This window comes from Aotus nancymaae, unplaced genomic scaffold (assembly GCF_030222135.1).
Source record: "Aotus nancymaae isolate 86718 unplaced genomic scaffold, 86718_ANA_hifiasm-v0.15.2.pri h1tg000030l, whole genome shotgun sequence".
NCBI classification, from domain to species: domain Eukaryota; kingdom Metazoa; phylum Chordata; class Mammalia; order Primates; family Aotidae; genus Aotus; species Aotus nancymaae.
The window spans coordinates 8757796-9877500 of NW_026988443.1; the positions used below are offsets into that span (position 1 = coordinate 8757796).

The following is a 1119705-nucleotide window of genomic DNA, read 5'->3' on the forward strand; positions in this document are numbered from 1 at the left end:
GACGAGCTAAACAAATTATTTTACAATGCCCAGATTGCCAGCTCACAGGCATGTTCCCTCCTTCAACAGGTATTAACCCTAGAGGACTAGAACCTAATCAATTATGGCACACAGATGTTATGCACATCCCTGAATCTGGAAAACTAAGATATGTACATGTATCCGTTGATACCTATTCCCACCTAATTAGCGCACATGCTCTTCCTGGGGAGTCCTCGTAATATGTTAACATCTTCTCTTAACTTTTGTGTTTATAGGGTGGCTCATAAAAATTAAAACTGACAATGGTCCAGCTTACACCACCTTAAAATTTCACCAATTTTGTCACACATAGAGTGTTCAATATTTCACAGGTATCCTGTACAGGCCCACGGACAGGCCATAGTAGAATGTGCCCACTCCACCCTTAAGAATATGCTCAGAAAGCAAAAAACGGGTAATATGAGTAAGGCCCCTACCACACTACTAGCACAAGCCTTATTTACCCTTAACTTCTTAGATTTAGAAAAGCACTGTGCAAAACTTTCAAAATATAAAACCTTTTGTTTTATGGAAAGATGTAAATAGTAGTCTATGGTGCAGTCCAAACGATTTGCTAATGTGGGGAAGAGGATATGCTTGTGTTCACACCCCCTCAGGTCCTCTGTGGATTCCAGCACGATGCATCAAACCACACCGTGGAATGGCTGGGACCCAACCCAGTACCAAAAATAAAGGAAATGACCCTGTAGAACCCACAGTCCGGGATGATACGGCTGCTTCAGACAACACAGGCCCCGGACATTATGCTGAAGACAACTCAGGAGACTGAGAAAATCCCGCTCTGGACACAAACACCATTCACTCCAGATAATCTGTTCCTTGCTATGCTCTCTGTTGTATATTGCAACTCTCACAGGGTACTGGTTTTTCTTATTCGTTCAATCTGCCTGCAACCCATACCTGCTACACTCTATTAGGCCCATCTCCTAGATCCACCTTTCTTCTACCCTGTTACTTGGGCGGACAGCCCCTTCTCAGAGAGTGTCTAACAATGTAACTGCTTGGCTAGGAGGGATTAATATGCCCCCGGTGGGGTTCCTCAGTAACACCCCTAAAGAACAATGTACAAAGACCTCTCCTGGCTAGACCCCCACTCCTGGAGGTCACTCTTCGATTGGAAAAGAATTTTACTGATTATACTCATGTCTGTCTTATATTATCTGCTGGTTCTAGGATGAAAAGTCAAACCAAGCTGTAACCACCGTGTCTGTGAATCCTGTCCCTGCGCACATCTGTACTCTTCAATCAACAAAACCTGATGCAAAAAAACAGAAAGTGGGGAGTTGCAGGAGACTGGTCAGAGTGGTGGGAGAAACTACAAGGAAAGGAGCAGGCCTTCTGAAAGGTCAGAAGGCTCTGCATAGCTCTAGGGGAGAACAGCTGAAGGCAGCTGTTCCCTAACCCTGAGGCAGAGGTCAAGGAGTATGTGCAAGGGAGTGAAGGGGAAGTTATCTTAATCAGGCTTGTTTGTTTGAAGTTGTCCGGGAACTGACCTTTGAATATCTACCTGTGACGTTCCCTCAAAGGGGAACAATAAGTGTTAATTGCCCAAAGACTGTGTTTGCTCCAGGCTTTCAGCATCATGGCCGCACTGAATAAAAGCAAGCAGTTCCAGCTTCTCGGTGCTGCACTTTGGCCAGTAGAGCCAGGCAGTCCCTAGCTGCGCTTACACTGCATACCTGTGTCTGAGTACTGATTTCATCCATCAGTTGGCCAGGGTCTGCGGGACAGACCCAGCAATCTCATCCAGACTTTTTATTAAATCCATCTATACAAGGACACTCCAAAATGTATGTCTCATCTGGGACCTCCATTTCAACTCCAGACCAGTATATTTAATTTATTACCTGACATCTCCATTAAGATGTCCAAAAGATATCTCAAATTTCACATGTTCAGAACTAGCCTCTTGATTACTGCCCGCCATATTTCAGTTGCTCAGAGCTAACATCCTTATCGCCCTTGGGCCTCTCTCTCACTCCTCCATATCAAGCCATCAGTAAGTCCTGCTACTTCTGTGTTTCTATTTTCTGGATTAAGGTGGTGCATTGAAGATATGCATATAATTTTGCATCCTCACAAATCTCACTAAGTTGCTGTAAAGGGAATTTTCTTTTTAAAGGCAAACCATATGTACAGAGAGAACAAGAGAAAGAAAATTGCAGCATGTCAGAAACAGTTCAGGCGCGGTGGCTCACGCCTGTAATCCCAGCACTTTGGGAGGCCAAGGTGGGTGGATCACTTGAGCCCAGGAATTCCAGACCAGCCTGGGCAACATGGTGAAACCATATCTCTACAAAAATTACAAAAATTGGCTGGGCATGGTGGCGCACACCTGTTGTCCCAAGCTACGTGGAGGGCTGAGGCAGGAGGATCACCTGAGCCTTGGGAGGTGGAGGCTACAGTGAGCCATGATCGTGCCACACTGCACACTCCAGCCTGGGCAACAGAATGAGACCATGTCTCTCAAAAAAAGAAAAAATGTGTCAGAAACTGAACAGAAAATAGACCAGCGATAACTGACGAAAGACTTTTGAAAAGTGAAGTTCCAGCTCATGCTTGTAATATGAGCACTTTGGGAGACTGAGGTGGGAGGATCTCTTGAACCCAGGAGTTCAAGACCAGACTGGGCAATACAGTGAGACCTCATCTCTACAACGAAATATTTTTAAGAATTAGCAAAGTGTGATAGCTCACACATGCAGTCCAAGCTACTTGGGAGGCTGAGCTGGAAGTTGCACTTGAGTCGGGGAGGCAGAGTTTGCAGTGAGCTGAGATCCTGAGATCCTGCCACTGCCTGGGTGACAGAGCGAGACACTGTTTGAAAAAAGAGAAAAGACAGAAAGAAAGTTAAGTCCCAAATTGTCATTGCAGTATACTGAAAAGGTCTAGGAACTGACAGCACAGAATTCATCTACCACTAGGGATAAGAGGGTGGTTTTTTAGAGAGAAAGTTAGAGTTTCAGAACCCACTCATTCCACTGTGTTCCTCCTTCAAATTGGCAGTGGTCTAGACTCTAGAGGTTTATTACTTGGAAAGTGTCTGGTAGGGGACTTTTGGCCCCGTTCCCCGGCCATGTGGAAAGGGCCTAATTCCCGACAAAGGTAGCCCTTCCTCCCCTGCAGGGAGGGGCCCTTATCTCATTCCATCCAGGCCCGGCCCGAGACCAGCAACCTTCCCGCCCGGCCGGTCACTGAACCAATCACCATCCACCCCATCAGCTCTCCCGTAACCTCCCCTCCCACAAACTCCCGCCCGGCAGGTTTCCTGCCTAGCAACCAACCTGGCCAATCACTACCTGCCAGATCAGCTCTCCCGCCGCCCCAGGCCCTCTGCCCCTATAAAACAGATTGAACAAAGAAAGCGCGCGCGATTCCTCCCTGCCCGCCGGAGTCGCCCGGAGATCCCAATAAAGTCGGTACTGGTCACCACGCTTCCTGCCTCGTGTAGGTCGAGCGCCTGCCTGCCTCCGTGGGTCGGGGTCCCACAACCGGGGTCGCACAGAAAGGTGTTTCTGGCCTGAGGGACTCCTGGCACAGGCAAGGAGGTGGGTAAAAACAAAAGCAGTAAGGGACTGATACTAAAAACTTAACGCAGATATCCGATATTGTAATATTTTTCTCGACTTGGATCCCAGCATTCTGGCATCAAGACAGCTGTTTTCCAGCAGGGGGAATCTGATTAATTTTCTCCTGAGAAAATACTTTAAAAGAGATGCTCGGCCAGGTGCAGTGGCTCATGTCTGTAATCCCAGCACTTTGGGAGGCCGAGGTGGTGGATCACTTGAGGTCAGGAGTTCTAGACCAGCATGGGCAACTTGGCAAAATCCCATCTCTACTAAAAATACAAAAATTAGCTGGGTGTGGTGGCAGGTGCCTGCTATCCCAGCTACTTGGGAGGCTGAGGCAGAAGAATCACTTGAACCTGGGAAGTGGAGGTTGCAGTGAGCTGAGATTGAGCCGCTGCTCTTTAACTTGGGTGACAGTGTGAGACACTGTCTCAGAGAGAGAGAGAGAGAAAGAGAAAGAGAGACATGCCCATCATGGATTTCCAACAAACAGTCTACTCTGATTACCTTATGACAGTGGTTCTTAATGGGAGACAATCTTCCTGCCCAGGAGACATCTGGTGATGTCTGCAGACATTTTTTTTTTTTTCATGTTACAACTTGTGCATGGTTTGAGGTGGTTTCCACTGGCAGCTAGTGGGTAGATCTAAAACTGCCTTTGCAAAATTATAACTGAGGGAATAATACCAGTGAAAGAAATCAGACCTAACCAAGTCTATCTTGCTTCTAGCCCTTAAGCTGTCCTTGTTCATTCCTGGATGTAGGCTGAACTAACTTTGGGAAGGAATTCAGTTCATGGTTTGACTCTGAAACAAAATTGATAACAGACCTTTCCCGAAAAGATCCCCTTCTTGACTGGGGTCCAGTCTGCCTTTGTAGGACTAACAAATTCACTACAAGATTAGAAATTATAGTTTAGGGGTCTAGCACTGAAGTGTCCTTTGATGTGATAAAGAAAAAAAAATAGTTTAGGGGTCATGCAGCCTCTGACACCAAGAGTCTGAACATCTCTAAATTGCTCCTGGGGTAACATCACTAATGTAAAACCTAAGATCAGTGCTTGAGAGATTTTGCAGACTCTGCACTCAATGGATCAGCTGACACCACCCAGACCCGTAATTGGCTCAACCAGTTCTGCCATCCCAGCCAGGAGCAGAGACAGCAAGAAAACCTCACTTCGACCCCCTATGATTCCATCTCCAACCTGACCAATCAGAACTTCCCACTTCCCAAGCCCCTACCTGCCAAATTATCTTTAAGAATTCTGATCCCCAAATGCTTGGGGAGACAGATTTGAGTAGTAGTAAAACTCCAGTCTCCCACACAGCTGGCTGTGTGTGAATTACTCTTTCTCCATTGCAAGCCCCCTGTCTTGATAAATCGGCTCTGTCTAAGCAGCGGGCAAGGTGAACCGATTGGGCAGTTACAATACCAGCGGTGCTGCTCAACACCTTGCATTGCACAAGGATCATAAACTGCAGAAGATTCCTCAGAGGGCAGGAGAGGAAAGGATCCAGGAGAGAAAAGCCACTTCCTCTCCTCAAAGAGGACAGGAAGCAGCCAGCACCAGGATCAGGAAGGGTTTGAGTCATTTCTCTCAACACCAAATATGCTTGCTATGGTTTGGCTATTTGGCCCTCAGGTTGAAATTTGCTCCCCAGTGTTAGAGGTGGGGCCTAATGGGAGGTGTTTCGGTCACAGAGGTGGATTCCTCATGAATGGCCTGGTGCCCAATAATGAGTGTGTTCTTTCCCTTAGTTCCCGAGACCTGATTTTTTTTTAAGAAGGAGTCTCACTCTGTTGCCTAGGCTGGAGTGTACTGGCACGATCTCAGTTCACTGCAACCTCCGCCTTCCAGATTCAAGCAATTCTCCTGCCTCAGCCTCCTGAGTAGCTGGAATTGCAGACACCCACCACCATGCCTGGCTAATTTTTGTATTTTTAGTAGAGAAGGGGGTTTTACCATATTGGGCAGGTTGGTCTTGAACTCCTGACCTCAGATGATCCACCCGTCTTGGCTTCCCAAAGTGCGGGGATTACAGGCGTGAGGCATGGTGCCTGGCCTGTGTTTTGTTTTTTGAGACACAGTCTCACTCTTTCACCCAGGCTGGAGTGCACTCCAGCCTGGGCGACATAGCGAGACTCCGTCTCAAAAAAAAAAAAAAAAGAAAAAAAAAGAAGGAAATGAGGTGGGAGTGCCTCCCAGAGGGCACAAGGAAGGCTGACAGCAAGGAAAGATTTCATCCTGGCTTAGGTGGAAGAGTTCACATTTTGAATGATGACTGAGAAATCTGTCCTACCAGCGTGGTAGATTTAATCTCAGGAACACAGAATTCAGCTGTGACCTGGAAGTCAGTCAAGCCAGGTGTGTAGCTCACATCTGTTGAGCACCTATTTAATGCTAAACATTCTACTCTCAGTTCTTGGGAGAGAGGAATGTTACTGCCCTCCTTAGCCTAAATCTCTAAGTGGCTTCTAATCACCTTCAGAATCAAGGCCGGTATTTTCCCCGGGGCTTTGACTTCATCTGTACCCACATCTTGTGCTTTTTCCTTTCACTTTTTACACTTAAACCACATTCACATCCCTTTAACTCCCAGAATGACCCATGCTTTTCCCTGATTCAGGGTCTTTGCATTATAAGCTTGTTCCTCGGAAACAAATACTCCTTCCCTTCCTTTAGCTATGACTTTCAGATTCCTCCCCAGGGAAATAAAGGGCAAGAAAGAAAAACCTATGTCCACTCCTACCTACCCAATCACCCCATCCCAACCCTTCACTCTCTCTCCCTCTTTCTGACTCTTAAAACACATATGTGTGGTTAAGGCCTTCTGTGATGCATTCCTATAGCTCCCTGAATTTTACTTTTATGATATGTTGTATTCACATTTGCCAATTCTTGTTCTAGGTCTGTTTTCCCCATGAGATCACAGCTGGATGAGGGCAGACCATGCTCGTCTCATTTACTACTATATTCTGTGTCTGGCAAAGCACTTGACATACAGTAGGCATTTACTAAACATTTGTTGAATGTTTTAATGGATGGACGGTAGGCTCTCTGGCTAAATGAATGAATAAATGACTAATCAGGCTCCAGGAACCAAATCTCTTAAACTCAATCATTAATGTTCATGTCCTCTACTCAAGGCAGTGCCCTCACCTGTGGCCTTTTTCTTTTTCTTTCCTTTTGTTTTTATTTTAAAGACAGGGTCTCACTCTATTGCCCAGGCAGGGGTGCAGTGGTGCAATCACAGCTCACTGCAGACTTGAACCCCTAGGCTCAAGCAATCCTCTCGCCTCAGCCTCCTAAGTACCTGGGACCACAAGCACACACCAGAATGCTTGGCAAAATTTTTAAATTTCTGTAGAGACAGGGTCTTGCGATGTTGCCCAGGCAGGTCTCAAACTCCTGGACTCAGGCAATCCTCCCACCTCAGCCTCCCAAAGTGTTGGGATTACAGGCATGAGCCACTGTACTGGCCACTCATGGCCTATTAATCCTTAACTTGATACATATTCACAGACACTTTACTTACTTGGTTTGCAAGTAGCCCTCCCCGCATTAAAAGAAAGAAGAAAAAGTGTTACCAAGAGATCATACGGTGAGCCCGGTGAAAAGAAACATCTTATGGCCTGAATGCAAGAATGAAGACAAAAATAGGTAAAAGTGTCTATATTAGGCTGTTCTTGTGTTGTTATAAATTTAAAAAAAAGAAAAACCACCTGAGGCCAGGCACAGTGGTTCATGCCTATAATCCCAGCACTCTGGGAGGCCAAGGCTGGTGGATCACCTGAGTTCATAAGTTCGAGACCAGCCTGACCGACATGATGAAACCCTGTCCCTACTAAAAACAATTTTTAAAAAAATTAGCCAAGCATGATGACAGGTGCCTGTAATCTCAGCTACTCAGGAGGCTAAGGCAGGAGAATTGATCACTTGAACCCAGGAGGCGGAGGTTGTAGTGAGCCCAGATTGTGCCATTGCACTCCAGCCTGGGTGACAGTGCAAAACTCCATCTCAAAAAAAAAAAAAAAAGAGGTGAGGTTTAATAGGCTCACAGTTCTGCAGGTTGTACAAATGCCAGAGACGTTACAACCAGAGGACTCCATCTTTAATAGGGGCTGGGTAAAATGAGGCTGAGACCCACTAGGCTGCATTTCCAGGAGGTGAAGCATTAGTCACAGGATGAGATGGGTCAGCACAAAATACAGGTCACAAAGACCTTGCTGATAAAACACGTTGCAGTAGAGAAGGCAGCCAAAACCCAACAAAACCAAGATGGCTATGAAAGTAAGCTTTGGTCTCCTCACTGCTCATTATATGCTAATTACAATGTATTAGCATGCTAAGACACTTCCACCAATGCCATGACAGTTTACAAATGCCACAGCAACAACAGGAAGTTACCCTATGTGGTCTAAAAAGGGGAGGAACCCTCAGTTCTGGGAATTGTCCACCCCCTTTCTTAGAAAACTCATGAATAATCCACCTCTTGTTTAGCATATAATCTAGAAGTAACAATATGTGAGTGGTGCACACTCCTGCTCCGCCTGTGGAGTAGCCATTCTTTTCCTTTATTCCTTTACTTACTTTTTCTTTCTTTTTTTTTTTTTTGAGACAGAATCCCAGATCTCAGCTCACTGTAACCTCCGCCACCCAGGTTCAAGCGATTCTCCTGCCTCAGCCTCCCGAGCAGCTGGGACTACAGGCACACACCACCACACCTGGCTGATTTTTGTATTTTTATTAGAGGTGGGGTTTCACCATGTTGGCCAGGCTGACCTCAGGTGATCTGCCCACTCGGCCTCCCAAAGTGCTGGGATTACAGGCGTGCCCGGCCTATTCCTTTACTTTCTTAATAAACTTGCTTTCATTTTACTCCATGGATTCGCCCTGAATTATTTCTTGTGTGAGATCTAAGAACCCTATCTTGGGGTTTGGGGTCTGGATCGGAATCCCTTTCCTGTAATACAAGCATGGCGTTGGTGTCTGCTAGGATTCCGGGGAGGCCTTGGGGAACTTTTAAGCATGGCGGAGGCAAAGTGGGAGCAGGCACATCACAACGCAAGAACGGGAGCATGAGAGAGCAGGTGAGGAGCCACGAGCTTTTAAATGACCAGATCTCATGAGAATGCACTATCGCGAGAACAGCACGAGCCATGAGGGATCCGACCCAATCAGGCCTCACCTCCCACCACACCCTGCCCCTACACATTGAGGATTACATTCGACAGGAGATTTGGGTGGGGACAAATATTCAGCTATATCGGTGTCTAAAACCTCAGTGCTACAAAGCAGTTGAGGATAGATAGTGCCATACTTACTCCAGCGTCCTTGCAGACACCATAAGGCAATAATTGTTTTTGTTGTTGTTGTTATTTGTTTGTGTTTTGGGTTTTTTTGATAGAGTCTCGCTCTGTCTCCCAGACTGGAGTGCAGTGGCACGATCTTGGCTCACTGCAACCTCTGCCTCCAGGGTTCAAGGAAGTCTCCTTTCTCAGTCTCCAGAGTAGCTGGGATTACAGGTATGTGCCACCACACCCAGCCACAATAATTGTTTACAATGACACAGAGGGCTAAAAGGGCAGTGTTTATTCCCGATTGCCTGGGCTTCCTTGTGTGTGAAATTAGCTATTTGCTTGTAATTTATACTGTGGATTGAATTTTTAGCAGTTTCTCGTTCACAATAAGAAGAGCTTGTTTGAGGGGTAGACCTGCTGGGTTCAGAGTATTAGTCCATAAGGACCACAAATACCTGAGTGAAATGTGTCAGAAAAAAGGGTGCTGGTTAACTCAGATCTCCACCAGAGACTACTCATATACCAGGGAAAATGTAAATTTGCCTCAGCCTTGCTTGAGTAGATAGCATCTGCAAGTGAACATTTGAAACTTATCAAAGAAAACCTTCAGCTGAATTACATTTAAAGGAGTTTAATTGATCAATGAACGATTTGCAAATCAGGCAGCCCCCAGAATCACAGCAGATTCAGAGCCTCCGGCGCAGCCACCTGTTGGAAGAAGAGTTGCAGACAAAAAAGGGAAGTGCACTGAAATTGGAAGTGAGGTACAGAACAGCCAATTGGTTACAGCTTCATGTTTGCCATATTTAAACACGGTTTGAACACTCAGCAGTGTATGAATGGTTGAAGCATAGCCACTGGGATTGGCCAAGACTCAGCTATTGTTACAGGTGCGTACTTCTAAGTTAGGCTTTCAATCTTCTCTACCTATTAAGTCAGGTGGCAGTTTGTCCACAAGGACTCAAATATGGAAGTACGGAGTCCTTCTCAGGCCACAGTTAGTTCGCTTTAACAATTCCCCCCTTTTGGTCATTTTCTTAATTTTGAGAGACTGACCAAAACTTGAGTTATTGATGTCACTGTCACCATTGTAAATGTACTTCTTTGGTGTTGAAACCCACTGGGAAGTAGTAGAACAGTGAGTTTTGCAAAGGTAGGAACAAGGTTGAGTAGAGGGAACCTCTTTATGCTGGAACGTCCTGTTTACAGGAGAAAAACAAAACCTGGTCCGTTCTAGGATCTACGTGTTGCCTCAAAGTCTTAGTTTGTTGATTTCACATTTAGCATGAGTCACTCCATTTTAGTTTGGTTTGGCCTGTTGGGGCTTAGTGCATGAGCTTAGTCCAAAACAATGGCCTCCCACAATTTTCTTTTAAAAAAGCCCCCCTTTTGGGTCAGGTTCTCACTTAGGTGAGAGTGTGACCAAAACATAGGGCCTTAGCACCACTCTCTGTCACCATGAGTTTGAGTTTCCAGTCTCAGCATGTCATTCATAGGTTATGGTATCCTTATGGTCGCACATATTTTTCAGTCCTTGTCATTGCAGTTGAAGAGAGACCATTTGGCATTCTAGAGATGGCTGTGTACAAGCATTTAAAACCTCGAGAGAATGCAGCACACCAGGGAGACCATTATTATGACTATCCAGAGGATAATACCAAGAGTGTGGAGTATGCTCATTACCCAGGGTCCCCGTAAACCTAACCACCTAAAATTAAATACATTAAAAAAGCTAGAGGAAGAGTCTGTTCACTTGACTCAGTGGTTTTTTTCATTAACTCCTGCAACTGAATTTTTATAACCTACATTTTGTATTTCTCCATAGACTACAAGTGTTAGCAGCTGCACAGGTACCTTTATCTTTAGCTAATTCTATTATTTAGCATGACTTTCGCAAGAGAATTTAAAGTTTGTTTTGTAACCAAAGCCTTTACAGTAGAAATTGCTATAGAGCCTATTATGAGGGATACATTTTTAATTACTTCCTCTTTTATTCTAAACCATGAAAAAAGGACCTAAGAAAGGATGTCCTTCTCGAAGAGTGAAGGCCTGCTGGCAAAGTTCTCGTTAACCCATGATGTGGGTTTGGAAGATACATCTAAACAATTTCACTATTGGCTGGTTTAACATGAAAATCTGGCAAAGTATTTTCTTGGTATTTAATTAATCTTTTTGTTCTATTTGGGTTAGCAGTTTTATACAAGGAGATTTGGTTATTTCTGTGGCATACAATATCTTTACATAATAACCATCAATATGATTGATAGCATATACTTAGACATATTAGAATTTTAGAAATTTTCGTACAATTTTGGAACATATATTAATATAATTTACTAAAATATAACCTGAAGATTAAACATTGTTTTTATTTTGACAATGCTTTCCATGTAACGTAACACGTTAAATAATTCTGTTTACCTCTCTTTTGGATGCTTGAGGGGCCCTCTGCAGCATTCCAAAGCTAAAGGTTAGAAAAGACCATTTTGAAGCTGAAACTTGATTTTGGAAAGTCTATTAAATATGATTAAGTTTTAAAACATGCCAGGCATGGTGGCATGTGGCTATAGTCCCAGCTACTCGGGAGGCTGAGGTGGGAGGGCTGCTTGAGCCGAGGAGTTCTGGGCTGTAGTGCGCTATGCCTATCGGGTGTCTGCATTAAGTTCGGCATCAATATGGTGACCTCCTGGGAGCAGGGGAACACCAGGTTGCCTAAGGAGGGGTGAACCGGCCCAGGTGGGAAACGGAGCAGGTCAAAACTCCCGTGCTGATCAGTAGTGGGATCGCGCCTGTGAACAGCCACTGCACTCCAGCCTGGGCAACATAGTGAGACCCCATCTCTTAAAAAAAAAAAGAGAGAAAAATTATGTAAAAAAAAAAAAGGTAAAAAAAAAGGTTTAAAACACTTGATATTATGAACAAGAATTACAGGTCACCATAAATCATTCATTTAGCCAAACTAATGACTCAAAAAAATTTTAAAGGCAAAAACCTTTACTCATTAATAAAGGGAAGACTTAGCTTTCCAAACAATCTGTCTTTTGTCTTTTCCTTCTTTTTTCAGTAGCATATTTAAAAGGCCTACAAAAAATTTAATTATCTTTTAATATTACATGAAAATCTTGTTCAAGATAGAAAGACAAATTTCACCTTTGCATTAGTGAACTATTTTTTTTTTTTTTTTTCGAGACGGAGTTTTGCTCTTGTTACCCAGGCTGGAGTGCAATGGCGCGATCTCGGCTCACCGCAACCTCCGCCTCCTGGGTTCAAGCAATTCTCCTGTCTCAGCCTCCTGAGTAGCTGGGATTACAGGCACGCGCCACCGTGCCCAGCTAATTTTTTTTATTTTTAGTAGAGACGGGGTTTCACCATGTTGACCGGAATGGTCTCGATCTCTTGACCTCGTGATCCACCCGCCTCGGCCTCCCAAAGTGCTGGGATTACAGGCGTGAGCCACCACGCCCGGCCCATTAGTGAACTATTAATGTCAACTCCAATTTTTAGTAAAATCACATAGACAAATATATCCAATCTTAATCAGTTTGACCATAAGGCAAGATTTTCATAAACCTTTTATAACCCTTTGCAAATTTTTGTTAAAGAGCAGATTAGTGCTTTAAGAAAACCCCATCGTGCTTTTATTTCAATGTTGAATTTAGGGAAAAATCGAATAATACCACTTTAAATGTAGTCAATATTTTAATGCATAATTTTCTTTATTCTTTTATTTTTTATTTTTTGAGACAGTTTCACTCTTGTCACCCAGGGTGGAATAGACCGCTATGATCTCAGCTCACTGCAACCTCTGCCTCTTGGGTTGAAGTGATTCTCCTGCCTCGGCCTCCCGAGTAGCTGGGACTACAGGTGAGCACCACCACACCTGGCTAATTTTTGTATTTTTTAGCGGAGATGGGGCTTCATCATGTTGGCCAGGCTGTTCGCAAACTCCAGACCTCAAGTGATCCACCCACCTTGGCCTCCCAAAGTGCTCGGATTACAGGCGTGAGCCACCGCACCCAGCCAGAATTTTCTTCGTAAGGTTAATTTTTATAAACCTTCCACAACTTGTTTAAGCCTATCACTTTATTTTATTTAAAGCAATCCTTAAATGTTCTAAACTAGGCAAAAATTTACATTCCCGTGCCTTTTTATAATCTCTTAGCAAAAACACATTTTATTCTCCTCACATATCTTGCATATAAACATATATATATATATATTTTTTTTTTTTCTTGGCGGGGGGGCAAAGTCTTGCTCTTTTGCTCAGGCTGGAGTGCAGTGGTACAATCTCAGCTCACTACAACCTCCACCTCCCATGTTAAAGTGATACTCCTGCCTCAGCCTCCTGAGTAGCTGGGATTACAGGCGTCCACCACCACACCTGGCTAATTTTTGTATTTTTAGTAGAGATGGGGTTTCACCATGTTGGCCAGGCTGGTCTTGAACTCCTGATGTCAAGTGATCCTCCCACCTCAGCCTCCCAAAGTGCTGGGATTAGAGGCGTAAGCCACCGCACCTGGCCAACCTATAATTTTAGTAGTCTTAATTACATGTTATACTGGTAATTGTTAGCAATGTTCACTTTTGGTTTACAGATTTTCTTTTTATGAATCTTTTCACAAGTTAGACCACCTATGACATGGTTGGACTTTCTGACTTGCCCTAAACATTCCTCTTTTTAAACAACTAGTCATTTTACTTTAGGACAAGAATTTATCATATCAGATCTTTTCTTGTATAAGATTTATTTTCTTTACAACCTTCTTTGCATAGCTAGGGGGCGTGGCTGGTTCCATATCTCCCCAGGCTTTATTTAGAATTTAATGTCTCCAAAACAAATTGAATGATTTTTAAAAGTTACAGCAGTTTATGACCTTAAAGCATTTAGGAAACCTAATATCTGACCTGCATAATTTAGGCTAATGTCCTTATTTTATTAATAATCTTTAAAGCTATTTTTATTTCCTAAAGATTACTAAGGTTACATGAACTAAAGGCATTAAGCTTTTTATTTTTCTTTTAAAACATTTTATTAGTGCTTGTTTTTGCTTAAGCCAATTAATTAGAACTATTTTATATAAACATTACACACACACACAATACATATATAACTACACAGACAGACAGAAGAAGATTACTACAGTAGTTGTAAGATTTTTCATTTGCCAGTTTTTAAGTTTCTTAATTGGTTATTGACTTTAGGGTGCAGTGGGTGGAGCCTTTGGAAGAAAAGAGCACAGAAAGGGTCTCTGGTGAATTCTGTTTTTCCCAAGGAGTCCCAAGCTGTTATATCTTGAATATCCACTTTTAATTGAGCTGACTTTTAACCATAGCACTATTTAATAAAATCCTTTTAAAATTTTTTATTACCAACTTTAGACAGGCAAAATGGCCAATATTTCTGGCTTTTAAACTTTACCAAAAGTAACCTCATAGGTGCTCTGAGAAAAAAAAATTTTTTTTGGAGACAGAGTTTCTCTCTGTTGCCCAGGCTGGAGTACAATGGCTCAGTCTTGGCTCACTGCAACCTCCCCCTCCTGGGTTCAAGCAATTCTTCTGCCTTAGCCTCCCAAGTAGCTGAGATTACAGGCACCTACCACCACGCCTGGCTAATTTTTTTTGTATATTTGGTAGAGACAGGGTTTCACCATGTTGACCAGACTGGTCTTGAACTCCTGACCTTAGATGATCCACCCACCTCAGTGCTGGCCCACCATGCCTGGCCCCTGAGAAAGGAAAATTAAAGACAGTTCATGGAGGGGAAGATAATTAAAAAATGGCAAAGGTCACCCAAATATAAATCAGAAAGACTTATCCCCTAAGCTAGGGATTGAACCAGGCTACCAATGTGAAAAGAGAAAGCACAGCCACATGGTTACAAGGTCTGGTTCCCAAGGACATACAAGACAAGAAGAAAAACCTTATCCAATTTGCTGGGCCACCTTGAACAGTTGGCTTATGGGAGTCCTAGGCCCATATTCTATTCTAAGATACCCCTCTTTTATGACAGAATAACACAGAAAAGACACAAATCATACTAGATTCACTATAGCTTAAGACCAGCCTCAGAATTCTTTTTTTGTATTAAATAAAACTTTTCACCGGGTACAGTGGCTCATTCCTGTAATCCCAGCACTTCGGAAGGCCGAGGTGGGCGGATCACGAGGTCAGAAGTTAGAGACCATCCTGGCCAACATGGTGAAATCCTGTCTTTAAAAAAAAAAAAAAAATTTCAGAGGAGATAAGCAGTGATATTTTTACCATTCGTTTAACCAGTTTGCACACAGAAAAAGAGGAAGAAAAGCTAGATGTGTGACTAGTAAGAAATTCTTACCCTTTTGCCAGCATGCCAGTCTTCCGGGATTTTTGTCCCTGAGTGTGGCCCTAGTGACCAAATTTACCACACCATTGCTCTAAGGGCCGAGCCACATCATGAAGGAAAATTTTTTTGTTGTTTTTCTGGCCAGAGCAAAATACAAGTGATAAAACATAGACCTTAGCCTCTCTGCTTAGCACCCAACATAAAACTGGAAAGGCTTAAATTTGCCCTTAGATGAGCCCTGTTATCTTTAGTCCAACCTCTGACTAGGAGTTTCAACACGTGGTCTCTGGGCAATAGAGACCTGAGTAGTAGAAAAGATAAGAAAGGGAAAGGAAAGAGGAAAGCACTGCCTTTGGCAGGATGGGGAAGGTGAAGAGCTTAAGAGGTCAAAGAAAGACCCATCCATCACAGCAACACTGAAAAGTTCAGGCGGCTGCTTGTCAGTAGTGAAGGAATCTTTTTTTTAGCAGTCCCATCAGCTTTTAAGTATCCCCTTTGGGGAGAGAAAAGCTCCCCATGTCCTATGGTTCTGTACATGCCTAATCCTGTTATTACCCGAAGCCATCAGCAAAAAGTATAAGGCAGATTAATCCAAATAGCAGTTAACATCCCATAGTGCCAATCCTTCGTTTTTTTTTTTTTTTTTTTTTGAGACGGAGTTTCGCTCTTGTTACCCAGGCTGGAGTGCAATGGCGCGATCTCAGCTCACTGCAACCTCTGCCTCCTGGGTTCGGGCAATTCTCCTGCCTCAGCCTCCTGAGTAGCTGGGATTACAGGCACGTACCACCATGCCCAGCTAATTTTTTGTATTTTTAGTAGAGACGAGGTTTCACCATGTTGACCAGGATGGTCTCAATCTCTTGACCTCGTGATCCACCCGCCTCGGCCTCCCAAAGTGCTGGGATTACAGGCGTGAACCACCGCGCCCGGCCCCAGCCTTCGTTTTTAAATATACTGCAATGTGGTTTTCATCCGAAATGTTCTCCTGTAAGTTATCTTTTGTAAGATTTTGCCATTTCTGTAGGACTTTGTGACCCTTGCCAAAAGGAACTCAGTTTTCCAGAAATTAAGGATCCCATTTTTACCTAAAATATTGGCTTTACTCTCAGGTTCTCTTGATTTACTTAGCCAATGACTTTTTCCTACTTAAGCACACAAGAAAAATAAAACAAAGGGGTGGAACACAAAAATCTCAATGAATTTTTAAAAGCCAAATTTTATAGCCCCTGCAATATTACCGCTTACTACCAGTTCCTTTCTGGCCCAGTCAGATGTAAGAGGCCTTTAACTGGATTCAAGCTAGTTGATTCCAGGATCAAATCTGTTTCTGGACCCTACCCAGTTTCTGCTGTGATTTCCAAACCCACTTTGGATTAGAAATTTGCTCAAAGAAACTTGGAGAGCTCAAAACACAAATCCGTGGAGCTCCAAAATCTGAGAGAATATACCACGATCCCCAGCCATTCTGAGAGATCAATGGACACAAGTGGGTCCTGGAGGCACCATGCTTGTTCACGCTCCTGGGGATCCTTAGAAGCTCTACTTCAGATCCCACCTCTGACACCATCTGATGAAAGAAAAACTTCTAGGCCTGGCACAGTGGCTCACATCTATAATCCCAGCACTTTGGAAGGCCAAGGTGGGCGGATCACCTGAGGTCAGGAGTTCAAGACCAGCCTGTCCAACATGGAGAAACCCCGTCTCTACAAAAAAAAAAGAAAAAGAAAAAAAAAAGAAAAACTCCTGCCAAATTAAATTTAAAGGAGTTTAATTCAGCAATGAATGATTCATGAATTGGGCAGCACCAAGACTCACAGCAGATTCAGAGACTCCAGCAAAGCCATGTGGTAGAAGATGATATATAAGTTAAAAAAAGGAAAATGATGCACAGAAATGTGAAATGAGGTACAGAACAGCCAGATTGGTTACAGCTCGGTGTTTGCCTTATTCAAACACAGTTTGAACACTCAGCAGTGTATGAATGGTTGAAATACAGCCGCTGGGATTGGCCAAGACTCAGCTGTTGTTACAGGTGCATACTGCCAAGTTAGGTTTTCAGTCTTGTCTACCTATTAATTTAGGTTGCAGTTTGTCCACAAGGACTCATATATAGAAGTACGGAGTCCTTCTCAGGCCATATTTAGTTCGCTTTAACAAAACAAACTAGTTTATGCTGGTAGCAACCCATCTTTTAAAAAATATATCTGTGGGAGACACATAAAAAAATTGCAAACACAGTTGAAGGTATAGTTTTAATAGCCATCTGATAACTTAATATGAGGAGAGTAACACAGTTTCACGGTCACAGGAAATGAATTTAAATTCCATGTTGAGTGGGAATGCCAAATAGTAGAGCCACTTTAGAAAGACAGTTTGGGGCCAGATGCAGTGGCTCACACCTGTAATCCCAGCACTTCGGGAGGCTGAGGTGAGCAGATCACTTGAGGTCAGGAGTTTAAGACCAGCCTGGTCAACATGGTGAAACCCCATCTCTACTAAAAATACAAAAAATTAGCCGAGTGTGGTGGCACACACTTGTAATCCCAGCTACATGGGAGGCTGAGGCATGAGAGTCGCTTGAACCTGGAAGGCGGAGGTTGCAATGAGCTGAGATTGTGCCATTGCACGCCACTTTAAGTGACAGAGCGAGACTCTGTCTCCAAAAAAAGTGTGGCAGTTTTTAACTGAGCCTGGCCTGTTCTTCTTAAAAAGCCACCAATCATATTGGATGAGGACCCCACCCTTATGATCTCATTCAACCTTAATTACCTCCGGAAAGTTCTATCTCAAAATACAATCATATTAGTGATTAGGGCTTCAACATATAAATTTTGGAAAGACACATTCAGTCCATGGCACACTCCTAGCTATTTACCCAAGAGTATTGAGAAATGTATATGTAATGTGATAGCAGCTTTTCTCATAATTATCCACAACTGGAAATAATCAAGATGTCTTCAAGAGTTGAATGCATAAATAAATGATGTGCAGCCGGGCACAGTGGCTCATGCCTGTAATCCCAGCACTTTGGGAGGCTGAGGTGGGTGGATCACGAAGTCAAGAGATCAAGACCATCCGGGTCAACACGGTGAAACCCCGTCTCTACTAAAAATACAAAAAATTAGCTGGGCATGGTGGTGCGTGCCTGTAATCCCAGCTACTCAGGAGGCTGAGGCAGGAGAATTGCCTGAACCCATGAGGCGGAGGTTGCGGTGAGCCGCGATCGCGCCATTGCACTCCAGCCTGGGTAATAAGAGCGAAACTCCATCTCAAAATAAAATAAAATAAAATAAAATAAATAAATAAATAAATGATGTGCATTCATACAGCGAAGTACTAATTATCAATAAAAAGGAACAGACCCACTGAGACATAAAATAACTTGGATGAATCTCAAAGGTATTATGCTAAATTGAAAGAAACTTGGCCAGGTGTGGTGGCTCACACCTGTAATCCTAGTACTTTGGGAGGCTGAGGTGGGTGGGTCACTTGAGATCAGGAGTTCGAGACCAGCCTGGTCAACATGGTGAAATCTTGTCTGTGCTAAAAATATAAAAAATTTTTATAATTTTTTTCCAAAGATTTTGAACCCACAGATATGGAGGGCTGACTATATATATCATCTTAAAAAATATGGCAATCAGATTTGTGTATCAAGATAGCCATTCCGGCTTCTGGGAGGACAAGGAGGTAAGATAAGGAAAAGAAGTGTTGGGTAAGCATATTCTAGGACTCTCATTTTGTTTTTATGTTTTTTTTTGTTTTTTTTTTTAAGATGGAGTTTCGCTCTTGTTACCCAGGCTGGAGTGCAATGGCGTGATCTTGGCTCACTGCAACCTCCGCCTCCTGGGTTCAGGCAATTCTTCCTGCCTCAGCCTCTTGAGTAGCTGGGATTACAGGCACGCACCACCATGCCCAGCTAATTTTTGTATCTTTAGTAGAGACGAGGTTTCACCATGTTGACCAGGATAGTCTCGATCTCTTGACCTCGTGATCCACCCACCTCGGCCTCCCAAAGTGCTGGGATTACAGGTGTGAGCCACTGCGCCTGGTCTAGGACCCTCATTTTGAAACCATCTTGCAAAAATTATGATAGTGAAAAAATGATAGTGAAAGAGATCTGACCTAACCATCTCATCTTGTCTTCAACCTCCAAACTGTCCTTGTACATTCCTGGGCACAGGCTGAACTAACTATAGGAGGAATTTAGTTTATAGTTTAATTTTGAAACAAAAATAATAACAGTGCTTTTCTGAAACAAACTCCCTCCTTGCCTGGAAACCAGACTGCCTTTGTAGAACTAACAAATTAGCCACGTGATTAGAAATTATGATTTAGGGGCCTTGCAGCCAGAGGCAAGGAGATTCCTAACCTCCCCAGTTGCTCCTAGGGATAACATCACTATTGTAAAACCTAAGATTGGTGTTTGAGATATTTGTAGACCCTGCATTCTGATGGAGCAGCTGTCACCACCCAGATTATCCAGCTCAACCAGTTCTGCAATCCCACCAAGGAACAGAAGACACCGGGAAGAACCTGCTTAGACTCCCTGTGATTTCATCCCCAACTCCACCAATCAGCGTTCCCCGCTAGACCCCTGCCCAGCAAATGATCCTTAAAAAATTCTAGTCTCCAAATTTTCAAGGAGACTGATTTGAGTCATAAAACTCTGGTCTCCTGTTATCTGGCTGTGCATGTATTAAACTATTTCTCTACTGCAATTCCCCTGTCTTGATAAATTGGCTCTACCTGGGCAGCAGGCCAGAAAAACTCACTGGGCAATTACAATTTCAACTCCTAGCATCTTGCTCAGAAACTAAGACTGAATCAGGTAAACCTCCATGATCAAAAATGGCTGTGACTTAAAATCTCCTTCTTTGAAGGAATGTTAATGTCAAAGATCATTTTTTTGTCCCACAGATTTCAACTGGGCAAGGCTCAGTGGGAAGATTCATCCCTGTTATATACAACATCAGCTGGGACAGCTTGACTGAAGGCTGAAGGATCTGCTTCTGCTTCTAAACTGGCTCATTCAACCCAGCTGAGGGCCAGGGGCCTTGGGTCCTATTCATGTGGTGGTAACTGCAGAATTCTTGGTACATAGAGACTCCCAAACCTTTGCACTTAAAAGATGATCATCTCTCAAAAGCAAAAGAAAAGGAAGAAGGAGAGAGAGAGGCAGGACACAGTGAGGATCAAATTTTTGCATTGCTTCTGGGAGATCAGTGTCAAGTCTCTGAAATGATCCCGGGCCCTCTGCCCCCACTCTCCCATTGAAATCATCAGGAAGACTAGGGCTTCCATCTTCTAGTCTGTGTGGGGACAGAAGCCTGACTTTCATAGTTGCTGGCTAGGAGACACAACTAGCCTAAGGACATTAACATTGACCCACCCTTTGTAATTTTTTTTTTTTTTTTATGTAAGATGGGGTTTCACCATGATGGCCAGGCTGGTCTTGAACTCCTTACCTCAGGTGATCCACCCACTTCGGCCTCCCAAAGTGCTAGGATTACAGGCGTGAGCCACCGTGCCCGGCCCCCTTTGTAATTTTTTACTCAAGTTCTGCTCTCTCCTTCCTCTCCTCCTTTACTCTTTCTTTAAAAGGCCCAGTCACATTTATGCAAATTGGAATGAAGCTCAGCTCTTTCCCCTGCTGTCTGTCAGTAGTTACTGGGTAAAATCTGTTTTTCACACTTTAAATAATGTTTGGCTTGTTTATCTTTAATAGTCGGTGACCTGGTCTTTCCCACACAGTATGTTGGCTGGGTTCAAAGAGTGAATGAAGAAAGATTGAGAGAATGAGAGACGGAGATAGCACATGTGCCAGTCAGGTGAAAGACCTCTTGCATTTTATGACTAAGCTTCATAAATCAAATAACAACTTCAAAGAAATTTAACTTCCCCATATCAGAAGCATTCAAACCTGACTCCATCTTGAGTGAGGGATAGGAAAAATGGGGCTGGGGCTTGCTAGGCTGCATTCCCAGAAAGTTAGGTGCTCCTAGCCTCTAGATGTTTACAGTTAAGGGAACAGATTAATAATGTTTACTAAACAGACCTAGACTTGGGAGTGTCCTGATATCCAGTATCTTCAGAACAGAAGCATTCCTAATTTTGCTTTAAAGATAATATTGATTCTTGCGAAATATAGTAATTAAGAAGATTAATCCTTTATCACAAATGCTTGTAGCAGAGCACATCTCACCATGAATCTTTTTAAATCTTCTGTTTAAACAAGTATTGTACCTAGGGTGGTTCATTCCTCCTCTTACTTTCAGGAATGTCCTACTCTCTATGGAGTAACTGTTCTTTCATCACACTACTTTCTTAATAAAGCTGCTTTTGCTTTGCCCTGTGGATGCGCCCTGAATTCATTCTTTCTTTTTTAACTTTTTTTCTTTTTTTTTTTTAAGATGGGGTTTCAGCATGTTGGTCAGGCTGGTCTTGAACTCCCGACCTCGGGTGATCCGCCCACCTTGGCCTCCAAAGTGCTTGGATTACAGGCGTGAGCCACCATGCCCAGCCCTGAATTTTTTCATGTATGAGATCCAAGAACCCTCTCTTGGGGTCTTGATCGGGAACCCTTTCTGGTAACACCCACACCGCCATACCTCCATCCCACCCCACCCCCACCCCAAAAAGCTTTGAAGATAATGGTATTAACAAAGGATGGCCAGGCGCGGTGGCTCATGCCTGTAATCCCAGCACTTTGGGAGGCCTGAGGTGGGCAGATCACGAGGTCAAGAGATCGAAACCATCCAGAGCAACATGGTGAAACCCTGTCTCTACTAAAAAATACAAAAATTAGCCAGGAGGTGGAGGGTGCAGTGAGCTGAGATTGCATCACTGCACTCCAGCCTGGTGTCAGAGTGAGACTCTATCTCAAAAAAAAAAAAAAAAAGCAAAGGATATTTTAATAAAATACATATTTGATGGTTTATTGCCACCAATTTTACTTACATTGCAATACTTATTTAAATTACATTAACTTTTACTAAAAATAGTAAAGATAATTTCACATCAGTTGTTTAAGTTAAACAGTTTGAAATTAAACTTTAATTGTTAAAATAATTTAAGTTTTTCTCTTAGTTGATAAAAGAAAAATTTTGGACAAATAGTTTATTTAAGCAAAGAACAATTCATGAATCAGGCAGCACTTAAAACTAGAAGAGATTCAGAGAGCTTCATTCTGCAGGTGAGTAGTAAGCTTTAATAGAAAAATAGAGCAATTACTTGATTGGCTACAGCTGGATGTTTGCCTTATTTGGGTGTGAGGGCCGAGTGCAGCAGCTCACACATGTAATCCCAGCATTTTGGGATGCTGAGATGGGTGGATCACTTGAGGTCAGGAGTTGGAGACCAGCTTGGCCAACATGGTGAAACCCCATCGCTACTAAAACTACAAAAATTAGCTGGGTGTGGTAGCACATGCCTGTAATCCCAACTATTTGGGAGGCAGAAGACTTGCTTGAACCCAGGAGGCAGAGGTTGCAGTGAGCCAAGATCGCGTCATTGCACTCCAGCCTAGGCAACAAGGTAAGACTCTGTCTCAAAAAAAAAAAAAAAAAAAGAAAGTCCCTAATTAAAGGTTAGTTGGCAGTTTCTGACTGATTAAGCTTAAGTTTTGTTTTACTATTTACATTGAGTTCTGGTTTGCTTACATACGAGCTCCAGCTACAGAGACCAACGATATTAGGCTCCTGGCCTTTTTGTTTGCTTTGACATACTAAAGTGTTGATAATGATTTCCAAAGGAAGCAATATCATTATTTTAAAATCAATATCCCCAGTGTATATACAGGTAAAGTACTAAGATTTTAATACACTTATTTTTATTTATATATTTATTGAGATGGAGTCGCTCTCTCGCCCAGGCTGGAGTGCAGTAGTGTGATCTCAGCTCGCTGCAGCTTTTGCCTCCTGGGTTCCAGCAATTCTGCCTCAGCCTACTGAGTAGCTGGGATTACAGGTGCCAGCCACCACTCCTGGCTAATTTTTTGTATTTTTAGTAGAAACAGGGTTTCACCACGTTTGCCGGGCTTGTCTTGAACTCCTAACCTTAAGCGATCTGCCCATCTTGACCTCCCAAAGTGTAGGGATTACAGGCATGAGCCACTGTGCATTGCCAAATTATTATTTATTATTATTTTTTGAGATAGGGTCTCACTGTTGCCCAGGCTGGAGTGGCATGGTCACAGCTCACTGCAGCCTCTCCAGGCTTAGGTGATCCTCCCACCTCAGTCTCCCAAGTAGCTAGGACTACAGGCATGCACCACCACATTGGGCTAATTTTTCTATTTGTTGTAAAGACAGGGTTTCACCATGTCGCCCAGGCTGGTCTCGAACTCCTGTACTCATGCAATCCTCCCACCTTGGCCTCCCAAAGTGCTGGGATTACAGGTGTGAGGCATAGCGCCCAGCCTATACACTTATTTCAAGATACTTCTAAACTATTTTGTGTTCAGCTTCTATTCTTGCCCCATAGACACCTTGAGACTCATCACTTAGCCAACTCCGAAAGCATTGCTGATTGCTGTGAATTTTTCTGTTTTCTCAAGAGGGTTTTCACTGTCTCAAAATTGTTCCTGAAATATCCTGTTACCTGTTGCTGATTTTCTCCTATCTTCAGGGTGCCATTTCCTGACCTCCCCCCATCATTATATGGTCCACAAGCCCCTGCTTTTGTCCCAGAACTTTACCCTTTGTCATACATACCCCACCAAGCAAAATCAAAATAGCAAAACAGTAATGCCTTTACAGCTCCTGAATCTGGAAAATGTTTTATATCAAACCCGTTTATAAATCAAGGATTGGCAATTTTAAAAATTAAAATAAAGGAGAATTGGAATAAAATGAACTGGCCAGGCACGATGGCTCATGCCTGTAATCCCAGCACTTTTAGATGCCAAGGCGGGCAGATCACTTGAGGTCAGGAGTTTGAGACCAGCCTGGCCAACCTGGTGAAACCCAGTCTCTACTGATAATACAAAAATTAGCCAGGCATGGTGGTGCGCTCCTGTAATCTCAGCTACTCAGGAGGCTGATGCAGGAGAATCACTTGAACCAGGAGGTGGAGATTGCAGTGAGCCGAGATCCTGCCACTGCACTCCAGACTGGGCGACAGAGCCAGACTCCCTTTCCAAAAAGAGAAAGAAAAAGGAAATAAAATGAATTGAGTCTACTAGAGCTATAAAAAAAGCAAGCGAAATAAAAATTTAAAAAGCAATAAAGTTAAACTAGGTGATACAAACATGTCACACCGAATGTAAATTTGTCCTATTGAAAAAATAATTACTGCATTTAAAAAATCCAATAATTGTTCAAGATCTGGATTTTAAAAAGACGAATTCATGTATTAAGAATATTAAGTGTAAATTTTTTATTTAATAAAAGATAACAGATTCCAATGATTACTTGGAAGCCTCATATAACATTGAAACATAGGAAAGAACTAGACATTGAAAGATTTGAATGTAACCGCCCAACGGATTCTACTTGCTCACTGCCTAGAGTCGATTTATCAAGACGGGAATTGCAATAAAGAAAAAGTTTAGTTCACGCACAGCCAGCTGAACCGCAGACAGGAGTTTGGTTATTCAAATCCGCCTACCAGAAAATTCGGAGACTGGGTTTTTAAAATAATAACGTGGTGGATAGGGGGCCAGGGAGTGGAGAATGCTTATTTGTCAGGTGAGCGATGAAATCATAGCGGGTTGAAGTGAGCTTTTGCTGTCTTCTGTTCCTGGGTGGGATAGCAGAACTCGTTGAGCCAAACTGTGGTCTGAGCCGCCCCAGCTCGTGCATCAGAATGCGGGATCTGAAAAATATCTCCAGCACCAATCTTAGGTTTTACAATAGTGATGTTATCCCTAAGAGCGATTGGGGAGGTTAGGAATCTTGTAGCCTCTGGCTGCAAGACTCCTAAATCATAATTTCTAATCTTGTGGCTAATTTGTTAGTTCTACACAGGCAGACTGATCCCCGGGCAAGAATAGGGTTTGTATTGGGAAAGGGCTGTTAACATCTTTGCTTTAAAGTGGAACTACAAATTAAATTTCTCTTTTAGTTAGTTTGGTCTGCGCCCAGAAATGAACAAGGGTAGCTCCGAGGTGAGAAACATGGAGTCATTTAGGTCAGATCCCTTTCACTATCCTAACTTTCTCACTGTTAAGATATTTTGCAAAGTCGGTTTCGTGAACTTACACAGACAAGCCCTTGCTATTATACTTATTTTTTAGATAAGGATATCCAGGTGATGAGGAAGTTTTACTTCTGAGAACAGCCTGGATACGAAACCTTTACACGTCAGTGTCTGTTGGACATTTTCTCGTCTGTACAGCCCTGTTGAATGTTCTCACGATGGGAAGGTATGTGCTTAAAATGCGGGGAAGGTGCTTTTATTTCACCCCTGGTGAAACTGGGCGAACCAATTTTTTTAAACACGATTTTTGGCCCCCTTGAACTGCCGGCCCGGACTACATTTCCCAGCAGGCCGTGCTCAAAGACTACGGGTGCCTGCGGGAGGTCAGCGACGTTGGCGGCGGCACAGGCGCGGTGCGGGCGACGCCGGGCGGTAGCTTCGCGGTTTGAATGGCTGCGGGCCCGGGCCCTCACCTCACTTGAGGACCGGCTGCCTAGGGGTGCGGTATGCCGTCGGGAGGTGACCAGTCGCCGCCGCCCCCGCCTCCTCCTCCTGCGGCGGCGGCAGCCTCGGATGAGGAGGAGGACGACGACGGCGAAGCGGAGGACGCCGCGCCGCCTGCCGAGTCGCCCACCCCTCAGATCCAGCAGCGGTTCGACGAGCTGTGCAGCCGCCTCAACATGGACGAAGCGGCGCGGGCCGAGGCCTGGGACAGCTACCGCAGCATGAGCGAGAGCTACACGCTGGAGGTGCGCTCGCGGGTGGAGGGGCGCTTCCGGCCTAGTCGGCGTGAACCGGGTGCCTTCTGAGCCGCGTCGCGCGCCCCGAGGGACCCTCGGGTGGGCTGCAGGGTCCCAGCCTGGACAGGGGTGGGGATCCCCTCAGTGCTATTCCGAGGCTCTTAGCCTCTCCTTGTGCGAACGGGGTCTCGCCGCGCTTCCCTGCGGCTTCCGAATGGGGAACGCCTCTTGCCCTAAAGTAGCACATCGAGGCTGAGATCGCGCTGGGGTCCTAATGAGGAAAATGGGTGTGTGTGGCCCATCTGACCCCCCACCCGCCTTGTTAGTAGAATGAACTGGTGTCGCTGTCAAGACCGCACGGAGAAGGGGAGGGGACTTGTCCTTATTTGCACCGCGATTAATCGGGTTGTGGCGCCTGGGTCTCCAGGCTTCTCCGTCTGTTCGCTTCCCGCTGTTAACCACATTGCTTTTGCCCAGGCGTTGGAGGCGTTTGAGTCTACGCGCTGATGGGTTTGGGGCTGTGTTTACGTCTGTGTAAACAAATTAAGACTCATTTCCTCCAGGCCAGATGAAATGAGCCCTCCGCCGACCCGGATACAGATACATGCCCCCATTTGTCACTAGGATCAGGACTGTGGCTACCTCGAGGGCCTTTTGGTCACCCTGGGCATTGCACAGGACTCCTGTTGTTATCGCGATCCGGGCGTGTTAGGTCGCAGCCTTCGGACAGGGCTCGCAGATGAGAAAAATGGCCATTCTAGCCAGTGACTGTCAGCTCTGTAGGCACCTCCCCTTCATGGGCCAATGGGAAGTGACACGGAAGTCCGGATTGTTTATCAGCTGTTTGCCTGTGTGTATGTGGCATTTAAACCTGAGGCCATTTGATTTCTGAAGTAGTTTTATATATAGTTTGTAGAAAAAGTGGGACAAATAGGCCCAGATGCAAAGGCCTAATCAAGGTATTATTTATAATATGTTTTTGCCTGTGTGTTCTGATGAGTGGTTATTTTTAAATTTGTATTTGCATTAATAGAATTTTAATTCAAGTACTAGTTCCCTCTTTGAATTGTTATATCTGCAGAAGAAAGATAGTATATGGTGCCTTTAGAACCTGACAGACCTAGGTGACTTTGAACAATTTACTTAGCCACTGGAAAGTTTAGTTTTGTGATCTCTGAACTGGAGATATTTGTGTTTACCTCACAGAGCTGTTCTAAAGGTTAAATAAGGTAAAATGTATTTTCTGGCACATAAAGCACCCATATGGACAGTGCTTTCAAGTTTATTAAGCTCTTTGTATATTTACATGATCTGGCTGCGTAAGCTCATCTCTTGGTGACTTTCTGTAGCATGACAAAGAGAAGGACTGGTTGGTTTTTTTTTTTTTTTAAGGACCTTTTAAGGGCTTCTAAACAAGTTCTTAATTTTACCCTCAGGATAATCCTGTAAATCAGATAGAACAAGCATTACCGCCATTTAGTTGAGGTATTTCAACTCATAACGGTTAAGTTGTATGAAATCTAGTGGTATATCAGCAAGTGTCCCATAATAGGTGGTTAGTAAATTATTTTTGAAAACACATGTTTGATTACTCAGTTCTTTTGATTACTGAGACTTTAGATTAAGCTTCTTAACCCAGTTTACTCTAATTGAATGAATATTAATTCATTAAATATTTCTTGAACACTAATATTACTTGCTACACACTATTCTAGGTGCTGGAAATAGAGCAGTAAACAAAGCCTAAAAATATCTGCTCTTGTGGGGCTTATAGTCAGGTATGCTGTGAGATAATGTGGGATGTCATTCTCATGGCAGTGGAAGGGAAAATAAAGCTCATAGGATATTTATTGCAGAATATGGGCCATGGAATTTTAACTCGATTTCTTGTATTTCCTGTGCATTTTTAACTTATAACTCATTCTCACAGTCCTCAGCCAAGAAAATGCAGCTTGAGACTGTTAAGTAATTTCCCCACTGTGTTAGAGCTACAGTGTGGCAGAGCCAGAATTTGAAACCAGATCCATTTGACCCTGTAATATATGGCCATGAGATGTTAATTTTGAGGATAACTATTTTTTAGTATTACGCAATTTTTCAACAAATGTTTTTTAGGACTAAAGATAAACTAGGCATAGAGTCAACTCTTTGCATAGATTATTTAAAAGAGCTTACTGCTCCATTTTGTTATCTAAGGACTGTAAAATTCTGACAAGACTAATTCTTTTCTTCTATTTAGGAATGATACAGTTGTGAACTTTCTTTCTTTCTTTCTTTTTAATTCTCCCTCCACCTTCCAAGTAGTTGTGAATTCTTTAGAACCAAAATGGACCATTATAGATTATCTTTTAAACCCTTTATTAAAGCACAGGATAATGCTGTGACTGACTTTATACTTTCTAAGATATTTGATATAGTAGAGAAATGCAGTAGTTATAAATCTAAATTTGCTTTTACATTATAAATCAAGAATATTGTGAAACCATCTCCCAGAGATAAGTGTAATACACAAATGTTGGCTGGTTTTTTTTGACAATACATCTGTGCTATTAGTACATATAAATGGATTTTTAAGATAGTCTATGTATAAATGTGAAAAATGAAGAACTTCCAGTTTTTCTTATTTTCCTTTAGACCAGTAATGGATACAGTGAAACTAAAGTACATCTTCCATCCTTCCTTTCTTTTATAGGATGAGTAAAGTTGTATCACTTCTTGAATAAAAAAGAATTGTGAGGATGATCTTTTAGTAGCAATGCCTTAAAAATTATTATTGTTTAATGATAATATGGTAGTGATCTACAATAGTTTCATTTGGTTATAAAAATAAATTTCATGCATTCATGTATGTATTTTGATTAGGTATAAAATTAGTGGCTGAATGTCCATTCAAGCTTAATTTTGTATTTCTATAATTTTCTAGATTTTGAGCAAGATTAAAAATACAAACAACAATATTATGTCCATTCCTATGGCTATATAACAAATTACCTTAAAACTTAGGGGCAGAAAACAATTTGTTTTGCTCACAGGTTCTGTGAGTCAGAAATTCAGGCCAGGGATAGTATGGATATCAGGTTTCTGCATCAAAATGACTGGTACCTCACCTGGAAGACTTGAGCAACTAGGAACTGGCACAGCTGGAGCTCATTGGGCATCTCTATATGTCTGTTCCATGGTGGTCTCTCCAGCATGGTGATACAGGGTAACTGAATTCTTGGATGTTGTTTCAGGACTCCCAAGGCATATGTCCTAAGAGAGAGAACCAAGTGGAATCTATATTGCCTTGTATAATCTTTAGAATTACATAGTATCACTTCTACCTCTGCTATTGATAGAGACAGTTAATCAGTGTGAGGGAACGTAGACCCCTGCCCATGTCCAGGGTGAGGGAACCTTCCCTGCCTCTCAGTAAAATAATGTCAGTGTCACATTATAAGAAGAACATATGGGGCCGGGTGAAGTGGCTCATGCCTGTAATCCCAGCACTTTGGGAGGCCGAGGTGGATGGATCACTTGAGGCCAGGAGTTCAAGACCAGCCTAGCAAACATGGTGAAACCCCATTTCTACAAAAAATTACAAAAATTAGCTGGGCCTGGTGGCGCATAGTCCCAGCTACCTTGGAGGCTGAGGCAGGAGAATCACTTGAACCTGGGAGGGGGAGGTTGCAGTGAGCCAAGATCACACCACTGCGCTGCAGCCTGGGTGACAAAGCGAGACTCCATCTCAAAAAAAAAAAGGAAAAAGAAGAGCATATGAGATAGGGTTCTTATTGAAAATAAATTTTCCCACAAAAATATAAACAACACTTTCTTTTTTTTTCACCCTGCCCCACCATATAAACAACACTTGCAACTTAAACATACTTTTAAAAAATATTGAAATATATATATAGCTTATTAACTACAAATTGATTTTCTTTTCTTTTACAGGGAAATGATCTTCATTGGTTAGCATGTGCCTTATATGTGGCTTGCAGAAAATCTGTTCCAACTGTAAGCAAAGGGACAGTGGAAGGAAACTATGTATCTTTAACTAGAATCCTGAAATGTTCAGAGCAGAGGTAATTATGTTAGAGTTTGAGAAGTACAGTATGGCTAATATGAGCTCATAAATCTTAGTGATAGTAACAATTCTGTTTATCATTTTCTGAGCATTTGTACCTGCGGACTGGTGAAATTAGATGCTAAAATTAGCATCTAATGATTTTCCTTTATTTATATCAAAGTTGGTATCCATTATATTTTATTTCTTTGGTGAAAATATTTAAATTTTAATATATTAGGCACTTGTATGGAAGAGTTTATTTTATTATTTTATTTTTATTTTTATTTATTTATTTATTTATTTTTTTGAGATGGGGTCTTGCTCTGTCGCCCAGGCTGGAGTGCAATGGCTTGATCTTGGTTCACTGCAGCCTCTGCCTGCCTTAGCCTCCTGAGTAACTGGGATTACAGGCATGTGCCACCATGTCTGGCTAATTTTTGTATTTTTTTGTAGAAACGGGGTTTTGCCATGTTGGCCAGGCTGGTCTTGAACTCCTGACCTTGTGATCTGCCCACCCCTGCCTCCTAAAGTGCAGGGATTACAGGTGTGAGCCACTGTGCCCGGCATTGGAAGAGTTTTTTTTTTAAAGTTTATGACATTGTGTAATATTGAGAGAAATGAAGGATATTGAGAAACTGTAGGAGATACTAAATTGAAAAGGTAAATAAAATATTAATTATTTGCTATTATACTTAGAAATATGTGCACAGGACTTGTGGTCTTAATATAAATGGAACATGTAAGTATTTCTCAGTTTCCCATTTGGAAGAAAAACGACATGATTATAATCCATTTTAGAAAGGGTCAAATATGTTTAAAAGAAGAAGCAGGAATTGCTTTATCTGTTGTGTAATTAAATTGATTACATTTTTTTTTGTGCCTTTTAGGTGAATTGTCTTATATGGCTTATTAAAGACAAGTGGAAAAATGATGTCTAGTATTTTGGGGGAAATTATCACTGTCAAAATTTATGGATCTAGTGGTTAAAAAAATCACTTACTAAATAAAAAAATTGACCAGGTGTGGTTGTGCATACCTGCAGGACTAGCTACTTGGGAGGCTGAGATGGGAGGATCACTTGAGCCCAGAATGTTGAAGCAAGACCTTGTCCCCTACCCCCTGCCAAAAAAAAAAAAGCTTACTATTAAAATAATTAACAGGCCAGGTGCGGTGACACACACCTGTAATCTCAGCACTTCAGGAGGTCAAGACAGGTGGATCACTTGAGGTCAGAAGTTCGAGAGGCATGAGCCACCATGCTTAGCCAGGAACTTTATATTGCTAGTGTACATTGGTGAGAGTAAAAATTGGCTTAACTACTTAACTAGGAAATTTGGTGGTATCTAGTAACATTGAAGGTACACATTCTCTGACTCCTCTTCTTGGAGTAATTTCTAAAGGAACTCCTGCACACATGTATAAGGATGATTTCATTACAATATTTTTTGTTATCATGGAAAATTAGAAACAACCTAAATTTCCATGGTTGGGGAGTGAATGCAAAAAGTCATTGTATGTTGATATGAAAGAATGTTTTTAGCAATTAAAGGGAATATATCTTACGTATCAACATTAATGTCAGAAACATTATTGAGTGTGAAAAAGCAAGATGCAGAATACCACTGAAGTATACCATTTTTATAAAATGTAAAAATGTGTAATAAGTAATAAGATGTTACTTATTGTTTATACATACATGTGTATGTGTAGTAAGTACGAAAACATGGGAAGGATTAAGACCAACTTTGGAATGGTATTTATCTTTGGGAAAGAAAGGTGGGGATGGGATTGGGGAGGAGTATAAAATGGGAATTTAGGCTTTTTTTTTCTTTTCTTTTTTTGAGAGGGAGTCTCGCACTGTCACCCGGGCTGGAGTGCAGTGGCAAGATCTTAGCTCACTGCAACCTCTGCCTCCCAGGTTCAAGCAATTGTCCTGCCTCAGACTCCCAAGTAGTTAGGATTACAGGTGCCTGCTACTATGCCCAGCTAATTTTTTGTATTTTCAGTAGATACAGGGTTTCACCATGTTGGCCAGGCTGGTCTCAAACTCCTGACCTTGTGATTCCCCCACCTTGACCTCCCAAAGTGTTGGTATTATAGGCACGAGCCACCGTGCCTGGCCTTAACTGTTTCTATGGTGTTTCTGGTTTTTAGAAAAAATCTGAAGTGGCCAGAGGAGGTGGCTCACACCTGTAATCACAGTGTTCTGGGAAGTCAGGGTAGGAGGATCACACAAGCCCAGGTGTCTGCAGTCAGTTGTGATCTTGCCACTAAACTCCAACATGGGTGGCAGAGTAAAACCCTATCTCTTAAAAAAAAAAAACTGAAGCAAAAATGACAAAATTTATTTACCATGTTAACATTTAAAACATCTGGCAGTGAACCAACGTGAATGTTGGTTATGATACTCTTGTTAATTTTGGTTTGTATTTTCAAATTCATAATTAACAAATACTTTAGGTAACCTAAAAAAATGGATTAGGAGGATCAGAGGAATATACCAATCTGTAAGAAATTAAGCTAGTTAGAGACATGAGTTGTGGTTTTATTTCACTGTCTAAAAGTAATATGCTTTAATGAAATAATATTGATTTACTTTTGAAAACTTGCTTTTATATACTTTACCTTTATGTTAATTATGAAATCTTATTTTTTATCTTTAATACCAGCTTAATCGAATTTTTTAATAAGATGAAGAAGTGGGAAGACATGGCAAATCTACCCGCACATTTCAGAGAACGTACTGAGAGATTAGAAAGAAACTTCACTGTTTCTGCTGTAATTTTTAAGAAATATGAACCCATTTTTCAGGACATCTTTAAATACCCTCAAGAGGAGCAACCTCGTCAGCAGCGAGGAAGGAAGCAGCGGTAGGTTTTCATGTTTGTTTGTCAGGAATACACATTCATCTCTGCTGCAGTTTTGATATTTTGCTAATTTTTTTGCTAGTTAAAAAAAAATACTATTTAAATGATCTTTTTCCCAATAGTTTTCTTTTAATAATGCTTTTTTGCTTTTCATTGTGGGTTAGCCATTAAGAGTTTGGCTTTTTTCATATTGCTAAAAGTATAGGTGTCTTTATTTTTATAAATTTTCCTTTTTCTTATTTTATAATTATTTTTTCCTCAGTGATCCTCGTGATCCTTGTTCTGAAACCTTCCTTTTTCATTTAAACAATAAAAAATGCAGACTGTGCAAGTCAGACTTCAGGGATTTTCACCCTTTAGCTGCCCTGGAGATATATCTATATCTGTATCTAGATATTTATTTTTTTTATTGTGCAGGGGCCATGGGAATCTCTGTATCATTCCAATTTTAGTATATGTGCTGCCAAAATGAGCACTGCCCTAGATATAGATCACTGTGTTGACCACTATATTTTCTTTTCTTTTCTTTTTTTTTTTTTTTTTTTTTGAGACAGAGTCTCACTCTGTCGCCCAGGTTGGAGTGAAGTGGCACGATCTCGGCTCACTGCAACCTCCGCCTCCCGAGTTCAAGCAATTCCCTGCCTCAGCCACCTGAGTAGCTGAGATTACAGGTGTGCGCACCATGCCTGGCTAATTTCTGTATTTTTAGTAGAGACAGGGTTTCACCGTCTTGGCCAGGCTGGTCTTGAACTCCTGACCTTTTGATGCACTCGCCTCGGGTTCCCAAAGTGCTGGGATTACAGGCGTGAGCCACCGCACGCACCCAAGCACTGTATTTTCTACTAGTGACTGTATAGACTATTTTGCTTTTATGTCAAAGTGAGTAATAAATAATCCCCTTGAAATGACTTCTGTATTTTGATGTTTATAGTGAATCAAGAATAGAGAGACTGGATTGGGAAAAGACAGGAGAACTGAAACTATTATGAAGGTGTGCTTTCTGATCAGTTCTGCAAAGTCTATAAGCATACTCTGGCTCAGTGTTTACTACTGTTACTGATAGATAAAGGCAGTTATGGGATACACATTTTCCTTCTATATCATTGAAAGTTTTTTCATAAAGTTAGAAATGAAAGTTTTTTCATAAACTTGTTAGAAATGAAAATTCTAACAACTAGAAAAGTGTTGACAAGAAAAGCAAGGGGAAAGGAGTTAAAATTATTTGGCTAGAATAAATAATGTTTGCCTCTCTTTAAATATAAAAGTTTTCCTAGACTGTGAAGGATGTTTACAATAAATGTAACCTTTTAAAAATAAAATGGGGGAATGACAAAGCAGGTGGAAAAACGTAAAAAAAAAAAAAAAGCTAAAACTATTTACATTTTAATATAGTTGGCACCACTGATACAGAAGCATCTGTTGTAGTTCACTAACAATTTTGGGGAATTGACTATTTAAAATGAAGTATTCTGAGTCAGGCATGGTGGCTCACACCTGTAATCCCAGCACTTTTAGAGGCTGAGGTGGGCGACTCACCTGAGGTCAGGAGTTTGAGACCAGCCTGGCCAACATGGCAAAACTCTGTCTCTACTAAAAATACAAAAATTAGCTGGGTGTGGTGGTGCACACCTGTAATCCCAGCTACTTGGGAGGCTGAGGCAGGAGAATCCCTTGAATCGGGAGGCAGAGGTTGCAGTGAGCCAAGATCATGCCATTGCACTCCAGCTTGGGTGACAAGAATGAAACTCTATCTCATAAATAAATAAAAGGAAGTATTCTGGTCGGGTTTGGTGGCTCACGCCTGTAATCCCAGCACGGAGGCCGAGGCGGGTGGATCGCTTGAGGTCAGGAGTTTAAGACCAGCCTGGCCAATGTGGTGAAACCCCGTCTCTACTAAAAATACAAAAATTAGTGGGATGTAGTGGCGGGTACCTGTAATCTCAGCTACTTGGAAGGGTGAGGTGGAAGAATCACTTGAACCTAGGAGGCGGAGGTTGCAGTGAGCTGAGATCTTGCCACTGCACTCCAGCCTAGGCAATAGAGCAAGAATCCATTTTAAAAATAAATAAATAAATAAATAAAATGACGTATTCTTCCAGCACTTTGGGAGGCCAAGGCAGGTGGATCACTTGAGGTCAGGAATTCAAAACCAGCCTGGCCAACACGGCAAAACCCCATCTCTACTAAAAATGCAAAAATTAGTTGGTCGTGGTGGCGTGTGCCTGTAGTCCCGGTTACTTGAGAGGTTGAGGCAAGTGAATCGCTTCAGTCCGGGAGGTGGAGGTTGCAGTGAGCTGCGATCACCCCACTGCACTGCAGTCTGGGTGACAGAGCGAGACTCCATCTCAAAATAAATAAATAAAATATGCTTTACTATGACTGTATACAGCATCTTGGACGCACTATTTTTAAAATTTGTCACTATTTGTTTGGCACTAATTCACAGGAAATACTGTTAGGTATTATGTAGGACACAGGCATTTTTTAAAACACCAAAGCCCACAGTCTGTCTTTTGAGAGCTTGCAGTATAGTCAGTGAGATGAGGTAGGTATGAAGATTCCAGTGCATGCAATGCAGTGTTTTCTAAAGTTTGGATAGAAGCTTTGTGTTGAGTCTGAGTGAGGCCAACGTGATCATTTTTAGAAAGATAGCTCCTTTCTTTGGAGTATCTGGAAAATAATTTCAGATTGTACTTGTTTTGATATTTCTTAGGATGTATATACTACCTGATTCTAATTAAAAGAATTGTAAAAGGCCATGCACAGTGGCTCACATCTGATCCCAGCACTTTGGGAGGCTGAAGTGGGCCGATCACTTGAGTCTAGGAGCTTGAGACCAGCCTGGGCAACATGGCAAAACTTCATCTCCACACAAAATACAAAAGTTAGCTTGGAGTGGTGGCACACACCTGTGGTCCCAGCTATTGGGGAGGATGAGGTGGGAGGATCACTTGAACTTGGGAGGTTGAGGCTGCACTGAGCTGTGATCATACCACTGCACTCCAGTTTGGTGAAAGAGCAGGACCTTGTCTCAGAAAAAAAAAAAATTAAATCACTTTATTAGAGATTTTGCATTTTTATCACTTTGTATACTTTCTATTAGCTCTTTCTGCTAACTATAGTCATAATGTATAGCACTTACTGAGCATTTATTATGGGGCAGGGACTCTTTTAAGACTTAAATAGGTATTACTTCAGTTAATCCCTCTGACAACCTTGTGATGCTCATACTGTTTTTATAGATAGAGAAAATAAGCTGCTGAGAGGTTAAAAAATTTGGCCAGGGTCATACAACTGATAGATGTGAAGCTCTTAGGGAAACTCTGACTACAGAACCCATGTGCTTTACTGTAACTGTATATTGCATCTCTATTTGAAAATTTGTCATTATTTATTTAGCAGTTATCCACAGGAAATACTGTTAGGTATTACGCAGGACACAGGCATTTTTAAAAATACCAAAGCCCACAGTCTGTCTCTTGAGAGCTTACAGTACAGTCAGCGAGATGAGGCAGGTGTGAAGATTCCAGTGCATGCAATGCACTATGGTATAAAAGTCCCATGACTACAACAGGAAATAGAGATGTAAAACTTAGGAGGAAAAGAAATCACTCTGAATAAGCCAGTCAGGTAAGTTTACATGGAATAAGTAGAAATGGGTCTTGAAAGATGGGTAGGATTTTGATAGGTGAATTTGGAGATACAGATAGCGCCTTCTGTGCAGAGGAAACAGCAAGAAAAGACACAAAAGAAGTAAAGCAAGAGGAAATGTGGGAGGTTAGTCAAATTTTTTTTTCTAGAATTCTCAAGTTGTAAAGCCAGAATTAAGAGTAGCTTAAGTGTTAAGCTAAAAAAATTGAATTTTATTTTGGTAGGCAACCAGAATTAGAAATAGTTTATCATGTGCCTATGGTAGAGGGACTACTTTTAAAAGCAAAGCACTACATTTATTCCATAGACTGGTGAATTAAGTACAGTATTGTACCCAGTAGAATAATCTTTTGACAGGTGAAATGACTAAGGTCCAGGTGAGCATGTGTACCCTGGCTAATGGTAGTGCTGGAACTAAGTCTGATCTGATCGCCACGGAATTTTGTTCTTCTCTGCCCCTTGTTAAAATAAGGCTGTTGGGATGTAGAGACCACACATTTGTCTAAACGTTGTCAGAGGTTTTGGTAGAAAAGCCAAGCTTAAAGCAGGTCTGAAATTCCCTTTAGCAAACAACTTGGCAATATACAACAGGAACTCTTAATGGATGGAAGTATAAGGAATTATAGGAAGCTTATAATTTACATTAAAAAGGCCTTTTGTGATTTGATATAGTCTGGAATATTTTTAGAGGGGGAGAGAGGGATACAGGTCATTAGCTATGATAAAGGAGAGAAAAATGACATACCTGACTGTATATAGTGATCTTAAAGCAGCATAGCATTGCTATGTCATCAAAAGAACTATTTTTATTCATGTTATTTTCCACCTTACCTATCTTGCCCTCAAAAAACTTTAAAAAATTCTTTAAGAATTTTCTTTTCTTTGAGATGGGCTCTTTCCCTGGATCCCAGCTATTTCCTACCAATGTTTTGTTGAGGCAGAACTTCCACGTTTTCCACGTGAACCTGGATCTGGTATCTCTCCCTTTAACTGTGGGTTTTATTTCACACCTAATTTATGGTTATTTGGGATGTCTTTTTTCTGATTCTTCTGTTGTCTCATGACTTTTTTTTTTCTTCCCTCAAAGGCGACAGCCCTGTACTGTGTCTGAAATTTTCCATTTTTGTTGGGTGCTTTTTATATATGCAAAAGGTAAGAAAATAGTAATATTTATTTAGCTATTAATATATTTATTTACATTTTTAGGTATTAATTTTGTCAACTTGTAATATGTATCAGGAAAAGATTTTCACTGAAACTTTTCTCAAGGGTTTTAATGCTAGATTCTTTTTAAGTATTGCTTTTTCATCAAAGGGTCTATTGGATTTCTTTACAACATACAAATCTTCTCTTATTAAATGGAAAGTCCTTTAATTTTATTGTATACAACATCTTTTCTACCCAAAGTTATTCTTCCAAATTATGAGCTGAAAACATACTATTCTGTATATGCTTGTATTGTGAACTCTATTTTTCATGAGATGTATCTTACTTAGTTGAGTGCAATTACTGATCAACCTCAGAACAGTTCAAAATTTTTTTTGCATCTTATTCAGATAAATATAATTAGTCAAATACCTTTATATAGTACTTATTTTCTTTCCCTTTTTTTCTTATCTCCTTTAACCTACCCAAGGTCTGCATTCAGTGAAATACATGACTCTTATTTTTTTGTCTTTTTTGCATTTCTTTTCTTTTTTTTTTTTTTGAGATAGAGTCTCTGTCTCCTGGGGTGGAGTGCAGTGGTGCACTGCAGCCTCCACCTCCCAGGTTCAAGTAGTTCTCCTGCCTTAGCCTCCTGAGTAGCTGTGATTACAAGCGCCCGCCACCACGTTCAGCTAATTTTTGTGTTTTCAGTAGAGATAGGGTTTCACTATGTTGGCCAGGCTGGTCTCGAACTCCTGACCTTAGGTGATCTGCCCACCTTGGCCTCCCAAAATGCTGGGATTATAGGCGTGAGCCACTGCACCGCTCTCCTTTTTGTATTTCTATGTAGAAATGATTCTTAGTAATCTAAAGTAGATAGAAAAGTACAGTTATATTATTACATAGCTTTCCTCTGTATGCCATGTGTAATGCCTTTGCCACTAAGATAGCTCAATAAAATGCAAAGTTAAAAACAAAGAATCATGGAGCTGGAAGGAGTTTCATAAACATAGGAGAGATTCTCATTATTAGATTAACTAGCTTATTCACTTTATTTTTTATTTTTATTTTTGAGACAGGCTGTTGCCCAGACTGGAGTACAGTGGCATGATCTCTGAACCTCTCAGGTTCAAGCAATTCTTGTGCCTCAGCCTCCCAGGTAGCTGGGATTGCAGGTGTGTGCCACCATATCTGGCTAATTTTTGTGCTTTTAGTAGAGATGGGATTTTACCGTGTTGGCCAGGCTGGTCTCGAACTCCTGACCATAAGTGATCTGCCACCTCAGCCTCCCAAAGTGTTAGAATTACAGGTGTGAGCCACCATGCCCAGCCAACTTACTCACTTTAAAGATTAGGCAGCTGTATCGCTTCCCAGCCTTTTGGCTAAGGTCAGCTGTAAAGATTATGCAGCTGAGCCCAGAAACTAGCTGCTAGGAACAGAGCTAGGATTTGAACTCGGATCTGGTTCCTGGTTCTTAGTTTCATGCTGGATGTGAAGGCCTCTGAGAAGAATGTGTGATACCATTGGTCTCCTGCTTTGATTTGTCTAATTACAGCTGGTCCTCTCTAGCTAGTTAGGGAGAGAGCTGCCATCCTTCCTTCCCTGAGCTGCATGTTTGATTCAAGAGAAAAATCTTTCTTCTGTCATATATGATACTGGCATGTTTCTTTAGTGATGATAAGGTGACATGATCAGTGGCATGAAATAAAGGCTTCGGAGTATATAAACCATTTCTGTGGTGGCTACAAATTTTAGAATGTGCGACTGCTATTATGAATGATAGTAATCTTTTCTTATGGTTGTATTGAGCAAGTATGTCTGACTTCTAGGATTTTTATCTGTTTTGTTTGTCTCTTATGGCATATATAGACTTAAAAGTAAATATATTTGGCACTATATACAATATGTACAATGCAATAAGAAAATTTTATTGTCCTTTGTTCTCACTGGACTGGTTGGGGTGGCTTATTATTTTTTTTCCTGTAATTAACTCAGTGTTTGAAGTTTATCTCATTAATCCAGTGTATAATAATTCCATCTTCAGAACCTTTGTGGGTGGTGCGTGGCGGTGGACACCTGCAATCCCAGCTATTTGGGAGGCGAGGTGGGAGAATCGCTTGAACCCGTGAGGCAGAGGCTGCAGTGAGCTGAGGTTGTGCCTCGAGTCTAGGCCACAGAGCAAGACCCTGTCCCAAATAAAAAAAAAGAGGAAACTTTGTCCTCTCACAGTCAACCACTGTGATCTTTTATACTGAACCATTATCTTTTCTAATAGTCATTATAATTGCTTTAATTCAGCTCTTATTTTGGGGAAAGGTGTATTCTTTTATAGCCAGCTTTCTAATAACATTCTCTGAAGCGTATAGACATCTCACATTGTCTCATTCTTGATAAATAGGTCAACTGTTGACTGCTATTTTTGTTGACTTCTCATGGCAGGTACATACCAGTGACAAGTTCGGTCTTGTTACATGAAGGGCTTTGTGGCCAGAAGACTGATAGGTGCCATTTCCTGTTTTAGATGAAGTCCCAAACTTTCTCATTCCTGATACCAGCTCTGGAGATAAAACATTTCTGTTTACTTGTTATCTTTGTTGATTAACAGATACAATATCTCACAAACTCAGATTTATTTATAAGGTCAGGATTTGAAAGTATGTCATGTTGAGAGAGTCCTAGAATCTAATTTAAATTAGATTCTGATCTTTAGGGGGCATTTCAGCTTTTTGTTAGATGTTACAGTGCTGCTGGGGTTTTTTTGCCTTCCATGGCAAGTGCACACCAGTAACAAGTTTAGGCTTGTCGGTGTGATGGGCTTTGTAGCTTGAAACCAGTAGGTGCTACTTACTTCCTGTTTTACAATGAGGAACCAAGTATATTTTAAAATTAAACCTCTTTATAGTAGAACCAAGCAAGTTGTTTGGCTGTATCAATCCACAGTTTAATGTATTGATCATTTGCCTTTTTGGCAACAGAAGAATGTTTTTTCCTTTAAGTTATTTGTTGAATGTTTCCATCTGTACAAAAAAAGAATTGCTTTGTATATGCTGAGGTAAGTGGTAACTTTCTTTGGCAGAATAGAGAGAAAGGGAAACTTGAAACAAAGCTGCGTGTGTGTGTGTGTGTGTGTGTGTGTGTGTGTGTGTGTGTACATACACACTTGGGTAGGCATTAAGTTTGAAAATGCTAAGGTTTGGAAATAATTCTTCAGATATATGTTAGCTATTTAAATTGAATTAATCCCAGGAGACAAGAATGTAAAATCACCATAAAACAATCATGTGCAGTGTTTAACCAAAAAAGGGATAGGCTTGAAGTTATGAAATAACTAGAAATAATTCTTAAGTTTTAGGAAATTAAGATAATAAAATTGTTTAACTACATATAAAAATGTGTTCAGTGTTAGAGTTCAGCCAGTACTACAGAAATGACGTGTTTCTGTTAGTTTAGGTTTTGGTTTCTCTTTTTTTTTAAAAGATGGGGTTTCACCATGATGGCCAGGCTGGTCTTGAACTCCTGACCTCAGGTGATCCACCCACCTTAGCCTCCCAAAGTGCTAGGATTACAGGCATGAGCCACTGCGCCCGGCTGGTTTGGGATTTCTTATTTCTTTGTTACCAAGCATCAGCAATTATTCTTGGGATTAGTAGCTCTAGAATTGAAAGATATTTAATGATATTCCTGTTGCATTAAGTTGTATGAGCTTATAATGTAGAAAAGTATTAAAAATATTACTGTTGGAGTCTGATCAAAAGTTCTGGTCTTTAAAAAATATGTGTATATGAATAATGAATTAATTTTTCAGCTGTCTCCTAAGTATTTCTAATAAGTTTCATGACAAAAATGTTTTCATGCAAAACAAGTTCTTACAGTTTGAGATAATTTATAAAGTTCTTTGTGTTCAGGATTTTCAAAGAAAAGACCAATGACAAAGTTTTAATCAGCTACTAGGTATTTAATAAACAATGAATGAATGAATGGCATTTTTAGTAAAGTTACAGTTTTTACTAAGCTCTTAAAAATTTATTAAAGGCTGGGCTGCGGTTTATGCCTATAATCTTAGAACTTTGGGGGGCCAAGGCAGGAGAATCACTTGAGTCCAGGAGTTCAAGACCAGCCTAGGTAACATAGCAAGACTTCATCTCTAAAAAAATTTTTTTAAATTAGCCATATGTGGTGGCGTGAGCCTGTAATTTCAGCTGCCCAGGATGCTGAGACAGGAAGATCTCTTGAGCACAAGAGGTTGAGGCTGCAGTGAGCCATGATCACACCACTACACTGCAGTCTGGGTGACCCACCAAGACTCTGTCTCTTTATGAAAAAAAGAAAGAAAGAAATTTATTAAGATATCAGAGTAATATCTCAAAATCTAAGTTTGCCAAAACACTTATTGTAATAGTCAACTTTGTACAGTGTTGTATAATGTTATATAATTAAAGGATGAAATTATTTTTAAAATGTTATAACGTTGAAGCTAATTTAATTCTGTAACTGCTTATAATCCTGCAGGTAATTTCCCCATGATTAGCGATGATTTGGTCAATTCTTACCACCTGCTGCTGTGTGCTTTGGACTTAGTTTATGGAAATGCCCTTCAGTGTTCTAATCGTAAAGAACTTGTGAACCCTAATTTTAAAGGTAGGTTTGTAACTCAAAGATTTTTGGGCAATCTTATTTCTATGTTATGTTTACCCTTTGGAGTTGTGCAGGTTTCCTAGCATCAGTATTTTGAAAAGCTCCCATCATTACAGTTATCCAGGGTATTTATCACTAAGAGTCAAGCTTCCTGTAAAAATATTTTTGGAAAAACAATTGCAGATACCACAAAATTCGAAGTCTTAAATGACAACTTTAGAAGTTTCTGAAATATATACTCAACAAGCAGAAGGCATTTAGAAACTCAGAGCTGCAAAGATAACATTAAAGCTGATAGTGTTTTTCTACATTGGCAAACTGTGCTTGACACATTGTAGGATATCTAAAAGAGTTTGCTGAAAGAATCTCATTTCAAATTTTGGTACAGAAGAACAGTTATGGTTCTAAAATAAGTAAAATGAACTTTCACCTTCTAAACTACAGATATATGGAAAAGATGATTTTGGCATTGCATTTAATAGAACTTAGGTATATAATTTCTATGAATGATAAACAGTTATGAGCCCAAATTATGATTTACAAAGCAAATATTAAAAAATATGTATAGAGCTAAAATAAATATTGCTGCTGCTATTTGAGTAATATTGTAATAGGATTCTATGTGACTCTTAGTTTTGAGGTGATTCCAGTTAAAATTTCAGCTTGTCTATCAAGGTAGGTTTGTAAAATTAGTGGAGTTTTACTTCAGTTGCTCCTGGTATGGTAAATTTAATGTTCCTCATATTCTTTTCTGTTCTTTCTCTCATTTCTGTCCTAACTCCCTTTTATATTCCCAAAAAGCTGCTTCCTTTCACTTTTAGCTTTTTTTTTTTTTAATTAAAAAGTTTTTTTTTTTTTTTTGAGACAGGGTCTCACTCTGTCACCCAGGCTGGGGTGCAGTGGTGCAATCACGATTCACTGCAGCCTCAATCTCCCGGGCTCAGGTGATCCTCCCATCTCAGCCTCCCAGGTAGCTGGGACTACAGATGCACACCACCACACCAGGCTAATTTTTTGTATTTTTTAATAGAGATGAGATTTGGCCGTGTTTCCTGGGCCGGTCTCAAACTCCTGGACTCAACGATGCACCCACCTTGGCCTCCCAAAGTGCTAGGATTACAGGCATGAAGCCACCATGTCCGACCTTTACCTCTTTATTTTTTATTTGATTTTTTTTCTTTTGTGCTGAGTCTAGGGGAAGAATAAATTGCAAGTTAGTATGAAATAGATTTAATACAGTCAAAGTATATAGTCTCTGAATAGTGTAATTTTTTAAAAGTGATGTTTTTTGTTTGAATGTAAAATTGCAAAGTTATATTTTATTTTTGTGGTTTTTAGATCTTAGTATCCTATAATTTAATATCCTAAAATTTAATTTTTTAGTTTCCCCCTTAACCATCTCTACATAGATAATTGAATAACTGAAATCTTTTGAGTAATGATACACTTTACTTCTATTTGCCATTTTTTTTTAAATTTAAGTTCTGGGGTACATGTGCAGATCTTGCAGGATTGTTACATAGGTATACACATGCCATGGTGGTTTGCTGCCTCCTTCCCCCTGTCACCTACATTAGGTATTTCTCCCAAGGTTATCCTTCCCCAACCTCCCCACCCACTGCTATCCTTCCCCTAGACCCCCACCCCCCAACAGACTCCACTGTGTGATGTTCCCTTCCTTGTGTCTGTGTTCTCATTGTTCAACACCCACCTGTGAGTGAGAACATGCGGTGTTTGGTTTTCCGTTCTTGTGTCAGTTTGCTGAGAATGATGGTTTCCAGATTCATCCATGTCCCTGCAAATAGAGTCAAAATAGGCCAATATATACTGTTTCCTATACATTCATATGCTAACTGGTATACTGATTAGACTCTGTGTTTTACATTTTAGTTTATTACAAATTGGCTTATTGTGTGTAACTGATATATCTGTTTTGTGATTCTATACGCCATAGGCCTATCTGAAGATTTTCATGCTAAGGATTCTAAACCTTCCTCTGACCCCCCTTGTATTATTGAAAAACTGTGTTCCTTACATGATGGCCTAGTTTTGGAAGCAAAGGGGATAAAGGAACATTTCTGGAAACCCTATATTAGGAAACTTTATGAAAAAAAGGTTTGTAAGTAGCAAAGAAATAATGTCAAAGTGTTTTCTGGAGAAAAACTTGATTTAACGTGATGACTTAAGGATCTCTTCTTTCATCATAGCTCCTTAAGGGAAAAGAAGAAAATCTTACTGGGTTTCTAGAACCTGGGAACTTTGGAGAGAGTTTGTGAGTACTTCTGTTATAAAATGTTTTAATATTTTAAATTGTATACTGAGGAAACTTCGGAGGTTAGTGTTTTTATTGTTTGTGCTCTGGAAACTTAGAATATGTTTTATGAGAGAATACAGGGAAGCAAAAATTGTCACCTAATATAAGCACCTGTTTTTAAATGTATTCAAAATTATATGGCTGTTCTTTGAAGTTTCATTAAGCTTCTGGATTATAAATTTTGAAATAAATTCTTCTGGAACTATGTGGGTGAAAATTGATGATGTCTAAGTGTGCAAGTCTTTAGGGGTGCCTAGAGCCGCTAGGCAGATAGTTAAGCTTCTCATCAGACGCTGCACCTACCAGCAGCTGAAACACTTGTCAGCAAAATAAGTGTACTATGTGATGGATGAACATAGGATAGCAAGATTACATGTGATACTATCCAGTTTTTTTGTTTTTTGAGACGGAGTCTCGCTCTGTCGCCCAGGCTGGAGTGCAGTGGCGTAATCTCAGCTCACTGCAACCTCTGCCTTCCGAGTTCAAGTGATTCTTCTGCCTCAGCCTTCCTAGTAGCTGAGACTACAGGCACATGCCACCACACCTGGCTAATTTTTGTACTTTTAGTAGAGACAGGGTTTTACCATGTTGGCCAGGATGGTCTCGAACTCCTGACCTTGTGATCTGCCTGTCTTGGCCTCCCCAAAGTGCTGGGATTACAGGCATGAGCTACTGCACCTGGTGATACTATCCAGTTTTTATAACTACCAGTGATCCTACCAAAGTTTAACTTTCAAAAAATTATTAGAACTTTTAGTAAACAAAATGAAATATTTAATTGAAATGGCAGTTTGCTGAGAGTACTAGTACATTTTGTCTGTATTTTTTCCCCTATAGTAAAGCCATCAATAAGGCCTATGAGGAGTATGTTTTATCTGTTGGGAATTTAGATGAGCGGATATTTCTTGGAGAGGATGCTGAGGAGGAAATTGGGACTCTCTCAAGGTGTCTGAACACTGGTTCAGGAACAGAGACTGCTGAAAGGGTGCAGATGAAAAACATCTTACAGCAACATTTTGACAAGGTAAGTTTAGCCATGCCAGAAGAGTAGAAACATAGGAGCAGATAAGCTAGGGGTTCTTTTTTATTTTGGCAATTTCATGTTTGTGTTTTACTTGCCTCCAATATGAAAGAGAAAATTCTCATCATACTTCTCTTAATTGAAAAAGGTATCTCTATGATATTTGATTTACTTTTTGTTAATATCAGCTTTCATTCATTTTAGTTAAGTCTGGGAAAAAGAAATTAATATAAATTTAAACAAATACGTCATGCTGATAATAGTTGGTTTTAAAAAGATGGGCCAGTAATATATAGTCTTATATGTATAATAGAATGGTGATCATTACAAAATCTGGACTGGAGAAAAAAAAATCTGGACTGGAGACAACAGATGCTGGAGAGGATGTGGAGAAATATGTAGTGAACATAGTAGGCATTTAGAAGTGATAATTGACCTAAACTGGGGCCTTCATTCAGGGCCCCAATTCAGGCCCACTGGGGCCTGGAAAACTGAGGACCTAGAGTGTTTAAGAACACTGTTTTAAACTGAGTTTCAGGACCACGAGGTATTATTTCAAACATACTTAGGATAATGCAGGCTGAGAGTTTACCTTCTGCTCTGTTGTGGTAACAGAAAACACTATAAACTTCTGGCAGGTGCTCCCAGAGACACTGGGTAATTCAAGGCCAATTTACCTGGAAGTGAGCTGCTTCAGACTTGAGACTGGTCTGCTTATTCATTCAACAAATATTCCTAAAGCATTTTATATGCCAGATTGTGTCCTGGACACTGGGTATATAGCAGTGAACAAAATAGCCACAAGAACCCTGTTCTAAAGAAGCTTATATTCCAGTGTGGGGAGATGGACAGGAGATAAACAAAGAAGTAAATATATAGTATGTTGGGTGATGATAGAGGAAGAAAATAAAATAGAGTAGTAATACAAAATATTGAGGGGAGGGGAGAATGGGATTGGTGGGCTATGGTAGATAAGGTGGTTGGGAAAGGTGCCACATATCGGAAGTAAGTGAGGAATCGAGCCATATGTATAGCTGGGGAAATGTATTTGAAGCTGAGGGCATAACAAGTGCAGAGCTGTGAGGTTGGAACAGAATTAACTTTTGGGAGAAACAGTGAGAATGCTAGTGTGGTACAAATACAATGAGGGAAAAAGTGGTAAGAAGTGAGGGGAGGTCAGGTGTGGTGGCTCATGCCTGAAATCCTAGCACATTCAGAGACTGAGGTGGAGAATTGCTTGAGCCCAGGAGTTCAAGACCCGTCTGGGCAACAAAGCAAGACCACGTCTCTACATAAATATTAATACAAAAAATTAGCTGGCCATGGTTGTACGTACCTGTGATCCCACCTATTTGTGAGGCTCAGTCGGAAGGATCCCTTGAGCCTGGGAGTTCCAGGCTGCAGTAAGCTGTGATCGTGTCTCTGCACTCCAGCCTGGGTGACAGAGCAAGACCCTGTCTTTAAAAAAAAATGAGAAGAAAAAGAAAGGAAGGAGGAACAAGAGAGCCAGACAGATCCTGTAGGCTTTGGAAGCCATTGTAAGGACTTTCGCTTTTGTTCTGATTGAGATGAACGCCATTAAGAGGGTGTTACTAAGAAGAGTGTCTGATTTACATTTTTAAAGGTGGTGTGGGAAAGTGAGATGAGAGGTAAGGGTGGAAGTAGGGAGTTAAGAAGCTATTGGAATGATTCTGGCAATAGTTTATGGTGGCTTGCTTCAGAGAACAGTTTGTATCTGGGCCATATTTTGGAGATGGCACCCACAGGATTTACTGATGGTTTGGATCTAGGGTTTGAGGGAGAGAGAATAGTGATGCCTCCAGTTGAGTGAATGGCATAAAAGCTAAAATCCTGACAAGTACCTGTAAGGTCATAATTGATCTGGCCCTGGCTCTCTCTGAATTCATCTACTACTTTCCTCCATCCTTACCCACTTATGCCACATTAACCTCCTTTTTTGTTCTTCAGATAAGCCAAGCATGCCTGCAATGCAAAGCCTTTGCCTTTGCAATGTCCTGCCTAAAACATTGCTTTAAAATATTCATGTGGCTTTTTTCTCACTTCATTCTGGTCTCTGATAACCCAACTACTGTGTCAATAATAATCACAACATCCTCCCCAACCCTCAGGACTTCCTTTCCCCCTGACTCTGCTTGCTAGTATTTCTCTTAGTATTTATCACTGTCTGACAGTAAGTACAGAGGTAGGTAGAAAGAATCATTTATTACCTGTCTCCTTGCATTAGAATATAAGCTTCACGAAGGCTGTGACCAGGGTTGTATGCAGGCAGTGCTTGGCACACTGTAGACATTCCAAGAACATTTACTACTGAAGTTTATTAAGAGGGAAGAGCAAGTCTGGGAGAGGGGGAATCAAGTTAGGGTTATTAGCATGTTAAATTTGAGGTGTCTTTTAAGCATCCTAGTAGAGAAGTTGAATAGACAATTGAGGTATTCAAGACCGGTGTTCACGAGTTCACAGTAGAGGTTAGGGTTGTGTATTTATGTCCTGGGGTCATCAGGAAACAGATGGCTTTTATTTTTTTATTTTTTATTTTATTTTATTTTGTTATTGCATTTTAGGTTTTGGGGTACATGTGAAGAACATGCAAGATTGTTGCATAGGTGCACACGTGGCAGTGTGATTTGCTGCCTTCCTCCCCTTCACCTATATCTGGCATTTCTCCCCATGCTCTCTTTCCCCAACTCCCCACCCTCCGCTGTCCCTCCCCTATTTCCCCCCAGCAGACTCCAGTGTATAGTGCTCCTCTCCCTGTGTCCATGTGTTCTCATTGTTCAACACCCGCCTGTGAGTGAGAACATGCGGTGTTTGATTTTGTGTTCTTGTGTCAGTTTGCTGAGAATGATGGTTTCCAGGTTCATCCATGTCCCTACAAAGGACGCGAACTCATCGTTTTTGATGGCTGCATAATATTCCATGGTGTATATGTACCACATTTTCCCTGTCCAGTCTATCATCGATGGGCATTTGGGTTGGTTCCAGGTCTTTGCTATTGTAAACTGTGCTGCAATGAACATTCGTGTGCATGTGTCCTTATAGTAGCATGATTTATAATCCTTTGGATATATACCCAGTAATGGAATTGCTGGGTTAAATGGAATTTCTATTTCTAGGTCCTTGAGGAATCACCACACTGTCTTCCACAATGGTTGAACTAATTTACACTCCCATCAACAGTGTAAAAGTGTTCCTATTTCTCCACATCCTCTCCAGCATCTGTTGTCTCCAGATTTTTTAATGATCACCATTCTAACTGGCGTGAGATGGTATCTCAATGTAGTTTTGATTTGCATTTCTCTAATGACCAGTGATGATGAGCATTTTTTCATATGTTTGTTGGCCTCATGTATATCTTCTTTTGTAAAGTATCTGTTCATATCCCTCGCCCACTTTTGAATGGGCTTGTTTGTTTTTTTCTTGTAAATCTGTTTTAGTTTGTTGTAAATTCTGGGTATCAGCCCTTTGTCAGATGGGTAAGCTGTAAAATTTTTTCCCATTCTGTTGGTTGCTGATTCACTCTAATGACTGTTTCTTTTGCCGTGCAGAAGCTGTGGAGTTTGATTAGGTCCCATTTGTCTGTTTTGGCTTTTGTTGCCAATGCTTTTGGTGTTTTGGTCATGAAGTCCTTGCCTATGCCTATGTCCTGAATGGTTTTGCCTAGGTTTTCTTCTAGGGTTTTTATGGTGTTAGGTCTTATGTTTAAGTCTTTAATCCAACAGATGGCTTTTAAAGCCATGAAATGAGGAGAGATTACTTAGAGGTATGAATTGAGAGAGAATAAAAGAGAGATTACTTAGAGGTATGAATTGAGAGAGAATAAAAGAGGACTACTAAGGACAAAGCTCAAGAATCACTCCAAATTTTGTATCTTCATTTGGGGAAGGAACATCCTTTTAAGATACTGACTTAATATTTGCACCCAAGTTAAAGAAAGATTCCTCTTAATCAGAATGAACAGGAAGCTTTAAGCTAAGCACTTCAACAGTGCTACCAAGAAGCACCATGTTGACCTTGAGGACTCTGGGCAGGAAGCTGTTTGTGGTTGTCACACCTAGTTTCTTCTGTGAAACCACTGCTGCCCTAGGTGATGCAGTTATATGCTGCTGGCTGCTATTGATTCTCCTGAATCAATAGCAGGGGTTTGTGTACAAGGTGTTTTTCCCTCCCAAAGCCTCCCAATGTAGGCATTGGTTCATGCACAGTGAGGTAGCTGGCTGCAAGAAACCTTGTAAGGCAGGGAGCAACCTTTTGAATGCAGTTAATCTATTCAAATCATTTTATTCATTTAATTATAGGATGAATTTCTTTGAAATAATATGAAAGTCTTAGTTTCATTGTGTATGTATTGTAAGACAGAGAGAAAACATGTAGGTTTATTTCTGTATATAGTAAATTTCTGTCCTTTTCTGTATCTTAGGAAATTTAAACAGTCCATTGTGTTGCCAGGTGAAAACTTTGCTAGGTTTTTTTAAAAAATTAGAATAAGTACGTTTAATACACAGGGAAATTTGGTTTATCTTGAATATTAAAAGACACTATTAAGCTATCTTAACCTTTCAGAGTTTATTTGAATAATTAGAAAGATATTTTACTAGCTCCTTTGACACCAAGTCACATTTTTTCCATATTTATTGTCAAGAATGTCGACTTTAACTTATTTCTCTGAAGACTTGTTTATTTCAGGGGGAAAAACTGTGATGGATTCTGGTAACCAAAGGTATAGGAGGGGCAGGAAGACCAATGAAGGCTGTTCTGCATCAAGTCGCCTTTTTAGGGAATGTTTATTTTATTATCTCTCTCTGAAGCAAATTTGAATATCTGGATGGTGGGTGTATTAGTTCATTTTCATGCTGCAAATAAAGACATACCCAAGACTGGGAAGAAAAAGAGATTTAATTGGACTTACAGTTCCACATGGCTGTCAGAATCATGGCAGGAATCAAAAGGCACTTTTTATATGACGGTGACAAGAGAAAAATGAGGAAGAAGCAAAAGCGGAAACCCCTGATAAACCCATCAGATCTCATGAGACGTATTCACTATCACAAGAATAGCACGGGAAAGACTGGCCCCCATGATTTAATTACCTCCCCTTGGTTGCCTCCCACAACGCATGGGAATTCTGGGAGATACAATTCAAGTTGAGATTTCGATGCAAACACAGCCAAACCATGTCAGTGGGTGTTTGTTAAATTATGGATTTTTTTTTTGAACCAAATTTAATTCACAGTTTTCTTTTATCTTTGAGTGTTTGCAAAAATAGCAGTAGATGAGAACTGTGAAATTCTGTTTGTCAGAGCTGAGAATAATATTCTTAACTTTTTCAAGTGAGTAGAATGCTTATCTTTGCCTCTGAGCCTAAGTTTTACAGGAGGGATTATAGGGAGCTATACCTTATTTTAGAGGTTTAACTTTTAAGAGACAAACTTAGTTAGCTAAAATACAAATTATTCTTTCACACCTTCGTCTTCACAAGGATAGTGGTGGCTCTTAATGCTGTTATGTTTAAACTCCAAGAATCGTGACATTCGAGTAACTAAAATTTATCGATATTATAAAGATAGTCTTACTGGCTTGAAGTCTCATTTGTGAAGTGATTTAAAGTCTTTCTGGCCTAAAATAATGTTCTTTTAAAAATATTTATTTAATCTATGTAATTTCTTTTTTCTTTAGTCCAAAGCACCTAGAATTTCCACACCACTAACTGGTGTTAGGTACGTTAAGGAGAACAGCCCTTGTGTGACCCCAGTTTCTACAGCTACGCATAGCTTGAGTCGTCTTCACACCATGCTGACAGGCCTCAGGAATGCACCAAGTGAGAAACTGGAACAGATTCTCAGGTTAGTTTGAACCCTGTCTGCTTTCTATTTTTGGTTATTGACCATTTTCCAACTTGCTATTTTTTTCATTAATGCCTTAATTTGCCCATGAATAATTTTATATCAATTGTATACTCAGTCCTGTTGTGAGTCTATAGAGAACCTAGCAATAAGATGTATAAGTGGAAGATCTTTCCTCAGATTCTTTAATATAATACAAGATATAGTAACTAATAACACCAGACAGTGTAGAATAAAGCACCAAACTATCTTATTGCCAACTGTTGTATCAAGATTTCAGGGAGTGGTGGGGTAGGGGAGGGAAGCTCAGTCAAGATGGGAATTATCAAAGGACTTCAGGAAGAGGGTTGAACCTGAGGAAAGCTCTAAAGGGTGACTCAGATTTGAAAAGATTAATGGAATTCCATACATTTATAGAGCAGGGCAAAAACCACTGTAACTTTTGTAAGCTCTATAAAACATCCTTATCTTGGAGAGGAAGTTCACTGCGTTTAGTTCCTTTGATTTGCCTAAGACTGGTAGGAATATTGCTGAGTTTTAGTTAAAAGCCCAGTAGGCTGAGTCTCATCATCTTGTGCATAATCTTTGGCAAGTTGATTTGAAAAGTTACATCCAAGGTCTCTCTAAGTCCTAAAACTTTATGATTTGATGACATAGACCCAATAAGACCCCATTTTATTTCTGGTGGTATATATCAAGAAGACCCTCAGTGTACACATAAGTAATTTTCCACTCATAACTAGGCTTATTAAATGCCAACTACTTTTCCTTTACATTTTCATGAAGTCTACTTTATTCATAAATTTGATTGTGATTTTTACTCATCAAGTTATATCTTTGTAGCCTCTTCCTGAGTCATGTTTTTCAGATGGACCTTGTTTGCCTTGAATTTATAAGCATTTTGTAAATAGATTTCAGAAGCCTGTCTTAATCCCTGTATCTTCCATATCTCTTTACAGTTTCTAACCAGGCAGAACAGCATTTTAAATCTTAGCTACCATTAGTGGGGTTAAATATTACCAGTAGATACTAGGTAAAACCAAAGGGTCCTGTTTTTGTAGAAAGGGGTGTGTGTGTGTGTGTTCGTAGATAAAATTCTGCTTGTCTACTCAGGAGGCTGAGGCAGGAGAATTGCCTGAACCCAGGAGGCGGAGGTTGCGGTGATCACGCCATTGCACTCCAGCCTGGGTAACAAGAGCGAAACTCCGTCTCGAAAAAATAATAAAATAAAATTCTGCTTGTATATGTATTCAATAGTTGTATCTAGCAGGACTATAATTGAATTTTTATTCTCTTTATAATTTTTTAACTTGCTTCATTTTCACAAAGAATGTATATATAATCATATATATATATGTATTTGTGATCAAGATAAAAACAGTTGTTACAAAAATTACATGGTGATAATTTGTATAATGCTTCTGCATTGAACATATATTGCTATATAATAATAAAAAGACTGAAATAAACCTCATTTGCGGGAAAAAATGTAGAATGCTAGGAACAGTTTATGTGAGTCTGTAGTATGTGTTTTATACACCTTCGTTCTGTTTTCTTCCAGGTGTTCTTAATGGGAGTTGTACTGCCCTCTAGGGAAATAGCTAAGGGCAAGTTTGGGATCATCAGTGATTGGGGTTGTATAGGACAGTTAGGAGACAGTCACAGACATCAAAAGGGCCCAGGCCAAGGTTGCTGAACTTTCTGCACTGAAAGGTGTAGCCCTGACCCGGTGCGGTGGCTTACTCCTATAATCCCAACACTTTGGGAGGCTGAAGCGGGTAGATCACTTGAGGCCAGGACCAGCCTGGCCAACATGGTGAAACCCATCTCTACTAAAAATACAAAAATTAGCTGGGTGTGGTGGCAGTTGCCTGTAGACCTAGCTACTTGGAGACTGAGGCAGGAGGGAGGTGGAGGTTGCAGTGAGCCAAGATTGCACCACTGCACTCCAGCCTGGGTGACTGAGCAAGACTCTGTTCCCCTCACCACAAAAAAATAAAAATAAAAGTTGTAGCCCCACATAAGAAAAGTTTTTTTCACTCAAACTGGTAATACCACCACCTTGAGAAGGAAGTATGGGATCTCTTGGATAAATTTGGGAAATACATAGTTTCTGTTCAGAGTGTTTTATATTTACATGTTAGTGAAATTACAGAAACATTTTATCTCTTTGTGACTTGGCAAGCCCTTTAAATTAGATTGTTTCTTTTTAGGACATGTTCCAGAGATCCAAGCCAGGCTATTGCTAACAGACTGAAAGAAATGTTTGAAATATATTCTCAGCATTTCCAGCCAGATGAAGATTTCAGTAATTGTGCTAAAGGTAAGGTTTAATATTGTTATTCTGCTCTTATGTTTGAAGTTTAACTAAATGGAGTCATTTCTTATTAACTAAGTCAGAAAGATGAGGAAAAGATTTATGACTTTAGACTGGATATGGCTGTCTAGTTTTTCTGGTCAACCAAGTGATTTCGGAGCCCTTCTCAGTAAGATAGAAATTTTAGAGTGGTATCTTTATTATGTTGGATTTCTGATGCCTTTTTATCTGCAAATCTTTAGATTTTATTTGTAAACTGGAAATTAAATAGAAGTGTAGTGATTCTTCAACATATTGAGAATAAGGACAGAGGATATCACTGTTACAGGCCCAAACCTGGCCTAGAGTTGTTTGTTGTCAGGAATTGGAACTAAGTAAGTGTGGAATAGTAAGTCAGTTACATACCTCTAAGCGTAGATCTGTTTTGTTAAAACATAGAGGAAAAAAGGGTGTAAATCCTAAATTATATTACAGTTCTTTATGTGCAAATTTCATTTCATAATTTTAGAAAAATGTGACTATTACCATGAAGAAAATTAGGGTATCTTAGGAATAATTAAAACACCAGTCATAAGGAGTGTGTGTATCTGAAGTATTGGGTTGGTTTTAAATTTTATTTTGTGAGTAAAGGAGGAATGGGTCTTTATTTTCTGTGTGTGCCATTTTTATGGTTTTTTATTATTTCTACAGAAATTGCCAGCAAACATTTTCGTTTTGCAGAGATGCTTTATTATAAAGTATTAGAATCTGTTATTGAGCAGGAACAAAAAAGACTGGGAGACATGGATTTATCTGTGAGTAAAATAACCAGTGTATTGATCAGCACAAGAAAACATAATTTCCTTCCTGTCCCATTCTGTGAGTTGTTTTTTTAACTTTATTTATAGTCTCCTTTCATGCACAAAAGTTTTTAATTTTGATGAAATCCAAGTTTTTCCACTAATTGTCTGTGCTTTTGTTTTATTTATTTATTTATTTATTTATTATTTGAGGTGGAACCTCAATTTGAGGTGGAACCCAGGCTGCAACCTCTGCCTCCTGGGTTCAAGCGATTCTTGGACTGTGTTGGCCAGGCTGGTCTCAAACTCTTGCCTCAAGTGATCTGCCCACCTCAGCCTCCCAAAGTGCTGGGATTACAGGCATGATCCACCCACCTGGTCCCTTTCCGTTTTTTTTTCTTCTTTTTTTCTTTTTCTTTTGTTTTGAAATGGAGTTTTGCTCTTGTTGCCCAGGCTGGAGTGCAGTGGCACAACCTCTGCCTCCTGGGTTCAAGCAATTCTCCTGCCTCAGCCTCCAAGTAGCTGGGACTACAGGCGTGCACCACTGTGCCTGGCTAATTTTGTATTTTTAGTAGAGATGGGGTTTCACCTTGTTGGTCAGGCTGGCTCGGCCTCCTGACTTCAGGTGATCTTCCTGCCTCGGCCTCCCAGAGTGCTAGGATTACAGACGTGAACCACCACGCCCAGCCCCGCTTTCTGTTTTTTACAGCATTTACTGTAAATACTGTTTTGAAACATTTTTCCCTATCATTGTTCTTCTAAGCATCAGGGTGTGTGTATTTTGGTTAGAGATGTAATCTCTTTTAAGATATATTTTATAATATAGGTAAGCTTTTAAAAAGTCTTAACACAGACCTTTAATATATTTTCTCTACTAAAAATGGGCTTTATTTATATAATTAAGAAAGGCTTTGTAAGAAAATAAGCACATACTTTTTACTCACTCAGAAAATGAGACTTTCTTTGGTATTTTCGCTTAAGTTCACTGGGTATAAAATGTCTTTTTAGACTAGGCTCATGTTTCTAAATGCTAATAACTTTATTTTATAGGGTATTCTGGAACAAGATGCATTCCACAGATCTCTCTTGGCCTGCTGCCTTGAGGTCGTCACTTTTTCTTATAAGCCTCCTGGGAATTTTCCATTTATTACTGAAATATTTGATGTGCCTCTTTATCATTTTTATAAGGTATTTTTAAAAATATGACACTAAAGGGGATATTGTAGATGAGACCAGCTTCCTGTTGTTAGTCATTTAGTTCAAGTTAACATCTAAGTACATTTATTATGTTTTTAATAACATAGTTAATCTCTGTTTGTGGAGCAGAAAAGAAACAGAATCTTAAGACCTATATAAATTCTTTTAATATTGTATGAAAGATCTATTTTGGGTAAAAGCTTTATTTGATTCCTCTCTTTATCTGATAAAAGTTTTTAGAATACTGTGATTTTTATGAGCTGAGAAGGCTTAAAAAAGCAGCACACATGTCACTAGCTAATCTTGTATAGCAGCCTTTTTTATTTTATGGAAATTAAATACTATTGAAAATGTCTTTCAGAAAAAAAATAAAAGTTCTCTTTCATGTGTTACAGAGGCATAGAATTAAAACACTGATTTGGTAGCTGTTTCTTGATACTGACTTAGCATATGAATTTATCTTAACTCATAAGATAGTCAAAACTAATTTTTATAGTGGCATAGATTAAATGTTTAGAAATTTTGATATGCAATTTTAAGAGTAATGTTTTTCAGCCTCAATATACAAGACATGTATTTTCGTTAGCAAATTTTGAAATACATCACAATGTAAACAATTTTATATAATTCATATGGTTTGAACTATAATTGTTTACAAAGACAGTAAAGGAAGATCAGCTGTTTCAAAATAATATTTCAACTTGTAATTTTTGACTAATTTCTTGTCTAAATATTTAAAAATATTTAATAATTATTCAATGAACCAGAACACTTTTTATTTCAGGTAATAGAAGTATTCATTAGAGCAGAAGATGGCCTTTGTAGAGAGGTGGTAAAACACCTTAATCAGATTGAAGAACAAATCTTAGATCATTTGGCATGGAAACCAGAGTCTCCACTCTGGGAGAAAATTAGAGACAATGAAAACAGAGTTCCTACATGTGAAGAGGTTTGTGAAAATAACATCTTTTTATGAGAAAAATACATCAATATCTAATCTATTAATAATCCTTTTGAGGATAGGAGGGTGGCAATTGGGTTTACTATGTTACAATTTCACCTTGTTTTGAGAAAAACTTGGTACTGTAACACCCCTCTTTACTCCCAAATTGGGAAGATGCCTAGAGGCCAAAGAATGACCCAGACAAGTCCAGCTTGGCAAGTAGATACATTTATTATGACTTACATACAGAGGAGAGGTAGAGGTGGTGGGGAAAAAAAAGACTTATATACAGGGTACCCTTAGGTAGCAGCAAGACAGCTCTAGAGATCTGCACCACCTCTCATCACTAAGCTGCTTTTAAGCTAATTTTCTGACTCTTTGCCTGACTGACTCTAATTGGTCTGACTCTATGTGTGTGCATGATGGGACTGTTTTCCTTGGTAGTTTCTGAGATCCTCTCTGAGATGTTTGGGTTCTCAGGGACACCTGCTCCTTGGCTGGCCACCATGGCCTTGGCTTGCTGCCCAACTTCAGGGGTTTAGGCAGCAGACATATACCCTTAAGTAAGGTAGGTGACCTCTCACACTTCACACCATGTCAAAGAGGAAATGAGTCAGATAATTTGTGGTTGTCCTAAGATTTTGGTGACAGAGTAAAAATTCAGTGTTCTTTCTTAATTTCTTTATCAAGTTTCTCTCCCTTAGAGCAGCAGTCTCTAGCCTTTTTGGCACCATGGACTAGTTTCATGGAAGACAATTTTTCCATGGACAGGGTTGGGGGTGGGGGAGATTTTGGGATGATTTAAGTGCATTACATTTATTGCACATTTTATTTTACATGGTAATATATGATAAAATAATTATGCAACTCACCATAATGTAGAGTCAGTGGGAGCCCTGAGCTTGTTTTCCTTCAACTAGATGGTCCCATCTCGGGGTGGTGGGAGACAGTGACAGATCATCAGGCATTAGATTCTCATAAGGAATATGCAACCTAGATCATACACAGAACTTAAATGTGCAGTTCACAATAGGGTTCACACTTCTATGAGAATCTAATGCCACCAGTAATCTGACAGTAGGCCAGCCCAGGCAGTAGTGTGAGCGATGACGAGTGGCTGTTCGCTTACTTGCCTGCCGCTCACCTCCCACTCACCTCCTGCTATGTGGCCAGGTTCCTAACAGGGTCCGTGGCCCAGGGTTTGAGGACCCTGCTTTAGAGTGATTGATATTCATACTTTCCAAATCAGTAAGGAGAGTTGACTCATATTTAGTATCCAATTACAGCTTTCGAAATTTGTCTGCCAAAAGCTTTCTTTTTTAACTTTATTGTGAAAATGGGAAAGACAGCTGATTTTCTTTAGATGGAATAATTGTTAAGATACTTTTTTTGCCTTAGATTACTATTGTATTTCTAATAAAAGTGCTTTTTTTGGATATTGGCATTCTGTGTAACAAATTCTTCATAGGTCATGCCACCTCAGAACCTGGAAAAAGCAGATGAAATTTGCATTGCTGGCTCCCCTTTGACTCCCAGAAGGGTGACCGAAGTTCGTGCTGATACTGGAGGACTTGGAAGGAGTAAGTTTAAAATACTAGGGGAATATTTTGGGGCCTACTATCTGGAAATTTAAATTTCATCTAATCCTACAAGTGAAGTTAATAGGCTATATATAGAAGAAAATATTCCATGTATTTTTGTGCCACATGGATCACTTAAAAGAAGTGCCTTTAAAGATTAAGAATATAGGAAAATGAATCTTAACAGGCATCTTTTAAAAAGGATAGACTGCTGTATTTTTTATTTTATTTTTATTTTTAAAATTTTTTGAGACAGGGTCTCACTCTGTCACCTGGACTGGAGTGTAGTAGTGCAGTCTCAGCTCACTGCAACCTCCACCTGCTGGATTCAAGCGATTCTCGTGCCTCAGCCTCCCGAGTAGCTGGGACTACAGGCACACGCCAGCACGCCCGGCTAATTTTTGTATATTTAGTAGAGAAGGGGTTTTGCCATGTTGGCCAGACTGGCCTCGAACTCCTGACCTCAAGTGATCTGCCTGCCTTGGCCTCCCAAAGTGCTAGGATTACAGATGTGAGTCACCATAGCCAGCCGACTGCTGTGTATGTATTTTTTAAAGTGTATGTTTATCTATGAGCATACAAAATGGTGGAAATAGAAAAACCAAACTGTTAAGATTATTGTTGGTTGATAGAATTCCTGGTGATTCTGTAAAATTTTTACGGCAAATACGTATTACTTTTAAAATCAGGAGAAATAGAAATGCCTTCTTAAAGACAGAGCTACATGATCCAGTTAGGTATAGACCAACCAGAGAGTTAAGACTACTGAGTATGTTCCACTTGGTCCGTTGAACTGTGCTACCCTAGTTAATGTGACACTAGTGCTGGTCCAAGAAATACAGAAAAGGGCAGTCTTGCTGTGCATCTGGTTTATACTTTTTAGGCAGCTGCTTGGAAGATCTGCAACATGAAAGGTTGAAGTTTACATATGTGAGATAGAACTGCCTTTTAAAGAGCAATTCAGTAAATCCAGAGAGTTCTAAATCCTTGGATGCAATTAAAAGAATATTCTTATTTCTAGATCCATTTTATAATGTAATTGGTAAGAGCTGGCTGTAGAAGAAATACAAGTTTTAAAGTCAGGAATCGGCCAGGCACAGTGGCTTATGCCTGTAATCCCAGCACTTTGAGAGGCCAAGGCAGGTGGATCACCTGAAGTCAGGAGTTTGAGACCAGCTTGGCCGACATGGTGAAACCTCGTCTCTACTAAAAATACAAAAAGAATTAGCCGGGCACGGTGGTGGGCACATGTAATCCCAGCTACTTGGGAGGCTGCGGCAGGAGAATAGCTTTAACCTGGGAGGTGGAGGTTGTGTTGAGCTGAGATCAGGCCACTGCACTCGAGCCTGGGCGACAGAGTGAGACCCCGTCTCTAAATAAATGAAGTCAGGAATCACTCTAGGATGGGCATGGTAGCTCATGCCTGTAACCCAAACACCGTGGGAGACCTAGTAGGGAGGATCGCTTGAACCCAGGAGTTCAAGACCATCCTGGGCAACATATCAAGATGCTATCTGTACAAAAAAAAAAAAAAAAATCACTCTAAGTCAGTGTATACTTAATACACATGGATGATCCATATGAAAAGTGCTCATTTTTTCAAAGATCTGACAGCTGGTCTTTCTCAGTCTATTTTTGTAGAATTTTCCCTACCCTTATCTACAGATTAAGAGGACTTAACTTTAAACTTCATTTTCTTTGCACTTATCACTTCTCAGTTTTCCTGAGATCTCTTGATATTTTATACAAAAATGATAATGTATTCCTTCTGATTCTGCAGCTTTGTACCAAATACAAATCTAGTAACTTAATTTACTTTTGTGTCATCTGGAGACAGAAATGTTAAGCCGCAGTTTATTAGGATTTACTCCTATCAATACTACTTACGAACTTCCTACATATATTTTAAAATTTAAAAACAACTGATGTACAGCTTTTAGAGGTGGACACAGAAGAGGGAAGGAATGCTTATCAAAAATTCAGACATTGGTGTAGATACTTAAAAACAGACTAAGCCATAATGAGCTGTTCAGGTAATGAAGAAGTTTTACAAATAGTGGCAACTATTGTGCCATACTGTAAATGTGATTGATACCACTGAATAGTACACTTAAAAACTGGTTGAAATGGTAAATTTTATATATATATTTTACCACAATGTTAAAAAACTAGCCTGTAATACCAGCATTTTGGGAGGCCAAGGTGGGGTCAGGAGTTCAAGACCAGCCTGGCTAACATGGTGAAACCCCATCTCTACTGAAAATACAAAAATTAGCCATGCATGGTGGCATACACCTGTAATCTCAGTCATTCAGGAGGCTGAGGCACATGAATCACTTGAACCCAGGAGGCAGAGGTTGTAGTGAGCCGAGGTCATACCACTGCACTCTAGCCTGGGCGACAGAGTAAGACTTTATGTCTCAAAAAATAAAAATAAAAATGATTTACCTCAAACCATTGAATTGTACAATTTAAGTGGATAAAATTTATTATATATAAACTGTTTAAAAAAATAAACTATGCTTAATTGAATCCAAATTATGCATGTCCACCTTGTTTATAAAAAACTGATTAAAAAATAAACTATGCTTAATTGAATCCAAGTCGTAAGTCATGCATGTCCACCTTGCTAAAGAATATTGAGTTTTAATAATATTTTATATGTGGAAAAAGACAAAGATCAAAATTGATAAAACTGGTGGGGGAATGCTCCTAGATGACATACTACCAATCATGTCAAGTAGTGGCTCTTGTAGTAAAGTCACATCTATTACAGAAAAATGTAATACAGAAAAATAGGGTAATGCCTTAAATTGCCTCTAAATCATGAAGGTTCTGTAGCAGTGGAAGACAGAGTCAAGTCTGATTAGGGAAAGGGGGAATGGAGAAAGGAACACTGCAAGACAAAAAATTCCATTTTAAAATTTTGCTCTTGAAAATTCACTAATTTTCATTAGTGGAATGTAGGTAAGATATGACTTCTGTAATTCTTGTTTGCTTTTTGAATTATGAAGTCTTTCAAACACTGTAGTAATTTTTGAACATAACAGCTCGGATGGAAGTCGGATCTGAGTCTCTTCGAGTTAAATGCTTTGTTTGATTTGTTTTGACCCTAGGCATAACATCTCCAACCACATTATACGATAGGTACAGCTCCCCACCAGCCAGCACTACCAGAAGGCGGCTATTTGTTGAGAATGATAGCCCCTCTGATGGAGGGACACCTGGGCGCATGCCCCCACAGCCGATAGTCAATGCTGTCCCTGTGCAGAATGTATCTGGGGAGCCTGTTTCTGTCACACCAGTTCCTGGACAAACTTTGGTCACCATGGCGACCGCCACTGTCACAGCCAACAATGGGCAAACAGTAACCATTCCTGTGCAAGGTAAGAAAGGCAGAGTTGGATATTGAGTTCCTTCTCTGTGGCATGTATTGAAAAGTTACCCAAGGTTTGGCTAGAGTGACATAGGGGACAAAGGAGTGATGGGGGGGGGTTGGGAGAGGAGAAATTGTAAACCTCTTCCTGGAGATCCCCTTATTAACATTTTCTTCAAACTTTTTTTTCTGTCACAAACTAGGTATTGCCAATGAAAATGGAGGGATAACATTCTACCCAGTCCAAGTCAATGTTGGGGGGCAGGCACAAGCTGTGACAGGCTCCATCCAGCCCCTCAGTGCTCAGGCCCTGGCTGGAAGTCTGAGCTCTCAACAGGTGACAGGAACAACTTTACAAGTCCCTGGTCAAGTGGCCATTCAACAGATTTCCCCAGGTGGCCAACAGCAGAAGCAAGGCCAGTCAGTAAGCAGCAGCAGTAATAGACCCAGGAAAACCAGCTCATTATCACTTTTCTTTAGAAAGGTAATTTTTCATGTAACCTTACCAGAGCATGAGCTTGGGAAATGTAAGTGTTAAAGTTTGAAATGTTTTTGTTTCTCTCCTAGGTATACCATTTAGCAGGTGTACGCCTTCGGGATCTCTGTGCCAAACTAGATATTTCAGATGAACTGAGGAAAAAAATCTGGACCTGCTTTGAATTCTCCATAATTCAGTGTCCTGAACTTATGATGGACAGACATCTGGACCAGTTATTAATGTGTGCCATTTATGTGATGGCAAAGGTGAGTACCATTTGGAACTGCAAAGGCAGTTCATTACTGAGAACATTTTTTAAACACTTTATTGAGATACAGTTTATAATTCATCTATTTAAAATGCACAGTGAAATGGGTCTTAGTATATTCACAGACATGTGCAATACTCACAATTTTAGAACATAATATTCCATTGTATAGTTATATGAAAGTATTTTTATCCATTTATTAGCTAATGTATGTTTTAGTTGTTTCTACTTTTGACTATATGCATAATACTGCTCTTAGCCTTTGTGTTTGGGTTTTTGTGTAGACATGTGTTTTCATTTTCATTTCATTCCTATCTAGGAATGGATTGCTGGGTCATACACTATATTTTAACCATTTAGGGAATTGACTGTTTTCCAAAGTACTGTACCATTTTACACTTACACAAGCAGTATAATATTTTAGTTTCTTCACTTTCTCATTAACACTTATTATCTAACTTTGCTTAAATAACTTATTGAGGTAAAATTCACCTAATATAAAATTAACTTTTTTTTTTCTTTTGAGACAGCGTTTCACTCTTGTCAGCCAGACTAGAGTGCAATGGTGCATCTCAGCTCACTGCAACCTCTGCCTCCTAGGTTCAGGCGGTTCTCCTGTCTCAACCTCCCGAGTAGCTAGGATTACAGGCACGTGCCACCATGCCTGGCTAATTTTTGTATTTTTAGTAGAGATAGGGTTTCACCATGTTGCCCAGGCTGGTCTTGAACTCCTGGCCTCAAGCAGTTCACTTGCCTCGACCTCCCAAAATGTTGGGATTATAGGCATAAGCCACCACACCCAGCCTGTTTCTATTTCTCTTATTCATTCCTGTGTATGTGCATTGCCTTTTGGAGTAATTTCCTTTGCCCAATATGGCTTTGCTCCTGCCTACCTCCTTTGTACTGTTTTTGGGAAATATATTACATATTTGTATGTTATAGGTATAATACATTATACATAATTTTACACAATTGCTTTATTAATCAGTTAAAGGAGGAGAAATATGCATTTATACTGTATTTATGATTACATAATTATCTTTACCAGTGCTCTTGGCTTTCTTCATGTATATTACTGTCCAGGGGCATTTGCTTTTGAAGAATTTTGTGTAGTATTTCTTGTAAGGGGTTTGCTAGCACCAAATTCTGTTTTTGTTTATCTGAGAGTATATTTATTTCACCTTCATTTCTGAAAGATAACATGTAAAAATTTTGAATATTGATAGTTCACAAATAAAAATCCTGAGTAACTTTTTAATACTGGATTCTTAGTTTTTTTCTTTCATCACTTAGAATGTTATCCCACTGCTTTTTTTTTCTCTTTTTGATAGCCATGTGTCACTAATCCCACTGCTTCTCAACCTCTATAGTTTCTGATTAGAAGTTACATTTTATTTTATTAGGGTTGCCCTGTAAATGAAAAGTTGTTTTTCTCTTGATGCTTTCAACATTTTATCTTTCTTTGGCTTTGAGCATTTTTACTATGATATATCTAGGTATGGATGAGTTTATCTGACTTGGAAGTCATTGAATGTCCTGGATATATAATTTTTTAAAAACAAATTTGGGAAGTTTTCAATATTTCTTTGAACACTTTTTTCTGCTTCTCTCCTCTCCTGGTTCTTCCATTAACGTATGTTGATTTTCTTAGTAGTGTGCCACATTTCTCTGAGGCTGTTTTCTTCATTCTTTCTCTCTGTTCCTCAGATCATGTAATCTCTTTCTTCATGTTTGTTAAATCTTTTTTTTTTTTGCTAGTTCAAATCTACTGTGTTCCCTAGCTTCTAGTGAATTTTTCATTTCAGTTACTGTACTTTTCTACTTTTTTTTTTTTTTTTTTTTTGTGAGGCAGCGTCTTGTTCTGTTTGTCCAGGTTGGAGTGCAGTGGCTTGATCTCGGCTCACTGTAACCTCCGTCTCCCAGGTTCAAGGGATTCTCCTGCCTCAGCCTCCCAAGTAGCTGGGATTACAGGCACATGCCACCATGCCCAGCTAATTTTATATTTTTAGTAAAGACTGGGTTTCACAATGATGGCCAGGTTGGTCTTGAACTCCTGACCTCAACTGATTCACCGGTCTCAGCCTCCCAAAGTTGCTGGGATTTCAGGTGTGAGCCACCGTACCTGGCCTCTACTCCAAGTCTTGATTCACATACTATAGACTCCTAGTGTTCTTATTGAATTTTAATAGATTTTCTTGAATCAGTGTCTCTTCATTTGCTATATGCCTTTAAGACCATTTCCAGAGACTTTAAATGGCTTTTATATAATTTTCACCCCTTTCACTGGGCAGCAGGTTCATGGAGCTCCTCACACTGTTATCGTGGAAGTTGTTCTCTCTCTCAGAGCATTCTTATTCTTTGCCAGGTCACGAAAGAAGATAAGTCCTTCCAGAACATTATGCGTTGTTATAGGACTCAGCCACAGGCCCGGAGCCAGGTAACTACATTTTTTCTAAGGGCTGAAAATAAAGCTTAAAAGTCTGTGATGAAAACAAAAAATTAACCATAGTTGATTCTGTGGCCTTTTTTCCAAGATAAAGACCTGGAACTCTACTTAAGGGAAGTTTCTACTTTAATCTTCTTTATTGTTGATGTCACATGTTGATTAAGTTCTCTTTTCTCAAAAGGCAACAGTGTTAAATTTGATTGCCTTCTTAATTCAGAAAATCACAAGATAGATAGGAATTAAGAAGTTATTTGGTTTCCATGTTACCTTTCATTCTGGTTTAGTAGACATAGTGTAGGTTTAGCCAAGAGAATGTCACATGGAAATTTAAAACCCACTTTACCTTTAATTTAATACCATTCATCTCTGAGAGGCAAATCGGCCAGATCTGTGTATCTGACTTAGAATGACTTGATTTTATGGTTGGGTGCTGTTACTGCGGTGTGGTAGTGCAGGCAGTACTTGGCATGTGAAGCTAGACAGGCTCTGATTGAATCTTGGATCTATTTAACAGTTATGTTTCTCAACCTCTGCTGAGGACTATTGCTACACAGGTTATTGTGAGAATCTAGTAACATATGTCAAGGTCCTATCACCGAGGGCGTGCTCAACAAATACTAGTTTCCGTCCCCTTCTCATTGTCTCTCTAAAGGTATATAGGAGTGTTTTGATAAAAGGGAAAAGGAAAAGAAGAAATTCCGGTAGCAGTGATAGCAGAAGCCATCAGAATTCTCCAACAGAACTAAACAAAGATAGAAGTAAGTAGGATCTTCGTGAACTACAAGACAGAATTGGGAGTTTTTACTTTTTAGGGCTTGAAGAAGTAACTAAGCATTACCAAATGAAATAACTATAGAAACAAAGTGTTTTCTTGGCAAACAAACAGTTTAATGGAGCAGTAAACCAAATTCTAGGTGGAAAAACTGTCCATTCCATAGCTTTGGAGCACATATTGTGTAACATTTTTTTCTCCAGGAGAATTAGAGCTTTCAGGGAGGAATCTGCTTGCCTGAGTTCCAGAAAGGTCTGACATGTCAACTAGAGCCATGCTATGGATATACTATCCCTAATTGTTGGTTTGTACCACTTAGTACAGGGTGTAGGTCCTAGAAAACTTGGTGTAACTTATTGAGGGACACTATACAGAAAGCCCTTGCTATGGTTATGGCATGGGGTTAAAGTTATTAATATCCTAGCTGATACTTGCTTCTTAGTGTGAAGAATAGAGTGCCTATTCACTGTCATTAGCAAGTAGTGCAGGTAGCTGTTCACTGTTTTCCTACTTATTTTTTTTTTAATTAAAACAATCTATACTAGCAGCCTTTGTATTAACACCCTTTGTTTTCCTGGCTCCAGCCAGTAGAGACTCAAGTCCAGTCATGAGGTCAAGCAGCACCTTGCCAGTTCCACAGCCCAGCAGTGCTCCTCCCACACCTACTCACCTCACAGGTGCCAACAGTGACATGGAAGAAGAGGAGAGGGGAGACCTCATTCAGTTCTACAACAACATCTACATCAAACAAATTAAAACATTTGCCTTGAAGTACTCACAGGCAAACGTAGTAAGTATGACGGATTATTTCATACTTTTTTCACTCATGAGTGTTAAAGAATCATTTATATTTCACCTGGTCCATATAGAGGCTCATGCCTGTAATCCCAGCACTTTGGGAGGCCAAGGCAGGCATATCACTTGAGGTCAGGTGTTTGAGACCAGTCTGGCCAACATGGTAAAACCTGTTCTCTACTAAAAATACAAAAATGAGCTGGGTGTGGTGGCACATACCTGTAATCCCAGCTACTCTGGAGGCTGAGGCAGGAGAATCATTTGAACACAGGAGATGGAGGCTGCAGTGAGCTGAGTTTGCGCCACTGCACTCCAGTCTGGACGACAGAATGAGACTCCGTCTCATAGTTTTACAAATAATACTGTTAAGTAAAACTGAAGAGGTCTATAATTTACCTGACCAACATATTTGTTTTACTGTTGTTAAGCATTAAACAAGAATAAGGTTGTATTTGGAGTCCCTACAAAGTATAGTAGTATAAGAGACAGGCTACATGGGTTCAAACTGTCCAGTACTTAGTGGTGGTAACCTTGGAAATCATTAAAATTTCTCCATACCTCTGTTTCCTCATATATAAAATGGGAGTATTACTAGTTCCTAGCATCCAGAGTTGTTGTAAGGATGAAATGATACAATCTATAAAAATTGCTTAAAATAATTGGCACAAAATAAGCACTTAAGGTTTGCTATTAGAATGTTTTTCTTCAGGTTTAATTATTGCTAATACATCACTGTCATTCATAAGACTACTGGTTTTGCACACCTCTTTAATCATTGTCAATAAAAATACCTGATTATAATTTTTTTTCTTAGAATTACTCAATTTTTTTTTTAACAGATGGATGTTCCTCCACTCTCTCCCTATCCATTTGTAAGAACAGGTTCCCCTCGCCGAGTACAGTTGTCTCAAAATCATCCCGTCTACATTTCCCCACATAAAAACGAAGCAATGCTTTCTCCTCGAGAAAAGATTTTCTATTACTTCAGCAACAGTCCTTCAAAGGTGAGCCTTTAACAATCTTGGCCTTTACTAACCCCAGAATGTGTTGGATGCTAGAAACAGGGTTTGTGCTAAGCCTAGGCACTCATTATGTGATGAGAGCTGCCAGGGAACAGTGATGAGTCAGAATCCAGGGTTTATTTTGGTGTTTTGCTTTTTTTGAGGGGGAGGGAGTAGAATTTTAGGATTGGAAACAGGGATTTGAATTTTTTTATTCCCTCTCCTATTTGTACATTTTGAACATTGTTATAAACTTGGAAGTTGGTGTTTTTTCATCCCATTTGTAACAATTTTCTACATTTGTTGGGGAAAGAAATTTTGGATTCCTTACCGCAGGCCTGTTTCTGGGACAGGCAGTGTCCTCTGGACTCTGGCTAACGGGAGAAGTTCACATTTTGGACACTGCAATGCAGTAGTCATATTAGCACAGATGGATGTGGCAACAGCTGCCTTATTTGAAGAAGGGGAAGGAAGCTTGGAAGCTTGAGTCAGGCCTTAATGTTGAAAAGTCAGGGAGTTGCTGAGGTATGGAAGGGTATTACAGCAGGAAGCAGGTAAGGGGAAGAAAATAGTGTCCTTGAGGCAGACACAGTGATCCAAAGCTGATGTTAGTGAGTGGAACTGGATTGTGAAGGTTGTTACATAATGAGATGTGTATTGATAAAGACTGCTTAGAGGCTGGGCGTGGTGGCTCACGCCTGTAATCCCAGCACTTTGGGAGGCCAAGGTGTGGATCACCTGAGGTCAGGAGTTCAAGACCAGCCTGGCCAACATGGTGAAACCCCATCTCTACTAAAAATACAAAAATTAGCCGGGCTTGGTGGCGGGCACCTGTTATCCCAGCTACCCGGGAGGCTGAGGCAGGAGAACTACTTGAACCTGGGAGGCAGAGGTTTCAGTGAGCCAAGAATGCACCATTGCACTCCAGCCTGAGTGGCAAGAGCAAAACTCATATCTTAGAAATAAACACACATATATATGGCCTGGACTCTTCACAAAAAAAGTCAGTATCATGAAAAAAAGGTAGAGGATGGGGAAGGTACCATAAAGGAGACTAGGAAGACATGACACCCAAATGCAATGCATAATTTTTGATCCTGCATAGAAAAACACTGTTGTAAAGGACATTATGAGGAAAATTTGAATGTGGCCTTTAGTGTATTTTTTTTTTTTTAATTTCTTTCTTTGGTGTTGATGATGCCTAGTAGATTATGTAGGAGACTGTGCTGAAAGTATTCAGAGGTAAAATGTCTCACTGTCTGCAGCTTGCTTTCAAAAACAGGTCAGTTGCCATATATCTAGGTAGGAAGAGAGTGAGAGCAACTCTCAGACATTAATGATTGATAAGTGGATGCTCAATGTAGTATTTTTTCAACTCTTTGTAGGCCTGAAATCTTAAACAGTCCGGGTACAGTGGCTCATACCTGTAATCTCAACACTTCGGCAGGCTGGGGTGGGAGGATTGCTTGAGGCCAGGAGTTTGAGACCAGCTCTGCAACATAGCAGGACCCCATTCCTACAACAAATAAAAATTAGCTGAGCATGGTGCCATGCACCTGTAGTCCTAGCTATTCAGGAGGCTGAGGCAGGCTACTCACACTTGAGCTCAAGAGTTCAAGGCTGTAGTGAGCCATGGTCATGCCACCACACTCCAGCCTGGGCAACAAAGTGAGAAACCCTGTCTCTTTAAAAAAACAATTGAGGAAAACAAGTAAATAACAAAAAATCTGTTAGAAAATGTAATAATGGGCTGGGCATGGTGGCTTATGCCTGTAATCCTGGCACTTCGGGAGGCCGAGGCAGGTGGATCACCTCAGCCTGGCCAAAATGGTGAAACTCCGTCTCTACTAAAAGTACAAAAATTAGCCGGGCATGGTGGCAGACGCCTGTAATCCCAGCCACTCTGGAGGCTGAGGTGGGAAAAATCGCTTGAATCCGGGAGGCAGAGGTTGCAATGAGCCGAGGTCACACCAATGCACTCCAGCCTGGAGGACAAGTGGGAGACTCTGTCTCAAAATAAGAAAATGTAATAATGGAGAAACTTTTCCTATCATATTGAAAAAAAAAAAAGAGGTCTAAAGGTGTCACATGGTTTGGAATAAGTTTGAAAACTGGATTAAGTGAAGATATACCAGTCTTTCTGAATGGGAAGACCTAATATTTAAAAGATAGATTATACTTTCTCTGTTACATAAGCTTACTCTAATTCTAGTGATATTCCTAGTAGGACTAGTTAAGAAACCTGGAAACATAAATTGGCAGTAACAGCCCCAAAAAGCAACTGGAGTTGGAGGAAATGATTCTGATGGCTAAAGTTAGACTTTCATCCTGTAACCTATAAATTCTTAATGGATTAGAGTTAAATGGAAAAAAAGAATAAACAGATTAACATAATAGACAAAGCAGATGAATTGGAATCAAAATACTCATAAGAAGTCTTAAAAAGGAGGAAAGAAGGGACATACAGGAAAGGAAATAGCATTTAAATTTAAATGTTATAAATGTACCAATTAAAAGATAGAATTTGTCTGATTGAACAAAAAAGCAAAACCAAACTATATGTTGTAAGTTATGCACTTTAAATGTAAAAATGTATATCCCATAAGTGGAATATTACTTGGCAATAAAAAGGAATGAAGTAGTGAATGGACTACAGTATGAATGGATATTGAAAATATTGTTAAGTGAAAGAAGCCAGGCACGAAAGACTACATATTTTTTTATTCCATTTATATGAGTTGTCCAGAATGGGCAAATATATAGAAGCAGAAAGATTAGTGGTTGCCAAGGGTTGTGGGGAATAGTTTCTGCTAATGGACAAGAAGTTTCTTTCTGAGGTAATAAAAGAATTCAAAAATAGAATGTGGTGATGGCTGCACAACTCTGGGAACATACTAAAAGTCCTGGAGTTGTACACTTCAGATGGCTGAATACAGTATAAGAATTGTATCTCAATAAAGCTGGAAGGGTGGAAAAGGTTATTCCATGCACCACTCATCAAAGAAAGTTGCAGTGGCTGTATTAGTATCAGAGAAAGTAGATTTCAGAGCAAAAAATATCAGTGACAAAGACGGTCGTATCCTATTGACATATAATCCTAAATAGAAAAAAAAAAATGATAGTCAAGAGATTTCAACTTGATTGGTAAAACAGAAAAAATCAGTAAGTATACAGAAGATGCAGACATTATCAACCAACTGACTGACATTTATAGAACACCCTCCAACAAATCGAGTGTGGAGAGAACATTTACCAAGATGATAGACTACATTCTGGACCATAAAACAAGTGTCAATACATGTTAAAGGGTTGAAATAATGTATTTTCACTGATCACAGTGGCATTAAATCAGAAATCAATGAAAGATACCTGGAAAGTCCACCAATTTTTGGAAACTATATATTTCTTTTGGTCAAAGAAAGCACAAGAGAAATTAAAGTATTTTGAACTAAATGAAAATCCAAAATATTAAAATTTGTGGGATGTAGCTAAAACACTGCTAAGAGAGAAATACATAGCACTAAACACCTATGTTAGAAAAGAAGAGAGGTCCCAAATTAGTGACCTAAAGTTTCAACTTAAAGTAGAAAGAGTGTAGGACTCACTGAAACGGAAAACTGAAAAGTAGGGAAAAACCAAGGCAAATAAAAGCTAGGTTTTTTGGGGCTGGGCGCTGTGGCTCATGCCTGTAATCTCAGCACTTTGGGAGGCTGAGTTGGGTGGGTTGCCTGAGCTCAGGAGTTCGAGACCAGCCTGGGTAACGTGGCAAGACCTTGTCTCTACTTAAAAAAAAAAAAAAAATAGGCATGGTGCTGCACACCTGTGGTCCCAGCTAATCTGGAGGATGAAGTGGAAGGGTGGCTTGAGCCCAGGTGGTTGAGGCTACAGTGAGCCATGCTCACATCACTGAACTCCAGCCTGAGTGACAGAATGAGACCATCTCAAAACAAAAGCAAAAACAACAAAAAAAAGCAACAACTAGGTTTTTTGGAGATTTTAAAAATTGTTACTTCTATATACAGACTAATCAGGAAAATGAAATGATACATTACCAATATACATTAAAAGTATGAAAGAAAAAGAACAATTTAATCCCAGCCAGGTGTGGTGGCTTATGCCTGTAATCCCAGCACTTTGGGAGACCAAGGCAGGAGGATCCTTGAGCCCAGGAGTTCAAGACTAGCCTGGGCAACATAGCAAGACCTTGTCTCTGCCAAAAAAAAAAAAAAAAAAAAAAAAAAAGCCAGGTGTGGTAGGGTTGGTGGGGTGGGGTGGGGTGTGCCTGTAGTCCCAGCTACTTGGAAGGCTGCAATGGGAGGGTCACTAGAGCCTGGGCAGAGCGGCTGCAGTGAGCTGTGATGGCACCCCTGCACTCCAGCCTGGGTAACAGAGTGAGACCCTGTTTCAAAAAAGATGTTAAAGAACAACTTAATGCCAATATATGTGACGATGAGCATGAAATGGACAAATTGTTGAAAGACATAAACTAATAAAACTCAAGTAATAGTAGTCTCAATAGCCCCATATCTATTAAAGAAATTAGTTTGTGGTTAAAAAACCTCCTGTCAGAGAAAACTGTAGGCCCAGATGGCTTCACCGGTAAATGCTACCAAACATTTGAGGAAGAAATAACGCCAATTCTATAGAAACTCTTCCAGAAAGAGAAGGTGATAAATCATCATAGTATTTGAAGGAAAGCATCCGACAAAATCCAACATTCATTAACATAAAAACTCTCAAGGAACTTCTTCAATTTGGTAAACATTTACCAAAAGCACCTACAGATATCATACTTAATGGTGAAAGACTGAATGCCTTGCCCCTATGATCAGTAACAAAGCAACGATGTCTACTCTCACTACCCCTATTCACCATGTAACCGGAGAGCCCAGCATATAAAATAAGACAAGAAAAAGAAGCCATACAACCTGGATTGTCAACACAGAAAAATCACCAAGAATCCAGAGAAAGTTACTGAAACTAGTAAGGGAGGTTACGTGATTAATATACAAAAAATCAAATGTATTTCTATATACTGGCAGTGAACAATCAGAAGTAAAATAAAAAATTGAAAACCATAAATAACACTTAAAAATTACTTAAGGTTAGGTATGATAAAAGCTATGTATAAAAGACATCTATCCTGAAAACTATGGTGAGAGAAATTACAGCCTGAGAAAATAGAGAAACATGTTCATGATATTGAATGAAAATGATATCTTATTTTCCAATTCATGGAAAATAAAACAGCAGTTTTCTCCTAATTGATCTATAATTTCAATCCAATTTCAGTCAAAATCCAAACATTTATATAAAAAACTGATTCTAAAATTTATAATTTACAAGGCTAAGGAACTCGAATAGCTAAAATAATTCAAAGTTGAAGGATTCACACTAATTACAAAGCTACACAAAATATCTGTATTATACCACCACAGCATCAAGACAGTAATGTTGGTGAAAGTATAGACACAGAGATCAACAGAACAGAACAGAGTCCAGAAATAGACCACATGTATATGGTAAACTGATTTTCAACAAAGGGGCAAAGGCAATTTGGTAAAGGATAGCCTTTTCAACAGATGGTGCTGTAACGACTGGATATGCATATACCAAAATAATAGTAAATCTGCACCCATACCTTGCACCATATACAAAAACTAAAAACCACAGACATAAGTGTAAAATCTCACACTACAAAACTTCTAGAAGACAACATAGAAAATCTTGGCGAACATGTTTTATGGGAAAACTTTATATACAACATCAAAAGCACAATCCATAAAATACTGTTAGAGTAGATTTTATCAAAATTAACAATTTCTGCTCTTTGAGACACTGTTAAGAGAATAAAAATACCATCCATAGACTACGAGAAAATCTGTACAAGTTCCATATCTGATGAAGCATTTGGATATCTATAGTATCTAAAGAATTCTCAAAATTCAGTGGGAAAACCACATGTAAAAGTGGGCAAAAGATTTGAACACACTTCACCTATTACATGCCTGTTAGTTTAGAATGGCTAAAATCTAAACAATGACAAATCCAAAGTTCTGGCAACAATGTGGAGCAATTTTATATATTGCTGGTGTGAATGCAAAATGGTATCACCACTGTGGAAAGCTGTCAGTTTCTTAAACATACCGTTAGCATACAACCAGCAATCTCATTCTGAGGTATTTACCCAAATGAAATGGAAACTCTTTAGACAAAACCATGTACATGACTGTTTATAGTGACTTTCTTCCTAATTGCCAAAAAGTGGGAAATAACCCAGATGTCCTTTGGCTGGTGAATGGATAGATAAGCCTGCAGTGCATGCAGACAATGGACTGTTACTTTGCAATAAAAAGGAACTGAAACGTTCAATGTAGATAAGTCTCAAATACATGAACGCTAAGTGAAAGACACTGGATTTAGTAGGCTACTTCCTATAGGATTCCATTTCTGTGACATTCTGGAAAAGGCAAAACTACATGGAAAGGAACATCAGTGGTGGTTTGGGGTAGGCTGACTACAAGCGAGTATGAGGGAATTTTTCAGAGGAAAGGAACTATTATATATGACTGTAGGTATTTCTAGCACAGAATTGGGAGTCTGTCCAGTAAAATGATAGCAATTATTAGACTGTTGGTTGGAGAAAGATTTGTCATCTTAATAGGTGAGAGCTGAAACCTCAGAGGAGAATATTATAAAGCAAGAAGTAGCTTAACTCTAGAACCAACCTATAATGTACTAACATTTATACTACTCTGAGAAAAGAATCATCAAATACCATGCAAGATGGGTTAAGATGAAGACTGATCCTTAGTGATACTCAACAGAGCAATGTCAGTGTATTGGTGCAACTTGTTGAAAAATAAATTATGGTAGCATTGCTTATAGTAATAATAGGGGATTAGCCTATAATACAGACATACAAGAGAAGAATATACAGAAGTTGAAGAGATGTTACAGATCCATACATACTGACAGAGGAAGGTGAAAGACAATGTTGACTGAAAAAATATTCCAAATGGTACACAAAATATACTGTTATTTACAAAAAAAAAAAAAAAACCCACTTAATATACTGTATTACATTTCTAATGACTACATTCCTAGAATGAAGGATACACACCAGACTGGTTTGTTCAGTGGATTAATAGTAATAGTAGCTGTGTCTCTGGGAATTGGGTTAAGATAAGGAGTCTAGGTGTGTTCTATTTGAAATTGTTTTGGAATAAGAATTTATTCATGTTTAAACTATTGTGTATATATTATGTTATATAAAACATCATGTATACATAAATTTTATGTACATAATAGAATTACCAATGCATACTGTGCTACATTATAGTATACAATTATACATTGTAAGTAATACAATGTATAGATTATACACAATTAACAATGTATACAGTAAACAGCGTAAGAAATATTCAAGCAAATGGGACACTGCAGAGACAGCAAATGCAGACCAGACTCCTAGGAAGGCAGAAAGGGGGCTAGAAGAGAAAGGGTTGAAGGAAAGCTTAAGATTTAGTGACCAAGTGCAGTGGCTCATGCCTGTTACCCCAGCACATTGGGAGGCTAAAGCAGGAGGATTGCTTGAGCCCAAGAGTTCAAGACCAGCTTGGGCAACATAGTGCAACCCCATTTCTATTGTTAATTTTTTTTTTTTAATGAAACATTTGTGAAGGTACATCTGTTGATAATAAAGAACACTGATTTTCTTTAAAACCTCCAAAATGTTTTCTAAAGTAAATAATAAAAATAACAAGTGTCATGAATAAAATATGTCTGGGATTTGCTCTAAAATAATCTGGGGGATGGAAGTGAATGACAGTATAATCAAATAAGGCTGGTGAAATATCTGAAATAGAGGAATAGGCATGTGAGGATGCATTATGCTTTCTTCTCTACTTTTGTATGTTTGCAATTTCCTATAATAAATGTGAATTTGCTTAGTATGCTTTCTGTAAGGAAACATGGATGAAGCAGCACATGAAAAAGAATTTTAACCAACAGACTATCAGCAAATAATGTGACAGATGATTTTTAGGGGCTTTGAAGGAATTGAATGCTAACGGCACTGTACAGACAGCCAGTCTTTCTGGCACTCTGGCAGCGTCTTTCTCAATTGCAGCTCCTCATCTGAGCCACTGCCCAGAAAATAATTTGAGTAACTTTCCTCAGATCTCCCAAAGATGATATATAGCTAACTAGTACCATACTAGATTTTAGTAATTTATTACCTACAATGGATACCTTAGGGAATTAAGGTATACTTTTCTAGTGAAATCCCAGTTGAGGATGGCTGCTAAAAAATGAGTAACATTAGACTGAAAAAAGAGAATACTGTATAAAATTGTACTTTTTTAAAAAAGAGAAAAAGGTATGTGTTTAAATGACTATAACATAGCAGTGTAATGCTACATAGTTATTGTTAAAAAAAATCACAAATTTGTGAACTCACAAATGATAGAAATGTATAGGTCAAAAGCACCTGTGGAGGAGCTTGTTAAAAACAGAACTATTCAGCCCCTTCTCAGATAGCCATCAGCCTCAGCCAGCTGAAAAGTGAAGTTGGCAGGTTATGTAACTTAGTGTTTTTCTCTTTATTTTTAAAAATTTTTTCTTTAAGTCCAATACCTGTTCTCACTTATGGTGTGTTTCTTTTGTGTGTAGATGTGTTCAAACTCTTCCAGGTAAACTATTTAACTCATTTGAGAGTCTTTGACTTAATACTGAGCTGTGTGCATTTGCATTTTAAAATTTTTGTATCTTTTTCCACCATAGAGACTGAGAGAAATTAATAGTATGATACGCACAGGAGAAACACCAACTAAAAAGAGAGGAATTCTTTTGGAAGATGGAAGTGAATCACCTGCAAAAAGAATTTGCCCAGAAAATCATTCTGCCTTATTACGCCGTCTCCAAGATGTAGCTAATGACCGTGGTTCCCACTGAGGTTAGTCTCTTGTATTGAAACTCTTCACAAAGTCTGTTTAGCAGCAGCACCTTTAATGCATCTAGACTATGGACCTTTTTTTCTTAATCCAGCTGATCAGTTACAGCCTGTAACATGAGGGGACATTTTGGTGAGAAATGGGACTTAACTCCTTCCACCAGTATCCTTAGGATATTTTAATTCATCCCAGCTGCATTTTTCCCCCTACCATTCAGTGATTACTGTCAAGGCTGCTTAGAATCCAAACTTGGATTTTTGACTCTGACAAAGCTCTTTAAAGTAGTGCAAGAGAATGACAGGTACTCAAATGTGAGCATAGGAGGCTTCTGTTGACATACTCCAACAGAAGAACTGTGTTTCAAGTTCACTCCTACCTGTTTTGTAGTCAGCTGTAGTCCTCATGAAAAGCAAAACAAAAACTAGGTATTCTGTCCTAAAACACCTGGTAGGAGCATGTGATTTTTGCATTCCTGAAATAGAAGAAAGGAGAATGCACCCAGGTTGTTTCCCTTTGTGCACGTCCTCCCTCTCCCCATTCGGTGTGGTGCAGTGTGAAAAGTGCTTGATTGTTTGAGTGTGCAATGTCTGAGTGAACCTGTATAAGTGGCGGCACTTTAGGGCTGTAAAATGCATGATTTTGTAACCCAGATTTTGCTGTATATTTGTGATAGCACTTTCTACAATGTGAACTTTATTAAGTACAAAACTTCCAGGCTAAACATCCAATATTTTCTTTAATGCTTTTGTACTTTTTTAAGCTGTTAAAGCCCCTATGGCCACCTTTTTGGGAATATGTTTTAAATTCTCCAGTTTTTTTGTTATATAGGAATCAACTGGCTAAGAAAAGACTTTAAATCGAGTTGAATTGAGGCAATTAATATGAAAAATTGTGACCTCTGCCTTTTGGAGGGAGTTATCTAAAAGAAAGATATGTCTATTAAGGTGATATATTTTAAAATATTTTTGGGTGTTCCTGGCAGTTTAAAAAAATTGGTTGGAGAATTTAGGTTTTTATTAGTACATAGTACCATTTATACAAATTAGAAAATGTTATTTAACAGCTGTTGAATTATCTATACATATCTTTATTAATCACTATTGTTCCAGCAGTTTTCAAGTCAAATTAATAATCTTATTAGGGAGAAAATTCAATTGTAAATTGAATCAGTATAAACAAAGTTACTAGGTAACTTCTATTGCTCTGAGAAAAATATGGAACTTACACTGTTCAATTAGAATAGTGTTCTGCAAAAATATTTATAAAACCTCTCAAAATACTTACTGCTACTGTAATTTTATATGAAGATAAGTGTATTTTTCAATAAAGCATTTATAAATTAGCTTTTGTTTGGTTATATTGAGAAAAGGGTAGTTTCTTGCATAAATGGCAAAGAACAATCATTTATTGGTTTATTTTGTTTCTACTAAACACATTAGTCATTCATCATTTAAATACCTGACTTCATTAGAAACCATTTTAACACTTTTTCTCCCTCCTGCCATAAAAATACAGTGAGTAATTTGCTTAAAAAACAACACAACACTAGGAACAAGTGTTCCGGTTTCTTCTCACTGAACTAAAGACATTTCTCAGTGATTTCAGTTTATAAATCAGTAAGACAGTGCAGGCTATAAATCAGTGCAGGCTGAAGACTTGAGATTCAAATGATCTTCCACTTAAAAGTGCTGAGCTATGGAACCTGCTCTCTCTATATCTCTCCATTTCCTAACATATATACAACTGAAACCACTGATTTACGAACTATTAGTGCTGAATTCTGTCTGCTCTATTAGTTTAAATGAATGCAACTTACCTTTAGCATTATATTCAGAAAAATACTTAAGCCTCAAGGTCCCCAATAATTTGGAGTACTGAGCTAGATAACCACCCTAAGACACTTCTGACAGAAGTAATGTATTACTTAGAGAGAGGTTTCCAAAACCTGCTGTTAGAACCTATGCATACATGGAAAACACTGGCAGTCAGTCATTGTTCACACAGCTTTACTCTTCAGGCAGTCCTCTGCCATTGGTCAGCTTGAACCAGGCCAGAGTCCAGCAGGAAAGTGCATGGTGCACCAGATTCACCATCTCTTAAGTCGCCACTGTTTTCTCTTCTTTACTGAAAGGCTGTACTGAGCCAGGCTTTACCCATGACAGGCCAGCAACATGAACACTTTTATTGTGCTGTTCCTCAGGCTTCTTCTAGGCACAATCAAAACAGATATTTAAAAAATGACTGATGAGATTTCAGCACTGTACAAACTCGTTTCCCAAAAAAGTTACTTGTATGTAACAAGCAGTCTCCAATGAAGACATTTTAGAAAAGAAACAATGAGTTAGCCATATCATAAGTGGTGATCCACTTACTTTCTGAGTCAGCATCTTTTCTCTGGCTTCATCATGTACAGAAGGATTCCATGGAGAAAAGCTTAAGGAAGAGAAAAGTATTTAAAAACTATGTGTTGGGTCACTAAATTTTAAAACATTCATTTTGCAGTAATGAAGCTTTAAGCCAATTCCCCAACTTAATAAAGAACAGTACTTTTTTTGTTGTCAACATGTATGTTTTAGATATTATCTAATTAATTTTCTCACATAACTATCCCTCATACGTGGATGAGCTCATTTAAGCCTCACACCAACCCCTAAAGTACTATTATTTGAAAGATTAAGAAAGGAAAGCAGGGTAAAATTAATTTCTCTGGGTTACCAGAGCCAAAAAGTACAAAAGCCAAATAGTCCATCTGCTGACTCCAAGCTCTTATTTTTATTTTTTTTGAGATGGAGTCTAGTTCTGTCACCCAGGCTGGAGTACAGCAGTGTGATCTCAGCTCATTCTCGGCCTCCACCTCCTAGATTCAAGCCATTCCCCTTTTTCAGCCTCATTGGGACTACAGGCACAAGCCACCATGCCCAGCTAATTTTTGTATTTTTAGTAGAGATGGGGTTTGGCCATGTTGGTCAGGTTGGTCTCAAACTCCTGACCTCATGATCTGCCCACCTTGGCTTCCCAAGTGCTGGGATTACAGGCATAAGCCCCCATGCCTGGCCATGAGCCCAAGCTCTTAACAGCTATACTCCACTGCCTTCCCAAGCAGTACCAATGTTGCCAAAGAGCAAAATCACCAATTCATCCATTCCCAATACTCCTCCAGATGCTATTCCCTAAATCAAATGTCATAGTGCCATTCTCAAGCTATTCAGTTTTCCTCCTTTCACCACATGTGAATGTCTATGAGGGTGTGGCAGTTTAAGACGGGCTCCAGCTAAAACTGCCAGCTGAAAAGAAGAGTCCTGACATGTGAATGAATAAGTGTATCACAAGGATCTCTGGGAAACCAAAGTCACCAGAGAACATGCTGTTGACACAGTCTGTCAGTTGTAAAGCTTTCTGTTTAAGGGAAGAGCCTCAGAGGCATCAGAAATTGAGTTGGCACCAAGTTATAAAGGTTGCAGGTTAACGGCTTATGCATTTGGCTTTTAAATATCCATTCCGAGACCACCTGAAGAAAGGACAGTGGACAGTTATTTGGGGACTGCACCACTTACCTAATTGCATAGGGGTCTTCTATTTTAGGCGGGTCAAACAAACGAGCAGTGCACACCTTAACGCTGTCAACAACTTTACTTTTAAAAAGCTGAATATCTTTTTCATACCTGTGTTAAAAGTTTAAATCAAAAAGTTACCAACTTACTCTACTTAGCTGCATCTTCAAATTTATTTTAAATAACAAAGCAAATGTTACATACAGTACTGCCGCCTCTGGGTTCAGGGGGCTTGCTGTATCAATCTTGTAGAAAACTCTCCTTGCATACATTAACACCTGCCAAATATGATTATGGTTCCGCCTAAAGGGAAACATGGCGTGATTACCGAGGCTTCCTCTTGCTGTATTACATCACTGAAAGAAACACTATTTACTTACCTCCATTTTGCAAATGCTCTCTTCACATCCAGCTCACCTGAGGTGGGATCAACTAGCGGGTGAAAGACGGGAATATCAAACACCAAGCGCTGTATTTAAATAGAGACATGTCCTTTAATGGAAGCAGTGGCACTTATGAGACCCACTGAAATCGTGATAAAAAGAGCTTCAGGACAAGGCAGTCACGTTATTTAAAGCTAAAGAGCTGCTTCAAAAGGGATACTTAACTACTTTTACCATGTTCCTGAAAAACTAAATTTTGCAATGAAGTGGAGAAAACTCCCTCTCCCTCCACTAGAGCCTGAGGATCACCATTCACCTGGTAAGTGCTAAGGACAGCAGCCAACCTCCCTTGCAGACTCTGAGCAGAGAAACAAAGCAAGGCAGAGGATGGCATGCCTGAAGCTGCTGCAAAGCACACAAGTCTCCCTGAACGACTACTGGGTGGATAAATCATAAAGGTACCAGGTCAGGAAAAGAACCAGGAAAGCTGTAAGCCCTTTCCACCCTCCTCACTGATCCACAAAAGAAGCCAGACTGTGTCTCCAACTTACTGGACAGTCACCATCAGGATAGTTATCAGGGATGTAAACTGTGAACTTAAATACGCCATCTTGGTAAAGTCCATGCCGTATGAATATTACTCCAAACCACACTGTAGGAAAAAATAAAACCATTAAGGCCTAAATTTGTGTGGGAGGAACTAAATGTGCTATAAATTAAGAGTGAATCCTCATCTTACTTAATGCAGAGCGATAAGAAGGCTGCACATAGACACCTGGTAGCTTCTGCTTCACAACCAAGGTACTACAACAAAAACAGAATGATTAACTGGTGTGGATACAACTGACATATGCAGATCAAACCACCCCACATTCACTTCGAGAAAATGAATGTCCCCTCAAGGGGCAACTGATGCCCAAACCCTGCAGGCCAAGTTCTCACAATCTCTCACCTGACACTGTGAGCCCTGGCCCTGACAGCTGCCCACTACAGGCTTCACAGCAGCTGCTCACAGAGCAATGAGCGGGCCAGCAGCCATCCCACGGTAAGAACTTAAGCCAAACAGGGATAAGTGAAGAATCAAGTTTTCCTCCCAGATATCTGCTCTTCCAAAACATCATTTTGGAAACCAGCCTATAGGCAATTCTGAATAATGCAAACTGAAGTAAGTTCTGTACATTTGAGGTCAATGAGAGTATTTGTAAAATGATGCTTTTGTGACCACGGATGATCATTCAAAACTTTTAAAATACAACTTCAGGTAAATTAAGATTTCTTGGAATTGGATCACAAAGTTGTCATTTTATATTTTAATCACAAGATCCCACGGCAGAAGGCAGTGTTCAGCTTGCAGTGCTGCCTGGGGAGGGCAGGTATCCTTGCGAAGCTCTCATACGCTCTGCCCTCAAATTGACCCCCCAACGCAGACACCTGAACTCTGGGGGCCTTGCCAGGGAATGGGAAACGGTGCTGAAAACAAGGAACAACAGGTGTACTGACACAAAGGCTACACTGGTTCTTCTGGGACCTCGTTACCAGGCCACAACCATTCTGGTCTGTTCCTTGCAACTATGAGCCTGAAGAGGTAAGACTGAGACCATACCTTGAAAAGAACAAATTTTACCTAGGGTCTTAAAACACATTAACCTGCCAATCCTGGATTTTATCAAGAACTATTTTATCAGGCCTTAGTTTATCATTTTTATTACCTACTTGCCATTCACTTATTTTTAGTCATTTTTGAGTTATTATCTAGTCCATTTTTAAGTTGCTAAAATTCAGCATGTCAATAGTAACATGGCTGGCAGATGTATCTACTTTGCCAGAAAAGGCAGTTCTGTGTTCTAATACAGATTTTTTTTTTTTTGAGAAGGAGTTTTGCTCTTGTTACCCAGGCTGGAGTGCAATGGCGCGATCTTGGCTCACCGCAAACCTCCGCCTCCTGGGTTCAGGCAATTCTCCTGCCTCAGCCTCCTGAGTAGCTGGGATTACAGGCACACGCCACCATGCCCAGCTAATTTTTTGTATTTTTAGTAGAGACGGGGTTTCACCATGTTGACCAGGATGGTCTCGATCTCTTGACCTTGTGATCCACCCGCCTCGGCCTCCCAAAGTGCTGGGATTACAGGCGTGAGCCACCGTGCCCGGCCTCTAATACAGATTTAATCAGCACAGTAGAGGCCTGTTCAACTCACTGCCCAGCCTCAAACACAAGGCCTCCATTATAGAGCCGAAGAGGCCATTGCTACCAAATGACACCCAGTCAGTTACCCTGGGGCCTCATACCCTCTGACCATTACAACATTAATACATTGAGGGAGGAGTCAAGGATTTTTTTTTTTTTTTTGGACAACAACAACAAAAAGGTCTTGTAGGCTGAGCTCGGTGGCTCACGCCTGTAATCCCAGTACTTTGGGAAGCTGAGGCAGGCAGATCACTTGAGGTCAGGAGTTTGAGACCAGCCTGGCCAAAACGGCAAAAACCTGTCTCTACTGAAAATACAAAAATTAGCTGGGCATGGTGGCGTACACCTGTAGTCCCAGCTACTCCAGAGGCTGAAGCTGGAGAAACACTTGCACCCAGGAGGTGGAGGCTGCGGTGAGCTGAGACTGCGCCACTGCACCCCGGCCTAGGCAACGTGGTGAGACTCCATCTCCAAAAAAAGAAAAAAAGATGAGGACTTGCTATACGGCCTAGGCTTATCTTACATTCCCGAGCTCAAGTGACCCTCCCACCTCAGCCTCCTGGGTAGCTGGGACTATAGGCCCACAGCTGGGAAATTTTTTATTTCTTTTAGAGACAGGGGGTCACTCTGTTGCCCAGCCTGGTCTTGAACTTTTGGATTCCAGTGTTCCTCCTGCTTCAGTCTCCCAAGTAGCTGGGATTATAGGCATGAGTCACTGTGCCTGGCTCAAGGATGCTTTTAAAATAACTGTATACACAGGAATTTTTAAATGATGGAAATTAAGAATTCTCCAAACTTTCTGTCCTTTTAACAAAGTCTCAAATGAAATGCCATCTGCATCTGCGGTGCTGGAGCCCCCATGTGTGCCAGGCACCATGGGTTGGCTGCCAGCACTCTGCACCCTGTACAGCTCCTTGCACTCCACAACCAGGTGCAAGTGTGGCCCAGCTGCTGACCTCGGTGACCAGTCAGCATCTTCCTTACATGGAGCCCACTTGTCTCTTCCCTAGAATTGTTAAGTCCTGCCTTTGGGGGTCATACAGAATAATTCAGATCCTTCCTTGTGCCAGACCTTCAAATATATGAAGACAACTTTAATATGTGCTTAAGTTTTCTCTTCTCCAAGAAAACTTCTCCAGTTCCTTCAACTGTTAATCCCTAAGGTATGGCTTCCTGGTCCCTCCCTGCTAGGCCTTCTCCATCTGTCAGGAGGCCACCTACAAGGCAACAACCAATGGAGAACCATCCTCCAGATGGGTCTGACTCAAGAAGACAGAGACGACCACTCTCCCACTGTCCAACTCTAGAAAAACCTCTTCAGGAGGCAAATTCCTCACTTCATATAAATGAAGACCAAATTTACTAAGTTCCTGGTCTACTGTAGGTTCTTAATAAACCTTAGTTTCTTCCTTTTCTTACTCTTCAAAACAGACACGGAAATTAAAGTACCCTCTGCCTTTAAATCTTATTCACCCAAGCTCTAAATGAGAATCTTTAAGAGAGGATATTTGTATAACTCTACTTAGGTCTTGGTTAAGAAAGATTCTATCACCAGCAATAGCCTCCATATTTATTGAGGCTGATGTTGAAGAGGGACAGGTTTGAGCTCTGAGATTAAATGACAGCCCTTTACTGCGTCCATCGGAATAAACTTCATTCTTCACCTTAAAGGATCACTCCTAATTTAACCAAATAGTTTGTTAAGAACTTACAATTCTGCAAGAAGTGAGTATTCCAGGTAGAAGGGTCCATAGGACGCATGCGTGCCATTTGTTGACTGTGCTGCTGGGGCAGGAGATGTAGGCTTAGTTATGGGCAAAGCATTTTTGGGAATAGAAGGCAGCTGTTTCTTTGGTGCAGTTCGCGGAGGACTGGTTTTCACGTCCCCTGTTAATGTCTTCTCTTCACCTTCAGATCGCTATACAAGATGAAGTTGTAAGAGGATCTGTTAGGATGATTCTTAAATCACAAGAGTACATTATTAGCTCCATGGCTTAAAAGCTGGAATTACTCCTTACAAGGACATTCTAACACCATAACCAAGATGACTAGAAAGTCCTTTGGGCAGGCAGGTCATATAAAGACAAAGCTGAAGCAAGACCAAAGCATTAGAGAAACTCTTTCGCATAGGGAAACTCATCCTATAAGGATGATACAGTCACCGTGTACAGGATTAACTGAAACACAGAGAGAAATGGTTTCTCCTAGTGGCCCCAAAAAGAGGGCAAGGGGTTACTAAGCAATTAGACAACTGCACAAGGCTAGAAAAGTCCCCCTGCACTTAGATGCTATAGAAGGTTAGGTCTAAGAAGCTCAAAGTAGTGTGGATGACTGAAATTAGTCACTGCCTGTTAGCACTTGGGTTAGAAACAAAGAATGAATCTATTCTCTCACTTGCTTGGGTCTGATTTTGATCTTGTCCCTACTGGGTATGTTTTGACATTTCAAATATCACCAGCATAAACCGTCAACCTTAGTCAAAGACAAAGGTCAACATGAGTCAGAGACTAAACTACCATCTCACAGGTACTTCCTTGGCGCAAGTACAATCAAAGGCTGTTTAATTAGCTATATAAAAAAATGTGTATCATATGCATAGCCCCAGTGATGGGTGCACCCAAAGGCCCTGACTTCAGCACAATGCAATATGCCAACGTAGCAAAACTGCACTTGTACCCCACTGCTATCTACAAGTGAGGAAGAGATGTGTATCATACACGTACACAAAAGGTAATAGTGGTGTTTGTTCTCTTAGAGATGAGACTATGGTTATTTTAATTTTCTTATTGTCTATTTTAAACTTTCCTAAAATGAAAATATTTTTTTAAAAATCATTTTATTTAGAAAAATTAGTGCCCCTAAAGTCTGATTTAATGATATTAGACTAGCCTTTCCCAGAGCTGTTCTAACCATAGAACCTTGAAGTTTAGCAGAAACTACAATGTCACAAATATCATGTGTAAATATAACCTAAATAATCTTAGAATTGTGATGACCAGAACGATTTGTATTTGAGATGCAATCGCAGTCTCAGAAACAGACTTTAACCAATAAAATAATTATTTTCAAGAGTAAACCCTTAACTAGAAAACCCAGGTAATTTTGTCAGGATTACAGGTGACCATGACAGATTACTTTAGCCTTCATTCTGACCCCATTTTCAGACACAGAAGCAAATAGGTTTCCTTACTGAATTTATCAACTGTACCTACTTTGCGTACAGAGCTTGTAGACATGCTCCAGAAAGGGTTCATAACGTGTATTCCAAACAAAGAAATTCAGTGGTGTGTCATCAAAATCTTCTGTCTTCGGCATTCACTTTACCTTAAAACAAGACGGGAAAACATAGAAACATGCCGATACCAACAATTAAGACTTTTTTTTTTTTTAAGATGGAGTCTTGCTCTGTCACCCAGGCTGGAGTGCACTGGCGCGATTGCTTGGCTCACTGCAACCTCCACTTTCTGGATTCAAGTGATTCTCCTGCCTCAGCCTCCTGAGTAGCTGGGATTACAGGTAGCTGCCACCACGCCTGGCTAATTTTTCTATTTTTAGTAGAGACAGGGTTTCACCATGTTGACCAGGCTGGTCTCCAACTCCTGACCTCAAGTGATCCGCCCGCTTCAGCCTCCCAAAGTGCTAGGATTACAGGTGTGAACCACCGTGCCCGGCCAACAGTTAAGACTTCTGAAATGATGAATAACTAAATCTGATACCCTAGATATACAATATAATGTTATATAACAAAGAGTTATAAAAACCTAGGAAAGAGTCTTCAGGCATCTTCAGAAATAGTTTCCTTCTATACCATCTTCCTTTTCTGGCTCTAATTTAATTCACACCTTTAGATGTTTATAAGAATCTGTGCACCAGGTCCCCTGGCCAGGATTCAGATTACTCAGTGACACAGATGAGCTTTGGTGCCAGAAATTCAGAAGATATGGAAAACAGTTGCTACTAGCACATCTCAGCATTTAACAGGAAATCCAGATTCAGAATGCACTGTACCCACATACACAAAAGTTGTATCACTGTTCCCACGGCTATGGGAACAAACAATAAAGATCTAAGGAGGCTGAATTAAAAGCTGCCTCAACTCACTTGAGTACAAAATGATTCCACCTGCAAAGTGTTAGCCAAAGAAACGAGAAAACAGGGAAGGCAGAGCACTTGTGTGTCACTAAGATGATAAAAGGTGTTACCTGAGTCCTGTCCGTACCATCCCCCAAAAAACTGCCTTTTACAACTTCGAAACATAGAGAAACTGCAGGATCACGCACTTAAGGAACTGCCTAGCAATCCAGACAAATGCAACAGAGGCACACAAGAGACAGTTCACAAGTACAGATCTTCCAGGCGAAGCTGCGAGCTGTGAATAAGAGTGTCTTCAAAGGTCACAAAGTCAGTGGGTCATTTACTAAAAATACAAAGAAGCAAAGGAAAAGCAGCCAAGCCCAGCTGTAAGAACAGCAACTTCTCTGCCCTGGTGATTTTCCCCCAGGCTGTTACCTTTAAAGCAGAGCTCCTTCTCTGAATTCCTACTTGCACTAATCAAAACGCTGAAGGTGAAAAGGGTCAAAACTAAGTAACGTTTTCCTAATTTCTTAAGCAGATCATGAGCAAACCATGTACTAAATGTCCCCAATCAGCAATAATTTGCCTTCTGACGAACTTGTGACAACCAGGGACATATCCAACCCAGGTCATCCAAACCTTGCCAGTGCCTACGACTGCTGTTTTGTTTTCCATGAGAAAATGCCACCCAGTAATTAAATCAGAGGAATGAAGATCCTGGTTCTTCCACTAACATGGAAAACATCCAATAAGTAACAACAGCTCTCCGCAAATCTGCCTTTAAAGGTGAGTATGACACATTGAATACACTTAGGAAATCAAAAATGTGCGGGGGCGTGTTCCTGTTCGGCTCAAATGAAGACACTGATTTTCAGATCTAGCAGTAATGTGCAACACCCCAATGTCCTCTAGGACACACCTGATTTAACACAAGACCCCCATCCCTTGGGACACAGTGGTGCTCTCCACCATGTACATTTAATGGGTTGGTGCAAACCTGTAGTCTCTCCCAGGTCTAACATGTTAGGATTCTCTGACTTTCCCTTTAAGAATCCAATATAATTTGTCCCCAGTTCTGCCTATCTTTAAGAAGGAGGTATTGTCTACTGCCTAACTTTGTGCTGGCTCTTTTAATCCAATGTTTCCAGCTGCAAGATAATCACGAGAAACTAGCACACTTTTCAGGGTCTAGTCTTGGACAAGCACAGCATGACATGTTCCGAGAGGAATGACATAGATGGAAACAAGACATATGTTACATCCTTGCCATTGGGAAACAATTTTAGAATTTCTGCTTATTTGGCCACGGCTACATTCCTTTACATCACCCAGCTGAGAAGTCTGGGTTTTCAGTCTGCGCGAATGATAGTGCACGGCAGAGCTAAAACATGAGTGCTGCTGTTACTCTGTGTGCCACGGTGCACTCACATCACCCCGAATCAGACTTGAAATTCCACGTTAAGAGGCGACAGAGCAGGGATCAGAAAAAAGACGAAAATGGCCTGGACTAGGCTCTCTGGGGACAGCCGGGACCCGCGGCAGCCTCGGACCGGCACCCTCGCCGCGGGCGGAAACCAGCCTCCGAGCACGCAGGGAATCTGGACAAACCTGTCTCGAGGTGATGCAAGGCGGGGGCCCTGTCCTGGACTTGCAGCTAGCTCGAAGCTGGCCCGGGAATCCCAGGCCCCTCCACAGTGAGGGGCTCTGGGACTCGGCGACACCCCCTTAGCCAAGGCTGGGGTTCGGGATCCAGCCGGGGAGGGCGGGCACTGGCCGGGGCGAGCCAGCAGGGCCCGCCTCTCTCCCTCGGCCGGCCCAGCCCAGCTGGAGCCGCAGCCCCCAGCAGCAGTCCCGGGCTGTGAGGCGGCCAGCGCAGCAGGTGCCTGCAAACGCGCACAGGTGCCCGGCCCCGCCTCCATGTCCCAGCGCGGCCGCCGTCGCCGCCGAGCCGCAAGCGCCCAGTAGGACGGACAAATGCCAGGCCCGCGGAGGCTGGCGGCCAGATTTACAGATGCCTCGGCCCTTGCATACCTACCACCGTACCGGGCAGTGCGTCTCACCCCGGTGCCTTCAATGCAGAGCTCTTGGCTGCCGAGCGCCGTCGCGGCCCGACAGCATCTCCGGCCGCAGCGCCAGCCCAGCCCCAGCTTGATCCCCGCCCCACCCCACCCTGCCCTGCCCTCGGTGCCGGGCTCCGCCCCCTGTCGCAAGCCTCTGGGCCCAAGGCTTCCGCCTTGCCTCCTGGCGCCAACTGGCTCTCACACCTGCCCGTCAAGGACGTTTTTCCGGGGGCCTTGGGAAGACAGCACTCCGTCCTGCCAATCAAATCACTCCGGTTTGGGTGGGACTGCAATTGATCCTCCCCTTACGTAACAGCGCCCGGAATGGCCTGTCAGTCTTGGAAATATCGGTCCCCCGAGGAGGGATGGGGCGGAGATAAACAAGCGCCGGGACACAATTGGCCAGGGCATCCGCCAGTCACTATGGAGACCCGCCCGGAGGTTTATGAGCTCAGGTCGCCGCGCAACCGCCTTGTGCCGGGGCTGGGACGCAGTCGGGGCGTGCCCGATCGCGCGACCACCCCGTGGCTCCCGGCGCAGGGTCCTACTGCTTCGGGCAGTGCTGCGAGGCCCAAGGCCGCCACGTCGGGCCCACAGGGTTCCAGGGGTCAGAAGGACGCTTGGCGTGGCGTCAAGAAACGCCCGTTCTCTCCATCGGTGCAGGAGCTGAAGGCTGGAGCTGCAGGGAGTTCAGCTGCAAGTCGACCCCGGGCACTAGCGCAGCCAGAGGAACTTTGTGAACCTGTGCGTGCCGGCCCGACCTGCAGCATCCGAGTGGAGACCGGGGGCTGGGGTTGCGGGGAGGCTGAGGACCAGAAATCCATATTTGTCACGGGTTCCCTTGCTGGTTCTGGCACACACTGAAGTTGTAGAACCTCTCCCATGGCAACGTAGTTCCTGGTCATTTTTCTTTTCTAATTTTATTTTATTTTTTAACTCACACGCTCTCAGTGGACCTCCTGTCTCCTTTCCCATGGAGGTCTCTCTCCGGCCTAATTCTGTGACCGCCAGCGGCTTTCTGGGCCTGTTTTTACCAATGGTGCCTCTCCGTGGCTACTCCCTCCAATCTCGGCACTCCACTTCCGCACTGCCGCGACAAGCCCTCTCTCCCAAGCCGCTGCCCCTTCTGTAGACATCAGAGGCACTGACCTGTCTCTGACACTACCTCAGTGTGTTAAACTCAGAAAAGAAGATGCATTCTCTGGCCAGATTGTTTGGTCCATTTTTGGTTGCCTCTGAGATTCTAGTAAGTGACTTATTAAAGGGCAGGAAGCCAAATACTCCTGATGTGAATCCCAAGGGTTGGTTCAGAAACCCAGCTTCCTCCCTCAGCTGAAAACACTTCTGAGCCACTTCATTTTGTCCACTTAGGGCACATTTAGGAATGTTATCATGCCTTTTAATATGAGTCTTAATACAGAAAGGCAGGCAAGGAAGAAATCCTTTCTTCAGGCCACAGGTGGTCTCCTGCGGCACCTCTGTGGCCCAATTTCTCTCAATCTACTTTGCAGCCTATTCTCCTCTTCCAAGCTTTTCTTCTGCTTTCATCCTTTCCCCAACCTTCAGTTTTCACCAAGAACTCACATAGGTATTTCTCCAGCTCACATCTCTCCACTGAGCATCCAGTGCATGTCAGCAACTGCCCACATGGCACCAGATGCCTTAAACACACACCAGCATCAGACTACACATGGCAGAAAAGCCAACTCAAACCGGCCCACTTAGCAAGGGGATTTGTCTCCATGGCAGGGTGGGTTCCAGAGGTGGTGCCCTGGTCTAGGGCTCTACTTTCCTTGCAGCCCCTGGAATTGCACCTTCAGGCTGGTAGTAAGATGGGTGCCGCACTCCAAGCACGCCCAGGATTTCACAAAATTAAAAGTATCCCTTTCTGCCAGTGGTCCCTTTTGAGGTACATGAATACCTTTCCCAGAAGCTCTGCAGAAGAAATGCCCGCAGGTTTCAGTGGCCAGAGGTAAGTCTCTGGGTCTCTGGCCGCTATGAAATCAGTCGATGGCAAGTGGAATGAGTCCGTCATGATCGGCTTGGGCTGAGATTATCCCTGGATCTCTGCCTGGACTTTAGGCAGAGGAGAGCCATGATCAGACTTGTATTTTGAAAACATCGCCTTGTGCAGAAAACAGATTGTAGGGGCAACAAGGGTCACGGGACAGTCCAGAAACCATGGCAGTAGTTCAGGCAACAGACAATCGCATGAATTTGATGGTAGAGATGGAGAATTGAATGAACTCCAGAGATGTTTAAAACGGGATGATATACTTTGGATATGGTTTATTTGACCCTTCCAAACCTCATGTTGAAATGTGACCCCCCAATGTTGAAAGTGGGGCCTGTGGGAGGTGTTTGGGTCATGGGGGCTGATCCTTGTGAAAGGATTGGTGCTGTCCTGGCAGTAATGAGTGAGTTCTATTAGTTCCAGAGATAACTGATTGTTAAAAAGAGCCTGTAACTTCTCCTCCCCCGACCCCTGCTTTCTTTCTTTCAGGATGATTCCTCCTGGCCTCTGCCATGAGTGGAAGCTTCCTCAGGTCCTCACAAGAAGATGCTGCTGCCATGCTTCTTATACTAACGAACTTTAGTTGCTTCTGTCTTTCATTTGACATATATTATTGCATACCTATGACATCTAGGCTTCGGATGGTGGGGAGGCAATGGAGAACAAAGCAGACATCGTTCCTCCTTGTAGAATTTACAGTGTGGGAAATAGATGCCAATCAAGTCATCTCCCAAATCAATGGCTAATTGCCCCAAGGAAGTGGGTAAGGAGCCAAATAAACCTCTTTTTAAAAATGAATTACCCAGCCTCAGGTATTCCCTTATAGCAATGCTGATGGACTCATACAGGTGGGATGGACAGAGCTTGGCCGTGGACTAGGTATGAGGGATGAAGAGGGAGATATGGCTGACACCCAGATTTTTAGCATGAACTACAGGATGGCCGGCGAGGCCATTCACTGAGGTGAGAAACAGTGAACCACAAGCAGGTTTAGGAGAGTGGGAAATGGGAAAATCTGGGTTCTGTTTTGGGTAGAGATGTTTGGGGTGTTACGTGTGTACCTGATACCCACTTTTGCCTTTTTCATTGCTGACAGAACCTCCATTTTTTGGAGGAGTTCAAGCCCTTCAGTGGTTCCCCATCGGGCAAAGACCAAACTCCTCACAGTGGCTGTCGTTCAGCCCCAGGCGGCCACAGACTCCAGCCACTCTGGCATTCTTCCAGTTCCTTGGAAGGAGATACTCCCCAACCTGCCCTACCACAGAAGGGGCCTTTACAGGGACGTTCCCTTTGCCTGGTTCATTCTCTTCTCTCCCCTACACAGATCCCAGCTCTAACACCACTTCCTTGGGGCAATCTGCTGTTGATCTGGGAGATAATAGGTGTCTGTTTCCCACACTGTAAGCTCCTCAGGAGGAACCATTTTTTGCTTTCTATTGTCCCAAAAGCTAGCTGTTGTAGGCATGCAGTAAATATTTCCCAAATGAAGGACAGGAGCTACTAAAATACATTTGAAACACCAACCTGCACGCCCACAGCTCTGCGCCAAAAAAGCAACTCATTATGAAAATCAGGATGATTTATTCAAAGGGAAATGAGGAGGTGGCCTCAAGGTACCATTTCTTTAAGACTAAAACGAAGTGCTGAGAAAAATCTCAATGGACCCAAAACCTTAACCTATATAAAACATTTTCAATCGCTTCATATTACATTTGCTATTCTAAATTTTCGAAGCCTGTTTGATATATTTGCGTCAAAGGTTCTTTTTGCATCAGGACTTAAAAGATATGTGATCTCTGAGTATTCAGGACTTCTGCTCATGTTCTAATCAGCAAAATATTCACTGAATCATGCTTCTTTTGGTCTCTGGAAAAGTAATTGTACAAAGCAGTTTAGGCCACTGACTTACTATTAAAGGCCTTAACAGAAGGAAGGAAAGGATAAAATGACGAAGGTTAGTTAAAATGCATGTTTTACACACAGGTACACATATAAGCCAATGTTTTTAGCTCAATCCATTTGTCCTCAAGTCCTTTTCTGAAAGGTAGATTCCTGTATACGTCACTATCGAAATAGGAGAGGATGATCTAGCTATGCATACTGTCTTAGAAAAAATGTAATTAGCACATTAAAGCCGTGACTTTATGGGTAATAATGTTTAGGATGAGACCAAAGTAGGCATTTAATTTTTTTTTTTTTTTTTTTTTAGGAAATGGATTTAAGGGAGGACATCAGATAAATGTCCTGTAGTTAATAATGGTCCTCAGACATGACAGAAATCACAAATTTTTGAGAATTATTGAAGGTTTTAAAATACTGCTATAGACGGACGGGTGATGTGGCTTTTTTCCGTTCCATATCCTCGGTGATCGGTACAGTTCTTGCTTATAACATCACAGATGTGCTTCCGGTTTTTGGTTGCATCATGTTTTCTTCCCTGCCCCGTTACCCATAACCCCCATCCCTGAGTGAGTGGGTGGGTGGAGGAATGAATTTCACAGACAGACTACAACATTTCAAAATTAAATCAAGGTAGCTAATGGATCACTGTGAATATTTATGTCTTAAGGAAAAGCAACCAGTATATGATACTGCTGCTCATACAGGGCTGAAGAGAACTAATTTCCTTTTATAATCAAACAGCATTTTGAACATGGCCTGACACCACAAATAACACTCACTTCCTCAGCACGCTGATGACTGTACCCACAGCCATAAGAGCAATGTTCTCCTTGACTGACGTTATCTTTGGAAAACCACCTCTGTGGTTTCAAAGCATTTGGAATGATGACAAAGGCTTGAGTTAGTTTTGTCTAGAGTGGCACACTCACAAAAGCAAAGAGGGAAAACAATGCTTATTGAGAGAAGGATACTATTCCAGGCAAAACACCTTTTCTTTCTCGCAATAGGTAAATAGTGATTCCGTGAGACAGGGGAGCTCAGTGACCTCAAGAGTCACCCACCCAAAGCAAATGACATTGTGACCATTTATTCCAATATTTTACTCTGAAATTTTTCAGTCATACTGAAAAGTAGACAACAACAAACTCCCTTCGCTCATCATCTAGATTCAAGAATGGTTAATGTTTTGCTGTATTTCATCTTTGTATTTTTCCTCCTGAGTCACTGAAAAATAAGTTGCAGTCATCATGCCCTTCACTCCTTAGTGCTTCTGAGGGTGTTTCTCTTCAGAGCAAGGATATTCCCTTATGAAACAATCCCACAGTCACTCCTAAGAAAATTAATCCCACATTCCTAGACGTGTGTGTGTGTGTTTGTGTGTGTGTTTGTGTATGTGTGTGTGTGTGTATATGTGTGTGTGTGCGTGTGTGTGAGAGAGACACAGTCTTGTCAATCATGGCTCACTGCAACCTCAGCATACTGGGCTCAAGCAATCCTCCCACCTTAGCCTCCTGAGTAACTGGGGCTACAGGTGCATACCACCTCACCCAGCTAATTTTTGTATTTTTTTGTAGAGATGGGGATGTGTCATGTTGACCAGGTTGGTCTCAAAATCTGTCAAAGTGCTGGGATTACAGACAGGAGCCACCACACCTGGCCTTCAGGCCTATTAAAACTGCCCTGATTGTCACACACCAGGAAAAACACTTTTATAGTTAAGGACTGAATGTTTGTACCTTCAAAATTTATATTTGAAAACCTAATAGCTCGTGTAATGGTATTTGGAGGTGAAGCCTTTGGGAGATGATTGGGTCGTGAGGGTGGAGCCCTCATGAATGGGATTTGTGACCTTGTAGAAGGGACCCCAGAGAGCGACCTTCCTTCTTCCACCATGTGAGGACACAGTGAAAAGACATTATCCCTGAAGAAGCAAGAACTCACCAGACTCCTAAACCACCAGCACTTTGCTCTCAAACTTCCCAGCCTCCAGCACTACGAGAAATTTCTGCTGTTTATAAACTGCCCAGGTTATGGTATTTTGTTCTAGCAGTCTAAACAGACTGAAACAGTCGTCATTTTTTTAAACCAGGATTCAATCAAGACTCAGTCATTGCATTTGGTTATATCTCTTTAATCTCTATCCTAGAGCAGCCCTCCCACCTTTTTCTCCCAATAATATTGACAATTTGAACATGTCAGAGTATTCTGCATTTTGGATTTGGCTGGCCTGTTTTCTCGTGACGTTTAACTTGATCCTCTATTCTTCTATTTCTTATAAACTCTAAGATGTGAAGGCTTGATTGGCTTCATCATTTTTGGCAGGAGTGCTTCATGGGTGAAAAGCTTATTGTGGCTCTTCTAACTGTCTGTCTGTCTAATACAGGGTCTGCCTTTGTCCCCTAGGATAGAGTGCAGTGCTGTGGTCATAGCTCACTGCAATGTCAAACTCCTGGGCTCAAGCAATCCTCCTGCCTCAGCCTTCTGAGTAGCTGGGACCACAGGTGTGCACCACCACACCCAGCTTTTTTTTTTTTGGAGAGATGGGGCTCTTGCCATGTTGCTCAGGTTGGTCTCAAACTCCAGGCCTCAAGCGGTCTTCCTGTATTGACCTCCTAAAGTGCTGGGATTACAGGCGTGAGCCACCCTGCCTGGCTAGAGCCACTGATTTAATAAGAATTGCAGCCTAATGGTTCTGCATGAACCAACGATTAAAAACAGAAATGTACTAAGAAAAGTTACCTGAATATCTGGAACTGTACAATAATGAATAAATAATGAGGCTTTCAGGAGGGTATCATGATCATTCCTACTTCCCACTTTTAAGACTGACATCCTGTCAATAACTTTGTTAAGACGAATGTTAAGTCCATAACTCAGGCTTATTCTCATGGTCCTCGCTGCCTACTTCATGCTAACCAAGTTGAATCTGGTTTTAAACTACGCAGAATGTGGTGCAGGAGACACTAGGTGGCGAACTGCCGTTGCTGTGCTGCAGAACGTTAGTGAGGGAAGCCCTGGCCTGGGGGCGGTGGGACGTTTACACATTCCACACTCAGGTATTGCTGCATCCGACCTCTGGCCAAGTCCACGCCTCTGGTCCCTGATAACAGGTATGCCCTAAACTCGCTCTGCAGAACGTTCACTTTTTTCCTCTGATATGACAAGGTATAAAACGTTCCTTAATGTGCCTGAGAAGAGGAAATAAAGACTGTTGGAAAGAATACTAAAAGGCCAAGCACGCGCCTTTTCCTCTGGGAATATGAATAACACAGCAAAGGTGACCACAGAGAGACAGAGGCTGCACATCCTACTGGGCTCGCATGAGTGTCATTTGCATTTTTCCCAGTCACAGGCAGCAGCTTCTCTTGACAGCATTTAGATGGCCCTTTCAGGAGACACTTAGCGGGTCAACGTTCCCCTGTTCTAACTCAGCTCCAGCCCGGGAAGGTGCCGGGTGCGGTTGAGAAACCCACGGGTTAGGAACTTCCGCCTGGAGGGTGCTTGAGTGCCCTCTGGTGGGCAATAGGAAGAATGCAAGTAGCCAAGACGAAATTATCTTCCCAAATAAGTTGCTCATAGAGATTTTAAACAAACTCATTCCCTTAAAAGAAAAAAAAAAACTGACTCTACATTGACATTCCTCAAAAGCATGCCTGAAAGTTTTATATTTTCCTTAACCAAAGGGTTGAATATCCTCAAGCAGGGTAGCATCTCCACCAAAGGTTCGAGTACATGGAGCTGAGGGGTAGATTCAAGGAAAACATTTCCACCTAAGACGCCATTCCACAGGGCTGCCCCACCTGAGGAAATTCATGCCTTTAGCCCCCAGCATCTCCCCATCTACAACTACCTGTCTCCCTCCAATCTTCATTCCCTAAATAGAAATGACTAATGAGTTTAACGCTTCCACATACATTACGCTTCCACGTACATTAGGGCTTAACGCCCTACATTAAAGAGATGAATCACTAACAGGAGATTCCAGTACTGGCCCAGAGCATAATAACAAGTTATCTCCTCCATCCCAGATGGTCAGAGGAAATGAGGGGATGGTGAAGCCACTCGGGAGAGGCTGGGGGCTGTGAGCAAGAAGCAGGGATCCCTGCACCCCTCCCCGAGGCTGCACCCTTACAGCATGTAGGAGCGTGGTGACATGGCCTAGGAGGAAGTCCAGCCCCAAAACTGCCCTCGCGATTACGGATGAGGTGTGTGAATGGGGACACAGTATCTCTGAGCAAGGTGTGTGTAGGTGGAAATCAGGGGTGGAGGCGTCACTGGGAGGTGCACCATTCCTAGTGATACAAGTCACTGAGGGGCCAAGCCATCATCCAAGGGTCATGCCACCCAGCTTCTGACAACAAATATTTATTTAGTCAAGGGCCAAATAGGGCCGCATGGGTTTCACTGGGCTGTTGGTATCAGCGGATTCAGGCAGGAAAACAGATGAAGCCAGGTGTGTGCCCTCTGGGGCCAAAGAGAGCATAGAACTCCCTCAGGCCCAAAACACCACCCATCCACATCCTCATCATGGGCACCAGCACTTCCTGGGGTGCCTCTACCTTAAGTCACATGGCATGGGGTGTGGTAGGTGATCCCATTTAGCTTCTGCCCATCTTCCCTTCTGGAACAGCCACAGCCACCTGTGCCAGGGGCTGCCCTTCCAGAAACATGAGCTGATTAGAGGGTGTGAAATTGCTTCCTGGCCAGAAATATCGCTCTCCAGCAAAGTGCAAGGCCACATACGTTTGGAGGGAAGCAGGGGGGAGCAAGGATTACCCCACAAAACAGGTAACCCCCAAGTCATTCCCAAACCTCCACTGCTACTACCCTGGTTTGAGCCACCATGCCCTCTGCCCCTCGGCCTGGGTGAGGGTGCCAGCCTCCTCGCTGGGCTCTGCCTCCCCTCCATCCTTTTCCCCTGCCCTCAGCATTGCTGGCAGAGTGACTGTGCTGAACCTCTGTCATGTCAGGTCACTTTCTGCTCAGACCCCTCTAGAGGTTTCCCATCTCACAAGACTCAAAGCTTATGAGGAGGCCAGGCACAGTGGCTCACGCCTGTAATCTCAGTACTTTGGGAGGCCAAGATGGGAGGATCACCTGAGGCAAGGAGGTCAAGACCAGCCTGGGCAACATAGCGAGTCTCTACAAAAATAAAAATAAAAATAAAAATTAGCCAGGACTGGTGGTGTATGCCTGTAGTCACAGTTGAGGCGGAGGATCTCCTGAGCCCTTGGAGGTTGAGGCTGCAGTGAGCTGTGGGTGTGCCGCTTGCACTCCAGCCTGGGTGACAGAGCGAGACCATCTCAAAAAAAAAAAAAAAAATGGTCTACAAGGTCCCAGGTAACCTGTCCCCAGCACCTGCTCACCTGTCCCCAGCTCCCTCTCTGACAGCGTTCCCTACCACACTTGCCCTCCTCACTCCACCCCACCCTCTGTGGGCTCTGCTTTTTCTGGAAAATGCCAGGCATACTTGTGCCTCAGGGCTCTTGTACTTACTGGTCCCATTCCCTGACATGCCCCTCCCCCAGATCCCAGCACATTCACTCTCTGCACCCCTTCAGTTTTCTGCTTGGATGCCCTCTCGTCAGGAAGGCCTTCCCTGGCTGCCTCTTTCAGCTTAGCAAGTCATTCCCGCCCTCCAGCACCTGCTCCTTCCTCCACGGCATCCAGCACCATCGAACCTCTCAAATGGTCACGTTTGCTGATGGTCCGTCCATCCCTATCCCTATCTCTGACCACCCAAACCCAGAGAAGGCAGGGATTTTTCATTTTGTCTACTTTGCTCACTTTTTAGTCCCTACACCTTCAAAAAAAATGATATGATACTACAGGTTGAACTAGATATCCCCTCCCCCAAATGTATATGCTGGAGCTCTAACCCTGAGACTATATCAGGCGAGGCACCTTTAAAGAGGTAATTAAGGTTAAACAGGGTCCTATAGGTGGCCCTAATCCAATTTGACTGATGTCCTTATAAGAAGAGATCATTTGTGGCCAGGTGCAGTGGCTCACACCTGTAATCCTAGAACTTTTGGAGGCCAGGGCAGGAGGATCCCTTGAGGCCAGGAGTTGGAGGATGCAGTGAGCTATGATCACATCCCTGTACTCCAGCCTGGGTGACAGAGTGAGCGAGAGCAAGAGCGAGAGCAAAAGAGAGAGAGAGAGAGAGACAGACAGACACAACCCCAGCACACTGGGAGGCCAAGGTGAGAAGATCAAGTGAGACCACGAGTTTGAGACCAGCCTGGGCCACATGGGAAACCCTGTCTCTACAAAAAATATGAAAAGTAGCCAGGTGTGGTGGCACATGCCTGCAGTCCCAGCTACTCAGGAAGCTGAGGTGGGAGGATCACTTGAGCCTTGGGTGCAGGGGTGCAATGAGCTGAGATTGTGCTAGTGCACTCCAGCCTGGGCAACAGAGTGAGACCTTGTCTCAGAAACAAACAAACAAACAAACAAACACCTCCCCAAAACAAAACCTGTATTAGTCTGTTTTCACGCTGTTGATAAAGACATCTGAAACTGGGAACAAAAAGATGTTTAATTGGACTTATAGTTCCACATGGCAGGGGAGGCCTCAGTATCATGGTGGGAGGTGAAAGGCACTTCTTACATGGCGGTGGCAAGAGAAAAATGAGGAAGAAGCAAAAGCGGAAACCCCTGATAAACCCATCAGATCTCATGAGAATTATTCACTATTATGAGAACAGCATGGGAATCATGGTCTCCATGATTCAATTACCTCCCCCTGGGCCCCTCCCACAGCACATGGGAATTCTGGGAGATATAATTCAAGTTGAGATTTCAGTGGGGACACAGCCAAACCATATCATTCTGCCCCTGGCCCCTCCAAATCTCATGTCCTCACATTTCAAAATCAATCATGCCTTCCCAAAGCCCCCAAAGTCTTAACTCATTTCACCATTAACCCAAAAGTCCACAGTCCAAAGTTTCATCTGAGATGAGGCAAGTATCTCTCACCTATGAGCCTGTAAGATCAAAACGAAGTTAGTTAATTCCTAGATACAATGGGTGTACAGTATTGGGCAAGTACAGCCATTCTAAATGGGAGAAATTGGCCGAAACAGAGGAGTTACAGGATCCATGCAAGTCTGCCGTCCAGTGGGGCAGTCAAATTTTAAAACTCCAAAATGATCTCCTTTGACTCCAAGTCTCACATCCAGGTCATGCTGATACAAGAGGAGGGTTCCCATGGCCTTGGGCAACTTCACCCCAGTAGCTGGAGGGTACAGCCCTCTCACGACTGATTTCACGGGCTGGCATTGAGTGTCTATGGCTTTTCCAGGCACACGGTGCAAGCTGTTGATGGATCTACCATTCTGGGGTCTGGAGGATGGTGGCCCTCTTCTCTCACAGCTCCACTAGGCAGTGCCCCAGTTGGGACTCCGTGTGGGGATCCAACCCCACATTTCCCTCTGCACTGCCCTAGTAGAGGTTCTCCAGGAGGGCCCTGCCCCTGCAGCAAACTTTTGCCTGGGTATCCAGGCGTTTCCATATATCTGAAATCTAGCTGGATATTCCCAAACCTCAGTTCCTGAATTCTCTGCACTCACAGGCTCAACACCATGTTGAATTTGCCAAGTCTTGGGGTTTTCACCCTCTGAAGCCCCATGCTGAGCTGTACATTGGCCCCTTTTCAGCCATGGCTAGAGTGGCTGGGACACAGGGCACAAAGTCCCTAGGCTGCACACAGCATGGGGACCCTGGGCCCAGCTCATGAAACCACTTTTTCCTCCTGGGCCTCTGGGCCTGTGACAGGAGGGGCTGCAGGGAAGTTCTCTGACATGGCCTGGAGACATTTTCCCTGTGGAGATTAACATTAAGCTCTTTGCTACTTATGCAAATTTCTGCAGCTGGCTTGAATTTCTCCCCAGAAAACGGGTTTTTGTTTTCTATCACATAGTAAGGCTGCAAAATTTCCAAACTTTTATGCTCTATTACCCTTTTAAAATGGAATGCTTTTAACAGTAACCAAGTCACCTCTTGAATGCTTTGCTGCTTAGAAACTTCTTCTGCCAGATACCCTAAATCATCTCTCTCAAGTTCAAAGCTCCACAAATCTCTAGGACAGGGACAAAATGCCACCAGTCTTTTTTCTAAAACATAACAAGAGTCACCTTTGCTCCACTTCCCAACAAGTGCCTCATCTCCATCTGAGTTGACCCTAGCCTGGACTTTATTGTCCATATCACTATCAACATTTTGGACAAAGCCATTCAACAAGTCTGTAGGAGGTTCCAAACTTTCCCACATTTTTCTCTCTTCTTCTGATCCCTCCAAACTGTTCCAAACTCTGCCTGTTACCCATTTCCAACGTCACTTCCACATTTTCAGGTATCTTTTCAGCAGTGCCCCACTCTACTGGTACCAACTTACTGTGTTAGTCTGTTTTCACAATGCTGTTAAAGACATACCTAAAATTGGCAACAAAAAGAGGTGTAATTGGCCTTACAGTTCTACATGGCTGGGAGGGCCTCAGAATCATGGTGGGAGGGGAAAGGCACTGATTACATGGCGGCGGCAAGAGAAAAGGAGGAAACAAAAACAGAAACCTCTGATAAACCCATCAGATCTCATGAAACTTATTCACTGTCATGAGAATAGCATGGTAAAAACCACCCCACGTGATTCACTTATCTCCCCCTGGGTTCCTCCCACAACAAGTGGGAATTCTGGGAGATACAATTCAAGTTGAGATTTGGGTGGGAACACAGCAAAACCATATCAAAACCTAAATGGAAGTTTAGACACACAAAGAGACACAAGAGACCTGCACTCAAAGAACAATGACCGCAGGAAGAGGCTGCGAGGGGGTGGCCATCTCCAAGCCAGGGACAGAGGCCTTAGGGGAGGAAACCAACCCTACCAGCACCTTGATCTTGGACTTCCAGCCACCAGAACTGTGAGAAAATAAGTTTCTGTTGTGTGAGTCACCCAGTGGGTGGTACTTTGTTACCACAGCCCTAACAGACCAACATGACCCTGTAAGTATTTGTTGACCAGATGCTTTTGGAAAGCTTGAAATGACTGCCTCCTCTGGAGCTGTGGATGAATCTCACGGTTTTTCTTCTTCCTGTATTCAGATGAACATCCACTGTGCAGTCCTCACTCCTGAGGAATCTGCTGACCCCAGGAAGAGCCAACCTGTGATTAGGAGGTTTCCCCAGGGTCTATATCAAAGTGTAGATGAGACAAATCAGTCTCTCTCAGGGTGTGACTGTACCAACGTATTTTCTGAGACAGATCTGGCTCTGTCACCCAGGCTGGAGTGCAGTAGCACGATCTCAGCTCACTGCAACCTCTGCCTCCAGGGTTCAAATGATTCTCCTGCCTCAGCCTCCCAAGTAGCTGGGATTACAGGTGTGCACCACAACACCCAGCTAATTTTTGTATTTTTAGTAGAGATGAGGTTTCACCATGTTGGCCAGGCTGGTCTTGAATCCCTGACATCAAATGATTCACCTGCCTCAGCCTCCAAAAGTGCTAAGATTACAGGCGTGAGCCACCACGCCCAGCAAGAGGTGTTTTTTTGATGATGAAAGATACTCTCCCCAACGTTCCTCTTGGCATGGCCCACAAGCACCCGTGACCTGTCTCATTTATTCAGGAGAAGAACCACATTTTATTATTATTTAGCACTTTGCAAACCCATGGGCAAAGTGCCAGGGTAAGTATTTAAAACACAGCTTATAACAATGAGAAAACAGCTGACTCAGGATTAAGAGGGTCTGTCCACCAGCTGTGGCCTTCTGAGCATCGATGGCCATTTCCATGCAGTTCTACCACCTGTGCCTGACAGGAGGGGGCATCTCAGAGCTGCACTGCAGGGAGTTAATGGGAATATCGTGACGTGTCGGCAAAGCCTTTGTGGAACCTGGGGAAGCCTCCAACTGCCATGCATGCCTCTGCTTGCGTGGGTCTCAGCTCTTAGCTCTGCTCACACGCAGGGCATCTGACTGCACACTGTGAGAAAGGAGCTGGAGAAAGATGGGTTTCAGCACAAAACAGTCGGCAGAACAATAAGCACCTCGTGACACCAGGTTTAATTTGACATCCCTGGGGACAATGTGAAGAGTCCTTGACTACAGCCAATACCTCTGCTTGTCTCTTCTGCAAACCATCCACCCAGGAAGCCCACCCAATAGTGGAGGAAAGGCAGAGACATGTCAAAAGAGCAGCCTCATCTGAAATAAGATCATGAGGCTAGGTGCCGTGGTTCATCTCTGTAATACCAGCACATTAGGAGGCTGAGGCAGGAGGACTGCTTGAGCCCAGGAGTTTGAGACCAGCTTGGGCAACATAATGAGACCCTGTCTCTAAAAAAAAAAAAAAAAATCTAAGTATTAGCCCAGTGTGTTTCTATAGACCCAGTCACTTGGGAGGCTGGAGTGGGAGGATCACTTGAGCCCAGGAGGTCAAAGCTGCAGTGAGACGTGATCACGCCGCTGCACTCCAGCCTGGGTGAAAGAGAGAAACGCTGTCTCTAAAAAATAAAAATGAAAGAAGATCGTGAAACAAGACACACATTTTGGCTCCAGAGAACCACAAGCTGAAGGATCATGAGCTATTTCTGCATGATTTGGGCTGGGCCAACAAGTCATTAATTTTGCAGCTGGGACTTGGAGAAGGGTGGGGACTCTAGGAACAGGTGTCTCCCTCTGAGTTGCAGGTTAACCTCACACTGCTGCTCCGCCATCCGCGTTTTCCCAGTGCCTGATCCGGTTCCCAGCACACCTACACCTCTAGGAGCCCAGCAGAGCTGGAATCACGCCTCAGATTCTTTGATGGTTACACCGCTCATGAGAGCACACACAGCTGTTTGCATCCTTCATGTGTTATTTATATTATTTCCTTTTCTCTCTCTTTTTTTTTTGAGACAGGGTCTCACTCTGTCATCTAGGTTAGAGTGCAGTGGCGTGATCATGGCTCACTGTAGCCTCGACCTCCTGGGCTAAGCCTGTTGCCCAGGCTGGAGTGTAGTAGCGTAATCATGGCTCGCTGCAGCCTTGAACTCCTGGGCTCACAGGATACTCCCACTTCAGCCTCCCGAGTAGCTGGTACTACAGGTGCACACCACCACACCTGGCTAATTTTTATAGATTTGTAGAGATGGAGTCCCACTATGTTGCCCAGGCTGGTCTTGAACTCCTGGCCTCAAGTGATCCTCCTGCCTTCGCCTCTCCAAAGTGCTAAAATTACAGTCATGAGCCACTGCCATGCCTGGCTGGTTTGTATTATTTTTCAAGACATTTCAAGACTCCTTCATAGTCTGTCTACCCAACTCACTGCTCCAGCAACAAGAGGAGGACACCTCCCAGCGTGACCACTTGCTGGGGTGCCCCAGAGAAGGGCCTTTGATGCCTTAAAATCTTTCTGCTCTTGGGATAGAGAAAACCAACCCCAGGCTGCAGGGAAGGGAGGTATAGACAGGAAACGCAGTCACAGTCTCTGTCCCACCATCATTGCTGCTATTAGCCGGGACCTGTCCAATCGCTGGTGGGAAAAGCCTTCTCTTCCAAAACTGAATGGTGGAGACTGAGCTCCCTCACCTCTCCCAGTTCTAAAGTCTGATTCTGAAGATCTCAAGTTAGAAAGGACTTTAAACACAAAACGGTACAAATCTCCAATTTTGCAGAAGAAATGGAGGCCCAGGAAGACGAGAGGTTTTGAGAGTCTCACGGATAATTAGCTGTACTTGGGAGGGTGTGGGGCCTGTGTGTGCACTTGTGTGTGTGTAAGGTGGGGAGAGAGGGTCCAGAGAGAATGTCTTTTTTTTTTTTTTTTTTGCAGATGCCCTTAGAGATTTTCTTGACTTTACAGGTGGAACTGAAGATAAATGGATTAACTAGGTGAATAAACCTGTATTAAAAACTTTCTGAAAAATCAATTTGAGAGAGAAGATTTGGGAAAATAAAATATGATCAGCTGTGTCGGATGGCTTGAATAAATCGATGCCTGCTAGCCTGGTAAACAATTTCTGATCTACAGCTCCCACCGTCTCCTCGCTGGCGATAGCTACCTCAGTAATTGGACCATGGGATGAGGTGAGGCCAGAATGAAAAGCATTAAAAATGTTTCTTCAAGAAAATTAATTTATTTGCTGACCAACAAAGACCAAAGTAATTTCAGAATTTTAAGGATGGAGAGACATCATAAAAGTGTTTACACTTTTTACCCCCTTTAAATTAGACGTGGAAATGAAAAACAAATGGACCTCTCTGTCCCCACGCATGTTATGCCAAGCACAGAGGCAATTGACTAATAATAAGAGTGCAGTCTCCTGAGCATCTGACAATTTCAGGAGCAAAAGTGAAGACAGGTGGGGCAGGACCCCAGGTCCCGCTACAAGAACCAGTACCTCCACATACGGCAGGAGGGAAAGCAAAACACAGTGAACAGCCGGAGAGGTTTCATTCCCTGCTCTGGACTTTCTCCACACAACAGTAGGAGAAGTTAAAGAGAATTCGCTTTTGGCACTGGAATCCATCAGCCTTGAGAAAAGGTCAAGTTCATTGTTGAGATCAGATTAAGACCTAAGGCTGTGGCTGGCACCCTAGCAGGAAAGGCAGGCAGGATGCGGGAAGGGAACGGAAGGAAGTGACGTGGCTGGCCCCGTGGTGACGGTGGGATAGGCACCCTTGATTCAAAGGGCTCAAGATGTCCACACGGCAGCCAGATGGTCTTAACATGAATCGAAGCACACTACTCTCTGTCTCAGTCATCAGCTTGTAATGTTTTGTTTTATAAAATGCCCTTTCAGTGTATAAAGCAGAATACTTTCAGTAAAACCAATCCAGAGAAGATAGGAGCCATCGTTCTCACCCACTGATGTCTGTCTGTGCACATCTCTTTTCAACCAAGTTCAGTGAACACTTTAGGAATTTGAAATGAGTCATGATGGGAATGTCTACACCACAGAAGTCAGCAGACACTCCTGATCAGACTCCACGTTCCCACTCCACAGCCGGTGGAGCACTGACCAGCACTCCATTATTTAAACCCTTCCCCGAGCTTCAAAATGCAATGAAGGACAATCTGATTCTTCACTGTAGCCTCTGGGGTCACGTCTCCATGCTCAGTTGGAATTTCTCCCCCTTTCCCCTACCGTGCACCAACTCCCGAGCCTTACTTCCACCACCTGGATGCCCTCCTGACAGCCTGGCCGCTCTGCCTGGATGCTGCTCCCCCAGATCCTTGCCTGACTTCTTCTCTTTCACACTTCCGCTAAAGCATCACCTCCCCAAGAGGTCTCTGTCTTTTGTTTTTTTTTTTTTGTTACTGTCACATCATCCTATTTTATTTTCTTCACAGCACTTCTTTCTCCTTATTTTATATATATGTGTATATATTTATTTTTAGTATAAATATATATGTTAAATATATATATATTTTTAAAGATATGTGACCTTGCTCTGTTGCCCAGGCTGGAGTGCAGTGGCACAATCATGGCTCACTGCAGCCTTGAACTCCTGGGCTCACAGGATACTCCCACTTCAGCCACCTGAGTAGCTGGGACTACAGGCATGCGCCACCACACTTGGCTACTATTTCATTTTTTTTTTTTTTTAAGAGACAGGGTCTTGCCGGGCGCGGTGGCTCACGCCTGTAATCCCAGCACTTTGGGAGGCCAAGGAGGGTGGATCACGAGGTCAAGAGATCGAGACCATCCTGGTCAACATGGTGAAACCCCGTCTCTACTAAAAATACAAAAAATTAGCTGGGCACGGTGGCACGTGCCTGTAATCCCAGCTACTCAGGAGGCTGAGGCAGGAGAATTGCCTGAACCCAGGAGGCGGAGGTTACGGTGAGCCGAGATCCCGCCATTGCACTCCAGCCTGGGTAACAAGAGTGAAACTCCGTCTCAAAAAAAAAAAAAAAGAGACAGGGTCTTGCTATGTTGCCCAGGCTGGTCTGGAACTCCTAGCCTCAAGCAATCCTCCACCTCAGGCTCCCAGAACACTGGAATTCAGGCATGAACCACTGTGCCTGGCCTTTATCCCTCCTTAAAATCCTAATTTGTTTGCTTGATCGTTGTACGTTATGGTAAAACACAAAACTTCCTTGAGCATGGGCCTTCACTTTCTCATTTCCTCCAAGCTCAGCCCAGTCCCTGGTACACGCTAAGCTCTCTGTCAATAGTTGCTGAATTGAATGGACGAATGGTGCAGATCCCAAATATGACCATGGGCGAGTCAGCCTTCTGAGGTAAGCAGTACGCTTCTGTTTCTATCCTCTAAGTCAGTAATTTCAGTGACCATCCCACTTTAGTGACTAAAACCCTCAAGGGAATATGTTTCTCTATTTAGCTCCTCCCGGGTGAAAGGGGCCACAACAGCCCTGGAGGAGGGTGAGCAAAGAAAAGGGACGTTCCATGCAAACCGGGCCCTGCAACTTCTCTGCTGAGTGACGCTTCTGGGTATCCCGTCAAAAATTACAGGCAGGCTGGGTTCGGTGGCTCGTGCCCGTAATCCCAGCACTTTGGGAGGCCGAGGCAGGTGGATCACCTGAGGTTAGTAGTTCAAGACCAGCCTGGCCAACATGGCAAAACCCCGTCTCTACTAAAAATACAAAAATTGGCTGGGCGAGGTGGCTCATGCCTGTGATCCCAGCTACTTGGGAGGCTGAGGCAGGAGAATTGCTTGAACCCGGGAGGCAGAGATTGCAGTGAGCTGAGATTGCACCACTGCACTGCAGCCTGGACAACAGAGTCTCCGTCTCAAAAAAGAAACAAACAAAATGAAACAACTACAGGCAGCCCCACCAAGGGCGAGAGACGTGCAGACTGAATTCCATTCTTTAAGACTCTCAGACAGAAGAGAAAGAATTTGGTAACAGACTCTGCTGGAAAATGTGTCAAGACATGAACTCTTGTATGTGTGCGGGAGCTGAAACTGTACCGCCTTTAGCTAGCTCTATTAAAAATGCAAATACACATCCCCCTTGACCTAACAATTCCGCTTCTAGGAATTTATACGACTGATTTATATTCACACAGGTCCAAAATTACAGGCAAGCAAGGTTATTAATTGCAGCGAAAGATGGGAAGCAATGTAAAAGACCCTGGGTAAGAGGCTGGTAAGCAAGTTACAGCACATGCGCAATATGAAAAAGAGAAAAAAGAGAATGAGGAAGTCCTTTATGCAGGTATGTGCCACCAGGCCTGGCTAGTTTTTCTATTTTCTGTAGAGACAGGGTTTTGTCATGTTGCCCAGACTGGTCTTGAACTTCTGGGCTCAAGGAATGGTTTTCGAGATGTGTTAAATGAACAGCAGGTGTATGACAGCCTTAGTGAAAAGACGGGAAAAGGGAGAAATGTGTGCTCACACCCCCCACGCCCCCGTGCTCACACAGGCATGCCTCAGAGATATTAAGGGGTTTAGATCCAGACCACTGAGATAAAGCAACTCACGTGCATTTTTTGGCTCCCTAGTGCATATAAAAGTTATATTTACACTATACAACTGATTTGTATTGTCTATTTTTTTTTTTTTAAGACAGAGTCTCACTCTGTCTCCCAGGCTAGAGTGCAGTGGCACAATCAGCTCACTGCAACCTCCACCTCCCAGACTCAAGCGATCCTCCTACTTCAGCCTCCATAGTAGCTGGGACTACAGGCACACACCATCACACCCATCTAAGTTCTGTACTTTTTGTAGAAACGGGGCTGGTCTCAAACTCCTGGACTCAAGCAATCCTCTCGCCTCAGCCTCCCAAAGTGCTGGGATTACAGACATGAACCACTGTGCCTGGCCTTATACTGTAATCTTTTAAGTGCAATAGCACTGTGTTAAAAAAAAATGTACATAGCATACACCAAGAACACCTCTGGAAGACTAAAAGAAATTGGGGACCTGGTTGACTCTGCGTAAGGAGTCGGGGGCTGAGGAGCAAGGGTGAGGGAAGACTGTTTGCTGTGCTTTTTGAACGTGAACCATATGGTGAGTATTATCTCCCATCCAAAAATTATATTAAAACATTTTAAGCTAGGCCTGGCATGGTGGCTCACACCTGTAATCCCAGCACTTTGGGAAGCTGAGGCAGGTGAATCACTTGAGGCCAGGAGTTCAAGACCAGCTTGGCCAACATGGTGAAACCTTGTCTCTACTAAAAATACAAAAATTAGCCAGGCGTGGTGGTTGGCACCTGTAATCCCAGCTACTCCGGAGGCTGAGGCAGGAGAATATCTTGAACCAGGGAGGCAGAGGTTGCAGTGAGCCAAGATCACAGCACTGCACTCCAGCCTGGATGAAAGAGGGAGACTCTGTCTCAGAAAACAAAAACAAAATATATATATATTTTTTATGCTAAAGAGTTGGCGCCAATCTTGGGTGCCAGAATCCCCTGGGAGACAGAAAATTTCTTATTTTAGTTTAGTTACATGAAGAAGTCAGCAAAACCTTTTTTTTTTTTTTTTTTTTTTTTTTGGGACAGGGTCTCGCTCTGTTGCCCAGGCTGGAGTGCAGTGGTGGGATCTCAGCTCACTGCAACCTCCGCCTCCGGGATTCAAGCGATCCTCCCACTTCAGCCTCCTGAGTGGCTGGAATTACAGGTGTGCACCACCGTGTCTGGCTAATTTTTCTATTTTTTGTAGAGACAGGGTTTGGTCATATTGCCCAGGCTGGTCTCCAACTCCTGGGCTCAAGCAATCCTCCCACCTTGGCCTCCCAAAGTGTTGGGATTATAGGCATGAACCACCACACCCAGCCCCTAGCAAAACTTTACCCACTTTCCTCACTATGGAAGATAAACTCGAGAGGGAACAACTTCTAACTGACCCGCCACTCTCTTCACTGACCTGCTGCTAGTGTCTGCCGCTGTCCCTGGCTTCTGAATGTTTGTAAGCTCAGGGCTCAGCCTGACACCTCGCCTACAGTCACCTGCTTGGTGACACCTCCTGGGCTCTAGCCAGGACCGCTCTCCTGATCCTGACTCCTGAACTCCGGGCTCCCATAACCAGCTGCTGCCTCCTCATCTTCACTCGGATTCGTCATCTCAAAGCTATACACGTCCTCCACGTCTCTCTGCCGCAGCATACCTCACCCCCACGGGCCCCCCGCTTTGTAAATGGCAAGGCTACCCTTCCAGTTGTTCGGGTCCTTGCAGTTGTCCCCTCATCTCATGCCCCACACGTCACTTGCCAGCAGATGCAGGAGCCCCATTTCTGGAATCCAGTCACTTCCCACCGCCTTGCCTATGCCGCCCCTCCTCCCCACTCCGTGCGCTCACCCGTATGACTTAGCACCTTTGGACTGACTTCTCCACATTCCCCCACAAACACAGCCACTGCGATCCCGTTACAGCCGAACTCGGGCCCCTCTTCTGTTAAGCTCCCGGAGCTTTCCCATCTCAGAGTAAAGTCCAGAGTCCTTGCGCTGGCCCATCAGGCCCTGTCTGAGTTTCTTCCTCCCCGCCCCCTCATTTCCTGCCACTCTCCTCCCGGGCTCCTGCGATGGTGGCCACAGTCCCAGTCCCCTCCGGCTCTGCCTCTGGTGCACTGAGCACAGGGCCTTTGCACCTGCCATTCCCTCTGCTTGAAATTCTTTCAACTACATCGCTCACCTCCCAGCTTCCTTCAGGCCTTTACTCAAACAGCACCTTCTCCGAGAGGTCTTCCTCATCCCCTCTATCTATAGCTGTAAGCTCCTCACGCTCGGCCTCCTTCTCTCTCCCTACCTGACGCCTACACTCCCTCTCCCGCTGTTCCCTACCCCTTCTTGCCACGCAGCAAACCATGTGCTTTACTTATCGTGTATATTACCTGGAAAGGGCACTCCACGAGGGTAGGAATGCTCACAGCGGTCCCAGCATCTGGAACAGTGCACCTAGCAGGTGCTGAATGACTATTTGTGGAATGAGTGAGTTGGCTCGGCACCTGGACAGTGGCTGCCAGCCTCCCTGTGTTTGTGCCTCCCTGTGGACGGGCCCCTCCTCGGCAGCTTCTCTGACCAGGGCGCACTGCAGGCCTGGGCATCACACCCATGCGTGGACTCCCGCCCTGACTGCACTCCCCAGGCAGACCCCCCATGTCTGCTCTGCTTTTGGAGCTGCTCTGAAGTTACCCTGGAGCATGGACCGGATGTCCAGATGCTCGTGGAGGCCAGATAAGGCACAGAAATGAGGGACCCGGGCCAGGAGGGAGAAGGTACAGGCTCAGCTCTGGCTAGTGGGTACCAGGCATGGATGTGTTTTTACAGTCGTTTAAAGTCTGGTTTTTCCAGGGACTCTGGGAAACTGGATTTTTAAAAAATGGGATGGCTAGGTGCCATGGCTCATGCCTGTAATCCCAACAGTTCAGGAGGCTAAGGCGAGAGAACTGCTTGAGCCAGGAGTCTGAGGCTAGCCTGGGCAGCATGCCGAGACCCTGTTTCTACAGATAATTTAAAAAGTTAGCTGAGTATGCTGGCACATGCCAGTGGTACCAGCTCCTTAGGAGGCTGAGGTGGGAGGAACACTTCAGCCCAGGCCATCGAGACTGTAGTAAGCTGTGATCATGCCACTGCACGCTAGCCTGGGTGACAGAGCTAGACTCCATCTCATGAATAAATAAATAGGCCAGGTGTGGCTCATGCCTTTAATCCCAGCACTTTAGGAGGCTGAGACAGGCGGATCACTTGAGGTCAGGAGTTTGAGATCAGCCTGGCCAACACAGAAAAACCCCATCTCTACTAAAAATGCAAAAATTAGCTGGGTAGGGTAGTGCACACCTGTAATCCCAGCTACTCAAGAGACTGAGGCATGAAAATCACTTGAACCCAGGAGGCGAAAGTTGCAGTGAACTGAGATCATGCTACTGCACTCCGGCCTAGGGGACAGAGTGAAATGATGTCTCAATAAATAAATAAACAATTAAATGGCTCCTAACTTTTAAAAGCAAAAGACTTAAACATTCTCAATATGAATATGAATATATATACCTACTATATATATTCCCCAAATTTTTTGTTAAATGAATATATCTACTATATATTTTGTTAAACATATATACCTACCATATATATATATATAACCATATATATATATATATATATATATATATATATATATAACCAAAAATTTTTTTTTGTTACATGAAGTTAGAAAAATTCTCAACACTGAGGGTTTAATAGACAATGTACATCTTCAAGGTCTTTAGTTTGTGGCCTCTGACCTTGCAGAAAGCTGAACCCTTCTGACTGGGTGAAGAGGAGATATCCCTGTGATAGGCTCTATCTGCAGTGTACCTTGATAGAAAAATCATATTTTATTATATTTCATAGTTCTCTTCCTTTTTTTCTTTGAGATGGAGTCTCACTGTCTCACCCAGGCTGGATGCAATGGCATGGTCTCGGTTCACTGCAACCTCCACTTCCTGGGTTCAAGCTATTTTCCTGCCTCAGCCTCCAGAGTAGCTGAGACTACATGTGCCCACCACTATGCCTGGCTAATTTTTGGATTTTTAATAGAGATGGTTTCACAACGTTGGCCAGGCTGGTCCTGAACTCCTGACCTCAGGTAATCCGCCTGCCTTGGCCTCCCAAAGTGCTGGGATTACATGCATGAACCACTACGCCCTGCCTCTCCCATAGTTTTCTAAAAAGGGTGGGTCCCGGGAGACTCTTATTCATGGAGTTCAGGATCACCCTCTTTGCTGCATGGCCTTCAGTGGCCTTTTCTCTGCTTGAAGAAAATGTGAATGAGTCCATGTAGGGAGGCAGGCTTGGAGGACCCAGACTGAGTTTTAGTGCTTTTGTGGGAAGGAGCAAAACTTGGGGAGAAAATTGGGAGGCAGGTGGACGATGGGTTAGGGATGCAGGAAGGAAGACAGACTGAGAATGAGGCAGGTGAAATGGAGATTTTTATTCACCAAGAACCCTCCCTTGCTCTTCACACAAAATCTTCAGTAAAATATACACAGTTGACTCCATGTTTGTCCCAGTGGAACTCATTTTGGGGGGGAATGTGAATGAGAAGGAAAGGTGACAACAGACATGAACCATTGTGGGAAAAATTTGTTTTAAATACTGATCAGAAGTTAGCAGCACTGACCCAACAATTTCACTCCTGGGCATATATCCAGAATTGATGACAGTTGTTCAAATAAAAATGTGTACCGAATGTTCACAGTAGCCCTATTCACAATAGCCAAAGATGGAAAGGACCTAAATGCCCATGAATGAATGAATGGCTGAACAAAGTGTGATAGGCCGTCATGCCTTGGTATAAGTGAGGGCTTGGGTCCAGCACCACCAAGTTGACCAAAATCTGTACATATTCAAGTCCTACAGTTGGCCCTGAGGAACTCATAAGAAAAGTCAGGGGAGGGATCCAAGATGGCTAATTAGGAGCAGCTCTGGATTGCAGCTCCCAGCAAGAGCACAGGGGGTGAATGGACACCACATTTCCAGACAGATTTTTATTGCCCACAGACCAGGAGATTCCTGGGCAAAGGAGCCCCACAGGTTGCCAGCATGGCTGTTTTGGCTGGCGCGGCAGGTCTTCGCATAAAATACTCACATGGGTCCGGGCGCCATTTCAGCTGGTGACTGGAGCACCTGGGAGACAGAGTCACCCATTCAACTGATAAAAAGGGGACTGAAACAGGGAGCCAGACCAGGAGATTCCCAGGAGAAAAAGCGCCACGAATCTCCAGTGTGGCTGTTTCAGCCAGTGCAGTGGGTCACCGCATGAGAAATCACACAGATCTGGGCATCTTTTCAGCAGGTGACTGGAACGCCCGGGAGACAGAGTCACCTGTTCAACTGATAAAAAGGGGACTGAAACAGGGAGCCAAGCCAGGAGATTCTCAGGTGGAAAAGCACCATAAGTCCTCAGTGCGACTGTTTCAGCCAGCACAGCGGGTCTCCACACAAAATCTCACACAAATCCAGGCAACTTTTCAACTGGTGACTGGAACACCTGGGAGACAGAGATGCCCATTCAACTGGAAAAAAAAAAAAAAAAAAAAGGGGTCTGAGGCAGGGAGCCAGGTGATCAGGCTTGGCTTGTCCCACCCCCATAAAAACCAGCAATCTGAAACACTCTGGATTGAGAGTTTCACAGCAAGCACAGCTGAAGCCGGGACGGTCCAGCTCTGTGGGGGACTGGCCCACCACTGCCGAGGCAGACTGCCATTACAGAGAGAGTCTGCCATTACAGAGGTGGGCTGCCATTGCCGAGGCAGTTCTAACTATACCCCTATAAACAGGACTGCAGGGAAGTTCACATGGCAGCTAGGCAGAGTCCACAGCAGCTCAGCAAAGGCTCTGCTGGCAGACTGTGACTAGACATCAAATAGATGGAATAAAAAACGATAAAGGAGATATCACCACAGATTCCACAGAAATACAAAGCACCATCAGAGATTATTACAAACAACTCTATGCACATAAACTAGTAAACCTGGAAGAAATGGATAAATTCCTGGACACTTGCATCCTCCCAAGCCCAAATCAGGAAGAAGTCAAAACCCTGAATAGACCAATAACAAGGGCTGAAGTTGAGGTAGCAATTAATAGCCTACCAACCAAAAAAAGCCCAGATCCAGATGGGTTCACAGCCGAATTCTACCAGACACACAAAGAAGAGCTGGTACCATTCCTTCTGAAACTATTCTAAAAATCCAAAAAGAGGGAATCCTTCCCAAATCATTTTATGAGACCAACATCATCCTGATACCAAAACCTGGCAGAGACTCAACCAAAAAAGAAAACTACAGGCCAATATCCATGATGAACATAGATGCAAAAATCTTCAATAAAATACTGGCAAGCCGATTGCAACAGCACATCAAAAAGCTTATCCACCATGATCAAGTAGGCTTCATCCTGGGGATGCAAGACTGGTTCAACATATACAAGTCTATAAACATAATTCAGCACATAAACAGAACCAGACAAAACCCACAATTATCTCAATAGATGCAGAGAAGGCCTTTGACAAAGTTCAACAGCCCTGTATGCTAAAAATTCTCAATAAATTAAGTATTGATGGAACATATATCAAAATAATAAAAACTATTTATGACAAACCCACAGCCAATATCATACTGAATGGGCAAAAACTGGAAGCATTCCCTTTGAAATCTGGCACTAGACAAGAATGCCCTCTCTCACCACTCCTATTCAATATAGTACTGGAAGTTCTAGCCAGAGCAATCAGGCAAGAAAAAAAAATAAAGGGTATTCAGTTAGGAAAGGAGGAAGTCAAATTGTCTCTATTTGCAGATGACATGATTGTATATTTAGAAGACCCCATCATCTCCACCCAAAATCTCCTGAAACTGATAAGCAACTTCAGCAAAGTCTCAGGATAAAAAATCAATGTGCAAAAATCACAAGCATTCCTGTACACCAATAACAGACTTAAAGAGAGCCAAATCAAGAACGAACTGTGATTCACAATTGCTACAAAGAGAATAAAACACCTAGGAATGCAACTAACAATGTAAAGGACCTCTTCAAGGAGAGCTATAAACCACTGCTCAATGACAGAAGAGAGGACACAAACAGATGGAAAAATATTCCATGCTTATGGTTAGGAAGAATATTGTGAAAATGGCCATAGTGCCCAAAGTAATTTACAGATTCAATGCTATCCCCATCAAGCTACCAATGACCTTCTTCACAGAACTGGAAAAAGGCACCTTAAACTTCATATGGAACCAAAAAAGAGCCCGCATAGCCAAGACAATTCTAAGCAAAAAGAACAAAGCTGGAGGCATCACGCTACCTGACTTCAAACTATACTACAAGACTACAGTAATCAAAACAGCATGGTACTGTTGCCAAAACAGAGATATAGACCAATGGAACAGAACAGAGGCTTTGGAGGCAACGTCACACATCTACAACCATCTGATCTTTGTCAAATCTCACAGAAACAAGCAATGGGGAAAGAATTCCATGTTTAATAAATGGTGTTGGGAAAACTGGCTAGCAGTGTGCAGAAAGCAGAAACTGGACCCCTTCCTGACACCTTACACTAAAATTAACTCCAGATGGATTAAAGACTTAAACATAAGACCTAACACCATTAAAACCCTAGAAGAGAATCTAGGCAAAACCATTCAGGACAGAGACATAGGCAAGGACTTCATGTCTAAAACACCAAAAGCATTGGCAACAAAAGCCAAAATAGACAAATGGGACCTAATTAAACTCCACAGCTTCTGCACAGCAAAAGAAACAGTCATTAGAGTGAATTGGCAGCCAACAGAATGAGAAAAACTTTTTGCAATCTACCCATCTGACAAAGGGCTGATATCCAGAATCTACAAAGAACTAAAACAGATTTATGAAAAAAACAAGACAAGCCCATTCGAAAATGAGTGAAGGATATGAACAGACACTTTTCAAAAGAAGACATATGAGGCCAATTAACCTATGACAAAATGCTCATCATCACTGGTCATTAGAGAAATGCAAATCAAAACCACGTTGAGATACCACCTCATGCCAATTAGAATGGCGATCATTAAAAAATCTGGAGACCACAGATGCTGGAGAGGATATGGAGAAATAGGAATGCTTTTACACTGTTTTTGGGAGTGTAAATTAGTTCAACCATTGTGGAAGACAGTGTGGCGCTTCCTCAAGGACCTAGAAATAGAAATTCCATTTGACCCAGCAATCCCATTACTGAATATATATCCAAAGGATTATAAATCATTCTATTATAAGGACACATGCATACAAATGTTCATTGCAGCACTGTTTACAATAGCAAAGACCTGGAACCAACCCAAATGCCCATCAATGAGAGACTGGACAAGGAAAATGTGACACATATACACCATGGAATAGTATGAAGCTATAAAAAATGATGAGTTCGTGTCCTTTGTAAGGACATGGATGAACCTGGAAACCATCATTCTCAGCAAACTGACACAAGAACAGAAAATCAAGCACCGCATGTTCTCACTTATAGGTGGGTGTTGAACAATGAGAACACATGGACACAGGGAGGGGAGCATCACACACTGGGGTCTGTGGGCAGGGGGACTAGGGTAGGGGCAGCGTGGGGTGGGGAGTTGGGGAGCGATAACATGGGGAGAAATGCCAGATATAGGTGATGGGGAGGAAGGCAGCAAACCACACTACCATGTGTGTTCCTATGCAACAATCTTGCATGTTCTTCACATGTACCCCAAAACCTAAAATGCAATAAAATATATATTTAAAAAAAGGAAAAAAAAAGTCAGCCCTCCACATACACAGGTTTCACATGCCACAAATACTGTATTTTTGATCCACATTTGGTTGAAAAGTATCTATGTGTAAGTGGACCCTCACAGTTCAAACCCACATTGTTCAAGGGCCAACTGTATTTCTACAATGGAAAATTATATAGCCATAGAAAGGAATGAGATTCTGATACATGCTACACGTGGATGAGCCCTGTAAATATCATGCTAAGTGCAAGAAGTCACAAAAGACTACCTACCATGATTCTATTTCTCTGAAACGTCCAGAGTGGCCAAGTCTATAGAAACACAAAGTCAGTTAGTGGTTGCTTATGGCTGGGTGGGGGCCTATGGAAGTAGTGGCTAGCTACAGGTATGAGGTTTTTTGAGGTCATGAAAATGTTCTAAAACTGATTGTGGTGATGGTTGCACTACTCTGTAAATATACAAAAATCCATGGCATTGTACACTGTACATGGGAGAATTGGCCTGGCATGGTGGCTCATGCCTGTAATCCCAGGACTTGGGAGGCTGAGGAGGATGGGTCACTTGAAGTCAGAAGTTCGAGATCAACATGGCCAACAAGGCAAAACCTCGTCTCTACTAAAAATACAAAAATTAGCTGGGGGTGGTGGCATACACCTGTAATTCCAGCTACTGGGGAGGCTGAGGCACAATTGCTTGAACCCAGGAGGCAAAGGTTGCAGTGAGCTGAGATAGTGCTACTGCACTCTAGCCTAGGTGACAGAGTGAGGCTCCATCTCAAAACAACAACGAATTGTGTGGTGTATGAATTATATCTCAATAAAGCTGTTTAAAAATATCAAAGTTGGTGGCACACCTGTGGATGATTGACAACACAACAGGTGCTGTGGCGTGCCCACTGGAAACCACAGCCCAAGACACACTCAGGTGCACGGAGGGCCTGGACTAGAAGCTTTCAGAAAGGACTCTCTCCCTGACCAGGATTCGGCTCCAACTCTGGGATTCCCCAATCCATGGATGGAACAACAGCCTCTTCAGCTATGCCAAAGCAAGGAAGGGACAGAAGAGCAGGGAAGTCCCCAACACCCTCTCCCAGCCAAGCAGCCAAGAAAGCCTCATGTCAGCCTTCCACAGCACCTGTGTGCATGCTGTATTTCATAAACTCACGTCAGCACCCAAGACAATGTTTACCTGCTTAGAATTAAGTCCTTTTTAATACTGGAGATGGTGGGGACAGAAAAATTAGCCAAGAGGAGGAAGAGGAAGGACTTGAGTGCTCCCTGTCTTGCCTTGTGTGTGCTTTAAAGCTCGAGGGCCTGGTCAGTTGCGGTGGCTCACGCCTGTAATCCCAGCACTTTGGGAGGCTGAGGTGGGTGGATCATCAGATGTCAGGAGCTTGAAATCAGCCTGGGCAACATGATGAAACCGCATCCCTACTAAAAATACAAAAATTAACTGGGCGTAGTAGCACACACCTTTAGTCCCAGCTATTCAGGAGGCTGAGGCAGGAGATTCACTTGAACCTGGGAGGCAGAGGCTGCAGTGAGCTGAGATCATACTGCTGCAACTCCAGCCTGGGCGACAGAGTGAGACTCTGCCTCAAAAACAAAAACAAAAACAAAAACAAAAACAAAAACAAACCTGAGGACCTGTGGCAAGGTGGCCACTGCAGCCGCGGGTCTGGTCAGAAACAGCCCAGCTTGGTAGACTGATGGGGGTGAGGCACAGGACTCGGGGATCCTCTGTGTCGATTTTTGAGCACTGACACCTTTGAACAAAGTGCATAGGAAGCACTCTAGATCCCAGAAATGCTAGTGATGGGGGCGATGACACACGTTCTCTTGGGGATGGTCTGTCACTGGCTTCCTTGAACACTGGACCTTCTTGGAAAGCAAAGCAAGCCTAGGTCCTCTGTGACAACCTGATGCCCTGACTGTGGTCCCCAAGCTGCTGTGGCCACTACCTCGCCGAACTCTCGGGGCCTGCTCCTGGCCACACCCCTTCCCTGTGTCCCCTTATGGGCTCCACCCGCCATTCCAGAGCCGTCATCACCTCAGCCTCCTTAAATCTCAGCATCTTCATTTTTTATCAGCAGGACAAGAATGACACTTATCTGAGACAGTTGTCTTTATGGACGTTCAATGAGCTGATTCACGGGAAGCACCAACCACAGGCTTAGTAAGAAGCTGCGATAGGTGGAAGGTTTGTTCCCACCTGAATGTTACACTGGACGGGAGGATGGTACCCCGATGTGACCAGGCTCTAACTGAGCTGGCGAAACAAGGACTTGGGTGCCGCTCCCTCCTTCTCAATGTCTGGCTGTGTTCCATGAAGAGCCCTCCCTCTGTGAACACCAATGCATAACCCTTAACATCTTTAAGGTTGACTGTGGCTTCTCCCCAGTCACACCCCGGCATTGCCCTGCCTCCTGGCTGGTTACACAGGAACCCTGGGCCCCAGATCAAGCCACCCTACAGCTTCCAGCTGGCTGGCCCCTCCTGTCCCCGCAGCCTGGGATCCTGCCTGTAAGTTTCCCTTTGCATGCCGTGGGGCAGGCCACATGGGTCCCCACCCTCCTGGCACGTGGTTGACTCTTCCCAAGAAGCAGGACATGCTCTAATGTAGATGCTGAGTGGGCTCTGAGCACAGCCCTGGGCTCTGTGGCCACCTGTATGCCCCCCTCTCTCTGAACGCCAACCTCGGTGTCCGGCCACCATCAAGGTGACTGAAGTACTAAGGCTGTGCGCTTTCCGTTCCACAAAAATCATCACTGGAGCCCCTTTGATTTCCAGGGAAATTGGGGCTCCTTGCTGCACTTCCTGTCAGGCTGGCCCTTTGAACAAGCTCCCTCCATAATTCCGAGTTTGAATCTCGTTTTAAATGGCAGTTAAAAATTGTATGTGGCAGTTCACAATGAAATTTAGCTTGACAGCTTGGACATAAAACTAAAAATAAATGACTTCACATCCAAATAATAAGTAATAACAATGTTAGCCTGCATAAGAATAGCAGGGCTGGATTCAAATACAATATTAATTTTAGGAATATGAGTGACTGGGGAGAGACAGAGGCAAAGAAACAAATCCTTCATATAGCAATCGGCTCCTCTTATCCCCCAGGCAACTGGCTGCCTTTCACCTCCGCGGCACAGCAATTATGTGGTGTAATGGAGGCAGCGCAAATAAGCAGAAAGATTTTATTAAACCAAATGAGCAAATCATCTGCGTATTATTGCGATTTGATTGACACTGACAAGTGTCGAGCAGACGCGGATGTGAATATGATAAAGAAGCTTGCAGCAAAGCTCTTGATAATGTTACTCTTGATAAAGTTGCCTGGCCACCCTCTCTAAGTAAATAAAGGGGAGAGGAATATGATGCATATTAATTCACCCAGTTTGCAGCCTACTGGAGGACGAGAGGGGAAAAAAAAGTTGCAATGGGTTCTGCGCGTGGCATTTTATATGAATACCAAAATTGCATTCATGATTCACATAGACTTTACGATAATATATTAATATTAAAACTAAAGGTCATTCCACATAACAGTTAAGCTGCCTGAGCTTCAACCTTTATACCAATAACAGACTCTAGAAAGTAAGGAAGACATATTTGAATACTCTAAAAAAAATTTTTTTTTTTAATTTGGGAGGATTGCTGGCTAATACTAGCTCAGGTGGCCCCTCACCCACCTGCCTTCTCCGGGGACAATTAAAGGGCTACCTCGAGGATGGCTGCATCTGAGACAGCTGGTGCTGCCAGTGAGGAAAGGTGATTAATTGCCACAGGCCTTCGGGCCCTCGCACGGTGCTGCGTCTCACTAATGATTCCCTTATGAGCTGGGGGAGCACTTGCCATCGTCGGAGCTCCACAGAGTCAGCACAAAACTTTACTCAGCCGCTCAGGGCGCTCCGAGCAAACGGCCCAGCATGAGGAAGGCTCTGTCTAGGACGATTTAGGGGGAGACCTGCCTGGAGGCAGGGGGCTGGCCACGATGACCTCTGGAGCTCCCTTCAGGGAGTGGTTTGCTCTGATTCTGTCAGTCCGGTTGGCTCACACAAAAGATTGTCCTGAGTGGGTGGACAGACCCTGAGAATTTTCCTGGAAGAAGGGCTTAAAGAAGAAAATGGGGACAAGGGCAGTCTGCTTGTCTGCACTGGGGTGTTGTTCACGCAAAGCAGAGAGCCATTTCCATAGAATAAGTGAAACCAGTGTAGGTTGAAAGGAATATTTATGCTGGAAAGTCGATCTGGGCCTCAGACTCATGGGCAGATTTAGAAGTCTTGCCTGCTGAGACTGGGTGGCCAGGGAGCCTGGTGGCTAGAGTCAGCTCGTCCAGGCTCAGAGCTCACTGTGCCTCATTTAAGATAACTCTGCATCCAGCAGCCTCTATGGTAGCTTGAAATTGGTGAGAGTAGTTACACCATGGAAATTGGCCATGGTGGGTGTATTTACACCAAGTGGAAATTGGCCATAGTGGGTGTATTTACACCAAGTGGAAATTGGCCATAGTGGGAGTATTTACACTATGAAAATTGGCCATGGTGGGAGTATTCACACTATGGAAATTAGCCGTCGTGAGTATATTTACACCATGTGTAAATTGGCCATAGTGGGGAGTATTTACACCATGGAAATTGGCAAGCACTATAAATCAGGACTCCTCCCTATCAGCTCGTTTTTAGACATTTTAACAGCATTCCACTGGCTGACTCAGGACATAGAAGCATGGCTATTTTACCTAGAACTGAGTCTTTATGAATGCCAATTTGGTGCAAAACAAGAGGGAAGAAAAAGGCTGGATTACCTCCAGCCTACTAGGTGATTTCCTACCTCTTCGGGGAAATCTCTAGGTGGCATTCTACTTCTTTTGGGAAATCTCTAGGTGATTTTCTCATTCTACCTCTTTTGGGAAATCTCTAGGTGATTTTCTCATTCTACCTCTTTTGGGAAATCTCTAGGTGATTTCCTACCTCTTTTGGGAAAAGAATTCGGGAGCTCTGCCTCCTAAGCTCCTCTCTGAGGCAGCGCTGGAGTAAATGGGGTGGGACATGGAGGCGTTGCCGTAATTTCCTTGGTTTTGCAGAAGGCATCCTTATCTGCTGGTTACTGCTGACCTTGCTAGCATCCTAAACAGGTGAGCTCGGGCTCTGGTCTCCCTTGGCCTGGTCACTCTCCAGGCCTGGCTCAGCCTGGCCCTCCCCCAGCCTTCTGGCCTTGTTAGGCATCTCTCATCTCTTGTGGAGTCTCCTGGCCCATCCTGGATGCGGAAGTGCCTGGGTTGTGTCCACACCTCAAGGGAGGGGAAGGCAGCTCAGAAAAGCCATGCAGCAACTCTGCTAGACCACAACCACCCACTCTACTTTGCTATCCAGGTGGACGGAATGCGAGCAGGGGATCTATTTCCAGGTTCTTAAGGGGAGTTGGGACAGAAATAATCTCTTCCTGTAACCTCCTCTTATTCCTTTATCTAATACCTTTCTTAGGCCAAGCAAGACGTGAAGGAGAGAGATCAGGACACACATCCAACTTCATCTCTCGCCCATCTGTCTCTCCCACCTTCCTCCTCCCGCATCTGCCAAGGTCAATGTTTTTCAGTGTTTTCATGGTGCCAGTCATGACCCATTCCTGGCAGAGTGACTGAAGTCAGGGGGTTATGACCAGCATGAATACAAATTAACCACAAATTTTAAAAATGAGAAAATATTACACATAACAAGGCTAAGAATTGTTTTCTAAAATCTGTTTCGTGTACGTGTCTGTGTGCACACACGACTGTCTTGCTGTGGGTTACGGAAAAAATATGTGACAGTCACTCTTCTGTGTCATATTCTATCACAGAGCGACAGGCTGCATCTCCCAAGGGACATAGGGCTGTCTTCTCCACACGAGAGCTCTCCAAGCACTGAGGCTCCCAAACCTAGCTCTTGACGTGTTAACTGAGGACATTTTTCTAAAAAACAAATGAGGAAATCTTCAAGGTAAGTTTGGTTTGCCATGAAAATTCCAATTATGGATGTCAAAACCCGAGCATAATTCCTTCTCTTGCATTTTCACTTGTAGGCAAACTTGACTTCCACCCTCCGAAGATGACCAATGCCTCTGGCCAACTGGGGAGAGGCTCGCATTCAGAAAAGCCAAAGAACAAAGGAGTTAATGTATTTTTTCAAACAACGTCTCTCGTTCCATGCTAATGGTGTAAGAGGCTGTTGGGCTGACCCCCCATCTATGGCGCCCTCCTCACTTCACCAGAGGCACATGGGTAGTGATGGACACTGAGCTATATTTTCTCAAGAGGTACTCGGAGCTAAACTGATCTCCATCTGAGAAGCCTACACTGTCCATCCTGTTGCCAATGCCATGAACCACACTTGGCTTTAATAAGCAATTCCATGTGCAATTGTGCAAAAGCCAAGTAAAGCGGCTCGGAAGTTCCTTCCACTGGGACTGGGCCAGGTTGTTCTTGTAATCACTTTCTGCCACCTCCCCTTCCTTCTAGATCGTCAGTTTTAGGAGGGTAGAGACTGTGTCTGCTTAACTCATCCTCATCCTCAGTCCTAGCAGAGCATCCAAGGCATTTGGTAGGTGTTTAATGACGTTGTGTAAAATAAATGAATGTGGGCCGGGTGTAGTCACTCATGCCTGTAATCCCAGCATTTTGGAAGGCTGAGGCAGGTGGATCACCTGAGGTCAGGAGTTCGAGACCAGCCTGGCCAACATGGTGAAACCCGTCTGTACTAAAAATACAAAAATTAGCTGGGCATGGTGGTGGGCGCCTGTAATCCTGGCTACGCAGGAGGCTGAGGCAGGAAAATTGCTTGAACCCAGGAGGTGGAGGTTGAAATGAGCAGAGATTGCGCCATTGCACTCCAGTCTAGGTGACAAGAGACTCCGTCTCAAAAAAAAAAAAAAATGTGAAGTTATGTGGGAGAAGTGGCAAATCTCCTAATGCTGGGGTGTCCAATCTTTTGGTTTCTCTGGACCACACTGGAAGAAGAATTGTCTTGGTCCACACATAAAAAATACACCAACACTACCAACAGCTGATGAGCTGAAGTTTAAAACTTCCCCTAAAATCTCCTAATGTTTTAAGAAAGTTTACAAATTTGTGTTGGGCCTCATTCAAAGCCGTCCTGGGCCACATGCAGCCCGTGGGCCACAGGTTGGACAAGCTTGCCCTAAGGGGTTCCAGGGAATGTTGTTAAATGTGGTGTCTTAACCATGTCACAACAGTAAGGCCAAAACACTTCTTGTGTGTTCTTTTACAAATTTGCAAACAGGCAGAAACCTGAGAGATAAATTAGGTGATTTCTGGTGTGTCAATCTTTTAATGAAACACGATCACTTTTGTTTATTGTTGTTTGGGAAGAGTATTTTAAGAGCCCATCATTTAAAGTAAATGTGTAGTTCACTGTGCACCACAGCAGGGCATCGCGTATTCTGTCTTTAAACACTACCATTATTACTGCTAGTAAAAGTGAGATACACACCCATCCATATATTTTATGCCCTTCTGTTCAAGAATACCTACAATGATAACATCATTCTCTATTTAATTTTGAATACTGGTCTGAGGGAAAAGTAAACAAGGCTATATATTTTTTGGAGTAATAGGTCTCTAAATTCTACAAAATTTCAGAGGATAAAAATCAGTCAGATATATCTTAAATGCTAACTGCCATTTCCCTGAAAACCATGATCATAAGATAGTCAGTGTCTATAAGATATATGTATTCTAATCCTTGCTTTATGGCCTAACCTGGTTAGGTTATTTAAAATAACCCAAACTTTATTTTAAATGAACAGACAGTTTTCCCAAGGTACCATTTTCAACACTATTTTCCTATTCCCTACACACAGTGCAGACTTTGTAACCTGGCGCTGAAGACACGTATAAGCTGAATCTATGCTACTTCCGCAATCTTATCAACTCATTTGTATTAAGTTCCAGAATACATGTTAGGACTTTGGCAAGACAGACAAGACTTCTCCCCTCCTGGAATTTCCATCCATCCAGAGAATAAAGATTCCAGATCATGATTGGTGCTGTGAAGGAAATATACAAGGTAAAAAGGACAGCCTTTTGGATGAGAGAGGGTGGCTTTGGGGAGATGTCAGGGAGGCTCCTGGGAGTAGCTATGGGATCTCAGGGCCAGCTGTGGGAAGGGCCAGGTGGTCCCAGGTCCTTGGGAAGTCACTTGGTCTATTCAGAGTGAGTGAGTGGAGGAGGAAGTGTGCCCTGAGAAGAGGTACAGGTGGTTAGATCTCAACACTTCATTTGTTTTTATTTTTTGAGACAGAATCTCATTCTATCACCCAGACTGGAGCACAGTGGCACCATCTCGGCTCACTGCAACCTCTGCCTCCCGGGTTCAAGCAATTCTTGTGCCTCAGCCTCCTGAGTAGTGTGTGGTCTGATCACACAAGGCCTCCAGAATCACAGCGAGAAATGTCAGTTTTACGTTAGAGAAATTTGAAGTTAAACATTACATAGTGGCTTTATTCATAATTGCCAAAAGATTGGAAAATACTCAAATGTTCCTCACCTGGGGGATGGGTAGGCAAACTACACATCCATTTAAAGGCATATTACTCAGTAATGAAAAGGGACGATGGGTGCATGCAACAACATGGGTGAATTTCAGGCGCGTTATGCCAAGGGACGAAAGCCAGACTTTGTGGGAGTCATCTATTGCTGCCAACAAAATTATCCCCAAAGTTGGCAGGAGCAGGGAAGTACAATCCTACTCTGTATCTGGAAGGAAAACTTGAAGAGCAGCGCGACAGCCCGTTGTAGAAGTTGTAACTGCCTACTTGGGAGACTGAGGCAGGAGAATTGCTGGAACCCAGCAGGCGGAGGTTGCAATGAGCCGAGATAACGCCACTGCACTCCAGCCTGGGCAACAGAGTGAGATTCCCATCTCAAAAAAAGAAAAAAGTTACAACTGTGTCTCTGTCTTACTTCTAAGGAAAGAGTCCTGCGATTCTTCACAAATGCACCTCCTCCTTGTGAGGGAGAAGAGACAGCAGCATGCTGTTCACAGTATACTTGTTATTCACATTACTCATTATTCACATTACTGGAAGCAAAATGTACTACTGTATTGAGTCAGCTGGCGAAAGAGAAGTGTCCTGTGACATAGACAAGCTGTGACAGGCAGTGAGATGGCAGAGACTGGGGTGACCCGTGCAGGGTTGCACAGCCACAGAGTCCCATGCTGTTTCTCCCACTGACACCTGTGTGGCCCTGGACTCTCAACACTTTATTTTTATTTTTTTGAGACGGAATCTTGCTCTATCGCCCAGGCTGGAGTGCAGCGGTGCCATCTTGGCTCACTGCAACCTCTGCCTCCCATGTTCAAGCGATTCTTGTGCCTCAGCCTCCCAAGTAGCTGAGATTACAGGTGTGCACCAGCACACCCTGCTAATTTTTTGTATTTTTTTTTTTTAATTAGAGATGGGGTTTCACTATGTTGGTCAGGCTGGGCTTGAACTCATGACCTCAGATGATCCACCAGCCTTGGCCTCCCAAAGTGCTGGGATTACAGGTGTGAGCCATTGTATCCGGCCCCAGACCCTCAACACTTCAGAGTTTCAGTTTCCCTCACCTGCGAAAGTTATGCCAATAATCTCTAAGGTCCCTTCTATCTATACATTGTTAGTCAGCATTCTGTGACTTAATGACGTGCTGCTTCTTGTGCGACAAGATGGGAGCTCCCTCAATCCCTGAAGCCCATTCCCATGCTCTTCTCAGGTCGCTTGGATACCACCTGTGTGATTTATGCCACATCTGCCGGCCACCTGCTCTACTGGTCGCTTAACCTGTTCCTTCAAATGAACTCACTTTTTAAAACAAATTTAAATGGGTTTGTTTTAAAAGTAAATTTGTGGCAGGGCACAGTGACTCACACCTATAATCCCAGCACTTTTGGAGGCCAAGGTGAGAGGATAACACGAACCCGGGAGTGTAAGACCAGCTTGGCAACAAGTGAGATCCTGTCTCTACAAAAATATACGTATATACACACATACAGACACACACACACACACACACACACACACACACACACACACACACAAATTAGCCAGGCATGGTGGCGCATGCCTGTAGTCCCAGCTTCTTGAGGGGGCTGAGATGAGATGATTGCTTGAGGCTGGAAGGTTGAGGCTGCAGTGAGCTGTAACTGTGCCACTGCACTCCAGCCGGGGCACAGAGAGGGATCTTTTCTCAAAAATAAACACATAAATAAATAATAGTAAGGTTTTTGTTAGTTTGTTTTTGGAGACAGAACCTCACTTTGTCACCCAGGCTGGAGTTCAGTGGTGTGATCTCAGCTCACTGAAACATCGGCCTCCTGGATTCAAGAGATTCTCCTCCCTCCACTTCCTGAGTAGCTGGGATTAGAGGCATGCACCACCACGCCTGGCTAATTTTTTGTATTTTTAGTAGAGATGGGGTTTCACCAGGTTGGCCAGGCTGGTCTCGAAGTCCTGGCCTCAAGTGATCCACTTGCCTCAGCCTCCCAAAGTGCAGGCATTACAGGCGTGAGCCACCACGCCTGGCCTAGAACTTTATATCACAATGGTAAATGGGGGAAAATATCAGTGAGACTAGCCAATTAGAAGCCAACTAAAAAATAAATGCCATGAAAGCAAAGCAATGTTGCCAATTTCTGATTTGATACTATTACAGCTGAAAACTTGAGTCTGTCTGCTTGCCTTTTTTTTTTTTTTTTAAAGGAGGTGATTGAAGACAGGTGTTAAAGACCTGTTAGCTCCAAACTGAGGCTTTCTCCTTGCTTTCTCTGAAGGCTTAAAAGATAATTGAAAAGGGAACAACTTTGTCCTTTGGTGACTCAGTGTTATTAATGCCCTATCTACCTCCTACCTAATACCATTTCCCCTTACATACAGCTGCACCTCCCACACTTTAAGAAACGCTGAATTTGGTGTGCATCGTAATAATGTATATAGGAGCTGGTTCCCTTGCTTCCCCTGACTGAGCTCTCGGAGGCCAGGTGGGTTCTGGTTTTTCCATCTCTGCAGCCCTGACAGATGTCCCTTCTGATCTCCTGGCAGAGGGCTTAGCAGCATCTCGAGCAGGTCGAACCTTAAAGAGGTGTGACAAGAGTGAGCCAGGGAACAAAGCAGGAGCAGCCACCATCACCAGCAAGGGGAGAGTCTCAGTCCTGATTGCTGTTGCACTAAATCAATGAGCTTCATCTGAAGTTCCAGAGAGGGAGAAAGGGGCACAGCAAAGCAGGAATCGGACCTGGGTTCCAGTGCTGTTTTGAGGTGATTTTCAGAGATACTTGAGTCTCTCAGTGGGTATTAGTCTATGCAACAATAATCACACAACTAATGCTTAAAAGTAATATATGTTTTGGAGAATTTTTTTTAAATGAAAAAGCGTGAGTTTTAGGGTCTCTGTCTTTTTTTAATGAAAAATTAGAGCCGAGCCTCCCCTGCAATGGAACAAATGGAGGCTCTACCTGGACAGTTCCTACTAGACGCCCTGGGGGTACAGCTGGCCTCCATAGTAGCTGCCCAGGTGATTCTGACAGGCAGCCAAGGCTGAGAACACTGGATCAGAAAATTCACAAAGAGGAAAACTTGGCCCAGATGAATGCATTCGCTCATCACAACATTGGCCCTCTCTCTACCAGATAACTCCTTGTGCCCCCAAATACACATCTCATCTCCATTTTGTAACCTTTGAAAATAAGTCAGCTATACTCCCAACATCATTCATCACTAGGGAAATGCTAATTAAAACCACAGTGAGGTGCCACTTCACACTCAGCAGAATGACTATTACCAAAAAACGAAAACAAGTGTTGGCAAAGATGCGAAGAACTTAGTGCACTGCTGGCGGGAATGTAAATGGCGTAGCTGTGATGAAAAACATGGTGGTTCTTTAAAAAGCTAAATGTAAATTAGCATACAACCCTGCAATTCCACACCTGCGTATATCCAGAAGAATTGAAAACAGGGACTCAGGCAAGTACTTGTACACAGTAGCCAAGCGGTAGGAACAATTCAAGTGTCCATCAACAAACGAATGGATAAACGAAGTGGGGTACACATACAATTTTTCAGCCGCAAAAATGGAGCATTATTCAGCCATAAAAAGAAATACAATTAATTCTGAGAAGCCTACAAATGAGTGAACTTTGAAAATATTATGCTAAGTGAAATACGCCAGACCCAAAAGGACAAATATTGTACAATACCACTTACAGGAGATATGTAGAATAGGCAAATTTATAGAGGAAATTCATAGGTTAGCAAGGGCTGGGAGAGGTTGGTGTCTAATGGGTCCAGAGTTTCAGTTTGGAATCATGAAAAAGTTCTGGAAATGGGTATTGGTGATAGTTACATGAAATCATAAATGCACTCGAATGAGTCCATTCTCTCATTGCTATAAAGAAAACCTCTGGAAATGGGTAGTGGTGATAGTTACATGAAATTGTAAATGTGCTTGTATGAGTCCATGCTTGCATTGCTATAAAGAACTACCTGAGACTGGGTCATTTACAAAGAAGAGGTTTCATTGACTCACAGTTCCACAGGCTGTACAGGAAGCAGGGCTCAGGAGGCCTCAGGAAACCTGCAATCATGGCAGAAGGCATAGGGGAAGCTGGCACATCCTACATGGCCAGAGAAGGAGGAAGAGAATAAAGAGGGAGGTACTACACGCTTTTAAACAACCAGATCGTGTGAGAACTCACTGTCACAAGAACAGCAAGGGGGAAATCAGCCCCCAAGATCTGATAACGTCCCACCAGGCCTCTCCTCCAACATTGGGGATTACAGTTCGATATGAGATTTGGGCGGCACAGATCCAAAGCATATCACTGCTTAATACTACAGACTCGTACACTTAAAAAGATGGAAATGGTAAGTGTTATGTTACATACATTTTAATCACAATCTTTTAAAAAACTGAATGAACTGGAAAAAAGAAAAGCCAGGTACAATGGGCCTTTCTAGGCATAGGGAGATCTTTCCAAACTGCACAGGGAACAGACCCAGAGAGTCAATATGCACCTCCTGGGATCAAACCCCACGGGTGCAGGCTGCTCTCTCTCTCTCTTATACCTCGGTTCCCTTAATAAAGTGAGGATACCAACATTGTTCACCCTTTTGTTGTGTTACAAGATTGAATGAAATATATACTCATATTGCACGAACAGGCATACATAAACATGTAAAGCATTTAGGACAGTGGCTGGTATACAGTAAGTGCCCAATGATATTAATAGCTACTGGTACCACTATCATCATCACCCATGCCTACAGTGACGTGTCTATTTTGACACTGATTCCAAAGGTAGGATGTATTTTGAGGATGATGAAAATATTCTGGGATTAGTTAGTGGTGATGGTGACATGACCTTCTGAATGTACTAAAACCAACCGAATGGTAGTACACTTTAAAATGGTGGATCTTACAGCACATAAGTTACATGTTTTTTTCAAAGGCAGATTATACAGTCATGTAAAGTTTTCTGTAATGTAGACACAGAATTGTGTGTAGGGTGTACATATTTGCTAAGCCTCAAAGTCACAGCCACCACACTCAAGGGTGATTTGCCAGCACAGCAGAGAAGGGCTTGTGTGCTGCTGATAGCTTGTAAAAGCTCCCCTGGGGGTGTTGGTGAGCAGCCCGGATCACACCCTGGGAGCCCCAGTTACGTTTGTTCTCTCAGAAAAATGAGAAGCCACAGCATGGACCCATCATCTTGCAACAAGTGTGATAACCTCTGAACCTCCAGGCCGGCATGAAGGATGTCACTCCTGTTTAGCCACTTGTGGGGGAGGGGGTGGTGATACCTGCCACACATGCAATTGGCTGGGAAGGTGGCCAGCCTGAGTCTGAGGTCTCCCCTGACCAGGAAGCAACATTAGCAGCCACAGCAGTGTCAACACCTGCCTGCCAGCAGGCGCCATGCCTGATAGGTGGCTTGTTTTCGAGGACAAACTCCAAAGACCAGGAACCAGTTACCTCCTGCCCTTGCCTGTTTCGACCACAGCCTTGGGGCCAGCCATGCCTGGCTCTTTAGTTACCTACTGAAAGGGAGGAGTGGAATCGGACCCTCCGGTGGCAAAATCCAACAAAAACCCCCGGGGCGTGGGGGATCCTGCTGAAATAGACTCAGGCTCATCAACATCCCAAATCCATAATCTCCCTGCCTTTCCCACCTGCACACACACCGCCTTCAGCTTTTGCCCTGACTCATCCCTGGAATCCCTTCTTACCTTGGTTCCTAGGGTAAACCTGCAGAGCAAGACGGATGGAGGAAGATCCGCCACGAACCAGCAATCCCAGCCTCGCTTCTAAGCAGGGGTAACGCCGGCCTTGAAAGACAGCTGAAGGGGATTGTGGGTCGATGCCAATCACTTTGGAGAGGGCTCAGCCGTCTTGAAATAAATGCTCAGAAGGAGCACCTGCTTCACGGTGTTAACAAGAATGGGCACCACCTGCTTCGGCAGCGCCCCGGGGTCAGCATCCACGCGGGTCATGCCCTCACCCAGCCCACCTGGCAGCTGCCGACACAGAACTGGGATGCATTTCCTGCCTGGGTCACTCGGAGCCGCTCAAGCCTGGGATCCAAGCTGGAGGGCTGGGTGTGGGGAGTATTTGGCAGGTGTCATGGGAAGCAGGGAGGTGTGAGCAGGGGATGGATTCAAAGTTTTTTTTATAACCCAGAGACTCTGGAATTTTGTGAATAAGTGGGACTATTTCCTTCTGGAGCAGGAGAGACAATTCCTGCTCATACTGTTTGTGTGATAAGGAGGAAATCTAGCAACACCCAACCCGAATCCATCAAAAAGAGTTGGAAAATGTGTGGGCTCTCAGGAGGAGGAAGAGAAAACAATAGCCAGCCTTTCAGTCTGGAGGATAATCTCCAAGTCTCAAATATAGATATTCAGGGAAACATTACCCCACGCACGAAAACTTTAGTGCTACTGTGATGATTATTATTTTTGATGGAGTCTTGCTCTGTCGCCAGGCCGGAGTGAATGGCACAATCTTGGCTCACTGCAGCCTCTGCCTCCTGGGTTCAAGTGATTCTCAGTCGCCCAAGTAACTGGGACTACAGTCGCACGCCGCTATGCCCAGCTAATTTTAGTACTTTTAGTAGAGACGTGGTTTACGCCACGTTAGCCAGGATGGTCTTGATCTCTTGGCCTTGTGATCTGCCCGCCTCAGCCTCCCAAAGTGATGGGACTACAGGTGTGAGCCACCGCGCCCAGCCACTACTATGATTATTTAGGAAAGATGTCATGCTTAAATATTCACAGTGTATTGACTGCTAATCATACCTCAATAAAGCACTTGAAATCTTAAAAGTTAGATATTATTAGCGACCTGCCCCTTGAAGTTTAGGTATCAGGGTTTGTTGACTTCTTGAACAAGGAGGAGGAGCAGGTGTGACCCACATCAAGGCTCCTGGTGTTCAAGTGACTCATTGGAGGTCAGACAGGCAGAGTGGTGGAGCTGGGCCTCTGCGAAGTTTCCACGAACATTTATGAGCTTGATGTGGGCTGGATGGTGGGAAAAGTATCGGGGAAATATTACAGGGAGGGTTAAGAGAGGGTTCCTGTTCGGGAGTTGCTCCGACTCGCTTTGTAACTAAGCAGTTGATGTCTCTCTGGGTCTCAGTTTCCTCATCTGTAAAAGGGGCTAAAAAAAAGGTCTCTAAGACCCTTTTTGCTCTGGGAAGCCAAAGGTGATCTGTGAATAGTTTTTCTAACTTCAAAAGCAATGTCCCAGGTGTAGTGGTTCATGCCTGTAATCCCAGCACTTTGGAAGGCCGAGGTGGGCAGCTCACTTGAGGTCAGGAGTTTGAGACCAGCATGGCAAAATCCTGTCTCTACTAAAAATACAAAAAAATTAGACAGGCATGGTGGCACACGCCTGTAATTCCAGCTACTCAGGAGGCGGAGGCAGGAGAATTGCTTGAAATTGCAGTGAACCGAGATCACACTGCTGCACTCCAGCATGGGCAACAGAGTGAGACAGCTTCAGAAAAACATAAAACAAAACAAACAAAAGCAATGTAACCTCTCCATCCCACCCACGTATTGGAATATTGAAAAGAAAGACCCACCTCCTTTCCGAAATTAAGCGGCACTTTTCTAATTATAACTTTGATTCTGCTCTAAAGTCGGCAGAGCAGAATCAAACTTTAGGATCTCTCACTCAAGATCCTAAAGTTATGAGTTACCTAATTCCAACATCTTAGTCATTAAAGTGCCAGCGAATTATGTTTATGTGAATCAAAGCATAATTTTGGCTTTAAGAATAAAGGGTTTGAATATCTGGTGTGTGTGTGCGTGTGTGTGTGTGTGTGTGTGTGTAAGAAAAACGACGAATATCAGTCCTTAGAAAAATCAGCTTACTTTGAGACCTCCATGCCATTATTGCCTCCTTTAATATTGCTGACAGTCTCTTGCAAATGTATCACAAGTTGGCATTTATTAGTGCGAGGCACAAGTAAGGGGCATGTTATTTGATTTGAATAACAGCTCGGAGCTACAATTTGAGTCCAGAAATATATTAGTCAGAAACAATCTCATTTAATAACACAGAAACTAATAAAAGAAAAGTATTCCAACTGATTCAGAATTGAATTTATGAATATTGCTTTAGCAGGATTAATGATCAAAACCCCAACCTGTTTGTCACGTTATAACTGACTTTTCCATTTAAATGCAAAACCAGAAGTCAATGAGTCCAAAAGATTGTATATTGCTTTGAAGAAAACCAGTTCATTTTACATGTAAGCTTCCAAATTGGCAATAAACTTTAATTACAGGGTCAGATAATCAAATTATAATCAAATAGCCTCACATAAAAATCTATGTTTGAAATTAATGAGACACAAGCCTGACTTGGTATCATTCCACCTCTGTAACTTACTAACAGACATTTCATTTTCATTTAAAAGTCACCTTAAGGACTTTCTCCTCAATTTCCACCGTGTAGCTTAATTTGATTTAGAAAACATTTCATTCTTAGACCATGCAGTCCTTTAGATTTTCATATTCAGCTCTACGTTCCCCCTGCCTCCTCTCACCTTGGGGAGGTCTGTTTTATAATTGATGATGGAATTTCCAAATTGGCATGATTGTAACCCTTTCCAACTAAGAGGTGTCTGTACCGGGAAGAACCCTTGATCTGGTGTCAGATATCATTGGACAGAGGCAGCATCCACACCATGGGACTGAGTGGCCTGGAAAATTTTGCCAGAGGAAAATAATGTGTACAGCAAGATTGTCCAACCTGTGGCCCAGGATGGCTTTGAATGTGGCCAAACAGAAATTTGTAAACTTTCTTAAAACATTATGAGAGTTTTGTTTATTTTTTGTAATTTTTTTTTTTTTTTTTTTTTTTGCTAATCAACTGTTGTTAGTGTATTTTATATGCGGCCCAAGACAATTCTTCTTCCAATGTGGCCCAGGGAAGCCAAATATTGGACACCCCTGATGTATAGCTGAGAAATACATAAGTTATTTTGAAATCTACACATCCATTGGCAAATGAATGGCATGAACATATACCTGCTTCACCGTGTCATGAGATCTGAACAAGCAGAATGGAAAGTAATGCTTCAAAGCCTCTCTTTTTATCTTTAAAAGTGGTTCTTCGTCTTCTTCAGTAACAGTAGCATCTTTTGTCAGCCTAAGGAAGACCCAGCTGCTGGGCTTCCATTTCCTGGCAAGCAGGCGAGTCGTGGCCATGTGGGAAGAGTGAGGAGCCGAGCAGCCTGTGGAGGGGAATCTAAGATGCACACACTTCTGCCACTGGCACTTTGCTCCTCTAAGGATTAGACTTTTCTCCTAGCTCTCTCATAGAATAAAATAAGTGGGGTGCAAAGCGTCTCCGACAGGGTCACCAGATAAAAATAAATTTTTGTATATCCCAGCTAATGCCTGGGATATACTAAAAAAAAGTCATTCCTTGTTTATCTGAAATACACATTTAAGTGGATATCCTAAATTTTTATTAGCTAAACTGGCAACCCTAGCCTGAAATAATAATGACAATAAATGCTCCTTTGAGTGTTCAGAGCTTGATATCTTCTGAAACATTAAAAGACTTCATGGTGATTAACTTTGTTTCCCAAACTTGCCAATGATCATCCAATCATAAGAATCAGCTGGGAGCCTTATAAAACTACAGATACCTGGCCGGGCACAGTGGCTCACACCTGTAATCCCAGCACTTTAGGAGGCTGAGGAGGGTGGATCACTTGAGGTCAGGAGTTTGAGTCCAGCCTGGCCAAGATGATGAAACCCTGTCTCTACTAAAAATACAAAAAATTAGTCAGGAATGGTGGCAGGCACCTGTAATCCCAGCTACTTGGGAGGCTGAAGCAGGTGAATCGCTTGAACCCAGGAGGCAGAAGTTGCAGCAAGACAAGATCGCGCCACTGCACTCCAGCCTGGGCAACAAGAGCAAAACTCCATCCAAAAAAATAAAATAAATAAATAAAACTACAGATACCCAGGCTCATCCTACAATTACTGATTCAGTAAGCCCAGGGTTTAGGCTGGAAGTTTGTATTTGGACAAGTTTCCCAGGTGCTTCTTGGCATCAGAAAAGTTTGGAAAACACTGCAAATATCTCTTATCTTGTCACTACATTCCTGAGAAGCAAGTGGTGATGGGGTTTGAGAGGTGAGGAAAAATTATTAACCTTCACTTCCAGCTGGGGAAATCATGGCTTAGAAAAGTGCTCAGCTATATTTGTAACTTGGACCGACTGAAACGCCAGCCTCAAAATATTTTATTTCATTGCCACGAAAGTAAAAGATCATGTGGTTTAGAGACGGACAGGCAGGAGACATCTGACCCTGTAAGTTACTTCTATCGGCATAATTATGATCTTTGCTGTTTTGTCTGGCATGCTCCAGGGTCCCGCTGTGAGCTATTAAAGAATGAGCTATTGATCATCTCTGCCTTGGGTTTTTTATCTGGAGTAAGGAGAGCCTCCCTGCCTCAAGCTTTCTCCATGTTTTCACCCCTGGAACAAAAAAAAAGTACAGTGCAATGGACCAAAAACCCATGAGAAGTTCCATCCATCAGAGTGTGGAGGATATGGGGAAGGTGCTATGCAGGTGAGTGACTCTGTCCGCTGGTGGCCGCTTTAGCCCTTGTCCCATCCACGGGCCCCAGACACACGTGGAAGGTGGGGACAAGTAGGAAAACACAGAACTCCCAAGATAGTCATTTGCACTCTCAGCATGACACATGTCCATTAAAGGGAAACCGCAAGGATGTCAGGGTGATGAGACCATTCAATATAAACAGAGAGCCCCCAGGGTTACGTCCGCCCTCCCCTGCTCTGTGTCGTTACTGCCAAGGCAGGAAAACTGGGTTTCAAGTCAATAATTTGTCTCCTTCTCCTGAGAGGTGTTTGCCTGCAGAAGGATGAATCGGAGAAAAGAATGAGGTCTGATTTCACCCTCCATGTTCCGAGTCACCCTGGCCAAACATGCAAAGGAACACATGACGGGAAATGGTTTCTTCCCAAGAGACCCCAGCCTCTAGGAGGAGATCTGCTGTTGGTTCCCCTTATGCAGAGTGCCTTCTTGCTCTCCAACAAGAGAGGCAGTCACATTTTACTTCTGTGGTTAAGTCACCCTCTTTAAAAATGATCACTGAGCCTGTAGTCAGAAAGGCAGCCTACACTCATCTCTTACCATGACCATGACCTTGGGCAGCCCTTGTCTCTGCCTCAGCTTCCACTCAGGCTAGTTACATTAGGTGCCAACTTTATGGGATTCTCTGCTGACATTCTTCCTCTGTGTCATTGACGGGACATTGACATTGACTAGGCACACACTAAAGTCAAAGTTTCTCTTTCCGAAATTAACCCAAAATTGACTTTTGCTGTAATCACACTCTAGCAAAATCTGCTTTTCATATCCCTTGAGTTGTTTCCACAACTCTGTATGAACTCAATGACTAAAGGGATAACATGGAAAATGTTTCAATTCCAAAGAAAAAAGCTCAAGTCTTCCCTAAGTCAGTGTATTGAGTTCTTAGACCACATCTCACATCTGAGAGGGGTCAGGGTTTTTTTTTAACACCCACTGAATGTAGTTACCACTGCTCTGTGACCTCAGAGGAACCCAATTTAACCTTATAAGACATGGAGGAGAGGATAGGGCAAATAATCTGTGGACAGAATGTGGGAAGAGGAAAAATAAGCCAGGGTGATATTCATCATGACAAGTGGTGGGGTTCGGATGATGAAGATAGATTAAAATAATCCTAACTTTCTTAATCTCCTGAGCCCTTAGTAATGTTCTGTTGACTAAATCCTTACCAGGTTAAAAACATGTCTTGCTTCCTGCTTTCCTGGAGGCACTCCAGTCTAAATCATCTACAAGGTAAATAATGTACCAAAAACCATTCTGATAGCTCTGACTACCTCCAGCTAGGATGCCCTGCAAAGCTCCCCAAACACCAAGGATCACCACTTACCATCACGCTCTTTCTGGAACAGTGAATGCTCTGGGCTCCTGAAGTTAGATTTTGGTTTCAGATGTGATGTTAAATTCTAGGAGGTTGACCCTGGACGGCAACTTGATACATGTCTCAGAGACCTTGAAGGTGCATGCCCTCTTTCATCTAGAGGTTCCATGGCTAAGAGTTTATCTTAAGAAATGTCATCAGTAGGAAGCTTATCGTTGTGAAAAGTCAGTAATCGTGTGTGGCATAAATTAATTATGGTATGCTTATATGAAAGAATACTCTGTAGCCATTCAAAATCACATAGAGGAATATGCAGTGACACAAAAGAAAGTTCCTCTCCTATGGGTTAATGAAAATTATAGTACCACGTACAGTTAACAGTGGTCATCTTTGGTTGATAGGATTATGATTGACTGATATTTCTTTTTTTTTTTTTTGAGATGGAGTCTCACTCTGTTGCCTAGGCTGGAGTGCAGTGGTGCGATCTTGGCTCACTGCAACCTCCACCTCCCGAGTTCAAGCCATTCTCCTGCCTCAGCATCCCAAGTAGCTGGGACTACAGGCACACACCACCACGCCCAGCTAATTTTTGTATTTTTATTTAAGACAGGGTTTCACCATGTTGGCCAGGATGGTCTCAATCTCTTGACCTTGTGATCTCCCCACCTCGGACTTCCAAAGTGCTGGGATTACAGGTGTGCACCACTGCGCCCGGCTTGACTGAGATTTTTAAATTCCTTTTTGTCTTGTTTTCCAAGTTTTCTGCACAAAGCAAATATTACTTATTTATTTATTTTCAGCGACAAGGTCTTGCTCTGTTGCCCAGGCTGGAGTGCAGTGGTATGATCATAGCTCACTACATCCTTGAACTCTTGGACTCAAGCAATCCTCGCGCCTCACTCTACCAAATAGCTGGGACTACAGGTGTGCACCACCACACCCAGATATTTAAAAAAATTTTTTGTAGATATAGGGTTTCACTATGTTGCCTGGGCTGCTCTCAAACTCCTGGGCTCAAGGGATCCTCCCATCTGAACCTCTCAAAATGTTCGGAATACAGGCATGAACCACTGCACCCAGGCTGGAGTGCACTGGTGTGATCTTGGCTCACTGCAGCCTCAACCTCCCAGGCTCAAGAGATCCACCCACCACAGCCTCCCAAGTAGTTGGGACTACAGGTGCGCACCACCACACATGGTTAATTTTTGCATTTCTGTAGATATGGGGGGCGGGGTCCCCGACATTGCTCAGGCTGGTCTTGAACTCCCGGGAGGAAGCAATCTGCCAGCCTCGATCTCCCAAAGTGCTGGGATTACTGGCATGAGCCACTGCACCTGGGCCCAGCTGGTATCTTTTTAAGCAGGAAAAAGCTAATTCCACTTCTGAGGAGGAAAAAAAATACTAGAATAGGACAAAAGTCTTACTGGCCTTTATGGGACTGACTTCCAGCTTCCACTTTGTCATGAAAAGATTCTGTTCTTTATGTTTCTAACTATATTCATGGGTTGTCTTGGTTCTTCTTCCCTCGCTTTTCCTGTGGAAATGTTCCAGGCATAAAGGACAAGTAGCAAAAATACCCTCTGAAGAGTAAATTATGGGATGCATTCGGATCTGACTTAATTATTGCTCTTAACACAGAACCAGACACATAGTAGGTGCTAATTAACTGTTGAACGAATGAAAGAAAATGCAATCTTGGTATTTTAAGGGCTTTTATTTGTTCCATTGTTAAAGTAGGGAAAATGTGTGTGTGTGTGTGTGTGTGTGTGTGTGTGTGTTTGTTTTTAAAACTCATTTTAAAAATCCATTTACAATGTGTGTGTGTGTTTTTTAAATACCATTTAACTCAATTCATAACAAACAGTGGTTTAAAATAGAAATTCCAAACCAATTTTGGCTAAAAGGATGCTAGTGTATTCTGAACAGCTGCTGTTGTAGACACAGCCTGAAATAAATAACCTCCAGCGTGGTTCCAAGTCTGTGTTGAATAAACAGCACAGATACAGGAACGGGCTTTATTAGCGTTAATTGCAACGAGCCTGTGCAGCTCAAAGGCCGGATTCTTGCTCATGGAGAAATCTAGCAGTAATGATCCTTCCTCCAGCTGTAGATGGAGCCATAACATTACTAAATACTAATCCAGCACGTGTGTTGGGGGTTTTGTGCTATAAAAGCCAGATGTTTGGAACTTTTCTGGCTTTAGTTTCTGAGTGTGAACAACGAGAAAACTCAGACCTCTTTATTTTCCCTGTCGCTGACTGGGCCTGGAGAAGCCAAGAGACTCGTGGGGGTGGCTTCGGCTCTCATTCTCCCAGCAATTATCACCTCCTCTCACCTTCTTCTCTGACGATTTCTCTGCTTGAGGGCATCCCGGGGCTGTCAGTCCTGCCTTGGCTGGTGAATGCGTTTAGAAAATCAGATCTGAATCCCACTTTTCTTCGAATTCTCTTGCCTTCTTTTCACAAGAGCTACTCACAGGCGAGGCACCTAGGGCTCCCCTGACTTCCTGGGCCAGAGAAGTTCAGGGTGGATTTTCACACCAGCAAACGGGGGCCTCTGTGAGCTGGCGGGCAGGAACTCCACTGTCTCCCCACATCTGTTCTTTCTCCCCCTTCCGGCTCCATCTCCCCTCTTTCTGCACCACTCCCAGCTCCCTCACTTCTTTCTTCCCTGTCTCCTCCCTCTTCTCTTCCCTCCTCTCTCCACGCACAGAGCCCCGTAGCCCGGAGTCTTGAGACAAAGGCCGTTTTCACACGTGTCTTTGCATGACTTCCCACTGGCCTGCGGCATCTCCTCATGTCACTCCTTCCTTCAGAGTATTCCACAGCTTCCTTCCTGCTCTCATTCTGGGGAAGTCCAACCTCCTTGGCTGAGGTTCTAGGGTATAGATCTCCCTTTTCCCTTCCCCAATCCCAGGCATGGGAGATGAGGCCAACCCAGGCTACCTGGATGCTTTGTGCCACGAGTCTCATTCCTCCTCCACCAGCTGAGATGTTACTCATCCCCCGAGGCCAGGTCACATACCCCCGCCTCCTTCAAGCAGCCCTCTTTGCTTGCCTCTGGTGGGAATTTCTGTCTCCCTCCTGTGGAAGGACTTTGTGATGGCACTTGATGGCATTCTAGATTCGCCTTGGATTCTGATTACTTGGGTGCACGTCTGGGTGATGAGATGATCATTTGAAGGTTTCCTGTATTTCCTTCTGAGCTGCGGTCTTTCCGTTCACTCAGTGCACTCTTCCTAGGCTCTCTGTTGCAAAAGAAGGAAGTGAGGAATTTACACCAGGGACAAAGGCTTCTCCTCCCTGGCATTGGAGCTGCCAAAGTGACTCCACATAGCTTTTGACCATGTGCCTTGAAAGAGGATGTCAGGCTGGGTGCAGTGGCTCATGCCTGTAATCTCAGCACTCTGGAGGCAGAGGCGGGCTGATCACTTGAAGTCAGGAGTTTGAGACCAGCCTAGCCAACATGGTAAAACCCCATCTCTACTAAAAATACAAAAATTAGCTGGGCGTGGTGGCATGCACCTGTAATCCTAGCTATTCGGGAGACTGAGCCTCAAGAATCGCTTGAACCCGGGAGACAGAGGTTGCAGTGAGCTGAGATCAGACCACTGCACTCCAGCCTGGGCAGCAGATCGAGACCCTGTCCTTCCCCACCAAAAAAAAAAATGAGAATGTCTTCACATCCTTGGGCTGGCTAGGAGGGGGGCAGAGGGAGAGTTGAAGAGGATGGGAGTGCAGATGCTGCTGGGTCCTTGAGAAGGTGCCCTGTACATGCCCCATAGACCTAAACCTGGGGGCAGTGGGTTGGGAAACCAGTGATCCCCAGACAACTTTGTTGTATCTGAGTAGAGAGCTTTGGAGTCTTGCTTCCTGGGCAGGGCTTGGAGAAGTGAACAGAGTCTAGAGGCAACCCAGCTACTGGATGGGTTGGGGTAGAAAAGGCCTCAGCTTCGCAGAGTTTCCATCTCCCATGGTGGCACAGAGGGACTCAGGGACACAGAATCAGGTCTTGTAGCAGAGGCAGGAGGTCCCTCCAACCCCCATGGCTCTGGAGCTGTGCCTTCTCCTTGCTGGCTGGCCTGACATCAGCTACCAGCACCCAGGTCTGTCTGCCAGACAGATTTCTCTAGTTGCCAGAGCTGGCCCTGCCCAAGCATGCGGCAGGCCAAAGTGTTGGGAAATTGATGGCCCAGCAGCCCTAATCTCATGACTGGTGGGAGTTGGTGTATAAATACCCCAGCTCCCTCACTCTTCCTGTGGGATAACTCTGAGATTGACGTGTGCTCTGCACTGTTTTCTGGAGCTCCCCTGAGACTGTGCTCAGTTTGTCACAGGTAACTTGCTGGATAACACTCTCTCCATTGGCTCTACCTTCCTCCTCTGTCTCACACCCCTGCTGGTTTGGGGGATCACGTCCATGTAAACCATCTCGTGCTCTGGTTCAAACTGATACAAACTCAAAAGCGGCTCCTGGAAAGGAAACAAGAGTGCTGCCGTCAGAACCCATGGGGACTGATGACAGGGTGGGAGCGGAACCCTCTCAGCTGATTTTGTCAAGACAGATAAGGGCTGGGACCAGCTATGCCCCAGTTCCCAGAGCTCACATCTGGTAAGCCCTCAAAAAATCTTCAGAATGACCAGGGAGGAAGGGAATGAGGGCATGTGCTTTAAATTAAGTTGATTTGTGGAAAGAGGAAACTTGCGCTTTAAAAAATCGAAGTTTGTGGGTGCCTCCTCCATCCATGTCTTTCTTCATCTCGCTCTCTCTTTTAGCTGCTTGAGGGCAGGGAACGGGCGTGGCTCAGTCTCTGTCCTCCCACACACCCGTGTCTCCTACGGGAGTCGAGCCAAATTCAGCCCACCTGGCAATGTGACAAGGCAGGTGGATGGCCTTAAGGAGCTGAGAGTTGTCCCCACCCAATTGGCCACCAGCAAGGAGACAGGACCCCAGCCCTCCACTGGCAAGGAGCTGAAATCTGCCAGCAACCTGAGTGAGCAGGGCGGCGGCTTCTTCCCAGTCACCAGTGAAGAACCCAGGCTGGCCAACACCTCGCTTTGGCATTGGGGGACCCTAAGCAGAGAGGCCAGGTGAGCCGGAACAGCATTCCGACCTACAGGACTGTGAGATCACAAATTTGGGCTCCTTTAACCCACCAAGTTTGGAGTAATTTGTTACCGCAGCAATAGGAAAATAATAAACAGGTGGTTAGGCCCAGCGAGGGCCACTGTTTGTGGCAACTTTGATTAAAACATTGAAATGCAAGCTGTAGAAATGCCCTTTCTATTTCTGTCCATCCTAAAAGGCATGTAGGTCAGTTATGGAGAACTTCCTGTTAGGACAGTTTACTAAGAGTCATGAATGAGGCCGGGCACAGAGGCTCACGCCTGAAATCCCAGAGCTTTGGGAGACTGAGGCAGAGGCATCCCTTGAAGCCAGGAGTTTGAGACCAGCTGAGGCAATATGGTAAGATCATCTCTACAAAAAGTAATAATGTAAAATTTTAGCAGGGCATGGTGGTGCACGCCTGTAGTCTTAGCTATTCAGGAGGCTGAGGCAAGAGGATTGCTTGCGTGCTCCAAAGTTGGAATGCTCAAGGGTTAGAGTTTGAGGCTGCAGTGAGCTATGATGGTGCCATTGCACTCCAGCCTGGGCGACAGAGTGAGACCCTGTCTCTAAACAAACATAAAGAAGAATGAAGAAAGTTGACTCCTTTTGAATCTTAAGGGGAGAGATGTGGCTACACATCTAAGATGGTTTTAGGTAGGTTTGGTATGATCTGGAGGTGAGGTGGGGATGAGGTGATCACTGGGCTGACTTTTGCACTGCAGAGTTTGATGAATGCCACCATGACTGACCGCCCAGTGGCTTTTGGCGCATGCGGGCCCTGGGATCTGCCAGGAAGCCTGGCTGTGTGCACACCAGCAGCCTCCCATGAGCATGTTTGACGGTGCCCTGTCCCGTTCTCGTCTCAGTCTGGGTGGCGTGATGGCGCCGAGGTGCAGTTTCAGACTTGCTTACGCTCCTTTGCTCCTCCTCATCCACACAAAGCATACTTGGAACTCAGGGTTGGAATTTGCATCTCCTCCTCCATCAAACTTTTCTGTTTCAACAGATTTCAAGCTAATGGTAGCTACAGCTGCCAACTGGAGCTGTTCATATGCGTCCTGGGGGTTGTGGTAGGGACAGCAGTTCACACTTTGATCTTTGCAATGAGGATAAATAGCATTTTCCAGCCCCCAAAATGGGGGAAGTGGGAACTGGTTTCCTGCCCTAATCACAGAGCTCAGTGGAATCTACTTGTCTGGGATGGGAAACCCTTGTGCTGAGGCTTGACTTTCATGTCTCTCACTGGTCAATACAGAAAGATAGTGAACTGGGAAAGTAACTAAATATTCTCCTTTCTGTTGTGGAAAATGTCAAGCCTATACAAAGACACAGCATGCAAATAATAATGCCCATGCATGGGTTACTCAGCCCCAACAAAGATCAGCTCATCGCCAGGCTCGTTTCATCTGTATCCCCACCTACTCACCTATCTTCTATGTTCTTTTAAAGTGAATCCAAAACATCACATTTTTTCATCCACAAATATTCAGCAAAGCATATATTAGTTTTATAGTTAGAAATAAAAAGAATGACCTGACTCATCCTGAAACTGTGTACCCCACACTCTCCTGTAGGAGCACCAGAGCAGCCTGGAAGTAAAATGTAGCTCTTCATCTTTGGGGGATTTGGAAGAAATGTGTTCTCTTCCTATGTTTGTTAACATGTTTAGGCCGGGTGTGGTGGCTCACGCCTGTAATCCCAGCACTTTGGGAGACAGAGCTGGGCAGATCACTTGAGGCCAGGAGTTCAAGACCAGCCTAGCCAATACAGGGAAACCCCATTTCTACTAAAAAGAAAAAATACGAAAAATTAGCGGGGTGTGGTGGCACACGCCTGTAGTCCCAGCTACTGGGGAGGCTGAGGCATGAGAATCACTTGAACCCAGGAGGCAGAGTCTGCACTAAGCCAAGATTATGCCACTGTACTCCAGCCTGGGCGACAGAGCGAGACTCCGCCTCAAAAAAAAATTGAATCCAAAGGAAAGAATCTCTAACAGTGGAATTGCCAGTCTCTATGAGAGGGGCTGTATTTTGGAGCAGTGAAGAGGGGAATATGGTCAGCTACTCCACTGGGCAGTGCCAGTCCTGGTAGGAAAATTGCAATTCATTTTCTTCCCCCAAACCTTCTTGTACCTCAAATGCAAAATCCCTTAGTAAGTACTGAGAAAATTATTTTGAATGATCTCTCAGATTACCAGCCTCTCTCCCCTCATCAAACAGTGGGAAGGTTTGGCATTTCCGTGGGTACAGCATGCCACCCCCCTCAACAAATTGTGCTCAGTCAATGTCCTCTGGACTCACAGCCCCACCTGTTGCCCACTGGGCTCCCTCTTTGACTTAACATCAGGCCTGAACTGTCCTCCTGCCTCGTCCATTTGGATTAGAAACCCCATGATGTTCAACTGGGCTTACATTTTCCTTTCCCTTTTTGAAACCATAAAAATGTTTTGGAGAGATTCTGGAGTGCATTAGAGAATCATTTTCAGTTTTCATGGGAGACATGTGGAAAGACTCACCTTCACTTCCAGCTCATCCCCGGAGATGGTCTGGCTCACGTCTGATGGCTACCAAATGGAAAAGACCTTCCCGCCAGTCGGCGTTTAAGCACAGCTCCCACCCCCGTCCTGCACTGACCTCAGCACAGCTGGGATTCTCAGGAACGCAGGACTTCAGCTGAGAATCCAGGCCATGGAAACTTTCAGGCCTGGGGTGCCCCCTCCTCACCGAGGCTGATGCTCACAAAACTCTACAAGATGAGATGGGGCTTGAATTTGGGAGGTGGGGGAGGGCATAGGGATGGCACAGGTGTTTCTTTTGGTAGGCAGAGAAAGACCACCAGGGTTTGTTGGATTTGGCTGTGGTACTTCCTTTTTGCCCACTTGAGTTAATGGAAAAAAGCCATTAAATGCTGTCTACCTGGCGCACTATATTTTCCTTGCAAATACAAATGTGAATTACTCGAGCACAGAGAGTTTTAATGGCTGAGTAAATGTTTGACCTTCAGTAGGATTTCAGAATTGAGGTGTTTGCATCATTAGAAAACATATGCTTTGCACATTGACAAGTGACAGAGGTAAAGACAGGCGAGATCACTCACACAGACATGGAGTCACAGGGTGGGGAGCTGGAAAATTGGGTGTCTGCTTTTGAGGGGTTCATGAACCTTTTGTATGGGGATTAGGATTAGCTGCAGAAGGGCCTGAAGTAGAGAGACTTTAAAGGAATTTTCAGGTGGAAGGAATGAATGGAAGCAGACCCTGCTCTCTGACCAGCAGGTGGGGGTGGTTTAGGAGTGGGCCTACAGCAGGGGTGTCCAATCTTTGGGCTTCCCTGGACCATATCGGAAGAATAAGAATTGTCCTGGGCCACACAGAAAATACATGAACACTAATGATAGCTGATAAGCTTAAAAATAATCACAAACAAATCTCATAATTTTTTTTTTTGAGACAGAGTCTCAATCTGTTGCCTAGATTGGAGTGCAGAGGCATGATCTCAGCTCACTGTAACCTCCTCCTCCTGGGTTCAAGCAATTCTCCTGCCTCAGCCTTCTAAGTAGCTAGGATTACAGGTGTGGACCACCATGCCCAGCTAATTTTTGTATTTTTAGTAGAGATGGGGTTTTGCCATGTTGGCCAGGCTGGTCTTGAACTCCTGATCTCAAGTAATCCACCACCTTGACTTCCCAAAGTGCTGGGATTACAGGGGTGAGCCACCGCACCCGGCCAAATCTCATAATGTTTTTAAAAAGTTTATGAATTTATGTTGGGCTGCATTCAAAGCCGTCCTGGGCTGCATGTAGTCCGTGGACCACAGGTCGAACATACTTGGTGTAAAGAGAAGAGAAAAAAGAGACTTAAGGCTGTCTTGGAGTATGGGGACTCAGGGGAAGATTGTGACGGGATAAGAGAGACAGAGGAATGACTGTTAACACATTTTGCTGTGGAGAAGCCTGAACTCTTTGGGTGTCTCCCCAGAGACTGCTGTTGAGAGGGGTCTTCTCCATTGCGCTCAGTTGCTATAGTGAATGACACTGACTGACTGTGATGCTGATGAAAGCCTGAGGTGGTCCAGACATTTGGGTTACAATGATGTACTGGCACACCCTTCGTGAAGAAGGGAGGAGAAAAGCAAAGTGCAGCCTTGGAAGGCTGGAACGGGTTTCACTAAGAGATGAAGTGTGGGGTCAGGCACGGTGGCTCATGCCTGTAATCCCAGCACTTTGGGAGACTTAGGTAGGCAGATCACTTGAGCCCAGGAGTTCGAGACCAACCTAAGCAACATGGCGAAAGCCTAGCTCTAAAAAAAAAAAAAAAAAATTAGCTGGGCATGGTGGTGTGTGCCTGTGGTCCCGGTCCCAGCTTCTTGGGAAGCTGAGGTGGGAAGATCACTTGAATCTGAGAGGTGGAGACTGCAGTGAACTGAAATTGTGCCACTGCACTCCAGCCTGGGCAACAGAGCCAGGCCCTGTCTCCAAAAGAGAAAAGAAAGAAATGAACTGTGGCCTTTGGATGGAAGAGTACAGCCCTCTTTTCTTTCTGATGAGGACTGGGTCACAGGCCCTCTCATCCAGCTCCTGGCACTGGGATCCAGGACCACCCAGCACATTCCAAGCAGCCTTTGGAGACGTGGCCCTGTAGGAAACCACTGGTCCTTTGGAGCTGGTTTGCCCAGACTAGTGCTGAGCACTGCATGGACCCAGCCTGCTATGCTGGGACATGGTGTAGCCTGCAGGCTGGGAAGGGGAGGCAGAGAGCAGAGCACTGAAGCACAAAGGCACATGTCAGCAAGTCCTCCATCCCTTCAGTCCTGGGGACTTGGCAGGCCAGCCAGAGGTTCCTGGCATTTGGTTCTGAGGTAGGTAAGGCCAGCTGACTCTGGAGTTTTGTAGAGCTTATGTCAGACTGTGTCTTGGGGTCTTGTTTGCTGCCTTGGAGGTGATGGTGCTGCCTGGCTGAGTCCCAGCAGTTCCCTGCGGGGGCCCATATGGAGACACTGGACTCTGATACGTTCTTTCAAGCCAGTAAAGGAAGGAGGACAGGATGGTAGGGCTGGGGATGGAAAGTAGGGAAGATCTAACAGCCGGAGCTGGGCTTCATGGTTTAAGCTAGTGACTGGCTCTTGCAAGAAGGAATTCTTACTGACCTGGAGGATAGACAGGGAGCATTGCTTCTTCCCTTCCTACTGTGAAGGATTCTGCCTGCACCTTAGACCCTTCCTTAGGGGGATGGGGCTCTTCCCCATTGGTGTGATCCATGCTTTGAAAAGGCCATCATGACTCCAATATTCCCACAAAGCCTTCTTCCTGGAAATAAGAAAATGCACCAAAGCCCAAGTTTTATGCAAACCCTATGCCTGTTTATATTACTATCACTTCAACACCCTCCACTCCAGGCCCACCCTCAGGGGAGGGAGCTTGGGGTTTGCCTCTGAAGCCGGGGATCTGCTTCCAGCGATGTTTGTGTACACTTGACTCCCATTGCTCAGGCCTTAAAGGTCACTTGCATGTAAAGTTTCTCCTCCTTTGGACCAAAGAGATCTTTTTTCAGGGCCTCCAATTCCTCTAATGCTATTGGGAATGAAAACACCCAAGGCAACCAAGAGTGAATCACGGAGTACCCTCAGCCCAGTGTCTCAGACACACGAAGACAATCCGCTGCTCTGTCTGCCTTCTCTACCCCGAAAGATAAACTCCTCACAGGCCATGAGGAAATGAGGGTGGCTGATGTCTATGGAAAGCTTATCATGTGCCAGGCACTCTTCTAAGTGCCCTGAATGTCATATCTCATCTAACCCTCATAACAGCAACCACTGGAGATAGTATTACATATGATCCTATTCCAGAGAGGTTGAAACTGATGCCTGGAGAGAGTGTATAACACACAGGATTGTGCTGCAAAGGAGCGGGGATTTTTTCTTCTTTTCTTTTTCTTTTTAAAGAAACGGCCTCAGTCTGTTGCCAGGCTGGAGTGCAGTGGTACAGTTCTAACTCATTGCAGCCTCTAGTTCCTGGGCTCAAGAAATCTTCCTTCCTCAGCCTCCTGAGTGGCTGAGATTACAAGTGCACACCACCATGCCCAGCTAATTTTTTACTGTTTCTTTTTTTTGAGACAGAGTCTTACGTCACCCAGGCTGGAGTACAGTGGTGGGATCTCAGCTCACTGCAACCTCTGCCTCACAGGTTCAAGCAATTCTTCTACCTCAGCCTCCCCAGTAGCTGGGATTATAGGTGCGCACCCCCACACCCGGCAAATTTTTGTATTTTTAGTAGAGATGAGGTTTCACCATGTTAGCCAGCCTGGTCTTGAACTCCTGACCTCGTGATCCACCTGCCTCAGCCTCCCAAAGTGCTGGGATTACAGGAGTAGGCCACTGTTCCCACCCCCCGCCCCCTTATTTTTTGTATAGACAAGAGTCTCACTATGTTGCCGAGGCTGGAAAATCCTGACCTTGAGTGATCCTCCCACCTCAGTCTCCTAGAGTGCTTGGATTATAAACTTAAGTCACCAAGCCTGGCCAGGGAGCAGGGATTTGTCAATAGAAAAATCAAATTCTGTAAAATATTGAAAGAGGTTTATTCTGAGTCAGCATGAGTGACCATGGCCTGGGGAACAGTCTCAAGAGGTCCTGAGAAAGTGTGCCCCAGGCAGCTGGATTAGTTTGGTTTTATAAATTTTAGGGAGACGAAGTTACAGGTAAAGACATAAATCAGTACATATAAAGTATACATTTGTTCTGCTGGAAAGGTAAGTGAGGGGAGGTTAGTGGGGTAGACGGTGAGGGGATGGTGTTTACGGATCATAGGTAGATTCAAAGATTTTCTTTTCTTTCTTTCTTTTTTTTTTTTTGAGGCAGAGTCTCCCTCTGTTGCCCAAGCTGGAGTGCAGTGGCGCAATCTTGGCTCACTGCAATCTCTGCCTCTTGGCTTCCTGGGTTCAAGTGATGATTTTCAGCCTCCTGAGTAGCTGGGATTACAGGTGTGTGCCATCACGCCCGTGATTTAAAGATTTTCTGATTGGCAATTGGTTGAAAGAGTTAAGCTTTGTCTAAAGACTTGAAGTCAATGGAAAGAAATGCTTGAGTTAAAATAAGGTGGGATGTGGAGACCGAGGTTCTTGTGATGTAGACGAAGCTTCCAGGTAAGAGCCTTCAGAGAGAATAGATGGAAAATGACTCTTTTCAGACCTTATAAAGTGTCTGACTCTTAGGTCGTCTCTCTTAGATCCAGGAAAGACCTAGAAAGGAAAGCCCTGGCTGTATTAATGGAGATTCTCTACAGATGTGAGTTTCCTCAACACAAGATGGTGATGGCGTTGAGGGCCATTTCAAAAGATGTCAAAGGAACACATTTTGAGGCAAAATATTTTTATTTCCTTCAGGGTCTGCTCTCTGTCATGTGATTCTAGACCAGAGTCAGGTTGGAATTTGGTATCTTATTGCCACAAAGAGTCTGTTTTGTCAATCTTAGGATGGATCTCTATTTTAACGTTAATGCTGGTCAGCTGTGCCTAACCTCCAAAGGGCGGGGGAGTGGTGGGGGGAGGGGTGGATACAGCAAAGTGTGTCCCGTCACGGCCAGGAATTCAGTTTGTTGGGTTTCTCAGGGGTCCTCTTGGCCCAGAGGTGGTCCCTTCAGTTGGTTGTGGTGCTTAGGATTTTATTTCTGGTTTATAGATTCCAGGCTCTTCTCGCTTCTCTCCCCACCTCAGCAAACTCAGGGGCTTTGGTTTTGTGCTGTGGAATCAGGAGCATCTTCTAGGGAGGAGTCTCGGTGTGGTGTTTAATGGGGGGCCTGGGGCACCAGCAAACTCACACAGGAGCGGGCAGAACTAGATTACTCCCGGAAGGCCTTTGGGGCTCTGGAACCAAAAAACTTAGAATGAGCCACATCATAGCTGTGTGCCTGTCCATAATCTCCTCTCCATTACTGTCCCTGGGCCACCCCACGGACCCACCCCTGGCAATGATGTGGCGGCTTTGTGCATCTTCACCCAGCAATTGCTCTGTGCCAGGCCCAGCTCTCGGGACTGAGGATGAAGATGAAAAAGACACAGCCCTTGCAACTGGTGACCTCAGACCTGCGCACAGGTGACTAAATCCTGTGCGTAATAGGAAGGGAGAAGAGGGTTTGCATTAATGTTGCAGCAGTTGCTGACAGTTGGCCTTGTGGCAAAATTTCACAGAGAGAGTGTCTCCTATATTTGAAGAGAGACTTTTTGTTTTTTTTTGAGGGTCTCACCACTCACCCAGGCTGGAGTGTAGTGGTTCAATCATGGCTCACTGTAACCTTGACCTCCTGGGCTCAGGTGATCCTCTCACCTCAGCCTATCAAGTAGCTGGAACTACAGGTATGTGCCTCCATGCCCAGGTAATTTTTTTTTTCGTAGAGACAGGGTTCATCATGTTGCCCAAGCTGGTCTTGAACTCCTGAGCTCAAGGGATCTGCCTGCCTTGGTCTCCCAAAGTGCTGGGATTATAGACATGAGCCACCACACCCAGCCTGGAGCAACCTTTTAAATGGGCCTGCTTGACTAAGAGAGGCAAATGGCCCATGGACATTACCTAGACGAAGAGGTTTAGATAAAGAGGAGTTCAATTATGCATTATAGAAAAGAGAAAGAACCTTTGGAATTATCTGCATAGACCTTGAGAAGGGGTTTGAGGTCCTGGAAAAAAAGATAGGAGTGAAGGGTTCCCATATATTGTCTTATATTATTAGGATGTTGATGAAAAAGTCAAACTCTGTAAAACATTTAAAGGGATTTATCCTGAGCCAAGTATGAGTGACCAATGGCTAGTAACACAGCCCCAGGAGGTCCTGAGAACATGTGCCCAAGGTGGTCAGGTTATAGCTTGGTTTTACACATTTTAGGGAGACGTAAGAGGGGGTCGCTTCCAGGTCATAGGTACATTAAAAGATTTTCTATTTATTTATATTTATTTTTGAAATGGAGTCTTGATCTTTTGCCCAGGCTGGAGTACAGTGGTGCAATCTTGACTCACTGCAACCTTTGCCTCCTGGGCTCAAGCAATTCTCCTGCCTCAGCCTCCTGAGTAACTGGGATTACAGACACCTGCCACCATGCCTGGCTAATTTTTGCATTTTTAACAGAGACGGTGTTTCTCCATGTTGGCCAGGCTGGTCTTGAACTGACCTCAAATCTGTGATGAGCTATCAAAATGTTAAATAAAGACAGGATTGGCATTAATGATTTTTCCTTTTACCTCAGGTTCCAATATGGATGAACCATGCTATAAATCCTGTCTCTATTTAATATTCTGATAGTTTATTCATTATGGTGTTTTGTGTTAATTTTGACCTTTAAAATATTGCAGTACAACATGATTTAGTTTGATTGCTGAGTTTTGGGCCACACCCCTAAACACTGTGTCTCACTTGTCTCATCATAGTTCTGGCCCTGCATTGGGACTCAAGATATTTTATTTGACTATAAAGAAAAAAGTAATCCAGGTCAGATGCAGTGGCTCACGCCTGTAATCCTAGCACTTTGGGAGGCCGAGGTGGGCAGATGACCTGATGTCAGAAGTTTGAGACCAGCCTGGCCAACATGGTGAAACACCATCTCTACTAAAAATACAAAAAAATCAGCCAGGTGTGGTGGTGGGTGCCTATAATCCCAGCTACCAAGGAGGCTGAGGCAGGAGAATCACTGGAATCCAGGAAGCAGAGGCGGCAGTGAGCCTAGATCGTGCCACTGCACTCCAGCCTGGGCAACAAACAGAGAGAGACTCCATCTCAAAAAAAAAAGGAAGAAAGAAAAAAAAAAAAACTATTGAGGTTTGTGGGGAGGGGCAGATACCTGGGTAAAGACACTTTCACAAAATGCCTTCAGAGACCCTGTATCACCATTGACAAAATATGTCTCTCTTCCTGCCAGTGAGTGCCCCTGACTGGGGATATGCCCTGTGTTCACACATCACTGCAGGCAGCAGTGCTGGGGCCTCACTGGGGTTCTGGACCCAGATGGTGGGCACAGCGCCAAGGTACCCACTGGTCCAGGAGGGAAGTGTTTGCAGGGTGGCGGGTTGATTTGATTTTGTCTCAATGGGAACTTTCTTTGGATCTCTTTCCCTGACTTCACTGTACATTTCAAAACAACATTCTTTTATGAACAAGCACCAGGACATCAAATGCTTCCACACCCTGTGCTAGAAGTGCTTCAGGCCATGTTGTGCTTTTTCTTTTAAAGGCATCCATGTAAAATCAGTTGTTAACTCCCTCTGAATAAACCCGAGTGGAAAGGCTTTTTTTTTTCCCTATGAACACCAACGCCAATCAGAACAGGTGGGAAGAATATTGCCCCCTACCAAACAATGTACAGTAGTTTAGAAGGAAAACACTATGTTGTTACATTTGTAACAAACAGTTCTTATTTATCGATGGTGAGAAAAATGAATAACGAAGCTTCAAGGGAAACTAGCAGGAAATATATTAGCAGGGAGAATGACTTATTTCTTCGAATGAGGCCTATTTTTTTAATAAATGAGTTTTGTTTTGCATCTTGGTCAACGCCAGCGTCCCCTCTCTTTATATTTATTAAAACTTACCTTGGGTGCATCATGTATTGCAGTCAGCAAACCACAAAACAGGCAGAAGAGCCAGCATGTGGGACTGAAATGATGTTCATGGACTCCCTGGAATCCTGAAATTACAGAATGCTGGGACTGGATGGTGTCTTGGAAGTCGACTGGTCCAATGTTACAATTCCCACCTTGACCACATCTATATCCATCCCCATTTTGCTGTGAGGAAAATGAGACTCGAGGGAAAAGGATTAAAGCCAGGATCACACAGTTGGCTGGTGGTGAAATGGATCATTTTTCAAAGAGATGCTTTATAGGGGAGACTCGAGACCTAGAGTTCTGTTTTTGTTCTTTCCTTTAATTTTTTCCTCAACTACTGCATAAAAGATCAATTTCATTCATTGTTATTGATTACAGTATAGGTGGCTTACCCAGAATCACTCAAATCTTTGTCTCCCTCCAAAGATTACCTTATTCAAGTTAGTGTTCTATTGTATTTTTCTTTTCTTCTCTTGTTGAGACAAGGTCTTTGCTCTGTCACCCAGGCTGGAGTGCAGTGGTGTGATCGTTCATTTTCAAACACTTGAAGTGCACACAGAGGATTTAAGAAGGAGCCTTAAGAAGAACTCTTTGGGTGGGTGGATCACCTGAGGTTGGGAGTTCGAGACCAGCCTGATCAACATGGAGAAACACCGTCTCTGCTAAAAATACAAAAATTAGCCGGACGTGGTGGCACATGCCTGTAATCCCAGGTACTTGGGAGGCTGAGGCCGGAGAATTGCTTATACCTGGGTGGCAGAGATTGGGTTGCGGTGAGGCAAGATTGCACCATTGCACTCCAACCTGGGCAACAAGAACAAGACTCCATCTCAAAAAGAAAAAAAAACAAAGAAGAAGGAGAAGAACTCTAATTATTACCAATGGTGATCCAGGTAGATAATAAAATGCTGCATACTTGGTTGGGAGGAGTGGCTCCCAGCACTTTGGGAGGTAGGGGTGGGAGGATCGTGTGCTCATGAGTTATAGACCAACCTAAGCAAATAGTGAGACCTTGTCTCTACTAAAAGCAATTTAAAAAAATTGGCCAGGTGTGGTGGCACGTGCCTGTTCTAGCTACTCTAGAGGCTAAAGTGGGAGGATCACTTGTGCCCAAGAGATGGAGGCTACAGTGAGCCATGATTCCTCCACTGCCCTGCAGCCCAAGCAACAGAACAAGATCCTATCCCAATTTTTAAAAATTGGTGCATACTGCTAAAAGGCAAGATAAAATAGAAAGATTATCTTTGTTTGTCTTAAATATTGTTGAGTCTTGAAAATTTCATCTAAGCAACTGCTTCCTGTTGCAATAACACATATTCTTCTCTGAGTAAATACACAGGACCAGAAAAGGAAAAGTTCCTACCTGTATTCTTAGAATTCTCCCAAACTCTGAGGCTTGGCCTTCAATGCCCACCAGATGATTCAGCATATCATTTTCTGCCTTTTTCCTAGATAGTGTTCATTTTATTCTTGGGTTTCCAGACTTCTTCCCCTTCCTATCTTTTGTTGTTGGGCTTATTTGTTTTGTTTTAAAAACTTTTACTTCACAAATAAGTTGTATTCATTTTAGAATGACAAAACACAGATAAAGGAAGAAAAGAAATAGAAATCATCCATAATCCTAGAGTAGTCAGTCAACTTTGACATTTTGGAATATTATTTCTAGCCCTTTGGTATTAATTTATATACACTCAAGGTCTATGTTCTCTTTCTTTTCTTTTCTTTTCTCTTTTTTTTTTTTTTGAGATGGAGTTTTGCTCTTGTCACCCAGGATGCAGTGCAATGCTGCAGTCTTGGCTCACTGCAACCTCCACCTCCTGCGTTCAAGTGATTCTCCTGCCTCAGCCTCCTGAGTAGCTGGAACTACAGGTGCACACCACCACATCCAGCTAATTTTTTTGTATTTTCAGTAGAGAGGGGTTTTGCCACGTTGGCCAGGCTGGTCTGGAACTCCTGACTTCAAGTGATCCATCCACCCACCTCGGCCTCCCAAAGTTCTAGGATTACAGGCATGAGCCACCATGCCCAGCCTCTCCTCTCCTCTCCTCTCCTCTCCTTTTCTTCTTTTGTTTTCTTTCTTCAGTAGCCCTTGTCCTAATGCAGGGGTGTATCTTTTCAACAACAAAGTTGAGACTATCCAGGGCCCACTGTTGCACTGACCAAACTGAGATTTCAGTTGCTGACCACCACAGAGGAGATAGAGTTTGGAGTTTGACTTCACCCAAGTCAACTGCTCATAAAACAAACAAAAAAGTTAATAATCTTCAAAAAATATAATGAATCTAGAGTCTTGCCATGTATTATTCCTAATATCTAGGATATTATCTAAAATTACTAGACATAGAAACACACAGGAAAACAAGATCCATATAAAAGAAAGAAGTCCACCAATAAAGACTAATCCCAGGATGAGCTGGATGCTGGAATTGGTAGACAGGATTTTTAATACAGCTACTAATACAGCTATTAATGCTCAATGATGTAAAGAAAATATGCTAGCAATGAATGAGCAAATAGGAAACCTCAGCAGAGAAACATAAACAATGAAAACAAACCAAGTGAAAAATTTAGAACCAAAGAATGACATGTTTGGAAGATGCATAAAGAGAAACTGTCTAACCTGAAGAGCACAGAGGAAAAAAAAGATTTTAAAAATAAACAGATCCTGAGTGACCCGGGGGAAAATATGACAAGGTCTATTATACATGTAATTGGAATTCCAAAAAGAGGAGAGAGATGATGGAGCGGGGAAACAATATTTCAAGAAAGTAAAAAAGAATAAGAACAAAGTAAACCACAGCGAGCCATGTCCCAGTCAACCTGCTGAAGACCAAAGACAAAGAGCAGCCGAAGGGAAACGACACATCACGTATAGGGAGCACTGCCACGAATGACTTCATCATTAGAAACCGTGGAGGCAGAGAGACACTGGAACCATATATTTTAAATTCTGAAAGGGAAAAAAAAAAACCTGTCAGTGCATAATTCTATACCCAGAAAAAATACCCTTCAAGAGTGAGACAAAATGAAAAGACCCTTTATAAGTAAAAGGTAAGAGAATTTGTCGCTGCAAACCTGCATTAGAAAAAATGCTAAGGAAAGTTTTTCAGGCTGAAGGGAAACAACACTGGATAGAAACTCCATTAAACCTGACACTAATAAGGTAAAAGAGTTACCTTATTACAAACATTTTAATAAGGTTAAAGAGTTACCTTGTTAACGAATGAACATCACCATGGGCCCGTTTCTTCCCCTGTGCTGGTAGTAAAGTGTGAGGTGATCACTAGTGCTGTTCACCAAACATTTCTGGTTTTCCTTCTTTCAGGCATATGGTAGAATTGCCACCACACTTACTGGGGTGGGGCATGGCCGTATCATTACTTTAGTAAATGAGATGTGGCAGAAACTTTATCAGAGGGTGCAGTTTGTCTCATTGCCCCCCCTTTTTTTCTGGCTTTAACAATCATTGTATTAAGGTTCTCCAGAAAAACAGAACTAATAGGAGCTATGGTATTTTCACCTGCTGACCTGAAGAAATTTCCCCAGGTCTCTCTGACCTCTGCCTACTCCTCTCTCAATTCTCTGTCTCTCCCAGAGCACAGGATGAACTGGTTCTCTGAAGTTCTCTTATCTGTCTAATGTCGGGACCTGCCAAAGGAGAAAAGTTACCTCTGGTCACTTTCCTGATCATTAACTAAATTCGTATCACAGGAAGAAGGACTGTAGTCTGTCAGCACACCTGGACAGACTTGTCGCAAATTATTGTCTGTTCTTTCGGCCCAGCAGACTTTGTCCCAGGCCACTCTATGCTCTTGAAGCCCATTGAATTCCCCTAAAAATCATGCACTAGCCCTCTAAAATCATCCATACTTCCCTATCTTCCTCTCCCCTAAGAAGAAGGTGTATAACCATCTGCACCTCATTGTGTGGGCAATGATGCTGTGATTCTCCTGTGTACATGTAAATACATTTGTAGGCCTTTTCTCCTATTAATCGGTCTTTTGTCAGTTGATTCTCAGTGAACCTTTCAGAGGGCAAAGGTGAAGTTTTCTTCTATTTTATAAAAATCTTCTTCATGTATCTTTGGTTCTAGCTGTATCCCTTCAGAATATTCACACTGAATCATTCATTTGAGTCTTCCATACTGGGGAGAAATCTGGCCTTGAGAACCTCTCTGTGTGAATCACATGGATCTTCCATCAGCTCTGGACCCTTCACTCTGTTAGGACGGAGTACCATTAAGTTTGCTGCCTGAAGTCTCCTGATTCAGAACACATTTTTTTTGCACAAGTCTCTGGGCCTGTAACATCTTTCCTCCTATTTATTCAGTACAAGTCACTACCTGACTTCCAAAGTTATACTCCCTCTAGCATCATTGGGTCCACTGTGACAATAGTCTTGAAAACTTACCAGTTTAGCACTATGGAAGTAAAAAATGAAAATAAAGGAATCACATTTTCCAGGTGCTGCTGTTTCGGTATTCTCACATTCACACTGAGGTGCAAGATCCAAGGAAGCTGGCCTAATTAGGGACACACACTTAGCAGTGAACCTCAATCAGTGCACTCAGCTGTTTCAAACTCTTTTTATATGGTTTGAATTCACATGTTTCTACTGTCACTCAAGACTCTTATATGAAAGAGCTTTTAAACATCCAAACAGCTTCAGGGCTTCAAAGAGGAGGCATGTGAGGACACATGTAAAGCTCTTTTGTAGTTTCTTTTTTTTTTTTTTTGAGACAGAGTCTTGCTCTGTTGCCAGGCTGGAGTGCAGTGGTGCAATCTCAGCTCACTGCAACCTCCGCCTCCTGGGTTCAAGCGATTCTTCCGCCTCAGCCTCCCGAGTAGCTGGGACTACAGGCACATGCCACCATGCCTGGCTAATTTTTGTATTAGTAGAGATGGGGTTTCACCATGTTGGCCAGGATGGTCTTGATCTTTTGACCTCATGATCCACCCACCTTGGCCTCCCAAAGTGCTGGGATTATAGGCATGAGCCACTGTGCCCATCCCTTTTTTTTTTTTTTTTTTTTTTTTAATAGACTTTGTTTGTTACAGCAGTTTTAAGTCTGCAGCCAGGAGTGGTAGCTCACAGCTGTAATCCCAGTACTTTGGGAGGCTGAGGCAGGTGGATCACCTGAGGTCAGGAATTGGAGACCAGCCTGGGCAACATGGTGAAACCCTGTCTTTACAAAAAATACAAAAATTGGCCAGGTGTGGTGTCACATGGCTGTAATGTCAGCTACTCAGGAGGTTGAGGTGGGAGGATGGCTTGAGCCTGGGAGGTCGAGGCTGTGATGAGCCATGATTGCACCACTGCATTCCAGCCTAGGTGACAGAGCAAGACTCTGCTTCATAAAAAAAGAAAGTATAAAAGTACATAGAGTTCCCAGAAACCTCCTGCCCCTACCCATGCACAACCTCCCCCACTATCAACATGCAACACTAAAGTAGTATATTTGTTACAATTGGTGAATCTACATTGACACACATCATTAGCACCCAACACTCTTGGTGTATGTGTACCCACTATGATAGTATCATTTGGAATAGTTTCACTGCCCTAAAATGCCTCCTTTCCCCCAACCCCTGGAAACCCCTATCTTCTAACTGTCTCCATAGTTTTGCCTTTTCCAGAATGTCACGTAGTTGGAATCATACAATATGTAGCCTTTTCAGAGAGACTTCTTTCACCTGGTAATATGCATTTCAGGTTCCTCATGTCTTTCCATTACTGGATAGCTCTTCTTTTTGTTTGTTTGTTTATTTATTTATTTTGAGATGCAGTCTCACTTTGTCACCCAGGCTGGAGCGCAGTGACATGATCTTAGCTTGCTGCAACCTCCACCTCCCGGGTTCAAGTGATTCTCATACTTCAGCCTCCCGAGTAGCTGGGATTATAGGTGCGTGCCACCGCACCTGGCTAATTTTTTGTATTTTTAATAGAGACAGGGTTTTGCCAAGTTGACCAGGCTGGTCTCAAATGCCTGGCCTCGAGTGATCTGCCCGCCTCAGTCTCACAAACTGCTGGGATTACAGGCGTGCACCATCACGCCCACCTGCTCTTCTCTTTTTAGTGCTGAATAATATGCCATCATCTGGGCATGCCACAGTTTATCTACTTACCCACTGAAGAACATCATGGTTGCTTCTAAGTAGTGACAATGATAGATAAAGCTGCTACAAACACTTACGTGCAGGTTTCTGAGTGGGCATAATTTTTCGCTTTCTTTGAGTAAATATTTAAAACCAGGGTGTATGATTGCTAGATCAGATAATAAGAGTATATTAATTTTGCAAACTGTCTTCTATAGTGGCTGTACCATTTTGTATTCCCACCAGCAATGAATGAGAGTTCCTATTGTTCCACATCCTCATCAGCATTTGGGTTTTAGATTTTCTCCATTCTAATAGGGGTGTAGTAGTATCTCATTTTTATTTATTTTTATTTTTTGTAGAGATAGGGTTTCACCATGTTGCCTAGGCTGGTCTCGAACTCTTATGCTCAAGAGATCCACCCACCTTCCTTAGCCTCCCAAAGTGCTGGGGTTATAAGCGTGAGCCACCATGCTTGGCCTCATTGTTTTTTTAATTTGCATTGCCCTGATGACATATGTCTGTTGAGCATCTTTTCATATGTGAATTTGCCATCTTATATCTCCCTCAGCAAGGTGTCTGTGCAGGTCTTTTGCCTATTTTCAGTCAGGTTGCTCATTTTCTTATTGTCGAGTTTTTTAAATGTTTTGTCTATTTTGGATAATAGTCCTTTATCAGATACCTCTTTTGCAAATGTTTTTTCTCTGTCTATGGCTCATCTTCTCATTCTCTTGACAGGGTCTTTTACAGAGCAGGAGCTTTTAATTTTAATGAAGTTCAGCTTATCAATTATTTCTTTCGTAAATCCTGGCTTTGCTGTTGTATAGTTGGTTCTAATAACAAAAACAATGACAATAACAAGACTGACCCAAAGTGGGATGTTAACTGCCACAAAAGCGATCATTTGGTATCAACCTGAGAATGGTGGGAATGTTTTACTTGGCATGTAAAGATCTTTTTATGCAAATCATTTCCATGGATATGTAATATAAAAACATAAATATTTCCAATAACTTTATCAGTGTAGCTATTCCAAATGATATGTCTGCAGTAGCGACAGACCAGACCGCATATGTCAGTCCCGACTGGGGACTAGCAGGCAGCAGCCACTCCCCAAGCTGCTGCTCCTGACATCTTGCTTGACTCAAAGCCAGGAATGATCAACAAAGGCGTTTTTCCATTCCATGGGAGGCTGGTAATGGTGTTCCATAGAAGAAGCAGCGGAGACTACTGCTGCTAATGACTGTAGAGATGCTAACATTAGGGTTTGTAGCAGGAGTTGCCCTGCCATAGCAAGAAACAACAATGAGCAGAGCAAGACAGTCACGCTCCAGGCAGGTGGACTCCAGTGAAACATACCTCAGGAGACGTTTGGGAAAGGGGACTGACAGTCTTGTTTAAGAGATACCACTTCAGGCTGGGCACAGAGGCACATGCATGTAATCCCAGAACTTTGGGAGGTCAAGGCAGGTGGATCACCTGAGGTCAGGAGTTCGAGACCAGCCTGGCCAACGTGGCAAAACCCTGTCTCTACTAAAAATACAAAAAAAAAAAAAAAAAAAAAAAAAACTAACCAGCATGGTGACAAGCGCTTTTAATCCGAGCTACTTAGGAGGCGAGGCGGGAGAATCGCTTGAACCTGGGAGGCGGAGGTTGCAGTGAGCCAAGATCACCCAATTGCACTCCAGCCTGGGTGACGGAATAAGACTCTGTCTCAAAAAAAAAAAAAACCAAAAAACAAAAACAACACCAACAACAAAAAAGAGATACCACTTCATCCCGTTGATCTGAGGCCTGTGTGTTTGTCAGCCAATATGTTCAGATGGGCAGGTAACTAAAAAGGCACTGAAAGGAAATGGGGGGCTTCTTGAGGGCTATGTCAGGAACTGTCATAGCATCACTGCCACGTATTCTCTTGGTCACAGAAGTCACATAGGACAGATTCAAGGGGGAGGGAACATAGATTCCCCCCTTCTTGTTGCATTGACAAATAATTTGTGGCCATGTGTAATCCACTGCCTGTGGAAATTCTTTTATTCTTTTCTTTTTTTACCTATCGCTCCATTGGTATGAGGAGTCCAATGATCATGCACTCATTGTAACTTTGGTGGCCCTTAGGTGAAATGGCTCTCCTATCAGAGACTAGGACCTTGCAGAACCTACTATCGTGGGGATGGGAAGCATATATTCTGCAAGTAACTCATTGGGAGTGGTGGTAAAGGGGCATTCTTTTCAACTTTTCGTTTCCGGATCCATATATTTTAGCTACTAGGGACAAAGCACCTTACCAGCTACAGACTCAGCACAAAACTTGCATCCTGGTGGCAACTGACCAGTGCTTCAATTTGCTCAGTGGTATCTGAGCAGGCATTTCAACTGAGCCTGTAATAGGCCATTCCACCTTTTTTTTTTTTTTTTTTTTTTTAACAGAGTTTCACTCTGTTGTCCAGGCTGGAGTATAGTAGGCCTATCACAGCTCACTGCAGTCTCGACCTCCTGGGCTCAAGTGATCCTCCCACTTCAGACTCCCAAGTACCATGTGACACCATGCCCAACTGATTTTAATATTTTGTAGCTCACTATTTTGCTCAGACTGGTCTTGAACTCCTGGGCTCAAACAATCCTCCTGCCTGGGCCTCCCATAGTGTTGGGATTACAGGCATTAACCACCATGCCCAGCCCATTTCTTTTCTTTTTTGAGACGGAGTCTTGCTTTGTCACCCAGGCTGGAGTGCAATGGTGTGATCTTGGCTCACTGCAGCCTCCACCTCCTGGGTTCAAGCGATTCTCCTGTCTCAGCCTCCTGAGTGGCTGGGACTACAGGCACACGACACCACACCCAGCTGATTTTTTAATTATTTATTTATTTTTAAAATATGGAGTCTTGCTCTGTCTCCCAGGTGGGAGTGCAATGGTGTGATCTCAGCTCACTGCAACCTCTGCCTCCTGGGTTCAAGCGATTCTCCTGCCTCAGCCTCCTGAGTAGCTTGGACTACAGGTGTGCACCACCATGCTCAGCTACTTTTTTGTATTTTAGTAGAGACAGGGTTTCACCATGTTGGTCAGGCTGGTCTAGAACTCCTGACCTCGTGATCCACCTGCATTTGACCTCCCAAAGTGCTGGGATTACAGGCGTGAGCCACTGTGCCTGGCCTAATTTTTGTATTTTTAGTAGAGACAGGGTCTCACCATGTTGACCAAGTTGGCCTCGAACTCCTGATCTCAAGTGATCTGCCCACCTCAGCCTCTCAAAGTGCTGGGATTACAGCCATGAGCCACCATCCCTGCTAGATCCCATTTCATCATTCTATTAGGGTGGCTGCTTTGGGCATGGCATTATAGGGTAGAACCAATCACATGTCCTCTTTCATAACAGGGGTCCAGTAATCTGAGGCAATGTTATATGGGATCTCATTGGGTAAATCAGGACTTTATTATCCCTCTAATGGTGGTATTGGTAGAGGCATTGTGGACCAGGAAGACAAATACATATCCAGAGGAGGTATAAATTCCAGTAAGAACAAATTACTGCTTTCTCCAGAGTAGATGGAGTCCAGTGTAATTAACTTGGCATCAGATGGCTGGCTGATCTCCTTGAAGAATGGCACCATAACAAGCACAGACTCGGTGTTAGTTGAGTTAGGCTGGGCATTCAGCAGTTCAGTAGTGGGGACCAGCCTTGGTAGCGGGAGTCCATCATAATGGGCCATGCATGTCTTCCAGCCCAGCCACCATGGACACTCCATTCATGGGCTTGTTGAGTTAGCACTAGAGTGACCAAGGAAAGAGACGAGTTAGACCAGTAATCCCAGTCATCCCATCTACTGGGTTGCTGAGGGCCTACTTTGTGGTAGATCCTTCTGGTGGGCATTGACACCAGACACAAAGATAGGTGTTCTTTGTGCCCCTTCCTGTGTTTCTTCTCCAGACCTTTTTCCAGTATGCCTGTTTCCTATTCTGCCTCTTCCAGGTCCTTGACCAATCAGCCAGCAATCTGTCACTCTCTAGGAGTCTGTATACCCCAGGCCACTTCTTCCTCCATCAAAGTGAATGATCAAGGGTGCTGGTCACAGATCTGCCCACTGGTCTCTACTCCCTCCTATCACTGTCCTTTGGAGCCATCCTTGAGTGATGCTCTTGTGTGGTGCAATCCATTTTCAGCTTACACCAACAAATCAAGTCTATGGATCCACAAACCAAGCCTGAGGTTTCTGTCCTCTGGTATTTGGTTGTGGGTAATACGTTTCCTGTTCCATGAGACCACAGGTGTGAGTTGGGAAAATGGCATCAGTACAACATAGGCAGGTGGCATGGCAGTGTGAGCCATCTGTTTCTGGATCTTACCAGTGCTCTCTGGATTTCTCTCTGGATTGGGCTGTTGGACCTGATCCTGAATGTTCCATTTCCATCACATAATAACTTGCTATGGCATGTGTATAGGTAAGCAAACTCCTACAGTTGTGCATAGTTTCAGAGAAGTCCCAGGGTAGAAAGCAAAGAACACAGTATGCACCTAAGGCAAGATGTTGTTAGAGTGAAGTAAATGGACGCTTTTGCAGAACTGGCCACCAAAGCCACAGCAGGAATCTGAGATGCGGCAGAGAGGATGAAGTAGGACCTAGCGGCATTTAATATTCCCCCATCTGCTTTAGTTCTATTGTTATAGGATCTTTGGGGTGTTGCTTTTCTGGCTGGAAACCTCTGTGGCTGGTAGAACCTTTGCCTGAGTTCTTGTCCTGCATCCAGGAAGAATGAGGTACACAGACAAATGGAGGGTGAGCAAGATGAAGAGATTTATTGAGGTTAGAACAGCTCAGAGGAGACCTGCAGTGGGTGGCTCCTCTCTGTAGGCAGGTCGTCCTGTCGAGTGTTCAGCTCCAGCAGAGAGGAGGCCCTCGAGTGGGTGGTTCCTCTCTTCAGGCAGGTCATCTCGATGAGTGTTCAGCTTTCAGCAGAGAGGGTACACTCTGTAGCTACCTCCTGCCTGTAGCTACCTCCTGCCTGTAGCTGGTCATCCTGACGTCTGCTGCTCTCAGCAGAGAGGAGGCCCTGGAGAGGGTAGCTCCTCTCTGTAGCTGGTCATCCCAATGTCTGCTCTGCTCTGGCTGAGTCCAGAATTATTGTGGTCTTCAGAGAAGGGAGGTGTGTGCTGCCATGGGTTGGCCCAGGAAAAAGCAACATAGTTCCCTCTTTGGTCTGCAGGAATGAATGGCAGCCCGGCCCCCAGGCTTCAGGCCTTCCCCTTGAAGGTGGAGCTTCACTAGGGACCCACTCCCTTCTGTCTAGGAGGCTGTCTGGCTCCTGCTGCAGTCCATGGTGCCTAGGCTGCTTGGACCAAGAGGCAACTGCAGGCCAGTGCTGAGCTGCCTTCAGCACTCCCAATCCCCAGCTTCCCTTTCATGCTTGTTGGCACCCAAAGTCCAGAGGGGGCTGAGGTGGCAGGGGGCTAGCAATATCAGTACTGCCCCAAGTGTGCATCCACCTGACCAGGTCACAACAATACCCGGACTTAGCCCCAACCTTTCTCCATGATCATGGTGGGCTCTGCAAGCAGGGAGAGGCCAGGCAGAGGCAGCAGGCACTTCTGAGCCCATGGAGGTAGGGGGGCCTTCTGGGGCCCCCAAGAGCACCAAGATACCTTGGTCCACAGGTGGGCTTAGGCAGGTGCAGCAGCAACCAGGGAGGGCGGGGCTCCTGCCTGCTCTGCTCTGTGGAGCAGGAGGCCTGGGCCACGCTGCCCTAGTGCAGCCAGCATCTTGGCAGCAGCCACTCTAGATGGGCTGCTGCTTCCATCACTATTATCCAAACCTGATTTAGATTCTCTGCCCTCATTCTTTTCCAGGTTTTGGAGGAAACACAATGATCAGAGTGGGAAGCAGAGCGATAGACTTTGGCAGATCTTTAGGACCATGTGACTCCCAGTATCCAGACCACACTCGCTGTTAAAACCTCAATATCAAGTTTTATTTTGCTGTTTGTGGCTCCCTGCTTTTAGGGCTATTCTTTCTATACATATTCCCAGTATATACCCCTCCCTATCCCTATAAAATGGTTTCAAAGCTTCAAATTGTACATTTTAAAGTTCCTATTAATTTTTTTTAAATTGAGTAATCTGTTCCATTTACTGTATATCATAATTTTTATCAGTATATTATTATATATTATCCAATATAAGCCCACGAATATTCAGAGGGTCTCTGACATCAATGTCCAACTCTCCAATTCCTCATTCTTTTTGTTTTGTTTCATTTTTTTGAGACAAAGTTTTGCTCCGTCCCCGAGGCTGGAGTGCGCAGTGGCATGATGTTGGCTCACTGCAACCTCTGCCTCTGGGGTTCAAGCAATTCTTCTGCCTCAGCCTCCTGAGTAGCTGGGATTACAGGCATGCACCACCATGCCCGGCTAACTTTTGTATTTTCAGTAGAGATGGGGTTTCACCATGTTTGCCAGGCTGGTCTCGAACTCCTGACCTCACGATCTGCCCACCTCGGCCTCCCAAAGTGCTGGGATTACAGGCGTGAGTCACCTTGCCCAGCCCAATTCCTCACGCTTAAGAAACTGATATCACTGCTGTTTGTTTGGTTAGCTAAAACATGAAAAAGGCTGAGCATGGTGGCTCATGCCTGTAACTCCAGTACTCTGGGAGGCCGAGGATGGCAGATCACCTGAGGTCAGGAGTTCAAGACAAGCCCGGCCAACATGACGAAACCCTGTTTCTATTAAAAATGCAAAAATTAGCCAGGCATGGTGGCAGGCACCTGTCATCCCAGTTAATCAGGAGGCTGAGGCTGGACAATCACATGAATCTGGGAGGCGGAGGTTGCAGTGAGTTGAGATTATGGCACTGCACTCCAGCCTGGGTGACAGACTGAGACTCTGTCTCAAAAAAAAAAAGTAAAAACAAAGAGATTGATAAAACTCTAGGCCTATGTTACCAGGAGATTGGTTGTGCATCTTCCTTTAGTGTTTCTCACATTGGCCTCGGTCTATTCAACATATGCTAGAATGTGTCCTGGTTTCAGCCTTTAATTGCTGAGTCCTCAGTTGATGTTTTAATTAATGCATCACTTTTTAACTTCCTCACCCTTACATGCCTTTGTCTGTTCCCTCCACCCTTCCAAACCATTGTTAGCACTCCTGTATCCATCCTTCCATACATTTCTCCATGCTCATACAACCATCTTTCATTTATATGTACATGGTGTCAGGCAGTCTTCCATTCTTCTTTGCTAGTAGAATCCTATGCAATGTGCTTAGCCCTGTCAATGGGTCATGACTGGTTCAAGTCAATAATGATAATTTGTACCTCATATGTCCTGACCTATTTTCCAGCTAGTGGTAGCCAAGTTGAGGTAATGTATTCTCTTCCTGGGTCCACAAGAGGGTGTAGTTTCAAGGGCAAGAATCTTCCTAGCACCATGCCCTGCCCCATCCGGGGATTAAAGGTCTTTGTTTAAATGGAAGAATCAAAGATCAATCACTCCAGCAGAAGTTTAAAGGAACTCCCTTCATAGGTGAGGGGGCTTGGAGGAGGAGGGAATTACTCCGAGGTTAAAAGTCCCTGTCCCTCATATCTGGCTGGATTCCGTATTTGGGTCTCCTTCCATAATCTTCATGGAAGCTTTCTCTCTCTCATCTTTTTCTCTCTCCTTTTTCTCTTTCTCTACCTGAATAAATCACTTTCTGCAAAAACTCTTTGGGGTCCGATTTTTTTTTTTTTTTTTTTTGAGACAGAGTTTCGCTCTTTTTACCCAGGCCGGAGTGCAATGGCGCGATCTTGGCTCACTGCAACCTCCGCCTCCTGGGTTCAGGCAATTCTCCTGCCTCAGCCTCCTGAGTAGCGGGGATTACAGGCACGCGCCACCATGTCCAGCTAATTTTTTGTATTTTTAGTAGAGACAGGGTTTCACCTTGTTGACCAGGATGGTCTCGATCTCTTGACCTCGTGATCCACCCGCCTCAGCCTCCCAAAGTGCTGGGATTACAGGCGTGAGCCACCGCGCCCGGCTGGGGTCCGATATTTACTTGCGAGCACCCAGTGCCCAGCGTGGTCCCCTCTCCCATTCTTGGGTGAGGGAGAGACCAAGAGCCTGGAGCCCACCAGGGAGTGAGTTAAACCTCCTCTGCACCCCAGGTCCCAGAACCTGGCAAACAAGGAGATGTCAGTGGAAGTTAGCTGAATGGACATTTTGGCTGACTCACTTAGCAGGGTTTCTTGCCCTTTGCTCTTCTTCCTGCCTAGAATGCATAGATGATGCCTAGTTGGTGCTGCAGGCAGTGTGGGACTGTGAAATGACAAACCAATACATTAAAGATGGTGGAGTCAAAAATACAAAAAGAATCTGAGTCTTTCAGGGTCCTACTGAGCTGCTGAACCAGTAACAAAAACAGAAATCTTTAGGCTACCAATCAGGAAGAAAACCCTATTTGTTCATACCACTGTTAGTGTGGTTTTACTATTATCTTGGAGCCAAAACCACTTATAACTGATACAAAATGCAAATGAGTACACACACAGAAGTTTTTTGGTGTTTAGTTTACAAAAATGCAGTCATATTACTCATTATATTTATATATATTTGTCTGTATAGTATCTTGCTTCAGATTATAATACATAATGGAATCTCTCCCAGTCAATGAGTATAGCTCTAATTTATTATTTAAACAATGCTTCATTGATTGTCTTGAATAGATAACACTAGAACATGGTTTAAAATTCAAAACGTATTAATAGAAAGTGATGCAGCCACTTTGGAAAACTGTTTAGCAGCTCCTTAAAAACTTAAGAGTTACCACATGATCCAGAAATTTCACTTGTAGGTATATACCCAAGAGTAATGAAAACGCATTACTTATACACAAAAATCTGTACAAAATGTTTATCAGTTTCATTAATAATGGCCAAAAAGTAGAAAAACTTAAAATATCCATCTACTGATGAATGGATAAACATTGTGGTGTATTCATATAATGCAATATTATTAAACAATAAAAAAGAATGAAATACTGATGCATGCTACAGTATAAATGAACACGAAAACATTATGCTAAAGGGTGATGGTTAATATTGAGTGTCGACTGGACTGAAGGATGCAAAACATTGTTTCTGGATGTCTGTGAGGGTACTGCCAAAGGAGATTAACATTTGAGCCAGTGGACTGGGAGAGGCAGACCCACCCTCAGTCTGGGTGGGCACCATCTAATCAGCTGCCAGCACAGCTAGGAGAAAAGCAGGGAGAGGAACGTGGAAGGACTAGACTGGCTGAGTCTTCTGGCCTCCATCTTTCTCCCATGCTGGATGCTTCCTGCCCTGGAACATCAGGCTCCAAGTTCTTCAGCTTTTGGACCCTTGGACATTCACCGGTGGTTTTCCAGGGTCTCTCAGGCCTTCCACCACAGACTGACGGCTGCACTGTCAGCTTCCCCGCTTTTGAGGCTTTGGGACTCTTACTGGCTTCCTTCCTCCTGAGCCTGCAGACAGCCTATTGTGGGACTTCACCTTGTGATCATGCAAGTCAATACTCCTTAGTAAACTCCCTTTCATATATACATCTGTCCTGTTAGTTTTGTCCCTCTAGAGAACCCCAACTAATACACGAAGTAAAAGAATTCAGTCACAAAAACCACATACTGTATAATTCTATTTATGTGAAATGTCCAGAATACGCAAATCCATACAGACAGAAAGATTCGTGGCTACCTGGGGCTGGAGGCTGGGAGCTGGGAATGGAGACTGACTGCTGATGTGTTTGTGGTTTCTTTTTGGATTGTTGAAAATGTTCTAAAATTAGATTTTGGTGATGGTTGCAAAAGTCTGTGAATACATTAAAAACCACTGAACTGTACATTTTAAATGGGTGGATTTTATGGTATGTGAAATATATCTCAATAAAGCTGTAAAAAAGATTTAAATGGAAATAAGAGTAAAAAGTAAGTTTTCTTCTACCTCTTCCCCTACCTACCCTTTTCCAGAGGCGATCACTTACCTACTTCTTGGTATGCTTCCGAAGATATTTTATTTATATTCACACACACACTTATAGGTGTTTTTACATACTTTCTTACATATGCCATGCACTATTTTTTCCCTTACCTTTTTCACTTAAAAATGTATCTTGGAGACACACACAGACAGAGAAGAGAATGACCTGTGAAGATGGAGGTGGACTGGAGTGATGGCTCTAAATCAAGGACTGCAAAGGACTTACCAGCAGTCATCAGAGCTGGAAGAGAGGCCTGGAACAGATGCTCCCTCGGCCTTCAGAGGGAATGGTTCTTTGACACCTTGATTTTGTACTTCTAGCCTCCAGAACTGTGAGAGATTAAATTTCTGTTGTTTAAAGCCAAAAAACAAGCAGACAAAAATGTACCTTAAATATTATTCCATATCAGCACATTTAAGGTGGATACCTTCTTTTAACAGCTGCATCGTATTAAATTTCATGACTATTACATAATTTATTTGATGAGGTTCCTATTGGATATTGGGGTGTTTCCAACGTTTGCCTTTTCAAACAGTGCTGAAATAATAACCTTGTCCATACATAATTTCCTACCTTTCCAAGTATACTTTCAGGACAAACTCCTGGAGGTAGAATTGTTGGATTAAAAGATAATTATATTTCTAGATCAGGTGTGGTGGATCATGTCAATAATCCTAGCACTTTGGGAGGCTGAGGTGGGCAGGTCACTTGAGGTCAGGAGTTTGAGACCAGCCTGGCCAACATGGTGAAACCTCTTCTCTACTAAAAATGCAAAAATTAGCTGGGCATGGTGGTGCATGCCTGCAATCCCAGCTACTCAGGGGGCTGAGGCAGGGGAATTGCTTGAACCCAGGGCAATTCAGTGAGCTGAGGGCGTGCTACTGCACCCCAGCCTGGACAACAGGGTGAGACACTGTCTCAAAAAAACAAACTCTCTCTCTATATATATAATTGTATTTCTTATTTTAATAGAATTGCCAAATTAATCTCCACAGTGTTTGTAGGAAATTACCCTCCCACCAGCAATGTATGAGTGTTCCTGTTTGACGGCAGCTGTGCTAATACCATGTGTCATACAGTTTTTGATCCTGTCAATCAGGTAGCTGATAAATTCTGTAACATTGTGGATTTAATTTGTATTTTTCTTATTAGGAGCATGTTAAGCATCTTTTATATCTTTCATATATTCAGTCAATATCATCACACTCAATAGTATTAATGTCACATTCACTTCATGAAGTCATTTGTATTCTCTTTTCTGAAATTTTTTTCATATCTTTTACCCATTTTTCTGTGGGTTGTTCTTTTTCTTATTGTTTTCTTTAGGAGCTCATTACATATTAAGAAAATTCCCTTTTGTTCCAATTTTAGCAAATATTTTATCAAGTTTGTCTTTTGACTTTATAATTTTTTTTTGCCATAAAGAAACTTTTGTTTTTGCCTAGTCAAATTTAATACTATTTTCCTTTATTGTTTCTGAATTTTGTCTTATATTTAAGCCATCCTTGCTTGAGATTGTAAAGAATTATGTTTATTTCTAGGGCTTTTATGGTTTCATTTTTTTCTGTGCAAAACTTTATAAAATTTATTTTGCTTTAAGTTATGGGGTAGAGATCTTTGTTTTTTTCTAGGTGTCTTTTTAATGGTTCCAATACCATTACTGGGTAGTCTACCTCTCCCCACTAATTTGATATGCCACTTTTCCAATTTCCTGTATGCATTTGGGTCTGTTTCTAGACCTTCTGGGCCATGCTGTTTGCATTCCTAAAATAAACACCTCTTAGTCATGGTGTATTCTATTTTTAATGAGGTGTTCAATTCTATTTGTTAATGTTTTACTTAGGATTTCTGCTTCAATATTCACAAATGAGATTGGTCTATAGATTTCTTGTGTGTATTTGTGTGTAGTGTTTATTAGGTTTTCAAATAAAGATGATAGAATCTAGCCTAGACAACATAGTGGGATACCTGTCTCTTAAAAAATTTTTTCTGTTGTTTAAAAGCCTGTTAGAAGTCCCCTAAAAAACCATCTGGGCCTGGTGCTTTTTTGGGATTAGCTCATTAATATCTTTCTATCTTCCATGGAAATTGATCTTTTAGATTTTCTATCTATTTTAGGTTCAATTTTGGTAAACTGTACAGAACTGTATAACTTAGACATATAATATTTTAGAATGCCCTCTGATTCAATGGTTACTCTCCCATCATCAGGGTTTTTATTTTGTTACAGAGTCCCATTCTGTCACCCAGGCTGGAGTGCAGTGGCATGATCTCGTCTCACTGCAAACTGTACCTCCTGGGCTCAAGTGATTCTCGTGCCTCAGCCTCCCAAGTAGTTGGGATTACAGGCACAAGCCACCACACCCAGCCAATTTTTGTATTTTTTAGTAGAGATAGGGTTTCACCATGTTGGCCAGGCTGTTCTCAAACTACTAGTCTCAAGTGATCCACCCACCTTGGCCTCCTAAAGTGCTGGGATTACAGGCATGAGCCACTGTGCCCGGTCTGCAGTATCATGTTTTAATTTGTGTGTGTCTTTTCTTTTATAATCATTAGATCTATTATGTCGATTTTAAGCCAATCTGAAAAATCTTTTTTCTTCTCATAAGTTAGTTAAGACCATTTACATTTATTGCTACAAATTAAATGCCTGGTCTTAGATATGTTCTATTGTTCTATGTTATATTTATTATGCATGTTATATTTACTATGTGTTTTTCACTCTGTAGTCTGGGTTTTTTTCTTCTCTTCTTTCAATTGAAAACAATTGAAAACATTTTTGGTGACTAGAATGATTTGTGTTTTTGTCTTAGTAATTTTCATTCCACTAACATTTATATAATGGTCACATTTTCTTTACTTAGGCTTCTACTACATGGTTTGTCTGCTTTAAATGAGACATTTGACTCTCAACTATGGTTTATGTGAAATCAGTGGATATATTCAATTTCCCATTTCTTTTTTTCTTTTTCCTTTCATTTAAAAAATTTGTGTTGTTTCTACTTTGTCAGAGTACATAACTACAATCTTTTCTTTCACCCTTACCCCCATCTTTGATTTGCTTAAAATCCATAAATATAGTCAATGTTCACTACCAGAGCAGTCCTTTCAACAGTCTCCTCATTCATCTTTTAGTTGGATGAAGCTCATACTCTAGCACATTTTTCAGGAAGGACTTATTAGAAAAATATACACTAAATGTTTTCATGTTTCAAATTTTTAAAAAGAATTTTTTTTTATGGCTAAGCACATAAGATACTCAACATCATTAGTCATTAGAGAAATACAAGTCAAAATCATAGGAGATACTACTTCACACTCACAAGAATGACTATTTTTTAAAAAACAGAAAGTAAGTATTGCAAGGATGTGCTGAAATTGGAACTCTCATACGTTGCAAGTGGGAATGTAAAATGGTTTAATTCCTATGGAAAACAGTTTGGTGGTTCCTCAAAAAGTTAAATATAGAATTGTCACATGACCCAGCAATTCCATTTCTAGATATATACCCCAAAGAACTGAAAACAGGCACTTAACCAAATCATTGTACTCAAATTTTCATAGCAGCACTATTCACAATAGCCTAAAGGCAGAAACAACCCAGATGTTCATTAATGTGTGAATAAACAAATTGTGGTATATCCATACAATGGAATATTATTCAGCCATAAAGAGGAATGAAGTGCTGTTTACATGCTACGATATGGATGAACTTTGAAAACGCTATGCTAAGTGAAAGAAACCAGAGGTCATATGTTGTATGATTCCATGTGTATGAAATACCTAGAATAGATAAATACAGTGAAACATCTAGCCTCAAGTGATCCAACCTTGGCTGGGTGTGGTGGCTCATGCCTGTAGTCCCAGGCATGGTAATTGGTTGGTAATTATCAAGGGCTGAAGGGAGAGGTGAGGCAGTACATGCTAAATGTTTATGGAGTTTCATTTTGAAGTGATGAAAATGTTTTGGAGCTAGATACGCGTGATGGTTGCACAACACTGTGAATGCAGTTGATACAACCAAATTGATTTTAAACACTGTTTTAAAACAATTTTATGTTAACTGAATTTCATAACAAATTTTTTTTTCTATACTCTTAATATTTGAAGGATAGTTAAGTTAGATAAAAAACGCTTGCTTCACATTGTTTTTTTTTTTTGACAAGATTGTTTCACTACTGTCTCGCTTTGTAAGTTACTCTTGAGGAATCTGATGCTCACCTGATTTCATTTTCTTTACAAATGTCTTGATCTTTTGTCTGGAGTAGCAGAGAATTATTTTTCCTTAAATATAATGTCTAGTAGTAGTTTTAATAGGTTGTTTCAGAGTTGACTGCTTTGAAGCAATTTTCCTACATGATGGGCCTTTTAAATATATAGGTTCAGGTTTTCTTTTATCTCAGGAAAACTTTTTTGAATTATACTTTTATATATTAGTTCTATTTCATTTTTTTTTTCCTCTTAAGCTTCTCCAATTATATTATGTTTGACTACAGTATCTATCATTTTCTTACTGATTTTTCTACCTCTTTAATTTCATTTTCTCAGCTTTTTTCCATTTCTATCTACTTCTTCCTTAGTCTACTTTTGATCATACTTACTTTCTCTTAAGTATCTTATACTTTAATAATTTCAAATATTTATTTATTTATTTATTTTTGAGGCAGATTCTCACTCTGTTGCCCAGGCTGGAGTTCAATATTGCAATCTCAGTTCATTGCAACCTACTCCTCTTGGGTTCAAGTGATTCTCCTGCCTCAGCCTCTCAAGTAGCTGGGAGGACAGGCACCCACCACTACATCCAGCTGAATTTTTGTATTTTTAGTAATGACGGGGTTTTACCATGTTGGTCAGGCTTGTCTTGAATTCCGGACCTCAGGTGATCCACCTGCCTCCCAAAATGCCTGGATTACAGGTGTGAGCCACCACCCCCAGCCAAGGTTATTTATTTCTTTTTCTTCAACTTCTTTCCTAAAATCAGTTTCCCATGTTATAAGTTCCAGTTTGTTGATTTCTATTTTGAGTTTAAAAATCCCTGATGTGTTTTTCCCCATGTGCAACTGTTTTATTTAATTTATGTTTGAATATTGTGTTACATTTTCTTTCCCATAAGGGTTGGTTTTATTTCTTCTGGAGTTTCTTATCTACTGAAAAGTTTATTTTTATTTTTAGAGACAGGGTCTTGTTCTGTCACCCAGGTTGGATTCCAGTGGCATGATCATAGCTCACTGTAGACTCGAACTCCTGGGCTCAAGTGACCCACATCAGCCTCCTGAGTAGCGTGGACTACAGGCACATGCTGTCACGCCTGGATAATTTTATTTTTATTTTTATAGAAATGGGGTCTCATTATGATGTCTAGGCTGGTCTTGAATTCCTGGCCTCAAACAATCCTCCTGCCTTAGTCTCCAAAAGTGCTGGGATTATAGGCATGAGCCACCACAACCTGCCAAGATTTTTTAAACTTAAAAAAATTTAAAGTACAATAAATTCAGAAAAGTAAATAGCTGATAACCCAAAGCTTCACTTTCCCCCTGAATTTATTATATCTTACCATTTGTTCTCAACACCACTTACCATAAATAATGTCATTCTTTTTTTTTTTGTCATCTGATTAGTGAGTGACCCAGTTTCAGAGTTCCATTTTGATGTCTACTTTCTAGGGCTATCCTGATTATCTACTCTCTTAGCCTGGGCTTCCTGAAAGCAGGGCCTGAAATAAGGGCTTGCATGCAGGTGGCTTATTTGGGAACTGATTCTAGAAAGAGTGAAGGACTGGGAAGAATAAAACAGAATAGATGGAAAAGCCAACAGGAACTTGTATTACCAAGTTGATCATCTCTGTGAGTGATTGTGGCTTGATCCTGCTAGACTCTCCGAAGCGCTGTATGGAATGCACCTCAATTGTCCATTAGAGGGATAGAAAGGAAGAGTACTTACCCACTGGCTCCTGGTCTCATGGGTGAAGAGGATCCCTGGGGTGTTTTTTCCATTGTATTTGGATAAAGATGGGGAAGGGGGATGTGAGGCAGGGTCCAAGAGGTGTTTCTAATGGCTTCCTTTGCTGCAGTTAAGAAGTCAACTTGGGCTGGGCATGGTGGCTCATGCCTGTAGTCCCAGCACTTTGGGAGGCCAAGGTGGGTGGATCACCTGAGGTCAGGATTTCGAGGCCAGCCTGGCCTACATGGTGAAACCCTATCTCTACTAAAAAATACAAAAATTGCTGGGCGTGGTGGCTTATGCCTATAATCCCAGCACTTTGGGAGGCCGAGGTGGGCAGATCATGAGGTTGTGCCACTGCACTCCAGCCTGGGCGACAGAGCAAGATTCTATCTCAAAAAAAAAAAAAAATCTTTTTTCCACTTGGATCTTTGAAAAAATAATGTCCAATTTGATGTCAAATTTCTAAAGATTGTCTTTGAACTCCATAAACATATCAAACATTATTTTGAAGTTCAAAGATGATGACCACTATCTGAATTACTTATGGATGTTTCACTTGTCTGTTATCTTAGTTTTCATTCATGTGATCTTGTCTCCCTATGTGCCTAGTTATTTTAAAATGTGTACCAAACATCATACATTAAAAAGGTGTAGTGATAACTTGAAGGCCTGGATATCTTCTTCTAGAGATTTGCCTTTGCTTCTGACAGATGGCTAGGCTAGTGTTTCTAGCAATCTCAGATCACCTTAATCCATTCAGAGATTGAGAAGGTTCAGAACAGGGCTTCAGTGTCAGTGAGTGCTAGTCTATTTCCTATTCACTATTATTCTCATGGTTTAGTCTTTCAAAGTCACAACTTAAAGCCTAAGGGATTTACTGGGGTCTCTGTCTTTGGTGTGCCTTAAATTCCAATCTTGTCCCTCAAAGTCCCATGAGTCTGTTGAAAGCTCCATTTAGCTTCTCTCACTCTGGGTTTCAGATTGGCAGAGCCTCTATGGGAAAATCACCCTAAGTGTCTTGTTCACCCCCCAGGCTTTCTCTGTTCCAAGATCTTATTCCTGCAATTTATTACTGACTTAAATAGCTGGTGGGCATTCAAACCCTTCTATATATAATGTGTATTCTGGTTTTTCTAGTTGCTTTCAACAGGAAAGCTGGTTCAAACTATCCAAACCATCACATTTACCATTGCTGAGAGAAAGCTCCAAACTGCTGAAAAGGTTTTTCTTTCTTTTTAAAAAGAAACCTGGAGTAATTTATTGTAGAAATTGTGAGACATTGGAAATAATGGTACATTTCAAAAACATTGTTTAAAAAATTGAGTGAAGAAAGCAGAGTGTGGTGGCTCATGCCTGTAATACTTTGGGAGCCAGAGGCAGGCGAATCACCTGAGGTCAGAATTTCGAGACCAGCCTGGGCAAGATGGAGAAACCCTGTCTCTACTAAAAATACAAAAATTAGCTGGGCATGGTGGTGCATGCTTCTAGTCCCAGTTACTTGGGAAGCTGAGGTATGAGAATCACTTGAACCCAGGTGGCGGAGATTGCAGTGAGCCGAGATTGTGCCACTGCACTCATACTCCAGCCTCGGCAACACAGTGAGACTCTGTCTCAAAAAAAGGAATGAAAAAAGCAAGTTGTATAAGTAATGTCTGCAGCCTGACATGTAAATAAAAAGCAGAACAATTCTATGCACATTCTGTGAGTACATGTATATATACAGAATGGTAAACTCTTGGTGGGGAGCAGATCTCGAATAAGGGTGGCATTATTCAAGGGGATTTTAACCATCTGTATTATTCTGATTTTTAGTGAAAATATGGTCATGTGTTACTTGCTATTTTCTTTTATTAAAAAAAAGTTTTTATTAGAGGCAGAGTCTCACTATGTTGCCCAGGGTTCAGTACAATGGCTAGTAACAGGTGTATTCATAGTGCACTACAGCCTTGAACTTCTGGGCTCCAGTGATCTTCCTGCTTCAACCTCCCAGTAGCTGGGAATACAAGTGCATGTGCCTAGCTACTTGCGTTATTTTCAAAAATGTTATGCATACATAAGAAAAAGACAGGAAGCAAGCATGCCAGACGTTAATGGCTAAATCTTGTTGGTGGCATTATGGGGGTCATTTTTTTTCTATTTTCTATTTTTAAGATAAAGTCTCAGTCTGTCGCCCAGGCTGGAGTGCAGTGGTGTGATCTTGGCTCACGGTAACCTCCATCTCCGGGGTTCAAGTGATTCTCCTGTCTCAGCCTCCTGAGTAGCTAAGACTATAGGCATGTGCCATCATGCCTGGCTAATTTTTGTATTTTTATTAGAGGCAGGGTTTTACTATGTTGACCAGGTTAGTCTCAAACTCCTGATCTCAGGTGATCCACCCGGTTCAGCCTCTCAAAATGTTGAGATTACAGGTATGAGGCACTGCACCTAGCCAATTTTCTTACACAGCTTTATTGAAGTATAACCGACAACTGCTGAAAAGTTTTGATCTTCATTTTGTTTTCTTACAGAATATAGATGTAGGATTCTCTTTTTTATTAAAACATTTATTTTGGATTTTTCTGGACCAAGTCAAATATCACATGGGTGATGGAGGTGTTTGGGTGGCTTACAAGTTTCTTAACTCAACACTGTCCTCTGCTGTTGTTAGTAAAGGGCAATTTCCTTTAATAAAAAATTGTATTCATTATTTTTATTTTTATTTTTTTAATTGCATTTTAGGTTTTGGGGTACATGTGAAGAACATGCAAGATTGTTGCATAGGTGCATATGTGGCAGTGTGATTTGCTGCCTTCCTCCGCTTCACCTATATCTGGCATTTCTCCCCATGCTATCTCTCCCCAACTCCCCACCCCCTGCTGTCCCTCCCCTATTTCCCCCCTACAGACCCCAGTGTGTAGTGCTCCCCTCCTTGTGTCCATGTGTTCTCATTGTTCAACACCTGCCTATGACTGAGATCATGCAGTGTTTGATTTTGTATTCTTGTGTCAGTTTGCTGAGAATGATGGTTTCCAGGTTCATCCATGTCCCTACAAAGGACACGAACTCATCGTTTTTGATGGCTGCATAATATTCCATGGTGTATATGTGCCACATTTTTCCTGTCCAGTCTATCATTGATGGGCATTTGGGTTGGTTCCAGGTCTTTGCTATTGTAAACTGTGCTGCAATGAACATTCATGTGCATGTGTCCTTATAATAGAATGATTTATGATCCTTTGGATATACACCCAGTAATGGGATTGTTGGGTCAAATGGAATTTCTATTTCTAGGTCCCTGAGGAATCGCAATACTGTCTTCCACAATGGTTTAACCTGCTTACACTCCCACCAACAGTGTAAAAGTGTTCCTATTTCTCCACATCCTCTCCAGCATCTGTCTCCAGATTTTTTAATGATCACCATTCTAACTGGCGTGAGATGGTATCTCAATGTAGTTTTGATTTGCATTTCTCTAATGACCAGTGATGGTGAGCATTTTTTCATATATTTATTGGCCTCATGTATGTCTTCTTTTGTAAAGTATCTGTTCATATCCTTTGCCCACTTTTGAATGGGCTTGTTTTTTTCTTGTAAATCTGTTTTAGTTCTTTGTAAATTCTGGATATCAGCCCTTTGTCAGATGGGTAAGCTGCAAAAATTTTTTTCCCATTCTGTTGGTTGCCGATTCACTCTAATGACTGTTTCTTTTGCCATGCAGAAGCTGTGGAGTGTATTCATTTTATTATTTACTTTTTTTCAACAGGTTTTTGGGGGAACAAGTGGTGTTTGGTTACTTGAATAAGTTCTTTAGTGGTGATTTCTGAGATTTTTGGCACAGCTATCACCGAAGCACTGTACACTGTGCCCAATGTGTAGTCTTTTAGCCATCACCCCTCTCCCACCCTGATATGGTCTGGCTCTGTGTCCTTACCCAAATCTCATCTTTAATTGTAATCCAAACTGTAATCCCATGTGTTGAGGGAGGGACATCATGGGAGGTGATTAGAGCATGTAAACTGGTCCTCCATGCTGTTATCATGACAGCGAGTGAGTCTCATGGAATCTGATGGTTTTATAAGGGGCTTTTCCCACTTCATTCTGCCCTTCTCTCTCCTGCTGCCATGTGAAGAACATGTTTGCTTTACCTTCTGCCATGATTTTAAGTTTCCTGAGGTCTCCCCAGCCATGCAGAACTGTGAGTCAATTAAAACTCTTTCCTTTATAAATTACCCAGTCTTAGGTATTTCTTCACAGTAGTGTGAAAACAAATACACACCCTTTCTCCCAAGTCCCCAGAGTCCACTGTATCATTCTTACATCTTTGGATCTTCATAGCTTAGCTCCCACTTATGAGTGACAGCAACGTTTGGTTTTCCATTCCTGAGTTACTTCAGTTAAAATGATGGTCTCTAATTCCATCCAGGTTGCTGTGAATGCCATTATTTCATTCCTCTGTATGGCTGAGTGGTATTCCACGGTGTGTATATATATATATATATACCACAATTTCTTTATTCATTAATTGATGGGCATTTGGACTGGTTCCATATTTTCACACTTGTGAATTGTGCGGCTATCTTGTAAATTGTGTGTGTGCAAGTATCTTTTTCCTATAATGGCTTCTTTTTCTTTGGTTATATATCCAGTAGTGCAACTGCTGGATCAAATGGCAGTTCTATTTTTAGTTTTCAAAGATTTGCCACACTGTTTTCCACAGTGGTTGTATTAGTTTACATCCCCACTTGCAGTGTAAAAGTGTTCCTTTTTCCACCACATCCACAGCAATAGCTATTATTTTTTTTATCATGGCCATTCTTGTAGGAGTAAGGTGGCATTGCATTGCAGTTTTGATTTGCATTTCCCTGATTACTGGTGATGTTGAGATTTTTTTCATATGTTTGTTGGCCATTTGTATATCTTTGAGAATTGTCTATTCATGACCTTAGCCCACTTTTTGATGGGATCGTTTTTTTTTTCTTGCTGATTTGCATTCCTTGTAGATTCTGGATATTAGTCTTTTGTCAGATGTATAGATTGTAAAGATTTTCTCCCACTCTGGGGGTTGTCTGTTTATTCTGCTGACTGCTACTTTTGCCTTGCAAAAGCTCTTTAGTTGGGAGCGGATCCAAGATGGCCGAATAGGAACAGCTCTGGAGTGCAGTTCCCAGTGAGAACAATACAGAGGGTGAATGAGCATTGTATTTCCAAACAAGTTATTACTGCCCACAGACCAGGATGTTCTCAGGCTGAAAAGCGCCATGAGTTTCCAGCATGGCTGTTTCAGCCGGCGCAGAGGGTCTCTGCAGAAAAACTCACACAAATCTGGGCGGCCGTTTAAACTGAATGCCCGGGAGACAGAGCCACCCATTCAACTGAAAAAAAGGGGGCTGAAAAGGAGCCAGGTGATCTGGCTCAGCGGGTCCCACCTCCACAAGACCAGCAATCTGAAACGCTCTGAACTGAGAGTTTCACAGCAAGTGTGGCTGGATCCAGGAAGGTCCAGCTCTGTGGGGAGAAGGGTGTCTGCTACTACCGAGGCAGTCTACCACTACCGAGGTAGTCTGCCATCACTGAGGCAGTCTACCATCACTGAGGCAGTCCGCCATCACCGAGGCAGTCTGGCATTACAGAGGCAGTCTGCCATTACTGAGGCAGACTGCCATTACTGAGGCATTTCTAACTATACCTCTATAAACAAAACCACAAGGAAGTTCACACAGCAGCTGGGCAGAGCCCACGGCAGCTCAGCAACGCCTCTGCTGGCAGGCTGTGACTAGGCTACCTCCTAGCTGGGCAGGGCATCTCTGAAAAAAGGCAGCAGCATGTCAGGAACTTATAAACAAAGCCCCACCTTCCCAGGACAGAGCACCTGGGAAAAAAGGTGGTTATGAGTTCCACTGCAGCAGACTTAAACATATCTGCCCAGCAGCTCTGAATGAAACAACAGAGCTTACAGCTCAGCACTTGAGCTCCTATAAGGGACAGAGTGTCTCCTCAAGCAGCTCCCTGACCCATGTATATCCAAAGAGACACCTCATAAAGGAGAGCTCAGGCTGACATCTGGCAGGTATCCTTCTGGGAAAAAGATAACAGAAGAAGAGACTGGCAGCAACCCTTACTGTTCTGCAGCCACTGCAGGTAATCCCCAGGCAAGCAGGGTCTAGAGTGGACCTCCAGCAGTCCTACAGCAGAGCGAGCTGTTAGAAGGAAAACTAAAAAACAGAAAGAAATAACTTCATCATCAACAAAAAGGATGTCCACTCAGAGACCCCATCCAAAAGTCACCAACTACAAAGACCACAGGTAAGTAAATCTACAAAGATGGGAAGAAACCAGCACAGAAAGGATGAAAACACCCAAAACCAGAACACCTCTCCTCTTCCAAGGGATCACAACTCCTCACCAGCAAGGGAACAAAGCTGGATGGAGAATGAATCTGATGAATTGACAGAAACAGGTTTCCGAAGGTGGGTAATAACAAACTTTATCTGAGCTAAAAGAACATGTTCTAACCCAATGCAAAGAAATTAAGAACCTTGAAAAGAGTTTTGATGAAATGGTAACAAGAATAAATAGCTTAGAGAAGAATATAAATGATCTGATGGGGCTGAAAAACACAACACAAGAACTTCGCGAAGCATACGCAAGTTTCAATAGCAGAATCAACCAAGCAGAAGAAAGCATATCAGAGACTGTAGATCAACTCAATGAACTAAAACGAGAAGGCAAGATAAGAGAAAAAAAGAGTTAAAAGAAATGAACAAAACCTCCAAGAAATATGGGATTATGTGAATAGACCTAATCTACGTTTGATTAAGTGTACCTGAATGTGACGGAGAGAATGAATCCAAGGTGGAAAACACTCTTCAGGATATTTTCCAGGAGAACTTCCCCAACCTAGCAAGGCAGGTCAATATTCAAGTCTAGGAAATACAGAGAACACCACAAAGATATTCCTCAAGAAGAGCAACCCCAAGGCACATAATTGTCAGATTCACCAGGGTTGAAATGAAGGAAAAAATGCTAAGGACAGCCAGAGAGAAAGGTCAGGTTACCCACAAAGGGAAGCCCATCATACTCACAGCAGATCTCTTGTCAGAAACCCTACAAGTCAGAAGAGAGTGGGGGCCAATATTCAACATCCTTAAAGAAAAGAACTTTCAACCTAGAATTTCATATCCAGCCAAACTAAGCTTCATAAGCGAGGGAGAAAGAAAATCCTTTATGGACAAGCAATTGCTGAGAGATTTCATTACCACCAGGCGCCAAAAGCGTACCACATGGTAAGGAACATATAGACACAATGAAGAAACTTCATCAGTTAATGGGCAACACAACCAGCTAGGATCAAAATGGCAGGGTCAAATTCACATATAAAAATATTAACCCTAAATGTAAATAGGCTAAATGCCCGAATCAAAAGACACAGACTGGCAAATTGGATAAAAAGTCAAAACCCATCGGTGTGCCGTATCCAGGAAACCCATCTCACATGTAAGGACACACATAGGCTCAAATTAAAGGGATGGAGGAAGATTTACCAAGCAAACGGAGAGCAAAAAAAAAAAAAAAATAGACTTTAATCCAACAAAGATCAAAAGAGACAAAGAAGGGCATTACATAATGGTAAAAGGATCAATGCAACACAAAGAGCTAACGATCCTAAATATATATGCACCTAATACAGGAGCACCCAGATACATAAAGCAAGTTCTTAATGACCTACAAAGAGACTTAGACTCCCACACAGTAATAGTGGGCGACTTTAACACACCATTGTCAATATTAGACAGATCAACGAGACAGAAAATTAACAAGGATATCCAGGACTTGAACTCAGATCTGGACAAAGCAAATCTAATAGACATCTACAGAACTCTCCACCCCAAAGACACAGAATATACATTCTTCTTAGCACTACATCACACCTACTCTAAAATTGACCACAGAATTGGAAATAAATCACTCCTCAGCAAATGCAAAAGAATGGAAATCATAACAGTCTCTCAGACCACAGTGCAATCGAATTAGAACTCAGGATTCAGAAACTCACTCAGAACCACACAGCTTCATGGAAACTGAACAACTGGCTCTTGAATGTTGACTGGATAAACAATGAAATGAAGGCAGAAATAAAGATGTTCTTCGAAACCAACGAGAAAGAAGATACAACGTACCAGAATCTCTGGTACACATTTAAAGCAGTGTCTAGAGGAAAATTTATAGCAATAAATGCCCACATGAGAAGCAAGGAAAGATCTAAAATTGACACCCTATCATCAAAATTGAAAGAGACAGAGGAGCAAAATAAAAAAAAGCTAGCAGAAGACAAGAAATAACTAAGATCAGAGCAGAACTGAAGGAGACAGAGACACAAAAAACCCTTCAAAAAATCAGTAAATCCAGGAGCTGGTTTTTTGAAAAGGTCAACAAAATAGACTGCTAGCCAGATTAATAAAAAAGAAAAGAGAGAAGAATCAAACAGATGCAATAAAAAATGATAAAGGGGATATCACCACTGATTCCACAGAAATACAACTACCATCAGAGATTACTATGAACAACTCTATGCACATAAAACAGTAAACCTGGAAGAAATGGATAAATTCCTGGACACTTGCACCCTCCCAAGCCTAAACCAGGAAGAAGTTGAAACCCTGAATAGATCAATAACAAGGGCTGAAGTTGAGGCAGCAATTAATAGCTTTCCAACAAAAAAAAGCCCAGGTCCAGATGGGTTGACAGATGAATTCTACCAGACATACAAAGAGGAGCTGATACCACTCCTTCTGAAACTATTTCAAACAATCTAAAAAAGAGGGAATCCTTCCCAAATCATTTTATGAGACCAACATTATCCTGATACCAAAACGTGGCAGAGACTCAACCAAAAATGAAAACTTCAGGCCAATATCCATGATGAACATAGACACAAAAATCTTCAATAAAATACTGGCAAACAGATGCAACAGCACATCAAAAAGCTTACCCATCACGATCAAGTAGGCTTCATCCTGGGGATGCAAGACTGGTTCAACGTACCCAAGTCTATAAATGTAATCCAACACATAAATAGAACCAAAGCAAAAACCACATGATTATCTCAATAGATGCAGAGAAGGCCTTTGACAAAATTCAACAGCCCTTTATACTAAAAACCCTAAATAAACTTGGTATAGAGGGAAGATATCTCAAAATAATAAAAGCTATTTATGATAAACCCACAGCCAATATCATACTGAATGGGCAAAAACTGGAAGCATTCCCTTTGAAATCTGGCACCAGACAAGGATACCCTCTCTCAGCACTCCTATTCAATATAGTACTGGAAGTTCTAGCCAGAGCAATCAGGCAAGAAAAAGAAATAAAGTGCATTCAATTAGGAAAGGAGGAAGTCAAATTGTCTCTATTTGCAGACAACATGATTGTATATTTAGAAGACCCCACTGTCTCAGCCCAAAATCTCCTGAAACTGATAAGCAACTTCAGCAAAGTCTCAGGATACAAAATTAATGTGCAGAAATCACAAGCATTCCTATATACCAATAACAGACTTAAAGAGAGCCAAATCAAGAATGAACTGCCATTCGCAATTGCTACAAAGAGAATACAATACCTAGGAATACAACTAACAAAGGATCTAAAGGACCTCTTCAAGGAGAACTACAAACTACTGCTCAAGGAAATAAGAGAGGACACAAACAGATGGAAAAACATTCTATGCTCATGGTTAGGAAGAATCATATTGTGAAAATGGTCATACTGCCCAAAGTAATTTATAGATTCAACACTATCCCCATCAAGCTACCAATGACCCTCTTCACATAACTGGAAAAAACCACCTTAAACTTCATATGGAACCAAGAGAGCCCGCATAGCCAAGACAATTCTAAGCAAAAAGAACAAAGCTGGAGGCATCATGCTACCTGACTTCAAACTATACTACAAGGCTACAGTAATCAAAACAGCATAGTACTGTTGCCAAAACAGAGATATAGACCAATGGAACAGAACAGAGGCCTCAGAGACAATGCTACACATCTACAACCATCTGATCTTTGACAAACCTGACAAAAACAAGCAATGGGGAAAGGATTCCATGTTTAATAAATGGTGTTGGGAAAACTGGCTAGCAGTGTGCAGAAAGCAGAAACTGGACCCCTTCCTGACACCTTACACTAAAATTAACTCCAGATGGATTAAAGACTTATACATAAGACCTAACACCATTAAAACCCTAGAAGAAAACCTAGGCAAAACCATTCAGGACATAGGCATAAGCAAGGACTTCATGACTAAAACACCAAAAGCATTGGCAACAAAAGCCAAAATAGACAAATGGGACCTAATTAAACTCCAGAGGTTCTGTACAGCAAAAGAAACAATCATTAGAGTGAATCAGCAACCAACAGAATGGGAAAAACTTTTTGCAATCTACCCATCCGACAAAGGGCTAATATCCAGAATCTACAAAGAACTAAAACAGATTTACAAGAAAAAACAAACAACTCCATTCAAAAGTGGGGGAAGGATATGAACAGACACTTTTCAAAAGAAGACATAAATGATGCCAACAAACATATAAAAACATGCTCATTATCACTGGTCATTAGAGAAATGCAAATCAAAACTACATTGAGATATCATCTCATGCCAGTTAGAATGGTGATCATCAAAAAATCTGGGGACAGGCTGGGCGCGGTGGCTCAAGCCTGTAATCCCAGCACTTTGGGAGGCCGAGGCGGGTGGATCACGAGGTCGAGAGATCGAGACCATCCTGGTCAACATTGTGAAACCCCGTCTCTATTAATACAAAAAAATTAGCTGGGCACGGTGGCGCGTGCCTATAATCCCAGCTACTCAGGAGGCTGAGGCAGGAGAATTGCCTGAACCCAGGAGGCGGAGGTTGCGGTGAGCCGAGATCGCGCCATTGCACTCCAGCCTGGGTAACAAGAGCGAGACTCCGTCTCAAAAAAAAAAAAAAAAAAAAAAGAAAAAAAAAAAAATCTGGGGACAACAGATGCTGGGAAGGATGTGGAGAAATAGGAACACTTTTACACTGTTGTTTGGAGTGTAAATTAGTTCAACCATTATGGAAAACAGTATGGTGATTACTCAAGGACCTAGAAATAGAAATTCCATTTGACCCAGCCATCCCATTACTGGGTATATATCCAAAGGATTATAAATTGTTCTATTATAAAGACACATGCACACGAATGTTCATTGCAGCACTGTTTACAATAGCAAAGAACTAGAACGAATCCAAATGCCCACTGATGACAGACTGGACAAGGAAAATGTGGCACATATGCACCATGGAATACTATGCAGCCATAAAAAATGATGAGTTTGTGTCCTTTGTAGAGACATGGATGAATCTGGAAACCATCATTCTTAACAAACTGACAGAACAGAAAATCAAACATCGCATGTTCTCACTCATAGGCAGGTGTTGAACAATGAGAACACATGGACACAGGGAGGACAGCATCACACACTGGGGTCTGTTGGGGGCGAATAGAGGAGGGACAGCGGGTGGTGGGAAGTTGGGGAGGGATAACATGGGGAGACATTCCAAATATAGGTGATGGGGGGATAGAGGCAGCAAACCACATTGCCACGTAGGTACCTATGCAACAATCCTGCATGTTCTGCACATGTACCCCAGAATCTAAAGTGCAATTATATATATATACACACACACACACACACACACATATATATATAAAATTCATATACCATAAAGTGCACAAATCAGGTTTACTGCTTGGTTGATTTTTACATTTGTATACACATATCTGTGTAAACACTCTTCAGTGGTAACCAGTGTTCTGATTTCTATTATTGTAGATTAATTTTGCCTGAACTTAAGCTTCATATAAATGGAATTATACAGATTGTTTTAGCTATCCTTTTGCTATTAATTTCTAATTTTGTTGCATTTTGCTTAAATATATATATATTTCTCTCTCTCTCTATATATATTTCCAAAGAATTGAAATCTTTCTCTATGTATAGATATATATATATATGATATATAGGTATCTATAGATAGATACAGATATATAGATATCTATCTATCTATAGATATACATATAAAAGAGAGAGAGAGATCTATATATATATAAAAAGAGAAAGAAAGATTTCAATTCTTTGGAAATTGAGACTTCCTTTGTGGCTGAATACATAGTTGATTTTTTCTTTCAATGTTCCATGTGCATTGTATATTCGTTTTAGCAATCATGTTAAGCAAATTTAGACTTTTTCCTACATTTTTTGATCTGCCACTGACAGTTAAAAGCTATTACTAAAGTGGATGTAGCCACAGTATTTTTCCAGAGTTGTCAGTTGTTGCTTTATGTATTTTGAGGCTATACTGTTTGGTGTGTATAAGTTTACATTCATATATCTTTAACTTGTTCTTCCCTCTAACAGCATAAAATATCCTTCTTTGTCCCTTTTTTTGACCTTGAGTTCTACTTTTTCTGATGTTAAAGTGGTTACCCTGTCTTAATGTTTACATAGTCAATATGTCTTTGCTTTATAGCTATATTTCCTCCCTTTATTAGAAAAGTCTTCCCAATCTCTAGGTTGTATGTACAGTCTTTACATTTTCTTTTAAAATTTCTCTTTTTTCCCTACCAACCTGATGAACAAAATTTAAAAATAAGTAAAAAAATTTCTCTTATTTTCATTGTCATTAATCATCATTAATGTCATGTGTAACTATGACAAAACACCATTTGCACCAAATCAAGCTGGATTTTAATGACATATTTCCTTAAGTTTTTAAAAAACTTCCTTATGCTTCAGCTCCTTACCAGTGATTTCTGAGAGCTTTCTGAGTTCCAGCCTCTGTTACTTCACTGTAAAAAGGTACAAGAAGCAAAGATACAAAAATTAGCTTGCTGCTTCCTCAGTGTCATAAAGGCTAAGAGTGCCCCTGTCATGTTAAATTAAGACAAATCTTAACACACAGGAACGTTTTGGGAAGGCCACTGGAGCTGTCACAGATGCTGATATCTCAAGAAGTGGCTGTCTCACCAAGAAAAGAAACAGTGAAGAGAAAGGAAAAAACCAGCAAAGAGGAAGGAAAAAAATGTGCTGTGACTAGCTAAAAATAAGTAGGAGAAAAGACAGATGGGATGAGATGTTCAGCTGAATATAGATTTGAACAAGTTAGATAGTAGGAATATAAAAATCAAGATGTTAAATTTTATTTAAAAGAAAACAAATGGTGCACAGTGAAGAGAGAGGTAATGCTGTTCTAGGGACGAAAAAGGTGAATCTCAATAGAGTGAGAAGACGCAAAAAGCAGAAAAGTCAAATGGCATCTACTCAGAAAAGAGGTCATGATCGAAGTCTAAGAGTACCAGATTGCACTTCCAAAAGCCTGAAGGAAAAACATAGCTTGATATATTAGTGAATGTCATATGAAAATAAAAGAGTAAGAACAAAAGGTATTAACAATACCAGTAATATGGGCCCAATTTTCCAGACGGTCAGACTGGAAGGTGCAGTCCACTGGTGGCACTTTGAAATGGAAGTGAAAATTCTATCTTGTAAGATAAAAGAGATTAGGATGAGGAGATGTTTTCTAATTCTATATTTTTAGTTTTTCAAACACTTGTTTCTCTTGCATTGATATTTTCTAGCTTTCTGGTTGACCTGGAGGTTGTTTTTGTTCTGAACAAAGGGGATGTAAATCTGTGTTTGCTCCCATTCATGGATTTAATTAGGCATGTTGCCCAATCTCTAATCAATCACGGGTTTAGTGTTTCTTTGTTAAGGTAGTCAGAGGCCTTCAGGCATGAGTGACTTATTAAAATGTACTCTCATAGTTGGGGATAAATTATCATCCTGATATTGCCAATCACTCGATAATTTTTTATCCCCAAAACTCTCCGCTGGTTGTTTTGTCCTACACAAAGATGACATTTTATTCTCATATTTGTTCACAGACATGATTCACATTTTTCTATCTAGTGCATAAGGAAATCATTCTACATTTGGCAATAGTGCCAGTTTGGCTAAAAAAAAATATTTTCCATATCCACAAAAATGTTAATCAGATTCTTGTTAGAACATGTGTAAGAACTGGTTTTCATTTTCACAGCTCTTGATGTCAGATTACTAAAATAATTTATGTTTTGTTGTGGGAACATGAGTGCATGCAAAACCTCTCAAATCACATGACCACTTCTCAGCCCACACTTCTTCGTAACACATAGAAATTATTTGTGCTTTGTGGTAACGAATGAATGGCAGGAACAGCAGAATTTCAATGTGGCCTTTCTTTATTTGATTAAACATATTCTCTATTTATTCTTAAAAAAAAAACTAATTTAAGTTAAATCGCAGTAAACCATGATAATTTAGAAAACATGTTGAAACTGAGAGTGAAGAGAAATGTTCTTCACATAAACCACACTGGAAACCATAAAACTTATTTTTGTCAACCGCTTCTCATGACAGTGGCTGGGAATTTGACATTTCTACTACAGTAGGCAAAAAAACATGTAAAATACACTCTCCCACATACCACATCACATCTCTATTTATATTTCCAAACTAAAAGCATTACAGCCCAAAAAAGTGCTGAGTGCACTGGTCCAGTTACACTAAGAGTTGTAAGTTCACACTAGAACACCTTATGCTGCTATCTGTGTGGCAAGGCCACTGCTGGTGGCCCCTGACGCCAAGCCCTTCTAAATGGATCCAGTTTGGCTCACCAAGAGAAAACCACTGCTCTTTAACCCAAAACGTGGTAAGCTTTTCAATGAACTCTAGTTACCACAAGATAAAACAAACAAAATCCTCGAACAGATTATGAAACCCAACTGAAGTATCCACATGACAGTATTCAATACTACCTCGTCATTTCACAATGTGTCAACAGCAGTTAGCTATGAAAATGAGTGTTGTGAAAATCTGCAATAGTTTGAAACTGAATATTTTAAAACTAGAAATCTTTAATATTACAGTAAACATGTGACAGAAACATGGCTGTTTCTCTAATCTTGTCTGAGCTATGCATTCCATACAGGTGACTGGATCCCAGAAGTTTTCTAAGAAAAACTTTTCCTTTACACTTAAAGATCCTAAGAAGTCAGTGAAATCTGGTTCTTCTCCCTGCAGAAGGGTTATTTAGTTTGGGATGTAACATTTTACAACAATAATACAAACCTTCTGGGAGAATACCACAATAAATGTCTCAAAAACCACTCAGTTAATCCCAGGGTATAATCTGGCTGTTTTAAATTACTGCAGGGAATATTATGGGCCTTAATGACACTGTAACTGCATAAAGCCAAAGAAAGCTAGAAAGAGGGGCCAAAAACATGAGCTCAGAGCCAGCTGAAGTGACAACAAACATGTGGTTGTTTACTAGGATTGGAGAGGTTTAGTCTGCAGATGTTTGTGGTCTCTAGAAGGTTCCAGAGGAATGAGTTGTTATGAAGATTTGCAGAGTTTGATGAGAGCAAGATTCTTCTTGGAGATGGCAGGCCCCAGGACAGGGAGGCCCAGTGGTATAGACAGAATTTATAGATTTCTGTGGTCAGATCATACTCTACTGGTCCCACAATGTACATCAACAAATTAATATTGTACGGATGTCATTTCAAAGCCTCCTAAAGATGAGAGTCATTATTGAAGCCATTAGAGCACAGATGGTTCAAACTATATGCAGATATTCATACTTGCATTTTTGCATTATAGCTGCTTTTTTTTTTCTATGGAACTGTAATGAATTGTCTCATAATCTATTCCATCTTCTTGCCATTAGCAGGCTTTGAATGTTCACAAATAGGAGCAAAGAACTCATTTTCCAGAGCTTTAATCACACAAAGAGGGAATGCCTAATTCTCTAAATGAAATGGTCTGTGATCACTGAAGCAGAGATTTAATATATCACGGCAAATTAGGTAGATTTTAATAAATTACTTATCTCCCTGAATACTTTACATATGCTTAAGAAGGAACATAGCCTGTTTGCAAACAGTGAAAACCCACAGCCTATAAAAATCCTTTGAAGAAAATGACAAATAAAAAAGTAAATTAAAAAATGAAATGCATTATATCCCAGACCTCTAGAGACAATTCCTTTGCAGCATTGATTCACAGCTCCATTAAAAATATCAATTAAATCCTTCAGTGAGATTGGGTAAAAGCTAGAAAATTAACTTTCGGAGCTGCTTTTTGAGGATCTGGTTACCCAGATACACCCTAGCACTGTACTGGCTTGATGTAAATTTAAAAAATGATAAAAAGATACTCCTTTCAGGTCTAACTAAGCATATCAGAATTTGAGCTATACTTTTGATAATTTATTTCTATGTCATATGCTAAGTTTTCAACATGTAAATTTCACATCTATCCATATAACTATTTCCTTTTTATATATACACATCCCTGGATCCCATATCACCATTATAAATACATGCAAATAATACAAATAGAATGAACTTTTAAGAAAGAAAAACAAAAAATTTGCAGTCATTGAATAAGTTGGTGCTAAGTCTCATTCTTTATATTTAATTGATAGAAACTGCATGCATCAAAGAAAATGCATACTGAGCTTTAATGTGCATAAGATGGATATTAGCATTTTAAAGAGGAAGATTAACACATTAATCCAAGTAATTTTCATATATTGCTTCTAATAAAATCTTCACAGTATAAAACTCTTAATGAGGCTAATCATAGGCATTCCGTTTAGTGGGACGATTAGGGATAATATAAAAGTATTTCTTTTTCATAGGTTGTCTAAGATTTATGCTTTTGCTTATTAAAAATAAAAATGGGAATTGCATTTCAGTTCTTCCTAAGAAAATGTTGAAAATGCAAATAGACTTTCTCATTCTATCATGTAGGTATAAATTATTGAGAAGGTACTGCCCATTATGGAGAACTTAAGTCCTGAGGGGTGGCAGTCATGGGAAGGAGGGTGTAGAAATAAACAAACGAAAAAGTATACAAAACTCAAACACTTCAAACCCAGGTCTCCCCGCTCCCAGCTTCCCATGAATTATAGATTATATACACCAGAGTAATTACAAAAATCTCATGTAGGAGCTTTCATGTGAGCATTTACTCAGGATTAGGAGATGCCTCTGGAGCAGTTGCTTTCAAGTCTCCAAGTCATCTCTGTATTGCTCGTAGACAGACTGGAGGGCATGGAGAGCTTCGACTGTTACCCTGAGCTTGCCAATACCTTCACCATCTGCTCGTGCATCAAAAACTAGGGAGAAAAGAGCAGGAAAGTGTTAATATTGTTCAACAGATTTTTCTTCGGAAAGGCTTGCAGACAGAAACAGTAGTTGAAAAGATGAAAATAGTTCTACAAAAGGCCAAAGTTCACTGGCATCTTGGGTATCCGAAGAATAAACCTTGTCATGTGTGCGTGGAGATACACGTTTGAGATGTACTGCATGGACCTGTACATACTGCTCGTGGAGCTAAAACTAATGAGCTAATCCTGAAGTTTACCTAGTGAAAGCCTTTAGGATAATGACCTTCACACACAATCTGAATTTTTAAGCTAGTAAGGAATAAGTCTAAAGGGAATTTATGACAATCTACGGTGTTTCAGAATGGAAACCACTGTACAGATGTTACATGATCTTAGTTTGAATTATTTATTTTTCTGAGGAAAACGTTCCACTTAAAATAGATTTTATGTGAAATTAGAAAAGATTAAAATGGCAGACCCAAGAATCTTAAGGTCTGTGGGTTTGAGTGTATGTGAGATTTTCTTGGAAGAGGGGCCACTACTTTCAGTGGTGTTCAAAAGGTAGACTCTTGAGATCAAGTGATACTCCCACCGTGGCTTCCCAGAGTGTTAGGATTAGATGCCTGAGCCACTTCACCCAGCCCCAAAGGTAGGCGATTTGACTGGAGCCACGGGCATTCTCTGAGCTCAGTGGTGGAAGCCAGATGGGATGCCGATTCAATACCTGACTCCATCCCTCTGAGGATAATGATAATTACTAGTGACTCAAGGCCAGAAATCTGGACTTTGTAGGTTTGATAGTACTTATCACTTATGAGTCTTTATATAGTTTCTTTTTTTTTGAGACAGGGTCTGGCTCGGTTGTCCAGGCTGGAGTTGCAATGGTGTGATCTTGGCTCACTGTAACCTCTCCCTCCAAGGGTCAAGCCAACCACCCACCTCGGCCTCCTGAGCAGCTGGAACTACAGTTGGGTGCCATCATGCCTGGCTAACTTTTATATTTTTTTGTAGAGATGGAGTTTCGCCATGTTGCCCAGGTTGGTTTTAAACTCCTGAGTTCAAGCAGTCCACCTGCCTTGGTCTCCCAAAGTGCTGGGATTAGAGGTGTGAGCTACCGCACCTGGCCTAGTTTCCAGTTTATAATTCCTTGTGGTTTTCCTTGAACTTTAATACATGTATTTTTTTTTAATTCCAAGAAAATTTGTTAGAAAACCCTAAAACTTGATACACAAAGACTTAGGTGCAGACACTGAGCATCAGGGAAATCAAAATGGCATGAGTGGTCCCCAGCTCATTCCCTGGAGTTGTCATCTCTGCTTTGGGACTTCTCACTTCTATACTTGACACAGAACAAAGCATTAAAATCCCAGCCTCGCCTATGCCTAATCTTTTGGCTCTTTCCCAAAATATGGCCACAGTAACTGACCATGTCAGATCAGTGGGTCATATGTGGTCTCACAGAAGAAGATGGGTTGCTAAACAATTGTCTGGAAAAATTACCAAGAATATAAAGCCAAGATAATTTGGTCATTATTTGTCAGACTTTCTTGGTCCTGGTAGTCTTTAATAGGGTTCAGGTTGATATTTTAATCCTCTCATCTTTTCATCTGTGCCAAGTTGTGACCAACTGCCATGTGGTTAGAAATGTATAGTTTATATTTCCTAGAAAAAGGTTCTAATTTGGTTATTTGGTCTAATTTTGACTTTTGAGCACTTGACACATACCTAGGATAAGCAGCTGGATAAGGAACCGGGGTGAACTACAGCGTAAGCAGAATGCCTGGCACATAAGAGGTGATCACTTTAGTGTTTGTTGAATGCACAAGTGAATACATAAGCAAGCCATGCACATTTTTCCAGAGATGGCTCTGCTAACTTAACAAATGAGGCTAGGAATCAGCCTTATTTATCTATTTAATACACAAAGCCTAGGCCATCCCTGATTATGATTTTTAAAAGTCTGATAAATAAAACAATTTAGCATGTTCTAAATATAGAAGAATAGGGAGCAGAAATTAAGCATTGTTAGGAATCACAACTAGCGAGGTGAAAATCCAGGACAGCACATTTTGTCAGGAACAGATCAAATGTCATTACCTCTCACAAAATCCTGGTGGGAAATGAGGAATCAAAACCACTTCCTTACCGTGACTGTATCACTAGATTGCAACACTGAATTAAAGAGAAGCCTTGAGAAAGACACTCTCAGGATCACACAGAATGACATGCTTAAGGTTACGAACCTTAGTGGAAATAAGGCTTCCATAAACATCAACAGAATAACATGCTTAAGGTTAAGTCTTAGCTGAAATGTGGTTTCCATAAACAACATTAGAAAAACACCTGGCCAGGCATGGTGGCTCATGCTTGTAGTCCTGGGATTTTGGGAGGCTGAAATGGGTGATCACTTGAGCCCAGGAGTTCGAGACCAGCCTGGGTAACATGGTGAAACCCTATCGCTACAAAAAATATAAAAAAAATTAGCCAGGTGTGGTGATGCATGCCTATAGTCCCAGCTAGTTGGGAGGCTGAGGTGGGAGAATTGCTTGAGCCTAGGAAGTCAAGGCTGCAGTGAGCTAAGATTGCCCTTCAACTTGGGTGACAGAGCAAAACTCTATCTCAGAGGAAAAAAAAAAAATCCAATGGCCAACTTTTTTCACATCTTTACTCAATACTAAAAAATGAATAATTCCTTGTGAAGTTAAATTAATTATTTTACAATTTCCGTTGATTCAGTGGAAGGCAGGGGGGAGAAGGATGTAGGAAGATGTTTCGGCTTCACCAAGGCGTCAACTTGAGTTGTAAAGGGTTCAAGTAATGTGTGAATCAGTGCCCTTGCAGCCAGCAAAAAGAAGGTTTTAATAAAGAGTTTGGAGTTCAGCAATTGTTGGTTGCACAAATTGAGCAACACTTTCACCCATACCATCGATATTTTGCTCAATGAGGTCCCTCCCTTCCTGAAACATGTCGGCGAGATGGACGTGAGCCACGCCAATGTCCTCACACTCCAGGTCCTGCTCATCCTCTGGAGGGTCACTGACTACGGTGAAGCGAATGCTGGGAAGGCAGAGATCAGAGAAAGTTACCGTGAAGTGAGAAGAAATCACCACAAAACAAAACACCTAAATGGGGTGTTATCACTAGGTATATCTTGAAGTTTCCAATTATCCCAATAAAAAGAAAGGTACATTAGGTTAGATAAGTTATTACATGAACTATTAGAATTGTTATAAAACACCCAACCTTCAAATGAACAGTAATCCACTTTCTAAGCACTGATTACCATTTGTCTCTACCATCTGAGAAAATTACTAGGCAAACAGAAGGACCAGATGTTCACTCTATTACATACTATCTGATTATATTTTGTCACCTCTACTTTTAAGGCTAAAAGGATGAAGTGAATAAAGACCATGGAGGTTAAATGGTCAGCATTTTCCACAGAAAAGTAACATTTTCTATAGAAACACACAACTCTGGAGTTGCTACTACTAAGGAATTTAACCAACTGTATGTGTTCTACAAAATGCAGAGATCATGCTCCCAGGGTAACATTTTGAATCATGTTAGATAAATGTTGTAATTCTGCCCAACAGCTATATCAAATGTTTGCATTACTTCAGCAATCTTTAACTTACAATCATAGCATCCAAGTTTTATTTTACTTGTAGACATATAATTGTAGGGTTCTGATGGAACTGATTCGAATTAGTGGCTTGTGTGGAGGCCAAACGCACTTGGATTGACCAAATGACAGGAATTTACAGTTAAGTACTCTTTTGATATGTCTTGGCAGCATAGCTTAAACCATAGATGCTTGTAAACTTTAGCATTTTAAACTTTTCAAAATGTAGCCATCCCAAATCAGAAACAAAACAAGAAACATAAAAATCTATGTCTCTGAGAAATCATGCCTTGGAAAACACAAATAAAAGTCTTTCCAAATGCTTATAGGTAAACACGACAATACATTTAACCAACTTGCTGAAAGTAAGTATTTCACATTGAATTCCTTTACTGTTTTTAGCTAGCAATAGGGTTTTTTCATGTGTTTATTTTTTTGAGACAGAGTCTCGCCCTGTCACCCAGGTTGGAGTGCAGTGGCACAATCTTGGCTCACTGCAACCTCTGTCTCCTGGGTTCAAGTGGTTCTCCTGTCTCAGTCTCCTGAGTAGCTGGGATTACAGCCCAGCTAATTTTTGTATTTTTAGTAGATATGGGTCTTCACTATATTGGCCAGGCTGGTCTCCAACTCCTGACTTCAGGTGATCTGCCCACCTTGGCCTCCCAAAGTACTGGAATTACAGGTGTGAGTCACTGCGCCCAGACTGCAATACGTTTTTATTAGAAAACAGAAATCCCTTAGGTCAAAATCAAAGTTAACACCTATTCAAAAATAATTATAAAGAGTACAGATCTTGGCCTTCAAGATGGTATGAAGGACATTTTATAACATGTATAAGGTAGAGGGATTAAGATGGAGTGGTTAAAGGCATCCATTCTGGGCTCAAATTCCTGCTTTCTTACTGTTCAGCTGTGTGACCTTAGACCAATTACTTAACCTCTCTCATCTCAGTTTTCTTACGAATGGAAGAGGGATAATTATACCTATCTTACAGGGCTCTTGTGAGGATCAGATGAGATGATACAAGTGAACAGTTGCTTGGAACGCAGTAAGCACTGAGTAAACGTTTGCTCTTTTTTAAATAGTATTTTTAATATAGGTAGAGCTGCTTATGCCTCTACATTTCTAAGGGGAGAGAAAAACTTGGCATGGGAAATGCTTGTTTCAATTGAAAACTTAGATTCCCAAATTATACATTGACTATATCATTCAATTAAGTAAGATGAGTGATGATGAGAGAAATTTTCCTAAAATAAATTAGGAAAAGAGAAAGAATTAAAACTGCTTGGAAGAGGAGGAATTAAAATATATAATACGTATTTTATAACACAAGACTTACAGAAAAGACAGAGGCTCTGCAGACTGTAAGAATCATGTTAAGTGTTATCTTCATATAGTGTCTCATATCTGAGGATCATGTCTGTATCACTTTACAAATGCAGTCAATTACCTCCACTGAATATATGAGAATTCTGCGGCAAAAGAAAGCCTTCTAAATGCCAGAGAAATGACTAGAAATTTAAAACTGCAATATTTCTGGCTTTAAATGCTATATAGAGAAAAATGAGATGTCAAAAACAAAATTAAGAAACCAGAAAGTTAAGCTGAAAAGGGAGGAAAAGTACAACTAAAATCATTTAAGGATTAAAATTAATTTTTTAAAAATAATGAAAAGACACACAACACAAATCTTATATCTTACTTTCAATACTGCCAAAACAAAAAGGCAAAACTTTGTCCCATGCCTGGAAGAGGCTTCCAGTCTAGTCTGAGGCCCCGGCTTTACACATGGGCCTATGTCAAGCACTCAGGTGGAAGGAAAAACAGGAAGTGCCATCTGAGCCTCTCCTGCCTCCTCTGGCCACCTCTTTCTCCTGCCACTCTCCACTTTTTAGTGAGACCAGCCTTGCACCACCTCCGCCTGGTCCTGGAACACACCTCTCAATACTCCTTCATGCCTGGAGATCCCTCTGCCCGAAATGATTTTTCTCTGAGCTTTTTTGACTGGGCTGAGTCCTCTCAGCCTTCACGAACTTACGTGTCACCTCCTCGGATTCACTGCTGAGGATTCACTGAATTCGATTCAGCTTTCACTGTTATTTTCTATTTTGGCATTTAATTTGTTTGCTTTTCTCTTAGTCTTATTGCAAATGTGATAGTTTATCTCTCTATTTATTATCATAGTCTGTCTTCCTCAGGGGTAGATCTGATCAATAGAACACTGTTCACAAGAAAAAACTGAAACCAAAAAAGGACCTTAAGTCAGTGTTAAACTATGACTTCAAATAAATACTGTTTGAAGGTGCATTTCAGTATGTTATCTCCCTTTTAAAGTGACGTGTATATTTGCAAATGCAGCATGGGGTAGCATGCAAAGGTACTCTATACAATTAATCATACGATGTCTATAACGTTAGACATTTTGGGGAAGATACCTCAAACTATTCTAACTGTCGCTTTGTAGGTTACCACCAATATTCAACAGGGTTGCTGTCTGAGGAAATGAATTTTCATAAACGAGGAGCTACTTTAAATAATGTGACTCTGAGTAGTTAAAAAAGGTGAGAACGTTCATGGGAATGACAATTGGTTTTTGGCTGTGGAAAAACATACATGTAAGCTCTTCGTTCCCTTAGGAAAATGATACTGTTGAGGGAGAAGAGTTGATGGGGTCATCCTCTCCCATGGTGCTTCCAGGAGTGCACAGCCAGCACTCAAACACTCATCCGAGGGAAGGCCCGAGTCAGTCACTTGGCACCTGCAATAGTTCTCTGTCTTCCTAAAAAATGACAGGAACATTTGTTTCTTTGGGGGGTGTTTGCGGAAATAACCATGGGAGGGTGGGAGTCATTACAGTTATTGTAGACTTTTCTCTTTTTTTGAGACAGGGTCTTGTTCTGTCACCCAGGCTGGAGTACAGTGGTGAGATCATTGCTCACTGCAAGCTTGAACTCCTGGGCTCAAGCGATCCTTCCTCCTCAGCCTTCACAGTAGCTGGGACTACAGGTGCATGCCACCATGCCTGGCTAATTTTTTTTATTTTTAGTAGAGATGGGGGTCTCACTATGTTGTTCAAGCTGGTCTCTTACTCCTTGGCACAAGGGATCCTCCTGCCTTGGCCTCCCAAAGTGCTGGGATTATAGATATGAGCCACTGTACCTGGCCTTATTTATTTATTCTTTTCTTTTCTTTTTCTTTTTTTCCCTACAAACTGAAGGCAGACACACCTGGGCTTTTTTAAATTTCTTAAACGATTCTAGTACAAATAAGTGGGTCCTCTGAGGAAAGGTAGGTCTAACACGAAAGCAGAACTTGCTATGAAATTTTTTAAGTAAACACTTTGGGGGTAACAAAATTACTGTCTCCCAATATGTTACAATAAGATCTCACATTTCAGAAACAAAGTGAACCCAGAGGCAGACAAATAGGACTGAATAAGCTACTGAGTCTCAGCCTAGGATGTGTCCATGGGAACTGAGCTCAGTCCTAGACAGCCATGGCGCAGCTTGCTGAGCGTAGGGAAGCAGAGGCCATGGCCAGTGCCATTTATTCCCTGTCACTCATGATCTGGGATAACCTGGAGGACTGGTGGTTTTTAAGGGGGTCCTGAAAGAAGCTGAAGCAAGTAAAATCTTGAGTGATTACCATCCTGGAAAAAGGAGAACCTCAGGCTTAACAGGGTTTTACCACTCCTTCAGAAATAAAAATTGAGATCTAAAGGAATGATGTACTTCAGGAGCTAATGAAAGACTAGTAATAAAGCTGTATTATCAGATCCCAAGAGCTAAGAATTCCAGTTCTTTTCTTCAAACAGAAGATAAAATGCTAGTTTGGAAGCTCTTTTGAAAAACATGTCTTTGACATTCACTTTATGGTCCTCTGGAAAGGAGAGAACTAGAGTCTCCTAAGGTGGCAGAGTAAGTGCTGTTTTTGAGGCAGTGAGAGGCTGTGTCATCAGTGGGTCATCAGGCGAGGAGAAGTGGGCAATGGAGATGTAAACTGTGTGCTCAGGCTGAGGGAGGACAGCCAGGGTCTTGCTCAGGGTAGAGGGATTAAGAGGGAGGACAGCCAGGGGCACTGGAGAAACCAGCTCACAGTTAACAAGCAGCACAGAGGCACTCCTCAAACTCTGCAGCAGAAGCTCATACAGATGCACTAACTTTTTAAGATCAGGTTTTTTTTTCTTCTGAAAATGATATACATGTATTTTCTCTACTGAACCAGAATTTCAAGGTATCCTATTTAAATTAGAAAAAAATGCATTCAAAAAATAACGAAATGATGGCTTATTAAACAGTGATAGTAAGATACAAATTAGTATGAAAGGCTGATGTGCCATTACAAACAATAATATTAATGTCATGGCCAGGTGTGCTCATGCCTGTAATCCCAGAACTTTGGGAGGCCGCCGTGGGCAGATCACCTGAGGTCAGGAGTTTGAGACCAGCCTGGCTAACATGGTAAAACCCCGTCTTTACTAAAAATACAAAAATTAGCCAGGCATGGTGGTGCGCACCTGTAATCCCAGCTACTCACAGAAGGCTGAGGTAGGAGAATCTCTTGAACCCAGGAGGCGGAGGCTCCTGTAAGCCGAGATCGTGCCACTGTACCCCAGCCTGGGTGACAAACTGAGACTCCGTCTCCAAAAAAAAATTTAATGTCACTACTTACAATGATTGCAATTAACACTCACTGTGCACTATGTGTCAGGACTGTATTATCTGTGTTACATATATCAGCTCATTTAATCCTTACACCACCCCTCTATGGTGTTATTATTTCCATTTCAAAGTTGAAGAAAAAGAGGTGCAAGAAGGTTAAGTAACTTGTCTGAGGTCAGACTGCTAATAAGCAGTAAGACAAGAATTTATATCCAGGGCATGTGCTCCAGAGTATACCCACCTTTCAACCTGTTATAGTCTTCACAGCTACACGAGGGGCAACAGGATACTTCATACATGTTGCATAGTCTTTGGTTTTCAAAGTCCTATAAGATCCTTACAATTACTTTGAATAGTAGGCAGGGACACTATATTTCTAGGAGGAAGGAGATCTACAAAGGTCCCGTACTCATTTGAGGACACAGAGTGAGTCAGAGAAGCCTGATGGTCTGCTTCCTCATCTTGTGCCTTTTATTTTAACCACATCCTGCTACAGAGATCTACTTTATGTAAACCATTAGATAATTTGGACTGCTGAAATATACCTTCTATTAGGCATCTCTTGTTTCTGTAGTACAGCTTTTAAGATGTCTCTCTTTGCTTGGTTGTTTTCTTTATCCACGTAGATCACTATAGCAAAAGAAAAAAAAATCCGAAAAGGAAGTCACTCAGGAATAGGCTACATTAGTATCATTCTGTATTTTAAAAAATATCTGTTTTTAAAGACACAAGTCATGCCGCCTCACTTGTATGCCTGGGAAAAGAAAACAGCTCCAGAAACCAGAATCAAATCTGAATAGTCATGTGATCTAATGTCATGTCACTGGCAGGTTTATGTGCACTGTCAGAAAAGATACAAGCAACATCTAAGAGTGCCACATCACTGTCACTGCCTGTTAATGGCACTGGCAGTCATGACAGTAAAAGCCAATGGTCTTTATTGCTTTGTATTTGAGGGATTTACTGCAGTTTCTTTCACCCAAGAAGCAAGTGATAATGATAATGTATGGCAGAGTGCTTGTCCTCTCTGACAGCCTCAGTAATTTAATCCTTCTCTCCTGCCACAACAAGCAATAAAAGAGGCGTCTAGTGTATTGGGTTGAGGAAATCCACAGGCCGATGCCTGCTGGGTAGGGGTATGGGAGAGAAACATATATGGAGAGAAAGGCTTTTTAGAGTGTGAGGTTTGTCTTTGGTTTTAAAGGCACATGCTGGCATCCAGGAATGTGGGCAGACTTCACTTGGCTGAAGCATGAGATTAGTTAACTGACCTCAAGTCTCACCAGAAAGATGATGGTAAACACTTGACATTGTAAGTAAGTGTCTGCACTCTGGGAAAATGGAATCTTAATGTGCGAACACTACAATTTTCATCCTGATTATTTTTTCTCAGTTCGGCAGACTTTCAGCCATGCATTAGCTTCTGAAGACATTTCTTTTTCATATGCCATTTTGGATGTAAAGGCTCCCCTGTGACCAAATCTCAACTTAGAGATTATCCCTGGTCAAAAGCACACAAAGGGTGAAAGATATGATCATTCTAAAGCCAGTTCTACTTAGGCTCTGCCAGGAACAAACATCTTTTATGTTGAAAATGTTTCTCTGAACAATTTCAGTTCAATTCCAAATTATGATGCTATCAACTCATTTGTTTGGCTCAGTTGAGCAAATATTAACTGAGGGCCAAAGGCACTGAGTAGGCACATGGAGTGAGAAACATAAAGATATCGGTATAGGGGTGCGTTAGTGGTTTAAGAGAAGAATCACTGAAGACATAATAACCAAGTTAATAATCAATCCTGGATAACCAAAGTCAAACACCAGCTTCTAGCTTACTGCTCTTTGCATGATGTCATATTAGTAAATGTGGCTAGTTATATAGGTTACTGAAGTTTAGAGAAATCAATACAGATTCAAAGGTTCAGAGTATTTTGTTTTATTTATCAATGCCAAAAAGTCATGCTAACAGATCACCGGAAGATAGTGCTTCATTTTTTAGAGGCTGCCAGTACACAATGCTAAAGGGGAATTTTTTTCCAAATGGATTTTTTTCCCTGTTAATTACAAGATGTGGTATACCATATTCTTTTTGACTTCAGAGTTCAATAGCTTTTATGTCATACTGGCTTACACTGTTTGAAGACAAGGGTAATCTCAGTGGTTTAAAAAAGACACTGAATTTTAAACACCAGCATCCAAATCAAGGGTCTTCCAATTAAACCTAGACCAGTTTTGATAAATTTCAATGGCTTAAAACATTTTTTTTATTGTGATAGAATATACACAACATAAAACTTACCATCTTAAATTAACAATTCACATTTAAATATTCAGTTTAACGGCATTAAGTACTTACACATTGTGATACAACCATCACCACTATCCATTTCCAGAACGTCTTCATCTTCCCAGACTGAAACTTTATATTCACTAATCAATAACTATCCATTCTTCATTCCTTCCAGCCCCTGGTAACCACCATTCACTTTTTGTCTGCATGAATTTGACTACCTGAGGGATGTCATGTAAGTGGAATCATATGGTATTTGTCCTTTTGTGTCCGGTTTATTTCACTTAGCACTGGTGTTTTCAAGGTTCATAGATGTTGTAGCGTACTTCAAATTTCATTCCTTAAGGCTGTATAATATTTCATCATATGTATAAACCACACTTTGTTTATTCACTTATCCTGTGACAGACATTTGGATTGTTTCCACCTTTGACTATTATGGATAATGCTGCTCTAAACATGGGCATACAAATATCTGAGTCCTTGATTTCAATTCTTTTTGGTGTATACCCAGAAGTGAAATTGCTAGACTGTATGGTCACTCTAAATTTACCTTTTTTTTTTTTTTAAGAGATGGGGGTCTTGCTCTGTTACCCAGGCTGGAATGCAGTGGTGCGATGACAGCTCACTGCAGCCTTGAACTCCCGGGCTCAAGCGATCCTCCCACCTTAGCCCTTAGCCTCACCCTGGTAGCTGGGACTACAGGTGTGCACCACCATGCCCACCTAATTTTTATTTTTTTGCAGAGATGGAGTCTCACTGTGTTGCCTAGGCTAATCTTGAACTCCTGGCCTCAAGTGAACCTACACTCTTGGCTTCCCAAAGTGCTGGAATTACAGGACTAAGACACCATGACTGGCCTAATCTTTTTTTTTTTTTTTTTTTAACATTTTTACCATTGAAATTGGTTTTAAAAAATGGTGCTGCTGGGGATTCCCTGTGCTTTTGCTTTATCCAGTTGGCCAGCATACTATAGTTCCTATTCTCTTAACAAAGATAAAAATTATTGCCACTATTTACTGCGTGACATTAACGTGCTAGGTACTATACTCAATACTTTTACTGTAATCATGTAGGTTAAGAACCAAGCTGACCCACATTTTACAGATTACATGGATCCAGAGAAGGTTGCCCAGGACCACCTAGTTAGAAAGCAGCAGAGCCAGAATTTGAATCCAGCAACGTCAGCCTCAAGAGTCTGCTCTCTTAATTTCCATGCTACATGACCTCTCCTTCTTTCACATGAGGCCAAAGTTTTCCTGTTTAAGCTGTAGTCATTTTGTTAGCACAAAGCTGGAGTGTAAGAGAATGAATGTTCCATAACAGTATCAAGGGAAGTTACTTCACTTTGTCTTGTTTCATAAAGGAATATTGCTTAAATATACCTAGACTAGGTGTGTCAAATCATATCTGTTGGTATAAAAGTTTTAAAATTTCTTTTTGAAAATACTCCAGCTACTTACCAATAAGCTTAGTTCTCCAAAGGCGTACCAAGTGGGAACTATGTAAGGTTCTCCTGCTTCTACAAACTAGGCCTAGATTGGGCATCTTATCTAGCCCAGTGGTTCTCAGTCTTTATTGTGTATCACAACCCCTTAAAGGGCTTGTTAAAATGCAGATTACTGAGTTGTATTCCCAGAGTTTCTGGTTCAGCAGGTCTGGGTTAGGGTCTGAGAATTTGCAATTCTAATGGGTTTCCAGCTGCTGTTGCTGCTGGTGGTGAGGGTTCTACACATTGAGAACCATTGTTTGGCCCAACATTCATTTGCCATATTTTTAAATGGGACCAGGAGCTAGTGAACACTTTTGTGTTGAATACTGTGGGAAACAGAAACACTTTGGCGGCCTCTGATTATGTCTTGATATCCTATGACTACCATGGTTCATTTGGTGTTCTAAAACTCTAGATGGTTAAAAAAACTTAATCTCAAAACTTGAAATACATCCTATAAAAAGTGACTGTGGTGATTATTAAAAGTATCATAACTCTCCAAAAGTTAAGGTATTTACCTTTCTTTCCCCTCAGAAATCACATCTGTTTAGGACTTGTATGATTTTGACATAAACTTACTGAAAGCATATGTCTCAAAAGGATACAAATGAGTAGTCCAAATACTTTAGTTGATCTTCAGTCATCTACCATTAAAAACATATCCTTTACTTCTGCAAGTTGGATAAATCCTTATATTCTGTATCAATATCATATGGCAGAAGTAAGAAATGCAGATGCCTTAATTATAAGGAGTCGATAACCTGGAATCTCAGATAATGTTTGTATTAAAGAGTTATCATCCCTGTAATCCTTATCTTTGCCAAATTTCTCCTCCTATTAGTCATAAAATCTGATGTTTTACATTGTCTTCATTAAAAGTTTGAATTAAACTTTAATTGTTCCAAAAGACAGACTGTTCCATCCCCAGAGGCCAAGGGTCCAGACCTGTATAAGTCTCATAAAAACTTTGGATGATTTCATTAATCTTTTTCTTCCAACTGTCAATTCCCTTGTAGGCTTTATTCGGCCCAGACAACATTCTTCAGACATACCATTAATCTTATTTTTTCCCAAACTATTTTCTTGCTTTCTCAGCATTCTCTGAGCAAAATTTTCAGGCTCAATAAAATACAAATGTTTTGTTCTTGCTACTGCTGTCTAGCAAGTAAATTCAATTTTAGTTTTTCAGTGTTGGTATTCCTAAGAAGATATATATCTTCTTAGGAATCTATACATAGATATATATATCTTCTTTTGGTATGTGTGTGTGTATATATATATATATACACACACACATACCAAAGAGTCAAAGAGATCCCCCTGCAATGGAGATACACATTTGTGTGTATATATATATATAAAATATATATATATAAATATATATAAAAAATATATAATATATATTAAAATATATAAAAAATATATAATATATATATAAAAATATATGTATTTTATATATATATATCTTCTTAGGAATATCAATATTGATATCTATCTATCTATTTATTTTTTGAGATGGAGTCTTGCTCTGTCACCCAGGCTGGAGTGCAATGGCACGATCTCAGCTCACTGCAACCTCTGTCTCTCAGGTTCAAACAATTCTCCTGCCTCAGCCTCCTGAGTAGCTGGGATTACAGGCGCCTGACACCATGTCTGGCTAATTTTTGTATCTTTAGTACAGATGGGTTTCACCATGTTGGTCAGGCTGGTCTCGAACTCCTGATCTCTCGATCCATCTGCCTTGGCCTCCCAAAGTGCTGGGATTACAGGCATGAACCACCCTGTCCAGCCAATTTTTGTATTTTTAGTAGAGACAGGGTTCCACTGTGTTGGCCAGGGTGGTCTTGAACTCCTGACCTTGTGATCCACTCACCTTGGCCTCCCAAAGTACTGGGATTACAGGTGTGAGCCACTGCGCCTGGCCAGAAGATACATATATATTTTTTGTGTAGGTTACAATGGTTTACCTACCTACTTTTATTACCTCTTAATAAAGACTGAATTCAATTATGAATAATCTAGGGGATCACTAGTCTACATCTTTGATTTTATGTGCCTAATCTGGGCCTGAACATACAAATCTCTTTTGTACAGTTTCCAGTCACAATGTAGGGTAAAATCATTGCTAGGTTCAGCTAACCTCTCTATGGCATGGTGTTCAAACAGGAGATAGCATGTACTAATTGTCCTCTAAATTTTCCATTTGAAGTCAGTTTGGAAATAAAATTACTTTCATTAATATTTAATGCGATTTGGAAGATGTAAGGCTACATTATATTGACCTTCTGTATCAGGTAACAAGTGAATGGTAAATCATTACAATAATTACATGAGATAGTTACTTACTAACCAAAGACTCAAAGAGATCCCCCTGCAATGGAGATGCAAATATAATAATTTTACAATAAACATTTTCATTATGTCACACTTAAATGAAAAATAAAATAAAACCTTCAATAAGGTCAATATTAATTATTTCTCAAATTTGCTGATGACCTAGGACCTCATTTTTTCAGATATAATAAATATAAAACAGCATTAGTTTGCTGCTAAGCACAGAGTACATATCTTTCCCCTCCTTCCAGAAAAATCTCCTTAAAATTATTTAATCTTGAAAATTCTACACAGTTCAATCTCATTAGATAAGAAAAGAAGCTAAAAAAGATAGTAAACACTTCTACTGAATTCATTTCTAATAGATTGTGGTTTTCTTGCTGCTATCAAACGATTAATTCATTAGAAACATAGGCAACTCTTAAAATACCAATTAAACAATAAAATATCCTGCAGTAAAGGGAAAAAACAAACCAAAATGCACAACCAGGCTGGGCATGGTTGCTCACACCTGTAATACCAGCACTTTGAGAGTCTGAGGCAGGTGGAACACTTGAGGTCAGAAGTTTCAGACCAGCCTTGGCAACATGGCAAAATCCTGTCTCTATCAAAAATACAAAAATTAGCTGGGTGTGGTTGCACACCCCTGTAATCCCAACTACTTGGTAGGCTGCCGTGAGAGGATCGCTTAAACCCAGGAGGTGGAGGTTGCAGTGAGCCAAGATCGTGACACTGCACTGCAGCCTGGGCAACACAGCCAGATCCTGTCTCTCTCTCACACACACACACACACACACACACACAACACAGCCAGATCCTGTCTCACACACACACACACACACACACACACACACAAGCCCAACTAACAAAAAAACCCTAAACAGACCTAGAGGTAACCATGTGAGAATGTACAAATTTGGGCCATCTGTGCATATATCACAGTTTGATCTAAAGAAAGATTTGCATCACTCTTTAAGCAAATGGAAACATCTGTTCTTTGACATGGCCAAGTTTCTCAACATACAATTAATCTCTAAAAAACAGTTCTGTTGCCAGTCCAACCAAATATTCTATTGCTCACCTTTACAAAGAATAATAAAAAAGCCAAAGAGTTTGCACTTTTCTTGGGGTATCCTTATTAAAATTGGTTGACTGAACAGTTATTTCATTATTAATAATATTTTGATATGGTTTTCTTTTCTGGTTCTCTGCAATTGAGGATCTCCAGGAAGCCTGAGAAAATACTTTTGGAGATGTTTTCTTTATATCAAGTGCATGAAATGAAGGAGGAATCAGATTCTTGTCATGACCACACTACTTATTTCCCATGTGATTTCTTAACACACCTGTTATTGTAGAAGTTGAGCTGGAGTAGATCTTAGAAAGCACCTTATTTTTCAAATAAGAAAACAAGAAATCATGGAATTTAAACATCTTGCCTTAGTTCACATAATAGTAAAAACTGTGGATAAAGGGAGGGCTAATCACTAGGCCAGGTCTCTGGATACTGAAGATTACAGTCTTGAGGAATGAACATATTTCTAAAAATGCCAGATGAAAAAAAAAAAGGTAACTATAAGGATTTGTAATCCTGCTGATACAACAGCATGATTATACATGTTGATTAAAATGCAATTCATAAGATTAGTGAGAAAAAAATAGTAGTGATGAACTAGCATGAGATGGCCTAAAGATGACACAACACTCCACTTTTATGGTTTGTTTTAATGTAGTGCTTTAGGAGAACTTACTAAGCTGTTTTAACTTAGGGTCATGGTAGCCTGATATTCTTTTTCATTCCTCTCCAATTATATACTAACAATCTCACAATAAAGTTGATTTATTGAAGAATTTATAGGGTATCTATTGGGTTTGTGCTGGTCCAGTAAATTTACATGTTAACTGGGTGCTAGATCAAGCCCTAAGAGAGAAAACCTGCCTGCTGCTATGAATGGATGTGTGTGCTATATGATGAAAGGCACAGTAAGAACTTATGCGTCACTCAATTAAAATCCTGAACATCTAGACACTTAGAGAGATACACATATGTATTGTAAAAACATCCATGTGATGACATTGATCAGAAAGGTAGACAAAATATAGGCCATTGAAAGCTTTGACTCATATGATTAAAAAACTACTTCTTTGTTTGAAAGATATTTCTTTGAAATATCGTATTTTTAGTTAAATTCCTAATTATAGATCTAGCTGACATTTTTCTATTGAACTATTATATACCAGGACCATCTTAGAAATATTTTTTCACGTTTTGTTTTCTCTTAACTTTCGTATTTCTTCAACTTTCTTTTTTTTGAGACAGGGTCTCGCTTTGTCACTCAAATAAGAGTGCAGTGGCAAGATCATAGCTCACTGCAGCCTCACCCTCCCAGGCTCAAGCAATCCTCCTGCCTCAGCCTCCTGAGTAGCTGGGACTACAGTCATGCAACAACTCGCCCGGCTAATTTTTGTATTTTTTTTTTTTTTTTGTAGAGACGAGGTTTCACCATGTAGGCCAGGCTGGTCTGGAACTCCAGAGCTCAAGTGATCCATCTGCCTTGGTCTCCCAAAGTGCTAGGATTACACGTGTGAGCCACTGTGCCTGGCCCAACTTTATTTTCTTAATCTTTATCCTACTGGTTTGACTTTTATTAATCAATTCTGACAAGATTTCCATGAGTTTATGTGAACATCAGAGAAATAAACTTTCTCTCTTTTCTTTCCAGTTCTTTCATAAATAAAAAAGACAAACATAAAAGTCTATATTACAAATAAATCATACATACCATTGCTATAGTTATAGTAGACCCACTGCCCACTCTTGGGTTTTGGAAGTGACACGGGTGTCTCTTCGGCAGGAAGATTGTAGAATCGGCACTCAATGAACAGCCGTTGAATAGTGTCATCCATGGTTACTTGAGAATCATTAAGGCTTAGAGCTATGATCTCAATCCGAATTTTTTCTGATGGCTGTTTAAAGAGCACAGACAAAAAAAACCAACAAAAAAAATAATAGAACAAAAAGATCCACTATTATTTTCCACTATCAATTTTAAATAAAACACGAAGGCCAATGGGCTTTTTTTCTTGAAAATGCAATGTACACTACTATATGTTACACATAATAGATTATTCACGACAGAGAGAGAGAGAATGAGATTCTCATGCCCCAGGGTTTGAAGTTAACAGTGTCATGCAATAGTCTCCTGATTTACATTTGAGGCTATAAATACCCCACTAGTAGTCTATCAGGAGTGAAGATTATGAGATCTTTATCTCCAATTGCTTTCAGAATGACAAGTATCAGTTGGCCTTGTTTCAAACTATGTAATGAAATACATGTTTATCACTGCTTTTACTTAATCTACAATACCTGAGAAAGTTTCAGTTATTCAAAGATCAAAGCCTGTTGAATACCTTATAGATATTATGCTAATATATGTAGCTATATGAATCAGTAGTAACTAGAGCAGAAACTACAGTTCATTCTCTCCTATTCTGCCATAATATATTTTGTTCAATAAATAATACATTTTCAAGCAAAAGAAACAGAATTTTATGTCTAATTTAACTCACATTTTCTCATAATTTATTTTTACAGAATTAACAACTAAAATGGTGTTTAATTTTCACTTCAATCTTTGTTTAACAGATTTTGGTGTCATAGGCATTATCACGGGAATTATAAGTGTTTCCTTGAGTAATGATTTCAAATAATTAATAGACTAGGATTTAAAAACTGTATCACACCAAGATAACACCTCAGTTAATCTGTTTCTTATAATTTAAAGTTTGTCCTTTAGTATCAAAATCTTTCTTTACTAAAATTCAGAGACATGCTATAAATTATATAACTTCAAATAATAATTAGAAAAACCTGAAAATAAGTCCTGTTTATACGACCAGTTTTTAGGAATTCATTGTTAAATGTAAATCAGTGTGTAAATTCACCATAGTGGTTACTTAAATATTTCAAAGCATATAATATAATTAATCAAATTGAAAAGCATAAGTATCCCATTGTAAAAATATTCCCATAAAGAACAATTTCCATTGCTGTCAAACCCCCTCAATATTTGATGAAGTAATTTTACCCCCTTCTTTCAAAAGACATTTTCTTTTATTATGTATTCTAAGACACTTTAACTAAAAACCCAAATCTGAATATTTCAATAAGGTTATTTTATTATTCAGTAGATTCATGGAAATTTTACTAGGATGACAGAGAAAATTCCACACCATTCTGTCTCCACTAATACAGGTACAAGGCTGCAGCTGGCAATATTACTAGGATTAGCATAGTATGATGAAATATTTAAAGGAAAATTTTTTCTAAAACCTAATAAATCAAATGACTGCCAAATGTCATTAAAGTGATGGTCTTTGACTTGAATATGCTTTTCATATTCAAATTTGAAAAGAAAGAGATGAAAGCCTGGAAAGGTTACTCGGTTTCAACTAATAACCTCAAGCCCTCTCCGTTCACGTGCATAAAAAATGAAGTTCGCTCTATTGTCTAATCTCACTTCAGAAAACCCCTTCTCTCTGCTCACTGAAGACTACATAGTAAAGAAAATATTTTAAATGATATATTTTTTTCTTAAAATGTATTGCGGTTGTGAAAATACTGTAATACATACATTTTATAATTCTGGTCCAAGTGCAGCATAATGTATAATTAAGTCTTCTACATAAGTTGGAATTTGACAAACTTAGAATTATTATAGCAATAACATCTTATAAAACATTTATGTTTCTGCACAAAAGGATTAAAGGAAAACAGCTATAAAAAGAAAACAGTGGTATACATACTTATTTCTACTCTGTGAAATTAGGAATTTAAAATTGTTTATCACAGAACCTAATGAAGAAGTAAATGAACTTGTAAATAGCAGGGGAATCAAATTTATTTAAATGGTTATTTTATTAATAATATATTAGCTATACAATCCCCATATGAAAACTTGCATTATTGTAGGAACCAATTTAGACTGTCAAATAAGACTACATGTAACTCTTTAAAGTTTAAAATGTAATCATAGACAAAAGTAGTCACTTGGATCATAGCCAAATACAAAATCAAAATAACAAAACCCCAAACACCCAAAACAACAAAAAAGAAAACTCTCTGTATTATCCAAAAATAAAATAACTTTAAAATTCTTTTTATGATGTCTATTTTATTTCTGGTCCATTATTTTTAGTTTTTATTTTTTAGGTATCTCTACACTACTGCCATTAGTTCTATCAAATGTCCTTTAATTCTCTGACCAATACACCTGGCACAAATGATCAGTTACTGCTCTTCATTTAATGCGACATGAATCAACTTGAAATAAATCCTAAAACGGGTAAGTTTTAAGTAGCTTTTATCTAAGGAAGCAAGCTCTAAAGAAAGATGTTTCCCAACATAAATTTTGACTAATGATGCTAGACAATTGGTTGTGTTCAAGCCCCTCTGATTCAACTAGATTTTGCATAAAGATTAAGAAGCACATTAAAAGCATAATAGGCAACTTCATGTCAACACATCAGAAATGAACTCATTCTCTCTCCTCTCCCCAAATCCCATTCATCCTGTTATTTACTACCTCAGCTGATAACAGCATCCTTGCCTTTCCATTGTTTCCACATCCACTATATCCTAAAGGCGAACCATTCCTGCTCATTTTACTTCCTAAATATCTCAATGATTGGCCAGGTGCTGTGGCTCATGCTTGTAAATCCCAGCACTTTGGGAGGCCGAAGAAGGCAGATTGCTTTAGCCCAGGAGCCCAGGAGTTGGAGACCAGCCTGAGCAACATGGTGAAAATACGTCTCTCATAAAAAAAAAAAAATTAAAAAAAAATTAGCCAGGCCTAATGAGTGGCATGTGCCTGTGGTCCCAGCTACCTGGGAAGCTGAGGTGGGAAGATCACTTGAGCCTGAGAGGTTGAGGCTGTAGTGAGTCATGATGTGCCATCACACTCTATGCACGCTAGCCTGGGTGATGCAGTCTCAAAAAAAAATTCTCAATGATTCACTGAATTGTTGAAAGCATATGGTATTTCAGATACTGTTTTAACTGTTGAGGATATAAAGAAAAATAAGATATTGTTTCTTTTCCATTTCTGGTCTCTGGAGAAAATACTAAGTTCTCATGGGGGTAACTACTACAATAGCTTCCCAGTTATTAGAAAGTAGAAATTTGACAGAACAAGAAGGGAGAAAATAGAAGGAACTGACATAAGAGATTTGTTAGCAAACTTGCAGCCGATTGATGAGCGTTATGAGACTGTAAGCTCAGTGATGGTAGGCACTATTAGATTGCTCATTGCATTATGTAATACACAATAAATGAGTGGATCTACTCTCATGACAGACAGAGGTGAGGCTCTAATCTGTCTGTAGTCCCAGCCATTCTCCTTATTGTGGCAGAATTCTCTTCCTAACAACCAATCAAATACAATCTTTCCACCTGAAAATCATTCTATTGCCCTACACTCTAGCCATTCCTTTAAACTCGTGGTGTGCTGTTTTATATTGCTCAGTTTTTGCATGTTATTTATTGTCTGAAATCTTCTTTTCCATCAAAATTTCAGTCCTGTGAGGCCCTGAACCACACATACTCTCCTTTATGAGAGCACTACTGATCTCAAAGAGCAAGCTGGTTGTTTCCTCCTCTGGGCCCTCACTGCACTTCTCCATCATGTTGTACTACAGGGAACTGTTCGCATATTTGTCTCTCTCTCTAGACTGTGAGCTTCAGGAGGGCAGGACCAATATCTTATTCATTTTTTTGCTACTTCACATCCTCCCCAACATAGGCTCTCAATAAATATTTAATGAAAGAGTGGAGACTGTATCTCTTTTATATATTCAGAATCTCTCTCAGGGTCTTGCTTTGTTGTCCAGGCTGAAGTGCAGTGGCACGATGATGACTCACTGAAGCCTCAATTTCCCCGTCTCAAGTGATCCTCCCACCTCAGCCCCCTGAGTAGCTGGGACTAGAGGTGCATGCCACCATACACAGATAATTTTTAAATGTTTTATAAAGACAGGGTTTCACTATGTTGCCCAGACTGGTCTTGAAATCCTGGCCTCAAGCAATCCTCCCACCTTGACCTTGCAAAGTGCCAGGATCACAGGTGTGAGCCACAGTGCCCAGCCTAGACTATCTTTTATTTATTGCCAGAACTATGTGAAGCTGCAGATATTAGTGCCTTCTCATTTAAAAAATATTTATTAATGTGCTACTATGTTTTGGGGAGTGGTTATTATTCGCTGCTGACAAATATATAAAACTCTTGCTGTTCTAGATTTTAATGAAATAAGACTATCTCAAGACCTACAAACTAGATGGTAGGGTACTATTATTTCTACTTTTCTGCATGTTTGAAATATGTCATCATAAGAAAATAGAACATTCCATCAGGTGAATTAGAATAGGTACTAAATAATATACTGCTTCAAATGACAGTAATTGAAGCAAAGTCTTTTATAGAGATGAATAAGAATGTTTGTTCAGAATTACTACAGCAATAGGTCATTCCTCTGCAGGGTATCAGTATCCTTCAATATAGGAAATTGACCAGACAGCATAGGCTTCAGACTTTTCCTGTTTTGTTTCCCCTCTATGTGTATGAACTTTTGTTACTAGATGTTTCTTCTCAGTTCTTTTTTCTTGTTCACTAATTAATCTATTAGCATCCTCAGTTAGCAAGATGTCAGTATCAGCATGGGCTGTGTGCAGTGACTCACGCCTGTAATCCCAGCACTTTGGGAGGCTGAGGCAAGAGGGTCGCTTGAGACCAAGAGTTTAAGACCAGCCTGGCCAACATGATGAAACCCCATCCCTACTAAAAATACAAAAATTAGCCAGGTGTGGTGGTGTGTGCCTGTAATCCAGCTACTCAGGAGGCTGAGGCACGAGATTGCTTGAACATGGGAGGCAGAGGTTTCAGTAAGTCGAGATTGTGCTACTGCACTCCAGCCTGGGTGACAGAATGTGAGACCCTGTCTCCAAAAAAAAAAAATCTTTTTTTTATTGTGGTGAACAGAAGTAATAGAAGTCATTCAAATAAGAACTGCATGCAACCTATTTTTAGTTGTCTGTAGAGATAGACACTACATATTATGTGATTAAATGATCTAGAAATGTGATGACAGCTTGTATTGCTCTAAAAAAATAAATGATACCTTTTGTGATTTTGGCTCAATTCCACTATTGCTTCCTTACTGATGCTAATTCATATTTTGAATCATATTTTTCTATGTGATCTGAAGTGTTTACTTAGGCTTATTATTGGCATGCTTAAAGTTTTCATGTTTTACTTCACAGGATTGTGCTGAATTCTTCCTCTGGTTTCAGCCATCACAGCAGCCACAATGGAGTTGAATTGTTGGGCTTCTGAAAACTAATTCAACCTGACAACGCTTAAAAACAGTATTGCATAATTGAGAATGGCCTATGATAAAGGTCTTGCAACTTGTTTCAGTCAGTTATATTTAAATCTAATTATGGTGAGATTACAGGTGAGTTTAATTTCATTCTAAGTTTCTACAATGAAAAGGCATTTCTTTAATTTTTTATTATAAGACATTTCAGACATGAGAAAGTACAGAAAATAACTTGGTATATTCAAGTAGGCAGCCATCTCAAACAGATGTTATCATTTTTTTATAACTGATTTAAGTCTTTTTATTGTTGTTGTTGAAGAAATAAAATATTTCAGATACAGGTAAAGCCACCAGCTGCCAAATCCTTTCCCCTCCCTTCCTCATTCCCCCATGGTTATGACTATCTTGAAGTCAGTTGTATCATTCCCAAACATGCCTTTATATTTTCTATTGCCTATGTGTATATCTATAAACAACATATAGCACTGTTTTCTGTTTTTCAGTTTTATATTAGTCGTATCATACTCATTAATCATTCTGCAATTTCTGTTTTTATACTCAATATTTCTGAGATTTATTCATATTTATTTTTCAAATCCAATTTATTCATATTAACTGTTGTATGGAATCCTATTATTTTGCATATGTAATCTATAGTATATTTACCTGCTGATGAACAATTAAGTTGTTTACAATTTTTTGCTATTACAAACAATGCTGCATTGAATATCCTTTTATGTTTTCCTGTATACATGCATGATTTCCTTAGGAGCAGAATTGCTGGGTAATAGGTGAAAGAATTTCAACTATAAGGGATTATCAAATTAATCTCCAAATAATTATAAATTGGTATTATTTTATCACCACAAAAATATTTTGTGTGTGTGTATACATAGATGCAAATAAAATCTACCTGCAGGAGCCACGGTATGTAGAACTAGGTACTTTGTAGCAAAACAACAGAGGCAAAATGGAAATAGAAGGACAAGATCTATGTCAATGCTCTTGAAGAGTAAAATTTTAATTGGGGTGAGCTCTAAGACAAGCTCAAAACAGTTGGTTAAAACAATCAGACTCAACCACTGGTACTGACAGAGCCGTATGTAAGTAGGTAGGAATGCATATTAATTAAGGGTGATTCTTACAAGTTCCCTTCTTCAGGCTAGGCATGGGCAGACATCTCAAAGACTCAAAAACGTCCCTTTGAGTCCCTCATACTAGGCTCCAAAGCTTCCTCTTACACTGTGCATCAAGTCCACCCTTCATACAGGTTCTGATAAAAGCATTTTGGTTGTTTAAAAGAATAACTCTTTAGGAGAAATAAGTACATAGACAGGTGATGTTTTGGCAGGGCACAGTGGCTCACGCCTGTAATCCCAGCACTTTGGGAGGCCGAGGCGGGTGGATCATGAGGTCAGGAGATCGAGATCATCCTGGTTAACACAGTGAAAACCTGTCTCTACTAAAAATACACAAAATTAGCTGGGCGTGGTGGCACATGCCTGTAGTCTCAGCTACTTGGGAGGCAGAGGCAGGAGAACTGCTTGAATCTGGGAGGTGGAGATTGCAGTGACCCAAGATCATGCCACTGCATTCCAGCCCGGTGACAAAGTGAGACTCAATCTCAAAAAAAAAAAAAAACAAAAAGGCGATGTTTCCAGAATCTCAAACTGTCAAGGTAATAAGATTTTTAACAAACAAAAGAAAACCACTGAGTTTTCATCAGTGGCAGTAATATATCTTTTCTAATATGTTCTGTTAAAATGTAGTATATTAAATAAATAATGTAAATGTTGCAAACTTCAGTGATGGGGATCAAAACGGTGCTAGCTTTAAGAGTACTTATTTTTAGAACACTGTCTTGATGTCCTTATATGCCCCATAAATTACTGTGTTCATGCAGTGATTTGGATTATTTTTTTCTGCCCTAATACCAAATTAATCTCCAAATAATTATAAATTGGCATTATTTTATCACTATAAAAATGTTGTGTGTATGTGTATAAATAGATACAAACCTGTATGACATATTTCCATCCTTAATTGTGGTTTACTATGGCAGCAATGTGAAGCAAGGAGAATTTTTCTAAAAAAAAAAAAACTCTCAATTTCAGGTGATTTTGATATGCCATTCTCCTTTCACCATCATTGAGAACAGATGTTGTAGTACAGTGGTTCTTGATTTTGGCTGCACATTAGAATCACCAGGGGAGCTATAAACAAAAGTCTGACTTAATTTATCTGGGTGGAGCCTGGGCCCTGGCATTTAACGACGCTCCCTAGATGATTCTAATGTGCAGCCAAGGGTGAAAAGTACTGCTTTTTCCTAAAACTATGGTTCTTGCGCTTTAGCATACCACAGAATCATTTGATAAAACACAGACTGGTGGACTCCATAGAGCCTCTAATTCATTAGGTCTGAGGTGGGGCCAAGGATTTGCATCTCTCACAAATTCTCAGGTGATGCAGATGCTGATGCTGATCTCTGGGGATCATACTTTGAGAAATATTGCTCTAAAGCAAAAAATCTTCCATCTACAGAGACTTCTAACATTTTATAGAAAAGCTTCCACAATATTCATGTTAAACTGTCCTTCAGCTATTATTCAACATTTCAGTACAGAATTAGTTATTTCCTTTTTTGAGTCAATCCATGCTCACCACTAAAAATAATATAACAATATAAATAACCAAATGACAAACATAAAAGCTTCTTGTTTCATTCTACCACCTAACTCAGGAGTTGGCAATTTTTTTTTCTGTTAAAGGATGAATAGCAAATGTATTTGGCATTGCAGGCTGTACGGTATTCAACTTTGCCCTTGTAGAGTGAAAGCAGCAATAGATAACATGTAAATGAATGGGTGGCTGGGTTCCAATAACAGTAGAGGGCTGGATTTGGATTTGGCACATGGGCCATTGTTTGCTGACTCTTGCCTTACAGATATTCACTGCTAACGCTGTCAGATGTACTTTTTCCAGACACTTTCTTTGCTTACATAAACTTAAATGTTATGTCTGTATGTTCAAATAAAAATATATGTACAGGAAAACCTTTTTGTATTTCTTTTGCGTGTTTGTGCTTTTCAGCGACAGGTTCTCCTCTCTCACACAGGCTGGAGTGCAGTGGTATGATATAGCTCACTGTAGCCCCGAACTCCTGGGCTAAAGTGATCCTCCAACCTCAGCCTTCGGAGTTGCTAGGACTATAGACATCTGTCACCAGGCTTGGCTAATGTAAAAAAATTATTTTCATAGAGATGGGGGTCCTGCTACATTGCCCAAGCTGGTCTTGAACTCCTGGCCTGAAACAATCCTCTTGCCTTGGACTTCCCAAAGTGTTAGGATTACAGGTGTCAGCTACCACATCTGGCCCCATTTGTTTCTTTTTAAATGAAATCATCACTGAGGCATAATTTCTTATTCATTAATTTGGCAAAGAGTGTGATAGGAGAAAACAGGAATTTTCAAACATTGTTATATATAACAATGTTCATTTTAAGCAGAAATACTTGTATTAGCAAAAAATGACAGAAACTTAAGGGTCCATCAAAAGGGGCTTATTTAAATAAATATGGTATGGCCATAAATGGAATATTATGGGTATGTTAAAAAAATAGAGTATACTGTTATGGAAAAATGTTTATGGTATATTAGAGTTAGTTAAATTGCAAAGTACAAAAATAGTTTAAAAGAAATTTCTGTCAGGAGAGTATGTCAACATTTCTGGCTTTATATAAAATATATTTTATTTTTATTTATTTATTTATTTTTGAGATGGAGTCTTGCTCTGTTGCCCAGGCTGGCGGGCAGTGGTGCGATCTCAGCTCACCGCAACCTCTGCCTACCATGCTCAAGGATTATCCTGCCTCAGCCTCCCTGAGTAGCTGGAATTACAGATGTCCACCACCATGCCCAGTGAATTTTTGTATTTTTAGTAGAGACAGGGTTTCACTATGTTGGTTAGGCTGGTCTTGAACTCCTGACCTCAGGTAATCTGCCCACCTCAGCCTCCCAAAGTGCTGGGATTACAGGCGTGAGCTACTGTGCCTGGTCAAGTAAAATATATTTTAAAACCTAGTCTCTGTCTAGCTTAAGCTGCCACATGTAAAACATGGAGAGCAGCTTATTTTATCCACTGAGAGGATATCATATTTGATTCCTGATTTAATAATTTTTCATACGTGAATTCTAAAGCTAGTAAATTGCTTTTTGCATTGTGCCTTTCAAAGTTTTAAACATATTTCGCTGAACATCATTATTGTAATCACCTGGGAATGCCAGCTCATTGTTCAGAGAACCTAGTTTCCAAGTGGAACTGCAATTTAGTCCAATTGAATATGGCAGCTTTTACAAAACTGCTATTAGTAGGAACAGAGAAAGAGAATGATGTAAATATGCACAGCACAGAAGAGTCCATTGCTCCTTCAACCTGTAATTTCCTATTCTCACCTGTGGGCATATTTTAAGTCAGCTGTGAGTTCATGGCAATACATTTTGTTGTGAAAAATGAAAACTGCACTATTGAATGATAAAATTAGAAATAATGCAAGGATGGATTGTTAAATTTTTTTAATGCCATGGCAGATGCAAATGTTCAGTTTTGATGTCTATTTTGAGGACCTAAAACAAGGCTTTTAATCAATGTATTATACATCAAATTTATACTGTTAACTTCTGATTATTCAAATCAATAAAATATTCATAGAGAAATGTCCAAAGTTTTACATTTCTCAGACTTCTGCCCCCGCCCCCACCATTAATTATCATGCCTAGAAGCTTTTTAGTAAAAGCAGCAGTTGTCAGATTGACGGAATCTGACAGGCCAGCAAGGCCCAATTACACTTGCGCTATGTGGCACTTTGATGTCCGGGAAACGAAGAGAGATAGGGGCAAATTGGGTGGCACATTATGTTAATGACTTGATTTAATCCAGCCACTAAACTTTATGTAGCCTGTTAAAAAAGATGCTAACACTAATTACGCCACTTTGGAAAGGAAAGGAGGGGACAAGCATTTCAGACTGACAAAGTGAAGCTCATAAATGTTGTAAATGAAATGAAACAAAATGAAGTAATCTATGATTAATTATACATCACAGACATGAAGAGAAAGAACCAAGTAATATGTAGAAGTCCTAGGAAATCTGTTAGATTCCTTTTAAGGATCAACATTTCTAAGAAATAACTATGAACTGTCAGATTCTGTAACATGAAGAAAAGAAATTGAATAATCTTAAATTGCTTACACAGTATATCAGATACTTCAAATTCACAGTGTAACTGGCATAAATGATATTTATCTAGGGTACTACTTCTAGTCCTAATTTTGTGATATAAATAAAGGCAATTTTTTAAAAGTCTACAAAGTGGGGATAACTTTAGAGTAGGGTTATCTAATTCCTTTTTAACTAGTCTGTGCCTCTATTCTAATCTATTTTTTACATTACTGACGGTATGATCTTTCAAAATGTGATCTAAACGTGCAAACTCCTTAAGAACAGGAGCTTAATTTTTTGTATTCATAGATCTATTCCCAGTCCCTAGAACAAGGCCAGGAACACAGCAAATGCTCACAACATACATATCTGTTTAATGAATGAGTGATCTTCTATCCCCATTCCTTATAAATCTCAGAGGTCTCAATGCTCTAGATTATGCCTACCTTTTCAGCCTATTCTCCTGGGCTTCCTAAGCATATCATAATAGGGTTGGCCCATCCTAAAACCATTCTGAATTCTAGAACAAGTCATGCACTATGTTCTCTCAGATTCTCATGCTTTTCATTTCTATGGCCTATAATTTTCTCTCTCTTTTCATGAACTCCCAATCATCTTCAACACTGGCTCCAGCTTTACTGACTCTAGGATGTCATCCTTGATGAAGGGAAGGCCCCTCATGCTGACTTAGGGACCCCTTCTGAATGCTCCCATAGCACCCCATGCACTCCATTCTCCTGGTGCAGATCACTATGGATTATAATTTGTGTTTCCCCCACAGACTACGAATTCTTTGAGGGAAGGAATTGCTTCTTGTATGCCTGCCTGACACACACTGCATGCTAATAAATGAAGAATTCTTGTGAGGAAATATTAACATAGGATGTACTTAGCACATAACAGGCATTCAGTAATACATTCCTCCCTATGAAAGCTATGTCTCACTATTCTGAGATTTCTACTAGAAGCAGTTTTTAAAGAGAAGACAAAAGAAAAAATGAATGAACCACAAGTATTTTTAAGCTTACAAAAGAATTTATGAAACAATACTTCAACCAAAGTTAACACCATCAATAATTAGACAAAATGACATTTTGTGCCTCCTGATATGATGCAATGAAGAGGACATAGTATCACTTCTGTATTCCTACCAAAATGTATAACTGGAATCTGATCTCGAGGAAACACCAGACAAATTCAATGAAGAATATTTTACAACATAAATGGCCTGTATTAAAGGGTGTCACTGTTACAAAAGACTGCAAGAAAGCCTGAAGAACCATTACAGATTAATGGAGGCTAAGGAGCCATGAAAACTAAATGCAATGTGTGATCTTGGATTGGATCTTGGACTACATGAGTAAGATACTGTAAATGATACTACTAGGACAACTGGCAAAATTCTAATGAAAACTGTAAATTAGGTAACAGTATCATAAAATTGTTCTGAAGTGTTTAGGGTTAAAGGGGGGTGATTTCTGCAACACTCAAATGGTTTATAACAATTGTGTATGAAAGAATGTATGTTTATAAGTAAATACCTAAGTATGTGCACTATATGCATATGCAGGAGAGAGACTAGAAATGATAAAACAAATGAGTAAAAAGTTAAAATCTGTGAATTCGAGTAAGGAATATACAGAAGTTCTTTGTACCACTTTTGCAATCTTTAAAGAGAAGGGTTCTAGTATTCATATTAAATGATTTGCTAAAGTAGTACACACAAAAACTGGTAAAATCAATAGAAAATCCTGTATTTCACTGTCTTAGTCCATTTGTGCTGCTACAATGAAATATCACAGACTGGGTAACTTATGAATAATAGAAATTTATTTCTCAGAGTTTTGGAGACTGGGAAGTCCAAGATCAAGGTGTCAGCAGGTTTGGTGTTTAATGAGGGCTGCTCTCTGTTTCCAAGATTGTGCCTTGTTGCTGCAACCTCTGCAGAAGAGGAATGCTATGTTGTCATATGGTAGAAGAGCAAGACAATGTCTCTTCAATATCATGCCCTTTCATAAGGGTGCTAATCTCATTCATGAGACCTCTGTCCTCATGACTTAATCATCTCCTAAAGGCCACATTTCTTAATACTGTTGCATTGGGGATTAAGTTTCAGCATAAGTTTTGGAGGGGATACCATCATTCAAACAATACCATTAGCCATTGCTGAGTTTTGCTCGCAGGCTTTCAGATGATACCATTTTACTATATTTGGTATATAATTTACCAAAGCTAAATTTCACCTGTTAACAATATGCTGTGGTTTGAATATGATTTGTTTGTCGCCACCAAAGTTATGTTAAAATTTAATCTGCAGTGTGGGGAGGTGGAGTCTAGCGGGAGGTGTTCGGGCTATGGGAGCAAATCCCACATGAATAGATTAATGCCCTCACTCTGTTAGTTCCCTTGAGAGCTGATTGTTAAAAATAAACTGGCAACTCTTACTTCTCTCTCTTTTGCTTCCTTTCTTGGCATGTGATCTCCACATGCTCTGGCTCCCCTTAGCCTTCTGCCATGAGTGAAAGCAGCTTGAGGCCCTCACCAAATGCAAATGCCAGTGCCCTGCTTCTTTTACAGCCTGCAGAACTGTGAGTCAAATAAACTACTTTTCTTTTTAAATTACCCACCCTCAGGTATAGCTTTATAGTAACACAAAACAAACTAAGAAAACATAGGTGCTGGTCAGTGACTGCTGCTGAAAATAGAATTTTAAAAACCCATGGGAGGTGAAGCATGAAGAACTGCTTGCTTTAAATGATGTTCACATTTCAGATAGCATCTGAAACCATTAAAGGAAATCAAATTTTGGAATGGTAGTGAAGACTGTATCAGGCTGTAGCAAAGTAACACAAATTATTTTACCTTAAGCAATGGAAAAAATCCAGTTTATTACAAAGAAAAAATATGTATATGTACATTAAATTATTTGAATATTTTAGAGAAATAATTATTTCTTTTGCTAAACTTCTTCATTAAAGTTTATTTTACCTTAGTTAAGAGCAATGTACAACTTCACTGAGATCCTAGCAATGTTGCCAACATACACATGGTTCTATTGTAGGTCTAAGTAGGAGTTTTCATAGGTTAGATGAGATTATAATTAATAAATATATAATAATAATGGTAAAACTTTGGACAGATGAACTGTTCTATTTGTATTTGTCAAGCACAGAAACAATGGATATCTCTACTTCATGGAGGAATCTGTGACAACAACAGAAATGTTCTGCTCTATTGTTTTGTTTTATTTATTTGGGTAGAGACAGAATGTCACTCTGTTACCCAGACTGCAGTGCAGTGGTGCAGCCATAGTCACTGCAGCCTTGAACTTCTGGGCTCATGTGATCCTCCCGCCTTGGGCTCCCAGAGTTTTGGAATTACAGGTGTGAAGCACTGTGCCTGGTCTGTGATTTTGTTTTAAAGAGAGATTAAGCTAGGAATATGTGAAGAAAGAGTTAAAAGAAATATTCCAATTCTTATCAATAAAATAAAAATTCTACAAAAAAACAGTCATTTAAGAAAAATTAATGTAGATGAACAGAAAAAGCTAGAGCTTTTTACTCTACTTACATTTACTTTATAGAAACTTTTTCCCTCTTATAAAAAAAATGCTCTGGTAAACAGTATACTTCCCATATATATTTTTAAAAATATAATTCTCTTCTCAAAATGTCAATTTGCATACTACTTTTCAGCCGTGTGCTATGAGATTAGCGAAGTACACCTGCACAAGATTAATTGCTTTCTAAGAAGGCTTCATTTTTTTGGGCAGAAATGAAATAACTGTAACATATTATCAGTGGATATATCTAGGTAAGAGTAGTCTATAAATTCACATAGGCAAACTATTATAGTTTCAAAGGGCATCTCACATTTTGAGTTCTTTAAAGTTCAGATCTGCTTCAACACATCTTGGTATGTTAGTCTTGAAAAGGAGTCAAGGAAGTCAGCTAGTTTTAGCAAATAACTCTTGGAGATATTGATTAAAGGTACTCTTTGCAAAAAATAATACTTATATGTTATAGTCCATTATATAATGAAACCATAAATAAAAATTTCTTGTACTAGATGACTACTTTGTTAAGATTAAAATAAACACTGAAGTTTTTCCAGAAACAGTTTTCCTTAAGATTTTTATATATGAAGACTGTATATGTACTGTGAATGAAAGACAGCCTTATTTCAGAACATTTCTAGTTGGCATCAAATTACTGACCTGTTTGATATTCTTGGAGATAGGACCTGGAATAATACAGTCATCACTGTCAGAAGCTGATATGTCCTCTTCAACTGTTAAAAAATAAAAAAGTAACATTTACACAAGTTAAACCAGTTCTACTTATACCCTGTGAAATAAAGAGAAACAAGCACACACCATAAGAAAACCTTAAGAAACATGGTAATTATGTCTAGATCTTTTTTAGTAACAAATTTGTTTATAGACATATTACATTTTAGGGAAAAAAAAAGACTAAAAATTTCAAGGGTAATCGTAGAAGCAAAGGAAATGCCAATAAAAAAACACCTTATTGTAAAATTTAAGAAAAAATTTTTAAAAAGAGAAGCATAGGGTAATAGATGTTTTTTAAGTCTGACCAATAATGTTATGTAAGTCAATGCTATCCTTATTATTCAAAAGTTTTAAAATTTTTATTGCTTTATTGATATAAAACTGACAAAATAAACACAATAAACTGCACACAATTAAACTGCAAAACCTGACACACACACATACACACACACACACATACACACACAAAAATATATTTTAATTATTTTTAGAGACAGGGTCTTGCTATGTTACCCAGGTTGGGGTACGGTAGCTATTCACGGGCACCACATAGCACACTCCAGCCTCGAAGTCCTGGGCTCAAGTAATCTTTCCCTCACAGCCTCCAAAGTAGCTGGGACTACAGGCATGCAACACTATGCCTGGCTAAAATTAGATGTTTTGCCATAAGTATAACTCTGTGAAACCAACACCACAGTTAAGATAGTGAACATATCCATCACCTCCAAAAGTCTCCTTAGGTCCTTCTGTAATCTCTTCTCTTCTGCCCCTCCCTGTTCCTATTCTTACAGATTAGTTTGCTTTTACCAGATTTAAAAAAATACAGTAAGTGGTCATTTTGGCTGGGTTTCAATTTTTAAGTCAAGACCTCTACACTAATGCAGATGATAATGCTGAACTCAAAGGGAATATAAAACTGTTTAAAACATAAATTGGGAACATGGTCAGTAACAACATTTGTATTCCATTGTGGAGCTCCAAGTTGAAATAAGCAGAGATACAACAATTCCACCTAACTACAGCTAAGCAGACAGAACTATATTCTATCATTTCTGTCAAGAAACAGGTATTGTGAAGTAGATCCTGCTATTAAATGAGCATGTTCTATGATGCATACTCTAACAGTCAAAACAAAGCACAGAGTTAAGTAAATAATGTTAGTTTAAAAAAGGAAGTCACCTTCTGGTTCCAAGTCCTCTGTTATTTCTGTTTCATCTTCAGAAGACGGCAAGTTTTGTTCTGCAAGCTGACCTTCAGATAGTAAAGACACATCATCTTTTCCTTGCTGCATTTTCTCAGTATTCTCTTTTACCTCATCTACACTGCTTTCTTGTGAAACCTGAAGAAATAAAAGCACACTGGTATATTTATTATTGCTTAGATCACATTTTATAGCATTCTTGCTGGAACATTTGAATAATAAAGCATATAAATTTGAGACTTAAATATACAGATATGTAATATGTATGAGACTCAGAAAACAACCACTTCGATTTGTGCAGACAAATGACAATATATAGATAAATGGAAATCTGAATATGTACTAAGAATAAAAAATGTATTAATCTCAAAATGAATTTTACATTAAGACTTTAATTCACATATCCATATATTACCTGCCAATAGCAGTAATAATTACAGCTGTTACACTTGTCATATTTTTGACTTTTTGTTCCAAGGAAGTCATATATAAAAATAGGATAAATGCTATAACTTTCTGAGTCATGTCAAAACTTATAAGACAAAGTCTTTAAGAACCAAATTAAACCTTCCAAAATAATTTTAACACAAATGCATACCTTGGGAACATGTGAAACAGTTGGCACATTAATTTCTATTTCTGGTATATGCTCCACTTCTGGCAAAATTTCCTTCATATCTTCAGGAGGAGGAGAAGTCTCCTTATATTAATGTGAAAACATGCATGTATGTTATTTTTTATTTATTACTAAATCCCAAATCATTCTGACTATTCCATATATATTAATGAACTAATAAAATTGGCAGCAAATATAATAGTAACTCATATGACACTGAATTTACTTAGTATATTTCGATAAAATGGTATCGATATTCTTTAAAATATAAATATATATTTAAAAATATATATATGCAATTGAAGAACTGCAAGTTTAGTTCTTGAAGCACTGTTCACAATAGCAAAAAAAAAAAAAAAAAAAAAAATGAGAGCGATGCAAATGTCCAACAATAGGGAATTAAATAAAATGTGCTGCATCCAAATAATGATACAGATCTGTGTTTATTAACATTACAGATAATACATAACATGGTGCTGAGTAAAAAAGCTATTTACAGAACAATGTATATAGTTGTATTATGTTTTGTTAAAATACAAATGAGGAATCCAACATATATCTGTGTGTATTTCCACAGGAAAAAGTATGAAAGGAAATTCATCAAAATGGTATCTCTGAGTTTTACATTTGGGAACATTAAATTTTATTTTTGCTGTTTTTTTTTCTTCTTTGTATTTTCTAACATTTCTATGCCGATTATAAATTATTCACATGATTTTAAAAATGCTATATGCTATCATAGGTATGTATTCCTTATGATCAATGTCATCTTTTTATTTCATCAAATATGAATTTATAGTTAGTTATTATTCCTGGGTTAATAAACTAATGTTTAGTTTTAAAATACAGCTTATGACTTTTACTATTTTTAAAAGTAAACATGGCCAATATAGGAAATGTGAAAGATAAATATAAAAGAAATCAATATAAATCTAGTACTCAATGGTAATATCTATCAAACTTCTTAGATTTCTATTTCTTTAAAATTAATTCTTGATGGAAATAAAAATTTCAGTTGCATAGTGATAACTATGATAAATATATCATGTTACATTAAAAAATTTAATATTATAAATATTTTCTCCTTATATGAAACTTGGAAAAACAATTTTAAGTGACAAAAGAATATTATATTGATGGATATACTATGGCTTAATGAACGATTTTAATACTGCTGGACATTTAGCTAGTTCACAATTTTTAGGTATTATGAGTAACAATGCAACAAACACCTCTATGTTTATGTCTTTTTAATGTTAGTGGTCATTTACTTAAACATCACTTTCCCCATCTTTAAATGGGAATAATTCTAGTATGAATGGCATACAGTTGTTGTGAGGACTAAATAAGTCCAACGTATGTAAAGCACGTAATAAGCACTCAATAAATACTAGTGATAAAACATCTACTGATTTATAACTATTGAATTCATTAATTATCACATATATATTAAGTGCTCTGTATGTGCCAGGTATTATTTTAAGCTCTGGAGAGACAGAATATTTTGATACAGGTTGTAGTTACAAAGGTGTGTACATATTTAAAAATCCATTGAGCTCTGTGCTTAAGATTTACGTTCTTTACTATATAACCTATATGTGAATTACAAAGAAGATACATTTTCTAAAAAGTGCATTTGAGAGAGAATGGTAACAATCTGAATACAGTATATATTTAAAGTACAGCTGACAGCTTTTGTGGATGACCTGGATGTATGGTGAGACAAAAAGAGGAGACAAAGGGATGCCTCCAAAATTTCATGTGTGTGCAATCAAGTGAATGATTATGTCATTTACAGAGAATGGGAAACACTGAAAGAGGCAAAGATTTTGGGAGACAGTTGGTATCATCAGGAGTTTGGTTTTTGACATGTTAAGTTTAAATTCCTGTTAAACATTCATTGCATATTAAATAGGTAGTAAGAAAATGAATTCAGCAGCGAGGTCTAGACTAAAGATTATAAATATGAAAGTGTCAGCATATAGTTGCTTTTTAAAGCCATGGGACTGTACAAGATCTCTTAATGTAGATATGGATTGAGAAGAGGTCTGAGGTTGACTGCAGAGGCACTTTGACATTTAGACATATGGTCAAGGAGTGTGAGAAGTATAACGGTAAAGTTGGAGGAAAGCTAGAAAGGCATGGTGTCCCAGAGGCCAAGAGAAGAGAGGCCCGTATTCCACTGTGTCAAATGCTCCTGGGAGATTAAGAGAGGCACTGAGAATTGACTACTGCATATGGCAGAAAGTCACTGTGACCTTAGTAAGAATAGTTTTAGGAGGATAAAAGCTTAACTGAAGTGAGTTCAAGAACCAATGTGAAGTGAAGAAGACAGAATTTAGACAATTTTTTGAAGATTTTTTTTTTTTAATAAATAGGAACAGAGGATTGGGGCAGAAGCTAGAGAGAGATAAGGGCCCACAAAAGGGTTTAGACAAAAAATTTGAACAGTTAACACATATATTTAGTGCCAAAACACAAAGCAATCATTTTAATGGGAAAAGACATATTTTATTCACCTGTTTCCATTTAAATCAGGTAGGGAATAGTATACCTGTGTCATTTATTTCAAATATTTGTTATGAAAAAAATCAGTATTTTCAGTGTTTACTACTCACATCACTCTGATGCGGCATGATATCCATGAAAGACACCTTCTTATCTACTGGTGTTAAACGTTGTCTTGGTTTAGGTCTTGGTGCCTAAGACAAACCAACCAATATGTCAGACTGAGTATGATGACCAGTAGATTTCAGATAAGATTTTAGCTATTTTTTTTTTTTGGTGGGGGTGGCTTAGTTTAGTTTAGTTCTTAAGTTTTATATTCAAAATTTTACACTTGTAGAAAAATTAAAAGTCACTGTTACTCACTACAACTAGTGTGCTAACAGAGGATGCTGGAGGAAGTCTTTGAACAACTTCTGGCTCTTCTTTGCGTATGACATTTCTTAAGTCTTCAGTTGTTATTGATCCGCTTGGTGGAAGGTAAGCAAATTTCCATTTCAATATAACATGGATGGTGCCAGCAGAATGCTTTTGATGGTCTGTTAACTCAAATATTCCTGTCAAATTACAACAATTTTAATTAATGCTAGGGTGAAGTTCTATTACCATAAGAATTAAAGAAGAACAAAGAACTACCCCCCTACTTTAAGAGTTTCAAGCTCTACTGACTGAGCTAGCCAGGCGGCTGTACCCCCTACTTTAAAAATAATTTTGCCTTTTACTCAGAATTCAGATGGTTTAGAGAGTAAAATAAAGACAAAATGATCTATGACAGGTTCATCTCTCAAGTAGACTTCCTCCAGAAGTGAAGGCCTCAAAGATAATGCTGATTCAAAGATGAGAAAATTAATTTATAAATATTTTAATTCACTAAAATTAAAGTCAGAGATTTTTCAGAATTCTTAGCCTTCCTTCAAGAAGGCTTATGGCTCAAGTATCAACCTCCATTTTGACCTGAAAGTTTTTGTAAGGCTTGTCTTTCAAGAAAAATATATTAATACTTTAAAATTTCAAATAATTTACACATCTAAAGGAATATTTATGTTACCATATAATTCTATTATAATTTTAAATATATTTTATTGGGATTTGTTAAATCACTCCAAATTAATAGTAGCACAGAAAAAGTCCATAAAATAAACGGACCATCTACAACAAATAGCAGTAACAAAAGAAATGTGAATCTGTTACATTGAGTCTCAAATGGTAATAGTTGTACTAGATTTTTGGGTATGAAAAAAATCTCTGACTTAAAAAAAAACAAACCTATATATCTTTTTTATTATTTTTTAAATAGTCAGGGTCTCATGACATTGCCCAGGCTGGAGTGCAGTGATTATTCACAGATGCAATCATAGCACACTGGCAGCCTTGAACTCCTGGCCTTAAGTCATCCACCTACTCAGCCTCTGGAGTAGTTGGGACTACAGGTACCCAGCTTAAACCTAAATTTCAAGCATTAATTTTTGCTTAAGGGTATCCTTTACTTTGCTTTCAAGTGTTGATACTCCTTTTAATGGCTGGAAAAAAAACAACTCCCAAAACTCTAGACTTTTGGTAGGATAAAAGGATATAGGTAGAACATAAGGAGGTGATAAACCTCTATTACAGGCATAGTAAGACTTCCAGAATGGCTAAGTAAAAACCTCAGCAAATCTGCTCTTAAAAAATGATGATAAAACTGGATAAAATGGTCAAAAATAACCATTTAAGGACTCTGGAAATTGATCAAAGATATTGGATAAATGAAGAAGCATTTACTCAAGAAAATCTACTGCACCTCAGTAAGAACAGTAGGAATCTATGGGACTGCGCTCATCCTCCCCTTTCTCCCCCAGTCCCATTTTGCAGAAGTTATGCCAGGCTAGGATAGACTAGGAAGACTGGCAGCCTCTGTTGTAGGCGGCTGACTATATGTGGAACAAAATATAGATAATTTCATGCCCAGAGGCATTGTTAAAAACAACAGCAACCTCAGTGGCAAACAATCAGAGAAGGTCAATATCACCACGACAGCCTAAGGTCTCAATACTGGTTGCGGCAAGCCAAAAGACCAGAAGACCAACCAACAATTTAAAAGGGAGATCCAAGGAATAAGATATCAAAAGTGGGTGTTGGCCAGGTGGGGTGGTGGGAGGCCAAGCGGGGTGGATCTCTTGAGGTCAGGAGTTCGAGACCAGCTTGGCCAACATGGTGAAACCTTGTCTCTACTAAAGCTACAAAAATTAGCCAGGTGTGGTGGTGGGTGCCTGCAATCCCAGCTGCTTATGAGACTGAGGCAGGAGAATTGCTTGAACCTGGGAGGAGGAGGAGGTTGCAGTGAGTCCGGGTGGCGCCACTGCACTCCAGCCTGGGCTACAGAGCAAGACTCCATCTTAAAAAAAAAAAAGTGGGCCTCAACAAGATCCTATTCATAGCTCATGGTGTGGAAGGCTATGGGCATGCACAAAGCTGTGTAAATGCTCAGAAGAAATCAAACAGGACCCTGGTAAGCTATCTGTCCCTGGCTGACTGAGAGGTCTAGCCAATTCGTAAAGTAAAAGTTGAGGCAGGCTTGTAGACTGAACTTTGATTTGAAAGTATCCTCCATGCCACACACTGACTCATAGGCAAAGGGTGGAAACCTACTAGCTCAAGGTGTTTAAGCACACCTTTGAACAGTCACTGGCTAACCACTAAGCTATGCTGACCTATGGTTAAAATGGAAACAAAAGAAAATAAACAAAACTTAGCAGAGACATCAGTGGCTATACACAGTAGGGGAAACAGATTCTACAGAATTAGTCCAGGCAAGTCACCAAACAAACAAAAATAGCAACAATAACCATCTAGGAAATGACGTTACAATATATATCCAAAATGTCCATTTTCACTCATGAGACATGCCAAGAAATAGGAAAATGTACTGCATACACAGAAAAAAAACCTATCAATAGACATTTTTTGAGAATGACCACGTTAGACTTGGCAAAGATCTCAAAGCAGCTATTATCCATATGTTCAAAGAACTAAAAGAAAGCATGTTTAAAGAATTAAAAGGAAAGTATAATGATAATGTTTTATAAAATGAGAATATAATAAGAGATTATAATGCTTGGGTGCAGTAGCACCTGCCTGTAGTTCTAGCTGCTCAGGAGGCTGAGGAAGGAGAACTTGAGCCTAAGAGTTGAAGTCCAGCCTGGGCAACATAGCAAGACCCCTAATTATGGAGTTGAAAAGTATACTTATTGCAATGAAAAAATTCAATAGAGGGTTCCTAGGAAATCTGAACTTACAGAAGAACAAAAATGAACACAGCCTCAGAAACCTGTGGGGAAACCATCAAACATGCCAACATATGGTACATGTACTGGAAGTTCAAGAAGGAGAAGAAAAAAGGGGCAGAAAAGAATAACTGAAAATATAATGGCAGTAAACTCCCTAAATGTGGTACGTAACATTACACTACACATACAGGAATCTCAACAAATTCGAAACAGGATAAATGCAAAAGGATCCACATCTAGACACATAAGTAGAACTGTTGAAAGCCAAAACAAATAGAAAGATTGGAAAACAGCATCAAGTAAGAGAGAACCTCAATAAAATTAATAACTGATTTATTATCTGAAACAATGGATCCCAGAAGGGTCTGAAGTACTCAAGGTGTAGAAAGTTAAAAAGTGAACTAAACTAAACTGTTGACCAAAAATATTATATACAGCAAGGCTGTCCTTCAAAAAACAAAAGCAAAATAAAAATTCCCAGAAAACAGAATCCTCCAAGATTGAGAGAATTCACTGCCAGGAGACACCTAACTTACAAGACATATCACAGGAAGTACTTCAGGCTGAAGGAAAGAGACATCAAGTGGTAACTCAAATCCACACAAAGGAATGGAGACTAATAAAGGTAATTACATAGGTAATTATATAACATAGTATAAATACGTATTTTCTCTTTTCTCCTCTTATTTAAAAGATAATTGCATACAACAATAATTATAAAATTATATTGTTGGGCTCATAACATAGCAAGCACAATGGTGATAGTACAAAGGAGGGGAAGGAAATGGAGCTATATTGGAGTAAGAAACTGGTATTAGACAGTAACTCAAATCTACAGGAAGAAATAAAGAATACCAGAAATAGCAAATATGTAGGTAAATATCAAAGTCTTTTATAATTACATATTTTCTCCCTTCTCTTAACTTCTCTAAAGAATAGAAGACTTTATAAAGCAATAATTACAACATTGTATTGTTGGGTATATAAAATATAGAGAGGCATACTATATACATATATATGATAATAATGGCAAAAAGAAGATGAGAGTGACATTGTATTTTTTATATTTTAATTGAGTTAAATATTTAATATAAATACCTTAAGTATTTAACTCCATTAAGTTAGTATTAATTTTAAGTAGACTGGGATAAAATGCACATTGTGATCCTTAGAGCTACTAGTAAGAAAATAACTTTATTTTAAATATAGTAATATAGCTCCAAAGTTTAAAGACTGAGAAGAGGTTAGGATGATTAGTTACAAACAAATCATATCCATAACACTAATTTATAATGCTTTGTTTTACAATTTTATAGATTCAAGAACATGGACTTACCTGAGATACACCTGTCATGTGCCAATGAAATCAGAGGCACATCGACTTTTCCTATGTAAATATTCTCCTGGGTATCACTATCATCAAAAACATAAAAACTCAGAGACTCTGACTTAAGGTATTGATCCAAATCCATGTTCATTGGCACTGGGAAATACATATGATCATCAAACTGTGGATCATTGCTACTGGGAATGATGGCTGTATCATGGTCTGCAAAATCAAAAAACTTGTATACAACATATGGGTGTGGCTGCAGGTGGCTTGCTCGGGACTGCAGGTGGTTGCAACATCTTATTGTAATGTGAAGTTCATTTAGGTTGCCATCTGTGGAATCTGTAGAACTGAGTTGAGTAGTTTTGGGTGCTTGCTGACTTAACTGGAAAAACATACATATTTATATTATAGAAATAATGCAGTTAAAAGATAAACAGCAGCTGCCAACCCCCAAATAAGATAATTTTGTCAATGACAAAAGCTGCATATTTTCACTTCATAATTTCTCAGTAAAATAATCTTTGATTCTTATTGAAAATCAATATTCCCTAGAACATGTATGAATACATGATCCTGTGTTATTAGCAAGAAACCTTGGAGACTGAGCATACATGTAGAGATTGGTGCTAAAATCAAATAAAACCAAGAAAAATGTTAATCTGATGTTCTTTAATTCTGTTTGATAACTAAAGACTATAGTGAGCAATGGGTCCACAGACGAATGTCCTAACTAAAAGACATTCACCTGCCCACCCAGAGTAATGATTCTGTTATAGTTGGGTTGGCCCTCATCCTGAACTGTTGGAATTTGAGGAAGCAGATACCTGAGGCCAAATTAACTAGTATAACAAAGTTCAACTCTTATAAGAAAAAGAGAACAGAGTCAGAGATAAACCTTGAAGGGATAAAGAGCTAGGACTAGAAGAATACTTCAGGAGAGAGATGAACAAGGAGTTATTAGGTAGAACCAGAAACTACTCAATGGTTCCTTTGGAACTATTACTGAGATGGGTGGCACACAGGTATTTTAGAAAGCAATTGTGCTTAACTGTTAAATCTTCCATGGCTGACGAGATCTGGAACAAAGAAAATGCTAGTGCTTCTGTGCTTTGTTTGCTTCAGTGCTGGAGAATTCTCTACTTATCTTAAGGCATCCCTCTGTGTTTATGAATGTGGATTGAGCATGTGGGACCCTGACTCCATGAGAAGTTTATTGGAGGAGGAAAAAATAAAGCTGTCATTCATTATCTGCGTAGTGGAGAAATCTGATGTGTGGAGAGGAGAAACCTAAGAAGGGAATCACAATATTGCTTTCCCAGGGGTAGTTTGCTCTCAGCCATAGGAGGCTAAGTGAAATGACTGAAAAAGTACCTCCACTTCTCCCCTTCAATCTATCTACCAGAGCTGAAATTCCACCAGGAAACAACTTATTCAAGTCAGAATCTGGGAGTCTAGAAAGCTTTAAACTACAAAACCAAACAATGTGGTCTCCTTGTTTCTAATTCCCATTTCCATAACAGCATTTCCCAAAGTGTGTTGTAAGGAATACTGGCCAAAAAATGGTCTCTGAAAGCAGTTGCACTCTTTTTTAGTTTGGGAATCAGTGTGTTATTAGTCATGCTTCTTTAACTGAAAGTCATAGAAACCAATTATACCTAGGAAAAACAACAAAAAAAGGACTTTAAAGTAACAGGAATATTTCATGGAATAAATAGTAGAAATGTGGTTGGGCCTTCAGAAGGCAGCGGCCTAGAAAACCAGCAGAATGTCCTCTCCATCTGGTCTCCATTTTTTTCTGTATGTTTGTTCATTAGTCTCTTTCTTCAGACCCAATGTCTTACCTTCACTGTTTAACATGGCAGACGATGGCTGCCCATAGCCCCAAATTTTACGTGTTCCAGGTATGTCTTGCTTTCTTTTGATCTCAGAGGGCAGAATCTGATTGGTTCAACTGGGGTCAAGTGGATATTCCCAAATCATTAGTTATAATTGGGTGGGGAGTGAAAGAAAATGGGATCTGCTAACATAAACCCAGCCACTGGGAGCCCAGCCCCATGGACTGGAGGTGAGGGAGCTCCCAAAGAAAAAGAGGTAAGATAATTATGACTTGAACAGACATACCAAATGTTTCTCTATATCCTATCCCTCTCTTACTCAATGTAAGTGCATACTTTACATTGCCTATTAAGAATCGTGTTATATATGAGAACTCCTAAAGTCAAGAATCCTATTTAACCTTGCTCAATTCAGGGTTTTCTGAATTTATTAGATCATGGAATTAATTTGAAAATATTGTAATTAAGACTCCATGAAACATTGTTTGGGAAATGCTTCCCTCAGGAATTGCATTTAAATTCCCAGTTCTTAGAAAGAAAATATTAATTTTGCATTCTACTTTGCACTTCAGAAACCTAACATGAAGAAATAATTTGAAAGGACAATAACTGATAGTCCAATAATAGCTGTTTATTTCCTTAACAGTAGAAATTGTTAACAAAAGTCTCTTGATGTGTGACAACAGTAGTATGATTATTAATTTTTCCAAAGTGTCCTGAGTAGCACAAGGGAGTTTGTTTGTACTGATGGAACCGTTCTGTATTTTGGATGTGATGGTAGTTATATGAATCTATATATGTGATAAAACTGCAAAGAATAACTACATACATACATGCACACACACACACACACACACACACGCAAATGAGTGCATGTACAACTGATGAAATCTGAGTAACGTATGTAGCCTAGTTAATAGTACTGTACCAATATCAATTTCTCAATTTTGAAATTATATTATAGTTATGTAAGATGTTACAATTAGGAGAAATTGGGTGAAGGTTACAGGGCACCTCTTTGTACTATTTTTAACCACTTCCTGTGAGTCTATGATTACTTCAAAATAAAAAGTTTAAAAAAGCCACTTGATGGCTACGAAAGAAAATGATTTCAGTTTAAAGCATGACATATAAATAAATATTATAAAATTTCTATGTTATAAAAGAGTCTTAAAGCCAAACAAGCTTACCGACTGCATATGCTCTAGCCCCTTAAAATTTGATGTTATATATCCCAAAGCCTTTGCCCGTTCTCGATAAAGTCGAATTGCTTGATCCATGGGAACTCTTAATCGGAACCAGTATTCCACTGTGCCAAAATTTGGGATGTCTCCTTTAGTTCCTACAAATCAATACATAACCCAAGGTTAAAATAGTTTCACACATTAAAATATATACCAGTAAAAAAGACATCAATGGAATTATGCATTAAAACTATATATGTTATGCTGAGTAAAATAACATGACTTGCACAAATAATATGAGATTGGCAAATAATAGATGAAGAAAAGTTACTTCTGAAGTATGAGTTTCATTGTATGTTAATATTATTAAAGAACTACATCAAACTATGTTTGAGATATTCCAATTTATACTATTTCATTCCTTCTGAAATATATTTTAAAAATCTAGGCTGAGCGTGGTGGCCCACATCTGTAATCCCAGCATTTTGGGAGGCCGAGGCGGGTGGATCATGAGGTCAGGAGATCGAGACCATCCTGGCCAACACGGTGAAACGCTGTCTCTACTAAAAATACAAAAATAAGCTGGGTGTAGTGGCACACGCCTGTAGTCCCAGCTACTCTGGAGGCTGAGGCAGGAGAATTGCTTGAACCTGGGAGGTAGAGGGTGCAGTGAGCTGAGATCGGGCCATTGCACTCTACCCTGGCGACAGAGCAAACCTCCATCTCAAAAAACAAAAATCTAAACACTGAATCAAATATTCCACAGATTCTTTTTGATGAGATACTATAATACTTTTTAAAAACAAGTTGCGGGCTGGGTGCGGTGGCTCAAGCCTGTAAATCCCAGCACTTTGGGAGGCCGAGGCGGGTGGATCACGAGGTCAAGAGATCGAGACCATCCTGGTCAACATGGTGAAACCCCGTCTCTACTAATACAAAAAATTAGCTGGGCATGGTGGCGCGTGCCTGTAATCCCAGCTACTCAGGAGGCTGAGGCAGGAGAATTGCCTGAACCCAGGAGGCGGAGGTTGCGGTGAGCCGAGATCGCGCCATTGCATTTCAGCCTGGGTAACAAGAGCGAAACTCCGTCTCAAAAAACAAGTTGCACTCAACGTTGTCTGACATTTACAATATTAAACCTCAAAATTATAAATATGACATTCCACATTCTAATTCAAGTTTCAAGACATCTCTGGCACCTTCCCATTTCTATACTCTATCACAAGCATAGGAGAAAATGTTACAGCTATGAAAAATACATGCCTCATGCAGTATATCCTTGCATGATATTTGCCCTGCACACCCTTGGAACTCCTCTCTACTCAGGCAGCTCTTCATGTCTCTTCTGTGGGGAGGACTTCCTGTATGGCTCCCAGGAGAGCAGAGCCCTGTGTCTCCTTCATGAAGGTTGTATGGCCTTGTTAGGGCACTAACTGCTCTGGCCTGTTTGTTCACCAGTCTATTTTTCTAATACGTTGTAAGTTTCTTGACAGCAAGGATCATAATTTCCACCAATATACTCCTACCAGAGAAACCAGTGTATAAAGGCTACTTAATATTTGTGAAATAGAGATATTCTATACATAAACTTTTCTGAACACAACAGATTATTACAAATATTATTCCTACTCTCTCCCACTTTATCAATTTTTTTCCTGCTAATGGATCATTCTCATCAGCATACAAATGTAACTTAGTATCTGCCTGCTATAGTTTCAATGTTTGTACCCTCCAGACTCATGCTGAAATTTAATTACCACTGTTAAGAGTATTACAAGAAGGACCTTTAAGAGGTGATGAGGGCTGGTCTGAAGGTAGTCAGTTATCTCAATAGATTGTTCACAGTCAGTTACAGATTGAACTCCTTGTTCTACTCCTTCTCCCCTTCTCACTACTGCACTTGACTAGGCTTTAAAAAAAAAAAAAAGAGGTGATGAGGCCATGAGGTATCCACCCTTATGGATAGGATTGGTGCATTATAAAAGGCTGAGATTGGCCCCTTCTCGCTCGCTCCCACCCTCTTACTTTCTGCCATGTTATTAGGCGGCAAGAAGGCCCTTACTAGATGTGAACACCTTGATATTGGACTTCCCAGACTCTGGAACTGTGGATAATACATTTCTGTTCATTATATTAATAGATTACCCAGTCTCAGATATTCTGTTACAGTAGCACAAGACACACTAAGACAGAAGTCATCATTTTAAAATAAGTCCTAACGGAATAATATTAATGTAATATATATTTGCTTTCATATGCATAAAAGATCTTTGAAGCTGGGTGTAGCGGCTCATGCCTATAATCCCAGCACTTTGGGAGACTGAAGTCAGGGGACTGCTTGAGCCGAGTTTGAGACCAGCCTGGGCAACATAGTGAGACCCTGTCTTTATGAAAAAACACCACAAACAATCTCTGAAAAAATTTGCAGTCTTTGGTTAGGGGACCCAGGGTGGCTAAGGAATAGGGAGGGAAGTAGACATTTATGTCTTTTTGATTTTTGAGTCGTGAATATATTACCTATGCAATCGATCACTCAATTAATAAAATAAAATCCCTCCTAAGACCCTACGTCACGCTCCTTCCTTCTTCAAATACTTTCTTCACTTGGTCCCTAGGGTACCACAGACTCTTGGTTTTCCTCCTACATCACTGGCCACTCCTCAGTTTCCTTTGCTGGCTCTTCTTCCTCTTCCTGAAGCCTTAATTTTGGTGTTTCCCAAGGCTCAGTTCTTGGCCACTTTCTTTCCTTTATCTATATTCACTCTCTATGGGATTTTATCTATGTTATGGCTTATATTCTATATGCTAACAACTCCCACTTTTATATCTCTATCCCTTACCTTCAGATTGGTGTTGTCTAACCACCAGCCTGACATCACCACGTGGATGTCCAACAGGCAGGTTAATTTTAACTTGCCGAAACAGAATTCTTGATTTTCTTTATCAGATGTGTTCCCTTCCCAGTTTTCCCAATCTAAGTAAATGGCATCACCATTCTTCTAGCTGCTTATGCTAGAAATGCTTACTTCATCCATTTCCCTCATGATCACACATTCAACTGACAAGCAATCTTGAAGGAAGGAGAAGTTAAAAAAATATGTATGGAATATGACTACTTTTTATCGCCACTTTCACTACCATCTTAATCCAAGCCACCATCATCTTTCTTTGATCAATGTAATAGCCTGAGAATGGTCCTGTTTTCCCTCTTGCCTGCCTCAGACTATTCTTTCCACAGCACTCAGGGTGATTTTTCTAAAAGCTCAGAAAATCCAAACTCCTCCCTCTGACTACAAGGCTCTGCAATATGATCTGGCCCTGCCTATCACTTGGAATGAATCCCCCATTGCTGCAGCCACTGGGCTTCCTGTTGTTTCTCCCACTGTCAGGCTTGCTCCTCCCTCAGGTTTTGGCACTTGCTATCACCTCTGCCCGAAACATTCTTCCCCTGGATCCTGGCACGGATCTTCATTCTTCACCAATGCCACTCCCTCAGAGAAGCCCTCACCTGAATTTGCAACCTGCCAGTTCTCCCTTTAGCCTCTTGTTCTGATTAATTTTTTTGTATTGCCTGTATTCCTCTCTAGAAGGTAAGTTACACGGGTAGTTTTGTCTATCTTACTTATCACTGACCACTGTATTCCCAGTGCCTACTATAGTGATAACATAAGGTCTTAAAAAATTAATAAATCATTTTATAGTTTATATTATTATTTATAATAATTATGACTATTAAACTATAAATCGTTTAATAAATTTATAAATAAATTAAATAATTTAGCCAGAGTATCAATATGATAAACAACTAAAGTTCCAAGTTTAAAAAAATTAATAGCCAATGTATTGACATCATCAATGACATTTTTTTTTGAGATGGAGTTTCACTCTTGTTGCCCAGGATGGAGTGCAGTGGCATGATTTCGGCTCACTGCAACCACTGCCTCCTGGGTTCAAGTGATTCTCATGCCTCTCAGCTTCCCAAGTAGTTGGGATTACAGGCATGTGCCATGACATCTGGCTAATTTTTATATTTTTACTAGAGCCATCTAGTAAAAATACAAATATTGCCATGTTTTGCCATATTTGTCAGGCTGGTCTCCAATTCCTGGCCTCAAGTGATTCACCCGCCTCATCCTCCCAAAGTGTTGGGATTACAGGCGTGAGCCACTGCGCTTGGCATCAATGACATTTAAGATAGTCCAACTGACTGTGGGTAAAGAACACTGTCCTTGCTCTAAAGGCACCTTTAATACATAAGAGAAGATAGTAATGTAGAATACTATACTGATATATGAACCAAATTAGTAATTCAAACACCCAAAGATTATACATTGTACTTACCAACCAAACTTGCTGTACCAAATATTCGGCCACTTTTTTCAAGAATTTCATGAAATTTTAATTGACATGCTGCAATTGTTTCATATTCTGTGCTATAAGCTTGGTGGACCTCGAGGGTGATAGTATTCTTCTGAATATATTGCAAAAATAAGTCGTTAACATGAACAAGATATTGAGAAGTGAAGTTATAAATGGGATGAAGGCCTCGTGCTACAGGAGTTATCTGTAGTTCAAAATCATAGAAATCATAGGTACAGAAAGTGACAAGCTCTTTATCTCCAGATGCCTGTAAAACTTCAGAAGTAAAGGTTACTTTGTTGATATGGATTTCAAAAAGATTTTCGCCTCGTTCTAAGTGGATGGTTTCATCAAATTCATCAACAGAGTCATCTGGCATGATTTCTGGTTTAAATTTGTACTGCTTGGTGCCATAGGCAATATCCTTTAATTGGGCTGCAAGAGAAGACAGTTGAGAGATTTCAAAATATTGACATAAGAAAACGAAAACTGGCTTTTGAAGTGGTAGGAAGTCTGAGTACTGGTGAATAGTCTCAATTTAAAATTCTATCACAACACTGTTTTTCTGTAAATAATGCTTTATTGTATAAAAATGTATCATTTCTGTTTTGATGTCACTTATTAGGCAACAACAAAATTGCAACTTCAGTTGTAATACAGCCTAAGCTAGGAAAAAGGGGAGAAAAATATCAAAAGAAAAAAAGACCTCTGAATGAACAGCTGAGATAACTACTTGGATTTCACCTGCTTCCCTGTCTCTGCTCCACCCACTGTCTTCTTTCCTATAAAGGCAGTCTCTCTTTCTGCTGTCTCCTTCCCTTTAACTTATTGAGACTTATGCTTTTCTTCTTTGTAGGGTGATGGACATGTTAATTATCCTGATCATGATGATGGTTTCACAGTTGTATACATAGGCCAACCAAATCTCACCAATGTGGATATCTGCCTTACTTTTCTGTGACATTGCTCCAGAGAAAGCCACCAATAATCAATGAATGGCTAGATGCAATGAACGTTGGTCCTTGTATTACCTGATTTCTTTGCTGCATTTGCCACTGATGACAGCTTTCCCATTGGTGAACTTCTGTCCTACCTGGGCTTCCATGTTATCATCTTCTCTGCTTCTCCTGTCCTTCTCATTCTTTTCGGATTTCTCTTTCTCTGCTAGTTTTCTGGGCTTCTGTTTTTATTTTCTTAGTCTATATATTCTCATGAGTGATCTCATCAACTTTTTGACTTTTGTCATTATCAGTACTCTAAAGGCTTCCATATTGCTATTTTAAATTCATATTTATTTTCTCAACTCCATTCCTATATTCCTAATGTTTTTCTTACCCCTCTATCTATCTAGATATCCTACCAGCATATCCCATTCAACATGTCCGAAACAGAATTATCATACTGTCTTTGTTTGTTTTGATACGGAGTCTCACTCTGTCACCCAAGCTGGAGTGCAGTGGCACAATCTCGGCTCACTGTAACCTTTGCCTCCCAGGTTCAAGTGATTCTCCTGCCTCAGCCTACTGAGTAGCTGGGATTACAGGCACCTGCCACTACACCTGGCTCATTTAAAAAATATTTTTAGTAGAGACAGGGTTTTGCTAAGTTGGCCAAGCTGGTCTTGAACTCCTGGCCTCAAGTGATCCACCTGCCTCGGTCTCCCAAAGTGCTGGGATTACAGGCATTGAGTCACTGTGACCGGCCCATATTGTCTTCTTGCTATTTCTGTACTTTAAATCTCAAGTGATGATTCATTCATTCATCCAGTTGCCCAAGCTAGATCTCAGAGAGACAACCTAGATGTCCCTTTTTCCTTTTTTGAGACTATCATAAAACAGCACCCCTTTTTCTTTTATTTGCCTCACACCTATAGGGTCACTACTATTCAATGCTATTTCCTAACTCTTCAACAAATTTGTTCCTGTCCTCACTATTTGCACTGTACCTAATTTATATTCCTAGTTTACTACCTAGATTATTATGGAACTCAAAATGCTTCCTTCCTTCAAATCTTCCTCTTTCTCCTCAACACCTGTAGCATAATCACCAAAATGCAATTCTGAGTGTATCATTCCCTACCTTAAAATCCCTTAGTGGTTCTCCAGGTTATTAAGGTCCTACCTCACCAATCAGGATTGCAAACAGGACCTTCATGATTTTGTTTCTTCTAGCTTTATCTGTAGGTTCTCCTTCCTTTTTGACTTTCCTGAATTCCAATTGGATGGATCTACAGTGCAGTTTCTCAAATGTACTGCAATGCTTCATATTTAGGGTACTTTCCCCTGCTTTGCTTACTGCCTGGAATGCCTTATATTACTTTTACTTAGTAGTGACTTCTGTGATCTTCAAAGACTCCATACCTACTGTGTGAAGTCTCCCCTAAATCCTGAGGTAGAAATAGGCATTCTGTCCTCAATGTTTCCTTGATACCTTTAGATTTCCTTAGCTTTACACTGTTCAGAGTAAATCATAACCATTTATTTACCTGTCAACATCTTAGAAGTTCTATGAGGGTAGTGCCTCAGATTTTTCCTATTTGTATTCTCCCTGCTCAGCACTTCGCTTAGGATGCATTAGGGGCTTAATTATGTTTATGGAGTAAATCAATGAATTTAGGGGACAGATAAAATATGATGGTAAAAATTTAGTAAGACTTGAAAGAAAATCCCAAACTCTGTGACCTTCCTTTTAACCAAGAAAATTCCATTAAGCAAATTTTTATTAAGTACCACTTGGAATAAAAGGTACACACTGCTCCTTGACTTTTGGAAAGCCCTCTTTCGTCAGATGAAGATATTTATTGAGCTCCTCTACCTAGATCAGAGGTTCTCAAAGTGTGATGTGGAAACCCCTGAAGGTCTCTGAAACCATTTTGGGGGTCTATGAGGTCACAGCTATTTTTATAATAATGCTAAAATGTCATTTGCCCTTTTCATTTTTATCCTCTTACAAGTGTATAATGGAGTTTCTTGGAGGTTACATGATGTGTGATATCACAACAGATTAAATGCAGAAGCAGCTATAAAAATTCAGCTGTTTTCTATTAAGCCAGCCTCTAAAAAGATTTGCGAAGATGTTAAAAATTTAAAAAATTTTAAACAAAGCCCCCCTTCTCATAGTATTTTGTTTTGGAAAATACAACTTTAAAGCAATAAATACTGCAATTTATGTTAACATGTAGTAAGTTTATTATTACTTTAACATGAATTAAAAATATTTAAAATTTTTTTCACTTTTAATTTCTGTTATGATAAATATCAGTAAGTACAACTCACAAATAAAGGCCTTCTCGAACCTCAATAAGCTTTAAGAGTGTAAAATTCCTGCTGGCATAGACCACTGAAGTGAGTACGGTATGCAGTGGACATGAAAGAGAGACAAAGTACTTATCACTGTAGAACTTATATTGTCACTATGGAGAATATGCAAAACTCCAGCAACTGAAGAACACTTACATGCTCCCTAAACATAAAGCTTTTGAGTACATGAGAAGACTGGGTTGGTAAGAGCTGAGCTAGTTTTCTTCAATGTGTAGTCTTGCACCTGCATCTGAATAGCTTGCAGTTATTTCTAAATACAATATAAAAAAAAGCATGGGCCCTAGGACCTCTAGGGGTAGGGCCCAGGAAACTACGTTTTAAACAAGTTCCTCAAGGGATTTTCCTACTTGCTAAAGTATGAAAATCACTGTAAAGGCATTTCAAGTAGAGGGATAGCTAGGAATAATTAGAACCAGCTTCCTAGCACAGGTGAGCATTGTGTTAGATTTCAAAGCAGGGAAGTGTGTATCTTGGAATCATGGCAGAAAGGAGGTTAAGGCAGAGCAAATAGCATGAAAAAAAGGCATGGCAGTGGCCTGAGCATGACATATCTGCAAAGAGCAGGCAGAGGACCTGTTTGACTGAGGTGCACAGGTTGCTTAGAAGAGAAATTAGAAAGGGGTGGTAAATTTGAGTCTGTAGTAATTCATGAAGTACTCTGAAATCTTGTTTGCAACACTGAATTTAAAAAGCAGTAGGAATTATTAAGAATCCTTGAGTAGAAAAGAATCAAGGCCAGGCAAGGTGGCTTGAGCCTGCAATCCCAAAACTTTAAGAGGCTGAGACAGGAGGACCATTTTTGCCCAGGAGTTTGAGATAAGCCTGGGCAACATAGGCTCTACAAAAAATTTAAAAATTAGGAGTACTGCTTGAACCCAGGAGGTAAAAGCTGCAATGAGCTAGCTATGAATTAGGGGAATACACAGTAAAAATACATTCTTAGTGCAGATTTGGATGACATTATCAACTGTTATAAAATCCATTCCTCTAGTTACTGTGGACAAAAAAATTGTGTGTATGTTGTACCTTCTAGTTTCTGGATGCGTGCAGCCCTGATATCGAGAAGATGAACATACTGTTCCACTTTGAGGTCACAATCTTGCTGCAAATTTTCCATCTTACGGGTCACTGCCTCAACCTCCATCTATAAAATATGAGACAACAAATTTTAATACTTAGGATTAGTTCTATTTTCATTATTCAAAGCAACTATGATTTAAGCATTTTCTAGATCCTGGAAATAGCAGGAGCTATAAACCATGATTTCTTGACTTCAAATAGCCTACACTTTAGAAAATTATGCTTGGCAATATTCACAAATCGGAAGTAGGATAAAACTCCAGATTCCCATTTATGGAGATGCGTTTTCATTTTGTGAAAAGCTAACACAGTGCAGTTGTGGCATGACTTCAGGATAATTTCAACTTACTTGCAGAATGTGCTAACGCTAATAGAGGCAATTTCATTGCTACTACTCATTCCCTAAAATCAGGGACTTCAAAAACATTATTTGTGGCTGGGAGCAGTGGCTCACGCCTGTAATCCCGGCACTTTGGGAGGCCAAGGAGGAGGGTGGATCACATGAGGTCAGAGTTCGAGACCAGCCTGGCTAACATGATGAACCCCGTTTCTACTAAAAATACAAAAATTAGCTGGGTGTGGTGGCGGGCACCTGCAATCTCAGCTACTTGGGAGGCTGAGGCAGGAGAATTACTTCAACCCAGGAGGTGGAGGTTGCAGTGAGCTGAGATCATGCCATGGCATTCCAGCCTGAGCGACAAGAGTGAAACTCTGTTTCAAAAAAACCAGAAAAAAACCCCTACATTATTTGTTTTAAAATTATTTATTCTAACTAAGTACCTAGTTACAAGGCTACATTCCAGAGATGTGACATGTTAATAGATTACAATAGATGTTAACAGATAATATAACAGGTGATAACATATTGTATTTAGAAAAGTAAACCATCAGCAGATTATAGAAAACTTCCTCTCCCAATTTAGTGTATTAGATTACCTGATAATCTTTATTAATTTTATGTTGCATAATTAGCATATTTCTTGTCTTTTCAAGCTCTTGCACTGTTTCTGCATGAGTTGCTTGCAGGTCTCTCACAGAGCGTTCTAGATCTTTATTAATTTCACTATCTACTTTCACTAAAAAGGAAAGATCTCCATTTTTTTGTTCTTTTTGAGCCTAAAATAAAAACATGTTTTATTAATGAAACAAACATTTCTAAAATGTGATTTTATGAATTAATATAGATTTATCAATAAACAATTCATCAATTCATCAATTTTCAACTTCATTAATTGAAAAAAGATAAAGGAAGTCCATATATATATATATATATATATATCACAACTGCTTCATTCCTGATGGAAAAAATGAATTTACCTGTTAATCAGATTCAAATATACAGACAATTGGAACAGTTATAGAGAAATCAGAAGAGTTTGTTACTGTATCACATATAAAAGAACCATGTACATTTATTTTATTTCTTCATTTGATTAAAATCTACACCGTGATCTAAAAGGAAAGAAGTGTATTTTTTGTATCTTTTTGTAAATAATAGAATATTCTAGAATTAAAAACTATCTTCTTGAGATATTTATAATTCAATATTTTACTTAACAGGGTGTGCATCAAGGTTTTTTAGGGCAGAAAATTGTTGATTAGTTACATAGTGAAGCAGATAAAAGTAAAATGTTTGTTACAATTAAAGAAAGTGTATTAAATGAAAGTTTGTCTTAATGTAACTTTGATGTCATTATGAAATATATATATGCTATAACTAAATGTCACCTGACCACTTTCCTGAGTGAGTAGTGTTGATATATATATATATCAATATATATAGTAGTGACCTATATATTTATAAAAGACATACTAAGTTTCAGAAGATGCAAGAATAATTCATTCTCCAAATGTAAGGGTTACAGATAAGGGTCATCATTATGCTGAAACAGTTGTAGGCAGACATGAAAATCATGAGGAAGTTCAGAACCTTACCTTTATAAGTAGGAGAGCTTCACTCAATTCATCAGCATTAATATCATTCTCCTACAATGGATTAAATAAAAGCTCACAATGACTTATTAATGGAAAACAGAAGAGACATTCCAACTATTCAAATTATCCTCATGAAACATAAGCTGCCTGATGCCATGAACTAACCAACTAAGTCTATGAGACATTCCAGCTCTTCAGAATATCCCTATGGAACATAAACTACCTGATAGCATGAGTTAATAAACTGAGTAATATATCTGAATTCTTTCGCTTTGTAGTATAGTGCTTTCTCTATGCATAAAATATTGAGATAAAAATTCTGAGTTTTATTTCCTAAATAAGAAAATAATTCACCTGGTTGTAAAATTTCACGCGTTTTTTAAGTTCATCAAGTTGTTGCTTTTGTTCCAGATACTGTAACTGCAGTTCTCTATTCTCTTGAACAAGTTTTTCATTTTGGTCTTAAAAATAAAGTCAACAGAATTGGAAAGGTAAGTACAAATCAGGTTTAAGAACACATTTCAAATTACTTTAATTCTTGTTACACACCAATCTTGATCCAGTATTGTTCTGGTCAGAAAGGAAACAGTGCTAGAACCTTGACAAAGACAGCAGGGGAATGAGGAATAAATGAACACTATCATGTGTCTACCATATGATTCATTTGCTTATCAAAAACCCAAGACATAAGTTCACAATATTAATATAAGGAAATTGTGGTTTCTGGGAGTTCAAAGGAATGTTCTATTTAAAATACCTGAGAAAATGTGTTTCTAAATCTATGGTTTTTCACTTACTTATTAAGGGTCCCGAAAAGCATGTGAAAAAAAATTGTCTTTTAGTTTTTTAATTGACATCTTTGAATTTTATTTTCCCAACTTAGCATATAGTATCTTTATTAAAACAAGGTAACTTCCAGAACATGGTAGGGGGATGAGGGATGAGAAATTATCTGTTGGGTATAATGTACATTATTTGAGTGATGGTTACACTAAAAGTCCAGACTTCACTACAATGTAATATACCCATGTAACAAAAGTGCACCTGTACCCCCCTCTAAATCCATAAAAATAAAAAAAATTAAAAGGCAAGGTAATTTCTCTGATAAATTCTGAATCCATAATTTAGTCAACCATACTTCCAATAGGTCTATTACAATAGGAGAAATGAATTCTTAAGCCATGCATGGTGGTATCAATAATGATTCATGTGGGTTGGGCATGGTGGCTCATGCTTATTATCCCAGCACTTTGGGAGGCTGAGGCAGGAGAATCCCTTAAGTCCAGGAGTTTGAGATCAGCCTGGGCAACATAGGGAGATCCCATCTCCACAAAAAATGTTTTTAAAAAAATTAGCTGGGCATGGTGGTGCATGCTGTAGTCCCATCTACTTGGGAGGCTGAGGTGGGAAGTTGATAAGTTGAGGATAAGTTGAGCCTGGGAAGTTGAGGCTGCAGTGAGCCATGACTGTTCCACTACATTCCAGCCTGGGCAACAGAGCAAGATCCTGTCCCCCCAAAATAAATAAATTCATATGTATTCTTTATTCACTGAGTTCATGCTATAATCAGTAGGAATGGATTTGGAGCTGGTGCTAAGAAATGGAATAATGGTTATGCTTGTCTAGGCACTCCGTTGCTATGACCCACAAGCAGGAGAGTACAGTAGAATTTTAGAAGACAGCAAATTCATAAAGAGACTAATTTTTCACTCCCTGCATTAAACATGTTTAGCTTTTTTTCTTTTTTTTAAGAAAGCATAATAGCTAGCGAACAAATCCACAGCATTTGTTAATCTTACATTCTTAAATGTACTCTTTGCTAGAGCTCACTGTGGCACTCAGGTATCCTCCTTTGTTGACTCCTCGTGGGCTATTCTAAACCATGTCATCTAAAGTATCTCTACCAATTTCACCCTTCTCTCAACCATTTATGTTTATCATAAGCCTTCAATTTACACTGCACATTTTTATTTCCTTTTCTTAAAAAAAATCAACACATTTGCCAAGAATTCTTTGCACAAATATATTTGCATACTGACTGCATTTTAAACAAAAATATGTTTCTGACTTTTATAAGGCATTGTGTTTCCAAGCTATAAATACTACATATAAATAAAAATGTTAAATTACACAGTTAGGAATAAATGGGCTAAACTTGGATGTTTTCAATATCACATATTTCTTGGCAGTCTAAAAAGTAAAAAACAAAACAAAACCAAAAACAAACAAACAAAAACAACAACAACAAAAAAACTGTGATCCTAGGCAATACAGAGAGATTTTAATACCAAGGCAGGGCACGGTGACTCATGCCTATAATCCCAGCACTTTGGGAGGCCAAGGCGGGCAGATCATGAGGTCAGGAATTTGAGACCAGCCTGACCAATATGGTGAAACCCCGTCTCTACTACAAATACAAAAATTAGCTGGGTGTGCTGGCGAGCACCTGTAATCCCAGCTACTCAGGAGGCTGAGGCAGGAGAATCGCTTGAACCTGGGAGGCGGAGGTTGCAGTGAGTCAAGATTGCGCCACTGCACTCCAGCCTCGGTGACAGAGTGAGATGCCGTATCAAAACAAAAAACAAAAAACAAATACACTGTATAAACATTTTTGTCTTATTGATAGAAGGTTAAAAGGTTATCCTAGAATATAAATTGCTTATATCTAGTTAACTAAAGAAAAGAATACCCAAATGTGAACAATACTTGAAAACTTTGAAAGTATAGATCAAATACTTGTCTTTAAAAATTAAGATGAATAATAAATATGGATGCATATAAGATAAACTTTTTTCTAGGGAATCGAATAAGGATATGGGAGTCTTTATGTTGATTAAGTTAAAATGGCATCTAGATAGAATGGTTAGGTAACAAAAAGAAGGTAAATATAGTCTGAAGTATGTAAAAACAAAGGTACTGAGGATAATATAATTTTATTCTCTGGCCAGTAAAACATTTTAGGGTTTCTAAGAGTGAGCTAAAATGTAAAGGACCTGACTGTTCCATGTTTATCCCGACACACTGTATTTTGATTATTATTTCTATGTTCTAGTTTTCTTTTCCTTTTAATTTTTCAGAACAGGGTTCCTATATGTTATTAGGTAGAAATAAACTTATTTGAATGTTTCCAGCCTTTCCTAATTTTTGTTTCAACAATGATATCTACATTCACTGATGTTTTTAAAACATGGTCATTATTAGTAGAAAAACAACTTAGTGGGAAAAGACATTACTGAGTACCAGTAACTTACCTTCTACTAAATTTTATTTAGAATTATCCACTACATTTTTCCTTTCTCAAGCTGTTTATTTGAGACATAACTCCTGGGTCTTTAAAAAGTACTGAAATGCTATAGTTCAAAGAGGAAATATACTTGCTGAATTATAATAGGCAAAATCAAAGCACTCTGTACAAGATGAAAAATAACCTCCTTACCTTATGATTTGACAAAAAGCAGGTTAAGCTAAACAGCATTTTATTCAAATGAGATAACATTTCACTCTTTTAAAATTATGTTCTTTCAGCACACCATTAATAAGCAGAGTGCAGAGAACAATTCAACTAAACAATTTTCAGAGCGCCTTTGTGCTAATATCTTCAGCTGTGATCAATATAACCATATGCATTATGCTGAATTATGCATTTCAGCTAAAGATAGAAAGGAACTTTCAAAAGCAAGCCCTTAAACACATGCAGTTAATTTAAGTATTAACCAAATGCAAACTGCATTTACATATCCTTCCCCCACATATTCACACAATCTGAAACTAATTTGTACCTTGAATAAAGAGGTGAGTATTCTCTAAAAATAATTTGCCAGTTAGATGAATGACTACAAGAAGCCAGGGAAACATCTTCTGGCAAAGAACACTTGATACATGAGAAGGTAAATGTATGAAGACACTTCAAAGTAAAATTAAACAATTTCAAAATCTGTAATACAAAATGGAACTTTCTAAATATTAAAAGATTTTCTTAAATAGACAGTTTCAGGGTTTTTTGTGTATTATTTCCCTGGAAAAAATGGTTAAAGGCTGTAATATTTTTCTTATAACCCATTGTAACATTTCCACAAAGAAACAAAAACTTAAATCCTTAGACTTGTAAATTTGAGGTATTCAAACAAAAATAAATGGAAAATAATAGTTGCATTAAAAATAAAGATTCAGTTCTAGCAGTTTTTCTTTAAAAATAATTGGATAAATGTGTAAAAATTTGTGTAGAAAGATATTGCTTGTGGTACTTAAGAAAACTGAAGCTACTTAAATATTCAATAGAAGACTGTTAAATAATCCAGGGTCCATTCACACACTGGAAAACTGTAACAGTCATTATAAATGATTCTGATGTAGATTTATATTTATATTCAAGGAATGATTTTACAATATAGCAAAAAAAGGCACATTATAAAACTATATCTATACATTTAGAAACAACTCTGAAAGGACATAAATCCAATATTAGCAGTGATTATTTTGCTAATATTTTGTGGGTTGTGGAATTGATTTTTATAATTTATCTACTAGACTTTTTCCATAGTGTACATAAGTTATGTTTATTATTGAAAAAAATTCCCAAAAGATAAAAGAACCAGTAAAAAAGATGAAGAATAAATTAGATAAATTAAAATAACTTAGCAACCGTAATACTTAGTAAGAACACTCAGAATTAATTCAACGACAATAAACAGGTCTAAAAAACCCCCAAGATTCTACCCTCCTTAAGAAAAGCTTCTTTCTAGAGATTAGTTCAGATATCCAAAAGATAACAGCTTTGGAATTCTTGATATCTAAGTAAATACAGAAAGCATAGAAATAAAAATGGTTTATTTCATTTCTTTCCCTTTAAGAATGAGCAATTTATCTGTTCTTGGAAAAGAGAGAGGAAATATAGAGCACTTCCATTTTTTACCTAAACAAGAATTTATTGAGCAAGTACTCAGGCAAAGTACTCTGTTAGGTATTTGATACTGCACATTAAAATCAGGAACTGTATGTACCTTTGATATGAAAACTTTTAAAAAAATCCGCTGGGTCAGAAAACCTGTCATCACCATTTTATTCCACTCACAGTCTTCTAGAGAAAACTTCATAAAAAATCTATCATCTAATGTAGTCACTTGGTGAATAAACACTGCACTAGTGTGTTTCACTGAAATTAAGACTCCATTGACTATAAGATGTGTTCTAATTTCAGACTTGCTAAAATGTGAAAAGAATGTCAGACTGCAATTTAAAAAATGTTATTACTTATATGATGCAACTCAATATTAGAGATGTTAAAATAGGAAAAGATAATGTTCCTTATAGTCAGTGAAATATGGCATTGTGGTCTAAATAAAAGCATAGGAATACTAACTAGAAACATAACTGTTTTATAGTGAGTCTATATTAAACTTTTAAACATTCTCATGCAACTGAATTGCAAATGTTCAAAGGAAGCAATCTTCTTAGCACATGACTCAGTTTATCTAGGGCATGAGCAAACAGATAACACTTGAAGCAAATAATTCATTTCCCCTGTTGTGCATTTGTGTGTAAAGGTGAGTAACACAGTAAAATTCAGACTTAATTATAATTATTTTACTTCTATGAGATCTGTGACTTATACTGAAACTTATTAGTGATTATTATTTTAGCAGGGGGCACACAGCTTCCTGGTATTTAAGCTCACTGTCACACAGTAGAATTAAGACATCTCATCAGAGAGATATTCCCTATTTGAACTCTCAAAAATAGCAAGTTACTATTTCTGCCACTCTCTGTCATCTTACACTAGTGGTTTTGTGCCATTACACTTGCCACCACATCACATATTACATATTTATTTAATTGTTAGTTTCTCCCTATTGAATTTATATTTGATAAGGGCAAGACCTTTATTTCTGATCATTGCTGTATCCTCAGAACTTAGAACACTGCCTAGCAGTAAAAGGTGCTCAATAAATATTTGTCGACTGTTGAGTAAAGAAAGGCTCAGAATTTAGGAAAATTTAACAATTAAAAACAACCTAAATATGAATAGCTATGAGAAAAAGCAATTCTTTTGGCATATATACTAGGCTGAGTACGAGAAATTTTGAGCAACCACTAAGTTCATGAGTAGATGACTATGCCTGTCCCTCATAAATCGCAGGGCGACTGGCAAACAGTAGGTACCAGAGTAAGTACTGATTGATTCAATAAAGAAACATTAGATGTCTGAAATGAGTAAGGCAGTGATTATTTTATATGTACCTCTTTCAGTTTTTAATCTGTCAAGGATTTCAGTTTTGTCTGTTAAGTCAGATTTCAAGGCAGTCTCAAGCTGAGCAATCTGTACTTTCAGCTGCTGCTCCTTTAACTTCCATTGCTCTTCATGGGCAGCACTGAAGGCACTGCAAAACACACGTGACATGCAAGGAAAGCTTGGAAATCAGCTTCAACCGAAAATAATAAAGAGAAAAGCTTTTAGTGGCACAGAGACCACTGTCATCATGTCTTAGGAATTAAGTAAACATAAGCTGGTCTGCTGCTGTTGAAACCAAGGCGCCTTTCTCAGGCTGCGGTTAAGGAACATGAAAGAGTTTGTGGGATGAGCAAAGGAACTGGCCTTAATTTAGAGCTCTAAAGTCAGAAAAGTTGGCAGTGTGCAGCTTTTGTGGGACTAGTAAAGGAATTCAGATACTGTACATACTCCAGAGGAATCCACAATTCCAAACCTCAGCAATTGACATCGGACAAAACCATTCTCTCCCACAGACAAACCTCTTAATGCAGAGAAAATGGACTTTCCACCTGATCTTTAATTTTGTGAAACTTTTTAAAGAGTCTGTGATAATAACATGTTCACAAAATAATGGCCACAAAATGATAGCATATTGAACCACAAGTCAGTCATTCTGATATTGATTAAAAAGTAGTGATAATACAGTTTTTGTTAAAAAAACAAAAAAAAATAGGCTAAAAACAGTTTTACTTGTAACACGATTGGGATGAAAATCACTGCTCTGTTCCTGATAAGAATGACGAAAATAGAATTACTATTCCTCAATAAAAGTGTGGTAGTTTAAACCATGGTTAAAATCTGCTAATGATCAAGACCCAGCATATCAAAAGAAAGAACCACTTAAAAAATAACTAAACGATGCACAGAAAGCATACAACAAACATTTGTTCATGCCAGTGGTTCCTAAATGCTGACCTAAATACCAGTGGTGGGTCAGCTGCAGTAAAGACACTTAGGGAGATTTTAAAATGAAGATCCCATGACCCAGGTATTCATATTTTTATAAAGCTCCCCAGATGATAGCCAGGTTTTGGAAAAACTGATCTTGATCTGTATTTCAGCAGAAAAGCATTATCTGTGAAGCTTGATGAATAATCATTAGCAGTTTTGACCATTCTACATATTTTAAGCCCAGTAAATATAACAAAATCTTATAAAATCTGGTTTTACACTGATGATGAAGTAAATGGAAAAGAAACATATGACTGGAAATTCCCCTAATGTTGCTCCCAGACAGTCTTCAGTTTTTATTCCAAAAAAGATACTTTTCTGGGAGGCATAGCTTTTCAAAAGAGCAAAATTGTGCATTCATTTCACATTCTGAATATTTTTACTGCATTTAAGATAACATGACCTTGAAAATAAATGGAATTCTGGAAGCTTCTCTAAATATGACATCTGTTTCTTTTATCAATGTTTTCATTTCACTTATGGAACCTTAAAAAAATGTAGGATCTATATACCAATTATTTAAGTCAATTTTATCAAAGGTACAATGACCTAGAATTAAATGAAATCCAAATAAAATATGTATTTTAAATGCTAAACTAAATAATATTCCTTTTCATGTTTGTTTTTAAAATAAAGAACAAATATAATATCTATGTATGGCCAAATTGTATATATCAAACACGTACATATGTATGCATGAATGTGCATACATCTATGCATACGTATGTGTATGTATATGCATGTTTGTTTTATTAAAAACATGTACCACCCAGAAAAAAAATTAGCATGATGAAATAGGCACAACTATACATTATATCAGACACCAAAAATTAGAAACAGTAGTGTTCCAATAGCATTAGTACCAGCAAAAAGATCACCAACAGCTAATCTGGCAGAAACATCAGAAGCTTTATGTGTTTAAATTAAGAACAATTTAGCAGCCTGGTTTTTCCAAACCCACAAAATACTAGTGTAAATCAGCATAAGTCAATCTGAATTTAGTCCACTGCTATCTTCCCTCTAAATTCAGGATTACATTCCACTGGAGTTTCATGAGGAATTCCTTTTGAATTTACTGTATTTCTCTATGCTTAGAGCCATCTGTGTAACTATAAATGGTGAACCACATCTGGCTCCATTTTCTTCGTAAGGGCTGTGTACATGATTAAATCTGCATATGAGAACCTTTTTTTCATGAAAATGTTTCATGGAAAAGACTCTTATGAGTCTTTGAAAACCTTTTATTCATGAAAATCTTTTTGCATATTGCCTATAGTGACAACTGAGGGGGGATCATAGTCTTTGTACACATTTTGTTGTTACATGATGTTGCAGGACTGATAAAATGTCAGCATGCAGTGGAATGCCCATTGCTGCTTGTGGTCACTGGTATGTCCACTGGCAGACATGGGTCAGCACACTGTAAATAGACACCCTTGATCAAAAACATGATAAAGATCTAAATAAAGCCAAATTGTTCACCTACTCACTAAGATCATTCCTTTTTACAGAAGAAATTTCATTTATACAATCTTTAAGGGCAACCTAATGTGAGAGATAGGAAAGAATAAATTCAAAATTGTCCATAAAGAAATCCATAGTGGCTGAGTATGATGGCTCATGCCTGTAATCTGAATGCTTTGGGAGGCTGAGGCAGGAGGATGGCTTGAGCCGGGGAGTTCAAGACCAGCCCAGGCAACATAGAGAGACCCAGCTCTATAAAACATAAAATTAAAGGCTGGGCATGGTGGCTCATGCCTGTAATCCCAGCACTTTGGGAGGCGAATGTGGGCAGATCACTTGAGGTCAGGAGTTTGAGACCAGGCTGGCTAACATGGTGAAACCTTGTCTCTACTAAAGATATAAAAATTAGGCAGGCGTGGTGGTGCATACCTGTAACACCAGCTACTTGGGAGGCTGAGGCAGGAGAATCACTTGAACCCATGAGGCAGAGGTTGCAGTGAGCTGAGATCACACTACTACACTCCAGCCTGGGTGACAGAGCGAGATTCTGTCTCAAATTAATAATAATAATAATAAAATTAAAAATTAGATAGGTGTGGTGGCACATGCCTGTAGTCCTAGCTACTTGGGAGGCTGAGGTGGGAGGATCGCTTGAGTACAGGAGGTCCAGATTACAGTGAGGTATGACTGCGCCACTGCCTCCAGCCTGGGCAACAGGGCAAGATCCTGTCTCTTTTTTTTTTTTTTTTTTTTTGAGATGGAGTGTTACTCTGTCGCCCAGGCTGGAGTGCAGTGGGGTGATCTCGGCTCACTGCAATCTTCCTGCCTCAGCCTTCTCAATAGCTGGGATTACAGGTGCACACCACCATTACCAGCTAATTTTTGTATTTTTAGTAGAGATGGGGTTTCACTATGTTGGTCAGGCTGTTCTCAAACTCCTGACCTTGTGATCCACCTGCCTCGGCCTCCCAAAGTGCTGGGATTACAGGTATGAGCCACATGGCCCAGCCCATCTCTCTCTCTCTTTTTTTAACCATAGGTACTTTATTTAGGGCCTAATGAAAATTAAATTCATATTTACATCAGGATATTTCACTTACTGAAAGAAGATGATGCCTCAAATGTACTTGGAGTTTGATTTCTGGGAAGCATAAATTGCTCATATTGGATCACATGAGATTTTATGGTTTCTAGAAGGTTACAGGGCACAGATGCTCACTTTACAGAAACAGAGCACAGAGCATCTATGGGTGTCAGCAGTGCTATTTTACATTTTGAAAATTAGATGATTATCACTTCATAAAAACTTGATCCACCCAATTCTTAAAAATGTTAATATCATCTTAACAACTAGATAAACACTTTTCAAAAACAGGCATTATATTAGTGTCTCTCAAGGAGTTAATGCCTCAAAATCACGTTCAACAGATTTTTTTGGACCCAGTCTCAAATTAACTGAATCAGAACTGGATGGTATGGGGGCAGAGGGAGGAGGTGCAGGCAGATAGGCGAAGAAGCTCTAAGAGGTGGTGAAACCTACATATTAATAAGTTTTCCAGCTTATTTGTATACATTATAGTTGAGGAACCATTACATTTATCAGTTAGATGGCTCCAAAACTAACTAACTTCAAAAGTGGAACACAGCATTACCAAATCATAGTATAATAATATAATACCATATTACATACCACAGTATACAATTTCTCTCTGACCCAATAAAAAGATATAATTGCAAAAAATGTATTCTGAACTTTTAAATTGAACATTTCTTAAAATCATACATATTTCTTGGTAGTGTCTAAAAAGTGTTTTCACATATTAAAAAAGGCTCATACCAAAAAGTAACATGAGGGTTTTATCTTCCCTGATGATTCTCTAATATGTCATATGTCAAGTAATAAACACATTTAAAGTTTCATTTGAAAAAGGAAGATGAGAATGCAATCTGTGAATCATAGTTTTCTCCAGAAAACTAGTCAATTTTGAATAACAAACAAATGCTCTCCTTTTTAAAACATGCTATCATTATGACTAACCAAACAGGGAGTATGTGTAGTTTTTGATGAACATTAGTTGTTGGCAATGATGAATAACAGTGTCACGAAACAAAAGAGCTATAAAGAATCTTAGGGACAATGTTGACTTCTGTCGAGTTTCTCCAAGGATACTTCTAAAATGTGTTACATGTTTAAAAAACATTATATTAGAGAATTCTTTAGTTCTGTTGACTATTACGTGTGTTTGTTGGGTTTTGTGCTTATGTGACATTAATTTTTCTTTTGACATTAAATGTTTTGACACTTATTACACACATATACCTCACATAAACTTCATGTGTGAGCAGCATAATGAAGTCTCCTTTTAGTGTGACAGGAAAAAAAAAGTTAGTTCAAGCATAAAATATTTAAAAATACCCTTCAAATTTATACTCTTAGATCATCTTCTAATATGGAAGTTTTATGGTGGGAAAGTAAATATGAGAAAAACATGACTTTCTCAAAATTTCATTTATACATTATTCTCAGCTAACGTTGATTTTTTTAAAAAATTCCAAGTAAGTATGTTCAGCAAATTTTTAAACTGGGGAGAAGTAGAAAATTTGGAAGTAATGGCCATATTATACTTATTTTCTTCTATTTAGACTATGTTAAAATATTGAAATTACAAGATATTGATAATATATGTAAATCAATAAGAATTTCTGGATGTATAACAATTCTGTTATTCCATGAATGTTTCCCTTCCACATATACAATTTTCCAATGCAATTAAAATCAGAGAGACAGTGCAGCTTAGCAAAAAAAGAATTCAAGTTTTAGAGTTAAAGAAACATCTGAGTTTTAGTTCTAAACTAGCATCTCAGCAATGCTGCGTGACTCTGCACAAGTCTTAATTTTTCTGGAATCCCAATTCCCTCATTTAGAAAATAGGGATAATATCTTCTGTAATAGGGTGCTGTGCAATTTATATACCGACATTTAAACTTCTCAAACACACATATGATTTTAACTGGTGTCTGAACCTGCTGTTGGTAACCCTTAATATAATGAATCTCTGTGCAAAGATAGTCACACAAGTAGGTAAGTAACATAGATGATACAAACCACTGAAGTAATGCCTACATTAATTTACGTAACTTTCCTGAAGTAAATAAAAATAAAAGCCTATCCCCACACTCCTTGGATATAATTTGTTTGAATTACAAAATATGAATTTAATTTATAAAAAATAAGACAAAGAGTTAAAACATTAAAGATGCACTTGTAGCTCAAATGGGTATTTTCTGAGGTTTCCGCACATGACCAGTAGAAGTAGCTGTTCAATATCAGCTATAACATATGTATTTAAATGCATATTACATTTGCTTTCATGTAACTTGTATTTATCATTTACCAGCATCATATACTAAACAGACTTAAAATCTCTCTCTCACTCACACACACACACACACACACACACACACACACACACACAGAGATACCTGTATTACTTAACCAAACTTAGATGTGGAGTAGAATTTTGTTTCTAATATTATCAGAAAGAATTAATTTCTAAAATACCATAATTATGAAGCAGATTAAGAAACAAAATTGAAGCAGCCCTTTAATATTTATCTTGAGATGAAGATGCTTTTGTTTCTCTTGATAAGGAACAGAGGACAACTTTGTTTTTCCCCAACAGAATAACTCTCAGTTAATAAGCTAGGAAGTCTAGAAAAGAGACCAAAAGAGGTTCAAATACAAGCTCTATGACTTCATACATTTAAAAGATATGGGCTGGGTGCAGCAGCTCACCCTTGTAATCTCAGCACTTCCAGAGGCTGAGTCAAGAGGATCACTTGAGACCAGGAGTTCAAGATGAGCCTGAGCAACACAGAAAGGCCTCACTGCTACCAAAAAATTAAAAAAATTAGTCCAACATGGTGGTATGTGCCTGTGATCCCAGTTACTCAGGCAGCTGAGGTGGGAAGCTTGTGTGAGCCCAGGAAGTTGAGGCTATAGTGAGCCATGATCATGCCACTGCATTCCAGCTTGGGCGACTGAGACACTGTCTCAAAAAAAAAAAAAAAAGAGGTAGGAAGTACCTCCTAACATTACTTAGTTCTACTTCATCTTCCTTGTCTACAAAATGGGAATTTATGATATATACATTTCAAGGTGCTGTGAACAATTTATAACAATAAATGTAGAGTATCTAGCACAGTGTCTGTTAGTTTATAGTTAATATTCAATAAATGATAGCAGCTGACTAGCAGCAAAGTGATATGGTTTTCTCAGTAGTGAAAGGCTACTGCTCAGGTTAAACAACTTATTACCAATGTCTTTAAAAAACCTTTATTCCCTTTATAAAGTTTGCATATTTTTTGCTATCATTTGTTGCTAATTCTTTGATCAACATGATCTATTCCGACAACAGCAAATGCTTAGCTATAAAAGAGCTCAAACAAGACAATGAAAGAACATGTGGAATCATGATTTACCTGTCATAAAGTTTATCATAGTTTTCTTTTAAAAGTTCCCGCTCCTTTTCTAAATCATTAATTCTATCCTGAAGCTAAAATGAAAAGAAAATTACGTATTAAATAAATATCATATAAAACTACTTGGGGGTAAAAAAACAAAACAAAACAAAACAAAACAAAACACACAAAAAACCTCTCTATGAGAGGAGGTTAACATGTTTTAATCTTGATTCCTAAATTGTAGCTGCTAACCCGACCACTTATATTATCTGCATTTAATTAAGCATTGATTCTTTCCAAGTTGTTAAATAAACGTGAAATTAATATTTGTTTTAATTTAGTAGAAACGTATGCACTGCTTTATGCAACATGTGCCAGAAGTCAATAAAGAATATGTTAAGAGCTTGCTAAGTCCTGAGGAACATAATATTTTTTACTATTTTTTACTTTTCACCATGATAAATTCTGTCATTATATTCATTTTGTATTAATTTACAATTGGTCCATAAAAAATAGGATTAACTATTTTTTAGGGTCATCGTTCAAACTGTGTTGTTAGTCACAATTTACTCTGAAGATACAATTTCTCACATTATCTGAAATTTACAAATAGCTAGTAGCACATTTTGTGAATAAATGAATAAACAAAGTTATATACTATTTTAGCCCATGAATAGTATTTTCAGAAATAAATGGAGTAAAAATTACATTTCTATGACTAAAATGTAGATTCTGTACTCTAGTATTTATTTTTAAGTTTTATTCATAAGTATATTTTGCAGTCACAACTTTTCCTCATGGATCAGAGTACACTTAAACTTAATTTCTAATTTCAAAATTCTCTTTTGATGCTAGTATGAGACAGCAAAAGATTCTCCCAAGATCAGAACAGAATGCAGGCATCTTATTTCACTTCCATTCTCCTTGGGAACAAACTTAACAGGCTACAGAAAATACTATGATAATAGGAAGATGAGTTTTCAAGCAACTTCCTAAAAAAAATTAGATAATTTCACAAAATTACTGATAATGCAGAACATAACAGCCATTTTCTCAGAAACAGACATAGTCCTATTATTTTGTTTTGGTCTCTCAAATGATTAATAAGCTGTTATAGCTGAGAAAGTTAAGTTCCATAGGTAATCTGGCCTAAGTTTCAAAATGTTGTTTTCATTTTACTCAAGGATCTTTAATCCTTTGGGTAAACAGTGGATCTTGGCACATTTGCAAGTATAGTTAAGCACTGACTTGCCATTCATATATTAACTAGTATATTTTGTTGTGCTCAAAACTCCATGTATATAGCTCATAATTTTAAATAAGTACAATTTTTAAATGTCTCTATTTTACTTTTTCAAAACAGTAACCAAGAAGTTTTAATGTAACAGATGGGTAAACTCTTCGGGAGCTTACCTCTTCTGTTCTTCTTTCAGAAAACTTCATAGAATGTAATTGTTTCTCAAGACTGCAGCATTTTAAACGCTGCTCTTTAAGTTGCATGTTTAACTCATCCCCATTTGCCATCAAGGCATCGTGGCTGATTCTGAGAGTTCTTTGCTTCTAAAAGAGAAAAAGAAAATCTTTTAAACATTATTTTTGGATTATGATTAATCATTTGACTAAATGATTACAATTCTATAAATGAATTTACTCCTGAAGTTCACATTATACAGCTTATTTTTCACATAACAAACGATGTGTATGTGATACTTCTCTGTAAAGAAACTCTGAACCTCTGTGTCACATGAAGAAGAAAATTCAGGGTTATCTTAGCACAGAGTCACGTATTTTATTATTTCCTCCTAGTTTCTGACTTGTTGATGGTGACCAGCAAGTAAATTCGTTTTAACAATTAATTTTGTTTTCTTTTTGCTGTGGTTACATTGGTTGGACATGCTGTCTAAAAATGCTGTAGCATGGGTCAAAAATGCTGACCACAGATAAGTGAACTAAAGGGATTTGCCACTACATCATATAAATAGCCTTGGCTGGTTAGCTTTTAATTTGAATACAATTAGGTTAAAATTTCCAATTTAGTAAACTAGTTATGAACTTTTCTTAATTTTTAAAAAATTGTCAATTTATGACCATGCTGTAAATTCAATTTCATATACTTTAATGTCATATAGTTTTTTTTAAATAAAAAAGATAATTACATTAAAGTCTTTTCAGAGAGACCATATAACCATAACATGCAATGCCTCATCTGCTAACTAAAATCTCTCAAGTCCTACTGAAGTTTTTCTTCACTCGTTTAAATGAAACACAACTATTGAGGCATTCAGGTCAATTTTTGTATTATTTCGTATTGGTATTATTATAGAACATCTTCTTCTTTGCTCCACACTTCATTGAGGCTGTTGGGCTTAACCCCTCAATTTTTTACCCTATGTCAACTTCCAAAAGAGCTGCCTGTACTACAGCAGACACCTGTTATTGTTGGTATTTAAACTAATACCTGGGGTCACTGTTAAACAGAAATCAAAATTGTCAAATTGATAAGAGAACGTAAAATCATTTTTCAATTCCTTTCTTAATTCTTCATCTTAGAAATGGTTTTCAATCACAGGGATTTTTATAATTTCGTTTTTCTAACTATCTGTACATAGCACCATCACTCTCACTTAAACTCTCACATTTATGCAGAAGTAGTTACCACTTGGCATTTAAAGAGGTTCCTGCAGAATGGAAAACAAAATCCCCAGAGCATGGCTGAAAAATATTAACTATCTAATTCAACAGTGAATTTAGGCTTCAGATGACCCTTTGCTTTGCATCAATCTACTGCTCTCCTTGCCTGAGTACTTCAAAGAAAGTATTACTTCATATAAATTCCATTAATCTGGAATGTCTTGGAGTTCATTAACTCCAGAACCTATGTTAATTATGCAGTGCCAACAAATAGAAGCCGTCAGATGGCATATTCCTGTGGGGTCATAGTCCTTGTAAAAACAACCATGACATAAAGAATCCCAAGTATTGTCAACCTAAATGGTTAAGGCTTAAAATAAATACACTGACGGTTCACATTAAGAGTAATCAAATATTTTCAGCTAATGGTAGTGACCAAAAAAGAAAAAAAATCCAAATCAAAGAAAGTTTTAACAAAACATGACTACTGGCCTATTCATCACTTTGGTCTATTGGCAATAATTGTATAAATGCTTAAAATTAAAGCTATATGCAAATACAGCAAAAACTTATGTGTCCATAATAAATTCAGATAAAAGGAGTTAAAAATAAATTTACTTGGTACAAGATGATTTATAATAAATATGTTTATTACTTTAAGAGGACACAGATATTTATAAAAAGTCCAAGAAGTTATTTATTTATTTAGTACTTGAGTTCTAAATAATAAACAATATATTAAGGGAAATGATACACATCTGTGAATACAAAGAACAATCTTCAAAAATGTTTTAGTATTATAATCATTCTATATTTAAAAACAACTTGAATACTACTTTTGAATCCTTTGCATCTCTGTAACATCATAATAAAATAAATTATCACTGTACCTCTTGAAGTTGAATAAATTTTCCTTCCATTGCTGAAAGAGCATTGCTTTTCTCCACTAGCTGTTTATGAAGCTTAATCATTTCTACATTGTCCCGAATATTTGACCTTCAGAGTTATGTTTAAGAAAAAGACAGACATAAAGAATGCAAGTTAGAAGAAAGAAAATCTATGGTGGAATCACAATTTTTCAATTAATGTCACCTAGAAAATATTTATACACTTGCACAGCAGTCAGTGAGGTTTTGGATTATTATAAATGCAGGACAGATTAATTATTTAAAACAAACCAATAATAATTCCTGAACTTTCATAACCTTGAACTCTCAAAGTTTGAAGGGAGCCCCCCGCAAACTTCATGACTACGTTACCTCTACAATTGATAATCCAGATTTAAAATCATTTTATAGTATAGTGAAAGATGGCATAAAAACACAACAGTTTTTAGTACAACAATGGTACCATTACCAAACTTCACACTTATTTTAAGGAAGGCTATCATGCTACTTTTCCCTAAATGAAAAATATACAATACAGCCATTCATCTTTCTACAACTCTCTCGATGCAAATGGCATCATAAGATTACTATTTACTGGAGTTTCCTCTTGGAGTTTTAAACTTTTCAAAATATTTGCAAAGAAAAGTGACTTAGCATTTTATACTAATAATGCCTAAAGCTGGCATTTAAATATGTTGCAGATGTGCCTTTAGCTGTAAGAGATCATTTGATGTCCACAGGGTATACAGAAACCCTATATGCTACAATACTATTTTGTATTTTTCCTACTGAGATTAAAGCAAATGTAGAATTTAACAGGAAGATCTTGTTAAAGGTTAATCATAGATCTAAATTAGTACCTGTTTTCAAAAGGCATTTATTTTCCGGACAGAGAGAAGTTCCTTAATTTAATACATTTTACATTAAAAAATATTTTGTTAATTTTGAAGCTTCATTTCAGAGTTCATTTTTAGAAATTAAATAAACGTAAAAAATTTTAAATCAGCAAGTTCAATACTTAAAGTAAGAGATTTTACTTTTAAAACTTATCTAGTGTACACATATTGGAAAAATTGTCATAATGCCCTACTGGAACCAGAGAATGGACTACAAAGCTCACACATCTGTAAACCAGCTGAGGACTTGAAATACTTAATTTTCCTCTTTGATATTTGAAAGTTCATTGTATTTTGGCATTGGACAGTTAGTTGTCCTCATACAGAAGATAAACAAGTCCACAAATCTGAATCTTGCCCAGTGTACAGTCTTAACACAACGTTAAAATAATTATATGTCTAAAACATGTTATGTAGTAGTTCAGAGCACATATCCAACAATTCACTATTATTCACTTAGTATACCATTAGCCACTAAACACACACACACACACACACACACACACTCACACACACATATATAATATACAGAGAAAAATATCTTAAATAAAGTCTAAAGAAAATATTCTTTTTTTTCGTATTTAGAAGCCAAAACATAATTTACCTATTTGCCCCAGAATTACTTGGTTTGACCACTCAGCAGTGAATGACGTTTATTGATATGCAAGGACAGAATGTGATTCAAATAATTTAAACTCTTTTCATAATTTCCAGTTGTCTCTGATATTTTATTTTTGTTTTAAAGTATGTTAATATTCTTAGATTCAGCTACATTTGAATAATAACCATTAATTACAGTAACATAGAATTAAATCTCTACAATCCATTCAGCCACATAGGGTGATAGAAATAACAGCTTTTAATTTTAAATTCTTTTCGCAAGGCAAAAACCAGTAAGTTTATGTCAAAAACTTTCAGTGGTTTAATTGGTGGGTGCTTCCTTGAATATTTTCCTAAACTCCTTGGGTTTAAACTTTTCAAAATACTGCCCAAAACAGTGACAGGGCATTTTAAACTGGTAATGCCCAACAGGTGGGTATAAATACAACTTAAGTATTTAAAAAACAGCAGTAATGTAATTTAAAGAATACCTTAAGTAATAATGTGGTATAATAATGTTGTACTTAAGTAAAAAATCAGTTTGCTACAGAGTACGCCTTTCCTAGGACAATGGTAAACTTGTAAGTCTTTAATAATTACTTTTCTGTATCAGTTTTAAGGGGCTTTATTATTATGACTTTACATTTTTTTACAGAACAAGGAGAAGAAAAGGATAATTTGTTAAACTAAAAGTGCTAGGTCAGTGACAACATAAAAGTTAATGTGGTCTAGCCTTTAAGAAGATGTGCAATGAAAATTACCTCAAACCCAACAATCAACTCAACATTTTTGTATAGATAAAATATGGTAAAAGAATAATGGGGGGAAGTAAGAGAGAAAGAGGGAAGGAGACGTCATAAAAAGATAACAAGAAATGTGAGAAGGATGTTGTAGGCAAGATGGAGCTGGGGTGCATAGCTAAGTGACCAGTCCTAGACCTCGGGGCTTGTGGAGCAAGGCCTCAGGTTGGTCTTTGAAGAACAGACATAGGGCTAATTTTATGAGTAATATTTTAAGTGACCTCCACACAATATTTTTTTTGCCCTTTTCTACACACTATGACAAGAATACCAAATCTTCAGGATGATGACACTCTAACAGAAAGAATAATGCATGGTAAAAACACTGAGATGAACTCTGACAGTCATATACCAAATCATACATGCTGCATTACACATGGTGAAATGATCTGCAAACAAATATCAAGCACACTAATTAAGTGCTTTGTGAAAATAAATTTCTCAAAATTTTCAACAAGGATTTTGAAAAAGCCATGAACAATGAAGTTGGAAAATGCAGTTTCTCTTCTTTCTTTAAAAAAAAAAAACACGATTTAGAATTATGATCGAATCTTATAAAACTATGAGAAGAGTTGTTGGCCCATCTCTAGATTAAAAACAAACTGAAATAAATTAGATTTTATGTCAAAAAAGTAATCCAGCTCAACAACCTGTGTGCCAAGTTTCTCTCATATAATTTGAAACAGTCAAGCAATAAACTCTGAAAAAGGAATTTCTAATGGAAGCCTTGAAAACACTTGACTCCAGCTTTGCTACTGGGTGCCATAATAAATCCAGAAACCTAAAACCTCAGAAACACTGCAGAAGAAAAAACTTTCAGTGGAGCCATGTAATGTATAGTCTAATATGAAAGCTTAAGAAGCAAAAATCTATGCTCCAGTGCAAGTTTCATATACTTTATTCCCCAGGCATTCAACTCCCCTCCCCCAACATTTCACTCTTTGCTACCATATTATGAAAGCTAAAAAAAAGCCTCTTGAATTTTTGAGATTAAAATGTCATAGTATTTAACATCATTTAGAAGAGAAGGCTTTAAAACACAGAAGCTAGGCTATGAGATTGAGCGAAGTAGTTAGGTCAAATATTTATGAGATAGAATGGAGAGACTGTTTTTGAGTAATAGTTACAGGCTGACCAAATTTTGGGCATAAGGTTGAAAACAACCTTAGCGTTAAAAAAAGCTCTCTGGATTTTCTTTACAAACAGTGGCAGACATCCTATAAATGTGCTGTTGAAGGAAATGTAGGTCATTCATAGTTTTTATTAGGGATACACAGATAACAATCACTAGCCAAGTTACCACCTATGAACAGAAGGCTGCTAGTAAACTGAATAGAATAAGTTCACTAAAATAGTTGAGAAAAGTCTATTTGAAAGGTAATGATTTTGCTCAAAATTGCTACTTGAGTTCATAGGTGAAAACAGTGCTCTCTGATTTAAGATTGCTTAAAGGAAAAAAATTGTCTGTGTATGTTTATTTGCCTCTGAATCATTACTTTCCTATGGTATTGGGTCAAATTATAAATCAGAACTCAGTGTTTTCTTACTCTCTCCACCCACAGGAATGGAGGGGACAGTTTTGTCTGCTCTCTACATGCATAAAATCACACCCAGTGAAAGGGTGCTCCCAAAGGCTGGTTGGGGACAGGAAGAACTCAAACCCTGGCTCATCTTCTTAAAGGGACCATTTTTACAACCATGTTTAATGGATTCCAACTTGAGATTTATATTAAAAGGAATGGAATCTGAAAATTTTTTTTCCTTTTTTTAGACGGAGTCTTGATCTGTCACCCAGGCTGGAGTGCTGTGTCGCGATCTCAGCTCACTGCGCCCTCTGCCTCCCGGGTTCAAGCAATTCTCCTGCCTCAGCCTTGGGAGTAGGTGGGATTATAGGCATGTGCCACCACACCTGGCAGGAATCTGAAACTTAAAGTCAATATTTCAAAGAGCCCAATAAGAAACGTAGATTTACTGGCAATGAAGCTGCAAAAGTGAACTAATGGTTTTGTGTTGTTTTCATTTTTTGATAGAATTGTGCCAACCCAGTGTCATAACACAGGTTATTTAACAATTAGCAGAAGGAGTGATTGGCATGATATAGGTCTTTGATGAATACAAACAGCTAATTTAGTAGGCCAAATCTTTCTGAATGCAAGGTCCCTAGAGAGAAAAATAGCTGTTGTTTAAAGACAGGGAACCATTTACCCATTACAGTCTAATCGTTTTACAGTTCAGGTGGCTAACTGAGGCTCACAGAGGTAAAGAATTTGGCCAGAGACCTTAAGTAATGGAGACAACACTCAAATCTAGCTCTAGGAGTTAAATTCTTCCCACTCTTCAAAGTTACATTCTCCTCACTCTTCTAAGTTTTTTCCTCTAAGATCTTCCTGTTTTAACTTTCCCTCCACTATCATGCATACATTCATATACTAGTAACTATTAACGGTGACAATTTCTGTGGTTTATATAACGTGGCAGGAAGATATGTTAAGTCACTATCACAGAAACATCTTAGATAATATTAACAATAAAAACATGAGGATAAAAGAAATGGTATTTGAGTGTGATAATGTTCATTGGGTGAATTCTAAGCTATTCAAAATAACAGAGCATGGTGAATATATTTTAAGAAATGAAAGAAAGATCACTCCCTGTAATAATGTCTGCATGGCTATCCCTGGTCCCAGTTACTCTTCCATCAGAGAACCAGATGTGCCCTTTAAATTAGGGGGTTGGGCAATCAGGCAAATCCAAACTGAGGAACATTCTGCATACAATTGTCAATGGGCTATGAAAGAGTAGGGGACTATTCAAGAATAAAGGATACTTAAAAGACAAGATAACTAAATGCAACAACACACGACCTTCAACTGGATCCTAGATCAAAACAAAATAAAACAAAAACAGCTATTACAAAAAGACCAAGCTGCAAAAGACATTATTGGGATAACTCGAGATATTTGGATATGGACTGTATATTAGATGATGCAGCTGTATCATTCATTGTTGAGTGTTCTGAATGTGATAGCTGCATGTGGTTATGTAGGAGGATGTTTTTGTTCCTAGAAGATACTTTTAACTGTACAGAGGGTGAGGTGATATATGCACATAATGGGAGTAAGGGAGAGAGATGAAGAGAAAGGAAGTGAGGAATGAGCAAAGAGAAGAGAGAGAGAGGGAGAAGGAGAAATAGGAGGGAAGAGAAGATGAGAGATGTTGAGAGAAGAAAAGAGACTGAGTGAAAGAAGGCTTAAGCAAGAGCATGCCAAGTACAAAAATAGGTTTGTTGTACCATTCAAAAAATATGCTAAGGGGTGAAAGGTTATGTGAGTGCTCACTCAACTATTCTTTCCACTTTTCTGTAGGTTTACAATTTTTCAAAATGCAAAGTTAGGAATAACTTAGAATGCTAGAAAGTAATCTTGTATCTGTGCAGAGGGGAAAGAGTGAGCCCTTAAAGTCAATCTGTTTCTTGTAATGCATGGCGCAAAAGGCCTCTCTGTTGTGAGATTTGACAGTCGGCTGTCCGCCAAAGGGAAGAAGGCAAGTCAGAGTGTCTGAAGTACTTATGGGTTAAATTTCCTCCACTGGGACATTATGGCAGTTACATGATTTCTAATTAAGAAGGTAAACACCCTAACATTTATTTTAAAAAAAACACTTAGTACAAACTAGTTACACATTTGTAAGAGTATAAATATTTTTGGAGTTAAAAAAGGTCAATAAACGGTAAAATCATTCTGATTTTAATGTTCATGTACATGTGTTCACTGGTTACTGCTTTGAATTTAATTTAAGACGGCCTTTTTAATAAGCAGAAAATGTGCATTTTTATATTGTTTAAATTTAATATGGATTTTTCTTCAAAACAACACAGACATTCAGGCTACTTGTAAATGATACAAGATTTTTTGCTAATGAGGCATTATGTAGAACATATGCAAAAATCACAACTCAGTCTTCCAAAATAGACCACAACAACAGGAAAAAACATGATTTTCATAAAAAAGAGCAGCACTGGGCTTTTACTTCAAAGCAATTAGGGGCTTTGGATAACCAAAAGTTGATGTCAAGCTGATGCCAGACCAAACTGGTCTATTAAACACATACTATCAAGAGTTTCTGTAATATTCTACGAAAAGGCTTTCTGCCATAAATATCAAGCACTGCCACTCTGAAGATTACAACTACGTTAGGTTCATGTTTGAGAACAAGGAGTCCAACATCCAGATCAGACTTCTAGAATTTCAAATCTGAAATAATGTATCCGTGAAAGAAAAGTTTAAATATGTTTCCCATTTTGCGATTTTTCTCTACAGTAAATTATACTGAGTTTTATATTCTCCCTAACATCTTTTTCAACAGTTTTCCATTAGTTTTAAAAAAACTGCTGTTACATATAAAATTGTAAGCTCTGTGTAAACATTTAAAAAAGGCATTGAAGAGCCTTATTTTATTTCCTCAGTTTCAACAACTATATTTCAAGAAACAATATGCTATTCACTATAGGTATCTTTCCTTCTAAGCAAATAACATGTAAATTTTCCATTTTATAAAAGCAGTGAGGTAGGTACACACTGATTTATTTCTCTGGTCTCTGCAATAAAAGTTCCTTTGCCTGTACTATTCATTTGTCTCTGCTTTTAATTCTTGATATGACAAAAATAGACTGCTACAGAGTAAATGAAATAGCCCCCTAAGGAGGGACTTACCTCTTCTATGTATATATGTTGGTGTCTCTTGTTGGTAATATTTATAGTAGGAAAGTATGTATCCTTGTCTATCACTCTATTTCTTCTGCTGTTTTAGTTTTAGAATTTAAGGACTTCTGGATTTCCCTTTCTGTTAACACTAGCTCCTAAATGATCACATCCCTTTGAAAAAGGGAATGGCCAACACAGAGTCCACCTTACTCCATAGGAACTTGAGAAATGTAGCAAACAATTCTTGATAACCTTGTACTCAGTGGTTGAGTAAAGATGATAAAGGGATTGCCCCAAGCTTGGACTTGGCCTATGCGAATTTTTATATTCAGACAATGTGTTAAACATAGCTGTTGGCATTTACTAAGATCACCATATTCAGTGTTGAGGTCTGGTCCTTTAGCACTGTTTCTCACAAGGAATCACTTCTTGTTTTTTAAAGTAGGCCAAGTCTAAATCATTTCTTCTTTCTATAGAAATATGAATAACTCATAGGTATTCAAGCTTATCCTTTAGCCAAGGTTCAAATTACATCCCCTAATTCAAATATGATTCTCAAAAATATTCTTATTTCTTTTGCCTTGCACTTAGAAGGGTGCATAATGTCACTAGATCTGATAGATCTATGAAATATAAAGCTTTTTATATATTTTTAGCCCACTTTTTAAAAAACAAGTCTGATATTAAGCATCTTTTCTTAGTGTCTTTATATATTACCACATAAGTTTAGTTTGTTAAAAGATGAATAAACTCTGAATCTGAAATGAAAAGCTAGAAAATCTTACTTGATTTTTCTAATAAGAACCTAGCCATACAAGTATGTTATAAAAGTTGTTGAAAAGGAGAAAAATAAGTACAGCAACTAGGTCTGGTTTTAAAAAAAAATCCAGGGAAATAAAAGAGACATAATAATCAAATGCTATATGTAGACCTTATTTGGATTCCAATTCAAATGAACAGTAGAAAGACATCTTCACAGAAGTTTGAAAATAAACTAGTTATTAGACCCTGTCAAAGAACTACTGTGATTTTTGTTAGGTGTGATAATGGCATGGTAGTTATGTTTTAAAAAATTCCTTTTCAGACAGAAATACAGGTTGAAGTATTTATGGGTGAGGTGATGTGATATCTGGCTTGGGATAATTAGGAAAATAAATGTGAGTGGACAGATGAAACAAGAATGGTAAGACGTTGATAGCTGTTAAAGCTGAGTGATATGTGTGTGAGGGTTCGATATATTACTTTCTGTACTTTTGGGTATGCTTAGTTCAAAAAAAGAAAAGAAAATCTATAAAGGGAAAAATAATTCAAGAAGGACTATATTAAAAAGATAAAGTCTTGTTGAAAGCACAATGTCAAAGCAGAAAATGGATGAACAGGTACCAGGAACCAAAAAAATGGCAAAGAAGGATGGTAAAGAAAATATTATACATTATAAAATGTCAGAGATGACAAAAATAAGCAATGGGGAAAGGGATCCCTATTTAATAAATGGTGCTGGGAGAACTGGCTAGCCATATGCAGAAAATTGATAACGGACCCCTTTCTCACATCTTATACAAAAATTAACTCTGGATGGATTTAAGGACTTAAATGTAACACCTGAAACTATAAAAACCCTAGAAGAAAACCTAGGCAAAGATATCATTCAGGATATAGGTACAGGCAAAGATTTCACAACGAAGATGCCATAAGCAACTGCAACAAAAGCAAGAATTGACAAATGGGATCTAATTTAACTAAAGAGCTTTTGCACAGCAAAAGAAACTATCAACAGAGTAAAAAGACAACCTACACAATGGGAGAAAATTTCTGCAATCTATCCATCTGACAAAGGTCTAATATCCAGCATCTATAAGCAATTTAAATTTACAAGAAAAAACACAAACAACCCCATTAAAAAGTGGGCAAAAGACATGAACAGACACTTCTCAAAAGAAGGCATACATGTAGCCAACAAATATAAAGCTCAACATCACTGATCATTAGAGAAATGCAAGTCAAAACTCCTGAGATACCATCTCACACCAGTCAGAATGGCTGGTCAAAAAAACAACAGATGCTGGTAAGGTTATAGAGAAAAAGGAATGTTTTTACACTATTGGTGGGAGTGTAATTTAGTTCAACCATGGTGCAAGACTGTGTGGCGATTCCTCAAAGACCTATAGGTAGAAATACCATTCAACCCAGCAATCCCATTACTGGGTATATACCCAAAGGAATATAAATCGCTCGAGCATAAAGGCACATGCACACATATGTTTATTGCAGTCAACCTAATTGCAATCAACCTAAATGCCCATCAATTGCAATCAACCTAAATGCCTATTAATGATAGGCTAGATAAAGACAATATGGTACATACACACCATGGAATACTATGTAGCCATCAAAGGGAATAAGATCATGGCCTTCGTAGGGACATGGATGGAGCTGGTAGGCTATTATCTTTTACAAACCAATGCAGAAACAGAAAATCAAACACTGCATGTTCTCACTTATAAGTGTGAGCTAAATGATGAAAACACATGGACACACAGGTTCAGAGAACAATACACACTGGGGCCTGTCGGAGGGTGAGGAGTGGGAGGAGGGAGAGCATCAGAAAGAATAGCTAGTGGTAACTGGGCTTAATATCTGGGTGATGGGATTATCTGTGCAGCAAACTACCATGGTAGCCCAGTTTCCACTACATCTGCACATCCTGCACATGTACCCCTCAACTTAAAAGTTGGAAATTAAAAAAAAAAATTTTTTTTTAATGTCATAGATGAAAAGGCAGGAAGGAGACTACCTACGGGTCCCACTGTAATTTTATCACAGCCAACAGACTGCAATCCACACTTGGAATATTAGGAATCTTTTTAGGATCACAAACTGGTACCATATTATGGAATTTATTATCTTTTAAGATTGAAAAAAGTAATGCTGGACTTATGTACAAGGTATGCCAACAGCTGAGTTCTTGTCACCCACACTTCTCTCAGTAGTTATAATCAAATGGTATCAGAACTTCCTGCAATCTTGGCAAATGGGGTAAATGAACAGAGAAAACAAGATGAGGGTGATTTCCACCCATCAGAAGCTGCTTAAAAGCAGAGCAGGTTAGGGAAAACTGTCCTTAGAGTAGAGTTATTGACAGAAGTTAGTAGGTCGAGCATAGGCTTATATGAAGAATGTTAAGTAAAAACATGATTTTAAAAGAGACTAGATAAACTTATCCTTTTATGGCACATGATAAAGTATTTTAAACTAATTTTGACCTTATCAAAGTGATATTTCTGTTTTAACATACCTTTGATCTGTAGCTTGCTGTTCTCGAAGCTGAAGAAGAGATAACTCAATTTCATTTTCTTTTCTCCTCAACTGAGTTTTCAGGATCTCAGCCAAGTGCTCTAACTCTTCTATCTGGCCTCTTTGTGACTGAATAACATTTTCTCTGTAATAAAGAGCCTTTGTAAGAATTTGCAGTTTGAGGAAAATTTTGCAGTAGTTAAGATCAATGCAAAGAAAGTTCTTCATGAAAAGGAGCAAGCAGAAGTTAAAAATTTAGCTCAAGTGCCTCTGCACACAGTGAAATAGTAGCAGATTAAATGTGATGATTTGGAAATACATATGGAACAATGCAAGATACTGCTTTTTACAAGATAATGTCCCAGGCAACGGGCTGGACTTTGGTTTGATTCAATTAAGTAAGTTTTTATTACAGAGTACACCTACTATGTACTTCACAATCTGGTCTTCAGATTATTTATATATATGCCTTTGTTCTTTCATATATGCACATCTGCTTATAACACCCAAATTAACACTTCAGAGAGAGGTGGCAGGAAATTTGCCAAACATAACTTAGTGGTCTCTGGCATGCATTTAACGCTATCATGTCTGACAGCATCATACTGTAACGTATACAGCATACTGTATCATACATCATACAGCATCATACATGACAGCATCATACTGTAATGAGCCTCAGGAACTGGTATAAACTTTGGCTTTTCAGGTGGTTATCAGGTAACAAGGTTACGTTTAGTCTTTTATTCTCCTGCAGGCTAATCATTACTGTAATTGCTATTTAAAATATTCAAAAGGAAACATTTTAAGACATACATTATTCTTAAGCAACTATTTTAAGTATGATACTGTGTGCCATGTTTTCTTTTCTCATTAAGTATTGTTACTTGTTGATGATCCAGGTGAAGGCTTATAGTTAAAAGTGGAACCTTACCTTCATTTGTATGACTCACAGACACTGAAACCATGAGGCTTTGATTAACTAGAAAAGTAAGCTAAATGTAGCAGAAGTCACTTTTTTGAAACCATAATATGATGAAGAATGCAGTGCCATAGAATTATACGGAAATAAAATCTGAAATTCATATGTATCTGATAACTCCAAACTTTTATGCCACTCCCCAATTCTTTTTTTTCAAGTAGGAAAAGGGTTAATTGATTCAGGATCTAAAAAAATTACCTGTGATTTTCTGGGAATAAAAATGTTGCCTCTAAATCTTACACTATTCTAACTGATTGGACTTTATACCATTCCTCTGAGGGTAAAATTATAATAAAGAAGACTATTCTATAAATCCTTCCATTGATTCAGCTGGATTAAGTTGCTCATTTTCCTGAAAACATGTTATATAATATCTGTTGTTACCCTACAGAACATAGCTGTATTTTATTGTAGCAAATTGTTTACATATAACTCAGTTTGGTTTAAAATAAAGTAAAGGGAAGGATAAAAAAAAAGACATGATCAATAATCAAAGTTCTCAAATGACCACAAAAAAGAACACATACAAATTTCTTATTTCTCCTCTGGCTTCTTCAAGTAAACTGTTGTCATACTTTGTAAACATGGGATGTGGAGTTTCAGCTACATCTACATCTTGGAATTTTATACCTAAAAAGAAAGTAATAAAATATGATTATAGAAGTGAAGTTAGAAAAGAAGGATCTTTGGTTTGCTGTAAGGATATTTTTAATATAATAAAATCTCTTATTAAGTATTAAGAGGTATGTGTTCTATAGTACACAGAATTAGAAATACACTGCCAAAGGGAATATGTGACATCAGCCACCAGTAGGCATTAAATAAAACACAGCAGCAAGCATTGCTCATTTTACAAATCTACTATAGAAATCAAATTACCTAGAAATAATTTTATTCAACTTAAGATTTAGACTTCTGCAGTAATTTCTGAAAAAATCAGTCTTCAAGGTTTTACAATGTCAACTGAAGTATGAATGAAAATAGGTTTTAAAAACTTGATTCTTTCCCCTAGTATTTATGATAAAGGTTTTTTTAAAATTTTTAAATTACTCATTCATATTCCTTGCCCTTAAGTGTTTAAGTAAAAATGTTTTCTGTATTTTGATTTATTCCAGCCCAATAAGAAAATCCCTACTTACAAAAAGGTACTTTGAGAATGGATCATCACTAGAATTTCTTTAAATAAAACATTGCCCTGCTGCACTTAAAATATAACTTTTCTTATAGAAATAATTATGTATGATTTTACAAAGAAAGTCCCATTGTAACAAATAAGCCATATTCTTAATTATGAGTTATTTTACATTTATATAATAACTAAATATTAGAGTTTAAGTTAAAGCATGACAGATGATTAAGATTTTTAAATGGAGAACAAAATAACAAATTTATTCTCTTTAGAATAGTTAACTTTTTAAAAGTGAGATTTAATTGCTCTGCATATTCTCAGTAAAGAGAAAATTTAAAAAAAAGAAAAAAAGAATTTTAATTAGAATAATGGAACTATTACTTGCTGTTTCTAAACTAGTCAATATCTATTGCTGTAATCCTGAAGCATAGAAAAGGCTCTAAAACATTAAAATAGTTTACTGTGTTAGAATTTGCCAATTATATTATTTTGGCAGTAATGCTAATTCTTACGCTTTTCCTACATATATCATGAAAAAATTCATTACTAGTGGAAATTAAAAAACACTCAAAACATGTCTTAAAACTTAGTCTCATAGTGATTTGCCAATGGCTGTGTGTGTTTGTGTGTATAGTTTACCTGTTAAAGACTGATACATAATATTGTACATATTGGTGGGGTACATGCGGTCTTTTGATATATGCATATGATATGTAATGATCAAATCAGGGTGTTCAGGATATCCATCACCTTGATCATTTATCGTTTGTGTTGGGAGTATTTCAAATCTCTTTTGGTTATTTTGAAATATTCAGTATGCTGTTGTTGCCTATAGACACTCTACTGTGATATAAAATACTATACCTTATTCTTACTTATTCTATCTAATTCTATATATGTGCCCATTAACCAACCTCTTTTCATCCTCCCCAGCGCCCCCCACTCTCCCCAGCCTCTAGTAACTATCATTCTACTCTCTACCAATGGTTACATTTTAAAACCTTTGCTTTACAAAAATATTTGTTCCATTGGTTCCTTACAGTAAGTATAGTTTCTATATTACATTGATCACACATTTAGCCAGTGCTTTCCAGCCTTTATCTTGACAAGGTACAAATAGGAAACAATAGTATTTGTACAGCAGCTTGATGGTCAAGGCTGCTTGTGGCCATAGAGGGGTTCTGGGGTTCTTAGCCAGCCATCCCAGGCTGAGATATTTTCCTGACAAGTCTGGCCTGTCTCAGCCTCAGAGGCAGTCCCGAAGAGCCTGTTAAGGTGTCAGCTTTGGTAGGGATGCTTCAGATTTACTCATAAAGACTGTGATTAAGAAAGTATTCATCACTACTTCATGCTTTGTGTTACTTCCATGTCCTGAACTCTATCCTGAACAGTAAGAAAGCTGTGAATCACCAAGAGAATACAAATGTAAGGAGAAATCTAAGCTATATAGTCATGTTTTTAAAAGCTCTGCTGCTCGGTGGCTCTTAATTTCGCTATAGAGAGAAACTTCCAGTAACCTCTGCTGTCTGAACAGCAATTAATAGCACTAGATTAGCTTGCCATTTTAATTGACATTGACAATATTATGATTTTATCAAAGAGACAGTCAAAAATTATTTTTCTCTTCCTAAAGACACTTAAAGGCATGAGTAATACAGAAATAAAACTTTTGTGTTTTTTTGTGTTAAACAATCTAACAAGACTTCAGTTTAGATTTAAAGTAAAATCTGGGCATTATAGACTTATTTATTTTGAGAGACAAGTGTCTCACTATGTTGCCCAGGCTGGACTCAGACTCCTGGGCTCAAGTGATCCTCCCATTTCAGCTTCTCGATGACTTTAGGGGTATGTCATTGTGCCTGGCTTGAATGTTACTTTTATTTAGTATAAAAGATCTTGAAGACTTTAGAGATCATCTTGCTCAGTTCCAGTTCCAGATGACAAAACTAAGGTTCAGAGAGGGTAAGTCACTTTAAAGGTAAAATATATTATTGTGAGAGCTACCATCTCTTGATGTCTTACCTAAGCTGGATTATTATCACTCTATTTTATAGATGGGAAAAATGAGGCTGAGGTCAGTACTCTCTTCCACATAAAAAAGTTAATCAGTGGCAGAATGTACTTTCTGATTTATAATTCATTATGCTACTTTAGTTGTATTCAGAGTCTACTGCCAATCTCACATAGTGAGGAGTAGCCAAGCCCTTTCATCCTGCAGCTGCCTCCTGCCTATGTGGAGGCCTTATTGACTTCAAAGGAACTCTATCTAGGGAACAGATAGTGTTAACATTTTGGCTTGGAGAGCAAACTATGACAAATTTTTCTCCCTTTCTGTTCGCAGTGGATTTTTTTTCTTTCTCAAAGGACTGAAACTAAAGTTTTACATGATACTTTATATCCCTAAAAATCTTTGGTCTTTATGTAAGGTATATTTCAAACAAAAATGAATGAGCTAAAACCTTATTTCCTTTCCTAATAGTTGAAATCTTAAAAACGTTACTTAAGGTATTTATTGACTTGTGGTTCCATTACAATAAAGCTTCTCTTTGGGTGAAGAGAATTGAAAATTTTTATTAGAAATATTTATGTTCTATATTGAGTCTTGGCTACACAACTGAATTATTTTGCAGCCTGGGTACATTTTTGGTTATTAATATTTAAAGTGAAGAAAGCGATTGGCCTATGATCATTTTTAGCAATGGAAGAGACCTTTACTGTCACTTGTTTCAATCCTTTTACTTTATATTTAAAGAAAACTCAGGGTCAGAGTGATTAGGAGACTTGTCCAAGGTCACCAGTTAGTAAGTGGAGAAATAAGGACCCAACTTTTTAAACCCCTGGTTATATGCACATCCCACTATCATGCTACTGCCATACAACAAGAAAGATTTCAACACTTTTGCAAATTTTCTAAAAGGTCTTTAGATGAAAAACTTAAATGTGATCATTCAGTACAGTAAGTGTGGTCATATGTAAGCAAACTAGCTGGTTTCCCCACCTGCCTGAGTACAGTGTGTTTCACAACCAACCTGAACTCAATTCAACTCATTTACTTAGTTTCATACATGTCTCTTACATCAAGGTTAGTAGAATGTTTTTACTAAACAAATTTGAGACTGATCTAATAAAATCTTCACTTACAATATTATTTTATCAAAGAGAAAGTAAAAAATTATTTTTCTCTTCCTAAAGACACTTAAGAGCACCAACAGTATAGAAGTAAAACTTTGTGGGGTTTTTTTTTGTGTTAAATAGTCTCATAAGACTTCGGTTTAGAATTAATATAAGCTTTGTTTTACCTTTCCTGGGGCATTCCTGAAAGCCTGCATTTTCATTTGCTTTTCTACGCCCAGTGTTAATGCGAGATTGTACATTATTGTATGGAGTTTGCCTGTAACCCTGGATTTGAAGTTGCTGTTTGGCTGAAATTAGTCTGTGTTTGAGGGCTTCATTTTGTCTTTCAAGCTCATGGACTTTCTCTTGCAGCTGCTCAATCATTTCTTCCATTTCCACATCTCGTCCCAGCCGCTTGGGGCCGCCACCAACCTGCTCATATCTTTTCTTGTCATTAACCAGCCGTATTAACTTGGTGGCCATTCTGGGGAAATAATAAAAAGATGAAAAGGAATGTGAGAAGTCAGCATAAAATGCATTCTGTTGAAAGGAACATAATCACTGTGAAGACTTCAGTGCAGAACCTGAATAATAAATTTCAGGTTTTGATGTAACTATTACTGCCTGTGAAGAATCCTTTGATGATAATTGAAACCACTGGGCAACAATCTGCTTTATAGCACTGACAAATAACAGTTTCCTAAGGCTTATCATTTAAGGTTAGTAAAGAGAGGACACATATTTACTCCATATGTTCCTGAAATGCAATTTTTAACGCATGACCTTATATAGGAATGCTGTATGCACTTAAATGTAGTTACAGATTGTGGATGTGGTGGGTTATATCTGCAATCCACAGTAAGTTAAAACTTTTGAAAAGTGTGTTAAGACTGTGCAGCATTTAGGTAATACATTGTTTTCAGTTTCTCCAGGATTAAGACACACTATAAATATAAAAATGTTAGAATGCATAAATGCACACGTATAAAGCCCAATGAAAAATTCAAAAGAAACCAAAATGCACCAATAAATGTTGCTTAGTGCTCAAGAAACACTTGTGTTTAATGGTAAAAAATAATTAGATGCAAAAGTGTCGTTTTAATGCTATCCTTAAATTTAGACATAAATTATGCTTTTGACATCTCAGGAGTTTATATCTTTGATTCTTTCAAGTTTTGATAAAAACTGGTTAGACAGAACAAAAGACAGAAAGGGCACATGGGGGTGATGTAATATACACGTACGGAAAACATGCCTGACAGTGAATGGAAAAATCTTGGCAGGACAAGAAAGAAAAGGTGGCTTTGATGAGAGACACAAGTTCAAGACTTTACAAAATTGGTCGCACATCTTCAATAGCTGATTCTAGTTTATAGTGAATCTATTTTTATAAAGACCCAGACAGGAGATTGAAAATAAAAACACACTTCATTTTTCTTTAAATGGGGTTTGCTTTATTTTAGCATGGTTATGGACAGAAGCTTTTACTTAAGGGAACAAATGTGAAATAAAAAAATCCTTAATAGCTTTGGGATGTCATAGCACAACCTTTTTTCTGCCCTAAGCAGAGTCCGCTGTAAATGCGGTAGTAATACATGTCTATCTACACTTCTGGCTACTCGGCCTACAGCATGTGGCATCAGGGAGAGCTATGCATAACATAATCAGTTAAGATTGTTTTCTCCTTCCCTTGAGGCACATCCATTAAGCATGCTTTATAAAGGATATAGGATAATAAAAACCAAGATCCAAGAGTACCGCAAACACTCTAAAATAATCAATGGATTAGTTCCTTTTTCACCTAATTCCAAGAATGATATATCACTGGGAAATTTGGCCAGGTATCACAGTTCAACAGGGCCATATACTCTACCTAGTCCTTTAATGAGTTTAGGGTCCTAAGCCCCATCCAATGGCCTATGCATAAAAATAGGGTGGTCATAAGAATGAGATGTCAACTTAAATATCTGAATTATCTGTTACAGAGAGACTTTCACACAGAGATATAGATTACATTCAAAAGAAAGACACAGGGCCAGGCGCGGTGGCTCACGCCTATAATCCCAGCACTTTGGGAGGCCGAGGTGGGTGGATCACGAGGTCAAGAGATCGAGACCATCCTGGTCAACACGGTGAGACCCCGTCTCTACTAAAAAATACAAATATTAACTGGGCATGGTGGCGCACGCCTGTAGTCCCAGCTACTCAGGAGGCTGAGTCAGGAGAATTGCTTGAACCCAGGAGGCGGAGGTTGCGGTGAGCCGAGATCGCGCCATTGCACTCCAGCCTGGGTAACAAGAGCGAAACTCCGTCTCACAAAAAAAAAAAAAAAAAAAGAAAGACACAGATTTAATATAAAAAGGCAGTTAATGCCTAGAGAAAAATAATGACCCTAATTTTTAAGGCAGGAAAAGCACATCAATAGAGTACCTTTAAATTTTTCAAATGATGTTTAAATAAACTTTGTCAAGAAACATGATTCCATCTGTTCATCTAGTAATAGCCATACATTCCATTTGTTGGATTTGATTATTTTATCATATTAATGAGTCATAAGTGATCTGGCAAAGTCTGAGTGTTTACTTAAAAAGGTAGTTTTGGCTAGATGCGGTGGCTCACGCCTATAATCCCAGCACTTTGGGAGGCCAAGCCTGGCAAACATGGTGAAACCCCGTTTCTACTAAAATATAAAAGTTAGCCAGGTATGGTGGTGGGTGCCTATGATCCCAGCTACTCGAGAGGCTGAGGCAGGAGAATCGCTTGAACCCAAGAGGTGGAGTTTGCAGTGAGCCAAGATCCAGCCACTGTACTTCAGCCTTGGTGACAGAGTGAAACTCCCTCTCAAAAAAAATTAAATAAATAAAATTTTTAAAAAAGGTAGCTTATGAAATCTACATTTATAGAAAATAATACTATTTACTTCTTCTTTTTTTTTTGATACAGTTTTGCTCTTGTTGCCCAAGCTGGAGTGCAACGGTGCAATCTCGGTTCACTGCAACGTCTATCTCCCAGGTTCAAGCGATTCTTCTGCCTCAGTCTCCAGAGTAGCTGGGATTACAGGTGTGTGCCACCATGTCCGGCTAAGTTTTTGTATTTTTAGTAGAAACAGGGTTTCACCATGTTAGCCAGGCTGGTCTTGAACTCCTGACCTCAGGTGATCTGCCTGCCTGGGCCTCCCAAAGTGCTGGGATTACCAACATGAGCCACCACGCCCGGCCTATTTACTTCTTAAGGATAAATTTAAAGACAGTTCTACCCATGTATCTAGGTCAAGGTCAGTGGTATGAGATTGAGAGGAATTCAGAGCTTTTGGGTCATACTGTTCATTGGATCATTACTCTCACAGTTAAGTAAAATAAACTTCCTGGAGGTTAAATGGCTTGACCATATCATAAGCTAGTGGCAGAGAGATAAAAGAATAGATACATACCACTTGATTCCTTGCTCAGTCCTTTTCCCATTAAACTACATGGCTCATTATTAAGGTGTTTATTTTCTGGCTATGACAAATTACTAATGAGGTCACGGATGTGAATTCAATTTTTTTTACTGACCAATTAGGCTTACAAAGAAAAAAACTGTTAGGTGGTCACAGTAGACTACATGCCTCATTCTGATTGGCTGATGTGTGTGTGGGATATTGGTCAGAAAAGGAATCAGGCAAGTCAGTCAAAAAAGTCTTGAAAACAGCCATCATCATGACTTAAAACCCAACTCAAAGTAAAAGGCCTGTACATAGCAGGTCAGTGGGTTGCTAAAGTCCACAGAGTAGAAGCTGAACTGGAACCACCTCCCCAGGAAGGATTCTAAGCAGAAAAACCCTATTTTCATTCTTCAATGGCTGTCTCACCTTTTCTTTGAACCTGGAACATACATATGAATACAGACCTGCCCATGATTACACATCTGAACATACTTCGTTTTTAATGCTGTCCCTTCAGCACAGCATTTCTGAATAAAAAAGAATGAAAGAGTATCTACCCTTAAGAAATCATTTTTGTCAAACTTTTTTGCACATAAATCAAAAGTGACAATACTGTTTCTTCAGAAACAGTACAGACTCTTTGAAATCAATACAGAATCTAGTCTAACCCAAGCAAAGTTAAATATGTTCCAGAGACTGAAGCGATGTTTTCATTAGTAAACCCCAAATCTTAAGGGAACATGCCTTCTAACGAATTAGAATAGTTAGTTACTTTTTAAAACTTTCATTTTAAAATCCAGACATTTAAAAAACAGATGCTTTGGCCATTTGCTTATTAAACCATAAATATTAAACCAAGTTATTTATAGATATGATATACTCCTGTTACTCTTAGCTATTAGCTTTTTTCTTTTAAATGGTAAATTCAGACATAATAAACACTCGTAATCTTTTTGGTTTACTATTCTAGTTTGCAAGATTTTCCATTTTTAAAAATTGTATTTATTTACATCCTGCTTTATTCCAAACAAGATTCAAGGTGGGGTTTTCAATTAAGTTTATAAAATACCATACCCTCCAAGTTTTACTGAGTCAAGAAGAGAAGCTAAAAGCTTTTTATCGTAACCTTTTAATTTTATCCTCCTGCTTGCGGGCATGCTGTTTAAGTAAAATGTTCTCATCATGCAAACGCAAAAATCTGTCTTCCAGTTCCTCACGACTGACACGTGACACTGCCTGGCGAGACTTCATTGTCCGTGTTGCTGAAGTTTCTGCAAAAATGCCAAGATGATTAATTGTGGGGTTACTGAAAATAGTCTCTAAAAACTCTTGATATTAATATAATCTCTGATGCACTCATCTTAGATTTTTTTCCTTTGTGACCTACACTTAAGATTGCTTTAGAAAATGTTATAGTGTTGTTTACATCAATTATTTAAGATGAGAATAAAAATATTTGCTATTAATACTTTACATACAGTATTAGGAATTTGAACAATAGTTTTCATTCAAAAATGTATTCAAGTAGCTATTCTTTAAGAATGTAAGGGCAGCTGCGGTGGCTCAGGCCTGTAATCCCAACACTACGGGAGGCTGAGGCGGGCGGATAACGAGGTCAGGAGTCACAGCCTGGCCAACACGGTGAAACCTCATTTCTACTAAAGATACAAAAAATTAGCTGGGCGTGGTGGTGCGCGCTTGTAATCCCAGCTACTCGGGAGTCTGAGGCAGGAGAATTGCTTGAACCCAGGAGGCGGAGGTTGCAGTGAGCCGAGATCGTGCCATTGAACTCCAGCCTGGGTGACAGGGCAAGACTCCGTCTCAAAACAAACAAACAAACAGACAAACAACAAAAAAACCCAAGACTATAAGATGGAATTCTGGTTCAATAAAGACTTTTGAACATACATGCTGAATGCTGTGACAACTAACAGAGTATCTGAAAGTTAATTATTTATTTATTTTTTTACAAAGGCAAGAGTAAGAGTAATTTGGTAAACACAGTATGATTAAGACATTTTCTAAGCTCTGGGTATTTTAGAAAACAAACTATAAAAGTTATCATTTAAAAGTTTCATGATTAATTTCTCTATATACTACCTTACATAATTTTTAAGAATGTTTATACTCTTTAGCATGTGTATATATCTGTTTGCAGATGTTTAAATTTGGTATTTTCCATACCATTGTGAAGTAGGTCAATTTTCAACAATTCTCCAACAGAAACAAAGAAAAAACTGATAGAGACTAAGGTCCTTTCATAGTTTACTGAAGAATTGAAGTCATACAATATCAAAACCCAATAAATCGTTTTGTACACCTAAAACTTATTTGTATTTTAATACTTGATACTCCCTGAATGATCTCTAAAGCAAAGCTTACACATAGTTTTTACTTTTAACAATAAAATCTGTGTAGCCAAAAATTAGCTGGGCTTGGTGGCACACGCCTGTAGATCCAGCTACATGTGGGGCTTAGGCAGGAGAATTGCTTAAACCCAGGAGGCAGAGGTTGCAGTGAATGGAGATTGTGCCACTGCACTCCAGCCTGGGCAACAGAGCCAGACTCTATCTCAAAAAAAAAAAAAAAAAAAAAAAAAAAAAAAATCTGTGTAGCCAAACTTTATTTTTTTCAGTAAACAATACTCTGACCACTTTTCTGAAGTTTTCACAAGTGGCCATTTACACTGGTCTGATTAAAAAGTATATGTAGATTCCTGAGTGGAATGTATCTTAAATCCCTAGCCTATTCAGGCTAGAGGGGGATTTTACATCTTCTAAGAGTTGTTGATAATTGATACATGCATGCCAACATGGCTGATACACTCTACACACAAAGATAAACACAGCTCTCTATTCTAAATTGTTCTTTAAAGTAGTGCTTTTCTTTCTCAATTTGAAAGTGCTTTTTAGCTCTACAGCAACTAAGTGACAAAAGAATAAAGAAAACTTTTAATCCATATTAATTTGACAAAAGTCACTATCATGTGAGATATTCTACTTAAAAGGCAAAACGTTTAAAATATGGCCTTCCCTCCCATATAAAATTTAAACATAAAGAAATGTTTTAATACTGAATGTAATTTAAACCAGGCAATTCAGTTTGGAGGCTTGATACTCTCTACGTAGTTTCTACTGATGTGAGGAATTTTAAAAAGATGATTTATATTAATTCTTTATCAGAACAGAGGGGGGACTGTACATTTTCTATGAGCTGTTGATAATGGATGCATGTAGTAAAATGCCATAGTGTTCTAAACCCTCCATCTTTTTGTTTAGTCCAATCAAGGACTATATAGTTAATTAAACAGTTTGGTTTGTATGAGTATCAGAAATACTTTAAATTAAAAGTAAAGAAGTCAGTGATCGAAGTTCATAACTGTAATAAATAACAGCTGGCCATACCTTGTAACCCTCCCATTCCAAAGAGGTTTAGACCTATGTCTTTCACAGGCAAGTCTCCTGCAGTCTCATCAGTTGGACCAGACATGGCCTAGCTGTGGAGAAAAGAAAATTCAAACTCTTTCCAAGTTATTACATTAACTATGCAATGGAATGAAGCAAATAAAATGAAAAAGGGACTAGAACTTGAATGGGCATCTTATTGTCCACATGTGCCGCGTGAAGATGAAAGCTTCTATTCTAAAAGTACTACTACATTCAATCATGGAGACAGTGTTCCTTTCAACAGTATATTTTGTATAATTTGCTTAGGAAATGAGGTAAGATTATCATTTAAGAAATACCTCCTCTCCATCCCTTCCCTCTCCCCAGCCTCCAAAAGGAAGCATGCATCTTGGAAAAAATTCAGGTCAGGAACTTGATTCAAATGGCTGCCCTATCATTAACGAATTGGTCAAGCCACTTCTCTGAGTTTCAGTCCCTCAGTTTAAAAAAACAGAGAAAATAATACCTATCTCAGAGAGTTATTCTAAGGGTAAATGAGATGAGTAAATTAAAAGCACTGAGCACATGTGCCTGGGATGTCAATATTACTTAAATATTAATCGCATAATTGATGCACAAATGAGTGGGCAGTTCCACGTTTTGTGAAAGAGGTTTCGTTGCGTAAATTTACCAACTGGGTGTGTTTTTTGTGTGTCCTGCTTTTGTTGCTGTGGGGCTTAGGTACTGCCCAGGGTTCACCTACCTCAACATATAGGCTGTCTAGCTAATTCTGGTATTTTTATAATTTCTATTCTTTTTTTTTTTTTTGAGATGGAGTCTCGCTCTGTTGCCAGGCTGGAATGTAATGGCATGGTCTTGGCTCACTGCAACCTCTGCCTCTCAGGTTCAAGCAATTCTCCTGCCTCAGCCTCCTGAGTAGGTGGGACTATAGGACTGCAACACTATGCCCAGCTAATTTTTGTATTTTTAGTAGATATGGGGTTTCACTATGTTGGCCAAGATGGTTTTGATCTCTTGACCTCGTGATCCGCTCATCTCGGCCTCCCAAAGTGCTGAGATTACAGGCATGAACCACCGCGCCCAGCCTATAGTTTCTATTCTTTATAGAAATGCAGTAACTTTATTTTGCATGTGGATGTGAGTGGTCCACACAATATCTATTTTGTTAAGAAAAAAAAGGATTTTATATTTTCACTTCAATCTACCTAGTAAGCTAAAGGCACACTGTGGATGAAGGTACACTAAAGGGCAGAGTTCTTAAACTCTAGGATTTCGGTTCTAGAATGTGAAGACCAAGACAGTAGCAAGCTTTACTGTCTTGTTCAGTTCTGTATTCTTGGAGGCTAGCACAGAGCTTGGCACATTCTGAGAGCAGGCATTCAAATAGCTGTTGAATGAATGAATGGGGTCTGTGGGGTCTGTGAACCTAGAGATTGTTTACCAAATTTTATATGTATATATGCAATATCTTTTAAAGAGGGTTCACAACTTTTATTGTAACTCACAAATGGTGGAGAACCATTGCTTTTTGCTGTTACAGAAACAGCTAACAGACAAATCTTTGGGAGATCATCTACTTCTTTTGGAAATACTGCTATAGAAAAGGTCAATTTTTAGGATCCTGTTGACACACAAGCCCATGTGTGAAAATGAGTAGTTTTCCATGACAGAGTTAAGGTCACTTTAAAAAGAATGAGAATAATGATGATGATGATGGTGTTAACATTCACTAAATACTTATTATGTGCCAGGTAGTGTTCTAAGTGCTCTGCTTATACGAATTAACGAAGTGTCTCACCATTTGCTTGTGAGGTTGTTACTCAAATGATTCCTGCTTTACAAATGAGGAAGCTGAGACACAGATTAGTTAACTCACTTAAGGTAGCAGTTAGAAGTATTAACAGTTGTGTCCGGTGATATTTTTGGTTGTCACAACAAGGAAGGGGATGCTACTGGCATCTAGTGAGTAGAGGCCAGCGACGATGTAAAATATCTAACAGTGCTTAGGAGAATAACAATGAATTATCCAGCCCAAAATGTTAATAATGTGGAAACTGAGTAACCCTGCACAATGCTGCAATGCCTCTCCAACACCATCTCATGTTATCCCTCTTTGCTCACTATGTTCCACCTACACTGTTCTTTTACTTTCCTTGAACCCCCCATACCCTTGTCTTGCTCAAGGCCTTTGTATTAGCTGGCTCCTCAATCTTTGGAGCTCAGCTCACTTCCTCAGACAGGCCTGATCATCCTATGTTAGAGTAGTCTTCCTTAGATTTCTTCACTGTTTATTTCTTTTCTTTTCTTCTCTCTCTCTCTCTCTCTTTCTTTGACAGGGTGTTGCTCTGTTGCCTGGGCTGGCCTCGAATTCATGGGTTCAAGTGATCCTCCCACCTCAGCCTCCCAGGTAGCTGGAACTATAGGTGCGTGCCACCACGCCTGGCTTGTTTCTCTTATATCAACTGCCTCTATGTGAAATTATCAGATAAAATTATTGTTTGTCTCCACTAAAAAAGTATAAACACCTCGAGACAGGTATTAGTCTTGTTCACAGCTGTTCAGGAACAGTGCCTGGTACATGGTGGTAACTAGCATTAATATATATTGAATGATTGGTTGGGTGTGGTGGATCAAGCCTGTAATCCCAGTATTTTGCAAGGCAAAAAGAAAAGAAAAAGAAAAAAATTTATTGAATGAATACATGGATACCAGGCACTGAGATTAAAATGGCAAAGTCCCCGCCTCTATGAAACTAGCAAATTGTGGAAGTAATCAAATGATAAACAAATAATATACAATTAAGCAAACAATAGGCCATTCAGGAGGTTTAGGGTCTACCAACCAACTCCTAATCAAGGGCAAATGAGCAAACTGTGTTAGGGCTCTTCAACTTGCAGGATATGGATAGAGACGGCAATTAGCAGCATCAACTCTCACTTTCATGGCTGGGATATAACATTTCAAGTTGATCCTGGAGGTTGGGATAAAGGGGCGGGCTGTGATTCAGGCCTGAGAATGTGGAGGTGTCTCGGGCTCGGGTGCTTTCATGCGAGCAGAACTCCAGGGCCTTCTCTAGGCCTCAGAGCAGACCCTAGGACCCTGGCCCGCGCTGCATAGGAAGGGTTCGCAACCTCCACCCACCACCATCCTACCTCATCCTCCCCGAGTACTCACCGCGCCACTGGTCCTGCTGCTAGCTACCGTTGCTATAGCGCCGACAGCGTGGCGGGCGGCTGGCCGAGAGGAGCACGGGAAAAACATGGCAGGCCCCCGTTGCCTCCTGGGAAATGTAGTTCTCTTTGAACTCCAGCCCGTCTGCTCGCGGGGTAGCGGACTACGCTCTCCCAGCTGTCGGCCCTGGGAAATTCTCCTGCTCCCAACCCGGAGGCGCTCGCGGGCGTCGCCGCGGTGCATCCTGGGATTTGTAGTTTTATCAGCTCTGAGGGAGAATGGCTCCAGGCGGGAACAGGACGCTGAGAGAACTACATGCAGGAGGCGGGGTCCAGGGCGGGGGATCTACGTTGCTGCTTGGCGAAGGCGGCTTTAGTGGCAGCATGAAGCGCACCCCGACCGCCGAGGAACGAGAGCGCGAAGCTAAGGTATGCTGAGCTCCTGGAGCCTGGGCTTCTTCGTGCGCTGGGAGCTAGGAACAGGGAACCTGAAGGGCTTGGTTTGATGGCGAGCGGATGCACGGTGTTAAGTTAAGGGGTGACAGGGCCTTGTCAGCAAGGGACCTGGAGACATTGGAGGGGGTGTTACAAATTTGCACTGTTCAGGATGCAGGCCGAATCCTATTGGATCGGCTCAAAAATGAGAAGCAAGATACCCGTTTTCTTGTCGTTCTTCTGCACGTATTCTTGGGTTAAATTTGTGGCCATCCCTGTGCCTCAGTTTACCGGACTCTCAGATGGCTGTGATCATACCAGCTGTGCTTTCTCATAATGGTCTCTGAGGACTGAATCGTGACTGAGATCGGCTTAGTAGAAATCGGCGGTCAGCTGTGTTTCTTTGGAACAGTTGTCACAGTCACCGGCTGATACAGTTTGTGTCCTTTCAGCGCTGTGTATATGAATCTTTAACTACATTGCTTTTCTCCATCTTTAGTGTTCAGTTTCTGGTAGTTGCCATTCCATGGGATGACCATGATAATGACAATAGCGGTTTTAAAAAGCATTCATTGTGGGTCAGGCACTGTGTTAGGTGCATAATATTTAAATTATTTCATATCATTGTCACAGCAAGATAGATATACAGATGGAGTATAAACAACACCCTGCTTCACAGGTTAAGAACTGAGGCCCAGAAGAATTGAGTGTTTTTCTTTCTTTCATTCCCAAAGTCAGATCCTGTTGATTTATCTATGTATTTTGGGAATCTATCCACTTTTTTTTTTTCCATCAAGCTACTATCATCTTTTTAATGGACTGTTGGAATAAGTCTCTTGATTGGCCTATACTCACTCAACACCCTAACTTAACTCTTCTTCCACTTTCTCTTCCTTCCCGCAACAACCATTCTCTTCTGCACACCCTAGAGTAAGATCTTCGTTAAATGAAAATCTAATTATATCCCTTTCCTGTCTTCTTACTCTGCCAACCACCTGTTTAAAAATGTTCCATGGCTTTCTGTTGCTCTCAGGATAAAGAAAAAACTTCACATTGTCTACAGGATCCTGCATGGTCTGGGCCCTACCTGCTTTCACAACCCCATTGGACATGACACTCTGCTGTCTGCCTGCCAGTCACTTCAGCCTTCTTAAAAGTTACTCTTCCTTGTACTTCATCTGGCTACAGGGCCTTTGCACATGTTATTTGGTGCCTACTCTATGTTAAGCAAATATTAGCGGTGAATATCAGTGTTAAATAACGTAGACACAGAATTGTCTTGCTTTCATAGAATTTCATCTTACAAGTGAGTCTGTTTTAGGGCAATGCACCTAAGGATTTAAAATATAAAATCTGTTCTCTATTGACCTGAGTTAGTGCAGTATTTCATAAGGGACCTGAAGTCATGCTTGAGTCTGGATATGATGTGGATAATATGCTAAAGATAAGCACAAAGAAGGTGACCCTTCTGCTTTAGTTTACACAGTGTAAAGAAACAAATGTCACCTCATAGTGTTGCAAATGATGTCTTTCTCATCTTTCAGGGTTATTTTTAAAGTAATTCATTTATTCTCTGAAGATTTATTGAGCACCTATTATTTGCCGTATGTTGAGATTATAATTTTGGCTAAAATAGAATCCCTGCGCCAAAGGAACTCTTCCTTGATTGAAACCATAACCATTGCCTTTGAGGTAGTTATTAGTGTCATCCATATTTTAGAGATGTGGAAACTGAGACTTGTAGAAATCGTGACTTTCCCAAGGCCACTTGGTTGCTAGGCGGAACTAGCGCTCTGAGCCAGGTCTTCTAACTTCAACTTCAAGGCTTTTTCCATTTTCTGCTTGTGAAACATGTTGAATTGGTAGAGCAAGCTGTCTTTCTTTTTTCTTTAAAAAATTTGCTTTTCATTTAAAATTTGTTTACTTAATATTATTGGTTAGAACAAAGTATAAGTAGTTGTTTTAAATGTAAAATGTCTAATGACTCATGAATTATTTTCTCTTTTTCTAATCAACTTCATTGAGATATAATTTACATACAGTCATTTGCAGCCATTTTTAGTGTACAATTTGATGCCTTTTGACAAATGTATGTACTTGCAAAAGCCACCACAATTGGCATAGCGAACAGTTCTGTTCCCTCTCGTTAATTTGCAGTTAGTCTCTCCCTCACCTTGGCCCCCAAGCCACCACTGATATGTTTTTTGTCTCTGTAGACGCATCTGTATTTTCTAGTTTGCGTATAAATGGAAGCATACGGTATATACTTCTTGGTCTTTTTTTTCATGCATCGTTATGATTTTTCTTTAAAATAGAGATGATGTCTTGCTATGTTGCCCAGGCTGGTCTGGAACTCCAGGGCTTAAACCGTCCTCCCGCCTCTGCTACCTAAAGTGTTGCGATTATAGGCGTCAGCCTCTGTGCCTGGCCAGCATAATGATTTTTGAGATTATGTTGTTGTATGTATCAATAGTTTGTTCCTTTTTATTGCGGATTAGTGGTCCACTTTATGGATATACCACATGTGGTTTATTCATGCATTTGTTGCTAGACATTCCGATTGTTTCTGGTTTTAGATTCATGAAAAAAGCTGCTATGACCATTGATGTATGAGTCTTTCCTAGGTCGGGTAATGCCCCAAATTTCTGTCGGGTAATGCCCCAAAATGGAATTGCTTAGTTATAGGGGAGTTCTTTGTTTAACCTTATGAATAAATTGCCAAACAGTTTTCCAAGTGATTTGACCATTTGTTTTAGTTTCCTATGGCTGCTGCAACAAGTTACCACAAACTTGGTGGCTTTAAATAACAGAAATTTGTTCTCTTACAGTCTGGAGATCAGGCATTGAAATCAAGGTGTCAACAGGGTCACACTCCCTTTGAAGGACTTTAGGGAAAGCTCCTTCCTTGCCTCTTCCAGCTTCTGGTGGTCCCTAGTGCTCTTGGCTTGTGGTAGCATCACTTCATAACTTCTCTGCTTCCATCTTAACATGGCCTTCTTCTCTCTGTTTCTGTGGCTCAAATCTCTCTCTTCTTTCTCTTCAAAGAAAGCCAGTCATTGGATTAGGACCCATCCTAAATCCAGGATGATCTCGAGATCCTTGAGAGCCTCAACTTAATTACATTTGTAATGACACTTTTTCCAAATAAGGTTACATTCATACGGGCCAGGTTTTTGGATTTGGACATAACTTTTTGGGGGATAATATTCAAACGCACTGCACCCTTTTACGTTCCTACCAACTGTTGGTGGGAATGTAAAATAAGAGTTCTACTTGTTTCATATTACTGCAACGCTTGATATTGTCAGTCTTTTAAATTTTGGCCATTCTAGTAGATGTGTAGTGATGTTTGATTGAGATTTTAATTTGCATTTCAGTGAAGACTAATAAGGTTGCATATGTCTCTTTTTGTAAATCTTTATTGAAGTTTAATTTACATACCATAAAATTCACCTGTTTTAAGTGTACAACTCTATGGTTGGTAGCATATTTGCAGAGTTGTGTAATTATCACCACAGTCTTATTTTAGAACATTTCCATTCCAGAAGAAACTTTGTATCATTTGGAGTTATTTCTCAATTCTACTTCATCCCTAGAGAACCACGAATCTGCTCTTTTCTGTAGATTTACCTTTTGTGGACATTTTTGTATAGATGGACTCATACAATCTGTGGTCTTTTATGTTTGGCTTCTTTCACCCAGGATAATGTTTTTGAGGTTCATCTATGTTGTAGCATGTATCGATACTTTGTTCCTTTTTATTACACAGTAGATAGAATTCCAGTGTCAGGCTGGGTGCGGTGGCTCATGCCTCTAATCCCAGCACTTTGGGAGGCCTAGGCGGGCAGATTATTTGAGATCAGGATGACTTAGATCAGGACCAGCCTGGCCAACTTGGTGAAACCCTGTCTCTACTAAAAAATACAAAAATTAGCTGGGAGTGGTGGCCCACACCTGTAATTCTAGCTACTTGGAGGGCTGAGGCATGAGAATCACCTAACTCGGGAGGCAGAGTTTGCAGAGAGCCCCGACTGTACCGCTGCTTTCCAGCCTGCGTGACAGAGTGAGACTCTTGTTTCCAAAGAAAGAAAAGAATTCCAGTGTCAGGATATACTATGTTTTGTTTATCAGTTCACCAGTTGATAGACATTTGATTTGTTTCTGCCTTTTGACTGTTAAGAAAAATGCTACTGTGAACATTTGCACACTAGTTTTTGTGTGGATGTGTTTTCATTCCTCTTGAGTAGATACCTAGGAGTGGAATTACTGGTCATGTGGTAAATCTATGTTTAACATTTTAAGAAGCTGACAAACCATTTACTTGTGTGGCTACACCATTTTACATTCCCCAGCAGCCATTTTGAGAGTTACAATTTTGTCACATCCTTGGCAACACTTGTCATTGTCTATCTTTTCTATTGTAACCATCATATCGGGTAAGAAGTGGTATCTCATTGTGGTTTGATTGCATTTCTCTCATGGGTAATAACTTTACGCATTTTCTCTTGTGCTTATTGGACATGCATAGATCTTCTTTTGTGAAGTATCTGTTTAAAATCTTTGCCCATTTTTTTTGTTGGATTGTTTGTGTTCTTATTAAGTTTCATGAATTCTTTTATTTTCTAGATATAAATTCTTTGTTTACTATGTGTGTTGCAAATATTATCTTCCTAAGTGTCTAGGTTATTTAATGGTTTTTAATCAAGATCCAATTTATCAATGTTTATTCTTATGGTTCACGCTTTTTGTGTCATATCTATGCAATCTTTATTCCAAAGTCACAAAGATTTCTTGTTTGCTTTTTAAATTAAACTTTGTCATCCCCATAGTGGGTACTTAGTTTTTATTTTTCTTTTCTCTTTGAAATGACTTAGATCGTATTTTCTCCCTTGTGATTGCTTATGCTATAGACTTTTATGCTATTTCCAAGTCTGGAGGGTGAATAAGAAGGTTGGACCAAATAGCTTTCTATGATTAACATTTATTTAATTTGTGTTAAGCATATGAGAGTACTATACCATATTTATGCATTTTTTAAATGAACTTTTCTTATAAGGCAAATAGTAGAACAGTCCAGATTAGTATTTGATGGTTTGAGTTAGAACCATGGCATCTACTATTTCCTTACTATTGGGATAGGGGATTCACACCCCGTGCCTCAGTTTCTCCAGTCAGAAAATGAGGTTAAGAATAGCTGCTTCTGTGGGTGGCTGTGAGGACCAAGTGTGATTAGGTCTAGCTACTGTCCCAGGAGTAGAGTAGCATGTCCTTGATTGAGTTTGGTTGCCTGAGGGGTCCTCTGCTGGGGTGGGACTGGCCCTATGCATTCTTTCCCAGATGTTATAATTTATTATTTTGAAATGATTAGAGCTTATTAAAGAGCAAGAGTAGAACCTAGAGCTCTCATAGACTTGCTGTCCAGATTCACAGGTTCACATCTTGCTGTGTTCACTTTATTGCTCTCTCTCTTGCCGTATATATCCATATAAACAATTATTTTTTTAATGAACCATTACAGAGTAAGTTGGAGACATCAGTCCTCTTTACCCCTAAATAGTTCAGCATGTATTTCCTAAGAACATGGATATTCTCTTACATACAAATATAAACATAGTCAATTGTTAATTTCAGAAAAAGTTGACGTTGATATAATGCCATTATGTAATCCAAAGTTCATATTCAAATTTTGCTAATTGTCCTCATAATGAATTTTATAGCATTTTTTTCCTGGTCCAGGTTCCATTCTTGTATTATATATTACCTTTCATTGTCAGGTCTCTTTGGTCTCTTCTCCTTTAATCTGGTGTCCTTTAAATGGGTTCCTCATCCTTTTTCTTTCAAGACATTGACATTTGTGATGTGTGCAGGCTATTTTTTTTTTTTTTTAATTGTAGAATGGCCCTGTATTTTTATTTGTCTTGTGTTTCCTTATGATTAGATTCAGATTTTGCATTTTTGGCATGTATATTTTTGAGGAAACATGGTACCTCTAAGGTCACATATTTATAATCCACATATCCATCCTCACTGTAGGTAAGTTTTATTTGGCCCAAACAAACTGTTTAAACATTGTTTCAGAATTATTTTCTACTGTTTAAAAGTTGAGGCCAGGCGCGGTGGCTCACGCCTGTAATCCCAGCACTTTGGGAGGCCGAGGCGGGTGAATCACGAGGTCAAGAGATCGAGACCATCCTGGTGAACATGGTGAAACCCTGTCTCTACAAAAAATACAAAAAATTAGCTGGGCATGGTGGCGCGTGCCTGTAATCCCAGCTACTCAGGAGGCTGAGGCAGGAGAATTGCCTGAACCCAGGAGGCGGAGGTTGCGGTGAGCTGAGATCGTGCCATTGCACTCCAGCCTGGATAACAAGAGTGAAACTCCATCTCAAAAAAAAAAAAAAGAAAAAAATAGTTGAGGGATTTCACATAAAGATCTGGGTGTCTGATTCTCTTGAAAAACTAGAGTATCTGGTAACACTGGGCATGCGTTTTCCTAACTAGAATTGAATAGTGTATTCCCTTTTAGGTAGGAAATGTGCTTTGCATTTTGCTGTCATCCAGTTTTACCTATTCAGTCACAGTATAGTGGTGTAGTGTAGGACTTTAGATGCAGAATCCTGAAATTGAATTCTGCTCCCTCATTTACTTGAGCAAGCAATTTAACTTCTCTGAGCCTTCATTTCCTCATCTATCAAATTGGAGTGATATTCATGGTTGTGGTAGGGATTGAGATATTATATAGCACATAAAACATTGCTGGCCTGTAGTAAAGATAAATATTGTTATTATCACCATCATATTATCATCATCATCACCACCATCACCACCACCTTCACTAGTGCCTATCTGACCCCAGTAGATTTATAGCCTATATTCAGGACATTTGTTCTGTAAACTGATGTTGAGTGTCTTCTCAAGTGGATTTTTTCAATTGAGGTTTCATTAACTTATTTCCCATGCAGCCAGAATGGTACTAGTTTTGGACCACCTTTCAGAAAATTGAGAATATAGTCACTCAAACCATTTTCTGTGTTCTGTGGTTTAGATAAGGAACCTGATTAAATGTCTAGTAGTGTACTCAGCACAAGGGTAAAGATGGCAGACACAGTCCCATGGAACTGGCTGGCTGTCTATGGAAGGTAAATAAGTACCAACAGCAGAGTAGTGAGTTTTATCACGGGAGGACATGGTAGTAAAGAAATTCTAATATGGCCTAGAAGTCATGGAATTCCTTCCTTAGAAGATCTGTTTAAAGGTGTATCATTATGAGACCTGGGATTCCTTAAGGGGTTTTTCAGAAATATTAAAACTGTTTTATTAGTCATGGAATAAAAAGCTATGGATGTTGAATTCCAAGTTAGCTTCAAAGATTCTTAAGCTGGCTTAGGGTATATCATCTTTTAAACTATTAAAAATAGAACTAATTTAAGTTTATTATGGAAATGGCTGTATACCTAAGAACATTTAATAATTTTGTTTAAGTAATGTACATTTTTATCAGTGAAGGAAGATATCCAGAATATGTAACCTACTATTTTAAGTAACATGGTTTAAAAACTCTTCTGTTTTTGGGGATAGTTGTCTTATCAACTTTAAATGATAAGGTTTATTGAGTTACAAAAATAATAACTTGGTCAAATGCAGTGGCTCACATCTGTAATCTCAATGCTTTGGGAGGCTGAGGTGGAGGAGGCTCACTTGAGACCAGGAGTTCGAGGTAATAGTGAGCTGTGATTGTGCCACTGCACTCCAGCCTGGGCACCAGAGTGAGACCCTGTCTCTAAATAGTAAGAATAATAACTCAACAAAAGAAAGTTTGTTATTTATGTTTGTACTCACTAGATATTTTTACCTTATTTTATATTTCAAGTTTGGCATTTTATTGAGGTCCTGAGAAGGTTCTTCTGGACTCTTCTTTTTTTTATGGGCCATTCTAGATTATGTCACCGATTTATCTAAACTGAAGACTAAATTTAGGACAGTTTTGGTGTTAGGCCAAAGACCAGGGGACTTGAGAAATGAAAACCTCACCTGACACATTCTACTCTCTGTTTTTTTTTCCTTCTTTCCCAAATCCATTATTATTTTTTGCTTAATCTCTCCTTCAATATATGGGTAAGTCTTTCATCACTGTTCGGAGGTTCAATTGACTTCTGTAAATAGAACAAGAGTTAGTGTATTTGATCATAGTTTCCAAACTACTTTAAATACTGTATCTTACTTGAAAATTAACCAACAAAACCACTTAGTAACAGTGAGTTCTTGTTGCTTTTTGTTATTTCCAGGTCTGTTTCCTAACCCTCCTAGTATTTGAAAACTAAATTAGCCATTCAAAAAAAGTCTTAAGACACTTGGAGCAAACAGTGGCTTCCTTGAAGATAGCATTTGTGTTTAATTCATCTTTTCATCTCTCCATTGTACTTGGCAGGATGTCTTCCACAAAGGAGACATTAATAAGTATCTGGTGCCTGTAATCCCAGCACTTTGTGAGGCTGAGGCGGGCGGATCATGAGGTCAAGAGATCAAGACCATCCTGGCCAACATGGTGAAACCCCGTCTCTACTAAAAATACAAAAATTAGCTGGGCGTGGTGGCGTACGCCTGTAGTCCCAGCTACTTGGGAGGCTGAGTCAGGAGAATTGCTTGAAACTGGGAGGCAGAAGTTGCAGTGAGCCAAGATCTCGCCACTGCACTCCAGCCTGGTGCCTGGCAACAGAACAACTCTGTCTCAAAAAAAATAATAATAAAAATAAAAAATAAGTATCTGGTGAAGAAAGATTAAATGGTTGAGAGCATCCAGCATCTGCTATATGACTATATGATACATGTGACCCTTCATAATTATGATTCTGGATCCTTGGCTGCTAATGAGATTTCTTGTGGCTGAGTTTAGTGATACAAATTTTGACATGTAGATTATAGTCTCCAAAAAAGTAGAGATCATGTTTTGTTTTGTTTTGTTTTAGTTTTGTCATTCACCATTTTATCCCTTAAGATTTTGCCAGGCACATGGTAGATATTTCATACTTGTCAAATAATGAATGAATTCCCAAGAGCATCATTTGTTATTGGTCAGTAGACTTTCTAATAGTGAGAAATGGAACCGGAATTTGAAAGAAATAATGGAAAATGGTTAAGTATCTTATGAATTTTAAATTACTTAATATGCCATAGTTGTGGGCATTAATTTTGAGAAACAAGACTCTTCTATTGAACACATACTTTAGCAACTGTCAACACTTGTTTCCAAGTGTATTTTAGAATGCTAGTTTACTTTTCAGATTTATTTTGTTGTTGTTAATTTATTATGGTAGATTCCTTGCTAGCGTTATAATTAAAGGGTGACTTTCTGACCTAGAGGAGAGGAACTTTTGTTAGCATGGTACTTTTGGAACCTTAATGGAAAAGCACTGTTTAGAGAAGGTGAATTTAGAGTTCTGCTAAGCTCATTCATTTAATCTTCTGTATAAACTGATTTTGTAATATTTTCTGCTAAGCTCATTCATTTAATCTCCTGTTATAAAATGATTTTGTAATATTTTATAAAATTGTCTCACTGCTTGATTTCACAATGTAAACTTGAAGGATTCTTAGGATTCCTTTGGTTGGATTAGAACAGGTTCAAGAGATGAAGATTTGTGTTGGTCAGGACTTGTTCCCGAACATTTGTCCTTGGCATGCTGTTTGTTAAGCCATCACATGTTTGAAAGTTAAACCTTGAATTGGTGCTATGGTTTGCATTTTAAAAATTGTATTTTATTATGATAAGAACACAACATAAGATCTACTCTCTTACCACATTTTTCTTTTCTTTTTTTTCTGAGATGGAGTCTTGTTGTCGCCAGGCTGGAGTGCAGTGGCACTATCTCGGCTCATTGCAACCTCCACCTCCTGGGTTCAAGCAATTCTTCTGCCTCAGCCTCCTGAGTAGCTGAGACTATGAGCGCATGCCACCACTCCTACCTAATTTTATTTGTATTTTTAGTAGAGATGGGGTTTCACCGTGTTAGCCGGGACGGTCTTGATCTTCTGACCTCGTGATATGCCTGCCTTGGACTCCCAAAGTGCTGGGATTAAAGGCGTGAGCCACCGCGCCAGCCCAGCCTCTTACCACATTTTAGGTGTACGTTAGGCTGGGCGTGGTGGCTGGCTCATGCCTGTAATCTCAGCACTTTGGGAGGCTGAGGCAGGCGGATCACCTGAGGTTGCGAGTTCGAGACCAGCTTGACCACCATGGAGAAACCCCATCTAAACTAAAAATACAAAATTAGCTGGGTGTGGTGGCACATGCCTGTAATCCCACCTACTCTGGAGGCTGAGGCAGGAGAATTGCTTGAACATAGGAGGCAGAGGTTGCAGTCAGCTGAGATTGTGCCATTGCACTCCAACTGGAGCAAGAAGAGCAAAACTCTGTCTCAAAAAAAAAAAAAGATATTCATTGGCTGGGCACGGTGACTCACGCCTGTAATACAAGCATTTTGCGAGGCCGAGGTGGGCAGATCATGAGGTCAGGAGTTCGAGACCAGCCTGACCAACATGATGAAACCTTGTCTCTACTAAAAATACAAAAATTAGCTGGGCATGGTGGTGCGCGCCTGTAATCCCAGCTACTCAGGTGGCTGAGGCAGTAGAATTGCTTGAACCTGGCAGGCGGAGGTTGCAGTGAGCCAAGATAGGGCCACTGCACTCCAGCCTGGGTGACACAGCAAGACTTCATCTCAAAAAAAAAAAGAGTATAAGTGTACAATAAAGTATTGTAAACTGTAGGTACAATGTTGTATAGCAGATCTCTCTGGCACTTACTCATCTTGTATGATTGAAACTATGCAGCTTGATTAGCTCTTTCCCATCCTCCCAGCCCTGGTAATTACCCTTCTACTCTCTGATTCTATGAGTTTGACTATTAGCCATGCATTTTTGTTTTTGCTGTAAGCATCTGTCCAGTTGCTATGCTGATCATTTATTTACTCTGTGGTTTTGGAAATGATCTGCTTGCAAAGTGACTATGCCTTCCCTTATGTTAAAAAACTGCCATATGGTTAAAGGGCAGTTGAGACCTTTACAACTGGTAGAAACCAAGTAGAAAATTCAGTTTGAAGGACCAAATTATGTTGCAGCTGCTCTGAGGAGGAGATTCATAATTGTTTGTGATCAGAAAATTCAGAGCTCTGATTTCTGTATTAGCCCTAAGTCTGCCCTTTGGCACCTTCATTTAGTGACTAGATCATTCAAGGCTGAGCCTCAAGGGCCAGCATTTCTGCAGTAATAATATAAAATGGGCTGATGTTGGAACCTTAACTCACTCTGCTGAATTGGGCATGATTAAAGTCTCAAGGCTGCATTAATATGGGTTTTCTATTTCTATGTAGAGCAGTTCATTATCTCACTGTTTTCCAGTTTGCCAGTTTTTGAAAACAAAGATGGAAAATTCTGCTGATGAATTTTTTTTTTGCCTGTCAGCACAATACCATTTTGTTGGCTTAAGAATATGAAAATAGCACCGGGCAAATGAATGCAAACATTACAGTTTATGTGGACTCTAGCCTGTTGTCATGTCAATCTTGTTATTTAGGTAAATAGTGTGCAATTTTTCGCCGAATCAGCAGCCAATATGCTGCGAGCAATTTTTGTTTTCGTTACATTATTGGCTGGTAACTCTATTAATGAGACAATAATTGGGAAATAGTAGTCATTGTTCTCATAAAACATGATCCTTGTGTTGGAACCACAGCCAGGCAGAGGAGTTGCATATGCAGACAGCAAGGGAGGAAAGGATGAGTAGCCAGTGTTCCCAGCTTTTAAAATCATCAGACCCCTGCTGCTTAAATTGCCCCAGCTGTTAATGCTGGAACCATTACAGTAATGGACTCAGCAAATGAAGGAGAACGAAGACACGCACACTTTATTACCAGAGGGGCAATTTTCTCTTCATATGTAATAGCAGCGGTGCCTCATATTGATCAGACCATCAAGATACTAATCCTCTGTAAAATTACTTGTTATAACTGAAAATGTGTTAATCCAAATCAGTCTGTGTCCTGACTGTCTACTTACTATTGAATACAGACTATTAGATGCTTTATTTTTCATGATTTAAAGGCTTTGCCCTGAAAATGGTTGGCTTTTCCCTCGCAACACTGAGTGCTTAATCTTAGCTATAGCCTAGGGTTGTCTTTTTGTTTTAAACAGAACATCACCCACTTAATTAAGGAGTGAGTGTCTGTCTTGCTGTCTGAGTTATGCTGGTGTTTTATGTTCCTCTGGATTTATTAAGCATCTTGTTTTACATTCAGTCTGTGGTTTGTGCTGTAAATAAAAATAGGCCCATCTTGCACATATTAGAAATTTGCAGGTAGCAAATGTCAATAAGTACCAGGGATGTAAGGTTCTTTGATTTATACTTCAGGCACCAGGTTGTGGTTTGTCGATTGAACCCATAGGCAGAATGCATCCTGGTGTCTTCTGTGGAGCAGATGTGTTTTTGCATCATTGTCTGAGAAAGTTTATGTTTATTTCTGCATCCTTGGTTCAGTAGATTGCTTTTTAGACAATGAGGCATATCCGCTCCCCCTCTTATGTCTTGTGAGAAATGACTACAGCTAGACATCATAAGAAGAAAAACCGGTTTCTATCTTCCTGAATATTTTGAATTTTAGGAACTTCGTAAAATTCCCATGTTTTTTCACTATAATCTCTTTCTACATACCTTATATGTTTATTTGTATATAGACTCAGATGCCCTCTTGGCAGTATATTTATTCTAATATGTTGTTATAGCTTAAAGCATTTGTCTGACATTCTCTGTAGAGTTCATTCAGAAATACTTAATTAGTACTCTTTGTGTACCAGGACTTGGATTACAGGCTGGAGACTTGAGGACGAGTAAGATATAATCTTTGCCATTGAAGGCCTTAGTTTAGGAGGAAGATAGGCATGCAAACAAATAATTATAATAATGCAGTATAGTAAATGCTAGTCTGCTGTGAATGTGTACTTCTTGAGAGCATGGGCACAAAAATCAGCCTCATTGGTTTTTCTTGCTGTGTTATCAAAAGCAGAATTCTAACATTTAATTACACTTTGAGACTTGTTTCTAAATGACTCCTCGCTGTTTGAAAGAAATCTCTTCTTTCCTCACTGGAGACATGTTTACTACCCTAGGGGGACAGTCAAAGGAAAGATTTCCAAAACTGTTTTGATCAATGACCACATCTTTGGATATGGATAGAGTTTCCCAAGGAGACTACTTGAAAGGAGATAGTGCTTATATGTTGTTTATATTCTGGCATTTATGTTATAAATCAGTCTTACTGCTTTAGAGTATAGTTTATGAGGAGAAAGGGTAGCCTGTGGAGGTTAAAAACTTTAGCTCCGCTGTTTACTGGCTGAGTGATCTTGGACAAGTCACCTGATCTCCTTGAGCCTCAATCTTCATCTGTAAAATGGGGTTCATAATAGTTGTGACGATTACATGATTTAATGTATGTAAAGCATTTAGACTCTTGATGGGCTAAGTGCTGTATAAAGTAGTTATTATTATGCATGTTACTATTAAAGTAATGAAATTATTTTTCACACGTAGCTTATGAACGCCAGCTTCATATAGAACCACGATGTTTATATAAGTATATGGTATATGAGATAGAGAAGCATTTCTTAAATTTCTTAATGATTTTTTTTTCTGATTACATAATAGTTTTTTACTTTAGAAAAACTAACAAATATGGAAAAATATGAAGCAGAAAAATGTCTCATAATTCTTCACAGATAAATACTGTTATTTTATATTGGTGTATTGCTTAGAATATTATTATGCTTCTTATATATAATATATACAGTGTGACTATAATTTTATTTAAATATATTTATGATATACATTTATATAAGATGTTTTAAACAAAAATTAGAATAATCTTCTAATTAGAGTGATAATGTGTATATTTTTTAGTCTGCTTTTTTTCTTTTACCATCTAGCATATTATAAATATTTTTTCATGTAATTCCAATTGAATAACACTTCATCATATGGATTTTTTTCATTCTATCATAGAATATCCTTTAGTGAACATTCCTATACATAAATCTCAGCAAATCTTTGGACTATTTCCTAGGGTAATTTAAAAGAAGGCAAATTATACGGGCTAACTTTCATTAAGAGTTTTGGTTCTCGTTGTCAAGTTGCCACCCGGAGAGGTGATGCCAGTTTTCAGTTTAAGGAGCAGTGTGTGAGAATGCTTATTGGTACATTCACTCTAACACTGGGAATTATCATAAAACAATAATATTTGCCACTTTGGAGGTGAAGTTGGCACTTGTAGAACTAATTTGTATTTTCCTAATTATTATATTTGGTTGAATTTCTTCCACCATTTATATTGGCCAAATATCTTTCTTTTGGGATTTCTTTATTCATATAGTCTTTGTTCATTTTGCTCACCTGTTTGTCTTCTCTTACTGATTTGGAAAAACATTTTGTAGATTATAGATGTTATCATTTACTAATCATGTTATGGAAACATTTCTTCAGTTTGTGTATTGCCTGCCTTTTACTTTCATATTTTTGTTATTCAGAAGTTTTCCTTCATTTATATATAAGAAAACTTTTTTCCCCTCAGTATTAGATTAACAGTCTCTTACACGTTGTTTTGGTTATTAATATATATTTTTTCATATAATTGTTATAATGTGTCTAGAATTTAGTTGGTGTTATGGTATGGAGTAGATGTGGAAATTTTTCTTCCCCAAGGCTAGCCAGGTATCGCTGCTTGCATTTACTGACTTATTTTTGACATTCTGATTTGAATGCCTAAATAATCAGATCTGCTTTTTATCCTGTTTGTTTTTATTTTGACACACCATCTTAATTGCCATAGTTTTGTAATATCTTTCTATATCTGGCAGCAGAGGGTCCCTATAATTAGACTTTACTTTCAGAAAGTCCATGGTTGATCTCTTGCATTAAGAAGACAACTTAAAATTTTTCCCAGGTAAACTTAAAAATCACTTTTTCAAGGTCCCCCTTGTGCTCCACCAGTCTTCTGGTATTTTAATTGTTATTACATTGAATTTATAAATTAATTTGGAAATGACTGAAATATTTATGGTAAATCTTTTTTTTATTCAACAATTATCTGTTTCTGTATTTATTTAAGTTTTATGATCTTCAGAAGGTTTTGTAATTGTGTTTAGCTGGGCACTATTTATTACTTTATGTGGATTTTTATATTTTTGATTACTGTTTTTTGGTTACTATTGCAAATAAGATATTTAAAAATTGTGCTTTTTAAATGATAGTTAAGAAAGTTTTTTATGTATGTGTTATTTTTGTATTTGGCCACAATATAGAATGCATCCTCATCATTCTAATATTTTTGGATAATTTTCTTGGGTTTTCTGGATATATATAAGGTAGATAATCTAATTACCTGCAAATATTATTTTTTTTCCTCTTTCAGTAATTATATTCTCGTCTCCTTTTTTTTTCCTTCTATTATTACCTTGTCTAGAATCTCCAGTTGGTAGTGGTTATAGCAGATAGTCATGCCTTCAATAGTTACACTTTGGGATTCTAGTATTAAGGAAAGTGGTAGGTATTGGCAGGTATCTTTTATTCTTCCTTTTTTTTTTCAGGGACTGAGGTTGAATTTTATTAAATTTTAGGAACATTTTTTGGACATCTCTTTAGATGGTAGTATCATTACTTTTACTGATCGAACATAATTTATTAGACTTTCTAATAATCGTTCCTTGGGTTAAAGCCTACTTGGTTATATTATTTATATTGGTCTTATATTGCTGAATTCAACTTTTTAATATTTCAATTAGGAAAGTAAGATGGGTCAGTATCAGAGATTCTTATGGAAACTGCAGAGTGGTACTCCAGGGGTTGAGGGTATATCAGAATCTTTGGATGGGGCATATATAACATGCATATTGAACATAATTCAAGCTACAATTAGTAAAGCCTAATAAAGCATTTTTGGCTGATTGGGATAAGCTAACAGTAGAAGGAGGTAAAGAGGGTAAAAATATTGAGAAACTCCTTTTTGTGCTTTCTGTTGTCAAATTTGGTATCATTATGCTAGTATCATAACATGACTTGCAGGGTTTTCTTCCTCCTTCTCTGCTTGGGAGCCATTTACAGAGCATCAGGATTATTTGTCTGTTGGAAGTTTGTACTTTACTTCATTTTTCTTTTTCTTGAGCAGAGTCTTTCTGTGTCACCCAGGCTGGAGTCTCGGCTCTCTGTAATCTCTGCCTCCCAGCCTCAAGCAATTCTCTTGCTTCAGCTTCCCGAGTAGCTTGGATTACAGGCATGCACCACCACGCCCAGCTAATTTTGTATTTTTAGTAGAGAGAGGGTTTTACCATGTTGGCCAGGCTGGTCTTGAACTCCCAACCTCAGGTGATCCGTCCGCCTCGGTCTCTCAAAGTTCTGGGATTACAGAAATGAGCCACTGTGCCCGGCCTGAACTAACTTACTTCTAAAATTTTTCATGTATCAGTGTGCAGATGGGTGGATTAAAAAAAACACACAAAACAAAAACTGTACATGTAATGTTTGGGAAGATTATTTTTAGATAACTTCTTCAGTGTCTTTTCTAGTAATTATCTGTTTAGTTTTCTTCTTGAGTAAATTTTGGTCATTATATTAGAATGGGAGGGTTTTACATTTATTGGCATGGCATTGAACATAACATTCTCTGGTTTACCAGGGTACAATTGCATATAGTTTTATAATTTAAAAATTTCACATTCACTTTTTATATCTTCTTTTAAATTATAACTTTGTATATTCATGTCTTCTCTTTAAAAATTGACCATATTTGCTGGTAGTCCTCTTTTCTTAAAAAAACAACAAACAAACAAAAAAAAGCTCTTGAATTTGTTTATGTTCTAATTCATTAATTTCTACCTTTGTTTTTATTCTTTCCTTTGTCCTGCATTGCTTAAGCTTCTTTTGCCAACATCTTGAGATGAATGCTTACTTCATTCATTTTTATTTTTTTTTTGTTTAATATGGAAAGTATTTCAAAATCTCAAAATAATTTTTTGTGTTTCTATGGCAATTTGTGCATGTTTTTGTAGCACTTATCATTCAGTATCCTAACGATTTTTTTCATTTTCTTTCTCATATCTTAGTTACACAGACTATATTTTATTTATCTTTATGCCCCAATGTCTGCAGAGTCTTGAACACAATAGGCACTGAACTAATGTTCCCTGAATGAATACTGTGAATACCCCCATTCCTCTCTCACTCCACACAAGTAGTAAGTAGCCTACTGTAGTTAGTGGAAGTTTAGCTCTCCAACTACCAGTGCACATCACTAGTAGCTGGAGGGCTAAACTTCTAGTCTCACATATGCCACTTACTAGTAAGGCATTACCTTGTATGAGTCCTTTAATCTCTGTGATGTTTCATCTGTAAAATGGGGGTAATAACTCCCTTCCCTGCTTCATTTGATATGTCATCAATAAGATAATAAATGTAAAAGAACTTTGAATATTAACAATTTTATGTAGATATAAATATGACTTAAAATAGGTTTTTAGCATTCTTGTCTCATCCACCACTTCTCCCCCTTCCCACCATGTAGAAATTATCAAGTTCTTAGGAACAGAAACTTATTTTTAAATGGACAATATTGTACATATTCATGGAGTACATAGTGATGTTTTGATACATATTGTGTACAGTGATCAGATCAGGATAATTAGCATATCCATATCTCAAACATTTATTATTTCTTGGTGTTAGGAACACAGAAACTTATATATATATATATATATATACACACACACACACACACACACACACACATATATAGATATATCTTGTGTCTTCTGAAGTATCTAGCACAGAACTTTGTTGACAGATAGACAGTAGATATTTGCTGATTGGATGTTTTCTGAGATCTACTTTTCTTTTCTTTTTCTTTTTTTCTTTGAGACAGGGTCCTGCTCTGTCAGCCAGGCTGGAGTGTAGCGGCGCGGTTATAACTTAATGGCAGCCTCGACCTCCTGGGCTTAAGCAGTCCTCCCACCTCAGGCTCTCAGTAGCTGAGACTACAGGTGTACATCACCAAGCCTGGCTAATTTTTGAACATTTTGTAGAAACTGCGTCTCAGTATGTTGCTCAGGCTGGTTTCAAACCCTTGGGCTCAAGCTGTCGGCCTGCCTTGGCGCCTCCCAAAGTAGTATGGTTATAGGTATGAGCCATTGCACCTAGCCTGAGACCAACTTTTCAAACATGAATTACTAAATGATCCTCAGTGGGACCAGGAACTAGGAGCCTTGCCCCAATCACATTGCTTCTCCTAGGTTATTCAGGGTGACCTAGACAGCTGCATCAACATACAGTCTAGTGAAATGCACATGCGTAACTTAAGGATGTCATGCAATCTCGTTTCCTCAGCAGAAGAGCGGCTAGAGACATTATACTCTGTTCCTGAAGTACAGACTAATAAAATAGTGGAGTTGATATAGATTGTTAGCAAATTATAAAATTGATAAAAATTATTACCTATTTTTATACGTTTTAGGACAGTTATTATTTTAAAATTTTTTTTCTCAATTGGATGAAAAATAAATGTATGATTATTACTTACCTTTCAATTGTAGTTACATTACATTTTACTTGTTTCTCTTACACTGAGATATATTTTTATTTTTAGTTTACTTTGTTCGTTGCTATGGAGGGATGATAATTGTATCAAGTAAGTCTTATTTACTTACCTGAGAGTTCCCACGTTCTTTGGGGAAATAAATGTCATCATATAAGTCAGTCTTAGGTTAAAGGTTGTTTTAAAATTGCTAAACACCATCCAAATGCAGAATGATAGTATTTTCTGGGTAGGTATTTCATATTCTCTTTAAGAATATTGCTCACTGAAGGATTTCACAAACCACTGACATTTTAGCCTTATGATAGCACAGTGTGCGCCTCCCACCCTCTGCCCCATATTTTTTTTAAACCATCCATTACAATAGGAAAAAGTAAGTATAATTTTTTGAAAACAAAGATACTTACCCTTTATGCTGCTTTTAAAGATTCCCAGGAGATTTCATGTCTCAGATAATTGATGGTAAATTCTGCTTGATTGTTTATAAGCTCACACTTCGGAGATCTACAAAAAAAGTTTCATCTGAGAAGCAAAAACTATTTTGATGATTGTATTAGATCCACCAAAGCCTGAGGTCTTTTCTCAAGTCCCTCCTCTTTCATGAAGCATTTGAGGATTATTCCCTTCATCTCTTTCCTTAACGACTTTATTTTCTGTGTCAAAAGCATGATACTAACAGTAAGTTTGTGTATGGTACACTTAATGGTGTGTGGTACCATATGTGGTTGACATTAGGTCATATTAAATTTGACATTTTATGATTGCTTATACATAGTAGTGTTTATACGCAGTAATACTCTTTTCCCTATGGGGATTATAAGATCCCTCTGGCCAACAACACTGCTATAAATTTATTTTTTGTGTCTAGTAAGATGCTACAAATGTGGTTGGCTCTCAGCATTTCTTGTCAAATGGAAGCATGTATAGACTGGAAGTTAAGCATTTTTTTTTTTTTTTTTTACTTTACTGAACAGTTATTTAACCTTAACTCCCAATCTGCTCTCCATCAACAATAGAAAATATTTTGTTTAGAAAATGTTTTGTGTAAAACCATTTGACAGAATAGATCTAAGGAAACTGCATTTGTAGCCATAGGAGAAATCATAGATTTTGGTGGCCCTTTACCTATCACTGTGTTTTTTAAAAGAGTTATGTCTGAACCACCTATGTGTCCCGATTCATTTTGCCATTTCATCTACTGCTCTTCCTCCTGTTTTTATTTAAGACTATAAAGTTACTTTAGTGTAACTGCTGCTGTCACCTTTGCCCTTAGCTAATCAAATAGTTTACCTTGAGGGAAGCATTTATCTCCTACTTTCATTATTATTATTTTTGTAGCTGTAAAGATATATATTTTATGTCTGCAGAAGGCTGTAACAGTGAAACGAGGTATTGATCTGCTGTATTTAGCAATTTCTTTCCACCTTGCCATCAATAGCATGTCAGCATCTGTCTGTACCGTGGTTGACCTCACAAATAGCTCTTTATGCTCCCATTGGATTCAAATGATATAGTATGCTGAAAACTAAATCAATGAATGATTATAAAGTTTTTAGTATTATTTCATGACCTGGAGGCAACTGGTACTCCTTGCACTGACAGTTCAGTGTACAATGAATATGGTAAAATGAGCATGTCTGGCCTTTGTTCTGCTGAAAGAAGGAAAACAGGGCACCTGCTTGGGTCAGCTCATACTTCTAAACTAATGATCTCAAAGCACTTAGGCACTTCAGTTAAGTATCTCACTTTACAGAATCAGACAGAGAAGAGCAATACTCCTATTTCACTTTATTCCCCGTGCCTCATCACAAGTATATAGCAAATGTTTCTAAAATTATTTGAGCTAAAATCATTTTCAAGTTCAAATATAAAATATTTGAGCTATACAATTATTTGAACTAAAATTACTTGAGCCTTCATTTATAAAAGAAAGACAAAAACACAAAACTAGATGCTTTGTCACTCTGTCACCAAGGACCTAACAAAAAGGCACATGGCGGAAGGAGGGAGAGTGGTAACCTTGGTTTAGGTCTAAGGGGACTCTTGGTTGCTGTCAGCACCTGAAACAAATACGAGGATATGGTTGTTGAGGCCACATTTTCCATTCCTCATCTCATTTGTGGGAGTTCCTACTCACCTCCACTGATCTGTGGAACGTTCAAATAGCAGGAGTCACTAATTTGCCTGCTCTTGGATATTGCTGAATTCAGCAACATCTTGACAAGTTCTTGTTGAATCATACATTCAGATGAAAGATATTTTAGATAAAAAACTTGACCTTTGGGACATATGGAAAGATAGAACCAGGTGATGGTGGGTGAACAGGAAAAGTAGAGCCCAGCAGTTGTCATGCTGATCTTTTGAGGATATGAATTAAATCTATTTCTTTCTAAGAAATGCTATCTTGATGCACTCCTTTGTTCACCAGCCCAGTAGAAAGTTTGACAAAGGGTATTGGGGAGTTCGCATACTAATTCATTCCCCAGACATCTACTGAATGAATAATAGCTAAATAATAGGGTGTCTTGGCTTTATTCCTTATAGATGATGGGTTATCTCCTTTCCCCAGGGTCATTTAAGGAAGGGTAGATGATAGTGATCAGAGCTTAAAGGAGTCGGTTTATTTTCAAGTTTATATAAGATTTATTTTCAAGTTCATATGTACCACTAAAAGCTGCCTCTGATGGCTCTATTTGTGATTAGAATTCCTATTGTTGAGAATTATTACTGTGTCCTGGGTTAGAGAGAACAGATACGAGGGCTAATTCCTCCTCTTGAATGTTCATGGAAAACTGTCATGCTCATCTTTAGCAATCCAGAATGTGTCTACCTGCCTTATTCTGATCAATTGCCATTATTCCCCTTAGTAAAATATTTGAATAGGGGAAATCATGGGTGGATTTTATGACCATTTCATGTCCGGTCAGTTTCTCCTCCGGCATGAAAGGATGAAGTGGGACCCTTCATGTAAAGCCACAGAGCTGGAAGCCCCAAGGAAGAAATTTAGCTCAGTCCTCTGAATCTGGGACTGACAACAACAAATTTAGGCACCATACCCTCTATTTCCTGTAGTGTAGGAAATTGCTGATAATTTAATAATTTGAGCATTAGACTTATTCAAGTCCAGTGAGTTTCTTGGGATCTGCTCAGGGATCTGCCTCTCCTAAGTTCTTGGGTTACTTTTGTTTGTCATTATGGATCTGTGACTGATTAATCAGCTAAGCTGTCTTAGAAGTCATTTTAATTTTTGTTCTGTATTATCCTTTAGGAATATGTGTACCGTTAGTACTCTGTGATGTCTAAAGGAGTACTTCCTTTTCATTTGTCCTGTGGTGTCTGAAGGAGAACTTTCTTTTATTTTTCCTGTATCAGTTCATGTTATACGTTGAGGTTTGCAACTCGGGTCTAAATACAGGATTTGGGAAAGATTTTCCTATCTCTCAATTCAGTCTTTGTGATTTTATGGACATATATGCCTAAATATTAGATAAGGAATTCTCCTGCTCAAATTATGCTGCTGGAAAGAGAAGTTACTTCTTAGTAAAATCTTTATCAAGTCTTTTGTATTGTAGAGTGCTTAGTTACTTCATTGTAAACATTATTTGGGCAGCTATCCCAATAGTATGTGAGTGTGTACTTATGGCTTGGAATATTTTTCTGGATCAAAACTATATATAGTCATCTGGATTTATGCATCATAATTTCTATTTTTGCCTAAGAGTGGAAGGTTGATACATGCTCATATATTACTTAAAATAATTTATGTTTTGCTGTCTGCAGATGTATATTAGAAAGTAGCTATATTCTTGTTGGTAGAGAATAGGGAAATTAGTTGACCTTTGTTCATACAAGCTTTAATAGTGGGGTGTCTTGGCTTTGTTCCTTGTAGATGATGGGTTATTTCCTCTCCCCAGGCTCACTTAAGGATGAGCGGGTGGTAGTGATCAGGGATTAAAGAGTGACTCTAGTGTTGCTGCTGATGTAGACACCTTTATATAATGGTGTGGGTCTTGAAAAATCATTTTCAAGTTCAAACCTCTAAAAGCTGTGTCTGGTGAGGGCCACTTAAGGCTCTGTTTCTTAGAAATCCTATTGTTGATGAAAAGGCTATAAGACCTGTCCAACTTAATTCTTGATCCTAGCTAGTCACTTAGTGACAATCATGTGGCCTGTAAATGAGATAAGACATCTCTTTTTACTTAATTAAGATAAAGAAGAAACCTCTTTATAGGTTATATGATAATGTACACACATCTTAATGCGGTCATGTATTTCTACTACATAAAAAAGCAATTATAAGGAAGTATTTGTGTCATATGCTGGACTCTGAGTCATTTGTGGACTATAAAAAATATAAAATGTGTCAATGAACTGTGTACCTAAAATCACATTATTTTCATTAAATAAAATTCTATATATACACAATAATATTCTTAGTTCTTGTAATGGTATAGTCATATTATGATGAAATTAGTCCCCTTAAAATTATTTTCTTTTGTAGACATTTAGGAACTTTCCTAGAAAATCTGTATCCAGTTTGTTCCATGCCATTTTGAATTATATACTTCATTAGAAACTCCCTAAAGAAGAATAAATTAATTTTGCATTTTCTTTCTTTTTTTTTAGGATCTGAGAATGTGTATGTGTCTGAGGCTACCTCTGTGTCTAAAAGCAGAGCATGCTTAAAATCATGGCTGAGGAGTTATGCTTAACGGTATACTTTGCATGCATTTGTGATTTGAAATAGGAAAAAAAGTCAAATTTGAGACAGCTTGAATGGCATGCTGTCAGTTTGGAGCTTCATGAATTGGCAATGGTCTCATTTAGGACCTTCAGATGTGTCTCTGCCTGGACAGAATGAGAACGTTTTGCATGTTCAGAAGGAGACAGCCACTCCTTGCTGCTTCACAATAGGCAGTGGTGCATGACAGTTGCCCTTCATTGCTGGCTTCTTGGAGCTTAACCTCTGACCCTCCACTTAGTCGCTGCGCAGCAGTTGGAGCAGGTTGGAGATGTTGGTGAATGACGGGCATTGGCCTGCAACGTGCTTGTCATTATTTGACTGTCAAAAGGAGCCTGCCATTGGTTTCCATCAAGGTTTGAAACCTCTGTGCAGCAGTCCATATTACTTAACTTCCAAGGCTGTCAACAGGATGATCAAATGTACATAAAAAAAATCAGAGTGCTGAATATATCTTCAATCAGGAGATAGAAGTTTCCCCTCTTCTTTTCTTTCTTTCTCTCCTTCTCTTTTTAGTTTTCTTTTGGCTAAATATATTCAGATGACTTTCACAGGGCCAAGAGGTTGAAAATGTTGCCACAGTGAGAAAAGTGAACTGTCGTCTCAAGTGGTCTGAGTTTCAATAGCACAGTTTAAATCTGAGCAGCTCTGCTGGCTAAATTCTCTGACTTGTCTGGCATATTCTATCAGCTTTCAGCTGTTAGTTTAAGGGACTAGATGCTAGCCCAGTGGTGCCTGGCGTTAACTCACAGGATGAAACGTTTACTTTGGTCTTTATGTAGTGTTGCAAAGGAGTGCAGAGATCTATGTATGTGATTACGAATGAAAGGGGTAATTTCAGATGTGTGATTACTATCTCATTTAAGTCTCTTTTTTCCACATGGTAGAGTTCAAACTGGAATTTTAATTGACCTGATCTAGTCTTAGAAACTCAATAGGTAAGTCTTAGGCAATATTTTTTTTTAAGCATAGAAAAATATAACAGTAAAAGTCATTTTTTTTCTTGTAAATTTGAAACTCTGGATTGAAAAGCATCTTGAAGTGGAAGAGGATGAACCTAATAGTATCCTGGAAGTGTATGGAAAGTGTTGGTTTTCTTTTAGCATTGTGCAGTGGATGGTGTGGGAGTCACAAGACCCGAGCCTTAGTTTTGCTTTTGCCATTTTCCAGCAGTTACTGTGTATAAGTCACTGACCCCTTAGTCTCAGTTCTTCATGTGGAAAAACAGAGATACTAATATGGTGAGGATGGAAGGAGGTACTGTTTGTAAAGTACTTGCTTTTGTCAAGTACTGTAGTCACTCAGTAGCCATTCCCTGATCTCCTTTTTATCTTTTTCTTTTACATCCACTGTTAGCAGGAAAGATATCAACAGTAGTGAGGGGCCAGGTGCAGTGGTTCATGCCTGTAATTCCAGCACTTTGTGGGGCTGAGGTGGGAGGATCATTTGAGGCCGGGAGTTCTAGCCCAGCATGGGCAACATAGCAAGACCCTGTCTCTACATGAAATTAAAAAATTAGCCAGGTGTGGTGGTGTGCGCCTGTAGTCCTAGCTACTTGGGAGGCTGAGGCAGGAGGATCCCTTGAGCCCAGGAGTTTGAGGTTACAATGAGCTATGATCACACCATTGCACTCCAGCCTGGGCAACACAGCTAGATCTTGTCTCTTAAAATCACAAGACAATACTTGAGCTGAATAAACATTCCAGAGCCCAGCACAGTCAATCCTTGTGTTCCAACTTCTTTTTTGTCCTGTATTTCTGACTTTCACTTATAATATCACATTTTAATCAAGCACTCAAACCACCAATCTGAGTAGCCTGCCTGCATTCCTTCTTTCTCTTTCCCTCCCTTCCATTCATTCATTCATTTACTCAATGAATATTTATTGAGCTTCTACTATGTTGCAGGCCCTGATCTAAGTTCTAGAGTACAGCCATGAACTAGATAGGTATCACTTGGCTTCATGGAGTTTACCTCCTGGAGACAGAGGCAAAAAATAAACAAACAAACAAATGATGACTTTTTGATAGTTATAAATACTATAAAAAAATTATGGTAAGAGGGTAAATAGTTATTTTGGTTGGTCACAGAAGCACTCTCACAGTAGAGTTCTTTCCAGCAAAGAACTGTTTGAAGGAGGGAGAGGGCCCTGGGAAGATGGGGACAGAGTCTTCCAGATAAAAGGAGGCCACACTTCTTTTTTTTCTTGAGAGGGAGTCTCGCTCTGTTACCCAGGGTGGAGTACAGTGGTGTGATCTTGGCTCATAGCAACATCTGCCTCCAGGGTTCAGGTGATTCTCCTACTTCAGCCTCCCGAATAGCTGGGACTACAGGTGCCCACCATCATTCCTGGCTAATTTTTTGTATTTTTAGTAGAGACCAGTTTTACCATGTTGGCCAGGCTGGTCTCGAACTCCTGACTTCAAGTGATCAGCCTGCCCCAGCCTCCCGAAGTGCTGGGATTACAGGTGTGAACCGCTGTACCTGGCCAGGAGGCTGCACTTCTGTCTTATGCTCCTCATCCAACTGGTCGCCAAGTTCTGGCCTTTGTCCTAACATCTCTCCTTCTTTCATCTCTTCATCTTCAGGCCACTGCTGTGTTCAGGCCCTTTAAATTTCCCTGGGCTCTTGGCCTGTTTCCTTTCCATCCACTTCTTCCTTGCCATCTTAAAAAATGTAAAATGGGCTGGGCACAGTGGCTCACGCCTGTAATCCTAGCACTTTGGGAGGCTGAGGCGGGTGGATCACGAGGTCAGGAAATTGAGACCATCCTGGCCAACATGGTGAAACTTCGTCTCTACTAAAATACAAAAAATTAGCCTGGTGTGGTCGTGTGCATCTGCAGTCCCAGCTACTTGGGAGACTGAGGCAGGAGAATCGCTTGAACCTGGGAGGTGGAGGTTGCAGTGAGTTGAGATCGTGCCACTGTACTCCAGCCTGGCAGCAAAACGGACTCCATCTCAAAAAACAAAACAAAACAAAAAAACAAGGTAAAATGACCATGTCCCTCCACTGTTTACAATTTCTCAGATTTACCACTAGCTGCATGTGAAAATTCAGACCCCTGGGCTTGCCATATAGGTTCCTGTTTTTTCAGCCTCATGCTAACCTCGCCCCTTACCCCACACTTTAACCCCCATAATGTACACCTTATACTCCTGCTGTAAGAAAGTGGTGTCCCCTGCACATATGCCTGTGTGCTTTTCTCTTCCTACACTCTTCTCCACCCTCCTCATTGGCATCTAGAGAATGATGTATCTTTCAATAATGTCCACAAATGCCACCTCTTCTGAGACTTCTGTGATTGCACCATCCTCAGGGTTGTGTATACTTCCCTAGCTTTCATCTCACTATAGCTGTTTGTCATTACTTGCCCAGTCCCTGAGCCCTTTGAAGACAAGAACTTTGCTTTTATTCCTCTCTTGTATTTGCAATATCTGGCAGAGTGTCTGGCATACAACAAGCACTTCATAAACTCTCACCTATGATGGTGTAATCTTTAGAAATATTTAGGGATAGATTTATCATGGAATTCAAATGTAAATATAATCCGATTGGACAGTATACATTTTGAAGAGCTCTTCAGTCAAAATATTCCACGATTGATAGTGGGACTTATTTTCTTAGGCCTAGTTTAAATAAATATCTTATTAAAAGGAAAGGAGAATGACACATGAAAACATTAGAAACTAATAGAAGTATTATATATACTAACTTCGCAATAATTACTATAATACCAGGATATAGTGTCAGTGATCAGGTTAGCACCAGATAAACTTTTATGTTGAATTTTTTTATAATCCAGCATATCATGTGTCTTTTGTCAAATATGATATTATTAAATTTTGTATTTTAATTTAGTAAGTAAATTTCATATTTTTTCTATCCATCCATTTATCTCTATATTTTTTCTCTTATACTGTATTGCATTGTCATGATTTTTTTGTAGTTTTCATTGTTTTAGAAGAATTTTTTTTTTTTTTGGAGACAGGGTCTCTCACTCTCCTTGCCCAGGCTGGAGTGCAGTGGCATGATCATGGCTCACTGCAGCCTTGACTTCCCAGGCTCAGGTGATCCTCCCACTGCAACCTCCCGAGTAGCTGGGACTACAGGTTACCATGCCTGTCTAAGTTTTTGTATTTTTAGTAGAGACTTGGTTTTGTCCTTACTGCCCAGGCTGGTCTTGAACTCCTGGGCTCAAGCGATCTGCCTGCCTTGGCCTCCCAATGTACTTGGATTACAGGCATGAGCCACCGAGCCCAGCCTATTAGAAGCAATTTAATGCCAAACCATAGTAGATTCTTCATATGATTATAATAATTTATTTAAATAGTTTCCTCTGTTGTTGACCACTTAGCTTGTTTCATTTATTGTATTAACATAAATAATGCTGTGTTGAATCAGTGGGTTTAAACATATGTATGTGCATTTTTAAATGAATGGATTCCTAGAAACGAACAATGGAGTTAAAGATAGAGCTTTTTTAAGGCTCTTGATGCATATTGCCAAGTTACCTTCTGGAAAAGGTGCCCAAATATTTGTAGAGGTAGATTGTAAAAAGGATCCTGCATTAGAATGTGTTTCTTAGATTACCTGTATGTCAATTTGGGATCTAACTAGGAATTTTATATTTGAGAAGACAGAGGAGAGGTCAGTAATGGCCCTAAAGAGAAGAAAGAGATAGAAGGAAAGGAAGAACAAAATCTCATTTTGAACTTCTCAAATGGTGTGTAGGCTGTGGTTTAGTGATTTTAAGACTGTGTCCTGGCTACCTGTAGGGATCTGCTTCTCCAGGTGGGGGCCTGAGAACAGCTTAGCTTCTGTTTATATATTTATTTATACTTTTAGATAAAATTTCCTTCATAATAATACTTCTGAATTTGAAAAGTTTGAAAGCCACTTGGTAGGTCTCTATGTTTACTACCATTTTCTGACACGTGATTCAAAAGGGAATTATCTTCTTCATGCCTCTGCTGTTTGTGGTGTTAGCCTGCTAGTTCATTGTTACTTTCTTTTTTTTAATGAAATTAAATTTTTTTTTGAGGTGGAGTCTTACTCTGTAGCCCAGGCTGGAGCGCAGTGGCGTGATCTTGGCTCATTGCAACCTCCACCTCTCAGGTTCAAGTGATTCTTGTGCCTCAGCCTCCTGAGTAGCTGGGACTACAGGCCTGTGCCACCACTTCTGACTAATTTTTGTACTTTTAGTAGAGACAAGGTTTCACCATGTTGGCCAGGCTAGTCTCAAACTCCTGACCTCAGGTACTGGGATTATAGGTGTGAACCACCGTGCCCCAGCCCTCATTGTGGCCTTCTTAACCATGTTGCTAACCCAAATGAGAGGAGTAACCTCCTGAGTTAGGTGTTGTTACTGTACTTTACAAGTATCCTATTACCTCCTTCTCTGTATGGTTAAGGGAATGCAGTATCAAGTCACTTTCCAGTTCCCACTCCAGTGTAGGAATTATGAAGTATCTTTTAGGCAAAGTAGAGGTTCAGGCACCTTAAGGGCAGGAACTTCTTATCTTGCTTTTATTAGCAGTGGTGTCAACATGCACTAAAATGTGATGACCCACTTTTCCTTCTGATAAAAAGAGAATGACCTTCCTGGCATGGATGGAGAGAGGTGCCTGAGGCAGATTACACTGTCACCTCTCATAATAACAGTACACGTTCCAAAAAAAAAAAAAAAAGGCCAGCAGATTTCTGTATACCTATGGAAATGTTTGACATTTTTTGGCTCTTGATGAAGTGTGCTAAGAGGAGGGGGAAAAGGAGCATTGTAGCCTGGGAAGGAATGAATAAGGGAAAAAAAAAGAAATCTGGCATCATATGAGACATTTGAAGCCACAAAGGGCCTTAAATCCCAGCCCTGTAGCCGTCTATTGACAGAGCCTTAAGACCTCAAACCATAGAGGGAGTCACCTTTTCAGTCTTTTAAAATTTAACCTGTGTTTGTTTGAGCCAAGATCTCTGACATGGCTTGGCTGACTTTTCTTTCTTTTATATATATAAATAAAAGAAATATATATATTTTATTAATATACATTAATAAAATATATATATTTTATATATTATTTATATATTTATATTTTTTATATATTTATTTTTAAAATATATTTATTTAAAATAAATATATAAATATTTATATATTTATATATAAATAAAATATATATATTAATATATATAAATAAAAAATATATTAATAATATATAAATAAAAATATATATTAATAAGATATATATAAATAAAAAATATATATTAATAATACATATGTTAATAAAAAATATATATTTTATTGCATTTTAGGTTCTGGGGTACATGTGAAGAACATACAGGAGGATTGTTGGATAGGTACATACATGGCAATGTGGTTTGCTGCCTTCCTCCCCATCACCTATATCTGGCATATCTCCCCATGTTATCCCTTCCCAACTCCCCATCCCCTGCTGTCCCTCCCCTAGTTCTCCCCAACAGACCTCAGTGTGTGATGCTCCCCTCCCTGTGTCCCTGTGTTCTCATTGTTCAACACCCGCCTATGAGTGAGAACATATGGTGTTTGATTTTCTGTTCTTGTGTCAGTGTGCTGAGAATGATGGTTTCCAGGTTCATCCATGTCCCTACAAAGGACACGAACTCATCGTTTTTTATGGCTGCATAGTATTCCATGGTGTATATGTGCCACATTTTCCCTGTCCAGTCTATCATCGATGGGCATTTGGGTTGGTTCCAAGTCTTTGCTATTGTAAACAGTGCTGCAATGAACATTTGTGTGCATGTGTCCTTATAATAGAATGATTTATAATCCTTTGGATATATACCTAGTAATGGGATTGCTGGGTCAAATGGAATTTCTATTTCTAGGTCCTTGAGGAAGCGCCACACTGTCTTCCACAATGGTTGAACTAGTTTACACTCCCACCAACAGTGTAAAAGTGTTCCTATTTCTTCACATCCTCTCCAGCATCTGTTGTCTCCAGACTTTTTAATGATCGCCATTCTAACTGGTGTGAGATGGTATCTCAATGTAGTTTTGATTTGCATTTCTCTAATGACCAGTGATGATGAGCATTTTTTCAAATGTTTGTTGGCCTCATATATGTCTTCTTTTGAAAAGTGTCTGTTCATATCCTTTGCCCACTTTTGAATGGGTTTGTTTGTTTTTTTCTTGTAAATCTGTTTTAGTTCTTTGTAGATTCTGGATATTGGCCCTTTGTCAGATGGGTAGACTGCAAAAATTTTTTCCCATTCTGTTGGTTGCCAGTTCGCTCTAACGATTGTTTCTTTTGCTGTGCAGAAGCTCTGGAGTTTTCTAAAGGTGAACTGAATACAGGGCTACCTGTGGAGTTACTGGGCTCTGAGGAGATGCCAACATGGAAAATTAGGGACATAATTACTCACCTCTCAATGAAAGAGGATTCTTCTCAGTTAAATGTATTTACTTACTTAAGTTTGAGACCAGAGTCTGATAACTCTTGGAAAAAATTGTAGTTATTTTGAGATGGTCTATCTATTTTAAGGCTTTTTAAGACAGTAATTATATGGTTTAACCTGTCATCTTGAAATATGAGTTATAGAGAGGTAACATTAAAAAAGGTTATATGTGACATTTCTAGGTATCTCTGAAAAAGATTTGAGTTTGTCTCATATCTACCATGGCAACACTCTTGAGTTATTATAAAGAACATTATATAAGGATTTCCTCTAGAATTTTTAAATCTTAAAATGTAACTTACTTTAGCCAGAATAGAAAGGAGTTTAAATTAATGGAAAACTGATTGGAAAGAAGATATAAATCAAACAACAATAACACAACAAAAACTTCACTAAAGCACACAGTTCTACAAATTATGCACACAAGCACACAGATTTTACAAATTGAGGGTAATTGTATTAATTCAACTCTCTCATTTGAATCAAATCATGACAAAATGTGTTTAAAAAGTAAATAGAATGGAAAAATACCAAAAAGCATTTCTTGGGTTAATGGTGTTACCCAGGTCAAATCCATTAAGGAAGTTCTTTGCCAGACTTTTTGTTTTTTCTTAAGACATGCAGTTTTGCATTTGTTAATATAATTTGAAAGTGGTAAAGAAGCTAGGTGATACAAGAACTTCAGATTTTGGATTTCTGGTCTATTAGTTTTCCTATGAATGAGAGATTCACTCTTTTCTTTAAAGGAAGTAATTTAGATTGCTGGCACTGTCATTTCTGTTCGGCATGCTATAAACTCTGCAAAATTTGAGAGGAACAGACATGCTCTGATGATGTACAGAATCTTTAATGTTTCCAAAATGACAGTTCTCTTCACCTAAAATAGGAAAGTATAGCATTCACCTGATTGCAAATCCTAAATGTCTACACCTCAGGTTGAGTGGCCAATATCACGTTAAAGAGTTTTGTGCCTTTTTGCTCAATATATGAGTTTGAAAACTCATATACTGCAAGTAACCGAACTTCTATTTAACAGTGGATTAAACAGTAATGACATGACTTTTCTCACATCATAAGCTGTCTGGAAGAAGGAAGTTCTCATGGAGCAGTGACTTAATGATGTAATCAAATGCAGGTACTTTCCAGTTTTCTGCTCTGCATTCTCTGGCACTTGGGATTTTTGGTCCTAATGATCACCAGGTTATAACAGTGCCAAGTATCATGTCCTCATGTGACTGTGTTCAGAGCAGGAAGAAGAGGTTGGGAAGACAGAGTTTTTATATTAGGAGAGAAATCCTTCCTGTAAGACCCCTAGCACACTCCTTATTATATCCCATTGACCAGATCTGGATTTGTTGGTCATTCCTAGTTGCAAGGGAGACTGTGAAAAGCAGTATCTGGCAAAAGGGAATGAGATTCCTATGCCTGACTTAGAGAGCTCGTGATCCATTTTTTGAAACTGGGCTCATGGCTGCCCCTGTTAGCAGGGAAGCAGAAAGAATAGCTGTTGAGTAGGCAGCCAGTGGCTTCTGCCATACTCAATTAATGTATGGCTGGAAATGGGATTTTTATCTTTTGTTCCACACTGGCCAAGGGATATGGCCTCTGTTACCATATAATATAACCCTTTGAGACAAATACATTTAAGACCAGGACTGGAACTTCGAATTATCCATCCAATCCATTTAATTAGCACTGACAGGTTCTAGGTTGTTGCTAGACACAGGAGATATTGCAGTGAATAAGATGGACAGTCCCTGAACTCACAAGATTTATAGCCCAGTAGGACCAAGAGATTAGGAAATAGTTTCAAAATAGTAGGATAGAATGGGGAAGGCACAGTTTGCTGTGCAGTGAATGCAGATCAGCTAACATGGACTCAGGGAGTCAGGGAGGGCCTCTTGGAGGAGGCTACATACTCACTAACTCCAGAGACATGGGATTCAGCTCATCTCAGAAAATGATGAGTTGATCACCCCCCTTTTGTTAGGTATTCTTGGAAATCTAAGCAAAAAACAAATCTGTTTTTCATGTGGAAACTGTGGCAACTTGAGAATTTTATGTGCTTCATGGACTGGGTATAATTCCAACAGCAGCTCAGCAAGCAGAGTAGCACAGTGTAAATAGCATCATCTTTGAAGCCTAGTGGGATAAGCTTTCTGCCTCAGTCTATCTGTGAAAGTATCTTTGAAATACTCCCATCAATTCATATTTTTACTTTCACCCAAGTCAATATTGAATCCTCTTTGGAAATTCTGGGGTCATCCTTCCTTTCTGTCACCTTCTGTCTTCAGTTACCAAATCTTTCAGTCTGTTAGCAGCTCTAAAATCTGACCCTTCCTTTTCCTTCTTACTACCTCTGCTTTAGTTTCTTACTCTATAAAATGGAGATAATACATCATTGTGTAGATGCCATAATAGAAATAGCTAACACTTATGGCACTAATCATTTTTTAATGTATGTTAACCCTATGAATAGGTCTTATTATGTCCATTTTGTGGATGGAGAGGTTAACTAATGTGTTCAAACTGCTCCAGCGAGTAGCTAGTCGAGGTGGGGGTTTGAACATAGGCTCTCTGGCTCCTGAATCTGTGCTCTGTATTGTACAGAGAACCCTGTGTTGTACTGAGGTATGTCATTAGTTGATCTGTACTCTCCTATTTTGGGCTAAACCAGGTCAAACTCCTCTCTTAGTGTCTTTGAAATGCTCCACCATCAATCTGTAGTTTCTGCCCTCACCCAAGTCAATATCGAGTCCTCTCTGAAAATCTCGGGGTCATCCTTCCTTTCTGTCACCTGTCTTCTGTCACTCACCAAGTCTTTCAGTCTGTCAGCAGCTCTGAAATCTGACCCCTCCTCCTTATTTCCACTGCCTCTGCTTAAGTTTAGGGTGTCTCAAAATACCTCCTTCCAGCACAGTTGGAATAGTCTCAGAACTAATGTTCTTGTCTCTATTTTTCCCTTCTCCCCAACATCCTCTCTTTTTACCACTTTATGTTTCACATTGCTGACAAAGTGGTTTTTCATATTTTTTAACTCTGGTTTGACTTTGATTCAATGTAGATCTTACATGTATCCCTATTGGCTGTAGGATAAAAGTCCAAGTGCCACAGGTTTCCAGAGCACTATCTGACTTAACCAGCCTCTCCTCCCAGTTCTGACACTCTCCATCTCCCGCCTACCAGCTCCATCTATTTTCTGTGTCTTTTGTCAGGGATACTGTCTTCAACACTCATTCTTCTCCTCCCAGATTTACGTCAGGGGAGCTCCTTTTTAAGATTTAGCTCTCAAGTTTCTGCCTCTGTAAATCCTTCCCTTCCATTGTGCCCATTTATCGCTCGAGTTTCTGGTCACTTTGTGCTTGGCCATTGCGTTGGTGTACTTGGTGTCTCTTTGACGGTGAGTCCTTGGAAGGCAGGAACTCTGTCTGCACCTGTTTTTGCAGGTGCACATTTTATTTATTTACTTGGCACATTATATTTATTTCTCTGTGGGAAGGAGATTCATGAATAAGTATGTACATCTCTCTATATACATACACACACATATATATACACACATATACAGTCATGCATTGCTTAATGACAAGGGTATATTCTGAGAAATGCAGTGTTAGGCAGTTTCATCATGTGAACATCGTAGAGTGCACTCACACAAACCTAGATATGGTATAGCCTATTCTCTACTGTATCAGTACAGTTACTCTTCAGTACATTAACTTGCTATACAAGTTACTGTACTGAATACTGTAGCCTATTGTAGCACAGTGGTATTTGTATATCTAAACATAGAAAAGGTATGGTCAAAACACGTTATTGTAATCTTATGGAAGTACTGTTGTATATGCAGTTCATTGTTGACCGAAATGCCATTCTGCAGTGCAAGACTGTGCATATGTGTATGTAAGAAGGATGCTTCTTGTCACCCAGCAGTAATATGAGCCATCACTTATTTTGCAAATATAGTGCCCTCTTGGGAAACATTTTTATAGTCTCCCTTAGATTAACTTTATGTACCCTTCACTCTACTCCTCCCCTAGCTTACCCAATTAAAGATGACTAGCGTTTTTTAAATGGCATTATTGAGATATAACGTAGATCATATAAATGGAATCATACCATATGTGGTCTTTGTGACTGTCTTCTTCTTCTACTTAGCATCATGTTTTCAAGGTTCATCTATGTTGTAGAATGTATAAGTACTTTCTTCCTTTTTTTTTCTTTTTTGAGACAAGGTTTCACTCTTTCACCCAGGCTAGAATGCAATTGCATGATCATAGCTCCCTGTAACCTTGAACACCTGGGGTCAAGCAATCCTCCTGCCTTAGCCTCCCAAGTAGCTGGGACTACAGCGAGGACTATTCACCACCACTCCTAGCTAACTTATTTTTGCTTTTCATAGAGATGAGGTCTGGCTATGTTGCTTGGGCTGGTCTTGAACTCCTGGCATCAGGCAATCCTTCCTCCTCAGCCTCTCAAAGTGCAGGGATTATAGGCAATACTTAATTTACTTTTATAGCTGAATAATATTCCATTATATGGATATACCACATGTTCTCTCATTCATTAATTGATGGACATTGGGTTGTTAACACTTTTTGGCTATTATGAAAAATGCTGCTATAAACATTTGTAAGGAGGCCATATGTTTTCATTTCTCTTGAGCGTATATCTGGGAGTGGAATTGCTGGATCATATGGTAAGTCTATGTTTGGCAGTTTTTGAGGAACTGCCAAACTGTTTTCCAGAGCGACATTCATGCTGGCAGTGTATTAGAGTTCTGTTTTCTCTATACCCTTGCCAACCTTCTCAATACCCTTCTCAATACCCTTGTTATTGTCTATATAACACCATATCACATTCCCACTAGCAGCGTCTTAGAGTTCCAGTTCCTCTACATCCTTGTCAATACTTGTTATTGTCTGTCTTTTTAAAAACATTTTTTTGAGATAGGGTCTCACTCTGTCACCCAGGTTGGAGTGCAGTGGCAAGATCATGGTTCATTGGAGCCTTCACCTCCTGGCTCAAACAATCCTTCCACCTCAGCCTTCTGAGTAGCTATTACCACAGGTGTGCTATTTTTTAAATTTTTTATAGAAATGGGGTCTCTCCTATTTGCCCAAGTTGTTCTCAAACTCCTGGGCTCCCAAACTGCTGAGATTCCAAGTGTTTGCCACCGCATCTGGCCCTTGTCTATCTTTTTAACCTCTCTCATTTAATTCTTATAATTCTATGAGACAAAGAATAATATTTCTACTGTTATTTTTTAGATAAAAATCCCAAGGCAACAGACAGATTAAATGAGATGCCTCATATATAAGTGAATATAAAGAAAGAAATGGTGTGGATAATTCAAAACCACAGATTATCCTAAAGTAATTTAAAAGTTTTTGAATCAAACACTAGAGTGTGTTTGATGTTAGAGATCATATTTCCCACTCCCATATTAAAAGAAAATTGGTGTGATTGTATGTTTTTTGTCTGTTTTTTTTTTAAAATAATTGAGGTATAATTCTCCTAACATAAAATGAATCATTTTGAAGTGTTTTAAATGATTACTCTGAGGATGCGTGTTTTTTATTGATTCTGATAGTTATATTGTCTTCAAAAATATTTTCATGTACTTAGAAACACTTAAAAAGAAAGAAGCAGTAATATAAAGTTTGATCTCCCAAGGAGCCATCATAGATCTATAAAGGGAACAGGAATAGAAGGACCATGAGGCGAACCAAAAGTCACTTGTTTTAAAGTAATTAAGATAACCATGTTGACTTTTCTCCATACTTTATGTTTAGCCTTTTCAAAATTAGAAGGCTATGTCTTCCTTATTATTCTGACATGAATATTTAGCAGTGCCATCTGTAACCCAAGGATCATACGGTAAATGTTAACAAGAAGCACCAGAACTTGTGTTTTCCCTGTCCTATTGTTTTTCTACAAGAATACTGACAGCTAGAATGGCTTTGTGACATTGTGCTACAAAGCTGAATATTACATGTGTAGTTACCTGGGTAGGTGTAGAGTGTATTTTTTTTTTTAAGAGCAGGACATAGTGACTGGATGTCATCAGTTACATCTGTTTTATCGTACTGAAAATTTTATGTTTATTTTGAAAACAGTTGCAAATTAGAATTTTCTAACTTGTATCTCTGGGTTATGTTTCTGCTAAGTGAAGAGAATATTTTGGGAAAATATGGAACTTCTAATGTGCATACAGGATTGAAGATATGCTTATAGAATATTTTCTAGTTTTTCTTGCCTTTCTGCTCAGTGTGTCATAATCTTATTTTTTGAGGGAAAACATGCGCATTTTACAGTAGGTTCTCCCCATCTGTTTCAATTCTTCATCTTGTAATGCTCCTTTCAAATAGCTACATGATTACCTTCCACTTTGGAGAATCATTGAGAGGCACTGAAAATGTTATCTCTGGCTTAGTTGACAGTTTTTATTGATGATCTGGTGGGAACCGGGTCTGTGGCTTTTTCGGTGCATTTCAAAGTCCCATTGCCTCACAAGAAGTTTTTCTGTCTCCCTTGCACACCCTGGATAAACATAGCTTTACTGTATATTCTAATAATAAAATACATAACCATAAATTAAGACAATGCTGAAAGGCTTAAAGAAGAAAGTAAAAGTCAACCTTAATTTTACTTTCCAAACAACATAATCGCCATGGACATTTTGGCCTGTAACAGGGGTCAGCAAACTATTGCCTGTGGGCCAAATCTGGCCTGCCACCTGTTTTTTTATGAACCTTGAGCTGAGAATGGTATTTACATTTTTGAATAGCTGAAAAACATTAAAGTAACAGTAACATTTTGTGATATGAGAAAATTAATATGAAATTCAAATTTGTTTCCACAAATAAAGTTTTATTGAAACATAGCCATGCTCATTCATTTACATATTATGTAGACTGCTTTCATGCTAAAATGGCAGGTTTAGTAGTTAGTTCCAGGCCTTCAAAGCCTGAAGTGTTTATTAATACTATCTGGAACTTTATAGAAAAAAAATTGGCTGACCCTTGGTCTATAACCTTCAAGACTTTTTCTGTGCATTTGTGTGTATGTGTGTACATTTTGAAACAATGAGGTTATTCTATATGCTTTTATAATTTACCATTTTTACTGAATATTGTTTATGAGTAACTTCTATTATATTGTTTATTTATTCCATTGGATTATAATCTATGAATCACTCTGTTGATCTTTTATTTGTATTGTACAAACCCATTAGATGTTACCTGGGAAGAGTACTAATAATAGTAGTAGTAGTAATGGTACTTTACTATATGAGTTTGAATTGATTTTAATTGTTTAATGAAATAAAGGTTTATTTTTTTCACATAATCTGAATCATGAGCTAGGTAGTAGTCAAGCTGCCCAAGAAAGTCATTGAGGAACCAGGATCTTTCTAGTGTCTTGTTCTGCCATTCTCAGTATGCAGTTTCGTAGAAAGATGGTGACTAAACTCTGTTATTGTTGTGTAACAAGTTACCACAAGTCTTAGCAATCTGAAATGACAAATATTAATTATCCTACAACTTCTATGGGTCATGAATCCAGATGCAGCTTAGCTAGTTATCTCTGGCTCAGGGTCTCACAAAGCTGTTGGCTGAGAATTCACTTATTTCAAGACTTGACTGGGGTAAAGGGGATCTGATTCCAAGCTCCCTCATGTACTTTTAGCAAGTGACAGACCCGTACTGGCTGTTGGCTGGAGACATCAATTCCTTGGCACGTTGGTCTCTCCATAGGGCAGCTCACAACATGTTCGTCAGTTTCTCCCAGAGTATCTGGGGAGACTAGGAGTAGGTTACAGACTTTTTGTAACCTAATCTGGGAAGTAACATTCCATCACTTCTGCGGTATTCTGTTTGTCAGAAGTGAATCCCTAGGTCCAGCCTACACTCAAGGGGAGGAATTCCAGGAGGATGGGAGTACCAAGAGGCAGGGATTATTCAGAGCCTTCTTAGAGGCTGCTTACTATGTGTTTCATTTAAATGTGGTGGATACACCTTCAGGCATTGGCATGGCAGGAAGGGTCAATACCAGCCCTTCCAGTTTATCAATTAGAACTGTGCCATATGGCCACCCCTAGCTGCAAGCAACAAAGTCTGGAAAAACAAGATTTTTGAGTAGACACATTGCTGCCCAAGTCAAAATCAGGATTTTGTTGATAAGAAAAATTGCGGTAATAGTCACTAGGTGGGCAATAGAAGGTATCTACTATCCCTGCTTTCTAAGGTGGTTATAAAGGTTTGATGAGGCAGTCCAACACTGGTGTGGCTTATTATATCAGTCAATTAAACAGGAGCTGTGATTTTTGCTGTTACTCCTTGTTGACAAAACAGGATCCCTGTGTGTTGACACTAAAAGAAGTAGCATAATAGGAAGAAAAGAAAAGACATTGATTGGGTACATAGGATGTACCAGGCATTTATTTATATGCAGTATCTGAGTTAATCATCATAAACCTAAGTGGTTATTGTTTACCACACTTTATAGATAAGGAAATGAAGGCCCAATAATATTAACTAGGTTGTTTAAGGAGCACTTTCCACTAGTGTGCCTTGAGTGGGTAATAGTTTGTGGAGATATTAATTCTTTTAGTTCTTGAAATGGGCAGATGGGGACAGGGGTAACTGGAGCCCCTGGTCTCTTCATCTCTAACTCTGGGCAGCCTCTTCTGATTACTCCAGTGTGACTTGCAAATATAATTTTCTGCACACTCCATGATGTGGAAAAGGTTAGAGTGTATAACTCTATCCATGAGTAAGTGCCAGAACTTGATTTTGAATCCAGCTGTGTATCATTCCAGCTGCCTGTCTCCTTTCCACTGTCAGCCTCTCACCAATCTGTAGAAGCCTTGAATTTTCCTTAGCCTAAAATAGGAGTTGATATTTTCTTCCATTTGCTATGAAACTATTATATTTCTTTTCTACCTAGTGTCTCTCTTTTAATAGATCTATCACATTTTCTTGGATTGTAAGCGTTTCAAGTTAACATGATTTGCAGCTTCACTGTGGTCTGAATGGAAACTTACTTGGCCACTAGGTGTCTCCTTTTGGTTCTTTCCCCCAGTTGATGTTTGTGGTGGCTTTGTCTTAGAAGGAACCTAAATTGGATATAAGGAAGTTTAGACAGCGAGGACATCTGAAATGAATGGGACATACACTCTGATGATTCCAGTTACGTTTTCATTCTTTACTTTCCACTCCTATTCCTCCTGTGCCATAGGCTGATATTTACATAACAGGTCTAGTCCCTGGAGCCTCAGATGAGTCTTTGATATCTCTTTCTCACTTACAAAAGTGGGAAACTGGGGCGAAAGAACTTTTGTCCTCATCTAGTATGCTAGGGAATAAAATAATTGTAACATGTTTGCAGATAATTTTAGGCATAATTTTTAATTCAGTTTATTATCATGGGAATACTTGTGTTACTAGGCAGATAATGCACGATTAATATTAATTTCCCTATTCTTTAATTTAATAATACAGGCTTTAACTTACATGTATTATCTCCTGTAATCCTCATAGGAACCCTGCCTAGTTACCACTTTTTCCTCCCTGATTTTAGAGATGAGACAATTGAAGCTTAGAGAGATAGGTTAATTTGCTTCAAGTTTAATAGAGTTTGGTTGCTTTCAGATTTTTTCCTCTCCATTTGAAAGTTGTTAATTCATTATAGTTGTGGGGAGAGTTTTCACTTAAGTCAATATATTTAAAAATTCCTATGAAATAATTTAGCAGAAAGTACTTCTGGAACCATGGTTTGGTTTCAAGTACAGACATCATTTTCTCCAATTGTCTTGTAGAAGTGAGCAGTAGCTGGAAGTGGGCTCCCTTCAAGAAGGCTACAGGCTCTTTGCAGAATTACAAATTGTATACACTCAGGGATCACTTCCTTTCACTTGCCTACAAGTGTGGCACCCATTATCATAGAAACTGCAGGACATTTGACAGCTCAGGTTCAGACTCAGAGCTTCATAGAATGAAACATTCTTCTCCTTCAATTAGAGGCACACTAAAAAGATGGGAAGGCACCTAGGTCCAGGGTTTTCTTTGAGACTGCTGACTGTTGTGTTCTCTTTTACCCAAATTTAGATTCTGCATTAATTTCCAGATTTCTGCGATTGCCTTGAAAAAATAAATCAGCTCGTGCTAGGTTTTCTTTAGTCACGAATAATTTAACTGTGCTTAGTATCTCTAGTTGACTCCCCAGTTGTGGTGGTGATTTCTGCAGACCATAGGAAAATGTATAACAAATGTGAGATGAGAGAGGCTTGTCAGGCAGGGGGCACTTTCTCTGGGAAGTCAGAGCTGGCAGTGGGAGCAGTCCCCAGCACTAACAGGCACACCCACAAGATCTGCCTCCTACACTGTCACTTCTACCTCTTTGTTCCCCTTTCTGACTCACTTCCTGCCAGTGATTTGTGACATATTTTGTAGCTGATCAAATGAGACCCTGACACCTGATTGCTGAGTGCTTCTTGTTTACAGTTGCTTTCCAAGGACACCTAGACAAGATGGAAAGCTTAACGTGCAGTAATTAAATTTGCATCTGCTCTGTGACAGGACTCAAAGGAGTTTTCTTCCCCCCTCACATATAAATCTCATTGTAGAGCTCCTACTGTCTTTGACCATACAGCATCTAAAAAAGGCAGGATATGGACAGGTAAACAAACATTGGTTCAGTCTACTGCCTGTCATTATAATGATGAATATTAAATAAGGTCACTGATATCCCTTTCTTAGTTGGCTTTTTACTCTTCACCTACTTGCTTTGCCAGTTTGGTAACTGATTTTTAATATAAGAACTATAGCTTGGAGGTGATTTGAAAAAATATTTTTAAAGGAAAACAAATATTGCCAAACAATCTGGATTGGTTTAACACCCTTTGGATTGTACATTTCTCACAAATGCTTATGAATAATTCAGCAAAGCCAAATACAATCTGCTGGTGGTATCTAGTGTTATTCACACTTGCTAATGAATAATTCCCTTTGGCTTTTATAGGGCAGCTCTAAGGAATGACTTCTGAGACTCAGATGGGTTATTATTGGGCTATTTGTCAGTGTCCTTGGGGCATTGCGAGCCAAAGTCCAACTTGGCTACCCGCTCCACATACCTTCTCCAATTCTTCTGGGAAACGTGCAGCTCTCTCTGTCCCAGCTTTTTAGCCCCAGAACATTGCTATGAAAGAGACTCTAACAGAAGAGGAAATAAAAATAATAGAATGCAGCTCCACTGTGATTGCATTAGTTCATTTCCTTCATTGTTTCATTCATACAAAGAAATGTTTGTTGAGCACCTTAAAAGCGTTGTGTGTCCACAAAGAGAAGGTAGGTTTTCATGTGCTACGTCCTCAAAGAAAGTAGAAAGTGTAGGGTGTATAGGAGAGGAGAGGATGCTCAGGGTCTTTGGTCAAGATGATCAGTTACCATTTTCTCACCATGTTCTCAGGTATGCACTTAAATGCGTATTTGCTGTTTGTGGTTTTGGGTGAGGGTTCCGTTTCTTTGGATATACCTAAGATTTGACTAATCTTGGAACTGCTTATAGAATAAGCCCTGTAAATGTGATCCCAGGTATGACTAAGTGGCCCTTGTTCATTTCTGTTTCTCTGAAGTCAGGAATGTGGTATGATCTGGCTTTACTAGCCTGGACATTCTAAGGATGGTGAATGTTGATTTATTTATGACTGAGTGATTATACACTTTGCCTTAGCAATCATACTGCATAATATATAACCCTGAGATCAGTGAGTGCATTCAGCTCTGGGGAGGTCGTTTCTGGCAGCCTGTATCTGTTTCAGTTTTCTCCATGCAACTCCTAGATTTTCCTCTAGAGGGGCGTAATCTTCTGCTGAGCACGCTGGAAGATTATAGTTTCCAGCTTCCTTGCAGTTAGGTGGGATCATGTGATTAGTTCTAGCCAATGAAGTGGAAGTGATGGGTATCATTTTCTGGTCAAGATATAAAGAGCTAGTCTGCCACTTGCATTCTTTCCCTTTCCCTGCCACAGTGATCTTGGGGACCTTGTGTTTCAGATGGTGGGGTCTCCAATGGGCTGCTCCAGGAATGACTGTGTGGAGTAGAGTCCATCCCCTTCCCCCATAGACATACTGGATAGGTAACTTGAGCAAGACAAAGACCTTTGTTACATTTAAGTCCCTGAGATTTGGGGGTTTATTTATTATTGTAGTGTAACCTGGACCATTGTCACTAATATAGAAGGATTAGTACAGGAAGAGCTATGTGCTTGTTATCTAGGGCCTGTTATTCAACATGATTTAGCCAGCTCTGCAGAATGTAGTTTCTTTTTTTTTTAATTTTATTTTTTTAATTGTAAATTGACAACTCATAGTTGTAAATATTTATGGGATGCAAAGTGATGTTATAATTTATGAAAACAAAGTGGAATAATTAACATATTTATCATGTCAAATACCTTTCTTGTGTAGAGCATTTCTTTTATGGTTAGAACATTTGAAATGAACTCTCAGTGATTTTGAAATGTATGGTATGTTATGATTTACTATATTCATCACACTGCAGTATATCTTAAAGTAGAAAAAACCTCCCAAAATTACTCCTCCTGTCTAATTGATGCTTTGTACCTTTTGACCATCATCTCCCCAATCTTCTAGCCCTCCTAGCCTTGGGTACCCACCATTCTATTCTTTGCTTCTTTGAATTCAGTTGTTTTTGATTTCACATACAAGTGAGAATATGCAGTATTTGAGAATATTGCAGTATTTGTCTTTCTGTGCCTGGCTTATTTCACTTAGCATAATATTCTCTCATTCCATCCAATGTTGCTGCAAATGACCAAATTTCTTTCTTTTTAAAGGCTGTCTATTTGTTTATTGATCTGTCGATGGACACTTTGGTTGATTCCATAACTTGGCTGTTGTGAATAGTGCTGCAGTGAACATGGGAGTGCAGACATCTCTTTGACATACTGATTTCAAGTATTCTGGGTAAATACCTGGAAGTGAAATTGTTGAATTATATGGTAATTCTGTTTTTTTTTTTTTTTTTTTTTTTAAGAACTCCAAATTTCTGTACTAATTTATATTCCTACCAACAGATTGCAGGGATTCCTGTTTCTCTACATCCTCTCTAAAACTTATTTTTATCTTTTTGACAGTAGCCCTTCTGACTGATGTGAGGGGATATCTCATTGTGGTTTTAATTTGCATTTCTTTAGTGATTAGTAATGTTGACCTTTTTTTTTTCTTTTCATATATCTGGTAGCCATTTGTCTTCTTTTAAGAAATCTGTAGTCAAGTACCTTGCCTGTTTTTCAACTGGGTTATTAAATTTTTAATGTAGAGTTTTATTTTTTATTTTTTTGAGACAGAGTCTTGCTCTGTTGCCAGGTGCCAGGCTGGAGTGCAGTGGCGTGATCTCGGCTCACTGCAACCTCCATCTCCCGGGTTCAAGCAATTCTCCTGACTCAGCCTCCTGAGTAGCTGGGACCACAGGTGCATGCCACCATGCCCAGCTAATTTTTGTATTTCTTTTTAGTAGAGATGAGGTTTCACCATGGTCTCGATCTCTTGACCTCATGATCTGCCCACCTCGGCCTCCCAAAGTGCTGGGATTACAGGCATGAGCCACCGTGTCTGGCCAATGTAGAGTTGTTTGAGTTTAGATATTAATCAGATATGTAGCTTATAAATATTCTCTCCCAATCTGTAGGTTGTCTTCTCACTTTGTTAATTGTTTCCTTTCTTGTGTAGAAGCTTTTTATTTTGATGTAATCCCTTTTGTCTATTTTTGCTTTTGTTGCCTGTGTTTTTGGGCTCAGATATAAAAATCATTGCTCAGACAGATGTTCTGTAGTTTATCCCCAATGTTGTCTTCTAATGTTTTATAGTTTTAGGTCTTATGTTTAAGTCTTTAGTCCATTTGAGTTGATTTTAGTATATGGTGTGAGATAAGGGTTCAATTTTATTCTTTTGCATATGGATATACAGTTTTCTCAACACTGTTTATTGAAGAGACTGTCCTTTCCCTGAAGTATATACTTGGCAACTTTGTCAAACCCATATACACGCTGAGTTCATTTTTGGGCTCTATTTTGTTCATTGGTTGATGAGCCTATTTTTCACTAGTACCATGCTGTTTTAATTACTATTGCTTTGTAGTATAACTGGTAATGAGGTAGTGTGATGCTTCCAGCTTTGTTCCTTTTGCACATGATTGTCTTGGATATTCAGGGTTTTTTCTTGTGCATGTGGTCCCATATGAATTTTAGGATTATTTTTTCTATTTATATGAAAAATGACATTGGAACGTTAATAGGGATTGAACTGAATATGTAGGTTGCTTTGGGTAGTATGGACATTTTAATGATACTAGTTCTTCCAGTCCATGACATGGGTATCATTTACTTAGTTATATCATTTTTAGTATCTTTCATTAATGTTTTACTGTTTTCAGTGAATAGGTCTTTTACCTCCTTGGTATTAAAATTTATTCCTATGTATTTTCTTTTCTTTTTTTTTTTTCAAAACTCTTCACAGAACAATTTTTTTCAATGGTTATTTATTTATCTATTTTAAGGCAGAGTCTTGCTCTGTTGCCCAGGCTGGAGTGCAGTGGTGTGATCTTGGCTCACTGCAGCTTCCACCTCCTAGGATCAAGCAATTCTCATGCCTCAGCCTCCTGAGTAGCTGGGACTATGGGTGTGCACCATTATGCCTGGCTAATTTTTTGTAGAGACAGGTATCACCATGTTGGCCAGGTTGGTCTTGAATTCCTGACCTCAGGTGATCCACCCACTTTGGCCTTCCAAAGTACTGGGATTACAGGTGTGAGCCACTGTGCCTGGCCTATAGCTATTTTATTTTTTTGAGATGGAGTCTTACTCTGTTGCCCAGGCTGGAGTGCAGTTACGTGATCTCAGCTCTCTGCAACTTTCTACTCCTGGGTTCCAGTGATTCTTCAGCCTCAGCTTCACTAGTAGCTGGGACTACACGTGTGTGCCACCGTGCCTGGCTAATTTTTTTGTGTTTTTAGTAGAAACGAGATTTCACCATGTGGGCCAGGCTGGTCTTGAACTCCTGACCTCAGTTGTTTGCCTCAGCCTCCCAAAGTGCTGGGATTACAGGTGTGAGCCACCATGCCTGGCCCTGTAGCTATTATAAATGGAATTGTTTTCTTGATTTCTTTTCTATATAATTCACTGTTACTGCATAGAAACCCTACTGATTTTTGTGTGTTGATCTTGTATCCTGCAACTTAATTGTATTCATTTATTTGTTCTAACAGTGTTTTGATGGAATTTTTAGGTTTTTAAAAATATAGTGTATGAGCATATCATCAGCAAACAGCAATAGTTTTACTTCTTTCTTTCCTATTTGGATGCTTTTTATTTCTTTTTCTTGCCTGATTGCTCTGGCAATACTCTAATACTATATTTTACTTCTGTATTGAATAGAAGTGGCAAGAGTGGGTATCTTTGTCTTATTCTGAATCTTAGAGGAAAAGTTTTTAATTCTTCACCATTGAGTATATTAGTAGCTATGGGCTTATATATGGCCTTTGTTGTATTGAGGCACATTCCTTTTATACCTAATTTATTGAGTGTTTTTATCATGAAAGGATATTGAATTTTGTCAAATGCTTTTTCTGCATCTAATAAGATGACCATCTGGTTTTTGTCCTTCGTGCAGAATGTAATTTCAGTTGGGAATCCAAGGACAGATTTAATTTAGGGGCAGAAAGAATTTGTTTCATCAGTTATCAAAGAATCTGCGAGAAATAACACTGGTAAAAACAAAGTCATGGAAATAAAAGAATAAGGAATAAGAAGATACAGAGTTGAGGCTATATCATAACTGAGATTAATGAATTTTAAATTGCATTCAGCATGTTTAATTGGTTAGATTACAGACCTGTAATTATTCTTTTTGCTTATAACTTATATCAAGTTCTGACCCTTTAGCTAAGAATGGCTTTTCTTTTTTTGAGAACAGAGTCTTGCTCCGTTGCCCAGGCTGAAGTACACCTGCACGATCTCGGCTCACTGCAACCTTCACCTCCTAGGTTCAAGTGATTTTCCTGCCTCAGCCTCCCAAGTAGCTGGGATTACAGGTGTGTGCCACCACACCTGGCTAATTTTTAATATTTTCAGTAGAGGTGGGGTCTCGCCACGTTGGCCAACTGTTCTCGAACTCCTGACCTCAGGTGATCTGCCTGCCTTGGCCTCCTGAAGTGCTAGGATTACAGGCGTGAGCCACTGCGCCTGGCCAAGAATGGCTTTTAAATTTTTAAAAGATTATGAACAAAGAAGAAGAAGAACATTTAATAGGGGCCATATGTGGCCTGCAAAGCCTAAAATGTTACTGATTAGTCCTTTACAGAAAAAGTTTGCTGACCTTCTATTTATAACCTTACCATCTCTACAAACTGTTATCAAAAAGGATCATACTTACCAAAATGCAAGTTCCTGGGAAATTGGGAACTCATTGGTTTTATTAATCACTTTGTCTTTTGGTCTAGTGTGGTGCATGGCAACACAGTAGAAGATCAGACAATTTTACTTGATTGAATTGCACACAGAACATGGGCGATGTGGAAGACAGTTCAGAGGATGAGAACTGAAAACAAATTATGAAGATGATAAGTCTGAAGAAATAGAACTGTTCTTCCTCTGTTCTTGTGGGTAGAGATAGTCCTGGTTTGTTTAAACCTAAGTATGGACATTTATTTAATTTTCATATTCACTTTCAAATAAAAGGAAGGTTTTAAAGCAGAGGTGTCCGATGTTTTGGCTTCCCTGGGCCACACTCGAAGAAGAATTATCTTGGGCGACACATAAAATACACTAACACTAATGATCGCTGATGAGCTAAAAAAAAAAAAAAAAAAAACTCAAAAATGTCTTGTGATGTTTTAAGGAAGTTTAAAAGTTTGTGTTGGGCCACGTTCAAAGCTTTCCTGGACCCACATGCGCATGCGGGCCGTGGTTTGGATGAACTTGTTTTAAAGCTGTTAACTTATACTGTGGCATCGAAGTATTGTTGGAGTTTTTTTGTTAGTCTATTAGGTGTTGATATTTTGTCTTCTCTTTTTTACTCCGACAACATTCACTTTTTTTCTCCGACAACATTCACTTTTTTTTGGTACCTTATGCAAGTTTCTGTTTGTTTACTCGCTCATTTACTCAGTTGCAGGTATATACACAAGAGAAGTGAAAACATACGTTTATACAAAAACTTGTACGTAAATGCTCATAGTAGCATTGTTAGCCACCCCCCTCCAAATCCAGAAACAACCCCAAATATCCATTAACTGATTAGTGAATAAACAAAGTATGGTATATCCATATAATGGAATGTTATTCTGCAATAAGAAAGAATGAAGAGCCGGTTGCAGTGGCTCACACTTGTAATCCCAGCACTTTGGGAGGCCAAGGCAAGAGGATCACTTGAGCCCAGGAGTTCAAGACCAGCCCAGGCAATATAGTGAGACCCTCTCTCTATTAAAATAAAATGTTAAAAAGAACAAAGTACTGGCACATGCTACACCATGGATTAATGTTGAAAACATTATTCTAAGTGAAAGCCAGATATGGAAAACTACATACTGTATGATTCCATTTATATAAAATGTCTATAACAGGCAAATCTATGAAGATGGGAAGTAGATGAGTGATTGCCCAGGGATGGGGTGGGAATCAGGAGTGAGGGCTGATGGGTGCAGGGGCTTCTTTTTGGAGTGATAACAAAGTTCTAAACTTAGAATATGGTGATTGTTACACAACTCTGTAGATATACTAAAAACCATCGAATCGTATACACTGTAAGTTGGTGAATTTTATGTTTTATGAATTACATCTCAAAGATACTAACAAAAATAATTATGCAGTGGATTGCACATTTTCTAGTGATGTTGCTGGTGATAGTCTCTCTTATTCAAGCAGCAGTCAGGATTTGAATTGCTTATATTTTGCCTTCTTGAAGTGAGATCTAAAAACAAAATTGACTTACAGTCAAATCCTCTTTGACTCAGCTATATTCTACTTACATGAATTTATTCTATTGTATGTACTGGCACATGGGCACAAAGGCCTATGTATAAGAGTATTCATTGTGGCATTATTTGTAGTGGCAGAACATGAACAATCTAAGTATCCATCAGTAGGGAACAGTTTAAATACGTTAAGGGAGATGAAGCTAGTGAATATGAAATTGTCTTCAAGACAATTAAAAGAGCAAGGTATAGAATACTGTTAGTATTTGTGTAAAATTCTTGCATGTAGACAGAATATATTGTAAGAATTCAACAGTGGCTACCTCTTTGGGAGACAAAGATGGGGCTGATCTAGTAAGAGGAGAGGGACAGCCTATTGCAGGGTTGGACTTAAAAAAATTATACATTCTTTTAATGGCAGCATTATTCATAATGAAAAAGTAGAAGTAATGTAAAGGTCCACCAACTGATGAATGGATAAACCAAATATGGTCTAGCCATCCATTCACATAAGTAGGGTCAAAGGGGATTTGAATATAAACCAATTTCATTTTGAGGAAATCTTAAGACATAAGGGTAGTGTTCAAATATTATATTTAAAATGAAAAAAGTTGACTCTTAGACTGTATTTCAGCAACCAATCTTGCATCTCTTTTTGCGTACTTCTTTTCAATCCATGTGGAATAATTTGTCTTAAGACTCATCCCTTTAATTCACCCCCCAGCCACTAATGATGCAGCCATTATGTGGTTCCACTGTAATTTTAACAGTCTTCTAACCCAGCTGTGTGGCAGCAGTGTATCTGCAGGGCAGTATTGTGGCTTGCAAGGGTCAGTATCACACTGCCCACAATTATTTTAATGTCTCCTCTGAAATGATAAATGAAGTTTATAGTTACAATAAAAAGTAAAGCCATTCCCCCTAAGGTATAAAGGGTGTAAAATTTACATAGATGTGACTGCCTTTTTTAAAAGAATCCTTCATTGAGGGCTTTTTTAAAAAACAGGGATAGGGATAGGAATAGGTGGCTCATGCCTGTAGTCTCAGCACTTTGGGAGGCTGAGGCAAGTGGATTACTTGAGCCCAGGAGTTTGAGACCAGCCTGGGCAACACGGTGAAACCCTGTCTCTACAAAAAATTTGCTGTGCCTGGTGGCATGCACATGGAGTTTCACCTTCTCAGAAGGCTGAGGTGGGAGGATCACCTGAGCCTAGGGAGTCACAGTTGCAGTGAGCCGTGATCGCATCACTGCATTCCAGCATGGGCAACACAGTGAGACTCTGTCTCAAAAAAAAAAAAAAAAAAAAAAAAAAACAGGGAGAGGTTTTCAATGTGGGCATTTATTTGATCCAGCCCCAAAAACATGATTAAAATATGAAAATGTTATAGGATTTATAGCTGCTCCTCTAGGAACTTACACTTTTTTGTTGTTTTTGTTATAAATGGAGGAAATTCTTCCAAGTTTTTCATTTGCTTTGCTTGCTTTATAACACCAACTTCATGTAACTTACAAAATATTTGCTGGCATTTTCCCTGGTCCTAGGAGAACCCATAATTTATAACTCCTGCTTTTATTATTTGGTGCCACTTGTGGTTTGTGTCTTTCCTAATTATTGTAAATCCTCTAGCCTTCCCCCACATTCACTCAGTAAGACTGCCACCTTGAGAGATGGGCTGTTGGTGTTTGCAGTATTTAACACAGCGCCTGCTACCATCATTTAGCTATCTCTGACAAAGAGCCCATTGGGCCATCTTGCACCATTTCCTCAGCTGGGAAGTATGGCATTGTGGAAGCAGCTTCCCTTCTCCCTACATCTGAAGCTTTGTCTTATCCCAGGAAGCTAGGATTTCCATGCTGTCTTTCTAGCTGCAGGTGAACTAGCTGCTTGCGGGGCTGGGTTTTCGTTTAAAATGTACTCCACTTTCTTCATGTTCCTGCTGCTTTCTACCTACTGACCCACAGCCAGAGGCACCTCCCACTGCCATTTTTTCATTTGCATTACATGGCACCTTGCTTTATACAATTGACATCTCCGTTTAATTTTTATATCTTGCCTGTATCATTAGACAACAGGGTTTGGAGGTGTTCATGACTTATGGAAACCCCACAGTGAATCCTTTTATAATCCGTCTTTTAGCTAGATCCTATTTACAAAGTTTTGTAAATTTAGATGGCTTCTTGTTATTATGTGATGAAAACCCATCCATGGGTACTGTTAAAGCTGTCATGAATGGTATGGGCTTTTTTGAGTCAGACCTTCCCATAGCAGAGTTGAGGCACACTGAGGCCCAGAGAGTTTACTGACTTCTTCAAGATTACAAACCTACTTAATTACAAAGCTGAATTTGGAATTTAGAATTCCAGGTCCAGAGCTTTTTCATTAACTGAACTGACTTTAAAGCTCCAGGCTGGGCGGGTAGCTCACGCCTATTAATCCCAGCACTTTGGGAGGCTGAGGCGGGTGGATCACTTGAGCTCAGGAGTTCAAGACCAGTCTGGTGAACCTGGCGAAACCCCATCTCTACTAAAAATACAAAAATTAGTTGGGTGTGGTGACAGGCGCCTGTAATTCCAGCTACTCTGGAGGTTGAGGCAGGAGAATCACTTGAACCCAGGAGGTGGCAGTTGCAGTGAGCCCAGATCACACTACTGTACTCTAACCTGGGCGACAGAGCGAGACTTTGTCTCAGAAAAAAGAAAAGGTTCCATGATGTCTTGAATTTCAGGGTAATTTAATGGTAAGTTAGGAAAGGCATGATACACAATGCAACAAACAACACTCCATGAAAATACCTCAACAACGAAGTACTTTGGAAAGAGATGATGCTGAGGTATTTAAACTTTGATTTACTTTCGTTATCATCAAAGAAGTAACGAATCTTTTTTTAGGTTATTTTTGATGGTCTTGAAATGTTCTTCCAGGTACTTCTGTAGCAACTTAACAGATTGTGTGACAATATGCTGCTAGTGATTCTTCCTTTGGACATCAGTATTAGAGAAGACAGAGAGTGCTAGGACAACTGTGCAAACACCATTTCTCATGACTGTAGGCAGGAGCCATGTCTTTCCTAGGGAAAAGGGCTGACCTGTTACCATTGCTAGTTGTGTGTAAAACGTGTTAGAAGAAGTAATTATGTTTAGCCGACTGACTATGACCAAGATTAATAGCTCTTGAAAGGGCGGTAATGAAAGGCTGCCCCAACTGGCTTCTACATTATTCTTTATTTATCCTGCTCTCATCCCTGTCACCTTTGGGCACCGGCCAAATGTCATTTATGTGAGATTTGCTCCTTGGATGTGAAAGGCCTCTCTTTCTTAATGATGGGAGGTGACTGGGCTGCAGGGCTGGAGAGCTTGGACGGTTGACGTTACCCAGAGGAGAGTCGCTCCAGGTCTGTGGGAGTCAAGAGGACCAGGACTCTCGTCGAGAGAATATGAGGATATTCAGCTGTCTGATCCAGGCCGTTGAGATAGACAAGAGGGATGATAGGGAGTACTTCAAGCACTCTGTTTTCAAGTCCATATATTTCAGGGGCACTTTAGTTTGGCGCACTTGGAAGTTTCTTATTCAGAAGACCGTTTGTTTGAATGAAATCATCAACTGTACCTAGTTTCGTAAAACTTGGACGTCTCCTTGTGGTAGGGACTGTACAGATCCCTTCTTGCCTCCTTGAGTCATGGATTTTCAAGCTGCATTATTGCCCAAAATGCAAATTGCATTTCCTCAGCCTTCCCTGCAACTGGGTATGGCCATGTGACTGAGAGGAGGTATCCTTTGGGAGTTTCTGGGGTATTTCTTTTTTTTTTATGAAACGGAGTTTCGCTTTTGTTACCCAGGCTGGAGTGCAATGGCGTGATCTTGGCTCACCGCAACCTCCGCCTCCTGGGTTCAGGCAATTCTCCTGCCTCAGCCTCCTGAGTACCTGGGATTACAGGCACGCGCCACCATGCCCAGCTAATTTTTTGTATTTTTAGTAGAGACGGGGTGACGGGGTTTCACCATGTTGACCAGGATGGTCGCGATCTTTTGACCTCGTGATCCACCCGCCTCGGCCTCCCAAAGTGCTGGGATTACAGGCATGAGCCACCGCGCCCGGCTCTTGGGGTGTTTCTTTGAGAGAAAGCTGGTGGATGCCCTTTGCCCTTTGCTTTTTCAGCCCTTCCTTCTGTTCTGCTGCCTGGAATGTACGTGCTGGACTTGGATGTTGAAGGTGAGGCCCAAGTTTCAGAGTGGTGGCTAAAAGGGGCCTGGTCTCTGAGAACTTCACGAGAACGAGTGTCCCAGCCTGTTATTTTGGATTTTCTGTCACTTGTAGGCAAATCTAAACTTAGATAATACACTGTTTCTACACTTGCAGAAGATGCAAATAAACGCCAAGGCCTTGGATTTCCTTCTCCCATCCTAAGTATTAATATCAAAACTTAAACAGGTTCCTCTCCCTTCCTTCTTTCAACTCCTCTGGATTAAAACAACCCACAAAAAAGATCATGCAGTAATTTATTTAAGAACTAAAGACATGAGAGAGGTATCAGTATGAGAGCTATATGAGAGAGAGATTAACAAGAAGGCTAGAACGGAAAATCCACATTTAGGAAACTGATAACGAGGACTGGTGTTCATGGCCTTCTGTAATAGGTCAGGGAGCTCTCACCCCCTTCTATTGTTGGTGGCAGCAACAGCTTCTTCTCTTAGATTATTACAGGCCCTAGGGATTCAATTTCACCTACTTTGTTAAGGCCATAGGAAGCTGTTTACAATTTCAGATTTCAAATGTCAAGTCTTTGTTCACTGCTTTTGGGTCCCTTGCATGAGAGTGTTTATATTTTGCCTGACTCTTGGGTTTCTGGCCATAATGTTTGCATGATGTCATCTTTTCTGTAATATTATGTGTATTAGATAATATGTACTTTAATAGCTATAGTGGGTTACAAATTATTATTAACGCAACCCTTTTAAAAGAGTTGCAGAGATGTGGAATTATTTTTCATTATTTTTGGAACTTTTGAAAGAGAAAAGCAGCTGTTTGGTTCACTGTTCTCATTAGCATTTATATAGTGAACTAAGAGAGAGGTTTTCTGTGCAATGTTTTTCCTTGCTGTTTCTTGCCTTTTAATTTGAAGAATAGCAGGATCTTGTCTTTTGTTCACATGAGTAAAAGTTCATTCAGCTGGAAAAGGAACAGTGCGGTCTTTGTGTACTCAGAGCATTTGAATGCTTTTGGTCACACATTAGTTGCTGTTTAACTACAATAAAATTGTGACCAAAGGAGATAAACATTTAAAGGATAAATGACAGGCCTGTTAATCTGAAAGCAAGTTTTGTAGCATTGTTGTTTTTAGCTAATAGGTATATAGCCAGGAGTCATGGTGATGACTTTTAAATGTGAAACTGAGTGAAGTCTGTGTTTTCAGTGAGTTTAAAAAACGTTGTCACTGGACCTTCTTAAAAAATTATTTTAAAAAATTGACAAAAATTTATGTACTTATGGTGTACAGCATGATGTTTTGACATGTATACATTGTAGAATGGCTAGATCAAGCTAATGAACACATGCATTATCTCACATACTTATTTTTTGTGGTGAGAACACTTAAAATCTACTTTCTTAGCAGTTTTCAAGTATATAATATATTTTATTAAGTATAGTCACCATGTTGTACAAGAGATCTCTTGAACATCACTGGACATATTTATGGCTGATCATTTTGTGTTTTTACAATCATGTGAACATATCTAAACTGTCTTTGCAAACTGGTAGGAATTTCCTTGCTGTGTTTGCTAAGCTTGGCCATGTCATCCACATAGATATCCAAACATAGTCATATATTAATACATACATATATATAATATGTGTGTATATATGAATACATACATACATATATATATATATATATAAAATATGTCCATATATAAAATACCCAAGTATATTATCTAAGAAAAGAGCCCACTGGGGCTTTTATAAGTCAATGATTTCAGAACTAGGTCCATTACACCTCTAAAGCATTGTGATTTACCCGATTTGGTGGAGGAAAGGCATTTTTGGTAATTTTCTGTCCTTATGGGAATTCAAAAGACAAATCTGAATCTCTTTTTCTCTCTTCCTCTCTCTGTCCATCTTTTGCAGCTGAAATCTGGCATATGACTCTTTGAGAGGAGCTCAAACAGTTGTGGTAAGGGTGCTTAGGTGTTGAGTGCTATCTATTTTCTGGAGTATGAAACATACAGGCTTTTACTAGTCTGTTGTTGCAGAGGGCTGGGTGTATTTTGCTTTAGATGACTGTTCCATTGGATTATTCAGCATTTTTTTAGGATAACAAAAGATAAAATTAATCAAAGGCATAATCAAAGACCTTTTCCTTTTATGCAGTCACATCTCATTACACAACAGTAGTCTTCCACTTTGCCCACCTGCCAGATAGGTGTAAGATGATTAATGAAAACTGAAACTCTGTCTCAGTTTAGAGGACACAGCAGGGACTGGTGGTGCCAGTGGTTCAGTAAAAAGTACATATGCTGCCTAAAGGGACTCTGGTTCAGTGTGTAAATGTCAGCCCAATGTTGCAGATATTCTGATTTTTCAAAAGAAGCAGGACATGTAGATTTGTATTTGAAAGCTCTTTATTTTAATGAGCCATCTACTAACTGAAATTTAAAACCTGTATAGTCCAAATAGACCATATCTATAGGCTGGAAGGAATAGAGGGCCTGCCTTTTGTGATCTCTGTTATTTGGAGAGGTTATGTAACCATTGTAACCAGGGAAGGAGACATGAGGATTCCCCTTCAGGGAAACTGACCAGCCCAACAAAAAACATATAGGTTGACATTTGGAGATATCTAAAGAGAAGGGCCGGTTTCCATCATATCTCTCTATAGTGAGGTCCACCAGTTGACAAACTAAGCTTCTGCACATGCAGTGTCTGATCTGTTTCGTACTCCCTCACTTGAAATTATGAACTGATAGGTAAAGATCATTGAAGATTGAGGAATGCCTCAAATAGGAGTGATAAGAGACAGAGCACAGAAACAGAAGAAAAGGAACCCAAAGAAATAGGAAAATATGGAGAGCAGAAGACAATTTCAAAACTTCGAAAGAAATTATAATTAATATTTCCAGAGAGATGAGAAACGATGTGTGAAACAGTAACAAGATGCTCATAAAATGGAAACTTCACACTGTTTTTGTTAGTTGTAATAATGTATTATTATACATTTAAAAAAATGTTATACATTTTTAAAAAAGTTGTCCTTAGGGATTAGCAATCTATGCTAAATAATTACAATTTGAATATTGTGATGTCTGGGATGTGCTTTGAAATAATTAAGAAAAAAGGATACAATGGGGTGGGAGATAGAGCAAATGAGATTGGCAAAATGTTGATAGTTGTTGAAACTGTGTAATGGGCACATAGGGGTTTATTCTATTTTGTATGTTTGAACTTTTGTATGTTTGAAATTTTCCATTATACAACCTTTAAAAAAGGATCATTTAGAGAGCAAGAAAGAGCCCTTGAAAATTAAAAATATGATAGCAGAAATTAAAATTTCAACAGAAGTATCAGAAAATAAAGTTGAAAATATTTGTCCAGAAATTAGACCAAAACAAAGCAATGGAAAATAAGAAAGGAAAAATATGAAATTAGAGGATCAGTCAAGCTGGTCCAATATTTAACTCTAGGAGTTATAGAATGAGAACCAAAATATCAGAAGGAAAGGGATTATTAAAGAAATAATAAAGACCAGGCTCAGTGGCTCACGCCTGTAATCCTAGCACTTTGGGAGGCTGAGGCAGGTGGATCACCTGAGGCCAAGAGTTCGAAACCAGGCTGGCCAATATGGCGAAACCTTGTCTCTGTTAAAAATACAAATATTAGCTGGATGTGGTGGCATGTGCCTGTAATCCCAGCTACTTGGCAGGCTGAGGCAGGAGAACTGCTTGAGGCGGAGGTTGCAGTGAGCCAAGATCGTGCCACTGCACTCCAGCTTGGGCAACAGTAAAAGACTCTGTCTCAAAAGAAAAAAGAAAGAAATGATGAGAGTCATTTCCTTGACCTAAAAGGCATGAGTTTCCAGATCAAAAGGGCCCAGCAAAAGGGATGAAGAATGATCCCACTGTGGCATTTTATCATGAAATTTCCTAGCCCCAGAGGAAAAGAGCAGATTCTGAGAACTGCATAGCAGCTCTTACTTGTGTCCTGGGCTGGTCTAGGTGCTCTAGGATCCAGGGCTTCCTTGGCCCAATGCTTCAGACAGTGAAACTCATCTTTTACTTGGTCAGGGATGTGGTGGTTGCCTGGCTGTTGGGACTGAAAGAAAGAATCTAGGGTCTAACTCTGCTGATAGACTTCCAACTAGTCTTCCTGTTTTCAGCTTCACTGTTGAAATGCACTTCCTTCAGAAGTTCCTGGTTCTTGTGCTCCTGAGCCTTTCTGGAGATGGTGGCATGGGAGCTCACTTCTTGTCGGTCTTCCCCTTTTCTCCCTCAATCCTGCCTACCAGTTAGCCTTCAGTTTTGGTTTGTGTGCGTGTGTGTGTGCATGTGTGCATGTATAGACAGGGTCTCACTTTGTCACCCAGGTGGGTGCAGTGGTATGATCTTGGCTTACTGCAGCCTTGATCTCTGAGGTTCAAGTGATCCTCTTGCCTCAGCCTCCCAAGTAGCTGGGACTACAAGCGTGTACCACCATGCCCAGATAATTTTTGTATTTTTTTGTAGAGATGGGGTTTTGCCATGTTGCTCTGGCTGGTCTCAAACTCCTGGAATCAAGTGATCTGCCTGCATTGGCCTCCCAAAGTACTGGGATTGCAAGCATGAGCTTTAGGCTTCAGCTTTTGCTGTTGTTACGTTACTTGCCACTCCTTTTTCATCTCTTAACATCTCTCATCTGCTTTTTTTTTTTTTTTGAGACGGAGTCCGGCTCTGTTGCCCAGACTGGAGTGTAGTGGTGTGATCTCAGCTCACTGTGACCCATGCCTCCTGGGCTCAAGTAATTCTCCTGCCTCAGCCTCCTGAGTAGCTGGGATTACAGGCAGACAGCACTACACTCAGCTAGTTTTTGTATTTTAAGTAGAGACAAGGTTTCACTGTGTTGGCCAGGCTGGTCTCAAAGTCCTGACCTCAAGTGATGTGCCTGCTTTGGCCTCTCAAAGTGCTGGGATTTTAGGCGTCAGCCACTGTGCTCTTATCTGCTCATCTGTTCTTATCTTTCTCATTGACTTGGATGATTTATTTTTGTTATTATTGTTATCTCCTTTTTTCTTTTTCTTTCCCTTTCCCTTTCCTTCTTTTCCTTCTTCCCTCCTTATCTCCCTCCCTCAGTCTCTCCTTCCCTTCCTTTCTTCCTTATCTCCCTTCTTCCCTCCCTCCATCCCTTCCTTTTTTCCTTTCTCCCTCCTTCCCTCCCTCTCTTCCTTTCTTCCTTTCTCCCTCCCTCCTTTCCTTCCTTCCTTCCTTTCTCCCTCCCTCCCTTCCTTTCCTCCCTCCCTTCCTTCCTTCTTTCCCTTCCTCCTCCTTTCCTTTCCTCCTTCCCTCCCTCCCTTCCTTCTTTCCCTTCCTCCTTCTTTCCTTTCTTCCTTCCCTCCCTCCCTTCCTTCCTTCTTTCCCTTCCTCCTTCTTTCCTTTCCTCCCTCCCTCCCTTCCTTCTTACCCTTCCTCCTTCTTTCCTTTCCTCCTTCCCTCCCTCCCTCCCTTCCTTCCTTCTTTCCCTTCCTCCTTCTTTCCTTTTATCCCTCCCTTCCTTTCCTCCCTACCCCCTTATCTCCCTTCCTCCCTTCCTTCCTCCCCTCCCCTCCCCTCCCCTCCCCTCCCCTTCTGTCCCCTTCCCTGTCCTCCCCTCCCCCTTCCTGTTCTTTCTTTTCTTTTTTCTGGAGACAGGTTCTTCCTCTGTTGCCCAGTCTGGTGTGCAGTGGCACAATCATAGCTCACTACAGCATCAAACTCCTGGGCTGAAGGGATCCTCCTGCCTCAGCCTCCCAAATAGATGGGACATCAGGTTCACACCACCACACCCAGCTCTTTTTTTTCTCTGTTTTGTAGAGATGGCACCTTATTATGTTTCCCAGGCTTGTTCCAACTCCTGGACTTGAGAGATTCTCCCACCTTGGCCTCCCAAAGTACTGGGATTGCAGGTTTGAATCACTACACCCAGTATATTGTTTTAATTTCTTTACAGGCATTCCAGTGAGGTTCTGGGAAGGAGCCAAGTGCATGTTTTGAATCCACCATGTTTGAATGGAAGTTAATTTGTTGTGTTAATCATTAATTTGTATGTCAAAGTTTCTTTTCTTAAGGTTTATTTGAAAATCAAAGAAAACAAAATTTAATATGGAAAAAATAATTTCTTTCTTCTTAAAGTTTCCTTTGACTGTTCGCACTCAGATTGGTTTGTTTCTACTTTCTATGAAGTACTTTGGCCCTGGGAGACTCCCGCTCAGTTGAGCATAGAATTCTATACTGTTTTGGGTCTTACTCTAAGCACTGGATATGTGCTTTTCACCCAACTAGATTATGGAGTCTCTGTGAACATAGGGTGATATCTTAGTCTGCTCATTGATTACCTTATGACTCCTTATGGATGTGAATTGAATAAATAGTTTGCTGATCAAAATATACTACTCAAATTTGTATTACTTTGTTTTTATATGTATTATATGTGCTTCCTGTTTTATGCCTTCTCAGCCTATTGCTCAGAGATTGGTGGGAAGGAATAAATGTAACAGATAGACTTTGGGGGTAATACTGATAAGTTAAAAATATCATTCGTTTATAGCTTCCAGGGCATTTTACTGAAATTGCAAATGTTCTATTATATTTAGAAAGAGGAGAAATGGAAACCTGACTAGTCATTATTCTGAGGGCGGGAAATCTGGAACGTGAGTTCTGAATCAGGTTTCTGTAGATAGCCTGCTTCACAATGGCTTTGCTTAATGTTTTACTGGTAAACAGGTACTCCTGTTTATTTTCAACTCTTGCCTTTCAGCACAGGATAGCTACAATTGTTCAGAGTATGCCTCTCTTGTATAAATAACAATGCTGTCATTTTCTCTAAAGTCACCCTTTTTATTAAAGAAACCCTTTAATAGTCTCACATATTCTGTAGTTATGCATTTCTGTGAGTGCTTACTGACCCCAGCACAGTGTTTAATAAATTATTGAACTTTGAAGAACCTTTGAGAAGCAAGGGCTTTATGTGACTGAGCGGCAGACATGAAAAAACGCTATCCTCCAGAGTATCTAACAGACAGAAATAGAGACTTGATCAGACAATATAAGCACCGAGTGAATGATGGTAATACCATGAAATATTTACACCCATAGAGGATGCTCGGGTGGGGAGGAGAGTGTGTGGGTTTTTATCATTTTGGGTTGAACCTGATGCCATACAACTCACCACTCTATGATCTTAAAAGCAAAACAGAAAGAAAGAAAGAATATGAGAGAAGGAAAGGAAAAAAGGAAAAGAAAAATAAAGAAATGATGAATATTGATTTGACGATATTTTGTTGTTTGCATTATCTTATCACAAAAGCAAGGTTCCTTTTGTAGACAGGAACCTTACCAAGAGTCAAGTTTTAATCAGTCCTTAACAGAAACTGAAGGTATCTGAAGTGATTTCTTGCTGCTACAATTTTTTTAAGTTTTAATTTAATCAATATCTCATGATTTACCATGTCTCAAAAGCTGTCATTTTATTAGCTGTAAAAATGGAGACTTCAAGAGTAAAGAACTGAATAGCCTGATATGATCTTACTTTTAAACAGAATGTGGATTTATTTATTTTTTCTTGGAATGCTATTTTAAATTGATTTGTGATTTCTTTGATAATGATCCACAGAGAAAATTAGCATAAAGGAAGAAGTGTCTGAATTATTTAGGATAGATTTGGAAGATATTTATCCCAGCTAACATATTTAGAGATTGTCTAATATCTTATGGCATAGAAAAGGGCTGAAACAAATGTGCCGACCAACTTGTTTTGCATCTGTGCCCAGTATTTTGTATATACCTTTTTTAAAATAAGGATGAACCTTTTAAGATTGCATGGTGTTATCTAACATTATGAAAAGTAATTATTGTTGACAATGAATAAAGGTTGACAATAATGTGCTTTATTAAATTTAATTTTACTCGTGATTTGTTTTGAAAACCTGCAGATTGTGTTAGGGAGATATTTTAATGTTGTGTGTCTGTTTTTTGCTTTTTAGTTGTGGAAGAAAGAATCAAATTATGTATTAATAAGGAAGCTCAGATTGACCATAGACATTGGCCTTTCAAGGGGATCATCTGGCTTTAGAGGCTTTGGTCTCCTTTGAGTACCCTGGATGTTTGGTATGCATTATGCTAGACTAATGCATGATTACATTGACCTCCTGATTACAGTGACCTAAATTGGCAAGTTTCTGTCACTTGTAAAGTCAGGGTAGTAATGTTGGAAGGGAAACTCTCCTTTGCAACTGTAATATTTTGTCTGTAGATTGAAAATAAGGGAATTTTATAAAGGCTTTATTATTTGCAATAAAGGAACCCATTGCATACAAAGAACTTTTTAGTCTAAGGATCCAGTATTAGTGAAATGTGACATAGATCTATTTGTGAAAGGGTGTATCCAGTTGAAACAGCAGAAGCAAGATTTATTTGTATGTGTATTATATTTGTTGCCAAAATGATGCCCTGGAAAGAACTGGGATTTTTGAGTTTGATGTGGATTTAAATCCTGTTTTCGCCACTTAGTTGTTTCACTTGCAGCAAGTCCTGAACCTAAGACTGAATTTTTTCTCTCAAAGTGGGGTTCATGATGATTTACTTCACAGATTTGTTAAAGCTTGTAAGCATTCAACACAGCACCCAGAGGGCGGGAGGCATTCAATGAATATTAGCTCCTTTTTCCTTCCTCTTCAGCTAAACCAAAAAGGCTTTATCTAGGAGGTAAGACCTGTAGCAACTCTGGCTTGATAGAAGGAATGAGTCAGTGAACTAGAAGAAAGGTACTCAAAGCTTGTGGATAACCATGTGAGAAGGTGAGAATGTGTGTAGTGATGGGAGGGTGTGGCCAGACAAATGGACAGATAAAGAAAAGAGGGACTGAGTTCACTGACTTGTAGAGGCAAATGTGATATTGGTGATGGGACACATCATCTGAACTTCCGCTGTCATTATCTGCTTCTCAGAATTAGAGCTGAGAGCATATGTAAACTTGAGAATTTATTCTTCTTGTCTTCTTGAACATCTCTCTTTTAAAAAATGCAAAATGTTAGAAATGTTTGTTAGATATAGGGCCAATAAAAATTTGTCTGTTCTTATTTTAAAAAAATTTGTTCGAGGCCGGGCGTGGTGGCTCAAGCCTGTAATCCCAGCACTTTGGGAGGCCGAGGCGGGTGGATCACGAGTTCAAGAGATCGAGACCATCCTGGTCAACATGGTGAAACCCCGTCTCTACTAATACAAAAAATTAGCTGGGCATGGTGGCACGTGCCTGTAATCCCAGCTATTCAGGAGGCTGAGGCAGGAGAATTGCCTGAACCCAGGAGGCGGAGGTTGCGGTGAGCCGAGATCGCGCCATTGCACTCCAGCCTGGGTAACAAGAGCGAAACTCCGTCTCAAAAAAAAAAAAAAAAAAAAAGAAAAATTTGTTCGAGACAGTTTTACTGTCGCCCAGGCTGGAGTGCAGTGGTATGATCTCAGCTCACTGCAACCTCCACTTTCAGGGTTCAAGTGATTCTTGTGCCTCAGCCTCCCGAGTAGCTGGCATTTCAGATTCCTGCTACCACATCTGGCTAATTTTTGTACTTTTAGTAGAGTCAGCGTTTCACCATGTTGACCAGGCTGGCCTTGAATTCCCTACCTCAAGTGATCTGCCCACTTCGGCCTCCCGAAGTCTGGGATTATAGGCATGAGCCACCCTGTCTGTTCTTAAATTTTACCTGTGATCGTAATACTTCGATGGAGAATACATTTCTAATACTTTTAGTATGATGGGTACTAATATCAGATTTCCAGCTGCTTCCCACATGTTCATTTTGCAGATTTTAACTGAGGCTTATATATATGCTCAGGACTGTACCAGACTCTGGGGATTCAGTGGTAACAGACAGACTAGATTCCCTCTTCTCATGGAGATTAACATTCTATTAGTGGAAGAAGGCCAGTAAAGAAGTAAACTGTGGCTGGGAGTGGTGGCTCACGTGTGTAATTCCAGCACTTTGGGAGGCCAAGGCAGGTGGATCCCCTGAGGTCAGGAGTTTGAGACCAGCCTGGCCAGTATGGTGAAACCCCATCTCTACTAAAAATACAAAAATTAGCTGGGTGTGGTGGCAGGCACCTGTAATCCCAGCTACTTAGGAGGCTGAGACAGGAGAATTGCTTGAACCTGAGAGGCAAAGGTTGCAGTGAGCCTAGATCATGCCTTTGCACTCCAGCCTGGAAACTCGTGGGGAAAAAAAAAAAAAAGTAAACAATATTTAAGGTAGTAAATAAGACCATGTCTAATAGCGATAAACAGTATGTTATGTTAATGACTGAGGGGAGGTAACTTTAGATACAGTAGCTTGAGATCGCCTTTGATGTGAATGCTAAAGGATGGCAAGGGCATTCATTTCAGGCTGAAGGACAAAGCTCTGAGGCACTGAAAAGCCTTGCAAGTAGAAGGAACAGAGGTGGTCAGTGGCCAGAACTTAAGGAGAAGGAAATGAAAAGGCAAAGGAATGAGGCCAGATCATGATGCTAGGGACTTTAGGTTGTGGTCAAGATTTTGATTTAATTCAGTCCCATTAGAAATCACTGGAGTGTTTTAAGGTAAGGAGTGTGTGAGTGGATTAACTTAATCTGATTTGCGTTGTATAAAGATCACTGTGGCTCTGTGTGGGAATATTGGAAGGCCAGAGTAGAATTAGGGAGAAATATTAGGAAAGGGATGTGCTGATGACTTGGCCCACTGGTGACTGTGGAGGTTGACTGAAGGGGAAGGATTTAAGATACATTTTGTAGGCAAAGCTGCCAGGATTTACTTTTAGACAGGATAAGGAAGTTTGAAAGAAAAGAAGAATCAGGGAAAACTTTCAGGCTTTTAGCTTGAGTAACTAGATTGCTTTTTGTTTGCTTGTTTGTTTGTTTTGGAGACAGGGTCTCACTCTGTTGCCCAGGCTGGAATGCAGTGGTGTGATCGTGGCTCACTGCAGCCTCGACCACCCAGGCTTCAGCGATCCTCTCACCTTAGTCTCCTGAGTAGCTGGGACTACAGGTGTGCACCATCACGCCTGGCTAATTTTTTAAATTATCTGTGAAGATGTCTCACTGCGTTGCTTAGGCTGGTCTCCAACTCCTGGACTCAAGTGATCTGCCCATCTTGGCCTCCCAAAGTGCTGGGATTACAGGTGTGAGCCACTAGGTTGTGACCATTTACTGAGACAAGAAAACAGAGGAAGAAGCAGGTCTGGGGTGAATCAGGTGCTATCCCTTTGGACAGTCACATGACTGGTGTCTGTTTGGCGCCCGAGGGAGCATCAAAGAGGCTGTTGTGGTGAGGGAATCTGAAGGTCAGGGCGAGAGAGAGAAATCTGGGGAGTCATCTAGTATCTAGCTGATGGGTTAAAGACTTAGAAATCTTCTTTTAATGAATCGTTGTTGTTCTTTAGGTTGTAATGAAGTTTTAGGTCCCAGCTTCCCTGAACTGGAGTGTTTTTCCTTCACTTTTTTCGATCTCTGGGTTGCACTGCCAGACTGTCTCCAAGCCTACCAAACGCATTTCTTCCAGGCAAAAGCAGATGACACACACCATGAGCCAGATTTTCTATGACAGACTTGTGAGGAACAAGATAATCTCATTGTTCCTCCTGCTACTTAAAATAAAGGTAATATTGATTTTATAGTAGGAGTTCAGGTCCTAAGGCATGATATTGATTAAGTGTCTGATGAGAATTTGTAGGGTAGCCTCCCAGACCTGCAGCTAAAGGGCATCTCCCCACTGGACCAGGCCTCTGTGCTGACCTCCACTGTTATAAGAGGTGTTTTTCTTAGGAATCCTTAGCCCTGTTTAGTCTAGGCACTGTCCAGAAGCATTTATTTTACCTGATGGATGGCTCAATTCAACCTATTACCGTAATCTGACCTTAAAGATGGGAGCCTCATGCTTTTGTTCTTAGTAAATGTGAAGACTCATTTTGACACTATGTAGAATTATTTTCTTATTAGTAGCACTAGATTTCATGAATTTTCTGCTATAGAATTTGCTATTAAAATGCTATAATCCGACTTTCCTCTTTTTTTTTCACTTTGGAACTTGGCTTTATAGATTTTTTTTTTTTAAAACGGGAAGATAACTCTTTTCATGGTGTCATTATTAAATCCATGGGACTCCTCAATTTTTTTTTTTTTGTTTGAGACGGAGTCTTGCTCTGTCGCCCAGGCTGGAATGCAGTGGCATGATCTTGGCTCACTGCAGCCTCTGCCACCCCGGTTCCAACAATTCTTCTGCCTCAGCCTCCTGGGCAGCTGGGATTGCAGGCACATGCCCCCACACCCAGCTAATTTTTGTATTTTTAGTAGAGACGGGGTTTCATCATGTTGGGCAGGCTGGTCTTGAACTCCTGACCTCAGGTCATGTGCCCGCCTTGGCTCTCCAAAGTGCTGGGATTACAGGAGTGAGCCACCTCACCTAGCCTCAATTTTAATGTTACATTAAGGAGAGTAAATTTCTTGTGGTTATTGTGATAAAATGTAGTCAACCTAAAGATCAGGTTTTATATCATTTCCAGATCAGATTCTGAAGATATCTTGAATACGATTTAATAACAATCAAGGGATATATTATTCACTGGCCTGAAGTATAGAAAGAATTCCCGGCCGGGCGCCGTGGCTCACGCCTGTAATCCCAGCATTTTGGGAGGCCGAGGCGGGTGGATCACGAGGTCAAGAGATTGAGACCATCCCGGTCAACATGGTGAAACCCTGTCTCTACTAAAAATACAAAAAATTAGCTGGGCATGGTGACGTGTGCCTGTAATCCCAGCTACTCAGGAGGCTGAGGCAGGAGAATTGCCTGAACCCAGGAGGCGGAGGTTGCGGTGAGCTGATATCGTGCCATTGCACTCCAGCCTGGGTAACAAGAGCGAAATTCCGTCTCAAAAAAAAAAAAAAAAAAAAGAATGAAAGAATTCCCAGAAATCATCTAAAAATAACTGTTTCATATAAAACGCTTTGACTTTCTATTGTAATAAGATTCATATATTTTTCTCCTGTGTCTAATTCTGGCTGGATTGTTCATGGGGTTGATGTGAGGATTCAGTGAGTTAATATAGGCTAAGGTAGATAATATAATGCCTGACATACAGTAAATGTCAATTTATGTTAACTACTGTTAGTTGCTTTAACGTGATGTTAGTTGCAAACTCCTTTTACATTATCCAGCACAGGCCTGGGCACACACAGTATGATATTTAAGGAGATGCTTAATGACTGATCAATGTCTCCAACATTTGGGATTTCTTTCCACATTTGCAATAGCATAGCTTGTTTTATGTCTTTTCTAAAATAGTCTAGGAACCTGACATCCTTTGATCCTTCGTATGGTTACACTCAAAAGGAGCCGTACGAATTTTGACCATTTGCACATCTGCCTATCTTCTTGGTTAGCTGCCAGATTGAGCTCAGGTTTTAAATCCTTTGCAGTTAAAAGAGGTAGTAAATGTTGACATTCCTAGTACAGTGCCTGGCACAGAATGTGTAAATACCATTTGATTCGGAAACATGACTGCTGGTCAATTCTGCCTCCAGTGAGATAAAACTAAGGAGTGGGGTTGTGCCTTTTTTTGAGGTAGGGGATGAAATAGTTATTTCTTCCCCGAGTCTAAGATAATGCGGGGGGTCTAATGCTTCTTTTAAATTTCCCTTTTAATGCACAAAGGGGCAACTCCATTTAGCAGGACCTTGATGGAATGGATAGGCAGCTTTGTAAGTGGAGAAATGGATTCTGTTTAGCTTATGAGCACAGAGTCATTTTGGGGGTGGTTTATGAGTCATCTGAAATATGCATTTAATCTAGATTTGTGGCCTGCTGGTGAGGCTGTTGCTTTTTTATAATCTCAAATGTCTTGTCCGTGTCAAAACTTGCCTTGTTTTTTTGTTTACTTTGAATCAGAAAAATGTTCACAACCACCCTTGGAATTCCTTCTCAAGTGTGCATTTGGTCACATCACCCCTGGCTACCACCAGTACATGACTGTTTATTTTGGATGTCCTTTTCTGATGTTCAGCTAATTTAACCCACAATGAAGTTAATCCTTGCTTCTTTGGAAAAGTACACATTTACTTATTAGCTGCTTTCAGAGACATTTGCATTTTCATGAAAGCGTGTATATAATTCCATTGACTTTTGGACTCATCTACCCACATATGTGGTGGACACCTTTTAAAAGTCAGGATTCACAGTAAATCAGAACTGTCTTGAGTTAGCTGAAGTTCTCTTTAAGGTTAATAATAAACATATCTGTGACAAACATGGGAAAGTGGTATTGAGTATTCTTATGTCCATTTATCTTTCCTTCTTCTGGGTGAGAGGGAGAGATGAAAATCAAGCTATGTTGAAATTCAAGTTTGCGCCTTGTTTCTTCGCATTTATAGCATACTGATTGGAAGCATGGCTGCCAGAGCCATATTACTTGGGCTTGAGTACTAGCTCTGTCACTTACTCATTGTTTAACTTTGGGCAGAGTACTTAATTTCTCTGTACCTCAGTTTCATAATCTGTCAAGTGGGGATAATTATACTAACCACCACTGAGGGTTGTTATAAAGATGAAATAAGTTAATTCAGGTAAAGAATTTAGAACAGAACTTAGTACATAGCAACTGCAATACAAGCATTAGATATCATTTTTATTAGTGTTTAGTAATTGCATAAATAAAAGCGATGAAAGTCTAAATTATTAATCAGGGACATTTATCTATGAGACACTGTAGGCATTAAGTCTAGCCCTGTGGGTTTATATTAGTTAGGGTAGGTTACTGCTGCAACTTACCCTAACTTGATATGATTTTTGCTGCAAAAATTACATTAAAATAGTCTATAATGGCTTAAACATAATAAAATGTATTTCTTGTATATGTAACAGTAATGAGTAGGTAAACAGTGTGGTAGGACATTTTCCTCTCTGTATTCATTTAGGAATCTCAGCTGAAGGAAGCTCTGCCGTCTTCCACACATGGCTTCTAAGGTCACCTTAGGTTATCTCTATTCCAGCCAGCAAGAAGGGGAAAAGAGCTGCAGAAATGTGTTTAGGAGTTTTTTTATGGGCCAGACCTGGAAGTGGCACTCATCACTTGTGTTCACATTCCATTGGCCAGAACTCAGCAGGAAGAAGAGGAAAATAGCTGCCACTCATCTCAGCCACAGAGTTTTTCAGGGGCCTCTAAAAATGTGTGAGACTAGAAAAAATGTATTGAATCCAAACTCCAAACATAAAATTGCAGAATTGACATGAATAAATGTTTAACTAAATGTTTATAAAATGCAGCCTGATGTCAACTTCCAAAGTTGTTACATTTTGTATGCAAAAAAAGTTACTATATTTGAAAATATTTCGTAACTTGGAATTTGTAATTTCCAAGAATTCCCAAGTATCATCCAGTGATTGCTGAGAAATTATAGTTAGTCATAATTGAGTTTCTCAAGGCCAAATAAATTCAAACGAAAAATATTCTCAGAATTTTTTTTATTGCAGAGAAACCTATTAATGTGAAATGTGATACAATTTGTTTATTTTGATGTTGAGTGAAGCCTTCAAAAGTAGCAGGATCATGGGTTACAGAGGTCTTAAAACAGTCTTGTTGATTCCTGTTGTATGCAGGCACATTTTGATTACTTTGAAAAGGTGTATATTGAAGATAACTAAACACATTTTGCATTTGAGCTCAGAAAATTTCCCCTTTAGACTCCCCTTTCTTTTCTTTTTTTATTTTCTAATAAAATATTTACTGCTGTGATATCCAAGAACATGAATGACACTGCATTGAATAACCCAGGTGCTTTGTCTGGTGGATGCCAGTGCCAGAGAGGAAAAGTGCCCTGTTTTTTCAGTTATCACGTTTCAAGGCTAGGCTTTGGTCTTCCTTCTGAGTCATTCTTAGGTTCTTGGATTATAGATTTCTTAAATTCTTCTATTCTCCTAATACAAGGCACTTCTGAATGGGTGTTTGTGAGATGTAGTTTGAAAAACCACTTACTGTGATGGATTTTTGTTCTTCTGTTTTTGGCCCTGTGATATACTTTGCTGTTGTCCTGCCAATTGGAATTTGATTTATAAATTATAAATGCAAACTGTCCAGGATAGTCCTAAAGAGACTCTGCTATAGGTTGGGGCTATGATAGAGACTTTCTTGAAAGGGATTGTCAATTAAGAAATATAGCAACTACTTCTGATGATTAAACATTGCAGGCATCTCTGAAGGTGGAATGTGGGGAACTTCTGGAGAAGGAAGGGAATAGAGAGGGAACTAATATTTATTGTTTCTCTTACAGTCATCAGCATCTCAGTACAGGACATCTTCATCTTTCTAATTGTTCAGACCAAAAATCCTGGAGATATCCTTGACTCCGTCTTTCCTATTCCACATTTCATCCATCAGGAAATTCTGTTGCATCTATCTTCAGAATACATTCAGAATCCAGTCACTTCTTATGACCTCTCCTTCTGCCATCCTTCTCCAAGCCACTAGCATCACTCTCGTGAATCATTGCAGTTTCTTGCTAACTAGTCTCCTTGCTTCTTTCCTTGCCTTTCTCTACATAGCAACCAAAGTGAGTCCTCAAAAACAAAAAAAGACCATCTCTGTTTTCTGTTCAAACTCTTTTATGTTTCCTCAAAATGTTATATGTACAGTTACCATATAATCCGTCAGTTCTACTCTGAGTTACCCAATAGAAATGAAAATGTATGTCCATACAAAACTTGTACATGAATGTTCACAGCAGCATTATTCATGATAGCCAAAAGTGGAAACAACCCAAACGCCATCCATTCCATTATATGGATATGCCACATTCTAGTTCTACATTCATCATTGACTTAATTAAGTCCTTCGTTCATTAAGTCAATGATGAATGTAAAATTAGAATGTGGCATATCCATATAATGGAATATTATTTGGCAATAAAAAGAATGAAGTACTGGCACCATGCTACAAAATGGATGAACTTTGAAAGCATATGCTATGTAAAAGAAGCCAGTGACAAAAGGCCACATAGACTAGACAAATCCATAGAAGCAGGAAATAGATTAGTGATTTCCGGGAGCTGAGGAGAGAGGAACAGGGAGTGACTGCTAATTGATACAGGGCTTCTTTTGGGGTAGTGAAAATGTTCTGAAATTAAGTAGTAATGACGATTTCATAACTATGAATATACTTTCTGGCTTGTACACTTTTTTGAAGGGGAAAATTGTGTGGTATGTTAACGATATTGCTGTAAAGCTGCTGTTATAACAAAAACAACTTCTTTGGCTTTCTTTCTGATCTTTTCCCTGAATTGTTTCTGACTTCTTCTCCTACTATTCTTCTTTTTCTTTTTAACCCACCCAGACTGGCCCTCATTTGTTCTAATAGGCTAGTGCTTCCTGCCACAGGCCTTTGTATTTTCTCTTCTCTCTTTTTGTAGAACTGTGTTCCCCCAGGTATCTGCATGGCTGGTTCACTTGCTTCCTTTAGTTCTCTATTTAAACATCCCATTCTCAGGAGACTTTCTCTGATTACCCGAAAATAGCACTCCCTATCTCGTGGCTTGCTGGTAGTCTCTGCTTCTTTTATCCTGTTTTATTTTTCTCTGTATCATCATCATGTGATACATTGTTTTGTTTTTTGTCTGTCTTCCTCCATTAAAATGTAAACTTTATGAGGCAGTAACTTGGCTTTGTTCATGACTGTATCTGCAGTAATACATACCACATCTCTTTTTACTAAACCATTAACTCACGCCTGTGATCTCAGCACTTTGGGAGGCCAAGGCAGGAGGATCATGAGGTCAAGAGATTGAGACCATCCTGGCCAATATGGTGAAACCCTGTCACTACTAAAAATACAGAGATTAGCTGGGGGTGGTGGCATGTGCCTGTAGTCCCAGCTACTTGGGAGGCTGAGTCAGGAGAATTGCTTGAACCCAGGAGGTGGAGGTTGCAGTGAGCCGAGATCATGTTAGCCTGGCGACAGAGCAAGACTCCGTCTAAAAAACAAAAAGACATGGATTTCCTTGGCACTAGTGTTGAATTGGGACTAACTGTATTTGCAGAAGGAATATTCAGTATGTCTATTAGATGCTACATTAGAAATCATCAGCTTGGAAACAGTCTCTATGGGAAAAGTAATTTTGGTTCAAAGGGTAGAATGGAACTGCTCAGAGGTCACATGGTCTTTTATTGTCATATAAATCTTGGTACACAGTTCCTACTTTTTAAACCATTAGCATTATGCTAATATATAAAGTTTACCACTTTTCATATTTGTCTTTCAGATTCAAAGCCTTTAGTTCTATTCAGTCTTAATTTACCTCATATCTGCTCTTCCTTTCCTCCCTTGGAAAGTTCTTAAGGTTTAATTTTGAAGGAGCTTCTGTCAGACGATTATTGGTAAAGTAAAATGTATTTCTGGGAAGCGGCTGATTACTAGGGCCTTTGATTTTACTTGAAGGAATTCATGTTGAGATATACCTATTTTGTGGTTATTTAAAAAGGCCAAGGTAGGGGGAAAAAGAAAAGAATAAAATATATATATGCTTTCAAAAAAGCAAGCATTTAGTTTGGGGAACCCTCAAAATGTGATTTCTTCTATTCTTGTTTTCCTACTTCCAAGCATAGGTGGAAGATAGTGTCAGTTTCCCAGAACGCCTAAGTTGAAATGTGCAAGTCACTAGGTGGCACTGAAGTATCACTCTCCACGCAGCCACGCCATAGAATGCTTTTGTTATCTTGCTCCAGCCGACTGGATTTCTAGGTGTCAGGGAAATTGTTTTATTGGTACAGGGCATAGTGTAATATATTCCTCTCCACCCTAGGCAGCTATTTAATGCCCTGAAACATGCACCTCTTGTGGCCATGGCCTGTTAACTGTGCTTATTTGGTGTAATAATTAGCAGAATTTCTCACTAACAGGGGTACTTACCAACACCTCACATCTTCTCTGTGTTTTTGTACGTGATGGATTGTACATTCTGTGGAGAAAGTTGGGAGGGTCAAAGCATAACCTCTGCCTAACAGGGCTACTTTCTGCACATTTGTTCAGAATAGGTTTATATTAACTTGCTTTTGAGCTTCTTCAGACCGGAATTGTGTGTAACATAAACACATTGGAGCTTTTATGTAAGGACCTAGTGAAGGTTTGTAAACACAACGCTGTTAATTTTCCAACTCATAGAATGACAGAAAAATAAATGAATAGCTGCTGGAATAATTGGATGACACTTGTTCCTCAGAATTCGGTTGGAAGCATGTCATAGGAACAGTGGGTCTGCCACAAGCCCCACATTTTAGGTTAAAATCGACGAAGAAAATTACACATGGAATTTTTATTTTTTCCATGGTCGTAAGTTCGGCCCCATTTAATTCTTTGTGGTTTTTACAAGCCCTCGTAGGCTCCTAATATTTCTATAGCAACAATTTTAATGTTTATTTTAGAACGTGGTCAGAATTAACCAAACAGGAGAAAATAGGTTTAAAGCAGGAAATACTTTAGTTGGGCCACTAACGTACCCTTGATGACCTTAGGCAAACTGTTTGCCTTCCCTGTGCTTTGCTTCTCTCATTTCTTAAAATAGAGATTATAATATAATATTACCCTTTTGGGTCTCCTACACCAGGTAAAAGTGAAACAATAACTCTTTAATATACCTCTGCTTACATTCGAAGCTCCAGGTAAATGTAAGATGTCGGTATAATTACCTAAGAAAGCTTAGAGGATTTTTCTTTGTTGATTCCAAGGTGAGTTGTAGAAATTCCAGAGAATGGATTAATGTAGTATGAGGGCTCAGACTTCTGTGTCTGTGTAGATAGTACCTATTTTCATGCACCGTGGCCTGGCTCTGTTTCCAGGGTTTAAGTTCCATTCTTTTAACTGTGTATCAACTATTTTCACTTGGTTGTTCTGCTTTTACTTAAACCCATTATGTATGGCTGGATTTAGTTGTAGGAAACAGAAACTATGTGAGATACGGAAATAGGTTCATATAAAGTCATCAGGAGGACCAGAGAAATGGGCCGAAGGTGGAGCCTCCAGAGATGGGCTTCTGAGACAATATTATAGACTGTCTTGCCGGGGTAGCTGCTCATCTGTCACACTCCGGAAGGGCTGAGAATCAGGAGTCATTCCTAGAACTGTTGATTTGTAAGAACACACAACCACAGTTGTACTTGGGATCAGGAAGGTACCACCATTACAACTGGTGTTTGAGAACTACAAAGTTAATGGCCAGATTCTGGAATGTTATTGCCACATGACTGTTGCCTGTGAAAAAAGTTGAAACAGCAAGGTGATGGCCTCCATTTTATTTTTGACTTCTGATTTTCACATGCTGCCATTAAATTGGTGAAGCTTGTTTCTGATCCAGAACATGAACTGCAAAAGGGTCTGACAAATGTAGTGTTTACCTTTTCATCCTCTGCACCACAGGAAGGCACAATAATAGGATATTGGAAGGGTGTTGAGTGCCACCATCTACCTCTTCCCCCAGCATGTTTAAGATAAAATATCTTAGCCAGGTGCAGTGGCTCATGCCTGTAATCTCAGCACTTTGGGAAGCTGAGGTGGGCAGATTACCTGAGGTTGGGAGTTCAAAACCAGACTGACCAACATGGAGAAACCCCGTCTTTACTAAAAATACAAAATTAGCTGGGCGTGGTGGTGCATGCCTGTAATCCAAGCTACTCAGGAGACTGAGGCAGGAGAATCGCTTGAACCTGGGAGGTGAAGGTTGTGGTGAGCCGAGATCGCTCCATTGCACTCCAGCCTGCGCAACAGGAGCAAAACTCCATCTCAAAAAAAAAAGGAATAATAAAAATAAATAAAATAAAATATCTTTACCTCCAACTCGTATTGCATTTTCTGTCCAGCACAACAACTAGCTTCGTGGGGCCCTCAGTAGTTGTGTTAAAGATATTGACTTTCTTATTTCTGTGTATGGCCCCACCTTTCCCAGTCATGTGTCTTGGTACCATATGAGATTTCAGATCCACCTACCTACCTGTAACTCATGATTCCTTTTCCTTTTCATTGCTGTCTTCTTGTTCAGGTCCAGCTCCTGTCTGCCTGGGCTTTTACAGTAGCCTCCTTATCTGGCCTTTGGCCTCTGGTCTTGGTTTCTTTCGCTGTAACCATATTATAAGTAGATTGGTGTTTAAAAATCAGAACAACAAATAACAAACATGCTTGTATTGTGTTCCTGTCCTACTCAAAAGCTTTTTGAGGCTCCTCATTACATGCAGGATAGAATCCAGACTCCTTAGCTTTACTTTCAGAACCTTCCATAATCAGGGTGCAATCTATCATTCCAGTCTTATCTTCCATTTTCCCCCTGCTGGAACTGAATTTTAGCCAAAAGGTCTAATCAGTGATGTCTGAGTGTCTTGTTCTTTACTAACTTTTCAGCTCTGCTACCCTTTTGCCTGCTTTTAATAGTCTGTTTTCTTTTCTTATTTATTCATTCCTTTGATAGCTTAGGCACAGAGTTTTTTTCTCCTTTCTTCTTACTTACAGCATGGATTACTATGGCATTTTAATTTTATTACCTGTATTGTTAGTTTTCTTTTTATGACTGTATACCCCCTGCTTCTTTTTATGTAGACAATGTAAATATTTGTTGTGGATTGATTTGTTGATTTTTCGTGGTTTAGACATCTACTTGCTTGGGAAAAAGGGGATGGTAGAGGGTCAGTCTAGGGGCTGAAGCGATACTCGCTGTGTGATTTTGTTCTTTTGATTTCTATTGAAAGGACAAATTAACTATTTGCTTTGAGCAAACTAATGCTGAGTTTTGTGGATCTGGTGTTTGAAAAGGGCCCTGGGAGGGAAAACCCTGGAGTTGAGCTCCTTATCCCTGTTTGCCAGGCTGGATGATCTCCATGTCTATACCACTGCATTGCAGTTTGCTTAAGTGTGGGTTGTGAAATAGCAATGGAATTTGTCTGTGGTTTCTTGCCAGAGAGGAGGAGGAAGAAGGATTCTGAGTAAATCAGACATGCAAATTAGTAAGGCCCGTGGGTCTTAAGCAAATTACACAAAAAAATCCAAAGAAATTCACTTTGGCTTCTTTCTGCTTTTTGTGTGTGTGAGAAGGCAGCTATTATATATTTGCTTTAGGCCAGAGGTTCACAAATTTTTTGGCTTCAGGATCCTTTTATGCTCCTAAAAATTATTGAGGACTCAAAAACTTGTGTTTATATGGGTTATACCTATCAATATTTACTGTACTAGGAACTAAAACAGGAATTTTTAAAAGCCTTTATTCATTTAAAAATAGCAATAAAATCCCTTCATTACAAGTTAGCTTAACATTTTTTGTGAAAAATAACTCTTTTCCAATGTAAAGAATTAGCAAGAAGAATGCCATTGTTTTACTTTTCTGCAGATCTCTTTATGTGTAGCTTGATACTGGATTCTTATACTTACTTTTTTGTTTCTCATTGTAATATAATGTTTTGGTTGAAGTATATGAACAAAATCTGGCCTCACACAGACAGTAAAGGAAAAAAGCAGTATTTTAATTCTTCTTCAGCTATTAAATGTAGATATTCTTCTTTGATATTATTCCAAAACTTGTCAAGTGATAGTTTCTTTTTTAAAATATTTTTGTTTTTAATTGATAATAATTACATTTACGGGGCATGCTGTGATGTTACATGTACAGGTTGTGGCATGATTAAATCAAGCTAATCAACATGTCTGTCACCACACATACTTACCATTTCTTTGTGATGAGAATACTTAAAATCTATTTTAGCAATTTTGAAATATACATTACTGTTAACTAGTCAGCATGCTGTGCAACAGATCACTAGAACTTAGGTCTCCTGTCCAACTGAACTTTGTATGCTTTCACTACCATCTTCTCATTCTTTGCTCTATCCCACCAGCCTCTGGCAACTACTGTTCTGCTCTCTACTTATATGAGTTTGACTTTTTTAGATCCCATATTTTAGTGAGATCTGTACCTGGCTTATTTCACTTAGCATAATGCCCTCTAGAGTCTTAGATCCCATATTTTAGTGAGATCTGTACCTGGCTTATTTCACTTAGCATAATGCCCTCTAGAGTCAAGATTCATCCATGTTGTCACAGATGACAGAATTTCCTTTTTTAAGGCTGAATATTATTCCATTTTCTTTAGACAAATGATAATTTCTTAAAGGTTACTTGCAGTATAGAATCTGAAGCTATCCCAGTTAACTTTCCTACTTTGTTATATTAAAACCTGTTGATCTCTTTTGCACTTTGAGTGGATCTCTTACATTCACATGATATTGTAACATTACGTTTTGATCATTTGGAAAATTATTATGTCACTGAGTTATACAGATCTTCCAAATGTTCATGCATTTCATTATGCAATGTTAAAAAAAGGTCACACTCATCAGCATCACCACTGATCTTATGGTAGAAATCTTTTAAGTATGGGGAAGCCCCAAGCTCAAGGTAGCAAATATAAATTTTCCAAATTTCTGATTTTTCTTGACAGTCTGAAGATTATCATTGGCATCAAACATGGTCAGTTGTTTTCCTTGAAGTGGCAAGCTCACTTTATTAATTGTTGAGAAAATGTCTGCCAAATACTCAAGTCTAATTAACCAGAAAAAAGTCAGTCATCTATTTTTTCAAGTAAAAATGGTGTTCCATGGGGCTAATTCAGCCCAGAACTCAAATCACACATGTACTTTCTTTGAGACAACCATTTTACTTCAGTGTTTATCAGAAGTACTTTATGTATATTTCCTATTTTGTCACATAGTATAGTAAAAAGATAGCTACTTAAAGCTCAAAATTTAATAGAATTAATAATTTTTCCTGCTTCAACAAGGACATCCTTAAGTGAAACTAACTTCCTTTTTCTTCTTTCTCTTTTTAATGGAATGCATGATAAAGAACATAGTGACTAGTAAGTTTTTGAGGTCTATTACAGCAGCCTGTTGGCTATCGTTAATAATAATGTATATTTCAAAATTGCTAAAATGGTAGATTTTAAATGCTTTCACCACAAAGTATGCGAGGTGATGGATAAGTTAATTAGCTTGATTTAATCATTCCACAATGTATACGTATGTCAAAACATCACCTTGTACTCCATAAATATGTATTACTTGTCAATTAAAAGTAGATATTAAATAAACTAAATACTAGTTTAGTTCGGTACTGCTGGCTCGATTAGTCATAAGGCACCTGCAGTTTTACCCAGCATTCTTTTAACATCAGTGGAAATGTTGACACAGTGAAAAAGGCAAACAATAGTATTATTATGAAAATAGTATTGATCTTGTGGAAACTTTGTCAAACTACTGCAGTATACCAATTAGGAAGATTTGAGTAGTTAAAAATTCAGAGTGGAATAAGAGTTCTATTGGTTATATCTTTAAGGCTAATTTCCTTTTTCACCTTGAAACTTAGGCTGAGGCAATCTAGAAGAGAAAATTTCTCTCCTGTCCTGGGATTGCTGTTAGCCCACGGTCAGAATTCCTGGGGCCTGATTTTTTGAATTTAAGAAGCATAGGGAGATTTTTTTGTTTTTTTTTAACCTGCCTTTGGTGATAATAAACGTTTAACCTAAATCAATGTGGTTGTGGGTTTTTTTTTTTTTTTGAATTGTTGTTTTTGTTAGAAAAATAATGAATGACAAGTGCTACAGAGAACAGTTGTTTGTGAGATGACTGAGAATGTAATAGAATCTCCTGTTTGGGACATTAAGGAAAGCCTTCCCTAAGAAACCCATTTTGAGCAACTTGGGAAAATTCTTTCAGTCAGTTGGCCTCATTTGTAAGCCTTTGATTGCCTTATTTGTTTGTTTGCTTGCCTGTTTGTTTATTTATATTTGGAAGGCAATCTTTCTGCTTCTTGAATGGCTTTCAGATCTCTGAAATAGCATCATCCCTTTGCTGGTGTGAATATAGCCTAGACTTGAGGCAGCAATTAACCGATCATGTAATAGAAGAATCCCAATTTTCCAGTTTCTTTTTTTTAACTTCTTGGGTGGTTGGGGCATATTGTTGAAACAATTATTACATTTACTCAAGAGTTTGTCTTTTCTATTAAAAAAAAATTCCATCTAAGTGCCTTACGGTGAAGAGGAGGAGATTGTGTAACTGGAGTCTCCTCTTAACTGGTCTTTATTGTTAAAGAAGAGTGATCCCTTTGTGTTTCAGCTTGGCACACAAACATTTTTAATTTAACAGTCCAGCTCCTTTAATAGATCAATTCTCTATTGTGGTTTGAATTTGGTGCACTCCCAATTTACTCTCTAAGCTACGGGCTTCCTTGGAGAAATTGGGGCAGAGATGCCGAAGAGTCATTTTGGGTACAATTTAGAGGTTGTTTGTTTATGTAAATGTAAGGAGTACAAGTGCAGTTTTGTTACGTGGATATATCATGTAGTGGTAGAGTCTGGGTGGGCTTTTAGTGTAACCATCACCTAAATAATGTACATTATATCCATCGATTTATAGTTTTATCTTAAACCTCTTATTATTTAATGCTAGACATGGAAGGTAATTAGCACTTGTAAATGCCTGCTGTGTGTCGGATGCTCTAGTAGGTGTTTTCGACACCGTCATCTAATCTTCATGTGACTTTCTGATATATCCTGAACCTGTACGGTTTTCTTCACTTCTGTTACTACTACTACAGGCCAACCCATCATCATTACTTGCCCAGACTCCTGCACTCCCAATTTGGCCTCTCTGCTTCAACGTTTAACAGTCTCCTCCCTCTCATAGTCCATTTTCCATACATAAGTTGGACTCATTTTAAAAATGTATATCAAATGATGTCACCTCACTGCCTGTAAGACTCTTCAGTGACTCAGTGACAAACAGAATGAGATCCTACTCCTGCTCTGGCTGACAAGCCCAGAACAACCTGGGTTCTGTAGCTCGGAGAGCTCACCTCCCATTGTGCCCTTGGTAGTCCACCACGCTCCAGACTTGCTGGCTTGCCTTCTGTCCCTGGAAGCCACCAGACTGGTTCTTCCTTAGGGCCTTTGTACCAGCTGTTCTTCCTACTTGGAGCACTGTCTCCCCAGATCTTTAGTCTGGGCCTGGCTTCTTGTGATTTGTGTCTTGCCTAAAATGACACCTGCTCAGCAGTTTCCCTCCATTGCATCACTAGACTATATTTTCTTTTCCTTTTTTTTTTTTTTCCAGATGGAGTTTCGCTCTTATTGCCCAGGCTGGAGTGTAGTGGTGAGATCTTGGCTCAATGTAACCGCCTCCTGAGTTCAAGCCATTCTCCTGCCTCCCAAGTGGCTGAGAATACAGGCATGTGCTACCATGCCTTGCTAATTTTCTGTATTTTCAGTAGAAACGGGGTTTCACCATATTGGTCAGGCTGGTCTTGAACTCCTGACTTAAGGTAATTCACCCACCTCGGCCTCCCAAAGTGCTGGGATTACAGATGTGGGCCACTGAGCCACTGAGCCACTGCTCCTGGTCTAGATTTTACTTTCATTAAATCACTTGATGCAGTGCAGAGTGAGTTTCTGCTGTTAGACTGTTTGGATTTCAGTTATGGCCTTGTCACTTACTGGCTATGTGATTTTAGAGAAGTTACTTAACTTTTCAGGACTTTCATTTTCTTCTTTATAAAATGGAAATATTATTATATCCCTCCATGTAAGAATTGAATAAGGTATTACTTAGCATCTTTTATGGTTTCTGACATGTTGTACCTAATCAAGAACTGTTAGCCGTTACTATTTTAATGTAATTAATGTTATTAAAATCATGCATATTTTGTAGCTTGTTTATTTGGCTATTTTTCTGTCTCTTCCACCTGGAATATAAGCTTTATGAGGGAAAGAATCTTATCTGTCACATTCACAACGGTACCCTAGAGCTTAGAACAGTGCTTAGCACATAGTGGGCATTTACCAAATCTTTGTTGATTATTAAAATCTGAGATATAATTATCCCTGTTTTTCAAATTGAGTAACCAGTGTTCAGAGGGGTAAAGTAACTTACCCAACGCTACACAGCTACTAAATGGTAGTAGTACCTGGTATTGGGACTGAATGCCGATTACAAAGACCACGTCCTTTCTGTTATGCCACAATACATAAGTGGATCTTTATTTCAGATTCTGTCATTTATAGCAGATGATTTTCAGATTGCCTTTTTATGTAAATGTGACATGACTCATGAAATGTAAACAGCCCTTTGAGTGAATATGAAAGGTCAGAGCCAAGAGTTAGCCCCACAGGCAAGTTCAGAAAGTGAGACCAAATTGAATGGTGGAATAAAAGTTAGCTGATTCCTGCCTTGGAGATGTGTAGGATAGTGACCTTGGGGTTGGGCTGCCTGAGGATGTTCCTGTGCTTTGACTTCTGAATGGACAGGATCCCTAAAGTCACTGACCCTAGATTGGGCTCTTGTACTTCTTCTATGATCTTATTCTAGTTGGTGGAGGCAGAATTTGAAAAATTAAGATGTTGGCACCTGCAGCCTCTAGAAAATAATAGGCTTGAATTTGCACATGATTATGGTGCGTGGTCTGTGGGGGCTTCACTGAGGCATTCTTTTTAACAGCCCTGTTTGTTTTCCGTAAGTGAGCATAGCACAGAGGAAAAAATAAATGTTTTGGAGATTGGCATATCTGGGTTCAGATTTCTGCTTTGCTAATTCTTGGCTGTTTTTTGGCACATGAACTTCTCTACACCTCAGTTTCTTTGTTTATGTAATGGGGATTCATATGACAATTAAAGAGAGAGCTTGGCCAGGCGCAGTGGCTCATGCCTGTAAAATAAGCACTTTGGGAGGCCGAGGCGGGCGGATCACGAGGTCAGGAGATCGAGACCATCCTGGCTAACACAGTGAAACCCCGTCTCTACTAAAAATACAAAAAATTAGCCAGGTGTGGTGCCACGTGCCTATAGTCCCAGCTACTTGGGGAGGCTGAGGAAGGAGAATTGCTTGAACCCAGGAGGTGGAAGTTGCAGTGACCTGAGATCACCCCACTGCACTCCGGCCTGGGCAACAGAGTGAGATTCTGTCTCAATAAAAAGAGAGAGCTTGTCTAAAGTGTCATATGTAATAGTATCCCCAGTTTGACCCTTTTGAGAATCTGATGAAAGTTATGGAACTCTCTCCCTAGACAAGTGCCCATATACACGGAACTTTGTATTTAATTTCATGGGGTTCATGAAGCCTATGAAACCCACCTTAAGCATAATCCACACCAACCAAGGTCCTTGGAGGAAGAGTTTGTGTTTTTGTTTTGTTTTGGCTTTCTGCAGTCTCTTAATAATGTTTACTGAATGAGAGAATTTAACTAATTTCCGGTTTCCATAATCACTTTAAAGTGGATATTTGATTTCCTTTTTCCTGGGCCCTATGACAGTGCCAGCTTCATAACCTAGTCTAGGCATGCCAGTTGCCCACTGTGGCAATAAATATCTGAGCCTGTGGTTTTTGCCTTAGGTAAACTGTAGAGGTGGACTCATGGAATGCTTGGAAAATTTTTCAGTTTATAATAATGTGTAAATGTCAAGAGCCAACTATTGAGGAATGGCACCTCAAAGTGTTTGGGTACTCTAGATCGGATGTGACTGTCTTGGTGTGTGAAATTTTGCTAATGCTTCTTTCCTAATAGAATATACAATCTCAGGGCTAGAAAGTCTTAGAGATCATTTAATTTAATTCCTCTAGATTGATTAAATGGTTTGTCCAAGGTCATTCAACTGGTATGGTGGCAGAGCTCAAGCTATATAAGTCAGGTGAGTATTCTTCAGTTCCTCAGAAGCCAGTAACTTCCACTGACTTCTGTGTGGCTGAAAAACCTTAAACCTTTGACACAAAGTCCACCCATTTTAATGCTGAATGATATTCATCACTGTCTGAAATTGGCTTATTTATTTATGAATGTTTATTCTTGTCTTTTCCTCCATTCTCACAAAATGTAAACCCTGTAAGAACAGAAATCTTGTCTGTCTTATTCACCCTTGGTATCCTTAGAACCTTGTGTGTAGTTGATGTGTAATAAATTTTGGTTGCATAAGTGGCATTTCCAATAATGTCAGAAGAGCTGGGATTTCTTTACAGATTTTTTTTTTTTTTTTTTTTTTTAACACAGAGTCTTGCTCTGTCGCCAAGCTGGAGTGCAGTGGGTCGATTTCGGCTAACTGCAACCTCCACCTCCTGGGTTCAAGTGATTCTCCTGCCTCAGCATCCTGAGTAGCTGGGGCTATAGGCCTGCGCTACCACGCCCAGCTCATTTTTGTGTTTTTAGTAGAGACAGGGTTTCACCATGTTGGCCAGGATCATGTCAATCTCTTGACCTCGTGATCCGCCCGCCTCGGCTTCCCAAGTGCTGGGATTACAGGCATGTGCCACTATGCCTAGCCTCTTTACCGAAATATTTATCAGTAATTTAACAGGCACTCTACCAGGCAGAGGTATGAATGAGATATGGTGCTCAGCTTCAAGGAGTTACAGTCTAAATACCAAAATACCCAAATCAAGAGCAGCAGACCAAATTGGACCCACTGCATTTTTTAAAAGTTTAATTTGACTGGTGGGCATGGTGGCTTACTCCTGTAATCCCAGCACTTTGGGAGGCTGAGGTGGGTTGATCACAAGGCCAGGAGTTTGAGACCAACCTGGCCAACATGGTGGAATCCTGTGTCTACTAAAAAAAAATAGAAGAAAAAATCAGCTGGGAGTGGTGGCACACACCTTTAATCCCTGCAACTTGAGAGGCTGAGGCAGGAGAATCCCTTGAACCTGGGAGGTGGAGATTGCAGTGAGCCAAGATTGCACCGCTGCACTTCAGCCTGGGCGACAGAGTGAGACTTTGTCTCAGAAAAAAAAAAAATTAATTTACATGCATGCTCCATTTCTGTGTATTTTACATGCTGAATGATACTCAGCATGTAAAAGACAAAGAAAATAATGTATGTCTCATTTAACTGCCTGATTTCTGATGACATTTAAGTTCAGGTCTTAGGTTCTGTAGATCAGTGGTTTCTAAACCTGGTTGATCATCACCTCACCTCAGTGGCTTTAGAAACCATACAGATCCTACTTCTGGAGATTCTAAACCAGGCCTGAGGTGGGGCTTTGGAAACTGTACTGAAAAACGGTAACTCTATAGTCACTTGCAATGAGCAGCCAAATCTAGCTAGATATCCTTGCTCTATGGGTGAGTATTGAGCACGAGGACTTCATCTTAAAACCTGGAACTGATATTCTATATTCATAGCATCTTTCTTATCTTTGAAGATTTTATGTACTTTTCAGTACCTTGTTCTGTTCCAAGGGGCTCTGTAAAGTATACTTGCTGTCTGTATATTTCCACTGTGAAAACTCCTTGAAATCATGTAGACAAATGAAAGCTAAACATCAAATAAGTAACCTAAACTGGTAATACTCCTATTTGGCTCTCCTTGTGTCTTTTCATGTGGGTTAGCTCTTCAACTAGATTCAGCGTATAAATTGAGTATGTATGGTTACATGGTGACTTTCAGGAGTAAATACTTTTACTGTGGAACAAGAGAGATGGATTTGTGGTTTTCCAGGATTCCTTTTCCCTGACTTGGTAGAAAGATAGCCAGGCGTAGCTCAGCAGACCTGAAAATAGGTGAGCTGTCAAGGTGTTGGCAGGAGAGGCTCCTCTGGGTGGGACTCGGGGCATCCTACCAGCGAAAAAGAGATGAGGTTTAAGTGATTTCACATTTGGGCTTTACTTATTATAATTGCTGCAGTGCTAAATTGGGTGTGACAAATCTAACAGGTAATTGCCAAGTAGGTTTCATTACCAGTCATTGCATAGATAAATGATGTTCCTTATGTTAAAAAATAAAACCAAACTAAAGAAAAAAATTGGACTATATTTGGAGTTAGAATTCAGATATTGCAGGTATGTTCATATATATCAAAGCTGTTTCAATGTGTCAGTGAACTCAGTTCATTTACCTCTGCCAGGGTGGTATAGTGTATGTGGGGGTGCAGAGTGGGGAAAGGTGGGGAGGGATTGTGATTTATGAGAAACTGTAAAAGAGGTTAGAATTGGAAACAAGTTTTTTTCTTAGAGGAGTGGCAAATAGTAAGTAGCATTTGGATCACACTCAGCTCTAAGAGTTAGAGCTAAGCTTTTTGACATTATCATTATATATTAATAATATATGTGTGTGACCAGTCTCAATAGATTTTATTCATTAGTAACTTGGTTGATTTAATGAAAATATCTTTAAGAGGTATACTGAAGCACAGGAAAACCTAAGGCACACATCACTGTCTGGGGATTCAGTGAGGAACAGGGCAGAGTGTCAGTGCGAATGAAGAGGAATTTTTTTGCCTCCTTGGTTCACTACTTATTCTGAGTAACTCCAACAATGCCTTACATGAAGTAGACATAAAATAATTACTGAATGAAAGAAGAAAGGAAAGTATACTTAGTCTCTGCTTTCATGGAGCTTACATGCTAGTGGGAGAGAGAGAGAGAAAAAAATTAAGTACAAATAAATAAACAGGATATATGAGAGTGACTGGGGGAGAGCACTGTTTTTGATAGGATGGTGGGGATTGGGCCACTTGGAGAATTAATTGAGAAAGAGAAAGTTGTGCAAAGCTTGGAGAGGAAACATCATTTGAGAAACAGAAAGAAGGCTTACATGATTTGAGAATTGTGGAGAGGGAGATTTGAGGGAGATATTTGCTATGATTAAGAAAGACAGTCATGATAAAGCGTGCAGATTTTATTTTATGCACAGTGGGAGCTCGTTAAGAAGGTAAAAGTTTTTAAGCAAAGGAATGACGTGATTTGATCTACTTTTTAAAAGAGGTTGCTGACTGCTTTAGAGGATAGATCATAGGCAGGGGACAAGAGGGAGATCAGGAGGAGGCTGTTGGCATGTTGTAGGCGAGAGATGGTGGTGGCTTGCCCCAAGAGGGTAGCAGTGGAGATGGGAAAAGTGGATGGATTTGGAATGTATTTTGGCATACAGAAAACTGTTAAGTGGTCTCAGAGGGTTGCATGAGAAAGTTGATACACTGCCCCAAGCCCATGCAAACACACACATTCTTTTTTCATGATGAACTTTCTTTAGAAGCATTTGTTGGATTATGAGATTATAGGCCATAAGTGAGAAAATGACTCTTTTTAAGCTGTGGGGAATCCTAGGAGAGGAGAAAGAGCTGTGTGCTGCCCATGGTGGTGCACTGCTATGTTCCACAGTTCCAGGCAGTTCTGACAGCATGGATTGAGTGCAAAATGGCAACACACACTGTATCTTTTGGCAGATAAGAACATAATGAAAATAAAATAAAAACATTCAAAACTGGCTCTTGAATGAAATAGGATTCAGAAGAGATGATCTCAAATCTACTTTATGAGATAATGTGCTTTTTAAAAATAAACACTAACATCAGTTATGCTTTAGAATGTCTGAATTATTATTCTAGATTCCGTGTGACTGCTGTGAATTCAGTGATGCACTTAGATAGTCTCTGTTACTCTGAAGCTTTTAATAGGTAACAGCCAGAAATGGAGTGGGAGAACATAAGAGCAAACTGAAATGCTAATAGCTGGTACCCTGAAGCCATTAACTTGAAGCTTGTCATTCCTGACCTACTGTTTGGACATAATATAGTAGAGAGGCTAAGTATCACCTGATCATTGGTTCCACAGAAACACCATCCTTGTAAAGAGAGCATACACCTTCAATTTCTAGGGCAGCAGCATTTGCATTGCAACTTGCATGTCTTAGTGGGGGTAGCACTTCTATCACCTGTGGGCCAAAGGGAAAAAGTCAGGTGAAAATGGCTCTGATGTTGTTAAAAGTGGCAAAGCAGGATAATAGGTTTCTCTTCATGGAAAATGCGGCCAATATTGGCCAACTTACTTTGATTTCGGTAGTCATAATACCACCCTGGAAGGCACCCTAGATAGTGGTCACTTGCTGCCACTCATTTACAGATCAGGAAACTGAGGATTTTCTTGATTTTAAGCATTAAGTGTAGATATCCCTGTTGGCTGAAGTTAATTGGCCGACTAGAATTAAAAAAAAATTCATTTTAAATTTCTTTTGTGTTAGGTTTCAAATCAATTGTCAGTAGGGGAAGCCTGATTGTTCCTTTTACACTGACTCATACAGTTTCAGCAGATTAAATCTGAGACCTAATGTTGAAATTTTATCTGGAAGTCTGGTATATTTAACTATTCATATAAACATCTTTCATCTTAGACTGTGTAGCATGCCCCTAGTAGACAAGGTGGGTCAAATGACATTATAGTTAAATCAAGCCAATAAATATACAAGAAAGAAGGCAAATGAGTGTAGACTCCATAGTCAGTGATGGAGTTTCTGACCAGCCAAAGACACTGAATTATTCATTGCTGCTAGTTTGTGGAAGTGCAAACCCAGAGATGTGTTATACTGATTCTGTGTGATTGGCTGCTTCCAGGATTGACCCTCTTTTCTTGTTCTGCTCAAGTCTCCTTCCTTCACTTAACCATGTATTGTAGGTATTCAGAAATGCCATGCTTTTGTTTAAAGTAGCAGGATTGGTGTTGAAGATCTACAAGAAAAAGCAAAATGGGCTTGTCTGTCCCATCAAGTCATGTGCTGTCAACATTTATAGAACATGTGCCCTGAATTAGGAGGAAAAAAGTAGAGATTCCTAAGTTTAGGAAATTATACTCTGATGCATCTTCTTCAGACTCAAGCCTTAACTAAAGTTTGTAAATTATTTCTCTTTCATCTTTATTCTTTCTCTACTCTTAACTTTTTTCTTCCCCCCTCCCCCCCTCTTTGACTGTATGCTGTTCTGCTTTTGATACAGAATTGCCCTTATTTGGCTGGGTGTGGTGGCTCACGCCTGTAATCCCAGCACTTTGGGAGGCCAAGGCGGGTGGACCATTTGAGGTCAGGAGTTCGAGACCAGCCTGGTCAACATGGTGAAACTCTGTCTCTACTAAAAATACAAGAATTAGCCAGGGTGGTGGTGGGCGCCTGTAATCCCAGCTACTAGGGGGGCTGAGGCAGGAGAATTGTTTGAACCTGGGGGGCAGAAGTTGCAGTGAGCTGAGATTGTGCCACTGCACTCCAGCCTGGGTGGCAACAGAGCAAGGCTCCATCTCAAAAAAACAAAAACAAAAGGATTGACCTTATTCATGCCCAAACTCACCTCTCTCTCCATTACCCTAGCTTTTTGGAAAATATTTAGTACTGGCATTTCTTCTTCATTGATTTTTTTCTTCTACCTGTTTCTTCAGTCTCATGTGGGCAGTTACCTCAGTGGGAGTAGGGAGACCTTGGGTATGTGTCTCTTACTTGTACATACTCTGTCCTCTATCAGTAAGTGTGTAAATACACTGTATTTTCCCATTCAGACATATTGTGTAAGTAATAGGAACCAGGTGTTTGAATAAATTAACCATGTGCCAGATTTCATTTTGGAAATGAAATATTTTAGTGTAAGACTGTAGGACATTTATAAAGCTGAAATATATTGCAAAGTGATGAAAGCTTTCTTAAATTCTGTTATAGTCCTGCACCTTAAATTATTCATTATTACTTATAGTTATTATCTATCTGTATATGCTCATCTACATATGTAAAACATAGAGATATTCTCTCAAATGAGGACTTTATGTGCCAGATTTTTCAGCCTGGATTGCATTTTATGGATGAGAGAGATACCCTGAAAATGGAACCATTGGCATAACCTTGTGTCTAATGTAATAACAGGGCTCTAATGAACTGCAACATGAGCTCAAATCTGCAAAATATTCAGAGAATACAGGCAAAGAGCAGTTTTTTCCTCCTTATGCGCTAGGTTGTTCTCCAAAAGCAACAAGTACTACTTGTCATTTCAGAGAGCCGTCATGGAGCTGTGAGACTCTTTGTGGTTTAAACTTAATGCGAGTAAGATTCCTCTGCATTCTCAGCCTAGAAAAACTTGACAATTCTTTTGGAATCTGATGAAAGTTTCCTAACTTTGAAGCTAGAGAAGACTCTCATTTTGGATAAGAATTGTTAACATTTTTTCTGTTCTAATTTCATGATGCCAAAAAATAATATATGGTTGCTGTATTTGGAGAATAGTATGTAGCCTCAGACCCTTAAGATCAAATGTAGTTTAGAAATAATGTCAATTGCATATGAATGTTTTGATTCCCCCCACCCCAAGCCTTTCTGAATTTTTGATTTCTTCAAATTCAACATGGTTTTTTGTTTTTGACTTTCACACAAACTGTTTATGGTGTCTGGATACATACATGAATATAATTTATGTGTATATTTGTATATATATACACATATATGTTTTGTATTTTATATATATACACATATATATTTTGTAACTTATACATATATTACTATATATTTTTTAAATTGTGGTAAAATACACATAGGATAAAATTTACAATTTTAATCCTTAGCCATTTTTTAAACCATTTAACAAGTGGTACTAAGTACATTCTCATTATTGTGGAACCATCACCACTATCCATCTTCAAAACTTTTTAAACAGCTCATACTGAAATGTACCAAATAAACAATAACTCCTTGTTTCTACCTTTCCCCAGCCCCTGGCAACCACCATTCTATTTTTTGTCTCTACACTTCAACTATTTTAGGTACTGTGTGTAAGTGAATCATACAGTATTTGTCCTTTTGTGACTGGCTAATGATGACATTAATTTAAAAATAAAAACAGGAGAAACAGGGTGGGTATGTTGGCTCACATCTGTAATACCAGCTCTCTGAGAGGCCGAGGTAGGAGGATTGCTTGAGCCTAAGAGTTTGAGACCAGCCTGGGCAACAGAGTGGGACCCCCATCTCTACAAAGAACAAAAACCAAAAAAAAAAGAAGAAGAAAGAAAGAAAGAAAAAACTAGGAGATACAGATTTAAGACAGGAAAGAAAAATATTGACTTTGATTTTGGTCTTATTGAATCTTAGGTACTGGCAGGTAAGGACTTTCATGTTATAATATCCTGAAGACAGTTTCAAATATAGGTCTGGAATAGAGATGAGGACTTCAGAGTTATCTGTAATGAACTCATTTTAAGAAGATGAGATTGCCTAAAGGAAGAATGTTTTATAGAGTTAGAAGAGTAGGATTTATCTGATGATCTTAGGAATTCTGGCCATTTATCTTAAACTGCTCTTTAGGAAGTTTAGTAGAAAAAGAAAGGATGCAGATAGTGTCTGCTATTAAGGGCAGAGGAAGAAAGACCTGAAACAGAGACAGAAGAAGGGAGCCTAGGTTATAGTCATAAAAGGGAGACGATGTCATAGAAACCAAGGGAAATGAGGATTTTGAGAAAGAGATGCAGGTAACTGTGCCCACTGTTTCCCTAATGACCAAGAGGATAGTGCTGGGTTTTAGCAAGTATGAGTTGGCCATTGACCTTGGAGAGAATTGTTTTAGCAGAATGGCAGTGGTTGAAGCCAGATCCCTGTGGGGGTCAGGGCCAAAAATAAACAATAGGAATCCTCGGCAGTTTTCTTAAATTGCTCTTTAGGAAGTTCGGTAGGGAAAGAAAGGTTGCAGATAGGGAATCTGAGGCACATAGAGTTTAAGTAACTTGCTCAAGGTCACACAACTAGTAAGTAGCAGAGGCAGCTTAAGCTCTGGTTTTGGAACTGGTGCTCTTAATCATTATTTTAGGCTGGACTCTCCCACCTTTTTTCTATGTGGTTGTAGGCAACTTAACGAGGTATCTATACATCTGCAGTTAAAATCCAAATAACTCAGTGGAGAGCCTGGTCCTTTGTTATTACGTCTCAGATTGAAGTTTTATATCTTAAAGCATAATGAAATTACATATATGATGGTTAGGTTAGGTTGCAAGTCTTGGAATATATGCAGACGAATAACTTTTATTACAATGATTATTTACTTTTTATAAGACAATCCAGCAATGGTAATTTTTCATTAGTGATATAATTGCAAGAGGAGACTTGAGAACATAAAATGCACATTTTGAAATAAGATTAAATACATGCCAATGAAGTTACAGAGTTTTATGCAATGCTTCAATCAAGAAAGCATGATAATAAAAAGAGTGTATACTGACTTTCTGGAATCCTGAGAATGGATAAATGGAAACAAAGAGAAATGCCTCTTTTGTATTATAAACCTCTAAAATAGTTACTAAAGTTATTCTTTTAGATATTTTTCTTTCACTCTTCATCACTATTAGGCAAAATTGATAGTTGATGTAGCTCTGTCAGTAGCTAAGAGATTTTTGTTGTTTTTGTTAAAGTAACATATCATATCTTGTATAATTCAGTTGTGGCTACACAAGGGGAAGTATTTAATGTCTGGTTATACAGCCTGTGCTTTGGAAACAGCCGAAAGCCAGATAGCAACAGTAGAGAGCAAAGGATTGTTAAATGGACAGTCACTGAGGTCACTTATAGTGACTTTACTGCAATACCATGTGCATCTGCTTTCCCATAGCAGGTGGTTTGATCATGACTTAATGGCTAAAGCTTTGTAAAATTACAAAAAAACCCAGAAATCTTGCTGATCTTAAGTGTTATTTACAGTTGGATGCTTAGCAGGAAAGTGCTAAGTCTGATCAAACTAACGCTAAGTCAGGCAGAACACGTGGTAAAATCTCATGGAGCTCTGTCCTCTGACCCTTGAGACGTATAAGATTTCAAGGTGGAAAATATCCTGCAATATGACTGAGAGAATTTGGCTTTTTCATCTCAACAGGTGTGGCCAAGAGGAGGAGTTTCTCCTCTTGGAAATGTCAAGGGGTGTATTATTAGGTCCTTGGAGCTAGAATGTAGGTAGAATGGCAAGGAAGGAGTTTTAATTAATTCTGTTATCTCTCTTTTATGGTTTGGAATGGTAGTGCCTTTGGTCTTGTATTCACTTACAAAATTATGGACAGTATTTGATTGTGAGGAAGAATCTTGGGTAAGTTGTTATCTTTGTTTTCAGTAGAATTACTTGGAACTGGCTCAGGAAATTATATTAAAGTTTGTAAGGCAGTTACAGCAAATGATGTCAAAAGAAGTTTGAATGGGGTCAAAAGAAGTTAGAATTGTGCCATCTGAGTCTTTGGCCCTTAGTAAAGGATCCAGCATTTTATTTTGTTTTTTTTTTCTACTTATGTCTTTCATATTAACATATTTTTCAGAATGTGATAAACCACCCTTCCGCCAAAGTTTTATTTCCACAGTCACTCCCTAACCTGTATTTCTATTTTGCTTCTCATCATATACATTTTTCTCTTCAGGAGACCTTCTTTTCCCTTTTGAAACGTGTACTATGTTCTTAAAATTGATGATTATAGGTGAGAACTTAAGACCAAGTTTGTGAGAATTGGTCTTAAGTTCTCATCTATAATCATCAATTTTAAGAATTTAATATTCAAATTATCTGAAGAACTGAAGTACATTATTTTGTACTTGTTGTTTTCACTTATTTAAAAAATTTTCCCTTGAAAGAGAAATTGGTGAGATTAAGTAATGCTATAGCTAACTTTGTAGAATATGTGGAAAACTGTGAGTTATAGTGAAAGGTGCTGTCTTAGGGTGAACGTTTTAAAACTGCTAGAAAATGTAATATTACAGCTTGAGTCAAGCAAAGTCAACTCTGCTAGGGACTAAGTAGTTTGTTAGAAAGACGCTCATAATTAAAGGAGGAATGAAGAACATTCTAACTAATCAACTGGGATGAATCCAGATTCATTGTCTTTATATGCAAATAAAGTACAGATTCTTAGATTCAGAACAGTAAAAGATAAATACCTTAGAAAACAAATATAAGGCATGAACAGGCATTTCACAAAAGAGCTACTGCAAATATCAATAAACATATTAAAAGTTACTCAGCCTAACTAACCACCAAATAAATGTAAATTAGAGCAAGAGAACTTGTTTTTTTTATTTATGAACTTGCCAAATATTTAAAAGTTTGATAGTAACTGATGTTTGAGTATATGAAGAACTGGGTATTATTTGTTGATGGACATGTACCATACCATTTTTCTGGAGGGCAGTTTCACAATGTGAATCAGAAGTCTTAATAGTACATACATTTTGACCTAGTGAATCTCCTGGTGAGAATTTTTATCCTAAAGAAGTCATGTGTGCTTTCTTGTCAAGATGGTACAGTAAGCTCACAGTTTGTACTTACTTTCTGCTCTAAATTCATAGGAATGGCATATATAATGCATTAAAAGAATTAAAGAAAGGAAAAAAGTTACAGGTGGGCTTATAGACAAGATAGGTTTGTAGAACTGAAAGCCAGCTAACCATAAAGATAATTGAAGCCATGGTGCTGCAGAGGTTCTGGGTGCAGAAACAGGAAGCTAGATTTAGCTCCCATAGTGTACTAGGGACTGAAAGTTTACCACTTGAGATAGGACCGTAACTAGGGTCACTGCTTGAAGCCAGGGGCGGGGATGAAGTTGTCCATCCCGTAAAGGCTAAATAAAGGCTCCACATGGAGGCTGCAGTTTATATGGAGCTGTGGGTCTTGAGGGACAGGAGGAGATAGATTCAATTTCAAGAATAGAAACTGAATCAGACTGACTGGTTTGTGGGGAGACGATGGGGAGAAAATGTGGTGTTCCCTGTTACCATTATGAGGTTTGGTCCTGGACAGTAGCACAGGGATCCTGGTGGAGGCAGCTGCAGAACCACTATGGAGGGAAAGGTGAGCACAGAGGGAGAGAAAGGGGAAAGAGAGAAGCAAAGAAGAAAAGCCTTTCACTTAGAATTAGCCTTCAAAATGCAATACCAAAATACTTGGAGAAAATAAATGCCAAGAAAGATAGCTAACAAAATCAACAATGAGAACAAAAATTTATCCCAGATGAGATGATTTTTTACAGAAAAGTCGGTCAAAGACTAAAAGAAGCATGTTCAGAATACTCAAGGGGATAAATAAAGGCATTACATTGATAAAAATGATGTTTAAAAATGCCCCCAAGATATGCAGAAATGGAATAGGAACAACAGAAATGGAATAAGGAACCTGTTACAAATTTTGAAAATGAAAAATAAAGTCATAGAAATAATAAACTTAATGGAGGGGATGAACTTTAGACCTCACACAATTAAAAAGAGAATTGATGAATTAGAAGAGAATACTAAGGAATTCACTCAGAATGTATCATAAAGATACAAAAGATTTTATAAAAGGCAGTTAGGAGATTTGAAGGATAGAGTGGTTCCAACATATGTCTAATATGAGTTCTGGAAAAAAGAGAACACAGCCTCCAACTCCTGGCCTCAAGTGACCCTCCTGCCTCAGTCTCCTGAGTAGCTGGGACTACAGGCACGTGACACCACACTCCATTGTTACCTTTTTTTTTTCTTTTTCTTTTATAGAGACCAGAGTCTCACTGTGTTGCTCGGACTGGTTCCAGACTCCTAGGCTCAAGCCATCCACCTGAGGTCTCAGCCTCCCACAAGTGTTGGGATTACAGGCATGAGCCACTGTACCTGGCCAAGAAGCAAAACTTTAAGAGCGAAGAATTGAGAATTTTCTTATTTAAAGAATGATGAGTCCTTCGATACATTGAGTAGTACCATCATGTTGATACTGTGGAATTTAAGGGTTATAGAGGAAAAAACATTTTTGAGATACAAAACAAAAAAATACTGATTACCTATGAAAGAAAAATTAGCAACAATAGATGCTAGAAGAGAGGAGAATAATATACTAATATATTCAAAATGCTAAGGGAAGGTTATAGTTAATTTTGATTTTTAACCCAATTAGTCTTTGATTCAAAAGTGAAGGAAAAATGCAGATATTTTCAGATATAAAGAAAAACCAGGGGAAATAACATTCATGGAGTCTCACCAGGGAAACTGTTAAATGCTGCTCTTTAGCAAGAAGAAAAGTGAAATCAGAGATAAGGTTGTTTTTTTTCTTTTTCTTTCTTTTTTTTTCGGAGATGGAGTCTCACTCTGTTGTCCAGGCTGGAGTGCAGTGGCATGATGCTCACTGCAACCTCTGCCTCCCAAGTTCAAGTGATTCTCTTGCCTTAGCCTCCCGAGTAGCTGGAATTACAGGCATGTGCCATCACATCTGGCTAATTTTAGATTTTTAGTAGAAATGGGGTTTTGCCATGTTGGCCAGGCTAATCTAGAACTCCTGACCTCAGGTGATCCCCCGGCCTTGGCCTCTGAAAGTGCCAGGATTGTAGGAGTGAGCCACTGCGCCTGGCCCGTTTTTGAATTAAAACAAGCAAACAAACAAGGGTGAGCATAGAAATTGATAAAGTGTATTCCAGGACAAAATTAACTTAGTTACTGGTTTTAAATACTACTTTTTGTTTTAAAATGAATATAAAACTAACTCTGGAGAATGATAAGAATGTAGGAAGGGAGAAAGTAAATTATGTGTGATTCAATATTAGGGACACAAAAGGGGATATATGACAGATATTACTAATATCTAAGAAAATATGATATACTTCAGAACTAACTTAGATGAAGATGATACATACCTAGAAAAATATGCATTACTTAAATTGCTTCAAAAAGTAGAAAATCTGAATAAAGCAATGAAAGAAATTAAATGATAATCGAAAGTCCATCTGTCAAATGACAGCAGGCCCAGTTTTATAGGCAAGTTAGGCCAAATGTAAGTAATCCTTACCTACTCCTCTTCCCTTTTTAAAGAGTTTTATTGGGGTATAATTGACATAGAATAAACTGCACATATTTAAAGTTTTGACGTATGTATATACTTGTTAAACCACCAAAATCAAGATTAGGAGACATGTTCATTATCACTCCTAATTTGGGTCCCTCAGAAATTCCTTTCTCCTTCTCTTTCCTGGTGGCTCTAGGCAGCCACTCTCTGCTTTCTATTATATTGACTAGTTTGCCTTTTCTAGAATTTTATATAAATGGAATCAATCATACAGTATGTGCTCTTGCGTTCACTCTTGTGATCTCTCTCTCCCTTTTAAAAAACAGATCTGTTTTTTTTAGAATGGGTTTAGGTTCTGGCAAAATTGTGAGACAGGCACAGAGATTTCCCATGTACTCCCTACCTCCACATACGCTGTGTTACACACACTTCACTGTTATCGATGTCCTCCATTAGAGTGGTACATCTGTTACACATCATCACCCAGTATCCATAAGTTTACATTAGGGTTTACTCTTGGTGGTATATATTCTGTTGCTTGGGACAAATGTATAGTGACATGTACTTACCACTGTATTATAGTATCACACAAAGTAGTTTCACTGCCCTAAAAATTCTCTGCATTGTGTGCTCTTTTTGGGCAGTTTAGGGGGATACCTGTCTTCCTTCACTCAGCATTGTGATTTTGAGATTCGTCATGTTGTTAATGCATTCCTTTTTATTGCTGATTGGTGAATTATTATATGGATATACCATAATTTCTTTCACTTTTTTCAATATACTGCGATTTCTTTATCTGTGCACTTCTTGATGGACGTTCAGATTGCTTCCAGTTTGGGGTGATTACAAATAAAACTGATGTGCAGATTCTTATGTAGACATGTGCTATCATTTTATAGGTATTTAATATATACCTTTTAAAAAAAGTGCCAGATTGTCTTCCAAAGTGGTTGACCGTTTTGTTTTCATGAGAGCAGCATGTAAGAGTTCTAGTTTTGGGAGCAGATTTTCTTAAATTTCATGAAGTTTATCCTTCTTTTTTTCTTGTATGGATTTTTCTTCTGATTTCTTATCTATGAAATCTCTGACTTGTTTAATCTAAATAATAAAAGAGTGTCCTGTGTTTTCTAATACTAGTTTTATAGTTTTTATATTTATAGTTAGCTTTTATATTGAATGGTGAATGAAATAAATATTAATTCTGAGATATTTTTATATATGGTACAAGGCATGGATTAGAGTTGTTTAAAAAATATAGCTATGTAATTCTTCAAGTATTATTTGTTGAGGACTGTTCTTTCTCCGTTTGAATCTTTGTCAAAAATCAATTGAACATAAATATCTGGGTCTATTGTGGACCTCTCTTTTGTTCCATTTATCTGTTGGTTTGGTGTTATATCAATACAGGACTGTCTTGATTTCTATAGTTTTATACTAAGTCTTGAAGTTAGGTAGTAAAGTCCTTCAACTTTATTTTTCTTTTTCAAAGATGTGTGGTCACTTTAAGTCTTTGAATTTCTAAATGAATTTTAGAAATAGATGGTCAGTTTTTACCAAAAACAACCCTGCAGGGATCTTAGTTTGAGATTACATCAATTGGGGACAATTAAATATTTTATTGAATCTTCCAGTCCACTAACATGGCATATCACTTCATTTAATTTCAGTAATGTTTTTAAATTTTCTTTGTATAAGTCTGGAAAACCTTTTGTCCAGTTTATCTCTGAGTACTTTATAATTTTTATTGAGGTAAATAGTATTTAAAAAAATTCAATTTCAGATGTTGGTTGCTAGCATATAGAAATAAACTGATTTTTGTATATTGATCTTGCAATGTAACTAAACTTTTTATTAGTTCTAATAGCTTTTTTTGCAAATTCTGTAGAATTTTCTACATAGATGCTTATGTCATACCGAAATAATGACATTTTTACCTTTTAAAAATTTATTCTCAATGCGAACACCTTTCACTTTTTCTTGCCTTGTTTGCACTGGCTAGAACCTTCAGTACAATCTTGGATGGAGGGGGTGATAGCAAACATCTTTGGCTTTTTTCCTGGTCTTAGGGTAAAATCATTCAGTCTTTTACCAGTAGGTAGGTTTTCTAGTTACTGAGTGTGTTTATCAGAGTCATTGTTGGGTACTGTCTAGTGCTCTTACTACATTCAGGTGACCCTGTAGTTTTTCTTTCTTAGCCTGATAATATGATGGATTTATGTAGATTTTTGATGTTAAACCAACCTGGCATTCTTGGGTTAACACTTGGTTACTATGTATTATCCTTTTTATGTGTTGTTGGATTCAGTTTGCTAAAATGTTGTTAATACTTTTTACGTTTATATGCATGAGGAATATTGGTCTGTAATTTTCTTTTAACATTTCTGGTTGCTTTTGGGATTGAAAGCCATTAATTTTCTGGATTAATTCATGTAGAATTATTGTTATTTCTTTCTTAAATGCTTGGTAGAATTTATCAGTGAAGGTTTTGGGTTTAGAGTTTTCTTTGTGTGAAGTTTTTAAAATACAGATTCAATTTCATTAATAGATATAGGACTATCTATGTCTACTAAAAAGGTGTTATCCTTTCCTTTTTCTTTTTTTCTTTGAGTGCAAGGCCCATCTCTTGATCACCATTTTGTCCCAAACATATGCCTGGCACATAGTGGGTCGGGAGTAAATGTTTGCTGAATGGATGAGTGAATGAATGAGGCAAACTCAGAGAGAGGAATTGGGGACTGTGTCTGCGCTTGGCCCAGTGTGGGCTTGTTTGTGGATGACATCTCATTCTCATGCTGTAATAAAGGGATAATGCAAAAGTGTGGAGCCTCAGGGCTCCAGAGTCCTCATCCTCTGAGCCACATCCCCTTCTTAGCCAAGGTCTTTTCACTCTCTGGGCAAGTCTTCTCACTTTGCTGAAATGACAGTGTTCCTTCTGCATGCCCGGTCTAGCCCAGGCTAACCTCTTCTTGAGTGAACCCAGGTAATTTGTGTCTTCCAAGGAATTTGTCTATTTTATCTAAGTTCTAGAGTTTATTAGCATAAAGTTTATAACATCCCCTTATTATCCTTTTAATTGGTATGTTGAAACTTCTGTGTGTTTTTTAAAATCATTCTGGCTAGAGATTTTAAATTTTCTTTTCTCAGAACTAGCTTTTGGCTGTTGTTTTTTTTTTTTTAACTTATCTGTTTTCTGTTTCATTGATTTCTTCTGTGGTCTTTTATTATTTTCTCCTGTTTATTTTATTTGTTCTTTTTTTTTTTGAGTTCTTCTAGGTGGAAGCTAAGGTAATTGATTTGTGACCATTTTTTTTTTATTATAGGCATTCAATGCCATAAATTTCCCTCAGTATGCTAGTTTAGGTGCTCATTTTTGTTCAACTTAAAATACTTTCTCATTTCTCTATTGTTTTCTTTGTTGATTCATGTATTATTTAGGAATCAATTATCTAGTTTTCAAATATTTGGGGATTTTCTAGATGTATATCTGTTATTATTTTAAGTTTAACTCCATTTTGTCAGCGAACATAGTTTTTATGATTTCAATCCTTATAAATGCATTGAGACCTAGAGATGGTCTGTCTTAGCAAATGTTCTATGTGTCTTTGAAACAAATGTCTACTTTGCTGTTGTTTGATAGAGTGCTGTCTACATGTCAGTTCAAGTTGGTTGGTGGTGGTGTTCAAGTTTCTTACGGTGTTTTTGTCTATTTGTTCTACTAAGACAGGGATATTGAAATCTTGAACTATTAACTATAAAATTACCTATTTCTTTTTGTTCTTTCCGTTTTTTTTTCATGTTTGAAGACCTGTTATTAGGTGTATAGATGTTTAAGATTATGTTCTTGATGATTTGACTCCTTTATTATTATGAAATGACTATCTCTTGTAATTTTTTTTGTTCTAAATTCCATTTTGTCTGATATCAGTATAGTCACTTCAACTTTCTTTTAATTAGTATTACTGGGTAAATGTTTTTTCCAACTTTTTACTTTTTTACAACCTTTTTTTAATTGCAGTAGAATATATATAACATAATTTATCATTTTTTTTTTCTTTTTTTTGAGACGGAGTTTTGCTATTGTTACCCAGGCTGGAGTGCAATGGCGCGATCTCGGCTCACCGCAACCTCTGCCTCCTGGGTTCAAGCAATTCTCCTGACTCAGCCTCCTGAGTAGCTGGGACTACAGGCGTGCGCCACCATGCCCAGTTAATTTTTGTATTTTTAGTAGAGACGGGGTTTCACCATGTTGACCAGGATGGTCTCGATCTCATGACCTCGTGATCCACCCGCCTCGGCCTCCCAAAGTGCTGGGATTACAGGCATGAGCCACTGCGCCCGGCCCATAATTTATCATTTTAACAATTTTAAAGAATACACTTATGTGGCATTAAGTACAATTTCACAATGTCATGTCTATCCTTTTACTTTAAACCAATTTGTTTCTTTATATTTGAAGAATATTTTTATAGGCAACTTATGGTTGCGTACTGCTTTTAAAAAATCCAATTTGACAGTTTCTCTCCTTTAATTGGGCTATTTAGATCATTTACAGTTAATGTGATTGTTTCTATGGTTGGATTTAATTCTACCATTTGTGTCTGTTCTTTGATTCCTTTTCTTTTTGATTACTGCCTTTTTTTTGGATTTTGTTATAATTCCATTTTATCTTTTTTGTTGGCGTATTACTTGTAATTCTTTGTTATTTTATGGTTGCTTTAGGGTTTCTAGTATCCATTTTTATCGTATTTGAATCTTTCTTAAAGTATTACTGCACTTCACATGTAGCATAAGAATTTTTACAACAGTATACTTTCATTTCTCTTTGGCCATTGTGATGTTGCTGTCATACATTTTACTTCCACATATGTTATGAATCCCACAATGTACTATTGTTTTTGCTTTAAATAGTCAATTATCTTTTATAAAGACTTACTGAGAAGTAAGTCTTTTATATTTCCCACATAGTTACTATTTCTGATACTCTTTATTCTCTTAAGTAGATTCAGATTTTTATCTGTCCTTTTCTTTCCAAGGTCTTCCATTATCAGTTCGTACCTTGAAGATCTGCTGGTGTTGAATTCTTTCTGCTTTTGTATATCTGAAAAAATATTTATTTCTCCTTTATTTTTGAAATATATTGTGGCATTTCTCCACTATCTTCTGTCTTCTGGCAACCATATTTTTACAACAAGCTATTTGATTTTCTTCTTATTATTATTATGTTTTGGAAACAGAGTATGACTCAGTCACCCACACTGGAGTGCAGTGGTGCGAACTTGGCTCACGGCAGCCTCCGCCTTTCAGGTTTGAGTGATTCTTGTGCCTCAGCCTCTCGAGTAGCTGGGATTTCAGGTGCGCACCACCACGCCTGGCTAATTTTTGTATTTTTAGTGGAGATGAGGTTTTGCTATGTTGGCTAGTCTTGTCTTGAACTCTTGGCCTCAAATGGTGCACCCACCTGCCTCAGCCTTCCAAAGTGCTGGGATTACAGGCATGAGCCACCAAGGCCAGCTTTATTTGGTGTTACTTCTTTAGTTTGTTTTTGTGTATCTCTTGTTATCTGTGGGGGATTGGTTCCAGGACCCCTGCAAATATAAAAATTCCCAAATGCTCAAGTCCCTTACATAAAATGGCCTGTAGTATTTGCATATAACTATGCATATCTCCCTGTATATTTTAAATCATCTCTAGATTACTTATAGTACCTAATACAATATAAATGCTATATAAATAGTTGTTATATTTCATTGTTTAGGGAATAATGACAAGAAAAAAAATCTGTACATGTTTAGTATAGCTGCAACCATCCATTTTTTTTTTCAGGAATATTTTTGATCTGTGGTTGTTTGAATCCATACATGGGGAACCCGTGTATCTGGAAGGCTGTTTTTAAGATTTTATTTTTTTCATTGTATTTAAGTAATTGGATTATGATGCATTTTCGTGTTATTTCCTCTTGTTTTTTGTGCTCGACGTCTTTTGAACGTCTTAAATCTGTAGATTAATGGTTTTTTATCAAATTTGGAAAATATTTGGCCACTATTTTTTCTGTCTCCCAATCTCTATCCTCTCCTTTGGTAACTCCAATTACATGTATTAAGCTGCTGAAAATATCCCATAGCTCACTGATGCTGTTAACTTTTTCTCCTGTCTTTTTCCTCTCTATAATTTGTTTTGGGTAATTTTCCAAATTCTTCAGGTTCATTATTCTTTTCTCCTATTATAATGAATTTGTTTAGAATTATTTTTATCCAGTGTATCTTTCATCTCAGACATTGTGGATTTACTCTCTAGAAGCTTGATTTAATGTTATTTCTGTTGCTCTACTTACCATGCTCAATCTTTTCCCAACTTTTTGAACTTGTGAGCTACAGCTGTACTTACTCTTTCAGTGTACTCGTCTATTCATTTTGTCATCTGTGCTGTTTTTGCATCAGTTTCAGTTAGTTGATTTGTCTCTTCATCATCAGTCATATAGTCAGATTCTCTTAGAAACTTCCATGCCTTTTTGCTTTCGATTGGATGACAAACATTGTAAATTTTTAACACTGAAGTGCTGGGTTTGGTGCTTGCTATTTAAGCACCAAACTCATTTAAGTTACTTAGAAACAGTTGGATCTTTTCAGGTATTGCATTTAATTAGAAAGGAACAGAGTGGCATTTAGTCTTGGGCCGTTACACCACTGCTAAGGTGAAATCCTTCTGAACATTTTTCCTGATGTTTTCTAAATTATGAGATTTTCTGTCCAGGCTAGATGTTTTGTCTGATGTAGTGTCGGCTTCCATTTTTGGAAACAGAACAAGACTTGCTAAACATTAATTAGAAAGATCTCTTTTGAAAGCCTTGTAGAGCTACCAAAAAGCAGCCAGGACTTGAGGGTCCAAGAGCAGTGGCTGTTAAGTATTGGTTTTAAAAGTAGGAGTGATTTTAATTAAAAAATTTAAAAAGTGTTGTGTTGTATATGTTCTTTTTCAGTTAAAAGTTAAACAATTCTTAAGAGGTGATTTCTCTTGCCTCAGGGATGGTGTGACGTAGTGGGTGTAGCACTGGGTAATAAGAATGTGAGTTGTGACTCTCTCATAGCAGCAATATAGTCTCTTGCCAGTCACTTAATAGCTGTGGATGGGCCTTAGTTTCTTCACCTGTTCTAAAATTTTGCAATTTTGGCATATTAAAAATTAGGCAATTACCACAAAATAGTTAATTGACACATTTTATATATGTAAACTTTTATGGAAAGTTTTTATACATTTCTCCTGTAGATCACCGAGGCTAATTAATATCTGAATTTGTATTAATCCAGTAGTATTAATCTGTGGCCCAAAATATAATTTGATATGGTACACATAGATTCCTGTATAAGTAATTTATAACTAGGAAATAAAACTGTTCTTTTCTAGACATGAGTAAATCACAGTAACAACGAATGGTTGCCAAAGTGTATTGAGGACGGCTTATGGGCCAGGCTCTGTTCTTAGAGCTTTACGTATTAACGTCATTTACATCTCATGGGGAGATAAGAAACTAGTTCCAAAGCATGCACCTAGACTGGTAGAACTGGCATTGGAATTCAAGAGTTTGGCTCTTTGGGTCATACATACATAACTGAGGAGTTTGCTTTGTTATACAGATCCCTGCTCCACTGTTTGAATGCCATTTGCCTAATATCTGCATAGTTTATAGTTTTTAAAATGCACTAATATGTATAAATAATTTTATTTTATCATCACAACTTTTTGAAACAGTGTCTTACAGATGAGGAAACTGAGAATGAGTGAGTTTGCTTCAGATATGGTACCACGTCTAGGAAGTAAAAGAGTCTCCACTCAAAATTCTATTCTCACCTCCAAATCCAGTTTACTTTTACTGTGCCATATTTTCGTGGAGAGGGAAGCTTTTCGTAAGACAAGGAATGCTGAATTTGTTGAAATGGTTGAAATACTTGTTTTCTTCTTATCTTAAGCAAATATAGTATATGTATATATGAAATATTTATTTATACTTCTTTTGATTTAGCTACTTCTTATTGATCTTTATTTGTTTTTGAGACAGGATCTCACTGTGTCACCCAGGCTGGAGTGCAGTGGCGCAATCTCGACTCACTGCAATCTCTGCCTGCCAGGTTCAAGCGATTCTCCTGCCTTAGCCATGTCAGCTGGGATTACAGGTGTGCGTGTGCGCCACCATGCCTGGCTAATTTTTGTATTTTGGTAGAGATGGGGTTCGCCATGATGGCCAGGCTGGTCTTGAACTCCTGGCCTCAAGTGATCTGCCTGCCTTGGCCTCCCATAGCGCTGGGATTAGGGGCATGAGCCACTGCGCCTGGCTCTTACTGATTTTTCTAGTGTTAGTTTTGATATGTCTTCCTTATCCACCAAGTACTCTGCTTTAGGACTGGGTCTTTTCTCACTTAAAACCCTCACAAGATTATGCAGTTATTTTCACAATGAACACTCATTGGCCATTATTCATCATTGTATTTTGAAAAGACTCAGGTAACAAAATTAAATTTTTATTAAACCTGACACAAGATGCATAGTTGAAGAAGTATATATGGAAAATGATACATGGATAAAGAATAAGTGGTCGGGCACAGTGGCTCACACCTATAATCTCAGCACTTTGGGAGGCTGAGGCGGTTGGATCCCGAGGTTGGGGTTCAAGACCAGCCTGGCCAACATGGTGAAACCCTGTCTCTACTAAAAATACAAAAAAATTAGCTGGGTGTGGTGGTGAGCACCTGTAATTCCAGCTACTCAGGAGGCTGAGGCAGAGAATCACTTGAACCCAGGAGGTGGAGGTTGCAGTGAGCCGAGATTGCACCACTGCACTCTAGCCTGGGTGACAAAGCAGACTCCGTCTCAAAAATAATAATAATAATAATAATAATAAGTATTCTTAGCAGCATAATCTTGACATGGCTGAAGAGTCAGGGGTGGGGTGAAAAATACACTTCATTTGTAGGTGAGTTACACCCTTACATGATAAGTCATAATCCACTTAATCTTTCTATGTAATTACTGTAAGACTCTCAAATCATATCTCTGTTTGACAAGATATACAAGCTCAGATACAGCTTAACTTTTTTACAGTAAAGCAGAGGCTTATGGCTGGTATAGTTTCTGATATCTAACTGAACTGTTATGGCTTTGAGTTGCAGTGCTTTAAAAAATTTTTTTTGAGACAGAGTCTTACTCTGTCACACAGGCTGGAGTGCAGTGGTGTGATCTCGGCTCACTGCAACCTCTGCCTCCTGGGTTCAAGCGATCCTCTTACCTCAGCCTCCCGAGTTGCTGGGACTACAGGTGCACACCACCACGCCCAACTAATTTTTGTACTTTTTCGCAGAGACGGGGTTTTGCCATGTTGCCCAAGCTGGTCTCGAACTCCTAAGTTCTAGAGATCCTCCTGCCTCAGCCTCCCAAAGTGCTGGGATTACAGGTGTGAGCCACGGTGCCTGGCTGTCATGTGTTTTACGTAGGTCTTTTGTCCTCTTTTATTTTGCTAGAGCTGTGGAAATGGGTGGTAGCCTGAATGGAAGGATCTTCATCTGCCCCTCCTGCCAGGTAGGAGAGCTGAGGCTTCACGTTCTCTCTGGCTCTCCTTGTGGCATTTGTGAGCAGCTTGATGTATTTGACACAAGTGTGACAGCAAAGAAATGTGTGAGCAGAGCAGTGTGCTGCAGGGCCCACCTGTGTGGATTTATCTGTACATCAGGCCGAGGAGCAGCAGTTAGCCAGATCTGACAGTCAAACGTGAGCTCCTTCTACCTGCACTCCAGAGTGCATTTTAATGTTGTGTGTGTTTACCGTGGTTGGCATTTGACACAAAGAAAATTGTCAGTGCTGTTTTTTTCCTCTCCTCTTTTCCAAATAAATACTTCATTGTACATAGACAAAAGTATGCACTTTCTAAAACAATGCCAAAAATCATGTTGTCTTCATCTTTATACTGCATTTCATATGAGGAATTCGTAGATTAGATGTTTGAGTTGGTAATAGGTGAGATGTTGAATAGGTAAGATGCTTACATAGTGCAGAAGTAAAAACAATATAAAATAGAATATTGTGAGTAGTCTTGGCTCTGCCTCTGTCCCTTTCTAGTCATTTCCCACCTCTATTGACTGATAATCACTTTAATAGTCTGTCATTTATTCTTTATGTTTCTATATGCAAATACAAGCAGATGTTCTGTGCCTTGCTTTTTACTTCCCAATATCTTCTGGAGAGCTTTTTAGTTCATAGACAGAGACCGGGTGCGGTGGCTCACTCCTGTAATCGCAGCACTTTGGGAGGCCAAGGTGGGCAGATCACCTGAGGTTAGGAGTTCAAGACCAGCCTGGCCAACATAGTGAAACCCTGTCTCTACTAAAAAATACAAAAGTTAGCTGGGTGTGGTGATGCATGCCTGTAATCCCAGCTACTCAGGAGGCTGAGGCAGGAGAATTGCTTGAACCCGGGAGGCGAAGGTTGCAGTGAGCCAAGATTGCACCACTATACTCCAGCCTGGTGACAGAGTGAGACTCCGTCTCAAAAAAAACAAAAACAAAAGCCAAAAACAAGAAACTGAAAAAACACCAGAGAGCATCCTTGTTTTTGTTTACTGTTGCATTATACTTCATCATGTGGATGTCCTGTAGTTTATTCAGCTGCCCTCTGTGGCTGGAGCTTTGCATTGTTTCTTAATCTTTTTGCTCTATTGAGATAATAATTCACATATCGTAAAATTCACCCTTTTGAAATGTCCAATTCAGTGTGCACTCCAAACTTTTATTCTACAAATAATATGATGTAATGAGTAGCCTTGTGCGTATATTCTTCTGAACATGGTAAAAGTATATTAGAAGGCTGAATCAGAAGTAGGATCGCTGGCTCACATGGTAAATGTATTTGAATTTTGAAAGGAATTGACTGTTACCCTCCCTAAGCATGGTTCTGTTTTGCCCTCCTGACAGCAGAAAAGGAGAGGGTCTGTTTCTCTTAGTCTTACTCCCTTTTCATAAAGGAATCTTAATCTTTGATTTTAATAAAGCAGTCAAAAATTTTTAATTTTGATTATGAGCTACTAGTTTAATTTAATATTGTTATGTGATTGATTTCATAGATGCAAACATGACCCAAACTTCTCTTTATGTTTGTAAATATTGTTATTTAATAAATGACCTTGTCAGTTACTTGGCAAAATTTCAAGTAGTGAGTGTTAATGTTCAGAGCAGATTTTTATCTGTACGGTCTTAAGATGGGTGATTTCCTGGCCCCCATTCTCTGCTGTCATATAGATACAACAATACTCACAGTATTAAAATGAAAATTCCTAGTGGAAGATCAGTTATAGGCTGCTTGCTCTAGAGTAGGAAAAATCTTGTCAAATTTTATCCTTTTGATACAGCCTTCTAAGTTACAGTGTTTTATACCTGTCTGATGCTCAGTTCTGAAATGAACTGAGAAGTGGTGGTTGTTGCAAGCATTTAGCTGAAGCATTAATTACAAGTAGAGGTTCAGCCTACATTGGCACTTGTCGACCTATGGGACAGGTCTGTTGCTGTTTTATCTGATTTAGGTGGCGTATGTAATTCCTTTTGTGAGTCCATACTTTTGTGTTCCTCTTTATACGTAGATTAGCTTTACTGATGGACTGTCATGAAGAGATCTTAAGGTGGTGTTTGCAAGGTGGAGCCATTTCAAGGTTTGAGAAATGTGCATTTGAATTATTCAAGGCTCACATTTTTTGGCATTTATAAATATTCTGGCACTTTGTGTATAAAAAAGACTAAGAATTGGTAACATATTCATAGGAAAATGGAGGCTTTTCTGAGCTTGAAGTAAAAATTGAGGTATAGATTGTGATTAAGTTTCTGATAAAGTGCAGAAATGTACAAGTATATGCATGGAAATATCATTGGTTCTTTCTGTGGCACAAATAATGGTTAATACTGAAAAACAGATAAATCGATTAACCAGTAGTGAATTATCCACACTCGTTTGTTGATTATTTGTAATGGTGTGTGTTAACGTTAGTATTATAATTATAAAAGTATTCGTAATTTAGGCCAGACATGGTAGCTCATTCCTGTAATCCCAGCACTTTGGGTGGTCAAGGCGGGTAGTTCTTTTGAGCCCAGGAGTTTGAGACCAGCCTGGCTCTCATACTGAGACTCATCTCTACAAAAAAAGTAAAACAAAATTAGCCAGGCATGGTGGCATAGCACCTTCTGTCCCAGCTACTTGGGAGGCTGAGTTGGGAGAATCACCTAAGCCTGGGAACTCAAGGCTGCAGTGAGCTGTGGGACACTTTAGCCTGTGGGACAGAGTGAGACCCTGTCTTAAAAAAAAAAAGTATTCATAGTTTAACTGGTAAGTCAGCCTTTTCATTATAAATGAGAAAACACCTATAGTCTAAACAAAGGCTTTGATTAAATAAATATAATAGAATTATGCCTAAGAGTAGAATTTGGTTTTGTGTCTCTTAGGTCAATTGGGGGCTATACTTCTGTTCCCTTTCTCTTTCCTCACTTTAGATAATGATACAAAAACATCCGGAGAGAATTTGTGTTCTACCCAAAAGGAAGTTTCCTCTGACTACTCTGATTGTGATGGGTTTGTGAGAGAAGGCTGCTATCCTGGGGTGGGAGAGGATAGTACCCAGGGCCGCCATGTTTGGTTCAGTAGGTTGTGCACCATATAAAGACAGTGGCCATGGGAACAGGTGGAGCCTGAAATCCAGTTTGTGTTTACCAAACTATATTCTTACTGAGTGGGACTATATTGGCCCAGAGCAAGGTGTACCATTATCTAGTTCTTTAAAAGGTAACTTACTGGCTGACAGTAGCTTTGATGATGCATTTATGCATTTTTATTTAAAACCCAGTTGTTTCTGCTGTTTTTGCTTTCTTTCTTACAGATAATGTCTATAGTATGTACATGTCTGTATATAGGTGTCTGTGAGTGTATATGTACATTTTTGCCATTTATGAGCCACGTACACATACAAACTCCATATATTCTTGAATGTAAGGTCAGATATTGTTTGAAAAATATCCCTCAGAAGGAGGAAGGTGCCTTGTATGTATCTGATTCCTTATAAGATACTTTATCATATGAGGTCCCCTCTCAGTTACTTTCTTTGAATAGCACAGTACTGTTGGGGAAAAGATAGGCTCTTGAAATAGCCTCAGACAATGCTGGCTTTGAGTGCTTTAAAAGGCTGCTTCATGAAATTGGAAAAGAAAAGAAACAAAGATGTTTAACACAGATTTAGTAATTATCGTAGAGATGATAGATCACTCTAAAAAAGCAATTCTGTAAGTGGATATGATCTCAAATAAATGTTTACAAGATGAATAAATATTCCAAATATCTTGACATTATGCAAATGGATACTTGTGACTTGGTTTGGTATTTCCAGTGATAGTACCATAAAAGGATTTACAAGCTACTATGTCTCAAGCAGATTATACAGACAGGCGTTTGCTCTGAGAAACTGTATTGGATGACTTGTAAGGTGACTCTAGTGATGAAAAAGACCCAGATGGCAGCAATGTATGTGAAGAATGAATCAAATTGTCTCATGAAATGAGAGAGTGAATAAAATTATTTCAAAATTTATGCTTCATATCATATATAATTTAGTATGTATGTAATTGGCTAGGTGCTATGACTCATGCCTGTAATCCCAGCACTTTAGGTGGCCACGTTGGGATGATTGCTGGAGGCCAGTACTTTGAGACCAGCCTGGGTAACATAGCGAGACCTTGTCCCTACTAAAAATAAAAAGAAATTATTCAAGCATGGTGGCACCTCTTAGTCTCAGCTACTTGGGAGGATAAGGCGGGAGGATCACTTGAGACCAGGAGTTTGATGTTATAGTGAGTTATGATCATACCACTGTATTCCAACCTGGGTGACAGAGTGAACTGTCCCTAAAAGAAAAGAAAAGTTTATAATTTAATTAATACATTTTATAATTGACATTTGACTAATTTCTATCTCCAAAAGATTATAAATTCAAGTTGGCTAAAATTTTTTTGTGTTCTCTTATTGGAAAAATTTGGGTCATTGTATATTCACTTATATGTAATTATTATTATTTTCAAACAGAAGCTGAGACTTCTTGAAGAGCTTGAAGACACTTGGCTTCCTTATCTAACTCCCAAAGATGATGAATTCTATCAGCAGGTAAGGTATTTTAATATTTTTATCAATTTCAGTGATGTGTTCTGATTGATCTTATTTTACCTGTGAGGAAGCAGGGCTAGAGAGGTTAGATAACAGGTGAAAAGGTCGAATTTGATCCCCCTGTGACTCCTCATGGCCTACAGAGCATGTACATTTCTTCACAATCAGCTTTTTGCTGTGTACTTAATACTTTAGCATAGTGACTGTTTTTACTTCCTCAGACATTCCACACTTCCTTGCCTCTGCTCGTGCTGTTACTTCTGTAAAGCTCCTTGTCCTTCTTTTTACTCCTTACCCTATTACTTGCCCTGTTGCAGATGGCTAATTCTTCAAGAGTTCAGTTAAACATCACTTCCTATGTGAACATTTTCCCAGCTTACCCTACCTACAAGTCGATTGCACTCTTTTTCCTTGTAAAGAACTCTACACCACCTAGCACATGGTATTGGAATTATAGTATTCCATGTCTCTCTCTCTGAATTAGTCACCACTGTTTCAATTACACATGACAAAAACCCAAATCAAACTCACTGTGGCAAAAAATAAGGGGAATCTATTGATTTGCCTTAGAAGTCCAAGAGTGTGTGGCTAACTTGAACTTTATAAAAGATGTCACCCGATCACTGGTTTTCTCTGTTTTTCTTGGCTTAGTTTTCCTCATTGTGACCTCATGCTCAATAGGCTCTCATCTGAGAGTATAGCAGGACTCTTGACAGCATCTGGTCTTTGGCATCTGGGATCTTAGAAAAAGGTAGTGAGTTCTTTTTCCCTAGTTCCATCAAATTCTCCAGAAAGTAATCCTCTTGGCCTGGTTGGAGTCATGTGCCTATCTCTGAACTAGTCATCGTGTTCAGGAGAGTCAAATGCTCCTGTTCGCCTAGCCTAGTTCACGCATCTTCTCTTGGAGTGGGATGGGAGTGGGAGTACTCCCACCAAATTGCATGCACTATGTGACTTAGACATAGGTGACTTCCCCAAAGGAAAATTGGAGTCCTGTTTCCAAAGAAGGAAGAGTAAGTCTTCTGGGCATGTAAAAATAATAAATTTTCACCTCTTCTTTCCAACTAGAATGTAAAGTCCTGGGGTATAGGAATTAGGTCACAGCATCTTTGTATCTCTAGCACCTGCATGTACATAGCTGACCATCAGTAACCAAGGAAGGAAGAGAGGAAGGGAGGACTTTACCTATTTAGAATCCAGGTCAATATGATTTCTGCAACTTCTAGTTCAATATTATTTCTAGGACACTGTCTCTTATCTCCATTCTCATTTGATTTGCACCATTTTTCCTTTTCACGATCAGTCCTCTTATAGGTCTCTCATTTCTCTCTTTGCCCAACCACCTTCATCCTTGAAGCTGTAGTATTTTCTAACCAAGATGTAAATCTGAGCATGGCAACCCTCTGCTTCAAATCCCTTATCATCGCCTGGCTCCTGCATTTTCAGCCTCATCTTCCTGCTCCTATACCTTTTTATCCACACTGGATTTTTGCAGTACTTCAAATTTGCTATGAGTTTCATCTTTGGGGCCTTCTTGCTACGTCCTCTGCTGACATACCTCCTTCTCTTTATCTGTCTCCTCTTTCTTTTTTAAATTTTTTTTGACACAAGATCTCAGTTCTGTTGCTCAGACTGGAATGCAGTGGTGCCATCTGGACTCACTGCAACCTCTGCTTCCTGGACACAGGTGGTTCTCCTGCCCCAGCCTCCCAAGTAGCAGAGACTACAGACCATGCCTGGCTAATTTTTTTTTTTTATATTTTTGTAGAAACAGGGTTTCACCATGCTGCCCAGGCTGGTCTTGAACTCCAGAGCTCAAGCCATTCACATACCTTGGGCTCCCAAAGTGCTGGGATTACAGCCATGAGCCACCATGCCCCGCCTGTCTCTTCTTTCCATGGTGAACTTCTGTGTTACCTGTTAGTAGCAGCTCATATGTCATCTCCCGTAAGAAGCTTCTTACAGGACATCTCTACAACCAGAGAGTTGTCTCTGCCTCTGCTCTTGTACTTTATCTATACTTTTGTCAGCACTTAATGTCACTTAATTTTTTTTTTGAGACATAGTCTCGCTGTGCCATGTCCAGGCTGGAGTGCAGTGGCGAGATCTGAGCTCATTGCAACTTCTGCCTCTGGGTTCAAGTGAGTGCGTCTGGCTAATTTTTGTATTTTTAATAGAGACATGGTTTCACCACATTGGCCAGGTTGGTCTCGAACTCCTGACCTCAAGTGATTTGGTCTCCCAAAGTGCTGAGATTACAGGTGTGAGCCACCATGTCCGGCGTTAATCTCATGTAATTGTAATGATTTTTTTTTTTTTTTGTATGCTGGCTTCCCTTATCCTCTGTACTTTGTTCAGTTCCTGGTACCTATCAGGTGCTGAATGTGTTTGCTTGAATGTATGCATGCATGCAATAGTTAATTTGGAAAACCAGATATATATGATGATGACGAGTTTAGTATGATTTGAATTTTGCTTCTACACACATACACACCTACCCAGGGAGTTGGCATCTGGAAAAATTTGACAGATGTGTACAGAAATGTCATACCGTATAGTGACAGGGTGAGTGTTCTCTTTTGAGCTTTCCCCGTCTTCCAAATTATCTGCAGTGAATGTATATTCTTTTGCAATCAGGGAAAGAATAATTTTTAAAAGTACCCTTAAGACATGTAAATGTACAAAAATGCAATTAGTTCTGAAATGCTTACTAATATTTTTCTAGCTATAAGCCTCTGGTACGTGATTACACGCATTGTCACAAAGCAACTGCCAAGCCATTTCAGCTTTTGTGGTATGAAAATGGTACAGGAAGAATAAAATACAAAAGGTTATCAGCCTGCTGTGCTCTGAACCAGCCATCCACTGAGGGATAAAAGGAAACCCAAATGCAAACAGAACAACTATCAAGACTTTTCTGTTATATTTCCAAGGCCCATAATAAACCCTGATACCAATATCTAATCACTCTAAGTGCACCTTCTTTTTTTTTTTTTTGAGATGGAGTCTCACTCTGTCACCCAGACTGGAGTGCAATGGCAACATCTTAGCTCACTGCAACCTCTGCCTCCTGAGTTCAAGCAGTTCTCCTGCCTCAGCCTCCCGAGTAGCTGGAACTACAGGTGCATGCCACCACGCCTGGCTAATTTTTTGTATTTTGAGTAGAGATGGGCTTTCCCTGTGTTAGCTAGGATAGTCTTAATCTCCTGACCTCAGGTGATCCACCCTCCTCAGCCTCCCAAAGTGCTGGGATTACAGGTGCGAGCCACCACACCTGGCCACCTTTTTTTTTTTTCTTTTTGAGACAGAGTCTCACTCTGTTGCCCAGGCTGGAGTGCAGTGGTGCAGTCTTGGCTTACTGCAACCTCTGCCTCCTGGGTTCAAGGGATTCTCTTGCCTCAGCCTCTCAAGTGGCTTGGGTTACAGGTACCTTCTACCATGCCTGGCTAATTTTTGTGATTTTAGTAGAGACAGGATTTCCCCCGAGGCCAAAAAAGCTGGGGTAGAGGGAGAGAGCTGGTGAGAGCAGGGCAGATGCAGTCACAGAGAGAGACGGGGGCCCGGTTATACAGGAAGTTGCAGTTTGTCCTGAGAATATTGGCAGTTACTCTGAGATGAGGAGGCATGAGAGGGCTTGGAGCACAAATGTGACAGGATGTGACTTACATTTTAATAAGGATTCTTTCTACAAGGCTCTTCCCACTCAGCCTCTTCTCTAATGGGGTTTGCTAGTTCCATTCTTGAAATTAGAAAGCTCAACACCCTCAACTTGTACCCACTGCTTTCTTCCCTCATTTAGTCGCTGGGCCCCTGTGGTTTTACCTCTTCAGCATCTCTCAAATTGTTTTTTCTTTTCCCATCCCACAGATACTATCTGAACTATGTAGGCCACATTGGTCACCTTCTGCCTCCGCAGTTTTAGCATCCTCCTGATCGGCGTTCCTCATGCCCTCCCCAGTGCCATCAGAACTGACCTGTACCTCCTTGTTTTATAAATGTTGCGGACTCTCCTTCGCTTCCAAGGTCAAGTTCAAATTCTTCAGCATATCCACCCTATAAGGCCATTGACTTTCTTTCTTTCTTTTTTTGAGACAGAGTCTCACTCTGTCACCCAGGCTGAAATGCAGTGCTGTGATCTTGGCTCACTATTATCTCTGCCTCTTGGCAAGAGGCAGAGATAATAGTGAGCCAAGATCACAGCACTGCCTTGGCCTCCCAAGTAGCTGGGACTACAGGTATATGCCTCTATGCCTGGCTAATTTTTGTATTTTTAGTAGAGACAGGGTTTCGCCATGTTGGTCAGGCTGGTCTCAAACTCTTGACTTTAAATGATCTTCCCATCTCAGCCTCCCAAAGTGTTGGGCTTACAGGTGTGAGCCACCAGGCCTGGCCGCCATTGACTTTCTGACCCCAATCTACCTCTATGGTGTAATCTCATCCTGCGACCTAAAATGGCGCCCATCCGTAAACCTCTTTAATAGGGAGTTCTTGGTTCCACCCTGACTCCGTTGTGCCCACTAGTACTCTCTTCCCTTTTCTGTCTGGTGAGCAGCTACTTTTAAAGACCCTACTTAAACACTACATATTCTGTGAAGGCATCGGAAAATTCCTTTTGTTCTAAATTGTATGAAAAACCTGACTGCTTTTCACCACCTCTGCTGCTTACACCGTGGCCAAAACTGCCATCCTCTCTGTTGCAGCGGCCTCCTGACTGGGTCTGCCTCCCTCCCCCGGTCTAGTTCATTTTAACACAACTTCTGGAGTGATCTTTTGAAAGCATAAATCAGCTCATTACACTTTCTTGCTCAAAGCCCTTGAATAGCTTCCCATCAGCCCAGGACCTTACATGCACCCACAAAACTCTACACGCTTGGGTTTGTAACTGCTTCCCTCACCTCACTTCCTGCCCCTGCCCACACCCCACCCTTCTCATGCTTTTCTTCCCATTCTGGCACTTTACTCTTCCTGGAATAAACCAAGCTCACTCCTGCCCCAAGGCCTTTGCACTGAATGTTCCCTCTACCTGGAACTCTCCCCACAGGCATCTGCAGAGATTGTATCCTTATTTCTTTCTTTCTTCTGCTCTGAGGTAATTGTATCTAGAGACCTTCCCTGACCACCCTGTGTAAAATAGTAATACGTACCCCAGCACTCCCTATCCTATTTTCTCTGCTTGATTTTTCTCCATAGACTTATCATCATCTACAATACTATGTATTTTTACTTATTTATATGCTTATTGTCTGGCTCACCTACCTAGAACATGAACTCCTAGAGAGAAAAAAGACATTTTGCTCTCTTCCTTATTCCCAGTGCCAAGTGCTTTGCAAATAGTATGTGCTCAATACATATGTATTCAGTACCTAAGGATTTTCCAGCTTTTCCTTCCTAATTATTCCCACGCCCATAGCAGTATACTCACACTTCTGTTGTGGTAAGTTCTCTTTTGGTTTCCATTTAGGGCTATACTGTTAAATTATGAGATGCTATCAAACAGGACCTATCTTCTTTTAATCTTTGTATCTCTGGCACTTTGTACAGTGCCTGGTACATAGCAAGTATATGAGAAATTTAAATAAACAAAATGAAATGAAGTATTGAATGAATGAATGAATAAGCATCTGTGTCATTTTGTAGCAAAGCACATGATACCTCAAGTCTTGTGATAGCTGTGGCAGAGTCTGAACACCTACTCCAGAAGTATATCCCTTTTGGGGCTCTACTTTGCATTATGCAGACAGTCTGGGCCAGATGAGTGTTTAGTCCATTAGTCATGGGTGGCTGCCAAGTCGCAAGCATTTTACAACAAAAATTATATAGAAAATATTATGAGCGATAGGGTGTAAATTGCTGAGTGCAAAATAGAAAGTGTTAGGGGCAAAATCTACTAACAGCCAGATTAGAAATATGCTCCTCTGAAATCAGAATATTCTAGCACTTTTAAGTGAAGGGCATTTCCCAAGTCACTTGAAGATTTTAAATTTTATTTCTCTCTACTGAAGTTCCACTGGGCTTCATTTAAGTGAGCCTCTGGTAAACTGGTATCTTACTCGTTTAAAACCATGTCTGACTTCTCTGTATGGTGAAATCTTTTCAGAGGCATCTCTTGATATGAGAGGAAAAGGTAGAATTTTTATATAATGGCTTAAAATAGACAGAAAATGAAGCCTGATCTCCAGAGACCTTAGCTTTCCACGTCTTTCAACCATTGACAAAGGCCTGGCATACTGGCATTTTATATCTAAAATACCTTTCCAAATACTTATTAAACTATATAATCATCATTTATGCCACAGGATCATTTGTAGATCTCAAGAAATACAGTATGTGACCAGACACCTACTAATATAAATTTCATGACTGCATACTTGTTGGAAAAAAACGCTAATGGGATTAAATGAAAAAAGTCTAGCATATTTGAAAATCTGCCAACAGCTGTTCCAAATTATTGTGTGATATCTGATGTTCTACATGTACCTGTCCAAAATGGAAAGTGAACTTATTTGTTTGACAGGATGAATTAATATTAAATTACTTAATGTTCACTTCTTCTCCAAAGTTACTTATTATTACTTAAAAAAAAAAAAAGAAAAATTGGACCAGGCGCAGTGGTTAATGCCTGTAATTCCAGCACTTTGGGAGGTTGAGATGGGTGGATCATGAGGTCAGGAGTTCAGCACCAACCTGGCCAACATAGTGAAACCCTGTCTCTACTAAAAATACAAAAATTAGCTGAGTGTGGTGGCACATGCCTGTAATCCCAGCTACTTAGGAGGCTGAAGCTGGAGAATCGCTTGAACCCAGGAGGCGGAGGTGCAGTGAACCGAGATCACGCCACTGCACTCCAACCTGGGCGACAGAGCAAAACTCTGTCTCAAAAAAAAAAAAAAAAATTGAACAAATGCTACATAGCACCTTTGTGTGTCAGGTATTAATTTAATTACTTTATAAACAATAAAAGAGGGCATTTAGGTTGGGGGTTATCTTTCTTGCATTTTCTTTGAGATAGTGACAGAATCAGCCAGCTATTATTATTTGTTTTCATTGTGGTAAAGTGAAAATTCCCCAGAGTCTTTAACAACATCTTTAAGTAGTACCAGAAGTTCTGTAAAGATTTTTGACCATTTAGAGCCATCAGAAAGAATCTATTGGCAAATATAAGAAATGTCATGAAAATTAAGAATTTTTTTAGCGCAGCATCTTCTATCTGATTTTTCTGATTAAAAGTATTTTACATTTATTTTAGAAAATTCAAAAATAATATAGATGTCTAAAGAAGAAAGTTAAAATTCTGCTCAAGTACATTACTCAGGGATTAACCATCATCAGCTTTTGGCTATCTTTTTCTCCAAGTACTTTTTTTTTTCTGTGAGTCTTTATTTATGTACTGTTTTTCTTTTAATGAAACAGATCCTCTTGTCAGACTATCTTGTTACTAATTTCTTCTATAACTATAGTTTCCTACTTACTTTCAAATATTTAAGTTTGTTATTTTCATATTCCATCATGTGACTGTACCATTTTCCCTTCTAATCCCTTGTTGGCATTTTGGTGGTTTTCAGTTTTTAATTATTATCAATAATACTGTGATGAATATTCTTATAATCCTGGTATGTTTCTCTAATAACTTCCTTATGATAAGTTCTTAAAAGTAGAATAACTGAATGAAAAGATGTGGGCGTGTTTAGGTTGTGATAGATGTTGTCCAGTTGGCCTTAAGCAACATTGTAATACTTTGCATTCCTAATTGCACGCTATCAGAATGTTGAATTTTGCTGTTAGCAACAATATGTATTACTATTATAAAATTTTTAATGCAAATTTGATAAACAATAACAAATTTAAGTATAATTTAATACAAATTATATTTTTTCCAACTTTGGTACAGTTAATATTCATTTATTAATTATTTATTTATTTACATATTTTAGAGATGGGGTCCCACTCTGTGGGGTTAAGCTCACCGCAGCCTCTGCCTCCTGGGCTCAAGCGATCCTTCCACCTCAGCCCCACAAGTAGCTGGGACCACAGGTGCATGATACCACGCCTGGCTAATTTTTTTGTATTGTTAGTAGAGACAGGGTTTTGCCTTGCCTCCCAAAGTGCTGGGATTACAGGTGTGAGCCACCACACCCAGCCAGTTAATTGTTTTATGTGCTAAGAGGCTTCTCTATTAATTTGCTTGCGGATGTGTGTATATGTATTTACATTTGTAATGGTTCTGCATTAAGAGTATTAAGCCCTTTTCTGCCATATAGGTTGTACTTTTTTTTTTAAGGTTGTTTGCTTTTTAATTTTATGATTGATTTTATACAAAATTTTAAAATTTCAGATATTCACATTATCAATCTTTTAAAAAAAGCTTATTGATTAACTATATATGTGTATAATTTACGTACCATAAAATCCACCTTTTAAAATTGTACAATTCAACTATTTTGGGCAAATTTCCAGAGGTGTACAACCATCATCACAGCAGTTTTAGAACATTTTTAGCACCTAAAAAGGTCTCTCGTGCCTCTTTACATTTAGTTTTCTTTCCCAGCGCAGCTAAGATTTCCACTCATCTGCTTTCTTCAGTCTTTTAAAGCTTTTTTTCTTAGAAAGACGTCTTGAGCACTTATGTGGAACCAAGTGCTGCGGCTATAATGGGTATTGATACTATCTTCTTTTTTTTTATTCCACTCTGTCACCCAGGCTGGAGTGCAATGTCACGATCTCTGTTCACCGCAACCTCCACCTCCTGTGTTCAAGTGATTCTCCTACTTCAGCGTCCTGAGTAGCTGGGATTACAGGCCTGCGCCATCACACCCAGCTAATTTTTGTATTTTTAGGAGAAATAGGGTTTCACCATGTTGGTCAGGTTGGTCTCAAGCTGCTGACTTCAGGTGATCCACCTGCCTCAGCTTCCCAAAGTGCTGGGATTACAGGCACAAGCCACTGGGCCTGGCCACTAATACTATCTTAGGAGCTTATGATCTTACAGGACAGATTATTAAACCAATACTAGTTTAAATAAATATAGTTACAAATGAATAAGTGCTGTGAAAGAGAAGTAAATTATGTGGAGTGATAACAGAATCTTAGCTGGGCTGGGAAAGAAAACTAAATGTAAAAAGGCACGAGAGACATTTTTAGGGTGCTAAAAATCTCCACCTATTTGAGGGTGGAGATTCAGGGAAGGTTTCTCTGAGAAAGCGACCCAGGGGATGGGAAGAACCATCCAGGTGTGGAGTTGGGGGAAAAGTCTGCTGAAGTGCTAGGCACTTGAGGACTGCAGGAATAGAAGCACATGTCAGAGAGAAAAGGGACATGATCTAAGTGGGAAAAAAATGGAATATTTTCCCATGTCATTATTTTCTTTTTATGATGTTTTTCATGTCAGGGTATTTACAGATGATATTTATGTGGTTATATGGATTTCCTGGTGCATAGGGTTATAATTTCCCTGTGTTAAATAGATCTTATGTAGTATTGAGACCCAGTCAGTATATGCTGAACAAGAGCAGCAAGATTTCAGTGGGAGGAGGGCAGGCATTTGTGCAGATGAGTGCATTATTTCAGTATTCCTTTCTTAGTCCCAGAGGGGAGTGTGTTCAAAAACTAAGTTCTTGGGAATTACCATACTTTTCTTTATTGTTTTATACTAAGGACCATTCAGAGAGTGCTGGAGGTGTTGACAGTGTGAAGAAATTACCTTCTTCATCACTTCTTCATCATGGCTTTGAGTATGCTAAGGCCTCAGAGACTTGCTTAGAAAATAACCAGTAGAGTGATAGAATTAGAGTTACTGCTTATGGCTCTAGAATGTTTGGTCTCTGCCTACAGGATTGCATTGCTTTCTTTATGAGCTATATAAATAGAAAGTACAATATCACTGTTTCTGTTTTCCAATTGGGATAACTGAAATATGGAAACTCTAAATCCTACATGGATCCCTGAGAGTCTCAGTGACAGTGCATAGTGGTATGCCACATGACTCCTCTCTTTGTCACTTTCAATTCATGGTCAACACCTCAGATAGACATTTTGAGAAGCAGGGCATTCCTACCATGCTTACCTAGTAAAGTCATTTTTCCACGTTCAGACTTGACACATTCGTTTTTCTTTTGCTTACTTCCTCCCGGTTTCTGCATGTCTTCCATAATATCTCCTGCACTCTGCCTCAGCCAGAACAGGCTGGATTATGCTATAGTAACAGATAACTCTCAAATCTCAATGGCTTTGCACAATAATATTTCTGGTCCATTTTATGTATCATTTGTGGGTTCGTACAGAGTCACTACTCATTTAAAGCAGCTCAGAGATCCAAGCAGCCACCAGCTGGCTACTGTGGGAGAGGGGTGCAGAGTATCCTGGAGGGTCTTACACTGGCAATGACACATCCAGGCTGGGAGGGGTGGCCATCATTTCTCACTGGACAGAAGTAATCCCATGTTTCATCCATCATGAGGAGGCCAGGAAGTGTAATTCCACACTGAACCCATAAAGGTGGGTGCAGGGAGGAATCCAGAACTATTTGGCAAACAGCTCTAATGATCAGGATACATTCTTAGCTAATGATTCACCTTAACTTCACTGAGAAAATCAAAGCATTCTCTAACCACGACCCCCTCCAAAAGAAACCCTAGAACTTACTTACCTGCCTACTAGTAAATTTCTCATCCTATGTGAATTTATACCTTCTTTCTCCTTCTAGCCTATTCCAATGTAAGAGGTATCTTCTCTCCTATCCAAATGTTTTTGATCACATACTCTTATCAGTGACAAGTTTTGAGCACATACAGTGACATCCTAGAAAATGTTTAATAAGTGGTCTGTAGGGGAAAAGAACCAGCCTTGATTTTTAGTGTTTTTTGATTTCCGCAATGTAAATACTCTCACCATGGACGGTTTCAAGCCACCATCATGGTGTTACTGAATGTGCAGTTGGAAAGACTTGTACACAGTGCGCTCATGAGCCGGTGTGGAGTGACTCCAGCACACCACCGGTAGTGTGCTGGTAGTAGGACTCAGGTACTTTTGTATATTTTATAATAATATTCATGTTAAACTTATTTGTATGTGTGTATATGTATATATATATATGCATACATATTTTAATAATGCTTAATTTCTTTCATTTTGTATTAAAAATAAAGCAGTTCTACTGTCTCTTCTCTGTGCCCCACCACTCTACGGATCACCTTACAAATCCCTGCATACCCGACTTGGGAGCTACTGCTGTAGACACTCAAGGTCTCCGCTTCTTTGGTCATTTGCGCTCTCTCTTCTGCATCATCAACCTCTTTCTCTTGTATCATTCTCATGAGTGTGCTGAGAAACTCCAGTGTTTTCTAGTGTCTTCTATCATTAGAGAGTATCACTTAGTCTAGCATCCTTCTTTATCAAAAGAGCCATTTTTCTACTCCCCTTCATGGAAGAAGCATTCAGAGACAGCTCTACCTGCCATCTCAGTTCCTCCTTTTCCATTCCATCCTCATCTACTCCAATCTGACTTCCAACCCACCACTCTACTGAGGTTGCTCTTGCCATTGTCGTCAGTGGTTTCCACGCTGTCAAATCTACCTGTTCATCTGTCCTCGTCTCACTTGGCCTCTCAGTGGCAGTTGACATAGTTACTACCCCATCCTTCTTCAGATGCTCTCCTCTTTTAGCTTCTGCATTAATACACTGCTGGTTTTCTGCTGGTTCTCCTTTGTTGAGGCTTCTGCTGTGACTCAGGAAATAACTTTAGTCTCCTTTTGGTATTTTTCCTTTTTCCCTAGGTGATCTCATTCATTTCCAGGCCTTTAAAACCCAGCTCTGAGCTGATCACTCTCACATTACGTTCCTCTGCCTTACTTTCTCTTCTGAGCTGTAAATGTGTACATCCAGTTACTCCTTGTTATTTTCATCTGGAGGTTTCATAGGTATCTTCAAGGCTGCAGATCCAGGGTGAACTCTTCATTTCCCCCTTTTCTTCTTTCTACTATTTCTCTTTTGCCTCCGTTTTCCTTATTTCACAAAACAATAAATTGTTTATTTAGTTGTTAAATCCAGAAATCCAGAATGTATCCTTAACTTCTTTCCTGACCAACATGGAGAAACCTTGTCTCTATTAAAAATACAAAAATTAGCTGGGTGTGGTGGTGCATGCCTGTAATCCCAGCTACTCAGGAGGCTCAGATAGGAGAATCACTTGAACCCGGGAGGCGGAGGTTGTGGTGAGCCAGGATCGCAGCATTGCACTCCAGCCTGGGCAATAAGAGTGAAACTCCATCTCAAAAAAAAATTCTATCATTTTTTTATCCCTTACATCTAATTCATAAGCATATCTTTTTGTTCTGCCTACAAAGTATGTATTTTGTCTGTCCACTTATCTCTGGCTCTATTTTAGTCCAGATCGTCTTCACTTTTCTCCCAGATGATTGTAATAGCACATTCCACACTCACATTGGCCTCTTTCCAATCCATGCCTGATGTTATAACTAAGAGCGATTTTTATAAAATGTAAATCAAGTTATTTTTCTCCTTTCGAAATCCTTCGGTGCATCTAGAGTTAGTTCCAGATTCTTTACCATGACCTCCAGGGCTGTGTGTGATCTGGCCTCTGCCATCCTCTGCCTCCTCGTCGCATGTTACTGTGTTTGGCTCTTTTGCTCTAGTAAAACCAACCTTTTTTTTTTTTGTCCCTAGAATAGGCTGGTCTTTTTCCTGAGTGCCTTTGGCTTCTTTGGTCTCTCTTTCTGGGAAGCCCTTTTTCCGGCTTGTCATATTTCTGGTGCCTTCTTTTCCTGAAGATCTGAGCTTAAATCCTGTCTTCTTAGAGAATTCTTCCTGCTCTAATAAGATTTCCTACTGGTTTGTTTCTGTCTTTGTACTTAACAAAATTTGGGGTTGCTTTTCTTTATCTGTTTACTTGATTTGGTAGAAAGCTTCGTGAGAGCAGGGACCTTATTTCTATCTGGTGATAGGTGCTCAATAAACAGATGTTGCATGAAAAACAATGTATGGAAGAATACTGGTCTTATAATATGAATGGTAATTACCGAATGAAGACACAGAAGGAAGGTGTCTTAACAATGGTGGGCAGCACAATGCAAGGAGGATAGGTTAATGTGTTGATTATGTCTGACTCCTTTAAGACAGCTGAAAACTAGCAAGGAACAGATCAGATCAAACGTTACATGGGTAAATGTAAAATCCTGTGATTTGGTTAGAAATAAATCAGTTGCATTATACAGAATCGGGAAACTCCAGCTTAACACCAATTCACATGTCAAGGCCTAAGGAAAGTGGTAGCTGAGAAGCTAATGTAGTCCTAACCTACATGAATAATTCCATGTATTCTGTATTAGGGGAGGGAATTGACTAATATTACTCTCCACCAGTGAACCAGTAGAATTATTAGAACTTTCTAGAATTGCAGTGTAATAACACCTCATTCATCCCTCACAATTCCATTTATTCATTCCTTTACTATTTACTGAGTAAATTCTGGGCACTCATATTATAAACATAAGTAACATTGCCATGGCTTTTGTGTTCATGGAACTTAACGTCTAACTCCCGAAGAGAAGTGAGTTCTCTTTTCATGAAAATGTTAAGCAGAAACCAGTTTGTTATTTATTGAGAGACAATGCATTCTTATAGTTAAGAATTCATGCCCTGGAATCAGCTGGACTCTGGAGCCCAGGGACTTTAAATTCCAGCTCCAGAATTTACTAGCTGTGTGACTTTGGGAAAATTGTTAATGTCTCTGTGTTTCAGTGATCTCATCTATAAACTGGAGATAATAATGCTAGACATAAAGTTAAAATGAGCTAACGCACACAAATAATTTATGACAGTATTTGGTTCATAGTAAGCACTTAATAAATATTGTAGATAATAAGCAGTTAATAAAATGGTATTTTCTGGAGGGGTAAAGGCTAGAAAGAGATTTAGGGTGAGAAAAAGTAGTCACAGAGTAATCCTGGGGTATCAGGACCCACATTATTATTGTTTATTTTTTTATTAAAGTTTGTTAGTAATTTGAGCTTGAACTTGAAAATCTTGATTGTAGAGTCTGATGACATTTGTTGTATTTGGTTTTCTATTTGGGACTAGGAAGATGTGAATCCTGTTTAGAAATACCACCAGTTAGTCCCCCAACAACTCCCCAAATGCTTACAAAGAAACATACTTTGGAAATAATAAAATTGTGAACGTCTATTCATAAACGTCTGTTTTTGCTTTGCTTTTGTTTTAGTGGCAGCTGAAATATCCTAAACTAATTCTCCGAGAAGCTGGCAGTGTATCCGAGGAGCTCCATAAAGAGGTTCAAGAAGCCTTTCTCACACTGCACAAGCATGGCTGCTTATTTCGGGACCTGGTTAGGATCCAAGGCAAAGATCTGCTCACTCCAGTATCTCGCATCCTCATTGGTAATCCGGGCTGCACCTACAAGTACCTGAACACCAGGCTCTTTACGGTCCCCTGGCCGGTGAAAGGGTCTAATATAAAACACACAGAGGCTGAAATAGCCACTGCTTGTGAGACCTTCCTCAAGCTAAATGACTACCTGCAGATAGAAACCATCCAGGCTTTGGAAGAACTTGCTGCCAAAGAGAAGGCTAATGAAGATGCTGTGCCATTGTGTATGTCTGCGGATTTCCCCAGGGTTGGGATGGGGTCATCCTACGATGGACAAGATGAAGTGGACCTTAAGAGCAGAGCAGCATACAACGTAACTTTGCTGAATTTCATGGATCCTCAGAAAATGCCATACCTGAAAGAGGAACCTTATTTTGGCATGGGGAAAATGGCAGTGAGCTGGCATCATGATGAAAATCTGGTGGACAGGTCAGCGGTGGCAGTGTACAGTTACAGCTGTGAAGGTACGGTCTGCCCTGGGAAAAACAGCCTTGTATGTAATAATATGACCAGTCGTTTAGGCTCTGGAGATACACGTGCATATACATGAGCGTGTTTGCCTGTGTGGTATGTGCATGCATGTGTGTGTGTGGGTGAGTGTGTGTGTGTGTAACATGTGTCCTTTTTAGTCTTGTCACACTGTATGTCTGCAGAATATGCCTCTTTCTCATCTAGGCATGCTAGCTGGCTCATTGTTACACTGTACTCAGAATATTTTCACACGTAAGCATTACTGTCATTTGTCTCATGTGTGCCCAGGAGAGCAGCCTCTTGGTTTCATACAGCCAACTATCTTTCTCTAGAGCTCAGAGGAGATTGTACAGTTGCTATAATTAACTTGCTGATAAAGGGCTGGGAAAACAAAAATCTGTCAAATCTTTCCAGGTTCCCACAGGTGCACATTTCCAGGCTTGCCAAAATATTTTATTATGGTTGACATCACTAACTTGATGGGTGTGATTTGTCAAATATGGACTTGTTCTTGGCTTCATATAGTTTGTAGCTACTGTTCTTCCTTGCCAGAAGCAGTTGAGGTAGGTTTTGGAAGCAGACAGGCCTCTATTTTCAGGAAACTCCCTAGCCCTTTACCCAGTTCTGCAGTTTTAGACCTTGTCGGGTGGCTGTGGTAGACTTGTTTTTGCATTTTCTGACATATAATCCCTTGGAACAGAGATCATAGGCTACCTCTCAGTAACCCACCCAAATTTCCCTTCTTCTATTATCGTTTCTGTGTGTTTATGGCTCTCATTATTCCTTAGAACAGAATTACAAAAATGGTAGTTGAACAGATCGAGGAGAGCATGACCACTGTTGACTTTCTTTTGTGCCTGATTATTTGGCAAAGGAATACAAGACATAGTATTACCTCTCCTGCCTGGTTCCCAGAAAGATGTTTGGAAAACCAGAATTCTAGTTATCCCATCAGGGAATGACTGGAACTTTTCCGACTACTCTAGTTGTTTGATTGGAGTTTTGTTTGTTGTTATTTGTTTTTTTGTTTACCAAAATGGCTGTTTTGGAAAAGAGATTTAAGAGAAAAAAGGATCTTTAAAATATTCTTTAAATTTCTTACAATTTCCTAGTCTCAAAAATTTCCTCAGGACTACTAATATTTTTTCTAACTTTACCTTGTGTCTTCAGTCCGAAACAAGGAACTCGTTTAGCATTTGGAAATTTCACTTCTTTTGCTGGCATTTCAAATAACGATGCTGACCTAAGAAAATCGCTTGAAGGGATTTAATGCTGTCCTAATGGAAAGAACCGAGATCCTCTGATCTTTAATAAGGACTTGCCAGGGATTTAAGAACTATCACATCCAAGAACTCTGATGTGAACGAATAATGGAGTTAGTTTCTTTCTTAAGGAGACAACTCTCCAAACCTGAAGCAGTGGTACGTGATAGTACAAAGCTCTACAAAGATGTCTTTGTGCTCCCAATTACTCTCAGCCCTCCAGTTTAATAGTCCTATTGTACACCCTTTGCGTGGGTGATCAAGTAGTTTTTGAAACCTAGACTATCTTTCAGAAAGGAATTTAATGTCTAATGAATAGATTCTATGCTCAGGAGTAATTAAGACTGATAAAGTATACAAATATAAATTATATATAAATATAGAAATGTTGGTACTTGCAGTCATCACCTGAAAGAGGGAACTGCAGAATCTGAATCTGTAATAGCAGGGTGCAAACTCCTTTGTTTTCTTAACCCAAGAAACTCTCAGTACTCTAATAATAATAGCAATACTGGGAATGCTCATTTATTGAGCACCTACTATGTGCTATATGCTGTTATGAACATTTTGTATGTATTAACTCATTTTATCTTCCCAACAACCCAAAGAACAAAGTAGTAAATTGCTATCCTCATTTTACAGATGAGGAAACTGAGTCATAGAAGGTTGATTAACTTGTTCATGGTAATGCAGCAAGTAATTATCAGAGTTAGGATTTGAGCACAGATATCCAGGCTTCAGAATCTTAACACCTAAGGCTATGTCATTATGAGCAGGTGTTTCTTATCCCAGCAGTGTAGCTGCCTCAGGGATCTGGGTTTTTAAAATGTCCACCTTCTGGAATGGTTAAGGGAATGTTCTACTTGCTTTTTCTTGCAGGTCCTGATGCTTTCCTTTCTCCAGCTTTACTTCTCCCCCATGTCTGCTGTAGCCTTCTATCACATACTCTGAGATGATTGGAATGCGTTAGGTTAACTAATTTGATGAAACGGAACCTTTCTATAGGTATCTGGCTGTGTGTGTGGTTCTGGGTCAGATGGAGTACAAATCATGTGCCTTGAAACTCTGTTGTGGTGCATGTCTTCTAAGTGACAAATGATATCTGTTTAGTTCTCTGATCTTATAATCCTTGGCAGAATGCAGAACTATGGCAAAGGTGGACTTGAAGGGAACCATTTAGTTTAAAATCTTGGTTGAGGTTGAGAAAGGCTTTAAGGAGGTCACAGAGAGTGGACATTTCAGAGTATTGTACTTTTTTCTGTGTCCTTGAACATGTTTGTCAATTAGCTGTTTTATGTCGTATGGGAACTCCAAAGGTGAATCAGTGGTGGGCTCTCATGATAATTATGAAATGATGAAACATTGAGTCTGAAAGATACTTTTGAAATCACTTGATTCTAGCCTCTCATTTTATAAATGAAAACACTGAGAAGGGAAGTGGCTTGCCCAAGGTCACATTGTTACTTAGTGACAAGAGCAGGGATTTAAGTTGGAGAGAGTTCCTTGCCACTGGAGAGGTTCACAGAAAATGCATTGGGAATTCAGATACAGAAGTGATTGCTTCCTGCTGAAATTAAATTGAGTTGAAGCTTAAGATCTTTCAAGACTCTGCTCTCAATACCTTTTCCCAGGGAAATCTTCTTGTAGATTTATAATGAGCCAATCATCCCTCTTTGGTTTATTTTCATGAGTAGAGGTCATTGAGAAGTAATTTGTATAGGATACGTGTAATTATATACTAAATTCATTGGCTTTCACATGCAGTTCTAGTTAATAGATATCTCCAGTAGGAAGATTGAAATGGTACAATTTTTAATCAGGAATGGCTTCAGGGAACCATATGTAAATAGGCAGAATATTTGATTTTCCTATTCCAGCTTTGCTGGTAATTGCTTGTTACTCCTAGCTATAAGAAACGAACTTTGGCGGGGAAGGCATTAAAAACCCAATGTTTAATATGGTCCAGCGTCTTGTTTTTGACTGGAACACCTTTGGAAACATCTCTTAGATCAACAGTAACTATTGGCTACCATTTTTGTTTCTTTGTATGGAAGGAAACATTTTCTGTAAAATTATCTTTCTAGAAAAGCAATTCTTAAGATTTTAAACTAGTGTCAAGTATTGCATATTATTGACATTATTTTCCAGTTCTCCCATACACAGTCAGGAAGGCTCACAAAAGGAAGAGAGACCAATCCATGTTTCCTGTTGAGAATGTGATAGGCTAGAAATTAGAGACTTTGCAATAGTGTACTTGGAATTCTAGGATTTCCATTCATGTCTTTGATTTGGGAAAAATTGCATCCTCTTAAGGATGGAAATTTGTTCCCATAATTCTTGAATCTCTATTTTAACATAAATCTCTATATTTCTCAGCTCATCACTGAGACCATGAAAAGCTAGTTTATAATTACAGCTTGGAGTTTTGGAGTATTCACAAAAATGCTGTGATGTTTAATGTTATCTTAGCTTCTCAGCATCCCTATCTAAAGTCGCAAAGCTTATTTGACCTAGCTTTGCCTTGTCAATGATTTTTGAAATCACTTATACTGCTCAGTAAAACTTGTTTGGTCTTATAAGTCACATTTTTTTGGGTAGCCCATCCAATTATTTATTCATTTAACAATAAGGTCTCTCATGAAGAGCCAAGAAGGTTCACAAGAAGACCAAAGGGGAGGAAAAAAACTTGTTTGGTCTACAAAGTTACATTTTTTTTGGTGCCTATTCAATTTTTTATTCATTTAACAATAAACATCTACCGTTTGCTAGGCAGTTATCTAGCTGCTGAGCATGTAACAGTGAACAAAACAGACAAAAATCCCTGCCCTCATCATGCTCACATTCTAGCAAGGGAAAACAGAAAATAAAAGTAGATTGTGTAACAAGGGTGGGGGTAATCTTACAGTTTTAGATAGGAGAGCCAGGCAACCCCTCATTTAGCGGGTAACATTTATGCAGATTGGAAGGAGAGAATGAGCCATTTAGAAATTTGAAGTGGGCGCACAAAGGCCGAAAGACAGAACATGACTGGGATGTTTCAGAAGCAAGTGTGGATGGAATAGAATGAGAAGAGGGGAAGACAGAGGGACAAGTAAATGGGTGCCATGTTAGAATACAAAGTAGTAGGTTTGGATTTGGAGTGAGATGGGGAGCCGTTGCAGAGTAGAAGAAGGGAAGCAACACCAGAAACAGGAGAGCTTACAGAGGTGACCAAAGTAATCCAGACTGAGGATATGATCATCTAGATTAGAAGAGGCAGAGCTGGGGAGAAATGTGTAAATACAGTCCTGTAACTTTTTACCAACAAAGAGAGTGGCAGTGTTTCAGCACTGGTGAGAAAGGATAACCAGCAGTGACGTCTCCCATTTGTCAAGAGAAGGCAAAGCCTATAAGAATGGCTGCATTTTCCCTTCTCTGTGGATGGCTTTATTCGGGAATAATTGACATACAATAAGCTATACAAATGGAACATTGATAGTTTTATAGGTTTTAGCAGAACTGTTAAAACTGTCCCCACTATCAAAATAATGAACATACCCATTGTTCCAGAAGTTTCCTTGTGCCCCTTTGCAATTCCTCTCCCTGACAGATCTGTTTTCTTTTTTAGTTGTTTTTTATTTGTTTGTAGAGATCGCATCTCAATATGTTGCCCAGGCTGGTCTTGAAATCCTAGCCTGAAGAGATCCTCCTGGCTCAGCCTCCCAAAGGGCTGGAATTCCAGGTGTGAGCCACTGCGCCAACCTCAATTTGTTTTCTGTCAGTAGATGAGTTGGCATTTTCTAGAATTTTTTTGCAGATGGAATTATATATATGCATTGTTTTTTTGTCTGGCTTCTTTAACTTAGCATAGTTATTTGAGATTCATCCATGTTGTTATGTATATCAATTGGTCATTCGTTTTTATCCTTTTTTATTGTAATAAAATATACATAAAATTTAGCATTATAACCATATTTAACTGTACAGTTCAGTGGTGTTAAGCATATTCACATTGTGGTGGAACCATCATCGCCATCCATCTTCACAACTTTGATGGTCATCATCCCATGCCGAATCTCTGTGCCCATTTAAACAGTTACCCCTCATTTCTCCTTTTCTCATTTCCTGGTAACCACTGTTCTGCTTTCTGTCTGTATTATATTTGACTATTCTAGGTACCTCATATAAGTGGAATCATACAATATTTGACCTTTTGTGTCTAGATTATTGATACGGTTTGGCTGTGTCCCTGCCCAAATCTCAACTTGAATTGTATCTCCCAGAATTCTCACATATTGTAGGAGGCACCCAGGAGGAGGTGGTTGAATCATGGAAGCTGGTCTTTCCCATGCTGTTTTTGTGATAGTGAATAAGTTTCATAAGATCTGATGGGTTTATCAGGGGTTTCCTATTTAGCTTCTTCCTCATTTTTCTCTTGCCGCCACCATGGAAGAAGTGCCTTTTGCCTCCTATCATGATTCTGAGGCCTCGTAGCCATGTGGTACTGTAAGTACCAATTAAACCTCTTTTTGTTCCCAGTTTCAGATGTGTCTTTATGAGCAGCATGAAAATGGACTAATACAATTATTTTACTTAACATAATGCCCTCAAGATTCATCCATGTTATGGCATGTATCAGAATTTCATTTCTACTTAAAGATGAATAATATTCCATTGTATGAATATACCACATTTTGTTGATCAGTTCATCCATCAGCTACTCATAATGGCCATCTTTGGGCTATGGTGGATAAAGTTGCTGTGAACATTGGTATACAAACATCTGTGTGGGTCTCTGCTTTCAGTACTTTTGTGTATATACCTAGAATTGGGATTGCTGGATCAAACGATAAGTCTATGTTGATGTTTTTGAGGAACTGCTGTACTGTTCTCTACAGCAACTGCACTATTTTACATTCTCCCTGGCAATGCACAGGTTTCTAATTTCTCCACATCTATGTCAACACTTACTGTTCCCTGTTTTTTGATAACAGCCATCCTAATGGGTATGAAGTGATATCTCCTTGTGGTTTTGATAGGCATTTCCCTAATGATTAATGATGTTGAACATCTTTCCATGTTCTTAGTCATTTATTTATCTTCTTTGGAGACATGTCTATTCAAGTTGTTTGCCCATTTTTTAATTTGGCTGTTTTTTAGTTGTTGAGTTTTGTGAGTTCCTTATTATTCTAGATATTAATTCCTTATCAGATATATGACTTGCAAATATTTTCTTCAAGAATAGCTGAACTTTTAATGATATGTTAATGTGACAATCAAGGGATAGAGAACAAATTAGAGTGTAATAGACTTTACTGTCTATGACACTGATTAGGCACTTAAATTCTATACTACTGGATGACATCATTTGTATTGGTATTAATTAGCTATGGGACCTTAAGCAAGTTACTTAAATTCTTTGTGACACAGTTTTCTTATCTGTAAAATAGTGATCAGAGTGGTACACCTCAAGATTGTGAGAATTAAATGCTTGTAAAGTGCTAAGAACGTTAACAGCGCATAGTAAGCATTCAATAGTGTGTAATTTTTAGTTTTTATTAACATTATTCATTCATATAATTTTTACCAAATATTTCTGTAAGGTTTGTTAAGGGAGAAAACCCAGCAGTTATTTATGCCTTTTTTTTTCCATTTTCATTTCCACAGGCAATCATTTCTACTCTTTTCTTGCAGGTAATGCTTTTGGTAGTTGATAACAAAGTTATATTGTTTTGAATATTATATATTGGCTTCCTGATATGGAAGGTGAAGCTCTCTTCTTTCTTCCTGCCCTCCTACACATGTACACACTTCTGATTCCCATTATAGATTTACTGTAATTTTGATTATATCAGTATTCAGCCCTTATAGTTATCATATATATAGAATGCTTTCCAGAACCTGTGATTTGTTACCCTTTTGTTTTCAACTTTTTTCCTTGCATTAATAGTAGTCTTTCTTTTTGTTTATTTGTATAGTTTTCTGTGTAGTTATGACCAATTAAACCTCATGCTCTCCACCAAATCTCCTTTTTTCAAGAGCTTCAGAACCATCAGATATTCTGTCCATTTCATTTTCTTGGAGAAATGTCTTCCAGAGTCTTCTTGTCTGCTCCAATGTGGTGTTCTATGCCTGATGGACAGGGATCCCATTCTGTGATCTCTTCATTGTAATCCAGCGGATTCCCTTACTTCTCTTCTGTGGACTCCTCACATTCCTGCAATCTGGCGTTGCTCTTTCCTGTTTTCTTATTTTGGTGGAGCATGTCCTATGATGGTTTCTTGAGAAAGGATGCTTAGGAGGTAAATTTTTGAGACCTTAAGTGTCTTCAATTATCTTTATTCCACCTTGACATATGTAGGTACTTCTGGTATGAAAATCTTGGTAGGAAATGATAATTTTTTCAGAATCTTGGTGACATTGCATTGCTGTCTTTTATCTTACAGTGTTCATGTTAAGAGTTCTGAATTTTTCGCTTTTATGTCGCTTTTTTGTTGGATCTTTTTTTTGAATGTTTTACAATTTCACAGTGATACTTTTCACTCATTTTACTGTAATTGTGTAGGGCTTTCAGTCATGCCCTTCAATTGTTGGATATTTTCTTGAATCGCTTTGTTAGTTATTTTCTCCTTTTCAGTTGTCTCATCACTTTGGAATCCGTATGATTTAGTTGTTGAATCTTCTGGACTCTTCTTCTAGTTTTCTTGTTTATTCCCTTGTTTTTAGTCTTTGTGTGTGTGTTTTAGTCTAATATTTGGGCGATTTTCTTAACTTTATCTTCCAACCTGTCTGTGGATTTTTTTTTTCTTTTTTTTTGAGATGGAGTTTTGCTCTTGTCCTCCAGGCTGGAGTGCAGTCGCGCAATTTCGGCTCACTGCAACCTCTGCCTCCCAGGTTCAAGTGATTTTCCTGCTGCAGCCTCCCAAGTAGCTGGGATTAAAGGTGTGGCCCACCACACCCAGCAAATTTTTGTATTTTTAGTAGACACAGGGTTTCACCACATTGGCCAGGCTGGTCTCAAACTCCTGACTTCAGATGATCTGCCCACCTTGGCTTTCCAAAGTGCTGGGATTATAGATGTGGGGCACCACGCCTGGCCTATTGAATTTTCATTATTGAAATATAACATATATCATAAACATATAGCTTGAAGAATTGCCATAAAGTAAACATATCTGTGTACCTAGCACCCTGATCAAGAAATGCAACATACCAGCATCATAGAAGTACTTGCTTCCAGTGTCTCAACTGTAAAATAGTGATCAGAGCAGTACCTGCCTCAAGATTGTGAGAATTAAATACTTGTAGAGTGCTAAGAACGTAGCATCAGTGATTCAATAATGTGTTATTTTTAGTTTTTAATTAAAATTATTCATTCATATAATTTTTACAAGTCAAATATTCCTATAAGGTTTGTTAAGGAAAAAACCCCCAGCATTTATTTATGCCTTTTCTTCCCATTTTCATTTCTACAAGCAATCGTTTCTATTTTTTTTTTTTCAGGTAATGCTTTTGGTAGTTGATAACAAACTTATGTTGTTTTGAGCAGTAAACACTCTCCTGACTTCCAAGGTCATATATAAATAGTTTTATGTGTGTTTGAATTAGACTTGTAAGCTCCTTAAAGATGTAATTTGTGTCTTCATCCTTCTTTTTACCTGCATATAGTGAAAAAAGAGTCTTTGTTGCCCCAAATCAGTTAAGTATTTGTTGTTCTTGAGGAGTTTGTACTATTCAGTTACATTGTGGCCACTGTCCAATAACTCTTTGATTTCTGCAACTGTAGTCTCTGTTTAGTATTAGGATTCTTTTGATAGCAAATAACAATTCCAGGCCTAAAGTGGCTTAATTTAAAAAGGTAAGGAATTAACTCACTTCATCCTAAGAACAGGAGTCTCACTGGCTTCAAGTAGACCTTGTTCCAGTGTAATTATGTGGTCGGTTTCAAATTTCTTCCCCTTCCTCTTTTGGCCATTCTCAAGCTCATGGCACCCAAATGACTGCCCCTAGCTTTTGTGGCCATTCTTTCTTTTTCATGAGCTTTGAGGAAGAGAGAAACTGGGTATTGGGTGGGTACTTTGAACCCTGGATCAAGCTTTACCTGAAGCTGGATGAACAAATAATGACCTTCTTTTGATTAACCCAGTTTAGTTCTGGTTTCTGTGTTATTTACAATGTAAAGGTTTCCTGTGAGTCTCCACAACTCTGTTTATACCATCCTCAGGTTGCCCAAGGAATTGAAACCTCTACTGTTAGAAGCTCTGGTTGGAGAATATTGTTTGAAAGTGTCTCTGCTTCCCTTCCTGATTTTGTATTTTACTTTGGATAATATAGTGACTTTGAAGCTTTAGCTAAGGGCCCCGTAGCAATGTTTCTGTCCTTTTCATACTTTTCAATTTTTCTACCAAGTTCATGAAACATGATGTAATGAGGTTCTCCTCTGTATGTGAATATTTTTATCTTAAATTTCTTTCCCCAAATGCTTAAACTGAAAGCTGACAGAGCCAGACATCATGTTGAAGGGCTTTAGATTTTTCTGTAAAGAGTTTTCAATATTTTGCCTGAAATCCTAGAAACCTTATAATTAATTTTACAATTTATCTGTGTCAAGGGACTACGTTTGTCTTGAATTGCTTGTTTCGAGGCATCCGAGAGCAGCTTCTTGTTATAGATTCTGAGCCAGGACTGATTAGTTCTTTTTCCCCCACCCCTTTAGACTTTTCTGAATTCTCCATTTCTTCAGACCATTCATTGCTCCGTGGCTGAGAAGGAGTATGTGCTGTGTCAGCAGCAGACTTGACTCCCTGTTTCTTGCAACCCAAAAAGGAAAGCATGTCTAAACTCTAGAACTCTAGCAGGGAGGCTTCTCCTTGGCTAACTTTCTTTCCTAGGGATGTTGTCCATTAGCTGTGTTTCCTAAATGCTCTCTGGCTTATACAGTATCTATTTGTTACTACCTTGGGAACCTGTCTAGAAAAAGTATAGTAATTATGCATAAAGAAGCTTGTGCCTTCCAGAGAGATCATTCTGAAAACAGATCTGACCTGTGAAAAAGCCTTTAGTGTCCTTCAGTGACCCCAGTATAAGTTCTGGATTCTTTCCTATGATTCATAAACCCACGTCCTGGTCTCTGCCCACCTCTCCAGGCTCTTCTCTTGCAAGTCTATGTCATTCATGTGACACTCTTGCAACCCAGAACTGATCGTGTTCTTATACACACACCATGCCATTTCCCTCCTAGAATGTGTCTTCCCTATGTTACACCTTCCCCTTTCACCTTCTGGCTCCCTTCATTCTACAAAATGGATTTCCCATCCCAGAAATGGGAATGTCAAAGATCAGCACTGGATAGGTAAGGCATCATTAGACTCCATCATCCCAGCTGACCATCTACAACTTGTGACTTTCTCCTGCGGAAGATCTGCCACATGGATAGGAAAGGACCTCCTTCTTAGAGCTCCTTTAGGTGTGGAGTTAAGGAAACAGAGGAAGTAATCATTAGAATAGGAATCTTTTTTTTTTTTTTTGAGGTTAAGTCTTGCTTTGTCGCCCAGGTTAGAGTACAGTGGCACGATCTTGGCTCATTGCAACCTCCGCCTCCTGGGTTCAATTGATTCTCCTGCCTTAACCTCCTGAGTAGCTGGGATTACCGGCATGTGCCACCACACCTGGCTAATTTTTGTATTTTTAGTAGAGACGGGGTTTTACCATGTTGGCTAGGCTGGTCTTGAACTCCTAACCTCAGGTGATCTGCCTGCCTTGCCTCCCAAAGTGCTGGGATTACAAGTGTGAGCCACTGTGCCCAGCCACGAATCTTTTATATCCTAGCTCTTGGCTAAGGAAATAAGGAATAGAGAATAAGAAATAGGGCTATTTTTAACAAAAAATTAGCCGGTTGTGGTGGCGCACACCTGTAATCGTTGCTACTCAGGAGGCTGAGTTGAGATTGTGCCATTGCACTCAAGCCTGGGTGACAGAGCAAGACTGTGTCAGAAAGGAAGGAAGGGAGGGAATGAGGGAGGGAGAGCTATTTTAAAGTGTATGGTGATGATGAATATATATTTAACCTATGAGGGAAGTTCTTGCAATGCAGTATTATGTATATTATTAAATATGGTACGGAATTTTTTGTGATATATTTTATTCGATTATCTCCATAGTCTCCACTGTCACACTCTGGCTTCTAAATCTTTGTTTCCTATAGAGCAGTGGTTGTAATTAAAAATGTAAACAAAATATTTTGTCCTTTATTAAATAGAATTAATGTCTTCTCAAAAACTAGCTGGTATAAAACACTGAATTGGTTAATTTTTGGGGGAAGTTTTGAACAATTGAAATTTGACTTTTAAACTTAACAGTCTTTTGTATTTTGTCACATCTTCTTATTTAACAGTTTGGTTAGTGGGAGCTGGGAGTGCACCAAACCCTGAGGTACTTAAAATCTTTTAAATTTTATTGAGGCTTAAAGGCAAGTAAGAACCTGTTGCCTCTGCTTGTTGCCAAAATAACATGGGGCAAGAGTAATCAGTTACAGTTGCTATAGGTAATTACAAGTTGATTTCATTGAGAAGTAAGAACACTGTATTTCACAATAAAAAATTTATCGGATGTACTTTCCTCCTCCCTACACAGCCCAAGGAGGGGAAAACTCTCACCAAAATATAATTTCAATGAGCAGATTTCAAAGGTGCTGGATTTTGGGGAGACATCAAGAAACACTGATTGCAATTATTGTCTCTGATTGTCTTTATTGAGGCCAGATTGAGAAGAGTACCAGGATGAAAGTTAGGAGGGAAAGTAGTCAAGGAGACTGTTAGCCTATAAAGATTCCCACTTGTTAGAATGTCCACACGCGGTGGCATTAAAACTTCCCGAAAACTGTTGATTGTAGTTAAAAAATTATTTCTTTTTAAAGTCATTATAGTTGTTTTCCTTTTCATTTCTTTTAAATTTTGTGTGGACTTCAATGGTAGAAGTTATAGTTGATTTGACCATGTGAAAAACCCTTCCTAAAATATTTCCTTTTTTTTTTTTTTCTTGTGCTGTTTGCTATATCTGTCATCATTAGGGCCCCCTGGAATGAAGCAGCCTGAAGTCTTGGGTTATCACAAATATAACAATAATTTTTTTTTCCAGGCTAAAGTGCAGTGGTGTGATCTCTGCTCATTGCAATCTCTATCTCCTGGGTTCAAGTGATTCTCCTTCCTTAGCTTCCCGGTAGCTGGGATTACAAGTGCCCACCATTGTGCCTGGCTCATTTTTGTGTTTTTTAGTAGAGAAAGAGTTTCACCATCTTGGCCAGGCTGGTCTCAAACTCCTAACCTCATGATCCACCTGCCTTGGCCTCCCAAAGTGCTGGGATTACAGGCGTGAGTCACTGGACTCGGCCAACATAATTTTTGATATTCGAATTTATCAGTATTCTTTTGCTAAAGTGATCTGGATATCATTAATTTAGCATTGATTATTTTATTATGTTGTATGATATCATTAGTCATGTTATATTATTAGGTATTAGTCATATTACATCATCATTAGTTTATGCAACCTCAACTTCTTTACTAAAATGTGCAGCAGACATTAAATCACAAATATCGAATGGGGTTGACAAACGTTTTTTTTCTGAAGGGCCAGAAATAAGTATTTTTGGCTTTGTGGGTCTTATAGTATGTGTCTTATCTACTCAACCTTGCTGTCTGTTTGAAAGCAGCTATTTATGTGAATGAATTAGCATTACTGTGTTCTAGTTAAATTTTATTTTGCAAATGCAAGTCATGGGACTGATTTGCCTGTGATCACTGCAAACCAGCCCTAGATCAAGAGTCACAGACTTTGCTATGGGGTCTAGGCAGGTACCTCAAATGAGTAAGGTGAAATGGCTGTGAGGACTGACTGGCAGAGATCACATCCTTTGTCTAAAATGAGCAACTACTTCTTCCCTATAGCCACTTGTGACTGGCTCAGTGATAGCAGACCTTGTGATTCAAGGGTAGCTGAGAATTTGGATTTTTAGGCAACTTTTATCAGTTGACAACTTATTTAGATTTGTTAAGAAAATGTGGTGCAGGTCAAGCTACTCACCTTTGTGAGTTCTTTTCTGGTCCATGAGCTCTAGTTAGCAAATTCTGGTATTTTCAAGTGCAACGATGTATTATGTATAAATAAGAAGTGCCTGTAGAATGTCATCAGACGTGGATAGCAACTACCTAGCGCTGGTGCTGCCGCTGACTAACCCTTGTAGTGCCCATGACAGACATCAGTAATTGATCATAACACTCTTTCCTGCTGAACTTGGAGAAAGTTTCAGATTTCTTCTCCACTAGGGCTCTAAAAAGCCGCAATCACCCAATCAGTCATGTCCCCTGATATTAAGGTATTTATCATCCCCCTTCTAGAGGGTTTCTAAAAAAGTGTTTTTGGGATTAACCTAGGAAATGGCTTTGGACTTTTAATGTTATTCTTTAAAAAACCCAATTAAAAGATGCTCTTAATTGAAAAGTACTTGAGAAAACATGTATTAGAATGACAGGTATGAAAAAAAGGTAAGATTCTGTTAATATGGTAGTATTAGATTTTACACCAAACTTAGGGGGCTGAAGAATATCCATAGTAAAATGTGTCCTTAAAAGTTACTTAGCAGCATTCCTTCCTTGCAGAGACCATGAACTTGGCTTTCTGATTTGTTCATTTTCACCATGCCTAGTGCAAATTAATGTGAATGAATAGTTATAAAGGGGTTCCTTTTTTTACTTCCTTTTACTGCCTTTGATCCTTCTGCACAGTTGACTGTAGAGTACGATGTTCAGAATTTAGGGATTCTGTGTGTGCCATCTGGGATGCATGCATTTTTAAAACTGTTTATGTGATATGTGCATGAAACAGCCCAAGGAAAACATGCATTGTTGTTTTGTCTTCTCTCATTACTTCTTATTCTACCCTCTGCCAGTCTTTCAGGTTTGACCTTCTCTAAGAGTTCTGCTCTAGTTCTGTTGCTGACCCTCTCTCTTCTCTAAACTTCTTCAGTACTGAGGACTGTACTAGTTTAGCAGCAATGCCATGCTTTCTTATTTCCTTTGGTTTTAAATTTGAGGTATTTTTTTGTTTTTTTCTTCCAAATTAACATTTTCTTTCCCTACCATCTATCACAAGTACTGTGAATAGTGTGAACTAAAAGAACATTTTGTTTCAGCAAGCCATGGTGTTCATTGCATGCCTTTCCTGTGCCAGTTACTAGGGCTATAATTGTGGATGAAATAGCAAAACAGACTCTGCCCTGAAAGATCAGAGTCTAGTACAAGAGTTTAAAGTTTGATGGAATTTAAATGTAAAATGTCCCCTTCATGGTAATCAGTGATGCGCACTTACAGTTCCACTAAAAGGAAAAGCTCCAGTGGGACATAGCTCTTTGTTTCAGTCAGTGACATATCCCCCGTGCTGGGCTCAATGCCTGGTAAATAGTAATTGCTCAATAAATATTTTTTAAATTAACTTTGAAAAGTTTTTATGTAGGTAGGGTTGTTCCTGCAGGGCTGTGATTATAGGCAAAACATAGTGTATACCTTCTTTTTTTGGTGTGTCTCCTAGTCTTATACCCCAGAGAAATCAGTTTTGAGTATTCACCTTCCAGAAATGTTATATTCCGTCTTGCGTATCCTTCCAGAGGTATTATCAATATTATATTATCCCTCCAGAAAAATCAGCTTGAGTACCCTTCCAGAAATATTATATGTGCTTGAAATTTATTTATTTATTTACTTATATTTATTTCGAGACAGAGCCTCACTCTATCGCCCAGGATGGAGTGCAGTGGTGTAATCACAACTCACAGCAGCCTCGACCTCCCAGGCTCCAGCAATCGTCCCACCTCAGCCTCCTGAGTAGCTGAAGCCACAGGCGCATGCCACTATGCTAGACTAATTTTTTTTTATTTTTTGTAAAGATGGGGTTCCACCATGTTATCCAGGCTGATCCCGAACTCCTGAGCTCAAGCAATGCTCCTGCCTTGGCCTCCCAAAGTGCTGGGATTACAGGTGTGAGCCACTGCACCTAGCCTGTACTTTATTTTTTATATGAATAGAGTATATTTTTTTCTCTGAAAATATATTAGATATGTCCATATCAGTATATAGTCACATTATTTTGGTGACTACATAGTATTTTATTGTCTGGAGAGATTTTGATTTATTTAACCAGAAACCTACTGATGAACATTTGAGTTATTTCTGATCTTTTGCCCTTATAAGCAATACTACAATAAATATACTTGTTCAACAGTCATTTTACAACCCCTGAATGTAGGACTTTTAGTATACATTTCTAAAAGTGTAATTTCTATAAAGATCAAAGAGCTTATGCATTTGTAATTTTGATAGTATTGCCAAATTGTCCTCTACAGAGATTGTGTGTGTGCCATTTTGCATACTCTTACTAACACTGTATTGTCTTGAAACTGATTTTTTTCTGATTTGATAGGTAAAAAAGCTTATCTCTTTTGGCTTTAATATGCATTTTTATATGAATAAATTGGAACGTACTTTTATATGTTTATTATTTCCTTTTATGTGTTATGTCTTTATAACATGCTCAGTTTTTAATTTGTCTATTGACCTTTATCTTATTGATGTGTAGTTGCACTTCATATATTTAGAAAAACATTCCTTGGCTATTTTTGCTTGTTTATATTTCCATGTGTATTATAGAAACAACTTTTCTAGTTATTAACCCCATTCACCTAGAAAAACTATCCCTTTGATCTTTTTATTTAGATTATGTCAAATTTCTAGATGAATTTAGGGAGAACTGACAGTTCTGTGATGTTCTATCTTATTTCCTAAGTACATATTTTGTCTTTACATCTGTTTTTTGTTTTTAAAAGGTAACTTTTTTTTTTTTTTCTGTAGAGATGGGTTTCTTGATTTCTTGCCCAGACTGGTCTTGAACGCCTGGCTTTAAGCGATCCTACCCCCTTGGTCTCCCGAAGTGCTGGGATTATAGGCGTGAGCCTTCACACCTGGCCTGTTTAAGGTTTCCTGATGAAAAAAGTTAATGACATGTTAAAACTATCCTAGCATATCTTGTAAAAATATGACATAAAGGAAAGATATATTTCACTTAATATTCATATTTTATTAAAATGTCAATTCTTTCTAAAATAACCATTGTAAAATCCAGAAGCTTTAACATTTCCTTTCTGATCATTTTCTTCTCTTTTGGCAGGCCCAGAAGTGGAAAGTGAGGATGACTCTAATCTCGAAGGCAGAGATCCTGATACTTGGCATGTTGGTTTTAAGATCTCATGGGACATAGAGACCCCTGGTTTGGCGATACCCCTTCACCAAGGAGACTGCTATTTCATGCTTGGTAATCTTTGGAAAATCAAAATTATATTGAAACTCTAGTGTCTAAATTTAGATTATTGGATATATATTTTGAATATATGTTATCAAATAAACATTTGGAGTATTTTATATTAATAATGAAACTTCTTCATAAGAACATGTAACTAGGTTTTCTTTTTTGAGATATTGCTAAATTTTTTTTTTTTTTTGAGACAGAGCTTTATTCTTGTTGCCCAGGCTTGAGGGCGGTGGTGCAATCTCTGCTTATTGCAATCTCCACCTCCCAGGTTCAAGCGATTCTCCTTCCTCAGCCTCCCAAGTAGCTGGGATGACAGGCACACACCACCACATCCAACTAATTTTTGTATTTTTAGTAGAGATGGAGTTTCACCACATTGGCCAGGCTGGTCTCAAACTCCTGACCTCAGGTGATCCACCTGCCTCACCCTCCCAAAGCGCTGGGGTCACAGGCATGAGTCACCATGCCTGGCCCTAAATTTTTTAAAGTTGTTTTTCTTTTTATTCTAAGTAGATGTGAAGTTTCTCAAATATGGTAATCATTTTTCTGGATTCTTATCAGAGCTATTAAATCATCCAAGTCAAGTTTTACTTGTCAGTCAGGCCACTCCTCCTTCTCCCACGGGGATGCCCTCCTCACCCTGCTCGGCATTGACCCCTGCTCAGGGCTCCTGTGCCACCTTCTTCCCTGGCATGATGCCTCTGCCTCACCTAATGGCTTTAGGACTAAATTGTTCAGGAAGGGAAGAAAACAAGATAACGACGTTCTGTTTGTTTCTTTTCTATTTTTAAAGTTATAGGTTTCTCAGGGTTTAAGAACTGGATTATAGGCTAGGTGCAGTGGCTCACGCCTGAAATCCCAGCACTTTGTGAGGCCAAGGTGGGCAGATCACCTGAGGTCACGAGTTTGAGAGTAGCCTGGCCAATGTGGTGGAACCCCGTTGCTACTATAAATAAAAAAAATAGCCAAGTGTGGTGGGGGCCCTGTACCCAGCTACTCAGGAGGCTGAGGCAGGAGAATTGTTTGAACCCAGAAGGTGGAGGTTGTAGTGAGCCAAGATCATGCATTGTGCTCCAGCCTGGGTAACAAGCGTGAAACTCCATCTCAAAAAAAAAAAAAATGGGATTATGATCAAAATATTAAATAATGACATTCATTTGATTTTTGTGTTATAATGAATATACATTGTAAAATATGCATTGGGTCCCTTTGAGCTGTTGTACATGATAAGCAGAAGAAGTTAGTGTTATTTTATAGGAGCTGATATCCAAGACATAATGTAAAATCTTCTCTTGATTTCCCATGTCTTATTTTTAGATGGAGGTGATATAGTTGGCATCCGACTGAACTGTGCCAAACACGGCACAGTGTATCCCAAAGTCTGCATTTAGAATATATATTTTATTAGGATGTCATATTTGATTTCTGAAATGAATCTTCCTTCACCTCTTTTTTAAAAAAATTCAAAAAGTAAAAGCAACCATAGTCTAATGCTGCCTTTTCGCTTTACTTTTAAATCCAAATAGCATAAGGAGCCCCGTAGAGGGAGGGACTTCGGCCCCGTGTTGATATCTGAAATCTGAACTTCATAGCACTTATGAAAAGGAAACAGTTTAGCTCAATTTATAATAATATATTGGTCTGCAGAGGAAGTGCCGACTGAACCCTGCTGTCTCAAGTAAATACTCCAGGGGTGTCTGATGGGGAACGTGTCGGGTGCTGTAATAAATCCACTGCCTGTGGAAGTGAGTGAAGGCCTTGCTGGCAGTGCCTGAGGACACGCTTAACTAGGGTTGTCACGGTTTTACTTTTAAATTGGAATCTTTGCCCTAATCTCAGAGTTAGACATGACCAGATTTGCAAACAGATTTACAATTTTCACTAATTTTCCAACCAGGACTTCAAAACACACTCAGAGAAAAAAAAAATACACTCTGGTCTTTCTCAGAGTAGGATGATTTACTTTGCCACAGATGTTTTCCATAGACCGAATGTAACCAGGGAGTTAGGGACTTAAAAGTGGCTTGGAGACAAACTGTGGGTTTGTTTTTTATGGAACAGATTATACAGTTCAGGGGACATCAACAAAATTATGTTTATTAACCAGGAGCTGGGTGTGGAGGTGGGATATTTCAGGACAAAGGTGAGTGCTAGGTAAACATTTGGGGCAAAAGCAGTCCCTCTTCCCCCCTTAATTTATTAGTGTTATTCTTTACATGACAGCATTCATGATTCTGTTCTCTCTGCTCTATTTACTTTTGTTTCTTAAGCCCAACTAAATATCACTTTCAAGTATCTGTTGTTACTTTAACAATCAACAGTTTCAAAACTTCAATTGCCAGGTAAAAATTCCACTGCAAAGAAAGAAAACTGCAATAGAAATATAAATGCACAGCCCTTCTTTTTTGGTTTTGCTTTACCTTGTTGACAGTTTAGGGTAGAGTAATGAAAGGACCGTAGGATTTCTATCAGGTAATCGGGTCCGAGACTCACTGCATTGTCAGTTGCCTGTGTATTACTAGTGCCTCTATGAGTCTCTGCCTTCACTGTAAAATGGGAGCTTAATGATACTTTTTTCCCAGAGTTTTTGTGAGTACAAATAAGAAAATGTATGGGAACAGGCTTTGCAAGCTTTAATTTGAAAGTGCAGACTTGTGAAGAGTGGGATCTGGACCATGGCATATTGGAGAACCAATGAGGCGAGTGGGTGATGGAAGAATGCGGAATGCTGTGTTCGTATCCTGCTTTGTGCCCTGAGTTTTGTCACCTTTGCAAAATACTGTTCCATATATATATTTGCCACATATAAGAACTACAAGGAAGGGAGGTTTTACCAATGGATTCTTGAAGGTGAGAAGAGTTAACATCTGGTCCATTGGTGATCAGAGCCCTGTAGTAATCAGTCTTACTTTGGTTGAGGCCGGTTTTACTTTTGGAGCCTGGCCAGTAGTTTTTTTTTTATAGATTAAGTTCACCTTCCTTGAAATACCTATGGCTTAGAGGCAGCAAGACCCAGAGCACAGAAATGTTTGATGTGGTTGAAGCTGTAAATTGCCATGCTTCTATTTTTTGACTCAACATGGCCACTCTAGTTGGATTCTGTAGCCCTGTGAGCAGGAAGAACAGAGGCCTCTAGGAGTTTCGACTTAACCAAGCGCTCTCTTGGGACTGATCTTGGAAACTGTGTATCTTTGTAAATCCTCCAGGTGTCCCTCAATTTTGCCCTGATTTAGACATTTTATTCAAAGGAAAAAGCTTTTGTTATTTCTTTCTCTGACCCCATTCCCTTCCTCCCCAACCTCTGAATGACCAACCAAAGTAAAGTACATATAATTTATGGCTTAATCATAAATTAAAAATAATTATGCTTTATTACCTCTCATGGGTCTTGAAATGTAGGTGCTATGTTCTGCTTTCTGCCGAGGCAAGGGAATAATACAGAAACCAGTAATAAATTATAACTTCAGGCTGCAGTTGGTAAGCTTGAGGAATTGCTATTTAAGTGGAAAGTGCTTGAACAGCCAAATGAGCACCTGTCATGTTTATTTTCACTTTGAAAAGTAGAAACATGACAGTATAGTTTCAACTGCTTGTCCAATATGAACTTCTGGCATTCTTGTTATCTTCCCAGGAACTGCACTCTTTGTTTCTTGTATTCAATTTTTTTTTTTTTTTTTTTTTTTTTTGCAGGGGTGAGGATGTATCTCTCCTCCTGAAACTTTTACTCTAAAATATGCCCCCAAATGCTGACATTTTCAAACTTGTGCTTTTTGACTTCATACTTGATTTTTTTTTTTTTTTTATTTAATAGAATTAAGGAGAAGGCCATGACTTGTGGAATTTACTCTGAGGATAGGGATCCGAGCAGGTTCCTGAGTACTTGAAAGGCTTTATCTACCTCTTAAACTTTCTTATTACATCCAGGTTTTGCTTATTTATGTCTGCCTCTATCATTTATGTCTTGAACTTCACTTGAAATGCATGTCTTGAGTGCCTACTAAGGTCCAGGCATTGTGCTGGCAGATTTGATGTATTTTGTTTATTCCTTATTACAGGGCTATTAAATAGTAGACTCTCATTCTGACACTCATTTCTTTTTTATCGAAAAAAAAAATTAATGGAGATTGATTACTAATGGGGACAGAGCTTCTTTTAGGCTATGAAAATGCTCTAAAATTAGTTTGTGGTGATGGTGGCACAACTCTGTGAACATACTAAAATACATTGAAATATATATATATATGTATATATATATATATATTCTTTTTGCAGCTCTGGCTCAAAGGAGAATTAGATATTTAAAATGAGTGAATTGTATGGTATATGAATTAAATCTCAATAAAAGTCTTTAAAAAAAAAAAAGAAACTGAAGCTTAGAGAAGTATAATATCTTGTTCAAGGCAACATTACCTGGTGAAGCTTTTGTTTGAATCCAAATTTTTCTGAGGCCAAAACTATTCTTTCTTGCACTGACCCATGCTGTCTCTACTAATTATATAGTCATGGTATCTTTTTCTTTAAAAATGTGGGAAAAAATGGCTGGGGACCGTGGCTCATGCCTATAATCCCAACACTTTGGGAGGCTGAGGCAGGCGAATCACTTGAGGTCAGGAGTTTGAGCCAGCCTGGCTAACATGGTGAAACCCTGCCTCCACTAAAAATAAAATTTAAAAAAAATTAGCCAGATATGGTGGCACACACTGTAATCCCAGCTACTTTGGAGACTGAGGCAGGAGAATCACTTGAACCTGGAGGCGGAGGTTGCAGTGAGTCGAGATCGTGGTACTGCACTCCAGCCTGGGTGACAGAGTGAGACTCCATCTCAAAAGAGAAAAAAAAAGGAAAAAATGATTGAATAAATAATAAATGAACACACATGTATTCTCATTCAAACTTTGTGGAACTGTATGAAATAAAATGTAGACATTCTCTTTCACCTTGTTTTCCCATCTGGTCCTCTGTAAGCATTAACATAAATATAGCTGTGTTAACATCTTTAAATATATGTTGCCACTGCTGCATTTTTTAAAAATATAAATGATGTTTTATTATAAATATTACTCTAGTATTTGTTTTTGTACTTAATATGTGCTGGAAATTTTTTTATGTCAGTATGTCATTCATATTATTATTGCTATTATAAAGATACTACATGCACAAAGAAATAAAAATTCCAAGATCTAAAATGGAAAGTTGAGGAAGATCTAAAATGGAAAGAAACTCCACTTATCCCCAAGTTTCATTCCTTTGGGGTAACTGCTTTTCACTGTATTTACATTTTATTCTTTGATTACCTCCCTAACTCTTAAACATATATATGGTTATACTTTTATTTCTTTAATAACTTTAAGCACTCTTGGATGTTGATCTGTTAAGAATGACAGAGGCAGGCAGATTTCTTGAGCCCAGGAGTTTGAGACCAGCCTAAGCAACATGGCAAAACTCCATCTATACAGAAAAAAAAAAAAAAAAGCCAGGTATGGTGGCAAATGCCTATAGTCCATAGTCACAACTATTTGGGAGGCTGAGATGGGAGGATCACCTGAGCTCTGTAGGTTGAGACTGAAGGAAATTGTGTTTGTACCACTGCATTCTAGTCTGGGTGACAGAGCAAGACCCTGTCCCCCCTCCCAAAAAAAAAAAAGAAAAGAAAAGAAAAGAAAAAGAAAGAAAAGAAAAAGGAAAAAGAATGATGATGGAATTAGTACTCTGATACTACCTCTCGTTCTTGCAAAATTTGGCTTATATTTTTAGTGGTTTTTTTTTCCTTAATTGTTTGCCTTTAGAACCAGTTTACAGATGCTTTCTCTTGACTTGTAGTATGTAATATGGGGAATTAAAGTTCTCTTTCAGCCATATCATTATGTTGATATGGTTGAGGTTTACAACTTTACATACAGTTCTGTAATTTTGACAAGACTAGCAAACTTAAAAGTTGATCTGAAATTAGAAAACCAGTACATAATGATGTTTATGTAAGTGTTGTTTATTGCAAAACCAGATAGAGTGATAGAATTAATAGGTAGAAAATGTAATCTACTGTCACCATCAAACCTGTGCCAATGGATGAGGAATATTGCAAATGTCAGGTCAAGATTTTATAATTAATCAAAAGCTCAAAAATAATTGTCTTTCTTTACTCTTACTGATAGAAGAAGCTTGTTATAATGATTCCTCAATGTCACTAGATGTTTTAGCATGTGACTTGTTCAATGTTTGATAAATTCTGGCTTCTTCAGACCCCACCTACCACAGTTGTCATACTGGGATTTCTTCTCATTGAACACCTTTGCCAATTCCATTAAAAAATTATTTTAGGCCAGGTGTGATGGCTCACACCTCCTTTGGGAGGCTAAGGCAGGGGGATCACCTGAGGTCAGGAGTTCAAGACCAGACTGGCCAACATGGTGAAACCCCATCTCTTCTAAAAATACAAAAATTAGCCGGGCATGGTGGCACATGTCTATAGTCCTAGTACCTATTTTAGTTACTTGGGAGGATGAGGGAGGAGAAACGCTTGAACCTGTGAGGCAGTGGTTGCAGTGAGCCAAGATCACACCATTGCCCTCCAGCCTGGGTGACAGAGCAAGATTCTATCTCAAGAAAAATATTTTTTTAAAAAAAACTTTCAGTAGCTTTAGGGATTTAAGCAGTTTTTGATTCCATGTGTGATTTGTATAATGTTGAAGTTTGGTATTTTAATGTACCTGTTACCTGAGTAGTGTACATCTGATAGGTGGTTTTTTTAAATCTCTCACCCCCCTCACATCCTCCTCTATTCTGAATCTCCAATGTCCATTGTACCACTCTCTATGCCTTCGTGTACCCATAGCTTAGTGCCCACTTATATGTGAGAACATGTAATATTTGCTTGTCCATTCCTGAGTTACTTAGAATAATGGCCTTCAGTTTCATCCACGTTGCTGCAAAATACATGATTTTTTTTTTAATGACTAAGTAGTATTTCATAGTATGTATACATACCACATTTTCTTTACTCACCAGTTGTTGGGCACTTTGGTTGATTCCATATCTTCGCAATTGTGAAATGTGAGGCAATAAACATATGCATGCAGATGTCTTTTCGATATCATGACTTCTTTTCTGGGTAGATACCCAGCAGTGGATTGTTGGGTCAAATGGTAGCATTACTTTTAGTTCTTTGAGAAGTCTTCTTACTGTTTTCCATGGAGGTTGTAGTAATTTTCATTCCTACCTTCAGTGTATATGCACTCCCTTTTCACCGCATTTCTAGCAACATCTATTATTTTTTGACTTTTTAATAATGGCCGTTCTGGCTAGGATAGGTGGTATCTCACTATGGTTTTGATTTGTATTTCCTTGATGGTATGTAATATTGAGCATTTCTTTCATATGTTTGTTGCCCATTTCTGTATTTTCTTTTGAGAAATGTCTATTCATGTCATTTGCCCACTTTTTGATGGGATTGTTTTTTTCTTGCTGATTTGTTTGGGTTCCTTATAGATTCTTTGTCAGATGCATAGCTTGCAAATATTTTCTCCCATTCTGTAGGTTGCCCTTTTACTTTGATCATCATTTCTTTTGCTGTGCAGAAGCTTTTTAGTTTAATTAGGTCTCCTTTATTTATTCATTTATTTTGTTGCATTTGCTTTTGGGGTCCTATTCATAAATTCGTTGCCAAGCCCAATGTCTAGAAGAGTTTTCTTCTATGATTTTTATAGGCTCAGGCCTTAGATTTAAGTCTGTAATCTATGTTGAGTTAATTTTTGTACATGGTGAGACACAGGGATTCAGTTTCATTCTTCTACATGTGGCTATCCAATGTTCCCAGCACTATTTTGAATAGGGTGTCCCTTTTCTAGTACATGATTTTATATGTTTTGTCTAAGATCAGTTAGTTGTAAATATTTGGCTTTATTTATGGCTTCTTTATTTTGTTCCATTGGTCTATATATCTACCTTTATACCAGTACCATGCTGTTTTAGTTACTATAGCCTTGTAGTATAATTTGAAGTCAGATAATGTGATACCTCCAGATTTGTTATATTTGTTTAGGATTCATTAGTTATTCAGCCTCTTTTTTGGTTCCATATGAATTTTAGGATTTTTTTTTTCTAATTCTTGTGAGAAATGACATTGGTATTTTGATAGGAATTGCATCAAACCTGTAGATTTGTTTGGGTGGTATGGTCATTTTCATGACGTTGATTCTTCTAGTCCATGAATGTAGGATGTATTTCCATTTGTTTGTGTCACCTATTATTTCTTTCATCAGTGTTTAGCACTTCTCATTGTGGAGATCTTTTACTACCTTGGTCAAGTTTATTTCTAGGTACTTTATTATTATTTTTCTGTAGCTGTTATCAAAGACATTGAGTTCTTGATTTATTTTCTCAGCTTGCTCACTGTTAGTGTATTGCAGTGCTACTGACTTGTGTTCATTGATTTTGTAACCCAAGACTTTACTGAATTTGTTTTTCAAATCTAGGAGTCTTTTGGAAGAGTTGCGTTAGGATTTCCTAGGTATACAATCGTATTACTGGCAAACAGAGATAGTTTGACTTCCTCTTTTCAATTTGGATGCCCTTTATTTCTTTCCTTTGCCTGATTGCTCTGGTTGGGACCTCCTGCCAATTCCACTTTTACTTGGATCCCTTGTGTTTCTCTTTCTTGAAATTTTCTTAAAATTCTGTCATATTTAAATTTTCTAAAAATGGTACCATATTTTAGATTCTTCAAGGCAAGGACCGTTTTAGCTGTGTATCCTGTATGGCACTTAACACAGTACTTTGAATATGGCTGGTGCTTACTAAGTAACTGTTGAACTAATAAGTGAATGAATGAACTGAGGATTGGCTTTTCTTTCATTTCATGGTAGTATGTCTTGGTTATACAAGCAAAAGGAAGTATTTATTCTCTCCTTGAAAGCTCCTGGCTGGAAAAGGTTTTAAAGTTTCTTCTCAAACAGATGGCCATTCACCTAATGCTTGGAGATCACCAGAGACAGAATTTAGAATCTTCCATGGTAGCCTATTCTTTTTCACAGTGACTCATGCTTCATTTCCTTATATCTAGTCTAAATAACCATTGACATCACAGAACTTTTAAAAACAACACAGTATCTGGATTCGTCTGTACATTCTCTTCTAAATTTTTTATAAGAAAACCATCAAAGGTAAAAATATTGTGTTGGTTTCTTTTAAGCTCAGGAGGAATGTTTTACTTTGCATTTTGAAATTTTTTTATTCTCTCATATTTCATTCAATTATAGCCACACTGGGGTAATTCTGCATCTGAGTTTGGTGGTAGAATTTTTTCCATTGGCTAACAGTCTTCGTATGCCCTCTTTGGCCACCTATCTATAGAACATAATTCCCAAAGGCATGAACTATAGGAAGTGTTTCTTTTAGGCCTTTAATTAGGTTGTATATCCTATGTGTATTATTTGCCACTTCTGTAAAGACAGCGGGAGAATGAGTGTTAACTGTGCTATTTTTTTTTTCAGTTGATCCTCATTAAAGGTTTGAATTTAGGACTAGGCCAGAAATGAGTTTGACTTTCCTCATCTAATCAGTCCCTGCAGCAGATTTCAAGGTCAGACTATATACCTCATGCTGGAAGATTCCTTAGACTTTGTAATCTAGGCCCAATAAACATCATGAATTTTTTTTTTTTAGAGATATTTATTTACCGCATAAATAGGACAGCACACAGCCATCAGTGAAGGTGATAAGAGCTTTGGCCAGTTTTGGAAATCTTCCCCTAAATATAATTTTCTACGGGAGTCAAAACTCTTTTATAAAAACAATTGGGAGGCCATGGCGGGTGAATCACTTGAGGTCAGGAGTTTGAGACCAGCTTGGCCAACATGGTGAAACCTTGTCTATACTAAAAATACAAAAATTAGCTGAGTGTGGTGGTGTGTGCCTGTAATCCCAGCTTGTCGGGAGGCTGAGGCAGGAGAATGGCTTGAACCCAGGAGGTGGAGGTTTCAGTGAGCCGAAATCATGCCACTGGACTCCAGCCTGGGCGACAAAGCCAGACTCCATCTTAAAAAAAAAAGCAAAAACACGAGCGTGGAGGGGAGATGATCTCAAGGTACATACTTAAAGTACAAAGATATAAATCACAGTGTTTGGTCAATTCATTATAGTGGTTTTGTAGTCTATCCTACAGTTGGTTGGGGTACAACCTTTTTTCTTTTTTTTGTTTACACTGCTCTCTCTGCCTTATCATGTTTTCCTCCTCATCTGGGTATGTGTATAACTCATTTATTTAGGGGTGATGTTAGATAATTGAATGCCCATAATGAAAGGGACCAACCAATCAGTGTGGATGCTATAGCTTTTTCCCCCTCTGGGCTGTAGTTATTGGTATAGAAGTATTTTTTTTTCCCAACTTTTATTTCAGGTTCAGGGGATACTTGTGCAGGTTTGCTCCATGGGTAAATTGCATATTGTGGGGGTTTAGTATACAAATTATTTCATCACCCAGGTAATAAGCATAGTACTTGATAGGTAATTTTTTGACCCTTACCTTCCTCCCACCCTCCACCCTTAAGTGGGCCCTAGTGTCTGTTGTTCCATTCTTCATGTCCATGTTTACTCAATGGACATACAGTGTAGCTCCCACTTATGAGAAAGAACATACAGTGTTTGGTTTTCTTTTTCTGCGTTAATTCACTTAGGATAATGGCTTCCAGCTACCTATGTCACTTACTAGACCTAAACTTTTTGAAAACCTGTACGATATTATATATATTTTTTATACTACACACAGCATGTAGAAACTTGTACATATTAGGAACTTACCACATGTTTGGAGAGAACATTTTTTTTTCTCTCCCCGGATATTAACCAGAAACCATAGCTATCTTTCTTAATTGCTGATGAAAAATTGAATATGAGATAGGAGCACATAAGGAGGTCAGAAGATATAGAGACAGAAATTAGAGGTTGAAGTGGGTTCTTCCATTTCATTCATTAACTTTGAGAGATTCTGGTTCTCACAGTTTACTGGAACTGTGGGCAGAAGTGATGGTTCTGCACATCCAAAGGAGGAAATGGAGAAAACTATTTAATCAACTTTTCTGTCAATCTAAGCTCTCTCCTCTCTCATTGTTCCTTTTCTCCAACTTGCTATACTCTGCCATCTCCTGGGAAGAGTTACAGCTTGGAAGAATAAAGGAGAAAGGTAGCCCTGGCTAAAGTGGACTAAAGCTCTTTTTGCTTATTTAAAAGCAACAGTCACTTATTAACCTCAAGAATCTATTCTCTTTAAAACCCAACAACAAACCAAGCATTCCACAAAAGTTAATTTTAAAAAAAGGGGAGAGGGAGAGGGGGAAGTTATGCACCTTGAGATCATCTTTATCGCCATACTTCTTTTGATGAAAGACTTTTCACCTCCATGGAAAAATTTTATTTAGGGGAAGATTTACGAAACTAGCCAAAGCTCTTACCAATTTCACTGCTCACTGTTTCCTGTCCTATTTATTGGGTGAATGAATACCTCTTTTCTGAGAATCTCTTTGTTGAACATTTCCATTTGAAGCTTTAACACATACAGAAACTTGTTTTTAAATTTTTTATTGCTTAATTTGAAAGTAATATTATATCATCCAGTCAAAGAAGGCATCAGTTTAAGATGGATTCCAATTTCAGAGATGTTAAATATAAAGAAAAACTGTCTACCTTGGAATTGATGAAATAGGGTACATGCTATTGTAGTGAATTTTCAAACTTGTGAAAAGTATAAAGAAGAGGAAATATTATTTTTAATAATTTAGTCTAATTCCTTCTAGTTTTTTTCTATACTTAGTAACATGTTTATTTTTTGTTTATATAAAATTAATATCATGTTGTATAAACGTTTTGCATCTTTTTTTCCTGATACATTTATATTTTGAGCATTTTTTCTTATCATTAAACATTCCTTGAAAATGATTGTTAAAAACTGGTTTAAAAATTAATCCCTTACTTTCAAACAAGATGTCAGAATAGCACTTGTCTCCTTGTAGAAACATCAATTTCAATAACTATCCATGCACAGAATACCTTTATAAGAGCAAAGGAATCCAGGTTAGAGATTACATTGCCTGGGTGGAGCACTGAAATAAGAAAAGACACATTGAAGAGAGTAGGAAGAACAGTTTCAAATCACCTGTGTCACCTGCCCCTGAAACCTGAGCAGCACAGTGTCAACAGGGATACCCTTTGTGTGGGGGAGGGAGAATGAAGTGAGTACCCAACTTCTCTATAAACCAAGCAAGAGGCCTACCCTAGTGAGCCCCAGTGCTTGGGTGGCCTCCAAAGACGAAGGCTCCAAGCCTACTCTAGCACCAGATATGCCCTCATGGACTCAGGCTCCTGGTCAGCCCTTGAAGCCTGGGATGCAGGACTTCCTGTATAGACCCAGTTTCCAGTGGACTCAGAATCCAGGTCTGCTGCACAGACTTAAGCTTCAGGACTGTGTTAGCACCAGGCTCACTCCTGTGGATGCAATTACCAGGCTTACCTCATTGGACCCAGGATTTAGGCTTGCACGCATAGAACAACATTCTAGGCCTGCCCTTGGGGATGCAGGGAACACTCCCACCCAGGTAGACGTAAGCTCCAGGTCTGCCTTAGTGGACCCAAGGTTCCAGGCTCATCCCAATGGACCCAGGTATTAGGGCTGCCTGCCTGCTGATGACCATCTGTTTGAGAAGGAAATTCAAAACCTTTACCAGCCAGGAGCTTTCAAGGAGAGAATAAATATTTCCTTTTGCTTGTATAACCAAGACATACTACCATGAAATGAAAGAAAAGCCAATCCTCAGTTCATTCATTCACTTATTAGTTCAACAGTTACTTAGTAAGCACCAGCCATATTCAAAGTACTGTGTTAAGTGCCATACAGGATACACAGCTAAAACAGTCCTTGCCTTGAAGAATCTAAAATATGGTACCATTTTTAGAAAATTTAAATATGACAGAATTTTAAGAAAATTTCAAGAAAGAGAAACACAAGGGATCCAAGTAAAAGTGGAATTGGCAGGAGGTCCCAACCAGAGCAATCAGGCAAAGGAAAGAAATAAAGGGCATCCAAATTGAAAAGAGGAAGTCAAACTATCTCTGTTTGCCAGTAATACGATTGTATACCTAGGAAATCCTAACAACTCTTCCAAAAGACTCCTAGATTTGAAAAACAAATTCAGTAAAGTCTTGGGTTACAAAATCAATGAACACAAGTCAGTAGCACTGCAATACACTAACAGTGAGCAAGCTGAGAATCAAATCAAGAACTCAATGTCTTTGACAACAGCTACAGAAAAATAGTAATAAAGTACCTAGAAATAAACTTGAGCAAGGTAGTAAAAGATCTCTACAAAGAGAACTACAACTTAAATATCTGTTAACAGATGATGAAGAAAATGTGGTAGATATATCTACATATCTATATCTATATCTACACACACATACCCACACATATCCACACGCAATGAAATATTACTTAGCTTTAAAAAAGAAGGAAAGCCTGTCATGTGTGACAGTGTGGAGTAATCTGGAATATGTTATGCTAAGTGAGATAAGCAAGGCACAGAAAGACAGTTACCACATGATCTTACTTCTATGTAACAATGCTATACTCATAAATGCAGAGTTGCATGGTGGTTTCTAAGGGTTTGAGGGCTGTTGGGTAGATTTGGTCAAAAGGTACCAAGTTTTGTTTATGCAGGATGAATAAGCTCTAGAGACCTAATGTGCAGGTGTGGTAACTGTATTAGTCTGTTCTCACATTGCTATGAAGAAATAACTAAGACTGGGTAATTTATAAAGAAGTTTAATTGGTTCACAGTTACCCAGGGTGTTCAGGAAGTAGGATGCTGGCATCTGCTTGGCTTCTGGGGAGACATCATAAACTTAAAATTATGATGGAAAGCAAAAAGAGGGAGCCAGCACTTCACATGGCCAGAGCAGGAGGAAGAGAGAGGAGGGAGGTGTGCCACACACTTTTAAACCACCTGATCTTGTGAGAACTCACTGTCATGAGAACAGCACCGAGAGGACGGTGCTAAACGATTTGTGAGAAACCATGTCCAGGATGCAATCACCTCCCACCAGGACTCACCTCCAACACTGGGGATTAGAGTACGACATGAGATTTTGTGGGGACACAGATCCAAACCATATCAGTAACTACATTTATTAATACTGTATTACATGCGTGAAATTAGCTAAGAGAGGAGATCTTAAATGTTTTTAACACACACCCACCCACACACAGTTACTGTGAGGTCATGTATATGTTAATTAGATTGGTATTAGAAGTCATTTCACAATGTAGATGTATATTGAAAGATTACATTTTGCATTGTAAATATATAAAATTTTTGTCAATTATACTTTAATAAAGTTCGGAAAATGTTTTAAATCACTAAATAATCTTCACTTTGGTTTTTCAAGTTTTTTGATATTATATATATTGCTACAGTGAACAACTTTGTACATAGATCTTTATTTCCATAGGAAAAATTGCTAAAAGTGGAATGCCTTGGTGAGGTATTATGCTGTGGACATTTACACATTACATATTCTGTTGTCAGACTGTTATTTAGAGAGATTTTCATTTTCATTCTTAACTGCAGTGTATGAAATGTGGTCATCAGTTACTTCCACCATCCTATTTTACCCTACTCTATACAGTGCTAAGCATTACAGTTTATGAGTATTTTTGCCGATTAGATGCATGAAAATTTGCTGTTGTTTTAAATTTCATTTCTTTATTTGTTCATGAGGTTGAACATTTTTTATTTTTGTTGGCCATTGTTTACTTCTTTCTGTTATTCATTGGCTGATTGTATTTTGCTCATTTTTCTGTTGAGGTGTTAGTGTTTCTCTTAACATTTACTTTATCTAACCCTTCTGCCCGCTTCTTCCTAGGTATTTTCTTACATCCAATTTTCGATTTTTCACTTAGATTTTTAATATTTATTTTAGGAGAAACATCCTTCCATTTAAGTCTTAATTGTAATACTTGCATTAAATTAAATAACAATATTTGAAATTATTTAACTGTGTTTATGCTTACTGCTAGCTTTTTTTGTACTGTGATTTTAAAAAAAAGTATTGATGGTTCTCTTGGTCAGCCAAAATGTAGTTTCTAATAATATTCATGAAGACTAACAGCAGGGGAATGGTTGTGGCACATTCTTTGAGTCTTTGCATTGTGGAAGAGTGACTTCCTATCCTTTTACTTGTGAATAATATCTCCTTGATTGGCTATAGTATTCTTGAGTATCAGACTTTCCCCCTTAAAACTGTAGAGGCTGGGTGCAGTGGCTCACACCTGTAATCTCAGCACTTTGGGAGACCAGAGTGAGTGGATCACCTGAGGTCAGGAGTTCAAGACTAGCCTGGCTAACGTGGCAAAACCCCATCTCTACTAAAAATAGAAAAATTAGCCAGGTGTGATGGGGCATGCCTGTAATCCCAGCTACTCAGGAGTCTGAGGCAGGAGAATCATTTGAACCCTGGAGGCAGAAGTTGTAGTGAGTTGAGATCTATGACCTCTCATATTTAATGTTGGGAGATGTCTGAGGCCATCTTCCTTATGGTTTCATTTTAGTAAGCTGTATTTTCTGTTTGGACATTTGTAGTATTTTATATTTAATTTTTTAACATAATATATTTATGTCCTTGCTCAACCATTTTATAGTGCAGACTCTGGCCTTTTCACAACCTTGGAAAACATTCTTCCAGTGTTTCTTTGATTATTCTCAAATCTTTTTGTATCTTTATTTCTTTTTTTTTTTCAAGACAGAGTCTCGCTCTATCACCCAGGCTAGAGCACAATGGTGTGATCTTGGCTCACTGCAACCTCTGCCTCCCAGGTTCAAGCAATACTCCTGTCTCAGCCTCCTGAGTAGCTGGGATTACAGACACCCACCACCATGTCCAGCTAATTTGTGTATTTTTAGCAGAGATGGGGTTTCACCATGTTGGCCAGGCTGGTCTCGAACTCCTGGCCTCAAGTAATCCATCTGCCTTGGGGCTCCCAAATTGCTGGGATTACAGGTGTCAGCCACCATGCCTGGCCTGTATTTTACTTTCATTCTGTGATTCCTGTTAAGTATATTTTGATCTCCAGAATCTGTTTCTCATGTCTTAGGTTTTTCGTCACTAATTTCTTATATTTTCCCTGAGTTATAGGAGAATTTTTTGAGTTCACTCATCCGGCTCAGTAATTTGGTTTTTCTGCAGCATGCTTTCTGTTATTCACTCCATCTATCGCCATGTTACATGAAGAAATACTATTAAAAAAATCGATTGCAAGTGGTTTTTCCTGATCTCATCTTCATGTCTGCTTACCTTAATTTTACAGATGCAGTACCTTCTTGAATCAAGCATCTTCTTGAATAATTGAGAATTTTCTAAAATTTTATTGTGTCAGTTTGAATAAACCTTTTTCAGAAAACAGTTTTGATCAAAGTACCTCCACTCCTTTGAACTGTAGTCATTTTGCATAGTTCTGGCAATTACTCCTTACCTCTTTATCCTCACAGAAAGTGGACTAGTACTGGCTTATAGGCAAGTAGCTGAGATTGGTTCTGTGAGAGATTAGTATGGATTCCTGGCCAAATCCTTTACTTGAAGGAGGAAGAAAATGTGTCCTTTCACAGCCAGATAGAGATTTCATAAATTGGAGTGTGCTTAAGAACTTGTTTTTGTCTTCATGTGATGTGGATGCTTGCAGTATGAGCAAACCATGGTGGGTTTTGGGCCACTCCTACTATTGCTGTTGTTCCGGTTCCTGGTCTCTGCAATGACTCGTATTCAGAGTCATGGCTTATAACAGCAGCACATCCTGGGGCCTGTGAGTATCGCAGGTTGTGTACATAGAATGCTTGCTACAGAGGCAAGAGCCCTGCCCTCTGGGTGCCCCGTAAGCTTTTCTTGCCCTCCTGCTGCTCTCTGCTTTCTGAGTTAAGAGGTGAGCATTTCTCTCAGGATTTGATTGGTGTATTTATCAGGCTCGCTGCTGTTTTGGAGAGACAATCATGTGTCAGCCTTCTTTGCCCTTCTTTAATTCCACCTGTACTATATTCAACACAATGATTTGTATTTCTGGCATATTGAGCACCTTTCCCTAATAACAGTGCCAAAAGAGGTTTCGATCCATTTTTATGTTCCGCTGATTGTCTTATTGAGAATCTAGGAATGGGACAGGGCCTGTGTCTATACTGGCATCTTGCCAGGAACCTTCCCCTCCCCCTTTCATTGGCTATTAAATTCTGAAAATGTTTTCAGCCACGGATGGCCCCACATCTAGGAAAAATAAGGTCATAAATATTAAGATTGAGAGATGAGAATGGACAGGTAAGTAAGAATGAAAAGCTTCAGTGACTGTGTGAAGCTGGGAAGATTGGATTTCAGTATTGGGCTTATTTACCCTAAGAGTGCCTTTATCAAAACTCGTGATTGTTTCTGTAAGAAATTTGGGTGAAATGGCCCTGGTAACACACTGGGCAACAAATCCAAGGAAGTAAGGACTGGGGCAAATTTAGGGTGACCAACTGTCCTTTTGTCTGTGGGCAAGGGGGATCTCAGGATGCAGGACTTTCGGTATTAAAACCAGGAAAATCTTGAACATGAATTGTCACCCTACCGTAAATTATAGCATTGCTTCTGTGGTGTTTTATATATGAGATGAGATTTCATGCTACAGTGAATGTCCAGAGCTCTCTTCACCACTGCCAGGGTACACAGCACTCAGCCAGCAAAGAGTGAGTGCTTCTTTTCTTTTTGAATGTGTGTTGTCAAATCATCTACAAACTCTTACTCCAGCTGGATACAGAGCCAGTCAAGTTTTAGCTGTATTCTGAGATAGCTCTGGTAAATAGACGTTCTTTAATTTTTTTTTTTCTAAAAATTATTAGGAATAATCTTTCGAAGCTGGGAATGCCTTTAGTATATCCTTTGAGATGCACAATCCATGAAGTTTGAATTGCTTTTATAGACTTGGAGTTTTCGATAAACTAGAAGCTCTTCAATGAAAATTACAAGTTTCTTTTTTAAAAGTCATAAAGAATTAGATACAGTTGGAAGCGATTTCAAAAGAGTTGTTTGATTAGAGAGTTGCCAAGGATTTAAATGAAGGTGGAAGCCTCAAAGTATACCTTCTTATGTTGTGTTTGCCATTTGGCCTGAGTCACATTAATTGCCCCGCAGGGGAACAAAAGAACTTAACAAATATGCTCATTAAGGTGATGATTTTTCCCCTAATGATGTCTCTGGGTCCCAGGATTAATAGCACAGGAATAATAAGGCTTTTATTTGGGTAGATGAGACTGGCATTTATGTATTTCCTAGAAATTGTCCCAGTCTTTTATGCGAATCCAGCCTGGGGAACCCCCTTCAAACTCCACTTTTTAGTATTTTGCTTGATTCTGAAAGCCCTTTAGGCAACATAGGATCAACCAGAACTGCTCAGGAGTGTCCTCAGAGATGGCAAACAGGAAGAGAGAATGGTCGCTTAGCCGTCTTCATCCGGCCCTAAAGCCACACTTCGGAGCCCAAGTCTTTGCTTTTGATCCTCTATGTTGTTGTGTCTGTATTTGCATTTAAAACTCCAAATGTATCACTGATGTTTTCATCCTTACCTCTAATTGGATTTTGTGGTATTATTTATACGATGTCCTAAGGTTTAATCATTTGTTGCTGTGAAAACCCCAAGAGTTGTTCTTTTTTTTTGAGATGGAGTTTCTCTGTCATCAGGCTGGAGTGCAGTGGCGCATTTCTTGGCTTACTGCAACCTCCGACTCCCTGGTTCAAGAGATTCTCCTGCCTCAGCCTCCCGAGTAGCTGGGATTACAGGCACATGCCACCACACCTAGCTAATTTTTTTGTATTTTTAGTAGAGACAGGGTTTCACCATGTTGGCCAGGATGGTCTTGATCTCCTGACCTTGTGATCCACCTGCCCTGGCCTCCCAAAGTGCTGGGATTATAGGCGTGAGCCACCGCGCCTGGCCAAGAGTTGTTCTTGATTTTACTTTTCCCTGATTTTACTCATCCAATTCATTAGCATGTCCTATTGTCTTTTCCTAGAACCTTCTCAATCTGATGTCTGCTCGTCATCTCCTCCCCTGTCTCTGTAGTTCAAGTCACTATTAGCTCCTGAATGACTTACTGCCGACAGCTTCCTGACTGGTCTTCCTGCTTCAATTCTTGTTTCCCCCTTAGTCCTTCCTCTTTCATATAAAGCTGCCAGAGTGGTCTGTTCAAAGGCAGATTAAATTATTGATTCTTTTGAATTTACTATGCAGACAATAATAAAATCTGTAAATAAAGATATTCTATTTTTTCCATTTTCAATCTGTATGCGTTTTCTTTTCTTGTCTTACTGTGTCAGCCAGGTCTTCCAATATGATACTGAAAAGAAATGTTGGGAGGAGACATCCTTGTCTTATTCTTGCTCTAAGCAGAAAAGCCTCTAGGTTCACACTGCTAAGTATGGTGTTAGCTGCAGGTTTCCTTACACATTCTTTATGTGTTGAGGAAGTTCTTCTCTATTTCTAGTTTACTGAGAATTTTTATCATGAATGGGTATTACATTTGGTCAAATGGTTTTTCTGTACCTATTAGTATGATCGTACTTTTTTTCTTTGTAGCCTGTTGGTGTGATGGATTACATTAATTGATTTTTGAATATTGAATTTGTTCTTTATACCTGGGATAAATCTCACTTGGTCGTGGTGTATGATTCTTTTTATACATTGTTGAATTCAATTTGCTAATATTTTGATGGGGATTTTTACATCTATGCTTATGAGAGAATACTGGTCTTTATTTTCTTTCTTGTAATGTCTGTTCTCATAGAATGTGTTTGGAAGTATTTCCTTGTTATCTTTTAGTACAGATTGTTAAGAATTAGTATAACGTTTGGTAGAACTCAACAGTGAACATATTTGGGCCTAGTGCTTTGGAAGCATGTTAATTATCGATTTAATTTCTTTAGTAGAGATAGGCCTATTCATATTGTTCATTTTTTCTTGTGTGAGTTTTGACAGATTTTATTTTTTAAGGAATTGGTTCATTTTGTATAGGTTATCAGATTTTTAGGTAAAGAATTGTTCATAGTATTTTAAAATTATCCTTTTAATGCCCATTGGATCTATAGTGATGTCACTTCTTTCATTTCTGACATTAGTAATATGTTTCTTGTCACTTTTTTCTTAGTCTGGCTAGAGGTTTATCAATTTTATTGATCTTTTAAAAGAACTAGCTTTGCTTTTATTAATTTTCTGTATTAGTTTCCTGTTTTTTATTTCATTGAGCTACATTAACTTTTATTGTTTCTTTTCTTCTGCTTACCTTGGATTAATTTGTTCTTTTTAAAATTTCACACAATAGAATTTTAGCTTACTGATTTTAGATCTTTCTTCTAATATAAGCAGAATGCTATATTAATGCTATAAATTTGTGGCATTTAATGATATAAATTTTCCTCTAAGCAGTGCTTATGTTGCTTCCAACAAATTTTGATAAGTTGTATTTTCACTTTCATTTAGTTCAGTTTTCTTAAGGTTTTTTTTTTTGACCCACAGATATTAGAAGTGTATTGTTCCATCTCTAAGTATTTGGGGATTTTCCAGCTATCTGTCTGTTATTGTTTTCTAGTTTAATTCCATTCTGGTCTGAGGTCAGACATTGTATGATTTCCATTCTCTTAAATTTGGTAATATGTGTTTTATGGCCCAGAACGTGGTCTATTTTGTGGAATGCTCCATGTGAGCTTGATACTAGTGTGCATTCTGCTGTTGTTGAATGAAGTAGTCTATGTATGTCAGTAATATTCAATTGACTGATGGTATTATTGAGTTCAACTATGTCCTTAATGATTTTCTGCCTGCTGTATCTGTCCTTTTCTGATAGAGGGATGTTGACATCTCCAGTTATAGCTTGGATTTGTCTGTTTTCCCTTGCAGTTCTATCAGTTTTTGCCTTACATATTTAGATGCTCCATTATTAGGTGCGTACATGTTAATGACTGTTATATCTTCTGGGATAATTTACTCCTTTGACATTATGTACTGCTCCTTTTTCTTTCTTTCTTTTTTTTCTTGAGATGGAGTTTCGCTCCTGTTGCCCAAGCTGGAGTGCAGTGGCATGATCTCAACTTACTGCAACCTCCACCTCCCAGGTTCAAGCGATTCCCATGCCTCAGCCTCCCGAGTTGCTGGGATTACAGGTGCATGCCACCACATCTGGTTAATTTTTTTTATTTTTAGTAGAGACGGGGTTTCACCATGTTAGCCAGACAGGTCTCAAACTCCTGACCTCAAGTGATCTGCCCACTTCAGCTCCCCAAAGTGCTGGGATTATAGGCGTGAGCCACTGTGCCTGGCTACTACCCCTTTTGCTCTGTGATAATTTATTTTTACTCTGAAATCTACTCTGTCTGAAATTAATATAAGCATTCCAGCTTTCTTTAGATTAATGTTAGCGTAGTATATCTGTCTTCTTCATATCTTTAAGTTTGATCTGTGTGTATCTTTATATTTAAATTGAGTTTCTTGTAGACAGCATATAATTATGCCTTGTTTTTTAGCCATTCTGATAATGTCTTGTTTTTTCATGTGTGTATTTAGACCACTGGCATTTAAAGTGAATATTGTTATGCCTAGATTAATATCTATCATATTTGTTAATGTTTTATATTTTTTGTACTTGTTTTTTCCTAGTGTTTTTGTCTTCCATTCTTTTTCTGCTTTTATAGTTTTGAGTATTTCATGATTTCATTTCATTTCCTGTCTTAGCATATCAATTACATATATATTTTTTGACTTTTTAAAGTAGTGACCTAGAGGTTGCAGTATACATTTACAACTGTTTCAAGTCCACTTTCAAATAACACTATACTGTTTCACAGATAGTGCAAGTACAGTAAAACAAAATAGTCTCATAATTTTTTTCTCTCATCTCTTACACTCATTGCTATCATTAATCTCACTTATAAATAAGCATACAGGCTGGGCACAGTGGCTCACACCTGTAATCCCAGCACTTTGGGAGGCCAAGGTGGGCAGATCATGAGGTCAGGAGATAGAGACCATCCTGGCTAACAAGGTGAAACCCCATCTTTACTAAAAATACAAAAAAATAGCCAGGCATGGTGGCACACACCTGTAGTCCCAGCTACTCTGGAGGCTGAGTCAGGAGAATCACTTGAACCCAGGAGGTGGAGGTTGCAGTGAGCCCAGATCATGCCACTGCACTCCAACCTTGGTGACAGAGTGAGACTCCATCTCAAAACAACAACAACAACAACAACAACAACAAAAAACAGCATACATAGGCGCATGCACACACACACACACACACACACATATGTGGCATGTATAATTGAGTACATCATTGTTATTGTGAATAAATTGTTATCTCTTCTATCAATTAAGGATAAGAAAAATAATGTTTTTCATTTTACTTTCACTTACTCCATCTCAAAATCTTTTCCTTTATGTAGATCTGAGTTTCTGACCTGTATCATTTTCTTTCTGACAAATTTCTTGTAATACAAGTCTACTAGCAACAAATTCCCTGAATTTTTATCTGAAAAACTTTTTTTAAAAAATACTTTCTTCCCCCTCCCCTTCCCTCCCTTCCCTCCCTTCCCTCCCTTCCCTCCCCTTCCCCTCCCCACCCCTCCCCTCCCTTCCTTTTCCTTTTCTTTTCTTTTTTTTTGACGGAGCCTCACTCTGTTGGCCATGCTGTGATTTTCCTGCTTCAGTTTCTCGAGTAACCAGGATTACAGGCGTGTGCCACTGTGCCCACCTAAGTTTTGTATTTTTAGTAGAAACACGGTTTTACCATGTTGGCCAGACTGGTTTTGAACTCCTGATCTCAAGTGATCCACCTGCCTTGGCCTCCCAGAATGCTCGCATGAACCAACACATGTGGCCTGTTTCTCCTTTACTTTTGAAGGGTAATTTTGCAGGATCCACAATTCTAGGCTGCTGTTTTTTTCCTCTCAACACCTTATATGTTTGACTTCACTTTTGTATTGATTTCCCGGTCTTTGAGAAAAAGTCAGATTTTTGTTTGTTTGTTTGTTTGTTTACTCTTTTAGATATGAAGCTGTTTTTTGCTTCTGGTTTTTTGCAAAATTCTTTATCCCTCAACTTTCTGCAGTTTGAATATAATATGACTAGGTGTAGGTTTTTCCCTGAGCTTCTTGAGTCTCTAGTTTGGTGTCTAACATTAATTTAAGAACATTCTTAGTTACTATTGCTTCTAATTTTCTTCTGTTCCTTTTCCTCTTTCTTCTCCTTCTGTTATTACCATTATACATATATTATACCTTTTGTAGCTGTCCCATAGTTCTAGGTTTTTTTTTCCAGTCTTTTTTCTCTGCTTTTCAGTTTTGGAAGTTTCTCTAAACATATCCTCATGCTCGGAGATCTTTCCTCTATCTTGTTCAGTTTTCTAATGAGCCCATTAAAGGCATTATTCATTTCTTTTACAGTGTTACTGATTTCCAGCATTTTCTTTTTGATTCTTTCTTAGAATTTCCATTTCTCTACTTACGTTCCCTATCCGTTCTTGCATGTTGTCAACATTGTCCTTTAGAGTCTCAGAATAGTAATCATAGTTTAAAAAACATTTCTGATAATTTCTGCCATTTCTGACTCTGGTTCTGATTTTTGCTCAGTTTTTTCAAATGATGTTTTTTGCCATTTAGAAGGCCTTGTACTTTTTTCTTGATAGGTAGATGTGATGTACTGGATAAAAGGAACTGCAGTAATAATGTGGTGGTAGGGTATGTTGGAAGGGGAAGCATTCTAGAATCTTATGATTAAATCTCAGTCTTTTAGTGAGTCTATGCCTGTGAATTGTGAACCTCACAGTGCTTCTCATTTTCTTTTTTCTCATTCTTAGTTGCGATAGGATGGCTAGCAGGGGCTAGGATTTGTAGGTGGCACTGAGGTGTGTTCATGCCACTACACTCCAGCCTGGATGACATGTGAGACTCTGTCTCTTTAGAAAATAAATAAATAAATACATATATAAAGTGTCCACTGTGAGAACCTCAGAGCTCTTGGAGATAAAATTCACAAAAGCATGGGAGTTCCCTAAGACTGAATTCCTCTGGACTTTCTAATTCTCAGTTCTGCCTACATTGAGTCTCCAGCAATTCAGTAGTTACAGTTAAGGTTTTTCTACCCTGGTACTGGTTCTTATGCATGTTTCTGCTTCTTCGTTTTTACTCTGGTAAATTGTCATTCTTTGTTTCCAGTCTGTCTGTCTCTACAGAGTGAGGAATGACAAAATTACATGTCATTCAGAGCTGCTTCTCTTGGTTTTACAATATCTTTATATCCTTAACTTACCACAGTGTAACTTTGAATGTTAAACCACTTTTCTCTCTTTTCTCCTCTCCTTTGTGCTTTTTCACGTGTTTTACTTATGCATATGTAATAAACTTCACAATACATTGTTATTATTTTGGATTTAAATAGGCATTTATTGTTTCATGATATTTATTACTTATGTTACTTTTTATTCCTTTGAGCAGATCTGAATTCCTTCTGATATTATTTTTCTTTTGCCTGTAGAATTTCATAACAATTCTTATACTGTAAATCTACTGAATATAAATTGTTTCAGTTTCTTTCTGTAAAGTCTTTATTTCACTTTTATTTTGGAAAGGGTATTCACTATGTATAGAATAGTAGAGTGACAGTTTTTTCCAGTATTTTATCATCCAGTTGTCTTCTGAGTTTTATAGCTTCTGATGAGAAGTCCTCTGTCATTCTAATCCTTGCCCCTTTGTATTTAATGTCTCTTTTTCTGACTGCTTTTAACATTTTCACTTTATTACTGATTTTAAGAAATTTCATTATCACATGCTTTAGTCTGATATCATTTTTTTGCTTAGAATTTATTGAGCTTATTGGATCTCTGGTTTTATAGTTTTCATGAAATTTGGTGACTTTTTTGTCATTGTTTCTATAAAAATGTATATGTTTTTGTCACTCTTCCTTCCCTGGAATTCAAATTACATTTTTGTTAAATGGTTTAATATTGTTCTAGAAGTCACTCATGCTCTTTCATATTTTTGTAGTCTTTTTTTCTTTAGCCACTTTATTTTGCATAGTTTTTATTTTTTGTGTATTCTAGTTCACTGATTTTTTCTTCTGCAGTTTATAAATTACTGTTCATTTCATTCAGTGTGGGTTTTATTTCAGATACTACATGTTTAACCTTTAGAAGCTTGACTTCTATATATATGTAAAAGGACAGATATGTACATTTAGAATAAAAGAGAGATGTGAAAACCTCACATATTGTGTGTGTGTATGTATCTTTCATTTCCATGTTACTTTTTGAATGGATGTTGGATATTGCACGTGGTATTTATTGGGTGCCTGAATTTGTTATGTACTTTTACATACTTTTGACTTTTGCTCTGATCAATAATTAAATTACTAAGAAGAAGTTGGATCCTTTTTTTAAATTTTATTTTGGGATGGAGTTTGCTCTTATTTCCCAGGCTGCAGTGCAATTGCGTGATCTCGGGTCACCACAACCTCTGCCTCCTGGGTTCAAGTGATTCTTTTGCCTCAGCCTCCTCAGTAGCTGGGCTTACAGGCACCCACTGCCATGCCCAGCGAATTTTTGTACTTTTAGTAGAGACAGGGTTTCACCATGTTGGCCAGGCTGGTCTCGAGCTCTTGACCTCAGGTGATCCACTCACCTCAGCTTCCCAAAGTACTGGGATTATAGGCATGAGCCACCACGCCCACCCAGAAGTTGGATCCTTTTGAGGCTTAGTTTTAAGCCTTCCTAGGTGGGACTAGTGCAACTTTTAACCTAGGACTCATTTAGCCCTACTTCCACAGTGATGCTTTCCTAAGGATTTTCTAGTATCTCATGTAGTGGGAGCCATTTTGGTTGCTGGGAACATAAAATATTCCTGGCTATGTGTGAGATCTGAGATTGGTTCCACCTGCTACATTGTGATGCTTCTTTTTTTGGCCCTTGGGAAGTTTTTATTCACACATGCACAGGTCAGTGCTCTTTCAAATACTTGAGGGAACCCTTCTGCAATCGCTGTTTGCTCTCTGTATGGCTGTTTCTGTTCCAGCATTCTGCCTTTCAAGGCCCTGTGGCCTTGGCCTCCCTATTCTCCAATCTTGTCTTCTGAACTTGGCAAGAAAGAAAAAGAGACTCTGGTTTTTGACTTCTTCTTCTCTATTCTGTGGCATTGAAACTGTTTCCATGGAGTAAGTTAGGGCAGTCGTAAGCATCTCTCACCTATTTTGTTTCTCCTCTCCATGGGATTATATCTTGCTGAAACCTTTGATTCGTATTTTTGGTTTGTCGTTGCTTAAGGCAGAAGGGTAAACCTTGTCACTGTTACTTCATAATATTCATAGCAGAAATCCTGCCTTAATATTTTTTATTTCCTTTCTATGTTTAGAAATGATATGGTAGGTTGTTTCTGATGACACATAAGGGGCCTGTTGGCATTTGCCTCTTAGTTTCAGTCATTGTCGTTTTTGGTATCTTGATGAAAATCTTGTGTTGCCTATATAGGATATCATTGCAGGAGGACATTACAACTCTGTTTTTGTAATAGAGGAAGTCATGTCCTAAGCAGAGGTTGTATAGATTTTGCCTAACTTGTGTTATCATTTCTTAAGATATGCAACAACTTGGTCATTGGTTTTTTTCCCACTGCTTGAGGTTTTAAGAATATTCTTCAACTAATGAATTCACCACCTACTTCATTCTTGGGTTGTGAATCCCTGGACTTAAATTCTGTTCTAAGAGCCAAACATGCAACATGCTGAGTGAGTTGGTTTGTTGCCTGGAAAATGTTGGGGCAAAATGGATACTTTGATTATGGAGGGAAAGAGGCAGATTTTTCAGATAAAAGGTGTTCAATTCCAAATTCTGGTTTATTCTAAAGACAAGGGTAGAAGTCGATGTGTCATGAGAAAGTGAAAGAAGCTCAATCTGTAAACAGTAAATTTTATAGTGGGTGGGCAGTATAGGACCACAAATAAGTAGAGTGACCGTATATCTTGCTTGCTGAGGACAGTCCTGGTTTATACCTGTTGTTCTGGAATAATTAATAGCACCCCCTTTCACTCTTCAAAGTGTTATAGTTTGCATGATAAAAAAAATATATATATATATACACATTTAATTATATACATATGATTATATATCTACTTACACATACTTGCATATGTATAAGTATTTACAAGTATATCATATTTATTGTACACTTATACTTGTTATATATCTCATATATAATGTCTACTTATAAGTAGATACATATATAAAAATATATATATATATAGTCACCTCCTTATAAGGGATTGATTTAAAGACTACAAGGTAAATGTTGATTCCTTGGTTATTGAAAGATGGATTTACTGTTTACTTTGTGTTTTAGTTAAATAATATGCAGTATATACTGACTAATAAATATAGTTTTATAAACTTCTGGTGTTTTTCCTGTAGATGATCTCAATGCCACCCACCAACACTGTGTTTTGGCTGGTTCGCAACCTCGGTTTAGTTCCACCCACCGAGTGGCAGAGGTAAGTGTAAATAAAAATGTGATTTACACCTAACTGGATGTGACAGAAGTGGTTGAATGAGCAATTTATCATAGGGCTTTGGAAGAGTATTTGATGGGAAAATTGCTTCCATCTAACTTTACTTGTGTCTCTGTTTACTTGCTTTTTGAGCTTTGGATTGTGTTGGATACAGTTTTAGAAAGCTTATTCATGGCATGGGATAAGTGTATTTTGCTTCTTGGGGTTATGTTTCTTGGAGAAGGAAAATGTCATTGACAAGTGTTTATAGTTAGAGGTTTATTTAGAGGGTTGTATCTGTCAAGGCCAAGGGCAGGAGATCACCAGAGGAATTGGGGCAGATTTTTGCACTTGTGCATGTGTTAGCTATGGCTGGGTTCGGATGTTGAGAATTTTTAGTTCTCTTAACTTTTTGGTCAGACTTCTGGGCATGTGAGTGTAAATTAAAGAGAAAGTTACACTGTTGCCAAGGAATTTCTGAGCTCCCCATTTGTATTCATAACCCAGACTTTATTGCTAAATTCTGCCACCACTTGTAATGGCCGATGGTTAGCTGTTCAGACTAGTTCAGAATGGAAAACTAAGAAATGAGAAAGACTCATATTAGTCATGTTGGGGTCCCATGTACTCAGTTAAGAAGGGTTCCGGGCCGGGCACGGTGGCTCACCCCTGTAATCCCAGCCTGTTGGGAGGCCAAGGCGGGCGGATCACGAGGTCAGGAGTTCAAGGCCAATCTGGCCAACATAGTGAAACCTCGTCTCTACTAAAAATACATAAAAATTAGCTGGGTATGGTGGTGTGCGCCTGTAATCCCAGCTACTCAGGAGGCTGAGGCAGGATAATCTGTGAACCCGGGAGGCGGAGGTTGCAGTGAGCCGAGATCGCGCCATTGCACTTTATCCCGGGCAACAATGTGAGACTCCGTCTCCAAAAAAAAAGAAAAAGAAGTGTTCCATGGAGCAAGGCATGAAAAGGATTACAAGTGACCTTCTGCCTAAGCTTGTTATCTGTGCTTTGCTTTATAGCTTGACTTTTCAAGGGACTGCAGGGGACAAGTGTGAGAAAATTGGGTGGAAGTGGTACATCAAGGTGGCAGGAAGGGACAGGACAAGGTCCTCCTGCGGCAGTACTGCTGAGTCTATACGGCAGTGTCTTGTCTTTTGGTCATTAAGTAGCTTTACCAGTGGACCAATCATACTGCTGTGTGGCAGAGAGAATGAATGAGTATTTAAACCGAGATGCCAGCAAGGCTGTGCAGCACTTCTTTCTGCCTTTCTCCCCTTTCTTCTCTTTTCCAGTCACTCATTCATTTAAATATTTGAGTGCCTGTTATGTGTCTAACACTGTAGACCTGGGAGACAGAGCTGTCAACAGGACCATGATGCCCATCACCTTTGTTGAACTTTAGTTGGGGAGATAAATTTTAACAAACAAACAGAAATAATTGTCTTAGAGACCTAAAAGGAGTTCTGTTAGAAAAGAGGGAAGGGAGGGAGTAAGATAGGGAAAGACGAACAGAGGAGGAAGGGAGGAAAGAAGGATGGAAGGAAGGAAGGAAGGGAGGGAGGGAGGGAGGGAGGGAGGGAGGGGAACAGAGGGGAAGGGAAGGGAAGGGGGAGGGGAAGGGAAGTTGGAGGGGAGGGAAGGGGAGGGGCATTTATAGAGCATCTAATACGTACCTTGTATTGTACAGAAGGATTTCATTTCCCCAGTTATAGCCATCTGTCTTTCTAGCTATAACCCTCCCAGGACTCTCTTTCTTGTGTTGTAGATCACTTGAGTATGTGGCTACTTAAGTGCGCCCGTCTACCTCTTTCCTAATCTAATCTGGAAGAGTAGTCAGTCTTACACATATTAACTAATTTAATCCTCATAAGAACAATCACACCTAATTCATACAAGGATTAAATTAGTTAATATGTGTAAGTCTTTTTAGAACAGTAACTGGTATACAAAGAAGTTAGCCATTACCACTTTTATTAAATTACTTCTACTGCTATTACTGTCTTTTCATTTTATTCTGATGAAAAACTAATAGGAGATAGGAACAACTAAAGCTCTCTGTGGAAGGTGGTTCTGTCTTCATTTGTACACTAGAGTGTATATAATAAAGCAGGAGACATTAAATCATCAGCAAGTTTTGATTATAGGAATTACTATTCAGAAGGGATTCCAGTTTGTTCATTCTTCAAACTTTTATTGAAATTTATACCGTTCAAGGTATTCTTGTAGGGACTTGTGAACGGGAATGGTTATGTTCAGTATCTTCAAGATGTTTATAGTCTAAGGAGTACGTACAGTGAAGAATAGAAAGTAGCAGATAGCACAAGCTTTCCTGGGTGAGGTGGAGTTTGTAGTAGCCTTGTAGAATGAGTAAAATGTAGGGGATTGAACATGTAGGGATTAGGGGATTTTAGGACAGCAAATGGGATGAATCAAGACTGAGGTGTGAATCTTGTGATTGGGATGGAATGGGGATGCTTGGGGAATATTGACTGGCTGTAGTTTGAGTGAGTCTCAGGGTGCCAAAGGGAAGACTGGGAGATAAGGCTTCATGGGACCAGAAAGCATGGGACCAGGCTGCATGGGTGTGAAAATCTTGGATTTCAGATTAAATGTTTAAACTTAAGTTGATTGGCAGTTGTGGGCTATTGATTATTATTATTATTGTTATTTTGGAGACAGAGTGTCACTCTGTCACCCAGGCTAGAGTGCAGTGGTGTTATCTCAGCTCACTACAGCTTCCGCCTCCCAGGCTCAAGGATTCTCCTGCCTCAGCCTCCCAAGTAGCTGGGACTACAGGTGCATGCCACCATGCCCAGCTAATTTTTTGTATTTTTAGTAGAGACGGGGTTCAGACCGTAGTAGTTCAGACCCTAATCTCCATGAATAATGTAGGAGACATAGTATGAGACTTGGCAGCTGACTGACATGGAGAGAGGAATGTCGTGATGAGTGAATGAGTGAATGGAATGAACCAATGCTTTATCGGATGTTTTCCATGTGCCAGGCTCTAGGAGGACTCTTGAGTGTCAAGTCTGGATGGTTCAGGGATGACATTACTTAGTTCAAATGGGGCCCAAGACATTAGAGCAAGATGATAGTAAGTTTTGAACAGGCTGGGTTGGAGCTGCCAAGTGGAACGATCTAGCAGATAAATTGAAATGTGTGAGGAAAACATATGAGACAGCAGGATACTTCTCACCCACGCCCCCCTGCAATAAATACAGACAAGCAAAAGTTCCCAAAAGTAGCGCTTCGGGGTTACAATTCTCCCCAGCCTTATTTCCTTTTTCCACCTGGACCAATTTCATATTGCCATTAGAGCAGCATTGCTTTCAAAATATCCTGAGGCATAGCTTTCTCTGATAAGTCATAGCTGTGTTTGTGTCTTCTAATTTTTAGACCAAATTTTGAGCACATATTAACTTTAAGTAAAGAGGTGAGCGGGTATAGTGATCCTGTTGAGAGAAAAATGTTACCCCAAATCGAGAATTTTGTGTTTTCTATGCTTCTGTTCAAGCTACGTGGCTTTTTATTCATTGGACACATATGTGAATATATTACTTTTTATATCATAGAGCCGGGGTCATCAAACGATTGCTCACAGGCCAGCTGACTTTGTAAGTAAAGTTTTATTGGAATGCAGCCACACTCATTTGTTTATATACCATTTATGGCTGTTTTGGAGCTACAGAGGCAGAGTTGAGTTGTTGCAGCATAGACCTATGGCCTGCAAGCCTAAAATATTTATTGTTTGCTATTTTAAGAAAAAGTTTACTGACCTGTGTTATAGATGATCATCTGTAAACAGGCCTTAAAAATCACCTTAAAATTCAAAGTGTTTTCTCAATGATCGCTGTTTTAAGTGATCTACCAAAAGTAAAAACTAACAGTATTCAGTGTTGGCAGGGTTACACTGAAGCTGCTATAATTCATATACTTCTGATAGTTTTTCCAATTGGTCTACTTTTTAAAAAGCTACATGGGAATATGTATAAAGCACCATAAAAGTATTCCTGTTTTTGATCTCATAAAACTATTTTTAGGAGTCAAATCCAGGAAATTATTAAATGGAACTGTTTTATACATTAAGATGTTTATCTAGCGTAATCCATAGTAGTGAAAAGTTAGGCACATCCTTAATGCCTTTATAGTATGTGATCAGTTAATTAGATAGTTAAATATCACCTTAATTCGCAACCATTGAAAATAGTTATTTTGAATATTTGTGGACAGACAGTGAAAAACAGCATCGACATTGATATGGATACACTGATTACAACTGTATATAGACACAGAATACCATGCGCTAAGGAAATAGAAATAGGTTAAGCTGGCAAGATTATGTTTTATTTTATTTGAAAACTTTTATTTCTTCTTATATTATTGTTTTCAATAGTAGAAGCAGCAAAAGGCTTTTTCCCCAGCACTGAAGTTCCTTTATAGTTTTCTTTAATGGAAGAGGGAAAGAAATTCATACAAGTTTATCATCCTCACTTATTCTACAAATGTCCCCTCCTTCATACAGTATTAGCATTACATGTCTTATCTGTGTCAAACAAAATGATTTGCTATTTTCTGCCTATTCACACTATATAGGAAACAAATTGTGTTAAGGAAATGATGTTCTGAAATTCATTTCAGTTACCACAAAAGAAATCTTGGCAGTTTTTGTTGCATATGATTAGATTATATCTGATGGCTCTTGGCCTTTACTGGATTTTAGTTTAGTTTTTTTTTTTTTGGGGGGGGACGAAGTTTGCTCTTGTTGCCCAGGCTGGAGTTCAATGGTGCAACTTTGGCTCACTGCAACCTCTGCCTCCCAGGTTCAAGTGATTCTCCTGCCTCAGCCTCCTGAGTAGCTTGGATTACAGGCACCTGCCATCACACCCAGCTGATTTTTTGTATTTTTTGTAGAGATGGAGTTTTGCCTTGTTGGCCAGGCTGATCTCAAACTCCTGACCTCAGTTGATCCACTCACCTCTGCCTCCCAAAGTGCTGGGATTACAGGCGTGAGCCATCATGCTGGCCTAGATTTTAGTTTTTGATAATTGTGGCAGCATGTTCTTGGGATTCAATGCAGAATATCTTTTTTAAGAAATTTAAATTTTATGTGTAATTATATTTTGAATAGCTAGTTAACACAAATAGTTCAAAATTAAAAAAAAAATACCTAAGGGTATGTAGTTAAAGTCTCTTTCTCTTCAGTCCAATCAGGTCCTCCTCCCCAGAGGCAACCAATGTTATCAGGTTCTTGTTATTCTTTTGGTGATATTTAATATATAAGTAAATATGTAATTTCAAAAATAATTTAATACAAATGGTAGCCTGTTACATACACAGTTCTGTACTTTTGTTTCAGTAAACTTTAGTAATAATTACTCATCAGTATATAGTTCTTATCTTGGAGTAGGTAATGGCTTTCCAGATATGACATCAAAAGCGTAAACAACTGAAGAAAAAAACAGATAAATTGGACTTCATCAAAGTTAAAAACTTTTATACTTCAAAGGATACCATTTGTGGGTATCCTTAAGGGGACCCATAGAATGGGAGAAAATATCTGCAAATCATGTATCTCATAAAGCACTTATATCTCGAATATTCAAATAATTCTTACAACTCAATAATTCAAAAGAGAAATGATCCAATTTAAAATGGCAAAGGAACTGAATTAACATGTCTCTAAAGAACATATACAGGCTGGGTGCAGTGGCTCATGCCTGTAATTCCAACACTTTAGGAGGTCAAGACAGGTGGATCACTTGAGGCCAGGAGTTCAAGACCAGCCTGGCCAACATGGTAAAACACTGTCTCTACTAAAATTTCAAAAATTAGACAGGTGTGGTGCCATGTGTCTATTTGTCTGTTTTTTTTCCCTTTGGTTGTTTATGATTTTGATGTCATATTTAAAAAACCATTACCTACTTCAAGATAAGAACTATGTATTAATGGGTAATTATTACCAAAGTTTACTGAAACAGAAGTACAGAACTGTGCATATAGTAGGCTGACATTTATATTTAAAAATATTTTTAATAATCCCAGCTATTCTGGAGGCTGAGGCAGGAGAATCACTTAAACCCAGGAGGTGGAGGTTGCAATGAGGCGAGATCGTGCCACTACACTCCGGCCTGGGTGATAGAACAAGACTTCATCTCAAAAAAAAAAAGAAGGTATACACATAACCAGTAGACATATGAAAAATGCTGAACATCATTAGTCATGAGGGAAATAGAAATCAAAACCATGATGGGATAACATTTCATACCCACTAGGATAGCTAGAATAAAAAAAAGACAGTGACAGTTGTTGGTGAGGCCATGCAGGGGGTGGGACTCTCATGCACCACCTGAGGGAATATAGAGTGGTACAGCCACTTTGGGAAACAGTCTGGCATGTCTTTGGAAAGTTAAATCCAAAGTTATCCCATTACACGCAATTCCATGCCTAGGTAGATACCCAAGAGTGATGGAAACTTCTACAGGAATGTTCATAATCACCAAAAAGTGGAAACAGCCCGAAGATTCATCACTTAACGAATGGATAAATGAAATATGGCATATCCATACAATTAAATATTATTTGGCATTAAAATGAAATACAGTAATGATGCATGCTACAACGTGAATGACTCTTGGAAACATATGAAATGGAGGCAACCAGTTACAAAAGATCACATATTACATGATTTCATTTATATGAAATGTCTAGAATAGGCCTCTCTATGGACATAGAAAGTAGATTAGTGGTTGCCTAGGGTTGGAAATGTTGGGGGCGACTGCTAAATGGCACAGGGTTTCTTTTTGTGGTGATGAAAATGCTCTAAAATTAATTGTAGTGATGTTTGTATAACTGTGACTATACTAAACAACATTGCATTATACACTTTAAATGGTTGAATTTTATGATATATGAATTATACCTCAAATAAAGCTGTTACCAAAAAAAAAAAAACTATCTCAAACTAAGCCTGATTATAGGTTATTTAAATAAAATAAAACACTGTACACCCAGAAAAAAATTATTCCACTCCCTCTCTCTTTTTTCTCTGCAACCATAGTTCATTAAACTAGTTGCTGTTGTTGAGAAATTTAGATTATTTCCAATCTTTAGGTACAATAAATGAAAATGCAATTAATAATCTATGTAGCTCACTCCATACTTGGGAAAGTAAAGGTGCAAGTAGGAGAACTTTCTAGATAGACGTCATTTTAAAAAGATGTGATAGGCTGGACGCGGTGGCTCAAGCCTGTAATCCCAGCACTTTGGGAGGCCGAGGCGGGTTGATCACGAGGTCAAGAGATCGAGACCATCCTGGTCAACATGGTGAAACCCCGTCTCTACTAAAAATACAAAAATTAGCTGGGCATGGTGGCGCGTGCCTGTAATCCCAGCTACTCGGGAGGCTGAGGCAGGAGAATTGCCTGAACCCAGGAGGCGGAGGTTGCGGTGAGCCGAGATCGCGCCATTGCACTCCAGCCTGGGTAATAAGAGCGAAACTCCGTCTCAAAAAAAAAAAAAAAAAAAAAAAAAAAAATTAGCCGGGCATGGTGGTGTGCACCTGTAATCCCAGCTACTTGGGAGGCTGAGGCAGGAGGATCACTTGAACCTGGGAGGGGGAGGTTGGGGTCAGCTGAGATCATGCCATGCCACTGCACTCCAGTCTGGGCCAGAGACCTTATCTCAAAAACAAAACAAAAATAAAAAAACAAAAAGAAAAGCTGTTGTAGAGGTTGCTGTGGGACAAAAATGAGTGGCCATGTACCTATTTTCTTTGTGGGTTTTGGTTTTTTTTTTAATGTCAGGAAATTGGAGTTGGCTGCCCTTGTGTACCCAGCACTCTGGGATCCTCATATTAAAATACATATTAGTCAAGCTTCTGTTTTTTGGCACAGAAACTTTATTTTTCCCAGGCTTGTTGATGTCACATTGTATAAAATGGCAGTAAATGTACAAGGAATTTTTATATCAGAGGATTAGCCTTCAAGGTTATTTCCACGGGCTCAGTTTAAATTATAAATAATAAAACCAAAATATTTTAGGGGTACATTTTCCTCATTGGGACTGAAGGGTATTTATAGCTGACTTTTTTTCATTCTAGGAAATCATTTTATTATCAAAACAAGCGGATGCACTGGCTATGTGCATCGGCCTCTTTTCTGACATATGATCATTTATAAAAAGGAGTTTGTCCATTTGACCTCTGTTTTGCTTCCACAGACTGAGAGAGGGATGAACTAGTTATCTGTGTCCTTGCTGAGGCCCAGGTACTAAGTTACGCCTTCGAATGTGCCTGGAGGGCATGAGCCGCATATTCTCCATTATTTGAAGAATCTATTCTGCCAAGGACTGCCAGTGCCTAGTGTATGCTTTTTGCAGAAAAGGGAAATGAGTTCTTTGCCTCGTGATTATAACTTCATTTTTCCCTCTGTCATGATGGTACCATGGAGTGTGCTTTTGAACCAGTTCTGCAGCCTGATTACCTATTGTTAGTCTCAGGGCATTTGAGATAAAACGTCAGTGTCCTTGACTTCTTGGTTAACCAGTTATTCATCCAACAGTTATTAAATTTTTTTCACTTTTTGGACTCAGTTCTAGATGTTGTAGTCTATATAGAAAATGTGTTTAATACAAATAAACAGGGCATTAGTCTCTGGGACCCTAATGTTTAGTTAGTGATATGAGGCCCACGTATAAGAAAACCAGCAAACTAAGTAGCCCACATGAAGACAAACTGGCAGCATAGAGCCAGTGGAACAGGCCACTTGAGTAGTTCTTGAGTTAAGGAGTATAGGCTGGGTACGGTGGCTCACGCATATAGTGGGAGGACTGCCTGAACTCAGCAGTTTGAGACCATCTTGGATAATATAGCAAAATCTTACCTCTTTCTACAAAATAAAAATTAAAAAAAATTCGCCAGGCAGAGTGGTGGGTGCATGCCTGTGGTCCCAGCTATTCAGGAAGGTGAGGTGGGAAGATTGCTTGAGCCCTGGAGTTTGAAGCTGCAGTGAAACATGATTGTACCACTATACTCCAGCCTGGGTGACACAGCGGGACCCTATCTTAAAATTTAAAAAAAAAAAAAAGAGGAGTATAGACTGAGCCATGGGGGCAACAGGTGAATTCACAGCAAGGGACAGATATGAACAATCCTAGGAAGGGTGGCATGGTAAACTTAGATTTTGCCCATAATTGTGATTGCTGGTTCTGTCTCAACAGTGCTCGACAGGAACCTTGGATTATATTTTACAACGCTGTCAGTTGGCGCTGCAGAATGTCTGTGACGATGTGGCCAATGGTGATGTCTGTTTGAAATCCTTTGAGCCTGCAGTTTTGAAACAAGGAGAAGAAATTCACAATGAGGTAAGGACATTCTTTTATTTTTATTTTTTTCTGAGATGGAGTCTTGCTCTGTCACCCAGGCTCGCGTACAATGGCACGATCTCAGCTCACTACAACCTCCACCTCCCAGGTTCAAGTGATCCTCCTGCCTCAGCCTCCCAAGTAGCTGGAATTACAGGCGTGTGTCACCATGCCTAGCTAATTTTTGTATTTTTAGTAGAGACGGGGTTTCCCCATGTTGGCCAGGCTGGTCTCGAACCCCTGACTTCAAGTGATCTGCCTGCCTCGGCCTCCCAAAGTGTTGGGATGACAGATGTGAGCCACTGCACCCACCAAGACTTTCAAGAATTGTGAAAGATCTGAGATTCTACCCTACTTGCAAGCTACAAAGTAATCTGCCACAGTTTCATACCAGCATAATTCATGAGACTCTTAGGTCAGAGATGGAGGACAGGTCATTACGTACAACAATAGCAGTCACCAGAGTCTCAGTATTTTTGTGTTAGTTCACGAACTTAGTCTGTTCAGGCTGCAGTAACAAAATAGCATAAACCAGGTTCCTTCTATACAACAGAAATTTATCCTCACTCTTCTGGAGGGTGGCAAGTTCAAGATCAAGGCACAGGCGATTTGATGTCTGGTGAGGGCTCGTTTCCTGGTTCATAGATGGCACTCTCTCACTTTCCTTACGTGGTGCAAGGGCCTGACAGGCTCCCTGTGGTCACTTTTATAAGGCTACTAAACTCATCATGAGAGCAGAGTCTTCATGATCTCTCACCTCTAAAAAGCCCCACCTCTTAATGCCATCACCTCAGATGTTAGGATTTCAGCGTAAGAATTTTGGAGGGACATACACATACAGACCATAGCCTCCTCCCAGCTGCTGTTTCTATAGGGCAATGCAAAGTAGGCCAGATAACACGTATACCTTGAGGGGTTGCATTACAGGAGAGGAACCTCAAGCTACTGGAACCTAATCTTTTTAAGGACAGTAAGCATGCCCATCCTTTGCTTTAGATCAAGACACTGTCTTTATCTTCCAAGTCTGTATGCACACCTGCCCTTTGTTCTGGAGGGAGAAACTCTCTATCAAGTCTGTTGCCATATAGCCATCCTTGCAATGAGGGTCTGTACACAGGGCAGTCAGTGCTTACTCACAAGACACGCAGAAGCACAAGAGACTCAGGAAGAATAGTCTCCCAGTAAGGACTGCTGGGAATTGAGAGTAGGCCCTAGGAGCAAGTGTCAATGCCTTGCTTTTCATTTATGAAATTAGTTGCAATTCTCTAGTCTGTGAGACTGGCAGTCTGGATCCCATGGGTCAATGTTTTACAAACTCTACTTTTCCCACTAATACCCTCTCAATATTTGCTTTATCTTTAGAAAACATACATTGTCTAGTTACTTAATATTTTTCTTTAAGTCAACACTTTTTTTCAACATATATGAATTTCTTTAAAAAGGAAGCTTTGTATTGCTACTCTAAGTGGAAATCCAGTATCATTAGCCAAAAGAAAAAGTATCCAGAAAAATAGGTCCAATGAAAACAGGGTAATGTTATTACATTCCAGCAGATATTCTTGTCTGGAGGAGGCTCTGAGACTCAAGTTTCCTTTCTTCATGTTAAGGAGGGAGATTAGTGGTAATGGTTTCACAGCTTCATAAATTTTCTAATAATCATTGGATTCCACACTTACAATGTGTGAATTTTATGGCTGGTAAATTATACCTCAAAAAAAAAAAAAAAAAAAAACCCGTTAAAAGAAAAGAAAAAAAAAAGGAGACACTGAACTGTGGTAGAGAACTGAAGTTCATTCACCAATCTGAGAAGTTCTTTTAGATATAATGAAAAGGACTGATGGAGAATTTGGAGTTAAAAAATGTACTTATGCATCCTTTCTATAATTAATTACCAAGCATGTGCCAGACACTCTTCTAGGTGCATTAGAATATATTGGTGAATAACATAGACATTCTAGTACAGGGAGATGATGGTAAGTAATAAACATAATACAATGGTAGATTACATAGTATGTTAGAAGTTGATAAGTACTATAGAAAAAAAAAAAAAAAAAACAGAGCAAGATGATGAAACTTGAGAGAACTAGAGAGCCTCCCTGTTGAAAAGATATCCTTTGAGCAGAGAATTGAAGGACATGAGAGAGAGCCACATGGACATCTGGGGAATTGCATTTAGGGCAGAAGGAACAGCCACTGCAAAGGCTGTGTGGTGGGAGAATTCCTGGAGTCCAAGGAACAGATCAGGAACAGTATTGTTTGAGTGGAGGAAGTAGTGCCGCTACTTGTAGGAGAAGAGGTCACAGAGGTCATTCCAGGAGACTGGGAAGCAGCAGATTACATAGGTCCTTGGAGGCCTTTGTAAGGACAAGGACTTTCCTTTTTACTCTGCAGGAAATGAGGAGCCATTGAAGAGTTTTGAGCGAAGAAAAAGTAATGTCTTCTCCCATTGAGATATATAATCTTTTTAATGTCTTAATAAGTTATTTAATACCTTGTGAGCTGCTCCACACTTTATGAAACATTGTCATAATCTCCAGAACCACAGGGGAAGCAGTTCTGCCTTTCAGGGGACTAGTAACCACTTCTAATGCTGAGCTCAAGTCTGACTTGCTTCCCTTCATTGTGCCTGATGGGTGTCCCACTTTCTCTCTCATTAGTCCCTGCTGGAGACATTGCTGATAGCCAGAATTTCAGGACAGAAGACATTTATGACCTCACTGAATTAGATCGGGGAGCAAAGTTATGTCTTTTTCCATATTTATAGTATAGAAATCCTAATCTCAAAATTTAGTTATTTCCTTCTCGAAAACTCTCACAATTTTCAGAGTCAGACTAGCAGAATGGGTGCTTTCTTTAACATGCCTATGGCCTATCTTATTTCCCTATCCTTTCTCATCTTTTGTGACTGACTGTGATGTTCTGTTACCATCAATGGAAGGGAGAAATCTGTAAAATCACACATATATCTAACACAATATTGTCATCTAAGTCTGTCTGCTTCAGGCTAGCTGTGGTGGCTCATGCCTGTAATCCCAGCACTTTGGGAGGCTGAGGCAGGTGGATCACTTGAGGTCAGGAGTTCGAGACCAGCCTGGCCAACATGGTGAAATGCTGTTTCTACTAAAAATACAGAAAATTAGCTGGGCATGGTGGTGGACACCTGTAATCCCAGCTACTCGGGAGGTGGAGGCAGGAGAATCCCTTGAACCCAGGAGGCGGGAGTTGCAGTGAGCCAGGACTGTGCCATTGCACTCCAACCTGGGTAACAAGAATGAAACTCTATCTTAAAAAAACAAAAAATTGTCTGCTTCAGAAAGTGACTGGCTGCTTTTGACCTTGTGTGTCAGGGAGGTGGGGCAGAGATGTACTGTATTGGAAACCTTGGCCCCCCCCTGGGTTGAATACAGAGAGTAATCTTAAATTTAAATAGTGTGTATGCCAGTCTTTACCATCCCACCAATCCTTGATTCTTCAAGGTCATCTCCTTACTTTCACAATTAATTCCATATGTCAGGGCACATTGTCAGATACTCTTCTTTTGCCATACAAGTTGCTCTGGGATTCAGCAGTTGCATGCCTACTCTCTACTTTGTCCTGTTGTTAAATGGAAGCACACGTGTCCATAAAGTTTCTTGCTTGCTTTCCCCTTTCTGCCAGGCCATGTGTCTTTGCTGGACGAGTCACAGGATGAAGCCCTCGGTTTTATATACTGCTAGCTCTCAGTCTGTGTGGGTTTAGAAGTGGTTTGTTTTCCTTGTCTAGGATGATTTCTAACTAAGAAGTTTGGGAAGTTTGGTCATATGTTTTAGAGTACCTTCTTGGAGATATTTTTTCTGATTTAAGATGCTTAGGAAAGATTCTTGTTTAATTATAAGCAGAATCTTCTTCCGTGTTATTAAATGGCCCACTTTCCTTTTTAAAGATAGTAAAATGTGGAATTCAGCCTCTTAGTAAGTTTCCCACATGTGTGGGAAGAATGGAATGTTTCATAGTATTGTCTGGCTCTCATTTTCTTCTGATTAGACCTGTGGCTTCCTTATAACTACTGCGAAAGGGTCTTCATAGGCTATCTCTTTGTAGATAGAGCCTTACCACGTCTTCCTGGTCTAATTTCTTTCTCAGTGAAATAATTTACTTCTATTATTACAGTGAGACACTAATCCCAAGGGGCGTGTTCACACATCTCATGAGGGAACTGCATGGCTGACTTGGGACCATATCAAGAGTCTAAACAAACTTGGCAGAAGAAAAGTAGGTGACATTTGCTGACCCGTAGGAGTAATGGAGATGATTTACAGCTATACGATGATAAAGTGACTGAGAAATATTCTTTTTTTTTTTTTTTTTTTTTTTTTTTGAGACGAAGTTTTGCTCTTGTTACCCAGGCTGGAGTGCAATGGCGTGATCTCGGCTCACCGCAACCTCCGCCTCCTGGGTTCAGGCAATTCTCCTGCCTCAGCCTCCTGAGTAGCTGGGATTACAGGCACACGCCACCATGCCCAGCTAATTTTTTGTATTAGTAGAGACGGGGTTTCACCATGTTGACCAGGATGGTCTCGATCTCTTGACCTCGTGATCCACCTGCCTCGGCCTCCCAAAGTGCTGGGATTACAGGCTTTAGGAGAAATATTCTTTTGAAATCTTACTAGCTTTGCTCTCCAATGCCTGAGTGCCCAATGACTGAAGTCCAGACGTGTGGGTTGATTCTATTTCTTTCTCCTCTTCTAGACTTATTTCCATTAAGTGCATGTTCAAAATCAGGGAGTTTGGTTTGTAAGTATCGTGAAAACTTTGAGAGAACCCTGAGAGCTCCTACTGGTTGTCACCCTACTGTTGACGTCTTCAGGGATGTGTTACCCGTGGAATGATCCTTGGCCCCAAGTGAGCATTTGCCCTCCTGATGGCTTGCTTCTTATTTCTGCTCTGTTAGCTATGAGCCTCCTTTGAGAGGCTACAACTCTGGAGAAGGGAGGAAGACCCAACTCCTGTCATGCTTATAACTTCATCAGTCAGTCAATATGGTTAGTCATCGATGTTTGTTTGTTTGTTTGTTTTTGAGACAGTGTCTCGCTGTGTCACTCAGGCTGGAATGCAGTGGAGCAATCTTGGCTCACTGCAACCTCTGCCTCCTGAGTTCAAGCAGTTCTCTTGCCTCAGCCTCCCAAGTAGCTGGGACTACAGGTAGATGCCACCACGCCTAGCTAATTGTTTGTATTTTAGTAGAGACGGGGTTTCACCGTGTTTCCCAGGCTGGTTGTGAACTCCTGAGCTCAGGCAGTCTGCCTGCCCCAGCCTCCCAAAGTCCTGGAATTACAGGCATGAGCCACTGCACCTAGCCGCTTGTCTGGTTTTTTATCTCTAAAGTAATTAGGACTCACTGTACTTTGAGTCCTGACCCTTTGCTTTTTGTTCACTGTCCATGCTGTAGCTTTCTTTTCTAATTTCCAGAGTTTAAGGGGAAAATTTATTTTTTAACTCAGACTCCGAATCAAGCAGGTGGAAATATTTTATTGCCTCCTTAATTAATTTTAAGGAGCGAGTCAGCTACTTTTCTTGGCAGTGGGGGAACTGGTAAAGGTGGCATTTGATTAAAATCCTGTAGCGGTTTTTACCCAAAGCATTGAAATGAAAAAGTCAGGTCAAGGAGTTGAATAGAAGGCATGCCAGTGGATTTGATGTTCACAGAGATTGTGTCTCATGGGCAGTTCTTCAACTCATGAGTAAAATTCTGTTAGGAGAAGGTACTCAGTGTTGATCATTTCTGACTGGCATTAGTGGGAAGGGGTGGGCATGTATTGACAAGGACATTAATACTTTTCCTGGTCAGAAATTTGTAAGATTGTGTGATGCTTGAGGACAGGAAGTCCAAGGCCTTGTGGTCTTGTTAGTGTGCATTTTTGACACCTAGCAAGTGCCTCACATATAGTACGCAGGAATTATTTCTGTCTTACAGATGACATAGCTGTTCTGTAATGGTACCCACTTTTGAACTGACTCCAGAGCCCATATTCTTTGTGTCTTTGGTCTCACTCTGTTTGCCCAGACTGGAGTTCAGCAGTGTGATCATGGCTCACTGTAGCCTCAGCCTCCTGGGCTCAAGCGATCCTCCTGCCACAGCCATCTAAGTAGCTGGGAGCACAGGTGTATGTCACCACAACCATCTAACTTTGTTTATTTTTTTATTTTGTAGAGATGAGGTCTACTGTATTGTCCAGGCTAGTTTCAAACTCCTGGGCTCAAGTGATCCTCCTGCCATGGCCTCTAAAAGTGCTGGGATTACAGGTCACAGCCCTTATTTTTTTTTTATTTTTTATTTTTTGAGATGGAGTTTCGCTTTTGTTGCTCAGGTTGGAGTGTAATGGTGTGATCTCGGCTCACCACAACCTCCACCTCCCAAATTCAAGTGATTCTCCTACCTCAGCCTCCTGAGTAGCTGGGATTACAGGCATATACCACCACACCCAGCTAATTTTTTGTATTTTTAGTAGAGTCGGGGTTTCTTCACGTTGGTTAGGCTGATCTAGAACTCCCTACCTCAGGTGATCCGCCTGCCTCGGCCTCCCAAAGTGTTATGATTACACCACGCCTGGCCCAGAGCCCTTATTTTTAACTATGATGCTATCTTTCCCAAAAGATAATTAGGCATCCAAGGAAAGATGAAGGCATTATTTATTAAAATAGCCAGGGCTCTCTCCTTGCTCCTTGTCCAATAGCAGAGCCCCTACGTATGGCCTTCTCCTTGCTTCCAAGTTTTGATTTACTGAAATCCAGTTTCTAGTGTACCCTGATAGATGGGATGAACTAATTACATATGATAATCTATTTCCAGAGTCACCATGGTTGCCAAGGCTTCTCCATTCTCTCCTCTTCAATGGGCATAACCAGCCCAAAGACTGGAAAATCTTTTAAAACCTTTTCAACTCTTTCTAACAGAGGGCTTGATGTTTTGCTAACAGCCTCTTCCCATAGTGTGAACAAATTTTATGTGAAATCCATCAAAAAGAACTCATTTTTTTCTTGAAGTAAGTGTGTTGTGAAACCTGTACCTTCACGGACATTGAACCACACTTGTATTTATTCTTCTTTCAAAGTACTCAAGGTTACGCCTGTTAACCACCGTCTTTTAATACTACAGGTAAGTTTTAGCAACTGTTGTTTTAATATTGTCTACATTCCTTTTTTGTTTTGTTTTGTTTAAACAGCTTTAACTGAAATCAGCTCTACATAGCAAACAAACATTTAGTTAATGTAAACTAAAACCTTTTCATGTGACTTAGTCTTCTTAGGTTACTCATTTGAGCCATTTTCACCATTGTTAAATCTTCACAAGTTGCTTTTGTTTGCCTCATGAAAGTTCAATGTAGGTAAACACACAAAAAGATGCTTTGTGGTAATAGGTGAAGATTATAATAGCTCCATGTCTATATATGGAACATGATCACCTTAGCAAAGCCAGACAACACAGCATGAAGCTGTAGGGGCTCCACATTTCTTTAGCGGGCAGTGGTAAAAAGAGTATTTAAGATAAGTAGCATTGTACCTTGATTTTTCAAGTTGATGAATGATAGAAGACTTAGAAAATGGATAGAAGACAATTTTTTTAATATTTCCATAGCTTAACTCAGCCTCTCATCTAAATATGTTGGGCTTATTTTCGTTGCAAGGGGCAAAAGATTTAACCTGAACCGGCTTAAGGGAAAACAGCTTCAGGAATAGTTTGATCAAGGGGCAGTTGCTATCATCAGAATCTCGTTTTTATCTTTTCATCTTGCAGCTACCCCCTACTGTGTTCTTACCATTCTCTGGCAAAATGTCTGCAGAGTCTTCTTCCTGTAGTTTCTGGTAGTCTCGAGACTTATTCTGATTGGACATATTCCTGTTCCTCTCAATCCTACTTCTGTGACTGGAGAAATCTAGTTGGCTGATTGGCCTAGACCTGGGTTGAGTATTCCACCCCCAGCACTGGAGCTGGAGCTCTCCTCAGACCACATGGGCTGTTTGGGGAAGGGATGGGTGGGATTTGGTTAGAATAGGAGGACTGCCAAGGTGGTAAATGATTGAAGTTTACCGTAGTAGATTCATCAGAAGCAAAGTAAGTTACTTGAGTATTTCTGATCTGAAAATCTGAAATTTGGGGTGCTCCAATATTCAAAGCTTTTGAGCACAAATGTGATGCTCAAAGGAAATACTCATTGGAGCATTTCGGATTTTGGATTTGAAATGCTTGACCAGTAAGTATATAGCACAAACATTTCAAACTCAGAAACACTTTTGGTCTCAAGCATTTCAGATAAGGGGTACTCAACTTGTACTTACATTTTTGCTACTCTTTTTTTTTAACCTATTGCCACCTTCCCTGAGTTGAAAAATGACAATTTGAATGGCTTTGTAGGTTTAATGTATGCCTCCATAATTAGTTTTACATATATGGGTTAAGATTATTACCAGATCCTCCTGGCCCATGGGTAAGCTATTTTAATTTGTTGTAATTTAAGAAACTTATAATTAATATTTCCTAACATGTATCTGTGTTTTACTTTTAATACCAGCCTTAAATAAAGACATTTAATATAAACATATTCTGTATATGTCATTCCTGTCATATTCCTGCTTTATAATTAGGATCTCAGTATTTGTTGTTGATTGACTTATAGTTTCCTCACATCTGACTAATAAATATGATTGAAAATCCCTCTCTGGCCAGAGAATTTCAGCGTTTAAATTATTTTATTTTATTTTATTTTTTGACACAGAGACTCTTGCTCTGTTGCCCAGGCTGGAGTGCGGTGGCACAATTATAGCTCACTGCAGCCTCAAACTCCTAGGCTCAAGGAATCCTCTTGTCTCAGCCTCCCAAGCAGCCAGGATGACCAGCACACACCACTGTGCCTGGCCAGTTTATTTTTAATTTTTTTGTGGAGATAGGATCTTGCAATATTGCCCAGGCTGGGATCATACTTCTGGCCTCAAGCGATCCTCACGCCTCAGCCTCCCGAAGTATAGGGATTATAGGCATGAACCAACACGTCTGGCCAGACCTCAGTTTTAGGACTACTCTTTTCTTAGCTTTGTAGCAATGCTCTGGAGATACCAAGTTATGCTGGGAACTGGTTAGGCTGACTTTTCTCACGTTTCTCATCCTATGGCCATCAAGTTACCGGAGGAGAATTGAGAGACAAAGTCATCGTCCTTACTTGTCTATCACAAGGGCATTAAAACCACCATCATCTCTTTATGGTCCACAGGTTGAGTTTGAGTGGCTGAGACAGTTTTGGTTTCAAGGCAGTCGGTACAAAAAGTGCACTGATTGGTGGTGTCAACCCATGGCTCAACTGGAAGAACTGTGGAAGAAGATGGAGGGTGTGGTAAGTACATGAGACCTGGGACCGTGTTTTGGTGTTTTTGGGCTGCTGTGTTATACAGATCCCCCATTGCCTCATTTGCATAGGCAAATATAGATTTAATTACTCCAAATTATCAAGTTACGTTCCTGGTAAGATGTTGGGTATAGCCAGGATTTTGTCAGTACAACCTCAGTTTAGTTCAATAAGCATTTATTGAGTATTTTCAACTTAATGCAAGATGTACTGGACATACACTAGAAGTGGTGATGAGAGGATAACAATTCAACAATAATATTTAATATTCGTTTGCATATTTATATGCATCAGGTGCAACTCTGGTTTCCCAGAATTAACTTTAAAAATTTTTACAGCAATGCTAAGAGGTATAGAAACTTTTCCAGGCCTTAATTTATGGATGTGAAAACTGAGAGGCAGGGAAATGAAGGACCTCCCCCAACGTCACTGAGTCACTGGCAAAGCAAGGTGGAAACGTAGGCAGGCTAGCTCCTAGCATGTGCTCTCCACCACTGTGAGCCGACATTTGAACAAGGAGAGGGGCACGAATATCACCAGGTATGACATCAGCTAAAATGAAATCCAGTAACAGTTGTTAAAAGAAAATCACCATTCAGAGGTGGAAGTATTACATTCAGACCACTTGAGCTAGCTAGGATGGTGGTGAAATGGCAGATGTGGCTTTTGGGGCCCTTGGATGGTGAGGAGCATGATGGGTGGGGCATCTGGGGAAGAACATTAGACTCCAGGAACTGTAAAAACAAGACCAGAAGTGAGGAAGTAAGATGTGACCAGAGCATGGAGTACGGACGGTGTGGGAGGAGATGGATCCGGAAGGCAGGTTGAAGCCACATGGAGGTCTTGCATTAAGTCTTAATTTAAATAATAAAAATAATAGCAAACACTTACATAATACTTCCTAAGTGCCAGACATTTTTCTAAGTGTTTTCTATATAACTTCTTTAACTTTTATGACAACCCCATAACATAGGTATAATGTATTCCCCATTTTTCTGACGAGGAAACCAGAACACAAAGGCCTTATGTAACTTACTCAAGGTCACTCAGCTAATAGGTGAGGGAGCTGGGATTTGAACTCTAGAAGGCTGCCTCTGGGATCCTTGCCCTTCGCCACCTCACTGTTCTGCCTCCAAACAGCTGGATTTGGAATGTAGTAGAAAAGTGGAAAAAGCCTGCTAAACTCAGGAAATAGTACCACTGCACAGAATTTGAAATGTGCTGGAAGCAATGATCTGATCTGCAAAAATGGAGAGCTATTGCTAATCCCTATTTTATTTTTTTAAAGCCGCTTTATTGGGGTATGATTACCCTACAAAAAGCTGTACATATTTAATGTGTACAACCTGAGTTTAGAGATATGTGTACATTCGTGAAACCATCACAGCAATCTGTGCCATAAACCTATCCATCACCTCCAAAAGTGTTCTTCTCTCTTATTCATTATAATTATTATTGTGATAAGAACATGTATCATAGGATCTATCCTAATTCCTACTCTATAATAATGACAATGTTAAGTCACAACTCTGAAGGGCCCAGTTTAAAAGTCTGGATCAAAATCCAAAAGTCCTTGCTTTCCAGACATCTCAAATCTTTAAATCATACCTTTTCATGGGTAAATGTCTGGGGAAGGAATGTTATAATCCTTTTAATGTATTAATAGTATCACAAAAATTGATTTCTCCAAAGACCTGAATCGATGCAAAACTGAGCATTATAAAACTGAATTGGAGTTAATGAAAAGTCTGCGCCTAAATCTCCTTAGTCAGTTCTGTTGCTAAACTAAGCCTGTTATGACTACTCTCCATTTTTATGGGCTGCTTACATAAAGGCAGCTTCAGTTTCTGGGAAACATTTTTCCCCCTACTGTGTAATTCTGATTTTGTCCATTTACATATGAGTTAGAACCTCTTAACTTGATGAATCTTGGCTCTAAGACATCAGCTTGACTTTGAAGTTGTCATTTGACAGCTCTGTGAATTGGAATTGAAGAGCAAATAAGAAAGGAACTCTTATTGATTTTATTTTTAACAAACTAAATTTTTAAGAATTGTTTTGTTCAAAGGCTTTTTTTTCTTTTGTAAAATCTGGCTGAGCATGGTGGGTCATGCCTGTCCTCTCAGCACTTTGGGAGGCTGACTTGGGAGGATTGCTTGAGCCCAGGAGTTTGAGACTAGCTTGGGCAATATAGTGAGACCTTGTCTCTACGAAATTAAAAATTATTCAGGTGTGGTAGCGCATGCCTGTCGTCTGTCTGAGCTACTTAGGAGGCTGAGGTGGGAGGATCATTGGAGCCCAGGAGGTCAAGGCTATAGTGAGCTGTGATTTCATCACTGCATTCTAGCCTGGGTGACAGAGTGAGACCTTGTCTCACACACAGAGGCACAAAAATAAAAAATAAAGTAAAATAGTTGGTTATTGTGAGCTTACCAGTGATATTCATTATGAATTCATTTAAATAATTTAGTTATATCTATGTAAATTTGTGTATAAATAATTTGGTGGTGGTGTCACATTTGTTAAGAGGGAATATCTTTTATTTGTTTTGTTGCTCTCCCGTAAAAAATACCAAAAGGAAAAGCAATTCTGCGAACTCTGGCGCTAGTTTCTCTGCAGTTGGTGTGGCATTCCTAAGTGTTCTGAGGGAGATCGGTGGCCTCGGTGTCTCTCCTCAGCATACCTTGGCATGATCTTTATCAGCAGAGTAAAGATTTAGTCCCAGATAAAAGGGATCGTTCTTCCAAATTAAATGTAAGCATTGCTTCAAGCCTTTTACAATGACTTTTTACAAATTCATAGTAATTTCTTTTTTCTATTGTAAAAGACAGAACAGAATAATCGTTGGATGGGTCTACAGTTCTGTGGCTCTGTTTGTGCAGTGCCATCTGGTATTTGTATACTCGGTTGGAATCGGCAGTGGCTGGTTAGATTTCCACTTGGTATCAGCCCACCTCATATTTTCTCAGTTGCAAGCAGTAGGGGGCAATGTTGAGCTACCAGATTGAGGCCCAAAGATGTTAGCCTTTCAGGAAAATGCATACAAAGTACCATTAACTGTCAAGAATTATCCCTGTTGCTTCAAGTTAGCTGTAATCTCCAGGATTCCATAACACAGGATATCAGTTGTGGGTTAACAAATTCAACAGCAATTTAACATAAAAAGTACAGTGTTTGGCGCACATTTGGATTCTATAGAATTAGACTAATCCAGATGGAATTTCTGAGTGTCCCCACGTTGCTTCCAGGGACTGTCCTACTCAAAATTATTATCGTTTTAGACAAATGATTCTTTTTTATTTTTATGCTTTTTTGTTTTTGAACTGTAAAATCCTGTGTGTTGTGGAAGGATTTCTTTAATCAATGCATTTTGTCTGTTCTGCAACATAACATCGATCTCTTTTGCTGAGAAAATAAAATAAAAAAACCTCAGGCAATATGTGCACTTCTTTTCCCCTTTTGCTTATGAGTAAAGCAACCTTCGACGGCCCTTGTACCAGGGAAGAGACTTGCGCTATGATTTCTGTCTTTGTGTTCTTTTTGCACTTTGTGGTTGGAAGGTGTAGTCTCAGGAAGGATATAGAAGAATGGAAAATGAGCTTTGGAATCGCTTTTCTTCCATTAATGGTAATTGCTTCGCATGTCATAACCAGTCACATATTTCAAAAAGTTTAGTCAGCTGTCTCGAAAACTCCCCCATCCTCTGCTTCCCATTTCCTGTCCCAGCAAGCACCATTTTTATCACACTGTTTATTCTTGCCATTTTTCTCCCGGCGGATAGTTTTACGCCGTGCATGCTCTTGTGATGTAAATGTTAAACCTTATATTTGAATGACATTCTGATAAAATATCACATTTTCCCTGAATATTACCTCATGAATTTATGAGCCATTAAGCCCAAAGCAACAAAACCCTTTCTTATAACCCAGGAATTTCGTCTGGCCTTTCCCCTCCTCTTTGCTCCCTATTGAGGATGGCATTATAACACTGTCATACTGTTCAAATATTTGTTTTTTATATTTATTTTTTAAAACCGATGCACTACCTACCCCCTGCCACCCCCCACAATCCAAGATGATTGTATTATGAGAAGACTCTTCAGGATAAGAGAGAGTTACCATTTGAAAGAAACTGTACAACTGCTTTGCTTTCTGGGTAAAGAGAAATATGAAAAGCTGAAGTCTCCTGTGAGGTGAGAAAGTCCTGCCATAGCCGGAGATTCAACGGATAGGCCATTCGTCTCTCAGGGTCTGGTATCGCTCTTTGCAAAACTGACATTTATTTTACCTATAAAAATGTTTTAACACTATCAAATTCACAATGATACAGAAAAGAATGCTAGGTGTGAAATCCTCTAAATTGATGACATTTATTCATTTCCTATTGACCTTAAAAAAAAAAAAAGTGAATTTGGTATAATCCAATGGAAATATTTGAGAATTGTTTCCAGAGTAAACATTTTCCAAAGTATTGATGATTTCTATACCGGAGAGAAATTCTTCATGGTTTTTTCCTTGTTTTTTTCTTTTACAAAAAGTAGATCCTGATGTTTTTGAATGTTTTGAATTGCATTTCCTGTACTGACAATTCCTTGTGCTGTTACAGTAATGCATTTATATGGCAGTTGGCCTTAATAACCTTTATTGACTTTAGTGGGTAGGAGCCAAGACTGGATTATTTTAATGTATCCGTTTTGAAACAGTGTAAAACACAACATATAATTATGTTAGGTAAGCTATAGGCTACATTTAATTCTATCCATTTATGTTAAAATTTGGCACAGGAGAGCAGAGAGATGTGGAAAATGAGTAGGTGTTTTATTTAATAATGTAACCAGTTTCTTGTTGTTAAAGTTTAAAGAGAGAAATGTACTTAAGAAGGTAAAGGTTGTCCCTGACAAGTTAGTAATAATAGTTTAATTTCAAGATGTGTCATGCCTTTTCCCCCGCTCTTTTGGCCTGCATAAATCATCTGGGAAGGCCCTTGCCAGGAGCCTGCCTGTGGCTGTGTGGATGAGTCTTCCTCAGCGTAGGTTACACTTCGTGTAGGTTACACAGTCATAGGGAATGATTGAGCTGAGGAGTAGTTTGTTTATTTTTGGAGAGATTAATGAAGCTTTCATCACAGTGCTTTAGATTAAATTCTTTAAAACCGAATACAGGAACAAGGCTGCTTTTTCATTTACTGAAATATTTACTGAGTATACTGGTATTTGCTATTGTATTATAGTTCAATTAGCTAAGTTTATTTTAAACTTCCTTCTAGGATTAAAGATTTTTGGGGATGTGCAGAAGAAAGTGATGTAAATATAAATACTGATTTTTTTTGTTTGCATTAATGGGAAAGTCATCAATGATTTTTTGTGTGTATGTGTGTATAATTTTTTTCTCCCTTCTTTTCAGTGTTAATATACACACTGTTAAATCAGCCGACTTAATCCGGTCTCCCATTTTTCAGGGTTAGTATTTCTGATTTAGGAGCAGAGAATATTATAGTAATTTAGGATCTGATGTGAGATGTCTAGTGGTTTTTAAATTAAAATGTAAATTCTCTCTTTTTTTTTGACTGAGACAGTGCTGAGTGACTCAAGATAAGCACAGATTAGAGGCAAGTAAACGGTCGTAAACATCCAAAAATTCTGTTTCTGAAACCGGTATGCAGACACTGAGTTCTGAGACCTTTACGTTTAGCTTTGAAAATTTGGAAAAAAAGAAAAACTGACTTGCAGCTGGAGCAGCTTAAAATCTTCGGTTTAAATCTTTGGTTTTTGGTTATCTTAAAAGTGTTCAGGGAGCTCAGTTCTTTCCATTCTCCTTCCTCCCCACCCACTCTAGTTCCCCACAGCTATATTGTTCTATTACATGTAAAATACCTGGGGAGAAATTTTACATGTAATTTAGCAATGAATTTCTTATAAGTTTTGATTCCTTTTTTGATTATCTTAGGAATTTCAGAGTTTTCCATTTTTTTTTTTCCCTGAGTTGCTGTACCTTTAGTAAGGAATTGTACAAAAAAGTGTTGTGTATCTTGTCTTTTTGGGAAAAAAGAATATACAATTCCAAGAGAATTCAGGCTTAAGCCTCAAACACACAGTGTGCATCGAAAGCACAAAGGACTGTGTTTATGATTCTCTTTGAAGTGTTTTTGCAACTGGATAAGGAAAATTTTAGAAACCGTCTGATAGTGTTCAGGGTAAATACTTAAACCCCTTTAGAGAATTTCACACACAGATACTGTGCAGCAGAAAAAAGGGATACTTATGTTTCTTAAAGCTGCTACAGCCTACAGCTTTGTACTTAAAGACAGAGGTGTTGAATAGAATTCTACTGAGGATACATCCAGTGACAATATCTCCAGGAACATCAGAGCAAACCAGTGGGTAGGACTTTCTGTTTTTAACCCTTACATGAGCTGTGTGAGAGTTGAGCTTTATTGGTACCAAGTCCTAGGATGTGCCTCGTACATCTCAGGAATGTTAAGAGGATCGTTCCCAGTGCCTCTGCTCTGCACACAATAGGAACAAGACTAAAAATGCTGAAGATGCTGAGACAAAGTGACAGGAGCTAGGAAATTCCAAGTGACAGCCTTGCCATCTCTCTTAACTCTTAGTGTGTGGAGAGAAAAACTGGAGTAAACAGCCAAGGTTTCTGTTTTAACCACGGTTCCATAGGATTTGGCTGAATTTTGCCAACCTTCATTAAATACACACATGCACACACACACACACACACACACACATATTTTTTTAACACATTGTATAGGTAAAGAAAAAAAGATGACTTCTGCTGCTTTAAATAGTTTTAACCACCCTGAAATTCAAATTGATGTAAAGGTGTGAATATCCTACTATTTTCCCTGGGGTGCTATTTTAGCCTTGGCCGCTGGAATTTATTTTGGATTGCTTTGACTAGCAGACCATCATGGCATTTCAGATATGAATTAAGAAACCCTGGTGCAAGATCGGAATGTTAGAAATTTCTATTTTTCCTGGAAAAGATGTAACATAAAACAAATTATATACCTTATTTCATCTAGGTTTTTTTTGTTTTTGGTGGGGGCATGGTAGAGGGATTAAATTCAGCTCTGGTCTGTTATTTACTTTATTATAATTACCTCTGAAATATCCTAGAAGAATCTTGGTCTATAAGAATGAAGTAGTGTACAAAATAATAATAATAATAATCACCAGATCTACAGTTTTGAAAGGGAAGCAAGATTTCCAAAGGATGTCGTGCCATTTATTTTGAATATTATCAAGATGTTAGAATCTTTATTCCCCAAGTTGGTCAATAAATAATCGCTAAAGCTGTTACCTTTGAAGAATATTGTTATGGTGATCCAATGAGAAAGTTTGTACAATATAAAACACATATACATGCAAGGCATCACCAATATTGATTTTAGAAGGAAACATGAACTGTGTTCAACTGAGGAATCCTTACTTCGAGGCCGTTTGACCAAGTCTTCCTTAGTGACAGCATTCCTTTCCTTTCCTCTAATTTTCCTTCCTCTGGAGCTGTGGTTCAGTCTAGGAGCTAAAGGGACTCACAACAATTTGGAACTCAGTGCTCCTCTTGTAATGCGTCTATCCTCTGTGGGTTAAATACTTTGGGAGGCTGGGCTGGGAGTCTTTCCATATTGTACAAAAATGTCTCTATGGAGAAATGTGCTCCCAGTGCCAAAAAATGACTTACCAGAGAGCCCCAGGAACACATTAAGTTGGCCCTTCCAAGCCTTATGGGTAGCATAACCACCACCCCTCTCTCTCCTCATTGACATCTGTAAAATAATGACCCTTTTTGATCAAAGGAAACGTGATCTATTTTTTTTTTCTGTATTCCTGAAAGGATCTCTGTGATTATTTGTAGATGATATTTTTAATACCATCTTTTCCCTCACAAGTTAAATGTGATCGACTTATTTTTTTTTGCATTTTCTTTGCATGATCTCAGTCCATCTGGAACCACCTGTGACAGTCTTAGTTGTAAATTTTTTCTCGATACGTATAAAAATCTCAGGCAGATCATCTCCTACTTGTTTTTTTTTTTTAACACCCCTCAGTGAATCTCCTACTTGTTTTTGATTGACAAAATTAGCTTTCAGCTGAACATCTGGAGTCTTAGGATAATATTCATAATTAAATGTTAATGTTTTAGATGTGTCTACATAGCCATATCTCCATTGGTTATAAAGACTTAACTTTATAAGTCTGGTGGCAGCTTGATTATATATAGCCTTATTAAATATTATTAATTTAAATGAGAAATTACAAAATATCCAGAATTATGCATCAGATGTTCTTTAACAGATGTTGGGGGATTAAGAGGTTTCATATTTTACTTAATGACATAAACTTTTCATGCAGTTAGCAGTGACTTTTTTTAAAGGATGGGAGTGGTGGCATATACCAATGCCTATAATAAATTAATATGTTCCAAATGCTGAAGTCTCATGTCCTGGGCACCTGGACATTGTTTGGGAAGGGTGGGCAGTACTCAGCCATCTAGTAATAAATGTCTCAAAGGTAGCATATCCAAAACCCAACTTTTGATTTCTGTAATCCCTAGTGTTTCACAGTTCAGTAATTTGAACCGTCCAGTTGCCCAGACTAAAACCTTGAAGTCTTCTTGATGTGTTTCTTGATTTATCAGCAAATCCAGTTAGCTCTACTTTCAATATATACTCATGATCTGACTACCCTTCACTACTTCCTGTGCTGCCACCTTGGTGAAAACTACTATTGTTTATGAAATAGCCTCTCAACCAGCTTTCCTGCTTCTACTGCCCTATGTCCATCCCAATTATAAATATCAAATGTTCCTTTGATACAAGTCAGGTTATCATTTTACTTTCCTGGTTCAAACCTACTATCATGTTTAGAAATCCACCTTCTTGGCCTTATGCCCTGCAGGATCTGTTCATTTCCCTGACCCCCATTAGTGTTTCCCCTCTTTCCCTCCCTAACATCTGCCTTACTGTGTCTAGAACATGCCCAGCCCACTCTTGCTCAGGATTTTTGCATGTGCTGCTGCCTCTGTCTGGAATGTCCATAGTTTACATGACTCTCACCCTCATTTCATTCAGATCTCTGCTCATGTCACTTTCTTGGAGAGAATTGCTCTGACTAAGTGCTCTCTCATTGTAGCAGGGCCTTAGTCTGTTCTACTGTACTCTTAACACTTTTCACCAACTGTAATTATATATCCATTTGTTATCTGCCTCTATCTGAAATAATCTCCATGAGGGCAGCAGGGACTTGGTCTGTTTTAGTCACTTTTATTTCCCCAGCCTCTAAAACAGCATCTGGTGCATAGGAGGTACTTGACATATTTATTCAAGGATATAGCTCATGTGAGGTCTGTGTTCTAGTTCTGCCTTTTCTTTCCACCCATGTTGATGAGCGTGGCCTTGAATAATTTTTTTTTTTTTTTTTTTTGAGATGATCTCACTGTGTCACCTAGGCTAGAGTACAGTGGTGCAATCATAGCTCACTGCAGCCTCAAACTCCTGGGCTCAAGTGATTCTCCCACCTCAGCCTCCTGAGTAACTGGGACTACACGCCACTATGCCTGACTAATTCATTTTTATTTTTGCAGAGACAGATTCTTGCTGTGTTAACTAGGCTGGTCTTGAACTCCTGGCCTCAAGTGATCCTCTCTCCTTGGCCTCCTAAAGTGCTGGGATAATAGGCATGAGTCATGGCACCTGGCCAATAAATTCTTTTTAATTCTATATATTTTCCTAAAATATTACCTCTTATGACCTGCTTCACAGGAATATTTTTTTGTTAGTTTTATACCCCAAAACATCTTTAACTTCTTTTTAAAAACGAAATAATATTGAAGGCACGGAGGAAAGTCTTGTTTTATGCCCCTGGCATTTATAGCTGAGAAGATTGAGCAATCACAGGCAAACAACTTATGCAAATATGGAAAAAAATTTTTTAAATGAGAGGATTAAGTAGGTTATTAGTTTCCCAGAATACCAGTGTTGCTAAAAGTAAGAATTAGAGTGTTTTGTCTTATTTGTTATCATCCTTCATATTTTAGATTTCTCTCTTCTGGAAAAACTTAGTAAATTGTCACAAAATTAAATGACTTCTCCAACAAAGCTTGGACTTCGTCGTTACAAATTTTCAAAGTTATATAGAGAAAGCAGCATGGGCTGGACAGGTTTTGGGCACAGAACTAGGGAAGTCCCTGAGGAGTAAACTGACTTCCGCTAGACAAGCTGAAAACTGATTAAAATATTTATCATCCTTTGGGTATGCAATAGCTTTTGATGATGGAAGGCGTATTAATATTCATCTTTGCTGCTTGTCTACACTTCAGACAGATCCCAGGAAAGGATGTTCAAATGACCAGTTTTCTTTCCTCACCAGGAGTCCTTGAGAAACCAGTACAGCTTGGAACCAAGAAATGCCTTGTGATGTGGATTGAGCTTTTCCTCTGGGGGACGGGAATGAGGGAATACAAACCAGGGGAGACCTTTGGACTGGAAAGCTTTAAAGGATGACTGCTTTCTCACAGGAAGTCTTTTGCTAGAACAAAGGAAAAAGTTTGGTCGTAATTCTATAAGCAGCAGAACTATCATTGCTATTTGAGTACATAAAGCAGACTTCATTCCTTAGGTAAAGTCGGAGGATCGAAGCCTTATGAAAGATTTTGATGTGAATGTCCCTGAAGGCTGGAGATTTTTCTTCCTCCCCACCACTTTGTTGCAGAAGGAGAGAAATCAGTTGTGTTTGTAGCTGATGCTCGGGTCTTCCTACTGGTTGTTCTAGAGTGCCCCATCTCCCTTTTGTCCTCAGACAGAATTTGAATGCATATGGCGTCCACATAGCCCGGCATAAGTAGCACAAGGTGGCCTGCTGGGATTCTCAGGATCTGTCTTTTAATTTTTTTTTCGTTAATGTGAGAAAGAGTCTGGCTTTATTAGTTGAGTTAATTAAGCAGTGTTGTTTTTTGTCTAGATTGAAATAGCCTTGATTACATTTTTGGATGCAAATAAGATCTCTGAAAGAACTCGATCTTTAAATGACCAGTCTGAAAAACCTCAGAGTTAAATAGAATATTCTCATAAAAAGAGCAATGTGTTAAGATTCTTGGTTTCTGTCTTTTAAATCTGAAAATTCAGAATCCTCTTCTCTTGCATTTCAGTTTTTATATTCCACACTGCTGAGATATTTTGGTGAAAGGTAACCTTAAAAATTGGACAATAATTATATTTGAAATCTATTTTAATATAGTGACATCAGAAGTGCCCTTTCTTCATCCCAGTCATTTAATCGTTCATCTGCTCCATTTTTTATTTTTTGCAGATAAGTGTGAAGTTATACAAAGAGCTAGGACTTATGTCTCCCAGGTTGATAAGGCACAAGGCAGTAAGTAATTCAGAGGAAGAAAAAGGAGAAGAGCAGATTCTGACAGAGGCCTTTGGGAATACGAAGGATTTTGATAGATGGAGATGGGTGGAGAATATTCAAAGATGGCAGAAGCAGAGCCATCGTAGTGGGAAAACACAGACCTGCTCGCAAACTTGATTAGAGTGGATGGAGTTTGGTCTGTGTGAGTCCAGCAGTGAGAGATAAGATTAGGAAGATTAGCAAGGACCTTTTTTTCTCTAATGCATTTCTTTGCAAGGTACTGCACTTTCACCCCTTAATGACTGCTTTCCTATCAAAGTCATGGAAAGCAAAGTGCTAAACATGTGCAACTAAAACTAAAATGAAAACCATTTGATTATCTTGCACTTGCAAAGGTTTTACTTCGAAAGCAAGTCAAATTCAATTATTTGCACTACTTGCAAGACCTGTCTGCATTGTGGATACAGCAAGCAAGCAACACCATCCCTTTTTAGAATGAGAATTGCAAATGAGATTAGGTAATTTTTCTACCAAGATTCTTTGTTTTTCTCTCCTAAATGGATACCAGCTTCATGATTTTGGACTATGGTCAGAAGCAGGTCTTCCCATGCGTGAACTTACGATTCTCTTCCTTGTAAGCAACCCTAAGTGTATTTCATTTGAACTTTTGCTCTTAGCATTGTGGTTTGGAGGAAATGATATCTCCACTGTCTCTTGTCCAGGTGACAGTCTTGTGAACTCAATACTTACATAAAAATTATTTTGAAATACAGCCAGTGTCATTCATGAGCTATTTGATTTGGTTCAAGACAGTGGGTGTGGTCATCTGTCACTTCCACTGCTGAAACAGAGTGGTTTCTTTCCCACACGTTCTCCCCACTCCTTGGCTAACAGTCCCACATCAGTGATTGTGCACTCTCTGCTGTCTCTATTTGCCATTGCACTTCAGCTTGTCAGTCACACCAATTGAAAGACTGAGTAAATGTTCGGAACATAAATGGCTGTTGTTCACTCTGGTCTTTCCCACCTTTGCACGTGGATTTCTGCTAGACTCTCACGTTTTCCCTCTCTATGTGATGCTCTTATTTTTCCAGTGACTGGTTTTATTACTTCTAAGGCACAAGATGTTAATTGTCGAGTGATTCATAACTGTCAGTTTGTTCTTCAAATGTGGGCTTCTGAAAGATTGCCTTTACTTTGATTCTGCTTAGGAAGCTAAGGTCTTGGGGTAAATTTAGAGGCCACCATTCTCCTTATATGATAGTGATATAGAGAAATGATATTATGGGGCTACTGTTTCATTTGACCAAAGAACCTGATGAAAGTCACACCAGAGGGTCATTGCTTCCCTAGAGAACAAATGGGCTTCAGGAATTTTAGAATGCCTTCTTTGATATCTCATGATTGCTCATAATGCCAGAGAAACAGGTAACTTTGGCCTAGTGATATTGGGGATTGCTTAATTTCTTTCACAGCCTGGAACATTTATTCTCTGTTCTTTATATATTAGGTATTCACCCTAATGGTACTCAAACTGCTAGACTCTGACAAGCTGTGGTCCAAGTGCCATGGCATCCAGGAATGCCAATGTTGGAAGGGACCCGAGAGATGATCATCTTCTCTTCCTTTTTGGAAGGACTCAGAAGGATGAAGGCTTTTATTGGGGCGGGGAGGGTGGGTGCATAGACCCAGATAATAAACCCCAGATTTCTCAGTTGCCAGTTCAGTGCTTTTTACCACTCTCTAAATATCCCGTGGCTGTGCTTGAGATATTTCTCTGATGCATTCATCAACCTTCAACTGTATGCCAGTAGCAAAATAAGATAAACTGAGTGTTTTTCTGGAGCTTTTTCTCTACCCTGTGTTTGGAACTGGTGTATCAAAATCAGGCTATTTGGTGTTGAGATGGACATTATTTTTGCTCACCCAGCATCTGTTCCTCCTTCTCTGGCAGCATCCTCATGTTGCCATGTGGAGCCACTTTCTTCATTGGCTAGAGGGTAAGATGAAATGTCTTATTCTGGCTACTCCATGAGCATATGACCTGAGCCAGATCTTTCATGTGAGCCTTCTCAGAGCTGTTTGCTTTTAAATATAGATACGTTTATCACAGACACAGGATGCAGAATTCAAAAGTTATCAACATGATCGGGCATGATGGCTCATTCCTGTAATTCTAGCTCTTAGAGAGACTGAGGGGCAAGGATCACTTGAGGCTAAGAGTTCAAGACCAGCAACATAGCAAGACCCTGCCTTTAAAAAAAATGCAAAAAAACTTAGCCAGGTGTAGTGGCGCATGCTTGTAGTTCCAGCTACTTGGGAGGCTGGGACAGGAGGATCACTTGAGCCCAGGAGTTGGAGGTTACAGTGAGCTGTGGTGGCACCACTGTGCTCTAGACTGAGTGACAGAGTGAGACCCTGTCTCTTAAAAAAAAATAAATAAAAACAAAGTTATAAAAGCCTCTGCTGTGAAAAGTATGTTTCTCCCCACTCATCCTCCAGCCACTCGTTTCCTTCCCAAGAGGCTAGCACTATTCCTAGTTCTTCCCATACCTTTCTAGGGATATTCTATTTATTTTTCCTTGAGACAGAGTCTTGCTCTGTTGCCCAGGCTGGAGTGCAGTGGCACAATCTAGGCTCACTGCAACCTCCACCTCAGCTTCCTGAGTAGCTGGGATTATAGGTGCCCTCTACCACACCCAGCTAATTTTTGCATTTTTGGTAGAGATAGGGTTTTGCCATGTTGGCCACACTAGTCTCAAACTCCTGACCTCAAATGATCTGCCTGCCTTAACCTGCAAAAAGTGCTGGAATTACAGGCATGATCCACCGCACCCAGCTGAGATATTCTATATAGTTAAAAACATTTAGGTATTTTTTTTCCAGCCAGATAACCCTGTGTCTTCGAGATCTTTCCATATTTGTACGATCTTTTAAATCACTGTGTAGCTTTTTATTGTATGTTTTCATAACTTAGGTAACCAGACTCCTACTGTCTTTAGACTTCTGCTTTTACAAATAATGTTGTAGTGAATATCCTTATACATAACATTTTTCACAAGTGAGATCTATGGTAATTAATACCTAGGAGTAGAATCGTATCAAAAGATATATGTATTTTTAATTTTAAGAGAGATGGTCAAATGCCTTCCATGGAGTTTGTAGCAGAGTTTATATGTGTGTGTGTGTGTGTGTGTGTGTGTGTGTGTATGTGTGTGTGTAATGTGTGTATTTATAGATATATATACTATCTATATGTATATATGTAGTTTATGTACATATATTTATATATAGATTAGTTTATGTGCATATATAAACATAGATAATATACACATGTTTATTAATATACATATATATCTGCATTTACATATGTACCTGTGTACATAAGTGTCCATATAATGCCAGTTTTCCAACATCCTCACCAGTGCAATGTATCGTCAGACTTTTTGACATTTTTGCAGGTATGATTGATGAAAAATGGTGCCTCATTTCCATTTGCATTTCTCTCATTCCTAATTTACAAAGAAAGAAACTAAGGCTTAGATGTATGAAAAGATTTGCCAGGTCAGGAGTAGCGAGCAACAGAGGTGGGGTTTGCAGTGAGGCAGGAGCAACTGTTCTCTGAATTGCTATAATAGTCTTTACCCGGGCTCGATTCTGTCATTGAAACTGAAGAATTCCAATACATATGGCAGTTCCTGCAAGGAACACTCATCTATCCTTGACTGGTAAATGTGGGAAGGTTGTTCTCTTTCACCATGGACTTGTGCGTCAAATCAACTGATCAGTCCGGGTGATGAGTGCGGTTAGCGTGACATGTAATGATGTTATTACATTCTGGAATTGAGTTCCACACGGGGTGTAGGTGGTCCTTTATTTACCCTGCTGAGTTCTAGGGCTTTGTGCTGTAACTATTTTTGCCAATGGAAGGTGAAGGGAGAGCTCCCCATCCCTGGAAACATGGCACTTTGCCTGATTTTCTGTTTAAAGTTACGTTCCTTTTGGAATCTGTTCAAGTCTGAGTTTCAGTTGTTGCCTTCTGATACGATGAGCCTCCTTGGCCTCTCCTGCTCGCCTCCCTCTCCCTCCACCTGTCAGTCTTCATTAGGATCATTTAAACACTGACTCATTCTCTGTTCTGGCCTTTTCCTGCTTGGCTATGGAACTACAGGTTGAAGCCCTACCCTGCACACACAGTTGTTAGGTAAGAGTTTGTTTCAAGAAGACTTTGGGGGGCACTGAGATGATTGGGGAGTGTTTAGAACAATATTTTCTAGTAAAGGCAAGGATGAAAAGAGATCTCAGAGGGGTGGAGAGCTTTCTTTGACCCCTCACTATATTTGAGTGGGTAGACACTAATTCTCAGGAGCTGGGGGCCTTGCTAGACATCTCTTTCAGTGTTATCTTATGCTATGTTGTAAAGTGAGCATCTATTGCTGGCTGTATGACCCATGTGATCAACCACTAAGTCATTTCAATTGGAAGCTCCATCACCTTTGAAGTGGTCAGGCTTAGATACTCTTGGGTTAAGAGCTTTAGCTTTCAAGTTAATCAAACTGGAGTTTGGGCCCTGACTTTGTCATTTTGTTGTGTATGATGCAGGCAGTCATATGGAGAGCTTTAAGTTTCTTCATTTTTAAAATGGGGATAATAATAGTACCTCCATTAGGAGTTGTTGTGAGATTTCCCTGAGATAATACGTAGTATTTTAAGGATTGCCTGGCACCTTTCGCATTATTGCTTTGAATCTGCCCCTTTCGTGCCTCCTGCCATCCTGCTAATTCGGTGACCCCTTACCTTTCAGCTGAGTTCCTGTTGCTCCCTTAGACTCTCATCTTATGGTTGTGCATATGTATCATCCTTGCTTTCCGTTCAGGTCTCTGTTCAAAAGTGAGTGGCCCTTTCTCTTTTTACCATGTTTTATTTTTTCCTAAGAGTATTTGTCACTGTCTAGAATTACGTTTTATGTGTTCACCTATTAACTCTGCTGTTCTATAAGCACCTTGAGAGCAGGGACTCTGTCTCCTATACTGCTGTGTTCTTGGTGCCCAAAACAAAGTCAGAACCCGACACATACTGGTTGAACAAGTGAAGGAGCAAATGCTTTATGGGTGTATGCTTTCTTGTAAGTGCATCCTTTTATGTTAGTGGTGCTTTGTTGGTGATATTTGTTGAATGCCTTGCTGTTCCTTCTTTGTGGTGTAATCCATTTTCAAAACTCCCTTATTTTAAAAGATTCAATAATTATCCATTACTGACTGCAGAAATATCATCTTTTTCACTTTCTCTAGAATCTAATTTCTCTGCATTAGACTGTTTCAACATTAATATGTACATCAAAGACACTTTATGCAACTTTTTAAAGACATAAGCACCAGCTCCAGGTGTTCGGGTTCAGTAGCCATAGCTCTTGATCTTGGCTGCATATTTGAAACACCTAGGACAATTTTTTAAAAATTTCATCAGTTAGGCCCCACCTCCAGAGATATACATTTAACTGGTCTATGCTGTGGGTCCCATTTGATTCTAATGTTTCATCAAGTTGCAGTATGGTTCAAAACCTCCCAGGTGATTCTGACATGTGTTCAGGGTTGAGAATTACTGTTCAACAGTGCCTGACCTCTCACCAAGTTAGATTTGATTGAACAGATGAATACATGAACAGATTAGCAAATGAACAGGAAGGCTGTCTCACTTTAAACCAACAGAGATGTACTGAGTGCCTGCTGTGTTTCCTTCATTCTGTGGGGGACTCAGGAGAGAAACAGTTATGTTTATGATTCTTATGTAAGGTGGAAGATGATGTTGATAACGATAGTAGAAATAGACTATGAAAGCTTGGAAGACAGTGGGATACATTTAGGTGGATAGGATTTCAAAATGCTCCACAGTGAAATCCTGTCCATCTAAATGTATCCCACTGTCTTCCAAGCATGTCTTCCATGCTTCACAGCAAAGCATTTTGAGTTGATTCTTATAGAATGGAGAGAATTTTAATGGCGGGGATGGACATGGGAAAAGAGTGACTATTTTCTATGGAGGGAATAACGTGTAGAGTGGTAGAAGCAGGAAGATGCAGGTTATATAAGACTTCTAAAGTGGCCTGGTGGCTGGCAGTCCCCCCAAACTAGTCCCCTGCTAGAGTTCCCTAACTCAAGAAACAGCACCACTCCACATCCAGATCTTCATGTCAGAAGGAGAGGAATCCTCAAAACTTGTCTCTCCATCCCAGGTACCCAGTGAGATAACTCATATCTTTGAAATACTTCTCAAAGCTGTCCACTTTTCACCTCTTCTGCTACCAGCCTTCCTCTGGGCTATTGCAGTAGCTTACTCTATGGTTTTTCTGTATTCTTCACACAGTAGCTAGGGTAATGTTTTCAAATGCAAATCTAATTATACCCCTCTCTGTGTAAACTCATTAATGGGTTCCACTTGCTCTTAGGATAAAGACTAAAATATAAATGCTCCTCAACTTATCATGGATCTGTGTCCTGATATACCCCTTGAAAGTTGAAAATATTGTTAAGTTGAAATTGCCTTCAATACACCTAACCTATCCGACATCATAGATTAGCCTAGAGTAACTTAAACATGCTCAGAACAGATTAGCCTACCCTTGGCAAGATCATCTAAGACAGAGCCTGTTTTCTAATAAAGTGTTGAATATCTCATGTAGTTTATTGAATACAGTACATTGTAGAGTACGGTGTTGGTGGTTTACCCTCATGGTAGCTTGACTGACAGGGAACACAAACTCTATGCCACAACCCAGCATCATGAGAGAGTATGGGACCATGTATCGCTAACCTGGCACATGATAGAAATGCAAAATTCGAAGTATGGTTTCTACTGTGTGCATGTAGCTTTCGCACCATTGTAAAGCTGAAAAGTTGCAAGTTAGACAAACCATCGTAAGTCAGGGACTGTCTGTTGAGTGAGTTAAACATGCTCAGAACACATTAGCCTTTTCCTCCTTTTCCTCCTCACCTTTCCTCCAACCCCTTCACTCCCTGTCTTCCTACCACACTGTCCCTTTCTCAGTCAGTCCAATTCACCATGCTCCTTTCTTCTTCAAGGACTTTACATGTGTCGTTTCTTCTTCTTGGAATGTCTTCTCTCGCTAAGACAGACAGGGAAATTATTTCTACTCACTTTTAAGACACCAGCTCAATTGCCCCTTTCTCAGAAAAGACTCCCTTGACCTGTTGACTAGGTGAGGTCCCTGCATTATACTTTGCCATTACTCTCATGAAAGAAAAGCTTGGGAGCTCAAGCTTTATTCTGGAGGCAACGAGGTTCTATGGCAGATAGAATTTGATAGTATTTACCTGTTTCACGAAGGTCCATTGCTTCTAGAGACATTAAAGTTGCTAACGTGGTTTTTGGTCATGAATTTATTAACCATTAATAAGATGTGAATCTTATTAACCATCCCTTGACAAAGAATTGAGAATTGTTGATCATATTGTAAAATAGAATGTAAATGGCCATGCAATTTCTTTCTACAGATTCTTCCAATTATTGGAATATGAGCCAATTCCATAGTATTCATTTGGGTTGTGTTATCTGCAATAAGACATCCCTCATCAGATTTTCTTTGTAGGGGGCAAGTCCAAAATATCTGACCATGCCGTGCAAACCTTGTAGTAAAATGATTGTCCAGTTCTTAACAAATGATAAGCAGATGAGTGGATTGACAGGAATTATTTTTGGGGGATGCTGCCTCTGGTGAACCTCAGTGATGGCCTCTGCCATTCTCCTTTCCTTATTTCATTATCTTCCAAACATTATTTACCTCAGATGTTAAGAAAGGTCCAGATTCCTGGGGGTCACCACATCTTTCCTTCTTTTGCCAGATATAAGCAACTTTGGGGACCTTGGCCACCAGGCTTTTCCTGTCAAGAAGGTCTGGTGCCATCCTTTTTGATATTGCCCTGTGCCTGTCTAGGTTGGCAGTCTGGTGACAAATCAGGACCTGTCATGGCCTGTAGGTACTTCAGCACTTCAGAGCCATACGGAATCTGGGCAGTGGGTTCGGGATTGTCATGGAGATGCCACTTTCTTATTCTTCTTGTGTTGGTGCCCAGAGTCCCAATCCAGCCTGAAGGACCAGGAGTTTTCTGGCCCAGGGTAGACATCCTTGGCCCATGTACAAGAATCTTCATACTGACTGAGTTGGAATCTCCTGGTGAGAAGTGATTTGTTGTCCTGATGAGAATGTAAACACTTGCTAAAGTTGAGTTTTGTCTCTCATGTGAGTTTTATTATAGCCTTCTGTGTTTATAAACATGTCTTGAGCATGAGGGAGAAATGTGGTAACCTTTGAGCCCCCAAGAGGATGTTCATTTGTTTTCTCTATGGGCTGAAATTAAGATAACTCAGCATCTTTCTCTGAGCATCGCATATCCCTCTTGCTTTTCCTAGCAGGCCTGGTATGGTGCCCAGTTTGCCATTTCCTAATTGTTCCATCCTCTTCCAGTAGAGTCTGTAGTCTTTGGAAAAATATGGTTCATATTCAGCAGGCATCTACCAGAGGCGCTCAAAGTCCAGGTAAGGCCTCTGTCCAGTCTAACAAACTATTATTAAATTTTTTCTAAAGGTTTAAGGTGTCAAGCATTTGAGAAAACGGAGTTGCTGCCCTTGTGCTGCTCACATGTGTGTTAGCACATGTAACAGACATATACATGAATAAGGCATGATGGGGAATGTGAAATGAGGGGCAGAAACAACATGTTATGAGGGTGCTTCAGAGAATAGAAGTCAGATTGAGGAAACTGGGCGAGACTTTATGGAAGAGGAGGTGCCTTTCTATTGTGTCTTGAAAAGCGAATTCGATTTTAATAGGCAGATATCTGGTGGATGAAAAAGAGGGACAGAGAGCCCCCATTTTTGTTTTGTTTTGTTTTGTTTTTTGAGACAGAGTCTTGCTCTGTTACCCAGGCTAGAGTGCAGCGGCGCGATCTTGGCTCACAGCAACCTCTGTATCCCAGGTTCAAGTGATTCTCCTGCCTCAGCTTCCCAAGTAGCTGGGATTACAGGCACGCACCACCATGCCTGGCTAATTTTTGTATTTTTAGTAGAGACAGGGTTTTGCTATGTTGGCCAGGCTGGTCTTAAACTCCTGACCTCAGGTGATCCACCCGCCTTAGCTTTCCAAAGTGCTGGGATTACAAGTGTCAGCCACCATGCCCGACAGAGAGCCCCTTTTTTAAACAGTTGTTGTTTTTTAAGAGACAGGATCTTTCTCTGTCATTTAGACTGGAGTACAGTGGTGTTTGTTAGTTTTTTGACACACGGTCTTGCTGTGTCACCCAGGCTGGAGTGCAGTGGTGCAATCTCTGCTCATTGCAACCTCTGCCTCTGAGGTTTAAGTGATCCTCCTGCCTCAGCCTCCTGAGTAGTGATATTACAGGTACGTACCACCATGCCTGGCTAATTTTCAGTAGAGACGAGGTTTCGGCATGGTGGCTAGGATGGTGTCAAACTCCTGACCTCAGGGGGATTCACCCACCTCAGGCTCCCAAAGTGCTGGGATTACAGGTATGAGCCACTGCACACAGCCTATTTTGTTTTTAAACAGGTACATAGAATTCACCATCAGTTTGGATGACAGAGCTGAGAGACAATGAAGTCACAGGCAATTTTACAAGATTTCTTCTAGTCTTAGTTATTAGATGGATGGCAATACCAGTTACCAAGCTATACCCAAGGAGGAATTTTAGGGGCACGTGAGTTTGAGCAGCTGGTAGAACATTTCAGAAGAGCTGAAAATACCAGTCTGGAGCTTGGTAGAGACATTAGAGCCAAGGGTAGATTTGGTAGTTTGATTTATGTCTGCAGTAGGCATTCCTTTCATGCCTATCATGTGCCAGGCAATGTTCTCTCATATGTTAACTCAGGCTTGAAAGCACTTAGCACATGGCAGGCATCTCCATAGAGACAGTGGCTGAGTGATTGGACTGAGTAAGAGAGAATGTAGTTTCAAGAGTAAGGGAGAACAAAGCAGGGTGACTTAGTCTGAAGGACAGGCACTGAACAGACAGTGAAACAGCCAGAGATGGCAGCCAGAGAGGTCAGAAGGGGACCAGGAGTAGGTGGTAGAAGTGAGTGAAGAAAGTCAGCAAGTTTAATAGTGTAGAACCCTGCAGGGAAGTTCAGAAGTGGCCATTCTGTTGCATTCAGGATGGGAAGAATTTCAGTAGAATGGTAAGGACAGGAGACAAGGTGGGGGAAGATAGGTAAACCTCTAGATGCATTTGTGTGATCTGATCTGAGGGGACATTTCTCAAAACCATTCTGTGTGCCACTGGTGTTTATAGGTCAACCCTGGAGGTGCCTGAGAGGAAGTGCACTTTAGCCAGACATGGAGTGTTCCAGTCAGCTTTACTCTGAGTTCTCCAGAAATCAGCCTGTAGACATTCGGTTGCCTGGTAGCTGACTAAATACAGGTTAACCTAGAGCCTTAAACAGTTTAATTTGCAAAACCATTGTTGTATTAAATCACAATATGGGAGAAATTTAGCAATGTATCTCTAAAATTGCACTGGGCTCTGGCTGTGGTTTGGCAATTTATGTTGAAAACGAAAATTGAACTCTGTGGCATAAAAACAGATTGTTGATTTTGTGATTAATTTGGTCTCTAAGGCCAAAGAAACTGTTAATGCTGTATATCAGTTATAAAGTTGTGGTAGTATTTGTGGAGCAAAATGAAAAATCAATATCGTAACTACAGGATAACTCTTTTAAAATCCAAGGTGCATTTTGTTGCAAATTGCATGGAAGAAACTGTCCCCCAAAGGGACAAACATACCTTCCTTATTTCACAAGTGTGTGTCTGTTGTGGAAAAGCAGAGGAAAATGGTTGGGTATTATTATAGTATAGCTGGGGGTACTAGGAGAAGGATCAGATTGTTGCAATTTAGAGTAAAACCTCACTTACAGTTACCTGTGTCCTAAGGCAACCTCCAGGAGTCATCTCTAGGAGGGTTATGAGTCAGAAGTCCAGATACCTGGGTTATGCTTTAGCCTCTGCTAATCACATGCTGGTGTCGGAACAGCCTCTTCCCCTCCCTGGCGTGTTTTGTGGTTTTATGTGTCACTTCAGAGATGCACCGACATACTTAAGTGAAAAAGGAGTGTCTCCCATTAGCATCATTATGAATAATACACCAAAGTGGTTTGTTTATGTTTTCCATTCCTAGAAGTGAATATGCTTCTTTTCTATTAAGCCTGTGTATTTAGAGAGGAGTGTGGGGAAATTCTTTCTTGCTTTGCCTTTTGTTTTGGGAAAAGCGAATGGTTCCCACTTGCCATAGCAAAGAATCATCAACAGACTGCGTGGAGAATGTTGAGCTTGGAGCCTCTTCTTAATGGGGATTTTGAGAACCAGGACATGACTTGTTCACCAGTTCATTTCTGTTGGCAGCGATGCTTAGATGAGTAGATCTCTCAACATCCAGGCACATTTATTCTGCGATTCCACCTACCATTTCCTGCGTAGTGCTAGGATTAATTAAGTCTGATCCTCCATCCAGATGAAATTTACTACCAGCTTCTTAGCCTACTATATATTATCCTTACAAGTCAGGCCTCACCTTGAGGTCAGAAGAAGATGCGGCTTCAAGAAAAGAAGTGTTAGTGGAAATACAAAGAGTTCCTTCCAGTGAACTGTACCTCAAATGGCCTTTGTAAACTGCTTCTGTTCTGTGTGACTTATAATTATTTGAGTGCTGGGGTTTTTGTGGTAGATTTTCTTTGATGTATGGGCAGTGGCAGTAATTTGTTTCTTTCTTCCCCCATCTATTTTGCTTTCCCTCATTTCAACTTAAGCAATGAACTGTGTGGTCTTTTATAATATAGAGATTAGTGTAGCCATTTTTAGCCAGTTTTTACCATCTCCCTCAGGAGCTGACTCTATGCAAAAGAAACACTTCTGTCTTGTCAGAATGACAGTGATTACCCCACAGTTTGGATCATCTCCAGCAGCTTTGTTCCCTGAAAAGCGAATTTGATTTGATGAATAAAAGTTTGGTGTATTTGATGAGTCAGAGGGCAGGAGAATGTCCTTGTCTCTGATGAGGCTCTTACAGTCAGACACATTGAACATCAGGGATAAAATAGACCTTAATCTCCGAAGGAAAAACCCTGGAGCATGAAACTGTTCCCACTAGAAATGCTGTAAATCTTGCAAACCATGTAGGTTTTCTGTTTGGGGCAACATCAAAGCCCAGTGACTTTAGAGATTAAAGTGTATTTGACAAGCAAAACTTTCCCTGTGCCTTGCTCTTTACGAGATTTGGCCTGTCTCTTGCCTTTGTTTCACCTCGGTATGACTTCCTTTCTTCCTGAGAAGTAGGAAGTATCACCTCAAGTCTGGGGTGGCTGCCATGGTTTGTTCATTTAAAGCTGGCTGTAGACCAGGCGCAGTGGCTCATGCCTGTAATCCTAGCACTTTGGGAGGCCAAGGTGGGTGGATCACCTGAGGTCGGGAGTTTGAGACAGTTTGCCCAACATGGTGAAACCCTGTGTCTACTAAGAATACAAAAATTAGCTGGGCATGGTGGTGTGCACCTGTAATCCCAGCTACTCTGGGAGACTGAGGCAGGAGAATCACTGGAACACAGTGGGTGGAGGCTGCAGTGAGCCGAGATCACGCCACTGCACTCCAGCCTGGGCGACAGAGTAAGACTCTGTCTCAAAAAAAAAAAAAAAATTGGTCTTAGGCTCCGGCCTCAGTCCGTCAGCCTTCTCGCATTGTCCAGCCCCAGTGGAGGACAGCATCTTCTCACAATCACTTCCCAGGGACCCTCTTATTTGTGGAAGAGTTTCAGAGCCTTTTGCTGACTTGAAGATCAAAAGACAGGAAGACAGTGGTTTGCCCCAGCTTGGATTTCAGCATTTCTGTTTCTTTTAAAACCATCTTCTGTGATGTCTCAGAAGAAATACTTTTTTTAATTTATTTTTTATTTTTTTGGCCTGTTTCTAACTCTGTTTGGGAATTCTCAGTGCTTTCTCTTTTGTACAGTGAAAATAAATGACTATTTTTGTTGAAATAATTTTTTTTGCAGATAAATTATTGTTTAACAGAGTAGAAATTTTCTTCAGTAACGTCTTTTTTTGGAAAGTAAGGTATAACATTTTGCTTGAAAAAAAAACAATTTGAAAAGAATTGTATTCTCTAAAGTCAAACATTCCCGCCTCCTGCCAAGTCCCTGTAAGATCTGGTCTGTGGCTACTTCTCAGGGTGGTCAGATAGCAGGAGGAGGACAGATTGGGAAGGCAAATGGCTTTAAGGGTAAACCCCACAGCGTAAAATCTCATTACTGGAAAAGCGCCTTGTGTGTAAGGATAGGTATTCCCATGTGGAAGGACGGCCATGGTGAATACTTAAGGGACTCACTAAAATATCTTAAATTGTCTCCGTTAAGCATGTAGCATCCTTAGAGGTCAGACAGAGCTGAAACTTGAACAGCTGTACAACAAGCATCTGAGATTGTTTTTAATTGTGTTTCCTTTCTCTAACAGCAGTAATTCTTGTTTATATTGTCAAGAACCTTTCCACTGAGCACAAGCGCACCATACTTGAAGGTCAAATGCTTAACCCTTCTGCATGGTTACAATGAAAATGGACCCTTTTGTTTTCATTAATGTATACCCCAGCCGTGTCTACAGGGAGAATGGGGGCCCCAGGCGTTCACCAAGCTGAAGTAACTTATTGTAAAAGAGCCACAAAGAGAGCATATTTTTGTTTCCATACAACAGTTGTTTAGCTTTTGCCTTGCGCACCCAACCACAAGACAGTATACTTATTTATCAATGGGCAGAATTTTGGGGGACCATTTTGTTCCTTTGACCTGTGTTACTTTTTACTGACCCGACCAAATTGCTTAAAAATTTTCCCTTTCTGCTGTCAGTGTTTAAAGCCGCTGAATGTCTCTGAAGTGATCCCTTCTTTCTTTTTAACACTTTGCATTCCTGTTTACCACAGCACCTGTTACTGTAGTGAACCATGAAATCGCGAATGCTATGCAGCTCTTATTGACCAGTGATACTTTATTAAATATAAATAGACTATCCTCCTAGGTATCAGTATATAAAGACAAATGCACATATGTCCATAGGTACACATGTATTGGTTGGTGGGTGACAATCAGGAAAGGAGGATGGTGTATTTATTTTTCAGACAAGAAATACTTCTTTTTCTGCTCCTTAAGAGTTAACCAAAACTAAAGGGGCCAGTTCAACAAACATTAAATATGAGCCTCAGACATGAAGGCTTCTTTGTTACTGAAACAAAAATACCACAGCAGGTGGTAGACTCGAACACAGGAGGGAGGAGGAGGTTCAGTTGTTGACCATTTTTCTAATCCTTTCAGAATACCCATTGTCTGAACCCCAAAGTTAACGTGTTCCTGCTCAGTCTCACGGAGACAATTTCAGCATGAAAGGGCTGTGCCCATCACTGGTTTTCGACAACAGTTTAATCTTTGGGTATGGAATGTATAACCACTCAACAAGCAGGAAAGGCAATTGTCTGTGTACGATGAGCCAATAATATCTGCTTATCAAAGCATAACAGTGTTCTGAACGTGGCAAGTTAGAGTTAAGCAGGAATTCATGCCAACCGCAGCAGTAGTTTGCAGGTTTAAGACTGTATTAATCCAGACAGAAATGTGGCTTTTGTTGTCCTTGGGGCGGCTCAAAGCAACTTTGTGGTAACCACATTAGCTTTCTAAAGCTAAGGCTAAACTCTGCACAGTTCATATCTGTTTATATCAAGGTGCTTCAGTGGGGATATAGCTGTTAAAATGGATTCATAATTGAAGTTGGAATATTGTTTTGTTCCCTGAAAATGAATGAAACATAGTTTATAACTCTGGACCTCAGAGCGCCCTAAGTGGGAGGCATTAAAAGATGAGTTAAAGGGCAAAGGTGGGCTAGAGACTGTTTCCTATTACTGCTCATGATGAAGGGTACCACATATCCCGTTCATATGCTGGGTCCCTCTGTTCTCATTGAGTCAAACACAATAGTTTCTTTTATTCTAAATCACAATTGGAAAGATATAAGAAAATGAAGGCAATATAATGAGAATTAAAAAAAAATAAATTTGTGAGAAGTTTAGAGTTGCAAATCTTGTTCCTATAAAGTAAGGCACAAATTCTAAAAGCTTATAGATGCTCCATAAATGATGTTTTTACACTTATTGCTCATGTGAACATTGGGTGTACTTTCCTAACCAGAGAGAAGCTACGGTTCTGTTGCTTACGCCACACATTAAATCGAATGATGGCCTCTGTCAGTGACACTAAACGTATACACAGAGCAGTGTCTGCAAACCTAAGGACTGTTGTGATCTTCTGGTAATACTAGCACTCAGAAGTTATCGTTTCATCTGACACTTACATTCCTTTCATATGTAGTATTCGTAAATGTGCAAAGAGCCCTAAATCATGATTTTCAATCTTGACCTAGGTAGCTAGGGAGAATCTCTGGGATATCTGGAGTGGAGCTAAGGCTCATCGACTATTTGGTTGTTGTCTGAGTTTAAAAAATGGGCTGGGCGCGGTGGCTCACGCCTGTAATCCCAGCACTTTGAGAGACCAAGGAGTGTGGACCATGAGGTCAGGAGTTCAAGACCAGTCTGGCCAAGATGGTGAAACCCCATCTCTACTAAAAATTAAAAATAAAATAAAATAAAATAAAAATTAGCTGGGTGTGGTGGCAGGTGTCTGTAATCCCAGTTACTCAGGAGGCTGAGGCAGAGAATTGCTTGAACCCAGGAGGCGGAGGTTGCAGTGAGCCGGGATCGCACCACTGCACTCCAGCCTGTATGGCAGAGTGAGACTCTGTCTCAAAAAAATAAAAAAGAAAGAAAAAGATGATGTTGTTCACTGCGACCTCAGGACTCTGTCTGTGTGTCCAAGTGAGACTCTAGTTGGGGAGAATCCCTGATTCTCACTATTTCTTCCACCAGTAGAGACCGTCTCTGAACCCTAGTCTGTCAGTGAAACTATGGTCAAGGGCTTAGCATTGTTAACCCCGATTTTACTCTGCTAGCCCATGAGACCCTGGGCCAGTCATTGACCACTCTAAGGCTGGGTTCTTTCACTTGGAAAATGAGTTTGCTGAAGATACCAACCTGCCATGTCAGCTTATTGAAAGGAATACATGAGATGCTGCATCCCTGCCTCACAGAACATTCCCTATGATTTGTCATTTTGTAGTTTAGTGGGTAAGAGAGTGAACTCTACCACCAGACTACCTGGGCGGAACTCTTGGCCCCACTACTTATCAGCTGTGTGATCTGAGGCAAGTTACTTAATATCTTTGTGCTTTGATTTTCTTTTCTGTAAGTTGGAATAATAATAAAACCTGTTTCACTGGATTATTATGAGGATTTAAATTAAGATTATATGAAAAGTTATTAGGACAGGGCTTGGCACACGGTAAATGTAAAATAAGTAATATTCTTATGTTTTTATTGTTGACACATTTCTGATTATGTGTTTTACATAGTCACTGTGATGGTTTTTTTTTTATGGCTACTATTAATGCATTAATAATATGCACTGAGATTTCCGATTAATAGGTCCTGAATTCCTATTTGAGAGCCATATCACAAAATTGACTCTGTGTGTGTGTGTGTGTGTGTGTGTGTGTGTGTGTGTGTGTGTGTCCATCCCCATCCATCCATCTCCTCCGGGTAACTATGTGCCAAGTGGCAGGTAGTTCTGACATTGAAGACTCTGTAGACAGTGGTGTTTAAGCAGGGACTGCATTTGTCTTAGGTAGATGTTATCTAAGGACAAGTGCAGCAGCTCTGCCCATGTGATTTTCATGAATTATCTTTTTCTACCAGATCGTTATTTTATTTAAGTTTTAATAGTCACAATGTTCATGTCCTTTGCAGAGACATGGATGAAGCTGCAAACCATCATTTTCAGCAAACTAACACAGGAACAGATATAAAAATGTGATTAATACTTGATCTACCCAAAGCATATAGTTTATATGAAGATCAAATGAGATAAAGTTGATTAAAGCACTTTCCAAAGTTTGTCAGTTTGCACATATGTTAGCTTCAGGCATGGGCATCTGATGTCTGGGTTAGATTTGTCTCTATTGCTTACTGATATAAAATTTGACAAATTATTTGACCTTTCTGAGTCTCAGTTTTTTTCATCTGCAAAATGGAAATGATAATATCTTTATCTTATAGACTTATTAATAGGATTCAGTAACATAGTGTATATGAGCAGCACCTGGCATGTAGAAACACTCAATAATGGCTGCTGTATCATCGTCATCATCATCATCATCATCATCATCATGATTCGGAAAGTATCCAGGTTAAGAGATATCAGCTTATCTGGTATCAATGCATTCCGTTACTCCATGAGACCCTGGGGTAAGACTCAATAGAGGGTAGAAAACAGCGTGGAGATTCCATAAAGAACTAAATGTAGAACTACCATTTGATCCAGCAGTCCCACTACTGGTTATCCACCCAGAGGAAAAGAAGTCATTATACGAAAATGATACTTGCACGTTTGTAGCAGCACAATTTGCAATTGCAAAAATATGGAACCAGCCCAAACGTCCATCAACCAATGAGTGGATAAAGAAATACCACAATGGAATACTACTCAGCCATAAAAAGAAATGAAATAATGGCATTCACAGCAACCTGGATGGAATTGGAGACCATTATTCTAAGTGAAGTAACTCCAGAATGGAAAACTAAACATTGTATGTTCTCACTCATAAGTGGGAGCTAAGCTATGAAGATGCAAAAGCCTCAGAATGATACAATGGACTTTGGGGACTTGGGGAAAAGGGTGGGAGGGAGGTGAGGGATAAAACACTACACACCGGGTACAGTGTACACTGCTTGGGTGATGGGTGTGCCAAAATCTCAGGAATCACCACTAAAGAATTTATTCATGTAACCAAACACCACCTGTTCCCCAAAAACCTGTTGAAATAATAATATTTTAAAAAGACTGAATGGGGGAAAGAGAGGAATAAAGAAAGGCTTCATTTTTATGACTCATTTTAGTAGATTTAATGTGACTCTGAGTGGCCGGTACTTTAGATTTATCCTAAATGTCAGCAGCAAAATTCTGGGGGAAAAAGGAGCTAACACTTATGGACTGGTTGCCATGTGTCAGTTACTATTGTAAGGGCTTTATGTATAAAAAATGAATCCTGTAAGCTGTCAGAAGTAACCGCTACAAATATTCTTTTACACATGAGGAAACTGAGGTCCAGAGAGCATAAGTAACTTGCCCATGGCCAACTTGGTCACAAAGGCAGTTGGCCTTCAGGGCCTTTGTTCTTCCTCCTGTGCTAAAGTCCTCAAGGACAAGAGAGACCTCCTGAGTCACTGATAATAATATTTTCTTCATTGCAGCCAAAAGTGGAGAAGTTTGTGCATAGCTTTGCTTGAATTTGAGTTCTGTACTGTCCAGATCCCAGCTTACATATGGTGACGTATGAAATGTGGAATTGGTGTGTGTGTATGTGTGTGTAATTTTCCCAAATCTTTCTTTCTTTTTTTTTTCTTGACACAGAGTTTCACTGTTGCCCAGGCTGGAGTGCAATGGCACAATCTCGGCTCACTACAACCTCGACCTCCTGGGTTCAATCCTGCCTCAGCCTCCTGAGTAGCTGGGATTACAGGCATGCGCCACCATGCCTGACTAAATTTGTATTTTTACAATATTTACAATGAGACTTTCATATTTTTAGTAGAGACAGGGTTTCTCCATGTTGGTCAGGCTGGTCTCCAATGCCCCACCTCAGGGGATCCACCTGCCTCAGCCTCCCAAAGTGCTGTGATTACAGGCATGATCCACCACGCCCGACTCAAATCTTTCATTTTTATGTATTTCTCTCATGTTCCAAAGCCCTGTCTGCTTAGTGTTCCAAAGCATTTCCAACTCCATGTGTCTAGTATGGACCTTTTCCCTTGTGGCTGTACAGTGGTAGGGTGGCGGTGGGGGATATACTGTCTTTGTGCCTCTGTTTTTTTCATCTTTAAAATGGAGATCCTTGATATGTCATGATTGCTGGATTAACTGGGATAATGGTTGTTGGCATGGTAGGTCGTAAGCACTAAATAAACATAGCTGTTGTTCTCATTGCCACTCTGGGGGGCCCAGTTCTCTAGGCCTGGGGACAGTAGTAGGGTCTTGGCCAGACCTTCTGGCTTCACTCTCCTAAGCAGATAAAATTTCTACTAGGGCTTTGGTTTGGATGTTGCTGAAAGAGGAGGTGGGTGGGTGAATGGATGGGTAGGTGGGGGTAGATATATACAAAGGAGTGAATGATAACAAAGAGCCTTTTCTGCTTCATTCTTGTGTAGAAAACATATGTTCAGTGATGCAGGCAGCAGTTGGGTTAAAGACACACTGTAGGGCTGCAGACAAAAGACCTGTGCTCTTCCTGCATTCACAATGTTTGCAAACATATTCACTTGTCTCTCTTGTTAGGGACTGAGCTGTCAGCTGGATCCTCTTGCGAGTGTGATTTCTTTTTCCCATTGCCTTTCAAAGGCCGTCCCTCCCTTCCCTTCTCCCCCAATGTTTTACACTTCATATAATCCAGTGTGCCCGACAGACCACTTCAGCCTTTGTGCTACTGATGTTTAGAGGAAGGAGGGAGTTGATCTGATGGAGATCTTGGGTAACTTTTCACTTGTCCAAGGATTGGAAGGTGCTAAGCCACTTTTAGGCCAAACATCATCAGTGGCTCAATTATTTCGTGCTTGGTGCCGTTAGCCATTCTTCACCTTCAATTAACAGTTAGGCCAATGGACAGATTAGTGCAGTGAAATTCTTAGAAGTGACAGCTAGGAATTAGGGGCATGTGTGTCTTGTGGTGGAGTTGGGAGAGTTCTTGCTTTTATTTATAAAGTGAGTAGTTTTTGATAAAAAGATAAAGATAAGGTGAAGCATTGCCAAAATATGTGGAGCGAAGTCAGCTGTCATCCTAGTATTAATTATGTGAAATGTATGGGGAGGTCCATGTTTAATTCTGGATCCAGGTAGTATTGCTATGTGCCGTGGCTGCAGTTTCAGCATTTTCATTTCTTTATTGAAGGTTTTGTGGCTCTGGGTTTATTTTCATCAATGAGACTTTAGAAAGCTATATTTATGCATATTACTTTTTGTTATGTATATATATAAAACATAACAGTATTAGGTATAATACTTTTATGTATAATCTATTAACGTCACTATTGTGGTAACATTGAGGTAGAGATGTAAAGAATCAACATGCTAAGTACTTCCAGCACTGATTAATCTTGGGCATTTCACCCTCCCGAAATGGACAAGTGAAGATCTGCAAAATGGGAATTACATGATCATCATACTTTATAAAGCATAGCATAATAAAACAAAACCAGTTTTATACATGATGGCCAGCGACAATTGTCTTGTCTTTGTAGAGATCTTGGATTGTGTCTTCATTGCCATATAATTGAGTCAGTCTTAAAGCTCTTGTTTCCTTTTTTTCCCCAAGAGTCTTGCTCTTGCTTTCTGTTTCATGCTATTGTTTATTAGTTGGGTTGCTCATCCTGAAAAGCAGCAGCATATTCCAAAGAAGAAGAGGCAGCAGGGAGGCAGAGAATTTCCCATTGGCTTAGAGCTCTAAATGAGTTGTTAGCTCATTTTAGCAGTGGGGCAATCATAATGCTGCTAATGAATAGGCTGGCAAGTGAAGTTTCCCATATATGGTGTCTTCTGGTGTGAGGATAATTTCAACACCTAAAAATCCACAGACAAAAAAAAATGTCATATAAATATTTTCTAACAGAAAGTGCCAACAAAGTCATCCTCCCAATACATGTCAGAACTGACAAAGGAAACTACTGATGGTGTTATAACTTTTAGTACTATCATCTGAAAATCCTTGAAAGGAAAACGTTGTGGAAACGCATACATATTCCCCTCAGACTGAAAGTAACAGCCTGCAAAGATCTTAGTAGTGGGTGTTGCTAATAGACTGCAAGTTGGGATGAATTGTGCCTAAGGTGGCACCTTCCTCTTGTGCCTGGAGTGGAATGCCACCCAGAGCCAACAGTAGAAAAACTAGGGAATAAATTGATATTCTTTCCCACATCGAATGGATTCATTTCACAGAGATGGGAAAGAAGTGGGGGTAATAAGTACCCCCTGTGCCAATGTGTTTCTGAGGCTCTTCCTTCCAGCGGATAGGTTTTGTGTTTTCTTGTTTGTACAGAAGGCTAATGCTTCAGAAGCTAGAATGATTCCTGGGCTCTCCTGGTAAGACTAATTATGCTGTTTCCTTATCCCGTCTATGAATCAGCTTTGTTACGTAGAGTGCATGTGATAGTGACAAAGAGTAGACTCTATTGAAACAAACAAATCTATTAGGCTGCTTGGAAAAGAGAGAGAGAAAAAAAGAACAATGATTTTGTAAACTCCATAAAGGCCAAAAAAGGGCTTTCAGTAAGTATGCAGAGACTAGAAATCAAATCCCATTTCCTATCATAAGAAGCCTGTTGTTTCAGCCATAGTAGTTAATGTACTGTATGTGAAAGATTTAAGACTGGTTGGAAAGCTCTGCTTCTGTTTTATTAGGCTGCTATTGAAAAGCCAACAGCATAACTTCGACTAGGTGCTTTGAGATTTCTTAATGGGCTGTCAGGGGCAAGACACCAGGGCTGTGCTATACTAGCTCTTTCCTGTACATTAAAACAACAGGGGCCAAGCGATCACATACAGAAGTATGAATTACTTGATGCTTTCTCTGTTCCATATGGCCAGCCATGTCTTTGGCAATTAATCATGTACAAAATCAGTCGAGTGCTCTCTGAAGCATTGAAATCAACATTTAGTTGTACCTGTGCCAGTAGGGGCAGTGGGGTTGCAGGCGTAAAATAGCAGGATGAGGGGCTGCTGGCGCCAAGGCACAAGCAGCTGGCTTCTATAAACAACACTTTTTTTTCCTCTTTCCCTTTCTCCCCCACTTTTTCTTTTTTTTTTTTTTCTTTCCTTGACAAATACACGGGGCTGTTTTTCACCATCATCTGCAACACCAAAGTTGCCAACGGGAGCTCTGAGGTCTAGATTTCGTACACTGCCCCGGCATGCGAGCTTAAACATATGGGGCAGGCCATCTTTTCCCACAGCAGCCTGAACATTCCAGCGGTCACCCACATGACTGTCCCTGGGAGTTTATGCAGTGGCAGGCAGGCTGTTGTGGCTCCATGGCTTTTGTCAAACAGAAGAGGCAGAGTGATTTCTCTACTCATAGAAGGAGAAAGATGGGAGGTACGGTGTAAGTGCTTGGGGGAAAAAACAAAACTAAGTAGTCATTCAGAGTCATGGCTGTGATATTTTAGGATTTTGGGTTTTGTAAATCAATATCCATATCTTTTCCTCTGTGATATTTCCCCCAAGACTTTATACATATGATGCTGCTGCCGATAATCCTAATACCAATTTCTAACATTTATCAAGTGTTTTATATATGCTGAGCACCGTGCTAAGCACTTGATGTGGATTATTTCATTTACTCTTCACAAGGGCTTCACGAGTTCGGTGCTATTACTTACACCGCTTTACGGATGAGGAAACTGATCAAAGAAACATTTTCCCTGAATTCTTTCCCCACAGACATTCTCGATTACTCTCAGCTAGCTCCCTTAGCTCAATAGTACATGATGGAAAAACACTAAAATATGTCTTACTGGCACATTTTCGAGGAGTCATGTGGTGAACTCTGCGGAGATGTTCATTCAAATAAAGTGGGTCTTTGAGATGAACTGAACCAAGTGTGTCTTTAAGGTGGGAATAAAAGCCTGCTTTGTTGACAGCCTCTTGGAGACTTCTGCCTTTGTGCCTTCCTTTCAAGACAGTGGAGCTTATCTCCTGCTTTCCTGGGTGAGTTGACTATGAAGGGTGGGGGAGGGGAGGGGAGGATGAAGACAGCAGCCTTAAGTAGTCCAGTAGACGTGGCACCCAGTGGTGACTTGGTGTTATCTGTTAGCCGAGGTCATCCAGGATGCATTTTCTCAAATTCAGGAAACAGGGGAAAGAAAGTTTTAACATTGTGTAAACATTGGCACCCCCAAAACCTCCTGTTCCCGGAGAGGGAGATAAGGTAGGCAGAAGGGCTGAGAGGAATGTTTATTTGTTCTGCCGCACTGTGGATCCAAGCGTGCTGGAAATCTTTGGTGGTGCCCAGTCCAGTTTAGAAAATGTGAAGGCATCACTCAGCATTGAGCCAAAGAGACCTCACAAAAGAGCCATCTTAAACTGACAATCACTAAATGAAGGAAGACCTGAGATTGACCTTTCTTTGATGGGACTAAGGCTATCTCAGTGGGTTCTGTGCCTTTCTTCTTCTTTTTTTTTTAAAAAAAAAAAGAGGAAAGAGAGAAAGAAAAAAAAGTGTTCCTGGACTTTTGAAGAGGGGAGCCCTGGTTGGGGCTTTTGACAGCCTGTGGCAATGTTGATGTGAGGAAATAGCTTTCCCAGCTGATAACATCTTAAACCAAGTTTCTTCACAAGTTGAACCTTTAGCCCTCATTATCAGTCAGAGCATATCTTTGTAATTTGTGTGTGCAGAGGGGAAATACAACCCTAACATGAGACAGCTATGTATATAAAAAGTGTTGAGGGTGACATTTTTCCCATAATAACAGTATTACTTCTGTGGTGGTGGTGAGGATGGATAGATGAGGAGGTCAGAAAGGTACGCAGTTCTGGGAACCTGGTATGTAAACGCCTTTTGAAATTGCAAGAACAGTAGTAGATTTTTTTTTTTTTTAATGAACTCTGTAGCGGGATTACCAGCCATATTTGTAGAATGCCATCCTTTTTCCATGCATTTCCTTGGACAACGTTCTTTGATTTGTAAGAAGGAGAGATTAAGTCTGAGTTTTGGAGTTACAGGTCTATCAGAAGCTGTTGCATCATATCAGAGAGGAACCAAAAGGATTAAAGGTTTACGTAGAATTATTAGTAAAGAGTAAATGGTGTAAGTCTCCTTTTAAATCTCAGAGTGGTTCCTCTCTGAAAACCCTACTTCAACAAATTCTGCTATGGTACAGTGGAATTAGGACATACTGAAAATTACTGACTGTAGCAATTTGCCCCACAAGAATTAGGTGAATTACTGAGTTTTAATTGAATATATTCAGAACTGGAAGACTTTTTCCAAGAAAGATAGGAATTTTAAGCCCAAAATTCAAGGTTCCTTACAGTTTTTGGTTTTTCTTTTCTGATTTGCAATCAGTCTCTCTCTCTCTCTCTCTCTCTCTCTCTCTCTCTCTCTCTCTCTCTCTGTCTCTCTCTCTCTCTGTCTCTCTGGCTGTGGATTTTTTGCTTTGGTTTTATACATAAAGTTTTGAGCCAGGAGAAATGAAAGACTCTGGGAAATTCTTAAGGGTCCTTAATATGCTGTGTGTTGCCAGTCCACACTAGTTTTCTCTGCTGAAATGGACAAAGTGAGACTTCTAGAACTCCTATATATACCCTCACATTAGGAGGGCATATTTTTAGACACATCCATCTAAATGACCGTCACCAAGGGCATAGATTTATTTTTCTTGATTTTGTTGCTTAAAAATAGTTTTTCCAGCCCCATTCTTAGACTCATCTTTAAGAATAGTTTGAATCGAATCAAAGCTTGTTTCACATACTGTTTTTGACCTTGAATAGTGGTCTCTGGCTTGATCGTTAGCTTGACTCCCCAGACATGTTCCAGCATGTCATTTGGCTTCATTTATTCCAAAGCATCCATCAGGAGTCCACTTTCACAGCACGTTGCCATTCTAGGCACTGTGGAGATTATTAAGAAATGGGCATGGACCCTTCTGGTCTAATTGAGCCCACACTCTGGAGGAGAAAAATTTAAATGAATGTGTAAGTGCAATGCAGTACGACATGGTGGTGCATAAAAAGAGTGATCAGCTCTACTTAATTTGGTGGAAGCGTGTAGTTTGTGGGAGACCTCACAGAGGAGGTGTTATTTGAGATGTTTCTTGAAGAATGAGTAGTTACTAGAAAGTAATACAGCAAAAATAACAATTGAAGTATAGTACAGAACAACCATATATTTTCAGGGAATTACAGTTTGATATGAAATAGAAGATGATAGGACATACATTTTGAGAAGTAAGCAGGATCTGTATGAAAAACATTTTTTCCCCCCCTAGGCTAAGGAATTTGGACTTTGAAAAAATTATTTTTTTGTAGCCTCCAAATGCTAATAACTGAAGCATACGCAAACAAAGGTGCTCTGGTTTAGGTGAGATTTTGAAGCCAAAGCTCTTTGTCTTCTTGGCGACCCTAAGAAACTTCACGATAGCACCACAACTTCATGACAAAAGCCTAAAAACCACGACCGTAGGTGATGCTGAGTTAGTCAAAAGGAAGTAACATGTTTGGACATGTACTTTTAAAAGATCACTCTTGAAGCAGGAAAATTCATGAAAGGGGTGAGATGTACACAGACAGACCCGATTGGAGACCATACATGGTCCAGATGAGAGGTGGGTCTGAACTAAACCTATGGCTGTGGGGAAGGGGGCAAGTTTTAGTCATACTGAATCATAGGATTTTTCCTGTTTAGATATAGGCAGTGCAGTAAAAGGAAAGGGAGGAGATTAGGGTGATAGCGAGGGTTCTAGTTGGAATTATTGCATTGATAGTAGTGCAGTCACTGTTCTAGGGAAATACAGTAGAAGGAGAGCAAACGTAGTCAGTTCAAATGTGGACAGGTGAAGGTCAGAATCTTTATGCTTGAGGCAAAATGTTTAAGGAAGATAGCCAGTTGTTGGCTATATGGAACCAGAGCTTAGTGGAAAGGTCTGCTTAAATCTAGAAGTGTAGAGATGTCAGTAGTCTACAGGGAACCCTGAAAGCCACTGGAAGGGCAAATCACCCAGAGAGAGAGCCAGCTGAAGAGATGAGAGGGGGATGAAAGGTGTGTCCTTGGGATGACAACAGCTTCCATACGGGAGACTAAGAAGGACCAGCTTAGTGTTGGGTACTGGCCCAGGAGAGAGAGGTGTCCACTAATGGAGTGAGATGACGTAAAATCAGAACTGGTTCTAAAAATAAAATCCACCCTCAAAGGATAAAGAGATAAAGATTTCTACCACTAGGGATATGCAAAATGATATGCCTCTGGCTTCTGGTACATATAGATTTTATGGTTGCAATTATTCAGGGGTTGCCTGATTTCCTTTAAAATGTTATCACTTAAAGTAATAGACATTTTCAGGAATCCCTTTGTTAAACCAGCATAGCCTAGCACAAGGTAGATTGGCAGAGTTTAAAATGAAACCAAACAGTAATAATCATGGCAGCATGTGTACCAGGCAACTAGTACTTACAAGAACTGTGGAGAGGTTCTGTTCTCATCACCATTTGGAGTTATGGGAAGGACCCACACAGCTAGAGGTGACAGCGGGGATTTGAACAGCCAACACTCTAAAGAATACGTTAATACTTAGTTCTTTCTGATCTGGCCTGCATTTCCATAGGTTTCTGTTGAAAAAAAAGTACTAATGAAATGAAATTTAGCCTCTAGTGTATGCTTTCTAAATCTGTGGGGATTTTTTCTTGTATTTTGGGAGGAGGGGAGGGAGAATGTGTTTTTGGTAATAGGAGACCGTTTAAAAATTGTTATTTGTTTGAAGACAGTTCTGTGTTACTACTAATGGGAAAATGGCCTATAAACATTTCCTGGGGAAGTCAACCTTTGAAAAGCCGACACTGTTATAAGGAGTAAAAATATCATGTTAATTGCCTTGTAAAAAGAACGCTTTTTTGACACTGAAATTTCCTTTTGTGCAATGATTTCTTTTCACCCTAAATTTTAGAGTTTGAATGTTCAAAGGTCCCCCTTCCTTTCCTAATATTAAAATAGTTTTTTTGTAACAGAATTTGTTTTTGTCATTGTTTTATTTCTCCATATTTTTACTACTTATTTACTACATGTGTTTACTTGTTTTCTGTATTCTTTCTTGTTTAAAAATGTGATGCAAATACAGTTTTTAAGTTTAATTTTATAAAATTTACATACAGTAAAATTGGAATTGACCTTTTTTGGTGTACAGTCCTGTAGGTTTTTTGTGTTTTTATTTGGTGTTTGTGCTTTTTTTTTTGAGATGTTGCCCAGGCTGGAGTGCAGTGGCATGATCTTGGCTCACTACAACCTCCTCCTCCCAGGTTCAAGCAATTCGCCTGCCTCAGCCTCCTGAGTAGCTGGGATTACAGACGCATGCCACCACACCTGGCTAACTTTTGTGTTTTTCATAGAGGCAGGGTTTGCCATGTTGGCCAGGCTGATCTTGAACTCCTGATCTCAAATGATCTATCTGTCTTGGCCTCCCAAAATGCTGGGATTACAGGCATGAGCCACATGTCCTATGAGTTTTAACGTTTGTATAAACTCATGTAACCACCACCACAATCAAGGTACAGAATGGTTCCATCATGCTCAAAAATTCCTGGTGTGTAAACGCCTTTTGAAATTGCAAGAACAGTAGTAGATTTTTTTTTGAGTAGATCTCAATCCCGATTAGAGATTCACAGATTGGTAGCTGCCTCTTGCCCGACCTAATCCCTAGCAACCACTGTTACGTTCTCTGTCCCTGTAGTATTGCCTGTTCCAGAATGTCAAATAAGTGGTTTTGTTCACTGAGCATAATGTGTTTGAGATGCTTCTGAGTGGTGGCGTGCATCACTTGCTCAGCCCTTCTTATTGCTGAGTGGTATTCTATTGTGTGAATGTATCACCACGTATTTATCCATTTACTTTTTGAAGAACATTTAGATTGTTTCCAGTTTTTGGTGATTATGAAGAAAGTTGCAGTAAACATTTGTATTCATGTTTTTGTTTGAACATAAGTTATCATTTTTTTAGATAAATCCCTATAAATGAGATTGCTGGGTCATATGCTAAATGTATGTTTAACTTTATAAGAAATTGCCAAACAGTTTGTCAGAATTGTAGTATTTTGCATTTCTCCTAGCAGTGTCTAAACTATTAAAAACGCGAATGCTATTTTAGATGCTCTTGGGTTGGGGTTGGCAAATTATGTTTCACAGTGCCTTGGGGATTTAAGAAGATGCCGCATGACAAAGGGAGGACCTCTAGGTCCTCCATACCAGCTTCAAAGAGAACTATTCGCATTTTGTTTGTTGTATATATTGGAGTTGCATGTAAGGATACATTTGGGGAGAAAAGGGCTTTATCTGCAAAGTGTTAAAAACCATTGCGGTAGGGAAGTGTATCCACAGTGTGAGATGTGGACCACGAGTGACACAGGGTGATGCTAGGTGGTACTTGGGGGCTCTGGACATGAGGACCACACTGTGAGACAGTGATTCCCTCTTCAGCTCCATCTGTTTATGTGATTATGTGAAGAAAGTGCAGCATTTAAATCTGCTGCATCGTTATTCTTCACCACTTGTTAGTATCTTCTTTTACAAAGAGAGAGCATGCTTTAGCCTCAGAGCCTTCAGCAAGCAACAGTATTGATCTAGAATGTAACAAATATATCGCTTTGTTTATATTTACTTTTATGATTGTCTTCTCATTTATAAGTACCATTGGTTTAACCATTTTGCATTTGACGTCAATTTATATTTTTTTAAAAAGCCAATTTTCATGGTATTATTTTTTTCTTTTTTTACTTCTATTTAGAAATTACTATGAAAATGAGGCCATTTAAATGAAAATATTAAATACTGTATTATATAGTTCATATACAAATATAGCAAGAATTATGAGGATATGCCAGAATAACTGAAGTTGAGGAAATTCTTGAACTACAGGATCTGGTTATTTCAAGAAACCTTAGAGTGAGTCCCTTAGTGAAGGGAAGAGCTTCTTGTAAAGCATGTAACTATTTCTTACTTTATCCATTTTATGAGTTTACCATTTATGTAATAGTAATTTCTTAAAAGAAGATAGCCTTCATTGTTTTGTTTTTGTAATATTTATTTTTCAAGTCCCTTCTTTATTCACTGATTTGACAGCTATTTTGTGGGCAATGGGATACAGTGTTGAAGTAAACAGGCAACATCCCATTTCTTTGTGAAACTTTCTTTCTTACATCCTTGTTCCTTCCCCTCTTAAGACTGTTCAGGGCCTGTGGAAAACAAGGGCCCCTGGATAAAATGCAAATGATATGAAAGGCAAGGAAGAGATAAATGACGTTTAAAAAAATAAACATTTTAATAGATTCACAGAGGGTAATAATTTTATTTTGATCATGTTTTTGGAGCTAGCTAGATGACTACTTTGTCTTTCATTTGATGTATTTTTGCATTTTGCTAAAATAATACATATATACCTACAGACATAACAATAAACTATATGACTTTTTTTTTGAGACAGAGGTTCGCTCTTGTTGCCTGGGCTGAAGTATAGTGGCACGATCTTGGCTCACTGCAACCTCTGCCTCCTGGGTTCAAGTGATTCTCCTGCCTCAGCCTCCCGAGTAGCTGGGATTACATATGCCTGCCACCTCACCTGGCTAATTTTTTGTATTTTTAGTAGAGATGGGGTTTCACTATGTTGGCCAGGCTGGTTTTGAACTACTGATCTCAAGTGATCCACCCACCTTGGCCTCCCTAAGTGCTGGGATTACAGGTATGAGCCACCGCACCTGGCCGATAAAACTACATGATGTTTTGAAGTTCCTTCCAACTTTTAAGTACACGAGATAGTTTGTCACAGACAAGGAGTGGTACTGTTGTTAGAACACCCGCTAATGCTCAGACCTCTCTGAAATTAGACATCTTTTAGATTAGAGATTCACAGATTGGTAGCTGCCTAAATTCTGTTCAGCCCATTGGTGTTTCTCGTTTGACCCACGTGGCATTTAGAAAAAAAATTTAATGAGTTTACAAGATTTACAAAATCAATTTTCACATTAAACACACACACGCACACACACACACACACACACACACACACCAGATTTCTTGTTGATTTTGAAAATTCATGAATCTGGCATTAATGAGCCAGCTTTTCTGAGTGGCAGAGCTGGCTGGATCTGAATAGTGGTTACAGTTTTTAGGCAGAACATGTGCTCTCTTTCAGTAACCTCTGCTTAACTCATTCATGTTATTTGCCTGGCCTAGTGTGTATTTGAATTTGCAACCCCTGGATCCTGGGTTTTATGCGCTGAAATTACCTAGAGAAGCTGAATGTTCCTCCTTATGCTGGAAGGCTGAACATGTTGTCACAGAAGCTGCTTGAGAACTGGGTGTATCTCCTAGCACAGTAGATGGAATACTGACCCCAGGAGGCAGGATCAGGGTCCTCTTCCTGGCTAGTATCAGGTGGATTATCCAGGCTCTTTCACACTGGTACCATTTTCTGCCTTATAGGTTTACATCAGTTAACAATGATAAGCAGCAGAAACAGGTTCTGATGAATTTTTTGTTGCTGTTTTTTGAGATGGAGTCTCACTCTGTTGCCCAGGCCGGAGTACAGTGGTGTGATCTCAGCTCACTGCAAACTCCATCTCTCGGTTTTAAGCAATTCTCCTGCCTCAGCCTCCTGAGTAGCTGTTACTACATGTGCGTGCCACCACGCCTGGCAGATTTTTGTATTTTTAGTAGAGATGGGGTTTCCCCATGTTGGGCAGGCTGGTTTCAAACTCCTGACCTCAAGCAATCTGCCTGCCTCTGCCTCCCAAAGTGTTGGGATTATGGGCATGAGCCACCATGCCCAGCCCTGGTGAATTTAAACAAAATGAGACTTTATTGAAAGGATATTGGGAGACTGACACTATCAAAGGAAAAGCGAATGATCTGGACTTGGAAAGTTCCAGAAACTAGAGATACTCTGAGGACCATGGGTGGAAGGAATTAAGGGAATTGATAAATTGCCTCTGCATTTTTCCTCATTTCTTTATCATTCCTCTCAAGAGTCTAAAGTCCTGAAAAAGAATCAAGTTGGTCTGGCCCAAATCCTTGATAGGGGAGGATAGGACACCTTGGTTGACAGTCCCTCTAAGACTTTATACCATGAAAGAAAAGACTTCGCAAGAGGAGATTTAGGTGATGTTGCCAGACAAAGGGGATGAGGTATGGAATTATGCAATAGAAACAACAAGGGTTCATTAGTCCTCTTCTCAAGGTTGTCACGAAGACAATAAATATGCACTGTCAAATGCTATAAAAGAGTAAGGGAGTAGTGTTTCAATTTACATGAGAACCAAGTTATGGGTGTGCTTTTTAGGTAAACAAATATATTGGCATCTGTTAGATAAGAAATATATTGAATGACTTAGAACACAGACAATTTCATTGAAATTGAAATGACCATTTTATTCCTTTTAGCAATTGCTTTGGTTATAAAATCTCCAGAGAAGCCACGCTAACTTTAAATTTTAAAAACATCTGTAAAATCTAAAGATGTTCTTTGAAATACTTACTCGAAGAAATGGTCTTTCTGATTTTTGTGTTCCCGTTATTTTCTTTGCAAGATCTTGATTTGCAACAAGCAAGGAAAATGAGTGAATCTTTCCCCATCTTCCCCCATAAAACACTGCTGGCATGGGTAGAAATTTAAAGTAATGATTCAAATAAGAGAGGCAGAGAAAGCCTCAGCTGGGTGGCAGGAAACGGTGAAAGTCAGAGACTGCTCTTTTTTAAAAAGGCAAAACAAACAACTCACAGTGAAGTGTACGTGAAAATCATTTCTAATAATAGCTCGTGGTAGGCAATTCCCAGGAAAAAAACAATCGTTGGTGTGCTGAGAAAGTTAGAGTAAGAATGCGCAGTATCTTGATGTGTTACTTAAGGCAATGGAGCTTTAGCGTATACCTTATGTGCCATGTACATTGATTAAACACAAAATATATGCTGGCCATTTTTGGCCATCATTTACTGTATTGATTCGTTAGCAGGGGAACTGTAATAAAAAAGCCATTGATTTACTGTCCTTATTTGCTTATGGGCTTTTTTTATTATTAATTTTTCACTTTTTCTTTCTCTTTTTTGGATCATTTCTTGTAGACAAATGCTGTGCTTCATGAAGTTAAAAGAGAGGGGCTCCCCGTGGAACAAAGGAATGAAATCTTGACTGCCATCCTTGCCTCGCTCACTGCGCGCCAGAACCTGAGGAGGGAATGGCATGCCAGGTTAGTTCTGTTATGAAATGGGATTTGTTGTTCTTGACAAACAAGAACTATATTTGGCCAAGCCCTTCCTGATGGCTGGCCTCGTGCCTTTCCTTTGAGGAGGCCATGAAAAATAAGCATATTTAAGATGCTTTCAGCTAAAGTTAGCTTTCCTGCCCATGGTACCTACATTAATTGTAATGATCCATTGGCGTCATCAGTATGTTTACACAGTTTATCAGGAATAAATTCCAATTTAGCATGCATGTTTGCATTTTGAGCATAATGTAATATAAGTACCTGATGCTGAAGAACCCTTTTTAATCAACAGTCTAAAAGACTAGCATTGCTATTTCATTAGGGCAGATGTCAGGGAAATCCATATAGTGCTCCTATATCACTCTGTGCAGAACAGATTACTTGAAAGCATAGTCATGCATCCCTTAATGATGGGGATAGTTTCTGAGAAATGTGTCCTTAGGCGACTCCCATTGTGTGAACTTCATAGACTACACTTACGCAAACCTTGATGACAGAGCCTGCTATACACCTAGGCTATATGGCGTAGCCTGTTGATCCTGGGCTGCAGACTTGTACAGCATGTTTCTGTACTGAATATCATAGGCAGTCGTAACACAGCTGTAAGTATTAGTGTATCTAAACACAGCTCGGTATAGAAAAGGTACTGTAAAAATATGGTGTTATAATCTTATGGAATGGGACCACTGACATATAAGGTTCGCCGTTGACCAAAACCTCGAAAAAATTGTTCTGTGGCAATGACTGTAGTCTATTTATCAAGCCCATTTTTAGGGTTGACCAACTAGGAATGACTCTTGTTTCAACCTGGTCTCTTTCCACGGAGTTACCTGTGCTTAGAACCTGTGTTACTGGTGAAAAGTGTCTTTAAAAATCATCAGTTTTTAGAGAACTGATGCTTGCATAGTAAATACCATGTTATCCTGTTCTTTTTTGAAAAATGGTTGATATTGTGGGAGGTGAGAACTAGTTCTCTCACATGTTAGGGTCATCTTTTAGATTTGTAGTTTGTAAAAATTGTTGAATTGTCATCTGTCTCTAAGCAAGAGGGAGAGGAATCAGGAAGGGTAGGTCATATTTTGTCTCAGAGTCTTATTTGGTGCTTAAAAATTCTATGTGCCTGGGAGTCCAGAACATTTATTGATAGGTATAATATTCCCCAAATGACTTCATTTAAAAAGAAATTACAATAATTGATAGCTTTCCTAGTAATAATTATAAAAATAGGTTTGTCTGAACAAGGCTGAAGATGAGCATTTTCCAAGAAAGGAGACAGTAAGAAGTATTGATTCTCACTGGGTATCAGAAAGCTGCTTTTTCAAATGTGTGTTATCTTTAAATTCAGACTTGTATTTAAATAGTAATTTAAAAATTCCCAACGGTATTTCCCTTCCCCTTCCCCCATCTTTTTGGTGGTATGGTTGGAGTAAATGGCAGACAGTTTCTTTTAAAAAATATATTTATAAAAATAGAGACAGGGTCTTGCCATGTTATCAGGCTGGTCTTAAACTCCTTGCCTCAAATGATCTCTTGCCTTGGCCTCCCAAAGTGCTGAGATCACAGGCGCGAGCCACCACGCCTGGCCAGTGACAGATGGTTTCGGCTAAAGTAATGACTAAATGATTTCCAATTTACCTTTCAATAACTAATTTTAAAATTTTCTTTGTATTACAAGTTAAGCATATATATTGATGAAAGTACAACTATTAAGGAATAGGATATCAGTTTGGGGACATCTAAGGGGTTGCTTTGCGTCTGTTTAATGTTTCATGTCTTCCCCATGATGATTCTAATTAAATAGAAAGGAAGAAAGAATTCCTCTGTAATCTCTCCTCCATTTCCCTTCTGTCCAAAGACCATGTGGCCCAGTGAGAGCACCAATGGATATCTTTTGTTGAGTGCATTTGGTTTGTTAACAGAAATTTTTTAATACACCAAATCATTAGACAACATGGTCGAAGTGGCCTGTTTGAAAGGAATCTGCTTTCAGCATTTCTGGCCCTTACTGCTAACAATTTAATCAGAAGCTGGAGCCAGTGTTGAAGTTGATGTAGTCTAGCAACTGAAACAAAAATTCTCAAGTCCTTTGTGTTAAGGGAGGAGGAAAGAAAGAGCTTAGCAGCTGACACTGTGCAGGCCCCCTTAAAACTAAACACCTGAAAGAAAATTTCAAGAGGCTGGTGTCTTGAGATCTCAGAAGGAAAAGTGTCCTCAGAGTATTAAATAACCATAATCCTTCTTCCCACCCCTTCACCATCCCCATTTGATGTTTCCCATCCTAGTGACCTATCTACAGACTCATCCATGTGATCCGTATAAACAGACGGTTACCCTACACCTTTCTTTTCCTCATCAAAGTGTCATCTGGCTGTCTGGAATTGGGCATTGCCTCGAGTGGCCGTCAAGCGGGTGGTGGTGAAAGTTGTAAAACATCCACTGCGGTGCTTACTGAGCAGCCTAGTTTTAGAGATTGGCCTATTGTGTACTTCGGAATTACACAAGGAAAAATGTGCTTTGACAGAAAATAATTAGCACTCGCCAAAGGCCACGAAATAGGTTACAGTATTTTACTTTCATCAAAGCTATCAGGGGATCAGTTAGATTAGATAATAGAAATTTTTTTCCTCTGAAAGTTAAATACAGATGACTCTAATTACCTTATATTGCACGTTAGAGAATGCATTATGAATTGTACAACTTCAAGAAATTTAGGTCAACGGAGCCACCGCAGCTGGCAATAACTTTAGTGTAAGTCTTTTGTAATAAAGGTTTTTACCCGTCTTTAGCAGGTTCATTTGCGATCATATTAAGGAGAATTTTTAAAGTAAAACTTGTAACCTGGTTATAAAATATTTGTCTGTCTCTCAGGTCGGGCGCCAAGCCATTGTTTGGGACTCACTGAAGTCTCTTAAACTGAAGCATATGTTCCTTGTAATTTAGCTTTTTGAGGAAAGTGTCAATTTTGCATGACTTGGGGTAACCGAGTTTGTCACAGTGTCACACAACCCAGCGACTCTAGAGACACATCTGAGTGCTTTGGGTTTCCTTCTCCAAGCTTGGTAATCCCATAAACAACCCTCTCCAAATAGGCTTATTAGGGCTGTCTATTCACTTCCCCAGAGTTGAATGATCCAAAGGACATTGGGAGAAGCTGTGTGAATACAGGGTAAGTGTTAACAGAAGTGGGACAGAATTTCTGAAGATTCGCCTTTGTTTATCCAGTCCCCTCTGCCTGATGGACAGCTTGTTATAGCTTTTAAAGAACTGGGCAAGCCCTCTGATCCGACCCCTTCTTGACCTGCGCAGCCCAAAGGTCAGTCTGTAGCTAATAAACTCTGAGGTTCTTAGGGTCTACTGTAGGAAAAGGCAGAAAAAGAGCAGCTGCAAGGACCGGGTGTCCCAGGATAGGCTACTTTAGGGTCACTCTCTGATAATGAAAATGATTACCAAATTATATGGAAGTTTAACCGCAATCGTGAGTGAGAGGAGGGTGGGGCCCAGAGTATTAGGTTTGATAAATGAACTGTGAAGAGGCCCATCTGGCTCTCAGCATCTTTTCTCCCCCTCTTTCCCTACCAAGGGGAAACATTTTAAAATAACAGCAGTACATATAGACTCAATGACCCATGCAAGGAGCTGGAATGGATTAAGATTTAATGGTGACAGTGGAAGAAATTATCATTTGAAAAGTACTCCAAAGAAAAGGTACAGTTTAATGTCCACACCCGAGTTGTCTTTCTAAATAAAATATATTAAAACTCAGTGCCTTGTTTATCTTCTGCAAAGCCCTGGCGTCTTTCCTAGATGGCTGAAAATTTTGAGGGTGTTGTTTATTATGGAATAATTATTCATAGTTTAGCTTCAGGAATGCATTGGGCTTCCTTTGCCTTGAAGTCAGAATGAGAAGCAAACATTTTGTTCTGCCTACTTTACCCATAATTAGGTAAATCAAGTGTTAGAGAAAATGCTTTTCCAAAAAAAATTGCATCCATATCAGCCTCTGATCCCTGATTATTGTGCACTCTTTGGTAATAAATATGTATGTCACTCTTGAACAGAGTCTTATTCTTATTACAACCTGGCAGCTTTTCTGTAAATACGAGACGAAAGCACATAATGTTAATTGAGTAATGTTTGGTTCTTTCTTTTTTCTTTTTTTCAAAGAAACATCATAGTGAGTCTATACGTCTATTTATTTGCTGCTAATTGATAAGGGTAATTATTACCACAACAGAGTGGCAAGTTCTCTGACCCACTCAGGAAAGTATTTAATGGTAGATGTCTTGGAAGACTGGAATTGTGGTGAAAACCCTTTATATTGAACTTCATTGTCTTGTAATACAAGCCTCACTCAGGTAATCATTACATTAAAAATCAAAACAGAAGTCTTCTAAACGTTACCCAGAGTTAGCATATTTTTCATCAAGGTTTTGATTTGACTATCTATGTCTGGGGGGATTTCGAGTGAGCAGAAAGCCAGGTAGAGGATAATTCAGGGAAAGGGCAAATACTTTGAGAATCAATTGTGCTTTTTAACTTTAAAGCCATGGCCCTAAAGTTTTGCTAAGTCAGGTGTAAATACAAAAAAAAAAAAAAAAAAAAAAAAAAGCAAGGCCATTAGGATTTTTAAAAAATTGAAGTATAAGTCATGTATAACATAAAATTTCATATAAGAAAATTTATCATTTCAAAGTGTACAGTTAAGTGATTCTTTTAGTATATGTACAAGATTGTGCAACCATTACCACTATCCAGTTCCAGAGCATCTTCCTTCCCCCAAAAGGAAACCCTGCATCTGTTAACAGCCACCCTCAATTTCCCCTTCTCCCCACAGTCCCTAGCAACCACCAATCTACTTTTTATCTGTACAGATCTGCCTATTTATAACATTTGTTACAAATGAAATCATACAGTACGTGGCCTTTTATGTCTGGCTTCTTTCATTTGGCATATAGATTTTAGGATGCATCATGTCATAGCATATAAGTATTTCATTCTTTTTTACTGCTGAATAGTACTCTGCTATATAGATGTGCTACCTTTTATTTATCCAGTAATCAACCAATGGGCATTTGGATTGTTGGACAGCAATCGATTGATGGACATTTGGGTGGGTTGGCTCTCTGGCTATCATGAATAATGCTGCTGTAAACATTCATGTACAAGTTTTCGAGTGACATGTTTTCAGTTCTCTTCGGTATATACCTAGGAATGGAGTTGCTGGGTCATATGGTAATTCTGTGTCTAACTTTTTGAGGAACTGCCAGGCTGTTTTTCACATCTGTTACACCATCTTATATTCCCAAGAAAAGCGCACAAAGTTTCCAATTTCTCTATGTCCTCATCATTACCTGTTATTTTCTTTCTTTCTTTTTTTTTTTTTGGACTATAGACATCCTAGTGGTATATTATTTGGTTTTGAATTGTATTTCCCTGCTGACTAATGGCGTCAAGCATCTTTTCCTGTGCTTTTTGAAAACCATTGTTTTTTCAATAGGATATTTTTAAACATGGTGGACTTAGGGACTTACCCCTCTTATTAGTGGTAAAGAGCTCACAAGCCTGTTAAGAATATTTGGCTTGTAGAAGGGGTGGGGTTCCAAATGGGGCTGTCATTAAATTGCAACAGTGCCCATTTCCCTGTTACCATGGTCAGGCCTAGGTCTTTGTTTATTTGTATGTGGCCCCACTTATTTTTTTCTAGAGATCCATTCTCTTACATTTCATTCAGCAGTGCACACTGGGTAGGAATGTAGCCTGATTAAATGGAAACTCGGTCCATTTATAGCTCTTTAACTTTTAGGCTCAAACAGAACTTAACTGTTCTCCCATAGGAGACAACTTCATTTGGGTCCAAGGAGCCCTAAAAATGGTGCTGAGATTCATTTCAAATAATATTTATGGAAGTTTTTTAGAAAAGCTTTTAGAACTACTTGCTTCTAATTAAAAATGACTCTCTTAAGATCCAGATAACTTTATGTAAATATCTTCCTCATGTTGGGCTTTGGCAGCTCCAAAAAACTGCCAAGTTCCCATATTTTTTCTGGACTAGTAAAACAGCAGTCTTATTTGTTAGTCATCTTTCTTTTCTCTATGACCCCAGCCATCACCGCCTACCCCCAGAATGGATCCACTCTGGACATCTTTGTTAAGACTGCAAAATCTGGCTGTTAGAACCTAGAATGTCTAATGAATAGGATTTACTATTCCAAGCTAATCAGCTTTAGAACTTTGATCTGGGCTCAACAAGTATAACACTTTGTATAAGTTACTTACATGGATTAGCTTGGGTTCTAAAACTAGCACATAGAGGTGTTCTCCACAGGTATCTGTCTCTCCTTCTGCCTCCTGGCTAGTCATGGATTATATGCAAAACCGACAAGTCGGCACTGTCCAGTTTAGCAATTAACTATTATTTATTGAGTGTTTATTAGGTGCAAGTAACTGTGCTAGACACTGTGTGGGAAATATCAAGATGAGTAGGACATGAGTCTTAGCTGTAGAATCATTTAATGGGGAGATGGTAGTTAACAAGAACACAATGGCTAGCACACACACTTTAAGTCTTTTTTCTGGGAGGCACTGTGAAACCCTAAGGTAATTTAGCAATGGGGTCTGCCCTAAGGGAACTTATATTTTGATAGAAGCTTATAAAATGAAGTAACCTGATGTTAATTATATATGGACTTGATTCTGTGTTTACATTTTTATCTCTCCTACCAGAATGAAAGTTTTATGAGGATAGGACATTTGTTGTTTTTGTTTACCAGCTGTAAAACATACACCCCAGGCCAGGTGCAATGGCTCACACCTGTAATCCCAGCACTTTGGGAGGCAGAGGTGGGTGGATTGCTTGAGCTGAAGAGTTTGAGAACAGCCTGGGCAACATGGTAAAACCCCATCTCTACAAAAAAATACAAAAAATTAGCCAGGCATGGTGGCGCACACCAGGAGTCCCAGCTACTGGGGAGGCTGAGGTGGGAGGAAGTGCTTGAGCCCAGGAGGCAGAGGTTGCCGTGAACCGATCTCACCACTGCACTCCAGCCTGGGTGGCAGAGTGAGACCCTGTCTCAAAACAAAAGAACAAATTTGCACCCCAGATCTTTGTAGCATTAAGCTATCTCTTCCATTAGAATAATGCCCTGTATCAAAGGACCTCATTGGCAGTTTATCACATATCCCTGGCATCTAGAAGAATGCCTGGCATTCAGATTTATCAAATAATTTTCCTCTCAGTCCATTCCAGTGTTTGTAAGTACTTTGTGTTCTTTACTACTTTTGAAGAGGAATGGCCACTTGTGATATTGGCCTGTTGCTTTTTTTGCTCTTTTTCTTAACCTTGCCCGGTGTGGAAATCTTGAAATTGGAAGTTGGGATGGGTCTCTGATGTTGAAAGTCAGCACTGGTTATTAATCTAATCTTGCTGGGGGTAGAAACCTTGAAACTGAAAGTAAGGAGAAACCTCTTATGCAGTTCTCTGATGTTTAAGCCCCAAGATGGTACCCCAGGCTCTTATTCCAGCATAAGCAAAGAGGGATGCTGTGTGCTCTGCTGACTCTGGTGTACTTGAGGAAGAGAACACCATGGGATGGGCTAAGACCAGGACAGAAAGACATGGTCTCCTCCCTGAGCCGCACTGGCTGACTCCAGCGTACTTGAGGAGGAGAACACCATGGGATGGGCTAAGACCAGGACAGAAAGACATGGTCTCCTCCCTGAGCCACCATTCCTGATTTGTTGCCTTTCCTGGAAGTGAAATGGAGCGGGGTGAGAAGAGGAAAAACTGGCGTGGCAGGGAAGAAGAGAATTGTAAAGACCGACCTAGGACATGCCTCTGAATAAAGCAGTGGGTTTTAGTTAGTAGGGATAGGGACAGAGCTGAGGCTAATATAGCTTCTAGTCCGTAGGCAGCTGTTTTTTCCTGGTCACCTGCTAATGTCCTGATCTGCTTTAGTGATATCAGCACAGTTATGAACCTTAGTGTCAGTGACTTGGCACTTGGACTAGAACCTGGAGTTGTGTTCACAAAAGCAGAGCTCCTCACCTTGAGGATGGGCTATGGGATAATGAGACTGATGCAGTTATCTGCGGAGACAACCTGTGACCATGTCTTCAGACCATGTCAGCTGCTATCATTCATCCTAAAGAGAGTGGCTGCTTACTCCAGCACACCTAGTTAGTTGGGAACTAGAAGTTGTGGCATCTGTAGTTCGGTAGCTGTCCGTTGCAACTAGGTAAATTCGTTTGCAGTGTTGAAGTGGGAACAAGGAATAAATGGAAGAGATTCCAGGGAGAAGCAGGGAGGTACTGGCCTGCTAATTGCCATTGGGTCTTTTTTAATACATCTGTCCCTTCTCCTTTAATAATTACAGTCTCTGCTCTTTGCTGCCCTTAGCAGAAGAAAGTTCTTTGTGTCTCTGATCCAGATTACTCCATAAAACCTGATAACTCCATAAAACCTCCTCATAAATGTGTAGGAATTGAAACATTGTATAAATTTAGAGTAAAGATTAAATGAGTCTAGAGATAGGGTTACTTTTTTCCCCCATGATACAGCAACTTATCTTAAGGAGGCAAGTGTTGTTAATGTTATTACCATTGTTACTGTCATTATTTGAACAGTTTTATTGGAGACAAAAGCCAATTGAATTCTGTGAATCTTATTTGTAAAATCAGCACATGGGCTTTAGCATGAACTCTGTTTCTGGCAGGTTTCTGACTGTGATCAGTTGCTGGCTGGCTGTTTCTTATGGTCAGTACTTCTTAAACTTTTTGAGAAAACATTGATTCATTTATCCAACATACATTTATTAAGTGTCTATCGTTTTCTAAGCACTGTTTCAGGTTCTGGGAATATAGCAGTGAACAAAACTGATGAAAGTTCTTTCATGAAACTTATATTCTAGTGGAATGACAGATACGAACTGTTTTCCTAAGTGGAACTCTGCAAATTTCTTTTATTAAAATGTACATATAGTTGCTCTGCCCTGTATATTCACCAATATTCAACAGTGACCAAAATAACGTCGTTCAGTTGAGATAAAGATATACAGTTCTCTTTTCTGAGCTTTGTCATAATCACTGGTTATAAAATTTGCATTTCTAGTTGCAGTGGGTCATATTTGGGAAGTATCTGTGGGACGCCAGTTTTCTGAGGAACACCATCCTAGAGAATCCATAACATTAGTTTTTCTTCGATTATCTGCACCCTGGTTCCCATTTACTTTTCCAAGACATGTGTCACTTTAAAGGTCTTCATTTGAAGAAGGCTTAAATTCAGGCCACATCATATTGACAAATCTCTCTGAAGAGAGAATGGGCAAAGCCGTACCTATCTCATAGGTGTTGGGGCATTACATGTGACAGTGCACTCAAGTGCTTCATAAATGCTGGTCATTGTTGTTGTGAGTGATCTGTCAGTCATGAGTTGGTTTTGCAAAGATTTCTGAAGTGCCTACCTGGTACTAGGCACTATCGTAGTTCCTGAGGTTGTTGAGATGAGTAACATTTGATTAGGGGAAATGTATTACACAATGTAGAGTAATAAATGCCATGGAAGAGATTGAGTCATAATTCCATGGAAACCCATGTCCCAGGGAAGAAGGCAGGTTCTTCTTAAGCGTTCTCATTAGACTCTCATTTATGTGCCCAGCCACAGTGAGAAATACTGCTCCATTGCCAAATTATGTTGGCTACCAGTGGATAGGTAGCTATTTGTCTCAAAGCGTGAGTGAAAAATAGAAGGGAAATTTATACATAAGTATAGGTCATTGTATAAAATTTGTGCTACCTTCTTTCCATTGTATAAAGTTTGTGGAGGAAAAATGGTTTTCTTTCAGAGTAAATTGCATTAATATGGTTGGGAGCATAGATTCTGAGTCAGATTGCCTGGGTTTGAATCTTGGATCCATTTCTATAACTCTAGGCAAATTACAGTTGTGGATTGTAGCCAGATGGGTTACTTACCCCATCTGAGCCTCAGTTTTCTCATTTGTTATTTGCCTAGGGAATAATAATAGAACACATTTCATAGGGTTGATTAAGCAATTAAATGTAAAACACACAGAGAAAGTACCTGTAACACAGTAGGTGTTCAATAAAAATGACCTATCATGATCTTCAGATCCAAACAAAAAAGCCAGGAATAAACCCAGTTACCTTCATCCAAATTGGCCTCTCCTTTGAGAGAGTACCTTGTCTAGTAAATATCCTAGTCTCCTGGTAGGGGCCTGATATTGCAAAATTGGTGCAGGGAAGAGCATCAGACAGAGTTGGTGTTCTGTGCTCATCATTGTCACACAGAATTGATGGGTGGAGGGCTGGACTCCAGTTTGAATCCCATCATTAGTGGCTGTAGGACTCTGGGCATGTCATAGACACTCTGCACCTTAGCAACTTTATGTAAAAAAGAAGCAACTTGACCTCAATCACCCCAAAAGTGGAAGGCATCTCCAGTTCTCACAAGGAGTGGCTGCATAAGTGAGATCCCCAGGAGCAGGGAAAAGTGGGTGTTACTCCTGATGGGTTTCACTCCTCCACTTCCACTTTCCCTGAAATCTGCAACTGTACCAATTTTAACAATAGCAGCTGACATTTACTGAGAACTCACTATGTTCCTGATAGAGTTTTAAATGCTTTATATGATGAGAAAACCGAGGCATAGAGATGCAGAGTAACTTGCCCAAGGCAACAGCTATTAAGTAGTTAAGATGGAATTTAAGCCAAGACGCCCAGGATGGCCAAGAGCAATAACAAAGCTTTAGTTTTTAATCAGCCACTATGCCGTTCACTTAGCACTTTAGAGACCTCTAGGATCCTTCTCAGTGTGGAGATAGGCAGGTATGTGTCTTTACATATTGTTTCCTCTGGTACCTAATGTGTTTCACACTTTTTAGTTGTGGGTGCATCTCTGTAAGGAAATAGTATCCAGCTAATGCATTATCAATCTCCCTACCGTTGGTCTTTTAAAGGAACGTTACCACCTTTATAAGCTATGTCATTTCTTTTATATTGGTTACAATCTTTTAGAAGGTAGGAGAGGAGGGGTAAAAATGAGAACACCACCATTTAGCCTCCAAGAATCTGTAAATCTCTGTAAATCCTCTAAGTCAAGTAATTTTGCACCTACTCAAGGCTGATTTGAGTAGGTGCCCTTAAGGTGAAAGGGTAGCAATTTATCTATTCCATAATGGGTTAATCACCAGCTGTACAGTTTGTTTATATCTAGGAAACAATTTACCACACATGAAGAATAGTAATTTTATTCTATCTATCTCAGGGGTATCCCCAGTGTATTTTACAAGTTTACTCTGTGGTGTTATAGATAAAAGTTTAACTCTGGCTTTCAGTTGAGGAAGTCATGGTGGAGGATAGAAGAAGGGGAAAGCACAGCTCTGCTGGCCTGTAGGGGACACTGTTGCATCATTTATTAGAATTTTCCAGTATATTGTCCCAGGACAAAAAAAACAAGACAAAACAAACAAATCAGAAAAGAAAAAAATAGGTTAACCACCTTAAAATTGCTCATTAGAATTATTTAAATCGTTTCTATGTGTTTAGAATACCCAGCACTTCTCAGGTATTGGTCAGACTATGCAGTATCCGTGCAAGAAGGAATAGGTTAGTGCTTCTTTCTGAGACAGGAGTGTTGACGGGACTCTTCTGATTAGCTTTCTCTCCATGGTCAACTTTGGATAGGGCGCTCAGGATGTTCCTTTTTAGTTTAATAAATTTAGTTTAGTTAACCATCTTCATTTTTTTATTAAGATACGCTCATATTCAGTTTTTATGCTTCCAGAATGTATGTTAAATAAATGTCGTAATCCTTGGAAGGGCGTTTTGGAAGTTCTTATTGTCTTCTTTTTAATCTGTATCTTTTTTTTTTTTTTCACGAAAAAGTTGCTGTTTACTGAGAAAATGAAGTCATATCTACAAGGAAGGCTTATGTAGGGCCTGGTCTGAACTCCAGGAAGCATATGGCCAGATGCTCTGCTCTGACTCTCTTTCCAGACTGTTGACAGCCGTTGTATCTGTCCAGGTACCCCATGGCCTTGCCAGCAAAACCTCCACCCCTCTGCCCAGCTCTGTTCTCTTTCCTACTAGAATACAGGCCTGGGAGGCAGTGGCAATGAACCCTCAGAAAGCGTAGGTTTTGCTAAGGCGGCGTGCACAGTAATGATATTGTTAGCTTGCCTCATTTCCAGTTTCACCATCAATTACACCATGTGTTCCATCCAGTTGGTGCTACCCTCCCAGTGTTAATTATAACCTACAAGACTGTTACAGTTAATTTTATGGCAAGCATATTGTCTCTTCAAGGCTCCAGAGCAGCTCATAAATTATCTTGAAGGTAAAATGTAACTTGGGGAACTAGTTATGAAAATTCCATCCATCTCGCTTAGGAGCTGCAGCTGCTACTGTCAGCTGCCTTGCCGCTGCACTGTGAAGGAATTATGGTGGGTCAAGTTTAAGAGGGTAGGCCCAGGCTGTCACTGAGGAGAAAGGCTGTCCTGGCCCTGTCAGACAAGTACCTTCTGCCAATCCCTGGTGGTTTCACTTTGCAGGCAGCGCAGGTGGATGGTCCCCAAGCTGTCTGTATTCATTACTTTACAGAAACTTGTTGTAGGTAGGCAGGTCCAGAGACCTTTCCTCTTCTCTGTTGTCATGATGTTAGGCATCATCTGCAAAGTGTGAGATAGATAACTCTATAACTAACTCTGGACTTGGTTCAGGAGAGGAGGAGAATAAAGGGGTGGAAGCTATTAGTGGCGGCACCTCCCAGCCACCCCTTGCTGGTCTCCTACATGGTAATTTCTATCTTGCAAAAGCTCCTGGCTTGAACAAGCGTTTTATTTGTGGTGGTGATTTTTCATATAATCTGATAAAGTGAGATTTCACTGTGAACAAATGTACTCGAAAATTGCCTACTAAATAAATTAACAGGTTATCTTATTGGGATAATAAACACACTCCTTTTCTGTTTCCTCACACAGAGTCTAAGCTTTACATTTCAGCCCTCGGGGCTTTAGCATTATTATTTTTAATGACTGAACACAAGTCTTTCATTTAGCTTGTTTGTATAGTTACTGTAAATGATCTTTCTGCTGTTGGTTCTTCATTTGAAATTCTGCATGTTATGCTAGCTTTAAAAGCTTTGAGGGGGCCTTGGAGAATTGGGAGCTGTATTAAGCACAGCATCTTCGAGCAGCATTGGAAACGGGCTGTGGCGGAAAAGTCAGAGAGGGTGTGTTAAGAAAGGACGCCTGCATCTATAAATCGAAGTGTGAGTTTGCGTGAGGTGTACACAAACAGTGCTGGTTTTGGTGGCAGGTAGCAAACTCGCCATCGTAAAGTAAGAGAGCCATTCCCTTAGCTGGTGATTTCTCTAATGTGTTTCTAAGCACTTTTATTGCATTCACACATCTATTTGTTTTTGTACCAAGGGTGCCTAAGATCATTACACTGCAGCTGTTTAAGAGACCTTTTTTGTTGTTGTTTTTTGGTTTTTTTTTTTGAAATGAAGCTCGCTTTGTCACCCAGGCTGGAGTGCAATGGCATGATCTCGGCTCACTGCAACCTCCACCTCCCATGTTCAAGCAATTCTTCTGCCCCAGCCTCCCAAGTAACTGGGATAACAGGCGCACACCGCCATACCCAGCTAATTTTTTGTGTGTTTTAATAGAGACAGGGTTTCACTGTGTTGCCCAGGCTGGTCTCGAACTCCTAAGTTCAGGCAATCCACCTATGTTGACCTCCCGAGACCTGGTTTTGAGGGGTTTGAAGGATACATGGAAAGGTGAATTCATGTCCAAAGAGGCACCAGGCTTTCTGAAGGAAGTATTCATCTGAGCTCTTGATGATGGGGGTGTGATAGTTGGTATTGTGAGTTTTCTAGTGAATGCTAGTGAACTTAGACCAGGGATTACAGATTCAAATGTCTGTAGGGCCTGATAATAATGTATGTAAATGGAGCCAGAGAGGTGAGACACTGTTAAGTTCAAGGCAAAACACACACACACACACACACACACACACACACATACACATGCGTGTGTGCTTGCCAGAACCTACATCGTGTAGAGCAAAATTACAAGGTCACAGAGGCAATACCCAGATTGTCTTCTGGTCTCCTGGCCAGCAGGCATTCACACTCTGGCTCAAGTGGGCAGCCAGGCAGCTGCTATCCAGCCTTGCAAAGAGGCAGGATCTATGTTAGTAGGTCTTCCACATTTTCAAGAAAAGTGGAACATTCATATTGTATGTGTATGCTTCTGCAGTCTCCCAGCGATTTAAATGTTAGTATGAATTCAAATATTTGTAACTGTTATTCAGGCTAATCAAAACATGTCTGGAGGCTGGACGGTGAGGGCAGGATTCTCCTATAGAATGAAAGTCCTGACTGCTTTGAATTAAAAACCTTCTCCATCTTCTCACACTTCTCAAGAATAGAGGGAATGATGCTGACTGGGACACCACAACACAGTCTGGGTATTGCCTCTGTGACCTTGTGATTTTGTAACATTGTCTTATTCTGTGTAGGTTCTCGTGCACACCTATTTGTGTGTGTGTGTGTGTGTGTGTGTGTTGCCTTGAACTTGGCAGTATTTCATCTTTCCTGTTATAAACAAAGTATATGAGAGTTTCCAAAAGTGAATGAGGTGTATATGGTGCTCATTGTCACCATAAAAAGGTGTCTGCAAAAATGTTGGCAGTTTTAAATTTGATAAAGAGTTTAATTCTCAGAAAGGAAGGGCCAGGACTTCATTGCTAATGAATCACCGTTTCTCCTGTTACACCCTTGAGCTCCTGCTTTAGCTCCCAGCTCTTCCGTGGGGGGACCCAGCTGTTCTTTCATGGTACAAGTAGAGCTTGCACAAAGACGTCATGTGGCCAGAATCATCTTTTAGTCTCACTGCTCCACACTGAGGGCCACATAGAGGTGTGGTTTGGGAAGTTGTTAAATACAAGTGGGTTTGAGCTTCTGAAGAAGAGGAAAATATAAAAATGTTTGTTCCTTTAATAAAGAGAAAAAGGTAAGCCTAAACCTTGGCTGCCACTAAAGTCAGGTGTTACGCATGCGTAGTTAAATTTCACTGTAAATATTTCATAAGAGTTATTAGAATGGAGCCAGGTTGGCATCACAGCCCCAACTGTACCAAAGGAACCATTTCATTAAAATAAGCCAACATTTCCAAAGAAACGTGAATTTCTATGGCAAAGTTAACATAAGGTTGGAAAATCTTCTGGAAGAAATTCTGGTATCAGTGTGTATAATCTCTGCATTTATGGATTTGCAGTTTGTGCAAAAAACTCCCAATGAGACTTTTATTTTGGTTAAATAAGACTAGCTTGTGAAATAGTCTGTATATCCAGATCCATCCTAATGCAATGCCTTGGCAACCTTTTGGATAAATAATGTCTTTTCCAAAATGTGTGTATTTGAAAGAGGAAGAGGAAAATTAAGTGGCAAACTGTGTCTCTGGGTTGCCATAAACGAACAGAATCTAGAAACAGAAAGACTGACAGTTCATTCATTCTTTGAACAAATTACATAGCTGTACGTTTATTTATTGATGCATGAAAGGTTGCAGTGAGGACCAAAATGTTTACCCTAACTACTTTCATTTTCTTTTTTGGGGTGAGGAAAGTAAAGATTTATTTAAACATGTATTTTTCTTTTTTTGGTATGTAACACAAAATATATATGAGGTTTAGAGGCATTTGGCAGAAAAAAAAAGAGATATTCACATTTGTAAAAAAAACTTAATCCATGCTCACAGATGGTCCTGCTCAGGTGCTATTTTAATTATGAGGTAAAAAAACAGCCCCACACAGTAGGAAGTCGTCTTAATAAATGGACTGGAGCTTTTGTCTTCAAGCGTCAAAAAGCCTTGTTACTGAGAAATTTAAATACTTTGTATTATAGGGGAGAGTCTCAAAATGACCAAGATACTTGGAGAAAGCAAAATGATGGATTCTTCTAAAGATCAAATGAGTGTACAAGAAATGTTTTACAATTGTATAGCTTTGAACTTCCTTAGTACTGGTCATTTTAGTGATATTTTTTCCAGTGATAAATGTCATAGATATATTCATGCAGCCAGAGGGAAAATAAAAAGAAGAAATTGCAAATACTTTTAAAAAATTTGAATCCACATGGAAGTATTTCTTTACTGTTCTTAAGCTCAAAGGGCTGCTTTGCCCTTCATGGGATAGAGTGCCCAGAAGAACTAATAGTAATTCAAATGATACAGTAACTTACAGCTTGCATTAACAACACACAAATAGAATGGTCTTCTTACTAAATATTAGTAATATATTATAATAATGTTTTACTGTCTTTCCCTTAGTGGGGAATTATGAGGACCTCATGTTAGGACCTCAGTGTCCTGACATAGTTAATTATCCGTGGATAATGGTTTCAGCCATGGAGTTCTCAGTGAGGCAGCTTTGTTGTTGAGGGCTTATTAAGTGTTTGCAGTCTCAGGTGCTGTGCACCTAGGCACTTTCCTACAGAAGCAAACAGCTGTGTTTTCTTTACCATATTATACATCACATAGAGCATCTCATTTATTATAACGAAGCTAATGATGTTAGTGGAAACCTCTATGTCCCGTTCTATATAGTGATCATATATTTGCTGTAGAGTCGTTAGCTTGCTTTTCGTAAGTAATTAATCTTTTCTTATGCCAAATGTATCACATGAAAATGGGTTAGCACAGGGTCAAAATACATTTAAACCAGTCTGCAGAGATTGGATAAGACCTTTGAATAGAGCGTCATTTTTTTTCTTTCGCAAGGGTCTTGCCCAGTCTCCAAGCTACCCACCAACACAATGCTCACATTACTGGGAACTTAGGTTAGTAATAGGGAACCATTTTCAGTTTTTTAGTGCTGAGACAGGATTCAGACCTGAAGGTATGCTAAGCCAAGTAAGCTTAGTGACAGTCATCCATGTTTAGTCTCTTAACAAGGCTATATATTGTCCATGTGAATAAATTTGGTGGTGAGTTTCTGTGTAATCTACAGTGTCTTTGAGTTCGTGCATAGGTAGACTCTACTGAAATGTGGGCCTAACTCAGAGAGTCCTGAAGTGTCGTGTGCTATGCGTGGCATACGAGATGATCCTGTGAGACACTGATGAATACTTTTTATTTGAAAATCGATATGTTTTTGCTTTTTGCGTGTATAGGGAGACATTTGAAATTCACTCTCAGCAATTTTGAAAGAATGCACTCTATTATTATTAACAATGTTACAGTGCTATACAATATATCTCAAAAACTGATTCCCCCTGTCTAACTGAATATATTTTACGTTAGGTTAGAAAAGCTTAATTAGAATATTGGATCCATGCTTCTCAAGTAATGTTATTGAGGACAAGACTCAAATCAATCTTGTTTCTTTTTTAAGTTGATTTAAAGAAAATGCTAGAAATGCAATAATATGGGTGGTTCATGGATAGGACTAAAATCATGACGGTGGATCACATCATCAAAGTTTATAAATGCTGGCCTTATCAACTGGAGGGGCCCAGAAACGTATGTTTCAATCATAATTATGCTATTGATTATGAAGAAGATGATCATGATCGTCATCACAATCATCATCATCATAGCAGCTAACCTCCACTGCATCTTTACCTTATGCCAGGTACCTTTCTAAGTGTTTTGCGCATATTTCCTTATTTACGCTTCACACCAACCCAGTGAAGTACTGTTTTGTTTTCTTTTCTTTTCTTTCATTTTATAGTTAAGGTAACTAAGACCCAGAGAGGTTAGGGAATTTACTCAGGATAACACAGGTTGTCGGTGGTCAAGCCAGGATTTGAGTCCAGGCAGTCAGCTTCTGATGTCTTCTTAATCTACTTCATTTTTCTGTACTGTGATAGATTAGGAAATATTATTCTCTGTTCTCTAAAGAAGAAAGGTGGAGAAGCAACATGGAAACATGCAACATAGCATATGATAATACCATGATGATCCATGTTTTATGAAGGGCTCTAACCTGTGCAGCTGATTGGACCCTGCTGTGACTGTATTCTGAGCCCTTAGGTAGCATCCTGGACGTGTACCAGAGCAGATGACAAGGGTCAGTGGAGCAAAAACATCTTTGACAGCTTCTCATATTTTTGTACTTAGAAAAGTATCATAATTCTTTTCCCCATTCACTTTAAGTGTATGCAAGCAGTATCTAATCTTGTGGGAAACTGAAAGTGAAACTCTCTGGCAAATAGCATGGTTATATGCCAAGAAAGAAGAGACAGAGTTAACCTATGAAAATTAATCTTGACTGTTAACAAATGTGCTGAAATGGGTGGAAGAACACAGCCCACAAGACTGAGATGTAGGTGGGAATTGGAGCTGCCAGGTCCCAGACGGAGACCTCATGCATACATTTGAAGTTCTTCTGTGACTCTCGATTAACCTTGACTTAAAGTTCCAGAAAAATGCTCTAGCAGGTGAGAATTCTCATACTGTCTTTCTCATTTGAGAAATGAGCCAGTGCCTACTTTTTTAAGTGATATTTATGACTAGTTACATTGCACAAGGAGACTGGACGTGGGTGAGGTGTTAAGGTATGGAGAAATGGGTAATAAGGGAACTTAGAAAACCCATCCAATGAACGTTTCCAAGCCACCCTCCCCACGGGCGCAGAGTCATCACGAACAATTACTTGAGAATTGTGAAGGGCTCAGAGAGGAAAATTGCAGAACAAAATGGATTGAAAGAATTTATACTTTTTTTCGTTTCAACTTGAAGCCAGGGGCTAAAACTCATGTCGTACACCATTGTAATCTACAACCATTTAATTTGCTAACAAGACTTAACTGATCAGGATCTGCAACCTCCTTCTCCAGTATAATCAAAACAAGAAGCATTTGGCTCTGGAAAGTAAACGTTGTCTATCTTTTATTGTCTGGCCCCACCATTTTCTTTCTGGCAGGCTGAGATGAAACAGAAAGCTGATATTTGGAGCCACTGGAATTGCAGGCCTTGTAATTTAGAAATATCCATTTTATCCCGTGTAATTTCTTCCCTAAGATTCCTCAGTCTAAATCTGATACAGGTAGGAGCCAAGACAAACAGTAACCATTTATAGTCACCCAGACCAGTTTGAATTTCACTCTAATGTAAAGCAAAAAGAGTTTTTGGCTTCATTTCAGGTGTGTAACAGGGGTAGAAAATGCATTTAAAATTTAGCAGCAAATGTTACCATATGTTTCCATAACAACTGCAAACTTTTATGTTAGAAAAGCAATAATATAAACACGTAGGAATCTTGGAACAGTAAACTATTAATTTACCAAATATAAAAAATCCAGCATGAAGGGGCTTTTATAGCCACAGAAGCCATGAGAGGCCCAGCATCCTGTGAATTTCTCCATTATGTGGCAGAAAATGCTGCCGGTTCGTTTAAATGAGCAAATCTTTTAAAATTATAGGTACAGTGTCCGTTCTCCACAGTGCATTTTTGTGAAACAACGTGTGGTGGTGCCAGTGATGGCTGAATTCTTCTTACCATATTGAACTAGTGAAATACCCTTTAGAAGCTACTCCCAATGCATATCTATAATAAAACAACTGCATTTTTTCCCTTCACCCGTAGCTTCAAACTTAATGACGAAGGCCAGGGTTCCTGCAGAAAGTGCGGTGCCCAGTGATTGGCCCTAATGCTTGGCAAGGACTAGATGTTCATAGTTGTTGATAGATAGGAACAAGGTTCTCAGTTTTCTCACCTACCCATTTTGAAACATAAAAAAGACAAAGGAAAAAGGGGAAGGCGGATCTATTTAACCACATCTTAAGAATGAGGAGTTAGTAAATAGAGTTGTTGGAATCACATTCACTGTTTTTTGACTTCTCTGTGGAACAAAGAAATAGCCTTCTTTTAACGTGGCTACCTGTGGATGGGCCTTTCATTTGAAAGGAGGCAGAACTTTTTTCCCTAAACCTGCCTCAGAGGGTACATCAGCTTTTGAATCCTTTCCTACAATAAAACCAACAATGTTACCTGGTCATTTAAGGCAAGATAGTGTAGCTTAACTAGTTCCGAAACTTGGGTTCATGACATCACTATCATTAAACATATACCGATCAATGAAGGCTAAAGTCAAAGAGAAAAGAAGGTCAAAGGGAAGTAGCTGATGTAAAAATTAGGTGCAGAACTCTGGGGCCAGGGGTACATTCAGGAAGGGTGCTGGTGTGACTACAGGGTAGAGAGAAGGGCGAAATCTTCAACATTTTAGAAGGCGGAGTAAAGAGACTAGGGTTTTAGCTGTGGCAGGGTTGTCACTTGGCCTCTCTTTAGCCTTCACAATAGAGCCTACGGGCTGTTGAGCCGGAATGGTGCAGCAGGGGCATTGGTTAAGAAGGCTTACAGCGTTAGGGGCCAAAGGAGAAGACAGACACTAATGTTTAAGGGGCCTGAATGGATCTGAGAAAACATGGCCACACAGAAGCAAGGGTGAGCGGCATGATTTGGAATAGCAGAGATGGCATTAGCAAAAGAAGAGCTGCTTTGTGAAGACCCGATTCATTCCCAAGTCCTTGGTAGGCCTCTATTTTTAGAGCAGAAACCCAATTTCACCCCAAGTTACCACCATCTCTAATTAGACTAATAAGAAAGTTTCTCATGTTTCTGTCAGTGCTTAACCAGTTCTAGTGTATTTTATCCTACAAAGCATTCTTTAAGCATTAGTGCCATTGGAGTCTAGCATTGACCATATGGGTCCTTAATTTGTGTCTAAGTATCCAGTAGCATGAAGATGGATGGTTAAGAAAAAACCAAGAGCCATTCATTCATTCCACAAATATTTATTGAACACTTAACAGTGTCCCTGGAACTGGGTATACAATAGTGAACAAAAAAACCACAGCCTGTTTCTTGTGCTGATAGAGCTTACAGTCTGGTGGCAAGAAGCTGACTGAAAATAAGCAAGTAAAAAAGAGGATGTCAGATAACAACGTGTACTATGGAGAAAAGGCAACAGGTAGGCAATTGGGGAGGGGAATGGGGCTTTTTAGGAAAGACTCATTTGAGCTGAGATGAGGGGGCAGAGAAGGAACCAGTCAGTGTGACGGAGGGAGAAGTAAGTGAGATGGGATGAGAGAAGAAGGAGGGGTCACATTTTAGGGTTGGAGTAAAGACTTCATCATGGCATTTGCTGACAGATGAAACATGAATCCAAGTTCTATTTACAAAGTATACTGAAAGTTTCCACTATGTGGCCAGTGCTATGTTAGGAAAATACAGTTCTTCTAATCAAAGTTATAGTTTAGTTGTTGGGAAAGAGACATAATTAATTGTGAGATAAATGCCAAATTAAATAACATTGACCATAAATAAATCATGAGCTCTTTGAAATAAGTAATCAGTGTGTGTTGGGAAAGTCTTTATGGAAAGAGAGAGGGCATCAAAATTGGAGCTCAGAACTGTTGAGGCTGGGCATGGTCGTTCATGCTTGGAATCCCAGGGCTTTGGAAGGCCAAGGTGGGAGGATTGCTTGAGGCCAGAAATTCAAGGCCAGCCTGGGCAACATAGCCAGATCCCATCTCTACAAAAAAATTTTAAAATAAAAGTTGAAAAAAAATCTGTTTTGCGCCTCCTATGTGTTGATGCTTTGCGTGTATCTTTAAGTTTTTTCCTCATAGTAATCATACAAAGGTGAGTGCTTTCATCCCCATGTTATAGATGATGAAACTAAATTCAGAGAAAGTTAAAGGTAGCTATTGACAAAACTTCATCTCAAACCATTTAACATCTGAGAACCTAAAAATCACTGATCACTAACTAAAAACATGACGGGCTTTGAGTATCCCTGTGATATTTCTCTCCCTCTCTCTTTCTCTCTTTTGCTGTTGATGAGCTAAATGTCAGAACGAAGAGGATCCGTGTGCTTGTTTTTAGGGCTATGGGGAGGAAAGAGTGCTCTGGGGAGCATATGGTCTATTGCGAAGACTGGAGCAGGTAGTGGCAGCTACTAAGTGATGAAGAAAGCTCTTCTAGTCTCTGGAGGAGAAGAGGAAAATTAATGGAAGAAGTAGGTGCTAGGTTTGACCTTGTAAGGTTCAAGAAGCCATCAGGGTGAAAAGATCATGAAGGCTATTGCAATGTAGAGCACATCTCACCAGTGTATTTCCCGGAGACAAGCAGAAATGCCGTAAAAGGAGGCATAATACAGTCATGAAACACCCACATTTTTCTCTTTGGTCTTAGAACTGAGATAACTCTATTTAAAATGTATTTCTATAATATGTAGATATTTGCTTCAGGGATCCTTTCCTTACGTTATCTTTTTAAGGTACGGCCTTGGCGTAGATAGGTCAACTTTAAGATAACCTTTTTTCAATTGAGGACATACCCTGATAAAAATTTTCTTATCCCCTGGCTTCTGCAGGGCTGGCATTTCTGACAGACGTGTAAACAGATGCAAGCATTGTTGCTAATGACAGGTGATTATAAGAGGCATGGGGGCCAAGGTAATTAAACCACGATTTGACAGGGACATTTGGCAATGTAATATTTCAGCATTAGAATGATCTTTGCAACGTACTTCCTCCACTTGGCTTGGTGAATATAATTCATTTTTATTCTTCGGAATGTGTTGCTTTGAGATATGAAACTGTCCTCTCTGAATTTCTTCATGGTTCATTGTAGAATGCTAGAAAAATTATTACGATTGGACTGTGTGGGAATCTAGTCAGTATCTAAGACCCTATCCAAGGTTTGTCTAGTAGTAGTGGAATAGGGTTTGTGACCCTGCTGCTGAGATTGTATCTGACATATTATTATGTCCTATGTGATAGTCATAATGTCTTTGGAGAGAAACATGAAGTTTTGTTTGTTTGTTTGTTTGTTTGTTTTGGAGACGGAGTCTCGCTCTGTCATCCAGGCTGGAGTGGGATGGCATGATCTCGGTTCACTGCAACCTCTACCTCCCAGGTTCAAGCGATTCTCCTGCCTCAGCCTCCTGAACATGAGTTATTTTCATACCACTCTAATCAGTTTCTCCGTTACCTGGATTTACCTGACCTGACACTCATGAATCAAAAGATAGCTTATTCAATTCTATTCTTCCCTAAATTTCTGCTACTGGCAGTAGGAGAAAATCTCAAATTACCAGTAACCCGGTATTAGGAGGAATGATAGCAGAAATGATCATCAAGACATGGATTTATTTATTCATTAAGACTTGAATGTAATATTTTTATAAAGTACCTTCTTTTTGCTCTCAGTAACAATGCCTGTTTAAGCATTTAGACACCACCTCCTCCTCACTGCTATTGTGGCAAACTTATGAATATATATTTGGGGGTATCCTGTCTTCTGTTGTATAAATAACAGACCCTAATGGACTGAATATTCATAGTTTTGAGTATTGACCAGCTATATGAATCATATTATTTATAGTGACCATAGTAGTGTGGTTTCATCTAATAAAATAACAGCTTACATTTACTATTCATTATGGTCCTGGCACTTGTCTAAAATAGCAACGTTTCCCAAGTAGGTCAATCCATTCCTTGACTGCAAAATCAACTTTTTAATGCTCTCAGTGTAGGGTATGCCTGCCATTTTAAGAGATCAGTGAATGGGCTCACTTAGAGAAGGTTAACCACTGGCTAGATAGCTGTCTCTTTTCCTTGACCAATTTTGATTTTCCCCAGAAAGGTATATAGAGGGAAACGAACTTGTAAATACAGTTTCTTATGCCAGAGGAGTGCTGAGTGATTGTGACTCTCTGTGGGTTGCCTCCACCAGCGTGGAAAGCTCGGGAACACTTCATCCGGCAGCCTGGGAAGCTGGCGGCCAGCTTTTACATTCTGCTTCAGGCTGCAGTCTGTTTCTAAGCAGAGGCTTTTTTAAAGCTTTGTCAGATAGGTTAAAAGGTGTCCCATCCCCGGTGTATAAAAAAGAGAGAGCGAGATTAAGCTCACTAAGCCTGCCATGTTCCCTGTAAAATATCAAGTCAAAATGATTTTGAAATCCAAAGTTACCAGGCTTAGGGGGTGTGACCTTGAGTGGAAGCAGCCTGGGAACTGCGAAGGAGAGATCTGTGCAAAAGACAATTGGCCACAGGCTGGTGGCCTCGGGAAAGCTGCCGAAGCCAAAATGAATTGTCTCATTTCTCTGCCTTGCGGCCAACAGAGCACTAACCCCAAATAAATACCCAGCCTGACTGCTAGGCCTGTGGATTCACCATGGAGCTCCAGGCAGCAAACCTTTTTCAGAGTGCCTGCTTAAAGCCAAGCCTGGGTTAAGCTCTAGGAGCTGATGGAGGTGAATAAGACAGGGTCTCTGCCGTCAGGAAGCTTAAACTCAGATGAATACCACTGAAAATCAGAATTCTCGTCGAATCCCTATGAAAGCATATGAATGTGTTTAATCCTAAATAATAATAGTACTAACTAGTGCATATTAAGTGCCTCTCTGTGTCAAGTACTTTTTAAGTGCTTTATGTGAATTAACTGTTACAATGGTAGGTATGTTTGTTATCCCTAATTTTAAGGAATGGGTACCTGGAGCCAAAAGACATCAAGTAACCTTCCTAGGGACATGAGCTGGGAGTTAGGGAAGCTGGGATTCCCAGGCAGGAAGTTTGGCTCCGGAGCCCATACTCTAGGCCAGTGACTGTGTAATTTTAGCATCAGAATCACCTGTGTCACCTTGTGACACACACATTGCAGGCCCTTCCTGGTGGAGCTTGAACATTTGCACTTCTAGCAAATTCTCAGGTGTTGTGGATGCCCACAGCTCTATGCCACGTGGGAAGATAGCAGTGGAAACCAGTCATTATAAAACAAGGAAAAGTGAAATAACCTGTTACTGATTTAAGCAGAGTGCTTTTAGAATGCCAGTAGTCACTAATAATAATATTATTATTTATTATTATTATCATTATTGTCAGTATAACTGTCATTCATTGAGTGTTTGCTTTGCACTGCACACTTTTGTAACCTTGTAACCACTACAACTGCTACTATGGGCTGTCTCATTTAATCCACACAACAACCATATGAGGTGTTAACTGAATTTTACAGCTGAGGAAACTGAGGCACAGAGAGTTTGCAAACTTGATTAAATGACAGACCAAGGATTCAAATGACCCCAGCCTAATTCTGGAGCCTAAGCTTTAAACTATGAAGGAAATAGTGAAAAGAGGGGTCTCAAACGTGCATCCATAGAGCAGGTAGGGTACAAGCTGGGCCCTGAAGGAGGAAGATGCCAAAAAAAAAGGCTTCCCAAATGGAATGGATATGTGCAAAGGACCAGGGACATGAAGGTGCAAAGTGCGATAGGGAGTGAATAACATGGAGACTTGCATGTAAACGGCATGGCAAGAAATGACGGACCATAAGGCTGGGAAAGCAGGTTGGTTGAACAGCCTTGAAAACGAGGAGTCAGCAGTACTCAAGAGTGGACTTGGGGATTTTTGAAGCTGTCAAGGACACACTCATCCTCAAAAATCATCTTTTGAGACTTCCAAACAGAATGGCAGTCACACTTTGTTAAAGATGCAATGGGGTCATCTCTTCTCTGCCTTGTGTAGTTTGAGAGTCTCAAAATATGTTCAGCGAAGAACTGGATTTCTAAGATTACTGACCCTGTGGCAGTGAATCATGCCCTGCCAGAGGAAGGGTGTTTTGTACACAGCCACCTCAAAAAACAAAACAAAACAAAACAAAAAAACAGTGGGAACGTGCTGTGTGCCCGTCTGTGAGTGTATCCCTGTATAAATCCACGCATTACACTTAGAAAATGCCTGCTGTGCGTGGCACTGGTGCAATGGTATCGTTGGAGCTGCCAACTTGTTTTATTTCTGATAGTGCTTGGCAGCCCCTGAAGGAGGGAAAGTATGAATTTTTATCTCCCATTTACTAGACTTTCATTATATTGTGCTTACAGACACAGTGTCAGCACATAAAATGTTAAACATCACTGGTCTGAAAGAGGCTCCCATTGTCTTACCTCTGGTGCTAAGGGAATCTTGCTAGCTTTGCTGTAGTGCTTCTGTCAGTGTAATATGACATGAAGCATTTCTCAGTAATGACAGACATTGAATATGAGTGACAGGAACCCTGACCACAAGGAATGGGTTCAATTACCAGAGATGGGGGGGTTACCTGAGATAAAACCAAAGGGCCCAATTGTGCTTGGTTTTGACCCCTTGACTCCCAGATCCAGAGCAGCAAAGACAAATGGCTGATTAACCAGCCCCTAACCCTCTTTTTCAGTGATAAACTTGTTTGGATCTCCCTGTCTGAAAAAAAAAAAAATCTATGGGTGGCGTGGTTTCTAAAGGAAATATGATCAGAAACAGGAGGGCTGGTGCTTGTCATTTTTGTCTCTTGCAAGCACAAAACTGAAAACTGTCATTCTATCTTGGACTGGATCTAGGACGGTGTCCAGAAATCAATACAAGATAAATGATTGCTCTCTTCACCCTACCTTTCTTCTGCTGCAGCGGCTACATTGCTCCAGTTCACCTGTAGCCAACCCGACGCCAGTGTAAATGAGAGATCCTGCCATCAGAGGCTCTCCTTTTTTTTCCCCCGTCCTGCAGGCTGTTCTGCTCTACATCGAGTGCAGCTTTGTGGTTGTTTATAGTCCACTGCTTACAACCCCCAGATAGAGTTATAGCGAGCAGACCAATTAAACTGTCGCAGGCTGCCCTCACTTGACTAGCTCTGCAGAGTCATTTAGCCAGCAGACATTCCTGACTATTAAAGCTAGTAGCAGCATGTCTCCAGCGCTGGAGATAAAATGAATGAAATTTGTTATTCTGGGCTGACACTTGATCCTAGCTGTTGAACTAATGCTGTTGCACCTGAAATTTTTCTTTATGGTAATTGCTGTCTCTGTTATTATTTCATATACTAAATTGGAGAAAATTGCAACAAGTATTAAATTCTTTGAGCTAATTCACGAGAGTTCTATTGTGCATTCTTCCATGGTAGATCCCAACTTCTGTTCAAGACTGGGAAGACAGATGTAGCTAGCCAGATGCACTGGCTAGTGTTTCATTATTATCAGAGACATTTCTATTTCAGGTCTGGCCAGGCATTTATCAGCTTTACCTGAAATCTGTTTTAAAATACCCTTTCGCTTCTAATTCAGTTGGCATATGTTGGGATCTACCCTGGGAAATTCAGTTATGATGACCAACATAGACAGGGATTTGCACTAGTCTGGTTGATTCAGTGACAGATACTTGGTGGTATCAGTAAGTCTCTGGCACAGTATATGATTAGGTAAATGGGCAGTGTGAAATAAGACTTCCCAGCGGCAGCTTTGGAATCCACAGCTCTAACTGGGAGTCCTTGTACACCTCAGGTAGTACCACTTCAGTGAGAATCCATCAAAACAGGTACACTCAAAGTAGAGAGCCTCCCAAAGCATTCGAATCACTGGTCCTCACTGCCCATTCATGTTCACTGTCTCCTAATTTCTGTTAACTTCTTTTACCAGATCTCTTCCCAGAATTAGGGAGCTCACTTTAGACTTTTCAATATAAACCATATTCAGAGTTTAGTGAAATTTCTCTGAGGCCTCTGTTTCTGTAGTAGATCTCATAGAAGATCATTTCTTTTACAGCATTCATTTGTATGCTTAGCTTGTGGTCAGAGCTTGTGGTGAAGGCTCCAGACAGGACCCAGAATGAGAATTCAGATCTGGTTAGCGGTAGAAGTACTATGCTTGCTTTCATGTAAATGCTTTGGGAAGACACTGACCCCAATCATAACATGACTTTAATTTCTACCTGAAGACCACACCTGACCAATATAGCAGGGCTCTGTCAATTACAAGGACTTACATCTCTAGAATCCCAAGACTTTGTCACGTCCCTGCTAGGAAACAGTAGGCAGGCTGTATTCCACATTTTGATTAGAGGCAAATGTGAGAGGCTGCAACCTTAAAATACTAGAAGACAGACATGGTACTTTGTTATATTATATTAGTTTCATCATTCTATCCCCATATTTAGGACCGTCTACAGATAATGATGCATCCTGCATACGTGCTTTCTCTCTTGGCATAGACAGACATCTGTATTTTCAATGATAAGGGCTAATATTAGACTGTGTGTGGTGGAGGATTTATATTGCAAGTTGAGGTCCATATAGTTTGTGAGGCCTCAAATATACTGAATGTATGGTGGTCTGCATTATTTCTGATATTCGTGAGCTTTGTTTAAAGAAGCTGTTTTGACAACTCAAATCTGCTAAAATTGAATTACTGTAATTTGCAGTAAAGTTCAGCATGAGAAATGTATATTTTCTTTCCCCACTGAGAAAATGAAAGAAGCATTAGACTTTCGTTTATATATGAGATGGGTAGACTATGTATAGGATATCAAGTATAGAAGATTTATTTTCTCACCCTGAAATCCAATAGGAAAAACTGACATTTTCATCAAAACTAAACCAAGACTAATCTTTGTTCTATTTTCTGAAATTACCAAATGTAAAACAGTTTTAGGTATTTAAAAACAATATATTCATAGGCAAACATTAACTTGCTCCCAGCGGTCCTTCATATGCACATTCATTCTTGTCTTGGCTATTTGAGGATCCTAATGATATCATAATAACACAAGTAAAAGTTGCCATATAATAGCTGCGTGTGTTCATTTCAGACCCAGAACTAATTCTCCATGTTTCTGTCTCTGTATCTCTCAAGCAGGAGTGGTAAGCTCTTCTCTCCAAATCTTACCTGGACTTATTTTTCTATATATTTTGTGTTATTGTTGGGGTGTCGATTGTTTGACCTCTTTTGTGTGGACAGCACAGAGAACATGGGGAGACCTCAGCATGCAAGCTGATTGACATAGTTTGCATCTGTGTCCCCACCCAATCTCATGTCAAATTGTAATCCCCAGTGTTGGAGGAGGAGCCCGGTGGGAGGTAATTGGATCTTGGGCACAAAGTTCTCATGAATGGTTTAACACCATCCACACTTGGTACTGTATAGTGAGTGAGTTCTTGTGAGATCTGCTTGTCTAAAAATGTGGACTACTTCCCCCCGAACCTTGCTGCTGCTCTGGTCACATGACGTGTCTGTTTCCCCTTTGCTTTCTGCCATTGTAAGTTTCCTGAGGCCTCCCCAGAAGCTGAGCAGATGCCAGCATCATGCTTCCTGTACAGTCTGCAGAACCATGAGCCAATTAAACCTCTTTTCTTTATAAATTTACCCAGTCTCAGGTATTTCTTTATAGCAGTACAAGAAGGAACCAATACTGTAAGAGCTTGTTTGAAAGCTGATTATTTTAACAGTATAGAGTTGGCTCTCCATATCTGTGGGTTTCCACATCTGTGGATTCAAGTAACTGGGGATCCAAAATGCTCAGGGAAAAAAATGGATGATTGTGTCTGTACTGAACATGTACAGACATTTTTTGGTCATTATGTCCTAAACAACACAGTATAACAACTATTAACATAGCATTTACTTTATGTTACATATTATAAGTATTCTAGAGATGGTTTAAAGTACATAGGAGTATGTGTGGGGGTTATATGCAAATATTATGACATTTTATAGAAGGAACTTGAGCATCTGTGGATTTTGGTGTCTGAGGAGGGTCCTGGAACGAATTTCCCAGAGATACAAAAGGACAACTGATTTAAAATAAAGGTCAGAATTTAGAAGATTCTTGAAATGGGAGGGCAGCAGAGAGGATGACTGAATTTGAGGCTGTCAAAAGGCAAAGTTAAAGGAAAATAAAGACCCTTCTCCATGGTACTAAGAATGGAAAAATCTATATGTATATGGACAGTTCACTAAAGTCAAAAGAGTCTTAAGATAGCAAATATTTGGATGAAGTGAGAGTGGTACATAAAGAAGAAGGACTCCTGCTCTTGAAAGTTTATTCTGCAAATCTTGAAATACAGTAATTCCTTTCCTCTTTCATATGCCTACATCTAGAGAGCATCACACCTTGCCTTAAGCACCTTGCCTTCATTGTAATGTTTTCCTTGTTCATTGAGGTAGAATACCCTCACTTTACCTGTGAAGAAACTGGGCCTCTGAAAGCTGAAGTAATGATTCTCACTTACCATTTGTTAAGAAATTTTGGAAGGTGGGTTTTGAACCTGGGTCTGTTGCTTCTAAAGCCCCTTCACCAGTTTTGAGTGGCCAGAACTTTGTGTCTCTGTGAAATTAATTGCACTTATCTTAGAAAATAGAAGAATATCCAGCAGGAAATATGCCGGCTGCTTAAATTCCTTTTAGTTGTTCCTCGTAATGGTGCCAACCTAGTGCTGGGCTTTTGGTTACTAAAGCCAAAACTAAACCCAGCCAGGATATAAACCAATGTATTTCTTTTTTTTTAAGGCAGAGTCTTGCTCTGTCGCGCAGGCTGGAGGGCAGTGGCACGATCTCGGCTCACTGCAACCTCTGCCTCCCAGGTTCAAGGCGAGTCTCCTGCCTTAGCCTCCCGAGTAGCTGGGATTAATTTTTGTATTTTTAGTGGTAACGGGGTTTCATCATGTTGACCAGGCTGGTCCTAAACTTCTGACCTCAAGTCATTCACCGCCTCAGCCTCTCAAAGTGCTGGGATTATAGGCATGAACCACCACGCCTGGTTTACCAATGTATTTCTCAAAATTTAAACTTTAAACCTCTTTTCTCAAATGTGGATTATTTAGAATGGGTTGAGCTGACATGGTCCTTCCCATGTGAATTATAGGTCTTTGTCCAGGTCAGGGATCAGCAAACTTTTTCTTTAAAAGGCCAGATAGGGGCTGGGTGCTGTGGCTCATGCCTGTAATCCCAACGCTTTTTGCTGACCTCATCATCTGCCACTTTTTATTTATTTTTATTTTTTTTTGAGACAGAGTCTCCTCTGTTACTCAGGCTGGAGTGCAGTGGTGTGATCTCATGTAGCCTCCGCAGTGGGTGGATCACGACGTCAGGAGATCAAGACCATCCTGGCCAACGTGGTGAAACCCCCGTCTCTACTGAATATGAAATTATTTGGGCATAGTGGCACATGCCTGTAATCCCAGTTACTTGGGAGGCTGAGGCTGGAGAATCGCTTGAACCAGGGAGTCAGAGGTTGCGGTGAGCTGAGATTGCGCTACTGCACTCCAGCCTGGCTACAAAGGGAGACTCTGTCTCAAAAAACAAAAAAAAAAAGAACAAAAGAAAAGGCCAGTAAATATCTTAGACTTTGTGAGCCATACAGTATCTGTCACAACCGTTCTACTCTGTTGTTGTAGTGCAAAAATAGCCCTGGACAATATGTAAATGAATAAGTATGGCTGTGTTCCAGTAAAACTTTACTAAAACAGGTGGCAGGATTTGGCCGTTAAGCCATAGTTTACCAAACCCTAGTCGAGGCCATGAGGAAGAGTTATGTTTAAGGCAACCAGAACACAACTGACGTTGTATTCTTTTTTCATTCCTTGTTCATGTAAATTGCTAGTGAGAGAGATGTTTTCTCAGCAGAACTTGAAACCATTTTCATTGGCTGGGGGTTTAAAGTTTTGGGTTTTTTTTTTTTCCTTAAATCTCTTGTTAAGCACATATTAAACGTGTCCATGTTCTTCCCATTAAATATCTTGGTTGCCTTCCCAGACTTCAAATTGCAGTGAATTTATCCCCAAAGGATGTTTGGTATCAATTCTCAAGATGCAATTTGAATGTAGTCTGCTTCTATAATGGAAATAGTATTCCAAATCTTCATTATTTAAGTTCCATAGAAAATAATGAATCATTGAATTGGTTATTACTCAGCACTGTTAAGGCATATACTGAATTCTTTGTTTTCTTGTCTTATAGCCTTATATCAACTCAAAGGATAAAATAGTCTGAAGATTTCATTTTATGACTACATATGAGGCATTAGATTATTATTTTCTAGCTAAATTGTGGTAAACTCAGATTACATTATAATGAAGTCTTTCCCCCAATAAGCATTTTATAAAAGGAAAATCTAAAAAAAAACCCAGCAAAAACCGTTTATGAATCATTTACCCTAACAATTGTAATAGTTTCCTTGTTACTCCATTCCTGTAGTGATGACCCCCCGCTGCCACGTTTTTTTTTTTTTTTCTACTCTTTTTTTTGAGATAGAGTCTCCTCTGTTACTCAGGCTGGAGTGCAGTGGAGTGATCTCGTGCAGCCTCCGCTTCCTGGGTTCAAATGATTCTCCTCCCTCAGCCTCCTGAGTAGCTGGGATTACAGGCGTGTGCCACCACACCTGGCTAGTTTTTCTGTATTTTTAGTAGAGACGGGATTTGACTATATTGGTCAGGCTGGTCTCAAATTCCTGACCTCGTGACCTGCCCAACTTGGCCTCCCAGAGTGCTGAGATGACCCCCCTTTTTATAAAATATCCCATCATGTTATCTCCATATAATAGGGATAAGTGGCATCAAATTTTTTGGGGGGGAATTAATGCACTACTAGGGGTAGCAGTGCCATTTAAATGGGTGGCATGTTTGGTTAGGTAGTTTTTCTATTTAAAACTCCTAATAAAGTCATCAGTGGTATCCTTCCCTTCCCCACCCAAGGGCAACTGTACTGGGGATAGAGGAGAGGTGTCAGCAGAAATTGCATTCTCAACATCTCAACTTCCTTGCTCCCTGCCTGAGTGCCTCCTGACGCATAGGCTTACTATAACTAAAGATTCCTGTGTTCTTTTGATTTATCTAACACTGTAGCTGTGAAATATTTAGTTATCCTCATTCCCTCTTTTCTGTCTGTTTTCTAGAGCAATGATATAGGGCAGTATAAAAAGCATGAGTTTTGGAGTCAAAACCTCTGTTATGTTGGAAAAGCCATTTAACTTCCTTGACCTTCAGTTTCATCTTGTGTAAAATCAGAATAATAATGCTAGCCTTATATTACAGAGTAATTTTGAAACTTTTTTTTTTATTTTTTGAGATAGAGTGTTGCTCTGTTGCCCAGGCTGGAATGCAATGGCACGATCTTGGCTCACTGCAGCCTCTGCCTCCTGGGTTCAAGAGATTCTCCTGCCTCACCCTCCCAAGTAGCTGGGATTATAGGCATGTACCACTATGCCTAGCTGATTTTTGTGTTTTTAGTAGAGATAGGGCTTCACTATGTTGGCCAGGCTGATCTCGAACTCCTGACCTCAAGTGATCTGCCTGCCTCGGCCTCCCAAAGTGCTAGGATTACAGGTGTGAGCCACCCTGCCCAGCCATAATTTTGAAACTTAATGAGGATGTATATTAAAGTGCTTTGTAAATTGTGTTTATCGTGTATTCATTATTTTTACTGTTTAACTAACTGTCTGCCCCTGCCTTGTTTTGGAGAATCTTCTGCCGTCATTAAGATAAGTAAATTCATAGTGCTATTCATCTTGGAACATTCTATGTAGAGTTACCCGTATGAAAAGCAGTTTAATTATGACAGAATGCCAGGGAGCAGTGTTCCCATTGTGTTGAATAACTGGCATCCCCACAATTGCAATCTCAAATACTAAAATCAACAAGGAAAATTCCAAGCAGCTGCCTTTATAACTTCTGATTTGTAGGCCACATTTGAAACCACAGTTTGATTTCTCAGTCTACAACATTTTAATACATAGGGCAGGTCTTTCTCTGTTAGCACACTCTCAAAATCTTTTGTTGATCTTAGTTTGAGTTGCTCCTGAGAACAACTGCCTTCCAAAGCTCCCTAAATTTTTTTTTAATAGCTATTTAGAGTTGGACCAAGCCAAGAATAGCCTCCAAGTTTAGTGACCATCTTTGCAGTCATAGGCAAATGATGCAATCACAAAAAGAAAGAAACTGAATTTTATGCGGGTAGATATGAGAGACAGGTAGCTATGAATGCAAGGCTCTAGGACCTTCTGCCATGTAAAATGAGCTAAACCCTTCCCCGAAAGCCAGCCAGGAAAACATATGATACCATTTGCAATGGTAGAATGTTGCATGCTGTTCTTCTGTAATTATAATGGCCTGATCCGTGTGGGGTGGGTGAGTCCTGCTTAACAGTCGTTAATCTACTGAGTCTTAGTATCAGCCTCCCATCTTGAGGAGCAGCAGTTCTTGGCTGGATGAGTCAGTCTTTGATTTCATTATAATAAGGATAGCTTTGTTAAAATTCCGCTGCGCAGTGGTGCCTAAGGATTCTGGGAAAAGAAGGTTTTTCTTTTTTATTTTCCCCTTTTTTGCTCGGTGGGGATGAATTGTTTCTCTCTCTTCCATCCCCTAGGTTACTGTTTGTGCTCTCCCTTGATCTCCTGCTTGTCCCTTTATTTCTCCACGTTGTGGAAGTTTCTTTCTGTGTGACCAGGAGTCTGTTTAGCAGACCATATTGTGAGTGAAGGGCCAGCGTTTGTTGCCTGATTTTGGCAACGCCGGGCAGTCAGCTGGGATGTAATTAAGACTCTGAGAACAGGCTGTCTTCTCCACGGGAAGGGCATGTTAGATGGTGCTGGGATTTGGGGCTGTCAGTTTGGCCAAGGCTGGAGACAGAGAGCTGGGGACAGAGATATTTCCTTTCATTTATAATCCCTTTATGTACAGTGTGTGCACTTGGCAAAGTTTACATATAACCCAGTGGCTAGAGCTTACAAGCCAACGCAGTGAAATTAGCATATGTTACATGTATATTTTAGTAATATTTTAAAGCAAGCGCATATTTCCAAAGTGAATTATGCATGGATGACAGCAATAGGGTTGTGTTGCACTGGGTGTCAAATCCCACAACTTTTTGTCGAGACTGTGGATTTTACACTAAAAAGGCAGAAAGACTAAACGAAGTAAAACAGTTTTAATTTTTAACAGTTTGGTTCGGCCCAAGGAGCCAGGCTGTGACAGATATAACTGACATTTGAATAATTGGATTAATTTAGAGAAGGGCAAATCCGGTTTTGACGGCTGTGCTTGTGTGTACGTCTTTTTTTATTATTATTTGCAGGAATGGAGTTGTGTTGTTTAAATATGCACTTTTTGTAATGCCAAGCAAATCTTAAGAAAACATCCCAAAATTTGTGAAATTATCATTTAATTAGTTTGCTTTAATTTATATGTATGTATATGTGTGTGTTCATATAATATTATGCAGTCTTCATATGTTTATAAAAGAAAGTCACCATATATACTTGATTCAACTCTATCAGGAATATTCATATATACATATTGCACATATAAGCACATTCTTTGTACACTTAGGAACTTAGTAACTCCAGTTTGAGATAATGTGCATGACTTCATAGGAAGTATAGAAAATGTGCAGACAAGGAAGCTCACTGTGACACTGGCAAGCCCCTTTCCTCCCCATATCAATGTGTGGTAAAACATCACGTGCAGAAGCACACAAGCCTAATTTGGTATCTGGGGTATCAGTAGCCAAATTCTACATGGTTGATTCCTCAGTCCTAAGTTCCTTTGGCTTCATATGACTTTTTAAGTTTCATATATGAAGAAAATCTCAGCAAAACAAAGCCAAGTACAGCAGCACCAACATAGCCACTCTCCTCCAGAAATGCTGCTAATGAAATACACCATCTAAAATCAGCAGGCCAGGTCTAGGACTTGTGGCAGGCAGTCTTGAATTGTGGCTGTGGGCTGGCTGTAAGAGCCTTTTCCCCAGCAGGACATTAATAGACATTAACACTCGGACAAGAAGTGTTGATGTGTGGTTTACAATGTTAGCACCCAGTTAGGCAGGTATAACACATGCTGTAGGAATCTTGTACCAACACATGTGTGTGTTGAGACAGATTAATGAGAACCATAAAAGGAGAGACGTTACACTCGAGCTGGGAACCTCATCCTATCCTCTTTACCAAGCAAACCAGTGCTCAGCTGGGTGGCAGTGTCCTGGTGGGCTGTTTTCAATATTAGCATAAGGAGGATGTTGGAAAGTTTTGTTTTGCTCTGCTGTTATGTGGTCATGAAACCCAAACTGTTAGTGCTGCACATTAAAACTCCTTTTCATCTAGTACTGTTCGGCTCAGAGGAACGGAAACTTTCACAATATTCACAACTACACTGTGGGGCAAAAGTTATTATTTTCCTCTCTCAGATTTACCCAACTCTTCTTCAAGTGTTTTTGAATGATTCTGAGACACTTTCTGGTTTATTTTGTAAGTGGGGCAATGAAGCATTCATGTCTCCTGACTGGCTCTCCTTAGAGAATTCTCAAAGCCTTTTAAAATTGTGTGTTTTTCTGGGGCAGCCTTGAAAGTCCCAGGAGTGAAGTTGCCATCTGTCCTTTATATTAAAAGAATCTTCTGTATTGTATACCTGATGTGCTTGTCCCAGAGATAGATGTTGTTAATTAAAGGACAGCATTTGTCCTTTATCTGAAATAAATCTCTTGCCTGAATAACCATTTCCCAAGCCTTAGGAAACAGGTAAGGACATTTGTCCCAGAGCCCTGATGTTTACTAAAGGCCCTTGGTCCAGTATCTCTCCCTCAGCATTCACTAGATCAGACGTGTAGACTAGAAAATTACTTGCTTATTTTTTTGTGGCAGGGGTGGGGGGCTTGTTTTCTATTAATTCATCTACCAAGCTTATGGCCTTTTGCATGGGTGTAAGTAAATGAACATAACATATACTGTTATTGGTAGTTTGGGCCTTTTTTGTGACGATTCACAAACAGCAAGTTCCCAGATGTTCTCACCACACTGCATCTTTATGCAATAGATGTGACAGCACCTGTATCCTCCAGTGTCACCTCTCTGGTACTGCACACTCTCAGTTCCTATACCTTCTGCCCCTGGGAAAAGAAAAATGCAAATATCTGCCCACAGCAAACAGAGCCAGAGTTCCGCCAGACCATAGCTAGAACATGTGTAGGAAGAAAGAATGCCTCGCCCTTAACCTGCTCCATCTCTCTCTCAGGAAACAGAAAATACTGTATCTCTATAATAAGGAAGAGCAGTTAGGGTAACGTGGCTGTGAACTGCTGTCTGAAAGTGTGCTCGCCTCTGTAGTTGCTAGGCACAGAGGAGGAGGCTAGCCAGGGCCTTGCCACAGACCAACTTCAAGGAAAGAGGAAAAGAGTGCACCGGCGGAGACTCTGGACTGAGGAACACGTCCGGGGGAGGAGGCGAGGTGTGGCCAATGGTTCTTTTTTTGGTAAGGAAGACCCTGAGATTGCCTGTGGCGTGGGGAGGAGAGTAGTAGATTGGACTGTAATTTTCTGGTGACCTAACGATCCAAACTAAAGCTCAAGATTGATAGGCAGTGATTCCTGTTTAAAAGGGAATTCCAATTATGTACAGTTCTCCATCATCATTTTCCCCCTAGTCATATGGACGAGGAATTGGGTAGGTGACATACAAGAGGGAAGCCGACTTGGGTGAAAAGACAACAGAGGCCAGGTAAGGTGGCTCACTCCTGTAATCCCAGCACTTTGGGAGGCAAAGGCGGGCAGATCACCTGAGGTCAGGAGTTCCAGACCAGCTTGCTCAACATGGTGAATCCCCATCTCTACTAAAAATACAAAAATTAGCCAGTCTTGGTGGCGGGCGCCTGTAATCCCAGCTACTCGGGAGGCTGAGGCAGGGAGAATTGCTTGAACCCAGGAGGCAGAGGTTGTAGTGAGCCAAGATCGCACCATTGCACTCCAGTCTGGGCGACAGAATAAGACTCCATCTCACAAAAAAAAAAAAAAAAAAAAAAGAAGAAAAAGAAAAAGACAACAGGGATGGTGGTGGCTGTGGCAAACAGGTGGGCACTTAGGCGTCTAAAGGGATAGTCGCTTCCAACTCCAAACAGTTATTACCTTACAGGGATATGGCCCAGGATTTTTCACTGAAAGCTGCAAATGTGAAACTTCTTTAGTTTTCAGTGTTGGCAGATAATTCACTGTTTTAAAACAGTGTAGATAAAACTCAACTGTAATTGGATGTAGTTTATGGGCTGCTAGTTTGCACACACTTATATATGTAATGCAGCAACATAAGTGGGAATATTCTAAATAATAAACAGACATTGTGGACACATTTTTAAAAAATAGTAAGAAACTGAGCCCCAAAAAACTATTCATGTGTTTAGATATTTCCCTTTGGGTCTTTGTTTAGTGCATATACATTTTATGTACATGTTTTAAAATAGTTGTAATCATAGGAGCCTGTGATTTTCCCTTACCATTAAAAGCAGTTTCTCTATGTAATTTATAATGGCTATTGGATATTCCATCAAGAGGATGTATTATAATATGCAAAATCATTTCCTTATTGTCAGACATTTAAGTTGCTTTTGATTTCACATCGTTATAAGTAATGCTGTAATTACATATTTGCTTATACTGCTTTTTCCTTATTTTGGATTAGATCCTTAGAAAGTAAAAGGAGGATTATTAAGTCCAAAGATATGAACGTTTTTATGGCTTTTGGTACATACTGCCAGATTGCTTTCCAAAAGCGTTGCACCAATTTACACTGCAATCAGCAAAGTATACAGTTATCCTTGAAGCATTGTTATATTTTAGAGATTTTTTTCCTTCTGAATTGGTAGGTGAAAATTGGACTTCATTGGTGTTTGAGTTTGCATTTCTTGGGGTTTTCCCATTAATCTGTCAACTAATTGTATTTGTTCTTATAACATCTGTATTTTCTAAGGTTAAATTTTGTTGAGGTTTTGTTTGCTTTGTGGGTATGTGTGTATTTTTAAAGTTCTCTTTATAACAGTTGATAAAGAATTTGGGAACAGCCCCCTTGGCAAGGCCTTCCTCCAGGGGACCCCCTGTCTCAGCAGTACTGCAGCTGCCACTTTTAACTGTGTGTTAACTTGGAGTCGGGCCAGGGCCTAAGCAGGATCCCCTTCCTGAAGAGGGGCTCTTGTGTGTCTGGTGAACCACAAGCTCAGGGCTGTATCTGCCAATACGTTTTTGGCAGAGCCGTCTAATAAAATCCCATCCGCACTGTTCTATGAAATGCAATCACAAATTTGGATGATGATTACCTGATGCTATTTTTTGGTAACAGCTAATCTCCATGTCTTAGATGGCTTTTGTTCGTTGCCTCCGCCTTCCCTCCTTCACCACTCTGCTTGGTGCATGTTTTAACTACAAATGATGTATAATCTGAGTTTCTTGTAGCATGGTCTAATGGAAAGGCACTGAGCCAGTCACATGGAGACAGGGGTTCTGTTATTGGCACTGCCCTTTGTTTAAGCATAGCTTATCAGCCACAACAAATATTTATCCTGTGCTGAAATGCTCTTTTAGCATTCTTCATGTATTCTTGAATCTTCATAACAGTCCTATTAGACAGTATTATTATCCTCATTTAGGTGAGGAAGCTAAGGCTCAGCGTATTGGAAATTTCCAATACGTGTGTTAGAAAGTATGATATTGGACAAGTGTTTCCAATACTTGTGTTGAAGATATTGGAAATACTTGTCCAATATCAGCCTTCCTCTCTCTGAACTAAAAATGAGTTTCTTATCTCTAGAAATCTGTCTCCCCATCTGCAAAATGGAATTGCTTCTCTTCAACTCAGAATGGTGGCATGGAACTGAAGTGATGCCGTATATATATTAACTTGCCTTGAATATTGAAATCCAAGACAATAAATTGTAGTTATTAACCAGTTCACCTCTGTGGCTCTTGGCTTCTTTGTGAATTAAATGTAGGGACTGAACCAGATTCATTTCATTGGTTACTTTCAGCTACGACATTTCCCTATCAGCCACAGACTCAAATGTTGGTGGAAAAAGCCTATGCAGTTCCCAGAGGCTGTGCTACTGCATGTGAAATCAGCTCTACATTTTAGGTACGTCTGTCTCTCTCAGCTAGTGTTCTTAGGAAGAACGTGCAAACTTTTAGGAAGGAAAAATCTCACTCTTCAGTGTTTGTAGAGAGTGCAGGGAAATTCTCTTAATGGAAGAGTAGAGATACCATTGTCTGGCGGCCACTTTAAAGCCATATGGAGCTGCTTGCTTTTGGCTTTGGAGATATTGTGACCTCTTAAAATATATTTTTCTAAAAAAGGAATATGCCTTATTTCTGTTTTTCTTTATACTTCATCCTCAGGTAGGAACTTAACCAAGGTGTTTAACAGAGAAAGCAAGGCATTGACTCAGCTCCACAGAAAAATGCATTATGGCTTGTTCTCATACATATCATTAAAAAATAGGGGTTCAGGATCCCATATGGCACTTAGCCTCCTAAGCAAAGATCAGCAGCCATAGACGAGAAGCAGGTGGTCTGGCACCGAGAGCAGAGGTTATTTTTGCTACTGGGCTCCCGCCATTTCAGAGTTTAACAGTGGCAAGTCTACTCAGCAGGAGGCTGACCCCAGATGCTCTCCCCTTGTTGGAGATGGAGCCTTCCCATGTCCAACCTCCGCTGCTGGGAGTAAACCTGATCAAATCTAGGCCACAGTTAGACTCCCAGAAAAGTCTCTGTCTAAGCTTATTCCCATTTGCTACTTCAATACTACTTCCAAATCCGATTCGTTTGGGGTGAAGTAGCAGACTTAATTGTTCACCCATCCTGGGTGGCTCTTGAAAGCCTGTGATGATGATATCTTGGCATTTTCTTTTAGGTGAACCCTAGTGCAACAGGTTGGAAAGGCCTAGTTTTGAGGATGGTGTTAGAGATCAGACATGTGGAAATTTGGATTCTGCCTCTGGCTCTGCCTCTACCTAGAGCTCAGTCTCACTGTAGTGTGAAGAGATTTGGGCTATGTCTGGGATTTCAAATTCAGATGCCAACAGGCAAGTAACAAAAATGAATGAGAAAGGAAAAGAAAGGAAGAGGGAGACTCAATGGAAAGGGGCAGGAGGGAACTTTGGGGCGAGTGTGGAAATGTGTATCATGATTGGATGATGGTTATAGGAGCATATACATTTTTCAAAACTTGTAGAACTTCTGCTTAAGACCTATCCACTTTATCTTATGTAAAGTAAGTGTAAAATGAGTGAAATGGACTAGGTGGTAAACTGCAGAGCATCTACTTCATATAAAGGGGACAATGATGAGCTCTAGCTGATGACTTCAGAATATAGGCCCAGTGTTGCTACATTTTCAAGTAAAGACAGAAATTCACACATTTATATAGAATCTCAGGATATGTAGATTTACGGGCCCTGCTTGGTCAAGCAAAATGCCAGTTTTGTGATCTCTGAACTTTGGGCTTCTTAATTCGACTCTAAGGATCATTTTAACCTCAAAATTGAATGATGCCAACTTGCAGTGAGACTTTGGACAAAAAGATTAAACTTGCCTACACCTCAGTTTTTTTCACCTGTAAGATGTTGCTAATGCATGACTAATAGTACAGGGGTCTGATTTAGAGCATATGAGGTACCTCGTACAAAGGCACTTTGAAACATGAATAAGTAACATAAAAATGCAAGTCACTATTGCCTTTTTTATTATTATAAAGAATTATTTCCATTTTTAGAATCGTTATTGTTCAGAATTGAAGCAGTAAACTTACTAAAGATGGCTAATAAAAACATCAAGAATTCACCATGAGTAAATGACTTGCCTTGCAAATGATCATGCAAACCTTTCATTATCCTTAGAGGGGAATGTTTCTGTTGCGTGTGACAAAAAGAAACGGCATTTCATTTGTACGGCTGCTCATATAAATTGCAAAAACCATAGGAGCTGAAGTCCAGGGTACAGCAATAGCATATAAGGAAATGAACTTGATGCTGTATTAAAGATTCCTTGTCACATGCACTCACTGCCTAGGAATCGGAATGCTCCAGCCTTGTCACTGACATTTTGTGAACAAGCAGCCTGTATTGGATGGTGATAAATGGATTATCTTAAATGTCATTCTGCACTGTTTTAGAGTTGCAAAGAGAGTTTTGATATTGAGTTGTTGGTTAGTATATTCTATATCAATCCTTTATGATGAAATAATCTCCTCAAGTTACATCCAGAAATGTCAAAGTTGCTTATTTCTTCAATCACCCGTAGCAGTGTTTCCATTACAAGATATGCAGAGAAGATTGTGTAATAATGTCAAACTATTTATAGAAACATTTCCTAGGAATCTCTATTCTCCTTGAGTTGTTTGTATATTTAATAGTAGAGATTTGTTTTTATATGTATATATATATTTATTTCTAAATTGACTTCAGCTGAGGATGTTGTACTTTAGTTTTTATATAGAGCACATTGAAAACTTGATAATATTAGCATTCAACAACTAAAACTAAGGCCAAGCCAACATTGTGTAAATAGAAAGATTCACGTATTTTGGTTTTAAATATTGTAAATTTTTTTTTTTTGGTGTTGCAGTTGCAGCTGTGTCCTAGCGGTTATAAAGTTGTTATATTCATAACAAATTTAAACCTGTTTATTTAGTTTAAAGTAATATACAATACTTTGCCCGAAGTTTTATTATTTATTTTATACTAATTTCTGCATTATTTGATCTTTAATATTTTTTGATATTCCAAGTTTAATAAAATTATTTCTATTACACAGAATTTAGTCATTTGTATAAAGATTTGGTCTGGTGGATTTGTGTGGAAAAAAGCACAAAGTAGATTTTGAAAGCATATCTCACGTTTTACTTGGCAAAGTTATTCTAAATATTGCCTTTCTTCCCTAAAGATAAGATCTTTCTAGACACAGATACTGAAAATACTCAATTTGTCTCTACATAGTGTCTCCCTTCAGCCTCTCTCTACTCTAATAATCTTACCCTCATCCCCTCATTCTACAGTCCTTAAAAAAAAAAGACGTGTAATATATATTTTAAAAATCAAAACAATATAAATAATATTAGATTGAACCATATAAAATTACTATTTTTGTAGATCCAAACAGTTACATATGAGCAGTTTTATATGGTTCACTCAAACAGTGAAGATTTATATTGTATTTACTACATGCCAAACATGTGCTGGATGTATATCGATACATGTACTGATTATAGCAACTCTATAAGTAGGTACTATTATTACCCCTAGCCTACAGAGGAAAACCTTGAGGCACAGATTGATTAAGTAAGTGTCAGAACCAGGCAGCTTACCGCCAGTGTCTTTGCTCTTCATCAGGACTCTGTGCTACCTCTCCAAAAAAGCAAAGATCCCTGGCTTTCCCACCCCAGTGTAGTGCTTTTCACTGCAAAAATTTAATTATGTCTTTCATCTTACATGTCTTAAGGTAGTATTCCTTTCAGCTATTCCAATCAAATGCATTATTCTTTTCCTTTATAGTTTTTGTATATCTTTCTTAAGATCAACTTTCTTTAAAAACTGTTTTTAAAGAAATTCACTTTAATGGAATTCTGATGCTTTCATAGTTTGTTTTCAGTGTTTACCTATTTAATCCACCTGAACTTTACCTTTGTGACTGGTTGTTGGGTAGGGATTAACTTTATTATTAGTTTTTCAAATGGACAGCCAATTGGCCACAACACCTTTTATGGAATAAACCATTCTTGCCTCCACTGATTTGAAAAGACACTTTTATCATATGCTAAATTTGCATAACTTTATGTGTCAGGGTTTTTTTTGCCTAATTACCAAAACTTTATGTGTTTTTAGATATTATAGGGCCTGCCCCCCTCCATTTTTTTTTTTTAAGAAAATTTTGTTAACTGTTTTCATGTCATTTTTGTCAGATGCATCTTAAATTCAAATAGTCAAATTCCATAAAAAAACTTTAAATCCTGTTGGCATTTTTATTAAAAATGCATTGAATTTATAGATATATGTTAGATAATTTTTTTAAAACTCTCCTCATCTATTAACATGTTTATCTCTTCATTTATTTATATCATCTTTTGTGTTCTTGAGTTTAAAAATTTTTCTTCACATCCTTTTTTATTTCTAGTTATTTGTGTTTATTGCCATTGTAATGTAATTACAGATATGTCTGGGTAGCTGTTGAGTTTTTACATTTATCTAGTTACTGTACTAAATTTTGTTAGTACTGGTAGTTTTTCATTTGATTCTTCTGGAATTTCTAAGTAAGGAATTAAATAATCTAAAATAAAATGATGTTGCCTTTTTCTTTCCAATATACTTTTGTCGGTCTTTTTTCCTGTTTTAGCTGATATTTTTTGAATAATGTTAACTAGTAGTAGGGATAATAGGTATCCTTGGATTTTTTTTTCTGTTGTTAATTAGGATATTTCAAATGTTTTGTAGTTAACTTTGAGATCTGCTGAGATTTCTGATTAATATCCTTTATAAAGTAAAATAATTCTAACTCACTTTAATTCTCTTTAATGGTTGTTGCATTTAATCAGATACTATTTTGAGGGGAGGAGGGTGTATACTGAGATGATGACATGGGTTTTCTCCTTTATTCTTTAATTGTGGCATATTACATTATTGGCTCTTATCTTTTTGAACCATCCTTGCAGTCCTGAAATAGAGCTTACTGTGTCTTGACGTAATATATGCAGGAACTTGATTTGGTGATATTTTATGTATAATTTTTTATAGTTGATATTTTTCTATAGCAGTGTTTTCTGATGCTCTCTGACCCTAGTTAACAAGTCTCAGTAGAACTCATTCATTCCTAACATTTCCATGATGTTACTGTTTTGAAGTTTGTCCAAAGTTTGATTGGCTTTTGATTATTTTAGCATTAAGACTTTTGCGTGGAATTTCCCTCAAATCTTTGAAGTTTATTTCTGTTTACAGCTTCCCTTAGGAAAGGCCTAAGTTTACTCTTTCAACTTTTTGCTCCTGCCCCCTACCTTCTTTATGGGGAGAGAGTATAAACATTTCTTTGAACCATGATGAGTATAGATATTTCTTTGATCCCTTTATGAAACCTGTAATTGTCCCTTTTCATTTGGAAAGAATAAACTTTTCTTGCTCATCATTCTTTATGCATATAACTATAGTTTTAGTCCTGATTTATATGCAGTGTTCCCCTAAAAAGAAATACTTACTTTTTTTTTTCCTTGAGACAGGGTCTCACTTTGTTGTCCAGGTTGGAGTGCAGTGGTGCAGTCATAGCTCACTGCAACCTCAAACTGCTAGGCTCAGAGGATCCTCCCACCTGTCTCCCAGGTAGCTAGCACTACAGGCATGCACCACCATGACTGGCTAATTTTTTATTAATTTTTTTGTAGAGATGGGGGTCTCACTATATTGCCCAGGCTAGATATTTAGTATTTTATGGTGAGAAACAGTAGATTTAGAGAAGACAATATTGTTTCATTGTATGCATGTATGTCACCCTTGGCAAGTATCACCAATCTCGATGCACATTTTCCTTCTAAACTTGTGTATAGTCTTCTTAACACAGCACATCAAATAGCTACTACCAACTGATTGGCACTTGAAATTTAAATGAGACCTATTTGTGCTCCCTAGTATGGAAATAGCATTCATTGGAAGCCAGGAGTCCTAAGCTTTCAGTCTCTAACTTGCAGTGTGAAACATCAAGCTATTTCCAAACTTAATCTTAGTTTCTGCAGCTATACAATGAAGAGATTAAACTGGATAGTATAATAGATTTTCTGGTTCTGTTTAAATATGCTCCTTCATTATTTCAGGGCCAAACATGAAGATTTGTAAATCTCGACTAAACTGTGTGTTTGTAACTTTATTATTAATATTTTATTGTTTTCTTGTTCAGTTATATTTGAGATTCTAAGTACATCTGCCATTTAGCTAATTCTCTTTTGTGGCCCAGTACTTTCTCTTACTTTTAAAATTAATAAAGACTCATTGTAGAAAATTTGAAAATTATAGAAAAGCACAAAAGGAAAATAAAAATTGTCCATAATCACCAGGCACGGTGCCTCACATCTGTAATCCCAGCACTTTGGGAGGCCAAGGCGGGTGCATCACCTAAGGCTCTAGGAGTTCAAGACCAGCCTGGCCAACATGGTGAAACCCCATTTCTTCTAAAAATATAAAAATTAGCTGGGCTTGTTGCCGGATGTTGTGGCGTGTGCCTGTAATCCCAGCTACTCGAGAGGCTGAGACATGACAACTGCTTGAGCCCAGGAGGCAGAGGTTATAGTAAGTGGAGATCATGCTGCTGCACTCCAGCCTGGGCAATAGAGTGAGACTCTGCCTCAGGGAAAAAAAAAAAAAATCCATAATCCTACCACCCAGATGGTTAACAATTAGTGTATGATTAGAAATATTTCTGTGTTTAAAATTGTTATGCTCTTTTTCATAGAATATTATTACATACATCACTGAAGAATGATTTTCTTCCATATATACAATCATTTATTTTTATCATATCTCTTTAGGGTTTCACTTTTAAATATTATGACAGACATCTTTTTATAAGAATCTTTGATGCCTTCTTGAACAGATTCCTAGATATGGAATTACTAGGTGAAGGAGAATGTATATTTTAAATTCCTAACAAATTACAGGTTCTTGAAAAATATGTATGGAATGGATTTTTGAATAACATATTCCCAATTAGATTTCTAGAAAGGTGGACCAATTTACAGTGTTTTCAAGAGTTTTTTATAATGCCTCTCCCATCTCAAATTTGGCAGCATTTCTATTACAGTTTAAAAACATCTTTTCCAATTTTATGTGCTAAAAGTAACAGTTTCTTTATCACTACTATGGTTGAGCATTTTCCATTTTTATGGCTCTGTGTGTGTGTGTGTGTGTGTGTGTGTGTGTGTGTGTGTGTGAATGTCTTGTCCTCTACATTTTCCCTTTCCTTTTGTGGCCTATACATGTTAATTGTTAACAGCTGCAGTGGCTATAAGCTCATTATCAAAGTGTTGCTACATAATTTACAATTATACCTAACTTTGGGGAAAAAATCCCAACATGGAGGTCAGAAAGAGACTCAAAAGTCTCTGTACATCTCGCATGACTTTACTTACACTAACTCTGCCTTCCTAAATTACAGTCTATAATTATGAAGTGCTAGTCTCCTGGCTAACTCTTATGGTTATTTTTGAAGCTCCTTGGATGCCTGCACGCTTCCAGAGGGCTGTTACTTTGCCCCCCTCTAGCTCATTTGCTTCCACAGGAAGCCTTAAGCCAAAAGCACATTGACTTATTCAATCTGGTGTCTGGATCTTAAAACCTGGCTGCTCAGTTTATGATGCTCACCAGTGAAACACTCATGGCTCTTCTTGCCATGAAGAGAACCAGGCTTGCTTATATTAGCTTCATGTGTGACCTTTGTGAATCAAAATAAGAAGGCAGAACTAGTCCCACCCTTAAGTCAAGAAGAACTGGTTAGTCATGAAGTGAAGCCACATGACTCTGCTCTTTTTCTATTGTCTTCTAATTGCTTCCGACTAGAATTCCTGGATTTCTCCCACACTCTTCTAGCTTGATGCTATTGGGCTCCTTTTACCAAACAATTGTGAAATTAGTAACCAACCTCTGCTTGCTGATGAGATTGTTTGACAGCCTTTTGCTACCTGGAAACCAGAGTGGCTGCGAAGAGACCCATTATGCATTTTTCATGTTCAGTGCTAGGCAAAGAGGTTATACTCTACATGTGGACTCTAAGCTACGGAGGCTGCCATTGGGGGAGGGAAGGGCTGAAATCCAATGCACATGCCCCTCTTCAAACCTAGGAGATTCTATTTGCCAATCAAAGGCACCTTTTTCTGATTTGCCCAGAGGTGCTGAAAAGGCTGCTGAGACCCTGCTTAACTGCCTCAACAAGTCGCAGAAGCACCTTACCTTCCAAACGGGTTAGGATCCAAAAAGCTGTACATAAAACCTCTTGTTTGTGAATCCAAGGTGGCATTAATCAGCCACTGGGAGTACGATCTGTTAGGGACAGGCTTTTACTCTAGTGTTTAGGTTCGTTCTTATCAGTAAATCTAAATAGAAAGTTCCTAAGTAGCTTCCGTATTTAAATAGCTCAAAATACAACAGGCTTATTTGTTTAATCGCAGCATTGTTTTTCTTTCCCAAAGCAACCATAACTGAGACAGGATTAGATGCAAAAACCGCTTGTTGATACAGTTTAGAATTGTAAAATTCTAAATTTCAACAGATTCGTATTATAGGCAAGTATAAACAGAGTGTAGCTAGTTTTCCTCAGAGATAGCATGGATTCTCCACAGTATTTTTTTGGCCCAACAAGCCATTATTAAATGTGAAGAGAAATTTTAGGCTGGGTATCGTGGCTCTTGCTTCTAATCTAGCATTTTGGGAGGCTGAGGCAGGAGGATCACTTGAGGCCAGGAGTTTAAGACAAGCCTGGGTAGCATAGCAAGGCTCTGTCCATACAACCAATTTAAAAATAGCTGGCTATGGTGGTGTGTGCCTGTAGGCCCAGCTAATCAGAAGACTGAAGCAGGAGGATCACTTGAGCCCAGGAGGTTGAAGCTGCAATAAGCCGTAATTGTGCCACTGCACTCCAGCCTAGGCAGCAGAGCAAGACCCCATCTCTAAAAAAAAAAATGCGGGTAGAGTTCTAATGACATCCAAAGGTAAAGGCCCAGGGATGGTGTTCCCCAAATCATTGCAACAAAAATGCAAAGCCATTTACCCTCTAGTAATGTCACTATACATGAAGGAAAACCTGAAGCCTTCCTGCTTAAGAGGCATTCTGAGGCCTGGCATGGTGGCTTACGCCTGTCATCCCAGAACCTTGGGAGGCCAAGCTGGGCAGATCACCAGAGGTCAGGAGTTCGAGACTAGCCTGGCCAACATGGTGAAACCCCATCTCTACTAAAAATACAAAAATTAGGGCTGAGTGTGGTGACTCATACCTGTAATTTCTGCACTTTGGGAAGCCAAGGCAGGTGGATCACCTGAGGTCAGGAATTTGAGACCAGCCTGGCCAACATGATGAAACCCCATCTCTACTAAAAATACAAAAAATTAGCTGGGCATGGTGGCAGGCACCTGTAAGTAATCCCAGCTACTCAGGAGGCTGAGGCAGAAGAATAGCTTGAATCTGGGAGGTGGAGGTTGCAGTGAGACTAGATGGCGCCACTGCAGTCTAGCCTGGGCAACAAGATTGAAAATCCGTCTCAAAAAAAAAAAAATTAGCTGGGCGTGGTGGCGTATGCCTGTAATTCCAGCTACTCTGGAGGCCGAGGTGGTAGAATCATTTGAACCGAGGAGGCCAAGGTTGCAGTGAGCCGAGATCGTGCCAGTTCACTCCAGCCTGGGTGACAGAGTGAGACTTTCTCAAAAAAAAAAAAAAAAAAAAAATGCCATTTTAAGCTTCATTTCAATATCTCCATCTTGGATCTTAGAGAAAAATTCAGTCGTCAGCTCACCACACTCTGATATTAGAAAGCATCAAGGAGGAGGTGTTCTGTTATTCTCAAACTTATTGTGGATGAAGGCGAAGGGTTGCACCCTTATGAGAGGGCACGGTACGCCTCCAATACACCTCTATTCTTCTGTCTGCCCACATTTGTGACTATGATGTCCTAGAGTACTTTATGTGAGACTTAGATTTTCTTTTTTCATGGTGTAAGTAAAGTATGATGTAATCTTGATTAGACCTTTTGTTCATATAACCAATAAACCTGTGCAAACCTTGATGATATTCTTGTGTCTAATGTTATCATCGGAGGTGTTTCAGTAACTTTAGGGTTCAGAGAAGCTTCATTCTCACACCATTTCCAGAAGTTGCTATTATAATACTTGCTTGCATGAACTTGTTCATGGTACTCACTGGTACAAATTTATGTCTTCAAGTGATAGAATGCTCAGTAATACTGCTCTCTTGGAAGCTGTGCCCAGGAAACTTAGTTTCCTAACTGGGCTCTGCAGCTGTCGAAACTTCATCACCTTTCACCCGAATCTCTACGATGCTTTGCAAATGAGGAGCTGCTGAGAAAAATATGCAGCTCGAAGCTGGCAAAGTTTTAAGTGGGTAAAGCTTATAGTGTTAAGATCATAGCCCCAAATTACTTAAGGGCTTCTGCTAACATGAAAATAAGAGTCTTGATGCTGAGAGATTGGATATTCAGATAGATTTTTTTATGAAGGAAATAAATATTTCAACATGCAAACACCACCCAAGCGGGTACTGATGCTTCAAAACAGGGTCAGAGGTCAGATTTTTTTTTTCCTGTTTGTGTTTTTTGGGAAGGCTCCAAGTTTAAAGGTATTACACATCACTACCTACCTGGAGCCTCACATGGTAAAGTAATTGCTGCTAGCTAGTGGAAAATATGTACATTCATTTTTATTTCCAAAGATCCTGAGATTTCTCTGCGCTTTTTGTGGTCCTCATTATAAAAAATGTATTATGAGGAATGATGGTTTTTCTCCATCCTAATGGTAAAAGAGTCAAGCTGAAAATGCATGTCTGATACTCAACTTTTTTAACAAACTTAATTTTGGAGGAATAAATAAGCATAGAATGTATTTATTCTTTAGAGACTAGTAGAGTTCATTTTTATAGTTTGCCTTTAAAACATGCAACAGACCCCTAGGGTATTGGATAATTTTTAGAGGAGACGCTGACCTCGTGGTCAGCCAGTTTGAGGGAATTGGGGCTCAGGATGTCTTCGGGCAAGCATAAGGATGTGTGGCATACATTGTTCTAAAACTTAAACACTGACTTTCTCAGTGGAGCGGAATTTGGGTGACTGTTGGAATTGCTAAACAGAACTTAGAGTTTCAGAAACGCTTTTCTCTCTGCCTTCAAGTGGGGAAAATAATTATTTGCTGAATAACTAATTTGTACACACACCACACACACACACACACACACACACACGCACCCCCGCCCCCACCCACTCCCACCAAAGATAGTAAGCTCAGATCTCTACAGAGACCAGCAGGTAATGTCAACCAGTGAAGCAGGGTTGGTGTAATATGTTAGGGAGTTGTTGTAGGGACAAGAAAGAACTAGAAAGCACACCCTGGTCTAAGAGGACAGCCAGCACCCCGCTCCCAGCCAACTGCTGCCATGAGAGAATGTGAGCCCACTGTTGTGTACGGCTCAGGACTTTTGTTTCCAAAAGAAGCCAGAAGTCCAGATGCTTATGTGAAAGGTATTTTCATAAAAATTTTGGCAACTAATTTAAAACACTGTTTGAAAATGTATTTGAGGGCTAGCTTTGGCCTACAAGCCACTAGGTTGTCACTTCAACTTTCAAAAATGGCAAAAGGTTGAGCCAGCTGCTTAGTGGCGGTACCTTCCTATTCTCCCAGGGAGGTGTTTGGAGCCGGCTGCATTCGAAACAATGACTGTTCTGTGGTTTCAAACCCTATTGTGAAGAACACAGAGTTACTCTGAAATTGAGGGCAGCTTGTCTCATTTATATCATTTCTTTTTAGTGACATAGATCCTTCGCTAAGGCCAACTTTTAAGGGAGTCAAGTTGCAGAAAAGTTTACAGGGCATAACCGCCCTCACCTGGCTTTTCTTACTGACTTTTAACCCATCACAAAGTAATTACCTTCCCTCCTTTATCCCTCCATTGGAATGTGGCATTTTTTTTTTTTTTTTTTTTTTTTTTGTGAGACTCACTCTCTCGCCCAGGCTGGAGCGCAGTGGCGCCATAACTACTCACTGCAGCCTCAACCTCCCCAGCTCAAGTGATCCTCCCACCTCAGCCTCCCGAGTAGCAGGATCTCCAGCGCACACCACGATACCTGACTACTTTGTATTTTTTGTAGGGACAGGGTCTTGCCATGTTGCCTAGCCTGGTCTCAAACTCCTGGGCTCAAGCCATCCTCCTGACTCAGCCTCTCAAAGTGTTGGGATTATAGGCGTGAGCCACTGCGCCCAGCCAGAATGTGTTACTCTTTAAAGTACATTATGAGGCAGGACAGTGTTCGCATTGCCTTTCCCAGAGCCGTTAAGCATCAACTGAAGTTGGATTTCCTACTGCGGTCAGACAGAAATTTCAAGTCGTGACTGGTTTAATAAAGATCAGATAGACCAGAAAAGATCTTAGACTAAGTCAGTGATACTGGGATATGATTATTTTAAATATTTTAATATTGATTCTTTTGGTGTCTTTTGGATTGTTTAGCTGTCACTTTTTCTCTTGGCATCTGAGGTTTCAGGACTCGGAGTAAAATGATGGAAACGTGTTTGTTTTTCAGGGCAGAGAGGAATGGCGGTGAGTAGAGCAATTACACTGTGTCCTCAGCTGCCACTGATGTCCTTCCAAATAGGTGAAGTTTCGTTTAAAACCTGCCATTAATTCCTGGCCTCTGGCAAGAGTGGTACAAGGTTACCTGTTTGTTTCAGTATGTGTAGGGAGGGGCTAGGGGTTGGGGAGAGAGAGGGTGGCAATTAGTCAATGACATTTATGACCGATTTATAAAATACAAATGAAATAATTGGTTACAAAATCATGACAAGCCTTCGCTTGTCTTTTACAAACTTGTTCTCAACACACTGTGAAACTTTATGAACACCTTTTGTAGAAAATGAGGAACAGCCATTCTGAAGAGACCGAGCCAAAGCGTTCAACCTGAGAGTAGCTATGGAGGTGAAGATTATCCAAGTATGTTTCCCATTCTCATCTCAGATGCCCGCATTAGTATTGTAGATCCAGAAACAGGGAATTTGTAGATTCCTCACCCAGGGAATTGCCACAGTTTTGGTGTAGGCTGACCAGATATGAGAAAGAAAAAATTTTTCCCACAAATCTTTAAATGCACGGGAGCCCTCTGGGGTCTTTGCTGAGATTTGAGCACTGTGTGTTTATAAATAAAGGAAGAATAAACAAAAGGTAGCATGCTCTGTCAGTCCCTTCCTTCCTGCTGTGTGAGGTGGCGTCAAGAAAATTAATGCCAAGGTCGACACCAAATGTAGGGCCCAGGTGATTTTCTGTTTCCCCAATCCCCTTTCGGTTCCCCACCTCCGACCCTTAGTCTTTCTCTCCTTCCCCTAGAGAGAGGATGTTTCCTGAATAAAATGAAAATCATAGCTTTTATATATTTTATATTACATAATATAAGCTGATTATATTTTTAAAGTCAGATCTGTTGGGGATATAACTGGAAGGTAATTTTTAAAAGAATCTAGCCATACTTTCGATAAGGAAATTCTTGGCCTAAAAAGTGTAACCCGGCCAGGCGCAGTGGCTCACAACTGTGTAATTCCAGCACTTTGGGAGACTGAGGTGGGTGGATCACAATGTCAGGAGTTCGAGACCAGACTGTCCAAGATGGTAAAACCCCGTCTTTACTAAAAATACAAAAAGTAGCTGGGTATGACGGTGCGTGCACCTGTAGTCCCAGCTACTGAGAAGGCTGAAGCAGGAAAATCACTTGAACCCAGGAGGCAGGGTTGCAGTGAGCTAAGATCACACCACTGCACTCCAGCCTGGGCTACAGCAGAGTGAGACACCTTTGAAAAATAAAAGAGTGTAACCCCCAGTTTTATCACAGATGTTTCCTTTAGTTTTGAAACATTCTTCAGCATTTCAGGTTCATGATCAAAAACGGCTGACTGGATTTAAGTCCTTTATTTTCTACACTCCTGAACAAAATTTGGAAAAACTGGCTGGTCTAGTTTAGAGAAAACGCTGATGTGGGAGTCTTTTCACCATGCATGCCTACTCTAAATCCTTTGCTTCTAGTGCTAGACTATTCTAGTTTTTCTTCTTTTTTTTCAGTGATTTTTATCGTACTAAAACTGTGTGTGTGTATATATATACACACACACACACACACACACATATATATTTTTTATTGCATTTTAGGTTCTAGGGTACATGTGAAGAACATGCAGGATTGTTGCATAGGTACATACATGGCAATGTGGTTTGCTGCCTCCATCCCCATCACCTATATCTGGCATTTCTCCCCATGTTATTATCCCTCCCCTACTCCCTACCCCCCACTGTCCCTCCCCCAGTCCCCCCCTACAGACATCAGTGTGTGATGCTTCCCTCCCTGTGTCCATGTGTTCTCATTGTTCAGCACCCGCCTATGAGTGAGAACATGCGGTGTTTGATTTTCTGTTCTTGTGTCAGTTTGCTGAGAATGATGGTTTCCAGGTTCATCCACATCCATACAAAGGACACGAACTCATCATTTTTTATGGCTGCATAATATTCCATGGTGTTTATGTGCCACATTTTCCCTGTCCAGTCTATCATCGATGGGCATTTGGGTTGGTTCCAGGTCTTTGCTATTGTAAACAGTGCTGCAATGAACATATGTGTGCATGTGTCCTTATAATAGAATGATTTATGATCCTTTGGATATATATCCAGTAATGGAATTGCTGGGTCAAATGGAATTTCTATTTCTAGGTCCTTGAGGAATCACCACGCTGACTTCCACAATGGTTGAACTAATTTACACTCCCACCAATAGTGTAAAAGTGTTCCTATTTCTCCACATCCTCTCCAGCATCTGTTGTCTCCAGATTTTTTTAATGATCGCCATTCTAACTGGCGTGAGATGGTATCTCAATGTAGTTTTGATTTGCATTTCTCTAATGACCAGTGATGATGAGCATTTTTTCATGTTTGTTGGCCTCATGTATGTCTTCTTTTGAAAAGTGTCTGTTCATATCCTTCGCCCACTTTTGAATGGGTTTGTTTGTTTTTTTCTTGTAAATCTGTTTTAGTTCTTTGTAGATTTTGGATAAGTCCTTTGTCAGATGGGTAGATTGCAAAAACTTTTTCCCATTCTATTGGTTGCCAGTTCACTCTAATGATTGTTTCTTAGACTATTCTAGTTTTGAAAAAAGTTCACACTGCTCTAACACTTCATAAGTTCAGTCTTTTTCTCACTCTGTTTAAAATAACCACCATGACCACCAAACACCTGAAATTCATTGTAGTTAAAATTGTGATTGAAATAGACAGGGAAAAGCTAAGAATGAACGTTACCCAGCAACTCTAGGTTAAACAGGTTTGAGTTTTTCCAGAGTACATCGTTTAGGATTTCAGCTTCCTCTTCAACCACCTCTGACAATGTGGTGTTTCTCTGCTCCTTTGTGAGGATTAACCATGTGTCCCCTGCCACCAGGCACCAAAGCTGAATCTCATCCCACATGCCCTGGATCCTTCTAATGGGACTTTGTGTGGTACACAGGAAGGGGTACATTATGAATATGCAATCACTGGCATGTAATGTTGTCTTCTGCTAAAAATACAAAAAGGGTACTCTGATCTCAGAGTTGGGAGCTGATTTCTGATTTCAGCCTAGACAGGTCTGCTTAAAACTATAATCAAGCTGATTGTATTGCCCTGGAATTCTGATTTCCAATTTAGGGTTTTGCTATATAATCTCTAGTAGAGTGTGTCTAATCTTCATGAAAACCAGAGTCTTTGTATAAACTCTATGGATTTTCTTCCATGTGTCTAGGCTGAGCTGAGCTGTATCTTTAGACTGAGCTGTAGAGACATTAAATTACTGAGTAAATGAATGCAACGTTGTTATGTCACTCTGTCTTTCTGAAAGACCAACTCAAATTCTGTCTGCTGTAGCTTTGATCCTTTTCATTTAATTCTAAGTACACTTGTTATTATAGTAACTGTTGTTTGTATGTTATTTTAGCTTTTTACTTAAGTAGCTATTTAGCAATTTAAATGAAAATGTAATTAGGTTACATCTGTTTTACATGCATGTAATACCACGCAGATGTAAACTTCTATTAAAGCCATATTTTCTTTTTGGCAAGAAAAGGCAAAAACAAAATTGTACCAGTCACTGGAATACGTCTTGCTCTTTACAAAAAAAAAAAAAAAGTGTATACAGAGCACTGTGCCATTATTTGTATGGTGGTGAGAGTACATCACTTCTATTTTTTGAAAATTAAAAAAAATATATTAAGTGAAAAACAAGCATTCTGTTCCATGTTCCCTCGTATAGTTTATCTGGATACAGTGTTTAAAATGATAATACAGCCGGACGCAGTGGCTTATGCCTGTAATCCCAGCACTTTGGGACACCAAGATGGGCAGATCACCTGAGGTCAGGAGTTCAAGACCAGCCTGGCCAACATGGCGAAAATGCATCTTTACTACAAATACAAAAAAATTAGCTGGGCATGATAGCGTGCACCTGTAATCCCAGCTACTCGGGAGGCTAAGGTAGAAGAATCACTTGAACCCAGGAAGTGGAGTTTGCAGTGAACTGAGATCACTCCACTGCACTCCAGCCTGGGCCACAAAAAAAAAAAAAAAAAAAGAAAAATGACAATACAGCTTCCCTCTCATTCTATGGGTTTGTGCACACAGGGATACACCCATCCTTTCCTCATAAACAGCGGTTCTTCCAACTCCACAGATTGTGGAAAGAGTCAAGGAGCAGCTGAGATTCTTGCCTAGCTCTGCTTTAAACTGACTTTGGTAAAGCCATTTTGCTCTTCAATATTATTTTTTTTAAAAACCAAGAGTAATATTTGCCCAATTTGCCCCATGGGCGTATTGTGAGGCTCAGGGGAGAAAATGGATATATAGGTACTTTGAAAAGTATAACATGCAATTGTTAGAGAGAGTATTATTAGTGTATTAGTCTGAAAACAGCATAAGCAATAAGCCCCCCAGATACTCCCACATTTTTGTGTGTACAATGGGGATTGAACTTAGAAAATTAATTCTCCTGTTTTGGGAACCATTGGCTCCCTTATAGCCTGTTAATAGGATTTATAAAACATCATTTCAGACAAAGTCATTTATCTTATTTGCTAACGAGACACAAAATTTGGACTGTCTGGAACCAGGTAACATTTTAAGAGTTGCCCGTTTGTTCCATACATGTTCAGCTTTTCAGCGCACTCATTTTTAATGGTGGTTTTTATAGCATCAATAAAAATATTTTCATATAATTCTTCCTTGTAAATATGGTTAAACTTTTAGCTTTCTGCTACTTGGCGACCTGTTAAATAACTTAATGTACTTTGAAATTGATTGTTCAGTGCCAAGACAATAAGAATCCAGGAGGAACCAGCTTTATTTTTTACGCTGGGGCCTTAAGTTGAGCTTTGAAGAAAAAATTCGGGCAGGGTTTGTAACATCCAACTTTTAAGGGTTTTTTTTTTTTTTTTTTTATCTGAAAGAGGGAACATGGACTAGAATGCTTATTTCATTTTTCTACCTGTCTGAAGAAGTTAGTATGTTAGATGGCAAGGAAAGGAAATATTCTACCCACGTAATAACATATCTACCATTTATTCAGCACCTGCTGTGTGCCAAGTTGTATTCTAAATGCTTCATATATTATTTCATCTGATCCTTACAGCAGACATAATTAGGTATTACAGTTATCTTCTATTTTACAGGTGAAGAAATTGAAGTTTAGAGAGGTTAAGAATCTTTCCCAAGGTAAGATAGCTAGTAAATGCTAGAGCTAGGGATTTAACCTTGGCAGTCTGGCACCAAGACGTAGGTTTGTCCCCATTATGCCTCACCATACCTCATATAATACCAGGGTTTTTATTGTTTTTTTCTTCATATTGGTTTTGTCATCTAAATCAAATGTCTTTGACCTGGAAAGAATCTCAAAATATTCTTCTGCCCTCTCCCTCTTTTTTCCCAATTCAGAAAACCATTTTTGGAAAACCGAGGTGCCATAAAAATGAAAAGATACAAGGCATGGTGCTCATGGTACTCACAGTTCAGTTAGTTGGGGAAGGGGAATTGGTAAAGGAAGGGGTATGGCTAAGTAGACTGCCAAGGAGGATGACACACGCGCTAAGCTGATACTTGGCTGATGTGCTCTGAGAGGCCAGAGTGGGCAGCAGTCAAGGTCAGGCGAAGCTTCATTTGACCTGGCTGTGAAAGAATGTGCAGGACTGTGATAAGCAAAGGAGACAGGTGGCATTTCAGACTTCCGGAATAGAAAGAGCAGGAAGTTGAAGGAAAGAAAACGCAAAGTGGCCTATCACAATTGTTAAGGCAAGAGATAGGGAAAGCTTCAACCTGATCACTGGCAGAGAACATAAAGCAGGAAATAAAATGACATTGTAAAGGCAAGGTGATAGGATTTGGCAATTGATTAGCAGTCGGGAAGGAGAGAATTGGAGGCAGGTACTGGGGTCTTGAACCAGTAGGATAGTAGGAATGTTAATCATAAAAGGCAACTCCGATTTGGGAACACTCATTGTAGTTGTGGAGGTAGAATAGGGCAGATGGCAAGAACGTGGACTCTATTCAGACGGCCCTGGGTCACAGTCTGTGCTCTCCCACTTAGTGGTACAGTAACTTTCAGCAAGTCACTTGTTTAGACTCCAGTCTCCTCATCTATGAGGTGGGAATAATCATAATACAGCTGACCTTTGAACACGGGTTTGCACCGTGCAGTTCACTTATACATGGATCTTTACAAATAAAAGTTGGACCAAGTGCGCCTGCCTCTCCTGCCTCTCTTTCCACCTCTCTTGCCTCCCACCTCTGAGACAGCAAGACTTACCCCTCCACTGTCTCTTCCTCCTTCTCCTCCTCCTCAGCCTACTCAATGTGGAGACAAGGAGGATAAAGACCTTTAAGGTGATCCACTTCCACTCAAGGAATAGTAAATACGTTTTCCCTTCTTTGTGATTTTCTTAACATTTTCTTTTCTCTAGCTTACTTTATTGTAAGAATATAGCATAGAATGTATATACATATGTGTATATATATATAAAACATGCACAATGTATGCTAAATGACTGTTTATGTTATCACTAAGGCTGCCGGTCAACAGCAAGCTATTGGTAGTTGAATTTGGGAGGAATCAAAATTTATTCACAAATTTTAGCCTGCAAGGGGTCAGTGCCCAATCCCTATATTGTTCAAGGGTCACACGTAGTGACCTCATAGTGTATTGGAGCTAAGGTAATATAATACCTGTAGCATGCATAGCACAGTGCCTCATAGCACACATTCAATAAATTTCACTTAGTAACTTCTTAGTTTGGGTGAGTGGGATTTTATCCCCAATGTACAGATGAGGATGCTAAAGTTTGGGTAGGTAGAGTAGCTTTCCAAAGTCCTAAAGCCAGTGCGGGCTGGCAGAGGTGAGTGAGACCCAGGCTTCTGCTGTGTGGTGTAGTCTCTGGCCTCCTCAATCCTAGGACCCTTGCTGCCCTCCCATCAGACAGTGGCAGGCCTAGTCTTCTGGTGCTGTTACATTGACCTTCCTCCCATAAAGGCTGGATGTAGCAGAGGCAGGCACTGTCTCTTCTCTTCTGTGGCCATTTATTGAGCATGTATAATGTGTCTCGCATGCTCTTACATGCTTTGCATATATTTCTTTTTCTTTCTTTTTTTTTTTTTTTTTTTTTTGAGTCAGTCTTGCTCTGTTGCCTAGGCTACAGTTGTATGATCTCAGCTTACTGCAACCTCCACCTCCCGAGTTCAAGCAATTCTCCTGACTCAGCCTCCCAAGTAGCTGGGATTACAGGTGCTCACCACCACACCTGACTAATTTTTGTATTTTTAGTAGAGACATGGGTTTCACCATGTTGGCCAGGCTGGTCCTGAGCTCCTGACCTCAAATGATCCACCCACCTGGGCCTCCCAAAGTGCTGAGATTACAGTCCTTTGCATACATTTCTAACGACTGAGTATAGGTTTTCATTTTCTCCCTTTGCTTTCTTCCTATAAATCAGACATTCATTTTTTTTCTAGAGTCCTTTTGGGCACCCCAGAGGGAGTTGTATCCTTTTGTGTGTGCCCTGTGGAATTTTCATGGCAACATAAGTTGTATTTCTTCATGACTTGCCAAAGACCACCCAAAACGTACCCTCTTCTGTAACCCAAATCTCAGCATGTGTCCTTATTTCCTTTTCTTCAGTGTGTCCAAGTGAAGCCATTAAGTTGGTAATACACTGTTAGACCCGGATGATGGTGCTCGGGAAAACAACACCCAAGCCTCATGATTAATAAGCACTGTTAATTGTTAAACTGCTGATGCTGGTGTCTGACCTCACAGGATTGGTGCTGTGACAGCTCTTTCAAGTTGGTGAGGTACATGAGTCTCTGTCTTGATGGCCAGGAGAAGCCGGGACAGAGTATTAGATCGTGTTTCACCAGGAAAACAAGGTTGATTTATTGCGTTACACGAGGGTGAAGTGGACCCAGCACCACTGCACCCTGTGCTTTTGATTCCCTTGTCTGCTAAGTATGCAAGCACAAAACAGCTTGAACACAATTTTTTACCTAGAAAGGAGCCTGGGGCTGCATCCAAGTACATTTAACATATGAAAATTGAGCTGCTTTGAACTTGTATGTTTTTGATAACTGCTTGGTATGCTTCCTGGAGGATCACCTGTAGGCTTTTCTTTCCAAATCCTAATCCCTTTGATTGAGTGCCAGGACAGATAGCTCTCATTGAATAACTCCAGTCTCATAATTCTCCCTTCATTCAGAGTTGAAAGGGAACAGCTCCAGATTCAATAGGCACATCCTCAGATTTAGCTAAAGTCATTCAAACACTTTAAAACTGAAATTGTTTTGTTCTCAAGTAGGGTTCATTTGGGCTACTGAATGTTTACACAAGCTAGTTGCTGCCAGAAACTGTAGGATGGGGAGGAAAACCACCTTTCTCTCCGCCTCCACCCAGCCCCCTTGCCTTGCTTCCCTCTGCCTCTGTGACCAAGAAGGATTACAAGGACAACTTTGAGCGTTAGAAGTTTCAAAGCAACCTGGCAAGAGCGTTTGTAAACGTGGGCATAAGAACATGCTTGACTCTTCTTGTTTTCCCTCCTCCATAAGACCAGGCTGAACGTTCCTGTCCTCTCCTCCCATCCCCCTTTCGGAGGAAGGAAAAGAACCATGTTCTTTTTATCTTTACAAATGTGCCTGGTGGGGACTAATCTAAACCAGTTCAAGATGGTTTTGCTTAAGCCCGTTTAGAGGAACGGAAGGTGCTGCAGAACTGGAAATAGAGTGGCATATGGGCCTCTTTGCCACCCTGCTCCTGAGCTCGCTGCCTCTTTTTTTGTTTGTTTTTGTGGGTTTCTTGGCACCTACCTGGATTTCTGCTGAGATCTCTGTTTCAGGTCTTTTCAGAGATCATGTTTACTAAAAGATGGTTCCTTTCGGCTGAACATCCTGTCTCTGTCCTATTTGGCAGATAGTACTTGAGTTGGGAAAAGCCATCTTTCTCTTCGCACCTGGTGCCCAATTGCAGATGGAAGCCTGACGAGTCATTTCCATATTCTCTGTGTGATTGGGCCCTGCCCAGCTTATCACAGTGATTGTTCCCTCTTGGATGAACAATTCCCACCCTCCTCTTCACCCACCAGATGAAGGCGAGGATTGTAACCCATTGTTGGAGTATTGAGGACCTGAGTTCCCCACTCACGTTGAAATTGAGGCAAGACTGGGAGATTTATTTCCCCACAGCTAGTCTACCACTTGTAAGATGGGGCAACGTCACTAATCGTTGATACTAAACCTTTGTAAAGAACATAGCATAGTGATAAAATGAATGGTGTAAAATGGTCATGAAGAAGGTTCAAGACTAGAATCTACTCCATAAGGAAGGACACAAAAAGATTCAACAGTGATTTAGACAATTCTCGTCTGAACACATTTTACAGATGCCAGTTGAACTAGAAGTTCTACCTAGGACTGTAATAGGACTTGACCCAGCTTAACCTGGGAATTTTGACCCATTGATGGTACGAGTTTATTAACAGCCTTATTCGTTTAGATCCTTCCCTGTTTCTACTTTTCTCTTTCTCTCCCCGGAAGGTTTTTATGACATTGTAATCATTTATAATTTTAAAATGTCCTCAATCGTGCTTAAAAACAGCACTTGATTTTAATGGGTGCTGCTTAACCATAGAAAGACTGTGTCTGTATTACTGTCGGTTCTTACAACAATACTTTGGAATGAAAGTAGAAAGTTTATGACACATTTTATTATATTCCTAAATGTGAAAGAGGATTCTAATTTAAAAATAAGTGGCTCTACTTTTTAATTCTTATTTAGCCTCTGTAGCTGTTTTACTATCCCTTTTATGGTTGACTGGTCGATGTTTTAAAACAAGTTCTTCAGGGACTCTATGCCCATTAGTCTTTGGCAATAAAATCTGAACTTTACTAAAATAAAACATGATGCCATGGAGCAATTAAGAGGAGAACTTTCAGAGATGACTGTGAATATGAAATACAGTGATTTATATTATTAATGGATTTGGGGAAAACCAGCCCGCCTCTTTTAAGCTCACCTATGTGTATTTGGGGGGTTTTATATTTTTAATTTATTTCTTTGTTTCTCTCAAGGCAGTAGGGGGTTCCATCGTGAGCTCTTAAGATCTACCAATCCTCCGTTTGTAGCCTGCTACTTCTGAATATGAGCCTTTCTTTTTTCATTTTATGTGGAAAATGGGGTGATGTCACTTAGGAAAGCATTTTTCCCAAAAGTGGTTTCAGGAACCAGAATCTGGTGAAGTGTTATTTAAAAGCGATAACGTAGTAAAGCTGTGCTTTGTGCTTTAAATAATCGCAGGATTTACGGGATATATCCCTAACCTGTTCAGTTTTATGGAAGGACAAAATACAGGGATTCATTTTATCATAGTTTCTTAAAAACTTTGAAACCCAGTTGACAGTCATTTCTCTAGCATTATAATAAGCTCTTTGTGTTTATAAACTTAGTTCGCAGTAATTTTTGGAGTGCTGCAATTTGGTAGTTATTTAATTTGCAAATGGGATTGGCCTCTCTAACCTCTAAAGGAACTAGTTCCTTTTAATGCTTTAAAACTTTCATTGACTCCCAATTGCCAACTACAGGAAAAAGTTGAGGTTTTAAAAGCCCTTACATGCCTTTCGGCCTCCTCTCCCTGTTTCCTCTATGAAAAGCCCCCTCCCACTCCCTCTCTTTCAATGGTAGGTCTGCTCCAGAACATTGTGCATGTTCTGCAATGCTCCAGAACATTGTGCATCTCCTAAACTTCACATGCACTGTACTTTTCAGTTTCCATTCCTCTGTTCGTGTTGTGTTCTCTCCATGGGTGCTTTCTTTTTGTTATTTAATATTTTTTTTCTTTTTTATTTTTTTTGAGATGGAGTCTTGCACTGTTGCCAGGCTGGAGTGCAATGGCGTGATCTCAGCTCATTGCAACCTCTGCCTCCTGGGTTCAAAAGATTCTCCTGCCTCAGCCTCCTGAGTAGCTGGGACTACAGGCACACACCACCATGCCTGGCTAATTTTTGTATTTTTAGTAGAGACAGGGTTTCACCATATTGGTCAGGATGGTCTTGATTTCTTGACTTTGTGATCCTCCCAAAGTGCTCGGATTACAGGCATGAGCCACCGTGCCCAGTCTTAGTTTTTTTTTTTTTTAAAGGATAGAGTCTCACTTCATTGCCTGGCTGGAGTACAGTGGCACCACCATAGGTTGCTCATACCTCACTGTAGCCTCCAACTCCTGGGCTCAAGCGATCCTCCCGCCTCCGCCTCCCAAGTAGCTGGGATACAGGAACACACCACCATGGCAGGCCAATTTTTTAAATTATTTTTTCTAGAGACAAGGTTTCACTTTGTTGCCCAGGGTGATCTTGAACTCCTAGCCTCAAGCAATCCTTCTGCCTCAGCCTTCCAAAACACTAGGATGACAGGTGTGGGCCACCAGGCCTGGCCCCAGGGATTCCTTCTTTACTGTGTCCTTGTCTCCAAAATTATACCCTTCCTTTTCCTTCAACTCAAGTGTTCCCCCTCCCTCCCCCACTTTTTTATTTTGGAGCCAAGGTTTTGCTCTGTTGTCCGGCTGCAGTGCAGTGGCGTGATTTCTGCTCACAGCAATTTCTGCCTCTCAGGTTCAAATGATTCCCGTGCCTCAGCCTCCCAAGTAGCCAGGATTACAGGCACGTACTACCACACCCAGCTAATTTTTGTATTTTTTGGTAGAGACAGGTTTTCACCATGTTAGCCAGGCTGGTCTCGAACTCCTGACCTCAAGTGGTCTGCCCACCTTAGCCTCCTCTTAAGAGGTCTTTTAGACTCTGTATCCAGGGCTTCCTCATATACCCATGCAGCATGTAGAAAACACAGCCTGTACTGCTGTATGCAGTGGCTCTGTTGGAATCCTGCTTTCCAGTGAAATGCCCACACCCCAGTCCATGGCACTGCCTCCAGACCTTCAGTATTGCAGTGATCATGTTAAACTTAGCTATTTGTGTATCTGATTGTCTCATTCACCAAACAGTGAGCCTGTTGAGGACAGAAGTTGTCTGAACTGGCTTTGTGTCCCAAACTGCCACCAGGGAGATGCATGGGAACTAGCCAATGAATGAATGTTTTCTTCCCTTAAAAAATACCCACAGACACCTAACATAAGAAGTTAAGTGAAGAAAAGATTTTTTTTGCCATTTTAAAAGTCATTCGTCAGCCCATGTGATACCCATGAGGAAGGCTCACGTGAGAGCTAATGAACATTAACCCAGAGACCATCATGATGTTGATGAAGCAGGATAAAAAGAGCCTGGGTGACCAACCTTGAAACCTCCCATTTCCAGACTTCTGTTTCGGTAAGAAACCCATGGCTGGCTAGTGAGAAGCCTGAAGCTAGAAACTTGATGTTTTGGTTTCACAGCCAGGTACCCTGGCAGCCGTACCAGTGTTACGCTGGCAGGCATGCCTTGTCTACTATCGATTGCCTGAACTTTACTAAAATAAAACATGATGCCATGGAGCAATGAAAAGAACTTTCAGAGATAACCGTGAATATGAAATACAGTTCCTCCATGATGGGAGAATCCAAATTTTATTCAACTGGTACAGAGAAATCTCTTGATTTTGGGGAAGGTGGGTCCCTCTGCCAACCAGAGGTGGTAAATCATGGTTGGGTTAAGCCAGTCATGGAATTCATGTTACTGTTTGCTAGATGCCCATTTTTCCAGGCCCCCTTGTAAGTTGGGGGCTGTGTGACAGTTCTGATGTGAGACACAAGGTTAAGTACACTAGGGGAATTCTGGGCAGGATTTTCTTCTTGGTAAAAAGACAGAGCCTCGTGTTTGCCAAAAGAGCCTGATTCTTTGCCCTTCAGAGGCTTCCTGGCTTTGCACACAGTGACAAGACATGATGCTGGAGCTTTGTCAACCACGAGGTGACAGGTAGGAGGACAAAAGTGATTATATTGATGTTGATAAAGCAGGATAAAAAGAGCCTGGGTCCACGATGACCAACCTTGAAACCTCCCATTTCCAGACTTCTGTTTCAATAAGAAGCATCCCGATGGTGTCAGCTTTTGATGGTTGGTTTTTTTGCTACTTGAAACAGAACACATCCTAACTGATTCAGTTACTTTTAGAAGGAAAAATAAAAGTGGAGACAGCATGCTAAGAGGAAAGGTGGTGACTGGATAAACTATATGAAAGTCCTGACAACATCATATTTAAGAAATTTGGTGGCTGGCCTCTATTCTTCTATTAGGTGTAGGGAAGACCCACTGATTAACACTGGAGCATTCACCATTCAAGAAACTTTAAACTTTAATCTTGTATATTCCTAGCACTATGCAGGATCCTGAGGATGCAGAAATAAAAGGCAGTTTCTATCCTTAAGGGACTTGGAACCTAGTAAGGGTGACTAGTAGGTAAACAGACAATTACCTGAGAGTATGAGGATCACTCTCTTTTGATGGAATATTACTTCTTTCTTATGCTGCTAGTATGACATACCTGAGACTGGGTAATTTATAAAGGAAAGAGGTTTAATTGACTCACAGCTCCATGGGGCTCTGAGGGCCTCAGGAAACTTACAATCATGGCAGAAGGGAAAGCAAACACATCCTTCTTCACATGGTGGCAGGAAGGAGAACTATCGAGCAAAAGGGGGAAAAGCCCCTTATAAAACCATCAGATCTCAGGCTGGACACAGTGGCTCACACCTGTAATCCCAGCACTTTGGAAGGCCAAGGTGGGCAGATCACCTGAGTTTGGGAGTTTTAGACCAGCCTGGCCAACATGGTGAAACCCAATCTCTACTAAAAATACAAAAAAATTTAGCCGGGCATGGTGGTAGGCACGTGTAGTCCCAGCTGTTCGGGAGGCTGAGGCAGGAGAATCGCTTGAACCCAGGAGGCAGAGGTTGTAGTGAGCCAAGATCGTGCCATTGCACTCCAGGCTGGGCAACAAGAGCAAGACTCTCAAAAAAAAAAAAAAAGCCATCAGATCTCATGAGAACTCACTCACTATCATGAGGACAGCAGCATGGGGGTAACCACCCCCATGATTCAATTACCTACTACTGGGACCATCCCACAACACATGGGGATTTTGGGAACTACAATTCAAGATGAGATTTGGGTGGGGACACAGCCAAACCATATCAGGTATGTTCAGGGTACTATCAGAATTCAAATGAGGACCACAAAAACCTGGATAGACTGGGGAATAGGAGAAATCAGGGAATGTTTCCTGGCAGAAATAATGGCTAAGCCAAACCTTGAAGAAGGGATAAGATTTTGCCTGACCAAGAAAGACAAGGAAAGAAGAGAAAGGGACAGGGGTGGGGATGCAGTATACAAAGCAGAGGGGAAATGTTATAGGGCAGAGAGGTATGAGAGAAATAAATAGAACATCCAAAAACTGTCAGTCTTAACATTTTTGCCATTATCTGATTAGGATCTTTTTTTTTAGGAAAAAGCTGCTGGTGGCTACAAATGTGTCTATTATGTTCTTCTCTATACTTAGTGTTATTTTTAAAATAATTTATAATTTGTGAGTGAATAAATGAGAGGGGAGAAAGGAAGCCAATGAGTATGAACCATCGTTCTGATTTTAAGCATAATAAAAGCAGTAGGTGACTTCCACACTCAAATACATTTGGGAAATAATAGAAAACTGAATAGTGTTCATTATTGTGAGAATTCCCAGAACCCTTAATATTCCCATGTTGATTGTTACTGTCCAAGATGGGGTCACTGCCTAGAGCACCTTCTAGGATAGATTTGCCCATAAGCTCCTCTTTTTATGTAACACTCTGCAGAACTGAGGCATTGCAAAGGCTTAGTGCAGACCGTTCCTTCAGAAAACTTGACTGAGAAGGGAAGTGTGCTTCTAAGGTGGCGTCAGAGCAAGACGTGAGCAAAGGGAGACATTTCACAAGAAGGTAGAGTCAAGATCATGTGTACTTATTTGCCAAGGGCAAAAAGCAGTAGTGAGGAAAAACAAACAAAAACTGGTCGAAGACACAGCAACAGAGGAGAATGATTGACAAGGTAAGCAAGGTGCTTGAGGTTACAAAAGGGATCAGCTATTAAAGGACTTCTGCTAGTGTCTGCTTGTCATCTTCAAGATGGCAAGATTTTTACAGTACCATGTATCTGTGTTGCAGGAGAATGTAGTCCTCTCGATCAGAGCCTTAACCTATAAACCAGAATCTACTTAGTGAATCTAGATATCCCTCAGAAACAGAAAACCCAACTTAAATGGACTTACATAGAAAGAGTTTGTTGGTTGGTGTAATTGAAAAGTATATGGTTAACTAGCTTCAGGCATAGCTTGACCCAGGTATTAACTATGTCACCAGGATCCATCTCTCTGCTCATAAGTTCTCTCAGTTGGTTCCATTCTTATGTTTCTCATGGCTCCTGGAAATTTTAGCCTCTTTTCTTCTGGTTGCAAGATGGTTGTCGTTCCATAGACATTATGCCTGCCCTCACACTGCAAGTCCTCTAAAGAAGAAACACCTTGTTTCTCAGAAGCTCCACCTTCTTACTATTAGTCTGCTTGGGTTATATGTCCATCCTTGATCCAGTTCTTATGACCAGGAGATAAGGCATAGTCTCCATGTATGTAACTGCTTTCTCCTGAGCTGTACAAATTACCAAAAGAAAACCAAGAGGATTGTCAATCTCCAATCCTCCAAAAGTTTCCTTTTCCCTCCAAAAAAGGAAACTTCCATAACAGAGCCCTTAGATTTTTACCCAGTGTGATTTTAAATTCTAAATGTTGGAATATTTAGGGTCCCAGGTCTTACAGCATAAATTAGATCCCTCCACGTGGAGTACCCAAGTAAGTGAAGGGTGTTGACAGCCATCCTGGGGAATGCCGATGCTTACTGAAGAAGTCATGCAATAAATCCTCTTTGGAAATAAACAAAAAGCAGCTTTTGAGAACCCAGCTTTTACCCAAGACCAAAACCTGTCAGCCACAGGCAGAAGTCATTAGGCAGGATTTATATGTGCTGGTATCCAACACTTGAGTCAAAAGGAGATCCGCAGAGGGGATTTCTCTCTTCCGGAAACCCAGCAGAGGAATGGGGAAGACTTTCCGGGTAAAGTTTCAGAGAACCTAATGCATAAATCCCCTTAACAAACACTGGGATTTGGGTTTGTAACTCATCTCTCCTAGCCTAGATCCTGTGGAGACAAGCTGCCATAGGGCTGACCCAACCAAACCAAGAAAGAAAAGGGTAGAATTTATGGTGAAAATCAGGAAGCTACTTAAAATGGTGGGTTTCTCGGAATGTGGCACTACACATTTTTTGCTTGGTCGTCCCTGAGCTGTTGTTAAATACCCCATGGAAGCAGATGGATGCTGGCCAGTAGGCATTGTCCCCTTTTATATTTATAACTCCACTGACCTTCATTTTACCTGTAATAGAGATTGTGCCATTAATTAGCTGAATTCACCTAAGCTCTGTGGCAAGTAAGAATGGAAAAGTGGATTTTCTCCATACTCCACTGCAGAGGATATCATTAATTTGCTAGGTTTCATCCCCACAGGGAAATGTTAAGAACCAGCAGAGTTGGTTTTTCCCCACTCTGGATTGACAGACATTCTTTGTGTAGGTGCCTCTGGCTTTGAGAGGCCAGAGTCTATATGCAGACAGTGAGCAGTGGTCTCCGTAGATACAAAAGCAGGGCAAATGGTGAGTTCCAGAGGAAAGGATCCAGCATGGAGCCTGCTGAGTAAGAGAACAGGAATGATCTCGAATGATGATGAATGTTTGTGCTTTTAGAGCTTTGGCCATGGGTTTGGCCACCATTCAATTGCCTCTACAGCTGATTTTTTTATACAGCTTTTCTTTTCCTTCTGTTTGGTTGCAAACTTATTTTGACTGAGGATTTACTTGTCACCTCATGGTGACATTTCAAGTTATTGCATTAAGAAAAACATAGGAGAAAGCAAACAAGCAAGTATATTCCAACAGGTCAACAGGCACCGAAGTCATACTCACATTTCAAAGAAAAATGGGAGGGTTGAAGTAGAGAATGGAGAACAGATATATTTATGAGGGGGAAATCCTCTTGGCATTTGGGCTCAAGTCAGATTCTGGATTCTGGATAGTTTTCTCAGCTAATGGTGATTCCTGGGACTGCTAAGAGGGGAACATTCTGGTCCAACCGAAGTTGCCATGTAATTCTGTGGAATTATACTAACATTTTGATTTCTCTGATTATAAGTGACTGTAACAACAAAGAGAGTAACTGTTGTAAGAACTGTTTCCACAATGTCTCTAGGGACAGTTTTGCTTTGGTCTGTAAATTCTCCAATGGCAAGCTAAAACTATGTAAATTAAAGAAATAGAGCCAGTGACAACCAACCCTGTGGTTTTATTTAATTTTCTGAAACACATGTCCGTCGGTATGTCTTAGACAACACAATATGATTAAAGCGCGGTAATCATCACCCATATATTGCATTTTAATTGATATAATGTGTGATGCATAGTAAAGTTGAAACCATCGGGCATACTTTTTCCTTTGAGATATTTCTTTGATTCATCAGAATTTCTAAGAACATAAAGTAGAAGTCAGAAAGTCTGTTTTCTGAGCTGGGACCTGCCACTCATCAGCTGTGTGATCTTGGATATTTTACTTTATTTCTCTGGACCCTATTTTCCCCAGCTATAAGATGAGGGCTTTAAACTAGATGATCTCTAAAGAGCTTTCCACTTTGGAGTTTGACTATTCCAAGACCTTTTCTAGGCTTGTGAATTTCAGTACTGAATTCTGGAATCTTAAGTCTCTTTATCTGTTGAGTCTTATGGCAAACATGACTGTTGGCCAAACTTTGGATTTCTGAGACTGATTTCAGTGAATTGTATTATACATATATAGAGAGAGAGAGGGGGAGAGAGAGAGACAGAATTTCATTTTGTTGCCCAGGCTGGAGTGCAGTGGCACGGTCTCAGCCCACTGCAATCTCCACCTGCTAGGTTCAAGCAATTCTCATGCCTCAGCCTTCCACATAGCTTAGATTACAGGTGCCTGCCACCATGCCCAGCTGATTTTTTTGTTGTTGTATTTTAGTAGAGATAGGGTTTCACCATGTTGCCCAGGCTGGTCTCAAACCCCTGAGCTCAGGCAATCCACCCATCTCAGCCTCCCAAAGTGCTAGTATTATAGGCATGAGCCACTGCGCCCAGCCACATTATACATATTTTTAACTAGCTTATATTGAATGAGAGAAAGTGCATGAGAGAAATAGCAACCACAATTCGAATAGTGTTTTTCCCTGCCATTCTATTCCATGACCATCTGCCTTGGAGTAGGTGTGCAACAGGAGTCAGGAAATCTGTGCATGCCTCTCTGAGGGTGATACCTTCCTGTTCTGAGGATGATTCCACACCATGAATATGTTGGTTGTGGATTTTTCTTTTCTGTACAACATGAGACCCCTAAACATAAGGAAACTACTTCCTTTGGTGCTTAATCTAATAAGCATCTATTCTAATGATGGAGGAAAACCTAGCCGTATTGGACTTACTGAAAGTGATATGGTGGGTTACAATGTGACAGGTAAATACTTGTGTTCAATTTACGGGGTTTGTGAGTATAATTTTCATTCTTCCTAATTGTTGGTTTCTCTAATGATTTTATAACCTGATACCCCTCCCCTTTCCCCTACTCTCCAAGCATAACATAGAAGTCATCTATAAAATTCATTGGATTTTGTGCTTTTCCTCTTCTTCTAGTTGGTCTCTGAAATGGTCAAAACAGAGTCGGAAATGAGACAGCCTATTAGACCAGTCTACTTTGAAGGCTCCTAAACAGCCTCCCAAGACTCCATGCTTCCCAGCATCCCTTGGGAACTGGGTGATTAGTTTGTGATCACTAGGTTGTACTCTCAGAAAACGTGCAAGCCACCAGCTTCTCCTTCAAACTGCTTATAGACTTCAGAAGGGGCTTCCTTTGGGCCAGGTGATTGATAACATTTCGTTTCAAACACCTGAGGAAAGATACAACAACTTTCAACTTGAATGCATGCTTTTACCCCCTAAAGGCAATTGGTTGGGAGAAGATTTGGTAGAAGACATTGACAGTGTCCGGTAGTCCTTCTATCTGTTATAAAGCTAAATGCATGTTTATCAAATTCTCAACAAAGATATATGTTCCGCTTTAGCCTCCTTGTTCTCATTTTCCACTTAAAGGTAGAGACTGGGTCACCATGTTGCCCAGGCTGGTCTTGAACTCCTGGGCTCAAGTGATCCTCCCACCTCGGCCTCCCAAAGTGCAGGGATTACAGGCATGAGCCGCCATGCCTGGCCACAATACACAACTTGATTGTCATTTGTAAACTCAAATGACTGAGCTATTAAGATGCCAAATTGGATTTTAGAGAGCCTCCTCCTGGGCACCTGATTCTTTCATGCTTGGTTTATTGTATAAAGTAATTCTACTTTCTGTTAATCTCAAAAGTGTTGGGAAGTGTTTGGAGGTTACCCTTCCTAGCACCTGCCTGACCTTCTAGAGAAGCGTAGAAACCAGTGAGGAAAGCAGCCCAGGATTTTCCACTTAGGGGCAGTTTCATGGTAAGAGATCTCTACTTCTCTTGATACCACATTACCCTTTAGAATTCCAGAATCACTTCACATCTTCAAAGCTCTTAATAAGCAGTGATAGCCTTTTACAATCATTTTTTAAAGCATTGATACTTTAAAATTTTATTAAGTGCTCTCGTAAAAACTTGTGTCTACAAAAGACAGATAATAACAAGCGTTGATGAGAATGGGGAAAAATTGGAGCCCTCACACATTACTAGTGAGGATGTAAAATGGTGCAGCCACTGTGGAAAATGGTGTAGAAGACCCTTTTTAAAAGTTAAATACAGAATTACCATAAAAAGCACAGGCTTTTGTTGACTTTCCCTGGGGAGCAGTTGTGCGTGCAGCCTTGTGCTAGGTCCTTGGGGAAACAGAAATAGATGTTTCCCTTTTCCCAGAAATATCAACCCGTGCTCCCCAGCAGTGACCCCTATGGAATTCTGGGACGAACTGAAGAGAGAATGGTATCTTTTCCTGCCTTTTATCAACTCTGGGTGGCAGGAGGGACTCTGGGGCTTGGGACTGGCTGCCCTCAAGAGTTCATGGCCTAGTACTGATGCCACGGGGCAGAAATTTGTGAGAGAGAAGGCCTCCTCCAGGAGCTGTTGGTGTGAGCCCCAAATGGCATCATGAGATCCTATGTGTGCAACTATGGGAAGAAGAAAGGATCTAGCCAACGTTTGTTGTTCTATTTTAAAATGTAATTTAATTTGTTTACATTACTCGTCATCATTGTCACCCACTTATATTTGATTATCCTTTAAGCACATGGTAGAAAGATGAGATTTATGTTGATTTTTCTGGTATTACATATAGAACTTCCTTTTGTAAATCTGGTTTTTTATTTTTTACAGAGACAGGGTCTCTCTGTGTTGCCCATGCCAGTCTCAAACTTCTGGCCTCAAGTGATCCTCCAGCCTCGGCCTCCAAAGATTCTGGGTTTACAGGCATGAGCCACCATGCCCAACCTCCCCATATAGGGTTTTCTATAGCAATATTGTTCTAGGAAATATGATAGAAATAGTTCAGGTTTTAAAAAGAAGGGCTCTATGTCATCTCAACTCATATTTAACCTATGGTTGACAGCCTTGCTATTAAAAAAAGATCTTAAGTCATGTTACATTTTACATTCTTTTTAAAAAAAGATGATGAGACATCTCTTTAGTGGGTGCCATGTTTAATGTTGTTACTTCCTAAGAACAAATATAATTTTTGTGAGAACATTAATCTGTGTTACTCTGAAACAGAGAACAATACTCTCTGTCCTTTTAGTACCTGAGTTTTTGATAGGACAAAATAACATTATCTTATATGAATAATGTATATGACCTTATATTTGTATGACACTTCATGTTTTTCAGTGACTTTCTTCCAGAGGTTTTGTTGAAACACAAAAGGAATTGTACCCAATCTGATTTTACTTTCAATTCTAGATAACATATAATTATTATTGCATTACAACTTTTAAATATAATTAAGAAATCGGCTTAGAAAATGTTTGATGATTTTTACTTAGTATGATACATCTTTGGGAAAAAGATCCTATTTTGAATTTAGCAAGCAAGTTGAGCATGGTGACACATGCCTATAATCCCAGCTACTTGAGAGGCTGAGGTAGAAGGATCACTTGGGCCTGGGATGAAGGTACTCACTGCACTGCAGCCTGGGCAACAGAGCAAGACCCTGCAAATAAATAAATAAATAAAAGTTTTTTTGTTTTTTTTTTAACTTAGCAAGTAAAGTGGCAGAATATCCTATGTTGGGTTAGTCAGTGGATAAAAATATTTTCCAGATCACATTCAAGTTGATGTTTCCTCACCATTATTATGAACTAAGCTACTCCATGGAACTAGAGTATAGCTGTCAAGTAATTATGAAGCACCCATGCTAGAGACCGCAGGCCATTTAATGAGTTTACATCAGTAATAAGAGAGGACAGATTCAAAATGGGACAAGTCACACATATACATGAGAATTTTCCCATAGGCCAAGGGGCCCCTTTCTTGCTTTTGATATCAGGCACCAACTCTAATAGGATGAAGCTATGTAGCTTGATGAAGTAGAAATTCACTGGAGTACCTTAGTATTATGGGATATCTCTAGGCAGTACCAAGTTTCTTGTCTTCATGGCTAAGGTAGATGTTATAGGAAGGGGAAACTTTTTCTGTCCCATTTTTCTAGTGACCTTTATAGGACTTGGCTTAATCTTTTTATTTTATTTTATATTATGACATTAATATATTTTTATATTATAAAATAAAAAGATTAAGCCAAGTCCTATGACGACCACTAGATTTTATTTTATATATATATATTTTTTAAATGAAATAAATATATAATACATATATAAATATACTTTAAAATATGAAATATACATATATCTATGTGTACACACAGTGTTTGTACAATTGTTATATTATTACTTATCCTAGTATATTAATGGCTATATCACATAGTTGTGTCCCAAATGCATGTGCACCTGTTACCTGTCATCTCATTTAACCTCATGAGAGTTCTTTGGTGAAGCTATGATTACCATTTTACAGATGAGAAAACCTGAGAAGAATAGAAGTGAAGTAGCATGCCAGGCTTACCCAGCTAGCTCTCATTCATTCATGATTCATGAAGTATTTATCAAACAACTACTATATACTGGCATTAAAGATACAGAAAGGATCAAACACAGCCCTTGCCTTCAAAGAAGCTACAGTCTAAGGTTAACAAGTGGACTGGGGTAGAATTTGGTTTTATCATTTCAAAGGCAAAGGAACCCAGATTGGAGACTTTTCTGGCAACTGCCTTAGGACTTTTTGGCCAAGATTAATGTAATATGTAAAGGTAAGCATCAATGTATTGGTGGGAAGAAGTATGCTAGAAAAGCTTTTTTTTTTTTTTTTACTGTGTCTAGGACTCTTATGAACTAGTAATTCATTATTAAGTTATTTGATGACACAGATCATTGTTCAAGAATTTCCTCCCAGAGCAATTTATAAATATCAAATAATTTTTATGATTAGCAGTTACAGAAAGGGTTAAAGTTAGCTTCTCTGGGACATATAACGGGAAAGTAGCTGAACATGATTTCAAAGGGATTTTTTAGGAGAGAATTCCAATTACAGAGAAGTAATTTCCCTTTCTAGCTTACTAAGCCCTATTTCAGACTAATGCAGTTTCAAGATCATATCCCTTCTCCCCTTATTTCAACAGATATTTTGAATATGAAAATCTTATGTCAAAACTTAGCCGAAGCCTTCATCAGGCTTTTGAAAGGCTAAGTAAGAATTCTGTTTCTAGGAATAAAAAGATTTGGATCAGAAAGATTCTTTGCTGGCTAGAGTTCCTTTTCGGATGGTAGTTCAAGCAGTCTTTAATCATATTTTTGTTGATTATTTATTAGTTTCCCTGGGAAATCAAAACCTCAGTAACGTAAAATGTGTTTTCCTTAAGATATTTTATGAATCAGAATCCACAGTAAAGAAATAATGGAAAATACATTTCCTTTGCTGATATGGACTAATTGAGAATTAAAATCCCTTTCTCTAGTCAATATCCCTCATGGAAATGCTGAATGACTCAACTGGCCCAATTGCACAAACCACAGTTTCTGCCTAGACAAAACTCTTACGCCTCTAGTAGATAAAGAGAGTGCTTTCTCAGTAAATCAAAACTGCAGAGAACTAGAACTAATTTAAGTGAAAGGATAGGCTCTAAGCCAGCTGTTTGGGTAAACCCACACTGAACCAAGTGAGCGACTGATGAAACTTAATACGTGTGTTTTCCAGTCATCAGCCTGGAGTATGTGTAATGCAAGCCTGCGGTGTTTGTCACTGTGAGAAATGCAAAGGCAGACCTTCATTCTCAACTCTGTGGGGCTGCCAGCTTGTGGCAGCTTTCGTCAACATTGGGCTTGCTTGCTTGCTTTGGGGTAACCCAGACTTTAGCTGGTTTCATGATGGAGGTTGGGGGATTGTGAAATGTGTCTCCTTACACAGATCATCCTGATCAAGTGAAATAATAAAAGGTATTTTAAAAAGAATTTGCTTAGTGAAATACAAAGGAAATAGGATGCATTTCATACTGTTAAGGTTGATATGGTTTTGGGAATGTGAGATGTACGTAAGTGAAAAATTTGAAAAGAATTCAGAGTAATAAAGAATGGCTGTATAATAGAGGGAGCAGATCACAGTGGTGAAGAGCAAGACTCTGGATCCAGATGTTCTGATACTTAGTAGATCTGAGACCTGGAGCAAGTTATTTGCCCCTTCCCTGTTTGGCTCTTTTGTAAAATGGAGATATAAGAGTACCCACCTCATAAGGTGAGCTTATGAATTAATAGATATAAAGGTATGGAGATTTATTGCAATCATTAGTTACTGTTATTAATAGATCAGAAGTCACAAGCTCTAGTGCCAGCAGTGCCCATGAATACCAGCACAGGGATCACTGGCAACAGAGACATGACCCCAGTGGTGTGGACATAAAAGAAAGTGGTGGGGACAATGGCAGACAGCCATCGCCCTACTCCCCATTGATTGTGGTCTTAAGGGAATGCTGGTCCTGTGTTGCCAGAGCTTCTGATATCTCCAGAGAAGCTTGAAATCTGGACTTTGTCAAAAATCTCTCAACCCATAAATGTGGTTGCTTTATTTTAAAATACTCTACAGGCCAAATAAAACGCTATCTTCAGGCTATGACCCGCCAGCGAATGACCTCTTTGGACTAACAGTGAAACTCGGCTATGGAAATTCATCTGATTACTTTCTTGTCATACTGTGAAACCGGGATTCGTTGTCATTCCAGAAACAGCCACTGAGACTCCCTTATGTGTCCCACCCTTTCCACCACCCCACTGGTGCTAAGGATATGCCCAAGAATCAGGCAGACAATCCAAAGAAGCTATCTGTTCCTTTAAAGTTGTGAAAAAAAAGAAACATCTGGCACTTAATAGATATTCCATAAATGTAGATCTCCTTCCATTACCTTTGATAAGTCTAGACGTGATCCAGTGAGTATTTGAGGGCTAATGTTGGTTTCTGAGTAGGAATAATGATACTGTTGAAAACTAATGAACCCACCAACAATATCACAGAAATACTCCTATACTTCTTCAATGTGAGTTTCTTGCTTTTGTATGATTTATCATCCCATTTTGTTTGATGTCTCTTCTCAGTACTTGTGGAGTTGGGCTGTGTTATTTTGTACGTTACCTCACAATTTTTTTCTGTTTTTTTTTTCTTTAAGTGTATAAACTTCCTTTATGCTTCCAAAGGATGTTCAGTGGAACTCTACTCCTTTGAGCTAAACCAGTGTCATACTTCAATGAAAACTGCAGGTGATAAACATTGTCTAAATAAATATTTCCAAAATGTATTTGACCAAGAAATACCCCCCTCCGTATTCCCTACTTAATGCATCTTCATATGCCAAGTTACTGATACTGTTTGACCCATTTGGGGAAATGCTGGCTTGCCAAATTATTACTCTTGTTAGGCACTACAGTTTCTTGCAATTTTCCCCCAGCCCCCACCCCAGCATCTACACAGGTATCTCTTAAGGCTCGGACTTTATTTTCAAGAAGTCTATTTGAGGCCAGCCTGGGTAACAAAGTGAGACCCTATCTCAATAAAAATAAAAAATTAGCTGAGTATGGTGGTGTGTACCTGTAGTCCCAGCTACTTGGGAGGCTGAGGTAGGAGGATTGTTTGGGTTCAGGAGTTTGGAGGTTGCAGTGAGCTATGATCATGCCTTTGCACTTTAGCCTGGGTGACAGAGTGAGACCCTGTCCCCAAAATAAAGCAAACAAAGTCTAGCAACTTTGAGTGTGGCAGTGGCCAATCTGATGGTACCTAACAATTGGATTGCAAAATCTTTGAGGAAAGGAACTATCATCCTATACTCAGCATAGAACCAAGCACTGGGTCGTTACATGGTGGGTGTTAAGTAAATGCCTTGGAGTGCCACAGACCCCTTTTTTTGCTGCTGCAACTGTGGTGTTTCAACCTAGCAGCGAATGGCCCCAGGAAAAAATACTGTAGGAAATGTAACAATAGATGAATTTGGATACAGGGTATATAAGTGTTTTGGAGTATTATTCTTGTAACTTCTCTGCACGATTAAAATGGTATTCAAACTTTAAAAACTTACTTTCAGTTCATCAAACTGCTCTTAAAATGTGTAAAACTATACCTGAATTTAAAAGCAACAAAACTCATATTGCAAGTCTTGGAACACTGAGAGGTAGGAGCAAGAAAACAGTGACAGATGCCCATGAACAGGTCAAGAAAAGGGAGTGAGGATTACCGGAAAGGAGGACACATGAGCATCCAAATCAGCAAGTTCGGGTTTTTCCAAAGATCATTGCCTGATACTTGTTCCAAGATGATATCTCCCAACGAGCCCAGCTCCCAGGGTGCATTCTAGCCTCTGTCCACCCAGGCCTCCCACCAAGTCTTGTGCTGATAGTAGCTGCCAGCACATTCTGCCTTTCAAGTTGCAGGCTCCCCCACCACTACCCTGTCCCACCTACCTCCAAGATACACATCTGGCTTTTCTGCTTTGAATTCAGCCAAGTAATCTCCTCTCCTGTCATGTAACTTCCTCTGTGACTCCTCCTACCCAGTCACACTCCTCAGTGCTTTGTCACAAGATTCAACCTGACCCCTCCTCAGAGAAAGAAATGAGTGTCAGGGCTGAAGGTTTAGCTGTAAAGTGATGTTTCCCGCACTCAAACTTTTGTAGCAATGAAGAACTGGAGTCTATTTTTGACTGTTGTAGTGACCTTTGTGCATACCCCAAAAGACAGAGGAACACTGAGCTAATGTAGCCATCCCATTAAGCCTCAGTAGCTCTAATAGATCCTTTTTGTTGTGGCCAGGGTGCCAGTTCTTGCACTTTAATACAATTCTTGGCTGGGCACTGTGACTTGTGACTGTTATCCCAGCACTTTGGGAGGCCAAGGCAGGAGGATCCCTGAAGGCCAGCAGTTCAAGACCACCCTGGGCAACATATCAAGACCCCATCTCTACAAGGTCAAAAAGTTAGCTGAGTGTGGTGGTGCATGCCTATAATCTCAGCTACTCAGGAGATGGGATCCCATAAACCCAGGAGTTGGAGGCTGTGGTGAGCCAAGATTGTACCACTGCACTCCAGCCTGGCTGACAGAGCAAGACTCTGCCTCAAAAACCAACCAACCAAGCAAACAAACAAAAAATACAATTTCTCCCATCCTAACTCTTCATATTAGTAAATCTTCAGTAAAATGTACATGAGAAATCAATATGGCATCCTCAAAGGAGTGACCATTCTAGCCTTTAAAATCAGTTCTGTTGACACCAATGTTTTTATCTCCAGTTCCTCCCCGCCCTTCCCTACCTCCTGATTTCATGTAGGTGAGCAATTTAGGACAATGAGAGTCACAGGATTTTAAATCACTTAATTCCTAGGTGTTTTGGTATAGAAACAAAGATAACCCTGTTCCAACAGTGAATTTGTGCCCCTGGGTGAATGGCCAGGTGTTCTTTCAACTGAACTGTGAGACTAATTTCTTCCTGGCCACTGGAAACCAGCTGAAGCAGGGGGCCAGCTGGTCTATCTTCAATCTTGCATACCAACATCTTTCTCTGATTCACAGATTTCCTTTATCCCCAGCACTTCCTCTGGTATGTGCATCCCCGACAGTAAGTGATAGCTCTTATTGGATTTGGGCGTTTTAAAATCATGAGGCTTCTGGAGGGGAGGGGAGAGGAAGGAAGCTGGACAGTTACATTAGAATATTTCCAGAGGGAACATCTAATCTCATCCACCTCTGACTTCTACGCCTCCAATGACCCCCACATTTGGGAGGGATGACATCACAGTAACTGACAATGACATTATAACCATGGCTCTTTTTAATATTTAAATGATACACAGTCTCAGAGAAAACAAAATGAGTCGACATATAGTCATAATATCCATAACTAGGAATATAAAACAAGAAGCTATGGAGAGTCTTATCTGGCGAAGAAATCTCTTTTGGAAAGTTTCTGATGACTTTCAGTTGCAAAGCATAGCTCTTTCAGATATACCGACCCAATGATTTGAAATTTGGAGAGTACCCAGCCATAGAGTTACCTGGTGAGTCACAGATATTAGAATATGATATTAGAAAGCAGGACCCTATATCTATCAGCCTAATGGTTCTCAGAATACCGGGTCATATCCACCTTTTTTTTCCCAAATAGCTGTAACAGGCATACCTCATTTTACTGGGCTTCACTTTCTTGTGTTTTACACATGCTATGTCTTATACAAACTGAAAGTTTGTAGAAAGCTGCATTGAGCAAGTCTACCAGTGCCATTTTTTCAACAGCATGTGCTAACTTTATGTCTCTGTGTCACATTTTAGTAATTCTTGCAATCTTTCAAGAGTATTTATTAAGATAAAAAGCAAAAGAAAGGAAATAAAAACAAAGAGAGAAAGCAAAAAATTTTATTATTATTATGTTTGTCATGGTGACCTGTTATCAGTGATCTTTCATATTACTATTGTAATTGTTCTGGGGCACCGTGAACCTCATCCATATATGGTGAATATAAATGTTGTGTGTGTCCTGACTGTTCCACCAACCTGCCATTCCTTCATCTCTCCTCAGGCTTTTCCTATTCCTCAAGACTCAACAGTATTGAAATTAGGGCAATTATTAAAGTTATAGCATCCTCTAAGTGTTCAAGTGAAAGAAAGAGTTATACATCTCTCACTTTAATTCAAAAGCTAGAAATGATTAAGGTTAGTGAGGAAGGCATATCAAAAGCAAAGACAGGCTGAAAACCAAGTCTTTTGTGCCAGTTAGCCAAGTTGTGAATGCAAAGAGAAAGATCTTGCAGGAAATTAAAATGCTACTCCAGTGAACACATGAATGATAAGAAAGCAAAAACAGCCTTATTGCTGATATGGAGAGAGCTCGAGTGGTCTGGATAGAAGATCCAACCAGCCACAACATTCCCTAATGTTTGCAAGCCAAAGCCTAATCCAGAGCAAAGCCCTAACTCTTCAATTCTGTGAAGGCTGAGAGAGGTGAGAAACTGCAGAAGAAAAGTTGAAAGCTAGCAGAGGATGGTTCATGAGATTTAAGAAACAACGCTGTCTCCGTAACATGAAAGTGCAAGGTGAAGCAGCAAATGCTGATGCAGAGGCTGCAGCGGGTTATCCAGAAGATCTAGCTAAGATCATTGATGAAACAGCTGCACCAAACAACAGATTTTCAATGTAGACAAGCATCTTTTGGAAGAAGATGCCGTGTAGCATTTTCATAGCTAGAGGAGAAGTCAATGCCTGACCTCAAAGCTTCAAAGGACAGGCTGACTCTCTTGTTAAGGGCTAATATAGCTGGTGACTTTAGTTGAAGCCATTGCTCATTTATCATTCTGAAAATCCTAGGGCACTTAAGAATTATGCTAAATCTGTTCTGCCTATGCTCTATAAATGGATCAATAAAGCCTGAATGACAGCACATCTGTTTATAGCATGGTGTACTGAATATTTTAAATCCATTATTGAGACCTACTGCTCAGAGAAAAAAATGATTCCTTTCAAAATATTACTGCTCGTTGACAATGCACCTGGTCACCCAAGAGCTCTGATGGAGATAGATGAGATTAATGTTGTTTTTATGCCTGCTAAAATGACACCTATTCTACAGCCCATGGATCAAGGAGTAATTTCTGCTTTTAAGCCTTATTATTTAAGAAACACATTTTGTAAGGCTATAGTGGCCATTCCTCTAATAAATCTGGGAAGGATAATTGAAACCCTTCTGGGAAGGATTCACCATTCTAGAGGCTGTTAAGAACATTCATAATTTGTGGGAGGAAGTCAAAATATCAACATTAACAGGATTTTGGGAGAAGGTGATTCCAACCCTCATGGATTACTTTGAGGGGCTTAAGACTTCAGTGGAGGAAGTTACTGCAGATGTGGTGGAAACAACAAAAGAACTAGACTTGTAAATGGAGCCTGAAGATGTGATTGAATTGCATAATCTCATGATCAAACTTAACAGATCAGTAGTTGCTTCTTCAAAGAAAGAAGCAACTACTTATCTGTTAAGTTTTTTTTTTTTAACAATCCTGCAAAATACAATTATATTTCAAACGCAAAATTAGAAAAAGGTATTCAGCTTCTCATTTCTACAGTGAAAATGTTTCATGGAATGTGGATGCATTTTAGCATATTTAATACATCTGATGTGATGTGGGTGAGGCCCCCTCCAAAGACATCGCTCTGAAAGTCTATAAAAGGAGGTGGGGTGTGAGAAATCATCTCCTTCACTGGGACCCACACCCCTCATTCCACGTCCCCAGGACTCTCCTTCTCCCAGGGGTGAACTCCCCTCTCTGGCCTTTCCTCCATCCTGCCTGGCCCCTCATCCTTGCAGAGGGCACTTGTGATGCTGCACATAGAGTTTATGGGTTCATAACACTTTAAAGTGCAGTTCCCACAAGATTGGTCCTGATGAACCTCATCTGGGGCCGCATTGTCCCTCAGGTGTCCCACCATGGCCTCCATGCTGCTTCATCTGGTCAGGCAGTCCCCACAAGATCTGGTCCTGATGAACCAGATCTTCATCTGGTCCTGATGAACCAGATCTTCATCTGGTCAGGCATCTTCATCTTCATCTTCATCTGGTCAGGCAGTCCCCACAAGACCTTCTCCCTCATGTGTCACACCGTGGCCTCTATGCTGCTTGATCTGGTCAGGCAGTCCCCACAAGATCTGGTCCTGATGAACCTCATCTGGGGTCACCTTCTCCCTCAGGTGTCCCACTGTGGCCTCCACACTGCTTGGTCTGGTCAGGAGCAGTCTGGCTGCCCCCTTGCTGCCTGCCTGCTCCACGCCTTCATCCGACTCCAGGCAACAGCATTTATGCTTTCTCCAGGCAAGTGTCCCTGTGGTACCACCCTGCTTCCTGGGCTTCTCAGCACCTGCCTGGTCACTGGAACTGCCCCCGCACATGGCCCAGAAGGGACTCACCACCTAGTGGCAGACCCAGGAGGCAATGGACAAATGACTGGATCTCATCTTGGCCAATCATTTCCATGCAGGAAAATACGTCAGGGAAAAATGCATTGCAGCTCCCACCTCAGCAGTTAGGGTCCAGGCAGGAGCAGTTTTTCTCCCCAGGACAAGGCTCCAAGTCATCCATAAGCCACTGTAGTGCCCCTTCAGGTGGGTCCTGAGGGAACCGGAGGTCCTCTCCTTGTCCTCACAGTGGATGCCACACCACTCACTCCAGGCAACACCTCATGCACGTGTATCCTGCACATGGGCTACAGCTGGCACTAAACGGCAGACTGGAGCGTGCTCATCAGTTGCTCTCTCAACGGGTGAACCTTGGTTTCGACCAGATTTCTGTAGTGATGGTATTTGCTGTCCATCAACTGATGAAGAGATGAAGGAACTTCAACATACAGACACAACGAAATACGCCCCATCAACAAAAATGATAATATAACGTCCTTTGTGGCAACACAGGTAAACAATTCCTGATACCAAATTGTGTTACAAAGCTGTAGGTAGCCAATATTACAATATACGTGATCCTGTGATGTGCCACTGTGCTCCAGCTTTGTTGAGAATGCCATGTAAAAAATACCCTGGAGAAGCTGAGCTGCACACAGCTCCTGCCTAAGCAGTCAGGGCCATAGATGGGAGCTGTTTTCTCCCCAGCTCCAAGTCATCCCCAAGCCGCCTCGGTGACCCTTCAAGCGGGTACTGAGTGAACCAGAGCTGCTCAGTACCAGCAGTGTTTTTTTGAGATGGAATCTACTCTCGGTGAAGATACCGTGAACATTGTGGAAATAATAACAAAGGATGTTGAATCTTACATAAACTTAGTTGATAAAGCAGTAGCAGGGTTTGAGAGGATTGACTCCAGTTTTGCAAGAAGTAAAATTGTGGGTAAAATCAAACAGCATTGCATGATCTAGAGAAATCTTTCATGGAAGGAAGAGTCAACTGATGCAGTCATATCGTTGTCTTATTTTAAGAAATTGCCACAGCCAGCCCAGCCTTCAATAACCACCACCCCGATCCATCAGCAGCCATCACTGTTAAGGCAAAATAATTGTGACTTGCTAAAGGCTCAGATAATTGTTAGCATTTTTTAGCGATCAAGTATTTTTAAATTAAGTATGTACATTGTTTTTTAAACGTAATGCTAAAGCACGCTTAGTAGACTACAATATAGTGTAAGCATAATTTTTATATGCACTGGGAAACCAAAAAATTCATGTGACCTACTTTATATTAGCTTTATCATGGTGGTCTGGAACTGAACCTGCAGTGTCACCAGTGTGCACTTCTATAGGGTTCTCCATGCACTGAAAAGGACATTTGAAAGTCATGAGTGAGTGATAGAGGAACTCTGGTGACTTGAAGCTTGTCTACTTTTAGGAGTGTATACCTGTTGACACTTCTATTATAATTTATATTTTTTTCTTCTAAGTATTTTACATTGCATTTTCCTTTACTGGTGATATATGCACTTTGGTTTTCAGGAGCCTGCGGTGCTTTGGTTGAAGCTCTCTGTCGTTTTAGAGAAAAGACTTACAGTGACCTCTAGTTTGGATATTTGTCCTCTCCAAATCTCATATTGAAATTTGATCCCCAGTTGTAGAGGTGGGGCATAGTGGGAGGTGCTTGGGTCATCGGGGCAGATCCCTCATGGACAACTTGGTTCTGTCCTTTGGGTAATGAGTGACTTCTCACTCTGTTAGTTTTCACAAGAGCTGACTTTTGAAAAGAGCCTGGCACCTTCCTCCCCGACCCCCTCTTGCTTCCTTTCTTTCTCCCCATGTGATGCCTGCTTCCGTTTGCCTTCCACCATGAGTGGAAGCTTCCTGAGGCCCTCAGCAGAAGCTGATGCTGGCGCCATATTTCTTGTACAGCCTGCAGAACTGTGAGTCAGATGAACTTTTTTTTTTTGAGACTGTCTTGCACTGTTACCCAGGCTGTAGTGCAGTGGCGTGATCTTGGCTCACTGCAATCTCTACCTCCTGGGTTCAAGCAATTCTCCTGCCTCAGCCTCCTAAGTAGCTGGGACCACAGGCATGCACCACCACACCCAGCTAATTTTTTTGTATTTTTAGTAGAGACGGGGTTTCACCATGTTGGCCAGGATGGTCTCGATTTCCTGACCTCGTGATCCACCCACCTCGGCCTCCCAAAATGCTGGGATTACAGGCGTGAGCCACCGCAGCCAGCCCAAACTTTTTTTATAAGTTACCCAGCCTCAGGTGTTCCTTCATAGCAATGCAAACAGACTAGAATGCCCCCAGAATGTGAGCTGCACAATAAGGCAAACTGGGAAACCTTTAGTATTGCATATGTGAGAATTTTGATTGACTGAACCAAGGAATCACCCTCATAGCTCCACTGCAGAAAGCCACTCTCATGTCATTCGCACAAATCTAGCTTGCCTGAAATGTGTGCTCTAAAATGCACCCAGATTTTCAGCCATTTAAAATTTATTTATTATTTTAAATCTCCCTCTCTCTCTGTCTCTCTCTCTCTGTCTCTCTCTCTCTGTCTCTCTCTCTCTGTCTCTCTCTCTCTCTGTCTCTCTCTCTCTCTCTCTCTCTCTCTCCCCCTCTGTCTCTCTCTTTTGAGATGGATCTTGCCCTGTCATCCAGGCTGGAGTGCAGTAGTGCAATCATAGCTCACTTCAGCCTCCAACTCCTAGCCCCAAGCAATCATCCTGCCTCAGCCTCCCGAGTAGCTGGGACTACAGGTGCACACCACCATGCCTGGCTAATTAAAAACGTAAAAAAAAAAAAATTTAAGAGACAGAGTCTCACTCTAGGTCTTGCCTAGGCTGTTCTCAAACTCCTGGCCTCAAAAGATCCTCCTGCCTCAGCATCCCAAAGTGCTGGGATTGCAGTCGTGAGCCACCATGCCCAACTTCATTTTTTAATGGAGAGAGAGGTCCTGGGCATTTCAACTGCAGATTCCCGTAAATTGGACATTTGTCAGCTATTTACGTATTACAAAAACAAGTGTGTTTCATGTAAAGTATTAAACATCAACATGACGTCACCACAAGGGTGATTACAGCAACCGTCACTCCTAAGTGTGCATCACCTACACAAACAGAGTTGTTTGTCTGCAGCAGTTGTTTTCATTCGGTAACAGTTGTAAGAATTGAAGCGGCACCTTAAGCAGCAGTTTTCAGAGATGAAGAAATCAGTTTTCAAAAGTGAAATCCTTATGGCTAACAACTAACCACTAAAAAACTAAAGCTATCTCCATGGCACAGATGCCCATGGCACAGATGCCCATGGCAAAAGGAAATGAGAGTCATTTTAAAAGTAGCTTTGGAAAAGAAGATTTAAAATTCAAAGACTTTGGGAAAATTCAACTTAACCAATAACGTAACTACTACTACTATTTCCTGAGTGCTTACCATGTGCCAAATACCATTCTACCTGCTTCACATAGATTATTTTGTCTCATTCTCACAATATCCTGTGAAGCAGGCACTTTGTTATCTATCCCCGTTTGCCAGATAAGGAAGCTGAGACTTCATACAGTGACTTACAAGTTTGGACAGCCTCCAGTAAACACAGGAAACAGGATTCGAACTCATACCATCTGCCTCAGAGCCAAAGCTCTTGGCTATTTTTGTATCCTGCCTCCCATAGATCACTTCTGCCTACAGCAGAGGTCAGAATCTGATAACCAGCTGGCTGTACCTAGCCTTAGGTAACAGTAATAGCTATTGAATACTTACTATGTGTCAGGATTATTTTCCACACATTCATTTGTTCCTTCATTTAATCTTCAAAGCAGCTTCATGAGGTAGGTAGCAGTTATTATCCCCATTTTACAGATGAGAAAACTGAGACCAAGAGGAAATAACACTTCTCAAACATTGGCAGAACTAACATCCAAATCCAGACTGTCTCGTTCCAGAATCTCCCCTCTTCACTGTTAGGCTAAAAATAGTCTGCCAACATTACAAACCTGGATATTTCATACAAAAAAATGAAGCCTTCTGACTTGTCCTAAAAAAAAAAAACAAAAAACAGAAGAGCAGACAACACTGGTCCCCTTGGATCGAGCAGCAGTCACTTGTAACCATGGGTAGTTGCCTGTTTTAGATGGGGTATCTCCTGCCTAGTTGCCACTACCCCTCACTTGGGCTGTTTTGCTCTTTGATTACCAGCCTGAACTTTGGGGACATTTTATTTTGCAGTCTCAATCTAAGGTATCCCTAACACTGAAGCTGCCTCATTTAACAAGCTAAATGTCTGTGTGTTTTATGTTTTTTATTGTAGCACAAGTTGTTTAACGTTCTCTAAAAGCATTACCCCCAAAGAGTAGTAAGTGCCTCTTTCCTATTTTCTCCCCTGTCCCTTGCCCCCAAAGAAAGGCAGCTCTGCAGAGCTAGTATTTGTGCCCAACCAAGTGGGAAGATATGAGGCTGATAGCCTTTTCTCTCTCTTCTTGGTTGGTGGCACTCTGGTAGCTCTTGGTTAGCAACAACAGAGCATCTTCAGGCTTTGTTATATATCGTGGTAGGCTATTGTGTGAGATAGAGACGCCTGGCTTTTGTACATGCCAGAGCAAAATTCAACTACATTATCCAGAATTAAAGAGAAGGATATTGGCAGGTACATGCCTCCTTCTCAAACCAGAGATTTATATACTTAAAAAGGGCTTTTCTAAGAACTCCGTCTTGATTATTTGTTCCATGTTGGGCCAAACCAGTGCATTATTGGGAAGATAATGAGTGGCATTCACCCAAGGGTAATCCTTTCAGGGACTTTGATGATGCAGTAAATCATGAGTGTAAAGCCTGAGTGGTTTATGCCATTAAAACCTCAAGATAGAATTAGACTTGTAATCACCACTTGCCCATGTTTTGTCATTTATGATAATTATAGTAGTAATAATCCATGTATTGTTGAGAAGTAGCAGTCAGAAGCATCCATCAATTTTTTATCGACACCAAATCAAGTTGATACTTCATCTTTGCTGCAAAAATGTAGATTGCACCAATTAGTCTAAAGAAATTGGGCAGTCATTAGCAATGAAGCAAGCAGTTAATCTACAGAACATTTTTGGCCCCTCCGATGCCAACAATTCCTCTTAATTATGTGGAATATCATGAGCTTCTTTGGGACTCTTGTCAACAGTGCCATTGTTGGCTTACATTAGAAGGAGCATCTATGTCCCTGCTTTTATTTAAAAGAATGCAGTGCCTCCCAGCCCCCACCTTGCACAGTTAGGCGCTTCTAGGCAAATTTATTCTGAAGCAGAACACTGGAATCAAAGCAGTTCGCATTTTCTTTCTTATTTAGAAATAAGAATTTTCCCCAGTGGGCTTCTTTCGGTGATGGCACGTTAGCTCACCATCCCATACATGTTAACTACTTTTGTTCACCTTACCCAAATCATGGAATAATCTTCTCCTTAAAAAAAAGGAAAGAAAAGTAAAGTCAAGAGTTTAAAGAAAAATCCAACTAGTTGTGAAGAAATCCTGGTGCTAATGAGCTTTCTGCATCTGCCTCAAGTCTTTTCCCCAGGCTAGCCCAGTCTCCCTCTCTAGACATCTTCAATCAGCCTCACCCGCAAATTGTACTAAGCAGCTGAATAATGCAGGGTAGAAATTTCAAATATAAATATTATTTTCTATTTAGGAAATTTGCAAAAGAAAGAGCGGGAAAAAAATAACTCCCCCCGACCCCCATCGGCCCCCACCATGACACTACCTCTGTGAACATTTTGGTAGATATTCTTTGGGCTCTGACACATGCACACATGTTGAGTTTTATATTGTATCATCATCATTATCATAATTATTATTATAGTACTCTCTTTTTCACTTCGCTAACAGTTTGAATCATCATTTTTAATGGATGCATGATACTCTACCAAATATAGAGTATGCAATTGTCCATGTTTTGGATTATTTCCCTAGGATAGCTTGACCAAAGTAAAATACTTGGTCAAAATTTATAAGCCTCTTCATAGCTCTTGGTGCATGTTGACAAACTCTCCAAAAGGACGGTACCAATTTTTAAAATCCCACCAGTAATTATGCAGATATTGGTTTGATTTTAGTGAGATTTAAATTCAGTTGTATTGGCATGGTTACAGCTAAGATAGATATATGCCAGATAGATAGATAGATAGATAGATAGATAGATAGATAGATAGATAGATAGATGACAGATGTGTGTGTGTATATGTGTATATATATATATTACTCCTCCTTAATGGACAAATGGTGATACAGTTTGGCTGTGTCCCCACCCAGATCTTATCTTGAATTGTAGTTCCCATAATCCCCATGTGTGGGACCCAGTGGGAGGTAATTGAATCATGGGAGTGGTTTTCCCTATGCTTTTCTCGTGATAGTAAGTTCTCATGGGATCTTACTGTTTTATAAGGGACTTCCCCCTTTGCTGGGTTCTCATTCTTCTCCTTCCTGATGTCATGTGAACAAAGACATGTTTGCTTCCCCTTCTGCCATGATTGTAAGTTTCTTGAGGCCTCCCCAGCCCTGTGGAACTGTGAATCAATTAAACCTCTTACCTTTATAATTTACCCAGTCTCAGGCAGTTCTCTATAGCAACGTGAGAATGGACTAATTCAATGGGCACGGTATCACATTGTACCCTGACTCAAATTACTGTAAACAATGGCAATTGTTATTTCACATCACAAGAAGTTCAGGATAGCTATAGGTGTGATATGATAGTGATGTGATTGGAGACTTGAGTTCTTTTCTTCAGGTTCTGCCATCATCACCATCCTCATGCTGGCCTCCTTCAGGCTTCGAATGGCTACAGTAGCTCCAGGTACTACATCCAGATGTAGAAACAACAGAGATAGAAGGAGGTCAACTCTTCTATGTGTCTCCTTCTCAAGAGGGAGGAGATCCTTCCTAGAAGCTCCCAACTGAAACCCCTAAACCAAGACTGGCAAGGGAAATGGAAGTACCATTATTGAATGATTAACCAAGATTTACTCACCAGCTGGCAATGGAGTCAACTTCCTTTGAGCTTTGACTACCAGAATAAAACAGATTCTGTTAGCAAGGAAGAAGGAGGGATGGTTGTTGAGGCATCAACAGTGCCTCCCACAGGCATCATGATTTTTTTAAGTCTCTGTCATACTCATAGAACCAGATAAATTTCTTTAGTAACAGTTGATGCATTTAATGAGTATATGCAAAAGTTGTTGGCAGATCTACCAAGTACTGGGCTTTGTCCAGTGTGGAAGGTCCTCACAGGCAGTAATCATGCTCCACAATTCCTTTACATTTTCCTAAAAACCTACCGCAGTGTTGAACCCCTCAGATACAAGCCAGGAACACCTCTGTTTCTAGATTCCTTTGGCATATAGGCTTCCTATGGGAAAGAAGTCAGAGAGCTGACCTTCTTCTTTGAGAATTTCCTGTTTGGTGAAGATTTGGCATCTAGGATACCATTGTCAGGACTTCCGCTGAGATGAAGGTTACAGCCTGATGAAACAAGTCCCACTTTCCAGTTTGAATTACTCAGGCTCTGTGCACAGCCTAGCATTTTGAACACGTCACTACTCATTAGCACCTCCAGTGAAAGATCAGAAAAGAAGGTGGCAGGGAGGGGAGGACTGAGGAATGCAGATTAGTCAAAATGGTTTTTGTTTTATCTAGTTAGAGAAACGGCTGAAATTACTGCCTCAAAAAAAATTGGGAAATTATCTAGTTTATAGCTTATTTCTATCCTTATTTTCCCACTCATTGTACAAATTATTAGGAGTATTACATTTAGAGTAAAATAATAAATAAACAATAACAAAAAACAGCTACAACAGAAGAAAATGTGTTCCTGGATTGAAGAAACCAGCCTAGATATTATGCTGTTTATGCCTCAGAATTTTAATGCTATTTTGCCTTTCCTGTATACAGTTGGATTGTAGAGTAGAGATGTTGTCTCTTTATTAACGCATGATTTATAAATATTATTTGCCAGTAGGGATATCAAGGTGATCGTGGACCAAAGCTGCCTATCCCTTTCACCCTGGTAGATGAGAACACAAAATATATCCATTTCCTGTGCACCGTGAAGAGTCATTGCTTCCAGTTGGTTTTCTGGGTGGAGACAAAAATATATATATAAAGATCCACCTACTGTATTTGTGCACTTTCTGTTTTACAGTTTCATAAGGATTTTTAAAACATAATTAAGTGCTCTATGATATTATATACATTTCTACCACTTATATAATCAAGTGCAATTATACTGACTGCTTAAATAGATGATGGTAAAAATGACTTGAATCAAAAATTACACAACAGAATGCTGTTTCAGAAAGGCTTTTGGAGTCTACATGCCACAGACGCCAAAAAGAGATAGATCAAGAGATTATAATAGCCTCGAAGTCACTTTTAGAATTTTCCTACGTTGGCCAGGTGCGGTGGCTCAAGCCTGTAATCCCAGGGTGGATTACCTGAGGTCAGGAGTTCAAGAACAGCCTGGCCAACATGGCGAAACCTTGTCTCTTCTAAAAATACAAAAATTGACTGGGCGTGGTGGCATGCACCTGTCATCCCAGCTACTTGGGAGGCTGAGCAGGAGAATCCCTTGAACGTGGGAGGCAGAGGTTGCAGTGAGACAAGGCGGCACCATTGCACTCCAGCCTGGGCAACAGAGTGAGACTTTGTCTGAGAAAAAAAAAAAAGAATTTTCCTAGGTTATGGCACCAAGAATCACTTGTACCATTTTGGAACCTTCATCTTTTTTCTCACATAACACATGTAGTGTATGTGACGCATACCATAGCTACCTGTGCAGGAGCTAGATGAGTTCTGGTTTTGTCTTTCTTCCCCTCACTTTCTATCCCTTCTTCTCTTTGTACTTCTTCCACTCTCCTCTTTCTGTTCTTCTACCGTTCTCCTTATCCTTTCATTTAGAGGCTTGGAGAAGAGTTTGGAACAATAAATAATGGGGAGAAATGGAATTGATTTATGCAACATAATTTCCCCCTGCAGTAATCCATGGATCAACACATTTGAGGGCAGCTGGTTTAGAAGAGGCCCTTACAATTGTCTTAACTTACTCGTCAGAGGGTGGGCTGGATACATAGCCAAGGTCTCTTAGGTTACATGACGTTTACAAGGAATTTTTGAGTGGTGGTATTCTTTTTTTTGAGACAGAGTCTCACTCTGTCACCCAGGCTGGAGTGCAGTGCCGCAATCTCGGCTTACTGCAGCCTCCGCCTCTGGGTTCAAGCAATTCTCTTGCCTCATTGTATTTTCAGTAGAGACAGGGTTTCATCATGCTGATCAGGTTGGTCTGGAACTCCTGACCTCGTGATCCACCCACCTTGGCCTCCCAAAGTGATGGGATTATAGGCATGAGCCACCACACCCGACTCTGGTGGTGTTATTCTTATGTAGGAGAAAACAGAGGAACGTAAAAGCAGAACACAATCATGAAAAATTAGGAGCCTTTAAAATGAAATATGATATTAGGCCAGGCACGGTGGCTCACGCCTGTAATCCCAGCACTTTGGAAGGCTGAGGCAGGTGGTGGATCACGAGGTCAAGAGATGGAGACCATCCTGGCCAACATGGTGAAACCCCGTCTCTACTAAAAATAGAAAAATTAGCTGAGCATGGTGGCAAACACCTGTAGTCCCAGCTACTCTGGAGGCTGAAGCAGGAGAATGGCTTGAACCTGGGAGGTGGAGGTTGCAGTGAGCCGAGATGGCGCCACTGCACTCCAGCCTGGCGACACAGAGAGACTCCATCTCAAAAAAAGAAAGAAAGAGAGTGTGGATCCAAGATGGCCGCTTAGGAGGAACTCGGGAATGCAGCTCCGAGAGAAAGCACAGAGGGTGAGTGGACGCCGTATTTCCAGACTGATTTTTACTGACCACAGAACAGGAGATTCACACGCAGAGAAGTCACACGGGTCGCCAGCGCCGCTGGCGCCGCTGGCTTGAACGGCGCAGCCGCTGGGCCGGCACCCTGAGGCAACGGCTCACTGTATAAAGTGAGAGAGTCTGAGTCCCCTATAAGCCAGCAAGGGGAGCTGAAACGGGGAGCCAGGCCAGCGCCACGAATCTCAGAGCCGCGGCTTTAGCCAACGCAGCGGCTCCGGAGGCAGATCGGATGAGACGGTGTCCCCTCTTACCCAGCAAGAAGACCTGAAACACAACTGAAACCGGGACGGTCCAGCTCTGTGGAGGAGGGGCGTTCTCCATAGGCACCCTGCTGTTCTGTACCAAGGCAATCCGCCACTACAGAGACTCCGTCACTACAGGGGCGGGCCAACATAGCGGAAGCAGTTCTAACTACACCCAGAAGTTCACACGGAAGCTGGGTGGAGCCCACAGCAGCTTAGCGAAGCCTCTGCAACCTGAGTGTGACTAGGCTGCCACCTTGTGGGCAGGGAAAACAGCAACCGCACAGGGGAACATCAGAAAACAGTAACTCCCTGGGACAGAACACCTCGGGGGAAGAGCAGGGGGTTTATGAGTTCTGCCACAGCAGACTTAAAATTACCAAAATCAGAAAGACAACAACTACAAAGTCAGCAGGTGGAAAAATCCACAAAGATGGGAAGAAACCAGCGCAAAAAGGATGAAAACACCCAAAACCAGAACACTTCTCCTACAAGGGATCACAACTCCCCACCAGCAAGGGAACAAGACTGGACGGAGAATGAGTGTGATGAAATGACAGAATCAGCTTTCAGAAAGTGGATAATAAGAAACTTCCGTGAGCTAAAAGAACATGTTCTAACCCAATGCAAAGAAACTAAGAACCTTGAAAAAAGACTTGACGAAATGCTAACAAGAATGGACAACTTAGAGAGGAATATGAGCGAATTGATGGAGCTGAAAAACACAACACGAGAACTTCGTGAAGCATGCACAAGTTTCAACAGCCGAATTGACCAAGCAGAAGAAAGGATATCAGAGGTCGAAGATCAACTCAATGAAATAAAACGAGAAGGCAAGATTAGAGAAAACAGGGTAAAAAGGAATGAACAAAGTCAACAAGAAATATGGGACTATGTGAAAAGACCTAATCTACGTTTGATAGGTGTACCTGAATGTGACGAAGAGAATGCATCCAAGCTGGAAAATACTCTTCAGGATATTATCCAGGAAAACTTCCCCAACCTAACAAGGCAGGCCGAGATTCAAGTCCAGGAAATACAGAGAACACCACAAAGATACTCCTCTAGAAGAGCAACCCCAAGACACATAATCATCAGATTCACCAGGGTTGAAATGAAGGAGAAAATACTAAGGGCAGCCAGAGAGAAAGGTCGGGTTACCCACAAAGGGAAGCCCATCAGACTCACTGCAGATCTCTCAGCAGAAACCCTACAGGCCAGAAGAGAGTGGGGGCCGATATTCAACATCCTTAAGGAAAAGAACTTTCAACCCAGAATTTCGTATCCAGCCAAACTAAGCTTCATAAGTGAAGGAAAAATAAAATCCTTTGTGAACAAGCAAGAACTCAGAGAGTTCATCACCACCAGACCAGCTCTACAAGAACTCCTGAAGGAGGCACTACACATAGAAAAGAACAACCAGTACCAGCCACTCCAAAAACACACGAAAAGGTAAAGAGCATCAACACAATGAAGAATCTGCATCAACCAAAGGGCAAAACAGCCACCTAGCACCAAAATGACAGGATTGAATTCACACATAACAATATTAACCCTAAATGTAAACGGACTAAATGCCCCAATCAAAAGACACAGACTGGCAAATTGGATAAAAAGCCAAAACCCATCAGTGTGCTGTATCCAGGAAACCCATCTCGCATGCAAGGATACACAAAGGCTCAAAATAAAGGGATGGAGGAAGATTTACCAAGCAAATGGACAGCAAAAAAAAGCAGGAGTTGCAATTCTCATCTCTGATAAAATAGACTTTAAAGCAACAAAGATCAAAAGAGACAAAGAAGGACATTACATAATGGTAAAAGGATCAATGCAGCAAGAAGAGCTAACGATCCTAAATATATATGCACCTAATACAGGAGCACCCAGATACATAAGGCAAGTTCTTAAAGACTTACAAAGAGACTTAGACTCCCACACAATAATAGTGGGAGACTTCAACACACCACTGTCAATATTAGACAGATCAACGAGACAGAAAATTAACAAGGATATCCAGGACTTGAACTCAGACCTGGAACAAGCAAACCTAATAGACATTTACAGAACTCTCCACCCCAAATCCACAGAATATACATTCTTCTCAGCACCACATCACACCTACTCTAAAATTGACCACATAATTGGAAGTAAATCACTCCTCAGCAAATGCAAAAGAACGGAAACCATAACAAACAGTCTCTCAGACCACAGTGCAATCAAGTTAGAACTCAGAATTCAGAAACCAACCCAGAACCGCACAGCCTCATGGAAAATGAACAACTTTCTCCTGAATGTTGACTGGATAAACAATGAAATGAAGGCAGAAATAAAGACGTTCTTCGAAACCAACGAGAATGAAGACACCACATACCAGAATCTCTGGGACACATTTAAAGCAGTCTCTAGAGGAAAATATATAGCAATAAGTGCCCACATGAGAAGAAAGGAGAGATCTAAAATTGACACCCTATCGTCAAAATTGAAAGAGCTAGAGGAGCAAGATCAAAAAAACTCAAAACCTAGCAGAAGACAAGAAATAACTAAGATCAAAGCAGAATTGAAGGAGATAGAGACACGAAAAACCCTTCAAAAAATCAATAAATCCAGGAGCTGGTTTTTTGAAAAGATCAACAAAATAGACAGACCACTAGCCAGACTAATAAAAAAGAAAAGAGAGAATAACCAAATAGATGCAATAAAAAATGACAAAGGCGATATCACCACAGATTCCACAGAAATTCAAACCATCATCAGAGATTATTACAAACAACTCTATGCACATAAATTAGAAAACCTGGAGGAAATGGATAAATTCCTGGACAGCTGCCTCCTGCCAAGCCTAAACCAGGAAGAAGTCGAAACCCTGAATAGACCAATAACAAGGTCTGAAGTCGAGGCAGCAATTAAGAGCCTACCACCCAAAAAAAGCCCAGGCCCAGATGGGTTCACAGCCGAATTCTACCAGACATACAAAGAGGAACTGATACCATTCCTACTGAAACTATTCCAAATAATCCAAAAAGAGGGAATCCTTCCAAAATCATTTTATGAGACCAACATCATCCTAATACCAAAACCTGGCAGAGACTCAACAAGAAAAGAAAACTACAGGCCAATATCCATGATGAACATAGATGCAAAAATCTTCAATAAAATAATGGCAAGCCGATTACAACAGCACATCAAAAAGCTTATCCACCATGATCAAGTAGGATTCATCCCGGGGATGCAAGGCTGGTTCAACATACGCAAGTCTATAAATGTAATTCACCACATAAACAGAACCAAAGACAAAAACCACATGATTATCTCAATTGATGCAGAGAAGGCCTTCGACAAAATTCAACAGCCCTTTATGCTAAAAACCCTCAATAAACTAGGTATCGATGGAACGTATCTCAAAATAATAAAAGCTATTTACGACAAACCGACAGCCAATATCATACTGAACGGGCAAAAACTGGAAGCATTCCCTTTGAAATCGGGCACTAGACAAGGATGCCCTCTCTCACCACTCCTATTCAATATAGTACTGGAAGTTCTAGCCAGAGCAATCAGGCAAGAAAAAGAAATAAAGGGTATTCAATTAGGAAAGGAGGAAGTCAAATTGTCTCTATTTGCAGACGACATGATTGTATATCTAGAAGACCCCCTCATCTCAGCCCAAAAGCTCCTGAAACTGATAAGCAACTTCAGCAAAGTCTCAGGATACAAAATCAATGTGCAAAAATCACAAGCGTTCCTATACACCAATAACAGACTTAAAGAGAGCCAAATCAAGAACGAACTGCCATTCACAATCGCTACAAAGAGAATAAAATACCTAGGAATACAACTAACAAGGAATGTAAAGGACCTCTTCAAGGAGAACTACAAATCACTGCTCAACGAAATAAGAGAGGACACAAACAGATGGAGAAACATTCCATGTACATGGTTAGGAAGAATTAATATCGTGAAAATGGCCATACTGCCCAAAGTAATATACAGATTCAATGCTATCCCCATCAAGCTACCAATGACCTTCTTCACAGAACTGGAAAAAACCACCTTAAACTTCATATGGAACCAAAAGAGAGCCCGCATAGCCAAGTCAATTCTAAGCAAAAAGAACAAAGCAGGAGGCATCACACTACCAGACATCAAACTCTACTACAAGGCTACAGTAATCAAAACAGCATGGTACTGGTACCAAAACAGAGATATAGACCAATGGAACAGAACAGAGGCATCGGAGGCAACACAACATATCTACAACCACCTGATCTTTGACAAACCTGATAAAAACAAGCAATGGGGAAAGGATTCCCTGTTCAATAAGTGGTGTTGGGAAAACTGGCTAGCCATATGCAGAAAGCAGAAAATGGACCCCTTCCTGACACCTTACACTAAAATTGACTCCAGATGGATTAAAGACTTAAACATAAGACCTAACACCATAAAAACACTAGAAGGAAACCTAGGCAAAACCATTCAGGACATAGGCGTAGGCAAGGACTTCATGACCAAAACACCAAAAGCATTGGCAACAAAAGCCAAAATAGACAAATGGGACCTAATCAAACTCCACAGCTTCTGCACAGCAAAAGAAACAGTCAATAGAGTGAATCGGCAACCAACAGAATGGGAAAAAATTTTTGCAGCCTACCCATCTGACAAAGGGCTGATATCCAGAATTTACAACGAGCTAAAAAAGATTTACAAGAAAAAAACAAACAAGCCCATTCAAAAGTGGGCGAAGGACATGAACAGATACTTTACAAAAGAAGACATACATGAGGCCAACAAGCATATGAAAAAATGCTCATCATCACTGGCCATTAGAGAAATGCAAATCAAAACTACATTGAGATACCATCTCACACCAGTTAGAATGGCAATCATTAAAAAATCTGGAGACAACAGATGCTGGAGAGGATGTGGAGAAATAGGAACACTTTTACACTGTTGGTGGGAGTGTAAATTAGTTCAACCATTGTGGAAAACAGTGTGGCGATTCCTCAAGGACCTAGAAATAGAAATTCCATTTGACCCAGCAATCCCATTACTGGGCATATATCCAAAGGATTATAAATCGTTCTACTATAAGGACACATGCACACGAATGTTCATTGCAGCACAGTTTACAATAGCAAAGACCTGGAACCAACCCAAATGCCCATCGATGATAGACTGGACAGGAAAAATGTGGCACATATACACCATGGAATATTATGCAGCCATTAAAAACGAGGAGTTCGCGTCCTTTGTAGGGACATGGATGAACCTGGAAACCATCATTCTCAGCAAACTGACACAAGAACACAAAATCAAACACCACATGTTCTCACTCATAGGCGGGTGTTGAACAAGGAGAACACATGGACACAGGGAGGGGAGCACTATACATGGGGGTCTGTTGTGGGGGAGTGGGGGGGACAGCGGGGGGGTGGGGAATTGGGGAGGGATAGCATGGGGAGAAATGCCAGATATGGGTGAAGGGGAGGAAGGCAGCAAATCACACTGCCACGTATGCACCTAAGCAACAACCTTGCATGTTTTTCACATGTACCCCAAAACCTAAAATGCAATAAAAAAAAAAAAATAAATAAATAAAAAATAAAAAAAAAAAAGAAAGAAAGAAAGAAAGAAATATGATATTATAGGTAGTTTCTTCAAGACAATATGCTAGTTTATTATAATTGTTTCTTCCATCACTGAAAAGAAAACATATTAAAAGGGCAATTTTTCTCCCAGCCAACCCCTTTTCCTTGGGTATTTTTTTCAAGAAAAATTTTAAAGGCAAATGTTTTCAAAGAAATTTCTATTTATTTGTTGGCTACTGTTATACCAGTAGGATTTCTCTAGAACCTTTCCATCACTTCACCTGAGTTTTCTTTTTTGAAAGAAAAGACAAAAAACAAAAAGAAACGTCTGATCACCTGCCATAAGTCTACAGTTGAGAGCAGTTTTTGGAACTAGTCAAGTCATGTTCTCTTAAGGACAGCGTCTCCTAGATGTGCTGCTCCTAGTCCATATGGAGTAAATTAGACAGTGAAAGAACCGTGCTGCCACTGTTTCTGATTGGTTACGGTAGTATTAAAAAACAACAACAACTGACTTGCCCTGCTCTGAAGAAGAAAGATGGATAAAATGCTCTTTGAACACACTAGTCTTTTTTTTTTAATGTCTGTACAGAAGGGTTGCATTTGTATTTGGCTTTCCAGACCTGTCTCTTGACCTTCTAATTACTTTATTTGAAACAGCAGTGAGGGGATAATAAACCTGGAGGTTGTCTCTCCTTTGCTTTATCATAAATTAAAGCTGCTGGTGTGTTGAGGTGAAAGTGGAGGCTGAATGTTCATTACTGCTCAAGTGACGGCTTGTCAATAGCAGTGCTTTTTAGTTTGTTCTAGTCAGCACTTGCTGTGCATTTTGTTGGACCACTGGGAAATAAATACAACAAGATTATACATTTGGAATACCACAAGAGTTCACAAAAAAAAAAAACCTACAAATGATAAATTATACACTTGGTAGAAAGTGACATGCTATCTTGCGCTATTAACAACCAAAGATAATTGCAACGAATTGTAATTGCAGTTTGCAACTTACAGTACAGTGTGTCCAACATCAATCTTAATAGTGAACAAAGCAATTTATATTAAAACTTAATTCACTCGGTAACTTTCTGCTGTATACACGGGAGCTAACAGATGTAGCTTTTCAGAAAGTTCAAAGGCATTTGAAACGTGGAGAGAAATGTTAATGCAGTAAGCCTTGGAGAAATATTGCATTACTACTTGTAATGAAAACAAATGTATGTCATTATCTCCTAGTTTGTGTTTATTTAATAAAATATGCAGTTTGCACATTGGTGAATTCAGTGTTTCTGAATGGATATGGAATAATGTTCTGTTCAGAATCAAAGGCCAAACAGGACTAGCAATTATGCATCTTTTGTAAGTAGTCTGCTGTAGTGTGCACCTTGATGCTTGAGTGGGTTTTGTATGAGGTGTAACAGCAAACCAGGGTAACTTTATTCATGGCTTTCCCTAGATTGGATGTCTTTGAAGCAAGAAAGGGAGATCTCCTGGAATTACTTAAGAGAACAAGCATATTTGTTTTGTGAGCTTGACTGATGGCCAGTAGAGCAGTTGAGTGAAATCTCTAAACTGATTAGGGCTTTCGTTCAAATAATCTTCTACCGTTTTCATTAATTTATTCCTTAATGCTATTTTGCTGCTCTTCTACCAAGGATAATAATCTCACACTCGCTGACCTCCCTGAGTGGATGACCTGGAGCTCATAACTAATCTTATTTACTCTTCTGACCAGCCCAACTTCATTTACCTTGACTGGATAAAGAGCCTTGCGTTGCTAAGCTTCCCTTCCTTCGTAGCATTCTCGTTAATTTACAATGAAGGGGGAACGATGGGCTTTCCCAATCAAGATCCAAATGCATGCTGGGGCATTGGGAACTTCATGCGATTTCTCTTCCTTTCTTGAAAGCATATTTCCACTTTATTGTTCCCGTTTTTGATTTTTGATTTGAAAATAATAGAGAAAATGCGGGAGTGGGACTTCCCCCATTGTCCCCCACTCCTAATACAGCTATTTTTATCTTGAGAATTAATTTCCAGCCATCGACCATAGGAATATGTGGGTTAATTTAGGTATCGTTGTTGAATACATGTAATTTTGTATCATGCTTTCTTATTTAATGCCACGTTGTTTCTTGTGTTGCTTTATAATTTTATAATTATGCATTTTAAAGATTGAGTGATAATGCATTGTTTCTATACTATTTTGGATTTAATTATTCCCCATTATTGAAGATAGGTTACTTCTACTTAGTTTGCTATTACCAGTAATGCTGCAATAAAAATCTCTGTTTTCTTCAATTAGTTTCTTTTGAATATATTATTACAAATGGAATTATTAAGTAAAAGATATAAGTGTTTATATGGCTCTTACCATACATTACCAAAATACATTTCTGGGCTGGTTTTATATTAGTTTCTATTGCCACCAGCGACAGAGGAGTATACAATTTTATCACAGTAGCTTTGAGAATTAAGCTGACTCTTCAACTACATGGCATTGGGCAAATTACTTAACCACCCTCCCTCAGTTTTCCTATCTGAATAAAGGGAATAATAACAGTGCTTAATTCATAGGTTATTATAGGTATTATATTAGTTTACATATTTAAATATCGGGGAGTAGTGTCTACCACAAAGGAAACACTCCATAAAGGTAAGCTGTTATTATTACCAAAATTTAATTTTTCACCCAGTTTAATATTACCTACTATTTAAGCTGCAGTTTTTAGAGGAAATGTTGTAATAGTTCATTGGAGCTAAGTAGTCAATAGATTTTATAATCAGCAACTTCTGTATTCAATGAAAAATGTAAATCGCTTAGGCAATGAGCCATTAGGAAGAACTTCATAGTAAGGAATGTTCAGTCTGTAAAGTAGAGGCTTTTAGAAAGTCCATCTCTTAATTTATAATAAAACAGCTTTTATTCCAGAATCATCTGGGCCTTGAAGCCTTAATCAACGTCTGGTGGGGTTTAGTCTGGATCTTGTACCTGCTCCTAGATTAGGGGAGGCCAGAGCCCCTTGATGACAATCCCACTAAGACTGCACACTATAGGGGAAGAAATTTCCCAGAAGAAATTGGAGCACTATTGTTACCAGAAGACAGGGAAATGGAGGCTGGACAGCTAAAAATCACAAAGGTACACTGAACTTCTTAAAGACCGTACTGCTACAGTATTCTCAACGCTAGTGATTGGGAAAACAACTAAATGATTGTAGATACCTTGAAGGATTTGGGTCACCCACTAACCTCTGCTTATGACATTTGCCCTAGAGATAAATGTGAATTATTTTTGACCGGGTGTAGTGGCTCACACCTATAATCCCAGCACTTTGGGGTGCCAAGGTGGGAGGATCACTTGAGGTCAGGAGTTTGAGACCAGCCTGGCCAACATGGTGAAATCTTGTCTCTACTAAAAATACAAAAATTAGCTGAGCATGGTGACGCAGGCTTGTAATCGCAGCTACTTGGGAGGCTGAGGTGGGAGGATTGCTTCAACCCAGGAGGCAGAGGTTACAGTGAACTGGGATTGTGCCACTGCCCTCCAACCTGGGTGATAGAATGAGACTCCTTCTCAAAAAAAAATAAATTGGCCAGGGCGTGGTGGCTCATGCCTGTAAGCCCAGTACTTTGGGAGGCTGAGGCAGGCAGATCACCTGAGGTCAGGAGTTTGAGACTAGTCTAGCCAACATGGTGAAATCCTACTGTATTTTAGTAGATAAAATACAGATTTTTGTATTTTAGCTATTAAAAATACAAAAATTAGCCAGGCATGGTGGTAGGTGCCTGTAATCCCAGCTACTTGGGAGGCTGAGGCAGGATAATTACTTGAAGGTGGGAGGCAAAGATTGCAGTGAGCTGAGATCCAACCTGGGTGACAGAGCGAGACTCCGGCTCAAAAAAAAAGTTACTTATTTTTACTAGTCAGAATGACATTGAGAACACATATAATTAGGCATTTCATATAATTCAGGAGAAATGTCTCATGTTTGGCTGCAAATATCAGAGACCTGAAAAACAGTAACTTAAACAATATCGGGATTTATTTTCCTTCATCTGAAAGAAGTTCACAAAGAATAGGGTGATTCTGGCGGCCCCACAACATCTCCAGTATTCATGGCCCCTTTGATCTTTATGTTCTGCTCTACTTTGACTTGCTTCTAGCTTCACTTTTTCCTCATGGTCACAAAAGAACTGCCGTGGCTCCTATCTGCTCACCTACATTACAGATACAGAAGGAAGAAAGGGAGGGAAGGGTAAAATGTGCCTGGCAGTTGAGCCAACCCCTAACCCCTTTTTAAGGAACTTCCCCAGAAGCCTTGCCCAACAATCTGTACCTAGACTCTGTTACCTAAAACCTAATCACATAGTCACACCTATAGGTAAGGGAAAACTGAGAAGCATTTTTCAACAGGGTACATTGCTGCTCTCAACAAAACCAGGCCTCTGTTAGGGAGTGGAAAGGGAAGAATGGATGTTAGGAAAGCAACCTGCCGTTTCTGGCACAGCTCTCTTGTGTGAAGGAGACAGTCTTCAGCTCTGTGAACTCTCCTGGCGGCCCCTGATGTCGGCCAGTAATAGATGAGAAGCCAGGAGAGTCATAATGAAGCACTTTCCAGGGTAGAGAAAAAAGTAAGTGGAGTGAATGATGAAAACTTTAGGTCATTAAATAAAGTTCCAACATTTTCTTCTTGCCCAAAACATTCACAACAAACTCTGTGGAGTAGGAATGGAAGGAAAATGTGCCATGCCATTTTTCTTTAGCCTTTTTGCAATGCAACACACAATCAATACAAATCTTTGCAGTAATCATATATTGATTTTCCTAGAATATAACTCCATTTAAAGCATTTTTATCCCCAAGAGTAGAAACATTGGAGGCTATCAAAGGAGGAAGTAGATTTCCTTGACCCCATCTGCAGTGCACAATTGATTAACAGGATAGTTATGAGAGTGCGAGAGAGAGACAGAGAGAGAGAAGAGAGAAGTCACCGAAAGGTTAATACCAGCTAAAGAGAAACATGATTATAGGACATTAGGCTTTTTGTAAAATCATAAGGTCAGGATAAGATAATGATACCATCTAAAATTACACAAGATTTTGAGTACTTAGCATCCTCTGACTGTCCCAGCAACCCAACCCAAACCCTAACAACCATAGCTGAATTTTGGGGGTTGGCAAAGCCACGAATGGAATGACAGGTTTAGGTTCAGGCCCCATGAGCTGGCTTGATAAGAGAATGAGTAATACTGATTCGGTTTTTCCTGAGTCATAGCTGTGTACTATACTAAAACTAGCATACATCACATTGAATGTTTTTGTGCTTCAGATAAAGCTAAAGGAAAAAAGGACATTAGAAACCCTCATTTTTATGCCTTTTCTTAGAAAAGTAAAATACTTCCTTTCTTCTACATTCCCTCCTCCCCATCACTTTATTCCCTAAAGATTAAAAAAAAAAAAAAAAAATCTGCTTTCTGAAAATCCCATGAGTTTAGGTCTGCTGAATATTTCTATGCACAGATGTCTTCATCCCAGAGACAAGAATAGTAATTGGATGGTAAGTTGCAAAAAGCATGCAAGTTCCGCTCTGCCTCTGGCCTGAGTAACTGGGATGTAGCCAAATCGGAGAGTGGTACCCCCTGAAGCAATCCTGGAGTGAATGTCTCTTACATACTCCTTGCTGAAAAGGCAGAGGCTGTACTCTTGTTTACAGTGTATTGTTCTCACTGTATTTCTCTCCCTAAGTCCCTCTTGTTTTTTGTATCAAGACTGAGTTCTCACAAACAAGCTCTTTATTAAATTAAATGGTGCATGTAGCCTCATTATTTTTCTCAATGTGCAATACTTGATACTGTTTATTTTACTAGCAACTTCCGGAGCTTGTGGGTTTTTTTGTTTTGTTTTGGGGGGCTTTTGTAAAATTTTTGCCCCAGGCAAAGCAACTAGTACACATTGTTAGATAAAGTATCTTATCTGTCAGCAGCACCCTTGTGAATTAATCATAATTCAATAGGCTTACTAATCAAGATTTGAGATGAATGTTTTGATAGAGCAATCAGATTTGTCTAATCTATCATTAGTTGACAGTCGCTGCAGGCAGAGTGCAAGCTTGGCAATAGTAGACCTGTTTCTGATCGCTTTGGCTTGGCCCACCAGTTGGGTAGCTTCACTGATTATAGCAGTGGACCCAGGCATTGCAACTAATTAAGTTCTGTTTCTCACTCTCCATGATCCTCCCTCCTCCTCCCACTCGTTTTCAGAATAGGTTGGGTGGAGTTCGGCTCTCTTGAACCTGCCCATATAATGAACAGATTTGGTAACAAGGTGTTCCTTTTGGTCATTTTCACTTGATAACAAAGATGTGCCAAGCCAAGTGACAAATCTCAAGGGTGATTTATGGTGTCACTTGCAAAAAGTAGTCAAAGAAAAAGGAGAAACTTAACTATTAACATTAACTATTGTTAAATGATACTACTGATTATAAAACTCTTTTCATGTCACTAAAATCTATACCCCATTTTACCAAGTTGTACATTCTTGGAAGTAATTTATAGCATATCTTGTACATTTGTTCAGTTTGATTAGATAAATGAAAACTTTTGATGTAGATTGGTATTTTATTGTATACAGTATATACAGTATTTAAAATTATATTAAATTTTAATAATTATTTGCTACATATTTTGCAGTAGTCATTAATACAAAGATGGGATCATTTTATAAAGAGGAGTCCTTTACCAATTTTTCTTCTCCCTACATTGTTATTAGTATAAAGATATATCTTCATTATAGAAAGCTTGGAAAATTCTAGAAAAATATGAAGAAAAAAATTTAAATTTACCATAATCTTATCAACTCAGAATTATCAATATTAACATTATATCAACCTATTAAAATTAAATAACAGCACAAATACCTTAGTAATTGCCTGACAGTATTGTCAATAAAATATGATTCTACCTGGTATGGTGTTCTGGAATCTGTAGGCAACACAAAGGAATCCAGAAAGATTCTACTTTCTCTCCAGCTTCACTTTCTGCATGAAAACCATATGGGAAATCTCATTTAGGCTGTTAGTGTATCCCACATGTTAGAAGTGACAACTTTTTAATTTCACAAGCATGTCACAGGCCTCACTAAATGAATGCTAGCCACACTGAGAGATTTGTAGCTTGGATGATTTAGACAAGGGATAGTTGAGAGTTACCTAATTAGACTCCAGGTGTAATTATGTAAGGCGTTCCAGGCAGCAGTGTGCTGTGTGTTAATTAACTTTTGTGCTGAACATGCAGTAGTCCCTGAACAAAGAACAGTTCATGGAGGAAGAAAAGCTTCCTTACTTTGCCCTAGCTTTAGTTATTCTCCTACTTCTTCCCATGAGCCCCCTTTTTCCTAGTTGAAAGATGGGCCATAAAGACAGGCTATTTTGCAAAGTGTTCATCATTGGTTCCTATAACTCTCTTCCTACCTTCTTCCATGATCTTAACACATTCTTTGGAATGATCTTTTAAAATGTAAGCTGTGTATGTATTTATGTATGTACAACTCTGTTACTGGTTTGAAAAATCCAGGTGACTTCCAGTCCTGATTTTGTGCTGTACATTAAACTCCACAGGTATCTTTCTGTGTTGATGGGGAGATTGATGTTTACTGAACCACAGGATTAGCTAATATCCCATCAAAAATTGAATGCCATAGACTTCCTCAGTTGATCCCATACCTGTCTCTAGGTAGCAACAGTGAGAAAAGCACTGATTAAAGAATATTCTTTCTTCTACTAAATTGGTCTGTGACTTCATTTTTATTGGTCTCTGTTGTCGATTACTGCTCAAATTTTTAACTCATGCAATAAAGTAAACTTTGTAGATCTATATAATTCAACTCCTCAACACCTGCATGAGAAAATATTTAAAGTAACCAGTTGAGCCTGTGTGTGGATTGCGACTGATTGATCTTCCAGTCCTCTCCCAGTTCTCAAGTGAGAAAATCTCATTTCGGGGTTCTCTTTTCCACCTTATCCTGTCACCTTGACATCTCCTGCAGACTTCAGTTCTCTACTAATAAAGTCTAGAATGACACACAGGGCCACCTTGTTCAAATGGCAGATGAGTGATAGTTCTAGAATTCTGTCTACAATAGCGTGAATTTAACTAGATTAAGGATTTGCCAGAAATGTTAAGAACAGATAGAATTCAACATTTTTTTTCCTAGTTCCTGTTACCAGTTATGAGAAAGAAGTGCTTCAACTATACTGCCTACTACTAATAAACAGTCTTGATTTTTAGTGTCTGTTTGAAGAAAGGTAAAATAAAGACTTGGTTGTATAAAAAGCATTATCTGACAGCCCTTATAGCTATATGGGAATGCCTCAAAGAGTCGCATCCTGGTGAAGCTGAGGAACATTTGGACAATTTGAGTGTTCTCTTTCAGTTGGATATCTAGTGAAACTTAGTCTTCATTTTTTTGTTTGTTTGTTTTTCCTCTGACATGCAATGTAGACTACATTAGGCCTTTATGGTAAAAACCAAACCAACCAGTTTTGACCAAGCACTTCCTCTTTTCAAGATTATGTTTACTGTATCAGGAATCGAAAGAAATCTAAGACATAAACCCTATCCCCAGAGAGTATACTATCTGTTTGGGAAGATTTGACACTGAAAACATGAAAAGTAAAACTCTAATGAAAGATTTAAAGAACAGTTCAAGACAACACTAGGAAAGATATGCTACATGGCAATATATGATTGTCAAATGCATTTACAAATTTCCTTTAGAAAAAAACTTCTTGAATTCTTCTAATAGTAGGGGCTCATAGAGACTGTTATAATCCTTAAAATATTAACAAACTGAAGTATTATTCCATGAAAATGCCTTTTAATTTAGAAATTTCAATGCAAAGGAGAAATCTGGTTTATGTAACTGGTAAAGTCATTATTTTAGGTTATCACTGAATTGAAAGTGTAAAATGCAAAAATTCTTATACAACCAGTAGATCTCTGAGAAAATGCCAGTGGACCCCACAGAGCCAGGAGAGGTAATCAAATCATTTCATTAGCAAGTTCCAAATACAATGAGGTTGTTTGAAGCTACGTGCATAAGATCTTAGGGAAAAGATGGATTTTTTAAGTTGTCTAAGTGAAACTGCAATTTGTTACAGCCCAATGGGTACTTCTTGCCTGCTGCACAGAAAATCCAATGCACTGAGAGTGGTGTTGCAGCAGAGAAAGAATTTAATAATCCCAGGGCCAGCCAAGTGAGGAGATGGGAGATATTTCTCAAATTCGCCTTCCCAAGAATTTGGAAGCTAGGCTTATGAAGGAAATTTGGTGGGCACGGGGCTAGGTAATGGATACTGCTGATTGGGTGGGTATGAAATAGCATGGGCATCAAAACTGTCTTTGTGCCTGAGTCTGGGTGGAGCTCACGGAGCTGGTGAGTTGGTTTCTTGGTATGGGTCACAGATCTGGATGGCCTCATTGGCTTATCAGAATGCAAAGTCTGAAAAATGCCTCAAACACCAGTCTTGGATTTTACGATAGTGATGATATCTATGAAGCAATGGGAGAAGTTACAAATCTGTAACCATCAGCGATATGACTCTATTGGAAGAAAGGTGAAATATAGACTTAGTTTTTTTATTTGTAAAGAGCTTAGTTTATTTTCTAAAGAACTGTAAGCAATTATAGAAAGCAAAGAAAAGAAAGTTAGGAAACAAGAACTGGTTATGGTTTATGCCCATACCTTAGCAGACTTCAAGTCCTTCTCACAGTTATAACCTTGTGGCCTCTTATTAATTTTATGGAGTTAGTTTTATAAGACATGGACAGACAGATGGAAAGAGGTCATTCCGGTTAGGTAGAATTCCATATGAGAGTGGAAATAAGGTAATGTGCAGTAGGTTTAGTGTGCTAGGCTATCTGGCTGAAACAGAAAATTCAGGAAACTTAGATCAACATATGGGAGGCATCAGAAGATGGCTGTATTCTGGGAAGCCTTCAAAGGTTTCCAAGGCTAACAGTGACATGATGCTGGTGATATTATTGTAGGCAGATTAATCTAGGGGGCAGTGTCTACAATGGATTCAAGTTGTTCTTGCTTGAGGCAAAGGGATGTATCTAGAGAAAAGCAGTGTTCCTGAAATGAGGTGATGTGAGCATGCATGGGACAGAGCAGTGATAACAGAAAAGATGCGTGAATTTCAGAGGACTTTTAAGTTGACAGAACTTTGTAATCAATTGGTTTGGAGGATGAATGGTGATTCTCTGATTTCAAACCCAGAAATAAGTGGGCATTTGTAGGCTCCAAAACCTATTTGAGTAAAAGAAGCAGTTTTAAATATACGGCCATGTTTTAGCTATTAGGAAGACCTAACGTGCACAACATTCTTCTGGCTATGAAAATTATGAAGTGAATCCCCAGAGGACTACTTAGATTGTTATGTCAACTCAGTCACCTGAAATATATTGATATCCAAAGTACACATCCAGTCATTAAAGAAAAAATCCAGTTTGTTGATGTTGATATTTTGTTATGGGTTAGTAATTGCCTTGATTATCTTCTTGCGGAGCTTGTAGTTAAAGGCTTGCTTATTTCTTCATCAGTTAACAGCTGAATTTCTTCTTTCTTCCTATTGATATAGCTTAGATACTTGTCCCCCTAAATCTCATGTTGAAGTGTGGTCCCCAGCGTTGGAGGTAGGGCCTAGTAGGAGGTGTTTGGGTCATGGGGGTGAATCCCTCATGGCCTGGTGCTGTCCATGAGCTAGCGAATGAGGTCTCACAAGATCTGGTTGCTTAAAAGTGTAGTATCTCCCTCCCCTTCTCTTTATCTGTTTTGTGCCTGCTCTGGCCATGTGACATAACTGTTCCCACTTCACCTTCTGCCATGAGCCAAAGCTCTCTGAGGCCTCCCCAGAAGCCAAGCAGATGCCAGCACAAGCTTCCTGTCCAGCCTGCAGAACTATGAGCCAATTTAACCTTTTTTCTTTATAAATTACCCAGTCTCAAGTATTTCTTTATAGCAATGCAAGAATGCCCTCACACACCTATTTAGGTTGAAAGGTTTTCTTATCTTCTTGGTTTACAGAAATGGACAAATTGCCAAAGGGCTGTCAATTCTGGACTGACTTTTTTTCACCTGCTTGAGATACTGTTGTCTGTTAAGAATTGGTTGTTTTCTTCAGTTGTGTGACTCACTTACATAATAGTTGCAGAATTGGCCACTTAGTGTCCAACAGAAAAATGAAGCTGAGACAGTGGAGCTGAGAAATCTCGGAGCCAGTACCTTCAAGTTTGAAAAGTGAGGAGAAATGAAGCAAAAAAATAAAAACACTTGACCTTTTGTCAAGCTCTTTCTTAGATCGAGGAATCTAGATTTGGCCAGAAGGTTGAATTGAATGCATACACTTGTGTGCTATAAATTTGTCTTTGTAAAGGTCAGAGTTGGCCAGGCACAGTGGTTCATGCAGTACTTTGGGAGTCTGACGCAGGAGGACCCTTTAGGTCAGAAGTTCAAGATCAGCCTGGGAAACATAATGAGTGCCTCTACATAAAAAGAGAAAACTTAACAGGGTGTGGTGATTCATGCATGTAGTACCAGCTACATGGGAGGCTGAGGTAGAAGGATTGCTTGAGCCCAAAAGTTCAAGGCTGCAGGTAACTGTGATCATGCCATGTACTCCAGGCTGGGCCACAGAGCAAGACCCTGTCTCTTAAAAATAAAAATAGGCCGGGTACGGTGGCTCACGCCTGTAATCCCAGCACTTTGGGAGGCCGAGGCGGGTGGATCATGAGGTCAAGAGATCGAGACCATCCTGGTCAACATGGTGAAACCCTGTCTCTACTAAAAATACAAAAAATTAGCTGGGCATGGTGGCGCGTGCCTGTAATCCCAGCTACTCAGGAGGCTGAGGCAGGAGAATTGCCTGAACCCAGGAGGTGGAGGTTGTGGTGAGCCGAGATCACGCCATTGCACTCCAGCCTAGGTAACAAGAGCGAAACTCCGTCTCAAATAAATAAATAAATAAATAAATAAATAAATAAATAAAGCTCAGAGTCAACTCATTCCAAGGAATAGGAAAAGTTCTACATTGATCAGAACTGAGTCTTATACGCTGCAAACAATATGACTCGCCTTTAAAGTCCTGACTATACCTTTCCAAGTGTCTGACTTATGATATGTTCCATGTTGTATAGCCTTGTACATACTTGTACTGTGTAAGTACCACTTCTGAGGGTTCAGGTAGGAGGGCTGCTGTGAGGGCCCACTGTCACTTCAGGGGGGTGTAGCAGCACTTGCCAAATTTAAAAGCCATTGAAACAACTGAAAATAAAAATTAAAGGTTTCCCCCCATTACTGAAAGGTATATGTGAAATCTCGCATTTACCTTTTTTTAAATAGACTTTAAACATTGACTTTCCTCTCTCTGGGAAAGCAGATGTTTATGTAACCAGGAAAGAAAGCTGCTCTCAACAGCAGTTTTCTAATAAAAGGCCTACTTGCTTTTCCATCTTAAAACCAGTGTTTAAGAGCTTTATGATTCTAAAATGAAAAGAATTCCCTTGCTATACAAGGAAAAGGAAGAGTGATGGAATATTTTTGCAAGAAAAGTGTACCTTATAATTTGCCACCTTACAGTAGCCTGTTGGCATGAGCACATTGGAATGAGGACGCTTTTATTGGGAAATAATCATTTCCAGCTCTGTTACAGTCATTATCCCAAAAGTTTCCCAAATTCTGTGTACAGTACTGTGTCCTGGAGCCTGTTTAGCGACAAGTGGGGAATGAACTGAGCTTTTGAGACCAATAGGATGGTGTGAACATAAGACCAGGTAACAGAGCTGTTCTCCTAGCAGTTTTAGGGTCTTAAAAGGAGTCATTAATGCTTTCAAGTCACAAAACAATCTTTAAAGTTCTGGAGCTATGCTTTCCTACAATCATATTTCACATTTGCACATAAGTTAGCTTGAATGAATGTTTAATAAAAAGCTGGCTACATTCACAATGTTGTACAAAAATCAAATAAAAAATTAAACCTGGTATCTGTAACTACTTATATGAGATTCTGAGCCCCCACTGGCAGTCTGTGTTTTAGGGAAGGAAGCTCATTGAGTCACTAGCAAAACATGATTGGGAAAGTGAATCCCTTCCAAAATAATGATGTATGGTCACCACTCTAAGTAAATAGGGGTTGGGATTATCCATTTTGATAACCTGTTTTGTGTTGCTGTAACTGTTCAGTTTAGAAAATGCAGAGTTGATTCCAGTTTTTTCCTGCTGGTTTGAAAGAATTCATACATCTTTCAAAGTGTGACTGATGTTCAGCAAGGAAGTGCCTTACTGGTTGATCAGGATCTGATTTGTCATTCTTTTGTTTTTGCTGAAAAACAAAATCTACTTTTAGTCAAATCAGTAATTTACAGGTATACAAACTAAAGCATCAAGAAAACAGCAAAGAAGTTGTTTCCAAGATCACATAGCCATTCACATCCAGAAATGAAATGAGACCCCTAAGACACTCCTTCTTCACTTCCATGGGGCCATTGTGGTTCTGGCCCCTCAATTTGGTTGAGGACAACATGCAGAGGATCTCAGCTGAACACAGAGACTTCATTTGATGTCCTGTCTAAACGTGACTTCACAAAGATCTTTTAGTCAAACACTGGCTAGCACAACTCCTCCCCTGGGAGAAAAGGGTCTTTAAGGTATTTTGAGGGGAGGAGAAGGGTTAAGAGGTCTAATCCATAACTCTAAATCCCCATGCTTGGAGGAGCTCATTGACATAGTAGGTTTTAAGGGCTCCTTTGGAGCCATTATGATGTGTCACACTGAGACCCACTGGAGAACACTTAATTGTAGATCATTGTCCCAGTGTGTTTCAAGGCCTTCTCAGGGTCTTTGACAAAGCAGCTTCCTCTGCCACTTATGGGAAACTGTTGATACTGACAAACCCAAGAATATTCTTCAGGTTTGTGCTTTTAATTAAATAACTAGAATTATCAAGAGTTTTTTCTATCATCCTCTCACTCCCTTCCTTTTGAAATGAAACTTCAAATGGACATAGACCCCTGGCTGCTGGATATGTGTTGACTGCATTTATTTCCCTTTCTACTATCTTTGGTTTTGAAGTCAGGATTTTGTTTTTGTTGGTGGCAGAGGTGGTATAATGAGTGGACACAGTTATCACATGCAGGGCCTGTAAGCTTTGATTTCAAAATGTAATAGAAATCACATCATTTCATATGGAACCAATTTCTCCTTGCCTTCTTCCCCTGAGGAGTGAAGGAAGTATCTCTGGTATATGGTTAAATACCTGATAGATTAGACCTTCAGATAGGTTGGTGGATTAAGGCAAAGTACAAAAAAAGCTCATGTTTTCAGCTGTCTATCCTATTTTAAGGTTCCTATTGGCCCGCAGTATTCTGAATTTACCAGATTAGTCCTAATCTAATATTTAGCCTTATAATGTTTTAAACATTTTGGCCAGACTCATTTCCCAGCTTCCACGTTGCCTATCTCTGTTAACATCTCTGCATGCATAAGAGGGCTCTCATTATGGCTGGATTGAGGGAAAACCACCAAAAGACCAATTCCCATTTCTTGGGTCTGGGAATCTAGGGCCCTACCAGTGAGATCAGAATGAACTGAGAGAATCCCTCTGGGTCATAAAGATAGACTGCAGGGTCAAAACTCAAAACCTTGAGATTCTTGTTGCTTAATTCCAAACTCATTCAAAAATGAGTTCATTTCTAAAAACGCTGAAATGCCTTCTCGTGGTTTTCCACACTGTAAAATAGAAGTTAAACTCCAGGGTCAGAAATAGTTAACAAAGAGAGCCTTTGTGCTAAGCAGGAGTCTGTGGATTGAGTTCTGGCTCAGCCAGTGTATTTCTGTGTCATTTGGCTTTTTATAAGCTCATTGCCTCAGTTCCTCTTCTATAAATGGAGGTAATAATACTATTGCATTTCTATCTTATAAAATTACCAAGAGGTATAGATGTGTAGTAATATAGAGGATACTTATAAAGACTGTTAACTGTGAGTCCTGTTTGCTATGTGAGATATACCAGTGAAATAAGGGAGATGATTGTTCTGGTAGAACTCTGTATGGATACAGGATACCTCATTGAACCCGATCTCAGGAATCATAGATTAGAAAGTTGTCAGTCTTTGATTTCTGCATCTCTTTGCATGTCCACTTGCTCCCCTTTTTCAGCAAACCAACTGCCACTGTATCTTTGGGCCACGTGACCAAAAAGATGGTTACCGATGGGTTTTGATTTTTCATGTCTCAGGTCCAACAACCTGGGTAGAGACAGAATCTCTTTAGGATCTCAGTTCCAGTTTCCCAGGGGGAAAATTCTGATTATTTCACTCACTTCTGCAACTACCAGCTGTGGCTAGGGAGTTCAGGCCACACTGAACAAACATGGCTGCCTGGAACATGCTACTTAAATCCTATGCATATTGGGGAGGTCAGTTCCCAAAAACGGGGAATGAGGCACACACCCAATGTGTTTCCACTGGACCACTCCTTTAAGGAGTAAGTTGAAATACCCAGAGTTCTTTGTATTCCTCAGAAGAAAGTTCCTTTAAGGAATGAATATAAAACTTTAAAGCAGGAAGGGATTTTAAAGTTCACCCAACTCTACCCTCCTTGTCACGTTGAAGAAACCAAGGCAAATGAAAGAGATGAGTTTTCCAGAGGTCCTAAAGCTAGTTAATAGCATCCAGTTCTCATGCTTTTAGTTAAGACCATCTAGTATATCCTTTATTCAGTTTTCTTCTGCCGTCTCCCAATTGTGCATATTTCAGATGTTATTTTTTCCTATTGCCCAGAAGTTTTTGAATTATAAGAGATTTATATTTATAGTCCTTTATTTAATAGGCAGTTTAAGTTTTATAGACTCTTCTACTTTAGAAAAACATAGATAATATTTACGAAGACAACATGGACACATGGAGAAATGCATGTGGTATATACCATTACATGGAAAAAGCAAATGAATGCTTATGTATAGTCATTACGTTCAAAAACATGTAAAAATTACATATGCATATGATATCAGCTAGGCTTGTTATAGTACTATGTGTAACTTTACATTTTCCTTAACACTATCATTAAATTATTTTAGCAATTAATTTTAGAAAACATATTTAAGACAAATACGTCCCACTCTACTTCTCATCTTAGAGCTCCCTGAACCTGTATGTCTAATGTTGTTGCACACAAAGGTGAACTTTTTCTAATGTAAGGCATATATATTTTGGGCACAACTGGAACCTTTACTCCAGCAGTGAACACATTGAAAATGGAGTCCTCATAAATTATGATCTTAGTAGAGACTTGGCCCCAGACAGATGACCCACTAGAGCCAATAATCAGAGGATAAGATGTTTTCAAGCATGAGTAGAATCTGACTCTAGGAGCTGGGAAGAACCTTACGTCATGTAGCCTGACCCCTGTGGGCTTCAGAACTGATAATGGAAGCATAGAACATTTCCAGTGTTTAGAGGTGCAGCCTGGTTGAAGTCCAGAGAGAGGACTCTCTGTGAAGTTCTTTCTTCAGCCATAGCAGCTGGATCATGATTATCCCTAACCTGGAAAGTGCCTTTCCCACCCACTGGGCTGCCTCCCCAAACTTCCCAGGAGTCTCATTGTCTACTTCTGACGGCAAGACCTGGGAGAAAATCAGTGTCTCAGATGCCATCTGATGTGGTTTGGATGTGTCCCCTCCAAATCACCTGTTGAAATGTGACCCCATTGTTGGAGTTGGGCCTTGTGGAGAGTGTTTGGGTCATGGGGGTGGATTCCTCATGAATGGCTTGGCACTGTTCTTACGGTAATGAGCAAGTTCTCACTCTATTCATGAGACAGCTGGTTGTTTAAAGAGCTGGCACCTCTCCCCTCTCTCTCTTGCTCCCTCTTTCACCATGGGACATGCCTGCACTCCCTTTGCCTTCTACCATAAGTAAAAGCTTCCTGCGGCCTCATCAGAAGCCAAGTAGATGCTGGTGCCATGTTGGTACAGCCTGTAGAACCAGAAGCCAAATGAACCTCTTTTTTTTTTTTTTTAAATAAATTATCCAGTCTCAGGTATTCCTTTATAACAACACAAAACAAACTATTACATCATCTGACTTTGAATCTGCCCTCATGTAAATACATCTGTCCACATGTAAAGCAAGACAGGGACACAAGAGCAGCCAGCAGGGCTTGTGGGGCAGGAGCCACTCGAGAGGTGGGCCTGCTGTTAACACTGCTCTCTTTTTCTCCTTGTAAAAGGCAAACTGGATTTTCAAGGAGAATGAGAATTGCAGGGAAGGGATCAGAGAGAACAGGCACTACATGTGCCACATCTGTTAGGTGTCTTCAAACCATTAACCCCCAGACCCCAGGAACCTGCTCTTTCTAGCGTTTTCTAGAGCATCTTCCAGAGCACTAAGTGGTAGTGGCTTAATGATGATAATGTTTTGTGATGTTGATGAGGAGGGAGATTTTGTTAAGAGCAACCTCAAAAGTGCCTGTATTTCTCCAAAAGTAGGAGTCTCTGCTTTAGAGGGGATAATAGAGGGATGGAAGAAGGAGGCCAAGATACTTTGCTTTCTGGAAGGAAACTATAGAGATCAAGAAGGAAACATAGGGCTGGAGGTCAGATTTCCACCTATAAAGGGTTGTCAAGCATTTAAGTCCTATAGGGCTCATGTGGCCCATTCATTTAAGTCCTACAGGGCCCCCGTGGCCCATTCATTCATTGACCAGTTTATTCATCCATTGATGTTTTTCATTCAGCAGACTTTTACTGAGCATCTTATTGACTATGCTAAGTCCTGACAAGACAATGGAGAATAGAAAGACATGGCCTTACCCTCATGAAGCACACAAGTTAGGCCTGTTCTCTACACTTGTTTTTACTCAGTCCACTGCATATATCTTGAGTGCTTAGTATGTATTAGATACTAAAAGGAGCTACAAAGATAAACCAGACACAGTCTTTGAGAACTTCAGGGATCAGGGAGGGTTTATCCTGATTGTAATCCCTCCAGAGTTTTAATCATTTCTCTAATCACTTATTAGGCCTCTTGCTTCCTGTAGGAATTTGTTCTCTATATTGGATTGCAATCTGCCTGTTCTAATTTCGACTTCCTTTCTTCTGGCTCTGGCTAGTCCTCAGTGAATGGAATTGCCATTGGTACCTGCTGTTCAAGGCCAACTGTTGTGAGCCAAGGTTCCTAACCTTGGCTGCAGTTGCACTGAACTGCTCCTCTCCGAAGTTGGATTTAGCAGGGATTTGATGGAAGCCCTGCAAACCTCGATTCAAATCAGAGTTCAATCCTAGTGACTGGTTGAGTGAATGGCTTTAATAATAACAGTGCAAAAAATGAATTTAAAATAATCCTTTTAGGGATGCAAGATGCAATGGTTTGGCCTTTTTTTAATATTCTTTTCTTTCCACTAATAAAGGTTTTAAGTCAACATCTCCTTAAATTTGATTAATTCCATTAAGATCACTCCAAAAAAAGGTTTATCAGTGGCTTTGAAATCCAAATGGGATGAAGAAAAAATCATTTATATGGCAAAATCTCAGTTACACTAACTAGATTAAAGACTTTCTGCTGAATTAAAGAAAAAATCGACACATAGATTATTTGAAACTAATTGTAAATATGCAACTTTTAAGCACAGAGAGAAATCTACCCTAAAGTTGACATTTTTTCAAGTTGTCTTGGAGTTCATATTCCAATGGGAGAGACCCATATTAAACAAATACATAGAAGACATTTCAGATCATGAGCTAGGAAATCAGGATAGAGGAATGGGCAATATTAGAGAGATCAGGGAGGCTTCTCTGAGAGGTGATGTTTGAGCTGAGCTCTGAAAGACAAGACTACAGTCACTTGAAGACATGGAGTTAGTGCTTCAGGCAGAGCAAATGGTTAAGTGAAAAGTCCCTGAGGTTGGAATGAGCTTAATGTCTTGGAGAAACAGGAAGAGAGTGGAGGAGTGATGCCAGATGAGAACAGTCAGAGAGGAAGGTAGGGCCATAGGAAGAAGTTATGATTTTTATTTAAAGCATGGAGAATACTTTAGGAAGCTAAACACTGACTTCTAAAAGCCATCAACAAAGGAAAAATATGCCTAAGCTATGTGTTTTACGTGGGACTGAAGAAGAAAGTACTGAGGCTTCTCCCCATTTTATTCTTCCACATTGAATCGTACAGCTATTAGTAAAATGAAATATTATTTGCAAAAATGCTTTGAAAATTTCGAAGCACTATTCTCCTTAAATTTAAGAATATTGTTATGAAAAGGTTTAAAATGACTATGGGTACTATTACTTTATCATAGAAGAATCATGCTGTATTAGCTCATTCTCACACCACTATAAAGATGCTACCTGAGACTGAGTCATTTACAAAGAGGTTTAATTGAGTCACAGTTCCGCATTGGGGGAGGCCTCGGGAAACTTTCTTCATGGTGGAAGGCGAAGGAAAAGCAAGGCAGCAGGAGAGACAGCACGGGGAAACCACCACTTTTAAACCATCAGATCTCATGAGAGCTCCCTCATTATCACGAGAACAGCAGGGGGGAAACTGCCTCCCTCATCCAGTCACCTCCCACCACATCCCTCCCTTGACATCTGGGGATTACAATTCAAAATAAGATTTGCGTGGAGACACAGAGCCGAATCACATGCTAAACTTTAAGCAAACTCTCCCTAGTAGACCTACCTAGCGATTCGAAGAAATACATGGCTATGAGGATTCTGTTGCCATTTTCCTTATCCTCATATAGGTCAAAGGGAAGAATATTCCCGCCATTTAGACTGGAAGACCCTGAGGACGGTACCTTTCTGGCTACCCTGCTGTCATATGAGTCCAAAGAGGGCAACGGTGAGGTTCCTGGGCTTGTGAGTCCCAGGATGTCTCCACCTCTAGGGCCACACTAGCTAAATGGTAATTATGAAAATATCCAGGGCAAGAAGCTAATAAATAAGAACTGACAGGCATTGCATATGGATTGTTGTACACACTGACTCTTCTGCAAGACACAAGATGGAGGTTGGGGGTGTCTAACAATCCCCCTGAAACGTGCTGCATGATGCGCCGATGATACAAAAGGAAATCTGCTCGAATAGAAGAGCACAGGAGAAGATTGATGTCCTGCTGATGGCTGTTCCTATTGTTGTGGATCCGTGGGAGGTTTCTAAGAGCTTTCTTGTGACCTTTGGTTTCTAAATGTAGAACCTGGCTGTGATCTCTGGGAAAGAGAAAGGAATTTGTCTCAGGTTTGTTCAATGGTATTAGGAAGAAAGAAGCTAAAATTGGAGTTGCTCGGTGGAGTGGGTGCAAGATGGTGATTACCATTCGGGTTGGCTGCTGTCTGGGTAGGGCTCCCTGCACAGAAAGCCCCGTCAGGAATGCTGTAATCATATGCTCAATGAAGGCAAAAGTTATTTTGATATCTTTTTACTAAATCATTCCACCAATGCTGCCTGAGCCATAAATGTGGCACGGATTAATTGAGCAAAAAAAGTGACTTGCATACAGTTGGCACTTCTGTTCTTGTTAGGATCAGAAAGAACAACTGGATGAAGATCACTTCGGGAAAAAGAAAAAAGCATATGTTACTTATTGTTTTGGGTGAATGTTTTTATGAGAAACAGGGATGCCGCGTCATTAATAACTCTGGCATGCCATCCCAATTCTGGTCGGCCTGATAGATTAAACATGAGCCCTCTCTCATTATTCCAGCAGCCGAAGAGCCTTGACTTTGCCTCCAGCCTGATATGTATTCCATGCACAGTCAAGCCTCCGAGTTGACATCTTCTTCTAAAATTGTTTGGCTGTAATAAATATAAAACTTTCACCACTGATGTAAAGCATTGCTGGTTGGCATCATTTCCTACCCCCTTTTAATTATTCCTGACACTGTGGAGAAACATCTAATATAAATCTGTAATGTGCACTGATGACAAACTACACGGTTGAAGGACCATGTAATTTCTCCACAATTAATTAAAGTGCATGGAGATTTTTTTTTCTCTCTTTCATTCTTTTTCTTTTTTCCCCCCCAGCAGCCAGATGCCACTGACTGGCTCAAATAACACTGCTGTCAACTGTAAAAAATTAAGATCCAAACCGTAAGAAAGGTACTTAGATAAAGAAACCAGATGCCAGGTTATTTGTGATACTGCCACATACATCTTGATGGAAGCCACCATTGTTCAACATCTGTAGTTCCACAGCCTTAATTACGCACTTAACTCAGCAAGCCTGTCAGCAGTTTATTTCCACAAGTACCGTCACTTTTGTAAATCTTTCCTTAAAAAATTGAATGCTGCCAATCAGCACAGGGAAGAGACACAGAGACCCTAGAAAGGCCTTGTGCAAACAGAGGCGGCTGCCCGTTTCTGCCGGTAGTGCGCTGGTGTTTATGGGCACGTGTGTGTGGTCACCCACAGAGGAAAAAATGCTCTGCTACCATTTCAGGCTGATCTACCACCTGGAATTGATCAAAAGCAAATTAATTTTCATTTTCAATTAGGAATACAATTAAATTCAAAGTTGTGGGGGGTGGGGATGGCGATGTTTACATATAGCTTCTACGGTGGGAGGGCTTGAGGAAATACCAGATGAAATGAAATACTTGTTTTTGTATCTTTGCATTTAACTCATTCAGGTGTTAAAGGTGGTGGCTGGGGCTGCTGCTGCTGGGACTGAAGTTTACCTCCCCCCAGAGCCACTCCTCCTTCCCTTCATGCAGAATTTAGGCAGAGGGAAGAGGGAGGGCAGTCCGAAGGTGGCCACTCCGAGATGCCCATTCATGGACTCTTTTCCCAGGATTCGGCCGTGGATCCAAGATATGGGTGTTTTCATAAAGAGCCTGAATGAGGAAGCAGGAGTTTGGCTTTGCATTCTGCTGGCTCTCGGCGTCAAAGCATTACCTGGCAAATAGATCCACGTCTGGCCATCAGGAGAGATATCGAGTGATTGTGTGAAAACAATCTGGCTGTTGAATGCCTCGTGTCACAGGATCCCGGCTCTTTTCACTTGACTTTTCTCTACATTCAACTGCTGCCTTTTGTTGGAGTAACTGAGCAAGGGCCTGTGGGGCAGACAGGATTCCTCCTGGCTGCCTGGGGAACAGTTGACCCAGTGTGTTCATCAACAAGGGTGGTAATTTGGGGAGCTTTGACCCCGATTTTAAGGAAAGTCAATTATTTGTCAATTATGAGTCCTAGAAATCCAGATATGGGACTCAGATGTTAAAGGCCTGGCTCTCTGGTTTGGGGATAGATCACAGTGGATCTGAGAATATGAAGCAGTTATATTCTCCCAGAGCAGCGCATGTTGCTTGCCATAAGCCTTCCGTCATGCTGATGAGAATCGTCTAACTATCCATCTCGGAGATCAGCTTCTTTGAAAAAGCAGAGTGGGTGATAAATATTTGGTCATATGAATAACAATGAAGTAGCTTCAGATAATAGCTTACATCTTTATAAAATCCTCTGAGTGATGGATTAAGAGGAAGAGAAAGTTCTGGGTCATGGAAACAGCTGCTTTGGGTGAAAGATTATCCAAAGCAGTGTGGTGACCACAAATCCTTGCTGCTCCAGTCCATACTTTACCTCCTACCCACACCCCGAGCCACCTTGTCCCAACGCAAGGGTTTACGTTTCCTCCCTGCATGGTATTTGTGCTTTAAAAGAAGATTTTATTACTTCTGCTACAGTGGAATTTCTCTTTTTACTAGACAGTTGGAATGACCGCAGCCTGAAACCGCAATGGAGTTGTTAACACGCTGGGATCAGTTTTTCCCCCTTTAAAGCGATTCTTTTCTTTTCTTTATTTTTTTAAAGAGGAAAAAAATGCTCCAACAAATCAACAGAACTATTAACTTTCTGATTTATTTGCTAGAGAGAGCAAAAAAAGTCAATGTGAAGTGACAGAAACACCAGAACAGACAGCATGAAAACATTCTATGTGAAAGTTTCCAACTGAAATCGCCCTACCAGCAGTTGGTGATCTGGAGATAGACATCTTCAATTTCCTGATTGCATAATAGAAATGGGATTTCTTTTTCCTTTGCAAAAAGCGTTATCCATAATGTTGACATAAAGTTTTCTGTGAAGAGAAGAGTGCTCTTCTCAGAACAGCCGAGCGTCTTTTCAGCTGCTAACGGTTACGACCATTTCTTCTCCTTCAAGGGAAAAGGTAAATGTTGCTAACATGACAAAGGCCAGAAGAAGAAATCTTCAGAGCCTGGGAGATTAACCAGCTGGCTGGTGTCATGGCATTTAGTAAATAGACCGATCCTCCACCGAAAGGAGAAATAGCCCTGAGAAGAATTAATCTGGATATGGGTTGGCAACCCAATAGCTGCCTAGCAATGCACATTTCTCCCTTTGCAAGTATCTCAGGGTTAGAAGTGTCTAAGGATTTGAAACTGTGGTTCTGGGAAGTTCAGGACAGTGGTCCTGGCTGGACCTGGGACAGGCTTTGCCATGGATCTGCTCACCTCACAAACTGATCACACAGGTGATACGCGTTGTCTTCAAATCTATATGGTGTCCCAATACAGTTTCTGAGGACCCATTTCTGAGATGGAAAATTCTTGGCCCTGGCCTGTAGCTTACATCACTTTGGTATTTTTAAACGCCCATGATCTCAAAAGCAGTCCTCATTTTAAAATCACCCTTTCTATCAATACTTCATTTTATGTAACACAGGGTTTTAAAATTATATGTAAAAGGCAACTTCTTTTGTCTTATGTGCCCTTGGCTAGGAAACAAAGGCAGTCTCTTTTAAGAGGTGTTTTACAGTTTATGACTACTGAGAGAGAACATAGTTCTTTAATAGGTAGATATGTAAGAGAGTTCCACATTATAGGTTTTCGGAGATCAGAAGTTCTGGAACAAGGTTGTTTGATAACATCTCTGAAGGGCCAAGGAGCAAACGAAACCTCAGAGGACTGGATCCCAAAACAGAACGCTCTCTACACGTGTGAGAAACAGGAGCTTTTCTGAGATCGTATTATTCTCACCGATAATAGCATCCTGCCTTGACTGCGGGTGAGGGGTGTGCGAGATGGATCATTTGTGTCTTAGACTTCATGGTTATGGGCATGTAATATGTTCTTCATTGAGCCAGGCAATTGACAGAGACGCCAGTGCATTTAAGACTTGAGTCTACTGGAAATGAGACTTGCTCTTTTGCCAGAAGTGGATGCTTTTCTGTGTCCACCACTATCACACATCTTGATTTTTTTCTTAATCCTGACTCTTAAAACAATAATATCAAACAACTCAAGGGGGAAAAAGTTAAATATTTCCATATGAAGAGTTGATTAAATTTGTATGGTTTTCTTTTCAGTAAAAATTGATACGTGGTGAAACACAGTGCAGCTGGATGGCTGGTTTGGGTTGATGCTCTCACATCCTCTGGTCTCACTCCCCGGCTGTAAGGGCCAGCGCCTGTGAGCCACCATGCTGTTCAGAATGCACATTCCCAGGCACTGAACACTTAAGTCAGTGATCACCTGGCTGAAGTCCTTCCTCTTCAGTCTCATCGTTCTTCTGTGTCCCTTCCTCTTCAAGGGCAGGCTGAGTCCATGTGAAGCATTATGGTGGATGGTGTGCACTGCCAATCTAAAATACGGATAATAAGAGGAAAGGGCTTCTCGATTTTGGTGTGGATATAAGAACTTGACTTTTTTTTTTTGAGACGTCTTGCTCTGTCGCCCAGGCTGGAGTGCAGTGGCACTATCTCAGCTCACTGAAACTTCTACCTCCCAGGTTCAAGCGATTCTCCTGCCTCAGCCTCCCGAGTAGCTGGGACTACAGGCACATGCTACCATGCCTAGCTAATTTTTTTTTTTTTTTTCAGTAGAGATGAGGTTTCACCGTGTTGGCCAGGCTGGTCTCGAACTCTTGACCTCAGGGGATCCACCCACCTCAGCATTTCAAAGTGCTGGGATTATAGGCGTGAGCCGTTGCACCCAGCCAAGAATGTGACTTTTGATTTTCCCAGTATTTGGAGCTGTTGGGCTGCTTCTGCTGTTGCCATTGGTGGCCAAAGGTAACAACAGCATATTTTTCTGTAGCAGATTTTACAGAGATGAAACCATTCTACCACTTCTATGCTTAATAACTATGTCCATCTTTCCTCTCTGCAGAGATGAAATTGCCAAAGAGTCAGAGGCTCCTCCAGGCTTAGCCACCTTGGCCTTTGCCCATGATACATCTTCAGGGCTCCCCTTAACTCGCAGATGGGCTAGCACCTGTTTTTCAGCCTTTATCCTGATCCTTCATATCTCCATCCCCACTCCATTTCTCTCTCTCCAAAGTCCCGTATCTCTGCCATGCTTAACCATGACCAGTTCTTCCCCCTCCCTCTTTCAGTCTCCAAAGATCATCTCCTGCCAGATCTTGGCCTAAAGTTAACTTGATTCTCTGGCCTTGCTTACAGAAGCCAGACTGCTCTAAACCACCCTTGGCGGCAGTGATTCCTTCCTGAACGAGGTCAGGCACTCAAAAAATTGGTAGACAACACTCACTCTGGGGCTTCTCACATATATTCCTCAGTCTGGAATGGTAAAGGTCCCCCCACTCAGGGACTTCAATTTTGTGACAGAGAAAAAGATAAATTTGACTGTCAACATTTGTTGGGCTCCAAGGAAGTCACACGTGTAACTGAGCCATTTCAGATCTCTATTTGTCAAGCCCCGTGTTCACTGGGTGTTTCCTTACATCCCTCCCCCGCCCAAACCCCCACTACGAGAAACAGTCTACAAACGAAGCATTTACCCTCTGAGGATTGCTTTCTAATTAAGATTTTACAAATACCAAATAAACAAGGGCATTTTTGAAATGTAAATTTGTCACTTTTTCGTAAGCAACTTAAATCAACTCCACCTGCTTTGAGACTGGTTTCTCCTTTAGCACAAAGCAACCTGCTCTTAGGTTCTCTTTCGGCTCCTGCGGCTCTGATTCCCCGTGCACTTAGATCCTGGTGTCGATTTTTTTTTTCCTTGAACACTTTCTGCAGTTTAGTTATTTGTTGTAATTATCAAGTTCATTTTTCTCTAATAGATGTGATTAAGTATATTTAGCACTGTGTAATGAGTTTTCTGCCTGGTTGCATCTTAGCTAATAAGGAATTCCTTAGCGGCATCTCTGACAGCTGCTACGAGTCCCAGGTCTGCGCTGCCACAAGAGACTCCTTCCATGAACTGCTAGCATTAGAGAAATTAACTCCATTACACTAACCATAAAATTGAGGCTGAAATTTGATTACTAATAGATCCTCAATTCAACTAGAAACTAGAAACGGGGTGGTGCCAGTGGGGAGGAAGGTGAATGCGTGTGAAATGCCAGCATCCACATTTTCATCAGTGCGTGTGTTCACCACACCTCCAATTTATTTCCTGGACAGGAAGTAGAAAACAGTGCCAAGCTCAGGGACTTGAAACCACGTGATTCAGTGGGTATAAGACTGGCAATCTTTGTTACTGCCATGATGGTAATAATTTATTAGTGCCTCTGTCTTTGCTAAGCAGAGAAAACCTCCCAGTGTGTTTTTGGCCATCAAAACTACTTGCCATTGTCACTGGCAGTCCACATTTGTAAGGCTAAAGTGCTGAGGACAATTAGTAATTGGTGACTGGCTGCTATGATGTATAGTTGCTTAGCAACGGTCCCTGAATTAAGTCTCTGGAAGTGGCATACAGGAAGAGACAAGACAGGAAGATGAAATAGGTACCATTTCAATGTGTAGGTGAGTCAGTAATGAAAAAGGAGTGAAAGGTATTTGTAATCATAGAGACGGCTGAGTGGAAAATTGGGGCTAAAGGAAAGAAAAGGCGGAACTTAGTTCCTCTCTTGCTAAGTAAAATAAGAGTAAATGGCAGTTGAACCACCCCAATGATACAAGAGCTCATGCTCTTTCTTTGACACTATACTGTGATCCCAGTGCAAGCTGAACTCAGAGAGCGTTATTTACCCAAAATGCAGCATGAAAATTCAAGGAAAGAAGAGGTGGAGAATGAAGTTGTACTGCCTTGAAATCTTGAGAAAAAGATTAATTAAGCTTCAGTTAGCTCCTACCAGTGAACTAGGATTAACTGGGCGATAGGGCCTACCTAGGTTTGATTCAGGTGGAACTGGTGCTCTGATATACGGATAGTCAGCCTTGCTCCATTTGGAGGAGAGAAGTATCTTGAAGAGGCCAAGAACAACGTATTCATTTCATTAGACTCATCTGTTTTGAGACTCTCAGCAGACTAAGATATCACCCTGAACTACGTGATTTGTTAGCTGGTTTAGCCTCTGGAAGGCCATATGAGCAAAAGAAAGTGGAAAAGCGGTAAAAGACCTTGATCCAGATACTGAGCCTTGTTAAGGGGCTGCCTTATCTATGGCAACGAGCTATGTCTAGAGGTCTGCAAAGGTCCAGGGGCTCATTACCGATAGTGAGGGCTGTTTTGCAATTAGTGTTGAAACAGTGAGATAAAGAAAGGATATATAGGAATTAAAAACAGATAACGTAAACACAAAGAGTCTTAATCCCCTCTGCTGAGTGTTTTGCATGTTTACCTCTGATCAGAATTCTTAATAATTTCAAGTCTGTTGCAACTCAATGAAGATTCCCTAGGAAGAAACAAGTCGATACTTGGATTAAAAAACAAAACAAAACAGAAACAGAAAAAGGTATGCCCATGTCTATTACTTTAAAAATAAAAATTAAGGAAATTAAATGACACAGGAAGGTTTTGTTTGCGCTTAGTTTGGTTCCGACTACTCATGGGCACAATTCAGTCCCCATTATCTGCTGATGAGCAGGATATCTTTAGGGCTCAGAAAGCAGATTTTCTGTCTCTACCAATGACTTGTTGTCTGTCTGAAGAACGAATGTGTTTTGATACAAAGTTATTATTGTTCAATTGAGAAAGTCTTTGCCCTCCTAGCCTGAAGTTCCCACTGGAGAGAGGAAGCTGATAACCATCTCTGATTCTTGCTAGTACCTATCAAGGGCTCACCCTCACTTACACTAGAGCACTGTATTTTCAGGACAAAGTATAATTATTTGGGAAGAAGCCAGAACGATGACTAGCGCATAACAATACCATGCATGATAACACGGTCTATAATGGTCAATGGTTCTTGTTTAAATACCTTCAGCTAAGGGTGCTCCATGCTCCCACATTCGTTCCCACAGTCCCACTACCACTGTCACTTAGGTAAGTAACACTCAAACCCTAGTTGTTTAACACTCAGCTTCCCTTTGTAAACTCTGTGAGGGCAGGGGTCATATACCTTGCTTCCTACTGACCATTGTATTCCCAGCACCCAACGCAGGGTCTGTGGCCCAGAGGGCAACCAATAAACATGGGTCGAATTAAATTGTTAGAATCTGTCAGTGGTAGCCAGCCTCCAAGATGGTCCCCAGTGATCCTCACTTCCTGGCATTCACAGCCTTGTGTGATGCCCTCCCTGTCTGTGTGGGCTGAGGCTTCTGATGAATTGAGTAAGGGGGAGTAAACTAGGTTACAAAAGGTAGTGTGGCCACTTATGATCTCTTTCTGTCTGGACTACTCATTCTGGGAGAAGCCAGTTCTACATTGTGAGCAACGCTGTGGAGAAATCCTTAAGTTGCTGAAGCCTCCAGCCACCAGCCATGTCGGTGACTTTGGAAAGTGATTTTGAAAGCGTTACCTCCCATACCATATCAAGCCTCAGGTGACTGCAGCCCCTGCTGAAACCTTGATTGCATTCTTAGGAGAAACCTTAAAACCAGAGCCACCCAGCTCCCAAATTCCTGACCCATAGAAACTGTGAGTTAATCATGTTTGTTTTCGAAGCTGCTAATTTTTGGAGGTAATTTGTTACCCAACATTAGATAATGAATATACTGGCTGATTACCACATGTGTTCATTCATTTATTTATTTATTCAGTGTTTGTTGAATGACAACTTTGCCAGGGACTGTGCTAGACACTGGGGGTACCCAGACAAATAAAGCAAGGTCCCTGCCTTCAAAGAACTCACAGTCCAGGAGAGCGGGATGGACATGGAGACAGAACACTGAAGGTTGGTTTATGAGCAGCAGGCATCCAAAGGTGGAAGCTGGAATTGAGGGGGCCATAAAATTGACAAAGTGGCCTCTAATATAACCCCTCCCCTGACACACATTCAAATACATCACTGATAACACTTTCTTTCTAACTTTCACTTAGCTTAGCTATAGACAGTTCCAGCAAACCTTGTTTAGCACTACTCCGCGCTACATCGACTCCTTATGGAGCTGGCTGGTCACTGCGGAAGAGAGAGCACTATCCCACATTCTCGACCCTTGGATGTGGGCATCCCATGATCAGCATGACTCAGTTTAAGTGATTCCTGCCAGTCTGTCAGTTTTCTTTCCCTCTTCCCTGGTCTCTCTGTCATTAACACCCTATTATCTATGGGTATCTTCATTAGAAGCAAATGGTTATGTTTTTGTTTTTGTTTTGAGACAGGGTCTCGCTCTGTCACCCAGACTGGTGTGCAGTGGCACAATTTCAGCTCACTGCAACCTCCGCCACCCAGGTTCAAGTTATTCTCCCACCTCGGCCTCCTGAGTAGCTGGGACTATGGGCACCTGCCACCACACCTGGCTAATTTTTTTTTCTGTATTTTTGGTGGAGATGGGGTTTCACCATGTTGCCCAGCTGGGCAAATGGTTTACTTTTAAAATGACCAAAGAAGTGAGATTATTTTAATGCTTCATATGCTTGCCCAATGTATAAATGCAAGTTTCACTGTGGCTTGAGACTGAACATGGTTGGTAGATGTGAGTCATACCCTGGGCCCAGCTGCGTCCACCAACAGAATACTTGTAAGGGGCACCAGGAAGATACAGACATCAGCCAAAAACACTCTAATATGTTGATGGTGAGCAGTAAATCACAGTGGTAAAAACACATCTCCATGGTGACCTTGTTATCATGGCCCTTCTCGTGGTTGATTCTTTAGAAGACTCATTCCCACAGCCTCTTCCTGTGGGTGACACAGAGCATGCTCTGGACATGGATGGCGTTGTGTGGCTGACATAGGACCTGAGAGTGGGTGACAGATGTGATGGAGGAGAAGCTCTTATTTTTAATTTTTTTTTTTTTTGGAGACAGAGTCTTGCTCTGTCTCAGCCCACTGCAACCTCCGCTACCTCTGGGGTTCAAGTAATTCTCCTGCCTCAGCCTCTTGAGTAGCTGGGACCACAGACATGTACCACCAGGCCCAGCGAATTTTTTGTATTTTTGATAGAGACAGGGTTTTGCCATGTTGGCCAGGCTAGTCTCAAACTTCTGACTTCAGGTGATCCGCCCACCTCAGCCTCACAAAGTGTTGGGATTACAGGTGTGAGACACCATGCCCAGCTGGAGGAGAAACTTCACTGCAGTAAAAGGACTGGGTCCTTTACCCTTTGGAGTGGGTCTCAGAAAGGAGAAGGAACAGGACCAAGCACCAAAAACCCCAATAATACAGTTACGATGTGCCCAGGTTTAGAGATAGCTTCTATCTCTAAAGGAAGAAAGCCGACACACTCTTTTTTCGTCTGCTGCAGGCTGCAGTGGCAAAGCAGTAAAATGCTGATACCATCCTCCTGCAGGTCTAACTGATTTAAGTGGGGAAAGGCAGACAATCTACAAGAGACACCAAAGATTACTTGGCTTTTCCCCCACATCCTGTGCGTGAACCGGAGAATGATGGAACAATTGGTTGTGTTTGGGGCCTTTATTTCCTTTTCCCCGCTCCTTCCCTTAAAAAAATAAAAAAATCTGCCTTTGTCTGCTGCTACTGTGTCTATTTTTGTTGTGGTGCTGGTTGTTTTAAATAGGAGAACTTGTGAAATGAGACTGCATAAAAGATGGACTTGTTTTATATATGGGATATTGCCTGTCCTTCAGATCTATGTGTCTCGCTTATGGAATGAACCAAAGTAGGAGAGATAAACTAATATTTTGTATAAGCTCAGCCAGACAATACAGATGATAAAGATGTTTCATCTTCTTATGCATGCAGAAAATATGAAAAATCGTAGTTTACACACATTTGCTCAATTCAAGTGTAAAATTGGGCCCCTCGATTGCCCTGGGCCACAGTGGCTGTGTTAAGGAAGCTCGATTTACCTTGCAGCCGAGTGAAAAATGATCAGAATATTAGACTCATCTAGCCCACATTAAGGCGCCATTGCATTTCCCGACAATTTTATGCTATCTCAATATGAAAACAGAGCAATTTCAACTCATATCAGGTTATGATCGGCAATTACAGTTGCATAATTCACCTAGTCGTCTCTTTGCAGGGCCTTTATTTTCCCTCTTGGTGACATTCCTGAGAAAGTGCCTGATAAAAATGTCATATATCATCTCAGCTTTAGAACTCGTGAGGGGGTAATCTGCTATGCCTTGCTGAGCCCATATTCATCACTGGATTTTTGACTCGGAGGGGTCATGGCACTCATAATTTCCTGTTTGATATTGTCCTCACCAGCTCTGACAAGGGGCTGTAAAAGCTCAGTTGTAGGCAGTGGTTAAGCGCTGCTCCAGTGGGGCCCATCACCAGCAATGAGAGTGCATTACTATGGCTCGTGCTGGAGTTGGCCGTTTCAAAGATAATTAGATTTGATGTCAACATTTCTTTATCACCTGCATCCTTTTGTGCATCTGCGTGTCAAGTTGTTATTTCCGGATTTATTAGCACCCTCAGAGCTACTCTCTATCTGTCAGCTTGTGTGCTGTTTGTGTTGACAGTTGTAAAGTTAATTACTAGTACTAATGAGCATCGGGCTTTTGGTGGACATGGCGTTTTGGACATTTAAAACCATAATTAGTTTGTTTTTTTTCCTGTGTGTGGTGCTGCAGTACAAAATAAAACATATTTTAAAAAATACCTCCCTTCCATTGCATTTTGACATTCTGTATGCAGTCAACTTATCTTTTATTCAAAGGCTCCAAAAACTCAGTTCTGTTTCTTTCTAAAATAGACTTCCTTTTCATTGTAACTCCACAAATAATTTCTTTTGTTCCTCACTTCTCTTCCAACTTGATAATGTGACCATTTCATATGCCTTGAGAATTAAGGATAGTGATGGTGGAATGATCAAAAATACGTGCTGGGTAAATGTTCATCTCTGCCCAGTCGGAGGACTACAGATTTTCCACTTTTAACTCTCCACTTTTCAAATCTTACTCTGGGTTCAACCAAAAGACTGTGAATGAAGAAGATTGGATAAAATGAAAAGTGTAATAAATCGTTCTCTGAGTGGCTGGCCCCAAAATAATAGTGATAGCTCATATTTGTATGTTAACTCTCTGCCAAGAATCATGGTAAGCTCTTTATACAGATTACCTCATTTAATCCTTGCAACAAACCAAAGAGGTCAATACCATTATCTCCATTTTACAGATGGGGAAACTAAGGTTTTGAAAGGTGAAGGGCCTAACAGCTAGGAAGTGGTGGTGGAATTTGAATCAAATCAGTGAAGCTCAGAGCCTGTGCTCTTAACCACTATTCTGTAGACACGAAGTATGCTTTCAAGGAAAATTAGCAGACTCCTGGGGCATGTATTCTAGAACAACAAAAAAAATTACTAAATCAGATCGGCTCATTTGTATTTCACTCCCAGTCATACCGGGATGCTAGTTTCAGTGTAATGGCAATTATCTATGGCATGTACTTTATGGAGGTATTTTGTTTGGTCTATTGCGGCAGCAAAGCACCACTCCCTTGCTGCTATTCATATTTACTTTCTATTCATCATTATCTGCCATTTTGCTAAATAACTATCCTTCCCAGACATAAATCATCTATAAAAATACTCTGGCTCAGAGAAAATTTCGCCCTGGCCCTGCAATGATGAGATAACCATTTTCATCTCTTGTTGAAGCATTGAGATTTATTGGCTTTCGATGGGCAACAGACCAGGCATCACTCTCTGCTAAACAGACTCCCACTTGCATTTATTCTTATTGCATTTAGTGATTCAAAATGGAGCTCTTGGAATCCCTCGAGGGTCCATTCCCAGCCTGGGTGGGGTGTTATTACTTTATATTAGATAAGGGAAGGACACACAAAGAAACATGCGGTGATTCGGATGATTTTTTATTTCCGTTTAGCAGTGATGACAGAATGTCATAGTGAAATGACTTCAAAAGTCATTTTTCCCCACTGCCCTCGTTCTGCAGCCTTGTCCCTTGAGGGCTCTTCCATTGTACAGTGTTATTAATTCTGCTAACTTTCAGACTTCATTGCTGACAACAGGCCTCTTGGCTTTCGAAGCCTATTACATTAAATTTCCCATCAAACCATGTCAGCCTCTGAGGTCACAGATTTCGAGAGAAGCTTTAGATATTTTGCCATCTGACTTCACGGGCAGGTGTTTTCTAAATTGCTTTTAGGTTTGTTTTTCCAGTGTCAGAAATCAGATTGAACCTATTTAAAAAAACTCAGACAGTGAGTGCTCATCAGGATAAGAACAAAGCGGAGTTTGAGGCACGCCTGAACACAAACACTGTGTGTTTGTGTGTGTGTGTGTGTACAGCCGCACGCATGCACTTGTGTTTCAGTTGACCTTTCAAAGGCCGAGCAAAGCCTTCTGACTCAGCTTCATCTCCTTGACCCCACCTGGTGAGTACAGTGTCTTGTTGACTATCTATTTTTCTAATACTTACTGAAGCCCCAAAATATAGCATGACTCCCCTGGTGAACAGAGTTATGTTCTACTGATGTTGGCTCTGGAGGGCTCTGCAAAACTACTGAACAGCATTAGAAGGTCGCTTGGGGCGGGCCAGTGAAAGGACCTGGTCTAGGACTAGCATGCCTTCACATGGACTCTTCAAGCAAGTTCCTGGTGGCAATAAAATGTCAGTGTTCCCCTTGATGCCTTTATTTTGGTGTACCATTGTGGGATTAAAATAAAGGAAAAGCAGAAACCTTCCTTCCAAGTAACATGGCCACAGGCATCACGTTGCTATCAAAATTACATTTTGAAGGAAGCCTGAGCAGGAACGTGGAACTGGGGCTCCATTTGAAAACAGAAAAGAAAATGAGATGTTATTTTTGAAGCAGTCAACTTGCAGAAATGATGATAAGTCATTTGGCAAACCCAAAGTCCCCTTGAAATTCTTATTTATTATTAGTTCCAGTTAATAGTTCTGCTCTGAAAATGACAACATTCAAATCTTGGCTTGCCATGATAGTTCAGATTTACAGGCTTGGCAGTTAGCAGCTTTTTGGTCCCCTTAACTGGGTATTGTAGTGTGTGTGGCAGGGGGGTGGGGCGGGAAAGTGACAGGCCTTGGGAGTTGAAGAGGAGGGAGGACCCACACGCTGGCTTCCTCCGTGGTGGGTATCTAAGCACTTCAGTGCCTCACCTAAGAGCCGGTGATAAGAGCTTGGTGCCTTGCTGGAAGTTCTGCAGTTAACTCTAGCCCTGCCCCGCTTTTTTCTTTATAGTTTTTAGAGACCTCAGAAGCTGCTCTTATCTGAACCCATCGTTAGCCAGCTCTACCTGCAGGAGGAGATGCTGAACCAGGCTAGGACCAGAGAAAGATGAGTGAGGCAAGGTAGTGTCACTGTGTTTCCGCCTGCTAGCAGCCATAAGGAGAGAGAATCATTTGTGGCACTCTGGGGACAGTTTTGTCACCCTGACAGTAATGCTGTTATGCACTGGCTTGACACACAGGATGAATCCATAAAGACAGATAAGTAACTGTGAAAGTGGCTGGGGATCAGGCTGAGTGCCACCACTCACCTGCAGTGACAAATAGATAGTCATGAAGGATTGGAAATCCTGCCCAACACAGAGATCTGTCAGCAAAGAGATGGACTGCCACCCCAGTGACACAGGCAGCTGGAGCAAAGTGTGCGTGCGCACACATGCGCCCCCGCGGGATGTGCAGGGAGGTTAACTTCAGAGCCTTGTTTCTGAGAGGGCGTGTGTGGTGGTGCAGGTGGGATGAGAAGATTTCAACACTGTTTTCCTTTATGAAATAGAACTGTGGGTGTTGTGTCTTTTTGTTTGGTAAGTTCAGGCATATTTGGTTTAGAAGGCTGTGCTTACTTTCCATTTTGCTTGGAATTTTTCTGATACCAATAGGGGTCCCCATCTACAAATCAAATGAATCCGAGTTATAAGAGCAAAATATTACTGCCGAACTGCTGATGTCAGTGGCACCAGGCAAGGGACAGGCGGAAGCAGGGGGAGCCCTTATTTGTCTTTTATGCTGGAAAAGTTTGTTCTTTCTGGTTGGAAATCTGCTTTTCGTCAATGAGAGAAATTCCAAGGGAATTGTTTGAAAAAACAAGCCCAGTCCTGGAAATGCTGTTTCCCTCTTGGGCTTGAGATCCAAACAGCACTGCGTTTTACAGTTTTTGAAATCTGTTACTGTTATTATGCAGAATAGATCATCTTTGTTGTAATTATCCTTGAGATCACAAATGCCCGACTGGGTCCTATTAGCTTTCTGGAAACTTACGAAATAGATTTGAGGCAAAAAGTAAACATAAGCGATAAAAGTCAAACCTCGTTGGGTCACTGTCAGTGATTTGGACCGAAGCCCTACATGACCCAGAGGCACAGCCATTTAGAGCTCTTTTCTTGTTTTTCAATAGAATATTTTGACCCCCAGAGGTATGCATGACTATATCGGGGATCCAAAGGTTTCAGACAGCTTGGGTCCTGTGTCTACGTGCAGTGTAACAGGAGCTGGGAATAGAAGCCTACCAATATTCCAGTGTCTGCTTCTAGAAAAGTCGCAGGATTGCTATCTTTAATAAGACAAGTGGGACCCAGTACTCATCTATCAAGCCCTTGTTTTGACTGCTTTTAATGTAATATTTTTAAAAAACAAGGAATTCTAATAATAAGCTTTCTTTTTTTCAAATGAGTCTTCTTGTCCTATTCCTGTATTGTTTTTACCACCTATGTTTATCATCGGTGGAATTGTACTTCATCTATTTCAGCTTTACTTATCCTGCTAATTTTACTTCTAAGAGCTTAATATAGGATACTGGTAATTCTAGAACTGGTTCCTGAAAAATGGTTACATGCCGCCGTAAACTATTACCACCACTGTTGCTGCTGCAATTGCGATTACTACTTCTACTTGAATGCTATATATTTAAACGTTTCTTCTTTCTATGTAGGCAAGCCCTTGCAATCAGATATTTCTTTCCAAAGCCCTGCGGTCTATTTGTTAGCTTTAAAATTCTTTATTTTCGTTTATCATTTTGGGAGACTAAGAATATTTTAAAGCAGTTCAGCTGTAATGAAAACATTTTCTTTTTGACCCTAGGTTCTGAGTTTGACATGTTTTGACCCTATCGTTCTAACCATGATTTAAATTCTGAATTTCCAGAAGCCTTATTAAAGATGTCAATTTGTGCACCAGAATGGTAAATGTTCCTGTGAACTTTGACTCCTAAAGGAAACTCTATTTTAAAAGAATAAAAGATTGTCCTGATAAATATGTTCCTCATTTTGGGCTAATACTTTCAGTCTGAACTGGAGAATGAGGCAGGGGGAGACCACTGCCTGACCCCACTTGCTCTCTCATTCTGTGATCCAAAGCTATTTTACAACCCACACCATTCGATTTTTATTTTGCCAAGAACATGTTAGTAATGGGATATAAATCTCCCGGTGCACACCTGATTAAATAGGCCTGTATACATGAATTAAAAAAGAGGGTGAGCCACTTGCCATCACGGGGTGACGGGGAAGCACGCCAGATAACTGGAGCTCAGTTGGCTGAAGGGAGCTCGGTGGCTGTTTTTATTAACTTGAGAGCTAAGGCCATGCGGCTTCTCAGGGCCTTGGCGATGAAATGTAAGCTAGAGGTATTTCCCTGGCTGTGGATATCCTCATTCTGATGTGCGGGAATGCTCCTGGAAGTGGTCCAGCCCCGACCCGCCCGACTCATTGGTCCCAATGGCCACTGTCAGTCGTCATCCAAGATAAGTACCACTGAGGCTGGGGTTGGCTGAGTGTTAGCTTAACGCTTTGTTTTATTTATTCATGTACTGATTTTTGATACGGGGTCTTACTCCATTGTCCAGTCTGGAGTGCAGTGGTGTAATCATAGCTCAGTGCAGCCTCAAACTCCTACACTTGATCCTTCTTCTGCCTCGGCCTCCCTAATAACTGGGACTAGGGACTATAAGTGCACATCACCACACCCAGCTAATTTTTAAACTTTTTGTAGAAATAGGGTCTTGCAGCTGGGCACAGTGGCTCACGCCTGTAACCCCAGCACTTTGGGAGGCCGAGGCGGGCAGATCACGAGGTCAGGAGATCAAGACCATCCAGGCCAACATGGTAAACCCCATCTCTACTAAAAATACAAAAAAATTAGCTGGGCATGGCAGTGCACACCTGTAGTCCCAGCTCCTCGGGAGGCTGAGGCAAGAGAATTGCTTGAACCCAGGAGGTGGAGATTGCAGTGAGCCAAGATCGTGCCACTGCACTACGGCCTGGGTGACAGTTCGAGATTCCGTCTCAAAACAAAACAAAACAAACAAACAAACAAAAACAATGAAATAGGGTCTCCCTGTGTTGCCCAGGCTGGTCTCAAACTCCTGGACTCAAGCAATCCAGCCACCTGGGCCTCCTGAAGTGCTGGGATTACAGGCGTGTGCCACCGCACCCGGCCCACAGTTACTCATTCTGCTGTCCTCTATTGCTGCTCTCCTAAGCATATTCCAACTTTGTAGTCAGGACATCAGATACCAGCATTTGTCATTAAAAAGTGTCAAATGATGCAAACTTCCTCAGTTTTAGCACCAAACCCTACTTTTCAACCAGAGTGCTTGCGGAGAGAAATTTCTTCTGGAGGGTTTGGCTTACCTTGTCACTCCCTGCTTCTCCCCATCTTCACCAGGTCAAACTATTCAGAAAGAAAACTGGGCCACCTCTTGGACCTTTCTGGGAATGGAAAAATTATTTTGGTGATAAGCTACAATTTAAAAACATAGATGCTTCCAGTCCATTGTTAGAGATCATGGCACTGTGCCTATCAACACTTGGTATCACCCCGGCCTCCTTGGAGTCCTCATCCCCATCTCCCTCTGACCTGAGTCACTTGGAGGAAATTTACTATATTCAGAACCCAGAGGTCAGCAGCACTGCTGGAAGCTATCAGGAGGACACCTCGTAACTAAGTTACTAGCAAACTTACTAACTTACACAGCTCAACTAACTTACACAGCAGAGCTCTTTAGAGCTGACTAGCCACTTTTGCACACAGTACTTCTCTTGATCCTCCTAACCCAGTGAGATGAATGAGACAGATATTATTGGTCCTGCCTTGCCTTGGGGACACTAGCAGCTGAGGAGTTACCACTACTAGTGAGTGTTTGGACTGGAATTCCCTATAGCATTTTTGCTGTACCAGGAGACTTTCATGGGCATTGTTTTCCTAGGTCCTTACAGTAGCCCATGCAGTAGGTGAGACAAGTCTTCATTTGCAAATGGAGATGCTGAAACTCAGAGAGGCTGACTGACTTTCTTGGGGATACGGCAGCTGACAAGTGACACAACTGGAAATGCATCCCAGCCCTTCCAACTTTTAGACCGACACCCTTCCATTACACCAGAGTAACACCATGATTATGAAAATCTCAAGAACAAAGCTACTCTGGAGTCTCTATATAGCTTCACCCTTAATATGATTCCAAATTCCCATGCCAATCAAGCTGCAGTTCCTGGGGAAAATCCCATGAAAGGAAAGTCTTCTTTGGCTAGCTATTCAGACCGGGCCAGGGAGGGCTTAGCAGAGTGCCCTACACCCAGCACGTGTGCCTGCCAACCATTGGCATTGGAGGCGCTGACAATCTGGACTCAGATCCTGGCACTGCCCACCGTTTGCTGACTCATGTCCCAGGTATTTGCAAAGTGCATGGGCTGTCACACAAAAATAGAGTGGCTGTTTGGAAGAAGAGTATCAGGTGTAGCTCAGGACCAGCAGGAAAGGTATCCCTGTTGGTGGGGACAGAGAACAAAAGCAACCATCTCTCGGGGCAAACATTGAAGGCACAAGACTGCGCTGTAGAAGCCGCCCATCGCTGCAGCCCCGGCTTGGTTCACAGGGGAAGTTACTGCACACCCAAGTGTGCTGCATTTGCAAAGGTCAGGCTTTAATTACATGCACAGTTAAATGGAAATACTGTAGAGAGGTCACACTCATATTTCTTTGGCCTTCATTAATGTTATTGCTCTGTCACTTTCTCTCTCCTTGGGTTTGTAAATGAAAGTTCCGTTAGTACATTTAAAAGCATTATTTATTTTTAATTGTCTTACCTCTGAAGGGAGAGGGGTTTTTTTTGTTTTTTTGGTTTGGAGTAGCCAAAAAAAAAAAAAAAAAACTTTGCCTATGCATTTCTGGTTAATTTATTTCAAACCTTGTGCTTTTTATAGTCTTATCTACTAATGCTTTTGATTAAAACACAAGCAAAAACCAGCCAACATGAACAGGTTGAATGCCACATCTGTGCAGAAGATAGCAGCTCACTTATTTATGGCTCAAAGAAATGGAGCCTAAATTAAGCTAGCTATTGCTGGAGAGTGGATAAGCGGCCATTATGAATTATCCTTAATTATAGCGATTTCCTAAACTAATAAACCTGCTAAATCTTTATTGCAAAGGTTAGTTTACGCAGTGCATATAAAATCCGCATGTGCTCCGCATCAGCCACCAGCTGTCTGACAGTGTGTTGCTATTGCAGTGAGTGTTCACATAAATTTTATGTTGGTTATATTAACAGTCAGTCCATATCACTACCCACAGATGCCAGTAGACATAAAAATTGCTCTCTAGTGAGCCTAAATATCCCTAGAAGCTAGTTGTGTCTAATGTTCCATGTAGTATTTGTACGTGAAAGCACCAGATTGGAGGGTTATTTACAGATGAATATTTCAATCCAGTTAGTTCATATAGACCTACTTAGCCTTCTTTGCTGGTTTATTTGTATGCTAAATAATTCACCAAAGGTTCTTGTTTACTTTCTATAGTAGTTTCTATGAAATGCAAACAAGGGAGCCAACTTTAGGTGTTCAAAAGGCTAAGCAGCTCTGTGTTTAAATGCAGGTCAGAGCAGCAAATGCAGTCTTTCTGACGGGCTGCCACTCAGTTTTACACATTCCTCTCTCTCTCTGTTTTTTTCTTCCTCCTCCAGATATAACTGGAGCTTGCTGCTTTCATAGGAATTCTTGGCTGGACTATCTTTATTCTAAATTTATCTTTTTCAGTACCTGCCTATGTGCTACCTTCAGCTTGCACAATTAGCCACCCAACGCCAGCAGCGAAGAACATATCCCTGGCTTTGAGAAGCTTCCCCACGGTCCTCTGGGCTAACGAGAACGGATCAATCCTCAGCTCTTGAAATACCCTATTTTCTTCCTTTTTTCCTTTCTCATTTTCTTATTTTTCTTTTCTTTTTCTTTCATTTCTCTCCCATGGTTTTTCCTAGCGCATTTCCAGATCTCGAGATTTGAAAGGACAGCAAATAGGACACTTCTCTTTTCCTTGAGAGCCCTGAGCTCGTCCAGCCTCTGTCACCCTGAAAGCCAGAAGGTCAAAGTCTAGCTCTAAAAGATGTAGCCTTGAGAGGCCCTTAGAATATATGTTCACCCAGGGGTGAGAAGGATCATTGTTTTCTGGCAAGGTAACAGTTACCTGGCCCTATTGTTTACTCGTCCCCATGGCTCCGTTTATGAATGAAAAATACCTCTCTGCCCCCACATTTTGCAAATGTTTATGATCCTAAACATTTGCCCCCAAAGAGATGGGAAAATAGCCTCCTCCATTTTCAGCCAGGTGCTGCCAAGATCATGAGCGAGTTCAATAGCAGTGCTAACTTTTTATTTAATAATATTGATTTTATCATTTTTACTACTTACAATGGGGATTGGCCGGCTGATAGTTATTTGACCTCCCTTTGTGCATGGCTGTGGAGTGCTTCGTTAAGGCTATTGACATATATCTCTCTTCCCGACTCTTCTTGCAGCAGCCCATCTTGGCAAATAATATTGAGATGCAGTAACTGTTCCCTGATATTGATTTCAGATTGTGTTCATCACACCCTTCTCGGGGCCAGGCAGAGAGCAGCAGCCCCCGTTCTGCAAACCCTTGACGGCTGCAGGCTGAAGTATCATTTCCATCTTTCAAGCAAGAGTATCAACTATATGTATTTCCAAAAAATTACCCAAGAAAATGAAAGCATTTTTTATCGTGATTATTTTTTTACACATACATAATTAAACTGATCTCTCCAGTTATGTTGGGCTTTTTCTGCACTTTTCTTTTTAAGGAATGCCTAGAAGATCCATGGGTCCCTGAGCTGGTAGGAGGAACTCTGATTACATTTTAAGCTTCTGGGATTCAGGACTTGGCACACTCAGCAAGACCCAGGGCCTCTTTGACCTTCGGTTCTCAGCCAGCTGGGGCTGTTCGCACCACCTGGTCCTAAAAAAGTTCCATGTTTGGCCTCTGTGGAGTCAGTTGAGATGGCAAGTTATTTAAAAGAACGAGGGTTTAACATTCAGAGAGGGCCCAGTACCTAATCTAGTGATTACAATCAGACGTAGGAAGAGCATGACACAGAGTTTAGGTTTGCATATTCATTTCAAATACCAAGCACCAAGCAAATATTAATAATACTGGAAATTATAAGTTCCATGGGGAAAATCAAAAAGGCAGTAGAGAGTCTATACCAAGGGTGATTGTATCTGGGCAGTAGAATTGCAGATAATTTATATTTTTTCTCTTTGGACATTTCTGTGTTTTCATAATTTTCTTTTGTAATTAGAAAAAAGGAACCTATTCATAAGTGTATGTGTGTGTTTTTATGGAAAGATTAGTAGGATTGGAGCTCCAGAAGATGCCCGTCCACCAAAGTGAATGCATTAGCCAGGGTTGAAATTGACTCACTGGCCATGCTAATCTCTGCCCCAAGGGACGAGGGACAGACATCAGTCCTATCATTGTGCACCTGCCAGTTTTCATTTTGTAAATCCAGCAGGGATTGTGCTAGCCCTTGCCACTGAAGCAGACATACAAAATGGTTAGTAAGAAGGGCCACGGAATCAGATAATCCTGGGTTTGAGTATTGATTCTTTCTCTTGCCAGCTATAACTTTGAGCAAGTTACTTAACTTTCTGTATGCGCCTTGGTTTCCTCATCTGCAAAATGGGTTTTTGATAACCCATCTCATTTAAAAAGTTATCTCATTAAATGAGATCCTGTATAGTAAGCTCTTAACATAGTGCCTGGCATCTAACAAGCAATCAGAAAGTGTTAATTATTATTACTGGCATCTGTAGAGCAATTTCCTCTTCAAACTAGACTCATAATGAGAATTAGCATAAATACAATCTACAGAATGGTCATTTTTTTTCTCCTTAAGCACAAATGAGAGACTCAGTTGAGATCTGCTGCAGTGTCTAATACATGTAAGATTTTCCAAGATATCTTGATTTTATATAGCACTCTTTGATTAAAGGCAATTCATTTTAAAATATATAGCTAAATGGAAATTTTTTGAGGATTTTAAAATAAATAAATACATGTATGTATCAGGAGAAACCCTTATAGGTCTTTATCCACAGTTCTGAACATATGATCACCATACTCTTATGGTGATAGCTCTTTGACATAGAATGTGCCCCTCCTCACAAAACACACACAGACACCTTCTATCCAAAGCAAGTATTATTATTCCAGAAAAAATACTGGAAACGTATCAGGCATCTTTAGAATATCATCTCATTATTTTAGAGTCAGTTTTGCTATTCTCATGTGTTTTGTACTTGTAGGGTCAAAAACACCTTCCAATACCACGGATAGCATGGAATTCTTCCCTGCAGGCAGCCATCTTCAGTACCGAAAGCAGCGTATAAAAAGCAGCTAAATTAGAGACTTTACACAGTTGCTGGAACCTGCTTAATGAGAGACAGCGAACATTTTGCAGGCTACTGAACTTCTGAAATGTGACAATCCAAGCAAATGAAATCATGGTACCTTTCATTGTAGTTTAATTGGATTCAAACTCGGCAAGAGGAGCTGCTGAAAGCTGCGTTCAAAGAGACAGACAGGAATTGTACAACAACTAATTCAGCCCACACAACACATCTTACAACTGTCGAAGCTCCACACTTGCTCTCAAGACTGACTCTGTTGGTCGAGAGAGAGATCGACCTGCGGTGAACAAAAGCAGAGATTGTAAGGCAGGCCAAATACTGGCATTGGGAATGGCATAGCTGTCACCCCAAGTAATGCATTTGAAATAGCTCAGCCTCATGGCAGCCAGTACAGGCCAATTTATTTTAAAGAGGAAAAGAGAAGTGAAACAAACTTAGACCCTCTCTTCTGCCTGTTAGGGTGTCAAGATATCAGTGTCAAGGAGTCGTGTTAACAGAAGGGTGAGGATGAGTTGAGCATAAACACTAACAAGAGAAGAACTTAGCACAGGCCTCCTGTTGAGTGGAGCTAAATGGCAGCCCCAGTTGAGTAACCCAAAAAGCAAAGAATTACCATAGCTGTCAGGAGTGGGACCAAAGTCCTGTCAGGCAACAGTAAAGGGGATGGGAACAGTTGGAGGGAAAGGCGAGTTTTGTGGCGGAGTGCTTGTCTGGACTTAGGAGGCCTTTGGACCGTTTAGGAGGGTGTCTTGGCTTCCTTGTTTTCTTCTTGTATCATTTGAGCTCTCTGGCCTGAAACTGATTATATCATCTCAGCCTCTTCTGGTGTAACCATCCCGCCTGACCACTTGAGTCCACGTTTACTGTTATTATGACTGTAAGTTTAGCCAGTAAGGCTAAAAAGAGTGGACAAATTGGGTGCCTACATGTAACGGGCCATCCCAGACATTGATTTTTGAAGGTTCATTAGATAAATGCTGACATCACAGATTGATGTCTCTTTAAACCAGTACCTAGTGCAGAACCGTCTGGGGAATCAAAAATATTGATGTAACATGTTTGAGCAGAAGGCCCACTAGAGAATTCCACTGCCTAAGTGGGATCCATCAATTTAGGCTTTCTTTAATTATTCTAATTCTGTGCATCACATCGGTAGGGGAGTTTGTTTGCAGAACCGGTTTTTATAGGGGGTGCCACCCCTACCTTAGGGGCAAAGGAAGACCAGACAAGGTATTCACATTTATTTTTCATTTTTGTTTTGAGTTCCTGTTTAATAATTAAAATTTTTGATCATAGACTAATTTTCCCATACCATGTGGCCGTGCAATTGACAAGGGACTGATTAATGGGCCGACCCCAGGGCCAGGAGGCTGCTGGGCTGTTCTCTTGTGGAAGGAAGGCATGCCGGCAAAATAAAGTTGATGGTTTTGTTTGTGTTTAACCCTTCACCTTGGCACTATCAATAGATTGAAGACATCATTTGTATCTGCAAGTGTTTCTTTAATTAAGACCTCCTAAAAATCTTTCCTATTGATTCATTCCATTATCCTATTGATTAACTGCAGTGGATCATGTACGTGGTCTTCAGTGGAAGGCAACAGCCTCAGCCGTCTGTCATGACTACAGATGCAGACCACAGGCAGCCGGCAGCCAGCGCCCAGGGCTGGCAGGAGTGTCTCGCGTTCTAATGAGGCATCAGCGGTGGCTCACTGAACACCACAGAGAAAGCCAGTTGTCTCCTGCTGGAGGGGTGGCCAAGCATAAAGCATTCCTTCCAGTTATTTATACTGCAGCCACTTAGCTAACAGTACGGGGCTACTGGCAGTCTCGAGCTGTGGGAGGGGAAGGATTCTGCTGTGCATCTGAATTTGAAAATCTTGAGCTTTGAAATAAGAGCAGACTCTGAAATCTAGGTGCAAGGCCTTGTTCAGAGGCAGACTGATCATGTTCCTTTCCCCAGACTATAGTTTGCGCCTTGTCTCATCCTCCCACTGTTCCCTATCCTATCAGCCTCCTCGCCAGGCTGGCTAACTGGTAAGTACCACAGGGGGCTTCTGGTTTGGAAGGACCTTCCCTCTGACTCAGACAGAAAGAAGGTCTGGCCCTTGTTTTTACCTGCTGCCACTGGACACACATCTAAATCATCCCCTGCTATTAAAAATGAAGAGACCTGTAGCTGGACTAATTCTTAAACTTTGTGTTTTACAATATTCCTTAATATTGACAGTTAAAAGAATTACTCTGCTCGGCATTTAAAGAGAAAAGTACTTTATAAGGCTGTGGTTGGGTATTCTGGGATATGCACAATCAAGTGAGGTAAAACACTAGCACATAGTAGGTTCTCAGTCAATAAACCAATCATTGTTGATCCACCAAAAATTCATCTTTCTTCCTCTCATATGTGTCCTGTTGCATCCCCTTCAGGCATTCTCTGCCTCCCCATCCTTCAAGTAGACCCAAAAAGATGGCCTTCTCAAGTGGTGGAATGCCTTTCTTCCCAAATGGAATCCAGCAAGAGTGAGAAAATGTAGAAATAAGAGTGCCAGGCAGGAGGCAAATTAAGTTCAGAGAATCTGATGTCTCTCTTCTCTGACTCTTTAGTAAGCAAATTAATTCTTACTTTTGGAGTGAAAAGTTCTAAGACTTTGAAACATCTCTCCTAAGCAAGTTTATAATGGTCTTCATCTTCAGGGTCAGGCTTGGCCTGGGTTTTTAGGGATATATGTGGTCCCTGAGTTAAAGCCAGTGGCTTTTTTAGTCTCCAAGAAAGGAAGGCAGAAAGTTTCACCTCCCCACATGTGTGTTTTGGGATTAGGAAAGCTGGTGGTTACTGGGAGGAGCTCACTCTCTTACTTTCTCTCTCTCTTCTTTTTTTTTTTTTAAGTAGAGACAGTCTTATTGTGTTGGTTTCAAACATCTCGCCTCAAGCTATCCTCTCACCTCAGCCTCCCAAAGTGTTGAAATTAAGCATGGGCATTGCACCCAGCCCAGGAATTCTTCTAACATGAGTATTTATAGAATATTCATTTATAGAATTTTCATTCTATAAATTAAAAAAATGAAAATTTATAGACTAGTCATTTATAGATTCCCATCTATAGAATAATAAAATCAAAATTGAACGCAAATTCAGGGCTGATTTGTGTTTCTCCTAACCGCAGTTGTTAATAACGAATAGTTTGCACCAAACCCAAGTACTTGGTTTCCCTTGGCACCAAATGTCATGTTTTGGGTGTCCTGTAGTCTGTCCAATGAGTTAACATTGTATAAGAAACTGTTTTCTCATGCCTTGGCTGATCATCCTAACTGCCCGTTCCACCCTTGAAAACTCATTTTTTAATGCTTATTTCCATACTTCTGTGAAATTTCACATTGTGAAGATATCCCCAAACTCTTCTTCAAAAAAGTAGAAATTTACTTAGATCTAAGTGTACTTTTCCTAAGCCAAGTGATTTAGAAACTTTTAGGAAATAATTTTGAGGCTAAATATTTCTAGGTTTGCCTTTTCAATTAACATGTTTTAAATTAGCATGTAATCTGTGTTAATTAAAAACATGTTTTGAAAATTCAGAGAAGTATAAAACAGAAAGGAAAAGTCTCCTGTAACCCTACCACCTTGAGATACCACTAGGAATATTTGAGTCTGTTATCTTCCAGTCTGTTTTTAATGCATATATACTTGCATATATATTTTTAAAGCAATATTAAGATATTAATATTTTATAACGTGCCTCTTTTCACTTGCTATATCATGAGCAGTTTTTCTTATCTTTAAATATTCCTTGGGAAGATGATTATTAAGGGAAGCTAGAATTCCCTTGTATGGATATGCCATAATTTATTTAACTTTTCTCCTATCATTAGACATCTAGGTTGCTTCCTATTTTTTCCCTATCATATAAAATGCTGGGATGAATATCCTTGTCTAAAAATTGTGTGTGACTCTATCACCTAAGGATAGATTCCTAGAAATTGAATTACTGAGTCAAGGATTCACAATTTTTTTTTTTTGAGATGGAGCTTTGCTCTTGTTGCCCAGTTGCCCAGGCTGGAGTGCAATGGCACGATCTTGGCTCACCGCAACCTCCGCCTCCCATATTCAAGTGATTCTCCTGCCTCAGCCTCCCGAGTAGCTGGGATTATAGGCATGCGCCACCACGCCCGGCTAATTTTGTGTTTTAAGTAGAGATGGGGTTTCTTCATGTTGGTCAGTCTGGTCTTGAACTCCCAACTTCAGGTGATCCACCCACCTTGGCCTCCCAAAGTGCTGGGATTACAGGCATGAGCCACCGCACCCGGCCAGATTCACACATTTTTAAGGCTATACCACATACTGCAAAAATGTTCTCCCAAGTAGGCTCCCCAAGTATCCAGTGAGCATACCTGTTTTCCTGTAGCTTTAACAAGAACTGGAAAGTGTGTGTGTGTCTGTGTGTGTGTGTGTGTGTGTGTGTGTGTGTGTGTTGTGTTTCAGTTTGATAGATTAGAAAAACAGTACAGTATCCCATTGATGTGATTTGTATTCTTTTGATAATGAATGAGGTAACAGTATTTTCTTATACTTAATGACTATTTATATTTCTTCCTTTGTGAAATATTTGTTCATATCATTTGGCCATTTTGGGGGAACGTTTGTCTCCTTCTAATTAGTTTGAATATTTTTTAAATTAAGAATTGTAGCCCTTTTTCATAGATAATCAGATTAGATTGTTATAGATAATTAGATTGGATTTTTCATGTAGACATTAAGTTATACTTGGAATATCTGTTGGTAATGGCAATATTACTAATGTACTTTTTGCTTTTAAAAATTGTTTGTTCGCCTCTGATAAAAAAGATATATGAAAAAGAATCTGACAGTGTCAATCCAACTCTGGTTAACTATCCCAGGACGCTACCAGCATTTTATTACAGTTGTCAAGAAAAAAGAAAACCAACAATTTTATTGTTTTGATTATTGAGATCCAACCACAGATCAACTGAGCAATTAAAATCTCTAAATAACATTCTCTGAATTGTCAAACAAAGGATTAGTTCCCAGTGGAAAGGACTTTTTTAAAAGAAGATAGTTTTCTCTGTAATGTCTGTGCCAGTAAATGGTTGCACTAATTGGAGTATACAGAAATATTTTACCAGTTTAACAATGCATGACATCCTAATAAGATTGTGATGACAAGCTTTTCTTTTTATGAAAGGTGATGTCACTGCATGCTTCTAATATACATGGACTCATGTTTCTTTTTGTGACATGCTATAAATGAACTTTTTTGACGAAATTAATCTGTTTTACTCAATCCTTACTATATGTGAAATTATTTTTTTAAGCAGGACAACAGGGTCTTGACGCTTGTTGTTTTTATTTATAGTTTTTAGAATAATATATTTTAAGGAATCTTAGAGTTGAGTAGAAAAGGATCACAATTAAATGCATATTAAAGTGCTTGTCCTAATCCCATGAATCTGTCACTAGACTATGTAAGGCCAGACTCCCCATCTTCCCCTAGCTCAGGTGGCTGGCTGAGTGCAGGCTTGGGACAGTTAATGACAATCTTCCAAGACAAGCAGGGCTTAACATCAATATCCCTCTCCCTGATAATCTATATACTCTAGAGGTGGTGAGCTCCGGCAGGGTTTTGATGATTTTGTGATGGCTTGTGTATATTTATAGTGTGTTTAAAGTACTCTTTTTAATTATCATTTGAGTGACAAAACTTAATCTTTCGATCTTTATCTGTACCTCCTGGTGATGTATGTTTGTTAGGTATCTAAAAAGGAAATTTAGCAAAGCCAGAGCTTTATGCCAGCAGTAAGACTGAGGAGTCAATAGATGATTAACCTGCCTTTCTCCTCTTCGTGAGAATAAAGGAGTCACTTTTCCAGAGCAGCACCCTAGAAACATATCATAGCTATGCAGGAATGGGCAACATTTGAATTCCAAAGCAGGTATCCAGGGAAAAGAATAACAGGAAATCATTTGAATACTGTTGTTTAAACACACTGATATATACTCCCGTTGAAACTGTCTGTGACAGTCAGAGTGTCCTTTGTATTTTATAAACACATCTGTGTTTGCGTGTGTATGTATATATATGTGTATACATATATGCCATATCCATATATTATGTACATATAAATTATGTGAACGTATGCAGCATACGTGATTGGATACTGATATTTTGCGAGATTTTAGGGACTTAAATAAACAGGATATAATCATTATCTTAGCCTATCAAATCCACACCTAAAATACATCCCTGAATTATTTTATTTGAAAAGGCATGAAAGGCTGGGGTAATTACTCCTTACCGCAGATGAGTAAACGCATCTGTGTTAATAATGGATGCGTAGGATTTGGAATTAAATATTGAACCTCTGGCTTGCTTTTCCCAAATGATGAGGCATAACCATCACTGTTTTTGAAAGCTCCTATTTCTTATTATGGGTCAAAATTTTAAGCAAAAGCAGAGGAAAACAACTTCAGTTAATCGACCTATGTGATGATTTGACATATGTGATTAACTGACCGAGGTAATAAACGTCATTATTATTATCATAATCATCATTATATATAAAGGAACTCCAGGCTAAGACTACCCTCAAAGAAATCTTAAAATTCATAGATTGATTTGCAGATTTAGTGGGATATTAAAAGCTGATGTTGTGCCTCAATAAGATAAGCATTCTATATTAGATTGTACTGGAGAAAGCCCTCACGTGGCCATGCGATTTTATTGACAGCTCAGAACCAAAAACCATAAATTCTATCGGGCAATATGCTGTCCTAGGAAATGGACATCAGGAATGCCACAGCGGCCTTTGGGAGCCCAGCAAACACAGTGTGGAGTCAAGTGAAGCATTAAACCCAGACCAAGCCCAACATCTGCACGGTTATCTTTTTTAGCTGGTATTGGTGAGGCTTGGCTGTCGTTTGTATGACAGGAAACGACATCAATGCCTCTGGAGCAGTTTTTCTCTGACATCACCTGTGAGTCACACTAAAGGCTCAATAGTCATCCCGAAGCCACCTCCCCCACCAAGCTACTAACATCAGAATGATGTTTATCATACGATTGCCACTTTGAGACCCAGGCAGCCCTAGGACAATGTGAAGTTTGTGCCAGAAGTTCAGCTTGACAGGAAAGAAAGCTTCCTGAGTCCCCTCGGTCAGGCCGGCAAGTGTTCATTTCACAGAAATCATCAAATGCAGAGAGGAGAGAATGGTGAAAAGCAGATGGCAGCGAGGCAGCTAGGGGTGGGGAGCTGAGTCAGAAGGAAGAGGCAGGCAAGGTCTGAAGGCCTGAATGGCAGGCAGTTGGATCAAGAATCCAGATTAGTGGATTTGGGAAGAGAAGATCAGAGACTCAAAGCAAAGTTCTGGGCCAAAAGGGGTCAGGAACCCAGGCCAGAATGTCTTAACCATAGAAACCAGAAATCTGGTTCATAAGAGAGTGACATACTAAGGATGAGGCAGTGGGAGCAGTCCATTTCAACTCCCTGTCCCCGCCCCCATCCATGCTGGTGACAAGGGGGTGCACTGTCTATTGAAAAGCTTCAAAACAATAATAAAACTAAGTCAGTCTGCTTTTTATTATCCCTTTTCACGTCAGTTCTGATCAATGTAATAATGCTTTCTAACAAAACCTTCTGTTGGTCTAAGTTCTAAACAGTATTCGAGTTACTTCTAAAATTTACATATATATATATACATATGTATATTTGTATCATATATACTTGTGTGTATATATAATAGATACATGTGTGTCTGTATCTATAATATATAAAAACTTTAGTAAAGGATATGCTACTAAATTTGAACTGTGTGTGTAATTTGTGCTAATTTGAACTGTGTGTAAATACATATGTTATTTTGCAAAATAACATAATTATATGTATTATAAATATATATTAGTAAAATAATTTAATATTTATAATATATATAAATTGTAAATGTATATATTTACACACACCCACTTCAAATTAGCACATTTTAGTAACATGTCCTTTAATAGACACTGTATTCTTCATGAATTTGGAGTTCTCCGTTACACAGTCAGCTGCTGACACACACATAGTCAGTTACACATGTTCATTTCCCAGGTCAGCTCATTACCATTTGGATTGTTCGAGTTTGTGTCTCCAGTCACTGTAGTGCCGCATCTTCCTGCATCTGAACGGTAGATTCAAAATGAATAGTGACTAAGATGAAGAAACAACATTTGGGGTATTTCAGCTCTGTCCTACCATGGGACTACTTGAAGTTTTTATTTTTGTTTAAAATCTAAACAGAAAGGCTAGATGTGGTGGCTCACACTTTGTGCATCCCTTGAGGCCGGAAGTTTGAGACCAGCCTCAGCAACATGGCAAAAGCCATTCTCTACTAAAAATACAAAAAATAAAATTAAAAAATATAAAAAATCTAAAACAGAGAAATAGTTTACAAACTACTCAGTGCAATATTTTCATTTGGTAAATGAACGTTACTTCTTTCCATAAAATGTTAAGCTGGATTTTAATCATGTTTCTAAGTCGAAATTTATTTTTCAGTAGTTAGAAAATTGTTTAACAATTAATTTGATTGTTAAAACGAAATAATAAATTTTAGAAAATGTTATTACTATTATGTGACTGTTGCTGGGAATAATTTGTGATAAAAGGCAGATATGTAAAAAATAATCTGCTTCAGCTGTCAGCTATGCTAGGTACGTATTTAGAGATGGGTTAGTATTTATGAAGACCTAGTGAATTCAGTGCCTGCTGACGTCGTCACTGGTAATAAGGTAATATAAGCACAGGATGGCCAATCCAAGAATGCAGCTTGATTCTGAGCTTTATGAACTGGCATCTTCCTGCATTTTCTGGGTTTGAACTGACCTCAAAGTGAAGCCAGGGCCGAAGCCACAGAAGGAAATATATAAGTAAATTTTACTAGAGTCAGGGAACAGAAACAAACTGTCAACAGACTTGTTGTTGATGGCAGTCACCGTGAGAAAAACACATAGGTGCTACCCAAGTAATTGCAGTGGGATTGGGAAATGCATGAGACTATGCTAAAGCAGCTCCAAGGCCCTGAACTAAAACTGCAGGAAGTGCAATAGATAGACAACCTACTGGGTGAGGGGCCGCACTAAATGGGCTGGCTCTATTACAGCCCGATGGACTGAGCAGGACCTGGCAATGAACAGGAACGAAGCAGGCCACAGAGAGAGAGAGGCGGGACTACTTTCAAACTGGAGCGCATATGTCCTATCTAAGGAGGCAGTCTTTTTTTTTTTTTTTTTTTTTTTTTTTTTTTTTTTTTTTGAGACGGAGTTTCGCTCTTGTTACCCAGGCTGGAGTGCAATGGCGGGATCTCGGCTCACCGAAACCTCCGCCTCCTGGGTTCAGGCAATTCTCCTGCCTCAGCCTCCTGAGTAGCTGGGATTACAGGCACGCGCCACCATGCCCAGCTAATTTTTTTTGTATTAATAGAGACGGGGTTTCACAATGTTGACCAGGGTGGTCTCGATCTCTCGACCTCGTGATCCACCCGCCTCAGCCTCCCAAAGTGCTGGGATTACAGGCGTGAGCCACCGCGCCCGGCCTAAGGAGGCAGTCTTGACTCGGCTCTGGCCAGTTACTGTCATGGCAGAGGATTGGCCCAGATAAGCAGATCTTCCCATTTTTCAAGCAGAGTCAAAAATCTGGACTTTTTATTAAGATCTCTATTTATTTTTCTCCTTTTTAAAGAACTGAGTCACATTTTTTAAGTAGTGCAAGAGTCATTACCATTTAGGCCAAAATAAGTATCTGTGGGCTAAACATAGCCCCTGAGCCACCGTTTTGTCTCCTCTGAGCCAGAGCCTTAACCTGTCCCAGTTGAATCTGTTGGTGGCTCTCCATACCAGTCATAAGATAATTTCCATGCCTAAGGCTATTAGAGAGGTCTAATAATCATAAGAAGAATCGGCCAGGCATGGTGGCTCACGTCTGTAATCCCAGCACGTTGGGAGGCTGAAACAGGACTGCTTGAGGCCGGACATTCAAGACCAGCCTGGGTAACAAAGCAAGACCCCATCTCTAAATAAAACAGAAGAGTAGAAGCATTCCCGAATATTACAGACAGTAATAGAATGATGAATGACTGTCACAAAAACAGTCACAGCTTGTAGACACCAAGCTCCTCGGAAAATATTCTACTAACAATAATGGTTGTCATTGATTGGGCTAGTTACTAAATCCCAGGCATTGTGCTATACATTTTACATTCATGATCTCATTGGGTCCTCATGGTAGCTCTATGAAATAGATACTTGTGTCTGCATTTACAGACAGAGAAACTTAGCAAAGTTTTATAATTTTCCCAAGTTCAGTTGTACAGTCAGGACCTCAATGAAAGCCTCCTTGGACTGAGCCTGAATTGTCAATGGTTAGGGGACTCTGTTAGCTAAAGTAAGGAACCACAGGCTGGGTGGCCTTGAATTTCAGGCTGAAGGACCCATCACCCAGGAGTCTTGGCTGCTTCCGCAGCAACACAAGGATGAACGGGCTTGTTAGGTGGTTTTTGTCACCTGATCAGTAATTGTTTCAACACCAGAGTTTGTCGTTACTGTTGTCCTGTTATGAAGAATTCTGTTTAACAAAACTCATGGGAAAAGGGACTGACTCATGTGCAGTTTGGCCTGAAGCGTTTGCGTCAGTATTCTGCTCCTGGAAGAGTATACTTTGACTTATGTGTTGCTTGCTTAATAGACCACAAAAGTCAACATCCCTCTGGAAGAACAGCTCGTGCTTGGAGGCGTCACAAGCTCCAAAAGATCCTGTTAAGGCAGGATGTTGTGTGAAACCCACAAGCGAAGCAAAACCCCGTGTCTCCTAATTATAATGTTAATATTTAAGAAAGCTTCAGAGGCTGCCTCTGTGCTTTATACCAAAAAAAGAGTTGGGATTTTATTTTTACCCCTTTTGCTTTTCAGACCTGGAATAGCATCAACATATTTTTTTTCAACAAAAGAATGTGTCTCTTGTCCCCAGGTATGGCAAGGTTACAAAGAAGCCAACTTGTAGAGGGGAGAAAGAAGAGGTAACTGACAGAGTCATAGCACATTGGAAGGAGATAGGAGAACAGGGGCTTGTGGTCCTACCCCCTTTCCAAAGAAGGCAATTAGATATTATTTCAGATAGTTTCTCACTGTGTCCTAATTCCATTTTCCAGCAACCCTGTGGCAGGTCCCCAATTTTTCTTGGGCTTATGTGATTGGCTAAACTAGCCATGCAGGTATTAGCATTACACTCACAGATATGAAATCCAGCCTGACACCCAGTCAGGACTGTGTGGCCCCAGAGTGCCTATGTGGCCCCAGAGTCTCCCACTGTCTTCGGCTTATGCACAGTGTATCTAAATAGACACTGGCCATGTTCAGTCCACCCTAAACCCTTGTGTCCGTTGCCAAAGAGGAATCAGATTAGAAGCAAAAATAACAAGCACTATATATAAATCACTAAACACCCCCAAACACTGTGGCATTGTTTGGAGATATGGCATGTGTAGGAATAGTAGGAGGCACCTAATCAGAAACTCAAAATGAACAGCCTCACCGAACAGATGGGCAAAGTCTATGGACTTTCCTTCCTTCATGAGAGGAAGGGCCATTATTTAAATTTATATACAGTGGAAGCCACTGGAACCCCATTCTGATGATTAAATCTGGATGATCATAATAGCCAGATGCATTAAACAGTGACCTTCTCAAATCATAACAGAACAGAGATGTCACATGGCTCTGGCCAAGGACGCAAGTGAGTTCATTCAATAGGCATTTTAGTTCTGATGCCAGGACGTTGGGACAGAGCAGAGATACAGCCTGATTTCCGTTGGCATCTACCTGCCCCTTCAGACGGGAAAATAATTATTCTCCCTTAGTTAAACTCTGCCCCACACCCTGTTTATCTGAAAAACTACTTCAGTCAGATTCTCCTGCTTAATCTTGAAGAGGTTGTGAGAACTATATGATGTCAAGTAAAGGGACAGGGCTTTTGTGCAATTCTATTTGAACTGTTGAAATGAGGGTGGTGTCACTCTCTCCAAACTTTCCGATTCCCTCCAATAAATCTGTAGAAAGCAGACCACCAGATGTTTCAGACCAGTTGGATCCCCATTCCACTTGATTCTTGCTCCAGAAGCTGAGAACTTAGGAGCAATTTCCCACAGAAACCAACATTCCCACCAATACCAGAGTTTTATAATATATAGAAAACATCACCTCTAAGAAATGCATGTTAAATGCAACCCAGGGCTTGGTATATCCAGTCCAGAAATCTGCCTTTGGTTAAGGTATTAGAAGGTTAGAGAGTTACTCAAATTGTCCCTAACATTGGTTTAATATGTGTTGTGGGTCACGCATGCTCCATTACTTGTGTAACTTACGCACTCTCGTAGACTTAGAGGAGAGTCCTACTTCCCACCTCAGGCTTTGCTGATATCCTAGATGGTAGAATTGCAGTTAGGTGAAACAGATGTAGGGCCTCATATGGCTTCTCGTACGATTTTAAGAATCCTTAAAAGTCAGTTTTCATGATAAGCAAATTTTAATTTAAAAAGTTTAAGATAGGAGGGATCATTCTTCATTCCTTTCATCCCAGCTCAAGGGACCTGCCATGCTGCTTCAAAAGAAACCCTTTAAAAACAAACTTTATGAGATGAGAAAAGGGTTACAACGTGGGGACTTTTTAAAAATTAGCTTTGCTTTCTTAGCTCTCATCTTGAGTAGAAAACAGAACATGTCACAGATACATATTTTCTTAATTGTAAAAAGTAAATACTCTAAAACATTTTTTAAATTGTGATTATGTTACAGTGGTTTCTATGTACCATAGATTAGATTTTTATTAAGGGTTTTATTAAATAACTGGTGTTTCACCAACATCTAATTAAATCTTCTATCTAAATTGAACAGAAAATTATGGGGGAAAAGAAAGCATTTGTAGCAGACTTTATTACAGATAAGACTATTATTTGTTCATCTTAAGAATTTGAGATCAAATTTACAAGCAGCATCCTCATCGAATTTCTTTTCTGGGCTGCTGAGCCATGTCCCCTTGAAAGCAGCCCATTATCTCCCCCCTCCCCCCATTTTATTATAGTGTCCTGGTTGTTGGCAACACGCCCGCTGTTTAAGGTTACTTTCATTAATTAACCGAAAGTTAATTTCTTTGCAAGCAAAATCTCTGATCTCATTATGTTGTCTTTAAAGCCGAAAGCTTCAGGTTTTCTGGTCTCCTTTGATGACACAATAAAAAGCATGCTCTTTATCTTAAGAGAAACTGTCTCCGGGGTTTAATTTAATAGTCCTTGAAATAGTTACAGCACAGCCAGGCAGACTACAATAATATGCCAGTTTTAGAAAACCTTGGCTTTGTCATGGTTAGAGAACCCAGTGACTGATGGTGAGCCATGATGGATCCATTTCCAAAGAAGTTCTGCACTTTACCGCGAGTCCCATTTTTACACACGACACCTCCCCCCAATTATGGAGCCTGTTTGAGAACAGACACCAACACCAGCATCCTTCCAACATGCACCACTGCCTCGCCATCTTACTCTCTGAGATTTCAGAAGTTTGCGGGGCTGGCATTTTGTCTGTTTGCCGTTACTAAGCTATCTTTTGTTCCTCTGGTTTCCACGAAAGGCGACATTGGGAGGTACAAAGGGTTAGGGGTGGTGCTTTTGGAGGCTGGCAGGCCTAGATTTGAATCCCAGCCTTTCCGTGTACAGGTTAAGCATCCCTAATCCAAAAATCTAAAATCCCAAATGCTCCAAAATCCAAAACTTTTTGAGGCTGCTCAAAGGAAATGCCCACTGGAGCATTTCAGATTTGGGATTTTGGATTAGTGATGCTCAGCCAGTGAGTATAATGCAAATATTCCAAAATCTGAAAAAGTCTGAAATCTGCAACACCTCTTGTCCCAAGCATTTCAGATAAGGGATAGTCAACCTATACTGGCTCTGTGTCCTTGAACTTGTTATTTAACCCCTCTAAGCTTCAGTTTCCTCGTTAGTAAACTTCGAATGATTATATAAAGAGAATTAAATGAGATAAAACGAAGTATCACACACGTGACAGATGTTAGTCCCCTTCCTTTGACAGTCCTGTCCTAGTCTTTTCCAAGGACAAATGTGTTTCTAGAGATGAAGTTCATCCTGACATTTGGGGGCTGGCCTACATACAGATTGTTACACCAGAAGGAGCAGTCTGGGGGAGACAGGCAGATTCCACAGAGCATGTTTGGTGTGGATTCGATGAGTTCAGTTCTGTGTTGCCCCAGATGGCCTTTTATAGACATGGGGACTTGAACAGTGTATCTTCTTTGTCTCTCTGCGTTAGCTCAATCTTCGGTGATGAAATCTTGTTGCTTTCTGAAGCATTAAGTTCAGTGAGTTGAGAGTGCCCAAAATGTCTTTTCAGAGCCACCAGGTGTAGGTCACACAGAGGGGACAGAACTCTTCAGGTGACTCAAGTCTCAGGAGCAATCTAGGTACACAGAGAAGCCATTTGTATCCCACTGAGTCCTGGGATGTTGCACACACGCCGCTGAGATTTACAGAGTCCGGGCAGGGAGGGCTGCTGAGGCAGGGGTCATGGCATGACCCACCATGCTGCTTCAGATGCCTGGGAGACCGGGTCTGTGCCATTTGCATATGTCCTCTGTACCCATTCCTGATGAAGGATGCAATTGACTCAACTCAAGCAGGTCAAAATCACTTAGGCAGAAAATCCCAGGCCTTGGGAAGAAAAGTCATGTGTCTCTCGGGTCCTTGGCAGAAGTCAAAGGTCCAAGGTAATGTATTGGCAAAGATCCTGTCTGCTTTGGTGCCTTACTTACCACTTCCCCATGCTTTTAGGTGGAAATATTGTCAATGCTATTGATTAGTTGATCTGATAATCCAGCAGCCTCCCTGATGTGTTAAATTTCCTACTTTTGGAGGACTATAAGTATAGGCAGAGTGTATACTTCTGTTGGAAAGAACTCTCAGCGGACCTTGCTAAGACACTGCGTCTGCAGTGAGATTGCTACAGGCATGACAATTCCAATTATTCTTTTAGCTGTGACATTTAACCCTTCCCAAGACAATTTTTCTATAGTTATCCGTTTTTTTCTAGCCTTCCTTTAGATTTTGGAAAGACACTTTGTCTTCTGCTTTGGGCCTGTAGGGTCTCTTGATTTATTCGCATGGTTTACCTGTACATTTGTAGATTTTTATTTCTTAATTTATTATGAGTACATTCCCTCATCTAGATCTTTCCCTCCTTCACATGCCCTCCATGGCCAAGATCATGTTTGCCTTTCTCCTTTTCCTATACCAATCTTTAAACATTCCGTCAACCATGTCCCTCATTTTAAAAGTATGTAGCAACTTCATGAAGGATATATAATTCATAATGTGTAGATACCAAAAGAAAAGGTAACCTTAGGCCAAGGCAGAGGAATTTTCTATAAGTAAGGAGCATGGAGATGATATATAAACATAGTGATGACAAATAAGCATTGAAGTTTGTTTGCAAATTGTTTGTTTAGAGCTTGGTCTGGAATAGCAAGAAACCTACATACCCTCCGACTCGTCTCTCTGAAGTTATTGGTTATTCACCCCACCCTCCCTCCGGCTTCAGTCTCCAAGTTCTTCAGCCTTGTGGAAAAGGTCTAAAGATACCCTTGCACATCCAGACGCCCACTTGGACAAATGATGCCTTCAGCTTTTGGGGTCCGCGGTGCCATTTCTTCTACATCCCAGCTTACTGTGGTTGACTTCAATTACATTCCCCAGTACCCAGAATTCAAGACTACCTTAATCACCTTTGCAAAATCACAGTAACAACAACAATAAGGCCTCCAGGCAGAGCACACTGAACCCAATTCAGATTTTTTTAAAGTGGAAAACAAATCACAAATACCTGAGAAATTGAGGTTCATAATGGAAGCCCCACGAAGCCCCTTAACCTGGGCAAATCCTATAACACAATTATATAAAATTTCACACCTGGCTGGAGCTGTTATTTGAACAGAATGACCATTTTTCTGCTTGTGCTAAATGAACCACGAGATCCATGTATCCAGCCGCAGAAAAACATAGGATTGCCATTCCGTCTGCATATAATCAGCGTACTTGCTGGCAAGGGCACGGTAGGATCAAAAGAGTTAATAATTGGATCCTGCCCACAGCAGCCACACAATTAAGGACAAGATTAGCAGAGATGAGAAATTTATGGTGAAAATGCAATGATAGTCTGAAAAACAAAATGCTTTCACCGAGCAGTTGTTCTGTTGCCATAATCCTAATGATCAACTCTATTACACTAATAACAGGAGAAAAACTAATTGCAGTGAGGAGAGGACAAATCTTTTTAAATCTGCATTGTCATCCCAACTAAGTCCCAACCCATTTGTATTAACCTCTGCTGACAGAGTCACATGATGGACATAATTTCTTATAATTTACCAGCTATGGATCTAACCTTTCTTCATCAAATATTCATAAAGGCAGGATTCTCAATGATTTTCTGTCTCTCTTCAATTTAGAGCTTGTTGTCTTCTTCCTTTTTACAGTAATTTGGACACAATTGAAGTCAAATGGAATTAAAGTTAAATGCCTTATCAACTGAGGTGCCTAAAAGCAAACACTTAGGGGAGGGGTTGTGAACTGAATGGGGAGAGCTTGTATTCCCAAGCCCCTCCAGGTCCCAGAGGAGTTCAGGGGGCTGCCGGTCCCCACAAGGAAAAAAACAAACTCAGCCGGAGAGTGAGATGCCGTTGCTTTCTCTTGGTTTTCCTTGGTCTTGTGCTGGATGCTCTGTAGCTGAGTGGAAACTGAGAGCCCCAGGCCTTCCCCTGTCTTCAGGGCTGGCTAGGATTTTAGGCTGCCATGACCAGGCCCTGTTTGAGCTTGTGTGCCCAGCAGGGTGCAAGAAACATGCCAGGGGCTGGAATGGTGGATAAGAAAAGTTGGTTGGTACAGTTACTTAGAATACAAATGTGAATACCGAAAACCATTCCTGAGAGCATTTTTGGTTTCTAGAAAAACATCTGTTTCACTTTGCATCTCTGTTGCTTTGATACTTTTCTTAACAGGGATGTAGGTAGGAAAAAATCTTCTAAAGCTTAACTGTTTAAAATAAGTATAGTAAAACAAGTATAGTAAAAAACTCTTCTCCTTGCAAGGCTTCAGTTTTATTGGGATGGCAGAAGTTTGGGAAAGGTAGATAGAATCAAAAGAACTCCCTTTTTCTACTCCAGTCCGTAGACAACCCTACCTTTGCTGCAATGCCAAGGAATGTTGTAGTTAAATTCTCTCTGAAGATGCTCAGGAAACCAGGCTCACACCTGTAATCCCAGCATTTTGGGAGGCTAAAGAGGAAGGATCACATGAACCAACAAGTTCAAGACCAACCTGGAAAACACAGCGAAACCCTGTCTCTACAAAAAATTTAAAAATTAGCTGGCTGTGGTGGCATGCTCCATGTAGACCCAGCTACTCAGGAGGCTGACGCAGGAGGATGGCTTGAGCCCTGGAGTTTAAGGTTACAGTGAGCTATGATCACACCACTGCACTCCTGCCTGGGCAACCAAGTGAGACCCTGTCTCTCTAAAAGAAAAAAAAAAAAATTAAAAAAAACAAGATGCAAAGGAATTGTTTTACCTAGTTGACTTCAAAGCCCTGTATTGACCAAGCCAAGAATTTACTTCTTGCTAAGTTCCCAGAATTTTGTTTGTTAGAAAGGAAATTAGAATTGAAGGCAGTTATAATCTTTAACAACTGATTCATGTTTCCAGCTAAGTATTTCTATTCACTACCACTTTTAGCATCTTTATAAATTTTTAACTATACATAATACATTCACTTTGTAAAAATTAAAACTTTATAAATAAGGATAAAGTCTTTTGACCACTACTTCCAAACGTAGACCTTCTTGCCTTTCCAAATATTCTTCTGTGCATTTACAGACATACATGTACCCAAAGACAAATGTATGTTTTCCTATTTGTTTAACATAAGTAGTTATTATGCTATGCAAATCAATACGCAAATTGCTTTTTTACTCAATAATATGTCTTATGTTTAGAAATCTTTCCATGTTAGAACATATACATCTATGTAATTCTTTCAGAGAAGTCTATAGCATGAGGTACTGTAATTTAGTATCATTTTTTCAGTGATGGACTTTGTTTCCAAGTTTTCGGATTATAAGCAATTCTGCAAAATATCATTATCTTTTTGGAACTAAGTTCATATAATCGTCTTAATGACATAGCTTTTGCAAGTACAGTTTTCTTCAGAATGTTTATACTGACCTGATAATTCAAAACACTCTTTCAATGTTTTCTACCAAGCCACACTTCCTTTTTGATGTTAAGGACAAAAACAATTATGAGATATTTCTAATTTTGAGTGCCCCACAAATAAACAGATATTCCAAATATGGCAGTGAATTAAATGTTTTCAATAGGGGGAAATGAGAATCTGCTGTCAGAAATGACTAAGGAAAGGTTGTTATGAATGAAAACATCATTATGGCAAATTTCTTCTTATACAAATTCAGTTATATAGATCAGACCATATCCCTTGAACTACCACTGCACAGTGGGAAAATTCATTCATTCCTAGTAGCATTCTTCCACACAGTACTGAGTTCTCATTTATCTTGTTTGCTAACACCCACATTATAAAGAGATGTCACTGATTACACAAAGGAGGGTTTGCCAATCAGGATGTGCATACGTGGCCTTGATAACCATCCCTCAGTCCAATATAAATCTCCTACAAATTCAATAGGAGAAGGCAGGAAGTTCTTTTGAAGAGCTAGAAGATTCTTCCAAGAAGGTTTGAGGGTGAATTCCATGAAAAGTTGTTCACTAGGGATCTCAGGGACTGTCATTCCTCTGGACTAGAATTGAATAGGTGCTGAGATACCCCCCAGTTAATTGCCTTTGGATTAGTAGAAATAAGGCATCTAGCCAGATCTTATACATTTGTACAAGTAGAGAATGGAAACTTCCAATCCGAGTGAGTTTAATTAAAGATTCTAGAATATTTTTAAAACAGTTCACACTAATTACTTTTAGTTTAGGGAGTAACTCAAAGTTGGGTTAATAGTGCTGTCAGTAGAGGTGCTGGTTTCATGAAAACCAACAACAGACTTGAGAATGGCGGAGAGTGGGAAACAGTCCTTCCAGAGTGTAAGAGATACTGGATAGCTCATATTCCTTCAACTCCAATTTGTGCTGTTAATTGGCTCTGTCTTTCATTCTGTGGCTCAGTCTTTCACTCATATCTGCATCTTATGAAAAGGGAAGTTGAGAGATACAGTCAAAAGTTAATGGATAAAAACAGATAAATTGGACTTCATCAAAATTCCAAACTTTTATGCATCAAGAATGTTACCAAAAAGGTGAAAAACAAACCTATAGAATGGAAGAAAATATTGCAAATCATATAATTTGATAAAGGTTTAATGTCCAGAATATGTAAAGAACATCTACAACTCAATAACAAAAAGACACATAATTTTAAAAATGAGCAAAGGACTTGATCAGACATTTCTCCAAAGAAGATATATCAATGACAAATAAGTACATAAAAAGATGCTTGACATCATTTGTCAATAGAGAAATGCAAATCAAAACCTCAAGGAGAGACCACTTCACACCTACTGGGATGGCTACAATTCAAACAAAAAACAGAAAATAACAAAGGAAGAATGTAGAGAAATTGGGCTCCTCCATTATTGGTGGGAATGTAAAATGGTGCAGCACCTTTCAAAAACAGTTTGGTGGGTCCTCAAAAAAATTAAACATAGGATTACCATATGACCCAGCAATTCTACTCCTAGATATATGCACAAAAGAATTGAAAGCAGGGACTCAAACAGATACTTGTACATCAGTGTTCATTGTAGCATTATTCACGGTAGTCTAAAGGTAGAAACAACCCATATGTCCATCAATAGAGGAATGGATAAACAAAATATGTTATATGCATACAGTGGAATATTATTCAGCCATTATAAAGAATGAAGTTGAAACACAGGCAACAGTATGAATGAACTTTGAAAATATTATGCTATGTGAAATAAGCGGAACATAATGGACAAATACTGTATAATTTCACTTATATAAAATACCTAGAATAGGCAAATCCATGGAGACAAAGTAGACGATAGATTGCCAGGGGCTGGGAGAAGGGAAATGGGGAGTTTATTGCCTAACAAGTACAGCACTTCTGTTTGGTGTATTGGGAAAGTTTTAGAAATAGATAGTGGTGGCTCGGCCCGGTGGCTCAAGCCTGTAATCCCAGCACTTTGGGAGACCAAGGCAGGCAGATCACAAGGGCAAGAGATCGAGACCAGCCTGGCCAACAGGTGAAACCCCATCTCTACAAAAAATACAAAAATGAGCCAAGCATGGTAGCACGTGCCTGTAGTCCCAGCTACTCAAGAAGCTGAGGCAGGAGAATTGCTTGAACCCGGGAGGCAGAGGTTGCAGTGAGCTGAGATTGCACCACTGCACTTCAGTCTGGCAACAGAGCAAGACTCTGTCTCAAAAAAAAGGAAAAAGAAATAGATAGTGGTGATGGTCACACAACATTGTAAATGTAAATGTAATAATGCCACTGAACTGTATACTTAAAAATGATTCAAATGGCATATTTTTGTTATGTATATTTTGTCACAATAAAAAAGTTAATGGAACCGGATACAGAATTTAAGCGTATCATTGACAGTTACAAAGGCATCCAGTGAAAGATCTCATAATACTGAAAACACTGTTTCGGTTATTCATTGCAACATAACAAATCACCCCAAAATGTAGTGAGTTAAAACAGCCACAGTTTATTATTTCTCATCTAAGACTCTGGTCTTCTGCGGTTGACTAGGGCTCAGCTGGACAGGTGGTTCTTCTGCTGGGTTCACTGGAGGTCTTACCTGTGACTACAGTCAGGAAGCAGGTGGGACCAAAAAGCTGGGTCTGCTGTGACTCTGAGATTTCTGAGCCTCTCTTTCTACATGTAGTCTCAGGGCCTCTTCCTCTCCAAGTGGCCTTTCCATGTGGGCTGTCCAGCAGAGCAGCCATGCTTCTTACATGGCGGCTCAAGACTCCTAAGAGCACAAAAGCAAAAACTGCCAGGCTTTTTAAAGGAACTAGCCCAGAGTCACCTCTGCTGCAATCTGTGTTGAAAGAAAGTCACAGAAAGGACCAGCCCAGACTGAGTGTAGGAGGGAGTGCTGGAGGCGTGGTCCATTTGGGGCCATGTTTGGAGGCTGGTTACCACAAACACCATGTGCATATGCACAGAACAAGTGAGAGTGAAATCCTCATGTAACATTGCAGGAAACCAACAGATAATATCTAAAATTAATCCATCAAGAAATGGTAAGCCAGGCATAGGGGCTCATACCTGTAATCCCAACACCTTGGGAGGCCAAGGTAGAAAGATTGCTAGAGGCCAGGATTCAAGACCAGCCTGGGCAACAGAGTGAGACTCTGTCTCTACAAAAATAAAAATAAAAAATAAGCCAGAAATGGTGGTGCACACCTGTACTCCTAGCAACTCAGGAGGCTGAGTCGGGAGAATCACTTGAGCCCAAGAGTTCAAGGCTGCAGTGAGCTTCGATCACACCACTGTGCACTTCAGCCTGGTGACAGAATGAGACCCTCTCTCTTAAAAAGCAAACAAACAAAGAAATCATGGTACATGCATATTAGTTAGTGATACAGAAGGTAACTACCATATGAAACAAATCTGGGGGTTGGGTGGACTGGAGTGGTGCAGTCTTGCTTTTTCATTATGAACCCTTCTGTGTCATTAGATGTAAACCTGTGAGTGGGCCGTGTTTCCATCATATTATAGGGGGGAGTGGTCTGGAGGGAACCAGACTGCCTGGGGTCACATCTTGGCTACATCACTCACAATCTTTGTGACCTGGGGCATATTACATAATCACTCAGTGCCTCACTGTTTGCATCTATAAGATGGGAATAATAATCATACCAACCTGTTGGGGTTACTGGGATTATTACATGAGTAAAGCACTTACAATACCATCTGGCACATAGCAGATGCTCAGAAAATGTTAGCAATTAACAATTACAACATTAAAAAAAGAAAAAGGGCTGGACACTATGGCTTATGCCTGTAATCCCAGCACTTTGGGAAGCCAAGGTGGGAGGATCACCTGAGGCCAGGAGTTTGGGACCAGCCTGGGCAGCATAGTGAGACACTGTCTCTACAAAAAAAATTTTTAAAGAATTATCTGGGCATGGTGGTACATGCCTGTGGTCCCAGCTACTTGAGTAGCTGAGTTGGGACGATCACTTGAGCCCTAGAGGTCAAGACTGCAGTGTGCCATGATTGTGCCACTAGACTCCAGCCTGGACAACAGAGTAAGACCCTGTCTCAAAACAAAACAAAACATTGAGAGGAAAAGGGAAAATTTGCAGGCAGGCCCATAGTGAACTAAGGATCTCAAGAACCTGGATTCTAGCCTCCTGACTTTGCCACAAATGGGTTGAGCAGTCTATTAATCTTGCCTTTACACTGAGAGGGTAGGAGAGAAGATAAGAACCTCCCAAGAACAGAGACTCTACCAAATCTGAAATCTAAAAGAGCGAGTCATGGCTGTCTAAAATTACCTTGCTGAAAAATGAGAATTCCCTCTCTTTGAGGAGAGAGGGCTGGATTCTTTAAAGTTGAACCTATTCCTTCATTCCCACACGGTACCCACCATGGTGAAAGAATTCACAGACCCACTCGCTGCTTGCCCACAAGACCTCTCTCTTGGGAAAGGACTTTATAAATCACTTTAAGTTAGCATCCATGACTCCCAGACGCTTACCTGAGACCCACTGAAAAAGGACATTAACTTGGAACCAATTAAACTGCTTCTAGTCGTTATTTGCTGGCTTCCTGCCCATCTCTCCCAGAAGGCTATCCACGTGGTCAACCCTAGGTGAGACTGTAAGGAGGTTTACCTCTGCTTCTCACCCAGGGACTGCAGAGCTCATGGGCTTCTCCCTGCTTCGCACCAGGAAGCAGCACGCTCTATGTGAGAGGTGACTTCAAGTATTATTCTCCTTAGAAGTAGCTGCATTTTTAAATACCTTTCCCTCTTTTCCCCATTCATTTGAACAAAATGAATTAATGGGAGACTTCCTGGCATTAGTCGAAAGCCAGAGCAAGAGTGTTCCTCAAGGGAACACTGTCCTGGGACCTGTCCATTTGCACCACACAGGCAGACCACTTGCTGATGGCACTTACACATCCAGCCCTGGCCTCGGAACTTACCGGCAGATGCCTTTGGGCACTAGGACCTTTGTGAGTCAGTCTCTTGCTAGAAAGAACAGTTTAAATTAGGAATAGCAAGTTCTCCAGGTCTTGCAGTCTCGCCTGAGCTAACCTATCAGCTGGCACTGCAGAAAACGCATAATGGAGCCTCCATAAAGTAGTCTGTGCCAACTCCCAGGTGGTCTCGGCTGCAGAACTGTTCTTCCAAAAAGTGTAAATTCTAACTTAGCAGTCTGCTGAGAAGCCTGGCTCCCTGGCAGGCTGGGCACGGGGCAGGAGGTCGCAGCAGCTAATCAAGCCCTTGCTGTGCTGTCCTGACTCACCGCCGAGCCCTGGCCCGGTCCCAGCTGACCCCACTCCTGTAATGCTCAGTGAGGAGCTGAACTTCTCCATTAATCGGCCTGTTTGCAGGAGCTGGAAAGGTGACTTGTAACAGGCCTCTTGTTCCCAGCCTCCTCTATAATGACATTCTGCACAAGCAGATGTCGTCCTTTGATTCCTTATGACCTTGTAAATTTTGGCAAATGAGAAAGCATCTGGGATCCGCAGTGAGGGCCTAAGGGTGTCTTTCCTACAAAGAGCCACTGTCATTCTCCACCCCACCCTGCCTTCACTCCCATCACTACCAGGCACGTGGCAAGGACATGGCCTTGCTCATTTTCTCTGTTGGAAAAAGCCTTCTTCCCAGAGCCAGGGGGCTTTGAGATGAGGTGGCCTGGACCGTCCCATGCTTGAGCATTTACCAGACGTGACTTCGGGTCCCTGTGGCTGTCTCAGCTTGACAGATGAGAAAACGCTGTTGCTAAGTGCCCTTCCCAAGGTCACCCCACAAGCAAACACTGCCGCTAGGAGAATGAGATCACCCCCAGACAGTGAAGGAACGGCAGACCCACGCTTTCAAAGCCCTCAAGTGTGACAGTGCACCAGCCTGTTGACCAGAGAATACAAGACAGTAAGTAATAAATAGATAATGGCCCATCTCTCCGCTTGCTTTCTCCTTAAAGATGCCCAGGTGAGAAACTCGTGGTTGTGATGATTAATTAATAAGTCCGCCCAGTTAACCTGAAGTTTGCAGGCCACACTGCAAGCCTAAGGCGGTCTCTTTGGCAGCTCATCCTTCTTTTCCGAGGCTCCAGTGGGCTTTATTCAGTGGCGGCATTGCTAGCAGCACAGCAAAAACTTCATTCGGAGGACTTCAGAATTTGGCCTGCTATCTATTGAAGTGCGATGTTTTAAAACTCCTTTCAAACCAAGTCATTTCAGAAGCAAACCCAGCACTGACTCAGAAGGCCTGTTCAGTCTTCCGTGGCTCTCAGCGTATAGGATTACCCTTCTTCCTCAGCCTGAATCCGCAGCACCAAAAAGAAAAAGAACAGCATAAATTGGATGTGAGTTGAGTTCTGAAGATACACATCAGGTGGACTTGGGAATACAGGGAGGCTTTGGCGTTACTTCTTCTTTTCTATGCCAGCGCAAAGGCTAACAATACATCAAAGCCTTGAAGACGATAAGGTTCAGAGCCTTCCCTCCCTCCCAGCCCCAGAGCGCGAGTGACCTAGGAGGCCACCGAAGAGTCTTAAGATATTTTGCTTCATCAAACGAATACTGTGTGTAGGTAGAGCATAGAAGTTTACTTTCATGAGATGACTCAGTTTCTAAAGGAATCTAGAGGCTTTCTGCAGAGCCCCGTGACATAGATCCTTTATCGTCCTCCTGCTCAAAACCCTCCGGCGGGTCCCCATCTCACTGAGAGTAAAATCCAGTCTTCACAGTGGCTTCCAAGCGCCCAGACTTCGCTGACCCCATCCTCTCCATCCCCTCTCCTCACCCCCTTCCTCCAGCCACAGTGGCCCCTTTGTGGTCCCCTGAGCATGCCCAACTCTTTTTTCTTTCTTTTTTGGCAGAGACAGAGTCTAGCTATGTTACCCAAGGTGGTTTCAAACTCCTAGGTTCAAGCAATCCTCCCACTTCAGCTTCCCAAGTAGCTGAGACCATAGACTCATGTCACCATGCCTGGCTAATTTATCTATTGATGTTTTGTAGAGACAGAGCCTCACTCTGTTGGCCAGGCTGCTAGAACTCCTGACCTTAAGAGATCCTTCCTCCCTGGGCTCCCAAAGTGCTGGGATTACAGGCATGAGCCACTGTGCCCAGCCCTAATGCCTAACTCATTCTCACTTACAATACCCTTCCCCAAGACAAGTGTCCATCACAACCACCCTAGCCTAGACTCTTCCCCAGCCTCGCTCTTCACTCTTTTTGTTTTTTTCATTTCTTTGTTTGATTTGCTCCAGAACACTTATGTCTAGCAAAAATTATCTTGATATTTATTTGCTTACATTGTGTGGCAGAGATGTTGGCTTCTCATCCTATCTCACTTTTTCCTTCTTCCTTGAAGTCTCAGTTTTGACAGGGAAAGGGAGCAATGTCCAGCTACAATCCCACACTTCCCAGTGACCAATTTCTAATCAGTGAGACCCAGATAAGAGGGGGTTACTTGTCCTCTTTTCAAAGAGGAGCTAAGGGCATATTTTAGCCCTCTGTCTTTTCTGCTGCCCCTGCCGGGGACTCAGATATGGTGGCTGAAGCATCCTGGCCCCATAATTGACTTCAGGGATGGCAGCCATGTGCTAAGGATGGCAGAGCAGAAAGGTGGATGGAACAGCCTGGGTCTCGGATGTCTGTGGGCTGCTTCTGTGTGGTGTTCCTTTGACTTCTTTAATGTGAAATAAAAATAAGCTCCCATCTACTTCCACCACTGCTATTTCCAGTACCCCTTGAGAGCAGCTGAATGCAGTTTATAACTGTTACATGTGTTTATTACCTGACTTTCCTACTAGAATGTAAGTGCCACAAAACCTGGAACTTGGTATAGTTCACTACTGGATCTCTAGATCCTGGTACCTAGTAAATATTTGTTGAATGAATGGATACTAAAAGCACGAAAGTCATAGAAGTCCTTCTGCCCAAATCCTGGCTTTATCAGTAGGCACTTAGTAGGCATCCTCTTGATCACTGACCCTTCAGCATAGATATTTATATGGGCCAAAGCAATGTTTCTACATGTTAGCTGTAGAAAGAGTGTCATTCATTTCCTAGGTGCATAAGCTGCAGACTTGCTTTGGATTTAAGACCAGGACACTTAGGACATCTGTGGAGTTCAGGGGCTTATTAACACAACAATCCTGATGCTTCAGTTGCCTGGACTTCTTCCCTTTCTACAATACAGCTACACTAAAATATAATTGTGCTCCTATCATAAAACATCCATAGGTAAATGGAGCAGTTTATTATCTCTAACCCTGGAATGAAGTGGCATCTTAAAGACTCTATAGGTTCTTTGGCTAGAGTGAAATAGTGCCCAGGAAGTACTGCAGTCTATGACCCATACTGCTCAGAGAATCAGAACTTGTCTGCAAAAGTAGCTTTTGAATCAGAGTTTAAGAACGAGTGGTAGTAATTCCAATTTTACCAAGTTCAGTTTAATTGAAAAGTGTTGAACTAGTGAATGACCTAAGTTTCAGCCACAGTTAGTATGACTTATTATTTATGTGGTTGTGTGACCTGGAGCAAGGCTTCCACTTAAGGGCACTAATCCCTTTCACAGGGGTGCCACCCTCATGACCTAATTACCTCCCAAAGTCTGACCTTCAGATATCATCACATTAGAGGCCAAGAGTTTAAGATATGAATTTTAGGAGGACACAGACATTTAGTCCAAAACAGATGATTGTCACTGCTCCAAGCGATGTCAGCTGTGTTGTCCTAGGGCTGGAGGCCTCAAGATGGACTCATGTGTCTGAGGCCTTAGCACTAGCTGTGGCCTCATTTTCAAAACTGGGATCATACCTTTCCTACCCTAGTAGTGAGGATCACATGGAATAATGCATATGGATGTAAGCCATAATGTTTATATGTAAAACTGCAGTTTTTTTAGAGATGGAACGTCCTTTAGGGATTGACTAACTCAAGCCCTCATTGTACAGATCTAAGTAATGATGGCCAGAGAGTCACAGTTTTTCCCAAGATCACAGGGTAAAATCGTGGCAGAACTGGTCCTTCAACTGTCAGACCAGTGTTCTCACTACTATACTCCTATGCCATCTGACTTGTTATGTTGTTATTTTGCCTTTTTTTTTTTTTTTTTTTTTTTGAGACAGGGTCTGGCTCTGTTCCCCAGGCTGGAGTGCAGTGGCATGATTCCTGCTCACTGTAACCTCGACCTTCTGGGCTCAAGTGATCCTCCTGTCCCAGCCTCCCAAGTAGCTGAAGTAGCTGCTACTACAGGGTACTGTTACTTTTACGTGCCCAGCTATTGCTTTTGCTTATCATTGTTATTAAAGTGCTGTGTAGCAGGGAAATCAGTTCCCTGTTACGAAGATCTAATTCAGCTGCAAGATGCTCTCAATCACTTGTGCATTCCACAGTATTTATTGCTGCTACCATGTGTCAAACTCTGCTGTAGGCTTGGAGGATATAGCAGTGAGCAAAACAGACAGAAATCCCTGCTTTCAGAGAGCTTAGCTCATGCACATGTGCACACACAGACACACACAAGCGCACACACAAATAGCGTCAAGCGCTACAGAGAAAAATAGAACAGTGAAGGAAGATGGGGAGTGCTAGAGTTGGGGGACAGGGAGGGGAGATGTTTGCTGTCCTAAGGCAGGCAGTCAAGGAATGTCTCCCTGATTGGATTGTGGAGTCACCTGAAGGGATAGGAGGAGGAAGCCATGTGGATATTTTAGGGGAAGAGTATTCGAGGGAGAAGCAGCAGCAGGTTCTAATATCCTGAGACTGCTCTTGGCCTCTTCAAGGAGAGCAAATAAGTCGGTCTGACTGGAGCACAGTAAACAATGGGATGAGTGCAAGGAGAGGGCAGAGAATCAGGGATAGGAAAGGGTCCATCATGGAGGGCCTTGTGGACCACTGTAAGAAGTTTGACTTTGACTCAGTTTTTAAATTAGTGCAAAGCGTACATTCATCAGAAGACTGAAATGTCCTTGATAAATTAGCATTTTTCCTTTGACCCACCATTTTCTCCAATCTTGAATTTGAACTGTGTCACACAGTTGGTATTGGATGCCACTGAGTTCCTTACCCTAAGTGACCTGTTAGCGAATATTTCTAAAGCAGAGAAATCCAGTCGGGCCCAGGAACCTCATGTTCTGAATAAGGTTAAAATAAAACTCCTGAGGTGTTTCTCAGCATCCAAAAACCAATTAAGCAGGTTACACGGAAGTATTTCTAAAAACAGCAGTACAGTGGAAGGAGACTGACAGGTGGGCAGATGGAGGAACCATCAACTCAAATTTATTTCACAGCTTACAACTCAAATGAGCATTCCAAAGTCAGAACAGCTGGCCTTTTATTCAGTAAGCCATTGTCCCTTGCTTTGCTTATCTCTCAGGAGTATGAGTGGATTATACTCACTGGCAGTCTGTCTGTCGGTCTTTGACTTTGCAGGGGAAAATCCTTTGTAGAGAAACAGGCTCTTTGTGTAAATCAGATTTTTCTGTAATGTCTGCCGTTTCCCGCAGATTGTGAAGTTTCTAGATTCTGGAAATGGCATTGGCCTTTTAGCTTTCATTTTCATAACTGTATTTATTACTTACATGACTGCTATTATTTACTCAGAATCAAGTTGATTACATCAGAATCAAGTTAATTCTGCATAAATGGAATTGAACCACATAGTCAAAAAGCACCATCTTCCGATTTGCAAGAAGAAATGTTTTTAAAAATGTTGTAATGCATTTAAAAATCACAGCCACCTTGGGTTCCTAATTAGACATTATTCTGGAATCTTTCTGAAGTTTGAGACTGTCCCATGCAAATGTTACTTAAGTTTCAAGCAACAGGGAAGTCATGAGATTTGGAAAGGGTTGTCTTTTGTCAATCGTGGTCCTTTGTGGGGTTCTGTGGTGACAGAGGACAGAGGAAAGACCATATTCTATGGCTGAAAGGAGGGCTTGATATGACCCGGTGGGGATTTTGTTCCAGTAATTGCATGAAATTGGCCCTGCTGCCATGTCATAGGTATAGCATGAATATCACTCATTAAGGCATGCGCCTATATGCCTTCCCTCCCCATGGCTGAGTCACTAGCAGAATATATTTTCTTCCAAAGTGTTTGTTTTCATTGTTGCCCTTTAAAAATAATGAGTTCATTCTATTCCCTTGCAAGGAAAGTTACTCTAGACTGCTTTGAAATTGTATATCTTTTGTTGAGCACATTTCTGCAGTGGTTCCATAGCTTTGTGTGCCGGGGAACCCAACCCGGCCTCTCTTCAAGCATCTAACCAAGCGGCCTCCGACTTGATACTTATAATCGTCCAGTCCATTTGACCTTTATATTGTTACCCTTGGGCAGGTAGAAGTCATGCAAGTTTCAGGTGACCCTATCATGTGACCAGAGATCAAAGGTCAGCAGCTCCTAAACGTTCGGCTGTCAAGGTAGCCCATTCATCACTATCATTATGTAACTGACAAGCCAAGAAATGCACCGGGGATAAAATTATTCTCAGCCCTCTACCTCCTGGGTTTACGCCCCAGTGGTGGGCCAAGCAGTCTCACATATTAAGTGGTTTCCAAGGGCCTGCCAGAGTCCCCGAAGTAGGGGGAGGACTTCAGGAGACCTGTTCCATGTGCTGGCCCCTGGGAAGTCACCAGCTGCCTGCCTGGGGAGCCAAGTTGCTGGTCTACAGGAGTCGACCCTGAGACATGTTTTCTCTGAAATGGAGCTGAATTGAATGTTAGTTCTTTCTGGACCCAAAGACACACATGTGTGTCCCCCACCACAGCCCACTTTTAGCATCTTTATGGTCCTTTGTGGCAGATTGACCAACCGGCCTGATCTTAAGAGTCACTTATGAAAATGAAGATTCTCAGGACGTTCCTCTGAAGTCTCAGAACGCCCCTCTGACTTAGGACCAGGTGCCTTTAGGAAATTCGTTTCTAACAAGGGCCCAAAATGATTCTCATGATGTCTGTATTTTGGAAGAATGCAAAGCGCTTGAGATTTGGAGTCGGACAATTTTGGCTTCAAATCCTGACCCTATCCCTTGTTTAGCTATGAAATCTTGAATGGGTTAGTTAATCTTCTGGGTCTGTTTCCATTTTGAGGACAAACATTTAAAAAGATGTATAGAATGCCTCATCTTTATTATTGTGTGTGGGTTTTTTTGTTTTGTTTTGTTTTGTTTTTGAGATAGGGTCTTGCTCTGTCACCTAGGCTGGAGTGCAGTAGCACAATCATGGCTCACTGTAGCCTCAACCTCCTAGGCTCAAGTGCTCCTCCCACCTCAGCCTCCCAACTAGCTAGGACCACAGGTGCCCGCCACCACACCTGACTAATCTTTTTAAAGTTTTTGTAGAGATGGGGTTTCGCTATGTTACCCAGGCTGGTCTCGAAGTGCTGAGCTCAAGCCATCTGCCTGCCTCAACCTCCCACAGTGCTGGGATAACAGGCATGAGCCACTGTGCTCGGCCTTATTGGCTTTTTTAAATGTTTGTATTAGTATTCTTATTATCCCTTTGGGGTTTGAGGAGACATCATCGAAAGAGCTTTGGTATGAGGTACAATGTCTTTATAGTCTCTCCCATGACAACAAAAGTCTCTGAGAAACCTACAGGGGCAGTTTTGAGAGGGCTGGGAGAAAGGCAGTGCTGTGAGGATTACACAGGCTTGTCACATGGCTTGGGAGGTGGCCTGGTGGAGCCTGCGCATTCTAACAGTAGAAGAGAAGAGGCAGGGCACTCCTCTGGACCCCTAAAGAAAGAGTGGAGATGCCTTTGAGCTATTCCATGACCAAAGAGTGGCCCTGACCTCCAAACCAGCAAGGGGCTCTTGCATCCCTTACGTCTTCATCTTCTGGCCTCCTGGAGGTACGATCTGAGCACCTTTGGCCCTCACCCCAAGGTCCTCTTGTATAGAGCCTTTACCATAGGCCAGAGGAGCTGTGTTTTTTTCTTTTTTTTTTTTTTCACTTTTGTTTTAGGTTTGGGGGTACGTGTGAAGGTTTGTTACATAAGTAAACATGTGTCAACGGGAGTTTGTTGTACAGATTATTTCATCACCCAGGATGTTAAGCCCACTACCTAATAGTTACCTTTTCTGCTTCTCCTCCTCCTTCCATCCTCTCCCCTCAAGTAGACCCCAGTGTCTGTTGTTTCCTTCTTTGTGTTCATAAGTTCCTATTGTTTAGCTCCCACTTACAAGTAAGAACATGCAGTATTTGGTTTTCTGTTCCTGCATTAGTTCGCTAAGGATAATAGCCTCCAGCTCCATCCATGCTCCCATAGAAGACATGATCTCATTGTTTTTCGTGGCTGTATAGTATTCCATGGTGTATATGTACCACATTTTCTTTATTCAGTCTTTCATTGATGGGCATTTAGGTTGATTCCATGTCTTCGCTATTGTGAACAATGCTGCCATGAACATTTGCATGCATGTGTCTTTATGGTAGAATGATTTATATTCCTCTGGGTATATACCCAGTATTGGGGTTGCTAGATTGAATGGATTTTAGCTCTTTCAGGAATTACCATACTGCTTTCCACAATGGCTGAACTAAATTACACTCCCACAACAGTGTATAAGTGTTCCCTTTTCTCCACAACTTCGCCAGCATCTGCTATTTTTTGACTTTTAATAATAGCCATTCTGACTGGTGTAAGAGGATATCTCATTATGGTTTTGATTTGCATTTCTCTAATGATCAGGCCTATTGAGCTTTTTTTCAGATGCTAGTTGGCCACATGTATGTCTTCTTTTGAGAAGTGCCTGTTCATGTTCTTTGTCTACTTTTTAATGGGGTTGTTTGTTTTTCTCATGTAAATGTGTGTAAGTTCCTTATAGATGCTGGATATTAGACCTTTGTCAGATGCATAACTTGCAAATATTTGCTCTCATTCTGCAGGTCATCTGTTCACTCTGTTGACAGTTTCTTTTGTTGTGCAGAAGCTCTTAAGTTTAATTAGATCCTACTCGTCAACTTTTGTTTTGTAAACTCTGGAAGACAAACTAGGCAATACCATCCTGGACATAGGAACCGCAGAGATTTCCTGACAAAGACACCAAAAGCAACCACAACAAAAGCAGAGGAGCTCTTAACCATGATTTGCAGTGGGAAGACACTCTGGTTCTGTAGCCAGGATGATGGGAAACCTTTACCAAAACAGATCTCTTCTTGGAATCCCAAGTTGGAACTCTAAATGTTCTATATCATGAGAAATAACAATAAGCTGGGCACTGTTTTGCATGCCTGTAATTCCAGCTACTTGAGAGGCTGAGAAAGGAGAATCACTTGAGTCCAGGAGTTCTAGACCAGCCTGGGCAACATAGTGAGACCCCATCTCAAAACAAAACAGAAAACCCTGATGTTCATGGCTATTGGACTATATAGTATTGTTAATGTTATATTTCAGACAAACTGTAGGTCATGTAGGTGCTGAGGGAAATAATTGGGAACTGTGAAAACCATTGTTTATATGGAATATGTCTTTTGAGTTCCAAACAAATGTGGAGAACGTAAGCCATTGACAGCAGGTGGGCACTGCCTGCCCTGGGTATAGACCCACAGGAGGGACTCTGTAATTACGCTGATTGGCCAAGATCCAGGCAGCAGAGTTATCTATGCTAAATGGAAGAAAGATTTCTTGGCTGGGTGTGGTGGCTTATGTCTGTAATCTGGACACTTTGAGAGGCCAAGGCAGGAGGACCACTTGAGCCCAGGAGTTTGAGACCAACCCGGGCAACACAGGGAGACCCCATCTTTTGTCTTGGAGACTCCCAAAACAAACAAAAATAGCCAGATGTGGTGATGCATGCCTGTACTCCCACCAACTTGGGAGGCTGAGGATCACTGGAGCCCAGGAGTTGGAGGCTGCAGTGAGCTATGACTGTCCCCTGCCTCTAAAAAAGAAGGGAAGGAATATTTCTTGAAAAATCGATGGTTATTTATGTGGCTCAATGGTGTTATCTTGGTATTCAAAAGCACTTCGAGTATATTTGGTAGTCAAAGAGTTTTTAAAGCACCTAAACGTGCTCTCTTATATCAGACTTCTCACCTCTTCCCAGAAGTGTGAGGCCCAAAAGTAGATGTATATACAACTAGAAGTTAAGCCAAGCCCAGCTTCTCAAGTGGTCATGCTTGAAAAACACTACCCACTAAAAAGGTGTATTGACCCAGAGGGGAAAAACTGACCCCTGGGGAAAAGTTTGGCTTTTCCTCACTCTCTGATGTGTGTTGACTTTACTGATTTTACTGATCCGGAAACATTAACATGTGGAACAGAGGCAAGAGGTGAAAAGCCTTTCAAAGAAAAAGCGAACGTGTCTTTTGTCAAAACTCATTTAGGAATTGGTTTTGCTTAGTGGTTCTGCAATAGGTAAACTGAGTTCTACAAATTTGACATGTTGACTTGATAAAGCCACCTTTGTCCTAGTACACCGTTATGATAGCTGTAAGTATGTCTGGGTAACTGTTTACTTGTAAAGTTGTCCACAGTGCCATGACAGCAGTGACAAAAATCCAAGAAGACACATTACAAGTTCATTAACTTGTTCTTCTCTTTTCAGAGGATTTAGAGTGTCAGGGGTAAGACTATCATAAACTCGATTATATACTGTTTTCACCACTCACTACGACAGATTATTTGGAGCAAAACATTGTAAGACTATGAAACACGGTGCAATGGAGTGGCCTCTTCCTTGAGGTTAGATTTTAAATGTAGCGCTTAAGATAGGCATCATGGAGGTGAGAATTATACGTGGAAATCTCTTCAGTTTGTACATCAGGTACTGGCAGGGATTTAGATACCATGTTAATATCAAAAATACTTACCTTTAAACCCCGGAATCACTCTGTATGGCAAGTCATTTGCCACACAAGTACACATTAGAGTGAAATGAACCCGAAGATACTGAATTAAACAGAGGACTGTAGCATCCCATATTGGTCTCACACTCCCTCCAAAGCATAAAGGCCATTGAGCGGATTGTTGCCCTGTGACATCGTTATTTCCTGCTTTTTTCCTGCTGATCTTGGCAGGTGGGTTTTGCAGGTTCATGTGGATTTGATGTAACACCAGTGTCTTCTACCCAAGGCCCCTTAAGTCTTGGTACTGGCTTATGCTATTAAGCATTAGGAGAATGCATTATCATGTAGCCAATACCCTCAAACAGACTCCTACTTAGCATTAGGCCAAGTGACTGTCAACTCCTTAAATTCAAATTCCAGAAAAAAACACTGACTTAAAGAAGAGGAGACTTTGAAACACTGAGTATTTTCTGATGCAGCTGTCCGTTTAAACTGCTCTAGTCTTTAGAAGTGTGATTTCTTTCATTTTTATTTGTGAGTGTTACAAGCCCTTCTGGCCAGCGTTGCATGATCAGCTAGCTTTTAAAAGTAGGACTTGTTAAGAAAAGGGATATTGAGGCATAAGTGTGCATTTATATGGTACTTTACATATTTTAGAGTGCCTTTATATACGTTATTTGATTTTATCTTCACATAACCCAGTAAAGCAGAGAAGCATTAACTTCAGTGTAATAGTTGAGGAAACGGAGAGGTTGAGATATTTTTCTCAAGGTCACCCAGGGAACATATTAATAATTGGAGGTAGTTTATGCCCTTAGAAGCTGAACATGTATCTTTTATTTTTATAGACTGTAGATACTTATGCTGTAAGAGCCTCAGAGTCATTAGAATGAAAAGAAGAAAACTAAATTTTGTCTGTCATCTGTCGTAATAATAGTCCTTCTAGAAACTGAAGGTAAAAACAACATTTGCCTCTTTCTTTCCTCTGAAATGATATGGAATGTGCTGAATATCTCAATTTGACAAGAATAGCTAAGTAGTCAATGGACGGGATCCATTTTAGTCCAAATGGAAATTCATGAAAAAGATGCAACGGAGTGAAAAGAGCAGCCAGCCAGATGTCCAGGGGTCTGACCCGCCCTGGCTCCCCTGTGCACCATTGCCTCAAACCTTGAGTAAGGCAGCCCTCCCTCAAACTAGGGACCCAAATACCTACCCTGCTGTCTCCCAGGTTGTTATGAAAGTAAGAAGCAGCGCCGTAAGGATCGACATTATTTGGGACATTTAAACATTGTACAAAATGTAATTGTTATTTTAATTAGGAGTTGTTCTCCCCTTGCGCATTGAAGAATTCCCTCTTAGGAGTTCATTTCTGTTCTCTCGTCAGTGCCCTATGCTTGGTAATATTTCTCCATCAAGTTCTAGTCTGTGTGTGTGTGTGTGTGTGTGTGTGTGTATGTGTGTGTGTAACACTTGCTTATTCTGATGAATCTTTCAGCAGAAACCATTTCTCCTGAAATCTTTATCATTTCATCAAGAGTAATGGAAATGTTACCTGTCCTTCTTTATTTGTTGCAAAATTTAGGGACAAGGAAGAAGACCGTGTATGTTTTCTTAAAATCAATGGCCAGCACATTACTGTAAAACCTATTGATTAAAAACACAAAGTATAATGTTAGTCATTTAGTCTGTGAAGTGATGCAATAAGGGAAGAAATTTATCCTTTGACTCTTGCATTAACCTTTTATTGACTGCTTGCATACCCATAATTAACACACACTTTAGCTAAAGTGGTTAATTTTAGCATGGTGACCAGCGTTCACTAATGTAGCTGCAATCCCGATCATCTAAATGTAAGTGCAGCCCTGGGGGAAATCAGCAGGCAGTGAAGCCCCTCATGAGTTACACGTTGGTAGGGGGGACTTCTGGACAATCTGCTAACAGCCAGCCCGTGTGACACCTTTCGGTTGCTTCCTGTTACGTCACTAGGTCATTCAGGGAGAACCGCTCCTAAGTAGCTGAGCATTTTAGGGGGTGGTTTCTAGAGTGCTTTGAGTCAAAATAATGTGAATTTAGGAGGGAGAGAGAGAAAGTATATATATTATATATAGTATATTATATATATACTTTATATGTACATATAGTATAGATTATCTTTAATTATATGTATTTATTATATAATTATTTTATATATTTTATATATTCATTATGTAAGCATATAATTCTATTTCATGTGTTTAATACACAAAATATTACATATTATATCACATTTCATGTATTTTATATATAATATATAAGTAAAAATAGGTATAATTATATAATGCATATAATTATATATTTCAATAAATATATATAATATATACTATATTATATATACTATATATTATATATTATATACAATATATAGTATATATAATATAGTATATATTATATATAATTATATATTTATATATAATTATATATTTATATTATATAATAATATAAATATATTGTATATAAATATATATTATATAAAAAGCATATGTATATACTATATTGTGTATACACTGTATCTCTCTTCCTCCTAAATTCATATTATAAATTCACATTGTATATTATATATGTAATATGTATAATAAAATGTTCAGTATAAAATATATAGAAAATATTTATATTTATTATATTGAAAATACTTATATATAAAATAATAGGTATACATATAAAGCATATGTATACAATATTTGTGTGTGTATGTGTATGTGTAATTTTCCTTAGCTCTCCTTGAACTGCTTCATGAAAAGGGCAGTATTTTCTGAACAGATACAAGTTTATTTGCTAACCCAAGAAGCATTTTTAAAAAATGAGATCTTTCCTTAGAAAAGACAGGGTTGAAAGGGGAAACTGTAACTTTCTTACTGTTTAGCTGGGTTCAGTAGGACTTGGGAATGACACTGAGTTGAGGGAATCTTGTTAACTTTCTTTAGCAAGAATATCCAGCTCTAGTCCTGAAAACTGGCTTATTTTCATGCAAAGGCCAGTGTGGATGGACCAGCATTCCCTTGTTTTCTGGGCAGAAATGTGTCCCAGATTGTGGGTTCATACCCAGGTATTCTCTACACACACTACACTGTATCAGCCACATCTCAGTTTGGAGAGAGACTCTCTGCATCCATTGGCTTTGGCAATGGATGTTGGGAAAGGCAGGAAATAACTGAGAGAAAGGAAGCATGGCCAGCCTATCAGCTAGGATTCTTTGGGTTGCAAGTGACAGGAAAACTTAACTCAAAGAATAAAGGCTCATGAAATTGAAACATCTAAGTGAAGCAGGACCCAGATGGTCAAACAGCATCGTGCAGGACTCAGCGTGTTGCTCTTGCTGGATGGCAGCAAAATGTTGATGACAGTTCCAGATCACACATCCTAATTGTTCATAGGACAAGAGAGGAGAAAGTCTTTTTAATTTAGCTCCCATACCAGTCCTCTGATTTTTTCTCTTGATTTTGCCCCATATTGGGTCATGTGCCTCCCCTTAAGCCACTCCCTGTGGCTAGGAGAGCGAGATGTGCTGATGTAGCTTAAGCCAGTCAAGGCTCCCCACGGGCTGTAGAGGTGGAGCCAGTCTCGCCCACATCAAGTTATGAAGCATGGGGAAGGGGCAGATTCCCCACGGGAAAATCAGAATCCTTTTGGTGGGAACAGTGGGAGTAAATCCAGCACAACAAATGTCCATCACAATCAGTATTCCTCACACATTTCATAAGACAACTTGGGTCCCCTTTACTTTGCAAAAGAGATATAGAGTTTTGTGGGCTAAGAAACAATCCAACTTTATTTCCTGTTAAGTGCAAAATCAACTGGAACAACCACCATTTAGAAGGCCAGACGACAGCGCCTTTTTTCAATCCTAGGTCTTCAGGAACAACTACTGATCCCTTCTGAAGCTGAACATTTTAGCGTGGGACTGGAAAAATTGTAGTAGCTTGAATACATAAGCCTTAAGGTCCTGGAATGTCACAATGTGATAGGATTTAGCCTTAGGTGCCATTTGATTCAAGCCAGAAAGAGCTGCTCCTGTATCCCCAGAGCTTCCCCTAGAAGGAGTCCATCTAGAGGTTACCCACTCAGTTAATGTGAAGGAAGGAGACAGCCCACGTATAATAGGCAGCTGTCTCACTGACGTTTCTCATCTGCCACTGGTACCTGGAGTAGAAGTAACAACAGTGATAATATTATTTAATAGGTATTGGGTACTCGTTATGTGCTGGGAAACATTCTAAGCACTTTCTGCGTATAATTCGTGTAATCTTCACATCAACCCTGTAAGTAAGATACTGTTGTTACCATCACCACTTGACAGACAAGAAACTGAGGCTGAGTGAGGTCATGAAACCTGCCCAAGATGTCATGCTCCTGGAAAGCAGGAACTTGGCAGTCCAGAGAACATACTCTTCACCACTGCGCTGCAGTCTCCCTGCTTCCCATCTTTGGAAACTAAGATCCAAGAAGGAAGAGTGAGTGATTGGAGCAAAAGAAATGAAACTCTAAAGGGGGATGGATGTGCCTTCAAGTAATTCCCAGCCTTCTCTTTATATGCTCTGCAGTCTGGCATGGTGCTAAATCACACAGTATCATTTGAGTTGGGGCTATCTGTCCTTTTTCATGGGTAAATTCATCACCTCCAATAATAAGTCCTCTGCTGGGGCCTATCACTATCATTTGGAAATTGGCAAGGAACACTGGACATTAAAGGAAGAATTTTAAAGCAATCTTGAAATTTCTGAATGAAGGCTCTGAAGAAAGCCAACAAAGGGTTCTACTCCTGGCCCAGATGGATGCAGTGACTAGGTACAGCTTGCCTGTCAGAGCTTGATGCAAAGGAGCCACTTCCCACACCAGCCAATCTTTTCTTTTTTTTAGAGACAGTCTTTCTCTGTTGCCCAGGCTGGAGTGTAGTAGCATGATCTTGGCTCTCTGCAAGCTCCACCTCCCGAGTTCAAGTGATTCTCGTGCCTCAGCCTCCCAAGTAGCTGGGATTACAGGTGGGCACCACCACGCCCTGCTAATTTTTGTGTTTTTTAGTAGAGACAGGGTTTTGCCACATTGCTCAGGCTGGTCTCAAACCCTTGGCCTCAAGTGATCTGCCTGCCTTGGCCTCCCAGAGTGCAAGGATTACAGGTGTGAGCCACCACGCCTGGCTCCAGCCGGTCCTTTGATGAGAAGAACAACAGCAGAAAACTGTGGAACAGCTTTGCCCAAAAGCAAAGCCATTGGGATTGGGAAGTGTGTACAACGCAGCATCAGCAAACCTCTGCAGCAGGCTTCAGCGTGTTTAATACTTTCCCAAAGTACAGAGGCAAAACCCATTTGACAGGTGAAAAAGCGTCTCTATTGACTTTCTACAAACCTTATGATATTCTAGGTGGATCGACACTTATCATAGCCCTTTAATCTGCCAGCCCAGATAATGTGTGCACGGATAATTTATCCACTGTGAGATTGAAATGCTCAATTTGGAATAACTTTCCCTACCGAGTAAATTGAGCATTACTCTAGGATTCTGAGGCAGAGAGAAAGCACAATTTGAAAAGCTTTGCAGAGTTCCTTTGTAATTAGTCGCAGCTTTCCTTGAATATTAATTTCCCCTGCATCCCTTTCAAGTGGTTTAGAGACAGTCTCTGGAACTACAGAGATGCACCCTCAGAACCACATCAGCAAGTGGCATGGTCTCAAACACCTATGATTAAGTAGTCCCCAGAACGCACCCTCTGTTCTTCAGTGCAGTGTAGCTTATCAGTGCAAACAGTTTAATATTTATGCTAAGAGGATTGTCAAAAGCAGCTTCTGTTGCTTTAATTCTTGTTTTAAATAAATAATGAGAACATTTAAACACATTACTCTTCTTGGGGCCCCGGGGTCAGCTAATCTTATTATTTATGAAGTGATGTGCTACATAATAGTACTTACTGCATGTTAACAGACGCTATTATCAGGGCCTGATGCAGAGAGCCGAAGATATATTAGAATGTTATATGTAATGTACGACGGATTGAGTGCATAGGATGCCGGTGTAGCAATTAACCACACGCGAAAATAGGTGTAAAGTTGAAGTATGTTTTCCCGGGGGGATCCCCTCACCATTAATAATTCCCCAGAGAAGAAGATGTCTTTCAGTTAGGAACCCTCTCTACCATCAAGCTTGGAAATGGGGCCGGGATATTCCATCCTTTGATCTCTTCATAGTCAGTCCTCCACAGTCAGAAGACAAATAGTGAGCATGGCCACTTTTTAATTGATTTAGACAAAAGTGCAGGGAAGGCGGGGGTGGAGGGAGGCACGTGCGCCACGCTCCCGAATGTCCTCAGAGTGTCTGGTTTTGGTGCACACGTTTTCACTGCCATGTACTCCAGGAGAGCAGAGAAATTGTTCATTCCTTATTGCAATGCGTTTCCTTCTCTCTGACCCTCGTTGTGCAGATAAATAAAGCTAAAGCCACTGAGTTTTCCCAGGTCACTTTTAAATAAGCCAGTCTCTCTGAGAGATAGATGCCTGCCAAGGTATGAGAACGTTGCCCCAATTTTTTTCCTATGAGGCTATAATTTAGCCGCATATGATAATTAATTTCTCTACTATTGATGAATAATCCATTTAATAAAAACCGTGATTTAAGTGTTTTCCTTAGGGACTAACTCTTGCTAGCCTCTTAATTTAATTTTGTGGACGTTTTTCCCACCTCTTCATCAGTGGAAATGATTATTAACCTCTATTTGCATATATCCTTATAAATCGGTCTCTCCTTGGAGTGCCTTTTTCTGAGCACAGCAAGCTGGGACACTTGTAAATCTCCAGGATCTCCTAAGTCAATCCTGGCCTGTAATATTGTTTAATCTATTCTTGGACGTTTTAATGCAGTAAATTCAATTTAATCTTTCCCAGTAATCTAGTAATACATCGCAATCCCACAAACATTTAAATCTGATAATGGCTTAATCACACACTTTAAATAACAGTTGAGATAATGAAAAAATAATTCACCATTTTAAAGGCAGAGTAACTGAATTTCCCTGATGATTGGCTCCTACAAAGCCACCTGAGATAATACACATCTGGGAGTCAAAGCAAAGGAAGCCCCAGCACCATCAGGAACAGTGTTTCTTCTTATAAACACCTGCGTTCCACCTGTAGACTCATTCAGTCGTCGCCATGACCTTCACCCTGGAGGACTGTTTTTGGGAGTGTTGGCCAGCGTTGCTCCAAGCTTCCTGTAGGTTGGGGTCTTCTGGGGATTTCCTCCCGTGGATTAATTTCCTATTTGTAACTCTTCCAGGTGCCAGTCGCGAATTGCCCGAACTTTACCTGCTGATCAGAAGCCAGAATGTCGGCCATACTGGGAAAAGGATGACGCTTCGATGCCTCTGCCATTCGATCTCACAGACATCGTTTCAGAGCTCAGAGGTCAGCTTCTGGAAGCAAGACCCTAGAAGGAGCACCAGTCTCAGGCGGTGGAGAAAAAAAGGTCTTTGGCTTTTCTCCTCCAGCCTTATCATGGGCTTATGCAAGGGCAGTGGAGACTTCTCTTGACCCCTAGATTGTAGCATCCAGGTCCCAATCCAAAACGGCTAGGAAATGGTGCCCATGCATTTCGAAATGTTTTAAAATGACCCTGTGTTATAGTCTGATTTGGTGTTAAACAAGACCTCCTTCCCCCCCAAAAATCATTCAGATTTTAAAACGTGAGCCATTCAGCCCCCGAGGTCCAGGGCAGGTGACAGGAACAAGCCCAGCATGTAACCAAGCCTAATCTACTTTTGTCTTTCCCAAACTTTTTCAGAGACTCTGGAGTGAACCCAGCCCTCTGGGGAAAGACAGAACTGGAGAGCTCCATCCTCATCTCTCGCACACCCATGGTGCTGTCCAATATGGTAGCACTAGCTAGCTGTGGCTACTTCAATTTCAATTCAGTTTTCACTTTAATTAAAAATTCAGCTCTTTAGTTGCCCGGGCTGCATTTTAAGGGCTTAATAGCCTCATGTGGCTAGTGACTGCTGTATTGGACGGCACAGATATGGAACATTTTCACCATTGTAGAAAGTCTTATTGGACAACGCTTCTATAAAAAGTTTGAGAGCAGGAATTCTCTTTTCCATTCCTCTGTAGCCTCTATCCCCAAAGGCAAAGAAACTGAAAGAGAAATGACTCATTGAGGATTGACCTCTCTCCTCTCTCTAAGACAAACCTAAGTAAAAGCCTGAGCTTTGAGTCCTAGGCTCAGTGCACAGGAATGGGATGTTAACAATTAAAATTAAGTCGATAGCCTGTCTTTAGGGAGTTTCCCTGATCTAATGAAAGAGACGCAGCCCCCATTTACATTATTTCACGGATTTAACCAGCACAGTATAGTTTTTTCTATACGTCCCTCATTCCTATGTAATGACAGGTAGAACTGAGGGTTGAAGAACCTCAGTGCCCCATCCTGATGACCTTGGAGACTCAGAGACGATGGAGAGGGGAGCTTAAAACCTGGGCTTTAAGACTCCCATTAGCTCCGTGTGCTTTGGCTTGTTAATATGCCTCAGTTTCCTCATCTGTATAATGGGAATATATGAAAGGCACCACTCCCAAGATGAAGATAAAGATGATCTAATAACAGACTTAGGACAATTTCCAGCACATAGTTAAATACCCAGGAAATACTAGTACTGTTATGTGTGAGTGAGATTTTTTTTTCCTCTCTCGTTCTTACCCCTGCGCCAGTTTTATCTTGTGATGCCATTAGCACATCTCTCCCTTTCTGACCTAGCTCCTGCCCATTGGTGCCCCAGAAATCATGAGAATAGTTAGCCCCCCTCTCCCCAGCCTGTTGCCTTCTCGTGTAGTTATTCGCAGTAGTTGAGAAGTTGAAGAGCTTTTGCCTATTGAAGGTGCACTGATAATAAACTCTTTCCTGCCACCAGAATTGCATTGGTTCACGGGGTGCGCTCATTCCCATGCAGTTCATAGCCACAGAAATGTTACGTTAAACAAAGCAACCAGGGTCTCATCATGTTGAGACTCGAGTCTCTTAGACCTTGGATTCGTTCCCTAGTGTCTTTGAGCCTCGGTTTCCTCATCGGTAAGAGAGAAGTGAAGCACTCTCACAGGTCGTTACAGAGATCACATGAAATAACGTAGGCCAGGAGGGCGTGGCACATAAAAGTCACAGACGGGGCACCCGCGGGCCATCCAGCCCAGTGTTTTCTGTAGCCCCCATGATGTTCGTTTTTTGTTATATTCCATTAGGGGCCAATATTTAGAAATTGGGAGATTTCACATAAAATTAAAAGGTCTGAATTTTCTTTAGAACTCAGAACACCCAGCAGTCCTAGGCCCCCATCCTCACATGGCAACATGCTAAATAGCGTCTTCCTGCTGCGAGGTGGGACATGACCCAGCCTATGGTTCGCTGCGTTCCCTCTTTTTCTCCGTTTTATCATTTATCATGAACCTGACCTGCGTCACCCCTTCATATCAGCGCTCTCCAAACCTGCTTGCTTGCACCCCTCTAGTCGAAATGTTTTGTGCTCACCCCAATATATGTGTGTGACTATTGAACTCTATTCGTAGACTGCTTGTACTAATGTCATGTGCACCACAAAATATTCATATACAATAAAAGTATTAAAAGGATGAGATAAGAAACCAAGAGAGATTCTGCTGTTTTTGCCTTTTGCATGGATGAGCCAGCTTCACTGGCCTGGGTGGGACCCAGATGGAATTAGTTCTCAAAGTCCTCCACGTGGAGTCCAGGGATGCTCAGCAGGGTTGGAGAAATTACTACTTTAAGTGAATCCAAAAGGTGAGATTACATTTGCTCTGAAGAAATGGTGATCCCAGCACTTGGGAGGCTGAGGTGGCAGATCACTGGAGGTCAGGAGTTCGAGACCAGCCTGGACAACACAGTGAAACCCCGTCTCTACTAAAAGCACAAAAAGCTGGGTGTGGTCGTGTGCACCTGTAATCTCAGCTACTCCGGAGGCTGAGACAGGAATCGCTTGAGCCCGGGAGGCGGAGGTTGCAGGGAGCTAAGATCATACCACTGCACTCCAGCCTGGGCCACAGGGCGAGAGAAAAAGGAAATGGTGACTTTCATTGAGCATGTGTTTGAGGATTTCATATGCTCTCCAGGGAGGTTTCAGGCGGGTGGAAGGAGGTGGGCAAGACCCAATAACAAGGCGGCTGGTGCGGGCAATAACAGTGAACTCATATCCTGCAGGGTCATGGAAAGGCTTGCTACTGCCCTGTGAATTGGAGGGTTTTCCTGGAAGCACAGGCCCAGAAATTGCACCCTTCCCCCCACATGTGTGGATAAGGGACCACCTCCATCAGCAGCAGCCCCCACCTGCTTTCCTGCCAGGCCTCCCTGTGGTCCCAGATATCTTGAGAAAAGTGATCTAAGAGATCCCTTTGCACTGAGGCACAACTGACTGCCCCGCCCCCCTCTCTTCCTCCCGCAAACCTTGCTTGGCACTGACCACAGCCTCAGCAATGGGGCAAGTCTGGGGACCCCAGACAGATCTCTGCCCCCCAGGCTACTGGATGCCCTGGGATGTGTAGTGACCAAAACAGAAACTTACCTCATAGTAGGGAAATAGACGGTAACCAGAAAATCAATAACGAGATTGTTGCAGGTGGTTGTAAGTGCTAGGAAGGAAACCAGCTGGGAAAGGGACAGCAGAAGGAGATGGTGACTGACCAAGGGGACTTCGATCAGGCCGTGGGGAAGGGAGGTGGTCAGGAAGAGCTTCCCAGGAAAGGGGGCGGCGGGCCCAGGCAGGAGAGTCCTGAGAGGGGGTACCCAAGGAAGCAAAAGGACCTTGAGCCCAAAGCTGAGAAGGTCAGGAGAGGGGAAGGGGAGATGTAGCGTAGCGTAGCGAAGGTGGGAGCCGCTCGGGTTTTATTCCACAAGCGTGAAAAGTAACAAGGGCGTGGCGGTAACATGGTGAGATATTTTACGCTTTAGACAGTCGCTCTTTCTGGATTCCAGAGGGTCTCTGAGAGACAGCAAATGGCTCCATCCAAAGGAGCAGCTTTCCAACTGGGAATGTCCCCCTGGCTGGGTGAGATCTCAAGACGGGCAAGATGGCCTGCAGCCCCTCTAGGTTGCCCGCCTGCAGAGTTCACTCTAAACGGCACCTCCCCACCGCGCCCCAGCCGATCCTCACTGGCAGGCTCCAGCCCCACAGAACTTTCTAGACATAAAAGAGCAGGGTCATGGCATCACTGGTGACACAATTTTAGTAATAAGCGTCGAAATCCATCACTCACTGAATCGAGGGGTGCCTGAATTGAGAGTCCATAGGCCCCGTTTAATGGACCCCACTTTCAGTAGATGGTGTTTTGTATGCTTTGAGGGAAGAAAGATATTTTCCAATGCAACTTCTTTTTTTTCTTGCTCTAGTTAGGGCTGACTTTACCACTGGGCAAATTGCATACATTTGGATCCATGCCACGCTAAATACTGTTTATTTTGGAGATCCGTCAAAGGCAATCGCATGGAAGACAAGGGGATTCTGGTTTGAAAAGGCAATTCTCATCCAGACAGATTCAGATGGAGAGGAGCGGTGCGGATTAAAATGCGCCGAAGTGGTAATGCCGTTTATCCCGTTTGCCTTTGTTACTCTGTGATTAAATGGTATTTTTAATTAAGTTTCATTGGGAGCCATAGGTATCGCGGTGGTGAAATCAATTTGACAACCATAAAGGCGAGAGACGGCACAGGCGTGTTGTGATGATTGCAGCTGTAGGGAAAGCCGGGCAGCTTGCAGAGGATGGGTGGGAGGAGGGGAGCCAGCTGAGAATGACTTCCTGCAAGACAGCAAGGGCACCCCTGGGCCACTGCTGTGTTTGGGGGACAGGTTTTGGGGGTTATCAGAAGGAATTCACCTGGTTCTCTTACTCACCTGAGACACCTGATAGATTCCTGGAAACTCCAAGAAAGTATCTGAAGGTCTGTTTCTCCATTCTCTTCTCTCTCTCTCTTTTTTTTTTTTTTTTTGAGACAGAGTCTTGCTCTCTCGCCCAGGCTGGAGTGCAATGGCATGATCTCAGCTCACTGCAACCTACGTCTCCTGGGTTCAAGTGATTCTCCTGCCTCAGCCTCCTGAGCAGCTGGGATTACAAGCATGCACCACCATGCCTGGCTCATTTTTGTATTTTTAGTACAGACGGGGTTTCACCATGTTGGCCAGGCTAGTCTCAAACTCCTAACCTCATGATCCACCCTCCTTGGCCTCCCAAAGTGCTGGGATTACAGGTGTGAGCCACCGCCCCTGGCCCATTCTCTCTTATTAGCAAGGAGGATCACGAGTGCTCCCCAGATCCTGGCTAGAAGGACCCGACTATCTAGTTTCCAGGAATCTATCAGTTGCCTCGGGTGAGCAAGAGAACCAGGTGAATGCCTTCTGACACCCCCAAAGCCTTTCCACCCTGGTTCCCAGGCAGCCCTGCTCCCATAGTCCTGTATCCCATTGATCCCATGCTCGCAGGATGGTCCTAATTCCCACCTCTCAGAACCTTGTCACCCAAGTCCTTCCTGCTCTCTGACCCAAATCCTCCTCCTGCATTGGACACTGGGCCTCTCTGCACCCTCCGCCCTTTCTATCCTGCTGTCATTCATCAGACTTTCCAAATCTTTGGATTTCTGAGTGGCAGAAGAGGTTTTCTAAGTCTTGGTTTGGTGTGTGATCCGCATCCTACCACCTTTTCAAATCTTCGTTCTCTTGTCTACAAAATAGAATAGGAGTAATCCATCACCGAAGGTTGTTGTGAAGGTTCAATAAGTTAATGTGCATTTAAAATGCCTCCCGCAGTACCTGACATATACAGGGCTTCAATGAGGTACTAGCTATTAATATTAAGCAAGTTTCCTGTGATAACAGTTGTAGCTCTGTGACTGCGGCAAACCCCTTATCCCCTCTGTGTTCCAGTCTTTGTTTACATAAGGGGGAGGATGATAACACCTAGCTCATTGGATTGTTCTGTCCCCTGTGATCATGTATCTTAAGGGTACTTAAAAATCAGCTGGGCACGGTGGCAAGCACCTGTAATCCCAGCACTTTGGGAGACCGAGGCGGGCGGATCACGAGGTCAGGAGTTCGAGACCAACCTGACCAACATGGTGAAACCCCATCTCTACTAAAAATACAAAAATAAGCCAGGTGTGGTGGTGGGTGCCTGTAATCCCAGCTACTCAGGAGGCTGAGGCAGGAGAATAGTTTGAATCCAGGAGGTGGAGGTTGTGGTGAGCCAAGATCGTGCCATTGCATTCCAGCCTGGGCAACAAGAGTGAAACTCTGTCTAAAAAAAAAAAATTACTCCACACATATACATTATGATGATGAAAAATATGATCAGTGGTATCCTGACCAAAATATTCAAAGGGACTACAGATAGCTTTGGGTTGTTCAAGAAGAATATTGTGTCACTATCCCATATATTATCCCATTGGCTCTTCACAGCTTCCACTTTTTGCTAGACAGATCACATGGAACTTTTTATAAATGAGATATTATGAAAAACGATGTTTTAGGACTCCAATTTCTCCAGTGGGAGTAGGTCACCCATTGCAATTTTAGATTTGCTTAAAAAAAAAATTCTTGCCATCACCTTCTAATGGATGATCTGTGTACAACAATTGTTTATTGACTCTGAATGTCTAAGTAGCAGGGGCAGTCTATTTCAAGGGGAGGGAAGCATTAATTAACCTCCAGCATTAGATTCAGTGATTCTTTTCCAATGATGCAGTTCATGACTTTGCTCGCATTTACTTTTCATCAATCCTGAAAGAATTGAGGTAAAATAGTTCCTCTGCACATGTGTGTCAAGCTAAATGGATAACAGCAGATACAGATCTGTTTGCCTGTCTGCACTTGCCTTTAGACAAAATTCATCAATTTTACAAAAGCCACTGACTAAACATGGCACCAATACAAATGAAGCACTTCTAGCAGGCGGGGTTCCCTTTGTTTCTGATCTGCTAAATGCCGTAGTTTCCTGCTGAGAGATGAGAAGTGCTGGACTAAGACAGCAAGGTGCCCTACAGGTGGGGCCGAAAAGGTCAAGACCATTCTACAGGAAGTTTAGAAGGTCAATGGTTCCTGGTCCTGTGTGTCTGGGGTAATTCTGACCCTCTTCGTTAGTGACAATGGCACGAAGCTCTTTCACGCAGTCTTTTATTTTTTTTCAGACAGGGTCTCATTCTGTTGTCCAGGCCGGAATGCAGTGGCAAGATCCTGGCTCACTGCAGCCTCAACTTCATGGGCTCAAGTGATCCTCCTGCTTCAGCCTCCCACAGGCACTTGCCACTACACCCAGCTAATTTTTTATAGAGATTGGGTTTCACCACATTGCCCAGACTGGTCTCAAACACCTAGGCTCAAGTGATCTGCCTGCATCGGCCTCCCAAAGTGCTAAGGTTACAAGCGTGAGCCACTGCGCCTGGCCCTCCACACAGCCTTGCTTTGCGTTAAGGATTAAACAGAGACCACAGGTGATCACTCTCTTCGTGCTGCCAGTTTCAAGGGCACCGTTCTTCCCTTCCCAGTCTCCGGGAGAAGGAGAGAGGGTCCACAAGCCAGATCCATCCCCACAGGTAAAACCACGGCTGTGCAGCTAGCAGGTGGAGACAACATTTGGAGGAGAGCCTTGTAAATGCTGAAGTCCTACTGAGTAGGACTTGATTACCCACCCAAACTAAATCAGATCATTCATTCTGTGAAATCGATTTAGTTTGGGTGGGTAATGGAAGAATTTCTACATACACTCGTTACTTCTGATCAGGAAGACCAATCTGACACAGGAACAGTATATGGCTCACTCTTAAAGCCATAGCAGGCAGCCAGGGCTTGGAGAAATAAAAACCCCTCTTGCACAAGAACAGTCTCAATGAATCACATTAAGGCTTCTTTAAATTTTTCAGACTCCATGCACCCTATGAAAACTGCCATTCCTGAGTAGAGGTACTCTCAGCATTTCATAAAATAATCTTGGTGCCTCCAGACACACGGATGGAGGAGCATGATTTTATTTGTTTCTTTGCAAAACTGCTGTCCCTAACTGAAAAACTTGATTATTCTTTCAAATAGGGAATTTGGCTTTCCCTATTTGAAACACTGGGACCAGTGCAGTTAACCTTCAAACCCCCGTGGCCTACAAGAGATGAATCAATTTCTCAGAGCAGCCAAAGCTGTGGCGTATAACTCATCCAACCCAGAACACTGGCCGCTGGCCACCTTCCTCCCCCTGCCCCCAACTCTGCAGACACAGGTTTCCAGTTGATTATGCCTTGATTAGAGTCGGGAGAGAAGCAAGCCAGGTATATAGGATTCCCATTATCCTTCCCTCCTCTGCTCCCAACCAGGGTCACGCTGAGAGGGATCTCGGTAAGCATGTGAACAATCAAGCCATGTTTACCATGGACGTTTAGTTTTCTTTTCTCAAAATCAAAACAGAGTTTAGTAGGCAGCGTATTTCATACATGCCCCTTGATCAATGGAATGATCTGTCAGAAGCCATTAAAGCCCCTATTAGCTTGAATGCATTCAAAGCTAAACTATTGGATCATTTAAGGGCTGCAGTGATTGTTTTTAATATACCGTACATTGATTTCTCCCTGTGAGCAGCAACATAAGTTTGAAACTAACTGTGTATGACTAAGGCTCCATTTGCTGTCTCCAGCCCTCTGTGAGAAGCATGGTTTCACTTCGACCAGAAATGTCTGTGTATAGTTTTCAAAGAGATGCAGACCCTGTTAGATTTCCCGAGGTTTAGACTGGATCGGGTTGTGATTTCTTTTCTCCCTGAGCTTTCTCCCGTTTCTTTGTGCCCATTAAGTGAGCCGTGCGTGCAGAATGGGAGAGGCATCCCTGCCAAGGACCTCAAGTGAAAGGCGGTGGGGGAAATTGTTCTGAAAGCATGAAGCCCAGCTGAGGCCAAAATCGAAGTGAATTTGACAGCCTTGGGCCGGCAAAACTCTGTACCCAGCACAAAGCAATAGACGTGTGGCTCCGTCAGGGGCATCCTCACTGGGACGTAGCTTGGTGAGCTAAAGATGCCTCGGAAGGCCCAGCTGAAGAAGCTAGCCAAGGCCACAAGCCCTTCTTGGACTGCCATATTTTGCCAGCTCTTCATAATATTGACTCTTCTGTCTTAGCCAACACACACTTGTTGATTTCTTCCTAAATATCAGACTCTGCTAGCAACACAAAGTCCCTATCCTTAAAATCCTATTCTTTTTGTTGTTGTTGTTGAGACAGAGTTTCTCTCTGTTGCCCAGTCTGTAGGGCAATGGCACAATCTTGGGTCACTGCAATCTCCGCCTCCCGTGTTCAAGCGATTCTCCTTCCTCAGCGATCAGAGTAGCTGGGATTACAGGTGCAAGCCACCACGCCTGGCTAATTTTTGTATTTTTAGTAGAGATGGGGTTTCACCATGTTGGCCAGGCTGGTCTTGAACTCCTGACCTTGTGATCCACCCTCCTTGGCCTCCCAAAGTGCTGGGATTACAGATGTGAGCCACTGTGCCAGGCCAAAATCCTATTCTTAATCAGCATTTCTGGTTTCTGCCCTTTGCTCATTTTAATACAGAGCCTGAGGATAGGAGCACAGCATGGTGAAAGAAGTAGTAGTTACCACATTTGCAAAGGCACATACTCCAAAGAGAAGTTTTTAAGATGTCACTCCCATTCTATAGCTGGGGCAATGGAAGCCCAGATGGGAGAAGTTATTTCAGGTGAATTACAGAAACTGGATTTCAAGTTTCTGGTATGTATTGAGATTTGGGAAGACTGTGAACTTTCTTAAACCCTCCTCCCAAGTTCACCTTCAACCTCCTAAAGAAGAGGAAGGTGGTTCCAGGTCACTTACAAGAACAGGAACAGCCTCTCACTCCAAACTTGAGCTCAGAAAGGAGAACTTTTGTTAGTCTAGAAAACAGTGTGTGTGCTATTGTTTCTTTCCGTGGGTCACAAAGATCCACAGGATAATGGTGAGTCTACGTAGTATTAGAGCCACTGAAATTTATGATCCGGGATATTAACATTAAAGAGGCCAAGATGCGTCATTCAGAACACTGGTAGGTCAAGCAGAAACCTCTGTAGTAAAATCGAAAGCTGGAGTCAGCAAAGTATAGCCCACAGCCAAATCTGGCCCACCCACTGATGTTATAACATAAAATTTTATTGGAACGCAGCTATGCTCATCAGTTTTTGTATTATCTATGACTGTTTCCAAGTACAGCGGCAGAGTTGAGTGGTTGCAACGGACCGTGGGACTCTCAAAGCCCCAAATAGTCATTGTCTGACCCTTCACAGAAAAACGTTGCTGACAGTAGGCTAGCTCCAAGGATTGTTGTATCACCTGTGATCGTGCCTATTAAGCGATTTAACGTCACGTCTAGTACTTAGTAATGACTCACTATGCATCAATTACGATGATAAATATTATCAAGGCATCCAAACCAAAAATATGCATGCCAACATCTCTCTGTACAGAAACATAGAAAAAAGAACAATACTATTAAGGAGCAAAATCGACCCAGGAGCAAAACCTAAGGCCATTTCTGAATTAAAGAGGCCTGAGTATGCAGTGAGAGGACCAGGGAAAGCCTGCCCACGAGGTTGGAGAGCCAACCCCCCGGCTCTCAGGTTCAGACGTCTTGTCTCAACAGAGGGCAGATCTGCAGGGGAGCAGGCTAGCCTGATCGTCCCTCTGCTAGAACTGCTCAACAGGCGAAGGATCTTTTCCCAGCGCTCCTGAGCCCTTCGGGTCCCAGAACAGTATGAAAATTATCCCAATGCCGCATTAGGAGTGGTGATAATCTGGTCTGTGGTTTCTTTTTCAGTGGAGCGTGGTGTGGGGGTGAGTGTCACACTTTCTAAGGCACAGGGCTGGGTGGGTCACAAGTGACTTGCGGTGGCTTCCTACTCTGTGCTTATTACCCAGAAGCCCCTGTCTCTTAGAGTTTCTATTAAGATGTACCCCATAAATATATATGCCTCCTAAGTACCCACAAAATTAAAATTAAAAATTAAAAAATTGGAAATCACTCATTTATGCCTGGTGTTATGATTATAACTAAGAATCCCAGTGAGCTGGTTACGAAGTGAGCGTGGCTCTCCGTGGAGGCACGTCTCGGGTGCTGTCAGCCCAGCCCGGCTGTCCATGGAGTCACCGTGCCACGGTGCGCTGCTCCTCAAAGCCTCCTGCACTCTGCCTTCCCTGCCTGCGCTCTCCAGGAGCACCTTGGTCGGATCTTTACTTCCTTACTGCCTCTCTTGCCACTCGAATCTTTCGGTCACTTATAAGACACTGCATATTGATCGTTTTCATTTGTTCTGTTGCCAGAGTATTTATGAACACAACTTTACGTGCCAAGTTTGGTTTCCATGTTGAACTAGAGGAACTAGAGGGCAGGACCTGTGGGATCAAATTTTTACTTCCATTTTATGATATTCCACAGGACTCATAGGACTTCATGTCCCCCGGATTATTTGATCTTCAACAGCTATCAATCCAGCTAACTTTTATCTGACACATAATAGGTGCTCAATAAACATTTGTTAGCCGACATTTGCTGATCTCAGCATCCCCTGCTTTAAAATCTCCTCTAGTTCCCCCTTCCCTTTGGGTTTTCTGACCACAGCTTGCAGGACTGTTTGAAATCCACCCCCACCTCTTACAACTTCACCTCCCAAAACTTGCTTCTAACTTCTGTTCCAGCCACACCCGATTTTGTACCACATCCTGAATTGTTTCATGCTTCTGGTGCTGTGTAAGGTAAGTTGACCATGATCCCAGTGGAACATTAGCAGCAGGTAAGAGAAGAAAGCTGAGAACGGGCGAAGCTGGTGGGAATTTGGTGAGCGAAGTTAGTATCTCAAAGCGACACTTAATTGAGGAGGTACTGATATGATCACCAGGTGTCCGAGCTGGTGCTTGGGGCATGGCAGCCAGTGGGGTCTGCAGAAGGTCTTGGTTCTGTCTTGATTAAAGGGGTATGAGGAAGCCCTCCAAGCAAGGCACTGCAAGGCCACAGTGTGGGGTCAGGGCCCAGGCCAGCTCTAGAGAGCAAAATCACAAAAGACAACCTGCTTTGCCCAATGGAGGTTGAGGGAACACTGGAAGAGCTTGGCGAACGTGGACTTGGGGCCCCGGACTGACGTCAGATCCTACTGTGCTACTAAGATGGTGGTGTCACATCATAAACTTTTTTTTTTTTCAGACATTCTCACCCTGTCACCCAGGCTGGACCATAGTGGTACAATCTTGGCTCACTGCAACCTCTGCCTCCTGGGCTCAAGCAATTCTCCTGCCTCAGCCTCCTGAGCAGCTGGGATTACAGGCACCCACCATGCCCAGCGAAGTATTTTTCATATTTTTAGCTGGCCAAGCTGGTCTTCAACTCCCAGCCTAAAGTGATCCACCTGCCTCGGCCTCCTAAAGTGCTGGGATTACAGACATGAGCCACCACACCTGGCCCCATCGTAAACATTTAACTCAAGAATTCAATTATCTGTTCTCAGCAAACACGCACAAAAAGACAAAAGAGCATAAGGATTCCATCCCCAGACTGTCCTCAGGGATTGCACAGCCTGGAGTGTGGGAAGATGTGGGAACAGAGCATCTTTGTTTTTTCATTTGGGAAGCTACTACGTGGGTTCTAACACAAGCCAGAGACTGCACGTGGTGCTCAACTGAAGAACAACGATCTGTTCCTGCACCTGACGAAGAACTGTCCAGACAGTTCACTGAAGAGGACACACAGGTGGCAAACAAGCACATGAAAATACGGTCAACACCCTTGGCCATTAGGAGAATGCAAATTAAAACCACAGGGAGAAATCACACACACTTCTGAGAATGGCTACAAGTTTCTCTGTTGAGAATGCAGAGATGCTGGACACTCACACTTTGCAGGGGGAGAATGTCAAATCGTATAGCCACTGGAAAAATCATTTGACAATTTCTTCTAAAACTAAACATGCGCTTACCATCTGATCCATCTGCACTCTTAGGCAGTTGACCCAGAGAAATGAAACCTATATCCTCACAAGACCTGAACGTGAATGTTTATAGCTGCTTTTATAAGAGACCCAAACTGCAAACAACCCCAGTGTCCTTCAGTGGGTCATTAGTTACATTTTGGTACATCCATACCCTGAAGTACTACTCAGCAATAAAGAAGTATAAACTATCAGATGGATCTTGAGGGAATTATACTGAGAAAAATACCCCATCTCAAGCAGGTATATGCTGTCTAATTCCATTTATATAACCTTCTTGAAATAACAAACATATGGAACTGGAGAACAGAATCCTGGGTGCCAGGGCTTAGGGAAAGAAGGGAGGGGGTGGGGGTGGCTATCAAGAGGAAGCAGCACAGGCCCCTTGTGAGGATGAAACAGTTTTGTATCTTGATTGCAGCAGTGGTTGCATGAATCTACAGGTAGAACAAAGTCACATAGAATTGTGGATGTGTGAGTTAAATGTTTACGATGGGGTCAGGCGCGGTGGCTCATGTCTGTAATCCCAGCACTTTGGGAAGCCAAGGTGGCTGGATCACTTGAGATTGGGAGTTCAAGATCAGCCTGGCCCACATGATGAAACCCAGTCTCTACTAAAAATACAAAAAATTAGCCGGGCGTGGTGGGCACCTGTAATCTCAGCTACTCAGAAGACTGAGGCAGGAGAATTGCTTGAGCCCAGGAGGCAGAGGTTGCAGTGAGCTGAGATCGTGCCACTGCAGTCCAGCCTGGGCTACAGAGTGAGTCTCTGTCTCAGAGAAAAAAAAAAGTTTATGATGTGACAATGCCATCTTAGTAGCACAGTGGGAACTGACGTCAGTCCAGTGCCCCATAGAATAAAGACATGTAGAATTGTGCATGTGTGCACCGTGTGTGTAAAACAAGTGAAATCTGAATCAGCTCTATGGGTGGTCTCAATATCAATTTCCTGGTCTGGATATTGCATTATAGTTAGATAAGATGTTTCTGTCTGGGGAAACTGGGTGAAGGATACACAGGACCTCCCTATATGTATATTTTTTGTAATTTCCTGTGAATCTATAATTATTCCAGAATAAGAAACCAAACAATGAAACTGGCCAGGAGACAGCCTACTGGCTTCCAACATGGCCGCTCCCTAGGGGATTCTCATGAGTAGTTTCCACTGTGCATACTTCACACATGGACCCCTTGTAAGATGGGTTCCCCTCTTGAATCATAAGTGCATATCTGCGCTTTGTTCAAGTGGATTGACTTCTGTGGGATGCTGCTGTGTCCTCATCAGTCCTGCTGGGAGGACACTCATCTCCCCATTCCTTGGGAAGAGACTTGCGGATGAGGTAGGATGTTTAAATGATCACAGGAATCTTTGGTCATCTGAAATGTCCTTATAGTTTATTTTAAAAGATTTTTGTACAAACATGTAATGTTTAATTTTTTATTGATATGCTACATGCATGCAGAAATGCACACGGAAGTATTCACGTAAGGCTTGATGAGATTTATTCATGTAACCGAGCAATAGAACTAGCTTCACTCATGCCCAGATGGTAACTTTCTCCCTTCCTCCCTTTCCAAAGGTAACCAAGTTAACATTGTAGGCGAATTGTGTCTATTTATACAAGTGTTTTACTGCACAATTTTTAAATATATAAAAATAAAATCATAGAGATGGGATCTCACTATTTTTTTGTCCCGGCAGGTCTCAAACTCCTGGGTTCAAGTGATTCTCCCACCTTGGTCTCCCAAAGTGTTATAGGTGTGAGCCACCATGCCCAGCTTTTTTTTTTTTACAGTTTTAACGTCTCTGACATCAGGATGCAGCTTACGATGATAGCACATCACAGTCTAACTGGCAGTGTTTTATGTTTTCTTTCTTAGTGATACATAAAATGATGGTGTACCTTAAAATGGAAGGACTCTTGGAATCAATGAAATATGGTATCTAAAGTCTTCATAATCATTTATTCTAAAGAACTCCAAGTACAGATTTCAGCTGGACAGTTAATAAGATGTAACGTACATTCTTGAACCTCCGTTTGGGGTTAGATAACATCGGGGTGGGGTGTAAGTTACTGAATCTGCAGTTGCTTCTAAGTTCAAGTGTATTGGATGGTGGGAAGTTTTTTTGTTAATGTGTCAGTCTTACTTTTTAGAATCACCTTTCTTCTTTTCTGTTTCTGCTTCTCTAATGCTTGCTGGGGGATTTCTTTCCTTCTGAGAATGTTAAAAATGATAATAATGAAAAAACTTCAGCGACTCCGTCTTTGAAAACTGATATCAAGGTGAACGTCTTGTGGAAATTTGGAGCTTGCTGAGCTGCCACAGGCAGTTTGCACTGAAACAAGCTGTGGCTTTGATTTAAGAATTTGACTTGATGGGTAATATATCTAAAGCAGAAGATAATATATATACTGTTTCCATCAGAAATATCAAGTTCTTTGTGCAATGTGTTTATTTCTCTGAGTGATTATGTATTTAATAAATAATGTGTTTCAATGGGTATTATTTTCATTTCAGTGTTTAATACTCCTTCAATATGTCTCAGATTCGGGGTTGAATGGCACCTGATAAATTACGAGCTGTTATTAGCTGCTTTCTTGTTGCATCTTAATTATTAGGTTGAAAAGAAAGGGCAGACTTTTATAAGCATTCATATTTTCTGTTTACAAGGCTTTTACTGACGTCTAATAAATTTAATTACCTCTAATAAGAAGAGGAAATGAAGTTCTATTTAGCAAATTCATAGCTTTGAAATGCATCTTGTAGCTTTATGAGCATGGTAAGCTCCAGGAAGGTGAAAGCTATTTTAGGAGCTGTTGCTGGGTTAAACTAACTGCAAAACTGTTAAATTATTTTTGTTTCCATTTTATTGCTTAACCTCCAGGGTAAACTTCGGGCTACCTGATAAAGCAGCCACTCCGGAACTTTAAACTTTACATGCTTTACCCAACAGGGCCGAAGCGGGCTCCTGTATTAAAGGTACATTTTCAAACATAATTTTAAATTTGGAAATTGATTGTGTCTTGACCTACTTATTTCCAAGAGCTGTTCATTCCCGACTCCTTTGTTTTTCTCATATTATAAATCTATTGTTCTTTCAGGAGGGCTCCCAGCTGGCAAGTGGGTGGAGAGAGGAATCAATGCAGCGAAGATGAGCTCATTCTGCCAGCAGCGCCATCATTTGAATCAGACCCACAATTAACTAGGACTCCGGCTGCAGAAAAGACACCTCAAGTCCGTGAGCATCCACTTCCGACAGCGGGACTAGAACAGAAAGAAGACTGCTGGCTTAGAAGGGTTGTGTTTGGGGAAAGAGGGATCCTATAAAATATTGAAAGTCTTATTTTATAGGGCATCAGAAAGTTAATTTGGATTTATTTTTTGGTCCAATATCTTACCAGATAATACTTTATAAGAGTTTAGGTTTCCATTTATTGTAGTGTATTGGCAGACAGACCCTTGGCAGAAAAACCATGCTACTTAGTGATAACTCTTTCTTTTCTTGGTCTTTCTTGAAAACCTAGAAACAAGCTAGGTATTAACAGGAAGGTCTTGTGAATGAACTGTCATCTCTGAAAGGTGTCCCCAGCCCTGAGGCCTGCTGTCACTGGGACAGCTGCTCTGCTCTGAGGAGCTGTCTGGGGGCTGTCCTTAGCTCCCTCTTGGTCCTTGCCACATGCTCCCCATCTCTCCAGCTGAGGAGTCGCATCCTCCAGGAGCTTAAGACAAGCCTGGGCAACACAGCAAGACCCCATCTCTAAAGAAAATAAAAATAAAAATTAGCCCAGTGTGGTGGTCCCTGCCTGGAGTCCTAGCTACCTGGGAGGCTGAGATGGGAGGATCACTGGAACCTAGAAAATTGAGGCTGCAGTGAGCAACAGTCACACCACTGCACTCCAGCCTAGGCAACACAGTGAGATCTTGTCTTAAAATATATATATATATAAAAGAAGACAGAAAAAATATATAGAAAAAATTAATTTTCTGTAGAGATGGGGTATTGCTATGTTGCCCAGTCTGGTCTTAAACTCCTGGCCTTAAGTAATCCTCCTGCCTTGGCCTCCCAAAGTGCTGAGAGTACAGGCATGAGCCACTGCACTTGGCCTTTGAGTATATTTTATATGCATATTTACCATTTCAATTTCTTTTGTTGAGAATTGCCTGTTCAGATCTTTCAACATTTGCAAAACCTCATTCCTTTTTTTATTGATTTGTGGGAGCTCTTTGTATATTGTGGATATTAGTCTTCTCTCTGTTGTGTGTGTCTCAAATATTGTTTTCCAGTCTATTACTTGTCTTTGAATGCAGTTTATGATATCTTTTCATATTCATAGTATCTTATATAAGCATTTTTTATAGAGTCAAATCTGTTAATGTTTTCTATTATTGCTTCTTGTTTTTCTCTTATAAGATCTCTCCATCACAAATTACTCTTTGTTTCTTCTGACATATTTTGTTTGTTTTATGCCTTTATCTTCAATTTTTTAATTCATCTCACATTGGTTTTGGTGAATAATGTGAGAGAAGATTCTGGTTCTTTCTCCCCACCACATCACCCACAGATGTATTTAGTTGCCTTAACAGCAGTCAATGGACAATCAATACTTCCTTTTTTATATATATATATATATATACTTTCAGTTCTGCGGTACATGTGCAGAACGTGCAGGTTTGTTACATAGTTATACACATGCCATAGTGGTTTGCTGCATCCATCACCCCATCATCTACATTAGGTATTTCTCCTAATGCTATCCCACTTCTAACCCCCCACCTCCCAACAGGCCCCAGTGTGTGATGTTCCCCTCCCTGTGTCCATGTTTTCTCATTGTTCACCTCCCACTTATGAGTGAGAACATGTGGTGTTTGGTTTTCTGTTCCTGTGTTAGTTTGCTGAGAATGATGGTTTCCAGCTTCATCCACGTCCCTGCAAAGGACATGTGCTCATCCTCTTTTATGGCTGCATAGTATTCCATGGTATATATGTGCCACATTTTCTTTATCCAGTCTAACATTGATGGGCATTTGGATTGGTTCCAAGTCTTTGCTATTGCACACAGTGCCACAATAAACATACGTGTGCATGTGTCTTTATAATAGAATAATTTATAATCCTTTGGATATATACCCAGTAATGGGATTGCTGGGGCAAATGGTATTTCTAGATCCAGATCCTTGATGAATCCTCACACTGTCTTCCACAATGATTGAACTAATTTATGCTCCCACAAACAGTGTAAAACTCTTCCTATTTCTCCACATCCTATCCAGCATCTGTTGTCTCCTGACTTTTTAATGATTGCCATTCTAAGTGGTGTGAGACAGTATCTCATTGTGGTTTTGATTTGCATTTCTCTAATGACCAATGATGATGAGTATTTTCTCATCTGCTTGTTGGCTACATAAATGCCTCCTTTTGAGAAGTGTTTGTTCATATCCTTCACCCACTTTTTGATGGGGTTGTTTGTTTTTTTCTTGTAGATTTGTTTAAGTTCTTTTTGTAGATTCTGAATATTAGCCCTTTGTCAGATGGGTAGATTGCAAAAATTTTATTCCATTCTGTAGGTTGCCTGTTCACCCTAATGATACTTTCTTTTGCTGTGCAGAAGCTCTTTAGCTTAGATAGATCCCATTTGTCTATTTTGGCTTTTGTTGCCATTGCTTTTGGTGTTTTTGTCATGAAGTCTTTGCCCATGACTATATCCTGAATGGTAGACAAACAATACTTCTAAAACTGATTTGGAAATTTCCCTCTTTAATATTTTAACTTCTTTTTTTAATTATTTTTGGGGCAGGGTCTTACTCTGTCACTCAGTTTGGAGTGCAGTGGAGTGACTATGGCTCCCAGCAGCCTCAATCTCCCAGGCTCAAGTGATCCTCCTGCCTTAGCCTCCTGAGTGGCTGGGACTACAGGTGTGCACCACCATGCCTAGCTTTTTTTTTTAATAATTTTTTTTATACACAAGGTCTCACTATGTTGCCTAGGCTGGTCTTAAACTCTTGAGTTCAAGTGATCCTCTCACCTTGGCCTCCCAAAGTGCTGAGATTGCAGGCACGAACCAGCCCTAACTTCTAATTTTTAAAGGAGACTCATCTTGAGCATGCTTAAAGATCTGGAAGAATGATCCAGTATATAGCATGAGGTTGAAGAATTCAGGAGAACTCAAGGAATGCTGGAAGAAGCCTTGGTTCTAGAAGGTGGGAGGGAATTAGACCAGAGAAAAGAGATTCATCTTAAAGAAGGCTGGAGGGAAGGAGGTTAGGATGGATGTTCCATGGATGACGTGTAGATGAGATGATGGGAGTTGGAGGAGTTTACATCTAAAAACTCCATTTTTGTGATGAAGGGACATGCAGCCATTTGCTGAGAGCAGTAGTAGAATCTGACATTTGTAGAAAGCAAATATTTGACTCATGTTGGAGGTTTTGGTTAAAGCAAGATGGGGAGGCTCCAGAAGAGTGGTGGAGTTTGTCAAATATGTGTCTAATAAATGTGCTTCATCACTTCCACCAGTACACCCCAGTGCATCCTCTTATGTAGATTACTGCAGCAGTCCCATGCAGGCAGGGATGGGTGTCTGTCTTGTTCACGGCTTTATCTCTGCAATCAGAGAAAACCAGAAGGTTTTGCAAAAGCCTCAGGAGAAGGTTATGGCTGAAGGCAATCTAATCCTCTTACCTTGAGCTAATAGCTAAGAGTAGATATAAAGAAATGTAGAAAAGTTTATCTAAATAGCTTGTTTACTCATGTGGTCCTAAGACTGACCTTTGATCATCTGCAGGCACATGACTGCTCTCTACTAGGGGGGTCAGCAATGTTAATTACTCTCTAATAGTGTTTACTCAAGACCTTTGTCATTTAATCTGTACTAAAATAAATGTGAGTATCGCTGGCTTCTTGAGGCCACTGCTGACTCTGTCAGAGGTCCCCTGGCCCTGGCTGGCTGACTGGCAAGGCTATGTCAGTGTACATCTTTCATCCATTGCTCAGTCAAGTATGCGAGTCAGACTTGACACTGGAGGACACAGTGGAATAAGTGTGGAGATGAGAAGATAGGTTGGGGAAGATACGGATGAGAAGCATGCTGGGATTCAGGCAGCTGCAAGGCAGAGCTGAGGCATGATCACAGTCCTGGGGAAGTTATAGATCAGTTGCCCCAATTCAGCATGTGCTTGAGATTCCAAATAAGAGTATGCCAGAGACAAGTTCTTATTACTTTTCCAGCAGAGCCAGCAGGGGACTTGCTGGCTCTGGGAGCTTTGGTCTTCTCTGGGTTACCAATAGATCCTCAGAGCCTGGCTTCCCCAGTCATCATGTGAAGTAGCTAAAGAGCATTTTAGGTGGCAAGTGGCCAGGGCCCCAAAGAAACCCTTGTCTGGGTGGCTGAGGAGAGAGGATTGGCTATGATGGAAGACCACACACCATAGTAGTGGTGGACAGGCATGGGTGACTTAGTGACTGAACCTTCCCTTGGTAGAACCAGAAACCATCTGTGATGTCAAGAAGTGACCAAGCCCACAAAGAAGGCTCCATCTAGATTGTAAATCTTCAAAAATGTTTTTGGAATGATTGATTAATTAGATGGCTGAATGAACAGTTGTATAACAGAAGGACATTTTCAATTTCAAAGGAAATGGAGGCATCATTTCCTCTGGACTATCCCACTTACTTCTCCAGTAATCATTAGGGCTGTTTGTCAAAGACTTCTGGTTCTCCACCTTCTGAGAACATGGTAAGATTGCACTTCCCACCCTTAGGTAGGACACATGATGAGTTCTGGCCCAAGAATTTTGAGCAGAAGTATCATGTGTTGTGTTCAAACCAAAGAATTTACTTGCTGGTGCAAGAGCTTTGGACATCTTTTTCTCTGTCATGTGCTGCTCTGTCACCTGGAGTCCCTGGGTGAGTAGGAAGAGCCCATTTGACAACCCATGATGGACCAATAGCATGAGTGAAAAATTTGGGGAATGCTTGTTACCCAGCATAACCTAGCCTAGCCCAGCTGACACACCTTCTGGTCTAATCTGAACTCCAATTACAACTATTCCTAGAGGAAAGAGAAAGGAAGACTAGTTTTCAGTTACCAAATTTCTTTTTTCTTTCCTTTATAAAATTTTTTTGTGGTAAAAATTATGTAATATAAAATTTATTATTTGTTTAGGCCAGGTGCAGTAGCTCATGCCTGTAATCCCAGCACTTTGAGAGGCCAAGGCAGACGAATCACTTGAGGGCAGGAGTTCAAGATCAGCCTGGCCAACATGGTGAAATTCCGTCTTTACTAAAAAAAAAAATACCGCCTGAACCCAGGAGGCGGAGGTTGCGGTGAGCCGAGATCGCGCCATTGCACTCCAGCCTGGGTAACAAGAGCGAGACTCCGTCTCAAAAAAAAAAAAAAAAAAAAATACCAATATTAGCCAGGCATGGTGGTGGGCACCTTTAATCCCAGCTACTCAGGAGGCTGAGGCAGGAGAATAGCTTGAACCAGGGAGGCAGAGGTTGCAGTGAGTTGAGATTGTGCCATTGCGTTCCAGCCTGGGAGACAAGAGTGTAATTCAGTCTCAAAAAAAATTGTCGTCATTAATATTTTTAAGTGTACTATTCAATGAAATAAAATACATTCACATGGTTGTGCAACCATCACCCCTATACATCTCCAAAACTGTTTTTATCTTCTCATACTGAAACTTTGTACCCATTAAGGAATAATCCCCATCCTCCCATTCCTCCAACCCCTGGTAACCACTATTCTACTTCCTATCTCTATAAATTTGTTTATCTAAGCACCTCATGTAAGTGGAATTGTATAGTATTTATCCTTTTGTGACTGGCATATTTCACTTAGCATAGTATCTTCAAGGTTCCTCTCCATTGCAGCCTATATCAGAATTTCATTCCATTTTAAGGCCAAATCATATGCTACTGTAAATTTTGTTCCATATACTACATTTTGTTTATCCATTCATCCTCAGTGGATATTTAGAGTTGTTTCTGCCTTTGGCTACTGTGAATAATGCTGCTATGAATACGGGTGTACAGAAACTTGTTGGAATCCCTGCTTCCAATTCTTTTGTATATGTAACCAGAAATGGAAGTGCTGTGTCCTATGGTGATTCTATGTTTGATTTCTAAGGATCTGCCATATTGTTTCCCACAGCAGTGGCACCATTTTGTACTCCCACCAGTCATGCCCATGGGTTCCAATTTCTCCATCCTCACCAACAGTTGTTTTGTTTTTTTATAACAGTCTGAAGTGATATCTAACTGTGGCCCTGATGGTGTCTTCTCAACCCTTTCTTTGCCAAGTAGGAATGAAGCCATAGTTATCCCTGTCTCTACAGGTCGGAGAAATAGATTCAGTTTGGCTCTAGGTAGAAAAGCAGCCCTTGGCAAAATTAAGTCATGGATGAATTCATGCTTGTCTACCTCTTATTCCTGTGTCTTACGCCCCTTTCCAAATGCCCCTTTAAACAATTCCTCTTCCTCACTGAAGACCTCATTTACACTAACAAGACTGAGACCTCCCAGAAGTGTTTGCTGTTTAAACACAGGGAGAAAGGGAAGAATACATGCCAATGGCACCAGTTCAAAATTCCGTGAGGAAATATTTTGGAAGTAGAGAACCCTGACATTGAATGCCATGGACAATAATGCCTCCTGAGAAGGATGCCCCATGCCCACAAGCCACATCCTGAGTCCCAGCTACGTCTCTTCATTGTGCTGCTGAGTGTTCTACTGTATTTGGAGTTAGGCTTTCCTGGATGTGCTATTTAAGTGACAGCATGATTCCATAACTTTACGTAGAAGTTTCCCTAGGAATCCATAAAGCCCAACTATAACATTTAGCATCTTTATTGGAGCTGAGCCTATAATAGGACTGAGATGGAGTCCTAACAGTCTGGAATGTTCTTAGGCTCTGCCAAGCGATGGTTATGTGTAGGATCTCGGAGGCTTGATCTGGGCACCGTGAGTCTAAGGCATCAGGATATAGACCCAGGCTCAGCCTGTCTGGTCCATCAGGCCTTGTCAGATTCCTTCCTCAAACAGGACGCCCATTAACCCTGGACGCACCCCAGAGTGATAGCCAGAGTGTTCTCAAGGCTGCTTAGCTGTGTGCCTTTGGACATGGAAGCTGGGGGCTGTTGCTTTCTGTCCCAGTAGGAGCTCGGGATGTGGAGCCGACATGAAGAAGCAGATGTCTTAACATCTCATCTGTGACATGTGTCTCTGGATGACTGCACTACCTGAGGAGAGTGGGAGAGGATCTTATTCTAATTTCAGCATAAATCAACTTGTCCCCTCACCAAGGGGTCCCTCCCACAGTGGGAGTTACCTCAAAGGCCAACCAAAGACCTGTCCTTGGAACTGCCAAGAGTTTAGAAACATTGGAGTCTATTTGCAAAGCAGCCTGCTAATACTTCCTATTTCTCAACTATAGAGTGGCCAGTTGCCTTCACACCTGCAGGGAGAGAGCAACCAGATCATTAGTTTGGATGCCGGAGAACATTCCAGTCCAGTCTCCAACAGGCTTTCATTGAACACCTTCACCTCCTGCTACGTCCTGGCAGGACCCTGGCCCAGATAAACCCACTTTAGTAGAAGAAAGGAACACAACAGAAGTAACACAATGTGATTCATAATTAAAGACTGACTCAGGAAATGAGACTTCAGTTAGCAGGAAACGTGTCATAGAACCATATTTTAGAGTACATTTGTTTTGGGAATTTGTATCACAATCCTGGAATTTCAGAATTGGAAGGATCTTGGAAACCAACTGTTCTAATTTCTTCGTTTTCAAAGAAGGAGGCTGAGATCTTAAACAGTGATAGGACTTGCCCAAGGTCAAACAGCTTAGTGAGGTCAAAACTGGGCCTGGTGCTTGGGTTTGCTGACTTCTGGTTCTTCGTGTGTGTCATGGCAAAACCGAGGCTTTCAGCGGGAGTCGGCACCTGAGGCTTTAAAGGATGCAGAAGGATTCTGAGTTTCCTCTGCCTCTGAAGACCCAGGCCTGACTCATTTGTGACTGGATCATTTGCCTACCAAGGCAGCAGCATCCTGTCTGATCTCCACCCTCTCCTTCTCCCCTTCAATTCACCAGCAATCTCCCTCCCACCCAGCTCTAGTTGGTACCATGTCCCCACTCAGGTCCTCCCAGTGGTTCCCACCACTCTCTTGGAATCTGCTAGAGTTAGTGGATGCACTTTTTTTCTAGACTAAGTCTTACATTGATCTTTTTTATCACTGCCAAAGAGGTTACTTTCTAAAAATGGAGATATATTTCATACACCAAGAAATTCATCCTCTCAAAGGTACAATTCAGTGATTTTTCTTTTTCTTTTTTATAGATACACATTTGTACATATTTATGAGGCATGTGATATTCTGATACATGCATACAATGTGTAATGATCAAATCAGGGTAATTAGGATATCCATCACCTCAAACATTTCTCATTCTTTGTTTTGGGAACATTTCAAATCTTCTAGCTATTTTGAAATATACAATAAATTGATGGTAACGGTAGTCATCCTACTGCACTATCAAGCCCTAGAACTAATTCCTTCTCCCTAACTCTATGTTTGTACCCGTTAACCAACCTCTCTTCATCCCCCCTTCCACCCTTCCAGCCTTTGGTAACCGTCATTCTACATCTACCTCCATGAGATCAACTTTTGGAGCTCCCACATGTGAGTGAGAATATGTGATATTTGTCTTCCATGCCTAGCTTGTTTCAATTCAGTGATTTTAGCACATTCACAAAGCTGTAACATCATCACCGTTACCTAATTTTAGAATATTTTCACCACCTCCATATAAATCCCACACCCATTAGAGATCACTTCTCATACCCACTACCCTGTAGCCCTCTGGGGGCTTTTTCGCATATTCGGCTGGTCTCTTGGCTTGCATTTGATCAAGGTTTGACCAACTGACATCTTCTTCTCCATGGACAGCAGGCTTTAGGGGGCAGAAGGGCAGAAGAGCCTCCCCACTCGGCCCTTGCGTCTGGTCCTGCAGCAGACTTTTGCTAATCTTGGTTGCTCAGGGATATCTCCTCTGTCCCGCTCTCTGCAGGGTAGATTGTCTGAGCCCTTGTGTCAGTGATAGGTTTTGCCCTCCTGATTCTAACAAAGCCCAAGTGGACATCACTCAGAGGATGACTCAGAGTCCTCACAGAGTCCCTTTGGGGAACCTAGTCTGTCTCAGAGCAGAAAGGATCCAAGGGGATTCCTGACAGATCTTAGCACTCTGGAGTTTGGGGAATTTCTGTAGCCTGTTCAGGGAAGTCATCTTGCTCTCCCCATTGGACTAAGATCCCTGCGTTCTGATGTGTAAGGTTTAAACCAGATTGTTGCTCTCTTCTGTCTGTGCTTATTTATTTATTTCGAGAGTCTCACTGTGTCGCCCAGGCTTCAGTGCAGTGGCATGATCTCAGTTCACTGCAACCTCTGCCTCTGGGGTTTCAGTGATTCTCCTGCCTCAGCCTCCCGAGCAGCTGGGACTACAGGCATGCACCACCACACCCAGCTAACTTTTGTATTTTTAGTAGAGACGAGGTTTCACCATGTTGCCCAGGCTGGTCTCGAACTACTGGCTTCAAGCAGTTCACCCACCTCAGCCTCCCAAAGTGCTGGGATTACAGGCTTTTGGTTCTCTCTTGTCCTGGTCCAAGTCCCCAGCTTCCAACTGGCAGCCTGGGCACAGCCAGAGTTCCAAATTTGCTATGAAAATAAATGAAGTAAGGCATTCGAAGAGGAAAGGCCGGGTGGTTTTCAAGTGAAGCCTTTAAGTCCACTGCCTTGTGGCTTGGCCAGTGGGATGTGCCATTGAGTAGATCTTAGAAAGAGGTGGGGGCTAAGCAGGGTCTGGCCGAGAAGGCACTTTGAATGGAGAAGGAGGACTTGATGGATTTGTCGCCTAATGAGATGGAACTGTCACGGTCCCTCTGCCTCGCGACCACATCCCTAGGACGGGTCATGCAACTGAAAAGTGAGAGATAAAACACCCTGCCTCCTTCTCATTTATTAGGACTTAGAGAAAATGAATCTCATCTGGAGCATGCCGGGGTCGGCATTGGGCTCATTCCTTTTTAGCTGGGAGGTGGTGAGTCTGGGGTTAGCATCTAGTTCCCCAAAGCTGTTAGCCAGCAAGCTTGAAGGCCCGGGGGTGGGGTGGGGGGTCTGGGGGAGGGGTGCAGGGAACCACAACATTAGGGAATGAAGTTTGCTGTTTGACCCTACTGGCCATGAAGGTTAAGGGGCTCGTGACAACTGATGATTTCTCAAGGGCATTTTGTTTGCAGATGGCTTTCTAGTGATTTAGGCAGGTTGTTAGTAGATCAATACTTTTCTCAGGAGTTCCTGAAATCCCTGACTGCTTAAGAGTCAAACCTAAGCAGTTATTTCTAGCAATTGTGTCCAATGGTAGAGGAGCCACCTCGCTATTTGTGGCTGCGGTCTGACAGCCTGCTATGTGACAGACGCTACAACTAGATGCTTTGTGAATTTGTATCATTCGTTTGTATCAGTTTGTAGATGAGTCAACTGAAACTCAGAGGGATTCAGTCTCGAGCACTGTCCTGTGATCAAATTGCCCAAGCTGGATAGACCCCCTGCTTGTGAGGTTACATTAGGGCACCCAACCTTGCTAAGCCCCCATTTCCTTATCAGTTAAGTGATATAAGACATGCCAAGTCCTTGGCCCTATGCCTGGCATACAGTCAGCACTCAATAAATAATAGTTGAGGTGCAATGCAGATGCCAGAGTCTGCCTGCGCCCGCCCTCCCTCCCCTCCTTCCTTTCTTCCCTTCCTTCCTTCTTTCCTTCTCCTCCTTCTTTTCTTTCTTTCTTTCTCTTTCCTTCTTCTTTCTTTCTTCTCTTTCTTTCTTTGTCTTTCTTTCTCTCATTCTCTTTCTCTCTTTCTTTCTTCTTTCTTTCTTTCTTTTTTTTTTTTTTAACATACAGGGTCTTGCTTTGTCACCCAGGCTGGAGTGCAGTGGCACGATCACGGCTCACTGCAGCCTTGAACTTCTGGACTCAAGCTACCCTCCTGCCTCAGCCTCCCAAGTGGCTGGGACCACAGGTATGCACCATCATGCCTGGCTAATTTCTTCTTCTTCTTCTTTTTTTTTTTTTTTTTTTTTTTTTTTTTTTTATAGCGACAGGGTCTCTCTTTGTTTTCCAGGTCAATCTCAAACTCCTGGGCTAAAGTAATCCTCTTGCCTCAGCCTCCCAAAGGATTGGGATTACAGGCATGAACCACTGCATCCAGCCAGAGTCTGCATTCTTTTCATAATATCCCAGGAACCTTGAGATAAGAAGGAAGACGAGTGGTTGGATTTTCCAAATGTGTATACTCATAAGTCACACTCAACCAGAAATATACGACACTAAGCCACTGACCTGCTCAGTAGAACACAGCATACCCAGACTCTAGATCCAGGCCAGGCACCCATCCGAGGCCCACCACTCCCCAGCTGTGTGACCTTGGCAAGCTGGAGAACCATCCTGTGTCCCTGATGCTTCCCCTATAAAAGGAAGATGATAACAGTACCTGTCTCATAGGTTGCTGAGAAGATATTTTAAATGAGTTAATATACAGAAACACTCAGTGAACATTAGCTGTTATTTTTACCATAATTTCACAAGCAGGGAATAGAATCATAGCCATTTGCTGTGCCAGATTTCTGGTAGGTCATGGGGGTATAAGCTGCTGCTTCAGGCTACATGGTAGACATCGGGAAGAAGCCTCTGATACCACTGGATGTCAAACACAGGAGTAAGTAAGGAAAGGAGAGTGAAGATCTTTAGAAAGAGGAGAGCAGGTGTGAGGCAGTAAAGGAAAGGGTTGGATGGGGTCAGAAGACCTGGGTTCCCATCCAGGCTCTGCCATTAGCTAACTGGGGCCAGGGGGAGGAGGTCTTGGCTGGGTGTAAACTCCTTGGGAATTAATTTCTTCATCCATACAAGGAGAAAGTTAAAGTGAATCCATTTATTTGGACATTTATTCAACAAATATTTATCAGTCACCAATGGGCAAGGCACTGGTGACACATTAGAGAAGACAATGGTTCCTTCTCTCCTGGGGCTTCCCTTCCAGGCTGGAGTGTAGGGGGAAGACAGAAAGCAAATAGGCCTCGTGCAGTGGCTCCTGCCTGTAATTCCTGCACTTCAAGAGGCCAAGGGAGGTGGATTGCTTGAGCCCAGGAGTTCGAGTCCAGCCTGGGCAACATAGTGAAACCCTGGCTCTACCAAAAATACAAAAAACAAACAACAAAAAAAATGAGTGGGGCACGGTGGCACACACCAGTAGTCCCAGCTACTCGAGAGGCTGAGGTGGGAGTATCTCCTGAGCCTGGGGAGACTGAGGCTGCAGTGAGCTGTGATTGAGCCACTGCTCTTCATCCTGGGTCACAGAGCAAGACCTTGTCTCAAAAAAAATTAAAATAATTAAAAAAAAGAAAAGAAAAGAAAAAGAAAGCAAATAAGCCACCAAATAAGATAATTATAAATGGTGATAAGTGCCTCTACTGCACTGAAATAGAGCATTGGAAGAGGGGGGTTGGCAGGGAAGGCTTCCTGGAGGAGGTGATGTTTATACTGATCCTGGAAAAATGGTCAGATCTGAGGAAGAACATTCTAGGCAGAGATATGGGAGTAGCAAAAGAATTGGCATGTTAGGGGAAGATAAAGGAGGCCTGGGTGGCAGAGGCTGGTGAGCTTCGCGGGGAGAAGTGCAAGCTGCAGAGACGAGGCATGCAGGAGAGCTTGTCACATGGAGGCCTGTACAGGGCGAGGGGCTGGGATTTTCTCTTAACAACTATGGGGAGTCTTCGGGGCTTAAGCTGGGGAGTAGCATCATCAGATTTTCCCTGTTTGAAAAGCAGTCTAGCTGCTGAGTGGAGAAAGAATCAGAAAGCAACAGGAAGGTGCGCTGGGAGCAGAGCACAGGAGCAGGCGGGGATGGCCAGGACGGGTGCTAGAGATGAGCCCCCACTGTGGGGCCCGAATTCTTCAGATTGGATTAGATTTTTCTGCAGTAACGAACACCCTGAGTAGCTTGTAACACAAAGCTCCATTTCTCCCTGAGATCACATATCAGCTACAGTTCGCTGTGGGCTGCATGGGGCATCTGTTCCACGTGTCTTTTTCATTCCAGGATCCAGCCTGAAGGAGCAGCTTCTATTCTGGATAGACTGAAAGACAGGAAGAGGACTGACAGAAACACGCAATGGCTCTGAAAGCTTCTGCTAGCTGGGCGTGATGGCTGGTACCTATAATCCCAGCACTTTGGGAGGCTGAGGTGGGAAGATCACTTGAGCCCAGGAGTTTGAGACCAGACTGAGTGACATAGCAGGACCCCATCTCTACAATAATTAATAATAATAATAATAATAATAAATCAACCTGGCTTAGTGGTGCATGCCTGCAGTCCCAGCTACTTGGGAGTTTGAAGCTGCAGTGAGCAATGATTGTGCCACTGCACTTCAGCCTGGGCAACAGAGAGAGACTCTATCTCTTAAAAAAGAAAAAAAGAAAAAGAAAAAGCTTCTGCCTACACCATGTCCACTCACATGCTTTTGGCTAAAGCAAGTCACATGTCCAAGCCCAAGGTCAAGGAGAAGTACTGCAAATTCTTCCCGCAGGATGCACGGCAAGTCGCAGGGCCGTGAGCAGGGACGTGGGATCCTCCCATAGGCAGGGCAGTGATTATTTAGGAGCAGCAACAAAATTTACTGCAGGGCCCGGCTAGCAGGTGAACAGTGGTAGGGGAAGCGGCTTGATACAGGGCTAATATGGACCCGGGTGGAAGGTAGAGAGAGGAGGTTTGGAGCAGCGAGTTTGGGGGCAACGTCCGTGTCTATAATCATTCCTTCACCTTTTGTCATCTGAGTTTCCAGCAGGGATTGGATCAAATGTTAATTGAATGCGTCGGGCCTGGGCCAGCCTGAGAACAGTGTGCCCCAGAGGGGGAGATCCTGTGTGGTTAAACTGTTTCAGAGAACACAGACGGGAGGGCGTCCAGGTTAACTTCCCTCAAGAAAAAGGCAGGTAACCCAAGCCCTTCTGTTTTGTCCATCCATTCCTTTCAGTCCCACCACCGAGTTCTTGGCGGGAGAACAGGGGCCCCCTTCTTTGTTTTCTTTTCTCGACTCCAGGCTCAGGATCTCAAGGGCCTCTGAGAAGGTCAAGCACTAGTCCCCTGCCTTCCTTTTCAGAGATCAAAAAATGGTTCCCTGATTGAACAATGGCCTGACCATCTGCGAGATGTTAACTGCATAATGGAATGTAACTCGAAGGGCTTTTAAAAACACGGAGAGAGATTTTATTGTAACTAATCGTGATGGATGGTGAGTGTGGTCACACTAGGAACATAAATCTTGGTGCCAAGGCTGGGGCTGAAAAAGCCAACTAACTCCAGAGTTCAGAGAGCCTTGTCCTCAGCCACGGGCAAGTCACATGGGAAGGGTTCTGAGACCTCATCTGGAGTTGGGGGGCAGATGCCCTCACTTTCGCTGGCCTTTGCCTGCCCGGTTCTCGGCTCCTCCGCCTGTGAAGTCACTCTGGCTGCTCCTGTTTGAGGGATAGGCTGTCTGGTGCACCCTCTCTCGGCCCCCATGAGTGGACAGGGAGGCAGGCTCCCTGGGAAGGGGCTGGATAGAGCAGTGGAAGCTCCGAATCCTCTTCCAATTACTAAAAGAGAAGAATGAGTCAAAGATCAGGGCATGCTCTCAGCAGAAAAGTTCATGTGTAATAGCTGCTCCTATTAGTGATATTCGCTCCTTTAGAACCATCTCAGCTCCCATAAACATGGCCAGGACTCTTCCTTCATAAAGTCTGTCAATTAATCAGGTTTAGGTTTTTCTGCTGTTGGAGAAGAGCAAGAACACTGGACCCGGACTCTGAGATTCTGCACCTATTTCCCCCTCTGTCATCTGTTAAATGGGTATAATAATACCCAGGTTACCTAATTAAAAGGGTTCCTGTGAGGCGCATGTGGGATGTATATCTCAAAGTGCTTGGTAAAACATTAGAGTATATTATTTTTGTTCAATGTGAATTTGGAAAACAACTCAAAAAATATCTGCAGATGTCATGGTTATTTATTTATCTTCTGAAAAAACATGCAGCAACACAACAAAACAAAAAAAAACAGAAAGGAGATGGGAAAACGGGGTTAACCTCTCTTTCAAAACGGAGCTGTGGCTTGGCTTCCAGTGCCCACCTCCCAGCTCCAACTTTTAAAGAAAAACTTTCTGAAACTCGGCACTTGGGAATCTGAGAATGCTATCGTCTGAATGTTTGTGTCCTGCCCCTCCCTGTCAAATTCACACATTGAAAACTGAATCACCAAGGTGAGCTTTGGGAGGTGTCTAAATCATGAGGGCCCCACCTTCCTGAATGGGATTTGTCTCCTTACGGTAGAGGCCGCAGAGAGCTGCCTTGACCCTCCACCCTGTGAGGATTGTATTATAGGCCCTTCTATGAGGAAATGAGCTCTTTACTAGATGCCGAATCTGTGTTCATCTTGGACTTCCCAGTCCCCAGAGCTGTGAGAAACAAATGTCTCTTGTTTATACATTTATGGCATTTTTGTGACAGCAACCAAATGCACTGAGACAGAGAATATGTTGCATTTTTCATATGGAGACTGTGGCAAAATCTTGCTCTGAACAAAATACTCTTTCTAGATAATTTTTCTGTGGGTCTTTGCCACATGAGATCCTAATTTGTATTGTGCTGAGGCTAGGCCAGCACTTTCTGATGCTGAGTAATGCACCATCTTCAGGGCAAGGGACCAGCGTCCAGAGGCCACAGAAAGCATCGAAAATCAGGAAGAGCACATGGCTTTCACCCAGGTGACTGTTCCCATCCCCGGGCAGTAGCTGGCTTGTCATCTGGAAAAGCCGGGATCAAAGCTGAAGAGGACTGTGCCTGAGCATCCTATGAGCTGCCCAGGCCGTCTGTACACTAAGCCCTGTCCTTCTGGGATTGGGGGTTCTCCTGGGCTCCTTGAGTTTCCAGAACCTTCTCAGGGTTCCTCTGTGTCTGGCATTGGAAATGGACTCAGTCACTCGTTGGATTATTTTTCCTTTCTACTTCTTCAGCTTCCCGAAGTATGTTAAAATTTGGGGTCCGTTAATGGTAGTCTTTTCCATTTTCTAGGATAGTTACAGACTGTTTCTTATTTATAGATATCTTTAAAATTTTCTATGTAACTTTGGAAATTAGGGGAAGATAACTGTTGGACTCAATTCTCCATGTTAAAACCACCTCTCTGGAGTTAGATAATTCATTCTAAATGTATTAAGGTCATTCTTAGAACCTAAAATATCATGTTTTTGGTAAATATTCTATGAATAGTTTTAAAAATATAGCCTTCTTTGTATGGGATATAATTTGAACATAAATATTACTATATTACCTTATATAATAGCATATTATTATATAATATTTTATTATAGCAAATTATATATTGTTATATAATAGCATATTATTATACATATTATATATAATATATGTTAACATATGACCTTATATCATCCAAATAATCTATTTCTTACTCTTGAATCCTTTTCTTTTAGGGTTATCTACCTAAATAGCGTATTTTTTTACTTTATTTGAGAATCTCTGAATTTAATAGTTAACTCATTTGTATGGGTTTGTATTTAATAGTTAACCTATATATTGTGACAGTAATATTTGGTTTTCTATTGTTTTGCTTTGGTTTTTAGGCTTATTTGATTTCCCTTCATTCCTTTACAAAAATATGAACTATGTTTTCTTCCTTTTTTTTATTAAAAAATAATTTAGAGGGACAGACCTCATTTTTGTCCTGCTAACGACAACCTTTAAGTTTTTCGTGTCTTTGATCATTTTTCTCAATCAGTATAAATCAGTATCTATCAAACTTCCCCATGTGTATAATGGAAAATGTCTTGAATTTGTCTTTTACCTCATTAAATTGATTTTCTGCAGTCTCCAACCTGCTGTTCATATGAGGGTTTTTAATTAATCAATTGTGTTTTCTCTCCATTCACTCTCCCTTTATCTCAGCTGGCTTCTTTCTCACCCGGATTGCTCTAGTTTCTGGATTCAATGTCTTCTTGAATATTGTTGAAAAGGCAAATCAGAAGTTTCCTAAGGCTGTGTCTATTTCCTGCCTTAAGTCTGTATGGCAAGATAGTGTTTTCTACCGTCCATCAGGTGGCCTGTTTCTGCAGACCTGGGGGACCTCCTAAGGTGTAGGAAGCTTTTTCTGCCCATGTAGCAGGAGACCTGGCTCTTCCTGCTGTCTCCCTCTGAGCAAGGACAGTTCTGTGGGCTTTTGTCAAGGTCTTCTCCATGTGCTTTTCAGGAAGGATGCTCTGAAACTGACAATGATTATGACTTGGTCTTCTGCACCACTCTCTGCCATGCTAAGATCACTCTTAAGAACAGTGGTATTTGACTGATAGGATGACAATCGATGTTGGGCATGTCCCTAGACTATAGGTAGTCTCTGATCTCATACAAAGATATTAATAACCAGTTTCTTTCCATGAAAAGTTTGATCTTTTTTAAAAAAGTACATTAATAGATGCAGCAATTCCTGTTCTTGCAACTGATCTATCAGCAATAATTGCGGCTGTGTAGAGTTGGTCTGTGATGCTGAAGGCAGAGTTTTCTTACATTAACATAAAACCATAAATTGACAAGGGGCCCCAAAATGAAGGACTGATTGATTGATTGATCCATCAATTAAGGCCTGGTTATGCAGCCCTTAAAAATAATGTAGGAATATTTAATGACATGATGATATTTTCATTGTTTAGCAAATAGAATCACAAAACCTTGTTTGATCCCATTTAAAAAAATAATTTTCATGGTTGGGCATGGTAGTTCACACCTGTAATCCCAGCAGTTTGGGAGGCTGAGGTGGGCAGATCACCTGAGGTCAGGAGTTTGAGACCTGCCCAGCCAACATGGTGAAAATGGTCTCTACTAAAAATACAAAAATTAGCCAGGCATGGTGGCAGTCACCTGTCATCCCAGCTACTTGAGTGGCTGAGGATGAAATATTACTTGAACCAGGGAGGCAGAGGTTGCAGTGAGCCAGGATAGCGCTATTGCACTCCAGCCTGATCAACAGAGCGAGACTATGTCTCAAAAACAAAAACAAACAAAATATTCATGAGTGTGTGTGTGTGTGTGTGTGTGTGTGTGTGAGAGAGAGAGAGAGAGAGACAGAGAGGGAGAGAAAGAGAGAAAAAAAGAGGAGAGAAAAATAGCTGTGTAACAATATGCCAATACATTAATTTCTGGATGAGGTAATTATAGAGATTTAGACATTTTCCTTTTCTGAATTTGCCTACATTATCTTCAATACACATGTAGTACTTTAATAGTAAGAAAAAAAGTGGTAATTTTTAAAAAAGCAGTTCATTGGTGGAATTCTGGAAACAGAGACTATCTCCTTATTAGATGATTTTGCTATTGCTTTTTTTTTTAAATAACAAAACAAGAAGAAGCTGGATATTCTGGACATGGTATTGAAGATAAATCATATTGATATTCATTTTATAATCCTGTTACAATGGAAGGTTCTGAAATAACTTCTGATTTACAAAAAAAGAGATGTAATTCTCTTCTGTGCATGTGGATTTAAATCTAAATTACAGTTATAAATTCATGGAATTCTTGAACCTTGGAGGATCTTAGGGGCCAGTGGTCAGCTGGGGCTGGTTCAAGGTAGCTTGAGGCATCTCTTCCCAACTATGCATTCGGTAATGATAGGTTGGTAGCTTGAAATCAGTTACAGTGACAGTATTTACACCATTGCAATTGGCAGATACTACAAATCGGGTCTCGCCTCTCTAGAGCTGGTTGCTAACATTCACAGCACACCATTACTTTAGGGTTGATCTAAACCATGAAGAAACTGGGGCTGGGGGAAATGAAGTGATCTGCCCAAGGTCACTTGACAGCTTGGGGACAGAGCTGGCTGGACAGTCAGGCCTCCCTACTCGTTCCAGCTTCCAACTGTCCCACAGGGCGCAGCTAAAAACAGCACAACTCAATTTTTGCTAGTGCTGAAGACAAGTGCGTTTATTGCATTTAGGAGGAGGGAAAACCTCACTTTTCAAGTCTCAAGAAAAATGAGCACAGTGCTCATAACCATTATTTTGTTTTATGAGAATTCACAGAGAGACTTAGAGTGATAAGTAAAGACAATTAATCTACACGTGAAACTAAGCATTTCCCAGATAATTGTTTTTTTTAAAGCTTAAATCCCTGTATTAGACAACACAATATTCTTAGCATTTGTGCAATGATTTGTTAATTAAATTGCTGCTAAAACAATCTTTATTTTTCACCTTAATATCAGCAGAATATCAATCTACAATCAATACAATGTTGCCTGGAGGCATCTCTTGCTTCAAATTTGCTTCACAAATCTGCTGCAGGTAATTTATACCCAGTCAATAAGACATGTTTCAAAAGCCACTTTTCCCTCCCAACAGGCAGCCCTGGTCTAATTTACAATTGGATAAGAACTGGCAAACTATACACACCTGAGTTAAATGTAATTTGTAATAGGATTTTTTTTTTTTTTTTTAAGCAGAAGTGAAAGATTTGATTTCGTCTGTTCGGTATGCAAGTAATCTTTGGCTATTTCCAGGATGATAACTAGGAAACATAAACTGCTTTGTTCCCCTTTCAGGCATAATTTTTGTTGTTCTTTAGGTGGGGAGTTGTGGGGAGAACTTCAGGGACACGGAATGTAATGATTGCTGTCTGCAGCACACGCTTTCAGAGTCCACGGGTAATAAGTGGAGAAGATATCACGATTGTTTAGGTTTTTGTTTTAAGGAGAGGAATTTTTTAAATTCCAAGACAGTTTTTTCCCCTTGTTCCCTTATATTTTAGAAGCAGCAAGAGCTGTCAAGTTTTGGCTGAATGAATGACTTACAAATTAATCCCAGGGCTTGAAATCTCAACAAAGGTTGAAGTCTGTAATTAGTGTTAGAAACTGTAATTAACTTATTAGGAAGCCCCGTGCAGTTTGGGTACCTCATCCCCCACGGGTGGGTACCATCATTAGAAACGTTCTCCAGGAAGTGGGTCTCTTAGCTCTCACCCTTCCATTTCATTCCGCCAGCTGCCAATTTGATTGGTTAAGTAGTTTGAACTGCTCAATCCTCTCCTTTTCTTTTGGATTGATGTGTTTATTACTTTTTGTGACAGTGGCTCCCAAGGCAGATGTTCAATAAAGAAAAGAAAAAAAATCTGATACAGACCCAAGTCAAGAGAGAAGCGGTGGAGATTGCAGAAAATTGGGAAAGTTATCATAAGCATGGAGCTGTTATTGGAGATTTTGCTTCCAGCGTTTGTAGCAGTTGTGTTATTTACTCTTCGGCAGACGGAAAGCTAGCGGGGAATTATTGAAAGCCGAGTTTCCTGAGTTTTAAATTGCACTCGTTTTGTGCGCATTGTGGCAGCAGCTCATCAAAGGGAGGGCTAAATTGAAGCTCCGAGAAACGGGAGCGGTTCAGTCTCTCGGTCTCTCCCCGTTTCCCACAATGAGAGGAATGGACTTAGCTGTTTGAATTAGGTGGTGTCTATTTGGTGGCACTGGAGAGCAGGATCGCGCTTGGACATGACTGAATATGTAACACTGTCCTCAGGGTTCTCTGGGAGCCGCGACCCCTCACTCCCCACCCACCTCTGTGGCTTTGCCGGGCCCCAGTGCTCAGTTCTGCCGGCTCCTTTCCTGCTTGGCCGCTGTCCCCACGGCCCTGGATGTCTGCTGCTCTGCTAGGACCTGGTGACAAACTCGTGTAACTCGACTTCCTCTGAAGCATCTCCTCTGTCTTTTCCTGCCTTTGTCTTTTTCACCCATGATGTAACCAAAATGTATTGACTCGGGTACCTTCTAGAGGCAGGGCCTTCAATCAGCATTTCCCTCCAATGGGCTTCAAGATGTTTGGGTTTCTGGAACCTCCAGGTTCCCTGTCCAGGCAGCTGCTCCTCAAGTCACCCCAAAGGCCATTTGTACAGGGCTTATGCTCCTTCATTTCCCCTTTAGTGTCCTTCAGCAGAGTAGACGAAGCTCTTGAATCTATAAAACTACTCTACCGTAGAACAAGACGACTCCAAGCTGCTGGTTAACTGCATTTCGGAACTTTAGATCCAAACAAATAAATACATTTGCAGAGCAGTTCCTTTTCTCGACATTTCTTAAAGTATGTTCATTGACCAAAGCTCTGAGAAAGCCCAGAGTAAGAAAACTGACTTAATTTGGCTTTTGTCTGGCGTTTCCCAAGCAGATCTGGCCATGTAAACCATTGTTCTACGTAGATTCATTGAATATACTATGTGGCAGGTCTCGTGCTAGGATCTGGGAAAACAAGGTGTAAAAGAAAGACGTAGCTACTTCCTTCTCTTACAGAACTCTTCCCACCGCCCCCAAGATATTGATTTATGTGAACCCAGTGTTCCTCTGAACCCACTTTGAGAAACAGTTCCTTAAGTCAAAGGAGTGGCTTTAATGGTGCCTTTAAAGTCACATAGAGCAAAGGTCAGCTTTCTTTTCTTTTCTTTTCTTTTTTTCTTTTTTTTTTTTAGAGGTTCTTGCTCTGTCACCCAGGCTGCAGTGCAGTAGTGTGATCATAACCACTGCAGCCTCAAACTCCTGGTTTCAAGTGATCCTCCTGACTCAGCCTCCTGACTAGCTGGGACTACAGGTATGTGCCAACATGTCCAGCTAATTTATATATATATATATATATATATGTCTTCTTTGATTTTTTTAATTTTTAGTTTTTTTGATAATTTATTCTATTTTATTTTTTGTAGAGATGAAGTCTCACTATGTTGCCCAGGCTGGTCTTGAACTCCTGGCCTTAAGCCATCCTCCATCCTTGGCCTCCCAAAGCACTAGGATTACAGGTGTGAGCCACTGCATTCAGTTCTAAGATCGGCTCTCTTGACTTACAAAAAGACCTATCCTGGAGAGAAAAGAAGCTTGCAATGATAAGAATTTGAAACACTGGATGGTATGCATTGTAGGAACACCGAAACTCATTTTCCTCTAAGTCACCTGTGCCACCAAGGCTACTCCAGTCTCTTCATTGAATCCTTCAGAAGGCCGGGAGATGAGTGGCAGGAGACAGTTGTGTGCTGACATTACTGCCCGCATTCTCTCCAGGTGAGCTGAGACACGTGCAGCCCGGGGCGGGCTGTCTGGCTGATTTTGGTTATTCATCTGACTGAAGAGTGGACTTGGAATTTCAGAGCAGAGACTAATTAATGGCTTTTCTCCTGAGAACACGCAATGATGTGACATTTTAGAGAGAGGTCAACACACAACAAACCACGGGGACTATCAGTGTTTCCACCACTCATAAATGGCAGATTAAAATCACGGTCAATCCCGTTACTTCTTTTGCCTGTCCAAAGTGGCTTCGTAGTCAGAGAAAGGTGATCCGAGAGGTGATGGTTGTGGGCTTGCACACGCAAGTGAAATCGGAAACGCGGCTCTGGGATAGCAGGGACGACAGTTACATCTCTTAAAGATGATTCACGCATCCTTAGCCCTCCTGTCAAGGTTTAACGACACAAGTCTTTGTGGATCCACTTCTCCACTTAGCAGCATAAAACCATCTGAAGACAACCCCCTCTCGTTAGCAGAAAGCTTAGCATCTAGCCTGGGAGGATGTTAGCGGCTGAACTGTGTGCCCTCCCAGATTCCTATACTGAAGCCCTAACCTCCAGCACCTCTGAATGACTCCAAATGAGACTGTACTTGGAAATAAGGTCTTTAAAGAGGTGATCAAGTTAAAATGAGCTCTTTAGGGTGGATCCTGATCCAGTCACACTGGTGTCTTTATGGGAAAAGGAAAGTTAGATGCCAAGCATGTGCATCCACTAAGATAAAGAAAAAATAGCCGCACGAAGGCACATTGGGAAGGTGGCAGCCCGCAAGCCAGGAGAGAGGTCTCGGAAGAAACCAGCCCTGTGGACACCTTGATCGTGGACTTCTGGCCTCCAGATCTGTGAAAAAATAAATTTCTGTTTAAGCCACACAGTCTGTGGTACTTTGTTCAGCCTAAGCAAATGAATACAGAAGGAGGCTGGATTCAGGTGCAGAAAACGATAATTCAGTGTCAAACTGTGGGAGAGAAAATAAATGTCTGGACAAAGAGGAAGGAGAGGGAAAGGAAGGAGTGGGCTTGAGCAAGGATCCTGGAGTTGCTAAGGACTCTAACTGATGTCCCTCCCCAGTGTCCCCTCCACGAGTCCTCATGCGACCGACACACCCTCATCCTCATGAGAGGCCCTGGCTGAGCAGAACCGGCCCGGGGACCTCGAGGCAAAGTCTGTGGGGCGCCCAGTTTGTTTCCTGAGAGATGACAGTGGGTTCATGTGATCCTACACTGCTGAGGCTGGTTTTCGTTTTTTGTTTTTTCAGATGAAAAGTGAATTTTTGCACTTGCCAGTAGCATCACCCATCAGCTGTTTCCAGTTACTTCCAGTCTCTATGCTTGGCTACTTTAGGGCCTGAAATGGCGATGCTGCTTCCTGTAGAGATGGAATAATGAAAGGGAGATGTGGTGACCTCCATGTACTTATTTCAATTTTTATTTTAAAATCAAGAGACTGCCACGCAGCCAGATGATCGGCAATGGAATGGGTGTTTGGTTGAGGCTCAGAAGCGATGCTCTAAAGATGCTGGAAAATGACCATTAAAAACAACAACGAAAAAACTCAAACCTCTCTCGGAGTCTGCATCATATAAATCTAATAAGACAGAGCGAAAAATATTGGATTTATTTTTACAAGTTAGCTGTGACCTTCCCAACCTTTTGAATGGATTCGCTTCACACAGTTCCTCTTCAGGGCCTTAGGGTTATGAGTAACTCATAAAAATAAATCCAATATTTTCCCCTTAGCCATGTCATAGCCAATGTAGGAATTCAGATGATGGGGCAAGGGAGGTGGGTTTTCATTTCGTTTGACCTCCCATTATGAGAGGTGCCGAGTCCTCAGCCCTGGCCGGGCCTCCCCAGAACCTGTGTACAAAGAAACGAAAACAAGGTGCTCGTGTCGGGGCCAGGCCCAGGGCAGGGTGTGGTGGGGACGTGGTGGCCAGACGAGAGGGCCCATGTGCAGCTGGATAGAGACACAGGATTCCTGGTCTGACGGGCATGGGGAAGAGGGTTGTTAAAGTGGCCTGTTTTCAGTGAGAAGAAAAATCTTACCTTTGAAGAAGGGTCTTCCCCATGAGAGGGATTCGGTCTCCATGGGGTAACCTAGGTTGAGCCTTCATTGGGTAGGAAATGCCACCTGGGCCAGAGCCTCACCCTTGTCACCTTCAGGGACCTCGTTCATGGGACAGATGTCTCTTGATCACCTACTGCATGCCAGGCAGTGAGGGTCCTGAGGATACAGGGTGGAATAAAACCAGGCGCTATTCCTGTCCCCAAGAAGGCTGTGGGCTAATGCAGGATTCAGACACGAATCAAATAAAACACAGCAATCCATGTGTAATCACGAGGTAAGTCCTAGGGAGAGGACACAGGAGTCTTACAGAAGCAACTTGTGGCGGGACCCTGGCTGAGTGGAAAGGAGGAACAGTCCCAGGGGACTTCCTGGAAGAAGTGGCAATTGAGCTGATTGATGACTGGATGCTAACAGGTGGAGGAAGGGGTGGAGGAGAGATTTCTGGAAAGAGGAATTGGCATTCCTGTAGCAGGCTGGGCTCCCTGGGAGTGACTCTGAGTCAGGAGAGGTTTTTCAGGCAGTTCAACAGGGATTAGCGCCTATGGAAGGAAGGAAGGAAGGAAGAGGGGAAGGAAGGGAGGGAGGGAGAGAGGGCAAGAAAAGACACATGTGCACACAAAGGCACACACACGCACCTGCACACACGTGCACACACCCACATGCACACACACATGCATCCTTCGTGGGCCCTACTTCTCCCAATCTCTTTACTTTTTAGGACCCCAGGACTCAATCCTTGCACCCCTTTTCTCTTCTATCCTTATTCTTTCCCTGGATCATTGAATGCCTTCCCGTGGCTTTAAATTATTATTATTATTTTTGAGATGGAGTCTCACTCTGTTGCCCAGGCAGTAGCGCAATCTTGGCTCACTGCAACCTCTGCCTCCGGGTTCAAGCTATTCCCCTGTCTCAGCCTCCTGAGTAGCTGGAATTAAAAGTGCCCACCACCCTGCCTGCCTGGCTAATTTTTTTTTTTTTTTTAGTAGAGATGGGGTTTCACCATGTTGACCAGGCTGGTCTCAAACTCTTGACCTCAAGTGATCTGCCCACCTTGGCCTTCCAAAGTGCTGGGATTACAGATGTGAGCCACCATGCCAGGCCTGTGGCTTTAAATTCTATTAGCCGATGACTCATCAATCCGTGTCTTCTGCCCAAACCTCTCTGCCAGACTGCAGACCCATCTATCCAACGGCCTCCGCAATGTCCCCATTTCGCTGTCTAATAAACTTTCAGGTCCCACACGGAACCACAGAGCTCCCCACTCTGCCACCCTCAGACTTCCTTATCTCAGTGGGGGCAGCTCTGTCCTTCCAGTTTCTTAGTCTATGAACCTTAGTGTCATCCTCAACTTCTTCCTGTCTCTCATTTCCCACTTCCGACTTATCAGGAAATCCTGCTGGCTCTTAGCTTCACACATGCTCACCAGCCATTCACTCCTCACAGTTCCCCTGCAGCCATCCCTGTCTGAACTGTGACCATCACTCTTTGGTAACTAGGTGGCTTCAGCAGCCTTATCTCAGGTTTCTCTGCTCCAACCTTTGACTCTGCCAAATGGTCTGATCTTAACACTGATGCTTGACCATGATTCTCTGCTTAAGACCCTCAGTGGCTCCTCCTTTCACTCAGAGTCAAGGCTGAGCTTGCATAGTGGCCCTCGAGGCCCGCCCGGTTCCTCTCTGAGTTTTTCTGCTCTCCTCATCACCCATGCTGTTTCCACCAATCGGGCCTCCCCGTGGCTCCTCACAGCACCCAGGCTCATCCCGTGCCAGGGCCTTGGCACTTCCCTCCACTATGCCTGCTGCTTTCTCCCTCGACATTGTCTCATGGGTGAGGCTCCTGCCACCTCTAAGACTTTCTTCCATCCCACCTTCCCTAGGAGGCTTGACCACCACCCTCCACACTGCAGATTGCTCCCCATCCCCGTGCTCCTGGCCCGTTTGCCTCTCTCTCTCCACTCATCCCCTCTCATGGCACTTAGTGCTTTGCTAACATACATTTGCTGGATACAGTGACTCACACTTGTAATCCCAGCTACTCAGGAGGCCAAGGTGGGAGGATCACTTGAGGCCAGGAGTTTGAGACCAGCCTGGGCAACACAGTGAGACTCTGTCTCTACCAAAAATTTAAAAAATTAGCTGTGTGTGATGGTGCACACCTGTAGTCCCAGCTACTGGAGGGGCTGAGGCAAGGGCATCAACTGAGCCCAGTAGTTCAAGCCCGCAGTGAGCTATGATCGTGTCGCTGCACTCCAGTCTGGGTGACAGAGCAAGACTCTGTCTCTTAAAACAACAACAAAACCCAACCAACCAACGAACCAACCGATCAACCAACCAAAACCCCCACACTGTATGACGTTCCTATTTGCTGTCTTTGCCGGTCAGTGTCAGTATCCCACTGGAGGTCAGGCTGCAGCGGGCCAGGATCTTCACACACTGATGCACCAAGTGCCTAGAACGCCACTAGGCGCTCAACAAATATTTGTGGACTGAATGAATGCCGAAAAGCAGCTTGAACTGTTTCTAGTCTATCTTCCCCTTGTAGTCGGCAGCCTTTAGGAGAGTTCTCAGTGGCATCTGCTCCAGTTATTCTCACCCTTGTGCAATTCCCTCCACCAGGCTGAACCTTGTGACTCACTTTTTGTAGCTCGTGGTAAAATATGCATAATATAAAATTTACTATTTTAATCATTTTGAAGTATACAATTCAGTAGCATTAAATACATTCACGATATTATGTAATCAGCACCACTATCCATTCCCAGAATTTTTTCATTATCCCAAATAGAGACTCTGTACCCGTTGAACACTGATTCCCATTCTTTTTTTTTTTTTTTTTTTTTTGAGACGGAGTTTCGCTCTTGTTGCCCAGGCTGGAGTGCAATGGCGCGATCTCAGCTCACCGCAACCTCCGCCTCCTGGGTTCAGGCAATTCTCCTGCCTCAGCCTCCTGAGTAGCTGGGATTACAGGCACGCGCCACCATGCCCAGCTAATTTTTTGTATTTTTAGTAGAGACGGGGTTTCACCATGTTGACCAGGATGGTCTCGATCTCCTGACCTCGTGATCCACCCGCCTCGGCCTCCCTAAGTGCTGGGATTACAGGCGTGAGCCACCGCGCCCGGCCTGACTCCCATTCTTGAGGCAGAGTCTCACTCTGTTGTCCAGGCTCATTGCAACCTCAAAGTCCTGGCTTGAAGCAATCCTCCCACCTCAACCTTCCAAGTAGCTGGGACTACAAGTGTGTACCACTATGCCCAGCTAATTTATTTTTACTTTTTATTTCTGTAGAGGTAGAGTCTTGCTCTGTCACCCAGGCTGGAATGCAGTGGTAGGATCACAGTGCCACTGCAGCCTCAAACTACTGGGTTCAAGCAATCCTCCTGCCTCAGCCTCCTGAGGCTCGGTCTACAGGCATGCACATGCCCAACTAAGTTTTACATTTTTTTGTAGAGGTGAGGTCTTGCTATGTTGCTCAGGCTGACCCCGAACTCCTGTCCTCAAGCAGTCCTCCCACATCGGCTTCCCAAAGCACTGGGTGTGAAACTCTGCACCTGGCTGGTAAACTCACTTCTAATGAATATAATACAGTATAAGTGGTGGATGTCACTTCTGATATTAGGTCATAAAAGATGGTGACTTCCATCTTGCTGGCTCTCTCTTGCTTCTATCCTGACTTGCTCTGAGGGAAACCGGCAGAAGCCTGTGGCGAGCTGCTGTGTGGAGTAGTCAACAGCAGGCGAGGTTCTGAAAGCTGTCAGCAGTCACGTGAGTGAGCCTTGAGATGAGATCACAGCCCTGGCCAACACCTGAGTGCAGCCTGTGAGAGACGCTGAGCCATAGCACCCAGCTAAGCCCCGCCAAGATTCCCGACCTGCAGAAACGGAGATCACACAGGTGTGTTGTTTTAAGTCACTAGGCTGTGGGGTAATTTGTTTCACAGCAGTTAATAACAACTATGCCCTTGTTCCTCAAATTGACATAAAGCAGAGGACTCTGATGCTCAGGCTCCATCCTACTTACCGCCACATGAGCTCTGACGACCTGGAATGCCTTCTTGTGAGAGGCCACGGGGGCTCCTCTGAGCCTAAGTTCACATCTGGACAGAGTCCAGCTTTCTGCAAACCTGTGGATGGTCTGGCATTTGGAATCATGCCCATGTCCTCCTTGTCCCTGTTTATTTTTTCTGCTGACACCACTCTGGACTTGGGGGGCATTGGAAGTGTAAGTGCTACCTTGTGAAGGAATGTTTATTTCTTCTTTGGACTAACCTTTCCTTATTCGTCAAGTCCTGGGAGGATAGAGAATGGAGTGTGCTCTCCTTCTAAGCTGGGCCTGATTCCTCCCTCTCAACAAACTCCGGGATGGTTGTTGGTAGGGTGGAGGCTTCTAGAGCATTCCTGCCCCTGCCTCATGGCCACAAATAAAGACTGGGATAGTAATCTTTTTTTTTTTTGAGATGGAGTCTTACTCTGTCGCCTGGGCTGGAGTGCAATGCAGTGGCACGATCTCAGCTCACTGCAGCCTCTGCCTCCTGGGTTCCAGCAATTCTCCTGCCTCAGCCTCCTGAGTAGCTGGGATTAAAGACATGCACCACCACACCCAGCTAATTTTTGAATTTTTAGTAGAGACAGGGGTTTTGCCATTTTGGTCAGGCTGTTTTTGAACTCCTGACCTCGTGATCCACCCGCCTCGGCCTCCCAAAGTGCTGAGATTACAGGTGTGAGCCACTGTGCCCTGCCTTTGGATAGTGATCTTTAACTCCCAGGAATCTCTCCAGCATTCTCTGCATAAACAGGGCTCTCTTTACAACCTACGCCTTTTTCAACACAGCTGGGACATATAACAATGCCTTTATTTGGAGAGGCTGTGGCAGAACTCCCCAACACTATCTTGTGCAGGTAATGCTTGCTTTTATTTGTCCCCAAACAACCTCTTTCAAGTTTCAGGGGGAGCCCTTCCTGTGGTGCTGCCGAGTGGAGTGACTTAGTATTCACACCGCCACACGTTTTCGGATGTTGCATCCTTTGATCACGTCTGCTCTCAGACGCCTCTCCTGACTGATGACACCTGCTTTTGGATCTTTCATCCAACAGAAGCCCCTTGACTCCTGGGCCTTCTCTGCATCTTCTCTTGTTTGGCTGTTGTTTTCCTTTTTCTTTTTTAAAAAATATCTACGCTTTTTCTAATCAGAAAAATAAACCACTTTTTGGGGAGGTCTTGATAAATCTTTAAATAATTCAAGATTGTATAAACAACAAAAATGAAAGTTGGTGTCTCTCTTAGGGTGGATAATAAGAATTGTATGCAGCCTCCATCGAGGGTGGAAACAAGGTTTCCTCCAAGGCGAGGGTGATGAGGGGTGGCATGGTGCAGTGGTCACTTTTCTAGCTGTGTTTCTTTCTTTTTTTTTTTTTTGGTAGAGACGGGGTTTCTCCATGTTGGTCAGGCTGGTCTCGAACTCTCGACCTCAGGTGATCTGCCCACCTCGGCCTCCCAAAATGCTGGGTTTATAGGCTTGAGCCACTGTGCCCAGCCTTCTAGCTGTGTTTTGATCCTCTCTGAGCTCCACTTGGATGGTGTATTCGGCCATTCATGCATTGCTACCAAGAAATACCTGAGACTGGGTAATTTATTAACAAAAGGTTTCACCGGCTCATGGCTCTGCAGGCTGTGCAGGAAGCATAGCGGCATCTGCTTCTGGGGAGGCCTCAGGAAGCTTCCAATCATGGTGGAAGGTGAAGGGGGAGCAGACATCTCACATGGCAGAGTGGGAACAAGACGGAAGGGGAGCTGCCACACAGTTTTAATCGGATCTCAAGAGATCTCCCTTGTTCTCACGAGGACAGCACCAAGAGGATGGTGCTAAAACATTTGTGGGAAATCCACTCTCATCATCCAATCGCCTCCCACCAGGCCCCACCTCCAACATTGGGGATTACAATTCAACATGAGTTCTGGTGGGGACACACATCCAAACCAAATCAGATGACTCAGTGAGGACTAAATGACATAACGGGCCAGGTGCGGCCACTCACACCTGTCATCCAAGCACTTTGGGAGGCCGAGGCGGATGGATCACTTGGGATCAGGAGTTCAAGACCAGCCCGGTCAACAAGATGAAACCCTGTCCCTACTAAAAATACAAAAATTAGCAGGGCATAGTAGCGGCCACCTGTAATCCCAGCTACTAGAGAGGCTGAGGCAGGAGAATTGCTTGAACCCAGGAGGTAGAAGTTGCAGTGAGCTCACGCCATTGCACTCCAGCCTGGGTGACAAGAGCAAAACTCCATCTCAAAAAAAAAGAAAGAATGAATGAATGGAGGTCAACACTGGAGAACCCTGCTTGGGACAGGGCGAACTCTCTGTAAAACCATGGCCAATGCCCAACTCATGGGCCACCCACAAGCACCATCCTTTGCAGAATGTCTGCCTCAGCGAATGGTACCACTCTCCACTCAGAAAGCCAGGCACGTCCTTGACACAGCTTTGTCACCCGCTCCCCAGGGTCAATGCATCAGCAAGTCACAGTGACATCACTGTCTGCTGTGGAAAATTCACCTTTGTCTCCTCGTATCTCTATCCTGCTGCCCCCTGCAGGATTACTGGAATCCTGATCCATCGCTGGCCACAAGAAAATAAAAAAGTTAAAAGGCAGGACCCTATCTCTACAACAAAATAAAAATTAGCCGGGCATGGTGGTGTGCACCTGTAGTCCCAGCTACTTGGGAGGCTGAGGCAGGAGGATCGTTTGAGCCTGGGAGGTCAAGCCTGCAGTGGGCCATGATTGTGCCACTGCCCTTCAGCCTGAGTAATAGAGCTAGACCCTGTCTTTAAAAAAACAAAGTTAATTGTAGAATTACCATAAGACCCAGCAATTCCATTCCTAGGTATATACTCAAATGTGTTGAAGGTGGGTATTCAAACAAAAACTTATGTGCAAATAGTTATAGCAACTCTATTCACAATAGCCAAAAGGTGAAAACAACATAATATTCATCAATGGATGAATCAATAGCGAAGTATGGTTATCCATACAATAAGCAAAATATGGTTATGCGATACAAGCTTCAACATAGATGAACTTGAAGACATGATACTAAGTGAAAGAAGCCAGACACCAAAGGCCACATACCATATGATTCCATTGGTACAAAATGTCCAGAATGGGCCGATCCATTCAGACAGAAAGTAGATTAGTGGCTGCCAGTGACTCAGGGGAGGGGCAATGGGAAATGACTGTCTAATGGGTCACTCTTTAAGCTGATAAAAAACGTTCTAAAACCAGTTGGTGGTGACGGTTATGTAGCTTTGTGAATATACCCAATGCTGCTGAATTGTATATTTTTAAATGATTACAATGATAAATTTTCTAATATGTGTGTTTTACTACTACAAAAAAATTGTGCTGTTTCTTTGAAATTGAAATTTAACTGAATCCCATGTATTTTTTCAGGCAACCCTGTCCCCAGCACTGCATGGCTCACAGGACTGTTCAAAGGAGCTCTGACAGGGCCATTTGGATGGGTCCCCTGTTTCCTAGAGGTTCCCCCAGGGTAGGCTGTCCCCTCCAGCTCTACCCCTCCCTGCACCTGCAGCCTGGATAGCATGAGACTTGCCCCAGCTGTTCCTCTTCTGTTTTTGCCCCGTCCTTAGCCGTGGTCTTGTTGCATGATTGCCCAGGCTTTGTCTGCAAGGAGAACCCCAGCATCACTGAGAACCTCATGCAATGTCTTTTGGACTGGGTAAGTGGTTCATCTTGGTGTAAAGGGTTGGGGGAATTTTTGACCTTCCAGAAACCACAGCCCCTCCCTCCATCTCCTGTGTGTCCTCCCAGATGTTCAATAATGGGCTCATCTTTCCTGGAGCGCTCTGCTCCAGGTGAATATCTCTGGCTGTACCGCTGCAGGTCAAAGCTGGTTTCTCCCTCCATTCTGATCTTTAATAAAAGTAATATCCTCCCAGCCCGGACTTCTAGGACAGCAGTTTGCTTCAAGAGCACAAATTAAAGTGATGCCACCAAGGGCATGAATGGTCTTAGCAGAGTCAACATGGGGAGCGTTGCGCATTCCCTGTGTAATATTAAGAATGACTAAGCAGAGGCACTGCCCCTCCAGCCAAGCCTGGTCTGAATACCAAAGAATCCGGCTGGGAGAAGGGAGGAGGGAGGAGCCCCGGGCTGCCACTCAACTGCAGAGGCCCAGCTCGTCTGCTGGCCCTGCGGGGCTGAGGGACAGAAGGTAAAGGTCAGAAACTCTCAGCAAATATTTAGAGGGCTGTTCCCATGCCCAGTGGGTTTGGACACAAGGTAATCCTCTCTTGGAAGGGCCTGGTAATCCCTGAGCAAATGCACGGCCTAACTGGTAACTATGGCTGAGCCAGCCTAGCTCCTCTGGGAGTCAGTGAGGGAGATGGTGGGCCCAGCACCCAGGCTCAGGTTTATATGGGAGTGGAGGAAGCCTCAGCTCCAAGAAAGAACCCACCTACTGACGAATGCTTCTGTGTGAGACCTGTTGCATTGAGATGTACGATATTTTGTTATCTATAAAAACATTTATGTAGGTAGGGTGCTGTGGCTCATGCCTGTAACACCAGTGCTTTGGGAGGCTGAAATGGGAGGATTGCTTGTGGCCAGGAGTCAGAGACCAGGCTGGGCAAAATAGCAAGACCCCATCCCTACAAAACATAAAAATTAGCCAGGCATGGTGGTCCATGACTGTAATCTCTGCAACTCAGGAGGTTGAGGCAAGCGGATCACTTGAGCCCAGGAGTTCCAGGCTGCATTGAACTATGATCTAACCACTGTACTCCAGCCTGGGCAACGCAGGGAGACCCTGTCTCTTAAAAAAAAAAAAAAAAGAATTATGGAGAAAGTACTGTACCAGGCTCTGAGCTAGGGTTGAGGCTTTAGAGATGAAAGACATGGTCGGTGTCAGGAGGCCAGAATTTGACTGGGGAGCGGTCCATACACTCTCTGAGGACACTCTTGGATCCCAGCAGTTAACATCCTGAATAAATGGATAAATAAGCAAATGCGTGACTTGTAATGCGCTGGAGCCCTTTACTTCTCCCATACAACTCAAGGATGGCTTCCGGGAAATGAACTTAAAGGGAAGTCAGACAGCTATGCAGAAAAGTGAAGGAAGGGTGGGCCCAGGCAGAAGGAACAGCATGTGCCAAGACGTGAAGGTGCAGGGGGTCCTGGCACAGCTGGGAGCTGCCAATGTGTCTGCATATCTGTCATGTAGAGCCCATCAGGTGGGAGACCTGAAGCTGGAGCCACCTGCGGGACCCAGATCTGGAAGAACTGGCTCTGGTGAGGAGCTGGGATGCTTTCTTGAAGCTCCTGAGGGATTTTAAATAGTAAAGCAACAAGATCTGATTTGCATTTTCCATCATCTGTATGGAGGATGAGTTTGCTCATTCTGTCTATTAATGCATCTTAAAAACAAACTCCCACTACTTACCAGTGTTGTGCTGGGTCTAAACTGGTGCAGTCCACAGAAGCATAATGTGGCCCACAGGCGTAATTTTATTTTATTTTTTTCTTGAGACAGAGTTTTGTTGTGTTGCCTAGGCAGGAGTGCAGTGGTGCGATCACAGCTCGCTGCAACCTCTCCCTCCCTGGTTCAAGTGATTCTCCTTCCTCAGCCTCCTGAGTAGCTGGGACCACAGGTGCGCACCACCATCCCTGGCTAATTTTTGTATTTTTTTTTTTTTTTTTTTAGTAGAGATGGGGTTTCACCATGTTGGCCAGACTGGTCTTGAACTCCTGACCTCAAGTGATCCGCCCACCTCAGCCTCCCAAAGTGCTGGGATTACAGGCATGAGCCACCGTGCCTGGCATGTCATTTAAAATTTTCTAGTAGCCACATTTAAAGAAGTAAAAAGAAACCCAGGTAATATGCTTTAATATATTTTATTTAACCCAATATATCTGGAATATCACAATTACATTTTGCATTTTTTTTGTCATTTAAAGTCTTTGAAATCCAGGTGTATTTTACTTTTATAGCACATCTCAATCCATGCCTGCCTTACTTAAATATCCAGTTGCCACATGTGGCTAGTGACTGCCATTCTGAACAGTGGGTGCAGGCCTAGACAGTGGTGCACGAGGCCACCAAGTCCTCTGTCCTCACAGCACTCAGAGCCTAGCAGAGAAGACCCACAATTAAACAAGCCAACAAAATAGTACAGTGAAAGTCATAGTGGAGAGAAGGGATGGAAGGGAGGATCGTGACACCCAGGGGCATGGCAGAGGCATCTAATTTAGGGTAAATTAAGTTGAGTCTTTAAGGGAGAATGGGAGGGGTCAGTGAAGTGAGGGGTCAGGCATTCCTGGCAGCAGAACTGAGTGTATGAACGGCTGTGGCCACGCTTGCTGAACTGCCCTAAGCCCAGGAGAGTTGGTCTGATGAGTCTGGCCAGATCATGCACGCCTGTAGCCACAGTGGACATGTTGGGCTTCATTCTAAGAGCAGTTGGAAACCACCAGAAGGTCGTAAGTGACCATGGCCAGGTCATTACAAATCTATCACAGTGGGTGGGTGTTGTGTACAGGTGAATCAGAGTGGGTAGGACAGAGTGGAACAGCCGGTTGTCAAGTAAAGTTGTTTGTAGCACAAGACGATAATGGTTTGGACAAAGGTGGTGGCATGGAAATGGGAAAAAGTGGGTGGTTGCAGGAGAAAGAAATGACAACCAATAGGCCTTAGTAACGGGTTAGAGGGGTGCGCTTTTATGTGTGTGGATAGGGCTGAGGTTCACTTTTGTTTGTTTTGTTTGTTTGTTTGTTTTTTTGAGATGGAGTCTCACGCTGTCACCCAGGCTGTAGTGCAGTGGTGGGATCTCATCTCACTGCAACCTCTGCCTCGTGGGTTCAAGTGATTCTTAAGCCTCAGCCTCCTGAGTAGCTGGAATTACAGGCGCCTGCCACCACACCAGGCTAATTTATATGTTTTTAGTAGAGACAGGGTTTCACCATGTTGGCCAGGCTGATCTTGAACTCCGGACCTCAAGCTATCTGCCCACCTCAGCCTCCCAGAGTGGTGAGATTCCAGGCACTGGGGTGCAGTTTGAAAGAAAGGAAACGACAAAGAATGACTCCCAGGTTTCTGCCGCTGTTTCTGGGATGGGGAATGTGAAAAAAGAATCGTAGCTTTGAAGATCTGGGAGATGTTGGGTTCAGTTTTGAATCTGTTGAGTCTGAGGTGCTTATGAGATATTTAAGGTTGAATTTTTAAATGACAATATATAAATTCAAACTTGGGAGAGAGGTCTGGGCTGGACAAGCAGGTTGGGAAGAGGGTTGGTATCTGGATGAGTGGCTGGTAGTTAAATACATGGAAATTGATAAAATCATCTAGAGCAGTGGTTCTCAGCTGGGTGCAATTTTGCACACACGTTCCCGCACCCCCGAGAGACATCTGGCAATGTCTGGAGACATTTCTGGTTACGACAGTTTTGGGGGGCAAGCTAGCATCAACTGAGTAGAGGTCAGGGATGCTGCTAAACACTGTGTAATGCCCAGGACAGCCCCCATGGCACCCCCAAAATATCAGCCGTGCTGAGGTTGAGAAGTCCAGATGGAGGGGGACAGAGCCCTGAGAAGCTCTGGCATTTAAAGTGAATCAAGTAGGTGTGAAAGGACTAATCAGTGAAGTAGGAGGAAATGCAGATGAGAAAGGAGGAAGACAAGACCAAACAGGGCACAGTGGCCCTGGGTGGGAGACTGCGCGGATTCAGTGATCGAGAACCATTACACTGTTGTATCTTTTTAGTTGAGATTTTTTCCATTTTCATTTCTTTCTGCAGATGAGACCTATGGACGCCCCAGATTTCAAGCACCTGGAATACAGAACCGCACATGAGGCAAGCCCGTGGCAGGGTGGGAGGAGCCCAGGCTCCTTGCCTACTTGTTAGCTGTGTTTGTTTGGGCAAGCGGCTCACTCCCCTGAGCCACGGTTTCCTTATCTGGAAAATGGGTTTGTGGGACGATGATCAAAGGAGAAGATGATAAATTTCACACATAGTAAGTGCTCAGTTAGTGGTACTTACCGTTCTTCCCTTCGTTTAGCACCTTCTGGCAAGGCTTGCCGATAGGTTATTCTTAGATTTTACTCCCAACTCTGCCAAAATCCTTCTGAAAACAGGACCGGTTTTGGGATGAAGCCTCTGGCTGCTCCCTTTCCTTACAGATACAGTTTGGCTGGTTGTTTTCTAGGCTGTCATGTATACTATTGGTGAAGAACAACTTTTCCACCCTTTCCCCTCCCTAGTCCCCTGCCCCAGCCTTTTTCCCCCCCTCATTGAATCCTTTGTATTAAAGATGACCAGATTGGCAGATGAGGTCTGCTGCTGTGACATGGTTTGGCTCATTATTTATCAGACTAGGAAGCAGGACATGATGTACCAGACTGGAAACTCTTTGAAGGCCATGAGGATCCCAGATCTTTTTAAACTTTCTCACTACTATTACCCAGCAAAGGACAGTAAACCTGAACCACCCTTCACCCACCTTTCCAGGTTTGGGGTGTGATAGGGATGAGGATTTGGCAATGTACTCCAATGATGTATTTTCTTTGAAGTCTCCTGGTTCATCTTAAAAATTTAATAAATTTGCTGGGTGGGGTGGCTCACACCTATAATCCCAGCACTTTGGGAGACCGAGGTGGGTGGATCATGAGGTCAGGGATCGAGACCATCCTGGCTAACATGGTGAAAAAATACAAAAAAATAAGCCAGGCATGGTGGCACACACCAGTGGCCCCAGCTACTAGGGAGGCTGAGGCAGGAGAAACACTTGAACCCAGGAGGCAGAGGTTGCAGTGAGCCAAGATTGTGCCACTACACTCCAGCCTGGGTGACAGAGTGAGACTCTGTCTCAAATAATAATAATAATAATTATAATAAATTTAAATTTCTAGTCCATAGTGTATCACTTTTCATTTTAATATAATACCATTTTGGATAGGCGTGGTGGCTCACACCTATAATCTCACCACTTTGGGAGGCCTAGGCAGGTTGATTGCTTGAGCCCAGGGGTTTGAGACCAGCCTGGCCAACATGGTGAAATCTCATCTCTACTAAAAACACAAAAATTAGCTGGGTGTGGTGGCATGCGCCTGTAATCCCAGCACTTTGGAAGGCTGAGGCGGGCAAATCACCTGAGGTCAGGAGTTCAAAATCAGCCTGGCCAACATGGTGAAACCCCGTCTCTACTAAAATTACAAAAATTAGCCAGTATGGTGGGGGGTGCCTATAATCCCAGCTGCTCTGGAGGCTAAGGCATGAGAATCACTTGAACATGGGAGGCAGAGGTTGTAGTGAGTAGAAATCGTGCCACTGCACTTCAGCCTGGGCGACAGAGTGAGAGTCGGTCTCAAAAAAAAAAAAAAAAGAAAAAAGAAAATAATATTACTATTTTGTTCTCTTCTAGAGAAATTGTATAGTCCCCCCTTCCGCACTGGTTTTCCCACGGCTCCCATCACACTACCCCCAGGAGATAGGAAGGAGTATCCCAGCTTGAGATCAAATCCAACTTGAACCCCAGAAACACCCAAATGCTCTTCTTGGGTCCCATGTACCCCTTGGACATCTGACAAATTTCTAATGATGTAGCGGGATGATAAGCTATGAAGGCAAACAACCCCAGAGAACCCAATTATAGAATAAAGCATTCTCTTGGGAAGTCAGAAGACTCCTGAATTCTCCACAGCTTCGAATAGAATTACATTTTATTTTTCCAGTGTAGAAAAAATGTTTCCAACTGATTTTGGGAATCTGTGGCAGGCACTTGATGTTATTTATGTTTGGTAATGGTTTGGTCCTGGAAGGTATTGAAGTTGGAGGTGTGTTTGCTTACTGGGAAGACATTCATTACAGGCATTCTCTACGTTACCAGGTATGGCCTAGCAAACTGGCTGTCAGAGCCTCCCAAGAATGATGCCAAGAGAAAGGGAGTGTTAAAGACAATGTCCTATCCTTTGTCTCTTGAGAAAGAAGTTGTCCCCAAGACACTCAGGGATGGGCGTAGTCTCTGACATATCACACATATTGCAGTTAAGTTTGCAGAGATCCCAAACAGGGATGAATGTTCCCGCTAAGAAAAACACTGTCTGCTTATTTTTTGCTCCTGTGAACAAAATGGCTCTGAATTTGCATAATTAAAATTCTGGTGTCTTTTCAGATCATAACAATGGGTAATTAACATTGTTGCTTGTCAGCTGGGAAATACCTTGGGAGGAGGCTATCAGAGCCCAGCCGTTTTATTTTGGGCCACATCTTGTGGACAATCAGGGCTAATTGAATCCCTCCCCATCTCATCGAAAATGAATGAAAGAACATTGAAGGCTGCTGGCCTGGCTCACAATCAACCCAGAAAGGCCGTGTGCTCACACAAGCTAGCTCGAGATCAGAACCTCAACCCTGCATTGAGGATGGCGCCTGACAGTCTAATTTAGGAGCGTTGCTTAAAATCTTAATCAGCGCAGTAAAATGAACAGAGGCGAGTTTCGACACCATGTTTGTTGTTTATGGTTATCATTTTTAATAAATGTTAAAATGTTTTCACAGGTGTGGAAAAAGGCACGTCCCTGGGACATGGCTCTGTTAGGTCTGTACTCTCTATCAAGAAAAAAAAATGTCATCGTCGAGAATGAAGACGTAACGTATTCATCAGAGCCTGCCTGCCTTTTATTTTGTGATTCCCTGAAAGCTATCTGCACTCCTAAGCCTGAGTCCATCTTCCCTGCACAAGTGATATCTTGATTGACACATCTCCAAATAAGCTCCTGAATAGCTTTCCGTATTAGCCTCAGAATAATTCAGATGTCAAATTACGTCTCGCAGACTCCCTGACTCCACTCAAGCCCCAGAATGAATTTTTTAAATATTTGGGAGAAAATATTAAATTTTGTTCAGGTTGGGTCAAAGTTCATATCATTTGGTAATAAAGAGCCACAGAGGGTGTTTGCCCGGGGTGGGCTGTGCTGATTTTATTTTGTGCAACAGCTGCAGGTTGAGCTGACCCTTGGTAGGCGGTTTGGAGTTGGCTTGCGTGCCTGCGGCATCTATGCAGTTTGCTGTGGGTTTCCTTTGGACAGAAAAGGGAAAGGGGAAAGGAAGAAAGAAGAAAACACAACGAGTTTTTCTCTTCGCGCAGGACTCCTGGCTGATGTCATCTGTAAATATGCAGCTTTAATTACTCTTCTGCAGCAATAAGGGAAGAAGAGATCTTAGTTACTTGTTTTCATCACCGTTGAAACTGCACTGCTGATTCAGCCTGGATTCCCGTCTTCTAACCCATGCAGCAGCATTCCTCGCAAGCAAGACAGCAGAGCAGTGCTTGCCAGGCTGATAATGACCACTTTTCATAGCATTCGTTGGGTACTCTGTAACGTGTGGCTGAGAAAATGTTCATTATTACCGGCTGTTTGTGCAGCTGTAAATATTTAACCAAGAATGCTACCTGCTTTGTGGAAAGACTTGCTAATTACACCTGCTTTTCTCTATAATTACATATTGTTGTAAAATTCTATGATAATGGCACAACTGTGTCTTCCTCTTGCAAAGGGTAAATTTATACCAAGTGCGGTACCTGAATTTCCATAAGCAATTAGCCTACACATTTCCATCCCTGTGTTTTACTGTGATTTTATTGAAATGAAAGGTAATGAATTAAATCCAATTATAGCAGGAAGACATCTAGTAACTTGATGTTTGTTTAGAATGGCAGCTTCACTTCATAAGCAAAGTGAGGAATTAGGCTGCTGTTGAAAACAGTTGAAGCATCCCGATAAATTAAAAATATCACTCTGATAGCAGGGACCCCGACGAGCAGCCCTTACTGGAGACTGGGGTTTCCTTGACAAAATGTTTCTGTAAAAGCTGCATATTTCTGTCTGATGAATGTGAAGTACTGCTTTTGGGTTGTAGCCTGATTATTGGAGGAACATTGCTATAAAAAATAAGTTTTGCTCAATGCTGTAATAAAACTCAGGGCTATCATCCATAGTTCACAGGGTTTGTTGAGGGGCGGTGGGAGGTAGGGCCTTGGAATGCTGGAACTGGGAGACTAATAATATCTGTGTTTTATTATTTTAAAACATGAGCATTTCTATTCTTTTGGAAAGCTTGTCTCTCCAGGAGATGCCGAGAAATGTAGCCCCTATTTAGGCTACAAAAAAGGGCTCATTTGCTTTAATCAGGAGACTGCATGTTCATAAGACGTGGATTCAAAATTCTTGAAAAACAAAAACAAAATGAGTGGCGCGTCCGTACATGTTTCCAAAATGAATATGTCTCTAACGTCTTTACCGCTTTTCCTTCTTGCTCTCACTGCAGTCTTTTCTCTCCAGCCCTCTCTCTCCCTCTGTACAGATGCAAACAGCTCAAAATGTCAGATGCAGAGAGGTGACCCATCTTTTCACAGCACAGGGGACAATTTTGCTCTGATCTCTGTGTGATTTCAGACACAAGCACGATTCCCAGATTATAGGCTCTCCAGCACCGTTTTCAACCTGATGATGAATTTACTTATTTCTTTAGCGGTCATGACTATTCTAACATTTTGGTAACCGTGAGGGTGATGGTGTCGTCATGCCATGTGGAGAGAAGAGCTACAGCCTGGGCTGGGATGATCAGTGACAGCGACCAGGTGCTGATGGGTTGTCCTGCCTGGCCCAGCCAGGGAACAGTTCTCTTCGATTTCCTCTCAGTGACTGGGCTGGAGTGTGGCTGCCTAATGGTTGGCTGTCAATACAGTAAAAATGCTAACCTGTCTTTACATCTAATCCATTCTGAGAGGGCTCTTTACATAAATGGCCCGTTCCATTTCTTCATTTTCAGAAAAGGCAATCAAATAAGATTGAATCACACAGGCTGTTGGTACAGGATTTGTGTGTGTGCATGTGTGTGTGTTTAAAAAGCACGATGATTAATTTGGAGGCACAGCATTTTGTGTTGTCTCTGACTATTTTCTTACTCACCATTTTTTTAAGGGCTCTGAAAATCAATGCTATGCTTCACTCCCATCCATCTTTATATAGTAATAAATTAAGTGGGAGGTATTGATATTTTTGACTGAGCTTTTAAAATTTACATACTAATGACAATTAGACCCTTGTGACTGTTGATTTCTGCAGCTGTGTACTGTTTGTGACTTGGGCAAAGTCTTGTCTGTTTCCTCTGCTATTCTTGAGTGTCTTAGATCCTAGACCAGTTGGAACTGTAATTCTAACAAGGGATGAACTCAGAAAAGCTGGTCCATCTGCTATCTTTCTAACTCCCAGGAAGAGGCACTGCAGAGGGTCACAGCATGACACCCCAGGGCAGGCCAAATGACATCAGGCTGGGGCACCCATGAGGATGTGAGTTAGGGGTAGAGTCAAAATATTTAACCACTGTGGGCACTGACGCCCCTACCCCAGCAATCAGCACTGCGGGTGTTGGGAGTTCCTGCTGCCTTAGCAGATGTTAACCCTTTAGGTGCTGAATTAAGGGAAGGAGAGGAAGTTCTGGGGAAAGGCCAGAGCTGTGGGCAGCAGAGGGCTTGGGGAAGGGGATTGATGACTATTTTTCAATTGGTACAAAGCAGACCAATATTTAATCGTGGTGCAGACTAGGTGAGTTTTATCTCTATACAGGAACCCCCCTCTCCCAACTCCTCCCATACAAATTTAGGGATCTTGAGGAAGTCACAGGAGTCTATGTGCCCTTTCTATTCCTCAAGAAAAACTAGAATTGTGCAATCTTGACATTGAGTGCCTTGCTTACCCCAAGCTTCCAAACCATTTCTGATAGACTTCAGGGTTTGGGCAGAAATGTAGATAATCACTGCCCACTCCTCTCTTGCCTCCTGCCCCCTCAAGGTAGGTGAAGGGCATCTTCTCAGCACTTGGCAAGAGTACTTATTCTGAAGCTGAGACAGAGCCCTAGCACGGAGTGAGTTAACGGAGTGGCCCGGGCCACTGTATGATTTTATTTTATAAAACCAAGTCCCTCTGGACAACCTGAGTGCTACCCACAAGTAGATGACTGGAAAAAATAGCCTCAAACTGGTGAAAAGGCCTCAACTTCATTTAAGCAATTATTCAGGGGACTGGGGCAGCTTTGAAGGTAACAACAGTTTATTTGCCGAGATTAATTTGTCAGTAATATTGATTGTCGGGGCCTGTTTCATTCTGTTTAAGATTCCACAAGGCACAGACAGCAGCAACTCGTGCGTGATTTTTCCCTCTAGAATTTCCAGGATGTCGAGGAGACGCCGTGAAGCAAGTTCTGTCAAACTAGATCTTGCCAGCCCGCTCCCCAGGGCAAGATGCGTGGGTTCTGTTTACATTTTGCCAAGGCAGCAAAAAATTGTTTGTTTACCTACAGGGATCTTTCCCCCGTTCCCACTTTTTCTCCCCCAAAGCGGGTCACCCAGAAGTCCGGGCACCTAGCGTGCATAGAAAAGCCGATGGAGCATTCTGTGACTCAACCCTGAAATCATTATGCAGGATTATCCAAATATGAAGACTGCTGAAAGTTGGGCTTCTCCGGTTTCTCATTGCACGGAGATCGCTCAGTTATATCCAACTGTCCAGGAAGTGCCTGAGCAAGAGTGTCTGCAAAGAAAGGACAGAACAGAGGAGAGGTGTGGAGGAGAACTCACTTTCATCAGAGGATCGACTTTCAGGATGGTTGGGGAGCCCAGAGCGTTATTGTATTACACATGGCACTGAAATGCGCCTTGTTCTGCACCCCCACCCCGCCCCCTTCTTCTTTCTTTTCTTTGAGTGTTTTCGAAATGAAAGAGTTTTTTCTTCCAAATTGCGCTGGGAGGCAAATTCTTGAACGGTGTAATAGAAAATGTTAGACAATATTCCTTACCGGAGCTATTGACATTTTGGATAGTTGTGACACTTTGATTTTCCTCAAAACATATGGATCAAGCCTGGCTGCATTATTGGACAGGAAGTCCTGATGAAAGGCCTGCCTTTATCTTTCTTTGTATTCCCCCCTCTCTGTTTGCTCATGGCTTTCTCTCTGAATATAATCGCGGTTTTCTTAAGCTGTCCGGGGAGTCGTTATTGCCTTACTAAATATTTCATGGTGCACAGCACACCGTACCTGCCAAATGCCTCTTATTTGTTGTCAAAAATAAAAGGTTCGTCCTTCGGAGGGGGAAAGAAAAAAGATAGAAGGTTTCTTCTATTGTTTTTATTTTCAAGTTTCTCACATGCGCCAAATGCACAGAAACGCTGGAAACCTAGGAGGGGTGCCTTTCTATTTGCCGGGGACAAGGCTGGCCACTTATTTATTTGTGGCTTATTTATTTATTGGCTGCACGCTTTTTTTCTATGATTCCCAGCACTTGTTTCCTTGCAGATTTCCTTCCTATTTGTTCAGAAGGGAAAAGTTCAAAGCGGCTCTGTCAGCAGAGGGAAAAGCTTTGCTGAATACTAACCCTCCAGCGCCCGCCTGCGCTGACCTTGGAAGAGGAGCGATAAACGGTCCCATTGCAAACCCGCATGTGTGCTTGGTTAGGCCGGGTCGTCAGGGGTCAGGGCTCACCTGAGGCCAGCGGTGCGGGGCCGACCTGCCTGAGCGAGGAGTAATGCATTTTTAAAAGGGACATTCTCGCCTTTGAATGGGCCTAATATGGTCTCTGTTTAAAAACCTGTCAGAATCCCAAGCACACACTCCATAAAATATAAATAAGTACTTACTGTTTGCAGATGTTGCTTGTTTTTCATAATGTTTGTATTTGAAGCCTCGAATCCTCACTTCCTGTCAAGCGCCCTCATGCCCCCCCCCTCCTGCGCCTCTAGGAACAAGGAAGAGGGAACTTCAGATGGCAATTTCTCAATGAAGACACTTTCTGTCAAATCTGTCAGCGTCCCTGGCACAATTAGCATTCTCTTTTTCTTCTCTCCCTCTCTCTCACTCCAACACAGGGGTTTATTTCTCACCACGGCTTTACCTGTGCCGGGGGAAAGCCACCTCTCTTGTTAGTGCCGTTTGAAAGAGGCTTAAGTCTCAGCAAAGTGTGATTTTCTAGGCCTGAAAAGCGATCCTGTAACTCGAGAGCCCTGTGATCTATACACTTAGATTAATTGGAAAGAATTAGGAAGGGGACTACAGGGAGCCTCTGTCCCCATTCCTGGGGAAATTCATAGATGGGATCTCATACATCTTTGCCACCTCCATCCTGGGAGTCCTGTTGATAATCCATGGTGCAGGTGTCTGATTAATTTCAATGTGCCTTTGGCGGCATCGGGGCTTTGGGGCCCTGTTTCTGACCTAAGGTTCCTACTCAGTGGTCTTCCCTGTGTGTCCACCGAACGGCCTGTGACTCACTCCACAGCTCTAAACCCTTTCCACAGAGACTCGCCTGGGAGCCTGGTGGGGAGCCGTGTCTCTTTCTGTGTGTCTGGTTTCACTTCTTCCCCCACTCCCTGGCTTCCTCCTTGGTTACTATCTTCTGCCTCGATGGGGACGGTGCAGGATGGCTGGACAGGGCCATATCTTTTTGCATGACAAAATCAGCGGGTCATTTATTTCCGCGTTCCCGTTGGACGATGCGTGGAGAGGACTGTGGAAGTCGGTATTTGTTCCGCAGCCCTCCCACCATCCGCCCGAACATTTTAATAACACACTCTCTGGAGCACCTGCCACAGGATGTGTGTGCTCTCCCTGCAAACTGTACTTGCTGAAATCGGCAGTTTATGCTTGTATTTTTTAAATGTGCTTATTTCGTACTGCTTATGCAGTCCTCCAGCTAAAAAGGCCAGAACAGCCCTTGTTTCTCAGCCCTTGCCAGTTCGAGAATGGTGGGTGATGCGATTTGGGTGCTGCGTTCCCTAGACACCAAACTCCAGCATTATACAACGTGCCCCTGTAACGAGCTTGCCCATGCACCCCGGAATCTATTTTTAAAAAGTGGTGAATTACAGGGGCCCATGTGAGGTCCCTGCTCTGCCTGTGAAACTCTTATTTCTTAGCTGTCCTGTTTTGAAGCCAGTGGTCACCAAGAACCTCAAGAGCTTAAACGACTCCCAAGAATCAAAGACTCCCCTTCGTCCCCTATAGTCAGGAGATTCATGACAAATGTTATTCACTTGCAATTGACCATAATATCTATAATTTAAAAAAAAAAGAAAGAAAGAAAAAGAAAAAAGAGACACACACCAAGCCCTCCCTAATTTCTAGGCGGTTTGGGGAGGATCTGATTATAAACACATGCCCAGGACAGCATGCCTGCGTGCCTGAATCAGGTCAGTGGAGTTTGCTTCTTCTTTAAAGCACAGAAACCATAAATCAAGATGAAAATCCGTCAGCCCAAAAGCCTTACCAATTGATACAATTTGAAAATGGGCAGTTGGAGAGGCTGGGGAGAAAGCTGACATGATGACTTTTATAATAGCAGAACGTTTAAGGTTATAGAAATAAAAGGAAGAGGATGAAATCAGGCCGGTTGATCTCTGCCTGCAGGCTCTCTCAGCTCACTGGAAGCTCCAGCAATTATTTCTGCTCCGGCTTTCCCCTCCTTTTTTTCCCGCAGACTGTTTGAAATGAAGCAGAACCAGGCATGGCAGGCTTATCAGTGTCGTTAGCTGACAGGGCGCCCAGCACACCTGCTTTTACTTGCTGCCGTTTCAGGCACTAATGCCACAGAGAATGTTGCTTGGGCCCTTATAATGTGTAAAGATTCATTTATTTCACCTTTTGAACCTGCCTGACCCCCTGGGCTTGTGTTGGGGAGGGGGTGGAGGGTTGCAGAGGGCTTTTTTCCTGGCTCTTAGAAAAGGCTGGCAATTAGGGGGCTGGCCCTGGGGCTGTTGCTATGACAGAAGCTTAAAAGAGAGGTAGGAGCTCAGCCAGGGAGGCGCTGGGAGCCGGGGCTGGGGGCTGGTGCAGGGCAGGACTCCCTCGCCTGCTGCCTCCCTGACTCCACTGTGTCCCATGCGCAGAGCTGTTTAGACACCCAGGCACTCTGACTTTTGAAGACCCTACCCCATATCATCACACCATCACATGAGTTAAAATGCATCCACCTCTCACTTTCACTGCAATTGATGAAAAGATTTTTAAAAACTATTTTGCCTTTGGCTGTGAATAGCTCATTTCATTGATGATGGCTGAGTTTTCTTGGCAATCATTGTCTGAACTTCAGAATTCCCGCAAAGTGAACACTACCCTTCCAATTTTTTTTAATAGAATGAGGTTTTTATAAATATTAAATTTAGCCACTAATAAGGTTGATACAATATTAAGTTTTGTACATGTTTAGACATTCAATTATACACCAATTAATTTCAAGTTTATAGTTTGGAGCCAAATATATATATATATTTTTATCTGAAACATTTTTAATAGGCCTCTGGAAAGGAACTGTAGCCTAATATCTGATACCTCAGGGCCTAATGGTACCTTTTACTCCTTGCCTTATTTTGGTATCTTTTTTGCCTTTTCCTTTGCCTTATTTTGCTTCATACATTCTCCCTTCTGTAAGTCTTAGTTTAAGGTTATAATTTTCTTGGAATATAAAAAGTAGTTTTTATTGGTGGACATTAAACTCTTTCAAGCCTTTTGTTTTAGTTCCTTCAATTTCTTTTCTTTTCTTTTTTTTTTTTTTTTTGAGACAGGGTCTCACTCTGTCACCCAACCTCCCAAGCTCAAGTGATCCTCCCGCCTCAGCCTCTCAAGTAGGTGGGACTACAGATGCACACCACCATGCCCAGCTAATTTTTGTATTTTTTGTAGAGATGGGGTTTCACCATATTGCCCAGGCTGGTCTTGAACTCCTGAACTCAAGTGATCTCTCTGCCTCAGCCTCCCAAAGTGTTGGGACTACTGGCACGAACCACTGTGCCTGGCCAGTTCCTTCAATTTCATATGTCATGACTAGTACTGGAAAGATGGAATCATATTCCTCAACCTCAGCCTGGAAATCTGGAACTTCCTTCATTTCTTAATTTCCTTCTTTTAAAGAGGTTTACTATATTGAGTGTCTGTTGTTTATGCTTCATTAGCATTCTCTCCTATTCTTCAGTGAGTAGAACTCAGATTTCCCTTGGGAGAGCTGTCCCTCCCCACTGGTTCAGTCCCTTTGTCTCTAGGAGTGAGCACATGACTCAGGCCTGGCCAAAGGGAGCACCCTATCACACTGGCCATGGTTATTGGTTCAGTAACTTCTATACCTATTTGAAAAAAAGGAGCTTTCTTTTTATAGAGATTATTAACTTACAGTTTCTAAGAGAAGCACCAGGTAGAAAGATCCCGCTTGATATGAAAGTCAATGCAAAGAAAAACAAAGTGATTGAGGGAGGGAAGCTAAATCTTAATAAATATCATGAGGGCCCTGGATTCAGCCATGCCCCAAGCCATAAAGTCATACCGCCTCTAAAATACTCAGTTACATGAATGCTTTGCTTAAGCCAACTTGACTTGGGTTGCTGTCACTTGCAACCAAAAGCATCCTGGCAAACAAATAGTCTGATATCACTGGGGCAAGTCCTACTAGAGAGATTTCATTCAGCTCCTCTGTTAGGAAACAATTTGAATTAGAATGTGGAACTGGTGGGTGTAGGAGTGTTGGGAAGGGGACCAAGGTTAACAGCAGGGATGGTAATGTCACAGAGAGCATCCCACGCACCAAGCACTGCGGTCACATTTCCCAACAACTCTCGAGGTTTGTTATCCCACTTTACAGATAGAAAACTGAGGTCTGAAGTTACTTAGCTCATGAGAATAGAGCCTAATGGGTTTCAGATTTATCTCACCCTAAAGTGGAACCTGCTGACATCTAGAACAAAAGTTGGAGGTTCACATCTTAATCCTTAGAGCACAAAGACCTGGAAACTCAGGGCTTCATGTCGGTTCCTGTGGTCTTGGGTTAGAGGTTCCATGAAGATTTTTTGTGTCCATTATCTCACTTTGTTCTCTCTGCAACCTGTATGGCCTTCCAACCATGAAAAATTCCATTCCTTTGAGTTCTGAAAAATTTTACACAACAGTAGTTAGACTCTCTTACTACAATGCAAATTCCAGTTAATATTTAGGTAATCAGACTGCTTGGAATGTGTGAGGGGAGGCTGGGGAGGATGGGGGTGGTGGAGGTAGCTATCAAAGGAAAACAAACTTGCCTGTGTCACAGTTATTTCGAGTTGGGCCTGTCAAAGAAGAACAGGCCTATGTGTGATTAAAAAGAGGAAAAGGCCTGGAAGAAGTGGGTTTTGGATTATTTCTGCCAGTTTTGTGTCTCGATGTGAGGAAATTTTATATACACCTCTCCCCTTTCTCTCCTCCATCCTCCCAGCTGTGCTGCTGGGTCTCAAAGCTCATCAAAGTGGAAGGATCTCAACGCCTGTCTCAGGAGGTACTTTATTAAAGCAGATGGATTGGGTTTCTGGGTGCCTCTCTTGCCGAACTCCCAACAGAACCCCTCCAAATCTTTCATCTTGTAGCAAGGACAGGTGTATGTGCAATTAACTCTTCTGTTTCCCCAGGCTACCCAAACGAGGCAGGTACTGAAAGGAGGGTTCCAATAAGAGTAACAAGAACCCCCTGCCCTAAGTCTGCTTCGACTGGTTCTGTGGACTCTCCAGCCTGTGTTATTGTTTCTGAGACAAGGTCTCGCTCTGTTGTCCAGGCTGGAATGCAGTGGCATGATCATGGCTCACTGCAGCCTTGATTTCCTGGGCTCAAGCGATCCTCCTGCCTCAGCCCTCTGAATAGCTGGGACTACAGACATGAGCCACCATGCTTGACTAATTTTTCAGTTTTTGTAAAGACAGGGTCTTGCTATGTTGCCCAGGCTGGTATCAAACTCCTGAATTCAAATGATCCTCCTGCCTCAACCCTGCAAAGCACTGGAATTATAGGAAGGAGCCACCATGCCTGGCCAAGAATTCCTTCCAACTTCTTAAACTCATTCCAACTCATTCTGGGAGGTGTCTCCTCTGCACATACTCCCCAGTCTTCTCAGATACCATCAAGAGGCCATCATTTTTCTTGCTTCCCATCCTCAATTGTTTTGCAGCCACTGCTGCTGCTGAAGCCACCCAATGACATCCTCTCCCATTTCTCCACGTTGTACATGGGCTCTTCTGTCTTCTGAATATTGGCTCCTTCCTGTAACCCCTCACTCTGTGCGTCAATTACAGAACAGGTCTGACGTGTGCTCTCAGTATTTTACAGAGATACCAATGAACCAGCTCTTCTTCACCTTTGAATTGCTCTTTCTTTTGGCCTCCTCTTCCTAGAAGAAGAAGTTTCTTGGGCTGGGCAGGCTGGCAATCTGAGCAGTAGACGATCCTCCTCTCTCACACTGGCCCACTGTTGTAGCACTGCAGGTCTGCAGCTGACTTGTCACTTCCTGTAGGATGAACTCTTTCCCAGGAAGTCCTAGGGCTCAGTTCAAATTACCCTCCCTGCTTTGCTGGACTCGTTTTAGGTTTTCTTTTCCTTTTCTTTCTTTCTTTTTTTTCTGAGACTGAGTTTCACTCTTGTTGCCTAGGCTGGAGTGCAATGGCATGATCTCAGCTCACTGCAACCTCCACCTCCCAGGTTCAAGCGATTCTCCTGCCTCAGCCTCTCGAGTGGCTAGGATTACAGGCACGTGCTACCAGGCCCAGCTGATTTTTGTATTTTTAGCAGAGACAGGGTTTCACCATGTTGGTCAGGCTGGTCTCAACCTCCTGAACTCAGGTGATCCACTCGCCTCGGCCTCCCAAAGTGCTGGGATTATGGGTGTGAGCCACTGCGCTCAGCTCATGTTGGGTTTTCTAACTGAGGGCATCAGTACTCTGGATATTGTAGCCCCCTTGAAACTCCAAAGAGTCTGTACCAGAAAAGAGCCTGTTCCTCAAACATAAAATGAACTCCTTTGTCATTCCCCAGGCTAATGATTTTAAGGGTTTAGCATCTTTTGGGAACGTATGACTTTCCAATGGTTCTGGTTTTTTACTCTTGATGGCAAAATATTCCTGGATTTGTGAGAAGGTTTGTTTTATTGTTTAAAGTAGCAAATGCCAAGTGGAAACATCTATCAGTTGACTTCTATCTGAATCCCTTCCCTGGTGGAATTTCATTCTTGCAGACATTGCACAGTTCTAAGTTCACAGACGTGAATTGTGAAGATTCTTCTAGATGGAAATATCTCAGCTCATAGTCCTCGAAAGTGAGTAGAGCTTGATAGAGTCTGGGCATGTATGTGGCTGCACTGAGAATTAATATGTGTCAGGCGTTGCTATTGTGGAATAGCTCTGGCAGGGTAATGACCATCATTCATTCTATTTTATTGCTTTTTAAATGTGATTCCATTTTGGCGTTGGTAAAGGTGAGGGAATTGACTTGTATTTTCTGTTTATGCTTGATACCCAAAAGCCCCTTGGGGGAAAATGACGCTAGCTAAAATCTTGTAAATTAAGGAGGAAATTTGCTAAGACAACTTGACAAACTCTAAAGTGAAAATACTGAGCTTTAGCTGTTTGGTCATCCGGATTCTTGACTCTTGCACTCATAATTAGTGAAGGAGGTGTGGAGAGGGCATGGAGCCGGCATATGGTTTGTAGTGAGTGGATTTTTTACTTGCAAGTGAAATGGTGGTTAAGGTTTAGTGTACACAGCAGAAAAGCTAACCCTGGCATAGCAGGTACATTAGAATAGGAAGCAACTGAATAATGAAACTTCAACTGAACTAAAAGTCCTCCATAGATCTGTTAAAGTGCCTACAATTATGAGCTGGGGCACTCAGTGAGGCCCAGTAGTGGGGGCGTTCCCAGGGAAAGAGTCCATTCTAAGTGAGGACTTAAGAGCAGGTATTTGGTGCTAAGGCAGGAGACAGAATGGATTAATGGGAAGCACTATGAGTTCAAATCTCATCTGACACATACTAGGTATGTGACTGATGTTAAAATAGATTGTTTCATCTCATTACAAAAGTTGTATAGCTTTTTATAAAGCAAAAAGAAGGGAAAAACACACCCTCAGTCTCATTCAGAAAACAACTTACTCTTATTTTTTTCACAGTTTTCTTTCTAAATCCTCTTTCATGTACAGACATACATACCTACTCATTACAAAAATAAGATTGTACATGGCATTTAGCAACCCTCTCTTTTATGTTATATATTCTGTACATTGCCGACATCATTGTTGATGACTGCACAATGTCCCATCTTATATATCTTTTAATTTCTTACCAAATTTTCTATTGTTGGACACATACGTTGTTCCAACTCTTTACAATTACAAAATAGCCGTGATAAATAATTGTTGGTAACTGTTCACCCAAGTTCAAGATTGTAGTATTTTCTTAAGAAAAAATTTCCCCAGAAGTCATATTTCTAGATGAATGAGCATGTTATAGTTTTCTGACTTGGAGTTTGTTGAGATTTTTGAATGTGTAGATACATGTTTATTTATTTATTAATTTATATCACATTTGGGGAGATTTTGACCATTATTTCTTCAGATAATCTCTCTGCCTCTCTCCCTCTCTCTCTCTCTCTCTCTCTCTTCTTTCTTGGGCTCCCATAATGCATATATTGGTTTGCTCAATGGTGAGCCATAGTGCCTTAGGCTTGTTTACTTTTCTTCATTCTTTTTTCTTCTCAGACTTGATAATTTTAAATGACTTCTCATGAAGGTCACTGATTCTTCTGCCTATTTGAGGAGTTTGCTCTTGAATGTGCTCTTAGAATTTTTCAATTCAATTACTGTTTGTCAGCTTGACAATGTATTTGGTTGCTTTTGTTATTTATAATTTATATTTGTTGATATTCTAATTTTGTTTATATATTGTTTCCCTGATTTTCTTTAGTTCTTTGTGTTTTCTTTTAGTTCTCTGAGCATGTTTAAAATACTTGTTTTAAAGTATTTACCTGGTAAGTCTGATGCCTGTGTTTCTTGGGAACCGTTCCTGAAGATTTACTTTGTTCTTTTGAATGGACCATGTTTTCCTGTTTCTTTGTGATCTTTTGTTGAAAACTGAGCATTTAAAAAATCAGCTACCTCTCTCAGTCTTTGCAGATTTGTGGATAAGACCTTCACTAATTCGCAGGACATCTTCTGAGCTTTGGAATCAGGCTAGCATAAAGGCTTAAAGTCTTTTCAGGTCTTTTCCAAATATATGGCTTACCTGGGCCTACATGTGTGATTATTTCCCCCAAAATTCTCCTGTATACACAGTTGCTTTTAAATATCTTAATTTTCCCAAGAGTCTCAACAGCTTATTCTCTGTGCCTTAGCTGTTGTATTAGACTTATCAATCAGTCATCTTTGTCTCGGGTGTCTGCGGGCCCTGTTGTTGTTCCCTTGCTGTTTTCGCAAGCCGTTCTGACTACTCCCTGCAGCCCCTTCTAGCTTGAGATCCAGGTCGTGCTGTTGTTGGCTTTCTGAGCTCCAAATTAGGTGACACAGACACTGATCCCTCAGGCAGCCCCCAGATGTGTTAGACCATTGCAAATTAGATTCACTCTGCTCTCTCTGGTTTAAGGATGGGAACTGGGGATTAAGTGTCATTTCTCTCAAACTATGCCATGGCACACTAGAGAGGGGGTAATGAAAGAATGAGTAGAAACACCATGACATTTCCTTTCATTTGAATGTAGATTTTTCTTGATTCAGCATTTGCTTGGTTGTAAATTTTTTGTTCATTTCCAGAGCTCCTATAAAGTTATTATAGTCAATCTCAAATTGTTTAATGTTTCCATGTAGGAATAAGTGCCTGGAGCTTCCAAGTCTGCCATCTTGCCAATGTCATTCCTGAGCATATGTATTTTTAAGGTTCTTGATGAAATAAGAAGTTTGGAGGACTGTAAGAATCCTTTATCCTTTGAACTAGCATTTGCCAAAGTTTGGAACACAAATTTCTCAAGATGCTCTGGAAAAGAAGTGGGGAGGAAGAGAGTTTCCTAGTAAGATAAGCTTGGGAGTTTCAGCAGACTATTGCCTGTGGATAGAGGCATATTGAAAGCTCTAGAAAGTCCTGCAATAAAGAAGCCCTTTTGATTCTATTAAAACCAATATTCCCAGACTTGATCAAAAAATACTTTTGTTTTCCAAAGGATCAATCTCCTCCAGAACTCATGCTTCTGAACAAAATGTGGGAAATGCTGCTTAAAGCTTACTGAGAGCTCATGAGAACTCCTAATTTTCATTTAGCCAAGCTGAAATGAATTTTGTGATGTTTTCCCAAATAATCAAGGGGCTAGAACAAAGCCAGAGTGAAATCCAGGTCTAAAATCCTCATGAGTGCAACTTGCAGCCCTGCTTCATTCATTTTCACCTGTTTCTAGAAGCCCGTAACTTCCAGTCTCCAGGTGAGGAAGATGTTTCAGACAAGGCAGGATTAGACAACAAGACAACACCAGGCTGATTACAGTGACTTCTTCTGGAATGTGTGAAGTGATTGTCTCAAATATAATATCCATGTTCTTAGAAAACATTACACTATTTTCTCATTGACTTTTGTGTTTTGATACAAAAAAAAAAAAGGGATTCTCAGGCAATTGTTTTTGTTTTTTTTTGATTTTGTGTGTATGAACGTGTTTTAAGCATTAGATTGCTTCATGGTCTGCACAAATCAGATTGCATGCATCAGTTTCAGTCCCCAGCGTGGACTCATCATCTTCAATATCTGCCACCAAGATCTGTTTGTCTTCTACTTGGGACTATCATGAGACTTGGCATGTTGTATGAATTTCACTTTCTTAATTTTGATGAGAGACAATAGTATTTTCTTTCATTGTTTGATGTATCTGTGTCTCTCCTCAACTAAGAGAATAGAATGCCCAAAGATAGATTACTTAGCCAGGAAAACAGAAGTCATTGTATGTACTCAAGGTTTGGAGGCCTTAATGTTGGAATTAGAGGCCTACACAAGCATTGGAAGAGCTGGGAGAATGAAAGTGAAATCCTCATCCTGAGGCGCGTAAGTGAGTGATTCTCCAACAGCTTGCTAGGAAGGCAATTCTCAAGAAAGTCTGGGAAGCTCCAAAAACCTCCTCTACAGCACCAGAATGAGTCATTCTCAGCATTCTCCAGAAAGCTGCTGAAAACCTCATGTCATCTTATGCCCTTGGCTATAATTGCCTCCAAAGAAAAATGGCTCCTTCTCTCTCACTTTCCAAATATTACACCTGTGCTTCTCATAGGCAAATTCTAACCTAAAACCACACGGGGAAGGGGCTTCTGGGAAATGTAGCTCCTGGCTTCTCCCTGCTTCAGGGAGAAGGAGAGCCTTCTCTTGGAAGGAGACTGTGGTGATGCTGAATTAACAACAGACAGCAATAGCAGAGCTAAAAACCACTCTTTGCACACTAATTGGCACTAACTAATTACCTGATGGAAATGATTGGGTGGAAGTCAAATCATTGTAGGTGTAGCTGGCCAGTTAGAACACTCTCTCTAAACATCATTGTCTTGATTGATGTCTTAACATACATTTGAGCACGGTATTGTTATCTACTTCATGCTTTTTATCTAAATCATTACTCTTTTATTTAAATAAACTATTTCAAGAAACTCTAGATCCATTCCACAAATGAAAAAGCAATGTTATTTTTGGCACAGGAAAGATATCCATTTTAAAAAATGAAAATCAAATCATGCTGTAATTTTCCACTAAATACGGTTGCCCTCACCCAGTCCCATCCCCTCACCATAACAGTGCCCCACCGACTCCCATTTTGACTGGAGTAGGTTCGTTTTTGTGTAATTTATAGCCTAGGGGTTTCCTCCTGAGCTAGATCCTGCTGTAACTATAACTAAAAATATCAGCGTCCCAATCACATCGATACATTTGAAGGTGCTTTAATGAGGTGAAAGCAGTGAAACTTCTAGCTGGAGCTTCATTTAACTGGAAGGCCACCATTTCACTTGAAGTGGATGAAGAAAGTGACTCCATGCTGTTTTAAAAAGGAAATCTGGGCCAGGCACTGTGGCTCAGCCCTTTGGGAGGCTGAAGTGGGCAGATCACCTGAGGTCAGGAGTTTGAGACTAGCCTGGTTAACATGGTGAAAACCCATCTCTACTAAAATACAAAAATTAGCCAGGTGTGGTGGCACACATCGGTAGTCCCAGAGACTCAGGAGGCTGAGGCAGGAGAATCACTTGAACCCAGGGGGCAGATGTTGCAGTAAGCTGAGATCGCGCCACTGTACCCCAGCCTGGGTGACAGAGTGAGACTCTGTCTCAAACAAAAACAAAAACAAAAAACCCAGGATCTCTGCCTTGTGTAGCATCCTCCATGCACAGCTCTTAGGATCTTTTAGGGGAAAGATTTTACAGAAAAAAAATATCTGTCAATGGGAATTTTCCATCTAAATGAAGCCACAGCTTTTATAGCATTTCAGAGTGGCTGATGTGGCCAGCCCATTGCTCTCATGATGGCTGTGGGTGGGAAGGGAGGGTATGATACCCTATACTTGGGCTGGGGAACTTCCTTGCCACCCTTGCTTTATATAAACTTGGAAAGGTGTAGCAGTGTATCCAGTTTGTACAGGTAGCCAAGGGCAGTGCTGGGATGGGAACTCAGGCTGGTCTAACCACTGTACCGTGTGGGCTCTCGTTGAAGGATTCCAGGAGGCAGTGATCAGGCCTTGTGGGGTCAGCTCAACTGGAGTGATGAACACAAAAGGTGAGAACCTCTGGAGCTCTCTGATATACTTCAGGGCATCAAAGTTGAGACACTGAACTGGGACTTGCCAGCCTCTGAAACTGTGCTTTATAAACTGGTTTTAGGAGGTACTCTTTGCTCCCGGTAGAATTTAAGCTATAACATCTATTCAGAAACTTGTTTCTTATCAAATAGCTTTAGTTCAGGAATCCTTGCTCCTTAGATAACTCCCAAGTCTGCATTTGTTGTGATCCCTCACTTCTCCTTGGGGAATTCTCAGGAGAGAAAAGAGACCCAGGCCACAGAGAGGGACAGATGTGTGGTGTGTGAGTTACCGGGCATGGAGACGAACAGGCAGGTGACGGAGCTGATGCTGGTTGACACATTGGAACCTGCCTTTGCGTACATAGAGGAGTCTTGTCTTTGCTTCTAGGGCCCATGACTGGCCTTCAGTGTCCTTTCCCCTCAGTGATATTGTTATTTGAGCTGAAGCTTTAAGTAATGAAAGTGGAAGAGGCTACTGTGTTCCAGGCACAAGAATAGGGGCATCGGTAAGTATTTCTTTGGCCAATGATGACAACAGTCATAAGAGGATAAGAGTAATTAACTTCACATCCATTAAGATGGTTATTATCCAAACAACACAAAACACGACAGAAAATAGCAAGTGTTGGCAAGGATGTGGAGAAATGGCAGCCCTTGCCCATTACTAGTGGGAATGCAAAATGTGGTGGCCACTGTGGAAAACATTATGGCCATTGTTCAAGAAATTAAACATGGAATTATTGTATGATCCAGCAATTCCACTTTTAGGTATCTCCCTAAAACATTGAAAGCAGGGACTGAAACTTATATTCTCCGCCAATGTTTATAGCAGCATTATTCACAATAGCCAATAGGTAGAAGCAACTCAAATGGTCATCAGTGAATAAATAGATAAACAATATGTGAAATATACATATAATGAAATATGATTCAGCCTTAAAAAGAATGAAATTCTGATACATGCTACAACATGAATGAACCTTGGAAACCTTATGCTACGTAAAATTAGCCAGATATAAAAGGACAAATACCATGTGATTCCAGTTATACAAGGTACACAGCATAGTCAAATTCAGAGAGGAAGACAGCAGCATGGTAGTCCCTATGAACTGGGGGTGGGGAATGGGGAGTTAGTGTTTGATGGGTACAAATTTTCAATACGGGAAAGTAAAACTTTTAGAGTTACTTTTGGAGAAAGATCGTGTTGCAAAACAGTGTGAATGTGTTTAATGCTACTGAATTGTACACTCAGAAAGGATGAAAATGGTAAATTTTAAATTATGTATATTTTACCACTATTTATAAAAAGTTATTTACCCTTTTTATAATCGAGGAATCAGGCTATGGAGAAACAGCATAAATATTTAACCTCACGAGTTTCTGGCACGTGTTCCTTGTCTCTTTGCTTATTTCCTTGTCTAAGAATTTCTTCAACAAGCATTTGCGGATTATTTTATTAATGTAAAACACACTCACCCACACTATGTGCTGGGGGCTTGGGAGAGCCTCAAGGACTCACATTTAGCAGGGAGTCGGGTAGACAGTGGGGGAGAATGGGGAATGAAGACCTGGGTGTGATGGTACCTCGGAAGGCAGAATGTCATCGGGGCGGATGAAGGGGGAAACGGGGATTGGGAAGGGCAGGGAAGTGGAGAGTAACTTCTAGGTGGGGAGGCAAGGAGATCCAGAAGGGCTTAGTGCTTACTTTATGCCAAGTGGTGTTCTCAGCACTTGATACACGTTATCTCATTTTATCCTCATAACCCCTCAGCGAGGCAGGCACTTTTATTACCCTCATTTTACAGAGGAGGAAGGAGAAGTCCAGAAAGGCTAAGACACCTGTCAAAGGTCATACAGCTAGTTTTAGCAAACATGCAGTTGGGTGGGTGGTGCTCAAGGATCTTTAAGTCACTGAGTGCAGCAGGAGCATGGGATGATAGAAGGGAAGTGGTATAAACAATACAGGAAGTTATTAGGGTCAGATCCTCTTAAATCTTCAATGTAGAATGATAGGGTGAACACTGTTTTAATAATTGAGTAAACCAGCCAGATACAGTGGCTCACGCCTGTAATCCCAGTACTTTGGGAGGCTGAGGCAGGAGGATTGCTTGAAACCAGGAGATCGAGACCAACCTGGGCAAAATAGTGAGACACCATCTGTACAAAAAAAATTAAGAAAAGAATTAACTGGGTGTGCCTGTGGTCCTGGCTATTCAGGAGGCTGAGGTGGGATGGTTGCTTGAGCCTGGGAGGAAGAGGCTGCAGTGTGCTGTGATGGTGCCACAGCACTCCAGGCTGGACAACAGAGCAAGACCCTGTCTCAGAAAAGGAACCTGTCAAAGTTCACACAACTAGTTTTAACTAACATGCTGCTGGGGTGGGGGCCGACCTCCATGTTCAGGAATCTTTAGATCATTGAGCTTAGAAGGAACATAGGATGATAGAAGAGAAATGGTAGAAACAAGACAAGAAGGTATTAAAGCCCGATCCTCTTGGATCTTCAATGCAGGATGACAGTCAGACACTGTTTTAATAATTGAATGAACCAAATTACATTGTCATCTGTTCCAAAAGGAATTAGGGAAGGAGTAGCTAGTGGGAATCTTTGTGGAACAGGTAAGGGAATGGGAGGCCAGTGGCTAGGGGAATGGGGGTTTAGAGTCAGGAATGGTGATGTTCAGTGCTTATGAATGATTATGAATGTTCACCACGTAATATCAGGAGGTGGGGCTCACTTGGGCCATCTTGAAGGTGGTAGCCAGTGTCACCTCCTGATATTCATGCCCTTAAGGAGACCCCTCTCATACTGATCAGAGATGATCTGTGTACCCAATAGGACATGGGGTAATGATGGCATACAATTTCCAAGGCCAGGCATACAAGGTGTTGTGGCTTCCATCTTACCTCCACTTGGATCACTTGCTCTGCAGGCAGCTGACTGCCATATTGTAAGGACGCTCAAGCAGCCCTATGTAGAATTCCACGTGGTGAGGAATTGAGGCCTCCTGCCAACAGACATGGGAGTTAGTCACCATGGAAATGGATTTTCCAACCCCAGTTGAGCCTTCAGGTGACTGCAGCCCCGCTGACATCATAACTGCAGTCTCATGAGAAAGCCTTGGACTTATATTACTCCAAATTCCTGCTCTCAAAGTCCTGACCTGAAGAAATTGTGTGCGATAGTAAATGTTGATTATTTGTTTAAGCCACTACATTTTGGGCTTAAAAGTTACCCCAAGGTAATTTTTTATATAATGCAGATGAGATAAATAGCTACTGCAATAACCAAAGTGACTCATTCTTTGGCCTCTGTCTAGACAGTAATGCTTCTTTCAGAATGAAAAAAAATGCATGGGTTATTGGTAGTTGAACTGTAAGCTTAAGGAATATTTCATTCCAGCAAGGAGTAGAAGCAGCTCGCAGAATAATTCCTACATGCTGACACTCTTGATACTGTACTCTGCACTTCTTTAATGCATGGTTTCTCACCCTGGGCTGCCAGCTGCCTCACACAGATGTGGCTGTGCCCTCTGGGTGAAGGGGACCTTCAAGGGCCAAAGGAAGGCATACTTGGAGAAAAGATAACATATAATGCTGGATAGAGATGGTATAGCAAAGAAATTCCTTTCATTTCCTGAACTGCAGGTGCATTCCCACCAGGATCCCTTAGATCGCCTGCATGGTCGGCACCCTCACTGACCCATGAGCTCCTTGGAAGTAGGGGCTGAGCCTCATTTTCTTTATGACTGTGTTGTTTAATCTTGGGTAGTGCATGACCATGGACTCGACCAGACCCTGGTGATGGACGATACAGTGGTCTCCAGTTGTTTTGCTGTTATGAAGAATGCTTCCAAGAATGTCTACTGAAAAGTTTTTTCTAGTGTATCCATAGCGTAAAATCCTGTTAATAGACATCTACGTAGGGTGCTCTAGTTCCTCACTTTCTGAAGTTGGGGAGATACCCCTTATGGTAGGAGACACCAGGGTCGTAAGGGGAGGGCAGCAGAAAGATAGACACCTCCTCCAGAGGAGGACAATCTTGCCCTGAGGCAGGGGGATGGCAGAGAGGTTTCCTGGAGTTCCTTCCTCATTGCCAGCCCCCAACTCTGGGTCACGTTTTAAGTAAACAAAGGCTGTTAGGAGGGGGTGGAGCCAGGTGGAGGGGCTCATGCGGCTTGGGCAGGACTGCCAGCTGCACTCCGTTGCCAATCCTGGCTCTGGGGGGTGTGCGGCGGGTCCCAGTTTTGAGCCCTCCTCTTCGTCCTCTGCTTCCAGCCTTTCCCTCTGCAGTGCCCCCGAGTGGCCTGATGGTGTCACCAGAGCGCACTTCTTCCTGGAAGCGGCCTGGGCCCTAGAGAAGCAGCCACGGAAGACCTGCGTGGACGGGGCGCTCATGGCACCTGGAGAGGAATCGGAGGCAAGGACACGACCTGGGTGTTCTGAGCCGAGAACACAGGAAGGAGTTCTGGCCCAGGGTCATGAGATGTCCTTGTCCCCTTTTTTCTCTGTTGGGTTGAGTTTTGAGAAGCCATTCACTGTCAGGAGCGAGAAACATGAGACTGAGGCCAAATGTGTCACAGTTTGGGGCTGAGTGTTCTCTCTCCCCCTTCCTCCCTCCCACTCTGTCTGTGCTCACGCCCCTTTCAGGATGCGCCTTTGGCCCAGCAATCTAGCCTCTCCAGTCTTCTTCCGAGTGCTGGTGGGCACCGCTGGAGGAGTAGGAAGAGGACTCGGGCAGGCGTCAGCCCGGAGCAGTCTGCGCAAATGTGACTCTAAGGCACACAGCATGCGCTCCGGAACAGCCGCAGCCACACGGGCCACGGCCGGGCAGTTGCTGTCCCTCCCTACCCAGCAATTAAGCCGAACCTGTAACTACGGCTTGGGCCAGTGCTGTCTGGGGTTTTCTTCCAGGGCAGGTTGTGTGCTCAGGGCCCCCAGGGAATCTGGGATAAGACGCTGGGGGCGCTGCCGTGGGAAAGGCCAAGGGACACCGTCTGGACGGGTTCCCCGAGACCACGTGCTCTAAGCCCTGAATCTGATCCCAGGCAGGGTGCCCCGCCTCTCCCAGCTCCGTCTCTGCTCCCCACCGGACCCGCTGTCTCCAGCAGATCTGGAGGTGAGCCCAGCCCCTGGCCGCGGAACTGGGAGAGAAAGGCCTTCCTGGGGCCGGGGAGGAGCCGGAACCAGGCAGGGCCCCAGTCAGAGACGCTGCACAGGCGCTGTCCTCCTTCCGCTGCCTTTGTGTGGCTCCGATGGGAATGGTGTCCTGGGAGAGCCTCGAGTGCGTTTTCAGACTGAATGACAGGGAGGAGGAGGGAGAATGGGAGAAGGAGGCGGAAGAAAAGGAGGGATGGGAAACAAAAAGGAGGAAGGGCAGCTTTGGGCAGCGTGCGGGGAGGCAGAGGCAGTGCAGCTCCATGCGAGATGACCTTCTGGAAACCATAATACACAGCGTAAAAAGCCTCAGCGCAGTGGCAATGGGAGGGAAGGAGCCATCCCTGGGACCCGCCACAGGGAGGCCTGCTGGGGTCTCAGTGGCCAGAGCTCAGCTGGAGAGCCCCTGCCTGAGAAGCCAGGCCTCTCTCTCTGGCTAGGGAAGAAGAAAACACTCTCCATGATGGTCGTTGGGGCAGACACATTTGCAGCCCACGCAGTCCCCAACCCACAATGATCTGCCCTGCCTGCACTAGGCTCTCCATCCGCCCTGGCAGCCCGCCCAGAGGTGTGGCACAGGCGATGGGACAGCCAGCGGGAGCGGTCCTTCTGTGTTCTTTGGCTGGAAAGATCTCTGGAGCTGCTTGGAGTGTGCTCAGAGAAGAGGATTTGTTCCCTTAATTGATAATGAATATCAGAAAGGTCATCTTTACATTATGAGCGGGGTGGAAATTGTGTGTGTGCAAAGCGTGGGGAAAAAATCAGAAAAACAAATGACATCTAGCTCTCTGTGTTTGCATCTCCAAAAGGGGCAGGGAAGATGATGAACCCAGGGAGACTGAGAAGCGGGAAGTGGCGGAAATGAAGGGGAGATGATGGAGGGTGAGTGAGAGAGGCAGAGCAAGAGGGGAACGTGAGAAGAGAGGGAGGGAGGAAAGACAGGCCGAGGGGAGGTGGGTCCAGGGTGGGAACTAGGCAGGATGGAGGGGAGAGGTGAGCAGGTGGGCTGTTCCCATTGCAGAAGCCCATCCTGCCTCCTGGGACATGAGGGGTCGTTTCTCAAATACTACCAAAGTGAAGTGCACATAGGATCGTGTCCCTCTCCCACATTCAACAGTTCCATGGATTCCACATTGACCTCAGGAGTCCAACAACACAGTTTCTCCACACGGTTCACCAGACCCTGGATGGTCCAGCCCACCTGGACCTACTCCTGCATTTGCCTGACTAAGCTCTTCCTCCAAAAAGCCTTACCAGATTCCTGAGAATATCCTCTATGTCCTGACATGGCTGGCCTGCTCATCTGAGACATCTCGCTGTGCTGTAAATGCTTGTTGAAATATCTGCCTCTCCCAGGAGACTCCGTGCTGCCGGAGGGTGAGGACCCATCTTAGTCACCATTGCATGCAGGCACAGAGTCACCTTGCATGATATTAGTCCATTTTTCGTTGCTACAAAGGAACACCTGAGGTTGGGTAGTTTATAAGGAAAAGAGGTTTATTTGCTCATGGTTCTGCAGGCTGTACAAGAAGCATGGTGTCTGCATCTATTTCTGGTGAGCGCCTCTGGGAGCTTTTACTCACGGTGGAAGGTGAAGGGGGAGCAGGTGTGTCACATGGAGAGAGAGGAAGCAAGAGAGAGAAAGCAGGTCCTAATTTCTTTAACAACCAGATGGCGTGTGAACTAACAGAGTGAGTGAGAACTCACTTATCACTAAGGAGATGGTTTCAAACCATGTGTGAAGGATCCACCCCCATGACTCAGACACCTCCCACCACACTCCATTCTGACGTTGGGGATCACATTTCAGTATGGTTTCAACATCCAAACCATAGCAGTGTCTATCTGGGCCTGGTGTGTAGGAGATTTGTGGAATTGTGTGGAACCATTTAATCTCTTTTAGTAGCATCCCCACAAAAGGGTGTTCTTCCTTCTTGTATTTGGGGAAAAGACCTTGAGGAACATCACATCTAGTTCCTGATGGAGGTTTCAGTGTGGGGAGGGGATAAATCAGCCTCAGTTTCCCTTGGGCCATATTTTGGATGGAAAAGTAAAGCACCCACAGGAGAGGTTCCCTGTGCCCCAGGGCATCAGCAATGGGAGAATCCAAGGGCCTCCCTCTTCTCTCCTGCTGACCTCACTCCTGATCCTGGGTGGCACCGGAGGGCAGGCGGCTGCACATAGGGATAAGCCTGTCATGCGACCATCACAGAGAGGGCCCTCCTCCACTGAGGCTGACCTGGACCCTTCTCCTGGGCTGGGCACATGTCACCTCAAACAATTTGATGCTTCTTGATGTCTTTGATGAAAAAGGCAAGAGCCAGTGACTTGAGGACATTGTTTTCAGCTGGTCCCCTGACTGGGAATGGCATGGCATCAGTGGGTAGGGGACTGATGAATAGCAGGGGTAACCCAGTTTCCCTCCATATGAGAAGGTGGGAAGGCCAGTGTGGTGGCTCATGCCTGTAATCCCAGCACTTTGGGAGGCTGAGGCGGTGGATCACGAGGTCAGGAGTTCGAGACCAAGCCTGGCCAGCCTGGTGAAACCCAGTCTCTACTAAAGAAACAAAAAATTATCTGGGCGTGGTGGCATGTGCCTGCGATCCCAGCTACTTGGAGGGTTAAGGCAGGAGAATTGCTTGAACCTGGAAGGTGGAGGTTGCAGTAAGCCGAGATCACACCATTGCACTCCAGCCTGGGTGACAGGGTGAGACTCTGTCTCAGAAAAGAAGAAAGAAGAAAGTGGGAAATTATCAGTGCAGGAAGAGAGCTGTGTATGTGTGGGTGTGGGTGTGTGTATGTGTATCTATGTAAGTTTGAGTGTGTGTATGAGTGGTGTGTGTATGCACATATGTGTGTGTATGCATGGGTGTATGAGTGTCTGTATATATATGTGTATATGCACATATGTGTGTATGTGAATGTGAATGTGTGTGAGCGTGTGTGTGTGTGTGTGTATGTATGTGAAAAATGACCCGGGGATGGCAATGGAGGAATGTGGGGGTCTCAGAATTTAATATTCTCCAGATAGAATAGGGGAATTATTTTAGTTTATTTCTGTGAATACTTTTATCCCTTTTCTTAGAAAAAAATATAATCTAAAAATTGTTTTTGTGTGTATTCTTTTCCATAAATGGTGTCATATGATAGCCATTTATTTCCATCAAAATGGATTTGGCAGTGGGTGAGGGAGAGATCACCATCCCTCTGGCCATGCCAATTAAGTGGGCTTGTTGAGTGCATGGTGGCGCTCAGCTGCTTCTGCAGTATGGCTTGGAAGGCAGAGGCTCCTCTGAGAGCCCGGGCAAGGTGGTGGAGAGGAGGGTGTGGGAGATTTCAACCTCCATATAAGTGACCATGTTTATTCTATATTTTCATTGCAGAATCAGGTGGGGAAGGCAGTCTTCAGAGCATTCACTGTGCCATTCTCTGTGTCCGTCATAGTAATTCCTTCCCCATGTTCATGGAGCACCTCCTGTGGGCAGCACAGTTCCAGGCACTGATGAGACAGTGATGTATAAAGGGGACAGTCTGCTTATTATATTTTATAATAATATTCTAAAATTATAAAAATGTATGGATACAGTGTGGCTCTGTGTCCCCACCTGAATCTCACCTTGAATTGTAATAATCCCCACAGGTAGTGGGAGGGTTCTGGTGGAAGGTAATTGAATCATAGGGGCAGGTTTTTCCCATGCTGTTCTCATGACAGTGCATAAGTCTCAAAAGATCTGATGGTTTTATAAAGGGGTGTTCCCCTGCACATGCTCTCTTGCCTGCCGCCATGTAAGACATTCCCTCGCTGTTCTTTTGCCTTCCACCATGATTGTGGGGCCTCCCCGGCCATGTGGAACTGTGAGTCCATTAAACTTCTTTCCTTTATATATTACCCAGTCTTGGGTACATCTTTGTTAGCAGCATGAGAACTGATTAATACGTGTATTGAGTAGTATATCTTATAACAAAATACAATATTGCCTATCAGAAGCATTTGTTTATTGTTATATTTATGGTAATAATAATAATAACAGCTTTCATTAATGAACCTCTCATTATGGTCAAGGCTTTGCCGCCATCATTTGCTTTAATCCCCACAGCAGCCTTTTATGGGGATATTTAATATCTTCATTTTACACACATGAAAACTGAGACTCCTGGAAATTAAGTGGCTCAGGCTGAGACTGAGTGTAGGACCAGACTTTCAATCTCACGAAGTATAACCCACCATGTTTATTATGCGTCAGAGGGTCTCAGAGTGTAAACCCTGGGCCCCCTTCTGAGCATGCTGGCATTCAAGGGCTGGCTGCTCTAAAATGCCTGGGTCCCAGGGAGGATCAGTGCACACATCAGGGAAGCCTGGTTTCACGCAAGACGCCCTGCAATTAGTCAGTCCCTGCTTTTTGATTTAATTCTTCCCCTAATGTGTGTTCATCATGTAACTCAGGAAAGATTGGTATTCAGGGAAGGAGCATCAAAGACAGTAATTAAACTGTCTCTGCTGATGCGCTCAGTCTCTGGGAACAGACCTGTTTGATTCCGCAAAGGAAATCATTGGTATTTTAACAGGAGGCAGGAAACTTTTGATTAGCGAGTGATAGATAAACAGATCGATGCCTTTTCTGGCGACATTTTCAGCTTCATTATTGTCACTGGAAAAGAGATGGGGGTGGAGGAAAGATGAGAAAAGGTCCCGGTGGGTCCTCCAGGGTCTGAAGTGGGGGAGGGGCTAGTAGGGAGGAAGGCAGTGCCAGGCTGGGCAGGGAGCCTGGAGCTGGCAGGCTTGGGGCCTTAGGAAATCAAGGCTGGGCCCCTGTCCCTGAATGGGGGTCGTGGGAGGGGAAGACTCCAAAGCCCATTCCTGCGTGGTTTGGAGCTGCCCCAGACAGGGGCCTGATGAGATTCTGCTGGCAGCTGAGCTTTTCCGTGATCGTCTAAACCTGTGTTCCCACCCCCCGCAGCATCCCCCACTTGATTGCTGCTCTCTCAAGGTTAGGGGGAGTTAAGACCAGAGATTATGCAGTGTCAGTCGCGCCTTTTTGAAATATGACTCAGTGTAATCTCTTTCCACACCAGAGGAGAGATGCCAAAATCACACTTCAATCTCTAGCTCGCAATGGGCTTATTGGGATTTTAGCAGGGCTCTGGCTAGATAAGACCGTTTCTTCTCCCAGGGTGCCCTTTCACAAACTTTGGATAAGTGAGGCCATAACTTAGCGAGGGCAGATTTCCAGGTGTCAGGGACCCTGTGCCCAGCTGACAGAGCAGGGGCCGGGCCACCCAGCACCATTGGTCCTGGCACCGGTGCAGGAAGGACAAGTGGGCTCTCGCAGTATGTGTCTCCTCGTGACAGTCACACATGCATAAAAATCCCAGCTCATCTTCATCTTTCTGACCCTCAGTGTCCTCATGTGCAAGGTAGAAATCAGCAGGCTCCCTCTCAAGGTCGTCCTGAGATTCAGCAACGACATAGGAAAAGCCTCTGATCCCTTAGTAGGTGCTAACCAATGGGAAGTCCATTCTGCTTTCCCTGGTTTTGACTCTTGTGTTTTTAGATACGTTGTGGAGGGTGGGGGGAAAATAAAAGACAGTCAGAAAGTTCCATAATGGTACCTGAGACACATAGATGGCTGGCAATTTGCTAACCCCTACCTTCCCCAGGCACATCAGAGACATCCACCTGCAATGCAACCCTCCCCAGAGACACTGAGTCTCTGTGGTTCAGTCACTATATGGTCCATGTGTCTGCTACCTTGAATCATTGGCTAAGCTTGACTCACTGCCCTACCCATTAGCAGAGCACTTGATTGGCAAAAGGAAAGGGGTTGGGGGGAGCCAGATGGTGAAGAGGTGCTTGCTGGTAGCAAAGGGGACAATGTGTGTTATTCAGGTGCCAAGATTCCAGGCTTTGGGTTCCCGCTTCATCATGTGGTGCCTTGAGTTTTCCCCTAAGCTCTCTCCTTCTCTAGCTTTTCTCACTCCTCCTGTGTGTGTGCTCCCATTCTGCCTTGAGAATCTGTTATGGAGAGATTTTGACTGCACAGGCCTTGGAGTCCAACAGCTCTGCTGGCTCTGGGAGCCATGAGCTCAGTGCGGGTCCCTTAGCTGAGCCTCATCTACAAAGCCCATCACCTTGTACGGCTGTTAGGAGGTTGAAATAAGATCATAGGTGCAACATGCTTAGTTCACTACCCAGCACAGGGTGAGGGCTCCATAAATGTAGGTATAGCAGCATCTGTTCCTACTGGTCCATTTTCCTCCTTAGGGCTTGGAGAGATACTTTCTAATCTCTTGATAGGGCATAAGTAGATACAAAGTAAAGTGAGATTCTTAGGAAAATCATTTTTCCTGAGCTCAAGTGTTGATGACCCTTGTCGTGGCCAGTTATTGTTTGCTGCCTAACATCCATCCCTCCTGCCTCCGTACTCCATTTATGGTAAGACCAATGAGTGGCTTTCCACAGTCCTCCCCTTGGTAAGACTGTCAATCAAGTACTCTGCCAATGGGTGGGACAGGGAGTCAAGCTTAGCCAATGAGATTCTCCTATTGCTTCAATGCTCTTTCTTCTGGCCAGTGGTAGGACCATGAGTGAATCTTAGCCAATGAGATTCTCCTATTGTTGGAAACTGTCTGTCCTGGCCAATAGTTGGGGCAGCGAGTCAAACTCAGTGAATGAGATTCTCCTATTCTTTTAACTTCTGTCTCCTGGCCAATGGGTGGGGCAGTGAGTCAAACTTAGCCAATGAGATTCTCCTATTGTTTGAGCCTCTCTCTCCTGGCCAATGAGTGGGTACCTGATCAGAGTTCAGCCATTAAGATCTACTGTCTCAAGATGAAAAGTGAATGGTTGGAGCTTGGTTCCAATCTCAGCAGACTTTGTAGAGGCTCTTGCTCCCCAGGTCCCTCACTGTTGTCCCTTTTGAGTCTAGCACTTTGGCTGATTCTGAGAGCTACACCACACCTTTCAAGAAAGGTCCCCTCTGTGCTTAGGCCAGCCAGGGTTGGTTTCTGTTGCTTGTCTCTAAAGAGCCCTGACAGGCCCAGTCTGTTTCCCTCAGGTGTTAAAAGAGGGAGATGGAATCAAGGGCAAGGGAGCTCTTCTTGGGTTATGAGGGAGCACTCCTTGGGTTATGAGGGAGCACTCCTTGGGTTATCCATGATGAGGGGAGGAAGAACAATCCCCTGCCTTCCTCTTCCTCCCCTCAGCCTCCCTCTTCTCCCTCATCCTACCGTCATGGGCTGACCCGTAGGAAGTCATCATGGAAAGGGGGTCAGGAACATTGTGTGAGCAACCTCAGACCCCTGCAAAGCTCTTCCAAGAAGGTCCTTAGCTTTGCCCTCTTAATGATTCCCCATCCGTTACTCAGGCTCTGGTGTTAAGATTCATCTTGGATCTCCTCCTGCCTTTGCTTGCATTTTGTTATTGTTTTGTTCTCTCTCTTATCTCCCAGTAGCTATTTCCCAAGATCCACTGAATTCAGATGTTGGCAACTTCCTGGCAGGAGCTGCCTGTGATTTCTGGTAAGAGGAGGGGAGCTGCCATGACCAAGGGGACTTGCTGCAATTTTCCTCTTCTCCGTAAATTTCCCTAAACGCCTCAGGGGCAAGCAGACTGTATGTAGGTAGGTAGGGCCTCCCACTCATTTTCCCTTTGGTCTCTGAAGGCTTCCAGATCCTCATGGCATCCAGGCCTACTTAGGGCAGCTGCATTAGCCCTGACCCTGGCTCAGAGTAAGGCTTGGGGGCGAGAGGGGGCTGGTTTCCCTTCTGATTGCCTATTGACCCCTGAATCATTAGCTGCTTGGAATCAAATGTTCCTGACCGGCCGGCTCTGGTGGGCACATAGCCATGAGATCAGTCAGGCCTGCCTGATATATCTGTGGCCCAGCTCATTCAAAATCAATGCCATGTTCCTCTCAAATAGAGGCTCCCTGGGAGGATGCATTGATTTCTGGGCCATAAAGAATCGAGTGCTTCCAAACTGCAATGCTGAAATTCCCATTGTCTTTCTGGCTCCTGCTGGAGGCCAGATGCAATATTTCTCCCCACTTCTTTGGGGAGTACTCCACTGTTTTTAGAATACGGTGCTGGCTAATGCTAGGCCACCTCATGGAGGAGAGGGAGAAGGCCATGATTCTCTCATCCCCCACACATGGGACAGGCTGGCTCCCTAAACACCCTTCAACCCTATTTCAGAATTACTATTATAACATTTTTTTCTCCTTCCCTCTGTTTTGCAAACCATTTTCAACTCACCAAACCCAAATCAAGTAGACCCAAATCAAATAGCAAGGAAGGAAATATCTTGGCTTAGGTAACTTGGAATTCTGGCTTTAGGAGCAGCTACATCCAGGAGCTAACACAATGTCGTTGGCCAATGGGTAGGGCAGCAAGTCAATCTTAGCCAATGAGATTATCCTATTGTTTGGACTTTCTCTCTACTGGCCAATGGGTCGGCACCTGATCAAAGTTCAGCCATTAAGATCTACTGACTTCCTGTCTCTCTCTCAGCCTCTCAGCTCTGCTCTCCTTTGCTTGGTGCCATTCTCAAGGAAGCAAGATTGTGGCCAGCTGCCCCAGGCTGATCTCCTGTACCCTCAGGTTTAAGTTCAGTGACAAGAATGTCTCTTCCCTGATTATGCTAATGATAGTCCTGGAAAAGACTCTGTTTTGCTCTGATTTGCCAAGATTTGGACTCATACCCATCCTTAAATCAACTATAATATCTGGAAGGATGTGATGCTCAGATTGGTCACACCAAGGTCACATGATTATTAAGAGTCAGCCCCATCCGAACCATATGGACTGAGTGTGTGTGTGGCGGTTCCTTAAAGCAACACCTGTTGCTTTTCCTGAAGAATGAGATGGGTGCTGGGCAGGCAGAGATGTCTGCTGCATGCCTTACCGCCAAAGCCTCGCTGTGGGACAGAGGAGGTTCCTGGCACTTTCTGATACCATTAAGGCAAGAAGAACCCCATTCAGCTCTCAAGGGGACACGTGGAGTCCCACTGACAAGGAGCGGTGGCTGTATCTGAGTCCAGCTGGGCTGTGTGCTTTCCTTCTTCCTCACCTGACCCTGTCCTGGCCTCGCCTTGCAAGCAACCGATACTAAGGTTGGAAAGGAACCGGATTGTAGATGTGAGGATCTGAGGAGGGACAAAGAAAGGGGGCCTTTTCCAGCTCCCCGAGGCAAGGACCCCCCTGTGCTGAGCACCCAGCCCCTTGCCCACAACCTTACAACCTCAGCTCCTGGGCTAAGAGGCATGACAGCTTCTCTTTGGGGTCAGGGGGTGGCCTTTGGTCAAAGAGCACTCAGGTGGTAATTGGCAGGGAATGGAAAATGCCTTTGATCTGGTGGGAAGAGTCAAGCATTTAGCATCAAGTTATAGCCAAGGGCTTTGAAGTTAGGCCTGTCCTGAGTTCAGATTTCACCTCTGCCACTTCCATGGGCAAGGGTCGCTTCTCTGTGACTCCACATTCTCACGCACATGGGGTAAGGTTGGTAATAATGGTGGGTAACAGGGAACATGCTGTGTGCCTGGTTTTGTTTTAAATACCCTGTGTGTGTGTGTACATGTGTGTGTGACCTTACTGAAACTTCAGAACAATCCTATAAGATACTGTTATTTGCATTTTACAGATAAGTTATAGGAATTTGAAGCCCAGAGAAATTAAGTCAGTTGCCCAAGGCCACACAGCTTGAAAGTGGTAGGGCTGAGATTTGAAACCAGGCAGTCTAGCTCTATAATCCAAGCTCCAACTACTAAACTATACCCATTTGACCGGCCTAGTGTGCAGATTAAATGAGGCACTGTATGCAAACAGCTCATCACGGTGCCTGGTATATGAACGTTCTCAGGCGGTGACTGCAATCCCTCCCTCTCTCTACTGACCTGCAACCTCACAGGGAGGGTTGGCTGTCACGCCCCAAGTCCACGTGAGCTAGATTCGCTGCATCGTAGGGTTTCCATGGCAGGCTGGGCAGAGCGGGCAGCACACTGCCCTGCAGCTCCCAGCTCCTGGCCGCACACACCAAAGACCCATTGTTGGAGGCTCCTGTTTGCCTATCTTGCCCATCACCAAGCAACAAGGGTGCTGCGGGGAAGCTGTGTAAGTGAACAAGAATGGAAATGGCTTTGGAAACAAAGAGCTGACTTGAGAGAGGTGTTTGTCTATAGGATCTTGTAATTCGTAGGTACCTGGCAGGTACCTGGCTCTTCCCAGCTGTAGCAGGGAGTTAGCATCAGGCTGGATATGGAGGCCTCGGGAGGCAGTGTCAGGCGTCGGGAGCTGATGACTGCCCTACTGGCTTGCAGTGGCTGCAACCCTAATGGAGTTGAAGACCATGAAGCTGGTCTTTAAGCACACTCAAATCATCAACGTGCTTGGTTTAAGTATAAACCAAGTTTATATGGTTTGAGATAAGCGAACCATAAGTAGTGATGGTTTGCTTATCTCAAAAGGGACAGTCCGATTTCTGAGACCATCTTCCATGACCTGGGGAGGCTCTGAGCTGGAGAGAGACCCTTCTAAGACCCCCATCCTCTTTTTCCAAGGTGACCTTGGCCTTGAATGGATGCTCTGTCTCCTTCTACCCATGATGGAAGGTGGTTATTAACAAAAGTGGGACTCACTGCTGATTACCTTCCCCACCCCATTAATTTTCATTTTTCCTGAATCCTCTGAGGCAGGCTGTGGGCCGAGGCAGTGGGGACTGGAGTGTGCATGTTATGCTGAAATGCACCGTGGTGACTTGCTTCTGATTTCTCAGAACATCTTACCCTTTGGCCAGAGATTTTTCTGTTCAGTGTTCTGGCGACAAACACATCCTCATTTCTCATCAGCTAGTTTTTCTCTTTTCCCCATATAACCAGAGCCCTTAGCTCCAGCCCCTCTGACAGGGGCATTAAGAAACCACAGGTTAGAGTACCTTCTCAAATCTGGCAGAGAGAGCTCAGCCGTGGGAGAAAGCAGCACAGCCCCTGATCTGAACGGTAGCTGCCTTCTCCTTTGGGCAATTTGCTGTGATCAGCAGGGTGTCTCCTGGGACAATATTTCAGCAGATAAAGGTGTGTCCGTGCAAGTTCTCAGCATTCACGTTGCAGCAGAGAGCATTTACTGACTTCAGGTACCTGGATCCAGTCTTCAGAGGCCTAGTTTCCATTATTCTAGATTCTAGAATCTAGAATATCATCCAGGTATTGGGTACCTTCTAGAAGTATCTCAGATGATTCTAACATGCAGCCAGGGTTGTGAACTCTTTGTCCATAGTCTATTCTCCCTTAAGTGGGTGAATACGTGACTTATTAATCTTCCCCAGGTAAGCTGTTACTTTTTTTTTTTTTTGAGACAGAGTCTCCCTCTGTCACCAAGGCTGGATTGCAGTGGCACAATCTCGGCTCACTGCAACCTCTGCCTGCCAGGTTCAAGCTATTCTCCTGCCTCAGCCTCCCAAGTAGCTGGGACTACAGGTGCACACCACCACACCAGGCTAATTTTTGCATGTTTAGTAGAGACAGGATTTCACCATATTGGCCAGGCTCGTCTCGAACTCCTGACCTCAAGATCCACCAGCCTCAGCCTCCCAAAGTGCTAGGATTACAGATGTGAGCCACTATGCCCAGTCTTAATACTGCACCTGGACATCACAGAGAAATAAATCCCTAATGGTGAAATACAGGGAAAGTGAAAGTGGTATACTGGACAGAGTAGTGATGGTTTGCTTATCTCTTAAGTGGCATAAGTTCCCCTGCAACTCATGACGCAAGCCCTTGTTGCCATAATTTGCATTCCTGCCTGTCTTTAGAAGGCATGTCCCCTGCTAGGGAGGGATTAGACTGTGTTTTTCCCTTTTCTTCACTGGGAGGAGTTCTCAGGTACATGGACAGACAATCTCCTTGACTTCATTGAGAGTAACCTTTTGGAAAGATGGGGTAAAGGTAAGTAGCCCAATTGTCAAGAAAAGAAGCAACTAAGCCAGAGTTGGGTGGTCGGCATGGGGGAAGGGGGAGGAGAGTGGGTCTGTGAGGGTGGATGAGGGAACTGGCCAGCCTGGGGATCATGGAGCCACATTTCAATTCTGGAGAAGCCAAGTGCTCAGATGGCAGGGTGGATCCATGGGAACTTGAGCGTCTCCTGATGGGCCTAAGATGGATGCTTCTCCTGCTTTGCTTTCTTCTGCATGGAAACCAAGAAAAGGTCTCTGGTTCTGTTTTGAGCACTTCATCTTTGAGGTATTATTCTCAGCATCTGGTGGCTGTGAATCTTTGCTTCTGTTTCTTGAGCTTGCTGAGGGCACTCTCTCATGCGTTCTCTCTCTTCTCCCCACCCCCTCCCCCTGCGACCTGTGATTGGAAATCAGGACCATGCATCACCTTCTGCGGCCTGCAAAGGGTCTGCAGTGAGCTACAAGGAAGCTTTAGGGAACTGGGGATGCCTAGATTTCAGGGGATGGTACCTGGGCTGATGGGCCCCAGATGACATACTTGCTTTTTTGTCCTTTCAGCAAGCTGGGTGCTAGAGAATGTCCAGAAGCAAGAAGACATGGTCCCTACGTTTATGACCCTGTGGTCCAGTTTCCCTCCGCTATGGGGATTCTTCCCAGTTCCTCAGGCACTCCAGGTTCCCGTTGGGGCATTCTCACCTGTGATTCCCGCCACTGGAACACTTTCTCCTCTGCCTGTCTCTTGGCTGAGCTTCCTTCATTCCCTTCTCACCTTGAAACACCCCAGCCTGGGGACCCATCCTGAGGGCTCTAGCTAAGAACTGACACCCTCCTGACCCAGTGCCTCACTTTCCCTTTCTCTGTACTCTGCGTGTTCTTTCATGACACACATTCCATTTGTCATCTATTTACGTGTGTGTTTCCTTTTCTAGGATCTATTTACATGTGTGTTTTCTTCTCTCAGGTCTGTTTCCCTCTCTGGACTGGAAGCTCCAAGAGGGCAGGACCCACATCTGTCCCATACTCTGTTGCGTCCTTAGTATCTAGCACAGAGCTTACATAAAACAAGCCCTCAGGAGATAATCATATTAAATAAATGGATGAATAGTTAGAACCACTCAAGAAAAATTCAAAGATTAAAATGCTATAATGCTGAAAGATTGAGAATTTATAGCTGTGGGGAAGCGGAAGAAGAGTTCTGCTTATATACAGGGGCACCAAATATCACAAACCGTGGTGCTAACAGGAGAAAATAACAGAAATCCTGTGTGTGTGTGTGTGTGTGTGTGTGTAAGTGTGTGAGTGTGAGTGTGTGTGTCTTCCTTTATACTGAGCAGTATATTGGGTCATTATTTTACAAACGTTAACAAAACGAGCTTTATTTAAGTGTTAATTATCCCCATTTTAGAGATGGAGAAGTTGAGGCTCAGAATCGTGTTACGTAACTTGACCCAGGTCACACGACTAGTAAGTGGGAGCGTTACCTGGGCAGTCCTGGAGAAAAATAGCTGAGACAGCAGAACAGCTGAAAGAGCTCATTATTTTCTTAAGCAGAAGATAGCTGAGAAAACTTAATATTGTTTCTCAAACAGTTTCTTTTAGCCTCTTTATTTCTGGGCGTGTTAGCTTACAAGGACTGCAGATGGTCCGGGAGCTTCAGGACCCCTGGTCAATTATCAGAGGAAGATAAGGCCTGCTCAAAACCAGAGCAAACCGGAGCAAACCGGAACCGGTTACTCCTCGTTACCTTTAGATCATTAACATATCATTATAATCTGAAAATCCCCCCGCCCATAGTAGAAGATTGCTGTCGTTTTCTGAACATGAGTCATAAGAAGGGACATGTTAATGATTTGTGCCTGCGCATCTAAAGTTCCTTCTTCCACAAACTTATAAACTTCCCCGCCCCATATCTAACTCCTTAAAATCCCCCAGCTTCCCACGGCGGGGGGAGGAGGAGGTGTCTTGGGAGCAAGAGCTCACTCTTTCTTTTTCTCTGGCCAAAGAGTAAATCCTGTTTGCCTTTCCCTGCCACCAACTGGGTGTTCTTTCTTTCTGGTTGATACAAAGTAGGGAAAGAATGAGTCTACCAGCGACAGAAGGGCTGTGATTTGAATTCTGCTTGTTCTCTGAATCCAGAGTCCATGCTCTTAACTATAAAACAATTTAGAAATCAAAGGCAGAATAACAGGTGCCAGAGAAGTGACTCTCATCCCATGGGGCCATTTTTGGTTGTTTTATTATCAGCAGTGGGGACCAGAGATGCCACGCGTGTGGGATGGCTGGAGAGAGCCTGAGGATGCCAGACAGGCTCCCACGTACTGGAGCAGTGAGCAGAAGGGGATGGAAGGAGTGGTAGGGGGTGGAGACAGTGGAAGGGACTGTAGACTCTCTATGCAGTGATGACTATGTAAGTAAAGACAGCTTAAGGACTATATTCTACTCTGGAAGCTTCGGAGCCAGGCTTTCTGAGATAGATCAGACACTTTGGTGATGCAAGTGATACAGGAAGCTGCAGAGGTCTCGAGTTCTGCATCCAAACAGCATCAGATTGAAACCAGTGGAATAGAGAATGTGCGGGAGCTGGGTGGGACCCAGCAGAAGCGCAGGCCTGGAAGTAGGTATTGGACGTTGCCTACATCTCTGCTCAGGGTCGAGGTGAATAGCTCGGGGATTCTGTAGTGGGATTGACAGTCCAGTGGATAGAGTTGGGACCTGGACAGAGCATCCACCTTGGAGCTCATTCATTCATTCATTCACCACATATCTCTTGAGCATGTACTGCATGCTCTGCGCTGCTCTAGATGTGTGTGTAGAGCACTGAGCAAGGGAGATGCATCCCTGCCCTCACACAGCCAACATTCTGGTGGGAAGGGGACAGTTGCATGAACACAAATGAGATCATGCTGTGGAGAAATAAGTCACAGTGATGTGATAGAGAAGGACTGGGGTGGGATGGAGGGAGAGGCTGGGAAGCAACTTTGGTGGGAAGTCAGGGAAGGCTTCTCTTCAGAGGTGACATTTGAGCTAAGGCAGGCATAAGATAAGATATCTTTAGCTATAGATATAAATATAGATAGAGCTAGAGATATACTTAGTCAGCAATGCGACCATACATGGGGCACACAAACAGCAATCCAGGCAGTGGAACAGACTCGGCGAACTCCCTGAGGTTAAAATAAGCTTGGTGTGCAAAGGACAAAAAGAAGAACGCCCTCTCTAGAGCACATGTGGGTGTGAGGACAGCCTAGAGAACCACGTCCTGCAGAGGCTTGCAATTCCAAGTGCAATGGGAGGGTTTTAAACACAGGTGTAAGAAGACCTGATTTATCACTTTTTTTTTTTGTGGAGACAGGGATCTCACTATGTTGCCCAGGCTGATTTTGAACTCTTGGGCTCAAGTGATCCTCCAACCTGGGCCTCCCAAAGTGCTGAGATGACAGGCGTAAGCCAGTGTGTCCAGCCTGATGTATAATTTTAAAAAATCACTTTTGGGGCTGGGTGCAGTGGCTCACACCTGTAATACCAGCACTTTGGGAGGCCAAAGTGGCTGGATCACTTGAGGTCAGGAGTTTGAGACCAGCCTGGCCAACATGGTGAAACTCCACCTCTACTAAAAATACAAAAATTAGTCTGGCATGGTGGCACATGTATTTAGTTCCAACTACTCAGGAGGCTGAGGCACGAGAATCGCCTGAACCTGGGAGGTGGAGGTTGCTGTGAGCTGAGATTGCACCATTGCATTCCAGCCTGGGCGACAGAGTGAGACTCTGTCTCAAAAAAAAAAAAAAATCACTCGGTTGCCTTGTGGAGAATGTACTGAGGTGGGCGAGAGAGTAGAAGCAGGGAGACTGACAGGAGGCTTTTGGGAGGATCTCCCAGGTGTCAAGGCTGAGTGTCACTGGCTTGGTGGTGGCAGTGGTCATCAGAAGTGAGCCAATTCAGGTTGTGTTATCAGTGGAGCTGCCAGCTGTTCTGGGATCCTTCCCCTCTAGGGAGGCTTTTATTAGCAGGACCATCTCCAAAAGGGTCCCTAAAGGTAACGGCCTCCCCTTCCACGCCAGCCTCTCCGCAGGCCCTGGTAGCATCCAGAGTTAGCAGCACCGCCTTTGTCTTCGGTCTGCTCTGGTATTTGTGATTAAATCGATCTGCACATAATTGATGTTGCTTCTCGCCAACCTGCAAACTGGACCCATATCACTGAGGCTGCACTGCTCCCCGCAGCGCAACTACTCAACAAAATCCTCCCCCTTTCTCTCTCCCAGACCAAGACGGGGGAAAAATACAGCACCCTGTAACAACAACAATGTTCTTGGCCCCTGTAATTCTTAGGATTTCGAAAGAGCATCAGCCAGGGTTTCAAGACACCACATATTCCCAGAGCATAGCTTTGAGATAGTGCAGGCATTATCCTATTCAAATCACAAACAAATAAATCATCACTCCTCACCATCTCCAGATAGTCACAATGGAAATTAGAAGAGCTTGCATATTCACTGTAGTCGGGTTCTGTCAAATTGGAAATGCTTATGATAATCGCGACGCAGCATAGATACAAAGTTGTGGTGTGTTAAATAACCAATTATGAGGTTTTTGAAGGAGAAACTTGTTTGGTTCTGAGAGACAGATTCTCGCCAGTGGAAGTTGCTTTTGCTTTTGCATAATATGGATGTAATTTAAAGTATCCCTGGGTATCCTCCTTGTGCTATTTATTTAAGGTATTTATACAAGAGTAAACTCTATCGAGATGAGGCAGTGTAGCTTGAGGAGGGCTCCGATAAAGCCAGAGTGATATTGATTACAATTGCAGAAGATTGTGGTGTCGGGTCACCTTCCCACCATTGATTGTTGATTGCTCTGTAACGCACGCCCCCTCCCTGCTGCCAGTCACAGACACATTAATTGTGAGGACAAATTTAATCATTGCTCACTTGGAGTACTGTTGCGATTCCAAGCCATTTTTCACACACAGTAAACTTGTGGGCAGGATGTAGAAAGAGAATTGTGAGAGCAGCATGCTATGGCAGAGAGACACAACAGATTTCCATCCTTTAATGAATAGAGCTGGAAGGATAGTTAATTCTCTCTGATTAAGCTATGGCTGTGTCTGAGTGTTGGACTGGGAAGAAAAATGCAAGATTGACTCTTCACTGCTAGGAAAATTCTCCTGTCAAGATCAGCTGCCTTCTACCCTCTAGGCGGTGATAGCAGAAAATAAGACAGCCTTGCAGGTGATCTACCTGCCTCCTTAACTGTGACTAATAACAGCAGGAGCCAGGCCAGCAATGACCACTGTGGTCGCTGTTAATTTGTTGAGGAACACACACATGCACGCACACACATACACACACACTGACAAAACACTTTGGACTGCAAAGGTTTTAATCTTGCCAATACAGTTAGCTAATTGAATCCTTAACTAACTTTGCAAAGTAGGATTTAAATCCTGACCAGTCCAAGTTTTCTTACCGTAATGGAAACAGCATCAATGTCATGTTGTAAGTAGGTCGTTCATTTTTTGTATAAGTATTTTGGTGTTAGGTCCGGGGAATTTAGGAGTGAAAAAGATGATTAAGATCCCTGCCTTCACGGAGTCCATATTCTAGAAAGAGCAGTGATTTTCAAGTTTTAGCCTGTTTCAGAATTACCTGCAGGGCTTGTTAAAAACCTCAGTTTCTGGGTTCCGCCCCTTGAGTTTCTGATTCAGTAGGTCTAGAGTAGAACTCAGGACCACGTTTCTAACACGTTTCTAGGTGCTACTAATGCTGCTGGCCCAGGGAAGCCCACTTTGAGAATGAACACTCTAGTTTGGACAGTGGTTTCAAATCTGGTTGCACATTAGAATTGCCTTTGGAAAGCTTTTGAAAAATACCAATTTCTGGAGGCATTTACTTAGGTCTGTGCTGGGGTCTGGGCATTCATGTCTTTTGTAAAAGTGCACTCTATTGAGCGGCTGGGTTCGAGAGCACATTTCTTAATCTAAAAATGAGGAATAGAGGACAGAGGCATTTAGCATAGGAGCCAAGAGTCTGACAGCTGTTGTTCGGCACTCCAGTTCCAGTCCTAGCCTTGGCAATTTCCTTGTTCTTCCTACACCTCCGTGTCCTCATCTATAACAGTAAGAACATCCAACTCATAAGCTGTTGTAAAGATCAAGTGAAGTAATATATATGCCTGGCATAGAGCAAGCCCTCCGTACATGCTTGCTTTTAGTATTGTTTTTAGAGTGGCATATGCAGCAGGGCTTTGCCAATTTCAATTTAATTGCTTGGTATATTTCCAGCTAAATTCCTTGCCCGTTAAGATACCAGCAGAGGTTTTCTCTATTTGTCTTTCTTAGACCTGCCATTTGCCCTGATAAGGAATCCTGCCTGGAGGAATCCCTGCCACCTACCTTTTCTTTCTTTATTCAAACACCATATATAATCAGGTCTGCAGCCTCCTCCAACAGCCCCAACTTCTTAGCAAAAGTGCCTTGTTTGCAGCTGTGGAAACATTCGTCATCCAGTGTAACTAAGCAAAACACTCCGCCCTGGGACGTATCCGATACACACGCTGGTGGTGCAGTGCCAGGACTGAAAATGGTACCCAAAAATAATTCCCCAAATGAGCCATGGGCACGTAGTGAAAGCCATTGGATGCCAGAGGACCCATTTTCAAAACTGTGACTGGCAGCGAAGTTCACTCCTCTCTCCATAGCTTTTTTTTCATGACCTACTGTGGTTTATGCTGTGTGAGTTTTTAAAAAGCCATTCATCTGGGGGTTGTAAGGGAGTCGAGGTGGGAGTGTCTGGGTGTTGGGATTGACAGGACACTGGGGAAAGGGGCTGTGTGTCTGTGCCCATGAGGGTGGCACGCAAGGCAAGGCAGGGACCCTGGCAGGTGCGGGAAGGTGATTAGGGGCGAGTTCAGAGTTCAAGAGGGAGGGGCAGGGAAGAGAATGTGCTCTCTTGAATTAGCCTTGTTGAATCTCACATAAGCTAAATATATACATGGCAACAGCTTGGACGAGGAATCCAGGCAAGTCTGGGGGTGGGGAAGACAGGGAAGTGCTTACAAGGACCAGTTGTCCAGAAGCTCTCATAACACAGATTGACGTGCCTTTGCCTCGGGTTACCTGGGGGACAGGACACCCTCCCTGTGGGTTATCCACTGACTGAGATCATTTAGCCTAGTGGTGAAGAATGCTGTCTCCAGGGTCAGAAACGACTCTGGGCTTGAGTCACTGCCTCCTCTGGATAGGTTGTGTGCCCTTGGGTAAGTGCTTTATCTAGTTGCGTTTGTTTCATTTGTAAAATGGGTACACTGTAATAGTTGGACAGGGTTGTCACAGGGAGTCAGTGAGATTATGTCCTGCCTGGTACGTGGTAACTACTACACTTCATCCATTCCACAGCAATTTGTTTGTTGAGTGTGGCTCAATAAGTATGTGTCTATTCTTGCTCTGGGAATTGGACACACAGTTATGAACAAAGGCGGGCAAGACTTCTGCCTCAAAAAACTTACATTCTGGTACGGAGAGTCTGCATACACAACAATATTAATAAGTAGGGGAAAAAGATAGCACTAAACGCTCTGCTGATCATCAAAATAGGATGCCGTCAAAGGGAAGGATGAGGCCCATTTTACAATGGGTGGCAAGACAAAGGGAGGGGACGTGGAAGCCGAACTTTGCATCATCAAGAGGCAGCTATGCAAGTAGGTGGACCAATGGTGTTCCAGGCAGGGGAACCACAGTATGGAGATGCCTGGAGTCTGGAGTGTGGAGGGGCAGAAGGCGGCCAGAGTAGCTGCAGCAGAGGGACCTAGGGGAAGAGTGGAGGGCTGTGAAATGATGAGAAGAGGTAGGAGCCTGCTGGTGTAGGGCCCCATGGGCTCTGGGAAGAGCACTGGATGCTCTTTCGGGTGCAGTAGGAAGCCACGGGAGAGTCTGAACAGGGAACAAGGGAGAGTGTGACTTGGTTTCATTTCTGCTTTTTTAATTCAATTTTTAATTTTGAGTAATTTTAGATTCACATGCAGTTGTGAAGAATAATACAGAGAGACTTCGTGTACCCCTTACCCAGTGTCCCCAGTGGCAATATCTTGCAACTAAGTCTAACAACGATACTTGCAACTATAGTATAACATCGCAACTGAGATATTGACATTGATACAGTCAGGATACAGAACATTTCTGTCACAACCGGGGTCCCTCATGGTGTCTCTTATTTCCACACCCGATTCCCTTCTCCTTTCCCCCTCCCCAACCTCTGACAATGAATCTGCTCTCCATTTTTGTAGTTTTGTCATTTAAAATTTATTTGTTTGTTTATTTATTTTTATTTGAATAGGTTTTTAGTTTTATCATTTTAAGATGATCCCTGGGACTACTGTAGGACAGTGGATTGCAGGGGTGGGAGTGGAAGGCGGACTCCAGGGAGAGGCGAGGACCTGCCGGCAGCTTGGGCTGCCCCTGTTGACTTCTCCTTCCAGCTCACCCTCACTTAAGGTGACAAGCAGAGAGCAAAGCATCCCATTCAATCCCTCATCATTGGAGTCCTTCTCATTGTGCTTTCTCCTGCTTCAGTGAAGTGAGCCGAGATGCAGCTGGAGGGAAGACCCTCCTGTTCACAGGCACCCAAAACCCCCACTTTGCTTCAGGGAAGCAGGACATCAGCCTCAAACTGCCCAGCCTAGGAAGCAGCTTCCTGGACAAGCAGGTTTGCTTGGGGATGGTGCTGGGGCCGGTTTCCAGGCGTTTTTCTGGATCACTTCCGCTCTTGGAAGCAAGAACATCACCAACATGTGTAGGGAACATGCATGCTCTGCCCAATGCCCAGATGCCTGGACAATGTTAGAAAGTTGCTTGGAATTTTTCTCCCCATCTTGCTAGGTCCATCTGCTTTGGTAACCAGAGAAGCTCAAGCCCAAATGTCTGACTGGCTCTGCCCTCAGCCCTCTGGCCCTCTTGCAGGCTGAGGTCTCTTTGAAGGCCTTTGGGATAGACAGGATTTGGGAAGACATGAGGAGGAAGTGTGGCCATGGGGAAAGCATCTCTTGTCCAAGCCGGGTGGCGCAAAATTCCCTTGGCAGCTTGTCAGGCCTGGGTTTATCAAACTGGGCTTCTGGGAGCCCCCACTCCCCAGCCTATCTCATGTAACCAGAGAATTTGATCTTCCATTAAAATGAATTTCTGCTCCTCATCTGGTCTCCCACATAAGCGCCTCCTCCCGCAGTTTGAAAAAAAACCACTCCCCACTCTGTCCTTTTTTGAGTCAATCTTTGTATTTCTTCCATTTTTATAGCTGACCATTTTGTACGTGAACTAAGTACTAAACAAGCATTATTATCGCTTTGTGCACAGTGCACCAGAGGCATAAATCCCACATTAACCTCATCCTAAAGAGCGGCTGAATGCATTTTAATAAATGTCCCAAATGGTTTCAATGTCTAGTAGCCAAACGGAATAAAAAATGCACACACATTATAGGATGTTATGAACCTTTCTATCAAAAGTAATAATAAACAGACTGCTTGTTGGGCTGGGCGATTGGGTTACATTTTTAAACAGTATATTGAGAGACAAATCAAAGTAGAGCTGAGATGATTATGTGATATGATCACCAGGGAGGCCCAGCAATTTCCAGGGGTTTGCTGTGAGCAGGTAGACATCTCTCTTGCCTCTTGATACAATTTCATTCTAAGCCCTCATTCTACATGGTACCAAGAGAAACGAGCAAATTAAGAAATCTTCGCTGCACTCAGATATTTAATATAAGCAGCCGGATAAAGGCAAAGGTGCACGTCATTTGTCAGCTGAATAAAAATTCAGATGAGGTATTTTCCTGACGCTGTGCCAGGCACCATTAGGAAAGCATTTTATTTTCCTGTGTCAGTGATGGCATGCCGTTGAGGCCAAACTTCATCAGCCTACAAGGTGTTACATGAAGTCAGGCACAGCATGGACTCCTATTTTGGGCAGCGTGTCGGAGAGACTGCCACCAGCATGTCTTTTCATCTCCTAGATGGGATTTCCACTCTGAGAGTTTCAGAAGTTAATTAGCCATTTCAGTTATCAACCCAGAATAGATTTAAAAAAGAAACAACCAAAAAACACACACAAAAATCACATGCCAGTGGCCATTTTGGATGTGCAGATGTTTTGGTTTGGGCACATCTGTAGGCAATCACTCTGTGTTCTGGGCAGGAACGGTGTTTTATTATGGGATTATATGTGTAATCTTGGATAAATAGTAGAAATTGGAGGAGTTCAGTTGGAAGACTTGTTTTCTCTCCCAGAGAGCAGTGTAAATAGCAAACCAGAAACCATTCGCTCATTATTGAAGCAATAATCTAACTTGCCAGTCTTTTCCCTTATGGCTGAACCTTGGAGGTCAGTGTAAAACTCTTGGCAAGTGAGAGGCTGTGGGTTGTCAAGCCAGGAACAGGGGCCAATGACTGGGGCTTCTGCTGGGTTCCAGCAACAGACGTTGACGCAGTTGCCCACCCTGCCACCCCCTCATTGTGGGGGAAGCGGTTGCTGGTATTTGGTACCTGGCCCCCAGGGAATCTGGACTGTGACTCAGTACCTCTTTGCATTTTTGGAGGGCAGCTGTCTCACCAAGCCCAGCCAAATGTCTTCCCCACCAAGTGCGAGGAATGTTGAAAAGTGGAGGTAGCGTGGAGGCAGCGCCGGGTGATACTGATACTTTACCCCAATTCTGCTAATACATATAATGATGTTACCCAGTTTTGTTTTTCATTTCCAAAACAGATGTACCGAATCCCTGTAAACTGATCTACAGTAATGCACTTAATTTTAATCTTCAATGTTAAAAGTAAAAATGGACCACTTAAAGCAGAAACATGTGTCACTTCACCGTCAGTTGGCAGAGGATGCAGCCTACCCTCTGTGCCTACAGCCTGCCCCCTGCGCCACTGAGTGCTCTGTCTCTGTCGCTGGCTGGCCTTCTCTGGATTTTGTCCTCCTTCCGACTTCTGCTCCTCCTCCACCATCGGGCTCTTCTCTCTAGGAGTCTCCCAGACACCCGGTGTCCTCTCTGATGCCTGTTTCTTGCCTTGGATAATTCCCAGTGCTGCTCAGCTCGTGCTTTGAGCTACAGTGAGTAAACTGCACAGCACATATCCAGTGTGGTTTGGAAAGTTAGAAAGACATGTCATCGGAGTGTCGGACTGTGGACAGCCATTGTACGAGGCAATGGAAAGGGAGTGCTCCCTGACCAAGACATTGACTAAATATTAAACCAAATGGTGTGATAATGACCACACATCTTTATTCATGAATAAGGACTGAGGTACAACTTCTGAATTTTTGTTTCTAGAAAACGCATTGTAGCTTTTTTTTTTTTTTTTTTTGAGATAGAGTCTCGCTCTGTCACTCAGGCTGGAGTGCGATAGCATGATCTTGGCTCACTGCAACCTCTGCCTCCTGGTTCAAGCGATTGTCCTGTCTCAGCCTCCCAAATACCTCGGATTACAGGTGCCTGTCACCACGCCTGGCTAATTTTTTTGTATGTTTAGTAGAGACAGGGTTTCACCATGTTGGCTAGGTTGGTCTTGGACTCCTGATCTCAGGTGATCTGCCCACCTCGGCCTCCCAAAGTGCTGGGATTACAAGATTAAGCTACCATGCCTGGCCACATTGTAGCTTTTTGATAGTGAGGCCAGTGCTACCCAGAGGCTCAACATTGGTGGCAATTAAGAAAGTCAACCTAGACGCAATGAGGGATTCATTGGGGTATAAAAATAGAGGCAAATGCTAGTGATATATCAGAGTGGCTTGAAATGGTAAGATGCAGGGTCACCACTTTTTTTCTGGTGTAGATCTCAGACCTCTGGACTTTGCTCATCTGCTTAGTGTGCCACATGATGACAGGTTTTTTTCTGAATAGTTCTTGGTGGCAGTCACCGGGTGGCATGAAACTGCTGAAACTTGCATTCTTTGACCTTGAGATTTGGAAGACTCAAAGGCAAATGGACATCTTTTGCACTAGAGTTGGTTGGGGAGAGGGGTGGATGGAACAGAGTGTCATTGACCCTCCTGGGGTTGACCTCTTAGGAACAGGTGCCTGGAGACATTCTGTAGGTGAATAAGCCCAGGGAGTAGGAAGGGCTTATTAACAGGGACAAGACCAAGTGTGGAGACCAGAGAGAGCAGGTGCAGTGGGGGACCTGGACATTGCTGGTAGTCCTGGGGTACTCTGTGTTAGGTGGGCAGGAGATGAGGCTGGGGAGATAGCAGGGGCCAGGTCACAAAGGGTCTGTGCTAGGCAGTTTTAGACTTTAGCCTGAGGTCAGTGGGAAGACTCTGAAGAGACTGATGTAATTGACCTGTGACTTAGATTCTTTGACAGCTTTGTGGGCAGAACTTCAGTCAGTTCAGGAATAGAGACGGAGGAAGAGATGTTGATTGGTCCCTTTCAGTTCTGACATTCTGCCTTTTGCTCACCTGTGAGGATTTATGGTACTGCCAGGGCGTCACATCCTGACTCAGTTTCCCCTTTGATTCCTTGTTCTTCCCATTCCATCCCTACCTTTCCACCTGATTTTGCATCCAAGATTCGGATAACTCCCTTCCCCTTCTTGGATCCTGAATTCCTCATTTGGCCCAAATCAGGGTACACTCTTTCCTTTAAGAACTGAATCCCATCAAGGGAAACTGCAAAGGTTGGTGCTAGACAAGGCTGGTGACAGCGGAGTCCCCTGGAGGGCGGGAGAAAATACAGATTTCTGGGCCCCACCCCCAGAGTTTTGGATTCAGTGGTCTAGGGGTGAGCCTGAGAATGTAAATTTCTAACAAGCCCTCAGATGTTTTTGATGTTGCTGGTCCAGGAACCACACATCGAGTAGCAGCGACCAGACCCTCGGTGCCTTCGGTTCCTCTTTGCTTGGTGGGTTTGGGAACCTGCAGAGGGATGGCCAGATGTCCCTGGATGGCACAAGTGGAGATATTTTCCCAAGGGAGCTTCAGAAATTAAATGTAGAGGATGCATCCTGTGAGCTAGGCTCCAGAGAGCCTGTGTGCCGCTCTTGGGGGCAGACTTATCTCTGCTCTAACCTTACACGGAGGGCCCACTTATTCATCCAAGAACAACACGGCGAACAAGAAATTCAATTTGGCAGGGGCACTGTCTGTTTAAGCATACTTTCTCTTAATTTAATCACCCATGCAAGAGTCTTCCAGACATATGAATGTGTGTTTTTAGAAATTTGGCTTATTTTCTCAGATATTTTCATTCTTGAACATCTGGTGGGGGATGGAGGGCAAGAGGTGGAGAGAGCTGCAGTCAGCTGGAGATTATTCGAGTAGGGTTTGGAATGCAGATGGAAGGGTGTTTGAAACCTAGAGCTGTGGGGAAGACAGATGTTCTGGAGCCAGGCCCACCTGGTTGGAATTCTAGCTCTGCCACTCATGGGTGTGCGGCCCTGAGCAAGTCACCTGACCACTCTGACCCTGAGTTTTCTCATCTGGAAAATTTTGTTCTCTCATTCCTTTGCTCACAGGTTCTTTCATTTCATCAACACTGTTGGTGACACTACTTGGACCAGGCGCTGTTCTAGGCATTAGGGACAGATCATGAGTGAGATGAAAGGAGTCCCAGACCCAACCTGGTGGAGGTGACAGTGATGAAGAAGTCACATGCTGGTGACAACTGCTGTGAACCAGCAACCGGCACCATAGAAGGGACTGATGGGCAGTTGTACCTGACCTGAATTTGGGGAGCTGTAAGGAAGGCTGCTGGGATGGAGGGATGGCTCAGTTTATCCTGGGTAGAGCCCATTTTTGGGAAGAGCAAGATAAAATGGAAAATGTCATCTAGCCTGGAGGAAAATGGACTCTCTCTCTTGGCCTCCCAATGATGGTCTGATCCAATCCACATCCTCTGCAACCATGTTTCTGCCTGCTCAGAAGAAAAGGGATGAAAAGGACTTTTCTGCAGTCAGGCAGACCCATGTCAATTGCAGGGTGATCTCAGGTAGATTGCATGGCTTCTGTCAGTCTCGGTTTTCTTGTCAGATAAAGAGACAGATGAGATGAACACAGTAATTATAATCACCTGTGCTGGACACTTGCTATGTGCCCGTCACTGATTTACATCTATCACCTCATTTAATCTTTGAAACAGGCTGGGCACGGTGGCTCACACCTGTAATCCCAGCACTTTGGGAGGCCGAGGCAGGTGGGTCACTTGAGGTCAGGAGTTCAAGACCAGCATGGTCAACATGGTGAAACCCCATCTACTAAAAATACAAAAATTAGCTGGATGTGGTGGCGGGCTCCTGTAATCCCAGCTACTCAGGAGGCTGAGGCAAGAGAATTGCTTGAACCCTTGAACCTGGGAGGCGGAGGTTGCAGTGAGCTGATATGGCACCACTGCACTCCAGCCTGGGCAACAGAGTGAGACTCTGTCTTAAAAAAAATCTGAAACAACCCCTATGAGATTGTTGCTATTCTCTAGGGGTGAGACTGGGGCAAGGTAAGGGAGACATTTGCCCTATGCACAAAATCTAAAGGGGTACCCCAAAAGCAATAATGAAGATAGTATTTCATTGTAATTTTAAAAATCAAAATTAATGCAAAAATTCATATGGAATAGATTGTCAACATTTAAAATAAAGACACCATCCCTCTCTGTACTTGCAGGATCTGGCCTCACTCATTTTAACTTAATCTGGCCCTGGCATTACTCCCAATTTGCAGATGGAGAAATTAAGGCTCGGAGGCTTCCCTCCTTCTGCCTTGTACTTCAGGTCCTGCTAACTGTGTCGACAAGGCAGGCTGCCTTCCTTCTCCTCATGATATCACTCTGAGGGCCTCTGTTCACCGCCCCCCCCCACAGGAGGGACAGGAAAATGGTCAGTAAAGAGCACGTAAGTGGGGGCAGCTGGCCATTCTGTTGTGACCGTTGTTACTGTTTAACATGCATTAAGATCCTGCAGTGTACTTTGAAATCGAAAAGTACCAGGAAGCGTCCTGGTAAACTTAGCTCTGTAGTCTTTTGGGGGCACCTGGCTGTACTTCAGAGAGAAATCAGATAAAGCAAAGACAGGACCATTGTCCATGACCCCAGATGGGAAGCAAAGAGAGAACTGGACACCAGAAGAGAACACGTGGGTACTTGAAAGAGATCGCCCAGCAGACGGAAGGAGCGGCACATCATGTTTTTCCTTTTTTAAAAATGATTTTCACAAACTTTAGTTCATTGTCTGTTCATGACAAGATAGATATAATGGTTTCCATCTTACTACTGAGAAAACTTAAGCAGAGAGAAGATGTGGAATTAACCTAGAGTAACACGGCTGGTTTTTCTTTGGGGAATGGAGAAGACTAGAGCACAGGTCCTCTGCTTTCATTCCTGCCTCCTTTCTAATATTTCCATTTCATCTGCTGCACAGACAATTAAACTCCTTATGCAAAGCTTGTTTGTATGAAATTCACAAAGGCAGCACTAAATTCATTACATCTTTGAATTGGAAGGAAGCAGTGGTTATCTCACCCAAAATCTATGGGCCACAAACACACTCACTGTCCCCTTCCTATGCAAGTTATTCTTTGAGCCAATGTTCTGGACTTCATACTCAAAACCAGTTAAATTTCACTGTACTTCTGCCAAGGTCTTTTTGGATGTCCCTGTTGTCATTTGGTTCTGTAGTAGATCTGGATTATAAAATGGCTTCCAGTGAATCAGGTCTTCCTGTGTCCTTGTCCCTTAAAATGTGACATTGCTGCTCCTCTCATCAATTGATAGAGTCTGCACCATCCATCTCTTGAGTCTGGGCTGGCCTTGGGGCTTGCTTTATCCCATAGAACATAGCAGAAAATGAGGCTGGATTAAAGAACTCAAGCGCCCATAGAGAGATGAATGGATAAAGAAAATGTGCGGTATGCCTACAGTGGAATATTATCCAGCCATAGAAAGAAAGGACATTCTGACATGTGCTACAATATGGATGAACCTCAAAGACATTATGCTAAGAGAAATAAGCAAGTCACAAAATGACACATACTGTATGATTCCATTTTTATGAAGTATTTAGAGTCATCAAATCCATAGATAGAAATTAGAGTGGTGGGTGTGAGGGGCTGGGGAAATGGGGAATGGGGAGTTGGTGTTTGATGGGAATAGGGGTTTGATCTGGGAAGATGAAAAAGGTCTGGAGATGGATACTGGTGATGGTCGCACAACCATGTGAATAAAGTTAATGCCACTGAGCTGCACACTTAAAAATGACTAAAGGTCGGGCACAGTGGCTCACGCCTGTGATCTCAGCACTTTGGGAGGCCAGTGTGGGTGGATCACAAGGTCAAGAGATTGAGACCATCCTGGCCAACATGGTGAAACCCCATCTCTACTAAAAATACAGAAAAAATAGCTGGGCATGGTGGCACACCCCTGTAGTTCCAGCTACTCGGGAGGCTGAGGCAGGAGAATCGCTTGAACCTGGGAGGTGGAGCTTGCAGTGAACTGAGATTGTGCCACTGCACTCCAGTCTGGTGACAGAGCAAGACTCTGTCTCAAAAAAAAAAAAAAGGTTAAAATGGGGCAGGTGTGGTGGCTCATGTCTGTAATGCCAGCACTTTGAGAGGTCAAGGCAGGAAGATTGCTTGAGCTTAGGAGTTTGAGACCAGCCTGGGCAACATAGGGAGACCCTGTCTCTACAAAAAATAAACAAAATTAGTCCACATGGTGGCACACACATATAGTTCCAGCTACTCAGAAGGCTGAGGTGGGAGGATGGCTCAAGCTTGGGGAAGTTTTGGCTGCAGTGAGCCGTGTTCGTGCCATTGCACTCCAGCCTGGGCCACAAAGCAAGACCTGATCTCTAAAACAAACAAACACACAAAAATGGTTAAAATGGTAAATTCGATGTCCCATATACTTTACCACCATGCAAGTAAATTTATGGGAAAAAGTGAGGGCGGGCGAGTTTGGAGTACAGGTCTTAAGAGGCCTTGCAGCTTCTGCCCGGGTCCTTGTGAAAGGCTGCCCCAAGACCAGCAGGTAAAGAAGTCCGTTTAGACTTCCAGAGGCTGTGGGACCACATGGAAGGCCTGTGTGACTGAGGTCATCTGGGACTTTCCAGCCCAGCTGACCCTCCAGCTGATTCCAGTGGCAGGACCAGTCCAGGCAGAAGCCGCAGGAGAATTGCTCAGCCAACCCACAGGACTAGGAGAAATCATGAACTATTGTTTCCAGCCAGTCAACGTGGCTTTCCTTCCAGTTACCCAGACACTCTTCTCCAGCTCTCTACTGCTGTGTTCGTGGATTTCAGGAGGATATATATTATGTTATTCCAACCAATTCCTTCTATTTGATATTTTTTTCTTCTAAACACAAAACAATATCTTCCCTTTCATTATCACCTCTCAGCCAGGAGTTTGCGTCCTACCAAATTTTAGCGATTCCTGAAATCAGAAAATAAAACCTAGGCTGGGCACGGTAGTTCACATCTGTAATCCCAGCACTTTGGGAGGCTGAAGTGGTCGTATCACTTGAGGCCAGGAATTCAAGATCAGCCTGGCCAAGATGGTAAAACCCTGTCTCTACTAAAAATACAAAAAAAAATTAGACAGGTGTGGTGGTGTGGGCCTGTAGTCCCAGATACTCGGGAGGCTGAGGCAAAAGAACTGCTTGAACCTGGGAGGCAGAGATTATAGTGAGCTGAGATCGCACCACTGCACTCCAGCCTGGGCAACAGAGTGAGACTCCATCTCAAAAAATAAATAAATAAAAATAAATAAATAAATACATAAAACCTAGAGATACTAATGTAGGCCTAATGTCACCCAAAAGGCTTACAGGTGTCACATGAATATCTCTTTATGACTCCTTCCCCCAAGAACTCTCCCCAGCTCCTCCATTAACTGAAGATGATTTTTTCCTGTTGCCCCAGAAGAGCCCAATCTCCCAGTAAATCCATTGTCTACATTTCTGCTAGACTGAGCAGTGACCAACTTATCAGAGACCTTTTTCTTTCTTTCTTTTATTTTCCTGATCAAACTTATAGCAAATGAGGCTTTTTCTTAACCAATTAAGTTAGGGCTCAGGTCAGTGAAACATGGACTCTCACATACTGACAATGGGGAGAGTAAGTGGTGCAATCTTTCTGGGGACAATCTGGCAATATGGACAGAAAGTATTACAAATATTTATATCTCATGATCTCCACATTTCACTGTTTAGGGATTGCCCTGAGTAATTGTGAATATGAGCAGCTACACACATGTGCCTTGCAACATTAATTATGTTGGTGAAAAATTCAGAACAACCCAAATGTCCAGTAAGAGGGGATTGGAAAATGTTTTAAGGTACAGCCAAAGACAGGAATACCATGTAGATGTTGAATTATGTTATGGGGCCGGGCACGGTGGCTCACGCCTGTAATCCCAGCACTTTGGGAGGCCGAGGCAGGTGGACAATGAGGTCAGGAGTTCGAGACCAGCCTGGCCAATATGCTAAAACCCCATCTCTACTAAAAATACAAAAATTAGCTGGGCATGGTGGCTTGCGCCTGTAGTCCCAGCTGCTCAGGAGGCTGAGGCAGGAGAATTGCTTAAACCTGGAGGTGAATGTTGCAGTGAGCCAAGATCGCACCACTGCACTCTAGCCTCGGTGACAGAGCAAGACTCTGTCAAATAATAATAATAATAATAATAATGTTTTGGAAGACTCTTCAATGACATAAAGAGATGTTCATAATCTGTTGTAAACCAAGGTATCACTGTGTTAGTCCATTCTTACACTGCTATGAGGGAATATACCTGAGACTAGGTCATTTATAAAGAAAAGAGGTTTAATTGACTCACAGTTCTGCATGGCTGGAGAGGCCTCAGAAAACTTACAATCATGGCAGAAGGTACCGCTTCACAGGGCGGCAGGAGAGAGAACGAGTGCACACAGGGGAAATGCCAGATGCTTATAAAACCATCGGATCTTGTGAGACTCATTCATTATCACAAGAACAGCATGGGGGACCTGTCCCCATAATCCAATCACTTTCCACTGGCTCCCTTCCTTGACACATGGGAATTATGGGGATTATTGGGATTACAATTCAAGATGAGATTTTGGGTGGGGGCACAGCGAAACCATATCAATCAATAAAATAATTGAGTATGCTTTTTGCTTTTATAAAGACATATTTATATAAAATACATGTTATATATGTGATAGTTATCTGTATAAACAATACAGAAGGTTTTATGCTAAAACAGTATAAAGAGAACCATTAAGAATGGTTACCTCTGTGGGGTGAAATCAAGGTTGATTTTAATTTTCTCTCTCTCTTTTCTTTTTCAGCTTGTTCATAGTTTCCAAATATTCTACACTCAACAGCTACTACTTTTGTATTGAGGGGAAATCGCAATAAAGGAGGTGGTGGCATATCCAGTTAAACACACCTATCCATCCACCCAGCGCTTTCTCTGGCTTGAGCCCAGGAGTTCGAGGCTGCAGTGAGCTGTGATTATCCCACTGCACTCCGGCTTGGGTGACTGAGTAGGACCCTGTCTCAAAAAAAAAAAAAAAAAAAAAAAGAAATAAAATAAAAATTATAAAGGGCTGGGGGCTGTGGCTCATGCCTGTAATCCCAGCATTTTGGGAGGTCGAGGCTGGTGGATCACCTGAGGTCAGGAGTTCAAAACCAGCCTGGCCAACATGGTGAAACACTGTCTCTACTAAAATTACAAAAAGTAGCCGAATTTGGTGGTGCATGCCTGTAATCCCAGCTACTCTGGAGGCTGAGGGACAAGAATTGCTTGAACCAGGGAGGTGGAGGTTGCAGTGAGCTGAGATCCTGTGTGACAGGAGCAAAACTCCACAAAAAAAAAAAAAAAAAAGAAGAAAAGAAAAAGGGCCAGACATGGTGGTTTATGCCTGTAATCCCAGCATTTTGGGAGGATGAGGCAGGCAGATCACTTGAGGTAAGGAGTTTGAGATTAGCCTGGCCAACATGGTGAAACCCCATCTCTACTAAAAGATTAGTGGAGTGTGGTGGTGGGTGCCTGTAATCCCAGCTCCTTGGGAGGCTGAGGCATGAGAATCCCTTGAACCTGGGAGATGGAGGTGGCAGTGAGCTGAGATTACACCTTTGGACTTCAGCCTGGGTGACAAAGCGAGACTCTGTCTCAAAAAAAAAAAATTATCCAAGAAAAGTTTTTTTAAAAATCACAGGAGACAAGTTTTCAATGTGTATAATTTGGAAGGGGTGAGGCCAGACACCGGAGTCTCTGCTGTGGGGCACAAGGGTGAATTACAGACCTGGTCAGAATCACTGAGAGACATTCATTCACTCAGATTCCTGAATTTCCTTCTTTAGAGAGCATGGCTCGTGAAATCTAAATGTAGTCTCTACCTGGATGGCCCAAGGCAACTGGATTAGTACCGTGGCTCACAGAAGCAATCCTGCTTGGTCGAAATCCTAGTTTTGCCTGCCACCAGCTTTGGACCCTGGACAAGAAAGGAGACCCCAGTCTTTTGTTTACAGGGAGCTAGGATCAGTCATCCTGCTTGCACTGGTCCCTCTGTCAGTAGAGCTTTCTGGGTGCTCATGGCTGATTAATTTTTTAAGGAGAAAGCCCTGGAAGTAATTTAAAAATATCCAGTACCAAAGATTGTTGTCTGGATGAGTTAATGCTTCATTCCTTCCCGCCCTTACTGGAGCCTACTGGAGTTGACTGTCTGCAACTTCCAGGGTGGAGAAGGACAGTGCCCTTGGAACACACCCATTCAGCCTGAACTCTGCTCTCGAATCAGTGTCAGATACTGAAACCTCAAATGGCTTCTGGAGGGGTGGAGGCACTGAGAAATAGCCTATCCACATGGAGAGCCAGAAGGAAAGACAAATGTTTCCGTCTCAGCCACCCAGCCTCCTGTTCTTGATGTTTCCCTAACATATGCTAACATATGCTTTCCTCAAGAACTTCAAAAACATGCTTTTAGCAGCAATGAAAATAGGACCATGCATCCAATTCAAGTCTAAGCTCCATCGTTTCCCTCTAATACCATTACCTCATGTACAGAGGAAAATGTAAATCTGAAATATGCTGGTGATTATAACCTTTCTTCCTGACAGACATTGTAATATAAATGCACATAAATTGAATTTCTTCTTTAAAGAAATTTGAATACCTTTGGAGCATTTTAGCAAATCATCTGCAGCCCTTGTGGCACCACATCAATGATCTGTGGAAAAGTGATCTCTCTGTAGCAGACTTCTGCAATAGAAGGATGGAGCAGGGCTGGGACATGCCAAGAAAAATAGAACGCACTTTATTGATATTCAAAATTTATTTTATTAACCTTGCACAAAAGACAGAGGCACGGGGAGCTGGTGCTATCAGGGAAGGCGCTTCACATATTAACTCCCTACGTCCTGCTCATGTCATCCGCCTGCCAGAATGGGGGAAAAGGAAGAAAGAAGGGTGATTGCAGATTTGTAGTTTTGCTTCTTTTTGACTCTGTTTGCTGGGGCTACATGTGGAGGCCTTGTGTTAACTATCGAATCAGAAGTGGGAATAGCACTGCATGTTAGTGGGAGGCTGCAGTGCATCAGATAAGAGTTCTTGGGCCCAGATGTCCCTTGAGGGCCAGGGAAAGAATGTCGGAACAATCTTGTGCTCACCAGCTTGCATTTGGATGAATATACAATGCAGGAGCTAAGATGTTGTGTTAGTTGGAGTTCTTCAGGGAGACAAAATTAATAGTATATAAATATATATAGTATATACAAATATACTGTGTATATATGATAGTGTATATATTGTGTATATATTATGTATATATATAGTAGTGTATCTATTGTGTATATATACTGTGTATATAAATACATATAGTAGTGTATAAATTGTGTATATATACATAGTATATATAATAATGTGCATATATACACTATTAATTATTAGTATATATACTATTAGTATACATATATAACATATATATTATATATAGATATAATATATAATATATACCATAGTGTATATATACACTTAATTGTTAGTATGTAGATACTGTTAGTATACATATATTCAATATATAGTATATATCTATATAATTATATTTTTTTATATATGATATAATATATATTATTTATGTATGTAATTATATGTATATAATATATACACTATATATGTATATTAATAGTATATATGTGTGTATTATATACATAATATATATTATATATAGTTTAGAATATATACGTATTAACACACATATATGCTCATTCTTATATATATGTAAATTTATATATATATAAAACTAACACTAACATGCAGTTCTATTCCCATTTCTGATTCAATAGTTAACACAAGGCCTCCACATGTAGCCCCAGCAAGCAGAGTCAAACAAAGCAAAATTACAAATCTGCAATCATCCTTCTTCATATAAATTTATATATATATTTATCATATATATATATTTGTATATATAAATTTATCATAAGGTATTGGCTTCTGCAATTATGGAGGCTGAAAAGTCCCATAGTCTGCTAGTACAAGTGGGAGGCCCAGGAAAGTTGATGTCTGGTTCAAAAACCTGAGAACCAGGGAACCAGTGACGTTGATGCCAGTCCAGGAGTCTGAAGGCCTGAGAACCAGGAACGCTGAAAGTAGAAGAAGCAGATGTCTCAGCTCAAGCTGTCAAGCAGAGAGTGAATTCAACCTTCCCCCACCGCTGTGTTCTATGTAGACCTTCAGTGCACTGAAGGCTGCCACTGCACATTGGAGAGGGCAGTCTGCCTTCCTCAGTCCACCAATTCACTAATCTCTTTCAGCAATACCCTCACAAATATACCTAGAAGTGCTGTGTAGCCAGCTATCTGGGCATCCCATGGCCCAGTCAAGTTGACACATAAAACTGACCATCACGAACCTCTTCTGCATCTCAGAGGCCGAGTGCAGAGCTCCTTGGGGACTGATTGTCGATTGTCATGGCTAAGCTGCTAGAGTTAAAAATAAAAATAAATTTCCACTATAGATGCAAGAAAAACATGTCCTTGTGCTGTCCGTCTGTCTGATTGTGGCAACTGAGATTGAATAGAGGAATACAGGGGAAGAGTAAAAATAAATAAATAAATAAAAATAAAAATAAAAAGAGAATCCAAACTCTTAAAGCCCTGACTTGACCACTACACAACCTATGCCTGCAACAAAATTGCATGTGTACCACATAAATTTATACAAATAAATAAATTTTAAAACTGGCATCCGGACCTCAACCTTCCAAGCTTCTACACCCACAGGTCAAGCCCTGGTCTTGTGCCTGGGTTCCTCACTCACGTCTGGGTGGGCATCTTGGCCAGTGGTGAGTGCACCAGTCCCAATGCTTCTTTGGTTCTGTGCTCAGGGGGTGTCCAAGGACTCTACGGCTGTGGTTTGGTGGCTTGATCTTGGCCTGGAGTTACCCCCTATCTAGTAATCTCTGGTGTTAGGAAATAATCTGGCAAATTTCAGCCAGTGGTGATTTTTTTTTTTTTTTGAGACAGAGTCTTGCTCTGTCACCCAGGCTGGAGTGAGGTGGTGCAATTTCTGCTCACTGCAGCCTGGACCTCCCAGGCTCAAGCAGTCCTCCCACCACAGCCTCCCAAGTAGATGGGACTACAGGTGCATGCCACCAGATCTCACTATGTTGCCCAGGCTGGTCTCAAACTCCCAGACTCAAGAGATCCTTCCACCTAGGCCTCCCAAAGTGCTGGGATTATAGGTGTGAGCCACAACGCTTGTCCAGAGTTTAAGTTTGGATGCCCGTCACCCACAAATTTTAGGAGAACCAGAGAACTACAGAGCCCTGTTGTCCTCCGGAAGCAAACGTGGTCCATGCTCCCTCCGGTCACCTGTCCTGAGTGAGCCACCACATCAATAGTGGATGTATCCACTTCTACCATCACCTCCTGACTATAATAAATAATTTACTATTAATAAATATGTTTATACATATTTACATATAAATGTATGTATATTTATGTTTTTGTAACATAAAGTATAATATAATTTATATTATAATATGTAATATAAAAACACAGAAAGCACTTATAATAGCGCAATGCACATGTATGAGCTCACTAAGCGTTAGCCATTTGATGTGTGCTACCTGTCCCTCTCTTGCTCAATGGAGAATTAATCCCTAGAGGGGCTGATTTTCCTGGGGGTGGTCTGGACTCATGGTGAAGAGAGAGGACACAGTGGACACCCCTGTACCCCTAGCTGCTCCCATTTTTCTCACCGCACTTAACTCCAGCACCTAACACAGCAGCACTCTGCACTTGTCTAAGATTTGGTCATCTTGCCACAAATGCACTCCTTCATTCAGCCAGGGCTAAGATCAGGGTGAGACAAAAAAGTCCAATTCAAGTATACACCAATAATACTCGGTCATCAGGCTACATATAATTTTAATACAATATTTCAAAAAATCAAAATTAACGCAAAAAGTCTGTACCGATCAAAAGATCAACATTTTAGAAAAGACAGTACCCAATATGGCGGGGATTGGTGAGGAGGAGAGTGGGTGAGTGCAGGTTAGGGAAGCAGCAGTCAGCCACATGGGCTGGGGAGATGCTGCCGGGGGAAGGGCAGCCACCCCTGATTTCCTCTCTAGCCAATCATTGCTATGCCTTCTTTTCCATCTGTTGCATTCAGTTGGAGCTTTACGTTCTTTTATTTTTCATAAATGTTGATGATTTATTTTTGTTTGAAAAACAACAACAACAAATCTAATGAAAAACAAGAACAACAAATTTAAACCATCCAACATGCCGAGTGAACAGAACAACTACAGACGCTGGTCCCCGCCTCTGACAGTGTTGGTTGCGATCACATAATTACTTGTTAGACTGAACTGTGTGGATTTATAGGGGGTCAATCTTTCTGCTGGTCTCAGTTGTGCAGGGTCCCATGCCAGGAGCTTGTCAAAGAAGTTCATTTTACTAGAATGCAGAAAACAAAGACGGAGCACACTTGCAGATGTGGAGGCCGATGAACACTTTTCTTTCATCCACTTCCTATACCTTTAATTATTTAAAAGCCATATAGCCAGCTGGGTATGGTGGCTCATCCCTGCAGTCTCAGCACTGTGGGAGGCCCAGGTGGGTGGATTGCTTGAGCCCAGGAGTTCCAGACCAGCCTGGGCAACATGGAGAAATCCCATCTTTAATACAAAAAATAAAAAATAAAAAATTATCCCGGCATGTGGCATGTGCCTATGGTCTCAGCTACCCCGGAGGCTGAAATGGGAGGATCGCTTGAGTCTGGGGAGGTCGAGGCTGCAGTGAACTCATGATCGTGCCACTGCACTCCAAGCTGGGTGACAGAGGGAGACCCTATTTCAAAAAAATCAATCAATAAAAATAAATAAAAGCCACATTGTCACAAGTGAGGATGGCGGACCTTCTGAACCAGTCTAGACTATTTCTTAGGTCACCTGAGGTCCCACCAAACTCTCCTTTCCTCTGGAACACATAAAAAGATGTTAAATTTTAAAAGCTGCAACTTCCCAGAGCTGTTTATTTTGCAGAATCTGGGAAAGTTAACCAATAAGGATTTGCAAAGCTCTTGACTTTAGAAGGTCAGGAAGTCTCTCTTGGGGACTGGTGAGAGACACTGGTCCCAAGCGGGCATAACAACTAGGAGGCTGAAAACGTGGGCTCTGAAGTCAGAAAGCTTCCATGGGGATCCAAGCTCCAAGACTTCCTAGCCATGTGGCCAAGGCTCAGTTTTCTCATCTGTAACATGGGACTTCTTCACAGGGCTAGCATTTGATGAAAAGAATTGACGTGTGTGAAGCAGTAAGAAGAGTGTATAGTAAGTGTTCAGTAAAAGCTGACTGATACAGAAAGGTCGCAGTGCTGCAGGAAGAATCACATGTTTCTCTTCCCCCAGCTCTACCATTGTCAAGGTGAACTCTGGGAGACAGGGGCATGTTTATTCTCTTCTGCATCCAGCACAGTGTCTCATAGCTGTTGGACATCAAGAAACAAGGTTAATTGTGAAAAGCTGGGATTGGGAGCTGGGAAGTCTGACTTCTGGTCTCAACTCCATGGCTTTGGACAAGTATCTTCCTCTCTCTGATGGTGGTGGTAATGATTTTGAAACAAATACTTCTATGTGTTTCTAGAAAACAGTAGGTATAATCTTGTCCATCAGAATTCTACACAAGATAAAAGAATTAACTGCTTTCTCTTGTTCTCTAACATTTTACTGTTTCTTTGCGATCAAAAGCCATCTGGAAGTCCAGTGGCAGAGACAGCTGACACCCACCAATGTCCACACTCTCCTCCCTTTCCTGGGTACACAGCTACCCTTACAGTCACATGTGGCCATATGACTGAATTCTGACCAATGGAAGGTGAGCAGAAGTGAATGTGTGCCATGTCTAGGCCTCCCATTGCTAATCCTCACTTCTACTCAATGTGCCAGCAGAATGAAAAAGACTCCTTTGATTAGAGAAGGGCTGAGTTTCAACATGGAAGGAACTTAGATGCCTGAGTCACTGCATGGAGGAAAGATGTGCATCAATCAAAAACATCTGTTTTGGATCATGAATTGGAAATAAATGTATATTACGTTAAGCCACCGAAATTGGGAGCTATCGTTTTAAAAGTTAGCCTGCCTCTGACTAATGCAGGCTCTAACTATGGCAAACTCTAAGGCAATGACTTAGCCAAGGTCACACAGTTAGGAATTCAGGCTTCAACAGCTCTTACCATCAAAAGTCTATTAAACATACTGTCCTCCTGTATGTGAAGTATAATAAGCTCTCCAGAGTTGGCTGACTGGCTGGCTGGCTGGATGAATGGAGTGATGAATGAATGGGTGAATGGATAAATGGATGAATGGATGGATGGATAGATGGATGGATACATTGATGAATGAATGGGTGAATGGACAGATTGATGGAAGGATGGATGGATGGATGAATGGACTGATGAATGAATGGGTGAATGGATAAATGGATGGATGGATGAATGGATGGATGGATAGATGGATGGATACATAGATGAATGAATGGGTGAATGGACAGATTGATGGAAGGATGGATGGATGGATGGATGGACTGATGAATGAATGGGTGAATGGATAAATGGATGAATGGATGGATGGACGTGGGTGAATGGATAAATGGATGAATGGATGGATGGATGGATGGATGGATAGACTGATGAATGAATGGGTGAATGGACAGATTGATGGAAGGTTGGATGGATGTGTGGGCAATCATCCTGTGGTCACTTATGGACTAAATTGTCATCCGAGAGTGTTTGTTTCTCTTGAAAGGTGTGAAGAAGAAATGTGATCAGCCTAGAGTTCTCAGAGAGATGGGCAATCCTGTTCAGGGTTGTGAAGCCTGAGCAAGGGCCTCCCAGAGCACAGAGCATCTTGAAATCACTAGGGAAATTAACCACACAGACTCACAGGGATCCTGATTCAGTTCTACAGAGGCTGCATAGCTCAAGACAAGAAGACTAAAGACAAACAAGTCCAGACAATGGAGAGTGGATCTTGCTAGATGGGGGCCAACCAAATAAGAATAGGGTGTGTTTATCAAAAAAAATAGGGGGCTTAACGCTGGGCATGGTGGCTCATCCCTGTAATCCCAGCACTTTGGGAAGCTGAGGTGGGCAGATCACTTGGGCCCAGAAATTCAAGACCGGCCTGGACAACATAGCGAGACCCTGTCTCTGCAAATAATAGAAAAATTAGCCAAGTGTGGTGGCTTGCAACTGCAGTTCCTGCTACTCGGGTGACAGAGGTGGGAGGATTGCTTGAGCCTGGAAGTTTGAGGCTGCAGAGAGCTGTGATTGCACCACTGTACTCCAGCCTGGGGTCTGAGGTCCCAGAGTGAGACCTGCCTCAAAAGAAAGAAAGAAAGAATGAAAGAAGGAAAAAGAAAGAAAGAAGGAAGGAAGGAAAAAGAAAGAAAGAGGAAGAAATAAAGAGAAGGCATATAGGCATATCAGCCAGCTGGGGCCAGCCCTGCCCACTTGCCCCCTGCTTATCTCCCATGAGGAGTGCCAGTTCACCATGTTGAAGTGAGGAATGCTTCCAGCTTGCATCTGCCCAGGACCCTCTTTCTGCAGGGCTGCAGGGGCTGAGCCCCTGCGCTCAGCTCTCCTTGAGGATGGCAGGGATGGCTGGGCTTCCCTCCTCCCAGGGACGTGTGAGCGTCTCTGCCTCTGGCAAGCAGACCCTTTAAGCCTGTCTTTATGTCCTTATCAGGGCTCCACGGCAGGCCCAGGTGCCAGGCCTCATTCAGTCAATTACTGTCTTTGCAGGACACAATGCTCTCTTCTGTGTGCAGATAGAGACACTTTCATGGCAAGGGTTCAGAGCTAAATCCTCTTTTGATACTGTCAGAAACTCCCTGCCAAGCTGACACTGTATGTTAGAGGGAAAAGAGCTCACCGGCGCAGAAAGCCGAAATTAAATTAAACAGGATATTAATACCTAGTAGTTAAGGAAATGATACTTCCTTTTTTTGATTCCTCTCTCTCTCAGTGCTGAAGCCAAAAAATGCATCCCCCACTTGGCTGAACCGGTCAGGCCCCGGGTTTCCAAAGCAAAACCGGGACATGATTCCTCTGGCAGGAGAACCTTCTGCAGGGTTTCCTCATCACCCCCAGCCAGCCCCCTGTACCCCAGGTCCTTCCAGTTTTCCTCTGTTCTTCTGAAACCAGAAGGTCTGGTTAATCCTTCTGAAGCAGAACGAAATTGAAACTCAGTTAAAGAGGGCAGATAATGGGTGGATTTTTTTTCTTCTCGATTTTCTAAATTTTTTTTCTTTTCTTTGGAGACAGAGTCTCACTCTGTCGCCCAGGCTGGAGTGCAGTGGCACCATCCCAGCTCACTGCATCCTCTGCCTCCCAGATTCAAGCCATTCTCTTGCCTCAGCCCCCCGAGTAGCTAGGCCTACAGGTGCAGGCCACCACGCCCGGCTAATTTTTGTATTTTTAGTAGAGACGCGGTTTCACCATATTGGCCAGGCTGGTCTCGAACTCCTGGCCTCAAGTCATTCACCCACCTTGGCCTCTCAAAGTGCTGGGATAACAGGCGTGAGTCACCATAATTTTTTTTTTCTTTAAGAAATACAACCCAAGTTCTCACACACTATGCAAGGGGCTATACGCTGCCCTATAGATGCATCTCGCAGTTCGTTCTCATTCTCTCTCTCTCTTGCTCACTCCACTCAAGTTGCTAGGGCCTCCTCTCTGTTCCTTGAATATGCCAAGTACACTTGTGCCCTGGGGCCTTTGCACCTGCTCTTCCCTCTCCCTAGAATTGGCTTTCCTCAGATAATCACATGGCTCCCTCACTCCATCCAGATCTCCTCATCCCATCTCCTCTTCCTATCTCTCCACTCCATCCCTAGTCAGGCAGCCTCTGCCGTGCCCCAGCCAGTCCCTCAGTATTGGAGTCTCAGAGAAATCATGAACATTAGCCTCCAGAGAGGGTTCCCATCATGTAGCGGGAAGCCTGCCTTTCTGCTGGGCTGAGCACATTCCTTGGCATAACTAACTTCCTGGGCACTCAAAGTCATTCTCACTGTCCTTAACAAAGACTCCTCTGCTTAGATCAGGAGCTCAGGAGTTCAAAGACTTCCCAGATCCTACAATTCCAGCCATGTTGCTGCAAAAGATATGATGTCACTCTTTTGTATGGATGAGTGATATTCCTTTGAATGTGTATACACACGGCATTTTCGTTACCTAAGCATCATTGATGGACACTTAGGCTGATTCCGTATCTGCTATCATGAATAGTGCTATCTCAAACATACCAGTGCAAGTATCTTTTTTATGTAGTGATTTCTTTTTCAGTGAGTACAAAGAACACTTTTTGTGTGATGGCAAAACTAAAAGCCCAGATTTCACCCCTATGCCATAAATCCGTGGAACCAAATGACACCTGTATCCCTTAAACCTAAAATAATAAGAAGATTTCCCTGGTCCATCCCTGCCTTGGAGGAGATTGCAAAGACCTCTTGTTGGCCTGGAGACACTCTCAGTTCTGAAGAATTCCCAGCTGTTCCCTCACTTCCCCACCTTCTTAGGAGACCAAGCCATAAGCCCAACAAAGCATAATGACTGTTCTCGGGCCACCCTTATACAACACATCCAGGTGCAGAAAGACTCTGGGGAAGATCTCATAGAGCTGAGCATTTCCCAAAGTAAGTTCCACCAGACGCTCTGCCAAAGATGGCCTCCAAATTCAAGGATCTCAGAAATGCTGGATGTGTAAGGGCTCTTAGAAGTTCTGCAAAAAACCTTGGCTTGGCTGTTTGTCCTAACCTTATCTAAACCTATTTGACCACAGAACCCTTCTTCTCTCTTCCTTTGCCCTGAAACATAAAATAGGATAGCATTTCTAGAGTCCCAGGGCAAACTTCAAGAAATGCTTATTCTAACCCAGGCTTCATCTCTCAGGTCCCTGAGTCCCATCACCATCACTAACATTTACTGAGTGCTTTCTATGTGCCAGGAACTGTTCTAAGAGTTTTATATAATTATCTCATTTAGGCTGGGTGTGGTGGCTCACACCTGTAATCTCAGCACTTTGGGAGGCTGAGGCAGGTGAAACACTTGAGGTCAGGAGTTCGAGACCAGTCTGGCCAACATGGTGAAACCCAGTCTCTACTAAAACTACAAAAATTAGCTGGACACATGGTGCTAACCTGTAATCTCTGCTATCCAGGAGGCTGAAGCAGAAGAATTGCATGAACCCGGGAGGCAGAGGTTGCAGTGAGCAGAGATCACAGCACTGCACTTCAGCCTGGGCAACAGAGGGAGACTCCATCTCAAAATAATAATAATGAATAAATAAAATAAAAATAAAAACAAACAAAATCGTATTTACTCCTTGCAACAACTTTATCAGGCAAGTATAATTATTATCCCCATTTAAGGAAATTTGCAACAGGAAGACTCTGCCTGAGGTCCTGCAGCCCCTAAGTGGGAGGACAAGCAAGAAGAATCTTGGTGACCTTGCTTGAGCGCAATAGTGTCATGAGTGCTATGAGAACCTCAGGCCCAGTGCTGGAGATTCCCCTTAGGGCCCTTTTTATGGCCTTTTAAATTCTGTGTGTCACTCATGTAACAAATCTGCACACGTGACCCTGAATCTAAAATAAAACCTAAAAGTGTTAAGAAATTAAAATAATAAAAGTATTCAGATAGGAAAGACAAATTGCTTACAAAGAAGAGCAGGTGGGTTGACAATAGCAATGGCAATAAGAGTTGCATATTGTGTAGCAATGAGAATAGCAATCAGAATCCAGAGAATAGTGGAATAATATCCTCAAAGTTCTGGGAGTAAATAGCTGCTCACTGAAACATATAACGAGCTAAATCATCTTTTAAGAGTGAAAATGAAGCAAATACATTTTTAGAAAAACAAAAAAGAAAATTTTCAACTTTCTCTCTCTAAAAACTTCTAAAGGTTGTACTTCAGGAAGAGAGGCTATGAGATATGCAGGAAGGGGTGGTTTCGGAAATATTTGAGTTTTTAAATTTACTCGTGCATCTTTTCCAACATATTTATGCATCTATGAATTAACACAGTATTTGCCATTCTTGTTTCACAATTAGCAGCATGCTATACATACTATACATACTCACATACATACTCACTATACATACATACCTGTTGCTTACTTAACATTACAGCCTGGCAATATTTTCATAGCAGTATAAAAATTGAATTCACAAGAGAAGAAGGAAAAAGGCCAGGTGTGGTGGCACATGCTGTAATCCCAGCACTTTTGGAGGCTGAGGTGGGAGGATTGCTTGAGCTCAGGAATTTGAGACCAGCCTGGGCAACGTGGCAAAACCCTGTCTCTACCAAAAAAAAAAAAAAAAAAGCCAGGCCTGGTGGCATGTACCCATAGTCCCAGCTACTCAGGAAGCTGAGGTGAAAGGATTGCTTGAGACCAGGAGGATGAGGCTGCTGAGAGTCGCGATTGTGCCACAGTCCAGCCTGGGTGACAGAGTGAGACCCTGTCTTAAAAACAAAAGAAAAAGAAAAAGGAAATACTCTGTATGCCAGTTAGTTTTCTCATCTGTAAAATGGGAATGCCAGTCACTGTCCTGTCTTTTTGGGTAGCTTTATTGAAGGGATCATGTGAAAATGGATTTGGAAGCATTTTTCCAAGTAGATGATGCCCCAAATGTGGAGAATCATTGCTTCAGGTTTGCAGGCAGGTTTACTATCATTTGTTTGCAGGACTTTTTCTGCCCCTGGCCTCAAAATTGCTGAAAAGCATCAAGTGAGTTATTCAGCAAAGACCTTATGACAGAACATGGTGTTCAAATGAAGTCCTTGCCCTTGGAATATTAACCTCGGGAGGCTGGGGTGAGCTGGGAAATTCAGAGCCTTCCCCTCTGTCTCTGGCAGCCTGCTCAGCTGTGTGTGTTTTTCCAGCTCGAGGAGAGACAAGCCTGGTCTCCACACTCCAGATGTTCCCAGCCCTACAGAGCTGTCATCATTTAAGCGAGCTCTTGGGCACCGACTCTTCGGGTTACATTCTCCCCTGGGTTCTCTTTAACCCGCTTGGTTCCACTGCAGGGGAATGCTGAAGAGACACGGTGTTTTTGTTTTCTTTCTTAAAAAATACAGAAACTGTCATCGGTTTTACATCTGGGTCTGACTGCAGACAAGCAGGAGTGGGCGGAATGGCGTGGTGGGCAGTCCAGCTGCAAGAAGAGGTGCATACCTTTCTGCAGACAGCGCATCTGTGCAGGTGTGCTGAGAGTCATGGAAGACGTTAGGCCCCTCCAGCTGGGGTAAGGCGAGGGGCTGTTTCTCTTTTTCAGTGACGCTGGAACCTTTCTCTTGGAGGATGTCTGGTTCTGTCTAGGTTCTCTGGAAACAGTTAGAAGAAACAGCTGGATGTTTGAGGGAAAATGTCTAATGTGCTTAACATCTTTATAAAGCCGGTTCGCATTTAGATAAATGATTTATCCAAATTGATTCTCCCACATCAGCTCTATTCTTCCTGTGAAAAGGGGCTTTCTTGAAACTTCCAAATGTTTGTAGGGTGGATGAAACAACCTTGAGGTCCTAAAGTGCAGCTGCTATTTAAATATAAGCATCTAGGGCCCAGGCAGCTGATTACTGATGGGTGTTGAGTGCGACTTTGCAAAGTACGCAGCCGGCCTGCCTTAAATAACTCTAACTAGGCCCAAACAGTCGTAAAGAGGTTTCTAGGATTAGGTCACAGCCTGGCAAAAGCAGAGAAAGTCTGGAAAAATCCTAGGAGGATTTAAAAACTTTTTTTTTCCTTTTTGTTTCAATCTATCAGATCAAGCAACTGATGCAAGCTTTGGACCAAATAAAACATTTCAAGAACTCAGATTCTAAAATCACAATCAGCTGGAGGAATTTGGGTTTGCATCTGGCCCAGAAGAACATTCTTGAGGATCTTTTGAAAGTATCACCAAGAGCAAGGCTGGCGAAGCGAATTACTGCCGTTGCTCCCCAAGGAGAGAAGGATTCATTTCATTCCTAACTGCCAGGCATTCAACAGGTTAACTGGCAAGTGGAAAAGAGCCTAACCCAATTATCCCTTGGGACCATCAAAACATTTAATAAACCGAGACACAAATGCCTCCCAAAAATTCCATCTGCAAGAAACGTTTTCTGCATTAAGAAGCACAAAGGAGATAAGTGTTCTATTCATCAACACAGGCAATGCTGTCACCCAGGAAGTGTCACTCAGGAGGCCTTATTCCACACCTGGCCTCGGATGCGTAGGCAGGCCTGGAACAGAATCAATTGCAGAAAACCCAGCATCGTCTGTGGAATTCTCCCTCAACGTCTGTTTCATGAAAGATGCATTTTGTCCTTGGGAGCCTGATGTTGGAAATAAACTTGGCTGCACAGGTAAACTCTTAAGAGGCCGGCTAATGCCAGGTGATTCTCTCAGCTTGTGAAATCTCAGCCTTTTACTTGGTCATATTTTCAAAAGAGAAGACAGCTAATGGGAGTAAGTTCCTTACATTAAAAACATACTTCCAGTTAACAGCAGCAAACCACTTAAGTTGGAAGCAGACCAATTATTAATTAGATGAATGGCCTTTTATAAATCCCTCTGCAGGCTCAGGACAACTGATGGGTTTATGGTTCATGCATTAGGGAACATGGTTCCTCCGTGGTTATAATTATCTATAGTTGCTGGCAATTGGGGGTTATTGCACCAAAATCAGGTGCCCTGTGAACATGCTGTCCTGAGCTACCTTGGGGTGATGGGGAGAAAGCTGAAATAGCAGAGGATGGTTTTTTCTATTGTCTCTAAGCTGTTTGATCTTGGGACAATCCCCAGAGGTTTTTTTCTTGGTTTCCTCACCTGAATGTGCAAATAATTGATATTTCTAGTTTTTCTCTGTCCAGCATCCATTTTCCCTTTCTTTTGATAGCAGTCTCTTGGTTTCCATGGAGAAACCATCCCTTCTCTACTCCCAGTGCATTTGGTTTGGGGAAACTGGCTGCACTCTTAGCTCTAGGGATGGGCATGTGGCCCAGGCCTGGCCAATCAAAACACTGCATCCTTCTAATCCCAGCGATTGGTTCAGATCTAATCAGAAACAAAGAAAGTCAATATCCTGGCACCACATAAACAACCATTGTTCGTGGAGAGCGGTTCTGACATGTTTTGACTCTCGCATTCAGTTTTGTTCAAGTCTGTGAATATCTGTAAGTTGAAAGTTTGGGAATTCATACGTTTTCTGTCATTCTTTTAAAAATATTTGGTAGCCTGGAAAAGAAACCCCTTGCTTTTATAACGCAAACTCCAGAAAGTAGAGCTATGCAAGATCTTGGCTGATGGGGCTGAGAAACACTGATTTAATGGAGAATTCCCTAAACATGAAGACATGAGTCAAGGGTATAACTGCTGGAAAATATAGTTCACAATGCCTAGTGGCTTTACATGCACACGAAGTCATGTCACTGTCCTGTTCACAGTGGGTAGGAGGGACTCTGCTCCCCTAGTCATTCAGTGTCAGGTTCTTTCCATCTGGTGGCTCCACCATCCCCGTACCTGTTAAGCTCCCATTGGTTCTTTGCATTCTGACAGCAGGTGGCAGGAAGAGAATGCTGGGGTATTGTGCTGAGGTTTGATGGGAAGACTGGCAGTTATGCATCCGTTCTGCCTACATGCCATTAGTCAGAATGCAGTCACATGGCCACCTAACTGCAAGGGATGCTGGGAAATGTAGTCTAGCTCGGTGCCCAGGAGGAAAAGAGAAAAATACAGGTGGACAGCAACCAGCTAGCCTCTACCCCACTGCCGCCGTAACACAATTACAACTTGGTGGTTAAGTCAAAAGCATGCTTAATTTTTGTGAATCTGGATATCACTGGTGTGCTTTCTTTTGGGGATGGAGGATATAAAAGAAAATAAAAAAAACTCAAAGCTGGCTGGGCCTGATGACTCATGCCTGCAATTCGCGCATTTTTGGAGGTCAAGGCGGGAGGATCACTTAAGCCCAGGAGTTTGAGACCAGCTTGGGCAACATGGCAAAACCCTGTCTCTACAAAAAGTACAAAAATTAGCCAGTCATGGTGGTGTACCTGTAGCCCCAGCTACTCAGGAGACTGAGGTGGGAGGATTACCTGAGCCAGGGAGTTTAGGGTTGCAGTGAGCCATGATTATACCACTGCATTCCAGCCTGGGTGACAGAGTGAGGTCCCATCTCAAAATAAATAAATAAATAAAACTCAAAACCAGCCATTTCTAGTGCATTCTGCCTCCATAGGATGGAAGTTATTTAGACATTGCAAGCTTCTTGGTTATCATTTAATATCACCTTTATCTTAAGTGATTTATTTGATGTTAGGTAACAGAGTTGAAGGGTCCAGTGTTACTCTAGTCAGAACTGGGTTTTCCTTTAACCAGGCATAAATCTACTATCCTATCTGATCATTTGTTTGTGACTGTCTCAAAAATCTAGTCCCCAAGAAAGATGAAGTTTTTCATATGTCAAATCATCTTAAGGCTCCACACCCATTCTATAGGTGACATTATATGTGTTCATGAGAAAATCATTTCAAGGCCTACAAATGAGTCCTTTAGTAATACCCAGGAGTCATAATGTCTGTGACATAATGAACCTTCCTAAATTACAGCCTATAATAATTAGATCACTTACTGCCGCATTCTAGGCCCTGAAACAATTTGCTTAAAGTGATAGTTACCTCTAATGAAAAGACACATAACGGAAAATGTCAGCAACCTTTTAAATCCTCCACGACTTATCATGAGAACTGTCTTGTGCAAAGTGCCCATGGAGCAACATCTGTGTCACCATCTCCTCCTAAATTAGGTGAGTATTTTATGACCGATTGGAAATGGAGAGAATTCCCCAGGGTGATAAGAAGATTAGGTAAGGGTTAGCTGCCTCTTTCAGCCCTTTTCCTACCCTGTCCCATCTCTGCCTCCCTCTCTCCCTTCCCCAGCATTCACAGTGGCTGAAATATCTCCAGAATCTTAACTAGAAAGATCTATGGTCGGGCTGGGTGCTATGGCTCCTGCCTGCAATCCCAGTATGTTGGGAGTCTGAGGCAGGAGGATTGCTTGAGCCCAGGGGATTTGAGGCTGCAGTGAGCTATGATCATGCCACTGCACTGCAGCCTGGGTGACAGAACAAGACACTCGTCTCTTAAAAAAGAAAAGAAAAGAAAAATAGATGGGCTGGTTATCAGCTTCTCTTGGAGTTGGCTTTCCTTGAACTCCTGGATCCCTGGCCAAGTGGAAGAAGGGAGGTTCCTTGTCTCCCTCCAAGACTTTTCCAAGTGGGCATATTTCATAGCCACCTCTCTGATGAGGATGGAGGGGGTGCTCCACTCTGCGGACTGATGGAGAACGTGTTCTGGAGAGGGCTGACAGTCACGCCATCAGCAGGAGACAGGATCATTCAAGGAGGCCTTCAAAAGCAGTGTTTTCAAAGATGTGGGCAGGAGGCAGAGAAACTGATCACAGTGAAACAGTTGCTCCCCTCTAGACCTAAAATGACAAGGGGAGGGAGCAGTTATCAGAATCCAGAAGAGAGAGGTGGATAGAGGGGGCAACCTAGAGCCATCTGCTGAGGCCACAGCCGGTCCCAGGTGACCCTGAGAAAGGGAGCCTGGGAATAGACCCCCGTTCGCTTTCCTCCTTCCTCTCTGCCTCCCTCTATTCTCTTATCAGGGCTCCCTGTTCGCTCTCCTATAAGCTGTGTGTAAAATTGGGGGGCGGGGAGGAGGCATAGAAACTCTGATTCTTACCTGGGATCAACCTCCTGGACCACAAAGCCAGAGCAGGAAAGGGGAGAGCAGATCTGGGGCAGGGGCCATGCAGATGTTCTCCAGGTCAGGTTCTGCCTACGGTCCTTCTGTTTGGGAAACCATCTTCCCTGCCTGCCACAGCTCTGCCTCCTCCTCCATGCTTCAGGTCCCTGGGCTGTCACACTCCTCTGGGTAGGTGGGAACCAGCCTCTAGGGGCTCCAGCAATGACAGCAGCTCACTGACTTGAGGTCCCTGACTCAGGGCTGTGTGCCAACCCTCAGCTTTCACTCTTTCTGGGGATCAATGGGGCTGCCTGTTAGGGGCATCTGAGGACAATTTATTCGTTCTCCCCTGCCCAGAAGGCAACCAGATTTTAACTTTTTATTGTTTTTACTTTTTTTTGACAGAATCTTGCTCTGTCACCCAGGCTAGAGTGCAGTGGCATGATCTCCACTCACTGCAACCTCCACCTCCTGGGTTCACATGATTCTTCTGCCTCAGTCTCCTGAGTAGCTGGGTGCACCACCACACCCGGGTAATTTCTGTAGTTTTAGTAGAGACGGGATTTCACCATGTTGGCCAGGCTCGCCTCCAACTCCTGGCCTGAAGTGATCCTCCCACCTCGGCCTCCCAAAGTGTTGGGATTACTGGTGTGAGCCACGGTGCCTGGCCTATCAGTCAGAATTTGAGAGCCCACCCTAACAGTCTGAGGGTGTGCTCTCACGAGAATGAAGATGTTCCACCAAAAAATTAGTTGATAACCACACCCATTTAGAAAAGGGGTTCTCTCTGTTATACTCCTAGTTCTTGAGAAAAAATAGGAACTGAAAGGAAATTATTATTGCTTGGCTTTCAGAAAATTTATTTGAAAGCACCCAGAGTGGCTCCTGGCACATGGTGGGTGCTGAGAAATTGTCAGGGGAATCTGAGTTCAGGGCCTAAAAGCTAGTTCTCTGAGCAAAATCTTCCTTGATGCCAGCCGTTCCCCAGAAAAGAGTAAGATTCATTTTGCAACTAAAAATCATTTATTTGCCTTCAGGCTTAAGTGTCAATAACAATTGTGATAATAATAACTCCTTTTAACACAGTAGGTAATTTATTGATGTGTTCCCATTGTGAGCCTCAGGACAACTCTGTGAAGGAGCTAGAGATGAGGAACAAGCCCCAGGAGCCGGAGGTCCTGGGACGCCGGGAGGGCAGCCTGCTCTGCGTGACATGGAAGCTGGTGCTCTGTCCCTCCATCCCTGCTTTGCAAGCCAAGCTGGGGAAAAGAAAAATCCAGAATTATAAGATGTCATCCCTCAAGGGGCTAATAGCCTAGTTGAAGAAACAAGCAAATCCTTAGGGAGGAGTTTCGGGTACTGTAGGACTCAGATGCTAGTGTGATTGTGTGTGCGAGTGTCTGACAGTGTGTGTGACAATGCGTGTGAATGTGTGAGTGTGATTGTGTGTATGTGTGTGTGAGTGTGAGTGTATCTGAGTGTGTGTGTGATTGTATAAATGTGTGTGTGAGAGTGAGTGTGAGTATCCATGTGTGCATGTGAGAGAATGTGTGTGTGTGTGTGTGTGTGCAGACGTGTGTGTGTACAAGCAGGTGGGAGCAGGCTGTCCCATAGGGAAAAAACAGCTCCAGTTGTTCTCTCTTTTTCTCCCATCCTCAGTGACTTCACTCAAGATTCAGTGTCCCAGGGAAGATTCTGATTGGTTGATCTGGAGTCTTGTACACACCCATTGGGCAGGAAAGGGGTGTGGCAACTTGACTGACAGTCCTTCAAGACTACACACAGTGGGGGAGAGTTAGGTAATTTCTGAAAACAAATCCAATTACTGTTAGGAAAAGAAGATGAAATTTATTAGGAAAGATTAAAAAATCAACAAACATCCACTATGCAAGATATTGTCATGCCTGAGGATTTTTACCACGTCCTCTACAACCCCACAAGGTAGGCAGAACAGGTGGCATTGGAGAAGTGAAAGCCGAGAGAGGGAAGTGACTTGCCAGGTAACACACAGCATTCTCCTTACTCCCATGCCACCACCTGCCCCACCTTGCTGTCTCTCAGGCTGCACAGCCTATGTGTACCTGCTCAGGCCACCCCCAGGCCTGCTTGGCAAGGGAGGGGCTGAGCCCAGGACAACAAGGGACATGCCTTATTGTCCTGGACTCATGCCTTATTATTCTGAGCTTATCCAGGCTGGAGGCAGAGTGGGCCATGGGGTCAAGGTGAGAAGAAGGAGTTCTTTTTAACAGCTTCCAAGCAGGGACAGGCAGTCACCTCCTCCCCTCTGGAGATCGTGGGCCTCAGCCCAATGTGGTACCTGCTGTGACTCTTACTTGCTGGAAGAAGAGTCTGGAGATGAGGGCAGGGGTGACAGTGGGCTGAGGCTCCAGGTAAGCAGCGCAGGTTAGGAAGGTCTGGTTCCAGAACCCAGGAGAAGAGCAAAGCTGACCTTCTTCCGTCCTGCAAAATTATCAGCAGCCCTGAAATGTTGGCTTCCTAAGACTTGGGGATTGAACTTTCCAAAGTCCCTGCCTACCTAAAGCAAATAACCCTGAGTCGGAACTTCTTCTTCCTTCACCTGGCTCCCAGGGTGGGTCAGAGGCCAAAAGAGTTCTGTTCCAATTCTAGTTCTGTCACTGACTAGCCGGAACCTGGCACTCATGTCCCTGGATCCCATTTGTACAATTGGAAAGTTGAATTAGAAAAAAATTACAGTAAAAATAATATTAATATTAATGAGTAACACTGCCCTAAGTGCATGTGGCAGAGAACGCTACCTGTCCACCAAAAAGTTGAGCTTTTCTGCCATAGTGTAGGGTTCATCCTGGGAGGCAGTAACCCAGCCGGGGACTCCATTTCCAGGCCCCTTGTGTACAGGGGCAAAACAACATTTTCTGGCTTTCGGCTACTATGAGCAGTGCTGCTATGGACATTTGTGTACACGTTTTTCTTTGCACATCTACTTCCAATTCTTTTTGATATATATCCAGGGTGAAATTGCTAGATCATATAGTAATTCTGTGTTTTACTTAATGAGGAACCACCAAGTCCGGTTACCACTTTGTTCCAAGATGCATACACATTTGTCATAAGACATTTAGAGAGTGCAATACACACCTAACAAAACATTCAACATTTGCAAAAACAGGCAACGGGCTGAGTTTGGTCCACAGGCCATAGTTTGCCTCTGGTGTAGGGAATGCCTATAATATTCTTTCTCCAGATTGTCAAGTAGCAAAATTTACTAATCACCTGTTGATGAACATTCATTAATCTGTACCTGCCCTGTGGAGGAATGCAGCAGGGTCCTAGATTTTCCTGTTTGATTCTTCCAACCAATATTTCTTGAATCTCTCTTGTGCGCCAAATGCTGAGTTATTCTGTTCTGTGAAAAACAGAAGTCCAGAGTCTGCCCACAAAATTACATTCCAGGGGACATGGCGAATGCAGGTACACACAAGGTTATGGCAGCTAGTTGGAGGGCATTTAACTCGGAATGCAAAGTTCTGGGGGGTGGGAGGGTACAGACACACACAGAGCAAAAGAGGCTGTTCCCTTAACTGATCTCCAGAGTTGGGGTAACTGGTGAAATCCTATTCATCTCTGCATCCAGAGCCCACTGCCTCTTTCTCCTTCCTGAGGCTAGAAACAGAGGACATTTAAACCCTAGAAGATGACAGTTGTGGAATGGAGGGATTCCAAACACCCCAAATCATCGCAGGGAGAAAAACTGCCTGCTGACTAGGAACACTTTCCTTCAATTGTCAGCAAAGGGGAAAAGGTTTATCGCGTTCAGCCACTGAAATTGTTGGGACTATTTGTTACAGCATCTAGCATTACTCTAACTAATAAAGTGTTTTTTTTGTACATCATCTCATTGAAGTTTCTCAAAAATGGTATGAAAGGGGATTTGAATCATCCCAGTTTTACTTACAAGGAAGCTGAGTCTCAGAGAGGTTAACTGGCTTGTCCAAGGTCACACAGCTAGTATATTCAAGAGCCTGAACTCTAACCTGGAGAAGTCTATCCTCAAAGCCCATGTTTCAGACCACTCTCTCTGTTAACAAAGGGCTCCACTGCCTCTGATTTTGATCAATACATCACCCAGCCCTGCTGTCCTGTCATGCAGTGGAATCCAGGGAGAAGAAGGAGGCGGCTCTGTCCTGGGACTTGTATTAATGGGATGAGACAGGATTTCCCCAGGGCAGGGACCTGAAAGCCAGAGGCCAGGCAGAAAAGGGCAGTCATCCTGGCTTAAAGAGCCAGCTTTTCCAGGGATTTGGAGACTGCTGTCTGCAGACTTGGGAAAAGCCACATACCCCAGACCCCAAATTTTTCCTTTACAGTCTGTAGGAGAGAGATGGCAGGCAAGCTCTGGGCAGGAGGACTCCCAAGGTACCTTCCCAGTTCCTGTTCCCCAGAAAATGTTTTTCTTTGCAGGCCGGAGAGGTACCTCTTTCTTTGTAGCCAACATGTCCAAGGCTGACAGGCTGAAACTGCTTGCTTGCTTTTAAGTGTCAGGAGATGTAAATAGTTTTAGTCTTCAGTGGTTTCTGATTGAATATCCTTTTGAAGTAATGATAGCTATAATTTAAAGCAACAGTTACCATATTTTCTTTGCTGGTTGGGCCTTCTTTGAAGCACTAAGTATAAATCTGCTTAAAATCTTAAAATAGCTGTAGCTCTCTCTCAGTATTCTACCAGGAGCCAGAGAGATTCGGCCTCTAATTGCCATCATCTGTAACTAATATCAGCAGCACAGCGGGCTTGTGACAAGGTGGCTGGGAGAATTGCTCTGACATGGACAGGAAGGTGGAGGCAGAGACACGGTCTCCCTTTGGGGATCTTGGCTTCAGTTGGGGTTCGGAAGAAACCTATTGTGAAATTAGGACCAAATGGGCTCTGCCTGTTGGACATTTTTCAGAACAATTTTTTCCACCCCCTACTTCTAGGAGCCTGGGATGGAAATGATGGGGCCTCCTTGCAAAATCAAACTCAGAAAGCTCGAGGATTGGTGATGACCTGGTTCTAGTCAATAGGATTCCCAGGGACCACGTTTACACCTTGGATAAAGCATTTTGAAAAAGAATGAGGGCAGTGGCGATCCAATGTGGATACTCACCAACGGGAAATAGTATATAACCATTTCTGCCACTCTTCGGCAAATGCATTTGAAATTTGGTTTAAATTTTGAATTGGCTGCCTTTTCATTCATTCACAAATATTTATTCACTTGGCAAATACCTATTGATTGCATCTCTGTGTGCCAGGCATTGCACAAAATAGCCAGCAATCCCAGCATTCGCAGGGTTTATGATAAGCACGATATAGACAAGGTGGAGGATGATAAAGGCCAGGGAGTGAAATCATAGCGGGAAGGAGCAGGAAGTGCTGAGGTTCAGTTTTAATCAGGCTTGTCATTGAGAAGATGGCATTAAAGTGTGGCATTAAGTGGCATTTCTACAATCCCACTTTCGTATAAACTTTTAATTATATAGTAAAATTTGTTTATGTAAGCATTCTAAAAAATTCTAGTGGGAAACATTCAGAACAGTTGACAATGGTCCAGTCCTTTGAGTGCCAGGACTATTTGTGATTTTAACGTTTCCTTATGTGTGTCTGCATTTTCTAGATGTCTTATGATAAAGGTGTATACATCTCAGAATGAAGTGGTAATTGGCCTTGGTGGATCCTCAGTAAGTTAAACAAAGAATTACTGTATGATCCAGCAATTCCACTCCTGGATATAAATCCAAAAAGAATTGGAAATAGATGTACAAACAAAAACAGGTACATAAACGTCCCTAGCAGTACTGTTCACATAGCCGACAGCTAGAAACTGTACAAATGTCCACCAGTGAATGAATAAATGACTTGTGGTACATTCAGACAGTGAAATATGATTTAGCCATAGAAAGGAATGGAGTACTGATACCTGCTACAACACAGAAGAATCTTGAAAATGTTAGGTGAAGTGAAAGAAAGTAGACACAAAATGTTACATATTGTGTGATTCCCTTTCTACAAAGTCTCCAGAATAGGCAAGATTCACTGTTGCCTAGGTGGGGGGTGGGAGTTAGGGGAGTGGGGAATGGGGTATGGGATTTCCTTCTGAGGTGATAAAAATATTCTGGAACTTAGGTAGTGGTGATGGCTGTGTGACATCGTGAATGTGAATGTGGATGTCACTAGATGATAGACTTGAAGAATAGACGATGGCCATGATGGCAAATTTTCTGTTATATGAATTTGACTACAGTAAAGAAGTGGTAGTTGGAGGAGTTACTGGGAAGACTTGCTGACTGTATATGCCAGGCGATGGTTGCCCAGGAGGTCTTTGCCAGGTAACCAAGGTGTCAGGTGCAGGGATACTTGGCAGAGGTCCCGTTAAAATTAGTATTACTCCATTGAACCAGTGTTTACCAAGCACCTCCTTGATGCCATGCAGGGAGGCCACAGCCGTGGGCACCCACAGACATGCTCTGCTGTGATTCCAGTGGGGAGCTACCCTGGGGACCACGGAGGCACCACCCCAAGTGGACAGAGGCGTGGCGTGGGAGTGAAGTTGCGTGAGGCTGAGCTGTGGACTCGGTGGCTTTCACCCTAGCCCTGACATGCTTCTCCAGACTGAGAACACTTGTCTTAGAAGACAGGCCAGACAGACACGCTGGAGGCCACACCAAGTGTATGATGGGAGCCAGGGGAAGAGAGCTGGATGGCTGTGGAGCCCATTGGGACCAGCCTGCAAGACAGGCTTCTTCTGAGGATTAAATAAGACTCCTTCCAAGGCAGGAGTCTCCAATCTCCGGGCCACACGGTCGTGGCCTGTTAGGAACTGGGCCACTCAGCAGGAGGTGAGCAGTGGGAGAGAGAGCAAAGCTTCATCTGTATTGACAGCCACACCCCATCACACACATCACTGCCTGAGTTCCGCCTCCTGTCAGATCAGCAGCGGAATTAGACGCTCATAGGAGCTTGGACGCCATTGTGAACTGCGCATGCGAGGGATCCAGGTTGTGGTTCCTTATGAGAATCTAATGTCTCAGGATCTGTCACTGTCTCCTATCACACCCAGATGGGACTGTCTGGTTGCAGGAAAACAAGCTCAGGGCTCCCACTGACTCTACATTATGGTGAGTTGTATAACTAATTAGTCATATATTACAATATGATCATAATAGAAATAAAGTGCACAATAATGTAATGAGCTTGAGTCATCCTGAAACCATCCCCCAACCCCAGTCTCTGCAAAAATTGTCTTCCACAAATCTGATCCCTGGTGCCAAAAGGTTGAGGACCACTGCATTAAGGGATGAATGGTTTTCTCCAGGTGATCTGCAGAGAGGGCAATGTGGACATCAGCAATTGAGAAAGAGCCTGTGTCCCTAAAACCGGAGCACTCCAGTCCTCCTTAGGAGACGTTCCCAGGCTTTTTAGGATGGTGGCAGTCAAGACGTGTTTTTGCATGTGGAGGGAAGGGAGAAGATGGGCTGTTTCCTGTCCCTGAATGCATGTGGCTAAGCCTTCTTTTGAATCTGCCTCCTTGCTGCTGCCTCCCCAAGAGCCTGGACACCAGCCCCTGTGACTCTGCCTCCTCTGTGCACCCTGGGACTCTGCCTGTGCTCCTGGCCCATGAGAGCTTTCTGTATCCTGCTTATTTCATGCCGAGTCAGGCCAGGATACCACCGAGCGAAGCCCCAGGCAAGCTGAGAGCCCTTGCCCCATTCCCCTGCCGTCAGGACTCTAGAAGGCCATGGTGCAGAATTCATTTATGTAGGGGCAAAGCACTCCAATGCAAAAGGGCAAAGGCTTGCTCCCATCTGGGGTTCACAGAGGTGAGCAGGTGCCAGACACAGTAAGGACTTGATGCCCACTCTGGCCCCAAGAGAAGTCTCCCTGTCCTCGGACATAGCTGGGTGAAGCCATCCCACCTCACCAGGGAGGCTCCGGTGTTGGCCTGTCCCCAGCCAGTGCCTCTCCGCACTGCCTTCTCTGTACGTGCTCCGTGCCCCAGACAAACCCGGCTCCACACTGTCCTGGAACAGCCCCTGCCCTTTCCTAGCCCCTGGCCCTTGTACTTCCCGTTCCTTCCTCCTAGCCTGCCCTCCCCCAAAGTGCCACCTGTTGAAATTCTAGCTGAGTCTCTTCTCATCTCAAATGCCACCTCCCCAGCGCTCTTCCTCCCTCCCTGAGCGTTCTTGACCCTGCACCCCATCCAGCACACCTCTTACGGATGCCCCAGCTCTCTGCCAAGTACAGATTTCATTTGTGCTATTCTGGGGCCACAAACAAATCCCACAGAGCCCTGTGGGTTAGAGCACAGCTTTAAAGTTGGATGGCCTGGGGTTTAATTAAGTCTGGACCTCAATTTAAATCAAATTGCTTTACTTCTCTGTACCCGAGTTTTCCCACCTGTAAAATGCTGGTGATAATCACAATACCAGCCTGCAACACAGGCTTCTTCTGAGGATTAAACAAGATGGTGTATATCGAGCAGGGCAAGGATGAGGGTGAGGCAAGAGAGGTGCCTCCAGTGCAAAATATAAGAATGTTCTCCGTGAAAGCACCCCCTGAAGGCCCTTGGCCACCTGAAAACACGTGAGGATGGCCTCTCCTGAAAGCATCACGGGGATGTGAGAGTGCAGAGTGCCTTCTGAAATTTTGCATCTCAGATGCCTCACCTGATGCATTTGAGCAGCAATAACACGACAATGTTGATGGCTGGAGATGGGGAATGGCGCCATATTCCACCGCAGTAGTGGGCCTGGCATGGCGGAGGCAGCAGGTGTGAGCAGGCCTGTTAGAAGATCACGGTGCAGAATGCATTTATGCAGGGACCAAGCACTCAGCTTCTGGTGCTGAATTTCCAACCTCAAATCCTCCTGCCACAGCTCACGGAATACGTGACCTTGGGCAAGTCACGTAGCCTCCCTGTGCCTCAGTTTCTTGATCTTCAAAATGGGAATAATATTATTAGAATGAGAATAAAGTAAGTGCCTAGACTGGCACCCATGAGCAATGGAAGCACATCTGTGCATTGAGAAATCTTTCTATTTGCTGGGGATAGGATAAATTATGGAGAAATCAAGGCAGGAAGGTGCCTGGGGGCAAGAGGCTGGGTTAGTCACAGAGAGAAGGAACAGGGCGGGAAGTGTTGAAAGACATAGCAGAGATAAGATCTAATGAACTTGGCAATTGATTAGATGGAGAGGCCAAGGCAGTGCAGGGATGGGTGGAGTGGGGGCCGGGGTGGGGTGGGGGGAGAGTAGGGGATTAGTAAGTGGGGGAGGGAAGGACCTAGGAGAAAAGTGGTGATGTTATCAGAGAGCCTCATTCTGTAATGAAATTTGGCTGGGCGTGTTGAGTTTAAGGGACCGTGGGAATTGAGGCTGAAATCGTGGAAATCAGAGGGTGTGACTCTAGTTAAAGGAAATTGATATAAGCTTGCCTGTCACCTTTAAAATAGATTTCTGATTTGTACATCCTGAGGTCTTGGAACTGGTTATTAAGATGCAATCTCATGTTTTGCACAGCTGCCTTCTCCTAAAGATGAGGTAAAGAATTGTGGTTTTCTCTCTTACAAGTAAAGGCAGTGTTTGCTAAAATATTTTCTACAATTGGGTGTTTTAGGAAAAGGATGTTTCATGGCCAAGTAAGTTGAGGAGGCATTCAGTCAAACACAAGTAAATATGTTGCTTTAATGCAGGACTTATCAGGACCTTTAATCTGCTAATGCGTTTTGTGCACTCTGGAGAGGAACATGGCGTGTAATATTTCTCAAACTTTCCTTCTGGCAGGACTATTCATTCATTTGTCAGGGTACTACATATTCCGGAAAGCTAAGCTGACTGGATTTGGGGCGGGGAATGGGGGAGGGCTCCAGGTCTTCAGATCTTGGAGCAGATCTTGAAGCAGAGTTTCACAGACATGAATGTGCATGTGTTAAGGTGCAGCCCAAGGCCCTGGGGTTTCTAAGTTTCCAGGTGATGTGGATGATGCTGGTGCACAGACTGCACTTTGAGAAGGACAATCTCAGACACTGCCTATCTCAACTGGCCAATGACCACTCAGGCCGGAGTGGGCAGGTACAGCCCATTACTGGCCTCCCATCCCTCTTACTCCAGCCCCAAGGCCTGAATCTTAGTTACTAACGGGTCACGATTGTCTTTCTTTATGGAGTATGGCGGGAGTCAGGGGCAATGGAAATCCATAAAGGTTCTGGCTAGGTCCGGTGGCTCATGCCTGTCATCCTAGCACTTTGGGAGGCCAAGGTGGGCAGATTACCCAAGGTCAAGAGTTCAAGACCAGCCTGGCCAACACAGTGAAACCCTGTCTACTAAAAACACAAAAATTAGCTGGGTGTGACGGCAGGCGCCTGTAATCCCAGCTATTCGGGAGGCTGAGGCAGAAGAATCACTTGAAACCAGGCGGCAGAGGTTGCAGTGAGCCAAGATCATGCCATTGCACTCCAGGCTGGGCAACAAGAGCAAGACTCTGTATCAAAAAAAAAAAAAAAAAGGTTCCCAAGAGGAGGGAGAAGACAGACCCAGGCAACCAACTAACCAACTATTTTGTTTATATTTTATTATTTTATTTTGAGAAAGGGCCTCACTCTGTCACCCAGGCTGGAGTGCAGTGGTGCCATATCATAACTCATTGCAGCTTTGACTTCCCAGGTTCAAGTGATCCTTCTGCCTCAGCCTCCTAAGTAGCTGGAACTACAGGCATGTGCCACCATGCCTGGCAATTTTTTTAAAAAAATTCTTCGTTGTAAAGATGGAGTCTTGCTATATTGCCCAGACTCGTCTTGAATTCCTGGGCTCAAGGGATCCTCCTACCTTAGCCTCCCAAAGTGCTGGGATTATAGGCGTGAGCCACCATGCTGGCCTCAATGAACCAAATCTGAATGAGCAGCCCCTGAAATGACATGCTGACTGCCCACCTACCCTGCAGGTGGATTCATGGTTGTGGGCAGATGCGAGTGTGGCTCTGGGTTGATATCGAGCTCAATTCTGGAAATGGTGCCATGGGTCTGCCTAGGGGGAGGGGTGTGTGTGTGTAATACTTCTTCCAAAATGTACAAATCATCTTAATTAGATTTAACAGCTTCCTCATCTCTTATTTAGAATGGAATGTTGGGCCCAGGCTCTGCTTTCTTCCAACATGGGGAAGTAGGGCAATGAAAATAAACTTTGCTTTTGCTGTGGCTGAGAAGCAAAGCGGGAAATCGCCTCTCAGCCAGTCGGACATTATCGGGTCTTTCGTAGAATGAAGTCTCCTGGGGACTTGTGGAAGACCCACACCAGAGGACACACTCCCATCCAAGCCCCACTTTTCCTTTGAGCTTTTGAAAGACCTTCTGCCAAAGGGCCTTTTTTTTTTAAGACAGAGTCTCACTCTATTGCCTAAGGTGGACAGTGCAATGCAGTGGTGTAACCACAGCTCACTGTCGCTTCAAACTCCTGGCCTCAGGCAATCCTCCTGCCATGGCCTCCCAAGGTGCTAAGATTATAGGTGTGAACCACAGCCTCTGGCCCACACCCAACTTTTTAAGACTATAGATTTAGGATCAGACAGACAGCACTATGTTTGGATCCTAAATCTGCTATTTGCTGACTGTGTGACCTTGGACAAGCCTCATAACCTCTCTGAGTCTCATCTACAGCAAAATGGGGATGATAATAGCTGCTTCCCACACCCATGGGATGATTGTAAAGGTGAGATGAGAGAATGCATATAAAGCATCGGAACATAGTAGGTGTTCAATTAATGGCAGCTCTTTTTTTTTCTTATCCAAGAATCTAATGAGTAAGAACTGAGGTGCTTACTCAGACACATTCGTTTTGTCAACCTGAGCACTTTCTGATACTTCAGACATCCAGAGCAAAGCTTTTATGGGTGTCTCAAAATACCCCGAGGGGAAAGGGAGGGCAATTTCCTGAGACTGAGATGTGTTCAGGGCTGCATAGCCAGGGGTCACTGGGACAATACTAAATTATAGGCTGACATTCTTGGAGTCCTGAGTGTAAGGAAAGTGATTCCTTAATGAACAGCCCCTTAGGGACAAAACTCCTTTGGACCCAGCATGCTAGGGCGTGAAAAAGGGAAACTTCCCATATCTTGATGGGCAGTGGCCTCTGTGGGCCCCTGGGCCTGCCATGCTGTCTGGCTTTACCTAAGGGAAAGTCAGGAGGATGGAGCATAAGGAGAGTGGAAAATCCCTTACTTGTGGCTTTCTACCCTTTCTCCCTGGGGGCTGCAGCCCAGCCTCTCCCAGGAAGGTGTTTGCCCTCCTCCATTTCTAATCCTCCGTCCAAGTGAGGGGAGGGTCTGGTAACCAGACGTGAACACGTGGGGAAGGACTGGTGGAGAACCTTCATACTAAATGAGATGATAGTAACTATTTTTTTTTTTTTTTTAATGGAGACAGGGTCTTGCTCAGTTGCCTAGGCTGGAATGCAGTGGCATGATCATGGCTCACTATAGCCTCAACCTCCCAGGCTCAAGCAATCCTCTCACCTCAGCCTCCCAAGTAGCTGGGATTACAGATGTGTACCACCATGCCCGGCTAATTTTTTTATTATTATTTGTAGAGATGAAGTCTTGCTGTATTGCTCAGGCTGGGCTGGAACTCCTGGGCTCCAGCGATCCTCCAGTCTCAGCCTCCCAAAGTGCTGGGATTATATGCATGAGCCACCACACCCAGTCGTGGCAGTAACTATTTAGATTAATAACCACCTTGCTGAATCTTTCAGCCATCCTTTAATTCTCCCCGCAGCTCTGTGCTAGAAAGCAGACTGTAGATGAGGAAGCTGCCTGAGGAATAAAGTGACTTTATGGTTGCCACACATAAAGCTGGGGTGTGAACTCAGCTCCATCGCACTCCAAAACCCCAGCACTTTTCACTGAGCCACGGTGAGAGGCCCCCTTTCCTTGCTCCGGAGCAGAAATCCAACAGCTCAGTCCCCACTCCTCCTACCCAACTGAACCTCATTCCTCTGCAACCTCCACTCCCAAACTCACACATAAGCACTTTGCATTTTCTGGCACCCCTGAAATCATTCTGTTGTATGCCATTTTGTAATGTAAAGCCACTTTGTATGACAGTCTCTATCCCCTCTGGGATTAACCTGGGCACTTTTAAAGTCTCTTGATATATTTGCTTCTCTTGGTGACATTGAGTACATTGTTACTTTCACCTCTGGTGAAAGACAGTGGCATCTGGCTTCTGGGTTTATCTCCTTAGCTTTGGGTGGGGACACAGCCAAACCATATGGTTTGGCTGTGTCCCCACCCAAAGCTCATCTTGAATTATAGCTTCCACAATTCTCATGTGTCATGGGAGGGACTCAGTGGGAGGTAATAGAATCATGGAGGTGGGCCTTTCCTGTGCTGACCTCATGATAGTGAATAAGTCTCATGAGATCTGGTGCTTTTATAAAGAGGAGTTTCCCTGCACAAGCTCTCTTCTCTTGCCTGCCTCCATGTGAGACGTGCCTTTCACCTTCCACCATGATTGTAAGGCCTCCCCAGCCAGGTGGAACTGTGAGTCCATTAAACCTCTTTTTTTGTGAATTGCACAGTCTCTGATATATCTTTATCAGCAGCATGAAAACGGACTAATACAATCATTGTATTTTCCCTTCTTGTGAAAACACGTGTCCCTCCTGGTGGCTCATATGACAGGGTGGCCCCAGTGTTGCATTCTCCTGGACATTCCTGTGGAGCCAGTGGCCATCACGCCAACTGGTCCCCAAGGTGGGAGGGCCCTGTACTCGTTCAGTACTATGAGCATACACCTCAAAATATCCCAAAGTACTCTGGGGAGAGAGATGACTTTTTAGGTCACTTTCATAAACAAAAGGTGTACTGATTGTACAGTAGTGACGGAAGGGGTGAAATATAATGTAGTAACATGCGGTGGAGATTGCTAGTTGCCGATCCAGCACACATTTCCCCCCTCCTCCTTAACAAAAGAACCCTAATCACTGAAGGCAGTGGTGTGACTATAAGACAGTTTTCCACAACCTCCCTGTAGCTATGTGACTGAATTCTGGACGATGACATGTAAGTGAAAGTTGTTGGGAGACACTTTCAGAATATCTCCATGAAAGAGAAACAGCTGAAGAAAGCCTCTTTTGACCTTACATCGTTTTCCTTCCTGGAACACGGATGTGATGATGGGAGTATCAGCAGCCGTTTAGATCATGAGATAATTAAGGATAGAAATAACATACTAAGAATGGAAGAATAGAATGAAAGAAGGAGCCAGGCTCCCTGATCAGCCACAGTGACAACATGGACTTCTTGCTTTGGATCTTTTTTTGTGTGGCTAGCAATAACCCATTACATATTTCTGTTATTTTGAGTTTTCTATTACATAAAGTTGGATCTAATCCTTACTGAAACATAACATTTAAAAGCGGCTAACATTCCCATAATGTGAAAATATGTGTGCACAAGGTATTAGTTGCTACATTGTTTGTAATTGCAAAACACCACACCCTCTCTCTCTACATATATGTATATATGTATGCATATACATATATAAAGAGAAAGTATATATGTACGAACATCTGTGTATACATATATTTGCATATATGCATATGTATCTATTTGCGATACTTGTGTATGTTTATGTACTTGTATATATATCTGCCTCTATGTTATATCTGTCTATCAGTTGAGAGGGAAAGTGATAAAATGTTTACATTTGGGGCACCTGGGTGAAAGGCTTGTAGAAATATTTTCTTTTTATTGAGACAGAGTCTCGCTCTGCTGCCCAGGTTGGAGTACAGTGGTGCGATCTCGGCTTGCTGCAACCTCCGCCTCCAGGATCCAAGCAATTCTCTTGCCTCAGCCTCCCAAGTAGCTGGGACTACAGGCATGTGCCACCATGTCTGGCTAATTTTTTGTATTTTTAGTAGAGGCGGGGTTTCACTGTGTTAGCCAGGATGGCCTCAATCTCCTGACCTCATGATTCGCCTGCCTCAGCCTCCCAAAGTGCTGGGATTACAGGTGTGAGCCACCGTGCCAGGCCAGAAATTCTTTTTACAATTCTTGCAACTTTTCTGTAGATCTGAAATTTTATATATATATATATATATATATATATATATATATATATATATATATATGTAAAAGAACGAAACCAAAGTGATGGCCCATTAGAGTTGATGCTGAGACTTGAGCTAGTCCTTCTGGCCCCAATCAATGTCCTGCTGCTTTTTTTTTTTTTTTTTTAAGACAGGGTTTTGCACTGTTTTCCCAGCTGCAGTGCAGTGGTACAATCACAGCTCACTGCAGCCTCAAACTCCCGGGCTCAAGCGATCCTCTTGCCTCAGTCTTTTGAGTAGCTGGGACTACTGGTACATGCCACCATGCCTGGCTAATTTAAAAAATTGTCTTTTGTAGAGATGGGATCTCGCTATGTTGACCAGGCTGGTTTCAAACTCTCAGCCTCAGGTGATCCTCCTGCTTCAGTCTCCCAAAGTGCTGGGATTACAGGTGTGAGCCACTGCACCCAGCCGATGTTCACCTCCTCGTCCCACAGCCTTCTCCTCCTGACTCAGTGTGGATCTACCGAGAAACTTCTGTTAAATCTGGAAAATGTGTTTCCGAAACCTCTTTTCATTCATCTATGGGTAGGATCTCTGAATGGAATGCAAGGAGAAGGAAAAGAGAAGAAGGCAGTGCCCTTCACAGGAGGACTTTTCGGTTGCTGCTGGAACACGAGATGAGGGGTTTCTGTCTGTGTTCTGGAGTGGAGGGGAGAGTCTGCTTTCTGAGGGGACCTGGCCCAGCCTTTGAAGGGCGTCTCTGTACCCTTACCTTCCACACTCACCCCTGTGCCTTCTGTCTTCCTTAAACATGTGCAGAGAGATTTTTTTTCAGTGTCATATATCCCTCCTCATTTCTTCTCTCTCTGTATCTTGGATAAGGATATTTCTCTCATATGCTTCTTGTATTCAGAAATGTTGCCTCTCAAGAATTTCAACAGTAATTCAATGCCATGGCCGAAGAATACAAGAAACAAGCTTCTCCCCTCCTCTGCCGTCCTTCCCCTCTTAGTTTGTAAGCATGTGTTCAGAGCTCCTGCTTTTGAAGTGTAAGTGATTATGACTTGGCAATGGTGTCAGGCAGAACTGGGTTCAGAACTTCATCTGCCCCTTTGGACCTCAGTTCTCCACCTGCAAAGTGGTCGTGATGATGGCATTGACCTCATCGAGTGGTTTTGAGGATGAAATGAGATAAGCTTGTAGGTGTTTATCATTGTTCTCAACAAGTGTCAGATGTCAGTAGTGGCAGCACAGTCAAGTGCAGTGACAGTGTGCAGCAGCACAAAAGATGAGTCACCGAGAAGGCCACATTGCTTTCCTGAACCCAAACTCATCTGCCCTGGAGTTGCATTTAACCAGCGAGTGCATCTGTTACTTCAGAGGCCCCTCTGAGAAAGACATGGGTTTATTCTGCTTGGCAAATAGCCTTCCCCGACATCCCCACACAGTGTATAACTCAGGGCTCCTGCCGTGGCCTGGGTGTGAGCCACGAGGCCTCCATCTTTCCCAGACATGGAACTGAATCATTGCATTGTAATTTCCCAGAGAGCATCTTCTTCCACTGCGTCTCCTTGGTTGGTGTCAGGCAGAAGCAGTTTGCTGGTGTGGAGGGGAGAGTGCCTGCTTTCTGAGGAGGAAACAGCACTAGGATTTTATAAGCTTCATGCAGGTCTCTCTTTAAATATTATCATTGGGAGTCCTATTTCTGTAATAGTAGGGATACGGTTACAACTCCAGAAACTGCCCAAATAAGAAAGTTCCAGAACGTAATTATCTGAGGGTACAAAAGCTTCTTATTCTTTTGGGAAGGCAAAATTATATGTATTTTCAGTAGGACCTCCTATGCCAAAACTATGCAGCAAGAATTCACTGTCCACAGCCACTCTTGTAAAAAATATTCACAGCCATTTGTATTGATCAGTTTCTCTCCATTTCTTCTCATGTTTGTGTCGGCTTGGGGTGTGTGTGTGGATGCACTCATGCACACTCATATCTGCGTTTTTCAACAGTGTGTTCCTGTGTTAGCCAATGTGGTACATCTAATGGCTTTCCCGAGATAGAATTCACGTATTATGCAATTCACTCATTTATAGTGTACAATTCTACAGCATTTAGTATATTCAGAGGTGTGCAACCATCAGTGCAATCAATATTAGAACATTTCATCACTCTAAAAAGAAACTATGTACCCATTAGCAGTCACCCTCATTTCCTCCCAGTCCCTGTGACCGTAGGCAACCAATAATCTTCTTTCTGTCTCTATGGATTTGCCTGTTCTGGACATTTCACATAAATAGCATCATATAATATGTGATATTTTGCAATTGGCTTCTTTCGCTTAGCATGGTTTCAGGTTCACTCACGCTGGAGTATGTATTGGTGCTTCATTCCTTTTCATGGTTAAATAGTATTCCACTGGACGGCTATACCAACATTGCTTATCCATTCATCAGTTGATAAACATATGGGATGTTTCCATTTCTGGCTATTATGAATAATGCTGCTATAAATATTTATGTACAAGTTTTTTTATGTGGACACATTTTTATTCATTTGGATATATACGTAGAAGTGGAATTTCTGGGTCATAAGGAAACTATGCTTAATTTTGTTGAATAACTGTCGCACTGCTTTTCAAAGGCATTATATTATTTTGCATTCCCATCAACTTTGTGTGAGGGTGACAATTTCTCCATATTGTTGCCAACACTTATTTTTCGTTTTAAAAATTATAGCATCCTACTGGGTACGAAGTAGTATCTCATTGTGGTTTGTTTGTTTGTTTTGTTTTTTTTTTTTCTTTTGAGACAGAGTTTCACTCTTGTTGCCCAGGCTGGAGTGCAATGGTGCAACCTTGGCTCACTGCAACCTCTGCTTCACAGCTTCAAGCGATTCTCCTGCCTCAGCTTCCCGAGTAGCTGGGATTACAGGCATGCACCACCATGCCTGGCTAATTTTGTATTTCTAGTAGAAACAGGGTTTCTCCATGTTGGTCAGGCTGGTCTCGAGCTCCCGACCTCAGGTGATCTGCCCACCTTGGCCTTCCAAAGTGCTGGGATTACAGGAGTGAGCCACCGTGCCCAGCCTCATTGTAGTTTTTATTTGCATTTCTCTGATGGCTAATGTTAGAATCTTTTTATGTGTTACTTGGCCATTTGTATATTGTCTTTGGATAAATGTATATTGAGATCCTTTGCCATTTAAAAATTGGTTTGTCTTTTATTACTGAGCTGTAGTAGTTCTTTCTGCATTCAAGATATGATTCCCTTATCAGATATGTAACTTGCCAATATTTCCCCTCATTCTGCTGATTATCTTTCTACTTTCTTGGTGCTATGCTTTAGCACACAAGTTTTGCATTTTGATCTATGTCTTCTCAGGTTTCTTGTGTTTTTTGGTGTCTAAGAAGGCTTTCTTTGGCCCAAAGTTACAAATGTTTATGTCTAATTTTTCTTCTAAGGATTTTATAGTTTTAGCTCTTAACATTAAGTCCGTGGTACATGTTGAGTTAATTTTTGCATATGATGTGAAGAAGGGATGCAACTTCATGCTTTTGTATGTGGATATTTGATTGGTTCTGTTTTTATTATTTTTTAAACTTATTTTTATTTTTATTTCTTTTTATTTTTGAGATGGAGTTTCGCTCTGTTGCCCAGGCTGGAGTGCAGTGGTGAGATCTCAGCTCACTGCAACCTCTGCCTCCCAGGCTCAAGCGATTCTCCTGCCTCAGCCTCCAGAGTAGCTGGGATTACAGGTGCACGCCATCATACCCAGCTAATTTTTGTATTTTTAGTAGAGACAGGGTTTCATCATGTTGGCCAGGTTGGTCTCGAACTTCTGACCTCAGGTGATCCACCTGCCTCAGCCTCCCAAAGTGCTGGGATTACAGGTGTGAGCCACTGTGCCTGGCCTCTCTGTTTTTAAAATAAAGAGATAGTTCCATGTCAGTTGGTAAATAGCACTGCCCTGAGATCCCCAAGTGTCCTCTCTTCTGCTCCGGCTCTTCCCTGGGACTCCTGGAGATTCCCATGACTCACAAGCCAACCTGCCAATGCCAGGCACAGAAGGTCTCAGAACCTTGCTGGTTCTGATGCAGTCGAGGCCCCAGTCACTAAAAATTTCAATGTCGCATCTATGTGCTGGTGTGCGTTAGGACACATTCTCAGGGTTGGAGATGGTCATATCAATTCAGCAGTGTCCCATAACTTGTCATTAATAATCATATATGATATATTGTACCTTGATGGGGGCACTACTAAAACAAAGAGAAATGCCAGCTCTTCTGTAACTATCATACCAGTGAGGACTGGCACAAGAGTGCCCCATGACCCAAAATGAACTTAACAGTTGCACAAAAGCCTCTAGGTCAAAGATCTCCGTGAATATTCCACTGTAGTTTCTCCACAGATGAGCTTGTAGCCCATCTTTTGCTCCCATCCCCTCTGAGGACCAGGGAGATTAGCTTTGCCTAACACGGGGTGGACAGAGGCGAGCTGGTGGGTTCCTCCTCTGCTTCTCTTTAGGGAAGATGGCCTGATTCTCCCTTCGCAAAGTGACCATTCACAATTTTGCAGGATGGGAAGGGCTTCTCTCTTTCCAGAAAGGTTAGAGAGTCAAGTCAAGTTCCTTAGAAGCTTCTAGTTTGCAGATCCATCTTCCCTGGTGCCTGGGGCCTCTTATTCCCCAGTGGCAGCTCACTGGGCCACCGAGAGGGACTCTGTCCATCCCTCAGAACCAGTCTGACATCCTCCAGCCTTTCTGCCCCCTCCCTCCCCGACTGTCCCTGCTCAGCCCCCTGTGCTCCACTGTCTTGGTTCCACATTTCTGGGTAATTATATTTTTGGCAGTGGCCCCCATGCGTGCTGTGGAGCAAGCAGTTGAGTCTGTGGCCTTTTCCCAAGTACTATTTCCAGCAGGGCTGTGCCATCCTGTTCTGCTGTATTCCAGGACGCAAAAGGTCAGGGGCCCTGGCAGAAGAACAGACCCTCGTATGGAGACCTGCTGGCCTGACCGTTATGTAGGCAAAAAAGGAGAATCTTAGGAGAATCAGTGAGGGCATATGACAGGGTACTCCTGTCCCACCCTCACTGGCTGACCCCATAAATAGTCTCAATTGTGCCTGGTTTTGTTTGTTTGTTTGTTTTTGTTTTTCCGAGACAGGTTTTGCTCTGTCATCCAGACTGGTGTGCAGTGGCATGATCTCGGCTCATTGCAACCTCCGCCTCCCGGGTTCAAGCGATTCTCCTGCCTCAGTCTCCCGAGTAGCTGGAACTATGGGCGTGCAGCACTGTCTGGATAATCTTTTTGTATTTTAGTAGAGACGGGGTTTTACCACGTTGCCTAGGCTGATCTCCAACTCCTGAGTGCAGGTGATCTACCTGCCTCGGCCTCTCAAAAGACTAGTCAATTGTGACTTAATATTTGGGTGGGGGTCAGGAGGAGCTGGATATATATTTAGGGCATTCAGTTGTGGCAAGGAGAGGGTATAGAACAATGAAAAATAAAGTGGTTGCTGTCTTCAAACTGTACTGTCACACTGGCCTCGCATATGGAAACACAATGCCAAGTCCTTGTCACATGGAAAACCTGTACAAAAGACAACTCTTACTATCTTTTATAATTGCAACATTTTATAATTATATATAAACAATTATAATATTTGATACGTATTAGAATACTTTTATAAAATTATACTTTTTTATGATTGTAGTTGATGATTCATTCTTATTTCATGAAATATTTGCAAAGTGATTTTCCGAAAGACCTACAAGACATTTTTAGGAAACATCTAACTTTATTGCTGAATTCTGAAGCAGCAATGGATTTGGTGACTATTTCTTGAGTATTTATTAATATTGAGCTCTGGGATGTACCAAGCACAAGGATAGTCTCTCAGCCCCAAGATGCAAGCCCCCCCAGCTCCAGTTCAAGTGTGAATGAGGAACAGGGATGGACGGTCAATGAAGAGAAGGGGGACTGTAAAGCTGGCTTTGGGCAAAGTATGAATCTCCCAGGAGCCTCCCACATGAATGTTATCCTTCTGCCCTTTGCCACACTCCATGACATTGGGGTTCAAATTTGCCAACCATATGTGCCCAAGCTTCTTGAGTCAGGGCATCGAGAGCTCTGTGGTACCAGCAGCCTCTCAGCAGCTACCAAGGCCACAGCGTGAATATAGGCCCTGAATTATCCATTTGATTTGAAGATCTTCACAGGATCAACTACCCTTATAACAAGACACACAGGAAAATATCAAACTCCTGTACATTTAAGATAAAAAGTGAGACCAAAAAGAACCTTCCAGCCGGTGAAGGACAACTTTGTGTCTGACCTCAGATTCTTCGGGCCAGAAGTTCAGCCACCAATTTTCCTAGGGAAAGCTTGAGAAGTTGTGGCATCTTCCATGCCCATTCCCCACATGGGATTAGATGGAGCCCGCTAGGCCTGGAGGGTTAAAGAGGTGGACCAACCTTCATTTCAGCCTGTGCTCAGTCCCAGTCCTGCAGACTGGCCTTTGGAAAAATGACTGATTGCTTTCCCTTTTTTTTTTTTTTTTTTTTTTGAGAAGGAGTCTCATTCTGTTACCCAGGCTGGAGTGCAATGGCGCGATCTTGGCTCACCGCAACCTCCGCCTCCCGGATTCAAGCGATTCTCTTGCCTCAGCCTCCTGAGTAGCTGGGATTACAGGCAAATGCCACCATGCCCGACTAATTTTTTTGTATTTTTAGTAGAGACGGGGTTTCGCCATATTGGCCAGGTTGGTCTTGAACTCTTGACCTTGCTGTCTGCCCGCCTTGGCCTCCCAAAGCTGCTGGAATTACAGGCCTGAGGCACCGAGCCCGGCTTGCTTTCCCTTCTTAACTGCCTCCCAAGCTCTTCACAGATCTTCTTCCTCTAAATCTCCTGTACTCTCCTCCTCCATCGCTTCCTCCTCCAGTGATTGTGTCTGCCTGATTTACTCTCCAGAACTCCTTTTTATGATAGAATCACCCCTCGTTTCTCCAAGGCACTGCCTCTTCCAGCCACTCCCTCTGGCCATTGTGGTTGGCCCAGAAATGAACACATGACTGAAGCTAAGCCAATCAGAAGTTTTCCTTGGGATTTTACAACTGAAACTAGGCAAGAGAAACCATTTATTTTCCTTTGGATCAGCAACTCTCAGGCCACGGCCACCGAGTTAATGACAACATGTACCTGCCACCTGGAGGAGTCCGAGAGAAGATCAGCACTGGGACCCAAACCGAAATGAAAGAAGAAGGTACCAGCACTTTCAAATCCCTGGATTGCTTCCTGCTTTACATTCAGTACCTACCTCATAAGGTCTTTGTAAGGATTAGGAGAGTTAAAACATGTGCTTAGCATGTAATATGTGCTCAGTAAATGTCAGATATTATCATTTTTCCACCTTTGTTTTCCTCAGCTCATGAACCAATAAAACCAACCAAACCATCCTTTTTTTGAAAAGGAAGGCTTGAATCAGGTTTCTGTCCTGGGCTCTTAGGTACCTATTCTCTTGAAATTCCAGAAGGAAAGCAGGAGCTAAGTGAAGCTACATGGGTGTATCAGTGACTGGAGTAGCCAGCCTCCGAGCTAGCCCCAGTGACCCCTGCCTCTTGGCATTAGTGCCCTTGTGTAGTCCTCTCCCATATTGAATAGGGCTGATTTGTGTAACCACAATAGGATATTGCAGAAATGACAGAATGAGATTTCCAAAGCTAGGTCATAAGAGATGCTGTGGCTTCTATCTTGCTCTCTCTTGGATCACTGGCTCTGGGGGCAACTGGCTACCATGTTGTGTGGATACTCAATCAGCTCTGTGGAGAGGTCCATGTGGTGATGAATGGAAACCTCCTTACCACAACTGTGTGAGTGAGCAATCTTGGAAGTGGATGCCGCAGTCTCAGTCAAGCCTCCAGATGACTGCAACCCTGTGTGACATCATGACCACCACGTCATGAGAAAGCCCAAGCCAGAACCACCCAGCTAAGCTGCTCCTGAATTTCTGAGGCACAGGAACTGTGACATAATAACTGTTTGTTGTTTTATGCCACCAGGCTTTGGGATAATTGGTTATGCAGCAATGGACAATTGATACAGTGCCTTAATGTGTAACTCCCACCAAAGCAGGTCAGTGCTTTGCATCGCATTGTTTAACTATTATTTTTTTTTAGTAAACAGTCCTTTGTTAAACAACATCAACTATCACTTATGGAGCTTACTGACATGGTGTCAGGTGCTGTACGAAGGGCTTTACCTACATCATTGCCTCAGTGAAATTCTCTGTAGCAATCCTGTGCAACAGGTTCTATTGCTGTGTTCATGGCAGTATAGTGATTTTGTAATAGAGTCTTGGGAGCCAGCCTACCTGGGTTCAGTTATGCCTCCCCACACTTCCTGGGGGTGTGGCTTTGGGTGAATTATATCTCCCTGAGCCTCTGTTTCTCCAGCTGCAAAATGGAGGAAATGGTAGTACCTACCTCATAGGACCTTGTAAAGATTGGATAAATTGCTATATGTGCCTAACACATGCAAGCTACACAATATATGCTGTATATGACTATTTACAGAGGACAGCACTGAGGCATAGTGTGGCTAAGCTAATTTGCTCAAGGTGGCTTAACTGACAGGCAGTGGTGCTGGAATATGGACTCCTGCATCTCAGTCTTCTTGGGTCAGTGCTGCCTGCTAGAAACACAACACGTGCCATGTCCATCATTTAAAACATTTCTTGCCGGGAGCTGTGGCTCATGCCTATAATCCCAGCACTTTGAGATGCCAAGGCTGGCAGCTCACCTGATGTTGGGAGTTTGAGACCAGCTTGGCCAACATGGTGAAACCCCATCTCTACTAAAAATGCAAAAATCAGCTGGGTGTGGCGGCTCTCACTTGTAATCCCAGCTACTCAGGAGGCTGAGGCAGGAGAATCACTTGAGAGAGAGAATACTGGGAGGCGGAGGTTTCAGTGAGCCGAGAGTGTGCTACTGTACTGCAGCTTGGGTGACAGAGTCTCAAGAAAAAAATACTAATAATTACATTTAAAAAGGTATAAAGAAACAGATAAAATTAATTTTAATAATAACAAATGAATTTTGATGGCTCAGTTCGGTTAGAACCAGCCGCATTTCCAGTGCTCAGTAGCCGTGTGGGGGTGGCGGCTGCCATGTTGGCTGGCACAGGTCCAGGGCCCTCCTCTTACTCTTTCCCACTGTGCTGCAGGTCTCCTTTGTGTCCCACGAATGCATAACTCCTTCCCCACCCCAAACTAAGCTAGGTCCTCTTCATCATGTGCTCTTACAGCATCTCGTTCGAATCCCTCATGTTCCAGCAAACACAACACAGTATTGCTATCATTTTTATAAAACTGTTTGTTTCCGGTAGACCAAAGTCACCAGGAAATCTGGGACTTTGTTCACATTTTGTCTCCCTGTGTGATATGGTTGAATGAATGAATGACAAAAACATATGAATGAGGTCTGGCATGATGGCTCGCGCCTGTAATCCCAGCGCTCTGAGAGGCCAAGGTGGGAGGATCACCTGAGGTCAGGAGTTCAAGACCAGATGGCCATCATGGTGAAACCCCGTCTCTACAAAAAATTAGCCGGGAGTGGTGGCGGACACCTGTAATCCCAGCTACTTGGAAGAATTGCTTGAGCCCGAGAGGTGGAGGTTGCAGTGGCGTGATTTCAGTTGCAGTGAGCCAAGATCGCGCCACTGCACTCCAGCCTGGGCGACAGAGTGAGACTATGCCTCAAAAAGAAAAAGTGAATGACACAGTCCTTGCCCTCAAGGGCTCCTACCTGTTTTGTGCATATCCAGAATGACCTGCCTTCCTTACTTCTTCCTTTTTTTTCTTCCTTTCTTTCTTCCTCACTCTTATTCTCTCTTTTCCTTTCTCTTCATGAGACATACCCAAGTTTAGTGGGGATCAGCTGTGATCTTCGACGCATAAGAAATCACTTGCTATTAATAAAGTCCTAAGTTTGTCTAATTAGGTCTCTCCCTGTCACTCTGCTGTGAAGCACCCAGAAGGCCGTGTGGGCTGTGGCCATGAAAAACCCAGTGTTACTCACAGCCAATCACGAACATGTTCGAAGGTAAAGAAAGAGGCCAAATCCATCTTCCATCTTGGCATAATCAGCCCTGGGGTTGGTACTTGGCTCCTTCCCCCTCGCCCTCACTCAGTCTTTCCTTTCCTCCCTCTCTCCTTGGTTTCCCCCAACACAGCATCCCAGCCCCATTCTGCATTTCCCATGGGGATCCAAGTCTCAGAGACTGTTCCAGCTCCATCCTGGTGGGGCCCCAGGTATTACTTAGAAGTACCGAGACCAGTACTTGCCACCTTTTAATATGCACATGTAGCACGGCACGGTGGCTCCTGCCAGTAATCCCAAGACTTTGGGAGATGGAGTCTGAAGGATTGCTTAAAGCCAGTAGTTTGAGACCAGCCTGACTCCTCTTCTACAAAGAATTTAGAAAAAAACTTAGCCAGATATGGTGGCATGTGCCTGTAGTCCCAGCAACTCAGGAGGCTGAGGTGGGAGGATTGCTCAAGCTTAGGAGTTTCAGGCTACAGTGAGTTATAATCATACCACTGCATTCCAGCCTGGGTGACAGAGCAAGACTCTATCTCAAAACAAAACAAAATAAAAAAAAAAAAAAAGAAAAAATCAACTTGCATCACCCAGGCATGCCTAGGAAAAAGCAAATTCTGACTGAGTGGACCTGGAAGGGGCCTGAGAACCCACATTTCTAACCAGCTCCCAGGCTGATGCTGTGAGTACTGGTCCGGGGACCACACATTGAGAAGCAAAGATCTAGAAGGAGGGCAAGCTTTCCTCCTGCCAATGTGGATGGTCTCTCACAGCAAGACTCTGAGTTACAATTACCCCCAAAGTCCCCTTCCACCAGGAGTGAAGATGAGCAGGAATTAAGGAGTGGACAGAGATCCTTGTCCTGTCCTGTACCTACTCAAAAAATATGAGAGGGCCGGGTGCAATGGCTCAAACCTGTAATCCCAGCACTTTGGGAGGCCAAGGCTGGGCAGATCACCTGAGGTTAGGAGTTCAAGACCAGCCTGCCCAACATGGTGAAACTCCGTTTCTACTAAAGTACAAAAACTACCTGGGTGTGGTGGCAGGTACCTGTAATCCCAGCTACTTGGGCGGCTGAGGCAGGAGTCTTGCTTGAGCCCAGGAGGCAGAGGTTGCAGTGAGCCAAGATCATTCCCGGGAGGTGGAGGTTGCAGTAAGCCAACTCCAGCCACTGTATGCCAGCCTGAACTACAGAGTAAGACTCCATCTCAAAAAAAAAAAAAAAAAAAGAGGACAGCAGATTCCAGGTTACCCCTCTGACACAGCCTTCAGATGGCCTTGCATTCTATCTTCCACAGTGGAGGCAGGTGGACACGGTGTGCTGGGGCTGCACGTGAACCTGGCCCATCCCAAGACAGTGTCAGGCCTGTGAACATCAGGTAGGTCAGGTAGAGGGAGAGCATGGGATTAAAGTGGGCTCACAGCTGCAGAACACTCTGCTCCAAATCTCAGAGCATGAACCAGTGTAGTCTCTAGCACAGACAAACGCAAGCCTGTGCATTCTGGAGTCAGAAAGGCCTGAATTAGTGCCGGCTCCACCCTTCATTGGCCACGCTGATCAAGTGGCTGAGCTGGGATTTACCTATCTATAAAATGGGGACAATTATGCCTATGGCCCAGGGTGGTTGTTATAATTAATAAAAATAACATTTGTAATCTATTAGTTAATGATTATGCATGAGGCCAGTCATTATGCATGATGCATTGCTTTTGGCATGAATTCACTCACTTCATTTTCTCAGTAGCCTATGAGAAAGGTAATATAATTATTCTTTCTATTTCCGGGGGAGACAAGCTCGGAGAAGCACAGTTGGTACCTCAAGTTCCCACAGTTAGACAGCGATGGAGCTGGGGTTTGAACGAAGGCAGTCTGATTCTTGAGCCTATCCTCTGGAGCACCATGCCTGAGGCTCATGGTCTGACACATGCAGGTGCTTTGTGAAGATTTGTGGTGTTGGATGAGTGAATCAATTTCAACTTCGCTGAGAGATCCAGAGAAGGTAGTTTCTGTCTTTTTCTTTCTCTCTCTCCTCTCCAACATACATTTTAGTTATTCAAAAAAAAAAAAAAAAAAAAAAAAAAATAGGCCGGGCATGGTGGCTCACACCTGTAATGATAGCACTTTGGAAAGCCAAGGTGGGAGGATTGCTTGAATTTAGCAGTTAGAGATCAGCCTCGGCAACATGGTGAAATCCCGTCTCTATAAAAAATAAGAAATTTAGCTGGGTGTGGTGGTGTGCACCTGTAATCTCAGCTACTTGAGAGGCTGTGGTACGAGAATTGCTTGAACCCAGGAGGTGGAGGTTGCAGTAAGCCAAGGTCCCACCACTGTACACTGTGGCCTAGGCCACAGAGCAAGACTCTCTCAAGAAAAGTAAAAATAAATAAAAAATAAAATAAAATAAAAACCAGACAAAACAGCTTTTTAAAGACTGTCACGTGGTTCAAAAGGAACAGAGGGATACACCCTGGAAAATATTATTTGGCCCCGACCTCCAGCTGCCAGTTCCTTTCCCGGAGGGAACCACTCTTACCAGCATCTTGTGCGCACACACACACACGAATTCCCCTCATCGTTCGGATGATCGCACACCCTATGGAATGTTCTACCTTGACTTTGTCTACTCCATGGAGATTGCTCTGTGTTTCCAGAAGAGTTTCCTGACACCCCCATCTTTCTCCTGCCTCCGCAACCCCAAGCCTTAGTTTCCATATCTGTGAAAGTGAGATAATAATTACTGCTTTCCATAAGGGGGCTATGAGAATTACATAAAATTCAGGGACAGTGCAGAGAAGACGACTCTCACATCGTCGACACATACTTTCACTCCATCTTATTTTTATTTATTTATTTATTGAGATGGAATTTTACTCTGTCACCCAGGCTGGAATACAATGGTGCGATTTCAGCTCACTGCAACCTCCACCTCCCAGGTTCAAGTGATTCTCCTGCCTCAGCCCCCCAAGTAACTGGGACTACAGGTATGCACCACCATGCCTAGCTAATTTTTGTATTTTTAGTAGAGACGGGGGTTTCGCTGTTGGCTAGGCTGGTCTTGAACTCCTGACCTCACGTGATCTGCCCACCTTGGCTTCCCAAAGTGCTGGAATTACAGGCCTGAGCCACTGCTCTCAGCAAATTTTATTTTTTCAAACATGCCAAGGAAGTGAGGACTGAAATGGCCTCTAGTCTGCGCAGGCCACCAGGGCCAACGCCAGCTCCTGGAGGTGACAAGACTTCCTGTTGGTGTTTGTGCACAGATAATGAGCCATTCACCCCAAAGACAGGAAGGGAGGAAGGAATGGGCAAACAAAAATATGGACAAAGAAAACTTCAAAGCCACTCTAAGAAATGGACAGAGAGGCACCCGGACACCCAGCAGTCCAGGCCAGCTCTCCCCTCCACAGTTCTCACCAGCACTGAGGTGGATGTCATCGGGCTTCAGACACTTTTCCTCAATGCCTCAGTGTCAAGCAGAGTGGGGTGGAGGAGAGAAATCAGTGGGGCTGGTTCACACGGAGCCTCCAGATTCCATGCTCCAGTGATGAATAATTTACCAAACCCAGAAACCACCGCTCTGTGCTCTGTGGAGCCTCGGCCTCTCATTCCCGAGGTGTGAGGAAGGAAGCTGAGCACTTCTGCTCAGTTTGTGGAGCTGTGGATTGCAGGGGCGTTGGGTGGCTAGGCCAGTCCACTGCCAGCCTGTGGGACAGCCACGCTGCTTCGGCCTCAGGTTCGGCTAGGGTGTCACGCACCCACTATCTGGGCAGGAAGAGTCTGTCTTCTGCTTTCCTGAATCCATTTCTCCTCTTCTGGCCATCAAAGTCCTTCACACACACACACACACACACACACACACACACACACACTCTCTCTCTCTCTCTCTCTCTCTCTCTCTCTCTCTCTCTCAAATAATGGTAACATCATTTTAATCTGTATGCATTTTTATCACCATTTAAAAGATTTTTTCACATTACCTCTGGAAACTGCTGCTATCTAATAAATATCAGGAAAAAAAAGAGGAAAGAGAGAAAGGAGAGAGAGACCAGCAAGAGGCAGGGAAGCTCTGCTTTGTCAGGGAGAAGAAAATAAAGAGAAATCAGCCCAGCTTCAAAGGGCGCATTTCCATAATTGCCCTGTAACTTTGGCAAAATAAATCTGAGCGGCAGAGAAAAGCACAATCTCTCAGATGAGTGCACTCCAAAGGCCCCGGAGGGCTGTGGGCCCACTTGTTAGCAGCCTGGTGCAGTGAGAGAATGCAGCTCGCCACCCAGGACAAAAGCCATGAAATCACAGCCTTCCCGTCCTGGCTGGCCAGGCCCAGAGTGTGAACTTACCCTGCCTTTGTCTCCCTCCTGCTCCCTGACACGGGACACACACACACACACACGTGCACGCACACACACACATGAAAAATAAGTAAATACAAGCGTACAAGGTAAAAACCACACTCGTTAAGCTCTCATCTGCTAGAACCTTCTAGTAACCTGCATCTGACATTAAGATTCAAGGGAACCAGGCCCCAGCTTTCCAGACACACATCTTAATGGAGGTGACTCCCTCTCTTTCACCCCAGGTTTTACCTCCGGAGGCTCTGGCCCTGGGCAGCAGGCTGAGTCGAACCCCATCTTTTCCCCAGGCTCACATAGTTTCCTGTTTGCTCTCTCTCTCAGCTGACTTCCCTGTTCCAGGGCCAAAAGATTTTAAAGAACAAAAACGCTCTGCTTAGCACCTGGTTTTAACGTTTCAACAAAGCTGTGGCTTGTGGGAGATAATACTTGCTGTGGCTGCCGTAGGTACCTCTCCCTGCCTCGACTCTATGTTTCTCAGTCTCAGCACTACTGAAATTTGGGGCTAGATCACTCTTTGTTGTGGAGGATTGTTCTGTAGCACCCCTGACCGCTACTCACGAGATGCCAATAGCACCCCTACCCTAGTTCTGACAATCAAAAATGACTCCAGACAGTATCAGATATCCCCATGGACGGGGCAGGAGGGAGACACAATGGCCTGGTTAAGGACAACTGCTTTACTCTTAAGACCCCTTCCAACCATCACCTTATCTCACAAAGAGATGCTTCATAGTGGTTTTCTATCCGACCGTTGGGATGGCCTTTGGAGGGGCTGGAGCCACCTCAGAGGGGAGCAGCAGCTGTGTCAAAGCTAGGTTGGTCACACAATAGATGGGCATTTTTTTTTTTTTGAGATGGAGTTTTGCTCTGTCGCCCAGGCTGGAGGACAGTGGCGCCATCTCAGCTCACTGCAACCTCCACCTCCCAGGTTCAAGCAATTCCCCTGCCTCAGCCTCCCAAGTAGCTGGGACTACAGGTGTGTACCACCACGCCTGGCTAATTTTTGTATTGTAGTAGAGACCGGGTTTCACCATGTTTGTCAGGATGGTCTTGATCTCCTGACCTTGTGATCCACCTGTCTCAGCCTCCCAAAGTGCTGGGATTAGAGGAGTGAGCCACCACACCGGGCCTAGATGGGCGTTTTTAAATGTGGCCAAGTTGGCTGGCTGAATCCAAGGACAGCAGCGAATTTGGATCAAGAGGCAGTATCCAGAGAGGTCATAGGGCCCCTTCACCCCCAGAATGACCTTTGAACCTTTATGCCTAATCCTAGACAACACTGGATTTGGAAGAAAGCTGGGATAAATTCATCTAATCCAAGCCCTCCATTGCAGAGATGTCAAAAGTGGGCCTAGAGAGTATGCGACCTGCCCTGACCCAAGCTGGTCTTAGTTCATCACGGGCACAATTTTTACAAACCCGCCATTGCCCGTTTTTACTCGATGGGGGTGAAGGGTACCTGCGACTAGAAACTGTAGGATACAGAGGACATTTCCAGAAGGATACAAACAATTAGGTCCAAAGCAAGTCCCCAGCAAAAACTCAATAAAACTAAAATAGAAAATGTCTGACATCCAATTCTTACCCAAGCATTCAGTCCCTATGGCCGACCTTGCAAAACTCAGGCAGGACTAAGACAGTGGAGTCTTTGGGTCTGGCTGCCCTCGAGGTGCTCAGGGAACAGCCACCTGATAGATGGGGCCCTGCCTTGTCCTCACTCCTCACCTGGGACAGGTGAGTGGCTTCTGTTGCACCTGCCCTCTGGCCGCTCCATGTTGTTTTCTAGCTAGACCCCACCTCCTCCTACTTATAGTCCCCTGGAGAGAAATTCAATTGGAAACCATTAATGTGCTGGTCCCAGAGGTGGACAATCACTTAGGGAGATAATTTCATTCTACTCCGGCTCCCTGGCTCCAGGATGCTCCCCTGCTCCCCAGCTCCGTGCAGATAATGAGGGAAGCAGTGCCACACTTTCCCTCCTCTGACCTAACTGATTATCCCCACACACCTTGGAGTGCTTTGCATAACCAGCCCCGACAGCAAGAACCCCTTCCAGGCAGACTGATTGACATATTTTATTTCTAATTGAAGCTTAATCAGGACCAGGGATGAGATTCCCAGGGTCTCACTCCTTCTCTCCTGCCTGTTTTCCCTTTAAGAATTTAAGGACAGGGTATAAGGATGGAGGCATTCCAGGGACCCCTGAGAGGAGGGAGATGAGGGAAGGGCTTAGGGAGGAAGTTCTGGGAGGAGGAGAAGAAATGGGAACTCCATTAAGTGAAAGAGACGCTAAGAGGACTGTCCTCTCTTCCCTTTTGCAGCTGAGAAGCTATGGGATTCCTTTTTTGTTTTGTTTAGTTTATTTTATTGGGGTCAACTTGGGACCAGTTGAGGCCTCATGTGTTCTATGTGATTAAGAGATGATACGATGCATGGGGACTAATCCTAGGTTTATACCAAGTCTCTTCTGGTACCTAAACATACTGCTCTTTCAGTGGGGACAGAAGGCGGCTCATGCAAGGATCATTAACCCTGGGATGGGTCTCCACCGGAGAAAGACCTGGAGATCCGCACTCAGGCCTCTTGAAGCTCTGCCTGTTTCTCCATACCCATCTGGCTGTGAGCAGATCCCCTACCTCTTTTTGGGTGGTGTTTGGTGTAGAGAGGCTGCCTAACTTCTGCTGTCACCTCCATGATCACAGGCCCCTGTCTGCTGTGCCTCTGTCTGAGAAGTTTCCTCTTGCTGAACTGAGCTGGGGTTGCAAAGGATACTGGGATGCCTGAATATAGACTCCTCACTTTTATAGCTAATGAAAGGGGTGGAGTGGAATACTGCTGGGAGTTTAAAAAGCGAAGTCGGGAGATTCTGGAATGTAATTTTAATAGTAAGATGACCAGGTGCTGTGGATCAAGCCTGTAATCCCAGTGGTTTGGGAGGCTGAGGTTAGAGGATTGCTTGAGGCTAGGAGTTCAAGACCAGCCTAAGCAACATAGAGACATCCTGTCTCTACAATAATAATAATAATAAATAGCTGGGCATGGTGGTGTGTGCCTGTAGTTCCAGTGAGTAGAAGGCCGACACCGAAGGATCATTTGAGCCCAGAAGTTTGAGGCTGCAGTGAGTGATGATTGCACCACTGCACTCCAGCCTGGGTAACAGAGTGAGATCTTGCCTCTAAAGTAAAAAAGAAAAAAACAGTAAGGTTGCTTCTGCCCATCTACCTCATGTCAGCCCTGGACATGCTTCATCTCAGCCTCACAACTGCCTGGTTTGCCCTCATTTTGCAGATGAGGAGATAAGGGCTCAGAGAAGCAGATAGTCTGCCTCAGGTTTCACAGGCGGTAAGTGGGAGCAGGGTCGGTGCCACAGTTAAGCTTGTGAGGTGTGAGCTGAAGGGTGTCCGAGTGCTGTCCTTATAAAGTCATTCACTGTGCTAACCAGCCTCCGTCCCGGTCCTGGCGTCCCGGCCTCAGGTACAAGTCCGCGGGGACAAGCGGGCTCCATATCTGGAGGCGCTGTGAGCAGGGCCAGAGCGAAACCTCAGTCTGAGCTTACGAACTGGGAAGGAGCTTGAACCCCAGAAACACCGTTAACAAAGAGGGGAGAGGCTGGGGAGCCGAGGAGACATCTCTTTGGCCTCTGGGGAAGGGGCAGGAGGAGCGAGCCAGTTGCGGAGCGGCTTTGGCGGGTGTCCACTCACGGTTCGCCAAACCTCTGTGCGCCAGCAGAGTGACATAGAGGCCGACATAACCCCTCCCCACTAGCCCCTGGGGTGCCGCCTCACCGTGATCACCCTTCGCGGAGGGGACTCTAGAGGCGCAGCGCTGGCCGCTGGGCCCGCAAACCCAGTCCTGTTGGGCTCAGCTCTGCTGCCGCCAAGCCTCGAAGGTGTGCAATGTTGAGCCGTGACTTGTTCCGTGGCTTCGGGGGTGTGTGCTCTTCCCATACTTCCCTGGAACGCGTGAGGCTGTCACACGCGCCACTCTGCGGGCCAAACACCCCGCATCTGGCCACACTGTACCTTTACTAACGTGGGGGAGGGGGCAAAAAATGTGTCTCTCTTTCTTACCCCGAGGCGTCACTCGCCCAAACACCTCCTACAACTTCTTCAAGTCAAAAGTTGGGCAAGGTTGGCTGGCTGACTGCCAGAGGAAAAAGAGTGCGCGGAGGGGGCGCGGCGCGCGGCCGGGTGGAGAAGCCACGGAGGCGAGGCGCCAAGTGTTCCCCTTTGTCCTGTAGAGGGAGCTCCAGCCCCAAATTTGCCGGTTCCCTCCCCCGGCCCGCCCACCCCAGGCCCGCCTGGAGCCGGAATCCTGGCTTGAAAGGTGCGGCGGTCCGACACCCCCGCAACCTCCGCGCCGGGACCGTAGCAGGATGCCTCTTCCAGGTCACGTGGGAAAACCCACCAGGGTACCGAGACGCACAGATGCTGCCAGGACCCGGGCTCCCCAACTCTCAACTAGAGCTGGGCAGTCACGCATCCTCTAGAGGGATGATATGCACCCCTAAGACTCCCCTCTTCTCCATATCCGCCTTCACCGTCACCCCACACCCTGGCATCTGTAAAGAGGAAAGGGGTGCAACCGGGTTGGAAGGAGGATGGAATCTGGGCTGTCACAGCCTCTTCTGGGTAACACTGAGAAAGCCTCCTCGTGTCGATCAAAGAATGGGGACAAGGGGAGTGATGAGAACACGCCCCCGCCACCCGCGCAGGCTAACCCTGCTATGTCCAGACCCTTCTCTAAATCTTTTTGCAAGGTAACCACAGAAGGCCCCCCAGACCCCGCGGCTGCTCCCGTAGACCTTCGGGTCGGGCCCAGTTTCCTGGCTCTTAGTAAAGAATCTTGCCGGAGTCTCCCATCTGTCTCCTGCTCTCGTTCTCTCGGCCCCTCAGGTACTTTTCCAGCCACCTCTCCTGCTGCCGCGGTCCCAGCCCCGCCACTTCAGCGCCTCCTCCGCTATTGCTGTCCTTTGACTACTCGGTCCTGACTCGTCTCTCGTCCTTTGCCGCGGGTTCTCAAACAGCTGAGAGGGAAAAACTCAAAAAAGCAAAAAACCACCAAACAGATCCGTCGAGGGGACAGACAGGCGGGTTATAGTCAAAGTGGCAGCAGCTCATTTATTTAGCCAAAAATAGATACTTTCTTGTACAATTTGGTTCACACATATGTACATTTCTCTGTATATACACACAAAAAGGCAGACACGTTTATTTTCACTGAAACTCCACCCCCCAAAATCAACTGAACAAACAAACCTCACAGTGAATGCGGGGTGCCACAGAAGCGACTTGGGGAGGGCCAAAGAGAACTGGTTTTATTTCTTTTTCTTTCTTTTTGTTTAGTTTTGCTTTTAGGTATTTATACGCGGACATGCTTAAAAGTTGTAACTATACAGAGCTTTTTTTTTTTTTACAATTATTACAACCATTAAAATTTTTTTTTTTTTTTTTAAGAACTAGGATGAGGAAAGAGCCGATAAGACCAGGGCGGCGTCTAGATGGTTCTGGGGCCTGGAAGAGAGAGACAGTAGTAGCAAAAGAGGTGAGATTCGGAGGCGCAGAGGCTGCCTAGGGCGGGGTGATCCTATTTGGCTTGGGGCAGAGGAGCAGGGAGTTTCGCAATGTAAAATTGTGTCCAGTTGTTGATGTGTGTGTTGGGCTTTAACTAAGGTGGGGACGAGGAGTCAGGACCCGAGGTCCGGGGCTGGAAAGAGGTGGGCGTCAGAAAGCCGCCACCCGCCCCAGGGGCCTGTGGGCCCAGCCACGCAAGGCTCCCCCCATCGCTGTACCCGCCGGCCGCACCTGGGGTGCCTGGGTTAGGCCTGGAGAGCTGTCGCAGGGCCGACAGGGGCGACTGAAGAAATGACTTTCGTCCCCTTTTACAAAACGCGTCCCAGCAGAGTTCCCCCCTCCTCGGGGCAGAAGGCAGTTAGTGATGCTCCGCGTTCTCTCCTTTCCCCGCCAGCCAGCGCCCCGCCCCCAGCCCCCCAACCTCGGGGTCTCTTACCGCCTAGGCACGGGCTGGAAAGCTGTCTTGAGTAACTTTTTCTCCACTTCCAAGGCACTACAGCGATCTAAGGGAAGCGGGGGAAGAAAAAGGAGAGCCTTTAGAGCGCTCGATTCCGGCGCCCAGGGCGCAGAAAGCAACAGAGGAGAGGGACGCGCCTTGCGTCTCCCGCCCCCGGGCCCTTCCCCTCCCGGCCAGCTCCGGCACGACCCTCAGAGCCCGCCCCCGCTCCGCGCCCCGCGCTCAGCAGTCACCTGTTCCGCCTTCGGGCTCCGCGGGCCGAGCGAAGGCGGCAGTGGCAGCCGGGTGGCCCGAGGCTCCGGGAAGTCCCAGCAGGTGCGGAGGGGCCGAGCCCAGCAGGGAGAGCGGGTGCGGGCGGGGGCCGGGCGGCGGGCCTGGAAACGGCCGGTTGGTCCAAGCCGGGAACTTGCCCAGCGGCGCTGAGACCAGTCTGTGAGCTGCAGCTGCGGCGGCGGCCGGAGAGAGCTGCAGGGCGGGAGGCGCAACGGCTGCCCCGGGTGAAGATCTCCCCGCGCTGGGAGGCGAGCGGCGCGGGTTGTCCGGGCTTGTGGCAGTCTCCGCGAGGGACCAGATCTTGGGCTTCTGCAGTGAGGTGGCAGGCGCCGGTGCGGGACCGCAGGGGTCCAGGCCCACGGCGGGCGAGGGAGGAGACGGCGAGGCCACGGTTACTGGTGGTGGCGCTGAAGCCAGACTCAGGATCGGCAGTGGCCGGTCCTCCAAGCCCTCAGAGCTGTCTTCAGAGTCGCTATTTTTGGAGTCTGAAATGGGTCCCAGGCCAAGGTCGCCATCCCTGCGCGCCGCCCCAGCCAGGGACAGCTCAGGCCCTGTGGCAGCGCCGTCTAAGTTCTCCAAATCGATCTCCTCGTCCTCGTCGTCGTCCGCCAGGCCCTCGCCCCCCGTGTCCTCCTCCTCCCCCACGAGCTCCTCCTCCTCCAGCTCTAGCTCGCGTTTGCCGTCCTCTTCGTCCTCCTCTTCGTCTTCCTCCTCGCGCTCGCTCCCGTAAGCGTTTCCCTCCTCGTCCGTGCGGCTGCGAGGCGCCCAAGTCATCTTATTCTCCTTCTTGAGGCGCCGGCGCGCGTTGGCGAACCAGGTGGACACCTGGGTGAGGGTCATCTTGGTGATGATGGCCAGCATGATCTTCTCGCCCTTGGTGGGGTAGGGGTTCTTGCGGTGCTCGTTGAGCCAGGCCTTGAGCGTGCTGGTGCTCTCCCTGGTGGCGTTCTTAGGACGGGACGGGTCCCCGAACTGGTACTGGCCATACGGGTAGAAGGCGGGGTGCGGGTGCGGAAACGCGGCGGCCGCGGCCGGATGCTGCACCCCGGGGCTGTCCTTTAGCTCATACTGCGCGCCCTGTACGCACATGGAGAAGGAAGGGACACGCGCGGAGGGAGCGCGGGTGAGCCCCAGCGGTCGCTGCCTCCCCCTCCTGGCCTACACCCCGTTAGTTCGACTCTCGCGCGCTCAGCTCTCCCTGCGCCCCATTCCCAATCCCTCCTTCCCCGGCTCCGCGGGCTCTTACCAGCTGCGGGAAGATGGGCAGCTCCGCGGCGTAGGGCAGGAAGGCGCCGTAGCCTTGGGCGGCGGCGGCCGCAGCGGCCGCGGCGTAGGGCGCCCCGTACACGGATGAGAGCACGTTGGACAGGGACCCCGAGGCGGCCAGCTCCGAGGCTCCGGCACCCGGACCGCCCCGGGCCCCCGCGCTGCCGCCGCTGCCGCCAGCGGTCCCCGGGCGCTCAGACGGGTAGAGCGGGCGGATGTACTGGTATCCGAGCTGGGGGAAGGACATGGTGGCCCACGGGGCACGGACGGAGAGGGGGCCCGGCCCCTGGGCCGCCCAGCTCAGCGCCGCCGGCGGGCTCCGGCGCGCATCGGGGGCTGGGCCGGGCTGGGGCCGCGCTGCCTCCCGCGCAGCGCTGTGCTCCGCGTTTGCCTATTGATCTGCTCCGCGGCGGCGGCGGCGGCGGCGGCGGCGGCGAGGAGCCAGGTCAGGTCGGAACAGATTGGCGGAGATTCCCGGGGCTCCGGGCTCTGATTGACATTTCTACGGGGCGCAAGCCCCTCCTCTCTGCGCCGCGCTCCCTCCTCTCGGCCGCGGGAGCTGCCTCTGCCCGGCCTCGCTCCTCACTGCCCTCCTCTCCCCAGCAGTGTCGCGCCTCGCTTCCTTCGCCCTCCTCTAGTTTTCACTCCCCCTCCTCGTCCTTCCTCTCCCCTCCCCTCTCTGCACTTCTCTTCCCCCAAGGATCGCTTCCGCTCCTTCGGGCTCCCGCACTGCCCCGGACGCTAGGAAACTCTCCTTTCTCCTCTCCCCTTCTCTTCCCCTTTCTCACGATGGCTTTTGCTCTCCGGTCCGTTCCCTTCACTTTTTTCTCCCACACTACTTCAGTCCTTTAAATCTCTCTCTTTACGCACACAATACTCCCCCCAACCTTTCCAGCCTCTGCGCCCGAGCTAAGTGAGGCAGCCTAAAGTTGTGGACACTTAGGGTGCCGCGCGGGGGGTGTGTGTCCGTGTCTGTGTGTCCGTCCCCGCCCTTCCACCCCCTCCCTCGCCCTTCCCCAAATCTCGGGTCTGACGTCGCGCCCTCTTATTCGACTTTTCCCCGCGTCTCTTCCCGGAGTCGCCAATCGCCTGGGCGCCTTACAGGCGAGGCCGCCCACCCCCGCGGATCCCGCGCGCAGGGCGGGGCGGGGCAGGGGCGGGAGCCCGGGCGCCGCTAGTCCCTGCCCGCCCCCTCCTGCCCGCGCGGGGCGGTGGAGCGAGAGGCTTGGGGACTGGGTGAGTGCAGGGTCAGCTCGCCCCTCCCGCCTCCCGCCCCTCCGAGCCTCTCCCCACGCCTAGGCGCGGGACCTGCCTGGGCGGAGGCTGGCTCCGGGGGCTCCCCGGTGCCCGGGCCCCTTTCGCAGCTCGCACCTTTGGACTCCCAGCCACTTTCAGCCGCGTAGGGAGGGAGCTAGCAGCCGGCGTGGGGGTAGGGAGCGAGGGAGAGCCTCCTAATCGCGTCTTAGGGGCCACCTCGTTGCCCTGCGGGGGCGAGGCAGCCCCTATCCTGGAGGACCAAACCCTGAGATTAGCCGCTTAACGCAGCCCTCGGGTCCGTGTGCGAATCCCTTACTAAAAATGGCGGGCTGGGTCCGGGAGCCGAAGGGTGGCAGTCCGGGGGTGGCTGGAAGTATAAGGAGCGGCCACAAATCGGCGTTGCAGGCCAGCGCCCCAGGCGGCTGGGAATGGGGGAGGAGCAGGGCGCCAGGCGACGGAGGCCTAGGAACTTTTGGAGAGCTCTTCGAGAAGTTTCTATATTGGCATTTTCGTCTGTAGAGATCCTTACTTGCAAGACTCCTACCCCTGCTCCCTCGCCAACCCTTTTTCTCTCTGCAAGGATCCTCCCACCGCCTCCGGTGGGGAAGGGAGGCAGAGTTTTGGTTTGATGATGGGAAATTTCCGAAATCAAACTTGAAATCCTAGGATCTGGCGCCCACCTTCACGGATTAGGGCTCGCAGCCGACAGAGGCATTGAAATTCCTAGCATTGCTGCGGCTGGGGGCTCAGAGCTTTAGGCCGCGGCGACGACCCACGCGCCGGTCAGCCCTGCAGTGGGCACGCCCCGGGGACAAAACAGGGGTGGCGACTCTGCCGTGGAGTGGACAGCCCCAGTTCGGAGGCGGAAACCGTCTACCTTGGATGGATGGATCCAGGAATCGAATTCGAATTCCACCAGAGTGGCAGGATCAGAGGCGATCAGAGGGTCTTGGCCCCGGATGTCTCTGATCACAGTTCTGGGGAGCCCAGCTCTGGAATGAAAGATGCTTCCACCTCCACTGCACACATCCAATTTCCCAGATGGGGAGAGATGCTTCCACCTCCACTGCAGACACACAGTTTTGATCCCACCCCCACGGCCCACCTCCCACCTCCCACTTCCCACTTCCCACCTCGCCTTGGGTTTTGGCATCGATCTGCGGCTCCAGTAGGTGTGAATGCCAAAAAACCTTACGGGGGCGGGGGGCAGGGAGCGGGGAGGAAACAAGGGAAAGTTTGGGGAACACCAGGTTTGGGGGTCAATGAGGAAAAGTGGGGAATTCTCACACTGCATCTGAGCAGCTTCGCTGTCACCTTCCCTCGGCCTCTGCCTGGTGCAGGGGAGCCAGGTGCCTTCTCAGGAGCCCCACCCGAGGAGGCGTCATCAGGAGCCGCCTTGACTTTGAAATATCTCCTCGATGCCTGATTTCGTTTCCATTTAAACCTCTCAGAATGTGGCATAGGGAATGTTGGGCTCACCTTCACGCGAAGAATCTTGGGGTTACAAAATCGAGAGCAACATAATTTTCCGGATGTTTCCTAGATGTCAGACCTCGAGCCTCGACGGCCCTGAAGTCCTAGTGTTTGCACAAAGTGGTAGCACCAGACCGGGGGAAGCCGAGAGCGAGATTCGGGGGTGGGGGTGTGTGTGGAATGGGGCTGCGCTGTAAGTGACGGGACGAGACTCCCGATATTTAATTCAGCTTTTTTTTTCAGAAGGAAAAGGAAAAAACAATAATGAGCCTCGGAGATGCTCCTTCCGCATTAACCAGCTATCTATCGACCTGGCTGCATCGGACTGCGGGAGGCGAGAAAGAGGCCAGGGAAGGGCCTGGCGGTTCTTAGGGACTCAGTCAGGCCGGCTGGGGGGCGCCCACAGCTCAGAGGGTGAACCTACAGACCCAGACGCTGACCCAAGAACCTCGAATAGTTAGGTCCCTCCAGGCTCCCCAGGCCTCGAGCAGAAGCGGCCTCCTGGCTAACCTAGTTTCCAGCTGGGAACAGCCTTGATCTGGCCGGGCGATCTGCGTGCCACGTCGAGACTCAGCGTCCCAGGCAGCCGCGTCCCAGCGTGGCGTGGTCACCCAACTCGACCGGGCCAGTGAAGCCCGGCTGCGGGCTGAGCTCGAGGGTCCGAAGGCAGCTAAACCTTTTCCAGGGATTTTTAGTCCAACAGATTAAACGGTCAGAGTGACACACTGACACAGGGAAGAAAAGCAGGTGCACGAAAGTAGATTTGGGAGTCGTGCTCACGAACGCGCTTCAGGCAGAAGCTTCTCCAGCTTCTCGCCTTCTTTCAACATTTCCAGTGCACAAAGCGCTTTGGAGACTCGCTGCAGGCGCTCTCAGTGCGGCCCCAGGCGAGGGGAGTGTTCGGAGAGGGTGTCTGTCCACCGCACACGCTTGGCGCGTGTGCACCGGATGCGCACCGGGAGCCCCTGCCCGACGTGTGCCCCGGGCCTGCGGCCCGCCAGGCTCGGGGGGCTGCGCCGCGCACTGCACACAAGCCCAGAGTCGCCAGGCCCGCTTTCTGTCCCCTCCTTGCCCAGCCTCACGGTGCGCACGCGTCCCCGTCGAGGGGAGCCGCTGCAGTCCTGGGTCTCCCAGCCCCGGCGCATCCTCTAGCCTTCCCTCCGAGGCCCTAAGTCCCCGGGCTGCGGTGCCGGCCGGCGATCCCTGCGCTTCCTGCAGACGCTGCGGCGCGCGCTCCCACCGTTCCCTCCCCCTCGCGCTCGGGTTACAGGTTAATGAAATGCTCGTTTTCCTCAGTCATTTGTTTTGTTTTCCTGCAAAGTTCTGATAAGTAGCTAACCAACGAAGCTTGTAATTACAATCTTACAGAAACCGGGCCGATCTGTATATAAATCTCACCATCCAATTACAAGATGTAATAATTTTGCACTCAAGCTGGTAATGAGGTCTAATACTCGTGCATGCGATAATCCCCTCTGGATGCTGGCTTGATCAGATGTTGGCTTTGTAATTAGACGGGCAGAAAATCATTATTTCATGTTCAAATAGAAAATGAGGTTGGTGGGAAGTTAATTTCTCTCCGCTCTGTGAAGCGTAGACAAGAATTTAATGATTTAATTACAGTTGTAAGCCCTTTCCATGAGACTTAAATTGAGCTGAGAATATTTTTTTTCCTTCTCTCTCTCCCTCTCTCTCACTTTCGCATTCTCTTTCTCCGCTATTAGCAGCCGCGGACTCCCGAGAGCGTGGCCTGGCGTCCGTACCGGGTGGAATTCGTATTTGGCCAGGAATCCAGACTCCGAGCATCCCAGGAGACGCGGACCAGGGGCCTCTCGAGCTCTCCGGAGGGTGCTGCCGCTCCCACCAGCCACCAGGGACTCGGAGGCCCTTCCTAGGTCCGGAGAAGCGACGGGGAAACTTAGGGGGAAACTTTGCCAACTTTGCTGTCGGCGCGGGAGAGGCCGCCGGCACGAATGGTGCAGCGGCGGTGGCGGGCCGCGACGCGCAGGGTGGACCCCGGGCCAGGGCTGGGCACCCGGGAGCGGGTCGGGATGCCCGAGGTGGGGCATGAGGCCGGTGGGCCCTTTGCTCCCCGCTCCGTCCCTGCACCTCCCCCGACCTGGCTCACTCCCCTGCGTCTCTGAGCGGCTGGAGAGGCGCAGCGCCCAGATGGCCTGGATGGAAGAATCTGGCCCTCGGAGGGAATAATTTCTTTTCCTTTACCTCTCCGGGATCATCCGTTTTCTACCTGACTTGAGCGGCCCCCTCCCCCATGCCTTTGTTTTTCTCTTCCCTCCGTTTGTCCTTCACATTTCCTCTATCTTCGATTTCTAAATCTTTTCTTCTCTTTCCTCCGCGCCCTCATTTGTGTTGTTTTTATGCCTTTGCCCTGGACCACTTTTCAGTTCACTTTTCTTCCTTCTGTTCTCTCCCTCACCCGCTTCTTCTTTTTTCCTCTTCCTGAGTCTGTGACTGTGTCCCTTTACCCCACCCGCAGTTCTTGTTTCTCATTTTCTTTCCTCCCCTCTTTCATCCGGACCCTCTCCCATTTCCTCCTTGGATTTCTTGTTCTGTCTCTCAGGTTCTCTTCTCCGTAAATATTCTCTCTTCTTCTCTCCCTCTCCGGGATCCGTACCCCACCCCTCGCGCCCCCTTGGATCGGCCTCCCCTGCGCCCCCTCCTCATTCATCCTGGGAGATGAATTTGTCGCCTTATTGGACGCCGAGGCCAGAGCCGTGTGAGGGGGCTCGGCCAGCGCTGCGCATTTTCTTCATGCATATTGAGGAGATGATAATGAGCGCGTTTGCATTGTTGCTTGGAAATGTTGTGTTTCCTGCCGCAGTTCGCAATTCGGAGTGGGCGAGGGTGGTGCGGGCCCAGGACCTCAGTAGGCACCCGGCCTGGCGGCCGCCGCTAACCCTCTCTGGATTCCCGGGCTCTCGGGGCCGGGGGAGGAAGCGACCTTGCCGAGCTCCTGACCGGCCGCCGCCTCCTCCTCGGGTTTCTCAACAAAGGCCGGCGCGCTCCCCTCATTAAAGCCTCGTTACAGGAACCCCCGGCTGGCTCGCGACGGCTCTTCCGAGCCCCCTGCCCACCGGCCTCTGAGCCCCTCCCCTGATGTTGAGAGGCCTGTGATGGAGCGCCACCAGAAAATTAGTGGCTGACAACGTCGTCTATTGGCAATAAATTGTTTGCGATTCCGAGTGACACTTCGCGGATCAAACACAGCCACACCGTGTACCCTGCTGCACTCGCTCCTCGTTAATCTTGGAGGGTGCCTTGGCATCGCTGGCAAGGAGAGGTTGCGCGCAGGCCTTTCGGCTGTCAGGACCCTGGTCCTGCCTGGACTTAGCCAGGGCAGAGCCCACTTGAGTCATTCAGGAGGGACTGACTGCCCCTCCCTGAGAAGGTCCAAAGAGCTCAGGAGGCGTGACCGAGGCGCGCCTCTCAATAAGCAAAAGGTTATGAAAGTCAGGAGCTTCCAGGCGCAAACTCTGAATTGAGCTTGTAGGGAATCGAAGTGAGCCTTGCTGGGAATTCAGGACATCAAGGTCTGGCCTTGTCTGGAATTGCCTAGTGTTGAGTTTCCCAAACTTCAAGCTTTCTGTTACCGCCTTTATTATTTACTTAACATTTTTCCTTAAATTGACTCATTTTGAAAACCTAAGTACATATTTTTGAAAAGAAAACCTGATACTACCACTGTAAATTGAAAAGTAGCTGTTACTCACCAGAAAAGGAAATGGTAAAAGATAAACACAGCTAAAACCAAGCAATGTTAATACACTTTAGCCGTTCTGCGGGCTTGGAAAGACTCTTGGAGGTTCAGGTGTGCGTGTGTGTGTGTGTGTGTGTGTGTATGTGTGATTTAGCAAGGGTTGGGGATGTTCAATACTGAATCTTTCTCAGAAGAAATGAGACAATCGATAAGAAAATGTTTCTCACTATTCAATGCTCATTTAATTCAATGTTAATTTAATTCTCTGACCCCAGACTGCACCTACCTAAAATAATATTAAGGACCTCAAGAGCTGGACTATTTAGGACTATTAAAGAACATGTAAAAAAATTAAGATTAAAAACATAACATGTTGATTCATTATTATTTACCAAATAATTGTGTTAAACATTTTCTAACAGTAACGTATTTAATTCTCACTATAAGTCTACAAGTGAGAGGCTATCCAGGGTGGCCACGTGCGGTAGTACAGGATGTTGACTGAACAAGGGCATCCAGCCAAAGGGCTAAAAGGGTGTGAAGTCCAGCCCCTCTGTGTTCACCAATATGTGTAGGTTTGGGGCCACACTGGAGGAACAGTACCCTTCTCTCATATGCACGCATTATGTAAAAAATTTGTGCAAAGTTGGGTTATGACCTAACCCTAATCTTAGAGATGGGGAAACTAAGGCTTAGAGAGTTTTGCAAAGCCCAAGCTAGAATCCTGTCTGATATTTTTAACTATGATCCCTTTGCGGGGAAGAGCAGGGCTTTTGGGGGCTTGGGGAGGTGATGATGGGAGTTTGGAGGAGGGATGCTGAAAGACTAGTCCCTGGTTTGACTGAAGAAAAGGGGCGATCAGGCTGCCCAAACCTTCCCTCCCCCTAAATCTTCACACTTCCCACAAACATTGGAGACGATTTGGGCAAAAATACAACTGGAGGCAAGGGTCCATTATGCCTGCTAGCAGCTAGATTGAGGGAGAGGAAGAAGGTGTTCCGGTTTGCTTAGGCCTAACTATGGATGTCTGGAACTGTTCCTTGACTTGCTTCTTGTGTTCAGCCTACCTGCATGAGTCTATGCAGCAGAGTTCTGCCTTGTTCCCGCCCATGCTGTTTGAAAATTTCAGATTCTTCTTTTTATTTTTTTTGAGACAGAGTCTCGTTCTGTTGCCCAGGCTGGAGTGCAGTGGTACAATCTGGGCTCACTGCAACCTCTGCCTCCCAGGTTCAAGTGATTCTCCTGCCTCAGCCTCCTAAGTAGCTAGGACTACAGGTGCCCGCCACCACACCTGGCTAATTTTTTGTATTCTTAGTAGAGGTGGGCTTTCACCATGTGAGCCAGGATGGTCTTGATCTCCTGACCTCATGATCTGCTCGCCTCATCCTCCCAAAGTGCTGGGATTACGGGCATGAACCACCGCACCCGGCTGGAAATTTCAGTTCTTAAAGGCAAACTGCGGGACTGCATTGCAACAGAGGTTGTGAATCAAGGGTTGCCTCTGATCACCCCTCTTTATTTATTTATTTATTTATTTATTTATTTATTTATTTATTTATTTTTTAGTTTGGCCTCCATAGTGGCCTTCCCCCGACTCCTGTTTGATTGAATTACTTGTTAACATTTGCTGATTTGGTGATTTCATTTAAAAATCTAGGCCTCAGGACTTGTTTAAAAAAACTGAAAGCCTGTGAAATACAAGACTTCTTGATGAGAACAAATACCTAGAGTTCATAGCTGCTGCCCTTCTACCTTGACACACTGTGGTTTGCTCCAGTCCCCATCTGGCCCGCATCTCTCAATTCCTTGTAGACAGCCGAGTTTGTTAGTCCTATTTTGTATCATCAGCTGTGATAATGAGACACCCTTGCAGGTAGACACTGTCCTCCAATGTGAGGGACCTAGCTAGGACAACACAGCAAGTGACTCTTCTTTTCTCTCTATCACACTCCTGGTTAGCTGGGTACCTGCTTTTCCATGGTGGGGCAAGGGTGAGGGTAGGTGTCTAAGAGTGACAGGAATGAATAGTTCTGATCCCCCAGAGGCTATCCAGGTGTCACAGCTGGGCCTATTCTTAAGCTCCTGGGAAAAGAATGGAAAGGAAGATCTTGCAACAGGAATGCGTAGGAAGCCCCAACTTTTTCTTGATTCCCCTCCTTAGCCCCAGCCCTCTCTTGTGTCCCATGTACCATCTTAAACATATCAAGCGAGAAAATCTGCATTTTCCCCTTCTTTTCTCCCTCTCTCTTTTTTTTTTTTTTTTTTTTGCAATATGTATTTACAGAGTGCCTTCCATGTGCCAGGAGCGGTGCCAAGTGCTGAGGACAGAGTAGTGAGTTAGAGAAGTACCTTGTTGTAATGGAGCTTACATTTTAGTGGGGCAATCAGATACTGAAGAGGGACAGACACAGGACAGCTGAAGATAGCGTTACATTCTACCAAGCAAACAATAACACACCGTATACCGGCTTGGATAGTGTCCTCCCCAGAGTCAAGTGCTTCCCAGAACCTCGGGATGTCATCTGAGAAAACGCAGCCATTGCTGATGCTGAAGTGGGGTGGACTCTTAATCCAATATGACAGCTGTCCTTCTAAGAAGAGAAAAGACACAGAGACTGTGACCCAAGGGAGAAGACAGTCACCTGAAGACAGAGGCAGAGATTAGAGTGATGCAGCTATAATCCAAGGAATGCGAGGGGTTGCTGGCAGCCACCAGAAGCTGGGAGGGGGCAAGAAAGGCTTCTCCCTTAGAGGCTTTCGAGGGACCAGAGAACAGTCAATACCTTGAGTTCAGATTCTAACCTCCAGAACTGCAAGAGAGTAAATCATTGTTGCTTTAAGCCACCCAGTTTGTGGTAATTTCTTACAGCACCTCCAGGAAACGCATGCCCAAGGTGGCACGAGAGGAGGCAGAAGGGCCAAGGCTTTAGATAAATGGCACAATCACAGGAGGCATTTGTGGGGAGGTGACAATTTAGTGAAGTGGAACCAGTCACGAAAAACCTGGGGAAAGGGGATTTTAGAGCTGCTATGTCTGGTTGCAGTAGCCACTAGCCATATGAGGCCACGGAGCACTTGAAATGCAACTGGTCAGAATTGAGATATGCTGAACATGTGAAATACACACCAGATTTCAAAGGCTTAGGATGAACACAACGAATGTAAAATATCTTTATTTTATTTTATTTTTTTGAGACAGAGTCTTGCTCTTTGCCCAGGCTGGAGTGCAGTGGTGTGATCCTGGCTCACTGCAACATCCACCTCCTGGATTCAAGCCATTCTCCTGCCTCAGTCTCCTGAGTAGAGTAGCTGGGACTGCAGGTGCCCACCACCACGCCCAGCTAATTTTTCTATTTTTAGTAGAGACAGGGTTTCACCATATTGGCCAGGCTGGTCTCAAACTCCTGACCTCAAGTGATCTGTATACTTTGGCTTCCCAAAGTGCTGGGATTGCAGGTGTGAGCCACCACACCTGGCCTCTTTTAATTAATTTTAAAATGTTGATTACACATGGAGATGTTGCATGATGTGTTAGTCCATTTGCAGTGCTATAAACGAATACCTGAGACTAGGTAATTTATCAAGAAAAGAGGTTTATTTTGGCTCGTGATTCTACAAGCTGTACAGAAAGCATGGTGTCAGCATCTGCTTCTGGTAAGGGCTGCAGGAAGATTAGAATCATGGTGTAAGGCAAAGGGGGACCAAGCACATCGGATGGTGAGAGAGGAAGCAGTAAAGTGAGGAAGTTCCAGGCTCTTTTTTTTTTTTTTTTTTTTTGAGACAGAGTTTCACTCTTGTTGCCCAGGGTGGAGTGCAATGGTGCAATCTTGGCTCACTGCAACTTCCACCTCCTGGGTTCAATCAATTCTTCTGCCTCAGCCTCCCAAGTAGCGGGGATTACAGGTATGTGCCACCACACTTGGCTAACTTTTTGTATGTTTAGTAGAGATGGGGTTTCACCATGTTGGCTGAGCTGGTCTCAAACTCCTGACCTCAGGTGATCCACCCACCTCGGCCTCCCAAAGTGCTGGGATTACAGGCATGAGCCACCACACCCGTCCCCTAGCTCTTTTAAACAAGCAGATCTCGTGTGAACTCATAGAGTGAGAACTCATTCATTACCATAAGGATGGCACCAAGCCATTCATGAGGGATCCATTCCCATGACCCAAACACCTTCCACCAGGCCCCATTTCTAACATTGGGGATAACATTTCAACATGAGATTTGGTGGGCACATTCAAGCACTATGAAATGAGATATCTATTGAATGTCACTCTTGGGGTGGACAAGGAAAGAAGATGCAAAGAGGAACAAAATGTGGGTCCCAGCCCCAAGGAGAGGGGCCATCTGGATATGTTGGGCTAAATAAAGTATGCTAGTAACATTTATTTTACTTTTTTTCTTTTTACTTTTCTAAATGTGGGAACTAGAAGATTTTGGCCAATGAAATATGAGCAAATGTTTACATTTGTGGCTCATATTATATTTCTATTGCATCGTGTTATTCTAAACAGAGGATGCAGGAAGTGCAAAGGCCCTGTGGTAGGGACCGAGCATCAGCATCCTGTGTTTGGTGGTTCTGTACTCAGTGTGCATGTTGACACTTACTTGCTAATGTCACTAGACCTGGAGAGCTGGTGTGGGAAGCCCTGGTGAACTTACGAGGGGGAGTTTATGAGTCTTTGTCCTTTCTTCTCAAGCAGAGAGCAAGGTCATGAAATTCAGACCTTCATACTGATGCCTCCTTCTTACTTGCCAATCTCATGTACTCCTTTAGGCCTCAGATGGAGAAAGAAGGCAGCCTCAAACTTCATGCTTAATATGTTGATCTCACTGTCTCCCTAAACTCGTCAGTGTGAAGGACGTGGAGCTAGGCCTAACTCCAGAAGCCTCCTTATGTGCTGATGGCTGGCACCAAGGCCAAGGTATTACAGTATAGAGCAGAGTCTCCCCAAACCCACAGTTTGCAAAGTGAACTAGAAGGACCATGTTAGTTTATGAAGCTAGAATTTTGTTCTTCTAAGACAGAGGTTACAAAAGGGCATCTTGGGGCTAACTCCCATATTTTTTGATAATTTTGCATGGTTTCAAAAATCTTTTTAGGTGTGGTTAAAATGCTATATCAGTCAGGTTGGGCTAAGCTTTGCTGCGGTAACAAATAAGCCTTGTACCTTCCTGGCTGGTATCACCCACTCTACGTGTTGTTTGCTATGGCATTACTCCATGCCTTCTGCACTTCGGGATCCAGGCTGACAGAGTAGCTTCCATCTGGAGTGTTGCTGAATGCCATGACCAAGCACAATGGGTCATGGTGTACCACAGACTGGCTCTTGAAGCTTCTGTTTGACAGTGACCCCTGCTACTTCTGCTGATATTTCATTGGCCCGAGGAATCATGTAAACATGCTTAAAGTCAAGAGGGCAGGGATGCATTTGCCCCCCTGCAGGGAGGGGCACTCTATGGAACACCTACTGTGTATCACTTAAAATCCTTTTAGCTCACCTCCTACCCCAGCCACTGCTTCAACAAGCCTTGAGCAGGGCTAGCCTGACAGTACCCACTACATACCTCTTAATTCTTTGATTCAGTGTCCTGGGTACCAGCAGGAACCTGTCAGCACTCACACACATGCCACCTACAAGTACAGGCGAATTAACACCTGTGGGCTACCTTTGGCCAAAGGGGATGGCACAGATGAATAACTGTTCTCCTCTGTTCTCAGGGCAGGCAGGCAGTTCTGAGATGTATGCTGTAAGCACCTCAGAAGGTCCTGAGAGCATCTAGCACTTAGAGCAGCGCCCACTCCAATTACCCATCCTTACATGGCTTCCCTCTCATCCCTGTCTCACTCCCTGGGCCTGCACTTACTCCTGGGGATCATTTCCCCAGTACCCCACCTGCAGGTAAGCTTTTGCCTGAGGACCTGCTATGGAGGGAAACCAAGCTGAGACAGACAGGAAATTGATGGACAGTAACACAATCTATCACTATCGCCATATTTCAAAGTTGAGAGATTTAATATAAAATTCCAGTGTTAAGCTTTTCTGGAGAAATCAGATCTGGCAACATGTAACTGAAATTCTGGCAAGTCTACAAGAGGCTGGAATTGAATAGGGACAGTGGCTTCCTTGAGATGGGACCCAAGCTCTCTGTTGACATTTGCTATCTGAGAGGGATAGTCTTCACTTTTCATGCTGCCTGCCTGGCTCCAAAAGTCATTTGGGTTTTTTGTTTTGTTTGTTTGCTTGCTTGTTTTAAATCTCTGTTATAGGAACTGTTGCTTGAGCTAGATATCTATGAATCCTTGGAAATCTTTGTTATTACATGGAGAACTTTCTCATGTTGGGGGGGTTTTGTTTACTTATTTTGTTTCTCTTTCTCTGTTTTATGACAAAAGGATCAATTAAAAAAAACTTAATATAGTAGGTGCATAAAGAATGTTTGCTGAATCGATGACAAGATGAATGACTGAGGTAGGCAGTTCCCAAGATCATCCTGAGTTCCTGACTCTTATGCCCTTATGTGGCGCCCACTCTCTTGGAGTATGGGATAAACTTATTGTTTGCCTCTAATGAAGCAATAGGATGCCACTTCTGAGACTGGGTTATAAAAAGACTGTGGCTTCTGTCTTGGCCCTCTCTGACTCTCTGTCTCTCTAACATCCACAGCTGGGATGCCATGAGAAGACTCAGATAGCACATGGACAGGCCCACATAGCAATGAATTGCGACTTGCCAGCAACCATGTGGGTTAGTTTGAAGCAGATTCTCCCGTCCTAACTGAGTCTTCAGATGGCTATAGCCTTGGCTGGCCATGTGACTGAACCTGAGGAGAAATGCTGAGACAAAGGCATGCAGCTGAGCAGCCCCTGGATTCTTGACGTACAGAAACTGTGAAATAATAAATGTTTGTTGTTCAAAGCCAAGGGTTGGCAAAATACATTCCACTTGTTTTTGTAAATAAAGTTTTATTGGAACATGGTAATGTTCATTAATGTGTCTATTGTCATGGCTGCTTTCAGACTTCAACAGCAGTAGCTATTGAGTGGTTGCAGCAAAAGACTCTATGGCCCACAGGCCTAAAATTTACTATGTGGCCCTTTAAGGAAAAGTTTGTCTATCCCTGTTTTAAGCTGCTAGGTTTGGGAATAATTGTTATCCAGCAATAGATGACAAATACACTTTCAAATATAAAACAATTGTCCTAACTGGGCTTGCAGGTCTTGAGGTAGGGTGTCTAATTTCAGTTTAGCTGCATTGAATAGAAATTAACTGAGCAGCTACTTTGTGGCAGGCATGGTCTCAATCATACTCCAGTATGGCTCATTCAGTTCTTTCTCCACCGTCCCCGCCAGCATTTTCTTGGTCTATGGTATGATTTGCCAAATATGTGTGGATTTCAGTTGGCTTTTGGAGGCTGGAATTAGCAAGACACTCTTTGGAATGCAACACAGAACTCTGTAATCATGAGGAGGTGAGCGGGGAGCAGGAGGACATTGAGCTGGTATGTCCATACGGAGTTCTGATAGCTGTTAAAATATGGAAATATTTCCATCCCACCCTATGGAAATGTAGGGCCCCAAATGCCCTACCTCCAGTAACGAAAGGGGTGAGGTGTAGCCCAGCCAGGGCCACCCACACTTCTGAGGGCCACTCTAATCGGTCAGTTCCCATGCCATGCTAGTAATTAAATATTGGCACATGGTTCCAGGACAAACTTCTGGCTTGTTCCAAAGAGGTGCTCAGTAATGCCACCTGCATGATGGAATTCATAGACATCGATTGAGTATTTGCCCCTTTTTGGAGTGGACAGGGGAAGAGGATGTAAAGAGGAATAAGATATGGACCCCAGCCTCAAGGAGAGGGGCCATCTGATTGTCTACCTGTGTCTAATCTTCAGTTGGCAGGAGGGTCTGCAGTCAGACCCTCAGGGTTGAAATCTGACCCTATTTCTTGCCAGCTGTTTGACCTTGAGCCAGTGATTCAGCACCCTGTGTGCCTCAGTTTTCTCCTCTGTGACAGTAATAGTTCCTACCTCATAGCGATTTAGTAGGGATGAGCTACACATGGGAAGTGCTAACAGTAATGCCTTGTACCTAGCTAGCACTCAGAAAATATTAGGAAAAAATGATCACCATCCAGGGGCCAAAAGAACATGATCTGAGGGGTCATAACAATATCAAGATGTACATTCAGGAAGAGTTTTGTTTTTTTTTAATTGAGACTGAGTTTTGCTATTGTTGCCCAGGCTGGAGTGCAATGGCACGATCTTGGCTCACTGCAACCTCTGTCTCCTGGGCTCAAGTGATTCTCCTGCCTCAGCCTCTTAAGTAGCTGGAATTATGTGTGTGTGCCACCATGCCTGGCTAATTTTGTATTTTTAGTAGAAATGGGGTTTCATCATGTCGGTCAGGTGGGTCTCGAACTCTTGACTTCAGGTGATCCACCTGCCTTGGCCTCCCAAAGTGCTGGATTATAGGCATGAGCCACCATGCCCAGCCAGAAAAGTTGATTGATCATCGACTAGATTCCCAGCTCTGGTCTAGGCCCCATGCAGTCAGACAGGGCTGGCTTCATGGGCATGTGGCCTGTGCACAGAGATCTTCCCTTGCTGTAACGCTCTGCTGTTGCCATCTTGAGATGCTAAAGAATTTTCCAACAAGTGACTTGGACTTTTATTTTGCACTGGTTCTGACAGATTATATAACTGGTCCTGCTTGTAGAGGTGGATATGGCAAAGTTCTGATCTTCAGGAGCTTTGCCAGTCTGCCCGGGGGGTGCTAATGGGCCCATCTATCTGTACATCACAGAGCTGCGGGCATTCTGGTGGAGCATTGGGCCTAAGGCTGGCTCCCATGCTTCTTGGTTGGGTTGAAGCAGCCCAAGAGACCTCCCTGAGGTCACAAAGGAACCCACAGCAAGGGCCTAGCTTGTCTTACACCAGCATCAAAACCTGGAGAGGAAAACGTAAGGAGATCAGGTCCCGTGAAGCATCCAGTTAAGGGAATGCTGCTTGGATTTATTTTCTGCAAGAGGAGTAAGGCCTTGAATTCTGAAATATTTTTGAAACCTTTGGAAAATCCCCCTTTAATCACTGATGACAAGTTGACATTTTTCCAGCTGTTTAGAAGCAGTAGACAAGTTGAGTTGCTCGGTAGGGCACAGGCTGGCATGCTGGGATATGTGTGGGTTCTAACCTCCTTCCCTTTCACTGGTTCTCTGCAGCTGGAAGAAAAAGAAGAGAAAAAGAAACCAACAAAACCCAGGCTCTTGTGGGGTTCATGCCAGTCTATGCCGTCTGCATTTGGGGATTTGCTCCCGAAAGTAAAAGCTTAATTGGGTAACTTTCCTTCTTCTTCCCAGCTCATGGATTTACCTTTTCGGCAGCGTCCCACCACGGCAACTTTTGTGTTTCTCTGTCCTTAAATCTGCTTCTTGGTTGGAAGAATTGTTTTATTGGCTCATCAGGTGCCAGCAGGAATTCCTTCATTTCCTTCCATCCCCAATTCCACGTGTGATCAGGACCTGGGTGTGGAGTATAATCCAGGTTCCACCACGAGTGAGCTTGTTGGCTAAGGGTATGTGCTCAAATCCCAGCTCTGCCTCTGTCTCTGGGGGGCCTTGAGGAAGTGACTTGGCCTCTCTGTGCTTTTGTTTCCCCATCTGTAAAATGCTTTGAGAAGAATGAGAAGACTTCACACATGTAAAGTTCTTAGAACACACAATTAAGGGGATAGACACATAACCATATATTTAAATATATAAATATATATATCGCTCCGTCGTCCAAACTGGAGTGCAGGGGCATGATCTCAGCTCACTGCAACCTCCGCCTCCTGGGTTCAAGCCATTCTCCTGCCTTAGCCTCCCAAGTAGCTGAGATTACAGACACACATCACCATGCCTGGCTAATTTTTGTATTTTTAGTAGAGACGGGGTTTCACCATATTAGCCAGGCTGGTCTCGAACTCCCGATCTCAAGTGATCCCCCCACCTCGGCCTCCCAAAGTGCTGGGATTACAGGTGTGAGCCACCATACCTGGACTTTAACATATTTTAAAGGCATCTGTTCCATTTATTATTACGGATGGATATAGTACTGCCTCCACCATTCTTTTCTCTCATTGATGAAAGCTCACAGGTACATAACACTCACCATGTTCCACGTGCGATTTTAAGCCCTTTCCAAATATTTGGAAGCTTAAATCTCAAAACAACCTTATAAGGTAGGGATTGTTGTTTCTCCCATTTTGTACATGAAGAAAACCAAGGCACAGAGAGGTTAAATAACTTGTCTGAAGTCACACAGCTAGTAAGTGGCAGAGCCAAAATTCATACTCAGAAATCCGGCCCTAGAGGCACCCCACTCTTAACCATGGTGTTCTGCTAATGTAACTTGTGCCTTGTTGGACATTTAGTTTTTCCTTTTTCAATAAAAAGTTAAACTTCTTATTGAAGAATGCATGTGTATCAAAAGTGTAGGATGGGCTGGGCATGGTGGCTCATGCCTAGAACGCCAGTGCTTTGGGAGACTGAGGCAGGAGGGTAGCTTGAGCCCAGGAGTTAGAAACCAGCCTGGGCAACCTAGTGAGACCTTTCTCTACCAAAAACCAAAAGATTAGCCAGGTGTGGTGGCAGATGCCTGTAGTCCCAGCTACTTGGGAGGCTGAGGTGGGGGGATCTCTTGAGCCTGGAAAATCAAGCCTGCAATGAACTGTGATCACACCACTGCATTTCAGCCTGGGCAGCTAAGCAAGATCCTGTTTCAAAAAGAAAAGAAAAGAAAAGTGTAGAATGCATTCATTTCCACAAAGTGAGAATACCCATGAAACCATCATGCAGACCCCAACACAGACGATAACACCTATCAGAAGCCCCATTGGGTCTCCTTGTAGTCATTCCCTCACCCCGAAGGTAGCTGCTAGCCCCACCTCCGACAGCAGAGATTTGTGTTACCTGTTTCTGTATTTTATGAAAATGGAACCGTGCAGTACGCCTTCTTTCATTTCTGGTGTCTTTGGCTCGACGTTACGTTTGCGATTCATCCATATTGTTGCACACGGTTGTAGATTGTTTTTTCTTATTGCCACATAGCATTCCACTTACAAGTTATCTGTCTATTCTACCGTTGAGGGACATTTGGGTAGTTTTTGTGAATACCGCTGCTGGGAGCCTTCTGGTGCATGACTTTCTGAGGGTATATGGGTGCATTTCTGACGGGCGTGTCCCTGGGAGTGAAACCGCTGGGTCAGAGGGGGTACATCTGCCAATAAGTTTGCTGGAGGTTTTTCAGTATGTTGAGTGCTAAGGTAAGGGAATGAAATGGGGCGGGGGGTTGGGCATTTTGTGAGTGACTTCTCTCATTTCTGGCCATTGACTGGAAATAAAACATGACATTTGGACCCGGTGGAAGGCCGAGTCATCAAGGCATGCCAGGAGCTTATTCATGGGGTTTTGTTAAACATCCCACCTTTCTTTATTTCTGCAGGACATATTCTTCCTGTAAAGTGAGCTGAAAGGGCAAACCATGAAGGTTTCATGGTGTCACTGTTAGAACTGTGAAGCAATGTGGTCAACTAAAAATAGTGGAGCTGGTACAGAAACTGTCACCCAGGGAAGCGTGCGGATGTGGCACTAGCACCTCTCAACAGCGCCAGAATCCGCCATGCATGATCAAGTGGATCATCCGCTCATTCATTTTCCAAACACTGGTTGAGCACTCTGTGTGTGGCCAGCCATGTGCTGGGCACTGGGGACAAAGTAGCGTACAAGGCTGGCCAGGTTTTTGCCCTCTATGAGCTTACATTCTCCAGGGGAGATAAACATGAAGAGGAGAAAATCAAAATATATATTTTCAGGTTGCACGATGGCTCACACCTGTAATCTCAGCATTAAGGGAGTCCAAGGTGGGTGGATCACCTGAGGTCAGGAGTTCGAGACCAGCCTGGCCAACATGGTGAAATCCCATCTCTACAAAAAATACAAAAATACAAAAATGTAGCTGGGTGTGGTGGTGGGTGCCTGTAGTCCCAGCTACTCAGGAGGCTGAGGCAGGAGAATCGCTTGAAACTGGGAGATGGAGGTTGTAGTGCACCAAGATTACGCCATTGTGCTCCAGCCTGGGCAACAAGAGGGAAACTCCGTCTCAAAAAAAATTAAAATAAAAATTATTTTTTTTCAGAGCATAATAAGGAAATGAAAAGAATAGGGGCCTGGTGCGGTGGCTCACACCTATAATCCCAGCACTTTGGGAGGCCGAGGCGGGTGGATCATGAGGTCAAGAGATCGAGACCATCCTGATCAACAAGGTGAAACCTCATCTCTACTAAAAATACAAAAATTAGCTGGGCATGGTGGCGCGTGCCTGTAATCCCAGCTACTCGGGAGGCTGAGGTAGGAGAATTGCTTGAACTCGGGAGGCGGAGGTTGCAGTGAGCCAAGATCGCACCATTGCACTCCGGCCTGGGTAACAAGAGTGAAACTCCGTCTCAAAAAACAAAAAAAAAAAAAAAGAAAAGAATAAAATGGGGGGGATGGGAAAACGACTGCTTCAGGAGGGCGGTGATACTGGAGACAGCCCAGGGGAAGCCAGTTTGAGGACATCATATTCTTAAGCTTGGAAGTAGCGGTTGAGCAGGGCTGGCCTCGTGAGCCTGCACACCTGCTCACGTGCTATGCTCTGCTGTTACTGTCTTAAAAGTCTTCATAATTTTCGAACAGGAGGCCCCGTATTTCCATTTCACACCAGGCTCTGCCAATCAAGTAATTGGCCCTCTCAGATTGTTCAGGTTTCTAGAGAAGATGAAAGCACCCACCATCTCTTCTGGGGTGGGGAACAAAGCAGCTTCCTTGCAAAAACACCCCAATGGCTAAACAATGAGGACAGCCTCTGCTTCCCCTGCCCCTTCCCCTTCACCCTCATTTCTTTGCATCTTACAAGTTCTCAACCTGGCCCAGGAGCTTCAGTGAGAGCAAATCAGGATCCCAAAGGAGGAGTTGCTTTTGATGTGGGCTTTTCATGGCTTAGAAATCTTGCAGTTCCCATCCCTGGAGGCCCCTGAGTGATTAATGGTAATGGGGCTTTCTCCATTGTGCTAACCAGAAGGAAGGAAGGAAGAGTGCTTTGAAAGGAGAGGGTGTCCAAGTGCTAGGCTCTTGTAATTCAAGGCCCCCAGGGAGGAAAGTTTAACCTCTTGCACAGGGCCTGACTGGGTTGCTGGCTGGGGTGGCTTTGGGGAGCCGGATGGGCTGGTGACCTGGATCCAGTCATCGAGCTATGACCCCAGGTCATCTCTGTGGTGCTTTGAAGATCAGCCACTGCATCAGGAACAGCTGAGGCTCAGAGACTGCTGCTAAGGATTTGAGACCCTGGCAAAATCCAAATTCTGGCCTTGTCCACCAGGATGCTCCCAGCGTCTCAGGGAGCCCTGTGCTCCAGGCACAGCCCCAGAACTCAGGGCATCTGCAGACAGGGGCCCACATCTTCTACCCATAATATGAGGCTCATAACATCCGTGTCTCCACTTTTTTCAAGGTGCTTGTCAATGTCAGATGCCATAAAACATGGGGAAAGAATAAAGGGGAGTGAAGTGTGGACGCTGGGGTAGGTGGTACCTGCTGGAGAGGACATCGGCTTTTTGTACTACACAAACAGCGCTTCCCTTCCCACTTTCGAGCACAGTGTCCCCACCTTCTTGAGGAACTAAATCTTTCTCAGCCTCAAGTCTTGTTTTGGATGGCAGGTCCAGCAGTGAGGGTGTGGCCCAGGCCTCGGTAAGAAGCATACTCGGTGTCACAAGACACAGTGATGGGTTCAAGATTGAGCACAAGACTCAGATGAGTCCCATGATGCTCTATTCTGTTGCTGCTATTGTGTTTTACTTGGAAACCAAGGTGAAGGAGACTCCTTTCCTGGTAAGAGTGGCTGAGCTGGGCATGGAGCTGAGGGTGGCCATCTCATCACTGCAGGGAGAAGATTGAATGAGATGGTGAAAGGAACACAGAGGAAGGCAGAGCTGAGACATGAGGAGGTGTTGGGGAGGAAAGAATGAGCCTGATGACATTATTACTTGGTGCTAGAGGGCCTGGATCTAGCCATGCCTGAAATCCACATGGTTTTCTTATTCGCTTAAGTCCATTTGAGTTGGGTTTCTGTTTATCATGACCAAGAGGCCCAGCAAATATATCTACTCACATGTTAAGGGGTTAATATTTGGCTGAATATTTATAATTTTGTCTCCCCAGCTAGTCTCCAGCTTCAGGGATTGTAAGTTCCCTGAAGGTAGGAACCAAGCCAGCTGTAGTTAGTAGGTTTTATGGTGTATGTTGATGAGAGACTGAGCAGAATGTTGACTATGGTGAAGCAAGGACAAAATGATTGGAGCATCGGGGAGCTGGGGAGAGTGTATGGAGACCAGGCAGGTTGAAGGCTCCCTCATTCCCACATGACTCTGTGCAATCTCTGAGCTAGAGGTTGAAGCTCAGCAAAGGGCAGTCTACACATCGTGTCTGTCCTCACAGAGTTCACCATGGAGGGGGACAAACAGGCACCAAACAAGGCATCACAGTAATGACGTTTCATAGACACAGATAGGGGTCAATTGTGTGTGTGTGTATACACATATGTGCGTATATATATATATATAAATTTATGTTCTCTGTTTCTTTGTCTCTGTCTCTCTCTGTCTCTGTCTGTCCATCTCTCTTTCTAAATATATATGCAAGTCATATACATATCTCCCTAAGGTCCTCATAAATAAGCTCCTGAATGTAAAATTGTCGTGGGAGGGATGGGGTCACTCTGGGTAGCCGAGGGAGTGCCTGTCCCCAGGATAAATGGAAGATTGTGTCAGGGCATCTGGCAGTGTTCAGAGCAGCCTGGCCATGACACCCCAGCCAGCAGAGTGCTTTTATGGAAGGCTGTGTGCCTGGCATTTCGGAGTCATTTGATTGTGACCTGTAATGGCCAGGATGGCTGCTGTGGTGAACACTGAGGCACTTTTCTAAGTTCTGCAAAGGGAAAAGGCAGAGCCCCATGGTGACTTGTCTTTGCGGGTTTCCAAAGTCTTTCCCCTAGACTTGCTCTCTGCCTCCAAAGGAGCTGAGGCTGGGAGAAGACAAATGTTGAAACAGCATCAGGCATCGGGAAATGGCTTTTTCTCGTGTTGCCATGAGGCCTGGGGAGGAGGTGCTCTGTGGGTGAACACAAAGAAGAGAGGAGAGTGTCTGATATCTTTTTGGTGAATGGTAACCCAGAATAGGGATATGCTCCCATGAGCTGAGGGCAGGTACCCGTTGCTTTTTTGATGGAGAGCCCTGCCAGATGGAGGCTCCAGCCTGTCTCCCTGCACCTGCTCTATCTGTGCCACACAAGAAACGAGGCCCTGGAGGTTGGAGCCCTGGAGAGACAGGAAAGGATGAGAGCATGGAGATGTGCAGAGCAAGGGCTTTGGAATCGGACAGGCCTGGATCCTGGCGCTGCCCCTTTCTATGCCGGTGACATTTGGGAAGTTACCTCTCTGGATGCCAGTTTCCACATCTGTAAAATGGGGATTCTCGCAGGGTCGCACCACCAGGATGACACTAATGATGGTGATTCCTGGGCAGAGAGGTTTGTGTGATGGTCGTTTTCTTAGTCCTTTTCTGTACTTTCCAATTTTTGTCTGATGTGAATGTAAATATTTTTAATTCAGAGAAAAATAATGTGTGTGATTAGAAAATAAAACTGTTTTTTGAAAGATGGGAGAGCACTGGGTAAGAGGAAAGATAAGAACAGAGAGAGTGGAATTTGGAGGCAACCAGCAGTCATTTTGTTGCACAGCGACCATGGATTGAACAGGAACATGCATCTCCTCTGGGGCAACTCGGGAGCCCAGAGGTCTGCAGTGGGCCAGGGAAGCCTGGAGAAGACTCCTTCTCACGCCCTGAGAAGGTGCTGACGCTGCACTTTCCATCAGGATTGGAGCAGCACAGTGGAAGGACAACAGGAGTGTGAGGGGGTTGGGAACCAAGCCACGTGGAACTGATGAGGGCAGAGGAGAGGCGCAGGGGACAGACACCCACACCAAAGGAAGGCTCACATCATTTGTAAAAAGAAAAATAGAAAGAAGGCTGGGCATGGTAGCTCATGCTTGTAATCCCAGCACTTTGGGAGGCTGAGGCGGGAGGATCACTTGAGGTCAGGAGTTTGAGACCAGCCTGGCCAACATGGCAAAACTCTGTCTCTAATAGAAATACAAAAATTAGCTGGGCATGGTGGTGCATACCTGTAGTCCCAGCCGCTCGGGAGGCTGAGGCACGAGAATCGCTTGAACCCAGGAGATGGAGGTTGCAGTGAGCTGAGATGGTGTGCCATTGCACTCCAGCCTGGGTGACAGGGCGAGACTCTATCTCAAAAAAAAAAAAAAAGAAAGAAAGAAAGAAAAGAGAAAGAAAAAGAAAAATAGAAAGAAATGGTAATTCCCTGAAAACCCCATGTATCTATCTCTAATCAGGCCAATTTCCTGCCGTCAGCCCTCCCCTCTGATGGGCTTGTGGGTCTGCACAGGGGCAGCCCTGAGGCAGGAGCATGTCTGTTTCTGATATTGCCATAAACCCCATGCCTGGCACACAGACAGTGTGTGCCCAATCTTATCAGTCAACTGTCTTAACCCAAATATAACTTGGGATCCTCCATGGCACAGTATTACCTCCAAGTTGTATTAAGAGAAAATAGAGTCCAAAGTAAAAAAAATATGATTTTATAGTTTTTGAAACAAGGTCTCACTCACTGCACTGCAGGATGCCCATAGGATGATGGTAATGACGGTCTGCAGTGAGCTGTGATAGTGCCACTGAACTCCAGTCTGGGTGACAGAGTGATACCTTGTCAAAAAAAAAAAGAGTGCAGGATTTTTATTGTTAATGTCATTATCATCATCATATGGGCATTGGAACCAGACTGTTTGAATTCAAATCTGGGTTCTACCACTTACTCAAATCCAAATAAACTCCAGGATGGAGTGCCGTGGCGTGATCACCGCTCACTGCAGCCTCAAATCCTGGCCTCAAGTGATCATCCTATCTCAGTCTTCTGAGTAGCTGGGTCTACGTACATGCCACTACGCTTGGGTGACTTTAAATTTTTTTTGTAGAGATGAAGTCTCCTTATGTTGCCCAGGTTGTCCCCAAACACCTGGCCTCAAGCGATCTTCCCACCTTGGCCTCCCAAAGTGGTAGGATTACAGGTGTGAGCCGCCACCACACCGTTTTAAAGGATTCCTTACTCCTGACTTTATATAGATCGAATTGTGATTCAGACAGACATTTCCCAAATTCCCTCCTTCTCTTCTCTCCTCTTCCCACATTCTGTGGCTGCCCCTAAATCTGTTCCTCATCTCCAGCCTGCGTGGCGCTTCCACTTCCTCCTTCCCACAAGTCACACTTTATTGTCTCTCTGCCAGAGGTCCCTGGAATGTCTGCTTTGACCAAAAAAATACAGTAGAAGAGCAGAGAACATGAACATACTTTGCCTCCAAGTCTTTCCTGACTTTGTACGGAGAAGTTCATGCAGAGATGGCTGATGAAGTGAACAGACAAAGGGGGACTTGGCTAACAGAGGATCTGGGTTTAGATTTTGGATACCTTTCTTGGTTAAGATGTGACTTCGGACATGGTATGGAGCCATTTGAAGATTCAGTTTCCTTGTGAGTATAACAAGAAAAACAATACACTTACCTGAGATAGTGGTAAGGTTTAAATGAGTCAATTGAGAGAGGAGTTAGGTTTAAATGAGTTAATTGAAAGAGGAGTTAGGTTTAAATGAGATAATTCATTTAGATGCTCTAACAGGGCCTGACGTGGATTAAGTGCTAGGAAGTGTCTGTTTCCTCCCCCCACTTCTTCTTTTTATTGTTAATGTCATTATCATTATCATGATGATCATCATCATCATATAGGCATTGGAACCAGACATACGGGCATTAGAACCAAGAATTCAAATCTTGGTTCTACCACTTACTCAACTCCAAGTAAACTGTTTAACTCTTACGTACTTTCTTCCTCTGTAAAATAAGATGAATAATAGTACCTACTGTATAGAATTGTGAGGATTAACCTCTGCTACTCACATAAGTAGAAGAGGTGAGAAGAACATTTGGCCTGCGGTAAGTGCCCAACAGGTGTTAATTATTTTGTTCTATGCAGAGTAAGAGGTAGGATTTGAAACCAAGTCTGTTTGACTATAAAATCTGCATCCATAACTACCATCCTGACTCTTTCTCTCAGGTTTGCAGTGGGGCCACTTGAAGTTACAAAAATATTTCTTCCATATATACCCGAAAAAATTGAAAGTAGAGTCTCAAAGGGACATTTGCACAACGGTGTTCATAGCAGCGTGATTCTCAGTAGCCAAAAAGTAGATGCCATCCAGGTGTCCCTTAACAGACGAATGGATAAACAAAATGAGATATTCCATACAATGCAATATTATTTAGCCTAAGAAAGGAATTCTCAGACTTGCTGCAACATGGATGAATGCTAAGTGGGATAAGCTAGAAGCAAAAGAATGCATATGATATAATTCCACTTATATGAGGTTTCTCAGAGTAGTCAAACTCACAGAGACAGGAAGTACAATGGTGGCCATCAGGGGCTTAGAGGGCAGGGGCATGGGGAGTTTGTGTTCATTAGTTTTGGGTGATGAAAATGTTCTGGAGTTGGATGGTGGTGATGGCTGCACAATGTGAATGGACTTAATATTGCTAAACTGTACACTGAAAAAGGATTGAGATGGTAAATTTTGTTATGTGCATTTTACCACATTAAAAATATTGTGGTAGTACCCACGCCTGTAGTCCCAGCTACTTGGGAGGCTGAGGTGGGAAGATGGCTTGAGCCCAGGAGGTTGAGGCTGCAGTGAGCTGTGATCATGCCACTGAACTCCAGTCTGGGTGACAGAGTGAGACGTGTAAAAAAAAAAATAGAAAAAAAGAGTTCCCTTCTTTCTGCCCCAGGAAAGAGAGGTGACAGGACTCAGTTTCCATTAAGTCCTTTTGTTGCTTTTCTGGGGACTGCGGTTAACCCAGTCAGCAGCTCCATCTCTTGCTTATGCCCTGACCTTGTGGTGCTGTGACGATAGCAGTGACCCCTGCCTCCTTCTGGGAGTGAGGGGTGGGGGTGCATGACCAAGACCTGTCCTCAATCCCACCCTGAGAAGAAGGTAAGTGTGAGGGAGTTGGATAGAGCTGGTGGCTCAGGCAGCCAGGAGGTCTTTGAAACTGATTAATTTTGAAAATGTGGGGGAAACGTCTTATTTTATAATTGTCTGTGCAGTGTCGGGGGAAAGGGAAACTCCCGTGTGTTTTTGGCGCAGCCTCATTGCTTTGTGTGTGTGTGTTGCTGTGGAGCCCTGATTCTCTCTTCCTCTGTCACGGAGCTTCTAGCAGATGGTCCAGCCACCTTCTCATTAGGGTCAGGTGCAGATAACTGCACGATCACTTGTGGATATAATATATATATATATATTTTTTCCTTTTTTTTAGCTGACTTGCTAATGTCTGCTGCGGTTCTTTTAGTTAAAGTTTTGAGCTCTTCTCCCGGGTCAGCAGGTGGGAGACCATGGACTGGCAGAGATTACTTCCTCTGAAGGAGGCCTGATTGGAATTCTGAGAAAGTGAAGGCAATTTGAAACTTTGAAAGAGAGGCAAGCAGTGGGCTCACTGGCAAATTGAGTTTTTTTTTTCCTCCTCCTCTTTCTCTCTCTCTCTTTCAGCTTCATTTTTCTTCCTGTCTTTCCAGGGTTTCTTATCCCATTTCTCTCTGCCACGCTATTTCTATTTCTTACTTAAAAACCTTAGTTCAGACCTTTAACCCATCTAGAACTCTGATGATTTCTGATTAAAACCTTGTCTTAGCCTGGACTCCTTCAAAAGCAGATGCCAAGGCAAAGGCTGCTGCTGCTCAGGTAGTTTATTTGGGAAAATCCCAGGGACCAGGAGTGCAGACTGGGGTGGGAGTGCTGGGGCATGGGCAGGAGGTAGAGCAGAAATGCATCTCAGGGCTGCCCACCCGGGAGATGCAAGCAGAAGCGTTTCCCCATCACTTTCCACGCTTGTTGGTCAAGGCAATCCCACAGGCATTAACCCCCTTGTATTCTTGGGGTGCACATGCCTGGTGAATGGGTGAATGCTGAGTGGGTTTCTACAGGCCTGAAAAGTCTCACAGTGACAGAGAAGCCCCAGGACAGGAAGCAAGAGGAATATGGTGAAGTCAAGGCAAGAGGGTGTCTACCTGCGATGCCAGGAAGCTGGTCAAAGCCCTTATGATGATAGTGGTCCCCAACCTTTAAGCACCAGGGATCAGTTTCATGGAAGACAATTTTTCCATGGTCTGGGTTGGGGGGATAGTTTCAGGATGATTCAAGCTCATTACATTATTGTGCACTTTATTTCCATTATTATTACATTGTAATATATAAGGAAATAATCATACAACTCACCATAATGAAGAATCAGTGGGAGCCCTGAGCTTGTTTTCATGCAACTAGATGGTCCCATCTGGAGGTGATGGGAGACAGTGACAGATCATCAGGCATTAGATTCTCATAAGGAGCAACCTAGATCCCTCGCAAGTGCAATTCACAACAGGGTTTGTGCTTCTGTGAGAAGCTAATGCTGCAGCTGATCTGACAGGAAGCGGAGCTCAAGTGGTAATGTGAGCGATGGGGAGTGTCTGTAAATACAGTGAAGGTTTGCTTGCTAGCCCACCATTCACCTCCCTCAGTTCCTAACAGGCCACGGAATGGTACTGGTCCCTGGCCCAGGGGTTGGGGTCCCCTGCTCTATTGGACTGATCTCCCACCACAGCCAGGGCTGGAGTAAGAGATGGGCCAACAGGTGCCCCATATATATCTTCAGAGGCTCAGCTCTGAAAGTAATAGGCACCTTAGAACACACAGGAATGCAATTCAGCACACAACTGCTATGTAAAGTATAAGGGAGTTCAACAAGGGCCTGCATTTTCCCCAGAGGCCCACTTCAATGACTTTTGAAAGAGCAACTATAAAACGCTTTAATTTTACTCTAATTCTCGGTGATCCTGGATCCTGCTCTGCTTGGACCCTACACATGTGCTCGGTCTCCTGTCAGGGGTGATGGATAGGCAAGACCACTGCCACTGCTGACAGCCTGCACCCCACAGTCAGAAGGACTGTACTCACTTCTATATATAAAGCACTCAGCACATAACAACTCCCCAAACATGGTCATTGGCTTTTTTCAATTACATTGTTATTATAATGTCTTCGTTTTGGAGTCCCAGATGTTACTGAGACTTGAGAGAAAGGATTAAAGGAAAGCCCCCTCATATTTGAGGGGCAGAGGGGAGTTCCTAGTCTAATTGAAGTGTCTCTATATTATACATATATGTAGGATATATATCTAGTTGGACTCACCTCATGTTTCCTGGGTCACCAGCATGGGTTAGGCACTGTGTGGGACAGGCACAGTAGAATTCAGGAGAAGCAAGCCGTTACAAGGCACATGTCCCCAGTGTCCACACCAGAGGTTACCTACTGCCTCTGCAGATGATTGCACAGACAATGGCTTCCTAGCTGGAACACCCAGCCCAAGGGTTCTTTCTGGCATCTGCTCAGTCTCTGGGGGTCAGGGTGGCATGCTGCTAAGACCTCCAGGAGTGGCCCCCAGCCACTGAGAAATAGGAGATGCTGGAGGAACACGCCAGCTTCCTTGCCCCTTAGTGGAGTGCTCTGAGATATGTTCTACACACTGTTTCAGGTATTCCCCAGTGAGATGGGAGCTATTATTCACTTTTCTAGGTTTTCTTCTCTATCTTCTTCCCTCCTTCCTTCACTACACTTCCTGGGGTCATGATGTCTACCTAGGAGACTTAAAAACTAATTTTTAAATGTCATTTTCATTATAGCAGTGATTCTTGCTTATTGTAAACAATGGTGACATCACAATTTATAGCATAGAAAATGATAGTTCTTTTAGATATCAGGCCCATAGTTCTTTTAGATATCAGGTCCCTGACCTCTCATCTATAACCACTCTTTTTTTTTTTTTTTTTGAGAGATAGTTTTGCTCTTGTTGCCCAGGCTGGAGTATAGTGGTGTGATCTTGACTCATTGCAACCTCTGCCTCCAGGTTGAAGTGATTCTCCTGCCTCAGACTCCTAAGTAGCTGGGATTACAGGCATGCACCACCACGCCAGGCTAATTTTGTATTTTTAGTAGAGATGGAGTTTCTCCATGTTGGTCAGGCTGGTCTCCAACTTCCGACCTCAGGTGATCCAGCTGCCTCGGAAAGTGCTGGGACTACAGGCATGAGCCACCATACCAGGCCCACTCTTAATAGTTTGATGAGCACCTTTCCACACTTTAGCAAGGATAGCAATTTTTGGAATCATGTTTGATATGATCTGGCTCTGTGTTCCCACCCAAATCTCATCTTGAATTGTAATCTGAACTGCAGTCCCTAGGTGTAGAGAGAGGGACTTTCTGGGAGGTGATTGGATCATGGAGCGATTTCCCCCATGTTGTTCTTGTAATAGTGAGGGAGTTCTCAGAAGATCCAATGGTTTAAAAATGGCAGTTTCCCCTGCTCCCTCTCTCTTCCTGCTGCCTTGTGAAGAAGGTACTTGCTTCTCCTTCACCTTCTGCCATGATTGTAAGTTTCCTGAGGCCTCCTCAGCCTGCGGAACTGTGAGTCAATTACACCTCCTCTCTTTATAAATTACCCACTCTCGGGTATATCTTTATAGCAGTGTGAAAACGGACTAATACAGTGTTATATTAATATTCTGCAACTTTTTTCTATGTAATATGTATTTCCCTATATAGTCCATACAGCTCTACCCCATTTTTCTTAGTAGATGCCTGTGTGTCTGTAAGAGAACACACAATGTTTCCTATAACTGGGACCCTATTGATCAACCATTATGTTACATCTGGTATTTTGCTGCTATAAACAATGGGCAGTAAGTCTGTTTACAAACATTTGTTGTTCTCCGGTGCTGGCATGACCATGGGATAAATTTTTAGAAAAGAATTCTTGGCTAAAAGAGAACCCATATTAAAAATACTAATAGATGTTGTCTAATTGTGTTCCAAGTTAATTGTACAATTTATATTCATGAGGTTTTCAGACGCTGGCTATGGCTAGGAGGCTGATGTGATTGTAAGGCTGTCATGAACTGAACAGAGGAACAAGTGGGGGGACAGGCTCTGCCACCCCAAATATGTACCTGCCACCCTTTCCTTACTAATGCAGATCAGACTCCTAGCCTCTGGAAGCCTCATTAGAAGCTCACTTTTTCTTGGAGAGAGGAGAGTGCAGCTGTGCAATGTTGTGGAAGGCACAGGGGTGGTAAAAACATTTTTGTGTTGGTTTATATGTTTTTGGACAATCAGGAGGGAAACAGTGTCCAGAATCAGATAGTCCTGTGCTGGAATCCCAGCTGTGCCACATCTGAGTCTATTACTTTGGATAAGTCACTTATCTGTCTGGATTTACTTCTCTCACCTGAAAAACGGAGACCAGAATACTTGCTTTATGCACAGGTGATGCCAGTTAGGCTAATGCTTGGCTGCTGGACTAGAAAGGCCTTCAGTCTCAATGGCTGAAGACAAGAGAAGCTGTTTCTGGTGAGTGGGCAGCTGTTCTTCATGCAGTGGCTCCAACTTCTTCCATCTCTGGTTCTTCAGCACACGAGCTTCTATGTTCTCCACCTTGCCTACATCTGGCAGAGGAGGGGGAATGAGCATGAGTACCACCCATGGGAGGTTGCATGGGCCAGGCCTAGAAGGGGCACACACCAGTCCTCTCCACGCTCCATTGGCTGGGCCTCAGCTGTGAAAACAGGCCTCTTAGATCTCCTGCCATGGGGAATGTGACTGACTGGCAGCCCCGGCTGCTGTCACTCTGGATTTACCATCATTTTCACCTGAAGGGAGGCCCTGTTTCTCCCTGGCTGCTCCCAGCCAAGAATGGGGACACCTTTAATGGGCAATTCTGGTGCAAAGAGTCCCCACTGGCCGGGCAGAAACTTTCCTGGAAGTGTGATGCAGTCTGGGACTTCCACTATGCAACCCTCTCCTCCTCCTGCTTTGCTCCTCCAGGAGTCAAACTTCAGGTGGCCTGAAGGCTCTCCCTGCTTTCTCCTGCTCTCTCCCATCCCAATAAAACAATTGCAAATCAAATCCCATCTAGGCCTCTCTTTCTCTGTCAGCCTGAACTAACACAGGGGACCACACTTAACTGCAAGGGACTCTGGGAAATGTAGTTCAACTGCATGACTGGGTGGAGAAGGAAGTGGGTTTGGTGAAGAAGAGTGAGCCATCCCCAGCACAGAGAATTATGAGGTTTAGATAATATGTAAAGTTCTTACCTCTGGGCCTGACACACATTGTCACTAAATGCCTTGTCATCATTGCCATTTGGACCAAGATAGTGAGTCCCTGCAAGCAAGCAGTGCGTCTTCTCATTGCACGTGTATCTTGGCCCAGCAGGTGGGCTGATCACTCAATGGGGTTTCCTCCAAATCAGAGCAGGGACGGTCACAGGCATGTGTCCCAGTGTTCCCAGGAAGAGACATTAGCGGGAGAGGAGCTGCCCCGGGAACATCTCCCATCCAAGGCCGCTCTACTTGGCTCCCTCCTCAGATGACAGCATGGTGTGATGTGACCAGCTTAGCCAATGCCAGTCCTCAGGAGAAGCCCACACATACCAAAGGGAGCATCTTCACCCGTCCCCAGCACCTCCCTCCACGCCTGTTTCCAAGTACCGCCACCGCTTTAAGAGTTCCATAAATGCTGATAATTGCTGCATTAAACTTCAGTTTATTATTTTCTCTGGGTGCAGGTATGCGGATGATATGAGGCTTCGCTACATTTACATACAAATTGAAGATTTTTATTAATCAGTCCAGTACCAGGAATCCAACGTTAACAGTCCATCAGGCCCTTAAATACATTTGGTGACATTTTTACCATGCATTAGCATGATAGGGCAAGGCGAATATAATGTACCAATGATTGCTTTTCCATTGAAAGCACAAACGGTTTCATTTTTCCTGTCATCTCAAATAAGTGTTAAAGAGGGTTTGGAGGCTGTTGTGTCCTCGCCGTATGCTCAGGACTTACAAACACTGATGAGCGCATTAAATAACCATTAGCGTCTGGGCCTGGACCACGGCACCGTCCCTTCTCTTCAGAATTTATTCTTTGATTTAAAGTGAAGGCAATCTGTGGTTGCTTTCATAAAGTCCTGCGGCCCCTCCATTCTCTCTCCAACAAAATGCATTACAACAGTAATTTTATGACTGTTAAAATAACTGTCGTTAACAAGCACTTAATTAAAATGTACAATAAATAGGCGACCACAGCCTTATCTGCTCTCCGGAGCAGTCTCAGCCCGAGACTGCAATGCCCAGGCCTGCTGTTGCCCAGCTTGTTTGCAGATTAATTGCTTTTCGAGCTGGCAGGAGCTGCCTCTTCAGCAGCCAGATCGTAAATGACCAGATAGAGACTTTATCAATCAGGCGAGTGCGTCTGTGACCACTGGTGGACAGGGAGGCTGGCTGGGGAGCGGTTGGAGGGCAAGTCTTGGATAGGTGGAGGTACTGACTGGGGAGGGGGCCGGAGTGGGCATCCATGGAGGTGGGTGAGGGAGAAAACCTGCGGAAAGGTGTTCCCAAGTGGGCTGGCCTGCTCCGGACCGCATTTTCGACATCTCTGGCCTAATCATTGCTTTGATAATAATAATAGCTGGTCCTCACCATGTACTAGGTGCTTTCTTTTTATCATTTTTTTTTCTTGTTTAGATACACTGTGTTGTCCAGGCTGGAGTGCAATGGTGCAATCATAGCTCACTGCAGGCTTGAACTGGACTCAAGCTATCTTCCTGGCTCTGCCTCCCAAGTAGCTAGGACTACAGGCACGTGCAACCATGCCCAGCTGATTTCTTTTTTTAATTTTTATTTTTATAGAGATGGAGTCTTGCTATGTTGCCCGGGCTGGTCTCCACTCCTGGCCTCAAGCAATCCTTCCACTACTGCCCCTCAAACCACAGGCGTTGAGCACTGTGTCCATATCAACTTCTTTAATTCTCACAACTATGTCATGTCGTTATAATCAGGATTCTTATTTATAGGTGAGGAATCTGAGGCTCAGAGAGGTTAAGTGACCTACCCAGGGTAATACAGCTAATAGTGGCTCAGCTGGAGTTCAAACCCAGATAGAATTGCTCCTGGGAGGGGCACTTAAGCACTGCACCACACTGTCTCTCAGTAGGTATGAATTTAAAACATGCCAGTCAAATGCTGGGAGTTGTGCTGAACTCTTTAAGGCAATGTTCATTCCTTTAATAAATACCTGTCTATTTACTGCCTACTTTGTGTCAGGCCTATGTTAGAGGCCAGAGGCAAAAGGGTGAACCTGAAGGATCTGGTCTCTGCCCTTCTACAGCTCAGCGGCCAGTGGGGAAGACAGCTATGGCTCAGGGAAGTGACCTCAGAGCAGAGCACCTTTAAAAGGGTGCATGTGTATGTGTGTGTGTGTAGGCAGGGTCCAGGAGACCTTTCAGGAGGAAGTGACTTTTCAGCGGAGGCTGAAACTGAGCAGGGACTAGCCAGGAGAAAGGCAGGGGAATAAGTGTTCCAGGCAGGGGAACAGCATTTGTGAGGGCGTTGAGGAGAGAGAGCATTCAGCAGGGCTACAGTGGCATGTGTGAGTGACCAGAGGTGGGGCTCAGAAAGTCGGCTGGTGCTGGATGGTGGAAGATCTTCTGAATGAACCCAGGGGTTCAGCAGGGCCCCTGATTTGTGTTTTAGAATGGACCTTATCTGGAGAAGGTTCTCATCAACAATTTTGTAAAGTGAGTGTCCTGATTCCCATTTTTACAGCTGAAGAAGCAAAGGCATATAGTGGAGTTAAGGAGCTTGCCAAGGCCACTGGCGCAGAGGCATCTGGGGCAGACAGTGGTGAGCTTGAGGCCAGCTTCCCACACGGAGGCCCACAGCTTGCCCATCTGCTCAACTACCCTGAGTGACTTATAACAGCCCAGGCTGGGGATTCTTCTGGGTTTTGGAGCTGGTATCTTGGAGATGGAACTACAGAGTCATGAAAATAATTATCTTAAGAATGCAGATTGTCTTCCTTTGCAAGTCCATATTGCAATGGTTTGTCCTCGAGCCCCTGGCTGGGAGGTAACTATGGCTAGGAATGCTTTGGGCTGCAAGTAGCAGAATAAAATAGAAGACCCCAACAACATGCTGAAGCAATGCAACCATTTAATCATATTCCAAAATGAGAGGTCTGCAGAAGAGCAGTTTCAGCTGGGCAAAAGTCCAACCATATCTACGAGGACTCAGGCTTTTTCTATATTCTCTTCTGCTCTCTTCAGTATATTGGCCCTTCATTCTTAGGCATTTGCAGAATGGTCGCAAAATGGCTTCCAGGTTAAAGGTAGGAAGAGAAGGGACTGACAGGGAAAGTGTACTTCCTCTTGGGTGCCATTGGTGAAGTCTAAGTCACATGACTGTCTTTAGCTGTGGGGCAGGCTGGGAAAGGACTCTCCAGCAGCTGACCTGTGGTGCTGGGCTGAACGCTGGGCAATCAGCCATCCTGAACAAAATCAGAGGGCTCTCAGCAAGCAAGAAAGGATGGGAGAAACGAGGGAAGGCATCAAACAGCCACTGCCATGGTACATAGCAGTTATTGTGTGTCAGGAACTAAGAAGGGCTTTGCATGGATTCTCTCTTTCTCTCGTTTCTCTCTTTTTAAAGACAGGGTCTTACTTTGTCACTCAGGCTGGAGTGCAGTGGCACAATCATGGCTTACTACAGCCTTGACTTCCTGGACTCAAGTGATCTTCCTGCCTCAGCCTCCTGAGTAACTGGGACCACGGGCACATACTACCATGCCTGGCTAATTTTTAAATATTTTTTGTGAGACAGGCTGGTCTCAAACTCCTGGCCTCAAGTGATCCTTCCCTGCTTTAGCCTTCCAAAGTGCTAGGGTTATAGGAGTCAGCTGCCATGCCCTCCTATAGATTCTTTTTCAGTCCTTGCACCTCTAGAAGGTAGCTGAGAAAACTAAGGCTAGGAGAGGCCCCAGAGGGGGAACTCTGATTTGTCCAACCTGAGGATCCCTGCTCTTGACCTCCAGAATACAATTATGTGACCATCACAGCCCCTGGGGGTGTACATGAAGGAGGTGGTCCCCAACTCCCAGATGCCAGTAGGCAATAGCCTGTTGCCCCACCTGTGCCGGGCACCCTGTGCCTTCAGACTTGGGCCTGATTTCTGGTTCTTTTTCCCAAGGGCCACGTTCATCCACCCATGATCGCCTAGCAGGTTGACAGAGAGCCATTCTCTCAACACCTAGCAGTGAGCTCATTTTGAACACATCCTAGATCTCAGACTCATTTTAAAATGTCAGTTTCACTATAGTAAGGAATGCTCTGTCCACCAAAAAAGACAGAAGGCAATGGTATTTTTTTTTTAAAATAGGAAAATGGTCAAACTTATTTTTGGGGTATCTGTGTGTGTGATGACTCTGAGGCCCGGGTGTACAATCTGTCTTTCGCTGGGGAAGCAATTGGTGATCAAGTAAATGCAGACAGCGGAGGGGTCAGGCCGGGGACTTGGCCGCATCCCTCAGCCAGAGATACATGAGATTCCTACTAATGTGGAAGCTTTATTCATATGGATCCATCCCAGCCTCACAAATAAATGGAGACCAGCCAAATAACTGATCTGGAAGCCACTGCAAACACAAAATCAGCTGTCAGGGAGGAGGGGTGGCATGGAACAAAATGCTTCCCCATCTTGGCATCTCGGAAGATATTTAACTAAGGTCTCTACCTGGCTGTTATTTAAACAAACACAAAAGATGAAAGTAAGCAGTCCAGGGAGAATGCTTGAAACCCATCAGCAAACAAGGGAGCTCAGCTGGGAGGGAGATGCTCTGTGTGTGTGTCAAATCCATTTGCATCAGAATCCTGCAGGGACAGAAATGCCCAAATGCAGAGTGAGTATGCACAGCCATTTGCCCGTGCGAAGGCCTGGGAAGGAGCTGAGCAGGCCCCTAGGGATGTGTAGAGGGGCACATCCTCCGGTGGCCAGCGTCTCCTGTGTGCATTCATTAAAGGGCCAGCCTGGCTAGAGAATAACGGCACCATTTATGCACCAGGAAGAGTGTTACCCAGGCATGCGCCGTTTCGATTTATTTTGATTAACTTGTTAGGAGTCCGCTTACTGAGTGTCGCCTGTGTTTACAGAGCCGCAGAGCAGCCTCTTTGCTGAGGGTCCCTGTCGTTCTTCATATCCTCTGGCTTTGCCTCTCCTGTTGCTTACCCTATGGAAATCAGCATGGTGGGGTGGGAAGAGCAGAGGATGGTGATTGGATCCATGAGCCCTGGGATGGGCTGATTGTGTCATTTTGGGTAAGTTACTGTCTTGCTAGCTACAGATTCCTCTTTGGTCAAATAGGAATAGTCCCCATCTCTCAGCATTGTTGGGAGTATTGAATGAAATCCTGGCCACTGGAAGGTCTCTTGTCTGCTCGCTTCTTCATGTGTCAGATCCAGATGTTAAATCATATGCTTGCTGCAAGACCACAGACATAAGAGAGAAACCTAGGGATCATGCCTGCAATATTTGCAACTTATGGGATGAATACCAAGGGTTTAAGCCATGCATGGAGAGGCACTGGGTAGTATTGTGACACTGAGTTCCAGAGAGCAAACCATACTGCTTTTCCCCACCCTCTTTCAATCAGAGCTAAGTCAAAGTGAGAGTCTCCATTTGGTGCTGATAAGCCTTTAGCATCTCTCCAATTCTTTTAAATCTCCCTTTAAAACAAAGGTATCATGGGGACAGAAAGTCGAACGGTGCTTTCTAGGGGCTGGAAGGGAGATGGTGGTGGCGGTGGCGGTGGGATTATGATTTAATGGGTATGGAGTTTCGGTTTGGGAAGATGAAGAAAGTTCTGGAGATGGATGGTGGTGTTGGTGACATAACAATGCAAATGTACACGATGCCACTAAACTGTAGAGTCAGAATGGTCAATTTGATGTTATGTATATTTTCCACACTAAAAAAGAAAATTAAAAACAAAAAGCAAAGGTGGACAGCCTTCAGGGATGGAGGCTTCAGTACGCAATGATGTCTAACCAGACTTTTTTTTTTTTCTAATCAGACTTTAATAACATTATTTTAAACAATTAAATTGACTCATTAGGTAAATTCTACTTAGGACAAAGGATACTGGCTTTCTATTTCCGAATATCCACTTGATACAAAGTTTCCTTTTGAAATACATTTAATTAAGCCAGGAGAAATGGTGAGGAAATAATAGTGCGTGAATAGGGCAACATCACAAAGCTGGAACTTGAATGTCTGAAGTTGGGGAATTGATGCCTGCTCCTCATTTTCAGGTGGGGCACCTGAACCCCGGAGGGCCAGTGCTGGGCCTGGGTCCTCAGCATATCGGGGCTCCTCTGCAACTACGCTGCTCTCCCTTGATTCTTTGCCTTGGCTACCTTCACTGTGCACACCCTCGCCAGGAGTGCTTAATTATGGCTGGGGAGATGGCTGAGTAGGCACTTCTCTTGCCCAGCCTGAAGCCTCTGGGGTACTTACTTTGTCCTGAGGTCTGGTGTGGCTGCTCTGAGCTTTGCAGGGCAGATCCTAAATATCCTGATAGCAGAATGGCATGGCCACTTAGGTGACAATTGGGCAAGGTCTTCTTCTAAGTTTCTTTTTTTGTCTCCTCTGTCACCCAGACTGCAGTGCAGTAGTATAATCACAGCTTTACTGCAGTTTCCTAATTCCTGGGCTCAAGTGATCCTCCTGCCTCAGCCTCCTGAGTAGGTGGGACCACAGGCAAGCAGCACCATGCTGGACTGATTAAACGTTTGGTTTTTTTTTGTAGAGATGGGGGTCTCACTATGATGCCCAGGCTGGTCTCAAACTCCTGGCCTTGTGACCTTCCTGCCTTAGCCTCCCAAAATGCTGGGATTACAGGTATGATCCACTATGCCTGGCCTTCTTCCAAGGTTCTGATTACAATTTAGGATTAACTGGAGCAGGGGTTCCCAAATCTGGCTGCACTTTAGAATCATCTAGGCCCCACACCCAGGAAAATTAAATCAGAATCTCTGGAGGATGAAGTTCGGCTACCCCAAATCTTCAAAGCTCCCAAGAGTTTCTAATGTGTGACAGATTGAGAACCTGGATCAGAGCCAAAGTGCGATGCCTATCAATACCTTTTATCCTCTGCCTAGAATGGCCTCCTCTTCCTCTTTCCAAATTCCAAAATGTGTTTTAAGATTCTGCTGAATTGTTTTCCCCTCTAGGAAGGCCTCCATGCTCTGCTAGGCTTTGATATTTGATGGCAACACCTTATTACACTGTGTCGTAATCCTGATTCCTGGACAGTGTCCACCACTAGGTGAGACGCTTCTTGAAGGCCAGAGTTATGCATAATTCACCATTGCATTCTCATGGTCTGCCATGTGGTGTTCCGTACATGTCTTTGCTCGTAGAGTAAATGGACATACAAACCCTAAAAACATATTCACGTGGGCAGCTGAACAGGCTTCCTTTGAGGTCAATGATGGGTTCTAGGGCTGGTCCTGCTTTGGGTCATGATGGGTGCATTTCAGACTTATACATCTTAAGATTTCTGTCTGATTGGGTTCCCAAGACTTTTCTGGTCTTACCTGTAGTCACTCTCTCCCAACGCTTCTCTCCCTTGCTTTAAATTCTTAGGTGTTTTCTAGTCTCAGAATCTTTGTGCAAGCTAATCTCTCTGCCTAAAATACTTTTCAGTCTAACATGGCCTGGCTTTCTCCTAAATGTCCCTTCCTTAAGTGACCTTCCTTGAGACTCATCCCTAAAGCTGTTTCTCAGTTTTAATTTTTTTTTTTAAGAGTCAGGGTCTCAGATGGGCTCGGTGGCTCGCCCTGTAATCCCAGCACTTTGGGAGGCCGAGGCGGGTGGATCACGAGGTCAAGAGATCGAGACCATCCTGGTCAACATGGTGAAACCCTGTCTCTACTAAAAATACAAAAAAATTAGCTGGGCACAGTGGCGCATGCCTGTAGTCCCAGCTATTCAGGAGGCTGAGGCAGGAGAATTGCCTGAACCCAGGAGGCGGAAGTTGCGGTGAGCCGAGATCGCGCCATTGCACTCCAGCCTGGGTAACAAGAGCGAAACTCCGTCTCAAAAAAAAAAAAAAAAAAAAAAAAAAAGAGAGTCAGGGTCTCATGCTGTCACTCAGGATACAGTGCAGTGGCCTAGTCATAGCTCACTATAGCCTCTAACTCCTAGGCTCAAGTGATCCTCCCACCTCAGCCTTCTAAGTTGATAGGACTATAGGCACGGACTGCCATGCCCAGATAATTTTTAAACTTTTTTTAGAGATCGGGGGGGCTCTCACTAGGTTGTCCAGACTGGTTTTGAACTCCTGGTCTCAAGGAATCCTCCTGCCTCAGCCTCCCAAAGTGCTGGGATTACAGGCATGGACCACTGTGCCTGACTCGTTTTTGATTTTTAGTTGCAAAATATTCTTTGTTTATTCATCACACTAACATTAGTTTTCAATTATATATTTGTCAGCCCATGTGATTCTTTGATTAATATCAGCCACCCCAACTACCCTAGTTAGGGACCAATAGTAAGTGTTCAATAAATATTGGTTAAATGAAGACTTAGGTATCATATGTCGGTAAATGAAGATTTAATCACTGTATTATCCTTGAAAGCAATTGTGCCTCAGGAAGGCAGGACAGCTTGGGAGCCAGGCCAGCCTCCACAAAGAGCCAGTGTCTTCACTATCCCATGATTTTTGGTTTAGTCTCAGCCTCCTCTTGTTGCCTCTCTTTCAGCTTCTTTTCACTCTCAGGATGGAAGGAGCTGAGCCTCCATGTTCATGCCCAGGTAGCGCTTGGGGACTGGGGAAACAGTGGCAAGCCAAGGCTGGTAAGGGAGGTTGCCATTCACCAAAGACTCTCATAGGAAGCCAAGATGGTGGGAGGGTGGCTATGCCTGCTGCCTCCACACCATCTGGAAGACAGCACTGACCTGCACTGTGACCAGTGATGCCTGGATTCTTGAAGATGTCCTGAGCTCACCGTGTGCAGGGTGCCACTGGGACCGCACAAGCCCATCACACTGGCTGCACTCCCTTGATGCTTAGACTTCTCTTAGATGAATGTTTTCTTGGCCACAAAAATAAAGGGCAGCTCATGTGCCAGTGATGTGGATGCTTAAAGCCCAGAAGAAGCCGCTGCAGTCTTAAGATGACACCAGCCTTCCTTCCCTTAATTCCACCTGAGGCAGAGCTTAGCTCAAGTCTTAGCACTTTGGGAGGCTGAAGCAGGAGGACTGCTTGAGGCCAGGAGTTTGAGGTCAGCCTGGTCAACATAGCAAGGGCCTTGTCTCCATGAAAGTAAAGAAATTAGCTAGGTGTAGTGGCAGGTACCCGTGGTCCCAGCTACTTTGGAAGCTGAGGGTTGAGGCAGGAAGATGGCTCAGCCTGGGAGTTCAAGGCTGCAGTGAGTTGTGGTCTTACCCCCACACTCCAGCCTGGGCAACAGAGTAAGACCCTGTCTCAAAAAAGAAAGAAAAGAAAAGAAAAAAAGTGAAATCAGGAAAAGAGCCAGAATCCTGCTCCCTGACCCCAGAAGTGGAGAAGGATTTGGAATAGAGAGGGAGGTGAATGATGAAGCATTGCACCGCCTTGTCTGTGCACTGATTTTCTATCGACGGCACTTTTTAGGTCTCTCCTCTCTGTATCCTTCCTTCTGTATTTGCAGCCTTCTGGATCAGTTGGTTCCTTTGTGGTTCATCTACTTGGGACCAAATTAACAAACAGCTGATGGCCTAATACTGATCAGAATCTCATATCAAACTAGTAAATTAAACCAAAATATAACTTCTCTTCAGCTTTTGTAAACTTCTAGGTTTTATTTTGCATGGATGGGTTGTCCTTCAGTGGAGAACGTTTTCTTAGAGCATCTCCTGTTTGGTACCAGCTGTCAGAACCCCGGCTACAGTGGGAAAGCAGGAGCTTGTAGGTCTAACCTGGCTGACAGTTGGATGTAGGGGGAAATCTTGGGATAATAGATAGCAGGGAGAGAAGGCTCATGGCTTTCCTCTCCAGCTAAGAAATTGAGATAAGCACTGAACTGACATCTCCAAACTGATATTGGCAGATCTCAGAATTTGTTAGGTTTTGAAAGGCATGGCTTGAAATTTATTGGTAAGGCAGACTTGGTGGACAAAGGAAACCAGATTGTGGTCAGACAACGGTTCTGCTTGCCACAGGGCGGAGGTGAAGCGGGAGGTAGGAGTTCATCCTGGTCCCTGCCAGATCAGCTCTGCATTTGAACAGAACATTGATGCCAACACCCACCTTGGGGGTTAGTAACCACAGGAGCCATGGGGAATTTCTACTTCAAACTGCTCTGATGAAGGATCGTGTTTTGATGTTTCTCTCTGCAGCTAATTTTCATTTCTAATTTTAATTTTAACATTTGGATTGTGTTCTGGTCAGATTGGAAAGGTCTCTGTGCTCATTTGCAGAAAGAACATGATATTCCCAGTGAGATCTAAGTAACAATACTCCACAGTTTCCAAGAACGCTTCTCTCCTCCTCACTCCCTACTCCTGCTGATTGCCAGAGTGTCAGAGATCTGGAATTGCCTCTTTTCTCACGTGACTGACCCACTTGTACCAGTCAGCAGTGCCTAGATTAAAATGTGGTAACAAAGAGCCCCAAATCGCATATGTAATTGGCTTCAAGCAAAGGTTTGTTACTCACATGCACTTCATATCCAGCCAAGCTTGGTGCAGAAGTTGGGGGACAGGACCCCCAGGACCTGAATGACAAATACCCCTCTATCATTTGCCACTCAGGTCCTGGGGCTGAGAAAGTCTCCTCCATCTTGTGCCACTGGCATCTCCATACAAAGCTTCCAGATCCTGGGGAGAGATGACTGGAGAATCAAGCCAGCTCATACCTTACTGGCCAAGACTAGTCACAGAAACAAGCAATTACAACCCTTCACATGTCTGGAAGTAGAAGAGAAGTGGATTTAGGTGACCTGTAGTAACCTGTGCAGACTGAGCCTTTGCTTTTTGATCCTTTTGTGTGATTTCTCTCTGAGTCCAGGTGCTTTTGTTCTGCTTGGGTGCCCCTCAATAGTTCTCAAAGGATTGCTTTCTGAAGAACTTGTTTTTGAGTCTCTTGAGAGAGAGTCTAACATAGTGGTTAAGGGCACAGATCCTAGAGCCCCACTTCCTGGGTTTAAATTTGGCTCCAAGCAAATGTTCTAACATTTCTGACCCTCAGTTTCTCATCTGTAAAATGGAGACGATGGTAACACCTACCTTCCAGGGTTATTGTCAGTGTTACTTTGTGAATATATGTATTAGGCTTAGGAAAGTTACTGGGCACACAGTAAGCTCTATATAAAAATTGTGGGCCGGGCATGGTGGCTCATGCCTGTAATCCCAGCACTTTGGGAGGCCGAGGCGGGTGGATCACGAGGTCAAGAGATCGAGACCATCCTGGTCAACATGGTGAAACCCTGTTTCTACTAAAATTACAAAAAATTAGCTGGGCATGGTGGTGCGTGCCTGTAATCCCAGCTACTCAGGAGGCTGAGGCAGGAGAATTGCCTGAACTCAGGAGGCGGAGATTGCAGTGAGCCAAGATAGTGCCATTGCACTCCAGCCTGGGTGACAGAGTGAGACTCCATCTCAAAAAAAAAAAAAAAAAAAAAAAGAATTGTTTAACTTGACTGTATTATCTGTAGCACTGAACACCGATTATATATTAGGCTGCAAGATACACAGAAAAATAAGTCACAGGATAGCCTGGGGCTTGAGTGGGGGTTTGCAGGGTCAACAAAGTACTGCCTTGTCAGCTAGGCTGTTGCTTGTCTTTGTGATTGTTCTCTAATCTACCAACTTCCTTGCACTTTATGGAATGAAAATCTGTGACCATGACAAGCATGTTTCTTCATCCTCCTGTGCCTTCTGGAGTGAGGCCCAAGTGGGGTCTGTGCCTGAGGACAGAAGAGAACAGAAAGGAAGTTTGCCTGAGGAGTGGCTAACATCTCAGGAGATGTTGTTCCCCAGAGTAGCCTGGCTCACCTTAGAGGTGACAGTGGGCTTTCATCCCTTCTCTGTTGCTTATGAGCTGGGTGACCCTGGGCAAGTAACACTTTAGTTCCCTAATCTGTAAAATAGGGGGTTACTATATCAACCTTGCAAGATGGTTATCAGGATTCAAAGAAAGCTATAGTGCAAGCCAAATGCTTAGCGTTGGCCTGGCATAGAGTAAGTCCTCTGCATGGGGCCATGATTACTCGGATTATACTCATGCTAATTAATAATATGTGGGATTGGGGGAGAGGAGGCTGGAGAATTCAATAGGGATTGGTTTGGGCGGGGCCTTGCTAATCACCTGGGGAATTTAAACTGTCCTGAGGACAATGGGTCACCACAGAAGGCTTTAATCAAAGTGTGACCCCCTTGGGATCTGGACTTTAGAAAGATCCCTCTAGCTTCATTATAGAGAGTGGATTAATGGCTGTAAGATGAGGGCAGAAAACCATCCAGAAAATGTCCTGGATTAGGGGGATGTCGGTGGGGGATAGAGGAAAATGGATTCCTAATATATTTATCAGAGAATATATTAATGCAGCCTACTTAGGCAGCCAGGTGCTGTTTTAAGCACCTTTTCTATTTACTCACTTAATCATCACAGTTATCTCTTCCTGTAGGCTCTTCTACCATCAGCTTTCAGTTTTAGATGAGGAAACCAAGGCACCAAGAGGTTAAATAACTCACCCAAGTTCACACAGCTAGATGGGGTGGAGATGGATTTGAAACCAGAAAGCCTGGTTCCAACATTGGCCTTTAAACAAGTGTACTTCAATTTGGTGATTTATTGGGTATGCAGGAATGTATCAATCGTCTGTGACCACAAGGATGCTGTATAACAATCACAAAAATCTCAGTGGCATATAATAATAAACATTTATTGGTCATCACAAGTCCATGGGTTGGCTAGGTAGTTCTGCTGCTCTGAGCTTGTTGGTGGAGCTCACTCACTTGTCTGCAGTTAGCCTTGAGCTATCAGGTAGTTTTGCTCATCTTGGGTGGCTTGCTCAAATCTGAGGTGCCAGGCAGACTCTGCACTGCTCCACGTCTCATCCTCCAGGAGGTTAGCTGGACCATGCTCTCATGGAAATGCAGAGGTGCAAGGGAGTGAGCCAAAACATGAAAGGAGTGGAACACTGTCACTTAGCCACATGCTGTTGGCCAAAGCCAGTCCGATGGCCAGCCCAGATTCAAGGAGTGGAGAAATGGACTTCACCTCTTGATAGGCCAAGAGTGTGGGTACAGGGAAGGTGAGAGATTTGGGCTATTTTGGCCATCAGTTCACCATGGGGAGTGAATCTTTCATAACTCCCAGAATTTTTGCTTGGGCAGCTCAGAGAATGATATTATGAGTCACCAAGAGGGTGAAGCAGAGGAAAGGCAGTTTATGGGAGAATTCAAGGAGGCTGAGACTCGATGAGGCCAGATATGTAGCCCAAGGTCCCATAGCTAATATAATCAGGGTCCAGACGCCAGCTGCTCAGAACTGAAAGCCACCCTTGGAACAGATAGGTGTGATCGTGTGTCTATAAATGACCTTGCTGTGTGTAACTAATTACTTGGAAGTGCCGAATATGAAAAATTCTGCATTTAGAATCCAGGTTTTCTGCCAGTTCAATTCTGAGAAGCCTGTTTTCCTTTTATATTCTTGGAGTTCTTTCCAATACTGTCCCCGAGGGGCTTCCTTCTTCACACTGTAGGAATTGAATGTAAGTTTTCACCTCCAGGGAATAGTCTGGTGTTGTTCCTCCAGGTGCTGGCCTCTGGGGATTGGAGCTAAGTCTTTCTCTAGGAGTCTAGGCAGCCATCATGCATGGCTCACTGTGGCTTGGGGCTAGGCCATGGCAGAAGTCGTGGCTGACACTTTTCCAGTATAACCACTGAATGACATTCCCTGCCACTGAAGGGGGCTTGACTGGGTGTGTGCAAGTGGAGGCCATCTCTGATATGACTTTTCTGAAATCACCAGCACTGAATTCCTAGTCCCCTTCTTGACACCCAGAAGCCTCCCAGGCAGTGTTGTTAACTTTCCCAGTAATAAGAAACATCTCCTCTTCTCAGGTTGAACCAGCCCCACCTGCAGAACTCCTGTCTGCCACCTTTCAGGATTCCCAGACTCTGCAGGGATTAACACAGCCTGAATTCAAACCCATGCTCCCCGCCCCTACACCACATTGACAATGGCCTCTGAGGATGGGGGAGCTGAGACTCCCTCCCATCATGTCATTCTCAGGGAAGGCGGAGTGAGTGTGTGTTCTTGGGGGGCAATTGTTTCTTCTGGAAATGCCATGGGTGCAGCCTAGGAGAGACCCCAGACAAGGGCGGGCTCAGAAGGGGCCCTCTTAATGAGAAACAATTAGAAGTACTCTGAATTCTAACTGGTGTATATCATCATGCTAGCTCTTGTGGTAATAATCAATACTCCATGAATGCTTACCACATACGAATCATTGTATCAATGAATGCCCTTGCCTCTCCTACTCTTTCCTTTCTTCTCCCTTTGCAGAGGTGGGCTGAGGGCTCTACTAGTGAGGGACTTTGGAATCAGCCAGGTCAAGATTTGGGGCAAGTGACTACTTAACCTACTTTGAACTTCAGTTTCCCCCATGGGAAATTGAGTGGGTCCAGCATCCATTTCCTGTAGGGTCATTGAAGGGATTCGAAGTGATGTATGTAAAGGGCCTGGTGCATAGTAGATGCTCAATTCCTAGTGGTTGAGCTTGTTATTTTTGCCATTGTTCATGAGCCTAGGGTCCCTGTGGCTACTCTGGGGCCCTGCTTCCTTCTCTTCTCAGCCTGATTTCTTCCCTCTGAGGCCATTGGGGGATACTACCTCCCCTGCTGAGATAGGGAGAGGAGCTCATGCCCGTGATTCCCCTCTGCTATCTGATGGGTAGATCTGAAATCTGGGGTGTTCATCCTGGAGAGTTTTACCGCCTCCTGTGGAAATGACTTACCCACTGGCAACAGGTTGAGTGTAGCCTGAGCTGGAGCCCTGGTAGCTGAGGACTGCAGCGCCCAGCAGGGCTGGTCAGGTAACAGATTACTGGTGGCACTGGCCAGGACTCTGCTGGACAATGATCTGCTGGTGGGTTGCCCTGTTCCCTTCCTTCTTTTCTCTTCCAGGTCCCTCCTCCCTTGCCTGGAGTGGCTAACTATTTTTATTGTCTTACTCTGCTATTTCTTCATAAACCCCTGAAGTTAATTCATCAAGCTGTATTTCCCATTAAAATGTGAGCCTGAGGTGGTATCCAATTATGCAAAAAAACATGTAGCCACAAGCCTCTTGTTGCCAGTTTATCATCAGTGCCAGGGTTCCTGGGGTCTGGGATGGCCAGGCCTGGCTCTGTGCGCAGGATAACAATGGGAATCCTCCTGTCACCACTCCCCTCCTCTGCTTGAGTGCCTCTGCCTTGGGGAGACCTGCCTGCTAATTTATCTTGGAATGTTTGGGTTTGATGCTTAATTGCTCTGTTTTCTGATTGCTAAGTAGATGAGTGTGAAAAACAAGTCAACAAATAAACACAAGCTTCTACCAGAAGACCCTGAAACAAAGCAAAGAGCTGCCTGCATTACTGAAGCAGAGCAGAGCATCCCTGGTGTCACCCAGTAGGAGACAAATTCCTCATGGTGTCACTGGGGCTCCTGTCATATGGAAACAAGAAGATCTTGGTTCTTCCACTTACTGGCTGTGGAACCTGAGAAAGTGACTTCCTGTGCTGCAGTTTTCTTGCCTACAAAATGGGGACGATACTGGTGCCTGTCCCATAAGATCATTTTGCAGATAACATGAGATAATACAGATAAAGCATTTAGAATAATTCGCACTGTATGGTGTGCCTGATAATTGTCAGCTATTTCAGTTACAATTCCTTTTTTCTTTTATTTTTTTGAGACTAGGTCTTGCTCTGTGGCCCAGGCTGGAATGCAGTGGTGCAAACATGGCTCACTGCAGCTTCTATCGCCCAGGTTGAAGCGATCCTCCTGCCTTAGCCTTCTGTGTAGCTGGGACCACAGGCACATACCACCATGACTGACTGATTTTTTGATTTTTTGTCGAGACAGGGTCTTCGTTGCCCAGGCTGGTCTCAAACTCCTGGGCTTAAGCAATCTTCCTGCTTCAGCCTCCCGAAGTGCTGAGAATATGGGTGGGAACCGCTGTTGCCAGCCTCAGTTACAATCCTCATGGTTATGAATAGAGTGTGAATGGCTTTGTGATCTTAGACAAATTACCCAAACTTTTCATGCTTGTTTCTTCATCTGTAAACAAAGAAACAACCATACCTACATCATGGGGGTAGCTATAAAATTATTAAGTGGAGTAACATTTATGAAATTGTTAGTCCTGTAGTTAGCACTTAGCAGAATCTGAATAAAATCATTTTCTTTTCTTTTACTAAGCAGAACTCAATCAACTAGAGAGTTAAAATGATTATGTTGTTTGTTTAAGAAATAAAATCTTTTGCACTTATGCTTTTAAAAATTATTTTTATTTTTAATTGACAAATCAGAGTTGTATGTGTTTATGGTATACATAATGTTTTGCTGTATGTACATACTGTGAAATGATTAAATCAAGCAAATTAGCATATCTATTACCTGACAATGGTACCTTCTTTTTTTGTGATGAGAAAATTTAAAATCTACTCCCCTAACAAGGTTCAAGCACACGATATAGCCCAGCACAGTAGCTCATGCCTAGAATCCTAGCACTTTGGGAAGCTGAGGCAGGCGAATCCTTTGGGCTCAGGAGTTCAAGACCAGCCTGGGCAACATGGCAAAACCCCATCTCTACCAACAATACAAAAAATTAGCCAGGAGTGATGGCAAGTGCCTTTGGTCCAAGCTATGTGGGAAGCCAAGGCAGGAGGATCACTTGAGCCCATGAAGTTGAGGCTGCAGTGAGCTGTGATCATGCCACTGCACTTCAGCTTGGGTGACAGAGTGAGACCTTGTCTCAAAAAAAAAAAAAAAAAAAAAGTAGACAATACATGGTTATTAATGATAGTCACTGTGTTGTACCTAAGTTCTTCTGAACTTATTCCTCAGGTCTAAATGATATTTTGTATCCTTTGACCAATACCTCTCCCTCACTCCCAATTTTAATTATAGCACAACACATATAAAGTACACACTGTTTAAGAGTAAAACTCAGTGAATTTTTTTTTCTTTTGAGATGAAGTTTTGGTCTATTGCCCAGGCTGGAGTTCGTGACGTGATCTTGGCTCACTGCAACTTCCGCCTCCTGGGTTCAGACAATTCTCGTGTCTCAGCCTCCCAAGTAGCTGAGACTACAGGCATGTATCACCACGTCTGGCTAATTTTTGTATTTTTAATAGAGATGAAGTTTTGCTGTGTTGGACAGGCTGCTCTCGAACTCCTTGCCTCAAGTGATCTGCCTGCCTTGACCTCCCAAATTGCTAAGATTACAGGCGTAAGCCACCATGCCCAGCAGTCAGTGAATTTTTATAAATATATACTTGACCCAGATCAAGAGGGAGAACATTTCCAACTCTCCAGAAAGTTCTATTGCCCCTTCTTGACCCCCTACAGGTAGTCATGATCCTTATCTCTAATACTAAAGACTAGTTTTGCATGCTCCTAAACTTCATACAAACGGGAGGATAGAGTATGTACTCTTTTGCATCTGGCTTCTTCAGTTCAACATCATGTCTTCAGATCCATTGTGTTATTGTGCATATCCACTGGTGCACAATTTTGTTTTGTGTTTTAGAAGGGATCTGTTGCCCAGACTGGACTGCAGTGACATGATCATAGCTCACTATAACCTTGAACTCCTGGGCTCAAGCGATCCTCCCACTTCAGCCTCCCAAGTAGCTGAAACTACCTATGCATGTCACCACGTCTGGCTAATTTAAAAAATATGTTTGGAGGCTGAGGCAGAAGAATTGCTTGAATCCCGAAGGCGGAGGTTGCAGTGAGCCAAGTTCACGCTACTGCACTCCAGTCTGGTGACAGAGTGAGACTCCATCTTAATTAAAATATATATATATTTTTGGTAGAGACAGGGTCTTGCTATATTTCTCAGACTGTTTTGAACTCCTGGCCTGAAGCGATTCTCCCACTTCGATCTCCCAAGGTGCTGGGGATTACAGGAGTGAGCCACTGTGCCCAGCTGGTGCACAATTTTGTTACTTGTGAATAAAGTTGTTGTGAAGGTTCTCATATATGTCTTTTTATGGATACATAAGCTTATTTTTTTTAACTGTGTACTCGAGGAGTTGAATTGCTAAGTCATAAATAGATGCATGTTTAGCTTTATCAGATTTTGCCAAATATATTTTTAAAGTGGTTATTCTCAGGTTATTTTTTGAACTGCTAAAAAAGGAGGAGGAGTTAAGTCTAGAAGAGATGGAATGTTGAACTTATTTGATTGTATTTGTATTGCATTCTATTTTTCTCTTGTTTTATACTATTTATAATTCACTTCTGCCCATCTTCTATAGGAACAGTTGCAATTGTAACTAAATATATTGTTACCAAAATATTCATTATTTATAACGGAAAAAAAATGAGAATAAACTAAATGTCCATCTAAAGAGGAATGGCTTATAAATCACAGTATATATATATATATATATATATATATATATATATATATATTGCAATTATGAGACAATGGAAAAGCACTAGTCTGGTACAGTGTACAAGTTATTATAAGAGTTTAAAAAGCATGTTAGAGAATATCAAGCAGAATATGAACTACATATGATGTTTATTATATGTCAGAAAATTTTTATAATATTTTGTAACTTGTTTAAAGTTACAAAATATATATATATATATATGTATATATCTTTCTCTATTAAATTGGGTAAAGCATATAAACAGGAAATTCACAGAAAAGCAACCTGGAAAGGCTAGTAAATATATAAAAGGTGCTCAATGTCATTAGTATTTATGACGATGCAAACAATCATGAAATATCAGTTCACATTCAATAGATTGCCAAAAATTTGAATGCTTGACAGCACTTTGTTGGCGAGGACGCAGAGCAAAAGGAATTTTCACGTGCTGAAAATGTGGATATTGTCAAATTGTTCTCTAAAGTGGTTGTACTAATTTATATTCTATGGTGGGAATACAAATGTGTACGAGCATTTTAGAGAGCAATTTGGCAATATTTAGTAAAGCTGAAGATACTCATGCTTTAAACCAGCCATTCCATCTTTAGCTCTACACTCCAGAGAAACTCCTGCTTATGTATCTAAGGAGTGGGTTCACTACAGCACTGTTAGTATAGTGAAAAAGCTGAAACAATTCTAATACTTCTCAAGAGGAGAATTGATACATTGTGGCATAATTACACAATGAACCAGGGCACGGGTGTTCCAATGAATGAAATAATGCTACAATGTAACAACATGGGGTATCTGGAAACAAGGTAGATGGGAATAAAGCAAATTGTAGAAGGTAACATACACTATGGTACTTCAGGAAGGATAACATGAAACAAAGTTACATATTGTTGTGGATACCGATAACTGTAGTAGAAGATTAACGGCTATGGAAATGATAGCTTCTAGACATAAGTTACTAAGTTACTCTTGGGGAGGGAAGGAGAATGTGATGCAAGAAAGAAATAGTGGCTTTCAATTTTCTATGTGATGTTTTATTTCTTAAGCTGGGTACTGTGTTCTTGGATGTTCATTGAATTAACCCATGAAATACTTAATATAAAAAGTAAGATTTATCTATCCATCCATCTGGAGTGCTATATATCAAAAAGCTCATGATGGTTATTTCTGAGAAGTAACCATGGGGGACAGCATATTTCATTTCCTACTTTATATATTTCTTTAATGTGGGAATTTTAATGAGTAGATACTGCTCTAAAAAATATATAGGCCAGGCATGGTGGCTCATGCCTGTAATCCCAGCACTTTGGGAGGCCGAGGTAGGCAGATCACTTGAAGTCAGGAGTTTGAGACCAGCCTGGCCAACATAGTGAAACCTCGTCTCTACTGAAAATGCAAGAATTAGCCGGGTGGGGTGGCTGGTGCCTATAGTCCCAGCTACTCGGGAGGCTGAGGCATGAGAATTACTTGAACCCAGGAGGTGGAGTTTGCAGTGAGCCGAGATTGTGCCACTGCACTACAGCCTGGGAGACAGAGCAAGACTCTGTCTCACAAAGAAAAGCAAACAAACAAATATATATGTGTGTGTGTGTGTGTGTGTGTGTGTGTGTATATATATATATATGGAAGAAAAAAAGAACATTAGTAATCCCCTGCACGCTAGATGTGGTAATTTTCAGTTAAAGAGGATACTCCCATTTTCTGACCATTTTGGGTAAAGCCTGCCTAGAAATGAGAGTGGCTTTCCCTATTAGAGTGGGGGTAATTTCCCCTGAGAAGTCCAGGGAGATACATAAGAAGAGCCAGAGACACTAGGGGCAAGTGGGGTCATCTCAGGCCTCGGAGTGGCCCTGAGCTTAGCAGGAGGGCAGGAAGATGGGGGAGGGGTGGTCTGCTGATGTTTGAATCCTGTAATCCTCAGATATTTGCCCATTATCACAAAGCTGTGATCCCAGTGGACCATTTTAGGACCAAGACACTCCTTTAATGAAAACTCTTAAAAAGCAGAGACAGACCAATAAAACCCTTCTGGGTTATGGTCCGTTCACTTGGAGCCAAATGGTTTGCTCGTTAATACCTTTCCCCCGTTCGCCTTATGACCAATTAGCAGCTATTAAGACCCAACTCATTCTGGCATGAAGCTTTTCCCCAGCAGCAGCTGCCACAGCAGTAAGGGCTTTGGGGATGTGGAGGATGAGGATGGGGGGTGGGGGGAAGGAGGAAGAGAAGGAGGAGGAGGAAGAAGTGGAGGAGGAGGAGGTAGTAGAGGAGGAGGAGGTGGAGGAGGAGGAGGAGATGGAGGAGGTGGAGGTGGAGGAGGAGGAGATGGAGGAGGAGAAGGTGGAGGTGGAGGAGGAGAAGGATGTGGAAGAGGAGAAGGAGCTAGAGGAGGAGTAGATGATGGAGGAGGAGGAGATAAGATGGAGGAGGAGGAGGTGGAGACAGAGACCCCAGAACTCTGTATCTATGACATCAAAGCCGGGGTTCTTTTTAATATCCTTGTGTGGTCTCTGTTCTGAGTCGTTTTCGTGGAAAGAGCTGGAGAGAGTGAAGGCAGGATTAGTCTGAAGGATCAGGGACAGTTTGCCACCCAAGGTGTTTGGTTCCCTGGGGGCAGACCCCCACAGCCTGTCCCCTGCCCCAGCACCCTGCAATTCGCAGTGGGTGGTACTCAACACGAGGCATTCCTCCTTGAATGGGTCCCTGCTGTCCTTCCCCATATCCCAGCAACCCAGAGCTGCACGGAATCCCTGAGACCCCTTGTTCCCTCATCTCCCAGGTCAGGATGCCTGTGCTCAGCACCCTGCTGAGACATCTCACTCCACTCTGAAGAATTTCTGTGGCATGGTGGCTCACACCTGTAATCCCATCTACTCAGGAAGCTGAGGTGGGAGGATCGCTTGAGGCAGAAGTTTAAGACTAGCCTGGAAAACATGACATAGACCCATCTCTACCGGAAAATACATACTAAAAACAAAAAGGAACTTCTGGGAAATTCCAAGACATCCTCTGTGCAGTAAGAGAATTCTCTGCTCTGCCACAAGGAAAGCAGGAGCCATGGGGCTTTGGGCAAATTATATGACCTCTTTGAGCCTCAGTTTTCTTCTCAGTAAAATGGGTTAATAAATCTCTGCCTCATAAGCATGTCCTGAGGACAAAATGAGATCAGGTGAGTGAAACACGGGGCCCAGAATGAAGAAGCTTCTTGGCTATGATCCATTTCTTTTTATGAAAGTGAAAGTCACATAAAATCAACCATTTTATACTTTAAAATTCAGCATCGTTCAGCACATCTACAATGTTATGCAACCATCAACTCATCAACTCTTTCTAGTACAAAAACATTTTTTTTTTTTTTTGAGACAGGGTATCACTCTGTTGCCCGGGCTGGAGTGCAGTGGTGTGACCTCAGCTCACTGCAGCACTGCAAACTTCACCTCCCAGGTTTAAGCAATTCTCTCACCTCAGCCTCCCAAGTAGCTGGGACTACATGTGCACCACCATGCCCAGCTAATTTTTGTATTTTTGGTAGAGACAAGATTTCAGTATGTTGGCCAGGCTGGTCTCCAACTCCTTAGCTGAAGGGATCCTCCTGCCTCAGCCTCCCAAAGTGCTGGGATTACAGGTGTGAGCCACTGCGCCTGGTTCCAGAACATTGTTATCACCCCCAAAAGGGGACCTCATATCCACTGAGCAGTCACTCCCCGGCCCCCTACTTGTCCACCCTTGTCACTTAGGCTGTAGTGAGTGCAGTAGCACCATTATAGCTCACTGCAGCCTCAAATTCCTGAGCTCAAGTGATACTCCCACCTCAGCCTCTTGAGTAACTGGGACTATAGGCGTGTACCATGACACCCTGCTGATTTTTAAATTTTGTAGAGATGACATCTCACTGTGCTGCCCAGGTTGATCTCAGACTCCTGTGTTGCAAGTATCTCTCTTGGGAGCATGCATGCACATGGACTTGTTTTGAGTGCCTGTTTTCAATTCTTTTGGGACTCTCCCTAGGAGCAGAATTGCTGGGTGATATGTGGTATTAATAATTCTATGTTTGACATGTTGAGAACCCACCAAATTGTTTTCCAAAGGGGCTACAGCATTTGGTATTCTAACTAGCAGTGTAGGAGGCTTCCAATTTCTCTATATCCTTGCAACGCCTTTATTTCATTTTTTGTTTGTAATTATCCAAGTAGGTAGGAATCAGTATCTTATGGTTCATTTTTAAGTAGTGGCATGAAGGGAGGTGGTTTGGGGGGCCTGGGTAGTCCACAGTCTTGAGAAATGTTCCTGTCATGCTGATTAGCTGTAGGCAGGGCTGCCTGCCCTCAGGTGTGGCCTGGACATCCTCTCCACTGCACCCCAAACTCTGGAAGGCAGGTGTGCCTCTCTGCACCCCCACTCCCTCTCTTCTCCATCAGAGCTGGGGCCTCTGCGGGTAGCAGGGGACCACCCCTTATCCTAGTCTGCCTTCCCTTATTCTGGAACTGGAAAAAAGGGCTACTTTCTTTCTTTCTTTTCTTTTCTTTTCTTTTTTTTGTTTTGTTTTGTTTTGTTACAGAGTCTTGCTCTGTTGCCCAGGCTGGAGTGCAATGGTGTGGTCTCAGCTCACTGCAACCTCCACCTCCCAGGTTCAAGCAATTCTCCTGCCTTAGCCTCTCAAGTAGCTGGGATTACAGGCACCCATCACCACACCCAGTTAACTTTTTTTTGGATTTTTACTAGTGACGGGGTTTCGCCCTGTTGGTCAGGCTGGTCTTGAACTCCTGACCTCATGATCTGCCCCCCTCGGCCTCCAAAAGTGCTGGAATTACAGGCATGAGCCACCCTGGCCAGAAAAGGCTGACTTTCAAAGCACTTGTACTAGGAAGGCCAGGACTGTCTCCTTTTGGTTTTGCATTTCCTCCACCGTGTTGCTGTCCCTATGATGATAGGTGGTCTGGAAGGCCAGGCTGGAGCTGGGGGGATTTGGATATAAAGCTCTAGGGTCTCCTCTCAGCAGCTGCTGAGTTCCTGCCTTGGGAAGTTAAGGAGACCCAAGCCATGCTCGCCTAGCAAGGGAACTGACCTCCTCTCAGGCCAGCCCTTCCTTCATCAGCCTTCCTGCAGAGCACCAGAGCAGGTCCCCTCCTCAGCATTCCCAGCCCATTGGGTTTCTGTGCCTCAGAATCAAGCCCAGTCCCACCACTAAGGCAAGTCTGATCCCAGCTTTTGGTCCATGTGTTGCTTTCCTGTCTATGAGAACATAAAATCTCTGGTCCCATCACTGGATCCAACCTGTGCTGAGTGGAGGCTGGTTTTGGATTTGGGGACCTCCGGCCCTCCTTTAATCCCTAGCTGCTGCTGCCACACCCTGTGTGACCCAGAAGACTGGACTTAATTAAGGAGACTCAGCAGTGCCCCACCCACCTGCCCTGGCTCTGGGAAATGGTGGCCCCTGTGTGCGGGGCTGAGGCTGGTGTACTTTTGGCAAATGGGCCAGACCTGTGTGGCCTTAGACTCTGTCTCTGACCTTGTGGGTCCTTTGGACAAGGCAAAGGCCATCAAATCTGGGTTTTCTGTAACCCTCTGATAGCTCCTGGCGGTTGGTTCCCTTTCTCTGGGACATGCCCCACTGCCACTTCCCCTAAGCCTCAGGACCAGCATTCAGAGCTCCTCCTCCAGTTCAGCTCCTCCTTTACTTAGCTGATTAATAACTCTTCCCCTCCCAGCCCGCTTCTTACGCCACCCAGGCCTAGATCCCAGTGGGGTGAGATGGGTCAGGGGAAAGGGAGGGGAGGGGCAGGGCATATCCACCTTGTTTTCCAATATGCATCCAGGAGAGTCCTGCGCTCTTTCTTCTGCGGGGTGGGATCTATCAGAATGTGATCCTTACCTGCTGAGGTAACAAACCTCAGCTGAATGACGCCTTTGATGCGTCCAAGTTTCCTTCTTTAAAAGCAACAACTCCCTCCCCACGCCCCAGCAACTTTATTAGCTTCAACCATTTTTTTTGATCGTCACAATGGCAGTATGTTCTAAGAAATAGACAAGGAAAAACAGCAAAATATTTAAAGAGAAAAATACCTATAATTACACCACCCAGAGTTAACCGTTTTTACGTAACAGTAACAACAACAACAAAATCACCATTTATTGAATGTTTATTTTATGTCGGAGCAATGCTAAACATGTTACATAGGTAATTCTCTTTAATCTTTTCAATAGCTTCATGAAGTAGGTAGCTTCTGCATTTTACAGACGAAAAAGCTGAAACATGGAGAGGTTGTGTAATCTGCACAAGGTCACAGGGCTGGGAAAATTCAAACCCCAAACCCGTCTGTCTGCCTGCAGGTCACACACTCTACCTCTCTAGCACCATTCAAGTAAATATATTTATACAAAGTCTTTTAATGGAATTAATTCTAGTTATTGCTCTGTAACCTGCTTTTTCTCCCTCATTTAACAGCGGATGGTTAACACTGTATTCTCTTGCAATATTATTTGCAATGGTTGCCTAGTAGCTCCCTGTCTGCGTGCTCCCAAGTGTGTTTGACTAATTCCCTATTGTTGTATAGGCAGGTTGTTTCTAGAGTTTTGTTATTATAAGCCACACTGCTGAACCGGACCAGTGCTAATTTTTTTTGCCCACAGTATGCACAGTAATTTCCTTGGGTAAGTTCCCAGAAGGAAGGGATGGGAGGGTAGAGGCCCCTGCCCTTTGTTTTTCAAATGTCTGTAACATCTTTGAATCAATTACATGTAATTTGTGAATACAAGTTGTGCCATTAACAGAGGGAAGGTTGACACCTTACCTAACTTGTTGGGCTTTGCACAACCTAGGATTACATGAGTTGTAAACAAGGTTTTAATAGCCCTGGATTATCTGTGGCTATTGTCAGTTCATGTAAAGGTGGTAATTTATTAAACAGATTTTAAAAATGTGTCTAAGTACACCTGGGAGGAGAGGTGCGTGGGCGGGGCTCCTGGGGGAGGAGCTGGGATATGGTGCTTTGGGGGCTGGGGGCAGCGGGTGGTTATTGGTTCCGGGAATCCTCGTACTCAACAAAGGGCTGGCTCGGAGGCCCCACTCCCCACTGTCCCACGGTCCCTCCGCCTGGTGACAAGGTGCCCAGGAGTGAGCCGCCCCAGGGGTTGAGGGAGAGAAATATAGGACAACAGAGGTGGAGACTGAGCAGGTATGAACAGGTGACAAGTCATGCCCTGTTCCTGCAAGGCTGTGGGTGCTGTTTCAACTGCCAAGAAATACCAGCTGGTGGTGGCGAAATATCCCAGAAGAATTTCTTCAGGGAAGTTATTTAGCAGCGAAAACAGCCTCTCATTCCATGAATGCTGTAAGGAAGGAGGACCTCTGCGTGTGAGGAACACCGAGCCTCCTGCCACTCCCAGGCACCCCTCAGCCATCTGGTGACATTCTTCGGACATCACTTGCTGGACCACATTATGTGGTGGCTTCCAGGCCACCTGGACGGGTTGTGGGGTGGGACTTCATGGGCATAGGCGCCAGCCCAGCCGAGGCAGAACCAGTTTGGACTTTAAGTCAGTGAACTGTTCGGTGGGATATATGGGCCGGTTTCCTCTGCAGGCAGGGCGGATGGAGTCAAGAAGACAGTCCCTCGAAGGCAGGGACTGTCACCCATTCCAGTGGGGTGACAAACTCAGAGCTCAGGAGGAGCCTTCCTTAGTCAGAGGTCAGTGTGGTGGGTGCCAACCTGTTGCCTTCTGGGTGTAAGAACTGAACAAACAGAGACCTGGGGACAAGTAGTGTTGTGGGAGGGAAGTCCCCTTAGATAATTCACCATTCTCATTTTTGATGACACAGTCTCACAGGAACTCACATGGAGTCAGTGAGGATTCTGGGCTATCTGACCCTCCCACTGGGACCCTCTCCCTGGGTGCTGGAGATGCCAGGTGTCAATCAGTTTTCTTTTTTTTGAAACAGAGTCTCAGTGGCCTGATTTCAGCTCATTGCAACCTCCACCTCCTGGATTCAAGTGATTGTCCTAACTCAGCCTCCTGAGTATCTGAGATTAAAAGTGCCCACCATAACTCCCAGCTACATTTTGTATTTTTAGTAGAGATGGGTTTTGCCATGTTGGCCAAGCTGGTCTCGAACTCCTGACCTCAATTGTTCTACCTGCCTTGGCCTCCCAGAGTGCTGGGATTACAGGTATAAGCCACCACACCTGGCACGATCGGGGTTCTTTACGGAGGCTCCATAGTGGCCTGGGGACAATGGAAGAGTCCGAGGCCGCCATGCTTCTCTACGTGGGGCTGGAGTCCTTTGCTCTTATGGTACATCCTTTCCCTGATTTGATAGAGTCCCATTTGAGAACAACAGTCTTTGTGCTTAGGGTCCTTCATGGGTCACTGTCAGTTGTTCTTGACTGTATCATTTCCCAGGTTCAAACACAGCCCATGTCAATATAGCACTCACCTGTCTTAAGCCTGAGTTCCATTAGCCTCCAGGGCTCTGCTGTACTCAGGGAACTGGTCAGTCATTAGAATTGCCCTCTCCACCCCAACCTTCCCCACAACACTAGATTTTCACAGCCTTGAAAGGGTAGGGAGATTCTCACACAAGACTGAGGGTTGAGCAGTGAAAGGCAGTGGTGCGTTGAAGAGGGAATGAGCAGATCCACTGCCATGGAGTAAAAAGTCCTTAACCTTGGGAATGTGGGAACTCAGCTTTTTTTTCTAGCTCCCAGGAGAGCTAGAGAATAAAAAACGAAGAAGATGCATCTATTAGGAAGGAACAAAATGCTACTTAAAAGCGTTAGTGACGTCCACGGAGGATGGGTCTTGTGAACTGGCTTCCTAGAAAAGTGACCGGCTGAGGGCTCCCTGGTGTTTCCACCCCAGTTTTTCTGCATGAAAGAAAATTCCACCTGGTCGCTTCTCTAACGACAGCGTGATTCACTAGAATTAGTTTTAAAAGAAAAAGGAAAGGAACTGATGCTTGACCCCTTGGTGACTCTTCCACGCAGGTGTGATGGCTCTGATGGGGGCAAGGGTCATGACAAAAGTTACCTCCACTGGCCCTGGTGGCTGCTCTGAGCTCCTCTTCTCTCCCCCCGGGATCACACAGGCAGGCAAAGCTGGTCAGTGACAGGACGCTGCAGAGGCCTCCGCCCCAGTGTCCTTCCCAAGGACATGCCCACCGTCCAACGTGGCTCCCTTGTCAGGCAGTGAACTCGGGGCAGAGGACAGTGGAAGAGAAGGCATTGGTTGCCAGAAGCCAGTCCTCGGTGGGGTGGCCCCTCCCCAGCCCTGGCTGTCAGGACCTGCGGGAGGCCGGCAGGGCTTTAGCATGCAGCACCAGCCTTTCTGAGGAGTACGGAGTCTGGGCTGATGCCAGGAGAGACAGAAGAAAAGATGTCACTGCCCTTCCAGCTAAATGCTTGTTTTCTATGGCAGTCAGAGCTGGGGAGGGTTTACTTTCTTATTTTTAAATTTTTTGAGATATAGTTCACATGGTGTAAGATTTATTTATTTATTTAGAGATGGAGTCTCGCTCTGACACCCAGGCTATAGTGCAATGGCGTGAACTTGGCTCACTGCAACTTCTGCCTCCTGGATTCAAGCGATTCTCCCACCTCAGCCTCTTGAGTAGCTGGGATTACAGGCTCCCGCCATCATGCCTGCCAAATTTTTGTGTTTTCAGTAGAGACAGAGTTTCACCATGTTGGCCAGGCTGGTCTCAAACTCCTGCCCTTAGGCGATCTACCCGCCTCAGTCTCCCAAAGTGCAGGGATTACAGGCATGAGCCACTGTGCCTGGCCAGATCTACTCCTTTAAAGTATCTGGTTTTTAGGAAAGTCACAAAGTTATGCAACCATCACTACTGTTGAATTCCATCACTCCAAAAAGAATTTTCATTACTCCCAGAAGAAATCCCATATCCATTACTGATCGTCTTCTATTCCCCTATCCCCCTGCCTCTGATAACCATGGATCCACTTTCTGTCTCTATGGATTTGTCTGCTCTGGACATTTCATATCATTGGAATCATACACTATGTGGTCTTTCGTGACGGGCTCCCTTCACTTAGCATGATGTTCTCAGGGTTCATCTGTACTATTGTATGCACCAATACTTCATTCCTCTCTGTGGCTGAATAATATTACATGTGTGGATAGAATTCATTGTGTTTCTCCCTTCATTGGTGCATAGGCATCTGGATTGTTTCCACTTTTTGGCTGTTACGAACAATGTTGCTATTAGCATCTGTATAAAACTCTTTGTGTGAACATATGTTTTCAATTCTCTCAGGTAGATACCTAAGAATGGAACTGCTGAGTCCTATGATAACTGTATGTTTAACCTTTTGAATAACTTCCAGACTGTTTTCAAAGCAGCTGTACCACTTTGCATTCTCACACTAGCAATGTACAAGGGTTCCAGTTTCTCCACATCCTCGCCAACATTTGGTATTGTCTGTTGTTTTCATTACAGGCATCCTAGTGGGAGTGAAGTGGGGAGGCTGGAAATAGACACAGGGTAACATATGCAATTAGGATGACCTGAGTGTGGATTGCGGGGAGGAAGCGGGGTATTGGGAAAGTCCCAGGTAACATCCTTATGAGATCTGGGGACACATCTCTTCCAAGGTGAGGAGAGTTTGGCAGCCTCATGAAGGCTTGCAGCCCCAGCACCTAGCACAAAGCCTACACTAGTAAGCAACTCCACTTTATGTTGAATGAATGATTGACTAAATTAATGCATGAAAGTCCCAGTCACTGGGAACCTGGTGAGCATGAAGCGAGCAGGAGATGGGCCAGGCCACTCTCTTGTATATTTCAGAAAAGAAGTACCCACTTCAGGTCACATCCTTAGTCTTTTTGTGGTTGGGATGGGTGTAGCTCTCTTTCTTTCCTTCCTTCCTTCCTTCCTTCCTTCCTTCCTTCCTTCCTTCCTTCCCTCCCTCCCACCCTCCTTTCTTTCTTTCTTTCTTTCCTTCCTCCCTCCCTCCCTTCCCCCTTTCCTTCCCCCTTTCCTTCCTTCCTTCCTTCCTTCCTTCCTTCCTTCCTTCCTTCCTTCCTTCCTTCCTTCCTTCCTTCAGAGTCTCACTCTCTCACCCAGGCTGGAGTGCAGAGGTGTGATCTTGGCTTACTGCAACTTCCTGGATTCAAGCAATTCTCCTGACTCAGCCTCCTGAGTAGCTGGGGTTCAGGCATGTACCACCACACTTAGCTAATTTTTGTATTTTTAGTAGAGATGGGGTTTCACCATATTGGCCAGGCTGGTCTTGAACTCCTGACCTCAGGTGATCCGCCTGCCTCCACCTCCCAAAGTGCTGGGATTACAGGTGTGAAACACTGTGCCCTGCCTCCTCTCTTTCTTATAAATGAGGGAAAGAGGCCGGTGAGAAGTGAGGAGTGGGAAGGGCCAGGGCTTGCAGTGCGGAAGCTGCAGGCTGTGAATTGTGGCTAAAACAACCCTGAGCGTGACAGCTCCACGCAGGCCTCAGCACTCTCTGAGCTGACCTTCAGTTGCACTTGACTTCTCAAATCTGCTTTCCATGGTAATGCTTGGTTTCAGATCACTCTCTGTAGACTGCTGTGACCGTTGCTTTCTGCAGTGTGGGAGAAGGCAACTCGTCTCCTGCTGAACATCCTCCCAGGATGAACTAGCTGGCTTTTCCTGGTATGGCTACCAGGGTGCAGGGGAGATGCCAAGCTGGAAGCCTGAGGGCTCTGTGTCTTCTGGAAGCTCAGCACTGAGGAGGGAGCGAGTGCTGGAAAAGCCACCCTGTGTGTGAATGGCAGGACATTTAGTTTAGCTTAATCATAAACACACTTCCAGTTACTGATTATTTTATATGTGCCAGATTCTGCCTGGAGTGCAGAGTGCTTTTTTATTTTTTTGGAAGACAAGGACTCTGTCACTCAGACTGGAGTGCAGTGGTGTGATCATGACTCACTGCAGCCTCTACCTCCAGGGCTCAAGTAATCCTCCCACCTCAGCCTGAGGAGTAGCTGAGGCTACAGGTGAGTACCACCATGCCTGGCTAATTTTTATTTTATTTTATTTTATTTTTTTTGTAGAGATGGGGCCTTGCTATGTTGTCCATCCTGGTCTCAAACTCCTGGGCTAAAGCAATCCTCTTGCCTTGGCCTCCCAAAGTGTTGGGATTACAGGCATGAGCCACCACACCTGGCCCTAGAGTGCATTATGTAATCTGGCAACTGCTATTGGTTGTCTCCCTAGAGGTCATTTTCCTCCATATTCCTCTTAATAGAAGACCTGAGCATAAAGTATAATTGGGCTGCCTTCCCAGCATCCCTTGTAGCTAGGGATGGTGGTCATGTGGTCTGATTCTGGCCAATGAGATATTGGGGGAAATGTGCTGGGTGCTCTTTTAACCCATTTCCATTTTCTCCAAGAATACCGCACTGGCAGTGAGCTGCACTTTTTTTTTTTTTTTTAAACAGGAAAGAGGTTTTAAAAATGAGAGAGATGTGGCAATAAAACGTTTTATACAGAGGATTCTGCACTTATGGCTACCACAACCACCTTGCAACCCTAAAGGGAAAGCCACGTTGATGGCAGATTCACTGAGCTGGCTTCGGTACTACCTGGCCCTGACATCTTGTTATTTGAGAAAAATACATCTCTCTTTGTTTAAGTTGCAGTAAATGGAATTTTCTGGTTATTTTTTTTTTTCAGCCCCAAATCACAATTGACACATGTATTCTTTTTGTTTGTTTGTTTCTTTGAGACAGAGTCTTATTCTGTCACTAGGCGCCAGGCTGGAGTGCAGTGGCGCGATCTCGGCTTACTGCAACCTCTGCCTCCCGGCTTCAAGCGATTCTCCTGCCTCAGCCTACCGAGTAGCTGGAACTACAGGCACGCACCACCACACCCAGATAATTTTTTGTATTTTTTAGTAGAGACGGGGTTTCACCATGTTGGCCTAGATGGTCTCGATCTCTTGACCTTGTGATCCGGTCGCCTCGGCTTCCCAAAGTGCTGGGATTACAGGCGTGAGCCACTGTGCCCAGCCATTGACACATGTATTTTCTTTTTGTTGTTGTTTTGAGATGGAGTCTCACTCTGTCACCCAGGCTGGAGTGCAGTGGCGTGATCTCGGCTTACTGCAACCTCTGCTCCCTGGATTCAAGCAGTTCTCCTGCCTCAGCCTCCCAAATAGCTGGGATTACAGGTGTCTGCTACCACACCCAGCTAATTTTTGTATTTTTGGTAGAGACAGGGTTTCATCATGTCGGCTGGTCTCTAACTCCTGACCTCAAGTGATCCACCTACCTTGGTCTCCCAAAGTGCTAGGATTACAGGTGTGAGCTGCTGCATCCAGCTGACACATGTATTTTCTGATTAATTTTTATTATTGCTGTAGGGGAAGGTATACTTATTTCCACATTAGATGAGATAATTGGTGTTCAGAGAAGGTAAGATACTTGTCCAAAGTCATACAGATAGAATAACTGGGTGTATCGGAATTTGAACTCAGGTCTGTCTGTCCTCAAAGCCCTTATTATTTCCATTGTTCTAAGCCTCTGCCCACTCTGGCCTCAGAGTGGAAAAATATGTGACCTACAGCCAGACAGAGGCTTTTGCAGAAAGGAAAAACATATCTTGACTTTTTAAACCCCAATATGTGCCCTGGGTCTCCCAGCTTCCTGCGTTTTTTTTTTCTTCCCTTATGGAATCAGTCTCTGGGCCCTTCCATACGGTAGGTGCACGGTGGACTCTTGGGAAGGGATCTTGTAGGGCTTGTAGGGGAAGACACACACACTAAGCTTGGAATAAAAAGGCTGGGGCCTGAATTCCAGCTCTTCCCTGTGACTTCCTTGGCCCTGTGACCTTGGGTAGATGGCCTAAGGTCTGTGAAACTTGATTCTTTATTTGTAAAATGTATGAGAACTCTTTTGGACAGAAAACCCATGTGACACATTTTGGATATTTGTCCCCTCCAAATCTCATGTTGAAATGTGATCCCCAGTGTGTTGAAGGTGGGGCCTGGTGGGAGGCGTGTGGGTCATGGGGCAAGTACCTCATGAATAGCTTGGTGCCTCCCTGCAGTCATGATTCATGTGAGATCTGATTGTTAGAGACTGGGACCGCCTCTCTCTCTTGCTTCCACTCTCACCATGTGACATGCTTGCTCCTGCTTCACCTTCCACCACGAGTGGAAGCTTCCTGAGGCCTCACCAGAAGCTGAGCAGATGCTGGCACCATGCTTCCTGTACAGCCTGCAGGACTATGAGCCAAAGAAACCTCTTTTCTTTATAAATTACCCCATCTCAGGTATTTCTTTGTTGCAAGGCAAAATGGACTAACATACCATATCAAGCTTTCTTGAGACAAGGAGGGAAATGTGTGGGCTTTTATTTATTGAAAAATTTAAGCAGTGGACCTGGCTTTCCCCTTAGACATAGAGGTATTAGCAGAAAGGGAAAACAGACCCTGCCTTTCCAAATTCCACTGCCCAACTTGCTCCCATCTTCCCAGGCGAATGATGTTTCTTCTTCCCCTACCCCGTAATGTTCAGCCCAGTGGAAAGAGCTTCCTGTCTCCCAGTGGCACTGGTGACAGTTCTACAATGGATGTCAGTGGCTCTGCCTGGCTTGCATGGGGACTGGTTGGTTTCCAGTGCAAAAATGGGGAGGTGGGGAAGTTGTCTTGGTACACTTTGCTGTAGTATAAAGGCATACCTGAGGCTGGGTAGTTTATAAATCAAAGATTTATTTGATTCACAATTCTACAGGCTGTACAAGAAGCATGAAAGCATGACATCAGCATCTGTTTCTGGTGAGGGCTTCAGGAAGCTTCCAATCATGGTGGAAGGAGAAGGGGGAGCAGACGTGTCATTTGTTGAAAGAGGGAGCAAAAGACATGCCAGGTTCCAGCTCTTCTGTGAATGAAGAGAGAAAAAACCCACTTATTACCTCCAGACAGGCATCAAACCATTCAAGAAGGATCTGCCCCTGAATCCAAACACCTCCCACCAGGCTCCGTCTCCAACACTGAGGATCAGATTTCAACATGGGATTTGGAGAGGACAAGTATCCAAACCATATCAGAGGTCCTATATCCAGAAGTGGGAAATAAACATCCCATATCCAGAAGTGGGGAATAGACACTGGGCAGGTCCCCTTCTGCCCCTCAAGGAGCATTCAATAAGCTAGCCGCCTTCTGTGTAAGTAAATCCTTTGTAAGTACCAGCGGCCTCTTCCCAGGACACGGTGGTGTTCTCTCCACCACTAGCCCACCGGGGAGGGGAGCCAGGCCCATCTCCACCATGCCTCCCCTATCCATCACCCCAGCCTTTGTCCCTGCACCCAACATGACAATCACAGTGTGGCTTGAGATGAGACTCTCTAATCCTATTACTCATTCATCAACCAGCGGATGAGAACAGGCGCTGGATCGAACACTGCTGAGGAAGCTGGGAGATGCCTTCTCCACTGCTGTGAAACTGGGCTTAGCGCAGGCACAATAGGTGTGTAATTTAAGGTTTTGTTGAGGCAGAATCCAATCACATACTTGACTGGTGGATCACAGAGACTCACAGGCTAAAAGAATGAGATAATTCCACCTCACACAAACACTGGCATTCAGCTTTGACTTAATGACAAATGTGTGACCAACCTTACACTGCTTCATTCCCTCTTTTTTGTTTTAATGCATTTCCACCTCCTCCCTCTCTCTCCTCTCTCCTGTGTCCTCCTTGGTACCCAGAGATGGAATGAGACCCAGCAAAGTCCTAGAGGCAGAAAATAAAGGCAAACAAGCGGGAAGAAGCTTTTTAAATGGCGATCAGCAGAGGGGATTCACCCGGTCCCCACTGCCCTCTGGCTCTCCTGTTTCCAGCCCACATTGCTGTTTATATTCATAGCTTGTTCAACGTCTGTCCCCACTGGGAAGACAGTGGCTGCATCTTCCTTGATTCCCAGAGCTGAGCACAAGCACCTAGCACAACCTAGGTGCCCAAAGGATTTTTTGCTGGATGACTGCATGGAGGTGAGAGACAGCTTCCAGGGATGGATTTATTCTGATTCTTAGTTATCTTGGTTCATCTGTTCCAGGAGTGGCTCAGAATGAGGAAAGGCAGTGGGCAGGAGAGATGCTTGGTCATGTTCATTAGATGTTTCCTTTATTCATTTAATGCATTTTTTTGTCTGGAGGGGGATTATTCAGTGGGGGACAGGGAACGGTTGTAAGAAGAAATAGAGCATTTAGTTTCTGATCCCTGTTAAGTGGTGCTATAATTGTTTATATAGGCCAGGCATGGTGGCTCGCCCCTGTAATCCCAGCATTTTGGGAGGCTGAGGTGTGCAGATCACTTGAGGCCAGGAGTTCAAGACCAGCCTGGCTAAGGTGGCAAAACCCCGTCTCTACTAAAAATACAAAAATTAGCTGGGTGTCATGGCACGTGCCTGTAGTCCCAGCTGCTTGGAAGGCTGAGGCAGGAGAATTGCTTGAACCTAGGAGGTGGAGGTTGTAGTGAGCTGAGATCGTGCCACTGGATTCCAGCCTGGGTGACAGAGCAAGATTCCATCTCAAAACAATAATAACAACAACAACAACAACAACAAACCTGCAAAAAACTCTATATAATTAGAGAAAACGCTATGCATGAGTTCACCCAACTTTGTGAGTTTCTTCAACTTACATTTATTCATTCAACAATAATTATCGAATGGCTACCACATGCCAGGCACTCTGCTAGGAGCTGGGTAATGCATGGGTGAAAAAAGGCATTAAATGAACAGGCAACAAATAGTATGTAATGAGGAAAAGTGGAGAGTGCTGTTTTAGAAGTGAATAGGGAGCAGTGGTGTAGGGAATTACACTGGAAGGCAGTGGTTAGGGAGGAACTCTCTGTGAAAGGGACGTTTAAGCTGACACCTGAAAGACGAGAAAGAGACATTTATTTCAAGATTTCAGGGGAACCCACCAGGCATCCAAGGCTAGGCCCCATAGGGGAGACAACAGGGTGAGCCGGGAGGCCCGGATTCAAGCTCTGGTCTGCCGTTTCTGTGTGCCACATCTCGGGACAGGTCATGCCTCCTGAGTCTCTTCTTAACCTCCTCTGCTAACTTTACAAGGTCTCTGGGAGGTTCTGCTATGATCACAGTGTGTCATTTTGTACAATGATAAGCAGAATATAATTACAAGGAATACTATTGGATTCATGTTTCTTTATCTGGTGAGCATATTGGGTGTGGTAGGAAGGTGGTCTGGGACAAATTCTGTGGAATCAGTTTCCATTTAATTTTATTTCCTGGCACTTCCTTTTATGTCTGTCCTCAGCTGGCGTTTTCCATATAAATGTTTTCTATTGGCAAAGAGCTGAAGTGAGCTATAAAATCAGAATCCTGGGTAGTAGCCTCTAGAAGTAATGGGAGATAAACTTGACTCTCATCACTCCTGCACTGGCCTCACAGAGGATGGATTTTGTAACCAACATTAATTGAACATTTACTAAATGCCAGATACTCATATTATTTCATTTTTACTAAAACCCTATTTTAAAGACAAGGAGGCTGGGTGCAGTGGCTCACGCCTGTAATCCCAGCACTTCGGGAGGCTGAAGCAGGCAGATCACTTGAGGTCAGATGTTCGAGACCAGCCTGAGCAACATGGTGAAACCCTGTCTCTACTAAAAATACAAAAATTAGCTAGGCATGGTGGCGCATGCCAGTAATCTCAGCTACTTGGGAGGCTGAGGCAGGAGAACCACTTGATCCCAGGAGGCAGAAGTTGCTGTGAGCCGAGATCATACCATTGCATTCCAGCCTGGGCAACAAGAGCAAAACTCAGTCTCAAATACTACTACCACTAATAATAATAACAAATTTTAAAAAATAAAGACAAGGAAACCAAGGCTTTTAAAGGTTAAGTGACTTACTCTAGGTTCCTCGATAAGATAGTGACAGAGCTGATTTGAATACTTCTACTACTATCGTTACTGTTACGAGCGCTAATAATAATAGTTTCTATCTATCCAATGTTAGTTCCATAACTGTATTGCTATTGAGATGTCAGTTATTATTCTAGTTGCTTTTCCTAAGCAGGTGATTTTTTTAAAAAAAATTCAAGATGCTTTTAAGATCTTCTCATTGTCTTTGGTAATTTTACTAAGGTATGTCTAGATGTCGATGTTTATTTATTTATTCAGCTTGGGGTTCCTGAATCTCAGGACTGCTGACTTTCGTCAATTCTGGAAAGTCCTGAACCATTTTTTTTTAATATTGTCCCCCTCACCACAGTCTCTTTCCGGAACTCAAATTAGATGTATGTTAGATGTTTTTCCTCTATCCTTCCTTTCTTTTAACCTCTCTTCCAAGTGTTCCACCTCTATTTCTCACTGTGCTGCAGTCTGAGAACAGTAGTACTCCCTTGTTGGGGATGCTGATGAGGGATCCATTCGAAGACCCCCAGTGGATTCCTGAAGCCACAAATTGTACCTAACTCTATATATACTATGTTTTATGTAGCATATACTGAAACTGCAGAATGTGAAAACGCAGATAGGGAGGAACTACTCTTAATTCCTTTAAATCTGTCATCCAGGGCACTCATTTCCCCTCAACTGTGTCGAATTTATTTAACTCATCCATTTCCTCTTTTAAATTGAAGTGTCAATTATATAGTGAAAAGTGTAGAAATCATAAATTTACAGCTTGATGAATTTTCACAAAATGAATGTAAGTACATGACCCTGAGGTGAACAAACAGAACATGACCAATGTCTCTGAAACTGACACATGCTCCTCCTTCTATCATCAACCACTTTCTCCACAGAAGCCACTCTTCTGGCTTCTAACGCCATAGATGGTTTTGTCTGTTTTCAACTTACATAAATAGAATAACATGATTGTACATTTTTGTGTCTGACCTTACTCAATAGTATATATTTTTTTCTTTTGAGACAGAGTCTGGCTCTATCACCCAGTCTGAGTTGCAGTGGTGCAATCTCCGCTTACTGCAACCTCCATCTTCTGGGTTCAAGTGATTCTCCTGCGTCAGTCTCTTGTGTAGGTGAAATTATAGGCATGCACCACCACACTTGGCTAATTTTTGTATTTTCAATAGGGACAGGGTTTCACCATGTTGGCCAAACTGGTCTTGAGCTCCTGACCTCAAGTGATCTGCCCACCTTGACCTCCCAAAGTGCTGGGATTACAGGCATGTGAGCCACCACACCTGGCCAACAGTATGTTTTTGAGGTTCATCAATGTTGTGTGTATTATCAACATCAAGGAGTTTCATTTAGTTCTTAAAACATGTGGAACATGCTTGGTTTTTTATTCTGTTTGTGTTTCTTTAAATATCTGCAGACTTTGTAGGTCTTATTCTCATGGTGGTTTGTTCCCTTGTGGTTTTGTGATTTGGGGCTTGTGAAGCCATGTTCTGTGGCCCATTATCTGTAGACATTTTTTAAGGTCTAATTTCTTGGGCATGACTCTAGAAAAAATTTGCATTTGTTCCTGCCAGGCTTCCTGATTAGTTACCAGCAAAGGACCCCGTTAAAACGAATAGTTGGCTTAGGGCTTTTAGTGCCATATACATAAGTATAGTAAATGGATTCTTACTCCAAATCCAAGTTAAGCTTGAGAGTGGGAGTTCACAGTGGGGACTGGCAAAATCCCATGATCGCTCCTATGTGGAATGGTGGCTTTTTGTTTTTATTCCTTTTATTTTTCTAGTTACATCTTTACTGAGGCATGAGATGATGTTTTTCATGTTAATTAACTCACTGAGGGGGGTCACATTTCTGGCTTTATGCAGGGGGTCCCAATCTAAATAGCCACCTTGCTTAGGTCCCCAAGCCTTGTCTTCATTCCTCCACACATCAGAGACCCTTACAAACAAAGGCTGAAGTCTACCAGGTGTTAGCAGCTGCTCCCCAAGCAAACCCTAGTTCATGCTTACTTACTCTCTGCTTTTAAGAGTACTTTCTCATTGTTTCTGGCCTCCAGGGATTTCACTTGATTTTCCTACCAACTCACCCATGCATTTTTTTCTTTTTAAAAGCTTTCTAACCAGGTGTGGTGGCTCATGCCTATAATCTCAGCACTTTGGGAGGCCTAGGCAGGCAGAATATGAGGTCAAGAGATCGAGACCATCATGGCCAACATGGTGAAACCCTATCTCTACTAAAAATGCAAAAATTAGCTGGGCGTGGTGGCACACATCTGCAATCCAAGCTACACAGGAGACTGAGGCAGGAGAATCACTTGACCCCAGTAGGCGGAGGTTGCGGTGAGCTGAGATTACGCCACTATACTCCAGCCTGGTGACAGAGTGAGACTCCATCTGAAAAAAAAAAAAAAGCTTTCTTACAAATGCTGTATCCAACATGTTTGTGTATGTTTGTCTATTATGGACCAGGAAGGTTTTTCCTGAACATCTATTCTGCTATCATGCTGAACCAGGTAAGCAAGCTCTTTACATGCAGTATTTCATTTAATCCTGGAAACAAACCCCTAAGGTTAGTAATCAGGAATATCCCCATTTTACAGATGAGGAAACTGAGACTCTGAGAGGATGAGCGAACACATCTAGAGTTGGCCCAATTGGTAAATGGCAGAAGCAGATTTAGATCCAGGTCTTGCGACCCTGGTGCCTATGTCAGAACTATGACACTCGCTGAAGTCAGTGTCCAGGATGGCTTGGGTTTCACTCCAGGTCTCTGGGCCAATAGAGCAATCACATTATTGAGAGGACTTGGTTAGTTGCCAAGACTGATGGCTGCAGGGCAAAGCAACGGCCAAGCTTTGGAGCTAGTATCCAGACTGGACACAGGATTAGGTGGTCTCACTGGTTTCTTTGGGAGGTAGAGATGGCCATATGGAAAGGTGTCATTTGCTGAACTGAACATCTTCAGAGATCATAAATGTGCCATTTCAGACATAGGGAATATCCCAGGGGAAGAAATCTTGGTGGATGGAACATTTCAGGCCATTGGGCTGTTAGAAAGGGAGGTTCTTTGAATGTAGCTTCGTAACTAGACTTCCCGAGTCACCCAGGGAATGCTCCCATGGTGTGGCTTCCCTCCTCAGGTGTCCTGCTCCCTCTTTTTTTCTCTCAGCCCACTCCCCAACCTAGTTTGGTCTGGTGGGCTGCATGGTAGAGCCTCTTCTAGTCTTTTCCCTGGCTGGGATCTGGACTCCTGGGTTCCAGTGCTGGGTGAACAGGAATTGGGGATGGGGATCTGGTGTGGCTTCATCTCTGCTGCATTTGTCCCACTTGCTAGGGAGGAGTGTGCCAGGCTCCTAGTTGTGAACTGCCGCCTTTTCCTCCAATGGGTGGTTGCTTGCATATTAGTTAGAAAAGAGCTTCAGCGTTGGAAGCATAGAAACTATCCCCCGTTGAGCATTTGCTGTGTGCCAAGCACTTGTTTCACGGTAATGAGACAGGAGTTATTTTATTCCGATGATTCTTTTATTCTTATTTTTCTTTTCTTGAATGCCATTAGAGTTCACTTTCATCTTAAATCATTTTTCATTGCACTGTGTTTGGAGAGTGACATGGGACAGGCGGGGTAGCCCGCCGGGTCAGAGCCCAAGCTCAGGTCCCAGCTTTTCCACTTTCTACCTGTGTGACTGCGAGTCTCTGACATTGTTGGGAGACATTGTTGGGACCCAGACTGTAACCCTTTGGCCCACGTGAGAGGGCCTGTGCTGTTAGTTCCCCTACTTGCCAATGGCTTTGCATCTCAGGCTGTGCCTGAGAATGTTCTTGAGAACTGCAAGAGGAACAGTTTGGAAAGTTAGTTTCAAGAAAGACCCTCACCCAGGGAGGGATGGGAGGTGGTGGGTACATGCCCCAGCTTCTTTGCTCTTGGTGGGACCATTCTGTGTTGTCTTCTGCAGCCTCTTGGAGGGTTGCCAACAAGATCAAGCTCAGCTGCCCATCCTGGGAAACTGCTCCTTAATGCCTCCTACATACACATTCCTTCCTCCTTGTCTCACTTCCTTGCCATCTCATTGTGCTTCCCGAGGTCACCTTCCAAATCAACACGTGCACCTGGATTCTTGTCTCAATCTGAATTGTTGCGGGTAGGTCCAACCTAGGAGGAGAGGGGAAATGAGCTATGCTGAGCCCTGCACCTGCCATGCGCCCACCTCAATACCTGCCCTGTTTGATTTGCTTCCCATTGTACATTGCCTTGCGGATGCTCCAAGCCCCGTTCTGAGATGTTGTTTTGTTGCTTGGGGATGACAGGACTCTGGGCTTATGGGAGTAAAGGATGTGGTATTGGAATCACACTGCTTGTGGTGTTTAAATAGCAGAATCCTTGTCTGGTGACATCAGCCCCCATGCCATCATGAAGCTGTCAGCTGGATGGCAGTTTCTTTTTGACCTGCAGATCTTGCTCTGTGAAATGGCAATGAATTTTAACATTTTTTTTTCTGCTAAAATACTGAAACCTACAGCCAGTGTGCTGGTGTCCCCAGATGGCAGGCTTTGGCTGGCCTGAGTGGGTGGGAGCCCTTTCCCTTCCATCCACACAGACATCTAACCCAAGCAGGGGCTCTGTGACCTGTCCCTGCAATGGATGGGGGTGGGCCTAGCACAGCAAGCCATGGTCAGGACTTTTGCCACTGGTCTTCCGCTGAGCAGTAGGAGCCGGTTCTCCATGGTTGGGACTTGGTGCAAGGTTGGCTTGTCCGCTTCTCTGTGATTTGCCCCCACCTACTATTTATCACACTCTGCACACCACACTAAGTGCTCGGCACGCCACACTAAACGCTCTGCAATCCACAACAACCTTGCCATATGGGTATTCTTACTTCTCCCATTTTACAGATGAGCAAACGGAGGCCCTGAGTGGGAAAGTGACTTGCCTCCGTGGGCTCTGGTGTTAAGGGAAGGCCGATTTGAAGCCAGGATGGCAAAGAAGGAGATGAGAGTCTCGGGCAGAGCTCTGAGGACAGTGGTACTGCTCAGGGAGCTTCCTGGTGGAAGTCCTTCTCCTTCCAGTTCCCTTGGAGAGAGGCAGCAGGACTCCTGGGAGCTTGACTTTCAGGGTAGTGGCTGAGTGGGCTGCTCGGGGAACAGTGAGACTGGGGAGCCAACACAGGGGGGCATCGTGTCCCTTTTCTTCCTTTGTGGGTAGTTCTTTCAAAGCTGGCAGAGAGAAGAGGAAAGGTGGCCTTTGAAGAGGCCTCCAGGCACGCAGGAATCTGTTTCCAGCTGTGCGAGGCTGTGCCGAGATCCTGGGATTTACTGTACTCTAACCAGTGGCATTCCAAATCTAAAAGGCATCAGGCACACCCCTACCTCCTCCCATGCTGGGGTCATGGTGCTAGTCTGTGGAACAGAGAGGATCACCTGGGGCTGGATGGCACCAGAATCCTACTCTTAAGGGACCGCCTTGATGATGGTGAAATTGAGTGGCAATTGATGAAATGAGTGGAGGAATGCTGAGGTCCTTCCTCTGGAATAGGAACTGCATCATCAGAGTGACACTTCATTGACACATCATCTTCATCATCGTTATCATTGTTGTCATCATTAGCATCTTCATGCTAACTTTCTCTGAGCAGTTACCACGTACCAGATGCTACTCTAGTCCTTAGCTTATATCATCCGATTTTAAAGCTCATAGCCTCTGTGAGACTGGATCAGGCTGCCAACCACACAGCATCTGAGTGTGAATGAGTTGTGGCCAAGTGATACGGACTGAATCTCAGCCCCCACTAGCCTTAGCTGAGCACCTTTGGGCAGCCCGTAGACTACACACCTATCCTGACCCGGGATAACAACAAGCATGGTACCTATCCATTGTTCAGATGAAGAAACTAAGGCTGAGAAGTCCTTGCCTGAGGTCACACAGCCAGTAGGGTGCTGAGTCAGGATTCGAATCAAGACCTGTCTGAGTCCAAAGCTGCTGGAATTTACAATGACACCACATTTTATAATTACACCATTTTATAAACATACTTGACTGTGCTGGGAGGAGGGGGGTGATGAGGGTCCATCTATAAAGATTCCTTTCATTAAAACCTTGTAATTACCAGACTTGTGTAAAAAGAAGATAATTTGTTATAGTTTTAAAGCCATCAGTGGAGGGGAAAAAATCCCACGACAACATGTAAATACTATTAGCTGCTCTCCAACTTTGTTGAATTTAGCTGATGTTTTTGGTGTTGACTTTCCCAGCTATCAGCTTAACTATATAAATCCAGTTGACGTGTCTTTATTCAGATAAAACTCTAATACTGCAAGTGTAGCAAATTAGATGCAAATGCCCCTTTTTTTATTTTAAGTATACTTAAAGCTGCCTTTCCAATGCAAATTTTATAGGAAATCTCAACCAGCTAGGACAGACGTCCTAGCTGTCAGCAGGCAAACGCTTTCATTTTGGTCTCAGGCAAGGGAGCTGCCTGCTTTTCTTCTTTTCGCCCCTGCAGACTGAGATAATTAAAACTACAGAGAAATAGTTTTAAATATACATGATACACACAGTTCCTTAAATTACGGGATAATGCATAAATTCACCCATTACCATATTTGATAGCGGTCTCACTGACCAAAGCTGGGAGGTGGGGGCAGCGGGTGAAGCGATTTTCTCCGACAACTTGCTTCCCTTGTCAACAACCGCGCGGCTCCTATCGCTTCACCTGGTGTCCTAAGGAGCCCTGGTAAAGGTTCAAAGAGAGGTTGTGAACATGCTCATTAAAAAGGGCTTGCTATTTTTTTTTTTTAAGAAATAAAAATGTTAATGGCAACTTTTTTTTTTTTTTCTTTTTCCCCCAGCAGTTCCCAGTCTCCTTGGAATACATATCATTTCGGCTTTGATTTGTTGAGCTCCCTGAATGAGTTTATCCAAACAATGTGAATTTACTCAGATCTCTCTCAAATCCCACATCTCTTGTGGTTGATAAAGCTGACTTTAGTTAAGAAGGGCTGGATCAGTGTGATTTGAAATTCACATTGAAAATGATAAGGGCTTTGCTGGAAATAATAAGCACAGTCAAACGCTGTCAGGAGGAAACAGTTGAGCATGCGGGGAGAAATTTGGTGAGGTCCTGCCCTGCCCCGCGTCTCTTTCTAGAATCAAGGTAGAGAAATGGGGGGAAAGGTGACCGAGGCTCTCTTAGACAGACACTTCAGCTTTGCAGATGATGGGGCTGATAGTTCTAAAGAGCTTTGTGCATTAGCTTCATTCTTTATAATTAGAAAATGGCAGTCATTTCGTGATAGTGATGGACGGTCCCTTCTCCCTATGGGGTTTGGGGTGGCAGTGATCATTGACTACCATGGTGCCTGACACCAGTTGAAATCTCTCTCTCTCCTTGATCCCTTTTTGAGCACTTAACACATGCTTGGTATTGGCCTAAACATTTTCTCATTTCTTCCTTGAAGCAGTGAAATTATTACACCCATTTTACAGAGGTGAACATTGAGGCTAAGCTTGGGCTCAGAAGCCTGGTCAAAGTTCCATCAGGATTTGCCACTAAGTCCTTGCTACTGAGTCCTAAACACTCATCTTTTCCTCCAGTTGGCAGGCTGAGACCTAATGCCTTAAAGGAAGAAAGTGGTTTGGAATGTCATTCTTAAGACATTCTAAGGGAAGATTTTTCTCTGGAACATGTTAACCAGTGACACTGAAGGGGAAGAGGGGGAGTGGGGTGTGAGGGCAGAACCGACATTCTGGGGACAGAGTGGAGCTAAGAGTAGGATCTTCACTGGGTGAGTGTGATATGAGTAGACCAGGGCTTTTGACCTGGGCACTGCTGACATTTGGGGCTGGATAGTTCTTTGTCATGGGTATGCGCGTGCGTGTGTGTGTGTGTACGTGTACCCATGTGTGTGCATGTGCACTCACGTACGCTCAGGGAAGAGGGTGGGAGTGGCAAGACTGTCCTGTGTGTTGTAGGGTTAGCACCATCCCCGCCTCTACCCACCAGATGCCAGCGGTACTTCATACCCAGTTATGACAACCTTAGATGTCCCCTGACATTGCCAGACACCTCACAGGGGAACAAAATCACCCTGGCCGAGAAACGCTGAATAGACTTAGATCCTTCAGAGCCTGGATTCCTCATTTTCCTTAAAAGGCAGGTTCCATGTGGGTTGCGGCTCCTCCTCCCCGTTTCCCTTTGTCTCAGAAGACCCCACTTTCACACGCCCTCCTAAGCAGCTAAGAGCAACCTTCCTTGGAAATAGGTGGATCAGAGGAGCTTTGCCATTGAAACCTTTTTTCCAATTACAGTAATTATTCCCTCTCGTCCTCACCATCAGGGCAGTCGGATAAGGCACGAGATTCCTCCTTGCTGCCTTAATCTATACAATTCCAGTTCTGCCTTGATGAATGACTTTTCTGAATGCTTCTGCCTTGCCTCTGTGTGTGTGTGTTGTGTGTGTGTATCTGTGTGTGTGTGTTGGGGGGAACACTGTGGCCAGGCTAGGGCTGGGGGTGGGGTGCATTAATTCTACCCAGTGCTTGTCCCTTGGATGCCTCGCAGGCCAGGGCAGCCTCACCACAGCAATCCTTTTCCCACCAAGCTGCGCTCACAGCTGACCTCTCTCTTCCCCTTCGCTTGGGGCCTCCTCTCTCTCCCCTTCCACCCTCCACCTGGGCTGCCTCTCCTGACCCCATGGCTTCGTGTTTCCTAACCAATGCTGCTAATAGCCACTGACCACCGAAGGGCAGTTTAAATTCTATTTAGACTTAAAAAAGGGTAGGGTAAAGAGCAAAACTTCAAAAGCTGTTTCCTGCAAGCAGAGCGGAAGCCAAGTCCAGCCATAATCAGCAGAAGCCAGATCGATATTTCAGCACCATCCCCTGGCTGGGGTTTCGAGGAACTTTTATTATGATTGCAGTTAAGCTGTTCTAAAGTGGAGCATCGTTTATAAAACAAACGGATCCCTTCCAAATAGGTTATTTTCCTGGTTAATGACCGATCGTCTGCCCTGGGGTCTGTCTGAGTTGCGATTCCAGATGGGAACAGACACTACCAGCCCAATTATCTTTATTAAGTGTTTTTCCTCCCCCTCTCTGAAAAACGAAATGGCAGCCAGCTCCGCTGTCCCCTCTTCCCCTTGCTCTCACCCTGCGCCATTTCCTGCATTCGCCTCATTATGGACAAGTATGTCCTTTAAGACACAGAGACTAATGAGGCGGTTTTATGAGACTAATACATTTTAAATTTTAACACTGGAGCTAGCATCTTTAATTGTACAATTATACATTCATTTGGCACACACTCTCTCTCTCTCTGTCTTTTTTTTTGCTTTAAAAGATAACAGAACCACAGGTGACTAAAGGCGTGTGAAAAGACAGAATTTATGTCATTCTTTAGGGTACTAAATCATGCAAGGATAACAACTGTTTTTCTCCTGATGAATTTCTTCAGCAAAATTAGTTACCTACTGTTTCAGTAAGAATCATTTAAAAAAAGATGGAGCAAGAAAGGATGGGAGAGGGTTAAATTAGTGCCAACTTCTATCTTTACAGTCGTCTATTTCCACATATAGAGCCTGTAGCTAGAAAGCGTTTTGAGAATGAAAGAAATCTTGATATTCTGTGGCCCAGCAGCTGGTGAGAGAGAGAGAGAGAGAGAGAGAGAGAGAGAGAGAGAGAGAGAGAGAGAGAGAAGCTACATATCCTGTCTCTAACAAAAGCCGTCTACATTCCCTGCCTGACAGGACTTTATCGGGGAGTAAAAAATAAGGCTGAATTATTGATGATGAGAACTGCTAATATTATTATGACCTCAATTAAGTGCTTTTTTCAGACACATTAGCAACAAAGGGTCTTCTCTCTCCTGGTTGCTGTTTTTCCCCCCCAGGCCCCACTTTACATTAAAATGTAATTGATCAAACCTATTTGCCATTCGCACAAGAGTGATCACCGTAAGGGGTCATCTATCAGCATGGACTCCTCATCCGGCGATTAACACCTTTTGTTGGCGGCCTCAGTTCTGTACCAGCTGAGAGGATCAGAAAGGCAGGGCCTCCCATCTGTGTGTGTGAGGTCTGACTTGTGGGACCCTTTAATTACCTCCTTTAACACCCTTGCAAAACACAGAAGACATCCTTGCTTTTGCGAAAGTCCTGCCAGGCAGGCTTGGGGTCACACAATGGCACCCTCCTTATCTGGAGCAGAGGTGTCTTGGTGGGGACTTTGCTGTCTCCATGAGTTCTGCTCATTGCCCATTCCCCCATCTCCCTACCATCATATGGCCTGCCCCAGGGCATCTCTGTGCCCTGTCTTCTAGGAGTTTGGAACTTGGTGGTGAGCATGGGGGTGGATGAAGAGTGGAGAGAAGCCCTTATTACAACCCAAGGCTGGTGCAGGGCTGAAAGTGGAGACCTGCACCCTCCCACCCCCTGGACCCTCCCCATGAGTACCCGGCCCATGGTCACTCAGAGCAGGACCAAGCACCACCCATAAACCACTTGAAATGTGTACAAAATTATGTTTACATGTATTTTTCTGGGAGAGGGTTAGAGCTTCCATCAAATTTCCAAATATGTCCATGACCCCAAAGTGGGTTAGAACTATTTTCTCAGGAACTTCTTTTTTCATTTCATTTCATTTTTTTTTATGTAGACTTGGTCTTGCTCTGTGGCCAAGCTGAAGTGTAGAGACACAATCGTAGCTCACTGCAGCCTTGAACCCTGGGCTTAAGCACTCTCAGCTCAGCCTGGAGAGTACTAGGACTATAGGAACGTGTTACCACATCCAGCTAATTTTTGAATTTTTTTTTTTTGTATAGATGGGGTCTCCCTATGTTGCCAGGACTGGTCTCAAACTCCTGACCTCAAGAGATCAGGAGCTTCTTAAATGGCAGATATCTTATATGGGTTTGACTCTCAGGCAGGATCTTAAGTGTCTGGTTTTTGGAATGTGAAAATGCCATTGGGATGAGTTTGGCTTTTGGTGCATGGTGTGATGTTGGGTCAAACTCTCTCACTCTCTTCACCTCCTTTCCTGGGTCTTTGTCTTCTCTGACCATTTGGTCAAAAGTAAAAATGCAAAATGCTTATCAACTTTCTGCTTCCAAAAGTGTAAGAGTGGGCTTTCTAAATGAGTGCACCTTGTACAGTGCCTGCCACTGGGTATTGGAAGTAATGAGAACGTAGGAAGTGCCATCGGCTGCGTTGCTGCCGATGGAGAGGAAGCAGGTCTCAATATGGCCCAACAGGAAAGCAGGTCCCAATACAGCCCAAAAGGAATGCTCCTGGGGTGACCTTGGACAGCTTGGAGCACTATTCAAGGTCATCCTTTTGGCTCGTTCAACTCCACCTACCCACCATGAAAATCACATTATCATTTTTTTCTTGATTAGAAATCAATACATTCAGAAGTCAGTCAGAAAAAAGTGGAAGCTGGGCGCATGGCTTACACCTGTAATCCTAGCCCTTTGGGAGACCTCGGTGGCAGATGGAGCTGGGAGTTCAAGACCAGCCAGGGCAACATGGTGAAAGCCTGTCTCTACAAAAAACAAAAAAAATTTAGCGGGGTGTGGTGGTATGAGCCTATGGTCCCAGCTACTTGGGAGGCTGAGGCAGGAGGATCACTTGAGCCCAGGAGGCAGAGCTTGCAGTGAGCCGAGATCAGATTGCACCACTGCAAGTAAGCTTGGATGATGGAGTGAGACCCTGCCTCAATAAAAGAGAAAAAAAGGTAAAACATTCCCAAATCTTCAAATTTTGGCCTATCTCAACTTTTATTCTTTTTCCTATGCAAATAACAGTAGAAAGATATCCAGGAAAATTAAAAAAAATTTTTCTTATTTATGCAGCAACATACATTGTAAACATCTTTCCATGTGAATAAATATTATTTGGCATCCTCGTTTTAAATAACTGAATAGTACTTAACTGACTAGACTTACCATATTTGTCAGTCTCTTCTTGCTGGTTTCTACTTGCTGGTTTCATATTTAGGTGGTTTCTACTTGTGTCTATTACAAGCAGTGCTGCAATAAATGTCCTTATGGAATCATGAGGTACTTACCTGATTATGTTCTTAAGATGGATTGTTTACAAGTAGAATTTCTGGGTTAAAGCGTCTGTGTTAATATTTTTTATTTACGGTACAGATTAAAGGATAAAATGCATCATTTTTGTAACTTTTTTTTTTTGGAGACTGAGTTTCAGTCTGTTGCCAGGCTGGAGTGCAATGGCGTGATCTCAGCTCACTACAACGTCCAACTCCCTGGTTCAAGTGATTCTCCTGCCTCAGCCTCCCGAGCAGCTAGGAATACAGGCACGTGCCACCACTCCCAGCTAATTTTTGAATTTTTCTTTCTTTTTTTATTTTAGTGGAGATGGGGTTTCACTATTTTGCCCAGGATGGTCTTGATCTCTTGACCTTGTGATCCACCGACCTCAGCCTCCCAAAGTGCTAGGATGACAGGTGTGAGCCACCGCACCGGGCCTCAGTTTTGTAACTTTTAAAGTGTCATGAAAGAGCAATTTCCATCAAATATTTGTCTAAAATAAGGAGGTTTGGAAGAGCAGAGAGTGGAGTTACATAAGGGCTGACTCCGTGAGCTTTCTTTCTCCAAGTGTGGGTCTGAAGGGCCTAGAATGAATAGGCTTAGTTTTCTGCCCAGTGAAGCCTGAAGTAGAGGCAGGTCTTTGGCCTCTACTGGAAGGGCTGTTTAACAACACGGCCCTCTTCCATACACAGACCAGCTCCAGGTCAGTAAACAGGCTTCAAGGCTGGCAGCGGTGATGATCATGCCCTGGCTCCCCCTTATCTCGGAGCTCCGATCCAACTCGACCAGTCCCCATGCCAGGCAGCCAGGCAGGGTCTGTCTGCCCACATCTCCTCCAGAGAATGAGGCCAGGCAGAAGGCAGCACGGTCATGGGACATTCTGCCACAAAGCGCAGTGTGTCCATTTAGCACTGCCTAGTGGCTTTTCAGCCTGCGTTGTCTTAATTCAAGCTGTCATTCATAGACAAGTAGAAAACTAAAATCAATAAATGGTGAAAATGGGCTTGAAAGGCAAACAAAAGTCACAGAGGAGGGTGGGAAACCCGTTGCCTCAGTGGGTTATGTTTTTCCTTCCTATTTAGGATTGCTGGATCTGGGGCCTGTGTTTAAAAAAAAAAGGAAGGGAGAAGAAGACAGTACATTTTCTCATTTATTTATTTATTATTATTTTCTGAGATGGAGTTTCACTCTTGTCACCCAGGCTGGAGTGCAATGGTGCAATTTTGGCTCACTGCAACCTCTGCCTCCCAGGTTCAAGGGATTCTCCTGCTTCAGCCTCCCAAGTAGCTGAGATTACAGGCATGTGCCACCATGCCTGGCTATTTTTTTTGTAGTTTTTAGTAGAGACAGGGTTTTGCCATGTTGGCCAGGTTGGTTTTGAACCCCTGACCCTTCAAAACCACCAGCCTCTCTATGATCCACCTGCCTCGGCCTCCCAAAGTGTTGGGATTACAGGCATGAGCTACCTTGCCCGGGCCTCTTTTAAAGATGTACAGGGTCTCCATTGCATAAAACTTCAGGCCTGAGGCATCATTTGATTGAAGTACAGAGAATGATGAAGATCATGGTATTTGGGGATGGGTCTCTGTTCTCTCCCAGGACCATAGCAGGTATATTTGGGGATGTCTGTCTGATTGCTGTGTTACTTCCCTCAGTCTATGCACTCCCTGGACCAAGTCTTCTCAATTGGAAAATGGAGTTGGACAAGGTGCAGTGATTTTGCAGACTGTTCTCTGGTGAGAAACCACAGCAGATGTGCCTCAGGAAGCATCAGGATAAGAGTGCGGGTCAGGTGGAAGGGGCTCTGGTCCTGCAGCAGAACCTTGACAGAACAGCTCTGGGCTCCTGCCAAAGATTTCATTCAAAGTTAGAATTTCATGGCAGAGACAATCATTAGAAAAAAAAAACCACTGAAAGAGAGGGTTTCCAAGTTTCCTTCCGCTTCTGAGGGCTGTAAACATCTGTTGCATGTCTACGAGTTATTTCTGAAAACCCAGGTTGGACTAATTCCACCTTCTTCCTGTGATTAGTGCAGAACTGACAAGAGTGAAGAGGGTGCCAGGCCCAGGTAGTGAATGGACTGCTGGTTCCAACTATTACTGGAAATACTGAAGGACTCTTTGTGATACATGCGACATCTCAGCCTGGGCTGTTATCTCAGAGATAGAATGAGGGGAGACAGAAGTCATACCAGGAATAAATTTCAAACTAAGAGATGGCAACACAAATACAGGAAAACCATTTAGGTGGCAATGAAACTCTGTGACCCAATCTCTGTGGCAAAACCAGGAAACAATTTCTTTTGAAGCAACCAGACCTTCTGTGCACTGGCACTAAATGGTGTCCTAGGAGGGGAAGGAGAAAGAAGAGACTTTATTGGCAACCCCGATCCTTGGCATCTTTCTCTCCCAAAGCCACTCCCCACCTCAGCCCCCCCCAAAAATCAAAGTAAGATGTGGGCTTGCCACGCAGATCTAGACAGGTCCCCTAGCAGCCTCTTTCTGAATTTGTCACCACTAGGCCCTTCCTATTTAGAAATTCTGGGGTCCCTGAGAGGCAGACTGATTTGCCCAGCCCAAATATAGAAAACCACTAAGGGTTAGTAAAACACTCATTGGCAAGAGTGTTGTCAGAAATAGAAATTCAAGCTTACCTGTATTTCAAACATACAAGAGGAGCCAACGTGTTGGGAAATCTTTCTAAGAATTCAGTGCTAAAACTTCGACCCAGAGCTAGAGAGCTGGTGCTGGTGGGCAGCTGGTTTCATGCGGTAGGAATATACTGAGCCTCCTGGTGGGAACGGAGACCTGACGCTCTAAACAATTGTGAGTGATCTCCCCATAACCAGCAGCAGAGGTGTTCAATCTCCCTTCCCGTCAAACAGCCAGTATTCCAAGGGCCTGGGGCTGCTGTATTCACTTGGCTTCTGAGATAAGTGGACCTAGAAGTGCAGAGAAAAATCTCTATCTGTGCCCTGGCCTAACAGCCACCTTGGGGTGAGAGAGATGCAAACGTGGTCCCACTTTTCCTTGAGCTGTTCCTACAAGTCAGTTTGATTAGGTGTTACCAAAGGGGCAACCAGGCTGGGTATGGTGGCTCATGCCTGTAATCCCAACAGGTGTGAGCCACCATCCCCGGAGGCTGAGGTGGGTGAATCACTCGAGGTTAGGAGTTAAGCCTGACCAATGGTGAAACTCTGTCTCTACTAAAAAAAAAATATACACACACACAAAAATTAGCTGGGCATGATGGCGCGTGCCCATAATCCCAGCTACTCAGGAGGCTGAGGTGGGAGAATAGCTTGAGCCTAGGAGGCAGAGGTTGCAGTGAGCCAAGATCATGCCACTGAACTCCAGCCTGGGTGACAGAGAGAGACTCCGTCTCAAAAAAAAAAAAAAAAAAAAAAAAAAAAGATTGGGGGCAGCCATCACATACCTGTCATAATATCTTCTTGTTTTGTTTTTATTTTAATTGAAAAAAATTTTTTTTGAGACAGTCTTGCTCTGTCATCAGGCTGGAGTGCAGTGGCACAATCTCAGCTCACTGCAACCTCCGTCTCCCGGGTTCAAGTGATCCACCTGCCTCAGCCTCCCGAGTGCTGGAATTACAGGTATGAGCCACCACACCTGGCCAAAAAATTTTTTTATAGAGATGGGGTCTTGCTATGCTGCCCAGGCTGGTCTCAAATTCCTGATCTCAGGCAATCCATGGCCTCCCAAAGTGGTGGGATTATAGATGTGAGCCTCTGTGCCGGTCATAACAGCTTGTGACATTTCATGAGTGTACCCTGGGCATCACACTGTTGGAAGCCTTTGACACGCACTCATTTCACAGATGAACACACTGAGGCTCAAGGAGGTGCAAGTGGTAGAGCCTGGATTGGCTTCTGACTTGAGTCTGGATGTGCAATCCTGAGACTATTTTGCCTTTGAAACCACATCAGTCTACATTTAAAGGATGAGAGAGAGAGATACTGAAGGCTGGAACCTTTGATATTTGATCTTGGCCATGATCAATCCTCTATTCCATGGGGTCCCCAAGAACCATTTGCTGAGAGCAGGCACAGGGCTGCTCTATTCATAGCTGAGGCTTCAATCCTGGCAGCGCCAGGTCAGGGTTCTACTGGGACAGGCTGGGCCGCATGGCACACTCCCTTTGCCCAGATTACAAGGACCAGAAAGAAGAGGAGTATTATTCTCTGAGGCTGAGATACAGGCTCTCTCAGATGGGGACAGTTAAAGATGCAGCGGGACAGACCAGCCCCTCTTAGGAAGGCACAGCCTGTGCTCCTGTGACCCAACAGAAACTCTCTGAGGACCTAGTCTGTGGAGATGTCCTCCAACCTGTCCAGTGATGGAAAAGACCTGTGCCTGTCTCCTATGGGAAGAAATCCATCCTCTCTTTTATCCCCCTCTGCCTCACACAAGCAGTTTCCAAGGTGGCAAAGAGGATGGCTATTCACAAATCAGCAAAGCGCAGAGCCCTCGCTGTGAGATGCTTAATTTTTGTGAGTTGCGGAACCTTATTTATTTTATATGACAGTCTCTTCCTTCCCCCTACCGTGACAGAGTGTTCTGTAGTGTATGTTATGATCTTTAATTAAAGGGAACTTAATTTGGTTTTGAGGCAGCCTTTGTTCATTGGCGACACCCTAGGGTGTTTTAAAACCAGGTTTTGGAATCGTTGCCATTGCAGCCGGGAGTCTCCGGCAGACTCACTCCTATGGATCGACTCTGGTTGCCTGGATATCAGGGAATATGTGTCCCCCTCTCACGCCCCTCCCCGGTCCATGGAGAAACTGGAACTTTACCAGGCTTTTCCCACTTGCCTTGGGATTTTTTGCCCATCTTCCCAGGAACACCCGGCAGGCCCCAGGAATGGACCGTGGGCCAAAATGATGTTTGAGAAGAGGATGGACCATTTAGATGACAAATGGGCTTCAGGGCACTGTCAGAACGTCCAGGCGGCAGGGACTATTAACTGTCACATGGAGGCGGCCGCATCTGTGATGGCAGAGCAGGTCGGTGGGTCCCCACTGCTGTGTTTACTGCTCCTTAATGTGGTATTGTTTACTCACAATTAAACCCTTTACCATTAATTTAACTTTCAGATGCTGAAATTGGTCACACAGCCTCGAGTCCCAAGGCCTGGACAGATGTGTTCTATACACTTGTTTAAACACGGTGCTCATTAGGAGGTAATGCATGTATGGCAAGTTGATTACACCACAAAGCAGGATGCTTTATCATGGGGGCCTCTCAGGAGGCGGCAGGAGGGGCGGTCAGCTGCCGCTGTCACTCTTCCCTCCCAGGATCCTGAGTGACGGCTGGGCCCGCCACCTCCTCAGCCGCCTGCTCGGAAGTACACAGCTTCCCGTCAGAGCGCCGCCGAGCTGCCTGGGAGGAGGTATTAATTGTTGTCAGCCTCCATTTCACACCCCAGATAACAAACGAGAGCCACCCTGGCAGTGTTTAAGGAAGATAAACAAGTTGCCTGAGCCCCTGCAATTAAACACGCTTGCATATTTAACTGAGATGTTCGCAGGGGCGCCCTGAGCACGTTTGCCCGGAGTGGCCCTTCCAGATGCCAGCAGCAGAGTCCTGTGACCTGGAGGCTGCTCACCCCGCGTGGCTCAGAAAGGGGCCCCACATTTGCAGAGTCTCTCAGTAAACCACCTTTCTCCATCTTGATTCAAACAGACATCAGAGTTGAGGGTGACGTGGAAAGAGCAGAACGTCTCTTATTTACTATCTTGTAGGAAAAAGGCAGAATCGTGCAGTGGTTAAAAGAGAGGATTCCTGGGCCTGGTGCGGTGGCTCACGCCTGTAATCCCAGCACTTTGGGAGGCCGAGGTGTGGGGATCACGAGGTCAAGAGATCGAGACCACCTTGGCCAACATGGTGAAACTCCAGCTCTACGGAAAATACAAAAAGTAGCCGCATGGTGGCGTGAGTTGTAGTTCTAGCTACTCGGTAGGCTGAGGCAGGAGAGTTGCTTGAACCTGGAAGGCGGAGGTTGCAGTGAACAGAGATCGCACCACTGCACTCCAGCCTGGCGGCAGCCACTTTTTAAAAAAGATTCCTGGACTGAGCGTGGTGGCTCACGCCCTTAATCCCAGCACTTTGAGGGGCTGAGGTGGGAGGATCTCTTGAGCCCAGGAGTTTGAGATCAGCCTGGACAACATAGCAAGACACAGCCTCTAAGAAAATTAAAAATAAATGAGTCGGGAGTGGTAGTGCACACCTGTAGTCCCAGCTATTCTAGAGGCTGAGGCAGGAGGATCCCTTGAGCTCAGGAGTTCAGGACCAGCCTGGACAGAAGAGCAAACTTACAAAAAAATACAAACATTAGCTGGGTGTGGTGACGCACACCTGTAGTTCCAGCTACTTTGGAGGCTGAGGCAGGAGGATCCCTTGAGCCCAGAAGTTTGAGGCTACAGTAAGCTAGGATCACGCCAGTGCACTCCAGCCTGGGTGGCAGAGCAAGAACCCATCTCTTAAAAAAAAAAAAAAAAAAAAAGGAAAAGGAAAAAAAAAATTCTTGGAACTAGAATACCTGAATACAAATTCCAGATCTATCTTTCTAAACTGGATTAGTTTGATCAAAAAGTAGCCCTTTGAGCCTCAGTGTTCCCATCTATCAATTAGCAATAGTAATAACACACATCTCCTGTTGTTATGAGCATTAGAGGTTTACGTTGTGGCTGTGCCTGACCCATGGCAAATGGTGAGAAAATGCTAGTATTGTTAATAATTATGAGACTATGATAATCGATAACAATCTCATAATAAGAAAATAATCTCATAATAACAATGAACAAAATTGCTTAGGAATAGATGGCTAGAGGGACTGGTTATAGGGCATCCCTAAACTGAGTGCTGTGACATTAAGGTTTGATTGTCATGCCCCTCTGCTCTACGGAACTGAGAGGGTGGCATCTGATGAGCTCGTGGCTGAAGCTGATCTTCAGTGCTTTGCCTCAGAGCAGATTCAGCAGACTCAGGAATTGGACAGACCTCCATCTTCCAGATATTTCTAGATACTTCCAGATATTTCTGCCCCAACCCCTGACAGGATTGAATCTGCTAGACAACCTAGTTTGCTTCTCAAGTTGTTGTTATTGTACTTCTTTTAACATGGCTCTGCTGCAAAGTCCTGAATCCACTAGTCCACAGTAGCCTGTCCCTCCGTTTCCTACCCCAGTGCCTCCCCAACCCCAGCTATGCAAGGAAACTGAGGCAGCTGGGATGGACACTCCCTGCTACCCTGTCTGGTCACATGAAAGAAAGAATAAAAAGGCTATATGGAAGAATACGGACTTTCCCCTTCTCAAGATCCCCAAGGAAAATGGTCTGACTCATTCTTGAGATTCACCGCAGTGTCACAAACATCTCTCTCTCTTTTTTTGAGACAGAGTTTCAGTCTTGTTGCCCAGGCTGGAGTGACGGTGGCATAATCTTGTCTCATTGCAACCTCCGCCTCCCAGGGTCAAGCGATTCTCCTGCCTCAGCCTCCTGAGTAGCTGGGATTACAGGCAACTGCCACCATACCTGGCTAATTTTTGTATTTTTACTAGAGGTGAAGTTTCGCCATGTTGGCCAGGCTGGTCTCGAACTCCTGACTTCAGGCGATCCACCTGCCTCATCCTCCCAAAGTGCTGGGATAACAGGCATGAGCCACCACACCTAGCCACAAACATCTCTTGAGCATCTACCTGCAGTGTTCTAGGTGCTACCATTTGATACTCTGTCCTGAGTATCTTATCCTTGTTGGGCAAGTCCAAGCCATATCCCTCTCATCACCTGACCTTTCCATGTGTCCCTTCTTTTGCAAGAACCACCTCTACTGAGACCTGTACCCTCTCTGCCTCCGAGACCAGGCTCCCCAGACTTGGCCTTTCCTGACCTACTGGACGGTGGGGCAGATCTTTCTGTCTTAGGTTCTCAGAGCACTCTCTTTTTTCCTTTGTAGCATCTTCCAAAATACTCATAATTTGAGGAGTTATCTGTTTAATTTCCACCTCCCCAGTGAAGATGGGGGCTGTCTGTCCTGCTTACCACCTCACACCAGCACCTAGGACACCGCTTGTAGATGCTTAAGAGATGTTTGTGACACTGCGGTGAATCACGAGAATGAGTCAAACCATTTTCCTTGAGGATCTGGAGAGAGGGCAAGTCCTCATGACTCCTCGTGGCCTCTTTATTCTTTATGTGGCTCAGTGACGATGACACTGCTCCGTTGCCTCAATTTCCTTGTGGGAGAAGGAGGTAGGGAAGGGTTAAAGTGGACTCGCCCCAGATCGAGTGTTTGTGGTGCTCCTTCTGGAGGTCTGCGAGTCATCACTATTGCCTTCGCGCTGACACCAGCAACTGCCCAGGAACCAGCGATGATTTGTCCTTGGACAATGCAGAGGATGTGGCTCTGTCTTGTGGGTTCATTTCAGGGAGGTGGGACCTTCACTTATTTGTCTCCACAGCTGCTTCCTCTGGGATTTGTGGTTGCCCGTTCACCGCCTTCTCATCCGATCGCGTTACCCTTAATAACCATCGCCCTGGCGGGAGAGGGGTGCCGAATTCCGTCTCCTGCGTGCCTGCGTGCGTAATGTGCCAAGCAAGTGATCCTAATGGTGCATTCAGCACACCACTCCCCCAAGACCTAGCTTCCAGCTTATCCAAATCCATTTATATTCCCGCTCAGACTTGGGATCAAAATTCCTGACCCTTTTGTGAAAAGCAAAAACACCTTTTGAAAAAAACAGAAGAGGGAGGTGAAATTCCCCAAGCTTTCATTTCCCTTCATGGTTGAACTTCGATGACTCAAGTCATTTGCAGTCAATCTATTTCGCTGACTTGTCCTGCTGACTGCCAGGAGGTCAACATTTCTGGCTTTGCTTCTCCAGGGGCAGCATGTGGTCCCAGCTGGTTGTGCTGTGGTGGGAATGGGGGCTTGGGGCGGGGGTGGCTGTGCTGTCTGGAAGCCTCGTTGGGGGTTCTCTTCTTTTGCACTGAAGCTTCGTGTTCTGCAAAGATGATACTTCTAGGATAGGGCTTTTGTTTGCTGTTTGTGTTGGGTGGGATTAGCTCTGATTACATATTAATAACCTAGAGCACTATCTAGTAATTAGATGTTATCTTCCAGATGTTTAAAAGAAACCTTTAATATTTTAAGCTGCTTGGAGGTCTCTTGGCACTTTATTAAAACGGATGGAATTTAAAATGGGAGTCGGTGGCGAAGCTTTCTCTAGATTCCCTTGCTGGGCTCGCAGCCCAGGGTATCTATGAAAGAACCCAAAGCATTTATTGTGGTAGCCCCTATTTGGGAACAATTGGGGCAGCCACCCATTCAATGGGTGGCAGAGAGATGGCCACGGCACTTCTGGCCCCTGTCAATCGGCTGGGGCAGCCCATTGATTTCTTTGAACCACTCGAGTGAATCTCTCAGAAGTTCCCCTCCTCTGAATCCCACACAATCGCCTGTTTCTCTCTTTATTAGGCGCTTTGAGGGACGGCCTGGTCTACACCTGCCTTTGAAGGGGCCCCCACCACGGTTTTAATGACCTCCATCCGTCAAAGGAAAAGTTCAGAGTTCATTCTTTTGTCCAAGTCCCAGCAACTGAGGAGTTGAGGTTGCTGGCTGGTCCAGGCTCTTTAAGTCACCCGCCCGAAAACTTTCTCTGTGACCCGGCTCATGTCAAAACAGCGAGCTGGCCGCTCTGGCCATTGTCATAGGAATAAGGGCTAAGTGATGCTGCTTGGTCATTACGTGTGCCCTGATTGGCAATCAGAGTACAATAGGGGGTCATTAAAGGCCATAAAACTGCCAGAGCTCTGAAAAAGGGATTTTGAATGGAGCCAGAAGGCTCTGGGAGCCTGCCTTTGCCTCGCCTTCAAGGAGAGGGGGTTTGACCTGATTTGGGGGGAAAAGTCAGCTTGGTCTGGATTAAGAAGTTTCTCCCCTGTGACATCAGAGAAAACCGGTCTCCTGGTGTTATCTTCCTAGTGCTTGTTCCTCCATTCTTAAATGAGATCCACCAGGAGCAACAACCCAATCACACATCGTGAAGCAAAGGCTGACATGAGAAGGCTTTATACAAGGAGGTGAAAGTTATTCATAAATATATAAATGCTGATTGGATTAAACAGTCATCATGGCCAGGTGCAATGGCTCATGTCTGTAATCCCAACACTTTGGGAGGCCAAGGCAGGTGGATCACTTGAGGTCAAAAGATCGAGACCAGCCTGGCTAACATGGTGAAACCCAGTCTCTACTAAAAATACAAAAATCAGCTGGGTGTGGTGGCACATGTCCGTAATCTCAGCTACTTGGGAAGCTGAGACAGGAGAATCGCTTGAACCCGGGAGGCAGTGGTTGCAGTGAACTGAGATCGTGCCACTGCACTCCAACCTGAGTGACAGAGCGAGACTCCATCTCAAATAAAAAAAAAGGAAAAGAAAAAAAGAGTCATCATGCGTATAAGCATGTACATAGCTCTCTATAATGAAAGAGGCAGCTCTTACTGAGTATTCATTTTATTTATTTATTTATTTAGAGAGAGGGTTTTGCTCTGTCACTCATTTTGGAGTGCATGGCGTGATCACTGCAGCCTCCAACTCCCGCCTCACCCTCCTGAGTAGCTGGGACTACAGGCATGTGCCACCACATCTGGGTAACTTTTAAAAAGAATTTTTGTAGAGACAAGGTCTCACTATGTTGCCCAGGCTGATCTTGGACTCTGGCCTCCAGCAAACCCCCTGCCTTGGCCTCCCAAAGTACTATGATTACAGTCATGAGCCACTGTACCTGGCCTGAACACTCATTTTGTACCAGGCCTTGTGCTAGGCTTTTTGCAAGTGTTAACTTAGTTAAGCCTCACACTAACCCATGGAGGTAGGTTAGCATGATCTATAGCTATGCAAGGCATTCTTGTAAAACTCCCCCTGCATAAGGCTTGGCTTGGAAAGGAACCATGGAAAGAGAAGGGGTGTCTCTTTTCTTAAGTAAAGATGATGGTAGCATTAAAAGTTTCATTGTCTTGAGTCCACTGTGCTAGGCACATGTAGTATTTCACTTAATCCTCATGCCCATGGAGTCGATACTGTTATCATTCCTGTTTTATAAGAACTAACACTATGAAAACTGAAGTGCAAAGAAGGAGGATGTGGATGGCATACAGGCACGGCCCAACCCCAGGGGTGCCCAACACATCTATTAACTTGTGAGGGACACCCCCTGCAATTGCACAGCTCTGTGGCCCTGCTGGGATTCCTGACAGCTCGACTGCCTGTGTCTTTAACCATTGTGTCCCATGTGGCATAGGGATCCTAGACCAGGCTTCAGTAGGTGTGGGTCCTGGATCCTACCCTGCTGTGCAGCCTTGGACAAAACACTTTACCTCTCTGTGCCTCAGGCTTCTCAGTTGAAAAACAGTAAGACTGTGTGGGTCCTGGGCTAGTTCTGAGTTGCTCAAACTGGGCTCTTCTCTACCTTGGGATAAAGCCAGGAGATATACTTGGGTCATCTTTTGAGATTGTCTGTTTCATTCCAGGGCAAGTAATTAAAAACATTATTGTTCTGTTTTCTTAGCAACATATTCTGCAGTAGAATACAAACGCCCCTGTGAGTTTTTCAGATTAAAAATGAGCCTTTTTGGAAGTTGGATGTTTGCTCTGTATGCCATCGGGTTCTTTCCACTACCCCCAAGATCTCCGGGGGCTACTGCTCCCTCCCTTCTGCGTATAGTGGGGCTTTGGAAAGAAAGTGTAGGATCCTCCAGATCGCCTGGCATGAGGACAGCTTGAAGTCCTTTTGAGCTAGCCTAGTGGTTGGATAGGGACAGAAAAGGTCCAAGGATCCTCTTGGTCTTCCAAATGGAGCTCCCAAACCCTACTGGGGACATCAATGAGAAAATATACTGTAAACTGTAAATGTAGGCATAAATGGGGTGATATGGTTTGGACATTTGTTCCCTCCAAATTTTGTGTTGAAATGTGATCCCCAATGTTGGAGGCAGGGTCTGGTGGGAGGTCATGAGGTGGGAGTTATGAGGGCAGATCCCTCATGAAAGCTTGGTGCCCTCTGTGGGATAATGCGTGAGTTCTCTCTCACTCATTTAGCTCACACGAGGTCTGGTTGTTTAAAAGCTCATGGCACCTCCCTCCTCTCTCGCTCTTGCTTCTGCTCTTGCCATGTGATACTACCTGCTCTCCTTTTACCTTCTATGTGATCAGAAGCTTCCTGAGGTCCTCACCAGAAACCAAGCTGATGCTGCTATGTTTCCTGGACAGCCTGCAGAACTACAAGCCAATTAAACCTCTTTTCTTTATAAATTATCCAGCCTCAATATTTCCTCATAGTGATGCAAGAGTGGACTAACAGAGAAGGGTGGGCCCGAGCTGAGATGGATGAAGATTCCCGAGGTTGTAGCCCCAAGTTCTATTTAGGGTTAGGAGGAGGGGCTCTAGGGACTGGGAGAGATTCTGGCTCCACACAGGACTAGCTCTGGGATGCTGTGCAGATGATGCTTTCTCTGAATCTCTGTGTCATTATCTGTACTGGAGGAATAATCAGAGTGCCCACTGCCTAGGGTTGCAAGGGTTAAATGAGAAAATCTATGCAAGGCACTTAAAACAGAACTTACATCATAAACTCTCAATAAACATCAGGCATCATGACTATCATCATGGTGTTTTATCTCTGCACTTAAAACCATTCCTTTAAAGAGCTGAACACCTCTCCTCATCTGTGGTCCTTATGAAGTCTGGCCTCTAACTCAGAATGATAAAAGAGAAAATAAAAGAAAGAAAAAGAGGAAGAAAGAGAGAAATTGTGTGTAGTCTTATGTTGTTTTTCCTTTGTTCAACATTCTTTCTTTCTTTCTTTTTTGGTAGAAATGGGGTCTCTCTCTGTTGCCCAGGCTGGTCTCAAACTCCTGGACTCAAGCCATCTGCCCACCTTGGACTCTCAAAGTGCTTGGATTACAGCCATAAGCCACGGCACCCTGCCCTGTTCAGGATTCGTTTGGAATTAATTTTTCCTCTTTAATTTTATGTTTAGAGCCATTGAGATTCTGCCTCTCTATCTCTTTGTGTTGGGTTATTTGGAGTCTGTGTGTCCATCTGTCTTTCAGACACTATCTTTCCCTCTCTGAGTCTCTGGGAATCTCCCTCCTCCCTCTCTCTTGGTTGGGGAGTGTGTGATTTCCTTTGAATCTCTGGACGCAGCCTTTCTTCCTCCTCATTGTAGGGGGTGGATCCTCAAGGATGGAGAGGGGAGAGGCATTTTGGGATGAAGCCTTTCTCTGGTGAGTGGGAACCTAGGGCATCTGTGCCATGTGAGATGCCTAGTCCAACCCACACTGATTTTGCCCAGGAAACTTCCGGAATGTGAAGAAACCACCCTGGCCCTTCTTTCTCCTGCCTGAGTGAGCCCAGACTTGCCTATGTGGTTGGAGATTCCCCACGATGCCCTCCTTCCCTCCGGGAATTTTCCAAAGCACATTTGTCTCCCTCTGTGAGACAAACAGGATTTCCTGCACTCCAGTCCAAGTTATGAATGCGACACCGTTTAAAATCTTATCAATCTTGCATCCTACTCCCTTGAATAAATGGGGATGGAACCTGGCGTGGACATTTGCTTAAGTTTGCATTATCCCAATGATGCCTTTGGGAAAAGGACCAATCAACTTCCTGCTTGGGATGATCTGAAAATGGACTGAGCTTGCCGGTTTGCTCTTGGTCCTTTCAGAAGAATGAAGATCTATAGCTTCTGACCTGGTCTGGCCATTTTCTTGCTGTGTGACCTTGGGCCATTCCCTTTCTTTGCCTAAGCCCTAGTTTGGTCCTCTGTAAAATCAAGAAGTTGAACTCTCTAAGGCCTCTTCTATAATAGCCTTAATAGTCAATTTCCAATATTCCTTTGTTCATTTATTCAACACGTATTTATTTGGCACCTACTGTGTGTTAGGTATTGCAGGCACTGAATGCCTCAGTGAATAAGATTAATCTTTCAGCTCCCATGGAAATAAGGAAATCTCAAAGGCTAGATGGAAGAAAGGAGAGTTGGGGGACAAGGAGAAGGAAGGAGGAAAACCAGTGAGGCGAGTTTGTAGGGAGGCAGATTTCAGATCGGTTATTAGACTTGTCCACAAAATGAGCCATCCCAGTGAGATGAGATTCCACATAAAGAGCTGAGTTCCCCAGCATTGGAAGTGTTCAAGGATGTCAGAATGACAACCCACCAGATCTGTGCAGGTAATCCCCTCACTGAGAGGCTAAGAGCTGGCCAGGGGAAGGGCTTGGAAGGGCAGTTTCAGGCACAAGGAACAGCATGTGAAAGCTGAAAGACCAAGTTTTGACCACGTGGGACCCTGCACACAGGGTCAGTTTTCATCCCAAGGGTGATGGAGGAGTTTCAAGTTTAGTAGTGAAATGATCAGAGTTCTAGGAAAGAGATGTTGACTGCAGACAGGTGAGCGGATGGGAAGGAGAAAGTCTGGGGCAGGAAGGCAGTATTTTGGAGGCTGCCAGGGTAGTCTGGGTGAGAGATATCACTCTCTGAGCCAAGGGGGCATCTGTGTGGGTGGAGAGGAGGGACAGGTGTTAGACACCAGCAGGAGGTGAGCACCAGGGTTCTGGGTGACTGAGTGATTGGCCAAAGGTTCAAGGAATAGAGAGGAGTGAAAGATGATACCTGGGACCAAAAGTTCACATGGGTAGATCATTGTGAACTGATTTTGATTTTGAAACAGTCACCTTTGGAAGTAAGCTAGTCACCTTTGGAAGTGGGTGAGCTCTTTTGATAAGAAAAGGTGCTAGCCAGTGATAAGGAAAAGTATTGACCAACTGGTATAAGGCGTGCGAGCCGAACCATCAGAACAGCTTGTGCTACCATTGTGAAATACCACAGACTATGGGGCCTTCAAACATAGAAATTTATTCTCTACAGTGCTGGAGGCTGGAAGCCAGAGATCAAGGTGCTAGCAGGGTTGGTTTCAGTTGAGGTCTTTCTTCTCTTGTAGATGGTGCCTTCTTGCCACATCCTCATGTGGTAGCCTCTTAAAAACTGGGATTCCTAGGCCGAGCACAGTGGCTCACGCCTGTAATCCCAGCACTTTGGGAGGCCAAAGAAGGCAGATCACTTGAGGTTAGGGGTTTGAGACCAGCCTGGCCAACATGGTGACACTCCATGTCTACTAAAACTACAAAAAAATTAGCTAGTTGTGGTGGCAGGCTTCTGTAATCCCAGCTACTCAGGAGGCTGAGGCACAAGAATCGTCAGAACCCGGGATGCAGAGCAGTGAGCCAAGATCACACCACTGCCCTCCATCCTGGGCAACAGAGCAAGACTCTGTCTCAAACAAAACAAAAACAAAAACAAAAACTGAACTTTCCACTTCAGGCTTCTTTTCCCACCTACTCACCTCTCTGTAGTCAACATAACTTTTCTAGAACTCTGATCATTTCACTATCCTGCCTTCCTTTCCCCCATATGTGGGTGGAAAGACAGACAGCACACAATCTGGTGTCTCTTCCTCGTATTATAAGAACACCAGTCTTGTTGGTGTCCCATTAGGACTCATTTATGTGTGACCCCGCCCTTTTGACCTCATTTAATTATCTCCCTAACGGCCCTATCTCTGGTCACATTGGAAGTGAGGGCTTCCACATACACATCTTGAGGTGGACACAATTCAGTCAATGACAGCTTGCCTGTCCCTGGAGTGCTGGGCATTAAGCACTTAGTTGCTGGGTATGAGGACATCTGGAGATCCTGAGGGAAGGGCAGGGTGTCCGGGCAGTGGGCATAGGCACTGAGGGGACAACGTATTTACTGACTGGCGTGGAGATATTTTAACTTCTGACAACTTGGTAAGGCTTCACTTATACAGACCCCACAAATGCCAGCCCTGTGTGGGCTGCATGTAACAGCGTGTGGCAAATTGTGCCAAGCCACCAGGAACAGGATGTCACATAGCCAAACATCATTTGGGGTGGTGGTGTTGGTGTTGGGAGTGGCCTTTAAAAAAATGCAGATTAAATATTTGCTTTTAAAAGTATTACGACTCAGTGTATGGTCCATGACTGCCTTTTAAGAGGGTAACTTGGTATTTTTTCCCCCCCTTGGACTAAATATCTGTCTTGATGAGTGTAAAGGAGTCACCGCCTTGAACACCAAAGTCCTCATTACTAACCAGAGGGAGCCATTTCTTTCCCCTCTTGCTCTCTCATAAGCCCAACCTTATCTGGAGGGACCTCTGTCCCCAGAGCTGTAAAACAAGCTCTTTTTCTAAGCTAACGGTGCACAATAGTGTCAAATTATGTATAATGATTTTGTAATGTGAACTAATGCCACCAGGGACCTTGCGGAAAGTACCACTTTCATTAAACTTATCCAGAAACAGGGTCTGAATATGAATTTAAAGGTGGTGGTACATTGCAAGGTGCGTTTATTTTAAGCATCTGCCATCTGCTCTCAGATGCAAAGACTCATCGGGCAGAAATCAACAGCTCGGGTGCGTCTGGGTTTCTTGGTGCAGCAGTGGGATGAGGCAACAGTGATTTATTCCCTCCCTTCTCTTCACCCTGGGACCTCAAGCCTTGTGAGATTCTCTGCCAGCAGATGCTGGGGCTGCTGGCCCCTCTTTGTTTGAGACATGCTCACCTCTCCAGGAAAGTTCTCCCACCCTTCCAGTGGATCAGAGAGGGCATCTGGGCATGGCCTCGGAATTAATGAGACCTCCAATTACATTTATTTGCTCCAAGGAATTATACTCAGCACTGACCCCATATATCAGACTTTCCCCACCCCCTTAGTTTCTTCAGAATAAGTAGCCAATTATAAGAAAATCATACCCAGGAAGGACAAATGGAAGAGACTCCAGAAGAAAATGCCAGGGAAGTGCCACCTCTACAGCCCAGAGCCTGGTCCACAAACCCCACTCTGGAAGCCGGCCTTGCCTTCCCTGTGACCTGATAGAGCTCAGCTCCACCTGTGTTCAGGTCACCACCACCAGGAGATGAGAGAGAAGACAATACTAATCAAAACTAACCCATGCCATTTTTCCGACTGTGCTAATCTTAATTGAATCAATCTCTCAGCCTCTCTTGACAGTGAAAGATTGCTCAAATCTGGGAGGCCAGGCTGGACACGACTCCTAGAAGAAAAAAAATCTTCCTTAATCATTAATTTGTCCATTCCCTCCCATTTGGCCCCATTCTTCACTGTCTTGCTGGTGCACCCCACACAACCTTCCTCTGTTAGTAATCACTCCTAAGTGTTTTTCCCAATACGCTCACATGGCCAGAAACCAATTTGCTGGAAAAGAATATGGCAGAGCAGCCCCCAGCCTCTCTCCTTCTCTCTGGTATGCTCTTTCCCTTTCTTTCTATGAAGTCTAGTTTGGCTTTAATTAAGTCCAATGAGGTCTCTGGTACTATTTTCTTGACACATTGGTAAATAGGCTTAGAGTGGACTCTTCCCCAGGAGCTAGAACTACTGGGCATCAAATTGGCCTTAGGTAAATTATTGGAAGGAATGCTCTCATTGTAGGATGCATCTTATCCTAGTGAATGGATCACATGATGAAAGCAACTGCACTATCCTTGACATGTCTCGAAAGGAAAAGGATTTGTTTATATCCTCTGGACTTACAACTTTTCAGAATTTGTTCTTTTTCCAAATTATCCAGAGCTCCCGGACTCTAGGTTTAACTGCAATTTTTGTCTTTCTTAAAATTGGCTCAATGATGAGTGAGACATTCATGTGGGGTGTGCAGAGTGAGTTGAGATTAAAGTAGAGTGAGTGAGGAAATTTGTTGTCTATTGCCATTAACTCTGGCTTGGACTCTTGCAATAGTATGCTAACTCGTCTCCTAGCTTCTATCATTGACTACCAGTACCGTCCTCCATGAAGAGAGTGAGGCCTTCCAAGCATAGATCACAACTTGTTAATCCTCAGCTCAACCTTCTAATACTTTCTAAATCCTCACACAAGGCTTACAAGGCTTATAGCAAGCTTGTCCAACCCATGGACTGTGGGCTGCATGTGGCCTAGGACGGTTTTGAATGTGGCCCAGCAGAAATCTTTAAACCTTCTTAAAACATTATAAAATGGATGCATGAATTTTTGTTTTTTAGGTCATCAGCTATCATTAGTATTAGTGTATTTTATGCATGGCCCAAGATAATTCTTCTTCCAATGTAGCCCAGGTGATATGGTTTGGCTGTGTCCCTACCCAAATCTCATCTTGAATTATAATCCCCATATGTCTGGGGAGGGACCTGGTGGGACGTGATTGGATCATAGGGGTGGATTTTCCCCATGTTATTGTGACAGTGAGTGAATTTTCAAGATATCTGGTTGTTTGATAAGTGTCTGGCACTTCCCCTTTTTTTCTCTCTTTCCTTCTGCCATGTAAGATGTGCCATGTTTAGCCTTCACCTTCTGCCATGATTGTAAGTTTCCTGAGGGCCCCCCCAGCCACGCAGAACTGTGAGTCAATTAAACCTCTTTCCTTTATAAATAACCCAGCCTCAGATAGTAGCTTTATAGCAGTGTGAGAATGGACCAATATACCAGGGAAGCCAAAAGATTGGACAGCCCTGCTTTATGGGATCTGGATCCTGGTTTCCTGTCTGATCTTGTCTCATATAACTCTCACTCATTCCACTCCAGCCACCCTCTTCTTTCTTGTGTTTCTTAAAGACGTTAATCTTCTCCCCACCTCCAGCCTTTGCCGTGGCTGTTCTCCTGCCTTTAATATTCTTACTCTCATGTCTTGTCTTCCTTCACTCCATTCAGGTTTCTAATTAAATGCCACCTTACCAAAGAGATATTTTCTGATCACCCTGTCTACTAAAGCATCCCCATCACTCTGCTTGATTTTCCTCTGTATCACTTCTTGTTATCTGATCTATTATTTATTTATTTTCTGTCCCTCTCCATGAGATGATGTATCTGCCACATAATAGATGCTCATTAAATATTTGGCTAGTCCCTAGGACAAGATTCATTGAGAGGACTCTTGAAGGCACATTTTCAAAATAACTCTTGAGGACAAATTTTCATAATTTCAAAATTCTTAAGATGTCCCTGAAAACATTTCATGCTGACCTCAAATCTCCAAATACCAACAATGAAGATGGAAAAAGCTCATAACATATCCTCTCTAATGCTAATGCTACTGCTAATAATAATAAATCTGCAGTGTTTAAAGCTAAGCAAGGCATGGCAATTGTCGCAATCGACTTCCAATTCAACATTATCCCTGATTAGGATAAAGAATCTTCCACCAGACAGAATTACTTTGAGGTTATTTGAGCCCAAGTTTTTAACCCAAGGTGGGTTGCCATTCACAGGTGGATTTATTGTAACCTTGTGGATTACTTCCCAGCCCTCACAGGCCAACCCCTACAAGGCTCCTCTGTGTGTAAATGTAAGGTGGTAAATAAAACACACTGTTCTTCTCTCATGCCTCACCATAAATCGGTCCTAGGCTTACTTGTGGGGCTGGAGTCAAGTTTGATTTATGCAGTTTGTGAGATTTATAGTATAGTCATTTAACAAAAACAAAAAACCTCTCAAACATGAGTTCTTACATATAAATTCCAGAGCTTGCAAATGTTTGGAAACTTTTGTTTTCTTTAGATGATGCTGAACATGTCTATCTTATTTTGGGGATCTTTAAGGTGGGAACTTTCACTCCTGAAATTTCAGTAGAGAGGAACAGAGGATGTTGCGTCTGACCAGCATCATGCTTTGTGCATAGTAGGTGCCAGATAACGGTCAGTTGAGCTGTTGTTCAAACTGGGGAGTGTCTTCGGCTTGGCCCACAAAGTGCTTCAGACTCGCCTCAGTGGAAGATATGCAGATTTTATGTGGACATAGTTGACATCATCAATGGGCATTGAATCTTTTGTTGTCCTGGCAAAGTTGGTGGGCAGGAGTGGGAGGTTCTAGAAAGTTTCCTGCATTAGATGTAAGGAAATGCAGGCTTGAATGAATTTGCTACCTTTAAGTCCCGGTTTCCATATCTCTAAAATGAGAGAATAGATTACAATTGCTGATTTATTTCCTATTCTATTTTATGTTTCTGTGGTTTAGATGGGGAGGAAGATGCCTCAATTTTTCTTTGTATCGTAACAGGCTTTGACACAAGAAGCAACGCTAATATGTTTGTCGAATAGAACTTGATTTTTCACTCTGTAAATCTGGGGTGGGAGTGAAGCTGGAGAAAGAGTTCCTTTTAAATTTTGAAAGTTCCTCATTGGCCCAGGAAAATAAAAATAGTTGTCTCTTTGATTTAGTTTGTGTATACCATTTGAGAAATACCTGCAAACTTGAGCTTCAAGAATCTTTAAACTGAAAAATAGATCTGCACAAACCTTCCTTTGCTTAGAATTTAGTAGTATTTTTGGGACAGTTGGCTATCAGACATTTTATTTGCTTCTTCAGGACCAGTAATTGTCATTTTGAAAGCAGTTGGATGTTTAGGTATTTTCCACCACTCAAAAAATAATAAACCTCATCATATGCACACTTATATGGAATATATATGTTTTTTTCTGTTTAGTTGACAGTTTTAGGATTCTTCTAAGCAGTGATAAAAAACTCGCATTTATAACATGTATCATTTTGCCTTTCATTATAATGCAGAATTTCTCCATGCAAAATCAGGCCAAGATATAAGCGTAAACCCAGGGGCAAACTTCATTCATTATGCATGTACATTATTTCCCCCAAATATTGATAATACTTTTCATAATTATTTTACATATATTAGCTCCTGCTGCTATATTAGTATTAAAGATACCTTTATTAAATAATCTTGAATATTTGCTGAATAATAAATAGGATCTCAGAGGCTTGAGTTAAAAGCTGCTCTTAGCTAGAATGCTATAAATCAGTTTTTTATGAATAAAATTGGCTTGCACATTTTTTTCTGATGATTGCTTATTTAAATAATTTTCCCGTTCATTGAATGTGTGTGTGTGTGTATGTTTTTTGTTTTTTGCTAGTGACAAGTCTTCCTGTTTCCTGTCTCTCTCTGTTGGAGAAAAATGCAAAATCACAGAAGCCTTCTTCTAAACCTCCATCGAGAAGGGCAAGTATCCTGCGTTATTCAGCAGGCCATAGGCACGTTTGTCCCAGCAGTGGCACTGGCTGAAGCTCTCTTGCTGTAGACGGACTCCATGGCAAAGGAAGGTACTCACAGGAAACTGTCACTGGTGAAACGTGAGATGCACCCTCTTGGATGGGAGCATTTCAACTTGGGTGGTAGGAGCCGGTTCTTTTCTCTCAGTTGTACCATCCAGAATTGACTCTGTTCTTTCACCTTTCTCCAATTTTCTTAAACTGTGCATCCTCTCCTTCCCCTTCCCCTTCCCCACAGCCTTTGGCTACCCATGACTAGAGAAGGCTACCCAGAAAGAAAAGAATAACATTTATTGAGTATCTACTACGTGCCAGCCACATTTGTGTTTTCTTGTCTTCCGGGTAGGTGCTATCATATTTATTTAAATAGATAACAACAACAATAATAATATCTAACATTTATTGAGAGTTCTGTGCTGGGCTTTGGAAGTAGCAGCTCACTTAGTCTTCACTCTGTCAGCTGAACACGTGTTTTCTCCATTTTCCACAGGTTGAAACTAACACTTAGAGAGCTCAAGGTCACACAAAATCAAGATTTGAACTTGAGCTGGCCTAACTCCAGAGCCTGTACAGTGCTGCCTGTGTGATGAAAGCTCAGGGAGGGGTGCCTGTGGGGGTCCGAGGAAGGTGCTAGGACACCATGGTTGGCCTTACAGGTCCTTGAGTGCCCCAACTGGAAAGCCTGTGCTGCCATTGGTAGGCATGGCTGTCCACAGGACAGAGACGTGGCTGTTGAAAGACAAGCTTGGATGTGATGCACGCCACCATATAGCAGCCTCTTTGTTTGGTATGCAGTTCAGGTTCCACATTTTTTGATTGTACCAATGAGCAAAGAAAGCTAGTATCTTAGATTTTCATAATCTCATCTGTGTAGAGACCAAGGGCTAGTCTACTACTGCCTGCTCTGATGGATTGATAGGGTCTGCTTGGAGTTAGACTGAGTCAGATGTAAGATCTTCATAGATTGGTGATGTCTGCCATGGGAACAGGCTGGAGACTTGACAGTGAGCTTATTGCATGTGCTAAACCTGGGCTAGATTGTGTAACTGCTGGACAACCTGCCTTTCAAACAACTCCACAATGGGAACTTGGAATTATCGGTCTCATATGCTAAAGAGAAAAAAGATTCAGCAAAGGTGTGATTTTTTTCCCCCAAAAGTTATACAGGACAGAAAAGGGAAGGGTAGAATACAGCCTCCACAAGTGGCTTTTGTCTTTGAGCTGCTTTTCTGGGAAGCATCTCCTCATTGCTGTGAGAGGGAGAAACAAGACCAGCTCTATTTTCTTCATGGCTCTTATGCCCGGCCTGATTGACCTTAGTTACTGTTTGTTTGTTCTGTCTGTTCTCTCTGCTGGGATGTAAACTTCATGAGACCAGGAACTTGGTCTGACCTGTGTACTGCATTATCCTGACACCTAGAACTGCACCTGACATCCTGTACGTGTTTTTTCGAATGGATAAATGAATTAATGAATGAATAGTTCTAATGATTTTCCCCAGGACCTACTCTCTCCTTTGAGAAATTCGTACCTCTCTCATCTCAGATTCACCCTTCCCCAAATCCATCTTTTGCATTTGACCACTGTATGGGGTTCTGGATTTTATTTCTCAATTCATCTAGTATTTTCCAATTTTGCCATTTAATCATGACCCACATGTCTTCCTTGGGAGCAGTCCAGGGCATGGAAACGTATTCCAGAAGTAATTTGTATTCTTAAATATGGCTGCTTCAACTCCCACAGCTAGGGGCAGCCTGGCTGAGTCGGGTTTTAGATATGCATAGCATTATGTAAATGTAGCTGAATTGCATATAATTTCCTTAAAAATATTTTCTGCTGGAAAATAGATCTCCTTGCAGAGGGAACCTAGCCAGCCAGTACCTGAAGAAAGCTTCATTGTTCGCACTAAGCATGCATGAGACATTTTGACAAGCTATTTTTAGAATTAATAATGATAATAACAATAGCTAGAATTTATTAAATACTTGCTGAGTGCCAAGCACTGAACTAATCACATTAAAAATGTTTTCTCATTTAAGTTTTTCAACAACCCTAGAGTGCTTACAACCATCACCCTCAGGCTACAGACAAGTAAACTGAAGCGCAGAGGCTTGAGACGAGTCCTGTGGTTATCCAGCTTGGGGCAGAGCTGGCACGTAATACAGGTCAGGATGACCCCAGGATCCCTGGTTAAACGCTCTGCTTTCCTGGCTCCAGGCACTAGCACTTCAACTTTGAGTCATCATCAAAGGTATCTCAGAGGAAATATTTGAGCAAATCTGGAAGATGAAGAACACAATTCACAATATCTATCTCTTCTTCATACTTTTTTTTCCATTATTCCAGCTGGTTCCAGTACCTCTCTCAGGGATAACTTGGAGAAGCCAGATTATTCCCAGTTAATAAACTGTGTGAAATAAATCAGAAAATATCCCAATTCCAATACAACACACAGAATCAGATCCACTTAATTTTCTAAATGGAAATTACATTTGCATTAAAAAACTAAGTGTGTTGTTCTTTCTACAGAGCCTCTGGAGGAGAGATTCCAGGGGGGATTCTGCTTCTTTCTTTAAAAGGACATTTGAAATCCCATGCACACATGAGCCCCGTAGACTTTTTCTCCACATGACTAATCCAGTCTCCTGTGACCTCTCTTTAGTGTGGCGGGGCCGCAGAAACGAAGCCTGCAGCTTCCACCGACCCCAAACATTTAGTTACATTAATCACAGAGCGTATTTGGACTTTGAGCATCCGGAATGAAAGACACTTTCTTGGGGAGACATTGATCAAACAGTCTTCAGGTATCTGTACATCGAGGGACATTAATCATTTCTGCATTATCTCACTCACCAGTAGAATATGTAAATGTGATTCCTGTCAATGATAAGGGGAAGTGAAATTATTCTTAGAGATTGGTCCATCTGGAGCTGTTGATACAATCTTACCTAAGACAATAGGTTGTAAAGATAAATTTTTTAGCATTACTAATCCAGCCTTGCCAATACCCATGGAGAACGGAGAAATTTAAAACCAAACTAAGAATGTACAGTCAGTGGAAAAAAGGAAAACAAGTCCCAGTTTTGCTGGTTTTTTTTTTTTTTGCTTTTTTAGTTTCTATAATATTATATTGGCAACTTAGCAAGAAAGATGCTTTCAGATGCTTTCTGTTTAATTAAAGAGGGCATTTTTTGGAAGGGTCTTGTTAGGCAGTTGGAGAGTATATTCTGAAAGGATTCACATCCGGCCAAAGGTTTAACTCTTAACACAAATAGGACAAAGGCTTTAAAATCCAGGAAAGAATATCCATCATTTCTGCAGACTCTAAGTTCACAAGTTTCATCTTCATAAGAGGAATCTCCTTAGACTCTTCTGACCCGTCAACTACACTTGATAAGATTGATAAAAACTGTTCAGTATAGAGAGAAACAGGAGGAAATGGGTAGACCTCTCTGCTGAAGGAGACCCGAGGTTCTAATCCCAGCCATGTGACTCAATGACTTTGCAACTTTAGGCAAATTCCTCCCTATCTCTGGCTCACTTTTTGCATATATGAAATGGAATGGGTTGGACAAGATATTCTTTTCTCTATGATAGAATGATCAGCTTTCCTACCTGCTCCATCTTCTCTGTCAAGGTTGAGTAAGTTAACAAGTTCAGTAGAAAGCCTTGGAATGCTGACCTGCAGAGAAGCCTCTTGGTTTATCAATGTGTGGCCATGGTGCCCAGAAACAGGGCTGTTTGGTGCTGGTGATGGAGTGGGATGTCCTGTCATGAAAGGGGCCTCTGGAGTGGGACATATATACTTGAATATCTACTGTTTTAATAGAATTTATAGTACTCAGAAATCACTGAAAGCAGAAGGGCATCTTGGAGAGCTGTTAGAATGTGAATGCTGAGCATGTTTTGCTAAAAGTTCCAAAATTCAGTGTTACCCTGGAAGATTATTGAAATCAATGGTAAGAGCAAGATTTCATCCCCACATTCCAGTTGCCCTCCCCTCTTTTTACATTGATAAATAAAAGAAGGGAAAACTCTAAATTATTATTTTTCAGCTCAGGTGTGACGGGGAAAAGAAAAGAAGGGATTTTGCTGGGCATGAGAGTAATCTTTCCTGGCAATTAATGATAGACCAGCATGAGGTGAGGAACTCGCCCTTTGGAGGGGACTAAGTGACGACTTGCTTAGAAAGAAGGAACAAGGTGATTTCCTCCTATGATGTCAGCTTCCAAAAGGTCAGGCATGTTTTCTTCCCCCAGATCCTTAGCTTGCTTCAAACAATCCATTCTGAATCTGACATCTACAAATTAGGTTAAATATTCCTTGAATTTTATGGGATAATGAGTTCCTTAACTTTGCTGTGCCCTTGTGAAGGTTAAATGGTGTCCCTCAAGCTCTATGGCTGTCCACATTATTTCAGGATATGGTAATCACCTTGCCCATTGGGTTGTGTCCCCTTCATCCTCCTTCTTTCCAGAGTGCCTGGTCTTCATTTTCTTTTCGTTTTTGTGAGGGGATGAAGCTTCGCTCTTGTTGCCCAGGCTGGAGTGCAGTGGCACCATCTCAGCTCATTGCAACCTCTGCCCCCTGGGTTCAAGTGATTCTCCTGCCTCAGCCTTCAGGGTAGCTGTGATTACAGGCATGTGCCACCACGTCTGGCTAATTTTGTGTTTTTGGTAGAGATGGTGTTTCTCCATGTTGGTCAGGCTGGTCTCGAACTCCTGACCTCAAGTGATCAACACCCCCCTGGGCCTTCCAAAGTGGGTCTTCATTTTTAAAGCTTGTTCTCATATAAAATTATTATATTATTTGCTAATAATTTTAATTCCTTTTTTAAAAAGTCTGTTATGTTTGCCTTGCTAGTAGAAGGATTATTGGATGGGAACACTACAGTGTACAATGATAAGATGATGCTCTTTGGCCACACATTAGACCAGATTCTCCAAACTTGTTCTGAAGAACTAGTTGGTTGAATCTCCAATAGGCATTACTTGAAGAAAGAATTTGGTTTGGCAAATTCTGGGTTAAAGAGCCCAATGGTTCTAAATGGGATGCAAGTATTTTTAATGCTTTTAACTTGGTAGTGAGCTCTGGAACTCTCGAAGAAGGGGATGACAGTACTTATCCATCGCCTACATTTATTTATTTGACCACAGAATCCTCTTTACTCAGCTCACCTCCTGCAATGAGTGTTCAGAGAGTACATTTTGGGGAAAGGCTAAGTTGAAGGCCCCATGCCTGGGACATGTTTTGGAGTTTACTTGATGCAATGTCCAAGAAAGAGAGAATAGATTACATTAATGCAGGGTATTACTTATGAGTTTAGAATTCATGATAATTGGTGAACTTTTCTTTTTAAAAAATCGTTTGTAGAAAAGAGATATTTTCATAGTCTGCTGGTAGGATTAAATATTGGTATAGCCTTTGTGGAAATTGTTTTCATAATGCTGTGAAAGATATAAAAAAAATTTAATGCTCACTTTTACATCTATGTAATGAAATATTTCACAGATATTAAAAATAATGTTATTTAAGACTACTCAGTAGCATAAATACTGTTTACAACATTAAGTGGGGAAGACAGGCTAAAATTGTATATAGATAATGGTTCTGTTTTGGAAATAAAGTATATATACAGAGATAAAAGGCGGGAAAGAAACACACCCACATATTAACATTAGTTATCTTTGGATGGTAGGATTCCAGGTAATTTTGTTTTCTTCATTTTATTAGTCTATATTCTCCAGATTAATGGTTGGCAAAGTATGGCTTGCGAGCCAAATTTGGACTTCCATTTGTTTTTATAAATAAAGTTTTATTGAAACACAGCCAGGCCTATTCATTTATGGCTACTTTTATACTACACCAACAGAATTGAGTAGGTGCAACAGAGGTCATATGGCCCACAAAACCTGAAATATTTGCTACAGGAAAAGATTGCTGGCTCCTGGTCTAGGTTATATACAAGGAGCATCTTTTGCTTGTATAATGTAAAAGCCTAAAATGGAAAGCAATGAACTATGGAGTTTAAATATCAAAACTGGCCCTTTTTAAAGATGAAAAGGTAAAGAAATAATACCCAAACATTTATTAATATTTACTTCCAGTATTCATACTTCTATGAAAAGTTTCAAGGGGAGAATGTAGCAGAAATCTAACAACCTGCTAGATGCCATCTGAGATGGAAATTGAAACACAGAATGTGTACATTAAAGTGCTGACGTTTTCAGGCAAGAATGTCTTTTAACAAAGGCATCAGTAAGATGCATCCTCTCTGCCTATCCACTTTTTTTCCTTCTCCCTGTTTCCAATGACTCCCCAGAAGATCACAATAACACATCTGCCACAGACTAAATGTTTGTGTCTCTCCAAATTCTATATATTGAAATCTTAATCCCAATGTGAAGGCATTTGGAAGAGGGAGTTTTGGGGGGTGAATGGGATTCATGCCCTTCTAAAAGAGGCCCCAGAGTGCTCCCCATCCTTCTGCCATGTGAAGACATAGCAAAAAGACAGCCATCTGGTAAGTAGGCCTTCACCAGACACTGAATCTACTGGTGCCTTGAACTTGGACTTCCCAGTCTCCAGAACTGTGAGAAATAAATGTTGTTTAAGCCCCTCATTCTAAGATATTTTGTTACAGCAGCCCAGATGGACTAAGATATCGCATTCAGAGTGTTCAGTTGTTGATCCTCTCTCTTGTTGCTTAAATTCCAGCTGCCTGCTCTCTGACTATCCCTCCATTTTTGCCTTGCTCTTACCCTTCTGGAGATCAGAAGATATTTGGTTTTTGGAGAATAGGGATGTCCTCCAAGGAATGATGACTAGATGTTGACTTATTGGGGCTCCCCAAGATGACTAGATATTGACTTATGGGGGCACCCCAAAACAAAATATGACCTCTGACCAATGATCAAAACACAAAGAACTTCCCATTTGCTTCTTGGCACCTCTCTCTTAAATATAAACAGATAGTCAAGAATATTGAGACATTTGAGAAGTTTTCAACATGAAAAAAAGAGACACAAAAAAGTGTCCACAAAAAAGTGAAGGCAGGAAATAAAGACAACATAGGATCCAGATGATTAAAAAAACGATGTATCTTTAGAGTTATAAAGATATGTATAGTATCTTATGTATAAGATAAGTAGTATAGTTATGAAAAAAAGACTATAAAAGTCAACAAATATATAACAAGAAGAAATTTTTGGGAACTGAAATATAACTTAAGTAAAAATAAATTAATAGAGAAGTTGAAAGATGTATTTGAGAAATCTTTCAAAAGATCAAGTTAAAAAAAGAACAAAATTATGACTGTTAGGAGGAAAAGAGATTTTAAATATAGAGGTCAGATCCATGTGTTCTTTATCTTACTATCAGGAAGCTTAGCAAGAATGCAAACAGAAAATACAGACAAAGAAATTATCAAAGAAAAAGTACAAGAAAACTGCCCGGAAGTCTTCAAGTTAAGCACTCACTGGTTTTTCCATGCAATGAATGAAAAAAGATTGACACTAGGTTCATAATGGTGAAATTTTAGAACATCAAAGATAAAGAGAAGATCTTTAAAGATTTCTGAGAGGAAAACATGTCATACTTGAAAACTGGGAATAAGAATTACATGAGACGTCTCAACTGCAACAGTGGAAGTGAAAAAACAATGAAGAACCCTGAGAAAACCCTGAGAAAAATTTTTTCTAATCTTAGAATACTATAACCATCAATTTTTTATTCAAGTTTTTTACAGGAATGAAAAGTTAAAAGATAAAATGAACTCCCAGGAAGCCACTCAAAGATTTATTTTAGCAGAATGGGGGTTGTATTAGTCGTCTTGGGCTTCCATAACAAAAATTATACACTAGGTGGCTTGAACAACATAAATTTAGCCTGTCACAATTCTGGAGGATAGAAGTTCTGGATCAAGGGCTGGCAGGGTTGGTTTCTGGTGAGGGCTGTCTTTCTGGTTTGCAGATAGCCACCTTCTTGGTGTATCCTCACCTAGTGAAGGGACCATGACTTGCTATTTCTTCCTTTTAGGATCACCAGCCCTATCAGATTAGGGCCCACACCCTTATGACGTAATGTAATCTTTGTCGCCTTAGAGGCTCTGTTTTCAAATACAGTTACATTGAAGGTTATGACTTTAACATATGAATTTTGGGGAGAGACATACATTCATTCTATAACAATGTAAACTAAAACATTGGAAGATAAGGAATCTAGGAAACCAGAGAGAGGCAAAGAGAAGGCCCAGGAACACAGCTTTGTAGCAGGGCTGTAGAACGTGCAACTTGGCCTGGATTGCAAGGATGGAGACTTCAGGAGGGCAATATTCAAGACAAATACATGTTCGAGAATGAAAACCTGTATTGAGAGGCTGCTGGGGTTGGCGAGAAGTACGGTGCAGGAAAGAAGGAATATTTAGTATTGCATTTAGAAGACTAAGTAAATAAAAATGTCATAAACTAAGCCATAGCATGTGCTTAGTGTTCCTCATTAGAAAATATTTACATAAGTCAAAATAATGTGAATATTGTCTTAACAAAGATTATACCATGTCTAAGATCATACTAGTGCGCTGTCCAAAATTTGACATCTTTTTTATTCCACTTAGCATAAAATCCAACCTCCTTTCCTGCCTCCCAGCATCCTGGGTGAGCTGGGCTGCCCTCTCTTTCTTATTCAGCCATCTCTGGCCACACAGTCTTCATCAGTTCCTTTCAAAACATTGAGCTCTTGTGATCCTAGGGGATTTTGTTTGTGTTCTTCCTCCTTCCTGGAATGTACATCTCTACTTTCCCATTACTAATTATCTCTCTGCCTTTGGGTGTCACCTACCATGTTACCTCTTCAGAGAGGCCTTCCCTGAAGGAAGCTCCAGACCGCCATATTTTTTCTAGCTCTCTCTTGCTGGATTCCCCCATAACTGTAACTCTAACGAATAATTTTTGGGAACTTATAAAGGAAAAGCCTCCTCCTCACGCTTCCCTCTTTCTCCCTCTAAATGGAGCTTGTGGAAAACCGCAGGAATATACACCCTTATCAGTGAGACCAAATTATATCTCAGCTGGGCCACAGTGCCCTCTCTCTCCAACCCAACTGGCACTTCAGTGGAGAATGCAGCCTCTGCCTGTGTTCTTATATTCATCATCAGTCCAGAAACTTGGGATAAGGAAGCCTTGGTTTTTCTCTGCAAGGCCCCAGCCTGTCACCCTTCAGGGAGATGAGATGAGTTAAACTCTTCTGACTTCAATGGAAGCCCCCATATGGGACTGATGGGCTTCGGAATCTAATGACTGAATTGTAGTTTTGACCCAGTGCTTCCTAGTTTAGTAACATTTCTGAGCTTCAGTTGTTTCTTCCGTAAAATGGATAAAATAATAGGACTTGTCTCGTAGGGTTGTTCTTAGGATTCAAGAGATAATAGCTATAAACCATTAAATATATATTCTGGCAGGTAGTGCTTGCTACATGCTTGTTATGATATTAGGACTATTGCTGAGGAAGAACATGCTGGAAATAGCGAGTGCCTAGTTGGGCTCTTCAATGTGGGTGGTCTAGGAGGGAAAGGAAAAGTAGGACAGAAAAGAGATGAATCATTAGCATTTATTGAGCCAGACCCTTTGCATTCCACTCAGTTTCTCATGGCATTGGCATCCCCATTCTACAGATGAGGAAACCGAGCCCCAGGAAGATAAAATCACTCATGTAGCCAGAAGCTAGCAGAGGCAGGTGTGAAAGATAGGTTTTCTGACTCCAGGGCTCTTGCTCCGGGCTCTGAGAGGTGAGAGTTCTGAGGGCTTCCATCACTGTCCTTTCTCATCACCAAACCCTGCTCCCCAAGTGCCCAGTTCTCTGCCTGCATTTAGCCCCCAGGAGCCAAGTTGGGGAACTCTCAGGCCAAGCCAAGGGCAGGAAGTGAGATCATCAGCCATCTTTTAAGGGGGTAATTAGCTGAATATGAAAACAGCTTCTTTAACCACAGCAATTTGCCCCACCAGGGGAGAAGGGAAGTCGATGTTTTTATTATAAACGGACTCATAGTGGGGTTTAAGGCTTAGTAGTGTTTGGTTTAGTTTTGTTTTTTAAAGCCCTGAGGTGGAACTTGGCATCTCCTGCCTTAGCCCAGAAGAAAGGAAGTTTATTTTCTGGGTTAGATTAAAAGACTTTGGCTCCCTTGATTTTTATTTTTGTGGAAGAGAAATAACTTGTTACCTTTGCTGAATCTCCCAGATTCCTTCTCTCCTTCTTGCACTGGCCTTCTGGGGGTTTTCTAGCCACATGATGTGGGTCTTGGGCTAAGGGCAAAAGGTAGGAGAGAGAGAGAGACTTGTAAGGCAGCTCTGGGGTCTTTGGATCCAGTGGGAACAGGGTGGAGCCCAAGGGAAGTGCTTCAGAAGCCACGTACTGCTTGCATGACCTTGACCAAGTTTCTTAACCTCTCTGAGCCTAGTTTTCACATCATACAATGGGAGGGGTACCTGTGGCGTGTCCCAGCATGATGTGGTTTAAGGCATGGACAACCCAGCTTTGGGAGCTAGCCCCACCCCAGCCTTTCCTTTCTGTGTGAGCAAGTACCTTGAGCCTTTGTTTTCTTGTCTATAAAATGGTAAGGATATTATTAGAGTTGTGAGGATCAAATGGCAAAAGTGTTTAAAATAAAGCCTGGCACATAATAAGTGCTCAAGAAACACGAGTGATTTATTGTTATTGTTACTGTTGGCATTGCTGATGGGGTCTGTCTGGTTTCCATAGGTGACTGACGGATGGTAATGATGGGTTAAAGGTCACATGATGGAGAGGTTTAAATGTTGAGCAAAGAAATTTGGATATAAGGAATCAACTTTTGAGATAAAGAAACCTAAGAGGCCATTTCATTCAACTCACTCAAGCATGGGGTGTAAAACCAGGGTCTCAGGCAAGAGAATGCAGGTTGCTCAAGGCTCCACGGAGGCTGATCTGTAACCAAGAAGGGGCGACTCGACAGGTACATCAATGACCACCAGTCGGAAGTCTTTCCTCCAAGAATCTCCCAGATTAGAGCCTCATTGTTTGTGTCTAGAATCCTTCCCAAGGGACCTGGATAAAGGTACTTTTCATATTCCCATGCAAACACATTAAACCCAGGTAGGACCATTCACATTTTAGTATGAATTAGTTTACCTGGAGATTTACAGAGTGCTGGTTAGCTGAGGGCAGGGCCCTGCTGGGAAGATCAAGGGGCGGATACTTCATGGTTTATGGTAGAGGTTGAGCCTGGAGCCTATCTAAATTAGCTCGGTGTGGTGGGGATAGGGCAGCTGGGAAGCCAGAAGGCAGCTTGAGGACTGTCTCTCCTAACTTCCCAGAGACACCAAATACATGTCTCATACCTCCTTACAGTTCAGCCAAGACATTTACAATTTGGAGCCTCTTCACTTTTGGGCAGAGATTCCTCATTCTTCTTGATCACTCAGAACCAAAAAATGCTCTAAAACTGTGGTCAGTGGGGCCTTAACCTCAGAGGCCCATTTGCAAATAGGTCCAATGCATTGGGTGAAACCATGTCCCCAGCCCACAGCATCTCTGGGTTACATGATTATTGCATTCATTTGTTCAGCTCTGCCTCCAACCGGAAAGGACTCTGGGCAATTTACAAGAAGTTAAATAAAACAAGATGGTCCTCCTATCTCTCCTCTCTCACCCTTCTTACCTTGAAGAGCAAAGGAAGGGGGAAACAAAATTAGAGTAGGGTAGAACGTTCAATTAGGACTGAGGCCAAAAAAGGGCAGTCCATTAATTCACGAAGCTTACCTAACAGTAGGCACATCTGACTTGATCCTGGGGGCAATTTCAGCCTTTCTGGAAACACTGATGGATTCTGCTTCTCTGATCAATCCTCTAAACACCATCAGTGTTATTGGTACTAATGAAGAAACAGCTGATGTAGAGACAGAGGCATATAGTTGTTTCTGCAGTCGACTCCACCATGATCATGGAACCTCCTCCCTCTAAGAGGAGGCTGCCTCCCAATGGGCTATCTCTTCATTTCACTGGTTTATTCTTTCCATGCATACTTATAGGATGAATACTTCATGTCTGCACCCATCCGGGCTTGGGAATGCAAGGATTAACAAAACTGCCCTGGGTGCTCACTGAGCAGAGCTTACCATCTAGTGTGTGCGTTTGCATAGCATCTATGAAAAGTTAAATGCTGGCCAGGCACAGCGGCTCATGCCTGTAAACCCAGCGCTTTAGGAGGCCAAGATGGGAGGATCACTTGAGACCAGGAGTTCAAGACAGGCCCGGCTAACATGATGGTGAGACACCCATCTCTAAAAAGATATTGAAAATTAGCCATATGTGATGATGCATAGTCCTAGCTACTTGGGAGGCTGAGGTGGGAGGATTGCTTGAACCCAGGAGTTCAATGCTGCAGTGAGCTGTGATTGCATCACTGCACTCCGACCTGGGTGACACAGCAATACCTTGTCTCAAAAAATAAAATAAAATAAATTAAAATAAAATAAAATAATAATAATGCGAAGAAATTCTCCAGAACCTCAGCTTGTATAAATACAAGAAAGGTGCTTTGGAGAGGGAGTGCAGCAGGCAGGAACACATGAAGGCTTCAAGTAATTTCAACAGAGGGAAATTAACACAGGGATCGCTTACAGAGAGAGAAGAGCTGAGATGACAAGCAGGGGACAGTGAAGTCACTTGGAGATCAGTAGCAGCTGGATGCAGCTACCACTACCAACCCTGCAAGTTGGAGGGAGAAAGGGGTGAGGTTGTGTCTCTGAACTCCATGGATCAGAATCAGCTGGTGGGGGCTGCAGGCATGCCTGGCTCTCTGGAAGGAGCCTGAGCCACAGATGGGATTCAGTTTCTTCTGAAAACCACCCGAGGCAGAGAGAACACTGGGAGAAATACCCTGACTTTTCCCTTCTTTCACCCTGCAGATACCCACCGAGGCCTCTTATCAGCTAATTCCACTTAGAAGCCAGCCTTTGTGGGAGTCTAAGATCCACAGACAGCCTGCAGGGTCAGCCCCAACTCTCCTCCCCACCATGAGGTAGAGCAGGAGGATGATCAACAGATCTGTTTACAAAGCAGACCACTGCCCATGGAAGGAATCACTGGACAAAATGTTATATGAGAGCCCGGTATAGAAACTCACCCTAGGCCGAGTGCGGTGGCTCATGCCTGTAATCCCAGCACTTTGGAGGCTGAGGCGGATGGATCACCTGAGGTTGGGAGTTCGAGACCAGTCTGATCAACATGGAGAAACCCTGTCTCTACTAAAAATACAAAACTAGCTGGTCATGGTGGTGCATGCCTGTGATCCCAGCTACACGGGAGGCTGAGGCATGAGAATTGGTTGAACCCGGGAGGCAGAAGTTGTGGTGAACCGAGATCACACAATGCACTCCAGCTTGGGCAACAAGAGTGAGACTTCATCTCAAAAAAAAAAGGAAAAGAAAAAGAAAGTCTAATGGTCAAGTGGAAGCAAAATTCAATGCCAGTTTCCCCTGGAAGAATAACAATAACAGTGGCAATCACTACCATAGAATGTCTTCCCCAGTTATAAATACGTATGTGTACACACTTACTCAAAGGGCTCGACTTTGTCATCGGGCCATTTTGTAGATGAGGAAACTGAGGCTGAGGAATAGCAACTCATTTGCCTAAGGCCATAGGGCAAGCAAGAAGCAGGATCAGACTTTCGAACTGCAGTTTGTCAACCACGGAGCTCTGAACCTTGACGCTCCTGGGACAATGAACTCTAGAGCAAAGCCAGCCCCTGGCATGGGGCATCTTTGGGAAGGAAAGGCAGCTTCTGTGGGACTTACGGATAAGACCCAGACCTACAGGAAGAGCCTCTTCTGAACACCAGCCCCCACACTCCAAGTAGCATCTGAACATCTGGGGCTGGCCAAAGGCCTGAGTGTGGGCCAATGGACAATTGGCAAGACCATGGCATAGGTACCCAGAGGGCTCTAGCCAATGATTCAAGGGCAGCATGTGCTCATTTCAAAATATGTAACGGGTATCCCCAGTGCTGGGATGTCTCTGCTCTGCCTTTAGGCTCTGGGTGGCTAGGTTGGATGGGGCTGGATCCCTCCGTGGGATCTTCCTGGATGGCCTCTCCTTTGGGGCCTCCAGATGTTGCTTTGAGGCTGCCTGGTATCAACAGGGTGCCTGGCACTGGGAAGCCAAGAATGGCTTCTTTCCCTGCCCCTGAAACTCTCAGCATCCCACCCAGGTCTGTGAATATCTAAACTGGGAAGGGAGGGGCAGGCAGCATCCAGCCACGAGAATCAAGCCTTTCTTTGAGGACACATCCCCGTGGCCCTGCCTGGCAGTCTCCAGAAATTCCTAGATGCCGAGTGTGAGTCATACCTTCTTGAGAATGCCAGATTGTCAAAAGAAGAAAAGTCAAGGAAAGGTGGGGACTTGGGGGTGGGATGGGGGCCTCAGCGAGTTTCCTTTGAGGGCCACGCCACCAAGTTTCTGCTGTGGTTTTGCACTTTGTAATAGTCAGGCCTCCATATGTTACAACCTTCTTTGCAGCTTGGGACCCTGGTTTTATCACTCCCTAATCTCAGTTTAATTGCTGTGGTCAATTTACCCTGCACTTAATAACCCACAGCTTGGTGTATTGTTTAATATGGTTGACACACACTTCGCTTAAATGTCAGCACTGGCCAGGTCTGGGGACTTGGCAGGCTCCTCGGGAGAGATGGCAGAGATGCAGCGTCATCTGCTCAGCGTCTGGGATGCTGGTATGTTGGCTGCAACTTTTCTTGGCTTGAGGGCTCTGCCACTGCCCAGCACTCAGCTATGGAATGGGAATCGCCATCCCTGCTTGGATCTGGGGCCCACTCAATCCTGACTTGCTTTCCTCCTGCTGCCTCCCGTGTGGGGTTCAGTGGAGAAGGGGTGTTGGAAGCCAGCGTCCTCAGCTTGGAAAGTGTGTTGAGTCCAGGCACAAACCGGGAACCCTGAAGCCCCAGAGCTGTGTGTGGGCCAGTCCTGGTTGTGTGCTTGTGACAGAGACCCTAGGGGAAGCTGTTGGGTAAATATCACACTCTGCTTGAGGGACTGTTAGTGACATGAATGATGGCAGCTGTGCCCAATGCTCTGCTCACCAACAAGCCTCCCATGGTTAGCATCAACTGGCAAACTGGATATGTTTTTGCCACCCACTCAACTTCCACTCCTGCTTCCGATGGACTAAACAGTTGGAAAGATACCTATCGCGGTGGCCCCCCAGCTCACCATGATGCCCCACTGCAATTTTCTATGGAAACTGCCCTTCAATCCATAGAGCAAGGGCACTGAGGAGTGCTGTTGGCCTTGGGTGTTCCTGTCTCCCTGGCAGGATCCCTGACCCAAGTTGGGCTGATCGCCTCTCTCTTGGAGATGAGGAATTCAAGTCAAATAGACAGCATGGCAGTGACTATGGGTGCCCATGGCAGTATCTACTACAGGGCAGTATCTATGATAACTCACAGACTTGGGAGCCGCACTTTGCCACATGGACCAGACTGCAGAGGAAGCTAACTTGCAGGACATATGTGAAGAATGAAATGTGCAGAAACATGCAGGAAAGAGGAAGAGAGAGAGAGCTACTCTCAGAGGCTCTCTCGCAGGTTGCAGGCTCCGGTCTCTCCCAGAAGAGCAGTGTTTTCTTGTCTTTGGCTTCTCTGAGACACTCTAGAGCCTTGGGATAAATTCCCCCTCTAATGGTAAGCAAGTTGGGTTGGATTTGTCATTTTGAAGCAAGAGCTCTGGCTCAACGATGATGTCCTCTGCACAGAACTGGTGCAAGCTGAAGGCTGAGCCTCATGTGAAGTTGTATTTGGTATATGATTTTTGGGGAGAATTTGGAGGTCTGATAAGGATTGTGCTGGCTTTGGGTGGGGAGTTTATTCCCAGGGCTGGAGTGTTGCTCTGACAACCTCATCTTGCATGAGTTTCTCCTGCCATCCTTGACATTCAAGCTGTTTCAGGAATCTGGTGTCTGTGCCCTAGGCCACAGCCTGGGGAGTTTGCTCCAGTCTCTGATCTGGTTCCACCATGTAGGTGATGAACATCCATTCCAGGCTGTTTTGGAAACTCAGGCTTATCCTGGAGTACCTGAGAGCCAGTTTGGGAGCCTCTTCTCCAAAGACATTTTCTCCTACGGGCTCAGGCCCTGGGCACAGCCAGGCTGATCCTCTATACCCTGAAATGGCTCGTCCTTCAGGCATGGTGGGTACAGGGTCTAGGCTTATGGTGCATCTAGGGGCCCAGGAAAATGTCTTAATGTTAATTTCTTTTAAAATTAGAAGAAAAGACTGGGCTTGGTGGCTCATGCCTGTAATCCCAGCCCTTTGGGAGGCCAAGGGGGCCGGATCATGAGGTCAGGAGTTCTAGACCAGCCTGACCAATATGGTAAAACCCCATCTCTACTAAAAATACAAAAATTAGCTGTGCGTGGTGGCACGTGCCTGTAATCCCAGCTACTCAGGAGGCTGAGGCAGGAGAATTGCTTGAACCTGGGAGGCACGGTGGTTGCAGTGAGCCAAGATCGTGCCATTGCACTCCGGCCTGGCAACAGAGTGAGACTCTGTCTCAAAAAATACATATAGATAAATAAAATTAGAAGAAAAAAGACTAAAAGAATAATAAAGATATAATAATAAATCCAGCCCGGATACTGTGTTTCTATTTGTCTTTATACCAACAGAGTTGTAAAATACGTTTTAATTTTTTTTTATTGGAGGAAGAGGCTCACAAGGATGAAAGTGCTTAAGGCCCACAAACAGCGTTACAATGTGGCTCTGTCTTCCCTACTCCCAAGTATATATGGAAATATCAGCTTCCTGGGGACCCTAGATGGAGCCCACTACAAAAGCAGATAGATGTGCCCTGGATTGTTTAGGGGGGTCTCTAGGGAGGGCAGTGCCTCGTGCTGCTCTGAGGTTGGGGGAGTAGTGTCGGGTGGGGGACCAACCCACTGATCTGGGGTCATTACCTTTTATCAGCTTGGATTGATAAAAAGTTCAGCCAAGAAGAGGATTGAGCCCAAGGCCCAAAGACACTGCATTCTGAATCTGGAGAGTCAATCAGCCCAGAGGCGTGACCATCAGTCCTAGAAGAACATCAGGCACTTGAAACCTGCCCTGACCTCTTGCAGGCTGGAACTAGGCACCACCCTGCTTCCTCCCCATCCCAGCGGCCACAGAACTCCATGCGAGCTGCCCAGCGCTGAGCTTGTCATGAATTTAGTTATGCCAAGAACCCTGCAAGGTGGGTGCTCTTAATGGCACCATTTTATACACACAGAAGCTGAAGCTCAGAGGCCCAAAAAGGTTGGGCCCAGTTCAGAAAGCTGGTAAGTGGCAAGGCCAGGATTTGAATTCAGGTCTAGCTGACCCCAAAGCTTATGCTTCCCTCGAACTCCAGCCCCCAACCAGAAGCCTGGCCAGAGATGGAGAGGCAAGACTCCCCCCAACCCCAAGGAAGCCACCTGGTCTCAGGCGGGATTTCCAAGGTGAGGTACAAATGTGATATCCTGGAGGTTTGCCAAAGGGTGACTTCTGAGGGGTACACAAGATAAAGTTTCTCTTTTATTCCATATGTAGGCATACAGGCAAACATAGAGACTTTACACATCAAACTGCCTAAGTATTCCTGCTAGAGTAAGGTCTGTATGTTTTTAAACATATAGATTTAAACATACGATTTAAAGGAAAAAATGAAGTAAATAATGGTACAGGCGATATATAAGTAAAGCAAAAAACCCCAAACCAAATAAAACCAAATAAGAGAGAGCTGTAAACCTTAAATCAGAATCTCTGGGTTTGAGTTATTTTATGAGTTATGTGGCCTTAGTAAGATTCTTTAGCTCTTGGACTCAATTTCCTCATCTGTAGAATGGGAAGGGTCATTGTAAAGATGCCAAGGAGATAACAGTTCACCGTAGATGCTGTGCCAAGCTCTGTTTAGGTCCATAGGGAAGTGGGTCAGGGAGTCCCCTGGTCAAGTGTTTCTTGCTGCAACTCTCAGGCAGGGATTGGGAAAGGCATTTTTGGACGAAAAGACCCTGGAAGGGCTAGGTTTGGAACTGGAAGTTGTCTGGGCTGAATTCTGCTCAGGACCTACCCCAGATTGCTGGGCCTCCCAAGTAACATGATACACATCTGTTTAATTGGACATGAGGCTTAATGGCCAAAATTACCTGTAACATTAGCTTCTTTCACAGCTGTGACCTCTCCTGGGGCTGTGCCAGTTCTGAAACCAGGCTCTGATGGGGTAAGCTGTCAGCCCGCCCAAGGGCTCAGCACAGGGCCTTGGACAGGGGGCGAGGTGCCAGGGGTAGGAACTCACACATTGGTGCCATGACCTCTCAATTTGCTCTTCCCAGGATGGTCCCAGCCCCTTGTCCCAGCAACCCCAATTTCTCCCTGAATAAGACTTCCCTGGTTAAAAATGGAAAAAGCTTAATTTTCCTGAAATCACCTCAGGTCCTGGAAGGCAGAGCTTCTGCCCTTATCCCTATTGTAACCCCCAACCACAGAGGTGGTAAGGCACAACCAGGGGGACCCCTCAGCATCTTCTAGGGTTTATGGTGACCAGGGGGGACAGGAGGCATGAGATGAATTTTGAGAAAGTGGTGACCACCACTGGGGGTGTGTTTTTACCTTAAATTACCCTCTCTTCATTGAATAACATAAGAAAATAAAAATGGCCAACAGAAAGAAAGAGAGAAAAAATAAGACTCACCAGTTATCAGGGAAATGCAAATTAAAATAAAAATTACAATTAGGAAATGGAGGGTGGGAGGAGGGAGAGAAGCAGGAAAAACAACTAGTGGATCCTAGGTGGAAAACCTGGGTGATGAAATAATCCGTACAATCAACCCCCATGACACATGTTTACCTACGTAACAAAGCTGCACATTCTGCAAGTGTACTCCTGAACTTAAATGTTAAAAAAATTGCATACTTGTGTTCACCCGTAAGATTACAAATAATTTTGAAGTTTAATCATTTCAACATTGTGTAATGTGGAAAATGGACTTTTTTTTCCAGTGGAACTATGACATGGTTGAGAACATTTGGCAGTGTTTATAAAAATTAATAATGTGCATTGGGGTGCCACTTGACCCAGCAATTCTACCTCTAGGTATCAGTATCTACCCCCAGGAAAGTCCTTGTACATGAACCGAGGACACTTTGCACAAAGATGTTCATGGCAGCATTGTTTAGCCAGCAATTGGAAGCAACCTAACCTTTTCTCCAAAGTTAAAAAATGCACAGTGCTGTGGTAGCCATCACCTCCTCCAGGTTGACTTCATGTTGCCAGTCCCCTGTGGTCAGCATGAACTCTCAGTGATGAGTAAGGGATAGAACTCAGTGCGCAGACTTGGAAAACTCTCTAAGACATACTGTTTGGTGAAAATAATCAATACACAGAAAGATCCAGTATGAAATAAACTATATAAAAGCAACAACATACAACATACCACCAAAACTGTAGAACAAATCCAATATAATGTATTTCTAAAAGTATATAGATTCATAAAAATCTATAGCAAAGGCCAGGAAGGGAACCCTCCAAATAATAGCAGTTATCTCTGGGATAGGGTATGAGACTGGGGAGAACGTAGTTGAGAGGATATTGAGCTTTATATCAACTGAAAATGATGTTTACAAAAGAATGTATTATTGTGCTATTTATGAAATGAAAAGTGAATTTATTTATGGAATTAAAGGAAGGATATGTGGAGGTGTGCTATTTTCTGTCAACTTGTGTATTTGTCCACATTCTCTATAACAAAAATTTAAAATTAAAAAATAAAATTGATATTATAAAAGTGATTATCTGACTGAGATATGGCTCCTTCTAAGAGGTTCATTTGATGTGTCCAGCTCTGCCCCAAGGTGAACCTGGCTGACTTTGTCCCTCTGTATCATGGGCAGAGACTGGTGGTCTCATTCATTAAATAAATAAATGAATGAATGGCTAGATGATGGTTGAAACAGCAATATCTTGTCCCTTGATGACCCATTTCTGGTATTTCTGGAGGCTTCAGGGGTGCTGTGACCTCTTTGGGTTCAGTAGAAAATGTGGTTCACATTCTTCTTTGGGACTAGAGAGGTGGATATCTTGGGGTGGTGGGTATTTCTGACAGAGAAAAAAATGTTGCAACCCTGCTCTCAATCCCATCTGCAACATGAGATTCCTGGATAGCAGCCCATGCTGCTCCTTCATCAGGGCTCTGTGCTAAGTCCTGGAATGCGGAAGTGTTTCCAGGGTTGGTTTCTAGACGACTAAACAGGTTGAGAAATGGGACTTGACATGAAGGGTCCCCGAGAGGATCCATGAGTCTAAAATCCACCCTAGAGCAAGACTGGGATCCCATCCACATTCTTTGCTACTCTCCTCTTGGGTTCTGGGCAGACACAAATCAACCACAATTTTGGCCTTTCCCATGGAAGCATGACTTGGTATAGACTCTTGTCCCATAGATAGCTCCGGGCAGCTATATTAACTGATAAGGTTTAACGAGATAATTAAAATGTATTTGCCGATCCTGCCTGATGGTATCAGTTAGAATCACCTCTCTCAACATCCAGTGTTTGAAAATGAAAATGGGAGGAAGGCGGGAAGGGTGTGTGTAGTTGTCTGTGTGTGTCGGGGTGGTGGTGGAGGCATGAGCTTGGAGAAGAGAGAGGTGGGGGATGGATGTAGAAAGAGGAATACAAGGAGCTGAAGTCACATTTTGGGTGCATGCTGAAGAGACACATGTTCAATTATACATCAGTCAGTGGTAGGGGTGGTAAGAGAGACAGAGGTTCTTGCTGGGGATTCAGTCTTGGAGTCCCTGAAGTCTCAGGTTGTGGGAGAAGCAAATGTCCTCAGAACACCCCTCCAAGATCTGAAGAAGTCTCTGTCTTCAGCCCCTTTGTGATTGTCACATGTTCTAAACATCTCAACACACCTGAGTAAGACAATTCAAATCAATTGCAAACTGAAATCACCAGTCTTGCCAAAGATGCAGTTTCATGAAGTGGGTGAAAGTGATGTTGCAGGATTACCTGGGATAGTTCTCAAATCCAGCATTCAAAGAAGACCTGGCCACGGTAGAGTGGTTGCAAATGAAAAGGAGGAAAATCATCAGGGATAATGACACAGTAACTGCATGACAAGAGGGTGGGTTGAATATCAAGGTTTTGAGAGTTTCTTGAGAAAATGAATGAAACTCTGATAGGTTCACAAAATGACCATTCTAAGTAATCCTGCTACCAAACCCAAATATCAAACTGTCATACTGATTTATCATATAATTTTATAGGAATTATAAATGGAGGCCAGGAATTATTCCATGTTAGTTCTTCAAATTAGCACATAGTTGTGATGGTAACTTAAATGTTCTTAAAAATCAGATATTTTGAAGTAATTCTCTATTCGTTTATCAAGTTAAAATCTAAATCAAACACTTTTTCACTATTAACATGATATTTTGTTTATAACTTATTTATTTATTTAATTGTGAGATATAGTCTTGCTCTGTCACCCAGGCTGGAGTGCAGTGCCATGATCTTGGCTCACTGCAACCTCTGCCTTCTAGGTTCAAGCAACCCTCCTGCCTCAGCCTCCCAAGTAGCTGGGATTATAAGTGTGTACTACCACACCTGGCTAATTATTGTTGTTGTTTTTTGTTTTGTTTTGTTTTAGAGATGAGATTTCACCATGTTGGCCAGGCTGATCTTGAACTCCTGACCTCAAGTGATTCACCTGCCTCGGCCTCCCAAAGTGTTGGGATTATAGGCATGAACCACCATGCTTGGCCTGTCATCATTTTGTTCATAATTTAACAAAATAACCTTGAATTTTAAGTAGTTTCAGCTTTGTGATTTTAAATGGAGGCATGTGTAGCACATTTCTGCTGTTTCAGGGCCTAACTCCGTCCATGGAGGAAGTATTAAGAAAGGTCTCTTGGGGAACCGGTATTTGAACAAGCCTGGACACAAGAGGAGAAGTTTGCCCATCAATGGACAAGATGAGGGAGAGGCAGGACTCAGGGGGTGCAGCATGTGGGCTGCATAGGACCCGGAATGAACGGGGTGCATCTGGGGGCAGTCATGAGGCTGGCCTTGCAGCATCACTGAGTACAAATGACAAATGGCGGAGGAAGAAGTTGTAGAAATCGACTGGAGACACATCACAGAAGCCCCTGGGGGCTATTGTGAGAGGTTCGGATTTCATCCTGGAGTGAGTTTTCAGCAGAGAAATGACAAGATCAGGGTCAGCATTTAGAACCATCCCTCCAGGAGGCACGGAGAAGCCAGGTGCAATAGTCTGGAGTTCCCCGGTGGTGAGGCAGCAACACTGTGCGACACTCACCCTGCTCAGTCCAGCAGCCATTCACCTAAACCTCACTGCAACCCTAGGAGGAACAGAGAGAGGTTAAGAAACTTGCCCAAGGTCACACAGCTAGCAAATTACAGAGCTGGGCTTCAGACTCAGGCTTGAGTTCTCAACCAGCATATCACGCGGCCTCTGGTTTGCGCTATTGGTATGCTGCAAGTTGCCTTAACTTTTCAAAATGTTAATTAATTTCTTCTTCTTTTTTTTTTTTTCTGAGTTGGAGTCTCACTCTGTCACCCAGGCTGGAGTGCAGTGGCATGATGTTGGCTCACTGCAACCTCCACCCACTGGGTGCGAGCAATTCTCCTGCCTTAGCTTCCCTAGTAGCTGGGACTACACACATGCGCTATCATGCCTGGTTAATTTTTGTATTTTTAGTAGATACGGGGTTTTGCCATGTTGGCCAGGTGGGTCTTGAACTCCTGACCTCAGGGGATCTGCCCACCTCTGCCTCCCAAAGTGCTGGGATTACAGGAGTGAGCCACCATGCCTGGTCCAGTGAATTTACTTCTATATTTAAGTACATTTACTGAAAAGATAGCTTTATATTATTACTATCAAATGAAAAAGCAACTTATTTTCTTCCTTTTTTTAGAGACAGAATCTTACTCTGTTACCCAGGCTGGGGTGCATTGACACAATCTCAGTCCACTGCAGCCTCGACCTCCTGGGCTCAAGCAATCCTCCCACCCACCTCAGCCTCCCGAGTAACTGGGACCACAGGCAGGCACCATGACACTAAACTAATTAAAAACATTTTTTTTTTTTTTTGTAGTGATAAGGCCTCCCTACATTGCCCAGGCTGGTGTCGGACACCTGGGCTCAAGTGATCTATCCATCTCAGCCTCCCAAAGTGCTGGGATTGCAGGTGTGAGCCATCATGCCCCACCCCAACTTATTTTCTATTACCCATTAAAATAAACATCTAACTATAATATTAAAATAAAATATTTGCCCATGCTGGAGCCTAATGAGAGAGGTGAAGGTATGAACTAAGGTGGTGGTACCTGCCAGGTAAGAGGGGACACTGTGGGGACCCATTTAGGGGGTTTTGGCAAGAGGACCATGTAGTGGCTGGCATGTGGCGATGGCCTCCTGGGAGCCACTTGAGGCCTGCGTGATTAATGACAGGTTCACACACCTGGGTGCATCACAAGAGGGCCCACTGTGCACATTCCAGTTAAAATCCTAAATAAAGTGCTTTGAGGGTTGGGTTACACCTGAGCTAGTGCGGCAGGGCGGTGCAGAGGACTTGGTCACTGACTTCCTGGACGTGGTAAAAAGGGCGATGGCTCAGGATCCTGAGCCGTGGATGAGGAAGCATGCACATTACATCATGGGAACATGGAAATTCCCAGCAAGCACAGCAGAGGAGCAGAGAGAAGGCTGGGAAGGCAACTGTCTACTGGGCCTGTGTGCAGGATCCCAACACAACCTGAAGCTGGAGCCCCGAAATCATTAGGAAGGCGACATCAGGGCTGTATCCGCAGTCACTGGAAGGGAGGGTGGAGCATTTGCTACTTGACTGCTTTTCAGCACTGAGCCAGGGAAAGAGGCATCTGTGGCACTGACTCTGCCAACTCTGCTCCCAGGGAACTGGCCTTTTTCCATTTCCCCTGCGCCCATCCTGGCTCCGGGTTAAGCAAGGCCTCCCTCTTCTCCGTTGCCTTTTGTTTCCGTGGCGGAAAATTTGAAAGCCCGGCACATTGCGTTTTTTTTTTTTTTTTTTTTTTTTCAGCACACCGATAAGGCAGAGGAAACATCTGCTACTAGAGACAAAATGTGTGAAAGATGGGGGCAGGGTGGGGGCAGAAGTTTTCTGTCTTAAAAAATGTTTTATCTCCTCGCTGGACACCTCCTTTATTAAAATGAAATTTATAGGTTGAAATGTTCACATGAACACAGAGGAGACAGAAGGTTTAAACCAAGAGGAGGGAATTAAAAATGAATAAAAAGGAAATCCTGGAGATGCCCACTTCCAGGACTCAATGCAGACATATTCGTCTCGGTTTCCTACACTTCTCTCGGCCGTCAGCTCAGAGAAGTCTACCACCTGTGATACACGCCTCAGATTTATGATCGGTTTCCAGGGACCAGCCAAACAGCCTCACTGCCTGCCTCTTCATAAATCAGGCGCTGAAAGCAGTTCAGATGCGAATTTGACAGAAGAGGCCTGCATCTCAGAGAAAGCAGGCTCTTGAGCCCCCAAATCTGGTCATTTGCCCTTCTGCCTAATCCCAAAGAGAGAGAAGACCTGGCAGAGGGTGTGATATGGTGTTTTCTGGAATGAGACCCGGAGTCAGACACAGCTGCATTTTGCGGCATCCTCTTACCTTGCCCGCTGTCCCTGTTCGCTGCCGTTCAGGATCTGGGTGCTTGGAGTAAATCCAAAGGACCAGGCTGGGAGAAATGGCTCATGCCTGTAATCCTAGCACTTTGGGAGATCAGGGTAGGAGGATCACTTGAGCCTGGGAGTTTGAGACCAGCCTAGGCAACATAGTGAGACCTTGTCTGTAAAAAAAATTTATAAAAGCCAGGCATGAGGTGCACAACTGTAGTCCCAGTTACTTGGGAGGCAGAGGTGGGAGGATCTCTGGAGCCCAGGAGCTTGAGGCTGTGGATTGCACCACTGCACTCCAGCGTGGGTGACAGACAAAGACCTGTCTCAAAAAAAAAAAACAAAAAACAAACAAAAGACCGGTAACCAAATTGTGCCAGGCTGTTAGATGGGCAGGAACTGCCAGCTCTGGAGGGAGAAATGCCTTGCTTCAAAGTAGCCACAGCACACTCTGTAAGTGGGCCATTTATTGTTTGATGTGTTAGAAGTTTCATCAAACCTCTGGGCATATTTATACAATTAGAACAGCCGGCGAAAGAAAACAGCACAGTGACAAATTGGGCTCGTGCACTCTGATTAACTTGTTAAGCTAAATAAATTGTGTAGGAAACGTGCCCCGTTTGAGTTTATGAAATTGCTTCTCATCTAGATAGATGGCTGCTGGGCCAGTCTGGGGCAGGCAGCTGGTACCCACTCCGGTCGGAATTAGGTGTAAGTCCAGAAGCAGAGGGGAAACTACCCCCCTACTGCAAACAACATGACAAACGCCTTTTACAGTAGCAAGCAGGGCTGCTGTTTTGTCCAAAGCGTGTAGTGTTGATTTGCTCTAATACTGTCAACTCCTGTTAAGGCAGAACCCAGGCAGCAAGCTGACGCCCGTCACCCAGTATTTGCTAGTTCTTCGTTTTCAAGACGAAGACAAGTAGCAGAAAAATAAGAGGACATCAGGGTTTTAGTTAAAAACCCTGTAGGAACCAGTGCATCTTGCACATCATCAGTCACTGAGGATCCAGGGAGGGTAGCCCCTGCGCCTTGCAGGGTTGAATTCTGTCCAATCCTAAAAAACAGAAGCAATCATTTATTGAGTACTTAACTCTGTGCTGAGACATAGGCAGAAGGCTTTTAAGTCTATTGTATCTTATTAAGTCCTCATAGTAGCCATAGTATTATTCCCATTTTCCAGATGAGAACAGAGAAGGGATCATGAAGTGTGCAGGGCTGCCAGAAAAAGGCAGCAACAGGATTTGAACTCAGGTGAGCCTGGTTCTAGGGTCTGCAATGGTGACCACACATGGTGCTGCCTGCATCAGGGACTCCCAGGGGACCCCTGAGCCCTGTCGGGTCTGAAACATCCTTTGGACACACCAAAGAGGTCGATTCCATTCCCTCCAGTTTGCATGTTATTTTACGATAGTGCATTATTTAAAAAGTGATATATACAGGGATTGCCCCTTCATCCGGCCCAACCCAGAAAATTAGATTAATCCCTTCGCCTTATGCCTTGACCATTCTGATGCTTAAGGGGAGATGGTATTTACAGCATGTCAGTGCCACCAGTAATAGCAACAGCTACACTTGCAGCACTCATGCTATGCGTGTGGCCCCGTTTGAGGTACTTGTCTGTATCAACTCATTTAATCTTATCATCAACCTAGGAGATAGGAACTTTTATGTTTTTTTTTTTTAAAGCCCATTTTCCAGATGAACAAACTAAAGCATATGGGGTTAAATCAATACTGAAGGTCACACCATGGCCTGGGGACCCACCTAGCCAGAGTCTGGAGTCCACATCCTGAGAACTGTGGATGTGGGTGAAGACAGGGAAGTCCTGTGTCCCTCTGCAACAGGAACTGTCCTGTGCACAAAGTCAATCCCTTCTCTTTCACTTGGGGAGATGGTCCTGTGGGCTGGCATCAGGCTGCACCCAGTACTCTGGGAAGGAGGCTTATCCTACTTGACACCTGAAGGAATCTGCTTTCAGAGAGACAGGGATGAGCCGGGAGCTCTGTCCTTCCCCAGGTGCGGGTGCTCCTGCGCAGCTCTGCTAGAGGAAGCTGGGAGGCTTTGGCTTCTGCCCCTTGGCGAGCATGGCGGGACGACTCATTCTTGTCAGGGAGTGTATGGGGCTAGAAGCTGGCCTGGAAGACAAGGAACCCAGCTGGGAGCATGAAGGCAATGGGAACACACGGAATTGTGATTCTTCATGGGGACTATAGACCCAGCTCCAGGGAACCGGGTGTCCCCGGGGTATGGTGGAGCTGGTTCCTTGGTCACAAGCTGTGGACTTGTCTTCCTGGGTAATATAGGATGGAATAAGTCACATACTTCTCTTGCAGAATGACAGGCCTAGGCCTGCCCAGTCAGGGGCACATGTGTGAGTTGTAAAAGACTCATTTGAAGTGGAGGTGGGGCCCAATTTCCCCTAGAAACAGAGCTAGGAAAGAAAGGTGATTGATCATCTTTTAGAGTAGAGAAAGGCTGTGCTCTGGGAGATCATGATTTTCTTTTCTTTTCCTTCCTTCCTTCTTTCCTCTTTTTCTTTCTCTCTTTCTTTCTTCTTTCTCTCTCTCCTTCCTCCCTCCCTCCTTCCCTTCCTTCCTTCCTCCTTCTCCCCTTCCTCCCTCCCTCCCTCCCTCTCTCTCTCTTTCTTTCTTTCTTTTTCTTTCTTTCCAGGGTCTCACTCTGTCATCTAGGCTGGAATGCAGTGGCACAATCTCGGCTCACTGCAACCTCCGCCTCCTGGCTTCCAGTGATTCTGTTGCCTCGGCCTCCCAAGTAGCTGGGATTATAGGCACCGCCACCATGCCTGGCTAATCTGCATTTTTAGTAGAGATGGGGTTTCACCATATTGGCCAGGCTTGTCTTGAATTCCTGGCCTCAAATGATCCACCTGCCTCAGCCTCCCAAAGTGCTGGGATTACAGGCACTCCCAGGGGACCCCTGAGCCTTGTCATGTCTGAAACAACCTTTGGACACACCAAAGAGGTTGATTCCATTCCCTCCAGCTTGCATGTTATTTTATGATAGCTGGCCTGACCAGTGAAAATGATGAGCTCGGGCCGTGAGCCACCGCGCCTGGCCTGAGCTCATCATTTTCACTGGTGATCTAGGACTTTAGCAGGTGTTTTACTCACTCATTCATCCACTCACTCAGCAGGTGTGGAGCAGGCACTCTGCAATGCACTGGGACACGGCAGTGGCTAGAACAGATGCAGACCCTCAGGAGTGAATGATCCAGGCGAGAGGGAGGCAGTTACAGCACCATGTCAACAAGGGCAAAATGTGTTTATCTGTGATGAAAACAGGAGAGGAGAGCAACTCAGTGCTTTGAGAGCCTGTAGGGCAAAAATCCCTGGTCAGCAAAGTCAGAAAAGACTTCCCCTGGAAGGAAATGCTGGGGCCGAGACCTGAAGCAGAAGAGCTCACCAGACAAGGGAGCGACAGGAAGAGAAGGTTCCTGGCAGAGGGAGCCGCGAGTGCAAAGGCCCAGGGGCAGAAGAGAGCATCGCAGAGACGAGGGACCAAAGAGGCATGAAGACATGAGGGGTGGCTGGGGGACAGAGTCATGGGTGGGTCTGCAGAGGTCAGCTGGGGCCATACTAGGCTGGGCCATGTTGGTGATGCCCACACCATATAAAGTGATGGATGTTATCACAAAAGCAATGGGAAAGCATTAAATGATTTTATGCAAGTGGGGGTGGGGTGGAGAGTAGAAACACGGGGAGGGCGGTGACCTACCCATTTGTGTTTGGCAAAGACCACAGTGGCCCAACCTCCCTTCTTCATGGCAGAATTTCAAGCAAGGGCTGATGTTTCCAGCACAGAAACTCAAGAGGGTGAAGACTCTGGGTGTTACAATCTGGCACGGAGCCTAGGAGAAGACCCAAGTGCAGAAAGAGTGAATGGGCCACGCAATGTGGGGAAGGCCTCGACTTTTGGGCACCAAAGTTAGCATGGGGAGCATTTAGTGTGCGGTCACCAGCACCACATTCTGTAGTCTTTGGGCCGGGTTTTGCTGTCCTGCAGTCACAGAAGTTTATCCTTATGACCCCAGGGCTAGCCAGAAAAGATAAAAGTATAGCAAGCATTATTTGTTTTAGCAAATACAATAATGAACAACAGAGTACGTTGCAGGTATATTGCCAAACAAAATGGTTAGGATAAAAAAGAAATTGGTGCAAAGAAGGAATACACCCCATAGCATCGAATGACATGGCCCCTGGCCTGCTGGATAGCCACTTGACTGTACGACAAACATTAACTGATGAGATTTTCAGCTGCTTAAAGGAAGTGAGACGTCCCTGTGATGGGGCTGGTTGAAAAAATGTGGCAGTGGCTTTGGAATTGAAGGATGGATAGAAACAAGAAGAATTTTAAGGTATGTGAGGGAAAAAACCCCTAGATTGTCTCAATCAGGCAGTTGGCAGAAGTGATAGACATTCGAGGTGCTTCTGGGGAGGGTTCAGAAGAGGACACATACACAGAGGAGATGGGAGGTAGAGACAGAGGCAGAGACAGGAGGGATGCTGTCACAAGCCAAGGAACTCTGGCAACCACCAGAGCTGGAGGAGCAAGGGAGGGATTCTCCCCTACAGCCTCCCAAGGGAGTGTGGTCCTGAAGACATCGTAATTTCAATCTGGGGATACTAATTTTAGATTTCTTGCTTACCAAACTGTAAGAGAAGAAATTTCTGTTATTTCTAAGCTACGAAGTTTCTGGTAGTTTCCAGTAGCCACAGGAAACAAATCCATTCTGAGCATCATTTCTTTCCTGTGTCACAAACACCTACAATCTCACATGGCTGATGTGTTCTCTTTTTTAAAGACATAATTTATCTATTTATTTATTTATATTTACTTTTTTTTTTTTTGGTGCAGTGGCACGATCATAGCTCACTGCAGCCTCCAACTCCTGGACTCAAGTGATCCTTCTGCCTCAGCCTCTTGAGTATCTGGGACTACCGGCATGTGCCACCGTGTCCAGCTAATTTTTACAATTTTTTTTTGTAGAGACAGGGTCTCTCTATGTTGCCCAGGCTGGTCTTGAACTTCTGGACTCAAGCAAGATTCCCACCTCTGCCTCTCAAAGTTCCAGGATTATAGGCAAGAGCCATGGAGCCTGGAAGCATTCTCATACTTCAGGGCTCAGACTGACACCTCCTCAGAATGGCCTCACAGACTTCCCTAACCAGAGTAGGTTAACTCCTGTCAACCTCAATTGCAGTATTGTGTTAAAGCTAAATTCTTTCTTTCTTTCTTTATTTTTTTTGAGACAGAGTCTTGTTCTGTTGCCAGGTGCCAGGCTGGAGTGCAGTGGCGCAATCTCGGCTCACTGCAATCTCCACCTCCTGGGTTCAAGTGATTCTCCTGCCTCAACCTCCTGAGTAGCTGGGACTACAGGCCCACACCACCACGCCCAGCTAATTTTTGTGTTTTTTTTTAGTACAGATGGGGTTTCACCATGTTGGCCAGGGTGGTCTTGATCTCTTGATCTCGTGATCCACCCACCTCGGCCTCCCAAAGTGTTGGGATTACAGGAGTGAGCCACCGCGCTCGGCCAAACCTAAATTCTTTCTTTAGTTTGTGTTCTTGTGTTTTGTCTGCCTTCCCTGACTAGAGTAGAAGCTGCAGGTGGTCAGGGACTGTGGCATTTTGCTCCCTGCCGCACCCCTGGCACCAAGCAAGCAGACTGGAGGAGAGTGAACACTCCATGAATGTTTGTTGATTGAACAACTGACCTTTTGCAATATTCTGAAGGTCAATTGAAAGTCTGACCAGTATTGATAAGACTAAGTTCCCTAGCTTGCCTTAATCAACAGGTATTGATGGCTGTTTAAATTCTTATTTTGGATCCTTAGTCTGCCCTAATCTGTGAGGCTGTTTAATATTCAGTCACTCATTCACTCATTCAATAAATATTTATTTATTTGGGGCTTATGATGTGTGTGGCAGTCTGCTGATGATTCCTAATTGGGCTATTTTTTCCCCTGTTGAATTTCAATTGAGAAAGAATAAAGCAATTGCAGCATTTTTCAAGGCAAAACAAGCCATACAACAACCGCAGACCGCAAGCAACGAAACAATCTTTCATGAGGCTAATTAGTCCTAAGCCTTAAAAAAATAATAATTGCCAATTCTGGAGTGGTCTTTGAAGGCTTTTTGAGCTGAATGGTAATCAGGAAACTACAGCCTTCACGAAGCAAGCTCTCAGAGAAACACAAGCCACTCTAGAGTTGTGTACTTTTCGTGCCTCTGATTTGGTTGAATTTCCTTCTGATAAGGAAATTTTAAGGACATTGATGGGCAAGGCAAGCACATTTATTGCACACACGAATTCTTTCAACAGACTTCATGATACACAGCCAGTCTCATAATCAGAAGTATTTCTCTCTGTTTAAAACCCAGAAGGGTAGCTGACATCTTTTATCAAAAAGACAGACAATTCTTATCCCCTGACAATTCCAGATTATGGATCTCAGGAGGCCCTCCTTACACTGGTATTTTATCACTGGAATCAGAGAGACTGCTGTTTATTTTCTAAACCTCTGCGTAGTTTTCAAGGTGTTGCCAGCAGGGCCTGGGCTGACAGTGACACGTGTTATTGTCACATTGCTAGATCTGAAAGAAAACAGAAGATAAATAAATATCAGTGTTTTCTTGGATCTCTTTTTGCTATTGTGGGCACCGGAGGCACTGGCATTTGTTAATTCACATATCTGCTCTGTTTGATGGGGCCGTTTTCCCTTTCATCTAATGGGGCATGGAGGGAGGGAGAGCACAGGCTGACCGACTGGTGTGGACTAGGACAGCCGGTTCATCCAATTCCTAGTCTGGGCGAGGGACGGAGGGTGGAACTCTGAGGGACAGAGGGTGGAACTCTGGACAAAGAGTTCTGTGGAGAACGCAGATTCTGGCTGCAGGACCCCTTTGGTCTTCGTACCCCTCTCCCATGTGAGTAGATTGTCTTGCACGTGGCAGAGACAATGCTATGCTCATAGTCAGGTAACGTGTGCTGGGGTCCCAGCTAGGTAAGTTGCTTCAGCTCTGAGTCTCTGCCTCTCCATCTGTACAAGCTACTGGAAGCTTCCCTCCTCCCTCCTAGGCTGTTGAGATGACACACGCAGGAGAGAAGTGGCCACCTCCAGCCAGACCAGCTCCCCACACCTCTCCAACACTTGCTGCTTATTCTCCCACTCTGCCCTTTTCTCTTCTCTGGGTTGCACCTTTCTCTGCCTTTGGCCTTCTTTGGATCTTTTTATCCTAAATCAGAGGATGACGTCAACGCACTGTGGCTTTTTGGAAACGCAGACTTATTGGAACTCAGCTATGCTGTTTTATTTACATATTGTCCCTGGCTGCCACAATGGCAGAGTTGAACTGTTGCAACAGAGACCAATGGCCGGCAAAGTCTGAAATATATACTATTTGGCCCCCTGCAGAAGTCTGCTGACCATGTTCTACGTGCTCTCCTAGACATACTGATTCCATTCATTCTTGAAGACCCCGCTTGAGTTCTTGAGCTGCTTGGTGCTCCATGGCATGTTAATCGTTTTTAGATGTAAAAAGATTTCTATAATCAAATACACTGAAATCCTAAGTGAAACAGACTTAAGCAGGCTTCTTTACTAACTGTAGGACTTATCAGAAGCATTTAGTATACTGATATGCATTGGAAATCTCCAGCAGGGGAAAGTGGTGTGCAGCATTTTTCAATGTTATTTCTCTACAGGGCCACTATGTTGAAGAACTTGACCTCTCTTCTCAAACTATTCTCTCTCCCTGGTTGATATCATCTGCTACCATAGTTAAAGAACACATTACATTTTAATCTGAAAATTTAATTTGCAGTCTAGAAAGTTCCCCAGAGCTGCAGACACTACCGTCCTTTTACTCTGCGATTGTCTAATAGACACCTCAAACTTCACGCGCTCCAAGTGTACTGCACCTCTGCAATCTTAGCTACCTTAAGAAGTGGCAACATTGTTCACCACTTCCTGGGCCAGAAATCTAAGGCCCATCTTGACTCCTTCATTCCTTCACACTCTGCATCTAATCCATCAGCATGTCTGTCGCCTCCATCTTCAAAATATGTCCTGCATAGGACCTCGTCTCACCATCTGCACTGTGTCCAGCCAAGTCTAAGCCGCAAACATCCCTTGCTTGGATTCCTGCGTCAGCCTCCAAATTGGGTTCATCTCCAAATGTGGTTTGTCTTCTGACAGCAGACAGAGTGATCTTTCTGAAACTCAAATCCAATCACACCCCTCCCTGGCTTTAAGAAAAAGATTTCTGTTCCAACCAGAATAAAATACAAACTTCTCGGAGAATTTTTCAGGCTCTGCATGATCAGGTCTTCCCTTATCCTCTCAATTCTGGCCTATTCTGCTCCCCAAACCCAGGAACCCAGGGCCTTTGCACATGCTGTTCCTTTAGCTTGGAAAGCTCAACTCACTTCACCCTCCTCCCCGTGCCCCCTGTCTTTTCAAGGCCTCTTTTGATCCTTCATTATCGTTTAGGTCTCGACTTTACGGATCTTCAGGGAGACCCTTGCTGATTAACCACATATTCACCATTTCTTCGTATCATATGATTCTTGTTTGTCATTCTTGTAGCTCTTCCTGGGAACTGAAATTAGGGGATCTATTGTTTCCATGCCTTTTTTTTTCTGTCTCTCTCTGAGTATAAACTTCATGAAGGGAAGGAGCAGGCCTGTCTTTCCTTTTCCACCACTAGGGATGCAGAGCCTAAGACAGTGTCAGGCCTACAGTGGCTATTTGACAATGGCCATTTGTTGACAGAATGACTCACAACTTCCTTTGTCCACGGAGCACCCTCTGTACTAGCACTTACAGTATTATTATAACAACAACAGTTACGCTTGGTATTTGTTCTGCTCCTAGGTATTTACCCAATAGAGGTGACCAAATGTCTACAAAAAGACACATGCAAATCTTCATAGTGATATTATTTATAAATAATAATTTTATTGTTTTGAATTCCCCACACTGAAAACCCCTTAAATATCCATTAACAGGTGGCCAGATAAAGAAATCATGGCATACTCACACAATGGAGAGCTATCCAGTAATAGGAAAGATCAAAATATGAAGGCTTACCACAACATGGATGAATTTCAAAAGTATATGTTAACTTTGGGAGGCCGAGGCGGGTGGATCATAAGGTCAGGAGTTCTAGACCAGCCTGACCAACATGGTATTTCTGTATTTCTCTACTGAATTACTACTAAAAATACAGAAATTAGCTGGGTGTGGTGGTGCACACTTGTAATCCCAGCTACTGAGGAGGCTGAGGCAGAACCTGGGAGGTGGGTGTTGCAGTGAGCTGAGATCGCACCACTGCACTCCAGCCTGAGCAACAGAGGGAGACTCAGTCTAAAAAAATAAAAGTATATGGTGAGTGAGAGAAATCGGGAAAAAAAGTCTGCACACTCCATGATTCCATTTTTATAACCACCTTAGAAAAGGCAAAATGTAGCGACAATAGTTTGCTGGACCCTGGGATGATGAGAGAGGGGTGAGGTAAAGGAGCCAGGAAGTGCTTTTTGGGGATGATGGCAAAGACCTCTCTGGCTGGTAGTAATTACGAGGGTATATAGGTTTGTCAAAACTCATGAAATTGTGCACTTAACATGGGTGCCTTTTATTTTATGTAAAGTACACTCCAATTAAGTTAATTACAATAATAAGTTAAAGGAAAAATAGGTAAACAATAAAGTAGGTATTGAATGAAGAGGTAAAGCTTATCAAGGCAGTTTTAAAGGAATGGCCAAGGTTTGGAGAGCCCTGGACTGGAGTTCCACCACCCCTAGCAGGGGGTCTGTTTTTATTCTCCTGTTCTCTTAACTGTCATCAAAAAACGCTTTAGCAATCTTTGTCAATCTTAATGCAATTGTGACTTTAACTCCGTCAATCTTGTCTTTTATGGATTCTGTATTTCATGTGTTGCTTAAGACAACAGAAAGATTATAAAAAAGTAAGATCTCATATTATTCTCTGATGCTCATAAAATTTTTAAAAATATGACTTTGAGAAATTATTTTTTAAATTGTGGCAAAATACATATAATGCAAAATTTACCATCTTAATCTTTATTTATTTATTTAAAGATGGAGTCTTTCTCTGTCGCCCAGGCTAGAGTGCAGTGGTGCGATCTCGGCTCACTGCAACCTCCAACTCAAGCAGTTCTCCTGCCTCAGCCTCCCGAGTAGCTGGGATTACAGGTGTGTGCCACCATGTCTGGCTAATTCTTGTATTTTTATTAGAGACGGGGTTTCACCATGTTGGCCAGGCTGGTCTCGAACTCCTGATCTTGTGATCTGCCTGCCTTGGCCTCCCAAAGTGCTGGGATTACAGGCATGAGCCACCATGTCTGGAATGTATAGTTCAATGCCATTAAGGACCTTCACATTGTTATGCAACAATCACCACCATCCATCTCTGAAATGCTTTTTCAAAAAACATATTTCTGACACATAATAATTGCAAATATTTATGGGGTACAATGTGATGATGTTTTGATGCATATATACAATGTGTAACAATCGAATGCAGAGCACTTTTCATCTTACCAAACTAACTCTGTCCCCACTTCCCCCAGGTCCTGGCAGACATCATGCCACTTTCTGTCTTCTGAATTTGACTACGTTAGGTAACGCACATAAGTGGAATTTATTTAGTATTTGTCCTTTAGTAACTGACTGCTTTCACTAAATACAACATTTATATAATTTAAAAAACCATTAGCTATTGAATCCACCTGGAATTTATTTGTGTGTGTCTGTGTGTGTGTGTATAGTGTAGGTAATAATTTAATTTTATTCCTCCCAACAAATGATGAATCAGTTTCCCCAGTGTTATTTATTAAAGAGACAGTGTTTTTCACAATCATTTAATAGCCACCGGTATCATACTCAGTGTTCCACATGTAAATGCATCTTGTTTAGCAGCCTCTTTTTTGTTCACTTGATCTTTTTTTTTTTTTTTATTATTCCTATGCCAGTTCCACAGTGTTGACCACTTTAGCTGAGACCTCACCTACCTTAAGCAAGGGGCTCTGCTCTGGCTTAGCGCCTTGTCTGTTTGTTTGTTTGTATTTTAGGATGAAGTCTCCCTCTGTCGCCCAGGCTGGAGTGTAGTGGTGCTATCTCAGCTCATTGCAACCTCCGTCTCCCAGGTTCAAATGATTCTTGTTTCTCAGCCTCCCCAGTAGCTGGGATTACAGGTGCCCAACACCATGCCCAGCTATTTTATTTATTTTTATTTTTAGTAGAGACGATATTTCACCATGTTGGCCAGGCTGGTCTCAAACTCCTGACCTCAAGTAATCCACCCGCCTTGTCCTCCCAAAGTGCTGGGATTACAGGTGTGAGCCACCGTGTCCAGCCCTTGTTAGTTTTTCAACTGTTTTCAAGGATACAGGATGCTTCCCTGGGCTCCCTAAAAGTCTCCCATCTCTCCTTTTCCCAAGGGAGCTTAGCGTTCAGGGGTCTCAGTCTGGGTGGGTGAGGAAGGGCTGGGCCATGTTTGTCAGATAGCACAGAACCCGAGAATGCTGGGCATCCCCTGCCTGCTTCAGGGCTGGGGTACCACGAGGTTATTTGCCCTTGCCTCAGAAAGATGTGTCGGGGGGTGAAGGTGCCCTGGGATGGTTTGAATTTCTGGGCCGGCAGTGGAACTTTGCCATAACCCAGTTGACTGTGAGGCAGAATTCAAGATAAGGCAAGTTAATCTTGGTTCCCCTCCAAGGACGTTTGGTACTGACATGCAAAACAGGATCCCTTCAAAGTTCATTCAAGCAGGAGACCCTGGAGGCAGTCATAGAGTGTCCCTTGTATTTCTACAAAGGGTATGTGGAGTGCTGCTGGGGTCACCTGTTTCAGACTGTGACCTGGCACTGAAGGAAGACAAACTAGATTCATCAGGGCAGGGCTGGCCAGCAGCTTTATGGGCCCACAGAGTCTCCATGACTACCTGCAAGGCTATGCTAGGCACTGGCCTAGTATCCCACAGGATCTGGGCACTTCAAATTCCTTTTTCAGGGCCAGAGGTGTGGGCAGAGAGTGGGAAGGGGTGAAGTTTCCACGCAACTCTTGCCGTTCAACGTCTGATGAGTCAGGCCATGCTCATCAATCAGCTTCCTCTAGGTTTTTAGTAGGAGGCAGGAGAGATAAGATGGGCCAAGATGGAGCTGAGATAACATGGGGAGCTCGCTGGAGAACAATGGACATCCTCCTCCCCAGCCCCTGCAAGCCTCGAGGCGCGAGGATTGGCAGGGAGGCCACCTGGAGAGTCTGGCTAAGGTATCACGTGGGGACGTGCAGCTGAAGGAGAATCACGCTGGGATTGTGGGCACAGCAAGCAGGGAGGCAGACTGACAAAACCAGTTATCTGATGGTTCAGTGTTTCCCAAATTACAGTCCTTTCGATATTACCTGTCCAGGCCTCCCATATCCTTCGGCTTCTGCACAGGCCTTCACATCTTATTTTGTTTTATTTTATTTTTTTGAGACAGAGTCTGGCTCTGTTGCCCAGGCTGGAGTACAGTGGTGTGATCTCGGCTCACCACAACCTCCACATCTGGGGCTCAAGCGGTTCTCCCACTTCAGCCTCCTGAGTAGCTGGGACCACAGGCACGAATCACCACACCCAGCTAAATTTTTCTGAAGAGATGGAGTTTTGCTATGTTGCCCAGGCTGGTTTCAAACTCCTGGGCTCAAGTGATCATGGGATTACAGGTGTGAACCACTGCACCAGCCTACATTTTATACACACACACACTCCCCCAACACATGTGAATACACATGTTCATACAACATACATATATATATATATTTGAACCACTTTTCCAACATAAATTTAGCATTTTTAAAAGCAATAATATCTGTAATAATCACACGTATCACTCAGAGAACATTTATAATATGCCAGGCACTGCTGTAGGTAATCAAATATATTACTCTGGTCAATATCGACTCCTTTGAGGCGGTGCTATTTTATGTTATTTCTTCCCATTTAACACATAGGGAAACTGAGGCACAGAGCGGTTACAAATCACCTGCTCAAAGTCTTACTGATTCAAACCCATAGTGTGTCTGGCACCAGACCCTGAAACAGGCTGCCTCTCAAGTAATGAGTCAGATATGGGTTAGGCTGAATTTTTTTTCTTAAGTCATATTAATAAATCACAAATAATATAGACATATCAAAGTTTTTTAAGCTCCTCTGTGTACCATCTGGTTCTTTCTGCAAACTGCCGGCACCCACTTAGGCACTGCTGAACCCAGGAGGTGTGATGTATGTGACCAGTCCAATTCTGGAGCTGCGACAACTTCTTTTCCCCAGATGGTGGGACCAGCAAGGCCACCAGCCTCTTTTTTTTTTTTTTTTGGAATGCTTCACGAATTTGCAGCATGTCATCCTTGCGCAGGGGCCATGCTAATCTTCTCTGTATCGTTCCAATTTTAGTATATGTGCTGCCGAAGCGAGCACGGCCACCAGCCTCTTGATGCACGTGACTTAGCTCCATCGGCTCCATAGATAATTTATACCTGGCTGCCACCTCGAGTCACTGTGGGGATTTGGTGTGCATGCATTGGACAGGAGAGTGGGAAGAGAGAAAAGTCATGTGATTCACTCCTCACTGTCATCCAGCACCTTGCCTTACTTGCTCCTGAGGGGTTCTCCATGAAGTCAGCAAGGAGCAAGTTCAAGGCCCAGCTCTGGAGCCGCCTCCTGCGCCCAGGAGGGCATAACCCTCAGCACCAGCCTGTTTTGTGGTTTTTGTGAGCGGTAGCAGAAATGTTTGTTGGGTCATGCTCACCTCAGGTCATCTTTTGGGAGAGCTGGGCAGCTCTTTGGGAAACCCTGGGGCACATTCCAATCCTCTTAGCTTCAGCCCACGTTAGAGTGAGGTTTGAGAAATTATTTTGTCCTCTTGAAAGCAGCAGGTCACATGAAGAAGGAATGGGCCTGTCCTCCAAGCCTTGGTCTGTGGCCTGCCACCTGTCAGGCTGAGCATCTGGGCCTGAGATTTTAAAGGCCTGGACTTGTGAGGCCTCCTCTAAAGAATGACTCAGTCCCGTCCTCTGCTCTCAGCTGTGGATAATTACAGCCTTCTGCACAGGTGCCGTGAGTCAAATCCTGCTGTTCTTAATGAGCTGGTGGCAGAGCAAGTCATTTAGACTCAATATAGGCCGGTTTCCTCATCTGTAGAATGGGCATGACTTTGCCTACTTTGCAATGTCGCAGGGAGAGTGGAATGGATTAATTCATGGAATCCTTGGCCTACAAAAGCTGCCCAAGAAATGTTGGCTGATGCCACACCAGTGTGGTGCCTCTCGTCGGCTTGCATGTTTGTTTCCACCCCTACATTTATCGTGTACCTTCTCTGAGCCAGGCTCTGTGTTACATGAAATTCAGTGGCAACTGATAACAATGCAGTTCTAGCCCCCACGGACCAAAATGGCTATTTTTCCCTGGTTCTATATCACTGATTTTTGCACCTCTTAAAGATGAATCTTTTCTAAATCTTAGTGGGAAGGCCGTGAACTCTTACAAAGTCAGACAAGTGCACATAGGTACAAGGGACATAAAATTTGCAAACAAGTTATTGTCTTTGCGAAACAGGAGGGGTCAGCCACTCTCTCTATAATCCTCTTGGTGCCAGGCTAGGAAATCCTAAAGAAGGCATGAAGAAAGGAAAGGTGCCTTCAGCAATTTATGTTCATTCTATTTTCCTCTTTCCAGCTTCCTTCCCTGGGTGCCCAGGGAATGGTGAAATGCCCTCTTTAAAAGCTGAGTTGTTTGCACTGACCGTATTTACTCTTAACCTCCAATTATTGAGTCAAAATCATTTTTCCTTCTCTCCGTCTGCCCCTTGGCTCACAAAGCAAGCAGCTTTATGAAACCTACCTGAATGTACCTCTTTATTCTATTTTAACTTTCTCCTGCACCAATAATTAAATTACAGAGGCCAGGAGGGTCTAGAAGAGAGCCATTGTTTAGGCTGATGTGTTTGCTTCTTCTGCCCAACATTCACACCTCCCTCTTCTCTTGACATAGCTTTTAGCCCCTCATGTCTTAGGTGAGGTGAGCTTTCACTATGCCTCTCTCACATTGTAAATTTTTTTTCAAAGTTTTCCTCCCTAGCTATGACCTGAGACATTGCCCCAAGCAACATGGAAGGGTGAGAATTTTCTCCACATCTATGACCACCAGGGAGTTTCTGAACATACTGTGATTACAGGAACCAACCCTCTTATCGGCTCTCCCCATCACTGCCCGGGTGAGGCATTCAGGCTCTGCCCTGCTACTGGGCACCCTGTACCCAGAAGTGAGCTTCCAAGCACCGAGCTGTACTCAGCAAACTGATTTGTTCAGTCATATCTCGGATGCCATGGGCAGATGAGAGTGATAATACCTTCTCTGTTTTGCAATGGTGGACATGATTGAGATGGGAGATAAAGCGAGGGGGAGGTGTGGCGCAACCTTGAACCAGCTCTCCGGATAGCAGTGAGGCCCTACAAACCCTTTTTCTTGTTGAACAACATGTCTTATTTCCATTAGTCGTCTTACCAATCGTCCTGTAATTAACCATGCTAATAGCATTCTCTGCGGTGCTAGCACTCAGTGCTCTCCTGGGCCCCCTTAGGAATAATGCCCTGCAATTAGCAGCCAATGGGTGACTCATATCTCCTGGCTGGATGGTGATGGTCCTCTGATACCATCCCAGGGCCTGTCTGATTCTGCAGAATTTCACCTGGGGCTCTTGCCCATCCTGGAGTGAAGGGAACCTTCTGTTCCCCTTCAAGCAATTCCTCTTCCTGCCAAAAATGTGGGCTCAGCAAACTGGTTTGTATTCACACATCTCTCTTTCTTTCCACAACAGAGCTCCTCAAAGCCTCAGTCTGTCTCTGGCCAGTTCACCTCTGGGTCCCCAGAGAGCCTGGTGCTGGGCTCAGCCGACTCTTGACCTGTAACAAATGTTAAATGAATAAATTCTAGAGAACAAACACACCCCAGCACTCCCCCGGAGGTGCCAGTTCATTTCGCAAGTCTGGTTTCTATCCTACCTGCTCTGGCCGCCTTCCTAGGCCTAAGGACAAGTTACAGTCTATAAACTGAAAGGAAACTGAGCAGTTTGGTCCTGAGGTGTAAGTACAGGTGTTGCTGTGGGTGGATGAGATAAGGCAATAAAGGCTAGTGGCTGGCGTCCCTTCCAGAGAGCTCTGTAGGGCACTGTGCATAGGTGTTCTTAATGAACTGATGTCAGTCATGCACTTTGCAGGCGCATGGGGGCTGCAGTGTCGGTGGGGGGAGAAGTGGGGCAGGGCTGAGAAGGGGTACTATGGGTGAGGGGGTGTCACAAGTTCAGCCCTGTGGTGTTTCCAAATACTAGGAGCTAGGAGGGAGAGGCAGGGAGTAGATATAAAATAACACACCTATGTGTTGGTGTATATCCATATGGACCTATATAAATTATGTCTTTAATATTCATGACCATTTTCTAAGCTGTTATTTGATGTGGTTGGTCCACTGATCAGAGTTGCTATAGGAAATAGATTCCAACTCAGATGGTCCAGAGGTCTTCAATGAAGAACCTGCTTTGGGAGATATTAAGGGCATGATCAGGGGATGAAAAGAACCCCAGAAAGTAGCAGGGTGTTGTGACTACCTCCAGGTCTGAAGGGGTATGGGAGGAAGTGGGGCATCAGGGCTCCATGAGGGTGGAGACCATGGAGCAGCACTGGCACCAGGAGCTGGAGCCTTGGAGGAACATGGCCACTGCCTGAAAACCCAGCCTGAAGCAAGAAGAGAGAGGGACAGCTTGTCCTGTCCTCTTCCCTATCTTTTGTCAGGGGATCCCACTGGCCAACTGGGAAGGGCCCATGGAGGTTTGAGTGTACCATCCATGGGACCAGCTTGATAGGACACAGAGTCCAGCAAAACAGGGAAGAGAATGGATATGGGGTACAGGGCCTGCGGGGAGAGCAGCACAGTCGGGAGACAGTGACATCATCGCCTGGCCCTGGGATGAAAGTCACCCTTGGCCGCGTGAGTGATGCTGCTGGCTGTCTTTCTTGAGCCACCTGCCTAGGAGATGCTAGCAGTACATAGTAGGTGCCACGTTGGTTCCTTTAACCCATTATCTATCAACTCTAACACACTGACAATTACTTAGCTTCTCTGATGCATCCTCTCATTTAATTCCAGTACAGTGCCTGACATATGGAAGATGCTCACTAAGTGCTTCTTAAATATTGATGGATGAATAAATTAATACACAAGTGAATCAGTGGGTGGATGTGAATCACCTTTGGAGGGGGTACTATGAAACCTGTTTGACACCACTGGAAACTTGGGTTCTGAGAGATTAAGGGACCAGCCCAAGTCCATTTTATCACTCAATTCATTCCATAAATACAGTTATCCTTTGATATCTGTGGGGGATTGGTTCCAGGACCTCTGCGGATACCAAAATCAGCAGACGCTTAGGTCACTGATATAAAATGGCATGGCATTTGCATATAACCTATGCACAGCCTCCTGTGTACTTTAAATCACCTTCAGATCACTTATAATGCCTAATACAATGTAAATCCTATGTAAATAGCTTCTATACTATACTCTTTAGGGAGTAATGACAAGAAAAAGTCTATACATGTTCAGTACAGATAGCTTTTTTGAATATTTTTGATACCGGTTGGGCGAATCCATAAATGTAGAACCCATGTATACAGAGAGCCCTGTATCTATTGAGACTATCGACTGTATCTGTTGAGCACTCACTGTGTACCAGTGGTCTTACATTTGACTGGAGGAGAAAAACACAACAAACCTATGTATCTTGTATACAATATCTAAGTGCCACATACAGATGAATGAAGTAGCCTAGAGGGACACGGAGCCCTGTGCCTGGCTTTTTAGAGTGTTGCCAAGGATGGTCTCTGTTATAAGAAGGGACATTGGAGGTGAGACCTGAAGGAGGTGAGGACATGTCATGTGGCTTTCTGGGAAAAGAGCCTTCCTGGAGGAGGAGAGTGGGTGAAGAGTCTTCAAGCAGGAACATGTCTGGGGGATTTGGGAAAAAGCAAGAAGACCAGTGTGGCTTGGGCAGGTGTAACGGGCACTGCTCTCTGCCCAGCAACTGGAGGGATGTCCTGAAATGCAGTCTGATTCCATCTTTCCCCATCTGGAACCCTGTAATGAGTTATCCTTGTACTTGAAATGCAGGCCAAACTCCTACCTGGCCAGGCCTACTTGGCAAGGCACAATCTGTTCCACTCAACTCTCTGAAGCTGCCCTCCTCTGTGGCTCCCTGCTTAACTGCCCGACGGCCACACTTACAGCCTGCTTTTCCACCTACAAGCCTTTGCCCTGGCCATTCATCCTGCTTAGAACACTTGTCCTGGTTCTTTGCCTGCCATTCCTCAGAATGGCGTCTTCTGACTCCCACTCCTGAGAAGGCTGTCCCCAGGCACTCACAGTCTATCCTGGCACCCTTTGTGGTTCTTTCTTACTTGACATTATTGTCTCCTATTACCTGGTGGCAGAGGGAGGAAGGAGTGAAAAGGGAGTGACCCAGAAAATTTTTCCAATGATGATAAGAGTACAGAAGAAAGAGAGAGCGAGATGGAGAGAAGAAAGATGTCACTACCAGGTTGTTACATGCCATTCTACCCCACTGTAAGCGCCTCGAAGGAAGGAACCTCATCAGGTTTGTTCTTCACAGGAAACAGCTCTCAAGGACATCTATAGTCACCTGCGTATCTTCTGTGCCTTGAGCAGTGCTGGGCACACAGTATCTCTTCAGTAAATATTTATTGAATGATGAGTGAATGGTGAACCAGCGAGTGACCTTTGTTTGAGACACCAGAATGAGACTGGTAAGAACATATTCTTCCTTTCCTTGATCTTTTGACCTTGTAGGTTTTCTTGTGAGACTTTAGGTTTCCCAGGGAAGATTTAGGCCAAATGTCTACACTCAAATGTCCACATTTGTTGACCAGAAGAGAAAACCTGTGGGGATGCCAGGTGGGACGGTTGGGGAAAAGCTTTATTTTGCACTCTCCCCATATTTTCTTTAAAAATCATGGTATGTAAGTTCTTCCCAGTGCCAGGAGCTCTTAGAACCCTGGGCAATCCCTGAGGGTTGACTATTATTGGCCACACCACAGAATCTGCTGCTGGCACTCTACCCCCTGCTGTGACATGTTTCCTTTTAGCAAATGAATTAACCAATAGAAAACCGCCCACTTACAGAACCCAGAGCTGACTATAAGTTTGTGTTTTCTACCTGGGAAGCTTTGAGAAATGCAGATTCTCTCACCTCCAGGGCAGGAGCTCCCAGATCCAAACATCTAAACTTAGAAATTTGGTTCAAAGTTGGGGATGGGCTTGGCATCCTGCCTTTAGAACAAGGTTCCCAGTGACTTTATTGTACTTGGTCTGAGCACCACACTCTGCGGGTCATACTCTGGGTCTTGGGCCCTGGCTTGGTTTTGGATATGAAGAGGTGGTGTATGTTGTGGTTGTGTGTGTGTTAGTATGTGTTAGCAGTCTATATATCTAGGCAAGTTTTTAATGTCTGACAAAAATGTCTGATAAAATAAAGTCCCATCAGAACACTGGCATAGAAGTCTGTCATCATCAACCTTATCCTATCACTTTCAATTATAATGCCATCCCTGTCCTTTAAATTTTCTAATAGGGCTCTATGGTAGATGGGGCAAGCATGTTTCTTGTCCCCATTCTACAGAAGAGGACACAGTTCTGAAGTTAAATGACTTCAAGTCTCATGATCCTCTCACCATGGACTCTGCAGTCCACCAATTTTCCCTATACTCATGGGGGACCATGTCATGACATGGTGCTGGCAGAGGAAGAAAGGACAAGGAAGGAGATAACTCAGAAAATTCATCCCACAGTGGAAATATGGGAGAGAGAGAGACAGACAGAGGGAGGTGAAGAGAAGAGAAGTGTCACACATGGGGCTGTTGATCACCTGGAGTCCAGACTGTGTATTTCAGAGAGGGCAAAATACCAAGAAACCACATGTGCTCAGAAGAAAAGCCCTGTGATCAAGATGCGCCTTGGTCTACTTCTCAGTGCTGGCCCCTAACTCTCTGTCTTCGGCAGTACATCCCAGCCTGGGGCCAAACGAATACCCCTGAGGAGGCTGGGCTCCTGAGAAGTCCGTATTTACCCACAATCTCTGTTTTGGAAGTAATTAATCTTCGAATGTATGAGCCCCTTTGTGGTGGAAAGCGCACGCTGACACTTTTGTGTAAACACCCAGCTTAGCATATTGACAAACTGGTGGCTGTTACTTTGATCCCGGGCTGCCGGCTCTGAAAAGGCAAGCCAGCTCCGGGCTGCCCCACCGGGCACAAAGGCAGCTCTAATCCCCTCTACACTCCTCTGCGATCCATATTTAGAATTCAGAGTCTTTATTTTCTATATCCATTTAAGCTCCGCTTGGAGTTTGTTTAGTAACCTTCTTCCTTCTTCATGCTCGCTGGTGACTCAGAAGTGCGTTTTCTTAGCAAGGCATGCAGCAAAATGCCAAAGTAGCAAATGACCCGAGTGAAAACCCTTAAACTCACATAGATTTAATCACTGCAGCAAATTGGAACCATTTGTGGTCAGGTTTTGACGGCGATCTATAAAGATTTCTCCCATTCTCCCCTCTGCTTTCTTTTTAAGTGGCTTAGTTAAGGTTAGTGAGAAAAGGAGGCATCGATGCCAAGGTCCATGGGGTGAGGGAAAGGGACTTACATTGTTTTTCATCAGCTCTCAGGATTTCTGTAGCTACCTGAGTGTCTTCCAACAGCAAGGGACAAAATTTGGGGTTAGCCAGCATCTCTCCCACGCATCACAGTGGCCAGGCCAGTGCAATCCAGAAAACAGGGAGGTTTCATTGCTGGGAGTTTCTGCTGAAGGTTTGAGGCCCTCTTAGGAAAATATTGTGTTTTGTGACTTTTGTTGCCTCCAGTTACCCTAATAAGGCAAGGGAAAGGTCAGTGCATTTTTTTTTTTTTCACGAACAAAGAAGAAATCGAACTCGATCTGTTATGATTTCTCCTTAAGCAAACCAAACAGAGAGAGCTTTAATGAAGACGCCGATCCGGGACGGAGGCTGACCCAGGCAGCGCCATGAGAGTGTCAGATCTGTTTCTGATAAAATCGACATTGAGGTTTTGAAGAATGAATCAGAGAGGAAGTTCAATTCTATTTCACGACTGGGCTGAACTAAATAGAAGGGGAAAGCTTGTCTGTAATTAAAGGGAGGCTTTGCTTAAATTTTTTTTTTCTGCAACATTTTTAGAAATTTCTAGAATTTGGATTGCTCTCAACAATCAATTTTCAGGTTTCAGTTTGATTTCTTGAGGAAAGATGGGAAAGACAATTTGCAAAGACTTCGGCAACAAATTTCCCTGCACAAATGATGGAAAAAGTTACCCGATAGGGTCCTTTCCCCAACCTCCGTTTTTTTCCTCTCCATCTCTAGTTTCTATGATTATAGTTGGAGAGAAAATTCAGGCTGAAAGAAATATGATATTTATTTTCTGTGAACTTTAATAAAGAAAGTGGTGGACTTTTTTTTAAGGCTTTTTAGACAAGTCAATTTTTAATTTTTTTAAATAGCACCTTTTGGCATAAAGCTGCTGGCATGTGATTTATGGAGCTGTGAAGGGGTTGTGCTGAGAGCTGTTCCCGGCAGGTTGGTGAGAGACTTTGAAGAGGCTTTTGACTCTGGGAACCCACTCTTCATGGGACCCGTGTTCACTCAGGCTGGCCTTTTAAAATGTTTAGTGCCCGAGCCTTCGCTTGAAGTCCATGTTTGTTTGGGTTTGTGGAATCCCTTTCCTTTCTTCAACATTCTCAGATGTCCTTGGTTTAGACCCAGTGATCAGCCATAATCCACTCCAGCCCTACCTAGGAATAGTCCACTTTGTTCATAAGCACATAACATAACTTCAGCCCCCAGGGCCTCTGTTGTGAAATGGAATCCCAGACGCTCCAAGATGTCTTGGGAGATAAGCACAGCTCTAATCCCAGGGTCACCCCAGCCCTGAAGGAGCAGGAGTTCACCTATACATCACAACATCATTATCAGCCGGGGACCTCAAGCAGCCACAACCCGCCACATTTTCCACAGGGTTTGGCAGTGTTAAGAAAATACCCTCTAGCTTGGTGTTATTTTAGGCTGAAACAAAAGTCGACATGAATGGCTGAGGGGAACAGAGAGGGCATTGTTCTCCCTACGGCTGGGTGCTCAGAACTGGCCTGAAACTGGAATCCAACAAACGGAGACGTAAATGCCATCACGTACAAATGAGCTCTCGAGTGTCCAAGGGATCAGTTGAGCACAGAGGGCGGCCAGGTCGAGGATTCTGCCAGACCCTGGGTCATGGGAAGTTTGGTTTCCAGAGGACAGATGGAAAGTGCCACCTGATTTGCGGTGGTGTGACAACTGACTTCTAGGGGAAGCCACCTGCTCGTGAGAGACAGAGAGGAGAACCAATATCAGGCACTGGCTTTGGGGGGCACTGGCCGGGGCATGCCAGCACTCTTGTGAGCCCCTCAAACAGATTGTCCCACTCAATCTTCCCAGACACCCTACAAGGCAGGTGTTATCTTACGCCACTTTTACAGATGAGGAAACTGAGGCAGAAGGTGGTCGACTTGCCCAAGGCCACATGGCTGGCGGTTGGAGGACCCATGATTTAAAGCCGGGCAATCTGGTTCTAGAACTCACACCCCTTTCATCTGTGCCTGATCACCTTATTCTCCTTTTCCTTCTCCCTGTGTTTCTTATTCTTGGCACCTGGGTGATGTGGCAGGTGCTGTCAGTACTCTGCACAGAAGCCCTCAGCCCTTACTGTGTCAGCGTGAACTGGTAGCTCAACTTTCACCTGCCAGTATCTGCATGCTTTTGCTTGAGGGCTTTCTTTTGCCGTGGGAGTCAGCTCTGCCCATTTTTGCAATAGACCAGAAATGCCAGGAAATGAACTCCCTAGAAATGCTGGGAAATTCACAATCAATGACAGTTGAAGTTTCAATATCACCATTCCCTTATCTATCTGGTGGGAAAAATCTGAGGTGGGTGTCCTATGCTGGTCCCCAGAGTTCTCTGCTGTGGTTGAGCCCATGTGACCTCCTTGAAAATGCATGTTTTAGCTGCCCCCTTTCCTTCCTGACTGCACGTCCCTACCCCCAGCAGTCATCCTGGGATTCTTTTCCTAATAACAGCTTCATTTTCTTTCTTTTCTTTTTCTTTTTTTTTTTTTTGAGACGGAGTCTCACTCTGTCATACAGGCTAGAGTGTAGTGGCGGGATCTTGACTCACTGCAACCTCTGCCTCCTGGGTTCAAGCGATTGTCCTGCCTACAGGCATGTGCCACGATGCCTGGCTAACTTTTTTGTATTTTTAGTAGAAGCAGGGTTTAACTATGTTGGTCAGGCTGGTCTCAAACTCCTGACCTCAAATGATTCGCCCACCGCGGCCTCCCAAAGTGCTGGGATTACAGGCATAAACCACTGCACCTGGCTACCTTCGCTTAAATCCTCATCTCTAGAACAGCTTCTGGAGGAACACAAGCCAAGCCTGAGGATTGCACCTCTGTGTGATTATTTGATTAATATCTCTTGCCTTCATAAAACTGTGAGTTTAACATTGTATTCCTGAGGAACAGCTGAAGGACTGGCTCATAGTAGGTGCCAAGAGAATATTAAATGAATGGATTTTGAAGTAGAAAGTCCCTTTCTACTGAACATAAGTTTACATTTTGATAATTCTTTTATGACATATCTTACATTTAAAGCAGTTTTATTTATTTATTTATTTATTTACGTATGTATTTTTTTAGAGACAAGGTCTTTCTGCTGCCCAGGCTGGAGTGCAGTGGTACAATCACAGCTCACTGCAGCCTCGACTTTCTGGGCTCAAGTGATCCTCCTGCCTCAGCCTTTTGAGTAGTTTGGACTACAGCTGCGTGCCACCATGCCCAACGAATTTTTTAAATGAATAAAAATTATTCTTTTGGAGATGAGGTCTTGCTATGTTACCCAGGCTGGTCTCAAATTCTTGGCCTAATGCAATCCTTCTGCCTCAGCCTCCTGAGTTACTGGGATGGCAGGCATGAGCCACTGCACTTGGCTAAGGTAGTTTTATTTAAAATAGCTTCATTCTTCATTGAGGAGCTACTCTGTGGGAGATTGGAGACCCTCTTCCTATTCCTCTTTAGCCTAGAGTTAGGATAAACCAGCTTCTCTTTTAGGGTCAGATCAAGACCCTTGGAAGTTGTTTCAGACACTGGCCAGCTTTTACCAAATCCTTGTCCTCTGCCAAGACCGGATTTCCCAGTCTCCTTTGTAATTGGCTGTGCCATGTGACTGACTTTTAGCCAGTGGAATTTGAGCAGACATACACCACTTCCAGCCCAGCCCACACACATCCCCCACTTGGAGTCTTCCGTGGTTCTGCCTTCTAAGGGCTAAGGCCAATGAATGGCCACACATTAAATACAGCAGAGCACACCATACAAGAAATCTAGGTCCTGGAGTCACTGTTTGGAGGAGAGCTGCACATTAACCAGGAACAGTCATTTTGGACGTTTCTAGTAAGAAATTTTCTATTGTATTTGCACCCTCACACATTTAGAGGCTTGTTTGTTGCAGCAGCTGATATGATCCTAATACTGAAGCCCTAGGTACTAACAAGAGTTCCTGTTCTTTGCTTCTTCCCTGTCATGTATAAAATGAGCATTAAATATATCCGACAAAATTCCAATTTTTCTATGATAGCTACTCTCATTAAAAAAAAAATTAACTAGCAAAATCTTAATTATTTTCAGTAGTAGAAGGGTAGCGTCTTGCTTTACTGGCACCTTAAGTAAATAGTTTAGATAATCTCGCAAGCTACTTTTCTGGATAGGACTTGTCTGATAGGCTGGTGCACAGACACACCTGCTCCATCCAGTAACCTTGGGATGAGCAAATGGAATTAAAGGACATTGCTTTATTCTACAGGGGTTCAAGCGTATTTGTAGAAACAAGGCTGCTTTCTACAGAGGTTTTGGCAGCAGTTCCTACCCTCCTATGGGCTCCAGGACCAAAGAAGATGGGTCTGAGGGCAGAGACGCATTGATCCCTTGGAACTGCCTTTTGGCTTCAAAGCTTTGGAAATATTCGCCTAAGCTTCCATAAAACCCAGAGGGAAACAGAGCCGTGTAACCACCAGAAGGCTCCAGGGCCACTCTCCTCACCAGCTGCTACCTTTCTTGAGAGGAACTGGGTGTGCTGGGAAGCTGGTGATTCTGGAACCAGGCAGAGATTAGGATTTGACTCCTTGGTCTGTCTTCTCTTTGTCATTATCCCCATTTTACACATAATAGTCGGGACTGATTCCTGAACCTACACCTTGACCCCAAATCAATCTGTACTCACTTGGTGAGATGTGGCCTGTTCCGAAGCAATGGCCTGGGCAGAGAGTGCTATAGGGTGCTTAACAGTGTGGGGCTTCCCAGGCTTGCAGCATGGCTCTGCTTCCATGGGCGTTACTCAGCCTCTCTGTGCCTGTGTCTTCATGTGTGAAATGGGATTATAAATAGTATCTATGTCAGGGGCCCATAATGAGGCTGAAAAGAGGTGGTGCTTGTGCATTGATGACAGTTCCTGCACACAGTACGCTCCTATAATTCTTATTGGAAGTCTGCGGGGATTAGCAGCGTGACCATTCTTGTGATCAACAGCCCTATGGCTTCTCCACAGAAGGAGCAGGTGACAGTTGTCTGAAGATACGTTTGGGGCCTGACCTGTGAAGAGAATGGTCGCTTGAGGGGTACATCTGGAGCCTTTGCAGCCTCCGGAGACCACAGATCTGCACTCCCTTGACCTACTGGGTAGACACTTGATGCTCGGAGGACTGAGCCTCCATCACAGGAAGGCATGGGCTTTTCACTAAACCCTCCTTCCAAAGGTACAGCGACTGCTGAGCAAGAGAGAGGGGCCCTTTGTTGGCTGTTGTTTCAAAGTGGCCGTTTCTAGGAGGAGGACCAGGGAAAAACCCAGGAGAGTCCGGTCGGAGTTGATCATCCATGCCAGAGGAAACGTGACATTCCTTACAGTCAAGGACTTGGCCTTTAGTCACACATACCTGACTATGCATTCCACACATCCACATAAGCGAGTCTCTAACCATCTCTTCCCAGTTTCTTGGCTGTAAAATGGGACTGTTGATCGTGCTTTCCTCATAGGACAGCTGTGAGGACTGTGTGGGATGATGAAGTCCATATAAACACTTTGCATCATGGAAGCACTCAGTGTATCCCTGAATACATTTTTTTCCCTAAGTGTAAACTTGGCATAAGACTTAAAGGATTCTAGCAGTACAAAAGGCTATGCAGCAAAGAGTAACTCTTTCCTACTCTTGACCCCTTAGTCATAGAAGGTGTCTACAGAGGAGACACCGGTTATCAGTGTCTTGTGTAAAATGCCAAAGATGGTTTCCATATGCCAACATGGAAATGATACATATATAGCCATTTTTGATTTACAAAAATGGGAATTTCATATGGTTCAATCTAAATGGGGTGTGTGTGTGTGTGTGTGTGTGTATAAAAAACAGTAGCCTGCTATATACACTGTTTCATATCTTGTTTATTTTTCAACCTAATAATACCTTTTAGAGAACATTCCGTGCCAATTCTTACAGACGTTTCTCATTCTTTTCAATAGTCATGAAGTCTTCCAGCTTGAAGGCATACCTTCATTTATTTAACTCTTGATGAATAATGGTACCTGGGTTTTTTTGTGTGTGACACTTTCGGAGGAGGAAAGGAAAGTGAAGCATTCAGGCATTCTCCATCCCCCAGGCCCCAGGCCAGCCCCTAGGCCAGCCCCAGCCTCCAACACCTGTTATTTCTTCTCTGTTGAGTAATTCCCTGGAGTGCACATTTTTCTCATTGCAACTGCACTAGACCCAAGTTTTGGGTTCCTGCTCTGTGCCTAAACATGCCTTAGATCTCTTCATAACTCAGCTTGTAAGTTGAGGCCTCTTAATTTGGCCCACAGGACTCTTTAACGCCCTTTAAACCCCGTTAAACCCATGTAATGAGTTTCCCCTTGCTGTGCTCCAGGCCGTGAAAGCTGAGAGCTGGGGCTCAGGCCTCCCACCTGTTCCAGAGATTAGGCTGTGCTGCAAAGGCTGTGGGGCTGGAGGAAAGGGACAGGGGTCAGCCGTAGAAGCAGGACTCCTGGTTGCTGTGGGTGTGTGGGTGCCCCGGGACGTGGGCGGGCTTTCACCGGGGGTGTCAGAGCATTCACCTGTGGTGGCTCGGGGCAGTTTCAGCACCCAGTGTTCCCTTGGTGCACAGAGTGTGTGGACCACTTTGCGTGAACCAGGGGAGTGGGCCAGAGTTGACAGGGTCTGCTGGGATGGGAGGCGGATGCTCAAGGTGGCTTTTCTTTAGAGAATCTGGAGGCACAGAGATGGCTGTGCAATGAGTCTTCCTTAATTCTGTCCTCAGCATGTCAGCACTGTTCCAGAATCGTCTTTCCCTGGCTGTGAGGGATATCTGCTGGTTTACATGCATGGGATCCTGCCTCCTCCTTTCCCTCTCACATACACAGTCCATGTGAATAGGGAGGGCTGGCTCTACAGTTCCCACGTCCAGTTCTGTGCATATGACCCAGGACTAGCCAATCGGAGTATTCAAGGCTCCTGCCTATTCTGATTGGTTCAGGGGTAGTCCCTATCCAGCCTGTGATTGGTTAAGGGGTGGGCCATGACCCAGGGCTGGCAAATCAGAGTATTTAATCCGTTGGCCACAGTCACTGTTTTAGAGATAGATGCATAGTTCGATGGTGGTTCAAAGAGATTCAATCCCAGAGTGCTCTGTGGGAATAATTAGGAAAGAGATACACTCTTTCCATGGAGGTTATTGGAGGTGAGAATGCCAGCTTGAAGGTTGGAGGCCAGAATGTCACCATGAGGGAAAGCCTGTTTGACATGGCTTAGACAGAGGAGAACAGCGGCGTGAAAGAGAAAAGGCAAGATTGTGGCTGCTGGTGCCCTTGAGTACCTGGATCCGGCCATACCTGAGTATATTTACATGAACACATACACTCTTTTTTTTACTTAAGTCAGCTTGAGCTGAATTTGTGAATTTCTTTCAACTCAGAGTCCTAACTAAAACACATCACCCACTACAGATACCACACTCTGCAATACGACCTTCAGAGTGGCCTCAGCCTATCTCTCCTCCCTTTCCTCTCTGGCCAACCTTCCTTCATACAGCCCTAGAATTTGCCTTTGACACATCCTACTTTCAGTTCATTGCTCAGTTCTTTCTCTCTACAGTGTAAGTCATTTCCTACTCCTTCTCAATAAGTCATTCTCAGCTAACATTTGGCTCCTAAAGCTCTCAGTCTGGGAAGAGCACTATGCTCTTAACACATTAGAGCTTGTAATCCAGTTGTGGGTGGCTTTGCACAAAATGCATGCCCAATAAAGACAAACGAATTAATCAAATAAATGAGGAAGTGGGTCAAAGAGAAAGGAGGTGGGCTTATATTAATAATGTTTATATCAATCCAAGACAGCCTTAGCTAGCTGGCAAATGAGTGGGACAGACAATGCAGGGTTCTGGGAGGGATCAGGAATACGAAGAGCAGGTGCTAGGAAAGATTGGGAAGCTGCCAGTAGAATGTCAGGTTAAAGTTTTAGATGCTTCTTATGGGCAATGGACATCCACTGAAGCTTTAGGAATGTGTGTGTAACATGCAAAACTGTATTTCAGAGATGCTAAACAGACAATGGTGAGAGGGCTGGATTGGACAGGAACAGGCCAGTGACAGTTGAATTAATGAGGAGAGCATTTGAAATACATCCTCTGAGCATTGATGTGAGCCTGGCATATGGAGTAATAGAGATAGATCATGGGCGGCTTTGAGGAGCTTCCTAGGTTCCACTCTTGAAAAGTCTTCTTTACTAGGTCTGAAGTTGGGTCTGACAATTCCCATTTCTAAAATAGCTCACAGAGGATTCCAATGCACACCTGTGTCATAGGGTTTGGGTTCATGGGTACCAGAAGGGTAATGAAAGAAACAGAGACATATGAGAGAGTCACTGGTTTAGAGGAAAAATGGCAAGCCTCCCATTTGAAAACAATTTTAGAGAAACGGCAGCATTTTGGGAATTGGCAGGATATTCACGTGTAGGACCCCAGCACATTCATGAAGAGAGACATAGCTAGAAGTCAATAATACCGGAAACCAGATGGAGAGGCTGTTCTTGTAGAGCCGATGGACCCATTGGAGTTAGTCACCAATTGATTAAAATAGGAAAATGTCATAACATGATGGATTTCTGAATTTTGTGGAAAAGTTAACAGCTACCTTCCCACGTGGTATTCCGAGGTGGGAGCTGAGCTGTGGCTGGTTCTGTTAGCAGGAACCTGTGATCTCAGCTTGTCGAAGTTCCCATCATTCTCTAATGCCTCACTCCCAACCCATGTGGCTCATTGACATTACCTGCCTGGCATCTGTTGTCATTTATAATAGTGACCCTCAGTGTCCTCACATGTGGGGATAAGCATGTGAGGGAGGAGGCAGTAAAGGACCTAAAAGGTAACCCTAAGAGGTTGGGTAAAACAGAGTCATGGATACCCTGGAAAAAGTAATATAAAGGCGGAAGTTAACCATGTCGAGGGATCAACTCCGATCATGTCCCAATTTCTTTTCTTTTCTTTCTTTCTTTCCTTCCTTCCCCACCTTCTTATCTCTCTTTCTTTCTTTCGCAGGGTCTCACTCTGTCACCCAGGCTGGAGTGCAGTGGCATGATCTTGACTCACTGCAACCTCTGCCTCCTGGATTCAAGTGATTCTCGTGTCTCCCAGGTAGCTGGGATTACAGGTGTGCACCACTGCACCCAGCTAATATTTGCATTTTTAGTAGAGACGGGGTTTTGCCATGTTGGCCAGATTGGTTTTGAACTCCTGACCTCAGGTGACTCATCTGCCTCAGCCTCCCAAAATGCTGAGATTATAGGCATGAGCCTCCATGCCCAGCCTCAATTTCTTATTTCTAAAAAAGGCTTAATAATATCTGTTTAAAGGGCTGATAGGTACTTCAGATGTCTTAATGCTCGTGAGACTCACTTATGGCTTAGAACGGGCTACAGAGTAGTAAGTTATTGCTGTGAGAGGCGGGTGGGGCACCCCAAAGAGCATAGGCTTGCATCCCACTTCTGCAACTGACTAGCAGTGTGACATTGAACTAGATAGTGGATCTCCCTCAGACTAAATGTCCTCCACTGTAAACTGGGACAATGACGGTCACACAGCAGGGCTGTCGGGAAGATAAAATGAGACATAGCAGAATTTCATCTTCAGTTGTGTTAGGTTCTAAAAGCCAGCACAAAAGCCAAAAATTGTGTATAATTAAAATTATCATTGCGAATTATTAAAAATAGTCCTGAGCAGTCAATTTTGAGGATAGACATAAAATATGTACAGTGGTGGACACTATATAAATAGTATAGATACCAAATACACTTTTACAGAATGCCAAGTGCTATAAAATAAAATTATTTGGTGAAGCTCACAGTGAAGATTCATGTATATACACTAGAGGCTTCCCTGTATAGGTGAGAAACACTTGAAAACCTCCTGCAGGGCTTTTGGACTCCTGGCTGGAAACTCTATCACCAGGCGATGGTTTTAAGAGGTCATTAGAAAGCTTCGTAGTTGCAAACAAAATCTTTGAAAGCAACTGTTTGATGCATAATGCTTTTTAATAGCTTTGATAGTCAAGAATAGTTGATTGAATTAATGATGCTTTATTTTAGAGAATATAATTTTAAATACATGAAGTACGGTTAAATGAAGTGCTTACTATATACCAGATACTTTTCTAAATGCTTTCGTTGTGTTGTTTCGTGTAATCTTTGCAATGACTCTGTGGAGCAGGGGCTTTAATTATCCCTATGAAGGCATTGAGGCATTCCATATGAAAGAAAGGTCTAAAAAAAAATTAAAGAAAGTAAGGTCATGCAGCTAGATGAGAGCCGAGCCACACCTGAGCCATCACTGCTGACTCCCAAATCCTGATTTTAGTCAAATACTGAATTGCAGCTTGAAGCATGTGTGGAGGGAATGGTTTAAATGTGTGAAGTATTTGGAATGTATTAGATGGGAAAGTGTGTGTTTAAATAGGGAAAAGTGATTGCTGCCTCTATAGACCCTGGGTGTATCATCTGTTGCTAAGGGATAGGGAATGCCTTGGTTTACACATCAAAGCTCCTGTACATGGGAAGGAGTCCTTGGCATGGTGGAGAATTTGGTTACTGTGTCAATGAGAACTAGTTTAGGAGCCCAAGGAAAAATCCCAGGGGGCTAGAGGTCTCCCTGGAGGGGCAGATGCTCCAGAAAGGACAGTGACCCTGAGTGACAACTTTCTATTTGTGGCTATTCATTCTCAGGCCATGAACATCACTGCCTTGAGGGGAAGGCATCACTGGGGTGATGGGGCTTGGTGGAGACACACAAAACTTCTCATTACAGACTGAAGCCGGTGCTTCACCAAAACCAAGGAGAGCAGGAGAGCTGTTGGGTATGTCTTTGGGTCTCTGCAGCATGGGAGGGTAAAGTGAGCACAGAGAGGCCTCCAGAGAGCCAGGTGACAGAGGGGCCCTGCATGCTGGCTCACCACTGGGGAATGTGGACATTTTTACTAACAATGAATGGCTCTCAGTTCCCTCTTGAAGGTCAATGTTTATGCTGGAAACTTAGTTATTATAGCTGAGGTTGACGAACCTCAAATGAACCACTCTTTTATGAAGTAAAGAGTTGCATTGTCTTTCCTCCAACCCATGGTTCTCAGCACATCAGGCATAGTCTAGGTGTACAAGGGGAAGCCTGTCTGTTTGCCTTACCAACCAGGCCTCCTCAGGTGGTACATCCCCGGAGAGGCAGTATTGACCCATGGTTAGATGACTGACTCTGGCTTCAGCCAGACCAGGTTCGAATTCCAGCTCTGCTCACACACCTGTGAGCCCGTGGTTGAGTAATTTTCTCCCTCTGTGCTTTACTTTCCTCACCTATAAAGTGGGACTCACAGATGTGCCTACCAAGTATATGGCTAGGTGGAGAATTAAATTAGATTATAAATAGCAAGAGCTCAGAACATATAATAAATGCTGGACACTATTCGTTATGTAATTCACCATGTTGAATTTAGGGATCTGATTCTCAACCTTTTAGGATTAGGAGCTCAATTTTTGGGCCAAGGGAGAATGAAATAGATGCACATTAACCAGCATGGAGTCTGATGTATAAACCCTAATGTGTATAAGCTAAATGACCATCAGAAATACGGCTATCCAACAATGTGGTATGGTCACATGGGCAAAGCAGTGTACTCCATTTACTTGTGGGAGGACTAATTCTAATGGGAAGGTTACTTTGGAGAGTATACTGTGGGGAGAAATAGGAGTAGAATCAGATCTCAATTAATCTGAGGCTTCTCACCTCTCCAGAGAGAGAATTCTGGAGAGAAATACAGTGTTCAAGCCTGCCAGGCTCTGATGTCCTTCCTTTGGCACCCACCAAATTTGACTGCCTAGGTTTTCTTTTTCTGTGATCTAAGCCAGCATGGCCCAGATTTCAGTCATTTCTTTTGGGAGATTATTCTCTATGGGCCTCTCCCGTTTCTGCATCTTGCAAGGGCAGTATAAACTGGCTTTTGTTATCTCTGCGAGGATGTTGCACTTCCAAACAGCTTTGGAAGATGGAGATGGTGTCTGCCTTCAAAACAAAGAGCAGGCATACTTATTGTCCATTATAAAAGATTCTGGTTCCCTAAGCTATGGGTTTCTCTTCCATGAGGCAACCCCTTATGTGTGCAGGAATCCATCTGGCCATCTGCATAATTCCTGTGGGTTTCAGAACAACAGGAACTTTTGCAAATATGCTCATACACACTACTTGCTGAGCCATAAGTAATCAAATTCTTTGTCTCTGATCCCAAAGTCTTGTGTCTTCTGCCAGCACCTGTGAAACTGGCAAGTGAACTTAACTTGTAAGTAGGATGAAATTTCAGATCCTTTCAAGTTCTTGACAATTCCCATCCACTCTTTCTGATTTTCTGCCATGTCTGCAGAATACCTATGCAATTTATATGTCTATAAATCAGACCCCTCTTTGAAATTGTTGATTTATTTAAAAAGAAAACTTTATAGAATGACAGTCTTTCCCCTCTTATCTGTGGTTTTGCTTTCCAAGGTTCCAGTTACTCACAGTCAACCACGGTCCAAAAATAGGCGAGTTCAGTACAAGAAGATATTTTGAGAGAGAGAGACCACATTCACATAACCTTTATTACAGTACATTCTTACAAATGTTGTTTTATTATTGATTATTATTGTTAATTTCTCACTGTGTCTAATTTATGATTTAAACTTTATCATAGATGTATATATAGGGAAAAAAACATAGGTTTGGTACTATCCATGGTTTCAGGTGTCCATCGGGGATCTTGGAACATATTCCTCATGGATAAAGAGGAACTACTGTATCTTAAATTAAAAACCAGTTGCTACTTCATAAATCTAAGCTCAAGATAAGTACAAGATACCAAAAAAAAGAGTACATATTGTATGACTCTATTTTTATGGAGTTCTGGAAAACCCAAAACTATAGGGACAGAAAACAGATTATTGGGTGCCCAGGGCTGGAGAGGAGAGGAGAATTGACATCAAGGAGCATGGAGGAGGTATTTTGATGGTGGAAATCTTCTTTATCATAACTATGGGAAAGCTCATAGAACCATATGATAAAAAGGGTGAATTTTATTGTATGTAAAATTTACCTTGATAAACTTGACTCACAGAAGAAAAATAAAAACTAAGGTCATTAAATTCTGGTCAGATATTCTTGTTTGCCCAAGACTTGAGCCTAAAGTCTATTCTTTCTTTGCCAAAAAAGGGAGGTGATGACCACATTTTGAAGTGATATTAAAGATCTCCTAGCACCAAACTAAGACTCTGTCCTTGTCCTTATCAGATGGATCGATCCCATGAATCACGGTATTCAGGGCTAGGAAAGATTCATCCTTAAGCCACCCCAAACCATCTCTGTACCACCTAGAACGACTGTGGCATTTGGAAACTGTGCTTCTAAGCTGACATCCCTTTTTGGCTGTCCACTCATTCCCAGGCCTGTCTGCTTGAAATTACTCCCAGGCAACCAAATTCTCCTGCCCCATTGTACACTGACAACCCTGGCTGCTCTAACAGCCTTGCATACCTGCTGCCTATAGAAATTTATTCACCAGACTCTCTGGGGGAACTTGCCTTGGTCAGTAACAATTTCTTGGGATCATTTTGTTGTTGCTTGAATGAACAGTTAATGCAATAAAACTACATATACCTGTGCCTCCATTTCCCCACCCCCTGTCTGAGCCACAAATCCAGCTACCAGTCTCAGTAATGCCCCACTGGGCCCACTAGTCAGTCTCTCCCAGACCACAGTGGGGTAAAATGGTGGCTTCCTTTCACTAGAGGGTGTGATAAATGCTACTGTGTTTTTCTTGACTGCCTCTCTATTTTTCCTGGCATAGGCCTGGAGCAGGGAGTGCTTTGTGGCTGTGTCACTGCCAATTATTAATGTGAACATCATCATCGGTGGCTGTTGCTGCTGCCTGCTGTTGCAAGCTAAGCTCAGCCGGGCTTTGCACGGCTCCGCAATGATCTCTATAATTAACTTAGATGATTCACTGCTGTACACCCATTGTGCTCTTTTCAAGGCTGGCGACGTCCATTTACATGAGGAGCTAAAAACAAGTATTGCCTTCTCTTGGAGGAGTTTCCAAGTGCTCACCCACCCGTTCTCTCCCTAATGAAACAACTTGACCTCACCCTGCTCTTGCCACCTCTCGGAAAACCTAGCACTTGAAACTGGGCCACTGAGGATAAACTAACTGTTTGGTCCTCCTTTTTCAAGGCTGGGGGCCACATATACTCCCCCCTGCACCTTTTTTAGAGACAAAGTCTCATTCTGACAACCAGAGAGTGCAGTGTTTCAATCATAACTCACTGCAGCCTCAAACTCCTGGGCTCAAGTGGTCCTCCTGGCTCAGACTCACAAGCAGCTAGGACAATAGGCACCAGCCACCACACCCAGACCCCTTATTAGTGACCATGTGCAATGTTTAGCAGAGGGTCTGGCAGAGAGTAGACATGCAGAAAATGTCTTATTTGATAATTCTTCTCTCCCAAATTGTAGCTGTCCAAGGGGATAGATGCTTAGAAGCATGGTCCTCAGCACAAGGTGATTTTTTTTTTTTTTCCTGCAGGGGACACTTGGCAATGTTTGGGTTTTGGTGTAGGAGGGTGCTACTAGCATTCGTGGGGAGAGGCCAGGGATGATGCTTGGATATCTTACAGTGCGCAGGACCACCTCCAGCTCCCTCCATACACTCAAGAATTATCTAGCACCAAATGGCAGTAATGCCAAGGTGGAGAAACAGCTTAGACGGTGTTACACCCAGCTCATCTCCCCTGGATTTATTCCTGTTGGCATTTGGTTGGGCTCAGGGAAGCCCAGAGAAGTTTTTGAAGCTCTGGAATGATTGACGTTTTACTGCCTGGATTTTATGTGAACTGCTGCTAATGAACATGGCCTGCCTTGATGACTCTGCAGAGGGCACCATTCAAACAAACCAATTATGAAGGATTTTTTAATGTAAACTTTTAACCAGGTAGCCTGAGGGCTTGCTGAGCATAAAAGTACAATTTAGAAAACATGAGGGTTCCTGAGGTTCCAGGAGGCCCTGCAGGATTGATGCTGGCGCAGGAGCTTCGGGGTTGAGAACACAGTTCTCTGATGTCTGTGGGAGGCTCTAGCCACTGTGTTGCCCTCAAACCTTCCCTGGCAAAGAGGGGCAGAGGGCTTTTTCTTTGGGGGGAGCTGGGTGCTGGGGCGGGCAGGTCTGGAGTGGGGCACCTGCATGTTGGGGTCCTTGGTACACACTCCCCAGACCGCTCCCTTCCTCCAGCCCTTGCACTGAAATCGCTGATTCCCAGCGCCTTGCTGACTCATTGCTTTCCTGCCTTTAGCCAGAGTGCTGGGGTTTTAAGTAACTTAATGATTCATTCCCTCCCTCCCTCGGCAGTTATCTGCTCTGACACCTTGTGTGTCATCCATCAGAAGCTGGGACTCAGCTCCCCCAAGATGACACGAAGGCCAGGGGCCTCTCTTTGTTTTTCCTGGTTCCTTTTCTCTTTCCGGCCCGACTCTCCTGAAAACGGGCGATGCTGCCCAGGAAAAGCACTTCCTCTGGGGAACCTGCTAAGGACCCTCCTGTCTGCCTCTGTAGACTGCAGTGTTATTTCTTCTGCTGCTCCATGCTTCTGGGCTTTTCCTGCTTTTCCCCTACTCCTGTCTTCTTCATCCTCCCTTTGCCACTTGGTGCTGTGCAGTACTACCCGGGGCCCTCTACTTAGCAAATTGACATTGGACCTGGTATGGTGGCTCATGCCTGTAATCCCAGCATTTTGGAGGCTGAGGCGAGAGGTTTGCCTGAGCCCAGGAGTTCAAGAATAGCCTGGGCAACATGGTGAAACCCTGTCTCGACATAAAATACAAAAAGTGGCTGGGGACTGTGGTGCATGCTGGACAATAGAGCAAAATCCTGTCAAAAACAAATAAACAAAAACAAAAATAACTGACATCAACACAAATCACAGAGTGGTGCTGATGTGACTCAACCAAGCATTTTTATTTTGTGTATTTATTTTTTCTTGAGACAGAGTCTAACTCTGTCTCCCAGGCTAGAGTGCAGTGGCGCAATCTTGATTCACTGTAACCTCTGTCTCCTGGGTTCAAGCGATTCTCATGCTTCAGCCACCTGAGTAGGTGGGACTACAGGCATGGGCCACCATGCCCAGCTAATTTTTGTATGTTTAGTAGAGATGGGATTTCACCATGTTTTGGCCAGGCTAATCTCGAACACCTGGCCTTAAGCAATGCCCCCCACTTCAGCCACCTAAAGTACAGAGATTACAGTCGTGAGCCACTATGCCTGGTCCCAACCTTGAATTTTAGACCCAGCACTAAACTTGTGGCTTTAGATATTTTCTTTTCTAGATCTGTGGTGTTTAAAATGTCTTTTGATTTATTTATTTTCCTTAGCAGGAGAACCTACTCATTCATTCCACAAATATTGAATGAGCATCTGTAGTTTGCCAAGCACTATTCTAGCCACAGGGGACAGAGCTGTGAACGAGATGGGCAGGATTCCTGCTCTTTTGAAACCTACATTCTCATGGGGGAAAGCCAACGATAAGCAAATGGAAAACTATATAGTATGTCAGGTGGTGATAAATGCATCAAAAAGAAAGAAGCAAGAGAAAGGGTCAGAGAATGACTGTGGGGAGTGCATTACTGTGAATGGAGTACACAGGAAAGCCTCTTTGAGAAGAAATCTTATTTGAATAAAATCTTCCTTGAAATTCCAATGTTTAAAATAGCTTAAGGCTGGCCTCAGTGGCTCACACATGTAATCCCAGCACTTTGGGAAGGTGAGGTGGGTGGATCGCCTGCAGTCAGGAGTTCGAGACCAGCTTGGCCAACATGGTGAAACTCCTCCTCTACTAAAAAAAAAAAATTAGCCGGTGTAGTGGCAGGTGCCTGTAATCCAGCTAATCTGGAGGCTGAGGCACGAGAATCGCTTGAACCTGGAAGGCAGAGACTGCAGGGAGCTGAGATCATGCCACTGCACTCCAGCCTGGGTGACAGTGAGAGTGTCTTTTAAAATAATAGCTTAAAAGGGGAGCTACTCTGCAGGGGGAGAGGAAAAACAAGGGAGCCTGACATAGAGTTATCTAGGAAGGCCGTGCTGAAGACTTTGCATTTCAGCTGAGCACTGAAAGGTGAGAAGGAACCAGTATATAAAAAATAACTTTATTTTAACATTTAAAATGTAAGAAATGGCTTTTTTTTTTTTTTAAATCAAACAGCACAAAACAGTATACATGGAAAGCATCCTAATTCCCTGGGATACTGTCTCCTAGTCTTACTGCCCTCCCCTTCACAAATTTTATGTGTCTCCTTCCAGTACTATTTTTTATTTACATAAGCACTTAGGTGTCAGTACCTCCACCTCTATTATCCTTCATTTAGAAACCAGTGATAGCGTATTGATACCACTTTCTGCACCCTTCTTTCATTTAACATTATACCCTGGAAATTTTCCTGTGCTAGCTTGTAAAGATTTCTTCCATTCTTTTAACAGTTAAATGGTATTCCTCTGTGAAAGTGCATTTTCGCTATGCCATCCATCTATTGCTGGTATTAGATGGTTTCTGAATGATTTCAGCATTGATTTGCAGATATGTGACACTATATATATCATATATATATCACACATCACATCATATATATGATTCATACATATCAGACAAATACTAATGGAAATAATTACATTAAACATTAATTGGAGATATGTATCTATATATAGATATATATGAGAAATTCTTAGAAGCAGAATTGCTGGGTCAGAAGGGATGTGTGGTTTTCGTTTTAATAGGCATTAACAATTTGCCCTACAAAAGGATTTTACATATTTACATTCCCTACTAATTTACAAAGGCACCTTCTAGCTCTAATACTTATCAGCAGTGTGTTTTTAAATGTTTTGATCTCTCTTGGCCACACTGATTGGTGAAAAATATCTCACTTTTGTTTTCATTTGCATTTTATTCACTCAGTGAGGTTGAACACCTTCAGCATGTCGAAAAAGCCTGCTGTATTTCTTGTTCTGTGAACCGCCTAGTCATGGAAATGTCAAGTTGAGAGGCCTGTTAGACGTCCAACTGGAGATGTCAAGAAGACATCCAGATATACAAGTTGGAGCTCTAAGGATCTATCTGGGCTGGGGCTATAATTTGAAAGTCAGCAGTACATAGATGGTATTTACATGAGAATGAAGGAACTCACCTAAAGAGAAAATGAACCAAGAGTGAGATGAGGGCTGTGGATTAAAAATAGGGGCACCCCAACATCTAGAAGGTGGGGGCAAGGATGGTCAATGAGAGACTGAGAAGCAGAAGCCAGAGAGAGGAGAGGGTAGGAAAGCAGAAAGAAGGAGAAGAGGTGCCTCAAGAGGGAACAAGGGGTCCCCTGAGAACACAGAGAAGAAAGATCCCTCAGATCCCCTTGCACCTGAGGAAATGGAGCTCATTAATATGCTTGATGAGAACAGTTTCCTTGGCACAGTGAGGAAGCCAAGTTGGACTTGGTTGAAGAAATAGAGACAGGGCTTGGAGACATTTGTGAGATATTTTGCCAAGATGGGAATTAACAAAACAGGACTTAATTGGGGAAAGATGAGGGATCAGGGGATTTTGTTTTGTTTTGTTTTGGTTTGGTTTCTTGAGATGAGAGATACTGAAGTATGTATGATTGCTGGTGAGAAGGATCCAGGATGGAGGGTGTTGTTGACGTGAGTGTGTAACTAGAAGGGTGGAGATTTGTAGAAGAGGAGAAGGTTCCAGATACAAGTGGAGGGTAGCCCCTGGTGGGAGGAAGAACATGTCTTTCACTATATCCAAAAAGATGAAGAAGAGTGGGGCACAGGTGTGGGCAAGTTTATGGCAAATGAGAGAATGTGAATCTGATCACTTCCAGTCCCTCCATAAAGAATGAGGCAGGGGTATCAGCCCAGGGTGAGGGGAGAGGAAGTGACACAAAATCTGAGGAGAGAGGAGAAGGCATGAGACGAGCATCTTGCTGAGCAGGACAGGAACTTCACCAGGGACCCAGCATAGAAGCACCAGGCAAGTTTCGATGCCCATTGGAGCCCTGCCTTAGGCAGCTCTGCAACCGAGAAATAAATCTAGCCCAGTAGTAGGAGGCTTTGTATTGCCGGGAGTGGTTAATTTTGATGTGTCTGATCTTGACACTGCTCCTGGAATTATTTATGTCTGAAATGATGAAAATCCCTTCCCCCCATAAAAAGTGTTGGAGAAGTGGCCAAAATACCAGCCTGCTCCTCTGGGTTGTGTGGATTACTGCTGTCACGGGCATGTTTCGTGTCTCCATCCATCTTCAGCCCAGACTCCCCAGCTCATGCCTGTCAGGACAGGGCACTGACCCCTGCTGTGGCCAAGGTTCCAGGCTTTGGGCACCATGTGGGCCTGAACACAGCTTATGAGCAAGTGCTTTTAATAAGCATCAAGTTCCAGAGCCTCTTTTTCTTTCCTGGCCTCCTTCTCAGCATCTCAAGACAGCTGACCTCCGGCTCCCACTGAGTATGGGATATGGTTTCCTACCTAAGTACACACTTGCCACAGGATGGGGTATGTCCTGAGGCCGTGGGGGTCATGTACACGTGAGTTTTGTGTTACTGTGTTCTACGTTGTCCGGATTCAGGATCCTCATTTTCTGGGAAATCTTACTCCAGGAAAAGTCTGGGTGGAGGCTTGTCTCAGACCCCACGCCCCTGCTGCCTTCAGCATTGCCACGTGCTTCCTAGTCTTACTGCATTGGTTCACTCCTCTGTAAAGTGGGGTGATGATAACTGCTTTAAATATCTACTGTGTGTGTTTTTTGGGGGGATATAAAATTCAAACTGAAGAAAGAATGCAAAAGTGCATTCCATCAAGAATGGTGATGATGATGATGATTATTATTTTTGAGACAGGGTCTCAATCTGTCACCCAGGCTGGAGTACAGTGGCAAAATCGTAGCTAACTGCAATCTTAAACTCCTGGGCTCAAGGGATCCTCCCACCCCAGTCTCTCAAGTAGCTGGGACCACAGGCACATAGTATCATGCCCGGCTAACTTATTACAACTATTTTTTGTAGAGATGGGAGTCTCATTATATTTCCCAGACTGGTCTCAAACTCCTGGTCTCAAGGGATCTTCCCACATTTGTCCTCCCAAAGTGAGAGCCCAGGAGTTGAGACCAGCCTGGCCAACATGGAAAAACCCCATTTCTATAAAAAATATATTTAAAAAAAATAGTCCCAGCTACTTGAGAGGCTGAGGCAGGAGAATTGCTTGAACCCAGGAGGTGGAGGTTGCAGTGGGCCGAGATTGTACCACTGCACTCCAGCCTGGGTGACACAGAAAGACTCCATCTGAAACAAAACAAAAAAATGTGTCTAATGCCCCTGGCCCATCATAGGTGTTCAATAAACATTTGGGGAATTAATGAATGAACAGAGGGATAAATGTGCCCATTGGTCAATCTATGTATGTAGTAATAGCTATAATTAATCAGCACTTACTATGTCTGGGCACTCTGCTGAGAATTTTACAAAATCACGTCATTTATTCCTAACTGGTTGTAAACAGTCCTGTTCCCATTTTATAGATGACAAAATAGCAGCCCAGTGAGGTTGACTTGCTTAGCCAATGTCTCCTGCTACCTAAGTCCTGGGGATGGGATTCCAACCCAGCCCTTTCTGGTTTCAGAGGCCACGTTCCTAGCCTCTAAAGTAGATATTGTGTGTGACAGCAGAGGCACCAACTTAGAAAGTGACACCAAGATCCTGTGCTGAAGTCACGTGCTCCTCCCTGGGGCTGGAAGAGTTATTCTCATAAGTCAAAGGCTGGCTTGTGAGAACATCAACATACAGGGATTGAATAGGTAAATGAGCAGATTTCTGTTCAGAGGAAGAGGAAAAGGAGTTGTGTGTGGACACGCTGGGGGCCATCGTGCTGGTGTGGACACCCACCAGCCACACAGGCTCAGCTACCGCATGATCAGAGCTGTTCCAGCTCAGCCAAGATGCTGAACAAGTTGAATAACAGAATGAAGCAGGATAAGTCACACGAATTAATTTCTTGGCAGAGTGTGGTGGTTCATGTCTGTAATCCCAGCACTTTGGGAGGCCGAGGCGGGTGGATCACCTGAGGTCAGGAGTTTGAGACCAGCCTAGTCAACATGGTGAAATCCTGTCTATTAAAAATACAAAAATTAGCCAAGTGTGGTGGTGCACACCTGTAATCCCAGCTACTCAGGAGGTTGAAGCAGGAGAATCGCTTCAATCCAGGAGGTGGAGGTTGCAACGAGATGAGATTGCACCACTGCACTCCAGCCTGGGTGACAGAGGGAGACTCCACCTCCAAAAGAAAAAAAAGACTCAATTTCTTGCTGCCTCTTTAAATCAAGTAGATTTGGATTGAATAGGGCTTATTGGCTTTTGTATCGTTTCCTTCTGCATCTGGGTTGGGAGCAGGATGTGGTATGGAAAGGGTAGTGTTTGCGTCTCCTCTCCTTCAACTCTTGGCCTACTGGGGCCATTTGCTACCCAAAGTGGCCCATCAGACCAGGAGATTCTCGCATCAAGCTTTGGGGCAATGGCCCCCGCAGGCTGACTGGTCTCAACTGCCACCCTGCCATCTATACTCCAGAGGATTACACAGTGGGAGCAGGCAGGGAACAGTGACGGTCATTTGAGGACCTGCCTTCCTCAGCTCTCTTCTGGCCTTTAGAGAATAAAGGACTTACCCTCAACATCATGTAGCCAGGATGTTTGCTCCAGAGAGAGCCCAGGGAGCTGTGATCTGAACTTGGGTGATGTGGCAGCGCCGCGGGGCTGTATTCAGGAGGAGACTGGACAAGTTTCTTCCACCCAGAAATGACGGCCCCACTCTGCCGGCGGGCACGCACTCTGTGTACTCTGCTGGCTGGCTGCTGTCTCGTTCTAATAAATTAAATCTGTTATATCACCACTGTTATATTCCTGAGACAAGCACTTCCAAGGCAGATTAGAAAGGAACTTAAGGGGATTAAAAGCTTCTCTTAGTGAAAAACAATGTTTCAGATGGGAAATCCATTTACCAATATGAATTTCAGCAGAAATGCATGTTTTCTTTAATGCATTGCTACTGCTCAAAGAAACTGGGATTTCCCCCCATGCCTGCCGTCCTCTGTTTTGCATAAGTTATAATGCAGATTCTGTTGAGCGTGGCAAACCTCTCAGGGAGATTGATGGCTTCCATAAAGTTGCACGAAAACATTTCTCCTTTGTTCACAAGGGAAAAGAAAAGTGTCTAATGGATTTAGAGTATTAAAAGAGTGTTGGCTTGTACTGTAAACCAGGGGAAGTCTAGGAGTAAATACCAGACACCAGAGAAAATAGATTAATTGGAAATGGAAACAGTCAATTCTCAGTTATCTGCATGTGGCTTATCTGCAATAAGTTAAAATAAATAAAAAGGAAAGAATCCCAGTGTTTCAGCTCCCCTGCCTGGCTGTCTGTTGCCATGTGCTCAGGGAACTGAAAGCCACTTTAATAACCTGGACCCAATATAATTTGGAAGGTAATTCTGCTGCTACAGCTATATTTTCAAAAATAACAGGAGGCAGTCCATAGGATATGTAATTATTTTTTCTCTTATTCACAGATTGGGATGCATTCACTTAAGATCATGAGCTAGTTTTCAAAAGCCAATATGGAACTCCTACTTAAGGTGCACTTAAAAGTTTGGGAAACTGTTGAGTCAGCCACCAACACTTACTTGCAGGGGGTCAGAGAGACAATTTCTCCAGGAGGTGGATGGTACCCAGACAGTCTCTGTCTAGATCCATTGTAAGTCAGAACCTGGGCAGAGAGAAAGGCCAGGTGCTGGCTGTTGGGTTTGGCCACTGTTGATTTGTTCTAGGTGATTCTCAGGAATCCTGGGGGTGCTGTGTGCAGACACTGCTTCCCATTCTGTGGAGCTGGGTGTCTGTGAACATGGGTTCTTTGCCTTGATCATGTTGTGGAAAACTCCTCCCTCACACTTTATAGGACTGCTCAGAGTGGTGGACAGAGCTCTTTTGGTGGCCAAGGAACAGAAGCCCACTCATGCTAACCGAAGTCAGAGGAAGGTTTGTGGCAGAGATACGACTGTCACGGGACCCAAAGCAATGGAGCAGAGATGGATTAGAATGTCGTGGACTAAAGATGGCCCCTCCCTCCCTTCCTTCCATAGGAAAGTTCCCTTGTCCTTGCAGGGTGTGTGATGTGGGTGTGGCTCCCTTCTTTGGTGCCCAAACCTCTAGGGAACCATGCAGATGGGCAGGCTGTGGGGCTCTGACCCCACGGCAGTGTCTAGGGGTGAATGTTGACAGCTGAAGCCCCAGCAGTCAACAGGGCTGTGTGTGTTACAGGGCGCTCTTTTAGTTTAGCTGTCTATAGGCAGCTTATATTACTCAGCTCAGTTAGACCCCTGCCTTATCACAAGAACAGGGGTTTTTCTGTAACCTGGGGTTCCTTGCCTCGGTGTACTGGAAGAATCAGGTTACATGTAGCTTGGAGAACAAGCGCAAGGTTTTATTGAGTGGAAGTAGCTCTCAGCAGATGGAGGAGCCAGAAGGGAGATGGGTTTCCCCTGGAGTCGGGCTGCTCGGCGACTTGTGCTCTCCTCCAACCGCCCTGTCCAAACTCTGAGTCCTTCCTCCAGTCGATGGCCTGCCAGCGTCTGTCGGTGTGCTTTTCCACAGGAGTGCTCCTCTCGACGTCCTCTCCACGTCCAGCCGCTTGTATCTCTGCCTGTTAGGGTCTTGGAGGTTTTATAGGCATACGATGGGGGCATGGCAGGCCAGGGTGGTCTTGGGAAATGCAACATTTAGACAGGAAAACAGACATGCCTGTCCTCACCTAGGTCCGTGGGCCCAGGCCCAGGGGTGAAGCTCTAGCCAGGGACTGTACCCTTCTCTACCCAGCACTTCTCTACCTCTCTTCCTCTCTTCCCTATCACTTCCTTCCTTCCCTCTCTTCTCCCCCTTTCTTTCCTTTCTTCCTTCCTTCCTCCTTATTCCTCTCTGCCTTTCTCTTGCCTCTTTTTTTTTTTTTGACTGAAGAAGCCCAGAACAGAGTCTCTCTAAGTTCCCCAGCCTCTGCTGCACATCTGCCTGGCCCAGTTTCTTTAGGAGGTGAGCATGAGCCCTCATGCCTGAAGCCAAGATGTTCCTGGTGGAAAGCTTCCCAGCCTTGACTAAGGGGCCCCAGATTTCACCACATAAGAACTTCCATTTTGTCTGCACTATGCTGCTCTCACATCTGGAAGAGGGCTTTGCCTTTTAAAAGGAGAGGCTGAACTCCTGGAGTTAACTTTCCTCATTCTCAGCCCTAATAAATAACAATATTTGCCCACAGTTATTGGGTGCAAACTAGGTGCCAGGCCACTGCCTTAAGCGCTTTGCCCAGAACATCTTGTTAAAGACTCTTGGCAACTGTAAGAACAAGGTGCCATCACTGTCTCAACTCACAGTTGGGAAAACAAGGCTCAAAGAGATTAAATAACTTGCCCAAAGTCACACCACTAGCACATGGAAAAGCAAGATTGGAACCCAGGTATGCTGGCTCTAGAGTCCACACTTTAAACGGTCATATTATACAGTCTTCATGATCTTCTAAATAGAGTTCTTGTGCATGACTTTACAAAATGTTGTTAGTTTCTTATTTTTAAAGAATCTTTTCAGATTAAAAATGCCAGTTTACAAGCCAAGAAGCCAGTTTCCTACGTTCATATGGAAGGAGGTGAAAACAGTAGATTAAAAAATAAATATTGTTAGCTGGTGCCTGGGGATTGTGAATAGCATCTGTAGGATTTCTTACCTATGTGCAGATAATCTCTACCCCTCCTCACAGACACCATCACCAGCTCTGCCCTCCTCCCCTGGGCCACTGCACATTTCAGGATCCTACTAGAAAACCTGGTGCTAAAATGTTGCTCAATTTTAATTACACTTTCAAGCGCCTCACTGTCAGCTGTCCTTCTGAAATTGTTTTAATTGAAGTTCCATGAATCCTGGCGAGTTCAGATGGAGTTCATCTCTGAGCCCATCCTGATTTCATTAAAGATTTGATCTTTCTTTTTTCACCAATAAAACATTTATTATCGTTATCTGTTTTGTAACCATTTTCTTTCACCAAAGTAGGGGAGAAAATCAACCTCATCTTCATGCCAATAAAACTAAGGGATCATCTGTTGATTTTTCTGCATGCAATAACAGTAACATTTTAAAACACTAATAATTATTTTTCTTTTATATGAAGGCAATCCTCATTCAAGAGGATTGTTTTAAGCCTGCAGGTGAATATTTATGATTAAACTGCACACAGGGCTTAAGAAAGAATCCTCTTCCTAAACATAGGTGTTTTCTTTTTTAACTCTAGTTGAGAAGATGTCAGAGTTTTTAACAGTTGAAGCAGAGATGGTTCTCACTCTGCATCTCCCACCACCACCACCACCAGAAAGTAAATTATGGGAAAAGTAAGTAAATTATGGGGAAAAAAAGTTACAGATGAAACAAATAATACAAAAGTAAAACGTTACCCAAAAGTAGTAGTTTGTTGACCCCTGAGTGTTAATAATTAACAGTTAATTACTATTAAATCATCATTGCCCAGTCTTGGCTGGAATCACAATTTACACGCAGGAATCCGGTCTCAATTTGTGTTTGTGATTATCTGCTCTGGGACATTCTCAGCAAACTCAATACCTGTCTCCTGCTCGGCGGATTTGAGTCACAATGTTTTTGTTAACATCTCAGCTGCAGCTCCTTCTAGATCTTTGTTTCATGTATGTAATATACTTAAAATGCACTAAATGACAGTTTATAATATCATTATCTACAGTTAAAGATATTATAACTTCAAAAATGAAAAGAAAGTGCAGCCATATGTGGAAATGGTCTATTTTGTGCCCTTTTAACCCTCTTCCCTCATAGTTTCAACGGGACCAGACAGGCAACGGCACAAAAATCATAGGTCTGCAAAATCATTTTGCTATTTTAGCCCATGGTTGTCATGAAAGGAAAATTGGGTTATTTAGACAGTAAATAACAATGAGGACTAATTTCTTTTTCTTTTTTTTTTTCTGTTATTTTGATACTGGTTTTCAATATGTTATTATATGGTTTGATAATTCAAGGATGGTTCAGAAACCCCTGCTGCCCTGCCACTGCCCCTCAACGCCCCCCACCAGCCCCCAAGAACATGGGAGTTGATTTAAAACTTCACTCTGAACAGCCCCGGGGTTATTAGGAACAGTGTGGACTGAGTATGGATTAGGTTTAAAAGTAATAAAAAAGTAGACCTGTTGGTTAGGTGAAAAATTCACTATCAGATTCTTGAGTGTAGCATTCCTTTTCATGTGCAAACGGCACTAAATGAGGCATTTAATTCAACAAATCCAAAGTTCTGATCCGCCAGAAAAAGAGACTGGGTTAGTTCAATTTGTAACAAACGATCTCCGTATGATCAAAGTCCTAAGCGCTGATTTCAACATGCTGCTTAAATTAGTCTAACACCAAAGTCTTTGGCTCGGAGACAGTATTCGGAATGTCTTACCAGAGGAGAAATTCCTTCTCACACATGGTTCTAATATCATGCCATGCCAGCTTTGCTTTTTAATGGGCTGACAAGGAGGCGCAGTGCTAACTTTCTGACTCCAGAAAGTTCTTGTGCTGTCACCCGCAAACCAGCTAGGATAATTTTTCCTTGGCTTCCTTATTAAAGACTGAATGAAGGGATTGTGCGGCTTTCTTAATGTCACTTGGTCTGTTTGCCATAAATTCAGGCGCTCATGATGAAAGCTGCACTTATATTTCGCTGGGAAATGGAATCAAGGAGAATGCACCCAGGTTCACAATAAATAACTATGCGTGAGTTATTAAGTGAATTTCATATACCAGAGCCTTATTACATCAGCAGTTTAGATAATGGCTTCTGAAAAACTGCATCTACGTCTTTCTCGGCCAAAGCTTGAAGGGGTGGAGTGGGATCTCCAGAGGGTGCCGAGGTGGACAGACAGAGCCAGCTGGGGTGAGAATGGAAAAGGTGGTATTTGAAAAATAATATAATATTTACATTTTTGCATGCTGTTTGCCTTTTCAGCTCAGCGGGGAAGCTAGCAGGCCTGTTGGCCAACATGACATGCATCACTGCAGGCTTCCTGCCTGCGATTGTTTGTTTTCTTGCAGAAGGAAGACTCGGGGTTGTTTAGACTATGAGCCTAATTTTAGAGGATGATAATTATGTTGCTTCTAAACCACATATTTTCCAGAATTTGCTGCCCCATGAAAATAACTCGCATGTGTGTCCAGCCTGGCTGGCAGCCAGCCTGATGCCCAGGGCCTCAGTCTGTCATTCTGGGGTCCTCCTAGTGACTGAAACAGGGTTGCATGGTGTGATGAAAAGGTCTTAGTTTTAGGAAACAGAAGAGCTGGATTTGGGCTCCCACTCCACCATCCTTTTAGGTCTTGGGAGGGTCACGTAACTTCCAGGGCAGTGCTTTTTAAAGGGTGTTGTTCTGCAGAACATCAGTGCTATGCAATGCTCTGCAGGACGCCAAGGATCAAAAATGCTTGGGAATCTTTGCGGTTACACTCTCTTTTCTTCATGATTCGCCATGCACACGGATTCATCCTCCATGCTGTCTTTAGCCTAGCCTTAGCCTATCCATGCATCCTCCAGGTCTCTGAGTCTCAAATACATTCTTTCTCTATGGTATAAATCAGAAATGTAGCCAATGAACCAGTTACTTGAGAAGTAATTCGAGGATGTCAGTGTCCACTCAAGACTAACTCCATGAGATCAGGTGTGATTATCTGCCTTGTGATGAATCTCTAATGCTTGTCACAATGCCTGCCATGTAGTAGATCGGGGATGTCCAATCTTTTGGCCTCCCTGGGCCACATTGGTAGAAGAATTGTCTTGGGCCACATATAAAATACACTAACGCTAATGATAGCTGTTGAGCTAAAAAAAAAATCACAAAAGAAAATCTCACAATGTTTTAAGAAAGTTTATAAATTTTTGTTGGGCCACATTCAAAGCCATCTCTGGCTGCATGCAGCCAACAGGCTACAGGTTGGACAAACTTGTAGTAGATGCTCAATAATGATTTGAGAAACCACTGACTCAAGACAAAGTTCCTAAACTTCAGTGAACATTCAAATCAACTGTGGAGAGGGGACTCATTAAAATGCAAGTTTTGATTCAATAAATATGAACTGGGGGCTAAGAGTTTGCATTTCTAATATGCTCCGATGTGATATTTTTGCATTTCGAATAGCGAGGAATTGAAGAGTTTAATTGTGATTAATCCTAAATACATAAAAATCAGTATGCCTTTTTCTGGTGCAACACCTAGTAACATCTATGAGCTGAGCCTCAGTTTATTCATTTGTGAAATGAGCTAAATGCTCTTTAAGGACACTTGCAGCTTAAAACATTACAGCCTTTGGGTGTGTTGCTTGGAAATTGTTGCTGAGTCAGCTCTGGGATGAGGATGAGGATGAGGGGAGCTCCACCTGACACATGGTCTCATGAGGTTCATGGGCAATTTCTGAAGCTTACTGGGGGCCTTGGGGATGTCCAAAAGGGGTGAGCTCAGTCTGTTTGACCTTTTACAGGCTCAGCCAGGACTCTTAGGCAGCTAAGTGGTGATCATAGCTGGGGAGCTGCTCCTTTTTGATTCTCTGAGCTTTGGTATGCAAGGTTGGGGACATGAAACATTTCATATATTCTAAACTCAGAATAATACAGATGCAGGGAGTTAGGAACAACATGAATGGAGCTGGCCCAGAAAGTATGACAAAGATAAGAAAAAATAATTTTTTAAAATTATGCAAAGAACTCTTAAAATTGAACGGTGAGAAAACATAATGACTCAATTTAAAAATGGGCAAACGGTTTGAACAAATATCTTACTAAAAAAGGAGACGCAGATGGCAATAGGCATAAGAAAAAAATACTCAGCATCATTTGTCATTAAGGAATGGCAAATTAAAATAATAATGAGACATCACTACACATCTATGAGAAGGACTAAAATCCAAAAATTGACGATACCAGCTGCTGGTTGTGCAGCAACAGGAACTTTTATGCGTTGCTGGTTGGAATGCAAATGGTGAAATCACTTTGGAAAACATTTTTGTGGTTTTTTTTTTTTCTTTTTCTTTTCTTTTTCTGTGAGGCAGTGTCTCGCTCTGTCACCCAGGTAGGAGTGCAGTGATACAAACATGGCTCACAGTAGTCTTGACCTCCTGGGCTCAAGCCATCCCCCTGCCTCAGCCTTAGTTAGCTGGGACCACATGTGTGTGGCTAACCATCAAGCCTGCTGCTAACTTTTTTGATTTTTTTATAGAGATAGGATCTCTGTTTGTTGCCCAGCCTGGTTTTGAACTCCTGGCCTCAAGCAATCCTCCTGCCTTGGCCTCCAAAAGTACTGGGATTACAGGCATAAGTCAATGTGCCTGGCTTGGTAGTTTCTTATGAAACTGAACCAAGTCTGAGTATATGATTCAGCAATTCAATCTCAGGGTATTTACCCAACTGATTTGAAGACACAGCTACACAAACACCTCCATGTGAATGTTTATAGTAGCTTTATTCATAATTATCCAAAACTGAAAGCAACCAATATGTGTTTCAATATGTGAATGAATAAATTAATTGTAGTATGTTCATAGCACAGTTTTATTGTTTTCAACAATAAAAATAAATGAATTATCAACTTCAAAAAGACAAGGTGAAATGAAAGAAGCCAATCTGAAAAAGCTACATATTCTGTGATTTCAACTATATGACATTCTGGAAAAGGTAAAAACAATGGAGACAGTAAAAAGATTGGGTGGTTGCCAGGGATTCATAGTGAGGTACAGGGAGGACTGATGAGATGAGGCACAGTAGATTTTTAAGGTGAAGGAAACTATTCTGTATGGCATTGTAATGATGAATATGATATTATGCATTTGTCAAAACCCACAGAACCTTCACAGTGCAAAGAATAAACCTTAATATATACAAATTTAAAAATAATAATTTAAGAGGTTGGGGAATCCCAAGATGGAATGCCGAATGTGACAAAGAAACCTAACTGTATTACAAATGTACAAACCAACCTCACTGAAGTAGATGGGAGAATAAAATGCTGGCTTAAGTAACACTGAAAGTGAGTGGAGTCTAAGACTGAAGACAAAGGAAACGTACGTAAGCACTGTACTCTGGTTGATACAGTTATTTCCTACGATGGGAGAGGTTAGCAATTTGGAAATTACTATACATGTGCATTGGAGCTGAACTACTAAGTATATGGTGGCAGAGGGTGGGAGCCAAGGTTTTCATGGTTGGAGTGGTTGGTTACAGACAAGGGTCTGAGGTTAAAATAAAGCCATATAGTAACGATTTAGAGTTGGAGACATCACAGTGGACTCATATTTAGCTTGACATGGATACATATTTACATGTAGACATTTTTATACATATGTGTGTATTCATACGTTAGTATATAAACCTATGTCTTGTTCTGCTGCCAGCTGAAAGGGCTTAGAAGTACTGACACACATATCTAGTTGTGATGTCCTTGTTTAGCTTTCTGATCTTGGTTTGTAATACCATTCTCCAATAAATGGAATCAGGCTTTAGAGAAATGGCTGATTCTAGGACTCTAGGTCTGGGGCAGCAAATTTGTAAGTTGGAAGCATCTTATATTGCTAGAAAGTAAGAAAGTGATAAAAGCAAGACAAAACCACAACCCAGATCAAGCCATTAGACCAAATCCACAATGATGGGACTATGTCAGAGGGGCACAAGAAAGAGCTCCCAATGGCCAGAGCTAGCGCAATTTGGGCAACAAAATAAAGTAGCATTGGGTTATGACCTAAAGAATAAAATAAATATCCCCAAGTTCATGCTGATGTAAATAAATGGTTGAGTAAATAAATAAATGGGGAAGAATAAATCAATCTTCTGTGCAGATAGATATTCTGCACTTAAAGAAGTTGCGTTTAATTCTCTACTCCTTCAGTGTGGGCTGCACATAGTAACTTTCTTCCAAAGAGCACTGTATGAAAAGGGAGAAAAGAAAGAAATCACTTCATGATGGTACTTTCAAGGACAACATCAGCCTTGCTAAGTCATGTTGGCAGTGTGGACCCTTGATATGATGTGATGGAAACGACACTTTATCTCTGTCATCTTCCTCCCCAAAACACATCATCCCACTCTAACCATGAGAAAAATATCAGACAAATTTCCTATTGAGGGACATTCTGCAAAAACATGACTGGTCTTCTTCAAAACTGCCAAGGTCATGAAAAACAAGGAAAGCCTGAGAAATAGTCACAGCTCTGAGAAGCCGAAAGAGATATGAGAACTAAATGTCACATGGAGTCCTGGGTGGGATCTTGGAGCAGAAAAAGGGCATTAGGGAAAACTGAGAGAATCTGAATACAGTATAAACTTTAGTTAATAATAATGTATTACTATTGGTTCATTAATTGTGGCATGTGTACCATATTAATGTCAAAATGTTAATAATAGGGAAACTCGGTATGGAATATGCAGGAATTCTCTATACCATGGTTAATGGCAGAGGGTCTGGACTACAAGTTGTCCAGGTTCTTGGCGTTTTGAACAAAGAATTGGACAAAATGCACAGCAAAGAAAGGAAAGAATGAAGCAATGACCACAGAGATTTGTTGAAAGTGAAAGTACACTCCACAGCATGGGAGGGGGCTGAGCAGAAGCTCAAGGGCCCCAGATACAGAATCTTCTCGGGTCCAGATACCCCCTCAAGGCTTCCCATTGGCCACTGGGTGTTTGCCTCATGTAAGTGAAGTGGTGGCCCAATCAGTTACCTCTAGCCCTTTTGTTACTTAGGCATAGTTAGTTCTTGGAAGTCAGCATTAGATTCCCTACCTCCAGACCCTATTCTCCTGCCTCATTATCTTCATGATAACTGCAAATTAAAAAAAAAAATTTACTTAAAAATGTGTCATCATCAAAGAATGAGACTTGACAATTGGAATAGACTTGGGAAGGACGAAGTTAGCTTAACCTGAGCACCTAGTATGTGTCAGACACTGTGCAAGATTCCCTTTGCCTTGAGCAAAAGAGCTTTTGTAAATCTTTACAAGAGCTTTATAAGAAATGTAGTGTAATCCGCGTTTTCTAGATGTAGAAAGGTAGGAAAATTGCCCAAGGTCAGATAGCTATTGTTGAGAAGAGTAGAATTCTACAAAGTCTAGAGTTTGAAATACATTTCTTGTGCATTTCCACCAAAATACACAAGAAATTATTGTGAACTCTCTGGCCTCCACTCTCTTCACCAATTCTATGGTGGACTGGGATGGGAGGGTGTTTCTGTCCAGTGTCTGGAAGCGTTAGCAGAGACCTTCAGCTGAATACCCTTGAGGTGGAGGCCTCGTGGTTGGACATAGGGTGGTGTAGAGCCCCCGGCATAAGGGGAATAGCCAACTTTGACACATAGGAAGGACTTTTCTGTTTTTATTATTTTGCATGGCATGGTCAGCGCAAGGGCACTGCATAAGCAGACTCTTTGTTGGGGAAGAACATTCTTTTTTTTTTGGAGATGGAGTTTCGCTCTTGTTACCCAGGCTGGAGTGCAATGGCGCGATCTCGGCTCACTGCAACCTCCGCCTCCTGGGTTCAGCCAATTCTCCTACCTCAGCCTCCTGAGTAGCTGGGATTACAGGCATGCGCCACCGTGCCCAGCTAATTTTTTTTGTATTTTTAGTAGAGAAGGGCTTTCGCCATGTTGACCAGGATGGTCTCGATCTCTTGACCTCGTGATCCACCCGCCTTGGCCTCCCAAAGTGCTGGGATTACAGGCGTGAGCCACCGCGCCTGGCCGGGGAAGAACATTCAAGTGCTGCCTGCAGACAGGTGTGGCCGGAATGTCTTGGGCCCCTCTTGCATGGCCACTGTTGCTCATGAACTTTCACAAATTCTTTAGTAGGGTGTTCAAGTCCTTCCTAATTAGAAACCCAAACTCTGCCTTTTGCTGTCATTTCTCCCACCAGGTGCCATGATCCTGCAGAAAGCAGAATTGGAATTATGCCTCTGTGGGTGTCCTTCTATGCCGTGTGTTCGTGCAGCTGACTAGTAACCAACGTGTACTGCTGCTGATCCCAGTGCCCATAAAGCCACTCTAGCCTTGCTGGCTTTCCACCAGTAGGAATATCTGCAGTTAGACTGGGTTTGTATCCCAGCTCTGCAGTTTACAAGTTGAGTGACGTAGGGAAAGCTTCGTAATCTCTTGGAACCTCAGTTTGCTCATCTGTAAGACAGAGCCAACAAGTCTCTACCCCGTAGGTTGTGGGAGAGTTAGATGACACATTACATTAGTGCATAGCTAGAACAGGTGCTCAATAAATGTAAACATTATTATACAGCATAATTATTCCTAAATAACTCTGCTTCCTCTATCCGGCTCTCTCTCCATTTTGAAGGGCCATTTCTTCTCATCTTCACTTAGCTAAATCCTTCCCTAAGTTGGGCCTTTTGAAACTTGTGTTCTCTGCTTTGTCTGCACATCTTAGGGGCTTCAAGGACTATGGATGACTCCACTGAGAATAAGGATAAGATGCTGGGCTGCAAGTGAGGCAAGTGGTAAACGAGGTAAGGGGAGGAATGTTCCCCAGGGGATTGAGGGAAGGACAGAGGTGTCGTTTTGCTGCTAAGGTAGAGAACGGCTTTTCCCCTGATTTGTAGCCCCAAAGGGGGCTGCCTTGGGCATGAGTCACAGCTGTCCGTGTGGGGACAGTGCTTCCCATTGCTGGCTGCTGGTGTGGGTCCTTGCCTATCAGCCTGTCTGCTTGCACTGTAGCGAGGAGCCTAGGAGACTTCCTCTTGCCTGCAGGAGGTGACACTCACGAAGTTTTCTCGCCCCGGGTCTCAGTCTCATCTTCCCTTTCTTCACAGTGGTGGCTGCTGTGTGAGGGGCAGAGGGTTACCCATATGGTATTCCTACAATTCCACTAGGAGCCACACTGGGGCCCTCTTCTGAAAATGGCCAGGAGCTACTCAGAAGGGGCTGTCCCACTCCGTTCACACTGCTGCACATCCGGGCCATGACTTGGACTATATCTCTCTATTTCAAGCCCTGTGTTCTGACAACTGCATCATCGTTTGTGAAATAACCACGACAGGAATTGGTAATTTTCCTTTCCAAAATTTTCTTCTTTCTGGGGGTCGCGGGGGAAGGTAATTCAATGAATGAATGAAAAAAAGTCTAATGACTAATGAATCTAAAATCTTGGCCCATTCCCCAGGTCACACAGACCTTTACTCCATTAAATACATGCAGTGGGTCAGAAACCAGAAGGCCACGACAAGGAGATTCCTGTATTGCTTAATTCCAACTTGAATTTGGAAATACTTACATTTTTGTGGCTCCCTTAATCGTGATGATAAGAATCATGATGATAAGAATAATAAAAAATAATGTTAAAGAGTAAATGGCTTCTTCCTTTTTTTTTTTAATGGCGGGGGAGAATTCCAGAGCAACAGATTTGAATGTCTTTCAATCTGTTCTCAGAAGAAAGAGTTCAGAGACACTCTCAGTCAGATAAAGCTTCTCTTCTCTTAAAAAGGCCACTCGGATGGCGTTTAAGTGTCTTTGTTCCCTCTACTCAAGTTGCAAGAGACACATGTCATTTCGAGAAGTATGGAACTAATTGAGGAATATGTCCAGCTCTTGTAGAGGTGAATAGGGCAGATAAATAAAAACTCCATCGCACATAAATCTTTGCTCCCAACATCAAAGAAGCAGGATCCTGCTAAGTGTATTTGTATAATGCAGTAATTTATGCAAAAAGCAGCTTTGATAAATGTCCCCTAATTTATTGTCATGTATCTCAAATCAAAGTCAAACATTTACAGCCTGAGCCTGAAGGAAGCCAGGCCTCAGAGAGCCAAAGGGGTTTGAAGTAGGTAAAGCTATGTTGGGCAAAAGGTTAAACAGGGTCTGGTTTGAATGTTACAAACTTTCTACCAATATGGTGGAAGAAAGAGGGGACTAGTTTGGCTCCTAAATACAAAGTGAGGCAGGACTCTCAGACGTTTTTCTTGCCAGTACAGACATGATCCATGCACTGAAATGGTCTTAAGGGAACAGAACAAAGGGATGCCCTATATCCTTTCATAGACAATTGTAATAAGACAAATAATAGGAAAAGCCAACATTTATTGGATTCTTAACTATAGGTCAAGCTTCATGAAGCATTTTGCACTTATTATCTTGTCACTTCTCAACACAACCCAATGAAGGGATAATCTTGCCATCCTCATTTTATAGCTGGGGAAACTGAGGCAGCACATGGAATGTGGAGTCAGAAGACCCAGGAGGCTGTGTAGCCATGTGTTACTGAGCACTGAGCTGTAGACCCTTTTTACTACTGAAGTTACTCGTTTCTTTTATGATCGTTTGTTTCGAGGATAGATATTGCTCCATAGATGGAACACTATGAGTAGAGAAATATCTCCAAAGGTAAAGACCTAGGTTTTATTGTTAGGAAGATCTTGATTCAAATTCCCTCTCTACCAATTTCCAGCTGTGTAATTCTGGGTGAATCCTTAACACCTCGAAGCCTCAAAATACCCATCTATCGAATGGATCAAATATTACCTACTTACGCAGTTGTCATGAGGATGAAATGAGATAACACCTGCTAAACACATGGCAAATGTTCAATCCACGCATGCTGTCATTGCTGTGCAATTCTTTCTTACTGGTAACAGTTCCTCATTCTGGCCCCAGAGTATAAAAGAGTCTAGGGTTCCCCAAGCTAAACTCCAGGAAGCAGCTACCATCCTAAGATGCTGGGAAGATGAGCCAGCTTTTGTAACATGGTAATTCTGATTTTCAGTCTGAAGGGCTCTGTTTGCCTATGATCCCTATAAAATCAACTTACATCTCCAGTAGTGGCATAGCCATAGACAGCAGCTGTTTAAAAAATTTTACTGCCCATCTGGTGGCTTGGCATGGCCTTCAGGCTGGTTCCAAGAGAAAGGGCTTTGCTCTCTGATTCCACCAGCTGGTAACTGGTATTGCAAACCCACAGTCAGCTCTCAGCCTTCTGGTTAATAAAATTGAGAAAGGAACGAACTTGTAAAGGGCAGGATTTTTTTTCCCTACCCAGGGGTTTAGCCTCTGAGGCCTGGATCATGATGCTGGGCTGGTTTCTATCCAAGGCGAGGTCCTTGGCAGTTGCAGATCACATGGTTCAGGGCATATGTGGGTTGGGAGGGATTTAAGGATGTGTTTGCCATTGACTTGTTGGCTTTGCTTAGTTCCGGTTGCCATGGATGGCGTGGGAGGGCAAGGCTCTTCCCACCCAGATGGTGGCTGGGAAGTTTCACCACTTGACTTTTGAAACATGCTAACAAAGAACTTCCTGTCAGCTGGGTGAGGTGGCTCATGCTTGTAATCTCAGCACTTTGGGAGGCTGAGGCAGGTGGATCACAGGATCAGGAGATCGAGACCATACTGGCCAACATGACGAAACCCTGTCTCTACTAAAAATACAAAAATTAGCTGGGTGTGATGGTGCAGGCCTGTAGACAGCTACTCAGGAGGCTGTCAGGAGAATCACTTGAACCCAGGAGGTGGAGGTTGCAGTGAGCCAAGATCAGGCCACTGCACTCCAGCCTGGCGACAGAGTGAGACTCCGTCTCAAACAAAACAAAACAAAACAAAAAAGCAAAACAAAAAAAACCCTTCATATTCACTTACATCTTCATCCAGAGTGGGAAAAGGGTCCCTGTCCTTTCACATGGAATTTCGGCCTCCATGGATTAGCTCAGAACATACACTGTATGGTGTCCTCACCTTGAGAGAGCAAAAATTGAAAGAATCTGGTTCTTGAGTTTGAATCCCAGGAATACCACTTTCTGGTTTTTAAAACCTTGAGTCTGTTCCTTGATTGCTCAGAACTCTGGTTTCCTCATCTGTAAAATGGAAATGAATAATAACAGCCATCTCACAGGGTTGTTTAACATAAGAGATGAGCAACCTATTGTGTTGCCCAGGGGAGAGTTGACACAGTAAATGTTTCTTTCTCGGCCTCAGTTTCTGTAAAGCACTGGATAGTGCTGCTGTGAGAATTCATTAATACCATGGATGCAAAGCACATAAACACCAGAGAACCCCCCAGTATCCACATCATCCCTCTATTCCACTGTAAACTGGAGGAACTGGGTACTTCAAACTGAAATCAAATACAAAAATCCACATTGCTTCTTTCCCAGTTCTGGCGATCTGGGTAAAAGTCCCATCTCAAAACCAGGGACTTTTCAAAGGCAGTAAAAGAAAGGGTGGTGATATGGTTTGGCTGTGTCCCCACCCAAATCTCATCTTGCATGGTAACTCCCATAATCCCTCCACGTCACCGGAGGAATCTGGTGGGAGATAATTAAATCAATAGTGAGCAAGTCTCACAAGATCCGATGGTTTTATAAAGGGCATTTCCTCTGCACATGCTCTCTTGCCTGCCGCTATGTAAGATGTGCCTTTGCTTCTCCTTTGCCTTTTGCCATGATTGCAAGGCCTCCCCAGCCATGTGGAACTGGGAGTTCATTGACCCTCTTTTTTTTTTTTTTTTTTTTTTTTTTTTATAAATTACCTAGTCTTGGGCATTTCTTCATAGCAGTATGAAAATGGAGTAATAGAGGTGGCCAGTTTTCTTGAAGAGGGATTCAGGCATCACACCTCCATGTTGACCCTTTCTCCTGTCCCCCTCAAAAGGGTGGATGTAATGCTTTATCAAGAACATCGGGTAAGAGTCCCTAGAGCCTCTGTTAGAAGTCAGATGTGACCTTTGGATGCTGGAATCCTGCCCGTTCCTGGGAAGTTGCCATTGGGCACCAGCTACCATTGTCCACAGAGTCACCATGCAAGATTTCCAAGGGGAACAGAGAGAGGACTTGCTCCTTTTCGCTAGTGGTCCTGGAGGGTCCCAGAGAGAGAAGAGGACAGATCCCTCCCAGCAAGTGCTCCAGAGCTCAAAGAATCCTTCAAAGCCACACAAAAGCAGCGCCAGTGAAACCTGGGTACTGGCTCCCACCCTATAAGCCGTCCAGAAAGCCCTGTTTCTGTCTCAATCTGTACCAATGTTCTCTCACTCTTTCTGGCTCCCAACTCCACCTCCAAATAGATCCCAGAAAATTGCCACCACCGGGCCTTCTGCCAAGATTTGAAGGAATATGTGTGGTGTCCTGGGGGCCAGCGGGGGAAATGAGCCACTCCATTTCCAGTTGCACGTCACGTACTGATAGCCACCGTATGTGGATTTCGCCGACGACCTCCCTGTTTGCGTCTCCACTTGCCTCTGGGCAGTGAGCAGACCAGTCTAATTAGAAGAAGTGGAAGAGTGTTTCGTTTTTGCATTGTTTTCTTTCCTTTCCTTTTTGCTTTTGGTTATACTCTTAAGTTCTCTCAGATGCTTGGAAAGCTTCCTTTGTCTAAGCTATACCATGCTTTTGTGCAAATTAGAAAATGATGCCCCCCTCCAGGCAGGCACATAGCTTCTCAGGCGGACGGTGGTGCCCTTTTCCCTGGCAGGTGCTTCCTTGGAATAGGTACCCTGCTTGGTAACTGCAGCACTGGCTGGATTTCCGTCCCTGCTCATCCCTCAGAAGGGCCGTTTGCAGTGTGTGACCTGTGTGTCTGTGGCTGCCCTGTTCCTGGGCTCCCCGCCGCCTCCCCTGCCAACCCAGTGGTTTCTTTCTTTTCTTTTTTTTCCTTTGGAGACAGAGTCTCACTCTCTCACCCAGGCTGGAATGCAATGGCATGGTCTCAGCTCACTGCAACCTCTGCCTCCCGGGTTCAAGCAATTCTCCTGCCTCAGCCTCCCAAGTAGCTGGGATTACAGGCATGTGCCACCACACCTGGCTAAGTTTTGTATTTTTAGTAGAGACGGGGTTTCACTATGTTGGTCAGGATGGTCTCAAACTACTGACCTCGTGATCCGCCCACCTCGGCCTCCCAAAGTGCAGGGATTACAGGCGTGAGCCACCACGCCCGGCCCATCCCAGTGGTTTCAAAGCTGTTGTCCTCTGGTGTGAGGGTTTTCTTGCTCATTACCCTTCTGAAAGGTCTTCATAATATGTTTATAGTCAGAAGTCATGCCTCCCAAGGGGGCCTGGAGATGGGAGGAGTCCCACCAAGGGGTTTGGGAGTAGAAATGGGACCCACTTGGAACCAGTTTTCTGGAGTGTCTAGAAGGTGGGTGAAGAGGAGGAAGAGGTGCAGGAGAAAGTGGGGCCTGAACAGTGTCCGCTTGGGTGGGCTAAAAGGTGTGATTCCCCAGGCTCTGCCCATCTGAAAATAACTCCTCTAGCTGTCTACCACCGTGTTCTGGGTGGGGCTGGCTTCATGAGAGGGAGAGCTGTGCAGTTGCCAGAAGGATCCTGTTCTTGGTTCAACACTTGGCTGTCACCATCTTGAAATTTAGAATACTTTTGAAGAAGGGGCCTTGCATTTTCATTTTGTATCAGGCTCTCCAATTATGTAGGTGGTCCTATTCTCGGTTCTTACCAGCCTTTTCGGGGGACTGTTTTCATGTAGGTGTATTTGTTACGTATGCCTGCATTCAACACGTCTCTATGGTGCACTTACTATGTGGCAGGTGCTTGAGATACAGCAGTGAGAAAAGCAAGGAAGGTCCTGGTTCTTAGGAAGCTCATAGGCTACAGGCGCACAAGGGGAAGAGAATCAATGTTGAATGGGACAGTGTCAGAGGATGAGGAGTCATGGAGGATGCGGAGTGGAATAACGTGGTAGAAAGGGCTTAGAGTGTAGCTCCTTTGGATGAGGTCACTGGAGCAGGCCTCTTTGAGAAATGACATGTAAGGTGATAGCCCAATGATGAAATAAGAACCAGCCACACCATGGTGGGAGGCAGGGAAAGTGGGGCCAGCAACCCAAGTGGAAGTAACAGTGAGTGCTAAGGACCTCAGGTGGGACTGCTTGGGGGTGGGAGGCACAGAAACGGGTTTGGATTTTAAACACAAAGGAACAGTAGTAGATAAACAGCACTGGTAAGAGCAGCAGGAACCACCTTTTGTTAAGTGGCTACTCTATTCCGAGCATTCTACAAACAGTCATGCTTCTGATCAGCCATGTAAGACATGTATTATACCCGTTTTCCAGATGGGAAAACGGATGTCCCGTGGCCCAAAGTCAAGCAGCCCATGCATAAAAGAGCTGTGATTAGAACTCAGATCCATCTGATTCCAATGACACTGCTCCCACCTCTACATGGGCAGTTTTGGTCCCACATTGTAACCTGGCTGCCTGAGGGTGGGGCTCTCCACTGGGGTGATGACTCCCTCCCTCAATGTCTTATGTCCCTTTTTGGGCTCGGGGACTTCTGAACACCAGCCCTGGAGAGGAAAGATGAAGCAGTCTTTCGTCACGTTCACTGGTGATTGTGATGAAATTTTATCCCATGATCGTTTAAACAAAGCCAGCTGGAAGTAGCTGTTGAGGAGACACAAACAAGAATTTGGTCCAAGATATCTTTGTTTAACACCATATTTTGGCTGTGCCTAGCTTCAAGTCCAGAAGAAAGGGAGAGACCAAAACATGAATTAGTTGTGATGGAAACTCTGTGTTTAAATGCACGCCTTCCTTTAGCCCAGTGGCTTGGAAAGGGCGAGTTGACTTGCATTTTACGGAGAAGCTCCAAAACCTCTTGATCTATGTATCTATGTTCCTGCCTCAACTGAATTTTAGAACCAACATGGGCAGGGCATGATTCTAAGCACTGCTGCAGGTGCAAACACAACTGCTTTCACGGGCCTTTCAGTCTAGTAGAAGGGGCTAGATGGGGTGGGATGGGGTAAGTGTGTCAGGCAGCATGCTAGTACCGTAAGATGTGTAAAAGACAAAGCGTGGAGGTTTTAGGGAAGGAGAAGTTGAATCCACAGTGGAATTCATTCATACGTGCAATATATATGTATACATATATGTGTATCTATATATATTCATCTTTATATATCTATATATACACTGAGCACCTACTACGTGCCTGGGACTGGGAATTGAACAAAATGATCAAGGTCAAGGATCCCTGTCCTCACAGATCTCACGTTCCAGAAAGGGAAAAAGGTAGTAAATAAGTACACAGATGAACAACTACGATAATTTCAGACTGGGAAGGAAACAAGGAAGGCGACAGGATGGGACTAGAAAGTGGTGGGAGAAGGTAACTTTGGCTTGGGTCAGTAGAGACAGTCTCCTGACTGGTGACCTTCAAGCTGAGACCCAAAACATGAGCTAAATTAAGAGAAATGGCTTCAAAAAGGAAGCAGCAATCACACGTTGAGGAATCCCAAATAATATTTGTCATTGTTTTTAAATAAGTTTTTGGTTCATTCATGTAGTGCTTTGATGTTAGAGAACACATTCTCATAACAGTCTCTCAGAATTAGAGTGGTACCCAAACCAAGCATGGTGCATAAGTAGAGGTGTTGTGTGGTTTGTTTTATTTCTTTGGTAACAGTGACTGCAACATAGCTATTAATATCAAGGCGCTGGTCTTGACGCTGCTGTGGCTTTGCTGTGTGACTTGGGTAAGTCACTTAACCTCTCTGAGCTACTCCTCTGAAAAAGGGCCAGGCATAACCTAAAGATCTCAAACTTTAAAGGTCAATGATTCCACGATCTAATGGATCAAAACAAAACCTCCTTATGGGTTATTGGGAACACATGGATTCCCCCACTTTGGCAGAAAATTACATTACCAGGTTCTGACCTGGGATCACAGCAAGGGTTGTGAGCTAGGGGTGAGCTCTCAGTCTTGATTCCCAGCTTGGACTGCCCGGGAGCTCTGGGGACACGTCCTGGCCAGCACCCACATGTGTCTTGTATTAGTGTTATTTTCTTAATGGCAGCAGCCGTGAAACCGGCCCATTTTACTATTGAATTACCCAGCTTAGTCTTTGTATCACTTACACATAAATACCGGCCCCGGCTGATGAGTCCACTGTTTTGTTTTTACTTTCTCCACCTCCTTCTTCCTCGCACAGGTGTGTGCAGCAGCCATCAAAAATAACGTGAATCAATCATCTTGCTGCTTCTAAACAGAGACGTGTTTTTGAAATTTTGCTTTAAGATGGAAGAAAGTAAGAAAGAAGAAAGAGAAAGAAAGAAAGAAAGAAAGAAAGAAAGAAAGAAAGAAAGAAAGAAAAATTCTTGTTGTGTGCCTTCGGTAAACTGTTCTCTTGTCCACAAAGGATTCATGAAGAAAAACAGAATAGAGGGCGGTGTTTTGGATGAGGGCGGACAAAAATAAGGAAAATGAAAGAGCAGAGGGAACGGCTGCCTTTAATGGCTGCTTGGTCTGCAGCTGGAGTTCAGATAGATCCTTAATTTCAGCTAAATTATGCCCTTGGCAAGCACCCCTCCTGGAGACCTGAGACAGTGGCCTACGCTGCCCCGCAGGGTGGAAACGACCACCTTTGACTTTTTGTTGGAGGAGTATTCATTATTAAAACCAGCTTCTCAAAATAGTTTGTCATACTTGAGGGTAAGAAGAAAATGGACACCACTTGAAAACCTCTCTCTAGGTGCCTTGCCTCAGTTTCCCAAATTTTCATCCCTGCATGCTATTTCTACTATGGGCTCCTCAGCTCACACCCTTCCCCCTCCCAGTGGCCTCCATACTTGGAAACATGTTGTTCTAGGTGACCCTGCGTTAGGGTTTCTCTCAGGCTGTCTCTGTAGAGCTCCAAGTCAACTGTCACCGGGAAGCAGAAGAGTCCCCTAGCTAATTGGTGAGTTCAGCAGACCATGCCAAATACATTGACCCATTTAAAAAAATTTAGCCAGTTTTTGATGAAAAATATTCTGTACATCACTGTCATACCACTCCCAAAGGCCAGTTGAACAGTTCAAGTCAATGGTCTCTTATTTTTTGTCCTAAACTTATTGTCTTTTAAGTTTTTGAAATGATACCATATTCACATAGCTCAATAACTCAACAATATAAAGTATTAAGTGAGAAGCCTGATTCCAGTTTCCTGCCCAATTATCACATACCCTAAACAGTTCCTTCATGCAAATATAAACACAAATGCATGATCTTGCATCTTCCCCTTGTTTGACTAAGGTACCAGCTTACACAAGCTATTCACCTTCTGCCATGGCTTTGGAAGAAGGGCTCTTGTTTGAAGCTGTATCTGCCAGGCTGCCAATGTTATTTCTAGGGTCTAATGATATCAGAGAAAAAGATTTTGAAACATAATTAAGGAGGCCACAGACACTCAGGAGAAGGAGGTAGAGGGTGGCCCCATCCTTTGTTTGGGAAATTTGTTTTAATGGAATACTTATGTGTCAGGAAAAAAAGGAAAGAAATAAAGAAAAGAAAGTTCTTGAATCAAAGGAATTCAAAATTAGATAGGCCTTTAGACTCAAATCAATGTTATATTAAGCAATCTCAGACAGTGACTATGAAATTTGAGAGAAAACCAATGAGGAGGTAAGGATAAAGTATTTTTTCATTAATTTTGTTTTTGAGAGAAAGAGAGGGGAGGTGAAAGAGAGGGAGGGAGAAAGAGAGAGAGAGAAAGAATGAGAAAGAATGAGGATAGATCCAGGCTTTGCCCACATAAAGAGAGGCCTGTTTGGTGAAGTTGAGTAGCTTGTTGATTTCTTTGATGTTTCTGGATAGAAATAACCACTGTTTCTCTCTGAGACTGAATAGAGGAACAATGGAAGACACAGTCATGTGCCACGCCCAGTGTCACAGTCCTTGAGACCGAAATGTGTCCATCCACGTGTATTAGACTGTTCTCATATTGCTGTAAAGAAATACCTGAGACTGGTAGTTTATAAAGAAAGGAGGTTTAGTTGACTTAAAGTTCCGCATGGCTGGGGAGGCCTCAGGAAACTTATGGCAGAAGGGGAAGAAGGCACATCATACATGGCAGCAGGAGAGAGTGAGAAAGAGGAAACTGCCACTTATAAAACCATCAGATCTCCTGAGAACTTACTCACTATCAGGAGAGCAGCATGGGGAAACCACTCCCATGATCCAGTCACCTCTGCCCAGGTTCCTCCCTTGACATGTGTGGATTACAATTCAAGATGAGATTTGGGTGGGGACACACAGCCAAACCATATCACACGACTGTGTATAAAGTGGTGCAGGTTTAACTTAAGGATCCAGGAGTCTTTGGTGTGTATAAGTGTATGCGTACACTCCCCTAGACCTTTACATGCATGCAAGCATTCACGGGGCTGAACACCCAGCTCCAAGCAGCAGAACACACAGGCGTGGCCGGCCAGGGTACCAGGGATCCACCAGTGAGAACCCAAACACCTTCATGCCAGCTCAGAAGAGATGCTCCTTCTCTTTCTGTATGAGTGGCATCCCAAGTTACAGCTTTCCTCTGCTGAAAAAACTTGCTGTTTATTATGTTACTAAAGAAATAAGTGGTGAAATGAGTAGTAGAAAGTTAGGGCGAATTACTAACGAAATATTTACAGACAACCTCTTGCTCATGCAGATTCTTCTGTTCGTTTAGGAGGCACAAACTCTCACAGAGGGAACTAACCGTCGGCTTGATCCAAAATGAAAGAGTATCTCTAACAAGAAAATGAAGGCTATGGAGCCAACTTCTTTATAGGCTGAACAAACAGTGGGTAATTCTTTAAAATGTGGCATTCCAGATCAAGAACACTTGGGCCTGTTAATTACTGGAGCACACCTCTCTTTGTCATCTGTGTTTTCTTGCAGCTGTTTTTGTTTTGTGATGCGGTTTGACATCCCCAAGGTTTTCTGTCCTGGGATTTGACATGGAGAAAGCTCCTCTCAGCATCAGGCTGCTCACCCAGTGTTTATTGTGTGTACAGATGAACCCCAGCAGCAGGCGTCCTGGCCACATGCTATTGGCAATGTGTTTCTAATGAGCACGGTGTTTCCGAGCTCTGGTTTTCACATGTTAAGAGAGTGGAAAAGACCTCAGAGCCCAGTGCTCCTTGGGAACATGTGACCCAAACTCAGGGCAAAGAAGTAACCTATTTTGGAGGTGATAAATGCTACAAGTTAAGTTCCGCTAACAGGCCTCTTAATATGGATGGAGACTGCTTTTTAATTCTCTCTCTCTCAGAAAAATCAATGGAAAAATAGTTTCTCTTTACCTACCCGTTGGTTGTCTCTCAAATTCCATAATCACTTTCTGAGATTGCTTAATACAACATTGATTAGAGTTGTTCAATTGGCAATTGGGAGTTATATGACTGGGAAGTGTGGAATATTTTCAACCTCATATTTCATGTTATATTAGTCGAAAACATATTTTTTAAGATGTGTATTATTAATGATACAATAAAATCTCATTAATGGATGGAGTTGATAGATGTGGTTTATCTAACATTAAGCAGAAATTGACATCTTGAGGGGAGTATCAAGATTCTGTGATCCCAGACACTGATATTGAACAAGCAAGGGCCAGGAGCAATCTGCTATTGATTAGATGGTGCAAGTAATTATATTTACCGAGCCGTTTTATTGGGTGGGGCAGAAGGTGAGGTGGCTCTTCTTTAGGGTGGAGAGAGAGCAATCAACAGAGATGTTGTCGGCAAGAGCCCCAGAGTCAGCGTGATTTTCTCAGGCTTTCCTCTGACTTTGCCCTGGTCCTAATCATTATTTAGAATTTCAGCTTATGCTGGAAGAGTCTTAGTGGCTTCCATGGTCCAAATTGCCCGTGTTTTCCAACAATTTCCTGATATGCCTTCTGGTAGGGCTAAACCTTGCATTTTATTCACTCCTTACCCCACTCTCTTCTATATTCTCATTACGGCCACCACCGCCATCACCATTATCACTGTGACCACCATTACCAACACCCGCAGCTCCAGCAGCATTCACATGACCCCTACGGCTATCGAGAATCGTGTCACCACCATCACCACTGCTACAATACCAGTGTTGCCACTACCATCACCATGGCCATCACTGCCACCAACCCTTACCAATGCTGCCAACATCAACATAAATATCATTAACCGCCACCTCCACCACCATTACCAATACTACACCACTGCTTCCACTAGCACTGCTGGTATCACCACATCTGCAACCACCACCATTGCCACCACCATTATCACCATCATCACCACCATCACCACTAATGCCAGCGGCATTCACACCACCACCACCCTGCAACCAGTGAGGAAGAAGTAGGCTTTCTGACTTGACAGTCATGAGTTTGAGCTACTGGTCTGTCCTGGAGCCCTTATTGGTTAATTACCACCTGACTTAGAGGGTGGCGGTGAGTTTCAAATGAGTCAAAGCTGTAAAGTAGCACACAGCAGATGTTCAGTAAATAAAAGGCATTGTGCTATGTCTTTGATGAAGTATTATGAATCCTTAGCTTTTTTGTTCCTGGTGCCCCTTTTCTATCTCAAGGGAATTTATGGGCTTTGATCTTTCCTCATTCTCTTCTGTCTTCCCGCTTTATTTTCTCTAGATTCTTTGGTTCTGTGGCTAAATTGTTTGTAAAAACCTTTCATTCATCAGAAACACCATTATTCCCACTAGATGGTGAGTTATTGGAGGCAAGATTCATGTCTACCCTGGCAGCATGCCCTCATCACAGTGCCTAGGACCCGGTAGGGGGCTTAATACATGTGCTTCGATTAAATAGTCGTGTGTATGTGTGTTTATGTGTGTATATAAATGAGGCTTTTACATACATCAGGTCTGAAGGCAGACTTTATTTTTTCCTATTAAAAGTTAACTCCACAAATGACAAATGCTCAAAGACATGCATACAAAGAATTTTGGCACAGCATTGTATATAATAACCAAAAAAAAAAAAAAAAAAAAAAAGAAAAAGAAAAAGGAAAATAATCTAAACGCCCATCAAACTAGGAATTGGTTAAATGCATTTCTGTTCATCCATGTAACTAAACACTTTTCAGGTATTTTAGAAACTAAGGTAAAAATATATTTATTGATAAGAAAATTGTTTGCAGTATGTTATTAAATGGAAAATGAAGTTATAAAATCAGCAATATGGTATGAACATTGTCTTCCCTGCTTGGATGGGTAAATGCATCAGTGAACAGAGGCATCTATAGACAAATACCACAGAAACAGTGTGGAGGAACATAGACCAATTCAACAGCATGTTAATCTCTGGTAGGGGCAAGGTGGGATTACAGGCAATTTTCTTCTTTACGTTTTCCTGTTCTCCTATGGATTAATTTTGCCAATGAACTATCATTAGTTTAGCAATCACCAAGTAAAGAACTAATGCTCCAGTAATTAGAGTCTGACGTCGTCCCACTATTCAGATTCCAGGTCTGACTTCTTTGCCACAATCATACATATTCCCAACCCCAGCAGAAATGCGGTGGTAGGCTCTGGGGGTTTCCAAGGAAATTCAAAGGGGAAGAAAGTGCCTGGTGGTCACAGGACTTGGGACTTCCCAGGCAGGAGGAGTAGAAGGCATCAGAATTGTTCGCCCTTGCTGGGAATTGCTTACCGGATGTCAGAGAATCCCCAACATGGAGTTCTAGCTGGGAGGTTGAGTCTGCCACTTGTGAAGTACATCATTTAAGCTCTCTTAGCACTTCCAACGCTTTAAGAAAACATATGCCAGAATCCTAAGACAAGAACAGGAAATGTCTTCCCGTAGTCTGTCACCGCCATGTGTGCCAAAAGGCGTCCTCCTTACCTTGGCCTCAGCCATTTCCTCCTTCCCCACTGACCCCTGAGACCTGGAGTGAAACATGTTGTTTTTTGGACAAGCTCTTAGCATCAGGTTGTAAGAGAAAATTTTTCATGCTCTCACAGGTTGGAGTTCAGTGGTACGATCTTTGCTCACAACTTCCGCCTCTGCCTCCTGGGTTCAAGCAATTCTCCTGCCTCAGCTCCCTGAGTAGCTGGGACCACAGGTACTCACCACCACACCTGGCTAATTTTTTATTTTATTTTATTTTTAGTAGAGAAAAGGTTTCACCATGTTGGCCAGGCTGGTCTCAAACTCCTGACCTCAAGTGATCCGCCTGCCTCGGCCTCCCAAAGTCCTGAGATTACAGGTTTGAGCCACTGTGCTCAGCTGATTTTGTTAAAACACATTATTGTTATTGTCCAGAAAGTTGTCATAATAAATATAGAAATCTACAAAAGCTATGATGTGAATGGCACCCCTTAAGTATGGCCTTGTATGCAGTGCGAAACCTGCACAGCTGGATATATGGTGGCTCTGTCTGCCTGGACCCAGGGGCCCAGATTGGAGGTGGGGGCATGTCCTGGCCTGGTTGAAAGTTAGGACTGACCTTGCTCCATGTGCCTTTCCCTCTGCATATGAACTCATGTCAAACAGTTTGTTATGAAGATACTCTTGGTTTTACCTCTGTCCTGAAGCCTGGTCTGACTAAACAGATTGCATCGATGAATGTACAGTCCTTCATTTTGTGGCCCAAATAGACTATGTGAGCCCATGGCTGGCATACCAGCCTCAAGAGAGAGAATCAGGAGGGGGTCCTGGCAAGGGGATTATTACCAGGATCATGGAGTTGACAGATACTGGACGAAGCAGGAAATGAATGGAGAGTAACAATTCAGCTTTCCAGCCCAAGGAGAAAATCAAAGACATCTAGTTCTTAGCAGGCCTACAATTTATGGCCTCCCCAAGCTAATTTAGAAATCACCTCGGCATTGATTAACCCTAACTTACGCAGTCAGTAAATCTCCATGGGGCCCCCCAAAAGGTCCTGGGTTGAAAGGTACCTACCAGGAAGAATGGGGGTGTGATTTAAGCCATGGAGGGATGTGGGAATGAACAGAAAGCCCTCCCTTCTGGGAGTCCTGCCGTCTCTCCTCCTGGAGACCCAAACCTTTACCCCACTTCCAGCGGGGCCTGGGAAGGAAATGTTCCCCCTTTCTGGGGCAGGGAAGTGTCACACTGAAAACATGTCCTCTCTGAGTCGCCCCTGATGGGAAGGGCGACTCAGATAAAGGAAACAGATACATATCTGTTGTTGGGAAGCTTTGTTTCCACACATGATATATGGTTCCGGAGGAGGAGTTAGAAAACAAATTATTGTGTCTCTTCACCACCGACAGGTCTTTAGTGGGGCCGACCAGAGAGGGGAGATTCCAGAGATTAGCAGTTACCTCACAATAGGGCCGCAGTACAGGAAAAGTGTCTTAAGTTTATCTATTGTTAAGTGATATAATTTATCGTTGCTGAGGGTTAAGGAGCAAGTCCAGTCCTTTCCTACTTCAGGAACAGAGATTTATAAGATGATGCCCAAATTTAGACATTGAAGCACTGCTGGCAGAAACGTCCCCAAAGGCTGATGGCTTGTGTGTGCGTTTGAAGCGAAGTCATTCACAGAGCTAATTTGAGGCTCTCCTCGGAAACTATATTTGCTTTCTGAGTGCATGGTGAGTTTTCATTTGGGCCCTGACCAGCTGACAGCTATGCAAGTTTGTAGATACCAGTAATTGAATATAGATAACCTTGATGGTTGACCTCGTCAGAGCCAGGCCCATTGTTTCTGGTTTTGCCAGTAGATACTAAACTGCTGCTGGATGAATTTATATATTAAGAATTCGCTGCAGTGAGAATTGCTTATCGTTCCCTGGTCTATCCTGTAAGCTTCTATTTACTTGACGTAGTGAGCTGGGAATAAAAGCCGTGATTTGACTGTTCACTATTAGTGGTGGGGGGTGGGGTGGGGCGATGTGTTGGAAAAGCTCTATTAATTTCTAAAAACAAAGGAGGCAGAGAGATCATGCTTTTGCTTTATCCAAATCGCAAAGAGAGGTTCTTATCTCCCAAAGCTGCTTGTGGCTGTCCGAAGTTGGTTCCCAGCCATGTTTTTAGTGTTCAATTTAGCTTAAAAGCAGAGTTTGAATCAAAGACTGTACTGTCACCCGTGTGCAGCTCTTGTGTTTTAAGGAAAGCATTTGGAAGAGGTTCAGAATTTATGTTTAATTCAGAGAGATGCTTTAAGAAGTCTCTAAGTGGGAAAGGTAGCCACGATCCCCCTGGAGAGGGGAGAGTAGGTGATGGGGCCATATTGACAGTGGGTTCCAAGCTAGGCAGAGTGTCATACATTCACCAGCAGAATATTAACTGATGGAATCTCTCTGTGAATGGCTCTGTAGCAATCTCTACTTTCTCCTTTATATCCTTCTGAATTGTTGAAATGTCAGTGGTGAACACAGATCATTTTTGCAATAAAAAAAAGAAATGAAGCTGCTGAAAAAAATATTTTCTGGAAACCATGTGTTCCAGCCCTCTGGAAATGGATGTGATGTATATTTCTCGAGGCTCCCCTTTCACAGGCTTTCAACTTTGCAGCTGATGTGGACAGGGGCTTAGGAAAGGACAAGTCTGTGTCTCTGTCAGAGGTGCAGGGGTCAGAGGGTAGCTTCGTAGATAGGGGAGGAGGAGGAGGGATAAATACAAGCTAAGGAATAGCCCAGGTAGCCACTGTCTAGCGAGTGGAATACTGGCTAATAACACAGGGTCGATTCAGAGGGTCCGGGCTTTGGATGGTGGAGGGGGGTGGGGAGCTCCAGAGGCCTGACTGCCAAGCGACTGTGTGTCACTGCTCAGCTGAGGGGATCAGCCTTTGATGCTTTCAACATCAGAACATCAGAGCTGTTCTTCATCCTGAGAAGGAAGGTTCGGGTTAGTCAGCCAGGGCAAATAGCTCAAGGGAAATTTCATTTTCCCTTTGTTGGGCCCCAGCTTTCATCTGCTGGGGATGTACATGTACATTCCCACTACCACACGGAGGGTGTGCGCAGCCAATTTGGGGCCTGAGTGGAGCTGGTGACCATCTTGGTTTGGAGGCCTTGTGGGGAGCTGGGGCGCAGATCAAGCCTGTGTACCTCTCCGCAGTATCTCCTGCCGTCATCAGCCAGCAGTGTGGGGACTGGAGGGGGAATTTTTCAACCCTGGCCAATCTAACCAGTCTGACATCCCTTCCAGCAAGGACATCCCTGTTTCTGTCTCTGCTGATTGAGGCACATTTACCTGGTAAAGGAGGGAATGAAAAGTGTGAGTGAGCCAATCATCAGTGCCTTCCGTGACTGTAGTGCGTGATGCTGATGTCCCAGGTTCAAATCTAGGCTCTGCCTCTATGAGCTATTTGAACCTAAGGCAACTTATTTCATCATTCTCTGGCTAAGTTTCCTCATCTGTAGAATGGATACGGTGTTAATTAGTATCAGCCTGTGGGGCTGTCGTGAAGCTACAGTTAGTTGATATGCACACAAAGCTCACTGCTTTACCAGAAAGCGCTCCTGAAACATCAGCTCTCATGGCAGACATCCATTTGATATTAATTTGAACACAGTCCAGAAATCCTCAATACTTTAAAAACAACTTCAAGAGATGACTGCTTTTTCCACCAGTGGAAATAATGTTTATAAAACAAAACCAGCCAGGAGTGGCGGCTCACACCTGTAGTCCCAGCACTTTGGGAGGTTAAGGCCGGAGGGTTCCTTGAGGCCAGGAGTTTGAGACCAGCACATAGTGACACTCCCGCATTTCTATAAAAGTAAAGATAAATTTAAAAATTAGCTGGGTGTAATGGCACACACCTGTAATCCTAGCTGCTCAAGAGGCTGAGGAGGGAGGATTGCTTGAGCCCAGGAGTTCAAGGCTGCAATGAGTGATGATGGCACCACTGCACTCCAGTCTAGACCAGAGAGAGAAACCCCATCTCTAAAAAAATCAACAAATCAATAAAAATGAAAATATAAAGCAAAACTGTGATTAAAAACATGAGTCTAGCTTAGCGACCCTACCTTCCATCTCCAAATATTTATTGAGTGCTTTCATTAGAATGAACTACACCGGCACTCAGTTCTTGGGAGCTCAATATTCTCCAGCTAAGGCAGGGTCTGGAGGGAGGTGGCAGTGAGTGCAGGTGGGATGTGACACTGGGGAGAGCAGGATTAAAGGCAATGGTGAAAATCAAGCCAGGGACCAGGAGCTCTGCAGTCCAGGGAGAAAGTGATGGTCACAGATGCGACTTCAGAAAGGCAGGAGGAGCCACTGGATCCTGAGCCATAGTCTGCGAGCTTAAGAGGTCTGATTAGGCCACATAGAGTGATAGAGTGGCTGCTGAGGTGAGCCTGACCTTGGACTGTAGACTATTTTCCCTCTAGCCTAGTATGGTATCTGTGAACTTTGGAGGTCCCAGGTATTTTCAGGGTGAAAGCAGGTTCCAGGGTCATAGCAGGTGCCCTGAGGCTCCCTGGAGGAGCAATAGAAGTGACAACATCCACAGGAACTTCTGCCTCCTTCTCTTGGGAGCCCAGTGTGGCATCAGAACGTAGGCTGTGGCTACGTGAACTGTGGCTGAAAGGGTCTGATGAGCCTCCATCTCTTGGGACCCTGTGAGTGTGAAAATCATATGACTACTACCTGAGATGATTAATTGATTCAACCAACAATATTTATTGAATACTATGTGTAAGGAACCATGCCAAGTACTAGAAATAATTTTCTCTAGAGCCAGAATTATCTATAGTCTCACACCTAAGGTCAAAAATGACCAGGGAAAGTATTCAAAAATGCAGATTCCAGGGCTTCACTCAAGTGATTCTGATCCCGTGAGTTGAGCCTGGGGACTGCAAAGTTTGCCTGTTGAGGCCAATGAGCCATGCATGACATGTATGTTTGTCCCTCTATCTGGCTATCATTTACTGAGCACTTGCTGTGTATCAGGCACTAAGTAGGCAGTGGGGATTGGAATGACCCTTGCACCCAAGTCACTCATGGTTGTTGAGAAAGATTGGGCTCAACGACTGTAATGGTTCTTGCTATTTCAAATACTACAATCTTTAAAATGTGCTTTTGCAAAAAATCTAAAGCAAGAGGCAGAAACACATTCACTAGTATAGGTCCAGTTGTTGTAAAGTTTACAGTGAACAAAACTTACAAGACACTTATTATGAGCCAGGCACTTTTCCAAGTGTTGTGCCTACTCAGTTTAATCATTAGTCTTTGCAACAACTTTATGAGATTGGTTTTATATGAGTATTCCCATTTTACAGGTGAGGAAATTGAGATATAGTAAGGATTACTTACCAAGGCCTCGCAGCTAAAAAGGTGAGCCTGATTTTGAACTCAGGCAGTCTAACTTCAGAGCCTTCACACTTAACTATTATACTACTTCCCAATTCAACGTGCCATTGCTGCAATTTTGAAGCTGCAAAATGCTGTTGTAAAAAGAGTTATTTTGGAAGTGGATTGATACAACCAAAAGAGAAAAGAATCATTGTTTGGACTTTTTTCTTTTTTTAACTAAGACACAGGGTCTTGCTGTGTCACCCAGGCTGGAGTGCAGTGGTACAATAAATTATAGGTCACTGTGACATCGATTCCTGGGCTCAAGCAATTCTTTTGCCTCAGCTTCCCAAGTAGGTGGGATCACAGTATGTGCCACCATGCCCATTTAATTTTTTTTTTTTTTAATTGTAGATACAGGGTCTTACTATGCTGCTCAGACTCGTCTTGAGCTCCTGGGCTCAAGCAATCCTCCAGCCTCCCAAAGTGCTAGGATTATAGGCATGAACCAACATACCCAGCTCTTGACTTATATGTTAAAGGACATAGGGCATCTTTATTTTCTTGGGTGCTGAGGTGAGAGTGAGAATGTGGGGCTGAGAGAAAGGCTTAACTTCCCAATGGCAGGTTCACGGGTTTAATTTTACAAACAGCTAAAAGTCTTAACTTTTAAAAGTACGTTTGGATTGGTAAAGCTTAAATAATTTGATGGTATCAAAATATTGTCAAAGATGTGGGGAAAGAGTGATTCCCATATGCCAGATAAATTTGTTCAATGATCTTGGAGGGTAATTTGGCAATATCTAGTAAAATTTCAAGTGTGCGTGCCCTGTGATTGTGCAAAACCACTTTTAAATATGTCTGCATGTACCCACAGAGATGAGTAAAATCATATTTATTGAAAACACTGGAAACAACCTAAATATCCAGCAATAAAGAGACAAGGTTTAAAAGAAGGTTTCAATTCATGGAACTCTTGTAGCCAGATCTCAGCTTGCTATGCCAAACCCCTGGCTTGAGAAACTCTAAGAGACTAACAGCTAGAAATATGAGTTCTGACTCCTATTGCCTGCCTTGAATCTTGGCTCCTTCTTTTACTCATAGTCTGATCATGGGCAATTTTCTAGGCCTCTTTGTGCCTTAGTTTCCTCATCTGCAAATTGGGATTGACAATAATAGTATCTTGCTTATAGTTACCATAACTATTGTTATAAAGTTTAAAGGTATTAGTGCAAGCAAATCTCCTAGAATGGTATATCTTTCATGGTGTTCATTGCTTAGTGTTGCTAGATAGTCTCAATAAATGTGAGATGAGATGAGGTTGAAGGTGACGATGATGATGATGATGATTAGCTTTGGCTTGGATGCATCTCAGATACTAATTGAAAAAGTAACAACAAGCAAACAATGACAGAGAATAAAGTTCAGAGAAAGGAACTAGGCTGTTACGAACCGATGCAAAGATTTGATCCTTACAAATTCAGGAAGAAAATAATCAGTGGTGGCATCTAAAAAAGGTGACATGGGGAGTCTGTCTACAAAAATGAAATTTTAAGGGTTCATCACGGAGGGACCGATGTTTATGAAGGGTGAATATGGTGGCCATAGATATTCACATGACCATGGTAAAACTAACAAAGGCTTAATACCTTGTGGGCAGAGATGCTGTCGGGGGCAAACACCTCCATGGTGGCTGAAATACCAATATCTTTTGTCATCCTGAGAGTATGAAATGTTGTCTGGGATTTCCCACAGTGAGAGAAGTGTTTTTATTCCAGTCCCTAGTGAATCCTTTGGATCCAACAGAAATCTTGCTGCTTCCAAAAACATCCCTGAATTCCATTATCCAAATGTTTGTTCTTTCTCAGTGACCTGGATACTGCTCTCTGCAGCCTGCCTTTTGGGGCTCCTGAGGACCAGCAAGGGGGATTTCTTGATATTTAGCAGTGAACAATCTCTCTCAGAAAACACTAGCACCTAGCATGGAGCAGATCGTGGTTCATCTTGCAGAAATTTGCCCAGTCTTCTTCCTCTGGGATAAGTGACAGATTCTTTGGGGTATTAAGGTAATACTGCACCTCCAGTTCCAGCACCAAGGCTTCTGCCCTGTCACGAAGCAATTTTCATTTCAGTGAAAGATGTAGCAGTCACGTTCCAAATTGTTTCTGAATAATTCTGAGACATCTGCAGAGATTCCAAGGCAGCCACTGTGCTGTGTTTACCGACACAATTAAACCTCGACCATTCCCTGCTGCAGTACAAATATAATCTTATCTACTTAACGTCAGCTGATTAAGACTTCAGGGCTGCAAAATGGTAAACAGATATTAATAACCAACCTATAAGTGAGTCATTTGAGTGGAGTGAAATATCGTGGCAGGTTCTTAGGCCTTAAGATGGAAAAGTTCACACCTTCCTGACACTGCTATAAAACACTGCAACATTACAACTTTTCAACCATATCTAAAAGGCCAATTTAGGTTTATTCCCACCTGCGTTTACGGCCATGGTTCGGCAGGTGTAAACCGGTAATAGCTGCAGTCCAGCTCTGGGTGGATGCCAGCACAGATGTGTTCAGTCAAATGACTAATTGAAAACCTTAGACAAAATCAGCAGCCTGGCCATTTTGCCTGCATAATAAAACAGTGCTGATAAAGGCAGTGGAGAAAAAAAATCCACCCATCTCATCATCAGTGCCATTAACAATCATGAGTAAAGATGAAAACAACGCATGGTTTATTCTGCAAATGAAGGCATATAACTAGATGGTTTCCCAGGGGCCCATTACCCATTTTAATAATACATCAAGGAGCCTGAGCAAACAGTTTGTATGTGCAAACCAAACAGAACAAACTATTTACAGTTACCGCATACAGAGACAACTCCCAGCACTCTGGATTTAACAAATTTATAAAGGTACATAACATGATAGCTATTAGCAAAATTAAAAGAGAACCATTATAGACTTAAAGGCCGCCACGATCGCCAGTGAAGAAGGAACAGCAACACCAACTTTCGATTGAGAAGAATCCACCCCCCTCACTTTTTTTTTCTTTCTTCCAAGACAGCAGTCTGATTTGGACTCAAATTATGTGCATGAATAATAAAATACCATCTAATTAAAAACTGTAGTTAAATATGCAAAAATTAATGGTAATGAGATTGTGCAATACCTTTGAGTATAGGCACTTTATGAATTACTCACAAGAGTTCCTCTGCTTGACCTAAGCAGAGGATAACAGAAGCGACTTGGAACACTCTTGGTCCTGGTCGCCCATGGTACCCATGACACTCACGACCAGGGCAGTCAATGGCCAACCTGGGGTGGAAGGTGGCTTGGCCAAAGTCTTGTCTTTTGGTTCTTGGAGGTGACAAGAACTGGAAGGATTGGGGTAGGCACTGTGCAAAAGGTTCGGTGGGAGTCCAGGCTGGGGAAGTGACTTTCACCCTAGAAAGGCCTTCTCACAAAATCATGATGGCTGGAGGTTTGGTTGAACCCTCAATAATAAGAAACACATGAAATATATATTTTTGGACTCACTTAAGGATGTTTTCCTATGAGGAATACAGAACCTTGTTGCTTTCCCAGTCACCAGTGCAAAGTTTTACCCACACTCTGGATTGTACCAGATCATTTTAGGAGACCATCCTCATGCCAGGACTATTGCCCGGGACAAGAGCTGTTCCAGAATCTTCTCCCCAGTGTGCATCCTGCTTTTCTCTCTTGTAGTCTCTGAAGCCTAGGTGACGTTGTCAGCATGAGCCCTTGTACGTAGTTTCCTTAGTACCATCTGAAGAGGCCACTGGTGTCCTTTTTGCCTTTCAGCCCTTTGGGTACTTGACCATGCATTTGCCACTGGCTCAGGCTCCAAGGGCTGCCCTGACATTAGCTCTAGAGGCAAGGGACTAGATCTTACCCATTGTCTTTGCTTAGAGCTTCTGATTCTCAACTTCCCCCAGTCTCTATCTTCCTATTTCTCCATGGCTGGCAATTCTTCTTGAGGAAAGTCGATGATAAACTGAATGACAGCACCCCTTGAGAGGAGGACATGATCTTAGCACAGTAGACAATTTCAGACCCACTCAATATGACTCCAGCTTTCGCCTCTTTGTCTGTTGAGATGGAGGCTGACGTGCTGAAAAGTAAGCATTTCTTTGGGGAAGTATTTCTGATTCAGATGAGGCTGATGGAAAAACTTCTCTCTCAGCACCTTCTTGAATATACCATGTCATCCTGCTTATGATAAGGGTTTCCTGTCAAGTCAGTAGTAACTGAGCTAATTGATATGTTCTTAAAAGCCATGTATACCAGGCGGGTTCATCAGCTATGCCAAAGAATAGTTATTATGATGTCAGTGGAGCTATCATTTTATTCACTGCCAGGTGACCTTAACCAGTTCTGAGATTTGTGTTGTATCATTTGGGGCTTATGTGGAAATGGTGAACTTGAGCTACCTTCTTCTTCTTCTTTGTTTTCATTCTCCCATTGAAAATGTCACGATTTCTCCCTTCCTATCTCATAGGTTCTACCTGATCTTCTCAATAGGTAGCCAAGTTTCAACAGTAGAAGCACAATGGTAAGAATTGTTAGCGTCTGATATGGTAACAGTAGAAATTTGAACAGGCTGAGCCTTCTTAAAATCAGTGGATAAATCCTGCTTTGTTTAGGGATCTTAAAAAGACTTGGTGTCCCAGTCTGGGCAACATGATGAGACCTCGTCTCTACAAATTAGCTGAGCATGGTGCTATGTGCCTATAGTTGCAGCTACCCAGGAGGCGATGGAAGGATCACTTTAACTCTGAGAGGCTGAGGCTGCCATGGGCCATGATTGTGCTGCTGCACTCTAGCACAGGAGATGGAGTGAGACCCTATTTCAAAAAAAAAAAAAAAAAAACAACAATCAAGAAGACTTAGTGCCTAATAAATATATTTCTTATTGATATTGATTGACTGATTGATTTGTTATTTACATCTCCTAAATGAGTGGGATTTGAGAATTCAGTTGAACGTAGAGCCTCTGGTGTCATTGAGACTAAACTCTGTGTTTCAGCTTTGCCACTTGCTGGTTGTGTGAACTTGGGCAATTTCTCTCACCTTTCTAAGCTTCAGTGTTTTTCATCTACAAATGAGGATGATTATAGTGTGTCCCTATAGGGTTCTTGTGTTGACTAAATGAGATCGTGTACATAAAACACTTAGCACAATACCAAGTGTAGTAAATAGCCAATGAATAATACCTGCTATATAGCAACAACCACCACCACCATCACCACCACAACACTTAATAGAGCTGCTTTTCAATAAAATTACTTAAAACAACATAGGAAGCTGGGCGCAGTGGCTCACGTCTGTAATCCCAGCACTTTGGGAGGCCAAGGTGGGCGGATCACCTGAGGTCAGGAGTTTGCCAATATGGTGAAACCTCATCTACTAAAAATATAAGATTAGCTGGGTGTGGTGGTGGGTGCCTGTATTCCCAGCTACTTGGGAGACTGAGGCAGGAGAATTGCTTGAACCCGGAAAGTGGAGGTTGTAGTAAGCCAAGATCACGTCACTGCACTCCAGCCTGAGCAACAACAGTGAAATTCTGTCTCAATAAGTAAATAAATAAATAACTAGCATAGGAAAAACAGAGATTAAAAGCTAGGAGTCAAGAAGATTTGGGACAAAAGGAGAAATAGATATCCTGGGAATAAACCTAACAGTCTCCCCTTATCCACAAGGGATTCATCCTAAGACCCCCCCAGTGGATGCATGAAACCTGAGTGAGAGATGACTGAAGCCCATATACACTATGCTTTTTCTTATACATGCTACTTTTGATAAAATTTAATTTATAAATTAGATACATAAGAGATCAACAACAATAACTAATAATAAAATAGAACAATTATAACAATATACTGGGCTAGGCATGATGGATCACACTTGCTTGGGAGGCCAAAGTGGGAGGATCACTTAAGGTCTAGAGTTTGAGACCAGGCTGGGCAACATGGCAACACTCTGTCTCTAAAAAAATTTTTAAATTAGCAAGTGTGGTGGCACATGACTGTGGATTCAGCTTCTCAGGAGGCTGAGGTGGAAGGATCATTTGAGCCCAGGAGGTCGAGGCTGCAGTAAGCTGAGATCATGTTGCTGCACTCCAGCTTTGGAGAAGAGTGAGACCCTATCCCCCAAAATAAAAAATACCCCCCCCAAACACCAATATACTGTAATAAAAGTTATGTGAATGTGGTCTTTCTTTCTTTTGCAAAATATGGTAATAATCTTCAACCACAGTTCACCAAAGATAACTGAAACTATGGAAAGAAAAACCAGGGATAAAGGGGGACCACTGTAATTACCATCCTTTTATAAATTTTCAAAGTGTTTTACTGTTGTTTTTTGAGACGAAGTTTCATTCTGTTGCCCAGGCTAGAGTGCAGTGGCACCATCTCAGCTCACTGCAACCTCTGTCTCCCAGTTTTAAGTGATCCTCCTGCCTCAGCCTCCCATGTAGCTGGGATTAAAGGCATTCGCCACCACGCCCAGCTAATTTTTGTATTTTTAGTAGAGACAGGGTTTCGTCATGTTGGTCAGGCTGGTCTCCAACCCCTAACCTCAGGTGAACTGCCTGCGTTGGCCTCCCAAATAGCTGGGATTACAGGCATGAGCCACAGCCCTTCAAAGTGTTTTGATGTACATTATTCAAAGTAACTAATGGTTAACATATTTTTGACTACCAGAAGTAGAATATAAACAGCTTAAAAGTGTAGGATATTGGTTGTCCTCTATAGCAAGAAGCCCAGAGTTTTCCTGGGGGTGTTTGGCAGTTCCTGAATTCCAGGGTTGGCTTCCCTGAAGTGTCTTGGCTTCCTATTATAGTTTCAAGATGGCTGCCACAGTTCCAGCACTAGCAGCCGCACAAAAACCTCATCCAAGAGAAAGAAGGCTTGGGAGCAGGGAATGGGGCTGATTTTCTCCTTGCTCATCCCTCAAGGAGGAAATCTATTTTCAGGCTGTTCAGCAGCCTTCTCTTTATGACTCATTCACCATAACTGGGTCACATGTTCAGCCCTACAGCAGTCGCCAAGAAAGGAGAATGGGATTCTCAAATCTGGCTTGTACTCATCATGATTCATTCACTAGAGGGGCATTTCACTATACTCAGCTGTGCAAAGATGTTAGATCTGAAACTTCAAGCTTGCTGGCAGATGGATTAAAAAGACCAAGAAGATGAACTTCGTAGATCATCTCCTATGATCTGATCAAAAGGAGGCATACGTTTGTCTGGAGAGGAGCATTTTTCCTGGCATTAAATTATTGGAGGAATTTATTGCAGAGATTCTTCCATAAGGGACATAATAACATAATGCATAATGTTAAAAAAAAAAGAAAGAAAGAAAACTGACAAATGCTCTGCCATTATGAAAAAGAGCAGTGGTTTTTAACATTTTGTTTTCTGTTGGGACATACGTGAATGTCAGGAATCCAGGTTTTGACTAATGTTAAAAAATTTGTCAAAGAAGCTAATCTCTATAGTGATGGAACAGAATAGGATGAATAATAGTACACTGGAAATAATCAGTACATTTTTTGGCAAAGATAATCTGGGCCTTGGATTATGTGTAATTCTGGTATATCATAACCACATCCTCTTCTCTTTCACTCAAACAGGCAAATGAGTGAGAGTGAGGCTGTTCTATTGATCTCTTTGAATTGGCTCTGTTTTTATATATAAAAGCCAATCACTTGCAACATTTCATTGGCTCTTATTAGTTTTTAACCGTTGTGCCTTATTCCATGTACCACAGTTGCAAAGTGGAGACAAACCTCCTGGATTCCAGCTCAATCTTCAGAAGAACGGTGAACAAATTCACCTTCATGAGAAAAGATGTATCATTAAAGAGAACATTCTGGGTCAGGGCACGGTGGTTCACGCCTGTAATCCTAGCACTTTGGAAAGTCAAGGCAGGAGGATCACCTGAAATCAGGAGTTCAAAACTCCATCTCTACTAAAAATACAAAAATTAGCCAAGTGTGGTGGCGTGTGCCTGTAATCCCAGCTACTTGGGAGGTGGAGGTTGTAGTGAGCCGAGATTGCACTAGTGCCCTCCAGTCTGGGTTACAGAGCAAGACTCAGTCTCAACAGTAGAAATAAAGAGAACATTCTGACATTTCCTGATGTTTGCCAAGTCATTTTTCTTTAAAATTACCTTAACTAGACTTGTACATCATCTCAATAGCTGAGACTTATTCTATTGGAAGAGGATGATAGCCCACTTGATCCCTGGCTAATATTTTTTAAATAATCATCTGCAGTTATTCCACCTCTTCAAACCTGTATGACCTTCTATTTATTTATGTAGAGAGGAGTTGGCTTGCATGGAGCATACACAGAGCCTAGACGCTCCTGTAGTCACCATGGAAATGCCATCATTGGCCCACACCTTTGTTTGGGAGAGCCTCTGGCCACGAGATGCAGAGTAATCTTATGATTTGATCATGAGTGGGCATACTTACCTATTAAGAAAATTTTTATATTTATTTATTTATAAGAAAGGAAATAAAGTACTTACTGCTGTGGAAGAAAACTTCTTCTGTATCAAAGTATTTGCCAGGCTGCTTCTAGAAACAGAGTAATTGTTAAAGCCTTTCTCTTTTAAAAAAAGATTTTCATTTTTTGTAAACAAATTTAGGGAGATACCTCATTGATTAAGGGGAATCCCTCATGCTGAGAAATTTGAAATTTTCATAAAAGTACAATATATGAGAGTCAATAGATTGTGACAGAGTGGGAAAATGCAGGGAACTTTATCCAATTGTTCTATAATTATTTATTGAGCAACTACTCTATGCCTGCTACTGAACTCAGTCTTGTAGGGGATATGGAGAGGAGTAAGACTTAGTACTTAACACCTTCTCTGAAATGGTTCCGTCTTACAAAGGCCAGCATAAATAAGTGTTGCAGGCCAGGAGAGGACCGAGCAAATGCGAGATCCCATGTGGTATCTCAAGGAGTGGACACTACTCAGCTCCCATAACAATTTCCATCTGGGAATGCTATCCCGACAAAGTTAGATCATTTCATTTTAGAAGAATAATTGAATATCTAAAATTTAATGTAATCTCTACTTTTCAATGTTAAGTCCTTTATTTAAATAAAATGAAAACTATGAAGGAAAACTAAAACATACCATAAGTTTGCTGTTTTTTCTGAATGGATTTTTTGTTTTGGCGGCATGAAAACTTGACTCTTAATGGCATTCATTTTTTGTCCATTTTGTAATGTGATGAAATTGATTATGCTTACAGCAGCCAAAAATACCTTTGGGCCTTTAAATCACTTTTTTCTTACTTTTTACAGAGGAGAGTATTTCTACCTAATTGACCAGCACCTGCCATTATGAGAAGGCGGCCCTCACAAGAGATGTTGCGAGATGGCGTGAGGGCTGTCAATACATTTCAACATGGTTTCAACCACCATTTGAGACTTGTTTTACTCTGTCTCACATGGGAGTGAGTCCAGTGGTTGAAACCTTATGGCAAAGGGGGGAGAATGAGAGAGGAGGAGACAAAACTAGAGAGACAGAGGGAAAGTAGTTTTCCCGGAGGGCTGGGAATGTGTAAAAGACTGAAAGTAATTATTCTTAGATCTATTTATTGAGCATCTATTTGCAACAATCTTTGTTTTAGTTGTGGAGTATTTGGGTGCTTGGGAGCAAAGTCCCTACGGTCTTGAAACTTACATTCTAGCAGGGGTGTGAAACAGACATGAATAAGTAAACAAACAGGGTCATTTGAATGGCAATACGAGTGCTAACGAATGAATGAAGACACAGTGGTGGGCTATGACTGGGAGCTACATTCGTGGATGTGGTCAGGGAGGCCTCTCAGAGAAGAAATTTGAGCCAAAACCTAAACAGTGACAAGAAGCTAGCTATGCAGAGGTGTAGAGGGAGGAACAGAGGGCTAAATAACCTGGAGTTATTACGCACTGGGTTAGTTATTCACATTTTCAGTTACTTTTCTAGTCTGTTGAACAAAGGGAAAATATAACAATTTGGTGTTTATAGGTCTTTCCATTAGCAAGATCTTTCTAACAATTGCAAGACTGTCTCTTTAACAAAGAGCAGATCCCAAACCCAGAACCATAGGCAAGCAGCAACAGCTGGCTAGCATTCATATTATTTTATTTGTTCTGTATTTTCATACTTTCTTTTTGATTTTCCACTTGCCACTGTGATATCAAAATTCCTTTTTGAATAAATTTAGTTAAGTGAAAAGAATGAATGAAATATAAAGACAAATATTAATTAAACCACAGCATAGGACTTTCCAGAATTAAGACACGAGAGTGTTTTTCTTTCCCCTTCTCTTCTTGGGAATCACTTCCAAATGTTCAGAAGAATGAGAAACCAAAATACAGTCTTCATCGCTGCTGAAACTGGAAGCCATCTGTGGAGCTTAACCAATAATATATTAAAATGGAAAGCTAGTAGAGAAGAGGTGGCCAAGTTGGCAGAGTCAGGGTGATAAGCTGCAAACAAAATAAAAAAAAAATAAAAAATAAAAAAAGGTAGAATATCTGAAAGCCTAGGTACATGTACACTAAGATGGCTTAGAGCATTTTGCTTGCCCAGAATGCATCATCAGGCTTCTAACCCATAAATCAGAGGTGGAGGACTTGAGAATTCCTTTCTGGAGAAACTGGAACCAGAGAAAATATGCAGGAACACACTAAAAGGCTGGTTTGCCATCTAATTACCCACCAGTCAACAAGCTTTCTCAGGTACATGGAACCTCTGGTCAATTATTATTTTTTTAATGTTGTATTTATTTATTTATTTTGATGTGGAGTCTCACTCTGTCTCCCCTGCTGGAGTTTACTGGCGTGATCGCTGGAGTTCACTGGGTTCTCCTGTCTCAGTCTTCGAGTAGCGGGGATTACAGGCACCTGCCACCATGCCTAGCTAATTTTTGTATTTTTAGTAGAGATGGGGTTTTGCTATGTTGGCTAGGCTGGTCTCGAACTCCTGACTTCAGGTGATTCACTCACCTCGACCTCCCAAAGTGCTGGGATTACACCCATGAGCCACCATGCACCGCCTAAATGTTGCATTCTTAGATAAAATGTTGCATTCTTAAATAAAAACTGACTGCAAAGGATTCACATATATTAAATCCTCAACAAGAAAGGCAGAGATTAAACATGAAATCGGAAGTAAAGAAATTCTGAGGTATCCAAGTTAACACAAGGGATAGAAGAAAATGTCACAATATTGTAATTAATATTTTCAGAGAGGCAAACATGTATTGCATCTATAAAACAAGAGCATGATGCCATCACTTTTAAGGTTCATAAAGAACAAACAATTAAAAGCTCTATAAATTCAAAGTAGAGTTGCAGAAATAACAAATGCATTTTAAGGATTAGAAGGTACAGTTGAATTGATCGCTTAGTTAATGAAATAAAAAGACTGAAAGATGGAAAGAAAATATTTAAAAATTGCAAGCTGTAACAGAGAAGTCTGACTTCTGACTATTGGGCATTCTAGAAAGAAAAAACAGAGGACACAAAGTAAAAGAGTAAAAATTATCAAGGAAATAACAGTAGAAAAATTTTTAGGACTAAAGAGCAAGAATTTTCCCATGTAAGTTGAAAGAACCCAGTCAGAATTCAGCACAATGAAAAGGCCCACCTTAGGCAAACAGCATAGTATTTCAGAAGACTGAAGATAAAGGCCCTTGAAACTTTATTAGAGAAAATAAGAAATTATGCCACATGTGAAAGTCTAGAAAGAAGAATGAAATATGATTGTTAGCCAAACTAGGAGAGAGGAAATACAATCTTTAACATACTGAATGAAAATGAGTTTTCAACCTAGAATTCTATATCCAGCCAAACTATCAAGGGTTGGGGTAGAATCTTACAGAGAGAAAATTTATCTCCAATGGGCCCCTTCCCAGGAAGTGACTAGAGGGTGTAATTCACCAAGGATGTAATTCAAACACAGAAACAAATCTAGTACATGAAAGCCCTAACAGACAACCAGTCCAGGTTGGAGTAGGAGGGCAGAAGTCTCCAGGAGGAAGGTTGCAGGAAAAAAACCCAACAGATCATCTGATATGTTGAACACATGGATAATTGAATGAATAAGCTATTGAAGGAAATAGGAAGAATTTTAAGTAGGTATTTTGAAAACTAAGAACATGGTCACAGTAGCATGGAGTGCAGGCTGGAGGTGTGCACTGGATTCTGCAGGACTGGGGTACGTTGGATTCTGCAGGAGTGGAGTGAAGATCAGTTGGTTTGCTTTTGTGGTCATTAAAGCCATCAGATGCCCGCAGCATAGCTGGAAAGTGGACGATTCTCTATGGGCATGTGTTAAGGTTGTCTTTCCAGTGGCCTGCTGCGTTCCTTTGCATCTTGGGCTCTGCTGTTCAGGCTGGCCCTGGTAGCAGGATGACTGAGCGGGACCCGGCAGTATTTATTCGCATGCTCCTGCCTATTCCTCTAGGAAATGTTTTCTAACAGACAAATCCTCAGATGGTGCGAGGTCTCATTAAATGTATATATATAATAAACATATTTTCATCAGTTTATCACTTTCTCATTTGTGAAATGTTTCACAACTATTCACTTTTTTTTTTTTTTAGGCAGGAGAAATAAAACTGGAACCAGCTTCTATGAGGGGCTTTTATTGTCCCCATCGAGGGAAAGGGTGTTTCTGGTCCACACAGACTTCACTCCAGACAGTTAGGACCTGACCTTGGAGCAATTTTAGGGAAGGAAATATCTTCCTTCTTGGTTGCCAGCTTCCCTCTGGTCAAAGGCTGGCAGTTGGATGGAGGTTTTAATTACACTTAAAGAATTAAAAGATGACCTAGGCAGAAAAGGATGGAACCAACCCAGAGAAAGATCGATGGTAGTGCCAGGGCAGGGGAGTCATGCTTCTGATTTTGTCAACACCAGACTTGAAGCTTGTCCCAGCTGCAGACAGAGAGACCTCAGACTGAGGCATGCCGATAACCAGGGAATCCTTGTGTGACCTTGAGTGTAACCAAATTCTTCATGGGTTCCATTTTCTTTAATATCTATATAAAAAGGCTTATGCACCCACCCACTAAAGAAGGAACAGCCTCTTGGCAAGAAGTCTGAAGATTCCTTAGATCAGGGCCTGTCTTCTCTCACTCTGATGTCCTGCACCACACTGGAGCTCCATCGGCCACGGTGTCCCCACCGCACCTGGCTCAGCACCTTCCTGCCAGTCTCAAAGGGCCATAAACTGTCTGCTGTAAGATGCAGACCCTACTGAAAATGAGGGCAGGGCCACTCTTAACAATTGTATACCCTGGAACACCCATGAAGGCCCACTTATCAGAAGTCTAAGGACTTAAAAGTTTTCCTTGAATTTAGAATTCATAGACTCCTCAGAGTTAGGCCTGTAACCCACTCTCCTTCCCTCTACCCCCCAGTTCCTTGCACACTGGGAGGGGCCTCTGGCTGACAGGTGTAGACCTTCACATCAGTCTCTGCCCACACTCCCTACACACAGCCACCTCCTGGCTGCCGTCAGACATAGGGCACAGTTAACCCTTGGAAAGCAACCCCTAGAAATGGGCTTGGGGCAATGTGGCCAGGAAATTCCAGGGTCCTGGGTATGGGCTAGACCAGTGACAGATAAACTATGGACGATGGGCAAACCCAGCCCACCATCTGTTTTTGTATGACCTGCCAACCTCAGATGGTTTTTACATTGTTAAATGATTGGAAATAATCATAGAAGCATAATATTTTGTGACACATAAAAATGATGTGAAATTCAACTTTCAGTGTTTATAAAAAAAGAGTTATTGGAATCCAACTATGCATATTCATTTACATAGTAATATATCATCTCTAGCTGCATTTGTGCTACTACAACAGACTGGAGCATTTGTGACAGAGATGGATGTGTTGGCAGAGCCGAAAATACTTACTATCCTCCAGATAGTATTTACAGAGAAGAAAAATCTAGAAAAAGAGGTTGCTGGCTCAAGTGGACACTGCAATCTCCTTGCCTATGGGAAGGGGCCCTAGGCAAAGAGGGACTCTGGTGGGTTTCTCTAGCACACAGCAGCTAGGACTGGGGCCCCTCTTGCCAAGGTCTGAGGGTACAGAGGTGGTGGAAAGACGTCCCATCACAAAGAAGAAAGTGATCATCTTCAATTAGAATGTAGACATTGCACTGTAATTGAACATCTTTCTAGACATTCATAGGGTAGTCTTTGGCACACAGAAAACTCCTCCCTGGTTGAGTTCCTCCTGGGGTCCTAAATTCCTGCTCCCTCCACACCTGTCATTTCCCTCCCGAGGACCGGATCTAGCTCCTTTCACTCCAAAGGCCTGTGCCATGCTGGAGCATGACTGGGCATCTGCCATGATGTCCCCATCCCACTCAGCACCTTCTTGCCATCCTCCAAACCGATGTGCCTGTGAGACATAGACCCTACTGAAAGTATCAGAATAATGGGGGCAGGGCCTCTCCTCCCAGACCGAATTCCAAACCCTCTCTCAGGTCACCAGTGCCAGCAAGAAACTCCCAAATTCACATTACTCTGTAACACAGAGTCACAGCCTCTCTCTTTTTCTCACTGGGTCCTCACTAGAGCAGCCCAGATACCTTCACTTTCAAAATTAAAAAAAAAAAAAAAAATTAAAATTGTGGTAAACACACATAATATTAAATTTACCATCTTAATCCATTTAAGTGTACCATAAGCAAGGTACAATTGATAAGTACGTTGATACTGTTCTGCAACCACCACCACCATCCATCTCCAGACTCCATTCATCTTCCAAACTGAAATTCTGTCCCCATTAAACAATAACTCCATTCCCTTTCCCTGCCCCCATTCTTGCACTGCTATAAAGAAATACCTGAGGCCGTGTGCAGTGGCTCACACTGATAATTCCAGCACTCTGGGAAGCCCAGGCGGGCGGATCACCCGAGGTCAGGAGTTCAAGACCAGCCTGGTCAACATGGGGAAACCTGTCTCTACTAGAAATACAAAAAAAAAAAGAAAAAAATCAGCCAGGCTTGTTGGTGGGTGCCTGTAGTCCCAGCTACTCAGGAGTCTGAGGCAGGAGAATCACTTGAACCTACCTGGGAGGCAGAGGTTGCAGTGAGCCAAGATGGCACTACTGCAGTCCAGCCTGGGTGACAGAGAGAGACTCTGTCTCAAAAAAATAAGTTTTTTTTTTTTTTTTAAAGAAAGAAATATCCAAAACTTGTTAATTTATAAAGAAAAGAGATTTAATTGGTTCATGTTTCTGCAGGCTGTACAAGCGTGGCACCAGCACTTATCTGCTTCCATGGAGTCCTCAGGAAGCTCTCGCTCATGGCAGAAGCAAATTGGGAGCAGGCCATCACATGGCGATAGTAGGAGCAAGAGAGAGCGTTGTGGGCGGGGTTGGGGAGTTGGGTGGAGGTACACATTTAACCAGATCTCGAGAAAACTCACTATCACGACTATCACATGAACAGCCTCAGGCCATGAGGGATCTGCTCCCATGACCCAAAAGCCTCCCACCAGGCCCCACCTCCATCTCTGTGGATTACAGTTCAATATGACATTTGGCAGGAACAGACATTCAAACTCAATCACACCACCTCCTGGCAGCCGCCATTACACTTTCTGTCAATGAATTTGATCACCCTACATGTAAGTGGAATCATACAATATTTCTTTTTGTGACTGGCTGATTTCACTTAGCTTCACATCAAGTTTCATTCATGTTGTAGCATGCATGGGAATTTCCTTCATTTTCAAGGCAGAGTAGTATTCTGCTACGTGTTGGTACCACGTTTTGTCCTTTCATCCGTTGAGGATCACGGGGTGGCTTCCACCTCTCGACTGTTGTGAACCATACTGCTATGAACACAGGCGTATAAACATCCCTTTAGGACTCTGCTTTCAGTTCTTTGGGGTATATATCTAGAAGTCGAATTGCTGGATCGTGTGCTAATTCTATTTTTAATTTTTTTTTTTAAGGAAACACCATACAGTTTTTCATAGGGACCTCACTATCAGATATTCCAACAGCAGGCAGCCTTACTTTTTACAATCAAAAAGGCTTGTCAAAATGTTTGCCCTGCAAAAGTGTCACCTATCTTAAAGAAAAAAAATCCAGTCTCTTCAAAGCAGTGGTTTTTGACAGTGGCTGCACATGAGAATCATCTAGGAGCTTTTAAAAAAAATACCAGTGCGAGTTGGTGTTGTGAGGGAGTACCTCAGGCCAATGAAATTGGAATCCCTGGGAGTAGAGTTGGGGACAGGTATTCTTTTCATTCTCCCCATCATTCCCCAAAGCACAGGGTCAAGAGCCCTGCCCTTGAACAACCAGCTTGCCCTGCAGCCAGCTTTTAAAATAACTTGTCTTTTCTCTTGTGGAGCAAGAGGACCTTTCTAAGCATCCAGCTCCAGGAAGCAATAGACACGTCCCTGCACTCTTGAGGGGTGTTGGGCATGGAGGTGGTGACACATGGCTTCCTGGTGTGATAGCGGGTGTGTCAGAGACGGACGCCATCTGGAGTAGAGGGGAGGGAGGCTGAGATTGAGCTGGCCACACCCGGTCCCTTCAGCACCTACTCCCATCCAGGAACACTTCTAGGACTTCTCTGTCCCAGTCTCCCCAGATCTCTCTTTCTGGGGGGAACACTCCCCCGACCCCAACACACAAATTAAGCCTTTGAGGGTGAGGTCATCTTCTTCATCCCCAACTAAGCCCAAATTCTGAATCTTCTTCGCTCAAGTAACATTAACATAAGCTCTCGAGTCACAGTCAAGAGACTGAAAAGAATTATTTTTACAATTTTCCTTGTGAATCCAAATAGCCATTTTATTCTGCAGTGGTAATTTCAGGAACACCGTGCAGCTTGGATGTCTTCCTAGAGAGGTACGGATGCCAAGAGAGATTCTGAAACATTGCTTTGGTGAAATAGATTATGGCAAGGCCACCGTATGAGCTTAAATGATCTAGAATGATGAACACTGCACAGAGTTTTTTTGCTTTTCCAAGAGTGGCCCTTGTAGGTTTAATTGTAAAGTATAATTACTTCAAGACATCATAATTTGTTGTATACAATATAAATCAGTGGAACTCCATGGAATCATGTTTTTAATGTAGACCCCAAATAAAATGTTCTTTTATGACATAGCAGATGTTTCTTAATTCACTAGCACCATGCATTGGGGTATTAAGATTATTCCTTGGCATTTTATTATGAATAACATACTTGCTCCATCATTAAGTGGGCCATTAAAGACATAAACAAGCTTTTATGCCCTGGTTTTCAACAGCTGCTGGTGGTCTACCAAGTGATAATCCAGCTTTCAGCAAATATTCTTCAGCTCCAAGAAATAAATACATTTAATAGGGCAACCTCGGGTCAATTGGTCCACAGCTCCTTGGATCCTGGCTTTGGGAAATTCTTTACCCAGGAAAATGGACTGAAGGGGTGTGGTTTGGGTGAGCTATTTTTTAAGAGCCCATTTTCTTGAGAATGTTTGTGTGTGTGATTCTTTAAAATAAGAATTAAAACAAATAAAGAGGAAAAGAAAGGCCAGAAAAAAGACTACGCCTTGGAGAACGTGCCGAGGCTCTGAATGCTCACAAATCCTGGCACCCGTGCTTTGGCGGAATCAGCTGAGTTGATTTTATGCCACAAACAAAGGGAGGGAAGGACAGTGTAGGTCACAGGCCCGCATTCGGTCACTGGCTCAACTCTGAGCGGATGTGACCCCTCTGTGACAATGTTCCCAAGGTGTACAGGGAGGAGCCGCATGCTTTATAACTAGGATGGGAGCCAGATAAGCTTTCCCTCTTCACCACCTTGGACTTCCTAAGGATAACAACTCCAGGCCGCCGAGAGGCAGAGCTGGGGAGAGTGCTGAGATAGGAAATGCCGAGGCCTGTATTATCGTTGGCTCCCGGTTTCCTTGTTTCCTGTGCCAAAGGTAGCCCTGAAGGGTGCTCAACTTTAATGCGCTAATGTACACAACAACATCCTCCTACAAGCAGATGTTAGAAGAAGAAAAAGAAGCTGGCGGGGGTGCTTGGGGGTGGGGGTTGGAGTGGAGAATTCGATGAAAATTTGCATTAAGTCTGTGTTGCTCCCACCCCAGGAGACACTTGGGACAACGAAGGAAAAAGCGGGGAAGGTGGAACTGACTTTCAAGTCTGGTCAATTCCAAATCTATTACAAGATCTGTCATCAACTGGAGGCTGGAGAAAGAGTTATAACTGATACGGTGAATCAGGTAACAGAGACCCACCTTAACAGAGATGCTTCTTGGGTACCTGGATAAACATGATTACAACACTGTGATTCTAAAGGTTACAGGGGAAAGGACAGTTGGGGGAGATACTAAGCACCTCATCCTAAATGATGAGAGCTACAGCAGAGAATGCAGAAAGGCCTTTTGTGTTTTGCTTCTTTTCAATAAATAGGGTTAGTAATTTTCTTTTCCTCTTTTTTTTCTTTTGGTTGCTGATGAGGGTTTATTTTTCTTCTTGCATTCTATTTCATTTTGTAGTTAGATGTACTATTGTTCTGGGCTGGCAAAAAAAAAAAAAAAAAAAAGGAGAGGGGAGTGGGGGAGGCAGGAACCACATTGTGAGTGAAGTTGGCAGAAGAAGAATTAGGAGGTCACCTCCCCATAAGGCACAGTCTCTGAGGTTTGCAGTGTGGCTGGCACATCAGTTCTTCCATGGGTGTATCTAAAATATTCCTGTGCCCTGGTGGAACCATGAATGTACTTAACCTGGTCTTTTCATTATTTTTCTACTCACCTGATTGGAAAGTCAAGTTTGATACTACTTTTCCATTATGTTAATTACAACTCTAATAGGATTTTATGGTGTCCTTGATGACATCACTTTGGAAATATCATTCAATTGGGTGGCCTTCTTTCCTCTTGATCATTGTACAAAACAAACACGCAAGGCTTCTGTTCATAGCCACATACTGTGTTTCTACACACACACACACACACACACACACACACACACACACACACACACATTTTTAACCATGTCAGAAAGGAAACAGGGCTGCCAACTTCTCAGCATTCAACATGATTTTGAATTAATATTAGCCTATTAAAAAGAGCGGTAATCAGAAAAAAAGAAGACTTAGCCTGATTCTCACAGCAAACACATTTCACAGTTGTTTTGGACAAATGCCCTCAGTGAATATGTTTAAAGTCATGTACAACAGGAATATGTTATCACAAGTAACCATGTTTTAATAAACACTTCATCTTTTTGTATTGCTTTCTTTTCATCACAATAATAGAAATATAACACCATATATCACTGTAAAACACATTTCCACATAAATGCTGATAAGCACAAAATATTTTTCATCATTTACATTTTAACCGTAATAATATATGGCAGGATTAAAGCTGCATCCATCATGTGTCTAACTAACCTTGCTGTAATGAATTTTTAAATGTAATGGTTTCTGTCGCAAAGTAAAATCGTACATAATGTCTAGTGACACAGTATGCTGGCAGGTGGGTGGGTTTAAAAATGTAAATGCAACTTCATTTTTAATTAGATTTATAAACTTCACCACCTCCCCTCCACCCCCTTTCCAATTATTTAAAGTAAGAAATACAGAAGCATGAAGATGTGAGGCACTGCCAAACAGCGCACTCCTTGAGTTATTTAAAATCACTTGCTTGCTGGAAATTTGGTCAAATCTGTGTGTGTGCACGTGTGTGTGTTTAAGAGTGAGGCGCCCAATTGAAACAAAAGCTTATGAAAATCATAGTTAGGAAAGCTTTCTAGGGAGTCTGGAGGGGCTTCACTACCTGGGGCATACTCTTTATGACAGTCCCCCGGATCACGTTTGGGGTTGGGGGGGCACCAGGGGCGTGAGCTGGAGGGATCTAGGTCAAGGACAAATGCATTCCTCTCTCTGCTTGAAATAACAAATAAGCCGACTCACCAGAGAAGAATCATTAAAAATAATTTGCACAAGCTTTCGGTTGTGTGAGCTCTTTTTTGATACAATATTTCCTTCCATGATTATCACTGTGGACATGTCCCAGCCATATGGAAGTGAGCTGGGCTGGGAGCTTCCACAATACCTGAGTGGTTAATTAAGAGCCGTTGCCCGGCCACAAGAAGCAGGTTTGAAATCCCTCTTCAGTCTCTGACAATGAGTAGCTTTTTTAGCAGCAGAAGTCACCAGGGACAGCCAGAAGCGAGGGTAATTATTTGAGATAACATACAGCTGAAGAGAGTGTGTGTGAGTGCAGAGAGGGGCGGGGGATCTGGGGGGAGCAGTGTGCAGTTGAAAGAAGGGCAACAGTAGAGAAAAGTCTATAATAAAAAGGTCAACATCTCCTATTTTTCTGTACAGTGTCGACAGTCTGTAATGCCTTTTTAGCATGAATGACAACGGATTCTGTCTTTTTTTTTTTTTTTTAAAAGGGGAATATCTTATTTTGTATTCAAACTTTGCAATTGTGAGTTCAGACCTGCCAGCTCCATGTGAATAAGCTATTCTCACTTTATCAGGGTTTGCTGAACTGACTTTGATTGCATTGTTGCAAAATAGCAGTAATTTTTCCATTAACCCATACAAACCCTCAGCGAGCAGGAGAACAAAGAAATATCAGAGGGATGAAAGCCATGGAGTGCTGGGAGGGAAGCCAGGAGTTTCCTAAATGGCTCTAAATGCAGCTGCACACACCAGCTTCGCAACCTGGTGGGGGCTCATCGGGGATGCCATTTTAGGTTCTCTTTGGGGTCCCTTAGGGTTTGAGTCCCAGTGAGCATCTTTTATCCTCTCTGCCAAATTCTATTGTTTCCTCTGTGTTAGAAGGTAAAGAAGGATCCTGGGAAGCAAGGGGCTGGGTTTCCCTCCCTTCAGAGGGATCACAGTTGTATCCTGTGTCATATCCGAGCCAGGGACCTCAGTCTTCATCTAGAACTCAACTCAGGAATTCTCAAAGCCCTTTCAGAATCCAGGCTTATATTTGAACACAGAGGGGCCTTCCTCTTCTCCAGAGCAGAGCCCAGCAGGCAAGGGTGAGATGCAGTTCTTTAGGCCCCTGGAAGTGAGCAAAGAACTCCCAAACTCTCCTATCTGACATTCTGGCAGGTTCAGAATTACCCCCACAAGCTCTTGGGGCAGATGTGTTGCTAGATTTCTGGTTTCAAGGTAGCAACGGGAGACTGATGCTTTGCGTAAATAGAGCCGCACTCACCTATTGTTTTAATGATAGGAGGAAATTGAGGGCAAGCTGGGTCTTCATTCTCTCCTCTATTACCATGGAGTGCCTTTGGGAGCCTCAGAAAGGGCTGGGATGCTACGTTTCTGCAGAAAAATCCCAAAGCCAACATATTGATGGTTACGTTTTTCAAATCAAAGTCTGCCTTTTAAAAAAATGTTGAAATGTTGAGAAGTGAAGCTCATTTTTTGGTACAAGGCCGTCTGCCGTGGGACTGGGCAAAGAGCTGAGGTCTACAACAGCTTTTGATCTCCCAGTCCCACAAACAACCCGGCTCACACCGTGGCGGTTTCATCCGGAATCCGCATCTTAGCTTTGTTTAGGAACTGCCCAATATGTTAATTATCTCCTTTACCTCCGCGGCAGGGTACTGTCAAACTGTACACCACTCTTTAGAAAATAAAAGCAGAGATGGTGCGCCCGCTGTACCCTGCTCCCTAATATCCAGTCCCTGACAATGCCTGAGCTGTCAGATGAGAGGCAGCGTCACCAGAATAAAGGTGGGCAGATGTGTGGTAATGAGACAGAAGTGTGCAGATGCTAATAGAACTCCTCGCCAGAACAGGCCTGCCTTAGTTAGACGGGGCAGGCAGCAGCTGCAGACTGTCAAGAAACCCGGATGCTACTTTCTCTTGATTCTCATTTAAGAGCTGCTTGTGCACTGCGCCTGTCAGTGAACTTTTCCCTCTCAGGAGCTCCAACCCCTAGGTGATAGTCACATTTCGACATAACTAGATGTCAAAAGAAGTTTAAGTTGTATGACGAACTGTGATGCATTCACTGCCAGCCTCTGGCCTCCAAGGCGGCTTCTTAATGATCCTCCTGGAAACTCTGGCGCCTTTTCCTGTGTTTTGTTTCCTTATTGAAATACTAGCTAAGTCTTTGTCAATATCCATGTCAGCAACTGTGAGCTCCAGACAATATTATCCCAAGCATAATTTAATTTTCAATGCAGAATTCAGACCCAAGCTGGCCGGGTAGCGGGAGGTGTGTGTTAAGCAAACAGGAGCTCCCTTCAAACAGCTCGTTTTAGCATCATTCATTAAAATGAAGTCGTTAGGGGATGTCTTGTCAGCCCCATTTGGGACATTGACCATCACAGAGGGAAACTAAGTGAGGGCGTCACTGTGAGCTGTTCCCCAATCCCGGGTATGAGAGCGAAGCTAAGAATGAAAGATTGGACCCACGAGAAAGTGGTTCCAGCCTGCAAAAGTCAGGAAACAGAAATAACCTGAGAATTGTCATCTGACATTCCAGTAAGACCTCCTAACTCGAGTCTGAACTTCATGAGGTCCGTACTGGTCCCTGGGAGCCCTGGGGTCCCTCAGATGGTACACTTTGGTGATGGGCTGAAGGGACATTTACCAGAGGGGTTCTAGGGGCACTCAGGCATGAGTGAGACAAGCCATTACGGATGCAGTGAAGCCCACCAGCTCTCACTCTTCTTTGTGCGGCAGGCATTTCTTGGAGCATTTAATTGGGTCGGGTCAGTTTGTTCTCTAAATATTTTCATCTTCTCCAGCCACTGTTTACATTTCCATTGGGAAAATAAATACTGCATGTCGCTTCTGCCTGCTATATTTTCTTAGAGATTTTAATCCCAATTCCTCATGAAAGGTTTACACACACACATACACACACACGCACACACAAGCACACACACACACACTCCAACCCTGGTGTGAAGGCACCGCAGTTCATAAAATGCTTTCTTTTTTCTCTTCAGAGGCAGAAGGGATGTGCTAGGGAAACCTAATGCCGCGTTGACATAATGAAACATTCGGAGAAATCTCACGTTTGACAGTTCTCAATCAGAGAACCAGCCAGTCTCATCCAGAGTGTTCTAAGCCACCAACGCTGCCTTTTTCATCTCTCCTTGCATCCCCCCCCAACACCTGCTGCCTCCCCCCAGTGTGGTTCTTCCACAACATCTCACAGACTGGCTGGTATGCAGCCACAGGCTCTCACATGAAACAGGTTCTCCCCTCGATCTGCTATTTAGTAGCCTGAAGCTCATTAGTACTTTGCTCCTTTACCCTGGAGTTTTAAATTTTTAAGCAGCTAGGATTCCTCTAAGAGGTCTTAACCTTATAATTTGTAATAACTTAGAGATCACGTATCTAAAGTGTGGGTTATTAAAAAAATGCTCCTTTTCCTTTGCCAGTCATTGATTTGCTTCCTCTTGCAGTCAGAGATGGAAAATGCTCGTTTATTTCTCCGTAGTAAAACACAAGCAATTATGAGATATTTCTTAACATAGATTGATCTTGCTTTAAATGAAAGCCCAAGCTGTCAGAAGCAACTGTAGGGGCAACAGAGATGAAAAGATGTGAGGAAGAGAAGGACCAGTGAGTCCAAGTCCACTGAATGGGGTAAGACCAATGCCAGAATATCTGTGAACTTGAACCTTAGCCTCCCACCGAAATGTGACTAAGTACATGCTGATTTCTGTCTGTGCCGGGCTCTGGACTAAGCAAGGTGGCATGATGGAAGGCATATCACAGTTTGAATTTGGACCCGTGAACTGTTTAATCCTGGTTAAGTTGCTTAACCTCTCTGGGCTTCAGACTTTTCTCTCTATTAAATAATAACAAAACGTGCTTCCTAAGTTTGATATGAATGTGAAAGGAGATACTATAAGTCTATGGTCCAGTGTCATGCTGGAGGTCTTATAGCTAACAACAGAAAAACCACCCTCCAGGCACAAGAGGGAGAGTGCATACATGGTTTTTCACTTGGCCCTGGACCCCAAGAGCCTTGCAGTCCTAAAGTGGGGCGAAAGGAACCCATAAAAATGGGGTTCATTATAATGTGCAAGGAACTGACGTGACAAGGCAGGTTTCCTTTTACTTTTGCTGCTTAGAACGGGGCTGGGCTCCTGCTACACTGACTAAACTTTCTTTAAAAATTATCTAAGGACCACCTAATGTGTGTCGATGCCGCACACGTCAGATGTGTCAGCCTCTCCCAGTAATGACTCTCTGACATAAACAGTAAGGAAGAAGTATTACAATTACCGAGGGGTGCCAAAGCCAGGCATGCATTTTCATGAGAGGCCTTGGTGAACGGCGGCATGGCTCTGCCATCAGCTTCCCCTGCCTGCACAGCCGGCCAGAGAAAGCTTCTGTTCCTGCAAAGACAATGAAAACGGGTTAAATGAATTAAAAGGGCCCTTCCCCGTTAAAGTACAGTCAGAGGTTAGAAACAGTAGTAGCTGGATTTATGGAAACGCCACAGCTGGTGGGTCACGGGGGAGTCATTTCAATGGTAACCTAAACAGCTTATGAAATTGAAGGCAATATGCATAATTTTACATTTCTGGGAGGCAGTTTTCATTCCCTTGTTTATTTTGGCTTCTTATGTCAAGAGAAAAATATTTTCACCTAGAGTCAGATTGAGATAGATAGATAGATAGAGAGAGAGAGAGAGAGAGAGAGAGAGAGAACCACATTCTTGGATTTATTGAAACAATGCTACAATTGAACAGGGACTTTTCCATTTCGAGACAATGGGAAGACCAGGCCTGGACACAAGGTAGCAGAGGGGAGGAAGTAAGTTGGCTTGAAGCCCCATATCACCAATCACTGGTTGTGAATCACTTGCAAGGGACTTAACCACGCTGTGCCTCAGTTTCTTCATCAGTAAAATGGGGTCAATCATTTCAACCTTACAGCGTGGTTATGATAGCTGAGATAAGGTCCACACGAGTCTTAGCCAGGTGTCTGTTGCAGTCAGAATTCTGCATGTCAGCTTTTATTATTACTGATGTTATCGTTACCACCCTTGAATCAGGAGGACGGGAAGTGAAATCATGAAGGTATGGGGGAACAAGGGCCTCTGAGACCTCTCTCCAAATTTTCCCGAGCACCAGACGTTGACAAGCCATGGGGGCCCCAGGAGGCTGACTATTAAAGGCCTCGCTGCCATTGTCCCAAAAGTCCCTGTCCCCTGCACGACCACATCTGATCTGACCCTTTGGCTGATTCCGTCAATTTCATAAGAAATTCTATGGCGGCTTCTGACCGTGGGGGTGTAAGAATGCAGCCTCCCCCGTCCTCCTCCCACCCCCGAGTTGAGTGTGTGTACCCTCTCGCCCATTACAGGCACAAACTCCATCAGAAAGCACTTGTCTACACCCTCTTTATTCACTTTCAAAGGGTTAAACAGCCTATTTACTGGGCTGTCAACAATCTGAGGCCCAAATCATGAAGAAAGCCCCGTCCAGTTTTGTGTGGCGAGAAGCCTTGTCTTTCCTGGCCTGTTCTTGTTACTGTCATGTAATATCCATGACAATCGTGTTGGGCTTTTTTGAGGGGCTCTGTGGGGCTCAATCTGAGGGGCCACTTTAAGCCAGGAAAGGCCTTTATTTATGTGGATTTGAAAGAGCCTGGAGACGGTCCCTTCCCCTCAGAACCCTCTTCAGCAGGTCACTGCGGTTTCAAAAGGATTTAAATGCGGAGGCTGCGATCAGTACTTCCATCACGTTCTAATAGACTGACATGAGCGTTTGTGTCTGAAAGACAGGGGAAAAACTGATGCAGATTTTCCCTAAATTGGACTGACGCACAATGCAGGGAGAGCGATTGAGTGCCGAGGTAACCCCTCATACCCTTTTTTACACTTCTAACCAGCGCCGCACAAAGAGAGAGCCGTGGGAAGCTGCCCAGGAGCTGGCCGGGCCATTTCCATGAGCCATATGGAAATTCTGTTTTGTGTACAGAGAAAGTGTCTGATAACAGTGACCTTAACTGCCATATGTGGGCAGTGAATAGACCAGAAGAAACCACTCAGCAAGCTGACCCTCAACATATGGACTCTCCGCCCAAGGAGATTTTCATTGCCATCTCGTTGGCAACCCGGGGGATTTCATTAGATTTGTTAATGAATTGCTCTATTGACTTATATCTGAGCTTGCCTCATTAGAGGAGAAGAACACAATTTTTTATCTATGTTTTTGCGAAGGGGACCAGAGCGTTCCTTCCTTTGTGGGGCGGTGGGTAATCTTCCGGGCTGTCATCGGCTTTGAACTAATTTATTGTGTCAGTTAAAGAAGGCCCTTCCGTGCTTGTGGAGGCTCGAGCCCACTCCAAACCTCTTCAAATCAATGTTTTCCTTGTGCGCGGGATGTTTTCTAGGCTCCTGCTTGGTTTACAAATAGCGGAACATGGTGTTGCCCTGGCGTTGTGCGTCTTCAGGGTGCCGGCAGCAAGCTGATTCTGGGAGTCCCTGCAGCATTACCTGTCAGGAAGGGGCTTTTCAAGGCAGCTGTGAGCTTTGGGCAGGGGTTGCCCTTCTGCCTTCCCCACCTAGCACCAGTGGCTTGAGCAACGTGCCTTTGTCAACAAGCCGAGGGGCTTTGTGTGGGAGCATGGCTGCCTGAGGTGCACACCCCTCTTCCCTGCCAAGTTGAGAATCTCACAAATTCTTCCCATATTCGAGCCTTATTAGTAATGGCTTGATTGTTTGGGCTTCTCAGTGTTGGAAGGCTTGGGTTTTAAAGCCATAAGAGCTATCAATTAACATATTGTTAGGGGTAAACCAATAAAGAACCCATTATGGCTAATAGTGAATGTGGAATCACGAGGAATTAGTAAAATGAGATTCAATAAAATAGAAACCATAAAGATAAGCTTCTGAAGATTGGATCTGGCTTTTTGAGCTTAAGACTCAAATAAACAAATGAATGATACCCACCAATGTCTCTGATTGCTTCCTCTTTCCCAAGCCTGCTAAGGACAGGAAAACTTTCTGACTGGGAGCTAGGAAGAAAGCCGGTCAACACTGCAACTCGGAGGCGGTTTATCCCATTGAGGAGAAAGGGAGGGAGAAAGCAGGTAAGTCCGTAGACTATGCATCTGTTGGGCTCCATACTCCTATAGGACCTCCTGTGATGGGATGTGGCACGAAAGTCCCCAAGCTTGTGCACTGGCTGCTCTGACATGTATTCCTGACACATGGAGAACCCCAAAAGCTGGAAAAAGCAATAAAACCTTATATCAGTGTCACAGTGAAACTCCGGGGCTCCCATGGGCCCTGTAGCAGCAGCAATGTCTGGGCAGGGATGCAGGGATGCTGCAAATGAGAGTGTATCTTCTCTAAGGGCTGCTGGGGCTAGGGTCACTGTTTATCTTCTACTGAGTCTCAGGGTGGAAATTTAGTTCTCTGGTTTAGCTAAGCCCACTTCAAGTGCTTCATAGCAGTGTGGAGACATGCTCTGTTGTGCAGAAAGAAAAGCTCATTAGGAATATTGGTACCCATGGGAGACTCCAAGAAAGAGGAACTCCCACATTGGGAGAAAAGGGTTCCACATTTGTCCTGGGCAAGACAAGAGTCCTTGAAAGAGGGGCTATAAGATCTGAAAATTTCTATATATAAGGATTGAATCCAGGAGGGCTATAAAGGAAGTACTATAAGCTATAAGAGGATGCACACTGTCTTTATCAAGACAGGATTATTGGTAGTTTGCCTTAAGTGCATGCATGCTTGAGGTTGACTCTGGCTTTTATAATTGAAATACCACTTGGCTGGGTATAAAATTCTTCCTCTTCTTGAGAACTCCACAGACATGGTTCCACTGTTTGTTGGTATTGAATATTGTACTAATTCTTTACCATTTTCTTCTTAATTGGCTACATTTCATCATCAGGTTTTGTATTTTTAATTTTCAAAAAGAACAGCGGTGCTATATTTCATAATATGTTTTATGTTTGAAAACATGTTGCTATTGCTTTTATACTTGCATGACAACTTACCTAGGTAGAATTTGCTTGGGTCACACATTCTTTTTCTCAAAACTCTGTAGACATTCCCCAGTCACCTTCTGGCTGCAAACGATCCTCCTTGGAATGACTTCTGTATCGCCAATGCCCTGATGTGGTTCCCCAGGGGCCTGAAGAAATATTTCTTGCCACTTGAAGTCTAAGAATTTGATCAGGAAATATCTCAGTGTCCATCATTCTCTATCAATATTTCCTAGACTATAGTGTCCCTTTGTGACCTACAGATTTAGTTCTTTCTTTGTTATAAGGAAATTCTATGCTATTATATTTTTGAATATTTTTTGGTTCTATTTATGGGATTCTCTAATTCAGAGTCACTAATTATCTGTACCTTGCATAGGTCCATTGAGCTTTTTTTTCTTTTATTGATACATAATACATACATTTGGGGTGCATGTGAGTGTTTATTATAAGCATAGACTGTGTGATGATGAAGGTATCATTACAACGTATTTGGGGTATCTACCACCATGAGCATTTATCATTTCTATGTGTTGGTATCATTTCGAGTCCTCTCTTCCTGTTACTTTAAAATATACAAAATATTGCTGCTAAGTATAGTCACCTGAGTCTTCTATCAACCATTGGAACTTACTTCTTCTAGCTAAGTATGTATTTGTACTCATTAATCAACTTCTCTTCATTGCCCACCCACCTTCCCAGTCTCTGGTATCTATTAATCATTCTATTCTCTATGCCCATGAGATAAAGTTGTTTTTTTTTTTACGTTTCTATTCACTTTCAATTTATGGATGCTCACATGAGTTATCACCTTATTGTCTCCCACATATCCCCAGACTCTACACACCTCAAACGAAGAAAAGTTCCTTACCTATCTTTGTTTCCTTAGATCCCAGTACATAATAGATGTTCAGTAAGTGACTGTGGCATTATCCTGCACATGATCTTGTTGGTTAGAGTTCAAACTCGATTTTAACAAGCCCAGAGCCATTGGAGGTTTTTGATGTAGGTGGCAGTAGTTAACATGACCTGACATGGACACACATCACTCCCAAGTATGGTGGGATGGAGGATAAGGGTGGGGCTCCTGTTGAATGGTCATGGTACCTGGTGCTGGGCAGAGATATACTGACTTAATAGGAAAAGTAGAGGTGGTGAGAAAACATGAATAGTTTATACTCCCCCTAGAAGAAAAATTCAGACTGGCACTTCTACTGGGAGAGCAGGTGGCCAATGGAAAGGAACATGGCCTTTGATTTCAGGAAAACAATTGGAAAGTTCTGTAGGCTCCTTTTCTCCTTGGGTTTTTTTCTTCTTAGATGTGCGATTTTTAAGTTGATTCCTGGCACCAAACTCCCCCAAAGATTGCCATATTAAATTTTTTGGAAAGATTTTTGTATCCATCAGAGTCTTCACAGGAAACAGATGGCACATTCAAAGGGCTTATTTGAAGAGTTTGGTGATGACATGATGTAGTGAGGTGAGAACGGGGCTAAAGGCTCCACCAAGGGATGCAGAGGCACTGGTAGGAAGGTGCTACCACGCCTGAGCCTAAAGGGACAAGGACAGACAGTATGCTGTGGAGCCTGTTGAGAGTGTTGGCCATTGAAGAGGGGGCTCCATGGAGGTTCTGTGCCCATGGGCAGAGCCCGGCATTCCTTGACTACAGCACTGGGCAGAACACAGGGAGGCTAGAGCGATGTCTCTCCTCCTCCCTGCCTCTGCTTTCCTCTTCATCCCTCCCACAGGCCAAGCCCAACTAGAAGCCAGAGACATGGAGCACTAGCAATGCAATCATCCACAGACATCAGCCTCCCACGTCCTGAGCTTAGCGGCAAATGGCAGAGTGTGGATCTGCAGGGCCCTAATCTACTCCAAGGAGAAAATCTCCCTCATCATTGAATAAACCAAATAATTAAAAAAACAAACTAAATAAATTCCGTTTCTCTCCAATTAGATTTACAAGGATGAAAAAGTTTGAAAAATGTATGGGTGAGGGTGTGTAGAGAAAGGGGCACTCTAATACATCATTGGTGAGAGGGTAACAAGAACAACCTCTAAGAAGGCATATTGACAGCACCTGTAAAAATCACAAGGGAGCATACTTTTTTTTACAAAGAAATTCCACTTCCAGGAAGCCATCTTCCAGATATATTCAAACCTGGACACAATGCTATGCACACAGTGCTATTCATCACTGCATTGTGTGTACTGGCAGAACACTGGCACAAATCCAAACACTCATCAGTGGGGGGCTGGTTAAATAAATCATGGTTCACCTACACAATGGAATACTATGCAGCCATAAAAGAAGAATGAAGAGACTCTAATGATTTCAAGTTAAGCATAAAAGGCAAAGTGTGGTCCTTTGGAAGAAAGAGTTGGGAGAAGAAATGGAACTATAGCAATACAATCCCTTTTGGACCAAGGATACACACATGAAACTGAAGACATTGATTGGGTCCATCAAGGGGATTGGGTGGCTGGGGAACAGCGTAGCAGGGAGATTTTACTGGATGACTTTTGGGTTTTTGCATAATAAAGATATGTTTTACCTACTCAAAAAATGAATAAAGTCAATGTGTTAAAAAAAAATCTTATTTAAAAGCTCATACTTGATCATCTTTGAACAGTGAGAAATTTGTATGAAAAACTGGGTGTGTGAAGTGAAGGAGCCTGGGATTCGAAGCTTCCAGACTCCCGAGGGGCCTACTGTGCTTGTCTGGAATAAAGCTGCTCCTCAGCTGAGGCTGGACTCCTGCCTAGGACGTGAGGATCTATGAAACAGTGAAATAATGGAAAAGACCAGATTACACTCCCTAGAAGCTTGTTGGCTTTGAAGTAGAATAGAAACAACCAACGAATTCCTAGCCTGCCCTCTCTCCTAGGATGTGTGTCATTGGAGGGGTGGTGTTAAAGGTGGGAAAATCCTCCGGGGGTTGCTGTTGGGAATTTCCCCTCCCCTGGGTCCCCTTAACACTCACTCATTCGCATCATCAAGTGGTGGTCTCTCTTTGTTTTATCCTGCCAGGTCCCATGAGCAACGACTTACATTGCAAGAGCTTCGATCCCTCCCCACCGCTGACCTTCAGGGCTGCAATCTCCTTATCACTGGATAAGAAAGGAAAGATAGCACATGTCATCATGGTAGCAAACATGAGAATGCTTGTCTTTCCGCTATTTCATATCCACTCTTATCGCACTCTCTATCTCCTGCCTTTCCATGCCTGTGTCCTCTCGTTGGAGGCTGTTGCACAGTTGTTGGAGAAGAGAAGCAGACACATCCTAGGGGCACTGCCAAGTGCACCGTGATGGGCAATACTGAATAACCACTGTCGGGGTGCTCACTCCCCTCTGGCCACACTGGCCTTCTTGCTGTTTGCTCTTTGAGCTTACCAATGGGGCATCCTCGGTGATGCTTTGGTCCTGCCTGTTCCCTCTGCTTGGCATGGTCTTCCCTTGGGAAGCAACATGGCACCTTCCTCAACCTCCTTCAGGCTTCTGCTTACATGTCACCCCCCTCTCCGAATAACCTAAAATGACAATCCCCCATTCCATGAAACCAATTTTAGTTATTTATTTGCCAAATTATTTGCACATTATCTGGAATGTGAACCTCATAAGTGCAGGGATTTTTTTTCCTGTGTTGGTTGCTGATGAACCCTCAGTACCTGGAAGAGAGCCTGGCACATTACCAGGCTCTGTAATTGCTAAATGACTAACCAAGTGAGGTATAGACCTTAGTCTCACTGTTGTTTCACTTGTTGTCTCACTATTGTCTTACTTGTCTCTTTACCTCTGCATCTTGACCTCTGGACCATGAGCTCCTGCCACTGCTGCAATCCCAGAACCCACCATGATACCTGGTGGCCTGTTCATGAGCTATACATGTTTTTGACTGAATAAATGAATAAAGCCTTTTTGTTTTGCAACCTTAATCCCCGATGATTTTCACTCTGCGGATACAGGACTGGCATCAGCCACACTCAAACACCGCAAAGGTCATTTAGGGTCCTTGGATAACACTTCTTCTATTTGATGTGCCTACTTTTGGCTTTTGAAACACATTTCAGTTTAAGATGTGTGAATGAAATGATGAGCATAGTTCTAGGGATTGGGGAATTGTAGGCAGTGTCTAGATGAAGAAATAGTTTCTGAAAGGTTGACTTCAGGGACCTATCCCCTTTGCTTTTGGATTGTGAAGTTTAATTTTTCTTTGAGAAAAGCAGTTGCTGTGATGGATCTTGCTCATATAAGAAAGACAAGCCCCCACTCGTTGACTATACACCCTTGTCAGGCACTGTGCTGAGCACTTAATCATAATATATAAATTAATCTAAATGGTGTGGCAACACCATGGGATGGTTATTGTTTTTATACTCCATATTCAGGAAAAGTAACTGAGCTTTAGAAAGATGGAGATAGAGATAAGTTGCTCAAGATCCTAGAGCTAGGAAGTGGTGAAACTGGAGTTTAAATCGAAACCTGATTGTCTCTAAATCTTCTGCTTAATCTAAAATATCTCTCTGCCATCATCTTACAAAGAATAATGCACACTACAGACTGGGTCTGTAGTAAGGTGATATATTGGTTAGGATAAGCTAACTGCTAAGCTAACAAACAACCCCCACCCCTAACTTCAGGGATATAACACCATAATTATTTATTTCTCATTCAAGACATAGTCCCCAAAGGACTTTTGTGTTCTCCCTCCCTGTCTCTCTCTCTGTATATGTGTGTGTGTGTATGTGTGAGTATATTCACTCTGCTCCATGTCCATGCTGTCATTCAGAGATTCAGGCTTCTTCCTTCTAATGGCTCCCCCTTAGGTCTTTGGAGTCCTATACTGAATTCTCTGCATATATCCAGCAGGTGGAAGAACTAAAAGAGGAAAGAACTGGTAGCACTGGGAGGGTTTATAAGCCAGGCCTGGAAGTGGTGTGCATTGCTTCTGATCACCCTCCTTTGGCCAGCACTCGTCACGTGGCTGCCCCTACTGCAGGAAAACTGGGAAATGTAGTCTATGTGCCTGGGAGGAAAAAAAAATGTGGTGAACACAAAATTGCCTTTGCCACAGAAGAGCATGGAGGAGGATGTACCAGAACAGAGTTGTGTAATTGGGTCTTAGTTTTCCATGCTATTTTTTTTTTTAAGGCAGAGTTATGAGTCAGCCAGAGCAGAAGATAATTAAACAACCACTTATACAGTAGAAACTCACTTGATCAGAATTCTCTGTTCATGTTCCATTTTTGTTAACATGATATTTTGGTTAAATGAGGGGTGACCAAGAAGTCTTTTGGTTTCAAGTCTTATTGATGAAAATCTTTGCAAGATGTGGTGTTGCACGTTCCTGCTTCAGTAGAATATTTTCTCAGTGACTGAGGATCTCTCAGGGCTTCTGGATTGCCATTCTGAATAAACATCAGTTTTCAAGACGCAGGCTGGAGTGTGTGAAGGGAAGAGGAGGCCACCCTGAATCAGCAGTGATCAAAAAAATGTCTTCTTTGACTTTTTTTGATCCTAATTTTTGTGGCTGTTTGTTTTTTTAACTTTATTTTTTCTGATTACAGAAATCATTCATAGTCATTGCAGAAATGCTGGAAAATATAGAAAAGCAAAAATTACGAAACAAAATAACCTCTCATTTTACAACCTAGAACAGCCACGAGTAACATTTTTGGTTGCATTTCCTTTGTTCATCTTCTTCCCTTTCCTCTCCTTTGGTATCATTGGTATATATACATAATTGAGTTAATATTGTAAATATAGCTTTATATCCTATAGTTTGTCTTGTTATTGACTGTACAATGAGAATTTCTCTTTGTTATTAATACTGCTTTGAAAATATCATTTTAGACTCTTCATAATGTTTCACTATGATTAACCATGGTACTCCCAGCATTTTTCTTTTTAACAATTGGGCTAACCTTTTTCTCCTTCGATATTGTAAGTAGCACTGCAATAGATATATTTGCACATAAACCTTTATTTGCTTCTCTAATTTTTTAAGGACGCTTTGAAATCACACAACCACCTCAATATGCATAATTTTTTTTCCTTTTTTTTTCTTTTTAAGATGGAATCTCACTCTGTCACCCAGGCTGGAGTGCAATGGTGCGATCTCGGCTCACTGCAACCTCCACCTCCTGGTTTCAAGCAATGCTCCTGCCTCAGCCTCCTGAGTAGCTGGGATTACAGGTGCTTGCCACCATGCCTGGCTAATTTTTTTTGTATTTTTAGTAGAGACAGGGTTTCACCATGTTGGTCAGGCTTGTCTCGAACTCCTGAACTCGTGATCCACCCTCCTTAGCCTCCCAAAGTTCTGGGACTACAGGTGTGAGCCACTGCGCCCGACGATCATAAATATTTTTATGTTTGCAAACCTGACCAATGTGAAAGGTTTTCATTTTATTCACTTGCCATGTAAAACACAGAGTCTTTTCGTTTGCGTTTACATTTCTTTGATTACTCGTAAGACTTGTTATGCTTGTTAGCCACTGCATTTTTCTATACCTAATCTGTTCTTATCCTTTGCCTGTATTTTCTATGACTCAGTATTTTACATTGATGTTTAGGGACTGTTTATTCATTAGGGATAATATCTTTGTCATTCTTGTAGGAAATATTTTCCCATTTGTTGCCGCTGTTTTAAACTTACTGTTATCAGCTATTAGCTTGCCATTTATCTTTTTTGCTCTACAATGAGTTGTAAAGGGACATGTTTCTGGTTAATTGAAAATTGTAATTAGTTGACTTCTGGTCAATTAACCAACCAAGATTTTTCTTGCTTTAACTCTGAGACATGTTGCAAAAGCAGATAAGTTTGAGAACTGCCGGGTTAAACCACGTTAAATAGGTTTCTTTATTGTAGGACTCACCAGAGCCTTTGATAGGCTAATATACCTATGAATCTCCAAGACAGAATATTGTACATTCTCACACTTATTTGACCATAGAGCCCTCTTTTTGAGAAGTATCCTTTGAGAATATGCTTAGGCAGAACAGGCTTTGAAAAAAGCTACCTTAACCCAAAACGATTCTGTGTATATTTCAGGCATTGTAACAACCTGGTAGGGGAGATATTTGGTGACATAAATAATTAGGCAAGTATATTAATTGCTCACTCATTGTCAAGACCTTTTTTTTTATTTATCATCTCATCTAATCTTCACAACAGCATTATGGGATGCCATGTAGCTACTGCCTAAGAAGTCTAAGATTGAATTCTGATTCCACTATAACCTCTGTGACCACATGCAACAAACACAGCCTCTCTGTGCCTCAGCTTCCCATTTGTATAACTTGGATAATAGTTTCACCTACCTTATAGAGTTGCAGTGAGGATTAAAATAAATAACTTTTATATGGCACTTAGGACAGTGTATTGTATATCCTATGTATTCAATTCATACTGAGTGTTTTTATTCTCATATTACAGCTCAGTAAGCTGAGGCTCAGAGAACTGAAATAACCTGAACAATACTGTACCGATAATAAGAGGGGAAGGCTGGCTTTAAACACAGATGGTCTGACCTTAGAATTTTGTGCTCTAAGTTTATAATCATTTTTGTTATGTGTCTGTGAAGAGCTTGGCATTCTCATACATCTTTCCATGCAGGCTATAAATAAAGACTGTGTCTTGTGCAGTGGGGTAGGGATGGGCTAGCTTCCCAGTAACATTCTTGCTCTCTCTTCCATGGTGTGATATTATTGAAGTAGGGCAGTTGCCACGCCCAGGACTTAGGCCCCCTTGCTACTAACTGATCGTGGCCATGTGACTAATTCTTACCAATTGAACACATTACTCTGGGATAAGAGTTTTAAATATAAGGGTGCCCTCTTTCTCCTCTCTTCCTGCATTTGACAAATGATCAGATTACTATGAAGCCCCCAGGGATGGTGGAATTATAAGACAGAAGGGTCTCTTTGGTCTCTAAATCATCCCTAAGAAGAAAGATACTCTCTGATCAGGTTCACCCACACTTGATTAACAGGTAAGTAAAAATAACCCATTGAAATGTGAAGGTTTGTTTGTTATGGCAGCTAGCATGACATCTGCTTACTAGTATGACATTCATTTACTAGTGCAGTGACATCAGTGTAACAGGAGCATGCTTTTCAGGTCTTTCTCAAACATCCTCTGGGCAGACCCAGATACCTCCACTAGTTCTCTTGAAGTTATGGCCTAATTGGATCATTCTATAATAGTTCTGGGTTGGACCCAAAACACAAATGCTCACAGAACTGAGATTGGGATGGGAGACTTGCTACCAAATGACATTGCCTTTGAGAAACCTCTGGACAGAGAGAGAAAGTGATTTGGGGAAGGACACTGGGCCAACAGGCGTTTGAAGATGCTTCTGTCGTCTTTTGATCCCATTGAACACAGTTTGAATTTGTCATTTAATGTTTACTGCCAACATAATGAAGAGTGTTAATAAGAGAAGGGACACCAAACAGCTGAACATAAAAGCCAACACTGGCCATAAAGCTGCATTGACCATTAACGGTGTTTTCCTACTTGGGAGAAACACTTTTCCTGTACAAAAGATATAACTATATATCTTCTGATTTTTATGGGCTGCAGATTACTCTAATTATCATAAAAATTACTACTGCTAATAAAAATTCTATTATAAGTTACTTATAGTAATCTCTAGGGTACTACACTTAGCCAAGAAAAGGTTGTAATTACATTATACTGCAGGGAGAGTTTGTTTCTCAAAACTCCCGAAACATTGGCTGTGTCTTTTAACACCTTCACAGTTTTCCAGCTCCTGGTTCCTTCTCTCACCTCCTCCCCAGTTTTTGGTCAAAGGTCTCCTTGTTGTTTTCATTTTGCAGGATGTGGTTTGAGCCTAGAATAATGACCCATCTTGGACGCAAATGACGCAAATGAACTTTTAGAGCTACAAATATCTGGGTGGATTTCTCCTCCCTTGGGGCCCCCAGTATGTCAATGGAAGGATGTAAAAACAGGGAAGATTTGACAATCCCCGCCCAAAGGGAAATATGCTTTGCAAAATTGGTGGAAGCCACTGAGTGTTCATGCAAAACACAATGGTTAGTTTTTTGTTTGACAAGACAACAATTGGTATTTTCCCTTTTATAACTACTACTTCTTTTTTTTGGAATTGTATCTGTGAGGGTTGATGACACTTCAATGACCTTAAAAACTCTTGCCAATGATACCAATTCTAACTGGTGATTTTATTACCCTCCCCACCCCACTCCCTGCCTTTGAATTAAATATCAAAATAAATCGCCCTCTTGCCCTTCTCTGAATGACGAAGCAGTCAATAACCTCAAAGTCCAGGGAATGAAGCTAAAGTTGGGCCAGTAGTCATTCTCCTAAATAGGGCTTCAATTGCTTTTGCAAAGGGTGAATCAACATCTTAATGAATGGGCCTAGAAGATGAAATAGCCCATTTGAGTTGCTTTAAAATAAACAACTTATTTTGGCAATGACTTGTGGCACATTAATTGCTATCAGTAAGGGGAAAAGTATGTCTCAGAGCTTTTCTGGCTCATTTTTAAGAGACACTTAGGAGCTCGGCTGTACGGGGAAGCTCTGAGTGAGACTTCCTGTGGTCAGCTAGGGAGTGAGGGTGGGTGCAGAGGGCTTCTTAGGGAGCTCCAAATACTCCTTAGCCACCCCTTACCTCCTGGTCGGGGGGCAGCGGGTAAAAATCATTACCCATAGAGATTCATCCCAGATTAATTTGTTTCAAATTTTATAAATAGAGAATAGAGGCTGATGGGGAGTTTGCTATTTCCTACTTCTCCATACAATCTTGGGTTTCTTTCTAGTTTGAGGAAAAAGATATATTTAAAAGAAAACTACATATGCTCTCTTTCCTCCTCTAGAATGGTGATTTCATGAGGGTAGGAATTTTGTGTTGTTTCTCAACATATCTCGAATGACTACAATAGCACTGAAATGACATTTGTGTTTAATACATATTGTCGCGACGAGTGAATAAATAAAGTGATTGTCAGGGAAGATTGAAATAGACAAAAAAGATGACAGGACATCCTGTCTCACACACTCCTCCAGGTAATTTGATTATGTAAGATTGTACAACTTCCACTGTTTTTGAGCTGCTTTACATGTCCACACCAACTTTATTGATTCAAAATGCTAGTGGGCCAGAGGTAGCTCCTTAGAGCTTTAAGGGCCAAGCACATAAGAAAAGGGACAAAGAAAAAATGTCTTTGCCCATGAATACGGATACTCAACTTCATTTAGTCATGGAAGTGGTATCCCGTGATATTATTTCTCTGATAACCAGCTCAACTTATGGAAAAGGGATGGATTTTGGTACTGGAAACACCTGGATTTGAGCTTCTGCTCTGCCATTCATTGGCAGAGAGCCAACCATGGGTGAGTAGTAAGCTTCTTCAAGCCTCAGACTTCTCATCTATAAAACAGAACAAATACACCTACTTCCTTGCACAGTGACAGGCATGAATTGTCTCCAATAATTCTTGCTCTTCCCTCTCTATTTAAAAGCACTCTTCTTTCTTCCTGCTGTCATGATGCCTATGCTATACCTCGCCTCTGCCCAGATTCATGACTATCCCAAGCCACACCTTGCTGTTGTTATTTGGCTCTCTATTTCTGTTATCAGAGTTTACTGTGACCAGGAGAAGCACAAGGTATGCAACCTGAAGAGAGGCACAGAGGTTAACAATATACTTCTGAAGCTAAAAACCCTGAGTCACCGCCCCAGGGTCTCCACTTCCTAGTTGAGTGCAACTAAGTCATGTATTATTTATAGAAGTCTCCATTTTGGCATCTGCAAAATGGGAATTCCAAGAGAACCTTCCATGATGGATGTATATTTCATGTGTCTGGCACATGCCTGTTGGTTAGTAAGTGGTAGTTGAAAAGAAAAATTAACACGATAAACAAATTCGCCTCAGAATTTGGAATTGGGAGAGCACCAGTGTCATTTCCTCCTTTCTCGTTCTCCACTCCTCATTTTTCCTTGAAAGTGAAAGAAATAAGATGTCAACTTGGCAAAGGAAGGGTTCTCAGTAGTGGCATCCGGCTCCCTGGTGAGCTTCCCAGCACACATGTTGGGAGCTGATTCAAGACCTGTCGGGAAGTGAGGCAGCTGATGAGGTGTGGTGCTATGAGATGTCGTTTCTGACAGCTCTGCTTTGGAGTGAACTGAAAGCAATTTCATCACTTTAAGCCAAGAAAGTGCCTAACGAACCCCCTGTTTTAGTTATCTATTGCTGTGTAACAAACCACCCCAAAACTTTGGGGTTTAAAAGCAATGATCTTTTATTACTTGTGATTTTCTAGGCTAGCAATTTGGTGATGTCTTAATTTAGCAGGGATAGCTCGTCTCTACTGCACATGGAGTTGGTTGAGGTGGCTATTCTGGGCTGGAGATCCCAGGTTGCTTTATTCTTACGACCTTGGTGCTAGCTGTTACACAGGGCACCTTGGTTTTCCCCCATATGACTTCTCTCTCCATGTGGTCTCCTAGCATTCAATAATCTAGACTGAGCTTCCTTTCTTGGTGGCAAGAGTGTTCCAGAAGGAGAAACACAGGGTGTAAGGTTAGACCTAACCTCAGAAGTTAAACAACATCACTTCTGCCATATGGCAATGGTCACAGGAAGTAACAGGGCTTTCCAGATTCAAGGGAAGGGGAAAAGGGCTCATCTCTTCCCGGGAGCAGTAGCTAACTCACATTACAAAAGACATTGAGGGTAAGAAGGATTTTTGCAACTATCTTCAAACCCATCTACCAGTGCCCTCCTTGTGGTCACAACAATCACATCTCTCCAGCATGCAAAATACATTCTTCATATACAGGTCACATACCAGTATAGTATCAGTTAGAGGTACAAGATATAGTCAGATAAATCAGGGCCAGATGCAGATGAAATTCCTTCAGAGAAGTTCCTTAGAGAGCTGTAAAGTAAAAGTTTTCTGCACCTCTACACCCAACATACAATGGTAAACATTGACAGAGTAACTGCAATAGATATTTCCTTTCAAAGAAGAGAAAAATACAAAGCACACAGCGCTCACTGGTCCATAGCAATTCTGAAAACCAGCTGGGCACATGCTTCCAAGCTCCATCCTCTGGGAGCATGGAATATTATTTGATCATGACCCAGTACTTTTCCCTAAAACAGGATCTCTAGTTGTATTTTCTTCTCAGCTTTTAGCTGTGTCCTCTGAGGTCCTTCCTTCTTTATAAGAATTGGCTCACATTTGCAGTTAAGTACCTCTCTCAGCATGCTTACTGCTTGTGAAAAGTTAGGGACCCAGAGACCACTTTTTACTTTGAATGTTTCATGTCCCTTTTGATCCAAGCATGTGCTACTTTCACCGATATAATTTGCTTAAAAATTTCATGGGTTTTCTATGAATCTTAATGGTATTTTTTTTATGTTCCCAAAGCTATGCCCTTATTTTTTTCTGAGACTTGCTTTAGGTCAATGTTCTTACAATTTTGAATTCTGCAATGTTTAGTTTTGAGAGGGTTTACTAGGTTTAAACAGCTTTAACTCTTTCTGAGTTCTTAACAAGAATCTTATGACTATGCCTTGATATTATTTGTACTCTGGAGCCATTCCTTATTTTGCAAATTTGTTTTTCAGCTGGAGAAACTCTTCTGGGCCTGCTGTATTTTATTTAAATTCTTGAAAACTTGTTAGTTCCTTCATCAGCTCTCTTTCCCCATACATTATTATAAACAGTTATAAGAAGCCAATTGGCACTTTTAACACTCTTCCTGGGGATCTTCTTAGTCAAATTCACACTATCTCAGTTATCTTTTGTTATGTAACAAACCATTCCAAAACAGAGTCACTTAAAACAAGCACCACCACCATTTATTCACTCATGATTCAGCAGTCACGGTGGAGTTAGCTGGATAGCTCATCTCTATTCCACATGGTGTCATCTAAGGCAGTTCATAGGGAGCTGGAGGTTTGAAGAGAGGAAAAATGGAAGACGCTGGTCTACTTAAAGCTGAGGTTCAGATTGGCACAACATCACTTCTGCTGCTTTCCATTGGTCAAAGCAAGTCACAAGGCCATTCAAGAGGAAAGAAAACAGACTTCACTTGTCGTTAGGAAAAGCAGCATGTACACACAGAAATGAGAGAAACTGTTTGCAGCTGTCCTTGAAGATGATCTACCACGCCTTCTTAAGCAGGCAGATTGCAGCTTCAAGTAGGTATACCGTACATGTGCTGGGGAGACTGTGCACGTGGTAGGCTCTTAGTAAATATCCTTAAATGAGTAAATGAAGGTGTTAATAAGTGAATATGTAAATGAATTAATGAGATGCACAAATAAATGGATGAATGAATATATAAGTAATGAATTAGTGAATAGATAATTTTTTTTTCTTCCTCTGTCACCCAGGCTGAAGTGTAATGGTGTGATCTCAGCTCACTGCAGCCTCTGCCTCTTGGGTTCCAGCGATTCTCCTGCCTCAGCCTCTGGAGTAGCCAGAATTACAGGCATATGCCACCAAGTCCAGCTAATTTTTGTATTTTTAGTAGAGGCAAGGTTTCACCGTGTTGGCCAGGCTGTTCTCGAACTCCTGGCCTCAAGTGATTTACCCACTTCAGCCTCCCAAAGTGCTGAGATTACAGGCATGAGCCATCATGCCCAGCTGAATAGATAAATTAATGGGTGAGTGGAATGAATGAATGAACGGTGTGAAGAATTGTTCGCAAATAAAGTAGGAAACTTTTCCCTATTTGTGAAAAATATAAGGTGCAATCTTTTCTTTCCTGTATAAACTAGGCACAATCATTCCAAGAGGCAAGTTCTCCTCCAGTTCTCTTCACCTGATCCTATTCTCCCACCCCAGAAAAGGGGAAGGCTTGGGTTTCCTGCCCTCATCTGAAATAGGCTCCATAGGTGAAACACCTTTGTAGCTCCTGAATTTGGCAAAGCTGACTCGTGACAAGATCATCATCAGGGATCTCAAACCCAGATATCCCAATAGCCAAGCAAATAATATAGATGCGTGAAGTGGTCCATGTGGCCACCGTGACAAACTGGAGATCAAGTGTCCCTAATATTGCCATGTGGACTAAAAACCCAGAGTTTTTCTAGAATTTCTCATTTACCAAGATAATTGGGAAGTCAAGGTTTTTATATGAAACCTCCCTATTTTCAAAGGTTGGCAAGAGTATTTTTCAGGATAGGCCAGACTTCCTGCTGCTATGCTTGGACAACAAGGAAGATATGAGTGGCTTGAAACAATGAAAGTTTGTTTCTGGTTCACACTTCATGTCATCAGAGGCATTCTGGAGTCCCAGCTCTGCGACATCATCACTCAGGATCCCAGAATGAAGATAATGTTCTCTCTCTCTCTGTTTTCCAAGGCAGAGAAGTGGAAACATGGTGAGTCATTCTCTGCCTCTTAAAGCATCTGCCTGAAGCAACAGCTACTACCTTTGCTGACATTCCATTGGCCAAAACACATCCTCCAGCCACTCCTAACTTTGTGGGGTCAGGGAATGGCGGCCTTACCATGTGCTAACAAGAATTGAGAATTTCTGATGAGAAGAACTAATGACTATTGCAACAGCTAACACACTTTCCAAAAAACACTGCTTGGACCAGAGCTGGTCAGTCTCTGAGCCCACGTCAGGAGGGTGAAATATGTATCAGAGCTTCCCCTCTTCACCGCCTTCACTGGCTCCTTTCTCCTTTCCATTGCCCTCTGACCTCTATTGATCAGGACACTTCAACTGGAAACAGCTACAGAGTAGTTCAGGGTTTCTCACCAACACTATGGACACTTAAAGATGGATAATGATTGTTGTGGGGCTGTCCTGTGCATTGCAGAAGGTTTAGCATCATCCCTGGCCTCTACCCTTTCCGATGCTGATGCCTCAGTGTGACAACCTAACAATAAGCATTGCCAGATGTCCTCTGGGGGGACAAAAATCACCCCTGGTGGAGACCCACTGGGGTAGCAGGAGGACCACTTGGCTTCAAGAATTTAGACAGCTCAAGAGCCTGACCTTGCCAGACTGTGGGATTCCACAACAAAACGCTTAATGAATCTCAATTGTCTCATCTGTAAAATGGGAGTAACTATTAATAGTCTTCCCTGATTGGGAAGATTTTTGAGAGGCTAGAATGAGATTTTGAACAGGAAGAGCCAGTGTAACCTGTCTTGTTAGAGTTTAGAGATCTGTTTATTATTAACTTGTCCAGGCAGGCTTTCATGCCCAAGACCTTTCAGACAAAAATTGCATCTGCCAAATATTCATGGTCATTGGTAATGTTTGTTACCATGGTCATCACAGTAGCTATGTATTGGGTGCTTTATACATGCCTGACACCATATGTCAATTTATATTCACTGTCTTGAGTGATGTTCACAAGATCCCGGAAAGGTAGGGATTACTGTCCCTGTTTTATGGTGACAAAATGGGGCTTCAGAGAGGCAGAGAGACATGCCCAAGTTAGGTAGGAAGTGGTAGAGCAAGCCATATATGCTATCCCATCTGGAGATCATTTGTCCTTACCTAGTAAGAGTGTCAAGAGAATAGAACTGCTTTAACAGATGGGGTGATGAAATAGAAGGATGTGTTGAAGGCTCTGGGAAGTCTGCTCAGCCCTTGACATGTAGGCAGCTACTCCATAGCCCAAACCTGCATCATAATTATGATTATACCAACAATGGCTTTCATCGATTGGGAATTACCCATGTGCTCAGAACACTGCTAAGAACCCTCTGTGAATGTTCTCATTCAATCCTCACAAGCAGTCTAGAAGGTCAGTACAACTATTGTCCCATTTTACAGATGAGAGCTCAGAGCCCAGAGGTGGGAAACAACTTGCCCACAGTCAGAATAAGTGAGTGGTGGAGCCAGGATTCCAAGCCAGGCCTGTGACTCCTGGTCCATCCTTCGCCTTCACACCATACAATTGCTCTGTGCTGCTCTTCTGCAGAGGTCAGGGCCCTAGGGACCTCATATGAACACAGTCCCTGCTCTGCTTTCCTTTCCAGCACCCAACATTGGCAAATTCCTGGGTGATTCCTTTGGGATTGCAATGACACCAGTTACAACTGCAGCAGGAAAATCCCCCAACCCTTCCCTCCCAGCACACAACCACACTTTGCCCTACAAGCTCCATTCCAGCCCAGGAGGTGGTTATCAAGCACATAAACCAGATGGTGGGTAAAATTCAAGTGTTCATTCACTAACAATTAATAGCAGCAGGCACGCACCCCACCCTGGTTGGCCTCTACTCCTGGGCCATTGCCACACAGCCCAGCCTAATCCCTACCACCCAGACAGGACTCACGCTGCCACCAAGAAAAGACTATAATTGTATGACGCCTGTTAGGAAGGAAGGAACCGTGGGACTGAGCAGCTGCTTGGGCAATGAATGGGTTTTCTCGGCAAAAAGATAAACAGTTTACAGTTCTGAAATCCTGTGTTTGATTTTCACACCTGCCCTCCCTCTCAAGATTGGCACTGAAGGCAGCCAACCTTGCCCTTGGAATGGCAACTGGAACTTGAAATCAGCCTTCTCTCATCAATTCTTCCCCCTCACCTTAGCTGTAGTTTTGTTTTGTTTTTGGAGGGGTAGATAGAAGATTGTGTTTTAACTCATGGAGTAAAAGTTGTTTGAAAAGGGAGACTTCCATTCTCTGATCCAATAAATTCAACAAATCTCTACTGGGGATTCAACAAATCTCTATTGTGCACAAAACAAATCATCATTGGGTTCACAGAGTGACAGCAGTTTGGTGTGGTGGAATGATCATCCTAGTTAAAAAAAAAAGTGCTCTTCCAGATAACAGGTTCCCAGATGACATTCATGCTGATGTTTATTATTTTTTTTAATTCATTACTTTCAAAGTAACATGAAAGAAAAAGTTTTCTGTTGACCAAGTCCAGGAGGTATAGTGGGTCTCCATCAGGTTTTTTGTCTTAGAATTTGACCTTGAACAAGTGATTGTCCATCAGTTTTCCCCATCTATATGATGGGAGAATGAGTAGGTCAGCATTGTTATTTTTGTTCGTGAAGGAGAATCTTCCTCCACACTTTTTTTTTTTTTGGAGAATGGAATTGTAGTGGGAAACCCAATATCTAAGCAGATTGAAAGAACAGCTTGGAGATGGGGGCTGAGATCCCAGCACTTGAGATCTTGTTCATTTCTAAGAATCTTCAGGGATGCTCAGAGCTTTGTGGAGCATTGTGTGGTGACCTCTGGAATAGATGATTTCTGAGTTTTCTTCCAGCTCTGATTTGAAGAGGTGAGAAATAATGGGGGAAATAAGCATTTGAGATCACCTATTTGTACCTGTGGAAAATGGCATGAAGTTTGTTTGTTGCCATTTCCTCTCCATTCAAAGGGGAGCAGATGAAAGGAGGGCTTCACTGGCTCCCAGCTTCCAAAGAAATTGGTGAAGCCCAAGTTGATGGAACAACCAAACCACAGGAGGAAGAGAAATACATGTGGGCCCTGGGAAATTTCTCATGCTATCCCTTGTCTTGGCTTCTGCGTGGTGGGCCCATTTTCTTTCTCTTTGTGCCTCCTTCTACACTTGGTGGAAAAATGGCCACTTACAGGTCCGGGCCTCTCATTCCATCACTGAGACAGTTAGCTTACCTTGCACGCTTCCAATAGGCATATCCCAAGCAATGTCTCCGATAGGTCTAGCTTGGGGTCAGGTGTCCACTTGTAGACCAAGCGACTATAACCAGTGGGGCAAGGTCACATAGAAAAATGATTTCCCTGTGTGGTAAGGGAAGCATTTTTTAGAGGGATTAGAAGGATAATGAGGAATGCAAAGGAATTAGATGTTCACGGGCCTTGCGGGGAACTTTGAAACACTAGCGCACACAGATTCTCAACCTTTTGTATACACAAGAACACCTGGGAGGGGTGACGAGTAGGGTGGTTTAAGATCTGAACTCTTGGGCCACAATCCCAGAGGGGTTTGCTTCAGTAGGTCTGTTTAGGGCCCAGGAATCTTTCCTTTTAACATGTTTAGTGAACTTAAATTTCACTGATTCTCAGACTAGGACTTGAGATAGGCTGTAGTGGAGAAATCTGAGCTTTTCTTGTGCTGAAAAAAAGGTGTTTATTCCTCAGCTCATCTTTATCCTCAGGAGACAGTCAGAAATAAGGACGAGCTAGATCCAGTATCCAGAAAGCCACATGTGGCCACTTTTAGCCCTTATGTCACTACACATCCACCTCGAATCTCTGGAAGCTCCAGGACATGCTGATGAGGAAGTTGGTGAGATTCAAGGAAGAGAGGAAGGGGAGTTTGATGATAATGGAACCCGCGGTCTCCAGGTGTGTGCTTGAAAAGGAACGCCCTGAAACATAGCCCCATGAACCAATGGCACTGGCCCAGGTGTTTGGGACCAAAGAGTCAAGGGATGGATTGTTTTTAGAGAACGAGGCCAGACAGCCTATTGCGTGTCCAGTTGTCAGCAAGCAAAGATGGGTCTTCAGTGATGAATGTTGATAGGGTTAAGTGGGGTGCAGAGGAACTAGGTCTTATAGAGCATGAGTTCGTAGGAATGGCCTGTAATAGCTTCATGTGGTTTTTGCTGTTTTATAAGGAGACTGAGACTTTCTAGCTGGGTCTCTTACTGCTCAGCATGGAGCCATTGAAACCAGTCTACATTCACATCAGGAGCTAGTTGGGGAAACAGAACCCATATCAGGTCATTCAATTAGGGGAATTTAATATAGTGAACCACATGTGTTGGAGCAAGAGGAACAATCTAGATATTAGCATGAGCAAGAAGTTGCTACCACTCTTGGAGTAGTAAGTGATATTCAAACCCAAGAGCTGGGGCCACGAAGCGGGAGCTGGAGGCAGCAAGGAGGGGCTACCCAGCAGAAACTGGAACCATGGTGGGAGCTGCTCAGCTGGAGCTGGGAGCAGGGAAGAAAAGACTGCCCTAGAGGAATTTGAGCCAGGTTGGAGGTGTATCATCTGCCAGAGCCACCAACTGGAACAAAGAAAAAAGGAGAGAGATGATTCTCTGGCTTCTTTCTTCCTCTTGCTCTTTAATTTCAGTGCCTTCCGTTGGCCAGACATTACTGGAAATGACCTGATAAAGCTTGACACAGGTCAGCCCGTGCCATAGAGCAGGGGAAGGATAGGATGAATGAGGATGAGGGTGAACAGGCAGTTGACCATCGCCTCCCTAATTTTATGAAACTTTTCTAGCTTAGTATGAGTACAGGATGCTGAAATTCTATTGGTTTTAAAACATATTTAGGCCAGCACAGTAGCTCATGCCTGTAATCCCAACATTTTGGGAGGCCAAGATGGGTGGATCATCTGGTGTCAGGAGTTCGAGACCAGCCTGACCAACATGGCTAAACCCTGTCTCTACCAAATACAAAAATTAGCTGGGTGTGGTGGCACATGCCTGTAATCCCAGCTACTTGGGAGGCTGAGGCAAGAGAATTGCTTGAACCCAGGAGGCAGAGGTTGCAGGGAGCCAAGATCGTACCACTGCACTCTAGCCTGGGCAACAAGAGCGAAACTCCATCTCAAAAAGCAAATGAACAAACAAAAAACATATTTAAAAAAAAATATATATATATACACACACATATATATATACAGGCTACTTGCGATTCTCCTTGCTCAACTCTTGTCACAAATCCCTCTGCAATTTATGATTCAATTTGCTTGACTCACTTGCTAAAGAAAGATTATTTCCATGATCTTGTTTTACTTTGTAGCTGCTTCATCCCAAACACAAATTTGTATTGTAAAGGCTTCCAGCCATAAAGCAGAGGAGAGGTTGGCTTTTATGCATTGGCCATAGGCTGCCCTGGCCAGAAGCTTGTCTTTTTCTGCCTCTCTTTGAAGAAAAAAACAGAAAAAATATTTCAATTCCCCCTGTTTTTTTGCCCCAACTCTCCTTTTAAGATTTCAACCTCACAATACTCAGATATTTCCTGCCCTTCTGTTCTGCTACATACCTTTTCCTTAGGACTTATCACTATTTTATTTACACGTATTTTGCTTACCTATTTTTTATGTTTATTGTATCTTATTTATTTTCTATCTTCTCAACTAGAATATCTTAGATGAGTTCCTTAAGGGCACAAACTTTTGACTTTCTTTTTCCATTGTTGTATCCCCAGCACCTAGATAGGTGTTTCGCATGCCATGGTGTATACCAGGTACTTAATAAATAATTGTCAAATAAGTAAATAAATGAATGGAGAGAACTCTGGGCCATTGAATCCTAGTTAAGGATTGCTGTGTTAGTCAACAGTTTTCTACGAGCAAACACCAGGTTTCAGGCCAACATCTGTGTTCAGAGATGAAGCTGATTGGTCGTGAATGTGAGTGATGGCCTGACAAGGTGCTGAATCCTTTTCTTCCAAGTTCATTTTGCCTAATCCTCAGTTACTTGAGATAAGGTGTAGACCTTTTTGGTGGTGCCATATTATTCCCCATAATTATCCTGCTCAGATTCACATAATGTCTGCCTCCTGAACATAAAATTTCTCAATGATGGGAGGCTCTACAGTGATACTCATTCTCTTCTGAAAGGTCATGCATCTTTTTTCAGTAGATTAACTTTTTATCTGTTAATGATGTTAAGGAAAGGTCAAAGCATCTAACAGATGGGAGATGGAAAGCTTGCGGTGATGGAGATCAATGTTTCCAACATCAATCTAACTCCAGAAACTTCTTAATGATTATGGGTGGAGTTCATGGGACATTGCAATTAACATGATAGTTTATTATCATAGTAAAAATAAAACTTGTGCAAAGCAGTATGTTATATCTGTTTTGAAGAAGGCTCTTGGCCTTCCTTCTGAAATCTGTGAGCTCCACAGGCCGTCCATGCTTGTAGGATGATGTTTATAAGACCTGATGGCTCCTATGGGAAGAGAAGAGTTTCCATTCCTTGTTAGCAGATCGGAAACTCTATTTGTTGTGACAACTCTGATGTGCATGATGATTTTCTTTCCCCACACTCAGGAACAGAGGTACTCTGCTTACAAAAGGAACTGAAGTAAGGTAGGGGTTTCCTACTTGAGGTTTCTGGTACCCACAGAGAAAACCCACCCTCTCTGGGCAGGGAAAGGGAGGTACCAGAGAGCTTAGGTGGCCAGAGGGGTAAGGGTGAGGACCTCAGGGCTTCCATTTACTTATCTGATTATTTTCTTAACATCTTTCTCCCTCATTGGACTATATATTCCATGAGGGCAGGGATTACATCTGATACAGGGCCGGATATGTGGAAGGAGCTTAGTAAATTGTTCTTGAGTGAATAAATAGACAAATAAACAAACAAAGACTCCAGTGCCAGAACTGTATTTCTCCAGCACCCATTCTGCCTTGGCCTAAGGTTAAGCCTTTAATTGCCCTGATGGGCCTTATGTGTGATCAGAGAGGCCTTCCAACTCTGTTCTCCCCGCAATTCCATCAGCGTCCTGTGTTTTCATATTTATGTGTCTTCCAGACAGTTGGCCTTTAGTTCCTTGTGCTTCTTTTCTTTTTCAATTTTTAGAGACAAAATCTTGCTCTATCCCCCAGGCCTCAGTGCAGTGGCATGATCATAGCTCACTGCAGCCTCAAACTTCTGGGCTCAAGTGATCCTCCTGCCTCAGCATTCCAAAGTGCTGGGATTATAGGCATGAGCCACTGCGCATGGCATCCCTGTGGTTCTTCTAACACCTAACATACAAAATTGGCATGACACTGGTGCCAAGAGGAAATATTCATCGAGAGAGCCTAGGACCAGCGGAAATGTGATTTCCCACCTCACTACCTGGGTCCCCAGCCCAGAGTTGCCTATCCTCTTGTGAGGTGGTGAAACAATCTCTCTGCCAGAAACAAGGGCCAGCTCCTGGGCCCTAAAATGGACCGGAGAAGAGTGCAAGTTAGAGGCTTGGGATCTGCTTTGAGCATAAAAATGAGGCTTTATGTGGATAACTTCAGAAATGGGGGACTGAGAAAATGACTGAAGATGAGACATTAGAGATGAAACAGATGGGTGCTCAACGTCTCCATCAGTGGAAAATGTAGGGCAGCTGCCAGATGTGCGCTCCACAACTGACTGGCTTCTCAGAGGGAGCTGGGCTTCAGCCAGCTCAGTGACCCCTCAGAGTAGCAGGGGCTGTGGAAGGAGGCAAGATCCCCAAGACCACAGACTCCCCTCTCCCAACCACGTGGTGAGTGCCTCTAAGTCTGGGGCTATAACTGAGAGAGTAGATTCTGTGTAAATGTTGAATGGGTCTCATAGGCCATTTCCACCCTGCCAAACCACAAACAAGGATCCAAGATAGAATAGGATAGATCCAATATTAGTACCTGCCTACCTTTTGGTTTTCTGGCTTCTAAGGGGTTAACATTGTTCATAGGTGGTACCTGGTCAACATACCACTCTCCTGTCCATCCCTTCACTATGCAGGTGGGAAAGGGGGTCTGTGAGCTGTCTGCTTCCAGTAAGCTGAAACACTCAGCCTGATTGCACCCTTCCTGACTGCGTGATGTTAGTCAAGTGATTTAACCTCTCAGAGTCTCAGTTTTCTCATCTGTAAAATAGGAGAATAATAATACTCAACTTGTGAGATTGTTGCAAGAATTAAGTGAGCCATTTTAACTAAAGCGTCATCGTCATCATCGTCATCATCTGAGGGTATAAAAACAAGGCAGGCAGGCAGCTGAAATTGGCAGGATGCCGAGAGAAGGATGAGGATGAAGACAGGAAGAGACAGGGGGTTGAGGGCTTGGGTTTTGCATCCAGGACACAGAAAAACTCATAAAGTCAAGTCTGCATCCTGTGGAAACAGAGGTGGATGCCACCGTCCTCCCTGAGAAGTGCTTCTTGGGCTCCTGGGAAGTCAATGGTGACAAAACAAAGTCAGAGCAGGAGTGCGTTTTCCTAGAACCACCTTTGCTCCCAGTAGTCTTTCCTGGGAGGAGGGCATTGCCCTGGCTGCAGTTTCGATCCTTGGAAAACCCACAGTGAGACTTAGTCATTTTTCAAGTCTCCTATTAGCATATCTACAGTCTGGCCTATCATCTCAGAAAGCAGCTGCTTCTGGAATGATCACTCAGTTACTGGTTTTCTGCCCTTACTAAGCTCAGAGCATTTCCTCAAGTCTTTTGTTACTTAGCTCTTAACAAAGGAACATCCTCTTCCAGCTGAGAGAACATTTGCTTTGCAGACATCCAGCTCAGGTTGGCTGTTTTGCTGTGATTTCTCAGAAACATCATCAGTCCTTCACCTGGAAGAAGCAAACTGTCTCTATGTACTCTCACTTTGAACCATGTCTCACATGACGTGGCTTTGGGTGCTTCAGAAACGACTTCCAGAAAGTATGCTTTGCATGATGTCCTGGAAATAATGTTCCAGAAAATAGTGGCAACTTCCTGGGAGAGGGCATAGATAGGAAACCTTAGCCCCTGGGACATAACCTTTTCTCTCCGAAGGCTGTAATCTCAGGGATTCTTGGTCTGTGGATGTTTCAGATTCTTCTGATCTGATTTTTTTCTACCCTGCAGGGGACAGCATTGGGCAAAGAACTGTGGAATTCATATGATAAAAGAAGAAACATTTGCTTCCAATTATCAAAATTATTGTTTGCTAATTGAAGTAAAAAAGGGGTATTCTTTTTCTCCTCTGGTTGGTATAAGCATCCCTTCCCTTAAATCTCTTTGATTGAACAAAAATGCTTTTGGAGTGTTTACTTTAATTCTATACATCATTTTCCTGATTAGTACTTGTTCAGTAATGCCCTGCGATGGAAGCAAGCTTCAACCAGAGAGCAGTTTGTCATCAAAGCTGCAGAAACTGATATATATTACATATGCACCATTGTGCATCTGTCACCCTGCCTGGAATTTTTTTTTTTGGCATGGGTATCAGTTTTGGGGACAAACATTTATCTGCCACTATCCTATAACCATATAGGCTTTCTCACATAGGTGAACACTGCCTTAGGTTGAGTTTTCTGGAAATAGACTCTTAGATGAAGATTTGCATGCAGAGCGTGGTCTCAGAAACAACACCTGTTGGGGACTGTGGAATGCACGGGGGAGCTGGCTAGTATTCCAGTACCTATGTCCCCCATGGCATCAAATGTTGCAGTTGCAACAGATAACCTTTCAGAGTTGTCCCAGATTGAGACAAAGAGGCTGAGCTTTTGTGTCCTGATCCTGACCAGTCTTTGGAAATGAGCTACCAGAAAGGAAATGGAACCTTGAGTGTGGTAGCTCCTTCATACCTAGGGAGGGATGCAGCTGTGAACTTTTGGGAGCCATCACTTCAGAGAAGGATGGGGAGTGGGACCTGGGGAGAGGGGAATAAGTATACCAGTCCTAAGGGGGGTTTCAGGCAGTCTACCACAGCATTCACCAGGCCCACATCTAAGCAAGCGTGCTTAACATGGAAAATAGAGATTGACATATGTTATTTTTGAAGATGCACATGAAAAGCCACCAGAAACCTTTCTTAGTGCCAGCTGTTCAGATGTCGTGGTCCTCAAACTCTTTTTTAAGTAGAACTTTGCAAAGTCGATGGTATTTACTTATTCTGGGCAGATGCAACGAAGTTATCTCTGAACTTCTGCCAGCGATCAAAGGAACTGGTGATGTAGAACAGTTCCACGGGCCATCTCCTTCCTGCCCATCATCTATCATCCCAACCCTCAACCTTTTTTCTGAGTGATGATTGCACCCTAAACACATAAAATTAATCACCACTCGAGGCCAGCCAGGTGTCTTGCCTCCAGAAATTATCTCACTGCAGCAAAATAGCAGCTCAGATCTGATAATGTCTCATAATTTCATTTAAAGAGCACAGTGGAGTCATATGGGAGCCACTGACAGGTTTGCAAAGTTCTGAGAAGCAAAGAGCTAGAGCTGGCTTCGCTGAAAGATCGGGCAGCAACTGTTTCAGGTAAAGTCCTGTTTCAGGTTAAAAAAAAAAGACTCACCTTGACTTAAAGCAGTACTAATTAAATCACCAGCTTCCAACAAAGGAGAATGCTTGTAGGGCAGAATCAGGTGCTCACACAGAAGAATAGCTCTGTTTTTTTTCTGGAAACTTTACTACGATGGTTTTGCAGAACTCAGGAACAGACTAGGGAGAAGCTTTTAAACTCTACACTTAGCAGCAGATTATTACATGATTCAATGAAGCTCCGATTTTGAGATTCCATATGACAAGTCCTGCTTAACTTAACAGTGGCTGATAGTGGCCTTCTCTTGTACCCTGTATGTATATTTTATTTTAACTATGCGGCCCTCTGGCAACGTCCTGTACATTTCAATCAATCAGAAACCCCATTTGTCAGTTCCGTGTGGAGTTCAGCACTTCTGAGGATTTGGCAGACAGAAAACAATCACAGAGCTAGATATAAAAATGATTGTCTTAATCTAATCATGTGGCATTTCCAATATCTAAATCCGAGATGGAAGCACATTCTTCAATACACAGAATGATAGATCCACAAACACCAGGCTGGTTTTTACTGATGAGCTTGGCCTCCGTTTTAGATTAGTGGCAAATCCTTATAACTTGGTTCTAATTGAGAGCTTAGCGGTTGCTATTAAATTCCTTTTCAGAAACAATACTGCCTACATGATCACACTTATTGAGAACATTCTCCTGCTCTATCGGAAACTATCCAAATGGATGAGCATTAAGGCAAACACTTTATAAAGTAGCACTCCCCGAAGACAGGTTGGAATGTTTGATTAAGAGAAACCTCAGATAGAGTCTGTGAGTAAAATAAAGCTGTTTTAAGTGTCTTAGGGCTTTGCCCTGCCTAAGTCTGCATTGCAATTCCACTCCACCTTCATTCTCGGAGCCCAAAAAATATGTTCTTGCGACATTCAACTCCGAAGAGAAGGAAACTGAGTCCTAGTGAAGTGTCCCGCTTGCTTCTTCAAGCTGTATCATCTTGTCTTTTTAAAAATCTTTCAGAAAATCCAGACCTGCACACACAGCCAGTGGGTCCTAGGACAGGTTGTGCTGCATCCTGGCTGGCCTCGGTCCTTCTAATGCTGAACTCGCCCAGGGGAAAGGAACAGGTCTGTCCAGCCTCTGAGCAAACAGACACCCAGCCCCCTGGCTGGTTAGTATGCTAGCAGCAAACAGCACCCACGATAAACAGGCGTCCTTTAAATAGGCCAGTATAGCAGGCAGCTGGTTTACTGCAACCGAGGCAAAAGAAGCATCTCAGGAGACAGATCTCATAGAACAAGCAGAAGGGAAGAAAGTTCATATTACAGATACTCCTAGTTGAAAAGGTCCGACAAGTTGCCCTGCCATCCTAAACCTGTGCAGATGGCTCCTGGTGACAGCTGCATAATAAATTGTGCGTGGTGAGGTCACCGGTCCAGATTTATTTGACTGTATATAAATATGGGATGGGAGCGTTCTGCTACTGGCCTCGCTCAGGGCAGTAATGACGATATATTTAGCAGGAAAAAAAATGAAATGAAATAAAATCCATTCTAAATTCAGATCATCCTAAATTCATACATCAACATTCAGGGAGAAGAATCAATATTAGTTTTCTCAATATTCCATGATACAGTTTGTCATTTAACAACGACCTCAGGCTTAAAGGAACCAAACACGAGCATTCATGTTTGTTCTCAATTCAGGATTAGTGAGTGTTAACACAAGGAGTAATTTCACAGGGTTGATCCAGCCTCTCCTGGAACCAAAAATCACCAAAGGATGATGAATGCAATTCAATCCACATGATTTTCGGTCATATCAAATTTTTAATATGAATATTCTGCCAGTGTTAAATGAAGAGACATCAAGTTGAATAATGGTAGAATGCAATATTCTAGCAGTTCATTTTGTCTTAATTACAGAACTATATGAAATTCATGATTTTAAATATCCCGCAATGATTCTCTTAAGAACACTGGCATGGAGTGCAAGCTCTTTTCAGACCTTAGCCATAAACAAAGCTGTAAATGTTTCATTGCTTTTATTTCTTCCACAAAAGAATTGTTTCTCGATCTGCTTGTTAATATTCTCACATATGGGAAGCTCAATTAACTCCAAAATTCAGATGGCTGAGTGTAGTAGAAATTAGCAAATACGAGAAACGGCTGATGGAATTATCACACATACTTCTTCCACTAAGTTTATATGC

General features: G+C 42.0%; 5 protein-coding genes, 3 long non-coding RNA genes and 2 other non-coding genes across 27 annotated transcripts; 4 read left to right on the plus strand and 6 right to left on the minus strand.

Annotated features, from left to right (window-relative positions):
* Positions 1-3089: 3089 nt before the first annotated feature.
* Positions 3090-8490, plus strand: LOC135277239 (uncharacterized). Of its 2 annotated transcripts, XR_010344831.1 has the most exons (3): positions 3090-3590; positions 6520-6615; positions 8234-8490. It is a non-coding gene; the product is annotated as an uncharacterized LOC135277239 (long non-coding RNA). The 2 variants fall into 2 exon arrangements; XR_010344830.1 differs by lacking the exons at positions 3090-3590; positions 6520-6615 and adding an exon at positions 6632-7272.
* A 17390-nt stretch (positions 8491-25880) lies between these two features.
* Positions 25881-77905, plus strand: RBL2 (RB transcriptional corepressor like 2). 4 transcript variants are annotated; one of them, XM_012447945.2, is made up of 22 exons: positions 25881-26123; positions 30048-30178; positions 32832-33032; positions 37768-37832; positions 42336-42464; positions 44416-44576; positions 44669-44733; positions 45613-45799; positions 51491-51657; positions 53871-53980; positions 54665-54768; positions 55804-55941; positions 56735-56899; positions 58362-58473; positions 61590-61859; positions 62053-62333; positions 62417-62593; positions 64961-65032; positions 65694-65799; positions 66398-66603; positions 67448-67612; positions 76394-77905. In XM_012447945.2, the coding sequence occupies exons 1-22, from the start codon at positions 25881-25883 to the stop codon at positions 76562-76564; spliced, it is 3426 nt and encodes a 1141-aa protein (XP_012303368.2). In that variant the 3' UTR covers positions 76565-77905. The 4 variants fall into 4 exon arrangements, with proteins under 4 accessions (XP_012303368.2, XP_012303369.2, XP_012303371.1 ...); XM_012447946.2 differs by lacking the exon at positions 25881-26123 and adding an exon at positions 26999-27073; XM_012447948.3 differs by lacking the exons at positions 25881-26123; positions 30048-30178; positions 32832-33032 and adding an exon at positions 36563-36659.
* LOC135277370 (U6 spliceosomal RNA) lies at positions 33401-33505 on the minus strand. The gene has a single exon (XR_010344980.1). It is a non-coding gene; the product is annotated as a U6 spliceosomal RNA (small nuclear RNA).
* On the minus strand, positions 57106-71826 carry LOC135277240 (uncharacterized). Its single transcript, XR_010344832.1, has 2 exons — positions 69034-71826; positions 57106-57886 (listed from the first exon to the last, which is right to left on the minus strand). It is a non-coding gene; the product is annotated as an uncharacterized LOC135277240 (long non-coding RNA).
* A 57-nt stretch (positions 77906-77962) lies between the features above and the next one.
* Positions 77963-131182, minus strand: AKTIP (AKT interacting protein). 8 transcript variants are annotated; one of them, XM_012447956.3, is made up of 10 exons: positions 131160-131182; positions 85895-86006; positions 84395-84600; positions 81237-81301; positions 81049-81149; positions 80495-80583; positions 80319-80417; positions 80118-80225; positions 78936-78996; positions 77963-78770 (listed from the first exon to the last, which is right to left on the minus strand). In XM_012447956.3, the coding sequence occupies exons 2-10, from the start codon at positions 85934-85936 to the stop codon at positions 78660-78662; spliced, it is 882 nt and encodes a 293-aa protein (XP_012303379.1). In that variant the 5' UTR covers positions 85937-86006; positions 131160-131182; the 3' UTR covers positions 77963-78659. The 8 variants fall into 8 exon arrangements, with proteins under 8 accessions (XP_012303379.1, XP_012303378.1, XP_012303375.1 ...); XM_012447955.3 differs by lacking the exon at positions 131160-131182 and adding an exon at positions 109980-110039; XM_012447952.3 differs by lacking the exon at positions 131160-131182 and adding an exon at positions 88800-88908.
* A 58161-nt stretch (positions 131183-189343) lies between these two features.
* RPGRIP1L (RPGRIP1 like) lies at positions 189344-289506 on the minus strand. Of its 5 annotated transcripts, none has more exons than XM_012447943.3 (26): positions 289428-289506; positions 286251-286342; positions 283973-284117; positions 279608-279906; positions 275707-275809; positions 274199-274342; positions 263908-264013; positions 261800-261946; positions 260405-260478; positions 253477-253616; positions 247594-247700; positions 247240-247290; positions 246241-246420; positions 245251-245368; positions 240887-241339; positions 236552-236703; positions 233530-233908; positions 229294-229484; positions 229041-229124; positions 226405-226506; positions 225785-225944; positions 224531-224604; positions 209504-209687; positions 201150-201234; positions 195242-195375; positions 189344-192327 (listed from the first exon to the last, which is right to left on the minus strand). In XM_012447943.3, exons 2-26 carry the CDS (start codon positions 286333-286335, stop codon positions 192215-192217), a joined length of 3810 nt encoding a protein of 1269 aa, XP_012303366.2. In that variant the 5' UTR covers positions 286336-286342; positions 289428-289506; the 3' UTR covers positions 189344-192214. The 5 variants fall into 5 exon arrangements, with proteins under 5 accessions (XP_012303366.2, XP_021520694.2, XP_012303367.2 ...); XM_021665019.2 differs by having other exon boundaries at positions 286251-286338; positions 289428-289435; XM_012447944.2 differs by lacking the exons at positions 283973-284117; positions 289428-289506 and having other exon boundaries at positions 286251-286340.
* Positions 289507-289768: 262 nt separating this feature from the next.
* FTO (FTO alpha-ketoglutarate dependent dioxygenase) lies at positions 289769-714509 on the plus strand. 3 transcript variants are annotated; one of them, XM_064383071.1, is made up of 11 exons: positions 289769-289852; positions 398551-398628; positions 412862-413489; positions 429954-430097; positions 457595-457674; positions 466897-467040; positions 476286-476405; positions 519810-519934; positions 702564-702691; positions 713992-714048; positions 714494-714509. In XM_064383071.1, exons 1-10 carry the CDS (start codon positions 289808-289810, stop codon positions 714045-714047), a joined length of 1548 nt encoding a protein of 515 aa, XP_064239141.1. In that variant the 5' UTR covers positions 289769-289807; the 3' UTR covers position 714048; positions 714494-714509. The 3 variants fall into 3 exon arrangements, with proteins under 3 accessions (XP_064239141.1, XP_064239142.1, XP_012303365.2); XM_064383072.1 differs by lacking the exons at positions 713992-714048; positions 714494-714509 and adding an exon at positions 703068-704918; XM_012447942.2 differs by lacking the exons at positions 713992-714048; positions 714494-714509 and having other exon boundaries at positions 702564-704918.
* A 2-nt stretch (positions 714510-714511) lies between these two features.
* Positions 714512-718513, plus strand: LOC135277241 (uncharacterized). Its single transcript, XR_010344833.1, has 4 exons — positions 714512-715517; positions 717156-717288; positions 718162-718256; positions 718379-718513. It is a non-coding gene; the product is annotated as an uncharacterized LOC135277241 (long non-coding RNA).
* A 144641-nt stretch (positions 718514-863154) lies between these two features.
* IRX3 (iroquois homeobox 3) lies at positions 863155-866625 on the minus strand. The gene is made up of 4 exons (XM_012447941.2): positions 865598-866625; positions 864312-865428; positions 864058-864124; positions 863155-863561 (listed from the first exon to the last, which is right to left on the minus strand). Exons 1-4 carry the CDS (start codon positions 865862-865864, stop codon positions 863507-863509), a joined length of 1506 nt encoding a protein of 501 aa, XP_012303364.2. The 5' UTR covers positions 865865-866625; the 3' UTR covers positions 863155-863506.
* Positions 866626-1004064: 137439 nt separating this feature from the next.
* LOC135277352 (U6 spliceosomal RNA) lies at positions 1004065-1004174 on the minus strand. Its single transcript, XR_010344966.1, has one exon. It is a non-coding gene; the product is annotated as a U6 spliceosomal RNA (small nuclear RNA).
* Between the last annotated feature and the right edge of the window lie 115531 nt (positions 1004175-1119705).

What these genes read in the sequence shown, in the direction of transcription:
- RBL2 (XM_012447945.2), top strand. Translation starts at nt 25,881, where the DNA reads ATGCCGTCGGGAGGTGACCAGTCGCCGCCGCCCCCGCCTCCTCCTCCT. An exon ending in GCGAGAGCTACACGCTGGAG is followed by an intron (nt 26,124 to 30,047) that starts GTGCGCTCGCGG and finishes TTTCTTTTACAG; the next exon opens with GGAAATGATCTTCATTGGTT. An exon ending in TTTCAGTAATTGTGCTAAAG is followed by an intron (nt 53,981 to 54,664) that starts GTAAGGTTTAAT and finishes TTATTTCTACAG; the next exon opens with AAATTGCCAGCAAACATTTT.
- RPGRIP1L (XM_012447943.3), bottom strand. Translation starts at nt 286,335, where the DNA reads ATGTCTGGTCCAACTGATGAGACTGCAGGAGACTTGCCTGTGAAAGAC. An exon ending in AAGCTCTCCTACTTATAAAG is followed by an intron (nt 246,421 to 247,239) that starts GTAAGGTTCTGA and finishes TTTTTATTTTAG; the next exon opens with GCTCAAAAAGAACAAAAAAA. An exon ending in AAATTAATAAAGATTATCAG is followed by an intron (nt 245,369 to 246,240) that starts GTAATCTAATAC and finishes CATATTTTATAG; the next exon opens with ATGGAGGTTGAGGCAGTGAC.
- AKTIP (XM_012447956.3), bottom strand. Translation starts at nt 85,936, where the DNA reads ATGAACCCTTTCTGGAGCATGTCTACAAGCTCTGTACGCAAA. An exon ending in CTACAAGCTCTGTACGCAAA is followed by an intron (nt 84,601 to 85,894) that starts GTAGGTACAGTT and finishes CATCTTGTATAG; the next exon opens with CGATCTGAAGGTGAAGAGAA. An exon ending in AACCCAGAGGCGGCAGTACT is followed by an intron (nt 80,226 to 80,318) that starts GTATGTAACATT and finishes CTTTTAACACAG; the next exon opens with GTATGAAAAAGATATTCAGC.
- IRX3 (XM_012447941.2), bottom strand. Translation starts at nt 865,864, where the DNA reads ATGTCCTTCCCCCAGCTCGGATACCAGTACATCCGCCCGCTCTACCCG. An exon ending in TGCCCATCTTCCCGCAGCTG is followed by an intron (nt 865,429 to 865,597) that starts GTAAGAGCCCGC and finishes ATGTGCGTACAG; the next exon opens with GGCGCGCAGTATGAGCTAAA. An exon ending in GGAGCCCGAAGGCGGAACAG is followed by an intron (nt 864,125 to 864,311) that starts GTGACTGCTGAG and finishes CGCTTCCCTTAG; the next exon opens with ATCGCTGTAGTGCCTTGGAA.
- FTO (XM_064383071.1), top strand. Translation starts at nt 289,808, where the DNA reads ATGAAGCGCACCCCGACCGCCGAGGAACGAGAGCGCGAAGCTAAG. An exon ending in AACGAGAGCGCGAAGCTAAG is followed by an intron (nt 289,853 to 398,550) that starts GTATGCTGAGCT and finishes ATTTTCAAACAG; the next exon opens with AAGCTGAGACTTCTTGAAGA. An exon ending in GTACAGTTACAGCTGTGAAG is followed by an intron (nt 413,490 to 429,953) that starts GTACGGTCTGCC and finishes CTCTTTTGGCAG; the next exon opens with GCCCAGAAGTGGAAAGTGAG.